This window comes from Tamandua tetradactyla, chromosome 13 (assembly GCF_023851605.1).
Source record: "Tamandua tetradactyla isolate mTamTet1 chromosome 13, mTamTet1.pri, whole genome shotgun sequence".
In the NCBI taxonomy this organism is placed as follows: domain Eukaryota; kingdom Metazoa; phylum Chordata; class Mammalia; order Pilosa; family Myrmecophagidae; genus Tamandua; species Tamandua tetradactyla.
The window spans coordinates 59,709,543-60,862,975 of NC_135339.1; the positions used below are offsets into that span (position 1 = coordinate 59,709,543).

Consider the following 1,153,433-nt stretch of genomic DNA (forward strand, 5'->3'; position numbering starts at 1 on the left):
GCCTGGGCAGACAACAGGGTATTGCAGTCCGAAGATCTGGTCCCAGATTTCCGGTGATGACCTCCCACTCCTAACTCACTTTCATCAAGAACACTTCATTTGGATACCTTGGAGCAGACTACAGGCAATATAAGGGGATACCTTGGATGGTCACTGCCAGTACTGTGAAGGTGGACACAAGTTGAAGGACTGACCATCCCCCAACCTATGCAAAATCCCCAATGTCTTCTCAAATGAGCTCCACATTGGCATAGAATGAAGCCCACCCTTGGGCAAGTATTAATGTTTTCAGTAACTTGACCCTTTTGTCCAGCCTTAATTCCTACCGTGGTTTTCCACAAATCTTCTTTCTGTCCAGTGGTGTGCTCCTGACCTCTCCGTCCGTGCCCAACTCTCTGCCTTTGTCACATAGTACCTTGGAATAACTAAAACACCCTTCTCTTCCTTTTTACCACCACGTTCAACCCGTCCTTGAGTTCATTATAGCTCAAATCCATTTGCTGTACGAAACACTTCTTGACCCTATCGGTTCAAAGGCAGCTTGTTTCTCCATCACAGTCCCCCAGTGTGCTCTCTACAGAGTCATACCACTGGTTAATAAATCCATATATGCATATTCTCTGCCTCCTTCCAACCCCCAACTAGACTGTAAGTGCTTTGAGACAAGGGATCACTATTTCACATTCATGTATAGCACTGCACATCGTAGGTTGACAATCAGTGGGACTTGGTGATGTTAAAACCAGTTGTCTACTAGCTGGGTTCACAGCACAACATCTCACATGACTGTGGCATCAGAAAGACCTCAGTTCAAATCTTGACTGATCAACTACTAGTTCTGTAAATCTTGGCAAGCTACTTAAGCTCATTGTGCTTATTTCTTCATTTGTAAAAACAGAGCTTTATCATAACTGGCTCATGGGTTTGTTGTAGATTTGAGTGAACTAAGGTATGTGAAATGCTTGGTTGGTGCAGTGCCTGGCAAGAATCAGAACTCAGGGTGGGCCATGGTGGCTCAGCAGGCAAGAATGCTTGCCTGCCATGCCAGAGGACCCGGGTTCGATTCCTGGTGCCTGCCCATATTAAAAAAAAAAAAGAATCAGAGCTCAGTAAACAGCAGTTTTACTATCATCTCATTCTCTTTGGGGCTGGTGCTACAGCAAGACTCAACAAATAGCAAATTAATAGGGACACTGACTTAGGGGTGGCCCGTTTAAATATTTAGGTTAGTTTTAGAAATCCAACAAGGATAGAAATCAGAGGTTAACCCAATCCCATTTCTTCCAACTTTCAATAGCTTGCAGATAGGCTAATTTTTAGCTGGTTCTCCAGATATTACAGAGCTTTTCCCAGTGGCAGGTGAAGAGTGAGTCTGAGCCTACCTGACCTTGAACGTAACAAACAGCCCCTGAGGAAGGTAGCTCCAATTACAGTCATGGAGTTGGAGGTGCATTTTCAAGGCGGATTGATTTATTGGACCAGAAATACAGCTCAACAACCCGCACATAGAACTCTGCCTTTGGCATACTGCCCTGCCTGCTTCCTTCTCTCTTGCCCTGGAATATCGATCTGTGTGTGTGTGTGTGTGTGTGTGTGTGTGTGTGTGAGTTGGTGCACAGTTTGTTGTAAGGGTGTGTATGCACTGTTGTCCCGGCCCGATGCTCCCAGCTTGTGGGCCCTCCCACTGAGGGGCATCCAATGCCTTACACAGAAGGGAATTGTATTCTCTTTCTTCTTGTGGTAAGTTTAATTTCATTCCCCTGTTTCAGGTGGACCCAGAATGTTCCAGAGTGCCTCTCATCCCATCTGATCCCTCATGCTTCTGAGAGTAGGAATATGAGTTTCTGGAAGGAAGAATATATCTTTGTAGTGTGCCTATGTGCTAATTTTATATTTAACTTTTTAGTGAATTATAGTACACACACAGAAAGCTGCAAATCTGAAGTGTAGAGTGTAGAGCTAGATTAATTTTTCAGAAACTGAACAGACCCATGTAACCGTCACACAGATCAAATGGCAAGATAGGGCCTGCTCATCTCTACTTCCTCCCTATGCCAAAGGGGAACTTCTGACATCGTGGGTTGCCTTTGCCTGTTTTTGTACTTTTATAAATGGAATCCAATAGCATGCATTATTTTGTCTGGTTTCTTTTACTCTACATAGTATTGTTGCATGGAGTTCATATCATTGCTGAATAGTATTCCACTGTGTGAATATACTACAATTTATCCTACTTTTTATGGGCATTTGGGTAGTTTCCAGTTGAAAATAGCATTGCTATATGCAGTCTAATATGTATCGTTTGGTGAATACACAGAAGTGTTTCTGTTGGATATGTACCTGGAATGGAATTGCCGGGGCATGAGGTAGGAATACGTTGGTGAGCTATACAATCCTCAGCACTCCTCTGTATAAGGAAGACACCAGCATCCTCTACCTCATAAGTCTCTTTACATGAGGCCTATACTTGCTCTCCTGTACCCTCCGGCCATCTGTTCTGTTTGATCTTTCAGGACCATGAAGGAATATCCAATAACCAAGTCACCCAGTTTTCCACTTGGACAGCTTGGAGTTATCTCCTCCAGAAAAACATGTTCTGAATCTTAACCCATTCCTGTGGGTGTGAACCCATTGCAAATAGGGCCTTTTGAGGAGGTTACCTCAGTTAAAGTATGGTCCAAGTGAATCAGGATGGGTCTTAATCCTATTCCTGGAGCCTTATAGAGAAGCCACAGAGACACTATGGGGAATAGCTAGAAGTTCAAGGTCAACAGAACCTGGAAGAGAAAGGAAAAGATACCATGTGCATTGCCACGTGACAGAAAAGCCATGGAACTTCAAATATTGCTGGCCAGCTAGAAGATAGCAACCCAGGGACGAAGCAAGTTTTCTAGTCTTTGAAACCATGAGCCAGTAACTTCCTCTTTTAAGCCAACCCATTGTATGATGTTTTAGTTTCCTACCCTGCTCAAAGCATATGCCCTGAAATGGGTCAACTTAAACAATGGGAATTTATTTACTCATGATTTTGAGCCCAGGAAAGTGCCCAGCTCCAGGCATCATCAAGGTGATACTTTCTTCCTGGGCCTGCTGCTGGTGACCCCTGGCTCCTCTGTCACATGGCAGGAATATGGTGGTGCTTTCTGGTCTCTCCCTTCTCTTTCAGGTTTTGTTGATTACAGCTTCTTGCTTCCATGGCTTTCTTTTTGTCTTGCTTCCACTTATAAAGGCCTCTAGTCACAGGATTAAGATCCATTCTGATTGAGGTGGGCCATGACTTCACTGAAGTAACCTCAACATAAGGTCCTCCTTACAATGGGTCAACATTCACAGGAATGGATTGATTTACAAACATGTTTTCCCGGGGTACATAACAGCTTCAACCCACTGCATACAGTGTTTGTTTTAGCAGTTAGGAACCTAAAACACCAACAAAAGTAGTGAAAAAGAAAGAAGGAGAAGGGGAGAGGGGTGGAGAGAGAGGGAGAGAGGAAGAGGGAGAGGGACTCATTGTTTTGGAAGATTTCTTCATGCAAAGCAAATGTCCTTTGCTTGGTATCATTTGATGCATCTCTTAAGTCTCTTATTAGTCAATGACACATCTAACCAGTGCCAAGTTGCTGATCAGTGCATGACAATCTGGATTACAGAGTTGACATAATTTCAGATAAAAACAGAGAAAGTCCAGGTTTGAGTTTGCCTCTGTAGCCTCCTTACAAGAACTCAGGGTTTCTCTCAGGCTGTTGAATCATTAAAACCTGCCCCCCTTCCCCTTTGTGATGTTGGATTGAGGAGCTGACTCCTCCAGCAAGGATATCTAAGGGCCAGACCATGTCTGAAATCCTCTGATTTATGATCAATAAATATACATTAATGCACAAGTAATTAAAAAATCATTTGGATCAGGCTTAGATCCTCATTTTAAACAAAGTTTCAAAGCTCTGTCCATTTACTTTGGGTTTGCCCTCAAGCTAAGATTAGTTACATGAAGGTAGAACATTTTTCAAATTGCTATCAAGTGGCCAGGAAGGCTTCCGGCTACTGCCAACATTTGGGTTTACTTTATCCTTTTCCATTCGCCTCTGTTTCTGTTCTTCTCCGTGTCAGTCTCTCCCTGTCTCTGTCTCCTCCTCATAGAGAGTCTCCACTCAGCTTGGGGAGGGAGAGAGGGAGAGAGAGACAGCAATCTCTCTATATTTATAGCTATATCAATCTACCTACCCATATATAAATGAAATTGAGATCACACTGTATCTTACTCTCTTATTAGTATTTTCATATGTGATTAAACAAAGCACTTTCAAAACATGACTTTTAAAAATTGCTACTTAATATTCCATCACATGCAGTTACCATAACTAATTTAATTATTTCTCTGTTTTAGACATTTTAGCTGTTTCCTATATTTTGCCATTGCAAATAACACTGCATGGATATTCTTGTATCTAAATCCTTGGAGACATCTCTGATATTTTCCTTCGGCTAAGGGACAAATGTTGAATAACTATACCAAAGCACATGAACGCTGGGTTTGAGTCTCATTATCAAACACAGATTTATCCCACTGCCAACAATCTATGAGAATGTCTTTTAAACCCACAGTGGGTATTTATTGCAAGTAATTTTTCCCCAATTTTATAGGTCAAACGTGATCGCTTGGTTTTCATGGTATTCAATTGATTCCTAGAGAGGTTAAATATTTGTTCACGTTTGTGTTTCATGTGCATTTCTCCTTACTTTGCATTTCGTTGTTCCTTATTTTTATGTCACATTTTCCCTCTTCCCCACAGAATGCAACCACACGCTGGGACGCTTTCTTCCCCTGCTTTACCATAGGAGTGATATCAATGTTCCGCAGAAGAGCTCAGCGGTTGTCAAATGCTTTGCAAACAGAACATGTGTGAGAAAAAATGCACAATCACAAAGGCCCACAGGTGGCTTGGCCAGCCGCATCTGTCACCCCTCTAACTACGAGGCCGGAATTCCTCCCGGAGCCATAAACCTCCCATCTCCCCGAGGCCCCAGGCCCTGGCGCCCAGGAGCAGGTGGGGCTGGCGTGCTCCGTAACGACCAGACCAGATTTTCCTGCGCTCAGATCTTTCCATGATTGCGCCTCAGAGGAAGTGTTCCCTGCTGCGTGGGGGAAACAGACAACTGGAAATCAGATAAGGATATGGTCTTATTTATCCTTGTAGGAGTCTTACATACTCGAGTCGCAAGGGACCCATTTGCCTCATCCACGGCTAATTTGCCGAGTCGTCACTTTGGGGATTTCGAGGCGCCGTCTCGTATCTTGGTCGGGACCAAACATTATCTTCCAGAGACGTCAGACATATGACAGGAAATCACCAAACAGTGGGAAACTCCTCGTCTCGATGTTAAAATGACTGTTTCTCCCTCCATCAGGCCTTGTCCGAATTCCTTCTTCTTTGAGGGAATGCTTGCCTGCCCAGCACCTGCACCCCTGTGACACCGGACATGACAGGAGGCATTAAAGTGGGCGTAAAGATGATAAAGGAGGCACTTTCAGGCCTCTGCCTGCCGCTAATTAGCAATCAAGGCCAAAGCAGAACACGATGTCCCATAATAAATTATGGTACATCCTTACAAGAGAGTATTATGCAGCTATAAAAAATAATGTTTTCAAAGAATTTTTATGACACTGGAAAATGCTTATGACATGATGTAAAAAGAAAGCTGTAAAACCCACACGTCGTATATAGAATGTGATCCAGATTATGTAAAAGCATAGGTGGAAACACTGGGGAATGCTAACAGCGGTGGTCTCTGCATGCAAGATTATGTTTGAGTTTTATTTTCTTTCTAATTATATTTTTAAAAGTTTTCCACACTAAGTATTTGTGACTTGTTTACCAAAAAAAAGACAAACAAAAAACAATCAGCATTTTTAAAAACCAAGTGTGACATGATCTGCTCCAGGCCTCTGAGGGTTCTGTAAGTTACTGCTGGTTATTCAGCGGGCCCAGGAATAGGTGTGCTGTCGAGACCGGGAGACCTAAGGTGACCTGGGAAAGGCAGTTGCCCTCCCAGAGGATCTAGCCACATCTTACTAACAAAATTAGCCAGTGCCCCACCCATGCTTTTTTTTTTTTTTTTTTAACAAAACAAAACAAAAGATTATTTTCCCTTGGGCCCTGGGAAGTCTTTTGAGAAAAGTAAATCCCAGAAAACCAGCAACCTGGACAAAATTCAAATTTTCAACAAGCTTAAACAGTCAGCTGCACCCATGCTGAACAGGGAGCCCTGGTTTGGCAGCCCTTTGTGTGAAAAAAGCTTTGTTGACCCAAAGATTGCTCTGCTTTATCCTACTTAAACTACTTCTAGCAAGCTGGTTTCAATTCTGGGTGCCATGTTGAAAAAATGAAAATGTATCAGCTGGTAGTGGGGACCCCAGTCAATGAAAGGGATGCTTGGGGGACTCTCTCATTGGCCAAATGGACTGTTGCAAGCTTGTGTTTTGCGAATACTGAGTATCCCCGACAAGTTTATCCAGCTAATAGAGTCCCATAGGTACAAAGAAAAGAAATACAAGTAACCATCTGTATAAAACACTGCTTTTAATAAAACAAAACTAATTCACTCACAGAGGCATGAGGTGCGTGGTTAATTTACATGAAATGTACTTGTACACTTTTTCTAAAATGGTGGCTTGAGCCCTGCCGACGTGCTGCCTCAGTAGCACCTGTTGCAGCACAGCTTCCCGGGAAGCTCACCCACTGGGGGACTTGAGAGCTCACTGGTGAATCCAAACAACTTCTTGGGTCAGAGTTGGCTCAGGGTCTCATGCTCTTGAGGTCCCTAAAGACCATGTGTGCTGCATTGCGTCCAGCGGCTCCCATGACACCACCTCCTGGAAGGGGATCTCCCGTGAGCCAAAGCTCTGCCTGCAAACCCACCAGGGAGGGGCCGGGGAGGGGCTGGGGAGGGCTTGCAAAGGGGCCATGGGCAACCCAGGACAGGGCTGTCCAACGAGGTGCTTGCACCTCGGTCATTGGAACCTCCAGGAATGACTGCGAAGACACAGATTTTGGGCTCCCTTCCAGGCTTCCTGCATCAACTCTCCGGGGAGGGGGCAAGGTACCCAGTCCAAACAAGGATTCCCCTCTCAGTCTGAGAACCAAAGTGCTAGACGGTGAGACTCTTAGCATGAAAAATTAAAATGTGAGAATAAAGTTTTGAGGGGGAAGGTGTGTACATACATACCCTTTCTGGGATGCTGGAGCCCCCATAGTTCAGAGAAAATGTCAAGATGAAATGCTTGCCTCGGTCAGGTCAGTTAGGATTGGAATAGGTGAAGGGAAGGACTTTTAAACTGAGAAACTCAACTTATTGGTCTATAATATGGATGGGGGGTTTAGGGACGTGGGTCTCTCACAACCCAAAATTGGAAGTTGGAGAGATGCCTCTATTGGGACACACACTCAAACCTCATGAGGAAGAAATGAGCTAAACTGAGGTCAGCCTGGCAGAGGCCACCCCTGTTTGGTTACCTGTGGATTGTAGAACTCTGAACGCACGGTGATGGCCGGTTCTGGTGGGAGTTCCATGCTCCCCTCCGTCCCAGCCTGTCTCCCTCCCTTTTTGCTCATTCTGTGCCCCTGTCTGCAGGGACCCCCCGCCATCCCTCAGAGCCCACACAGGACTACAGGTTACTCACCAGGATGGGCCCCACTGCCACAGAGATACAGGCCCTGGAGGGGGCAGCGGTAGCTGGAGTGCAGGGGCACGGGGCGGGCAAAGTAGAGCTGGTCCAGGGCCATGGAGCAGTGGAATATATTCTGGGGGAGATGGGGCCACAATCATTAATGTAGGAGTGCTATGGCCTTGACCTCCCTGTGCTTGCTAATGGGGCTCTGCCAGCTAAATTCATCCCCTCCCCTCTTCTCCCAGGAAGGGTCTTCCAGCATGTCTTCCCAGGTTCTCAAGATGCAGAAAGGGAGGGAAAAGAAAGAATAGGCTTGTATCCTAGGGCTAGGGATGGTTTTCCAGAGGCATATTTCAGAAGAAAGGGTGAGGGGGATGTTCAGAATGTAGGGAACTGAATGGGAAAGAAAAGGGGGATTTGCCAAGGTTTTGCTATGGATTATGGATCCCCCTCACCATTTTGATAAATAGAAGAATTTGACTTGTTTTGGTTGCTGGTCCCTGTTTTGGCTAAAACACGTTTCTTTGGCCAAGTCACCCATTTGAGACTAGACTTCAGGTGTCCAAGCCCCAGTGGGATCATAGTATATGGCAGACAAGGGGACATTGGGACCCTGAGGTCAGGTCTGCTTCGCCGGGCTGTGTCAGGCCAGCCCCAGACCACGTTGGGAGGTGGCAGGTGACACGGGAAGTTCAGCCCTGGGTGGGAGTTCTCCTTGTGGGTGCCCTCTCGGCGTGCCCCACACTGAGCTCGTCCCCTTCCCCAAGCTGCTCCTCTCCCCGCCTTCCCTGCCTCAGTGGGCAGTGCCACCTTCCTGTCCCAGGCACCTGGGCTGGAGCCCCCAGCACTGCCATCCCTCCACTTCAACCTGCCCCTGATTCCCAGGTCTTCTCATCCTCGCTGCTCTGTGCCTCTCACCTCCAGCCATTCTGGGCCCTTTCCACTGCCCTGACCGGCCTTTACACCATATCTGGACCACCAGTGTGGCCCAATAGAAACATAATGTGAGTCACGTGTGTAATTTTAGATTTTCTATTAACCTCATTGAAAAAGCAAAACAGAAATTGATGGAATTAATTTGGATGATACCTTATTTTAATTAACCCAATATATCTCAAATATTTTCATTTCAATATGTAACCACTATAAACGTTACTACTGAGACATTGCATCTTCCTTTTTTGGTACTAAGTCTTAAAATCCGGTGTGCACTTATCACTTGTGGCACCTCTCAATGGAAGGGACCCATTTTCCATGCTCAGTGGCCTCTGGTGGTGAATGGCTTCTGTACCTGACCCCCTAAACGCTCCCTCTGCCTCCAGTTTAGAAAAGTTTGAGGACGTGCTTCCCTGAGGAGGGGGGGCTCCCTGTAAAGAAAGTCATATGGATGTCCAGCAAACAGGCCATCATCCTGCTCTCTACCTTCCCAGGGCAGGCTGGACACGGGAGGGACAGAATACAGAGGGCCCATCCAGGATGCGGGCAGGCATGGAGAAGAGGGCAAAGAGGAACCCCCAGGCTTATATTTACCCCTCCAGGAAGCCCGAAGATTCTCTCCAAATCAGGTGGTGTGAGGATGTCTCTGGCCACCACAGAGCCCTTGAAGCCGGGGGCGTAGTCCTCGATGCAGTCAAACACTGTAGGAGACAACACCAGGGAAAGGGCAGGGGACTGGTGGAGGAGCAGAGGTGGACGAAACAGTCCACGGGGGCCATGGGGATGGCTGCACAACCATCGAACTGTGTGCTTAAAAGGAGCTCATTTTATCACACGTAAATCATACCTCAATGAACATTTAAAAAGATGGTCCATGGGAAAATGAGTGATTTGTTCCAAAGGTCTATGGGTCTTAAGTCAGCCCAGCCCCTGACCCCTCCACATTCCCTTCCCCCAACCTGAACACAAAGTTATTTGTCTCTTTTGAATAGAAAAAGCTCTTTTCACCTTATTGCATTGCTTGAGCTGTTTTCTCTACTTGGAATGTCCCTTCTTGGCAGGCCAGTTCCTATTTATTCTTTAAAACCCCGCTTAAATGTTCCTTTTTCTGGAAAGGCTTCCTTGTCTCTTTGGCTTACATCTTCCTCCTTTGGGTCATACAGTACGTTGTACTGAAATTATTGGTTTATTTATTAGTCTCACCTACTAGACCGCGAACAATGTGAGAGCAGGAACCAGGGCTCTCTAACTTTCTTAGCCTACTGCGGGGGCTCAGCAGATACTCTGCCAGCAGTGCTGACCTGAGGCTCCCTGAGGTGCCTCCCCCGTGGGAGAGGCTGCAGGCGGCAACCCTGAGCGAAGCAGCCAGGCAGAAGGGTCCTAGCCGCTGCATGGTTTCCTGCCGCTCTGGAGACCGAGACAAAACCCCTCTTTACCTTTGTCTGCGTAAGCGTTTCTCTCCTGCTCATCCCAGACCTTGCCTCCTGCCAGTGCGTAGGGAGTGTACTGAGTGAAGAGGGAGACAACGTGGCAGCCGGGGGGAGCCAGGGTGGGGTCCAGGGAGGAGGGGATGCACAGCTCAATCATAGGCCTGCGAGGGGGGAAAGAGGGGCCGGTTTACAGAGCAGCCGCTGCGAGGGGACGGGCTGGGGAGGGGCTCTCATGACTGGGGACATTCAGGAGAGATAATGTGTGATTTCACTTGCACGGAACAGCCAGGATGTGCCAAAGAAAGAAAGATTGAGTGCATTGGCAAATGTGGCAAAACGTTAAAATCTGTGGATTGGGTGTCTGGGAGGTGAGGGGTATGTGGGAGCTCCCTGTATGGGTTTTTGTATTATTTTTGCAACTCTCCTCTAAGTTTGCAATTATTTAAAAGTCAAAAGTTTAATTAAACAAAAAAAATGACGCCCCTCAGAGGATGCAGGGCGGGGCAGGGTCTCTCCGTCAGGCCACAGGGGCGTTGGCGGGCGGGACCAGCAGCCAGCAGCCCCTTCCCGGACGCATGGCTCCCCGTCCCGCCACCCGCGGGTCTCTAACTGCGGCTCCCAAACTCAAACGTCTCCAGGGTCCAAGCGGATGCGGAGGATGTGTGAGGGGTGCTCAGCAGGCCCGACTTCAGCCCTGCCTCTGCCTCTTCCTGAGCAGGCCACGCGACACCAGGCAGCCAGGGCCACATCGACCCGGACAGAACCACGGACTCTTCCCTGCCCCCACCCCTCTGCCCCACCCCCACTTCTTCTCCCATCTCCTTCAGGCCCACGGGAAAGCCCCTCCCCACTGCTTCCTTCACAACATTCCCTCTGAACCTGGAGGACCATGAGGCACCTTGACCCTAACCTGTCCAAACCTAAATACCTGATATGCCCTACCGCACACTCTCCCCAGATACGATCGTCTCTGTTTCGACCAATGGAAACCTCACCATCCAGTTGGTCCTCCTCTGTGCCCACACCGCACTTCCTGTCCAACCACAAATCTTGGTGGCTCTACCTTCAACATATACCCAGCTTCCCGCTACCTCCCGTCTCTTCTGCTGCTCCCACCATGATCCAAGCCTGGTCCTCTCCCTTGGATTCTGCAACATTAAACAAATGCAATTATCTCCACATGGTAGCTCTTTCTAAAATAGAAGTCAGGCAGTGTCACTGCACTGTGCAAACCCTCCTGGAGTAAAAACCAAGAACAGCTGACAAGGTCTGGCAAGATCTAACAGCTGCAGTTCTCAGACCTTCCCGCCCTACTACCAGCTCACTCCCAGGTTCTCTCTCTCCAGCCACTCTGGTCTCATCTCTATGCCTCCAACACAGCAAGCACTTCCTGCCCCAGGGCCTTTGCACCTAACCTTCCATCTGCCTGGATGCTCTTCCCCTGATATCCTGTACTCTCGCTTCCTTCTGGTCTTTGCTCAAGTGCTGCATTGCCAGGGGCCTTTCCTTCCCTCCTTCTATAGAATAGCATACCCTCCGCTCTCCTGAGTTATTTTTCTCCATTGTACTTATCACCACCTGGCATGCTTGCTGATTATCTTGTCTCCCAGCAGTAGAAGGTCAGCAAACCAAGGGCAGAGGCCTTGTTGACTTTGTTTTCTGCCCTACACCCAGGTCCTCAGACTGTGTCTGGGACAGAGAAGGGGCCGACAGACATTTATGAGTGAATAAATGAACTTTGTCCTCTGCGCTTCTCTCAGAGCACACATCTTCTCCACCTTAAGTTGCAAATATTTGTGTGCCTGTTTTATCAGAATCTTCATGTCTGTTTCATGTCCCTGCCCCCTGCCCCCCTGCCCCTGCCCCAAACCTAGCACAGAGTCTGGCATAAAGTGCATTTTCCACGAGTATTTGTTTAGGAATGAGCATTCTGGAAAGACGCATGATCCTGCAGCATCCCTGCCTGCTCCCAGGATGGAGGGACTGCAGTAGTGGGTGGGGGAAAAAGCTTTGAGAAGTTTTGCATAGAGTTGGCTTGTGGGAAAGAGAGAATGTGGAACAGGGGAACCAGGTGAGTGCTTGCCTCCAGTGGGCTGCTGAAGCAGAGAAGCTCCTTTTCTCCCCCAGAAATCATTTTCTCCCACAACCCCAAACGCTAGTGTTGTTCCCTACACAGCCTTGTGCCTCTTTCTGTAACCCGAAACATTTCCCCGAGCATGTCCCACTTTTTACCCCTTATTTTCTCTGGTCTGAAGATTTCTTTCCTAGGATGCATGTCATATCCTGAGAGCTTAAACATGGGTTTAGGCAGATCCTAAGGCATTGTGAGTGGTTAACGTCAGGCAGAAAAGGCCAGTGTCCACCGTGTCTGGACAATTCCCCCTCTCTCTGGGCCTGGGTGTAAGAACATCGCAGGGGGCCAGAGTAGGCGACGTGGGGCAAATCCCTGTCCACCCACCTGTGGGAAGGGAGGCCGTCCATGGCATCTTCATAGGCCCGATGCAGGCGGAGGGTGTCCTCACAGTTCAGGTGGATGGAGCACTGGTGGTGGGGGAGGGGCCGGCCGCCGGGAGCATTGGGGGCAGCCAGGAAGCTGGGCAGCCTGTCTACAGCCACTGAGGGGCCAAAGAGGAGGGTCAGGGCCCAAGGGCCTATGTCGCAGTCACTCACGGTCTTCCCTCTACACCCACCACCCCACTCACCTGAGTGGTGGCCTGGGAGGAAAAAGTGGGAAAACGCGTCTTACCTCCACAGTGGGGGTCAGGCCAGAGGCCAGGGAATGGAGACAATGGCTAGATCTTCCCTGACTCAGACATTTCTCTCTCACATAATGTCAAGAGAGGCCGCTCAGCACTCCAGGTGGTGCTGCTTACCATTGATCTTGGTAACAGGTGACTGGGTGTCCAGCTGAGAGATCTTTTTGATGAACTCCTCGGGAAGCCACTCCTGGAAGGGGAAGTCTCTGTGACAGGATGGGGATGGCTGAAGCACCAAGTGGTTTCCTTTGCTCCTGCCAGCCTTTCAATTTCTACCTGCATAAATCCTCTTCATTGTTCGCAGCTCACCCAAACCGCCTTCTCCGGGAAGCCTTCCTTGACCTCCCCCTTAGCACTAACCAACGTCTTCCTCTGGGCTTTGCTAGCAGATCTGACTGCAAACAGCCCGCAACGCCTACTGCTTTGGGTATGGCCAGCGGTTTGCAGGTCTCTTTTCCCCTTTGCGTCTGAAAGCTCTCGGAAGTCTTGATTATCTCAGAATTGCCTCAGCAAGATGGTTTGCACTGGGGCTTATCAGATTTCATTACTGGAATCTTTCAGAAATTTGGTACCTTGTCCCCAAGAATAGCCTTAAGAATGGCCATGCACTCCATGCACACATCCATGCTGTCATATCACTTAGGGACAAGGAAAGTATAATCACTTGCAAAAATTGCCTCAAATCCTCACCCCTCCTGCATCCAGGCCCCTCTGCTGTGTATCTTTGTCACGGCCTTCCACTCTGACTCGGGCCTGGTTGTCAGACTTACTCTGACGAATGTTAGTAAGTACGACTCAGGCAGAGGCCTGTAAAGCACTTGCATGATTGAATTTGCTCGCTTTTGTCCCCTGCCAGCTCCTAAGAACCTGCCGGGGCTGTCCTGCTGGGGGACAGAAGACACATGGGGCAGAGTTGTGTCACCCCACTCCTCCTAGCCGAAACCACCCTGGCTGAGCCACAGCCCACCCAGCCCCGGGCACAGCAGCCCCAGGGCCGAGACCAGCAGATTCGAAGAGTAGACCCGCAGCTGACCACAAGGGGCGCGGACAGCTCCACATCAGCTGAGCTCAGCCAAGATCAACTGAATTCTCCGTGTCTGTGTGCTAAATTGATATTGACTGTTACACGCCTGGACGTTTGGTGATTGTTTGTCAGGCAGCACACACATGGCAACAGATCATTGGGATGTGCGGCAGAATTGTTGGTGAGAGGGGAGAAATCAGGGTAGTAGGAAAGTTGCAGAAATAACACTGGCTAGGGCGGGCCACGGTGGCTCAGCAGGCAAGAATGCTCACCTGCCATGCCAGAGGACCCGGGTTCGATTCCCGGTGCCTGCCCATGTAAAAAAAAGAAATAACACTGGCTGGAAAGTGAGGCCTGGGTTCTGGCTCTGGCTCTGTGCATCGGCAGCTGTGTGGAGGGGACATCCTGCTTCTCTGGCCCTTCCCCCTCACCTGGGAAGCTCCTGCCCTGCGTGCCACCTGCCCAGGTAAGAGTGAGGACCAGCTACCCCAGATGAGGAGAGGCTTAGTTCTTGCTCACTGCCCAGAGGCTTCCCAGTCCATTCCTGCCCCGATGGGGTGCCGGCTGCACCCCTCTCCACCCCCTGCCTCAATGCATCCCACTGCCCCAGCCTCACCTGTGGCGTCAGCTTCAGGAAGGTGATCTGAGGCGACGCGTTGGACAGCACCGCTTTGCTCCTCACCTCTGTGCCGTCCTGCAGCACGACCCCCTGAACGCGGCCTCCACTGCCCACCTGCACCTTAGCCACGGTCTAGAACCCACCGGAAAGAGGCCCCAGAAACCCCCCCAGGAAAGGCAACCATTGTTAGGCCTTGGAGGATTTCCAAGGTCAGTGCTGCTGTCAGGTATTCACAGCTTCCTCATCCCCAGTACACCTCAGCTGAGCTCTGCAGTTCCTTGGGGAGGCCTTCACCCCCCACCCCCAAACACAAATTCTCAGCCTCAATGTGGACTGGCAACTGGAAGGGGGTGGTGGCAGAACTGGGACACTGAGGATGGCTGCACGGCCACCACCAGGCTGCCTCAGCTTAGGCAAGTCCCTTTACTCTGAGCTCCACCCTTTTCAGCAGTAAAACGAGGGGCTTCCAACACAGATTTTGTTCTACCCTGGGATCCTTGCCAATAATTGGGGCAGGGGGAAGAGGGGCTGTTCACCTTTTCAGTGAAGATATTTGCTCCGTGTGCTGTGGCTGAGCTTGCGATGGCATCAGAGAGGGCACCCATGCCACCTTGAACGTAGCCCCAGGCCCCCTGCATCCCCTCCAGGTCCCCCATCACGTGATGCAGCAGCACATACCTGAGGAGAGACCATCACCCCAGAGCTCAGAGACGTGCAGATTCTCCTCCTGCTCTTGGACCTTCAGCTTCTCCCAGCCCCACTCAGCCCCTTCCCGCTGGCCTTCAGATGAGCTCAAGCCTCTTGCATGAGCCTCTTGGCTTCTTACTCTACATCCCTTCCCCATGCAAACACGTCTATGTGCGCAGCTTTATTACCAACAATATGCTGTTGTCACCCAAACCTGCAACGCCAGTTCTCCTCTGAGCTCCAGCACGTATGCCCGGCTAACCACAGATACCTCTGTTTGGATGGTCATCATCTTTTCCCCATTCTTCAACCTGCTTTTCCTTCTATCCTTCTCATCTCAGCAAACGGCATCTTTGGTTTCCAATAGCAACTTGTCATCAATGGAGGCGCCTACTAATCCCTCACCACCTGCATCCAATTGAGTGCTGTCAACTCTGCTGCCTAAAGAGCTTTTGATACCTGCACTCCCTGTTGCCTCTCCCTGGGTCAGGCTCTCTCTCTTCTTCCTTAGCCTGCTGTAGTCATGGCCTCCTAACCAGACCCGCTTCTCCCACTCTTTCTCCTTAGCAGGCCTCTCATCACACCCAGCCTTAATCCTGTCACTTCTCTCCTTTTAAAGCTATCACTGCCCTTAGCGTCAGGCCAGTCTCTTAAACTGGCCTCCCAGCCTCTCCCCTGCTCGCTAGCCTCATCTGTCATCGTGTGCCCCCTTGCACTGCACACTCTTGCCAAACCCCATCTCTTTCAGTTCCTGCAATAGACCACACAAGTCTTTCACCTCTGAGCACGTGCACATGCTGTTCCATCTGCCTGGAATCCCTATTCGCCTCACCATTTGTTCAGCTAATTCCTCTGTGTCCTTTGGGTCTCGGACTGAACACCTCCTCGTGGCCCTGAGGCCAGTTCCCTGCCCTACCTCCTCGCTCCCCATCGTAACACGCACGGCTGTCACCACTCGCACCATGTCAGTCTCTCCCATTAACATCTCAGCTCTGGTCACCACGTGTCCCCAGCATCTAGCACAGGCTCCATCAATATTTGTTGAAAGAATTAATGAAGAAACAAATGACTTCAAGGTACATTTCACAAACTGGGCAGTCAGCAAGCCTCCCAGAGATCCAAAGAGAAAATGACAGGCGGCCTCAGTGCGAAGATCCAGATTGGCGGGTTGATCACAGAGCTGGGCCAAGGTGTGGCAACTGCTGCCAGTTCCCCTCCTCGAGGGCCCTTGGGAATTGGGGGCTGGCCTACTGTGTGTTGAAAAGACACTTCCAAGGGGTGCTCTCATTCCTTGAGCAAAAAGCCACATTGATAGCTTCTAGCTGCATTGTCTGGTTTACTGGAAATGGCCCAACACTTGGCAATGTCCTCCATCCCCATGTGTGCATGCACACACACACACACACTCACACACACACACACACACACATACTCACGCCTTTCTATTCCTGCTCCTACAAGAGCTCAATAAGTCAGACCACAACCACAGACTCCCTGTGTCTGACTGCCACCTCTCGGACGGGACGGTCAGCACACACCCCACCCAGAGAGGGAGAGGCAGCTGCCCGCCCACACAAGGGTGTCTGTGTGTGTGTGTCCTGGATCCCAGGGAAGGGAACTGTCAGAGACGGAGGGATGATGGCTTGCAGGAGGGGAAGAGACAGAAGGAGGAGAAAGAGAGAGAGAGAAAAGAGGAAGAGAAAGAGAGTGGGAAGAAGATAGGAATGTTGAGATTATATAGTGAGAGGAGGAGGAGAGGCTTTTCGCAGCGAAGCACCAGAAAGTCATGGCTAAGAAGAAAGATGCTGGGGAATCAGCCAACCTGGAAATCAGCTCTGCTATTTACTAGCTGTGTGACTTTGGGTAAGATGCTTCCCTCCTCTGAACTATAGTTCTTTGGATGTCGCTTTGAGGGCTAAGTTAGTGGCGGAGGAAGCGCTTGGCTCAGCGGCTGGCTGTGTGAGCTCTGTCAATGGCAGCTGTCCTTGTGGCTGTGCTCACTGTCAAACTCTGCCCCACACCCCTCCCCTCGTCCGCCTCGCTCACCCGCTCCCCGGAGTGCAGGGACTCGTCATGGCTCCGATCACAGCGTCTGTTGCAAGAGTGGCTTTCAGAGGCTCAGACTCAAACCACTGATCCAGCACCTGAGATGGCAAGACAGCAGGGCGGAGGGCTGAGGACCTCACGGGCAGGCAAGGGCCCCCCCTCTGCGAGGTCACACCTGAGGCCGGGCGCCGCTCACCTTGGTGATGGGGGCTGTGAGGACCTGGTAATACTGGGGAAGCTGGGCTCCCAGGACTTGGCCTAGAAGAGAAGATCCACAGAACATCCCCTGAGACAAGAAGGAACCATGCAAGTCTGGTCCCCTGGGCATAAGAGAGTGGGGGAAGGCTGGGAGAATTTCGGACGGGAGGCAGCGTGGCATGCGAAGGCAGGATTCTAGAGTCACACGGATGCAGTTTGAGTTCTGGCAGCATCTCTTACTACCTGCACAGCCTTGGCCACATTTTTAATATCTCAGAACCCGTTTCTTTACCTGCAAAATGGGAGTCATATTGCCTAACCTATAGGTCTCTTGTGAGGGTTGAATGAGGTACGCAAAGCATTTACACGTTAATAGGTACTTAAAATATTCTACCTCTTGATATTGTTTTTGGATAATTTTTAACTTACTTTGGACATTATTCCCTTACTTTGAACTTTGAGAGAGGCCATTCCCCTGGGAGGCAGTAGGTTGGCTTTTCTGTTCTCTGAGACTGACTGAGACCATTTCAGAGTGGGAGGGCGGTGAGCCCCGGAGGCGGGGAGCACGGCCTCGCACCACCGCAGCGCCGGCACCTGGCTCAGGGCTTGGCACATGGTAGTTGCTCAATAAAGCAGGCAGCGGCACCTCGCCACCCAGGTGGTGGCCAGTGGGGACACTCAGTGTCACCCCCTTGGATCACCCTTTTCCATAAACCACTTGCGCCTTTGTCTTGGTCTCTCACCCCAGGACACCCCAGGCTAGGACCTTCTCAAGAGAGCACCCGAGGCCGAGCTCTTGAGCGGGCCGCAGTGGGCAGGGGGTTGTGGAGGTCCGGCCTTGTGGACAGTCACTGAAGAAATGGGCTCCTGGACCTACCTGCCTGCAGCAGGGGCTTGAGGCTAGAGAGCGATCTGAGCCGCTGCAGCAGGGAGCCACGCCGGAAGGCTGCCAAGTCCACTGGGGCTGCGTCCAGCAGGGGCTCGATGGCTGCTGCCAAGCGATTCATGAATGCCTCGTATCTCGGGAAGGCCTGGAACAGAAGCCCCAGTCAAGGCCCCATCACCAAGGACACTGCCCCCAGGCTCTGTCCTCCATTTTTCCGCCCCCACGTGACCTGCCATCAATCCTACGGCTGAGACGTGGTAATTTCTCAGCCTTTAATCCCCAAGTACGACTCAGCTCGGGTTCGCCAAATAACTCATGATTCTAGGACTCTTGCCAGTGTCAGCACTAGGAAGGGGGAAATCACAGAGATCATGGGTGAATGAAAGAGACTCCGGGGTGGTAACAGGGACAGGGGTTAATGCTGCTGACACCAGGCCTCAGCCATAGAAAATTAGCAAATATCCCAGGGTGTGGTCTCTGTGTTAAATCTTAGTGCATTTAAAGCTTCTTCTCTATCCTTCTGTGTTTCGTTGTTACCGGCAAAATGAGGTCTCGTCCCGTGTGCTCCAGCATGCCGACAGCTCCTTTCATACCCGAATCTTCATGTCTGTGCATCTCACATGTCCTCTTGTCATTAGCAGTAACAGAAGCCTGCACCCCATCACCCCACAAGCTCCCACAAAAGAACACATTTTCAAGACCCATCTTTGCTGAGCAAAGATGCTTGGTGACTGAGGCCCCCTTCCTTCCCTGGGTGGGCTGCAGGAGCAGGGGTGGGCGCCCGTCACACGACAGTCCTGATTCCCAGCCCAGAGCTTTCGGTTTGGGATCACCTCTTGTCACACACCTATGGAGTGTTAGTAAGTGTCACCCGAAGACAAGTTCTACCTTGAAGCACATTTGAGGAGTTTTGGTTAAAATGAAATTAAACAGCGATTGTGAAAGCAGGCCTTCTCAGAGCCTTCATATGACAATATGCAAAGACAAAATCAGAAATCGGGTTCCTCACAATGGGGACGCAGCCTTTGCCTCCTTCTCGTGTGGTCACTAGTGTGCAAGGCCACAGCACGTGCACGCTCGGATCCATTTTAGAGCACCCGAGACAGGTTGCATTTGGAGGAGAGGGTTTGGTCCATGGTCTCCAAACCGCCGTACAGCAGAATCACAAGACAGGCATTTAAGAAATGCAGACTTCCCCAGGGGACGCTTATCCTCAACTGGGTTTGAGACTGCTGGCTGAAGAGGTAAGCTGTGTGTCTGTGGCCATCTGAGTTACGCACAACATCGAGTCAAAATGCCAAAAGCAACGTGTGTGTACTGTGTAACCCAGGTGCTTACAACAATGCACCCCACCCAGGCCATGATTGAATGCTTTGTATCCAGGTTTGGTACAAGAAATGGTCATTCAAAGACTCTTTCTATATCTGCAAAACCCATCACACAGTTTCAGTATGTTATTCAGTGACTCAGGTATATGAAGCCACCCAATATATTCCTTAGAATGCAATCCCAAGAAAATAATGTGCATTTCCCAGCAGATGCATGTGCTTCCCCTCAGTGGGTCCATACACCATCATGGCCCTGATGGAAAACTGAATATTTTCTGCAACTCTTTCATCCTAAGTTTCAGACCCAATTCATTCTATTCTCTTTGATTGACTCTGACCTCCCTCTCTTCCTCCTTTTTGGCTTACGTGTGCTTTGGCATTGGTAACCACTTGAAATTTTTTCTGAGAGCAAGGCGGTTCATATGAAGCAGACACAACATAAGCACGTATCCAAGGATTCCCTCCTGGAATTCAGCGTGCGGAGAGGCTGTCTAACAATGGCCTCATATTGAACACACACAGGTCTGATAGCCTGCAGTGTCTGCGGATCTTTATCACTCTCCACCAAGCCCTGTCTCTGCAGTGGCTGGGATGGAAGGTCAGCACAGATGGCAGCCCTCCAAGGGAGGATGGTGCTGCCTGTCCAGGGCCCCGTGGCCTCCAAAGTGTGCTAAGGCCACTCCAACCAGGACATTTCCATTCGAGAGCCACTTCCATGCTCAAGATGGGGAAGGAGAACAGTCACTGGTCACTTTCCCTACCTGGGCATCCTTCCGTGAGAACTGGGAGATCTGCTTCTGGTTTTCTGCCATGTCTGTGCCCAGCAGAAGGGACCTGGGCCCCTTGCCCCCTGTGCCCTCCTCCAGCATGGGGGTGAAGGAGTAGGGGTTTCGAAGATGCAGTCTCAGCCCATGTTTCTGTAGAACACAAAACAGTACAGGCAACATTGTAAGGGATCTGTGGTCTCTGCGTTGGACCCTTGTCTGACTCTGTGTGTGTGTGCAAGAAAACACAATGCAATACAATAGTTACCATGTGCCAGCATTGTACTGAGGGTTTACAGTTATTCCCTCACAACTCTATAAGTATCATTGTTCTTATTGTACAAATGCAAAACTGAGGCTGAGAGAAGTTAAATAACTTGTCCAAGGTCATGTGAGGAGGCAGACCTGGGTTTCAAAACCACATCCCCGTGACTCCAAAGCCCTGGCTCTTAAGCACGAGTATATAACTGCCCCTACTTCAGAAATAAATAACTAAAGTTTAGAAAGACACGCTACAGCAATGGTTATGTAAAAATCCATATTACAAGCTAGATAAATTATTCACATTGCAAAAAATAATTATTTACTTTGCAGACACATTTACTCCAGGGTCACTTTAAATGGAAGTTCCCTTGATGCATTTAAAATATGATTTGATTTGCAAATATTTTATTAACACACAGAACTTTCCAAGAGCACATCTACTTTTTCAAATGAGGCACAAATAAAACAGAAGGGGCCTGCTACCTCCACAGATAAGACTTCCTGCTCCCACCATCTAAAGCATTCTTTGCTCAGATACTCACTTCGTGACGTCTCTGCTCCAATGTCACCTCATCAGTGGGGCCTCTCCTGGTTACCCCAATACTCCCTGAACCCCTCAGCCTACTTTACTTTTCTCCAAAGCACTTGTCACAGCCTGGCTTGTTACATATTTACTTTTTAATTTTCTTTCTCCTCCAAGTAGAATGTAAGCTCTCTCAGGCCAGGGGCTTTGTCTATTTTGCTCACTGCTGTATCTCCAGCATTTCCTTACAGGGAAATCAGTAAGTATTTTTTTGATTGATTAAATAAGTTATGTGGCGGAGATGGTAAGGTCCCAGAGGGCAGAAATGAGACCTATGGGGAAAAGTTTTAGGAAAGTAACAGAAAACTAAAAAAGAGCTTCCCAACAATTACAGTGGTGGAGTTCCCCCAAATCTGAGCCATGCCAGATGGGCAGGACGGCCAAGCCCTGAGCATGCTATAGAGGTGATTCCCAACTCTGACAGGGACGTGGGCTGGGAGACCTCCAAGTTTCCTTCAAACCCTAAGACGGGAAATTCTTTGATTCTAAGTTGGAGGAACTTCCCAGCTTGGTTCTTGGCAATATAGTGAAACTTCTAACATCTAGGAGGCATCTTTGCTCCTCTTTCCCTTGCCACTGGCATCCATCCATTGCCAAGCCTTGCCAGCCCTGTCTTCGGAAGTTGTCCCCTTCTCTCCATCTCTGCTGCATCTCAAGACCCCATCATTTCTCCTGTGAACCACGGCAACTGCTGCCTCTCTGATCTCAGAGCGACCACTCCTGCTTCCATCACAATTCATCTGCCATCCAGCAGGTGGAATAGCTTTGTATAAAGCCATAAATCAGATCATACTACTTTCCGATTCAATGTCTCTATTGGCTTCCCATGAACTCAGGATAAAAGGCTGTTCCTTCCTCATGTCCTGAAAGGCCCTGTGTGAACTGGCCTCTGCCCATCTCTCCCACACTATTTGCCCATCCCTGGTCTGCACCAGCCACACTGACCTTCATTCTGCCTATGCTGCCTTGGGACCCTTGCACCCCCACTGCTTTCTGATGGTAACCTCTCCGCTCAGATCTTCACATGGCTGGTGATTTCTCTGCATTCAAATGTCACCCCCTTAAGGAGGTTTTCCTGGTCACCACTTTAGGCTGGAACATCCTACTGCCTCTATCATATTGCCTTATTTCATTTTCTTCTGAGCACTTATCTCTATTTGGAATTATCTTAGTAAGAGCAGAGGTCTGTGCCCCCGCTCTCCCCATTCATTGCTGGATCCCCAAGGGTCTCTCCTGGCACCGGTAGTTCTCAGAAACATTTAATGAATGAATGACTCAATAAACCCTCAAAATAAGAAACCCAAGGGTAGTTTCAAGTATAACTAATTGAACTTGAATACTCTTTTATTTGATTCCAGACTTCCTCTTATAAATTGGGCTTTTGTCGTACTTGACATTTTAATTATGTAGAATTAGAATAAGAAGGAGAATGTTAAATAACTACTGGACTAATAAGAAGGAGAATGTTAAATAACTATTGGACTATCTCCATTGGATTTGCTCAGATCATGCAGTTTTCCTCTTTAATTAAAAAAAGAGAAGAAAAAGTACTTCTAATCCTGCCATTGGTCTAACCATGCATAGCCATTCTGGGTTGGGAAGGGACAAATGTGTCTGAGGACCAGAGATGAGAGATTCAAAGGATGAGGTTCTCAATATTGTGCTCAGGGAACTGCTGGTTTCAGAATTGCCTGAGAATGCTGCAAAAAGTGATGGTTCCTGGGCCCCACTACAGTCCTGCAGAGGCAGAGCCTCTGACAAGAGCTCTTAGGAAATGCCCATTTTCCCACAAATTTCCCATGTCATTCTCACAGAAATCTTAGAGAGATTTCCAGGGGTCAAGCATCATCAAAATGAATATGACTGAGACCCAGAAGATTAGTGAGGGACGGGAGGCAGGACAAGGGTGGAACTGGGGATGAGGTCAGCCCAGCCCAGAGGGCAGGGAGGAAGGTGGCTGCTGACCAACAGGGGACAAGAGGCCCCACTCATGCGAGGTCTCCTCTCCCAGCCCGGATTCCACAGCCTAATGTGGGATTGCAAAAGCAAACTGATGATCTGGATGCCTAGAATGGAAGGTGACTTAATCCAGGGCTTCCCTTGACTGCAGTGGACAGAGAGAGCCAGAAGGGGTAGCAGACCCCCGTGAGGCCCTGTTGGGGGGTGGGGGGGGCAGGCAATGGGGAGCTAAGGGTTCAGGTGTCCTTTGGCTCGAGGATGGGAGAACAGGCACTGGAAGCAAAGTCAAGCCCCCACTTTCACGGAGGGCTCAGTCTAACTGGGCGCGGCCCTCTAAATCGTGGAGTCTGTGAGCTGTAGCCAGCCGCGAGTCCTGGGTAGGCTGCCTCACCTTTCTGGAGCCTCAGTTTTCTCAAGTGCAAATGGGAGTAACAGTAATAATTGTCAATTGCTGAGCACTAACTATGAGCCAGGAATTCTGCTCATGATCATCAACCTTCCTTAACCTTCACAAGGCCTTATGAGGTAGCTTCTATTACTATCCCCAATTTTCAGATAAGGAAGATGAGGCACCAAGAGGCTAAGACACTAGCTCAGAGTTACAGAACTGGTAACTAGTAGACTCTGAGTCCAGAGTCTATTATCTCAGGCATCAAGCTCTGCAGGGAGGAGATGGGGAGAAAGCTCACGACTGATCCTGTGTCCACTGCAGGCTGCAGTGAGCTGGAGAGGCTGCAGGGCTGAGTTGCATCGCTGTCCAGAAGCCTGAGCTCGAGAACATCATAGATCAAGAATGAGGGGTAGGGGTCAGTTAGCCTGAGTTTCCAATTCTCTGTCACTTTCTAGCCATGTGAATTAACCTCCCTGAGCCTTGGTGCCCTCATCGTGACATGGGGACATAAGCTGTTCTTGTCCCACAGGGATGGGTGACGGTCAAGTGGGATAGAGCATTGAGCTCTTAGCCCAAGACATGGCACTAGTGAAATAAACACCCCTTATTATTGCTTTGGAAACAGCATAATCCTGGAAAGAGCTTAGTTGCCCTCCTGTGGAAGCTCTCCAGGTTGTCAAAATAAGGGCCCTTTCTTCCCGATGGGGTTATTTCTGTGCATCATGCAGTGGGCTGTCTTTCCCTTGACTTAAGTGCCAAACTCCTATAAATGCAGTCAAAGGTCAGAGTTTAAATCATAATCTCAATTCACTTGGGAACTTCTAGTTAAAGCAACCCTATGACAAATGCCATATGTCATTTTTAAATTACCCTTTTTTACCAAATAAAGAGAACAATTATGTAATTCTGTGATTCTTACTTTCCACAAGTTGGGTTTGTTAAAAGGAAGGTGTACTCACACCCGACACGTGCCACTCTGCATAACTGGTATATTTGCAAACTGCCCCCACCGGTAGTCCAGCATGGACCAAGACAAGAGGCCACCCAGACCCTGGCTGGGTTTCACTCAGTCCTGGTGGCAGAGAACACATGTTCTCTCTCTCTCTCTCTCTCTGTATCTTTTTCTCTCTTAGTGGCTCAAAGTATAATCTCTTCAGTAGGGTTCTGCGGTTGCCTAGTTCAGAGCCCTCCTTTACATGAGCCAATCAGAGAACCAAAGAACTGTGCGCAGTAGCTGAATGTCTTATCAATTTTAACTTTGAATTTAGAGAAAACTGGTGCTAAAGTGCATAGCACCTGCTTGTACAGATGGCAAGAGGACCTTTTTCTCTGAGAGGTGGGTGACAGTGGCACCAAGCAGGTAGAAGTTAGATCAGCTTTAGGAACGTGGTGACAGTTAATGAAAGAGGCAGTGAGGGATGAAAGGAATCTGAACGGTGCGGGGCAGAGCTGGGCAGGGTCTGGACAAAGGTTAGGCTGCTTGGAGAGAAGTAAACAAAGGGCGGACTGAGAGTTCTCGGGTTCCTCTCCAAACAGCCCAGGAGCCAGAAGGGGCAGGCACAATCCTAGGGTCCAACTTCCTGCTCAAACTGCCAAGAATGGTAAAAGAATCTAAAGTTCAGCAGAGGCAGACATAAGGCTTAGGTCCAAGGCAGCTTTGCAAACTCAAATGCCCACGGGTTCAGGCAGGTATCCTACCAGGGCAAGATAAGACACCAGGGAGAGGGGAGACAGGACCGGCCTGGGGAGAGGCTTCTTAGCACCAGCTAGGTGCTGCCATGTAGGAACATGGGGCTGGTGCAAAACCCTAGTATTCAAAAGAGGTCAGCTTTTATGTGCACTTTCTCAGTTTTTAGAACAGTGAGTGCTTAAGTCAAAATTTGAGTTGTATGTCAAATTCCATTTGTGGCAACACATCAGGTGGAGCAGATAAACCTTCAGGATGGAAGAGAGAAAGACTTCAGGACAGGGACTCAATTTGGGCATACAATTGGGAGTTTGCTCCAAGTGGGAAAGTCGGAACTTCTCCCCATCCCCCAGGGCCCTACCTTCAGCTCCAGGTCTGTGTATATCTGCGGCCTCAGCAGGCTGAGGAGGTAGGATGCCCGGGAGAACTTAAACCCTGAAACCAAAGCGGATGAAATCCGTCACCAGGGGTCACCCGTGGTCCCACCCTCCACCCCAAAGCCCCTCGGGGCTCACCTGGGACGATCTCCTCGGTGACAGCTGCACCCCCAACCACGTGGCGCCTCTCAAAGACCACTGTGCTCACCCCGAGTCTCTGCAGGTACGCCGCCTGGAGGGGTGCACAGCCCTCGCTTCACCCCTCCGGGACACCCGGGATCCCGCGTGGCTGGCCCGAAGGCTCAGGGCTCTCACTACAGGGCCAGCAGGCTGCTCCTGCCTCCGGGAAGGCCATTTCCCTTGCTTCCACCCTACTCCCCTGGCATTCCCACCTTTCCCAGACTCTTCTAAGATCTGCCCCTCCACTCCCTGCTGAAGGTGACTTTCCCTCCCTAAGCAGCCTGGCGCCTCTGAACTCGTGTACATCGTGCAGGCCTGGCCTAGGAAGGCGTCTCCTCACGGGGAGCAAGCCCCACTCCTCACACCGCACCAGCAAGCGGCCACCACACCAGGTTGGACCTGCGAATGCTGAGCCAGGCCGCCGCAGTTAATTCCTCTCCATCCCTGCTGGCGCAGCCTCAATGCCTAGTCCCTTCAGCCTCGGTTTCCTCCTGTACAAAATGAGGCTAATGTACCCACTTCGTCTGCTCCCAGGGCTGCTGGGCGGGTTAACCAAGCTGGAATCCAAAAGGGCCTGCAAACGGCCCCGGGCACATGGGAAGTGCCCAAAGGCTACGATTTGGGGGGACAAATGCTGCAGGAGTTTTTATGAATTTTCTTAGCACTTAGTGGAAAATCAATAAATATTGAATTGAACTAGTTGTGACTCTCAGACCCGGAGTGCTGATCTTCCCATCACCATCACATCACCAGTGTGATAACAGGAACGCTGTGATCAGAGGCCAGGATATTTTAAAAGTCGGCTTGGCAGCTGCTGTGTGCCAGAGGCTGTGTGGGCATCACCTACCCACCCAGCCCAGAGGTAGGCACTGTCATTCTCCCCATTTCACAGATGAGGAGACCGAGGCTCAGCAAGGTTACCTGTTTGCTTTGGGCTCCCAGAGCTGCAGAGAAGAGGCGCTGCAGGCTGACCCCAGGCTCTATGCACCCAACTATAGCACAATGCAAAGGAGAAAAGGGCAGCCCTGACGCTGGGAGGCAGGCCTGGCACTCAGGGCTCTACACTGTTACCCTCCGACTAGACACACGGGCCTCACAGAGCACCCACCTCAGACAGGGGGCCTCTGAGGCTGTGAGAAAGCGAGACAGGAGCCCACGTCATAATTTCACTCAAGCACCAACAAAAGCAGAGTCAGCCTGAAGCTCACAAAGGGCCGGGCAACCCCGATTTCAGCTGAAAGGAGTGACTGCTGCCCCACCAATTGCAGGGATCCTCGCGCTAATGCTCCCCATGCCACAGATAAGATGTACTCACACGCCCAGCCGCAGCCTTGCCCTGCTTTCAGACGGCATCAGTCCACTTCCACAGAGCCTCCCCTCAACCCCCCGCCAAAGCCCCAATCCCCCAGCAGGCTCTTTCCAGCACCCTCTCACTGTGACAGTCCCCCACGCTCCAGGACGTGTTCTCCCTCAGCAAGGAGCAGGAGACCCAACTCGTTTAAGCACAGGTGTGTCCCTGCAGGTGTCTGGGTCAAGGGCACGGACACAGCCTTCCTGAGGCTGGAAACTTCCAATCATAAGAGCCACCATTAGCGCGAGGTTTTATGTGCCAAGTCCTTGAAGCCAATTATCTACAACCTTCAAAACAGCTCTGGGAGGGCGGGTGTGATAATTCTCATTTTACTGAGGCTCAGAGATACTAAGTGACTTGTTTTAACCTTTACAGATAGAAAGTGGCAGAGCTGGGAGATGAACCCGTGTTTACGTTAATATAAACCAAGGTTTTAAATTCCTGCTTGGTTGAGTCAAATAACTTTCCCTATAAAATCTTCAAGTAAAATTGATAGGTCAGGTAAAGCACTAAGTTTAATGTAAGTCCCTTGGCAAGCCCCTATTGCTTTCTCAGGCCCTCCTATATGGATATGCTCAAGCTGCCCCTGCATGGGGAAGATGCCCCGAATTTGTTCGTGGCACTGAATACCCTCTAGCACATGCGATGGCTTCCCAGGACTGCATGGACTCAGGTCTGTGAAGCACAGATGTGGGGTAGCTGTGGGCAGGCTCAGCTTGGGAACTCAAAGCCAGCCTTGTTTGGGGGGGTGGGGCAGGGCCCTTGCCTCCTCTGCTGGCCTGGGGCTCTTCATTGTCCCCAGGGGACACTCTAGTCCACGAGGCTGCCCTGTACTCCAGAGGTCTCTATACACCAGGACCACGAGCCTGTCACCTGGTCCCTAGACTCCACCATGTCTCCCAGGCTTGCAACTTCCACATTTTCCCACCTGTCATCATTTTACTTCTCAAAGCTCCCAGGAGCTCCCAGAGGCCAGGGTGGGTCATCATGCTCAAGAAGGAAGAAGGTGAGGATAGGCCCCGAAGCCAGAAATCCTCCTAATCTGGCTGCAGATGTGCATTTCCCTAGTCCCCTCTGCAGGGGGCAGCGTGCGGAATGCTGCCTTCTTCCCTGGAGTTGTGGTTCTCCCGCCTGCTTCCTCACACCCCTCCCTCAGGAAGCTGAGAGCCACTTGCCCAGGGGCAGGGAAGGAGTGCAGAGGTACTCACAGCTACCAGCCCGTTGTGTCCTGTGGGGAGACAGGAAAAGGGGAGAAAGGCAGCACTGGTCAGTGGGCAGCCACATCCCTTAAGGAGCACAGCTACCCATCCTGTCCCTAAGCCCTTGGGGACCCTGGAGAAGCAGGGGAGCCTTGGGTGACATCCCTTCCAGGCCCACACAAGCAGCATTAAGATGCTGGAACAGAAGGCAGCTCCACACCACCAAACACCTAGTTTGTGAGGAACCAGAAAACCCTGATTCTTGCCCTGGCTTGAAAAGTCCCCTCATCCTGGCCTGGTCAGTGGCTCCATGTGGGGCAAGGAGAAAGCCATGGTCACCAGGCAAAGCTGAGCCCACAATGCCCTGCACTGCCAGCTTCCACTGCTTGGGAATGAACAAGCGGGTGTCTGGGGGAAGGGGCATCACAGCTACTGGGCAGTGCAGGGAAGGTGGAGGGTGGCGGGTGTCCCTCTGTGTGGGCAGCCAGGGGTGCTTGACAATTAAGCATCCAGAGGACCACAGGGCATGCAGGCCTGCTCCAGACATGGTCTTGCCCAAGTGTGGTTCGCCCTGGCACAGCAGGGCACAAGGAAGCTTAATTCACAGGATTTTCCTTTGGCCAGTCCCCCACTTACAAAAATGAAGATGGACAGGTCAAGATGCAGTCATTAAACACACACAGCTTCAACGTGAGCTTGAGTTGCTAGGTGTGCTTCTGGGGTGCTCGCGGTTGGGTGAATTTCTCGCTCTTGCATCTCAGCGTTTTCTCTAAGAACCTTCCGAGGGCTACCCTGGGGCTGGAGGGTCCCAGGCTTGAGGCTGAGTTCACTGGTTGGTGAGTGGCTCTCCAGCCCGGATCTGCTTCCGAATCACCTGACAAAGAATTCCTGGAGCCCTGCCCTGGAGGTTCTGATGCAGGAGGCTGGAGGCCGGGACCTGAAATCTGATTTCACACAAGCCCCCAGGTCATTCTGATGCAGATGGGCTCCAAGGCACACGCTGAGGAGGCAGGCCCTGGGGTGGAGCCCACCTCCTTTTCTTACTCTTAGGAGAAAGTGCAGCTGCAGGGCAGAATTCCAGCTGGGCAGAAAACAGGCCCCTTTTCAGGGGGCAGGGGGCAGGTCATGCGTGACCCTTGGCACGTCACTCTGAGTCTTAAAGATGTCAGCTGATACCCATGTTCTCTGAGCATCAAGCTGAACCCAGTACTGACGCAGATAAAAAACTCAGCTGTTGACTTGACAAACATCCAGACAGAGGAGAGCAGCAGTGACCCACCTGATGGATAGCTTCATGGCTGAACTGATTTTGTCTTAAATTTTCTTTCTAGAGACTCCTAGAAGGCTAGAGATCATCTAGCCAACTTATCCATTAAAGGACTCTCTAAACCTGAGTTTTTGAAACCTCTTTAACCATGATTCACAGGAAGAAATGCATTTTATGTTGTGACTTGGCACATACCCCACCTATAAATGTATTTCACAGAAACAAATGTTTCATGGACCAACATTAACCCTTACCATGTGATAAGCACACTGATACTTTCTATTTGATTAGATCTCATTTTAAAAAGCTGTTGGTTGATATGCTATTTTTATGGTACTTTCGGAAATTTTTATGTGTTTTTTTTTTAAGGGGCAGTTGAGTGGATTGCAACCTGCAGTTTAAAGAGCACTGCTCTTAAAAGCACACAACAAATTTAAGACAGACAGTCGTGGGCTCAAAACTGATTTCTGTTATTTTCTCCAGTACGGTCCTTGGTGAGTCATCTTAACCCCCAGAAGCCTTAAACTTCCTCATATGTAAAAAGGAGAGGAAGCTGCGGACCTCATGGGGTGGCAAGGAGGAGAGCTAATAGCATATGTAAAGCTACTGACCCTTAGCAAGCCTGCAATAAATGGTAGCTATTTGTCTTTTAATTGGTGCTGATTATAAATCTTGGAAAACTAATTAAGTCTTCCAGGCAACTGGGTCCAGCTTAATCATCAAGCATAAATCCACAGATGTACAAACAGACCTCAAAGGACTGAGGTTGCGGACCCAACAGCCAAGGACCCTTCTCCCCAAATCATTCCTTCACCTCATCTCTGGCTGATCTCTCCCGAGCCTTCTCTCATCTCCCCTCTCCCCTTGAAGGGGTCTTAAGCTGCAGAATTGGCTAATCCCCGGGTCTGACTCCAGGGCCCATAGGCAGTTCTTCGAGGAGGCCCCTGGAGACGAGCTCTCCAAGGCGTGGGCAGCTGTCGCCTGCACCAGGGGCACCCACAGCCCTGGTCGGACCTGTTCGTTCTCGGCAGTGACCGCTGACGCACAGAACCTTAATTGCCAAGGACAGGGCTCAGGAATGGACATTTTAATAAGCTCCTCACCCCATTCTTAGGCACATTCAGTCAAATGGCTCTATCAGGGTCCTCTTCAAGCTGGGTCCCAGGTACAGGTGTGACTTCAGGAGCTAGACTAAGCCCCATCTCAGAAGATGCTGCTCTGTTCCTCACTCAGGTCCAAAGTGCCCTTAAAACAGGCTTTACATTATCTTCTATTTGCCAAGCTGCTCGAAGCGGGTAGCATGAAAAGCGTTAGCTTTTACAGTGGGAATCTACTAGCTTACAAGATCACAGTGCCGAGGCTGTGACTTGTTCAATTCAAGAGACCATCAAGATGATACGTTCTTCCTGAAGGCTGGCAGCTGGCAATTCTGGGCTCCTGTTATGTGGCAAAGTGGGACATGGTGGGACTCTCCCTTCTCTTCCAGGTTTCATCACTTCCAGCTCTGGCTTGCATGGCTTTCTCTTTCTGTCTGCATTCCATCCTCTTATAAAAGACTCCAGGCAGTGAGAGGATTAAGACTACTCTGAAGGAGGTGGGTCACATTTTAAGATCCTACTCACCACAAGATCCTCCTTTCAATGGGCCCACACCCACAAGAATAGATTAACTTTAAGAACATACTTTTCTGGGGTACACAGTTTCAAACCATTACCTGCTACGTACAGCAATTAAAGAAACGTCATGTCAAGGAAAAGCGCACAGGCTGAGACTCACTGACACTGGTGGGTGATTTGACAAAGTTGCTGATGCTGGTAGGTCAACCCTCTCCGGCTAGGAGATGGCAAGGCAATCTCCACCAGGGCCAGAGAAAGGCTCCCACTTTCTGAGGCTCCATTCAGTGGGGTGCTGAAGTTGGCTCCCAGTAGCTCATGAGCACCGATGGTTAAACTCCCAGGAATTTTGTGAGCTGGTTCTTCAACACAGCCATCATTAAAAACTGAGTTATATAAACTCACCATTAAATAGGTTATATGTAAAACAAAGGTAAGAAATACTAAAAATTCATTGCTTCATCATTGTTTTACTACAGTTATGCTCTTTAGGATATTTACATCTCTGTATCTATATATAATGATGTGCTAGTATCTTTCTCTCTCCCAACTCCACATTCAGTGACCTCGCTGGTAACTTGAAAAAATGCCATGGCGGGAGAGTTTATGAGCACTGAAATCAAACACTAGAAATCAGGGCTTGGTTTCTGTTCTGCTGACTGTTATATTTAAGAAAGTGAAGGAAAAATGTAAATAACACCGATTAGACTTAAGGGTGTGCTGTCTATAGTTATCATGTTGTTGAGAGTACACAAAAAAATGAGGAAATAATCTTCCAAATTAGAATATTGTTTGAAAAATATTACCCAATTAAACAATATGGTTCATGTCATTGAAGGAGTGAAGTTTAGACACAAAGCTTCATTGTTTCACTTTCTCCCAGCTCTTGAAGGTAAATAAAAGTATCAAACAACATTCCTTTTAGACTACCTTCCTTCCTCAACTGCAGCCACAGGTTGTCTACTCAAAATCAAAATCAAGAAAGCATTTGATGAGAATCAGTTGGCTATGGGAAATTTAAATAGAGTATTATATATTTCAGTTGTAAATTCTGTGCTACACATCTTTTCTTTTTGTTTTGCAATGTTTTTCCTTGCTATGCATCTTTTATGTCAGTATGTGCAATTCATGTATGTGTGTGTAAATACATGTACACATTTTTTCTCTAGAGAGATGACTGTTGAACATTTACTACTGATCTGAGTATATTACAAAAATGAAGAAATGTTAAAACAGAGATGCAACATTAAAGCTGTATGAGTGTCTTTTCTCAGGCCTGTCGTCCCTCTGTGTGGCCCCACAAGTTGAAGCATGGGCCCTTTGTGTGAATGGGCGCCCCGAATGAAGGCTGCCTGGTCCCCGCCCTGCAGGCTCACCTGACCAGCCAGAACGTGGCGCTTGGCAGTCGGGGGTCAGCAGCGTGCAGCACGGTCATGGTGGAACCCTCAATGCCCCCGTGGTGAAAGGAAAATGGGTGCCGCCCTCTGCAGACATGCAGTGGGGTCCCGGTACTCATTTTTATTTTCTCCTAATTCCTGTATGAATGGTAGGGGATGATTCCAGTTTCCTTTGAGGATGGGTGACTTCAGTGGTGAGGTGGTGGCAACCAGACCTCAGGGCACTTGGGGTGGCTGGATTTCTGCCTATCGTTCCAGGATGCTTTCTTTCCAACCCTTATGTACCACGTGCTTTTCATGAATGTGGTGGGAACTAGCTAACTTCATAAGAGTACATAGAAACCTCCGAGCTCGGCTAGTCCTCCCTTCCCATACTAGATGCAACGACCCAAGACCGGAGAGGGTAAGGGTTGTCCAAAATCACACAGCAAGACGATGGCAGAGGCAGCACAAAACGTTGGGTAACTGACTCCAAGAATGGGGCTTCCTACAACAGCACCTGTTTTCTCACCCAAACACACAGGCAGGTTTTGCCTGGAGGTAGAAGCGGTGGTGGAGCTTTGAGAAGGGGCCCTCCCAGGCCTTCCCCCACCCTCAGTCCTGGCTCAGCCCCTTTTACCTGCTCCTATCACCACTGCGTCATACTCAGGCTTCAGGCGTCCCTGAGCTTCAGAATGAACTCCTCTCCAAGCTAAGCAGGGAGAGGTAAGCAGGGCCCTGCTGACACCTCTGCCTCCAGCAGCCATTTCTGCCCCAGTCTGAGCAGCACACGGCCAGGAATGTGCAAGAGGAGGGGCAGGGAGAAGGCAGGAAGAGAGGAGGAGCCCAGCTGCCCCATTTGGCTGTGGGCCCTGCCTAGACAACCGGAAACCGTGAGGTCCCTGCTCCCCGTGGGCTCTGCACCCAGCCGAGGCACTCAGAGGCAGCTCTTCAACTGGCAGAGGTCAGTGCTGCCTCCAGGACTCAGGAAAACACTCACTGAGTTCAACAGATGAGGGCGCCTGAGGCCTGGAGAGGAGAGTGGAGCCAGAACAGGGTCCAGGAGGTTTCCCTCCCAAGACCTTCTGTCCCCTGTGTTTTCCTTCTCATTGAGAAACGGAAACATCTGGGCTATGTTGGGATGGGGGTTCTAAGAATTAGAAGGAATGGAACCTTGCCTAGGCTCACCTCCCGTCCTTCCAGCCCTGTAGGGTGGCGAGTCTGACCCGGGCCTAAGTGGACTGTCCTTGGCACGGGGAGCCCGCTGGCCCCAGGCCTTGGTTGCACTGGGGCTTCAGTGAAACCACAAGAGCCACGTGTGTCTTTGGGCCCACAGAGAAGCTGCCTGTTCTCTCCTAAATGCTTAAAACAGCATCCACTTAACTGGCTGCTGCAGAATCTTGCAAGGACTTGGGAGCAAGTTCACTAGCTGCAATTCTCCGGGCTCACCTTTTTCTTCTGAGGGCCTGGGCATTTCTGTCTTTTGGCCCCTTTCCCATTTTCCAAGAATTCTCGAGGATTAAAGACCACATCTGTAAATATCCTCAGCTAATACACTTTCTTACTTTTGGCCTGTCTTGAGTTAGGAGCCCCTTTGTTCTCTGCCCTAATGTTAGGAGACCATTCTCTTCATAGGAAAAGAAGCACCCTGGGAGTTAAGGATTTCTGTTTGCTCTGTCACCTCTGCCAGTGTTATGGAGTCCTGCTTCCAGAAACGAATCTCAAAATCAGAATATGTGGAAAAGATGGTATTAAGAGGGCTTCCCGCGGCTCTCTTTACCCTCAGCTCAGACACCCCTCTGTGACCTATGAATGAGGTTTACACTATGCGCGAATCTGCTAAAATTGGACTCAGGACATTTACCCTGTGTTACTAATGCTGACACATCAGTGGGGTGCCACATCCTGCAGCTGTTAAGAATGAAGGGAAAACATTAGGTGAGGAAAGTAGATGTTTAAAACAGAGGTGGGCTTACGATGATTACTTTTTTCCTTTGTGCCCTTCTGTAGTTTTTACAGTCAATATTGGTCTCTTGAAATACCATCCATAAAGTCATGTTACTAAGGAGAAGAATGGGCCCGGTCCTCCCTTAGCCTGCTCCTCGGTGCTACCCTCTAAGGGTTTTAACCAAGGGTGTGGTGCTACCTCCTTGGCAGTTCTGTGCCTCCCGAGGCTGTTCCCTTGAAGGACTAGTAAACAGTCTTTACACGAATTCCAGCTCAAGAGTTAAGACACAGGAAGGCCTGGCACCCCAAGAAAACACATGCTGGCTGTCATATATGCATCCATGTGCTCCTCTGCTGTGGCGGAGGTTATGTTCACCACACACTCTCCAGCTCAGCACTGACCAGCCTCTAGGCCTGAGAGGAGCAGCTGGCTCCCACGAAACCCTCCCGTTTCCCAGTGCTCCCTTCCTGATGGCCTCTTGTCCCTGTGTCCAGTTCTAGGGTAGGAACTTTGGGTTAGAAGAGAGCGGCAAGCCCCCTGGGCCAGTGGTTCGCAAGGTTGTGAAGTTTTAAAAACCCGAGAGCCTGGGCTCCAGGGCAGAGCTAGGGGAGCCGCATGTCTGGGGTGAGCCCAGGGCATCGAGCATGAGGCACAGCCCTAAGGCAGAACCAAGAGTTTAGCAAGGGCTTACCCACCAGCTAAGGGGTTCATAAGCGTGGGCTTGTGGGGACTGGAATGCCAAAAACCAACATTTACTAAGCACCAGACAGGCGCCCCATAACCCGCATAACCACTCTGTGAGGTCGGCGTTATCACTTTAAGTGTGGGAAACAGAAGAGCCATAGAGAGGAAGTGACAGAACTGGAATTCAAACCCAGTCAGCGAAACCCCTTTTAATTGAGAGGGAAATCACTTCCTGAGGGAGCTCTTTTTCTACTCAGCAGAAAGAAGGGAGAGTGTGTTCAGGCTGGGGATAATGAGAGAGTTTTTTTTTTTTTTGGTATGCTGTATGGTGGGAGCATATCTCATTATTTTTTCCATGCGAGTACTGGTAATTGCAGCACCATTTGTTGAATTTTTGTGTTTTTTGGGGGAGTGCATGGACTGGGAATTGAACCCGGGTCTCCTGCATGGCAGGCACGAATTCTACCACTGAACTACCCTTGTACCCCCAAACCGAGAGAGTTTTATGGAGATAAATAGGAACTTCTGGCCTCCCTCTTCCTCCAGAGGGAAGGACTTGGAGGTGTGCTCGTCACCCTCCATGAGGGTGGTCTAGGTCAGTTTCTTGTCCCTGCCTTAGGGTGGCAGCTGTAGGAAGCAGGAAGCTCCTGCCATGAGGAATGTTTGCAAGCATGGGGTTCTGGGGGACCCTGACTCCTGGGGACATGGGTGCACAATGCACCAGGCCAGCCCGCCCTGTCCTAGAGCAAGGGGACGTGGGAGGCCTCCCACAGGCGCTGGGCCAGCTCCCCCGCCTGCTGCACCACCAGGGCTGCGGGGATGACCGACAGGTGGAGGGTCAGCAGCTCGTAGCACTTGACGGCTTCGGCCGGGTGGCTCTTGCTGTAGTAGCGCAGGCGCTTCCTGGGAGAAGACAGGGAGGACAGAGTTCAGGAGCAAGGCCGCTGCGCCCTCCCCACGCTGGGGCCCTCACCCGACACCACGTGGCATTGCAATGCCTGTGCCCATGCTCATCTCCTTGGGCCCGACGAGCCGCCTCCCACCCCTGTGAGCCCTCTCAGCCCCAAGCCACTGTCTGTCCTCTGGGTTTTTATTCCTCAGGCTGGGTCTGCTGAAGGCAGCAGTGTCCTAGCTGGGGGAGGCCACTGAGCTGGTAGGGAAAATGCCGCCAAGACCGTGTGAACAGAGAGACTGGCAGAAGCTCAGAGTGTGCTTCCAACGTGCTTCCTCTCTCACAGGGGCGGCCAGGCTGCGAGGAGCTTCTCACGTGTGCTTCTAGCTTCCTGGGCTGGGGCGCTCCTGATGGGGGGAGCTGCTCTCTGAAAGGGGGAGCTGGCACTTGCCACCCAACCTTAGCCGTACCACCTCCCCCAGCTGCTTTGGGGACCAGCATCACCTGTAATAGTCTCCTCCCAGCATGCTGATGGGGGCTGAGTCATCGGAAAGGATGGGCACCTCGACTATCTGAAGTTTGTAGCCCTAAGGAAGGAGAAAAGGGGTTGGAGAGCGGGAGGGCAGTGGGGTTAGTAGGTGAAAACTGGGGTGGAGTGAGATGTACCAGCTCAACCCTGTTAGGTGTGCTTGGGAAAACGGGGGGACTTTGATTTCTCATCCGTAAAGTGGGGTAACAAGCATCTTGTGAATATAGGAGGTAAGTATGTAAAGTTTTGAGCACAGCGTCTGGCAAGTGTCCTGCGGGGCATCATCAGAGGCCCACGCCTCTGCTCTGAAAGAAGGAGGTGGGAACAGGCGCTGAGATCTGCTGAGCACCTCCTGTGGGTCCCACGCGGCCACCTAACCTTCACCTCGGCTCTCCCGTGCCCCACTGTGGCTGAGATGGGCTCGGCAGTATAAAGTGACCTGAGGCTGTGGGAGGTGTGAACAGCAGCAAACGTGGGCACCCCCCATGGCACCAGTTCATTCATTGCCTCATGGGGCCGACCAAGCACACACAGTCCTGCCTCTTCCTAGAAGTGAAGGAAAAGGACAAAGGAACTTGCCAGCATTTCGGTCATCAACACTGGGCACAGCGCCCGCCCCTGACTCCCAAAGACTGACGGGAAGGAAGAAAAGCTCATTTGGAGGCCTGGAGCCTCTGCTGCTCATCTGCTTCCTGGTGCCTGGGGCGCTGCCTAAACCTTAACTGGATGGACAGATGGATGGACGGGCCAGCAGACGGATTGCACTACCTCTCCACAGTATTGTGAGGATAAAAGATATGGAAAAATACTCTTGTATAACTTTAATGTACTACACACATGGGGCAGAGATGAGAAAACTGACGCGTCAAGCCAGAAAAGAGACAGGGACACTCACTAACATTACAGGAGCTGTTGTGAGGATCAAACGAGGGAACAGCAGAGACACGCCAACAACGGCACAGCAGCAGGGGAGGCTGGGCGGGTGCCCTTAGGGTACAGCGAAGGAGGGCAGGGGGCTTGCTGCCACAAGCAGAGGGCGAGGCATCAGCAGGGGAGAGGACAGGAGTAGGGGACTGGGGAGTGTGAGGGATAGAAGCAGTGAACGGTCCTTAGCAAGCTGGAATGACAACCAAGGTGAAAACAAGCGAAACAGAAAGGCAGGAGAGGGAGAGCGGCGAGAGGACACAGAAGGTTTCGAGGGACAAGGACAGGGCCAGGAGACCAGAGGCCTGGGCCATACTGCAGCTTCACCCTGGCAGGCCGGCTCGCTGCCCTGACACTCGGAATAGCCACCTACAGTGGGCTGAACCTCAGACATGGAGCCCGTGACAGTGAAGCTCAAATGGAGACACATGCGGCTTGAGCGGCTTCTCTCACGGGCCGGGGGTGGGGTGGGGCTGATCTGTCCCCGTTTACCCGACGTTGTCTTGAACAACGTTTGTTTTTCTCAGATAGTCAGGGGGAGGGAACCCCAGGAAAAGCTAAATGACCCAGGTAAGAATGGGTCCTGTGAGTTCTGGGTCCCACCCAGCAGTGCTTACCTGGCTGCCAGGGATAAGAACAGATGAAGAGATGGACAGACTGAGCACAATTCAGAAGAAAGGAATCCAAGAGTTACACGAAAGGAGAGCATCTCAGGACTGTCCCGGCCCAGGGACCTGGCCGCACCCACCATCTCGTTCTCGAACCACAGGAAGTAGGAGCAGTGGAAGTCCCCCTCCCGGAACAGCAGCGTGGTGTAGCCCTTCTGGAGGTATCTGCGTGCCAGCCGGATCAGAGACCAGACCTGGGGGAGGAGAGGCACTCACCGCCAGCCCCACGCCGGGGGCGCCTTGCCCCACTGCAGGGCCGCGCCCGCCCCTGACTCCCGAAGACTGACGGGAAGGAAGAAAAGCTCATTTGGAGGCCTGAAGCCTCTGCTGCTCATCTGTTTCCCGGTGCCTGGGGTGCTGCCTAAACCTTAACTGGATGGACAGACAGATGGACAGGCCAGCAGACGGATGGGACTACCTCTCCACAGTATTGTGAGGATAAAAGATATGGAAAAATACTTTTGTATAACTTTAATGTACTACACACATGAGCCAGAGATGAGAAAACTGATGCGTCAAGCCAGAAAAGAGACAGGGACACTCACTAACATTATAGGAGCTGCAGGTGTGACCACCTGGAAACCTCTCCTGCTGTCTAGGGCCATCTTTTCCCCTTCGGGGCTGGTCCCTTCCCAGGGAGGTGATGGTGACGTGACACACAGATCACGCTGATCCGGTGTGTCCTCCGCTTCAAGGGTGGTGCCAGGGCACACAGCGACCAGGGGAGGTGGCGCTTTGGATGGCCTCTGTGACCTCCTCCCACCTAACGCAGGGACCTCCTGACGCTGCCTGCCACTCTCCCCCATCTCCCAGGGTGGGGAGAGGCCTGCTGGGGCTCTCACTGAAAAGCTGAGTGGAAAGATAAATGATTCACTCTAAACCTGATCACAATGTAGCATTTAATTAAATCTGAACTCAAAGATATGTGGCTTTACTATCCTTTTCAAGAAAGTAATTTGACAACCTGCATCAATAACCTTAAAAATCTTCCCTGTCTGACTTAGGAATTCCATTTCTGGGACCCCACATTGAGGAAACGAGCAGAGATGAGGACAAAGCTGGACGCACAAAGACGTGTGCTGCAGAATTATTCCTCACGGTGAAAGCCTGGAACTATCTAAATGCCCAACATCGGGGAAACGGTTAAGTAAATTGTTACATTCACATGATGGACTATTATAAGCTGTTAAAAATTTATGTTTATATAGAATTAATGACCTGAGGAAATGCATCTGATATGATGTGAAATGAAAATGCGGTAAACACAAGTGCACAGAGAGAATGATCTCAGCACAGAGAACAGCGTGCAGGCAAACAGTGGAAAAGAGCTGTGCCAAGCTGATGGCACTGACGCCCACGGGCAGGGAGGCGGATGGAGACGACGATGGCATCAGTAACTGCTCGATGAAGCACGGCTATATCACAGGCGACATGCTCTGCTAAGCATCATCTCACGTAATCTTCACAGTAATTCTATGATGTAAATAGTGCCATTACTCCCTTTTAGAGATGAGGAAGCTGAAACTTAGAGCAAGTAATACTCAAGACTCCATGGCTAAAGAGGGCTGGCTTCAAACACAGGCCTGCCAACACATGTCTTATTTTAACCATTATGCCACATGGTACACTTTATTTGAAAAAAAATTACATATAGTTTTTTTAGAAAGTGGCAAAGGCAGCACCCCCCTCACCAATTCAAAATACTAAGTGACTATAAAAGAACCTCAAGAGAAGGCCTCCTTACCAAAAACCACTTAGTTTTAAACTCCGCTACCCAAATCAACATAACGTTATATTTCTTCTTTCTGTTTCAGTTAATTCAACAACTATTTATGGAGCATTCATTTCCGCCAGGTACTGTGTAAGGTGGGTGCTGGCCGTTTCCTCCCGGGTATCGCTGCTCAGACCACTCTGCTAGTCCCAGACGTGTTATCAAAACTACCCAGGAAGGTTTGCACCAACATCCATGGGGCCCGCTCGGCCTGTGCCACCTGAAAAGGTGCTGCTCCTAAGGACACGCGAGGCATGTGAAGACAGAAGAGTGCAGGACGCGGTAATGTGGGCACGCGACCTGAGCGGCAGGAGAGTCCAGAGGACAGCTGGCCCAGCTCTTCCTGGGCAGGATTTGGGCCTGAGCACGTCCTATCTGGCAGGTAGGGAAGAGTGCCCGGTGGGTAGAGTTTACCTTAGTTTTGATGAAGGCAGCCAGGGGCCCCTTGCCCAACTCTGATGAAGCCGTTTTACTGATGGTCAGGGAAGGAGCCACCATCTGTCCGGCTGTGCGGTCCACGTAGATGAAATGCACCAGGCCTGGGAAACTGTCTAGGTAGGTGAAGGTCTGAGTTAAGGAGTGTATAATGCCAGGAGGCAGGGCAGGCACTGTTGTCAGCTTGGGCTGTCAGCTCTGCTGAGCGGAGAAGTCTCGGGGGGGTCCGAGACTGCCCCCACCTCCTCCTCATGGGTTCCCATTTCACCCAGCCTCCCAGGATCCCCACGCCTCTCTCTGCCCCCCAGCTTCCCGGCCTTGAGCAATTCTCAGACTCAAGCACAATAGATCCTTGACATTTGCACATTTAACATGGGCAGTTCTCGACCATACAGGTATAGGCCATGTTCCTATTTTATCATTTTCATTAGGGATGAATTTAAACTGTTCACACGGTGAGGCTGGAGAGGACAGTGGCTGAGCTAAGGAGGGAGCGCAGCCGACCGCCCAGCCTCCACACCTCCCCACGACACAGTTCATCTCTCCCCCCAGCTAGAGGGGTGGAAGGGCTCCATGTGAGAGGGAACACACACGCATGGAAGGGCAGTGCTGATGGCTAAGAGGTCCTCTGACAACCCTTCACCTGTTCCCTGAAGGCCGGAATCTCAGCAGACTTGAGGGCTGACCCTTTAGCCACTTTTTTTTTGGGAGCATAGTCTGGGAATTGAACCTGGGTCTTCCGTAGAAAGGCGAGATTCTACCTCTGAACCACCCGTGAGCACCTTTAGTGATTTTAACAGAGTAAAAGCTGTTTTATTTAAAGGTCACTGGAAAATCAGTATTCAATAAAACTAGTGTTCCAGAACAGAAGGGTCACATAAGTCAGAAACGTCTTTTTTAAACAGGAAGTTCCCACAGGACTTCTCGGAGCCTTGTGGTTCTCCTGAGCACTGCGTGCTCTAAGGAGGGCACACGGCCCTTCAAACCACCCGCCCACCGCACGCCCACCCCTCAGCCGTGCCGAAGACCCGCTACTGCTCTGCCAGTTGGGGCGCACTGACAGGAAGGTCTCCAGGGCTTTTAGGAATTAGCTTTGGGACAGATAGCAGGAATTTCTCACATATCAGCCTTGGAGCGTCCCTAAACACAAGGCGTGTAGGACACCATCTCCTGCCACTTCTCCTCAGAGAAAAGACACTGGGGTGTGGGTTGCATGCTCCCCCAACCCAGTGCAAGGGGCTTTCCTGGGCTGGCCCGGGGGTCAGGATATGACACCAGGGTGAAGTTCCTCCTGCTCTTCACCAGCAGGAAATCCTTCCAGTCTCTCAGCTTTTCTCTGCAGGGGATGGGGGGCACAGGCTGCTGAGACACACACGGCCGGCCCCGCGCCCCCGCGCCCAGCTCTCCGGGTGGCCGCGTCAACTCACTGCAGGCGCTCCTGGGCCTGGGCCAGCAGGTGCTGCGGCAGGCAGGGGCCCCCCCTGCCCGGGGCCGTGGTCAGGAAGCTCCGACAGTAGATGGTGCAAAGCTGCCGCTTCACCTTCCCACACGCCTGGAGGAGCCTGGGCACCGAGGGGAGAGCGTCAGGCAGGGAGGGACCCAGGAGAGCCCCAAGGCCCCTAGGTGGGGGGGGTCCTCCCTGTGGCCACGCCCACTACTGACCCAGCTGGCCAAGTGCAGCACCCGCCCTCCCTGAGCCAGCATCCTGATTTTTTCCAATGCGGTGCCCCATGTATGCGGAATCCCGTCCAGCTGCCTCACTGTATGGAAAAGTGAGGGGAAGTGACCTGCTCAAGGTCACACCAAGTCCGTGCTGAAGCTGGGCTGGAACCCAGCTATTTCAACTGCACAGTGCTGGGTCCTTGCACCCCTGCTTTTCAAGTTCTAATCTCTCTGCTCCCCAATAGGCTGGACTCCACTTTCCCAGGGTCCCTCCTCACTGATGATCTCTTTCCAGAGCATTCTCTCCCTCTTGGTATGGGGGAAATGTGGCCTCTCTGGGAAACAGCCCCTCTGCCCAACCAACTCGCCCCTTTTCCCCAGAGCCCATCACTTACTCCCGGAACGATCCTGGCTCACTTTTGGAGAAGATCTTCGCCTTAAACTCCAGCCAGGTGCTCTGTGAGGAGGACAGGTGACAGGTCAGCTGTGCAGAGGCCCAGGGGAGACCCCTTCCTACATGGGGGTGCTGAGAGGGCCTTAGGCCTTTAGGGGTCTCCAGGTTTAGGCTCAGCACAATCTGCCTTCAAACAGCCTGGCTGGCTTCCCCGCGGCCCCAGCACTCCTCTAACTGCTGCCCACTGCATTCCACTCCCTCGGCAGGTGTTTACTTAAAGAGTCATTTGTGTGAGCCGAGCGCTGGGCTAGGCACTGGGGCTCACGCCTAGGGGCAGACGGCTATGGACAGTACCCTGGCAGAGTGACAGGTGAGGGCGTCAAGGGAGGGTGAGCCCAGGGCAGGGGTGCAGTTGGCCTCTGAGGCACCGCCCGCTACCGAGCTGCCTTCTGACTCCTCAAAGAAAGAGATGGGGTCTGAGGCCGTGTCGCTTGCTCTGCCTCCTCCAAGCATTCTGGGCGTTTCAGATCCAGCCACAATGAAGTCTTAGTTCCTTGAACAGACCCAAGTATGGCCAGATGCAGCCCCCACCCCCACAACCAGGCGACTGACCTCCTGTTTTCCAAATGTGGTTCTAGGGCCCCGTCTAGACAGTGAGCCAGCCCGCTGGGATGTGCCGTTGCCCGCAGCTCATGGCTGCTCCGAGGCTCGGGTCTCATCGCCCCACCTGGCCCCTGGCAACCAGGCCTGAGGGGTGGCCTAGCCTTGCAATTCCGTACATTCTCCACTGCATCCAGGGCTGCTGGCCGTGCTGTCAGGGGAGGGCTCCCAGGGAGGGTCCGTGGCCCAAGGCCCAAAGACTGGATTCAGATTCTGGCTCTAATTCTCACCAGCCCGGTCACTCGGCCAAGTCATGGTCTACCTAAGCCCCAGTTTCCTTGTCCACAAAATGGTATTAGAATCTGTGTTCTGTCAAAGACATGTAAAAATGTTCTGCCAACTTTAAATGCAGAACTAAGGGTTTACTATCATCATTTCTTAAAGGGGAAGACGAAGGCCAGGCATCCTCTCCTCCGCCTGCCTCCTCTCCTCCAAGGCTGGGCACATCTGGAGTCGGGGTCTCACCTGAATCTCCTCTCCCCGTCGATTCTTGACAAACTTGTCCATCCTCTGGCGCAGGTCTCCCACGAGGGGGTGCGACCGCAGGGCACTCCCGGCTTCTGGTCTTTCCTTCAGCTTCTTCTCCAATAGGGAGAACCCGTCCAGCAGCTGGTACAGGACCAGGGCCAGGGGGGCGCTGGGGCTCTAAGGAGGAAAGCACGGGGCGTGCAGTGGGGGACGGCCCAGGCGCTACAGGTGGGTGGGCAGGGGAAGGGGGAGGGATGGGGGTGGGGGTGCGGGGGAGGGGCTCTCCCACCTTGGTCAGGAGCACCATGTTGACGCCAGGCCACAGGGGCAGGCAGTACAGGGTGTGGGGCACCACGGGACAGTAGCTTTCCTTCACATGGGCCTCCAGGAAGATTCTTCTGGGGCTGGAGGCCGCCAGGGACGGAGGAAGCCGCGTTTGGAGGGTGTCTTCGGCTATCTGCAGGGGGAGGAGGAGCTGTCCAGCTGCCCAGAGACTCCACCCACGGCCGCCTACGCACCGGTCTCTTTGTGAACCCTGAAGTAATACTAATTTCCTAGTATTCTCTGTTCGTAAATCCCTGAGCTCAGTTGCCACAACCCTAGCAAGCTGCAGTTCTGCTGTCCGTCTGTTTGTCTGGGACTTGCCAGCCCAGAGTCAGGACCGGATGCCAAGCTGGGGCGGTGGGAAAGGGTGGGTGATAAAGAAGGCGCCAAAAAGGCAGGAAAACCCTGACAGCAGTGGAAAGGGAAAGAAGGTACTTTCTGGCCACACCTTCAACTAGGTGGAGGTATTTAAGGTTAAATAACAGCCTGCAAGTCTCCCCCTTAGAGAGGGCTCCGCGCAGGAAAGTCTTCACAGGAAAAATCAGAAAATTAAGGAAATCGTTAAAGTTGGCACAAAAAACTCCATAAAAGGATTTCACTTCAGTGTTATATACAACCGCAAAAACCAGGAAACAGTGCACCAGTCATCTCTGAGGATTTGCTCAATAAATAATAAATAAGCATTTGACAGACTCCTGTACAGTCAGTAAAAATCACTATTGAAGAATGCTTAATAAATGGGAAAAAAATGTTTAAAGAAGAAAAGTATGATGAGGTACATTATGATCAAAATTTGATGAAATATATATGAATATATTATATATATTTACATAGAGAGATACATATGTGTATAAGTCATAAGAAAAAAGACCAAAGAGAAATACTTGAAAATGTTCATCTGGGGATGGAGTTAAGAGAGATTTTATTCGTTTCCATACTTTTTGTATTTTTCCAATTTTTCTACAATGAGTATCTTTACATACTCACATAAAAAAACACTAAAAATTAAATTGGACTTTCACTGTCAAGAATAGTGAGGAGGGTGGGGACTGATCAGGAGTGGAGGCCAGTGCCTGGGGAGGAAAAGGGGTAAGGTTCCCCCCACCCCAGCTCTGACCCTGGGAGACATGGGTGGGGGTGGGTCACCCTGAAGGCGAAGCCCTTGGGGTCCCCGGTGCTCACAGCAGCATTTCGGATCAGCTAGTGCTCAGGCGGACCCCTCTTTCCCCAGAAGAAACTCACCTGTATCTGGGAAGCATCCGTGGGTGGGGTGCCCCTGTCCAGCCAGTAGGTGTTGCCTGCAGGCCACTGGAAACTGATAACTTAAATAATGTGACAATGTAAATAATGGCTTAAGTGGGCTGTCAGAGGGAGGAGAGTGGAGCACAGAAGGCTGGGCTAGGCCCACACCCTCAGCACCAGGCAGGGGCAAAGGAACAGCACTGCCCCTTCCCAGCCTAGCCCAAGCCGGCAGGTGCAGAGCTAACTGTGCAGTACCTGCCAGGACCAAAGCAGCCCGTGTCTGGGGAAGAGAGGCTTTCCCTAGAGCCAGCCGCTGGGAATCAAACTCCTGAGGCTATAACCTCCAAAAAGGAAGGGGTGGGGAGGGGCCGACATTTTTCTCAGCACTCCCCTCTTTTCTCATGGTCCTATTCCTTCAGGCTTCTCCCTCCCTTTCACAGTGCCTCCTCGGTAGGAGACAGCAGACAGTCTATATTTCCCCATTCATTTATTCATTCACTCATTCACTCAGCAGACTTTTACTGAGCACCTGCCCTGTGCGAGCCATCCAACTACATTTCCTTCCTAGTGAGCTCATAAAGCCTACTGGGCCCACTACATATTTGAAATACTATATATTTGTAATAACACTGCTCTCTCTCATATTTCTTTGCAATACCCATCATTTATAACCATGTTTCTCTGGGGAAATGTGTTCTTAAGAGTCAGACACCTGATTTACAAATGGACGAATGTAATTCAAGCCATTTGTAAGCTGTGAGTTTTGTGCACTGTGGAATGAATGGCATTATTTACAGCTCTGAGGGAGAAAACTAACCACTGAGAGGGGCCTGGAGGAAGATGTGACGATGAGGGAAGACAGCGGTCAGAAGAGGAGAAAGGAACTTTGGAGAGTACCCAAAAGCAGTGCTTCTCAGCATGTTTCTGGCTTATGGAGTACTTAGAGAGGCTGAGGAAAGCTAGGGACCGTGGCCCCAGAAAAATGTCCAAGCATATACGAGTTGGCACCCTCTCTTGGGGTCCCAGACACTGTCTGAAGCCCATCCGAGGACCTCATGTTAAGAACATCTAACCCAGTGGTTTTCACGTGGGCTGCACATGATCATCATCAGGGCACCTAAGAAAAATCCTGGTGCCCAGAACATACCCCAGACCAGGTAAGTGGTCTAGGGCACAGGCTTAGCTTCCAATTTTTAAAGGTCCCAGGTGATTCCAATCCCAGCTCTCCTGGTGACCCGAGTAGGGCAGTGTTCCTGCAGGCTGCCCAGCAGGCTCACAGGGGGACATTTTTAAAGCAATCATGTCCGGGCCTCAGATGCAATGACAGGGACTTAATTTTAATGTGCAATCAGGGCTGAGAACCACCGGCTTAAGGAAGCCATAGAGTAAATTAAAAACTTAGTTCCCAGGAAGCTTCTCCTCTTGAGCCCCTGGTCTTCATTCTTTTATCAGACCATGTGAACCACACCTGCCAGCCTTTCTCTCAAGACGCTAGAGCTGGAAGAAATGGCACTCACTCACTGGGATGACAGCCTGGGGTTTGCTCTGTCTACTTCTCTAAGCAAGGCTGTCTATTTTTTTTGTTGCTGTTAATAACATTATATATATTTTGAGTTTCTTTTCATTGTTTACCTACAGTGGAAAAATAGGTAAGAATCAACTATAGAGACTGGATATTGTATAAACAATGAACTTAAAATCAAATAATGATAACTTTACTTAAGTAATTATTGATTACTTATTACTTGATTAATTACCAAAAAAAAAAAAAAAAGAGTGATGAGGCAGAGAATATGATTGGACTGATGAATATTCAAATGAAATCAACTTGTCACAAAAGGCCTTAGGAACCCTCTGGATGGTCTTAGTCCTTGACCTCAATCTGGGGCTAGCAGGGAAGACGGAGGGGGCGGCACACAGCATCCTGTGCTCTGGGGAAAAAAACGTCCTAGAATCTAAGTGTCAATGGGACCTTCCACAGCTTGGGGGTCCATGGAACCCCAAGACAGCACTCGGGGCCACAGACTGGCATCCGCCCCCACACTGCCTCCTCACCTGAGCTCTGCTCACCAGGGGAAGGCGCTGGTGTGAAGTACTCTTCAGGGAAGGATAAGCTGTCAGTTTCCTGGGAGGGAAAGAGTGGCTCAGGCAGAGGGTTCCACCCTGGACCCAGACGTCCGGGGAAAGGTGGGTGAGGCCCGGGCACCCGAGTCGCGGGTAGACCCTCCCCTCTCCTCCCTCCTGGTGCCCGGCATGAACCGTCTCTGCAGAGCTGCCCCTGGGCTGGCCTGCCAAGGAAGGGCTCCAGGCCTGCTGCACAGGAATGTTCTGGCTGCTCCGGAGCCTCTGTGGGGCAGGCTGGGATGAGGCAACACAGAAGCTGGTCACAGCACATTGGATCTGGCTCCTCCCAGCCCGTGCTCCACCTCCCAGCCCTTCACAGAAAGCTGTCAGCAAGCAGAGGGCCAGGTGGGGTCCCTCACACCCACTACCTGCACCCCACTCTGCCCTGTGTGCATGGTCCTCAGCTTTCCAGAGATGTGTTGAATCCACATGGCTTATTCTTTTTCCAGAACCTTCAACACACCACAATCCAAGTTACCACCACTACTCTTATGATGACGACGACAATGGCTCAGCTGTGGCTAACACCTGCCGAGTGTTCATGGTGGCTCATGTACTGTTGGGTACCAGGGGATTAGTCTCCTCTTTCCCACACAACCCTGGAAGGGAACTGAGGCTTGGAGGGGAAAATCTCGTCCAGATCACACAGCTAACTAAGTGCTGAAGCTGAGTTTCAAACAAGGGCTGACTCCAAAAATCTGACTTTAACTCACTGCCATACAAAGTCCAGAATTCCCTTAATATCTAAAAGCAGCAGGAAAGAAGCTGTGGCCAACCACAGGCCTCCCCCAGCAGCCCAACCACAGGCCTCCCCAGGCAGTCTGCCCCACCCTCCAGGCTGGCTTTTGAGCCTCCCGGTCACGGCCCCCCTCTGCTCAGAGAGCCGGCTGAGACCTGAGCTTCATCATCCTCCACTGCACTCTGGCTGGGGTAGAGGTCCTGGACCAGGAGAACGAGGGCAAGGAGTTCTGCTGGGAGCAGGGAGCTCGCGCCGTGGCTGCAGGGACAGGACAGGCAGCATGTGAGCAAAGAACTGAGGCTCTCTGCTGTCCTGGGGGTGGCAGGGAACTACGGGGCAGGTGCTAAGGAAGTCTAAAGCATCCTCCCTGCAACCAAGGAGTTTACAAATATGCCAACTAACAATTCTTTATGGAAAAGGCAAATTAATTTTTAAAGTAAAATTAAATTGTATGTAAAAAAAGAGTTATCCGTGGGAAACAACCAGGGACTAGTAACAGCATAAACAGCATATAAATAAGTTTTCCTAAATTTAGATTCTCAGACAGTGAGTGTTCTGGGAAGAGATACTTCAGTGAAGGGAGTGAGCCAAGGGGAATTGAAGAACTGAGCAATCTAGGAAGGCTTTATAGAAGAGGCGAGTCTTGAAGGTTTTCTTGGCTGGGGAGGCAGAGGCTTCTAGGCACAGGGAAAGGGCGAGGGGGAGAGGCAACAGGCTCTCAGGCTCACCTGGGGAAGAAGGCCAGCAGCTCACCTGGAGTAGAAGGCCAGCAGCTTGGAGTGCACGAGCAGGAAGGTGTGCAGGGCCTCCTCGCCGCCTCGTCCGGGGCTGGAGTTGACAGCCTGGATGACCTGCCGCTCCAAGGCCTCTATGCACAGCTCACAGAGCTGGGGGTGAATCAGCCGCTCCACGGCCTGGCCACGGGCAGGCAAAGAGAAGAAGCCACATTAGCGACCACTCTCCCCGACTCTAGGCCCTGGGCCAGTGAGTGTGTTCACTCAATTCACACTGAGCTCACACCATGTGGAGACACAGGGGACCAGGGAGACTAAGTCTGGGAAGGTCCCCAGCTTCCTGGGGCTTAGCGTTTGTTTGCTAGACTCTGGTATATGAGACAGGCAACAAACAAGGAAATAGACAAAATAAGCCAATTGTAATAAGTTTGCACTTACATAGTACCGAACTAGAGAAAAATAGTAGAAACCTAATTTTGGTAGGGTGGTCAAAGGGGACATGATCTTTAAGCTGACATTTGAAGAATGAGAAAACCTGCCACAGAAAGAGGAAGGGGAGAGTGAGAGCTTGGGGCAACTCTGTCCAAATGAAATATAAGAAAAGCACTTGCATAATTTAAAATTTTCTAGCAACCACAGTGAAAAGGTAAAAAGCAAGAGGTAATGTTAATTTTGATAATATATTTTATTTTACCCCATATAGCCAATATTTTTGCTTTTCAACATATAATATAAAAACATTTTTGAGCTATTATAATGATATACCCTACATTCATTTTTTGGTAAAGTCATCAAAATCTGGTTGGTATTTTATATGTACAGAACTACGGTCTAGCTATATTTCAAGTGCTCATCTTTCAAGTACTACATGTAACACGTGACTATGATATCAGACAGAGCTAACTGGAGCATTACTGAAACTGAAAGAAATCCCATGTGGTGAAGTGCACAGTGACTGAGGATGAGAGAGGCATGAGATGAAGCTGGAGCAAGAGAAGCAGAAACAGATTATATAGGACTTGGGGGGCCTAGAAAGGAGCTTGGATTTTATCTTAACTGCATGAGGTCACTTCCTACAAGAACCCTTTCTTGATGCCGGAAAGAGCTGACCATTCCATCCTTTGTGCCACCATGGATTTTGAAGAGAAATCTAATGTGGCACTCAGGATACTTCATTGTAGTTTTCAGTACGTTTGTATGACTGATTTCCCCACTAGCTGATAAGCAACCCAAGGGCAGGGATTGGGTCTTTATTCATCTTTGTATTCCCAGGACCTGGCACATAGAAGGTACTATATGTTTACTGGAAGTGTGAATGAATTGGGGTGTGAGAATGAATTCCCACAATCTATTTTCTAGTTCACAAATTCTCTCTTTAGCTGTCTTATCTGCTATTTAACCTTTCCCTTGAATTTTTTATTTTAACAATTTTTTTTTCATTTCTAAAACTTTTATATGCATTCTTTTTCAAATTTGCCTGGTCATTTTTTGAGTCCCTTATTACTTGTTCATTTTTGTAATTCTACCTTTCATGTCTAAATATTTCATATAGCTATTTCATATTCTGTATTTAATAATTCCAATATATCAAGCTCCTTGGGATCTAAACCTATTGGTAATCCACTCTGCTGACTCTAATTCATGTTGGCTTGTTTACTTTTGCATATGGCCTTCTTTAATTGTGAGCTCATATTGTTTGTTCTTAATTTGCCTGCTAGAGCAATGGTTCTCAAAGCATAGCCCAGACCAGCATAATCAGCATCACCTAGGAATCTGTTAGAAACACACATTCTGGAGCCCCGATTCCAGACCTACTGAAGATAAACTCTGAGGGTGAGGCCCAGCAACCTGTATTTAACAAGCCCTCCAGATCATTCTGAAGCACACCAGAGTGTGAGAAGCACTGTTCTAGGGAGAATCTGTGTTTGCCAATACATGGAGTCAGAGAGAGCTAATGACAGCTTCTTTAACTCCTAGGGTCTGGGTTTAATGTGGAGGTCTCAGGTTCAGCTCCCCCTCTTTGCAGCTGGACTAAGGCTAGTTTTCTGATCATAGTGCTGGTTTCAGCATTTGTACTCAGGGCAAACTTTCATTTACTGCTGTTTATTCTTCACCTTTTCCACTCTGAGTTTCAGCTCAATATAATTTTTTCTTCGGGGGAGGGACAGGAGGCAGGGTTGAGGGAGTTATCGTTATAATTTATTGTGGGCCCAAAAAATGCATTAAAAATCCCATTTTATCCAGGATTTAGCTGTTTCATTGTACAAGGGCCCATCAGATTACCCAACCCATCATGTGGCCACAAAGAGCAACTCTATAAATGCATGAATTTCAGAATATGCCTGTGCTGTCACTCCACAGGGCCAAAATATGGTCTTGGAGCTGGATTCCCCTCTTAACTTGACTCTGCCATAGCCCAAGGGCTCCCACACCCACAGTCACCTCCACAGCGAAACACTGCTCCTGCTTCTGCAGGTGGGTGTAAGTCCTCAGCAGGCTCTGGAAGTGCTCCCACACTTGGCTGCGCTGCTCCAGATCTGGGGGCCGCAGCCTAGGGGGAGAACCGGAGACAGCAGGAGAGACCATGAGAGCTAGGAATCATCAACCCCAAGCAAAGTGACCGTAGTCCCTGACAACTGACAAGAGCTGAGACAGCACGTGTGAGATGACCAAACCACTGGGAGAGCCCACACACCAAAGAGGAGGCTGTGCCTCTGCCTGTGCCTGACCCTGGAGCAGGGTGGGATGAGTATAGAATTCAAAGTGAGGAGTCTGAGCTGAAAACCACCTCGTTTCTCAGCCTCTCTCACACACAGACACAGACTGCAAAGCCAACTAGAGAGATCCAGGGAAGTTCATGAGTTTTCTGTGCTTCTCATTCTCCTGCAGGCGACTGAAAACAGAACATCCTGGTTCATTTATCAGGGCTCTATACAGGGGTGCAGACATTCTGAATGCTGACAAGACCTGCACTGGCAAATGCTGTTTGTGTAATAGGTGCCCAAAACTTGCAGCATTTGCCACTGAAACTAGGATCTATCTGGGCTAAATGACTCATAAAATGGTGGTGGCTAATCTTATAAATGCCCTAAATATGGGGATTTGCTACATCTCTACAACCTCAAAGACTCAGACTTTCAAATTCTGCAACTTCCTAATCCATTTTTGAGACTCACGGGTGATCCTACCATGAATTGTTTACTTCTGGGTTGAGTTTCCAACCAAGTTCCTTTGTTGGGGGTCTTACCCATTTGAGTGTATGCTCTGAACCACCATTTCTGGCTGCATTCTTTACTGTGGGATCAGAGATCCATAGTTAGATCAGCTGGGTAGGTATCTAACCTCTCAGAAAATGTTCACAAGATTGTATGTGTGCGCAGGGCATGCATCTTCCAGTCTAATAAGCTTTGTGATGACAGAAAACCGACAATGGGTGAGATGAAAGAGCACTGGACTAGGAATCTTGATCTCTGATTTCTTGGCTGAGTGCTGCCACCAACCAGCAGGATGGCCCTGGGCAAGTTATTTAATTGCTCTGCCTTAAGCTGCCCCATCTCTTTAATGACAGGGTTGGATCAGATGAATTCTGCTTCTCTGACTCAGAGACCCAAGCAGGGACACAGTGTTGGAAAGACAGCTGCACAGAGGAGACTGGCTGCGAGGACTCACTCCTTTCGGATGAGCTGGCTGTCCACAGTGACCAGCCCAAAGTGTACCTCGAACAGGTACTTGAGTGCACACAGCTTCCGCCGCAGATCCCCCTCGTTCTCCGTGCGGTCTCCATTGATGGCAATGAACAGGCATTCTCCAAACTGCAGGCACAGCAGGAAAGGTCCGCCAATCCCCAGGGAAAGCCTTTCACCTGCCCCGCCCCCCGGGGACTAGTGAGGGGAGGCTGGGGTCGCAGGGGATGTTATAAGATGCACTTTCTGCTTTCCAGAGGAGTCTACAGTTGAAGATAAGGGAAAGGCATTTGGACTTCCTTCAGAGCAGAAAAAGAGGAATACAGAGCCCTGGGCTACCCACTCACCAGATGAAGGACATAGAGGCAGTTGCCATTTTCTGTTGAAAAGCAGGTGTACGTGTCTGAGAGCTTCTCCAGCATCGTCATGGAGGAGATGATGACTGGGGCGAGGAGGGTGCTGAGTCTGTCCTCCAGGGCAGGGGGCTGCGAGAGGGGCATTAGATGACCCCGCTTAGAGTGTGCAGACACTGAGGATGAAGGAATGGACAAGAGCCAGGCCTTGCCAGCAAGATCCATCGTCAAAGCAGCTGGGTAGGCACTGCTGTCCTGACAGGAGAGGGGAAAGAGCCTACTCCCAACACTCTGGAGTGCTAGCGAGGAAAGCTAGGAGGGGTCAGCCAGCCACGTGGGCTGCTGCAGGCTCGAACATTATAAGGGAACATTAAGAAACTGGGCCACATTTCCACAGTGGAATGTTTGGGACATGTAACTGATAACTGGCCAACTCTAAGGAAGTGTGTGGTATGTTCCACGTACCTAAAAATGCCCACGTCCTATGTGGCAATAAGTCTACTTTGGGGAATTTATTCTAAGGGGAATGATCACAAATGGGAACAAAGATTCACGCCTAAATGTGTTCACCACAGCATAAGTTATAATAGCAAACAACTGAAAAAAATGTAAATGTCCGATATCAGGGAAACAGTTAAATTAATAACAATACATCTAAATGATGGGAAATTATGTAGCCTCTTAGTCTGAATATGCAGATTTTTTTCCTTGATGCCTTAATTTAATTGGTTTATGAAACTTATTGCGCAAACACAGGCTTTACAATGATTATATGGATACTTTAGTTAAATATGCCTATGGTTAAGTTAACTAAGATATCTATTGTTGGTGGTTCTAAGTTTATTGTTTGTTTTCCTAAATAAAAAAATGTAAAAATTAAAAAAAACAAAGACCCAATACTTTATTACCAAATTTTATGCCTTTCCCAAATACAATAAAATGAAATGTTTAATGTTAAAAAAAAAGTGTATAGCCTCTTAAAATATTAGAGTGTTTTCAGTGACATGAAAACTTTCTGATACAACAGTATGTTAAAAAAATGGTTGTGAATGTTCTGTATTTAAAAATGCATTAAAAAAACAAAATACAGAAAATATTAAGAAGGTCAGCACTGTGAGTTATTGTTTTTGGATGGAGGAATTATGAGGGATGACCCCACGACTTTTAATACTTTTCCGTACTTTCCCTATTTTCCATAATGAGCATGAATTTCCTTTGGTAAGATCTTTCCCCATCCATTCTCTCTTTCCTCCCCCAAAAGGAGTAAAACAACAGAAAATAAACAAAAAAGAACCAGTCAGGTTTTGTTGAAAATCTGTGCATAAAAAATGAAATCGATCCAGTGGAACTGTTACAACTCAAATTCTCAGTGCTGGAATGGAAAGAAAAGAGAGAAATAGCTGACGTCCCCCATGCTGACTGTGCGAGCCATGAATGAACTATGGGGAAAGCTGAGTCCTAACTTGGGGCTAGCACAATCTAGAAGGAGCTGAGTAAGACTTTGCTTTGAAAAGAAAAATAGGCAGCTGGCCAGGGGTAATTTGTAGCATTTAAAATCTGAGTGGGACACAGCACTATGGAGCATATTTTCCTGCCAACATTCTTGACATTCAGGATCCAATCCGCCTGTGTCCAGCTGCTAAAGAATTTCCCAGTCGTGGCTCTAACAGCAACTCCTCATCATTTAGGCCCCCGCTCAGATGGTCTTCTTTCCTGACCATCCTCAGGTCACCATGCCCCAGGCACTCCCCATTCCATACCTGTTTAATTTGGGGGACCATTTACCTCCACCTGAACTCATGGTATGTATCTGCCATCTGGCTCACTGCAGGTCCTTCCTCTTTTGACTCTAAGTTTCATCATGTTGACTGCTTTACACCCAGAGGGTGGCACATACTAAGTTCTCAGTTAATATTTACTGAGTGACTATCCTTCAACTTAGACAAGAACAAATGTTTGCAGGATTATTTGTTGAATTATTCACATATCATAACTTTCTTGAAATATCATAAATTATATTTTAAAAAGTCACTTCTAAATCTAGATTGTGCCTATAGCAACTCATTTTAAAAGTTGTAGCTTTTCCCCCCCAGATGTAGCAAGAATTTTTTCAGGTGGGGGGGCAAAAATCTTTGGTGTAGGTCTAGTATAAAAGGGCTTTCTCATGTATTACTTTTAAAAAGTAATACAATGTTTCTGAAAGGCTTTTGACTTGATATTTTATTTTTAGGAACTTATTCTAAGGAAATTATCAGGTTTAGGGATAAAATCCAAGCACAAATGTTCCCTACAGCAATAATTATAGCAAACTGGAAGCAATACACATGTCCAGTATTAGGAAAATGGTTAAATAAATGATGGTGCATTCATTTGTAAACTAGAATATCATGCTTTCATTAATTAGGCTTTGAGAATATTTAACATTATGAAAAAATGCTTTTGATATAATGGTAAGTGAAAAAAACAGGAAATAAAACTGTAAAAGTCTTATGATCCCAATCATGTATAAAAGGGGAAGAAAGCATGGCTTGTGAAATTATGGGTCACTTAAAAACTACTTCTCCTTATAAGGGAAATGCAGGTCAAGATTACAATGAGATACCACCTATAAGAATGGCTGCTATTAAACAATCAGAAAACTATAAATGTTGGAGAGGATGTGGAGAAACTGGGACACTTATGCACTGCTGGTGGGAATGTACAATGGTGCAGCCAAACTAAATATCGAGCTGCCCTAGGACCCAGCAATAGCACTACTTGGTATATACCCAGAAGAGCTGAAAGCAACAACACAAACAGACATTTGCACACCGATGTATAGCAGCATTATCCACAATCGTCAAAAGATGGAAATAAACCAAATGCCCATCAACAGATGAGTGGATCAACAAATGTGGTATATACATACGATGGAATATTATGCAGCAGTAAGACAAAATGATGTCCTGAAGTACATGACAAGATGGATGAGCCTTGAGGACATAATGCTGAGTAAATTACCCAGACACAAAAGGACAGATACTGTATGATTCCACTTCTATGACCAGGACAAAGGTAAAATCAGAGGCTTATAATACAGAATATAGGGGACTTAGAGACACACAGAAGCTAGAGATGGGTGAACTGTTAGCTAATGAGGTTGAACTCCAATGTAAGGGAATAGATAGGAGTGAAGGTGATTCTCTAGTGGGTCTATAAGTAATATTATCATATTGAAGATGAACAAGATTGAAAGGGGTTTTATAAATCTACGTGTCCCACTGACTCACACTAGAAATATGAATAAGTTCTTTAAGAATTACTTCAAAGAACTGATTCTTGTATAAAGAGCGTTTAAGTCCAGGGTACAGGGGGAAAACTGCTATTGCATGCTATGAGCTATGTTCAAAAGGAAACCATCAGCACTACCACAGCAACAGCAGAGGTAAACAATGTGGTAAGGGACAAGAGTTAAGAGGAGGTTTAGATCTCCTATTTGGTGAGGGTGTATTCATTTATTTTCTGTCTCTTGGGAACAATGAAATTATCTAAAACTGAGAATGTTGACGGACTGTGGACTCTGGGCCCTCTACATGATGCCCGATGCATGCAGGTGGCTGAAGGATGCACTGACGAAGAAATAGACTGGCGAGTGATGGTGTATACTTATGAACTAAGGCCGTGCTGCTACAAAGAACAATGTTGTGAGGCATGCAACGATATGAATGAACATGTGGGACATTTGGTGAGACAAAATAAGCCAGAAACAAAAAAACAACAATGGCATGGTCACCTTTAGAAAATGCCTATAAGAAAACAGGGGCCTAGACTGTAAACTTTTAGAGCAGACACATTAAGTCTGGAGTGGTGATTATTATTTCTGGATTTTGAGAGGCTGTTTTATATATATAACCTGATATTTAGAGATAAGAACGGAGCCGAACAGGTTGGAGTTAAAGTAATTCAGAACATAGGGGTAAGGAAGACTGTCTATATTTTAGAACCACACACACTCTACGAGACCAATGGAAGAAGGTTCATTTCATATGGAACTGAAATTTTCTGTAGTGCATAACCTAATTCAACCTATCTGTATAGCTCATTTGAACAACTGAAACACAGGAAGTATAGAATAAGAAAGAGGTCCTTTAATCCATAGGTCGTTTAATCCTGTATAGATTATTGCAATGCCTAGAAACATCCTAGAGTATATTAATCAGATAATCAAAAAGTCCCCTGAGGGAGGGGAGAAAGACTATGGAACTATTAAACCTTACTATCAGGGAATCCCCTAATACAGTGTCAAACTTTAGGGACACCCAAATCAACAGGCGAAGCCCTTGATCATGAGGCTTACTCTTGTGAAGCTTATGTAGCTTGTGAATTCTTATGCCTAAGAGTTACTTCTGGAGGACCTCTGTTGTTGCTCAGATGTGGCCTCAGTCTCTCTAAGCCCAACTCTGCAAGTGAAATCATTGCCCTCCCCACTACGTGGGATATGACATCCAGGAGTGAAAGTCTCCCTGGTGACATGGGAGGGGACCCCCAGGGATGAAGCGAGACCTGGCACCATGGGATCAACAATTATATCCTGACAAAAGGGGGGAAAGAAGTGTAATAAAGTATCAATGGCAGAGAGAGTTCAAACAGAGTTGAGAGGCTACTCTGGAGGTTGCTCTTGTGCAAGCTTCAGGTAGACCTTGCTACCTATCATAACGTTCCAACCCCCAACCAGGATCATTCCAGCCAATCCTAAAGAACATCTAGGGCAATTTATAAGATTCCATAAGGGTTCCAGGCACTTGAGAAACTTGCCAGAAACCTACAACCTCCAGATAGGACCCTGGATAAGTCCTGAAACCTAGCCTAGCCTCTCCAGAACATCAGACAGCTTCATCTCCCTACCCCATATTAGTGACAGACCCTTCCAATATAAAAAAATTAGAATTGCCATAGCCCAAATACCCCTAAAGAGAGGGAGGGAAAGATCAAAGGTGATGGTGGAGTTATACAGGGAAGGTAGGAGTTAACAAATGAATATGAATGCTGAATCATTAAATTGATATCTCTTTTAGTCTCCAGTATTTTAGAGCAGCTGGAAGTAAAAACCTAAAATTGTGAAATTGCAACCCATGTCAAAGTCTGAAATATGTTCTACAACTAATTATGGTGCTGCGCTTGGAAATTTATAGATTTGTATGTATGCTATTGTTCACAAAAATAGAAGGAAAAAAAGTCAATTGCGATGATAAAAAATTATTTAAGCCCTCTAGCCTTCTATATTCTGGAGCAGCTAGAAGGAAAAATCTGAGAGGATCGTATGGTAGCTCATGACAAACTCTGTTTCATCTGTCCTGTAACCACTTTTTGAAGAGTGCTTTGAAAACTATTGCTTTTTTATTTCTTTGCTTTATATATATGTTATACTACGCAATAAAAAAAGTTAAAAAAAAACTGTTTCTCTTTTCTTCCAAATTTTGACTCATTTATGTGATCAGGTAAAAAAAACTTTGAAGACTTTTCTCCTCTTGACTAGCAATTTCAGAACTGAAAATTGGGAGTTGGTTCTTTTACAAGGTTTTCAGTAAAGAGGAAGAAAAAGACAGCCAAATAGTTTGCTTCTTAAATAGCAGTCTTAGAAGTAAAATACTTTCAAACTCTCAATTTTAAAATTGTATGTATTTATTGCTAAAAAATAAAAGAACCTAATAAATATACCTGTTTTCAACTTAAATGAAGCCAGTTGGATGTCAATGATTTCTGATACCTTGTTTTCCCCTAAGGACTGTGATAAAAATATCAGTGATGCTGACGATGAGTTAGTGTACTACGGCGGAGGTGGTTCAGCTGATGCTCAGGCCCAGTAGGGCAGGAAGGACACTCAGACACAGCCGGTCAATGCTGTTGAAGGAATGCATGCATTCTCTCTACTGTATCAGCAATACACTTTTTTAAAAATTCAAAAATTAATCCAGAAAAAAATTTCAAAATCATTCCTTTAATCTATGGAATGGGAATTATATAAATGAAAATGGCAACTATTTCTGAGTTATAAATATCTGGATGTTAAAAAAAAAGATTTGATCTATACCGTGCTCCAAACACAAAAAATTAATGACCAAAATGGATTGTTAACCTAATATAAAAACTGAAACTATAAAACTTTTAGAAGAGAACATGGGGAAAATACCGTGACAATGGGCTGGACACAGATTTCTCAGATACGACACTAAAAACATGATCCATAGAAGTATGAATGGACAAATTAGACTTCATAAAAATTTAAAACTTCTTCGCTTTGAAAGACACTGTTAAGAGGATTCAAAGACAAGGCGCAAACTAAAAGAAAACATCTGCAAAGGATTTATTTGACAAAGGACTTGTATCCAAAAGAATAAACTCTCATAAAAGCAGTAATGAGAATAATAGGAAGAGACAATCTACCCAATAAAGAATGGGCAAACGACTTGAACTGACAATTCAATGAAGTTAGATAGATGATGGCTAATAAGCACCTGAAAAGATGCTCAAAATCATTAGTCACTAAGAAAATGAAAATTAAAATGCAATGAGATTCTACTAGCCACCTATTGGCATAAATGGCAAAAATTAAAAAGACTGACCATTCCAAGCATTACCAAGGATGCAGAAGAAATGGAACGCTCATATGCTGCTGGTGGCAGTATGGCAGCTCTGAGAATGCCAAGCAAACATTTACATGACATAGTCATTCTACCCTTGGTATTTACCCAAGAATGCAAGCATATGCTCATACAGAGACCTGTACATGAACGCTCATAGTGGCTTTGCTTGTGATAGTCAAAAACTGGAAACAGAACAGATGTCCATCCACAGGTAAATAGATAGACTACCACTTAGCAATGAAAAGGAACAAACTAGTGACACATGCTACAATGTGGAGCAGTCTCAAGATGATTACGTTGTGTGAGAGAAGCCAGACATAAAATGAATATATACTGCATGATTTTATTTCAATAAAAGTAAAAAAATGCAAACTAACCCAGTGACAATAGGCAGATCAGCTGATGCCTAGGCTTGGGGTCATGTGGCCAGTCGTGAGGGGCCGTGGACCATGTTAAATGCCCAGGCCGGGCCAGAAGGACTTGAGGACAGGCCCCCCTGCCTCCTTGCCTTCTGGAAGTTTTGTGCTATTCCCTCCCGTCCATCCTTCCTGGTTCTGACTCTACAGCTGTACTCACCTCTTCCCCCTCATTTTCTGACTGCCCAAACTTCAGCTGGAGACTCTCCTTAAACTCCTCATCTGTCCAGTAGAAGAGGACCTCTGCACCTTCTGTGGCCACCAAGACACACTTCATCTGTCAGGAGAATTGAGACCAAGGTCACCTCCCAGCTCTCTACCCAAGCGCTCAGCCTGAGTAATGGAGAGGTTCATTATCCCAGAAAACATTCACTGAACCCTGACTGCACACCAAGCACTGGGCTTAGGCCCTCCCGATGCTATTTTGTTACCCCTGCACAACCTGATGAGGTAGGACCCTCCAGGCATCCTTGTTTTACCTGGGTACAGCCTCTCTGATGCCAACGGTCGGCTCTCTCCTCTGTATTATCCTGCCCCTCTTATTATAGCCTCAGACCCACCATGGGACCTACTCAAACCAAGCACAAGGAAAAGGACCCAGTTCTTGGTCTGGGCACCGAGGCAACTGCACAAGGGAGCCGTCCTTGTGTAGACTGTGCATGCCCTCCCACCTCTGGGAGAGTAGAGATGTGTTTTCCTCAAATAAACACATCCTTATAGGAGGAGCCTCATAGATCAGGAGGAGTAAATTTCAGCAATACAGAACATTTTTCAAAAGTTTCTCCTGCTCTTGGTAGAAACTGAAGCTGCCAAGGAAAGATCCCACCACGATTCTTTGCATACCTGTTTAGCTGCTGCTTCTTCAGCCACACCTACCTGTGTCTCTAGTCCTTCCAAATCCCCTTCCCCACCACCCCAGGACACATTCTCTGTGCCACACATTTTAATGCTTGATTATACAAAAGGTGATTCCTTATCATCCATCAATTTATATTTTCTTAATTCAGAGCTTCTCACACTGCACCTTTGGTCCCATGGGGTGCAGCTGGATATGAAACCTCTGGATGCTTGGGGAAGCCCAGAGAGGGCAGAGCTCCCAGGCCAGCTCCTTGCAGCTGAGAGCAGCCTTGGGCAGGGCTTCAAATCCTCTCGTGTGTCTCAGGATGCCACACAGACACAATGCTGTTGTGCGTGTGCTGAGATGTGACAGTGGTGGGAAGCTCTGCTCCAACTCTTCCATGGGTACATGTCCAGCGACCCCAACAGGATCAAGGGCATATCGAGGTCATGAACTGAGTCATACTCCTTAGGACCCCGACGTGTCTGGCCTGGGGTAGTTACTGAATTCCTCCCAAATCTCCAGCTGGTTGATCACATGAAACTCAAAGCACTTGACCTGTAGGTGTTTCCAAGTTAATATGAGGAGACTGAGCAGAGTGACATGAACAATAAAGGATGCTGCCAATTCTCAGTGATGTGCTAAACACTACAGCAGAACAGACTGTGAGAGCATCAGGCGTGTGAAGACGAGGTCGATGGAGGAGGGCAGGCGGACCTGGGAGAGGCAGCTCTGGCCCAAGGTGGCATGACACAGTTAGGGGTTGACTGGGCATCTTCACTGGAGAGGGGGTTATGGGTCAGAGAACTGTGGTTGTGGCTCACAGCCTATAGGATGGAGAGCAGAAACGTGGCAGGATGGGGGGAGATGGGCAAGGTTAGGGTTAAGGGAGGCCGGTCATCCTGGTGTGGGATGATGAGCGCCCACTCCTCAGTGGAGGCCAGGAAAGTAGAGAGGAAGGGGCTGATTGAAGAAGTATTGCTTAGCGGCTCAGCAAGCCTGATAACTGCCTGGATTCAGGGCATGAAAGAGATGAGGCAAAGGTGACATCAGGATATAGACCTGGGCAGGGGATTGGGGAAGAAAGGGCTCTCTGGAACCTGGGAATGCTCAGTCCATTGCCTGCTTCGTTCTGCCTGCTTCCCACAGCCCCAGAGTGGGTGCTGCCTACCTCCCACAGCCCCTGAGTGGGTGCTGCCTACCTCCCACAGCCCCTGAGTGGGTGCTGCCTACTTCCCACAGTCCCTGAGTGGGTGCTGCCTACCTCCCACAGCCCCTGAGTGGGTGCTGCCTACTTCCCACAGCCCCTGAGTGGGTGCTGTCTACCTCCCACAGCCCCTGAGTGGGTGCTGCCTACCTCCCACAGTCCCTGAGTGGGTGCTGCCTACGTCCCACAGCCCCTGAGTGGGTGCTGTCTACCTCCTACAGCCCCTGAGTGGGTGCTGCCTGCCTCCCTGTCTGCCCCAGGTTGAGCAGGATTATCTACCTTGTTTCTGGACAGTCAGTGTGTCAGTAAGGGCTGCTGTCAACAGACTCGGTGATCAGTTCAAAGAAAGCAGCATAGCATCCTCGATCCTGCAAAGATTTAAAAGGGAGAGGCCATGAGGACAAGCTGAGGGTCTCATTCTAGTTCATACACATTTCCGGTAGCAGACAAACTGGTGAAGGATTGAGTGATTGAAGGTCTCTCAGTCCCTTAGGCAGTCTACTCAGATCCTACTCCCCTGGGTCAGGGAGTGTCAGAGAGCACTATTCCCCTGACCCCAAGTAGATGGCTTTCCCTCTGGTTCTTACACAGAACATGAACATGGCCAGCCCAGCTCCTTGCACAGAGCAGGTATCCACAAACATTAATTTCCTACTTCCAAGCTGTGCACTCTCATTTCACCATGGGCCACTCAGAGCCAAGGTGTGATCTGGCTCGATGAACGTGCCCCAAGCAGCCCCAGGGAGCATGCTGTGACAAATGGAGACAGCACAGCACATCCTAAGTTGATGGGGAAGAAGCAGTCCCAATGAGAAGAGAAGATATCTTGAGATGATGCAAATTCTAATAGAAAGGCACTAGAGACCTGGTTCAAATTTCTGCTTTGTCAAGTCATTTAAACCTCTCTGAGCCTCAGACTCCTACTGTGAAATGAGGAAACAAAACCTGCTCAGCCTCCCTACAGGGTCTTAGTGAGAGCCAGACGAGTAACAGGGGAGTGCCACCCTTAGCCAACTTTGCTTTCTTAAAGAGATGTTAGGGTTCACTGGTTCCAGGATTGTTCATATTTTGAAGATAAAAGGCAGGAACAATAAAAAGCTTTAGCTCAATCAGAAAGTAAAAACAAAACAAAACTATAAGCAAATAAGAGGCAAGCGATCAAGAGCTGCTGTGTCTCTGAGGGCTGCACCATCTTTTGCAACAGGATTTTGAGACTAGCTACACCACCGGCATGACTGGCCATATTTCCAGAAAAATAGGGAGTAGACTGCTGTGAAGTTAAGGCTCTATTTCTCAAAAGGCTTTTGGAGAAGGAACCTCCTCTACGTCATTTTGCAATTTCCCTGGTCTCCCTTCTATCTTGCTCTAAAGACTGAAATCGGTCTCATGGGCACCGACAAAACTGGGGAAAATGTCCAGCGCTTATCGTCAGCGTCTGGAACTCTCTTTCCTCGTCCTGCAAACTGTCCCTCCAGGGCCACTGCTCCTGCTTCACTGAGGCTTCGTGTTGGGGCCCACTCCCTACCTGCCTCGTCTTGTTCCTACCGGGCTCAGAGTTCCTAACACAATGACAGCCTTCCCGTTTGCCCGCACCCTACAATCTATGCAGCAGTCTCACACCGACGACCCCCTAGAACCTCACGGCAACCTCCCCGCTTAGCAGATGGAGAAACTTTTGACGGCGAGGTGAAGCGATTGGCTTACTGCCCCACGGCCAGGAAGCAGCGGGCCAGCTTGAGCCCCCATCCGGATGGCAGGGTCTGTCGGCTGGGCTGGCCCCTGCTCCGGGGAATCCCCTACGGACCCTCCCCCTTCCTGGCGAGCCGCGCAGGGGATTCCCGAGGTGGTCCCACCGCTCAAGAGCCGCGCCCGGACGTTCCCGGGGGACCACGTACCGGACCGCCGCCCACACGCAGCCCAGCCTGCCGCGATCTCGCCGCCGCGCTTCCGCCAAGGACCACGTGACCGCGCCACGTGACCGGGTTGCTCCGGATGGGACCTGCAGCCGCCGTCGGGTCCCACAGGTTCGAGCCCCGCCCCTGCCTGGAATTGCCGTTTCCCCCCCCCCCCCCCGCCCCCCGTGGTTGGCTTCTTCTGCTGCTCCGCGCCCTGTCCACCTGGCCCAGCGACCTCTGACTCCAGCGCCTCTGGGGCCACATTCATCCAGTTATCTTGGAGGGCAACCGAGGTCCGAAGAATTGGGAGACTCACCCTCAGTCATCAGAGACACCTGCTTCGTGTCCAGCATTGTGCTCAGCTCTTTCACTCCCCTCACGGGATTCCCCACCAGGGCCCTGGGAATGTCGTTTTACATTTTTAGCCCCATTTTACGGAAGAGGAAACTGAGGGCCCAAGAAAAGACATAACTTGCTGAGGCGCTCAGATTAGAACCCAGGTCTCCTGGCTGCCAGGCCAAGCCCTTTCCAACCCACTGACCCTAGAATTACTTTCAGAACTGCTTATGGTTCTGGGGCGAGAACTGTCCTCCTGTGACTCTGGGTCTCTCTGGCCTCCTGGGGACGAGGCACAGCTTGAAGATGGAAGTCTTGGACCCAGATGTCCCCAGAGTGCCAACGCTGGCATTTCTTCATAGGGGACCCCAATCCATTTTTGGGGGTGGGAGTGGCACATTACGGGCTTCATCTCCTACCTGTGTTTGCAAGATTGACTTAAATTGTATGGGTATTTGAGGTGGCTGAAGGCGAAGGAAGATTGTAGAGGGAACTAAATCTCCACCCAAGCAACCCCTCAGTGTCTTGGTGCCACGTGGGATCCTTGAGCACAGCCCAGCAGGGAATGGGGTGCAGAGACTGGCTGGGGACACAGCAGATTGAGCACCCCCTGGGGAAAGGCAGGGGCCGGGAATCAATGCCTCCTCCACCTTCAGATTCCATCCTCTCAAAGCGAGCATCATGCCCCAGGTATTCCCTGTCTATTCGCCCCAGCCCACCTGATGGCTGAAACCTTTGGACTCCATACCTGCGGCACACAGACCACACAGCCCATCTCTCTTCCCAGCCCACAGTTGAGATCGTTCTGTCTGTGCACACTTTATCCTGCTATTTTCACTTACGATGTTTCTCTCTTGTGTAACTTCTTCATAAACATGAATTTAAGTGGTTGAATAAATTCCACCAAATGGATATACTCCTGTTTACATATTTATTCCCCTACTAGTATTTTCTGTTTTCCAACAAGAATGTATGAGGGCTCCAATTCCTTCACGTTTTCACTAACATTTGTTCTTATCTGTCTTTTTTCTTATTACCATCTTGATATATGTGAAGTGCTATCTTGTGGTTTTGATTTGCATTTCCCTAATGACTAATGATATTGAGCATTTTGTCATGTGTCTTTTGTTTATCTTTGGAGAAACGTCTATTCAAATCCTTTGCCAGTTTTTACTTAGGTTATTTGTCTTTATTATTGAGTTCTTTATGTTTTCCAGACGCAAGTCCCTTGTCAGATACATGATTTGCAAACATTTTCTTCCATTCTGTGGGTTCTCTTTTCACTTCTTGATGGTATCATTTGCAGCACAATTTTGGTGCAGTCAAATTTATCTATTTTTTGGTTGCATACAGGTTTTAATATGAATGCATGTTTGTATTTCAGTTGAGTAAATTCCTGGTAGTGTGATTTCTGGGTTGTATGATAATTGAAGGTTTAAATATATGTTAAACTGTTGAAGTGCTTTTCAAAGTGGCTGTTCCATTACACAATTCCCTGAGCAATACTGAGAGTTCTAGTTGCTCTATACGGTCATTAGTACTTGGCATTGTCTAATTTTTTTTTAACTGTAGCCATTCTAGTAGGTATGTAGTGGTATCTCATTGCGATTTTAATTTGCATCTTCCGAATGACATTTCCTAATGAATATTCTTTCGTGTGCATATATGCCTTTGATATATCCCCTTGGTAAAGTGTTCAGATCTTCAAAATTGTTTTGGCTATTTTCATTCCCTAGCTTTCCCCTTTAAATTTTAGAATCAGCTTGTTGATTTCTAAAAAATGCTTCTATTCTTCTGGGGCTTCAATTAGGATTGAACTGAATCTATAGATTACTTTAAGGAGAATTAATATCTTGACAACATAGAGTTTTCCAATCCATGAACAGGGTAAATGCCTTCATTTATTTAGGTGTTCTTTGATTTTTTTTTAAATCAGTATTTATCAGTTTTCAGCATACAGAAAATCTTCTGTTGGAGTTTTACCTGTATATTTCATGTTCTGAGGTATTGTTGTAAATGATGCTAATTTTAATTTCAATTTTCAGTTATTCATAGTTAAATATAGAAATAGAATTTATATTTAAATATTGATCTTATATCTCAATGCTTAAATTCACTTAATAGTTCTAGTAGCTTTTTTGTATATCATCAAAATTTTCTACATTGCCAATCTTGATATCTGTGAATGCTGAGAATTTTAATTTTGCCTTTATAGTCTGTATGCCTATCATTTCTTTTTCTTGCTTTATTGTACTGACTAGGATCTCCAAATATGTTTTTGTATCAGAGTGGTGAGGGCAGATAACTGCCTTCTTCCCAGTTTTCGGGGAAAAGCCTTCCATCTTGCACCATTAAATATCATATTAACTATAGGCTTTTTGTATTTGTCTTTTGCCAGTTAAGGAAGTTCCCTTCTGTTCTGAGTTTGCTGAGAGTTTGTATCTTTGAATGGATGTTGAATTTTGCCACATGTTTCTTGTGCATTCATTGAGATGATCATATGTTTGCTCTTTATCTGTTGATATGGTGAATTTCATTGAATGATTTTCTGTCACATTAGAAACATTTAATTTTTAACGTTATCTTGCATTCCTGGGATAAACTCCATTGGGCCTGATGTATTATTCTTTTTATGCAATGACTGGACTTAGATTTGCTAATATTTTGTTGAGGAATTTTGTGTCTATGTTCATGAGGGATAATTCATTTATAGTTTTCTTGTATCTGATTTTGGATCAAGGTAATAATGACCTCAAAGAATGGCTTCAGATATGTGGAGAAATGTTACCTCCTTTTCAGTTTTCTGGAAGAGCGTATGAAGAACTGGGAGTATTGCTTGGATCCAGTAGTGAAGACATCTTGTTTCCTGGAAGGCTTTTTAAACTAAAACTTTAATTTCTTTAGTAATACAGAACTATATAGATTATATATCTCTTCTGAGCCTCTTGGCATGGCTCTTAAGTGGGGGCATTCAGGCAGTTAACCACTGCCTTATGCAGCCAGTTACACAACTTGTACCTTTGCAAACCACCATGGGCCAAGCAGTGGAAGCATCACTGTTCACACACTTATTCTGGATGTCCTGTTGTGTAGGCATCAGATGTGTCGTCGTGTGTTGAGCAGATGTACTATGACCCAGGCACACCCAGTTTTTGTCTCTTTTAAATTTGCTTCTTCACACCCTTGCAACTTAGATAATTACAATTCCCAATGCTAGCCTGGACATATGGCACTTAAGTGAGCTATAGTTCCTTGGCTGTATCTATTTTCTCAAATTATATTCCTCTTAGGAAATAATAAAAATGTGATGTTTATTTCTGCCACAGGCCTTTGCACATGCCCTTCCCTCTGTCTGGAATGCTGTCTTCACCAGCTTCTGCCACTTTCGTCCAAATTAGTTGGTTCTCTTTTCTTGGTCTTAAGTTCAGTCAGTTTTCTCAGTGAAACTCTCTAATGTATTTGTCCCTGGCAGCACTCATCATGATCATCATTGTACTTTTTATAAACAGTTTTATTGATTATAATTGACATGCAGTAAACTGCATATATTTAAAGTATACAATTTGCTAAGTTTTGACATATGTATGCCCGAGTGAAACTATCGCCGCAATGAAGATAATGAACATATTCATCATTACCAAAAGTTTCCGTGTTCCCCTTTATTTTCCCCTTTCTCCTACCCTCCCTCTTACCCCATCCCCATCACCAGTAAAGCACAGGTATGCTTCCTGTCATTGTTGATTAGTCTGCATTTTCTATAATTTTATATAAATGAAATCATGCTGCATATGTTATTTTTATCTGGCTTCTTACTGTCAGTAAAATTATTTTGAGTACCATCCATGTTGCTGCACGTATCAGTGGTCAATTCAACTTTATTACTGATATACCTATTCCATTCACAATTTGTTTACCCATTCGCATGTTGATAGACATCTGGATTAGTTCTAATTTTGGCTATTGCAAATGAAGTTGATATGAACATGCATGTACAAGTCTTTGTACAGGCTGCTTAAGTATCTTTTGGGTAAATTACTGGATGTGGATTGCTTGATCATCTGGTAGATGTTCAACTTGTAAAGAAATTGCCAAACTGGTTGTTCGATTTTATATTCTCACTAGCAGAGTATGAAACTTCTAGTTCCTCCACATCCTTGCCAGCATTTGGTGTGGTTATGCTTTTTAGTTCTAACAATTTTAATGTGTGCAGTAATGTTTTAATTTTCATTTTCTTAATGACTAATGATATTGAGTGTCTTTTCATGTACTTCCTTTTTTTTTATTTTGCCTTCTCTATGTTTTCTTTGGTGAAGTGTCTGTTCAAATCTTTTGCACATTTTTAATTTGGGTTGTTTATTTTCTTATTTTTCACTTTTCAGAGCTCTTTATATATTCTGGATACAAGTCCTTTGTGAGAAATATGCTTTGCAAATATTTTCTCGAACTCTGTAGCTTATCTTTGCATTCTCTTAACAGTGTCTTTTGAAAACCAGAAGTTTTAAATTTTGATGAAGTCCAATTTAACCAATTTATTAATTTATTCCTTTTCGGATCATGCGTTTGCTCTCATATCTGAGAAATCTTTGCATAGCTCAAAATCACAAATATTTTTCTCCTATGATTTCCTCTAGAAATTTTATAGATCTTATAATTATTTATATGGTCAATTTTGAGTTAATTTATTTTATATATAGTATGAGGTATGGCTCAAAATTCATTTTTATGTATGTGGGTATTCCATTGTTCCTGTACCATTTGTTGAAAAGGCTATCCTTTCTTCACTGAATTGCCTTTATACTTTTATTGAAAATCTTTTCATGTGTGAGTGAGTCTATTTCAGACTGTCTGTTTTATTCCATCACTCTATTTGCCTGTCTTTGCACCAAAATCACCTTTTTTGATTCTTGTAGCCATATAAGTCTTAAAATCAGATGGTGTTAGCCTTCCAATGCTCTTCCTCACTTTCAAAGTTGTTTTGGCTGTTTTCAGTCCTTTGCATTTACATATGAATTTTAGAATCAGTTTTTGAATCAGTTTATCAATTTCTACCAAAAAGCTTTCTGGAATTTTGAATGCAGTTGCACAATTAATTAATTAATTTGGAGAGAATCAACATATTATTAATATTGAATCTTCTAGCCAATGAATAAAGTATATTTTCCATTCATTTAGGTCTTTAATATCTTTTTGCTGTGTTTTGCAGATTTCAGATTATAGGTATTGCACATATTTCATCAGATTTATCCCGAAGTGTTTGTGCTGGTTTGAAAGGATGTATGGACCCTAGAAAAGCCATGTTTTAATCAAAATCCCATTTTGTAATGGAAGAATAATCCCTATTCAATACTGTATGTTTGAATCTGTAATTAGATAATCTCCCTGGAGTTGTGATTTAATCAAGGGTGGTTGTTAAACTGGATTAGGTGACGACATGTCTCCACCCATTTGGGTGGGTCTTGATAAGTTTCTGGAGTCCTATAAAAGAGGAAACATTTTGGAGAATGAAGAACATTCAAAGAGAGCAGAGAATGCTGCAGCACCATGAAGCAGAGTCCATCAGCCAGCGCTTTGAAGATGAAGGAAAATGCCTCCCAGGGAGCTTCATGAAATAGGAAACCAGGAGAGAAAGCTAGCAGATGACACTGTGCTCGCCATGAGCCCTTCCAGATGAGAGAGAAACTGTGACTGTGTTCACCATATGCCTTCTCGGATGAGAGAAACCCTGAACTTCATCGGCCTTCTTGAACCAAGGTATCTTTCCCTGGATACCTTTGACTGGATATTTCTATAGACTTGTTTTAATTGGGACATTTTCTCGGCCTCAGAACTGTAAACTAGCAACTTATTAAATTCCCCTTTTTAAAAGCCATTCTGTTTCTGGTGTATTGCATTCCAGCAGCTAGCAAACTAGAACAGTGTTTCATATTTTTGGTGCTATTATGCATATTATTTTTAAATTTCAATTCCAATTATTTGTTGCTGATGTATAGAAAGATAATTTATTTTTGAATCCTATCTTGCTAAATTTATTCATCAGTTCTAATAGATGTTTTGGTAGGTTCCATGGGAATATTTGTACATAGGCTATCATATTGTCTGCAAGTAAAGACAGTTATACTTCTTCCTTTTGTTCTAGATGTCTTTTATTTCTATTTCTTGCCTTATTGTTCTGACTGTAGCCTTCAATACACTCTTGAAAGAAGTAGAGAGAGTAGACATCCTTGCCTTGTTCCTGATCTTAGAGGGAAAGCATTTAGTCTTTCGCCATCAAAGTATAATGTAGGTGATGGTTTATCATAGATGCAATTTATCTTTTGAGAAAGTTCCCTTCCAATCCTAGTTTGTTGAAAGTTTTTATCATGATTGGATGTTGGATTTTGTCCCAGGCTTTTTCTGCATCTATTGAAATGATAATATGGTTTTCTTTTTTAGTTTATTAGTATGGTGACTTTCTTGGGATAAACCCAACCTGGTCACTGTGTATTATCCTTTTTATAAATTGCTGAATTTGATTTACTAAGTTTTGTTTAGAATTTTCGTATCTATGTTCATGAGAAATACTGGTTTGTAGTTTTATTTTCTTATTAAGTATTTGGTTTTGGTACCAAGGTAATGCTAGCCTCACAGAATGAGGAGAGAAGTATTCCTTCCTTTTAAATTTTCTGGAAGAATTTCTTCCTGAAATATTTGGCAGAATTAACTAGTGAAGCCATGTAGTCCTGGAAGTTTCTTTGTGGAAAGGTTTTTAACTATAATTTCAATTTCTTTAATAGAGATATCTATCTAGTTATCTCTTTCTTCTTGAGGTAGTTTTTGTAGTTTGTGTCATTCAAGGAATTTGTCCATTTCATCTAAGTTGTAGAATTTATTGACATAAAATTGGCCATAATATTTCCTTATTATCTTTATTATCTCTAGAATCTGTAGTAATATAACTTCTCTCAATCTTCATATAGGTTATTGGTATCTTCTCTCTTTTTTCCTTGATCAGTTTGACTAGGGGGTTTTCAATTTTATTGCTTTTCTCAGAGAAACACTTTTGATTTCATTGAATTACTCTATGGTTTTTCTGACTTCAATTTCTGCTCTCTTATTTAATGTATTTCCTTTCTTCTGTTTACCTTGGGATTAATTTGCTCTTCTTTTTATAATTTCTTAAGGCAGCTGCTGAGGACATTGATTTGAGACCATTCTTCTTTACTAATTTAGGAGCTTAATGCTATAAATTTTCCTGCAGGAGAAAATATTGACACCCTAAAACTTTCAGAGCACTGTTTCTTTTTTTTTTCCTCCAGTTTTTGAAGCTTATTTTATCACCTACAGTATGGTTTGTCTTTGTGAATGTTCCATGTGCACTTGAGAAGAAAGAAAGCATATTCTGCTATTGTTGAATTGAATAGTCTATAAATGTAAATTAAATTTGATGATAGCACTATTTAAATCTTCTATATCTTTAATGATTTTCTTTCTATCTGTTCTATCTTGAAAGACTGGTATTGAAATCTCTGACTATAACTGTTAATTTGTCTATTTCTCCTTGCAGTTCTTTTAGCTGTTGCATCATATATTTTGAAACTCTGCAATGAGGTGCATAAATGTTTAGGATTATCATGGTCTCTTGAGGAATTAACCCCTCTATCACTATGAAATGGCCTTATATCCTTGATACAATTCTTTGCTCTGAAATCTACTTTGTCTGATACTAATATAGTCACTCCCGCTTTCCTTTGATTAATGTTAACGTGTTATTTAATTATCCATCCTTTTACTTTTAATCTGTTTATGAGATTATATTTAAAGTGCATTTCTTATGGGCAACAATAATTGGGTCTACTTTTTTATTCAGTCTGAAAATCTCTGCCTTTTAATTGAGTATTTAGGCAATTTGTATGTAATGCAGTATTAATATGAACAAGCTTAAATATTTCAGCTTGCTATTTGTTTTTATTATTTGTCATATCTTTTTCCTTTTTTCCCTGACTTTTCGGGGGAATTTTTGGATTTATTGGGTATTTTTTTATGATTCCACTTTATCTTTTTTATTGGCTTCAGAGCTGGGACTTGGTGCAGTGAGTGAGATACTAAACTTAGATTCAAAATTTACACACCTTTGTAAACAATATAAACAATATTTTAGTAAATAATTTTTAAAAACTCAAAATTAATGGAAAAATCTATGATGAGCAAAACACCAAATTTCTACAGAAAATTAAGATTTCAGATTTTTTCTTTTGTCTGAGGCTCTGATATAGCTCAACATAGGACTTTATCTGCTTTATGAGTCTAATTAATTTTATATTTTATACTGGACATTGAGGATGACACATGGAAAAGAGTGTGGGTTCTGTTATATTCTACTGAAGAATGTTGGCTTTTGTTCTAGAGGGCAGTTAAGTTACTGGCAGTTCACGTTGATCTTGTGGAGGTATGACTTTAGAATGGTTGTAATTTCAGTGTTTCCTTAGTCCTAAAAGAGTGTGGCCCTTTGTGCTGAGATGTGGTCCTTATTTATAAGGTATGGCCCTGCTGGGGTTTCAGTGGAAAGGTTGAGGTATTTACCAAACCCCTCTAACTTGTTAGGACTTGAATTAAAACTGTCTCTCATGACCCAACTGTATGCTCTTTACAAGAGAGTCACCTTAAATTCAAAGACACAAGTAGGGTGAAAGTGAAAGGCTGAGAAAAATATACCATGCAAAAATAACCAAAAGAGTGCTGAGATAGCTATATTATAGCAGGTAAAATAGATTTTAAGTCAAATACAGTTAAGAGGGACAACTGTTACTGATAAAGGGGTCAACTCAAGAAGACACAAAAATTATAAATATATATGCACCTAACAGCAGATCTACAAAATATCCAAAGCAAATATTGACAGTTTTGAAGGGAGAAATGGAAGGTTCTACATTAATAGTACGAGACTTTAATATACAGCTTTCAATAATGGATAGAACATTTAGACAGAAGATCAATAAGGAAATAGAAGACATGAATGATACTACAAACCAACAGACCTAACGGATATATATAGAACACTTCACCCAATAGAAGCAGAATGTACATTCTTCTCTAGTGTACATGGATCATTTTCGAGAATGGACCATATGTTAGTTCACAAAATGAGTCTCAATAACTTAAAAAGATTGAAATCATACAGTGTCTCTTCTCTGATCATAGTGGAATGAAGCTAGAAATCAATAACAGAGGGAAGAATGGAAAATACCCAATTATGTGAAAATTATACAACACACTCCTAAACAACCAATGGACCAAAGAAGAAATCACAAGGGAAATTAGGAAGTGTTTTGAGGCAAATGAAAATAAAAGCACAACGTACTAAAACTTATGAGATGCGGCAAAGGCATTGCTGAGAGGGAAACTTATACCTCTAAAATGCTTTCATTAAAAAAGAAGAAAGAGAGAAAAAGCAATGTCAAATCAAAGACCTAACTTTGGAATATCTAGAAAAATAAAAGCAAAATAAATCCAAAGCCAGCAGAAGGAAGGAAATGAGAACGATTTAAAGTGGAGATAAATGTAAAAGAAAATTAAAAAACAATAGAGAGAATCAACAAAGCAAAAAGTTTGTTTTTTGAAAAAATCAACAAAATTAAACCTTTATCTAGACTAATAAAGAAAAAAGAGAGAAGATACAAATAACTAAAATTAGAAATGAAAGGGGGTGTTTTACCACTGACCTCTAGAGATAAAAATGCTTATGATAGGATAATTATAAATAACAATACATCAACAGATTAGATAACCTTGATGAAATGGAAAAATTCCCAGAAACACACAAACTACCTGCTTTGTGATTTCTGGGTGTGGGGGTTCATTTGATCTATAGCTATGATCTCTATGATTCTCCAAGAACTTTAACCTTCCTAATCTGCTCTTTGAGATTTCACATTCTGTTCCTGAATGTGCCCATTAGAGGGCACCACATCCAGTACTACTAACTGGATAGCTGTAGAACAAGAGAGTCTTCTGATTAAAACCAGCCAATACTAGGAGAAGCAGGGCTTAAGGAATGGGGTACGTGGACAAGAACACTCCTTTAGGTCACTATGTAGTATGTTTAAAAAAAAAAGTCCTTTGAATATAGGTATCACCACACACTGGTCTTTGTATCACTCACTTGATAAAAATCAACCTGAAGGACGTAAAATCATCGAATCATTCTCTAGTCTCCTTGATGTCCACCAAAGTTGTTTACCTCTTTTCTATGAAATACAGTTGTTGTTGGGAGGAGGCTAGCCAGTTAGAGACTTCATTACCTAGACTCCAAGCAACTTGACTGGACCTTGTTTCTAACATCTGGCCAATGAAATTGGATGGAAAGGATTTATGCCAGTTCCAGGTTGGGCCCGTGAACTACTCCTGTGTGATCCAGCATGGTCTCTCTCCCTGTCTGTCAGCCGCAGGTTGATGTTCACAGCAACCTTGGAGAGCCAGTGCCAAAGATGTCAGAGAGCCTCCATCATCCTGGATCCCTAAATGACTACATGGAGCAATCACCCTCACCGCCAATGAACTTTACATGAGCTATGAGCAAGAAATACTTAGTGTTATGTCATGGAGATTCTGGGGTTTATCTGTTATGGTTATCTTAATTAGCACATCAGTGACATCTAACTAGAATTATTTATAATTTATTATAATTATATAAATTATAATTTAATTTCCAATTATAATAGTTAAAGCAGAGCTTATCGAGAGGGCAGCACATCATAAAATTCAAGATCCACAGATGCATTAGTTCATCAATCAATCGGTCTTAAGGTCCAAATGTAAGGCAGAGAGCAGTTGTCTCCATCTCCTGACAGAACACACTCAGAAGAAGAAAATCAGAGTATTCACATTTTATTACTTACAAAGCATTGCCTCAAAATTTAAACTATTTCATGGATCTAAATTCTCTGCAATCACCAGGCTCACATATACCTTAATATAAGCTGTTTTCCAGAAGAAAATATTAACATCTGTTAAAATCCCCTGCGCAGAGAAGACGCTTTTTCTGGGGGGTGTTAATGCACTCATTTTGTCAGCTTCCAGATGAATAAAACTAAGGTTTCTTTTTGTTTCTTCCAAAAATATAATTTATTACATAACATTTACAACATGGAAAATAATCCTAGAATATGTTCATTAATAATAATTAGGAGAGTAATGTTCGTGTGGTGGGCTGTAAAGAAGAGCCCCTTTTCTCTGCCGGCTGCATAGGACAACGGGACTTAACCATGAAACCGTCACAGGGAACTTGGTCAGCTCCTGTCACGTGCTCCCAGTGCTCACCGGGGCTGTTCTTATGTCTGGAGGAAGCAAGTGCCAAAACAGTTCATTTGCTGTATTTTGACTTTTTTTGTTTTAGAATGGTATTTTCACATACTTTCCCTAGGGCAATGGTTAATGGATTTATTATTTAGTCTGGGAAGGTGAAGAAAGACTTTCAGATCTCTGGGTGGTGGTGGCAGGATAGTGCTCTTGGAGGAAGTATGTGCTTGTGTGTACGCTGACTGGCTCTGGCACTGACGTCATAGGACGTAGAAATACCAAGAATTATGACCTATGGTGGGTGGTGGTGGTAGGTGTGGACTTTGAATTTCTCTACAGAAAAACAGAGAGATAGAAACAGATTGAGAGGGCCGCTGAAGGGCCAAGGTGAGCATAAACTCAGAGTTCTACCAAGTCTTGTCACAGCCTTACTTAATCCTCATCAAAGATGTTAGTTTGCTTCCTCAAATCAGAAAGGCTGCAGAGATCTACTGTCCTGGGAGAAGGCATTGATAGAGTTGTCTGTTGGACACACATAGGAAAGGTAGCTATGCACAGACCAGAGATGGGGAGAACTTGACTGTGGTCAGTCAGATGAGAGGCAGCAAGACATAATGAGAACAGGCCTTAGAATCCAACCACAGACCTGAGTCAAACCCTAGTTCTGCCACTACACTACATGTCCTTTTGATAGTTGATAAACCATGTTTATCAAGGTATGACATCTCTTTGATCCACCCTAATCAGACAGTTGGGGTTCAATACTCACCACACAGAACTCCTTCGATCATAAAATTGAATAAAGTATCTGGTATAGAAGAAAGCATTTAATAAAGGGCAGCCAAGGACGCTCTTGTGTCACTGTTAGAGGTACTTGGAAGCAGTGATTCTAAATGGTCCAGCTGTTTGGGCCCTAAAAGAACAACAACAAAAAATTCTTCATTTTAGCACTGTCGCTCTTTGGAGTATCCATTGCTATCTTATTTTCAACTCTGGTATATTCTAAGAAACGATTACAAACAATTCTAAAATAAAAGCTGAACTCCATCTTAGCACAGCAGATGTTCCTGGCTCTGGGTTGGGGAGAGAGTGGCTGGCAGAGGTAAGGCTGAGGAATTAGAGAGTAAGCTAGTTGGAAAGAGCAATGGGCAGTGTCCAGACTGGAGCAGTTGTGTCGAGGTTGAAGAGAAGAGGAAGTGGAGGAAGCCATATGGCATAAATGTTTATGCCCCACCAAGAGGGCAGAGTGAGATGTTCCAGGGCTCTGATCCCCCACAGAAGCTTTGAACAACCAGTAAGAACTGGCAGAAACATTTTCTCAAACTCTGGAAAACAGAGAGTTGCAGTAAGAGGGTAAGCACTGAATCAAGAAAAAGGTAACTTAAAGGCAGTAAGAAAACCTTGTGGCACACTTACGGCCCTTCCCTCACCCCCTCACTGGCTAGTGAGGAGCTGACCTGTGCTCTCAGTGTGGTTCCTGTTCCAGTGTGAGCAGAGCAATCTTGGCTGCTAGGGTGCACACATGTCTATGCCAGTCTGTCTGGGGGCAGTCTGAAGGACTGAAACAGGACACACATTGCAAGCTCACTGTTCCAGAGCTTGCAATATCCTCACAGAGGTCTCTTACAGAACACTGTAGGAGAACAGCCAAATCGCAGCTGCATGGGGCAAAGGGCTACCTGTTGTGGGACCATGAGGAAACACTGTTTTCCAGGGAAATGAGGACCTTCATATCTGTGTAAATGGAGAGAATTCCTAGGGTCATGCATGCACGCCGAGGACAAAAAGCATGCATAGAAAAGACAGGGGAGTCCCTGTACTTTTGCCTTTGACTATTCTCTAAACTCAGTATATGGCTAAGCTCTGAAGGATGCCACTCACATAGGCCAATCTACAAAGACTGGGAAAGTTGTTTTCTTTTTCTCTTTTCTTTTTTTTTTTTTTGTGTTAGCCGCTGGCATTCAAGGTAATCTCTTTCATGACATTAGCTAGATACAAGCTTAAGGAATGATATCTCAAAGTCAAAATTCCAGAGATAACACATTAAAATATGAAAATGTCCCAGTTGCAACAAAAGACTACAAAGCATACAAAGAAATAGGAAACTATGGACTGTGCAAAAGAGAAGATTAAAGTATTAGAGGCCCCAAACAAGGAGGACCAGATTTGGGACATACCAGACAAAGTCTTAAAAAGCTAAAATGTACTCAAAGAGCTAAAGAAAAACACAGACCAAAGAACGAAAGGACATCAGGAATAAAAAATAGATGAACACAAAGAGAATATCAATAATGAGAAATCATGAAGAGGAACCGAACAAAACTGAAGACTACAGTAACAGAAATTAAAAAACAATTCCCTGGAGAGATTGGAGCTTGCAGAAGAAAGAATCAGTGAACTTGAAGTTAATACAATTTAAATCATTCAATCTGAGGAGCAGAAAGAAGAAAAAATGAAGAAAAATCAATCAAGTCTGAAGAAACTGTGGGACACCATCAATATATACACATCTGGGAGTCCCAAAAGGAGAAGAAAGAGAGAAAGGGCCAGAAAGAATATTTGAAGACATAATGGCTGAAAACTTCCCCAATTTAACGAAAGACATGAATATACACATCCAAGAAACAATACAGGGAGTTCTGCTGGTTGAAAGGAAAGAACACTAGACAATTAATTGAAAATGTAAAGATCTCTAGTAAAGGTAATGATGTGGGTAAATATAAAAACCAAATATTGCACATTTGATTTCTAACTCTACTTTTTAATTCCTACAGGGTCTAAAATACAACTGCATAAGAGATAATAATGAATCAATGGTTTTAGATTCATAATATATAGATATGTAATTTGTGACAAAAATTACATTAATGGGGGGCAGGTAGAAGGATATAGGAACATAGTTTGTGTGTGCCGTCGAAGTTAAGTTGGTATCGAACTAAATGAGACTGTTATAGATTTAGGATGTTAAGCAAAATGGGTGTAGGGTTTCTATTTGGGGTGATAGGAGAGTTTTGGTAATGGGTGGTGGTGAGGATACCAGAATATAGTGAGTGTGATTAATCCCATTGAATTGTATGCTTGGGAGTGGTTGAGATGGGAAAGTTTAGGCCATATATATGTTTCCACAGTTTTAAAAAAGCAACCAAAGAGACACTGACCAAAAAAAAACACAACGACAATTAAATGCAACACCTGATCCTCCTGGATTGGATTTAAAAGTGGAGGAGAAAAGGCTCAGAAAGATATTATTGGGACATATGAAAAAATTGGATATAGACTGTAAACTTTGTATCAATGTTAATTTTTTTTGAATTTCATAACTGTACTTAAGGTGGTTACATAAATGAATTATACTTAAGGAAAAGTACAGGGAAGTATTATATGACCAAGGAGCATGATGTATATAAATTACTGTCAAATGTTTAGCAAATAGATGAACAGATAAATAGATACAGATGGGTTATATATAGGTAGATAGAATGATATAGCAAAAGTGGTAAAATGTTAAAATTGGTGAATCTGGGTGTCTGGCTGGGGATATGTTGGAGTTCTCTGTATGGGTTTTGTATTATTTTTTGCATCTGTTTGCAAAAAATAAAAAACTTTCTTTGCAAAAAATAAAAAACTTATTTTTGCATAAGTTTGAAATTATGTCAAAATAAAAAATTTGAGAAAAAAATGTGTATGTCCCTCCTTCCCTTGCCTTCTCAAAGTCATATCTCTACCAGTTTTGGTTTCTTTATTGATATTTTAAAGTTTTAATGTCTTTCCCAGTCCCAGTGTCATTACTGTCAGAGGGATCCACCTGGTTCATCTTTGATTCTGCAGATTAGACGTCCCTTTGTCTCAGAAATACAGCCATCCTGAATGGACTTTCAAGGTAATCCTGTAGCTGTGTCCATCCCAAACACAGGAGTGTCAAGGTCAAGCTGAGCACACCTGTAGATGCTGGGTTTGCCCCAGAGCATGCTGGGAGTGCAGCAGTTCACAGTCCTGCCTGAGTCCTCTTGCTGCCCCATCCCCGGGAGCCTGCAGCAACTCCCCAGTGTGGGGAGCCTCTCAGAACTGAAGCCAAGAATCAGAATTCCCCAACAACCTCCTTCTTACCAGTGGGCACATGGCTTTGGGCCCACCTGACTGGGGCTGCCCAGCTGTAGAGGGGGCTGGGGCTGCAGAGGCACACGGACTTGTGAAAATTGCGGAACTAGGAGTCATAAACCTTAGTCTTAATGTACCCAGTTCTGATGTTTTCAAGCTTTCATCTGTGGAGATAATGCTAATAGCCTATAGTTGCAGCTTTTTCAGGGCACTAGAAGAATTTGGACCATCTCTCCAAATAACAATGAGAATTTATTTTGAGCCTTCTTGATAAGAAAGGAGAAAGAAAATCATTTTTAGAGGCAAGAGGAGCAGGAAACAATTTCAACAAAAGGCCGCTTATCATTATACATTATCATTCTTTCAAATAAGCATTTCAGCTGCCCCTTCTTTGGTTTAAAATAATGTGGCTCTTAAGTCTTAGGTTATCTGGGTCATGTCTTGTTTTAGGAAGGAAAAATTTGGTCTGAGAAAGCTGGTGGATGAGATTTTCAGTCCCTCATCTCAGCCTGCAAGCTGCTCCTTTTATGTTGTTAACCATGATGTTGAGTTTTGCCGCAGGCTGTCTGTTGGGGTGAGTGATAGGGGACCCCCTTATAAAGAGTGGTCCCCATGGTTTAGTAAAATTACTCTCCCTCACGTAAAAAAGTCATGACGGATGCCCTGTTCTAAAATCTCCATGGAATGGAATGTGATCAAGTGAGTTTCCCAGTATCCTTTGAACAATGCAAATACTTCTACTATGAGACAGCTTCAAAGTTAGAATTCCAGAACTCCAAACATAAATTTCATGATTCCCTCCTCCTTTTATATTAACTGAAAAAGAAACAAAACTTGAACCTCTTGGGAGCAGCCTTTAATACATAGGGAAAGACAAAAGAAGCAGGACTTGCTTGTATTCTGCAAGTTTAGAGACAGTGAAAAAATCAACACTTATTTACAGAAATTGTGTTTGACTGGAGCTCAGCTGGAAGTCTGGGCTCTACTGGATTAGTGGGATCCACGAAGAGGCAAAGGGGGTGAGGCTCTGATGTGGGCAGCACTGAGTTTGGCAGTTAAGAGGGCAGGCTCTGGACTGTTCAGAGCTCAGCAGTATGTTCTCCTGAGGGATCCTGGGTGAAGTAGGGACCCTTTCCACAACTCACAGGGGAACTGGAGCTGATAATAAAAACTCCGCCATGGGGTTACTATGTACCTAAAGCAAACCATCCCAGAACGGGACCCTTGGGGAGATCTGGCTAGTCTTGTGATGATCAACAGCCCTGCAGCTGTACCAGTGGTATACAGAAGAGATTCGTGTAGCTGCACAAATTTTTAAAAGTTTGGGGAAACAATCTCTTTGTTCCTCGATTCTTTTCCTCTCTCTTCGCCATTTTGGTCTGTCCTTTTGCTGCTGCTTTTCCCTCCATTCTACCCCCTGCCTTGGCTCTTCTCTGCCCTCTCCCAGGGCAGAAGTTTCAGAGGAACGGGCTTGATTCCAGAGCAGGGGGCCTCTTTGCGTCAACTTGGCTCGTCGCCATCAGGGGCTGCTCTTCTCTCTCTCTCCAGCTGTCCCTACGTGGAGTGCACCCACTGATCATGTGTCTAGCCCCTCTCTAGTTCGCTCTGGTGTACCTCTTGTCTGCTGTTCTTCATGTACCCAATAGTAAGCATAGTAATAACCGGTCTACCATCTCCCTCACATACAAACTGGCCTGACAGTTCTCCAAGCTCAGAACATTCATCTCCTTCCATATCCTTTCTGGTCTAATCATCCTGTCTCTGACCTCACATTCACTTTGCAGACTTGGTCCTAACCCTCAATTCCTTGGGCATCTTAGTCTACCTGGCCTCAGCAAATTCCCCTCTCCCATTTCTTTCTTTTCCTAACAGCAGAAATTATATCACTGTGTTCACTGGAAACCTACAGCAGTGTCAATATCTCTCCCCTCTAAAAAAATGTCATTCGTGTCATTTATCCCGAGGAAAAGAAATCACATCCACAGAAAAGAAAGTCATTTCAATTGTACCTTGTTTGCAAAGACCCACATACCCCTTGAATCATGCAGAAGTTCCCCATCGTGAAATTGACATCACTCTAGTCCCATCTGTCTTACTGCTCCTCCTACCCCCCTTCCATCCCCCTCCACCCGCCACATTCCCAGGGCTCCAGGAAGATATATGGGCCTAAATCAGAGCAGGCTGGTTGCCCAACTCAGAAGCTTCGCCCTTTGGCTCCACAGTTTGCCATCAGACCTCAGACTCCAGATTCCCCTTTCCTTCCCCCAATAGCTAACTGAAATCTTTGTTCTTTGCTCACATTGGGCTGGTCTGACACAGATGGACCTGGTCATCTTTAATGGCCAGACTTGATTTCTGCCTAGAGAGGCACATGATGGCTTGGGAAGAGGCAGAAAAATTAGATTCTTGTATCTTATAGTGATGACCTTTGATTGAGTCACATCCCTACTTTTTAAAAATGGTTTTGGTCAAGCAAACCATAAAAGGTTTGCTCTAAAAAGCCCTTAATATTCTCTCAATTTGAAGGCGTTTCTAATTTGCTTTGTTCACTTGATGTGTGTGTGTATCTGTGTGTGCCTGTGTTTGGTGGTTCAGGGTTTTTTCTCTTTGTACTTACACCCTCCTCCTCATGGCAACATGAAGGATGGTGATTGCTTTTTGTGGTGCCTAATACATTGCTCTCCACTCAGTGAATATTGTTACCTGACTCCCATCCCAACCCTGGGGGAATCTGGATTCACAGAGGAATAGAGCCTTCTTACAATCTGGAGTATGCTTGTAATTTTACTTTTGAAGCACCTGCTTCCCAGAGGAATAGCCAATGATTGATGTCAGTGTCAGAAGCCCAGATGCACACACTCATACATCAGCTGTGCAAGTACATAAACAGCTCATCCAGCAGGCCAGAGCTGACTCACCCATTTGCTCCCCTATGAAAAGAGAGGGGTGATAGGAAACCTAGGGCAACAGCAGAAAACAGACAAAGGAGAAGGATTTAGAAGAGGATTGGGTTTCTGCAAGTGCACCCAGTTTTTTCCTCCCTCACCTTCTGCTGAGGGCAGCAATAACAGGCTAAGGTCTGAGGTCTGTAATTGTATTGCTGTGTGACCAGGATTATGGGGAGTCGTTTGGAAAGTTTGTCCTGGGAGTGTGCTGCCATCTTGTTCTCATGCTGCATGTACATGGGTATATATAGCTCTACACACATATCTTCATCCTTCTATGGTACAGACGATGGCTACATATCCTTTGAAGTGTATGTGACCTACATAGGCTAAGCTCACACTATGACATTTGGTCTCTTTGGAGAGCAAGTCCATGTTGATTCCAGCAGTATGGAGTGGCAGTGACTGGTTGTTGCTAAGAAAATGTCTGAAAAGTGAGGATACTATTAAGGCAGAAGGACGGAAAGCAGTCCAGCAGTTTGCGAGTCGAGCTTGCGAGTGTGAGGGTGGTTTATCGGTAGCGGCAGGCCAAAGCATTGACGTTCTTGACCACATAAAAGCCCATGGTGACTGGGGGGATGACCAATGTCCGGCCGGCCCGCAGGGGGCGGGGCTTCAATTCTGGAAGGGCCCCATCATCCACCATCACTAAGGGTTGGCCATTCAGCTGTACTGACCTGTAGTAAAAAAAACAGTTTGGGATTCATTATTGCGTTTTAACAGAGGCATCAACAAAACCTGGGTTATCCCAGATGTCTAGTACATGCACAACATTTATTGACATTTACTATGCCCAGGTTCTGATCTATGTGCTTTATATTTTTGCTTGTCTATTACCAAATCTTTTATCATTAGATATCATTAGCACATTACACTGTTTTCATTTATTTACAGAAATTATACAAGGCAATGGTTTATCAACTATCAAAATTTAGCAATGTTGTTGAGCTCAAATGTTATTTTGGCTGCAAAAAAATATCTTTGGTTATGAAAAATAGTCAGAAAACTTACTGGATTTAATGTGTTTTTACAAATCTCCTGAGAAGTGTTAAGCTAAATTACATTTTATTCCTAAGTAACATTTAAAGTAGAAAAAAACACTAATATCTAAATAGTTTGTAATACTTTTTCGGTGATTTGTGTGTGTTTATTAACTGATCTCTTTTATAGGAAAACTGACTGGATGTTTATCACTTGTATATTAAGCATTGCAAAATAAAGGCAAGAGCTAATCGCCTTTTAGCAAAAATACTCTGTATATAATAAATATAAAACATATTATTTAGTGGTTGATAATTATCTCTACAAAATATAAAACAAAACATGTTTACAGGATTGTTTTTCAGATTGCAGCTGCCTGCTGGCATCCAAACTAAGGATTTCCCATAAACAAAAGCTGCTGTGCGATTCACTTAGTGATTAGTTTAGGTCAATCCATTTTTTTCTTTTATTCTTTTACCCCTTCTCCCTCCCACACCCCACAGTGGCACCATGCTATTAAAATCATTAAGTACCTGGGATTTACGCTTCATATCAAGACATACATCATCTGAATACCTTCAAATGATGTACAGTTCTTCATGTAAAAAAAGATGCTTTGTGGTCACACTTACTTCCGGAAGTAATAATATTCAAATAACCTGACATATCATGCTTTAGTAATTACAGAACCATGATTTTGACACATGGCAATTTATAAGTTAGGCAAATGTGAAATGCTAAAAGATGCGAACAGCTATTATTTTGTTTAATTTGGAGTGCTGCAAAATATAGGTAATGACTTTATTTTTTCAGTTAATACAACCAGTCCATGCTATAGCATACTGAATCATAAAAGACTTTTCAAAGTATACATCCAAGGAAGGCATGAACTTTACTAAGTACAAAACTTTGGCAAATCAATACAGCACCCTTTCAATACAATAATTTCAGATTTTTATATATATACGTGTAACATATGGAGTCATATATTACTTCAGTGATAATTTTCACTCCAAATGGTACTATTTAAGTACTAAATCTAAACACTATGGTTTTCAATGGTAGTTTATAGCAAGAGCAAGTTATTTTATACAAACAAATTAATCTTCTTTTAAAAGTATACAATTTCTCCTTTTAAATTGAGTTCCTTCCTGTAAGCAGTGGAAGTTTAATGCAGTAGGGCAATCGTGTGTATATAAAAGGTAGTGCTGCTTTGTTCTGGGGTTGGTCTAAAGCCATGTAGGTCAATGTGTGAAAAGCTTTTAAGTTCTACCTAAAGAAGATTCAACATGGCAATACCAATTTCAAAGTACTTTTTAAAAAATTGTAAAATTTTATTAGAACCCTTAAAATTAGACAGTCCTTTCAAATAACCTTAATTTTGGATGGTCTCTTTTATTTATTTAGAAGCCCTGCATCTTTTTGTTTTGATCAAAAGACACATACCCTTTCTTCAGCCCATAAAAAATGTATTAGGTACATAAAAAAGGTACCTAAAAATAGTGATATATATATTTATTTTTTTTGCATAGGCAGGCACTGGAAATTATATATTTTTAAATGACAAATAAATAAATTCCTAGTTTGGAAAGACCTGAGGGATTTGATATTGTATAAAATTGTCATTATCATTTTTCTGTAAATGCTGCCAGCACCACTGATGTCCTTATGCTTCCTTTTGTCAAAGCTGTCAAGTCTTCAGTCTTGGCATTTGATTTATGTATTACCCATTCCATGGCTTCTCACCCTTTATTAGCATATGAAGAAACTTTACTTGTTATCAGTCCTTCCAGCTAACTGATAGAGGCTGATTCTTCCCACAGGATTTTGGATTTTTGAGTCAAAAAAGTTTTTTTTTCTGGGTTTTGAAGATGTGGTTTACAAACCACATAACCATGTAAGTCTTTCATCTACTGAAATCATATTTGTAAATGAAATATTAGTGGATATAAGTTCCACGGTTCTCTCTACAGGACCAACTTCCAAACGTTCCTGCACGTATCTTTTGGTTCGTGCTTTACCAAAATAAGAGATTTCACAATGGAACTCAGGCCCCACTCTGTGCTGAGTTTATGACTACAACTTTCCAGAGGGATTATATGTCTGCTCAATATTTCTCCCAGGGTTCCTAGGGTTTGATGTTTCTGCTTCACAGCTGTTGTAACAGATTCCCATGGGTGATCAAAGACATGCTCTGACGTCCATATCTTCATGGTGCAGTTGACAGGTGCAATGTCTGGGTAGTGCTAGGGGACAGTGAAGCAAGAGGCAACATTTGTCCTTGCCCCAACCCCGCAGCCACCGGTGCTTTACATTCATAATCATCCTAATGACCGTTTGAGGAAATTAACAATTATTGTCCCCATTTCACATAAAGTGACTGACTTGTCTGAGGTCATATAGCTCAGCGGTCTGGGAGCCAGGATTTGAACACATGTTCCAGAGACAAATCATTTAGATGAATGAAAAGTCTCTATGATGCAGAAGCTGTAAACAGTCTCATGCCTTTTCAATTTTTTTTTTTAAATCATACTAGCAGCCCAGCTTGACTTTTTTACCTAAAGAGTTTTTATCTGTGGGATGGTACATAGACTTAAGATGATGCTGGAAATCTTCTATTTAACTAGTATCTTTAATTTAATAATTTATTTGACAGATTGGGGAATTGATATTATTTTGCTTGTCTAGGGTTGTTCTGAAGGGGAATAGAGACATATCTAATGATTCTCTCTAATCTAAGAGTGAATCTTTACATTTAATACTTAATAGATGTTTCCATCTCAGCAATATACGAAGTAGGTGATAAAAGAAGGTATTTGTGATCACAGTTCACCTATTTTTATTGCTTTTATCCTTCCTGTGTAGCAGCCATTTTCTGCTCTAAGTAGGAAGAAACATAAACAGAGAAAGACAGAGAAAAAGGAAAGACAGAGAAAAAGGAAACTGTTTAACAAACTCATCTTAGGCCAGATTTGAGAGAAAACGCCACCAATACTTGGCCTGGGGTATAGATCCAGGCAACTTCCCCAATCTTCTTGACTTGGGGTGTGACAGTCAAGTACCCAGGTTGAAGCTCAGTTTTATGGGTCAGGAGAAAGTCCAGAACCAGGCCACCAGCTGGAAATATGGTTGTGTGTCACCCTCAGAAATTCAACATTGAAAAGTGATGGCTGTTTCTGGGATTTGCCCACCCTTCAATGTGATGACATTGCATGCCATCATCTGAGTTGTAAAGATAAAATGTACATTGATATGGAGAGGTCTTTTATTAGTGTTCCTTTTGTGCTATGAATCATAGGTTCAGAGTGAGATAATCAGACCCATGCCCAATAGAGCAGTGAATTCCCAGAGATAAGCATGTTATAAATCACTCCCAATGGAGAGGGAGGCAGTGAAGCAGCTCCAGGCCTGAACTGCCCTGGGTAGCTTTGGGCCCAGTTCAGACCACAAAGATCAAGAGGAAGGAGTCCCCTTCTCTTGTTGGCATTGCTGCTTTTACCAGAAACTGGTTTAGTCAGAAATGATGAGGGCATCCTATTCGAAGAGTCAGGCCTGCCTCTGGAAGTGTCCAGGTGGGAGAATGGAGATCGAAGATCATTGCTCACCTCAACAAATGTGCAGGGAGCTTTTCTTCTGTATGCGAGTGATTTTTCCTGGTGAAGACAGCCTATTCATTGGATGGCAGACCAGGTGAGAGGTAAGAGTTCAGTTGCAAAAGACACCCATACAGGTCTTCATAGTTGTATTTTTATTATTTCATCTTAGGTGAAGTGAATATCCAACAATCAGATATGGACAAATACAAGTTCAATAACACTGATTAATCCAAGGCACAATCAAATTTATATCAATACTTTGCTTTAAAACCTTCAATGATCCTTTTCATCTTTGGAATTAGGTACAAACCTACTCCCTGAGAAATTAGGGAATGTGATTTTAGATAGATGTTTCCAGAGTACTGACATCTTTGAGTCTTGGGAAGTGAGAAATAAAGGGTGTTAAACAAGCTTTTGGAATCAATACTGGTAACAAATAATCATTCTGGAACAGGCTCCACTCTGATTCTCATTGGATGATTAACAAGCTAACTCAGCTGTGGGTGGAATCCAGGGAGCATGGTCAAGAGTCTGGACTGAAATCTCTAATTTCAGGAGCTAGGTCACTAACTTGACAAGTCCTGTCACCTCACTGTCCTGCAGTCTTTGCATCTGTAAAAATGCCATATAAGCTGCAGAGAGAGAATGAAATGAAATAAAAATACAAGAGCTCTGAAAGCATAAAGAGCCATATGAGTTAGAGATGGTGCTTATGCTGTAATTCTTTTCATTGCTGTTATAGGTAAACTTTCTTTGGTCGTTAACATATTTGGCTGCTCTGTGGCATTGACATTACTCATGGTTCCCTTCTTAAAACTCTCTCTTTGCTTGGCATTCATAGGCTTTCCTTCTTTATTTCTAGATGCTGTTTCCTTTTTTTTTTTTTTTTAACTTTTTATTTATAATATAACATATATACAAAGCAAAGAAAGAAAAAAGCGATAGTTTTCAAAACACTCTTCAACAAGTAGTTACAGGACAGATCCCAGAGTTTCTCATGGGCTACCATGCCATCATCTAAGATTTTTCCTTGTTTCCTCCAGAACATTGGAGGCTAGAAGAAATAAATTTTTTTTTTATCATCACAATAGACTTTTTTCTTTTTTTTTTTTGTGAAAAATAGCAAGTATACAAAAAAGATGCTGCTTTCTATTTGAAGGGGTATTATTCCCCTCTACCTGCCTCTCAGATGCTTGGATTCCCCCTGCTTTATCCTCGGACCTCTCCTCTTCTCACACTATGTACACCCCCCTGGTTGCTATTACCCACACTCATGACTTTGACAATTCACATGCTGATGCTCCCAGACCTATATCTATGTCTGTGACAGTTTGAAACTGTTCTGTACCCCAGAAAAGCCAAGTTTTTAAATCCTCATTCAACATTACTAGGCGGGATCTTTTTAATTGTTTTCACGGAGATGTGACCCACACAATTGTTGGTGGTAACTTTTGATTAGATGGTTTCCTTGGAGATGTGACTCCACCCATTCAAAGTGGGCTTGCTTACTGGAGCCCTTTAAGAGGGAACCATTTCGGAAAAAGCTTTAGAGCCAACAGAGCCCACACAGTCAGAGACCTTTGGTGATGCAGAAGGAAAATGCTCCCGGGGAAGTCTTATAAAATGAAGAGAGAAAGCTAGCAGAAATTGCCATGTGCCTTCCCAGCTGAGAGAGAAACCCCGAATGTCATCAACCTTCTTGAGCCAAGGTATCATTTCCTGGAAGGCTTAGTTTGGACATTTTCACAACCTTATAACTGTAAACCTGCAACTTAATAAATTCCCCCTTTTAAAAGCCATTCCATTTCTGGTATATCGCATTCTGGCAGCTTAACAAACTAATACAATGGCCTAGATCCTTCTTCTGAACTTATGTATCTCTACTTGATGTCCCATCAGAACTTCCAAGTCACAATATTCAAATTCAAAATCTTCTTTTCAAATCCTGTCTTAGCTCTGCCTTTATTATCTTTATGATGGGACCACAATACTTCCAATTATCCAAGCCAGAAACTTGGGAGTCATCCAAGACTTCTCCCGAAATTCCCATATCTACTGTCACAAAGTCAAATAAGTTCTACCTTTCAATATATTTCATATCTGCTCCTTTCTCTCCATTCACTGCTACTCCTATAGCTCAGGGCTTTATCGTGTCTCATTAGGTCTACTGAAAAGCCTTCTAACCTGTTTTCTCGCATGTGGCCTTGCCTTCCGCTCCTTTGCTTTCCACACTGCTGGTAGAGCAATCCACTGATATCACTGCACTGCTTCAAACTCTCCAACTCCCCATCCTTTATACCTTCATGTGCAGGACGAAGCCTAGCTCCAGAAACCTCTCCAGACTCAGATTTTGCCAGTCCCCCTTACACCAACTCTACATGGAAAACAGACCTCTGGGTGTGCGTGTGGGGTCAGGATTTCATTAATATATGCATGAACAAAGATTGTTTTGGAATGAAAAAAACATAAATCTTGCCCAGAGATGAGGTAAATATGTCTCAAATGAAAATGTAAGCAGCTGCTATTGAGATTAAAATACACAAATTAATTTAAAGTGAACTAAATATTTTTTCAAATGTAAACACAAGGAGACATTGTTGGGATAAATAAGTCACAAGTTCACTTTAAACTGCTATAAAATTCCTAATAGCTTTTTTTGAGGGGGAGGGGACACCATGTTCTTTTTTCAACCAATTTTAAAAGAACAATTACTATAATGTGGGGGAACCATGACATTGTTGACATTAAAAGGAAGCCCTTGTACTTGAAGAATCCAGGCACCCTTCCCCCAGCATGACCAAATTAAATGGCACAATTCTGCTTCAGGGGTCTTTACATATGGTGCTTCCTCTACTTAAGACACAGCCAGGTCTCCTTTACTGCTTGACAAACTGCAGTGGCTCTTTCCTGAGTCAGCTCACATGTTGCCTCCTCTACGAAACCTTCTCGGACCCTGGGCTGGGTTAGGAGGCCCACCTCTGGGCTCCCTGAGCACCCAAAATTTACTTATACGATGGCCCTCATCACCCTGAATTGTAATGATTTACCTGCCTCTCTTCCTCATTGGGCTGTAAGCTTGGTGAGAAAAGGGGTATCTTTACCCCCTGAATCCTCAGTGCTTAACAAGGTGCTTTACACATAGTAGAGGCTAAAATAATATTTTCTGAATAAGTGAATGGGGTTTGGAATCTCTTTTGCATTATTTCTTGCCCTCCTGTGTTGAGTTTCTACAGCTCTAAAGAGGCTCCCTGGAGGCTCACCGAGTCATTACAGATTTCATTAATGTACCAATTTCTCTTGCTCTCAGTGGCTCATGGAGATGTTAGATAAGACCCAACCTATGGCTGATTCTCACAGGCTCTCACTAGATACCGGATCTCAACCTGACATGAGGCCATTGATCATTGCTAGTGTTTTTCATCCTTAAAGCTGTATGACCACCTCTTGGCTAAGTCAAGGTGGGTTAAATTTGTGAGTAAGATTTTTGGAAATCCTTGAGTCCTAATAGAACTTTTTTTTTTTTTTTTTGAGTCCTCATAGGTTCTTATCTGCAAAGTCCCTTTGTTAGTAAAGACAGACCATGTTCTTTACCACCTCTATCCTAATTTTTCTCCTTATATTTTTCCTTTAGTATTTATTTGATTACCCAGTGAAGTCATGTCATGCTAAATAGTACAATAATCTGTCATTTGTTTAGCATCAAACAGTTTGTAAGTTTGCAAACATAATCATATTAATGGTAGAAATCACCAATTACAGAGCACTTTCTAGGCCAAAGGCACTATGCTATGATTTACTTTTATGATGTCATTTAATCTTTACAAATTGAGGCAGGCACTAGCTTCCTTATATTACAGATGAGGAAACTGAAAGTTAGAGGGTCTAAAACTCACCTGCGTCACACTCCCAGTATGCTAGTTTGAAATTGTTAGATATCCCAGGAAAGCCATGTTTTCTTTCCTGGTCTGGTCTTGTGGGGGCAGACCTAATGCTTAAGGTTTAAATTTTGATTGGATTGTTTCCATGGAGATGTGATGCTCCCATTTGTGGGTGTGACCTTTTGATTAGATGGAGCTGTGACTACACGCATTCAGGGTGGGTCTTGATTAGTTTACTAGAGTCCTTTAAAAGAGGAAGTATTTTGGAGAACCCTCAGACCAGATGTTTGGAGAACAGTTGCTTCAGAACTGACAGAGACATGGATGTTTGGAGATGTTTGGAGTGCCGACAGAGAAAGCAGATGCCTAGACATGGGCAGAGCCCAGCAGATGTTGTCATGTGCCTTTCCATAAGCCAGAACCTGGAGAGATCCAAGAGAAGCCAAGAGAAAAACCCCAACCGCAGAGAAGCCATGTGAGGAACCCCCACAAGAAACAGACTGAAAGCAATGGAGCCCAGGAACAAGGGACCAGTAGATGTCAGCCACATGCCTTCTCAACTGACAGAGATTTTCTGGATGGCATCAGCCTTTCTTGGGTGAAGGTAACCTCTTTTTGGTGTCTTAATTTGGACATTTTTCTGGTCTTAGAACTATAAACTTGCAACATAATAAATTCCTTTTATAAAAGCCTTTCCATTTCTGGTATATTGCATTCTGGCAGCTTTAGCAAACTAAAACACTTGGTAGAGCTGAGATTTGCACTAATGCCCCCAATCATAGTCCTTTCTGCCTCTCTTGCCTCATGTGGTTGCCAAAGAGTCTTGTGAGATACACAGGGCAAATACTATTATTATTGTAACTTTACTATTGAGACAGGGTCAGAGAAGTCAACTGGCTTGGGCAATGTCACAGAGCTAATAAGTGGCTAAGCCTAGCCTCAAATTCAGACCTTCTGACACCTCTTTCTGCTAATTCCAGATGGTACTTACCAAGATTGTGTTTCTTTCTTTGAAAACGTTTCTTATCGTATTTCCATCACATCTGGGGCCTCCTTATTGGCCCAGTACTTTTCAAACCAAATGCAAAATGATCCAGCCTATGTTGAACTATTTTATCTTAATTCCCTAGCTTTCCTGCATTGCCGAGAGTATTTAAATTATCCAAATATTAGGACAACTGCATTTTATCACCATCTGTTTTTACAAAGACTGAGTTACTTACCAATTCCTAAACTAGTTTTCTTTATTTTGCATGTTATTTGAAAAGGGATTCAGTTTCTCAATTTCAAGTCAAGACCTCTGCTTCCCAGGTCTCTGTGGGAGCCCCTTGGCCTGGTCACTCTCTCTTCCCCCCACCCCCACCTGTCTATAATCTCTGGTCTTCATGTCTTATCATGATTCTTGATACTAAAGGATATTTAATCAAGATTTCAACTGTTCTGAGGTCCTGGGGAAGCAAGTCTAAGTAAGCATGCCCTTTCCCAATCTTGGAGCTAAGTTGTGGGGATGCTGGTTTGGTGCAGGGTGAACTTTTCTGGGTTACCCACTCACTACAGGGGAAGCCTGTACATTATTGGGAGCAGCCTTAGGAACTGGTGTGTGCTGCAGGTCACATATTTTGAGGCCTTGAGCAAAAGGTGAAGGGATTTAGAGATTAACTAGGTTAGTCTCAACCACTTTTAGAAGTTACTTGCCTTCTCTGAGCCTTGGTTTCCCTATCTGTAAGATGAGGGGTGACAGACCAGATGAACCTAAGATCTCTTCTGGCTTGACATTTTTTTCAGGTGGGTTACCCATAGCCTCACAGCTGGCTCAAGGCAGAGTGACATCAAATCCAGAACCTCCCTAGCAAATAGGAATCTGACCATGACGCTCATCTGTCTAAACGTTCAGTGGCTCCTGTTGATCTTAGTACATAGTTCTAAGTCCTTCAAAATCCCCTCAAGAAGCAGGCCCCTATAGCCTCACTCTAGCTCCCACCCATTCCAGTGTCCCCAGTGTGCACCCCCTCCTTTCAGTATATGTTGCAGTTCCTTCAACTCATCATGGTTTCTCCAATCTCAGGGCTTTTGTACAAGTTGTTCCCTCTGCCTGGACCCCTCTCTACACTCCTTCTCCCCTTCTAGCTTCCTTCTCCTGGCTAACACATACTTGTCCTTCAGGTCAGGAGTAGGTGCCTCTGCAGTGTGCTCCCACAGTACTCAGACTTCCTGGTTCACCCACTCACTACAAGGAATTGAGACCACTGCATGCAGGCCCCCGTCTTCCCTAGATAGGAAGGCCATGTCTCATCCCTCTCACGTTCTTCTGTCCACAACTCACATGGTAGACCCTCAACAAAAGAAGACTTGGATATAAATATGTGGGCAGATGAACCTTGACCTTGAAGGAAAAGACCCTGGCTTGTAAAGCCAGAGACTTGTGCTGTTGTCCCGGTCATTAAAACTGCAGATCTGGAAATGTTACCAGCCAGTTCTGATATCAGTTTCTGGACTGTTAAATGAGGCAGGGAAGAGAAAGAGGGAGAGGAGGAGAGGAAGGAGAGGGAGATACAGGGAGGAGGCGGGAAGCAGAGGGGCAGAAGGAATAGTAATATGGATGTGTGGCTCCTTTTGCTGCTCCATAACCTGCACAAGCCTCCTGCTTCCGACTCTACTTCTAGTGTGCTTTCCCATCTGCCACTAGAGGTCACTTTTGTTCCACAAAAAGGTGCCGGGAAAGGCCTACACCCCAATGGCTCCCAGGAAGCCGGAATGCTTCTGCTCCCACAGCCCGAATTCCCAGTCGGGAGAAGGCCAGGAGATGTGCCCTTCACTTGGCTTCCCAGAGAAACAAACCACAGTATCAATCAAATCCCAACAAAAACTTCGTTGCGGCCGACTTGGCAGGGGTCCAACCTGGAATGTAGCCTAATATTAAGAAAACGTGCGAAGCCGAGCTGCAATTCCTGCCGGGGGTGCGGGCTTCCCGGCCAGTATGCAGAGAGAGGAGGGGGCCAGGCGCAGGTGCGCAGTTGGCTGAGCCGGTGAGACGCGGCGCTGGTTTTCTCCCCGGTCGGGGGTCCCTGGCCGCCTCCGCCCCGGCCCACCCCGCTGGCTGCGCACCTGTTTGAGTTTTACGGGCCCCAGAGGCCAGAGCTGCCCCCTTGAGGCCCCCTCATTGAGTTAGGAAGCTGGTATGTGCAGCTGCCCAGCCTTTCTCCAGGTCAGGGGCAGGTTACAGCTGGGTGGGAGTGCAGAGGTTTTGAGTACAGGGGGTCTTTTCTCCCATCCCCAGTTCTAGGGTACGTGTGCATCTAGAGCAGCTTGGAGGGGAAGTTCAAACATTTGCATGTTCTTTGAGTAAGGGCCACAAAGCCAAGGGTGACTGGCCAGGAATGGCTGCTGCAGTCTAGTGTCTCTGGGTCCCATGTGCCTGGCTGGGACAAAGGCTCTAGGATGCTCAGGACCCTGTCTTGGGCCATCCAACTCCTCAGGAGTCATGGAAAAATCACTTCCTCTCACGTGTGTGCTGAGGCTTCTCCTATGTGCTTTTGCTCTCTCTGGAATCTGGGACAATCTATCCAACAGCCCATTCTTCCCTTAGGTCTCCTTAGATGTAGTCTCCTCCACTAGGCCTTATCTGAAAGCCCCGACTGGGTATCTGCACCTTCCTTTGGCCCTCTCTTCCTTCTTTATTTGTGTGGTTGAGTCATTTTGCTGCCAGATTGACTACAACTTGGCTCTAGGACTTTTTGCCTATGACAGTTGTCAATTAATGATTGTTGAGTTCCCCTCAATCAACCTCTCTAGGAATTCCCATGTGGCTCTCTGAATACTTGGATCCCCTCCTCTATTGTTGGTAAAGAGAAGAGACAAGAAGGGAAGAGAGAAAGTGTGGAAGGAATCTTCCCGTTCCCCTTATCCCTCTTCTTTGAAGGTCGTGGTAACTGAGGCACTTTGAGGCTGATAAGGTCATTTTCTCTTCACCCTACCCTCTACAGGGCTTGCTAAAACAATGAGGAATTTTGATCTGGCTTCTGCATCATTGACCAGGGAAAATGCAAGGATTTTTTTATGCACACAGAGCTGGGGGATTTTATAGGCAAGGTGTTAGGGATAAAGGCTTTTCCTGTAGTTAGGCTTGGGGGGCATGATTTTATCTGTATTCTATCCAAATCTTTGTAGCAATGGTCTGTACCATAATAAGATGCTACCAAAAGCATAATTGCTTAGAATAATTTAGCACACTTGGCAGAAAAGATGAGCGTTCAGCTAAGGAAATGGGATTTATACTGATATTATTCCTCTCAACAGGTGAGAGAATGATCTGGGGGCAGCTTGAGAAGAAAATATTACCCTGTGACCATCTCAAAGCAAAGCTCCATGTCATAGGCATACAACACTCAAACCACAGGACATGATAGGAACCAGTGATAAAAACCATGGAGACTTCAGTATGTGGTTAAATTTAACTATGTCCTATCCCATTGTAAAGCATTGGTGCTACGATCACCAACATTCACAAGTGGCATTTTATGAGGCATCACCTATAGCCCTATTGTTCTTTGTGTTGTATAAATTCAATTATACAGACTTAGTCCTTTCCCCCTAAGACACAGATCACTGAAACATGCAAATGTGTGGTCAGCCACATCATAATAAATACATTACAATAAGGAGAGGGGAAAGAAGAAAAATCAAATTCTTTCCCTGGATTTCAAGGTCTTTTGCATTCCTGACCTAATATATCTTTGTGGCCTCTCCCCTCACACCACAAAGCATCCTACACTCCAGTCCCATGAGATGATTTGCCACTTCAAACAAAATGTGCCTGGAACTTTCATACTTCCAAACCTTTTGTAAACTCATCTGGTTGTCTGGAATCGCCTTCTCTGCAGCATTCCCTAGAAGTATGGCTTCAAGCTCCTGCTCACTACAGCCCTTCAGCCCTGAGCCCTTCCCAGTTTCCTAGGTCAGAATTCACCTCTTCTTTCCTACTCCCTTCCCCTATGTTCAAGCCTCTTGTGGCCTGTCTTCTATTAGGGTTAATGTGTCCTCTGTGGGGAGGGAGCAATTTCCCCAGCCCTGGTTGTGTAGAGCTGGAAGAGGCAGGGTGAGGGTGAGGAGCCTCCGTTTGCAGCAGACTGCAGATGGGATGAAAAGAGGCAGGGAGGAAGAAAGGCAGATGCGTGTGCATGTGTGGGTGTGAATTTGTGTGCTCATGTGCGTGGACAGGTTTTCCATATATAAGAGTATAAGATAGAGTCCATAAGTCACACCCTACATTAGTTCCATTACTATATAGTCATGGTCCCTGTAAATTCATTCAAATGTATTAAGTCAAAGGAGTAAATATATCAGTTCTATTGGATTTTGACAAAGTATACCCTAGTCTAATATCAGGGTGGGTAGTTTACCCCAAAAGGAAAAAAAAACAAAAGGTATCTTCAGTGGCAAAGCCTCTGTTCTAGGACCCACAGATGTCAAAGTACAAAGGGTGTGTTGACCCTGAATCACTATTGCAGAGATAAACAGGGAAGAAGTAGTCTGCAAGGCATGTTGGTGTTGGGCAGTTGGTCCACAGTAAAGAGCTCCTGGCCCCTTTTCCAGAATAAGCTACATCCTGCTCCAGGCTTCCTAACATTTGCTTGACAAAGAAATACTTTTTCAGGGCCCAGACTCTGCTATAAGGATGAGCTGGGTTAGGACTTGTCAGTTCCCTGGGGCTTACATTTGTCAATTGCCCAAACCTCAGCCTCTGGAGAATGTGGAGAAAGGGGAGGACAAGAGCCATTTCTTCTCAGTCCCCCACAACTGCCTACATACTCTGCTTCCTTGCCTGTCAGTTTAGGATCAACTGTTCAGAAAAATGTTAGTTTTACCCTAAAGTGCTCATTTTACTAGTGTTTAGTCTGGGTCATTTGGGATAGCATGGAAATTTCTGCCGCAATGAGAGTCCCCAAGCAGGGTGGGGGGGGTGGGGGGGGTGGGAAGGGGAGACCACAGGCTTGATGGCCAGCCATGCAGAGAGAGTCCAGCTGCTCCAAATGAGCTGGCAGAAAATGTATTCTGGAGCTGAGACCAAATGAAAAACTCACGGAAAATAACAGCAAAGACCCTGGATTCCTGGATATCTTTGTTTAAGATGTCATGTCAGTGTAAAATATAAAAGCACTTTATAATCCTCTAATCGTCACAGAGATCTGCACAGTACTAATCTGGGAGTTAAAACAAAACAAACAATAAAACTTTGGGAGCCAGTACTCATCCTTCCATTCAGGCACTGAGAACTCCCAGGGGCTCATGGCATGGCATGTTCACACCTTTGGCAAAATGGCTTGGTGCCTGAATGAAGAAAATAATCTGGGAGAAATCAAAGATGCAAATCAGCTGGGATCTTGTTGCAGGGTTTTATAGAGGGACAGTGGTTCTCAACCTCAGTCACATATTTGAATCATCTGGGGAGCTTTAAAAAATATTGGTGCCTGGGTCCCAGCCCAGAGATTTTGATTTAATTGTTCTGAGGTGCAGCTTGGGCATTGGGATTTTTAAAGCTCCCCAGGTGATTCCAAAATGCAGCCAAAGTTGGGAACCATGGATAAAAAGAAGGGGTGGGAATATGTTTGCAGCTGGGGGCACACAGGAATCAAATAACTTTCTAACCATTATATTCTGAACTTAATTAGAATAAAAAAAGGTTTTCCTTCTCTTTCTGAGCACCCTGATAGGAAGCACATTTTTTAACCTAAAAGGAAGATGTGAACTTTTCAAGGCAAGTTTTAGTTGTTGTTGTTGAATAGACTGAAGCGAGCATTTTGCTCTTTCAGCAGAACTGCTTAATGTAATGTTTTTTTTCCCCTCTAGATTGTATATTGGCGAGATGTGTATGTGCCGCAGTGTGTACCAGGGAGGAATGTGTGTGGCACTTTATAGGGTGAATTGAAAACTGAGTCAGAGAAGGATTCGCAACAATAACAAACCCGCTGTGTTTAACTCTGAAAAGAAAACCTTTTTTCTTTTCTTGAAGGGTAAGTTCTATAAGGCACTTAGATTTCTTCCAGTTCCTGGGTTGTGTCACATATAGCTCTTCACAGACAAAAAGTGGTTCAAGTTTTCTCAAGGAAAACTAAGGGGATTTAGAATATATCATTCAGTACCCTACCCTCACCCTTTTTTCCAAATATGCATATAATTATTTACTTGGATAAAACCAAATACATTGGTTATAGCTGTAATCTCTTTATGAGCCACAGAACACCTCAAATTATCACAAGTGGAGTGCAAGGGTAGTTCAGTGGTAGAATTCTCGCCTGCCATGTGGGAGACCTGGATTCGATCCCTGGCCCATGCACTTCCCAAACTAACAAACAAGCAAAACAAACAAACAAATAAAGCAAAATAAAAATTCCAGAAATGGTGCTGCAGTAAGGGGATACTCACATGGAAAAAGAATGAAACGTGACCCCTGCCATACAGCATACAAAAAAAAATTATCACAAGGATTAACAGAATCTAAACTCCTCTAAGTTTTGAAGAGTAACCTTGCATTAACTGAAGATTTGTAAGGCTCGTTTTTCTATATATTTATTTCTCTTTCTACTTCCTATGTATTTATATTCTATTTTCACAGTGTCTATTTCATATCCTCCTAACTGGAACACTAGTGCAAACGTTGTCGTTTAAGGTCAGTACCACTTTCCTAATCCCTCTGAACCAGCTTGTAAATCTCTCTGGTCCCGGGCATTTTTCTTGCCACTTGGAGCTCCAAGCCTCTGCAGCTTGTGTTTCCTCTGCGGGGCTGGCTCTGAGTGGCCTTTCGAAGGGGGCTGAGCATGGTGTGACTGCATCTGCACCAGCAGGGCCTTTTCCTCCAGGTAAGATAAGTCTCCGTTCTAAGACTTGCTTTTTAAAAAAGAATCCTGTTTTTTTTTTTCCCCCTGATATTTTAAATCAATCCAGCACCTGAAGCCCTGAACAGGTTAAATAGGTGCCCTCATTCACTCTGGGCTTGAATATCACAACTGCTGACGCTCCTTCCATACATCAAAACAAATTCCACGTGGATTAAACAGATGAATATTAAAAATGAAGCAAAAAAAGAAGCTAGAAGAAAATAAAGATGCATATTTATCTGATTTGAGGAAGATAAATACATATGCATGTGTGAATGGAAGAAAAGACAAAGCAAAAGATAAATAGATTTAACTATATATTAAAAGGGGACATTTCTGTATGTCAGGATAATACCTGAAAAGTAAAATATTTGAAACATCGCAAATAAAATACTGGAGAAAATATTTTCAATTCATAAGATTGATAGCACTGGGGAAATCTCCTTATATTAGAAAAAACTTACAAATCATTAAGAAAACAGACTAAAACCTAATAGAGGACACAGGAAATTCATAAAAGCAGCCCAAATGGCTAACAGATATGGAAAATCTTTAACCTCACTAATACTAAAATAATATAAATTAAAATAAGGATAATATTTTTCATTATGAGATTATAATTCTAAAATGTTACTGTTGTGTTAGTGAGGTAAATTGTAATAACGAAAGGGGTTTGCGTTTTCTACTTTTTAGACCTCTTCAACTTAGCTTGTCTGAGGTAAGAAAATTGAACAGTCATAAGTGATAAAGTTCTCTAACTCAGTGGATTCCAAGGTAAACAGGATGGTGAGCAATCTGGAAACCAGGCCATTTGAAGAATGGGTGAAGGATCTGAGAGTGTTTAGCTTAGACACCAGAGCTCTAAGGGGAGATATACAGAAAAAATGTCATAAAGAAGAAGGTATAAATTCTGCTTAATTTTTCTAAGGTATGGGTGGAAACGGCAAACAAACAAGCAAAACAAAAAGAAACAGCCTTCGGCCTCATTTAAGGAGGATTTTTTCCTATAATCAGAGCTGTCCTGTCCTGGAGTAGGCCAATTCACAAAATAAGCTGTCTCAACAAATTGAAAGGCTTTTTGACTGGGATCTAATGGAGGAAACTTCTTAAACTGTAAGAACCATTGCAAATTTTTTCATCTACAAAGTCACCTTGTAGGTACTGCAGAACTTTGAAGGCATGGTTTAATTTCACAAGCACTAACTGAAATGACCCCAGAAAAATAGAGATATTGGAAACAGCAGAGATACATCTGGACAAACAGCTAAAAAAAAATCCAGGCACTAACTAGTACTAGCAGTATAGATCTTAAACAATAAGATATCTTGAGTCTGCTGGGATAAATGGAGGACTGGCCCTTTGGTCTCAGAAAAAAGGTCTTCAGATTTTGTTTTTGAGTGTATGAGTAAGAAATCTTGGCATAAAATTCCTGGGTTAAGATTTTCCCCAAAGCTCCTTTTACAATGTCTTTCCGTAACCGGAAACGAAATGTGGTAGTTCCAGTTATTATTAGTGAGGGGTTGTGGTGGGTCAGGTGGTAGCCCGTTCAGCCCTCAGGACTTTTCACATTAGCCAAGCTCTGAATCCAGAGATGAAGTATGATAACGCAGTCTGTTCCAATAAAGTCATGAAGATATTTTTAAAGTCTTAGCACCTGGAAGTTAACTTGAGTATTTTCAGAACCATTCTCTTTGGCTAATATCAAATAACACCTCTCCAAAGGCCTGCAGTTAGATGCCAGTGCTTTGTTTGATACAGGATTTAATGAGAGTGAAATCAAAGCAAAAGTGATATCCCATAGAGACAGAAAAAACGAACAGTATGTGGAAAAGAAAAAGATGTTCATTACTTCACAGATTAGGCAAAAAGATTCTTGGTTCATAGGAGCCTTGAGATTCTTGCAGCTAAAGTCATGGAGAGGCCCCTGCAGATATTGGATTTAAACATTTAATATGGAAACCATTAGCCCCAAAGCAGAAATACTCTGCATCCCTATTATGGCATTATCCACAGGCTGCTTCCTTTTGGTTGTTTGTTTCTAACAATAGACATGAGCTCTTGAGGGCAGACTTCTCAGAAACATCCTCCCACTCTCAAACACCCCACATCAAATAGCTCCTGAAGGCCAGATGATGGGACGGCCTGGCATGAGGAAGTAAAGATCATGGGACATTCTGATCTAAGCATTCACGATCAGACTTTCCTTCCTGATTTTCTACTATGGAATTCCTGCGTTCTTAAAAATTATAAGACCACAATTTACCTACAATTTACTCAGCTTAACTACTTCAGGAGAGAATTCTGAAGAGGAATAAGTTATGCCTGTTATAAAGTAGGAGTTCAGAAAAAGTTGATAAATGGTTGAATGAATAATTTGCCAGTTTCCTTGGGAAGTCTCCCCTGTCACCATCTTTCTCGGAGAAATGTCCTCCTGAGGGCAGGCTGCATCAGCTGAAGGGATGCTGGCAGTGCCTGTGGATATGGGTCCAGAATATAATCTATTGACATTGATTTTTATAGACCACAAATTAAACCAATGTACAGTCCTGGTATTTAGTAATCCCCATGTTAGAGAAGAGCATGGAAGAAGGAGAAGGGGATTCCCCAGTTTTGCTGAGAACAAAATTTACTTTTCATAAATTCTGTGACTGGGAGACAGAGAGTCTTAGAAGAGCTCAGAGAAGGACTTTTAATAAAGGTCTGAAATTAGGACTTGTGAAGAAAAGTTAATGAAATTGGGCTGAGTTAGCTTGATGGAGAGAATACTTCTGGGTAAACCGATATTCTTCAAATGTATTCTTTATATAAAGAGCATGAGATGAAATGAACACAGACAGCATCATGGCAGAGTTCTGTTATCCATACTGTATATCTGTCAATACCTATTTATAATTTTTTTGTAATACTGGGGTGTAGGGGTAGCACAGTGTTAAAGAAAATACGCTGGATTAGGAGGAAGGACAACTGGAGGCTAGGTACTTTCTAGCTTCTATTACTTTATCACTTACTAGTTATGTGACTCTTGAATAAATCATTAATGCCTTGAGACTCAGTTTTTTATACCCAAAAATGGTAGGGAGAGAAGAACTTATTCTATTTGATTCATAGTGTTGTTCAGAAGGTCAAATGAGATAATGGCTATTGAAGATCTTTGCTATCTATAATGTCCCACCCACAGGTGCAGTGGGCCCCAGTGTTCTTATAAAATTCAGTGTTCAGACAATATTGCAATTGTGGCCACTCTTTCCCCAGAGGTCCAATGTAGGGTCTCCCCTGAGCCGGATGTCATTTCTACTCCAGGATTCTTAGCATTTGTCGGTTCCCTCAGGTCAATGTGTCAGAACAGAACAGCCCATGTGTTGAAATGGTTTCCCGTTTTCTAATTTTTGGATTGTTTTCCCTCCAAATGGATTCAAATAAGACACATAGGGGAGAACACTGGGATTTGACCAAGCACCTATTCTGGTTTGATGTTTCTCTGAAAAAACAAAAGCTCTTGTGAAATGATATACGTTGACTTGTTTGGTCCAACTTCATGTTGCTGTCCGTTTTTTGGAAAGGCATTGTAGATATTTATGTCTCAGACAGAATTGATTATCTGAGGGGCCATGTTTATTGATTTGTGATCACATGAGACATTAGGGTAGATTCTTTTCTTTCATGGGAGAGCTGCCCCTTAGGTGCTCTTCTCCTTGATGTACCAGAATGGAAGTGTTGTGTTGGGAGTGATTGGGGTCATCTTCCTCCCAGAAAGAGGAAAAACCAGAGAACATAATAGGGGAGGGACTAACAGAATGAGGTTTTCTGAAAACAAAACAAACAAAAAACCTAGTCAGGTTACCACCTCTCCCTCTTCTGGCACAGTCTTTTACGTTCTTTTAGAGGCTTGAAGAAGCTTCTTTACTGGTGAACACAGAGACCACTGGCTCCAGGAGGGAAGTGGAGTCAGGGAAAAGGGGTTTAGAAGAGAATAATAGAGATGTAGAATTCGATGGGAAATGGTGGTGATCTTTTACCTTAACTTCCCCCTGGGGGTAAGGAATCCTAGAGCACTTCTGAAATGGCCATTCACACTCACAACTTTTTGAGAAAGCCTGACTTCAGTCAGACCAGACAAGCCTTTGGAAATGAGAACAAGTTGAGGTGAAATCTCTCTCTTTTAAATTCTGTTCTATTTTGGAGTATTCTAGGTCAGATCTCTTTTCTTTTGCTTAGCAGTCCTTTGAATATTTGAAGAAGGTCCTCATGACTGACCTTACTTTTTTTCCCTGGATGAAATCTCCTCATTTCCTTCAATCATTTCTTAATATATATTCCAGACCCAGAATGTTCTTCTCTTGGATATATTGCAGTTTTCTAAAAGTTTGCCTTTTCTTATCCTAACCACCTTTCATCTGCTTCCTAGAAGGAGAATAATCTCTTATATAAGGAGTTGAGACTTGACTAGTGGATCTTCTGGGTGGTTCATTCACTGTAATGGAAAACAGGAACCTTCTTTGTGAACTTGGATGCCTAGATCATGCCTGATTAGTGGCCTCCCAGTAGGTTTCTAGTGCGATACCTGACCTACCTTAGCCCTGAGTTCACATGGTGTCTGAGTATGGAGATACCCTTTCAGAGATTTCACATCTTCTGAGCCCTGATGGCAATTCTAAGAGCATGAGAATTACCACACTTCTAACCAATCAAAAGGTTTGCTGGGATCACCCTACTTTTGAGGCCACAGGTTAAAATACCTTACTTGCTCTATATCTTTTCATGGTTCCTGCAGATAGTAGCGATTACAGTTTCCCCTGCCCCCAGAGCTTCCTGTGCCTAATCTGAGCTTCAGGCTGAAGCAAAGAATTAGCAGACTGAGAATAGAGTCTGGCCCCAGAGGCTTATAAAAGAGAGAAAGAGACACCAAAGTCTGAAATCACTTCCTAACATTTCCTTTCATTCTTTTCTGTATAGTCTGCTGCACCCAAACAACACCCTTCCTGTGAGACCCCATCCAGAACCTCTTGCTTTTGTTTAGTAATTACTGAACAGAGCACTGGATGCTGCACCACACATGTACCTGACAGGGTCCCTCCCTGGAAGTTTATAGTCCAAGATGGCACAGCACAGGGCCAGAGTCATTGAAATACAGAAGAGGAGAGGTGTAAAGTTAGCAGTAGTTTACAGGAGAGGAACAGATTCAGAGAAGTGAGTGAAGAGACCAAAGATACATAGTGAATTAGTGGCAGGATTAGGGCTAAAATCAGTTCTCTTGACTTCTAGTACAAAACTCTCTGTAATAAAACATATGTAAAATCACATGTGTGTATCTGTATTTATAGTTATATATGTAGGTGTATGCCTGAGTATAAGGAATTTAAATTTATAGAAGGCTTTCTTTCACTTGATTCTTATAAAATCCCATTTGACAGATAAGGAAATCAAGGTTTATTATCTCACACAAATAAGTCAGGTCTTCTGACTCCAGCTCCACTGTGCTTCCAATTGCATGATATTATCCCTGACTTGATCTCAGTAGGTGTTACCAAATCCCTCTTTAGGCCCCCGGCAGAATGAAATTTTCTCTGTCCCTGTCCCTTTCCTACATTCTCAACAAAGCTTTAATACATCTCCTCACCAATATGGTGACAAGGTAAGGTATAAGACAGCATATGGAAACCTATAGCATATCAATAACTTGTGAGAGTGACTTCAGTCACTCATAAGGACATGGCCAAGTATGGCTGGGTTCAAATAATAGAGGAGCAATCCTGGAGGCAGGGACACAGAGATGAGATAAATAGGCTTGAAGGCCTTTGGTTGCTGGGTAAATGAGTTCATAAAAATGATGCACTCTTTAACTACCATCTCCTCATGTTTCAGGGTTTTGCTTTTATGTTGTTCTTATCATGTCTTTTAATCATAATTTTCACAAATGTCTTGTCAACATACTATCTCAAAAATCTGAGAAGACTCCACTTTTGAAGAGCATGCTTAGGAGAGCAGTTGTTTCCCTCCTCTTCCTTAATAGGGTTCTGAGTTGAGGAAAAGGAAGGCAATGAACAACTAGGAACATCTACTATGTGGCAGGAAATGTACATGGGTCAATTCCTTCCCTCTTCTCCAGAGGAGAGCTTTTACAGATGAGCAAACTGAGCCTCATAGAAATTATGTAACTTGCCCAAGGACACACAGCCAGGAAGTGGCAGAGCAGGGATTGACACCTAGGCCTGTTAGACCAAAGTATTCGGCCAGTTCCTTCCACAGGGGGACATCATCTTCTTGACACTGGGCAGGTCAAGTGATTCAGCCATAAGCTCTTCTGTTCCAGAGGACCCTAACCTGTCACAATACATTCTGAAGAGTTAGCCCCAATACCAGATATAGATTAGCAGATCATTTCTGAATGGTAGCAGGAGCAGGAAACTGAAACCCACTCATGATCATCAGAAAATAAATCTAGATCGAAAATTTTAGAGCTGGAAGGGACCTGATCAATCAGATAGCAACATTTGAATTCTGCAGATGAGGAAACTGAGGCCAAGGGAAGTTAAGCATGTGCCCAAGTCAAACAATCAGTAAGTGGTGAAGCTGGGACCAGAACCAGGTCTACTGCTTAGGAGCACACCAGGAATTCAGCACACCAGTCATGAACTACCGGGAAGTGGAGCAAGCCCTTATACAGGTAGGACTGGGAAGAAAGAAAAGCAGAAGCAATGCACATGTAGGCAGAAAAAAGAGCCAGTATTTAAACCAAGACTGAAAATACAGATCTAGGGTGGGCTAAAGAAACTCCACAAGTGACTTCCCAGATTGTATTTTATTTCAATTGCACATACAGTTGGAAGCCAAATGCAAGCCACCAAAGTTGCAGTGAAACAGCAAACAATTATAGCACAGATTTTTGTTGGCAGCTGTGAGAGTGCAAGCCACCTGCTCCAAGTTTACAGCTTTGTTAAATTTGGTAAACATGAAAAATGAAATGGGAACGCCCCAGTCTGTATGGCAACCCATACCCTTCCTGAGAGGCTTTGTTTGGGGAATGGGGCTGGCATTGCCCTTAACCAGAGCATTCTCCTTGTGGCCTAGAGCTGCTTTCTGTTGGTAGAAAGCATGTCAATAGTCTCCAGCAGAGACTGAGGGAGGTGGAAAGTATCACAGAATCATATATTTATGGAGTTTGAAGGGACCAAGAGTCCTCAGGATATACCTTCTGTTTTAATGTTCAGATGAGGAAACAGACCCAGAGAGGTAATGTGTTCAAAGTTACATAGTTAGGGGAAGAATTGACCTGATCTCTGAATTTTCGAGTCTTAGTCCAGTGCTCCTTCCTCTAAACCCCACTAGGATTGTAGATGAACACAAACAGAGAGTCATAGCATTACTGAGTGTCATTACTGGAGGGAACTTGGTTCTCAACTTGAGTGTTTTGGGTTGTCAAGTTGTTGAGGGGCTGCTATTGGCATTTAGTAGACAGGGGCCAAAGATGCTAAATAGCTTGAAATGTGCCAAATAATCCTACATAATAAAGAACTGTCTTGCCCAAATACCAAGTGTGTCTCTGTTAAGAAAAACATTTTGTCCACCATTTTACTTTACATTGAGGAATCATTTATATCTGAGGATTTGACAAAGGTCCCAAAGGGTGTCAGTCTTCTGACTGCAGACCATTGATTATTCTAATTCATCCCACTGAGCTCTTGAGTGAATTAGTATTGACTCCAGCTCCCTCTGTCTCAACTCTGGCTGCACTTACTCCTGCAGCTATTTACAGGTCAACACTTACTTGGACTTCAGACCCTCCTGTCCATAGGGCTGCAGCAGATACTGGTGCACCAGCTTGTCCCTGAGAGTTCCAGCCAGTTTGATTTTCTTTCTTGATCGGTGCAGGTTGATGATAAAAAGGGTAATGGATCCACGAACATAGTTGTGGCTGAAATCCAGAGAGAGCGAAATGGAAAAGATGGAAGCAAATTGGTCAGTTAGATGCTCCTTAATAATTTACAGACAGATTGCATGAAGCAGGACTATGCCAGAAAAGGGCACTTATTTTATGGTTCTTGGCCACCACAGACCTTCAAAGACAAGAAAGTCTTGCTATTGTGGTTCCCTGCAAAGAAGATACCCACTTCCTATAAAGTATCTTTTGTTTTTGTTTAAATTTATTGTAATGATTTTAGAAAACATAATGATATATTTTTCTGAATATGGAAGTAAATCATTCTGATCACAAAGAAAAGGAAAAATATGGAGAAAAACAAAGAAAAGGAAAATTCTCCGTAACTCTAGAAACCTGAGATAGACACTATTAACACTTTAGTTAACACCCTTCTTTTTCAGTAGTTTTTAGTTTATTAAGTTGGCAAATATTTATTAGGAACTTTGACATATACATATATATTACTTATCTTTACATAGTTGGGAACACCTTGTTGGCACAGCTTGTTTTTACTTAATGACAACTTAAACATGTTCTCATGTGACTAAGTATTCTTCTAACTACTTGTAGAAGAATGCTAAATTCTCCACTCAGAAATGTACCATAATTTATTTAACTAATCCCCTAATTTTGGAGACTTATGCTGTTTTCAGTTATATATTATGTGGTTGAGAACTTCAATGTACATAAACTTTTGGCACATCAGGATTAATTCTGCTGAATGAAGTCCTAGAAGTTGGAATCATTAGGTCAAAGAGAATGCATATTGTATTATTTCTAGCCAAATTTTGTGGTTTATTCCTAGCGGTGCCCCTACTTGTGGGAAGATTTTGTATCCCTGCTCTGTTGCACATGATTGTTTTGGCTAATGAAAGTGGGTGGACATGTTAACCCCCCTGGGCTGAAACTTTAAGAGTTAGCCCATGTTTTGCCCTCTCTTTTTCCCTCTGCCTGGAGACGGATAGAGGCTGCTCTGGATCCTGGAATGAAGACAGTGCAAACAGAGCTATAGTCAAGACATGATGCATAAGTAGTGTGAATGAGAAATAAATTTTCTTATTTGAAAGCCATGGAGACTTTGGGACCCTTCCTTGTCACCACCTCACCTATCCTGACTGATATTAAATAATTAATTTTATTTTAAAAATTGAGGTAGAATATACATAATATGAAAATTATTTTAACATGATATACACTTTTTGATGAATACTAATATTAACTCTCCCAAAAAACTTGTACAGTTTTCTCCCAGAAGCTATGTATATGCCCATTTCCTTATATCCTTAAGAACACTGGGTATTAAGCTTTCAATGTCGACTTGACAGATGGAAATGGGATTTCAATGTATTAATTTGTATTTTTAAAATTCGTATTGAGGTTCAGCATTTTTTCATTTGCCTGTTTGTCATTTTCATTTTCTCTTTTGTGAACTGCCTGTTCATGTCCTTTGCCCATTTTTCTTTTGATTTGTAAAACTATTGAAGGTAGCAATCCTTTGCAAATATATTGCAAATTTTTGGCCAGTTTTCTTTGACCATTTCAATTTGTTCACACTGTTCACTCATGTATAAAAGTTAAAAATTTTGATATCATGAAATTTATTGAGCTTTTTTATTTCTGCTTTTTATGTTTTACCTACTCATGATTATAAAATCATTCACTATTTTGGAATGTTTTTAAACTAGCACAAAATGTTCAGAACACTGGAAGAACTATATGCCTATATGTAAGAGCCTTTCAGCATGTATCAACAAAACTATAATGATTTCCTTCTCTCTCTAAGAAAAAATAAGACTTTGTTTCTAAGGGGTCCCTTAGGGCCCCATCTGGATGGGTTAATGAGAGGAAACAGACCCCGCCTTCAAAGGAGGAGTTCAGAGAAATTCTAAGTCAACTTTGCCGAGGGGGAAACATCATTTTTCAGCAGAAATAGCACCCTTTAGCTTCTGGGTCACTCATCTCTGCTTTCAAAGGTGCTAATTAACACCTGAGTGACCAAAGGCAAGTCAGTCTAATAACTTGGTGTTTTTTTTTTTGTTTTTTTTTTTAGTACAGTTTCCAGGGCTCATTCCTGGAGACACAATAGATTTAATAATTTTGAGATGGGGCCCTGGCAATATGTATTTAAAAAACACCTTTTCAGGATATTTGATAGATGTGTTTGGTTTTTGGGAACCACTTGCCTGGAGCAATCCATTATGGTTATGAGATGAACTCCCAAAATATATCCTGCTGGCTGTGCATCAAATGATTTTTCTTGCATTTGAAGGAGGGCACATTATTGAGTCTTTTTGGATGCCTGCATTTAGTGATTAAATGACTCTCGTATCTGGTTCTACTTCTTCCAGTCCCTATTCTTAACCCCCTACAGCATGTGAGCTAGCTTTTCCAGCCAAATGACTTAGGTCAGAAGAGAATACCAATTTATTTGAGCAGACTTATGTCATAAGAGCGCTGAAGAAATGCCTGTAGCCTGTCTCAACTATAGAACATGGACTATATTCCATTGGTGGGCTTTAAGCTCTGCTAACTATGTACAAACTTGAGGTAGACTCCATTAACAACAGGTATTTCAAGCTTCAGAATATGAATAAGAGTAGCTACGGATGGACAACCATTTTGCCAGACTGCAGTAAACCCTTTTGCTAACTACCATCAAAGAGTTGTCTTAAAGTTCAGCAGTGGAGGAGGAGAAAGCCATGTGCTTGCATTTATGAGTTTCTCCTCCGCAGAGCTGGGGCAGAATGAGCCCTCGGAGACTGAGGAGGAGAAGGGTGGGATGTGGGGAACTAGCGAGTGGGAGGGAGACCTGAAGTCACAGCATTGCTGCAGGGAAAGCTGTCTTTTCAAGCTGCTTGGCAATGGTCTGATTCTCCTTTACACAGGAGACAAATCAGTACCGAAAGCCAACCAGGGGTTCAACAGTCAGAAGCTCTCACAGAACTCAGGGAGCCTCTTCAGGTAGTAATTGACTTGAAGACTGCATCAGCCACCTTTCTCCTTGCCTTAACTTAGTGGCTAAGTCAAGCAGAGGCTCCTTGGCTGAGAAGACACGTTCCTGGCTGGGGAATGCCATAGTAACTTGAAAGTACTTTGTTGAGAATCCATATTCCTGAGGAATATATATGCTCTACCCACAGAAAAATAATCTTGGAGGAGTATCTGTTCTCTAAGAAGATGGGATCTGAAGACTTGACCTGCAAGCAATTGCTGACTTTCTGAAGTTGTCAAGTTCAGGTGGCCTTTGGTTATCTTGGTGATCGTACCTTATGGGGAGAAAATGTCTAGGTAGAACACCTGTCTGTTATCTCCTTCACTCATAGTGAGACTTTTTCACATGCAGAGAATACCTGTATCTGAAGTGCATCTTTTCTGGCTCTTCTTTTCATATGACAAATCTGTGTTGCCACGGGAGGAGAAGGAAGTGAGTCAGGGAAGGGAGGCTGGAATTGGAACTTCCTAGATGTAAGAGGTGGAGGATGTCATATGGGAGGGTACGGCTTGAATTCCAGATAGAAAATACTCCCGGTCTGGAAATGTCTCCAGTGAAGCTGGGAGACTGGGAAGGTAAGGGAGGGTGATTCTTTGGAATCTATGGATATTCCTAGTGAAAATCAATGTGCTTGAAAACTGGGTTGGTCCATTGTCTCCAAATCTAATTCAAAGATTTTGGGTTCGGTAAAAGTAGGACATGTTTTGCCAAACATTTTTTTCCCCTTAATTTCAAAGCCCCTGTGTATTTTAAGGGAAATTTAATCCACATGTTTGCGATTCATTTACACTTAACTCATCAAAATATTGTTTTGTAAGAGCCATGTGATGTCCAAGAAGCATCAGGAACCTTCTTTTTTTGTTTTTAATGAGTCCTTAAAAAAACTGTTTCTGAAAAACAGAAAGTCATATTTTGCCAATAGTAAATGAACTTGAACCCCAAAGGCTAAATTCTGCTTCAATATCCACCAGGTTCCAATTGGTTCCGAATTTAGCTAAGGAGTTCAGCTCCACAGCAGAAACATACATTGTCTCAGTAGTTTATAAAAGGAAGGTTTCCCAGTCAAAACTTGTTTGTTCTCTAAACAAGAAGCTCTAGGGTGAGAGCTGCTTTTCTGCCAGTCTCCTAATTTGTTAACTCTAAAACAGAAAGCAGAAAGGCACCTGTTGGCATTAGTGTGAGTATCTAGCTTTTTCTCCTAAATCAATTATGAGGCCGCTGTCTCCTAGATCACAGAGGACCCACAATGCAAAAAGGCTGCCATGAAACAGGGCAAGACTGTCAGGGAGATGTAGAAGGATTTCCCGTAGTGAACAAGAAATTGAGCTGAGTGACCTCTAAGGGCTCTTTCTAAAGGTAGAATTTTTTGCATCATTAATATTGCTATTTGCATATGTAGAACTTTCAATTCATCATAATAATATAAATACAAATATTTGTCACAGTGCTTGGCAAATAGCAAATGTTCAATAGACACTGGAGTGCAGTTGTTGTTTTAGTAGATATTTTCTTTGTTGTCCTACTAGCAAGTTCATACTTTCTCACCTAATCCTTATTTTAACCACAGACGTATATTTTCAGAGTATTGTTCAAGATTGAATAGTATGAAGTTAAAATATCTGTTATGGGTATTGGCCACAAATAAACTAAGTGCATGAGTAGTGCTTCTTTATGATGGTTGTAGAGTTTGTGGGGGCACACACAGGGCACGTGACTTCCTTGTGCCTACCTCTCTGGGGGCACCTAATACTTGCTGAACTGGAGAAGAACCAGTCAGTTCAGTGCATGTGCTATGGGCTTTCTTTTGGGATCTAATAAGAACAAAAAGACCCTCTTCCCTAATTATTGTCATTACCGTAGTGTGTGGAATAGGTTAATGAAGTCTTTTTTTCTTTTCTTTCTTCTTTCACTAGGAAGAGGGAGAAGCAGTACTGAGAAGAACAGCAGCACTATTTCCTCACAGAGGTTCTAGAGTGACTCCCCATAGAAAGTAGAGAAGAGCTGGTGATGTAGAGAAAGAAGTCGTACCCTGATGGCTTCAGTAACTTGTCTGAGGTCTCAAGCTAGTGAATGGAAGAACTCAACCACTTCATCATACCACTTCCTCCTGGCTGATGTGGTGATATCAAAAGGGAAGAGAGCTATCATTGTCAGTCAACAATAACATCTTGACGTCTTATTTCTACATTCATTCATTCACTAAATATTTATGGAGGCCTTCTTCATTCCAGGCACTATATCAGACACCGAGAATACAAAAATGAATGAGATACTGGCCCTAAGTTCATGGTAGACTCAGAATATTAGCGACAACTTCCCACAAGAACATCAAAGACGATTAGGGGGAAATTTGGAATGAGGCTTTGCGCCGAGCTGTCAGTGAAGGCACCAAAGTCCTGCTTAGCCCATGGCTACAGGCAATATTTTGCTGGGTCCTCATACCCGTAGTATATAGGCCACAGACTTATGTGCTTTCCAACAGGGACAGAAGGTGCCAAGAGTTGGTTTTTTCTCTGGAGGCTGGGGTCCACCTTTTGGGTGGTTACCTCAGGCCAGGGAAGAGACAAGGAGTACAATGTTTCCTTGTATGGTGATCAGATAACTCCAGGCTAAGGCCATAAAGCAGTCACTCTCTGTCAGGTATTCCAGTGAGCTTCCTGTTGAGCAAAAAGGATGTTGAAAGCCTCCTGGCCTTTGCCCAAACCAGCCTCCCTTCATCCACAATAGGCACTTGTGTCTGCAGACAAGACAACTGGGCCCCCGGTCCCCCTCTACTCAGAGTGTTTCTTTGAAAAATCTTATCATGATAAATTAATTGGCTTGGCTCCTCTCTCATCAAGGAAGGCAAAGGAGCGTCTGCTGTAACCTGACCACTCAGAGCTCTTTGTACTCCCCACTACCCTTGATCAGCCTCTGATGGGTCTTGAGCTGAATGAAGGCCTGGCTAGAGGCACTTACTTACCTCACCCCCCACCCCACCCCACCCTACCCCACCCCATGTTTTCTCTGCATTTAAGAGAAAGAGTTCTCTTTTCCAGGACTGCTTAGCTGCCCCTTAAACAGGAGAGGCATTGGTCCACGGTGAGGTTTGAAATGGTGTAGCTCTCCATCCGCAGCCTTAGAAATGTAGACTTATTTCCTCAAGTTCTGCTCGTGAATCATGTGAATAGGTTTTGTACCTCTCACTTTGTAAAGCCTCTCGTTTTATTGGTAGAGAGAAAATGCTAACTAAAAATTTGTTGGATGAATAAATAAATGAACAAAAAAGTCATGTATTTTAGAAACTGTTTATGAATACATCCTGTACATATGAGAAGGGGGTTTCACTCGGAGCAAAGGCTAATTTATCAGAGATCATCTGAAACCCTGCGGAGGGCAGGTACAGTGATCCTGGAAGCAGTTTTCAACTAAGGAAGATTAGTGACCAGAGCTAAGTCCTGAAGGGATTCCTGAAGGGATCCCTAAAGGGTTAGAAGCCTGAAGCCCCTCGACAGTGGTCTTTCTGTGACATCTGTCTGAAGACTTACTTGTGGTGGTTTGTGCAGTGAGCATAAATCCTTAGTTTGTCCCGGATCACTCGGCCTGGCCGCGGCTTCCGCTGGAGCCCAGCCACATGCACGGCCAAGACTTTGGGGCCGATGAGACGCTTGTAAAGGAGAGAGAGCCAGTAGTCCTGAGGAGAAGAGAGGGACGGTCAGAGAGAGCACATGGCCAGGTGCTCTGAGCAACACAGCCAGCCAGACAGACATAAGCCAGAGGACACTTCTCACTAGGAATGGTGGGCAGCCAGCCACGAGCCCATAACCCTTTAAGCAGCATCACCCCAATGAAGGGCTCACTCTGGTTTGACAATGAAGCCCGCACTGTCCGAAGTGGCCATTTCATTGACCAGATGGGGAGGGTAAGTGGAGGGGATCCTCAACTTTTCAATTTTATTTTCCTATAACTTGACTTTCACACTGGTTTATGACTTCTGTCTAATTATAGAATGGAAGATTTCAAACCCTTAGAATTGTCCTCAACATGAGAATCCAAAGTATTATCTTCCAAATATTATCACGAAAGACCACCAGCATGGTGGAAGGAGATGAAGCTTCTCTAGGCAGAATCCCAGAGTCCTCAATTTCAGAGCCAGAAACATAATAGAAAAATGTTTGCAAAGTATTGTGCTACTTCTTGACTAGCTGTAATAATTCTAAAATAAAAAGAAAAATTCTAAAATAAAAAAGGTGTTGTTTTTAATCATTCCAGGGTTCATTTGTAATTGATCAATAACTATGCCATCTGAAATCCACACATTTATCTAAGCTTACAAAAGCCCATCTACCACCTCTTGGATTTGTATTTGCTATTATCATGTTTTGCATTTGCATCTAATACAAATATAAACTTTGCATTTGTATTAATAAGCTCTTATAACCTATCATGAGGTAAAGACTTCGGTTTTTATAACTCATTGTGTGAAATGGGTCTTACTAATCTTAATATATCGAGGGGTTTCCCTTGCCCCTCCCCCTCCCCCAACCATCCATCCTGGAATTTAGTGAATATACTATTCAGTGCATATTGCACAAAGTCTTAAGGACATCAACTCTATTTTCTCAAGTTTCATCTTTTCAGTCTCAAAGATCTTTGTTTTTTTAAAATGCAGTCATTTATAACATTAACTGCTTAAACATGTCTAACTAACCCCCTACATCAGAAGAGTCTCAAAGATCCTTTGCCCCGATTTCTGGTTCCAAACTTTGCCCAACCATTTACCTTAACTGACTTTAAATATGGTCTTATAATATTTAAAAAGGTAAATGTTTAATCACGTTCAAACATTTAAATGAAAACTAACTTGCTGATTTAATTTGCTTTATTTTAATTACAATTTCTGTGTTTTTATTGATTATTATTTTGTGAAGTGACTATCACATCACATGTTTTTCCTTTGGAATGTAGATGGGACAAATATTCTGTCTATTTGTAGCTTGTCTTTTATCACTTTTTATGATTTCTTTGACATGGAGACTTTTAAAAATTTTTATAGGAAAATATAGCAATCTTTTCTTTTATCCTGAGAATGTCCTTCCTTACACAAGGTCAGATGAATTTTCACTTATATTTCTTCTAGCTGTTTTACATTATTTTAAAAGTTTTTAATTTAAAAATTTAATTCTTTGGAAAAGTTTTTGGTTTATGGTACTAACAATTAAAAATAATAATTTAGTAGTTGTTGTAGTATCACATAGTGAATAACCACTTACCACTAAGCCCATCTTTACCAGGTAGTACGTTATATAAAATTATATGTAATAAATTATATATATTTGCTATTTTATGTATGATGTATGTCATTGGTAAGAAATATATATAATTCTGTTCCTGGACTTTCTAATCTCTTCCACTGAGCTCTCCATTTTTGCAGCAATTCCACCTTGGTTTAATTATTACAATTTACATTTTAAACTCCAGAAGTTCAATTCCATTTTATTATATATTTTTTCTTTCTTTGTTCAAACTTTCCTTAATTAGTCATGTCCATTTATTTTTTCAAATAAAATTTGAAATAATTTTCTCATAGTGTTTATCGTTGTAGAGAAGTTTAAGCTAGTATGATTTGTATTGTATATGTAGTCCATTCGTTTATCTTTTAGTTTTTGTTTTCTTCCAGGATGCTTACAAGAATGATTCTTATCTTTGATATTTTAATTTTTACCAGGAGTATAAAATGTAGTTGTAATTTTGCTCCTAACCAATATAATATTTGTTAGCTTTATAAAAGTGGCATCATGCTGTATGCAATTTTCTGTGATATTACTTTTTCAACATTAAGTTTTATCTGCATTGTTATATATACATATAGTTCATTAATTTTCAATGTTGTATATTACTTCATTGTGTGAGTATACCACACAATGGTATTTATCCATTCTTCTGCTGAGGGAGATTTGGGTTGTACCCAGTTTTTCCTGGCTTTATCTATGTGGCGTTGACTAATTTTATTCCTGTTTTCTAACACACAGGTGAAAAACTCAGATGAGTGCAACTTCAACTATGACTGGGGACCAGTATCATGTGGGAGCGTCTAAGAACCATAAATTCATTGACTTTGCATCAGACCTACTGAATCAGAATGTCCAGGGCAGAGCTCAGAAATTGAGTGGCTCTCCAGGTGATCCTGATGCACACTAAATTTTGAGAAGCTCTGTTCTAGAATATTCCTAAAGTGGAATTGCTGTGTCATATGCAGGTATGCAGGTATTCAACTTTACAGGATGGTGCCAAACAGTTTCTCAAAGTGATTCCAATTATTCCAACTTATACTCCTTCCAGTGGTGTCTAAGTTCCCCTGATTTACATCCTTGCCAACACCTGTTATTTTTAGGCTTAATTTTTGCCAACCCAGTGGGCATAAAATGTCTAGGTCTTCTGTGTGTTAAGAAGCCCTTCTCTATGTCTAAGTCATAAGGATATTCTATACTTTCTTTTAAAACTTTTAAAGTTTTTTCTTCTGTAGTTAAGAGTTTAATCTCTCTAGAGTTGATTTAGGGGTACAGTGTGAAGTAGATATCTAATTTCATTTTTTCTTGTATGGATAGTAAGTTCTACCAGCATAACTGATTCAAGTATTTACTTTCTTCAGTGATTTGTGATGCCATCTGAATCATATATCAAACATCTATATACTCATGGGTCTGTTCCAGGCTCTCTCTATTCTGCCCCTTTGGTCAATTTTCCTGTCCCTGCACCAATGCCATTGTTTTAATATCATTGTTATATATGATACATTTTGAAATCTGGTACAGCAAGTCCCTTCTTATTCTTTTTCAAGAATGACTTTGCTATCCTTGTACTTTGCTATTCTTGGGTCTTTGCTCAATTCCAGACATTTCATAACCAGTATCGAAACAAAATCTATTGGGATTTTAGAATAACATTGAATTTATAACTCAAATGAAGAAAATTTACATCTTCCCATATTAGGTCTGATCCATAAATATGAAGGAGACTGAAAATATACCCTCTACGGGGAAGATATCATTCTCTCTCTCTCTCTCTGTCTCTCTCTCTGGCTTTGAAGGTGAAAGTTAAGTCATGTCATTTTTTTCTATTAAGAAATTATCAACAATGAAATCTTAAAAGAAGAAAACAGGAAGGTTTTCAGTTCAGAAACTGATATCAGAAAACATTTTATTCCTGGGATTTTTTTTTGTTATTAACCATTCAGTAGTAAGCATGGCAATAAGGAGAATCCAGTGTTAAATCCCAAACTTGCTCTGTTGGCGAATTAACTAATTTCCCATTCCTAGTGAAAAGCACTTTCACAGCACATCTACATTCCTCTTCTTCCTGCCTGCCCTTTTGATGTTCTATGAAAACCATTTTTTCATGGATTTCTTCACTTCCATTTCCAAAAACAAAAAAGCCTTCATTTCTCCCCCAATTCAAAGACAGTGTGCCCAAGTAAAGTGTGTAGTCTATGTAATAGCTGTGCTTCTCATAGACAATAAGCAAATGTTTGCTCTTCTTTAAAAAAAATCTGTTCACAACTAGCTCACATCTATTATTTAAGAACACTATACAGTAATAAAATTGTGTGTGTGTGTACATATGCAATAAGTTGGCAAACATAAAAATTTTTAGGATACTGGTTACCTTGAGTGGGGCAAGAGGAGTCAGGAGAATGGAATAGTAACTCAAAGGTTGATAAATGTTATTGATAATGTTTTAGTTTGGTGTTGCCTGGTGAATTTGTAAGTGCTGATTGTATTATTTTTCCTTAAGAGTAATGTGGATTTAGGTATTCTTTTGTATGTATCAAATGATATATTAAAAGAAAATTTAGAAAATCGTTGTATACAGTTGTTTATCACATCTTCCTTTATGAGGATGACATCCTTAATCTACCAGGCATTTTTTTAGATTGGCATCTTTTTAAATTGTTTTGCCCAAAGGGAAATGGTTTTATGCTGAGTTACTTTTATTTTTTATTTTTTTATTTTTTACATGGGCAGGCACTAGGAATTGAACCTGGGTCTCTGGCATGGCAGGCAAGAAATCTGCCACTGAGCCACAACCAGAGTTGCTTTCATTTTATCATCAGTTTTCTCAGGGGAATAGAGAATTTTGGCTGGTAAGTCAATTGACATATGAACTTATGGTAGGTCCAAATCCAAGGTGAATGTGACAATTTCACTTTAACTCTATGTACTGTTTTCAGATTCTATTTTCACTCTCATTCTTCTCTCACTTTTCTATCTATTCTCTTTTCTTTAAAACTCCATCCTCCCTTTCTCCCTGTCTTTGCTTGTCTCTCTCCCTCATGTAAACCAGTCTCTGAAGAATAAAACTATATTGTCTTTCTTTCTCTTTTTCTGCTTCTTTCCTCTTTCTATTACTTTACAATAAATATGTGCCCATTATATAATCATAAACAAAATTAAATGAAACAATTAGCAAATGAATATTTCTTAAGGAAATGATATGAAAAGGCAGAAAATATTGCCTTTACACATAGAACAGATAAGAAAAAAGAAAGAATACACATACATATTTAACAAAAAAAACTACATAAAAGATAGAATATAATAAGGAGTTTTCAGAAAATATGAGTCATCAAGAAGGAAGGAAAATATAATGGTTTTTTATGTCAATAATAAAAAAATCCAAAGCAAAGAATGCATTGTAATTTTCAAAGGACAAAGAGAGATACATTCTTTAAGTGTAACGGACATGAGAACAGGTTGAAGAAAAATAGTGTCCATTTATTAGTTTGAAAGGGAAAACTAATAACAGATGACACTAAAAAAGACAGAGGTTTTAAATCTTTCCTTTTTCTTTGCTATTTGTTAAAAAGTCAATTGCTCTCTGAAAGCTAGACAAAGCAGTATATGGAGTGAGTTGAATCAAAATAAATAGGAAAAGAGAAAGGAACTGCCAGAAGGTTGTAGAATTTACTGGATAAATTGCTGGACTGTGTGTTCCTCAAGGTCTAAGAAAGGCTTATCCATTCCTATAGTCCAGTGACCAGTAGAGAACCTGGTCTAAGAGGTGCCCGAGTTCAGTTTTATAAAGCCTACCAAGCTTAAAGGTCTGCACTAAGCATTGGGATATAGTGGTGAATAAGACAGATACAATTCTTGACAACATGAGACTTTTAATCTAGCAAGAAAGAGAAATCTTAAGCAAATGAGTTAGGCAATTACTTAATTTCAATGGTGTTCATTGTAATGGAGGAGTAGGTAGGAGTGTATCAGATGGTATAATAGGAGTCGCAGTCCATGCTAGGTTAGGGGTTGAGTGAAGCAGTCAGGGAAGAGGATTCTCAGGCAGTGACATTTAAGATTAAAGGAAAAGGAGAGGAGGGGACAGAAAGTGTACTGGGCAGGAGGAAGAGCATATTTAAAGGCTCTGAGATGGCAGAGGTTGGTATGTTTGAGAATTTGAAAGGAGAACAATACAGCCTGAGTTCAGAAAGTGAAGGCAACAATGGGACAAGAGGAAGACGGCAGGGCCAGTTCAGATAGACTATGATAAGGATTTTAGGATTTATCTTAAAAGAAATGGGAAGCCATTGCAGAGTTTAAGTGAGGAATTGACATTATCATTTTACATTTAATAGGCTGACTTTCAAGATTATACAGAAAATGGACTGGAACAAATCACTTAGAAGGCTAGTGTAGGAGAAAGATGATGATAGTTTCGTTAAGGTGGGGAAGTTAAAATAGAAGAGGAATTTGAGAGATATTTAGGAGATAAAATTGAGAAGATTTGTTCTCTTGTTATAGAGAACAAGCATGAAAAAGGATTCATAACTTTTCAAGCATTCAAATACTTAATTTTGGAGGATGGGATGGCTACTGGCAGCACAAGCAATAACAGAAATATTTTCCTTCTATCCCCAACTCCATGTCCTAACCCAAACCCAACCCACAAAAGCTTAGTGAAACTGAGTTCTGTCAGGGACAAACAAGTCAAGAACATATCTAACAACAACAACAGAAAAAAAACCCAGGATCAAACAGGGTAATATCAATAACTAACAAACTAGCATAGGTTTAATCTTTCCTGATGCATCCCTGAAATTTAGTTCTGACATTTCTTTTCTAATCATTTTCAGTGCATGTAAATCCAATGTGTGTTTTAGACCTGTCTTGTCTCCATTGGTTTACTTGACTTGTTACTTCTCATATCTACTATTTCCTTTAATCTAGAGCTGGACAAGGGGATCCTTGCTGTAGAGAGCCATCTTCCTCCGTGGGATCAGGAAGTCCACAGAGCCAAGGGCACATGTCCACCTTGCTTCCAGGACCTGCTCAACTTGGAGTCTGTCCTCTTGAGAATGGACCACACATAGCTCTGGAATGTGTATCACTAGGTGGGAAATATGGCAAGAGCCTGTTGTTTATGGAGGTGTGATGAGGGTTTGGGCTTGTGAACTGGGTTGTTTCTACTACGTGCCACAAGACCTTTCATGCTACACAACTGAGTAGGGGCAAGACGGGAGTGCTGGGCTATGACCATAAGACCTGCTTATATTAGGAACTCATCTGTTCTGACCAACCCAGTAAGAGCTATGAATACATTAGTTGAATCTTTTATTCTACAGGCATTTTCTAATTAGGTATTAGTGATATATGAGGTATTCTGTTAGGCCTGGGGGATTCAAAGATGAAAATGACATCTTTCTGTCCTCAAGGGACTTAAGGGGAAAGATGTATGTAAACAACTCTAAAACAAGGTGGCAGAAGTCAACAGCACATGAGCAGGAACCACTTGTAATGCTTTGAGAGTTCAGAAAAGGAAACAATCACTTTTGATCAGAGATTCTGGGGAGGATTCACAGGGAAACAAAAGTGGGCAATTAATTTATTGAGAGTATAAAGATATGTATACAGTCAAACCCTGAAAAGTTATTTATTGTCTTTGAATCTTAGTTTCCTGATAGGGGGTTAATGAGATAATACATCTAAAGGTCTATAATAATGTCTGTTACATGAATGTCCTTAATAAATGTTGCTTATTCTTCTCTTTTTCCCTTGAGATTTTTTTAACCTCATAAAAATAGTTATACTCCAGTATGTGTACAGTATGTTCTGAGTTGCCCCCCAAACATAACTGGTATGTGTGTCTGCGGTGTGTGTATATGCAGGGATGGGGTTTGGGGGAAGGGGAAGAGGTTAAGGATGGTTGGAAAGAAGCTCCTTGAAATCAGGGTTTATCTTTGCATCCCCAGTGCCTATGAACATTGATATTAGTACTCCATAAATGTTAGATTAGTGATCCTCTTGAAGCTGATAGGAGGGCTTCCAGGAATAAATGGGACTGAATGAATAACTTTGCAAGGTCTGAAGCTCATAAGCACTGATAGGCCTTGCTGCAGGTGCCTAAACTTGTTTAATTTCAATAGTTTCTGCTTCTGGGAAGCATGCATGTGCTGAAGTATAACAGCAGAATGAAGAATATTTTTTCCTTAATGGAGCCTCTTCTGTGACTTCCAAAGTCAGAAAAAAGTTGTTATATCTGTGGGCACAAATGCTCCATCAGTAGCTACTCTTCAACTAGAAATTTGACCTTGGAGAGCCAAGGGGAAATGAAATGGAATGTTGGGTTCTTGAACCAGATGTGGCAGTATGCCAGAGCTAACAGGTAAGGGAACAAACCCTGCTGCTCAGACTTCCTTCACAGAGAGGGAGCTTCAAGGCAGATTCAGAAAGTTTCCACGAGACTAAAGCAGCTCTGGGAAATTCGAAGAGCTACAGTTTTTGCTGCTGCCCTCTGAAAAGGGAATGAAATTCCTTCCAACTCATTTTATTTTACCACCCTGCTTAAAACTGTCAAGAGGTTTCCCATTGCTTGCAAGCTAGAGACGGCACACCAGTGTTTTTAATACAAATTGGCTCCTTACTCTCTCACCTTCCTCTACCTGGCCATAAAAATGTTCATGCACATTGATCTTCCCTCCTGCTATAGACAGAGCCTTTCTGTTTCTCCGATTACCCTCCACGCCCATGCTTCCTATCTCCAACCCATGCGCACACACACTCATACACACACATACACACAAACAGACACACATGCTTTGCTAACTCTTAACTTAGATGTAAACTCAAGAATCACTTTCCCAGGGAAGTCTTCCTTGACCATCCCCTACTCTCGGCCCTGGCTAAGTCACATTTCCGTGTTAATGTCCTCACAGAAGTTTCTTTCCCTTAGGATACTTGATTCAGTTTGTATTTACACATTTGTTGTAGGATTATCTGATTCATGTGTCCCTCCCCTTTTAGACTATGAATTTCATGATGATGTGACTATGTTTTTTCACAGCACCTAGACTAACATAGCACCTAGGATATAAAAGTACTCAATAAATGTAGAACCAGGAGGGCCTAGAGGCATCCATTTCCTCTTGGTCTGGCTCCCTGCCCCTTCCCTCTGTTACCCAGTCTTATCTACAACTGGACTTCAGGTAATGCATTTTGAAAACAAATTACAGAACTTTTATGTACTCAGTCTCACAAATCCCAGGCCTAAGTAAATGTGGGAGGCAGCATTGGCCCAGCTGGGGATTTCATGGCATAGCCAGTGGTCTCAGTGAGAAGCTTCTAACCCAGTACAATGGGAGTGATGCCCAAACTGGCAAATTGAGTGGAATGGAGACCTGTGCAGCTTCCAAAGTAGAATTACAGCTCAGAAGGTCATCATACAAAAGGGGTAGAAACTAGGGTATGAAGTCAGAATTCCAGGCACATTCCAAGTAAAAATAATCACAAACTTGCAAAGAGAGTTATAAAGACATGCTGTTATTTGCTCACTGGGACAAGACAGATGAGATCTTCTGGGTTCAAAAAGCCAGAGACAAAAATGATAGGCTTGTTGTAAAAAAAAATACTAAACTATACTCTTGCAATGAGAGTTATTTTTGGGAAAATGCATTTGAATTATTCCTGTTTCAACAACTTAAATGAAATCCTGACGCTCTAGGATGCCAATGAAACATCTTTTAGTATCAAGAGTGAATTGCCAGAAATAACCTTTCCTGAGAATAACTTGGCAGTATGTATCTAAAACCTTAAATTGCTGTATAGCCTTTGTCCCAACAATTCCACTTATCATTTATTCCAAAGAAATAATCATATATATGTGCAAAGATTTATCTTTAAGATGGATGCAGTAGCCAATATGGGTTTTGTGGCCCAATATCAATTCCTTCTCCTTATTATATTATTATAGCATCTAGATGTTCTTTGAGGAAATGATTTGGCCACGATTGTATGCTGTTTTACAAAGGATTTCTGACCTCCCTTGGGGTGAGCAAGTGATCATATTAGGTCAATTAGACTTTCTCTCCAGTGAATCTGAAAACTGAGTGGCATGGCCCAACAGACTAAGAATGGCTGGAGCAGATTTATTCTATGGACTGGCCCTTGAGGAGACTGACCATTTGAAAACTTACTACCATGTAGATTCCCTGTTTTGCCCTTGGATCTTATTCTTACCAAGCTGGGTGCCTTAGTTTTTCAACTACCTATTTATTCTGTCCTTAAGTTTGCTAGATTCTCTCTCTTTCTTTTTTTTTTCTTATGACCAAGAATTTTAATTGGTTCAATGGCCATCATAGCATCATTTCTTTACTTTCCAAAAATACTTTTATTGCGAAATCTTCATGGACATACATTTCATACATGGTGTACAATCAGTGGCTCACAATGTCATCACATAGTTGTGTATTCATCACAATGATCATTTTTTAGAATGCTTGCATCACTCCAGAAAAAGTAAAAAGAAAAAACTCATATATACCATATACCTTACCACTCCCTCTCATAGGCCACTAGTGTTTCCATCTACCCAATTAATTTTACTCTTTGTTCCCCCTATTTATTTATTTATTTATTTATCCATATTTTTTACTCATTTGTCCATACCCTGGATAAAAGGAGCATCAGTCACCAGGTTTTCACAATCACACAGACATATTGTAAACGCTATATCTTTATACAATCATCTTCAAGAATCAAGACTGCTAGAACATAGCTCAATAGTTTCAGATACTTCCCTCCAGCCACTCCAATACACCAAAAACTAAAAAGGGTTATCTATATAATGCATAAGAATAAACGCTAGGATAATCTCTTAACTCTGTTCGAAATCTGTCAGCCACCCAAACTTTATTTTGTCTCATTTCTCTCTTCCTCCTTTCAGTCAAGAGGGCTTTCTCAGTCCCTTGATCCTGGCTCCTGGCTCATTCTGGATTTCTGTCCCGCACTGCCAGGAAAATTTACACCCCTGGGAGTCATGTCCCATGTAGGAGGGAGGGCAGTGAGTTTACCTGCTGAGTTGGCTTAGAGAGAGAAGCCACATTGAGCAATAAAAGAGGTTCTCTGGATGACTTTTAGGTCTAATTTTAAGTAGGCTTAGCCTATCCTTTGCAGGAATAAGTTTCATAGGGGTTAACCCCAAGATCAAGGGCTTAGACTATTGAATTGGTTGTACCCACTGCTTGTGAGAATATTAGAAATTCTCCAAATGGGGAAGTTGAATATTTCCTCCTTTTTCCCCAGTCCCCTGACAGGGCTCTGCAATACTTCTTTATTCACTGCCCAAATTATTCTGGGCTATATCTGGGTATCACATTAACTTGAACAAACCAACAAAATCTCACATTCTATTCAAGATCCCACATTGCATTATTTTTAATGGGGTAAAAACCCTGAAAGCAATTAAATGTTCAATAAAAAAAGAAATTATTGGATAAACAAATCATGGTAGATCCAACAATGGCGACTTTGCAGTATTAAAAATTATTTAGAAGAATATTTAATGCTATCAAAAGATGTTCATTATTGTGTATAGAAAAAGAACAGGTTCAAAAATAAGATGATCCTATTTATGATGGGAAATAAAGTGTCTTTCTGTGGAATTAAAGTTGAAGGAAATACACCTAAATGAAAGCAGTAGTTATCTCTTAGTAGTATCATTATAGATGATTTTTCCTTATTTTCTTTCTGCTTAAGAAATATTTTTAAAACTTTCAAGAATAAATATTTAAAATAAAAAAGTTGCTTTTTTTAAACAAAGAATCATGTACTCATAATTTTGTTGCTAACTTCCTTAGATATAAACAGAAGGTCTATTTCTCTACTTCCGAAAGTATGTGTTTGTGTATGTGTATGATTTTAATCGATCTGTTTCTTATTGCCTTTTCTACATCTTTACTGGGATACACCACAGGTACTTCAAAATCATTTGTTTTGCCCACTGTCCCACCAGCTCCCACATTGTCTCTTCTCCTGTATTTGATATCTCAATAAATGGTATCTCTACTCACCCAATTGCTCAAGTCAAACAACCAGCATTATCCCTTGACTCACTCACTATTATCCTTCACTCTACATGAGCAATCAAAACTCATGTCCTATCCATTTTATCTAAGTATCTCTCCAGTCCTCCTACTTATTTCCATTTCCATTGCAAATACAGTGTCATTCAAACCACCATCTTTCTCCCAAGTGCTTTCCTTGCCCTCTCACAACTAGAGAGAACTTGCTAAAATGTGAATGTGATACTATTCCTTCCTGACTTAAAAATGCTTCAGTAGGTCCCATCTTTCTCAGGGCTGTGTCTTCTTGCATGACTGACAAGGCCCTTTACCATCTGACCAATGAAGACTTTTCCAGTCTCTGCCCTTCTCTTTGTGCACTCCAGCTAAACTGAATTACTTTTCTTCTTTGGGTTCCTTGAAAGCCCATTCTCCCACACCTCTGGACCTGTAGAAGTGCTGTTCCCTTTGTCTGATGTACTTTTACCCCCACCTCCACCTTGTCAACTATATTTCATTTTTTATCTAAGTCAAGCTTCCTCTAGGAAGTCTCCTGGAATGCTCAAGGCCAGGTTAGGGTTTCTCTCGTAAGTGAGCCAGAGGAAAAGCAGTTTTCATATTGTTATGTTAATTGACTATTTACATTATTTGTAGGTATTCCTGACCAGATTCCTCAGTGAGATCAGGGCCCATGTTTGCTAATAAGAATGTCAACTAAGATTTCTTGAGGGCTTAATATGTGCTCAGCACTATGCTAAGCCCTACACATGTATTATCTAATTTATTTTTTGAAATATTCCTATAAGGAAGCACTATAATTTTTCCTTTTTTACAGATGTGGTCACTGGGCTTAGCTATGTAAAGCAATTTACCCAACTGATAGTGTTGTAGCCCCAGAAACTAACACAGTGCCCCAATACATAATAAGTATTTAGCAAATATTTGCTGAGTGAAGTCATGTACTGAAATTATGTGGATAACTCTCACTATTTACATCTCTGAGTCTATAAATAAAAAGTGTTTGTAGGATGAAAAGTACCAGCCTGATCAAATGGGTAAGATGCAATATACAGCCAAAGGGTAAAAGCATCTTATCTCACTTTTGAATTAATTAAAAGAAGCTTCCTTAAAAATTCAGGACCACTGTTGTCTGAAGATAAATATCAGCCCTATCCTCTCTCCTCCTCTGAATGCTTGCTTGAGAATTTGTAAAATAGGAGGGCATACTTCACCAGCTGAACTAGATACAATGAACGCCAAGAGGTAAAAAACATCCTCCTCACCTGAGTTGCCCCCTGAGATGCCCCTTTGCCCTTCTTTGCTGCACTTTGAAGAGCTGAGAAGAGTCAAAACCAGATGTGCTCCCTGTACGTACCTACACGCTATGAGAACAGGCCAGAAGTTGAAAGCATAAACCTGGGCACCAATGTCATAATACACTGGGCACTGTAGTGAAGAGAAAAGAATGAAGCTGCCGAAATCACAAATATAAATTGGGATTTGGCAATACGAAAAGTAAGTGGTAAGGAATCTTCTGCCTCTCACCAGGATTGCCAAGATTTTAGATTTATGGGGTTTCCCTGATTCTCTGAGAGATTACTAGTCCCAGGCACAGTTAATTTTAGCCATAATGTATGGGAACATACTAAGAATAATCCCTTCTCCAGAATCCCAGGAACGTAGTAAAAAGTATACCATTTTTCTGATCTTAAAACCTAGAGCAGGGCTTCTCAATCTCAGCACTATTGATATTTTGGGCTGGATAATACACTATTATGAGGAGCTTTCCTGAATATTATAGGGTGTTTAGCAACATCCCTGATCTCTAACCACTCCATGCCAGTAGTATCTTCCTCCCCAAGTTGTGACAACCCAAAATGTTTCCAGACATCATCCCTGGGGCCCAAATCCTCTCTTTCCCCATTTGCACAACCACTGAGCTGGAGTGTGGCAAATGAAAACACTGGTATGACCCCCCCCCCCCCCCACATACACACATACAACATCACACAGAATCTCATTAACATACATGCAGGAACACACGTTTCTTGTTGAGTAGAGGAAGGGAAAAGAAACCTATTATACTAACATTTTATGTTTGATGGTGATATGTATATATAAAATCAATAATATAATATTTTGTTAATATTCACTTAAAAATTTTTCCTCCCATTGGCCCTAGTCAACTAAAGTTTCCAGGCATGAAATACTTGTATTACAATCTACTTAACCTCTTTGCCTTTTGCAATGGAGTTGGTTCCCTGGATCATTCTGGATTTTTGGATACTTGTGTGCTTCCAGCAGAAGCAGAAAAGCATAGGCTTTAGAGTCAGAAAGCTTGGATTGGAATCACAGTTAAAATTCTTATTTAGCTGTGCTCATTTTAAGTCTCTCAACTGGCAGTTCTTCAACCTATAAAAACTTGTAGATGGACAATGGACATCTGTAATTCTTGACTGCAGTGAACATTGAATGAGATAAAAACTGTTGTGCAGAACCAGTTCCTGCTATAAATATTTTCTTCCTTTGGTGCCTGAAGTAAGAGTGAGCGAATGTTTCTCTCACAGTGTCTAGCACCCCTGGAATATTTTTTCCAGCTCCTCTCAAAACACAGTGAGGGAAGGTGAGTAAGTAAAGCTGAGGTAAGCAGAAAAGACTCTAGATGGTGACTTACAGATTTCATCCGGGCTTGGTCAGAAGCAAAAACTTAGGTTATAGTAACCAAAGACTGGGCTTGCATGGATGGGGCTTGTTCGGAGAGAATGTCCTCACACAAGACACATTTGCTGTGTGATTCTGTAGGCTATGCTGTGGGTGGCAGTAATTGAAGCTGAGCTTGGAGTCTAGTTCAACTTCAGGACTTCATTGGTAAGACCGCCACCTTGACAAGGTAGTTTCTCTCTAAGCAGATTCTCATCTATAAAGATAGTACTTGTGTCTACTGCATGAGGTGGTTGAGAAGAGAACCGAGATACACATATAAAAGGGCCCACCCAAGGCCTGGTGAGTAGTAGACACAGAAATATTAGTTGATGCTACTACTAATAATTATATCCTATAAATGCATACCTGAGCGAATATGTATTACATCTGAGTATACTCACAAAAGAATCAATGATGGGGAAAACAAGGTCCAAGACAGATAAGACAGAATCAAAATAGCTAATCAATCAAAAGAGAAAAGGCAAAGATAAAGTATGGATGAGCAGAAAATGCAGAGAAAAGAGAAAGTAGGCAAAAAGACAAAGGTCACTCAATTATTGTTCCCTCCTTTCACTGCATAAGCTTTTCTGTACCAGAAATTCAGAAGTACAAGTCAGGGAGGTTAAAGTGAATGTAAGGAGCTTGGAGAAGAGGCTTTACAGTGATGCACTGCCTTCTAGGCAGATTACATAAGCTGGGCTGAGAAATTTCTACAAGACAGTTGGTAAGACCTTGGCTCACTCCTTTGTTCCAGCGTGGCATAAGGCTAGCTCGTTTCTGCCTGCAAAGAGGAGAAGCAAGTCTGCGAAGTCAGCAGCAGACTTAACCACAGCTTTAACAGGCCAACGGCAGAGTCAACCAAAAGGACCCCACCAGAGGAGACATTCATTCTCTTGACAGCCACTCTGATGAGCTCAGGGGATTCAGAACACAAAAGCGAAGGTGGTCTCCACCCACACAGCCCAGGAAAGCCTGCAAAACATCGCAATGTTCACAAGCTATTTTGCAGCCGCTTCAATTAAAGAATTAAACTGTATTTGAGTAGCAGTAATATCCGTGAGAGCCAAATTGGATTGCTCCTTGGAAAACAAGCTACCACATCTTTATTGTGCACACACTCATTAGCAAATACGTAAAAATAAAACAAAACAAAACAAAAAACAGTTGGAGAAAGATGTTTTCCTGTTTTGGAGACTTTTTAAAAACGGCATTTAATTCAATCTGGTATGCATGGCTGAACCTGAAATGACTACAATGTGTGACTGGTGGGAAAGCATGACCAAAGTAGTTTTGTCTATCAAGCCATCTCTACAAGAAAAAGGGCTATCTCCCTTTTCTTTCTCTGAACATTTAGAAGGGTCTTCTAGGTTTGGGGCACTTCTAAGTTCAGGATGCTTCCAGAGGAAAAAACTGCTGCTTCCAGACACTTAGGTCAGTCTTTCCATCTCTCCCCTCACTGCTGAACAGAACTTAAATTGATAGATAGTCTTATCGTCTGTAAGGTTATACAGACCCTAGGACCATCCACAGAGGGATTTAAAAACCTGGATTTCAAGTAATTGCCACAAAATAACCTTATATTTTACATTTTAAATGTAGAAATATGCCTGTTGTGTTTTCATGGAGTCTGGTAAGTTTCTCTTAATGGGGTCCATTAAGGTTCTCCAGACCCCTGCTTTATGAAGCACATACTTGTACAGATCCAGCCCTCACAGTAAAGTGGGCTTCAAAGTGTAAGGTCAGATCCATCCTTCAAGAAGAGACCATATATCATAAAGGTATAATGGTATCTTCATTGGTAACAGGTTTTACATAATTTTAAAAAGTAGCTAGCTTTTGCAATCTCCAAAGTATATTACTGCACCCAAAAGCTGGGGCATAGAGTGTAGAGATATGAATAAAGAAAATAAAGAATAAAGCTGGTGAGGGACAGAGAAACTTGGTTCCCTCCACACCCTGGAATGGTAGCTGAGATGTGCTTTGGTGTGTGTGAAGAGGAAGAAGTGTTTGAGATATCTGAGGCAGTTCCAGGGTGAGAAAAAATAGATTGTGTAGAATAAAACCCCCTGCTATCAGGGAATCTAAAGTAGGTGACACAGGCAGTGCAGAGAAAATGTTGAAGGCCCATATTTCATTCTGGGCCTTGTTGATAGTTAGCATTATGGTGGCTATTTTGTTGGCATGAAGTGAAGAAGTGAACTGGTGATTACGTGACAAACCCATATTGCAAAACTAGCTGATTCTCAACAGAAAATATACTAGAGCCAAAATTAACTACAGTGGTCTCCATACAGCAGGAATTTTCCTGGGTTGTGGCTCAATTTTTCCTACATGGATGCTGCCTTAAGAACAGGGATGCACCTCTCTTGGTTGGACACAGCACAGAGCCATTGAGCAAGGTTTTCATTTGTAGTCATCGCCATGTCCTTAATCTTCAGGTGTGATTGAGCATTTGTGACATGAACACTTTGGAGCAGGTACTCAGCCAATAAATATTCTTATTTTGAGAAGCCACAGTACCAACTCAGTAATCACCATTGATATTTTCATACACAACTCTTCAAATATTGGAAATTGATCATTACAAAATTAAAAAGTTTCATTTAAAGTGCATTATGGATTTTGTATAAAGCAATATTAGTTGATGGAGAGGTTGGAAAGAACGCAATCTTGGCACCACAACCCAGTATGAAATAGAATATGGACTCTCTGAAATGTGCAAAATTTTCAGAGTTCAAAGAAAAGTTCAATTTCAGAAAACTGCCAGCTGGAAAACAGCTTATTGAACCCTGAATGAAGACATTACTATAAATCTCATAATATAATTTGATGATTCTGACATTTGCAAAAGAGTAATGACATACGTCTTCAATTGTGCAAAGTCAAACTCTTCACACAAAAGAAGCTAGATGGAAAATTTTATTCTAATTTTCCTCTAATCACCATTCCACAGTTTTAAGTGCCAGTAATTGTTTCAAAGTATAAGTAGAAGATTAAAAATGTGCTTAAAAAATTTCCCCTTATGATTAGGAATTAAAGTCTGTGTAGTATAGGTTCATTACCTTCTTGCTTACATCCACATTAGAAATACGCTAGAAAGGAAAAATTGGAAGAGTCTTCTCTATCTCCTTGGACAAAGATAAAACAAAATTCTCAGATGTTTTTGGAAGAATAAGATCAGAAAGCTTAATAGGTTAGGGGCTTTTCATAATATGAAAAGTATTTCTTTTGGCAGAGTCAAGGGCTTCTGCTCTACTTGTGCTTTCTTCCACATATCCTTTCTCAAGTCCAGTGCTGGCTTCATAGGTACACAACTGGGCCCCGTTCTCAGAAGCGCCCTGTGCTCAAAGAGCCCTTCACTTGACTTAATCCTCTGCTATAGTCATCTGGAAATTCTTAGTAATATTATCTTCAAACTTGTGTTTTGTAAGTGAAGTCCAATGGGATAATGGAACATGCAGACGTGCGTAATATGCGTGTACAGTTTCTTGCTACCCAATTAACAAATAATGTTTGCAATGTCCAGGAGCACAGAATACTGGTAGACCCATGACACATGGGAGTTCAATGAAACTCAAAGTGAGTACAAATAAGTGTGTCACATTTATGACTAAGGGAAGGGATGACCGACAACCCAAAGAAGTCATACTTTCCATTCACACCAGAACTTGTTTCCAATACAGGAAGAAGTAAATGGAATTCTAAGAAACATGAATGTCAAAAGAACCTATTATACCCTGTCATACTCTTCCCTGTATTAACCAACCACTTTTGTTGAAAATGATAACATAAAAGGAAAGGACAACCTATAGGACCTTTTTTCTCTCAGTCCTTCCTTAGTTAGTAAGCCACAGTTAGTGAGTGTGGATAGAATGTGAGCATATCAAGAAACAAACAAAAGAAACAAAAACAAAAAGAAAACCTGAGTTCAATTCCTGATCCATGCACTGCCCAAAAAACAAAAAACTATATACTCACGTACAAGCTATGGAATATAGTGTAATTATAATAGTGTAATTCTGGAAATTCTGCATACAAGTTAAATGTTTGCATATTTGTATTGAAATCTTGCATTGTATAATATAAAGATGAATGGTAAAATTCATGTCAATTATTTAAAATTTTAATATTCTTAATTTAGAACCACATTAAACAGCAAATAAAAAACACCATAAGTCGAGAGAGAAACTGGAAGAAAGGAATAGCTTTATGTTTAAGTACATTTAATGGCACTTTTTCTACATTTTTGAAGAAGAAGTCCCATATTCCTATTTTACATTAGAACTTGCAAATTGTGTACCTGGCCCAATTCAGTCATCATTTTTCTTTCTTTTTTAACTTTCTTATTTTTTTATTGTGAAAAATAGTATATATAAAAAGCGATAAATCTCAAAGCACATCACTACAATTAGTTATAAACAGATTTCAGAGTTTGATGTGTAGCCTCACAATTTTTGATCATATGTATACACCACAGGTTGCCATTCTAATTCTCAGTCAGTGTATCCTTCTAGCTGCTCCAAGACCCTGGAGACTAATAGAAATATCAATATAATGATTCAGCAGTCATACTCATTTGTTAAATCTTATCTTCTTTTATTAACTCCACTTTCTTTTTTGATCTTTCTCCCAATCTTTAGGGGTATTTGGGCTATGCCCATTCTATTTTTTTTCATGTTGGAAAGGGCTGTTGATAGTACATGATGGGGGATGGAACTAGTTGATGTTCTGGAGAGGCTGGTCCCTCTGGGTTTCAGGACTTATCTGGCCTAAAAACCCATCTGGAGGTTGTAGGTTTCTGGAAAGTAATCATAGTGCATGGAACCTTTGTAGAATCTCAGATATTTCTCTGGGTGTTCTTTAAAGTTGGCATGAATGGTTTTGATTGGGGTTTGGCAAACCATGATAAATAGCAATCAATATCTAGCCGAAGCGTGCATAAGGTAGCCTCCAGAGTAGCCTCTTGATTTTATTTGAACTCTCTCAGCCATTAATTTGTTACAATTCTTTTTCCTTTTTTGATCAGGAAGGCATTGTCAATCCCGCAGCCCCACCCTTGGAAGTCATATCTCATGTTGCTAGAGAGACTTTTACCCCTGGATGTCATATCTCATGGAGTGGGGAGGGTAATGATTTTCTTTGCAGAGTTGTTCTTAGAGAGAGAGAGAGGCCACATCTGAGCAACAAAAGAGGTTTTCTGGAAGTAACTCTTAGGCATAACTGTAGGTAGGCTTAGCTTCTCTGCTACATAAATAAGCTTCACAAGATCAAGCCTCAAGATTAAGAGCTTGGCCTACTGACCTGGAGTCCCTAATATTTGAGAAAGTATCAGGGGGTTCCCCACTGGTAAAGTTTAATAGTTCTATATTTTTTCTACCATCCCTCAAGGGACTTTGCCCCATATTTTTAAATTATCTGCTCAACATAATCTGGGATGTTTCCAGGCCTTCTATTAAGCCATACAGAATTATAAACCCTCATTCCCATTGCTGGTTTGATATGTTTGGGTTGTTTAAATGATCTATTCAGACAGGTTGAGTTAGATTATGTGCTGCAGAACATTTAGGCATGGACAAAACAAACCTCTCATTCTTTGGTCTCATATAGTAGGTGAAGTTCTAAAATGCAGACAATGTCCTCCTTAACACCGTATTCTGATTTACTTTACTCCTGACTCCATCAGCTTCGTTCTTATCTCTAACTGAAGCCTGATCTCTTTTTCAATTTCTTTAACAGTTGTTGTATGTGGCAATGCTAACTTTCAGACCTGAATCTTAGGTGTCATACAGGTACCCCAAGTTTTAGAGAAACACCAGGTTATATATTGCAAAACCTCTCAAAATCTAGAAATAATAATTACTCCTCCAGACTAAATGTGACTGCTATAGGAGCTTGCAGTCTAGGCCCCAATTTTCTTACAAGTATTTCTAAATGAGACCATACAATATCTGTTCTTTTGTTTCTGGCTACTTTGCATTACATAATGTCCCACAGGTTCATTCACGACATTGCATGCCTCACATCTTCGTTCCTTTCTATAGCCACACAATATATGATCATATGTATGCACCACAGATCGCCATTCAACTTCCCAGTCAGTATTTCCTTCACCCACCTCCATCCATTGGGCAGCCTCGCTTTTCTTAGCAACTTTGTATCATCACAATATCCCCTTCTTATATATATTTCACAGGCATATACCTTAAAATGGAGTGGGGGTCAGAAAAACAGAAGAGAGACTTACGGACTACTTGGTAGAAAGAAAGTCCCAAAGGAGAACCAAGGCGGCTTTTTGACTATGAAAAGAAAAGCCACAGGAGGACAGAGGAAAAGATGGCCACAGCTAATTAATGGGAATGGGGGAATCTTTCTCTGATAAAAAAGGGGTCTGTTGCATGAGATCCACAAGTTTCAGAGAAAGCAAAGCAGGCTTGTGATTACCATAGTGACCAATATTTACCTCTATGACCTACCATTTCAGAAGGGCAGGAAGTGAAATGTAGGGGTGGGAGTGGGTTGGAGGAGATGTGAGCTCAGGATGGTAAGACTGGTAAAAAGACTTCAATAGTCTACCTCCGTAAAATAATTCAGGAATTTGACAGCATTACAGGAATGATGTTTAGCAGCTTTTGACAACAACTATGGAATGATGTTTCAAATTAAATGTTTTTGTGTAACTCTCTGGTAAGAGTAACAATTCTATATGATAGATGCTCCCCAGAGTGCAAGGCAAAATTACATGAATAGTTTCTAAAAGTGCACTGACTTAAATAAATTTTCCCAACATCAAACACTCCCTGGCAACCTCTCAGTGCAGGGATGATGATTGCCATCATTCCTGAGGCACAAAGTCCTCAGAAATTAGAGTTTCTCCTAATTTTACCCTCCTAGTATGGTTAAATGTGGAGAATAGTTATATGTGCTACTTAAGGACCTGAATGTGGGAGAGAGGTAGAGAAAACTGGGTGCAGCAAGGGAAGTCTCAGTTCTATGAGGGACAATAACGATAAGTAAGGTCTAGCTAGGATCTTTGTCTTTTACTGTGAGTTGGCATTTACATGGGTGATAAGGGAAAATCACTGACAATTTCTATAAGGAAAGCTGCAACTTTAGCGTGGCTACAAGACAGAAATGTGACTAGGCCACTTACACAAATGCCATTTCTTCTGCAGCATAACAATCACATCATTGGATGTATCAAATCAACTTTGACGTGAGTTTTAGTTTTGTTAATAACACCAACTCCTATATCAAATTAAACCCCTATAGTATGCAGTGTAACATTAATCTTGGGGAACCATTCTCATTTCAAAATCACATTTTTTGGGTTCAAATTCAGTGCCCATGCAGCACGCCCATCTGCTCATTACTTCAAAAATAAATCCAGAGAACACGGTTTCCTAAGGCAGGCTAAAATACAGATTATGGCATCATTAAGTTTATGGATGACGCTAGTGGGAAGAAGGGCAGGTTAAGAATTCCGCATAGGAATAATGCAGGGTAGAGGCCTGGACAGAAAATCTGAATCATAAAAGTAGATGATGGTGAATGACTGTCTTTGTGTGGGCATGACTAGATTAAGAACAGGGCTTATTGGGTCAAGGTGGATGAAGCTAATATACATTTTTGGGGCCTAGCACTTTAGAAAGGGGCTCAGGGTTCAACTGTCTTAATATCAATTTGAATCCCTTCTAAAGATTTTTAGCCAATCCTCTCTGGATTGGAGGGTCTGAAGCATTTTTTTCAGGGGATCTCAGACCTACTCTTGGGGCCTAAGGAATTCTTATGCAGTGCAGGGTTGATGTGATTAGGACAATACCATCCTAGGGTTTGCATAAAAGAGAATATAAAATTTGATCCCTTGGTTTCTTTCTTGCCCTTAGCCCTTCCCATGCAATTTCTCCACATATCCTTTCATTCCTACCTCCTACATATGTCTTTCATCTGTCTCCTTCCACTTTCTCCACTGCCTTGACCCTACTTGAAGCTATCAGTTTCTCACCTGGTCTAGCTCAGCCTCCTACCTAGGCTCTCTGCCTTCACTTTTGCTCCTTTAGAATCCATTCTCCATGGAGTAGCTAAAGTGAGTCTCCCTGAAACATAAAACAGTTTATTTTCCTTCTTTGTTAAGTGTTAGAGGGTTGCCCATTGTTCTTAGACTAAAATCATCTTCTTCCCATCATCTCCAGGCCCTGCATGATCTGGCTTCTTCTTTCTCCAATCCCATTTCATATCACTCTTCTACCTCACTACATCTAGCTTTCCTCTCTGGTCTGTGGATCCCCCAAACCCTCTCCTTTCTAAGGCCCCTTTACAGGAAATCTCTTGCCTTAGCTTTTCTCAAGGCTACCTCATTCCTATCCTTTGGGAATTCTTAAGTGCCCCATCTTAGAGACCTGCCTTTCCCAACTTATCTTTTTTTTTCATTGAGAAATCTTCACACACATGCATTTATACATGGTGTACAATCAATGGCACACAATATCATCACATAGTTGTGTATATATTACTACGATTATTTTTTAGAACATTTGTATCACTCCAGAAAAAGAAATAAAAAGAAAAAAGAAAAAACTCATACATACCAAACACTTTAACTCTCCCTTTCATTGACTACTAGTGTTTCCATCTACCCAATTTATTTTACCCTTTGTCCCCCATTATTTATTTGTTTATTTATATTCATATATTTTTTTTACTTATCTGTCCATATCCTGGATAGAAGGAACATCAGACACAAGCTCTTCACAATCACACAGTTACATAGTAAACATTATATCTTTATACAATCATCTTCAGGAATCTAGGCTACCGGAACATAGCTCAATAGTTTCAGGTACTTCCCTCTAACCACTCCAATACACCATAAACTGAAAAGGGATGTCTATATAATGGATAAAAATAACCTCTAGGATAACCTCTCGACTGTTTGAAATCTTTCAGCCACTGAAAACTTTATTTTGTCACATTTCTCTCCTCCCCTTTGGTTAAGAAGGCCTTTTCAATCTCTTGATGCTGGGTTTTGGCTTATCCCGGGCTTGTCCTGTCCCGCATTGCCAAGGAGATTTACATCCCTGGGAGTCATGTCCCATGTAGAAGGAAGGGCAGTGAGTTCAACTGCTGAGCTGGCTTAGAGAGAGAAGCCGTATCTGAGAAACAAAAGAGGTTCTCTGGGGGTGACTCTTAGGCCTAATTTTAAGTAGGCTTAGCCTATCCTTTGCAGAAATAAGTTTCTTAGGGACGAACCCCAAGAATGAGAGCTCAGCCTATTGATTTGATTGTCTCCACTGCTTGTGAGAATTTCAGAAATTCTCCAAATAGGGAAGTTGAATATTTCCTCCTTTCTCCTCATTCTCCCAAGGGAATTTTGCAAATACTTTTTTATTCACTGCTCAAATCACTCTGGGATAGGCTAACTAACCTGGACAAATCAACAAAATCTCATGTCCTAGTCAAGATTCCTTGTACTTATGGTGTTCAACTAATCTGACTATACAAGTTAAATTAGGAGATACACCACCCAAAATATAAATTTTGCACCAAATAAACATCTCTCCATTTAGACTCACACAGAAGTTGAAGTTTTAAAATATAGATGATATCATCCTTTACCCAGTCTTCTGATATACCTTAGTCCTATCCAGATCACCTTCTTTCATATCTCTACTTGATGTCTGATCACTTTTTCAACTTTTAAAACAGTTCCTGCATGGGGTATTTCTGGCTTTCATAGTTTCAGAGCTCTAATTCTGAGTCTCAGCTGTCACATAAATACCCAAAGTTTCTGGGAAAGACCATGTTATATACAAACAGTCCAGTATCTCAGAATTTAAACTTAGCAGTTACATCTCCTGAATATAAGTACCATCTTATCTTAAATAGCGCTTTTCCAGAGCTTCCTAAACATTTAGGATGTTTACCATAATCTGTAGTAACTATCCTATTCAGTTGTTTATTATTTATCTCTTCACCAAACAGACTGTGACTTCTGAAGGCAAGAGATCACATCTGTTTCCTTCATGGCTATATTTCCAGAGTCTAGCCCAGTGTTGGCACGTCTGGCACTTAATAAATATGTGTTGAATAACTGAACCAGTGTTCTGTCACAAAGGCACTGCAGTGCCCAGAATATTTTAAAAACCAGACCTCTAAATCTTATGGTTCTTCCTAGTCAAGATACCTGCATTCACAGAGATGACGAACATACCTGGACAGTAAAACTAACTATAATTTCAAGATTCCATATTACTTATCTGAGGCCATTTAGAAGTGGGGCAGGTAGATCATATGCAAGGTCAGGGGATATCAGAACCTCTGAACCTTCTATCACAGCAGTGGCAGCTTTGAAAAGAACTTTTTTTTTTTCTTTGTACTTTCTACCTACATCTTCTCTGCCTTGGAAAATGTTTCTAAATTTAGTATCAGCTAGCTTCTCATTAAGGTGGCTTTCACATATGTCTTTTAGATCATGAATGATGATGAGAGAAACTACAATTAAATGGTTCCTCATCCCTGACAGCCTCACAGCAGGCATCCCCCAATCCAGCCCAGAGTCACTCATCACTCTCCCATGCTTGCCTTCCTCCAGCCAGTTTTCACTTCATTTGACTGGCTTAGATTCAAGCACACTTCAGTTTCAAAAACCGGGCCTTATGAGATATAATTCTAGACACTTACATTCTCTGAGTCATGTCATTTTTCAAAAAAGCATCTGATGTAAGTTTTAGAGGGCATTTCCGGAGGCAGAGCTGGAATTTAAAAAAAGAGTAGGAGAGCCAGAGGATGGATGGTACTTTGATCAACTCTCATTCCCCAGGCCACATGGTGATTCCATCAGTGAGGCTAAATGTGTGCAGATCAAACCATGAAAGCCAGTGGAGAACAGACACCCAATTAGTTATAATAACCTTTGACTGGTAAGTGAAAGGAGAAAACTACAGAAACATGGACACCCAGAAAGAATTTCAGGACCAAATCACTCGGAGTTTCCTATCTGATGTGTCAACTGGGAAATGCAGACATGTGGTGGGCATTCATCAGAATATGGGGAGCTGAGGGATTGGGAAGCAACAGCCTGGAATGGGCTTTCAAGTTACTATGAAAGAAAAAAGCAGGCCATATATTTTTAAGAGAAAAAGCCTCATAAATCTGACAGTTCCACTCCACTTATTGCAAATCCCAGTCATCTCTAGCCAAACCACTCTGTTTTCCTGACACAGACTTGCACAGTGGGAAGACATTCTGAAAAATCAATGGTATTAACCGCAAACCACTTATGGTACACCCTGGGCTCAATCATAACGTCTTTAGATCCATTCAGAGCAAGGTGGGGCACCCTCCATTTACAAACACACATACACACACACACCAACCCTTTTACTCAACCAACACACATGCAGTACCAGCCTTACACAGGCATGAGAATTATGCAAGTACATTTTTTTGTTTCAATCCTTAAATCGTGTTAAACTTTCTGTCTGTTTTGAAACTTATGTTACTGGTCTCAATAATACTATTACCCAGTTATATTTTTATATTTGTTATGTTGAATAGACTAACTGAGATGAAAGCAATGGCTTTTTCCCAGTTCAATCTGCAAATATTGACCGATAACAATATCTATCACCACATTTAAAATACACATATACTTTGACTCAGTAATTTCATTTATAGCTATTTTTACTATAGACTTACAAAAACACACAAAGATATCCTTAGTAAACTATCTTCTTCACTCTTCTTGTACCCAAGCAGCTGAATATAGCTGGAGAAAATCACACAAACAGGTAGATAGGTTTCATTTGAAAACTATCTCAAATCTCACATGGGCTCCAGATACTACTGATAACCCTACATTGTTTCTTTAGTTTCTCCATCAAGCTTGCTTTTCTAAACTCTAAGATAACTATTTTATGCATTTCCTTTCTCAAATTTTCTTCTCCATTCATTTCCCTTCTTCTCAACTGATACCTTTACATTATGCTTCAAGTAGTACAAGAAACCATATTTTGGAAGCTTTTTTTTATCTTCCTACCACCCAATCTATGGATGATTGCCTCTGTATTCTTTGGTTCCTGTACACACAGGAAATGCTGTTCCCTCTAAGGAAGGCTGGTCTCTGTATCTCTCATCTCTCATCCTTGTTCTCTTTTGCATTGCCAATCCTTCTTGCTTTCCCCTGGCTTTATATATGCTGACAAATTTGTATCTTCTGCTTAAGTATCTCCTTTGAGCTCCAGACCTGCGCTTAAACTGCGAACTTATTATATACGTCACTTGGCTGTATCAAAAGGCTGTCAAACTTGACATGATCAAAGTAGACCCTTGATTTCTCCTTTCCCCACAAACTTACTCTTCTCCTACTCATTTCCGCATTAGTAAATGTCTCCTTTACTCATCAACTGTCCAGGAATCTCTTCTTTAATACTCACATTCACTCCTGTTATTCATGGGAGTTCGTCCTTCTAAATATATCCTGAATCTGTCCATCTCTAGCTACCAGCTTAGCTCAAACCATCATCATCTAGTGCCTGGACTACTGTTTCCTTACTAGTTTCCTATCCATTCTTGCCCCATTCCAATCTATTCTCAACATACTAGCTGAGTATTCTTTTAGTATGTATATATTAAAAGGTTGTATTATATATGTATAATATATAATTTGATCACACTACTACCCTGAATAAATTTATCCAGTGGTTTCCCATAGCACTTCAGAAAAAACCCAAACTCCTTATCATGGCTTACAAGAACTTGTATAATTGGTATCTGCTTATCTCTCCAATGTCCTTTCAAGCCTTCATCCATCACTTTTCAGCCATATTGGCCTCCTTTCAGTTCCTTGAAGATGCAAAGTTCCATCCCATCTTAGGGCTCTTCAAATGTTATTCCATATGTCTGGAACATTCTACCATCCTTTGGGTCTCGGTTTAAAAGCAACTTCTCAAAGAGTTCTTCCCTGGCTATGCTGACCAGGGAGTGCTCCCTGTTATTTTATCATGGCACATTTCACTTTCTTCATACCACGTTCACAATTTGTAATTATATATTTACTTCCTTGCTTATTTTTATATCTTTCTGCTATATTGTAAACTCCATAAGGCATGAATCATTATTCAGCTATGTATACTCAGCCCTTCACACAGTACATCACACATAGACAATTAATAAATATTGATGAACATTTGAAAGAATGAATACCAGAAAATTTGTTATAGTGTTGTTACAATAGCCAAAATGCAAGCAGCTTAAATGTTTATTAATAAGTTGAAAATTAAATAAATTACTGCATATTCTTTAATACTTAATCTATTTGCATAGACAAAGAAAGCTGAGATATATTAAGTGAAAAAGCAAACTTCAAAACATTGTATTTAAAAAGGTTTATGCCACACATAAATATATTCTTGCATATGCATAGAAAGTTTCTGATATGAACATGAGAAACTGTTCATAGCTGATACTTCTGTTTAGAGGGAATCTTTTATGCCCTCACGTACTGCTTGGCTTTCTTACCATAATTATGTATTGCTTTTACAATAAAAATCCTGTTAATTAAAATATTAATTAATAAACATTTATATATGCATTGCATTCCTTCTATCTTCAAGGCACTGTTCTGTTTGCTCCTACGGCTACTATGCCCACAAGCTATTGATTTCACTTCCTGATTGGCTCCCGGCCATCTCTACTTTATGTCCCTGCTCTGCCTCAACTAGCTCTTGGGTTCCAGCTCCCCACCTGCAGTGTATATGTAGCATACCATACATAACCTCTAGCAGGGGGTTGGGATGCATCTCTTCCTTCATTACCCTGCAATTACCTCCCTGGGTAGGTATGACCTCCTGGAGAGGGCTGGAAGAGTGAATGGTGGGAGCATTCAGCGAGGCAGGTGAGGGACAAAGGGCCTGAGCCCTGTGGAGAAGGGCTTTGATAAGTTAGCATTCATTTCTTCTTTACCTTGTTTCTCTCCTGCTTTCTTCCTCCCTCCTTTCTCTCAAAATTAACTGAATATATGCTTTTATTGCCAGGCAACGTGCCATGGGTCTTGAGGACAATAAATGTGGAAAACTTGGTCCCCAACCTCATACAGTGTAAACTGGAGGCGACAAATATATAAGTGGTTACCATAGAAGAGTAGAAGGAAAAGTGCTAAAATGAAAATACACAGAAGGACAAGGAGCACAGAGACAAGAACAACTAATTCAGACTATAGAAATTAGGGAAAATTTCGTCAAGAGGGTGCCATTTCAGAGGCCACAGGAGGAGAATGGGGTCGTTTGGGGAATAGGATCACTAGAGACTCCCCTCATCAAAGTACCCTGTTGTACTATGGAGCTGAGGAAAGAGTATATTTCCAAGTTTTTACTTAGTGCCATCAAGAGGCATCAAATCTTTCCTGTTGTAGCTCTTCCATCCAGGGGCATCTGCCAATTCTTAAGGTGGTAGCTGCTGCAGTGATATTTTACACTGTGCCTGGTGTCCAAACAACCTTAATGCACATGAGGGACTTGCTGATCGAAATTTGTAAGTTAAAACCCCAAAGAGTGTCATTCTATGGAAAGATGTCCGATTTCTCAAATATAGGACAAGTTCAGTCCTCCACATCTCATCTTTCCACAAGTATCCAGACTTCAGCCTTCTTAACCTATACCCTGTGACATGGGCAATGGAACAGTTATTTTTCTGGAAAACTAAGGTTAAAGTGCAACACACAAAGCCGTTTGGTAACTTGGAGTTTCTACTCTACCATCTGATCTTCAATTTACCAACTTACTTTATCTCTCTGTGCCTCAATTTTTCCCATCCATAATTGGGGATAGTAATAATAATAATATGTAGGCTTATAAGGTTGTGAGAATTAAAATAACTAATACACGTAAGCATTCAATAACTAATAGTTATTATTATTTATATTGACACTCAAGCCAAGAAAATGTATTTTTAGGGGAATTAGCCCAAGAAAGCCCTCATATTTCTATTTTCTTTTTAAGGTGTTTAACTGAGCAGTCTCTGAAATAGTTTAATGAAGACCTTTCCTAAGACCAGGGCAATGTTTGCCCTTTCAACATGTCTGACTCTCAATCTATTTCTATGGCTGAGCAGCTTTTCAGCTTTTTGAGAGCTTAGGGAAGAAAACTTTCCTTTTTCCTATATGTTGGGAATCTCCAGTACTCCTGAAGGTAAGATGATAAATATTCATATGGTTCAAACAATCTCCTGCCTAAAAAACTGCCCCCAAATATTTATGAGGTATCAAGCTTCAAAAATGGACAGAAGATATATCAGCTTCCTAAGAGTTAATTTACAACACAAATGGTGACCTCGGATATCTTGGACCCTCTCATCCATGGAAGGGAATGTGGACTGGTGGGCTGGGGCTAGGTCTGAATTTTGCCTCTGCTTTGTGATCCTGGGTATGAACCTTAATCACTCTTTGCTTCAGTTTACTTATCTGAAACATGGAGATGATGAAAAGTCCCTACCTCAACAGGTTTTTATTTTTTTTTTCCCCTCCTTCCTGCTAAAGGAAGAGATGTACTCTCAATCCAGGTTCTTCTTGAGACTTTGCACCTTCCTTTCGGTTAATTCCTTCCCTGTCTTTATCTTTTTTTAAAAATGCGATTTTATCAATATATATAGTATATATTCACATACCATATAATCATCCAAAATGTACAACAAATGGTTTACAGTATCATTAAATAACTATGAATTCATCATCACAATCAATTTTTTTTAACATTTTCATTACTTCAAAAAAAAAGTAAACAAGAACATGCAAAAATTCCCATATTCCTCCATCCCCCCTATTATTTATTTATTTTTGTCTTTATTTCCTTACTCATCTGTCCACACACTGGATAAAGGGGGTGTCAGTCACAAGGTTTTCACAATTATAGCTTAAAAGCTATATAGTTATACAATCATCTTCAAGAATTAAGCCTATCGGATTGCAATTCAACATTATCAGGTATTTCCTGCTGGATACTCCAAAACACCAAAACCTGAAAAGGGATATCTATATACTGCATAAGAATAACATCCACAATGACCTCTTAACTCTATTTGAAATCTCTCAGCCACTGAAACTTTACTTTGTTTCATTTCTCTTTCCCCTTTTGGTCAAGAAGGCTTTCTCAATCCCATGATGCCAGGCAAGGTTCATCCCCAGGAGTCATGTCCCCCATTGCCAGGGAGGCGGGGGAAGTGAGTTCACCTGTGGTGCAGGTTTAGAGAGAAAGGCCACATCAGAGCAACAAAAGAGGGTCTCTGGGAGTGGCTCTTAGGCAAAATCATAAGTAGGTTTAATTTCTCCTTTGCAGGAATAAGTTTCATGAGGGCAAGCCCCAAGATTGAGGCCCATCAACTTGGCAGTCATGACTGCTTGTGAGAATATCAAGTCTTCCCCAGGTGAGGAAGTTTAATATTTCTATCTTTCTCCCCTACCCTCAAGGGGGCTTTGTAAATACTTTTTAAAATTTTCTTCTCAGATTACTCTGGGATATATTGGGAGCATCACACTAACCTGTACAAACCAACATCTCCCTCCCTATTCAAGGTTCTGTGTAACTATGGTGCTTGAATAAACTGACCATACAAGAGTTATATTAGATATTGTGCTACCAAAAATTAAAAACTTTGCACCAAATAAGCAGCTCTTCTTTTGGTTTCACACAGAAGTTGAAGTTTTAAAATACAGTCAATATCATCCTTTAACCTTTAGTCTGTTTTATCTTAGTCTTAAACAGATCAGCTTCATTTCTATCTCTAATTCAGTTTTCTCATCACTTTTTCAGTGGTTTTAGCAGTTGCTATAGGGGTAATGTTGACTTCATAGCTATAGAACTCTAGCTCTGAGTCTGGGGTGTCATGCAAATCCCAAATTTCCAGGAAATGACCAGATTATACACAAATTGCTCAGCATCTCAGAATTTAGAAATAACAGTTAGTTTCTGCAATAGGTGTGACTGCTGTAAGAGATTACAATCTAGAAACCTTTACAATAGGCCTTCACCCGATAACCTATGCTCTTGAATTCAATTCTCAGAGTTTGCACATTATAGTCCATCCATATTTGTAAGGCATTATAATATTTGTCTTTTTGTTTCTGTCTTGTTTCACTTAACATACTGTCTTCCAAGATTCATTCACCTAGCTGCATGCCATAAAACTTTTCTTTCTTGCAGCCAGTCCATATTTCATTGTATTAATACACCACAGTTTTCCCTTCCATTCCTCAGTGGTTGTTCCGTTAGTTCACCTCCATCCATTGCAAATCATGAACACTGCCACCATAAACACAGTGTGCAAATGTCCATTCATGTCCTGTTCTCGGTTCCTCCAAGCATATACCTAACAAAGGGGTTGCAGGATCATATGGCAACATCACATGTGTGGAGCCACCACACTGCCCTCCAGAAGGGCTGCACCACTCTACATCCCTAACAACAGTGAATCAATACATCTCTCTCTCCACATTTTCTCCAGGACTCATATCTCTCTTAATTATAAAACAATTTTATTCACACACTGTGCAATCCAATCTAAGTAAAAATCAATGGTTCCCAGTATAATCACATGACCATGTCTTCCCCACCACAATCTATATGAGGACATTTCCATTTCTTCCACAAAGAACTCCACACCTGTTCCCCATATCCTCCACTTACTGGCATTTAGCTTTGGCATAATGCCTTTGTTACATTCAATAGAAGCATATTACAGTATTACTGTTAACTATAGACTCTGTTTGCATTGATTGTGTTTTTTTCCTTACATCATTCCATTTTCAACACCTTACAATGCTGACATTCATTTGTTCTCCCTCATGCAAAAACATTCTCATATTTGTACATTTTATTACCATGATTGTCCACTCTAAGTTATATGCTCCCAGTCTTTATCCTGTCTTTCCTTCTGGTGTCATACATGCCCGCAGCCCTCCTCTCTGAACCACACTGAGCTTCCTTCAGTGTACTTATAATACTGTGTTAACATCAGATAGTATTGTGTTATCCATTTCTGGATCTTTACAATCAATCTGGTTGAACATTCTGTGCTTCTTCAGCCTCAAATGCCCAATCTCTATCCTTTTGCTATCTCTTGATAACCTCTGTTTTCAAATTTAACTCTCAAAGTTCGCTCATTTATGTTAGCTCATATTAGTGAGACCATACAATATTTCTCCTTCTATTTCTAGCTAATTTCAATCAACATAATGTCCTGAAGGTTCATCCCTGTTGTTGCATGTGTCATGATTTTATTCTGTCTTACAGCTCTGTAATATTCTATCATATGTATTCAACAGGTTGTTATGAGGACTAAATGATATATTTTGGGTAGAGCATTTAGTATAGTGCCTGGAACATTTTAAGCACTCAATAACATTAGCTCTTGTAGAGTAATAGGAAGACCAGACTGTGAATTGAAGTGACACATTTTTGGTCCAAGTTTGCCACCATAATGTTTATGATAATAGACAACCTCTTGGGGTCTTAGTTTCTTTTCTTTAAAATCAAGGGGTAGGATATGATGATCTCAAAAGGTTCTAGACTATCATCTTATCTTCTAGAGGTGAAACAATAGCTTTCTCTCTCTGGAATTCAGAGAACAGACTGTATATTTCAGAAAAGCTTCCCTTTGCTTTGTCTCTTTTGACCTTTATTGCTTCTAGCCTTACTGCTTCTCAGGAATGAGGGCTGACCTGGAGATAGGTTCTTCCTGTTTCATAGTCTTAGTCCATTTCCATTTCAGCAGATGATTTGGACCTATTGTGCTTTCTTGATACCTTAATATCCACCAAGGACCTAGTACCAGGTATGCCCTTTTTTGGAGCCTCAATATCCTCATTTATAGTGACTGGATGACCTCCAAGTGTCTTCTAATTCTAATGTTCTATGAGTCTATAGAACTCAACTGGTACTCTTTTTTTCAGTGGATGTTTGGCTTTGACTGCTACAAAGCTGGATGCATTCAGGGGCAGTGTGGGCAACAGAGATTCCAGCCAGTGGGCTAGGGCTGCATATGAAGCAGCTGTGTTGTCAAAAAGCATCACCACAATTTGAAGTTCAAGTAGTGTAAAGTACAATTTTATAGAAGGTAAGCTTTTGGAGGCATTTATGGGATTCACAATGGGACACTCTGAAGATATAATAATGCCTTAATACAAAATTTCCTGGCTTTCTTTTGAGTCACTGGAACACAGTGTTTATGTTTCGTAATGTTAATCACATGCAAGTCTTCTAAATCTGGGATCTAATAGATGCAAAAGTTGGTCCAAATGTCAATTTTGAACATATGTTTTTTATATTGACTAGACCTGTAAAGTTCCAACCCCCAGTTAACTCTTTGAAGAAATTAGGATCTGAGTTTTCAGAGGTGTTTCTGATTGGTATTCGAGATGGGGAGAAACCCTTAGGTCACCCCAGTCACAGTGGCAACAGAAGAATTGGAAGACTGCTTCTTCCTTAAGCAAGGCATGAAGACCTGGGAGAGCTCAGTGATTATTGCTCACTCTGAGGAATGGAGGGAGTTAGGAAGCTGTCCGGCAGGCTTTGGTAGATATGGAAACTTCAAAATTGGACCAAACAATGAAAGCCAATGTGAGAGCTCTTTCTCAGGGACTTTAAGTGCATATGGAGAACACACTGATTTTGTTGGTCATTAATAACATTCTGAATTTCAAAATGACCATTTTCATTTTTTTCTAATGATGTGAAACAGTTTCACTTGGCCCTCAGAGAGCAATTAACCAGACTTTTTGTTGGTGTCCAACAACTATGTTTATTGTTTTGTCTGAAGAAAAGGAGGCTGGGAGATGACTTAGCTTTTGAGGACAAGAAGAAATGTATAGTTTGAAAAGTCAGAGAAATAAGGGTTAGACATAGAGTTTAAATTTAAATGCTAGGACATCACATTTAGAAGAACCAGTTTTAAAAAATACACTGAGGGATGGATGGCATTTGCTCTGAAGATCTGACAACTATAATCTGCTTTGGATGATTTATATGTAGTCCTACCTAGAGATTGAGGATAATTTGATCTCTTTAAGTTTTTTCCAGCTTGATATTTGAAGCATCAAATAACATTGTCATGATTCACAACAGTTTGGACATTTAAATTGGAATTATCTTTTGAGCCAGTAAAAGTCATGGAAGAAATCCATTCCCATCCACTTTGTAGTCAGAACTTGGGATTTTTTTCACCCCAAGTGAAATCTCCCAGTTTAATTTATCCAACTTGATTCATTCGTCTTGGCTCCAAGTAAGTTTTGGCCATTTCTAAAAATCCAATGTACCACCAAAATGATATATGTCATTGATAAGATACCAAAAAATTCATCATAAACTCAGGAAGCAATTCCTAAAGGGAAGTTTCACAGACACTTTGAGCAAAGGGAACATCACTAAAAGAATGGCAGTCTGACTTTCTGAGGTGACTCTTTTTTCAAGGGAATTTCCTTCACTTGGGTATATAGTTCTGGAATGCTTGATAAAAAGTCAGAATGTTACCTCTTAAACTTACTTCATATGTGAAGTTCTTCCTACTCTCCCCACCCCCAACAGTCTGGTCGTAGACGTTATGAGTACATGCGTTTTTCGAAAGGGTTCAATTTGGTGGAGCACACACAGAAAACAACTTTATCCTTATTTTAACCACTGCCTTTCAAACTTCCCTTCCTATCTTTGAATGCCGTCTCAAAGTACATTCTTAGCTTTGGATAGTAATGAGTAATTTCATTTTCAGATATTAAAAATCTAGTCCAATCTCATATCAAAACTTTAATCTTTATTTACTTCAATTCATATCAGAAACCCATAGTGAGGAAAAAGCGTACGTAATTTTGTTTGTTTGTGTTTCATCTTCTTCCTGCCAGCTGCTGTAGGGGCAGAGGGAAAGAAGAAAGATAAAATGGGGGCAAAAGTGTCTTATTGACTGGTAGTTATTGTAATATGGCTTTGGTGTCCCCTCTCAGGGAGCTGCCCAAATCATAGCTCCTTTTCTTGTGACATTTTTTTGTAGGTTCTTCCAATACTTTCTCCTGTTGGGAACCTACACATTATACTGCTTTCTATGCAATGTACTCTTTTTTTTTTTTTAATTTTTAATTTAATTTAATTTTTTTTTTTTTACTCTTTTTACTCTTTTGTTGACCGTTTCAAACTCCTTTAAGCTTTTATGCTGATGTTATATCTTTCATAGCCGCTTTCTGCTGGGGTGTGATCCTTTTAAGACACTTAAATCTTAGTTACCTTTTGTAGTATCCACTCTAGCCCAAGGCAAACAGGCACCCTTGCTCTGTCTTCAGTAAAGATATAACTTGTTAACATAGTAGCTCTTCCACCTCATTCATCGTTAGGGACAGCTCCAGCCAGGCACTGGAGTCTGTGCCTGCCAACTTCAAAGGAACACAAGTCAGGTTCATCCAACAACTCTCCTCATATTATTCTGCTGCACTTCTGGGACCAGCATGCCTCCTATCCCAATGCCAGGTTGATAAAACACTCTTTAGACGCAGTCTTATTTACCAATCTCCTTTCTCATTAACCTTCCAGCCCCTTCCTAATCGTAGGCAGGAGATATGCAATGGGGTCCCATCTGCTATGGGTCCTGAACTGGTTTGGGGATATTCCTTAGCAAATCCTGAACTGGTGATCTAGCTCTACTCACTCTTTAAGATGCAGGAGAACTGTGCTGGTTTGAAAGGATTATATGCCCTAGAAAAGCCATGTTTTAATCCTAATCCATCTCGTGGAGGCAGTTGTTTCTTTTAATCTCAATTCAGCACTATAGGTTGGAAACTTGATTAGATTATCTCCACAGAAATGTGACCCACAACCTTTGATTAAATGGAGATGTGACTCCACCCATTCCAGGTGGATCTTGATTACTTTACTGGAATCCCCTTTAAAAGAGGAAACATTTTGACAAGAGTCATGAGAACTGCAGAGCCCACACAATCAGAGATGAAGAAGGAATACACCCCCGGGGGAGTTTCATGAAACAAGAAGACTGGAGAGAAAGCTAGCAGATGTCACCAGGTCAACAGTGTGCCTTTCCAGTTGAGAGGGAAACCCTGAACTTCATTGGCCTGTCTTGAACAAAATGTATCTTAATTTGTACATTTTTATAGGCTTGCTTTAACTGGGACATTTTTCATGGCTTTAGAACTGCAAACTTGCAACTTATAAATTTCCCCTTTTAAAAGGCCATTCGATTTCTGGTGTATTGCATTCTGGCAGCTAGCAAACTAGAGCAAGAATTTTATACCTACTGACCTCAGGGTTGGGGGCCTCAGTTGAAACTGACAACAGAAAAGTTCCATTTGTTTACAAAAGCAAAGCCTCAATGAGAATAAGAGTCCAGGCAGAGCTAAAAGGAAGTTTTCAGTTTTTCACTTGAAAAATAATTATAGACATAACTATTTCTTTATATGCTTTATCAGTTTCCTTTGGGCTAGTGGAGAACCCAAACAGGATGGCTAAAGAAGCAGGTCAGGTGGAAACCACTGTACTGAAAAGAAAGAAAGCTTCTAATGTAAACAGAGAATATTGATGGTTCATCCTCCTAAACTATTAAAGCAGAGTTAAGTGGAGATGAATTAAGTTACCAGACAGAGGGGAGAAAGGAGAATTGTCACGTTTGGTGGTAACACATCAGGAAGTGAAGACAATAGCTTAAGAAACTAGAGTCAGGTTTGCTAAGCCAAGGTCAAGAAAACAGATATCTGAGTAAGGTAGAGTAAAAGAAGCATTATTACTTTGGATCAACAGTTTAGTGCTAGAGAATTAGCTCATTATCAGGGAGGAGAACATCTAAGGCTTTAAGTGCCAGAAAATATATTCACTGTCTCACATATGCACACACACATCTTACAAATACTTCTCGAATGCCTGCTCTGTACCAAGAACTGTGGTGAGTATTGGGATTGCAACAATGAACACAAAGATGAGCCAGGAAATAAACCACATTCAAGGAACTAAAAAAAAAAATCAGTTTGGAAGAGAACAGAGTGCAAGAAGAAGGGTAGTAAGAGATGGGGTTGGAGATGTGGGCTTAAATGTAGACCATTTAAGCAATTTGAATTTTATTCCAGAAGCAATGAATTAAATAGTTTTAAGCAGGAGATAACAAGTTTTATGTTTTAGAGAATCAGTTTGGATACAGTATAGAAAACAGATTGAAGAAAGGCACAGCTGAGGGTAGAGACAAGTTATGGAGACTTGGTGAGTGAGAATAAGGGTATATCAAGATTTTTAGCTCAGGCAATTGGGTGGATGGTAGTGCCATTCATTTTAATATGGACATAGGGTGGAATTCAAATGTATGGCAAGGGTGTGGAAGGCCAGGGAAATGGAGATGCTTAATTTACTTCTGGACATTCCTGAGAAACATCCATTCAGAGATGTCCAGTAGGAAGCTGAGGTCAAGAGAAAGAAAGGGCTAGATATGACCTACAAGTAGGTCATAATAGGAGGTATGCAAGTGGGTAAGCTTCTACAGGAATATATACAGAGTAAGAAAAGAAGTAGGCCTAAGGAAAAACCCTAAAGAATATTGGCATTTGTATGATGGGTAGAGGAAGACAAGCTGGCAAGGGAGAGTGAAGCATAGCCAGAGAGATAGGTGGAAAGCCAGGAAAGAATAGCATCTCAATAAAGCATCTATAAACTTCCTCCTCCAGTAGGCTTTATTCGCCTTCCTGTGGGTCCTGAAACTAGGTTTACTTACTATTACAGTAATTTGAGCATGGATATATTACTTTTTTATATTAGTTTTTTTGGTGCAGCTGGGAATGAACAAAGCATATTGTTTGTTTTCTAGCTCTATATAACATTCCCCACCATTGTATCATTAGGCAGGCCTAGACCTGTGGTTCTCCACCTTTTCTGTACACTGTACTCACCTGAGGAGCTTCAAAAGTACTGGTAAATATGTCTCAACACCCAAAATTATGATTTCATTGCTCTAGAGTGCTGCCTGGGAATTGGAATTTTTGTAAACTCTCCAGGCAATTCTAAATGTGTAGTCAAGATTGGAAATAATTTACTTAGATACTACTTAATTAAGGTAGCTTTTGATTTTGCTTCAGTGTTTCCTAACAAAGGACATACATTACTCTCTAGAGAACAGCTTTGTTTAGTTTAATGTAGGAAGTGAAAAGTTTGAATAGGCCTTTGAGGAATGGCAAGTAAATAGAGGTGTGAGCATGCCCACTTGTGAGGATAGTTCTTTGCTCTTTCCTACCACTTCCTTCTCTTTCTCCCACATATTTGCCTCTTTTACCTTCATCATATTTTGCCCTAAGTTCTTTGCCTCTTTTTTTCTCTCTTGCTGTCTGTGATGGTTAGACTCATGTGTCAACTTGTCCAGATGATGGTATCCAGTTGTGTGGTCAAGCAAGCACTGGCTTAACCATTCCTGTGAGGATATATCATGGATTGAATTCAGCAGTTAGTTGACTTTATCTATGGCTGATATGACCAACTAAGGGCAGTGTTTTAATCTAATCAGTTGAAGGCTTTTAAGGGAGAGGTGATGATTTTCACGTCAGAAGAGAGAACTTTTTGTCTCTACTTCAGCCAGTCAGCCTCTCCTGGGGAATTAAAGACTTTCATCAGCGTTGCCAGCTCGCGGCCTACCCTACAGAATTTGGACGTGTGCATTACCACAGTTGTTTGAGACATTTTTTATAAAATCTCATTATTACAGATATCTCCTGTTGGTTTTGTTTCTTTAGAGAACCCTGATTAATACTCTTTCAAAATCTTGCTTGTTTTTTCCCACCCTTAGGCACATCTTTCTTAGCTCTGTCTTCTGCCATTCTCCCTGCACCCTTGAGGAGTCTTCCTACCTCTTTAACAGAAGCCATTATGGGAGGAAAAAGTCCTGGAGTAGAGAGATGGGAAAGCCAGGTTTCAGACTTTCCCTGACAGTGTATGATCTGGAATAAGCTATTTGCATATTCTGAGTCTCTGTTTTCTCATTTGAAAACATGGTTGATGTGGATCAGTGGTTCTCAATCCTGACAGCACAGAACAGCATCACTTGGAAGGCTTTCTAAAAATGCCAGGGTCCCATTCCAGACCAGTTAAATTAGAATCTCTGGTGACCAGGCCATTACCAGGTCCTCTTTCTGTCACTAGGGAGGTATAAGGAGACTGTTCTCAGAACCTTCAAAATTCCATTCCATCTTTTTTTGTCTAAATGAAGTCTGGCTCTGCTTTGAGGTCCTTTACCATTTCATAGTTCCAAGATTCTGGGCATACAAGGCTGGGTAAAAACAAATGGGAATGAGCAAATAGCACTAGGGAGACACTTAAGAAAGAATCTAAAAGGATTAGCTGTAAATTACATTTAATTTAACCCTGTTAATAATGACTTGTATGTGACGAATACCATGCAGAAAAGTACACAGATGTGTAAAATGTTAATATGTGCAAAAAGAGAAAAATGCTGAATAAAAACCAAAAATTTCAGTTTTATAGAACTTTTGACACATAAGCCCTGAAGAATTGTTAGGGCTTGCCTAATTTAGCAGTTTTCAAAAGGCAGTCACCTCTGTGGGGTCCTCAAGACCCTTTTAGGGGATCTGTGAAGTTAAAGCTATTTTCACAATAATACTAAGATGTTATTTGCCTTTTTCACTGTATTAGCATTTGGATCAATGGTACCAAAGCAATGGAAGGTGTTCTAGTTTGCTAGCTGCCAGAATGCAACACACCAGAGACAGACTGGCTTTTAATAAAAGGGGATTTGTTTCATTAGTTCTTCAGAGGAAAGGCAACTAACTTTCAACTGAGGTTCTTTCTTATGTGGGAAGGCACAGGGTGATCTCTGCTGGCCTTCTTTCCAGGCCTCTGGGTTCCGACAACTTTCCCCAGGGTGATTTCTTTCTGCATCTCCAAAGGCCTGGGTTGAACTGCAAGTGCTGAGATGAGGTATGCTGAGCTGCTTGGGCTGTGTTACGTTGAGTCTCTCATTTAAGCATCAGCCAATTAAATCAAACATCATTCATTGCAGCAGGCACGCCTCCTAGCCGACTGTGGATATAATCAACAACAGATGAGGTTCACACACCATTGGCTCATATCCACAGCAATAGAACTAAATACCTTCACCTAGCCAAGTTGACACCTGAATCTAACTACCACAGAAGGTAAAACTGCTGGAACCTCAGTATGAATCAAAGCCAGGGCACCAAATTGCCCCAGTAGTACTTTCTTTTTTACCACCAAACATTTGCAGTAAAAAAACCAACAGGACCGGTTTCACTTAAGAATGTCCTCAATGAAGCAGTATTTTTTTCTTTTAGTTTGTTAAATCTTGACTCTTGAGACCACATCTTTTTAATATTCTGCATGATGAAATAGGAAGTACGCATAAAGCACTTCTATTGCATTCCAAGTACAATGATTCTCTCGAGAAAAAGTACTTCTGGGATTGTTTGTGATGTTAGCTAAACTAGCTGTTTTTTAAAAAGGAATATCATTGTTGCTTGACTGAGTGGTTAACAGGCAAACCATTCATACTTGGGTCTTTTGGCAGATATTTTTTTCAAAATGAACAAAGCGAGTCTGTCACTTCAAGGACAACAATTGACAATATTGCCAATAATAAAAAACTGAGCTTTAAGTGAGAATCAGAATTTTGGAAAACTTAGATCTATCCCTGTGAGCCTGATAGCTTCCCAATACTTAAAACACTTTTCAAATTATATTGGCAGTGTTATTAATGAAGTGATTTCTTGATATTATATAATGAAATGCGTCAGTATTTAGAAGACCTGTAGAGCTTGTAAACCACTATTTTTTCAAATGACCAATGAATGATTGTTACAAAATCTCTCATGGGTAAAAGATCCATTCAAATTACAAGATAGAATCAATGAATTTTAATGTAACAGAGTATGATGAATTCATTGATTGGGTTTTGGATTCTGCATTGCAATTAAACTTTGAAATATCACTCTAATTGAGTTTTGGTGTACTAGCAAACAAAAATATCAAATTATTTGAAAAGGCTACTAAGTACTTACCTCTTAACCAACACATGTCTGTGTGAGGGCAGCTTTACTTGACATGGTTTGACCCAAGTAACATATTGCAACAAATTGAATGCAGAAGGAGTTATGAGAATTCCGCTGTCTTCTAATAAGACAGATACTGAAAAGATCTGCAAAATGTAAACAAAGCTACTTTTCTTACTAATATATATTTTTAAAAATATAGCTATTATTCTATTATTCATAAGATGTGTTATTTATGTTAACATAATTTATTTTTGAATGAATTAATAAATATGTTTAAATTTTCTGTTTTAATTTTTATATGGTAAATATTGATAGATATCTTACATTAAAAAGTTCTTCAGTTTCCTGAATAATTTTTAAGAGTGTAATGGAGACCTGAGACCAAGAAGCTTATTTGATAAACTACTGGAGGACAGAGAATGTGTCTGTTTTACCTTATTTATCCCATCCTGCCCTATGGGCCTAGCTCAGTATTATTGTCTGAGTTTTATGATAGAGTGAAACAAAATATTGATGAGCCAGTCAGGTAATTCATTCATTCTCTGATTCAATAATGGTGAACAAAGCAGATAAAAACCTCTAACCTGTGGAGCTTTCATTTTAGTAGTTCTGTGTTCTAGTACTAATCCTATCCCTAACTTGGCATGCAATTTTGGTAAATCATTTAATCTTCCTAGGGCTTAGTTTTCTCATTTGTAAAATGGGGGATTTGAAAAGGATGATCTCTAAGGGCCTTCTGAATCCTATGATTCTATAACTTTTCCTGGATTCCTGGAGTGACCCTGATGATTGGCCTGAAATACACCCTCCATTAGGCCTCATTTCAAATGTTATTTCTCCAGGAAGGTTTTCCCTGACCCTCAAGCTAGCACTTCTTATTATCTTTTTTTTTTTTAAGATACTCAAACTGGTAATTGTTTGTTCATTATCTTTTTTCCTTACTGGACTGTAAGCTCTCCAAAGACTGGAACTATGTCTTCTGCATTTACTGTATTGTGGAACAGAGCAGGTGCCTGAGAGACATTCCCAGAGAGGTCTTCCCTGGCAACCTTATTTAAAAATTTGCTCTCCCTAATGGTTCCTAACTACCTCATTTCCTTTTTATTTTTTAAATTTCTATCCTTAGAAGTTACAGCTTCATAGCATATAATGTATTTTATCTGGTTATCACTTTTATTATCTATGGTAGGGTACCCTTAAATAGTGAAAAGTCCATGAAGGCAGGAATAATCCTTTGATCACTGTGCATCCCCATTGCCTGAAAGAATGCCTGGAACATAGGAGGAGCACCATAATCCTTTCGTTGAATCAATGAATAAAATTTCTGCTTGTGTTAGAGCACATTTATCGAGACATTTTTTAGCAGTGGAATTGGATTTGGATATAATTATATGTAAGTTTTGCTTAGTTTCTCTTGTGCCTAAAATATACATTTGTTTGAGTATTGAACAACCATGCCCATAGCAAGGTTTGTGATCTGTAAACACAGCAAATATAAACTGGCTCATGTGGTGAAAGGGCTCCTGATCCTGATCCTCATTGGATGTAGTAGGCCGAATGAATTATGGTGGACTTGACCATTTTCAAAAACCATATACAAGTCTGTCTTAAACACATTTTTTGGTAAACAAAGAGCATATGAACAAAGCAAAAGATCATTAAAAAAATAGACTACATGAATTAGAGAAGAGATCTTGGAGCAGTAAACCAAGGATATAAAACATAAACTCCTTCAAAAGCATATAAATAAGTTAAACAGATAATGGTTGCTCTCTGAAATACAATTTGCACGATGGAGGGAAAGTTAAACAGCAAGAAAATTAAGTAAACAAAAGCAACTAAACCATAGCATATTAAGACTTATAATCTAGTTAGGAAATAGCAAGTCTGAAATGCACAATCATTTCAAATGCAACCACCATGATATAATTGGATTCCAGATGTAAAAAGGAAGTATCAGGATAATTAAATTTAAGGTTGTGTAGACTTAAAGACTATAATATGAATTGTATTAAATTATAAAGGAGAGGAAAGAACAACGTGAAGGAAAAGAATAGCTGTTATTTTAGAAATAATCTTTATTTAGGACTCAGATGACTCATTGGGCAGAGAATTAATCATTGGTTCCCTTCATTTAATTAAAAAGTAGGGTTTTAATGTAATAATTTAATATGGGGTAAATGTTTAGAAACATTGTATTTAGAAAAATAGTTTTATACTTTTCAGTTATAATGAAAAAGGCTTTAACATTAGGTTATCCTTATTACTGCTACATCAGGATTTAATTATTAAAATTAAATTTTTCAAAGCTGAACTTTACTCTTTTGAAATGTGCTGCATAAGTCAAATTCTGAACCATTCAGAAGCATTATCTTTATTGAAACATTGCAATTGCCTCCACAAATTACTTAAATAAAAACTTAAGTGAAGACACTGAAACTGACCTATTCATGTCAAAGCATTGATTTAGATTCAGAATTATTTTAACTAGATATATTTCCAAGAAGTTGAGCAAAATTCTTTCTTCCTATAAGGATTCAATTTAAAGACAGGCATTTAGAGATTCTAGGCACTGTCCTGGGCATTGGAAATAAAAATATGTACAAAATATAATCCCTGTCTTCTGAAACTGATGGTCTCATAGGGGGACAAAGAATGCCACAGATAACTATAATGACAGCTATACATGCCACATGTGGACAAAGCATATAACTGCAAAGAAGGATATATAACTTATTTCTAATAGCTCTTATAAAGCTTTGGCCATAATCTTGATTCTCTAATGACTTAGTGAATGGGTTTAGACAGAAAAAACATACATTGCTGACAATGGGTTAGCAAATTCTCTCTCTCTTTTCACCTTCTATATAATTTCAGAATCCAGATATGGATACTATTTTCAAAGAGTATCTCATTTAAATTTCAAAGAGTATTTTCATTTAAAATGGATACTATTTTAAACACTTGCATTGGCATACCATGGTTGGAAATCTGAGTACACAGTGGAACTAAGACTCAGTTAAGGCACATTCTCCTTGCACTTGATTCTACAACTGAATAGTTCAACATCTAGATACATTATGAAAGATTCAAGAAAATAAGCACATCAATTTTAATGTGATACTTATATTTCTCTAACTGTGCAAGAAATAAGAAGAGGTGTCTTTTGAGTCATCTTTTGCTAGATCCTGATTGGATTTCTCATAGTAGATTTCCAAATTATCTCTGTTCTCATAAAGCCCCCAATCTCATCCTTTTATACCCACTCTCAGCAAATAACTTAAAATCCTATTTTACTACAAAGTTTTAAGCCACTGATAACATGTATCCTAACCTTCCATCTTAACAACCTCAAAATCTTTGTTATTGTGCTGTGCATTGGTTAAAAAGAGGAGATTCTGGAATCAGGTCACCCGGAATTAAATCTTGCTTAAACCATTTACTGACTTTGAGACCTTGGGCTAGTGGTTTAAAACTCTGTGCCACCATTTTCTTTTGCACCTGTAAAATGAGGAAAATAATAGTACATATCTCACAGCGTTGTTGGGAGGATTAAATTAAATGCATATGAAGTACTTAGACTATTCCTGATACTTAGCAAAAGTTCAAAATAATAATAACTATTGCTATTTTCCATTGCTGAGAATGAAGACATGTGCCCTATTTGTTAGGAGTGCCTTCCCTTTGGCCTTCTTCAGAAATTTACTCCTCTAATTATCTCCATCTTATATCTTGACTTATTTCTATTAAATCTATTCCCTTGTTACATCAAAACTACATTCTAAAAATGTGTTTCTTCATTCCTATTATGATACTGTGGCTCTCTCACCGGCACTGATAATCTTCTTTAAAAAATATCTGTAATTTTTGTGCCTCCTTTTTAAGATGATTTTTTTAAATTGTGAAATATAACATATATACAAAGAAAAGAAAGAAAAAAAAAACAATAATTTTTGAAGTACCCTTCAACAAGTAGTTTCAGAACAGATTTCAGAGTTTGTTATGGGTTATGATTCCACTATTTCAGATTTTTTCTTCTAACTGCTCCAAAACACTGGAGACTAGAAGGAATATCAATATAGCGATTCAGCAGTCACACTCATTTATTAAATCCTATTTTCTCTGTTATACTTCTTCCTTCTCCTTTTATTCTTCTCCCAACCTACAGCGATCTTTAGGCAATGCCTATTCTGACTTTTTTCTGCGGAGGAGGGGTGTCCACACTAAAGGATCTAGGGATGTAATTAATAGATAATTTTGGAGAGTTTGGTCCCTCCGAGTTTCAGTATTTATCTGATCTAGGAATCCTCTGGAAAATATAGGTTCCATGAAAGCAAACTTAGTGCATGGAACTTTTGTACAGTCTCAGTTTGAACTCTTGGTGTTCTTAAGAGTTAACAGGAATGCTGTTGGTTGGAGTTTAGCAAGCTGTGGCAATTAGCACCATCTAACTGAAGTTTGCATAAGAGTAGCCCCTGGAATAGCCTCTTGACTCTATGGGATCTCTCCTAGCGCTGATGCCTTATTTTATTTCACTTTTTCCCCTTTTTGGTCAGGAAGGTTTTGTGGATCCCATGGTTCCAGGGCCAGACTCATCCCTGGGAGTCATGCCCCACATTGTCAGAGAGATTTTCACCCTTGAAGGTCCTGTTTCACATAGTGGAGAAGGGAATGATTTTCCTCGCAGAGTTGGGCTTAGAGAGAGAGAGGTTACATCTGAGCAATGAAAGAGGTTTCCCGGAAGCAACTATTAGGACTTGTTATAGGTAGTCTTAGTTTCTCCACTACAGAAATAAGTTTCATAAGTTCAAGCCTCAAAATCAAGGGCTTGGCTTGTTTTCTTGGGAGTGCCTAATAGTTGAGAGAGTACCCAGGGTTTCCCAGATGGGAAAGTTTAATAGTTCCACTTTTTTTTCCTTCAGGCCTTCAAGGAACTCTACCAATATATACACTTTTTGTATGCTTTGTGGTGGGGGCCACATTTCATTCTTTTCCATGTGAATATCCCATTATCGCAGCACCATGTGTTGATTTTTTTTAGAGCGCATGGGTTGAGAATCGAACCTAGGCCTCCCACAGGGCAGGCAAGAATTCTACCACTACCCATGCACCCCTCTACCAATACTTTTAAATTTTCAGCCCACCATAGTCTGATGTATCCTGGTATTACATTAAGCTATACAGAATTATAAGGCCTTATTCCCGGTTTGGACTTCAGGAGTTTGGGTTGTGTAAATGAGCTATCCAGACAGGTTGATTTCGATTGTGTGTTACAGGAAATTTAGGTTCTAGACATAATAAACCTCTCAACTTTTGGTGTCATACAATAGGCGGAGGTCTAGAGTACATACACTATTATCTTTTGCCCTGTATTCTGGTTTACTTTAGCCCCAGCCAGATTGGCTTCATTTTCATCTCAATTGAGGCCTGACCTCTTTTTTGGTTACTTTAACTGTTATTGTATATAGCTATGCTAAGTTACGGGGCTACAACACTTCATTTCTGTCTTAGGTCTCATAGAATTACTCAAATACCGGCTGACACACACATAGTTCAGTGTCTCAGAATCTAGAAATACATTTACAACTTCAGACTAAATGTGGCTGCTATAGGGGCTTACAATCTAGGCTTCAATTTTCTTATAAATATTTTCTGAAAGAGACTTTAGCACACGTTCTTTTGTTTCTGGCTTATTTTGTATTCTTTTTTGTTGTTGTTGTTTGTATTTTATTTATTGTTTCTAGATTATTTTGCACAACACATTGTCCCCAAGGTTTATTCAGTTCATTGTGTGTCTCTCGACGTCCTTCCTTTTTGTAGTCTCACCATATTCCATCATGTAAATATATCACAGTTCACCATTCTGCTTCTCAGTCACCATACCCTTTGGCTCCCTCCATCTATTGGGTATCATGGATAATGTCCAAAATAAAGAAACCATGTCTTACAGTATCCTCACTTGGTTGTACAATCAGCAGCACTCTCAATTTTAGACAATTTTCATGTGACAAAGAACCTTCAAACCCAGTATCAGCAAATATGAAATCAAAACTATTCCTTATCACTTGACGCTTTGCCCCTTGTAGCAGCTGTGGTACTGTTGTGGTACTTCTGTTAAGTTTTGGCCATAGCATGCACTTTGTTTTTTTTTGTATGCTATATGATGGGAGTCACATTTCATCCTTTTTCCATGTGAGTATTCCATTATTGTAGCATTGAATTATTTTTGTTTAGTTTTTTGCTTTTGTTTGTTTGCTTGTTTGTTTGTTTGGGAAGTGCATGGGCCAGGAGTTGAACTCAGGTCTCCTGCATGGTAGGCGAGAATTCTACCACTGAAATTACCCTTGCATCCATCCCCACAGCATGGATTTTTTGGTTTTCCCCCTATGCCCCTCTACTTTTGGTTCTTTGTCTCAACAAACCCTTGAAATAGTTCATGCAAGAACTTATTTATAATTGTAAATTTAGTTAGTGGGATATATGGCACTATACATCTCCTTTCAACTACACACACCTTCAATATGGCAATGTTATTATAACTCCAATAATTAATTACCATCATTTCTATCCATTCACTTGCATTTAAGTTCAGCCTCATTGGGTAGCCTTTCCCCCGTCTCTAGTTTCTGTGTACCTCTAGATTAGCTATATTCTACAGTGTAATCTCTGAAATTACTCTGGTTTCTCTTCAAATAATATAAATCTTTCACATTTTCCTGCCTCCTTTTATAATCACCTACCCACTAGTTTCTATTGAATCCATCTGGTGCAAGTGTTCTTTCTCAACCCCAATGTCAAACATTTTCTTAGCCATTCCTCTTCTCCTCCTCTGCACATGATATCGGCAATTCAACATTTGACCTCCAAATCAATATCCCTGCCCTTATAACTCTTGAAATTTACACAGTAATGTTTTTTGACTGAGTAGAGGCCATTTGTACCTGCATTTCTTACAACACTTAAAAACTCAATTTGTCTAAGATTAAACATCTTTCTTCCAAAGAAAATTTTCTTATATGACTTCTTTATCCCTATTGATGATTTCTTCACTCTTCAAAAACTTCATTTCTCTTCCTCTCCCACTAGGTTGACAAGTACTATAGATTAAGGGACTGTAGATTTTTAAGGTCTCTCATGTCCATATTTTCTAGTTCCCATCTTTCTACTGGATGATTTTAGTTGTTTCACTTTGCTAATGCCACTGGAATGCAACATGCCAGAAATGTATTGGCTTTTATAAAGGCGATTTATTAAGTTACAAGTTACAATTCTAAGGCCATGAATATGTCCAAATTAAGGCACCAGCAAGAGGATACCATCACTCAAGAAAGGCCAATGGAGTTTGGGTTCTCTGTCACATGGGAAGGCACATGACAACATCTGCTGTCCTCTCCAGACTTCTGGTTTCAAATGGCTGTCTCAGTATTTCCAAGCATCTGCATCTCTTGGTTTCATCTTTCTGCTCCCTGTGTTGGCTCTCCAAATATCTGAACTCTCTCAGCTTTCTGTATCAGGTCTCTTAAAGGACTCCAATAAGCTGACTAAGTCCAACCTTGAATAGACAGGGTCACATTTCCATCAAATCAAAAGGTCCTACCCACAATTGGGTGGGTCACATTTCCATGGAAACAACCCAGTCCAAAGGTCCCACCCAACAATAGATCTGCTTCCACAAGATTGGAAGAACATGACTTTTCTGGGTTACAAAACAGTTTCAAATCAGCACACTAGTGTTTACCATCAAGCTCCTTTCACTCTAATTCATCCACAAACACATTGCTAGCTAAATTTACCAAGATCTAGTAACAATCATGTCTTTCCCCAATTAAAAAAGGAAACAGGTGGTGCAAAAGTAGTTCATTGTAGAATTCTTGCCTACTATGCAGGAGGCTCAGGTTTGATTCCCAGACTATGCACTTCTAAAAAAACAAACAAATAAGCAAAACAAAAAATCAAAAAACAAAAATTCAACAAATGGTGCTGCAATAACTGGATACTCACATGGAAAAATAATAAAGTAGTATTATTGACCCCACCATACAGCATACAAAAAAAAAAAAAAGGAAACAACAAGAAGTCCAATTGAAAAAGATAATATAAAGTGTTCCAGGTGCAGATCCCCAACAAATCTTTGAACAATGAGTAAAGCTTGGCAGAGCCATCTTCCTTAAACTGGAAAACATTTAAAGGGATGCAGCAACTGAGTGAGTGCAAAAATCACAAAATCACAGTGTGGCTTCCTCCATATTGAGAGTAAGTTACTACATGTAGCCACATACATGACTGGGAAAGAAGTTAAAGATCAACAGACCTCCTCAAGGAGTAAAGAAGTAAGGATGGTATCATAAAGCACTTGTCTTATAAAGCATTAAAACTCCTCTCCCCTGATCACTGTTGATAATAAATCTCCAAACCCTTGTGTCACAAGACCCTGCTGAAACTCTGTTCTCATACCCTATAGAATGTCTTGTCTTAAACTCTTATAAGCTGCCCTTTGTGGGGTGCTGACTTCCATTTCCCAAATGGCCACCATTGGGAAGAATCTTCTCCTGTTTGTAAGTCCTAATAAAAAATTCATGTCTAACTCTGTGCCTGATGTGTTCTTTGGTCTTGAGGCTGTGCCAACCCATGCTCTTCAATAGCTGGGTTGGAACAATTGGCGAGCCAGCCAGGAGACCAAAGAGTCGCTGGCTGTAGCAGGCATGGGTCTTGGGAAGGGAGAATCCGTGGGGGAAATCCCCAACTGGCCTATATTGTCCATGTGGGGAGGGGTGGGTGCTCTACTAGATGAAAGGGGACTGCAATGAGCGTATGGGGATGCCCAGAAAACTCTGGCAGGTTTTCTAAGTGTTTTGCAACAGATAGCAGGACAACTAAATTTTAGCAAAAAGAAAAAAGAACACCAAACAGCAGTGACTATAACCTGGCCCTTTTAGGAGCTTTATGTATTGCCACTGAAGCAGAACAAGTGATGAAAGCAACAGTTTGCCAATTAGAAAAGGAATATAAACTAGAGAGAGATATGCCTCTGGTTCAGGAAGAAATGAAGGACTCTCTGATTGCCTGCACCAAGTGGGTGATCAGTTAGAGAGTCTGGCATGCAGATGCCCTTGTCAGAGGACATAAGTTGCCTTGGGCTTGAGTCCATAGACTACTAACTAATTCAGGGTGGGACCTAAAAGCTTGGGATCACATAGATGCCTCAACTGATGTTGAAAAGGAGGAAAAAGAAAAGGTTTGGGAAGCAAAGGATAAAGTAATGTCACCTTTTATGTAGTGGTTTCAAAGGCTGCCTCATTACTACAAGGAATTAGCATTTAATTGTCATTATCATTCTGTTTTAAATGAGCTAACACTTTCTTTAGTATTCCCTTAAATAAGGCCAGTCAACCTGTTTTCACCTTCACCTGGGAAGGAGAACAGAGGACTTTCACTGTATTCCCACAAGGTTATTTACATAGCCATCTGCTACAGTCTTGTGGCAAAGGATTTGGTTAAGTGGAAAAGTCCCACAAGTGTAACTCTATTTCACTATATTGATGATGTCATGATAGCCAGTAATTCTCTTTCAGAATTAAAAGAGGTCTCAAGCTCATTGTTATCTCACCTTCAGAGTTCAGGATGGGCAGTCAATCACAACAAGCTGCAAGGCCCTGGCTGCATTGTTAAATTATTGGGTGTTGTATAGTTGGGTAAGACAAAAACTGTATGTTCTGCTGTAATTGATTAGGTGCAATATTTACCCATGCCACAAATGCCAAAACAACTAATGACTTCCTTGGGGTTGTTGGGGTACTGGAGACCTTTAATTCCTCACTAGCCCAGATGTTAAAACATTTGTATGTTTTGATTAGGAAAGGCCATCCCTAGGAATGGGATATCTCCCAACAGGCTGCGTTTGAAAAGGCAAAAGTCAATAACACAGGCACAAGCACTGGGGAGCACAGAACCAGAACTGCCCTGTGAATTAGATGTAACCAGCACTGATATGCACTGATATTGGCTTTGGGTGGGGCCTGTGGCAGAGGCAACATTTTAAATGAATATCTCTTGGCTTTGGTCACAATTACGGAAAGGGGCAGAACTAAGATAGAGCCCTCTGGAAAAGCAATTGTGTACTGCATATAATACCTTATTGCAAGTGAAGGGACTGAAAAGATGCAAAGATGCAAAGATGCCCCGTTGCCTTGAAAATGGCCATCCCTATTCAGGGGTGGATAACCAACATGGTTTCTAAGCCACACTCTGGCAGTGCCCAACTGAGCACTGACCAAATGGAAAGCCTACTTGCTACAGCATAGCATTTTCAATACTGTTTCTCGGAGTGCAAGAATGCATGAGATTATCACATCAGCATCCTATATAGAAGATTCAATAGCTAAAGTCACTGTACCTGAATAGCTGTTGAAATGCCCACTGTAGAAGAGTGGGGTACCATTCCTGAGTCTGCTTGGTACAAATGGATCCACTGATGAGCAGCCTCCCACATAGACAGCTGTGGCAGTACAACACTATATGGTGAGAGAATGAAACTATGCAGAACATTCAATGCGTTGAGTGAAAAGCAGTATGGATGGTAACAGTGCATGAGCTAGGAAACATACAAACTCTCTGTACTGACAGCTGGGCTGTTTACAAAGGTTTTATGACCTGGATGGCAATCTGGAAGCAGGAGCAATGGACAGTGATAGGTTGCCCCCTCTGGGGCAAGAATGGTGGAAAGATATTTGGGACTTCTGCCAATGATGAAAGGTAACTGTCTATTATGTCCCTGCCCACACTCCCAACATGTTATTTGGGTATGTAGAAGCAGCTGCACTCACATGGGTTTGTGCTGCTAACTGAAACCAGGGAAGCAGTGGAATGGTTTTATCAGAAAAGCAGACACCAAGGATATCAAACCCTGTGGCATCTGGCCCAGAAGTTCCAGCTGCTAAATCACATACCAGCAGCTAGTGGACATCACTAGAGAGTGTCCTTCATACTCCCTGTGTCAACTACGTAGACCACCACACCAGATGGTGCACTGACTGGTCACAAATCCCAGTGACCTGGTGGTAAGTGGGTTACATTGGTCCCCTTCCACTCTAGAGGGGCAAAGTATGCTTTTACTGCCATGGACACAGCCACAAGACTGTTGTTAGCTTTCCTGGTGGGGAAGGCCAACCAAAGGGCCACTGTCCAATGTTTGGAGAAAGTGAGTGCTCTGTATGGCGTGCCTACACAAATAGGGGAACTCTTTTCATTGGGCACATAGCCCAATCCTAGGCCATGGATCAGAAAATCATGTGGAAGTTCCATCTGCCCTATAATCCCACATGTACAGGCCTTATTGAAAGAATGAATGGTTTGTTAAAGGAACATCTAAGAGATGATAAGAGGACCTTGCAACAATGGACTAAGAGCCACTATAGGGCCTTAACTTGTTTGATGGGCTGCTGCACCTGCTCCTGTTGAAAGGCTAACAACAGGACCAGATGCTGAAGATACAAATTAAAAGCGCAGCCACCTTACAGCCTAAAAGAGGGAACAATAATAATTTGTTGTTGCCTGTTCCTCAGACCACTAAAAATGGGGAAAAGGATATCCTTGGTACTGGCCTATGCAGCCACACTGGTTGGGAATCTTAAGCCCAAGGGGAATAGAAGTCAACCAAACTATTGTAATTTGACCATAATTTATACAAATAATGCCTGTTAAAAATTTTTATCCTATTCCCACAGGAACCTTATGCATGACTATGTGGACCCTTCTTTTGCCCAAATTAACAATTGATGTTAAAATAGAGGACTCTCAAGATTTACAAGGGTAGAACATCTGGTATTTAAAACTTTCCCATAATGTTTCTCTGCCTGTTACCTTATTATCAACCAGTGGAACTCTAGTGTGTATATTATTAGATTAGCCCTGACCTGTGTTGAGGTATGTTGCATATGATAGCTTAGGGTGGGTAATGACAGAAACTGTAACATAGACCATGTTGCCCCAGTCTGTATGGAATGACTTCATGGGATGCATGATGTGGGGTAGCTAACACCCAAATTGTGTAATTTTACTGTTAAGCTACAAAATAATAGTCTGTCACTGGCAAAGTATCTCCAATCAACATAGGGCATATTCTTCCCCTAAGGGATGCCTATGGACTGTGGACAATATGGTTGGTCCTACATACCCTATAACTGGACAAGATGTATGTGAGGATAGCCTTACGTTTCTGTTACCTTATATGACTCTTTACTCCATATGCCTAGTAATTTGGAAAATTGTTAATACTAAATATAGAGTAAAATGCACTTTCTGGTGGTATTATCTTTTAGCCATTTTGCACCAAGTAGAGGCTGCAATAGTTACTGAAGAACATGTGAGAGCTTTAACCAAATACACTGCCCAAGCACTTAATACTTCCCAAATTAGCTAGATCCTTGCCATAAGAAACAACATAGCTTTAAAAAGTAGTTTAACAAAATAGTGGCCTTATATATTTTAACTTAACACAAGGCAGCACCTGTGCCTTAATAATGTGTAGTACCAAGTATATATTCCTGTTCATTCACACAATGTTTCACAAGTTTTCAATATAATGCAAGAGTACATACATTATATTAATCAATTGTCAGTAGACCCCTTGTCTAAATGGTTTCTTGCCCCTTTCTTGGCCATAGAAGTATCTCTTTGTAGGGTTGTTATCACTGTATGTGGGATCCCTAGTGTTCTGCTGTCTCTTATAATTTTGTTGTGGTATATGAATGCAATGTCTATCCTATGGTCAATGTAGTATGCTGTGTGGGGATGGATTGTGGAGATCCATGACCTGGACTCCCCCTCCATATTGAAAGTAAGTTATTGCACTTAGCTGCCTACATGACTGGGACAGAAGTTAAAGGTCAACAGACCTCCTAAAGGAGGAAAGAATGTACAGACGGCATCATAAATCACTTGTCTTGTAAAACATTAAAACTCCCCCCCGATCGCTGTTGATAATAAATCTCCAAACCCTTGTGTCACAAGATCCTTCTGAAATTATATTCTCATATCCTATGTGTGCTGGTTTGAAACTGTTGTGTACCCCAGAAAAGCCATGTTCCTTAACCCTAATTCAGTATTGCTGGGTGGGATCTTTGGTAAGTTGTTTCCATGGAGATGTGACCCACTCAGTTGTGCATGGGACCTTCTGATTAGGTGTTTTCCATGGAGAAGTGTCTCCATATTTTCAAGGTGGGATTGCTTACTGGAGTCCTTTAAGAGGGAACCATCTTGGGAAAAGCTTCAGAGCCAACAGGAGACCTAGCTGTTTGGAGATAAAGAAAGAAAATGCTCCTGGGGAAACTGTTTGAAATGAGAAGTCAAAGACCCAGGAAACTGTTTGAAATGAGAAGTCAAAGACCCCAGCAGATGCCAGTCACATGCTTTCCTGTTTGACAGAGGTATTTCAAACCCACTGACCTTTTGAGCCAAGGTATCTTTCCCTGGATGCCTTAGTTTGGGCATTTTTGTAGCCTTAGAACTGAGAACTTGCAACTTATAAAATTTCCTTTTTAAAAGCCTTTCCATTTCTGGTATATTGCATTCTGTAGCACTGATAACCTAAAACACTATGGAAACACCTTGTCCTAAACCCTTACAAGGTGCCGCTTGTGCCCATTCCCTCTTTTGCAGGGAGCTAACTTCCACTTCCCGTATAGCTGCCATTGAGAAGACTCTTCTCCTGTCCATAAGTCCTAATAAAAAATGCATGTCTAACTCCATGCCTGATTTGTTCTTTGGTCTTGTTCGTTTCAGAAGAACTGTGCCCTTCAGAAGCTGGGTTGGAACACACAACTTTAAGAACAATAGGAGGCTTAAAATGTACAGGCTTCCTGTTTGGAACAACAGAAATGTTTTGATAATGGATGGTGGTGATGATAGCACAACATTGTGAATATAATTAAGAACACTGAAATACAGATCTGGAAATGGATAAAAGGGTGACATTTTAGGATTTATTTATGATAATAGAATAAAAATCTAAAAAAAAAGAAATCCGTGGCACTGCACTACACAAACAGTAAAACCATGGACTATAGTTAAAAGTACAATTATAAAAATGTGCTTTCATCAATTGCAACAAATGTACCACACCAATGTAATGTGTGTTCCTTGATCTTCTTTCAGAAGAACTGTGCCCTTCAGAAGCTGGGTTGGAACACACAACTTTAAGAACAATAGGAGGCTTAAAATGTTAATAATAGGGTGGCATAGAGGAATCCGGTATTTTATGCATGATTGTTATGTAAACCCGCAACTTCTCTAATAAATTTTTTTTAATTAGGAGAAGCCCTTGAGGTCCTTGCTGTACCCTCTCCCCATTCCTGGAGCAGTGTAGAGCTAGCCTGTGCTCCCAGCCTGTGAACAAGTCACTGGCCCTGTTCTAGATATAGCAGAGTAACCCTATGTGCATACTGGGGTAGCTTATGTTGGGGTTAATCCATCAGGTGGCATCCTAAGAGACTTAAGCAGGAAACTTGTCTCTGGCTTGCTCTCCCAGAACTTGCAAGGCAGGCAGAAGGAGCTTATGGACAGATAAAGCATAGTAAGAAATAATTAAGTCAAAGTGGCCAGGGGCATTAGTTTTAAGATTTAAAATAGAGCTCCCAGGAAGGGGTGAAAATCTATTTCAAAGGGAGTAGAGAGGACATTCAAATTCCTGTAAATGGGGGCATTCTTAAGGTTAAGAATGAGCTTAAGCTCAAGACAAATCATAGACTCAGAAAAGAGAGGAACCTATACTTCATTTTTGCTTTGGGTTCATCTTTTTGATAGGAGGACTAAATCTGGAAGGAGTATACTAGCCAATACAGAGTAAACTTGCACAGACTGTGAAGGGTATCTTTTCTATTTGTTTGTTTGTGTTAGCCCATGGCACTCAAGGAACCCCCTGTCATATCACCATCTGGATATAGACGTAAAGAACAGATAGCAAACGACTAAATCCTAGATATAACACAGGGAACAACCAAAGGTTATAAGACAAACAAAGAAAGAGGAAATGATGATGTATCCAGGAAAAAGATGAAAATTAAGAAACATCAACAAAGATGACCAGACTTTGGATATACAAGAAAAGATTAAAAAAAAGATCTTCAATTTGCTCAAGGACATACTATGAAAATGATGGATGAACAATACGAGAATCTTGATACAGAGATATAAATTTTAAAAAGGAACCAAAAAGAAATCCTGGAGTTGAAGAACACAATAATTGAAATGAATAATGCCCTAAAGCCTAGAGGGTTTCAACAGTAGATTGGAATTGGCAGGAAAAAGAACCAATGAACTTGAAGATAAGACAACTGAAAAGATTCAGGCTTAGGAGCAGAAAAGAAAAATAATTACAAGTGTGAACACAGCCTAAGAGACCTGTAGACACTCTTAATCATACCAATATATGCCTTATTGGAGTCCCAGAAGGAGTATGAACAACAACAAAAAAACTGATAAATGGGACTTCATCAAAAATTTAAACTTTCTGGCATCAAATAGACATTTCTCCAAAGAAGATAAACAGAGGGCCAATAAGGACATGGAAAGATAGCTATCAAGGAAATGCAATTCGAACCCACAATAAGATACCATTTCATATGGTACAATGGCTATTATGTTAAAAATGGAAAATAACAAGTGTTGGAAAGGATGTGGAAAAAATAGGAATACATTCATTGTTGGTGGAAATGTAAAACGGTGAGGGTGCTATGAAAAACTGTTTGGCAGTTTCTCAGAAAGTTAAGTATAGAAATTAGCATATGACCTGACAATCTCACATCTAGGTACATATCCAAAAGTACTGAAAGCAGGGATTTGAACAGACATTTTCACTCTGTTGTTCAAAGCAGCATTATTCATAGTTACCAAAAGATGGAAGAAACTCAAGTGTCCATCAACAGGTAAATGGATAAACAAAATGTTGTTATATACATACAATGGAATATAATTAAAAAAAATAAATCCATCTTTATTGTATCAAGTAGGAAGAACCACTTTTAAAACATTTTATTTTAAAATAATTTTAGGCTTACAGAAAAGTTGTATAAATAGGACAGAGTCCACATATATACTTCAAACTGCTTCCTCTAATGTTGACAAATTATAAAACTATTGTATGATTATCAAAACTAGGAAATTAATAGTGGTAGACTACTACTAACTAAACTACAAACCTTATTTGAATTTCACCAAGTTTTCTCCTAGTGTCCTTTTTCCTGTTCCAGTATCCACTTCAGCATCTCACATTATATTGACTTGTTTAGATTCCTTAGTCTCTTCCAGTCTGTGACAGTTCCCCTTTCTTACCTTGCCTTTCAGGACTGTCACTTTCTTTTTTTTAAATCTTTATTTATTTATTTTAGTCCATATGTTTAACTCATCTGTCCATACCATAGATAAAAGGAGCATCAGACACAAGGTTTACACAATCACACAGTCACATTATGAAAGCTATATTATTATACAATCATCTTCAAGAAACATGGCTCCTGGAACACAGCTCTACAGTTTCAGGCACTTCCCTGCAGCCTAATACACCTTAAACTAAAAAGGTGATATCTAAATAATGTGTAAGAATAACCTCCAGGATAACCTCTCGACTCTGTTTGAAATCTCTCAGCCACTGACACTTTATTTTGTCTCATTTTTCTCTTCCCCAGTTCGGTTGAGAAGGTTTTCTCAATCCCTTGATGCTGAGTCCCAGCTCATCCTAGGATTTCTGTCTCGCATTGCCAGAGAGGTTTACACCCCTGGGAGTCATGTCTCACATAGTGAGGGGGAGGGGCAGTGAGTTTGCTTGCCGTGTTGGCTGAGAGAGAGATAGACCACATGTGAGCAACAAAAGAGGTTCTCTAGTGGTGACGCTATCCTTTGTGGGATAAGTTTAATATGAACAAAACCCAAGATTGAGGGCTCGGTCTATTGATTTGGTAGTCCCCACTACTTGCGAGAATATCAGGAATTTTCCAAATGGGGAAGTGAATTTTCCCCCTTTCTTGCGATTCCCCCAAGGGGAATTTGCAAATACTTTTTTATTCACTGTTCAAATCACTCTGGGATTTATTGGGGCATTAAACTGGGCAAACCTACAAAATCTTATGCCCCATTCAAGATTCCATGAATATTATTAATTCAGCCCTAAAAAGGAATGGAGTTTTGATACATGCAGCAACACGGATGAACCTTGAAGACATCATGTTGTGTGAAATAAGCCAAGTGCAAAGAGATAATTACTGAATGACCTCACTGATATGAAATAATCAGAAAAAGAAAATCCATACAGTCAGAAACTAGAATACAGGTTACCAAAAGCTGGGGCAACATATAGGGAATAGGGCGTTAATGTTTAATTGGTACAGAGTTTCTATTTGGGGTGATGATAAAGTCTTGGTAATAGATGATTGTAATGGTAGCACAACTTCATGAATGTAATTAACACCATTGAATTATATATTTGAAAGCAGTTAAAAGGGGAAATTTTAGGTTGTATATATATATATATTGCAAAGTTAAATTTTTTTAAAAAATTCATTGACTGTGCACAGCTAACAGTAAACCCCAATGTAAACTATGGACTATAGTTAATAATATAATTAAAATTGTATTATTTTGTCAATACAATTTTCATCAATAAAACTACCACACTAATGCAGATTGTTAATAAAACTGTATGTAGTGGCATATAGTAACTCTGTATTTTCTGCATGATTTTTCTATAAGCATATAGCTTCACTAGTAAAAAATAAATGAAAACAACAAGACTTCAATGATTCTCCATTGTCTGTTAGATTAAGAACAATTCTTTTAACTGGCAGTATAAGGACCTCCTAAACACAGATTCAAAATAATTTCCCAGGTCCCCCTACTTAAACTCTATATCTCGTCCTAGATTTCCCCACAATCAAGCTTTACTCTTGCTGTTCTCTCATTCGTTCAACAAGCATTTGTTCAGTACCTACTGTAATGTCAAGCTCAAACAATTATACCACACACTGAAGATTAAAAAACAATGGCTCTTGTGCCTAAAGAGCTCATTGTCTAAAGGTGGTGTCAAGTATATAAAGTGATACATAATTAAGTGTGAAAGAAGCACTATTACTGTAGGGAATAAGGAAGGGAGCAGTCAATTCTTCTGGTGGAGGGGGGCGGGGAAGTGGTAAGAAAGGCTTCATATCTGAGGTAACACAAGTTATATTTGATAGATGAGTGGTAGAAAACAAGAGAAAAGGCAGCACAAATAAAGGGATACATCTCTAATCCAATATATCTAAAATGAATCTCAAGATCTTCCATATCCACCCCACGCCAAGTCTTGTCATTTTCCAGGGTGTGCTCTAGCTCAATAAATATCATTGTCCAGCCAGTAGTAAAAGTCAGAAATCCAGAAGATATCCTTAACAGCTGCCTCTCTTTCACCTTCAATATATCACGAGTTTCATCAAATTACATCCCAAATATCTCTCTGATATATTCATTCCTCTCCATTTCCAACGGTTTCTCTAGTCTAAGCTGCCATATCCCTTGTGAAAGCTTCTCAGCTCATCTCCATAATATCATTGCCCCTTTCTATTCTTCTATGCTCATTTCAAAACCGAAACCTTCTCCACTTAAAACAGCTCAATGTCTTCCCATTATTCTTTGAGTTACAAACCGAAATCATTATTGTCTACAAAGTGTCATATGGTCTCCTCCCACCTTCTCTGTAACCTCTTACACCATTTCCTCTCTTCCTATGTTCTATTCATACTAGCCTTCTTTTGTTCCTTTAAAATGCTAGTAATCTTTAACATTAACAAATTCTCTCTGGTAAGTTTCTTTCTCTTTTTTGCATGGGCAGGTACCAGGGATCGAACCCGTCTGGTAAGTTTTAATAATCAGGTAAGTTTGTGAAACACCAAACTAGGGCAAAGAAGGTGGGGATAGAAAAGAGGGATAAACTGGAAGGATGTAGTGGTGAGTTGGGTGTGGTGAATGAAGGTGGAGGATCTGGCTCCAGTGACTACAAGGATGTGATGATATGTGCCAGAGAAAAGAAAAGGGAGGAGGAGGAACAGGTCTTTTGGGAACAATAATTTCAGTTTGGTGTATATTGATTTTAAGATGCTGTAGGACATTCAAGTAAAAATGTGTAGCTAGTAAGTGGTTGTGCCTTTGCTAGCTGTATGACCTTGGGCAAGTTACTTAATCTCTCTGTACAGGATTGACAATGTTGAGGATTGTATCATGATTCCACAAAAGACACATTCAAATCCTCCCTCTCAGTCCTGTGGGTGTGAATCCATTCGTAAATAGGATCTTTGAATATATTAAAGTATGGCCACACTGAATGAGGGTAGTCTTGAATCCATTACTATTGGAGTCCTTGCAAGGATATGACTGTATAGAAACCAGAGGAGGAGATAGAAAGAGTTTCACCATGTGAAGGAGGCAGAGATTGAGCCACTGCCAGAAGACTAAAGATTTTGGAGAAAACATGTCTTGCCAATAACTTGCAGTCTCCCAAACCGTGAGACAACAAATTCCTGTTGTTTAAGCCAACCACTTCTCTGGTATTTGCCACAGCAATCCCAGCAAACTAAGACTATGATACTACTACTACTACTAACAATACCTACCTCATAGTGTTTTTATGACAATTAATATAAAGTATTTAGGACTGTGTCTGGCACATGGTTCGTAAGTATTAAATCAATAAATGAATTTGGATATAAGGGTCTGCATATAAGGAGAGAAATTCTGACAGGAGATGAAGATTTGTGAGTCACGAACCTAGAGGGAGTGACTGGGGTCATGGAAGTGAATGACTCAATGAAAGTCACATAGTATATATAAAACTGAAGGACCCCTTGGTGTCAAAAAAAGCATGGAGGACTTTTTTTTCCTTATTTCAGTCTGTCAAAATTCTTCAATGAGCACATTTCATCAATTATAAGATGCCTCTACCCCCAAGTTTTAAAAATCTCTGGAAAAGGGATGCATCTTAAAATCAATGACATGCCATAGTTTAATAATTTCTTAAAGTGCATATAATGATGGTGTGTCTTTCAATTGATAGCATTTTAGATTTGATGAGGTATGTGAAGTGTGATCTCTCTTCTTTGAACCTTCAAGCCATCATATACGAAGCCTTCTCTATAACATTTACTTAGTCTGCCCTGCATTATTGATGTCTATCAACTACTAGATTACAAGGCCCCCAAAGGTCAAGAAAGCCTCTATTTTCCTTTTTATTTATCTGAGGACACACTAAACAGTTCTGCCTGCAGACAGATCTTGATAAAAAAGGCTTGAAATAAATTGAATTCTAAAGCATGCTATAAATATTTAGAATTTTCTGATATTTTGCAATTAGCTCTATTTCTATTCCTGTCCCTTAGGATATACAGGACGAGTTAATTTAAACATGCATAAATACATTTATTTCCAGATTACTAATATTCCACCTGATTAAAGCGTCTGCCACATGAATTACTTGGTTAGTTGATTATAATGAGTATTTCAATAAAACAAATTCCTGTCATTCCTGAAAATATTTAAAATATGGGACCACAAATCACTTCACAAAGTTATATTAATAATTTTATCAACAGAAAACAAGAGTAACAGACATATTAATCATTAACTATGCAATTGCATTAGATTTGATTCTTTCTGAATAATCTCAGTTTGCATCGTCTGTTCTCTCAAATGATTAATGGAGATTTATTCCTTTTCCTGGTCGATGTGTGGGACTTTGGGGGCCTATACCTCTCTGTGTTCAATCTCCTCAGGATCCCCGAGAGTCAACCTCATGTCCAGACATGCACTGCAGTTGAAGTGAGAGGCTTGCCTCTTCTCTGAGCATAGAAAACACTCCAATCTTAGCAATGGCCAGGCAAGCTCTCTTGGTTGCCCGGCTGAATTTTCTGCCACATTCTCTCTACCATCTGTCCCCTGGCCATTCCATTGCTCAAGACCTGATCTCACTTCCCATTTCCTGGATTTTTGGATCACATGAAGAGAGGCTCCCTTCTATTCCAAGGACACAGGTTGCTGAAGCCTCTCTAGTATCAAAATAAGAAAGCTTTTAGTGATGATTGTTATGCTTTTTCTCTCTTTTCTCTCTATGGCTTTTCCTGTGCTGGTTGGGTAGTTCATCAGGACTTCTTTTTTTCAAATGGTCAGCCAAGTATGTCTCTTTATATTGCTCCTCCAACCTTCTTTCTTTCTTTTCTTTTCTTTTGTTTGTTTCTTTCTTTTTCTTTCCTTCTCTCGCTGTCTCTTCTCTCTCTCTCTCTCATCATGTGAGTATCCTGCTATTGCAGCACCATTTGCTGAATTTTTTTGTTTATTTATTTGTTTGTTTTTCTTGTTTATTGGTTTTTTTGGGGAAGTATATGGGCCTGGAATCAAGCCTGGGTCTCCCTGTTTCTTTTTATAGTACAATCTGGCATCATGATCTTGTACATTAAGTACTCTGTGCTCCTCAAAATTCACCGAAGATGCAAGCATGCTTTGAGTACACTTAGTGTCAGATAAACGGGGATATAGGCATGTGATGATCTTTAAGGAAAACTATGACTCCACAGTTGTGGGACCCAGGGCCTGAGTCATTCGCTGAGTCTTTGTGCAACTCTAAAGTACGTGACCGCTTGCATGACCTGGCTCAGTTAGTGTTTAAGCTAACATCTTTACAAGGGAAGAATGCACAGATGATCAATGTACACAAGAAACCAGACCCTTCTCTGCATAAAGATGTTAATTCATATCCTACACCCCCTTCCTGGAATCATATTTACTGTTAACCTATAATCTGTCTTGTTTTGGGCCCTATAACTGGCCCTGTTGATTCCCACCTAGTTGCGGAACACTGTCACACTGAGCTCTGCATCAGCCACTATCAAAGCAGCTTGATTCCCTGACTCACTGCCTTCTTTCACTCCTATAAGTAAATTCTTATAATAAATAATCATGTCTCAGTTCATACCTAGTGCTTTCTTTGGTCTCTTAGTAGAAAGGCTGCTGTGGGCTGGGACAACAGTCCCATTTATTTTTTTTCCCATAATCAAGAGAATACTCACCCTTCTTTGCATTGCATCCAATAACCCTGAAGAGTCAGACTCATACTGTCCGGCAAGCCTTACCTCACTCAATGTCCTAAAGACTGCCTCCTCTCCCTAGGTTTCCAGCCAGATTAGACTATTCCGTCCGGCAAGCCTTACCTCACTCAATGTCCTAAAGACTGCCTCCTCTCCCTAGGTTTCCAGCCAGATTAGACTATTCATCATTATCCAAATGACCATATATATATATATACAGGCAACTCTCAATCTTTGTTCCTGCCATTTATCTGAGCTTACAATTGTTTCCTTTCCCTTTGCCTGTTGAAATCATATTCATCCATCCAAGCTGGCTCAAATCATGACTCCCTCATGAGCTCTTTTAATCTCTAACTGAACACAATTGTCCCCTCTTCTGCTCTTCTACAATATTATTTTTGTGTTGTTGTATTTGTGCTTACTTTATTGTGTCTTGAATAATTTGTATTTTTTTCTATATCGAAGTCCCTATGAAATTCTAAATTTTTTGTGGCCAAAGACTCCATCTTCCTATGTCAGTATTCTGTATGTCATTTCTTAGAATGCTTTGTATTATTTGTTAAATGAATGATTACATGAAGGTAGAGTCTCTTTAGAATGATCAAAATATCATACAGGTAAGTAGTAGCCCAGTAGGGTAATCTGAATATCTAGAAACCCTTTCAGTTTTGTGTTCTCTCAAAATAACGGGGGTGGGGGTGGGTGGGTGGGTGGTGGTGGTATCAATCTATTGCAGAAGAAAGCACACTGGTCTGGGAATAAAGAGACTTGGGTATTGGCCTTGGTTCTTCCTTGAGTGGGTCATGTCTCCTCTCAGGTTTAATTTCCTCATAACTGCAATTAGAGGGTTGCTCTAGATCATTATTTCCCAAATCATCTTAATTTTTTCGACATGTGCATAATACCTATACTTATTTCCTTAATAGTTTTCTATTTCCAAATATTACTATTAAGTTTAACCCCTTCTAAATAAGAATATTTGTGAAATTGTGGTTTTGTTTTGCTAGTTATAATTTTTTTTCTAATCCAAAGTAAAATAAATATAACTATTAAAATTTAAAAAAAAAATCTGTGCATCATTAAAATAACTTCCTATGCCACCCACCGGTAGCAGAGGGATCTGCTTTGGAAAGTACTGGCCTAAACTCTCCCTGAGGTCCCTTGCAGCTTTAACAGCTTTGTATCTAAAGCCTTCGCTAGGAAAGTCATGTTAGTAATGCCCCTGTTGAGCCATTTATCAAAAAGCATTAAATGACTCTTTAAGGTGGAATGATTCCACATTAGCCCCAGGGAATGGAATGCAACTTAATAAGCCTTCCTGCACCTCTAATGACTGGGATTCCACCCTCCTTATTCCTCCCGTCTGAGCATGATGCTGTTTGCACATTCTGCCTTTTCTGCAGCCTCTGTTTTCCTGCAGGGCTCTGTATGTATTTGCTTGCCCAGATCTCTCCTCTGAGGGCTTTTTATGTTTGCACACTTGGTTTGTCCTGTGGACTTGTCTAACTAAATTCCCTTTTGAGGGCTGTATATTTTGGCACAGTCTGGCTCTCTATGGAATTCTTTTGTCCATTAACACTTCTGGCTTACCTTGCCTTGCAGTTATACCAAAGTCTTTGCTGTCCTTGCTCAAGCAAATAAGTCCATGCTATTCTATTTGTAACTATTCTCCTGTGTATTTCCATTTATTTTTTATACTTTCTACAGTGAACATGTATTAAGTTTGTAATAAAAACAACCATAAATTTCAGTTTTAAATTGTGAAGAGGACATCTGGTTGCAGATGATGGAATAAAGTCATTTGTACTTCACTCCCTTCCCTCAAAACCTTTGATGACAGCAAAAAGAATGAAATGTAGCATTAAGAAAAAGTTCCATTATCAATGAAACAAGGAAACAGCCACGATATCAAGAGTACCACAATTATTAAGCATACCTAACAAGTGATAGCTTTGTTCGCTTGAGGTAGATTTCCCCAAAAGTGTCACAGCCTTAAAGGTACTCAATGATGTTTTTTTTTAGCACGAAGAAATCTAAGGGCATAGGTGGCCATTAGAAAAGTAGGGAATTTCCCTATAGAGATTTAGCTTCTCACCATAGAAGAGAAGGAGTTGAAGAAGAAACCATACTGACATACCACTCTGATGGTCACCACTCACACTTCTGGTCAAAAGAGACTAGTGGTGGCAAAGGGAGGGATGAGTTTACCAGATAGCAACACGAGGAATCTATACATAAGGGAATTTTCTGTGAACCACATTGACCTCTGGGATGCAGAGAACAGAGGAGGGAACATACTCCCAGGGCAAAGGAAATACAAGAAATCCTAACAGAAATAGTAGGCAGCCATAGATTACTCTATACACTATTTTTCTTAAATAGATGGACCCAGGCAGAGATGAGTAACAGTCAGAATAGAAGAAACAAAACTGTCATTAGTTTATAACAATATTATTATACATGAAGAAAATGCAAAAGTATCTACAAACTATTATAACTATTATAATTTTTTAAAGTGAATTTATCAAGGTCACAGGACTTAAGGTTAATGTATAAAAATCAATTTGATTACTATATATTGCCAACAACCACATAGACAATAAAAATGTTAAAAAGATACATTTGTAATAATTTTAACATATATCAAATATCTAGGAATATATCAAATGAAAAAGGTGGGTAAGACTTCTAACCTGAAAACTACAAAATATTATTGTGAGAAATCAAGAGATCTAAATAAAGGAAGGGATTCACCATATTTGTGAAATGGAAGACTCACTATTGTAAAGGTTTTAATTAATACTTCCCAAATTAAAGCAGATTCAATGCAACCTTTATCAAGGCTTTAGCAGGTATTTTTGTAGAAATTAACATGCTGATTCTAAACTACATATGGACATGCAAAGGGCCAAACACTGTCTAGATAATCTTGAAAAAGGAAGACAAAGCTGGAAGAGGCTTACACCTTATTTTAAAGCTATAATAATTAAGACACTGAAGTACTGATGCAAGAATAGATAAAATGACAAATGAAACATAATACAGAGTCCAAAAACAGACCCACACATATATGATAACCTGATTTATGAGAAAAGAAACATATTGCAATGGGGAAAAGATGATCTTTTTCAATAAATGGTGTTGAGTCAGTTGTATATCCATATGGAAAAAAATGTTTATTGACTTCTGCCTTATACCATACAATAAAACGATTCCAGATGGATATCAGAGCTAAATATGAAAGTTAAAACAATAAGGCGTCTAGAGGAAAGAGACAACATCTTAGCAACAATGGAGTATGTAAATGTTTCTAAAGCAAGACACAGAGTGCTAATTATAAAAGAGAAAATTTATAAATTGGACCATGTTAAAATTAAGAACTTCTGTTTATCAAAAGGCATCATTAAATGTTGTAATGAAAAGACAAGTGACTGTGTGGGAGAAGACATTCATAGTGCATGGATCTGTCAAAGGACTCATACCTAGAATATATAAAGAAGAAGACAATTCAATAGAAAAATGAGCAAAAAACCCCTCGATGGACACCTCATGTCCATTTATGTTTAATGGACACCAAATGGCCATTAAATGTAGGAAAAGGTGCTCAACTTTATTAATCGTCAGGGAAATATAAATCAAAACCAAAATGCAAAACCGCTATACATACATAGGAATGCCTAGAAGGAAAAGAAAATCAAGTGTTGACAAGATTATAGAGAAATCAGAATTTTCATATGCTGCTATTGAGCATGTAAATTTGAATAAACACCTTGGTATTATCTATTAAAGGTGAATATATGCATATTGTATGATCCTGTTACTTCACGCCTAATAAAAATGTGTACACATGTTAATCAAAAGACATATGCTAGGTATTCCTAACAGCACTGTATATAATAGTTAAAACAATAAAAATCTAAATGGCAGTGGTAGGACGGAAATACATTGTGGTATATTCACACGGTGGGATTCTATACCACAACGGGAGTGAGAGATCCACAATTACATTAACAATATAGATGATTTCCACAAACATAATGTCAAGTAAAAGAACCAGACACACAAAAACAAATATTATATGATTCCATTTATAGAGAGTATGGATTTGGAAAAATTATTCTAGAAGTTAGGATAGTGGTTGCTCTGAGGGAGAGAGTAATCCTGGGAGGGAGCACAGTGGGGGCTTCCGGGTTGCTAATAATATTCTGAAACTTAGAGTACTGGTCACAGGTATGTGTTCAGTTTGTGAAAATTCACTTAAGATATGTGTACATTTCTGCATGTGCGTTAAGTATCTATAAAAATTAACCCCTAATTAGTTTCTAGCATTTTAAAATTGGGAGATTTCACCTAAAAAATCCATATTTTCTGGTTTTTCTTGAAAAAAATGTGTAGACCTGTCCACTACAGCTGACCTCCAAGAATCCTTTGGAGCTGAGCAAGGGCTGAATGTAGCCTTCAGATAGGGAACACATTACACCCTGCCTACTTCACTCATTAATGCATCCTGTGTGGTCCCTTTAGGCCAGTTGTATCCCTGGGAATAAAGGTGGCTCTGTTTCTTTATTCCTTAGTTCAAGTCTGAGTCCCTAGAATAGAACTCATTCTTTGTCCTATATATTCTCTTTTTCTTTTTTCACATTTTTACATTCTTGCTCCCCGCCTCAATCTCCACTTCCATTTTGAGCCTCTAACACCCTCTCCATTCACCTCTCCCCAAAGCCTTCTCTCCCTGCCTGTCCTGGCACCCATCTGATCTTATCTGTCCTCACATCCCCTAAGCCCTCTCTTCCTCTCCTTGTCCACTGAAACTAGCATCCATCTATCATCCATCCATCCACTGAATCAAAAAACACTTCATATCTACTATGTGCCAGACTCTATATGAAGGGCAGGGGACACAAGGGAGTATTAATGTACAGCCTCTGCCTCTGAGAGGTTTGCCCTCCAATGGGAAGTGAAGATAATGTGTGAGTTACTATGTAGAGAAAGCATTATAAGAGTCCTGGCAAGGTTGAGATTAATTCTGTCTGGGGAGGAAGGTGTGGAGCACTCTGGAGAGTCCTTGTGGAAGAGATGGTTTGTGAACTGGGACTTGAAGAACTGGCAGTTTTTGGACATGCAGAGATTAAATGAAGTTATTCCAGATAAAGACCAAAAGGTAGAAAATTATGGCCTCATTTGGCTGAATGTACCAACAGGGAATAGTGGGAAGTAAAGTTGTAAAATGAAGCTGGGGCCATATCATATAGGGTCATGGATACCTCACCAAGGACTTCATTTTATAGATAGTACAGACTAATGAAAGGATTTTTTCAAAAGGAGAGCAGAGCTATGATTATAGAGTCCATATCATCCATGCACAACTTTCCAATTCACTTTGACTCCCCCGGCCTCTCCCTGAAACTCTACCTATTATTGTCCAAATCTTGAAAATATCTTCCCCCAATCACCCCAGTAGTTCCTAGGTACATGGAATGATGGTCACCATTTACTTCTCTTCCCTACCTCTTTGCTGGTGAGCCTCAGAGCTTCTTAAATTGTGCCTGGAGAAGCTGCTTTCTCCAAATCAGATTTCACTGGAATAAACAGGCAGTGGAAGAGGCAGAGTCACACCTGTCTCTGACCTGTCTCTGACCTGGGTGCCACCCCAGGGATGACCTAGGACCTTGTTCTTCCCTCAGGATTTTTTTGATGCACCTTGAGCAGCCTGGGTCCAAAGCTCAATGCTATTCCCTTATGGTCCCTCCTCCCCCTTTGCTTCTCAGGCTTTTATTCTCTACTTAGATACTTTACAGGTGTCGTGAGGCCCACCTCAGAAAGACTTTGCATCACTTGCATCACTCCTACTACAACCTCTTCACAGTGGAACGGCCATTTATAATGTACAAAGCACTTTTCATCATTTGATCTTCACAGATATCATTTAAGAATGTATGGAAATGCAATGCTTAGGTCTTGTGAATTGTCCTTTCTTTACACAAAAGATACTAAAAAGTATTTGTAGAATAACCAAATGAATGACTCAATGTCTCTTGAGGATTAGTTTCTTACCTTTCATTCTATTTTTCTATCTTTCTTATTTGATTTTACAAGAGGCTTGATAAGGAACTCCTAAATGCACAATTCTCTAACTATCATCCAAGTTCTTTCTGGGACCCTGGCTTAAAAAAAATAAGGATACATGTTCCTCAAAAGCTTACACATAGTTATCATTTGACCCAGCAATTCTACCCCTAGGCATATACCCAAGAGAACTGAAAACCTATATCCATATAAAAATTGCACCTGACTATTCATAGGAATATTATTCATAATAGCCAAAAAAAGTTGAAACAACTCAAATTCTCATCAATAGATGAACAGATAAATAAAACGTGGTATAACCATGCAATAGAATTATTCAGTAATAAAAAGGAATGAAGTACTGACATAGGCTACAACATGAATGAATGTTAAAAACAAAGTACTGGGACCTTCTGGGGAAGATGGTAGAGTAGGGAGTTGCAGGATATACTCCTCCAGAAGCAGCTAGTAGACAAGCAGAAACTGTCTGAAACAATGGTTCTGAGGCTCCATAGGCCAGACAAGCATTGTACAGAATCCAGGAGAGAGTGGGATGGGGAGATTGAGAAGCTATGGCAAAAAAACTGTGATTGAATCACACCAGGGCAGTAGCAGAGGCCCACTCTTAACCCTCGAGACAAGCAGCATTGGTATGGAATGTGGCTAGCTGTTGCGGATGAAGAGGGAAGTAGAGGCCTTCTTCCCTGGGGACAGGGTGGGGTGGGACATAGCTGAGTGCCAAGTATGGCTTCTGACTGGAATGTGAACACTGGGTCCCAGCTCTGAATCCTGGTTCTAGTCTTCCCCAGACAGGGTTCCTGCAAACATTGTTTCAGCACTACCCCTGCCAAAGGGGAGCCTGTGGAGATTGAAAAGCACATTCCCTTCCTTAGGGCTGCAGGGAATAGGTTACAAAGACTGCCATCTGCTGGGAAGGCCAGGAAAGTGAAGCTTTGGGGAGCCAATGAAAACCTTTTATTTATCTTTCCAGACCCTCTCCCCAGGGCCCTTTGGAATTTATCTACACCCCTTTCATGAGTCACTGGCTCTGTTTTGATCAAACACAAGCAATTCTAAAGAGCTAGAATAAGTTGAATCAAGTTTCAAAGAACAACCTTAACAAAAAACCAATCAACAATGAAACACTAGGCAGGAGAGTAACTGACCATCAAAATAAACTCATTAAGATAATCGGATGCCTAGATATCAGCTAAAAATTACAAACCAAACTGAGATACAGGGAGATATGGTCCAGTCAAAGGAACAAATTAAAAGGTTGGAGGAGACAAAGACTTGGAACAACTAATGAAAAATTTTAAACAAATCTTTAAAATCAATTCAAGGAGATGAAGGAAACTATAGGTATAGTGATAAAGGTTATTAAGGAGACATTGGGTAAGCATAAAGAATTTGAAATAATGCAAAGAAAAATAACAGAACTTATGGGAATGAAAGGAACAACAGAAAAAATAAAAAATCTACTAGGGGCATACAGCAGATTTGAACAAGCAGAAGAAAGCGTCAGTGGACTAAAAGACAAAGCATCCAAAATCATACAGACAGAAGAAAAGATAGAGAAAAGTATGGAAAATATTGAGCAGGGTTTCAGAGAATTGAAAGATGGCAGGAAGTGCACAAATATATATTTCCTGCATGTCCCAGAAGGAGTAGAAAAGGGAAAAGAGGCAAAAAAAAAATTTGAGGAAATAATGGCCAATAATTATCCAACTCTTATGAAAGACTTACATGTACATATCTAAGAAGTACAACATACTCCAAACAGAATGACTCCTAATAAATCTATTCCAAGACACACACTAATCAGAATATCACATGCCAAAGATAAAGAGAGAAAAAGCAGCAAGAGAAAAGCACTTCATTATACAAGGGATACTCAAAGATTAACTGCCAATTTCTCATCAGAAGCCATGGGAGCAAAAAGGCAGAGGCATGATACCTTTCAGATACTAAAAGAGAAAAACTAGAGCCAAAAAATATTTATCTGACAAAACTGTCCTTCAACAATGTGGGAGAATTTAAAATATTCACAGAGAAACAGAAACTGAGAGAGTCTGTCAACAAGAGACCAGCCACACAAGAAATACTAAAGGGAGTCCTGCAGGTTGAGGGAAAAAGACAGGAGAGGGAGGCTTGGAGGAGAGTGTAGAAATGAAGATCATCAGTATGGATAACTAAAAGGGTAAAAAGAGAGACAAAAATAAGATATGACATATAAAAGCCAAAGGATGAAAGGGTTTAAATAAGTACTGCCTTTACAGTATTAACATTGAATGTTAACACATTAAACTTCTCATCAAAACAGGGATTGGCAAACTGGATAAAAAATATGAGTCATCTTTATGTTTTCTATAAGAAACTTACTTTAGACCCAAATATACAAATAGGTTGAAAGTTAAATGTTGGAAAAAGATATCACACACAGACAGTAACTAAAAAAGAATTCGGTAGCAATACTAATAGTGGACAAAATAGACTTTGATGCAAAGGGGTTTTAATAGACAAATAAGGACACTATATTTATTAAAAAAAATAGGTAATCCACAAAGAAGAAATAACAGCCATACATATTTATGCACCTAACCAGGGTGCCCCAAAATACATGAGCAAACACTGGGGAAAAATATGAAGGGAGAAATAGATGTTTCTACAATAATAGTCGATTTCAATGCACCACTCTCATCAATAGATAGAACATTGAGACAGAGGATCAAAAAGGAAATAGAGAACTCGAATAGTATGATAAATGAACTAGACCTAAAAGACATATATAGAACATTGTACCCCAGCACTTCAGGATATACACTCTTCTCAAGTGCACATGGCTCACTCTCCAGGGCAGACCACAGATTGGGTCACAAGACAGATATCAATAAATCTTAAAAGATTGAAATTATATAAAGCATCTTCTCTGACCATAATGGAATGAAGCTGTAAGAGCACAACTGGTGGAGAGCTAGAAAATTCACAAATATATGGAGGTTAAATAACACACTCTTAAATAATCAGTAGGCCAAAGAAGAAATACAAGAGATATCAGTAAATATCTTGTGACAAGTGAAAACAAGAACATAACCTATCAGAAATTATGGGATGCAGCAAAGGCAGTGCTGAGATGGAAATATATAGTCCAAAGTGTGTACATTAAAAAATAAAAAATAGCTAAAACCTAAGACCTAACTGCACACCTGGAGGAACTAGAAAAAGAATAGAAAGCTAATCACAAAAGAAGCAGAAGGAAAGAAATAACAAAAATTAGCAAAGAAATAAATGAAATTGAGGAAAAACAACAGAGAATAAACAAAACCAAAAACTGGTTCTTTGAAAGATTGATAATATCAATAAACCTTCAGCTACACTGACAAAAAAAAAAAAAAAAGAAAGAAAGAAAAGGGAGAGAGAGAGAAGACCAGGTGCGAATAAAGAAAACCTGAAATGAGGAGAACCTCACTATTGATCACTCATAGATAAGAGGATACTAGGAGCAACTGTGTGCCAAGAGACCAGAGAACTTAGACGAAATGGACAAAGTCCTAGAAACACATGAATGATCTACACTGATTCCAGAAGTGATAGATGACCTCAACAGACAATTATAAGTAAAGAGATTGAATCAGTTATCAAAAAAGCCCCCAAAAAGAAAACCCAGAACCAGACGGCTTCACATCTAAAGTCTACTAATCATTCCAAGAAGAATTAATACAAATCAAGCTTGAACTTTTCCAGAAAATTGAAGAGGAAGGTACACTACTGTATTAGTCAGGGTTCTCTAGAGAAACAGAACCAACAGGACGTATCTGTAAATATGAGATTTATAAAGGTGTCATGCAAATTTGGGAATGGAAGACTCCAAAAGTGTAGGACAGGCTGTAAAGCTAACAGCTCCAATGAAGGGTCTGGACAAACTCCATAGGAGAGGCTTGCTGTCTTAAGAAGCAAAGTCCTCAACTGAATGGATTATAATAAGCTGAAGATGCAATCAACTGACTGATGTTTTAATGTACCAGCCTTCTGGCTTATCAACCAGCCATGAAATATCCTTGCAGTAATGGTCAGGCCAGTGCTTGCTGGACTAGACAACTGGGCATCATCACTTGGCCAAGGTGACACCAAAACCTAATCATCACAACACCAGAACCTAACTATCACAACTATCTAACTCATTGTATGAAGCCAACATTACCCTAATACCAAAGTCAGATAAAGATGTTACAAGAAAAGAAAATTACAGACCAATTTCTCTAACAAATATAGATGCAAAAATTGTCAACAAAATACTTGCAAATCCAGTCCAGCAACACATCAAAAGAACTATACTCCATGATCTAGTGGGTTTTACCCCAAGGTATGCAAGGGTGGTTCAAACAAGAAAAATCAATTAACGTAATACACCACCTTAACAAATCAAAGGTGATTTGTTATCATGATCATCATGATTGACACAGAAACGACATTTGACAAAATCCAGCATCTTCACTTTTTTTTTAACATATCTTATTATGAAATATGACATGTATACAAAAAAAAGCAATAAATTTCAAAGTACACTGCAACAAGCAGTTATAGAAGAGATTTCAGAATTTGGTATGGGTTACTGTTTCACACTTTTAGGTTTTACCTTCTAGCTGCTCTAAGACACTAGAGACTAAAAGAAATATCACTATAATGATTTAGCAGTCATACTTATTTGTTAAATCCCATCTTCTTCGTTATAGCTCGTCTTCTGCTTTGATCCTTCTACCAATCTTCAGGGGTATTTGAGAGATGCCCATTCTAACTTTTACATGTTGGAAAGGGCTGTCAATAATTTGGGATATGGGAATGGAACTAATTAATGTTCTGGAGAGGTTGAACCCTCTGGGTTTCAGGACTTATCTGGTATAGGGACCCATCTGGAGGTTGTAGGTATCTGGAAAGTAATCTGAGCATGTGAAACTTTTGTGGAATCTCAGATAGAGCTCTAGGTGTTCCTCGGGGTTGATAGGAATGGTTTTGGTTGGGGGTTGGCAAACCATGGTAATTAGCAATATCTAGCTAAAGTATGCATAAGAGCAGCCTCCAGAATAGACTTTTGACTCTATCTGAACTCTCTTAGCCACTGATGTTACATTTCTTTTCCTCCTTTTGGTCAGGAAGGTGTTGTCAGTCCTATGGGGCCACAGCCAGGCTCATCCCTGGGAGTCATATCCCAAGTTGCCAGGGAAACTTTCATCTCTGGATGTTATGTCCCATATAGTGGGGAGTATAATGATTTACTTGGAGAGTTGGGCTCAGAGAGAGGTCACATCCGAGCAACAAAAGAGGTTTTCTGGAAGTAGTTCTTAGGTATAACTATAGATATACTCAGGTTTCCAGCATCTTTTCTTGATAAAAACACTTCCAAAGATAGGAATAGAATGAAGCTTCCTCAACATGATTAAGGACATATATAAAAACCCCACAGTTAACATCATACTCAATGGTGAGATACATGAGTGCTTCCCTCTAAGATCGAGAACAAGACAAGGATGCCCACTGTCACCACTGGCATTCAACACTGTGGTAGAAGTTCTAGCAAGAGCAATTAGGCAAGAAAAAGAAATAAAAGGCATTCAAATTGAGAAAGAAGAAGTAAAACTTTCATTATTTGCAGATTATATGATCCTATATAGAATCCTGAAAAATCTACAACTAAGCTACTAGAGCTGATAAATTAGTTCAGAAAAGTGGCAGGATACAAGCTCAATATGCAAAAATCACTAGTGTTTTTATACATTAGTAATGAGCAATCTGAGGAGAAAATAAAAAAAGTCGATTTACAATAACAACTAAAAAAAATGGAATATCTAGGAATAAATTTATCCAAGGATGTAAGGGTGAGATAGAAAACTACATATATAGAAAACTACAAAACAGTGCAAAAAGAAATCAAAGAAGACCTAAATAAATGGAAGGTCATTCTGTGTTCATGTATTGGAAAACTAAATACTGTTAAGACGTCAGTTTTACCCAATTTACATACAGATTCAACTCAATTCCAATAAAAATTCCAACAGCCTACTTGAAGAAATGGAAAAGCCAATTATCAAATTTATTTGGAGGGGTAAGGGGTCCTGAGTAGCCAAAACATCTTGAAAAAGAATTATGAGGTTAGAGGACTCACATTTCCTCATGTGAAAAGAATATTACAAAGTTACAGGGGTCAAAAGAGCATGATACTGCCATACAGAGAGATATACTGTCCATGTTGGACGGTGGAATCAAATTGAGAGTTCACAAATAGATACTCACATCTATGGCCAATTAATATCTGGCAAAGCTGCCAAGTCCACTAACTTGGGACAGAACAGTCTCTTCTACAAATGGTGCTGGGAAAACTGGATATCCATATCCAAAAGAATGAAAGAGGAACCCTGCTTCATGCCGTATATAAAAATTCACTCAAAATGGATCAAAGACCTAAATATTAGAACCAGGATCATAAAATTCCTAGAAGAAAATGTAGGGAAACATCTCCAAGATCTTGTGGTAGGCAATGGTTTCTTAGACTTTACACTGAAAGCACAAGCAATGAAAGAAAAAGCAGATAAATGGAACGTCTCCAAAATTAAAGACTCCTGTGCTTCAAAGGATTTTGTCAAGAAGATAAAAAGGCAGCTTACACAATGGGGAAAAAATATTTTGAAGCCACATACCCCACAAGAGTTTAATATTCCAAATATATAAAGAAATCCTACAACTCAACAATAAAAAGACAAACAACCCAATTAAAATATGGGAAAAGACTTGGATAGATATTTTTCCAAAGAGGAAGTACAAATGGCCAAAAAGCACATGAAAAGATGCTTAGCTTCTCTTACCTATTAGGGAAATGCAAATCAAAACCACATTTAGATACTATTTCACACCTATTAGAATGGCCACTATTAATCAAACAGAAAGGTTCAAGTGTTGGAGAGGAGGTGGACAAAAAGGAACACTCATTCACTGCTGGTGGAAATGTAAAATGGTGCAGCCACTGTGGAAGATAGTTTAACAGCTCATTAGGACGTCAAGTATAGAATTGCTATATGATCTGGCAATCTATGACTAAATATATACCCAGAAGAATTTAAAGCAGGAATGTGAACAGACATTTGCATATCAGTATTCATAGTCACATTATTCACAATTGCCAAAAGATGGAAGCAACCCAAATGCCCATCAACCATGAATGTATAAGCAAAATATGATATATACATACAATGGAATATTATATAGCAGTAAGAAGGAATGAAGTCTTGATGCATGTGACAATATGAATGAACCTGGAGGATGTTATGTTGAGTGAAATAGGCCAGACCCAAAAAGACAAATATTGTATGATCTCACTAATATGAACTAAGTATAATAAGCAAACTCATAAAGTTAGAATCTAGAATATAGGTTACCAGGAGATAGAATGAGGGTAGAGAATGATGAGCTGAGGCTTAATTTGTGTAGAATTTCTATTTAAGTTGATAATAAATGTTTGGAAATGGATAGATGTGATAGTAGCATACTACTATAAGTATAATTAACAGTGCTGAATTGTATAGGGGAATGTGGATTAAAGTGGCAGTTTTAGGTTGTATATGTTACCGGAGGGAAAGTTAGAGGACAAAACATGGGCCTCTATAACACAGTGAACCCTTTGGTGGATGATATCTGTGGTGAATAGTACAAATATAAGAATGCTATTTCAAGAACTATGACAAGTGTATGTCACTAGTATAAGATGTTAATATTAGGGTGTTATATGGGAAAAATACACCTAAAGCAAACTATGGACTATAAATAATAGTAATTTTTAGTACTTTTTAAAATATAGATAAATCTGTAGAGTCAGAATTAGATTAGTGGTTATGTAGGGCTGGGGAAGGATAGAGGGATTGAGAAGTGACTGCTAAGGGGTATGGAGTTTCTCTTTTTTGGAGTGATGAAATTGTTTTAAAATTGAATGTGTTGATAAATGCACAGCTTTATAATTATACTAAAGCCATTGACTGTACACTTTGAGTGGACTGTATGGTATGTGAATATATCACAATATAACTGCTTTAAAAAACAAAAACAAAGACCACATTTTTTATGATTCCCTTTATTTGAAATGTGCAGAATAGGCAAAAACAAAAAGTAGATTAGTGGTTTCCTAGGGCTGGGAGATTTGGGAGGAAATGGGGAATGACTGCAATGATTAGGGGGTTCCTTTTTCAGGTGAAAACTTCTTGGAATTAGATTGCTGTAATGGTTGCATAACCTTTTAATATACTAAGAACCATTGACTCGTGGGTGAGTATACTAAGAACAATTGAATTGTGAAATGGGTGAATTGTATGGTTTGTAAATTATATCTCAATAAATCTGTTATAAAGTGTATGTGATCATTAAGCAAAACTTAGAAAAGAAATATAAAGAAATGAAACAAAATACCATTATTCTATTACTCAGAGATAACCACTGTTGCCATTTTTGCTAAACTTCCTTTTAATGCTTTTTCCACTCACAAACACACACGTACACACACATACATATGCACATATAACTGTGATTCTTTTCTATATTCAAGTCTGTAGCCTGTTTGCTTGGCTAAATATTACCTACTTCATAGGCACTTACTATGGACACTCAGAGGAGAGGCCCCTGATTCACTATGAGGCCTGGGAAAATGCCTTAACCTCTTTGAGTCAGGCTTTCCTTAACTTTAAAATAGAAATGATAATGCCTCCCTTCCATGGATGTCATTAGGATCAAATGAAAAGTTCAGTAAAATGTTAATTTTGTTCTTTCTTTCCTCAGTTAGGACCAGCTTGTTTTCTCCAGTTTCAAGGCAAATGGCTTTTGCTAGTAGCCAGCTAAGGACTAAACATCAGCTGACAGTGTTGTTCCCACTTCATTTAAAGTAAGGTGCTCTCTCTTTCCAGGGTGCAGCAGTGGGTGGTGTGCACACGTTCTGGAGCCAAACTCCTAGGAACAAACCTCAACTCTGTCATTAACTTGAGCAAGAGTTCCTTAAGCCCTCTGTGACTCAGTTTTCACATCTGTAAATTTGTGTAATAATGGCACTAAATTGATGGGTTTTGAAAGATATGTATTAATATATGCACCATACCTGGCACATTTTAAACTATTATCGCAGTTTCCTTACCCAAGTAGTATTCACTTTAAAATAAAATTCTACAGTTTTATTTTAAACTTTTAATTGTCCAAGAATTTGTTAGGATTCAAACCTATATTATCTTTTTCCTACAATTTCAGGAAGAAGTTTACTGGCTCCAAACTCATAATAGTTGCTCGCCCACATCCAGTAGTGCACAACACAAAGCAATTTTTGCTTGGCAAATGGAGCAGTAAAGAATGTAGTTTCCATTAAATTTGCTACCTATGTACCTCCTGGAGGCAGGGTAAGGAAGTTTAGTTAAACCAAATCAAACAAAGAATTGTAGCTTATAAATGAGGCTTATAAATGAGTGCTTATTTGTGTTGTTCTAAATCATCCCAGCAAGATGGGCATATTTTAAATATTTCCAAGGAGGAAGATTTCACCAGTTCCTTCAGTAACCTGTTTTAATGTTTCCAACCCTCATTGAAAGTTCTGAAAATCTAATGTCTGGGGTAACTGTACAATTTATCATCTAAACCTGAACATCTTCAAGTTGTAATAATTGCCACAGTAATAAACTAGGACAGTTCTGGACAAACTGGGACACACAGTCACCTTGCTAATGGCAATCTTTCCCATTTTAAATGTTGACTACATCATTTTACGAGGTACTCAGCAGACAAGAACAGCTGATCCCCACGGTCTGCACACAACCTTATAGTCTCAAACTTTTACTTTTTTTTTTTTTCATTTTGTGGAATGGAAGAAAGAGAAGCAGAAGTCTAAGTAGGTGAAATTTTAATTTTTTCCTTTCCTTCTTCCTACTTGATGATGGTGCTGGTGATGGTGATGCATAACACAATATATACTGGGCACTCTGGTAAATATTTTCCAGGTATTATTTTATTTTAATCTTCACAGCCAGATTTGTCCCTAAGCTGGAATCCAGAATCTGCCTGATTAACCACAGCACTGACTCCAGACCTCCTGCAAGACCCTGGCAGAAAAGTTCCTTTTGCTGTAGTGTCCTGTTCTGAATGGCTATACCCATAATAATGAATTTTAATAACATTTTAAAATTTATGAAATGTACATTATTTTCCTGAACTCACAGCCCTGTTAAGTGGCCAATGAAGGTTATCATTTTTCCTATTTAATTAATGAGAAAAAATTGAGATTCAGAAAGAAAAGGTAAGCTAAATAGAAAGAACGTGGTATAGTTGGGACTATGGCCCAGGATTCTGACTGCTAGTCCATTGCTCGTTAACAAATTGTTAATGATTTAACCTGTGATCATTTTCATTGGTATTTTCATTTTAATCTAGACCTCCTGGAAAAGCAAAGCCTAATACAAAGAGATGATCTTTGAATGGGGGTTGGGGAGAATAGATTTCAGCCACCGCGGCATGATCATGGGAGGCGTTTTGGAACACAGAGCCTCTCTACCTGCTATCAAACCCCACCTCTTGCGTAACAGCCTTGTCTGTTCTTTTTACAGCCATGCTAAAGACCTGATGCACATGAGCAATCACATTAAAAACGTCAGATTTATTTTTCACAATAGGTGGATTTTCAGCTAGTTTTCCCCAAGCTTTTGTGCAGAGGCAGCACAACATGAGGTGACCAATGATCTGTCCTCAAGACCAGGGATGCTGAGAAGGAGGTTACTAGAGCTAGGGAGTCATGGGAAAACTTGCCCTGGAGATAATGTTTGTTCTCTTGTCTACTAGCTGGTTCATCCTCTGCTTTCTGAAGTGAGTCACAGAAGGGTCTGAGCTAGAGGGTATCCCATCAAAGGGGACTTAGTTCCTGTGGCTCTAGAGGGAAGAAGACAAAAGGGAAGAAGAATGGATGAGAATTACAGAAGGTCAAATAAACTCAATAAAAAAGACATTTCCCCTCATTACAATCATTTTACACTGAACTTAGCTGCCCAAGGAAGTAGAGAGTTCTACACGACTAAATGTACTAAGACAAGGGTAGATGGCTTACTTCTCAGGGATTTCTAAGGCAGTGGTTCTGCAATGTATAAACACATCTTTTGGCGAGCTCGTGAAATGAAGATTCCTAGGTCATATCTTTAGAAATTGTGATTCCCAGAAATCTGCATTTTAACATGCTTCTCCACTGATTCTGATGCAAATAGCCCAAGCAACACTGCTGTAAAGGGCGTCTTGTTTGGAGTGTGAGACAGGATAAGGTGTAAGGCAGGGGTGAAGGGATGGAGAGAAGGGCTGACACGCATCCCTTCTGAGCTGAACCATATGGTTGGGTGAACTTTACTCTTTTGGTCTCTCTAATATTAATCTTCTTTTGGATGTTTATTCCTTGGTTTCCTGACAGAGAATGCTTGAGTGACATATGAGGTGAGAGATCTGGGGTGTAATAATACCATGTCATGGAAACACTCATAAAGCCATGACCCTATGGCATATGAATTCTATGTGGGGTTTGCACAGGTATTAAATGTTCTGTGGTTGGCTTTTGGAAGCCTGCTCTATCCTGACACCAGTATTTCTAAGCTAGCCTGGAGGGAAGCAGGCCTGCAGCTTCCTGGTGTTTGGAGCAGATGGGGAAAGAGTCTGAAATATTCCTTGTCATCACCTCCAGCTGACAGACCACAGGCAAAGGAGGCAGCAGGGGGAAGTCAGGCCAGTTGATCTGGGAGAAAAGAGAAATCAGTGGTGATGTCTTGTAAATGTTTCCTTCTTCGTGTTCCTCTCCAAATGGATGGTTTGTGTGTGTATATATGTGTGTGTGTATGTGTGTAGGTGTGTGTATGCCAAATTGTGTAGCACTTGTCTTGGGCTGAAGACAGCAATAAATCAGGGGCTACGAAACCACCACTAGCCACCTCCTGCAGGCCCTGTCAAAGAAACAGGCTTAAGCAAGCACAGCTGAACCGGCAGGAGCCCTAGTATTGCAGCCTCATCCCATGGGATGGAAATCATACATCTGGGATCAAGCATGCCAGATGTGCAAGGGGCTCAGAAAAGACATTACTGAGAAGATCACATCACTCTTCAATACATTAGTGAAGGGTTCAAAGGTTTTTATAACCTTAGTCACCACAGAGCTTTTATCAGATCTGGGTAACAGATTTTTCCTAAGTCCTGGTACTCTCCCCTGGCATGCCCAAAGGGATGCAGAAGGACCGAACTCTCCAGAGGAACTCATGTTGGCTCCACCAAGGCAGTGCAATAAAGATCCAGAAGCTAAATAAGTCCTAGTTGGAATCCTGGGTTTGAAATAAATTCTGGTGTTTATCAGATGTGTATCTTGAGCAAGGTACTTTAATGTCTACAAACTTCAGTTTGCTAATTTATGGAGAAAAAAAAGGATGTTAGCCAGCTCTACTTGTTAAGGTGTTATAGAGATTAAATGAAAAACAGAGAGAAAGCCCCCAGCTCAGGGCCTGAATGGCACACAGTGAGCAAAAAGGAGAAGACCAGTATTGCTCCAGGGAGAGGAGTAGAAAATCATAAACACCTTCTTTCTCTGCCAAGCCCCAGAAGGGCAGTGTGGATAGAACAGTTTTCTTTGAGGTTCAATGCCACGAAATTGTACTGTAAGATTCTGACGTTTCTAGGGCTGCTGGGGGAAGGGCTGCCATATTTTCTCCTCTACAGCCCTTGTTTGAACAGGTCTTGTCTACCTCTCTTCGCCTCTGGTCCTGATAATGCCCTTTCTCTGTTTGAGGTGTTCTTACATACCCTTTCTTTCTGGGCTCAGGACTGGTTCTCTTACTACACCACTACCCCAGCAGCTGAGCCACAGCAGGATGCTTTTCCTTAAAGCAGCAGTGATTGGGACTTGAAGATTAGTGAAATTCATCCAAGGTTTCTACCCAGCTAAGGAAGACAGATAATTACTAACAACCAGACCCCCAATACTCATTGTGTTTGTGAGTTTTAAATAAAAATAGGTCAGATTTTCCCCGTCCATGTGCCTCCCCCATCCCCTCCCCAAATAGGCTAATGGGTATGGAATATATTTTCTGGGGTGATGAGAAGGTCCTAAAATTAGATAGTGATGATGGTTGTAAAATTCTGTGAATGTACTAAAAACCAATGAATTGTATTTGTTAAAAGGATGAGTTTTATGTAATATGAATCTCGTAATAAAGCTGTTATTAAACAATTAGGTCAGATTATCTAGTTGGCTTTCTATTCTTCTGTCCTCCAGTTTTAATTAAAATATATATCATAATTTAATTATAAATTTAAATTTCTAATTCAAAATATAAATTTAATTAAAATATAAAGAGCCATAACACACCATATAACATTTTGAACCAAGATTAAATACCACCCTAATCCCTCCGAATCCATATTCATGCTTATTGTCCCTCTCTCTCTTGATCAGGTACTATTGTGCCTGTGAAAATTCAATTCAATTTTCTAGGCTTATCACATAAAGCCTTTTCTGCTCCCCACAAACAAGACTCTTCTCTCCAATCACTTATTATACCTGTACTAAATTATATCTCTCTGTCCTGAATGGGACTAGGCTCTAGGATGCAGAGATGAGGGGGTAAAGGAGGATATTAACAATGCCACTTTTAAGGAACTCTTCCATCCCAAAATCTCGTCTCACTCACTTCCTCCAAGATAGTTCTCCATTTTCCATCTCAGACCAAGGCAGATACCCTTCCTGCCTCTTGGATCCTCCTACTCCAGTGACTCTCAAATAGCTGCCACAGAAGAAATGTTCTCCTATACACCATTACGTTACTTTGCTCTCCAAGTTACGAACCCAACATGACTCCAATTGCTTATTGAGCCCAGTTAAAAGTGTTAAATGGACCAGCTGTTTCCCCCCATGCCCACTGTACATCAGCCACGAATTTGTTTATTGGTCTTTATATGGGTTGTTTCTGGCAGGTAGAATTCTCTCCTAAGGCTGTTCCTTCCTTGTCCCTCACCTCTTGCCAAAGCCAGATCTGAACACTCTTTCTCCTTAAAGGAAGTCTTCCCCTCAGGAGCCTTATTCCAAGCTTACCTGATTCTTTATTCAGCTTACAGTCTACTATTTGGCCTTTAATGGTAATATCTGTAGGGCATGGCTTCTATGGTGTTTTGCTCTTGTTGTACATTCTAATGCTCTGCACAAAGTGGATACCCAAAGGAGTGTTGGCTGACCTAACTTTTCTTCTTTAAGAACCTCCTGTCTGCTACAGAGCTCTCCCTCTAGATTAAGAGGGAATATTTTTTTCATATTTAATTGGCAATTAGTTAATCCTGAGTTGTTCATGTGCTCAGCATTTTGAGGAGTATTTCTCCACCCACCCCTTCTGCCGCCGCCCTCTTTTTTTCGCCTGGTCATTAGAATACAGAAACCATCCCTTAGTAGAGAACTGGCAGTTGAATATGTTGTTTTGTCTGATCAGCCTCCATTCACTTATCTTTTTTTTCACATTTGTGACTGGAGCTACCCATAGGGTTACCACAGAAGCAGCCATTTTGTACAGTGCGACCCTGGCCCTGACCACAAGTGAGGGGTCCAGATGTGGACAACTAACCAGGATAGGTCAACTGTCATCCCTCTGTAAAACTGTCCCTGTATCTTCTGACAAGTTTGAGGCTTGACGTATCTGTTCATTTTTTAAAATACTTTCTTCCCAGGTTCTGTTTTCAACCACAGAGTATTAAATATCGCATGTTTAAAGTTCTTAGTAATGTACAGTGTAATATCTCAAGTTTATAAATCTAATAAAATATGCTTGTGGCCTTACTAAAGGCAGTGGGGCTGTGTAACTTCTTTTTAAAATACAATTCAGGCAAATAAAGGCATTAAGTTATACTAATGCAATGGAAGATATATTATCTAAACTTCGGAAAGTCAGGAAATTCCACAGCTGAATTCCAGGGAGATGCTTCTAGAAAAGAGAGTAGATAAAGCCTAGTATGTGTCAATGCTTGGTTTATTTGCTGCCTGGTATAATAATCCTGGGATTACACATAGGGATCATGTTGCACAGAGTCCAGCCCTGTGCAATCTTTGTGTGACAAAGATTGGTACTTAGTGAATGGTTGTTGAATGGGTTTCAAAGGAATAAAACAGTTTTACATAATTAAAAAGTATTTATTCTAAGATCATGGCCAGTAAAACTATATCAGCTCTGTTACAAAAGAAGAAACTGAGTAATAGAAAAAGGAATAACTGACTTATGTCTCCCAACAAGTACATGGTAGAACTAGGGCTGAATTCAAGATTAATTTATTCCGAACATTGGACTTCAGTTTTGAAGTCATATGTTCATGTATAGACTTAATTTCATGTGATTAAGAAACTGTGAACAGAAGTGAGGGCATTTAAAAATGCCTTCAAAACAAAGTCCCATAAAAATCTCAAAATAATTGCAAGGCAAGGAAAGGTTTGTAGACCCACCTGACTCATTTCAGGCATTGGCAGTTCTCACTAGGTCTCTTCCCTACCTACTCTGGTGCACTGTCTCCTAATTCAGAGGAAGATGATCCATTTATCTCTTTTCCTTTCTTATCTGGCCTTACTTCTAATTTCAAAACAAAGCTGCTTTCCATATATAGCATCTCCCTTGCATTGAAGTAGATGCTATAATTGATGATTTATTTTTTCTCTGGATATAGCATCTGCATGTTTCAGAGGTTAATTTTTTTTTCTTCTATGAACATGTAACCATATTTCAATGTGCACTTTCTGTTTTGGCCACTTGTTCTAATTTTCTCTCTTCTGATCTGATCCACACATGCTCATGTGCATTAGGGAAGAATGGGGTTGGGTTTCTCCCTTCTGAAGGTACTCTGTGAACTCCGTACCGGTCATTTATATCCTGCCAACTGCACCCTCCCCATCTCTCCACTTTTCTGCTTTCTCGAGAATGAACTCACCTTCCATGACTAATGTGATCCTTAAGCAGCCTTCATGCTGATTCCACAGATTTTAATTTCCTAACATTTCCCTTTAGACTCTTTCTAACATCCTCTTTTTTAAAAGAAAATTCCCCTTCTTGGAGCTAGTCGGAGGCTCCACATGGCCTCCTATGTGAATGTCCCCCCACAGGAAGATTGGCAACCTCAGGTAGTATCTTGCCCTGCTCAGGCAAACCTGCACAGATGAAGCAAATGGAGGGCTGAAGAATCCACTTCTTCGGACAAGAGCCAGGGACCAGCTGTGTCTGGTGTACCATGCCATGAGTGGTGAGCCAGATAGGGAATACAGAGCATGACCCCTGACTTCAAAGAGCTCTGATATTCAAGGCACAGATACACAAAAGCCAGCCTGGGATAGCAGAAATGGCATTAGCTTTGGGGCAACAGATCTGCATGATCTTAGGCAAGTTACTTAACCTTATTTTTCCTCAACTTTAAAAGGAGATGATGTTAGGGAAATCAAGACACCTGTTAAGACCACACCTAGCCCCAACTCCTTCTCTGGGGAAGTCACTGTGGCCATTCTCTAGCCTTTCATTTACCTCCACCTACCCCACCTCCTTTTCTATTGTGTGCCATTCTACAACCTGGAAGGGATATTAAGTCTAATGAAAAGGACTGGCTGGACCCTAAACCCAGAAATGGGGAACAAGCTGTGGCAGATGCTAATCAGAACAGAACTTCTCGGTGGCAGGGCCACTCTGTGAGGTGGATAAAAAACACACTCAAATACTATAGATTGGTCCTTCTTCTCTGGGGTGAAATGGGGCATGTGGATCTGGTGACTCTGAACTGAAGCACTTTTCTGCCTCCCCAGGAGACCAGCTGTGATAAGATTTCTTTCCCTGATGTTTTGGACTTTTTTGTGCTATGTAAGTGACAAGGAGATTTGCCCTTTTTGGACCCTTCATTCTATGCAATAAAGGAATCATTTGCTGAAAGTTTCTATTGTACCCTGAAATCGTGATCCCACAATGCACTGTTGTAGTGACTTGCTACATAGATGATAACTATCTCATAGGGGTTCTTGTGAGGTTTTACTAATGGAAGTGGTATTCAATAAATGGCATTCAATAAAAGGCATTCAATAAATGGCAACCAATTATTTATTTTTTTAAATATAATAGCAACATTTATTATATAGGATATTTATTATTAGTCAGACATAAAGAATCTGAAACTTGTCTGCATTGTAGAAAAGCTTTGGAAATGCCTTGAGTATATATGAAGAAGAAATTGCTCCAGCCTTATTGGTGAGCCTGACTCTTGAGACTAGCATATAGAACATCTTTCTACTCCTCAGAAAAAAGCCCAGATTTTGCATACAGCAACTGACGAAGGACTCTTTGGAGAACACACTCTGGGAAGTGCTGCTTATTGCTTAGGCTCACAATGATGGAGAGAGGACATTGGGTGTGCTGCCCTCCATCCTAGAATCACTAAAGGACCAGAGTGAGAGCAAGTTTCTTGCTTGACTCCTGCTCTTAGGATGGATGAAAGAAATCAACAGAAACAGTACTGCTTAGCCCTTATCTACTTTTTTTTTTTTACAAAGGTCATGGGTAACATAAGTCATGACTCAAACCTAAAAGACTATCTTCTAAGGAGATGAGGCTTGTCAGAGAAGATGCTACCTGTACAGTTGAGGAGTTGAGGTTAAACACCACCAGCACTATGAGGCAGGCCCTGAAATGACCTCTAATTTCATTAGTCCTCACGAAGCATACCTAATGAGATTATTATATTTCTTTTTTTAAAAAACAGTTTCATTGAGATATAATGCACATACCATACAATTCATCCATTTAAGTGTACAATTCAATGGTTAAGAAGTATGCTCAGAGTTGTGCATCTGTTATTACAATAAATTTTAGAACATTTTTATTACTCCAAAAAGAGACCCTGTTCCCCCGAACTGTAGGTAACCACTAATCTATTTTCTGTCTCTATAGATCTGCATATTCTGGACATTTCATATCAATGTAATCATGCAATATGTGAGCCTTTGTGACTAGCTTCTTTCACTTTGCACTACTATATTTCTTAAAGACATGTTTCTTCAAAATCAAAAGAGAAATGGCTAAATAAAGGGGTGAAAGATGATAATGTTGTGATTTTGTGGTACTGAAAGTAAATTAGTACTTTACTTACTACTACATATATTAATAAAGCTCTCCAATATATGTACATATATATGAAATCTGGAAAAAAACATATAAAGCTGACAAAAATGAAGGAAGTGGGAGAGAAGAGGAGAGAGGCTTAATATAAGTAACAGAATACCAAAAAAATTTCCTTATGTGGAATATTAAATTTTTTTCAAGAATAATATATTCATGGATTAGCTTTATAAAATTAATTATAATAGTCTCTCATCAGTTATAACAAAGTTACCACCCTAATGCAAAATGTTAAAAATAGGAGCAGGCAGATAGGAACTCTGTATTTTCTGCATGAGCTTTCTTTATACTTACAGTTTCTCAATAATAATTTTAAAAAAACTCTAAAAATAGTGGAAAAAACATTTTAAAACAAAAAAATTTGTAGCCATGTTTGCTGTATACTCCTCCAAAAACGGTGTGCTAAATAATTAAAATGGAATCAAAGGTCAAAATGCATTAAAAGGAAAAAAATCTTTTCTCTAAGTGGTAGTAAACATTTGGTACTTATTAGAACGTTATAAATGTTTTTAAAAAAAATTAAAAAGAGAAGATTAGAAATCAGAGAGAGAAATAGGAGCCCCAGAAACTCCAGGAAGTCCCAGAAGAAAGATGGGCAGCAAGTCTTGGGTGCCCTGACACCTTCTGGTGAACTTGGAACCATTCTGATACTACAGACCCATCCAAGCATCCAATGTGCAATGTGCAGAAAAACTCTGATAATATTCAGGCCCTGAGCAAAGCAAAAGAAGGATGATTCCTTTTGTGCACTGGCGTCAGGAACACGGTCTGATTTCGACCACAGGAAACGTCCAAATTGTCCTTAGTTTCCTACTAATTTAAAGGGCAAGGTAGGGAGACTGGGGACTGTGCACATGAGAGACCAGCAAGGTCCAGGAAATGTAAGGAAGCATGAACTATATTACTCAGATGATTACACTGAGACTGGGATCCAATTTCTCAATTTCTAGAAACTTGGGAACTGAACTACCTTAACTTCGGTATCACCACGGAGATTAGTGGAATAGTCTTAAAGAGGGAAAAGGAGATGAGATCTTTATTGTTTTGTCTTTTACTGTTTGCTGGGAATGAAGGGAAGAGGGGAGCTGGGCAGGTAGATTCTGTAGCCAGTCTTTGTAGGTCTGCATCTCTAAAAATATACATACATTGAGCAGCTAAAACCTTGAAAAGAAAAAAAAAACATCAGGTAGGATCCTGGGTTTAAGCACCTAATTATGTATCATGAAGAGAATTTGTACATTTTCAATGTATTCTGATGTTGCTTAAGATCTATGTATAACTGAATTTGCTTATGTAACAAGAAAGAATGTCTATCTACTGCTGTGAACATGAGGACACTCAGTCTCCACAGGATACCACCTGGCTGTGGTGATAAATGGTAGACCTTAGGTGGAAGGACACTGAATTGGAATGTCACCAAAGCCAGGTAAGATAGAATTAATCTATTCTAATCAATGCCTAAAAAGGTAAACTCTCATCATTTCAATTAATCCTCTCAACAACAATGCTAATATTATCCCCATTTTGTGGATAAAGAAATGGAATCTCAGAGAGATTAACATTATTTGCCTAGGGTCACAAAACTAGTAAGAGGCTAGAACTAGATCCCAAGTCCCCTGATCTCATCTAATACTACTATCTTGTCATGATACCGATTCTCGACTTTTTCTTCCCTAGGACTACACAAATCTTTAATTTCCCAGAGCTTCCAATTTGAAGACAGACCACTTAATCTCCTCCTGTCATGTTTAATTGTACATTTGAGCTAAACTAGTGGAATGAAGCCCCTACTTTACTCTCTACTCGAAGAAAAATATGTAAAAGCAAAAAATGAGTTCAGAAATAGTTTGAATATTATATATTAAGCTACAAAGTGACTGACTTCTGATATTACAGGTAAAACCTAGAGTAGGTTAAAATAATCAAATGTGTCACAGAAAAGCACAAATCACCAGGGAAACAATAAAAAAGCTGGTGTGTAAGAAGGTAGATTAAATTTACCAAAGGGAATAGCGTAGGCAGCGGGGGGGAACGGGGGAAGCAGGATCCTTTCAAAGTCACTTACCCACGGAAAGAAGTCAACTGAGGACCACAGAGAAATAGAAAGCAATTCAATTTGGTTTAATATATATTTTTTCTTGAGAAACAGAAAATGCTTAACTCATCTGCTTTTTAAATTATGAACAGGAAACATAAAACTATAGTCAGTAAACACACTAAAAACTGTAATAAAAATCTACTTCAGGTCTATGTTACAGCCAGTGAAAGAAGAAAAGGAAAAGCACAGAGGGAGGGAGTGTAGGAGACAGGAAGGGCCTAGGAAGCTCAGCAGGGGCCCAGTCACCTCTCTGCATCTGTCACTGTCAAATCCCACTTCCCTGCCCTCCCCAGGACTATCCTATTTCTTTGCTTCCTTGTTGCCTAAACTTCTCAAGCACCCCCTTTGCTTCTACGTCCCCCCACCCCCATAATCTCCCTAACTCTCCCATTTATCACTCTTGGAGAGTGACCCCTTCTCTAATTGTGGTTCTTATTCTCCGTACCTCTCTGAATTTTCAACTGCTCATCAGCTTTTCCTTCTTTATTTTTTTTAAATAACAGAGTGATAAATTCATATGGTTAAAAACAAACAAAAAAATAGCACTGAAAGCCTTATAATGAGTGCTGCCTTTCCCATCCCCACCCTAACTTCCTCTATTCTCAAGAAGAGTAGTTTCTGTGTTTGGTTCTCCTGATGGTTTTCTCCATGTTTCTAGATAACATAAATATATTATTATTTTCTGATCATCACCTTTAGAAATTATCCCTGAATTTCTACTATGGAAGATGAGAACTGAGCTCTTTAAAAGCTCCACCCATTATATTCTCAATTCCTCTACCTTTTACCTCTGCATTTTCGAACAAGATATTTAAACCTAGAATTGTTTTGTTAGCAATCATAGGTAGTTATCTATTGACCCTCGCTGAGAGTGCTGAGAACAGAAAGCATCTACAGACATACACAGAGCTTACTGTCTACATGAACTCATCTTCATTATTTTACTGTCTTCTCAACATGACTTCATTATTCCAGAAAGTTCTTGCTCAGGAAGACACAACTTGTGAATAACTTCTTTGTTTCTAGAACTTCCTGAAAATCCACTTAAATGAACATCAGAATGCTCAAGTTTTCAATAGACAGCATCAGAAGACTGCTTATTCTCCTCAGCTCTTGAAACCCTAACCTCAAAACCCTTGCCTTGTATACACCAATCCTCATCTATCATTTTGTGGTACTTAGTCAATCCTAATTAAGCCTCCACATTAAAAGACCACAAACAAACCCATTCAATATCCCAACTTTCCCCTCACCCTTTGAGATGCTAAGACTTTATCTATTTCATAACTTTTCCCTCATATTTTATATATCTTAGTTTTTCTTTCTATTCTACATTTGAGAGTTTCTCTCTACTTTATTTTACAATCCTTTTATTATTACTTTTTGTTTGGAAATCATATTTTTAATTTCTAAGAGCTCCTTATCTTAAAATTTTCATTTTCTTTTTAATATATAATAAAGCCTGATGCTCTGGTTTTTTGATATAATATACTAGAAGCCTCTTAGCTGACTTCCATCAATCAATTTATTGGATTAACAGATACTTTCCTTTTCCCTCTGAGAAACACAATGACTAATGCTTAGGTTTTAATGAATGCTTATGGCTCTTAGGTAGCTCTCTGGTTTGCCTACCCTCCTACTCCCACAGTTGAGTACCTATCAAGAAGAGTTGTATTTTTTTCTCAAATTTGCTAATACCAGTGGTGCTTGATTTTTGTACATATAGAATTTATTATGAAAACTAATTAAATTTGAAGAGAATTGTTATTTCCATGGCAACCAAGTTGAATAGTTTGGAAAGATTTGATACAGGAGAGGTTCCGCCCCCCCAAAATTACTGTCAATTAAAATATGGGCAGGAATTGGGGGAAATATCATAACTGTACAAGGATTCTGGACTTAGGTTTTTCTCAAGTATCTTTGAGATCTGGCTTTATTTTAAGAAATGAAATTGGAAAATGTAAATGCAGTATTGGTATGGTTATGCAAGAAAAATATTACGGAACTCCCAAACAGCAGATCCATACCCTATACACACAAAATATTCTGGTTCAAATAAAAATTTTGAGGAATGTATGCTTCAAGTTTAATGATTATCTACCTTAAAAGACCTACTATTAACTGAGCAGTAGCTGTTCCTGTTTGAGACAGTTAAGAGGGATTCTATTTTCTCATTCTGAACTCTGAAGATATTAGCGATGTTTTAAAATAATTTGTTTCATCCAGACCAAGGTCATTTTGTTGTTGTTGTTGTTTTTTAAATTTTTTTATTAATTAAAAAAAATTAACAAACAAAACATTAAGATATCATTCCATTCTACATATACGATCAGTAATTCTTAATATCATCACATAGTTGCATATTCATCATTTCTAGAACATTTGCATCGATTTAGAAAAAAATAAAAAAGACAACAGAAAAAGAAATAAAACGATAACAGAAAAAAAAAGATTATACATGCCATACCCCTTACCCCTCGCTTTCATTTACCACTAGCACTTCAAACTAAATTTATTTTTAACATTTGTTCCCCCTATTATTTATTTATTTATTTATTTATTTTTATTAATTAAAAAAAATTAACACAACATTTAGAAATCATTCCATTCTACATATGCAATCAGTAATTCTTAATATCATCACATAGATGTATGATCATCATTTCTTAGTACATTTGCATCGATTTAGGGAAAGAACTAGCAAAACAACAGAAAAAGATATAGAATGATAATATAGAGAAAAAATAAAAATAATAATAAAAATATATATAAAAAAGGAAAAAAAAAACAAAAAACCCAAAAAACACAAACAAACAAACAAAGCTATAGCTCAGATGCAGCTTCATTCAGTGTTTTAACAAAATTACATTACAATTAGGTAGTATTGTGCTGTCCATTTTTGAGTTTTTGTATCTAGTCCTGTTGCACAGTCGGTATCCCTTCAGCTCCAATTACCCATTATCTTACCCTGTTTCTAACTCCTGCTGGTCTCTGTTACCAATGACATATTCCAGGTTTATTCTCGAATGTCGGTTCACATCAGTGGGACCATACAGTATTTGTCCTTTAGTTTTTGGCTAGACTCACTCAGCATAATGTTCTCTAGGTCCATCCATGTTATTACATGCTTCATAAGTTTATTCTGTCTTAAAGCTGCATAATATTCCATTGTATGTATATACCACAGTTTGTTTAGCCACTCGTCTGTTGATGGACATTTTGGCTGTTTCTATCTCTTTGCAATTGTAAATAATGCTGCTATAAACATTGGTGTGCAAATGTCCGTTTGTGTCTTTGCCCTTAAGTCCTTTGAGTAGATACCTAGCAATGATATTGCTGGGTCATGTGGCAATTCTATATTCAGTTTTTTGAGGAACCACCAAACTGCCTTCCACAGTGGTTGCACCATTTGACATTCCCACCAACAGTGGATAAGTGTGCCTCTTTCTCCGCATCCTCTCCAGCACTTGTCATTTTCTGTTTTGTTGATAATGGCCATTCTGGTGGGTGTGAGATGATATCTCATTGTGGTTTTGATTTGCATTTCTCTAATGGCCAGGGACATTGAGCATCTCTTCATGTGCCTTTTGGCCATTTGTATTTCCTCTTCTGAGAGGTGTCTGTTCAAGTCTTTTTCCCACTTTGTAATCGGGTTGGCTGTCTTTTTGTTGTTGTTGAGTTGAACAATCTCTTTATAAATTCTGAATACTAGACCTTTATCTGATATGTCATTTCCAAATATTGTCTCCCATTGTGTAGGCTGTCTTTCTACTTTCTTGATGAAGTTCTTTGATGCACAAAAGTGTTTAATTTTGAGGAGCTCCCATTTATTTATTTCCTTCTTCAGTGTTCTTGCTTTAGGTTTAAGGTCCATAAAACCGCCTCCAATTGTAAGTTTCATAAGATATCTCCCTACATTTTCCTCTAACTGTTTTATGGTCTTAGACCTAATGTTTAGATCTTTGATCCATTTTGAGTTAACTTTTGTATAGGGTGTGAGATACGGGTCCTCTTTCATTCTTTTGCATATGGATATCCAGTTCTCTAGGCACCATTTATTGAAGAGACTGTTCTGTCCCAGGTGAGTTGGCTTGACTGCCTTATCAAAGATCAAATGTCCATAGATGAGAGGGTCTATATCTGAGCACTCTATTCGATTCCATTGGTCGATATATCTATCTTTATGCCAATACCATGCTGTTTTGACCACTGTGCCTTCATAATATGCCTTAAAGTCCGGCAGCATGAGACCTCCAGCTTCGTTTTTTTTCCTCAGGATACTTTTAGCAATTCGGGGCACCCTGCCTTTCCAGATAAATTTGCTTATTGGTTTTTCTATTTCTGAAAAATAAGTTGTTGGGATTTTGATTGGTATTGCATTGAATCTGTAAATCAATTTAGGTAGGATTGACATCTTAACTATATTTAGTCTTCCAATCCATGAACACGGTATGCCCTTCCATCTATTTAGGTCTTCTGTGATTTCTTTTAACAGTTTTTTGTAGTTTTCTTTGTATAGGTTTTTTATCTCTTTAGTTAAATTTATTCTTAGGTATTTTATTCTTTTAGTTGCAATTGTAAATGGAATTCATTTCTTCATTTCCCCCTCAGCTTATTCATTGCTGGTGTATAGAAATGCTACAGATTTTTGAATGTTGATCTTGTAACCTGCTACTTTGCTGTACTCATTTATTAGCTCTAGTAGTTTTGTTGTGGATTTTTCTGGGTTTTCGACATATAGTATCATATCGTCTGCAAACAGTGATAGTTTTACTTCTTCCTTTCCAATTTTGATGCCTTGTATTTCTTTTTCTTGTCTAATTGCTCTGGCTAGAACTTCCAACACAATGTTGAATAATAGTGGTGATAGTGGACATCCTTGTCTTGTTCCTGATCTTAGGGGGAAAGTTTTCAATTTTTCCCCATTGAGGATGATATTAGCTGTGGGTTTTTCATATATTCCCTCTATCATTTTAAGGAAGTTCCCCTGTATTCCTATCTTTTGAAGTGTTTTCAACAGGAAAGGATGTTGAATCTTGTTGTTGTTGTTTTTTGTTTGTTTTGTTTTTCTCCCTCTTTGGCATTTCCCTTTTATATTGAGTCCTTCCTTAAATGTTTGGTGATGCCAAATCTCAGAATGGGGCAAAAATATAACTGGAAATTATTGCATGAAAGAGCAAGAAACAAAATAATACACAGAACACGATTCTCTTCATATAAAGTTCCAAACTGGGTAAAACTGAACTACACTGTTTATGAAAACATACATAGATGGCAAATGATTTTTAAAAATCTAGTAAATGATTATATAAAACCATGATTGTGGTTATTTCAAGATATGAGAGGGTGGAGCAGTGATTGGGCAGGGCAACATGGTGGGGAGTTTGGGGGGAGCTATCCATGTTCTATTCCTCAATGTGGGGAGTGCTGACATGTGAGATCACTTCATTCACTAAACTGTACGTGTATTTTATGCACTTTTTTGAATGTATGTCATCATTCACATCAGGAGTTGCAAAAAGGAATTATATACATTTTGGATTAGCAATTTTTGCATTCTTTTTTCCCAGCTATATAAATACAGCATAATGAGAGGCAAACATACTATGTATGACTTTCCATTTTGTGGAAGGAGATTCCCAGAGATTTTGAGACTTTTGATTTTTAAGTCTATAGCTCCAAATATATCTACTACATAGTTTTAAAAAATAATGCGATACTTTATATTATTTTGGTTCTGTAACATCTCTATTGATATAAATAAGGAACTTCCATCAACAGATGAATGGAAAAATAAAATATGGTATATACATACACCAGACTATTACTCAATTTTAAAAAGGAATTACACTCTGATATTTTCCATAACATGGATGAGCCTTGAAAGCATGCTGAGAGAAATAAGCCAGACACAAAAGGTCAAATATGATTCTACTCATATGACATATCCAGAATAAGCAAATTCACTGAGACAGATCGGAGGTTATTAGTGGCTGTGGCAGGGATGAATGGGGAAATTATTGCTTAATGAGCACAGTTCCTGTGGGTGTGATGAAAAAGTTTTGGTAATGGTTGGTGGTAATAGGAGCACAACGTTTTCAATGTAATTGATACCACTGAATTCCACACTTAAAAACAATTAACATTGAAAATTTTGTGTAATTTGTATGTTACCACAATAAAATTTTCAAAAAAGTCAATTGAATAAACCACATGAAACCAACATAATGTAAGTATTAGTGAAACTAGAACAGAACCCTTAAGATTCTTTTAGAGCTAAGAAGGTTTTATTAGAATTGGAATCAGAAAACTCAGTTTAGCTACCAGTTCCAGAGCTTTCTTTGCCATGTGGCTTTAGACAAGTCCAAACCTTTCTAAAACTCAGTTTCTTCATTTGTAAAATGAGGATAAATATAAAATGTTTATATATCTCAGACAGTTTTTAAGAGAGTGAGATAAAGAGTACAAAATATTTTTAAATTTTGAAATGATTAGAGATTCACAGGCAGTTACAAAGATAGTATAGAGAGGTCCTGAGTACCCTTAACTCAGTTTTCCCCCAGTGGTGACATTTAAGTTAGTATAATACAATATCAAAACCAGGAATTTGACACTGGCAGAATGTGTGTGGATAGCTCTATGTCATCTTATCAATATGTGTAGACTTATTTAATTACAGCCACAGTCAAGATACAGAACTATTCTACCATGAATATCTTCCTCATGCTATCCCTTTACAGTTATATCCATGCCCAACCCCACACTATCCCTTGTCCCTGGCAATTGCTAATTTATTTTCCATCTCTATAATTTTATCCTTTCAAGAATGTTATATAAATGGAATCTCATATTATTTGGCCTTTTGAATTTGGCTTTTTAATACTCAAGATTGGCTTTTTTTTTTTTCTTTTCACTCAGCATACTGCCCTTGAGAGCCATCCAAATTCCTGCAGGTGCCAACAGTTCATTCTTTTTTACTTCTGAGTATTAGTTCATGGTATTCATTACCACAGTTTGTTTAACCATTCACCTGTTGAGAGTGTTATGGATTATGTCTAATAAAATTGCTATGAACAATAGTGTACACGTTTTTATGTGAACCTAAGTTTTCTTTTACTGGGGATAAATGCCTTGGAGTATGATTGCTTGGCCATAAAGTAAAGGTGTGTTTAGTTTTTAAAGAAACTGCCAAACTATTTTCCATAGTGGCTGTACCATCTCACTTTCCCATCAGCAATATATGATAGATTAAGTTTCTTGGCATCCTCACAGCACTATAAAGCATTTGAACTGAAAAGGTTACACACGTCTGAGGTTGGTTGCTATCATTCCCTGAAACACAAAACTTCCAATTTTTCTCTCTTCTGAGTTCCTGAAACTTCTTTCCTTTGGGCCATTCTCTTAGGCTCATCAACAAGGAAAATAAAATGCAGGAGAATGTGTGATTATGTTGGAACCAGGTGAATAATGGGACCACACGTCCTGCTGAGTAGAGACAGGAAGTGGGAGGTGGGAGGAGCATGCAATTCATATCTGGGACTAATAGTCTGACAGATGGGTCACCTTAAATCATTCATATTGTATTCCATTTGCAGTCTTCAGATTCCCAGCCATGATGAAAGCATTATAAACTCAGTAGGGGGCAGAAAAACTAGACTAGATTTTCTTTCCCTTAGATGTGAACAAGGAAGGCATGAGGAAAAGATCATTAGGTGGCATTTCTCATTTTAGTATGTTCTTCTTGAATTCATCCAAAACAAACTTATAAGTATAATATTTGTTATGGTAGATGCATATTCTAGACTATTTTAGCATACAGGGCTTGTGGATTGTGGTGGTTTGGAGCTATGTGCTGCAGAAAAAGCACATTTTAAAACTTAATCTATTCCTGTGGGTGTGAACCCATCGTAAGTAGGACATTTTGAAGAGGCTACTTCAGTTAGGGTGCGGCCCAACTGACTCATGGTGAACCTTAATCCTATTACTGAAAGCCTTATAGGTTAGGGCACAGGGAAAGAGAAAGCCAAAGGAAACAGCCAGAAGCTGAAAGTTAACAGAACCTGGAAGAGAAAGGAGAAGTCAGGAGATTCCACCTTGTGCACTGTCATGAGACAGAAATAGAATGTCAAGGACCAAGGATCCCATGCAGTGAGTGTCAGGAAACTATAACCTTTGGGTAAAAGCATTGCCTTGATGATGCCTGGATTTGGATTTCAAGCCTCAAAATCATGAATCAATACATTCCCATTGTTAAGCTAACCCACTGCATGGTATTTGTTTTGGCAGCAAGGAAACAAAACCCAGTTTTTGGTACCAGGAATGAGAAACTGCTATTGCAAATACCAAAAATATGGAAATAGCTTTGTAATTGGTAATGGGTAGAGACTGGAAGAAATGTGAGGGGTCTGATAGAAAAAGCCTAGCTTGCTTTGAAGAGATGTTGGTAGATATACGGATACTAAAATTTCCAATGAGGCTTAGAAGGAAATGATGAATGTGTTATGGGAAACTGGAAGAAAAGCAATCTTGGTTTTAAAGTGACAGAAAACTTGGTGAAATTAAGTTCTGATATTGGATGGAAGGCAGAACTTGAAAGCGATGAACCTGGATATTTCACTGAGGAGATTTCTAAGCTAAGTGTGCAAGGTATAGCCTGATTTTTCCTTGCAGCTTATAGTCAAATGAGAGAGGGAAAAATAAACTGAAAATCAATTGAACTGTTAAATACAAGGAGACCAACCATTAATAATTTGGAAATGTCTAAGCTTATCCAGATAACATGCTCTAAGACTAGGACCAGAAGGCGCTTTATCAGGGACCTCCCTGAGCTTTTGGAAAGTGAGTCCCCAGAAGGCTCCAGCTCAGGCTGGAAGGTTCAGCCTGGTTTGTCCTTGCATTTTATAGAAACATGTGAGAAGAAAAGGAAAAGCTGAGAACTGAGTTTTTAAGCACAAAGAAACAATAAATTAATGGTTTGGAAAATTCTAAGCCAAACCAGATAGTGTACTCTGGGACTAGGGCCAGATGTGGCTCTATCAGGGATCTCTCTGAGTTTCTGGAAAGTGAATCCCTGGAGATCAGGAAAGGGTTTAACTGAAGATGGATCCAGTCAGCCATTTCAATGGAAGTCATGATTGGAAATGTAGTTTTGCAGGAAGTATCTGAGGAAAGTTCTATTTTCTGGTGGTTTGGAGCCCTATGAACTTGCACACAAAGCTAACAAGGGTTTTAGTGAAATGTGTGTGAGTCAAACCACTGCCAGCCAGGACTGAAAGGGACAGATCAGGTATGAATTGAAGGAAGAATGACATCAAGGGTAGAACCATGGAACCTGAAGTCTGAACTGAAGAGATGTCCTCAGGCCAAGAGAGTAGGCCAACCACTTTTGTAGGAAGGGTAGGTTCACCCTGCATTTGGATAGCACAGGCTTTGTGCCCTATTCTTCAGGGAGACTGTTGTCAGACACCCTAGGGCTCAGAGAGGGTAGGGCCTGTGTCCCAGCATTCACGGAGAGACTGGTTTCCAGTTGTATGCAGGACAGTTAAGTTATTTTAAGCACAAATATGACTGTTATTGTTTTTATTTAGAGATTAAGTATAAATTAAAGAGATATGGAGGTGCCAAGTTGACAAGGGATAGATTGTGATGGTTAAGTTCATATGTCAACTTGGCTAGGTTATTGTGTCCAGTTGTTTGGTCAAACAAGCTCTGGCCTGGTTGTTACTGTGAGGATATTTCATGAATTTAAATTATCAGTAAGTTGATGGAACCTATGGATGATTACATCTACAATCAACAAAGGAGATTGCCATCAACAATGGGAGAAGTCTCATGTAATCAGTGGAAGGCCTTAAAGGGAAAAATGATGATTTCAGCAGTTAGAAGGAAGATTTTTCCATATCTATTTTATCCAGCCAGCTTCTCCTGGGGAATTCATTGTAAATATTCATTGGAGTTCTCAGCTTGCAGTCTGCCATACAGAATTCAAATTGTATCCTCACAGCATGGAGGCTGGGATACAAGAGTAAGTGTTCCAAGAGAACAAGGTAGAAATGCTTAGCATCTTTATGATCTGGTCTTGGAAGTCACACAGTGTATCTTTCACTGTACTCTATTATTCCAGGCAGTCACAACGGTATGTATACCCAGATTCAAGGGGAAAGTAACACAGAACCCTCCACTCGATGGTGGGAGTGTCAAAGTCACACTGTAAGAACATGTGGGATGGAGGAGATTGTTGTGGCAAGCATACATCTGGATTTTGGGTTGAGTCAATTTTTATTGATCTAAGTCCATGTGAGAGCAGCTCTATTTCTTGGAAGGAGCAGGTCTCTTCCTCCACTGTCTGATTTAGTTGTAGCTGGGAATATCAGGCACTGGGGAAGGTAGCCCTTGGATGGATCTGATAGTGTCAATGAACCTACCAGAGCCTACTGGCTTCACTAACTCTACTCTCAAGAGAATCAGCCAGGATAAGCAGGTTTGCATACTAAATTGTAGACTATTAGAATTAATAAAACTCCTTGAACCTGCAAGGGAGGGGGTAGAATTAGAAAGTACTGCTTGCCCAAAACTCACTCTTGTATACAGAGCTGAATAGAAAGGAAAGGAGGTTTTAGGGTAAGAAATAAAATTTGTGAAGATCTTATTTTAGTGAACTTGACAATCTGTTCTACAAAATCAATTAATTTCTTTTAATCTGACAGCAATCTAGGAATTTCCCGTTAAGTGTTGCACATATAAGATGCTCAATTAAATATTGAGAATGATGACAATTTTTCAATTTTATCAATTTAAAATTGAGAAAGAGCAAAAGAAAAATGTAAGACAAATCTTGGAATCTGACTATAGAATGTCTTCCCTCTTGCACACATGTACATCATCACCTGTAAAACTCCTTTTCAGCCTTTAAAACTTAGTTTGGATGTCACCTCCTGTATAGAATTTCTCTCTGCCCATACAGGGACAGCTACTTCCCTCCTTGATACTCCCACAGCTCTCTGTACATTTCTACATTACAGTGCTAACCACAGTGAATTATTATGAGTTGTTCATGTGTTCTCATTTGCCACCAGACTGAGAGACTTTTTAAGGGCAGAAATGATAACTTATTTATTTTCATAATCCATTACTAATCACAATTCCTGGGATATGAGATGAACTGAATGAAGAGTGAAAAAATGAAAGGAAATGAGAAAGAAAGGAGGATGGACAGAATATTTTCATTCTCCAAATAAACTTCAGATCTCTAATTTATGAGTAAATTATATGAGAAGTCTTTTTTTTTTTTTTTTTTTCTTTTTCACATGGGCAGGCACTGAGAATTGAACCCGGGTCCTCTGGCATGGCAGGCAAGCGTTCTTGCCTGCTGAGCCACCATGGCCCAACCATGAGAGGTCTTTAGAATTCTTAAATGATTTTGGTTTCAGGGTCAATTGGTCTTATTTTCTTTATATACATTTCTCTTATATGTCATACCATCTTTTTGTTGAAAAAGAAGTAAATACAGACAATATGTCTCCATGAGTTTCAAGTTGCATTGTTATACTAGTTTTTTTTGCATTGTCAGGCACCAGAAGTCAAACTCGGGTCTCTGGCATGGCAGGCAAGAACTCTGCCTGCTAAGGCACCGTGGCACAACCTGATAAATCAATTTTAATGTATGACAACATAACATGAATTTTAGAGTTTCCATGAACTAGAAATTTGACAAAAATTAAAATTTTTAATTCTAGGGATAGAATCATATAATGAACTAATAACAAATTTAGATTTAAATGACATTCTTTACTGTTAGGTTAACATACTTTAATCATGATAATTATAGTTACTAAATATATAAGCAATCATTTACTATGAATACGGTCAAATAAAATCTATGTTGACATATACAACCTAATATCATTAGTGTCACAAGAGTAGAGTGATAGAAGCGGTTTGTCTGGGGTACAAGCATTGAGGGGGTGCACTGTCTGTAGAGACCTCAAAAACAACAATAAAACCTACTAAAAGCAGTCTGCTTTTTATTATTAACATGTGCCAAACAATCTAAACATTGTTAGTGATAAAATACTCCTTTCTGCAAAAGTCTTTTGCTCTAACAACTTCTAAACAGGTTACTGTTGAGTTTAAATAATATATGTAAGCTGCAAATGAGCATGTTCTAATAACCTATTCTTTAATAAGCAAGATATTCTACTTTACGGGGAAGTTGATTTCAAGAATTTACAGTTATTCAGGGGATGCCTTACACACATAGATTTGGCTGCACAGGTTTCTTTAGAGAGTAAGCTTATAACAGTTTGGAATTGTACGAGCTCTTTTCTAACCAGAACTTCATATCTTCATCCCCTGCAGTACTACCTATTCCTCCATTTAAACAGGATGTTAAAATAAACAGAGATTGCACTATGATCTTAAAGATGGAGAAACAAACTTGAGTTATTTCAATTTTGTCATTGTATGTGGCCATGTGGAGATTCTGCGTTTAAAATTTTAAATGGTGAAAAAGTAAAAGCTGTTGGGTATTCTATTTTTATTTGACAAATGCAAGTTTTAGTTCCTACTAAGATATTTTACTGAATTTAAACAATATCTTTAAATAGAAAGAATACTTTTAAAAATAGAAATGTATTCACTCTTTTAAACTATTAATTGTTTTAATACTACAAAAGGAATCAAGAAAGTAATATTATTACTATTGCTGCAAGTAAATTTGGCATACAAATAAAGGGGATGTTAAAAAACGATCCCTTTATGGATGCCAAATGCACGTATTACTTCACTAGGCTTACTACTGTGAACCAGGTGAGGTCTGTGCTGCCAGCCCGTCAGCTCCACCTGTGTTGCTTCTTTTAAGCCCTGCTCCCTCCCATTTCCTACTCTGGCCCTCACCAATTTCTGAAGTTTTGCTCTCAGTAGTCAGTTAATGTATTCTTTTATAGCACGACCCTCACTAAAGATTATTTACATTTTATAGGATACTTTTTAAAAAACAACTTTATTGAGATAAAATTCACCTGAAGTGTATGGGTTTTATTACATTCATGGAGTTGTGCAACTATTAACACAATCAATTTTTGAATATTTTCATTACCTTAGAAAGGTACTGCCCAACAATTAGCAGTTTATACCCTCACTTCCAGGTAACCACTAATCTGCATTCTGTCTCTGTTGATTTGCCTATTCTGACATCTCATATGAAGGGAATCAACAATATGTGATCTTTGTGGCTGTCTTCTTTCACTTAGCATGTTTTCAAGGGTCATCCATGTCACAGTTTGTATCAATGCTTCTTTTATTTTTATTGTTGAATAATATTCCATTGCATGGATATACCACATTTGATTTATCCATTCACCAGTTGATGGACAATTGGGTTATTTCTACTTTTTAGCTATAATGAATAATTCTGTTATGAACATTTGTGCATAAGTTTTTTGTGTGTACATATATTTTCAATTGTCTTAGGTATATACTTAGGAGTGGAAATGTTATGTCATATGGTAACTCTTTGGTTAACTTTTCAAGAAGCCACTAAACTGTCTTCTAAAGTGACTGTACCATTTTAAATTTAACCACCAATGTATGTGGGCCCTAATTTCTCCATATCTTAACAGAAGCCTAATAGAACAAGAAAGTGAAGGGGTGAAAAGAACAAACCTTTGCTGAGCACTCTAACTCAGGACCTTCTATACTTTTCATTGTCCTACTCTGAGAACCAAAAAGTCTGCACAGGAATGATTCTTCAGTGGTAGAAGAGCAGAAATAAGGCAGTAAGAACCAAAATTACCTTTCAGATTTCAAAAATCTCATAAATTACTTTGTCTTCCCCAGTCTGAGATGCCACTCAGACTCTGTTGAGGTAGTGTTTTCCTTACTAGTAGGAAAAAATTAAGCTTTGCCTTTTTACAGGCTGTTTTGGAGACATTCTGGGAAAGAAGCATTTAGCAGGGGATATTTGTGAATAAAAGGAAGCCCCAAGTACATAAAAAGACATTTTTCTGGCCTCCCTACCTGAAAGAAGAAAGAAGGCTTTTGTATTGCTAAGAGTATAAAAAAAGTCACAAAATATTGTGATAGTAAATGAGAAAATCAAACACAAGAAATATAATTTAAATTTTCTATAAGAACCCAAGTTCTTTCAGAGGTTTGAAACAATTTAAGTATTTGATCCCTAAAAAAATACTCTGCAGTTTGCTCTGTTGCTACCAGGTGGCGGTAGTGTGCCAAAGCCATGGCTTAAATCACATGATCTTGGCTTAGTTACTACATGAAAAGTTATCCTCATGTGAAAGGAATCAAACTATACCATAAGTACTTCTTTGTTTTAAAAACTGTTCCAAGTTGCATCTTTTAAATAGAGTGGTCACCTGATATTTATTTAATGCTGAATATTTTCTATTACAGAGATATATTTTTGGTAAATGAGAAACTATTAGTAATTAAATGAGGAGGGCAGAAGCTGCCATTACCTTGGGATAAAGACATGCCTCTGTCTTAAGCTTTATTTCTCCTTTTTCCATCCTTATCTTTAAGGCTGGTTCAGCAACAGAGCAGTTTAGGATATTGTTACTCATGTTTTTTGCTATACTTATCTAATCACCTAATTAAATCATAAGATAGTCTCAATTCCCTTTTCTACCTCTTTTCTCTCAAAGATCCTCGTTTTTCTCTTTACAAATTGCAGGTGAGAAACGGAAGCAAAGTGGCGGCAGAGGGCAGCTTGTTCCAGAGAGCAGAACCGTCTCAGTGTTTTCTTTCATCAGAAGGTTTAACTGCCACTGACTTCTTTTTTTTTGAAATTATGTAACTTATCTATTGGAAATGGGCGTAATGTAACGTGCTTAGCATATGCCTACTCACATATTTCTCTTACTATTTTACTTGAAATAACTGGAAATAGAGGTTAGACAGAACTAATTTCTTTAAGAAGATTGGGGGCACCTTACAATGGGGGTGTATTTTTCAAACTAAAGACAGCCTCATTCTTCTCTCACAATCCCCTCTGGGAAATCCTTGATAGGGGTTATTTGCTTAAAAGGCTTTTCTCTTTTCTGTTCTGACATAGAATGATGTTTTCCTAGTATTTAATGAAGGTTTATGGCACCCTCATACTATAAAGGGAAGGAGAGTTCATAGTGGACAATAAAAAAGGTCAGGATGCTATTTAATATTAGTCACATCTCTATTATGAAATTATAAGGCAAAGGATTCATGTGTAATAAATAATAACATTGCCAGTTTCATGCCCCGATATCCACCATGAATATCTTAGCTCCCCAAACTGCTCACTGTTTCCAAATATATCATATATATCAAATATATCATCTGCTTGTATGGGTCATTTCCTTTCACCACCAAAGTTATTCCCCGACATCATTGTTTATCTGGTGAAATCCTATTTAGGAGATATGGTGCTTTAGTGTCCCAAATGCCACTCATGTGGGTCATGTCTGTTCATCATCATCAGCTCCACTAGTATTTTCCTAATATTTATTTAAATATTTACTTTCTAACTTAACTTAGCATATAAATGGGAAACTTTATATCAAACAGTGTAAAATTTTAAAATATCATTTTGTGTTATTTTATAGTTACTTTCTAATTGAAAAGTAACCATAAAAGTAAAACTATGAAAAAATGCTTTATTAAATTTTAGTTAGATAGCCTTCAAATGCCCTGAGCCTGAGGTTCTTTGTAAAATAGGACATTCACAAGATAAAAGAAGTGTAAAACACACTTCATCAAACTAAAACTTCCCCTTAGGCTTTATCAGAATGATGAAATAGGAATAATTCTCTCACTGTGAGGTTCAATATTACGCAATTCTATGCTGTGTTTCTTCTAATCTCCTTCCCAACACACCTAGATTCCTTTTCTCTAGCATCAGTTGTGCATGTTCTACATGGAAAACTGTGGTGCAAGAAAATGAGGGTGTGTCTTAGAGCCAAATTGTTCTGGGCTCAAATATGAGCTCTACCATTTTTGAATTAGGCTTTGGACAGGTTGCTTAACCTCTGAGTTTCCCTAAGAAGTAAGCCCTATGTCAGTGGGATATTTTGAGGATTTGAAGTAATGTACATATAAAGTAGCAAGTACATATGGTTCTAAATGAATGGCGATTTATATTATTACTATTATTTTAACTTATCATCATCCTTCAAGGTGTAGATCGAATAACACCTCCTCTGCAAAAATGCCACTTTCTTTCCTGAAATTTCATAATGCTCTGAATATACTTTCATTTTCATAGAATAATTTGTTTATGATTGTCTAACCCTTTGGTTGTTGAGTCCTTCAAAGGCAGGGCATCTTCTCATTGACTGAAAGTCAACTGCATTTCAAGCTTTGGAGTTATATTATTTGAAAATTTTGTTTGCAAATTTAGTTATCAAGAGACTCAAGGAAGGGTATAACCACATGATCAGAACAGTTGCTTAGGTAACAGCATTGTACCTGCTGAACTGATAGCCAGTATATTTTTCACTTTGGAGACAAGTAAGGATTGAGAATTTTCCTGCTATGGCCCTCCTGTGGCTGTTCCTCTCTACCCCTCTTATTAAAATTCAAATTGCCCAAACAATAGCTACTAACTCACCAGTACGATTTCTTCCTCTTCTGAAAACTGTCTTAAACAAAGTATTCCAGAAACTAGCTGAACTTCAGATAATGTTTCCTGCTAAGACCCTATAAAAAATTCTGTCTTTCTTCACCAAGTTAGAACACTTCTTTGGAGCCTCCTCTTGCCTGGCATTTTTTATTAAAGGCTTATGCTAATGTGGTTTGGTAAATTTCCTTTACTAGAGAAGGTAGTAAAGCCTGAGATTGATACTTTGAGATCTTATTGTCGTTAAAATTTATTACAAAATATTTCACTAAAATAAAATAATACATAAAACCACCAACTTAGTTCTCATTCTCTGTAACCAATTTAGCTTTCATTCTCTGTAAACTTTTCAGTTCTGCATATGTTGAATCAAAGATATTCGAGCTTCTTGAGGAGGACAGATACCACTCAGGATAAATTAGCTGAAAAAAAAACTGATGAAGCAGTGTAGGAAAACAGATATTGTTGAGTATGTTTGTCCCTCTAAATTCGTAATGCTTTTTTTAAAACATATCAAAGCTTAAAGGTCTGAACATAAAATTTCCCTACAAGTCTTATTTATAAAAGGACTCGGCATGTGACAATTGGAGAGGTTTGGAGAAGATGAGACCAAGGGTTAAGAAGTTGCCTGGATCACAGAAAAGAGACCCAGTACTCATCTTAGTTTTCAGGCCTGGGAGAGAAAGAAAAGCATACTTCTAACTTCTCATATGGATCTCTAGGAGGAGATCAACTTGTGGCACTGAACGGTTGCTTGGTGTGATTGAGCAGAGATATGGCCCAGGTCAGTGTTTCCAGTCTATCATGGTTTTTGTCTGGAGAGCCACAAGTTCCTATGTGCTCCTATGAGGCCACAGAGAAGTGCTGAGAGATAGTGCTGCAGTTCTGGAAGAATTCGGGTGGCAGGATAAGCAAGTCCCAGAGTATGAGGAACTTAACCCAGAGCAATAGTAAGGGCAATGCTCCGAAGATGGTTGTCACCATGAAGTCATAAAGACCTAGTAGTATCCACTACACCTCAGTAAGTATCAGGGTTGTGTGCCAAGTAACGGGGAGGGGTTGATGAGAGAATGAAGGACCGTGAGTAAACAGGTGGCATCTAGGAGGAAGAAAAGAGGCAGAAGGATTGAAACTCTGAAAATCCGCAAAATAACCAGGAATGAAAGATTGAGTTCCCTTTACACTAGTGTATTGGTTAATTTAATGTGTCAACTTGGCTAGGTTATGGTGTCCAGTTATTTAATCAAGCAAACACTGGCCTGATTGTTACTTTGAGAGTATTCTGTAGGTTGATTTATATCACCTGTCAGTTGTTTGCATACACAGTCAACAAAGGAGATTACCCTCAGCAATGTGATTATCCTCTTCATCCAATCATTTGGAGAACTTAAAGCCAGAAATGTGAATTTCAGAAGTCAGAAATTAGAATTTCTATTTCTACTTCAACTAATCTACTTCTCCTGGGCATTCAATGTCACCTTCATAAGAGTTTCCAACTTGAGACCTGCCTTACACAACACAGATTTGCCAATCCCTATGGCTATGTGAGCCAAATCCTATAACACATCACTTAATATTTACATATTAAGATAATGCACATGCATTATCTATCTATCTATCATCATCTATCAAACTTGTTGGTTCTCTTCTCTGAAGAACGCCAGTACAACTGGAAAATTGATTTTTAATTTTGTTTTGTTTTGTTACTCCCAAGCAGGATTAGGGGTTCAAAGGGATTGGTTAGTTGCTAAGACCCTACTTTTATCCTTAGCCTTTATTGAAACGGTCCTTTTAATACCCCGTGTAACCTCATCTTTGGCAAATTCCTCTTGGAATTACTCCAGAATCTAGTCAGCCTGTCAGGAAAAGGCCTTCCAGCAGCCGTGACTCAACTGCCCAGATGTTCACAATTTTCCCTGACTTGGTTCCATTAAACTGGTAGACTTAAAGAGATGAAGTTAATTCAACTATTTTGGTCAGTTGTTGGGTCCAAGACCATGGGTACCCACTTGTCTACAAAGCAAGAGTATAAGTATATGACAATAAGAAAGAGACATCTGTATGTTCCAATACCAGCCTGAAAACCTATTCTCCTTTCTTCTAATACAAACAACTCTCTATTTGCTTCATTCCTATTAAGAAGAAAGAATCAACCATCCTGCCAATGGGAGTTGATAGTTATGCTACTGTGTCACATCATTTAAATACTGTAGAATTCAAACATCCTTATCCTTTTACTCTGGAATTTGCCTTTTCATCCAGGTTTCAGTTATCATAATGATGGCTGAGAATAGAGTTACATGTCTACATCAGAGTTACAATGTGCCTGCTGATAGGCATGTCAGATCAGCTTTTCTCTAAGACAGAAATTTGTATTCATTTTAATATAGCTTTTCTGAACCCAGGGTCAGATAGTCAAGCCCCTCCACTTACTAGCTCCTTGGGCAGCTCATTTGGGCAGTTTCCATATCTGTATAATGGGGGTTATGAGCATTAAATGAGTTAAAATATGTAATTCCTTAAACAGTACTTGGCATAACATAATCAACAACGGGGGATTTGAATTACGTAAGGAGACTTTTGAAGCATTATAGCAATCTACAGAGCTATGCCTGTAAGCTATAGGATTATTGAGATATAGGTGGAGTACTGAATTAGGAGACAGAAGAACCAGACTTGAGTCCCTGACTCTGCCACACTGGCTAGCAAATTATTTATCCTTATTATGCTTCAGTTTCTTCATCAGAAAAAAATGAGATAACTCTTCCTGGTAGTTATTGCTTTCTTTTTTTTTTTTTGCATGGGCAGGCACTGGGAATTGAACCTGGGTCTCCGGCATGGCAGGCGAGAACGCTGCCTGCTGAGCCACCTTGGCCCGCCCTCCTGGTAGTTATTGGGAAGATTATGGGACAATATACATGAAGCACCATGTAAATGGAAGAAAACTGTACAAAAGTAAAAGATTATCAATGATTATTATTATTTTTCTCACACTTCACCGGGCATTTTTATAAGATCAGTATTTTTATAAAATCAGTATTCCTGTCTTCTAGAAAGCAGTAGATTATTTATATTCTTTACTTCTGTTTTCTAGAGTCTAGGAAAACCTCTCTTCACTTTCTTGGCATTAGAGCCATTTGTCTTTGCTTCAATTCACTTGTATAACACTGCTTACAATGGCCCAATTTCCAAAGTCAGAGCATGCCTGTACTTTAGTTTGGCCTATTCAGATGAATACCAACTCTTCAGTAAGGTGTTTCTAAAAGATGATATGAAGGATAAAAACACTTGCACAAAGGTTTCCTGTGGATGACATTCTTGGTGGCTTCAAACAAAGATTGTATCTTTTCCTAGATAAAGTCTCCTGTTTGAACTTAAGTTTGAATATTCTCTTGCTTTTGTGCTCAGACTTCATTTTGCCTCTAAACTCCTTCCTTACAGATTACTGTCTTGATGTAGGTAGTTTATTTCCTTGAGTTATCTGGAAAAATTAATTCAGTTTTAACCATACCTTTTTACATCTTGATATAACCAAAAGCAAATACCTTGTTTACATTCTGTGGAAAAAGAGTACCATTTCATATACCATAGCCCAGAGCCTTTTCTCTTGCATCTGGGGAATAAGAATGACCAGCCTTCTCTCACATGGGCCATGCCAATTAGAAATAATCCTGTCTTATGTTCTTCATAACTTTATTGGGTTCTCCCTCAAACAAAAATATCTCTGTTTCTGATTATTTTGCCCCAGATGTACCTGGAACATATTTCCAAGCTGAATCTCATTTTCTTATTTCCTGTCCATATTTCCAACTTCCCCAGACCCCCTGGATAATTTATCTGTTGCACTAATATTTGCAGTTAAAGCAGCATAGACCTGCTCCTACTCAGTCTTAGGGCACAGGAAATATCTCTAATCAATTTTCAATCATTTGTGGCCCAGAGAGAGCCCAAACATGCCTTTTCTGGGGGAAATTTAATCCACATGTTTATGATTAATTTATATGTAAGTCATTAAAATGGTGTTTCTAAGACATTTCATTTGGCAAGCTACCTCTCTCTCACCCATCAAATCCCCTCTCAAGTCTTATTTGAATTGATATGGAATCACTACACTGAGTTGTTTTTCAGAGCTGGCAAAACACTTGTAGAAACAGCCCTGAATATCTGAGATGCCATTCAGCCTATATTGGAGTTTATATACAACTGGCTGAATGGTGGGTGTGATAAAGTATAGAACATATTACAGAATTTATGTTCAATGCCCCTTTAGGCAGCACTCTAGCCATTCTTTGGAATGGTGTATGATACCTAATGGCTTATTCACCCAAAATTTAAGTTTATTTCAATTTAATTTGTCAATTTGATAATCTTTCATTATGTACCTGTTACGTGCTAAGTATGATGAGTCATCATAGTCTGTCTCCTCAATCTGTTCTTCTAAGAGGAGAAACCGACATGTACACTTATAACTGACAGATAGCATTGTATAGTGAAAACCAAATGTGACATAAAGTGCTTTGAGAGAGCCAGAGCCAGGTGACACTGGGTTTTAAAGCAAATAATGAGTAGGTGGTGCTATTGATAGGCTAGCTGGAAATAGAACTAGAAAGGCAAGGCAAAGTCAGATTACAAAAAGTCTTAGTCTAGACTTGGGGGCATTGTGTAGGCAATGGGGATACAACTAAGGTTTTTTAAAGATAGTGACTGGCATGACCATGGACCTACCTCTGATACTGTGGGAGACAGATCAGAAGTGGGAGAAAGTAGAGGCAAGGGCACCATAAGGAGGCTACCATAGTAATCTAGACAATGCCTAAAGAGGCTCTGAATGATGACAGTGATGAGAGACATGATAGTGGATGGCTTGGTTTTGAGACACATTGCCGAAATGGACTCTACAGGGCTTGGAGATGAGCAACATATGAAGATTTAGTAAGCTGTGTAGTGATCTCTAAGTAAATTACTTAAGCTCTCTTGGTCTCTGTTGCCTTAAGAGTAGATTATACATAATATCTCCAGCTGGTATAAGGATTAAAAACATATAAAATCATGTAGCCCCTGACATATAATAGGCACTTAGAAAATGAAGATGATAATGAAGTGTAAGAACTAGGATTTTTAGTCCAACTCAGCACCCATGTTACTTGGTCTCTGAACCTCTGATGTATTCTGCTCACCAGTCTTGCACATATATACCCTCCATAAATATCTAGTTATGTTTCATTTTAAAGGCGGTGAGTCATTGTGTGGTGGTTAAAGTGATCATTAGCAAAAAGGCCATGTTTCCTAAAGGGAATCTGAACCATTAAATTTAATAATCAGAAACACTTTAGGACCAACTATGGGTATTTACTATGCTTGCATCCTGATTTGAGACAGTCCAATTCAGCTGACAATTTTTGAGCATTTATTAGGTATTGACTCTGTACTGATTGTTGGTGGAGATACAGGGATCAGTGTGCCAAGTCCCTACCCCTTAATAGTCTAGGAAAAAAATATGACAAATTTGTAAACAACTGTAAGTATTTACAAATAACACCATATATAGTAAATGCAAAAATAGATATATAAACTTTAAGGGGCAGGAGAGAAAACATTCACTTTAAGGGGAATTCAAGAAAAGCTCCAAGAAAGGATTGATATTTGATTTGGGCCTTGAAAGATGGCTAAGCTTTTGATAGATGGTGATTTGGGGAAGACAATTCTGGGTCATTGAAGAAACCCACTCATGCACTATTGCACTCAGTCTCTCCCTCATTTATTAAGCCTTTATTGAGTTCCTATTATGTTTGGGGAAGGTAGAGTTTATTAAAACAAAGTCTCTGCACCCAAGTTTTGGGACAGTCAATTTCAAGTCAAACATTTATTACCCTCATGGGGAGTGGGAGAAAGGATGCAGAGCACCTGGTGCCCCACAATGAGTGAGTTGGTGAGAGAACCTGGAATCAGATCCAGACCCCCTGGTCTTCTAGTCTCTGAGACTTCCATCTTAGGGCACTCCTTCCTTCCTTCTACTCAGACTAAAGTGCCCTGGGAGAATATATCTTTTTCAGGAACATGTATTCTTTGGGTAATATTACAAACATTCACAGCCTTTCCAAATTCTCTCTTCTAGCTCTTCCCCTCCAACCAGTAGTAATAACTCCTACCTCAGAAATCTGAAAAGCCTATCTTCTGCTATATATTTGAATTACTCTCTCCATCCCTTCCATTTTTTAACGCGAACAGACCTTAACATACATCACCTATTACCTGTCTTTCCAAGGCTTTACGTTTTGCCCCTCTAAGCAAATCGCAGACATAAAGAGAAGGAATACGGCTTTATTCTTTGCTTCAGTGTATGTCATACTCAAGCACGAGGACATTAAAAGAATTATCATGGAAGTTTTAAACATACACAAAAACAGAGAGAAGTATAATAAACTCGCAACCGCTCATCACGAGCTAGCGAGTGTCCTTATTTTGCCATTCCTGTTTCAAAGTATGACAGCATGTGACTGAGGCCACAAATGGACATGGTCAGATCAGTGGAAACACTGTAGGCATTAGGCTCAGTTGGAGATCCCAGATCAGGAGCAGGCAGCAGGACTAACCACCAAGATTTGCACAAAGGGCAACAGACAGGAAACAAAGGAGTTTGCTAAGTGTTGGTGGCAAGGTTAGGGTAGGTGAGCTGAAATAATTGTAGTGAGCAGTGTGCTGGCTGCCTCAGTTCCTGGCTATGTGGGTGGACTCTGCCTGGGTTAGTCTTATAGGCACTGCATGACCTCTGATGTGTAACCAAGCCTCCTCCCCACCCCACCCCACCCACACAGCCCTGCAGCCTTTGCACATGCTATGCCCTCTGAGAGAATGTGCTTCCACCAGTTACTCCAATGGCTGTCTCTTCAGAAAAGACTTCCTCGACCATACTTTTAAAAGAGGTCTCCCTTTCTCATTATTCTCTAATTCAGCAACCTGTTTGATTCCTACACAATACTCTGAATTTTGTAACTAATTAATTACTTCTCAGTTTACCTCTTTATTTTTAGTCTCCCTACTAGAATGTAACCTCCAGTTAGGTTAGGGATCATGTCTTTCTTCTTCACTTCTACTTCCTCAGAACTAGTACAGTGTGTGACATATAACAAATTCTCAATAAAATATTTTGTCAGATGAATGGATGATAGACAGTACTAAATATTTTGTTGATTAATTTCTTAATAGTTGAAGAAAGGGTTGAGTAGACAAGAGCAATGGAAAAGGAAAAGGTCATTTCCAATATACTTAAGGTAAAAGGAACCCTTAACCCAGTGGTTCTCTAGCCTGACTGCACATTAGAATCACTTGGGGAGCTTTAAAAACTACCAACACCTGGGCTCCTCTACAGACCAACTGAATCAGAATCTCTTGGGGGTGGTACTTGAGCACAGATGTTTTTTTAAAAGCTCCCTAGTTGACTGTAATGTGTAGCCAGGGTTGAAAGCCACTGCTCTAATGAAGACAAGCTATAATGATTTTGACACCAAGATAAGCACAATGAATCCTGGAGTAGAAGACAGGTCTGTGCAACTAAATTAAGAGTGAGTAAAAATGGTGTGTTTTATGCAATCTCTTCAATGCTTAAAAGCTATCAGAAATGAAATCAGCAGAGTTTGACAATAACTAAAAAAGTTAGTGAGTGCCTTGGTTGGCCAAGGCTCTTATGATAAGCACTGCACAATGGGTTGGCTTAAACAATAGGAATCTATTTCTCATTGTTTTGGAGGTCAATCCAAAATCAAGGTCTCAACAGGCCTTGCTTTCTCCAGAGTCTGTAGCATTCTGGCTGGCTCGCCTCAATACTTGCGATTCCTTGGCTGCAACTCTGCTTCAGTCACATGGTGATCTGTCTCATTCTCTGCCTTCTTCTCGCTTCTGGCTTCTACTGGTTGACTGCCCACATTTCTTTTGCTTATAAAGACTCCAGTCATGCGGACTAAGGCCCACCCTGAATCACCCTGAGTCTTCTAAGATCCTATTCACAAGTGAATCCACCCTTCACTAATAATACATCTTCAAAGGTCCTATTTCTAAATGAGTTCATATCCACAGACTGAAACATGTCTTTGTGGCAGACATGATCACTCTCCAACAGTGAGGTGCCTCATGTTTATAGATTGTAAAATTTATAAATAGAGTAGTGCATTTAAGCAAGAATTTATAAAAGATTTGTTTGTTCTATTTCTTTGAAAAAGATGTTTGCTTCTATTTTTTGTTTATTTATGTTTTGAATCTGCAGTTTTTGTTGTGATGTATTCACATACCATATGTTCTATCCAAAGTATACAATCAATGTTTCACAGTATCCTCACTTAGTTGTACAATGATCCTCACTCTCAATTTTAGACAATTTTCATTGTTTCAAGGAGGAAAATAATAGATATACACAGCCACACAAAAAGAAAACCCCAAACACCTCATAATCCCTTATCTGCACCCCTCCTCCCATTATTTACCCCTAGGTTGGTGTGGTACTAGTAAGGCATTTTTTGCTTCTATATAAGCAAATAACAAAACACAACTGAGTTAGAAATGACAGAGGCTTGTCTATTGGTTCTTAAAGCTTATAACCAGACATCACTGTGCCTGCAGTGTTTGCAAAAATAGTATCTAAGATAAAATGACTTTAAATTTGCCATATTGTGGCCTTCACAAGAGATCCTTCCAACACCATGAAGGGCTTTCCTTTTTATTCTCTCCTTCCTTCTTTCCTTTCTTTTCCCTTCCTCCCTCCTCTTCTCCTTCCCTCTTGTCAGATTAGTTTTAAATAACTTCTTAATGTTTTAGGAAATTGGTGAGGTCCTGTGTGGAGTTATTTTCATTTACAGAGCTAACCTTTCTCCTCCATCATCTGCAGATTGCTTCAAAGACTGTAAACTAAGCTCTTAGGCTCAAGTGCAGTGAGCTATAATTGCTTCTTCTCCCTAATTTATTTAGGTCACCACACAATTTACGGTAGCTGAAATCTCTCAGTATTGCAATTTGAGAACAATATAAATGGTTGATGGTAGAGTATGATTTTCAATTGTTGCTTCTCAGTAATTTGCATAATGTGCCATCATTAGCACTTTGATGTGACATATCATGGTTTCCAGGGTTTATTGGGCCATTTATAAACACCAAATGAAGGTGTTAGAGCTCCTATTGCAGTGTGGTTACTGTCTTAATTCCTTTCACTGGGAAAGGTTGGCAACATCCTCTCTGGAGGTGAATAAAATGTAATTTTCAGTCTGTCTTTAACCATTTGTAGTTAGTTCCTCTCAAGCGGAGGAATCACAACTTTCTTTTTTTCTTTCTTCCTTTTAGTAATTTAATTTTTACAAAGAATATACTTTTCATACTTTATCATTATTTGAATTGACTTCCAGTTATCTGTATCACTATTTCCCTGTATATTATCTCACTACAGTTATATTCAGGTTATTAATGATAATAATCACTAAGCCTTACAAAATTTTACATTTTACAAAATGACTATAAACGATGATAGCAGGTGCCATTTATTGAATACTATGTGATAAAAGATACAAATTAGAATCTCATTTAACCCTTTCCAACAACCCTCTGAGAAAGATATATTCCTGTTTCTATTTTATAAGAGAGGAAATTGGAAGTTAATAATCTACCCAAGGTCATACAGTTAGTAAATGGTGGAGCTAGGCTTGAAAGTCAGGTTAGTCTGATTCCAAGGCCACTACTTTTAAGTATTACATTAAAAAACGCCTTGCCTCCTCCTCACTGACTTCACCAGTTAGCCCCATTTTATAAAGGAGGAAATTAAGTCCATGTGACTAGAAAATCTGTGCTGCTGTATTCTGAGCCTATATTTTCTGATCCAGGTCCAGAGCTCTTTTTGCTTCCCAAGGTATCTTCCAATGGGTCGTGCTGTTACAACTGCTAGTTGTTTGTTGTCGTATACTGCTGGCATCCCAGGCACAACACTCAGGTTGAAAAATAAGTAAAGGATGAAGTTTGGTATTAATGGATCAGTGGGGCTTCCACGTAAGAGCAATAGGGGGCAAAAGAGCTGCCTGTCTGGTCAGGTGGTGCAGGAAAAGGCTCGGATCTGAAAAACTGAAGTCTGGAGGCACAGAGGAGGAAGGAACAAAGTCATGCCCACTGGGCAGGTAGCCCAGGCTCTTTGGCCACTGCCATGGAGCCAGTCTGGGTCCCAGTGATTGATCCTGCAGCTGAGGTTGCCCTTCTCTCAGCAGCCACAGGTTCCCACAAGGGGAGGTTGCACATGGAGAAGTCTTTGTCAGGGCCGCCAACGAGAGGATTGGGTTTCACATCACAGTTACCCCGAAACAGGTACACTGTGCTGCTTTCATCTTCCTGATGGCTCCCACGGGAAAGAAAAGAAAGAAACAAAGGAGGCTACACCAAGAAACAGGTCAAAGGCTGGTTTGGCTGGGGGTTGTGCTTCCCCCATCCCACTACCTCCAGGTCTGTAGCTTTGGAATTCTTTCATTTTCACACACCGTGTGTGGCCACTGGTCAGCAATGGGAATAGCTTTTCTAAGTAAGTTTTCATAACCCATCCACCAAGACTCACTGTAAAATTAAGGTCTCTTGTATCTTTGCAGATGCAATACTCCCTATTTGAAAGATCTTCCCCAGATCCCAAACTCTTCTTCCTGTGTCTAACTTGTTATGCCCCTTTACCAGCTCAGGCATCATCTCCTCTAGAAAACCTTCCTTGACACACCATTCCTACCCTTCACTCGATCTGGTTTCCATGTTCTTTGTCTATCCTGCTTCTTTGTCTATCTTGCCCTTACCTCTCCTGTCTCCTATATATTCTGTAGCTCTTTGAGGGCACAGCAGTGTCCCCAGCATCTAGCACATTATCTGGCACGTAGCATGAGTACAATAAAGGTTTATGAATTAAAAAATCATGAATGATAAATGAATAAGACTGAGACAATGTTTGCTTAACTATTTTATACATCAAATCCTTTCAAAACCCTCTTTATTTTTCTTTTTAAGATTATTCTTTTTTTTTTCAGGTTATAAAATAATGCTGATTGCAGTGACTTTAGCTTTCAAAAGAAAAACCCCACAATTAAGAAAATGAAAACCACCTGTAATCCTACCACCCAAAGAAACCCACAATTACGCTTCCAGAAATTTTCTATGTGTTTGTGTATATACGCATGAATTTTTTCCTCACAAAATCTGATTTCTATTGTCATACGTAATTTTCTCATGGATCATAACAATAACCTTTGGATGTAACTTTATTAATTTAAGTAATAGGGAAACTGGAACCCAAGGATGCACATCTAATGATGGCAGGGCTAGGACTAGACTGCAGGAATCTTGTTATAGTCTCAGTCTCCCGCTGCTCCCTGTACTGTCTCTAAATGAGGTGTTGTTCTCGAAAGAAGAAATTGTGCATCAATCCAGCATCAATGAAACATGGGCTTGTAATTTGGGTGCCCACCCAGCCCTGGAAAGGGACAGGTTTAAGCTTATCCTGTGTGTACACTGTGACTCTCTGGCCCATAAGCGCAGTCTCAAACATTTTCAACTGGAAAACCCCTAGGATCTTGTCTCTGTGATACTCCAATTAACTGAACTAAGGAAGTCATAAGATTCAGTTACTTTCCAATATTCAAATTACCTCTGAACACTGGTGGGTTGGCTCAGAGCACACTGACCTGGGAACCAAAGCCATAGGTTCAGTCCCACCATACACTAGTCAGTTGAACTCCCATCCATGACCACTGACTGCATTCCAGAACAATGTACATAGGTGGTGCTCAATAAGTATGCACTGGGATGAATTGAATGGTTATTTTTCAGTAGGCAAAAAAAAAAAAAAAAAAAAAGAATACTGAGAACAAAAATCCCCACCACTACCCCCAGTGAAGAAAGGGTGATCCTATGTGATATAGTTTTTTTAATCTTATTCTAAATAGAAGACTAAATTGGAAATCCACCCCCCCCAACACAATGCACATTATGCTGTCAGATCCTCAGATAAAGGGGCCATATCCTATTTATCTGCACATCCAAGGCTATCCAGCACTGAGCTAGGTCTGTTTGAGGTGTTGATGGTTTTTGAATTGAATTGTATTAGTGTGAAGACTGCTAGCCTGGTGTGGGAGTGAAGGTGTTGACTAGGAATTCATCATTCCTTTCCTTGAAAACTCTGTAAATCAAGTTCTTTAAAAAAAGCAGGAAGCTAAATTCCAACACCCTCTCTTAGGAGAAATGCCCATGGCTAGTGGGGTCTGGACTATGTCCACTGAATCTGCAGATCTCTTCACAAACATCATTTATTCCCAAGGGATTCCAAGTCTGACCGGCTGATCGTGGAGACTCACACATCTCCTCTTTCCCAATGGCAGTCAGGCAGAAGGGGTGGGGAGTTGAGTGATGAAGCATGGCTGAACTAAATGTTCTCCTCTTCCCAGGAGAAGGAAAATCTCATGGCAGGAGGAGGGTTTGGCCCTTCTCTAGAGGAACACCCATGAAGAACATGAACTGTAATTGAAAATGATCTTTTCTGAAGACAAGGCTCTCTTTTAAAGGGCCACCTTCATATTCTCCCTTACTTTAGCTTGGAATGACCCTGCCACAGCTGGGCTAGATTTCCACAGGCTGGGCTCAAGATGACTGAGGGTAATGCAAGGTGAGGAGCCATTAGGACTCACCTTTTCTGAATTTACCTAAAAGCTCTAAAAACAAAGCAAAACAAAACAGTATCCACTAATAAGATCTTTTTCCAAAACACACTGAACTAGGGAAGAAGGAACTGGGATAGAAAATACTGATTTTTCTGGGAGGTAACAAAAACGTAACTCACTAATCCTCTAAGCTCTCAACAAACTCTCTTGAAGATTTAATCACAGTATAAAATCCACAAGTTTTTATTGGCAGCATTAGCTTATCAAATGCACAACTCCCTGAAGTGGCAACTGATACGATTCCCAGGTCTGTCTCCATTACACATACCAGGGGCCTGCTGGCAATGTCTGTGATAGGTACCCTGGTCTAGCCTTGTAAATTTTTTCCAGGGGAGACTTAGGACACACCCAGCTGCCAAGTTCTCTACTTATAAGGTGCAGAATTTATTGGCGCAAAGAAATATAAAAAGAAAGCCTGCTACCTTTTAACGTGCTTTTACATACGGTTTCTTTATTAGAGCTTGGTGTTTCCAGAATACAGCTACCCAACTCATTTGAAACTTTGTGTTAAATTAATAGGACTCATTTCAGTTTCCTATGAACTTCTATGAGCCCTGCTGCCATCACATAACAACTGAGGTCTCTTGCACCGTTCTTTTAAAGAAAGTCATCAGCTTTGTATTGTATTAGTGTGATCAGCAGCAACTCTCATTGAGGAAGAACAAAGTCATGAGGGCTTGTTATCTTTAACCTAAACATGGCCATTCAAAGGTACAAGGAGAGTTGACATGAATCCAGGTTTGTCCAGCTCTGGAAACCAAGCCCATTTAGTCACTGAAAGACCATCTTTTTAAACCTACGTTTTCCTCACTCAGGCTCCCCACGATGCCTGTTACCGTCTCCAGACCCAATTCTGAGGCAAATGTTGGCCTCAGACTATAGCACAGAAATGAAAGAGGGTATCCCAAGAGATAGTATACCACAGTGGAAAGAAAATAGGAGTTAGGACTGGAAAACTCTGAGAATACCAGCTCTTAGTATTTGTCTAACCTTCTATAAGTTGCTTAAATTCATAGAATCTTAGTTTCTCTTCAACAAAAGGAGTATAAATAACTAAACTTCTCTTACTAGGTTTTCTTCAGAGTTATTATGACAATTGCAACTAGTCTTGTTTACAAATATATTTATTTTCTATTTCTTAGCATGCTTCACTAGATTATAAGCTCCAAGAGTTCAGGAACCTTGTCTTTTGGGTTCGCCACAGTTTCCCAAAGCCTGGAATACTGATCAGCACATAGTAAACAATCAAGAGATATTTCTGAATGAGTAAAGGAAGGAATAGAGGAAGGAAGGAAATAAAGGAAAAAAGAAGGAATGAGGAAAAGGACAGAGTATTTGGAGTATTATTGATGTAACCTGTGTGAACATGATCTGTAAATTAAGCTTTATATGCACTGTTAAAAATCATAACTCATATGGCTTAAAAATAAATAATAGGGGGAACAAATGTTAAAATAAATTTAGTTTGAAATGCTAGTGATCAGTGAAAGCGAGAGGTAAGGGGTATGGTAGGTATAATCTTTTTTTTTCTGTTTTCGTTTTATTTCTTTTTCTATTGTCTTTTTATTTCTTTTTCTGAATGGATGTAAATGTTCTAAGAAATGATGAATATGCAACTAAGTGATGATATTGTGAACTACTGATTATCTATGTTAATGTTGTATTTCATTCGTTAAGTTGTTTTAATTAATAAATTTAAAAAACAAAAAATCATAACTCATGTTAGTAAATTAAAATGTCATTATACACATTGTTTAAAAACTCATAACAAAGATTAATCATGCCAGAGTGATCTTTCAAAATTATAAATTAATCATGTTGCTTCTCTGCTTAAGATCCTCCAATGACTTTTCATACTACTTAGAATAAAAATCAAATTCCAGTGTGTTCACAAAGCCGTGAATGATCTGACCCCTCCCTCCTTTATTTCTAACTAGTCTTCCCCTTCCCTACCATGCTCCAGCCACTCTGCTGTTCTTATGTTTCCTCAGGCATGCCAGGTTTGTTCCTGTTTTGGAGCCTTTGTGCTAGTCCCTTGCCCTGCCTGGAAGCTCTTCTGTGAAATTTGTTTGACTGGCTCCTTATTGTCATTGGGCTCTTGGCTTAAACGTCACCTTTCAGTGAAGCCTTTCCTGCACACCCACTCTAAAGCAGTCCTCAGTGATTCCTGGTTACAGCATTCTACTATTACTCATCTGTCATCCATTACTAGCCACTTCTCCAGTGGCTGATGTTCAATAGATATTTTATGTGACATATTTGTTTAACGCTTACATTTCATAGATACTTTTCTAATTATTATTTTGCTTTTATCTCCATTAGTTTATGAGCTCCAAAAAAATCTCCTGTGGTTCCAAACTGACAATCCACCCTGCCACTGCAACCCATACATTAAGAAAGGTTTTCTTGCCCTGTGAATAAAAGCAATAGTACAGCCAGTGTTAATATTTGTGATTTAATTGAAGTCATTTACAACCAATGTCACAATAATTACTTAATGCTCTAATCTAGAGGGATCTTCTAAGGCATGGAAATGGAGCTGCCAAGGGTGCCAGCTCTCTGTCCTGGGCTTGGAGACCTCCTGGCTCTGGGAAGGGTGTGGGAAAGGGAGACAGAACAAATAGCAGGAATGCTAGTTCTAGGACAGGCGCTGGTTGCTTGTTTACAGTGATTCTATAGGAAGAGCACTGGAGAAGGGCACAGGACCAGGTTCTGGGGCTGGCTCTACATCCCTCCGCATTCCTCTGTTAAATGAAATGGACGAGGTCATCTTCAAAGGGAATCCCAGCTTTGCCATTCTAGGAGTTGATGAGAGGAGTCCTACCTTTCATTTCTTTAGCTATGCTTTTCCAGGCTAAGCAGGGGTTCTCTCATTGGCCAAAAAAGTCACTGGACAAATCCCAATCTCTGCTTTTGCCATTCTATTTTAGCCTTCCCTTTCCTTTCCTTTCCTAGGGAAGACAGTGCCAGGGGAAAATGCCCTCATTGTCAGATAGGGAACAACATCTAAATTGTTAGTGTTCTTCAGCTACCCCACAGAGATGGGCTCTTACACTATTTAAGCTAACACTTCCCCATCTGCTTTCAACATGTTGCATTTGACATTAACTAATGTTTCCTATTAGCATTAAAAGAAAACAATCTGGAAAATTCACTCTCAAGCAGATTTCAAACAGGCCACAAGTAGAAGTGGAATCTAAACTGCACAAGGTTTCTAAAATAAAAAAATAAAAAAATAAAAAAAAAATATATATCAATGTATATATATATATCAATGTATATATATGTGCATATGTGTATAGATAGAGGTATAATATAGGTGTATACAGGGGTGTGTGTGTGGTGAAGCAAAAGTCTGTGAAATGGGTAAGGGAATAGAGGACAAGAAGGTTTCTACGGATTGATGGGATTAACTGGTAACAAAAAGATGAGAAAATCCTCCCAGTGTGAAACAAAGCATAACCAAAAGAACTGAATGACATTGAAAAGGAGTTGGAAATCTTTATTCCACACTTACTGGTAATGGGTTAAAATTCTGGTCCACGAGGTGATTGTATCCATGATCAAAAAATGAGTGCCGTATCACAACATCAATGCCCTGATTGGCCAGCATTCCTAAAGTGTTCAACCATCTAAAAAGTAGAGAAAAAAGTTACATCAGTACAATTTTTTTTAGTGGCAGATAACAAGCTCCATAGAGATTGGCTAAGTCATACAGACACCATCTCACACCACCAAATTTATCTTGTACGTTAGACTAAAGGAGATTATTTTAAGCATTGAATAAACAGCTAAAAGAGATTTTGGAGATTATCAAATTCAACCTCTTCATTTTATTGAAAAAGAAATGGAGATCCAGGGGAGTAAAGTGTATTTGCCACAGTTACACACACTACTCAGTCCATCACTCAAGCTCCCCTGCTGGGACCCAACACTGTGCATGTACCTTTCATGTGACTCTAACCCACATATTCCTCGGACTCTCACAAGAGTGTTCCACTCATTTGCATCCCTCATATATCACTGTCCGCAGTTGACACAAATATTATTTTCCTTGATGCTATAATTAACTATACGGGGATTCAAGTACTCGACCATCTATACATATGTCTCAAAGGAGGACTTGCATTACCCACACACTTATATTCCATTATGCCAAAAACCTACTTCCCAGGGCATACTTCAAGGATACTCCTTTCTTGGTTCTTCCAAGACCTACTGTTCCATTATTTATACATTCAACCCATTCATTCATCCATCCATTCACTTGTGCACTTATTCACTTCTCTCTCTCTTTCTCTTTATATTCTTACTTCTGAAACTTAGGAAAACTTCCAATTGTAATAATATACGTATAAGAAATCTGAATTGGAGTTACAATCTTCTCAGGATGAAAGAAAAGGCATTTCACAATCTGTCTGGCACATACATGCCTGACTTTATGTGTCTTCTCCTCTTCTCTCTTTTCTACTGTAAAATCTGTTCCTCATGCTCTAAGCAACATGAAATTACTTGTGGCTACCTTAATACACCAAGCTTTCTCATACTTACCTGAGTCTTTGTATATGTTTTTCCTTCTACTTAGAATTCTCTTCTTCTCCTCTTCTAACCGAACTCTTTCCATCTCGCAAATTTTTTCTACTTTATTATAATCGCCAAATAAAGTGTCACCTCCTCTTAAACTGTGCTGTTCCATTCAACAGGTGTCTTCCTTCTCTGTACTTTCCTAGAACTTTCATTCATCCCTCTCTTAAGCCTGTTGAATGAAAATTACTAAGAATTCACTTAGTTCTCTGCCTCTCTCAGTTGGTTTGGAACTCATAAGCACAAACATGATGTCTTAGCTTTACAACCAAAACACCCATTACAGTTCCTGGCATACTGTAGATGCTCAATACTATTTGTTAAATTTAAATTGACGTGGATAAAATGAGATTCTAATAACTTTGAGAATCACCAAATATTCAGCACATTAGGAACATATTATGCATCGTTATGATTTCCCAACTCTGAAGCCATATGGAGCTCCAAAGCAGTGATGTGTAGATGAATTAAGGTTTTTTTCTTACTGGAATAAAGAAAAATACTAATTTTTGTCTTATGAATAAATTTATTTCTATTTCCAAATCTTTTTTTCACATTTTAGACTCATAAAAACTAAGCAACAAATATTTCCTGATACTTGACTTCCAAGAAAAAAAAAAGGCAAAATGCAAAAACAAGTTTCAAAGTAAAAGGAAAATCTGACAATCATACAATTCAACATTTTTATTTAGTTCAAATCAGGACATTGTGACCTAAGGAAGTGAAATTGCTTTTGGGGTATCCCATTGGCTAAACCACTCGTCTTTATTGTTTTTAATAATAGTATGATTATTATAATATAATATTAATAATTTATTAAATGTTTATTAATGTAATTTAGCAACTGCATGAAATCTGTATATCAGGATTAGCTTTTCCTTTAGCTACTGAGGCACAGTTTAAAATAACTAGTCAAAGGATGACCTGTACATGATTTCCGTACTTTTTCTATAATAAAACAGCACAAATACAATAGGATCTATATCTAACAAATATTTATTTATAAAAAGAAGCATGTATTATTCACCTTTCTATTCCTATGCTTATTTACTGAACAAAGAAATAAAATGATAAATAAATCTCATATACTGCCTCTTTGTTCCTTTGAGTCTCTATATCCAGCAGTGTTTGGATGTCAAAGCAGGACTGTATCTTGGTGTTTTCATATGGGAAATGATCCCATTTGTTCATCCATTCACTAATCAGTCAATGACACTTATTTATTTATTTAGTTTGTATGCTGTATGGTGGGGGTCACATTTCAATGACATTTATTAATCAACTGTCAAATGCCAGGCATTGTCCTTAGTATTGAGGATAGATAAAAAAAAAAGTTTGTGTCACCATGTAAGGCATTTTTAAAGCACTAGGCGTGCAATACCTGTATAACACATTTATTGTAACAACAAAAATCCCACTTGTGAACACTACAGAGCCTGTAAAGAATATATATTCAAGAAGTAAACGTTACTTAGTAAATCTGATTTTTACTAGTGTATGGAGGGTTTTTGAAGAAAACACTAAAGTGAGTGGAAAGAATATGTATTTTCTTCTCCAAACTCATCCTTGTCTGAATAGCCAGGATCTGCAGCATTCAAAAAATACCTAAGGCCAGAACATCTATTTCCCCATGGCTCTTCAGAATGGAATGGTTAGGACTGAAGTTATCTTCATCTCCCTCCTATAACAGCAAGCACCCTGGGAGGGGGAAGTAAATGATGCACAAGGCCATCTTCCATGCTCTGGTAGAGAAAGGCGATAAGATGATTGGTATATTGTACCAAGGATGCTACCTCAGTCATGATTTTTCATTCTACAAAAGTTTATTGAATATCTACAATGTGCCAGTTACTACTAGGTGCTGAAGACACAGAAGCATGCCAAGGATGTGTCTGTAATGCACCAAAGAATCTCAAAGCCCTGGTTGGGAAAAATTATCTTGGATAGTTGATAGCAGAGAACTCCAATTCATGCACAAATATGCATGGTTCCTAGAAAGCTCAATATTGATATAATCTATATTGTAAAAAGGCTAAAGAATTTCTTGCTAGCCTCCTGGAACTTAAAAGAACGTCTTACTTTTTTTTTTCCAGGAAGCACAATTTACACTTTTGGAGAACTGTACTTAAAGTGTGCATTGCTGGGTACTGCCAGTGGAGTTGCGAGCAAATGGGTGATGAAAAGGTGGGAGAGAAGATGGAAGCAGAGCAGGCTAGTTTTCACACGATATGTGTCAAACAAGTATATGGGTATCTGAGCTACAACCCAAATCTAAACAACTTTGTTTTTCTGTGTTCTAAAAAGTGACTTTAGAGATCTATGGATATTTGGCTGATGTTCACGAGAAAGCAGGTCTCTGCTCCAGAGATCATCCCTTCCATGATGTTCTGTGGTATTTCTTAATTCATATCATTCCCTAAAGAGAAGAATTCTCATGGAAAAATTCAGTACAACTGAGCTGCTTGCTAGGGCTTTCTTCAAAGCTTCTCTGTGGTAGGTGAGTAGAAGTTATTCTGCTGATTTCAATAGGGCCCCTGCAGTACTGACAGCCAACTTGGGCACTCACCCATGCAAAAGGGCTACATCTAAACCAGTGGGAAGTGAATTTTTCAAAGCAGATTCCCTATAACATTGTATCAAATGCTGATTCACCCTACTTCATTCATTTGAACTATGCTTGCTGAACTTCTACTCTGTGCCACACACAGTTTTAGGTGTGGAGGATACATAGATGGAAGACACAAGGTATCACCATGTATTACATTGACTCATTGTTTTCATCTGCATTTGCAAGGATTCCATCTGTAAAGGCAATCTACTTCACTGGACTGATTTGTCTTTCACACATGTATCAAACAACCTGCCTTAATGGAAGAAACCGCATCTGTATAATTAGGAACAGCTGTTAGTAGTGAAACACATAACTCAGGGCAAAGCTGCAGTTCTCAGGAAGTTCTCAGGAAGACCTTTTTCAGCCAAAAAACCCAATGGTACAGGGCTCTATGCATGAGGAACAAGTCATTTGGTTAATTCATGGTCCTGAGGAATTTGTGTCTGCCTTGTGACACTGCCAGGGATGGGCCAATCTAAGGCCCTCCTGCTTCTGACTTAAATCATTCTCCAGATGACTGCAGTAGCTTCCAAATTCATTTTCCCATATTTTGCATCTCCAAACTCGTGTGTACAATTGCCAGAACTAAAATTTTAAAAACAGATCAGATTGTATCACTGCCCTCCTCCAAAATCTTCAATGGTTTGTCACTGAGTATAAAACAAAACCTCTTTCTTGGTTTTCAAGAATATAGTGCATTGAATTGTGTCTCCTAAAAATTTGTACCTATCCAGAACCTTAGAATGTGACTTTATGTGGAAATGGCATCTTTGCAGATGTAACTAAGCTAATATGAGGTTATGCTCAATTAGGGTGAATCCTAAATTCAATGACTGGTGTCCTTATAAGAAGAGGGGAAGACACAGGGATGAAGACCATGAGTACATACAGGTGGAGATGGGAGTGATGTAGCAACAAGTCAAGGATGGCCAAGGATTGCAGGGACCCACCAGAAACTAGGCAAGGGAGGATTCTTCCCTAGAGTTTTCCGAGGGAGTGTGGCCCTGCCTGATACCTTGATTTCAGACTTCTGGCCTCCAGAACTCTGAGAGAATAAGTTTCTGTTTTAAGTCACCAATTTTTTTATAATTTATTATGGCAGCTTTAGGAAACTAATACAAAGACCTTCTTTGATTTGGTGGTAAACCACCAACCCAGTTCTAACCTGTACTATGTCCCTGCAGACATTGAGATTTTAGTCACATAAATCATTTCCTCTTCTCCTCTGTCCCTTTGAACCTAACATTCCTTCAGCCTAGAATACTCTCCTCTGCCATCATGATCATTCTCCACCTATAGAAATTACATAAAACTTCTATTTCCCACTCAAATGCCACTTCCTTCATGAAGCCCTTCCTGATCCTCTCAATCAGAGAAATTCCATACTCCTTTGCATATCTATCACCTTCCTTTTGTCAAAAACTGGTGTGAGGCAGAAAAAGACGGAATCTGAGGTAGTAATAAAGGGGCTGGACTCCTGAGCAGACTGCCTAGGTAAGAGTCCAAGCTCAGCCACTGACTAGATGAGTGACCTTGGGTAAGTTACTTCAACTCTGTACCTCAGATTCCTTACCTATAAAATGAGGATAATGATAACATCTACCTCATAAGATTGTTTAAAAGATAAAATTATTAAAAATTTACATAAGGGAAATATAATAAGGATATAAGGGTAATCTGGTGGTAAAATTCTCACCTGCTATGTGGGAGACCCGAGTTTGATTCCCAGTTGGTCCATGCACTTCCCAAAAACAAACAAATAAACAAAAACAAACAAACAAAATTCAACAAATGGTGCTGCAATAATGGGATTCGCACATGGAAAAATAATGAAATGTGACCCCACTATACAACATAAAAAAAAAAAAAAACAGACAAAGCCCACTCCCCTGTCCAAAATCTATACACACACACACACACACACACACACACATACACTTCACTTTGGCCAGTCCTTGGCACATGGTAAGCACGCTAGAGTTAAAATTATTATTATAGCCTGCACCTCCTACAGCTCTACCATGTAGTTGTCTCCTATCCCAATTTCTCCAATCACACATTTTTGGAGGGCAAAATCCATGTTTTGTTCTTCCCCATCTCCCAGGCCTATGGTGAGAATTAGATGAGAAAGTGTGTTACGTGCCCTGTGTTTGGCATTGTAGACATTACTGTTCTTGTCATTACTATGATGCTACTCTCTTTGCTCTGACGCCTGTGCTGACATTTCAGTGTGTAGAGAAGGCACTGCTTGTTGAATGGCTGAACACCTCCACAAACAAATGGATGAAGAACCTTCAAAGAGAAAGCACACCACATCCCCTAATGGGAGGAATAATGAGCAGTCAGGAGTATCCCCATCATTTCTTCCTCAAAGCCCCTTGCAGTGAAATTTCAGTGTTACTCACAAGAATCCGGCAGCATAGGAATCTGACAGGTTGTTGGTGCCTCCAGCTGAAGTGGTCACTACACCTTCAAGCCAAATCTTCTTTCCTGGGGTGTATGTATTAACCACCTGTTCACAAAACAAAAGCATACGGGGATAATAAGGTTTTTAAAAGAAGCTCTTCCTAAATGAGAAAGAACGCGTTTCCTTGAGGAAATGTCTTTGCTTCCCTGCTCCCAGGTGGTCATGATTTATGCTTTTTTTCATGGTGATGCACCTGGTAAAATGAACTGGCACACATACACAAAGAAACATTAATATTGACAGTGTCCATTCAAAGGAATGATCGTTTATTTTCATAAGTAAACCCATGTGACAAAGTGACAGGAACAACAATTGCTTATTCCAGGATATATGCTGACTGCAACACTGGAAAATATAAACTGTATCATGTTTCATACTAAGAAGTATTGAGAACATTTTTTTAATACTCTAATGGCACATCCATGGACTGTGCATTTCCTTGTTTCAGAGATCACAGAGCATGATAGAAGGTAGAGAACAATGTCTGGGAGAGGTATCTTATAAGGACCAGGGCATGGATATTGCAACCATTTTTTTGTTTTGTTTTGTTTTGTTTTTCCTTTTAGCTGCTCCAAGAAAGCACTGGAGACTAAAAGAAACATCAGTATAATGATTCAGGAATCATATACTTGTTAAATCCCATGTTCTCTCTTATAACTTTTCCTTTGATCTTTCTCCCCAGCCTTTAGGGGTATTCTAACTTTTTCATGTGGGAAAGGGCTGTCGATAATATGGGATGGGGGATGGAACTAGTTGATGTTCTGAGGAGGCTGGTCCCTCTGGGTTTCAGGACTTACCTGGCCTAGGAACTCATCTGGAGGTTTAAGGTCTCTGGATAATCACAGTGCATGGAACCTTTGTAGAATCTCAGATAAATCCCTAGGTGTTATTTAGTTGGCAAGAATGGTTTTGGTTGGAGGTTGTCAAACCCTGATAATTAGCAATATCTAGCTGAACGAGCTTAAGAGTAACCTCCAGAGTAGCCTCTTCAGTCTATTTGAATTCTCTCAGAACCTGATATCTTATTTGTTACAATTCTTTTTCCCTCTTTGGTCAGGAAGGCATTGTTGATCCCGCAGTGCAGATGCACCCAGTTAGTTTTTAAAATAACTAACTACTAAGTATAAAAGGAAACCATCAACACAAGTGTGAAAGATCCTACACAGAAAGCAACTATAGCTGCAGGCCTTCTAATAAGAGGCAAAGCTTCTCAACAAAAGATGGCCCTTTGAAGTTTTGAATCAGGTTCTGATTCACAAGTTGGAAAATTGTCCAAACTGTATAAACCAGAGTGCGGATATTCCAGAAAGCAATCTGACAGTACCGAAGGAAAATGTATGCTTGGTACCCCTCAAAAGCAGAATCTGAGACAAAGACTTGTTTACATTTAGGAAGTAATACCAAGGAGCAAGAACGAGTAACTGGGGGACTGAAATAGGGAAGAAGGTAAAATCAATACAGAGATGCTTTCAAGTTGGCAACTGGTATTCAATCCCAAAGGGATCTTAGTAAGAGCCATTTGAAGGGTCTCAGAATTGAACCCCCAACCCCCACCCAGGGAATAAAAGGGGAAGTATTATTCTTTGGCTCCTATCACTTAAAGGCCAAGTGTAGCCGGTCAGTGTTAATACCCCATACTTGATTGTGCAGGTGTGAGTGCCAGTGGGTTCCCTGAACGCTCTACACTTCTGCTTCAGAGAAGTCCCAGAGCAGGAAATGAGAGGTGGGGTACCAGCATATCATATCACATTGGTACCAAGGGGTTCATAGCCTGCATATGCGCATGGCCCTGGTCTCTCCAGTGATGACTAGAGTAGGGGATGAGACTGAGAGTGTGCCAGTGATGTACAAAAGAGGCTGCATCAAGACATACTGTATTTAGGTCCTATGACCCACCAATTCCTCTCCCAGATATTTATACCAAAGCAATTTTTCATCAGGTCTCTCAGAAGACAAATATGAGGATGTTCATTGTTACTGTTGTGGTGGTTCCTGTTGCTAGAGGAATGGAAAGGTAAAATGTGGTGGATACAAGCCATAAGATGTTCTGCATCATCTAGAACAATAAATTCAGTGTAAATACAGCAACATGGATAGGCTTTAAAGATTTAGTGGTGTGTTAAAAGACTTAGAATAAGACATATGGTACAACATTATTTATGTAATTATTCATTCTCACCCAACAACACGAGATTGTATATAAAGATACATGCTGTTAAGGATATGTATCAAACACACAGGGAGGCTTCTAGAGGAGGCAGGTGAATGGGAGTGGAAATGAGAGATGTAGGGCCTTGCATGAACTTATAATGGTGTGCCATGAACTGAGGAGTATGATTTTAATTCAATTTTGTGTACCTGAAATCCCCTCTTCCCAAAAAAGTGGGATGTAGCCTATATGCCAGAGCTTTCCTTTTCCAAGTCCATGGGCAGACATCAGCAAATGATCACATTCCTCTTTCCATCTGTACCTAGATACAGTGCCCTGCCTTTTCTCCTCCCATCTACTAGAAAATTTGATGTTAGTTGAAACCTATTTTAAAATCAAGGTTGACAAAGTGGTTGACCTCTTCAGAAAATAAAAAGACCTGTAAATAAATGGTACATATTTGGGATGGATTGTAGATGAGAATAGAAGAAAGATGCTGAGAATCAGTAATGAGGTCAAGCTGGATATAGTTAAGGATTAAAAAAGATTCACAGTTGGACTCAGAAAGACGAGAGTCCTTTGAGGACACCACAGCTTGATCTTTTCAACACTGCTCAGAGTGCCCAACACAAGGGAAGCTGGATATGATATAAATATGAAAGCAAGAAAAACATTTTAAATAATCAAAATCAAAGCATAAGGTAAAATTAAATGAATATAGGTATGATCCCCTTAAAATGCAGTGCTAGAAAAATGTGTGTACTCATGATAAACTTTGTGCTTCCTTCTATGACTAACTAGAACTAAGTATGGTATGTATTTCTGGTGGGGTTTTTTCCCTTTGGCTTCAAGGATACTGAGAATTTAATTTGTGCTCAAAGACAGATATAGAGTGAGGCAATTAGAAGAAGTGGTTTGTCTAAACAAAACAAAATAAAGCAAAAAGGTGAATACTACAACAAGGATGAGCCTTGAAAACATCATGCTAAGTGAAAGAAGCCAGTCACAAAGGACCATATAGTATATGATTCTATTGATATGAAATTTCCAGAATAGGTAAATCCATAGAAAGTAAATTAGTGGTTGTCTAGGGGTGGGGGATGACGATATTTGGGAGTGACTGCTTAATGGGTACAGGGTTTCCTGTTGGGATGATGAATACATTCATCATAAAGTGGAATAATACCTGAAAGGGTTGTAATAAGGGTACTGTCTGCTTCGTCTAAGGATAAGTAACATTAGGTCAATCACAGGAAGATCCTGAGAACTAGTGGGAAGTGCAGTGATTTAGCAGATGAACATTTATGTGGTCCCTCTAAACTGATGGATGACTTCAGAAGAAATAATGTACATAATATTCTAACGATTTGGTGGTAGGATTCTGACCTGTTGTTTATGACCCAAAAAAAGAAATCCAGGAGTCTCAATGAACAACTTCATAGAAACCATGAAAAATCATCTCTTTGCAGGAAAGGGAGACTGTCTTATTTTTGTATTTACTTCCTAGCAGAGTGTCTGGTACATAGGAAGGGCTTAACTGGAGATAGGTTTCTCTAGTCAGACAAAGAAATCAATGCAATTCCAAACCAGCCCTTGCACAAGTCCAGAGGTTAACTGCAACTCTTTAAGGGAGTTAGATAACCTAAGAAAGGGCAACTGAACTGATCAAAGAATTGGAAGCAATTCTCTATGATTGCGAAAGTAACCTCTGAGATCAAGAAAAATAAAGGCATACAATGAGAGACCATAACAATATGGACGATCCAGATAAAGCCTAGGGTCTGCCCTTGGCCTTATTTATTTATTTTATATTTTTTATTGTGAAATATAACATATATACCAAAAAAAACCCCACCAAATTTCAAAATACATTTTAACAAGAAATTATAGAACAAATTTCAGAGTTTGCTATGAGTTACAGTTCCACAATTTCAGAATCTTCCTTCTAGCTGATCCAAGACACTGGAGACTGAAAGAAATATCACTATAATCATTCAGCAGTCATATGCATTTGTTAAATCCTGTCTTCTCTGTTACAATTCCTCCTTCTCCCAATCTGTAGGGGTATTTGGGCTACGCCCATTCTAACTTTTTCATGTTGGAAAGGGGTATCAATAATACGGGATAAGGGGATGGAACTACTTGGTGTTCTTGGAGAGGCTGGTGCCTCTGGATTTCAGGTTTATCTGGTATAGGAACCCATCTGGAGGTTCTAGATTTCTGGAAAGTAATCTTAGTGTGTGAAACTTTTGTAGAGTCTCTGATAAAGCCCTAGGTGTTTTTTAGGGTTGACAGGAATGGTTTTGGCTGGGGTTTGGCAAGCCCTGCTAATTAGCAAAATCTAGCTGAACTAGCTTAAGAGTAGCCTCCAGAGTAGCCTCTCGACTCTATTTGAACTCTCTTAGCCACTAATACCTTATTTTGTTACATTTTTTCCCTGTTTTGGTCAGGAAGGCATTGTCGATCCCACTGTGTCAGGGACAGGCTCATGTCCCACGTTGCCAGGGAGGCTTTCGCTCCGGATGTCATGTCCCATGTAGGAGGGAGGGTAATGATTTTCCTTGCAGAACAGGACTTAGAGAGAGAGAGGCCATATCTGACCAACAAAAGAGGTTTTCTGGAAGTAACTCTTAGGCATAACTATAGGTAGACTTAACTTCTCAGCTACAGAAATAGGCTTCACAAGAACAAGCCTCAAGATCAAGAGCTTGGCCTATTGACTTGGGAGTCCCTAATACTTGAGACACTATCAGGATTTCCCCAGTGATAAAGCTATAGTTCCCTATTTTTTCTCTGGTCCCTCAAGGGACTTTGCCAATACTTTTTAATTATCTGCTCAACATACTCTGAGATGTTTCCACTTATTACATTAAGCTATAAAACAATACAAGTCCTCATTCTTATTCTGGGCCCTATGTGTTTGGATTGTTTAAATGATCTACCTAGACAGGTTGAGTTAGATTATGTGCTAAGAAAATTTAGGTTTTGGCCAACCTACACCTCTCTTCCTTAAATCTCATACAGTAGGTGAAGTTTTCCCTATGACTTTTGAAAGGTAGAAATTTCAGAAAAAGAAAGGGAAGTGTTGCTTTGCTTAGCAGGTAATTTATATGTGGGATTCAATAACCCCAGGAGAGGAAAAGACAAATCAGTATCTAATGTGATTTGGATACCAGAAAAATTTTATTAAGTATCAAGCTCATTATAATGTTTTGACACTGAAGATAAGGAAACATCATGTGTTTCCACATGTGTCCCTTAAGGACACTGTTATAAGTATTTAGTTGGATGGGTGGTATGCTTAACTTGGAACAGCAATTTGTATGTTCTTAGACACATAATGGGATGGCTATATGTCAAAGGAGGCTCAAAGTGTAGCTTCTTTAAATGAGGGCTTGATTCTAGAATGTGGTTGGATTTATAAAAGTGTATGTATGCCAAACTCTGCAAGGGCATAGACATTGTAAATAAAAGCACATCTGTATTCTTTTCTGACTTGCAGGGAGATTTGTAAAGCAATAATCAAAAGTGTTTTAATTGGTGAGGGAGTACTGAGTATTGATTAGAGGGTATGCACTCTGTGCCTGAATTCTAGTTCTATCATTTACTTACTGCATGACCTTGAGTATGCTATACTCTCTCTGTCTCACTTTCCTCAGGTGTAAAGTGAGTACAGTAACATCTACCTCAGAGAATTTTATGATATTTAAATGATTTAATATTTGTAAAGTACTCATAATAGTGCCTGGTTTATAGTAAGCACTTACAAGTGTAAATAAAATGCTCTCTTCTTGTCTTGCACATCAGATTGTGTTTGGATCAATTTAACATTAGAGTTTGCTTTTTCCTTGGACACTCTGCTTATAACCATAGGGAATATTCCAGGAGTGTGCTAAGTAGCCAGGAAAAGCCAGTTTAGAATCGGAAATGTACATGGATAATTCACACAAACACGACGAGCATTCAGAGTAGCTCATTTATCCACTCTCAGCACCTGGGAAATTCTTGTCCTTTTCTAGAGCAGCCACATGAACAAGAAGCACACAGTAAGGTAGAATTCTGACAGAAAACCTAAACCAGTTACATGAAATGTTTTGTAGGGGAGACATTCCTACAGGTATTTATGTGAACAGTTCTACCAGTAGTCCAGTACCAATCAGCAAATGTTTTCTTGGCATCTACTGTTTGGGATGTGGTGGAAGCCTGATGACTTGTGTCTACCATCAACAGAGAAGACCTCCATGGTGATGGATAGTGAGGATAGGTGCTGGTTGGGACTGGAAGAGGAAATCAGTATGGGCAGAAGAGAAGAAAAAAAATCAGGAAAAGCAGAGGGAACTAGCTGCAAAATTCCCTTAGAAAGTGAAACTCTAAGAAACTGAGGTTATAGTTCAAGACTGTGGTTTTCTGTGTAAATATGATTCTCCCTGTGCTGGAAGAGAGAAAATTGGAGGACTTTGGGAAGAAAAAGGGTACAGTTTTTGGAGAGAAATGATGTGCCAATGAAGGTTATTTCAAGGGATACATTGTCTGGAGAGGGGGAGGAAGTACAAATGCTGAAATTGCTTAAGCAAAGATAGAGGGAACCAAAGTGGTTGGCTGCCTTCCAATTCTTTTGTTTCCAAATAGACTTCAGTCCATAGCCCCGAGTGTACAAGGGAGCATTGAAGCACCCATAGAACAGTTCAGCAAGTGGCCAGTGGCTGCTGAGAATCCCTGGGGCTATAGTTGGCAGGGCTCATGAGAAAGAAAACCATTCTAGCTCCTTTTCTTCACATTTCAAGGGTTGATAGGACTGTCTCATGTTAGAGAAAAGAGAGAGAGGAGAGGTTAAGGAAAACAGTTGATTTGGGTTTTGTTTTTGCTTTTAAGTTTTATTCTCCCTACCACTTTGAATTTAAAAAAAAGTAAAAAAAATTAGGAAAATAACCATTAATGTGGCACATTTTCAAACTTGGGCTTCCTTTTCCTGTACTTACTTGATATCCTGCCTCCTAAACTGTGATCTAAGTCTTTTAAAAAGACTCCTGAGAGCTTGGCCTCAGTCACTGGCTTGTACAAGAGATGGTAGCCTTGTAGCAGCCGACATGTTGTTTATGGTTATCCAAACCCAACACCTCTCTTAATGAGAAAGGAAGCAATAAAACAGGAATAGTGGACAAGCCAGCTGGGCTAATCAGTCTGGGCAGGAGGCCCACCCTCCAAAAGAAGCTGGAGTCCATTAATTCTAACATCTCATCTACTTGGAAATCAACCTTTCTCAGGATTTCCGGGAGAGCAGTAGCTTTTTATGTAACCAGAACTGGTCCCCTACCTACACTGGTGAGAAAAAGTTGAACAGTTTCAGGAAGCATCTTCAACCTTACCTATGGCAGGAATTTCTTTTTTAGTTACTCTGCCTCTGGGCAGTTTTTGTTCATTATTATATTTATAAGAGATCAGGGTGAGAGCTCAATAATATTTTTATGTTCTTTCCATCTTTCTTGTGTGGTTTTTGACTCTAAGCTTAACTACTGTCTTAAAAGAGGAGGAGATCTCACTGATTCTGTCCTCTTCTTTCCTTCCTGCCCCTGCCTGAGATCTGGAGGTTCATTTCCCCCCTGGCCTTCTCACCCCGAATCTCTTCCTCTCACAGTCCTTCCTGCACACTGCTGCCATTCAGTAACTTGACAAATCCCTCCCTAGATTAAGAACCTGCAATGGTTCCCTACGGCCAGCAGCAGCACTCAGTGGAGCCTACTCACAGAGATATCAGTGTGGTCAATTGGAAGATGTACTAGAAGTAACTTGTCTCGGATAATTCCGAAAGCAGTGACTTGGTGAATGACTTCCTCAAAAATAAAAAAGGTGGATTAAAATTTGTCACAATATCATTTTTTTCATTCATCAGATTATGAAATGTCTCTGTGACTGGGCAAAACTAGCCAAGGAGAAAGTAAATGCACACAACCCAGGCTATTTTATCCATTGTTCATGGGAATGCTTTAGACATGGTGCATCCATAGGATAAGATGCCAGATGCTCTATTTAAGTTGGTATCTAAGATCCTTCATAACCATCCCTTTTAGCTACTTCTCCTCCCATTCTTTCCCATAAGACCTCTGGTTCACCACACAGAAAGGATTCATCATTTTCCAACTACATGATATTCTTTTGCTTTTTAACTCATCACCTTTTTCCCTTCTTACCCACACCTACATTTTCTGATACACTTTTTCCAGGCTTATTTCAAATGTCACCTTCTCTTTGAAACTTTCCTCAAACTTTTAGAAAGTTAATTTTTCTCTTTTCTGGGATCTGAAACTTTTTAACCTATCTTTGACTTTAACTTTATTATAGTGAGTCATAATTTTCTGTTTGTCTTTCTTCTATACTAGACTATAAGCATCTTGAGAAAGCCATATTTTGTCTCCCTTTTTGTATGCACTCTAGCACAGAACACAATGCTTGGCAGTTATTTTGCTTTTTAAATACTTGTTAAATAAATGAAAAAGAAATATTTTACCAATGAAAAGGCTGAATAAGAGAAGATAACTAATAACCTTGAGATCACAAGGGCAAACACCAAGTTCTCACAGTTGTGGTTCAGGACGCTATCTACTTTTTAAATGAATTTTCCTGTTTGAGGACAGCCAGAAGCTTCCGGATGACTAAATTGCCTCCATATTTAGCATGTCCTTCTTAGATTAGACAAGCTGGGCTATTCTGAGTTCAGCAATTCTATACCTCATCACATTCTTCTTCAATTTATTTCTTCTGTCTAATGCACTTCCTGTCAGTTTCATTAATTTTTTTAAATAATTTCTTTTTATCATCCTCCTCTCCCATTCTGGAATATCATATTTGCCCATTTTCTATTGGTATCAGATCAATTTTTAATTTGTGGCTTCTATTTCTATGACATTTTTAGGATTTAAAATTGCATTCTCTGCTCTTATTCTCTCAAGCCACAGAAAAGCAATTGAATGTAATTGCAACAAAACATGAAAATTAAAATAAGAACACATCCAGAAAAGATAAAGTCACTGGGGAGGTAAGGAGGTCATGAGTAAAGGCAAGAAAATAAGGAAGAAAGTTTTAGAGTCACAAAACACTGACTATGTTCAAGGATTCATACTAAAAGAAAGAGAGCGATTAGAAAGCAACTACTTGCACATAAACTATTCTTCTTCCCTTCCCCTGTTCTTTTTTGTGTAGCCAATCTCTCAGGTTTCCTGAACAGTTTACAAGCCATAGTTCCCAGCAGCTTCAGAGGTAATTTCTTCTTGCTCAGGACAAATACTATACTGCTCCTGCTTCCAAGTATAAACACTGGAAGGTCATATTAAGTTATCTTCTCCTCCTGAAAAAACTTTTGGTTCTGGACAACAATGTGCTTCCAAAACCATTCCTCTAAGTGGTCATCTCCATGGGTAGGCACATATCTTCACACTGTCATTGCCTTGCACATAACAGGACCTCAGTATACACTAACCAAAAGCCTGAAAACACGTGAATAGAGTCCAGTGAATGAAATACAAATCAGACCCTGGACTTGATCTCTCTCACTGCCACTTGCCTAATATAGTGGCACCCAACTTTCATTCAGCCCTCACTCTAGGGCACCTATTCTAGATTATATCAACTGATTATGGGGTCAAATTGATGTGCTTTCTCAAGGAACTCAGTATCCTTCTTTGAAAGCCTTCTTAATTCTGTATACTTAGGAATATAAATACATGGTTACAAAATAAATGGTTAATAAGTATGGGAGAGGCAGACAGTGTAGAGATAAGAGTATGGGCTACTACGGAGCTGAGTGGGTTTGAGTTTGAATTCTGATTTTATTATTTAGTCAATGTTTTGGCCTTGAATAAATTACCTGGTTTCTTCAATGGGTTAATAATATATGATGCACTCAATAAGTGGTATTTGTAACTCAAAAGGGATACAACTACTATATTTCTACAATAAAGATGCATTTTCACACTTAATGCTTTTTAAATAAGATTTTTTTCAAAATTGATATCAAAACAAATTTGCCAGGTGTTTAGCTTCCCTACTAGCTGCTGTTAAGTAGATGATCCATTTCAAAATTATTAGTGTTTAAGAAAATACGGTTTATAGAACATAAATGACTGCAACTTTGAAGCTCTTTTATGATAAACCTACTTTTTAAGCTAGAGTCCCCCTATAATATTAATAGTATCTTGTATATGAAGAAAAAAGCTAAAGTTTCCCTTTGTTGTATATTATCATTTGTAGATACACAGCCAAATGGGGTCACAAAGCTAATTTACTAGGAAGCTAAAGAAGCTTAAGCTTCCAGCTCCCCACTTAACAGGCCTCTACAAAAGTTGTGGGAAGGGCCCTAGTAATGTGTTCAAATGGCCATATATTTTTTCTAAAATTTGCAAATTTGTATTGTTTTCTTTTTCTGAAATAATTTGTTTTCTTTTGCTTAAAGGTGGCTTCAAATTGTGTAAACTTTAGATCCCATAAAGCTTAGACTCATCCACAGATGTCATCCTAGGTGTTAATGTGATGCAGTTTGTATTTAGGGTTGTCCCCCTCCCGTGAGTACTTCCTTGGCCTGTGTTTCTTTTCTTCCTCCATCTAAACTTGCTCCTGGGAAAGGCTCTTACATCTGACATAAACTCTATAGTGTGAATTTAAGTCAGTGTAGTTTCTATCTTCCCAGGTTGCTTACATTTTGTATCAGAATGAAATATTATGTTTGTCTCAAATGTATATTTGGTATTATCAAACTGAAATGTTATTTGGGGCCACAAAAAGATCTTTCCTTCACACCTACCAACACATTCAGAAGACATTCTCTTACTATGCCTACATGTAAACCTAACCCATTACACTGACTAAATGAATTTTTATTTATTCACCATTATGCTACAGAGTTTAGTAGCAGATACCATCTTCTACAATGTGAACAGCAGAGACAGCATGACCAAATGTGAATGAGACAACGACATTACTTCTTTTATGCTTTGTCTACTATTTTACCTTGCTCATTTACTTTCTCTCCCATCTTGCCTTCCTCTTTCTGACATTTAGTGAGCACCTGCCAAGTGATAGGTATTATGACAGGCACCAGTACATTGAAATAAATATTCAACATTGTTGAATAATATGTGAATGAATGAATCAGTCAAACTGATTTTTGTGGTGATCCTACTGTTCTCACCCTAGCAATGTGTTTTCAGTTTTCTTCACTAGAGAAATTAATATTTCATTGTGGTCCTCAAGACTCACTGTTATTTTTTTTTTTATACCACCCCTCTTTGATATATTAAGAGGCTCAAATAAGTGGGGAAACCAGAAAGTTGGTTGAAAACAAAAGCTTCTCTTTTAATCTATTAAGTACTTGAAAGAGATTATGTATCCCTCTGCCTTAACTGCTTCGATTGTCCTGTAAACTATGATATATTGGAAGAAATGGTATAATGTTACTGCATTTATCGAAACTTCAAAATAGTTGTCTTTATTAACTATCACAGGCAATCACAATATTAAAAACTTGATCATGGTCATATTATGAACCCTATTAACAATTCCCTTCAACCAGACACATCTACAGCCAATAGGCTCTGATCATACTCAGAGGAAAACTGTATTAAAGGTATTTATCCTTTAGGTCTCATCCTAAAGGTTACTTACTCTGGAAATAATTCTCTGATTTCCCTTCCATTATAAACTAAAGTAGATATGTCTCACCATAGACTCCCATAGCACCTTATATGTCTCCTATTTATAGGAGTCATTATACCTTATTATCATTGCTTGTTCCATTAACTATTTTTCCCAATAGACAATAAGTTTTTGAAACACCTACCACATCAGTCTTGCTTACCAACATTTTATTCTCAGGAACTTAGCAAATAGTGAAATGTTATAAACAATTGATAAAGGAAAGAAGAAGGAATGAAGCAAGGAAGAAGGAGGAAGAAAGAAAGGAAGGAAGGAATGTAGGATGGAAGGATGGAAGGAAGGAAAGAAGTTGTCAAATACAGGGAGGACAATTGTTCAGTTATTTCATATTCAAAATGCAATCATATGAATAGTACTTTTAGAAATATTTCCCTTATGACTGGGATTTCACCAACTCTTTCCTGTGCTTATTGAATTGCTGAAAATAATATCAAAATGTGTTATTTCCTCCTCTAATTCCTCTAGGAAATGAAGACACAAATCATAGAATTCAAGTGACTTCAGCCAAAATGGTTCTTCTTGGTTCTTATGTCACTGTTTTGGAATCAGCCCAGCTATCCACACTATACCATCTGCACTGTATCCTAAACATCTCTCACTTTCCCACCTGACTCTTCTCTGCCTGCTTTATTCTGAACACTTTCCTTTGACTCATTTCCCAATGTAGCCGATTATCCTCATTGTAATTGAAGAGAGAGAATGTGTGGATCATCCAAAGGCGTGGGCTGTCCAAACATTGCCTCTATTTAGCTTTCAAATGCATCATGTATATTTTCATATAACCAGATAATTCACCATTGTTCAGAAAATTGAGGATTCTTCTTTCACGTGGCAGTCCAAATTCGGAAACCACAGCTGTTTTTAGTGATTTAGTCATTGCCTTTCAGGTGCCAAAAATATCACCTATTGTGTTCCCCAGTGTTCAAAGACAGAAGAGAGAGTAAAAGCACAGAGAAAAAGTTGAGGATAAAGGTAGCAGGAAACTTTTCTGGACATATAAGTTACTTATTAAAAATAACTATAACAACAATAATATTAACAATAAGAGGTAACGTTCAATAGCACTGAATAAAACAGGACCTCCTGTGACCTTCTTAAAGTCCCTAAGGGTGAGAGGGGATAGTATTCTTGCAACTCCATTTTAAAGATGAATAAATAAAATCAAAGAAAGTAAGTTACTGGCCCAAGGTCACACAGCTAGGCCTGAGCTTCAACCCAGGCTATGAGACCTCAAAACCTATGTCCTGTCACCTGTGCCATAGCTTCACCACTGATACATTCAACTACTCCTATATGACACAATTTTGGTGGGAAATATGGACTTTTTCCATCACTGTGGGCCAAAAGGGGATCATTAGGGCTTCTTTAACTTCTCAGAACAGAGAAGACACATAGATTCAACTTTTAGCTTTTGGATGATGGCATATAGCAATTAAAATCTTACTTGGCCTATTCTCTGAATGAGTTTTGGAGGCTCAAAAGAAAGATAGTTGGCCAGTTTGTCATACTTTGCACCTAGGACTCTAATTCCCCAGACACCCCACTCCTTAACCACTCCCAATCTCCCAAGATTTCAGATAAGACAAAACAATTTTCCAACTGACAAAGCTTTGAGACCTAGCTTAGCACATCCTGGGCTGTGGTGAGGGACCTCATCCTAGTGATTCTGACAACTGGGTCCAGGCTGCTGGAGCCAATGGAAAGTCTATTGGTGTATCACATTTCAGGAGGTCAATGATCCAGCAATACCTCTGTCAGATACCCTTTTAAGGCAATATCTGGCAAAAGGTTTATAAAGGAGAGCTGGGAATAGAAAACTAGTCAGGGAAATGACTCAGGGCTATAAATGAAATAGATAGGATAGAAATGTGAGTGATAGTATTTTCCAAAAATGGTTGCAAAATTATTTTTAATCCTGTATGCATTTTCAGAATTTTGCCATTCCTTCATCAAGTGGAGGATTTTGTGTTTCCTTCCCTTGAATTCTGATTAGTCTTTGTGACTGTCTCGAATTTGCTCTGTAACTTCTGAGCAAGGTTAGAAAAAGTGATATAGCTCCCATCTGGCTCTTTCTCATAGACACCTACTTTTAGAATCCTAGGAAGAAGCCCAGGAACATGGAAAGTTCTATGTGAGCATTCTGGCAAGCAGCCCCAACTAAGGAACTAGCTGACAGCTGGCATCAACTGCCAGAGAAGGGCATGAACAGGCCGTCATATGATTCCAGCTGCCAGCCTTTGAGTTACCCTTAGCCTTTGAGTTTTCCAGCTGAGGCCTCAGACATTGTGGAGCAGAGATAAATCATCATTCTGGCTGTGCCCTCTGTGAATTCCTAACCCATAGACTCTGCAGGCATAATAAACGCTTATTAAATGACGGTACAGTTTAGGGTAATTTGTTATACAACAAGAGATGACCAAAGCAAGGCCCTAGGCCTGAGAGGGTCCTGGACATGTTCTACTTGCAATAGCTAAAGGTGACCCATGCCTGCTAGATCTAGCCCTCCTCTGCCAGGGGCCTTCAGCATATATGGCCATTTCTCTTAGTGTTTCACCATCCCTATGATGGTACTTGTTCCCCTACCCCTGCCCCACCCCACTGAGTCCATGAGACATGTTTTAAAGGTCTGAATCCCAATTGTGAACAGGGGTTGAATACTTTTTCTTAAGTGTCTTGGGCTCTGGTAAATCAGGAGGTAAGTTTAGCTATTCATTTCAGTCTTTTAACATTCTGTGATGGTCAACGATGATTTGTCTGCCTAGATATGCTGTGGTGGGGGTTGATGGGTGGTTGGGAGAAAGAGAAGAACCTAACTCCTTTGTCTTAGTTCTGACCTACAGTTACCTGTTACACCTAAATAATTACATGAGCACAGTTAGAAACTTTAATCTCAATGTTATGATACCCCTGAATCACTTTACCTTCAACAATAACCCTTTGCTCAGATCATTAGATTCAACACCAGAAAACCAAAATATATGGTAAAACTGGTCTACCTTGTACACTGATATAATACAGGCACTTAGAACAGTGCCTGGAATATAGTAAGCACTCAACAAATGTCTGTTAAGTGAAAGTGAATGAATGAAATCATATGCCTCCTTCTGGAGAGCAATTCCTAATGTCAGATTAGTGTGGTGTGCTTTAAAAACTATAGTGTTCAGGGGGTGCAAGGGTAGTTCAGTAGTAGAATTCTCGCCTGCCATGTGGGAAACCTGGGTTTGATTCCTGGTCCATGCATTTCCCCAAAAACAAACAAACAAACAGAAATTCCACAAATGGCACTGCAATGGCTGGATATTCACATGGAAAAGTAATGAAATGTGACCCTACCGTACAGCATACAACCCCCCCCCCCCAAAAAAAACTATAGTATTCAATAAGGTGCCATACTATTGTATTATGTAATATGTTTTTCAAACTACTCAATGTAAGTATTAAACCTTAAAACTGTTAGTTCTTTGTGTCCCTAATAGCTGGCACTTTACTTGAAATTTATTTACCAAGTGCTCTGTAAACATTTCTTACTAAATGAATATCAAATAGAAACTGGTCAAGATATTTTGAATAATGTAGTTCTCCTAGGCCTTGCCTAGTAAAACATAGTGACAGGGAAGGGTTCAGGCCAAACACTGGACAAGGTATCTGATCCCTGGAAAGATTAGACAGGGATGCAGGAATCCAGAAGTCCTGAGGCTTCGCAACCTCTAAAACTCCCTGAAAACAAGGACACTTAAGAGACTGTTTGTAATTTGAGTATCGTATTGGTATGAATTCTAAAAGGGGTACAAACTTCCACTTCAGCTCTCAAAGGTGCTTTTATATGATTGCTCCAAATAGGATTTTCATGGCTAATTTTATACATGAGCCATCCATTTGTCTATTTATTTAGCCAATTCATATTTATCGAGGGCCTCCCTTTTGCAATTTTTCTGCAAATATTTGTTTAATCTGCTCAAGAGATAGCTGAGTATTCAAAAGATCCCCATTCCCTTGAAAAGAATCTGGGCAACAAAGACGGGATATCACCATTGTGTAGCGGCTCACAGAAATTGCAGATACAAGATCCCCAAAACTCAGAATTCCCTAATCCACAGTATTTTGGAATGTGATTTTAGGACTGTCTGCATTAGGTAGAATCACCTGACAGATAATTATTCAAAATAGGAATTTCTGGGATCTATTCCACATATACAAATCAGAATATCAGAAGATTGGATATTTTTAACAAGTACAATGAATGATTTTGATCATATTTAAGTCTGAGAACCACTGAACAAGGGTTTCTTGCTGTTAGTAAGAATATGCAATTGCATAATATATGATAATCCCCCCCACATCTCTACAAATAGTAAGGTGTTAGTTGATTCTAGGATACCTCGGGATAATCTAAATATAGCTCAAATTTGCCAAAGCCCTAGAGTATAAGTTTATGGAATGAATGAATGATATTCTTTCAGGTAATCATTCATTCTCTCCTTAAACTAACCCAAAATAAGCCCCACAAAAAGGAAATAGCAAAGTAAATCTATCCATACCCAAAGAAACTCACAAGTTAGAAGCAAACTATTTTAAAAAATATTAAATAGAGAAGCTTTTAAACACTGATGTGATACACACAAAACCCTTCTCTATTTGAAAAACAATACATAATAATACATTAACAGGGCATAGTGTGATGAATCTCTCAATCTCTCAACCATGCCTTTTGGACTACACTATTTTTCTACCTTGGTTATCCCAGTGCTGAAGTCCAGTTAGGATCCTGGGATCTTTTCTTTGCGTTACCCCCCAAACTCACTCATCTTCCCAGGGTACTTTTACTCACTTTCTGAATTTTCCTAATCTGGTCAGAGAGTGTGTCTAACAGGCGAGTTTTCAGGAAGTCCATCACCTTGACCACCCGGCCATCAATGTAGCAACTGGAATAAAAATAAAATTAGAATCAGATAAAATCTGGAGTAAAGTACTGCAAATATACTTCTCTAGCCAGATGTCTGACAGTTCAGTCAACAGCCCATGGTTTTACTTGGGCTTTCAGAGTCTGAAAAGTTTTGACACTGGGTACTTTTCAAACAAATAAAATACTTTTTATCTTTCCCATATCCACCTCCATTTGTGGACTAATGCTCTGATTTTTTTTTTCAGCCTTTGTTCTGCGAAACCCTATTGCTTGCTCTATGGAAATTGACAGGAACTCCATAATAGAAATTAGGTAATGGGGAAAAGCTTCCTTTTTTTCTCTCTAGGGAAAGTAATTTAATACCCACCTCATGCCCATCCCTTAAGGTAATAAAGATATGTGAGACATTTGAAAGAAAACCATTGGTTTCCACAACTTTTGAATAAGAAAACAAACCACAATGCAAAATCTGATCTGGGGCAGTGAATGGGTCTCATATGTTTCCAGTTTCCAGCTCACTTCCCTGGGCAAAATACCCTATAGTCAAACTTCTCCCACCACCTCCATAAAGAAAAAAAGAAAATGAATAATGAATAATACACAAAACAAACAAATTTAAGTCTAAGAACCCTCTCCTAAGATAGCAGAAGTTTGACTCTCACAGTGTGATTATGTCTGGCTTTTGCTAGGTAATATAAATGAAACATCAAATTGTGCTGACCCATTGTTGTGAACATTTGACCAAAACAGGCCCCTCTAGCTTCATGGGGACCCCTTTTGTGCATCCTTATTCTGAATACTAAACTAGTACCAGCCTTGTGTTAGATGACTTTCCTCAAACTCCCCTACTCCCCATCTTTGCAAAGTTCCGAATGAAATAAAATTCTAAATGTTTATGATTTCTGGGTGCCTTTTCCAATCCACTTTGGTCTCCTTGGTTGATGGTGAACAATAGATTATTTCATTTTTAATAAGACACCAACCCATCAGTCCATAATATAGAACTACGTGAAAATTTTTTTTAATGTTAAATCCCCATGCCAATGTGTGAAGCACTGGAACAGTTAGTAATTTTGTTAATGTAAAGCAGGTGCTCTGGTTAAAGGGCGGATGGGAGATGAGTTCCACCCACTCAGTTTTCCTGTTGGCCTCCTTCACCACCTCAAGACATTTCCACAGAATCCAATTTTTAAATGTTGGAAATGTGTTGGAAAGAGCATGGGTTTTGAAGATAATGATATTTGAATTTAAATGTGAGATCTGGTATTTACCACCTTGAGCAAGTTGCTTGGCTCTATGAGCCTCAGATTTTCTTAGTCTTCAAAGACGGATAACATATCTACTTCTCAGGATTAATTGAGAATACAAACCTGAAGTTCCTGGCACACAGTAGGCACTCAACAACCTTTTCTTCTTTTCTAATTTCTCTAATTTTCAGTTCACAAAGATGGTGTTATAAACAATAAGGGGCTGATAAATTATCTGTGAGAATGAAATCTTAAAAGTTGAATTTCTGTGTCAAAGGATACGTGATTTTGGAAATTTTAATGTTTATATTAGGAAATAAAACAAAACAATTTCAACTAATCCTTAGCACAGATGCTGGACTCAGATCTGATAAACATTTATTATGTGTAACACAGTGTTGGTCATGTCCATATGCATGATCTTATAACCTCTTACTATTAGTACGTCACTATGAACACCTCTGATTTTTTTTTAAATTGTGGTTAGATGACATGTTACATGATAGCTGGGCATATTGGAATAGAGAAGTGTTAAAATTAAACATAATTTATACAACATTAATCTGATGTATATTTAAGGCCACGAATATTTGTTACTGTATTACATGATAACTAGGCATATGATAAGCAATGTGCTGTAATTAGTGTCCTTTTATGCTTTAATTAAATGTTATTCTTTCCTGTTTTCTTTTTGTTAGTTCCCCAGTTACTATATTAAACATTGGCATTTATAACTTTTGCTGGCAATGCATATAGCTTAATACTTATTTAGAATTGAGAATTTCCCAATATGCAGAATTTCCTGTGATATCCCTCCCTATCCTACCCAATCCATGGCCCAGGGCTTAGGCTCCCTTCACTGCTCTCCTTCACTTTGTCTCTTTTCTCACTTGGTTAAAAATCACACAAAATTTGGAGTTAGAAAATCTAGGTTCAATACCAATTTTGGCACTTACTTCCTATGTGATATTGGGCGTCCCCTTCTTTGAAATGGGTTAAAAAAATCAAACTCAAACTTATAGTATTTTCACAGGGTTTAGGTACTAATCAAATAAAGAAAAATATCTAGCATGGAACCTGGCACATGAAAGATATTCAATAACCAAACCTACTCTGTCCAGGTTACTTAAGTGCCTAAGGTAGCAGAAACATACTGAACAGCTATGGGATGGTGGTAGGCAGGGAAATCTCTGTCTGGAGGAGAACATAGTTATCCATCATAGTCTTTGTAGCATTGTAGTTTTCAGGGAACTATGGAACAAACTCGGGGTTCCCAGCAGGTGAGACGCAGAAGGAGGGATGGAGAGGACTGTGATTATATCACAAAAATTCAGAGCAAATATTGTTATCTGTTCTGAAACATGTAAGCTTGCTATGGTATCCCTGAGAAGTGATTTTATGACTTTGCTTGAATGTTTACAGGAACAGAGAACCCTCTATCACATGTTACTAGTACTGTTCCATTATACTATGGCTCTAACTGAGGCTAGGCTCTTCAGACATGGGTCTGAAATCTACTCGCCATTAATGTCCACTCAATGGCTATCATTCTGTCTTCCTGGACCCAGAAATAGTCCAATTCCTCCTTCATGCGATATGTGTGTGTGTGTGTGTGTGTGTGTGTGTGCGCGTGCGTGCATGTGTGTGTGGAGAGGGGGAGAACTCTAGTAAGGACTTTGACTCAAGCTTTTTAATAGACTATTCTTGCCCCACTTTTAATCTAACAAGCTGGATTCAATTGTCCTCAGTTGGTATTGGGTTCTGAATTGAATTGGAGTAGGGAGAGCTACAAGCAGGGAAACCAGTATGACAAGGTTATCTTATCTCAACAGTGCAGGCAAGAAGTGATAGAGGTTTCAGTAAGGGAGGTCACAAAAGAAGTGACAACGAGAGCCTGACAGGAAGAACTAGTGAAGTTTTGTACAGAGTAAGAGAGAGGAAGTGAATCAACTGTGAGCACAGCTTATGAGAGAATGTCTTGGAAAACACTGCCAATATATATTGGGCTAGTTAAATGGTTTAAACTGTTGAGTACCCAGAAAAGCCACAGTGTTTTAATCCAATCTTGTGGGTGCAGACTTATTACCCATGATATCTTTTGATTAGGTTGTTTCCATGGAGATGTGACCCACCAATTGTGGGTGGTACCTTTTGATTAGAGATGTGACCCCACCTATTCAAGGTGGTTCTTATTCCATTTACTGGAGTCCTTTAAGAGAGGGACATTTTTGGGGAGGACACAGACATTTGAAGATGTAGAAGGAGAGTGCCCTGGGAGATGGCAGAAGCTGAGAGAGCTGTTTGAAACCAGAAGCTGGGAGAGAAAGACAGTAAACATTGTCAGGTAACTTTCCATGTAACAGAGAAATCCTGGACATGATCGGCCTTTCTTGAGTAGAGGTATATTCTTGTTGATGCCTTAATCTGGATATTTTCATGGCCTGAGAACTGTAAATTTGTAACTTAATAAATCCTCTTTGTAAAAGTCGATCCATTTCTGGTATACTGTGTTATAACAGCTTTTGCAAATTGAAACACTGGGATACAAATTTGTCAAGGGAGATGAAGGATTCCATTTGAAATATCAAAGGTACAGGGATTATCAAGGAGGAAATACACACCAAGTAGTTGGAGATACAATAAGGAAGCACAGGAGAAAAATGAGACAGGAAATGTTGATCAGGGGGTTGTCTTTAGCTTTTAAGTAAGGAATGAAGACATGGCTGTAGATGAGTACTCGAAGAGATCTTTACAGAGATTTCACAGACCTCTAAAATTCTTTCCAAATATGGGATATATATACATATTTACACACACACAGAGTCTTTTTAGTACTCTCAGTCTAAGTCCAATTCACATTTTGTGTCAAAGGAATCCCCACATTGTACTGAGAAGTTTCAGTAATTTTCAACTGCAATCTTGAACCCACATTTATATTGTACTATGGAAATATGAACATTGGTTCCCCTAGAATAAAGTATTGCTTCAAAGACAGGAGATAATTTAACCATAGAGTATAATTCTAATAAATAAGCCTTTGTTCTTGGGTACTCTTGGACAAAACAGTAACTTGCTACATTTACCCTTTGTATACATAGTATTCAGCTTAGACAATCTGTGGTAATTTGAAAAATTGCTGCTTGTTACAGAGGTTCGGCCCTCTTATAATAGTTACCTGTGGTGAACAGCCTAGACTATTATTTAGATTTAAACATGAAGGAGGTGAGGTAGCCTGTGGTGACCATTTGGTAAGTATAAATTTCTAAAAATGATGATGATTTCTAACAAAAATTGATTAAAAGGAAGTAGGACTGGATTCCAACTGTCTAGTGACCTGGGGCCACTTTCTCAGCTTTTCTTTTTTTCTTTCTTATTAAGAAGATAAAGATGACTCTTAGATATCCACCAGTTTCCACAAAAGTAAGTTTATTTAGTAATAGTAACAAAGGAGTCAGAAGACCTATTAAATTAGACAGAAATAGAAGGATTGAGGAAAGGAAAGAAAGAAGAAAAGGAGAAAGGAAATTCATCAATCAATTGGAGGTCCTCTGGCATCTTCCACATAAATCCTGGCAGAATGGTTCTAGAATCACTTAGATGGAGATTTTTAGGTTAATCATAGTTCTCCTCCAAGCAATCTTGAAATTTCAGCATCTTTTAGGATTATACCAGAAGCAGGTGAATTGTTCAACTAGAAGCCGAGACCACGTCTATGCAGAAATAACCTTTCTGGGAACTATTACAAATGCAAGGGAGTTTACAGCTCTGTGCAGGGACAAATTGCATGTCTGGCTCAATATCAGTAACCATCATTCCCTCTGCTGCTGGCCTCTAGACTAGAAAAGACGGCAGAGTACACAAAGTAAATTGAACTACTTACCCATTCATTTAACAACTCTCTTGCCCTCCTTAGCTTTGAATTTTATTTTCAGTACAATACCCTTCATTTTATTTTATTTAAAATTCTGCCACTAATTTTTATTATTCAAGAAATAAATGTTCATTGTAGAGATATTAAAAATATATATAAACTAAGTTAAAATATGAAAATAAAAAGTCACGTATAAGCCCAATCCCTAGAAAGACCTACTGTTAACATTTTGCTGCACATCCTTTCCTCTACTATGTATTTTTTCACAGTAAACACACGTAAAAATTTCCTCAAATTATTTTAAAAACTTAATCCAGATCCTATACCACTAACAAAGAAATGTAATACTGACCCAACTAAGACTCCAAGCCAGGATACTGACAGAAACATCAGAGACTTCCTACCAAAGCATCTTCCTTTTATGTTAATTCTATTCTGGTCATTTAGGGCTTCTCTGTCAGGGGCAGATCTCACCTTCCTTCGGTCTCCACCAGCCAGGTTTTAATCCCTCTCTTCCCCTCTCCCCCCAGGCTCCTGGATCCAGTCCTCAGGATTGTACTACAATTAGCCACTTACACCCATTAGCCTCTTAAAACATTTAATGAGGAGAGTTTGTTGGCTCCAGGGGCAGCTGGTTTTGTTTACCTGGTCCTTTATTTTAAAAGGAAAAACCTTTGCCCCTTATTATCTGACCCCTTCTTTTATTTCAGGTAATTGCATTAGTGCTGGCTTCCCAAAGCTCAGGAATTTCCGGACCTATTATGCCGCCTGCTGCTTTCGTGGAGGAGAGGCAGTCTGCTCAGAATTCTAACACCCAGCCTGCTGACTAGGCAGGGAATTCCATAAAACTGTGGCCTTCCCCACTGAAGGGGGGAAAGCTTAGACAATCATTAGAAGAACAATGTTGACCTATAAAAACTATTCTGACTTCTAAGCCAAACACTGGAGAAGACTGATGAGTCCCTTAAAGATTTATAAATTGCATTTGCCCCTCCTCCAAAGGCCCTCACCCTGGACTCCTGTTGAAAACCATATTTCTTCACACTTGTCATCCAGTTCTCTTTCTGAATGTTAGATTATTCTTGATCTTCTTTGCAATGGGTCAGCCTTCTGAGCCTGGACAGGTAAAGCTTGGTTAAAATGGACACAACTAAAAGAAAGACTCTACAGAAAAGAAATGTTTCTTTGGCTTCCTTAAACCAGTTCCTATAAATCAATACAGGAACCACTCAGCTGATTAAGGGGTTGTGATCCAGGAATTTGAGAGTTTGTACCCTGGAAAAATGCTCTCATAGAAGGATGATATAAATAAGTTAGGATAGTGGGCAATCCCATAGGCATATAGTTGGTACTCAAAAAATATATTTAATGAAAAGATGAATATCTATATAATTTATCCTACACAAGCCAAAAGGGGGCCCTGAAGCTCAAGTGCTGCACTAAGGGCTTTCTTTTTTTTTAATCTTCTCTCTCTTCACTTCCTATATACACTAGATCCTAAGCTTCAAGCCCAGATCATTCTCCCCATGAATCCAGAGGAGTATGTGGAGAGAGCATGGTGCCGTGCCAGAGACTCAGATAGTTAGCTCTCTATCCCAGCAGTGCTGAGATCTCCCCTGGAAGGGGGGAAAAGGCAAGGGGTGGGAAAGCCACTGGAAGCTCCAACCATAGGAGTGGGCTCTGAGGAGTGAACCTCTGAGATTTTTAGAGTAGAAGCACGTGATAGCGCCAAAATTGTACAAAGGAGTGGCTCCATATGCTTTGTGTCTGAAATTGAAACAATTCGGGGGGCCTTCTTTAAGAAAAAGAAATAAAAATTGCAAGTAAAATTAGGTACAAAAGTAAATATCCATTTAAAATGAAAAAATAAATGACAAACTCTTAGAGGCTTAGAGAAACAAGTCCTTTCTTCAGAGATCTCCTTAGACAATTTCCCAGAAATGCTTTTTAGAAGCTTCCTGATAGCACTGTGGGGACCCAAGACCCAGGATTTCCCTCAATATTAAGAGCATTCCCTTCCATATGGAGAGCAGGACATTGCATATCTACATGATCAGGTATGTCCTGATCATACCTACATGATCAGGACATTAAAAGTCATCAGATCTCCTGGGGCGGTGGGGGTGGGGGTGGGGAAGAATGTGCAAATGGTATCATAAACAAGGCATTGAAACTCCTCTCCTTTGATCATTGTTGATAATAAGCCTCCAAACCCATGTCAGAAGACCCTGTTGAAACTCAGTTCTCATACCCTTATCCTAAACCCTTATAAGCCCTTACACTCCACCTCCCCGCCCCCCCCCCCCCCCCCCCCCCCCCCCCCCCGCTCCCTTTGCCGAGTACTAACCTTCATTTTCCATGGCTGGTCACCACCATGGAAGATCTTCTCCTGTCCATAAGTCCTAATAAACTCATGCCTAATTCCATGCCAGGCATTTCTTTGGTTTTAGGACTGAGCTAGGTTGTAACACAAACTGGTCCCCATTTCCACCTGGAATGAACTACAACTCAGCAACTCCTAGCACTTATAGGAGCCAATGCAAGTGAGGGTATTAAAGCTTAATTCATTAGCATCATTATAAATCTAATTGTGGAGTAACAGCAATAGAAATAGCAAGGTCTAAATTGTAGAAATCTAACCATCTATGAGCAGGTTTTTTCTTCTGTTGTTAATTCAGTGTTTGTGACTTGGGGGCTGCTTCCCTGGCCCCTTTTCATATTACTGACATTGTGGTAGAACAGCACAAATAACTATAATTAAGTTAGTGCATCTGTAACTAGGAAAACATGAAAAGGAGAAAGAAAAAAGGAGGGACCTTATACATATTAATATTCGCATGGTATTTTAATAAAGTATCTCATTTAATCCTCATGAATACTCCCTGCTTTGCAATCTAGAAACTATGGCTCACAGAGATTTAGTAATGAAGAAACCAGAGATCATGTAGGGACAAAGTGACGGACACCAAAAGCTCTTCAGTCTATCCTCTGCATGCTGACTACCTTAGATATGGGATACTATGCTCATTTCACCTGTCCTATAATCCAGTTCAGTTGCTTTTTAGCTGCCTTTAGTCTTGCTTACTTCAACCATTCTGACAACTTAAACAGTACTCCCAAATTTCTCCAGAAAAGAATACAATTTCCAAAATAACAACAAACCCAAAATTCTAATGGCAGCAAAAACTTAAGGAGATAGTTAAGTAAAGGCAGAGAGATCTTATTCTTTTTCTAGCAAAAGTGTTTTTCAAAGGATTTTAACATTATTATATGAACGAAAGGGTTCCATGGTCAAATATGTTGAAGAAATGCTGAGTTAAAACCAAATTAAGTAGTATTTCCTGTTCCAGACAGGATGGAATATAGCTGATACTAGAATTACCCTCATCATAGACAACTGTAAATGCTAGACAAAATAAATAAAACAACCATTTGCAGGAATTAGCACCTAACTAAGGCTGCGATCCTTGGGAAAGGGGAGGCACATGAGGGGAGCCTCACATTCATCTGGGCTTCACCCCCTTTATAATAAAGGGGAGAGACAGTTTACTAACCAAGAAAAATTTGTGCTTCCCTTCCATAGTGTAGAGCTTTTGCCAAGAAGTAGCTTTACAGCCAGAGTCTATATTTCTCTGTCCCATGCCCCACCTGAGGGGGCTAATAAGACTAGTTCAAGCCACAGTAATGAGAGCAGAAGTAACTTCAGGGGCAAAGTACATGGAGATGGGTAGCCCGTCTGAGCAGAAATTTTAAAAATATGTCTTCTGTAGTGTTTCTTCTCCATTGCTAAATGATTGTAAAGGACTCTGAGATGAAGCCACAAGAAGCCTTGGTCTTTGAAATGACTATGTATAAGGCCACCTACCAAAAAGATCAGCACTGGATTGTGAGATTGGTGAGAAATGAACTTCTGTTAGACCATAGAGACTTTGGTATTTATTTGTCAAAGCAAAGAGTATCACATTAATTAGTACACAGTATTCATTAAAACAAAACTCCATTGTACCAATCAATCTGTTTGATCAATAGTTTATAATAAACAGATTTTCCTTAGGTTAAGAGAAAATGGTTGCTGTTATGAAAATAAAAAAGATTAACCTGGAGAACTCACTGATACTCATTGACACAGTATTACAATTTTTGCTTCAACCATCAAACATAATTTAGAAAACTCAAGATGAGGAAGTCTATTATATTTATCCATCTTTAACCTTTCTCTTTTTTGTTTTCCTTACCTGATGTTTCAAGTTTCCTGTTTTAACATTTCCTTTCTTAGAAAACCTGCTTTACCTTAGTCATTCTTTAATGCTATGTCTTAGTTTTCCTTCAACTGAGAATGTCTTGATTTCTCCTTCATTCCTGAAGAATATTTTCACTGGATATAGGATTCTGGATAGACAGTTCTTTTCTTTCAGACTTGAAAAATTCTGTGTCACTTCCTTCTATTCGTCTTGATTTCTGATTAAAAAAATCCACTGTTATTCAAATTGTTTTCCCTCATAGGTAATTTCTTTCTTGCTGCTTTCAAGAATTGTCTTTGTTTTTAGTTTTCAGAAGTTTGACTATAATGTGTTTTGGTATGGATTTCTTTGCGTTTATTGTTTATCATTCATTCAGCTTCTTGAATTTGTTGGTTTATGTCTTTAGCCACATTTGGGAAGTTTTTAGCCAAAAAGTCTTTTCCTTTGGAGAATGCTCTGGTGATATTTCATAATTGATTACTCTTACCCTCTCCATGTCAGAGCCATTAAGGGATCTTCCTTGGATATTCCCTGTGAAATCCTGGTAGGATTACTGGAGGTAAAACTCACAAAAGTGTGGGGACCCCATGAACGTGGCTCCCAGGAGTTTCTTATTCTCAAGATGGTTCAGGATCAGACCTTAACAGTTAATCAATATTTTCATTTAAGTGTTCCTACCAGTTTATGGCTTCAGTGACTTCTGCTCCAGGCAAGCAGATTTTGGCTATAGCTCTCAAGATTTGTCTGTTTCTCCAGATTCAGGGTTTGGTTTGCCCTGAAACTTCAATGCTATGATAGAACCAAGATGAGTTGCTGATTTTCAGTTTGTTCAGTGGTTTCTTGTTGCATAGATAAAATGAAGACTTCCATGTTCTTTATAGCTCAGGGCTGAAATCAGAAGTCCACTAGTAGCATTCCTTTCATGCATGCCAACCTTGAACTCTTGGTAACACCTGCATTAAGTGTGATATGGAGAAATAGCTTGCATCATCCCTTTGTATTGGCAACTAGTGCATTAATATGATCAGTTAGGGATGTCTGCCATGGTAATAGAAATAAGGAATGAAGACACATGTACCATATGTTTTCATTTTTTACCAAGATGATTTCCCAGATCCAAGGCTTAAAGGTCTCCTCTTTCACACAGGATGGAATGATATCACTTGGTCTCCCCTTCACACGTAAAACTTTTAGGGTTCCAGATTTCAGTTGGTATTAGTGAAATCACATTCGCCTAGAATGTTGTCCAACAGACGCACACAGGATAATGTCCAACATGTGAAGAAAGCAAAGCAAAATGACTTGCCCAAAGGTCTCACATAAGTTTCCTATTTGAGTTTGATTTTCCACACCCTCATTTATAGATGAGATTGAGAAATTACTGCTGTTTTACATTTCCTCAGTCCATATGCCATGCCTCTGCCTTAATGTGGGTTTGGCTTCATGCCTTAGAAAGAATAGGATAGACAAAATATAGTGTCTAGATAGACACACACATACATACATATATACTTAAATATACATACACATGCATATATAATAAATGGTATCATGTCATCATATAATTGACTTTTAATTAAAAAAAATTTATTTTAAGCTTAGGAAATGATTCTTCTTCTGAAAAAGAAGTTTAGTTTTTGACTAACAGATAATAGATTTTGTTTTCCACTTGGTTTTGGCCTCTAGGCATGGAATCAAATCTGTCACCCATCTCTAATAAGAGAATAGAACCAGCTGATACACATTTAAGAATACCAATCTTTCCCATTGCTTCATTATTATTCTAACTCTATTTTCCATTTAGTCTTACTTCCAAAATTATTTATTTTTATGATTTGCTACTGCATAGTAAAGTGACCAGAAAGAAGGTTGAAAGAAGCTCTACAGAGGAAAAAAAGGCATTCAATTAATGAACTATATATTTAGCCCTCTATGTACACAAAGCAAAGCAAAGCAAAGCAAAACAAAGACCTGTTGTCTTGGTTCCTGTTCTTAATAGATAACTGGGAAAGCTTTATGAAGTCATATTCTCTTATCAAGTTTAAAAACACTCTGTTCTTTGTCAGATCAAATGTTATACTTGGTACAATATAGTTTGAGGGATCATGAAACCATTAGTCTTTATCTTATTGTAAATAGATTTCTCATTCTGAGAATTTTTAGCCATTTTTATGTTTTACTGGGGTTGGAATTGGCCCTCCAGTTCAGTGGCAGGCAAGAGTTGGAAAGGTTGAAAAATTAATACAATCAGAGCTTTTCAGAATGTATTTCCCTGAAGATTACAGAGTACTTCACAGATAAGAAGCCTAAAGTATTATTCTGAATGAGAACAGGACAGATTTGCTTTATCAGTTAAATGCACAATGAATAAGAAACTCTAAGTCTTTACTTCAGACCATTCAGTCAATGTGTGGAGGTAAGGGAAGGGAAGGGGATTGGAAACAGCGTTATGGCTAAAGGGAGAGTCATAGGCCTGCAGGGTATGATGAAGACCTATGTTAGTAAAGCTTTTCTATAAAGGGCCTAATAGTAAATATTTTAGGCCTTGTGGGCCATGTGGTCTCTGTTGCAACTATTAAACTCTACCATTGAAGTGCAAAGGCAACCATAGACAATTTGTAAATGAAGAATATGATTGTGTTCCAATATAACTTAATGGACACTGAAATTTGAATTTCATATACTTTTTACAGTTCACAAAGTATTATTCTTCTTTTGGTATTATTCCCCAAATATTTAAAAATGTAAAAAGCATATTGTAAGGCTGATGGGTTGTATAAAGAATCCATGATGTGTCTTGGAGCAGCTAGAAGGAAAACCCTGAAATTGTGGAACTGTAACCCACACCAAACTTTGAAATCTGTTCTATAACTACTTGTTAAAATGTACTCTGAAATCTATAGCTTTTTTGTATATGTGCTGTATTTCACAATTAAAAAAAAAACATTATGGGCTGGATTCGTTCTCCAGGCCATATGTCACTGATCCATGCCCTCAGCAATCAAAGTTATCATCAGTTAGATAAGCGTCATTTATCTTTTTGGATAGAGCATTATCTTCCATGCTGCCCATAGTTGATGTGCAACCACCACGGGAGTGTTAACACATGTATCTCTGATACCTATCTGCTGTAATTTTCAACACTTGAGTATGCATATGAATCACCATTATAGAAAGTATGTTAAGATGTAGATTCCTTATCTCCACACCCTGCATGGAGACTTTCAATCTGCATTTTTAAGCAGTATCCCAGGTGATGTGATTGATGGTAGGATCAAAACTTTGAGAATCACTGGATTACTGTAAATTGTCAGATCCTGTGCTTATATAAAAATATGGGTCCCTAGATACAAGGAGCAAATGTTTAAAATGAGTTATCTAGAAAGGAAGGTGCTAAAAGTACATTTGACCTTCCAACATTGGATTCTAAGAGTTGTGTAAGCCTCTAGTTCCCTCTATTTAACTCTTCTTACTTTAACTAGCTTCTTTTCCTATGAATTCTTCTAAGCTACTATTCCCCCAATGCTTTATATAATTTAAAGACATGAATCCAGAAACAACCCAGGGTCATATCACCCATTCTTATCTAAACCAATTTCATAAAAATGGAATTTGGACTTCTAAGTAAAAACAGATTAACTAGCTGATGCTAGGAATCCCCTTCTAATTTAAACATGCAGAAATGGTGGATAATACAATATGAATAAAAAAAATTAGTTAAACTTGAAATGAAGGTAAATGCAAAACAGAAGAAATAAATAGGGAATTCAAAATCAGAATAGTATGTGAGCAAAATAATGAGAAACTAGATAAAGTGTAGGCCTTGAGGAACTGGACAGGAACTTAGCAGTCTTAGTGGGCTTCTCTATACGTGAAACAGAACTTAGAAGACTGGACCCTGGAAGGTACCAAGAAAACCTATTGACAGCCCTGGGTTATTACTAGAGAGATACATGCAAGAAATCAGAAATCAAGGTCTATGGGATTGTAGTTTGAGTTCATGCTGCTCATATGGTACAGAGATATCAACTAAACAACATAAAACTCTACTTCAGCTGACAAAACCTGTAGTGTTCTTGGCAGAGATAAACTGGAAACCTATTGGAAGGGAAGAGTCAATAACCCAGGGCATATGGAACTTCACAGAAAAATACAGGATAAGTTTATGGTCAGAAAAACAAGCAAACAAAAAAATGGGGTATAACTAGATGTAACAAATGGGAGAATTGCATCTCAATAATTAAATATAAAATAACAATCTAAAAGAGAAGAATGTTTAAATAAATGTGTGTAAGCTATCCAATAAGATAAAGAAAAGAATAGAAAACATAAGATTAAAAACAGAATAGTGTGAGAATAAAAAGCATTTGGATTTTTAAAAGACCAAAACAGAAATTCTAAAATACAGCCTTGAAGAGGAAAGAAAAGGAGAGAAAATAAAACTCAATGGAGGGGCAGAACAATGATTAGACTATAATTGAAGAAAGTTAGTAACTTAGAAAATACATCTGAAGAAACCAGCCAGAATTTAAAAATATATATCTTGGTTTGCTTAGACAACCCTAGCTTTGTACCTGTTGTGTGTAACATTACTATTGACCTCTTCTGCCTTTCATTCTACTTAAAGTGTGTTGGTTGGATAAAAATGTCACCACACCCACAATGCACAGCAGTGAGATACAGCCATGAAAAATACAGACATTAAGAAACATGGAGGATAGAATGAAGTTATATTACAAATCAATGAAGATTCCAGAAGGGAAAAATGAAGAAAATGGGGGGAAAGGCAGTATTTAAAGTAATAATTGATAAGAATTTTCCAGAATTGAAGCAAGAGTAGGTCCTCAGGTTGAAGGAATACTCAAAATGGATGAGGAAAAGTAATGACAATCTCATACACAGAAATATAATAGTGAAACTATAAAATATCAAAACAAAGAGAAAAATCTTAAATGTTCTAGACCATATTCTATGCATTATACAGATGCCCTTTTAAAAGAATATAAATGGAGACTACCACTTCCAGGAAGATGGAGTGGATGCCCTTTTGCCTATAGCTTCTGCTAAGTACAACAAAAAATTCTAGACATCATATATAAAACAAATATAAGAAGACTCAAGCATAAGGCACAATAGTTAGCAACTTTGGGACTTGTGGAAAGACATGGTCATGAGTTCCTAGGATTGCTTTTTGTTTCATATGACTCAGGCAAAGTACTGGAGAGGTCAGCAATTTGGAAATGTCAATAGGAAAAACAAAAAAAGCCCCAAGAAAAAACTGCTTTCTCTAGCCAAAGGAGAAAGCAGAAGCCAGTAATACAGAAAACTTTTAGACAATAACTTCACTCTAGCCACATACCACAGAAAAAACTGCAGCCTCACCACTATTTTTGACAGCAAAGGCTGAATGAAGAGGTTAGATATCTACTCTTAACAGGTTTTAAAGAGGTGTCCCTCTCCTACTGCTGGGGTAGTATCAGAAAAGGCCAAGTAGGATATAGGAACTTCTAGCTATATCAGATGTTAGCAAGGACAACAACCCCATGGTATCAGAAAAGATCATGGGGGAATTTGGAGTTCTATCCCCATTGAAGCATAAAAAAGGCACCTCTTAACCTTCCCAGCTGGTGTTTTATCAGTAGAGATCCAGTAGGGAGCAGGAACTCCTAAAGCAAGGAGCTCAACTATTTCCTGGTTATCAGTGGAGACCAAGTGGAAAACCTGAACATCAAGGATGCATCCTCCATTCCCTACCAAAGCAGTGTCAGAGGAAGCCAGCTAAACCATAAGATTTAAATAAGATCTAAAGCCTTATAACATAATACCCCAGATGTCCAATTTTCATAAAAAATCAGCAGAAAATAAAATCAACAGATGCCACTGACATGACAGATGTTAGAATTATTTGACAATGAAGTTAAAGCAGTTATAAAAATGTTCTGATGAGCACTTATGAACAAATTTTTTAATGAAAAAAATAGAAAGTCAAAGAAATAATAAAGATACAAAGAACCACCCAGAATTTTAGAACTAAAATATACTATAATTGAAATTAAAAACTCACAAAAATGGGTGGCCCAACAGAAGGATGGAGAGGACAGAAGAAAGAATAGGTAAATACAGAGTAGAAGAATATAAATTAGTCTGAACAAGAACTAGAAAATTGACTGCAAAACAATGAGCAGAGTCTGAAGTCTATATGAGGCAATAACAAAAGATCTAACATTCATGTTCAGAATAGTTCTAGAAGGAGAGGAGAAAACATTTGAAGAAATAATGGCTGACAATTTTTCAAACTTTGCAAAAGACATAAACCTACAAATTCAAGAAGCTGAGTGAACCCCAAATAGAATAAAGCTGAACAAATGCATACCAACACATATCATAGTCAAACTTCTGAAAATTAAAGGCAAAGAAAAAATTATAAAAGTAGTCAGACAGAAAGAACACATTACTTTTAAAGGGGAAACAACTCAAATGGCAGATTTCTCATCAGAAACTATGGGGGACAGGAGAAAGTGGCACAACATTTTTCAGGTGCTCAAGGGAAATAACTATTAACCCAGAATTCTATATCTAGTAAAAATATCTTTCTGGAATGCAGAGGGAACCAAAGCATTCTCAGATGAATGAAAACTGAATTTGATGACAGTAGACATACCCTATAAGAATGGCTAAAAGAAGTACCCTAAAAAGAAAGTAAATGATAAAAGAAAGAATCTTGGAATGTCAAGAAGGAAGCACCAACATAGTAAGAAAATATATATATATGGGTAAATATAATAGACTTCCCTTTTCCTCTTGAGATATCTAAATAATGCCTGACAAAGCAAAAATAACACCAGCCAATATGATTCTTAATGTACATAGATGATATATTTAAGACAGTTATAATATAAATGGGAGATGGTAAAGGCAAATAAAGGAACTGAGGTTTCTTGGCTTCACTCAAACTGGTAAAATGTCAACATTAGTAGGCAGTAATAAGTCATGCATATATTATGTAATTTCTAGAGCAACCAATAAAAGAAACTATACAAAGAGACACACACTTAGAAACAACTATAGATAAATCAAAATGGAATTAAAAAATGTTCATGTGGTGACCGGAAGGCAGGAAAAAGAAAACAGAGAAATGGAAAACAAAGAACAGAAAAAACAAAATAAAATATACATGGCTTAAATAGAGTAATTAAAAGACAAAGATTGGAAGAGTGGATTAAAAAGTAGCCCAACAATAAGCTGTATATAAGAAATTCATTTCAAATATACAGATTTAGGTAAGCTGAAAGTAAAAGGATAGGAAAGGTATACTATGCAAATGTTAATAAAAAGAAAGCAGGAGTGGCTATATAATATCAGATAAACTAGACTTTGGAGCAAAGAAAATTGTCAGGGATAGAGAGGGACAAAAATTGTCAGTACACTGAGAATCTTTATTGTACAGGCACCAACAACAAAAAAAAAAGAACAAAAAACATAGATTCAAACTATATGAAGCCAAAACTGATAGAACTGAAAGAAGTTGACGAATCTGCAACTACAGTTAGAGCAATTCTCTCTCAGCAATTGATAGAACAACAAGATAGAAAATTAGCAAGGATGTAAAACAACTCATCACCACCAAAAACCAAATGGACTTAACTGACATTTGTAGAATATTCCACCTAATAAGAGCAGAAAAACATTACTTTTAAGTGTCCATGGAACATCTCTCAAGACAGACCATATTCTGGGACATAAAACCAACTTCAACAAACTTAAAAGAACTGAGTTCATACAGAATGTGCTCTCTGATACAATGGAATAAAACTAGAAATTGAAAACAGGAAATAATAGGAAAATCTCCAAACACTTGGAAAATAAGCATTCTGAATAATGCATGGGTCAAAGAGGAAGTCTCAAAGGAAATAAAAAAATACTTCAGCTGAATAAGAATGAAAGCATAACAAACTAAAATTTGTGGGGTGCAGCTAAGGCAGTACCGACTGGGAAATTTAATTAAAAAATGTAAAATTCTCAAATCAATCATCTAAGCTCTCAACTCAAGAAATTAAAAAAAGAAGCGCAAAGTAAACCCAAAGCAAATAGAAGGAAGGAAATAATAAAAAGAGCAACATAAAAAAATTGAAAAAAGAAAAACGAGAAAATAAATGAAACAAAAAGCTGGTTATTAGAAAAGATTGATAATACTAATCACTACTAACAGAAATGAAACAGGGGGTGTCAACTACAAATCCTGTAGGTATCAGAAGGACAACTTTATTACATAAATTTGATGTAGATGTAATGGGCCAATTCCTTGAAAAGCATATATTACCACAAATAATTCATCCAATATTAAGCAGATAAGTTGAACAGCCCTACAACAATGAAGGAAATTTGATTTGTAATTTTAAAACTCCCTCAAAAGAAATCTCCAGGCCCAGATGGTTTTCCCCAGAGAATTCTACCAAACCTTTTTAAAAAAATTAACGCCATTCTACACAATCTCTTCCAGAAAATAAAAGACAAAGGAACACTTTCCAACTCATTCTATGGAGTCGTAATATCTCAAAACCTAACTAGACAAAGATAGTACAAAGATGAATGAGAAGATGGAGGGGGAGGGGATAGAGGGAGGGAATGAGGAGGAGGAAGTGGAGGAGGAGGAGGAGGAAAAAAGACGATTATAGACAATATGACATAAGTATAGGTGCAAAAATTCTTAACAACATATTAGCAAATAGAATTCAGCAATATATAAGAATTACACATCATGACCAAATAGAATCTATCCAAGAATGCAAGGCTGGTTCAATATTTGAGAAATCAATTAAGGTATCCTACTATTAACAGGCTAAAGAAGAAAAGATTCCATGATCTTATCAATAGATAACAGAAAAGCATTTGGCAAAAACTAGCACCCATTTCTGGTGAAAATATTCAGAGAAATAGGAAAAGAGGGGACTTCCTCAACTTGATAATGAACATCAATGAAAAAGTCTATAGCTAACATCATACTAAATGTTACAGACTGAATGCTTTCCTCCCAGGATTAGGAAAAAGACATGGATGTCTGCTTTCAAAACTGAGCTAACTGTACTAGAAATTCTAGCCAGAACATTAAGGCAAGAAAAGGAAAAAAAAAGATATACCAATCAGAAAGGAAGAAATAAAACTGTCCTTATTTGCAGATGACATAATTGTCTCAGTAGAAAATCCTATGGAATTTACAAATAATCTATCAGACCTAATGAATTCTGCAATGTCACCAAATACAAGAACATATGAAAGCCAACTGCATTTTATGTACTAGCAATGAATCCATGTAAACCAAAATTAAAATTATAATACCTTTTACAATTGTTGGAGCAAAATGAAATACTTAGATGTAAATCTAACACAACATGTACAGGACTTGTATGCTGAGAACTACAAATAAATGGTGAAACAGGAAATTCAAGGAATAGAAAATTCAATATAGTAAAGATGCCAATTTTCACCAAATTGATATACAGATAGTTATGGATTGAATTGTGCCCTCCAAAAGGATACATTCAACTTCTAACCCCTGGCCCTATGACTGTGACCCTATTTGGAAATAGGATCTTTGAAGATGTCATTAGTCAAGAACAGGCCAAACTGGATTAGGGTGGGCCCTAATCCAATAAGAGTGGTATCCTTATAAGAAGAGAAAATTTGATACAGAGAAACAGAGACAGACAAGAGGAGGCTATGGATTGCCAGCAAACCACCTGAAGCTAGATTCTTCCCTACAAATGTAAGAGGAAGCACAGTTCCATTAACACCTTGATTTCAGATTTCTAGCCTCCAGAACCATGAGGTAATACATTTCTGACCTTTTAAGACATCTAGTTTGTGGAATTTTGTTATGGAAGCACTGGGAAACTAAATGTCAGATATAATATTATCCCTGTCAAAATACCAGCAAGATTTTCTGAAGATAGAGACAAGATTATTCTAAAAGTAATATGGAAAAGAAAAGGAACTAGTATAGTTAAATCAATTTTGAAGAAGAATAAAGTAGGAGAAATCATTCTACTAGATTTCAAGACTTATTATATAGCTGAAGTAATCAAAACTGCATGGTATTGGTGGAAGGATAGGTTCACAGATCAAGGGAACAGTGTAGAAAACTCAGCCTCACACAAGTATTTTTTGACAGATGTGCAAAAGCAATTTAATGGAGGCAGAACAGTCCTTTCAACAAATGGTGCTGATACAATTGGATATCCATATGCCCCTCCCCCCCAAAATGAACCGTAGCCTAATCTCACACCTTATTCAAAACTGATTTGCTCAAATGGATTATATATTTAAATGTAAAACATCAAACTCTAAAACTTTTAGAAGATAACACAGGAGAAAAGAATAGACAAGGAAAATCACCCCTCTAATTTAAAATGGTGGTAGAACTCTGATTCTAAAAGCAGTAAAGAATAGTACAAGAAAACAAAATTATAGAATCATATCTCACTTATGAATATGGAAACAAACATCCAAAAATAAAATATCATCAAATAGAATCCAGTAATGTACTAAAAAATACTATGGATCTATCTCATACATACAAAGATAGTTCAATATCAGAAACTATTTCCATGTAAAATGCTACCTTAACAAATTAAAGAAGAAAAACCACATGATCATCTCAATAGACACAAAAAAGAGGTTGGATAAAATTTGACAATTTCATTATTAAAAAAATAAAAATAAATAAAGCAACTCTTTAACAATTTAGGAACACAAGAAGAACTTCTTAATTTCTTAAAGGCTATCTATCATAGATACAGAGCACTAAATGGTGAAAATTAAGTCATTGCCATTAAAACCAGAAACAGACTAGGATGCCCTCCATCATCCTTACCACTCAAGATTGTACCGAAGGTCCTAGATAGTTAAAAATAATAATAATAATAATAATAATAATAATAGAATAGAAGAGACCTAACTATTGGAAAGAAACAAATTCACCATTATTTGCAAACAAAATGATTATCTATGGAAAAGTTGAAAGAAGCTACACACAAAAGTTGAGAACTAGTGGGACAACTAATCACGGTGGTTGCATAAAAGATGAACATATGACATCTATAGTATTCCAAAATAACTAAAAATAACTAATTAGAAAATGTATAAAAACAATGACATTCACAATAGTGCCAAACTTATAACATCTTTGGGAATGAATCAAATATATGCATGAATTACATGAAGAAAATTACTAAATCATATTCCTAATTTGTATCCATAAATAAATATATATTCCAGATGGAAAAAACCTAAATGTAAAAAAAAAACAACTTTAAAATTCTAAAGAAAAAAGCACAGGAGAATATTTTTATGATCTTATAACAGGAAATTATTTTTAACTGTACTATACAGTGGAGAAAAAAATGAAAGAAACATATAACCACATGAATAGATCTTAAAAACAAAGAAAGCAATTTATAAAATATGTAGTGCATCACTCTATATTTATGTAGTTTTATAATTTACACTTATGTGATTTTTTAAAAGTCTACAATAGGTAGTTTATGGATTCTCATGAATGAAGTAAAAATATAAAAATGTGGACTGGAAAGATAGAATATGAAGTCATGTAAATGATTAGCTCTGGGAAAGTCATAGGACTAGGTAGGAGACAGGTGCACTTCAATTTTATATTTATAATTTCTTGTTTTGTATAAAAAATAAGCACAACTGAAAAACATATTAATATTTGTTCATTACAAGTGGCAGATATATGGGTGTTAATATGAATCTTCCCTCTGCCATTCCTGACTTCTTATAAGACAAAACAGTAGGAGGGTCCTATGGATGGTTCGCCAGAAATTATCCACTCAGCTAGGAAGAATCAATAGTCTCCTTTGAACAAACTTCCACAAACAAAATTTAAAAGATAAAGAAAATAAACTAAACCCAGGCCAATATGAAATTGAAATTATACACAGCAAATGGTGCATTTCCAGAGTGGGAAGGAGACTGACAATAGAATCCAAGAGTGTTAGTATTTTCCTACCTAGGAGACAAGGTGCTGCCAACTTCACTGAGTATTTGTGAGACATCACAGGGCTAAGAATGAAGGTCAAAGTCTTTATTCAATTAAAATTTGGTTGCAGCATCATTAAAGCTAAACTGTTTCATCTGCTACCAATTTTATTCTTGGCTACTAAGCTGGGTGTCGTTTGTCTGAAGGAAGAGAGCAAGTGCTGCTGGCAGAGTAGATCAAACTGGAGTACACATGAGGGGAAAGGAACAGCCATGTGTTAATGAGCAAGAAGGAGCTGTTCCTGGAGTGGTTCTCAGCATGATCGTCTCACTGCAAATTTCTTTTCAAAATTTGATGACAGTTTGAGTGCAGAGTTACACAAAAGGCTAAAACTTTTTTTTTCTCTTTTTCCAGTTTTTCTGAGTAGTTTTCTTACTTTAGATCTGGAAGGGTCTATAAGGCCTTAAGGGTCTTCTCTTTTTCAAACATGGAAACTGAGACCCAGAGAGGTACAATCATTGGTCCAAGGTCATACAAACTCTACCAGAACTCCTTCCAATGACTCAAAATAATTCCAAGTTCTACTTCTAAAATTAGCCCACTTCTATTAAAACAGCAGATTTTAAAAGGCATCATTGCCACATCACAACCTCTCTTGGAAGCACGAAGACATTGGCAAAGTGTTGGCAAGTGGGCCCATTTGGCCAGGGAAGCAACTCTTGGATCAGTTGAGTCTGCTTTTCAGCCGCATTTCATCTTCTCCATAAGGAATTCTAGAGTCCCTTAAACTCTCAGGATGAGGCTCAGGAACTTGAAAAAGATATGGGTCACCTTCTTCTTCTTTTATGAAGGATGGAGGCACAGCCAGAGACCCTACAACTATGAGAAAAGGGAATCTACTCCAACCTTCTCTTATTTTACAGAGAGGTTCAGATTTTGGATGTCTTGCACCTAACAGGTATTTGAACATTATAGCTCAAATAAATATTATTTGATTTGCTTTAAACTGCCAGAGATATGTCCAGGAAGATAACACAAATCTGTAAAATACATTTAAAAAATAGATTTAAAGAACATAAAGAAAACCCAGAAACTTTGAGTATTTATGTGACACCAGAGACTCAGAGTGAGAATTCTGAAGCTGTGAAAGTCAGCAGTACCCTACACAGGAACTGTTCAAGAAGTTGTAAAAGGGAACAGACTTTGACTAGAGATACGAAGGAAGCTGATTTGGATAGGACTAAGGGAAATCAGAATACAGGGTAAAGGATGATAATTGTCCATATTTTAAAACTTCAACTTCTGTGTGAGACCAAAGGGAAAGATGCTTATTTGGTGAAAAAATTCAAAGTTTGGGTAGCACATTACCTAATTTAACTTGTATTGTCAGTTTAGTTGAATAACATTAGTACATGGAATCTTGAATACAGCATGAGATTTTGTTGGTTTGTTCCGGTTAATATGATGCCCTGATATATACCAGAGTAATTTGGGCAGAGAATAAAGAAGTATTTGCAAAGTACCCCTGGGGGACTGGGGAGAAAGGAGGAAGTTCAACTTCTCAGTTTGGAGAATTTATTATACTTTTGCAAGCAGTGGGAAAACCAAATCAATAGGCTGAGCCCTCGATCTTGAGGTTCACCCCTATGAAACTTATTCCTGCAAAAGATAGGCTAAGCCTACTTGAAATTATGCCAAAGAGTCACCCCCAGAGAACCTCTTTTGTTGCTCAGATGTGACCTCTCTCTCTAAGCCAACTCGGAAAGTGAACTCACTGCCCTCCCTTCTACCTGGGACATGACTCCCAGGGGTGTAAATCTCTCTGATAACATGGGACAGAACTCCTGGGATAGGCCAGGACCCAGCATAATGGGATTGAAAAAGCCTTCGTGACCAAAAGGGGAAAGGGAGAAATGAGACAAAATAAGGTTTCAGTGGCTAAGAGATTTCAGACAGAGTGAAGAGGTTATCCTGGAGGTTATTCTTGTACATTATATAGGTATCCCTTTTTAGTTGGTAGAGTGGCTAGAGAGAAGTACTTGAAACTGTTGAGCTGTGTTCCAGTAAGGCGTGACTTCTTTTTTTTTTTTTTTTTTTTTTTTTTTACAATTCCACAATTTTAAGTCTTCATTTCTAGCTGCTCTGAGGTACTGGAGACTAAAAGAAATATCAGCGTAATGATTCAACACTCATACTCGTTTATTAAATCTGACCTCCTCTGTGTGACTCCATCAGCTTTGATCTTTCTCTAACTTTTTAGGGGTATTTGGGCTACACCCACTCTAACTTTTTCATGTTGGAATGAGCTGTCAATAATATGGGATAGGGGGATAGAACTAGTTGATGTTCTGGAAAGGCTGGCCCTTCTGCATATCAGGACTTATCTGGTCCAGGGACCCGTCTGGAGGTTGCAGGTTTTGGAATGTTACCTTAGTGCATGGAACCTTTGTAGAATTTTATATAATGTCCTAGGTATTCTTTAGGATTGGCAGGAATGGTTTTGATTGGGGCTTGGCAAGTTATGATAGGTAGCAGTGCCTAACTGAAGCATGCGTAAGAGTGACCTCCAGTGTAGCCTCTCTATTTGAATTCTCTCAGCCACTGATACTTTGTTACATTTTGTTGATCCCATGGTGCCAGGACCAGGCTCATGCCTGAGAATCGTTTCCCATGCCGCCAAGAGTAGCCTTGATTCTTAAACATGATTGTATACAGATAGAACTTTTACAATGTGACTGTGTGATTGTGAAAACCTTGTGTCTGATGCCCCTTTTATCCAGGGTATGGACAGATGAGTAAAAATTATGGATGATAAATAAATAAATAATAAAGGGGATAGGGAGTCAAATAAGTTGGGTGGATAGAAATACTAGTGGTCTGAGAGGGAGGGGTAAGGGGTAAGGGATGCATGAGTTTTTTTTTTTTTAATTTCTTTTCCTGGAGTGATGCACATGTTCTAATAAATGATAATGGTGATGAATACACAACTATGTGATGATATTGTAAGCCACTGATGGTATATCATGTATGGACTGTATGTGTGTGAAGATTGTTAATAAAGATATTTTAAAAATTAAAAAGACTAAGATAGGACATGACAAGTTGTCAAATTGTGCAAAGTTGACTACAGGTGTTCAGAGACAGATGAAAGTCATTTAACACTAATAGAGGAAGTGACACTTAATCTGGAACAGGAAGTTGATTAGACTCACTGGCAGAGATATGAGGGTTAAAACATTCTGGGAGTCAAGAACACACAGGCACATTCTGGGCCAAAAAAGGAAAATAGTTTGATTAGGCCTTCTGTCTTCACCAAAGCATCTTCCTTTAGATCCCTCATTCATTAACTCATTATCAAGCATCTATGATGTACCAGATACCATTCTAGGTTTCAGGGTTACAGCAGTAAATGTTACCAGAAAATGTGTCTCTTCTTATGGAACTTACATTCCAGAAGGGGAAGAAAAAAATAAAAATAAACTAATAAATGTATCAGATTGGGAGGAAAAGCTATGAAGAAAAGAACTAAGTAGGATAAAGCAGTTACAAAGAGGATTGGGCTTGGGGGAAGGGTTACTCTTTTATAAAAAATGGTCAGAGAATGACACTTTGATATGGTGACAATGGAGCAGATTACTGAAAGAAATGAGAGAGTCATGCAGATTTCTGGAAGAAGAGTATTCAAAGCAAAGGGAAAAATAAAGACAAAGATCTAAGATGAGAAGATGATAGTCATGTTCAAGGAAAAGCAAGTAGACCAGAGTCAGCCAAGGATGGAGTTGGGTAGGGTAGGAGGATGTCAGCAGGAGATGAGCTTAAGGAGTCAGTTAATACGGGATCTTATAGACCATCTTAAGAGCTCTGAGTTTTATTCTAAGTCAAATGAAGACACTGAAGGATTCTGAGAAGAGGAATGATAGGATCATTCTATTAGCCTGTTGAAAATAGGCTATGGGTGGAAACAAGGAGATCAGTTAGGAAGTATTGTAATAGTCTGGGAAAGACTGAATTTTGAATTTGGTGGCAGTAATGGAAAAGGGTAGAAGGGTTTGGAATCTAAATATATTTTGAAGGTAGAACAAATAGAATCTTCCAATGCCTTGCCTGTTGGTAGTATAGGAGAAAGACTTCTGGTCTCTCCTGCCACTACTTGGTCCTATGACTTTGAACAAGCCTCTTAACTTCTTTGGGACTTAGTTACCATTTAAGGGGTGTTATCTTCTTGCTTGAAGTTAGGGGGTCAAGTCAAATGGTCTCTTGGGATGTCTTCCAAATGTAAAATCTATAAATTTGATTTTGTCTGTCCTTCAAAGTTAGCACTTCATTACCTACTCTTTTGTATTGCTTACTATAGTTGCATGTTAAAAACATATTTTCCACTACCTTGTAAGCCCCTTGGAACCTAGGCTCTTATCTAATACTCTTGCACATCACCCAATGTTTATCAACTAATTGAGAATAAGCAATCTTCAAATAATAACCTACATTGAATTATAGTATTGCATTTAGCTTGTGAATGGACTTTGCAATTCTTTGTCCCCTACTACTTTGAATTTTATTGTGAATCTTTCAATTTACTGTTCAATAAAGCCCAAGCTTCAAAGAACAAGAAAGGGAAAGAAAAGGGGGAGGAAATTAAAATTCAAGAATTTCTTAGCTTAGGTAGGCAGGTTAGTTAGAAAAGACTTCGTAAAGAAGTTTTTGAAAGTTTAGCGTTAAGCTCAACTTTAAAGGAGGTATAAGATTTCGTAAAATGGGGAAGTGAGAGAAAGGAATTTCAGAGAGAAGAAGCAACATGCCTTTTCACGTTATGGAAAAGGAATCATTACCTCAGCTGGAGCACAGCATGCCCAAGGATGAGGGAGGAAAAGAATGATATGAGAAAAAGCTGAAAATAGAAGAAGCATCTAGACTTTGATGGGCCATATATGTTGTTCTAAAGAATTGGCCCTACCTAGGAGAAAATGGAAGGTACCTCTAGAATGTAATCACCAAAACACATGCCAGCATTTCTCTACTGTATTCCTAGTGCCTAATGCAGTCCTAGCACATAGTAGGTGTTTAATACATAAATACTGAATGAATCACTGTTTTTAAACAGGAGAATGGTATAATCAGATATGTGTTTTAGAAAAATAACTCAGACAATGGAAAAAGGACTGGGAAATGAGAGGCAGGAAGACCAGTTAGTTGATTATTGACAGTCTAGGTGAGACTAAACAGGCCAGGTATATGATGATCTTTTATTATAATCAACAGAAACTGTTGAACAGAATTTGAATAATTCAGTGCTAGTAAAAAATGTTTATTTTCCTTAAAATATTAGCATGCAGAGGTGTTCTATAAATATTTGTAAAATTAAAGTAGAAAGGGCATTAATTCTACATCATCTACTCTGCTTTGTTTGCTAAGAGACCAATTAATATGCAATAGTAATGATCCAAAATTGTTATAACTAATTAGCTTACTTTAAAGAATGATATTCTGCATGATGGATGCAAAAACAGTTATCATCTTCCTGCATTAGAGGCTGATTTATATAATTTTATTTGCTAGATGATATCAAGTTATAAAATTGCAGATAGGAAGAAGGTAGAGAGGGTATTTGTTGAAAAGGTGAAGGATGTGGAAGAAATTCTTCACAATAAAACAGTATTTTTAATAGGCCTAAAGAGCAAGTGAGAAAGGGGAGTTCATGTCTAGAAGGCATAAAATACAAGAAAAAAAGGAATGCGAATGTGGGTGAAGATAGGAGATAGGACAAAGAAAATACAGAGGTCAGGTTTGAGAGAGAGAAAGGACTTAAATGGAACTAAATATTGGTGCTGGCATTGTAAAAGGGTCTTTGTGTAGCTGGGTCACAGATGCCAGTGGTGCTGGGGAAAAATGAGACATATCTAGTTTTAAACACTGGACAAATTAGTGAACTCCTCTGAACCTTGTTTATCATGCCTGTAAAAAAGATTTAACAATTCCAACATTCAATGATTGTTGTCCAGATTAAATGAGTTGATGTATATAAAGTAAAAGGCACATAGTGAGTGTATGATACATGTAACTATTAATTTCATCAGAGAGAAGGCAAAGAATTAGTTCTATAGGAAAAAGGAATTGGGAAAGATTAACCTGAGGTAATAGGAGGGAGAATTTTAGCATTCCACATTTTGGAAGCAGGAGCAAAATCACACTTCTTATTCCTTGGTGCCCTTTACAGCAGTGGGTCAGATAGATATTTTATGATTTTCCCAACAAAGTCAAGCATTTTCATGAAAATTTGAAAATAGATTTTAAAAAGCTAAAAACGATTATAAAGAATCTGGACTAGCTACATAATTTGTGGGGCCCAGTGCCAAATGAAAATACTGGGCCCCTTGTTAAAAATTTATTAAGAATTCCAAAGACAGTGACAACAGAACGTTAAACCAATCTCTGAACCCTTTTGCGAGCGGAGCTTTATATGACTGCACTAGTCTCATGCTGGGAAAGCTGACCTTGCAAGGAATAAACCACGTCAGCATTCAGGTGGTAAAGTTCAGGTTGTAGGCTCTAAAAGTGCAAGTTGGCAATGCCTGTTCTAGGAACATGCCAATTAACTGTGAAGGGTCTGAAGTTTTGAACTACTTGGCAAAAATGGGCTAGTTACAGTGCCAGGTGGTCTGAATGCTGGTTGATGGCCAATTGACAATAGCTAGAAATGGCACTAACTGCTTTTAAGGCCATTTTAAGGCCTACATGAAACATAATCTTTTTCTGCATCCTGATTTTTCACATTTAGTTAATGAAAACTTTTCTCCATTGATTAAAATTTTTTAAAGTAAATACTCCATTGATTTAACTTTTTAAGAACCCTTCTGTGGTATATAAAACTTTTAATCTGGACCAGTTGAGGGGAGTACATCTCCAATTGAAGAGTATGGTAATTTACCCCCAATCCAACTTCTCTTTATGTGTATAGTAAAGACAGGCTAAGCCTTGGGAAAAATGGTCACATTTGAGGGGCTAAGATGGTTTTTAACTTTTAGCAGTTTTCATTTCCTTTTACCTGTCCTTTTAGTGAAGGTTAAAAAAAAGAAAAGCCCACTTAGAAAAAACATCACGTATTTTTCAATTGTTTGCTAAACTATTTTTGTCTATCAGAGATTAAATAGATAGCAAGCAACCTTGGATGTTGTTCTTTTCCTCTTGTCCTCATTTTCCTATTATCTTTTTCTCTATTCCTCTGTTCCCTTCTCTTTTAGTTCCTCTCTTTAATTACTCATATCCACTGTAAATTTAATACCTGTTTATAAAGTATCTCTGCCACCACAAAACTGATTATATGTTGAACAAAATCTTGTTTTCCATCTACTTACAGATGCTTACTCAACCTCCTTGGAAAGGAAGAATGAAAACATAGCACCAAACATCATTATTACAGTGATATTTGAAGTTACTTTTTTTGGCCCTATTAGGAACAGAATTGTATCTACAACTAATAGGGACCCTAGAAATGACTCAGCATAAGCATCTACTTTGCAGATTAGAAACACCTTTAGAGAGATAGCCTTGCCTAAAGTAGCTTGGGGGCAGCCGGAGAGCAGGATTAGCAGGTCAAACCAGTAAAACAGAGCATGGGATAGAACAGAAAGAGCACAGAGCCTACCACATAGCAGGTACTCAATAAATATGTGTCTAATAGAGGAAAGAAATGGAGGAAAACATGAAATTCTAGAAGCTTAGGTTTTAGTAAAGGCTTTGCTACTAACTAAATATCTGAGTAATTAATGATTACAGTAAATACAACAAATTGATTAAATTACTTAACATTTATCAACTTCTATTTCATCACCTACTAACTAGGATGATAATATCTTTTTACCCAAAAGTATAGTTTCAGGAACAATACCTATGAATGTGCTTACTATATGTTATAACTCTCATTATTTACATAATTTTAATATAAACTTAGCAGTAGTGCTGTAAAGTTTAAAAGTATTGTATTTAAGTTAGTTTTTTCCACAAGTACCTCAAGCCTTCTTGTTATCTATTGGAGGGGGAGGGGCTTGTTGATACTTTTTGTATTTTATGCTCAGGGGCAAGTTATGATACAGAATAGGCCTGGAATTGTCTCCCTGCAGCACTGCAAAAAGGAATTTTTGAGAAATAAGGAATATATTTTATAGCATGATCAGGGAAGGTGTCTGACGAACTATCTTATAATTATCATTGTTCTACTTTTCTCCCAAATTGAAACAGTTCTACATTTAATGACTGCCTTCCATTTACAATGGTCTGTGTTAGCCTAGCTGAAACATATGAAATTGCCTTTTTTTATTGCTCAGAAGCAGTTGACTACGGTAACTTCATATGGTTCAACCTAATACATATGTTATCTGCTTTCTTTTACAATTATTCTAGGAGGTAGTTAATATTACCCATACTTTGCAGATGAAGAAATTGAGATTCAGAGAAATTAAACGGACTTGCCTAAAATTTCACAGATTATCAGTAGCGGATTATAGATTGAAATCTCAAATTTCAAGTAGTGGATTTCAAGTAGAATGGTATTTCTTGCATAACACAAAACAATTCATATAATTAAGAGACATTAATTCAGCAATTGAATGAAAGGTGGGCAGGAATTAGGAAGACAGTGGACTGAGTGGCCCCAAGAGGCTCCAAAGAAGTTGAGGAGGAAAGTGAAACAAAATGACAATTACCTACAAAAGTATATCAGTTCCCTTTTTCCTGGAGACACCAAAACCGTGGCTTCAGTAATGTGTGTGCATTGGGCAGAGGTAAGGGAGGCAAGCAACAATTACCATGTAATTTCCAGGTACCGAGAAGGCAGCAAGTTGCTTGCAGTCTGAGTAAATGGAAGTAGAGATTGCACCAAGTAGAAAGGAGAGATGGTGATGAGCCTGGGGTAGAGTCAAGGGGATTTTCCAGTCTACCAGCTAAACTCGCATGCAGTGCAGTTCTTGTAATGGTGACGTTGAACACAGCAAGTGAGCATACAGCGACTGTCAATTTTAGAAAAGACTCCACAAAATGAGGTTGTGCCAGACTATTCAGTGCTTTTTTTTTGCAATGTGTCCACTTAATGTCTAATATATTTGTTGTGCATTTATTTTCTGTTAATTAAAATTCTTCATATAATTGTAGTAAAAATGCTTGTACCCAGATGTTCCGTGAAGTACCAGGAAAGAATATAACATCCAGCAATAAATATTCCATGAATCCATGTAGGGAAATTCTTAAAAAAACATATGAATCATGGTATTATACTAACATTACATTGCCTTTTTTTCCTCTTGTATCCAAACTCTGGCAAATATCAGTCCCAGGCAAAATAATGATCTAAGAAAAATTGGTCTTCAGACAGCCACATTTGTCTTTTCTGTCTGTCATCTCCAATACTGTCTGCAGTGAATTTTTGAGCACTAATTATACATAAAACATCAGCAGAGGAACCAATGGAGGGGTTACTAAGAATTTAGACTCTTTATTCTGGACCCCACAACCAATTTTTGTCTTTCTTGTTATGTAAGAATAAATTCTTTTACATTAAGATTGTAGGGTCTTTATATATTCTCCTTCAAAAGCATTTAACAAGAGCACTTGGGGCCATGGAGGGTAGAAGTGTGACATAAGGACAGGAAAAAGTATGCTCAAACCTAGTTCTTAACCTAGGGTACTTGAATTCTTTATGAGGTCCATGGATGGGCCCTAGGGTATCAAACAAAACAAAACAAATAAAACAACAACACACTAGTATCTCATGTAAAATTGTTTGTGTGTACATGTATTTGTGCATGTAAATATATGCATTTTTTCTGAGACGATCAATAATTTTTATTAGAAATTTAAAAGGGTTGATTACCTGAAAAAAAAAAGTGTCTAAAACCCAAAGAAGTAACAGTGGAATTTTGGCTCCTTTTCTATGTGGGTTAAGGATCTGGGAAATCTCTCATCACCTGAAGGCCTTTCCTAGGAGTTTGAGTCTCACCAGCCCATGGTCTGCCTACTCATTAGGCTGGGCTACTTGGTTGTCTCAGGCATTGAAAGATTGCTGCTCCTTGTGATGCTACTGATGCTGTCCTGCCTGGAACACGGGTTTTATAATCTTTTTATGGCAATACTGGGCTCTTAATTAAATAAAAATGTCCCCCATGCAACAGAGAAATCACGATCCCTGCTATTATTCTGCAAAGATATAGAAAGGAAGGGCATTTTTCCAAATCCAACTGGCCAACTCCCTCCTTGCCCTCCCTAAACTGTTCTGCAGCATGTTAGTCTTACTCAAAATTTACAAAATTACCCACACAGAACAGGAAATGCAAATGTTAGAGTTCTCATATTCTGCAGCCACATTTTTCATGTGATTCACATTAAAGCATCTTATGTAAAAGTTGAACAAGCTTTGGAAAAACTATACTAATTGCACACAATATAAATGAATTTAAAAATTACAGAAAATTTGAATTCCTTGACTTCTATAGGCCAAGTTTAAAACTTTAACAGAAGTGTTTGTTGTTGGTTCTTTTAGGATACTCTTAACTTCGTTTCCTTTTATTTATATAAAATGAAGAGGGGAGGGAGATAAAAAGGGGAAAAATGACAGGAAACAGCTATCCACCTCCACACCAAAATACCAACAGAAAACCACAGTTATGCTACCATTTAACAACAATATATCTTGTTTAGGAAACTTCCTGATCCCAGAAACAGCCATGTAACTCTAGACAATAAAGAAATTACATCTTCCACATGCTCAAAAACTATCCTCCATAGTTCTAATATCATGGATTTTTCACTTTTTGCTTTCTCAGCTCTCTCAGATTTTGCCCTTTAAAAGTGATGAGTTTCAGGGAAACTAATGAAGGTAGTGCTGTGGGTACAGAATTAGAATTATGTACTTTTGAATAGATGTTTATCAGCATCTCCACTTTCAGTTGCCATAAATTTGGGAGATGGGAAAACAGTGTTGAAGAATCAAAGGTTTTGCTGACCATTTCTCGTCAAAGAGAAGAGGAAGAGACCATTTTTCCCAAGGAAAACAAATGTTAGGGTAAATGATTCACCCAGGGTGCCCAGACCTTTCTCTTATGACAGATGCTGGGCTCACTCTTAGTTGGTCATCAAAAGCTAGCCATTTCTAAGCTTCTTAAGAAGAAAAATCTAAGATGCTCTGGAAATCACACAAATGCATTCATTTTTATTTTGCAAATCTTCAAACAGTGAGTGCCCTCTTACTTGTTTTTTCCAAGAACAAAAGTAAATACTACTACTACCACTAACTTTTTTATACTGAGATCAAGTTTGAAAAATATTGCTTGGAAAGATTACCTGAAATGAAAAAGTGGAATATATTTCCAGAAACTGAAAATTGGAGATGATCTTGAACTTCTGGATGGTTTTCCCAGATACTGTCAGGTATGGTGTACCCCTGGAGATCAGGGTTCTGATGGTGGTAAAAATAATGATGGTTCCATGTGACCCTGGGATCCAGCCACCTGTAAGGTTGCCATGTTCTGTAATCCTAGAATCCAAACTCTCAAATGAATATAATCAACACTCCATGTAATCTGAGGAACACAATCAAATAGACATGCTCACTGCATAGAGTAAGCCTGAAAGTCAAACATCCACACTGAGGTAATACATCTCTCAAAGAGATCAAATGACACCTGAGACAAATGTATCAAGTTGCTGTGGCAACTGATCCAAAGTGTGGTCCAGCTGTTCCCAGTCTGTTTTCTCAACATCAGAGGCTATTTACTCAAGACAAACTATAAAAATACCTCCTTGCTCATAAAAAAAAGACATTCTCTGCCTCTTGTGCCAGATTGTTCATCTCCCAGGCCGTGGTCTGCCTTTCCCCATTAGGTCTTGTCTTCTGTTCATCAAAGTAAGATTTGGGGAGATTTCTGCTAATAATTACACTTGGATTCCCTATTTAAGCAGAAATTAAGGACACCTCCCAAGAGAAGAGTAGGGGAGCATGTGACTCATTGACATACAGCCAGACACAAATTCAGTTATCATTTTCCAGCCCCTCTTCTTTGGATCAGGTGTTTACCTTCAGTCTTTCTGTACAAATGCTTTCAAAGTGCATTCAAGTGAAAGCTGACCAATTTCTCCTTTTTTCCCTATAAAATAGTTTGAAATATACCCATTGAAAAGAATTAGTGAATGAAATAGTATAGTGGAAAGAACATGGACTCTGTACTTTGCATCTCAGTTCAAATCCGTGACTGCATTTATTAGCTGTGAGTACTTACACCAGTTATGTGAGCCTTACTTTTCTCATTCGAAGAAAATGGTGTTAATGATATTTGTGTTGTTAAAGAAACACTTCTTTAGACTTTTAATGTGAATATGAAACTGCTGGGGATTTTACAAAAATGCAGATTTCAATTCAGTATGTCTGGGATGGGGTTCAAGAGTCTGCATTTCTAACTATTCCCAGGTAATGTTGATGCTGCAGGTCCAGATCACATTTTGATTTGCAAGGTTGTAAGTCTTTGTAAGTATTTAAAGAGATAAATTTTATGTAAAGTGGCTAGGACAATATTTGGCTCATGGAAGGCTTTCAGTTAATGCTATCGTCTTTCCCTTTTATTTTCATCACCCCACCTCCATACAACATATTACATAACACTCTAACTGTACAGACAGAGCTTCTACTCCTCTGAGAATCTGAAGTTTGAGACAGCCAAAACAGAATTTTAATCATATAAAATCTCCCATTCTTCTCTTCTAAAATGAAAAGAGAAATGGAAAGAAAAGATGGGTAAATTGATTGAAAATATTGGAAAAGGCCTTAGAAGGTGGTTGGCTTTTGACAGTAACAACTTTTCAGATAATAACATTTTGAGAACTTGATAAAAGCTACTGAAGACATGAGAATAATGGTCACATCTTTCAATTGAAGACATGAGAATAGTGGTCACATCTTCCATTCAGCTTAAAAAATGTAATATAACAGGGTTCACACCTTTTTTTCATGACTCTTGCCAAAGAATGCAATTATTCAGAAATAAAAACAAGAATGTGTATGGAGATTCAAAAAGGCCCCATTCCATCAATATGCTATATAGGTCAAGTTTTAAGAGTCTGAACATAATGAACATTTAACAAAATTTGACTTCCACAATCATGATAATTATTAATCATAATCAAAACTTATTAAGCACTCACTATTCCAAGTACTGTGATAAATGCTTTATTTGCAACATCTCATTTAGTCTCATAACAATCCTAAGTGGTACAAACTATTCTGATGTTGCAGATCCATTCCTATGAACTTTGATCAGGTTGCTCACTGCCTGGAATACTCTTTCCCAGGGTGTCTACTTAAGTAACTCCCTCACCTCTTTTATTTCTGTGCTGGTTTGAAACTGTTGTGTAACCCAGAAAAGCCACGTTCTTTAATCTTCATTCAGTATTGTTGGGTGGGATCTTTTTGATTAAGTTGTTTCCATGGAGATGTGACCTGACCCAACCAATTGTGGGTGGGACCTTTAGATTAGGTGGTTTCCATGAAGATATGTTTCCACCCATTCAAGGTGGGTCACTTACTGGAGCCCTTTAATAGGGAACCATTCTGAAAAAAGCACAGGACTGCTCACATTGCTAGAGAACTTTGGAGATCCAAAAGGCAAATGTCCCCGGGGAAGTCCTTTGAAACAAGAAGCTGGGAGAGAAAGCTAGCAGACATTGCCATGTGCCTTCCCAGCTGAGAGAGAAACCCCAGACAGCATCAGCCCTTTCTTGAGTCAGGGTATCTTTCTCTGAATACCTTTAGTTTGAACACTGTTATGGCCTTAGTACTGTAAACTTGCAACTTAATAAATTCCCTTTTTAAAAGCCATTCCATGTCTGGTACATTGTATTCTCAAAGTTTTAGCAAACCAAAACAACATCTTTGCCTAAATTTTATCTTCTCAAAGATCACTCTACTTACTACTGTAGGCTGTCCCTCTCCTCCCAGCTTTTCCTTTATTCCAATTTTGGCCTTCTAACATAATTTATAATATTTATCATTTACTTATATTCATTGCTTAGTATCTTTTTTACCTCTCACTAGAATATAAGTTCCACAAGGGCAGAGATTTCTGTCTGTTTCATCCACCTGGAATGGAGTCTTACAGAGTGGGCAGTCAATAAATATTTGTTGAAAGAATGAATAATTACTTCACAGATGCAAAAACTGAGACTTGGTGTGGTGAAATGACTTGTCCAAGATAAATAATGGTTGGAGCTGGTATTCAAAACCAGACAGTCTGACTCCAGACTAGTGCAATATTTGTTTAGTAGAAGAATGATGAAAGTGAGGAATAAAGAGAATAGAGAAAGTGGTACCCTAAACTTTTAACTTCCCATGAAGTCTCAGGTTAGATAGATAAAACCAACTTGCACCTTTAATCTGGGCCGAAGGAAGTTAACACTGACAAAGGAATTTGTACCTGGCACAAATATAGAAAGGGTAACCTTGGGATTTAAAGGCCAATAAGTCTCTTAAAAGTAGCCCATTTAACATCCATATATGTAACAGATGCTCCTGATATAATGTATATAATGTTTTTGGGAAGCCTTGATAAATGGCAAGTGTTGTTAGCTATGTACTAGGTATTGGGCAAGTGTTTCTTAAATTTTCCTTTCCTAGGCAATGGAGTCACTTGTGGACAGAGCTGGAGGTAGCCTAAGCACAGGCTCTCCTTTCAGAGTTTTAAACATTTATGTTACAGTAACTCCAATCTTATTCCCCATCTTTAAGTAAAATTTAGGATGATACAACTTTGAACTCTTCCTTGCCCAATATGTAAGTCTCCTAAAATTCTGCCCTTGTTTTGGATAACAAAGACCTAGGCACTCCTGGAAAGGATCATTACAATTTCCCAAGGCCACTATGTTGCTCAATGAGATAGAAGAAATCAATTCCCTCATGAGGCAGGATCTTTTTCTTTTGTACACCTGAAGACCAGCAATGAACTAACAGGGTAAAAGTGTGGAGGAAGAAAAAGAGGTAAAAGGCCTGAGACATTTGGGGGAGAGTGTAGAGGAGGAAGAAGGGGGTTCACGTGGATTCTGTCTGCTGAGTAGGCACTATGAGGGGACAGCCTGAAAGTCTGTTCCATGAGGCTCCACACATATCTAGAGCTTAGGTACAAGGGAGTTAGATTGAAGGTGTAAAGCTTCTGACTGTGTGGGGTTTGGATTTTATTTCAGGCAATGTGGAGATAATTCTAGATTGAGCCTTCTTTGAGGTTTTGTGTAGGTGTGTACACTATGAAATGGAGGGGGGTTGTCCACCCTAACATACATATATCATAGCAGATACCTGAGGCAGTTTCCCTGTGGGTGACTGAGATAAAAGGAGGCACTAATGGAGGTTTTCTAGAGTTAGATTGAGAGAGTCACAAGCACTACTTGGGCCATTGATAAGGAGCCCTTTTCTTGGTTACAGGTATTATTCTGCAAAAGAAGGACCTGAGGTTCAAAGACGTACTGTGCAACTTGCCCAAAATCACACAGGTTGTAGGTGTCAAGGGCTTGAACTCAGGTCTGCTGGGCAGTGAAACCCATACTCTGGACCACTCCTATGAAGACCATAGCACAGAGTTTGACCCCAGAAAATACTCAATTAAAATAAAATATAAATTCATATTTACGTGTGTACTCTTCTCTTCCTTAAAACAAAGAATTTTTTGATTCTTTGACCCACTTCTAGAAAGTTTATCTTTCTGTCTTGTTTTTTATCTCAATTTTTATAGTCAGGCACCATGTGCCATGAATGGTTCCCCTCCCTCCCTATCCTTTCCTTTTTACATTCTTTTCAGCAGGCATTTGCTCAGCCATAGCTCTCTCTGGGGCCCACTGGAATTTTCTTCTTATTTTAGTCCTTACCTCTATGACCAGGAGCACCTCTCCCTTTCTACCTTTTCTTTTTGTAACACCCTTCCTCCAACATATCAGAAATGAAGCTACTGAAGAAAGTTTTATGCCAAAAAAAAACAGTGATGGATATATTCTTAGAAATGAGATCCAGGCAGTCATCTTGCTCGGCAGTGGTTCTCAGCTTTGGATCACCTGGAGGGCTCCGTAAACGCTTAGCGTTAGTAGTTCTCAATCTTCACTAAACATCAGAATTACATAATGAACTCCTTGAAAATACTGATATCTGGGCCACATAATAAGAGATTTTTTTACTCTATTGGTCTCTGGGGGGTGATGGTGGAGGTAGTCCTAGATACTAGGAATAATTACATTGTCTAGCTTGATAAATACTAAAAATGAATTTCATATTTTTTTCAGAACTTAAAATGTTCATTTAAATCAATTCTAGAGGGAAAAAAACACAGTGAGCAGGATTTTGGGTTAAATATGGTGGCTTAAATATAGGTATTTACTAAAGTTTCCTCCAAAAACCTCACTAAAATGGCAGTAAAGGGATAAAAAATAGCACTAATCCACAAGGTCTTAGAGAATAGGGCAAGAGAAAACAGTAAAAATAATCTTTGTTATTAGGAAGAGTGGTAACTGACTTGGTTGACCAGTGAACGCTGAGTTATATACCTGTGGTGAGGGAAGCCTAAAAAGCAGGCTAATTTTTGCAGCAGAAATCCAGAAAACCTCAGAAACTAGAAGCAGCAGGTGCTTTTGAGAATGAAGATGTAAGTAGACTGAAACTGGGGAACTAAGAAGCAATTAGACTCTCAGGTACCTACCATCCCTCTAAAGCAGCAGATTTCAGAATGTGGTTCGGAGACCCCTGGAGTCCCCAAGACACCTTCAGGGGTCTATTCAATCAAAAATATTTTTATAATAATGTTAAGACATCATTTTCCCTTTTTATACCTTTATCTCCAGATTCTGTATGACAGGTGATAATGTCATTGCTCTGACAAGTATTGGGATGTAAGTTCTTGTATTATTGTGTTTTCTAGGCTTTTCTAAGGTATAAGTGTGTATGCTTTCAAAAATTAATTCAGCTTGTTCTCAGTATGTCTACTGTATTCTTATGAACTATTCCTATTATACTTATATAAGAAAGGATGTGGTTATAGTTATTTGATGCCTATTTTTTTCCATCTGTGTTTTGTTCCTCTGTTCCTACTTTCCTGCTTATTTGAGGTTAATCCAATATTTCTTAGTATTCCATTTTACTTCCTCTGTAGCTATTTAGTTATACCTTTTCATATTATTTTTTAAATGATTGCTCTAAGATTACAATTTGCACCCCAACTTATCACAGTCTTCTTAGAGCTAATATTGCATTTGTATGTGCACACAAAATGCACATACCTTGCAACATCAGAATTCCATTTACTACTTTCTCCTTTCCTCATCCCTTGTGGTATTATTGTCAAATATTTTACATGTATACATGTTACATACCTCATAATGCAAAGTCACACTTTTTGCATTAGCGTCCATTTCTTAAAGAAATTAAGAGGATAAAAAGTCCTGTTTATTCGTTTACAAATGTACTGATGTTATTCATTCTGTTTTTGAGATCCAAGTTTCCTTCCAGTGTGACTTCATTTAGATATGAAGAACTTCAACTTCCTTTAGTATTTCTTATAACCTGTTCTAGTTTGCTAGCTGCCAGAATGCAACACACCAGAGACGGATTGGCTTTTAATAAGAGGGGATTTATTTTGTTGGTTCTTCAGAGGAAAGGCAGCTAACTTTCCACTGAGGTTCTTTCTTACATGGAAGGCACAGGGTGGTCTCTGTTGTTCTTCTCTCCAGGCCCCTGGGTTCCAACAACTTTCCCCGGGGTGATTTCTTTCTCCGTCTGCAAGGGCCTGGGCTGAGCTGCAAGTGCTGAGATGAGGAATGCCGAGCTGCTTAGGCTGTGCTACATTGCGTTCTCTCATTTAGGCACCAGGCAATTAAATCAAACATCACTCATTGCAGCAGACACGCCTCCTAGCTGACTGCAGATGTAATTGGCAACAGAGGAGGTTCACATACCGTTGGCTCATGTCCGCAGCAACAAGACTAGGTATGCTCACCTGGCCAAGTTGACAACTGAATCTAACTAACACATAACCCAAATCTACTGGTTTTAATTTATCAAAAACATCTTTATTTCACTTTAATTTTTTGAAGAATGTTTTTGCTGGATAGAGAATACTGGTTTGACTTTTTCTCTTTCAACATTTTCAGAGGTTGTTCTGTTTTTCTGTCCTTCATTGTTTCTGATGTCAGCTTAGCCATCATTTATGTCTTCATTCCCCTGTATATAAAGCGTCATTTTTTTCTGTGAATGTTTTGAAGATTTTCTCCTTATCTTTTTTATTAATTAAAAAAAATTAACTAACACAACATTTAGAAATCATTCCATTCTACATATGTAATCAATAATTCTTAATATCATCACATAGATGTATGATCATCATTTCCTAGTGCATTTGCATCGATTTAGAAAAAGAAATAGCAAGACAACAGAAAAAGAAATAAAATGATAATATAGAGAAAAAATAAAAATACAAAATACAAAAAATATATATTAAAAAACAAAAACAAAAACAAAACAAAACAAAAACTATAGCTCAGATGCAGCTTCATTCAGTGTTTTAACATAATTACATTACAATTAGGTAGTATTGTGCTGTCCATTTTTTAGTTTTTGTATGCAGTTCTGTTGCACAGTCTGTATCCCTTCAGCTCCAATTACCCATTATCTTACCCTATTTCTAACTCCTGATGGTCTCTGTTACCAATGACATATTCCAAGTTTATTCTCTAATGTCTCCTTATCTTTTGTTCTCAGCAGTTTAACTATGATGTGTCTGGGTGTGTTTTAATTTGCTAAAGTTGCCAAAATACAATATATCAGAAATGGGTTGGCTTTTACAATGAGGATTCATTAACTTACAAGTCTACAGTTGTAAGGCTTTGAAAATGTCCAAATAAAGGCATCATCAGGATGATGCTTTTTCCCTGAAGATCAGCTACGTGCAATCCTCAAGGCATATGGCAATGTCTGCTAGTCTCTCCCTTCTCTCTTGGATTTCATTGCTTCCAGGTTTTGGCTTCATTATCTTCCTCTCTGTTTCTATGGTTTCTCTCTGTTTCTGTGTGCTCTTCTCTCAGCTTCTCTGGCTTTTCTCTCTTAGCTTCTTGGAATTTCATCTCTTATAAAAGACACCAAGAATTATGACCCATCTGGGGCATGCCTCAACTGATATAACCTAGTAAAAGACCCTACTCACAATAGGTCTACACCACAGGAATGGATTAATTTTAAAAATAGGATCTTCTTGGGGTACACACAGCTTCAAACCATCACAAGGTATGATTTTTTCCTCTTATGTTCATTCTTCTTAGGGTTTGTCTAGCTCCTTGGAGCTATTTTTCACCAAATTTTTTAAAAGTTCAGCTTTGGTAAGTTCAAACAATGTTTCTGCCCCATTCCCTCTCTCCTTTTCTTCTGGACTGTGATTACATATAGACCATTTGATTTTGACCCAAGTTGCTAAAGCTTTGTTCATTTTCTTCCAATCTTTTTTCTCTCTGTTCTTTAAAATGTTTCATTTCTATTGATCTGCATGGAAATTCACTAGCCTAAAATTTCTTCTGTAACTTCCAGTTTCTTGATAAGACAAACTGGTGATCTTTTCATTTCAGATATTATTATTATTCCCAGTTCAATAATTGCAATGGTTCTTTTTTTTATAGTTTCCATTTTACTGCTATTTCCCCATCCATTTACTAACACTATCTTTCTGTTAACTATGTGAATATATTTAAAATCTTTAAAAATCTTTTCAACTAATTTTAATATCTGGATTATCTCAAGGTTGCTACTGATTGCTAATTTTCTTGGCTATGGTCACATTTTTCCATTTTTCCCCATATCTAGTAATATTTAAAATTATATACTGGAAATTGTGGTTGATAAACTGTAGAGACAAGGCGTTCTGTTATCTTCTGAAGAGTGGTGGTTTGAAGTCTAGCAGGAACTTGAGTGAATGACTGATTACCTTGCATTTGTGTAGGCTTTAATTTATACTTTGCTAGGGTTAGTCAGTTTTGCTTATGTGTTAATGTTTTGGTTTTCTAAAGCTACCAGAATGCAATATACCAGAAATGGATCAGTTTTTATAGAGGGGATTTATTATTAAGCTATGAGTTTACAGTTCTAAGGCCTTAAAAATGCTCAAACCAAGGAATCTAGAGAAAGATACCCCAACTCAAGAGAAAGGCTAATATCTGTCACATGGGAAGGCACATGGCATCTGCTGTTCCTTGTTCCTGGTTCTGTTGCTTGCAGCTTCTGATTCCAGTGGCTACCTCTCTAAGCGTCTGTAGGTCCTCACTTAGCTCCTCTGGGACAAAACTCTGGGTTTCATCTCTTAGCTTAGCATCTCTGGAGGCTGGAGATGTCTTCTCCCCCAGCTTCTGAGTTAAACAGCTCTCTCAGCTCCTTCTGGTTTTCCAGATATCTGGTCTTTGCTTTCTTTGTTGGCTCTTTTTAGGAATCCAGTTGTTCTAGTTTGCTAGCTGCTGGAATGCAACACACCAGAGACAGATTAGCTTTTAATAATGGGGATTTATCTTGTTAGATCTTCAGAGGAAAGGCAGCTAACTTTCAACTGAGGTTCTTGCTTATGTGGGAAGGCACAGGTGATCTCTGCTGGCCTTCTCTCCAGGCCTCTGGGTTCCAACAACCTTCCCCAGGGTGATTTCTTTCTGCATCTCCAAAGGCCTGGGCTGAGCTGCGAATGCTGAGATGAGCTGTTTGGACTGTGCACCAGCCAATTAAATCAAAAATTATTCATTATAGCAGGCACGCCTCTTAGCCGACTGCAGATGTAATGAGCAACAGGTGAGGTTCATGTACTATTGGCTCATGTCCACAGCAACAGAACTAGGCATGTTCACCTGGCCAAGTTGACACCTGAACCTAACTGCCACACCAGTAAACTAATTAAGACCCATCTTGAATGGGCGGGGTCACATCACCATGTAATCAAAAGGTCACACCCACAATTGGGTGTGTCACTTTCCAAGGAAACAATCTAATCAAGAGGTCCCACCCTATAATAGGCCTGCCCCCACAAGATTGGATTTAGGATTAAAAGAATATGGCTTTTCTGGGGTACATAACATTTTAAACCAGCACAATTAGTCCTGAAGAAAATCCTTAGGCCTGGTACACAGTCTTTACTCCTAAGGTATAACCTTTTTAGGTTACACTAGAAAGCACAAAGTGTGTATTAAGCCTCTCTAAATTTGTGAGATTCAAATTCCAATCTTTGTCACTTATGTGATGGTAAGCAGCTGAAATCTCCTCAACTTTTTCAGGCTTCCAGGTATTGGAAGTTCCTTGGAGTCTTCCTTGAATACACACATTTCAGGGCTCAGCTAAAGATTTGAAGAAAGTTTATATGCATATTGGCCACTTCCCCCTTGTAGCTCCTTCTGAGATTTCCAGCCTGAATTTTCAGCCTCTGACTCCTTTGATCCTTTGAGCCAATATGACTGTATTTTTGTTTGAGTTCTAGCAACATCATGTTGCAGGAGTTGCTAAGTAACCGCGAGTGGGAAAATCATATAAAGGTAGCTCTTACCCAGTACCATTTGTTTATTTCAAGGATTGAATACTTTCAGTTTCTGTCTCCTTTTGCTCACTCTCCAGAGATTTTACTCTTTTCTTTTTAATATTTTGTTCAGAGTTTATCATCTTTATTTATGGGAATACTAGTTAGATACAAGCTACTCCACCATTACTGTAATTGTAAATTCATCTTATCAATTCCTGCTGAGTTTTCCACATGGTTAGTTAGCAAGACCAGTCATTTTGTTATGTATTTTGGTTCTCCAAATATACCAAATCCAAAAGCATGAGCCTTCAAGTTAAATTAGTTTGACTATATAAAATGTTTTATTCATTATTTCAGACTCAGAGTTCATTGTGCAAGCTCCAAGTTCTACACCCAATATTGAATTGATTCTTTTGGCCATCTTATGTCTGTATATAGACAAGTTCTAAGTTATTTCTTTTTTTTTTTTTCCCTGACAGTGACTTTGGATTTCCTAAGAAACCTTCACCTTAGAATTTCTCAAGGTTGGAGAAACATGGCATTTGGCTTTAATTTTTACTGAGTCCTCCTGGCCAGGATTTCTTGGGATTGTTCCATGACTGTTTCATGTCTTAACTGAGAAATATAGCGGAAAGGGATAAATGGTAGATTCCAGGTGCTACTTGTTGTCCCCAAATGAATGTTGATCTTGGAGCCAAAAGAAATACATGGCCCTCCCTGTTCAGGGGGATATTTTTTGGAGTAGTTGCAAATATGTGACATTTATCTTGAGAGATGGCCAATATTTTTAAAGTAGCCAATAAACAAAATATATTTATTTAAAAAGTCTATTTACTCACTACAGAAAAATACTAGGATCACTTCATTCCATTTGTGCTAAGTCTTCACTAGAAGGGAAAACTTTCTCTGATTCCTCTGTCAGTCATCATTATTGAGCAAACCATACATTTTCACCTGATCATTTTCTTATCAGCCAATACTATTTTCTTACACCAATACTATTGTCCTTCCCTATAAATACTATAAATTCCCCAAGCTTCAGTTTTTATGCTACATTATCCAATAACTTTTTGTGAGAACACTGAGCTGTATTTGAGTTTCTCCACTAGAATGTAAGATTCTCAGTAAAGACACAGTGTCCCATTATCAATGCAGTAGTAGTTTAAAAAGAATACCTGAGGAGTGAGCTTCCAAACCAATATCTGTCACTTCTGTATAATTTTTGGATTCTCTACAGCTCCCTGTAAGCTTTAGAAAAATGGAGATAATAATAATCCTGCAGTGCCTTGAAGTTATGTACCCCAGAAAAACACACGTCTAAGTATTAATCCACTTCTATGGGTGCGAACCCATTGTAAATAGGACCTATCGATGAGGTTACTTCAGTTAAGGTTTGGTGCACCTCAATCAGAATAAGTCTTGATCCTATTACCAGAGGGCTTATAGAGAAAGCCATAGAGAGAGAAAACACAGGGAGCAGCCAGAAGCTGGAAGTCAACCGAAACTGGAAGAGAAAGAAGATGTATCACATGCATTACCATCTGACAGAAAAGCCAAGGACCAAGGATCACTGGCAGCCAGCCCCAGAATGCCACAGTTTTCTGGAAGAAAGTATCACTATGCTCACACCTCAATTTTGGACTTCTCCTTGCCTTAAAAATGTGAGCCATTAAATTCTTGTTGTTTAAATCAACCCATTGTATAGTATTTGTTATAGCAGCTGGGAAACTAAAAACAAGTCCTTTCCTCATTTGGTTGTGGTGAGGATCAGTTATGGTAAGGCATATAAAGTTTTAGAAGAGTTCCTGGCCACTGTCATTATTACTGTCACTATTGTTATGCTATTGTTATTATTTCCTCTGAGGTAAATGCCTGATAGGCAATGGTCTAAGTAGTTGTTGAATTGAGGAAGTGCAATTCTGATAGAAAAAAAAAAATGACAAAAGCAAATCATGGGAAAAATAATAATTGCAAATTACAATAAGTGTCATGAACAAAACAAAGAGCTAAGAAGAAAAAATGAAATGGGGAACTACTTTATAGAAGATGGACAGGGAAGACCTCTCTGAGGAGATTATCTTTAAGCTGTGATTTAAAAGATGAGGAGTAGCCATACAAGAGTGGAGAGAATAACATTCCAGGCAGAAGGAACAGTATGTACAAAGATCTTGAGGCAGACAGGTACTTGAACTTTCAAAGAAGTGAACAACACTGGTGTAGTGGGATAGAATTTTTAAGGGCCAAGTGATACCAGGTGAGATCAGAAGATAGCAGAGGCCAAACACAAAGAGTCTTATAGTCCAGATTGGAGAGTTTGGCTTTTAGTCTAAATGCACAGGGAAGAGACTGGGGTTTGAAGCAAGAGAATGACATGATTTTCAGATCTTTTCAATCCATGACTCACCAAAAAAAAAGAAAAACAAACAAAAGAAAAACTGAAAGAAACAATTCCTGAAAACATTTGGAACTTCTTGTTTAGAGAAACCAAGAGTAAAAATGTGGAATAAAACACATTCCATTATGATTCAAGTTATTGATTGCCAACAACAAAAAAATTCCTTTGGGGATACCTAATAAAGATTTCATGTACTTTTCTTTCTTTCACATCTGTCATGAATCCCCAAGGAATACTAAGACCCACTTAAAAAAGGGATAGACAAGAGGAACGGTTAGAGTAAATGGGAAAGGTGGCTAGGGTGTAAGGGCTGAGGAACACATGCCTGAACAGTGAGGACCACATTAGATGAGAGATGATTTGGAAGATGTTGTGGGATAAGTTTCTGACAGAACAGAATGGCAGGATCTAGTATAAAATTGGTGATACCTGGTGCTGTTCAGTTTTGCACACAACAAAGCTTTGTTAGTCCCACCCTCCTGGGTGCCTGGAACAAATGCCATAAGGAGACTTTAAGAAAATTGTAATTTATATATCAGATAATTATCTTTACAAATCAAACTACCCTTGGGGTAATAGGTCTTTGCTATCATGAACTTATTCTGGGATGCCAGGTTTGTCCACTTTCTTCAAGCTGCTTTATTCCCTTGATACTCTATTTTTTTTTTAACCTATTTCATATTAACACTCACTTGGCACTAATTAAGACCACTGCCATTAATATAATGAAGAGTTTCTATTTTCACATGATATATTGAGTAATTAAAATTGTTTCCTTTCTAAAACAGGGAAAATATTCTCAAAGGAAAAGTTTATGGGGAAATGGTATCATCCTCAGAACCACAGTGCCTGTTCATTGATGACACACTGATTTAGAAATATACATAACAGCTGAGTTCTCAAAAATGTGTCAGTGTTATGTGGTATAATGAATCTACTATACTGTGAGGCATAATGTGTCATAATAACAACTTTGGAATTAGTTTTAATTTTTTTCTTGGAGAATGAAAGAAAACATTAAATGTCAGTGATGTACATGGTGACTACTAATTACCTTTCACATCATAGCAACTTTTATAAGTAAGACAAAAAATGTTGAATACCTACTGTTGCCAGGTAACTGCATCCACTGTGCTTCCTGCCACCTTCATGAAACTGTAAGGAACAGAAAGAAAATAAGATATTGCAGCGTAACATAAACCATATCCTGAAGGTTGAAATAAGATAAACAGAGATATAGATTGAACCAATACCTGAACAGCAATGCTTTTTGCCAGGGTCCACAACCACAATCATGGCCTGCCCATAGCTACTGGAGGTCAAACTGTAAAGACGGCGAAGGCAATCATACTTTTAGCTCCCCATACTTCCTTACCACCAGGACATCAATACCCCAATGTGGCATTCTACCTATGTCTGTCTTCCCAAGCTCATGTCTGATGATCCCCCAACATCACTTTCCTATAATCAAAACTTATCTGTTTCATTCCTATATCTCTAAGGACTCTGTTCTCTGCTAAGAAACAAACTATAATATCTCCCAAGGATGTGAGCACAACAGATGCCTTTGAAAAACCCGAGGCCTTCGAGAGAGCATGGGAAAATCCAGTTTATTTATACAAGTATAAAGCACTATCAGACTTCCCTAATGATGGCCTGCCACATCCATCTGAGTGCCACAAAAAAAAATACAACCATTTTTGAAGGTGCTAAATGGAGAACTGTCATCTGTAAAGCATGTTCAGTTCAAAAAGGAGACATGATCTGGATTTGTGCAGTTATATACACAGCAAAGCTTTGTTAGTCCCACCTTCCTAGGTACCTGGAGGTTCCAGGAGAACCAAAGGGCCAGGAAAAAGCATCCGTGATCTCATAAATGCCACAGGGTATTATAAATTGTATGCCTATGAGAAACTCAGATTTCCATGTACCTCTTCCTCCCCATTCCACATGTTCTGCGGCCCTGTGCTGTCCTGGCTATTATTACTATTTGAAAGCATTAAATTACCATCAGACACAGGAAATAAAAGGGAACATTACAGTTTTTCAAGATATTCCTTTCAGCCTGAGGCCCTGAATGGGAACTTTTCTTCAGATGGAAACAATCTTCAATTAGTACTTCATAACCCAAGGAGCTGCTACCAGGGGGGAAGACGGTGCTTTGTCTGGAAGGCCTTAACCCTTCCCTTTCCCTGCGTAATGTTGCCAGTCAGGCACATGAGCAAAGGAGCTGCTATGCATTGCCCAAAGAAAGTCTCTTCTTTGCCATGATGGTAGAAAAGGACTCAGTTGCTTTGCAGGAGCCAGCAAGAGAAAGCGTAAGGACTAGGTACCAGGACTGATAATTGGTATCAAAGTGGAGTTTATAAAAAGTTAAAAAAAAAAACCACCTTTTTAAAAAAATCCTGACTTGGCTTTGTTTGCTTATTTTTTTATTTTAATTTTTTCAAACCAACTCTTCCACTTAACCAGCACATGTCCTTGGATATATTACCTCACTTCACCTCCCTGAACCTTTTTTCTCATCTGTAAAATGGGATGACAAAGCTTGTGAGTCTATAGTGCCCTGAAGTTAATCACTGGGCGGCCAGCGGTTTGGGCCACTAGAACACCCAATGCCAAGAGACAGTGGATTAGTAGATAGGCTAGAAAAGGCTCAGGTGAGATTATCTCCAAGCCATACGCATCAGCTGAGCTTACATTTTTATTCTTACTGTCTAATTATGCTTATTTTTCCTTTGAGGTATAATTTACATAAAGTGGCACATTTTAGTGTACAGCTCGGTAGATTTTTATATTATGTATACTTCCATGTACCCAAACAAGTAAAAATTGAGAACATTTCCAGTGCTCCAGCAAGTTCCCTCTATGCCCTTTCCCAGCCACTTTCTCCCTCCCTACTCTATGATCACCATCCCGATTTCTTTCACATGGATTAGTTTTGCTTATTCTTGAAGGTCCTGTAAATGGAAGCCCATTGTATAAACTGTTTTGTGCCTGACTTCTTGCATTCAACATCCTTTTATTAGGTTAATCCACGTTGGTGTTTTTTGTTGGTGTGTATGTAGCATTCCACAGTACGACTACATCATTTTCTGTTTATTTATTTGACAGATGTTAGGTGCTCGGTTATTTCCAGTTTGTGGTTATATTAAGACTAAAGCTGGTAAGCTTTCTTATATCTGTCTTTTGGTGACTAGGTGCTCATTTCTCTTGGATATATACCTAGGAGTGGAATTGCTGGCTCATTGGATAGACTTTCTTTTTAACTTTTAAAATTGTATAATATAACATATATACATATAAGGCAAAGAAAGGAAACAGCAATAGTTTTCAAAGCACTCTTTAATAAGTAGTTACAGGACAGATCCCAGAGCTTGTCATGGGCTACCATACCATCATCTCAGATTTTTCCTTCTAGCTGCTTCAGAACATTGGAGGCTAGAAGGAATAAATATTTTTTTAATCATCACAATAGACTTTTTTTCTTTTTTGTGAAAAATAACATATATACAAAAAAGCAGTAGTTTTCAAAGCACAGTGCAACAACTAGTTGAAGAACAGATTTCAGAGTTTGATATGGGTTGCAATTCCACAATTTTAGGTTTTTACCTCTAGCTGCTGTAAGGTAATGGAGACTAAAGAAATATCAATATAATGATTCAGCAATCATACTCGTTTGTTAAACCCTACCTTCTCTTCTAACTCCACCATCAACTTTAATCTTTCTCCCACTATTTAGGGGTATTTGGGGTATGGGTAAATGTATTTTTTAAAAATATTTTTATTGTAAAAACTTAACACACAAGCATATATTCATGACATAAAAACATTGCATACATGGTGTACAATCAATGGCTCACAATATCATCACATAGTTGTATATTCATTGCCATGATCACTTTTTGAATATTTGCAACACTCCAGCAAAAGAAATAAAAAGAAAAAACTCATACCCCTCACCCCTTCCTCTCATTGACCACTATTTACCCAATTTTTTTACTCTCTGTCCCCATGTCTGCTTATTTTAATGATTTCATATCACTGAGGTCATACAATATTTGTATCTGGCTTATTTTACTCAATGTGATGTCTTTAAATTTCATCCATGTTGTAGCATGTATCAACATTTCATTCCTTTTCTACAATTGAGTAATATTCAATGATAGTTATATATCACATCTTGTTTATACATTCATCTGTTGATGGACACTTGGGTTGCTTCCATCTTTTGACGATTGTCAATAATGCCACTGTGCACATTGATGTGAAAATATCTCTTTGAGTCCCTGCTTTCGATTCTTTTGGCAATATACCAAGCAGAGAGATTGCTGGGTCATATGCTAATTCTATATTTAACTGTCTGAAGAACCACCAAACTGTCTTCCATAAAAGCTGAAATGAACTAGTGTTCCTATTTCTTCACATCCTCTCCAACAATCATTAGTTTCCATATTTTCAATAGCAGCCATTATAGTGGATATGAAATGGTCTCTCATTGTGGTTTTCATCTGAAATTCCATAATGGCTTATGATGTCATGCATTTTTTCATGTGCTTATGGGCCATTTGTATATCTTCTTTAGCGAGATGTTTATTCATCTTTTGCCCATTTTTAAATTGGATTATTTATCTTTTTGTTATTGAGTTATAGGATTTCTTTATATATTCTGTATATAAAACCCTTATTGATATATAGTTTCTGAATATATTCTCCCATTCTGAAGGTAGCCTTTTACTTTCATGGATGCAGTCATTTTATGCACAAAAGTTTTTAATTTTGATAAAATTACATTTAGCTATTGTTTCTTTTGTTGCTCCTGTTTTATTGCAAAATCCAAGAAACCATCGCCTAACACAAAGTTCAGAAGATACTTCCCTATGTTTTCCTCTAGGAATTTTATAGTTTGGGGGTTCTCATATTTAGGTCTTTGATCCATTTTGAGTTATGATTGTATATGGTGTGAGGTAGGGGCCCAGATTCATTCTTTTGCACATGGATATCTGGTTTTCCCAGCACCATTTCTTTAAGTGACTGTACTTGCTCCCATTGAGTGGACTTGTCAAAAGTCATTTGGGGGCGGTGCAAGAGTGGCTCAGTGGCAGAATTCTCACCTGCCATGCTGGAGACCCAGGTTCAATTTCCCGTGCCTGCCCATGCAAAATAAATAAATAAATAAATCATTTGGACACAGATGTGAGGGATTATTTCTGAACTTTTAATTTGATTCCATAGGTCCATTCTTGCAGTAGGACCATATTGTTTTGATCACTTGTAGCATTGTAATAAGTTTAAACTTGGGAAGTATGACTCCTTCAACTTCACTTGCTTTTCAAGATGGTTTCGGCTATTCAGGGCCCCAAACTCTTCCACATAAATTTCCATTTCTGCAAAGATGGCTGTTGAAATTTTGATTGGGATTGCTTTGAATCTGGATAGCATCAACAGCTTAACAATGTTCAGTCTTTTGATCCATGAACAAGGAATATCCTTCCATTTATTTAGGTCTTTTTAAAAAAAAATTATTTTAATATCTTGTAGCTTTCCATGCACAAGTCCTTTACATCCTTGGTTAGATTATTCCTAGATATTTGGTTCTTTTAGTTGCTATTGAAAATGGATTTTTTCCCTTGATTTCTTCTTCAGGTTTTTCATAATTACTGTACAGAAACACTTAGATATATTTTCTTAATATTCAAGAACTTGTGAGTTTACAGAAAACCATGTATAAAATACAAGGTTCCCATAGACCACCCTATTATTAACACCTTGCTTTGCTGTAATACATTTGTTACAACTGATGAAAGCATGCTATTAACTATAGTCCATGGTATTTGTTACAACTGATGAAAGCATACTATTAATTATAGTCCATGGTTTAACTTGAGGTTTACTGTTTGTGTTGTATGGTTTCTAGGAATTTGTCCATTTCATCTAGGTTATCTAATTTGTTGGTGTACTTGGTGTACTGTTGTTCATAGAATTCTCTTACAATCCCTTTTTTTCCCCTGAGGTCAGTAGTAATGTCCCCGCTTTCATTTTAGTTACTTTTGTTCTCTCTCTTTTGTACCTTGTCAGTTTAGCTAAAAGTTTGTTGATTTTATTGATCTCAAAGAAACAATCATTTTTGCAATTATTTTCTCTACTTTTTAACATTCTATTTCATTTATCTCTGCTCTAATCTTTATTTCCTTCTTTCTTCTTGCTTTGTGTTTTGTTTGTTCTTCTTTTCTAGATCCTCAGTTGTGAGCTTAGGTCTCTGAATTAAAATTTTTTTTCTTCTGAAATGTAAATATTTAGTTATATATTTCCTTTCAGTACTGTCTTTGTTGCATCCCATGAGTTTTGGTATGTTGCACTTTGATTTAATTCACTTTAAGATATTTCCCAATTCCCCTTGTGATTTCTTCTTTGACTCATTGGTTATGTAAGAGTGCGTTCTTCAATTTCCACATATTTGTGAATCTTCCAGTTACCCCTCTGTTAACGATTTTTAGCTTCATTCCATGTGGTCAGAGAGGATGCATTGTATGATTGCAAATTTATTGAGACTTGTTTTGGATGTAATACATGGTCTATACTGAAGAATGACCCATGAGCACTAGAGAAGAATGTATGTTCTGCCACTGTTGGGTGATGTGTTCAGTATATGGCTGTTAGGTCTGGTTGGCTTATATTATTGTTCAGGTCTTCCATTTCCTTATTGATCTTCTTTTTAGATATTCTATCTATCACTGAACGTGGTATACTTAAGTCTCCTATTATTAATGTAGAACTGTACAGTTTGTCCTTCAATCTGTCATTTTGTCTGATATAAGTATAGCTACTCCAGCTTTCTTTTGGTTACTATTTGGTGGAGTACTTTGTCAATCCTTTCATTTTCAACCTACTTGTGTCTTTGAGTTTAAGGTGAGTCTCTTGTAAAGAGCACATATATTTTGTCATGCTTTTTTATTCATTCTGCCAATTCTGTCTTTCAAATGGAGAGTTTAATCTATTTATATTTAAAGTAACTAGTGATAATGTAGGATTTTTCTTTTGTTGTTTTGCTATTTGGTGTTTGTGAGTCTTATGCCTTTATTGACCCTTAATTCTTACATTTATGCCTACCTTCATATTTATTTGTGTGTGTATGTGTGGTGTACCATTTTTTAGTCCCTTTCCATTTCCTTTTGTACATATTTTACATATATTTTCTTTGTGGTTACCTTGGAGCTTAAATTTAATGTCCAACATTTATAACAATCATGTTTGATTTGATATCAACTTAATTTTAATAGCACACACATACAGTGTTCCTATACCCATCCATTTCTCCCACATTTTTGTTATACTTGCTATAAATTATATCTTTATACATTGTATGTACAGTACCACAGATTTCATCATTACTTTTTATACATTTGCATTTTTGAACCCATAAATAGTAAAAAGTGCATTCATATACTGAAAAATACAATACCACAGTGCAGGCATTTATAATTACTCATATAGTTACCTTTACCAGAGGTCTTTATTTCTTTATGTTGCTTCAATCCAGTCTAATGTCCTTTCCTTTCAGTCTGAAGAATTCCCTTTAGCATTGTTGGTAGTGCAGATCTAATGGTGATGAACTTCCTCTACTTTTGTTTATCAGGAAATGTCTTCATCTTTCCCTCATTTCTGAAAGATAGTCTCAATGGATAAAAAATTATTGATTGGCCATTATTATCTTTCAGCAATTTAAATATTCATCCTACTGCTCTTGTCTTGGTTTTTGATGAGAAATTGACACAATCTTATTGGGAATCCCTTGTACATAACATGGTGCTTTTCTCTTGCAGCTTTCAGAACTCTCTCCATGTCATTGGCATTTGACAGTTTGACTACTGTGTGTCTGGCCATGGTTCTCTTCTAGTTTATCCTGTTTGGGCTGCATTGGGCTGCTTGAATATGTATATTCATATGTATCTTTAAATATGGCACATTTCTGCCATTATTATTTATTTGAATAGTCCTTCTGCCCCTTTCTCTCTTCTCCTTCTGGGACTCCTATAGTGTATATACTGGTACTCTTGATGGTGTTCCACAAGTCTCTTAGACTCTTCACTTTTTTCGTTCATTTTTCCTTTTTGCTCCTCTACCTGAATTATTCCATCACCTTTTGAGTTTATTTATTCTTTTTTTTATGCCAGGTCTAATGCACTGTTAAAATCGTTTAAGGAATTTTTCACTTCAGTTCTCATAGTCTTCTAGTTCAATATTTTGGTTCCTTTTTAAAATGTCTATCACTTTATTGAGATTTTTATATTGTTTATGTATCATTTTCCTGATATCTTTTAGTCCTTTCTCTGTTTTACTTTGCCTCCTTGAGCGTACTGAAGATCTTTTTTTTTTCTTTTTCCAGTGTCTTTGTCTGGTATGTCCAAGGTCTGTTTTTTTTTTTGCTCATGGTTTCTGTATTTTTATTTCCTTTGGATGGGTCATCATTTCCTGTTTCTCTATTTGTCTTGTAGTCTTTCCTTGCATACTGTACCTTTCAATATTTTAATATAACTATTGGATTTAGTCCCTGAGCTGTCTGTTACTTAAATTTGTATTTCAACTAGTGATATGACAGAGATCTCCTTGAGTGCCAGTAGCTAACAAAAACATATAAAAAAAATGCAAAAAACCCCCCAAAAAACCCAAACCCACCTTTCACTATCTTTGCAAATTGGCTCTGCATTTGGTGGTGTTTTTCAGATTTAACTATCGAGAAGATCAACCCAAGGCAAAAGTTAAGTGCAGGGTTCTCCATCTTTTCTGAACCTGCCTCTTGTCCTGGGCTTGTACTGGTTTGTGCCCTTAGGAGTTCCCTCAGTTATAGGAATTCAAATGCCAACTCTGTTACCTATGAAATAGACTCCCTTTATTCTTCCTGATACCATAACTTGAAGATCCTCATATACATAGGTTAGTTTGTTCTACTACAGGTTGATACTTAAGACCTTAAAAAGCCTTCCATTGTCAAAAGAGACATCATAAAAAAACTGGGGAAAAAATCAGCTTAGGAACATGTAAAGTATTATTTCAATGTTTTTTCTTCACACTCTCTCCCCAAAGTCCCTTCAAAGAAAATTTGTAATTAAGTGTGAAATATACTGGAACCATATATAGAATATTATATAATTTACAAAAAAATATTCCTGCATGATCCTGGGTAGCAAAACCAATTATTCATCCTAAACTAAATTATGAGTTTAATGAAATTCTAATAAAAAGTCCCAGCAGATAGTTTTGAACCTTTACAAAATCATTCTAACATTCATCTTGAAGAAGGCATGACAATTCCAAAAAATTGGAATAATGAAAGGCATTAGATCTACTATATTTTAAGGTACATCATGAAAGTTATAATGATTAAAGCATTCCTAGTTCAGGCATTAGTAATGGACTCTATGGAGTCAAATGGATTTTTAAAATTTCCTGAATAAGAATTTATTAGATGAAAATGAATTTAATATATGAGAAACTGAACCATTTTTTAATGGTGTTATGTGATTTGTTGAAAAAACAAAAAAGAAAAGTCAAATCCTCTTCTAATTCCTTATGTTCACAAGATATAAAAAGTAAAATATATTTTACTCTCATTATATTAAAAACATTTCAATCAAATTTAATATATTTTAACAAATGACATTATTATCTTCTTTATGTGAGATAGTATGGTGATGCAGTAGAAAAGTTTTAGTTAACTCTGATGAAACACCACTACCAGATTTATATTCATGTGAAAATTGCTGTGAACTACATTCTTCCTTTCTCACTCTCAGCTAAATGAAGAGACCAACTTGAGGCATATGGAAGCATTTCTACACTTATTCTTTGGAGGAAAAATCTAATTTGCAAATAATGTCAAACAAATATTCATTTTCAAATACCATTAGGATGACTAAATACAATCTTGCTTTTTGAGAAGTATTAAAATCTCATCGAAAATGGGGCAGACATTCTATTTTCATAAGTCTTTGAAACATATATATATATATATATATATATATATATATATATATTTTAGAGAAGAAGAACCACAAAATTAACACATAAAGGAAACTGATTAGACAAAATTCCAGGGAATAGAGATTATAGTTGATGAGTTTAGGGTATATTCCCCAACCCCTAGCTCCTTCCCTGAAAATTAGGGATTTCTGTATCTGTATCATTTCTACATACTGGTTTTTATATCTATACTGACACTATGGAAGACAAGTCCAAGAAATATCATAATTTTCTTTGTTCAAGTCTAACAGTGATGGATTCTTCTGCTCTAAAGTTCTGCCTATTTCTCACAAACTGACCCAAACCACATAAATGAGTAACTTCAACACAGCTGCAAAATGCTCAGCAACAGTAATATTAGAGGTGGAATAACATGCACACAGAATAGTGCTGTCATGAATGAAATACCACAGGGAAACTGAAATTCCATTTAGGGTCTGGTTTTCCAAGGATTTTCAACCCTCCACTTCCATTCTAATTCCTAGACTTAGGTTTATGAATATGCAAGTTAAAGAGGACACAGAATATGAATAATGACAAAAGGAGGAGATCTTGGTTTTCCAAGGTTGGATTTCTCCATACCTGAATTATGATGACAGAAATCTTGGATTATGATCTCAGGAAGAGGATGTGTTTACTCTCAGGCTGACACTCTGTCAGGCAAAATAGAGTAAGAGAGGGAAGGGGACAGGGACTTGGATCAAAGGAAATTGGCCAGTGCCAGATGGACATTTCAGTATTTGTGGGTCTTTCCCATTGGAGTCAATCTGTTGCTATAGAAAAGAACAAAATATTCCCTTTCACTGTGAGAGTTCCTTTCTTTCCCCAAGGGACTCCAGATCTGGGAGAATTTCTCTCCTTTGTTATCCACCTGCATATATGACGTATCTGAAATATGGTTGAGCCTTTTCTCCTAGGGCATATCACAGCTCTCTTTTATAATAAGGCACATCTTTATTCATGGTCTTTGGGGTTTGATTTCTACTTCTGGACCATAGAGTGTAACACTGAAAACTGGATTCTGAATGTTGCTCCCAGGAAAAAGGATAAATCCTTCACAGGGAGCCGGATGTCTAATAAATACATTACTCAATAAGAGTACGGCATCCTGCTCTTTCTTCCCTTGTCCACAAAGAGAATCTTTGGTTATGTAACTAAGATGAATAGGATGTGACAGTCATTCTACACAAAAGCCTATGGAAAAAATGTGGGAAAATTCTTCATTTTGAATTATGGCAAACTAGGCTGAACTCTAAATAAACAGCAAATGCAGGGGCATCTTTCATTTGGTCCAAAGCACTTGTTTTTCCATGATGTGCTGGTTTGAATTTGTTATGTACCCAGGAAAAGCCATGTTCTTTTAATCCTAAATCCAGTCTTGTGGGGGAAGCCATGTTCTTTTCATCTTGAGCAAATATTGTAGGGTGGGACCTCTTGGCTACATTGTTTCCATGGAGATATGACACACCCAATTTGTGGATGTGACCTTTTGATTAGATGGAGATTTAGATTCTGCCCATTCAAGATGGGTCTTAATTAGTTTTCTGGAGAGGGAAAGAGTTAAGAACTGGCATAGATGCAGCCATTTAGAGATACCTGGAGACAGACAGAAGCTCAGAGAGGAGGCCACTGGAACCATGAGCTGAAAGCAACAAAACCTGGGAGCAAAGGACCAGCAGATGTCACCATGTGCCTTCCAATGAGATGTTAAGCAAGTCACAATCCAGAGTTTTGCCCCAGAGAAACTAAGTACCTCAGACATCAGCCACATGTTTCCCTGGCCAATAAAGAAATCCCAGATGCCATTCAGCCTTTCTTCAGGAACGGGGTATCTTTCTCTGGATGCCTTAGTTTGGATATTTTTAAGACCTTAGAACTGTAAACTTGTAACTTAATAAATCCCCCTTATAAAAGCCACTCTATTTCTGGTATATTGCATTCTGCAGTTTTTAGCAAAAGACTGACACATCTTTTCTCTCTCTATCTCACTTTCTCTCTCTTTCCCTTCCTTCCTTCCTTTCTTCTTCCCTCACTCTTCTCCTTTCTTCTTCCCCATCCTGTCCCCACCCTATCACATCAACAGTAGAGTAATAAATAGCATGGCTATACTTGTTAACTTTAATGGCCTGTACAGCTCTCTATTTAGGCTTCTCTTTTAGATTACATTTCCCTTAGCTTTATAGATTTATACAGCCTTTAATATACAGGGTCTTGAGATGGGTGAGATTCTTCAACCAATTTTTTCTTATCAATAAACATTACATCTAGGAGATTTAATTTAAGGAGAATTTTGAAAGAAGGAAAAATATAAGTCAACTATGATTTACTGAATGATAGGCACTTGGTAAACAGGTTACATATTTGACAATTTTCTAAGGCTGGTATTATCATTTTCATTTTATAGATAAAGAAACTGTGCTCGTGATCACATAGGAAATAAACTGCAGAAATGGGATTCAAATCTAGCTCTTATCTAAAGCCCTTGCTTTTTTTTTTTTCTTGCATGGGCAGGCTCGAGGAATCAAACCCAGGTCCCGGCTCAGCAGGCGAGAATTCTTGCCACTGAGCCACTGTCACACCGCCTTAAAGCCCTTGCTTTTAACCATTCAGAAATGCCAAACTTATGATAGCCGTGGTACTTCTCTCTTTACCTAAGCTATGACAGACAGTAACAATAGATCTCACTACTCTCTCATTAAGTTCAGAATCAGACCAGGAATCTTTCTCAACATAGGGTGCCCAGCACTATTACCTGGAATGATCCCCATGATGAAGCCTATTTACTGTTCAATGAGTGATTAGGAAGAGGAAAGCTATAGGACAATGCCTAGAACAAAACAGAGGCAGACATGAGAGAATAATGCAAAGGAGCAAATAGGCTTGCTTAATTAGAATGGAGGAAAATGGCAGAGGAATGGGGGATGATGGTTAAGTACATTTATGATATATGTACATATATCATAAATCCCGTGGTTGGTTGTGATGGCAAAGACTTTCATTTGCTTCCTCAGGCCATTCTGTTTTTATCCCCCTTGCCCAAATTAGAATGCTCTCCATAGCTCTTTGGGCCATTAAGGAGCAGAAGGCTCTGGGTAGATTTCTATTCTAAGCAAGGTTGAGATCAGAATACTCTGTAAAATGTTGAACTAACTTCCATACTTCATTCATTCAACAAATTTGAGCACCAACTATGTCCTAAGCCTTTTGCCAGCACTGCATTGGTAAATACAACAGACGTACTTCCTGCCCTCAGAGTGTTTATAATCTATAACCAATAAGTAAACAAACAATAAACATATAATTATAAACATGATGAATGCCATAAAGAAAAATAACAGGGTGCACTGATAGAGAATTACTTAGCTAGGTTACTCAAAGTATGGCTCTGATGGATGAGAAGAACCAGCTGTGTGGCATGTAAAGGAAAGAACACTCTAGGCAGAGAAATGAGCATACGTGAAGCACTTCACATAAAGAGGAGCTTTACACATACCGAGCCAGTGAGACTAGAGTGCAATAAGAAAAAAGGAGAGAAGTATAAGATAAGAATGAAGAGGTGGGTAGTGGCCAGATTGTTCACTGTGGAGCCTTTTGGCACCTGGTAAGAGTTTAAACTTTATTGGCAGAGCAATGAAAAGTTATTGAAGCATCTCTAGCAGGTGACTGAAATGATGTGAATTATGTTTGTAAAAATTTTTTTTCTGGCAACTGAGTGGTGAATAAATTGGAGGTGGACAAAAGTGGAAGCAAGTAGACCAGTAATGGGGTATTTGAAGTGGTCCAGATTCTGAGTCTCCAAATCTTTCTTTTGTTAGTTTCTGCTTCATTGTCATCTCACACCTAAACCAGAGTTCATGTTTCAAGTCAATGTGCTCCAAACATGTCAGTGGAACAGCAGCCCCTCAAGGTGGTTTCTAAAAATAAGTCGCTGTGGTCAGGGAAATTCAAGAAATTCTATATACTAAGTCCTCTTCTTGTAGATTCGAAATGTAAACTAATAAAGTTCTGGAAAGTGTTTCAGTGAATTTGTGCATCCCACTATTTCCCAAACTTACTTGACCATGGAACCTTTCATATTTTTTCCCCACAAAATTAATATCCTGCATAACTGATATTCTCGAGAGCAAATTAAAGTAAAACACTGCCATAAGTCATTCTAACAAAGAGATATGCAACCTTTATATGCTTAGTTTACTGAGCAACAGCTACTAATCCTTATCTCTACCTCTCCATATATTATTCCACAGGCTTAGACAATATTTTCTGACTCCTCATATATTATATGAGGAGATCAACCTTTGTGTGTTTTATTTCTGCCTCCTGTTTTCTGTCAGCTGTCCCTTTATTTTTTGCCTTTGCTTGTTCTGTAGATTTTATTGAGATATCTTCACATACCATATATTCCAGCCAAAGTATACAATGTCTCAGTTTCATCACTTAGTTGCCCAATCATTATCACACTCAGTTTTATATACTTTTTATTGCTGTAAAGAGATAGGTAACAGATAAACACACCAAAAGAAAACCCAAAACAGCCTTTTATGCTGTTATCTTTTATGCTTCCATATTATTGAGCCTAGTATTGGTAATGGTACACCTGTTACTGTTGCCGAAACAATCTTAAGAAATTACTGGTAACTATAGCCTGCAGCATGCAATAGGTGATTTTCCCCCATATATTACTCTGCTATTAACTCTTTTTATAAGTATTATACCTTTCAGTAGTTCATGCAAGAATTTATATATACTTGCAGTGTTAATTGGTGACATATATAACTTTAAAAAAACCCTTTCAACCAAATTCAAATATAATACAGCAACAGTACTTATAATCCCAGTAATGAGCTACCATACCCCTATCCATCACCAAACATTTAAGTTCAACCTTGTTAACTCTGTTAACAACCTTGTTAAGTCTGTACATGTTAGGTAATGGTTCCTCCTTCTCTAGCTTCTGTCTATCTTTAGGTACCCTATATTCCATGTTTTAAGACTCTGAGTTTACATATTCTCGTTAGCTCATATTAGTGAAATCAAACAATACCTGTCTTTTCGTGTCTGACTTATTACACTCAGCATTATGTCCTAAAGGTTAATTCATGTTGTTGCATGCTCCAGGACCTCCTTCCTTCTTGCTGCTGCATAATAATCCATCATATGTATGTACCACATTTTGTTTATCCACTTACCTGTTGATGGACACTTGGATTGTTGCCATCTTTTGGCAGCTGTGAATAATGCCACTATAAACATTGGTGTGAAAATGTCTGTTCAGGTCACTACTTTTGGATCTCCTCAATATATACCAGTAGCAGAATTGCCAGGTTGTAGGGCAACTCCATATTTAGTTTTTGGAGGAACCGCCAAACTGTCTTCCACAGTGGCTATACCATTTTACAATGACAACAGCAGTAAGTGTTCCTATTTCACCACACCCTCTTCAATATTTGTAGCTACCTGTTTGTTTAATGGCAGCCATTCTCATAGGTGAGAGATATCTCATTGTAGTTTTGATTTGCATTTCCCTAATAGCTAATGAATATGAACATCATTTCATGCGCTTTTTTTTGCCATTTGTATTTCCTCTTCAGAAAATAATCTGTACATATCTTTGCCCATTTCATAATTGGGTTGTTTGTCCTTTTATTATTGAGTTGTAGAATTTCTTTATGTATACTGTATATCAAACCCTTATCAGTTACATCATTTCCAAATATTTTCTCCCACTGAGTTGGCTGCCTCTTCATCTTTTTGGCAAAGTCCTTTGAGGCACAGAAGCACTTGATATTGTGGAGTTTCTACTTACATTTTTTCTTTCATTGCTTGTGCTTTGGATGTAAGTTCTAAGAAGTTACTTTCTATTACTAGGTCTGAAAGATGTTTTCCTATATTTTCTTATGGTACTGGCTCCTATTTTTAGGTCTTTGATCCACTTTGAGTTAATTTTTGTATAGGACATGAGATAAGAGTCTTCTTTCATCCTTTGAATATGGATAACCAGTTCTCCTAGCTCCATTTATAAAGAGACCATTCTGTACCAGTTCAGTGGATTTGGGGCTTGTCAAAATCAATTTATCATAGATCTGGGGGTCTATTTTCAAACTCTCAATTCTAATCCATTGATTAATGTATCTCTTTGTGCCAATACCATGCTGTTTTGACCACTGTGGCTTTATAATAAGCTTTAAAGTCAGGAAGTGTAAGTCTTCTCACTTCAGTCTTCTTTTTGGGATGTTTTTGGCAATTTGAAGCCTCTTTTCCTTCCAAATAAATTTGGTAACTAGCTTTTCCAAGTCTACAAAGTAAGTTGTTGGAATTTTGATTGGTATTGCATTGAATCTGTGGATCAGTATGGGAAGAATTGATATCTTAACAGCATTTAGCATTCCTAACCATGAACAAGGAATATTTTTCCATCTATTTAGGTCCTCTTTTATTTCTTCTAGCAAAATTTTGCAGTTTTCTGTGTAGAGGTCCTTTACATTCTTCGTTAAGTTTATTCCTAGATACTTGATTATTTTAGCTACTACTGGCAGTGGAATTTTTTTCTTAATTGCCTCCTCAATTAGGTCATTACTAGCGTATAGAAACATTACTGCTTTTAGTTCATTAATCTTATATCCCACCACTTGCTGAATTTATTTATTAGCTCAAGTAGCTTTGTCATAGATTTCTCAGGATTTTCCAACTATAGGATCATGTTATCTGCAAATAACAAGATTTCCTATTCCCTTCTGATTTGGATGCCTTTCATTTATTTTTCTTGCCTAATTGCTCAAGCTAGAACTTCTGGCACAATGTTGAATAACAGTGGTGTCAGTGGGCATCATTGTCTCATTTCAGATCTTAGGAGGAAGGCTTTCAGTCTCTCACCATTTGGTATGATGCTGGCTGTGCATTTTTCATGTATGCCCTTTATCATATTGAGAAAGTTTCCTTTGATTCCTTGATTTTGAAGTGTTTCTGATCAGAAAAGGATGCTGAATTTTATCAAATGCTTTTTCAGCATCAATTGAGGTGATCTGTGATTTTTCCTTTTTGATTTGTTAATGTGCTATATTATATTGATTGATTTTCTTATGTTGAACCACCTTTGCATGTCTGGAATGAACCCCATTTGGTCACAGTGTATAATTATTTTAATGTGCCTTTGGATTTGATTTACAAGTTTTTTGTTGAGAATTTTTGCATCTATATTCACTAGAGAAATAGGTCTATAGTTTCCTTTTTTGTAGTATCTTTATCAGGTTTGGTATTAGAGTGATAGCTTCATAAAATGAGTTTGGTAGTGTTCCCTTTTCATCATTTTTTGGGAAAAGTTTGAGCAGGATGGGTGTTAGTTCCTTTTTGGAATGTTTGATTAAATTCCACTGTGACAGTATCTGGGCTTTTCTTTGTAGGGAGGTTTTTGATGACTGATTGAATCTCTTTCTTTGGAATTGGTTTGTTGAGGTCTTCTATTCCTTTTCAAGTCAGTATTGGTTGTGCATTTTTAGGAAACTATCCATTTCCTCTAAATTGTCTAGTTTCCGGGAGTACAATTGTTCACAGTATCCTCTTTTGATTTTTAAAATTTCTTTGCGGTCCCTGGTAATGACCCCCCTCTCATTGTCACTTTACTTTTACATTGTTAAGATTGGTAAAATTTTCATTCTTTTCTGTAACCATATTTTTCTCCCTTTGTTCTGTATATAAATTGATTTTATCACCTGAAAATTAATTTTTAAATGTACATTATTTTGACCATAATGGACATTTTACCAATTTGGGCCAAGCAATTAACCAAACTGCATTTCCTTCTTTAAAAGTACAATGCCATAAATGCTATACTATGCAGTGGAGGATCTAGCATCTAACTTAAATGACTTTTCTTTACTAACACATTATCAATTGATTAAGATCATACCACCGATTTCCTTCTGGAGATCTTGCATTCTTTACCATGTCATGAATAGTATCCTTTCCTTATAAATTCTCTCTAATTTTTAGAAACCAATTCATTTTTCTGGAAGTCTAATGACTCATTACTTCAAATTCAACCAACTGATTTTTAGTTCTGTTATTCAGAAGTTATCTGAGATTTCTTTTCCTTTCACTCCAGGGTTAATGTCACCTTTTTTGTGCCCCATGTCTTCTTCCTTTTCATTTTTTTGCCCTCATTTTCCTGGAGTACATCCAAAAATAACTTCCTGAGAAATTGTGGTGGTAAGTGAAAACTGAGATGTAGAACACCTGAAAAGGTCTGTGTATTAGTTATCTATTGCTGTATAAGAAATCACCACAAGCTTTTTAGCTTAAAACAACACACATTTAAAATCTCACAGTTTCTTTATGTTATATATTTTGGTACCACTTGACTGATTTCTCTACTTCAGGTGATAATTCTGATGTTGGGTAGGGTTGTAATCCCAGTAGAGGATAACTAGGGATAGATCTGCTTCCTATCTCCCTCAGACTGTTGGAAGAATTCATTTCCTTGCAACTATAGGATTGAGGGTTTCATATCCTATCATCAGAGGCCAACAGCTCCTTACCGCAGTGGCCTTCTCCAACATGGTCACTTACTTCATGGTAGCTAAGTTCTTCAAAAACAGCAGTGGAGAGTCAGAAAGTTGGTCTGTTAGCAAGACAGATGGAGTCCACTAGTATAATCATGGGAGTGACATCCCATTACTTTTTCCACATTTTATGGAATATGGCAAGTCACAAGTCCTGCCCATACTCAAAGGGAGAGGAGCATACACAGTGTGACCATGAAAAGGTGGGAATAATTGGAGGTTACTTTAGGCTCTACCACAGTCTGTGTTTCATCCTCATACTTAATCAATAGCTTGACTTTGCTTGAAAGCCCAGGATGAAAAATCAGTTTCTTCAGAATTTTGAAGAAATCGAACCATTTTCTCAAACACTAATATTTCTGATTATGTGATTTTTTTGGTGTTCTGATACTTCATGTTTCTATGCCTATGTATTAGTCTCTTTAAACACATTTGCTCAGCACACAGTGAGCAGTTTATTTTAGAGATTTGTCTCCTTCTATAGCTCCCTATAGAAAATATGGAAAATATCTTCCTGTTAATTTGATAAAATCCTTTTTCTCCATTTCCTTTATTCTTTATCTCCGTATTTATATGGATTCCCAAAATCACTAATACTCTGTCTTGAATTTTCTGTGTCTGTCTAAAACTCTATGTAAGGGAAATTTTACTGGCTTTTATCTTCCAATTCTTTTATTGGACTCTTTTCTTTTAAGAGCTTTTATGAGATATAACTTACATGCCAAAAAAGTCACCCATTTAAGTGTATGATGCAAAAGTTTTTATTATATTTATGGAGTTGTGTAAATACCAACATGATCTAATTCAAAAACATTTCCTCACCTTAGAAAAGAAACCCCATACTTACTAGCGAGCAATCCCCTCTCCCCACCCCCACCCCCTTTTAGCACTAGGCTACCACTAACTTTCTGTCTCTATTGATTGGATTATTCTGGACATTTGAAATAAATTACATCTTTCAATAAGTGATCATTAGTGACTGGCTTCTTTCACTCAGCAAATAATTTCAAGGTTCATCCACACTGTAATTTGTATCGGTACTTCATGTATTCTTATTGCTGACTAATATTCCATTGTATGGATCTATCACATTTTATTTATTAGTTGATGGAAGTTTGGGTCGCATTCACTTTTGGGGTATTACAAATCATGGGGCTATGAACATTCATGTATGAGTTTTTGCATGGATGGATATTCATTTCTCTTGGATATATACATAGGAGTATAATTGCTGAGTCATGTGGTAACTCTATGTTTAGAGGAGCTCCAACACTGTTTTCCCAAGTGCTTGTACCATTTTGAATTATCAGCAGTGGTGAGGGTTTCAGTTTCCCCACAGCCTCACAACACTTGTTGTTGTCCATCGTTTTTTATTATTGCTAGTCTAGTGGGTATGAAGTGGTATCTAACTGTGGTTTTGATTTGCATTTCCCTAATGACTAATGATGTTGAGCATCTTATGTGCTATTGATCATCTGTATTTATTAATTGGAGAAATGTCTATTAAAATCCTTTGTCCCTTTTTAAATCTAGTTACTGGTCATTTATTGTTGTGTTGTAAGAGTTCTTTATACATAACATGAATCCAAGGCCCTCACCAGATGCATGATTTACAAATATTTCTTCCATTTTGTGGGTTGTCCTTTCACTTTTTTGATAGCCACATTTGATGCACAAAAGTTTGTAATTTTGATGAAGTCCAATATATCAATTTTTTTTTATCATTTATGCTTTTAGGATCATGTGTAATAAAAAAAAATTGTCTAACCTAAATTTTAATTTCAGCAGCTACATGTTTAGTTTCCAAAAATATCTTTTTGCTCTGAGAGTACCCTTTTCCATAGCAACCTATTCTTACTTTATAAGTACAATATCTTAATACAGCTTTAGAAGAATTCTAATTATAGGTTTTTAGCTATAATGTCTTGATACTGAATTGCATTTTTTCTTGGGTCAGTTGTTTAATTTATTAATCTTGGCTTTTCTCTTTCATGATACTAGTTTCCTTCTTTTGTCTTTGGCTTATCCATTTTTAAAAACAGATTTTTCTAGGTAGCAGGTACATATTTTTCTCTGCTGTTATTCAGGTTTTTCCTTCGACTAGGATCTCTACTTTATGGGCATGGCTTGTCGACTAAGAGACTTCTCTTTGAGACTTCTCTGGCTTGGACACAGACAAACTTTAGGCTAGGGGATACCACAGTATTTTACTCAGTGCTATATCTGCAGGAGCAATACCACCCAAGTAATACTAGCTCATTCCCACGCTGGTTCTTCAGTTTCTTTGGTGAAAGATCCTGTATATGTTTGGTTTTGCTTATGGATAATAGACTGAGTGTCTGTGCTCTGTTTGGGCAGAGTAGAGGACTTGAAATGATGGAGATTAGAGTTGACCTGTGGGTGCAGACTCTCCACTAACAGACTTTTATTTAAACCCCTTAGCTAGATCCCCTCTTTCATCCCACTCCCTCCCGATTCTGAGCTGATCTGCTTGGCAGACTGGCTATCTCTTCGTTAGAGCCTGAGTTTTCTGGGCCTACCATTTCTTCACTCTGCTTAATCTGTCAAGAGGCTTCTATCAATTTACTATCTTGTAGAAATATATAAAAATCTCTCATGTTAAATCTTTCATTTAAACCCTCCACTTCGGTGTTTGCTGTCACAGATTTTTTCTTTACTATTTTTTTTGTACAGAAGAACAATATTATTTTAATTATTTAACACCTGTGTGGTATTCAATCTTTGAAATGCTCTACATTAAAAACTGTTTTCCTTTCAATGGATTAGGACTTGAATCTGAGCTGGCAGAATTCTCAAATTACACAGCTAATGAGAAGTGGAATCCTAAAACCTGTTTCCAAATTCCCCCTTGTACCTGACAATGCAAGGGAAAGTGCTTATTCATTTTAATGTTGTCCAAGTGTGAGGGCCATGTTCTCGATTTATTGACTTTAGTAGCAATACAATAGATAGAAAAGTCCCATATTACAAGAATAAAAAGATTGACTGGACAATTTATACAATAAGTGTTGAAGAAAACTAGACCAGGACAGAGGTCAAACAGTCGATGCCATCAGTTGACAAATGCTGCCAAAGGGTCAAGATATATCAAGCATCATTTATCATGTAATGTCTTGACATTTTTCTTTGGAACATAAAAGCAGATTGACAATGTAAGCCCTATTAAGTATATCTATTGGTTTATACTTTCTTCTGAAATTAAAAATTTGAATGGAACATTTAAATATTAATAGATCATGCAACACTAGTTTTCTGTTAAAGTTTAGGTAATCAGGTTGGCACCAGATTTAGGGAAATGTTAGAAGTTATTGCATTGGGCAATGTCTAATCAATCAATCATGACTGTAAGAAAATAGTGGGTGGTTATTTCCAAGTATGAACTATTGATATAATCCACAGGCCACTTGTAGAAAGTTTCTAATTTTAAAAAACACACCTGAATTTTAGGAGACCCAACTTCAGTCCTGGTTTTACCACTGAAGAACAAGATCTTGCATAGGTCATTTTGTATGAAGATGATTAGAAAAATTTACAACATTGTCTTAGATCCCATCTAACACTCTTTAAGGATCATTTCCTACCAACTAGAAGGTGGGGAAACACAATTTGAGAGATCAAATGTTATGGCCCCTCGTAGGTATTAAGACTGACCTCACCAGTAGTCAGTCAAGGCAATGCCTCCATTCCTAAGGACTTAGGTTTGAAGTTTTCACCTTAAAGATTACACCTTAAAAAACTAAAACTTTCTTTTCTCTTATCCCAGGACACTCTACAGCAACATGAACAGCTGTACTACAGGATAAAACACACAACTTGTCTTCTATGTGGTACTGACTGGTTAATATCAAGTTATGTACAGAGTTGACTTTAAAATTGAAATAAAAGTACTTCAATTCATGAAAGAAAAAATAAAGCTTAGAAATAACATACTTAGTCTACACAGGTTTAAACCATAATCATCTAATAAATTCTGATTGGCTCCCATTAAGTAGTAGATTGAATACTTCGCATTGCATTTTGGTGTAGAAACTAACCAAGTTAAGCTATATTAGGCTTGTAGTGTGACGGTACAATGTTTATTGCATGTAAAGTGCCAGTTTTATATGCAAACTAATAAGTAAACTTTAAAATCTTCTTTGAAGCAGTGAGGATGAATCTTCCAACTGCCTTGTGGGAGCAAGTGAATGTTCAATCCTGCTGGATCCAGCTAGTTTGAGGGTCTCCCCTCTCAAAAGTCAAGATTTCTGTGGGTACAGTTATATATAGCAGTCACCTACCACCAACCTGTTTGCAAAAATAAAACACCGAACAGATCACTCATAAAAATCCCACTAGCTTTCTGTCTTAAGATATCCTCTTTCTAGACAACTCCACCAGTATTATTAACAGGACTAATTTTCAGGTAGCTACACACTTCAAAGATGCCATCAATTATTCCTATTGGGGTATTCTCTGGTGTAACTGGTTGATACGTTTCAAGTAGCTTACTTTTCTCTGGCTCGGTGGGCTCCTGGAAGATCTTCCGGGAAGTTTACTGGCCAGGATGCAGGTGCTGCTGAGAGTCAAGGACCTTTTCTCCTTGTCAGCTAGGCTGAGCCTCTTCAGGAGCTAGAGTTGGAGCTGCTGCTGGTCCCCCAGGATGGCAAGTGGGTCCTGCACAGAGCATGACAGTGATGGCAACAGCAGTGGAGAGCGGATGGCACTGGCCTCTCAACTGCTTTTTGATTGCAGTTAGGATGGGAATTCCAGAAGGAAATGGAGGTTGTGCTCAGACCACTATAATGAACTTGAAGCATGTCCAATATATTTTACACCATCTTATGTTGTTCCAGAGATATTTCATGAGTACAGATCTGTGTTCATTTTAGTGTAGCTTCCTTTGGAAAAAGGTTTTTTTCTGTAGGTAATGGCATTTGAAAGATATATGCTAACTATCCCAAAGATGGAAGCCATCCCTAATTAATTCCTCCATACTCTCACACATCCCTTGAGATTCCATCAACATATCATATTTCTACTTCAGAATCTCTCCATTTCCTCTGCCATTACCATAGCCCAATCTGCTATCATCCCTCACAGACAGTGAAATAGCCTTCCTGTTGAACTTTTTTATCTCATATTTCTGCACCTTGACATCTATTCCACACAAAGTGCCTAGGGCACATGCAACTCCTGATTAAAAATTATTTAATGACTTTCTGTGGCTCATAGAATAAAATAAATAACTTCTTTACCATGATATATGTGATACAGTAATGATCTGGTCCTTGCCTGACTATGCATTGTCATCTCTTAGTATTCTTCTTTTGCTCACAATACTGCCCATCTTTCTATTCCATTAATGCCTCATCATGTCATGGCTCAGGGCATTGACAATCGCTGTTCCCTCTACCTTGAACTCTCTTTGCTCCATTCTGAATGATTGGCTTCTTCATTCTGCTGGTCTTGGCTTAAATAAATTGTACCTTAGCTAGGTCTTCTTCGATTACTCTGCCTAAATAGATCCCCTAACCACGGACACCCTGATTATTTCCTTCATGAAATTATGTACAATTTGTAATATTTTATTTATTTTCTTATATATCATGACTTCTCTTGCTTAGTTCCATGAGGGTATGAATTATTTTGGCTTTATTTCACCAATGTACACTTCGCGCATAAGCAAAAGATCAGATGCAAAAAAAAGTGTTCAAAAAATAATTACTGAGAGGGAATTTAGCACTCATATGACTTAAAGGCCTTAAAACAGAGCCTTCGTAAACATTCTTTCAATGAATATTTGTTTTTCCTGAAGCTATGCTTCAGCTCTGCTTTTACCATGGTAAGATAAGCCTTCATCAAAAGATAGATTGGTTCTTACTCTATAGCATATGGAACAATAAATTCCAAATAAATTAAAAGAGTCAAACATAGAAAATTAAAACAATAAAAAATGCTAGCTGAAATGAAATAGTAACTGTATCCCAACTGTGTAAGGGAAGAAACAGAAAAGAGTATCAATTTGAAAGTAGGCAAGAATGGTTATAAGAAAAAGCAAACTTTCGACAATAACGTCATTTTTTCAAGGTAAAAAGAAAAGCAATGTATTGGAATAAAATCATCATTATATAGATGATGCATAAAAGTTTTCAGAAGAAAAACATAGAGAATGGATATAACTCAAAAAAAAAGCAATTCTTCATGCCTTTGGATAAAAATTATGGATAGGGGAGACCCGAATTCGATTCCTGGACCATGCACTGAAATAAAAAATTAATGGATAGGAATGGCAGGTTCCCAAATGAGGAGATGAAAATATAAAACAAGCATTTTATTAAGTACTTCACATTTTTCAGGCCATACAGTTATCCATGAAGATAAAAACATTATGAAGAATCTATCTTTATCCTAGTAGAGTTCATATTCTAGCTGAGAAAGTCTTGTAACTACCTAAGAAAAAAGAAAAAAAAATCTTAAAAATTGGTTTTGCTGTATACAAATAAAACTAATCATTATAATTTATATAAATCACTATTTATATAATGATTTACAATGCGTCTCAATCACAAGTATGCATACTGTTTTCATGTCGGATGAGTGCATTGCCAGCTGTTGAATAAGTCTGACACTATTCATTCAAGAGACCTACAACATTACAGGTCTCAGAAGACTTATAGTAGCTTTTGAGGGTGCAGAATGAATAAAGCTTATATTTTAGTTCACAGTCTATCAGAAGAGGCATATATATACACAAAGACATTATTGTCACTTTGTTAAGTGCTATAGCAGAAAAAAAATGTGCCATATGAGATAGAGAAGGCCAGAAGAAATCCTGCCTGAAAATGTCAGTGAAGATATAGTAAAGGAGGGAAAGCAAGAGGAGGGAGTGATATTCCAAACAAAATGGCAGAAAATAAAGTTTTAAATAAAAATAGCATAGCACCTTCTGAAATTTACAAGGGCATTGATATAGCTGGAGGGAAGGTGAATAAGGGGCTACTAATAAACTGTAAAGTTAGGCAAGCACTAGACTCTAAAGGCCATACCCTAAAGGTATGTGAAAGGGTTTGAATTTCAAGTTAGAGTGACTTCACAAGATGTTGCATTAAAAAAACACACACAACTACTCAGAAATCTACATGAAGAAACTACTATTAGAGTCTGATATTAGATGTATAGAATTATTCTAGAAGGAAAACTGATAAGGCTTAAAATAAATATGAAAGGAAGTTAGGATATGAGTGATACTAAGAAGTCAGCAACAACAGTACTGAGCTAATTGAGTTATGTGAACAAAGGAGAGCTAAAATGGCCTCCTGGTCTGGGCCTCAGGTAAAATGGTTATTGTGCCCTTAGTTAAGCCTGGGACAACAAGGAAACAGATAACATAAGGATTTGGAAAATGTTCAGCTCTTCTCATAATTAGCAGAATTCAAATTTAAACAACTATGAGGTATAATCTTTCATTAATCAAAACAGTAAATTAATAAAATTGGCAATATTCATTGCTATAAGGTATTGAAGAAAAAAGATACAGCAATACATTGTTGTCCTACAACCTGGTAAAATCTTTCTGAAAATACATTTGGCATCAAATAAACAAGCCATAAAAACTATCATATTCTTTGACCCAGCAGCCCCACATTTTGGAATATAGCCCAAGGTTGTAATTCAAAAGAAATCTAAAAAATCTGTTTGTCTAACAATGTATATAGCTGCACAATATATTACAGGCCAAAACTGTCAACATTCCAAATGCCCAACAGTGAGGGAATGCTTAGGCAAACTTTGGTTAATGCAATGGAATATTTTATTGCTATTAAGAATGACAAATATGAGAACTATGTAGAATAAGGAAAGAGCTGTATGAAGCAATGAGTAAAGAATATATAGAATTCAAAATGATGCATTTACAATGATTACAACTATGTAAAATTATATCTGCATATAACCAGGAGGATCGGAAATTTAGAGGTGGTGATTTAGAGTGCTGACATTTTTGTTATTGTTAGTTCACTTCACTGGGGGATGTTTATGTGTTTCTAGTTATATTTCATTGTGTATTTGGTACATATATATTAAGAAAGAGACATCTTTTTTTTTTTTCTGGCATGTTAAAGAAAAATTGCTAATCAGTATTTTTCCTTCCCCTAAATGATTCTCTAGAATCTTGTTTTAAGCGTTTGAATACATGAGGGAGTAACCCACAACCTGTCACCACAACATCCCAGTCACACGCTCATTTCTTTTGTGTGTTACTTACTATTGTGTCAAAGTTACTTGAATTATTCTTGGCAAACCAGTATCTATGTCCACATATTTACACCATGTACAACAAACTTGGATGTCACTGTTACACTTTATACACTGGCTAGGGGCTTCTACATGTGGCTTTTAAAATTTCTTATATTTGGTATGTTTGGTTCTTACCTTCTATTACTCTGGAGGAATTGCCCCTCCTTGCGATGAAGGCCAACTCCTTTGGATTCTATCATGTCTAACGTCAAAGGATTTGTCTCTCTCATTCTGTACCCCTTCTCTTGTGATCATTTATTCTCTCCTAAATAAGTCTCATCAACATACAAACATGTTCTGTCACCCACATTAAGGGAGAGAAATACTATCATCTTCCTTGAGTCCACATTTCCCTTCATTTTTCTGTTCTCCTTCACAGTAAAAATTATCTTAGAGTTGTTGTTCATATTATTGTTTTCTATTTCTCTCCCCCTCTTCACTCTTCAAATTGTTCCTGCCACTCCAATGAACGGTTTTTCTCCAGGTCACCAACAACCTCTGTATTGCCAAATCCAATGGCACTTTTCTGTCCTCTTGTTATTTGACTTCCTGACCTTCCAGAACCTCTCTCTCATTATTTAAAACTCTCTTTTTTTCTTGATTCATGTGACAACTTTCCTCCTACCTCTGAGTCCACTCCTTTCTCACAGCTCTAAATGTGGGCATTCCTCACAACTCTCTCTTAGGCCTCTGTTTCTTCTCTTTCTAAATTCTCTTTAACTGATCTTTCCATTCCCCACGCCCTTAAATCACATTTACATGATAATGATTCCCAAAATTAATATATTTAGCACAGACTTTTATCCCTTAACTTATATGCAATGGTGTATATGACATTTCCATTAGATTCAAGTCTAGTAAACACGGTATGACAACCAAAGCCATGATTTTCTTTTCAGAGCCAGGTAGTTATTCTCCCACCTTTCTATATCAGTAAATCAAAACACCATCTACCCAGTTACTTACACTTCCCTGTGTCACATCACCATACCCTCATCTGATATATCCTCAAGTCCTATAGGTTCTACCTCCAATAGTACATTTCACTGCCTTCACTGTAGTCAGGCCACCAGCATTTTTTCTTTTTTTAAAAAAAATATTTTGAGATATCTTAATGCACATATAGTCCATCCAAAGTATAAAATCAGTGGTTCACTATATAATCACATAGTTGTGTATTTATCACTATGATCATTTTTGGAACATTTGCATCACTCCAGAAAATAGAAATAAATAGAAAAAAAGGAAAAACTCATACATCTCCTACCCTTTACCCCTCCCACTCATTGACCACTAGTATTTTAATCTATCCAATTAATTTTACCCCCTATCTCTCCCCATTATTTATTTATTTTTGTCCTTATATTTTTACTCATCTATCCATATCCCAGATAAAGGGTGCATCAGCAACAAGTTTTACAATCACATGGTCTCATTGTAAAATCTATATAGTTATACAATTGTCTTCAAGAACCAAGGTACTGGAATACAGTTCAACAACTTCCCTCTAGCCACTGTAATATACCATAAACTAAAAAGGGATTATCAACTCTGAAATCTCTCAGCCACTGAAATCTGTCTCATTTCTGTCTTCCCCCTTTTGGTCAAGAAGTCTATCTCAATCCCATGATGCTGGACCCTGACTTATCCCAGGAGTCCTGTTCCACATTGCCAGAGAGATTTACACCCCTGGGAGTCAGGTCCCATGTGAATTCACCTGCCGAGTTGGCTTAGGGAGAGAGGCCACATCTGAGCAACAAAAGAGGTTCTCTGGGGATGACTCTTAGGCATAATTATAAGTAGGCTTAGCTTACTTATTTTTCAGGAATAAATTTTCTAGGGGTGAGCCTCAAGAGCAAGGGCTCAGCCTATTGATTTGGTTATCCTCACTGCTTGTAAGAATATTAGGAATTCCCAGATGGAGAAGTTTAATATTTCCTCCTTTCTCCCCAGTCCCCCATGGGAACTTTACAAATACTCCATCATTCTTTCTTTACACTACTACAGCAGTCTTCTCACTGATTTCTCTCCTTCCTCACCAATACATTTTCTAAACAGAACATACTTTATATATGGTATATCAAATTATTTATCTCCCAATCTTAAAACCATTCAATATCTTACCCTTCTTCACTTAGAGGAAATTCTAATCCCATCAGCAGGCTTATAAATCCTCATATAATGAGATTCTTACTTAACCTCTCTGACTAAATCTTTCTCTAGCCAATCTAGTCCTTGTATTCAGCTCAGGGTCTTGCTTCTCTTTCTGCCAACCATACAATATTGTTCACTTCTCTCTTTGCCTAGTGCTTTAGATTATATTTTAAATATCTCTTCCTTTTGAGTGTAACAGCAGAGGGAACCCTTCCCTGACCTCCCTAGTGCAGTCAACCCCCTCCATCAGCCCTTACAATAGTTCATAACACCATATACCTCTCTTTGGTATTATCTTAGTTTTAAGAATAGTTGGAAAAGCCAAGAATGACTATGTAGACTTAAATGATAGTTATTATCTTTGCTTGATTATGTTTCTATAAACTGTGTGTAATTTCTGCACATATGATCCCTACTGCCTAATTATAACAGGTAAAATGACAACAACCTGTCTATAATCATCCCTACCCCCCCAACACACACATACAGACTATAGTAATATCTAAGTTTCAGTAAGTCTGAATAAACAAATGGAAGCCCAGAGCTATATTTGTGGGTAGGAGCCAAGATAGTGGAATTATTCTGCAAGAAAAAATGGAAGAATTCCATTTTTGTTCCTGAGAGAAAGGAGAGAAAAGAGAATAGAGGAGTAAAGGATAGGAATTGAAGTAAGGGTTCAGGGATTTTCTTTTTGTAAAAAAGCAAAGAATCTCTAAAATTAGATTTCAGGTTAATATTTTTTTAGAGTGAAAATCCTTCCACCTTACCAAACCTTTGGTAATGTCTGCTACATTTATTAGCTTATGTCTGGCTAAGCCACCAGAAAATGGAGGAGAGAAAACACTACAAGAGTCATTAAAACACAAGGGCCATCTAGGAAACTAAGGTTTCTCTCTTCCCATGTATCAGTTTATATTTGTATGGCATTTATCTAATCTCACTTGGTCTGTTAATTTCACTAGAAAATGTCTTACTCATCTTTGGATGCGTAGGGATAACTTGCACCCATCCCAGAGTATGACAAGATATCACATAAAATGTGTACTTTGTGGCAAAACTTGCATTCCAGATGAACTTCTAAATCTCTCAGCCTCATTGTTCTCATCCTTCGTGCTGTAGTTATATCTCCACTTTGGCCCTTTAAAACACATTTTCATCCTCCCTCATGCCACCTTGAGATCCTCTGGCCTCAATGCATTTTTGGCAATGCATTCATGGTCAGACATTTCCTCTAACTCTGCTTAACAGGACTCTACCTGCATGGATGTCTTACCTATCCAATTTGAGCCTGGCACACTAGCAGGACTGAGGCAGGTAACATTTAATTAGTGCCAGATCCATAACTAAAGGCTGAAAATGTTTTTGTCAGAGTCAGTCAAAATTAAGTAAATCAAATTGTAGCAATTCTCTAAAATACCTACAGTTAAATCTATTGGTTAAGTTGTGCTTCAATCTAAAATTATTTATGGTGTTCCCCAAGTTGGTTTCTTTTCTTTTCTTTTTTTTTTTTTACATGAGCAGGCACCAGGAATCAAACCCGGGTCCTCTGGCATCGCAGGCAAGCATTCCTGCCTGCTGAGCCACCATGGCCCACCAAGTTCCCCAACTTTTTAATCAGGTCTCACTGGCTAAGATTCTGTCTAGCTTTATTTTCTATAAAAGGTCATAGTAATAGTATGGGTAATTATTTGCTTTTTAAAATATAAAATTATGCTATGAAATGCTATAACATTAAATGTGGTTTTCCAAAACAAAACAGCTCTTTCACAGCATCTTGAAGAATGTAATATTCCTTCCTCTACCCTATCATCCTCTGCTGACTGTGGAAGACTGGAGAAATAAGAAGTTCACTGTTTGACGGAAAAATCCCTTATTTAAGGTGGGGGAACTATTATAGAAAAAATCCCTCCTTTCTTCTTAAGACCAAGAAAATAGCCCAGAGAAATACAAATGCATTAATCCATTACATGTAATAAGCAGTATCATGAGAACAACTAAATAATCTGACCTACCCATCTAGGAGGGTGATGACGTTCTTCCTGGGCCGCCCAATATTAGGGCCATACAAGCTGGCTCTGGAGTAAATCCGGATGGGCTGCAACAGACTCTTCAGCTGGATGTAATCTTTTCCCAACTGGCTGCCATTTACTGCCCGGCCATGCATAGTCCGATAGTTATTTGGTTCTAGATTAAAAGCAGAAATGGAAGTCAGAGTTGAGAAGGGTGAGGCTCTGCCAACCCTCTCCTATTCACAGATCATTCTGCCTTTCTTTTTTTTTTTTTTTTTTTTTTATTAACGGAAAGAAAAAAAAGAAATTAACACAACATTTAGAAATCATACCATTCTACATATGCACTCAGTAATTCTTAACATCATCACATAGATGCATGATCATTGTTTCTTAGTACATTTGCATCAGTTTAGAGGAACTAGCAACACAACAGAAAAAGATATAAAATGTTAATATAAAGAAAAGAAATAAAAGTAGTAGTAATAGTAAAAAACAACAACAACAAACAAACCAACAAGCAAACAAAAACAAAAAAAACCCCTATAGCTCAGATGCAGCTTCATTCAGTATTTTAACATGATTACTTTACAATTAGGTATTATTGTGCTGTCCATTTTTGAGTTTTTGTATCTAGTCCTGTTGCACAATCTGTATCCCTTCAGCTTCAATTACCCATTGTCTTACCCTGTTTCTAACTCCTGCTGAACTCTGTTACCAATGACATATTTCAAGTTTATTCTCGAATGTCCGTTCACAACAGTGGGACCATACAGTATTTGTCCTTTAGTTTTTGGCTGGATTCACTCAGCATAATATTCTCTAGGTCCATCCATGTTATTACATGGTTCACAAGTTTATCTTGTCTTAAAGCTGCATAATATTCCATCGTATGTATATACCACAGTTTGTTTAGCCACTCTTCTGTTGATGGAGATTTTGGCTGTTTCCATCTCTTTGCAATTGTAAATAACGCTGCTATAAACATTGGTGTGCAAATGTCCGTTTGTGTCTTTGCCCTTAAGTCCTTTGAGTAGATACCTAGCAATGGTATTGCTGGGTCGTATGGCAATTCTATATTCAGCTTTTTGAGGAACCGCCAAACTGCCTTCCACAGTGGTTGCACCCTTTGACATTCCCACCAACAGTGAATAAGTGTGCCTCTTTCTCCGCATCCTCTCCAGCACTTGTCATTTTCTGTTTTGTTGATAATGGCCATTCTGGTGGGTGTGAGATGATATCTCATTGTGGTTTTGATTTGCATTTCTCTAATGGCCAGGGACATTGAGCATCTCTTCATGTGCCTCTTGGCCATCCGTATTTCTTCTTCTGGTAGGTGTCTGTTTAAGTCTTTTTCCCATTTTGTAATTGGGTTGGCTGTCTTTTTGTTGTTGAGTTGAATAATCTCTTTATAAATTCTGGATACTAGACCCTTATCTGATATGTCATTTCCAAATATTGTCTCCCATTGTGTAGGCTGTCTTTCTACTTTCTTGATGAAGTTCTCTGATGCACAAAAGTGTTTAATTTTGAGGAGCTCCCATTTATTTATTTCCTTCTTCAGTGTTCTTGCTTTAGGTTTAAGGTCCATAAAACCACCTCCAGTTGTAAGATCCATAAGATATCTCCCAACATTTTCCTCTAACTGTTTTATGGTCTTAGACCTAATGTTTAGATCTTTGATCCATTTTGAGTTAACTTTTGTATAGGGTGTGAGAGATGGGTCTTCTTTCATTCTTTTGCATATGGATATCCAGTTCTCTAGGCACCATTTATTGAAGAGACTGTTCTGTCCCAGGTGAGTTGGCTTGACTGCCTTATCAAAGATCAAATGTCCATAGATGAGAGGGTCTATATCTGAGCACTCTATTCGATTCCATTGGTCGATATATCTATCTTTATGCCAATACCATGCTGTTTTGACCACTGTGGCTTCATAATATGCCTTAAAGTCAGGCAGCGCGAGACCTCCAGCTTCGTTTTTTTTCCTCAAGATGTTTTTAGCAATTCGGGGTACCCTGCCCTTCCAGATAAATTTGCTTATTGGTTTTTCTATTTCTGAAAAATATGTTGTTGGGATTTTGATTGGTATTGCATTGAATCTGTAAATCAATTTAGGTAGGATTGACATCTTAACTATATTTAGTCTTCCAATCCATGAACACGGTACGCCCTTCCATCTATTTAGGTCTTCTGTGATTTCTTTTAACAGCTTTTTGTAGTTTTCTTTATATAGGTTTTTTGTCTCTTTGGTTAAATTTATTCCTAGGTATTTTATTCTTTTAGTTGCGATTGTAAATGGGATTCGTTTCTTGATTTCTACCTCAGCTTGTTCATTACTAGTGTATAGAAAAGCTACAGATTTTTGAATGTTGATCTTGTAACCTGCTACTTTGCTGTACTCATTTATTAGCTCTAGTAATTTTGTTGTGGATTTTTCTGGGTTTTCTACATATAGTATCATATCGTCTGCAAACAGTGATAGTTTTACTTCTTCCTTTCCAATTTTGATGCCTTGTATTTCTTTTTCTTGCCTAATTGCTCTGGCTAGAACTTCCAACACAATGTTGAATAATAGTGGTGATAGTGGACATCCTTGTCTTGTTCCTGATCTTAGGGGGAAAGTTTTCAATTTTTCCCCATTGAGGATGATATTAGCTGTGGGTTTTTCATATATTCCCTCTATCATTTTAAGGAAGTTCCCTTGTATTCCTATCTTTTGAAGTGTTTTCAGCAGGAAAGGATGTTGAATCTTGTCAAATGCCTTCTCTGCATCAATTGAGATGATCATGTGATTTTTCTGCTTTGATTTGTTGATATGGTGTATTACATTAATTGATTTTCTTATGTTGAACCATCCTTGCATACCTGGGATGAATCCTACTTGGTCATGATGTATAATTCTTTTAATGTGTTGTTGGATACGATTTGCTAGAATTTTATTGAGGATTTTTGCATCTGTATTCATTAGAGAGATTGGTCTGTAGTTTTCTTTTTTTGTAATATCTTTGCCTGGTTTTGGTATGAGGGTGATGTTGGCTTCATAGAATGAATTAGGTAGTTTTCCCTCCACTTCGATTATGTTGAAGAGTTTGAGGAGAGTAGGTACTAATTCTTTCTGGAATGTTTGATAGAATTCACATGTGAAGCCGTCTGGTCCTGGACTTTTCTTTTTAGGGAGGTTTTGAATAACTAATTCAATCTCTTTACTTGTGATTGGTTTGTTGAGGTCGTCTATTTCTTCTTGAGTCAAAGTTGGTTGTTCCTGTCTTTCCAGGAACCTGTCCATTTCTTCTAAATTGTTGTATTTATTAGCGTAAAGTTGTTCATAGTATCCTGTTATTACCTCCTTTATTTCTGTGAGGTCAGTAGTTATGTCTCCTCTTTCATTTCTAATCTTATTTATTTGCATCCTCTCTCTTCTTCTTTTTGTCAATCTTGCTAAGGGCCCATCAATCTTGTTGATTTTCTCATAGAACCAACTTCTGGTCTTATTGATTTTCTCTATTGTTTTCATGTTTTCAATTTCATTTATTTCTGCTCTAATCTTTGTTATTTCTTTCCTTTTGCTTGCTTTGGGATTAGTTTGCTGTTCTTTCTCCAGTTCTTCCAAGTGGACAGTTAATTCCTGCATTTTTGCCTTTTCTTCTTTTCTGATAAAGGCATTTAGGGCAATAAATTTCCCTCTTAGCACTGCCTTTGCTGCGTCCCATAAGTTCTGCCTTTCTTTTAACAATGTGAATAAAATAACTGAAAAAGGGGAAAGCTACCTTCATTTGAGAAACCACCCCAGCAAAAATATGAAGTTAGCAGGGCAATCTTGTCATTCCATTCATTTTCAAATTAATCTTCACAGAATATCACCTAATCAAGAACAGAGATTATACTGATTTGGAGTGACACTTCACAGTGAATGGTAAGAAGGGAAAGCTTTATAAAGATGGCCATAGTACCAAAAAAAGTTAAAAGGCAACCAAACAAAAAAATCCTTAATGTCTAATAATAGCAAAATAGCTGAAGGAAATAATTTTAAGCAAAAACAGGAGATGCTTCCATCCCTCATCCTTAGCTTTCACTATTTTGGTAGTTCTAAAAAAGCAGGGATAGTCCTCAAAACCATCAGCTCCACTGCTGGAGTGGGGTTTCATGATTTGGAATGAAGTACATGCCCCAGGGAAGGACACTATCTCAGTTTGTGTGAAGTTGTAAAACTGGCAGAGACAAGTAATAAATCAGCAGACTATTAAAAATTTAACAGGGAGACTGAAACAATCAGACAGTCACAGTAGATACTGATAAGCCCCTACATATTCCTGGTAGTCTGAAAAACTGCGCATATTCCAAAGAGCCTAGAGAGGACCCTAGCTATCCATGCACTTCTGGCTCATTGTGGAACCTAGGGCACTCATAGAGGGTACGTGAGAAGGCAAGTCAGAAAGTAAAACCCAGTCAGATTTGTAAAGTGCCTAAATTTTGAATGTGTTTTCCAACCCATACACAGACCCACTGGGTCAAAGTATTTAAGCACAATTTCTGACCCACTAATTGTGGTAGAAAGTGTTGTGCTGACTTAGGGGCGACCCCTAGGAAGCTGATCTTGCAAAAATAAATGAATAAACATAAGAGATATCACCAGCTACACAATATGGAGGCTGGGGTGAGGGGAGACTCTACAGAATTAGTCCAGCCAAGTAACTAAACAAATAAAAAAGAAGCAACAAAAACATCTTCTGGCATAAGAAAATCAGAACACAGAGTTCTCCAAGATATTATCTAAAATGTACAATTTTTAATGAAAAATTGTGAAACATGCAAAGAAACAGGAAAATGTGATCCACATACAGGGAGAAAACCAGTCAACAGAAATTGTCTCTTAGAGGACCTAGATTTTTGACTTATCAGAGAAGGCCTTCAAAACAGCTACTGTAAACATGCTCAAAGAACTAAAAGGAAAAATAAGGAACTAAGGTAAAGTATGTTGCTATTGACTCATCAAATAAAAATATCAATAAAGAGAAATTATAAAAAAGAATCAAATGGAAATTCTGGAATTGAAATGACACATCACATACAGATGATCCACAATAAGATGACAGCTGATTATCATCAGAAACAATGGAAGCAAGAAGCCAGTGAGATGACAGTGATATTAAAAGTACTGAAAGAAAAAAGAACATGTCAACTAAGAATTCTATATGCAGTTACTAAAGTTCAAAATTGAATGAAAAAACACATACTCTGAGAAAAATAAAGAGGAAACAATTCATTGTGAGTAAAATTGTCTTATAGGAAATACTAAAAAAAGTCCTTCAGATGTTAATTCAAAACCAAAAATGAAATAACACCAATAAAGGTAGCTAACAGACAAATATAAGAGTCATTATAAATGTATTCGTTAATCTTTCCTCTCTTAACTAGTTTAAAAGTCAGTTGCATAAAACAAGAATCATAAAACAATGTTAAAACAATACAGAATCAATAAAACCCAAAAGTTGCTCCTTTGAGAAGATCAACAAAATTGACAAACCCTTAGCTAGTCTGACAAAGTCAAAATGAGACATGCAAATAAAAAAACAGAAATGAGAGGGGGATCAATACTTAGGATCCCAATGAAATAAAAAAAAAACATAGGCAGATATTATAAACAATGGTATTCCAATAAACTAGACAACTTAGAGGAAATGGACAGTTTCCTAGAAAAACATTAACATTCTACACTGACTACAGAAGAAACAGAAGACCTCAAAAAACCAATACCAAAGAAAAAGATTCAATCAATCCCCAAAAACCGCTTTACAAAGAAAGGCCAGATGGCTTCATATGGGAATTTAACCAAACATTCCAAAAAGAGCTAACACCCATCCTTCTCAAACTCTTCCAAAAAACTGAAGAAAGGGGAACAATATCAAACTAATTTTATGAAGCTATTACTCTAATACCAAACCTGATAAAGATACTACAAAGAAGGAAAACTGCAGGCCTATCTCTCTAATAGAATATAGATGCAAAAATTCTCAACAAAAACCTTGCAAATCAAATTCAAAGGTACATTAAAAGAATTATACACCATGATCTGGTTTGTTCCAAGAATGCAAAGGTGGTTCAACATAAGAAAATCAATCAATGTAATACAACATATTAACAAATTGAAAGGGAAAAATCATAGATCATCTCAATTATTGCTGAAAAAGCATTTGACAAAATTCAGCATCCTTTTCTGAGTAAAAACACTGCAAAAGGTAGGAATCAAAGGAAATATCTTCAATATAATAAAGGGCATATATGAAAAATCCACAGCCAGCATCATACCCAATGGCGAGAGACTGAAAGTCTTCCTCCTAAGATCTGAAATGAGACAACGATGCTCACTGACACCACTGCTATTCAACATTGTGCTAGAAGTTCTAGCTCGAGCAATTAGGCAAGAAAAATAAATGAAAGGCATCCAAATCAGAAGGGAATAGGAAATCTTGTTATTTGCAGACAACATGATCCTATAGTTGGAAAATCCTGAGAAATCTATGACAAAGCTACTTGAGCTAATAAATAAATTCAGCAAGTGGTGGGATATAAGATTAATGCACTAAAAGCAGTAATGTTTCTATACGCTAGTAATGACTCAATTGAGGAGGCAATTAAGAAAAAAGATCCACTCACAATAGTAGCTAAAATAATCAAGTATCTAGGAATAAACTTAACGAAGAATGTAAAGGACCTCTACACAGAAAACAAAAAAAATTTGCTAGAAGAAATAAGAGGACCTAAATAGGTGGAAAAATATTCCTTGTTCATGGTTAGGAATGCTAAATGCTGTTAAGATATCAATTCTTCCCATATTGATCCACAGATTCAATGCAATACCAATCAAAATTCCAACAACTTACTTTGTAGACTTGGAAAAGCTAGTTACCAAATTTATCTGGAAGGGAAAGAGGCTTCAAATTGCCAAAAACATCCCAAAAAGAAGATTGAAGTGAGAAGACTTACACTTCCTGACTTTAATGCTTATTATAAAGCCACAGTGGTCAAAACAGCATGGTATTGGCACAAAGAGATACATTGATCAATGGATTAGAATTGAGAGTTTGGAAATAGACCCCCAGATCTATGATAAATTGATTTTGACAAGCCCCACATCCACTGAACTGGGACAGAACGGTCTCTTCAATAAATGGATCTGGGAGAATTGGATATCCATATTTAAAGGAATGAAAAAGGACCCATACATCACTCCCTATACAAAAATTAACTCAAAGTAGATCAAAGACCTAAAAATAAGAGCCACTACCACTAAACTCCTAGAAGAAAATACAGGAAAACATCTTTCAGACCTAGTAATAGGAGGTAGTTTCTTAGATCTTACACCCAAACCACAAGCAATGAAAGAAAAATAGGTTAAGTGTAAACTCCACAAAATCAAGTGCTGCTGTGCCTCAAAGGACTTTGTCAAAAAGATGAAGAGGTAGTCAACTCAATGGGAGAAAATATTTGGAAACAATGTTAACTAATAAGGGTTTGATATGCAGTATATATATAAAGAAATCTTATAACTGAACAATAAAAGGACAAACCATCCAATTATAAAATATGCAAAAGGTACAAATAGACTATTTTCTGAAGAGGAAATGCAAACAGAAAAAAACACATGAAAAGTTTTTATTATTCATTAGCTATTATGGAAATTCAAATAAATACCATAGTGAGATATCATCTCAAACTTATGAGAATGGCTGTCATTAAACAAACAGGAAACTAAAAACGTGGAGAGGATGTGGAGAAATTAGAACACTTATCCACTGCTGGTGGGGATGTACAATTGTACAGCCACTATGGAAGACAGTTTGGTAGTTCCTGAGAAAACTAAATATCGGGTTACTCTATGACCTGGCAATTTCACTACTCCATATGTACCCAGAAAATCTGAAAGTAGTGACATTAGCAAACCTTGCACACTGATGTTCATAGAGGCATTATTCAAATTGCCAAAAGAGAGAAACAATGCAAGTGTTTATCAACACAAAAGTGGATAAACAAAATGTGGCATATAATACAATGGTATATCATGCAGCAGTAAGAAGGAATGAGGTCTTTTAGCATATGTCAACATGGGTGAAACTTGAGGACATAATGCTGAGTGAAATAAGCTGGACTCAAAAGAACAGATACAGTATGAGTTCACTAATGTCAACTCCCTAGAAAATATAAAATAAAAATATAGAATATAGGGGACCTAGAGATAGATAAAACTAAAGAAGGAGCAGTTACCTAATATGTACATACTTATTAACGAGGTTGAGCTTAAACGTATGCGAATGGATTGAGGTATTGTAGCTCATTAGTGGGATTACAAGTAATAGTGCCATATGAAAGATGAATATGATTGAAAGAAGGTTGTTTAAAGTCATGAATCTCACCAGTTAGTACTACAAACATAAAACATCTCTTGCATGAACTACTTCAAAGATGTAACACTTGCACAAAAAGTTAATAATAGAGTGGTACATGGAAAAAACTACCTATTATATGCTATGGACTATATTTAACAGGAATCCCAAATACTCGGGGTAGATCACTGGGAGAGTGGGGTTATAAGAATTATGTGTTGTTTTGCGTTTTCTCTTTGAAATGGGTTTGTCCATCTGTTACCTTTCTCTTTGGAGCAATGAAAATTGTCTAAAATTGAGTGTGATGATGATTGTACAATTAAGTGAGGATACCATGAGTTACTGATTGTTTATTTTGGATAGAATATATGTTATATGAATATATCTTAACAAAATCTACAGATTCAAAACAAATAAATAAATAAATAAACATGAAAATTTAAGTCCTAGAGAAAATGTGGGGAGAGAGATATACCTATTCAATGTTGGTACAGTAGCAGAATGGTGCAGTCTCTCTAAAGCGTAATGTAGCAGATGCACAGGAGGCTAAATGTAGGATGACCATATGAATATGCCATCCCATTACTAGGAAGAACTGACAGCAGGGACTCAAATAAACATTTGTCCACTGATGTTTATGGAAACATTATTCATGATACCCAATGGATGGAGCTAATCGAAGGGTACACTGACTGAGAAGCAGAAGGCTGAATTGTATATATACATACAATGGAATATTGTGTGACTACAGAAAGGAATAAAGACATGAGGCATTCAGCGTGGTGAATGAACCTTGAGGACATTATATTGAGTAAAATAAGGCAAAAAAAAAAAAAAGAAAGGACAAATATTGTATGGTTTCTTTTACAAAATATTTATAAGAAAAGTAGGGCCTAGATTGTAAGCTCTTACAGTAGTCACATTTAGTCCTGAACTTGAAGTGTTATTTTTAAATTCGGAGATGCTGTGGTCTATGTGTACAACCTGGTATTTCCCTGGAACTTTGGGTACATGTATGACACCTAAGACTCAGGGTTAGAGTTTTGCAGATCTGAAAGTCCGCATTACTCCATACACATAAGACAAAAATGAAATCAGACTTCAATTACAGATAAGAACAAAGTTGATCTGGTTGGGACTAAGATAAACTAGAATACAGGGTAAAGGATGATATTGCCTGTATTTTACAATTTCACCATCCTGTGAGATGAAAGGAAGAGATGTTTATTATGTCCAAAACTCAAATTTTCTGTAGCACACAATCTAGTGTAACTTGTCTGGCTAGTACATTTAAACAACCTAAACACATGGAGCCTAGAATATGGAATGAGATCTTGTAATTCTGTATGGCTTAATATAATAACCTGAAATATCCCAGAGTATGTTGGGCAGATAATTAAAACATACTGTATTGGCAAAGTCCCTTGAGGAATTGCAGAAACAAATATGGAACTATTAAACTTCCCAACCTGGGAAATTCCTGATACTCTTTCAGGTTTTAGTGACTCCCGAGTTACAAGGCCAAACCCTTGATCTTGAGGCTTGTTCTTATGATACTTAATTCTGCAATGGCAAAGTTAAGCCTACCTATAATTATGCTTAGTAGTCACTTCCAGAGAACCTCTTTTGTTGCTCAGATGTGGCCTCTCTCTCTCTCTCTCTAAACCCAACTCTGCAAGTAAACTCATTACCCTCCCTCCATGTGGAATTTTACATCCTGGGGTGTAGGTCTCTCTGATAATATGGGACATGACTCTCAGGGATGAGCCTGGCCCTGGCATCATGAAATTGACATTACCTTCCTGACCAAAAGGGGGAAAAATGTAACAAAATAAGGTATCAGTGACTGAGAGATTTCAAATAGAGTCAAGAGGATTTTCTGGAGGTTAATTTTAAGCAAGCTTCAGCTAGATATGACAAATTGCCATGGTAGGCCAAGCCCCAACCAAAAATATTCCTGAAAACCCTAAAGAATACCCAGGGTTCTTTCTGAGAATCTATAAAAGTTTCACTCACTAAGTTTATTTTTCAGAAATGTAAAGCCTCCAAATTGTACTTACGTCAGATGGGTCCTGAGGCCCAGAGGTATCGATCTCTCCAAGAACATCAACTAGTTGCACCCCACCACCCCATATTGTTGACACCCCTTTACAACATGAAGAAAGTAGAATAGTCATTGCCCAAACCCTGAAGATTAGAAGGATCAAATGAGAGGGTGGAGTTGTAACAAAGATAGGATTTAATAAATAATTATTAAATTTGACTACTGAAACATTATATTAGTCTCTAGTGTATTAGAATAGTGAAAGGAAAATATCTGAAACTGTAGAACTGTAAACCATACCTTACTTTGAAATTTGCTCGTTAAACTGTACTTTGAAATTTATCACTTTTCTGCACATATATTATGTTTCACAATAAAAATGTCAAAAACTATGTTGCTGAACTTATAATATAGAAAAATGTAACATTTGTGGTAATAGTAGTACCACAAAGGAGGGTAAATTGAGCTATACTGGAGTAAAATGTCTATACTTAACTGAATTAAGTTACTTCACTCTGAAGTATAGTATGAGTTAAAATGCATATTGTAATCCCTAAGGAAACCACTAAAAATAACTAAAACAAGACAACACAAATGAACAAACAGCAAAGGAATTAAAATGATATATTAGAAAATATCTTTTTCATAATAAAAAGGCAGTAAAGAAACTAAGGAACTAAAGACGCATGAATAAAATAGAAAGCACATAGCAAAGTGGCAGATGTAAATTCAAGCATAGCAAAAATTACATTATATGTAAAGGGATTATATACTCCAAAGAGACAAATTTTAGATTGAAAGATGCAAATATGTTGAAAGTAAAAGAAAGAAAACAATATACCATGCAAACAGTAGCCATAAGACCTTGAGGACATTATGCTGAGTGAGATTAGCCAGAAACAAAAGGACAAATATTGTATGGTCTCACTGATATGAACTAACATTAATGAATGAACTTGGAGAATTCTAGTTAAGAATAGAGGTCATCAGGAGATAGAAATAGGGTTGACATTGGGTATTGGGAGCTGAAGGGATACAGATTGTGCAACAGGACTGATTGTAAAAATTCAGAAATGGATAGCACAATACTACCTGACTGTAGCACAATAATGTAAGTATACTGAATGAAGCTGAATGTGAGAAGGATATAGGGATGAGGCTGGGGGCATATATGCAACCAGAAGGAAAGATAGACGATAAAGACTGAGATGGTATAATCCAGGAGTGCATTATACACTACAGTGTACAATGATAGAGACTAAATGTACAAATTAAAAAATGTTTTTGCATGAGGAAAAACAAAGGAATGTCAGTATTGCAGGGTGTTGAAAATAGATGGTCATTTATATTTTAAAACTTCAATATCTGTGTGAGACTAAAGCAAAAAATGTTTATTTGGTACAAAATTTATATTTTGACTAGTGCATTTCCTAATATAACTTATACAGAATCTTGAATAGGGCATGAGATTTTGTAGGTTTGTCCAGTATGATGCCCCAGTAAATCACAGAGCGATTTGAACAGTGAATAAAGAAGCATTTGCAAGCTCCCCTTGGGGAAACGGCAAGAACATTCCTCAACTCAATAGACTGAGCCTTCAATCTTGGGGCTTATTCATATGAAACTTATCCCCGCAAAGGATAGGCTAAGTCTCCTTAAAATTAGGCCTTAAGAGTCATTCTCAGAGAACCTCTTTTGTTGCTCAGATGTGGCCTATCTCTCTCTAAGCCAACACAGCAAGCAAACTCACTGCCCTCCCCCTCTCTAGGTGGTATATGACTCCCAGAGGTGTAAACCTCCCTGGCAAGGTGGGACAGAAATCCTAGGATGAGCTGGGACTCAGCATCAAGGGATTGAGAAAATCTTCTCAATCGAAAGGGGGAAGAGAAAAATGAGACAAAATAAAGTGTCAGTGGCTGAGAAATTTCAAACAGAGTTGAGAGGTTATCCTGGAGGTTATTCTCACACCTTATATAGAGATCCCCTTTTTAGTTTAAGGTGTATTAGAGAGGCTAGAGGTAAGTGCCTGAAATGATAGAGCTGTGTCCCAGTAGCCATGTTTCTTGAGGATGATTGCGTAATGATATAGCTTTTGCGATGTGACCGTGTGATTGTGAAAACCCTGTGTCTGATGCTCCTTTTATCTATGGTATGGACAGAGAAGTAAATCATATGGATTAAAAATAAATAATTAATAGGGGGAACAAATGTTAAAATATATTGAGAAAATTGAAATACTAGTAATCAATGAAAGGGAGTGGTAAGGGGTATAGAAAAAAAGTGGGAACTAAGGTTAAAATATCTTGGGTGGATGGAAATACTAGCGGTCAATGAGAGGGAAGGGTAAGGGGTATGGTATGTATGAGCTTTTTCTTTTTTCTTTTTATTTCTTTTTCTGGAGTGGTGCAAATGTTCTAAGAAATGGCCAAGGTGATGAATATACAACTATGTGGTGATATTGTGAGTCATTGATTATATACCCAGAATAGAATGTTCATATGTTAAGAATGTTCATGTTTGTATGTTATGTTTCATCAATAAAAATTTAAAAAAAATAAAAAAAACAGTAGCCATAAGAGTGTTGAGTAGCTCTTCTAATATCATACAAAAATAAAATTTAAAACGAAACGAAATTGTTACTGGAGATGAAGTGTAGCATTTTATAATGATATATGGGTCAATTAAGGAAAATACAATAAAAAGGATCAAAAAAGGAAGATATAACAATTATAAATACATAGGTACGTACCAGCAGAACACCAAAATACACGAAACAAAACTGACAAAATTGAAACAGGAAATGAAACATTCAACAATGGAAAGAAACTTCAAAACCAACATTCACAATGGAAAGAAGAACTGGACAGAAAATCAGCCAGGAGAATAGAAATTTTGATCAACCTACTTGACCTATTTGACATCTAAAGAAAACTCCACTGAACAAGAATATACTTTCTTTCCTAGGGCACAGGGTGCATCCTTGAGAACAGATCATACTCTAGGCATAAAAAAGCTCTCATAAATTTTTAAAAATTGTAATCAAACAACATATGTGTCTTGACTGCAAAAGAATTAAATGACAATTCGGAAATTTGGGAAATTGACAAATACTTAGAAATTAAACAAATACCCATGGGCCAAAAAAGAAGGTACAGGAAATGACAAAATATTTTAAATTGAATGAAAACAAAAAATATAAAAATGTATGGGATGCAGCCTAAAGCAATGGTTAGGGGGAAATGTACAGCTTTAAACTAACAATATTAGAAAACCAGAAAGATGTCAAATTAACCACCTAAGTGCCCACCTTATGAAAAGAGAAATAAAAAAGAAAATTAAACATAAAGCAAGCAGAAAGAAGGAAATAATAAAGATTAGAGTGGAAATCAATTAAATGAATAAAAAAAACAAGAGAAAATCAATACAAACAAAAATTGATACACCTTTACCTAGACTGATGAAGAAGAAAGGGTGAAATCACAGATTATCAAAATCAGGAATGAAAGAGGGAATACCACTATTGACCTCACAGTAAGTCGAATGAAAATTTTATACCAATAACATGGACAACTTAGATGATATGGACAATTTCCTAGAAAGATATAAATTACCAAAGCTATATCCAAAAGAAATAGAAAATCTGAATAGGTGTATAGCAAGAAAATATATTGAATTAGTAATTAAAATCTGCCCATGCAGAAAGATCAGACACAGATCAATTCATTGGTGAATTCTACTAATTATCTAAAGAAGAAATAATTCCAATCCTTCACAAACTTTTCCAGAAAATGGAGGAAGAAGTAATACCTTCCAACTCATTCTATGAGACCAACATTCCCCTTAAACCAAAGCTAGACAAAGACATCACAAGAAAAGAAAACTACAGACTAATATCCTTCATAAATAAAGATGCAAAAGTGTCTAACAAAATATTTACAAACCAAATTCAGCAACATATTAGAAGGATTACATATCATGACCAAGTGGGATTTATGCCAATAATACAAGGTAGATTTAACACTGAAAATCAACTAATAAGCTCTTCCAGGGAAGAAGGCACAGTAGGAGGCTCCAGGACCCAGTCCTTCCTTGAAAACAGTGGTTAAACAGGCAGGAATTGTCTGAAACAATCCCCAGAGGCCTGAAGGACACTGTATACAGCATTCAAGGAAGAGCAAGAGGAAGAGACTGATAAATTATGGTGGCAAACCATAAAATTGTTCATTCTGCATGGTGCTTACTGGAGCCCATCCTTCACCTTCACTGCAGGTCACGGCAAGGTCCAGCCCCTGGCTGGCCTGCTGGTGACAAAAAGGGACATAAAAATCTTATTCCCCAAGAATGGGTGTGGGCACAGCCGATCACAGATCATGGTTTCTGATTAGTGAATTTCAATCACTGGATGCTGGTTTTGATAGCAGTTATTGTTTCAACCCACACTGGGCAAAGGTGGTGGCAGCCACTGTTTCAACCCCATCCTAGTAAAAGCGGCAGAAGTCATTGTTTACCGCCCCCCCCCCCACCCCCGTATGTGGACAATGTAGATTTAAGGATACAGCACTTCTTCAGAGCTGCAGGAGACAGTTAGGTGAAAGACTGCATTTGATGGGCAGGCCAAGAAAGCTCAGCTTTGGGAAGCTATTGGGAAAGATGTTGGTGCCTTTCTTGATTCCCTCCTCAGGGCACTTTGGAGCCAGTCTGGGCACTTTGGAGCCTCCTTTATGGATCTCTGACCCTGCCTTCTCTGGGAAAGACTGACTTGGGAAATTTCTCCCTGGGGTGAACTCCCAGGCAAAAGTGGTGTGAAATAACAAAAGGAAAATAAGAAACTATACTATAAAGGCAGACAGTCTGGGACAAAGGCATGTCAGCTTCAAATACCTGTCAGCAGAGGGAGGTCTGTCTCCTGGGAAGCAGAGGGGACAGCCACATTCTTATAAACAGGGTAGCTTCAAAAAACAAATACAAGTGTATGCCCAGAACAAGACAGAGGCCCAGAAAGACACTGTCTCCATTTGCCTTGGGCAGACCTCCCTGAAGCTCAAAAAAATATCTGCCTTATCACCAGGTAGTTAAAAAACCAAGAAACAAGACATCTCAGGTAGTAAATCCCAGAGTTAACATTTAAAACATTAAAATGCACAGTGTGCAAGAAAAGAATACAAGAGAAGCAAACAAGCAGGATATGATGGCAATGATGGCTCATCCAAAGATAGAGGACAAACAGAAAACACCAATGAGGAAGACAAGAATACAGACATAACTTTAAAAAAGCGATCCTAAAAATGCTCAAGGAGATGAAGGAAAGTACAGAGAAAGAATTAAAGGACATTTGGAAAACAATGAAATGAATGAACAATATGAGAAACTTAGTAAAGAGATGTAAGTTTTAAAAATGAACAAAATAACCAACTTCTGTGTGAGACCAAAGGGGGAAATGTTTATTTGGTGCAAAATTTATATTTTGGGTGGCATATTACCTAATTTAACTTGTATGGTCAACTTACTTGAACACCGTAAATACATGAAATGTTGAACACGGCATGAGATCCTGTTGGTTTGTACAGGTTAATGTGATGCCCAATATATCCCAGAGTAATTTGGGCAGAGAATAAAAAAAAGTATTTGCAAAGTCCCCCTGGGGGACTGGGGAGAAGGGAGGAAATATTAAACTTCCTCATCTGGGAATTCCTGATATTCTCACAAGCAATGGGGACAACTAAATCAACAGGCTGAGCCCTCGATCTTGGGGCTTACCCCTATGAAATTTATTTCTGCAAAGGAGAAGCTAGGCCTATTTATAATAATGCCTAAGAGTCACCCTCACCGAACCTCTTTTGTAGCTCAGATGTGACTGCTCTCTCTAAACCAACTTGGGCAGGTAAACTCACTCCCCACTATATGGAACATGACTCCCAGGGGTGTAAATCTCCCCAAAATGTGGAAAAGGACTCCTGGGACGAGCCAAGACCTGGCATCATGGAATTGAGAAAGCCTTCTTGATTAAAAAGGGGAAGAGAGAAATGAGACAAAATACAGTTTCAGTGGCTGAGAGATTTCAAACATAGTTGAGAGTTTATCCTGGAGGTTATTCTTATGCATTACATAGATATTCCTTTTTAGTTTATGGAATATTGGAGTGGCTAGAGGGAAATACCTAAAACTGTTGAGCTGTGTTCCAGTAGCCTTGATTCTTGAAGACAATTGTGTAGCAATATACCTTTTACAACGTGACCATGAGATTGTGAAAACCTTGCATGTGGCTGACATACCCTTTATCCAGGGTATGGGCAGATAAGTAAAAAGTAAGGATAATAAATAAATAATAGGGGCGATAAATGGTAAAAAAAAATTGGGTAGATTGAAATACTGTTGGTCTAAGAGAGGGAGGAGTAAGGGGTATGGGATGTGTGAGTTTTCTCTTTTTATTTCTTTTTCTGGGGAGATACAAATGTTCTAAAAGTGATCATAGTGATGAATACACAACTATGTGATGACATTGTGAGTCATTAATTGTGTATCATGTGTAGATTGTATATGTATAAAGATTTCTCAATAAAAACATTAAAACAAACAAACAAACAAACAAATATGAACCAAAGAGAACTTCTGGAGTTGAAGATCATAATAACTGAAATGAAAAATGCCCAGGAGGGTTTCAGGAACAGATTGGAACTGGTAGAAGAAAGAATCAGTGAACTTAAAGACAAGATGCATGAAACGAGTCAGGCTGTGGAGCAGAAAGGAAAAAAATATATTAAAAGCAAAACTAGACCAAGACAGCTATAAGACACAATCAAGGGCATGAATACTTTATGGGAGTCCCAGAAGCAGGAAAAAGAGAGAAAGGACAGTAGAAATAGTTAAATAAATAATGACATAAAAATTCCCAAACTTAGCAAAAGATCTGAATATGCATATCCAAGGAGGTGAGAGAACAAGTAAACAAGATAAGCATGAAGAAAAATACATTGTGCCATATATTGATTGCACCATCAAATGCAAAAGACAAGGAGAGAATACTGAAAGCTGCAAGGGAAAAGTAACATGTTATTTACAAGGGAATCCCAATTAGATCGAGTGTTAATTTTTCATCAGAAACCATGTAGGCAAGAAGGCAGTGGGTTGAAATACTTTAAATGCTGAAGGAAAATAATTGCCAGCCAAGAATTTTATATCTGGTGAAACTTTCTTTCAAAAATAAGGGAGAGATTAAGACTTCTCAGATAAACAAAAGCTGAGGAAGTTCAACACCACTAGACTTGCCCTACAAGCAGTACTAAGGAATGTCTTTAAGTGTGAAAGGAAAGGACACTAGACAGTGGTTCAAAGTAGCATAAAGAAATAGAAACCCGAGATAAAGGTAACTTTGTGTAATAGTTCTTATTTCCTACGTGTGCTAAAATGCAAATGCACAATAAGTAATAAAGAATCTAGGTATATGGTATATTCATACAATAGAATATTATTCAGTCATAAAAAGGAATGAAGTCCTGATACATGTGACAGTGTGGGTGAACCTTGGAGACATCACGTTTATTGAAATAAGCTGGACACAAAAGGGCAATTATTGTATGATATCATTGATATGAAACAATTAGAATAAGCAAACCCACAGAATCAGAATCTAGAATATAGGTTACCAAGGCAGGGGGGGAGTAGGAAATGGGAAGTTAGGGTTTAAAATGTATAGAGTTCCTGTTTGGAATGATGGAAATGTTTTGGTACTAGATGGTGGTGATGTAGCACAACATTGTGAATGTGATTAACAGCACTAAAATATACATCTGAATATAACTAAAAGGGGAAGTGTTAGGTTGTAATATGGCAATAGAATAAAATTTTTCAAAATATCCATGTAACTATGTACACAAACAGTGAGTCCTAAGTTTAACTATGGACTTTGATTAGTAGTGCAGTTGTCAAAATGTGCTATCATCAATCGTAACAAATGATCTACACCAGTGCAGGGTTTTGGTGGTGGTGTGGTATGTGGGAATCCTGTATTTTATGCATGATTATTCTATAAACCCACAACTTCTCTAATAAAAAATCAACTCATGTATAACATCAAATTAATAGAATAAAAGACCAAATCCACATCACCATCTCAGTAGATGTAGTAAAAGCATTTGGCAAAATCCAATACCAATTCCTGATAAATACTCTGAACAAATTATGAATAGAAGGGAACATCCTCAATCTGATCAAAGGCATTTAAGAAGAATCTACAGCTCAAGTCATACTTACTCATGAAAGACTGAATATTTTTCCCCTAAGAATGGGAACATGACAAAGATGTCTACTCTCATCACTTATATTCACAATTGTACTGGATGTTTAAACCAATGTGGTCAGACAGGGGAAAGAAATAAAAGGCAGCAAAATGGGAAAGGGAGATGTAAAACTGTCTTTATATCAGATAACATGAGCTATACATAGGAAATTCTAAAAAATGCACATACATACAATCACAAACCTAGAAGATCTAAAAAACAAGTTCAGCAAGATTAGAGGGCACAAGAACAATACACAAAATCAACTGTATTTCTAAATAGTAGCAATACACAGTCCAAAAGTGAAATTAGGAAAATAATTCCATTCAAAAGTACATAAAACTAGTTAAAAATAAATTTAACAAGAGATGTGTAAGACTTACATACCGAAAACTACAAAACATTGCTGAGAAAAATTAAACATCTAAATAAATAGGGGGATAATCTGTACTTGCAGATGGAAAGACTTGATATCATTAAGATGTAAATTCTCCCCAAACTGACTCACAGATTCAATGCTAAATTTATTAAAATCCTAGCAGGATTTATTGCAGAAATTAACTAGATGGTCCCAAAATTTATATCAAAATGCAAAGCACTCAGGATAGCCAAAACAATTTCAGCAAACAAGATCAAAGATGGAGGGCTTAAACTGCCCGACTATAAAGTTACTGTAATCAAGACAGTGTAGTACTAGCATAAGGATAGACATATAGATAAATGGACAGAATTGAAAGTCCACAAATAAACTCATTTATGGCAACTGATTCTCAACCAAGATGCAAAGACAATTCTATAGTGACAGAAAGCAGATTACTGTTTCCTGGGACTGAGAATGGGAACAGGCATTAACAAGAATGTGGGGATGGTTCTACAAGGCTACACATTTACTAAAAATCATTGAATTATAATATGAAAAAATTATAGGAAGACAGAGAGAGAAATAAAAAGGAGGGGGAGAAAAGAAAAAAGGAAGGGAGAACAGAAAAGAAAGAAACAAATAGTAGCTCATAGCAGCATTATTTACAATTGCCAAAAGATGGAAGAAGACTGGATAAACAAATATGATATATACATACAATAGAATATTTTTTAATCATAAAAAGGAATGAAGTGCTGATATATACAACAATATGGATGAACCTTTAAGACATCATGTTGTATGAAATAAGCCAGACACAAAAGGACAAATACTATATGACCTCGCTGGTATGAAATAATCAGAAAAAGCAAATTCACGTTCAGAAACTAGAATACAGATTACCAGGGGCCAGGGTTGGGTATTGGGAATGGGGAGTTAATGTTTAACTGTTACAGAGTTTCTGTTTGGGGTGATGGTAAAGTCTTGTTAATGGAGGATGGAGATGGTAGCACAGTTTGTGAATGTAATTATACCACTGAATGATATATTTGAATACAGTTAAAAGGGGAAATTTTAGCTTGTATATATATATATATATATATATATATATATATATATATATAGTAATATATATATATTATATTACTAGGTCAATTTTTTTTTTAATCCATACACTACACAACAGTGAATACTATCATAAACTATGGACTACAGTTAATAGTCTACTTACAATCATATTGTTTCATCAGTTGCAACATGTGAATCACGCTAATACAAGGTATTAATAATAGGGAGGCATATGGGAACTCTGTATTTTATGCATGATTTTACAACTTCTCTAATACAAAAAAAATGAATTGGTAGACAAATTTATGCTTATGTAGACATAAATAGTACAAAAGAACAGTACGCTCTTATAACTATCCTGCTTTGTACATTAATTTATCATCAGAAAAGCAAAAGTCAAGTTAAACATTTCAATTTGAAAGGTTAAAGGGCAAAAATGGCATGACAACAGATAGTATAAATTGTTTTCAGGTCCTTTTCTTTTTAATCTCTCTCTCCTACTACTATGTATGCAGAGAGATTTGTTATTTATTGTTATATATCTCAAATTTAGTATAGTATCTCTGCATATACTAGACAGTCAATAAATACTTGTTTAATGAAATATAAATGAAGAGAAGAAGGCCAAGAGGACTTAATACCATAAAAAAACATAAGATAGTAGAAAAAGCACCTTGGTTTTTGTTATAAAACCCTAGTTTCTGTCACAGAATCAGCTCTTAATACTGCCTTTACAAATGACTTATACCTCTCTGAATATGTTTTCTCATGGGTATAATAAGGATTCATAATATTTACTTTATTAAGCACTTTACATAGCATTTTTGGGGACCAAAAAAGATAGTGTCTTAACAAATGCTCTATGTAAGTAAAATATTTTGCAAATATAGGGCAACATATTGTTGATAATTACAAATATACACCTCCTGAGGAAGGAACTCTGCCATTTGCCACCAATCAGTAGGCAGGGTATATGTATTGCTATGGTCTTTAAAACAAAAAAAGATAAACCCAATATCCTTCTATACTGGTAATAGTTTTATGAAGATGTAATTCATATACTGTACAATTCACCATTTAAAGTGGACAGTTCAATGGTCTTTAGTATATCCACAGTCGAGCAACTATCACCAAAATCAATTTTAAAGCATTTTCATCACCCCAAAAAGAAACTCTATTTTCTTTAGAAGTCACCCCTCATTCTTCCCAGGCCCCCAGTCCTAGGAACCACTAATCTAATTTCTGTCTTTAAAAATTTCCCTATTCTGGATATTTCACATATATGGAATAATACAATGAAGTCTTTTGTGACTGGCTTCTTTCATTTAGCATAATGTTTTCAAGATTCATCAACATTGTAGCATGTTTCAGTACTTTATTCCTTTATATTGACAAATTATATGCCATTTTATGCATTTATCACATTTTATTTTTCCAGTCATCATTTGATGGCCATTTATACTGTTTCCACTTTTTGGCTATTACAAATAATGTTGCTATAGACATTTGTGTACCAGTTTTTAGATGGACATATGTTTTCATTTCTCTTGGGAATATACTTAGAAGTGGAATTGCTGGCACAAATAATAAAATAATAAGTCTATGTTTAACTCTTTCAGGAAATGCCAAACTGTTTTCCAAAGTGTCTGTACCATTTTATATTTCCACTAGTAGTTTGTAACGGTTCCCATTTCTTCACATCCCTGCCAATACTTGTCATAGCCTGTATCTTTTATTATAGCTATCCCAGTGAGTATGATATGATTTTCATCTGCATTTCTCTCATGGTTAATGATGCTAAGCATCTCTTCATGTGCTGATGGATCATTCATATATCTTCTCTGGAGAAATGTCTATTTAGATCCTTTGTCCAAACATATTATTTTCATTGCTTCCTGGCTTGTCCTTACTAGGGAGTGAAACAACACAGAAATGATATTCATAGTTCTAAGAAGTAGGTTTCCACTGTGGCTCCCATTCTTTTAAAAGAGAAATGGAATCAGCCTCACATCCCGTGAACAGTTACTACTGGGGTATGTCCACAACCCTAAACCAAAAATGTCCAAATCAGGTTTTCTGATTTTTCTGTCCTTTGTCAATCTCACGTCAGTTGAGCTGCAATGGTAGCTCAAATCAGGAAGAACACCAAAACAAATGATAATTTTGGTCATACCAATGATTCATCCAGCATCTACACAAACAGCTGCTATCTTCAGCTATCTAACAACTGTGGCACAATGTGGCATTTTAGTGAGAGAATTTGGTTTTCCACCATGATAATGGATTCAAAGAATTGCTGTAACTCAAACACTGCCAACCTCCCTTAGTAACCAAAGAATAATTAATTTAAGTGCTTATAAATGTAAGCTATGAATACACCAACGACTTTCTTGCATTGATTTACATTTTTACTCTCCATTATTTGTGGTTTAACAGCTTCCCTTATTCATTCTTTCCTTTCAAACTATAAGGGCTCCCTCTAGTTCTAGATAGGAACATTTAGTTCAATAATTTTGACTAAACACTTATTTTACCTTTCAATAATATGCTCCTAGAGACTAGGAATTCTTTTTTTCTGTATATTCACTCTCACACTATGCACTAGCAAGTCACGCAGTCTGTGCAGAGAAGGATTTTAAGGGCATCATCCTCCAACTCCCTTCCCAGAGCTGTGCACAGTATTTTGCATAGCAAATTCTCAGTGCATACAAATTGCAAAAATGACAAAAGAGCATGAGAGAATGTATATGAATAGGAGTGTGTGGACAAAGGACTGAGAGAATGAAAGCAAAGAAGGTGAGGAGACTGGAAAAGGGAAAGGAAAAAAGTAAGCAGGTAAAGAAACTATATAGATTTTGCATTTTCCCTTCTCCTGCTTTCTTCCCTTCCTCTTCTATGTATCTAAACACTGTCATCTGAAAATGCAGTTCTCTTAATATTTTGGGCTATGACCTAGCCTCATAAACAGTTGGCAGTGTGTTTGAAGAAGGTAATTCAACACTATGTTTGCTTTTTTCACAAGGCTATGACTATTATATATACACACGTACAAATGACTATACATAAATAAGTTTATGCACATTTATGCACACAAACTCAGAATAAGAGCTTAATAAATATTGTGTGAATGAATGAATGAATGAATGAATAAAGTCAGGCTACATCTTACCAAAATCATTATCTCTAAAGGACTAAAATTTCTAAGGTCTGAAATTTGATTTTATCAACTCACTCAGTATACATAAGGCTGAACCATATAGTTAAAACATAAGAGAATAATGGATACGCATATAAGTGAGGTGTAGGTCTGAACATATGACACCCATCTAGTAATTAATGATAGTAGCTTTTAACTGATCACAGAAGTGGGAAGATACTGCATTATCTTTGGAAAATTTTTGTTAGGTATAAGTTCTTAAAAAAAAAAAAACACCATTTCCTGGAGCACAGCTGGACTAAAAATCTCATTCAACACTTTCAGGATTTCATTTTCAGCTTTATAAATTTCCCCAGTTCTTCCTTACTTTAGATTCATCAGTTAATAGAAATGCAAATAATTACAGTTATCACCTGACATTTATCAGAAACAAAGTTTATATTTTATGGACATTTAAGGAGACATTTTATATACACAGAATATAATTTTTAAAAACATTATTAAGAAAGCAGTTCTTTCATAGGATTTGTCATCCTGAACTTTCGTAACTTTCACCTCTTGATACTGGGTATATCTTTTGCTTTTGTGACTTGTTACAGTATTCACTGATTTCAAAGGTAGAAAAAAAGTAGTTGAGTTACTCAGAGTTTAGCTTCTCTTGAAGAAACAACCAAATAAATGTCTGCTTTGGTCTTCCAACCCAGATTTGCTCTAGAGCTAATTTTGTTAACAAGATGTAGGTATGCAGAAAGATGAATGATATAAGAACTGATCAGCTCTATTATCCCTCTCTAAATCTGGATATAATGAATAAGCTAGTACCTCTGTCCAAAAGGATAAGGTTACAAAGAAAAAAATGAATAGAAGATTGGAACAAATCTAGGCAGGAGTATGACCATACCAAAACTTTTGCGGGGGAAGAGGCTGAATTTACAAAACAGAATTAGATGTGTGTAGAATACGTTGACTACCTTAAGAGATATGACTCAAGCACAAGAAAAATCTCCATAGTTATAAAATGAGTTAGAAGAAAGAGAACTATAAATCTCCTTCAACCCTAAATGGTAAGGATTATAAAACAAGCCCCAAAATATCTCTGAATTAGGCAGATAATCTACTAAAGCCATACCAAAAAATAGCATGTACTTTTTGTAAAGGAGAAAGGAGAAAAAAATCACTGGCCAATTCTAGTCTTCCTGACTAGAGACTTAAATTTTAAAGATGACTTACATCTGCCTTGATAGAAATTTCACCAAAACATTACCAGATATTATTTATTTTTCACTTTATTGAATTTTAAATTAATAAATTTGGCTATTTTTCTATCTGTGACAATATTTTTCCTCCTTTTTATAAAGGATTCTCTATGCTAAGCCCTGAAGAGGCATTGAAAAAGATGATGATGGGAATCAAGGGTTGTGTGACTAAGATAACTAAGTAACATTCCTTTAATGTAATTAACTCAATCTCCACACTAGTTACCATAACATGGGAAAAAGGGATGGATGGGAAATGGAAGGCTCCAGTTGTCTGAATAGATGAGTACATACAAAAAGATGTATATGCCCCCTCTCCACCCTCCACTCAACTCCATCACCAAATGGCTCTAATTATACCAACTGGAGATTTACTTAGTTTAACAAGCTTACCCACTCAGAGATTCCAAAACTCCTGGGGGAATTATTCTCATTAATCATTTGTGCCTAAGTTTTCATTGCTTTGGGCTAATCTATACCTACCTGAGATTTTTTATAAACCAATTTTATCTAGCCAACACAATATTTTAAAAAGTGAAAAACACACAAAAAACCACATACACAAAAACAAACAAAAGAAAAGCCACATCCAAAACCAAAGCCTATAGAGAGGGCATGTACTCTCCAGTTTCACCAGAGGCCCTACCACTCCTTAGTCTTTTACACTCACCCAATTTAAACATTATACCTAAAATTGGTCCCTCATCACATATACAAGGTCCTGTTAAGGAAATGGTTTGCTTTGTTTGGGGAATAGAGCTAAGTTGGTAGAGTCTGATGTTGGAGTAGGGAAAGGTTAGGTGGAGTAATCACAAGTAGACAACAGAGAGTGCCAAGAAATATCAAGAAACAGGAAATAGAAGATGGGAGGTGGAGGAACCAGTAAAGAACTTTGCATAATATGAATTTTGTCTAGTTCAAAGCTGATCACATCGCTCCAACTTTTGTTATGGGATGGATGATACTCTAACTGGTTTGGAAGATGAAAACTCCAGGCTATCCCAGTTCTGCCTCCTACAGTCAAAGCATGTTCAATTCAGTTCAGTGAGTCTCCATTTGGTTCCTAACTCTCCCCAGATTTTACCCACTTCAGGAGAGAAAGAGAAAAAGGAGGAGAAAGAAGAAAGAAATTGAGAGCTTCATTCCAGTTGTTGATGACTGATAGGAAAATAGGACCTTATTATTATAAGACCCTTATGACTTGTCATCTTACTATGAGGATGTCAAATTCCAGAATGCAATAAACACACACATACACACCTGCACACACACACACCCCTGTACACACACAGCATGCCAAACTAACATGGATTAGCCACTGACATATAAGGCCATGGACAAAAATGTTGGTACCAATTTATAACTATAATTTTAAGAGACGTCTGGGTTTTTAGACTCATTTGTTTTATTGTAAAGTTTACCAGAAAGTCTTTTAATGAGATAAACAGAATATTTTCAGACTTAGACTATATATATATAAATTCATTGGGGGAAAATAGCATGATTTAGATGGTATTTCTCCAAAGTCTGCTCCAGGGAATACAGTTCTATGGGATGATAACAGGAACTACTCACACATGCACACAAACACACAGTTCTATGATTAAATAGAATCAGCTACATAATTTGCAGGACCAAGTGAAAAATGAAATTGGTGGCATCCTTTGCTAAAAAATTAAGAATTTCAAGAAGGCAGCAGCAGAGCATTAAACCAAGCATGGGATTCTTCTAAGCCTGAGACTCCATGTGACCCCATAGGTTGTACACTCATTAGTCCATAAATGATTAAATGCTCTAGGAAATGTTGGGCTAAAAAAAAAATTAACAGATTTTTTTTGCCACAAGACTTCTTAGAGCCTTTTATATACTAATGTGCATTGTGAATATTTAAGAGGTATCATATACAAAGACATGTGAAAGCTCTTTTTAAATTATTATCATTATCTAAAAAAAAATTTTTTTTTGCATGGGCAGGCACCGGGAATTGAACCCAGGTCTCTGGCATGGCAAGCGAGAATTCTGCCTGCTGAGCCACTGTGGCCCACTCTAAATTATTATTTCATAAGGACTATTTTGTAGGACCAATGTTCTACAGAACACACATTGTAAAATGCAGATCTCGGTTGTGCAGACAGGCTATGCCTGGTTTATCAACTAAGGAGTCATAAATTACATGGCCATTTCCTCCATATTTGAACAAGACAACTAGAAATAATTATATAGATGCATATGGTATGAATTCACTGAATCTACCATCCTTCACTCTTAGGTCTGTTACTATTTGGAAAGTCAACTCAGTGGCCAAATATCCTACATGCTAGAGATAGTCTGACTGAGACTACATCCCAAACAAATGTATTTCTTCCTCTTTATCTTGTCCATTTAAGCAAAGAATATTCTTACTTACCATTACCCAGTTCCCAAGAAATGTTGTACTTTTTGCTGGCACTGTACTTCAACAGACTCAAGGCACTAGAACTGTTCCAGGAGTTATTGGGATTACGACGAAGTGCATTTAGAGCAAATATCAGGTGGAGTCCAGAGCAATCAGCAAAGTTATAAAGTTTGTCTAGAGACCTGGCTGGGAAGAAGCAGAGAAAGGCTTGTAACTCTCAGATTAAGAACCCAACAAAAGGAAAATACTAGCTACTATCAAAAGCCTTTCTATGAGCATCCCGCAAATAAGGAATTACACAGTCAGGCTGCTAAAAGGGACTATTACGTTTCAGTTCAGGGTACGTTTCAAAGTGATTTTAGGAAGCAGCACACATGTTTTCTAGCCAAGTCTAGTCTATAATATGATTTATTTGTTTTTAGAAATGGAATTGCTGACATTTAAAAATGGGAAGATATCACAAAGTAGCTGGATTTCTAGCTTTTCTAGAAAAATCAGATATGGTACTACTGTGTTTATATTCCTGAATGACAATATGATAAGAGTTGTGTCGGGGACAAGGCCAGGAAAGAAGGCTGGTTGGTGAGACTTGGAAAATAGCTCAGCCTAGCATAGCAGCCCATCCAAAAAAGTTCATTCAAGTCCCAATTTCTAATATTTCTGAATCTGAAAATATTACAGCCATTAGTAGAAATGTGTTTCAATGGCAGGTTGATCCCAGCAACATATGTCCCATACCAATCCCATTCCTTCGTTTCTACTGCCACCATTCTAGCTCTGGCGCTCACTTCCATTTGCATGAATTATTGTAACAATGTCTTCTAGTGCCTACTGCTAGATTACCCCCATTCTGTCAGATTCACGTTTCCCCAAACCACTATCATCCGTCTAATTTACCCTTCAAAACCTTGGTGGATTTTCATGACCTTTTTCTTCCTTAGCGCTGTGCTCAAGGCCCCTATAACTTAGACATAATTTTTCTCAACCTTAGACTTCTCTATTGCTCTCAATGAGTTATTTGTTGCTGCCAAGCTGTTCTAGTTCTTATAGATCCCCCATCCTATCTACCTTTGCTGTACTTATTCTCTTCACCTGGAATGATCTAGTTCTTCCTTTAAACAATCCATATTTTATTGGCCTTTTTTCTCCTTATCACAGTTGTATTTTGTGCTCCCCAGTTTATTTTGAAAACAACCTTTTCTGATATATATCCGAATGAACGTGAATTTACATTTTATCTCAAAGTACATAGAAATTAGCTATATTCTCTTATAAATGAAACACTGATAAAAGAACACTCAGCATATTATTTAAGGAAATCACCATAATAAAATTATCTTTTTCTAGCATTTAAACTATTTTTCCCATCTAAGCCAATACATACTTTTTGGCATTTGGTATATGTACATGTAAAAGAGACACATTTGTCATAGTGACCATAAGATGAAACAGCATATGGTGTCCTTTCTGAATATAATTAAATTTTCATAGGCAAAGTGGTCCAAATGGGAGCAAAAGCTGACTTCCTCATGAAATAAACTAGATAAACAAAAATTAAGAATAATGCTAAAGATTTATTCCAGATATCATTCTTTTTCTATCCTTTTAATGTACAAGTGTACACTCTGGGTGTATGTGAATCAAAATACTTCCCATCAAGATTGTGAACTCATATGACTAAGTGTATATACGTAATTCAATAAGAGGCCCTGGGGTAAAACAAAAAGTAGTATAGGTGAATAAAGAACACAACGCTTATACACAGTCTCAAAGTAGGAGTGATTTCCATAATAGGGATCTTCAAAATGTTATTTTTGTGGATCACAACTCCCAGGTAGTTCAATTTTTGCTTTGCAGTTCTCAACTTCACTACCTTTTTTATTCAAGTTATACATGTAATTTGATGGACAAATATACATACAACTTGATGGACATATATAGAACTCATGCAGTATCTACAAAGAAGTAGAGTATTTAGAAGTCTCAGTAGGCTCAGATATCAACTTGGGCCTGAAAGTGATTTTTTAATTATTTATTATGATCATAATTAAGCAGATCAGAATGCTAGCCATCACTAGGTTAGTATCTTAAGATTAGGCATTGGAAAGAAATGATTGTTACAAAACCTACACAAAACATTGTATTTCATAGTGCTATTTGTTTGTTTTACCATTTTTGTAATTTGGCCAAGAGGCCCAATTTGTTTAAGAACATTTAATGTAGACCATAGACTATCTAAATCAAAGATTTTTATTGATTATTCTGCCAAACACAACACTAATTTCCATCTACAATTATTTTTTAAGAAACAATAAGTCAATTGAAAAAAATTGTGGCCTTGAGCTATGAAACATTACACTTTCAACACACTGATTGATTGAAAAACATAGAACATCACTGTAAAGATGTTAATCATCGTGGGCCTTTAGCAATGAATGGATGCAGCTTTACTGTGACTTCTATAAAAACTCTTTGCAGCACCTAATGCAATGCGGAAACAGTCTCAAAGTTGGAGTGAGTCCCATAATAGGGATCTTCAAAAATAAGTTGTTTTTATGCATAATAGCTTCCAGGTAGTTCAATTTTCACTTTGCAGTTTTTAACTTCACTACCTTTTCTATTCAAATCTCTCCGATTGCTTTTATCCATACACAGTATATAATCAAATGTGGCAAAGGCTTCTTTGGTAACCTGCCAGGCAATGTGATTCTTAGGAATATCATACATCTTCATGCAATTTTGCCCTTGAAAATTAGGAGGGTTTCTTACATCATAAGCAGATGTTATGCACCATCTGTCCTCCAATTATCTGAAACATCTTGATCAATTACAAATTTTCTGAAAACTGCTTCTGGAATAGGTGGTCAACAAATGTTACCTAGACACACAAACAGGACCAATTTGGGTGGCTATGCTGCCATCTTCTCAGGTGCAAAGAGAGGCAGAGGTGAGCTACTTGTCCTTTTAGGCAATGTTTCCCAAGGTATAGATGACAAAATTTAGGTGGTATACAGATAAAAAGAATTTTTTATGTTAATAATTATGTACAGGAGTTCACATTATTCTAGTATTCATTGCCCAATTCCCTAGAAGAGGGTTTGTTAAATGGGGTTCTGCAGATTACCAGGGTTTCACAAGATGTCACTGGCATTTTTGCAAGAGATTGACATACTCTAATCAAGTAGCCCCATTAGCTATTTTGTAATAAGTCTTCTGGTCCTGAAAAGTAAGGGCCATGATCATTTGGCAAAGTCCACTATCAATATTTTTTTTTTAGGTCCCACATTTATTATATTTTTTAGACCTTTTTTATTGTGAAATATAACATATATACAAAAAAGCAATACATTTCAAAGTACATTTTAACAAGTAGTTACAGATCGGATTTCAAAGTTTGGTATGGATCACAGTTCCACAATTCAGGATTTTCCTTCTAGCTGATTCAAGACATTGGAAACTAAAAGAAATATCAATATAATGATTCAGCAGTCATAAATATTTGTTAAATCCGATCTTCTCCGTTATAACTTCTCTTTCTACTTTGGTTCTTCTCCCAATCTTTTGGGGTATCTGGGCTATGCTCATTCTAACTTTTTCATGTTGGAAAGGGGTGTCAACAATATCAGAAAGAGGGATGGAATTAATTAATGTTCTTGGACAGGTTGATCATTCTGGGTTTTAGGACTTATCAGGCCTAGGAACTGTCTGGAGTTATAGGATTCTGGAAAGTAAATTTAATGCCTGAAGCTTCTGTAGAATCTCAGATAGAGAGCTAGGTGTTCTTTAGGGTTAACAGGAATGATGTTGATTGGGGTTTGGTACACAATGGCAATTAGCAGTATCTAGCTGAAGCTTGCACAAGAGTAGCCTCCAGAATAGCCTCTCAACTCTATTTGAACTCTCTTAGCCATTAATACCTTATTTTGTTACATTTCTCTTCTCCCTTTTGGTTAGGAAAGCATTGTCAAACCCATTGCACCAGGGAGTCATGCCCCAAGTTGCCAGGAAGACTTTTGCTGCTGGATGTCAAGTCCCATGTAGGGGGGAAGATAATGATTTTCCTTGCAGAGTTGAGCTTAGAGGGAGAGAGAGAGAACGACCACATCTGAGCAACAAAAGAGATTTTCTGGAAGTAATTCTTTAGCATAATTATTAGGCTTACCTTCTCTGCTACAGAAATAAGTTTTGTAAGAGCAAGCCTCAAGATCAAGGGCTTGGCCTATTAACTAGACACACAAACAGCACCAATTTGGGTGGCTATGCTGCCATCTTCTCAGGTGCAAAGAGAGGCAGAGGTGAACTACTTGTCCTTTTAGACAATGTTTCCCAAGGTATAGATGGGAAAATTTAGGTGGTATACAGATAAAAAGAATTTTTTATGTTAATAATTATGTACAGAGGTTCACATTATTCTAGTATTCATTACCCAATTCCCTAGAAGAGAATTCTAACGTTTGAGAGAGTTTCAGGGGTTTCCGAGGTGGGAAAGTTTAATAGTTCCATATTTTTTTCTCCAGTCTCTCAAGGGACCTTGCCAATACGTTTAAATTATCTGCCCAAAATACCCTGGGATGTTTCCAGGTATTACATTAGGCTATATGGATTTACAAGCCCTTGTTACCATTCTGGGCTCCATGTATTTGGGTTGTTTAAATGTGCTATCCAGGCAGGTTGATTTATATTGTGGTTACAGAAAATTTAGGTTTTGGACAAAATAAACATCTCTGCCTTTGGTGTAAAACAGTAGGTGAAGCTCTATAATATAGACAACATCATTTATCCTTTGCCCTGTATTCTGATTTACCTCAGTCCCGACCAGATCAGCTTTGTTCTTATCTCTAATTGAAGCCTGATCTCTTTTTTTGGTTTCTCTAACAGTTGCTGTATGTAGGAACTCTAACTTTCAGAGCTGCAGAACTCCAACTCTAAGTCTAAGGCTCACACAGGCACCCAAAGTTACAGGAAAATACCAGATTATACACATTTAGCACAGCATCTCAGAATCTAGAGATACACTTACAATTCTGGACAAAATTTAATTGTTATAAGACACTACAATCTAGGCCCCAATTTTCCTATAAGTATTTTCTAAAAGAGACCATACAATATTTGGTCTTTTGTTTCTGGCTTATTTTGCACAAGATATCCGGCCCAAGTTTCATTCATCTCATTGCATGCCTCATGACGTTGTTTCTTTCTGTAGCTACACAATATTCCATCATATGTATACACCACAGTTCGCCTTTCTGCTTCTCAGTCAATGTACACTTTGACCACCTCCATCCATTGGGCGTCATGGATAATGTCCCCCCAAAAAACAATTTATGCTTACAGTATCCTCACTTAGTTGTATAGTCACAAATACTCTCACTTTTAGACAATTTTCATTAGTCCAAAGAGGTAAATAAGAGATGAGCACAGCCTCACCAAATAGCAAATCTAAACCTCCCTTTAACTCTTGTCCCTCCTCCCAAATTATTTACCACTGTGATAGCTGTGGTACTGTTGATGTCTTCCTGTTAACTAAATGCCATAGCATGCAATAGCAGATTTCCCCCTATGCCCTTCTATTATTTATACAAGATTCGTATCTTAGAAGTAGTTCATGCAAGAACTTATTTACTCTTGTCTACATGGCCCTAGACAATCTCTTTCAATTATGTTCACCTTCAATATGGCAATATTATTCATAAACCCACTAATGAACTATCATCATTTCTATCCATTCCCATACATTTAAGTTCAACCTTATTAGGTAATTGTTCACCCATCTCCAGCTTCTGTGTATCTCTAGTTTCCCTATATTCTACTTTATAAGCCTCTGAGTTTACCTTTACCAGGGTCTTACTACTGAACTCATATAGTATCTATCCTTTTGTGGCTGGCTTATTTCACTCAGCATTATGTCCTCAAGGTTCATACATGTTGTCATATGCTTCAGGACCTCATTTCATCTTACTGCTGCATAATATTTCATTTTATGTTTATACCCCATTTTGTCTATCCATTCATCTGTTGATGATCTCACTTGGGTTGTTTCCATCTTTTGGCAATTGTGAGTAATGCTGCTGTGAACATCAGTATGCAAGTATCTGCTTGTGTCACTGCTTTCAGCTCTTCTGGGTATATACCAAGTAGAGGTATTTCTGGGTCGTAGGGCAATTCGATATTTAGTTTTCTGATGAACCTCCAGTCTTCCATAGTGGCTGTACCATTAGACAGTTCCACCAGCAGTAAATAAGTGTTTCAATTTCTCCACATCCTCTCCAACATTTGTAGTTTCCTGTTTGTTTTACGGTGGCCATTTTTATGGGTGCAAGGTGATATCTCATTGTAATCTTGATTTGCATTTCCCTTATAGCTAATGAAAATGAGTATCTCTTCATGTGCTTTTTAGCTATTTGTGTTTATTCTTCAGAAAAATGTCTATTCATATCTTTTGCCTATTTTATAATTTTTTATTGCTGAGTCATATGATTTCTCTATGTATATAGGGGGCATTAGGGGGGTGGGCATGGGGGCATGGGGTACAGGACAGGATGGGACATTGGGGACATGAGGCTCAGGAGCATGGGGTATGGCATGGCTTGCTTCCTTTTTACCACTTCTCAGACCATGCACTCCTGAGGGTTCCTGGCCTCCGTATGGAAAGGGGAGCAGGAGGCTCTGTGAGCTAGCTGGATGGTCTCCTGTGCAGAGAAAGCAAATCTCCTGGCTTCCAGGTTTCATAAGGGAGCTCCCAGCCAGGGAACTGAGGGGGCTGATCTCTCAAGCTACTGAGCAGGCAGGCACTTTCCTGGGTGGGTGTTGCCTTTTGTCCCCTGTGGAGTCAGATTGAGCACTCTCACTCCATTCTCTCTGTCCCAATTCCTCCTCATTTTCATCCAGGACCTCCCTATATAGTGTAGAAGACCCTTTCTAGTCACTTGCACCCAGAAATTGTTGTCCTGGGTTTTTTTTATTACTTCTCTAAATGTTCTATGGAGTAGCAGTGAACTCAGCCTATCCTATTTCATCATCTTTCTGAAAGTCATGTTAAATGATTCTTACAACCTAAATTCTTTTGCTATGTAAAAGTGATCTAATAAATTGAAAAGGGCCAAACTAAAGAAAATTTGTCTAACATGATTATTACTGGTTCAAGATATATACTCTAGAGATTATTAGAAAAGTATATATATATGTGTGTACATATATATATATATGTATATAGGGCATTTAGTAGGTGCTCAACAAATGTAACCTTCCTTGGAACATCTGCTGTCAAGTTCCATCCAAGAACACAGATGCTTAATTAGATGAATTTCTATTCTCTCCACAAGAGGGTGCCAACGTCTCTATGTCCTCTAGTCAGATTGCATTGACATTTCACATTAATGTTTTCCTAAGGAGCATTATCTAGTAGACAGTTGAAGATGAGGAACTGGAGGTTGAGAGATGTAAGGACGTATAGGCTTGGGAGTCATCCATACAGTCCTGATACTTGGTTCTGTGAAAGTTCTTGAAACTTCTGAAGGACAAATTTAGAAAGATGGCCAAAAACAGAACCTTAAAAAATGTCCACACATAAGGGTCAAGAGGAAGGAGGGGGAGGAGGAGGAGGCAGAAGAGAAGAGAGAAGAAGGAAGAAACCCAGAAATATATTCTTAAGAAACCCAAAAGAAGGGAGTCTCGAGGAGGTGCTGTCAATGAGAATAAATGATGGTGAAAAATTGAGAAGAAAAAGGACTGAGAAAAAAGCCATTATGTTGATTAAATAGTGAAGTTAGAAACTAGATTTAGGGTGAAGGTAAGAAATTAAAGAATTAGTGAAAAGGAAAAAAGGAACAGACTCTTTTACATTTGATTTACTTGTTGAAGTCATATGGCAATAAAAGGAAGGAAAGAAACAAAAATAACAACTAGAAAAGCCCCAGAGACAGGTTTAAAAAAATTCAAGATCCAACATGCCATTTTATCAAAAAGCCCAGGTCTTCAATGAGGCTAATTTCAGCTTAATATGAGGAAGAAAGTACAAAGATCAATTAGTTTACACTAAGACATGAGTAGCTTATCATTTCCTTAGTCTTCTCAGGACTTGGCACCTTAAAAACAAAATAGATAACAGTTCAACAAACAGAAATAGGACCCTCAGTCTAAAAAATCGTGGTGGGGAGGCTGGATTTCTATTAGGATTCAGTCATTTATTCAACAAATATTTATTGAGTAACTAGTATGTGCCAGGCACTATTATACACTCTAGGTTTACAGTAATGAACAAAACAGAGAACAGTCCTGACTATTCTGACCTCATGGTGCCTACATTTAGTATGGTTGCAGTGTGGGGGAGGTAAAGCAGGGTAGGGGACAGGCAATAAGAAGTGATATGTTATTTCAACTAAGCTTCACTGATTAAGTAACATTTAAGAAGAACTGAAGGATGTGAGAGAGTAAGTCAAGTGAATGACTGTGGATAGAATATCAGGCAGAGGCAAAAAGGCAAAGGCCCAAGAAAGGAATGAACCTGTTTATTTTGAAGAACAGCAAAAAATGCTAATGTGCCCATGGCAGAATGAACAAGAAAGAGAGCAATAAGAAACAGGTCAGGACCAGATTGTGTAGGGCCTTATTGGCCATTGTAAGGACTTTGGCTTTTACCAGAATGACACAGGAAACCACTGGATGGTTTTGAACATGACCAGATTCATATTTTATAAGCATCACTATAGCTGTTGACCTGAAAAGTGACTAGGAAGGGTAGGTCAGGGAGGGCAAGGGTGAAAGCAAGAAAACCAGCTAGGAGTTAATAGCAATAATTCAGGCAAGTGACCATCATGGCTTGGAGCAGAGTGGTAGCAGGGGAGTGGTGGAAACGTCTGAGTTTGGGGATGTTATAAAGGTAGAGCTGATAAGATTTGCATAAGAATTGGATGTAGAATATGAGAAAAACAAAGGAATTTAGAAATACTCTAAAGTTTTTGTCTAAAGCAACAGAAGGATGAACTTTTAATACGTAAGAAGGAAGAGAGGAAGACTTCAGAAGAAAGGAGAAAGAGATGGTAAAGATTAGAATTTTGGTTTGGGATGCGAGTTTGAGATGTCTTTTGGATATACTTGTAGAGAATTTGAATGGACAGAATATATAAATCTGGAGTTAAGGGAAGACTTCAGTATTGACTGAAGATAAAAATCTGACTAAGCAAAACATTTTGAAAGGTGGGGTGAGGAGGAGAGCTTTTTGATTTAAAGAAGAGAGAGAAGATCTGTCACAGGGATCTTCTCATTTATAGACACCAATGTCCTAAAACAGCTCCTTATGCTATTTTCTGCTGAACATGGCAAGGTTACTTCTTTGATTCTCTCTCAAGGATCAGCTTCTAAGATTCTCATCCTCTCATCCTATTTTTGCTCATTTACTTTCTTCAGAGTAATGACCATTTCAATTTCCACCCCTCCCCCCACCTCCATTCTTTGGCAGGGACAATAGACATTTTCTTTAATCTCATGTAAAGTGCCATACAAATGGAGTTTCAAGGCATGTCCTCATTTCTCACTTTCCATTCTGATGGCCTTCCCTAAACTCCTCTACTATAGAAATTTTGGAGTCACAATGGCCTCTGGGAATTAAATTGTAACTTGCTGGGTGATTCCAGCAAGTTCTAATTTTGCTTCCCCAGATTTCCATCAAGATGAAGCATTAAAGCTTATTTGTAACTCAGTACCTAAGAAGACATCCCTAGTATTAACCCTATTCCAAATAGGCCACTTTCCATTTCATTCTTTTGTGTGTGGTGGGGGGAAGGGTGTTCAGCTGGTGTCAGATGACTGACAACATAGCATTAATTGAGTTCAGCTCAAGTATATCCAGTCTTACACCATGTGACTTGATAATCTGCTCATATTCTCATATGCTCAAAATTAGAATATTGTACTTAGAAGGGGTTTTCCCTTTTGTAGTCATCAGTACTGTCCTCCAAAAGCTAAGGGCACAAGCCATGCGTCCAAGCCCTTAGCCATACAGAAAAATCATTCTCCCTTCATGGAAGGGGCAAAAGCATGAAATAGTCACAAAGGCATATTAGAGTTCTTTTTGCCAGTGAAGAAAATAACAGGATTTAACTGAGTCCATGTCTTCTGTGATATTTGTATAAATCTAGCCAAATAATTACTCAAAACCTAGAAGGATGAAATTTGAACCACATTATAACTCTCCATCCTTTTCTCACAGGCCATATTATTCCATATGGCCTTTTTGTTGTTCTCAGCTTGTTAGATCTGCCTGGAACATCCTTCCTCCTCTTTACTTCCTTGTAAACTCATCCTTCATCACAGTGTAGGCCAATGGGCTCTCATGTGGGGTCTTCTCTGACTCTTAAAGGCAGAGACATTATGGACTCCCACTGCTAGTCTCTTCCACCTCCTTATCTGTTCCTGTTATGGCAATAGCTAAATCATGTTATCTTTGTTCAGTTCTAAAGGCAAACTGGACTATTTGCCAAAGATAAGACACCATGTCTGCCTTTTTAGCATCCAGTTCAGTGCCTGAAACACAATTACCCTTAGTAATTCTGACTCATACAGGTCAGTACATTTAGAATCTGTCTGCACTCTAAGTATACAACCACAATTCTCATTAGTCAGTAATAGCAAATCTCCTCTAAGTTATGCTGATTGCTTCATGCTCTTAAACGTGTTCACAAAATATGCTCATTGCTTTAAGTGTTCAGTTTGAAATAACAATGGTGAGAGAGGCTTACCAATGGACGTGTAAAAACAGAGGAATTTCTGGTAGAAGCCAGAACAAAAATGTGTCAGTGAAAGCAGTGTGATGTGAATTCTGAACCAACTCTTCCTCTTGTAATTCAGAGTGAGAAACCACCAGTTAATGGGAAACCATTAGATTAGTGAGCACCACCAATAAGAAGTGAGGCATTTTAATTGTAGCTATTAAGAGAGAACAGTTTGAAAATTGCCTAGGAGGAAAACATAGTCATTTCAGAAAGACTAAAGCTATCTCTAGGCTGAGAGCTAATTTTAATAGGAAAAGAAATACCTCCAGTTTAGTCAGGGCAATGAAACCTTAACTAAGTTATAAAGAAATCAGCATAAATGTCTATAATTTGACTGAAGCTATTGAAAGAGAATGAGATTTGGGGAATGTCTGTGAATAAAAATTACAACACAATCAGCATTAATCAACTTAACGAGGGTAAATGGAAATCTGAGTGTCAAAAAGTGTATTAGTCAGGGTTCTCTAGAGAAACAGAACCAACAGTACATATCTGTAAACATGAGATTTATAAAAGTGTCTCATGCAACCATGGGGACATAAGAGTCCAAAATCTGTAGGGCAGGCCACGAGCTGGCACTCCAGTGAAGGTCCTCAATTAACTCCCAGGAGAGGATGGCTGGCTGTAGCAGAAAGAGAGATTCTCTCTTCTGAGTTCTCCTTAGAAGCCTCCAGGTGATTAGATTAAGTATCACTCATTGCAGAAGACCCTCCCCTTAGCTGACTGCAGATGTAACCAGCCATGGATGCAACCATGTGCTCATGATTTAAGTCAATGAAATGTCCTCACAGCAACCAAGAGACCAGTGCTTGCTTGACCAGACAACTGCACCATCATCTGGCCAAGTTGACATATGAATCTGACCATCACAGTCCACCACTTGTCAACTTAGCAGCTATACACATCACCTTAAACTATACTTAATCTCTAAATAGAAAACAATAACTGACACTTTTTTTTTGCCTAACAATATTCAGCTGTCCTGTATATAACTGTAAACACACTAAATCTTTCCAGAAAAGGGTGCAAGTAATTGGGTAATATTCACTCAAACTTAATATCCTGCAACTTATATACTACACCATGAACAATACAACTTATGTCATATGGTAAAGGGGATAAAATAGAGAGGAAAACAAAGATATTTGCTTTATGTACAAATACATAGATACTCATTACAAAGCAAGGAAGAAATAGTCATACCACTACAGTCCTCATTTCTATCACTGGTCACATGGTTGTAGTTCATATTTATCACTACCTGTTTCCACTACCCATTCCATGTTCCCTTTACCCTCAGCAAGCACCTCAGAGGCCATTCTTTGCCTGGTGGGTGACTCAAACCTTCATTCCTAAAGTTTGAGTCATTGGTAGTCCAGCCTGGATTGGGATGGTGTAGTTTTACTTTAATCACAGGGCATGGTAGTAGTAAGAGATGCCCTAGGGCATCTTTACTTCTTTACTTCCATTGTGTAGTTGGAGTTCTACTTCCCCTTGATAGTCAGGGTCAATCACCCCAGCCAGCCCTTCTTTGCCTGTTGATCCAGGGGCATGAGTAACCCAAAATGACCAGATGGCAATCTTCGCTTCCATTCAATGGAATCATTGCTGTGTCTCCTGATGGAAGCACACCTCCTTTTGGAACTAAAACCTTTAGACCAGCAGAGCTCAAGATGGCAGGGACAGGAGGCAAAACTTTTCCTAGTGCATCACTAGGGGTACTAGTGAGAGATGCCACTCCCATTTCCATCCCTTGATTCCTGGACCCATGAGTACTGGCTATGGGAGAAACAGCAGCACTCCATCATCATAAAATGGAAATGGTACATATGAGATAGGGCCAGAGCAGGTCCTGAAGGCACAAATAAGTTACATGAGGAAGTGATCCAAATGTCCATGGCTCCCACTGCTACCATAGTACTTTCTCTTTCCCAGCCCATAACTATGGCCTCTTGGGGAGTTCTTTATAGTCAGTTGACTGAGGAAGAGAAAACTCAGGGCTGGTTTATGGATGGTTCTGCACAGTATGCAAGTACCAACGAAAAGTGGACAGCTACAGCACTACAGCCTCTTTCCAGGTATCTTTCCCTGGATGCCTTAGTTTGGACATTTTTTATAGGCTTAGAACTGTAAACTTGCAATTTATTAAATTTCCCTTTTTAAAAGCTGCTCCATTTCTGGTATACTGTATTTCAGCAGCTTAAACAACTAAAACAGTAAGTATAGCAGGACCTCTGGATCCCAGTAAAAGCCCAGAGAAATGGTGGCAGAAAAAAAGGAGAAGAGACATTGATAGTAGTCCAGAGGCTAGGATTGCAATAATGAAATGTACCCATAAAAATTGATTTTAAAAAATGAAAATAATATTTCTAAAGGATAATTTGGTAAATATATCAAAATTTTAAATGTACATTCCTCTAGAGCAAATGAAAATGTTGAATTTTACCTGAACCTGGGTCCTGGAAAATAGCATATGTTAAGAAATCCCCCACCCATTGTGTAATTGACCGAGAGGTCTTAGCTTCTTAGCTTGACTAAGACTTTGACAAGCTTCTCCTTGTGTCTAGGCTCCAGACCTCTCTCAGCTTGGCCCTTCCAGAATCCAGGTAGACCATATTCCACCTGGTCTTGACAGAAAACTCAGGAGATAATATCATGTAATGGACACAACCCATTGCTTGGCCTCTCTATGTGGAGGAAATAAGGGAAATAGAAAATTACCCCTAGGCAACACCTCAGTAGTAATTGTCACAGTCAAGAACCACTAATGGATGCTAAAAATTATGTGAGAATATGATAACAAACAAGATATTTTCATAGTCTCAAGGTTTCTTCCCACAAAATACTCATTAATTACAAAGGAAATAATTAGTAACTTTACAGAGGAGAAACCTGGCTCATGCCATATACCCCTTGTGAGAAAGTTAACCTTAGTAGTTATAAGACATATTGACACTGTGTGCCCATGATATGAAACCTTGAGAAGGGCACAGCATCACTTTTGTGGCATTCTTACCAAAAATGCAAAACCTAATTTACTCACAAGAAAATATCAGACAAACCCAGCTTAAGGGACATGTTACAAAATAACTGGCCTGGACCCTTTAAAAGTGTCAAGGTCATGAAAGAAAATGAAAGACTGAGGAACTGTTACGGATTGTTATAAGGAATCCTTGATTGGATCCTGGAGCAGAAAAAGACAATAATGAGAAAATTGGCCAAACATGAATAAGGTATATAGGTTAGTTAATAGTATTGTATCAATATTAGTTTCCTCTAAAACTTTTCTGTCAGCCTAAGATAATTCAGTATAAAATGTTAAAAATAGAACAAGGTAAATCTGTATACATTTATATGAAAAGAATGTCGAGATATATTAAATTTAACAGAATGATACAGCAAATGTGGTAAAATGTTAAAAATGATTGATCTGGGTATCTGGGAGGGGGTGTGGTGGCATGTTGGTGATCTCTGCATAGGGTTTGTATTATTTTTGTAACTGTCCTCTAAGTTTGAAAGTTAAAAATAAAAAAGTTAAAAAAGGAAAACAAGTTAAAGAGAATAAGAAAGAATATATTTTTTTGTTTGCTGTATGGCAGGGTCACATTTCATTAGTTTTCCATGTGAGTATTCCATTATTGCAGCACCATTTGTTGACTTTTTGTTGTTGTTGTTGTTGTAGTTTGCTTATTTTGCTTGTTTGTTTGTTTGGGAAGCACATGGACCGGTAATCAAACCTGGGACTCCCACATAGCAGGTGAGAATTCTACCACTGAACTACCCTTGTACCCCCAAGAAAAATATTTTTACAAAATATAGGGGCCCTGCTCCTCAAGAGCTTCTGGCCTAGCTTGGAAATCATGAAACAATACAAGGAAATAGATGTAACATAACTCTCAGTAAATTGTCTCTATTTCGCCCTTTTCATAAATCAGAAAAGATCTTAAAGATGAATAAGAATCCAATTAAAATAACTAAACATTTTAAAGAACAAGATATATCAAGATTAAAAGAATGAAAAAGAAAAAAAAAGCAATGACCAGAATGGAATGTATAATATGATCCCTTCTGAATATCTATTTTTATGCATATGTACACAAGTACATCTCTCTGTCTTTATATGTATATATTTTTATATACATACATACATTGGGTATATACACAATTTGTTTTGTTGTAAGGAAACACAAAACCATTAATACTGGTGGTTGGGAGAGAGGAATGGAAATGAGAGAGGGGAGTGAACAAAAACTTTAGTTTTCATTTTTCATTGAGTCTGAATTTCCACTCACACAGGATTATCTTGGCAGGAAATTGTGGCCCATTTTTTTTTTTAGCCTTTTTGTACCTCTCTATATTAAAATGAAGGAATAGAAAAAATTAAAAATGATTACTATATAATAATTACCATACAACTTAAGTGTTTGCTCTCATGATAAGAGTCATATCATTTGTAGAAACTTTAAGATACGGTCACTGTCTCAATCTCCAAGCGAATCCTTTTTTTTTTTTTTTTTTTTTTAACATGGGCAGGCACTGGGAATCGAACCCGGGTCCTCGGGCATGGCAGACAAGCATTCTTACCTGCTGAGCCACCGTGGCCCGCCCCCAAGTGAATCCTTTTTATGGTCATACGCAGTCCTCTGTGCTTTTATGCATCCTGCTTCATCAGCCTGAAATGTTTTTTCCCTTTGCTTTCCAGTAAGCTATAACCAACTTCTCTTCCATAAAGCCTTCCTCTAGTCTAGAACAGGGATTGGCAAACTTTTTTGTAAAGTACAAGATAGTAAATATTTTAGGTTTTGGGGGCCACCTATCATCTCTGTCACATACATAGTCTTCCCTTTTTTGTATCTTATTTTTAAAAAACCCTTCAAAATGTAAAAAACATTCTTAGCTCTCACTGGGTTACCAACCTCATTGCCATTGACAGATTATTGCAAAATTCCAGACATACTACATCTCTAGGCTGAATAAATAATGTGTCCCACACATTTACACTAATATTTTTTGAATAGCTATAGATGCTTCTGGGATTAACACAAAACAAATTATTTTTTAAAGTATTATTTAATTCATAATAGCATTCTGATTTTATTAATTTTCTCAATTAGCTAATACCAAAATTGTACTGGGATTATGTAAAGTGTTTGTTAAATGCTTTAATGTAAAAAAAGGAGTCCTCATACAAGGACTCAGAAATTCTGTAACGGAGAAGTTAGGCTAAGGGATGATTTTGATTCCTGAATCATTACACAAATCCTCCTTAATACTTTCTGGTATGCTAAAGTAGACAGAGGGAAATACCTGAAATCTCTGAACTGCAATCCAGCTGCCTTGATCTCTGATAATGATTGTATAACCTTTATATTATGTCCTTGTGATTGTAAAAGCTTGTGACTGACCCTCATTTGTACCCATTTATCCAGCTTTTCGACTTTAGATTTCTGTAATCACTAAAGACAGTCCCTAATGTTTATTAATGAAGGGTCTTTGGCCATCTCAGATCTAATCCACCCCATCTTAAAAGTTACCTTTCTTTTTTATGGATGCTATATGTGGGGTCACATTTCATTCTTTTTCCATGTGAGTAGCCTGTTATTACAGCATCATTTGTTGAATTTTGTTTGTTTGTTTTTTTTTGTGGGTTTCTTTGCTTTGTTTGCTTGGGAACTGCATGGGCTGGGAATCAAACCCAGGCCTCCCTCATGGCAGACACGAATTCTACCATCAAACTACCCTCACACCCTCGCCAACTTCAAAGTTATCTTGATAACCAAAACTGGATTTAACCAAAATGGACTCTCCTGACATGCATAATAGTTTAGACTTTAACCTATAAGTCACCTATATCTCATTATAATACTAAAATCATGCCCATCATCATATTAAGCCTCCATTTTCTTACATACATTCTGTGATTATGCATGTAATTAATCTGCGCATGTTCAGTAATTAGATTACCTCTAATTACACCATCTGGGGCCAAATGCACATTATCCTAAAACCTGCCCATCTTGCTATAAAACTATCAGAATTACTGCAGTTTGGGGAGACAGAATTTGGGGTCAGTAGGTCATCTGATCTTCTGTTTTGCGCCTAGCAAAAAAGTTTTTCTCTCTTTGAAACTCCAGTGTTTCAAAATTTAGTCACTTGAGCGCAATGGGCAAAATGTGTACCACCTTTGTCCAGTAACAAAATGCCTTTTTAAGGGTGCATTTCTGTCAAAACAGGAGAGAGAGCAGAACTGTGTGATCCAGAGGAAGTAGATCAAACCCAGAAGAGGAATAGTGGAAAGTTCTAGAATGAAAACTATGACCAGTGGGAAGCCAGTTTAGATGAGAGCAGAAGGGTTTATTTTCTAACCTCTGAAAAATACGCGCTATGACAAAAGGAATAGGAAATTCTGTGAATGCGATGAAGACACAAAAGTATCAATTTAAAACTTGGAAACAAAAATACTTAAAAAGAAAGTTAAGTCTAAATATGAAGTAAATCAACATGTGACATGGGCTAAATCAACTAAAGGAGTATTCAAGGAAAAAGAAACAGTTGACCTTGATGATAAGAAAATTCATCTTTCAGCAGACCAGGGGTTGTGACATTAGAATTATATAATTACATTATATGAAGTAGAAAACGTTGACCTAACATAGATTTTGCCCCAGCAGTAAACAGCATTTATATATAATTATGTCAATCCTATTTATTGCTTTTCAATATTTAGATAATTTCTGTAGCAAAATATAGAGGACTTGGTAGGGGTAGTAGAACAAAATGTAAATAACACTAATGATAAGGTAAAAATAAATGTGTAACTGAAAATGGCAGAATCTTGAAAGGGGAAAAAAGAAGTAAATAAAAGGATAGCAATATTAATATCATTTCAGGGACTAGAGCATAAAGAAATTCTGTCAAATTTAACAGAACAAGAAATGGAAGTTAAAATATTTTATTTAAAACTAAAATGACAATAAATGTTCTAAAATACTTATATATTTAATATGTTTATATAATTGATAAATATGAATATAATCGATACCCTTCATCAAATATATTTATATCATAAAGCTATCAAACACTGGGAAGCAAAGAGGAGAGGGGAGAGTAGTTAAATGAGGTAAATCCTCATCTTTCACAGCAAAGAGTCAATAGAGTAAAAGTTATTAAATCAATAAATGAAGATATGAACATATTATCTGGCCTAAAGGAGATAAATATAGAAAGATTAAAGAATGGTACAAAATAAAAACTAATAAAATAGTCAAATCTCTAACAAGACTTAGAGACAGACAGAAAGAAAGAAAAAAGAAAGGAAGAGAAAAAATGAAGAAAGTATAGAAAAAAATTTAGCAAAAAAAGGAGGTATAACTGCTTTTAAAGTAAGTATTTTTTTACAATATTAATACATGTAAACAGTATTATGGCACTGAAGTCGAAAACTTAGTTGAGATGAACAATTTTCTAGAAAAGTATACATAATTTTAACTGGCTCAGAAAGAAAGAGAAATTCTGAAAGAAGCTGTAACTGTTAAACAAATTAAACTGGTAGTTAAAAGTCTACCCCTTCCTCTCATACCTCTTCCTACATGAGAGTTCAGACCTACAGAGCTTTAATTGAAGGCATTTTTTTTTATCTTTCAAAGTACAGATATGCCTATCTTATATATATTTTTAAAAGGAGAAAAACCACCAACTTGTTTTATGAAGTTGTATAATCTTGATACAAAACTGAAGAAAGATAATAAAAAAATTAGAAGAAAATCACACTTGTTAATATAAAGTATGAATAAGCAAATGTACAGATAAATATATATATAAGTACTGTCTAACAGAAATATAATATGAGCCATATAGTAATCAAAACTCCTTTTCTAACCATATAAAAAAGAAAATAAGAAAAATTAATTTTAATAATTTGTATGCTATATATCCAAAATATTATTTCAACCTGTAATAAACATAAAAATGAATGAGATGTTTCACATTCTCTTTTTTATATTGCCTTAGAAATCTAGTGTGTATTTTATACATGTAACACAACTCAATTTATTTGACCCACATTTCAAGTGCTCATTAGCCACATGATGGCTAATGGTAACTGTAGTATACAGTATATATATGTCACACACACATAAACATATATATGGGCATATAAACAATTAAAATTCAGCTGTATATATGTAGATAAGTGCATGCACATTTATGAATAAGTCAAAATCTACTCTGTATATGCATAGATTCACATATATGATATACATAACTCTTTTTGGATATACACACACAAACATATGCATACATATATACATACATAAAATTAAAATTCACCCAGGAATCAAGAGTGATTCAAAATCAGAAGATCTATTAATCTAATCTACAATGTTAATGGATTAAAAGAGAAAACGATGTGTTCAATAAATATACATTTATGTTTTCTTCTAAGAATTATATGATTTTAACTCTTACATTTAGGTTGATGATCCATTTTGACTCAATTTTTGTATGCAATGTGAGGTAGGGATTCAACATCATTCTTTTATATGTATATATGCAGTTGCCCCAACACTGTTGAAAATTCTACTCATTCCCCATTGCCCTTGTTGAAAATCAATTGACCATAAATGTAAGGTTTATTTCTGGACTCTCAGTTCTATTTCATTTGTCTACATTTTTATCCTCACACCAATATCACATGGTCTGGTCTTGCTTGCTGTAGCTTTGTAGTAAATTTTGAAATAAGGAAGTGTGAGTCCTTGAACTTTGCTCTTCTTTTTCAAACTGTTTTCGCTACTCTGTGTCCTAGGCATTTTTATACGAACTTTAGGATAGTTTGTCCATTTCTGCATAAAAAACAGCTGGAATCTTGATAGGGATTTGGTTCAATTTGCATATCAATTTGGAGAATATTGCCATCTTAACACATTAAGCCTTGCAGCCAATGAACATGGGTTATCTTTTTATTTATTTAGATTTCTATAATTCCTTTCAATGACATTTTGCAGTTTTCAATGTACAAATCTTTTACTTCTTTTGTTAAATTAATTTGTACATTTCAATTTTTTGATGCTAATGTAAAAGGAATTGCATTCTTAATTTCATTTTTATGTTATTCATTTGTAATGATTAAGCAACTTTTGGCAAAGTTACAAAAAAATCGCTGGAGGGAGGATTGTCTTTTCTTCAAATGGCACTGTAATTCTTGAGCCTTCATATGTAAGAGACAGAAAGAGAGAGCTTTCACCTATATCTCAATACCTCATAATCTCAAAAATTCAACTCAAAATGTATCATAGTTCTAAATGTATAAGCTAAAACTATAAAACGTTTACAAAAATATATAGAAGAAAGTATTTTAAATTTGGGTTAGGCAAAGAGATATTAGATACAAAACTAAAAGCATGATCCATGAAAGAAAAAATTGGTAAACTAGATTTCATTAAAATGAAAATTTTTAGCTCAGTGAAAGATGCTGTTAAAATAATGAAAAGGTAAGACACAGATTGGAAAGTAATATATGTAAATTACATATCTGAGAAAGGACTGCTACCCAGATTATAATATAAAAAAATTTTCAAGACTCAATTTTAAGAAAACAATCCAGTAAAAAAATTCAACTGAATATCTGCTCAGACACCACATCAAAGAAGATACACAAATGGCAAATAAGCACATGAAAAGATGCTGAATACAATTTTCCAGTAAGGAAATGCAAACTGAAATCACTATGAAAAAAAAAATCACTATGAGATACCACCACATACCTACTGGAATGGTTAAACAAAACCTAAAAATACTAAGTGCTGACAAGAATGTTGGGCGGTTTCTTGTAAAGTTAAATATACTCTTATCATATGATCCAACAATCCCACTCTTCAGCATTTGCCCAAGAGAAATGAAAATTAATGCACACACAAGTATGGGTACATGAATGTTATTCATAATAGTCATAATTATTCACAATAGTTAAAAACAGGAAACAACTCAACATCCTTCAGCAGTTAAAAGATAACTAAACTGTATTAACATCCACACAATAGAATATTACTTGACAATAATAAAAGGATCAATGATTGAGACACACAATAGCATGGATGAATCTCAAATTTACTATACTAAGGGAATGAATCTAATTCAAAAGGCTGCATACTTTATGATTCTATTTATATGGCATTCTGGGAAAGCCAAAGCTATAGACACAGAGGCTAAAAATGTCAAGAGGGGGTGGGGCAATGGTAGCTCAGTGATAGAATTCTTGCCCACCATGTGGGAGACCTGGGTTCCACACAAAAAACTAAACAAACAAACAAACAAACAAAAACCCTCCTTTGGGAGGGTTCAAGGGTAGTTCAGTGGTAGAATTCTCACCTGCCATGTGAGTTTGATTCCTGGCCCATTCACTTCCCAAACAAACAAACAAACAAGCAAACAAATGAAAAAACAAACAAACAAACAAACAAATTCAACAAATGGTGCTGTAATAAGGGGATACTTGCGTGGAAAAAGAATGAAATGTGACCCATGCCATATGGTATACAAAATATAAATAATAAATAAAGAGTGGCCAGAGGGTGTAATGATAAAGTGACCAGAGGGTGTGATAACAAAATGTTAGCACAAAGGAAGTGTTCTGTATCTTGATTCTGGTTGCGCCAACAAACTCTATGCCTTTGTCAAAACCCACAAAAGTACACACCAAACAGAGTAACTTTTACTGTAAATTTTCAAAAAATAAATTTATAATAAATAATAAATATAATAATTTTTAAAAGTGAGGATAAAATAAAGAAAAACACTGAGAGAATTTGCCATTAGCAGACCTGCACTAATAGAAATTCTAAAGGGACTTCTTCAAGCTGAAAGAAAATGATCCCAGGTAGAAGCACAGATAGAGGAAGGAATGACCAGTAAATGAAAGGGATGAAAAGATACACATGTGGGTACATAAGAATATTGATCGCTTAAAATATTCATGATGATTGTGATGATTTCTTGTGGGGTTTATAACAGATGTACAAGTGCAATATATGACATCAATACCAACAAGGCTAAGTGGTTTAAATGGAGTTCAAATGTTTTGAAGTCTCCTGTATTGTTTGGGAAGTATTAGAAGTACTGATTTAACTGTAAAGTATTCTACAGTGACCACTAAATAATTTCAATAATGTCACTGAAATATTAATAGAGAAGTAAAAAGGTATAACAGAAAATACTTGATTAATCCAAAAGAAGAGAGGAATAAAGGAAAAAAAAGAACAGATAGAAAAAACAGAAAACAAGCAGTAAAATTATAATTTAATCCCCATCTATTTTCATAATTACACTAAATGTAAAAACAATGAACAGTCCAAAGAAAAACCCCTAATTGTTATACTGCATTAAAAAATCTATATGCTCTAAAAATACACCTTAAAGATAGGAAAAAGGCCTTGGGGAATAATTTGGAAAAATTTGAATATGGATTGGATATTATTTATTTTTAGTGATTCAGTATTGATTACTTTAGCAATTTAGGTTTAGCAATAATATTGAACTCATGTGGGAAAACGTCCTTTGTTTTTTGAGACGCATATTGAAAAACTTCCATGATGTCTATATTTTACTTTAAGTACTTCATCAAAAAATAGAGCAACAGGTTAATACTTATTAAATCTAGGAGATGGACATTTGGATATTCATTATATTATCCAATATATTTTTCTGAGCATTTGGAATTTTTTCACAATAAAAGTCAGTAAAAGGTGACATAGAAGAAAAAAATTATACATAAATAAAGACTGAAATACAAAAGGTACAAGTTTAAACTATTCAGAAGAAAATATAGTGGAATCCTTTTGAACTGTGAAGGAATCTTTAAGCAAGCAAACAACAAAGCTCAAACTATAAAGAAATAATTGCTAATCTGATTTATTTGAAGTTAAAATCCTTTGTACAACAAAAATACCATTATCGAAGAGAAACAAGAAAGCATAAAGTGACAGAAGGTATTAACAAAGATTAGTAACTAGAATATATGAATAACTAAAAATCATTTTTATTGCTTATTCACAGGGGTGAAACATATGACAGATTAGCTGTTGAAAGATTTCAACCTCACTAAAAAAAACCATAGAAATGTAAATTAAATGATTTACTATTTTACATTTGCCAGACTGGCAAAAATGAAAATGTATGACACAACCAATTGTTAACAAGGATGAGGAGCAAGAGGAACTCTGTAGTAGAAGTGTAAATTGGCACAACCACTTTGGAAAGCAATCTGGCAAACTATAGTAAAGTTACATATGGGAATTATAAGATAACTCAGAAATTCCACTTTGAGATTTAAACTCCAGAGAAGCTTTTTCACATGCATTCAAGGAGAAAGAACAAGAAGTTCGATTGCAATGTTGTTTGCAATAAAATAAACTACAAATGACCTATATGCTATTAAGGAGAATTGATAAGTAATTTTAAAAGAATGAATCCAAACTACATGTATCAGCAGAGATAAATCTCAAGAACTAACACAGAGTGGGGAAAAAAGTGAATTGTAGAATGATACATTCAGTATGATAATATTTATATCAAGTGTTAAAGCATACAAAATACTCCTACTCAATTATTATGGAAATATGTATTTATATTAATATACCATGTATAGTGTAATATATAATATGCCTATAAACTATACTATATATTATACTATTAGATATATGTATATGCAGATATATATATTTAGTAAAAGTAAAGAAAATGAAGGGAAATGGCAAACAAATAAATTCAGGATAATGGTTACCTCTGTGTTAAGGTGGAAGATAATAGCATTGGAAAGGAATACCTAGGTGGGCTTTAACTATATTTGCAAATATTGTTGTTTTTTAAAGATTTGAAGCAAATGCATCCATATGTAAAGATTTATCAATCTCAATAAAGTTAGTCATTGGTAGGGAGATGGGTATTTATTACATTATTTTCTATATTTTTTGTAGTTTTATTTGTTCCTAATAACAATTTAAAGAGATTCAACAGACTATATGAATTTAAAAGATTGCCTTTGGAAAAAAGGGCTTGGGGTAGGGGTGGGAGAATGGATTTTTCATCATAAGCTCCTTGGTACTATTTGATTTGTTAACTTATTTATTTATAATGATACTAAAATGTTATTTTTTTGTTTCTTTGCTTTAATGAAAGTCCTCTTATACTAAAAAAGATTGAGGACCACTTTATAGACTGTAAATTCTTTGATGCATAGTACCCAGCAAACACCACATGATAGCGGATGCTATTATATATGTAATGTTCTTCTTATTTTTTTTATTTCCTAAAAACTATCATCTACCCTGATCTCTCTGTTTCCTAATCCTTGGTCACAAATTTACTCTGGAATTTTGTACAAACCATTTAACTCTTATGGTAATTCAGTTTCCTACTTCCTACTTGAAACTTGTTTTAAGTTTCAAATGAGAAAATGGAGATCAATTTTCTTGAAAAGTATAAAGCATACACAAATTGAAGAAATACAGGAGGCCGATGGAAGATGGGCAAGAATTCTCAAGAGATCCTATCACCTAATCATCCACAATCCATCCTTTTCCAAAATGTGTCAATGACCATAAAAAATCTACTTCTGTGTATGTGACTTGAAGCCTCTGAATATGGTTTGTTGTTCTGGCAGGGTAGAAGTAGGGGTGATAGTGATATTCTGGTTAGGCATATTATGGAAAACTGGCTTCTTTATAGTAGTTTAAAGATATTTTCTGGGGAAGAAATTTCCTAAGATGCCACCTGACCAGTTTTTTGACAAAGGTCTCACTGAGCCAGTGATAAATCTAACTGTATGGCAGTAAGTATATGCATCTTACTTGACTTAAAACCATTTTGGCCCTAGGACAGACTAAGCTCTCCCATAAGTGAAGAGGGTAGGTGCTAAATAATCAAAGGAAGGAAATGATTATACAGCAATATGTATGGGGCATCTCTCCAAAGACTGTGATTCTGAAAGGGAGCTATAAAGAGATGGCCCAGGGAAGGAGGGAGAGGGTTAAGAAAAGGGATCACCAAATACTTGTTAGCACTGAATTAGTCACTTGTGTACTGAGTGTAATCAAGGATGAGACATGGTCCTTGGTTTCAAGGAATTTATAGGCTGAGACATAGTGACTTGGACACAATCAGCAGATTATCAACAAGGGATAGAATAATGAGCAGAAACATATGCACTAGGCATTTTGGTCACATACAAAAGCCACAATTTTTATTATATTCTTTTTCTTCTGGATATGAAGATAGAATGCTGTTGCTAATTTTGAAGAGTCTCTGTCCACAAAGGACATAAATAGAGAAGTCCCTTTGCTTGAAACCAATGGAATAGTGAGAGCACATACACTTATTCATTTATATCCCAATGTGCCCAGAAGTAGTCAAAATGGACTGTCAGAGTTCCAGAAACTCTCATATCTGTGGCCAATCGATTTTTGACAGGGTTGCCAATTTCACTCCATGGGGAAAGAATACTCTTCTCAACACATGATGCTGGGAAAACTGGATATCCATGTGGAAAAAAATGAAGGCAGACCCCTACCCCATGCCATCTACAAAAATTAATTCAAAGTGGATCAAAGCCTAAATATAAAACCCAACTCTAAAACTCCTAGAAGAAAATATCGAGAAGCATCTTCAGTGCCTTGTGTTAGGCAGTGGTTTCTTAGACTTTACACAAAAGTACGAGCAACAAAAGGAAAAATAGATGAATTTGACTTTATCAAAAGAAAAACTTTTGTGCATCAAAGGACTTCTTCATCATGAAAATAAGACAATACAGATTAGAAGGAAAGAGTCCCCAATTTATAGCTTTGCCATGTTTTAAAGACCCACTTGTCAATCAGCTTTTGGAAACTCAGTATATCTTTTCACATAGAAATAATAGCCACAAATGGGGGTCAATACTTCAGATCAGCCAAGAAAGATTGTACAAATTCATCCTGCTTTTAAAATTATAACAATATGGTAGATCCCCAGGTAACTGTTTGTGTGTGTATACATGTGTATGTGTGTGTATGTGTGTATTCTGAGTTTGAACTGTCCATTTTTGTTACCCTTTCTCTGGATACAAATCCCTCAAACACCTTTACACGTTTGTACTGAACATGGAGTTTTACCCATTCTAAGCAATGACTGTATGTGTGTGTGTGAAAGACAGAGCACCAAATGAACTGCTCAGATCTCCAACTACAGTGAGCATAACTGGCTAAGGACTCCAGCTGTTGCCTCTATGGATCTACCACTGTGTTTATATTGAGGCCACACTTCCCATCTACTGCTCCCTGTTAATGACTGAACTTGGTGGTCAAGAGTAACAAACAGGAATCGTTTAGCAAGTGGTTAGGACTCCTCCTACGCAACTTTAGTCTGAAAATTCCCCATCAGCTCTAACTAAACCCTTTTTGGAATTGTGCTGTGGTCTCAGACTCCTTCTGACCTATGCACCTTCCTTTCCTCTCTCCACAGATCTTATACTAGTCTGGAAGCTGCCCCACTACCACTTCCGTGGGTATGAAGTGGTATCTCACTGTGGTTTTTATTTGCATTTCCCTAATGGTTAATGATGTTGAGCATCTTTTCACAAGCTTTTTGCCTATTAGTATATTTTCTTTGCAGAAATGTCTATTCAAGTCTCTTGCCCACTTGTAAATTGGGTTTTTTTGTTGTTGTTGCTGAGTTGCAGGAGTTCTTTACATATTCTGGATAGTAAACCCTTATCAGACATGTGGACCCCAAATATTTCCTTCTAATCTGTATTGTCTTATTTTCATGATGAAGAAGTCCTTTGATGCACAAAAGTTTTTCTTTTGATAAAGTCAAATTCATCTATTTTTCCTTTTGTTGCTCGTACTTTTGTGTAAAGTCTAAGAAACCACTGCCTAACACAAGGCACTGAAGATGCTTCTCGATATTTTCTTCTAGGAGTTTTAGAGTTGGGTTTTATATTTAGGCTTTGATCCACTTTGAATTAATTTTTGTAGATGGCATGGGGTAGGGGTCTGCCTTCATTTTTTTCCACATGGATATCCAGTTTTCCCAGCATCATGTGTTGAGAAGAGTATTCTTTCCCCATGGAGTGAAATTGGCAACCCTGTCAAAAATCGATTGGCCACAGATATGAGAGTTTCTTCTAAACTCTCAGTATGATCTCACTGATCTATATGCCTAACCTTGTGCCACTACCATGTTGTTTTGATTACTGTAGCTTTGTATTAAGTTTCAAAATCAGGATGTGTGAGTTATCCAACTTCATTCTTCTCTTTCAAAATGGTTTTGGCTAATTGTGGCCCCTAATTCTTCCATATAAATTTTATGATAGGCTTTTCCATTTCTGCAAAGACGTCTACTGGAATTTTGATTGAGATTCCCTTGAATTTGTATTTGCTGTGGGTAGAACTGACATGTTAACAATATTTAGTCTTCCAATACATTAACATAGAATATCCTTCAATTTATTTAGGTCTTCTTTCATTTATATTAGCAACGTTTTGTAGTTTCGCATGTAGAAGATCTTTACATTCTTGGTTGAAATTATTCCTAGAAATTTGATTCTTTTAATTGGCATTTAAAATGGAATTTTTTTCTTTATTTCCTCTTAAGATAGGTCATTACTAGTGTATAGAAACACCACTGATTTTTTATGTGTTGAAAGTGTACCTTTCCACTTCGCTGAATTTATTAGCTCCAGTAGATTTATTGTTTATTTTTTTTGGATTTTCTATATATAGAATAATGCCATCTGCAAATAGAAATTTTTACTTTTTCTTTTCCAATTTAGATGTCTTTTATTTCTTTTTTCCTGCCTAATTCTTTGGCTTTATTTTGGATATCCAGAATAATATTGAATAACTGTGGTGACAAGGGGAATCCTTGTCTTCTTCCTGATCATAGAGAGGAAGATTTCAGTATTTCACTTTGAGTATGATGTCAGATGTGGGTTTTTCATATATATGTCCTTTATCATGCTGAAGATGTTACCTTCTATTACTAGTTATTTAAATATTTTTATTAAGAAGGGGTACTAGATTTTGTCAAATGTCTTTTCTATGTCAATTGAAATGATAATGTTTTTTTCCCTTTGTTATTAATGTGGTGTATGACATTAATTGATTTTCTTATGGTGAACCAAATTGCATACCTGAGATAAATCCCACTTGATCATGGTCTATAATTTTTTTTAATGTTCTTTTGGATACAGTGTGCTAGTATTTTATTGAAGCTTTTGCATCAGCATACATAAGAGATACTGGCCTGTAATTTTCTTTTTTTGTGATATTTTTATCTCTTTGGAATTAGGGTGATGTTGGCCTCATAGAATTAGTTAGGGTGTATTTCCTCTTCTTTAATGTTTTGGAAGACTTTAAGTAGATTTGTGTTAATTCTTCTTGAAAGGTTTAATAAAATTCACCAGTGAAGATATCATGTCCTGGAATTTTCTTTGTTAGCAAGTTTTTGATGATCAATTCAATCTTTACTTCCTACTGGTCAGTTGAGATCTTCTGTTTCTTTTTGTCAAAAAGTGAAGTTATTTTGTGTATTTCTACAAATTTGTCTATGTCCTCTAGGTTATCTAGTTTTTTGGCATACAGTTAGTTGTCCATAATATCCTCTTATAATCATTTTTTTTTTGTTGGCTCAGTAGCACCATCTCCCTTTCATTTTTGATTGTATTTATTTGCATCTCATCTGTTTTTGTCAGTCTAGTGAAAGGTTTGTTGATTTTACTGATATTTTTAAAGAAAATGTTAATTTTGTTGAATTTCTCTCTATTGTTTTTAATTTTCTATTTCATTTATCTCTGCTCTGATCTTTGTTATTTCCTTCCTTCCATTCACTTTGGGTTCAGTTTGCTCTTTTTTTTCTTGATCCTTCAGTTGTGAGATAGGTCTCTGATTTGCGATCTTTCTCTTTTTTTAGTGTAAATATTTGGAGCTGTAAGTTTCTCTCTTTGCATGCTTTGGCTTCCTTCCATAAGTTTTGGTATGTTGTGTTTTCATTTTCCTTTGCCTCAAGATATTTCCAAACTTTCCTTGTCATTTATTCTTTGACCCATTTGTTGTTTAAGAGTGTATTGTTTAATTTCTACATATTTGTGAATTTTCCAATTCTCCCTCTGTTATTGATTTCTAGCTTCATTCTATTGTGGTCATAGAAATTAAATCACATGATTTCAATATTTTTAATTTGTTGAAACTTGTTTTGTGACCTAACATATGCTCTATCCTGGAAAATGATCCATGTTCACTAATGAAAAAACTGCTGTTGGGTGAAGTGCTCTACTTAAGTCTGTCAGGCCTAGCTGCTTAATAGTATCATTTGAGTCTTCTATGTCCTTATCAATCTTCTGTTCAGATGTTCTATCCATTATTGAAAGTGGTATATTGAAGTTTCCTACTATTTATGTAGAATTATCTAGTTTTCCTTTCAAATCTGCCAATATTTGTTTCATATATTGTGGAGTTCTGCCATTAGGTGTATTATATATTTATAATATATGTCTTCAGGGACTGGCCCCTTTATTAATTTATAGTGATATTCTTTGTCCCTTGTAGTGGTTTTTTACTTAAAGTCTATTTTATTATAGCTACTCCAGCTTTCTTTTGGTTACTATTTGAATGGTGTACTTGTTTTACATCCTTTCACTTTCAACCTACTTGTATCTTTGAATTTTAGTAAGTCTCTCATAAAAAGCATACAGAATCTTTTTTTAACCATTCTGCCAACCTCTGCTTTTGACTGTAGAGTTTAACTATTTACATTTAAAGTAAGTACTGATAATGTAAGACTTTCTTTTGCCATTTAGTTACTAGTCTTTGTAGGTCTTATAATTTTATTGACTTGAATTCTTACATTAATGCCTACTTCCATCTTTACTTGATTTTTTTGTAGTGTGCCATTTTGGAGTCTCTTCTTATTTCCTTCTGTATACACCTATTTTCTTTGTGGTTACCATTGGGCTTAAATTTAACATCCTATATTTATAACAAGCATGTTTGATTTGATACCAACTTAACTTCAATAACATATATACACACTGTTCCTATACCCTTCCATTTCCTCCTTCTTTTTGTTTTACTTATTAGAAATTATATTCTTATACATTATATGTCCAACATCATAGATTTATCATTACTTTTTATACAATTGCATTTTTGAAACTACAAGTAGTAAAAAGAGGATTTATATACCAAAAATGCAATAGAGCAGTACAGATATTTATAATTACCCATATGGTTATTTTTAGTAGTGGTCTTTATTTATGCTACTTTGATATAGTCTAGTGTACTTTCTTTTCAGTCTGAAGGATTCCCTTACAATTCTTGTTAAGTAGGTCTAGTGGTGGCAAACTCTCTCAGCTTTTGTTTATCTGGAAATATCTCAATTTCACCCACAGTTTTGAAAGACTGTCTCACCCAATTTAAAATTCTTAGTTGGCAACTGTTTTCTTCCAGTCCTTTAAATATTTTGTCTTGCTACCTTCTTGCCTTCATGGTTTCTGATGAGCAATTGGCACTTAATCTTATTGGAGCTTGCTTGCAGGTAATACCTTGCTTTTCTGTTGCAGTTTCGGTATTCTCTCCTTGTCCTTGGCATTTCAGGGTTGGACTACTATATGTCCAGGTGAGTTGGGGGAGGGGCCAGCAAGGGCACCATGAGCGTCTACCATTTTTAAAGCTGTGTTTTCTTGATGTGACACTCACCCAGTTACTGCAACCCTCTAACTATTTTCTGGAGTTTTGAGGAAGATGGTTATTTTAGTTTTTGCTAGTTGTCCAAAGATTCTTTGGAGAATGGCACACTGTAACATCTTATGCCATCATCTTCTTCTACTGTAGAGGATATGTTTTAAAATAGGCATTCTAGGCTTTTAGTATTCTGCATCACAGAGACTATGGTTTCATTTATTTTTCAAGTAGTACAGCATCAATAGAGAATCAGAGGCTCAATTCTTCACATTAGCTCTTTCTTTGGGCCAGTTCAGAGGAGTGGTTAGGAGTCAATCTTGCATAGTATTCAAAGACAGCTACTCCAGTTATCCTGATCTAGATACTTTTAGGATATTTTATAAGAACCTCCCTTGTAGTTTTCAATCTCCTGCTCTAAACCCCAATCTACATACTGTAATTTAAAATCATATTTTCAATTATCCTCATGAGACTTTTTTTTTCTTTGTATGCTGTATTGTGGGGATCACATTTCATTCTTTCTCCATGTGAGTATCCCCTTATTGCAGCACCATTTGTTGAATTTTTGTTTTTGGTTTTTCGTTCATTTGCTTGTTTGTTTTGGGGGAAGTACATGGGCCAGAAATCGAACCAGGTCTCCGGCATGGCAGGCAGGAATTCTACCACTGAACTACCCTCACACTCCCCTCATCCTGATAGGAATTTAAAATGTCCTTTGAAAAGGGATATTTTGGCAATAATACCAAAAGTTTTTAAAAATGTATGTACCATTTGACTTAAAAACCGTGCTTTAAAATTTTTTTTCTGTGGGAATATACAGAACTGATGCAAGGTGTAGGCATAACAATGTTCATCACAGCTTTGTTTAATGAAGAGAAAGAATGAGAGAGAGGCACAGAGAGCCAGAGGACGGAGGAAGTGTGAAAGAGAGAGAAAGGGAGTAAATTGATGAATTCACAGGGTGGAGTTCAATAAATGCACCAAAGAAAAATATTTCTGACATGGAAAAAACATTTTGCTAGGTGAAAAATTGCAAGCTGCAATATAACACATACGACATTTCTGCTGTTAAAAAAAAATCACCAAACAAATATTTCTGTGCTTTCAAAGTTTTCTTTGGTGGCTGCAATTTTGGACTTTTTATCTTATTCTAGCCTTAATGGAAATGATTTAATTAAAACTAACATAAAGAAATTTGGCTCATCTTTTGGGTAAACACACACACACATATATATATATGAATATTTTATATCTCTAAGTATATACAGACATATATGTGTGTATGTACACACATACAGTGAAGGCAGAGAAAACCTAAGGATCAGAATAGAGAAATACAAAATACTTGAGCATTGCTGCCCTGATGAACTTTCCTCCTTGGAAGAGTTAATTTAATGCCTAAGAACAAAACTCTTACCTGTCCCACATATCAATAATGTTAGTGATTCAAGGAAGCAAAAGCTAGAGATCCACAGTTATTAAAAACAAAAAACAAAACAAGATAAATACAACAAAAACAGAAAACAAAAATAGCATTATACTTTAATGTTTGCACCAGCTCTCTCTCTCTTGCTTGTTGGCTCTTGACTATATTGTTAGTGCATTTTATGCTGTGGGAGGAATTTCCTAAGTGAGCTGCACAATCAAAGCAGAACTCTGGTGGAGGCTCTCAAGAGTTTCCCACTCATCTCAACCCCCATTCACCCACTAATTGCATCCTCCTTTTCTTTAGCCCTCATGGCTCAGATGGGTGAGTCTAGGGGCTGGACAAGGAAAAGCAGTGGGGCAGATGTTGCAGTTTTAAGTTAAATCAGGTGTTACCTTCCCTGAAGCGAGATCTGGAAAGTGTCAGTCCTTAAGTAAGAGGTATTTGCAGCTGAACAGTCAGCCTTCCCCACTTGGCTCAGCCTTCTATTTCCCTGAAAGAAGTATGTAGGCTTTCTCTTTTCTTCTTATATTGCCCCAGTCTCCTTCATGTCCTCTTTAGACGTCACTGAATAAGAATTTCCATTTTGTAGATCTTCATTTGACATAATTCTAAAAATGTTGGGAATGGGAAATTTTTTGGTAATTGAATCCACAAGTGTTACATACAACACTCTCTAGTGTTGTTGGTGACCTAGGTTTCCACCTGAGGAGGGAGTACAAAAGATTTCTTGGAGTGGAGAAGAATGACTGGGTGCTGACTCTTTTTTCCCCACATGTTGCAAGCTACAGGCAGAAAGGCAGCACACAAATTTGATAAAGGATACACTGAATGGAGCTGAGAGAAGATTCTTCAGGTTTCCTTTCTTTTTTCTTTTCCTGCTAGGTCAGTCTGGAACTATTCCATTGCCAAACTACAATCCAGATTGTAGAAACACACATGTGCACATGCACAGCTGATGTATGATCATCTTTATCATGTTTCATTGATTTGCATAATGTGCTTTAGCACATACTGGGATTGAAGAAAGGAACAATGGGGGGTGGGGCATCTGGCATCCCATTTTAACTAGGGTATGGCTTCTTTATGGGAAACTGTCTCACCCATCTAAGGATACTTGGATGAGACATGAATCATTATGAGTATGGTATCAGGGCCAGTAATTTTTTTTTTTTTTTGTCTATGAGAGGCAAATGCAATCTGTGATGAGGCTCACAACAATTCTGAGTTTAGTGGGGACTAAAGAGCAAATTAGGGGAACAATCTCAGAACTTAATATTCTGAAAAACTAAGCAACTATAAGGAAAGAACACTTGGATTAGGAGCACTGGTTAAATGTTAACTAAGAATGCTTTACCACCCTATCTTTCGTCATCTAATACTCTAAGCAATCTCATCCATCCCATGGCTTTACTTGGTAACTACATGCTGATATTTTTGTCCTGAATTTAAATCTCCAGCCCAGGGTTCTTCTCCTGAGCTCCAGACTAGTCACATTCATCGTCTCTGTCTGAATAGCCCACAGGCATTTCCACTGTATATGTGAAAAATTCACCAATAAGCCACCCCAAGAAATGTTTTTCTTTGCGTATATCCCCTGTATTGATAAATCTTTCTCAGATTTCCTCGCCTCAGTCCTCATCACTACAATACTAGTTCAGTGCAGTATCAAATTTATCTGAACAATAGCCATAGCCTCTCAGGTTAGCACCCTTCATTGTCTCCTCCATACTGTAGCCTGGGGAGCTTTCTAAAAAGCAAATCTACACATCACCTATGTAGTATCCTTGCCAAACATATTTAAATGGAATCTAACCAGAAGGAAACAATTAGGCAGATCCAGATTTAGGTATATTCTACAAGAAAACTGGCCTGGAATCTTAAAAAATGTCAATGTCACAAAAGACAAAATATAATTAGGGAAGTGCTCTAGATAAAATAAGTTTAAAGAGACAGGAAAACTAAATGTAAGCATGAACCTTGTTTGGATCCAGGATTGGGGAATATAGAGTAAGACCAAAATTAAGATACAATATTATGCGGTGCCTTGACATCTGGGGTAAACCAGGAAGGCCTTGAATTGGCTAACCACAAGTTTCTCTCCCCACTCTGCTCCCACAGATATGGTCCCCTAGCTACAAAATCTTCCTTATCATGGGGACCAGGCACAGTTCCTGCTTATCCTTGAGTAGTGAGCTTCAGTTCCCTGTCAACATGTAGAATTAAGCAAATAAGCTAATGACATCCTTCTGTGAGTACCAGGGTCACTCCATCCCCTTGATAATACAAAGCCTGCCTCCCACTGCCCCTGGTTTTCATTCTGTTTCTGTGTATAGCCCCACGTGACCCTGTATGCAGTGTCCTCCTTCTCTCAGTTGTGAGTATATGTAACTAACAAATTGCTGTCAATCTCATGCTTTGGGTATTGTATGTTTGACCATGCCCATGACCCTAGGTAGAGAATACCTTCCTCAATAGGCTGCAAAGGAGGTGATAAAAACGGGGAGTTGGGAATAAGTTACTTTGGATATTATCGGGACAATTGGGAAAACCAGGATACAAACTGTGTAATAGATAATTTTTAACTTGTGAATGTTAAATTTCTTAGTTGTGGAAATGGCATTGTGATTAAGCAAGAGAATGCCCTTGTTCCTAGGAGATCATGCTAAGGTGAAATTAGGGGTGAAATATCATGATATCTGCATTTACTCTCAAATGATTCAGCAAAAGAATTATGTAGATAGGAGAAAGAGGGGGGCAGGGAAACAGTTATGGCAAAATGTAAACAATTCATGAATCTAGATTTGCAATTTTCCTTTAGTTTTAAAATTTTCCAAATAAAAAATACTGGAGAAAAAAAGACGGAGAAAAATCAGTCACTAGTACTAAATTGTTCTTCCAGTATTTATTTCTATGATATAAAAATAACTTGAGCTTCTTGGAGATTAAAAAAAAAAAAGTAATCGTAGGGAGGTCATTAAATTGAATTACCAGAGCCATTTCCTTTCATCCCCAGACACTTTGTGCAGGCTTATTCCCAAGTGAGAACCAAATCACAAGTTAACACAGGACTTAAAAACTATATATGGAAGTGGTTAGATAGTTTAATAGACGAATTGAAGTCAACCTTTTTTTTTTTAACACACAAGACTATAAAAACAATAACAAACTCTCTTTGGATCTCATAATAATGGAATGAGATAGTTAGTTTTATGTTGAAGATGAGAAAAACCTAGCAAAAACCAAACTGAATTATGCTCTAGAGTTTTATGGCTGTCAAACCAATGACATGCATTATTATGTGATACCAGAGATTTTCAGAATAAATATGTGTACCTTTTAAAAACAGATGGCTTAATCTATTTTTTGTCTTTTTGTAGCATTATTACTTTGTTATTTGTCCTCTATATTATAATCTTCTTCGGCCTCACATAAGTAAAACAGCTAAAAGAAGAAAAGAAAACCTATGCCAAGTTTTAATAAAATCTTTGCTGCAATTACGATAGAAACCTGAATGTTCTTTATAAAGGAGTCCCTGTCTCCCTGTCCTTCCTCTTCTCTTGTACATTCCCTTTTACTCCCTATGCTATAATCCCATTCAACTACTTGCACTTCCTTGAATGCACATGTTCTCTTATGTCACTAGAATTTTTTTTGGGGGGGTGGTGGTTTAAATCAAGGGAAATATATGCAGCCCTTTATGCCACATGTATATCCAATGCAAGCATATTAGACCCAAGAACGCCCAACAATTAATTTACACCTAGAGGAAATCAGGAGACCAGAATTTTGTTTGCTTCCACGTTGGCTATGTGCATATGCCCCTTTTCCTCACTGAGCCCTAGTTTGCTTGTCAACAGAAGGAGTTGGTTAAATCAGATAGTTAAATCAGGACTCTCTCTGTTCTCAATGTCCATGAATTTATGAATTGTTCTAAAGAAATAACAAGGGAACTTAAACATAGATGAGGTTCCCCCCATCCTCCAAGAAAAATCACATCAAATAAATGTGAAAGTCAAATAAAAGATAAATTTTCAAATCACAGTCAAGTTTAATGGACTTCACTGATGATATAACAGAAATCCAAAACATGTCATCTTTGAGAGTTATAATCAAACTACAAATTAAAATCTAAATAACAGTGGTGGAACAAATGCTAAGTGAGAGATGAATTTTAAGCTGCAGTGTGAAACTCAGCTCCTATTTCAGTTACCAGGCAGAATGACCATGTGAGCCATATAAATTCACTGGTATGATTGTAGCCCATGAGAGGGAAAAAAAATGTTTCTTAGTGTTTCATTTTCCCTTATCTCTTAGACACAGAGATAAATAATTTAAGGCTCTGGAGAAGATTAATGTCTGGAATCACTAACACAGGAATATCTTAAAATCATTCAATCTCTCCTTCTCTCTTTTTTCCAAGACTCAGGGTTCTTTCTATGCATTGAAACAAGGGTGGAATCATTTGTCCTAAAGTTAGATAATGAAGCTCTCCAGTATTATTAAACTTATTCAGTACAGCTAGTGGAAGCACAAATGAGGAGGTACTACTTTTCACCATTCCACCCTTTTATTCAGGAGAATTCAGGAAAGTAGTGATACAGAGAAAGCCGATATGATTATACACACGATGGGCTTTGCTGTAGTTCTTGGGAACTAGAAAATCAATATGAATTATTGCTCAAAATATATTCAGAAGCAAATACTAGCAAGGATCTTTTGAAAGACTCTAGATCGGGTACAAGGATGGATAGTTCAGTGGTGGAACGCTCACTTACTATGTGGGTAGACCTGGGTTCCATTCCAGGCTCATGCACCCAAAAAGTAAAAAAAGAAAAAAAAAAAGACTCTAGCATTCATTAATTATATATTCAACATTAAACATTTCTTGAATAGCTATTCACAGGTGTGCACTGAGTGAGGTAAAGGGAATAAAAAATGAAGACAGTCCCTATTCTTGAAAAGTTCACAAACTAGAAACCAGCCTTAATACTGCCCAGTGTCTCTAAGGATATCTTCAAGTCCAAACCATCACCATTAACTTAGAAAGTTTTTACAAAGAAACTGTCTTCAAAGGGTCAAATTTGTTACCTAATTTGGAAGACTCACTAGAGAGCCCATATTAGTTGCATGTATGGGGATTTCTCATAATGTATATATTTTTCTTCTTTAAGTGGAAATTATTTGAGCAGATTTTCAAAAATTACATGGAATTAAAATAGTTTTATCTATAAGAACAAAAGTGGGGGAGGGAGAGAGAGAGAAGAGAGAAAGAGCATATGCAGAAAGGCAGATTAGAAAGAAGGTTTTGAGAGCTATTTGCAAAGTGCTCAGAAAGCAGGTGATGTCTTTCTGATAAATTATAAGCAGATAATTTAAAGATTGAGGAAAGCACGCAAAATGATGAGAAAAATGAGGCCATGTTCAAGTATAAATATAAAAACAGAAAATGTATAGTTCTTAGGGAAAATTTATCATTTAGTGCTGGCAATGATTAATAAATAGCTAATTTTTTAAGGAAGGTATTTCATTTGAATGTAAGTATTTATATATCTTTAAATTTTGCTACATATTATAACTTTTAATAACATGTAAATAATAGTAGTTAGTGGAAAAATCACAGAGGCATGGTTGCAGTGGGGTTTGTTAGATCAATAAAGAATGTTTTTAAGGAAAAGCATAAATCATAGAGGATGGATTAGGGCCTGGAAATTGGGGAAAGTCTAGAGATAGAAAGATAATATAGGAAATTATTACAACACTACATACAATAGATTTTTTATTGGTTAGAGAAGAAGAAAGAAAAACAAGATAACTGCAATTTTTCAAGAGGAAAGGGGACTATGAGTGACAATATAATTGAAACAAATAGATTTTAAAATAGAGCAAAATTTCTGAGAAAATTCCTTCAGGTCTTTACTCAAATGTTACTTTTCAATGAAGTTTTCTGTGGCAGAAAAAAAAAGCCACAATCAACCCACTATTCCTCTTCCTGGGCACACAGGCAGATATTTCCCAGCATCCTGTTGTTAGGGTGGGAGAATGTAACTCAGTTTTGGCAAACGGGAAAGTAAGCAGGAGTGATATGTCACTTCCAGGCTAAGGCACTTATTGGCTGCTGACCCTGATCCACTTCTCTCTGCCTCTAGAAACTATATGCTGATGTGGTAGCATCACAGTATGGAGAAGGCCTGGATCCTTGAATCACTTGATGGAACGATGAATCAGCGATATCAGACTTCTTATGAACAAAACCAAACTTTTGTTGGGCTAAACCACTTATATCTAAATTTGTTGCCATAGCATAGCATAGCCTATTTTGAGTAATACACATTCTCTGGCCACCATATCTAAAATTTCCAGAACCATCCCTTTCAAACACACATACATATCACACTTACACATATATACTATTTATCCTTCTTTAATTTTTTCTTTTTACTACTTGTCACTCTCTATAACTTGTAATGCATTTTGCTTAGTTATTATCTGTCTTCTCCAGTAGAATTAAGTTCCACAAGGGCAGGGATTTGTGTGTGTTTGGTCCATTGTTATAACCCCAGCAATACAGTGCTTGGACAATGGTAGGGACTCAACAGATATTTGTTGGATGAGTGAATTAAATGATAATGAGTTTGGTTCTGTCTGGGAAAAGCCAGCCCTTCAAGTGGACAAGTGCTATGGACAGTTATGGATGCAGGCATGAGAGATCTACAGAAACAGGTTTGGAAGGGGTCATAACTGAAGTCATGAGAATGAGTTCCTTGAAAGATAAGTGTTGCAGGCTGGGTTTTCTGAGAGGAGAGGCAGAGACAGAGTCTGGATGCTTATTAAGGATCAACATGTTTGAAAGGAAGAAAAGGATGCAGAATTGGGCAGATGAAGAAGTCAAACTGCATCACAGGCCAGAATTGCCTTGGCCAACCTGGTGGGGAGCTCTGAAGCAAATACTGCTTGTCAGAGTTGTCCTATGTCAAAACTGAAATGGTTGGGTCTTTATACTACTGCCTCTTTCAGTCACTGAATGTGGGCTGCCTTGAGAAGGGCTAACCCTGGGTAAGGTGGCTTTTTGCAATTGAGGCAAGCCCTGAAGAAGCTGAAAGCTGTAGGCTATCTGCCTACCTCATTTCCCACAGTTGGGTGGCAAGTACTTTTTGAAAGGAACTCTAGACAGTACATCTCCATATGCACCACAAATGGGAAAGAAGAGAAGGCTAAATGACTAAATTTGCCAAATTTAACAAGTACAAATACAGGACACTCATTTAAATCTGAATTTCAGATAAACAAAGAAAATTTTATAGGGATGGGTAATATTTGGGGCATACTTATGCTAAAAACTCATTTGTTCTTTATTTGATATTCAAATTTAACTGAGTGGTCTATATTTTATTTGGCAACTATACTAAGGGCTGACTCCTGGGGTAGAGTTATGGTTGTAAGGAGAGAAGTAAATGGGATTTTCAAGAAGAGATAAGAAGTTATAGCGATGTTCTAAGAATCAATATGAAGTAATAGCAATGAGATCCAAAGAAGGATGTAGCTTTCAAAATAATTAAGGTATACCTTGTAAAATGAAGAAGATAGATAAAGGAAGATAAAGACTAAGAATTATTGCAGTGACTTAGAGTTCAGAATAAAAAAAGCTTCAAAAAGGAGTAGCTTTCAGTGTCAAATGGCAAAGTCAGTCAGAACACAAGTATTTGTGGGTAGGGAGTGAGATGTGTGCATCTTGTGGTAGGGCATGCCTTGCCACAAGATGGCACTCATAGTTCCTCTTTTTCTGAGTTTCTATCAAACATTCTGCAAACTTTTTATTGTTATAGAACAAAGAGATATCTTATGTTTCACAACAAGTTACATATGGCATTGTGTTTCTATCAATTATCCATGATTTATTATTGTTTTTCCCTTTAGAAAATGAAGACATAATGAATGCTGGGTTTGATTGAAGGGAGCAAGGGTGGGTATTAGAATCTAGAAGAGGGAACATATACAGTGTTATTGCAGATACTCAATGTATAGCTTTGACAAAAGGCTGTTGGATTTGACCACCACCAATGGTGTTGCTGAGCTTTAAGATAACTAAGAATATTGTTAGAAATGGAAGCCAGATTGTCTGATGTTGAGGACTGGTAATGAGTTGAGATAGAAGCAGTAAGCTTAGACTGTGTTTAAAAACATCGGTTATGAAAGATAGACAGGAAGACAGGAATACAGGTGACTTTTTCTTACAGGAGATCCTTTCCCAAATAAGGGTTTGCTTTCTTTATTCCTAAGTTTCCAATATCTGACCAAAATACTTGTCTAAATGGGGTCTGCAATAAAACAGGTGCAACTGTATTGCAGAGATACTCCATATAATGAAATAACCTGTATAGCACCTCAATATTATAGCACTTACTTCCTTTCATACCCATTCTCTCATATTATGCTGCTCATTGAATAAATCTTCAATTCAAAGCCCAGAGAAATCACAAAATTTGCCTAACATTGCACAGTTTGAAACACTCATGAGCCAATGTTTCCTCCTGCTTAATTTCAAATTCCCACTGAATTAGTCTTCCTGTCACTTGATTTCTAATTCAAGGTTTCCACGTATTATCTATTTTCTCCTGGAATGCATAAAATGACAATAGTTCTTTGACATTACTCTGTTTTAAATATCGTCCTTGCTATTTTAGATTTGTAGCAAAGTTACCTGTTCCCAGAACAGGATGGAAAAACTTATGAACCTGGAAAGTAGCATGCACTTTATCATTTCTGCTTGTTGCAAACTTAGTATAATCTTGAGCTGGAATGAACTTATAAAATACTCTACCATTGCAGAGGTAAAATCCTATGTTTACTGTTATAAATGGATAGGTTTCCCTGTTAGACTACAATCCCACAGTACAATCTAAAACTGAGTTCTTTTCAGCCAATAACCCAATCTTTAACCATTCTATTTTCTCCTGTTTTAGTCACCAAGGTGAAAATAGTCTGTATTTATGTAAAATGAAGTTTAGTTCCTATAGATATAAAGAATGAAATGATGTTAACTTTGTTCCTTCTGTTCATCTCCCACACTCAAAACATAGGAAAAAGAATAGAATGGCTTCTATAGCTAGTTCACTAATAATTCCATACAAGTCAAAGAAAAGAAAACTTCAAACTTGCTTTGTGGCTAGGCCTCCATGGGGAACTGCCTTCTTACAGAGTTGGAAAGAATAAAGAATATTTTTGAACTTAGAAGTGCCTGAAAACATCATGTCTGTGAAGTGCGGTTGGCATTTTTATTCATTTAAAAGAGTCTAATGAAGCCCAGCTCCTTACAAATCCCTATGAAACATGAAGAATGGGAAAAGGTTCCTGCCACACAGGGGTCAGAGTAGTGGTTATTTCACCAACCGATTGTACAAAGGAGACCTGTCATATTTAGATGGCTCCAAAGTCTTGCACTGGCAAGAACATCATGAAGACTGGCCCTTACCCAAAGGATTTACTCAGAGAGACATTTAATATGGAGTAAATACAACCTCAAAGAGAACAGCTTTGAAGAAGGGCTTTGAAAATTTCGGAAGAAGATGAAATGAGGAATGTTGTTACTTAGTGCCTTTATTAAACAAATGCTTGCCTTAGCTCTTCTTCGGCACATCTCAAAATGTGGCAAAGTAATGACATGCCAACTTCACAGACAAAAAAAAAATTACTTGGAATGTGAAACTTTTCATTAGATTGGGCCCTCAGACCAATGCATTGTTCTCAAAGTTTGTGAATTTTCACCAGCCTGGAGATTCTTTCTTTCTCAGTGATCTATCTAATTCACCATTAACAGTCCAAAAGAGTTTAAATTTCAGATGTTCTCCCCTGTCACACCAGTAAAGTTTGGAAACTGTATTGTCCCTAATTCTTATACCATATTCCACTGGTTAGGGCCTTGATCTAGGTAGAAAGTAAAAAGACACTGCTAACATTACAGCAGTTAGCATTTAGGTATTAACTCTTCTGGAGTTATGGGTCCTTTTTATTATAAAATCAATTGCCTAATGAAGTTAAATAAATTTTCCAGATATCAAGGACATCATTCCCTTCAACTGATTTATTTTCAGCAGCTATTCAACTCTAGTCTGAAAATTCAAATAAATATATACTGAGCATTTTCTAGGCAATGGGTTTATAGCAGTCATCAAGAAAAACAAGGGCCCTCCCTGCTTTCATGGACTTATATGCTATATGGGTAGGAAAGGAAGAGTAGGGATAAGTGAGGTAAGAAGCAATAAATACACAACATAATTTCAGATGTGATTAGTACTCTGAAGACAAGAAAGTAAAGCAATGTAATTGAGACTGGGTGGAGGCCTACTTTAATTTGAGCTAGGACCCAATAATGAGAAGAAGCCAACTATGCACAGGTCTGTGAAAATAGCATTTTAGATGAAGAAAACAGCAAGTGCAAAGATTTTGAGGCAAAACAAGCTTGAAATGTTTGAGGAGCAGAAAGAGGGCCAAAGTTGTTGACTCCTAGTAAAAGAAAGTAGTAGCTCATAGAACATGAGTTGTGGGAAATCCAAGAGTAGGCTAGGGTAAATAGATCATGAAGAAATCCTACATGGGGAATCTTGAAAACTGTAAAGATGTTTTAATTCTTGAATATCTTAGTGTGCCTTTCCTAAAATGAAGACAAAGTAGAATTATCAAAATAAGGAAGTTTTTCCTAACAAATATAGTACAATAATTGAAATCTGAAAATATTAACACAATATTATTAAATAATTTACTGATCTTACTCAATTTGGGGTTGTCTGATGTTTCCTTGAGATTAGATTCAGGATATGCCGATTATGAAAAAAATAATCTTTTTAATGTAGCATATAAGAAGAACACAATGTCAGCTTGTAGAATTACTAATAGGCAACGGGAGGGATGGGATGAAAAAAATGTGTGTTTTGCTAGGGAAAAAATCAATGTACAATTATGCCTTAGAAGGCAGCAAAAATATAATATTAATTCTAAAAATATAATGTAGATAAATTCTAACAAATTAAATGCAAATATAAGATGTCTTTTCTTACTTGTTAAAAACCCTAAATAATAATGTAGGGGAAAATCTAACAAATGTTAAAATATTAAGGATGAATGAAATGGAAAACAGTATGTGAGTTATTAAAAACAAGGAAGAAGATATTTTACAAACTTCTAATAAATAAAAATAACTGTGATTTTGAATATAAATCTATAGTTTAATAAATAGATAGATAAATAAATGTTGCCTTTATATAGGCAATATGAAAAGGGATTGTTGAGCATTTATGAAATTGAAATTTGTTTAGACACCCAGTGACTATCATAAGGATCTCCAAAAAATTATTTTCCTTCAACTATAGTGTACCTTATTTTTCCAAGAATACTAGTCAAAAGCAAACAAACAAGAAAAGTGTGGTGGGAAATCTTGCCATGTGAAATAATGGAGAAGGAAAAGAAAATACAAAGTCTGTGGAGAACGTACAAGAAACGAGAGATGGCAGGGACAGAGCAAGATGTTCCATAAAATTAATTTTTCCACTGGATCATAAGGGCCATGAGGATATGGACTATGCTTGCTCTCTGGTTATAGTTTCCTTTGTCAATGTCTCTCTTAAAATATGGTGCCCAGAAATAAAATAAAAACTCACAACAGAAATACTGCTTCCTTTTTGGTTGCTGTAGACCTATTAGTGTCTAAATTATTATCAAGTCTAATGTGAAGATTTTTGAGATAAAGAACAAAACTCTCATCTGGTCCAGTTCCTTTAGTTTTCAAGTGAGAAAACTGAAGTGTGCAAAAGTTAACTGGCTTGCCTAAACTTACCAGACCAGTGACACTACTAGTTTATAAACATTAAGTTTTGGAGCTCCAGAATGCTGGTAGAGATGTAATAAAGACATCACTATCAAAAGAACATCACACAGATTGTGCAGGGGACAGAGCACTGGACTTGGAGTCAGAAAACTCATATTTGAATACCAGCTCAGCTTCTTTTTTCCATGAGACCATGGACAAGTCACTGCAGCTCTCTAAAAGGAGGATGATAAGACCTACGTTGCAAAATTGTTATACAGATTCAGTGTGAAAGTGCTTTAAAAAATTATTAAAATATTAAAACTATTAGAAAGTATGATGATGATGATGATTCCCTAGTCAAAACTGGTTAAATGGATGTAATATCTTTCATGTAACTAGAGTGTTAAGTGGATGCTGTATGACAGAAAATGTATTCTATATCCCTAATTCTCAGGCATCAGGAAAAATGTTGCACACTCTTAAATTTGCCTTTAAAGAATTTTAACATTTTTTAAAACTTTGATTATGGAAAATTTTCAAACACATAAAAAGTGAATAGAATATAATGAACCCTCATGTACCCATCCGCCAGCTTCAATATTTATCAAAATTCTGCCATTCTTATATCACCTAAACCTCCACCCATTCCCCATCTTTTCACGTGATGATTATGAGTATCTTAATTTTTAATCAGACAACTAGTACTTCAATCTTCATTCAAAACTTACTGTAGAAAATTATTTGGCACATGACTTCTTTGCTCTATGCCTCAGTTTCCACTTCAAAGTTGTTGTCAAGTTTAAAGGATGACTTTTTATACTGCATAGCAGTCCTCTGATAAATATTAGCTCACTTGTCCCCATCGTTCATATGGTAGACTGTTCCCAGAGAAGCTGTGTTAATAACACTAAAAATTCCATTTCAAAGATGTGATGATTCTCAGGTTTTACTTGGAGTTTCTTCCTCACATTTCATTATTTCCTTGTACCTTATCAAGGTGGGATATAAAAACTTAAGTTTCTAATACAAAAAATGGCTGTTGTAGAAAAGCAAAAGAGTTCTTTATATCTTGGTGACAGTATTTAATTATAAAAGTAATTAAATAATCTCTAGTGGCCTACATCAAGAACATCTTAATATCATTGAAGCCACTTACTGAAGTGTATTGGTGGGCACACTGAGAATGCATCTGACTCCCTTTTAATGACTGAGTCACTATGAAGGAGGCAGCACTGACTCCTATTCTCTGGGTCACTGCTCTGATTAGTCTCTCTTGTCTCTAACAGGTTCTTCCCAGCCTCACTTTATCTTTTGCACATTAAATGTGGAGGTATTCTAAGACTTATTGCTCAGGCTTGTGTTCTTTTATAGACTCCCATGAACAACTCATTCATATGGCTTCAGTCTACCTCTCTATGTGAGTTGCTCTAAAATCAATATCCCCAATAAACAACCCTCTAACTCCCAAAGTTTTCTGACCCTCAAAATGGGGCATTTTCATCATTTCTCAAAAAGCTCTTGTCCTCCCAGAAATTATCCATCTCTGTTCATGGCACCATCACCCTCTTGGTGATCCTGTCTTAAATCAGAGCATCCTCTTTCCATTTTCTCAAATCCTTAATCTCCTATACCCACTTCAGCAGGAGTGATTCTTTCTTAGAAATACTTTTTATTTGTTCCACTTTATTCCCAACTCTATTAGTTGGGAGTATTACAACCTCACAACCTAATTAATGTAATAACTCATGTGTCTATCAAATACACTTTCTAACATACAATGCTTAGTGAAGAAATCAGAACTCTGAACTCTTTTAGGAATTGAGATTCATGCTTCAGCAGGCCTTCAACCAATATTTAGCAATGTTTAAAAAGACAACTTCTGGGCGGGCAACAGTGATTCACTGGCAGAATTCTTGCCTGCCATGCCAGAGACCCAAGGTTTATTTCCCAGAGCCTGCCCATGCCAAAAAACAAAAAAACAAACAAAAAAAGTAACTCCTTTTTCAAAGTCAGAAAATCAAATTTCTCTTTACTTGCAAAGTGTGATATTTGTAAACTAGGTCTGAACAATTCAAACATCTGATCATCTTCAGAGAAATCATACCAACGAAATCTGAGTGCAATTTGGGCCCTCTCAAATATGGCTCACATTTCCCTAATTTTACAGTCTCCCTATAAAAACGTGTATTCCTATTATTACATTTGAGAGCCCTTCAAGGGTGCCATAAAGTTCCAGTCTTGATAGTCTCCAATTAGTGTTCTAACTACATAGCTCTGAAGTTCTAGTTTACTAGCTTAACATGCAAGTTAGAGTTTATCTTAACTGAGAACACTCATATCTAATGACTGATTTCCATGAAAAGCAATCCCCCAGCTACATGAAAGAGCTAACTTTCAGATTTTAGTTTTCTGCTAATTTTTCTTTTGCAATATACTATAGTCTGGATATTTATCTTCCCAGATGACCTTCTTCAGAGATTACCCCATTGACATTCAGTTTTTCCAGTGTTCTAGGGCTCAAAGTTCTTGTTTCTTTTTATTAACTTTTTTGTTTTTATTATTCTTTTTTTCATGGGCAGGCACTGGAAATCGAACCTGGGGCTCCGGCATGGCAGGTGAGAACTCTACCTGCTGAGTCACCGTGGCTATTAACGTTTTTTTTTCTATTAACTTTTTATTTTAAAATAATTTCAAATTTACAGGACAATGGCAAAATAATAAAAACTCCATACAGAGAACCTCAGCATACATTCACTCTCCTCTCCAGATAACCTGATCTACCAATTTTAACGCTTTGCAACCTTTGCCATATTTCTATCTATTCCTATCTGTCTATGGGTCTCTCTCTCTCTCTCTCTTTTTTGTATGCTGTATGGCAGGGTCACATTTCATTATTTTTCCATGTGAGTATCCTGTTTTGCAGCACCATTTGCTGACTTTTTGTTTGTTTTTTGTTTGTTTGTTTTTGCTTGTTTGTTGGAAAGTGCATGGACCAGGAATCGAACCTGGGTCTCCTGCATGCCAGTCTCTATTTTCTGAACATTTGAGAGCAGGCTGCATATATCATACTCCTGAACATGCAATACTTCCATGTACATGTCCTACGAAGAAAGATATTCACTTATGTGTCCTTAAGGGCAATTATTAAGGTCAAGATATTTAACATTGAAATAAAGTATACATTCTATAATCCAATTTTTACTTATGCAAAATTGACATCCTTTTTTCTTCTATTCTTAGATCCCATCCAGTATCATGTATTATAGTTGTCATTATATCATTAACTTAACTTTTCTAAATTGTGAAAACATGTATGCAACATATATCTTCCATCTCAGACTCCTCCCTAGCACACATTCAATGGGATTAATCAAAATGTTGCAGTACCCTCACCATCAATGATTACTAGAACTTATCCTTCACCTCAAACAGAAGTCTGCACTTATTTTGCATTAACCCCCACCCCTGGTAACCTGTACTCTACTTCCTATCTCTATGAATTTGCATGTTCTCAAATATTTTCCTTGTGGTTACCATGGTACTCAAATTTAACATCCTAAATTTATAACAATCTTTTTTTCCTTTGATACTAACTTAAATCCAATAGCATACATAAACTATATTCTTATAACCCTCTATCTCCCCACTTTTACATACTTCTTGTCACAAATTATGTATTTATACATTATAAGTCCCAAACCATTGATTTATCAATAGTCTATGCATTCGCATTTTAGATCCTGTAGGAGGTAAAACTTCCATGCTTTCCAATGAGAAACTGGCACTTAATCATACTGTAGTTCCCTTGTACATGACACACTGCTTCTCTCTTCTGGTTTTCAGAAATCTCTCTTTATCTATGACATTTGACAGCTTGATCATAATATGGTGTGGTGCGGGTCTATATTTGGGTTTAACCTATTTGGAATTCACTGAGCATCTGGGATGTGTATATTCAAGTCTTTTGTTAAATCTTTTGTTAAATTTGTAAAGCTTTCCTCATTATTTCTTTGAATATTCTCTCTGTTCCTTTGTCTTTTTCTTCTCCTTCTGGGATTCCCACAATAAGTATATTGCTGCATTTGATGGTATACTGTGGATTCTTCAGGCTCTGTTCATTCTTTCTTCTTTCTGCTTCTCAGATCAGATTATTTCAATTGTCTTATCTTCAAGTTCACTGATTCTTTCTTCTGCCAGCTCCAATCTTCTGTTGAAACCCTTTTCATCTATCATTTTTCTGTTTCTATTTGTTCTTTGTCCATGCTTTCCTTTAGCTCTTTAAGCATATTTTGGCACATTTAAAAAAAGTTTTTGTGGGAATGTCCCAGGTCTGATCCCTCTTTTTTTTTTTTTTGTTGATTCTTTTTTTTAATTTTTTTTTATTAATTAAAAAAAGAATTAACAAAACAATTAGAAATCGTTCCAATCTACATGTACAATCAGTAATTCTTAATAACATCACATAGTTGCATATTCATCATTTCTTAGTACATTTGCATCGATTTAGAAAAAGAAATAAAAAGACAACAGAATAAGAATTAAAACAATAATAGAAAGAAAAAAAAAAACAAAAAAACAAAAAAAACCTATACCTCACATGCAGCTTCATTCAGTGTTTTAACATAATTGCATTACAATTGGGTAGTATTGTGCTGTCCATTTCTGGGTTTTTATATCCAGTCCCGTTGTACAGTCTGTATCCCTTCAGCTCCAATTATCCCTTCTCTTTTTTTTTTTTTTTAAATTAACGGAAAAAAGAAATTAACCCAACATTTAGAGATCATACCATTCTACATATGCAATCATTAATTCTTAACATCATCACATAGATGCATGATCATCATTTCTTAGTACATTTGCATCGGTTTAGAAGAACTAGCAACATAACCGAAAAAGATATAGAATGTTAATATAGAGAAAAAAATAAAAGTAATAATAGTAAAATCAAAACAAAACAAAACAAAACAAAACAAAAACCTATAGCTCAGATGCAGCTTCATTCAGTGTTTTAACAAGATTACTTTACAATTAGGTATTATAGTGCTGTCCATTTTTGAGTTTTTGTATCTAGTCCTGTTACACCATCTGTATCCCTTCAACTCCAATTGGCCATTATCTTACCCTGTTTCTACCTCCTGCTGGACTCTATTATCAAGGACATATTCCAAATTTATTCTCGAATGTCTGTTCACATCAGTGGGACCATAAAGTATTTGTCCTTTAGTTTTTGGCTAGACTCACTCAGCATAATGTTCTCTAGGTCCATCCATGTTATTACATGCTTCATAAGTTTATCCTGTCTTAAAGCTGCATAGTATTCCATCGTATGTATATACCACAGTTTGTTTAGCCACTCTTCTGTTGATGGAGATTTTGGCTGTTTCCATCTCTTTGCAATTGTAAATAACGCTGCTATAAACATTGGTGTGCAAATGTCCGTTTGTGTCTTTGCCCTTAAGTCCTTTGTGTATATTCCCAGCAATGGTATTGCTGGGTCGTATGGCAATTCTATATTCAGCTTTTTGAGGAACCGCCAAACTGCCTTCCACTGTGGTTGCACCATTTGACATTCCCACGAACAGTGGATAAGTGTGCCTCTTTCTCCGCATCCTCTCCAGCACTTGTCATTTTCTGTTTTGTTGATAATGGCCATTCTGGTGGGTGTGAGATGATATCTCATTGTGGTTTTGATTTGCATTTCTCTAATGGCCAGGGACATTGAGCATCTCTTCATGTGCCTTTTGGCCATTTGTATTTCCTCCTCTGAGAGGTGCCTGTTCAAGTCTTTTTCCCATTTTGTAATTGGGTTGGCTGTCTTTTTGTTGTTGAGATGAACAATCTCTTTATAAATTCTGGATACTAGACCTTTATCTGATATATCATTTCCAAATATTGTCTCCCATTGTGTAGGCTGTCTTTCTACTTTCTTGATGAAGTTCTTTGATGCACAAAAGTGTTTAATTTTGAGGAGCTCCCATTTATTTATTTCCTTCTTCAGTGCTCTTGCTTTAGGTTTAAGGTCCATAAAACCGCCTCCAGTTGTAAGATCCATAAGATATCTCCCAACATTTTCCTCTAACTGTTTTATGGTCTTAGACCTAATGTTTAGATCTTTGATCCATTTTGAGTTAACTTTTGTATAGGGTGTGAGAGATGGGTCTTCTTTCAATCTTTTGCATATGGATATCCAGTTCTCTAGGCACCATTTATTGAAGAGACTGCTCTGTCCCAGGTGAGTTGGCTTGACTGCCTTATCAAAGATCAAATGTCCATAGATGAGAGGGTCTATATCTGAGCACTCTATTTGATTCCATTGGTCGATATATCTATCTTTATGCCAATACCATGCTGTTTTGACCACTGTGGCTTCATAATATGCCTTAAAGTCAGGCAGCGCGAGACCTCCAGCTTCGTTTTTTTTTCCTCAAGATGTTTTTAGCAATTTGGGGCACCCTGCCCTTCCAGATAAATTTGCTTATTGGTTTTTCTATTTCTGAAAAATAAGTTGTTGGGATTTTGATTGGTATTGCATTGAATCTGTAAATCAATTTAGGTAGGATTGACATCTTAACTATATTTAGTCTTCCAATCCATGAACACGGTATGCCCTTCCATCTATTTAGGTCTTCTGTGATTTCTTTTAGCAGTTTTTTGTAGTTTTCTTTATATAGGTTTTTTGTCTCTTTAGTTAAATTTATTCCTAGGTATTTTATTCTTTTAGTTGCAATTGTAAATGGGATTCGTTTCTTGATTTCCCCCTCAGCTTGTTCATTACTAGTGTATAGAAATGCTACAGATTTTTGAATGTTGATCTTGTAACCTGCTACTTTGCTGTACTCATTTATTAGCTCTAGTAGTTTTGTTGTGGATTTTTCTGGGTTTTCGACGTATAGTATCATATCGTCTGCAAACAGTGATAGTTTTACTTCTTCCTTTCCAATTTTGATGCCTTGTATTTCTTTTTCTTGTCTAATTGCTCTGGCTAGAACCTCCAACACAATGTTGAATAATAGTGGTGATAGTGGACATCCTTGTCTTGTTCCTGATCTTAGGGGGAAAGTTTTCAATTTTTCCCCATTGAGGATGATATTAGCTGTGGGTTTTTCATATATTCCCTCTATCATTTTAAGGAAGTTCCCTTGTATTCCTATCTTTTGAAGTGTTTTCAACAGGAAAGGATGTTGAATCTTGTCAAATGCCTTCTCTGCATCAATTGAGATGATCATGTGATTTTTCTGCTTTGATTTGTTGATATGGTGTATTACATTAATTGATTTTCTTGTGTTAAACCATCCTTGCATACCTGGGATGAATCCTACTTGGTCATGATGTATAATTCTTTTAATGTGTTGCTGGATTCGATTTGCTAGAATTTTATTGAGGATTTTTGCATCTATATTCATTAGCGAGATTGGTCTGTAGTTTTCTTTTTTGTAATATCTTTGCCTGGTTTTGGTATGAGGGTGATGTTGGCTTCATAGAATGATTAGGCAGTTTTCCCTCCACTTCGATTTTTTTGAAGAGTTTGAGGAGAATTTGTACTAATTCTTTCTGGAACGTTTGGTAGAATTCACATGTGAAGCCATCTGGTCCTGGACTTTTCTTTTTAGGAAGCTTTTGAATGACTAATTCAATTTCTTTACTTGTGATTGGTTTGTTGAGGTCATCTATGTCTTCTTGAGTCAAAGTTGGTTGTTCATGTCTTTCCAGGAACCCGTCCCTTTCATCTAAATTGTTGTATTTATTAGCGTAAAGTTGTTCATAGTATCCTGTTATTACCTCCTTTATTTCTGTGAGGTCAGTAGTTATGTCTCCTCTTCCATTTCTGATCTTATTTATTTGCATCCTCTCTCTTCTTCTTTTTGTCAATCTTGATAAGGGCCCATCAATCTTATTGATTTTCTCATAGAACCAACTTCTGGTCTTATTGATTTTCTCTACTGTTTTCATATTTTCAATTTCATTTATTTCTGCCCTGATCTTTGTTATTTCTTTCCTTTTGCTTGCTTTGGGATTAGTTTGCTGTTCTTTCTCCAGTTCTTCCAATTGAACAGTTAATTCCTGCATTTTTGCCTTTTCTTCTTTTCTGATATAGGCATTTAGGGCAATAAATTTCCCTCTTAGCACTGCCTTTGCTGCATCCCATAAGTTTTGATATATTGTGTTTTCGTTTTCATTTGCCTCGAGGTATTTACTAATTTCTCTTGCAATTTCTTCTTTGACCCACTCGTTGTTTAAAAGTGTGTTGTTGAGCCTCCAGGTATTTGTGAATTTTCTGGCATTCCACCTATTATTGATTTCCAACTTCATTCCTTTATGATCCGAGAAAGTGTTGTGTATGATTTCAATCCTTTTAAATTTGTTAAGACTTGCTTTGTGACCCAGCATATGGTCTATCTTTGAGAATGATCCATGAGCACTTGAGAAAAAGGTGTATCCTGCTGTTGTGGGATGTAATGTCCTATAAATGTCTGTTAAGTCTAGCTCCTTTATAGTAATATTCAGATTCTCTATTTCTTTTTTGATCCTCTGTCTAGATGTTCTGTCCATTGATGAGAGTGGGGAATTGAAGTCTCTAACTATTATGGTATTTGTGTCTATTTCCCTTTTCAGTGTTTGCAGTGTATTCCTCACGTATTTTGGGGCATTCTGGTTCAGTGCGTAAATATTTATGATTTTTATGTCTTCTTGTTTAATTGTTCCTTTTATTAGTATATAGTGTCCTTCTTTGTCTCTTTTAACTGTTTTACATTTGAAGTCTAACTTGTTGGATATTAGTGTAGCCACTCCTGCTCTTTTCTGGTTGTTATTTGCATGAAATATCTTTTCCCAACCTTTCACTTTCAACCTATGTTTATCTTTGGGTCTAAGATGTGTTTCCTGTAGACAGCATATAGAAGGATCCTGTTTTTTAATCCATTCTGCCAGTCTATGTCTTTTGATTGGGGAATTCAGTCCATTAACATTTAGTGTTATTACTGTTTGGATAATATTTTCCTCTGCCATTTTGCCTTTTGTATTATATATATCATATCTGACTTTCCTTCTTTCTACACTCTTCTCCATACCTCTCTCTTCTGTCTTTTCGGTTCTGACTCTAGTGCTCCCTTTAGTATTTCTTGCAGAGCTGGTCTCTTGGTCACAAATTCTCTCAGTGACTTTTTGTCTATAAATGTTTTAATTTCTCCCTCATTTTTGAAGGACAATTTTGCTGGATATAGGAGTCTTGGTTGGCAGTTTTTCTCTTTTAGTAATTTAAATATATCATCCCACTGTCTTCTAGCCTCCTAGGTTTCTGCTGAGAAATCTACACATAGTCTTATTGGGTTTCCCTTGTATGTGATGGATTGTTTTTCTCTTTCTGCTTTCAAGATCCTCTCTTTCTCTTTGACCTCTGACATTCTAACTAGTAAGTGTCTTGGAGAACGCCTATTTGGGTCTAATCTCTTTGGGGTGCGCTGCACTTCTTGGATCTGTAATTTTAGGTCTTTCATAAGAGTTGGGAAATTTTCAGTGAAAATTTCTTCCATTAGTTTTTCTCCTCCTTTTCCCTTCTCTTCTCCTTCTGGGACACCCGCAACACGTATATTTGTGCGCTTCATATTGTCCTTGAGTTCCCTGATACCCTGTTCAAATTTTTCCATTCTTTTCCCGATAGTTTCTGTTTGTTTTTGGAATTCAGATGTTCCATCCTCCAAATCACTAATTCTATCTTCTCTCTCTTTGAATCTATCATTGTAGGTATCCATTGTTTTTTCTATCTTTTCTACTTTGTCCTTCACTTCCATAAGTTCTGTGATTTGTTTTTTCAGTTTTTCTATTTCTTCTTTATGTTCAGCTCATGTCTTCTTCATATCCTCCCTCAATTTATCGATTTCGTTTTTGAAGAGGTTTTCCATTTCTGTTCGTATATTCAGCATTAGTTGTCTCAGTTCCTGTATCTCATTTGAACTATTGGTTTGTTCCTTTGACTGGGCCATATTTTCAATTATTTGAGCGTGATCCGTTATCTTCTGTTGGCGTCTGCGCATTTAGACAGATTTCCCTGGGTATTGGATCCAAAAGTTTGGAAGATTTTTCTGTGAAATCTCTGGGTTCTGTTTTTCTTATCCTGCCCAGTAGGTGGCGCTCGTGGCACACGTTTGTCTGCGGGTCCCACCAGTAAAAGGTGCTGTGGGACCTTAAACTTTGGAAAACTCTCGCCATCCGGGAGGTTCGCTAGCCGAAGCGGCTTGAGCCGACCCGGGGTCCGAACGCAGGGAGGGTTGCTGGCCGCCGCAGCCCGGGAAACAGCCCGTCCGAATTTCCTAGTCGGCCCGGGGCGACAAGCATGGCGGGAGGGCGCCAGCGGCAGCAGCCCGCCTGGGAGAGTGCCCGTTCCCAGGGAGTCACGGGTTTGGAAGAGGCCTCCCCCACCCATCACCGTTCTCCGCGGCCTGGGGATTTCCGATCCAATTCTCTCAGTTGGTCCGGGGGGCCGTGCGTGGTGTAGGCGCCAGCCGCCTTGGTTTCAGGGGACCGCCTCTCCAATTCTCCCAGCCGGCCCGGGAAGGGGGAAGGGAGTGACTCCGGCCGCTTGCCGCCCCGCCCGGTGAGGCCCGCGCGCCTCGGTGATCTCACCCGAGCTGCTTCTCTCAGCCAGCCAGCCGTTCCAGGATGGGATACACTGTCTTTTTTATCTCTGTTGTGGCTTTGGGCACTTTCTGTATCATTTCTACTCCCCTAGTAGCTGTCCTGGAGAAGAAACTAAGATCCGCGCGTCTTACTAAGCCGCCATCTTCCAGGAAGTCGGTCTGATCCCTCTTATTGAAAGTTTCTAATGTTTTAATCTTCTCCTTTGCCTGGGCCATCACTTCCTGTTTCTTTATATGTTTTGTAATCTTTTGTTGCAACCTGAACATTTTGATACTTTTATGGTTATCACTGGAATTTATGTTCAGAGGCACCTGTTCCTTTAGCTTGCATCAAGCTAGTGTTATCACATACTTTTCTTGAATACCAGGAGCTAGTAATAACAAAAAGAAAAGGGGGGAAAAAGAAGGAAAGAAAGAAACCACCTTTCGCAGATTTACCTATGCAAATCTCCTACAGAGTTTATCCATACAGAGTTTAGAAAACAGTTTCAGGATAAAGTGTAGGGGCCTCCTAGATTCTTTCTGAGCATGTGTCTTATCTTGGGTATGTGTGCTTGGCTTAGGAATTTCCCCACTTACACAGTTATGAATATTCCCTCTTCTCCTGGAAATAGTTTCCTCAAGGTCTCAAGCACTGCATTGTATATACTACAGTCAGCAATCCCCTGCCCCAGGCAGCCATTTGATTGCTCTCCCACAGCATTCTGTAGGAGAGTTCAGTGGGCTGCTTCCTACCCACAGGGGAAGTTCTGGTATGGCGAGTCCCTCAGGTTACTATCAGATAGATTGAACCAGATATGCTCCCAGTATGTGTATAAAGGTTATACTGCTCCCTCTGGAACCAGTACCAGGGAGCCACACTAGGAACATAACCAGCTCTATGACAAGCCAATGAAGGAATGAGGGAGGAACAAGTCAGGGCACCACAATATCCTATGGCTTAAGAGTTTTTTTCTTGATTTGGTGCTCACACTGTTACTGCATCTTTCTCACTCCGCCATCTTGATTGGGATGGGATCTCAAAGTTTTGATGAAAAGCATGCAAAGATATATACACAAAGATGTTGACTATAGTTTCACTCGTTTAGCAAAAAGTTAGATATAACTCTATTGCTTATTTATAAGTGGGTAGGAGCATGGTATGTATAGACATAAATAGGGCTATGATTTCCGTTTAATAAAAGAGTGCAAGTTGATAATTAAGTATAATATTGCTCCATTTTGGGATATTAAAACCTCTCTCTGTGTGCATATGTTTATGACTATATATATAAATTTATTTATCCACAGAAAAAAGTCTGGACAGAGACACACCAAACTAACAGCTAACCCTGAGAATCAGGTGGGGATAAGAGTAGATATTCACATCTTACTCTATAAACTTCAATAAGGTTCAAATTTTTACAAGTGTCTATAGTTTAAAAAATAAAGAAAACATTAAAAACTAACTTTTTAGTGTCATAGGGAACTAGAGACTTGCATTCTTGGGAACATTACATACTAAGGAATACTCAAGGTGTACATCTGTACTTAAAAGCAAGCTACCTAGAAAAGGTAAAATCCACTTATCTGACTTACTCTCAGAAGGCACAGACTTTAAGTAAATAATTTTCCTACCAACCTTCTCTGGGACTACCTTTAGTTACCTCCTGGCAAGGTTTTACTTACTTCTTTGATCTCTCCTTGTTATAGGGAGAACAGATGGAGGAAAACCGTAAAAATATTTCTTTGACATTTAATCTGGTTCAAATTCATAATTCTCCTCAAAATCATGATGAGTCAATCTGTGTTTCCATGGCAACTAATAGCTACTAACTTTCTGTTTGGCCCAAAGACATTCTTACTACACCCCTATTTCTACTAGAGGATCTGCAACTCCTCTTTCTTTTATACCTATTAATTCTTATTAACCTTCAGGTCCCAGTTTCCCTCTTTTCACTACCTTCCCACGCACATCTGGGTTAAGTGCCTTCCTCTATTGTAGCATTTGCCATACTCTACTGAAATTGGTTACTTATCTTCCTCCCATGCAAAATCATAAGAGGCTTATAACCAAGGCTGGATCTAGGTTTTGTGGAGCCTGAAACTTACACAATTTAGGGAACCTTCTTTAAGAAAAGAATATAAAATTACAAATACAAATCAGGTACAAATATGAATATTTCAAATGAGGAAAGAAATTACAACAGATTATTGCAGAATTAGAGATTAAGAACCCTCTCTTCTGATACTTCTTTAGGCAATTTCCCAGAAATGCTTATATTAAAAATGCATCCTGATTGCACACTGGCATTTCTTTCCTACTACTAGCACTTACAAGGGTCTGTGTAACTGATGGGTCCTAAAGTCTAAACTTCATTAGCTTCACTGTGAATCTATGTCTGTCTTCTTCCCTGCTGTATCCTAAGCACTTGGCATAAGGCCTTATAGCCATTAAAATATAATTCTGATGCACAAAAGCAGGGATGAATGTGTTAATCCTCCTTTAACAAATTACTGCTGCAAACCCTTCGATGGTTTCCCATTGCCCTTATAAATGATGACTACATAACCCAGCCTTGCCTACCTCTCCAACACATCTTGAAATCCTCTCTTCTTCACTTTTTATACTGCAGGTACACTGACCTTCCCCCACTGTCTCAGGACCTTTTTATAGAACATTCCCTCGACTTGGACCCCCTCCCCAATTCCCTACTCCATCCCTTAGAGCTCAGTTCAAATGCTATTTAAGGTAGACCTCTAGACTACAGCAAATCTCCTGTTACCTATGTTGATGGTATTCCTAGCTCCTTAGAAACACTTTCACAATTGTAATTACAGAGTTGTGTAAAAAGTAGTTTAATCTCTATTTTGCTATTGAATGAAAACTTCATAAAGGTAGATATTGTAGTGTATTTGTTTATTCATTCTCTCCCTAGTTTATCCCAAGGCTGTATATAGAGTAGGTGCTCAGTAAATATTTGTATAATATATGAAGAAATGAATGAACGAGGATTAATGGCCTCATATTCTCAATGTGTACTGAGAATATAACTCTCAGTATACATTGAAGTAAATATAGTGTCTAAGATCAAAGACATCCATTGATCAAAGAAAGCAATGAAAGATTTCATAATAATAGCCCATATTTATTGTTTGCTGTATGTCAAATTTTGTATTATACACATCATATGCAATATCTCATTTGCTTCTTAGGGCAATCCTATAAGCAAGTAGATGGTAGAAACAGCTTATTGATTTTTACCAGAAAACATCTGCTGAATTTTGATTGGGATTGCATTCAATCTATAGCTCAGATGGGGATATTGACATTTTAACAATTTTGAGTATTACAAATCATGAACACAGTAAATCTCTTCAATTATTCAGTTATTATTGGATTTATTTCATCATTGTTTTACAGTTTTCAGCAAAAAGATCTTCAACATATTTTGTTAGATTTATACCTAATGATTTCATGGTTTCAGATGCTATTGTAAATGAAAATGTTTTTTAATTTTATTTTCCAGGTGTTCATTATGAGAATATAGAAATATTTTTTAATTACTTTGACTTTGTATTCTGCAACCTTCCAAAACTCACTTATTTCTGGTAGTGTTTTTTGTAGATTCTATGGAATTTTCCACGTACACAAACATATTGTTTGTAAATAAAGTTTTACTTTTCGATTTCTAATCTCGATGCCTTTTGTTTCTTTTTCTTGCTGCATTGCCCTGCTGAATAGGCTTGGCAAAAGTGAAAATGCTTGCTTTGCTCTTTATTTCGGGGGAAAACATACAATTTTAGCAAGATGATGTTTTTTGTAGACAGCCTTTATCAAGTTGAGCAAATTTACTTATATTCCTAATTTGTGAGAATTTTCGCCATTAATGGATGTTGAACCTTGTCAAATGCTTGTTCTGCATCTATCGAGATGATTTGTGGTTTTTCTTCTTTAGTCTGTAGGACATAGGCTGAAGTTCAGATGTAGAAACAAACTTGCATTCCATGAGAAATGCCACCTGATCGTGATATATTATCCTTTTTACATATCATTGGATTCAATTTGCTAATATTTTGTTGAAGATTTCTAATTCTATGTTCATGAGGGATATTGGTCTGCAGTTTTCTTTTCTTGTAATTTTTGTGTTTAATTTTGGTATTAGAGTAACTAGCCTCATAAAATAAGTCAGGAAGAAGTTCCTCCTCCTTTATTTTCTAGAAAAGTTTGTGTAGAATTGGTATAATTTCTTCTTTACATGTTTGGTAGAATTTGCCAGTTAAGTAATAAAGGCTTGGCATTTTCTTTGTTGAAAACTTTTTAGCAATTAATCCAGATTCTTCCTTTAATAGATATAGGACTATTCAGGCTATCTGTTTTTTTTCTTGAGAGAGCTTTGAAAGTTTGTGTCTATCAAGAAATTTGTACCTTTCATCTAAATTTCAAATGCTGGGTCATAAATTATTTGTAATAGTCCCTTATTATCTTTTGGTGCCTGTAGATTCTGTACTGATGTACTGATGATATCCCCTCTTTCATTCCTGAGATATCTATCTATCCACCTATCACCTTACATTTATATATACATACATTTATGTATATACAAAAATGTAATACATATACATATATTTGATTTTCTCTTTTTTTTCCATCAGTCTGACTAGATGTTTGTTAGGTATACTGACCTTTACAAAGAACCTTGTTTCATTGATTTTCTCTATTGTTATTCTGCTTTCAATTTCACTGATATCTGTTATCTTTATTATTTCCTTCCTTCTACTTGCTTCAGATTTAATTTTTTCTTCTTTTTTTGAGTTTCTCAATGTTGAGGCTTATCATAGATGCTTATATATAAGCATTTAATACTATAAACCTCTTTCTAAGTGCTTTAGCTGTCCCCCAAATTTTAATATGCTGTGTTTTCATTTTAATATAAAATTATTGATAATCTCCTTCATGACTTCCTCTTTGACCTATCAATTATTTAGCTGTGTATGGTTTAATTTACAAATATTTGGGAAATTTTCCAGATGTCTTTTTATTATTGTTTCTAGCTTAATTCCATTTTACTCAGAAAACATATTTAGTTTGATCTCAAACCTTTCAAATTTAAGAGATTTTGATCAGGATTTATGGCACAAAATATGATCTATCTTGGTGAATGTTCTATGTGCACTTGAAAAAGAGTATGTATTTTTCTGTTGTTGGATGGGGTGTTCTATAAATGTTAATTAAGTAAAGTTGGATGATAGTTGTATTAGCTAGGGTCCTCTATAGAAACAGAATCAGCAGGAGATATCCACAGATATAAAATTTATAAAAGTGTCTCACATAACTGTGGGAATGTAGAGTCCAAGGTCTGTAGGGCAAGTCACAAGCTGGTAACTGATGAAGGCCCTCGACAAACTCTCAGGAGAGGCTGGCTAGGCAACTATGGGAATGGAAGGGTCCAAAGTCTGTAGGGCAGGCTGTGAAGCTGGCAACTCCAATGAAGGGTCTGGACAAATTCTATAGAAGAGGCTCACTGGCTGAAGCAGGAAGAGTGACTGTCTCTTCTGAATCCTCTTTAAAAGCTGTCTGGTGATTAGATTAAGCATCATTCATTGCAGAAGACACATTTCTCAGCTGATTACAAATGCAATCAGCTGTGGATACAGCCAACATAATCATGATTTAAGTCCAGGAAATAAAATGTCCTCATAGCAACAGACAGGTCCGCACTTACCCGACCAGACAACTGGGCACCACCACCTGGCCAAGCTGACATATGAACCTGACCATGATAATAGTATTGTCAGGTGTTCTATATCCTTACTGATTTTCTGTTTACTTATCCTGTCAATTACTGTGAAAGAAATATTAAGATCAGCAAGTATAAATGTAAATTTTTCTATTTTACCTTTCAGTTCAGTTCTATTGGTTTCATGTATTTTGAAATTCTATTATTATGTACAAATACCTTTATGATAGCTGACTTTCTGGTGAATCAACTCCTTTATCATTATGTAATGCTGCTCTTTATACCCAGAAATATTCCTTATTCTGAAGTTTACCTTGTTTGATATTAATAAAGCCATTCTGGCTTTCATTTGAATAGTGCGGTTCTTCATCATAAACCTATCCAGCACTAACTGGGGAAAATGCTACATTAATATCAGGCAGCTTTCTACTACAAAACAATCTTGTTAGTATAACTCTTGATCCCTCATCAGTTCACAAGGAATATTGTTCAGAGACGATTAGGAATGGATCAAGTTATCCCTACAGAGATTATCTGGTGGTGATTGTCCTGACTCTTGTGGTTTGGAAAAGGGAAAGACAGGAATAAATAGTTTCACTAAGAATTCTAAAACTTTACAGTTCACAGCAATCGCCTGTGGACACTTGTTTAAAATGCAGATTTCTGAGTTCTACCCTCAGAGATTCCTGGGCTAATACCCAGGAATCTGCCATTTTAACAAGCCACCTCAGATGATCTATTGCAGAGGGTCCATGAACTACACTTGAAACATGTTAGTCAATTCTGTATTCTCTATATCAGCACAGTCCAGAAAAACAAATGTCACATATCTAATTTAAAATTTTCTGGTAGCCCCATTATAAAAGATAAAAATTAATTTTAATAATACATTCAAAATATTATCATCTCAAGCATTCAGTGTCTACATGTTGCTAGTGGCTACTGTATCAAACAGCACAGTGTTTTGGTTTTTTTTTTTGAGGGGGAGGTACATGGTCCGGAATCAAATCTGGATCTCCTGCATGGCAGACAAGAATTCCACCACTGAACTACCCTTGCACTGCCCCAAACAGCACATTTTTAAAGCAATATTTCTCAATTTCTTTGATGATGACAATCACCTTGAATGTTCCATTTCACTCAATCTCTCTCTTTCTCTTCTAATATTATTAAATATACAGATTAAAAAGCTACTCCCCTGGAAATTCTCAATCATCAGGGTGCCCCCCAAGAATCTGTGTTACCCCAGGTGATTCTTATTTTTAGAGAAGTTTGGTAATCATATCAGCAGAGCACAGACCAGACTAAAAGTAATGGGAACTCTTGGGCAAATATTCTCTAGAGGCTGGATTGGACCAAACCCCTGATAAAAGAGATCCCAGAACATGAAAGAAGTGTTTAGTCTTGATTTTTCCAGTCTCCCAATTCTGTTTACTTCCTTTACCTCAAGGATATTTCTATTATCTCAATGACCTTGCTTTCTTTCTCTCAGGAAAATTGCTGTCAGATCTATCATTCCTACCAACAGGTAAACAACTACTAATAATAATAAACGTTACTCACCCCAAGCCTCGGGTCACCAAAACTGAAACCTGAATCAAAGGCTCATGACTAGAACTTCAAATAGTTTCCTCCTACAAATCATTGAAAAGGTCCAGAAATTCCAGATTTTTTGTGTCTACTTCAAATTCCCTAGGTATAAGCAGGATGTCTTTTTATAGACAGTGTCTAAGGCATTAAGTTGAACATAGTAATTTTAACAAGGAATTTCAATTCATAGATTAAAATATCATGAAGCTGAGGAATAGGAATTGTTGATCTTAGAATTCCTAAAATCACTGCCTTCTCTATCTAAGTATAAAAGAAAAGCGTCAAGGAAAAAAAGGCCAATTAAAGGAATACTATGCAAGAGTAGACTATGATGTTTAAGAACAAAGGTTGTGGAGTCAATCAGTCTGGGACTGAGTCCCAACTTCACTGTTGACCAGGTACAGCCTAAGCTAATTTACTAACTCAACCGGAAAATGTTTTACAGGATTATCGAGAAATAAATGTGTGTTACATTTACATATATATGCACACACATACACACACACACACACACACACACACGAAGATCTTAGCACAGTTTCTCCTAATAAGGGCTCAAAGCATGGTTTTATAGTTTTAACAATGGTTGTTTCTTCCTTACAGTCACAGACTCTCACACAATCACCAGTCTGGGAGAAGCCAGTTGATTTTTCAGTGTAATTAAGTGAGATGAGCCCTTTTAAATTGCCGTGTTCATGCTCAGTCAGTTTACTTGGTGTTTTAGTTTCCTGGCTGTTAAAGCAAATACCATGCAATGGGTTGGTGTAAACAACAGGAATTTACTGGCTCACAGTTTTGAGGCTAAGAGAAGTCCAGAAACAAAGCATCATTAAGGTGATGCTTTCTCCCGAAAGACTGTGGTGTTTCAGGGCTAGCTGCCACTGATCCTTCAGTCCTTGGCTTTTCTGTCACATGGCAATGCACATGGCAATGTCTTCTTTCTCTTTCAGGTTTCTTCTGGATTCTCACTGCCCCCTGTGACTTTCTCTTTCTCTCTCTCTGTGGCCTTCCCTCTAAGGCCTTCAGTAACAGCATGAAAACTATACTGATTTAGCTAGATTACACCTTAACTGAAATAACTTGATCAAAAGGCCCTATTAACATGAGTTTATATACTCACAGGAATGGAAAAGTTTAAGTACATGTTTTTCTGGGGAATATAGCTCCAAACCACCACGCTTGGAAGTCAACTACTAACCAAAAATAAATTAGGAACATCGGGACATAATACTACAATAATACATTTTGCATCGAGTTGATGGTCTATGGGTTGACAGAGTGAAGGATATAACCCTAAAATAACTAAATCAATTTTACTAGACATTCTTATCAAAATGGAAAATACTTTACTTTATCCTGTGGGTTCCAAGTTATTGTCTTACCATAAAACCTTATGTGTTGCTGCCAGCATTTATAAGGCAGTATGACAGACTATGGTCATTTGTTTTTTCAATTAATTAATTAAAAAAGGTGTGTTCAATATATTTTTAAATTACATTCATTCTTTTAATATGTTATGCTTTAATTGAACAGCCAGTATTCTGAAAAAGTTAAGATAGACAATTTGTCCATATTTGAAATAAAACATTTTAAACCCAGAGGCAGGGTATGGTCTTTACATTATTACATAGAGGAGAGAGAGACTAACATTTAAGAAGAATGTACCATATATGTTAACTCATTTCAACACTTTGAGGTAATTGCTACTATTCTCATTTCAAAAAAGAGGGAAAACTGGAGCTTCAGCAGGCTAAATAGGTTGCCTAGGTAACTCCACTAGTAAGAAGTAGAGTCACAGTTTGAATTTGTTTAACCCAAAAGGCCTTGCCCAGTTCACTTCCTTCTCACAGCTGTTAATGAAATAATTTTATATTAATTTTCAGATATCCATTCTATCAAATTTATTATGATTTTATATTTTGATACTGTTGAAAATTGTGTTTTTAAAAATGTTATTTTTTAGTTTCTGTAGCTAGAATGTAGACATACAATCAATTTTTGTTTATTGACCATATATCCTATGATCTTGCTAAATTCACTTATTAGTATGTTTGTAGATTATACAGATCCAATCTATATAAATATAATTGTTTATTTCTGTTACATGTCAAGTAAAAATGACTGCATGGATTTTCACCAGGTTTGGAGAATATGACTTGTGATTAGGCTAACAGTCTAGCCAAGAATCACTTTCAGGACACATGAAAGATACAGACAATCATCATCCTAAGGAGATGAAAGTAACGCACAATGATAAGGAAAGGCCATACTTACTGAAATACCAGAGAAAGTTAAAACACCCACTTGAGGAACACATTAAAGGTAGACATACCAATGTCTGCAACTTATGGCCCGCTTCTCATTTAGGCAACTCCATGTATTACTATGCTCTAGAGTGAGAATTGACAGAGATTTATTTATTTAACTATGGCAAAGAATTCTCCATAGCAATAGAGAATTCAGTCAGTAAAATAAGCATTATTCTATTGCTTCTTAATGTTATCTCTGCTCTTCCTCTTCATTTCCCAACATAATTTGCTATTATGGTATACATTTGTAGCTGATATATTAAAAAAATAACTTAGGCTTCCATTCTTGACTTTGAAGAGTCATATTCTATCAGACCAACCTTCCTACTGAGAATAACTATAAAAACTGGAATTAAAAAATCAGTTTGAAAGCATTAGAGAGGTAACCAAGATAGTAAGGACCTAAGAGTAAGATCTAAGAAAGAAGAGTACCTTATTGAGGCTAGCTGAATATTCATTCCTCTGAAAGCATTTGCTGATTTACATGCAGTACAGAGCAAAGATGAATGACCAAGTTCAGCAGAAAGCACTAGCTAAGAGGCTAGGAAAATGAGTGCAGAGTGCTGGGAGGAGGAAAGAGCCAGGTAAATTTCCTGTGCATTCTACTGGGACCGTGAATGGATATATGTGAGGAACAATAATGAACCAGAATGAATGACATTACTCTCTAAAGAATTGTTTCAAAGTCAAGCATGGTTTTCAATAGTTACAGAGGTGCTCAGTGGTTCCCTTTACTTTTTTCTAACTTTTGGCCCTACTTACCAATAGCAGCCCCAGGTCTACAACCAGACACTTGGCTGTGGAGCCACAGGAATAGAGATCTCTCCATAAATTTTCATTTGTGCTCCCATGTCAGTGGTTGGACCAGCTTAGCTTCTCAGTGGCTGATTAGTGACTCATTTTCTGTTTTTCCAACTCCCTCTTCCAGACCTTCATTTCACCAGTTTCTCCCACAATTGGGTGAGATTTAGATCCTATAATAAATCTCTATTCCATTACACTTATAGTGATTCTGTTCCTCTGACTCATATATGCAACTTCAAATTACCCCTAAACTTTAAAATATATATCTAGAATATAACAACAACAAAAAATTACTGGGTGCTCTAGTTTAGGTTCCTGACAAAAACTTAGCCAAGGGTTTATATAAAGGTGGATAAAATTTTCCTGCCTCTGAGCCTCCGGAGAAGAGTAAAATAGGGAAGAAAAGAAAGCCACTCCAAGGATACATAAGTTGTTTGCCACCATTGGCAACTAGAATTTAATGTCTCCTTTGAAGAACTGTATGGAATGTCCTTCAGATTATATCTAGAAAAGGGTAATATTTATATACTGGCTCCTTTCCCCCATTGGTCAAGTGTTTCTCCAGGAACTGTTAACTCCTTCACACTTCCAATTGTGGCACATGCAACTAAACGGCTGTATCAGCTCCCACAGGGATAGCAGTGACAGAGAAGTTTGAGGCAGAAAATAAGGGATAGTCAGTGCAGTGAGGCACAGAACACTTGGGCTATACCTATATGTTTTTATTTACTACAACAAAGGTCAGAGGAAAAAAGGTAAGCCATGAAGATGGAAAGATAGGGCAGAAAAGATGTGCAATATGATAAGCATAGCAGAACACAGGGGCAAATGACCAAAAACCAAGAGAACAAATAGACAGCAGATATCTCCAGATATTGGAAATATCACACATGGACTTAAACAGTAATTTTTATGTTCACAAAGAAACTCAGAAAATCCCAAGTAGAATAAGTTTTAAAAGATGCTAAAAATCAAAGATGATAAAAATTTCTTTAAAACAATCAAAGAAGGAGAGAAAGGAAAATAAGGCTGACAGTCTTATGGAAGCCAGAAGACATTTTAATATATTTAAATTGCTGAAAGAAAATAACTGTCAACCACCAAATTCTATATCTAGCAAAAATATCCTTCAACAGAAACGAGAAAATAGAGACATTTAAAGAAAACCAAAACCGGATCATTTGTACCTTCTTCATGTAGAAGGAAAATTATGCTAGTTTGAAGCACAAAAACGCAAGGAGGAATGAGATACTGAGGAAAAAGTTAACATGTGAGTAGATCTAGATGAATATCAACAGAAAATACTTAAAATAATTTGTTATGAGGTTTAAAATATGCAAGGAATTAAAATAAATGACAACAGCAGCACAAAAGATGGGAAGTAGATAAAACATTAAGCATCCATTTCAAGAAGTTAGAAAAAGAATAGCAAACAAGACCCATGGAAGTACAAGGAAGGAAATAATAAAAATAAAAGCTGAAATTAATGAATAAAAACCAGACATAAAATAGAAAAAATCAACAGGGCCAAAAGTTAGTTTTTTGAAAAGATTAATAGTATTGATGAACTCCTAACAAGTATGGACAATAACGAAAAAGAGAATGTGCACATAAGTATCAGGCATTAAAACTGGTTAATCAGGGCAGGCCATGGTGGCTCAGCAGATAAGAGTGCTTGCCTGCCATGCCCAAGGACCTGGGTTTGGTTCCCGGTGCCTGCCCATGTAAAAAAACTGTTTAATCAGTCTAGGTCAATAATATAATAAAAAGATAAAATAAATAATCAATTTTCACCAGTGGTATTTGATGGTACATGAACTGGACAAGTTCCTAGAAAATCAATTCACTGAAACGGACACAAAAAGAAACAGAAATATAAGTATTCTAATAACGATTTAAAATTTTGTACTACCGATCGTGAAAACCTCGTGTCTGATGTTCCTTTTATCCACGGATGAGTAAAAAAATATAAGCAAAAAATAGGAGGAATAAGAGGTAAAATAAATTGTGTAAACTGAAATACTAGTGGTCAATGAGAGGGAGGGGTTGGGGTATGGGATGTACAAGTTTCTTCTGGAGTGATGCAAATGTTCTAAAAATGATCATGGTGATAAATACACAACTATGTGATGATATTGCAAGCCATTGATTGTACACCATGTATGGACTGCATGTGTGTGAAGATTTGTCAATAAAAATATTTAAAAAAAATTTTTGACCTACCATTTAAACCATTTTCACAAAGAATCTCTGCACTTAGATGGCTTCATTGGTAAATTCTTCCATTAATTTAAGGAATTAACTCTCACACAAACTCTTTCAGAGAATAAAAAAGGGAGCATTTCCCAATCCATTTCCTTAGGTCAGCATAATCTTGACAGCAAAATGTGACAGACATTAGAAGAAGAAAGAAAAAATACCAGTCAGCATTCCCACAAACATAGAAGTAAACAAAATATTAGTAAACAAAATCTAGCACTCTATAACAACGAAAATATTTTAAAACCAAACTGAGTTTATTCTAGGTTTGCAGGGTTAGTTTAATATTGAGAAATCAACCAGTGTAATCCTGAACAAAAGGGGGAAAAGAATTGTAAAAAATAAGGTTTCAGTGGCTGAGAGAGTTCAAATAGAATCAAGAGGTTTCTCTGGAGGTTACTCTTATGCAAGCTTTAGTTAGATATTACTTCCTATCATAACTTGCCAAACCCCAACCAAAATCATTCCTGCCAGTCCTGAAGAACAACTAGGGCATTATATAAGATTCTACAAAGGTTCCATGCACTAGGGTAGCTTTCCCAAAAATCTTTAATCTCCAGATGGGTCCCTGGACCAGATAAGTCCTAAAATGTAGAGAGGCCAGCCTCTCCAAAACATCAACTAGTTCCATCCCCTATCCTGTATTATCAATAGTCCCTAACAACATGAAAAAGTTAGAATGGGCATAGCCCAAATACCCCTAAAGAATGGGAAAAAGATCAAAGGTGATGGTGAAATTATACAGAGAAGGTAGGGTTTAATGTATGAGTATGATTGCTGAATCATTATATTGGTATTTCTTTTCGTTTCCAGTATCTTAGAGCAGCTAGAAGTAAAATCCTAAAATTGTGGAATTGTACCCCATAGAAAAGTCTGAAATCTGCTCTACAATTAATTGTTGAGATGTGCTTTGAAATTTATTTTTTTTTGTATATGTTATTATTCACAAAAAAGAAAAAAAGTTGATTGTGATGAGAAACGAACAGTTATATGATGATATTGTGAACCACTGATTGTACACTTTGCATGATTACATAGTATGTGAATATATAAAATATATCAATAAAAAATTTAAAAATCAACCAGTGTAAGTCACCACATTAACAGAATGTAGGGTCTTTTGGACAGAACTGCCATCTTGTAATAATTCGCCAAAATGAGGAATACAAAGGGAAAGAGGAGAGGCACCCACTATGTGTATGTGTTTTCTAGGCCTTTCAGAAAACTTCGAGTTGTTCCTCTGGCCACATACATGTGAATCTACAAGAAAGGCGATATTGTAGTCATCAAGGGAATGGGTACTGTTCAAAAAGGAATGTCCCACAAATGCTACCATGGTAAAATTGTAAGGGTCTGTAATGTTACTCAGCATGCTGTTGGAATTGTTGTAAACAAACAAGTGAAGAACAAGATTCTTGCCAAGAGAACTGATGTGCGTACTGAGCATATTAAGCACTCTAAGAGCCAAGATAGCTTCCTAAAGCATGTAAAGGAAAATAGAAAAAAACAGGAAACCAAAGAGAAAGGTACCAGGGTTCAACTTAAGCGCTAGCCTGCTCCACCCAGAGAAGCACATTTTGTGAGAACCAACGGAAAGGAGCCTGAGCTTCTGGAGCCTATTGCCTATGAATTCATGGCATAAGAGGTGTAAAAAATAAAACACTTGTGGATTGTAAAAAAATATGTATATATAGAATATAGGAGAAAAATCACCTGATCATCCCAAAACTCAACACCCATTTACAACAAAAATTCCGATTAAACTTGGATTGAAGGAAGCATCTCTAATACAATAAAGGGTATATCAGAAATCTATAGAAAAATTATAATAATGATAGAAAACAGAAAGATTTCTTCCCAAGACTTGGTAATGAAATACTGATGGAGACTAGAACTACTTTTTTTCCGCACTGTACTAGAGGTCCTCATTATATAGTAAGCCAAGAATTAAAATTAAAAGTATACTAGGGTGGTGCAATGGTGGTTCAGTGGCAGAGTTCTCACCTGCCATACCAGAGATTCGGGTTTGATTCCCAGAGCATGCCCATGCCAAGAAAAATAAATAGATAAATAAATAAAAATATACTGATTGGAGAAATGCATGGTGACATTATTGTTGCATGGCAAATTTCATATGTATATAAACAGTTGTTAGAACTTAACATTTTTTAATGTTTGCTTTGTTTTATTGCAGTAAACTTATTTATGGAGTGCAAAAAAAGATGCTGATTGGAAAGGGATTAATAAAATTGTAATTATTTATAGGTGACATAACTGTGTATATAAAAAAGTCCAAAAGAATTTGCAGATAAATTTTTTAATGAATAATGAATTAAACAGGATCATTGATTATAAGTTTAATATAAAAAGCTACTGTATTACTATATTTTAATAGCCAGAAAATGAAATTATAAAAACATGACACTATTTCCAGTAACATAATGTACATAAAAACAAATAGCTATAAATAAATTTAAAGATATGTACACAGAAAACTACAAAATATTGCTGAAAAGAAAGAGCCAACTTCCAAAGGCCACTACATCCTTTATCATGTTCATGGACTGAAAACACTGATTTCCATTCTCCCCAAATTGATTTATAAATTGAATACATTCCCAAACAAATCAGGAGCAGGAGTTTCGTAGAAATTAATTATCTGATTCTAAAATTTAAATGGAATTGTAAAGGCATGAGTCACTAAGACAACCATAATGAAGAACAAATTTGGAGAATTTATTCTACCAAATATCAGGACTTAGAAACTACAAGTGAGAGAATTTATCCTACCAGTTATCAGGAACCATAACTAGGAGAGTATGCTATTGGCATAAGGATAAACAAAAAGGCCAGTGGAACATAACAGAGAGTCTAGAAGCATACCTACACATCTACTGGATACTTGCTTTATGATAAAGGTTACAGAAGAGTAGGGAAAGAATGCTTTTTCAATAAATGGTGCTTGGTCAACTGGATACGCATAAAAAAAATCTTGACACCCCATTTACACCCCATACATAAAATGTTAATTCCATGTGTATTGCAGGTCTAAGTGGAAAAGGTAAAACAGTAAAGCTTCTTGAAGATAACACAAGAAAATGTATTCATTACTTGGGGTAGGCAATAATTTCCCAACCAGGATACAAAAAAAAGTACTATCAGAAAGGAAAAAGAAATCCTTTTCATTAAAATACACCACTGAGCCAGTGAAAAAGAAATCCATAGAGTAAGTGAAGATATTTATAATATATGCAGCCAACAGAGGGTTTATACCCAGAATAGATAGACAGCACTCATATTCAATATGAAAAAGAAAGGCAATAGAAAATGAGCAGACTTGAATAGGCACTTCATCCAATGGCTAATACATATTAGAAAAAGTGCTCAATCTCATTAATCAATAGAGAAATGCATGAAATACCACTACACACCCATCAGAATGGAATATGAAAATGATTGTCAGTACCAAGTGTTGGTGAAGATGTAGAACTCCTGGAATTGCTGGTGAGAGTGTAAATTAGACAGCCACTCTGGAAGATGACTAAGTAATATCTAAAACCCAAATTCTATCTAAATACCTAGCAGTTTCATTCCTAGGCATTTACCCAAATGTGAACAGAAGCATTATTTTTAATAGTCAAAATCTGGAAATAATCCAAATGTTCTCCAATAATAGGAAGGATAAGTAAATTTGGTATGTTCACACATTAAAATGCTATATAGCAATCAGAATGAACAAACTATGGCTACGTGGAATGAAGTGCATGAATCTTAAAAAGATAATGTTGTGGGAAAGAGGACAAATACAAAAGAGTACATACTTTATGTTTCCATATATACAAAGCTCAAAAGTAGGCAAAATTAATTTAGGTTACTTAAAGTCAGAACAGTGGTTATCTTCAGAAAGGAGATTTAGAATAGTGAGTGAGAAGCATGCAGGGAACTTCTTAGTGCTGGTAATGATCTATTTCTTGATATAGGTGGTTATCACATAGATGTGTTCACTGTAAAATGTGTCTAGCTATTCACTAATGCTGTGTGAAGTTTTCTGTATGGATCTTTTCATTCATGAAAATTTTACTAAAAATAACTCAGAAATATTTTTCCTCATTTTTACTTCCTTCACCATTGTAGAAAGATAGTTCAGTCAAGAAAGTGCTGTTTCATTTTCCTTATCTATAAAAAGAAGGAGTCAATCTTTACATGATTTCAGAAGTCCATCTAATTTCTGATCTTTTCTTTTTTTTGGTGGGGAAATTTCTAATCTTTTATGATTCTATCAATGGGGAAAACTTTCAGTCATAGTCTTCTTCTCATACTAAAATTACTTGATTCCCTTAAATTGTCTAAATGGGTTATCTGAGGACAGAATTAAATATGGGAGTAGACTACAATATATATAAAAAAAAAACAGTTTATAAGTCTGCTTGGTTTAAAAAAAAACCCTCAGGCAGAGTTAGTTTTTGCTATTTCTGCTCTTTAAACCCTTCTAATATCTCCTTTTGTATATCATTTAGTAGTCCTCATTGAAATTATTTTCTTTTTTTTTTTTTTTTTTTTTTTTTTAAAGAGAGAGGGAGGAAGGGAAGGAAAGACAGAGAGAAGGAAGGAAGGATGGAAGGAAGGAAGAGAGACATCTTTAAACATTTTCTTGTTTTATTATATTTTGTTTGTTTGTTTGTTTTTTACATGGGCTGGGGCCGGGAATCGAACCGGGGTCCTCCGGCATGGCAGGCAAGCACTCTTGCCCGCTGAGCCACCGCGGCCCGCCCCTGAAATTATTTTCTTATTTCTCTGTTTTTCTCAGTAGTCTGTAAGTTTCTTAAGGGTAGGAACTCATTCTATCCCTCCCTCCCTTTCATTCACTCAACAAACATGTATCAAGTTCCTGAGATGTGGTAGGCAGTGTGCTAAGCTCTGGGGATATTATATTTAGAAAAATGGATACAAGCATTTGTGATCTTGCAGTCAGCAATATAAAAGGGATAGCACATACTATTCAAATAATCATACAAAAACAAAAAAAAAACACCTGCTGTGAGAATTACGACAAAGGAGAGATACATAGTTAATCACAGTTTATCAATCCAAACATGTTTGATCTGGTCTTTGGATGTGTGTGAGGTAGGGGGAGACAAAGAAGGCTTTCCTAACAAAATAATGCTTCAGCTGAGTGTTACTGAAAGAAAAATAGGCAATACTATGATAAAAGAAAGGAGAAAAGAGCATTCAACCAGAGAGAATATCATAAGCAAAGGGTAGAACGAAAACGTGAGTAATTATCTGGAAGAGCTGGAGAACTAAGTAAGATGCCAGTCATATAGGTACTTAAGTGTTATCTTTTCCTCAAGCAAAGCTGGCTTCTTCCTGTCGTTCAGATTTTCGCTAAATGTCACCTACTCAAGAGAGACCTTCCCTAACTTCCCAATGTAAAGTGTAGTCAATGAAGTTAAAGTCAGTTCCCTCCTCCTTCTTTGCCAACAAAACCCTGATTTCATTTACACTATTCTGAGCAGAATGGTGCTTTGGGAGAGACAGGTTCCCTCCCCAGGGAAAAAATCTTAATTGGTCTAAATCATTAAAGTAGTCCTATTGCCATTGCTAGAATGGCTTAAGCATGGGCATGTGAAAAATTCTCACCAATGATACATAAGGGAAAGGTTTCTGGGAGGATTCCCCAAATTATGCAAACGAAAAAGAAGATGTATAACACCTCCCCCCTCTTCTTTGTACCTTTTCATCATTGGACATAGTCATGAATGCATGCAGTACCAGAACAGCTGCAGCTGTTCTATGACTATAAGAGGGAAAAATGGAATGCATCTGGGTTCTTGATGATGTCTCTGAGACACTAAATTAACCAACAGAAACTTCCCTACTTCCAGATTCTTAGTTATTTAAATTACTTTTAATTTATTTCAGCTGTTATATGCTGCTGAAAGCATTCATTTTCATTTTATCATATCATCATATTTTAATTCTCTGCATAGCATCTATCATCATTTGCTTTTCCTGTATTTTTTCCCCCAACTAAAATGTATGCTCCAAAGAATGCAAAGACCTTGTCTATCTTGTTCACCAGTGTATTCCAAGTGTTAGAATAGTGCCAAACACAAAGTAGATACTAAATACTTGTTGAATATGAGAAAATTCTGAACATGTTAACTGTGTTTATTATGTAGAGGACAAGAGAAAAAATTCTGACTCTATGTTTTAATGTATTTCACATTCATTTTACTACACTGCAAAAAATTTTAATTTAAATACAAACACCGAAAAGAGAGTGGCAACAGGATTCAATATTGGGTCTGTGGAAGTACCTTTGTGGCAGATTTAAAATGTGGCCCCAAATTATTTGACATTCCTTCCTTAAGAGGTGGAGTCTTTGTCTCCTCTCCTTGAGTCTAGGCTCTGATTGCTTGACTAGTAGAATATTTCAGGAGTGATAATGTGCTGGAAGCTTCCACTTCCTATTTCTTGAGATGCTTACTCTTGGTACCCAGCCATAATGCCACAATGAAGACAAGCTCATGGAAGGACCCACATAGAAAGGAACTGCACCCCCATATCTCAGTTTCAGCAGGCACTGGGTTAGCACCTATTTATCATCTGCCTAAATTGCGCATCTGTGAGCTAAATAATTGTTTTAAACCACTAGATTTGGGAGTGGCTTATTATGCAACAACAGATAACTAACACCCTACAACAGAATAGGGCAGAAAGATACTTAAGAAGGACAGTTTAAATTTGGCTACAAAGAAGAAACAATAATGGTAGTTGTAAGTATGGTAGTTAAAGGACTGAGAAAATAAAAAGATGCATGAGTTACATATTTTGTCATGTGGTGAAAGTTAATAGTTAAAAGTTGTTTAAAGATTGTTGGGGCAGTGGTGCCACCAAGGACTCTATCTGCCCATGCATCACTGCTTCCTGTTTGCATAAGGCTTTGTAGTTTTCAAAATATGTTCATATATTTGTTTATCGGATGCCCACCATCATGAAAGATAAGCAGAGTGAAAATTTCAAGGAAATTGAAACTTGGAAAGAAGAAAGAATTTTTCCAAAGTTAGGACTGCTAAATGGTAAAGGTTGGGCTAGAACTCATAATTTTCTAATTCCTGGGAGAGATTATTTGCGTTATATTAACCTGTCTTCTGTATTAATTTTGATACATTCTCATAAATAAAACCTCACCCAGCTTTTACTATAGGGGACTGGCTTGCATTTTCAAGTGATTTTTAAATACCACTGTGACTTATGGAATTTTTGCCTCTCATTTTGCTCCAATATCATTTGGAATATTTAAAGTTACTTGTTTCTGGTTATACTCATTCATTCATTCATTCATCTATTCAGCCAGTCAGGCAGTTAGTCAATAAATATTATTGTCCACTATATGCTAAGCCCTGAGGAAACTATAGAGAATGAGACAGATGAATCTTTGCCTTAAAGGAGATTATATTCTAGTGGGGACATAGAAGAACAATAATGATAAGTATAATGGAGGGGGAGAAAGGGGAGGAAGACAAAAAGAAGAAAGTAGGATTGGAATAGGGCCTAATGGGAAGTTAGATTAGTATCATGCCTTCCTCAACCTAATGAGCATAGGATATCTAGGTTTCAAAAAAAGAAAAGCCTTCATTCTGAAAACTGTAGGTTCAATGACAGAATCTTGTGTCAGGGGTTACACTCTCCTGGGAAGGATAAGAATTTACAAAAACTACATTTGACACTTCCTGTATCTAATTTACAGGAAAAGCACTCTTGGAGACATAAGCAAGACTTCTTAATAGAACTTCTAACATTATGAGAATCTAAGCTTCACTTTAATGAAAAGGTTTAAAAAATAAACAGCCCTTCTGAATGTAGGAAAAGATTTTATGGTCGAAAATACTCTAACTTAACATCTCTTGGTCAAAAGCAAAAGGACACGTTCAAGCCCAGGAGAGTGTGATTGACCTTCAATATCAATGAGAAAGCAAGGCCATGCATTTTCAAAAGTAGACATGAAATTTAATTTGAATCACAATAACCCATGTCGATTTTTTCCCAAGTTATTTTTATATGAAAGCATGCCTGAAAAATTTCAACCCAGATTTAGGTTTAAGTTTCCCAGACTTAGTAATTGCTGCAGTAATGAGTTCTTATGTCTTAATTTGGTTGCTCCAGATGTTAACATCTAGATTGTTTGTTTTTCATTCTCCATCCCCCTCTGTATTTCCTTATAAAACAGTACATTTGTAAGTGTTCTAATTTTTTTATATTGGACAAGGGAAAGAGGGTAGGAGGAAGTAGAGTTGGCAAGAGGTTTCAGATCTCATCTACTATGCCATTCTGATCAGTTTATGTGCTAGAGAGAAGCTGGGGAAGGATCAGTTTTCACTTTCACAAAAGCCATACTGGCCTTTTTAAATTTGCAGGAGGGTATGGCCCTGAGGAGCAAGCATTCAGGGCTGTAAGATGTGCTTCCTCCAAGGCTATATACAGTATTGGTGGTCCTCGTAGTGGGGGTGGGATGGGGTAGGGGGATCTTGTGGTAGAGTTTGTTGTGCTGTACTTATCATTACATAATGGTATTCAACTTATTATTGAACCAGGGGATAAATCCCATTCTATAAACTAGCACAACTGAAAAACAGTTTGGAAAAACTTGGCTTATACAACCAAGCTAATAAAGTAATCCACTGTTAGAATATATTAATAAGAACCTGCATTTTAGACCCAGCTGGTGAGCAGCTGGATGGCAGCTGCAATATCTGGGATGGTTCCCCAACAGATAAGGGAGAACTTGTTCAAAGGCAGTGGTTCTCAAGTTTTAGTGTGCATGGGGATCAGCTAGAGTGCTTACTAAAAATGCAGATTCCATGGCCATTCTCCCTAAGAATTTTGAGCCAGAAGATCTGGGATATGGCCCAGAAATCTGCCTTTATAATGAGTAGCCTCAGGTGATTCTGATGCAGGTGGTGAGAAACCACATTTTAAGAAGTACGGCTCCTCAGAGCTACTAATATCATCATTCAAGAGCTTTAGCAGCTGAAAAAAGATAAATAGGTTTTCAACCAAACTTTACACTTGGTTTTTGACAGCCGAGTCCAATCCACAGCTGGTAAAGAGGTTGGATAATAACCATAGATAGTTTTGATCCCTTGAGATGTAATACTTAAAGTGCTTTGGGGACCCTGTTTCTCCCCCATCAATGAGGGTGTTGGAAGGCAGCCATTGACTGGGCTAGAAATCCAGCTGGCACAAAACTTGGAAGACAATCCTCAGTCAGATCTGGGTTCAATATCTAACTGCTAAAGAGCTTGGCTGTCTGCCTGGTGGTGTGTAGTCAATCTCCAACTGATATAATGCTTTGATAACATATGAGCAGCATGGGTTAAACCCAGAAACTGTAAAGAACTTAGATAAAAGTCCTATGACCTGAAGTTTGGTCCCCAAATGGCATGGAGCTTGGACGATATTTGGAAATGAGTTTAATCCTCAAATGGCAAGAGTTTTGGATGTCAGGAATGAGGTCTGGGTTCAATCTCTTGTCATTAAAAAGCTTGGAAGACCAGCTTAGGGTCTGGTTTCAATCGTCAGATGGTAAAGAGTTCAAATGACAACACTGGTTTCTAGGTTCAAGTGAAAGCTGACAAACAGCTTGAAATAAACTGCAAGATCTGGGTTCAATCTTGAAATGTTAAGGGTTTAGATAATTGTCATAAGGAATGAGTTCAGCTTGGAGGATTCTAAAAGTCTAGGTGAGGTAGCTAAGAATCTGCACCAGATGATTAGAGACAACTTGTGGTCATGATCCACGTGGGAAAGGATTTAGATAGTGGCTACTCTTTGCAGATTAGAAAACAGAGAGGGAGTCCAGGTACTGTTGATCTAGGGATACATATTTAGCTAATGTAGAAAGAGGCTTGAATTTTAGCCATGGGATAAATAAATGTGTATACAAGTACTAAGTCAGGGGCTAATTTTGCAAGAGAATATTTTGTGACTTCTCCATATCCATAACTGGAGAAGGATACAGGCACCAGGCCTGGGAATGTGATTCCTGAAATAATGGAGTTCTTTTGCCAGGACTTTTGCTGACAGAATAACTGTTTTATATGGCTATGAGAGCAGATGTCTGAAAAGCACTGAAATCTATGATGTGTGTTCTTAAGTGGAATGACAGCTGGCACAACTGCATAGTTTTGTTCCTACTTTTACAGTTTCACTAATGCTCTTCTTTCTGATTAGTCTGACTTATCGACAAACAATAGTTTCTGGAACCTTTTAAAAGCATTCTCAAATAGTCAAGAAGCAGACAGTTTTTCCCAACACCTAACAATCCATGAGCCTCTTAGAGAGACAAAAGTTGAACTGGATTCCTCAGGGAAAAAGCAGAAATCAAATCATGATTACCAACCAGCTTCCTTCCTGAAGATCTTCATTCTTGGACCTGACAATCCAAAATGAGTTTAAAAAAAAAAAAAGAGTGTCTCATTAGGACTGGTACAGCACACATATGCCAAAGGCTTCTGTTTCTTGAATCTGGTCAGGTTCTGAGGAATACCTATTAAAGGCATACGTCTTTCTAACTTAGCTAACTATGTATCCCTAGATCAATGATACCTAGGCACCATCTCTATTTCCTAATCTGCTTCAGGCTTCTGTGATGTATTAGGGAATTGTTTTAAGTCATTACTTTTGAAATGATACTATTATTTGTTAATAGATAACATTTATTGAGCACATTTATCACGAACTGTAGTAAACATTGTACATATACCATCTAATTTAATCATTAAAATAACTGTATAAGTCTTGTTTTTATCCTCATTTTATTGATGAGGAAACTAAGACACAGATGTAATACACAAACTGCCTAATGTTTCAGAGACATTGCTATGTTCAACACACCACCATTTCCCAGGCACAAAGGAAGACTACATTGCCCAGCATCCCTTGCACTTAAGTTGCAATCATGAGATTAAATTCAGCCAATGGGGAATGTGGGTAGAAGTAAAGCTTTAAAACATCTTTTAAGATCTTCAAGTTTTCCATTCCCTGCCACAGTGAGTTTAGAGGCAAGCATTTCAGATAATACAACAACGAGATGGAGGAGGGCTGTCTAACATGCCTCAGACTTCAAACAAAAAATAAATCTTAATTGTACTAAGGTATTTCATCAAATCTAAGATGCTATTGATTGTAATATACACTATTATTTTATATATCACTAGAAAATAAAATAATGTTGCTAAATAAACAACACCAACTAATTATAAGATACACCCTTATTACAAAGAGGTTGAACTGTAAAAAACTGACAGGGCCTTAGGTTCTCATTATCAGGACTCAGAAGACACTTTCAAGAGATATCAACTAATTAAAGATGGGGCAATTTGAGCTTGAAAATGCATAATAATTGAAACAAATTGGAAACATAAAATATATTTAAATCCATTAATTCATAATGATATTTTAAAATCTAAATTAGTTACCTTTGGAGGATGATAGGAAACTAATTCATTATCTTGAAAAAAAGGTAAATAAAAAGAATCAACCACTTATCCCACCTTTCCTAACCAGTAGATGAGATAAAGGACACCTTTATAAAAGTATTCCAACTAATAAATTAGAAAGAAATGATAAAACGTTATCATTTTGCAAACTCCATTGAATTGATACATCTTGGCTCTGATCATTGATAGCTGCTATCACCATAAAAAAAGAGGGATAACCAGACATCATGTCCTTCCTGATGAAAAAACTCAAAACCACCTATAGGTCTGCCCAGAGTTTCTCAAAGTATAGTCTAAGGTCCCCAAGACCCTTTCAGGGCATCTGTGAGGTCCTTACGTTTCAACGTACACATATCTGTATGAGGCCAGGTTTTCTACACATACTTCAAATAAAACAGTATATTCCAACAGATTGAATGCAAAAGCAGATATGATAATCCAGCTGCCTTTCATTAAAGCAGATACTAAAAGGATTTGCAAAAAATGTAAAGCAATGTCCTTCTCACTAAATATTTTTTGTTTTTTAAATATAGTTATTTATGATTTTAAAATGCTATTTATGTCAATATAATAGTTTTTTAAAATGAATTATTACATAAATAGTTTTAAAAATTTATGTCTTATTTCTAATACGGAAAATACTGACAAATATGATCCACATAAACAAAAGCTTTTTTAAAATCTTCAAAAATTAAGAATTATAAAGACATCCTGAAGCTAAAATGTTTGAGAACTGCTGGTCTGTTAAAGAGATCAGACCAGAGTTTGATCAAGTCTCTGAATCCAGCTGTCAATTTTCATGAAATATAAATGACAGAGGAGCATGTTGAACTGCAACATAAGTAAGTAATCAGCAATACTCAGACTGTGGGAAACTTGACAGGTCAAATGCCCTGGATTCTTCCACAGACAAACCATAAGAAACAGGAAGGATGAAGGGAGAACTTAAGTTTAGTGACTTTAGAAACATGAAATTTTAAATGAGATGGACAAGACCAAACTATAACATCTTGGAATGTATACCTGATAAAAATACAAAGGAATATAAGGAAGTGATGACTATAACCATTACTTTTGGAGGAAGAAAAGAGGTTAATTAGGGTATGACACACCTAAGGGATTCTCGGTGGCTAGAAAAGTTCTATTTCTTGACCTGAGTGTGGTAATAAAAGTGTTCACCTTTTAGTAACTCATCAAGCCATAAAACGTCAATAAATTATGGTAAGCTACTGTGCACTAGATCCTTTCCAAGTATAGGAATGATTCCAAGGCCTGCATGCTTAACCATTATGCTATATTGAGAGACATAACTTAATTTTGTAGAGACACCTTTTCAACCACATATTTTAAATGATGGGATACCAGTTATATGTCTCTCAAGTTTTTGTATCTGCAACTGTCTAATCATAGGTTCTCATGTCTTTTCTCTGGAATATAAAACCACTTTTGACAATGAAATAGTGTTTCATTTATTTAACCTATAATCTGAGGTATAAAGTGACCTCTTTCCTCCTTCAGACCCTTGAAGTGCTCTCCTGCAAAAAACTAGCCTAGAACCCATTATCTTTTGTTGTAATCCATTTATATATCTGCCTCCTTGTAGTATATTGACACAAAGCGGGTTCTCAAGAAATCAATTATAGAATGAATCTGACAAATTCTAAATAGCTTCTGATAAGAATTCACAGATTTCTGAGTCATATACACAGAAACCCCTGCCCTTCACTCTGTACTTCAAATCTTCACTTAGAGTCTATCTATTTGACTTCACACACTGTTTTTATAAACTTCCTTGTCTGGTTTATAACCTTATAGCATGCTAGAATTAACAAACTGGAAACAGGAGAATAATGGCTACAGGCCATTAAATCAGCAAATGTGTGTTATGTAACTATTAAGTGTAAAATACTAGAAATATGAGAAGATAAAAATAACTCCAGTAAGAGAATAAAAAGAGAAACAATGCAAAATAATAATTATAATAGCAATATACCTAAGATCAAGAGAGAGAGAGGGGTGTATTAGCTAGGGTTCTCTAGAGAAACAGAATCAGCAGGAGACATTCGTAGATAAAAAATTCATAAAAGTGTCTCACCTAACTGTGGGAATGTAGAGTCCAGGGTCTGTAGGGCAGGCTGCAAGCTGGCAACTTCAATGAGCTTCAACAAACTCTTAGGAGAGGATGACTGAGCAACTGTGGGAATGAAAGGGTCCAAGGTCTGAAGGGCAGGCTGTGAAGCTGGCAATTCTGACGAAAGTCCTCAACGAACTCTCAGGAAACGCTCACTGGCTGAAGTAGGAAGAGTAACTGTCTCTTCTGAATCCTCCTAAAAACCTTCCAGTGATTAGATTAAGCATCACTCATTGCAGAAGACACTCTGCTATAACTGACTACAAATGCAGTCAGTTGTGGATACAGTCAATATGATCATGATTTAAGTCCATGAAATGTCCTCATAGCAACAGATAGGCCAGCCCACCAGACAACTGGGCACCACCACCTGGCCAAATTGATACTTGAACCTGATCACGACAGGGGGTTAAGCGGGAGGGAGAGAGGAAGGGATGAAGGGAAAGGAAGGAAAGGAAGGGAGGTAGGTTTATGCTATTGTGGGGGCTCATAAGCAAGTCTGAAATCCACAGGGCAGGTGGTCAGTAAAGGTAGGTTGAACCTTCTCTGCTTTCCATAGGCCTTTCAACTGATTGATTCAGGTCCACCCAGGTTATCTATGCTAATCTCTCATTTTATTTTATTTTATTTTGCATGAGCAGGCACTGGGAATCGAACCTGGGTCTCTGGCATGGCAGGTGAGAATTCTGCCTGCTGAGCCACTGTGGCCCATCCTAATCTCTCTTATTTAAAGTCAACAAACTAGGGACGTTAATCATATTTACAAATACCTTCACAGCAATATCTAGTTTGGTGTTTGATTGAGTAATTGGGGGATTTTAACCTACCCAAATTGACACAGCAAAAATACTATCACAGTATAAAACAGTATTATAATTAATATTGTATAGAGATTGACCAGGCACTATCAAAAATATTTTCAGTCAGGTCAGTGGTCATTCATGAATTTTTGTGTTAGAGAGGTTTAGAAGAAGTAAGCTGGTTAGAATGGTGTGCATGTCTGTGTGGGGTAGGGGAAAGGCAGACTTAAACAGCATTTGCAGTGCACTTTATATAAGATAGAAATGACAATTGTGCTTTTCAAAGAATGGGCAAATGCCATAAATGATGAGGGGTGCTAATACTGTCATCCAATGCCACCTCTTGGTGTCACTACTGTTTTCTATGCATAGGAATAACAAAGATCAATTTCAGGACAAATACTAAAATCAGGACAGTTGTTACCTCAGCAGAGATAAAAAATTGGATCCAGGAAGGGTACAAAGAAAGTTTTAAGTCCATCGATGAGGTTTTGTTTTTTTAAAAAAAAGATTTGATGAAAATTAGGTAAAACATTAACTTATGATAAATCTGCATACTAAATGCATGGATATTCATTATATTATTCTGTATATACAGAATAATAGTATGGTTGGAATATTTCAAAATTTTTAAAAAGACATAAGGAAGCATATGAATATTTCAGACAAATTCCTATCAAAAGTTGAAATGTCCCTAAAATTGCATTTTGGAAATATTTTCCCTCTCTCTAGTCTCCCATAGTAGTTTGCACCTCTTAGCAGGGCTCGCATATTACTATAATTGACTCTGGAGTCAGACAGAATCATGTTTCAATCTCAGCTCCATCATTTACTAGTTGTGTGACCATAGACAAATTACCTCATCTCTTTGAATCTCAGTTTTATAACCTGTAAATGGAGATAATAGTGTATAACTAACCCTTTTGTTGTAAAGATTGATTACATTAAAATATTAAATACTGTATGTACACTAAAGAGTACAAGACCCGGCACATAAAAGCTGAATATATTGTATTATTTCTACCCAGTAATATGATCATCTTTTTGCATCCTCCCTTTTAAGAGAAGGGATCGGTATGATTCATTTTTATACCCCCCACAGCACCTAGCAGAAAGCTAGATGTTCAGATGAATATGAAGGAATATGAGAAGGTATATATCTCCCCTTCTTAACCATGCCACTGAGCTCCTATAAGACAGAGTTCTGAAAATGCACATATGGGTACATATGTGGATCTCACATAAAGTCTTCAGCCAGGAACAGCAGTATGGAAATTTATAATCTATACTGTATTTAAAATTCATAAACCACCTAGAAAAGTTAACAGAAAATTAGAATAGATCAGTTCTAGACATAGACCAGGGAAAGATATGTGATTCTTATTTTACTACAGTATGTCTTTACAAGGTAGGCAATGAATTACACAAGGAACATTCATTTCATTCATCTAGATATAATTAAGGAAACTTAATAAATTAAAGGCCAAAACCTACAGTCATGCAACATTAAGGCTGAAAACTTAAATGCAGAAGTTAGGAGAGATCATTTCCCTATATTAATGACATCTAGTGATCTGACTCACACAGGCAGTACTGCTGTTGCATTTGATATCAGAAACTCCTTTCAGATTCAAATTCTTCCCAAAACCCCACTAGTATTCTATTTTTGAAAGATAAGACAGAGATTAGACAAACAAAAGGATCAGAAAAAGGTGAATAGCAATTTTGTAATTATGGTTTTAAATTAATTTCCTTATTCAGTCATTAAAGATAACATAATACCCACAAAATTCAAAGTACCATGCTAAGTTCCAGGAGGGAGGTACAAAAATGAAATGATCAAGACTCATTCCTCCAGATTCTTACCATTCACTAAGAAAGGTAGGATCTACACATAAATAGTTATAATAAAAGATATACAGGTTAAGTAACCCAGGTAAAGTATAGAGAAAGTGCTACTGGATGTCAAAAGGAGGACTTAATTTCAGTTGGAGGAAGAGGTGATGGTAAATGGAAATTTAAGATAGTCTTTGAGAAGAAGAAACGGGAGGAACTAATTACATATAAAGATATTTTACAAAGCATCTTCCAAATGTTCAGCTTATTTAAACCTTGCCACACTCTTCCAGTTGTGTTATCTTTTTTGCAGATCAGGACACTGAAGCTCAGAGAGATTTTAATTACTGTTCCAAGATCTCACAGCTGGCGAACTTAAACTCAAATTGATTTTCCATCTTTTGTTCATTCCGGTAAATAAACTACTCTTCAGTAGTTTTTTACAATCTAGCTGGGCCAGCTTATAAGGTGAATGAAGGAAAAAGAGGAGAAAATATAATTGGAAATAGGCAGAAAGTCTAGATTTGAAAGCTATTAATTAAGTTTGGCCTTTATCAATAGAAATTAAAAAGTTTTGAGCTGAGGAGTTTCATGAAGTATGAAGTATGGAGGAAGAATAAATCTGACAGCACAGTGGAAAATGGATGGGAGAGGTGATAGGCTAGAAGCAGAGACAGCAGTTGGGAGCTACTTCAATATTCTAGAAGGGAGATAATAAGAATTCAGATTAGGGTAATTATAGACAGAATAAAGAAGAGGGAAACAGAGATAAACACTGTGCAGCCTGAATACAGACTGAGTTTGGGAGGAGACAAGAAGAGGATAATGCAGAGATGCTACCAAACGTCAAGCCCTAGTGGCTCAGAAGAAGTGCCTAGTGGCTCATCAACTGAAATATGAAATATGAAAGTTGGGGCGGACCACGGTGGCTCACTGGCAGAGTTCTCACCTGCCATGCTGGAGACCCGGGTTTGTTTTCCGGTGCCTGCCCATGTGAAAAAAAAGAAAAAGATGATAAGTCAAGTTTTTGTCATACTGAGCTATGTGAAAATGTTTAAAGGAATTGGCATGTTTAATGTGGAATTAAGAAGACTAAAAGAAGTCACAATTGCCGTGTTTATTTAAAGGACTATCACCTATAAGAGGGAATGTTTTTAAAATATGGTGTACATGGCACTAGATTAGACATATTTTTTGGTCCATGACACTCTGATTATTGGTTCATATATGACCATCTTATTTAAGATTTATGAATCCAACCACAAACCTAAGAACTGTAATGCTAACAATAACATACATTTACTTATGCTTCTTTCTTATCTTTTCCCTCTACCTCTTGATAGTAATTAGTCTGAGGTAACTACTATCTCAATCTTTTGTTTATGATTACCTTTTTTAAAAAATACAGGTTGATCATATATTCCTAAAATGTTTATGGCTCACTTTTAGTTGTTTTTAGCTTTATAAAAATATATCACACCTTTTTAATATTCATACTGTGAGTAATCTTCTGGAATTTTTTTCACTCAATGGTATTGCTAAGATTCACACTTACTTCTATGCAGCTATAGTGCATCTTCGGAATCCTATTCAGGCTTGTCTCCAGAATTACAGCCATGAGTGAAATAGGGGTAGTAGTCACTCCCCATGAGTATATTCTCCAGAAGGATGACTTCCTAATAATTTTAAGGTAACATGCTAACATAAGAGTTGTTAAGGATATTTCTTCCTGTACGGTAATATAAATTCCATGAAGACAGGGATTGGTCTTCATAGTCTGGCACATAATAGATTCTCAATTATTTGTAGGTGTTGAAACAGTCAAAACTAATATGGAGAAATCTTAGTGGTCTAAAGACAGAAAATAGTCAGAAGATACTGCCTTTTTATGTGGAAGCTTACCTAGGAGCAACAAGTGCAGTCTCCATGCTCCCTCATGCCTATGATCTCTGCCTCCCAGGTCTACTCTTAGAAGGGACAGTGCCAATTGGATGAACTGGTTCTGGTACAGTTTGCCAGACAATCTGCCTCATTATTTTGTAGTCATGTCAATCACGTGGAGTTGGATTCCTTTAACATCCCTTTGAACTTACAGTTCTATGTTGGGATACAAAGGAAATCCATTACATTCTCAATTACTAAAAAACTGGAGTGAAACAATACTACAGCTAATTCAAAAGTTTTCTGCATTTGGCATTTGGATTGGGGCACTTGTTTTTGAATAGAGAGATGTTTGGGAAGTATACAAATTTTCAATAATTAAATGAAACCATAACATAAAAGACTAATGGAAAAAAAAAAGGTTCTTCAAATTCCCTAAACTTCTCTGGCTAAAAGCTATTCTCATCCCCATATTCGCTGTTGAAAATAGCTATAAAATCACCTCTCATGTAGAACTAGCATCCTAATCTACACACAAACAAATCTATAAATAACAACTCCTTCTTTCCTCTAAATTTCTATATTTGTGCATTATTCTTTCCCCAGTTGGCAAAAAGGTATTTGTTCGAAAGCCTCCAAGTGAAAAGCTTGCTGGTTGATAAGCAAAGTCAAAATCCTGAGTTTTCTGACTTAAATTTAGATATATATGTTATTTCCAACTTTAGAAAATGTATTAACTCAATTCTGAGTTCTAGCTAAAGACAGATTCTCTTTTATTCCTTAAACAGTGGTCTCATTGGAAGACAGGAATTCCTTCATGCTTCTGAAGGGTTGTTAGCTGCAAGGGGCTCATTCAAATAAGGCGTTAATTGACCCGGTTTTACTTCTGAAGTATGTGTGCTTATGCAAGTTACTTACCCTCTCTGGGCCAAATTTTTTTTTGGCCCAGAGAGTAATGTTTCTTCCAGCTTGGTAGTCTCTGGGTTGATAAAGATGAGAGGATGAAAGAGGAGCATCTTCAGAAGACATATGCTCCCGTTGGGATTCAAGGAAGGAAAGTTAAAGCTCAAAGAAGAACCGCTGGATGTGTGTGGAGCAGTCAGTTTCTAGGCTGCAAGTACTTTCATTTAGTGCTACTTACATCTGGGGGTGATGGGCTGTGGGTAAGTTTAGGATATTAAAGTATTCATATTCTTGGGTGGTTTTGATAATTATTTAAATAATATTAGTGTGTCGAACAATATTTTTTTAGAACTAGACAGGTTAAAAATTCTTACCTTTGTCAATATTTGACCAGTATTCAGGAAAGTTTAAGAAACAAAGATGGAGAAATATTAATGAAATGAAAAAGACAGGCTTAGAGTTCTAAATTAGAGTTATGGATTAGCAGTAATCACAGACTCAATCCATTTGAATCTAAACCCATATTAGGATATCAATCATGTTATCTTGGGAAAGTTGCTTAGCATCTCTGTACTTTAGCATTTATTTTTAATGACGGCTTCTACATTTTAAAGATAACCTATGTACCAGGCACCATGTGGGGTATGCTACAAACATATTTTTAATATAATTTACTCTCTACAACAAATCCTGAGAAGTATGAATTAATGTTCCCATTTTACAAATGAGGGATCTGGAGCTCAGAGTGGTAATATTACTTGCCATATTAGCCACACACTCAATAAGTGAGAACATCAAGATTCTAACCCTAGTCTTCTGACTGAAAAGCCTAACTTATTCTACTGAACCCCTCCCATTAGCAAATTATATCAAATTGGGAATATTTCTATTTATGTGCAAGGTACCGTAGGTGTCAAATGCTATAAAAGATTTCAATTTCCCGGCTGAAGGCATGTCAAATGTGACATAAATGATGTGAAGGTAAGTTCTAAAGGGGAAGATGGTAAGGGATGGCTAGGATCAAGGGAAGATAGCTAGGATCTGGGCAATTAGCCTCTGATTCTGAATTAGCCACACATAAGGAAGATCTGGAGAAAAAGAAATAAAAAAGCAATTTTCCAAACTAAGGAGAATGGGGTCAGGACAGGAAAGCTCATTTCTTTACTCCTCTTTCTCCATTCAAATCAGTGCTGCAATGCTGAAGGAAAGGCGAGTAGCTAAAAGTGGTGCTCAACATCAGTTTTCTCAACTTTTACTGTTTGTAAGAGGTTATCGGTGGTGGTGGAAAAAAGAATTACTTTTTCTCTCTCTCCTGTATAAACCTCTCTTCTGAGCATCAGATCTATATAGCAGATCACAAAGTTTTTGTTAAAACTATGGCATGTGAGTATAAAGAAATAGGGCAAATTTTCATGAGAAGATCATAATCTCTAAAGGTCATTCTCAAGGAGACATTCTGAAAGTGTTACAAGCAATGGCAGGATTTTATATTTTCCATGGTAACTACTTTGAGGAACAATTCTCAACTGGATGCATAAATCTTGTTCTTGGGCAAGTTGTCTTGTTTTGTTTGTAAGTGAACCTCATTACTTTCCAGTCACACCTGGTGCGTGCCTCTGATGTGGCTGGGAGCAGGCTGGACAAGGGACTTCCTGTCTAGTCTCCAGTGTGTCTTGGCCAGTGCACAGGTGTGTCATGGACTAAAATAAGGTTGAGAACTGGGTCATTTGCAGGCTGCAGGCAGCTGGAGTTTTTAGAGCACAAGCTCCTACTCATTGTCTTGGGACAGCTCAGTAAAGGAATCAGAGCTTTTAATTACCAGTAGTTGTGCTTCCCAACCAACAGAAATTATTTTCCATTCTGAGCATTTCCCCCTTGAACAGATGCAGAATAAGGGGGCTTGAGCCTGGCATGTGGTGTGGGATTTCTGTTTCTTAACAAGTGAGAAAATATTACAGAATCTCCTTACAGCTAGAGTTTAATCACCATTAGAAGGATTTTTGTCAAGGATGATTCTACAATGGAATATGATATTATTATAAATTTATGATGAAAATTTTGGTTTTGTCTTTATACAGCTTATAAAGAAAATAAGCTTGGTAAAAAGCTTATACAGCTCTTGAGAATTTTAAACAGAAGCAAGTCAAAGTTCAAATTTTTGATAGCTATGCAGTGCCCTGTCTGCCTACCTACTAGTAGAGCTGTTTATCTGAAAGTACTTTGAAATGCACAATGTTCAGTTTAGATGCAATATATAATTATGTGATTATGAAGAAAATTAAACCTAATGACCTGTATTGATCATGACCATAGATGAATTATTTTAAGTTCTCTTTTAATAGTTATAGTTTGAGAAATATTGAATTAGGTCTTTTCACTTCTTTCAGTAGAACATTTCTCTAGCATTAACCAGAATTTAAAAGCAGAATGCTGTTTATTTTCAGATTTCATGTTTTTCATCTTTGAAACCAAAAACAATGCATTATTTTAAGGGCTATTCTTGGAAAAACTTTGAAATGGAGTTATATTGTCTAGAAGTAATGACTTAAAATTTACAAATCATTACAAGCAGTAATAATTTGTAAAAAAAAAATGTTTAAGGGTCAGAGACTGGAAATAAAGAATAGAAGAATATACTGTCCAATTAGCTTGCTCCTAAAGGCCAGAAACTATGTGATATCACCTTTAAACACTGATTCTAACAGATTCTGGCCTATCTTACATGCCAAATAAATGTAAAAGAAGTCTTAGATACCTGAAAAGTTTTGTTTCTTAATCTTATTCAACCCATGTCCCATCAAGGATTTGTTGAGTTTTAGCTTCTGTCATTTTATTTATGAGAACAATATATATATATTTTTTCAAATACAATATTATAATATTGAATATACTTTTCAGATTATTCACATGACACTCCAAAGCATTCTAAAATACCCCAGAAGCTCCCTAATGGCTCCCCATAATCATCAAGAATCATCCTTTTTCACAGAGTAGGCAAAGATATAGGGCCCAGGGAGGTTAAGTGATTTAATCAAGAAAAGTTAGAAGACTAGTTAGTGTCAAATCTTAGACTAGGATCCAAGGCTCCTGGGTTTGAAGCTCTTTTTGTTATGCTATGCTACTTCCTATTATTGGTTTTGCTTTTCTTTCTTAAGGAATTCATGATTAGATGAGAAGGTACCTCAAAATACAACACAAGGCTTTGTGTGAGTGTGCTGAGCATGGAGACATGCTTTGCTACATATCTCCAGTGCATGTTTTTCCTTGTTTTCTAGAAAACCCAGCTGGTGCTCTCTCTGAAATAACCAGTGCACAACCAATTCATACATTTCCGTCATTATTAAAATTTTCAAAAAAATCTGAAAACTAAAAAATTTACTGAAACTCATGCCAACAGGCAAGGAAATAGATTAAAACAATCAAATAAATGCTTCTTTTAAATGAACTTCACTAGGGCATTGCATAACTGCTGAAATGGCAAACATCTTTTTTTTACACTGAGGAGTTCAGGGGGTGAATTCCACAATATCATCCCGTGAAAGTGCATATCTGCAGATGCAAAATGACTTCAAAGAAGTTTCAAGCAAGTATAAAATTCAAATGAAAAGTACCATTGGATGACTAGATGAAATTAGCCCAAGCTTCTTGCACAGTCTTGCACAGTCATCTCTTCAGCTCACCATTTACCTTCAGATTCAATAACAACATTTGATGAGAATCAAAAATTCAGAATTACGAACACCCTTTCCCATTGGTATGGAATCTATATCCCTTTGCTCTTCAGTCAGAGATGGGTCACATCAATGCATTTGGTATTATTTTAATTTTAATCACGATAGCAGCTACCATTTGTTAAGCACTTTTTTATGTGTCAGACATTTGCTGAGTGCTTTCTATTTCCTTATTTTATAGATAGGGAAATTAAGACCAAGAGGTTACACAGCTAGTAAGTGATAGAGTTGAGACTGAACCCAGATTTGCATAAAAAAACTGATGCCTGTGGTTTTAACCACTACTCTAGGCATGGCTATTGAGTTTTACTTGATATGGAAATTTACCTGGATTTTCCTGGATTCTTAGGGAAAGCATGAGCTCAGTGATCACTTACTGATATCTACTCTGGGCAAAGGATGAAAAGTATAAATGGTGACCTACACACCAATTATTTTCCAAGTCTGCCCTAGGTAACGCTTGCTCTGTGAAGTATAATTTTCTATATGTGAGAGTAGGTTACCTATATGTGATCTACTTTATAGTCAAACTTAAGCTTTATCTATGTGATCATATTTTGGCCAATCTAATATTAGCAAATGTGATCTGTCAAAATAACAGAATTTCCTTAATTGGCACTTTATTTACCCAGGCTTTATGGTCACTGGACTATTTGCCCTGAGTTTTCTATAAGAAATTGATGGCTCAACTGGGTTAAGAGAAGGACAGGAAATAGCAGACGAATTAAAAAGTGTTAACATTTATGCACACTTAGCTAGTGCCTATCATTCATAAAATGATTCAGGTGAAAAAATAGTCATAAAAATATTCAGACTAAGATGAAACCAACTTGTCCACAGCCAAGGGAATTAACATAGGGTTTAAAACTAAAAACAACATAAATTCATCAGTAGCTGAGTAAAAAGATTAAAAACTAAGAAAGGCCAAAGATCAGCAAGAATAGAAAAAGTGGTACTCAGATCAAAGCAGGAAACTCATAAAATCCATTTTTTACTCTTAAAAAGAATTATTAACTTCTTGCTTATATTCTGGCTATTTTTATCATTGCACCAAAACAGATGGGTCAGGAATATAACATACATTTCAAAGACCATGGTAATAGGTGAGAACGTCTAGGTCCTGATACAATGGCTGGAAAGTCAGGCTGTTTGCACTGTTTCATCTATAACACAGTCCTCACCTGCTAAAATTCAACAGCAATTAGAAAATAAGAATTGCACTGAAGACGAACTTCCCCCTTTCACTTTCCTTTTAAATTCTTTGTTCCCTTCTGTCTTCCCCCTTGCTGTCTTTCTGTCCTTTCTTCACTTTCTCTTTACTTTCCTCTCATAAGACATTATTGCAGGCCTACTGCATTCCAAGTATGTCGGGTTTACACAAGTCAATCAGACTCATTCTCTGCCACACCAAGGCACATAACATAGTGAGGAAGATAGAGCAATCAACAAATAAGAAACTACCTCACAGCTTCATAGCACTTTACAAAGCACTTTCTCACACAGGGCAAGAAACTACTATCACACTTTAACAAATGAAGAAATTGAAACCCAAAGAAGTTCAGTGAATTTTCCAAGACCAACCATCTAGTAAAAGGATATGGACAATGGAGAAGTGACAGAGAAGGAAAGAATGAGTGAAAGTTAACCCCTTCTTTCCTTCCAGTTATTAAGCTTTAGCGTAAGCTGCATAATTAAAATGCATATACATATGCTTTCACATACACACACGTATGTAAAGGATAACACTAGGTATATATGAAAATGCTAAACACCTTGCAAAAGGCTAAGCAATTATAAACTGGCACCATTGTTATACAGAATTAGAGTAAATAAGTAAAAGAGGAGGCTAAAATTTGGAATATCTGGCAATATTCCTCTGCTTGCAAAATAAATACACTTCAAGGCTAAATAGGAGCCATTCGAGAAACAGAGCTGGGCCAAGGAGATTTTTTTTTAAGTCTATCAAGGCAAGGAAATAGTGAATTCATTACCAGAAATTAAAGAATAGATTCACCAAAGACTTTGAAAGTGAAATTTAAGATTTTACTATAGCCAGAGCATCTTCTAAACAGAGAAAAGATGAAAACTGGAGAAGTGGGAAGACTCATTCTTCTTTCTTAATATATAAGTAAATACAAATAAGTCATAACTAGCAATGAAACTACTTTAAGCTTTTAAGGCAGACCTACCTAAGCTCATCAATTTTTTTAAAAGAATAAAAATAGGAAAACTGAATTCAAAAGTATTTGTTACAAGTATTTGTTCTTGCTTTAAGAGAAAGCAAAATTCAGATATGGCATCCCTTTGTTAAGAAAGGATAGTTTCAAGTTTCAGGCAGTTTAATGATGGCTCAGTAGCAGAATTCTCACCTGCCATGCCGGAGACCCACGTTCGATTTCCGGTGTCTGTCTATGCGGGGGTGGGGTGGGGTGGCTGGACGGATAGGAAAAGCCTCTGTACACTATACAAATCATCTCATATGGAGTAGACCACACATTCCATTTGTCTATTTGACATTGTCTATATATGTCGCAGGCCCTTACATAAGTAAAAAGCAAGTGAGAAATATAGAATTAATAGGAATAGTTCTATTTTAGAAAAAGTAACTGTACTTGGAACCACTGATAGACACTGGTGCTTACTGGGATCAAGGTACTGTGCTCAATGTGTTAGATTGATTAGTTTTAATCCTCCCAATAGCTGGGTAAGGTGATCATTATTGTCATTTTATAGATGAGAGATCTCAGTGAGGTTGAGTAACTTGCCTAGAAGCACCCAGACAAAACATGTTTCTTCTCCCTTAACTGGTCTTCTAAGACAGCTGGGAGGGAAAAAATGGGGTACTTAGGAGGGAAAGCTAGAGGGAGACTAGAAATGACTAGAAAATTTTAAGTCTTATTGTGAATCCACATCAAACTGAGTTTGCAGACAGCAAGATTTGTGTCCAGCTATAGCAGCCCCCACCTTAATTTACATTCAAAGAACCAGTCTCTAGATAAAGGTTTTGCAAGCCTCATCACCCTGCTTTTTTATTTTCTGACAACCTACAAACTGAAAGAAGTGGGAAAATGAAGATGAGTTTTTCTACTCATCTGCCACTAGAGAGACCTACTAATCTCCTTAACAAGAGCTGAGAAACCTCTAATACATTTATAACATTCATAGGATCACTTATTTATTTGTTTACACAGTTTTAAGGCCCTCAGCTGGGCTATATGTTATCTGGCTGAGTTCCAAACCAAATAATTTTAAATGTAAATTAAATACAATGGCAAAAGCCACATATTTGAATAGTTAGAAATGTAAGTCACAGAGACATTTTCATAAATATCCTTGTCATTAATCTTTGAAAAATTCTTATGCAATAGGCATTTTATGCAAGGCTAGGCCATTTTATTCTCACAGCTAAATGAGGAGGAACAGCAAAACTTTGCCTACAAGTTCTGAGTGTTTGTGGAGGGCTTTTAAAGAAAACACAAAAGGGAGAAGTTTATCCTCTTATGTTTCTCATAAAGCAAAATAAGACATTGAAATAATTTCCTTAATTCCTCTCCAAAGACTCAAGGTGCTTCAGCAAACAAAGCTATCCAGGATTTGAGTTCTATTCCCAGTCAAGGTTACTGCGTTTAATTGACAGTGGACAAAAAGAAAAACAGAGCTTCCTTGCTTTATCTCTTTCTTAGTCTCTTTTTGCTCTCCTTTTTTCTCTCTCTCATCTCCTTATCATCTCTCCTTTCTTTTTATCTCTTCTCCTTTCCACATATATCATTAAGAAAAATGTTTGGTATAATGAGATAACTGGTTTAGAATAAAATGGCCAAGGAAAAGTAAAAATTCTATCTTCCCCATAAATCCCACATGTTCAAAGTAATTGCTCCCTGAGCCACCAACTATTCCATAAATTTGGAATATATATATATTCTACACATAGAATATATGCATGAATAAATATATATGTATACATATATATTTGAATAAAAGAATCCTATGAAAACTAGGGCAGTTAGGAAGAGGCAATTTATGACATAAAGCTAGAAGAAATGGTCTAACCATACGATAGTAACTGTATGACTCTGGGCAAGTCACGTATCTGCTCTGGACCCCAGTTACTTTTTTGTAAAATGGAAATAAACATCCTATCTCACACATGAGCATGCGTTACTGTTTTGTAAATTGTTAACTACTAGACAAAAAGGAATATTATTATCTTATTTACTTCCCTCTGATCTTTTCCCTAATTCTAAATAGGCTAATCAGAAATATAAAGACAATAAGCAAGACTTGTGTATCTCAACAATTAAAAGCACATATTAATAAAAGTGATCTGGAATAATATAACAAGAAAGAATTCACCCTTTTCCTTTGTTTTTGGAATTGGAGATCTTAAAAGCAAAAATAAGAATTTGAAAGTGAAGATTTCTTAGATGTCCTCAGTACTTTCTCTCAATTTCCTCTAGGCTGATTTCATTATCTTGCATGTTTCATGCACACTTTGCAATATAATGACTATTTTATGAGTTGATGGTTCTTTTATGAGAAATGGATTACTGTGTAATCAAGCAGAGAGAGAACTATCTCATGGTTCACTTACAAGAAATTTAATTATGAACTGCTAAATGTGCTGCTCACACAGAAAAGATTGATATCTATTTTTTTTTAACCATACTACCAGCCATGACATGTCAGCATTTCTTTGCTTGTCAAGGCCAACGCATGACTTTTCAACCTTCCAAAAGGAAATGAAATGATACTCTAATGAACCGATAATATAGTAATCCATAATTGAGGGTAAATTTCTCTAATTTCAATACAACAAACACGTATGAACCTACTGCTACATATAAGGCACTATGCTAGGCACTGGGGGAGGTAGGAGAGGGCAAATATGAAATAATGGAAATGACTTCCACCCTCAAGGAGCTATAAGTCCAGTAAGGACATATAACATGCAAGAAACCTGAAAATCAGGATTCCTGGATACTAAGAGGAAGAGACACTCACTCCCAGCCAAGTGACAAGAAAAATTGAGCTTTCTATATTTATAGATTTAGTTTTGTAGGAAGTAATTCTAAACCACTGAGCCTCCCTATACAACATATTAACATAATAATAAAGCTAACTATGGGAAGAAATGAATCTACTCAGCATCTTAAAATTTCAGGTGTCAACTTACTAGACTTTAGGTATGCCCTTACGATGTGGAAAGCTGGAAAGGGTGTCACTCCTACCCTAACAAAAAGAAAAATCCAGATAATCCACAAAATTATTTCTTGAACCCATCAAAGAGGATTCAAAGTTCTCAGGGAAACCAACTAGATGAATTCCTTAGAAAGATACGCACTTCCAAGGAGAGATGGGATGCTTGTGCTTGCTAACCAAGAGACAGAGCTTGAGAGTAGGATATGATAGGTACCATACAAACTGTTCTGAGTTCTAAGAAGAACTCAGCTAAAACTTTTAATGAATTGCTAAGTGGTGGGAGTGGGCTAGCATGAGAGTGTAGAAACCTTGGGAGTTTCAGACACAAAGGAGTTTGGTACTCAATTGCAGACTTTTCTTCTTGGACCTCACTGGGTATGCTGTTGAATGATATGTGCAAAAGGCGGGGGATGGGGGGTGGGTGGGGGTGGTAATAGCCTTTCTGGGAAAGGCTCAAAGCCCTGCCTAAATTCTCCCATTATCTTCTCTAAGGTAGAAAAGCTGTTAGCTGCTAGGGAACCAGGGACAAATCCTGCTACTCTCAGGGTATAATTGAAAACCTATTGCAACTGAAAGAAGGGGAACAAGCTAAAATAAACACTACCCCTATGAGTTGGGCAGGATATGACCTTATACTCAGACCATCAGAGATCTCTTGCCACCATGGATGAGGCTGGAACACTGATGAGTTAACTCCACCTCCAAGAATCAGAGACATAATACCGACCTCAGACTAAGCCTGAACCAGACAACAGAAAATGAACCCCCTGTGCCCTGCCTTCAACTAAGCTAGCAAGCAATGAGTAGCAAATTATAGCAATCTACCACTAAGGGGACTCAAAAACATGGAGAAATACCCTCTCTGAAGTACAGACACACAAGAAAGCCTTCAGTTGAAGATGGAATAAGAACATCAAGGAAAACTCTCTGGAAACCCAGCCCCACCTAAACACAAGGTAATCCTAGAGGAGTTTGAACCTGGGCACTAAAGGTAACCATAGCAACAACAAAATCCAAACCCAGCTCAACTCTGACTAGACTAATTCAAACACTCTCCACCTACACTGAAGGCCAAGCTGAAAAAGAGGCGCACCTATTTTCAGGCATAAATACTATTTCCTCAGCCTGTATTGTCCTACATTTAGCTTTCAACTAAAAACTATATGACAAAGAAGCAAGAAAATCAAACCAACGTTAAGAGACAAAGCAATCAACAAAATAGGTCTCAGAGATGATCTAGGTGTTGCAACCATAGACAGGGAATTTAATTTTAAACAATTACAGTCTACATGTTAAAAATTCTAGTGGAAAAGGAGACAATAATCATGAACAGATTGATAATTTCACCAGAAAGATGGCAGGTTCCCAGCACTGCTATAACAAAGTACCACAAACTGGGTGGCTTAAAATAACAGAAACTTACTGTCTTATAGTTCTGAAGACTAGAAGTCTAAAATAAAGGTGTTGACAATGTTTCCTCTTAAAGGGGAGAATCCATTCCATGCCTTTCTCCTGGCTTCTGGAAGGTGGCCAGCAAACCATGGTGTTTCTTGGCTTTTGGTAGCATAATTTGATTTCTGCCTCTGTCACCTGGGGCTTGCTTGCTCTGTGCAAATGTCCTTTCCTTATAAGGACAAAAGTCATAATGGATTAGGACCCATCATAATCCATATTGGCTTCATTTTAACTAATAACATCTTTGAAGATCCTGTTTCCAAATAGGACTTTCCTAACACAGGACTTGAGGTTAGGACTTGAACACTTCTTTTTGGGGGACACAATTCAATTCATAACAGATGAAAACTATAAGAAAAAATCCAAATGGAAATGTTAGAGTTGAGAAACAGGGTAACAGGGATGAAGAACAACTTTATTTGGGTTTATTAGTTTATCAACACAACAAAGGGAAGACTCAGTGAATTTGAAGTTATGTCAATAGATATTAACCAAACTAAAACACAAAGAGGAAAAGAGTGGCAAAAGCAAAACAAAACATAGCATCTAAGAGCTGTGCAACAGATATCAAATAGTTCAACATATGTATAGTTGGAGCCTTAGAGGGAAAAGAGAGAAAGTATAAAATAGAAGAAATTTTTGAAGAGATAGTGACTGAGAATTTTCCAAAAATTATGAAAGACATCAAATCACAGACCCAGATGGCGCAGAGAATATCAAGCAGGATTTAAAAAAAAATCTAGACGCATTACATTCAAACTCCCTTCATATTCAAATTTCTAAAAAACAAAGAAAAAAATCTTAAAAGCAGCTCTCCTTTCATTACCAAAAGGAAAAAAGATAAGAATGATAGTAATCCTCATAAACTATGCAAGCAGAGGACAAAGCACTAAAAGGAAAGAGTAACATATTAGCCCAGAATTTCATATGAAACAAAAATATCTTTCAAAATATGAAGAAATTAAGATTTTTTTCAGTTGTTTCTCAATAATCCCACATGTAGCTATCCATTTTGTTTTCCAGTAAAAATCAGAAACAATGAAATAGGAACTGCTTTAGCATTATTCCCGCAGGAGAATACTTGCTACTCAAGGAAGCTATAGATCAGCTAAAGTCTGGCCACAACTCAGTGACCAGTCCAGCTTTTCAATGATATAATGTCTCTTCTTCATCTGTCACTTCCTCACATTCAGCTCCTCCTCAGCCGACTCTTCTCTCCAAGCTCATGTTCATCAAGTCCTCATCACTGGCTATTATAATTAATAGAGTCACATAACAGTGTTATCTCTCCAAAAATAGCAGACCAACTCTGTGCAATCAGCTCCCTTTTTGGACTATAAGCTATACTCTTGGATCTTTTATCTATTTATTCAGGGATCATCTACTTTACTCACAGTCCCCTATATCTATGTTACTTGCACAGGTAGAGAGGACCTCATATCTATATTTCATAGCCTGAAATGCATGCAACAGAAGAAATAGAACACCTTTATATATCTGTATAAGCTAGCAAATAGCTCGCTACAATGTGAAAGCAATTCAATTCCTCCAATTGCTAGTTGGAGTAGGAACAATTTGATATTTTTCAAACAACAAATAAATCTATTAATTTGCTGAGAATATTAGACATGATTTAAATCATTCCCCAAAGTAGATTGATTAAAGTACAATATTTACAACATTAAAAAGAGGTTTTTAACTACAGAATTGTAAATAAACATATGCACGCAAACACAACAAATCAAGTATCAAAGACAAAAAAATCTGTGGCATGGATCTCAGTAGAGCTGTCTTATGATAAAAAGATAATTATATTAATGATCAGAAACAAACATGAGAAGTAAATGTATATGACTTTTAATAAAGAAGTATTAATAATGGAGTTACACAGGAATCTGATCTAAGACAGTCTAAGTTAGCATATTTATGCATTCTCTAAAAACAGGGAATGTGGAAAAGAAACTTCACATTTGCAGAGAATAGAACTTTTTCTAGATTATGAAATGCAAAACTGATGGGGATAAAACAAAAGTTTAAGAATAAGAAAAACAATTTAAGAATATGGGGACTGAACTTTTATTTAAACAAGAGGTTGCTTTAAAAAGGAAAACATTGGTTAGAAGCAAATAATAGTAGCTATCAAATAATAATAATAGTGTTAGCAATAACTATCAGATATTATACATCATCTCATTAAACTCTCAAGAATCCTTCAAAGTAGGCATTTTTCTTTCTATTTTATAGATGAGCTAATAGATGCTCAGAAAGTTTCCGTGGCTTGCCCAAAATGACAATGCATGTTAAATGCCTATCTGAATGGCTCTGCTTAATCACTAATTCACATCTCTATGTCTGAATGCTGAAATTTGGTTTTTCAGATATCAAGACAAGGATTGACCCAGAAACTGTAAATTCTGCCACTCTTGACCTTGATTGCCTGGAATAGCATGTGTGCTAGCAGTTGGCCTATTAAAGAAAAGCAAAAACTCTGAGATATGATTATTGAGCTTTGGTTCCCTGGCCTTAAAGATCTGTAATATGTTTAGGACAACTAATAGAAAATCAAATTTGACAATGGGAAATTCATTCCTGCACTTGGTAGACTGGCTTTCATGGTCTTAATGCCACAGCTTTCTTTAATAAATCAGCAGAAAGTTAAAGTGGGTTTGGAGAAGGAACAATACCAGAGACTGAAAGACAGTAATGGAAAGATGGTAATGGAAAAGCCTCTTTGGAATTGTATGGAAGGATCACAAACTCAACCTTACTAGTAAATTTGAGTTGGTATTACAAATTAATTTTAAAGGAATGAGTTCTAGAGAAATCTGCAGGGATTTTGAGCTCATGGTACTGGACTTGTGAATAAAATAGACCAGCAGAGGGGGCTGTTAGAAGACTATAAAGGCTATGTAGCCTCTTTCTTAACAGGTTGTATTTCAAAAGTTTGTTTCAAATGTTTCCAAGTTAGGTGCTTAGAATACAGAATTCTAATTTTCACCTGGGGAAAAATGTTAAAATCTGGGATAAGTATTTTGGCCCTATGGCCCACAGGCCAAGTTTTGTCCATTACCTCTTGGTTGAAAACAAAAAATCAAAAGAAGACCAATATTTCACATCTGTGACAATTATATGGAATTAAAATTTAATTGTCTGTAGATGAAGTATCAGAACAAACTTTCAAAGTCATACTTTCCTACAATTAATGTTGTTTAGTCAACTTGGCATACCCTTCCCCCCAATAAGAACAGAAATGACTAACACTTAATGAGTAATTTCTATATGTTTTAAGTATTTTAAGTACATTGCTTTAATTAATCTTCACAACTCAATAAAATTGTTACTATTAATTTAAATTTAACATGTAATAGTTTCCTCACTTGCAGATGGGGAAACTTAAACCCGAAAATGTTAACATGTTTCAAGTCACACTTCTCCTAAGTACTAGAGCCAGGATTTGAACCCGGGCAATCTAACACAATTTGGATTTTCTGCCATCATCTACTAACCATGAGGTTACACCTGCTTTTTCAACTTTTGAAAGCTCTTTCAACTTTGAAGACTTAATTCAAATGCCACCTTCTTCTTGAAGCCTTTCTCCCAGATTCTGTATATCCACAAATTCAAAATAATTGCATTAATTGCTATATCAGCTCTCTGTACATTGATAAAATCACTGAGCTCATTCTACTCTGTATTCTAATTTACATGCTTCAGTCCCCTTATCCCCTCTCCCCTGATGTGAATTTTAAGCTCACTGAGGTCAGGGAACATACCATTTACTACATCCCCCTATGAATGATACTCACTATCATACATAGTTGTTGCTTCATAAATATTTTCTGATTTAATGGATGAATGCAGAGACAGTCAGCTCATGGAATTAAACAAAATATACTAATGGAAAAAAATTCTCAGCAGGTAAAAGTATTAAAGCACTCTCATTATGAAAGTTAGGGAGCTTAGTTTCTTTTGCTGTTGAAAGTGACTCACACTGAAGACATTCTTCTTGGCCCACATTACCATCCCAAAGTGGGCCGTAAGTACAGCCAAATAGGGAGCTTGAAGAAGAGCTTTATTCATATAAAATCTAACCAGTGAAACACATATCCCCAAATTCCTCTTTCTCTTGGGTTAAAATAGTACTCTTCCAAACTTTTTTATCCACTGAATATTTTCTTTAATGAAATTCTACATAGAAGTCCAAAATATAAAATAAATTCAACTAAATCTACTGTGATTGTACAAGTGGAGAGTGGGGATGGTAATGGGAATCCAGAGTCTTTCCATCTCCAAGGGACCCCTGGGACGCACCATAGAAAACCTAGTTCTGCAGAGCACCAGTTGGTTTTTAAAACCATGTTGAAATGAATGTTAACACATTAGCACATTTTCATCTATTTTACTTTATTTAGTTACTAGATCATCAGTTATCCCCGGAGCAATATAGGACCTAGAAGCAATCAGCGTTCAAATCTGTCTGTTGATAAAATGTGAAGATTAATTTTCATAGATATGAGGTCAAGAAAGGATCTAGAGGGCCCCAGAAGAGGACAGCATGACAGAGCAGCCATATCTGAGGGTCAATGAACAATCAAAAGTTAAGGATGCTGGGTCTACAATTCAAGAGGAAATTGTAGAATAAAGGACTCAGAGCACCACATCTCAACACTGTGGCAGACTGACCCCGGTACTACCAATAGTTATGAGTTCCAAAATGTTTCATGATTTTAATATCTAAAGCAAAAATATTTAATATTTTTGAAATGTAAGTTTTATAGTGCCTGCAGAAAGAGTTGTCTGGAAAAAAAGTGTGTGCTCCTAACTAAATATTGGTTAATAGACATATCGAGAAATTATTTTATTTGGGCTTTGATCCAGATGGCAGAGTTAGAAGCTTTGATACTCTGACCTCCCACAAAAGCTTTGAACAACCAGCAAGAAATGGCAATAGCATCTTTCCCAAAGCTCCAGAAATTACTTAAAGGATTGCAATAATAGGGCAAGGGCTAAAAGAACAAATAGTCTACTTACAAGTGGTAGGACCTCAAGGACCCCTAGCTATCCTCTTCCCCAAACATCACTGACTCAGCTCAAAGTTGGGCTGTGTCCCTACTAGGAGCATATATATCTGTCCCATCTGTCTGGAAGTGGCCTGAGGGACAGAACAGGCCCTACATAAAGATGTAAGTTCATGGAACTCTCCTACAGAGGACTGTGGAAGAGCAGTCAAGCTGTGCTGCCTTGCGCAAGGGATGTAGGATATATAGTGCTGTACCCAGGATCACGAAGATACTCTTTTCTAACAAAGAGGGGATATTCATATCTGTGTAAATAGGGGAATACCTGGGGCCACATGTGTAAGACAAGAGGCATACACAGAAAGGATCAGGAGGTCCCTATACTTTGGCCTGGACTCATTCTCTAAACTGATTACATGGGTAAAATGAGAAGGAGAGCACTTGTACAAGTCAATCTGAAATGACGGAGAAAGGTATTTTCTTCTTCTCCTTCTCCTCCTATTTTTGTTAGCTTGGCAATCAAGGAAATTTCTGTCATAACACTTGCTGGATACAAATTTGAGGAACAAATTCTTCAGATTCAAAATGCCAATGATAACACCTTAAATTATCAAAACATCTAGGTTTCAACAAAAGGTTACAAAACATACATAGAAACAGGAAATGATGGCCAATCAGAGGAAAAAATTAAAGCATTAGAAACTATCAATATGGAGGACCAGAACTGGGATATACTAGAGAAATATATTTTTTAAATGGTCCTAAAAATGCTCAAAGAGCTAAAAGGAAAAAATGGACAAAAAAGCAAAGGAAATCAGGAAAACAATAGAAGAACAAACAGAGAATATCAATAGAGAGATGGAAATTATAAGAAGGGACCAAACAGCTGAAGATCTGTTTTTATTATCGGGTTTTTATTTAGATTGGGTTTTTATTATCCGCCAGATGGGAAAAGCAGGTTGTAGCTGACAGAAAGGAGAATCAGATAACTTGAAGATAAGATAATTAAAATCATTCAGTTTCAGGAGCAAAAGGAAGAAAGAATGAAGAAACACGAATAGTCTGAGGACCCTGAGGGACACCATCAAGCATACCAAGCATTGTGGGAGTCCTGGAAGAAGAAAGAAAGTGAAAGAGAGATATTCGAAGAAATAATGGCTGAAAACTTCCAAAATTTAATGAAAGACATTAAAAATACATCCAAGACACCCAACAAACTCCAAACAGGATAAACTTAAATAGACCAACACTGCAACATATTATAATCAAACTGTTGAATGACAAAGATAAAGAAAGAATTCTGAAAGTGTCGAGAGAGGCAATGTGTCACACACAAGAGAGTCTCAATAAGATTAAGTGCCAATCTCTTATTATTGGAAACCATAGAAGAAAGAAGACAGTGGGATGACATATTTAAAGTGCTGACAGCAAAGTATTATCAACCAAGAAATATATCTGGCAAAATGTCTTTTGAAAATGAGGGAGCGCTTAAGTCATTCCCAGATAAACAAAAGCTGAGGAAATTTGTCATCACTAGACCAAGCCCTATAGGAGATGCTAAAAAGAGTTCTGCAGATTGAAAGGGAAGGCTAATAGGTGATGCACGGAAGCCATATGAAAAAAATAAAGATTTCCAATGAGAGAAATGACATGGAAAAATATAAATGCCAGTACTATTGTAATTTCAATTTGTAACTTCGTTTTTTACTTCCTACAGGATCTAAAAGGCAAATGCACAAAATGCCATGATAAATCAATGGTTTTTTACTCATAATGTATAAATATGTAATTTGTGACAAGAGACACATAAATAGGAGCAAGGACAAAGATATATAGGAACACAGTTGTGTACACTAGTGATGTTAAGTTAATATCAAAGCAATAGACTGTTAATAGATTTGGAATGTTAGATTTAAGCCCTATGGTAACTAATAAGAAAATATCCAAGAATATAAAGGCTCATAGAGACAGAAATTAGAATATAGATGGCTGGGAGTGGGAGACAGGAGGAATGGGGATTAATGTGTTTCTTTTTGTGGAGATGGGAAAGTTTTAGTAATTCAAGTATTTAGGGTACTGCAATATTGTGAATGTGATTAATCCCATTGAATGGTATGGGCTTGGGAGTGGTTGAGATGGAAAGATCGTGCTGTATGTATGCTCCCACAATTTATTTTAAAAAGAAAGAAAGAGTAACTAAAGAAGTATTGACAATTAAATGCAATATGTGATCCTGGAGGAGACCTAGCAAGGGAGGAGAAATGGCTCAAAAGGTAATTATTGGGACATATGAAAAAATGGAATTTAGACTGTAAGCTTTATACCAATGTTAAATGTCTTGAACTTGATAACAGTACTTAAGATGGTTACATAAGTGAATATTCTTGTTCTTAGGAAATGTATATGGCAGCACTAAGTGTTCAAGGAGCATGACGAATATAGCCTATACTCAAGTGTTCAGAAAATGTATTGACAAATAGAATGATATGACAAATGTGGCAAAATGTTAAAATTGCTAGATCTGGATAGGATATAGGAGGGTGGAGTACGCAGGAATTCTTTGGGGGTTGTGTTCTTTTTGTAACCACCCTGTAAGTTGGAAAGTATTTTAAAATAAGAAGTTATATTTAAAAAGAGTATCATAATATATTCCCCAGCCCAAATAGCAAAAAGTGAGCCCATAATATTGGGTAAATCTGGTTATCTGGGTGGGGGATACTGTGTATTGTTTCTCTATTATTTTTGCAGCTTTATTATAAGTTTGAAATTATTTATAAATAAAGAGTTAAAAAATAAATGATTCCATTTAAATACATAACATGGATACTGACTGGTTTGGAGCCAAGACTTAGATATATCCATCATGTAGAGTTAGTTGTCCTCTGGATTGCACACAGCCCAGGATCCCCCAGACTACTAGAGATCAAGGCTACTAGCTGGCTTCCAGAAAGAGAAAATAGAGAGGGAGGGATTTATCTAGAATCTTCAAAGTGGTAAAACCTGAACATCTTATATATACTGTTCTAGTTTGCTAGCTGCCGTAATGTAACACGCCAGAGACAGATTGGCTTTTAATAAAAGGGGATTTATTTCATTAGTTCTTCAAAGGAAAGGCAGCTAATTTCATCTGAGGTTCTTTCTTACATGGGAAGGCACAGGGTGATCTCTGCTGGCCTTCTCTCCAGGCCTCTGGGTTCCAACAGCTTTCCCCAGGGTGATTCTTTTCTGCATCTCCAAAGTCTTGGGCTGAGCTGTGAGTGCTGAGAGGAGGTATGCTGAGCTCCTTGGGCTGTGCTACGTTGAGCTCTCTCATTTAAGCACCAGCCAATTAAGTCAAACATCATTCATTGCAGCAGGCACGCCTCCTAGCCAACTGCAGATGTAATCAGCAACAGATGAGGTTCACGTACCATTGGCTCATGGCCACAGCAGCAGAAGCAGGTGCCTTCACCTGGCCAAGCTGACAACTGAATCTAACTACCACATATACCATTGTCAATTCTTGTAAATTTAGAAAAATCTCTAGTTTTAGAACCAGTAAATCTGCCTTGAAGTTCTGACACTTCCTCATACTACATCCATGAGCTATTATTTAACCTCTCTTATTTGTACAGTGGAACTAATAATACTTGTAGTATCTCATGGTTTCTAATCTCAAATTAAAATATGGATGATAAATTGCAAAATATTCTATCCTTTAATGCTATTATCATATAATCAGTTTAGAATCCAGAGCTAATTTCTCCTCTGCCAATGGAAGAGTGATAATGGAAGGATATACTAGGGTTCACAAAATAGAGCAGAATCCCTAGAGAAATTTTTGAAATAAAACACTGAAATCATATATGATATCCCCCAAAGACAAGGGTAGGCAAAAGACAACTATCAAGGAGGACTGATCAGGATTCTTAGGACCAAAGGTGTAAACAATATCATTTTTAAGTGGAAAGGAAAATATTTGATTCCCCCAGGAATGAAACATGCATCAGCAATTGAAAAGAGAAGCAAAATAAAATCTTCGTTGACTACTGGTTCCCAGAAGAAGTTACAGGCAATGGGATCCAAGCCTTGAAAAAAATATGGGAAAGGAAATCACAAAATACTTAATAGGATCTAGGAAATTCTAATGCTCCAAATCATTGGCCTTACTTTTGGGAGATCTTGTCAGTAATTCTAAACAAGAGAACGAAGAACAACCCCAGCAAAAATTATAAAAATGGTTCCCAATTTAGGAACACTTGTCCTGTGAACTACTCATACAGACACACAGCCACTGCATTGTTGGCTCCTTCTACCCACTCCATCCAATGCTGCTGAAGGGTAGTCACAGGAAGAAACCTACAGGTAGCCTCCATTTCTTCCAACTCTCCTGCTTCGAGTTTAGAGGCGCTTATCTTGGAGGTGCTCAAGCCGACAACTGGTAAGACAGCTCAGCCACTCTATGGGTTAAATTGTCCTTCACTGGCTGGTCTAGAAACCCTAATTCTCATTCATAAACATAATTAGCACCTTTATACCAAGTATAAGGCGTCTCTTCTAGCAGAGAAACATCTTCTAACCTCTCAAATGATGATAGCTGGATTTAGTAGACTTTATTAATTCAGAAAATACAGAATGAAGAAAGCAACTATGAATTCAAAAACTTTTTAATAAATTGCATTTTTATTAATTATAATATATGTGTATGTTTATATATATATTTGAAAAGCTGTGCATATTATGCAAAATATAAAATTTATTCAGCCTGCAAGTAATGATTTGTGTATTAATGGATTCAAGGACTTCTAATCCTGAAGTTTCCAGCAATCCACATGCTGAGAACCATTGATTTACAACAGTAATCCTACACAGAAAATGTTTTTTGTGCTCCAATTCATCAACCAGACTAATAAACTAATGATGATAATGGTTAAGGCAGTGTTTCCCAATTTTTTTAAAAACCATCAGCACCCCACAAAATCGTTTTACTTTTCTTCCTCAATCATCATCTCTTCTGTATGAAATTGTAATACCACACATTTACTATATATCTGTGTTAATACTGTAGCCCCTTTGGAGGGGCATGCACCATTGTAATACCTAATTTTTTTTCCACCACCTAAGAACAAATTTTCACTCCCTAGGGGACATAATGCCCCCATTGAGGAATTTTTAATTCGTTACCTTATTTAACCTTTATACCAAGATAGGTTTTGATTGATATTCCCATTTTGTAGATGAGGAAATGGATACTGAGAGACGCTAAATAAACTTACCCAATTGGTCAGACTCACTAATCCCAAATGGGGAATGTATGGAAACAATACACATGCAAGTATCTCAGGCTAGCTAATAGAATACCCACAAACACAAGTCTTCCCTGAAGAATAACAATGTTAAATTCATGCATTTTTCATCAGGATAAGCCGCTATGTTTGTGGCCAGGTTTTTTTGTCTGACATGCCTTAACTGATTAGAAAGTCTTTGCTAGGTTGCCATAAGAATACTTTTGAGTACTAGTGATCAAATGTGCATAATTAACTTAATATTTTTAAATGTTTTGAAATGTTCGTTTCCTAATAGTTCAAGAAATTTAAAGAAACACAGTTCTCAGACCATTTCCTTTGTCGGTATGTTAGAGGTACTGAGAGCAGGTTTCACCCTTGGGTAATTGTACTAGATAACAATGATATCTAATTATGTCAAATTAATTATTTTAATTTTTTTATCTGAACAAACTATTGCCAAAACAGTATGTGATTGTTGTCACAGGAAACAGAATCACATAATGTTGACGTTAAAATGTTCATAGGAGATAATCCCTACTGAAGCCAATTAATCATAATTAATTAGGAGAAGTTATAAGATTTGAATTATGGGTGAGAATTTTTTATTCTCTATAAAAATAATTAATTTAGTCTAAATGGCCATAAAAGGAAAATAAAATTACAGATTTTAAAAATAAAGGCTTTGTTGACTGATTCCTAAGACATATCCAAACTGGTAAGTCATTAAATCTTGTTAAACAAAAATAAGGAGACTTCTGATTACAGCCAAGATGGAGTAACAAAGACCAAATTCAACATATGAAATAAGATATTTCAAGACACTGAACATAGGGCAATGAAGGACAGTAAAAGCAGAGATAGGAAACAAATGAGGAAAACACTACTAATTTCCCAGCTTCCTGCCCTAAGAGAGCTGGCACAGGGAGAGAGAACTGAGAAGTAGTCCAATAGACTCCTTGATTTAAGGAGATGGAGGTGAAAGTCTAGAGAACCTAGAGAGATCAAGACACTTAATTCAGAGTACCCTACAGGAGAAAGTTATGCAGAGACAGAGCCCTGAAGATCTTCAGAAGGTCTCCTTCAAGTTTCAGCAAAGTATAGATCAATGTGTGGGTTTGAGGAAACTATCTGAAGCCAAGGAGAAAAAATATCCAAAGGGTTATAGGGAACAGTACCTGGTGATCATACAAGACTGGGAATAGTGCTTATTCCCACCAGACAGTCAGAAAAAAATTAACAATTCACAGGAATGGGCAAATTATTTACTTCAGTAATGGATAATAATTAGCCCTAAACTGAACACTGCACCAAGAACAGTTTAACTTAATTATAAAAGCAACATGTGAAACCATCAAACTGCTTCCAAGTAACTTAACCTTATCCTTAAATAAAACTAAAAACGATATATTCGATTCCCTACAAGGTAAAATTCACAATATCTGGCATTCATTCAAAGATTACCAGATATGTAAATAGGCAGGAAGACATGACCCACAATAAGGAAAATAATCAATTGAAACCAACCCAAACAGAGATGTTAACATGAGCAAAGGACATTAAAAATCTATTATAATTGCATTTCATATGTTCAAAAAGTTCAGTAGAGAAACAGAAGATATTTTAAAAGACACCAATTTGAATTCCTAGAGATAAAACTACAGTTTGTAAAATGAAAAATATCGGGTGGGGTTAATAGTTGATTATACAATGCAGAGAAAATATTAGTGAGCTTGAAAGAGTAGTAATGTAAACTATGCAAAATGAAACACAAAGAGAAAGTGAAAAGAGCATTTGTGAGCTATGGGACAAGTTCAAGGGTCCTAATATATAGATAATTGGAGTCCCAGAAGGACTGAAAAGAAGGAGGAAATAGAAAAAATAGTTGAATAAATTATAGCTGAAAACTTTCAGAATTTAATGAAAACATAAAAACCATATATACAAGAAGTTCAAAGAATTCCAAGCATAAGAAATACAAATAAAACTGCAGTAAAGTACATCATAATCTAATTGCTCAAAACTAATGATTAAAAAAAAAAAGTCTTACAAGAAGCCAGAGGAAAAATTCATGTTACATACAAAGGAACAAAGATAAAGGCTTCATGTTCTCATTGGAAACAGTGAAAGTGAGAAGACAGTGGGGCAACATTTTTAAAGTACTTTAAAGGGGGTAAAAACCTGTCAACTTAAAATTCTATGTCCAGCAAAAATATATTTCAAAATTTTACAGTGGAAAAAAGACATTTTCAGATATATAAAAGCTGAAATAATTCATCACCACCAGACCTGCATTGTAAGCAATATTAAACCATGCTCTTAAAGAAGAAGGAAAATGAGAGCAGACAGACACCTGGATCTCCACAGAGGAATGAAGAACACTAGAAATGGTAACTACATGGGTAAACACGTAAAATGCTTTTCTAATGATTCAAATCTATTTAAAAGATAATTAACTGTTGAAACAAAAGTAATAACAATGTATTGTGAAGTTCATAACATATATAAATAAGAAGTATTTTTAAAACTAAAATCTAAGTTTCTTTACTAAATATAAAGCTATTTAGGTTATATCTAGGTTATCTATTTCTAGTATCTACAGAATCTGTAATGATGCCATCTCTGATTCCAATTGTTAGCAATTATTAGTACTTTGTATCTTCTCTATTTTTTCCTGATTAGTCACAAATGTGGTTTATCAATTTTATCTCCTCAATGAGACAATTTTTAGTTTCACTGATTTTCTCTATTATTTTTCTGTTTTTCTAGTTCATTGATTTCTGCTTTGATACTTATTATTTCCTTTCCTCTGCTTATTTTCTTTAATTTGCTCTTCTTTTTCTAGTTTCTTAAGGTGGAAGCGGAGGTCACTGATTTCAAATTTTTTCTCTTTTCTCAAAAGGTGGTTAGTGCTATAAATTTCCCACTAAGTACTGCGTTAGTGGCATCCCACAAAGTCTCATAGGCTGTGTTTTCATTTTCATTCAGTTTAAAATACTTTCTAATTTCTCTTTTGATTTCTTCTTTGATCCATATATTACTTAGAAATGTTTTATTTAGTTTCCTAGTGTTTAGGATTTTTCTAAGGGTCTTTCTGTTATTAACATCTAACTTAATTCCATTGTCATCAGAGAATCTACTTTGTATGACTTAAATTTTTTTTAATATATTGTAATTGTTTTATGTCCCAGAATGTAGTCTATCTTGATGAATGTTCTGTGTGCCCTTGAGAAGAATGAGTATTCTGCTTTTGTTGGGTATAGTGTTTTATAAATGTGAGTCGGGTCAAATTAGTTGATAGCGTTGTTCGAGTCTACTATATCGTTACCGATTTTCTGCCTACTTGTTCTGGAAATTATTGAGAGAGTGCTGTTGGAATCTCTAACTGTAATTGTGGATTTGTCTATATATCCTTGCTGTTCTATCAGTTTTTGCTCCATATATTTTGAAGCTCTGTTACTGGTGCATATTTGCTTAAGATCATGATTTCCTCTTGATTTATTGACCTTTATCATTTAAAATGACACTCTTTATACAGGTAACATTCTTTGCTTTTAAGTCTACCTTGGGTGATTATTAGTGTAGCTATTTTGAGTAGTGCGAGCATGGTGTACATTTTTTATCCTTTCATTTTTAGCCTATTTTGTTTCTTTATGTTTAAAGTACAGTTCTGAAGGGAGCAGATAAGTGGTCTTTTTTTTTTTTCATCCATTCTGATAATCTCTGCCTTTTAACTGGGGAGTGTGGTAGATCGAATTGTGTACCTTAATTTGGATATGCTCTTGTTCTTTCTCCACATTCTGGTACATTGGATCCATTGTAAATAGGATCTCTTGATGTTATTTCAGATAAGGTGTAGCTCAACTGAATCAGGTTGGGTTTTAATCCGTTGGGTTTTAATCCAGACTACTGGAGTCTTTTATGAGCAGAATAAAATTCAGACATATAGTAAGAAAACCACAGGAAGAAGTCACAAGTGAGAACCTGCAAGAGAAAGGAAGACATACCTATATGTCTTCCAATATAGCAGCCAATCCCAGAATGCCATAGTCTTCTGGGAGAAAGTATTGCCTTGCTGATGCCTCAGTTTTGGACTTCTCCTAGACTCAAAACCATGTGCCAATAAATTCTTGTTGGGCCCCCTGTGTTTCAGTGATTCAAATAAGCTATACAGATAGGCTGAGTTAGATTATGCAGTCCAGACCAAACAAACCTTTCTTCCTTTTTGGTCTCAAAGAGTATATGTGGTCCTGAAATATAGACACTGTCTTCCTTATCCCTATGTTCTGAATTACTTTAACCCCAACCTGATCAGCTTCATTCTAATCTCTAACTATCAGGATATATATATCAAACAACCTCTTGAAACTCAGAAATAATAACCACCACTCTGGACATAAAGTGTCTGCTCTAAAAGCTTACAATCTAGGCCCCTGTTTTCTTATAAGCATTTTCTAAAGGTGACCAGACCAATGTTGTTCTTTTGTTTCTGGCTTATTTTGGTTTACCAAATGTCCCACATGTTCATTCACAGCGCTGCATGCCTTACAACTTTGTTCCTTTTTGTAACAGCACAACCTTCATTCATAAGTATACACCATCGTTGGCCAATCTACTTCTCAGTCAGTGCATCTTTCATTCATCAGGCATCATGTATAGTGCCCAAAGTCCACAGTCCATTAACATTCTCAATTTTAGATAATTTCACTGTTCCCATGAGAAAGAAAACCAATAAACCCTTGCCAAATAGGAAATCTAAACTTCCTCCTAACTCTTGTCCCTCACCCATTCTGTTGCTGTGGTAGTGCTGATGTTTTCCTTTTGAACACAACACGTAGCACGCAGTAGCAGTTTTCCCCCTGTATCTTGGACTTAGACACACTTTGTACATGAATCATATCTTTGAAGTAATCCTTGCAAGAACTAATTCATATTTCTAGTGTTAATCAGTGGGACACATAGATCTATACAACCCCTTTCAGTATTGTTCATCTTTAATATGGTAATATTACTTATAGACCCACTAGAGAACCACCTTCACTCCTATCTATTCCCTTACATTGGAGTTCAATCTCATTAACTATCCAGGAGACATAGCTATGTGCCTTGCCATGTAACAGAGGAGCCAAGGATGCTTGGCAGCAGAATGCCAATCTCAGGAAGAAAGCTCATCTTGACTCATTTGGACTTTCTTTTAGCCTCAAAATTGTAAGCAAATAAATTCCCATTGTTTAATTTGAACCATTTCATGGTATTTTCTTGAGCAGCCCAGGAAACTAATACACCTAACTTTCATCCTATTTAATAGTGAAAGAATGAACATTTTCCCTTTAAGAACAGGAACAAGACTAGGATGTCTAGATTGGAAATCATTAAGTAAAACCGTCTTTATTTGCAGATGATATCATTACCTATGTAAAATATCTGCTGGAATCAACATTTAAAAAAAACAACTAAAACTAATAATTGAGTTTACCAGGTTTTCAGGATACAAAAAAAAAAAAAGCTCTTGTATTTCTATATAGCAGCAATGAACATCTGGGACTTAAAATTTTAGAAAACAACATTTACAATATCATATCCCAACAAGTTTTTTGTAGGAATAGACAAGCGTGTTTAAAAATTAGTAGGAAAATGCAAAGGATCTAAAATAGCCAAAAAAGAGCAAAGTTGGAGGGCTAATAATACCTGATTTCAAGAATTATTTTAAAGCTAAGTATTAAGACAATGTGACATTGGCATAAAGACAGGTAAACATATCAATGGAACAGAACAGAGTCCAGAAATAAACCCACACATATATGGACAACTGATTTTTGATGAAGGCACAGATGTCAGGAAATGGAGAAAGTATAGCCTTTTTAACAAATGGAGGAATTAGAAAGAGACATGAGGAAACTTTTTGGGGTAATGGGTGTATCACTATCTTAATTGTGGTTATGGCATTACCAGTACATGCATATGTAAAAGCTATCAAAGTAAATATTTTAAATATGTGCAGTTTATTGTATGCCAGTTATACCTCAATAAAGCTGTGCAGTTTATTGTATGTATGTGCAGTTTATTGTATGCCAATATATGTCAATAAAGCTGTTTTTTAAAAGAAAAATTGTTAATAAATAGAACTGTCTGAGTAAGAATCTAAAAACAATTTTAGAAGCAGATAAAGCATTTGATAATGGAGGAAAGTAAGGTAATTTAGTTCCTCTTCTCTCAGGAAGTTTTGCTCACTTTGAAAATATTAATAGATATTTATTAAGTAACAAAATTTTGTTTTGTATGTGTTTTTCTAGTGAAAACAATCAAAGGAAATTTGAAAAACAAAACAGAAAACAGTTTACTGATGTGTAAATGGGAAATTGTCTTAACTCTTTAGAACAAAAGGCCTGAAGTCCAATAAAGTCAGTAATATATAGAATAATTTCTCTTCTACAGCTTTATAGATATTTAAGGTCACTGATTCTTCAGGATGAGATTTGTTCATTCTCAAAAAATTAGATTTCATATAGCGAATTATCATTGACAGAAAAGTATATGTTTTTCTTATTCTAATTGGCTCCTATTTTTTTAAATGGACCCAAAAAGGATAGTTTCTAGGAGGCATTTCAGAAGGCTAAAGAATCTAGCAGACCTTTCCCTGTTTAAACTGGAATTCTATACAAATTAAGTTTTGTATATTAAAGTTTAACCAACTGGAATTTTAGCCTGAAAAGCACAAAAGGAATAAATGTGGAATACTTTATTCATTATATTTGTTATGTGTGCCACATTATAATATTTTGTTAAAAAGTGGAAGGTAAATTTTTATAAAAATAATTACATAAAGGAGTACATTCTTTCTAAGTGGCCAAAACAACACTGCCCACTTTCTTAGTAAACAGCCACAGGTCACTGCCAAAGACTCATGGTTTCCAACAGGAAACGAGTACTATAAGTTGAATGCCAACAAACAGAACTATGGGTATCAGTAGGTGTTTACTGGGAATAATTTATGCCATAATTAACCATAACAGCTTATATGTCTGAGGACTTACTATAGACTTGACTCCATGATCAACATTTTATCATTCAATGTATCATTTATATATTGGCATACATTATACCATTTTATCATTCGATCTCTTACTAAGACAATTGAATGAGCACTATTATTATCCCCCATTTTACAGATGAGCTATCTGAAGTTAAGAGAAGTTGAGGGATTTGGCTAAAGTCAAACTAGTAAGTGACAGAGCTATGATATAAACCCAGACAGCTATAGTTAATATTAAAAAAAAATAGTAATTATACTTTTAGTTCTGTTGATTTGAGAAAATGCATAATACTAAAAAGCCTCTCAGAATTCGGTATGCTCACTTGTATATATATTTTAAAAATCATTAGTACATCCATGTGAGAAGAATATTGCTAGCTAGTGCATAGACAATACTTAATGTTTATATGGATTTCAGGAGATCTTGCAATAGGAGACTGAAGTCTCAAATGAATCTATAAACATGCTTATAAAATCATTTATTTTCCTATGTTAATATTGATAAGTGAGCACAAATGTTTTCCACTGTACCATCCAAAAAATTACTAGTGTAAAAGTCAGGAATTTTTGTGAAGATTCTCTAAAGGAGTGTAACAAAATGGATTTGGGCTAAGTCTATCAGACACCCATCATAAAGTGTGGCATTCAGACTCAAACCTTCCTTCATCATTGTTTCCTTGCCCATCATTCTACAGATTAGGCCTAATTCCAGTTGTCTAATCTCCTACTTTTTCTTATTAGCTATATTAGTTTCTTAGTGTTGCTAGACTACAAAATACTCCAAATTTAGAGACTTAAAACAATATAAACTTATTCTCTTACAGTTCTGGAGGCCAGAAGTTAATAAGTTTCAGTGGACTAGACTCTAGGTATCAGTTGGGTTGCTGCCTTCTTGAGGCTCTAAGAAAAACCAGCCTCTTTGCCTTTTTTAAGCTTCTGGAGGCCACCTGCATTCTTTGGTTCAGGACCCTTTTTTTTGAATGACTCTGACCTCTTGCTTATGTCATCACATATCCTGCTACCTCTGTGCCAAATCTTCTTCTTCATTCTTACAAGAACACAATGTATTTAGGGTCGACTTGGATAATCAAGCATAGTCTCTCCATTTAAATATCCTTAATCGCATTTGCAAAGTCCCTTTTACCGTATAAAGTAACATTTACAGATTCTGGGGATTAGTATGTGGATCTCTTTGGGGGCCATTATTCAGTCTCCCACATCAGTGGATTAGTTCACATGGATATGACCTACATTACTTTCATCTCTTAGTTTCTCAAATTGTATTCCTTGGTATACTCATTTTTCGGGACATTAACGTATCACGTGAAAATAAAAAGTTCTGTGGTCAGAAAATGTTGAGAAAAATAAAGTTAAGAAAAAGTTAAAATTTCTCCAACCCTTTAACATGGGAAGAATAATTTGAGAATTTTCAAGAGAAAAATATAATTTGCAACATGTCTCAAATTTACTTGGCTATAAGACTGTGTAAAGTTTCACAAGGTTACTGTTTCACTGTGCACATTTTTGCAGACTCTGACTTAGTTCATATATAAGATATGTAATTTTGCCTTGTTTTTAATTTATAAATGTGGCATACTTGATGCCGACAGTATGCGAGTACCCAGATCCAATGAGATACTTTTGAATTTCCGTAAGTGGGTATTATATATCACAAGATCCCAACACCTTACAAGAAAATAGGATTACAAGGGAGACCCTACAAAGGCAAAGGTTTCCAAACTGTTAGGGTAGGTCTTTTAAGTGGGCTTGTTCCTCCCATTTTCCCTAATAGTGTTCTTACCACTTAGGGGACGTGTTTTGATACGATGGTGAAATGGTGCTGAACTTGCAGAAGATTATCAAATGTTGCAAAGGTATTTTTTTTACTTTATATATTTTTTAATTTTTATAAGCCTTTATCCAAACACCTCCTTCTACCACTAATCAGCACATAACTTTGGACAAGTAACCTCTCTAGTCCCAATTTTACAAGTAACCTCTCTGGTCCCAATTTTATGGATCTATAAAATAAAATGGTAAATTGGCAAGGTCACTTCCAGCTATAATTCTCTGTTTCTGCTATCCCAAACAAGGAACTTGCCATGATCAACATAATTGCCTGTGGTAAACCTAAAGCCACTGGATCACTAGAAGTTGTATCATTTCTCTGGAAAGCGGGAAAATCTCTGTGACATTTCTCTTAGAAAGTATAGTTTTGTGTATGTATTGTCTCCAAAATTTTCACTTCTGCAAAATAGGCTCAGTCCAAGGTGACGGCTTAAAACTCTCATAGATGAGAGAGATTACTGAGCACATTTCATCTTGAAAGTTGTCACTAAAGTATAAGCAACAGTGCTTTTGCTTCAGAAACAGGACATTATAATATCATATACAAATAAAGGAAGTACATTCCCTTCCATAGAACATAGCAGGAAAATGCACGTGAAGGAACATTAAAGTTAAAAAAAAAAAAAAAAAGATGAGTTTGTGACACCAGTCTAGTATTAACAAATAGTGTGTCCATTAAACCAGATAAACCTGTTTCCTCATCTGAAATTGGGATTAATAAAGCCTGAAATTTCCATTTCACAGGGTGTGGAGAAACTTAAAAGAGATAATGCATGAGCAGTGGACTTTGCAGTGAAAAACTCTATGCAAGCATATGGACTCATAACCAATTACACATGAATTTCTTCATTCCCTATGAATGTCTATTGTGCCCTAGAAAACAAAATTGAGAGGATAAGTGAATAAAATAAACAACTAGTAAGAGAAAACAGGCATTTAATGAATGCACTTGAAAGAGGAAATGATTAAAACTAGGAAGAGGTGTTGATGAGCACAGTTATAATATATTTGGACATAAAGTAGAGTCTGTGAGAAACACTGTCTATGGCAGGATTAATTTCTTATTGTTATAAAATTTAGTCCTGTAAACATATTCTGGAACAGAGAAATATGGAAGGATGGGAAAGAAAAATATGATTAAAAAAGGTGAAAGAGTTATCAATAGATTGTACATGTAAAAGAGTTATCAATAGATTGTAGATAAGATAAAATACACTTGGTAGATAAGCTCAAATACACTTATTTTAAGAAATTGTAGAGAACTCATAGAAGATCTTAGATGTTCCAGTGTTCTTAGTAGACAACATGAAAAATGAAAAGCTATAATAAGTGAATTAAATATGTATTAAGAGAAAGTAGGACCATGTCACTTCAATCTCCTACATTGTCCCCCAAGATCAACAAATAAATGGGATATGATTGACTTCCTAAGGTTAAAGAAGGGAGATGACAGAACAAAGTCACATATAAAAATATCAAAGAGCTACCAAAATAAGCTACTGTCTACTTAAAAATTTCTGTGTCCCAGGTACTATGTTAGGACTTTTAAAAATATTTACCTCGTATAAATTCTACTTCTGAGTTTAAGCTCCATGAGGGCAAGGATTTTATCTATTTTTTTCTTAAGAGGTGCTAAGAGCATCTTTTTTGAAAGAATGAGAGATAAGTGTGGAACATATCAAGTAATTTCCCCTCTTTGATCTCAGCCTCCTCATCTATAAAAAGACAAGCTGGATAAGCTGATCACTGAGATTTCTTTCAGCTCCCATATTCTATGATGAGCTCTACATACATTAGGGTCCACTATAACAAATTCCGTGAACTAATTAAAAGTCTTCTTTAGAATTTTCCCTCCCATCAAATCAAGAATAAATTTTTTAATGCGACATTCAACACCCTCTAAAAATAGGCTTCATTAACTATACAATGTTATAAACATCATGTTCTTTGGAAAGAGGTATCCCAAATTCTTGTCAAACATCTGGTCACTGAAGAACTGTACTTACCCTCTGCTATCTTTTTACTCATGGCATTACCTCCAACCCAATCACCCTATCCATCCAAATCTTATGCCTCATTTTTCAAAGCTCATCTCAAATATCACCTCCTTCAAATGTCACATTCCTTAGTGTTATCACCTCAAATATTATCTCATTTATGTAATCTTTTTTGTTGTGTTTGAAATTACATGGTATCTCTCTTTCAAATTTTGTATGGCACTTTGTACAAGATGGATAGTATGACATAACAAATAAGAGATGTGGCTCTGAAGTTGAACTGGCTGAACCCAAATTCTGGCCCTAACTAACTGTGTTACCCTGGAAAAATAAACCCCCATTCTCTCAGCAGTAGACTGCTGTTGTGTGTTACTCAGCATTTGCTGCCCAGGTGAGCGGGGGTTGGGAGTAGGTTTCTCCATTGTCCTGGTCCAACTTCAGTATTTGGCAGGTGTTAGGTCATGAAGACAGTGTTCTCTCAGCGATCCTGCCCTTCTCTGAGGGGTAGAAAACCTCTAATGGTCTGGATCCAACATAATTTATTTTCCTATCCCCAAGAGGCAGAAAACATTTTCCTTTTCTCTTTTCAGAGGCATTATGGGCTTGCTGTCCTTCTCCCAGTGACTTAAGAATTTTGTTTCTTAGGAATTAAGGGTCCTGCTGGGGATTTGTGCCTTTACTGAAGTTACAGTCACTCTCCTCATTTAGGGAGACTTGCTTTAATCTCCACTTCATCCCATTCCCAGTCTTTATTGTGAGCACCCTAGTAAAGGTCCATGGTTAAAAACCAGTAAGTGTGAACTTTCACTGTGTCTGAAGCTCCCAGAGTTTCTATACTATCATACTAGTCCACATTCAGCATTTAGCAGTTTGCTCAAAAAATTTATCTGGGTTGACTGGCAGGGCAAGGTGGGGGTGTAGGTAGGCATGGAATTTAACTAGTCCTCTAGAGTAGCTAGTGTACAGCCAAAAACTGTCTGGAACAACTGTTGTGGGGACATCCGTAACCAGACACACATCATACACCAGTCTGGGATGGGATCATAGCACAGAACTGTAAGTAAAGGCCCCAAAATATAAAGGCTGGAGCACCTCTCCCATTAGCATGGCAGGCTATGTTGGAGACAATTCTTATGGGAAAAAGAAGCACACTCTACTAGGAACAAGGGAAGGTACCTCAACCAAGCTCCAACTGCAGTTTTAATTAACAAATCTGGACTGCTGAATACAAGCTTTGAACACAGATAAACCCACAGCAAGCAGGACAGGAATCTTGAGGTTTCTTCCAGAAGAGAGGAGGCAGAGCTGATGAAAGGGGAAAAAACAAACAAACAAACAAAAAAACAGAGGCTTTTGGAGTTGGCCAAGCTTGGAAAAAGACTGTGCCCCAAGAAAATGGACACATGAAGCCAAACACCAACTCTGGCTCTTGACTGACAAACATGAGGGGCTGGGGACTGGCTCTGAAAAGAAATTTCTTATTTATTTATTTTTTTGGTTCATGGCCCAGGAATTGAACCTGGATCTCCAAAATGAAAGGTGGGTATTCTAACCACTAAACTACCCATGCATCCTATATATTTTTAAATTTTATTTTATGTTTTTATTTTTTTTTAACTATTCTAAGTGGCTCATTAGAAAAAGTCTCAGGCATTTTCAAATGCTAGCACTGACCCAGGAAAAGGCAGAGTTAAGATATGTCTTTGAGACAAAGTCACTAGTCAAGTGAAGGAGAGAACTCCCTAAGTCAGCATTACTCCATAAAGCAACTGTTAAAAAAAAAATGGAAAAAGATACCACAATTCAAGTAGAGATATAAATGAAGCTGATCCAGTTAGGATTATGGTAAATCAGACAAAAGGGTAAAGGATGATATTGACTGTGTTTTAAAACTTCAACTTCTGTTTGAGATCAAAGGAAGAGATGATTATTTGGTGCAAAATTTACATTTTCTGTAGCACAGTATCTAATTTAACCTGTATGGTCAGTTTATTTGAACATCATAATCACACGAAACCTTACATGAGACATGACTCCCAGGGACGAGCCTGGCCCTGGCATTGTGGAATTGAGAAAGCCTTCTTGACTTAAAGGGGGAAGAGAAATGAAACTAAATAAAATTTGAGTGGCTGAGAGATTTCAAATAGAGTTTAGAGGTCATTCTTGAGGTTAGCCATGCATTCTATAGATATCCCTTTTTAGTGTATTAGAATAGCTAGAAGGAAAAACATGAAACTGTTGAAATGTAATCCAGTAGCCTTGATGCTTTAAGATTACTATATAATTATATAGCTTTTACCAGGTGTCTGTATGTATTCTTCACAATGATCATTTTTAGAACATTTGCATCACTCCAGAAATGAAATACAAAAAAAAAGAGCTCATACATCCCATACCCATAACCTCTCCCTCTAACTGACCCATAGTATTTCAATCTACCCATGTTTTACCCTTTTATCTCTCCCTATTATCTATTTACTTTTTACCCTTATGTTTGTTTGTTTTTTACTCATCTGTCCATACCCTGGATAAAAGAAGCATCAGAAACAAGGTTTCCACAGTTACACAATCACATTATAAAATCCATATAGTTATACAGTCTTCTTCAAGAATCTAGGCTACTGGAACATAGTTAAACAGTTTCAGGTACTCCCACACACCATAAACTACAAAGAGATATTGAAATAATGCATAAGAATAACCTCCAGGATAACCTCTTGACTCTGTTTGAAATTTCTCTCAATTCCATGATGCCAGGTTCAGGCTCATCCCAGGGAGTCCTGGCCCATATTGCCAGGGAGATTTACACCCCTAGGAATCATGTCTCACATGGGGGGGGCGGGGGAGGGCAGTGAGTTCATCTGCCAAGTTGGCTTAGAGAGAGAGAGAGAGCACATTGGAGCTCTCTTTCACAGGAATAAGCTTTATAGGGGTGAGCCCCAAGATTGAGGCTCAGCCTATTGAATTGGTTGCTCCCACTGCTTGTGAGAATATCAAGAATTTTCCAGATAGGAAAGTTGAATATTTCCTCCCTTCTCCCCAGCTCCAAAGGGGACTTTGTAAATACTTTTATGTTCCTTCTCCAAATTACTCTGGGATATATCAGAGCATCACACTAACCTGTACAAACCAACAAGATCTCATGCCCTATTCAAGATTCCATGTAATCAAGGTCATCAAGTGAACTGACCATACAAATGTGGTACCCAAAATATAAATTTTGCACCAAATAAACATCTCTTCCTTTGAACTTGCACAGAGATTGAAGCTTGAAAATATGTGGCCCCATCTTCATGTGCTTTACCATAGATAAGCAAGTACTCCTCTTGGAGGCATGTACCTTTCCTTAGATTTCAAGCTAGATGATTTCCTTACAATTTCAGTTCACTGATGGGTCCAAGAAAAGTTATGATTCCTTAGATTATCTGTCTTTTCCTTAGTTTTAGATTGGGAATGACATTTTCTACACCATGGCAGAAGATGCCAACACCAAAGATAGGGTCCCTCACTATTTCTAAAGGAAGGAATCAATATGTGCATTTGTCACTTATACAGGAAAGATGATCAACTCTATTTGCTTGCCGGTTTTGAGAATGTGATTTTAGTCTATTCTATTAGCAGGTAAAAATGTGCTCCCTTCCATGAGACTAGAGTCCATGAGACTGAGCCCATTATGTGAACCAAAGGGTGGAAAAGTGAAGTTACTGCAGAAATCTCTCAGATCCCTTTCCTGTCTCATAAGATCTTTCAGCAAGGAATCCCAGCCTGACTACTGGACATTGATTAATTAGCAGTAAGCAGATTCAGTTTACCATTTTATTTTATGCTAATTTTGAGTACTGAAATCTGAAAAAGTTTGACATAAAAATAAAGTTTCACTTTGTTTGCAAAATTTGAAAAAATTTTCAGGAATTACACAATTTCAAAGCTAGCAGGCCAAGTGAATTGTAAACAATTTACAATTTGTCTCATACTGGTGCCATTTTATCTGCTAAACAGTGAGACTAGCTATTGATATTCATAAACAGTGAGTTCTCACTATACACTGTTCATGTGCATTAGAACTCAGGCAAGCTGTTTTGATCAGTATTGGGCAGTTAAGCTAGCCATCCTTACAAAAGTTTTAAATGTATAATAATGCTGTCACATCACTTATTCAGTGGTAGAACCCATGCTGAAAACTATACCCAGGAAAATTAAATCTGAATATATGCTGCAAAAAATGCCAGACAATTACCACAGTATGTCATACTGCTAATTTATGGAATGCACTCTCTCCTGAGCCACTTGAATTATGTTTAGAAAGTAGCATTAACCACCCACCACCCCCTACACACACACACACACACATACACACACACACACATATACACACACACACAAATATTCCACAATGGTTAAAATACTTTACACTTATTTCTAAGGGAAGTTTTATCATTAATTATATTTTTAAATACAGAAAAGCTTCAGAAAACTATCCCTCTTATAATTTGTTTTAACAAATACATTTTTTGTGTGTGATAAACCATGTCACATAAGTATTGCAACACATCTGCTCAAATAAATTGATATTTCTACTCCAACCAACACAATCGGCAGAAACACAAGTTCAAATGCCATTGCACACATCAGTTCCATGTCCTCTCTCCTGAAAATATAAAGTGTAGGGTAGTGCCTTTGTTGTCACCAAACATTTCTTTGTCTTGTGAAATCCTCTGACTTTCAACTGACAGCTTCTGTTGCATGCATATGTAAGTCACTGCTAAAGTGGAAAGGTCGTGTGGAATCAACCCAGGAGGGCATTAGCATGTGATCCTATCAGCAAATTAGCTTGTCATACTATAGATCACTCTGCTGGACAAGAAATCCATGAAAATTTGGAATTTTCTATCAAACACTTATTTTAGTATATTTTATAAAACTTGAAGCAGTTAATAGACTTTCTAAATGCTAGGTGCATTTATGTTCTTTAAATCATTGACTTTTGAAATTAGAGGTTTGTCACAAAATTCGATGAAAGAGGAAGAGAATAAGAGGAGGAAAGATGGATTCTTTTGTATTACCTAGAAAAACAAATGATTAGGCTTTGTTTTGTACACCTGATGTTCTTCTGGATGACTCAGTATAGGTAGGTTTTTTTCAGTATAGGTAGGTTTTTTTCCTTAAAGAATAGTGTAAATGTCAGAAGCATTAAGTTACTTTGATTTTAAAAAGAAACAAAAAATAAGTCCTTAACTCCTTTATATTTAATATGTAAAATCACAGACTGTCAGAGCCAATTTAAAAGTTCATGAATAGAGGATTAAAACTGACTATATAACCTAGCAAAACCTAAAGTGGACAATGAGGGTGGTTAAATGTACAAATACAAGCAAGTTTTTACACGAGAGAGAACGAATGGATATCCCCATTGCAAAGTGTTAAAAAATGGGATGGTATATGAAAAAAAATATGATTAATGCAAACAAAGATCTACAGTTAACAGTAACACAATATTCTTTTATTAATTGTAACAAAGGCACTCCACTAAAGCTAAAGGTCAATAAGTGGGGGATATAAGGGTGGAGTACGGGACTTTGTTGTTTTTGTTTCTCCTTTTCTTCCACCCCTCTTCTTTTTTCTTTGCAGAAGAAATGAAAATATATAGAATGTGGTGGTGAATGCATAACTATGTGATTATACCAGGAGCCATTGATTGTACCCTTAGGATGGATTGTACGGTGTATGAATAAAACTGTTTAAAAATAAACAGAAAGATGTAAGTGCTGGAGAAGATGTGGAGAAAGAGACATACCTTATTCACTGTTGGGAGGGACAGAACAGTGCATCTCCTCTAAAGGGCAGTGTGGTGGTTCCACAGGAAGTTAAGTATAGGGTTGCCATATGATTTTGCAATCCTGTTATTAGGTATATATTTGGAAGAACTGAAAGCTGGGACATAAATAGACATTTGAACACTGGTGTTTATGGTGGCATATTTACAATTTGCAATGGATAAGGTGGCCTAAGGGCATACCTGATGAACAGAAAAGCAAACTGTGGTGTATATATACAACGGAATATTGAGCAACTGCAGAAAGGAATGAAGTCATGAGGCATGCAACTAGGTGAGTGAACTTAGTTAATAATTAATCATTAATTATTGAGGTAAATAAATCAGAAATGAATTGACAAAATAGTATACCTCACTAATACAAACTACAATGAGTAAACTCTTGAGAATTGAATTTGAGAGCATAGGTTATCAGGGGATAGAAGGTGGGCAGAGGTTGAGCAATCAATGACTGAGGAATACAGAATGTTCAATAAGGCTCATTGTAAGGTTTCCTAGTTTGTAAGCTCTTATAGTCATCACATTTATTCCTGAGTTTTAACTGTCATTTCTGAATTCTGAGATGTTGTACTCTTTGTGTATAAAGTTCCCTGGAAATGCACCTGAGTCTCAGAGTTAGAGATCTACAGCTCTGAAAGTCAGCATCACTCCATACTGCAACAGTTAAAGAAGCTGAAAAAGAGATCAGACTTCAGTTAGAAAAATGAATGAAGCTGACCTGGTTATGACTAAGGTAAATCAGAATACAGGGTAAAGGATGATATTGTCTGTATTTTAAAACTTCAACTTCTGTGTGAGACCAAAGGAGGAGATGTTTATTTGATACAAGATTTATATTCCCTATAGCATACTATCTAATTTAGCCTGTATGGCTAAATTAGTTTATTTAAACAACCTAAATACATGGAATCTTGAATAGAGAAATGAGATCTCATTATTCTATATAGGTTAATGTAATACCCTGATACATTCCAGAATATTTTGGGCAGAAAATTAAAAAAAAATAGTTGCAAAGGCCCCTTGAGGGACTGGGGGAAAATGTGTAACTACTAAACTTCCCTTCCTGGGGAATTCCTGATATTCTTGCAAGCATTAGGGACTCCCAATTTAATAAGCCATGCCCTCATTCTTGGGGCTTGTCCTTATGAAACTTATTTTTGCAATAACAAAGTTAAGCCTACTTATAATTATGCCTAAGAGTCACCCACAGAGAACCTCTTTTTTTTCTCACATGTGACTTTTCACTCTAAGCTAACTCTGCAAATAAACTCACTAACCTACACCCTATGTGGGACATGAATCCCAGGTATGAGCCTGGCCCTAGCATTAGCATTGTGGGGTTGAGAAAGTGTTCTTGATGAAAAGGGGTAAAAGAAATGAAACAAAATAAAATTTCAGTGGCTAAGAGATAGCAAATAAAGTTTGGAGGTCATTCTGGAGGTTACTTTTATGCAAGCTCCAGCCAGAACTTGCAAATTGCCACAGTATGCCAAGCCCCAACCAATAGTATTTCTGAAAACCCTAAAGAATACCCTAGGCTCTACCTAAGACTTTATCAATGTTTTAGTTATTAAGTTTATTTTTTCAAGAATCTTAAGGCCTCTGGATTGTTCCTATGCCAGATAAGTCCTGAAGCCCCAAGATACCAGTTTCTCCAAGAGCATCAATCAGTTTCATTCCTCTATTCCATAAAGTCAATACCCCTTTCCAGCAAGAAGAAGTTAAAATGGTCATTGCCTAGATATTCCTGAAGATTGAGAGAATGAGCAAATGAGAGGATGGAGGTATAACTGAGAAATTAGGATTTAACAAATGATTATGACTACTGACTCATTATATAGATTTTTTTTAATTTCTAATTTATTAGAATAGCCAGAAAGGAAATACCTGAACTTGCTGAACTGTAATCCACTAGCCTTGATCTTTGATAATAATTGCATAATTATATAGCTTTTATCATGTGACCGGGTGATTATAAAAACCCTGTGACTGACACTCCTTTTATCCATGTATGGGTAGACATGCATGAAAAAATATAAAGACATGCATGAAAAAAATAGCCCATAGAGTGTATCTAGCCTAATGCTAACCCTTTTACATATGAGGAAACTGAGCTTCAGAATGGAACTAGGAGGTATGTTATTGATTTATAGTCCAGATAATTGTCCTAATTCCTCATTGCCATAAATAACCCATCTCTGAGTTAATTATTCTGTACATCCAGAATGGGACATAGCTGAAGCAAAGCACAACACAGGATTCTCACCTATTAGTTAGCTGTAAAACATTTCTAGCCATTTTGAACATTGAAGAAAGCTTTATTACTACTGATAAAAATTTTATTAACTAAGAATGATATCTACTTTTAGAATATCTTATATTTTCATAGAATCACATAATTTCTGACCTGAAAGGATCCTTGAAAAGTTTCAACTCCTTTCAAGCTAATACGATTGTCCATATGATAATGAAATCTCCTCTATAACATCCATGTCTAGAAGTCATCTAGTTATCTCCTTACATACATTTCATCTTTGAGAAGCTTTGACTATTAAGAGTTAAGAGGGCAAAACCAGTTGAACAAGCACCAAAAAGCCTGACTCTTGCCTGTCACATCTGCTAGCTTACCATTGGCCCAAGCAAGTTATGTGGCCAAGTCCAAAGCTAAGTGGAGGGGAAGTATACTCTGCCCACCAAGAGTTCAAAGAAAATCACACGCCAGGCTCAACATCGATGGGATGGGAAAATACACTCCTCCAGTGAAGACAGGGGGAGGGAGAAGTGAGTATTTGCTAAACAATAATCTAAACTACCACAGTTATGCAGAAAAAAAAATAGAAGCACTTAGAATACTTAGTACATAGAAAGTGGTAAGCAAATGCTAGCTGTTATTATTACGTATCATCACAATGACTCCTGTTCTTTCTTCATTTGGTTGCTCTCTTATAAATGATGTTCGTCACTATCCCTCTCAAAAAAATAAGACGTCTGATCAAAAGAGTAACACTTCACTGTACAGTCTGACTCGATGATATTATCATAGTCCTCATTGTATTTACTATGCTTGTTTTAAAACAGCCTAAGCAGTCATGTTTTTAGCAGTACCAACAGTGTCACTTAAAATTCTAATTCTCTTTCAAACAGACAGATGCTCAAACATCTCTTCCCATCCACTGATAGAACATCTATCTATATATGTATATTTAAATTTGTCTTGCTATATTTAATTTAGTTGCAGCCTATCAGGTATTCTGGGATTCTGATTTTATCACTTAGCATAGTCCTCTTACCTCCATGTCACACATGCACTCTCTATCTTCATCTAAGTCATTCACAGAACTATTATACTGCCAACATAGGGAAGAATGACTCGACTAGATGGTACCTATTTAGGGAAGCTGTGAAATCCCTACCCATAAAGCAGAGCTGTCAGCTTCTGGCAACAAGAGACCTCCTGAAAATACTGGCAATTCTATGACTTCATCATTCTTCCCGTGTTCTTCCTGAGCAGCTGCTTGCAGCCTGTGTGCTGAGGCCATGAGAGTGTGGGGAGGGGAATGTGGAAGCCCAAATCCACAAGCAAACATATCTATGCTTCTGGGCAGGAATTGGTAGGCCTTATAGCCTGTCCTCAAATAAGAGACAACTCTGTGGAATAGAGGCAGCAGCAACAGTGGCAGGGTACAAATCCTTTGCTGGCACAGAAAACTTTCCAGTGACAATAAAGATGATTGACCACTTAGGACTGGGAAAGCAATCTTGGGAATATTATACTCATCAAACTCCAAGAGGAGAGAATATTTCTCACAATTCACAACTTACGTGCTTGAATTCATATTGATTTTGCTTTGCTATTTTTTAAAAAGTAATTATTGAACAGGGAAAAAACCTCAATGGTACAAGTGGATATGAAGTGAAAAATAAGTGTTCCTCCTACCTCTCACCAACCACTAGAGGTAACGATTGTTACCAGGACTTAGCATAGCTCTGCAGGCTTATTTCTATGTAAATGCAAGCACATTCATTTACATATACATATTAATAATCAAAATGAAGCAGAGCATATGGAGTCATTTTAATTTGAATATTCATTTTATATTGGGTAAGAGGGGAACATCTGGCTTGCACAGATGAAGCTCCTGAGGTTCACAGACGCTAACTGACTTGTCGGGATCACACACCTGTAAGAGGCAAAGCCAGTATATGATCTGATATCTCTTCCTCCAAGGCCTGGAGTAACACCGATCCCTAGCAGTAATAAGTTTCCATGAAGGAAAAATACCCATCATATTATTTAAGAAAGGATTTCCAAATCTGAAAAAATGTAGCTAAATTATTTAAGGGAGCAAAAAAGAGTTGCAGAATACTTAGCAGTTGTGGCCGTGACCCAAATCCATGTACTACAACCTTAGCTGCACTATGGCAGCTTAAAGAAGGAATGACTGAAGATTTTTTTTTTTGCACTTTGTGAGTTGGGGATCTGGTATTTCTCAAAACCCTAAAAATATTCTAACTGAAAACTGTCCTAAGAAAAAGGAAATGTTTCAATTTGAAATCCTTAATTAAAACCACATTCATAATTCTAAGTATTTAAAGAGAAAGTTAAAGAAGAAATTTACTTTTGCACATCACAGAGATTATAATAAACACAGAACCTTGCCAAAAGACATGCCCCCAGCTGCACTGAGGAAACATCAGAGTAGACCAGCATTGCAGCTTCAACAAGAGAAAGACTGAAGGCAAAGTCTTGTACAGAAAGGCAAACAATCATAATATAAAACTCATGTTCCCCTTGGAGTAGAATTCTGCAGAAACACATCTTACACTTGCATGTGCATGTGTGTGCATACACAAACACACACATGCACACAAGGAACTTCAGTTTTTCCCCATTATTAACTCAAAAATTAGCTATAAGTCTATTTTCTTGAGATCCACCAAAGCCACAGATGTTTGTTCCATAAAATCACTGCCAATTTGGGGACAAGCTCAATCAACTTGTGCCTAAAATGATCCACATGAGTCTTTAACTGCAGCACTCATTACTTTAGGGATTTCCCAAGAGCTCTACATTCCTGGCTGCCTGTTCCATAAGGGAATGCATAATTTATTTTGCCAGGATACACACCATGGAAGAAAAAAATCCTTCAAAATTCCTCTAATTCCTAAGAAATCTTTTGCATCGAATGTGGAATGATATACCTGTTAGACAGAAAAGTGGTCTTCATAGTCACCAGGTGCAACAGGAATAATGTTTCCAGGTCTCTCTATCAAAAATGTTTATGGTGTGTACACTATGTATTGAGGTTTATACCATGAACTAAGGAAGAAGTATAAGTACTCTGAAGGAAATCAGAGTTTAAGACTATCTCTTGCAGAACACAGATATGTGCAGACCACTTTAAAACAACTACTGAGGTCTCACTAATATGAACTAACTACAATGAGCAAATTCTGAGAGTTAAAAGTCGAAAGCGCAGATTATCAGCAGGACATAGAAAGAGGGCAGAGATTGGGCAATCGATGCTTAAGGAGTACAGAATGTTCAGAAAGATTGATTGTAAAAGTTCGAAAATGGACAGCATAATACTGTGTGATGGTAGCACAATACTGTAAGTGTAATGAATTAACAAAGCTAAGTAGGAGTATGGTTGAAAGAGGAAGGCTAGAATTGTATTTATCACCAGAAGGAAAGCTAGAGGATAAGAACTGGGACTGTATAATTTAGCAAAACCTAGAGTGGACAATGATGGTGGTTAATCATATAAATATAAGAAAGTTCTTACACGAACTAGAACAAACGTATGTCACTATTACATGGTATTAATAATAGGGTGATATATGGGAAAAAATACAAATAATGTAAACTAAGGTCTATAGCTAACAGTAACAAAGTAATGTTCTTGCATTAAGTGTAACAAAGTCACTATATCAAAGCTAAATGTCAATAATTGGGGGATATAAGAGGTATGGGACTTTTTTCCTTCTGAAGAAATAAGAATGTTCTCATATTAACTGTAGTAGTAAATGCATAACGATGTGATTATACAAAGAGTCATTGATTGTACACTTAGGATGGATTGTACAGTGCATGAATAAAACAGTTAAAAAAATAAGTGGGGTGAAGGGATATGAGGTGTTTGGGGTTTTCTTTTGTCTTTTTATTTCTTTTTTTAAAGTAATGAAAATGTTCTAAAATTTATCATGATGATGAATACACAACTATGTGATGATACTGTGAGACACTGATTGTATATTTTGGATGGATTGTACAGTGTGTGAATATATCTCAATAAAATTGCATAAGAAACAAAAATAAATTTAAAAATAACTACTGAGCATACTGAGAAGAAATAAAGAAAAAAATAAATATTTAGACATACCATGGGGAGTCAGGGTTAATTTTATCCATAGTTATTACTTCTATTACTATCTATTTGCCAAAGCCTCCCTATTTCTATATCTGCTGGCACTATCCCCTGAGCTTAGACCTGTATATTCAACACCTTGACAACTCCACTTGGAGATTTAATAGGCATCTCAAATGCAAAATGTCAAAAATTTTATGTCTCTTTCATCTTACAAGCATCATCAGAGCAGAGACTATGTTTGCATTCATCACTTTTAGCACATAGCACAATACCTAATACATAATGGGAATTAAATAAGTGTTTATTGAGTGAATGTACAAAGGAAGGATTTCTAAATATGGAGAAACTTGCAAAAGTAAAGAATGGAATCTATTGGGATAAATAAATGGAAGGAAATTTTCAGAAAAATGACTGGCAAGTCTAAAAACATGTCAAGGAGAAAAAGCCAAGTTGTGAAGTAAATGAATATGAATATTACATAATAATGACAAAGAGTTTGAGAAACACAAGAGATTGTTATAATTTTGTGTTTGCAATCAAGATTTTAGGCAGAGTCAGTGTGTTAGAGCTAAACGCTCATGTCTAGGAATATTCATTAATATTATTTTTGAAATGGGGAGGAAACTGAAATTGATAGAGAGTCTTGAAATGATATACTCTTAAAAAGAATGTTATTCAAGTTGCTTTTGAGCCCTCAAATCTTTTCTCCATTTTCAAATTTGTATTCTTGGTCATTTGCTATTGTTTATAAATTTTGGAATCAGCTTGCCAATTTCTAAAAAAAAAAAAAAAGCCTGCTGGGATTGTGACTGGGATTTTGCTGATACATGTAAGTTTGGGGAGAATTGACATCTTAAAAATATTAAGTCTTTTGCTTACTTTACATTTGTTTAGATCTTCCTTAATTTCTCTCAGTAATGCACGTAGTTTTCAAAGTACAAAATATTCATTAAATTTACCCTTAAGTATTTCTAGGCTATTGCAAATGACATTTTTAATCTAAGTTTCCAATTTTTGTAAATTATTGGCAATACAATTGATTTTTGTACATTTTGTAGCTATAGTAACATTGATTGTATCCTACAACCTTGTAAAACTCATTTATTCTAGTAGCCTTTTGTAGATTCTTTAGGATTTTCTACATAGGCAATCAAGTCATCTACAAAGAAAGACACTTTAATTTCTTTATTTATTTTTCTTACCTTACTGTACTGGCTAGTACTGCTAATAAAATGCTGAAGAGAAGTGGTGGTAGTAGACATTTCTTGTCCTGTTCTCAATCTTAGCAGGAAGTCATTCAATCTGTTGCCATTAAGTATGGAGGTAGATGTAAGTTTTTTGCAGATGCTTTTTCTCCGCTATTATAGAAGTTGTGGGTTTACAGAAAAATCACATAAAAATATATAGGATTCCAAAATACCATCTGTCATGGTCAGGTTCATGTGTCAACTTGGCTGAGTGGTGGTACCTGTTTGTCTGGTTGGGCAAGTGCTGGCCTATCTGATGCGATGAGGACATTTCATAGAATTAAATCATGACCATGTCAGCTACATCCAAAGCTGATTCCATTTGTAATCAGCCAAAGGGGAGTGTCTTCTGCAATGAATAATGCTTAATCTGATCACTGTAAGCCTTTTAAGGAGGATTCAGAAAAGACAGGCTCTTCCTGTTTCGGCTGGTGAGACTCTACTGTGGAGTTCGTCCAGACCCTCCATTGGAATCGTTGGCTTCACAGCCTGCTCTATGGATTTTGGACTCTGCATTACCATGGTCACGTGAGACACTTTTATAAATTTTATATTTGCGAGTGTTCCCTGTTGATTCAGTTTCTCTAGAGAACCTATTCTCTAGAGAATACACCATTCCACCAACAACAACTTGCATTGATATGGAACATTTGTTAGAACTGAAGATAGCACATTTCTATAATTGTACTTTTAATTCAAGTCCATGGTTTACAAAACATTTACTGCTTGTTTCACAGATGCCCTTTTACCAGGATAAGGAGATTGCCTTCTCTCTTCCTAGCTTCCTTTGCATGAATGAGTATTAGATTTTGGGAAATGCTTTATCTCCATGTAATAAGATGTTTTTTTTTTCACTTTTAATTGGGTAATATACTAGGAATTTTTGAATGTTAAATAAACCTTGCATTCCTGGGGTAAATCCCATGTGGGTATGATGCATTATTCTTTGTGTATATCCCTGGATTCAATTTGCCAAAATCTTGCTAAAGATTTTTATGACTATGTTTATGAAGTATATAGGTTTATATAACATCTCCATCTAGCTTTGATATCAAGGTAATGCTGGTCTCAAAAAATGCTTTAACAAGTGTTCCCTCTTATTTTATCTTCTCATGGAGTTTGTATAAAATTGGTTTTATGCTGCTTTAAACAAAGATCACCTTTCCTCCAGTTTCCGATACATATTCATCATTTCCTTCTAAGGCTTCATAAAAAGTACTTTTGGCATCCATATTTCCCCCAATATTCTCTTCAAAATAATCTAGTTTTTTGTTTGTTTGTTTGTTTGTTTTGGCTTGGTTTTTTGACATGGGCAGAAACCTGGAACCAAACCTAGGTCTCCAGCATGGCAGGCTAGAATTCTGCTGCTGAGCCACCATTGCACCAAAATAATCTAGTTTTTTAAAATCAAACACTTCACAATTCTTACAGCCTCTACCCATCACTCAATTCCAAAGCCATTTCTACAAATTTTGGTATTTGCAATTGCAGCACCACATTCTCGGTACCGAAAGCTGTTTTAGTTTCCTCATCACTGAAGCAAATAACATGCAATGGGTTGGCTTAAACAATAGGAATTTATTGGCTATGTTTTAAGGCTAGGAGAAGCCCAAAATCAAGTTGTTATCAAAACAGATGACCATGGTATTCTGGCTTCTCTGTCACTGATCTTTGGTCATTGGCTTTTTGTCACTGGTCATCAACATGGCAGCCTCTCCTAGCTTCTCCTTTCTCTCTGGGTTCCATTGAATTCCTCAAGCAGCTCCCTGCATCTTTTTCTCTCTGGTGGCCTTCCCAATGAGGTCTTCAGTAACAGGATTAAGACCCATCCTGATTTAGCTAGGTCATAACTTAACTGAAGTAACCTCATCAAAAGGCACTGTATACAAAAATTCACACCAACAGGAATAGATTAAGTTTAAGAGAATTTTTTCCTGACTACCCAAGTCACAACAAGCTAGAACTTGGTTTTGTTCCTTTCTATATCCCCAGAAAGATCTGAAACATGCAGGCATTGAATAAATTAAAAGTTGAATGAAACTTGCCCCATAAAATACCCTGGTTGTTTGCATATCTGCTACCTAACTTATAATAGGACATGAACCTTGGCAAATCACAGTCTTGCAAATAATTGGTGCATTGGTTTTAGGAGTAAAAATATTGCATGTTTAATTTTTAGCTATTTCAATTTTATCGATTAATCAAGATAATATAGTAAGGAAGCAGTGGACCCAGGACTTGAAGTTTGAACATGTGTGTTTAATCACTACCTAAATTGCCTCTTAATATTTCCTACTTCTTAATTGCCTCTTAATACTTCCTACTTCCAAATGGGATTAAATGTGGCTTACTACAAAATGTGTTATTAAAATAGAAATTTAAAATGAAAGTCATAGTGATAGGAAGCCTGAATTTTCTTTAAAATCTAGCTAACATATACTACTGTAAAAGAACATTATTTTGAGTTCAAAGCTTCCCATCACTCAAAAGTAAAAGGGAAACTCACTGAGCTGGTCAAAGAAATTTTATTTTATAATAAAAGGAAGATTGCCAATTTATCTTCTAAAAGGAATTTATAGAAATATTTTAAACTTTTTAATTGTAAAATATGTACACAAAGCAAAGAGAGAAAAAGTGATTATTTTCAAGGCACACTTTAATAAGCAGTTACAGAACAGATCCCAGAGTTTGTCATGGGCTACCATTATACTACCTCAGATTTTTCTGCTAACTGCTCCAAAACATTGGAGGCTAGAAGGAATATTAATATAGTGATTCAGCAGTCATACTCATTTGTTAAATCCTATTTTCTCTGTTTTACATCCTCCTTCTCCTTTGATCCTTCTCCCAATCTGTAGAGATCTTTGGGCAATGTCCTTTCTGACTTGTTCATGTTGAGAAGGGGTGTTAATATTAAAGGAAAAGGGGATGAAATTAATTGATAATCTTGGAGAGACTGGTTCCTCTGGGTTTCAGGATTTATCTGACCTAGGAACCCTCTGGAAATTATAGGTTCCAGGAGAGCAAACTTAATGATGAAACCTTTATAAAGTCTCAGTTAGAGCACTAGGTATTCTTAAGAGACAACAGGGGTGATGTTGGTTGAGTTTAGCAGACCACGGCAATTAGCAATATCTAACTGAAGCTTGCATACGAGTAGTCTTCAGAATAGCCTCTTGACCCTTTTGATCTGTCTTAGCCATGGATACCTTATTTTATTACATGTCTTTTCTCCCTTTTTGTCCAGCAGATGTTGTCAATCCCACAGTGCCAGGGCAAGACCCATCCCCAAGAGCCAAGCCCCACATTGTCAGGGAGATTTTCACCCCTGAATGTCAAGTCCCATGTAGAGGGGAGGGTAATGGTTCCCCTTGCTGAGTAGGGCTTACAAAGAGAGAGGCCATATCTGAGCAACAAAGCGACTTCCTGAAGCAACTCTGAAACCTTATGGATAGTCTTAGCTTCTCCCTTACAGAAATAAGTTTCATATGGGCAAGGCTCAAAAATCTAGGGCTTGGCCTATTTTTTGAGGAGTCCCCAACGGTTAAGAGGGTACTGGGGTTTCCCAGATGGGAAAGTTTAATAGTTCCACATATATATGTGTGTGTGTGTGTATGTCTTTGTGTGTGTGTGTGTTTTCCCCTTCAGACCCTCAGGGTCTCTACCAATAGTTTTATTTATCAGTCTACCACAGTCTGAGATATATCTTGGTATTATATTAAGCTATACAGAAACATAAAGACTCATTCCCATTCTGGACTCCAGGTGTTTGACTATTTAAATGAACTAATCCAGAGAGGTTGATTACAGAAAATTTAGGTTCTAGACATAATAAACCTCTCTGCCTTTGGTCTCATACAGTACATGAAGGTCTAGAGTTCATACACTATCAACTTTTATGCTGTATTCTAATTTACCTTAGACCTAGCCAGATTGGCCTTGTTTTTAACTCTTTTGAGGCCTGATCTCTTTTTCAGTTACTTTAACTATTTTAATATAAAGCTATGCTAATTTTCAGCTATGCTCCATTTCTGAGTCTTGGGTATCACAGAGTTGCTCAAAGTTCCAAGGAAGTACCAGCTAACAAAAATATAGCTCAGTGTCTCAGAATCTAGAAATACATTTACAACTTCAAATTAAATATGGCTACTATAAGGGCTTACAATCTAGACACTCATTTTTTTATAAGTATTTTCTGAGAAAGACCTTAGAATATTTGTTCTTTAGTTTCTGGCTTATTTTGCACAACTTTTTGCCCCCAAGGTTTATTCAGTTCATTATGTGCCTCTCAACATCCTTTTTGTAACCACACCATTTTCTATCACATATATGTATCTCAATTCGCTACTCTGCTTCTCCGTTATTGTACATTTCTCCTCCCTCCATCTATTGGGCATCAGGGATAATGTCCAAAATAAACAAACCATGTCTTACAGTATCCTCGCTTGGTTGTACAGTCAGCAGCACTCTCAATTTTAGACAATTTTCATTGGTTTATAATGACAATGTTTGGCAAACACAGTGTCAACAGCTATCAAATCAAAACTAGCACTTATCACTTGTCCCTCCCCCCCTCAATTAGTTGCCTCTTGCAGTGCTGTGGGAATTTTGAGTTTTTCCTGTTAACTACTGGCCATAGCATACGTTTTTAGTTTTCCCCTATATCTCTCTACTATTGACACTTTGGCCACTATCAAACCATTGAAATAGTTCATGCAAGAACTTATTTATAATTGTAGAATTAATCAGTGGGATACATGGTACTGTAGATCCCCTTTCAATCATATTCACCTTCAATGTGGCAATGTTACTTATAAATCTGATAATTTGTTACTATAGAAAGGATTTTTTATATAATTTAATATAAAAATTTTAAATATATAAAAAATATAATTTTATGTATTTTGATATAATTAAATTATATCAAAACTTTTATATTAAGGTTATTATATAAAGGATTTTCACACACACAAAAATAAACAATAGTTTCAAGGATCATTTTTCAAAATATTTGACAGCACTCCTACAATATGGCCATGTCTAATACTCTAAATAAAATCCAGAGGTCCAACAAGAAAAAACTGAGCAAAGGCAAACACATGGGTTAACTATGTCAATGAGATTCAGGTAGACATCTGTTGGTTTTATCTGGTCTAAGACTAGAACTTGGAATTCATAGCAAAGAAGAGAGAGAGCTTGTTTTTTAGCCCATCTTCTTCAACAATTAATGGCCTCAAGCTAAGATTATAGCAAGAATTGTGGAAGTCACATTTCATGACAGAGATGCTGTTTGCAAGAAAATCCCTATGCTTTGAATATTAATATACAGTTGGAAAACTTGCCATTTCATTATGAAAAAAATTAGAAAAAATCCAATACAAGTCTACATAGAGGTGTTCTGCAACATGGACGAAAACAGGCTCAACGTTCTCCTCAAAGAGTAGACTAGAAAAGATGAGGTTAGCTAAGAAAATGTTATTAGTCTGTGTGCATTCATTCAGTCTTTCAACAAATATTTACAGGTGCTTGCTATATGCCAAGCTCACTGGTTACAAATGAACCTCGGAATATTTCCATACAGCATTTTATTTAGTAGGAGCACCTCTTGGTGGCCCTACAAGACTAGTGAACTTACACCTAATTCACTAGCATAGCACTTCCAAAGTTTAGTCATCTACTTTCACAATTTTAGCTACAGTCTTCCACCTCCTTAGTATCATTTCTTAATATTCTGCTCCACGTTAACCATTCTTCTATTTTTCAAAATTTATTTTAACATAGCTTTAATTCCCTACTATTAGACAAACAATTATCACTTGCTAAAAATAAGTGCAGTAGGTAACATTTATTGAGTACTTGGTTCTATTTTGAGGGCTTTAAATGTATCAGCTCTTTTGCTCTTCACATGAACCCCACAAGATAAATACCACTACAGAGATGAGAGCAAAGAGCCATGGAGAAGTTAAATAACCTACCCAATACCCCACAACCACAGTTGTAGGAGCCACAAGACCTCACAGTAGGTAGTAGACCTGGTCATTTTAATCCTGATAGAGTTGCTCCAGAGTCTGTCTACTTAACCACCATAGCACACTGCTTCTGTTTAACACAGATAAAAATGAAAACAAAACAATGCTACTTAAATCTTTTTATATATTGTTGCCTGCTTTTTGAAGAATTTGAGAGATATTCGAAACTAGTACCAAACTAAGAAAGTCTACTTGATATAAACAGAATTAAAGGAGAATTGAAAGTAGAAAAACTTTCTTACTATATAATTCAAATGTTTTTAATACCGCATAATGTCTACGAATCATGTATAATCCATTCATAAAGTACCTAAAGTTGTATGTCTTATACTTTGGGAAACAAAACTTCAGCATTAAGTGAGGTTAAATAGGGATCCCCATGACCATTAAAGCACTTAGATAACTAAATATAATCAAATTTAACCTTCTCTGGTTAACTTTCTACAAGCAATAGCATATGTTCTTTACTATTCCTTCACTGGAAGTCACATTCTGAAATGTACTGAGTAAAACGATATGCATTAAACAAATCTTCGGGTCTTTAATTACTCATAAGTTCATTCAGAAACATTTATTTAGAAGTTCCTAATTGAGAAACTGTTTTAGGCACTGGGGAGAGTGTGATGAACAAAATATCTTCATATTCTAAAATAGTAAGAAATAATATCTAGTACTTGCAGTTTTCCTGGTATTTCTCAAATATCATTTTCTTTGATATTTCAGTCAGCAATGTCAGGGGACAGTGGTGAACTGAAATTATCACTGCTCCAAATGGAGTATGTATAACACTGGTGGCTCATGAGATGATTCTGGGTAATAGATGGGCAAACTTTTTAAAATGTTACTGTGAATTTAAAAATATAATCTGATATTTTAAAGATGTTTTTACTTTAGGTAGAGTAAATATGAGTATTTAAGTAAAAAGTATAAGTTACTTGAAAGAAAAAAATTAAGGCAAGAATCGAACAGATGGCAGGTGGGCATGACAAAAATCATGAAGATAGTATGCAAAAAACTGAATTTTGGGAAACTGCTTTGGATTAATACTGGGGATTATATAACTCATGCTGTCGGCCAGGAAAGAAAGATTACTATCTATAGGGCTCTCGACAGAGTGGAGTAGATGGTCCAGTGTTTGAGTCCTTTTACAGGAGTCTAATTGCATTCTATTACTTAGTAGGGGGAAAAAGCCTTCAGAAAACAGTTCCTTGTCATCTAAGCTACATACTTCTTTGCAAATTGATTTTTTAATACTAGTCCATAGGAAGAGACCTAATGAGATGTCTAAATACTTGGTAGAATGATAAACAGAAGAGGAAAAAGCATTCATTCAAGGTTTTGAATTTTTCTTTTCCAAATACAACAAGAGCATAAACAAAGGGAGAGAAGCAGATTGATAGATTTTTTTGAGTGTATTTGGGCCATAAATAGGATCTGAGTCAGTTTCTGCCTAGAGGTCATTTACTCATTTGTATTTTCAGTGAGTTCCTGTCTAGTTTTCAGGTTTCAACTTCCATACCTGAGGTTGTTTTCTCAATAGAAACAGTTTCCAATTTTATTAACAAGACACAGGAGATTCCTGCTCACAGTGTTGTCAACTTTACAGAGATAAACAACATATTATCTACCTGCCTACAGTACCCAGTTTTCTGAAATCTTTTGCTCAGTGTTTTTTTTTTTTTTTTTTTTTGCTTGGAATGAACTACCCTACTAAATCTGCATGTCTAAATCCTTCCTTCAAGGCCATGCTTAAATGCCAAAGCATCATGTTTCCAGCATGAATTTAATAAATACATTTTTAATCAAGGAATAAATTATCTTAAGTAAGAATACAATTATATAAGTTACCTTAACTTTAAAATATTAAATTACAAATAACATTAAAGGCTATTAAATTATTTCCCACATACCTAAGAATCTAAGTTATGCAAGCTAAGAAGTACACAAGGCTTGTTTGTTTTTAAAAACCCAGTAATATCAACACTTCTGTGCATATAGGGAAGAAAAGCATCTGGTTCTCTCTAGTCCCACCGTAAAGGTTAAAGACCACATTTGAATGTAGCTCCTAACTTTGCTTTCTGCATTCACTATGCTGGGATGCAGCCAAAGAATCTTTAACCACTCGCTAGTGGGCGTATATAGAGAAGAATTACATTTCCATAGGCCCCAAAGTATAAACCAAGTAGATATTCAAAACATCGATAGTTACTATTTATGCGAGATGCTTTACATATGCTTTCTTATGACAAAACCCTACAAAGTAGGCAGAATTATTCCCATAATATGGATATAGAAACTGAGATGTAGAGAAGTAAAATCACTTTCCTAATGTCACTTAACTGTAACTGCAAGAGCCAGGATTTAAACTAGATTATATCAGACTCAGAAGTTTACTTTTTCCCCTACTTTACCAGCTTCTGAAGGGTTTCCCAAGGGCATTGTAACTTCATCCTTGACGGCCACTTAAATGGTGTTCTGAGAGTCAGCTCACAACTTCATGACTACATACCCTCCTAACTATAGTGGTATCTCAGCTGCCTTGGTTGTCAATTAAATTATATATGCAACTTTGGGCTCTGATCACTGAAAATCAATTTAGCAAAAAAGGAAAACATTGGGTTCCTGAGTTCTACTTCAGTTTCATTCAAGTTCACATTTAAGTATTTATTAGATGGTCTATTTCTTTCTGAAAGCTTTTTATAAAAAATAAAAAAGCTATACATTCTAGACCTGCCTCCCCTAATAAAATAGTGATTGCAAGAACAATTTTTTCCAAATCTCAAGAGTTAAAACTTATATTATAGCATTGAAAAACAATGATATATAATGAAATCAAATACTCATTCCTCACTTTCTTGAAGCTCCAACTCAAGTTGTCTCAAGTTGTAGCGTTTATGTGGTACTGATTTCCTATTGAAATCATTGAATGAGTTTGACACTCCATTCAATTCACTTAAAAAGGAAACTGAGGCCCAGAAGAGAAATGATTTGCCCAAGATCACACAATTACTTAGTGTCAGAGTCAGGACTAGGATCCTTATTTCTTGGAATATTTATTTCAAATTTTCCCCATTGTTTCTCCTTGGGCACTGCCTTCTGAGCCTGGGGCACATTATTTTAAACAAATACTTTCACAAGTGGTTAAAAAAAAGCAATTTGAAGCCAAGTTGGTGAGGAAAGTGTGTGACTAAATTAATAAGAATAAGAAAGAATTCTTAATTACACTATAATGAAATTGATTTTCTTCTAATGAGGCCATAACATAACTATCTGGAAGATACTCCCTAAAACAAAAGAATAAAAAATATTATGGTGATAACAACATTGTTGTGGTAGTGTCTGACTTCTGATAAGAACTACTTTAAAGGGACTAAAATTCATGTAGATATTAGAGTTCTGATATGTTTTAAAAGATGTCAATTTTTTTTATCTTTTTAGTCTAATTTCTAATAAAAATTCAACAATAGAAATAATAATAAACAACAATAAGAACAGCCATACATTGAACTTTATACATGTTGTCTTATTTAACCTTCCCATCAGAAATTCCTCCAAAATGGCTAGCACCTTGGGCAATATTCTATTATCAGCAGATTCATTTCGGGGTATCTTTCCTTTTCCAATGAAAATATTCCAAATATCTTAATCTTAATCCACTCTTATAAGGGATATTAGATTAAACAACCATTAACTCATAGCAATTGGTAGGATAGCTTCTCCTGGGGAGAGCACAGACCTTAACTGAAAGAAATTTTTGATATGCTAGAGTTTTGAGTACGATCCCTCAAGTAATAAAAGAAGATCATTAAACTGCTTCCTAAGCAGTGCATATCCTATTACTGAGGGCTTTTTTATTGTTGAGCCCTGTGATAGATTTAGATATGTAATTTTGCATCTGGAAGCTGGAACAAACTTGAATCTCTTTGTATAATAAAGTGATGATAAACTGTGAGTTTTTTATGGAAATTTTGGGGAAGAAAGAAGCCAAGAAAGCTGAGCAATGCATGAAGAAAAAATAAAGGAAGAAAGTTCCTGATGGCAGCGAGGTTAAGGAGAGATTTTTAAAGAACAGGAATATCTATTAGAGATTCTGAAGCTGTTGGCTGTAGAATGAGTGATATAAATTCTCTCCTCTGCTTCTTCAGGAAATCTTCAACAAAGTCTACATTGTTTGCTGGTGCTTTAGAACAAATTAATTTTGAGGAGGTGGTGAGAACATGCAAATAGGTGCCAAATTCTGCAATCAATTTAATATTAGACAACTCCATAAAATATTCAAAGGGAAGTAGATGATGCACAGCTGATTTGGGATACCCTAAAGTAGATATAGATGTTTGCCATGCTGCCTTGAAGTACATAAAGGAACGCAGAGCAAGGTAAATCCAGGGCTTAGAATTTGTAGGAGAAAGGAAGCTAAAATATGTAGAAGAGGGGCTAAAAAATTTGCTTTGGTATAGACAGAGCAAAGGACTAGGAGAAGAATAGAGAATGCCTACTCAGGCTTATAAAATATGCTACAGTAAGGCTGCTTGTAGTTTTTCGTTTCTGTTTTTCCATTCAAAGTCTCCAAGTTATTTAACCTCTGGAACCAGGAAAAAACCCTGGAAACAAAGCATAAAACCTGAAAGGCATTGAAAATTTAGATAAAAGACTAGCTAGAAAAAAATAAATACCTTCTTAGTACCAATGTTATGTACAAAAAAGCATAAATTCATTTATGAGCATCTTATTAAAATCTTAGGCTAAAAGAATCTGAAAATTTCTTTGCGATATTAACACTGATATGCAAAATAAAGAATTTTATAGAGATGCTAGTCTCCCTAAGACTATTTTACCTTATGTTCTTCTTATACTTCTCAATAACAAATCTCCTGTCATATAGTTTTTCTAAGCAGATGGAAAAGAGAATATTGTAAATATTCCTATATTGTACATATATTATACATATGTATTACATATGCACAAATAAATCCAAAACACATAAGCCACATTTGCTTGGACTGAATAAAAAGCAAGCCAATCTAATCTAATAGTATATATTTAATAAAGATAATTTTACTGCTTTCACATATGCCCAACTACACGTCATAACACTTTAACAATGCAAAATTTCCAGTAAAAAATTGAGTTAAAAGTCTACTAGGGGAAAAGAAGTCTACTAGGTGACAGAAGCAATAAATGTTAATGACTCAGATACAAAGCCTAGTGAGAGAAGAAGGCCAAACAGAAAATTCATTCTGAGTTAGGAAGGTTCAAAGACTAGAGGCAAAAGTAAAAGGAAGGCTTCATTAGGAGGGATGTTGAGATTTTTCCATTTAACAAAGAATTATTGAGCACCTCTCATGTTCCAGGCATAATGCTAGATACTGGAATGGAATGGAGCAGAGATTAGGAAAGAAATAAGGGCTGAGAAAGGATACAGAGCCAGCCAGGTATGACTCTAGGATTGTTCCCTTGATTCAGTTGGCAATGGGAGCCAGAACATGTTTTAAGCAGAGGAGTGATAAGGTGAATAATGAATCTGGCAGATATTATGGTATAATTAACTGCTTAAAAATTTTTTCCAAATTTTAATGGATTTCATTTTCAATTAGTCATATTCATATGCAGATAAACAATGTGGCCAAATTTTTCTCAATCTTTTGATTTCAAAGCAGAGAATTATGGTTTTGGGGCCTTTGCAAATTTATAGATAGAACAAAGGAATGCCTCTGGGCTGTCTGTCTAAAATGTCACAAATTTCACATGATTATAGACAATGAGTTGCCCTATATCACAAAATCTACGTAATAAGCTCAACACAAACATGCAGTATAAGTCCATTTTTGTAGGCCGAGGCTAGGAACTATAATGTCAGCTTTGATACTGCCTAAATTCCAGAGATGGATCTCAGTTTATTTCAATTTCCTCAGTCATTAACCGCTTCTATTTCTACAGTGGGAAAAAAAAATTGATATTACCTACTAGCTCTGTTGTAGTGAGAAAGGACTGAATAACATTGGTAAAGAGCTCTAAGACATGGAAAGTGCTAAATTTAATTATTTATTATTAGCATCTCCTCCCCATGCAGATGTTTCTGATTTAAAAAAAATGTAAACCATGTGGAAAACACAGGATCACTGAGTCTAGTAAATGGGATGGCAAGAAAGGTAGACAAAGAGGCAATATGAAAGCCATGGGGTCAGGAGAAAAGAACATCCAAGGTATGGGAGAGTTCAAAAGAAAAGTAAGATTAATCAAAGAAATATTCACAGGGATGTGCCTTGAAGAAAAACAATTCAGTACCAAAGAAACTAATATAAAATTCAAAAAGAGAGGGGGCAAAAAGGATGCAATCTTGAAGACATAAAGGGAGAACCTACAAAGGGAAAAGTGAGAGAGGCTATGTAGGGGCAGATGAAAAACCAAGTATTTGCCAAACTCAGTTCAAATGGGTCCTCTGGAAAACAGGAAATGTAAGCCTGGTGAAAACAATATAACACAGGAAAGCATAATCAAATCAATTTAAAATGAAAGTGCAAACACACACACAAAAATCAGTTGCAGAAACGAATAAATAGATACAGACCTTTAAACACACACACACGTGCATGTGAGCACCTTCATCATCACAATAAGGTTTAAAGAAAGTCTAGCAGTGGACTGCACGGTACTCAGTCCTGAAGGAAAAGTAGTAAACAGATTCTTCCTTCCTTCCATTATCTTTACATTTATTTTCCATAGAAATATGTTGGTGGAATCTGGTGTCTTACATAGGCGTTTGTGAGGAAATTGCTCTAGACTAACTCTGAGTCATTATTCTAAAATCACCTTTTCTGAAGACAGAAAAGGATAAATATTTTTGCTTATAAAAAATTATAACTGACTATCCCAATTTTTGTACTAGAAAATAAAGGAAAATATCAGTGAGCTTCAATGAGAGAATAAACTACAGTAGATTTAAGGTAGATTCTACCATTTCATCTCCTATTTATCTGATGTGACCTTAGGCAAGCCAATTAACTTTTCTGAGCTTCAGTTTTCTCACCTCTAAAATAAGGATAATAATATCCTCTGTTTGGGGTTGTAAAAGTGAAGGTGTATGTAAAGCATAAATGACATATATTAAGAGCTTAATTTCCCTCCCCTTTTCTCTTCCTGAAACTGGCTGGCATAAACACACAATTTATTTCTCTATCTAAAAGCTGTTTTTCTATAGTCCACAAGGTCTTTGTAAATCTCTTAACTATCAACAAGACGTTTCTCCAAAAAAAAACAAAACAAGGAATTGTGGGAAGCCAATTAAATTTGAGATTCCTTTCAAACTAGAACTGCTTAAAAGATACATGGAAACTAGTAATCTGGTGGCACATTCTCAGAATTAGTACCAGTGACACTAGTGATACCAGTGTTCAATCGAGCACTATTTTTTTCCAAAGGGAAAACAAATATGGGTGTTTGTTTTATTTGTTTTTCCTCTTGCCCTTAGTAAAAATGAACTGGGAATGAGGTTGATTCAGTCATATAGATTGGGTTTGTTCTGGTTTTAAACTTTCACTATTGGACTCTGCAAAATTTATTGTTGGTATCTGTGGGCAAGGATAAGTAAAGAACAAGAGATATAGCAGGAACACATAGAACAAAGGCTTGCACGCAGGCTGGCAACAAATAGTGCAAAAGGCACTGGCCAGAGAGTTAGGTGATTCTGGGTTGATCTTGAACAGATTACTTCACTCATTTATAAAAGCTATATTATGAATATTCCAGGAGTTCCCTTCCATCTCCAAAATACTATCAATCATGGGGAACTTCTTGCTTCTACTAAATTAACAAAACTGAGTGAAGGGTGGGGTTTGCAATTTGGTAAAATACACCCAGAACATGAGGATCACATAGTGGCTCCAAGTTGCAGTCTATGTTTCACACTGGAAGGGTTTGAATGCCCATTTAGTTGTTTAATGTACATAACGCATCTGTAAAATTAAGATAATAATGTAGCTATCTGAAAGCGCTTTTGTGAAGAGCATTGAATTTAGGTAAAATCCACTCACAACCTGGCATATGGCAAATGCTGAAACTTAAGCTATTATTATTATTTTTTATTATGTTTGACCCAGTAACTCCACTCCTGGGAATTTATCCTTAAGAAATAATTGTAAAGAAGTAGCAAAGATATTTAATGTGATAATATGTAGAATCAAAAACTTAAGTAGGAAAAAATCTACAAAAAACCTAATTGTTCAACAATTAAAAAGTGGTAACAATAAATCCGATGGAACATTAAGATGCCATTAAAACAATATTATAAGAAATGAATGATATTATGGACAAATATATATATTATAATGCTAAGTGAAAAAAACATAACCCAAATTGTGTGTACATTATGAGTTCAATGATATAAAAATGTGTATATATGTATATAAGGGTCAGAAAAAAACAGAAAAAATAAAATGAGTTGATATGTTTGAATAAAATAAATTATTGTGGGTTTTTCCTTAGTATTTTTTTCAATATTAGTGCAGCATTATCCTATCATGCATTTTTAAAAATTAACCTAGTAGACAAAAATAAACAAACACACGAACAAACAAAACAAAACTACAAACCTTCCAGGTAAAAGATAATAGTAGTTAAGTGACAATTCTGGGCTCATTCAGGGTTGTAAAAAAGACACAAAGCCCAGGGCATCTTACTTACTAGGTAGATCATTGTACACACTCATGCTTGCTCAGTGTGACGAGAGAATATGCCTTTGACATGGCTATTCTAATAAGCAGGACTAGATTTAAAATTCTGCTAGCCACTCCAAATATCAATTGACCTCAGAAAAAAACAAAAAAAAATAACTTTCGGGTTGTAATTTGACTCCATAAATGCACATATTTACAAGAAATGCATAAATTATTTTCTTAATTTTACTGGCACTCTACTTTCTGATAGGAATTTTAAAATTTATGAATATCAGTATCACCTCGTCCTTTTTAAATAAAATTGGCCTGCCTCATAATTTTCAGGCAAATCATTCTATGTTCTGGGTTCTATTGTGCATTCAGAGTATTTCTATTTCTTAGAAATTTCCTCCAAAATATCAAGAATCATATCCAAATAAATAGGAGTAATGAATGAAAACCATTTGAATAGAGGACCATCAAAACTTCAAAGTAATCCCATAAGCATGGAAAAGTTAACAATAAACTAAGTAAATAATTCAAACCATATAGAATCAGTACAGCTGAAAGCACTGTGAAATATTTAGTTCTAAGCAATTTCTGGAATGTAATGAAGTAACAGTTGTTGCATTCCTAAGTCAAAAATATGGGAGAATTATTTGTACTTCTAGATTTGGTCACAGAACTTTCAATCACAAAACTGGAGATAGGGAACATAAAATTAGATGAGAATAAAACTGAAAAATTTCCTTATCAATTGTCCAAGGTCAAGACCTAGTATGACAATCAAAGCCTCATCACAATCCCAAAGATCCTTCATGGCTAAATATGGAATAAAAATTCTTTAATATATCCTGACCAGGCCCATCTTCTACTTAATTTGGCAAATATTTATCGAGTGCTTATTATGTATAAGACATGGAGTAGATATAGGAAATCAATCCAGAAATGAACAAATATGGCATTTTCTTTCCATTATTCTGAATCTTTGAACTCTCAAATACTTCTGGAGCAGAACCCTCTGTTATCCTTTACAGATTTATTTAGGGACAGACAACAGACAATTGGGCCAGTGCCCTTCCTGCTGATTGAGTTTCAGTCTCAACTTCTAAAAACCACAAATTAATTCATCAACCAGTTAACAATCTGGCAACTAAAATAAATTGCCTCATGACAAGTCTCTCATTTCCCCTGAAAGATTTTAATTATTACTGTAACCAAGAACTGTAACTAACTTATGTGACAGAAGTGAGCAATACATTAGTGAAAAAGTCATTAAAACTTTTATTTTTGCGTTAAACTTTTGTAGAGCGGTCCCTTCTACTGGGGAAGGGAAGAGGATGGAGTTAACTTAAGTAATTACCAAAGGCCATGCATTTGTCTAAGTGCTTTATGTACACTATCTCATTTCACTTTTGCATATAATACTGCAAAATAAGTATTATTACCACCATTTTTTAAATGAGGCTTAGAAAGTTCAAGTAACTTGTACAAAGTAAAAGCTAGTAAAGATATCCCTTTTTCCAGAAGATGAAAGGGTATGTATAGCATGTAAACATACACACTTAAGAGCCAAATTACAAGAAAGTCATGCGCTATGAGACCAAATATTAAAAGAAGAGTCCTGATCTCTATTTTCAGCCATTGATATTAGCTAAACTGATACCCTGAATACTACTTGACCTGCATAAAAAAACTAAAATTCTGAATAAAACCTAAAAATATCTTATGAAATGTATTACTGATCTAGCAAGAAAGTAAAGGAAATTAAAGAGGGCAGAAATGAAAAGATACCAATTTTCCACAATCTCTATCAAGAAAAAGAGTGAACACTTGCTAATTCAGTTTATGAGGCCAGCATTACCCTAATATCAATACCAGATAAACACAGCACCAGAAAGGAAACTACAGACCAATTTCTCATAAATACAGATGTAAAGTTCCCAAACAAAATATTAGCAAATTGAATGCAACAGTGTATTAAAAATTATACACCATGACCAAGTAGGATTTATTACACATTTGCCAATCAATCACTATAATCTACTACATCAGCAGAAAAGAAAAAAAATCATATGATTATAACAATTGACACAGTAAAAGCATTTGGAAAAAATTCAATAATGATTCATAATAAAAACTCTCAGCAAGGGAGAAATAAAGGGGAATTTCCTCAACTTGATAAATATAATTTACCAAAAAGCCTACAGCTAATGTCATACTTAATGGTGAGAAAATGGATGCATTCTCCCTAAGATCAGGAACAAGGCAAGGATTTCCTCTCTCACCACTCCTATTCAACAACATACTGGAAGTCCCAAGTTACTGTAATAAGACATGAAAAGGAAATAAAAGTTATACAGTTGGGACAGAAGAAATAAAATTGCTGTTGTTTACAGGTAGCACAACTGTCTATGTAAAAAATCCCAAAAGATCAACAAGAAGTGAGGAAAGAAAAGATACAGGATACAAGGTTAAATTTAAAAAGTCAATTGTTTTTCTGTATACCATCAATGAACAATTGGAATTTGAAATTTAAAAAAAAACCTATTTATAGTAGCACCAAAAATATAAAATACTTAGCTATGAATCTAACAAAATATATACAGGGTCTATATGCAGAAAATTATGAAACTCTGAAAAAGCTAACCAAAGAAGATGTAAATAGAAATATATTTTGTGTTCATGGATTAGAAGACTCAACATTGTTAAGATGTGAATTTTTCCCAATTTGATCTATAGATTCAAATACATTACAATCAAAATTCCAGCAAGTCATTTTGTCGATAGCAACAAAATGATTCTAAAGTATATATGGAAAAGCCAGAAAATAAATAAAATAGTAATAGATTATAACTCATATAAAATAAATGTCTAAATAAATAATTGACCCAATAAATGGGGAAAAGGAGACAAATGTCCAGTGGAGAGAATTCTAAATAATTTCTGTAGGTACTCCACCTTCAAGGAGGCAAAGCATAACACTCCACTCCTTAAGTATAGGCTGCAATAAATTACTCTTTCCAAAGAGTACAGTATGGAAGGGGACAGGAGAACTTCACAATGAAGAAACCTGGCAAATATTACCCCAGCCAGGTGATCAAAATCAGTATCAACAGTGATACATCATGTTGATAGCATATATCCTTGATATAATGTGATGAAAATGGCACTTTACCTCTGTGATCTTCCTCCTCAAAACACATAATCCCAGTCTAGTCTGAGAAAAATATCAGACAAATCCAACTCGAGGGACATTTTACAAAATAGTTGACCTTTGTCAAAGTCATCAAAAACAAGGTATGCTGGTTTGAATCTGTTGTATATACCAGAAAAGTCATGTTCTTTAATCCTCATGCAGTATTGCTGGGTGGTATCTTTTTTTACTGTTTCCACACAGATGTGACCCCCCAGTTGCAGGCGGTAACTTTGATTGGATGGTTTCTATGGAGATGTGTCTCCACCCATTCAAGGTGTGGTTGCTAGTGGAGCCTTTTAAGAAAGAACCATTTTGAAAAAAGCTTTAGAGCCACAAGAGCAACCAGAGCCCATGTAGCCAGATACCTTTGGAGATGAAGAAAGAAACCATTCCAGGGGGAGCTTTATGAAATAAGAAGCTGGGAGAGAAACCTAGCAGACTTCACCATGTGTCCTTCCAGCTGAGAGAGAAACCCTGAACTTCATCTACCTTTGGCTTAATCTGGACATTTCCTTAGCTTTGCCTTAATTTGGACATTTTCACAGCCTTAGAACTATAAACTTGCAATTTATATAAATTTCCCTTTTTAAAAGCCATTCTGTTTCTGGTATATTGCATTTCAGCAGCTTGCAAACTAGAATACAAGGTAAATCTGAAAAACCATCAGTCAAGAGGAACTAAAAGAGACGTGACAACTAAGCATAATGTGGTATCTTGGATAGAATTCTAGAATAGAAAAAGGATACTAGATACAAAAAAAAATAACAAGAAGAAAATCTAAATAAAATGGATTTAGCATATAATGTATCAATATTGGTTCATTAATTATAACAATTAATGGTTCATACTAATTCAAATGCTTAAAGTGTTGAATTCAATAACTCTAAAGACATCCTTCTGATTCTCCACTTTTCTGTGGGGAATCATACAAAGTTTACAAAGGTAGTAGTTCCATTGATGGGTCAATTCTATGGTGTTCTGTGAATCATAGTGGCTCAGCTTAGACTCTCCCAGTCTTTCCTACAGTTCAACAAGTATCTAATTCTTGTGTTAAATCCATTTCTAATTCAAATACTTAGTGTGTTTCTGTTTCCTATACTGATCCTTTAACTGATATGGTATCTGACACCCTGACCTAAAAGAGTTCACAAAATAATGGATGAACATGGAAACAAATAATGCCAATATTATGCATGATTAATGTAGAAGTAGAAACAATGTGCAAAGATAGCACAAGAAAGAATTATTATCAGGAGTGAAGGATAGGAAGAAGGCATAAAACATAATTCCATGCAATGAGTTCATTATATGAAAAGGCATAGAGGTATAAAACCAACGATGTTCCAGAATCAAAAAATAACTCTGTGATCCTGTTATATAAATTGGTGGAGGTGGGGAGCGGTGGGAACCAGGGCCATATCATGAAGGCTTTTTCTTCAATGCTAAGGAGTTCGGACTTTATTCTAGGAGCGAGAAAAGGCCTCTGAAAGATTTTTAAGCAGGGGAGGGAGGTGATCACCTTAATTTTAAGAAGTTTCACTCTTATTGTAGAGAGGGTTTTCTGAAAAGGGGAAAGCTATTGAAAAAGTGACTCAAAAGAAATCTAAGGCAACTGTCTAGGTGGGAAATGATGAAGAACTGAACTAAGTGATGTACTCAATCACAAGGAAGTTTATCAGATTTAAGAGAATTTTAGAAAGAAAACTGATACAAAAGGTTGTATAGGTTGTATGTGCATGGGCATTAGCAGCTTATATATACGTGGTTAATTCTGTTCTTCAGTTATTTCATGCATTAAACATTTTGCAAAGTTAAAAACACATAACGAAAAAAACTACCCTAGCCCCTAGATCAAGGATTAATTTCACAGCAATCATTGGTTCAATTGGAATTGGAACTGGCAAAAGAGGGCCTGAAGATGCCTTCAGTTCCAGGCTTGGGAGACTGGGTAGAGTGTGGTACCATTAGCTAGGAAAGAAAATATGAAATAAGAAGTTAGTTTTAGAGGATAGGAAAAAATAGTTCCATTCTAGACAAATGGAGTTTTATGGCCTCTGTGTAACATCCTAGGGGAGATGTCCACTAGATATCTGTAGGTAAGGGGAAGATTAGAACCATAGGTGTAAATACAGGAATGTTCATCTTTTCGATTAAAAAAAGTATGTAGAGAAGACTGCCTCGGGAAAGAATGTAGAGTGAGAAGAGAAAAGAATCTTGGCAACATTTAAGGGAGATTTTAAGAAATAAAGATTAAAGATCTGTGAAGAAAACACGGAGGTATTAGGTTCCAACGGCAATTAAATAAAAGTTATGTATGCATGTGAAAAAAATACAAGAAACTAATGTGCAAAACTGAATATAGCAAACAGGTTGAGATCGTAGGGTACATTTTGAGTTTTCTCTGAAATAGGCTGCTGCATTTACAATTCAAAGTAAAAATGCAAAACTATAAAGAATGAGTATGGATTATATTACCACTTTAAATAAAAACAAGCATTTTAAAATACACCAGGTATAAAAGGAAAACATATAAAGCATATATGTCTTAGATATAAAGTAGCAAAGACAATAATTCTAACAGGGACTTGAAAACAGGAAAAAGGAATGAAAGATACAAGAAATGGAAATGAATCTATATAAAGTATGATACCTATTAACTAAAATCCAGCATAGTTCTTTAATATTAGGCTGCAAACTGAATCTGGTAGAATTAACATAAGATTGAGATTAGGATGTCAAACAACATCAGTCTCTATGGTGTGCCATGTTCCATAAATTTAAATAATGTTTTGGTCTTTTTGATAGAAGATATATTTAAATAATGTTTTGTCATTCTTTCAAATAATTATTTATTTGGGCACCTATATTATATGGCAACTACTGTGCAAGTACTGGGGATACAACTGTCTTCCAAAAGATTGCAGTGGAACAGGCAAGGCAGACATCAATGGAAACAGGGCTCTGAAGGAAAAGTCAAGAACATGATGTGAAGGAAATGTAGGCGTTAAATAGAGGAAGGCTGAGGAGAGCATTGTGGCCAGAGGGAATAGCACAAAGGCTCTGGGATGAGAGTAATCAGATTGTGTAATGAAAAACTCATCACTTACAGTGTGGTGATAAAATAATAGTTTGATTATAGAGTTGCATGTGAACAGGAACCAAATAATACTGGAACCCACAGAATGGATTTGGGGTATGATTTTTGGCTATGAAAGAAAATTTCCTCTGGCTGTGCTGCACTGCTATCTATGGAATCCAGGATCTTTGTCATCACTCCATTTCTTCATGATCTTTACACTCACCCAAGGTCTAACTACCTTGTCCCAACCCAGTAACTTCTTACTGCTGAAGAAGTCCTATCATCAAAAGAAGAGCAGATAAGTTTTTCTAGGCATTCATATGAAAAATGTCTTTGTATAGGTGTAGTAGTTAAGTTCTGGCATCCACTTGGCCAGGCGATGGTACACTGTTGTCCTGTTGCTGTGGACTTAAATTCATCAATAGCTGATTACATTTGTGGTTGGCTAAGGGGAGTGTCTTCCACAGTGAGTGACATTTAATTTAATTAGCTAGAGGCTTAAAGAGAGAGGTCAGAAGAGAGTACAGGAGCTCAAACCCTGACGTGTGGAGATACAGAAAGGAATCATTTGGGGAAAGCCATTTAAACCCAAATGCTGGGAAGGAAGGCCAAGATGCTGTTGTATGCCTTCTCATGTGACAGAGGAAGTCAGAGGAGAGCCAGCTGCCTTTCCTACCATATTATTAAGTTTGTAACTAAGTAAATCCCCTTTATAAAAGCTAGTCCATTTCCAGTGTATTGCATTCTGGCAGCATTATCAAACTAAAACAATAGGTTATAAGTGCATGGGCATTAGCTGTTTAAATATATTCTGTTAAAGTTATATTCTACCCTTCAGTTATATCACACAGAAAACATTATTCAAATTTTAAATACATCATAAAAAACTACATTAGTTGCAAGATCAAGGATCTGTTTCAAACAATCATTACTTACAAACTTAAAATACTTTAACACCATGTAGAAAGTTTTCTTTTAAAAATGGCTTCTTCAACTCTTTTTTTTTTTTTAAGCAAAATGTAAATATAGCAATTCTCTTTTGTGCCATCTTGCTATGTGGTCACCAAAACTCATTTCATTATCATAGTCCTGTAAACACTATGATTACTTATTTCAGCTTCCCAAGTTGGGTTGATGCTATATGAGTAAGTTCTGACCAATGTCACACAGGCAGAAATGATGTCAAACCATTCCTATACCAGATCCTCCTGCACTTGTTCCCAGACACAGCAACCTTGGAGGCATCATGTTCTGAATTACATAACTTTACGATAGTGTATTCTCCATCCACTTAATCCCTGAGACTAAAACAGGACTACCTGGTGTCATTGAGTCTTTTCTCTCAGTAGCACTGTAACGTACTGTAATTACCAAGTTAATCTTTTCTCATGTTAGGTAAGAGCCAAGAAGAAATTGTAGGCATCTGCAGAGGAATGCAAAAAAATAATTATTTCTCTTTTATATCTAGAAAAGAACATAGGCAGTTTCATCTTGGAATCAAAGGAGTGGAAGTGTTCTGAGGTCCATTCAGCTCAGTACTGTCTTTGGTAGAGCAACAAGGAAAAATGCCTTTTCTGCTAAATATTTCAAAGAAAAGGGATATGCCTCCAATTATTACAACAGAATATTAGAGCAGACAAATGAACTTGAAGATAAAACCATTGAAATCATTCGGTCTGAGGAGCAGAAAGTAAAAAGAATGAAGAAAAGTAAACAGCCTGAAGGACCTGTGGGACACTATCAAGCATGATAATATATGCCTTGTACGAGTCCCAGAAGGAGAGGAAAAAGAGAAAGGGGCAGAGAGAATATTCAAAGAAATAATGGCTGAAAACTTCTCAAATTTAATGAAAGACATCAATATACACATCCAAGACACTCAATGAACTCCAAACAGGATAAACCCAAATATATACACACTGTGGCAGAATATAATCAAATTATCAAATGCCAAAGATAAAGTGAGAATTCTGAAAACCGCAATGTGTCACATCCAAGGGAGCCTCAATAAGATTAAGTGCAAATCTCTCACGAGAAACCATGGAGGAAAAAAGACAGTGGGATGGCATGTTTAAAGTGCTGAAAGCAAAAAATTGCCAACCCAAAAATTCTATATCCAGAAAAACTCTCTCAAAAATGAGGGGGAGATTGACATTCTCAGATAAACAAAAGTTGAGGAACTTTGTCACCACTAGACTAACCAAGTTCTGCCAGTTGACAGAAAAGGACAATAGACAATAGATTGAAAAGAACATGAACAAATTAATATCTCCAGTGAGGGTAAGGACATGGGTAAATATAAGTGCCAGCATCATTATATTTTTCTTTAACTTGACTTTTTACTCCTACAGCATCTAACAGGCAAATGCATAAAATGTAATGATAAATCAATGGTTTTTGTCTCATAATGTATGATAATGTAATTTGTGACAAGGACCACATAAAGGTGGGGGGAATGGAGGGGTACAGGAGCTTAGTTTGCGTATACTATTGAAGTTAGTTTGGTATCAAAGCAAATGAGATTGCTATAGATTTAGAATGTTTAATTTAAGCCCCACAGTAACTATAAAGAAAATACCAGAAAATATGCAAACCCATAGGGACAAAAAGCAGAATCAAGGTTGTCGGTGGGGGGACAGGGCAAAAGAAATCAGAGTTAATTCATAATGGATATAACGTTTCTGTTTGGGGATATGGGAAAGTTTTAGTAATGAAAGATGGTGAGGGTACTGCAATATTGTTAATATGATTAATCCCATTAAATGGTACACTTGGGATTGGTTATGATGGGAAAGTTTATGTTATATATAAATTCCCACTATTAAAAAAAAGAGCAACTAAAGAAACAATGACAATTAAATGCAATACATGATCTTGGCTGGGATCTATAAAGAGAGGAGAATAGAATCAAAAGGTCATTATTGGGACATAAGAAAAAATTGGAATTTAGACTGTAAGTTTTATATCAATGCTAAATGTCTTGAACTTGATAACTGTACTTAAGGTGGTTACATAAGTAAATATCCTTGTTCTTAAGAAGTATGCATGGAAGTATTAAGTATTCAAAGCATTACGTATGTAACTTACATTCAAGCATTCAGAAAATGGCTTGATGATAGATACAGAGGAAGGAAGGAAGGAAGGAAGGAAGGAAGGAAGGAAGGAAGGAAGGAAGGAAGGAAGGAAGGAAGGAAGGAAGGAAGGAAGGAAGGAGGGAGGGAGGGAGGGAGGGAGGAGGGAAGGAAGGAAGGAAGGAAGGAAGGAAGGAAGGAAGGAAGGAAGGAAGGAAGGAAGGAAGGAAGGAAGGAAGGAACGAACGGAGAAAGAAAGGAAGGAAAGAAAGAAGGAAGATAAGGCAAATGTGGCAAAATGTTAAAATTGTAGATCTGGGTATCTTGAGAGTGGTAGGGGTTTGTGGGAGTGGTAGGGGTATGTTGGAGTGCTCTAAATGGGGTTTGTTATATTTTTATAACTGTTCTATAAATTTTAACATATTTTAAAAAATTTTTTAAGTAATCCCCATAATCACCCTGGATTTCTACCCTGAAACAATCTTTGAATGTGCACAACCTGAGCCCATATTGGAGTACCTTAAAAATGAATCAGCTAGAAATTGTGTGTCAGGATTACTAAAAGCAGGAAGCAGCACAGAGAAATAGCCCAGAAATCTGTATTTGGGCCTCCTTGAGTCTTTCCTTACTACTAAGCAATATATGTATACAATAAACTCCCAAAGGCCAGGCAAAAAAGGACCAGGGCATTGTAAACTGAGCAATTCACAAAGCTAACAAGAGGTGGGAACACATTTGAGCTCTGACTATCCAGAGTGGAAAGTCCTGTCCTTGCTGATTCTCTGAAGCATTCAATGGAAATCCTAGATATGGCATAACTTAGTTGTAAGGCTGAACTATCCCTGGAGTGAAAGAGGCCTCAAAGAATTAAACTTATCTGCTGGCCAAAACCCAGTCCAACGAACCTTAAAGAAATATAACAAAATCCAGACATTCAACAATATAACCACCACAATGTCAGGAATCCAATAAAAAATTATTAGACTTACAAAAAAGGAAGTAAATGTGACCTATAAAAGGAGAAAAAACAGTCCATAGAAATAGACATTGCATATAAAGTTGTTAAAACAGCTCTTATGACTATGATCAAGTATCTAAAGGGAAACATGAACATCATTAAGAGATTAATGGGATATATAAAAAAAGAAACAAAAAACATATAGGGGCAAAAAACATTTTCTGAAAAGAACATTTCACTGGATGAGATTAACAGCTGATTAGTACTAGAAGTGTATAGCAATGCTAAGTTGTCATGAAGCTCAATGAAGACTTAAATGCAGTGGGCTTAATAATAGATTTGTGATCCTGAATAAGTCATTTAATAACCTCAAGTCCTAGCTTTTAATATAAAATAGAGAAAAATGCCACCTACCTCACAGGGTTTTTTGTGACAGTTGCATGCAAACATGACTATGAAAGTATTTTGTAAACAATATTATAGTAAATGTGATTTTCAATGTTTTAGAAATAAGTAATGTTTCACTTTTCTTTGAAAAGTCAGTCATGTGGTCTGAGATCTGAGAAGAAACAGCACAATATTTGTCCAATAACTGAGGGGCCAACTGAAGAGAGGGAGAATAACAAAAACAAACGGTTAGACCATGGTTGGAAAAGATGGGCTGACTGGGTAATAAACTTGAAAAGACATCAGGACTGGCAGATGAAGGTGGAGAAAATTTTTAGGAAGAGCTAGGAACTTGCCATACACTCTTATTAATCACATGCATTTTCCTCAAAAAAGATTAAATAAAGTTAACTCAGTGAGGACAATGTCCTTTCCCAGAATAAATTAAACACAAAGATCTGTGGTTCAAATCTCCTGCAAATGAAGACCTAAATAACTACCTGCATAGGATAGTATGTTTTCTGGTTGATATAGTATTTCTCTGTACAATGGTGTCTTCTAGTAAAAACTGAGACTTCACTGCACATTTTCTACTCCTCCCCTGCCCTTTAAAAAAATCATCAAGGAAATTGTAAGCTAAAAACCAAGTTAATCATTAAATTCATATAAAGTCAAGAAATAATATTAAAAAATCAATGGTGGGCAGGCCGCGGTGGCTCAGCGGGCAAAGTGCTTGCCTGCTATGCCGGAGGACCTCGGTTCGATTCCCGGCCCCAGCCCATGTAACAAAAAACGGAAAAACAAAATACAATAAAACAAGAAAATGTTTAAAGATGTTTCCCTTTCTTCCTTCCTTCCTTCCTTCTATCCTTCCTTCCTTCTCTCTGTCTTTCCTTTAAAAAAAAAAAAAAAAAAAAAAAAAAAAAAAAAAAAAAAAAAAAAATCAATGGTAACAATAACCAGAAAAGCACTGGGGTAGCTGTACTAATATTAGATATATTAGACTTCAAATATAAAACATTTAAAAGAGACAGAGGGTCACTATATAATAAAAGGGACAACATTTGAAGAAGACTTAACATTCATAAATATTTATGCAGCAAGCCAGAGTACCCCATAATACATGAGGCAAACACTGTCAACACTGAAGGAAGAAGTAGACACCTCTATAATAACTGTTGGAGACTTCACTACACAATTCTCATCAATGGAGAGAACACCTAGACAGATGATCAATAAGGAAACAGATTTTGCATAGAATGATAAATGAACTAGACTTAACAGATATTTACAGAACGTTACACCCCACAATAATAGGATACACATTTTTCTCAACTGCTCATGGATCATTCTCCAGCATAGACCACATGCTGAGTCACAAGGCAAGTCTCAATAAATTTAAAAAGATTGAAATTATACAAAATACTTTCCCAGATGATAATGGAATGAAGTTAGAAATCAATAACAGGCAGAAAGCTGGAAAATTCTCAAATACATGGAGGCTAACCAACAAACTCTTAAACAACCAGTGAGTCAAGGAAAAAATTACAAGTGGAATCAGGAAATATCTCGAAAAAAATGAAAGTGATAACACAGCACTTCAAAATTTATATGATGCAGCAAAGGCAGTGCTGAGAGTCAAATTTATTACCCTAAACACCTATATTTAAAAAGAAGAAACAACACACAGCAAAATTTGAGTAATTAACTGCTCACCTAGAGGAACTAGAGAAAGAACAACAAACCAACCACCAAAGCAAACAGAAAGAAAGAAATAACAAAGACTAGAACAGAAATAAATGAAATTGAGAACATGAAAACAATAGAATCAACAAAACAAGAGGTTGGTTCTTTAAGAAAGTCAATAAAATGGATGAACCCTTAGCTAGGCTGACAAAAAACAAAAGAGATGATGCAAATAAATAAAATCAGAAGTGGGAGGAGACACAAAATTACTGACTCACAGAAACAAAGGAGATAATGAGAGTATATACTAGGAGCAACTATATACTAACACACTAGTCAACACAGAGGAAATGGACAGCAGCCTAGAAAAGCATGAACAACCAGCACTGTCTCAAGAAGAAATAGAAAATGTCAACAACCAAATCACAAGTAAAAAGATTGAATCAGTCATCAAAAACCTACCAATGAAGAAAAGCCCAGAACCAGATGGCTTCACAGGCAAATTTGATCAAGAATTCCAAGAAGAATTTATACCATTCCTGCTCAAACACTTCAAAAGAACTGAAGAAGGAGGAAAACTACCTAACACATCCTATGAAGCAAAAATACCCTAATATCAAAGCCAGACAAAGATGCTACAAGAAAAGAAAATGACAGACTAATCTCTTTAGTGAACATAGATGCAAAAATTCTCAGCAAAATATTTACAAATTGAATCCAGCAGCACATTAAAAGAATTATACACCTTGACCAAGTGGATTTTATTCCAGTTATGCAAACCTGGTTCAATACAAGAAAATCTATTAAAGTAATACACCACATTAATAAGTAAAAGGGGAAAACCACGTGATCATCTTGATTGATGCAGAAAAGGCATTTGACAAAATTCAACACCTTTCTTACTGAAAATACATCAAAGGCTAGGAATAGAAGGAAACTTCCTCAATATGATAAAGGAAATGCATGAAAAACCCAACTAACATCATCCTTAATGGTGAAAGACTGAAAGCTTTTCCTCTAAGATCAGGAACAAGACAAGGATGTCGACTGTCACCAATGTTATTCAACATTGTGCTGGAAATTCTAGCTAGGAATTAGACAAGAAAAATAAATAAAAAGCATCCAAATTGGAAAGGAAGAAGTAAGACTCACTGCTTGCAGATGATATGATCCTATATGAAGAAAAGCTACAGTAAAGCTACTATAGCTGATAAGTAAGTACAGCAAAGTAGCAGGATACAAGATCAATACACAAAAATCAGTGGTGTTGATATACAACAGTAGTAAGCAATCTGAGAAGGAAGGAAATCAAGAAAATATTTCATTTATAATAGCAACAAAAAATCAAATATTTAGTAATAAATTTAACCAGGACATAAAAGAGCTATACATAGAAAACTACAAATAATTGCTAAAAGAAATCAAGATTTAAATAAATGGAGAAACATACAATGTTCATGGACTGGAAGACTAAATATAGTTAAGATGTCAATTCTACCCAAAATTGATTTATACATTCAATGCGATACCAGTTAAAATCCCAACAACTTACTTTTCAGAAATAGAGAAACCAATAATCAAATGTATTTGGAAGGCAAGTTGCCATGAATAGCTAAAAATATCTTGAGAAAGAAAAGTGAAGTGGAAGGCTTACATATCTGATTTTAAAGCATACTACAAAGCTACAGTGGTCAAGACAGCATAGTACTGGCATAAAGATAGATATGCTGACCAATGGAATCAAATAGAATGTTCATAATAGACCTTCTCATCTGTGGGTAAGGTGGTCAAGTCAACTTAACTGGGACAGAGTAGCCTCTTCAACAAATGGTGCTAGGAGAACCAAATATCCATATCCAAAAGAATGAAAGAGGACCCCTACCTCATGCTTTATATAAAAATTAACTCAAAATGGACCAAAGACCTAAATATTAAGACGACCATAAACTTTTAGAAGAAAATGTAGGGAAATATCTTAAAGATCTTGTGACAACAGAGGGTTTCCTAGACATTATACCCAAAGTGTGAGCAATGAAAGAAGAAACAAATGGAATCTCCTCAAACTGAACACTCTTGTGCATCATAGGACTTTGTCAGGAAAGTAAAGAGGCAGCCTACATAACGGGAGACAATATTGGAAAACCACATATCAAATAAGGGTTTAATATCCAGAATATATACAAAATTCCTACAACTCAACAACAAAAAGACACAAACAACCCAATTTAAAAAAATGGGCAAAAGACATGGACAGACACTTACAAAGAAGAAATACAAATATCTCAAAACACATGAAAAGATTTTAAACTTCACTAGCTATTAGGGAAATGCAAATCAAAACCACAATGAAATATCATCTCACACCTACTAGAATGGCCGTTATAAAAACACATACACACACACACACACAAACCAGAAAACTACAAGTGCTGGAGAGGATGTGGAGAAAGGGGCACACTTATTTTATTCGCTGTTGGTGGGAATGTAGAATAGTGCAACCATTCTGGAAAGCAGTTTGATGCTTCCTCAGGAAGCTAGCTCTAGAATTGCCATATGATTCAGCAATTCCATTACTAGGCATATGCTCAGAGGAACTTAGAACAGGAACGTGAATAGACATTTGTACAATGATGTTTATAGGGGCATTATTCATGATTGTCAAGAGATAGAAACATCCCAAATGTCCATCAATGGACGAGTGGATAAACAAACTGTGGTATATACGTACAATGGACTATTATGCAGCTGTAAAACAGAATAAAGTCATGTCTCCTGCAACAATGTGGATGAACTTTGAGGACACTATGTTGGACAAAATTAGCCAGAAACAAAAGGACAAATACCATTTTCAGTGCGATGTCACCATTTCACTGAAAATGGTATGGTATATGAAAAAAATGCAGTCAATGCAAACCAGGGTCTATAGTTAACAGTAGCATTGTAATAATCTTCCATTAAATGTAATAAAGTTAATATACCACAGCTAAATGTCAGTAAAAGGGGTATATAATGGAGGGGTATGGGATTCTGGTTGTTGTTTCTCCTTTTTATTTTTTATGCTTTATTTTTTTCTATTATTATGCTTTTAAATTTTTATTTTTTCCTCTTCTTCATACTTTGCAAAAGAAATGGAAATGTCCTCATATAGATTGTAGTGGTGAATTCATAGCTATGTGATTATACCTGGAGCCATTGATTGTTTGCTTAGGATGGACTTTATGGTGTGTGAATAAACTGTTTAAAAAAAAAAAAAAACAAAGATCCAAGTGCTGGAGAAGATGCGGAGGTAGCAATATAGCTATTCTTTGTTGGTAGGGAAGTAGAACAGTGTAGTCCCTCTGGAGGGTAGTGTGGTGGCTCCACATGAGGCTAAGTTAGGGTTACCATTTGATTCTGCAACTCTGTTATTTGGTATATACTTGGAAGAACTAAAAGCAAGGATATGAACAGACATTTGCACACTGGTGTTTATGGTGGCGATACTGATTATTTGGATGGAGGTGGCCTAAGGTTATATTGAAAAATGAATGGGAGGGCTAAGTGTGGTGTACACATACAATGGAATGCTGAGTGGGTACAGAAAGTAATGAAGTTGTGAGGAATACAACTAGGTGAATTGAACCTTGAGAACACTATATTGAGCAAAATAAGCCAGAAAGAAAAGGATAAATATTGGAAGCCCTTACTAATGTAAACTAACTATAAAGAGTAAACTCTGAGAGCTAAAGTTGAGAACAAAGGTTATCAGGAAATAGAAAGAGAGTAGAGATTGGACAATTGACAATTAGGGAGAATAGAATGTTCAAAAAGGTGTATTGGAAAGATTTCTAGACTGAAAGCCCTTACAGCCCTCACATCTATTCCTGAGTGTAACTGTTATTTCTAAATTCTGAGATGCTGAACTCTTTGTATATAACCTGGTAGTTCCCTAGAACTTAGGGTATATGTGTGACACCCTAGACTCAGAGTTAGAGTTCTGCATTTCTGAAAGGCAGTATTACCCCATACAACAACTGTTAAAGAAACTGAAAAAGATATTAAATTTCAATTAGAAATATGAATGAAGTTGATCTGGCTAGGACTAAGGTAAATCAGAATGCATGGTAAGGGATGATATTGACTATATTTTACAAGTTCAACTTCTATATGACACCAAAGGAGAAGATCCTTATTTGGTACAGAATTTATATTTTCTATAATACACTATCTAACTTAACCTGTAGATCAGTTTATTTGAACACCATAATTACATGGAAGCTTGAATTGGAAATGAGATTTTGTTATTTTATACAGGTTAATGTAATGTTTCAATACATCCCTGAGTAATCTGGCAGAAAACAAAGAAATATTTACAAAGTCCCCTTGAGGAACTGAGTGATAATGTGGGGACATTAAACTTCCCTACCTGGAGAATTCCTAATATTCTTGAAAGCACTAAGTTCTCTCAATTTAGTAAGCCAAGCCCTTGGTATTGGAACTTGCCCTTATTGCCTGTCATGCCAGAGACCTGGGTTCAATTCCCAATGCCTGGCCATGCAAAAAAAAAAAAATTATAATCTCAAATAATACTCCAAGTAATATAGCAGAATGAACAGTACTATTGTACTACTTGACATTTAATATTTCAATATTCTGACTCTCATGTTCATATATTTCATTCTGGGACTTATTCCTGCAAAAGAGAAGCTAAGCCTACTTATAATTATGCCTAAGAGTCACCCCCAGAGAACCCTTTTTGTTGCTTTATGTGGCCTCTAACTCTAAGCCAACTCTTCAGGTAAATTCACTAACCTTTTCCCTTCATGGGACATGACTCCCAGGGGTGTAAATCTCTCTGAAAATGTGGGACCTGATCCTGGGGATGAGCATGGCTCTGGCATCATGGGACTGAGAAAGCCTTCTTGACCAAAAGGGGGGAAAAATGAAAGATAATAAAGTTTCAGTGCTTAGGAGATTTCAAATAGAGTCTAGAGGTCATCCTGGAGGTTGTTTCATGTATTATATAGATATTCCTTTTTGCTTTCTGGTGTATTGGAGTAGCTAGAAGGAAATACCTGAAACTGTTGAACTGTAATCCAGTAGCCTTGATTCTTGATGATGACTGTGTAAATGTATGGCTTTTACAGTGTGACCATGTAATTGTGAAAACCTCGTCACTGACACTCCCTTTATCCAGTGTATGGGCAGATAAGTAAGAAAATAAATTCAGAATAATAAATAAATAATAAGGGGATAAAGAGTTTGTGATATTTTGGGTGTTTTTATTTTTATTATTTTATGGAGTAATGAAAAAGTTCTCATATTGATTGTGGTGATGATGCACAACTATTTGATGATACTGTGAACCACTGATTATATACTTTGGATATTTATATGGTATGTGAATACATCTCAATAAAATTGCATTAAAATTTTAAAAAAAGGTAACTTATGTACTTAATAACTTAGTACTGACTACCTCCCCAGGAATCTATATTAAAGACAGACAATTTAAATTATAATCTTGGGTGGGCCATGGTGGCTCAGCAGGCAGAGTTCTTGCCTGCCATGCTGGAGACCTGGGTTCAATTCCCAATGCCTGGCCATGCAAAAAAAAAAAATTATAATCTCAAATAATACTCCAAGTAATATAGCAGAATGAATAGTACTATTGTACTACTTTACATTTAATATTTCAATATTCTGACTCTCATGTTCATATATTTCATTCTTAATGACATGCAAATATAGAGTATTTTGAAAATGTCTTAAACATTTGACACATTGTGGTCATTCTCCTATGTGGGCATAATAAGAGACGGGAAGACAGTAGATGCCACAAATAATATCAGTCACATATATGGGCTACATACGCACATTTTTATCCCTATATAATATTTATAATGGTTAAAAACAAACTCCTTTGATTGGGGCCAGCAACTGATAGATGGGAGGGCAAGAAAAGCCAAACAAAAACAAAACAAACAAAAAATCAATCTAAGCTTAAGAAAAATGATACATTTATTTAAATAATTCAGAGAAATAATTAGATCCCAATGACATCTATTTATCCAGCCTATACATATGGAGGTAGGGACAGTCACCCATGGCATTTTGGTGGCCTTCCCTCATGGATGAGCATTAGAGGCAGCCAGTTAACATCTTCTCAATGAGTGTCTTGAGAAATAGCACCAACATGGCAATATTTAATGAAGGCAGGAAAGGAATAGGTTCAGAGTCAAAGTTAATATTTCAATATTAAAATTCATTTGTGTGTTCAAAAGTACTCTATCATCTTGGAGGCTAACCAGAAGGACACAAGCTGAAGAAAGAATTGGAATCAGTATAAAGGAATAATATTCAATAAAATAATAGATAATGATATTCACTACAAACAATGGAAGATAATGCCATTCAGAGTTATTGAAAAATGCACAAAACAAACCATAATGGATACTATGCTGCATCCATCAGATCTGCCTGTAGGACTGAAGGGCTTATTCTTCCAGCTCCCAGGAGGGCTTTCAGCTGACAATTCTCAGTCCTCTCCAGGAATTCTCCTTGCCTGAGTCACCAATTTCAAGTTCATGCAGTCTGCCTCCAATGATTGGTCCATATAAAGGTCTGAAGACCTGGCCTTCACACTGACTCTGCAAGTCCATCCCAGCTGCAAAGTTACTCATGGAGTTTACCACAATGCTATTCTGAATGCACCACAGGCCAATGTCTCCATCTCCCTCTTCCCAATTCTGCTTCATTTCCTGCCCCTACAAACCTTTATCCTGAGAGTACTCCTAATAAACTTCCTCTGTTTTTATCTCCATCTCAGAATCTATTTTCTGAATAACACAGCCATCAAGCCAAGGAGACACTTAACTACAGCCATGCAATTTCTCTGTGAAGAAATTATGATGTGGGGTATACCACAGGGCTCTGGGTAAAACCAGGACACTAAGCATTTGATAGGTTAAGGTGTTCAACGCAGTCCTGGACAACCAAATAAGTTGTGGGAAACCTGGAGAGGAGTCAGAGGTGCCAAAGGAACACTAGAGGGAAAATGGATGGAGTCAGGATTGTTTATTTCAGAGATATGTGCTAGGAAGAAAATCAATATTATAAGAATAGAGAGTAAAATTTTAGTATAAAGAATATAGGCTAGACATAAGGAAATTTTGCTAATGATGGAACGTTAGAACAACTTGGTAATGAAGTTCATTTATTCATTTAAATTATTTTATAACAATAATTTGAATTTATGTCAGGAGCTGTGCTACATATTTTATACAGTTTGCTTAATCCTCACAGCAATGTAAGAGGAAGTACCATTATTATGCTCATTTTCCAAAAAGGAAATTAAGGCTTACAAAGATAAAATAACGTGGAAATTTTTACAGCTAGGAAGTGAGGTCAGGACTCAAACCCAGGTCTTTCTGACACCAAAATTCATGCTCTAAATTAATGCCTCCTGTGTATATGCATTGTGTACTGTGTTCAAATTCGAGGAGGTGAAAGGATCTGCTTGAGTTTCCTTAATCAAAAGGGAAGAGTGACTGATGTGGACTTTGACAAGTCATAAAATCTTTGGGTTTTTTGTTGCTATCTGTGGCAGATAAAGATAATGACTTTTTTTTTTTTTTTTGGCCTAAAAGCACTGAGGAAACTAAATGATTGCCTAATACTGAGGTCCCTCTTATCAACAAAATCTAGGATTCTATACCTTATAATGGATAAAAATTTTTCAGAATGTTATGTGCCTGTATGAAACTAAAAAGTATGATTTATTATGGGAATAAAAACTCTAAATGAGTGAATGACTTGAGAAAAACTGGGGGCAGAAATAATGTCCTTATATCCAATCCCTTTAAAAGTGAAGTTTTATACTTCTAAAGAATAAAGAAGAAAAGAATTATAACACCATGATCAAGTGGGATTTATCTCAGTATGCAAGGTCGCTCAACATTAAAAATCAATTAACGTAATATATCGCATTAAAAGAATGATCATCTTAATTGACACAGAAAAAGCATTTGACAAAATCCAATACTCTTTCTTGATAAACACACTTAGACAACTAGGAATAGAAAGAACTTCCTCAACACGCATGAGTGTTTCTATTTCTACACATCCTCTTCAACTTGTTACCCTCCTTTTTTTTTAATAGTTACCATTCTAGTGGATATGAGATGGTATATAATTGCGGTTTTTTTATTTGCATTTCCCTGATGCCTATTTATATATCTTCCTTGGAGAAATGTCTATGTAAGTCATTTTTTTGCACTCTCTACTTGGGTGGTTTGTCTTTTTGTTGTTGAGTTGTTGGAGTTATTTATGTATTCTGGATATTATTCCATTATCAGATATGTGTTTTTCAAATATTTACTCCTATTCTGTAGGTTGTCTTTTTACTTCCCTGATAAAGTCTTTTGATGCACAAAACTTTTTTATTTAGTCCTATTTATCTATTGTTTCTTTGGTTACTCATGCTTTAGGTGTAAAGTCTAAGAAACCACTACCTAACACAACACATCCTAAAGATATTTCTCTATGTTTTCTTCTAGTAGTTTTATGGTTTCAGCTATTATCTTTAGGTCTTTGGTCCATTTTGAGTTAATTTTTGTATATGGTGTGGTGTAAGCAACCAACTTCATTTTTTTTGCATATGGCTATTCAGATTTCCCAGCACCATCTGTTGAAGAGATTATACTTTCCCCACTGAGTGATCAGTTGGCCAAAAATATAAGGGTCGATTGCTAAACTCTCATTCAATTACATTGGTTCGTAAGTCTGTTCTTCTGCCAGTATGAAGTTTTTTTTTTCTTTAATTACTTTTGCTTTGTAATAAGTTCTAAAAACAGGAAGTGTGAGTCCTCCAATTTTTTTCTTTACCAAGATGGTTTTGTCTTTACCAAGATGGTTTTGGGCTTCTTAGGCTTCCATGTGAATTTGATGACTGACTTTTCCATTTATGCAAAGAAATCTTTTGGAATTTTTATTGAAAATGTGTTAAATCTGTATATCACTTTAGATAGAACCAACATCTTAATAAGACAATTTCCAAATCCTTAAACACAGAGTGTCCTCCTTCCCCTTATTTAGGTCTTCTTTAATTTCTTTCAATATTATTGTGTAGTTTTCCATGTACAAATCCTTTATATCACTCATATTTATTTCCAGATATTTATTAATTCTAGTTGCTATTTATGGTGGTTATTTCTGATGTCAACTTGGCCTTATGCCCTGTTGTCTGGTCAGGCAAGCACTAGCCTGGCCTTTGCCACAAGGGTATTTCATGGCTAGTTGATTAAATCATCAGTCAGTTGATTGCATCTGTGACTGATTACATCTGCGAACAACTAAGGCATGTCTCCCACAATGAGATAATTCAATCAATTGAAGGTTTTTAACGGAGAAGAGAAACTGTTTCACTGCTTCTTCAGCCAGGGAGCCTTTCCTGTGAAGTTTGTCCAGACTCTTCATGGAAGACACAGAGTCACAGCCTGCCCTAAAGATTTTGGACTCTTCCATCCCCACAGTTGTGTGAGATACCTTTATTAAATCCCATATTTACAGATCTCTCCTGTGGTTCTGGTTCTCTAGATGCTTTTTCTGCATCACTTGAGATGATCATGGTTTTTCTCCTTCATTTTATTAATGTGCTATATTATATTACTTGATTTTCTTATGTAGAAGCACCCTTGCTTGATTGGGACAAATCTCTCTTTGCCATGGTGTATAATTATTTTAATGTGCTGTTGGATTCAGTTTTCCTATATTTTGTTGAGAAGTTTCACATCTATATTCATGAGAGATATTGGCTTGTAATTTTACTTCCTTTTGATATCTTTATCTGGGTTTGATTTTAGGGTGATACAGCCTCATAGAGTGAGTTGGGAAGTGTTCCTCCATCTTCAATTGCTGGAAGAGTTTGAGCAAGATGGATGGTAATTCTTCTTTGAAGTTTTGGTAGAATTCACAAGTGAAATTGCGTAGTCCTGGGCTTTTCTTCAGGAGGTTTTGATTACTGCTTTAATCTCTTCATTTTTATTGGTCTGTTGAGATCTACTACTTCTTATTAGTGTACAAAGTTCATGTGCTTCTAGGAATTTATCAATTGCATCTAGTTTATCTAATTCAGGGGCATACAATTGTTATAGTACTATTTTATAATCTGTTTTATTTCAGAAAGGCTTCCCTTTCATCTCTGATTTTAGCTATTTGTATCTTTTTCATTTTTTTCTTGGTTGTTCTAGCTAAAGGGTTGTCAATTTTATTAACATTTCCAAAAAATTAATAAAATCTTGTGAACATGGATCCTATTGTTTTTTTAATTCTCTATTTCACTTATCTCTTCTAACCTTGATTTTCTTCCTTCTGCTCACTTATGGTTAGTTTGTTCTTTTTCTAGTTCTTTTGTACTTCCTCCAGGTATGAGGTAAGGTCTCTAATTTGATATTTTCCTCCTTTTATTCATATAAGCATTATACATTTCCCTCTGAGCACTGCCTTCCCTGTGTCCCATAAATTTTATATTGTACCTCATTTTCATTCATCTCAAGATATTTCCTGATTTTTTCTTTGGCCTATTGATTATTTAAATCAATGTATTTGTGGATTTTCCACCTCTCCTTCTGTTAGTGATTTCTAGCTTCAATCCACTGTAGTCACAGAAGATATGTTTTATAATATCAACCTTTTATAATTTTTTTGAGACTTGTGTTTGACCTAACTTGAGGTCTGTCCTGGAGAATGATCCATGTGCGCTTGAGAAGACTGTGTATTTTGCTGGTTTTGGGTGCAGTATTCTGTATATGTCTATGTAGATATGCATGTTAGGTCTAAACTTATAATACTGTTCATATTCTTTGTTTCCTTATTAATCTTCTTCTAGAAGTCAACACCACTGATGAAAATGGTGACTAAAATCTCCAACTATTACTGTAGAGGTGTGTTTCCCCCTTCAGTTTTATCAATGTTTGTATTTTGAAGCACTGTGGAGAGGTGCCTAAATGTTTATGATCTTTATTTCTTCTTGGTGTATTAACTCTTTTATCAACATATAGTGTCCTTCTTCATCTCTTGTAAAGTTTTTTACTGAAAGCCTATTTTGTGCAATACATAGTACAACTACCCCAGCTCTCTTTTGGTTATTATTTGCATAAGAATATTCTTTTCCATCCTTTCACTTTCAACCAGTATGTATTTTGTATTAAGGTGGGTCTCTTGTAAACAGTATATAGCTGGATTGTTGCTTTTTTATCCATTCTGCCAATCAGTGTCTTTTGTTTGGAGAGATTAATCCATTTGTATCTAATAAATAGCAAAAAATTTTAATAGACATTTCTCCAAAGAAGATAAACAAATAGCCAATAAATACACTAAAAGATGCTCAACATCATTAGCCATGGGGGAAATACAAATCAAAACCACAATTAGATAGGATCTCACACCCTATAGAATAGTTATTATTTTAAAAAATTAAAATAACATGTTGGAAAGGATGTGGAGAAACAGGGACACATACATTTGTTGGTGGGAATGCAAAATGGTGCAGCACTGTGGAAAACAGTTTGGCAATTTCTCATAATGTTAAGTATAGTAATACCATATGATCTGCTAATTCTACTTGGAGGTATAAAGAGGGACTTGAAGTGATTATTTGCACACCAATATCCATAGCAGCATTATTCAGAATTGCCAAAAGATGGAAGCAGGTATCCATCAACAGATGAATGGATTAGCAAAACATAGCCTATACATGCAATGGAATATTATTTGGGTCATAACAAGGAATGAAGTTTTGTGGCATGCTACAATATGGATGAACTTGAAGACATATTGACTGAAATAAGCCAGATACAAAAGGGCAAATACTGCAAGCCTCACTGACATGAAATACACAGAATATGAAAATTCATAAGGTTAGAAACTAGAATATAGGGTACCTGAGGCCAGATGTCAGGGGGAATGTTTATTGGTACAGAGTTTCTGTTTGAAATGAAGGAAAAGCTTTGGCAATGGATAATGGTAATGGAGGCATAACTTCGAATATAAGTAACACCACTGAAATTGTATATTTGAAAAGGGATAATATGGGAAATTTAGGTCATATATGTTACTACACACACATACACACAAAACATAGAATTACAGAACACAAAGAGTGAACCCTAATGTAAACAGTGGACTAAAACGAATAACATAATTTAATTATATATTTTCATCAATTGTAAAATGATACCACACTAATATGTTATTAAAATGTTATTAATAGAGAAAACTGTGTATGGGGGGGAAAGGGTTATATGGGTACTTGTTCTTTCTCCATGATACTCTGTAGGCCTACAACTGCTCTAATTTTAAAATATGTAGAAAATGCTGGAAAAAAAAAGTCATTCAAATATGGAGAGCATATTTACCAGAAATACAATCTATCTCAGCATAATTACTCAATACTCTACACTTTATAGTATTTTCCCAGTTTAAAAAAAAGACTACATTGCTACTATGAAAAGAATAAAGTATTCATAAAAACAAATCTATGCTTTGATAGAGAGAGAAAGGAACCAGCAAAATCAGTGACAAAATGGAGCTACTAGGAGGGGCATTTAGGGACTGTCTCCTTAGATTCTCCAAGGATAGAGGAGAGAAGCTGACAGTTGTGAGAGAGAGGAGTAGTAGTCATGGTCCCCAAAATTTCTGGGGCATTGAGATGGTGCAGCTTTGCTGCATAAAGCTTTCCATGGTCAGACATCCTTACTGTTCTCGGTACGGCGTCAGGACCAAGGAGCATTCTGAATCTCAGAAAAGAAAGGTTTCAGTTGAAGGGGATAAAAAGGGCAATGCTAAAATTTCGAAAACTCAGCAAAAGGACACATCGGATATTGCAGGGGGTGACTGCAATGTTCTATTTCTTGAGACTTACATGGTGTTTCTTGTATAACTGTTTGTTAAATTGACATATATGTGTGACCTTTTCAGTTTGTATGCTATATTTAAAAACATAATGTAAAAAAAGAATCCACAGAATCTTCCTAGATGAGACAGAAGGAGGCTTTCAGGGCAGGAAGGGAGAATATTCAATGCAGATCTAAGGACAGGCCTTGAAGAACAGTAGTCGTTCAATGTCAGTGTATTGCTTTATACCTTCCAAAGTTTTTCTACATCACATAACACCTTTAAAGTTCAGAATGACCCAGAACAGAGATCTTAAAGTCAAGTCAGCTGACGGATCTAGTGATCTTTCCACTATGCCAACTTCAAGGCAAAATATATTTGTGAATTGAATTTGTTTTAAGTATTAATAAATGAGTTTTCGTAGTATTTCTCTGACATCTTGAGTTTTTGCTTACTCAGCTTCACCTGGTCACTCTCCATCTGAGAAAGTTCTATCTCCATCAGAAATTGTTCTTTGAGTTTTTCTGATGCAGAATATGAAGAATCAAAAGAGAAATACAAAATTAAGCAAAAATAAAAGCAAGGAGAGTTAGAGGAAAGGAGACTACAGGAGGGGAAAATTTCAGAAGGCAATGAGATAAACCAAGGTACTTTTGGACATAAATGAAGTGGTTTGGAGGCAAAAGACGATTTTAACAAATGTTGCTCTTTAAGTCTTTGGATTGCACATTAATTGACACCCATTGCCAGACCATGTGCTAGGAGCTGCAGGAGATATTACAAATAATAAGACTTGGCTCCTGCTTTTAAGAGGCTCACAGATTTGTGAGGGGGGACAGATATAAACAATCAAAGCTCCTTGCATGTGCTATGGTAGTGCAGAGGACAGAGTGACCAATTCTGTCTGGGGAAGTTGGGAAAGGCCTCACAAAGGACCTAAGACTGGATCTGGGTCTAGAAACTGGAAGAGGAATTCACAGACCATGAAGAGGCAAGTGGAGTATATTCTAGGCAACCATAATAGCACCAAGACATCAAGGTGAAGGAAAACATTCAGAAAATGCCAGCGAGTTTGATAGAGCTGAATCCTAAGGAGCTCGGCAGATAGAGCAGTAGGGAATGGGAAGGAAGGGTAATCAATGTTGAGGTAGGGGACACATTGGAGTCAGTTTGAATAAGACAAGAGGTTAGATTTTATTCTTTAGGCAATGAGGGTTACATTGATGCTTGTATTTTTAAAATCAACCTAGTATTACAAAAAAAGAATTGGAGGAGGATGAAAATTCAGTGGTATTGAGGGCAGGAAAATCAATTAGGAGACTATTGCAATAGAACAGGCAAAGGATAGAGAATTTTAGGAGCCAGGTAGATACAGATCTAAATTTTAGCTCCATAATTTCTAGGCTGTTTGACTTTGAGAAATTATATAATCTCCCCACACCTCTGTTGCTTCTTCTTTAAAAATAAAGAAGATAATGCCTATTGTCACAGAATTGTTGTTGTATGAAATATGAAAGTGCATCTATTTAGTATCTGGCTATATATTAGATAATAAATGTTAGTAACAAGTACATTGTAGGGCAGTGACAATGAGGATAAAGAGGAAAAGACAAATTCAAGAGACATATATGGACAATATTAATTAAAAGGATTTGGGGACGGGGCCGAATGTGAACTTTAAGGAAGATGAAAGAAGGAAAAAGTCCTACATTTAGCAATTACTTTGTTCTCTGCAATAAACACCTTTACTACCAATCCATTAAATTGCTGAATTCTGTATCTGCTAGGCATCATGTCTAGTGGATCAGAATCCTCTAACAATGTCCTTTGGTATGAGTTTAGATGCCTCTTCCTTCTTATATCTCCCCTGACTTCATTAGCTACATTTAAGATTCTCCGTTCTAAGATTCCAAAGAAATAAACTCAAGAATCATTTTGAGTAATTTGGATATAAGGTCGAGTTGTAATCTAATTAGCAACAACACTAGTTGTAAAATGCTGAAAGAATTCCATATCTTTCTGGTGAAACTGTGAGCAGCTTATAGAGAAGTTCTAGAACTGAAATGATTAAAGACACTGTCTCTGAAACTCGCATGTGCACATATGAAGTCAGTCACCACTTTAAATTATTTATCTGCTTTAATTGCATTGGGACAACTGTTGAGATGAATTCTAGGACAGAAATGATTTGCAAACTATCATCATGTAGTAAAGTAAATTGCGTGTAAATCCCTGTAACCTTTTATATTTTCGTTTAGTACACAGTGTAGGCGAAGCAGGGCCCAACAATAACTGAAAGAAGAATTGGCCTCAGAGAAAACTGACAAATTCCCAGCTTTTGGGCTCCTTCTGAAAGTCCAGAAAACACCACCCTCATGATACTTGATGTCTGAGAAAATATTGTTATTAAAGCTTTCCAAATGAGTACCCCAAAGGCCACTGACAGAACCCAGGAATGTGGACCACTGACTGCCAGCTATGGTTTGGAGATGACTGAATTAGAGCAAATAAAATGAAATTAAAGCTATCAAGAGCACTGTACTCACTAGGGGCATCTGAGATGGATCTTTGAAATTTTTTAAACAGCTTTCTTAAAAGGGAAGTATTTAAGGACATGAAAGGAAGGATGCTTCCTTGATAAAAGCAAAGTATACTGACTGGTAGAGACTCAAACCCACAATTAATTGAGGGACATAAAGCAAACAGCAATTTTTCCCTCTTTCTCAGAAGATTACTGAGGAAAATGAAATTTTAGCAGGTGAAAATGGAGGATTTAAGACTTCTGAGACCTAGTGCTATTTCTTTAACAAACACGAGGCAAAACAAAACAACGCACTATGAATTTCTCAAACCCTCACAATTTTGTATCAGTTGCATTTATATTCCTGGAAGGAACCATAAAATAAAAGTTGAGATTGCTTCAATATGTTGCCTAAAGGCCATGTAGCAAACACTTCTTAATCCACGGCAGCCTCACTTAGTAACTCACTGTATATCAGATATATGTCTGGTCTAGTATCTTCTTACATACAGAATGAATTTTTAATAAGAAAAGTTAGCCAGGTCCTATGAAAAAATCACCCCAAGGAAGATGAGACATCTGAACCATGGCAGCACTAAGATACCTGCCCTCTATACTCAAGAGTGAAAGAATAGCTTAGAAAATGTACATCCATCTGCTGCCAGACTGAAACTAATTTTATCACATTCCAGATACCCTGCTAACCAAACTCAGCCAGAGAATCACGATGGTAGGGAGGTGTGTGGTGGGCTTCATCCCAAGGCCAGGTCCCTACATCAAAGTTCAATTTAAGAAAAATCCATTTGAAAACTTTCCAAGAATCAAGAAATATGCAAAAGTATCTACACAGTGTAATCTTAACAATGCTGAAAGTAATAAAAACTGAAAAACAAAATTATTGGAAGGAAATATGCCAAACATTAACTATTTTTATCTTTTTATTATTTTCTCCTATGTTGTTCTATAAACTTCAATAAACTTTTATAGATTTTTATATTTTTCTATATATCTGCCTGAATTTTCCATATTTTTTACAATTAGCAAATGCTAGTTTTACATTAAGAAAATAAATGTAAAAAAATTACAAAACAAACTTTAAAAATGAGAGGAAGGGAAACTTTTCTAAGAGGATGATTCTAGAATCATCTTTAGAATATCATCTGCTCCTGAAGTCAGCATCCACAGAAGTCTGTGATTGTGCTTTAAAAGCATAATCAACAGCCTAACACTTTGCATGCTCAGTCTCTTGTCTTTCTGTTTGCTTTTCCTCTGTGCTCACAATAATCTTGTTCCGTGAAAAGTATGAGAATGAGAAGAAAAAGAGAGAGAACAATTTGCCCTTGGGGAGAGGAAGAGTATTTGGAAAGTGTGACTGTAAGAAAGAGTGACTGTGAAACTTCCAGAGAAATACCCATGGGTAGAAATGCACATGAAACTCCAAATGAGAAACCGAGGCCAGTCTTAGTGACAGAAAGGAGGGTATAGCAATAGTGCAATGGATGGGAGAAAGCAGAGTACAAAAGAAAAAGGACAGTAAAAAACATACAAATTTCATGTGTTTTTTTTTTTTCCACATAGGATTCACAACATTCCTCAGAAAATTCAATTTAGTTGCCCTGTTCTAGCTTGCTAACCAGAACCAATTTAATTTAAATCTACACGCAGAGCCAAGGGGGACGAAATATTTTGCAATTACTTTTAGCTCCCTGTTGGAAGGCAGACTAGGATTTAACCAGTTCTGCTCCGGCTGTGACAACCATACAGGTTCGTCTGTGGCCTAAATGGTGTCCTTCGTCTGAGGATTAAAGAAAAGAAGACTCTGTACAAAAATTACTTGCTATGTTAAACAACTTAATAGGTGTGAATTTTTGAGAATGTGACAAATTGTTTTTGATTTATCTGCACAGGGTATGAAATACCAGTGCAAGACAATAATTTGTTACACAGACAATGTCTACCCCTTGCAATATATCTGCCCACTGTCACACTCTATTTGACATTCAGTTAGGTGATTTTTAAAGAACTAGTTTATTACTACATTTAATGAAGAGCAGAAAACTGATACATGACTCTCCTGTTGCTGCTCAGCTACTAGGAACACATTTCTCAGATATCAGCCTACATAAGTGTTTCTTGGTTTCATGCTTTGTTGTGACAGATTGATAAACAAACTGATAAAATCAAGTACTTTCAAAAAGGAGAAGTTATCATATTCATGTAAGTCCCTGGCTTGTCATGAAACTTCAAACAGTTTCTGGTCTGCTTACCATCTGTACAGATTTATTCCAAATAACATAAGAAAGTTTGTTTCTTTATTTCTTTCAACATAAATAGAACCATTAAGTTTTGGGGGGTATTTATATCCTGGGAGATAGTCAGATCATCTATTTTGATTAGACTTAACACATAGTCCTGCCCCCCTGCCTCTAAACAGAGGTCAACCCTAAAGACAGGCTCAATCCTAGTTCCCCTCCTCCAAGTTTCTCAGCAGTCAGCTCTTTCCACATTAGTGTTGCTAGAAATATCGGTAGAGCATCTATACTCAAAACCATTCCTAGTCTTGCCTCCTACTGGGAGGAAATGAGGCTGCTATAGGTCTGACTGAAGTTCCCCTAGGGCTATAATGTGGTCTGTCTTTATTAAAAGCAAAATAAAGGCCTCACATGAGGACTTGGCAAGTATTCCAGATTATGCCAGGTTTTTCAATTTTTGCTTTTTTGGTGTGGGGAGTAGGGTAAGAGGAAGCCATTCATAAATGTTACACAATAGATCTACCCAAGACCATTTTATCATTGTCGGTTTCAATGCAGATACTCTCCCCAACCGAAATTACCAACAGCACGTTGAAAACTGGAGGAATTTGAGAAAAAACCATTATTGCCTTTAACAGAAGCAAGTCAAGCAAAATAAAAAATGAGAAAGTTCTAGCCATAAACATTATGGTGTTCATAATGGTGTTCAATAAATATGATGGCAATCCCATAATTTCATTTTATATACGATTATCTGTTAGGTACGGGGTCGTTAAAGGATTCCACACGAGACAGCGAGTTAAAGCTTAAGGAGTTTATTGCTAGAGAGAAACAGATTGACATCAAAGGGAGAGCAGGCAGGTGAGAGCCAGCGAAACCTGCTAGCGAAAGAGATAGGAAAAATGACTCCAACTTTCTTTCTGACAGCTTGTGATTTTAAAGGAAAAACTGAGCCAAGAAGGGTGAGGGTGATGTGTAGCCACAGGCATCACTGGAAGATATCAGGCTGGTGCAAATCAGGACTTCATACTCATGATTATCTGGTCTGGCCTCTAGCAGGTGGGACATTGGCAAGTTTGTGCTCACTGTCTTGCTGTCACATCAGGTCTTGTTAGAAGAGCTGCTGAGGGAGAGAAACTGAAAGGACTCCCATGCTACAGAATCCATTTTGTTGTCAAGTTTTATTTTCTGATAACTGACATCTAATTTAGAAGTTGCTATCATCAAATTCCTAGATTAAATTGAGAAAATCAGCAATATAAATTACGTAAGTAACTTGCAGGCATGTGGGTGGAAATGATTCTGAAACAGACTTGAAATCAAGTTAAATCTTGGGGATATTCCAAAACACTAACTCCTGCTTTCAAATGCTAGCTATACCACTTAATTCTCTAAGCTTTTAGTTCATCTTTAAAATGAAACTGTATTTGCCACCTCACATAGTTCTTTTGAAGATTAAATCACCGAGTTTGGTGCCTGGATGGACACTCGATACCTGAGACCTATTATTAATTATTCCCTTTCTCCTTCTTCTTGTTACTGTTTTTCTCATGGACTGTGTTTTTTTTTTTACTTACCACTATAAGCTGAATGAATGGATGGATGGAAATGAATGAATGAACATCTAACACTTCTCAAGGAGGGACTGTGGTAGGCATCTGGCAAGGAAGTTTTGTTCCCTTTTTGTTAGTTTTTCTAATGGCAATGCCTACAGGGAAATTTAATGAAGAACAGTCACATATCACTACTGACATTTTTCTGCAGATACAAAACAATATAATTGTTCAGTATAGGCTGTATAGAAATAAAAATGCTGCCTATTACATCATCTCAGGTATATATACCTATGTGATATACATGTTGTTAACCCAATACAATAGTAAGAGTAATTTTCTGTGCTCTCAAGTAATGAAAGGTAAGATTAAGGTGTAAATAACAAAATCATTTACTAAATATTCAAATTGAGGTTTCTGATGGCTCCTCTAGTACATTTTCGTTTACATCTCATTACACAAATAGTTTTTCAACAAGACTGTGGCAGAGACATTGTGGGGGACTACAAAGAATACAACCCAGTTTTGTTTCAGTTGAACCATCATTTGTAGAGCACATTCTCATGGGCCAAGAACTGTGCCAGGTACAAAAACTGTAAAGGAAAATAACGCACAGCCTGTGCCCTTGAGAAAAAGGTACAACTATTACAAAGCAAAACACGGAACTTGCAATTACAGATTGGTAGGAGAGTCGATAGGAATACAAAAGAAGAAATGATCAACTGTTTTCTGACCTGAAATCAGGAAAAGCTTTAAAGAGGATGTGATACCTGAGCAGGAATTAGAAGCAAAAACAATTGTGTCAAGTAGACAAAAAGGAGTACATTCTACACAAAGGAAAGAATATATACAAAAGCAGAGAATGTATGGAACTGTAATTGATTCCATAGTGCTGGAATAAGAAAGGACAAGGAGAGTATAGAAAGAGAGAAGGTTAGCAAGGTAGCAGGAATCAGTTCTTGAATTGTCTCACACACCATGCTATGGAACTGGAATGTGTTTTCTCTAAATAATAGTGAAGGTTGCTAAAAATGGTCAAATTCATGTTTTGTAGCTGTACGGAAGGTGAACTAAACAGCCAGCAAGACCAGAGGCAGGGAGAGCTTCAAGAAACAAAATTAACACACATTTTATATTATTTAAATTTTATGGAAAAATGGAAGTGAAAAGTATGCACAAGAGTGTTCTTTCTTCTAATATCAGGATAGAAATTTGAAGCATTTACAAAAATTATCACATATCAAAAGGACAAACCTTTAGTAGCTTCCAAAAACAAATAAAAAATTAAAAGGCCAGATAGTTGGATATGGTTTTCAGAAAGGAAGGGAAAGGATTTTTATAGATGACGTACTTTGATGCCAAAGAATTTCCTTTTAGAAAACACTGCTGAAATGGCAAGTCTGCTTCTTGGTTCACTTGACACTAGCAGTAAATTTTAGGTAAGCACTCCAGCTTGGCAAGACAATATGTAACTGTAGCACACATACAGGGATGATACTCAGATCTCCCTTCCAGAGAACCTACTACTAGAAGCATAGGTGTCTGACAGTCTCCCACTGCTGGATTTTTAGATCCACCGCAGCCTTCATTCTGAGACCATGCTCCCTACCACCACCCCTCTGTCCTTCAAACTGCTCCAGTCAATGACCATGCACAGAGAGTGCAGTAGAATTAGGCTGTTCCAGTCAATCCAGGATTTCTCTAATGGGCAACTTTTGCTTGAGGACTCCCCATCAGTTAGGACAAGACTTTCTCAGAAATGAACTGTGGTTTGAGCTCCCTCCTGCCCAATTTTCTTTCCTTCTACTGTTCCTTTCACAGGTGTCAGACCTGCATCACTGCCTATTCCTGCTCTTTCCCTTTACCTTTCACAGGTATTTCTCCAAACAAAACTCTTAAGTATCTAATCCCATCTTGATGTCTGCTTCTTCAAGGACCTGAACTAAAATAGTTTAAGTATATTAAACTTTTTTAAGTGTATTAAGAATAAGAATCAAAAGGGAACGTGAGGCCATCCATGGAAAACCGCATACTCAAACCACCCTTGAGAGAAATCTAGCTGGTCCTGAGGGTTTTCCAGAGATTGTACAACTCAGCTCAGTGTTTAACAGCCCTCACAGTCAGGACATTTTATTCCTAATGACTTACCCACCTCCCTTGGGTCATATGTTCCATTCTAACTTCCAGAACATCTTTTACTAACATTTCATATAATTGAATTAAATTAGATTAAACTTCCCATAAAAAGTGGATTGAACTAAAAATAGTGAAAACTCTATCCATAAGAATTTGTTTTGAACTCAGTGAATTCTTAATTTAAATAATCATAATCTTCTCTTTTGAGTCCCAGGGGCACATGCAATTCAGGCAGGCAACATAGTCTCCTCTGGAGTTACAATGTTCATCCACCTTCTCTGGAGAATTAGCCTTTCCTGCTGCAAGCAGCTTCATCCAGCTGCCAGGAGAATATTTGGATGACAGTGTCTCAAAGTCAACACAGAAGAATTCTAGTCAAAGGAGGCAGTCTGGCAATAGTCAAGTATGCATGCTCTATATTCCTACACCATCAGGTCCAAATCCTGGCTCCACTAGGTGAACAAGCTGGGTAAATTTAGGTAAATTCTTCTTCCTCTCTGACCCTCGGTTCCCATTATTTGTAAACTGAGCATAACAATAGTATTTATCTTGTGTGCATGTTGTGAAGATTAAATGAGCCAAGGCAGTTAAACATTTAGCACAGTTCCTGGCACATGCTGACTACTCAGTAAATGGAAGTTACTATTATTTATGTCATTGTTACTAGTGTGAGCATCTGCTCTCAGAGTTGACAGAGTTCCTAACCACACAAGAGAAGCCCATGGCCATATATAAAATGATCTGGCCTCTTTTTTCTACTAGAAAGCTGAGAAGCTCTGTAAGTGGCCACACATTAAGGTTCAGCCTTCACTCGTAGCAGCAGAGGAAAAGCTGGTCTCTCTGAATAAGGGCAGACAGCTGGAGAAAGCCAAAAGAGGGATTACCAAAAAATTACGATGGTCGGGGGAAAGCTGAAATAACTATTTTAACAGACAATTTGTGCTCCAATTACCATCTAAACGTTCATGGTAAATAAGGATCTATAATAATACATCTGCAAACCCCCAACTTTAGTGACTGGGACTTTGCATGGTTTATTAGCACATGCTCCTTTGCCCAACTGTGATGTCACTTATCAGCACTGATCTTGACTTTTCCAAGTTTATTCCCCAACAGTTGAAGCCAGTATCTTGTGAGGAAATTTTCTGAAATAAGTGCAGTCACAGACCTGTGTTGATGGGTGCAGGAGGACTTTATTAAGGGAATATCTTCCATGGTGTTCAGTCACCTATGCTTACATTCCTCTTTTAATGTAAGGGTTGGTAACTATAAATTAGTAGGTGACAGCTCATGGGAAAGACTTTTGTACTAAATCCAAGTGATCAGCTACAAAGAAGGGACCAAAATCTAGGACATACATTCCAAATCTGCACTGTCCAAGAGAAATATAATGCAAGTCACAAAAGTAAGCTACATTGGTCATTTCACAATTTCTAGTCACCACAAAAAGAAAAAAGAGACAGGTGAAATTAATTTTAATAATATAAATCATTTAACCCAGTATATCTAAACCATCATTTCAACACATAATTAATATAAAAATTACTAAGATTCTATTTCCTATTTTTTATACTAGGTCTTCAAAATCCCATGTGTATTGTATATTTCCAGCATACTCCAATTCAGAATAACCATATTTCCAGTGTTCAGCAGGCATATTTGGCTAGTGGCCACCAACCTGGACAGTATATTTCAAAAAGGTTGGACTGGGATATGATAGGGTTATACAAAGGACCAGGTCACTGTCATGGACATTTTTCATGATTTTGGCCACCAAGCATCTTTTGAACACTCTTCCAATGTTAGGGAAATTTTCCTTCAGCTACCTCACCGGCAGGTGACCTAGGCTGGCCAATCAGAAAATAAATATATATATTTATATATTTCATATTTCAGTACATATATATATACATATATATATATAATATACATATATATATTATATAAGTACTGAAATATGAAGAGAAAAACACGAATAAGGTGCTGTGTATGTGGAATAGCTTTTCTGTCAAGGATGATGGTAAAGGTACCCAGCTTTCACGGGTAGCATTTAGAGGGATCTAATGTCAGGTGTCCAGCATCCATGGATCCATAGTATGATTCGCTTTAACTATGACCAGCAGCAGAGGCAGCCGGACCCTGTTGGAGCCATTTTAAGTTTGGGTAATACTTCCAGGTAGTCTCCAAAACTGGCTCTTTGGCAGTCCTATATATATATATATATTTTTTTTTTAACATTTTTCATGGGAAAAAATAATATATATACAAAAAACAATAAATTTCCAAGTAAATTTTAATACGTAGTTATACAACAGATTTTAAAGTTTGGTATGGGTTACAGTTCCACAATTTTTCATTTTGTCTTCTAGCTGCTCCAAGACCCTGGAGACCAAAAGAAATATATTGATTCAGCAGTCATATTCATTTGTTAAATCCTATTTTCTCTAGTATACTCTTCCTTCTTTTTTTTTTTCTTTTTCATGAAAAATAACATACATACAAAAAAGCAATAAATTTCAAAGTACATTGCAACAATCTATTGTAGAATAGATTTCAGAGTTTGGTATGGGTTACAATTCCATAATTTTAGGTTTTTATTTCTAGCTGCTCTAATGAACTGGAAACTAAAAGAAATATCAATATACTGATTCACCACTCAAACTCATCACCTTTGATCTTTCTCTCACTCTTTAGAGAAATCTGAGCTATGGCCATTCTAACTTTTTCATGTTGGAAAGGGTTGTCAATAATATGCGATAGAGGAATGAAACTAGTTGATACTCTGGAAAGGCTGGTCCCTCTACATTTCAGGACTTATTTGGTCCAGGAGCCCATCTGGAGGTTGTAGGTTTCTAGAAAGTTACCCTAGTGCATGGAACCTTTGTAGAATCTTATATAATGCCCCAGGCATTCTTTAGGATTGGCAGGAATGGTTTTGGTTAGGGTTTGGCAAATTATGATAGTAGCTTATGAAACTTTCCTAAGAGTGACCTCCAGAGTAGCCTCTCCACTCTATTTGAACTCTCTCAGCCACTGATACCTTATTTATTACACTTCTTTTCCCCCTTTAGGTCAGGATGGCATTATTGATCCCACAGTGCCAGGGCTAGAGTCATCCCTGGGATCATCTCTTATGCCACAAGGGAGATTTTCATCCCTAGATATCATATCCCACAGTGGGGAGGGCAATGATTTTACTTGAGCTGCAAGTTGGACTTAGAGAGAGGTCACATCTGAGCAACAAAAGAGGTCTTACTGAGCTGACTCTTATGCATACCTATAGGTAGGCTAAGCTTCTCCACTACACATATAAGCTTCACAAGAGTAAGCCTCAAGATCAAGGGCTTGGCCTACTGATTTGAGTATCCCTAATGTCTGACACAGTATCCAGGGTTTCCCTGTTGGTTAAGTTTAATAGTTTCATACTGTTTCTCCTATCCCTCAAGAGACTTTGACAATACTTTCTGATTATCTGCTTAATATACTCTGGGATGTATCCAGGCATTACATTAATCTATACAGGATTAAAGGCTCTGATTCTTATTCTGGACTCCCTGTGTTTGTATTATTTAAATGATCTATCCAGACAGTTTGAGTTAGGTTATGTGCTACTGAAAATTTAGGTTCTGGACAAACATCTTTCTTCCTTTGGTCTCAAAGAGTAGGTGAAGTTCTAAAATACAGGCAGGCAATGTCTTCCTTACTCATGTATTCTGAATTACTTTAACCTGACTTGACTGATTTGTTCTTATCTCTAAATACCAGATTACACCTATATAAAACAGCCCCTCAAAATCCAGAAATAACTATTACCACTCCAGAACAAATGCGACTGCTATAAGAGCTTACAGCTTTAGCCCCAGTTTTCTTATAAGTATTTTTTCAATGAGACTATACAATATTTGCTCTTTTGTTTCTGGCATATTTTGCCTTACCAAATGCCCCATACATTCATTAACATTACTGAATAACTCACAGCTTTGTTTCTTTTTGTAGCAGCACAATGTTTGATCATATGTAAACACTGTTGTTTGCCTATCTACTTCTCAGTCGGTGTATATTTCAGCCACCTCCATCTGCTGGGCCTCATGTATAATATCCAAAGTCAATAGTCCATTTCCCAAGAGAAACAGAGCCAATAAACACACCATTACCAAACAGAAAATCCAAACCTCCCCCTAACTCTCGTCATTCCCCACATTATATGCCCCTGGTATTGCTGCAGTACTGTTGATGTTTTCCTGTTAAACATAGTCCTATATATTTTTGAGCTTCCTAATATCTTTAATAAATTCCTTTTATGCTTAAACAAGTGAGGGTAGGTTCTGTAACTTCAATTAGAAGTTGAAGGATCCATAAAAACACATCTGTAAAAGCCCAACTTTAGTGACTGGGGCTGACTGAGAAATTTAAATAATGTTCTATTCAGGTTTTGATACTATAGATTAAGAGCTCAAATTCCAGTGTTGTCAATTATTGGCCCTGTTACTCTGAAAAAGCCACCCAGTGTCCATCCTCATCTGCAGGATAATAGTACCATCTTCCTTATAGGGAGGCCGAGGAGCAAAAGAAAGAATATACGCCAATTTCTTGGCACAGTGCTTGGTACATAGTAAGTGCTCATAAAAATATTCAACTATTATTATTAACAGGAATGACAGGACAAGATGCTCTATCTCCTACTTTGCAACCCATTCTCACTCCTCAGTGGAGGGTAGGAAGTCTGAGAGCCTAACACATTGAAGTTAGGCTACAAAGGACCATTAGAATAAGCCAAAGAGGTACATTTGCTGTGGAGTCAGTGCACTCTGAAGCAGAGTGAATGGTCACAAAGGGAAAAGGGTCTCACAGCCTTGAGCAAAAACATGGCAGCAGCATGAAGTTGAGACCCTACAAGAAAGGGAGAAGGATAGAAAAGTGGGGAAGGAGGAAGAAGAAATAAGAGAGACGCCTGAGCACCTAAATGAATCAGATTGAAATGAAAGGAAACCTGAAGAGAGCAAAAATGGTTTGCCTCTTTCTCAGGATTCTGAATGCACCCATGATTGACAAAGAGTAAGAATATTTCTTTCTGGTGATGAAATATTCCTGCACAACCTGCCAGGTAGTGCAGAAGCATAACAAAGCTATCATAATCCTACCTGTTATATTATAAATGAAATTCTGGAAAGAAGAGTGGGCAAGACAGATCTATATTATGATAAACCCAGCTGAGTTTAAGAACAGATTTAAGGAATTTATTCAATGTTCATGTGCCCAGCTAGACACGAAAATACAAGTGCAAATAAGATATGGACCCAGTCTTCAGGACACTCGGGTCTTAGGAGGCAGAAAACATATAAATGATTAATAACTATAAGCCCTGCAATCAAGTTACTTATTACACTGGCTCTTCCTTATAACTGAATGGTTCTTCTCCAAGACAGCCATATGGCTAACTCCCCAACCCATTCAAGTCTTTGTGCCAATGTCTCAATTAGGCATGCTAAAACCACTTTAATACCATATCCCCTCCCTGCAACTCCAGAATTTCCAATCCCCCTTATCCTGCTCTATTTTTTTCCTGTTTATCCACAGAAATTAATAATTAATTTTAACTAAACTTTTTATTTTGAGATAATTGTAGATCACACGCAATAAAGAGGAATTATATAAACCCTTTACTTAGTCCCCCAAGAGTAACATCTTACAAAACTACAGTACTATACTGAAACCAGGTTACTGATATTGATAGAGTCAAGGTACAGAACATTTCCATCAATACAAGGATTCTCGTTGCCCTTATATAGCTAGCCTACTTCCCTCCCACCCTTATCCCCTCTTTAATTCCTAGTAACCACTAAACTGTTGTCCATTTCTACAATGTCATTTCAAGAATGTTATATAAACAATATTATACAAATACGATCACATAGTATGCAACCTTTTAGGGCTGGTTTTTTTCATTCAATATAACTCTCAAGAGTTTCATCCCAGTTGTTGTATCAATAGTTCATTAATATATACAACTGAGTAATATTCCAATAAAATGGATGTAGCACAGACTGTTTAACCTTTCATCCACTGAAGGACACATGGGTTGTTTCCAACTTTGGCTATCACAATAAAGATTCTATAAATATTCATATACAAGTGGGAGGGACCAAGACGGCAGCTTAGTAAGGTGCGCGCATTTTAGTTCGTCCCCCAGAGCAACTACTAAATAACCAGAAACAGTACAGAACAGCTCCCGGAGCCATGACAGAGACCAGACACACAGCATACCCCAGTCTGGACCAGTTGGACCGGCTGCGAGACGCCGCAACAGTGAGTTTCCCAAGCCGCGCGCACTTTCCTAAGCTGCGGAGGCCAGTGGCTGGAGCCCCTCCCTCACAGGTGGCTTCCCAGACCGGCTGCGGGTCTCAGAGCGGCGGGCTCCCCAAGCCGCGGCAGCCAGCGACTGGTGCTCCTCCCCCATGGGCGGCTTCCCAGAGGGAAAGGAAAGAGTCTCCAACAGTGGCAGGGACTGGGTCCAACCAAACACCAATAGTGGCATTAACAAACAAATTCTGACTGCTAGAAGTGGGTGCCCAGCTCAGGCGAAACTGATCAAGGCGGAAGTCGCCTATTGGGATGACTGAAAGGGAGGAAAGGGTATGAAGCAGAGCCTTCTGTGGCTGTTTCTGCGGAGGCTTGGTTGCATCTGGATTTGGCACCAGGAATGCATAGGCTGCAACTTCCCCAGGCGTGGAAACAGCCTGCTTTCAGGGCTGTCTACCACCTGAAACTTACTCATGGGAGGGGTGAAACGCAACTAAGGCAGAATCCCTCTCTCAAGGAAATCAGATCCCAGGGCTTCGCAATTTGAAGCCATTAAAACCAGCCTACAACCTTTCCTCTGTCTCCACCACGCCCCCAGCAGGGTGAGCCTTCCAAAGCTAAAGGAGCCACAACATCTTTTGCTGGTGGGACCCGCAGACAGACAAGTGCCACATACTGGGCAGGATAAGAAAGCAATCTCCAGAACAAACTAATTAAGGTAATTAAATGTCCAGACGCCAGCAAAAAATAATAAATCACACCAGGAAAATTGAAGATATGGCCCGGCCAAAGGAACAAACCAATAGTTCAAATGAGATACAGGAGCTGAGACAACTAATTCTGAATATACGAACAGAAATGGAAAACCTCTTCAAAAACCAAATCCATAAATTGAGGGAGGACATGAAGAAGGCAAGGAATGAACAAAAAGAAGAAATGGAAAGTCTTAAAAAACAAATCACAGAACTTATGGGAATGAACGGTACAGTAGAAGAGATGAAAAAAACAATGGAAACCTACAATGGTAGATTTCAAGAGACAGAGGTTAGAATTAGTGAACTGGAGGATGGAACATCTGAAATCCAAAAAGAAACAGAAACTATAGGGAAAAAGAATGGAAAAATTTGAGCAGGGGCTTAGGGAATTGAATGATAATATGAAGTGCACAAATATACGTGTTGTCGGTGTCCCAGAAGGAGAAGAGAAGGGAAAAGGAGGAGAAAAACTAATGGAATAAATTATCACTGAAAATTTCCCAACTCTTATGAAAGACCTAAAATTACAGATCCAAGAAGTACAGCGCACCCCAAAGACAATAGATCCAAATAGGCATTCTCCAAGACATTTACTAGTTAGAATGTCAGAGGTCAAAGAGAAAGAGAGGATCTTGAAAGCAGCAAGAGAAAAACAATCCATCACATACAAGGGAAACCCAATAAGACTATGTGTAGATTTCTCAGCAGAAACCATGGAGGCAAGAAGACATTGGGATGATATATTTAAATTACTAAAAGAGAAAAACTGCCAACCAAGAATTCCATATCCAGCAAAACTGTCCTTCAAAAATGAGGGAGAAATTAAAACATTTTCAGACAAAAAGTCACTGAGAGAATTTGTGACCAAGAGACCAGCTCTGCAAGAAATACTAAAGGGAGCACTAGAGACAGATACGAAAAGACAGAAGAGAGAGGTGTGGAGAAGAGTGTAGAAAGAAGGAAAATCAGATATGATATATATAATACAAAAGGCAAAATGGTAGAGGAAAGTATTACCCAAACAGTAATAACACTAAATGTTAATGGACTGAGTTCCCCAATCAAAAGACATAGACTGGCAGAATGGATTAAAAAACAGGATCCTTCTATATGCTGTCTACAGGAAACACATCTTAGACCCAAAGATAAACATAGGTTGAAAGTGAAAGGTTGGGAAAAGATATTTCATGCAAATAACAACCAGAAAAGAGCAGGAGTGGTGTGCTGGTTTGAAAGGAAGTATGCCCCCTAAGAAAAGCCATGTTTTAATATAAGTCTCATTTCTTAAAGGTAGAATAATCCCTATTCAATACTGTATATTTGAACCTGTAATGAGATCATCTCCCTGGTTGATGTGATTTAGTTAAGAATGGTTGTTAAACTGGATTAGGGGATGACATGTCTCCACCCATTTGAGTGGGTCTTGATTGGTTTATTGGAGTCCTATAAAAGAGGAAATATTTTGGAGAATGAGAGATTCAGAGAGACTCAGAGAGAGAGTGGAGAATGTTACAGCACCACGAAGTGGAGAGTCCATTGGAGATGAAGAAGGAAAACGCCTCCCGGGGAGCTTCATGAAACCAGAAGTCAGGAGAGTAAGCTAGCAGATGATGCCGTGTCTGCCATGTGCCCTTCCAGCTGAGAGAGAAGCCCTGACTGCATTTGCCATGTGCCTTTCCAGATGAGAGAGAAACCCTGAACTTCATCGGCCTTCTTGAACCAAGGTATCTTTCCCCGGATGCCTTTGATTGGACATTTCTATAGACTTGTTTTAATTGGGACATTTTCTCGGCCTTAGATCTGTAAACTTGCAACTCATTAAATTCCCCTTTTAAAAGCCGTTCCGTTTCTGGTATATTGCATTCCAGCAGCTAGCAAACTAGAACAAGTGGCTATACTAATACCCAACAAATTAGACTTCAAATGTAAAACAGTTAAAAGAGACAAAGAAGGATATTATCTACTAATAAAAGGAAGAATTCAACAAGAAGACATAACAATCATAAATATTTATGCACCAAACCAGAATGCCCCAAAATACGTGAGGAATACACTGCAAATACTGAAAAGGGAAATAGACACATATACCATAATAGTTGGAGACTTCAATTCCCCACTCCCATCAATGGACAGAACATCTAGACAGAGGATCAATAAAGAAACAGAGAATTTGAATATTACAATAAATGAGCTAGACTTAACAGACATTTATAGGACATTACACCCCACAACAGCAGGATACACCTTTTTCTCAAGTGCTCATGGATCATTCTCAAAGATAGACCATATGCTGGGTCACAAAGCAAGTCTCAACAAATTTAAAAAGATTGAAATCATACACAACACTTTCTCAGATCATAAAGAAATGAAGTTGGAAATCAATAATAGGCAGAGTGCCAGAAAATTCACAAATACATGGAAGCTCAACAACACACTCTTAAACAACCAGTGGGTCAAGGAAGAAATTACAAGAGAAATTAGTAAATATCTCGAGGCGAATGAAAATGAAAACACAACATATCAAAACGTATGGGATGCAGCAAAGGCAGTTTATTGCCCTAAATGCCTATATCAGAAAAGAAGAAAGGGTAAAAATTCGGGAATTAACTGTCCACTTGGAAGAACTGGATAAAGAACAGCAAACTAACCCCAAAGCAAACAAAAGGAAAGAAATAACAAAGATTAGAGCAGAAATAAATGAAATTGAAAATATGAAAACAATAGAGAAAATCAATAAGACCAGAAGTTGGTTCTATGAGAAAATCAATAAGATTGATGGGCCCTTAGCAAGATTGACAAAAAGAAGAAGAGAGAGGACGCAAATAAATAAGATCAGAAATGGAGGAGGATACATAACCACTGACCCCACAGAAATAAAGGAGGTAATAACAGGATACTATGAACAACTTTATGTTAATAAATACAACAATGTAGATGAAATGGACAAGTTCCTAGAAAGGCATGAACAACCAACTTTGACTCAAGAAGAAATAGATGACCTCAACAAACCAATCACAAGTAAAGAAATTGAATCAGTCATTCAAAAGCTTCCCAAAAAGAAAAGTCCAGGACCAGACGGCTGCACATGTGAATTCTACCAAACATTCCAGAAAAATTAGTATCAACCGTGCTCAAACTCTTCAAAAAAATTGAAGTGGAGGGAAAGCTACTTAATTCATTCTATGAAGCCAACATCACCCTCATACCAAAACCAGGCAAAGATATTACAAAAAAAGAAAACTACAGACCAATCTCTCTAATGAATATAGATGCAAAAATCCTCAACAAAATTCTCGCAAATCAAATCCAGCAACACATTAAAAGAATTATACATCATGACCAAGTAGGATTCATCCCAGGTATGCAAGGATGGTTCAACATAAGAAAATCAATTAATGTAATACACCATATCAACAAATCAAAGCAGAAAAATCACATGATCATCTCAATTGATGCAGAGAAGGTATTTGACAAGATTCAACATCCTTTCCTGTTGAAAACACTTCAAAGGATAGGAATACAAGGGAACTTCCTTAAAATGATAGAGGGAATATATGAAAAACCCACAGCTAATATCATCCTCAATGGGGAAAAATTGAAAACTTTCCCCCAAGGTCAGGAACAAGACAAGGATGTCCACTGTCACCACTGTTATACAACATCATGTTGGAAGTTCTAGCCAGAGAAATTAGACAAGAAAAAGAAATACAAGGCATCAGAATTGGAAAGGAAGAAGTAAAACTATCACTGTTTGCAGACGATATGATACTATATGTCGAAAACCCGGAAAAATCCACAACAAAACTACTACAGCTAATGAATGAGTACAACAAAGTAGCAGGTTACAAGATCAACATTCAAAAATCTGTAGCATTTCTATACACTAGTAATGAACAAGCTGAGGGGGAAATCAAGAAACGAATTCCATTTATAATTGCAACTAAAAGAATAAAATACTTAGGAATAAATTTAACTAAAGAGACAAAAGACCTATACAAAGAAAACTACAAAAAACTGTTAAAAGAAATCACAGAAGACCTAAATAGATGGAAGGGCATACCATGTTCATGGATTGGAAGACTAAATATAGTTAAGATGTCAATTCTACCTAAATCGATTTACAGATTCAACGCAATACCAATCAAAATCCCAACAACTTATTTTTCAGAAATAGAAAAACCAATAATCAAATTTATCTGGAAGGGAAGGGTGCCCCGAATTGCTAAAAGTATCTTGAGGAAAAAAAACGAAGCTGGAGGTCTCAGGCTGCCTGACTTTAAGGCATATTATGAAGCCACAGTGGTTAAAACAGCATGGTACTGGTATAAAGATAGATATCGACCAATGGAATCGAATAGAGTGCTCAGATATAGACCTTCTCATCTATGGACATTTGATCTCTGATAAGGCAATCAAGCCAACTCACCTGGGACAGAACAGTCTCTTCAATAAATGGTGCCTAGAGAACTGGATATCCATATGCAAAAGAATGAAAGAGGACCCATATCTCACACCCTATACAAAAGTTAACTCAAAATGGATCAAAGATCTTAACAGTAGGTCTAAGACCATAAAACAGTTAGAGGAAAATGTAGGGAGATATCTTATGAATCTTACAATTGGAGGCGGTTTTATGGACCTTAAACCTAAAGCAAGAGCACTGAAGAAAGACATAAATAAATGGGAGCTCCTCAAAATTAAACACTTTTGTGCATCAAAGAACTTCATCAAGAAAGTAGAAAGACAGCCTACACAATGGGAGACAATATTTGGAAACGACATATCAGATAAAGGTCTAGTATCCAGAATTTATAAAGAGATTGTTCAACTCAGCAACAAAAAGACAGCCAACCCAATTACAAAATGGGAAAAAGACTTGAACAGACACCTCTCAGAAGAGGAAATACAAATGGCCAAAAGGCACATGAAGAGATGCTCAATGTCCCTGGCCATTAGAGAAATGCAAATCAAAATCACAATGAGATATCATCTCACACCCACCAGAATGGCCATTATCAACAAAACAGAAAATGACAAGTGCTGGAGAGGATGTGGAGAAAGAGGCACACTTATCCACTGTTGGTGGAAATGTCAAATGGTGCAACCATTGTGGAAGGCAGTTTGGCGGTTCCTCAAAAAGCTGAATATAGAATTGCCATATGACCCAGCAATACCATTGCTAGGTATCTACTCAGAGGACTTAAGGGCAAAGACACAAGTGGACATTTGCACACCAATGTTTACAGCAGCATTATTTACAATTGCAAAGAGATGGAAACAGCCAAAGTGTCCATCAACAGACGAGTGGCTAAACAAACTGTAGTATATACATACGATGGAATATTATGCAGCTCTAAGACAGAATAAACTTATGAAGCATGTAATAGCATGGATGGACCTAGAGAACATTATGCTGAGACTAGCCAAAAACTAAAGGACAAATACTGATGGTCTCACTGATATGAACCGACATTAGTGAATAAACTTGGAATATGTCATTGGTAACAGAGACCATCAGGAGATAGAAATAGGGTAAGATAAGGGGTAATTGGATCTGAAGGGATACAGACTGTGCAAGAGGACTGGATACAAAAACTCAGAAATGAACAGCACAATGCTACCTAATTGTAATGTAATTATGTTAAAACATTGAATGAAGCTGCATGTGAGGTATAGGTTTTTTTGTTTGTTTGTTTGTTTGTTTTTTCCTCTCTATTATTGTTTTATTTCTTATTCTGTTGTCTTTTTATTTCTTTTTCTAAATCAATGCAAATGTACCTAGAAATGATGAATATGCAACTATGTGATGATATTAAGAATTACTGATTGTATATGTAGAATGGAATGATTTCTAAATGTTTTGTTAGTTAATTTTTTTAATTAATTAAAAAAAATTCATATACAGATTTTTTTAGTGAAGCTAAGTCTTCATTTCTCTAGGATAATGTACAAGAGTATTTTAGATCATGTGATAGTTGCATGTTCAGATTTTAAGAAATAGCCAAACTGTTTTCCGGAGTGGCTGTACCATTTTACATTCCCACCAGCAATGTGTGAGTGATATGATTTCTTCAAATCCTAGCCATAATTTGCTGTTATCACTACTTTTTATTTTAGCCATTCTGATAGGTATTAATGATGTCCTATGTTTTTAATTTACATTTCCCTATTGACCAATGAAATTCAGTATCTTTTCATGTGCTTATTTCATATCTGTGTTCTCATCTGTGAAGTGTCTGTTCATGTCTGTTGCTCATTTGGATTTTTTTAAAACTATTAAGCTCTGAGATTTCTTACATGCTGTAGATACTAGGTCTTTTATCAGACATGTGGTTTGGGAATATTTTCTCCTAGTCTGTGGCTTGTCTTTTCACCCTCTTAAAAGGGTCTTTTGTAGAGCAAAGTTTTAATTTTTGATGGTCCTATTTATCAATTTTATTTTTGTGGATTATGCGTTTTGTGTCAAGTCTAAAAGTTCTTGCCTAACCCTAGATCCCAAAGATTTTCTCCTGTTTTTTTTTTTTGTTTGTTTGTTTTATTCACACACCATACAATCCATCCAAAGTGTACAATCAATAGTGTACAATCAATAGTTCCTGGTATAATCACAGAATTATGCATTCATCACCACAATCAATTTGCGAACATTCTCATTGCTCCAGAAAAACATACCCCTTATAATCCTTTATTATTGACACTTAGTATTGGTATAGTACCTTTGTTACTATAATTGATTCAAGAATATTACAATGTTGCTATTAACTATGTTAACTATAGTCCATAGTTTGCATTAGCTGTATTTTCCCCCATATACCACCTTATTAACACCTTCTAATAATGACACACATTTTTCTAGTTCATGTAAGAACATTCTTATATTTGTACAATTAACCATAGTCATCATCCTCAACAGGATTCACTGCTGTACAATCCCATGTTTTATCCTCTAGCTTTCATTTTAGTGACATCCATGACCCTAAACTTCCCCTTTCGATCATAATCACATTCGTATTTCAGTGCTGTTAGTTACCCTTACAGTAATGTATCATCACCTCTATACACTTCCAAACATTTACAATCAACCTTAGCTCCCCATTTCTCCTTCCTCTTTCTATGTCCTGGTAACCTACACTCTAGATTTCAACTACAAGAGCTTGTTCATAATAATTAGTTCATATTAGTGACACCATCCAATATTTGTCCTCTCCTATGTTTTTTGCTTTTATATTTTATATTCATAACACAAAACCTCATTTTGAGTTAATTTTTGATAAGGTGTGAAATATAGATTAAGGTCCACTACTGAGCCTTTGAAGTCCAATTGCTCCAGCACCATTTGGTGAAAGTCTGTCTTTCATCCATTGAATTGCTTTTGCACCTTTGCCAAAAATCAGGTAGGCATATTTGTGTGGGTCTATCTCTGAGTTCTCTATTCTGTTCCAGTGATTTATATGTCTATCTCTCCACCAATGCCATACATTCTTGAATTCTGTAGCTACATAATAAGTCTTAGAATTGAGTAGACTAATTCTTCCCACTTGGTTTCTCTTTTTGAAAATTGATTTAGCTACTCTAGTTCCTTTACCTTTCCAAATAACTTTTTTAAAAAATTGGCTGAATATACAAATTATCTTGCTGGAATTTTGATAAGGATTTTGTTAAACCTTTTTCAATTTGGGGGGAAAAGACATCTTTACTATGTGGAGGCTTCCAATCAATGAACACAGTATATCTTTCCATTTATTTAGATCTTCTTTGATTCCTTTCATGTGAAGTGGTAATTTTCAACATACAAGTCCTGTAAATGTTTTGTTAGATTTATATCTAAGTAATTAAATTCATGTATTAAGTCCATTTATAACTAATGTAACTATTCAGTTATTAGGGCTTAAGTTTTCTGTTTTATTTTTTGTTTTCTATTAGTTCTCTGCTTTTCATTTCCCCATTTACTTTTTCTTATCTTCTCCTGAGTTACTTGAACATTTGTTAGAATTTCCATTTTTGATTTATAGTATTTTTGGAGGTATCTCTGGTATTGTCATTTTACCAGTTCAAGTGAAACGTAGAAGCGTTACCTCCCTTTACATCCTTTACCCTCCCCCATTTATAATATAATTGTTTTAAACATTTTCTCTGCACACATTTAGAACCACGTCCAACAGTGATTCAGATGCTTTAATCATAAAATAAAATTTAGACACTCAAGAAGAGAAGGAAAGCATATTGCATTTACCCATATGTGCTGGTTTGAAATGATGTATGTACCCTAGAAAATCCATGTTTTAATCCTAATTCCATTTTGTAAAGGCAGTCCTTTCTTCTATTCCCTATTCAGCATTGTATGTTTGAAACTGTACTTAGATCATCTCCTTGGAGATGTGATTTAATCAAGAGTGGTCGTAAAGCTGGATTAGATGGAGGCATGTCTCCACCCATTTGGATGGGTCTTGATAAGTTTCTAGAGTCCTATAAAAGAGGAAACATTTTGGAGAATAAAGGAGATTCAGAGAGAGCAGAGCAGAATGACATAGCCACGAGAAGCAGAGTCCACCAGACAGTGACCTTTGGAGATGAAGAAGGAACATGCCTTCCGGGGAGCTTCATGAAACAGGAAGCCAGGAGAAGAAGCTAGCAGATGACAGCATGTTCGCCATGTGCCCTTTCAGATGACAGAGAAACTCTGACTGTGCTTGCCATGTGCCCTTCCACTTGAGAGAGAAACCCTAAACTTCATCGGCCTTAAACCAAGGTATCTTTCCCTGGATGCCTTAGATTAGACATTTCTTGTTTTAATTGGGACATTTTCTCAGCCTTAGAACTATTAACTAGCAACTTATTAAATCCCCCTTTTTTAAAAGCCATTCTGTTTCTGGTAAATTGCATTCCGGCAGCTAGCAAACTAGAACAGAGTTTGTTCATGGCGTTCTTCTGTCTTTAATGTCCCCAAATCCTTCGTTTGTTGTTTCCTTTCTGCTTAGGAACTTTCATTAGCCATTTTTTAGGCTAGGTGTGTTGGTGACAAATTCTCTCAGCCTTTCTCCATATGAGAATGTCTTAATTTCTCATTTAGTCTTAAAAGATATTCATGCTGGGCATAGGCTTATGGTTTGACAGTCCTTTTATTTCAGCACTTGAAAAATATTGTGCCACTTCCCACTGTTCTCTATTCTGGTGAGGAATTTCATAGCAGTTGATTTGTTTTTCCTTACACAGAAGTTAACACTTTTCTATGCAAGTTGCTTTCAAGAATTTTTTCTATTTGCTTTCAGTTTTCAGTACACTTATAGCATGTCTTGATATAAATTTCTTTTGGTTTATCCTGTTTGGAGTTCATACAGCTTCTTGAGAAGGTTTATATCCCTTGAGAAATTTTAGAAGTTTTCAGCCATTATTTCTTAAAGTATGTTTTCAGTCCCACACTTTTTCTTCTCCTTCCAGGACTCTCAGATTATTTGTTGGAATGCTAGATCACTTGTTACAGGCCTACAGGTCTCTGAGGCTCTGGGGTTTTTTTGTTTATTTTGATTTTCTATTTTCTGTCTTTTGTTCAGGCTGAGTAATTTCTGTTGTTCTACTTTCCAATTTGTTGATTCTTTCCTCCGTCCCTCCATTCTGTTCTTGAGCCCATCCACTCAGACTTTATATTTTGTCTATTGTTTTTTGCAATTCTGCAATTTCTATCTGTTTCTTCTTTAATATTCTATTTCTTGCTGAGACATTCTATTTTCTCCTTTCTTTCAAACATGTTCAAAATTGCTTGTAGAAGAATTTTTATCATGGCTGCTTTAAAATTATTATCAGATCATTATAACATCTGTTTCACTTTGGAGTTGGTATCTATCGATTATCTTTTATCATTCATTTTGAGATCTCACTGGTTCATGGTATGATGAGTGATTTTTAATTGAAACCTGGACATTCTCATATTATGTTATAAAGCTCTGGATCTTAAGTCAGCAAAAGGCTTCTCTAGCAGGGAATGTGGGGACAGTGTTTTATTATTGCCAGGTGTAAGTAAAAATCCAAGTTCACTACTCAACTTCCATGGATACCAGAGGGAAGGTCTTCATTACTGCTAGGTGGGAGTGGAAGTCTTAGATTCTTTTGTAGTGCCCAGTAATACTGTAGTGGGGATGGAAGGAGAGCTTATTACTAGCCAGCAGCGATGAAAATTCAAGATCTCTATTTGGACTTCTCTGAAACCACCCAAGCAGGACTGGTGGGATATCTTGTTACAGTGTCATGAGGGTGGAAGTCTAGATCCTCACTTGGCTTTTGTTAGTGTGGATGAGGGTGGGGTTATACATTTTTTATGTGTTTGGTGTTTGGCTGGAATAGAACAGTTATTGTCTAAAAGTTTCCACTCTTGCTAGATTATGCCTTTACTGGTCCTTTGGCTAGAGAGAGATGACTATTGTTGGGTTTACTGGGCTTTTTTCTTGTTTCTGGCACTCCCAGGTTCTCTTTAAGCAAGTCTGAAATATATAAGTCAATTATATATCAACATCATGTTATTCAACACCTATATAACAACAGTTATACAATTTTATAGTTGTATAGTTGAACTATACAACTTCAACAATTATATAACAACACCATTATGTTGTTTCTTTGGTTCCAATCTGTCTTCTTCTCTCCATCTTTCTGGGTCTTCTTGTATTTGTTTTATAAATAATATCAGTTAGTTAGTGAGAAAAATAGGGAAAAGCACATCTACTTCATCTTCTTGGATGTGGAAGTTGGCTTCATTATTTTTATTTAATGATAATGTTTCTTATTCAATGATAATGTTTATTGTTTGTTGTCTGTCTTTTACTGTTAGAAAGCAATCTTCATAAGGGCAGATTTTTTGCTTGGCCCATAGTAGGTTGTTGAACGAATTTATGAAGTCACAAAATGCATGCTATAAGAAAAGAAATAAAAGAACTCTGATTTTTTATATCGGGACTGAGCCAGTGAGAGGAAGTCTGAAGGTAAACAGCAGAAGTAAAGGACAAGTCTAAATAAGAACTAAAGGTAACAAGCAAAATTAAAGTAAAATATGAACAAAGCAGTGAAATATAGAGGAAGAGTGCATAAAGCTGAACTGAGGGAAGGAAATGGTGTAATACAGCTAGGATTATACACTAATAAAGACAGATCCTCATTTAGTCTTCCTCATAATCAGCAAGCACTATATTAAGTATGAACAAAAGCATTCATGTTTTTTATTAGCTTTTTAGATGATGAAAAGTTTAGACTCCTGAAATTATCACCACCTATTTTTCTAACTATCTCCTCATTGCCTTTCCTCCTAATTACCCTCTTACCAGTGTTGGCAACAATGGTTATGACAACAAACCATCAACACGTCTTTAAAGTACTATTAAACATGATATATACTTTTTCCATCAAGCCTGCGAAGTTATATTTTTTAAAAGGCAGTGATTAGGACACATTAAATAAAAGTTATTATGCATCTTCTCCTTTACTCACTCTATTCTTTCTATGACACTAAAACCCCAGCCCCAAACTCTAAATTAAAAACAAACAAACAAAAGCCAACCAGACACACAAATTTACATTTTCATTTATCTAGTTACCACCAAATTCCACACTTTCTACCACAATCCCACCCCTTCTCCAAGTCCCTTCTGGTCTCTGACGCTCCCTAACAGTCATCAACATTCTGCCACATTCCTATTATTGCCCATGGCACACTGAATGTGTCCTTGCAAATACACATGGCAGACACAGAGTTCCAGAAACACACACCAGTGTTACCATGTCAGGCAAAGAACCAGAGAAGCTGGAAGCTTCAATGACACAGGACACTGAAAATTCTATAATATTCTACACTTTATGACTTGTAGCAAAGCAAGGAACTCTTAGACCTGAGTTCTTTTACTGGCTCTACCCCTAATAAAATAAAATGCTTCTAAACTTCCCATTCCTCTTCTGTAAGGAGAAAGGAATAGGGAGGTATACTATATGATATCTAGGCAGGTTTGAAGCTGTTATGTACCCCACAAAAGTCCCTGTTTTCTTAATCCAGTTCTGTGGGGGCAGACCTGTTGTTGGATGGGACCTTTTGATTAGAGAATTTCCATGAAGATGTGACCCAGCCCATTCAAAGTAGCTCTTAATCCCCTTGCTGGAGTACTTTATGAGAGAATAAAAGACAGATGGAATGCAGAGAGCTTAGAGAAGCTAAGAGATAAAATGCGGAGAAAAGCCTCTGGAGGAAAGAGCAACACATTGAAACTAATCCAGAGAGAAGGATCAACAGACGCCACCATGTGCCCTCCCACAAGGAACCCCTGAGGCCAGTAGCCTTTCCTCCAAGAAGTTATTTTCCTCTTGATGCCTTAATTTGGACATTGTTATGGCCTTAGAATTATAAATTTGTAATCTAATAAATCTCCACTGAAAAAAACAACCCATTCTGGTATATTGCATTTCGGCAGCTTTAGCAAACCAAAACAATATCCAAAGTTCTCTCTGGCCCTATTGATCCAAGAAATTTGGACATTGTCATGGCCTTAGAATTATAAATTTGTAACCTAATAAATGTCCATTGAAAAAGCCAACACATATGAACAGTTTCCTCATTCCTATCAAGGGGAGAAGCTCAGCTTTGCTTAGAAGTATGCATGCTGAAAGGTTGCTAAAGATTTAGCATTTAACATTTCTGTAAGCAGCAGAAATTTTTCCAACAACCAAAAATTATGAGACAATAGAAGAAAGGTCTGCTCTGGAATGACCCAGAATTGTTAAATGTTCCTAATGAAAAAAAAAAGATTACATATTCCTATTTGCTTGCATTTGCACAAAAGCATGCTAACAACAGAGGTTGGCAAACAAAGGCTAGTGGGCCAAATCAGCCTGCTTAATATGATCCACAAGCTAAGAATGGTTTTTACATTTTTAAATAGCTAAAATTCAAAAGGAGACTATTATCTCATGACACAATAAATTATATTAAATATTAAATTATATTAAAATGTTAGTGACCATAAATAAAGTTTTGTTGATATAAAGCCATGCTCATTTGTTTAATATTGTCTGGTTGTTTTTGTGCTACAAGGCCGGGCTGAATAATTGTAACAGAGACTCTATGGTCCACAAAGCCTAAAATTGTTACTGTGTAACCCTTTATACAAAGAAGTTTTCCAACCCTTGCTCTAAATCAATACATAAGAAACATTTTAAAACTGTTACCTGTGAGAAGAAAGGATGAGGGCAAGAATAGGAGACTTCTACTGAATTTTCTCTAGATTATTTTGAGTTCTGGACCACATAAATGTATTACCTATTAATATAGTTTTAAAATAATAATTTTTAATTGTCTCTGTATCCCTCTATCCAGGAGCATTCCTATATTTTTACGTATTCAGCCTCCAAAATGGCCGCCAATGATTCCTACCTCCTAATATTCACACTCCTGTATAATTCCCTCCCTCATGGTACCAGGAAAGTCGGTGTGACAAATAACATACATATGGTAGGTCACAGTGGCTTCCATCTTCTCTTTTTTTTCTCTCTCTCTCAGTTCATTTGTGGGAAGCCAGCTGCCATGTAACAAAGACACTTAGATAACCTATGGAAAGATTCATGTGGTGAGGAACCAACAGCCAGTGAAGAACTAAGGCCTTTCAACAACCATGTGGGTGAATCTGTAAATGGACTTTCACTCAGGTGAGCCTTCAGATGCGACAACAGCTCCAGTCAATTTCTGACTACAACCTCATGAGAGACCTTAAGCCAGAACCACTCAGCTAAGAGGCTCCTGGATTCTTTCCCCACAAGAACTGTGAGATGATAAACACCTATAGTGTCACGCCACTAAATTTTGGGGTAATTTGTTACACAGCAATAGATAACTAGTACAACAGTCATCTTCAGCTTAAAAAAAAAAACAGAATTAGGATAGAGATGAGGACCAAAAACCCATGGGAGCAGTCAGAGGTGTAATAAAAACACTGAGAGGCCTAACAGGTACAAGTACAAGAAGAGAAAAATTTGGAAGGTAGCAGTAGGGAATGAGCTCAGAAGTAACTGACATCAGTCAAGTTATTTCAAGTTTTCATGTGGTAAAATGTATTAGGGGACTTTGATATGAAGCAACTGAGGTAGACAATAGGAGGCAGGAAGGAGGTAGGGAAAGAGCTTTGCTGGACAGGGATCCAAGAAACAAGCATTCCCTGAGCGATTGTGTTTCTAATTAACGATGGGTCCCTGTGCAAGCCTCTTAGCCTCTCTGGGCTTCAGTTTCCTTATTTAAAAAGAAAGAAAGTTGGGTGAGATGTCTGTAAGAATAGCTTTGTAATATTCTCTTTGTATGATGCTAGAGGAAATAGCACTGTCTTGGGTGAATATACTATTTCAGTGGCTATGTTAGGGTCCTTCAGAGAAACAGAACCAACAGGAAGTATATGTGTATGTGTGTGTGTGGGCAAGTAAATATTAAGAAATTTACTGCAGGAGTTGGCTCACATGACCAGAGATTGGCAAGTCCGTAGGGCAGGACACAAGTTGGGAACTTGTTGATGACACTGAACACCCCAAGAGAAGCTGGCTAAAAAAGAAACAGAAATTCTTCTGTCTGCCAAAACCATCAGCTGTACCTTTAAAGCCTTCAACTCATTGGATGGGACTTCTCTCATTGCTGAAGGTAATCTCCTTTTTTGATAGTAGGTGTAAGCAGTCATAGATGCAATCAACAAACTAAAGGTTTAAGTCCATCTCAAATACCCCCACAGTAATAATCAGGCCAGTGCTTGCTTGACCTAACAACTGGACATCATAACATAGCCAAGTTGACAAATGAAATTAACCATCACAATGACCTTGAAGAACAGAGATGGTGGTAGGGTATTTAGGGTGGAAGACAACCCCATTTAGATATGCATTTATTTATTCAGTAATTGTTCATTGAGTATTCTGTTTCATACATAATAAGCTAGGCTTTGGGGTGAGTAGGAGTTACCAAAATCACTGAGACACAGCACCATTCCTCAGAAGATACATAAGACACTAATTCTGCTGTCTGACACTATCACAATGCATGCCTGCTGGGTTTGATGTAAAGTCTCTTCTTTCCTTCATCCATCTCTGAAATCCTTAATTAGCTCCAAGTTTCTTCACTGGCACATGTATCTTTTTATCTTCTTCACATTGCTCATTGCTGACTTTGGAAGGAAAGGGTTCCTGGAAAGCCAGAGACCTTCTTGAGCACTATTAATTCTAACAACCAGGGAGGTCATTATTCTCTCTTTTCATGGGCATTCTGAATCTATTAATCAATTCAATTAATTAATCAAAAAATAATATTTAGTAAAAAAAAATAATGTTTGGCTGTCATTGGTTGCCCAAGCAGCTGCAAATTCATTTTGGTGCAAATACATCATTTTAGTTACAAGATATACGTCATGGAAGTCTTTATAAATTGCTTTGCTAAAATCAATATACCTTTCATGTATGGAATTTTCCGATACATCAAGTCACTCAAACCCCACCCAACCAGGAAGCAAGTTTACTTTGGTAGGGTTTTTTCTTCATGAACACAAGTGATCTCTTGGTGATCTCCACTTTTTTCTTCCATATGTTCACAAAGCACACGCTTTTCTATTTGTGTCTTCAGATATTAGATCATGGAAATCATTCTATTGTTTCCATAATTTACCCCTTTCTGAAGTTACCTAAGTCAATAAATTTCTACTTTTATTGTTTACGTAGGTTAGTCTGAGTTGGGTTTCTGTTACTTGCAAGAAAAAGGTCACAACCAATAGAATAGTTTTTAACCCAATTCCTCACATTGGAAAATTATGTCCAGAAAAATTGAGTAAGATTACATAGTCAGTGAGGTTAGGCTGAGGAATGTGAAGCACATGTTTATTTTATAAGGATAAGTTGTGTCCCATAGAAAAAAAAAGGCAGATGACAGAAAGAGATATAAAAGAAGGAAAATATAGAATGGGAAGGCAAAAGGACAGCAAATGGAAAAAATGTTATAAAAATACCATTAAAAATTATGGCAACAGCATGTATGTCCAGCTGAAACTGAGAAAAGATTGAGTATTTCTACATTAAGTGAGGAAATAAAATATTTAAGAGTTTCAGTAATATAGTTCCCTGAGCTATGTTCCTCTTATAGCTGTCTTACCTGGATAATTAGTTGGTTGTTGACAATATGGGAATTGTTCAAAACAGCAATAGGATATGATAAAAAGAGAATATGATAAAAAATAAAAAAGGGTTTAAGGTCAAGAAATCAGACCTGAGTTCTGCCATATGTTAGCTATGTTACCTTGAGCAAATTACTTGACCTCTTTCAGTCACTCCATCTGTAGAAGAGTGATAATGGTTCTGACCTAGCAAAGTAGCTATGAATTGAGATAATTGGTGGCTTGGGGAGTTGGACCATCTCTGTATTTCCTTTGGCCTCTCTGGACAAGCTACCAAAAATAAACATAAAATTGAATTAAATGCAAAATTCAGCTTGCTATGTAATCACAGTGCCATCACTAGATCTACTAGTGCCTCACTTCCAATCAGACTGCCACCCCAAATCCCCTCCTCCTAAATATAAAGTTTCGAACTGACACCAGAACTTATGTATGCAAGTATTTAAAATGTTAATTATTTAGAACATATTAGATGAGATTTAACCTTTTAATTTTAAAATTTTGTGAAAATAAATGACCACCAATCAATGACTCAGTCCCTACTCTAAACCCTCTCGGTGGTATAGTATTCTAGGATTTTGATCAGTAAAGGAACTCTACTTGGAATGCTCCCCACCCTCAGTTATTCCTCAGGAAGACTTCCATGACTAGGCCAAACTCTCTTTTTAAATCCTATTATAATGCCATGTATCTACTTCAAAGAATAATTGCAGCTGCAATTTTACTTGTGCTGGAATGATTCACTGATAAATTTATTCATTCAACTAATATTTACTGAGTCCTTACTATATGATTCGCACTGTTCTAGTCACAGGGAATAGGATGTGAATAAATAAGGTCATTGCTCTCATAGAGTTCACAGTCTAGAGAACATATTTGATGAATATTTTCTTTCTCCTCTAGAATTTATGCTCCATGAGACAAGGATCATTGTTCTTAGGTACATCTTCAATGCCAAATCAGAGGCTGAATTTTTTTTTTTTTTTTTTTGTACATTTCAACATCTCTTGAATTGGAGTGTACCTTAAAATCGACAGTTTATTTGTTTGGCAGCATTTTTTTTCATGATTATATGAGGAAAAAAATTACCTAAGACAGCAGCTTAAAACAACAATTATCATCTCAGTTTCTGTGGGTCAGAAACATGGGTGCAGCTCAAATGAGTCTTCTGCTTCAGGGTCTGTCAAGTACAGTTGTCTCAAGCTGGAATGGGAAAGAATTCACTTCCAAGCTCACTCACATGGTTGTTATTCACATTCATTTCATTGAGGGCTGCTGGACTGAGGCTTCAGTCCCACATGAACAGCTAGCTAAAGGCCTCCCTCGGTTCCTTGCCACATCAGCCTCTCCACATAGAATGCTATAACATGGCAGCTTGCTTCATTAGAATGAGTAAAGGAGAAGGCAAAGATAGTACCATCAGAAAGAGAGAGTCCTGGCAAGATTGAGGTCATGGTCTTTTGTAACCTAATCATGAAATGATATTCCATCACTTTTGCCATATTCTGTTCTTTAGAAGAAGGTCACCATCCTGCTCACACTCAAGGATTACAGAAGAACATACATAGAAGAACATGCATACCAGGACACAGGGGTAATTGGGAGCCATGTCAGAAGCTTCCTGTCACACTAGATGCATGTTTTAGTCAACAAAGTCTCAGATTGATTGAAATACAGTAGGAAGTACTCAGTAAATATTGTTTGGATGATTAAAATGAATGCAAAGAAAAATGATGGTGTGCTGTTGTGAGATTCAATTATGATTTTCCTGTTAAGTTATTAATATTTCCCAATGTTTCTGGCCATCTCTGTGACTGTACTAGCTTCTCTAATACTGACTTTCTAAAAGCACACAATCACAGAAACAATATAACTAACCAGGAGTTTCGTTATGATGTTATGTGATGGTAGAACATAACAGCATCTTTTATTCTTTCAGTGAAATATTGACATGTATTCACCCAGTAAACAAATTAACTTTCCCATCTCAAATGACTCATTCAAGAGAATAAGCAATTCAATGATAAGCCATGAGTTGGCCACATGTTCCCTCTTCCTGAAACTACAAGTTATCATTGTAATTTTTAGGCCACTGAGAAGTGGTAGGATTTTCTTCCTCTTTCACTTGTTCTAAACTTTGACATAACTGGTTACACATGCACTGATCTCTATCTGGCTTTCTGTTGCCATATTATGTCAGAGACTATAGTGGAGGGAAAATTCAAGACGGGCCTGTAAGTACAAGTGACAATAAAGGGTGGTTAGGCCCTCTCACACTTAGAGAAGAAAGAGGGTTATAAAATAAAAGAGAAGATGAAAAAAACATTTTATAAGCATGAGGAGACAAATCTTGGCCCCTTTCCTTTATTTAAACCAGGAAGCACACTGCAATAACCCTGGATGACAACCTCGCAACTACAAAAGATTGCAGACCTGGTTCTAAGAAAGAATAGAAGCAAAACATGTATCCTTTTTGGTACCATTAAGATCCCTGATCATTCTTACATGGTTGTTTTCTTTTGTTTTTACAATAAAATAGACAATTTTGTGAAGAAGCAACAAATTCAGCATGTGTGATACGTGGAACCTCTAGACTAGATGTTCTTCCAAGGAAGTCTCCCTCCTGTGAAAGCAAGGAAAGGGTCTGCTTTGGAGAAGCACCAGGGAAGTGACAAAAAAATAATATATGAGGTATAATACTTGGCCACATTTTATGAAGGGCTGGGAGAAAAGATACAAAAAAAAAAAAAGCCTAGTATAACTGATGTCAAATAGTTTAAGAAGACAGATAAACTGAGTGTGTGTAGGAAAACAATGACAGTGACTCTACTGGAAAACAGAAATTTTGAAGATTTTTTTTTAAACATGGTGTCTTTTAGAGTCTCTTAATCTCATAGATCCTGCATATTGTTTTGCATACTTTGTAAGCTACCCAAGACAGGAACAGAGGATATTTCTCTGTGTATTTCCAAGTACAGTGTCCTATACAGGAGATGCTTAAGCAATAATAAATTTAACATTTACTGACTACTTCAATAGCCAGACTGTCAACAGGATGCATCTGAATCCCTATAATCCTTTGCATAGGTATGATCATAAACTCCAAATTACAGACAAGAAAATGAAGGCTTGGAGAAATTATGTAACTTGCCCAAGCTAAAATCTGTGGAGCCAAAATTCAAGCCCAAGTAGCTGATTCCTTCACCACTCTTAACCTTACCCCATATGAATACTGCCTTGAATTGCTGTTCTCAGTTATATAGGAGGACTAATGAGTGACCTCTTCCTGATTCAGTTTTAAAGAATTTTGTTTTCACATGACATGATCAGAAAAGCACAATCTGCTGTCAGAGGCAGGCTCCTTCTCACAAGTGAGGTGCTTAAGCAATTCACCTTTATTCCCCTCCATATTCCATTATCCAATTGCATATGAAAAGAGGGTGGCCAAAAAATAAAAAAGCAGGGGTAATTGGGTGTATGTCTGTGTTTGTGTGTATCGTGCATACCAGGGAAAAATGGAGTGGGGCAAAGTAGGCCAGGATGGGGGCTGGGGAAGAAATGGAAGAAGGGCTATAACAAAAACCACTTTAAAATGGCAAATCCTTCCTACCCCAGATTAAATTTACCAGTCATTTACAACTCAGTGTGAATTACTTTGCTCAGTTTGCTTTCTGTTTTAGGAACTGAAAGAATTCCTGCTGCTCTGGCCAAAGAAAATGATCTTGCCACTGAGGACAAAAGGCTCCAGTGATGAAGTAATGGTAATAAGCTCTGACAAAAAAATAATTACTCAATGACTTATGACACCAAACCCATATTCTCTCTTCCTTTCACACCTGCCAGAGCCCCAAACTATTCCAAGGGACTGTTACACAGTTGGGAAAAAAATCCTGAAAGTTTCTGGTGAATAAGGAGGCTATATCTTACACAATAGAGTGGGACTTTCTTCCTGGTAATAGGGCTCACTTCACAGTTTTGAGATACCCAATAGAAGGTTTCATATGTAAAATCCATGAGGGGTTTCTATTTCACTTGGTATTTTCCTTGGTTCCAAGGAGTGCCTTGGGATAGGAGATTTCCCATAAGATTGTAACTTTGCTGACTTGGCCTTATCCCACATTGGAGATGTCTAATCTAGCTCTGCAACCATGACTATGACCCTTTGGCTTTGTCAGTGCTGGTTTACCTCACCATGCTATTGTCTAACATGCTATACCAAACTGTTCATGCACTTCCTGGGCCTTGGCCCTTCTGCAGCAACCCAAACTTACACACTATGGTAGCCTGTCTTATCTACCCAGCCCTGTATGAAGCTTATGGGCCTGCTTAGTTCAGAGCAAAAGAACATAATTACACATTGAGGGTTCAAAGGGATAGACAATTTTGAAGCTTAAGCAATTGGGAGAGAAGGAGCAATTGGGAGAGAAGGATAAGATATCTGGATGATACATGGCAAACAAACATCATAGAGGCAGTAAAACATGGTTTAATATATAACAGGGCAACTGGTTAAGAACACAGGCTTTGGAACCCAAAGCCCTGGGTCTTCATCTCAGCTCTTCCAATTGGTGGCTATGTAGACTTGAACACTTTACTTAGATCCTCAAGTCTCAGTTGCTTCCTCTAAACTGGGAATAAAGCTTCCAAATCTCACATGATTTTGCAGGATTAAAAATGTAATATAGGTGGTGGTGTGATGGTGGCTCAGCAGGCAGAATTCTCACCTGCCATGCCGGAGACCCAGGTTCGATTCTCAGTGCCTGTCCATGTTAAAAAAAAAAAAAAAAGTAATAAAGGGACTTCTGGGAAGATGGTGGGGTGGAGTAGATTGAATTCACCTCTGCTCCATAGGACAAGAAAGGGAAAGGGAGAGAATGACCATGACTGCAGTAATCAAAGAGAGTTTCTAGGGTGCTTGGGACAGAGGTGGATGTTTGGGATGGGGAGAGTGTAGTGGATTGGATTGGCCATGGTTCCCACCATGCACTGAGGGTGGTGTGCAGGGAGGTGCAGATCAGAGAGAACTGACTGTCCCTCTGCTCCAGCCTGCCCCACCTGCTGGATGGAGAGGCCTCCCTGAGCAGCTCTGCAGCTGGAAGTATCCACGGGGAGCCTGGAGGCAAGACCAGCTGACTGCCACAAAGAGCTGCAGCCCTGTGCTCAAAGATGCAAAAATTCTCAACAAGATACTAGCAAACTGAATCCAATGATACATTAAAAGAATTTAAAGAATTATACATCACAACCAAGTGGGATTTATACCAGGAATGCAAGGGTGGTTCAACACAAGAAAATCAATCAATATAATACAGCACATTAACAAATCAAAAGGGAAAAAAATCACATGATCATATTGATGGATGCTGAAAAATCATTTGACAAAATTCAGCATCCTTTCCTGATTAAAAACACTTCAAAAGATAGGAATTGAAGGAAACTATCTCAGTATCATAAAGGGAATATAAGAAAAACCCATAGCCAGCATGATACTCAGGAACAAGAGACTGAAAGCATTTCCCCTAAGAATGGAAACAAGATAAGGATGCCCAAGGTCACCACTATTATTCAAGATTGTACTAGAAGTACTAGCTGGAACAATTAGACATAAGAAATAAAAGGCATCCAAATTGGAAAGAAAAAAGTAAACTTTCATTATTTGCAGATGACATATTCCTAAATATAGAAAACACTGAGAAATCTACAACAAAGCCACTTGACCTAATAAAACTCAGCAAAGTGGTTGGATACAAGATTAATGTACAAAAATCAATAAGCTTTTTATACACAAGCAATGACCTATCTGAGGAGACAATTAAGGAAAAATTCCATTCAAAACAGTGACCAAAAGAACCAGGTATCTAGGAATAAGACTAACCAGGGATGCCAAAGACTTGTACATGGAAAATTACAAAACATTGCTAAAAGAAATGAAAAACGAACTAAATAGATGGAAACACATTCCATGTTCATGGATAAGAAGCTTGAATGTTGTTAAGATGTTAATTCTACCAAATTGATCTACAGAGTCAGTGCACTATGATTAAAATCCCAACAACATACTTTGAAGACTTGTAAAAACTAGTCATCAAATTTATTCGGAAGAGAAAGAGACACCAATACCTAAATATATCCTAAAAAAGAAGAGCAAAGTGGAAGGACTATCACTTCCTGAATTTAAAGCTTTTTATAAAGCCACAGTGGTCAAAACAGCATGGTACTGGCACAAAGATAGTAGTATTGACCAATGGAATTGAATCAAGAGTGTGGAGATAGACCTACCAAATCTATGGACAATTGATCTTTGATAAGGACCTCAAAGCCACTAAACTGGGACAGAATAGTCTTTTCAATAATTGGGCAGGGGAAAATTTGCTATCAATAGTAAAAAGAATGAAAGAGGACCCCTATCTTATGCCCTAATCAAAATTAATTCAAAATGAATTAAAAACCTAAATGTAAGAGCCAGTACCATAAAACTTCTATAAGAAAATGCAGGGAAATATCTTCATGATCTAGTAATAGCTTCTTAAATGTTATGCCTAAAGCACAAGGAGTGAATGAAAAAATAGACAAATGGAACTCCTTAAGATCAAGAGCTTCTGTGCCTCAAAGGACTTTGTCAAAAAGGTGAAGAGGAAGCCAACTCAATAGGAGAAAATATTTGGAAGCCACATATTGGATAAAGACTTGATATCCTGTGTACATAAAGAAACTATACAGCTCAACAGCAAAAGAACAAACAACGCAATTACAAAATGGGCAGAGGATATGAATAGACACTTTTGTGAAGAGCAAATATTGACGGCTAAAAAGCACATGAAGAGATGCTCATTTTCATTAACCATAAGGGAAATGCAAATCAAGACAACAAGGAGAAATCACTCACACCTATAAGAATGGCTGCTATTAAACAAATAGAAAACTACAATGTTGGAGAAGATGTGGAGAAAATGGAACACTTATTCACTGTTGATGGGAATGTATAATGGTGCAGCCGCTGTGGAAGACAGTTTGGCAATTCCTCAGAAAATTAAATATTGAGTTGCCCTGTGACTTAGCAATACCAATGCTTGGTACATACCCAGAAGAGCTGAAAGCACTGACTCGAGAAGACATCTGCACACCAATGTTCATAGAAGCACTATTCACAATTGCCAAAAGATAGAAACAATCCAAATGTTCATCAACAGACAAGTGGATAAACAAGATGTGGTGTATGCATACAATGGAATACCATGCAGCATTAAGACTAACTGAGGTCCCGAAGCTCATGGATGAACCTTGAGTACATAATGCTGAGTGAAATAGTCAGACACAAAAGGATAGATACTGCCTGATTCCTCTATTATGACTCTGGTAAAGGTAATCTCAGAGGTTACACTGTAGAATATAGCAGACTTGGAGGTGTAGGAAAGCTAGAGATGGGAAAAAAGCTACCCTAAAAGGATGAACCTACATGCAAGGGAATAGACAGAAGTGATGGTAACTAAGTAGTAGGGTTATAACATTTCCATATTGAAGGTGAATATGAGTGCAAGGGGATGTATAGTACCAACTATACCACTGATTAAATCTACAATTATCAGTTCTCATATGATCTATTGCAATGGTTCAATAGTGGACAAAGACTCAATAGTAGAGGGGGTATGGGGGAAAAACTAAAAATACATACTACAACCAACAGTTAACAGGAAGACATCAACAGTATAACACAGCACTACCAGGGGCAACTAATTGGGGTGAGGGGAGGGATATGTGGTAAGGAGTAGTTTAATTTGATAGTTGATGACACTGTGTTTGTCAGTTCTTTGTTGTTATGGTCCATTGAAAATTATAAAATTGAGAGTGCTGCTGATTGTACAACCAAGTGAGGATACTGTAAGACAGGTTTATTTAATTTGGACATTAACCATGATGCTCAATAGACAGAGGGAGCCAAAGGGTACAGTGACTGAGAGCAGAATGTTGAACTGCTTTTCAGTGATGCATTTCAGAATGTTGTGATGCATTTATATGATGGAATATGGTACAGCTACAAAAAGGAATGATGTTGAAAGGCATGCAACAAACTGAATAAACCTTGGAGACAACGTGCTGTGCAAAATAAGCCTGAATCAAAAGAACAGATATGCTAAGGTCTCTCTGAGAAAACACTCATAAGAAAATTGGAGGCTAGATCGTAAGTCCTTATAGGAGCCACACTTAGCCTGAAATTATAAATGTACTTCTGGATGTTGAGACGCTGAGCTATATGTATATCAGCTGGTGTTTCCCTGGGACTCTGAGTACCTCTGTGACACCTTGGACCCAGAGATGGAGTGCTGCAGCCCTGAAGATTAGCATAACTATACATAGTAACAATTAAAGTAACCAAAGGAAAGATGAGGCCTCAAGATATGTTTTAACCTTAGAGTTAAAAACAAAGCCAATCTGGCTGGGTCTAAGGTAAATCAGAATACAGGGTAAAAGATGATAATGATAATGCACTCTAGAACTTGACCTAATGTACGGAACTAAAGGCAGAAAGGTTTATTATGTCTAGAACCTAGATTTTCTGTAACACATAACCTAAATCAACCTGTCTGGATAGCTCCTTTGAACAACCCAGACTCATGGGGTCCAGAACAGGAAGACAGCCTTGTGTGTTCTGTGTAGATCAGTATAACGCCAGGATATATCTCAGACTGTGGTGGGCTGATAACTGGGAGGTGTTGGTGGAGTCCCTTGAGGGTCTGAAGGAAAAAATATATTATATATGGAACTATTAAACTTTCCCATCTGGGAAGCCCTGGGTACCCTTTCAACCACTGGGGACTCCCAGGAAGATGGAACAGGCCCTTGATTTTGAAGCATGTCCTTATGAAGCTTGTTTCTGTGGGGGAGAAGCTAAGACTGTCCATGGTGAGGCCTAGGAGTTGCTTCCAAGAAAACTCTTTGTTGCTCAAATGTGTTTTCTGTCTCTCTAGGCCCCACTTTGCAAGGAGAGTCATTGTCCTCCCCGCTGCATGGAACATGTCATTCTGGGATGAGGGTCTCCCTGCTGGTGTGGGGCATGGCTCCCAGGGATGGGTCTAGTCCTGGCACAATGACTTCTGGATCAAGGAGAAAGGAGAAAGAGGTGTAATAAAATAAGGCAATAAGTTGCCAAGAGATCAAATGGAGAGGCTATTCTGGAGGTTGCTTTTTCACAAGCTTTAGTTAGATAGTGCTAATTGCCATTGTTTGCTAAACCCCAACTAACATCACTCCTATTAATTCTAAGAACAGCTAGGGCTTGAACTGAGACTATATAAATATAGTTTCGTGCACTGTTTGCTTTCCTGGAACCTAGAATTCCCATAGAGTTCCTAAATCAGATAAATCCTGAAACTCAGAGGGACCAGCCTCTCCAAGATTATCAATGAATTACACTCCCCTATTCTTTAGTGTCAACATCCCTTATCAACATGGAAAAGTTAGAATGGGCCTTGCCTAAAGATCCCTAGATATTGGGAGAAGAAGAAAAGAAGAAAGAGGTATAACAGAGAGCATAGGATTTGGCAGATGAGTATGACTGCTGAATCACTATATTAATATTCCTTCTAGCTTCTAGTGTTGGGAACAGAGGGAAGGAAAAATCTGAGATGGTGGAATAGTTGCCTGTGACAAACTCTGAAATCTGTTCTGTAACAATTTACTGAAGTGTGCTTTGAAAATTATTGTCTTTTTTCTTTGCTTTGTATATGTTATATTTCACAATTAAAAATCCAAAAAAAGTAACATAAGCAAAGTACTGAGTATAGTGCAGGATCTATAAGCACTGAAACAGTAGTTACTATAAGAGGGTCCTTAGAGTAGAAGGAAAAGAGCACTAATAGTTTGGAGAGGCAGGAAGGTGAGCAGGCCTTAAAAACTTCATTCCTTTTTCCATTCTATTGTGAGCTGTAATGGCACTAAATGTGTCATTAAAATCTTGATTAAAACACTCATGACTACAAGATACCAAGGGTTTTCTTGAAAATGACAATATTAACACCATTAAGGAGAATATAATGAGTCTTAAACTTTTATAAGTTACCAAGTAGTTGGAAACACTTTCTGAACTTAAGTTTATTTTCCTATGCTTTTGCTTTTCTATAATAGAAAGGAAATCTTCAATTAATTTTTTTCTTTTAATTTTTTTCATTAGAGCAGTTGTAGGTTTACAGAAAAATCATGCAGCAAGAGATTCCATAAACCCCTCTTTTACTTGCAGTTTTCCCTATTACTAACATTTTCCATTAGCGTGATATTTTTGTTACAATTGATAAAACAATATTATTATGCTTGTACTATTCACTTTAGCCTACTGTCTACATTTGAGTTTTCTCTTTGTGTTGTACAGTTTAATGGGTTTTTTGTGGTAAATTACATAAAATCTAAAATTTCCCCTTTTATCCTTTTTCAAATATACCATTCAGTGGGGTTATTTACATTCAAAAGTTATGCTCCCATCATAATCAATTACTAAAACTTTTCCATCGCCCCAAAAGAAATTCCATACCAATTAAATACTAACTCCTCATTCCCATCCCCTACCCAACCTGGTAACCTGCATTCTAATTTCTGACTTTATGGCTTTGCATGTTCTGTTTATTTCATACGAAGCTTTGCACTATATGTCCTTTTGTGTCTGGCATATTTCACTCAACATGATGTCTTCAAGCTTCCTTCATGTGTAGGATGCATCAGAGCTTGATTCCTTTTTACATCTGAAAATATTCCATTGTATGTATATACCATAGTTTGTCCATTCAGCTATTGATGAACTCTTGGGATGCTTCTGTCTTTTGGCAATTGTGAATAATATTGCTAGAAACATCAACATACAAATATTTGTTGAAGTCCCTGCTTTGAATTCTTTTGGACATATCTGTGAAGTGGGATTGTTGGATCAAATGGATTCCTTTCTGAGGAATTCCTAAACTGTTTTCCACAGTGGCTGCACCATTTTACAGACCATGGACAAATGTACATGTTCCTATTTCTCTACATCCTCTCTAAAATGTTACTTTGTTTTTTTCTTTTTTCTTTAATAGTAACCATTCTAGTATGTGAAATGGTATCTAATTGTGGTTTTGATTTGCATTTCCTGATGGCTAATGACAGTGAACACCTTTTCATGTATTTATCGGCCATTTGTATATCTCCTTTGGAGACATATCTACTCAAGCTTTTCCCCCAATTTTTATGGGTTTGTCTTTCTGTTGTTCAGTTGTAGGAGTTCTTTATATATTCTGAATAATAAAATCTTAGCAGATATGTGGTTTTCAAATATTTTCTCCCAGTCTATAGGTTGCCTTTTTGCTTTCCTGATAAAATTGATGCACTAAAGTTTTTAATTTTGATGAAGTCCCATTCATTTAATTTATCTTTGATTGCTCATGCTTTTGATATAAAGTCTAAGAAACCACTACCTAACACAATGTCCTAAAAATGTTTTCCTATGTTTTCATCTGATAGTTTAATACTTTTATTTTCAATATTTAGGTTTTTGATCTAACTTAATTTTGTTTATGGTGTGAGGTAACATTGCACTTTCATTCCTTGCATGACTATCCAATTCTCCCAGAAACATTTTTTAAACAGACTGTCTTTCCCCCACAAAGTAAATGTGGCACTCTTATCAAAGATCAATGGGCTAAAGGTATGAGGATTGATTTCTAAACTCTCAAGTCAATTCCATTGTTCTATATATCAGTCCTTGTGCCAGTATGTTCTTTTATTATTTTTACTACAGTTTATGATGCATTTTAAAAAACATGAAGCATGAATTCTTCACCTTTGTTCTTTCTCAAGATGGTTTTGACTTTTCAGGGCTACTTACCTTGCTTATGAGTTTGATGATTGACTTTTCCTTTTCCATGACGAACAATATTGGAAATCTGATGGGCATTGGATTGAATATGCATATCACTTTGGGTAGGACTAACATTTTAACAATATTTAGTCTTCCAATCCATGACCATGGAATGTCCTTCCATTTACTTAGGTCTTCTTTAATTTCTTTTAGCAATCTTGTATAGTTTCCCATGTACAAATCCTTTGCATTTGATTCTTTTAGTCACTACTGTAAATGGAATTTTTTCTTGATTTCTTCTTCAGATTGTTCATTACTGGTATATAGAAACACCACTGATTTTTGCATGTTGAGCTTGCACCCCACCATTTTGCTGAATTTGTTTAATAGCTCTGGTAACATTGCTGTGGATTTTTAGGATTCTATATGTATACAAACATCTTTCCTATTTGGATGGCTTTTTTAAAAACATTTTTTTATTGTGAAATATACATACAAAGCAAAGAAAGAAAAAGTAATTATTTTCAAAGAACAATTCAACAAGTAGTTACAGAACAGATTTCAGGTTGTTATGGGTTACCATTCCATTATTTCAGATTTTTTCTTCTAGCTGCTCCAAAATACTGGAGGCTAGAAGAAATATTAATACAGTGATTCAGCAGTCATATTCATTTGTTAAATCCTATATTCTCTGTTATAACCCTTCCTTCTCCTTTGATACTTCTCCCAATCTATAAGGATCTTTAGGCAATGCTCATTCTGACTTTTTCATGTTGAGAAGGGCTGTTGACACTTAAGGATAGAAGAATGTAATTAACTGATAATCTTGGAGAAGCTGCTTTTCTGGGTTTCAGGATTTATCTGATTTAGGAATCCTCTGGGAATTATAGGTTCCAGGAAAACAGACTTAGTGTGCAAAACTTTTATAGAGTCTCAGTTCAAGCCCTAGGTATTCTTAGAATTAACAGGATCGATGTTGGTTGGGATTTAGCAAACCATGGCAATTAGCACTATCTAGCTAAAGCTTGCATAAGAGTAGCCTCCAGAATAGCCTCTTGACACCATCTGATCTCTCATGGCCACTGATGCCTTATTTTATAATACTTCTTATATCCCTTTTGGTCCAGAAGGCATTGTTGATTCCACTGTGTCAGGGCCAGACTCATTGGGTGTCTTTTATTTCTTTTTCTTACCTAACTGCACTGACTAGAACCTCCAGTACAACATAGAATAACAGGAAAAATGCTGGGCATACATGTCTTGTTTCTGACCATAGGAGGAAAGCCATTAGGCTTTCATCATTGATTATGATGTTAACCTTAATGTTATTATATATTCTTTATCATGTTGAGGAAATTTCTTTCTATTCTTAGTTTTCTGAATGTTTTTATCAAGAAGGGTGCTGAATTTTGTCAAATGCCTTTCTATATCAATTCAACTAATGTGGTATATTATATTAATCTATTTTCTAATTACAAAATGCCCTTGCATGGCTGGAACAAATCTCACTTGATCATGATATATAATTTTTTAATGGGCCATTTGTTATGTTTTGTTGTGGATTTGGGTATCCATATTTGGGGGATAATGGTCTGAATTTTCTTTTCTTGTGATATCTTTATCTGATTTTGTTATTAGAGTGATACCAACCTCATAGAGTGAATTGTGAAGTGTTCCCCCCTCTTCAGTTTTTTGGAAGAATTTGAGCAGGATCAGTACTATTTCCTCTTTGAATATTTGATAGAATTCGTAAGTGAAACCATCTGGTCCTTGGCTTTTCTCTTTGGGAAGTTTTTGATTATCGATTCAATCTCTTTATGTCTTGGTTTGTTGAGATCTTTTTTCTTTAGTCAGTGTACACAGTTTGTGCACTTCTAGCAATTTATCCATTTAATCTAGATTATCTATTGTTGGCATATAATTGTTCACAGTATACTTTTATAATCCTTTTTTCCTCTTGTGGGGCCAGTAATAATACATTTTCATTCCTGATTTTAGTATTTGCTTCTTCTCTCTTTTTTTCCCCTTTGCTAGTACACCTTAAAGTTGTCAATTTCATTCAATTTTTCAAAAAAACAACTTTTGGTATCATCGATTTCTTGCTACGGTTTTTTTATTCTCCATTTCATTTATCTCTTCTAATCTTTATTTCCTTCCTTCTACTTTTTTTGGGTTTAGTTTGTTCATTTTTTTGTTCCTTTAGAAGTGAGGTTAGTTTCTAATTTGATATTTTTCTCCTTTTATTCATGTAAGCAGAGTTATGTATTTCCCTCTGAGCACTGCTTTCCCATAAATTTTGTTACATTGTATTTCATTTTCATTCATCTCAAGATATTTCCTGATATCATCCATGATTTCTTCTTTGACCCATTGATTATTTAGGGTATGTTAACTTCCATGTATCTGTGGATTTTCCATTTCTCCCTCTGTTAGTGATTTCTAGCTTCATTCCACTGTGGTCATAGAAGATGCACAGTATAATTTCAATACTTCCAAATTCCTTGAGACTTGTTTTGTGACCTAACTTGAGGTTTATCCTGGAGAATGATCCATGTGCACTTGAGAAGACTGTGTATTCTTCTGGTTTTGGGTGCAGTATTCTGTATATGTCTATGTAGATATACGAGTTAGGTCTAGTTCACTTATAGCATTGTTCATATTCTCTGTTTCTTTACTAACATTCTTCTGGTAGCTCTCTTCATCGATCAAAGTGGTGTTCTGAAATCTCCAAATATTATTGTAGAGGTGTCTGTTTCTCCCTTCAGTCTTCTCAATGTTTGTATTTTGAAGCAGTGCAGTTATGTGCATGAATGTTTATGATTTTTATTTCTTCTTGGTGAGTTAACACTTTTATTAATCTATACTGTCCATGTTTATCTCTTGTAAGGTTTTTGACATAAAGTTTATTTTATGCAATACTAGTTAGCTACTCCAACTTTCTTTCAGTTGCTATTTACATAGGAATATTCTTTCCCATTCTTTCACTTTTGCTTATTTGTGTCTTTGTGTTAAGTGGGTCTCTTGTAAACAACATATACTGCCTTTTATTCTATTTGGCTCTTTAACAATTTGGATTTTCTCAACTTTCTGCACCAGCCTCTTGCCCTGGGCATGCAAAGTAACTTTTAAAATTTCCCTATTATATGCAACTGTTTCTCTCCAGGAGAGGATTCTCTTTCCTCTGTTTCTTCCAGAGATTATGATATATTCAACTCTTCTCCCACTTGTGGCCAGCTTTTCACTTCAGCTTTCAGCTGTGAGTCTACCTGTCTTGCAATGGTTCAGCTTCTCCTTTTCCTGTGGCTTTTCTATCTCTAATAACAATAATTTTCTACCTCTCATTAGGGGACCCCAACCCATGGAGCCAGATGGGGTCAGTATTCAAAAATACCCAATATTTTCATTTAGGTCTACCAGCAATTAGGGACCAGGCCAGAAGTGTACAGAGCTTGCTGAAAAGACTGACACAATTCACTGTGATTTCCTGGGCACTGTTTTGTATGCACTTGCTTGTGGACCACTAGGGCCCAGTCTAGGGACTATGTGGCTTTGGCTTCCTGTGCCTAAATGTGGATGGGATTTAAGTTGCTGCTGTGGGTGGCTCTGTGGTCAGAGTCCAAGGTAGGAAGTGAGTATGAAAGGGCAGAGCAGTGCCACTGTGTATTTCTTAAACCATGCAGGACTGATTCTGGAGGAGGGGCCTGGACTGTCTTTCTTTCTTTATTTCTTTTCGGTGAGGTATTTTCTTCTTTGATTCAACATTTGTGGAATCTCCACTCTCCATCATCCTCAAAAGAGTTCCAAGGAAGTTGAAATGGCCCCTTTATTTAGCTGTCTCTAAGGGGAAATGGTCCTGGGAATGTCTTTCACTGCCATCTGGAAGATATCACTCCTCTTCAAAATTGATTGTATTTGAGATTTGGGGGGGCTTTTATAACTTTGATGGAGAAAGACCATTGATTCATATGAAGGAATACATCGAAAGGACTTTGCCCCTCAGTTTGAAAAGTGAGATAAGGCGTAGCATTGATGGTGCCCATCCATAAGAGACAGGACATTGTTTTTCTATTCAATCACCATTGGATGAACACCTCCTAAGTGCCAGTCCTTTTGAATGCTAAGGACAATGAGATAAAGGATACTAGGTCCTTTGTGGGGAGAACTGTATTCTTTGTCTTTTTATATGGGGTTATGGTTATATTCTCTTGCAATCTCTCTATATTTCCTTCTACTTTCAGAATCCTCTTTCTCTCAAAACTCTGAAATGTCTCATCTTTTCATGATCTAATCTTGCTCCTTTGGGTTCAGAAGTCCCAGTCTTGCCTCTGCAAACACAGGACATCACAATTTTTTACCTCTTCCTACAGATTCACTGTGCACATTAGTACCATGTGGTCTTGAGTAGGTCCTCATTCTCCTCCCTTAAAAATTTATAAATATTTAAGAGTTCTTTTATGTTCCACAACTTGCAAAATATTCTAAATCAACATTTTCTCTTATCACCAGTGATTATCCCTCAATTTTAGGTGTATCTAATGTGTTTTTCATGTATATAGTCAATAGAAGAGCCTTGTTCCATTTAGCACATAGGTGAAAAAAAGTGAAATTTTTAAATCTCATTGTATTTTAGAGAACCAGCTACTACATTTGGTGTTCCAGGGAATAGAACAGAGAGGAAGTGAAGAATGATGCACTCCCTTCCTTTTAAGGGTTCTTCACATTACAATTTGGCTTACATTTCATTGTCCAGAATTTAGTCACAGGACAACACTCTGCTGAAAGAGAGAATGGAGAATATATTGCCACACTCAGCTGTGTGGCAATGTACCTAACAAAGGAAGAAAGAGAGACAGGCCATTGGGAAACAACTAGTATTCTTAACAAAGATGGTCTAAAAGACCTTTTTGATGAGCTAACATATGACCTGCAGCATCAACGATGAGAAGGCACTCATGACAGGACCTGGGGGTAGAGCATTCCAATTAAAGGGAACACCAAGTGCAAAATCCCAGTGGGAATGATTTCATCCCATTGTATATCTTTGGAATCAAAAGATGGTTAGGGTGATGGTACATAATGAATGAAGGAAAAAGTGCTACAGCATTGAAGTCAGGAAATCGGTATGTTGGACCTTAGACTAGGGTATGATAATGGATATAGGTTGGAGTATTTCCAGCCCCTCTGAAAGGGTTATCCCCATTGTGATCAGGATAGCCAAGGCCATCTTAGTCTGCGACCATCAAACATCTGACTTATCTAAGTCCTCTTGTTGTGAATGTGTACTCAGACAGCAGTCTTCTGATTCTACATGTTCAGTCAATAGAGTGACGTCTTACTATGATTTGGCTTTTTCCCAGGTAGCTTGAGCCTCACCCCCACCACCCATTCCTTAGCAGCTTTCTCCAATTGTTGCATTAGGATGTTTGGACATTAAAAAGATCATATAGGCATGACATGAACAGAGACGCAATTCAAGGTAGTTAAATCTTAAATTCCTTCAAAATAAACAAGTTGGTTAAGTAATATAAGATTTCATTCTTGGCTTCCAAGAAAAATATTCAGAAAAAACACTCTTAACCTTTGCAATAAAATAAACAGCTCAACAGTTTCCCTTCTACTTCTCCCAGATTTTGTACAGGGTTTTGTGGGAAGTGTTCACATCTGCAGAGAGAAGAAAGGGAGCAGCTGGAGGGGCTGTCTCTTCTTCCAGCATTTGCTCTCTGTAAGCTTTGACAATATGAGTCACTGATCTTCTAGAAAGTTTAGCTGTTTAAAGGTGAATCTGGATTCCCAAGAGGATAACATTAGAGCTGCTAACAAAATAATGCCCTATAAGGCTAGTGCCTCAGAGGTCTTGCTTGCATTGTCTCTATATGTCTCACTCACACACACACACAAACACACACATATTAGTATTAATTTCCTAGGGCTACCTGTACAAAGTACCACAAACTGGATGGTTTAAAACAACAGAAATTTATGGTATCTCAATTATGGGGCTTTAAGGCCAAAATTAAGGTGTTATCAGGGCCATGCTCTCTCCAGGGAAAGAATACTTCCTTTCCTCTTCCTTGCCTCTGGTAGCCCCAGGCATTCCTTGGTTTGTGGCAGCAGAGCTCCAATCTCTGCCTTTTCTTAGATCGTTGCCTTCTCCCTGTATGTCATCTTCACATGGCATTCTCTTATCTGTCTCTGATTCTTTTCTTCTCTTATAAGAACACCAATCATAATTTAATTAGGACCCACCCTTATAAATATGACCTCTTCTTTACCTGATTACATCTGCAAAAACTCTATTTCAAAATAAGGTTACATTGATAAGTACCAGGGGCCAAGACTTAAACATATATTTGGGGGGAACAGAATTGAACCCTCATATAGTCACAGACACATATCCTCAAGCACATACAAACATGCACACTAGATAAACTTGGACAAATAATTTGCACATGACACATTTCAATACATTGTAGAACCTAACTGGGAATCATAAAAACCAAGTTTAAGTCAAGGTTCTGTTCTTCTAAGAATGCATAGTTTCAAACACATAATGAAACTTAAAATAAAAGTAAAAAATATGCAAGGATAAAGAGGTCACACAGAGAACTGTGGAAAAAAGAGAAGCAAATGCAAAAGTAAAAGTCAAACTTTGATTAAATGAACGGTCATTCGGATCATTGTTATTCATGCTATCTGCTATGGAGCTTTACTACAAACTAGGCAATGTATTAAGCACTTTACTTATCTCATTTATAATAACAACCTTAAGAGACAAGCATTGTTTTTATACCTGACTCTAGTTAAAGAATCTGAGGCACGGAGAGATGAAATTTCTTGAAAAGGTCTGAGAATTAGTAAGGATTGAGCTGGATTCAAACCAGATCTGTCTGACTCTGAACCCTATGTTTCTAACAGCTGCTTGTGCTATGTAATGCTCAAATGCCACAGGAATTAGGAAGGAGAGAGGAAAATGCAAACTTAGCCAACATTATATTAAAAGTTTGCTGTATTTCTATTCTGACAATATTCTTGTCAGACATTGCTTTGAGCATCATGTCAAATTTAGAGACAAAATTTTGAATACAGACTTTCAGAGTTAGAAATTTCTCGTACTTCTCCCACCACTTTAGCTATATGACCTAGGCCAGATCTATATGAGCTTCGATTTCTCCATCTGAAAGTGAGAAAATACCTACTTTACAGAGTTTATGTCAATGTGTCAATACTGGAGGTAATATGTGTGAAGTGAAAAACAGTGCCCGCCATATAGTAAGTACAGAAGACACTAAAAATATGGCTGCCAATATGTTTATTACTATTATTCCAAGAGCAGTATTTCTGAGGTATTAATCATGTTTTGTGGACATTTGCATAAGATGTGAATTAATAATTTCTAGGTGGTTTCATGATTACTCTGCATTCTGCTAGAAATTACAATTCTTTAAGAGATCAAGGATGGGCTCTTCTGAGGCAAATGAAACAGATTTTATAAACTGAATAATTTCACATTCCCCACAGAACTGAGAAGGATTCTTTCCAGTCTCTTGTCAAAATTATCTCTTAAAAAAATGGCCAGTGGAAAAGGAGTCCCAGTGGCTGCTGGTATGTTGCCAAATCCAAACACCCGTATCTCTTCAAAGGTCTAGCCCATAAAGAAATATTACTTTCTGTCTTGACTGACAACATTTATCTGGGATTTCAAAGCATCAAAGCACTGTTTGGACCCAAAATGCTTTGGGAAATGATACTAATGTGTTCAATGATCTACATTTGAGAGGTTGTATTTCTGAAGCTGATAAACCCCAGAAAACCTCACCAAAGAAGCCCATTTTCAGTATATAAACTTTATGTTCATTTGAAAGGGCACCCATTATTCAGAGGCATTTACAATCTAAAGTAGATACAGAGATGTTTGGGGGTAGAGGGCCTTAATCTAGATGGAGAGAACCAGGAAGAAGGCATTAGAAATATAGGAAAGCTGGGCATTAAATTTATTCTTACTTCCAGACCCAAAATTAGTTCTGGGGCAGAAAAGCAAGACTATAAAATTGGAGAAAGTCTTATCCAGTATTTTCCTCCTTCTGTTTCTACTGCCATCACAGAAACCAATATACTTCCGGAAATTTTTCCAAAGAAATTTCCTTCCTTCAGATTCTGTCAACCAAAAACTATGATATCTGCCCCTTTTCTACTGAGATCATATCCATCAAACCTAAATCTGAACTGCTGATTTACCAAAATACTTCTGAAGATTTGAGACTGATAACATAGGTGATAAGGAAAGGCATTAAATAATGATGAATCACATAGTAAGTGTCTTAGTTTCCTAGGGCTGCCGCAACATAATCTACATGGCTTAAATCAACAGAAATTGAAATCAAGGTATTGGCAGGGCCATGCTCTAATGATATACCTAAGGAGCTTCCAGTATTTGCTGGCAATCCTTGGTTTTTCTTGCCTTGTAGATGTGTCATTCCAATCTCTGCCTCCTTCTCCACACCTTCTTTCTTAACTCTTTTTTATCTGATAGTAAAAGTAGAATATTCACATGGCATCTTCCTTTCTTTGCCTGTCTGTTAGATTTCCAAATTTCCTCTTCTTATAATTACACCAGTCATACTGACTTAGGGTCCACCCTGATCCTGTTTGGCTTTAACTTAACTAATCACATCTACAAAGATTCTATTTCTAAATAAAGTTACTTTCACAGGACTAGGGGTTAGAACTTGAATATGTCATTTTGAGAGACATAATTCAATCTATAACAGTGAAAAAGTCATTCTATTTTCAATTCTTTTCTGAATTTCTGATTAGTTAAGGAACAAGTCTCTGTGTCATATTAATATGTCATTAACACCCCTCCAACACTTTGAAAGCTCTCTTTTTCATAAAGACTCAGTCTCAGAGCCAAGGAACAGGCAACACTACCTAGATAAAATTTAATAGCACTATTATGTTTATACTATCTTTATTTTTAGTAACTCTCTATTTATGACAAGTGATACATGATTTCCATTTACAGTAGTATGATAAAGTTTACTTTTTAAGTTTATGTATTTGAATTGTTAAAGTTTAAAAGATGGGTTTACTGTAAAATTGATATGCAGATAAAGAAAATGTTATGAAAGTGGATTGGGAATGATTAAATTTGGGAGACACTAGTTATAATATAATTTGATAAAAGAAAATTTTAAAATGTATCTCACTTCTGTCTCAAGGCAGGACAAATCTCGTCCTCATTTTCACTTCCATAATCTTGTTGCACCTCTAATATAGCATGAATTTGTCTTTAAATTATAGTTATCTATATTTTTGAGGTTTCTCTACCATACAAGATTTTCATTAGTCACTATTTAAAAAGTGGTCAGTAGGGTGGGCAATGGTGGCTCAGCAGCAGAATTTTCTCCTGCCATGCCAGAGACCCAAGTTCATTTCCTGGAGCCTGCCCATGCCAAAAAAAAAAGTGGTCAATAAACAATTAAGATATTCTTATTGAGCGTCTATAAGGTTCAGTTTCTTTGGGGTATGCAGAAAGAACAAGACATTTTTATAACTCTTTTTTATCTGGTTGTAAAAGAAGAATATTTTAATTGCAGAAAACTTGGATAATAGGAAAAAGCAAAAGAAAAAAACACAAAAATAAATAAACCATAATTCCATCTTCTGCAGATTACTACTATTAATATTTTAGAGTATTTTCTTCCTGTCTCTTTTCTTTGCTTGTTTGTTTGTTTTCAAAATTGAAAATGTATTTGTGTATTAAATAGTGTTCCTCGCTTTCATCTTCTCACTCAACCTATTACCCTCTCTTGTACTGCCTTCTTTTATACTTTATTTCTCTGTAACACTTCTATGTTACCAGCCTTGTGAATGACTAGACAAGTGAAAATATCGAGCAATACAGAGGCATAGGTATGGATGACCCTTTATAGCCCTTTGCCTCGTGGAGTCATTTCATAACTGAAAAAGAAAAAAATATGTTTTCAAAAAGATGTGTCACAATGTTTTTTGAGGTGGAGAATGTGAACATTTCTGATTAAGAACCATAGATCCATAAACTGAGTGGGCTGGAAAAGGATTGAAAGATGCTTGAGAGATTAGAAACCAAAGGTCTAGATTATGATTTAGCAAAGAATCCATTAGGAGAAGCAGGGACTATTATCTAGACTGTTATCCAGATGGAGATAAAATATATCACATTATAATGTAAGTCAGTAAAAACATGGCTGAGTAGTCACATACCTTATAAAGAGCATGTCTATCACTACATGAGGAACACCTGCATAGCTCAATACCACACAAGACCCACACAATAGTCTTTCCCCACCACAGTGCCTAACTAGGGACTTGTGACCACTGCCTCCCTGAATTTATTTTGCTCTTCTCTCGATTGCCCTTATTTCCTAACTTTGTGTGTCTTGTTTTATTTTCCAGTTATATTCTACCTTCATTCTCACATGTGTAAAATAAGCAATCCCTATATAAGTCTTCCACACAGAAGTCTGAGCTCTCTGGAGGAAAATAGCTGTTAAACATAAATAAAATCATTTATTTATTGAAATGGAATTAGGTTGGACTATATAATATTCCTTGACATTGCTTTCATTGTAGCCCATTTCCTAGCTAATAGTGTGATTATTGTTTTAAAATCACTTAAAAATTATATTACGTGCAAATATTAAGCATTTGACTTTGCAACACTGCTAATTACACTGGATTTCTTAAGGCACCTTTCTTTCTTTATATAATATTCATCTATCTGATAATTCCACCCTCTAATCAATCTACTGTCTGTATTTCAATACTTCTTCCCCTTCCTTCCCTCTAAATTTAAGTTGTTCCCCAAGGATCCATTTTCAGTCCTCTGCTTGTATCTCTATCAAATTCTCTTCTCATTAGAGATTGCACATGCATTCATGAACTTTGATAACCCTTCCAATATTCAACTTTTTAAAAAACCTCTCAAGCCCTGACTTCTCGTCTAAGTTTCAGTCATATCTTCTTAATACACCTGCAGAATATCTCCAATTATATATGTTGCCATCAGATGACTAAATTCAGTTTCATTACATTTAAAAAAAAATTAATGCCAACTCCTAAAAACAAACAAACAAAAATTAATGCCAACTCCTAGTTTCCCTTTCTCTCTTAATGGAAGTAATCCATTTTTCTACACAGAAACAAATCTTGAAATGACTTTTAATTTTCTCCTGCCTATTATATTCAATCCTTACCAAGTACTGCTGATTCTTCCTTGATCCTCTTTCTAATAGGCATAACTTCCTTCCCATGTTTCAATTCCAGATAGGGCTACTTATTACCTCATGCCTAGACTATTGCAATATCTTCTTTAGTCTCTCTGTTCACAGACACCCTCACTTCTAACTATCCTGCACACACTAATCAGAATAATCTTTCTAAAACATTACTTTCATCATGTAATTTCCCTGATCGAAAGACTTTTAACAGATACTGCTTCCCCAAAAAAGAAAGTTCAAATTTAACAATTAAGATCCCACATCATCTATTTCCAAACAAGAATCTTATTTTGGGACCATTTATAAGAAATAGCATGGGAAAATAGAAAGAATACTAGACTCAGAGCAGGGAGATAAGGAATTCAAGTACCAGTTTCTGCCACTTACTAATCGTGTGATCTTGGGCAAGTCACTTAACCTCTATGGACTTCAAATTCTTTATCTAGAAAATAAAGACAAATAATAATGTTCTCACATAGTTTGGATAAAAATTAAGTAAAAAAAATATTAACATGGCTAACACATGGTAGGCATCTAATCAAGGTCCTTTGAGAATTTGAATATAAGATCTCTTTCAGTTCTAAAGTTCAATGATTTTCAACCCTACTTTTTGCTTCCACTCCAGTCCAACTCTCATATTCACTTCTGCCAAATAGGATTTCTTCCATTTGCTTGTGTCTCTTCCCTCCACACATACAAATAACACCTTCCTCCAAGTTTTCTTCAAGGTCTACTTACTCTGTAAAGTCTATAACAAAAACTTCAGCTAAAAGTAGACACTTCCATTTCTAAACACTCACCTTTTAGCTTATCAGCTCTCTTGTAACATAACTTTGCATGCATTCTGAACTCATCACCCCAGCAAAATACATGCTTCTTGAGGACTAATAATTTATATTGTTCCTCTTATGTATCCCTCATTCATCCCTTCATTCATTCAATTATACAGGGTAAGTCCTCTTTAATAAGAACTGAATTAAGATGAGTTTTAAAGGATGAGTAGATGTTGGCCAGGCAAAGTAAAGGAGGATGAGTTTCCAGGCAGAAAGAACAGCTTATGTGAAAATTCTAATACCAGAAATAGTTTGGTAGATTAAAGGAACTGAAAAAAGAGATGAAGTACAGAAACAGAGGAACCAGACAAAAGTAGAGCATATTTCTTCCTCTGAGCATTTTCCACCAATGTGCCACATTTTTTTTAAGGTACAATAATATATTGAGCAACAGCTGTTAATACTTTGATGAAAAGACTTCAGAGGTAGCAGGATAACAAAAAGAGAATTTAGTTAAAGGGCAGTGCTTTTTAGATTGTAGCTCTTCTATCAACCAATGGCCAGGCCCTCCTCTCCCTTCCTGGCCCTGGGCCTCAACTCAGCTGACTAGACTCTAGGCTGGACCCTCATCTGATGGCAGGGCCCTTCTAGGCTATGCTAAAAAGTTTGGGCTTTATGCAAGGGGTTTATGGTCAGGTTTGCATTCTATGAAGATAATCCTGTACCCTGTGAACCATTGTTTCATGAGAGGGCAGTTAGATGTGGTGAATTCCAAACTGTTTTCTTCTGAGCTTTTAGCTGGCAGTTTCCACGGAGGCTTAGGCTCAAAAGCTGATAGGAATACTGCGTAAGAAGCTGAGAAGCAACAGAATATGTGAGAAACAGCTTAACACATACTAATACTTCATTAGTGCCACCCCAGTCACTCCCCAAATGTGGTTTCTATTTGAGTTATGACACTGTACAATGTCTTCCTTTCTTCCTTTCACAGGTTTGCCCATATTGAACCCTTCACAAATTAGAATGTGAAATGTTTCCAAACTATCTGAGGTTGCAACTTCCCTGTGATTTGTCTCACACAAATACAAACATTTTCTGGGAAAGTTCATGAAATATTTGTATGTTTTATTTAGTTTTTCAAGTGAAAAAAAAACAATAGATGTTTGCCTGTTTAAAGAGAATAACGTAAAACAGCTGACCTTTAAAATGTCAAACTTCACATGTGGTCAAGTCTCAGATGGACTCAAAGCTAAGTTTGGAAAAAAAATAATTTAAATGAGGATGGGGTCAAGATGGCAGCTCAGTGAGGCATGGAATTTAGTTTGTCTTTCAGAGCCTCTAGTAAATAGCCAGGAACAGTAGAGAACAACTGCTGGGGTCACATCAGTGACTGGACACACTGCGCACCCCAGCCTAGACAAGCTGGACAGGCTGCAAGCCCACCCAGAACCGCAAGTTCCCAAGCTGTGGCAGCCAGCGCCCCCTCCCCCACAGACTGGTTCCCAGAGGGAAAAGGAAAGAGACTGTACCAGCAGCAGGGGCTGAATGCAACCAAGTTCCAATTGTGGAATTAATTAACAAATTCTGACTACTAAAAATAGGCCCCCAGCTCAGCTGAACCCTGAATAAAAGCTGAAGTTGCTGGGTTTTGCCCTGGCACAGAGGGGGCAGGGCTGACTGAAAAAGAAAAAAGAAAAAAAAAATAGAGGTTTTTTGGATCAGATAGCACATAATACTTGAAAGGGTCTGGGTCCTGAAGGAAAGGAGGGGGCACACAGGACCTGCAGATACACAAAGCAACATACCAACTTAAGCTCTTGATTGGCAAACCCAAGGAACTGGGAGCCGGGAGGGGATCCTGCTCTGAAAAGGATTTTTCTTTTTCTTTTTTGTGGCTCTGTTTCTTCAGCTTGATTATTCTTCAGATACAGTTGCAGGGCTTCTCAGGCTCTAACTGCCCCAGGCATAGGCAGAATTAAGCTTGTTTGAGTGTTTGTCTAGAGCCTGTGCCTTCCCCAGGAGAGGGGTAGGGCCCAGCTCAGGTGGTATCCCTCCCTCAAGGAATTCAGGCCCCAGGGTCTGGGAAAGTGAAGTGATTAAAGCCAGCTTACAACCTCTCCTCTGTCTCAACCATGCCCCCAGCTGGGAGAGTCAGCTGAAGTTAAAAGTACCACATCACCTTATGTTGGTGGGACCCACAGGCAGAAAAGTGCCACATACTGGGCAGGATAGGAAAAACACAGAGTCCAGAGGCTTCATAGGAAAGCCTTTCAACCTGCTGGGGCTCATCCTCAGGGAAAAATGACGACGGTGACTCCTCCTCAGAGGAGGCCAGTTTGGTCTGGGAAGTCTGGCTGGGGTCTATAATACCTAAGTAGACCCTCCTAAGTGGGGGAAAAGGGCACCATACAGGCAGGGCAAGAAACAAGAAAACAAAAACTGAAAAAGTCTGGTCTGTTAAACAAAACCTAAGCTAGAGGTCTAGAGTAAGCTGAACTGAATATCAAAGAACAGATAGCCAACAAAGTCATCCAGCAAGAAAATCCTAGGTAAAAAAAAGTGAAAACAATCTCCAGAATAAACTAATTGAGGAAATTAAAAGCCTAGATGCCAGCAAAAAAAATGATGAATCATACTAGGAAAATTGAAGATATGGCCCAAAGGAAAAAACCAACAATTCAAATGAGATACAAGAGTTGAAATAATTAATTCAGAAGGCTCAAACAGGCATAGAAAACCTCATCAAAAATAAAATCAATGAATTGAGGGAGGATATAAAGAAGGCAAGGGATGAGCAAAAAGAAATCAAAAGTCTGAAAAAAATAAATCGCAGAACTTATAAGAATGAAAGGCATAGTAGAAGAGATGAAAAAAATGGAAACCTACAATGTTAGATTTCAAGATGCAGAAGATAGGATTAGTAACTAGAGGACAGGACATCTGAAATCTGACTAGCAAAGCAAAATATAGGGAAAAGAATGGAAAAATATGAGCAAGGACTCAGGGAATTGAATCACAACATGAAGCACACAAATACATATGTTGTGGGTGTCCCAGAAGGAGAAGAGAAGAGAAAAGTAGGAAAAAAAACTAATGGAAGAAATTATCACTGAAAATTTCCAAACTCTTATGAAAGACTTAAAATTACAGAGCCAAGAAGTGCAGTGTACCCCAAACAGAATAGATCCAAATAGATATAATTGGATCAAGACACTTACTAATCAGAACATCTGATGTCAAACAGAAAGAGAGAATCTTGAAAGAGCAAGAGAAAAGCAATCCATCACATACAAAGGAAGCCCAATAAGACTATGTGTAGATTTCTCAGCAGAAACAGTGGAGGCAAGAAGACAGGGGGATGATATATTTAAGTTACTAAAAGAGAAAAACAGCCAACCAGAATTCTATATCCAGCAAAATTGTCCTTCAAAAATGAGGGGGAAATTTAAAATTTTTCAGACAAAAAAATCACTGAGAGAATTTGTGACCAAGAGACTGGCTCTGCAAGAAATACTAAAAGGAGTGCTAGAAACAGACAGCAAAAGACAGGAGAGGGAGGTGTGGAGAAGAGTGTAGAAATGAAGACTATAAGTAAAGGTAAAAAGAAGAAAAATTAGATATGACATATAAAATCCAAAAGGCAAAATAGTGGAAGAAAGTACTGTCCTTACAGTAATAACACTAAATGTTAATGGATTAAACTCCCAATCAAAAGACATAAAGTGGCAGAATGGATTAAGGGACAGGACTGATCTATATGCTGTCTACAGGAAATGCATCTTAGACCCAAGGATAAATGTAGGTTGAAAGTGAAAGATTGGGAAAAGATATTTCATGCAAAACAACAGTCAGAAAAGAGCAGGAGTAGCTATACTAATATCCAACAAATTAGACTTCAAATGTAAAAGAGTTAAAAGAGACAAAGAAAAACAAACAAATAAAAAGAGACAAAGAAGGGCACTAAGTATTTATAAAAGGAACAATTCAACAAGAAGACATAACAATCATAAATATTTATACACCAAGCCAGAATGCTCCAAAATACATGAGGCAAACACTGAAAAGAGAAATAGACACATCTACCATAATAATTGGAGACTTCAATTCCCCACTCTCATCAATGGACAGAACATTAAGGATCAATAAAGAAACAGAGTATTTGAATAATACAATAAATGAGCTAGATGTAACAGACATTTATAGAACATTACACACCACAACAGCAGGATACATCTTTTTCTCAAGTGCTCATGGATCATTCTCAAGGATAGACCATATGCTGGGTCAGAAAGCAAGTCTCAATAAATTTAAAAGATTGAAATCATACAAAAAACACTTTCTCAGATCATAAAAGAATGAAGTTGGAAATCAATAATAGGCAGAGGGCCAGAAAATTCACAAATATATGGAAGCTCAACAACACACTCTTAAACAACCAGTGGGTTAAGGAAGAAGTTATAAGAGAAATCAGTAAATACTCAAGGCAAATGAAAATGAAAACACAACATATCCAAATCTATGGGATGCAGCAAAGACAGTGCTAAGAGGTAAATTTATTGCCCTAAATGCCTATATCAAAAAGGAAGAAAGAGCAAAACTCGAGGAATTAACTGTCCACTTCAAAGAACTGGAGTAAGAACAGTAAACTAATCCCAAAGTAAGCAAAAGGAAAGAAATCACAAAGATTAGAGCAGAAATAAATGAAATCGAGAACATGAAAGCAACCAAGAAAATCAACAAAACCAGTAGTTGCTTCTATGAGAAAATCAATAAGAGTAATGGACCCTTAGCAAGGTTGACAAAAAGAAGAAGAGAGAGAATGCAAATAAATAAAATCAGAAATGGAATAGGAGACATAACCACTGACACTGCAGAAATAAAGGAGGTAATGAGACGATACTATGAACAACTTTATGTTAATAAACTAGACAATGTAGATGAAATGGAAAACTTCCTGGAAAGGCATGAACAACCAACATTGACTCAAGAAGAAATAGATGACCTCAACAAACCAATCACAAGTAAAGAAATTGAATCAGTCATTAAGAAGATCCCAAAAAAGAAAAGTCCAGGACCAGATGGCTTCACATGTGAATTCTATCAAACATTCAAGAAAGAATTAGCACCAATCCTGCTCAAACTCTTCAAAAAAATTGAAGAGGAGGGAAGGCTACCTAACTCATTCTATGAAGACAACATCACCCTCATACCAAAGCCAGACAAAGATACTACAAGATAAGAAAACTGCAGACCAATCTCTCTAATGAATATAGATGCAAAAATCCTCAACCAAATTCTTGCAAATCAAATCCAGCAGAACATTAAAAGAATTATACACTATGACCAAGTAGGATTCATCCCAGGTATGCAAGGATGGTTCAACATAAGAAAATCAATTAATGTAATACACCATATCAACAAATCAAAGCAGAAAAATCACATGATCATCTCAATTGATGCAGAGAAGGCATTTGACAAAATTCAACATCCTTTCCTGTTGAAAATACCTCAAAGGATAGGAATACAAGGGAACGTCCTTAAAATGATAAAGGGAATATATGAAAAACCAACAGCTAATATCATCCTCAATGGGGAAAAACTGAAAACTTTCCCCCTAAGATCAGGAACAAGACAAGGATGTCCACTATCACCACTGTTACTCAACATTGTGTTGGAAGTTCTAGCCAGAGCAATTAGACAAGAAAAACAAATACAAGGCATCCAAATTGGGAAGGAAGAAGTAAAACTCACTGTCTGCAGATGATATTATACTATATGTTGAAAACCCTGAAAAATCCACAGCAAAACTACTAGAGCTAATAAAAGATCAACACTCAAAAACCTGTAGTGTTCCTATACACTAGTAATGAATAATCTAAAAGGGAAATCAAGAAAAAAATCCATTTACAATTGCAGCCAAAAGAATAAAATATTTAGGAATAAATTTAACTAAAGATACAAAAGACCTATACAAAAAGAAAACTACAAAAAATTGTTACAAGAAATTTAAAAAAAGACCTAAATAAATGGAAGAGCATTCATTGGAATGAAACAAAATAAAGTGTCAATGGCTGAGAGATTCCAAACAGAGTCAAGAGGTTATCCTGGAGGTTATTCTTATTCATTATATAGATATCACCTTCTTAGTTAAGTTGTAGTGGAGAGGCTGGAGGGAACTGCCTGAAAATGTAGAGCTGTATTCCAGTAGCCATGTTTCTTGAAGACGATTGTATAATGATACAGCTCTCGCGATGTGACTGTGTGATTGAAAACCTTGTGTCTGATGTTCCTTTTATGTATCTTATCAACAGATGAGTAAAACATATGGATTAAAAATAAATAAATAATAGGGGTAACAGATGTTAAAATAAATTCAGTAGGTTGAAATGCTGGTGATCGGTGAGTGGGAGAGGGAGGGGGTATGGTATGTATGAATTTTTTTCTTTTTATTTCTTTTTCTGAATTGATGCAAATATGCTGAGAGTTGATCATGGTGATGAATATGCAACTATGTGATTTAATATGAGTTATTGTTTATACCAAGAATGGAATGATGATGTGGTAAGAATGTTCATGTTTATATGTTGTTATGTTTAAAAAAGAAATGATGTAAATAATGAAATAGTAAAAAACAAAGCAAAATATTTGCATGATGAGCCAGCTGAGTAACCACTAATGACCCCAAACTGCCACTTCTTATGCACAGATGGCTTGTAAGATTTTTAACTTGGGAGAGTTTAGAAACAACCCAATTGTGGTGGGTGTTTTCCCAAATTGACCAGGGGCTAGGATCAGTGGGAGAAATTTGTTCTAAAACTTCTTGATAGGGGGTGCAACGGTGGTCCAGTGGTAGAATTCTCACCTGCCCTGGGGGAGACCCAGGTTTGTGCACTTCCCAAACAAAGAAACAAATGAAAAACCAACCAAACAAAAATGCAGCAAATGGTGCTGCAATAAGGGGATACTCACATGGAAAAAGAAAAAATGTGACCCCTGCCATACAGCATACAAAAAAAAAAAACTACTTGATAAATGTACTTTGAAGTTTATCACTTTTTTGTATATATTTCACAACAAAAAAAAATGTTTTTAAAAAAATCTAGTATTCCTGCTTTTTATGACACCCTCAGAATATGTTTAGTTTGTCTTTTGGATAACCTGCACTGTCAGGATTCCCATAGCTATATAGAGAGTATATTTATATCCCATGATTCAGAGCAGTTTAAAACATGAAGATTATAACTTTAGGTTCAGAACACAGGGTTACTAAAAAATAATTAGTTGTATTCATCCATCCATCCCTTTTTCTCAAGTAATAACAAACATTTACTTAGCATTTACTACTATGTTGCAGGCACCAGAGTTACAGAGATAAAAACCCACAACAATAAAATCCATTGCGTCAAACAATTTAGAATTTGTAGAGGGATTATGGGTGATATATTTTTAATTTTGTCATTGTTATAACATTGTTTTTTATTGTTACTGTTCTTTGTTGTGTTTGGGATCTCGTGTACAGATGGTAGAACTAATTATACTAAGTTCATGACACATTATCCTCATTGATCCTTGAAAAGGTCATGTCTTGTATTTATTTATTTATTTTATTTTATTTTATTTGCATAGGCAGGCACCAGGAATCGAACCCAGGTCTCTGGCATGGCAGGCAAGAACTCTGCCACTGCACCACCATCGCCCGCTCCTTGTATTTATTTTTATTTCTCTTTATACTGACACCACATTCACATCCCCCATCCTTCTAACAATAATTTATTTTATTTTCTTTGTTTATTTTCTTTGTACGTATTTTCTTTGTACGTATGTACAAGAAAATGTTTATTTTCTTTGTACGTATTTTTAGAAATGTGTAATTATTAATTTATATAAATGCTACTGTCTTATATCACTGGCTTTTTTCACTGTTTTTATGATCCTTCTACATTGCTACATACAGCATCAAATTGGTTGTTTTCAGTAATTGCATAATGTTCCTTGTCATCAATCACCACATTTTGTTTACCTACCCTCTCAGTAATATACATCCAGATTACTCCAATACCCCACAACCACAAATAAAGTTATAACAAATATCCTTGTACATGTTCTCTTAGAGAATTTGAGAATATCCGTGAGTAGACACAAGCATTTCAATGGGGTATAAAAACAGAAATGGAATTGCAAGGTCTCCAGAATGGCTGTACCTACAACCGCACCAGCAGTATACAAGGGCTCCTATATACTCACCTACTGATAACACTTGGCATTGTCAAACTTTTTAATTTTGGCCATCTTCATAGGTAGAAAGTAACACATCATTTTTAGGATTTGCATTTTTTAAATTACTAATGATTTTGAGTGTGTCTGCTATTTTAGGGTTTCCTACTCAGTAAATTTTCTATTCCTATTTTTTGTGGATTTTTCTCTTGGGGTAACTATCTTTTTGATTCCAGGAGTTCCACATATAGTCAAGATATTAACCCCTTGTTGATTATAGATATTGCAAATATATTCTCTCCTTCTACCACCTGTCTTTTAATTTTGTCCCTGGAGGCTTCATTAAACAAAAGTCTTTAATTTTAATCCAGTCCATGAGTGTTTCTCTTATGGGTTGTACTTTTGAAACTGGGTTAAGAAATCAGTTCTTATGTACTTAAATCACTCAGTTATTCACTTATATTTTCTTCTACTAACTTTATAAATTTATTTTTCATGTGTAGGTTCATTCATTTGTGAAATCACCTTTATCATATGTTTGTAACACATGCATGCGGCTCTTTCTTTGAGATATCTATTCTGCTGCATTGGGCTATTTATCAGAACTTGCATCTAGTTATACAATAAACAAAACAACTTAGCTACTTTCTTTGTTTATTCTTTTCTTTCTGATTTAGCTCCACCACCCTCCCTCCATTAAAAATTAGCTCAAAATTATACATGGAGAGAAGGAAGGTAAGGGAGTAGATGAATGGTTAGGACTCAGGGAAGGCAGCCATCCTAGTTCTATTATCTTCATATGAAGTTCTATGCCTATGCAGCAATGAAGATAGCATTTTAGTTTCTAGAAATGTAGTCTCATGTTGGCACAGTTATCTCGTAAATGTATTAATGGGATCTGTATTTTGGAAGGCAGTTTCACGCTGGCATGTTCCTTGTTTAGAAATAAAAAACACTTTTTTATACAGGTGATTAATTTTTTAAATGCTCAATTTTAGCTGTTGATTCCTGAGAAAGAGGAATATGTAATAGTAACACCATCATTTTGAACTATCCGTAAATCCTTCTACATTGCACTAAACAACCAAAATAAATTCTCTATCTGAAAATTTTTTTTCTTCTTACAAGAACTGCAGGGGAATCCACTGTACAATATAATTTTGCAATAATTTATATTCGCCTGGTGGGAATGTTAATAAGCTACATTAATGAACCATAAATTTAAGGCCTAATATGACTTCCATCAGTCAGAGGCTTTGGTAAGTCTTGCCCAAAAAAGCCCTCACAATATTAGGAACACAAAATAAATTTGCAATGTTCTATGTTTAGATTATATATATAACCATGGTTATAATTATAATGTCAAAATTACCTGAATAAATAAGAAATCTTCTTCCTAAATCAACTGCAAGTCACAACCTTGCCCCAACGAAGAAAACATCTTTCAAAAGAAAGCTGTTACCCAGTGTGGTAGTTAGATTCAGTTGTCAACTTGGCCAGGTGAAGGCACCTGCTTCTGTTGCTGTGGCCATGAGCCAATGGTACGTGAACCTCATCTGTTGCTGACTACATCTGCAGTTGGCTAGGAGGCGTGCCTGCTGCAATGAATGATGTTTGACTTAATTGGCTGGTGCTTAAATGAGAGAGCTCAAGGTAGCACAGCCCAAGCAGCTTGGCATACCTCATCTCAGCACTCGCAGCTCAGCCCAGGCCTTTGGAGATGCAGAAAGGGATCACCCCGGGGAAAATTGTGGGAACCCAGAGGCCTGGAGAGAAGGCCAGCAGAGATTATCCTCAACCTTCCCACATAAGAAAGAACCTCAGATGAAAGTTAGCTGCCTTTCCTCTGAAGAACTAAATCCCCTTTTATTAAAAGCCAATTCATCCCTGGTGTGTTGCATTCCAGCAACTAGCAAACTAGAACACCCAGCAAAAGCACTATGTTGGTTTGAAGCTGTTATGTACTCCAGAAAAGGCCTTGCTCTTTTAATACATTCCTGTGGATTGTTTCAATTGAGATGTGACCCAGCCCATTCAAGGTGGGTCTTAATCCTTTACTGGAGATATTTATGATGATAAAAAAAAAAAGCAGAGAGACTTCAGAGAAAGCTGAGAGAGTAAAATCCCAGAGACACCAAGAGAGGATCCAGAGACGCTCAGGGAGGAAGCCACTGGAACTAGAAGCTGAAAGCAATGGAACCCTGAGTGAAGGACCAGCAGACACCAGCCATGCGCCTTGCTATCTGACAGAGGAACCCCAGATGCCAGCAACTTGTCTTCAGAGTCCAGGTATCATCCTGTTGATGCCTTATCTGAAACATTTTGATGGCCTTAGAACTTGTGCTGGTTTGAAAGGATTATGTACCTCAGGAAAGTCATGTTTTAATCCTGGTCTATCTTGTGGGAGTGGCCATTTCTTTTAATCCCTATTCAGCACTGTAGGTTGGATGCTTGATTAGATTATCTCCATGGAGAGATGACACACCCAATTGTGGGTATTAAACTTTGATTAGAGGGAGATGTGATTCTACCTATTCCAGGTGGGTCTTGATTAGTTTACTGGAATCCTTTAAAAGAAGAAATTTTTTGGAGACCCAGCAAAGCCATGAGAACCACGAGAGCCCACACAGCCAGTGACCTTTGGTGATAGTGTACCTGCAGGAGCTTCATGAAACAAGAAGCCTGGAAAAAAAGCTAGTAGATGTCATTGTGTTTGCTCTGTGCCCTTCCAGTTGAGAAAGAAACCCAGAACATCATCAGCCTTCTTGAACCAAGCTATCATTCCCTGGATGGCTTAGATTGGACATTTCTATATCCTTGCTTTAATTGGGACATTTTCACGGCTTTACTGTAAACTTGCAACTTAATAAATTCCCCTTTTTAAAAGACATTCTATTTCTGGTATATCACATTCTGGCAGCTAGCAAACTAGAACAGAACTGTACATTTTAAGTTAATAAATCCCTGTTGTAAGAGCCAATCCATTTCTGGTATATTGTGTTCCAGCAACTTTAGCAAACCAACCCAAGCATCAAACTGATTCACTAATTTCAGACTATTCTTACAATGTATCACCATTGTACAGCATTGTACAATGAATTTCCTTCTCACAAATCACTTTGTCTTTGAAGGCAAATTCTCATGAATAGTGGAGACCCTGCCTCCAAAGAAAAATACACTGACCTGCAAAATTTTTGTAAACAGTTCTTCTGAACTAGATGGTCTTGGTCATGACAACAGGTAAATTGAAAATTTTGCTTTACTAAATATAAACAAGTTCTGAGAACAAGAATATAGAATTTTTACCAATGGAATAACATAAGGGCCCATGTTTTTCATCAGAATTTTATTTGGGTGATTTTTAAAATCTCCTTTCTACATCTCTGTACTTTCTAAATTGCCTATAATGAGCAAAAAATATGGACAAAAATGAAATAACTTCTTACCAAAAAAAGCTATATTCATACTCCATTCTCCTACTACCAATGCCATCACACACACACCCTGTGATAAGGGATAGTTTCAAAATACAGGGGACTTTGAGTGAGCAGAAAAGAATAATTTGTAAAAATGCTATATTTTTTTCTTAGAACTTGTTTACATTTAGTAAAGCAAAATTTGCAGTTTACCTTTTGTCAATAATTTATACTGCCAAATAAAACCTGTTTAGGGTGAAACTTTAAAAGACTGTCACAGTTAAAATGAGAAATTTTAGGTTTATGTATATCTTACCAGAATAAAAATTAAAAAACTTAAAACTGTACAACACAAAGCATGAACACTATTGTAAACTATAGACTATAATTAATAGTATAATTATAATAACATTGTTTCATTGCTTGTAACAAATTTACAACACAAGCAAAATGTTAGTAATAAGAATACTGTGAGTGTAGGGAGAGATATTTAGGAACTCTGTATTTTCTGCACTATATTTTTGTAAACCTATGGTTTCCAAGATAAAAAGAAAGAAAAAAGAAGTGCAGTGACTCAATAGAGAAAAGGAATACTTGGTGATCACAGAAAAAAAAATTGTCATTAATTCTGAGTTACCAAGTAGGCCTAGTAATTCAACTTTAGGTAATAATGGATTCAATATAAAGTGGCTAAAAAATTGTAATCCTTGTTTCCTGTTGCTCTTAAATATCTCTCATCTACAACCACTCACTGAAGATTGATTGCAGATGTACTAATATTATTTTGGAAGCACGGAACTGAGGTTAAAACAAAGATAATATCAAACTTTTATTAGCGGGAAAACTTAATGCTATTAGTTTTGTTATTCTGGTGTCCAGTGTGGCAGTTACTTATTCTGATGTTCAAGGTAGCAGATGAAATGCTAGATGTATCTACTTTGAATGAATAACAACTATATGAAGGCTAAACTATGAAAACAAAGTAAAAATGTTCTAACTTGGTTTTAATTTTATCTTCTTCAACATTATTTCCTAAGAGGACTCCTGTTTCATTTTTGTTTGGGTGACTGCATTTCATGAAATTTTATTAGATTTCACAGAGAATCTGCAACAGTTGCCAAGATCATAACGATGATATACTTGGCTGAATCAGTGTGCACCCTGCTGCATGCTGACAAAGTAGTGAAACTACTGTTAGATTACACTACTGTTCAAAGAAAAGAAACAGCCACCTCTTTTCACAATACTTTTGCTCTTTTTTGTTGATTATTTCTCTGTATTTCTACCAGAGAAGAGCATTAGATTTCTATAGTTTTATAGAAAAATATAAGCATATGTAATTTATTCAGTAAGTCCTTTCTCATGACAGAGGTATGGGAGAGTTGTTTCAAGAGCTGCAAGAACAACAGTGAGTAGGTGTAAGAGTTGATTATTTACCAGAGAATAATTCAGACAACAATAGAGCGGAACTAGGTTAGGCTTCCAGGACTCAGTTAACCTGCACAAACTGAAGAACCCGGGGGATTTCTTCAGAAATCAATAGAATTTCGATTCAGAAAATTTGAGATGTGGACAGAATTTTGAGTTAACTCACTTTAGAGAAAAAGCCTAACAAATGCTGACTTTAGAAATAGAGTAGATTTAAAAAGAAAAAATTGTTTTGTCCCATAACAAGGTAGAATAATCATGCCCAGTCTTAGTTCATTTTCCTTTAAAACTCTTCTCTTATCCAGTCTTTCTACTCTGTTTCCCTACCACACTCCAGTTCAGGCTTGATTTACCTCAACCTCTTGTGATGGATGTCTTGATTCTGGTCTCTCATTCTATAGCCAGAATTCAGCTATGTTAGTCCTGTCTTCTCCACAAAATTTTAGAGTCCTTGAGAAAAGAGATAACATGTTATATTTTTCTTGTATCCCTCATAAAGACAAGTACAAAAATAGTAATAAAGTTTATTAACTGCTTACTATGTTCCATGCACTGTTCTAAATGTTTTACATATATTAACTTACTTAATCCTTATAATAAACCAGTGAGGTATGTACTATTAAAAGTGAGGTAGGTACTATTAAAAGTCAGGTAATCTGGGGCCATGCAAAGGTAGTTCAGTGGTAGAATTCTCGCCTGCCTTGTGGGATACCTGGGTTCAATTCCCGGACCATGCACTTCTCCCTCCGCCCCCAAAGAAAGTCAAGCAATCTGGTTCCAAATCTTTATTCTGCTTTCTGGGGTGGGGAAAGGAAGAGTGGTCTACACAATAAAAACTGAACATGGGTAGCTGAAAAGATATTCAGAATCCGTATATTCTAAAAGACAACTGTTAAGTACAATTGAGCTGTGTTTTGCACATACTGATTTCTCCCTGCTATAGGTGTCAATATAATAATTCTTCATACATGAACTAAGGAAATGTTGTAAATTCATGAAAATGGGTTTGGCATTGTTGCCATTTATAGTAGGCTAAAAGTGGCCCCTCAAAAGATACTCATATCACCCATATTTTTAAACTTCAACTTCTGTGTAAGATCAAAGGGAGAGACATTTATTTGGTGCAAAACTTATATTTTGGGTAGCACATTATCTAATTTAACTTGTATCATCAGTTTACTTGAACACCATAATTATATGGAATCTTGAATAGGGCATAAGATCTTGTTCTTCTGAACAGGTTAATGGCATGCCCTGATATATCCCAGAATAATTCAGACAGAGGGAAAAAAAAGTATTTGCAAAGTCCCCATGGGGGACTGGGAGGAAAGAAGGAAATATTCAACTTCCTTATCTGGGGAATTCCTGATATTCCTGCAAGTAGTTGAGACAACCAATTCCATAGGCTGAGACATCATTCTTAGGGCTCGCCTCATTGAAGCTTATTCCTGCAAAGGATAGGCTAAACTTACTGATAATTATGCCTAAGAGTCATGCCAAGGGAGCCTCTTTTGTTGCTCAGATGTGGTCTCTCTCTCTAAGCCAATGTGGGAAGTGAACTCATTGCCCTCCCCCCCTACATGGGACATGACTCCCAGGGGTGTAAATCTCCCTGGCAACATGGGACCTGACTCCAAGGGATGAGCCAGGACCCAGCATCACAGGAATGAGAACACCTTCTTGACCAAAAAGGGGAATAGAGAAATGACACAAAATAAAGCCTCTGTGGCAGACATATTTCAGTCATGAGGTTATCCTGGAGGTTATTTTTATGCATAATACAGATATCTCTTTTTAGTTCATGGTGTATTTGAGTGGCTAGAGGGAAGTACCTGAAATTGTTGAACTGTGTTTCAGTAGCCTTGATTCTTTTTTTAAATATTTTTATTGACACATCTTCACATACATACAGTCCATGCATGGTGTACAATCAACGGCTTGCAATATCATCACATAGTTGTATATTCATCACCACGATCATTTTTAAGAACATTTGCATCACTCCATAAAAAGAAATAAAAAGAAAAAAGAAAAAATTCATATATCCCATAACCCTCACCCCTCCCTCTCATTGACCACTTGTATTCCCGTCTACCTAATTTAGTTTATCCCTTATCCCCTCTATTATTTACTTATTTTCTATCTATATTTTTTTACCCATATGTCCATACCATGGATAAAAGGAGCATCAGATACAAGGTTTTCACAATCTCACAATCACATTGTACAAGCTATAGCTTTATACAGCCATCTTCAAGAATCAAGGCTACTGGAACACAGTTCTACAGTTTCAGGTACTTTCCTCAGCCACTACAATATACCATAAACTAAAAAGGGATATCTATATAATGCATAAGAATGACCTCCAGGATAACCTCTCAACTCTTTGAAATCTCTCAGTCACTGAAACTTTATTTTGTCTCATTTCTCTCTTCCCCCTTTTGATCCAGAAAACTTTCCAAATCCCATGATGCCAGGTTCTGGCTCATTCTAGGAGTTCTGTCCCACACTGCAAGGGAGATTTACTCCCCAGGGAGCCATGTAGTGGGGATGGCAGTGAGTTCACCCACCGAGTTGGCTTAGAGAGAAAGGCCACATCTGAGCAACAAAAGAGGTTCTCTGGGGTGACTCTTAGGCCTAACTTTAAGTAGGCTTAACTTATCCTTTGCAGGAATAAGCTTCACATGGGAGGACCCCAAGATCAAGGGCTCAGCCTATTGATTTGATTGCCCCCACTGCTTGCAAGAATATCAGAAATTCTCCAAATGGGGAAGTTGAATATTTCCTCCTTTCTCCTAGTCCCCCAAGGAGACTTTGCAAATACTTCTTTATTCACTGCCCAAATTATGGTGGAATATATCAGGGCATCATCCTAACCTGGACAAACCAACAAAATCTCACACCTTCTATTCAAGATTCCATGCACTTATGCTGTGCAACTAAACTGACCACACAAGTTATATTAGGTAATGCTCTACCCAAAATATAAATTTTGTACCAAATAAACACCTCTCCCTTTGGTCTACACAGAAGTTGAAGTTTAAAAATGGACAATACCATCCAATACCCTGTATTCTGATCTACCTTAGTCCTATCCAAATTAGCTTCCTTCATATCTCTAGTCAAAATCTGATCCCTTTTTCAACTTTTTAAGCAGTTCCTGTATGTGGTACTGTTGACTTTCAAAGCTTCGGAGCTCTAACTCTGAGTCTCAGTTGCTACATAAATACCTGAAGTTTCTTTAAATGGCCATGCTATATACAAACAGCTCATTATCTCAGAATTTAGAAATAACGGTTACAACTCTGAATATACATGACTGCTGTAAGAGCTTACAATCTAGGACCATTTACAATAGGTCCCAACCTGATAATGTATGCTCTCGACTTCACTGAGTTTTTATATTATAGTTCATCCATATGAGTGAAGCATGATAATATTTGTCTTTTTGTTCCTGATATTTCATTCAACATTCAGTCCTTAAAGTTCACACACCTAGTTGCATGCCTCACAACTTCAATCCCTCTTGTGGCCACTCACTGGTCCATTCTATGTATATACCATAGATCCCCCTTCCATTTCTCAAACATTGTACCCTTGGGCCACTTCCATCTATTGTGGATTATGAACACTGCTTCCATAAACACCAGTGTGCAAATGTCCATTCGTGTCCACACACTCAGTTCCTCCAGGTATATACTGAGCAGTGGGGTTTCAAGTATCATATGGCAACCCCACCTCTAGTCTCCTGTGGAACCACCAACTGCCCTCCAAGGGGCTTCACCTCTCAGTTTCTCTGCCAAGAGTGAATAGGTTCATCTCTTTCCCCACCTTTTCTCTAGCACTTCTTTCTCTGTTCATTTTTAAACAGTTTTATTCACATAATATACAATCCAACCTAACTATATAGACACGCCTTCACCACCATAATCTGTATGAAGACATTTCCTTTTCTTCCACAAAGAATCCATACCCCTCCCCCTGTCCCCTGCCTGTTGATATTTACTTTTGGCATAATGCCTTAGTTACATTCAGTGGAAGCATATTACAATGTTACTGTTGACTATAGACCCTAGTTTGCATTGATTTTACTTTTTCCTGTATATCATCCATTTTCAACACCTTACAATATTGACATTCATTTGTTCTCCCTTGTTGTAGTTTGTTAGCTACCAGAATGCAATATACCAGAAACGAATGGCTTTTTAATTTAATAAGTTGCTAGTTTACAGTTCTAAGGCTGAGAAAATGTCCCAATTAAAGCAGGTATATAGAAATGTTTAATCAAAGGCATCCAGGGAAAGATACTTTGGTTCAAGAAGGCTGATGAAGTTCAAGGTTTCTCTCTTGGCTGGAAGGGCATGTGGTGAACATGGTGTCATCTGCTAGCTTTCTCTCCAGGCTTCCTGTTTCATGAAGCTCCCTGGGAGGTGTTTTCTGTCTTCATCTCCAAAGCACTAGCTGATGAACTCTCTGCTTCATGGTGCTGCAGCATTCCCTGCTCTCTCTGAATCTCTCACTTTCTCCAAAATGTTTATAGGATTCCAGTAAACTAATAAAGACCCACCCAAATGGGTGGAGACAGGCCTCCACCTAATCCAGTTTAACAACCACTCTTGATTAAATCACAACTCCAGGGAGATGATCTAATTACAGTTTCAAACACACAATTCTGAATATGGACTAGAAGAAACAGCTGACTTTACATAATGGGATTAGGATTAAACATGGCTTTTCTAGGGTACATACATCATTTCAAACCAGCACATCCCTCATGCAAAAATGTTTTTTATTTGTACATTTAATTACCATCATTGTACACTCAAGGCATTCCTAAGTCATACCATCTCAGTCTTTACCCTGTATCTTTCCTCCTAGTTTCATGCCCCCAGCCCTTCTCCCTCAACCATACTCACATTCAGCTTCATTCATTGTACTTATTGTGCCAGTTTGAAAGGATGTATGAACCCTAGAAAAGCCATGTTTTAATCCTAATCTCATTTTGTAAAGGCAGCTATTTTTTCTAATCCCTATTCAGTGTTGTATGTTTGAAACTGTAATTATATCATCTCCCTGGAGATGTGATTTAATCAAGAGTGGTTGTTAACTGGATTAAGTGGAAGTGTGTCTCCACCCATTTGGGTGAGTCTTGATTAGTTTACTGGAATCCTATAAAAGAGGAAACATTTTGGAGAAAGAGAGATTTCTGAGAGCGCAGAACAATGTAGCCACAAGAAACAGAGTCCATCATCCAGCGACCTTTGGAGATGAAGAAGGAAAATGCCTCCCAGGGAGCTTCATGAAACAGGAAGCCAGGAGAGAAAGCTAGCAGATGATGCTGTGTTTGCCATGTGTCCTTCCAGCCAAGAGAGAAACCGTGACTGTGCTTGCCATGTGCCTTCTCATTTGAGAGAGAAACCCTGAACTTCATCAGCCTTCTTGAAACAAGGTATCTTTCCCTGGATGCCTTTGGACATTTCTATAGACTTGTTTTAATTGGAACATCTTTTGGCCTTAGAACTCTAAACTAGCAATTTATTAAATTCTTTTTAAAAGCCATTTCATTTCTGGTATATTGCATTCCAGCAGTGTGCTGGTTTGAAAGGAAGTATGCCCCCTAAGAAAAGCCATGTTTTAATATAAATCCAATTTCATAAAGGTAGAATAATCTCTATTCAATACTATATATATGAAACTGCATTGAGGTCATCTCCCTGGATGATGTGATTTAGTCAAGAGTGGTTGTTAAATGGGATTAGGTGATGACATGTCTCCACCCATTCGGGTGGGTCTTGATTGGTTTATTGGAGTCCTATAAAAGGGGAATAAGAGATTCAGAGAGCAACACTACGAAGCAGAGAGTCCACCAGCCAGTGACTTTGGAGCTGAAGAAGGAAAATGCCTCCCAAGGAGCTTCATGAAACCAGAAGCTAGGAGAGAAAGTTAGCAGATGATGCCGTACTCGCCATGTGCCCTTCCAGCCAAGAGAGAAGCCCTGACTGTGTTTGCCATGTGCCTTCTCACTTGAGAGAGAAACCCTGAACTTCATTGGCCTTCTTGAACTAAGGTATCTTTCCCTGGATGCCTTTGATTGGACGTTTCTATAGACTTGTTTTAATTGGGACATTTTCTCGGCCTTAGAACTGTAAACTAGCAACTCATTAAATTCCCCTTGTTAAAAGCCATTCCATTTCTGGTATATTGCATTCCAGCAGCTAGCAAACTAGAACAAGCAGCTAGCAAACTAGAACACTGATATATGCTATCCATTTCTGAATTTTTACAATCAGTCCTGTGGCTCAATCTGTATTCCTTTAGCACCCAATGTCCAATATCTACCCTATTTCTACCTCCTGATAAATTGTGTTCTAAGTTCATCTCAAAGTTAACTCATTAATGTTAATTCACATTAGTGAGACCATACAGTATTTATCCTTTTGCTTCTGGTTAATTTCACTCAGCACAATATCCTCAAGGTTCATCCCTGTTGGTACATGCTTCATGACTTTATTCTGTATTACAGCTGCATAATATTCCATTGTATATATGTACCACAGCTTGTTTAGCCACTCAGCTGTTGATGGACATTTAGGCTGATTCCATCTCTTGGCAATTGTAAATAATGCTGCTACAAACATAGGTGTGAAAATGTCCATTTATGTCCTTGCCTTCAGTTCCTCTGAATATATACCTAGTAATGGAATTGCTGGATCATTTGGCAGTTCTATACTTAGCTTCCTGAGGAACTGCCAAACTACTTTGAAGAGCAGTTGTACCATTTTACATTCCCACCAACAGTGGATAAGTTTCTCCACATCCTCTCCAGCACTTGTCATTTTCTGATTTTATGATAATGGCCATTCTAGTAGGTGTGAGATGATATTTCATTGTCGTTTCGATTTACATTTCCCTAAAAGCCTGGGAAGTTGAGCACCTTTTCATGTGCCTTTTAGCCATTTGTATTTTCTCTTCTGAGAAATGTCAGTTCATGTTTTTTGCCCTTTTTTAAATTGGGTTGTTTGTCTTTTTGTTGTTGAGTTGTAGAATCACTTTATATATTCTGGATGGTAAACCTTTATCTGATGTGGGGTTTCCAAATATTGTCTTCCATTGTGTAAGCTGCCTTTTTACTTTGCTGAAAGTTCTTTGATGCACAAAAGTGTTTGATTTTGAGGAGTTCCCATCGATCTATTTCTTTTTTCAAAGCTTGTGCTTTGAGTGTAAGGTCTAGGAAACTGTCTCCTATTACAAGATTTATAAGATATTTCCCTACATTTTCTTCTAAAAGTTTTATGGTCTTAGCTCTAGTGTTTATGCCTTTGATCCATTCTGAGTTATTTTCTTTACAGGGTGTGAGATATGGAACCTCTTTCATTCTTTTGTATTGGAATAACCAGTTCTCAAAACAACATTTATTGAAGAGACTGCTGTGATCCAGGTGGGTCAGCTTTACTACCTTATCAAGGATCAATTGTCCAAAGATAAGAGGATCTATTTCTGAATACTCAATTCAATTCCATTGGTCAGTATATCTATCTTTACACCAATACCACGCTGTTTTGACCACTGTAGCTTTGTAATATGCTTTAAAGTCACGTAGTGTGTCCTGATGCCTGCCCGTGCCAAAAGAAAGAAAGAATGTCATGTAGTGTGAGGCCTCCCACTTCATTTTTCTTTCTCAAAATATTTTAGCTCTTCAGGGCAAATAAATTTAGTTTTCTATTTTTGTAAAGCAAGAGTTTGGGATTTTAATTGGTATTGCATTGAATCTATGAATCAATTTGGGTAGAACTGACATCTTAACTATTTAGTCTTCCAACCCATGAACACAGTAGGCCTTTCCATATGTTTAGGTCTTTGATGATTCCTTTTAGCAAACTCTTGTAATTTTCTGTGTATAAAACAGAAAATTTTTTGTATCCTTAGTTAAATTTATTCCTAACTATTTTATTCTTTTGGTTGCTATTATAAATGGAATTTTTTTCTTGACTTCCTTTTCAGATTGCTCATCACTAGTGTATAGAAACAATACTGATTTGGGGTGTTGATCTTGTATCCTGCCATTTTGCTGTACTCATTTATTAGCTCTAGCAGTTTTGCTGTAGATTTTTCAGGATTTTCAACATAATATCATATCATCTGCAAACAGTGAGAGTTTTACTTCTTCCTTTCCGATTTGGATGCCATTTATTTCTTTTTCTTATCTAATTTCTCTAGCTAGAACTTTCAGCACAAAATTAAGTAACAATGGTGACAGTGGGCATCCTCATCCTGTTCCTGATCGTAGAGGGAAAGCTTTCAGTCTTTACCCATTGAAGATGATGTTAGCTGTAGGGTTTTCATATATTCCCTTTATCATGTTGAGAAAATTCCAGTCCAGTCTGTTACCATCCTATGAAGTATTTTCATCAAGAAAGGATGTTGAATTTTGTCAAATTCCTTTTCTGCATCAATCAAGATGATCCTATGGTTTTTCCACTTTGATGTTGATATGATGCATTACATTTATTGATGTTCTTATGTTGAAACAGCTTGCATATCTGTAATAAATCCCACTTGGTCATGGTGTATAATTCTTTTAAAGTGCTGCTAGATTTGATTTGCAAGTATTTTGTTGAGGATTTTTGCATCTATATTTATTAAAGAGATTGGTCTGTAATTTTATTTTCTTATAGTACTTTCTCTGGCTTTGGTGTTAAGGTGATGTTGGCATCATTGATGAGTTAGGTAGCTTTTTCTCCTCTTCAGTTTTTTTGAAGAGTTTGAGCAGGATTGATACTAATTATTTCTTGAATGCTTGTTAGAATTCACATGCCAAGCCATCTGGTCCTGGACTTTTCTTTTTGGGAAACTTTTTTGATGAGTGATTCAATCTCTTTACTTGTGACTGACTTGTTGAGGTCATCTATTTCTTCTCAAGTCAATGTTGATTGTTCATGACTTTCTAGGAAGTTGTCCATTTCATCTACATAGTCTGTTTATTAGCATGTAGTTGCTCATAGCATCCTCTCATTTCCTCTTTTATTTCTTCAGGGTCAATGATTATGTCTTCTCTTCCATTTATGATTTTATTTATTTGCATTTTCTCTCTCTCTCTCTCTCTCTTTTTTTCTTTTGTCAGCTTAGCTAAAGGTCTATCAATTTTACTGATTTTCTCAAAGAACCAACCTCTGGTTTTATTGATTTTCTCAATTGTCTTCATGCTCTCAATTTCATTTATTTCTGCTCTAATCTTTATTATTTCTTCCCTTTCATTTGCTCTGGGGTTAGTTCACTGTTCTTTGTCCAGTTTTTCCAAGTGAACAGTTAATTCCTCGATTTTTGCTCTTTTTTTTAATATAGGCATTTAAGGCAATAAATTTCCCTCTTAGCACTGTTTTTGCTGCATCTCATAAATTTTGATATGTTGTGTTTTCATTTTCATTTGCCTCAAGATATTTGCTGTTTTCTCTTGTACTTTCTTCCTTGACCCACTGGTTGTTTAAGACTGCATTGTTTAGCCAACATATATTTGTGAATTTTCTGGCCCTTTGCCTATTATTAATTTATAACTTTATTCTTTTATGATCTGAGAAAATGTTTTGCATGATTTCAATCTTTTTAAATTTATTGAGGCTTTTTTTGTGACCAGTATATGGTCTATCCTTGAAAGTGATCCATGAGCACTAGAGAAAAATGTGTTTCCTGCTGTTGTGGAGTATAATGTTCTGTAAATGTCTGTTAAGTCTAATTCATTTATTGTATTATTCAAATTCTCTGCTTCTTTATTGATCCTCTGTCTAGATGTTCTATCTATTGGTGAGAGCAATTGGGAATTGTAGTCTCCAACTATTATAGTAGAGGTGTCTAGTTCTCCTTTCAGTGTCGTCAGTGTTCACCTCATGTATTTGGGAGCACTCTGGCTCAGTACAAAAATATTTTGTTAATATTTTCATTTGTTGTTATATTTTCTTGTTGAGTTGTCACTTTTATTAATCCATAGTGTCCTCCTTTGTCTCTTTTAATTGTTTTACATTTGAAGTCTTATTTGTCGGACATTAGTATAGCTACTTCTGCTCTTTTCTGACTGCTGTTTGTGTGAAATATCTTTTCCCAACCTTTCACTTTCAACCTATTTTTGTCCTTGGGTCTAAAATGAGTCTCCTATAGACAGCAATTAGATAGTTCTTGTTTTTTAATCCATTCTGCCAGTCTGTGTCTTTTGATTGAGGAGTTTAATCCATTGATTAAACTTTGCAGTACTTCTACCATTTTGTCTTTTGGATTTCATATGCCATATCTAATTTTTTTTCTCTTTTTACCTTTATTGATAATCTTCATTTCTACACTCTTCTCCACACCTCTCTCTGCTGCTTTTTCTTATCTCCTATAATGCTTGCTTTAGTATTTCTTGCTAAGATGGTTCTTAGTCACAAATTCTCTTAATGATTGTTTGTCTGAAAGTATTTTAATCTCCCCCTCATTTCTGAAGGACAATTTTGCTGGGTATAAAATTTTTGGTTGACAGTTTTTCTATTCTAGAATATTAAATATATCAAACCAATACCTTCTCACCTCCACAGTTTCTGCTGAGAAATCGACACATAGTCTTATTGGGTTTCCCCTGTATGTGATGGATTGTTTTTCTCCTGTTCCTTTCAAAATTCTCTCTTTGTCTTTGACATTTGACAATCTGATTAGAAAGTGCTTAGAATATGTCTATTTCGATTTATTCCATTTGGGGTATGCTGCACTTCTTAGATCTGTAATTTTATGTATTTCATAAGAGATGAGAAATTTTCAGTGATTATTTCTTCCATTAGTCTTTCTCTCTTTCCCATCTCTTGTCCTTCTGGGACACCCACAACATGTATATTTATGCACTTCATGTTGTCATTCAATTCCTTGAGACCCTGCTCATATTTTTCCATTCTTTTTCCTATATTTTCCTTTGTGTGTCAGATTTCAGATGTCCAGTCCTCTAGTTCACTAATCCTTTCTTCTGCCTCTTCACATCTACTGTTGTAGGTTTCCATTGTTTTTTTTCCATCTCTTCTACTGTGCTTTTCATTCCCATAAGTTCTACGATTTGGTTTTTCAAACTTTCAAGTTCTTCTTTTTGTTTGCCCAATGTCTTCTTTATATCCTCCTCAACTCATTGATTTGATTTTTGACAAGATTTTCCATGTCTGTTTGAACATCCTGAATTAGTTGTTCAAACTCCTGTATCTGATTAGAAGTGTTGGTTTGTTCCTTTGAGTGGACCATATCTTCAATTTTCCTAGTATGGCTCATTATTTTTGGTGGCATCTAGGCATTTGATTCCCTTAATTAGTTTATTCTGGATTTTATTTTCACTCTTTTACCTAGGAGTTTCTTGTTGGATGGCTTTGTTCTCAATCTGTTCTTTGACACTCAGTTCAACTTATTCTAGGCCTCAACAATAGATTCTGTTTAACTGATCAAAATTTTTCAGTCCTTGTTTTTCTGTTTCTTGCCCTGCCTATATGGAGCCTTTTTTTTTTTTAAGGAGGGTATCCCCAGCTATTATAGACCCCATTCAGATTTTCCCAGGTCAGACAGGCCCATATTTCTAGAGGAAAGAGTAGGCAGCATCAGTTTGCCCTGACGGTGAGACAGAGTAGGTTATCAGACTTTTCTATAAAGCCTCTAGATTCTTCTTTTCCTATCCTGCCCAGCATGTGGCACTTGTCTGCCCACAGCTTCCCATCAGCGTAAAGTGATGCAGTGCCTTTAATTTCAGCAAACTTTCCCGTCAGGAACATGGTTGAGACAGAGGTGAGGTAGTATAATGGCTTTAATTGCTTCAGTTTTCCAGTCCCTGGGGACTGAATTCCTTGAAGGAGGGATTCCACTTGCGCTGGGTTCCATCCCCTTTTTCTTGGGGAAGATTTACCCCTCAGGGTAGTCACCTGACTAGTTACTTTGTCCCTCAGACAAGCTTAATTCTGCCCTTTCTTGGGGCAGTGCTGGACCTTGAGAGTTTGAGAGTACTTCCAGTTCTATCTCATGAGCTGTTAAGGAGAAAAAAAAGCAAAAGCAAAAAAAAAAAAAAAAAAAAAAAGCCTTTTCAGAGCAGGATGCCTGCTCCTAGGGTTTGTCAATCAAGAGTTTAAGTTGGTACATAGCTCTATGTATCTCCAGATTCTATATGCCACCTTTACTTGGGGTCCAGCCCTTTTACAGTATTTTGGGCTGCCCAAGTCTCTTGTTTTGTTTTGTTTTGTTTTCATCAGCCCTGCCCCCTCTCTGCTGGGGCAAAAATTCCTAGTTCTTTTAGTGCTTATTCCAGGTTCATCTATGCTGAGAGCCTATTTTCAGCCCCCCCAAATTTGTTAAATTAATTCCACAATTGGAATTTAGTTGAGCTAAGCCCTTGCTGCTCACAAAGTCTGTTTCCTTTCCTTTTGGAGAGCCAGCCTTTGGTACCCACGGGGAGGGACACTGGCCTCTGCAACTTGGGGACTTACAGTTCTGTGTATAGGTTCTCAGCCATTCCACCTGGTTCAGACTGGCGTACGCTGTGTGTCAAGTCACTGATGTTCCTTCAGCAGTTGTTCTGTATCATTTCTGGCTGTATACTACTGCTCTGTGGGACAAACTAAATTCCACACCTCACTATACCGCCATCTTGCCCTGCCTCCTTCAGCACTGATTCTTGAAGAAGACTGTATAGCTATAAAGCTTTTACAATGTGACTGGGTAACTGTGAAAACCTGTGTCTGATGCTCCTTTTATCCAGGGTATGAGTAAAAAAAACAACAACAAAAACAACAATAAGGAGAAATAAATAATGAGAAATAAAGGGTAAAAATTGGGTAGATTGAAATACTGTGGGTCAATGAGAGGGAAGGGTAAGGGGTGTGGAATAAATGAGTTCTTTTTCCTTCCTTTTATTTCTTTTTCTAGAATGATGTAAATGTTCTAAAAATTATCATGGTGAAGAATAAAACTATGTGATGATATTGTGAGCCACTGATTGTATAATATGGTTGGATTGTATGTGTATGGTTATTTCTCAATAAAAATATTTTTAAAAATAAGTAGACTTTCTGCATTAACAAAATTTGAAAAGCATATTATATTGTGCAAAGAAACATAAAATTATATAAAATGCTGTGATATGTCAAACATCAATAGTAAGATGACAACAAAACCAATTAAATTTACATAAATTATCCTGAAAAGAAGATATTTACATCAAATTCCTGAAACCTGTGTGTGTGACTTTATTTGGAGAAGGGGCTTTTCATATATAATTAAGTTAAGAACCTTGAGCTATCATCTTGGATTATCCATGGGCCCTAAAACTACTCACAAATGTGCTTAGAGGAGACAAACAAAGAAGACCAGACAGAAATGCATAGGCAAAGTGATACAAGGGCAGAAATTGATGTATGCAGCCTTAAGCCAAAGAGCCTCTGAAGCCAACAGAAGCTAGAAAAGGCAATGAACGAATCTCCCCTAGAGCCTTGGGAGGAAGCCTGGTCCTGCTGACACCTTGATTTTGGACTTCCAGCTTCCAGAACTGTCAGAAAATAAATTTCTGTTGGCTTATACCACCAAATTTGTGGTTATGTGTCATAATAGCCATAGAAACTAATATACTAAGCATCTACTTTCTGTAATAGAGTGTAAGCTCCTTAAAGACAGGAAATGTGTTTTGTGTACTTTTGTAATCTTCCCTCTATCAGTCTAATAGTGCCTAAGAAGTGTGCCACAATAGCAATGATGTTGGAAAATAAGAGTGGAAATGAAGAACAGGAGAGTTGATTAACAAAACCTTGTGGCTGTAGGCCTTTAATATATTCATTCAGTAGTCATACACTGGGGACCTACCGTGTATGTTGAATAATTTATTACATTGTCTTGTAATTAATACTCTAATAGTGGAAGAACAAGAATCATTGAAAATTCATAGGAGGAACAGCTAACCCAGACTTGAGGTTGGTCAAATCTAGGAAGCAAGTCACTTAAATTTTCTGGGACTTCTTTATAAAACAAAAATTAAAAATATGGATGATAGAAATACTACCTGCCACTGGAAATTGCTGTATTTCCATTTAAACGTGTTCTTTGTAATAATAGACATATTTTATAAAATGCTTATTTGTATCTGGCATTGTACTATGAATTCTATACAAACTATCTCATTTAATTATCATAACACCTATCAACTATTAATATTATATAGTTCATATATTTTCATATGTTTAATATATGCTTTCATATATTTCATATATTTAAATGATAAATAGTATACATATAATGCTATATGTATACTATTATTTCACCAGTTTTACAAGGGAGAAGCAGACTCAGGGACAATAAATATCATGCCCAAATCCACACAGCTAGTGAAATACAGAACCAGGATTTGAATCAGATTTAATTCCACAGCCTGAACTTTTTAGCAACACAAATACAATACACAAAAGTTAAAAGTCAAAAATGCTTCAATAATTATTTATTAAATAAACATGTACCCTTAAGCAGGCATAAGAGATAAATTTTTAAAGGCTATACTGTCAAAGTGACCACATTCTATCAGCAGGTTCTCAAAAAAGAAATTTAAAAAAAAGAAGCATAAGGTAGAACCAACAGAAGTAGCAAAAATAACCTGGCAATGTGGGCTGTTTTACCACGGCTACATTTTAACTAGTCAGGGGTTTGTTCAGTGATTGAAAATAATCACCTTACTTCAACTTCTGATCATCTGGTAGTAACTGATAAAAATCATAAAATAATATAATTTTAAAAATATACATTGATAAAGCATGTGGCAACTTTAAGATCATTACCTTGTTTTCCTAGTTAATTCAAAGCACCATTAAAAAAAGTATTAAAAAATCCTGAAAATTTCAATACATTAAAAAACTGTGGTTTACAATAAATCCAATTATTTACTACAGTAGCTGATTTAAAAAGAAACAATGAATAGAAAAAGAAAATCCTTTCTCATTGGTACACTGCTTTAAACATTCCCCCTAGTTTCCAAAAGGATATTTAAGCAACTAAAAGAAAAATGTCTATAATATTACACAGCCCAACTTTTAACATTAAATAAGACAACATCATGTCTAGTAGCTATATATTCTGGCCACAACTAAAATATATCTCCTCTATATATTTTATATATTCAATTTCTGCTGTGGTTTGGCTGCTAATCTGAAGTAAGATGGGATATTATAATTAGAACCTTTCCAAATTCTGACAATTTCAGTAGCTATCCCTCATGGAAACTTTAGCCAAAAAATGGGAATATGTTTATGTTAGGTGGCAATATTCCAACATATTGAGTATACGACATTTTGAGAGAAAAACTCAACCATACAGCTACCAGACAACTAAAAAAACATATATCAAATGGAATCAACTCCACATTTATATAACCTGTTTTTGAATAAATTACTGTCAATCAAATTGTTAAACTGCATAAGCTACTCCTTGTTTTCTTTCTTAGACAACTTAGCTCTTTCATGCTCTATATCTGCCCTCTCATCCCCAAATCAGTATCCTTGAGTATTTCTTAATCCCTATCCCAAAACTCCTTTCCAGTTTTCCCCTTCGTGATGTCAGAATCAGTGTGATGTAAATGAAAGCATGGGCTTTGGAAACAAAACCATTTTGATTGAATTTAAACATGGCTCATCACGTGCTAGTGTGAGACCATGGGTAACTCCCTTATCAGCTCTCTCCGTTCTCTCATTTGGAAAGTAAAGCTCATACCCTCACAGGCTTACTATAAGAGTCATAGAAATAACAATCATGAAAGATCAGCACAGTACTTGATTTACTGACCGGTTTGAAAAACGTTAATTCCTCCTGCTCCTAATTGCTCTGGCTCCACCATGAGATCCAAACAATTCTTAGGGAAAAAAAGAGTAGACTACTGGTTCAAAACTCTAATTCCAATAATAACATCTCTTCTACTTTATAGTCCCATAGCATTGCCTGTTTGGTGCTATTGCTACCTCTATGCCCCACCCCCCAATATATTTAAAACTATGTTTGGCCTCCTGAATGCCTCATTTCTACAGCTACTTTTATTTTTTCCCTTTCTAATCTTCCAAAACAGTCCATCCTATTCTTATATTCATACATTCTTCCTATTCCCCTAATAATTTCCTTAATCTTAATACTTGAGTTTGAGTTAAAGTAACCCCCTTCTTCCTGGCTTCCTTCCTTAAAAATGTCTATTTGGCAATACATGGTGGTTATGAGCTCCATACTAATCTTAAATCACTACTTCCAAATTATCTGTAAAAATACCTCTTTTATCTTTTTTTTCAAAAGTTAGGATTGTTTCATCTTGTTCAATATATGTTTATAAAATATTCTTTAGAAGAAAAAAGGCTTGGACCCTATCAGAATTTCAGGTAAAGGGATAAAAAGTCAACTGTCAGCAAAAAAAGTCTAAGCCCATTGATCTGAGTTTTGGAACTGTTCCGTTGGGTGACCTTAAGGTAAGCCACTCAAACTCCTTGGGTCTCATTTCCACTCAACAAATAGTTTCATACAACTTATATTTACTGATTACCACTAAATGCCAGAAAAAGTGCTAAACAATAGTCTTTGTCATGAAAGTGCTTATGGCATCATGGTAGCAGCTGGAATAACGTGAAGTCAAATGTGTCTTCCAGCTCAAAAAAATTAATTAAAATCTGTTCATCTATCTTCCAAAATAAGATAAGTTTCTGGAGCTCTAGCAACAAGATGCTAAGAAAATTATTAGCCTCCACTGGTCGTGCTTAATAAATTCTGTCTGATTTAGGAGTAAGAACAACACACTCCATTCTTCTAAAACCTAGAACATTTCATATTACATACATGCACACACAAAGTACTTTAATATATCCTTCAGAACTTTTCACAATATTACCCAACATAACTCTGTAAATTTTTGTTTACCTTTTCCTAACTCAAGCCTTTGCCCAAGCCATGCTAATCTATCCATTTTTCTATTTTTCTCTCATGCCATTTCCCTAACATGAAATGAAGACTTCCTTAACTTTCATCTATCAAAGTCTACCCATTTTCAAATATCTAGTTCATTTACTCATTCAGAATTTATTGAGCATCAACAACATGTAGACTCTGAGGACATAAAGAGGACAAAATAAAGCCACTTCTATTCAAATGGAAAGTGACAAGCAATAAATGGATATATAAGTAAATAAGTATAAAATGGGAAGAGAAATAAAATAAAGCAAGGGGAGGATGCTGAAGTCTGAGAAGGAATTGGTATTTTATAGAGGTGGTCAGGAAAAGAAGTTGTAGGTTTCAAGGAAATAAGGAAAAGTGAGAAGAACAGGAGGGTGAATGGACAAGAAAAACATGATGAGATTGCTGGATATCACCAAGTCTTATTTCAGGTTAATAATCATGAAATTAAAGTCAGACCAGTTAGCAAGCTGCCATTTTTCCTCCAACCACAAAAAAACTGCTTGGGAGTAGTTCTGAAGCAGTCTGCACCCAAAACAACTCCCCTCTCTCCAAAATCGCTGATCATTCCAAGTTTCAACTCTCTCTTTCATTTTATCAGTTCCATAAGTATTTCTCTGAAGTCAAATAGTACTGACTTTTTTCCACTCATGTATAAATGAATCAATTGCATCTTTTACTTCAGCCTGTCTTCCCAATCAGATTTTTAGTTCTTGAAAGTAAAAGACAATAAATTACTGCATCTTCCTAAATATAGAATAAATTTATACGTAAGCTAAGGTTTCTTTTCAAAAATAAATGTTAAAAAAGAATATATATGTGTGTGTGTGTATATATATATATGTATGTATATTACTGTATAAAATACGTCACTGCTCCCTGGGGTTCTGAGGAACTAAAATAGCCTCTTCCCTCTTCAACTGTCTGCCTTCATTAGGCCTGATTCCATAATTTAAATAGCTGATTTTCATAGTAACTGATTTTTTATAGAACTTCTCAGTAATTCTTTGAAAGGGGCAAAAGAAGACATTTAAAAATAGAAAATGTTAATATATTCCAGAACACAGGCATGAAATTCTGTTACTGTCAATCATTTACTGGAGAGATTCGTAGGTAAGAAAGCTGAGGCAATGAGGGTTTTATGTCCACACCACAGCCCAGCCTCTGTGTTGAATCACTGGACACATTAAGATTTTCTCTGAGCACATACTATGTGCAAGATACTGTGCTAGATCTATGAAGGAGACAATGAAGAATAAGAAAAGTCTTGCACTAAAGGAACTTACAAGAAACTATATAAAAGAAAAAGTTGAATAATGAAAGCACAAAGTGTTTAAGGAAAGGAGCAACATCCTTCTTTCTACAGATATTCTCAGTGGTAGTCAGGAATGGAGTTAAATTAAGATATGATACAGGAGTTGAAAAGTCTTCATATTGTACTAGTGAAGAATATGGGGTTTGAAGTTAGACAGCACTGGGCTTCAATCCTGTTTATACTTCCTGGAAGCTGTATGACCTTGGAAAAATTACTGTAACTTTTCTGAGTCTTAGTAAGAGTAATAGTAATAGCAATTATAATTATAATTTGTAATAGTAATTACAGTTTTGGTAGGAATTACTACAGTCAGCCAATCTCCAGTTTTCTACTTTGAGGTACATAGGAGAATTGTACTTTCTTGTCCCCTCTTTGACCATTCTGACATCTATGAAGATTTGTTACACTGATTTAGACCTGTGATCACTCTATCTAGTCATTCACCAAATAGTGAAAATTTAGGCTGTGAGAAAAATGTCTACACACTGAGACTGTCCTTAAAATAGAGGAAGTTACAGTCATATAGTTGTGGTAGTATAACTGGCTTTGGTAAATGTAATATGAACTGAAGTGATATGTGTCACTTCCAGGTAAAATCATAAAATTGATGACACCAAACCCTCCATTCCATTGTTCTCTATTGCCATGATTACAGAATCTTGTTTTGATATTAAGCTTCCATAAGAGTGAAGAAATCAAGAATGAGAGCTAACACATGGAGAACAGCTGCCATGGAAGTTGCCCAGATCTGTAATGGATTTTGTGTGATGAGAAATAAACTCATGCATGTGTTAAACCATTAAGACTTTGAGGTTAGTTGTTACCAGGGGATAATCTGTCCTATTCTTACTGATAGCTTCATTTCAGGGTTATTATGAGGATTAAATATGTAAATAGATATAAAGGGCTCAACACAGTTATAGGCATATAATAAGTATTCAATAAATGATAGTTAGTTATAATTCATCACAGTAATGTCCCTTAGACTATTTTTTTGTACGGGGTATGGCGGGGGTCACATTTAATTCTTTTTCCATGTGAGTATCCTGTTATTGCAGCACCATTTGTTGAATTTTTGTTTGTTTGCTTATTTTTTTTGCTTTTGGGAAGAGCATGGGCTGGGAATCTATCCCAGGTCCTCCACACCCTTAAATTTTAATAATTTTCAAGGTAGAAAGAAAAAAGATGTGAAGGGAAATAAGCTGAAAAGGGGACAGTAGAGCTGTAAATGAAAGATGACTCTTTTTTGGTTGAAACTGGGAAGCAAAGGATAACCCTTATTCCTACTCTCCTCCAGTTCTCTCTGTCTATCCAGCTGTTGCACAGCTGAAATGAGAACAAATACACACTGATGATGGTTATTAAGTACCAGGAGGCAGGCTGCCCTATAAGCAAGAGAAGGAAGCACAGATTAACAGTCAAGTAGAAATAATTCATCTTTGGCTTCCCTTCAATAGGTAATCTTGTTTGCACTAATTAATAAATATTAATTGTCCACATCAGGAATTACCACTGTATTTCTCCTGGCATTCTAGCCCAGTTCCTATGCTGACTGGACATGCTTAAGTAAGACAGCACAATAGTAATTCCGTCTTTGACCTCCATGAAAATTTGCCACATTTAGTTAGACCCATGGTCCCTCCATTTAATTATCCATCAAAGAATGAAAATTTAAGCTGTAAGAAGAATGCTTATACCTATGATCCATGCCGAAATAGAGGAAATTATAAAGATCACAAAGCATAAAATAACTAACTGCCTGGAAATGTTGGGGAAGGCTACACAAAAAGATGCCTTTTTAACTAGGTCTTAAAGGAGGAAGAAGGCTAAGGCTTGTGAGACAGAGCGAGCTATAGATGCAAAAACATAAAAGTACGAAGTCATATTCTATGAAAGACAAGTTGTTCAGACATAGAAAGCATCCTAAAATCTCACCATGGGACTTGTTACAATTGAATATAGCTGTCTTCTTGGACATCACCTTCAGAGTTTAGTAATGTCCCTTCCCCTACTTACCACCTACACAATACATGGAGCTGCCATTCATTAAACCTTTCAACCTTTCTTCTGAATATATTTCTATTTTTGCCTTTTTCTACTTCTTCAGCTAATAAGTTCCATCAGTTGTTTAAAATAGTTCTTCATTTACTTTACTTGAAATTCCATCTAAGAAGCTACAGTTCTGGTCCTAGGATGCAGAGATCCAATAAGTAATATAAAATTTCATTTTGTTCATTCTCTGGATAGTTTTTTAGATTGGTTATATTCCACCTCAGCTTCAAATAGTCATCTCTCACCTGTATAATTTGTTCCTGAACAACATTTCTTCCACCTCCACTCCACGTACTCATTTTACATTATTTCAGGTGACCTTTCTGATTCCATCATTTTGAAGTCTGGTAACCAAAGTTACACATGGTATCCTAGGTAGAATAGGATTCCTGTATTATCCAATAGTTAAATAGTGTTTTCCAGAGAGTTATCAGTGTGCGCCTTTTGCCACAGTCTTCAATGGCTCTTGGTATCTATATTCACAGCTTACACTGAAGTTCAGAGATTACCTTTCTGTCAGAAAGGTGCAGAAATTAGGTATTCAGGCTCTGGAGTCAGACAACCTGGATTCAAACCCTGACTTCACAATTTTCTAGCTGTAAGTTTAACAAATTTAAGCCATGGTTTTCTTGTATTTAAATGTGGATAATAATAGTCTATCAATTAGGATTGTTGTGAGAATGAAATGAAATACCTATAAAGCACTAAGCAAAGGGCTTGGTACATAGTAAATACTCAACAAATGGTAGCAATTATTATTATTATTGTGTGGCACATTTCTGATCACTTATCCCCTTCAGCTTTATATTTCAATGTTCAGAAAAATTTAGTTCAACCTACCTATTTGAAGAAGTCACTGTAAGTTAACTCCAGATTAATTTTTTAAATGTTAAATCTGAGTCCTCTTTCTGATCCATTTCCTAATATTCATACTTTCCCCTTAAGGTAAGTATCTATTTCTATACATCAAAGACATCATTAAGAAAATAAATAGACAAGGCATAGACTGAATCAAAAATATTCACAACATATATCTGACAAAGGGTCCACAACCAAAATATATAAAGAATTCTTAAAAATTGATAATAAAAAGGCAAATAACCTACCACTATCTCAAAAAAATTGGCAAAAGACTTGAATATTTAAAAAAAAATCTATAAATAACCAATGGGCACATGAAAAAATAGCCATGATTACAATGAGACTAAATGCAATGTGGTACCCTGGATTAGACCCTAGAACAAAAGAAAAAGAGAGAGACTAGTAGAAAAAGTTAGGATATCCAAATAAAATCTATAAATAATTATAACAATGTTAATTTCTCAGTTTGACCAATGTGCCAGGGTTGTGTAAAATGTTAACATTAGGGGAAATTGGGAGAAAGGTATATAGAAATTTTCTGTACTATCTCTGCAACTCTTCTATAAATCCAAAATTATTCAAAACTAAAAAGTTTCCTCTTAAAAACGATTATATATCACTCCACACTCACTAGAATCAGTAAAATGAAAAAGAATCAATGTTAGAGGATGTGGAGCAATCAGAATTCTCATATATTGTTGATGGCGGTATAAAATGATAGAATCACTTTGGAAAATAGTAGGTAGTCTCTTAAAACACTAAACAAGCGTCTATCTATTCTATGACTCAGCAGTTTCACTCCTGGATATATACATATGAAAAACAATGAAAACCTATGTCAACCAAAAGGTTACACAAGAAGCTTTATTCATTACAGCCAAAGACTGGAAACAATCCCAATGCCCATCAACAGGAAATGGATAAACATTCATGGAATAGTACTCAGCAACAAAAAAGGGACAACAATATGGATGATCTCAAACAACAATATAGATGATCTCAAAAACATTATGTTGAGTGAAAGAAATCAGACACAAAACAGCACTGCTGCATGATTTCATTGATAAAAAGTTCTAAAATAGTAAAAATTAATCTATGGTGATATACTTCAACCCGTGGTTGCCTGGAGGTTGGATAGGGTAAGTACTGGCTAGGAAGGAGAATAGTAACATTTTTTAGAGGATGGAAATGTACTGGGTGTTGCTAGGGATTACACAAGGGTGTGCATTTGTGAAAACCAATCAAACTGTTCACCTAAGACCTTTGCACTGCACTATATGTAAATAATACCTCAATAAAGTAATTTTTAAAAATTTAAGTATGTATTTATCCTTCCTTTTGTTCCCTATTTCTAAATAAATTCCTCACTTCAGCTAAAAGAGACCCTTGCCACTCCAAACTCAACTCAATTACATTTTAAAGGCCTTTGATTAGAGACCTTGTTACAGATTTTTGAGAGTCTAATTGGATTATATCCACTTGTTCCACTCAAAATAGCTGGCAACTTATCCTCACAAATAAAAGACTGAAGAGATGACAGTATTTCCATCCTTTGTATTTTATGCTTTGGCACATTTTCACACACAATTTAAGAATATACAAATAGCCCATTTATCTGAAGGAATCCTAAGTGTTTTACAAACCTTCATAACAGATTTTTGAACTATCTAATATTTTATAAGAGGAAAATTTCATGCACACTAAAATACAACCACATCTGGCTTGCAATATGGCAGCTGTTTAACAGCCATGACACCTCACAAAAGTTTAGGACAGGAAGTGAGGAATTCTACAGCCAACCCAGGCTAAGATGAGAAAGGCTGCAGAAACAGAAGGCTGCAATGGCTTGGGCTGGAGCACAGCCAGCACGATGTGGTTAACACCTCTGTTGTAATGAAAAGCACAAGTGTCATTAGTGGTCAGAGCCTCATCTCACAGAAGACATGTCCCACAGCACAGTGACCTTTTCCTTCCATGAGGGGCACTGGTTTATTTCTAATACAGAAACAAAACAGAACATTTCCCCTATCAGTGCCCAAACCATTCCTTTCGAAGGTCTCTATTCCAGGTACTATATCACACACATGAACTTAACGGTGCTGAAATCTGACAAGGTCTTTATCCTGATGTAAAGAAGGTGAAGCCAACACTTGGTTGGATATATTTCATCACGGGGAAACAGAACAGAGGAAGCTGTGATTTGGGTTTAAAGGCTACAGACAAATACATTGTCATCCAAAGACTCTCCTTTTAAGTTCTTTTTGCAAACTGTTTTTTCTTTTTTCTTTTTTTTGCCAAATTAAAGGAGATAATTTTGAGTGTTTTTTTTTTCATTTTTCCTTTGATAACCTTGAATAACTTTCTGAAATCTCAGCTAGTTTTTGTTGAGCCTAGAAGATAATTCTAGATGTAGAAGAAATGAAAGAAGACCATTGCATTTCTTCACTTTCTTTTGCCCAATATATCTGCCTATGAAAGCTTTCTGTAAGACCGGTGTGTACATGCCTGTGAATAACCATCACACCCTGGCCTCAACTCCCTGGAAACATAGATCCTTCTTCGTTTAGCTCCAAACTGGTCTGGATACTAGGCCTCAAATAACTTTTTCCATATACAGCAATTGAACCAAATCACTCAGACTTCCAGGAATTCCCCATCACTCACAGAATTACATAAGAATTTGTGCCTTGAATTTCAATGCTTCCCTCTTGGTAGTCATGCACTCAGTATTTGAAAGTCCAGATGAAGATAATCTCTGCTCAGAGTTCTATACTACCATAAGAAGTCTACCTATGCAAAAGGTACAGACCATCCTTTCACCTTGCAAAAAAGGCTGTAGTGAAACCTCCTTCATACCAAAATACACTAAAGAGACTTCAGCTTTGCAAACTCATTCATCATTTATCAAAGTTCTTATTCCCTTTAAATTCTGCCCATTAAATTCTGGTTATAGACAGAACTCCAATTGAGGTGGTTTTTAATTCACCTACTATTGTCTGGATCCAAATATATTATATGGTATGTGTGTAAGGGTAGAGGACAGGGTTGGAGATAACTGAGGTTAGAGGTAAAGAAGAGAGATGGTTACAGCAACACTGAGCCATCAGGTGAGGTAATACATCAGTCAATATTCATTGACCATTTGTTATCCCCAAGGTACACTCTGCTGGGTAGTATGGAGAGAGAGTAAGTGTGTGTGTGTGTGTGTGTGTGTGTGTGTGTGTATACACACATAGATATATACATACACACACATACACAGAGAGGTGTAAGAGAAGGGAGGTCACATAGAGATAACTCACTACAGTAGTTAATAAATACATGAGCTGTGCAAACAATGCTATTGCAATATGCTTCACAATTACTAGGAACCAGATACTGTGCCTACAGAATTTGTATATTCTATTTATTTAATCCTCCCAAAATCCTTATGAAGATAATGGTACACACTAATTTTTATAGACAAGAAAACTAAGGTTCGGACAGCTGAACTAATTTGTCCAAGTCAGTCAAGCAGAAAAACCCAAACAAAAGGTGAGTTCAGTGGACTAAGAAGAAGCTTGCTTTGGAAGAAAGTGAGGATTATATAGTAAAGAAGAGAAAGATAGCATTCAAAAAACAAGCTTGACCTAAATCATGGATAGGTTCTACCATTAAGCTTAGGAGTTTTACTTTATCCTTTTGGTAGTGGAGGCCATTATAGCTCTTTGGATATTATCATGGAAGTCACTTTTGAAGGATATCTTCTGGCATGGATTAGTAAAAAAAAGAATAAAGCAAAGAAACCAGGTAGCTGTTAAAGCAGTACAGAATGGAATGGCAAATTAGGGTATAATGGAAAAGAAGAAAAAATGAAAACAATCCATGCCACATAGTGTACACTACTCAATAAGTATTTACAGAAAGTCAGAGCAGGAAAGACATTGAAAGGAGAGGGTCATTAGCACTCGATAACTTATTGGTGATGGAGAACAAGAGAAAAGGTGTATCATGTCATTCTTAGGTCAGCCCAGACAACCCTGAGAATGGTGAGACCATTAATAGAAATAAAAAATTCAGGAGGAAGGAACTCAATTTAAGACATTGAGTTTGAAAGGATTAAGTACCCTAAAAAGCCAGCTTGAAAGGATTATGTGCCCTAGAAAAGCCATGTTTTAATCCTGATCCATCTTTTGAAGGCAGCATTTCTTGTAATCTCTATTCAGTACTGTATGTTGGGAACTTGATTAGATTATCTACATAGAGATGTGACTCACCCAATTGTGGGTATTAACTCTGATTAGAGGGAAGTGTGACTCCACTCATTCCAAGTGGGTCTTGCTTAGTTTACTGGAATTCTTTAAATGAGGAGACATTTTCAGAAAAAAAGCTTAACAATCTAGAAAGCCACAGATCCACGAGAGCCCAGGCAGCCAGAGACCTTTGGAGATAGAGAAGGAAAAGGCCCCTGGGGGAGCTTCATGAAACAAGAAGCCTGGAGAGAAAGCTAGCAGACGTCACCATATTCACCTTGTGCCTTTCCAGTTGAGAGAGAAACCTTGAACATCAACAGCCTTCTTGAACCAAGGTATCTTCCCCTGAGGACTTAGATTAGACATTCCTATAGACTTGCTTTAATTTGGACATTTTTATGGGCTTAGAACTGTAAATTAGCAACTTAATACATTGCTCTTTTTAAAAGCCATTCCATTTCTGGTATATTGCATTCCAGCAGCTAGCAAACTAGAACAGACATAAAAATGACAATTTAAGATCAAGGTACAATGAATATGAGAAGACTATAAAACACCAAACAAAAAATGTTCAATGTACAAAAATACCCCAAGAGATGAGTAGGACATGAGATTTTCTTGGTTTGTCCAGACTGATGCCCCAATAAATCCCAGAGTGATTTGAACAGTGAATAAAAAAGTATTTTCAAAGTCCCCTTCAGGGAATGGTGAGAAAAGGGGGAAAATTCAGCTTCCCCAAGTTGAATTTTTGATATTCTTACAAGCAGTGTGAACAACCAAAACTATAGGCTGAGCTCCCAATCTTGGGGTTTGTTCATAGGAAACTTAATCCCCCAAAGGATAGGTCAACCTACTTAAAATTAGGTCTAAGAGTCACCCCCAAGAGAACCTCTTGTGTTGCTCAGATATGGTCGCTCTCTCCAGCCAACACAACAAGCAAACTCACCACCCTACCCCGTCTACGTGGGACATGACTCCCAGGGGTGTGGACTTTCCTGGCAATGTGGGACAGAAATCCTGGAATGAGCTGAGACTCAGCATCAAGGGATTGAGAAAAACCTTCTTAACCAAAAAGGGGAAGAAAGAAATGAGACAAAATAAAGTGTCAATGGCTGAGAGTTTCCAAACAGAATCGAGAGGTTATCCTGGAGGTTATTCTTACGCATTAAACAGATATCACCTTGTTAGTCAAGATGTAATGGAGAGGCTGGAGGGAACTCCCTGAAAATGTGGAGCTGTGTTCCAGTAGCCATGTTTCTTGAAAATGATTGTATAATGATATAGCTTTCACAATGTGACTGTGTGATTGTGAAAACCTTGTGTCTAATTCTTCTTTTCTCTACCTTATTAACAGACGACTAAAACATATGGAATAAAGAAGAGTAATAGGGGGAATAAATGTTAAAATAAATTTAGATTGAAATGCTAGTGACTGGTGAGGGGGAGGGGTGAGGGTATGGTATGTATGAATTTTTTTCTGTTTTCTATTTATTTCTTTTTCTGAATAGATGCAAATGTTCCAATAAATGATTATGATGATGAATATGCAACTATGTGATGATATTGTGAATTACTGATCATATATGTAGAACAGAATGATCAAAGAATGTTTGCATTTGTTTGGTGTTTCTTTTATTTTTGGTATTAAAAAAGAAAGTACCCAAGAGAGAGCAGGTTAGAGACTTAGATTTGAGCATCACCTGCATAGCTGCATAGATGTGAAGCCAAGGTAGGGAACAAAATCACCAACTGTATAGAATGATAAGAGCTAAGGACTAAGAATGATGAAAAAAAAACATACTCAGATGCAAAATAGTATCAAATGTTACATGCAAATCAAGGAAGACTAGGGCTGGGAAAAGACCATTTGATTTGGCAATTAGGAGGTCATGGTGACTTTCAAGAGTTCAGGTTCAGGTAATTAATGAGAAAAAAGGGCAGATTTCAGAGAATTAATGGGAGTATGAATTTAAAAGTTTAAGCTATGAAACATACTACTTATTTGAAAAGACTGGCAGTAAATGAAGAAAGAACATTATATGCTAAGTGTAATGTATCTGAGAGAACATGAACATTTTCAGTTCATTATTTTAATTTTTTATATATAAAATCCTGTTTAAAAACATCACTATGCTATAATCTGAATTAAACTATGCTATCAGTCAAATCCTGCCCCCTGTATGCATAGTGTTGTATAAGATACCAGTCTCAATGCACCAGAGAAGGCATGTAATATGAGTATTATCCTTGTTTACTGCACTCCACATCTCTGTTATTATAGGGTTGTACTGTAATTTGAGGTTATAACACTAATGTTCCTTCACTGGGACTTAAATACATTTATTATTTGATATAAATCACCCCATTTCTCTACGCACCCTCTATTGACAACATCACTAATTTGGTGAGATGATGATATTGGAGTGTGAAAACCTATTGAAATCAGATTTATGTCTAAGTCCAGATGTTTAGACATATAAACTACTGTGAAGGCTGATGATTTATTTTCTCTCTCTACAGGTCTGAGTACATGGCTTAGAGAACACTTAAGAGAGGTGGGCTAATGCACTCAGATTTCACTGGAACCTTTGGTTCTAATTTGAGTAAATTAACCAATGAAATGTGTTTTGTGGACGCTTCCAAAATTCTAATCGACATTCACCACATCACATCAAATGGTCCACCAATCTGCTATCAAACTTAGTGCCAGCTATAAGAAATTTCTCAAGTACATGGTAGCAGTAGTAACTATTTAAACATCTAAGGCCATGGTTATATGAATTATTTTAGTCCAAGTTAATGAAAGGAAAAGACATGATAGGCCCAATTTTCAAATTTTTCCTTTTAATGAAACAATTGTTGACAAAAAACAAAGTTTTCAACAAGTACCCAGGCAAGGAAGAAATCATAGCCAAAGGAATATAGCTGCCCAAACTAATGGGTGTTTTTAGAAAAAGTTTGTTGATAGTGCTATTGGTGATTATACTTCAGGTCATAATCATGTTCTGAATGAAAAATATGACATCAGTTTAAAACTGAAAAACCTGGAAATTATACTCCATCAAGTTACAGCTGCAGTATATTACTAGTAAATGTAGAGCATGGTTGAGGTCAAGAGTCAGTAAATTTTTTTTGTAAAGGGCCCGAAATGTAAATATTTTAGGCTTTGCAGGCCATATGGTCTCTGTCACAGTTACTCAACTCTGCTGCTGCAACACAAAAGCAGCCATAGACAATAGGTAAAATAAAGGGTGTGGTTATGTTCCAATAAAACTTTATTTACAAAAACAGGTGATAAAAGGAAGTACAAAAAAGAAAGCACAATAATGAGGAATGCGAAAGGAACAGAGGAACCTATTGATAGAGTCTCCAATATCTGAAGCTGGGATATTTTGAACAACAAAATAAATAAAATAGTATCAGATTATAACAAAGTATAAAATAAATATTCATGAATCCATATTGATAAAAATAAATTAGTAAATAAATAAATAAGTGGGAGAGAATAGATAACTTTCCCTGAAGAATTCCAAATAATTTATGTAGATACTCCACCCTCAATGAGGTGGAGCTTGACCCTCTACTTCTCAAGCATGTGCTGCATATAATTGATATCCTTCCAAAGCATAAAGTATGAAAAGATGCTGGGATGGGGGTGGGAGGTGGTAAACTTTACAGTAGAAATACCTGACAAACACTACCTCAGTCAAGTGATCAAGATCAACATCAACAGTTACAGTAATAAGTCTTGTTGATGGTAGACCCCTGTCTAATTATGAGAAAAAAACAAGACAAGTTCTAACAAAGGTCATTTTACAAAATACCTAACAAGTACTCCTCAAAACTATCAAGGTCATCAAAAACAAGGAAAGTCTGAGAAACTGTCACAGTCACAAGGAACCTAAGGAGACACGTCAACTAAATGTAATGTGGTGCCCGAGATACCACACAGAAAAACACAAGAGGTAAAACTAAGAAAATCTGAATAAAGTATGGACTTTAGTTAATTTAAAAATAAATAAATAAATAATAGGCAGCAGGCCAGATTTGGCCCAGAGGCAAGAGATTTCTGCACCCTAGTCTGGATTTATTGCCGTATTTGCTGTAGGTCAATGGTCTCCCACAGGTACAAAACAAAACACAGAAATAAATGACAAAATGGGAGCAAGACCTTTAGAAACCATCTAGTCTACCCCCTTCATTTTATAACTAAGAAAAATGAGTAACAGAGAGATAAAGTTTCTTACCCAGGGCTAAACAGCCTATAAGTGGGAGACCTAAAGCTGCTCTTCAGAGTGTAATATCCTGGCTCTTTATGCTACACTGTACTGCTTTTCCCTCCTCATTCCCCATATACATAATTCTAACTCATTCCAGAAACGAAGTAGTGTTTTGGCAACTTGACTGCCTTATGCCCTCCAAAAACAAAAAATCTTCTTTTAGCTTCCTATTTTCTTCCCAGATAACACTTTTATCCTTAAATTCTTACAACTGAAAGCTAGAACCTATAAAGCACTGAAAGACTGACTCCTCACTGCTTTCCATCTCCTGCTCTTGTTTATATGTGTTTGTCTGCAAAAGTTTTAATGGAATAAGGGAAAATGAGTGCTTTAATTTCCCAATAAAATCTGTGCCACAGTATGAGTCATTGTTTTCTTTTTTTACACTAGCCAGGGTAAAAAGCCTTCTGGTTTTAATAACTAATACTGCTGAGTTCAATAAAAAGCACTTAATTTAATTTAATCCAAACCTTGATCAATGCCAGCTTCCCCTGGAATTTTATCTTTGTTTTAATTTGAGGCTCCATGTTCAAAAAAATGAGAGGCCAAGAGGAAAGGAACAGAAGTCAATTAGCTTGTAGGCTTTTTTCTAAGCAAAGGACATGAAATTACTAGATTGACAGGTAAATTCCCAAACTCTAATTTTTCTGCAACACTGGACAAACTTTTCCTAAAAGGACAAAAATTTCCTTAAAAATTAATGTTTTCTTTAGTCTTGAATAAAGAAACTGAACAATTCACAGCTCTATTTGGAAAATGTTTTTTAAATAAAATATTGTAAAGCCAATTAGTGTCAGATCTCTAGGCTAGAAATATATTGCCTTTAATGTGTTAATAATCGAGAGATATGCTTCTGTAAAATTAGATACAGAAAATCTCTGAGTCAGTCTGTTTGAACTCTTAAGCAATCAGAATCAATTCTTGGGGACTGGAATGGATATGGGAACTAGAATGAATATGGAAGGAGGCAGTCCAGCTGACAGTTTTGATTAGTTTTTCTTAAATGGCTTCTTCATTATTACAATAGAGTTCTGTCATACATCAGAAAACATATACCCTTTTGGAAGAACTGCAATTTATAATTAACTGATACCACTGGCATAACTTATACCTAAAAGTTCCTACTGCCCAGTCAAATGTGAAGTAAAAAATTTTTAGGCTTGAGAGAATTATGAAAATCACCATTTTGGTTCAATTATGTATTTTCTCATTGCAAATGTTTTTAGAGGTGTACTGAGGGTGCTTCTTAAATGAGGGCTGAAACAAGGCCAGTTTTCCATCTTCTCCCAGAGCAGGGTTATTGATAGCCACACATCCTTGCCATCATCCTGAAGTACAGATTCAACAGTGGGCCACAGGGATGAGGCAACAATCTCTAGTAGAATTCCAAACTTCAGTTGTAGCACCTGGGTTCTCCAAAGGGGTTCATGTCCAAACTTGATCCAGCTACAATTCACAGACTACAGGCTGTAAACCATGGGAGGAAGCTTAGAGAGCATCTTAGGCCAGCAATTCTCATTCTTTTTTTATTTCATGTACCAGTAACATTGCAAAAAAATAAATATTGGGGGCACCAAAACAGGGTTGTTCATTTTTCCAGGTCATTTGATTTGCAAAGTAAAAGTATTTAAAATAGCAACTACCATCAATTATCAATACCATTTCATAATGTTACAGACATTTTAACAAAAATGTAGAAAGGGCCTAAAATTGAAACTGAAAAATTATATAAATTTAGCTTCATAGAAACTCAGCACATTGTTCCTGTTTTCTCATTTCATCAAAAGTAGCTAAAAACTTCATCACAGACTGGCATTCATTGTTTGGGAAACAATCAGCTAATCCAACCCTTCAATTTACTGATGAGAACACTGACTTCCTGAGAGATAAAGAAGCTTCCTCAAAGAAACCAGACTGACTGATGGCAGAGCTTAGACCAGAACCCATATTTCTAAATTCAAGTATGTTGCTTTCCCATTGACAGCAGATCATTTCATTTGCTCAACAAGCATTCCTTGATTCCCTGACTATATGTATATACAAAGTTTAAGAAACAGACTTCTCCTTAGAACTTCTATGTTCAGAATGTAGTAGGGAGGTTAGTGGAGGTTTGGCGATAAGACTAATAAGAACTCTAATTCAGGGAATAATGTAATGTATGAGAGAAGCAAATTGCTTGACAGTTTCAGAAAAAGGAGTAGACACCTATAGCTATAGAGGAGGCCACATGTAAACTGAGTCTTAAGGGGAAAAGGCAGTAAGGGCATTCATAAAATGAATGGTATGAGCTAAAATTAATAGGAAAGGAAATTAAGCGTTTCTTAACTGGGTGAATTTGGACAAAGGATAAGAGCATATAATGAGGAAAGAGTCATAAAGGTTGTTTGGGGACCTCAGCAGATACAGAATATCAGTCTAAGAAGTTTAACCTGTGCATCTCAAACTTCAATATGCATAAAAAACCTCTGAAGAAAGCTTACTACAAAGTAATAATAATGAAAATAATGTGGTACTAGGATAACAATATATGTAGAATAGTATTTAGAATCCAGAAATAAAACCATACTTCAATGGCTAACAGATTTCAACAATAGTGTCAAGTCCATTCCATGGGGAAAGAATAATTTAGTCAACACATGGTTCTGGGATAACTGGATTTCCACATGCAAGAGAATGAAGCAGGACCCACACTCCCTCACATCATAATCAAGAAGTAACTCAAAATGGATCAACAACCTAAATATAAGAGCAAGCACTAAAAAATCTTAGAAGAAAACATAGAGGTATGTTTTGTGACTTCGGATTTGGAAATGGATAATTAGACTGAGCAAGAAAAGGAAAAATACGCAAATCAGACTTTATCAAAATTAAAAACCTTTGTGCATCTAAAGCCATTATCAAGAAAGTGAAAAGACTACCTGCACAATGAAAGAAAATAGAGACAACTTATATATCTGATAAGGGTTTAATGTCCAGAATATATAAAGAACCTCTATAACTCAACAACCAAAAGGCAATTCAAATGGGCAAGTGATTTGAACATTTTTCCAAAGAAGATAGACAAATGGCCAATAAGTACAAAAAAAAAAAAGATATACAACATGATCAGTCATTAAGGAAATGCAAATCAAAACCACAAAGAAATACTACTTCACACTCACTAGGATGGCTACAATTAAAAAAAAAAAAAAACAAAATATCAAGTGTTGGCAAGGATGTAGAGAAATAAGAATGCCCATAGATTTTTGGTTGAAATTTAAAATGGTTCAGCTGCTTTGGAAAACACTTTGACAGTTCCTCAAACAGTTAAACATAAATTACCATATAAACCAACATCTCCTTTCTTAGGTATATACCCCAAAGAACTGAAAACCTGAGCGCTGAACTGCACACATAAAATGGTTAAAAGGACAAATTTTGTGTCATACTTACCACAATAAATTTTAAAAACTAAAACATAACATTTTTTAAATGTTTGCTGAAGAGTTATTAGAACACAGATTCCTGGGGCTAATTCCCAGAGATTCTAAACCAAAAGATCAGGAATGGAGCCTTAGAATTCATTTCTGATAAACTTCTGAGTGATACTGATGTTGCCCATCAACGGAACACACTTTCAGTAGCATTGTAACATTTAGTAACATTTAGACACAATGGCAGATAGTTATGGCCACAGAAGCCTTTTGAGTGTAGGAGTAATACACTATATCATTGTTCATTTATTCACTTATTTTTGGATTGAAAAAAGAATTACCAAAGACCAAGTAAATTATTCATAGCAAACCCATAGAGCCCTCTCTGTGGTAACCACAGCTGTTCTCTCATAAAGAAATAATCCAGAATCCATGGAGATTCTTTGGGGAGTGAGATTCTTTACTCTGCTTTAAGAAGACATCAAATAAAACTTGTCTATAATTCAAAGTAACAAAAAAGAAAGCAATCTTTATTTTGGAAAGAGAAAAGACTAGGAAGGAAATTAAATGCATTTATTAGCCACCTCTCTGAAAAATTTTAAGCACAAAATATTACAAAAAGTAAATAAAACACTTTGGAAGAAAAATGACTATGGAGTCACCTTGTTTGAGAATCTTCATCCTCCCTTATAAGAAGGAACAATGTTAATAACATACCCTCCCAAGCTTGGGACAAACTAAGGTTCATGAATTGCAGTCCTTCAAAAAAAAAAAAAAAAAGGAGGATTAGACTTGATTCCTATGATACCAGAGATGAGAACTACCACCAATGGGTAAAAATGTAAAGGAGGCAGAATAGGTCTAAATATAAGAATTTGTTTTTACAGCATGACTTTCTGGTCTATTCAAAGATGACCGGACAAACTCCTGATATAGCGGGTTGCTATACCGTGCAGTCCTGTTAACTATTAAGCAGATTTACTACAAAGGGAAATCAAGCAAGGATTAGAAAATATATTGGCCTAGATAATCTCTCAAATGCCACCCTACTCTAAGATACCAATTCAGCCTTACCAACCAGTTAGTCAAATCCTTCAGTACAGACACAAAATCCTCATGGGGATGAATATTAATTCTATAATGTCATCATCAGGTTCATATCTCAACTTGGCCAAGTGGTGGTACCTGTTTGTCTGGTTGGGCAAGTGCTGGCCTGTCTGTTGCGACGAGGACATTTCATAGAATTAAATCATGATCATGTCAGATGCATCCACAGCTGATTCCATTTGTAATCAGTCAAAGGGGAATATCTTCTGCAATGAGTAATGCTTAATCTGATCACTAAAAATCTTTTAATAAGGAGGATTCAGAAGAGACAGGCTCTTCCTGCTTTGGCTGGAGAGCCTTTCCTGTGGACTTCATCCAGACCCTCCATCAGAATCATCGGCTTCACAGCCTGCCCTATGGATTTTGGACTCTGTGTTTCTGCAGTCACGTGAGACACTTTTATAAATTTTATATTTGTGTTCCCTGTTGATTCTGTTTCTCTAGAGAATCCTAACTAATACATACAATTTCAGAATACTGACACCTCAGGAATCATCAATCATCCTAAACTGGAATTGGGAACAGAAATACTCATTCTCTGTTAGTGGGAATGTAAAATGGTGCAGCTGCTGTGAAAACCATTTGTCAGTTCCTCAAAAAGTTAAAGCTAAACATAAAATTACTCTAGGACCCAGCAATTCCACTTTGAAGTATATATCTAAAATAATTGAGTACATAGACTTGAACAGATATTTGTGCACCAACGTTCACAGGAGCATTAGTCACAATGGCCAAAAAGTAGAAGGAACCCAAGGATCCATCAAAAGAAGAATAAGCAAAATGTGGCATATACACAAAATGGAGTATTATTTATTGGGAAAAAGGAATGGGGTGCTAATATATGCTAAAACATGGATGAAGATATCATGGTGAGTGAAATAATCCAGACACAGAAGGACAGATATTGTATGATTCCACATATATAAAATTATTAGAATATGCAAATTCACAGAGACAGACTGTAGAGCACAGGTTACCCGGGATGGGATGTGGAGGAATGAGGAGTTACCGCATAAAGGTGTGGGGCTTCTGCTTGGGGTAAAGGGAAAATTTTGATAATAGATGATGGTGATAATTCAACAAAAATGTGATTATAATTAATGTCACCGAATGGTATGCTTGGGAGTGGTTGAGATTAGAAGATTTTATGGTGTTTGTGTGTGTGTGTGTGTGTGTGTGTGTGTGTGTTGCCACAATTTAAAAAGAGAGAATAAATAGGAAATAGAATTAAATGCAATATATGATCCTGGACTGGATCTAATAATAAAATGCCCAAAAAGACATTCTTGGGATCATTGAGAAAATTTGAATATAAACTGTATACTTTATATAAATGTTAAATTTTTTAACATAGCTGTACTTACAGTATCTACACAAGTGTCCCTCTTAGGATATCACATGGAAGTGTTAAGTATAAGAGAAGCATGACTCATGCAACCTACTTTCAAATGTTTAGAGATAGATCAATAGGTAGACAGACAGGCAGATGATCAATGTTACAGAGAAAGCAAGAGTATAATAATACAACAAATGTGGCAAAACGCTAATAGTTGGCAAACCTGGGTCTCTGGATGGGGGATACGTTTGTGTTCTATGTGTTTTTTTGTATTATTTTTTGCAATTTTCTTGTAAGTTTGAAATTATTTCAAAACAAGAAGTTAAAAAAAAAACAGTAAATACCCACTGGGAAGAGAAATAACTTAAGACTCTAGCAGTTTAATTATTTCCCTTCTTTGGACTTCAGTTTCCCTGCTTGTAAAAATAAGTGGTCTTAATCAGATAATCTCTGTGGTTCCCTCTACCTATGAAAATATAGGACTTATCTGGCATCCAGGTCAGGGAATGGGAGCAGTCTATGGCTGCTGAGAAACAGAGGTTGGAGTCATAAGCAGTCCAAAGCTCCAAGCCCTCCAAACCCTAAAGTTATAGGGAAAAGAGTTATGCATGCCTCCAAACCTCATAAGCAATTCACTCCCTGAGAGCTGTTGGACAACCTTTGGCTGATAAAGATTAAACAAATAAATATTAAAAATGGTTCTATCCAGCATCCTGAGAGGCCAATTTGCTGCTAATGGTGGTGTTTAAGCCCTTAAAGAGTATTAACTTACAGAGTAGTAAAGTCTCCAAACACAGCCCAGAACTTTAAAAGATGTACAGGTGCCAAAATTAAGGGCCAAATTACCAATCTGTTTTAAGTGATGATCTGGGAATGCTCAATATGACAGGAAAATGTATGACAAATAATATCTTCAACATAAAGAAAAAGTTGCTTGAATTTATTAGAGGAAATGTACTGCCTCTTGGGACTTCTTTTTGCCCACTCCCCAAAGAAGTGATTTTTCAAAATAGACTTGAAGACACAGTTAATGCAAAATGACCTTTTAAGCGTAAAATAAGCTCATTTGTAATTAAAACAGTTTCTATGTCAGCATTTGTCAAAACCCTTGGGAATTTAGAGATTTCAAAGAAATGCACATTCCATTAGTATCAAAAATAGGTACTTCCATGATATGCTAAATGCCTGTATTTCTCAACATGTGCAAAAGCTTTCGACCAAAGTAAAGCCGGCTGTCTTTCTTTCTACTCACCAAGAAGTTTAAAGAATTGCATAGGCAGACCTGCTGGATGACAGCAGAATGACTTCCTGTCAAGTAACCTCCATCCTCCAAGGTGACAGGAAATGGGTTTAAACAGTGGTAATATCACTAATCAATTTGAGGGAGCACATGTTCTCAGACTGCATTTGTGAAATTTGGTTGCAATGTGCTAGCTGCTTGCTGGGCCATGTGATTCAGCATAATGACAGATGAAAGGAAAGGTCAGATTTACTAAGTGTTGAAGAGGCGTCATCAAGAGTTGCATATTACTTCAAGATGTCCTCTGCATCAGAGGTATCTCACATAAAGAAGTGGATTTCTCCTATAGAATTCTTCAATTCTCCAATAACTCCATGAAGCCCCCAAATTTATATCAACACATGGAAAACAAAACATTCTTATTTCTGATTGAGATGAATAAATTCAAGGTAATGGCCAACCCCTTTTATGATCTTACATTGGTCTTTTAAGATAAATGTATATGTGCATATACTTTCAAGCTTTGCCAAATCTACTCTAAATAGAAAAAGCCAGATTTTTCTCCAAAGTTCTTTCTAGTGCCCCCAATATCTTGATGCTGCTTCAGGGACTGAGGTGGTTCCCCCCCCCCCTCAAAAACAAGGGCACCTGTACTAGTTCTCAAAAGAAGCACTATTCAGCTTTACACTAAGGACAAAAGGAATTATAATTTTCCCTTCATTTATAGAACAGGAAGGGACTTTTAGTGATCCTCTCCCAAAGCCCATTCATATGATAGATTCATTCCTATAGTCACAATTGTACTTTGAGCAGTTACTCTCTTTCAGGTATTGGGCTAGCAGTTATAAAAATGAGTAGAGTCAGATATGGTCCTGCTCTCTTGGAGGCATTCAAGTAAATAATCAAATGCTATATAATTAGTCAAATTAATCATAATTTATAAATTAACTTTGTAATTATTAACTAATTATACAAATGAATGGACAGTTGTTAACTGGGGATAAGTAAAGAAACACAGAAAGGTAAGATGACTCTCTATAGTCCCATAGTAAGTCTTACAGAATACAGGTCTCCTGACTCCTATCCCAGTTCTCTTTTCCTTTATACCCCAGTGCATTTCAGTGTGCTTTCCCTGGCAGTCTCACAGAAGCTTCTCCAAAGCAGGTCTTTAAGTTTTTAGTCCCTACTACAACTATAAAAAGCCTTGCTTTTTATTGTGCTTTGCTGAGGCATACCTGGGGGAAAATCAGAGTGTATGTGTGGGTGTTGGGAGGGGAGATACCTAGAAAATGATCATCATGATGGGATCTTCTAAACTTTTGTGAAGAGCATCCAGGATATGTTAGTGAAAGAAAAAGAGAGCAGTGCCTACTTGGCCATTCAAGATCCGTGCCCCAAGAAAAAGAAATCTAAGGGCAGGTGAAGAGAGGCACTCTAGGTGATTTTCTAGAACAATCAGCTTTTATCTTAAATACCAGCTAAAAATGGTGAGCCATTCCAATTTGCCAACTCACATCTGTGCCCTCAGTTTTCCCTGGCAAAACAGAATGGCCAACTATGACAAAGGAGGCTGCTTCTTGGCCATTAGAGTGAGGCAAGGGACCTCTGAAGCAATTCCTCAAAAGTTAGGGTAGCAGAACCAGGAAGTCCATTTCCTTCTCACTAAATCTTAGAGGATATGAAAGTAAAGAACTTTCAGCTATCTGATCCCCCCCATTAAGAGCTTTACATTTTCTGTTCCCCCATAAATATAACTCTTCCTATAAGCTTAGATTTCTATTTCCACAGGAGAGAAGCAAGCTGTCATCAACTCTATATCTACAAACTATGTGCTTAATCAATATTTGCTGAATACATAAATGTTGACAGTGGAATCAATCTGCATTTGTGAACATTAGTAATAAGAATTTATTGAACACTCAGAATGTGATATATGGGTCAAGGTTGTGCATGCAATACATCATTTAATCCCAATAACCTTGTGAAACAGCTATTATTATTCCCATTTCATAGATAAGAAAAAAGAAAACTTAGAGAGTTTAAATAATTTATACAAGGTTACTCAGCTTATGAAACAGAACAGCTAGAATTTAAAGTTAGGTCTATTTTACTTCAAAGGCCCTGATCCTGATTATCATATTAATTACTTCTTTGAGGATCAAGACAGAGCAAGATGTAGAGGATCTCACTACAGGGTCCTACCCCAAATTAATCAGGGCATTTTTCAATGATAAACAAGAAACAGGAATGTAACAGTAAATAAATTAAAGATCTCAATAAAAAGCCAAAAGTTCTTGAAGTACGGCGATTTTAGGGTTGGTTAATCAGTGGCTCAGTCATATCTCTGTTAATACAAGTCTTTTCTAATTTCTGCTCTGCTGTCTTCAGAGTGACGGCTTCGTCCTCAAACTTGTCCCTTAATTATAGTAAGATGGCTACAGCAGCTGCAGGAGCTGTAGGTATCATTTCCTCACACAATTCTCTAGAGGCAGAAAAAAAGGGCTGTTTTTTCATGTGTCCTTTTTTTCCTTCAATTTTATTGAGATATATTCACAAACCTCCCCAAGTTATTAACTGGGGATGAGTAAAGAAACATAGAAAGGTAAGGTGACTCTCTATGGTCCCATAGGAAGTTTGCTACAGAATACAGGTCTCCTGGCTCCCACTCCAGTTCTCTTTTTCTCTGTACCCCAGTGCATTTCAGTGTGTTTCTGTGGCAGTCTCACAGAAGCTTCCCCAAAGCAGATCTTTGAGTTTTTGGATGGTTTAACCACAAAAACACTTACTGGCTCAAAGTATCATCATATACTGTGTTGTGCACACATTCCCATGATCGATTTTAGAACATGTTCACCACTCCAGAACAGAAATGAGTAAAAAATAAAACCCAAATCCCCCCATATCCCTTTATCCCCCCTATTTTTGACCCATAGTATTGCTGTAGTAATTTGCTACTATTGATGAAAAACTATTAAAATACTACTATTAACTATATTCCATAATCTGTAATAGCTATATTCTTTCCCACATTTGCCTCTAAAATTTTTTTACATTTGTAGTGGTTCATGCAAGAATTTATTTATATACATGACCTTCATCAAGCACTTTCAATCAAATTCACCTACAATATGTTACTATTTCTCATAATCCCAAGAATGAGCTACCATCATCTCTATCCATTCCCAAACACTTAAGTACAATCTCTTCAAAAAGTCTGTACATATTACATAACTATTCCTCCTTCTCTAGGTTCCCTATATTCTACATTTTTCCCATGCATGTCTTTATTTTATTACTCACATTACCATAAACTGGCTAAAGAGGATATCAGTTACAAGGCTTTAACAATCACACTGTTGCATGGTAAAAGCTAAATAGTTATGCAACCATTATCAAAGATCAAGGCCACTGGATTTGCAGTTCAACAATTTCATGTATTTCTTTCTGGCTGTTCAAACACACTAGAAAGTAAAAAGAAATATCTAGTTAATGATTGACTAGTGATGGTCATTTGTTAAATCCTAACTTCTCTATTATAACTTCTCCCACTCATTTGATCAATTTTTCAATCTTCAGGGATATTTGGGCAATGACCATCCTATCTTGTTTATGCTGAAAAGAGCTATTGACATTATGGAGTAGAGGAATGCAACTGGTTAATATACTTGGAGAGACTGGTGCCTCTGGGTTTCAGAGTTTATCTGGCATAGGAACAATCGGGAGGTTCTAAGTTTCTGAAAAAAAATAGCCTTAATAAGTAAAACTTTTATAGAGTCTTAGATAGAGCCTAGGGTATTCTTTAGGGTTTTCAGGAATATTATTGATTGTGGCTTGGCATATCATGGCAATTTGCAATATCTGGCTGAATCTTGCATAAGAATGATCCCCAGAATGACCTCTTGCATATGTTCTTCTATTACAAGTGCAGAAAACTTTCCCAGAAGTCCTAAAGTAAACTTCCACTATTATTTCATTGGCCATTCTCAAACCAAACACTGGTAAGGGGATTAGAATTACTACAATTGACAATCAAGATCTACCTACCTAAGATTAGGAAACAATCAGCCTCTCCTGAAGTATACAGCTACCTGTTGTACTGAACAAAATTAAGACTCTTTTAGAAATGAAGAAGAGCAAGAATGGCTGTTAGGTAGGAAACTAATAGTAACTGTCACATACCCACACCAAATCATAAGTGAAACTAGAAGCTGTATCAGTTGAAGCATTTTCTAATGACTGCCAAATACTAGTTGAAAAATGCTTTCAAACCTAGTTAACTTCAAAGGTAAAGTCATAATCAAATTCTGATCACCTAGTCTTTGGGAATAAGAGGACATTGTAGAAGCAACCATAATAATCTCTTTTCTATGCATCTGATGTCAAAGAAAGAAAATCATAGCCTCTCTCTGAATCTAGAGTTTAGATTCCAGACAAAGAGAAGGAAATATGTAGAATACATTCTTCCAATACCCTCCCCTTGACCACAAAACAAAGGACTGCTTGGTGCATCAACGGCTCAAGATGGGTCCGGAGTAAATACCTATGTTTCAGAATTCCTTCTGTATTAATTCAGATGGAAACCACTGCTGTCAATCGTAGAGGCTGGTTACCATGATTGTCATTTCATGACTCTGAACCTTGGTTTTTCTCGTTAAAAAGTAGTGATTATGATCTCTGCTTTATTAATAGAGTTCTGAAATGATATATGTGAAAATGCTTTGCAAATTTCAATATCCTTTGAAAAAAGAAAAGGCTATTAAAAGTTTCTAACTTAACCAAGGGCATGACTTACATGGTGAGAATCGATTTCCTAAGCCCTAAACTATTTGGCTTTCTGAATAGCTTTGGCAAGATGGTGGCACAGGGAGGTGTGAAATTTAGTTAGTTCTCTAGGGCAGCTAGTAAATAGCCAGGAACCATCTGAAACAACGGTTGGGGTGGGGGTTCTGTGACTGGACACACATTGTACACCAGTCCGAAATGGGTGGAAGGGCTGAGATCACAGTGTAGACATGTAAGTAAAATTTCCTGAACTGTACAGGCTGCCAACCCTGCCCCACTGGAACAACAGGCTGTTTTGGAAATGCTTCCCTGTGGGAAAAAGAAGCAGCCTGTCTTAGGAGCAAGGCAAGGAGAGATCAAGCAAGCTCCAGTTGTGGATTTAATTAACAAATCTGGACTGCTGAATACAATCTCTGAGCACAGATAAACATGGAGCAAGTACAAAAGGAACCCTGAGGTCTCTCCTAGCACAGAAGAGGCTAGGAGGGCTGATGAAAAAGAAAAAAAAAAGAGGTTTTTGGAGTCATCTGAGCTAAGAATACTAGAAAAGGGCTGTGCCCCTAAAAAGGGGGCACCCAATGCTGGGTCCCAACTCGGGCTCTTGACTGGCAAACCCCAGGAGCTGGCACCAGCTCTTAAAAGGATTTTTAAAAACTTTTTAAAACAGTTCATTTAAAAAGTCTCAGACATTTTCAATTGTTAGCACTGACCCAGGCAAGGACAAAGTTAAGCTATGTCTTAGAGACAAAGTAACTAGCCAGGTGAAGGAGATAACTCCTTAAAAGGTACATCTTCCCCCCAAGAAAAGGTGTGGGAGCAGGACCCAGCACAAGTGGCAGTTCTCATTTAGATAATTTAGACCCCAGGAGCTGAAAAACAGAAACAGCTTAAGCTCACCTTCTACCTCAGTCTCTGTCTCAACCATGCCCCTGGCAGGGACAGGGGCTATTGAGAATTAGCACCACACAACTTTATGCCAGAGGGGAGCTGGAGGCTAACAAGCTGGGCAGGATAGGAAAAACACAGATTCAAGAGTCCTCACAGGAAAGACAGGCAGCGTCCTTGGGGAATCCTGATACTGATTATACCCCCACATTCTGAGTCTTGGACCTGTCTTCTCTGGAAAAATCTGATTGAAGTAAAGGAAAAGAAGGCAAAGGACATGAAGGATATAAAGTAGTCACTATGTAACCACACAGAAGAACTCAAAAGCTTGAAGAGTCTTTGCCAGTGTTCTCAAGGCTTGCGGTTGGTAGAGCAGATAATTTTTTCAGAAATTTTTACACACTCACCTCCAACTCCATTGATAAAATGTAATTCCACACCTTTAACTCTGGCTGGGTTGGCCATGTGACTTGCTGGGGCCAACAGAATGAGGCTGAAATGATGGTGAGCCCTTTCTGAATCTAGGCCTTAAGAGGCTTTGCATGTTCCACCTGCTTTCTTATACTCAACCACCACTATAAAAACAAAGACAATTTAGTTCAATGATCCAGGGACAGAAATGCCTGAACCAAGTCCAGCCTAAATTAGCTAACTCCCAGGCAGGTGACCATCAGATTTGTGAGCAATAATGTATATTATTTAAACCAGTGAATTTAAGCTCATTTGTTACATAGCAATAGTAAACGAAGACAGTGCTCAAAGTCTAGCCATATACAGCAGGGAAAGCATGTGAATAAACAACATTCAGACAGTCCCCAGAAACAAAGTCTCCAAATGCTTTGTCCTAATCACTTTCTATTATCAGCAATACCCAAGTAATACAGGTATATTTCCTCTTTAGACCATGAAGCTGGGAGCATATATTCTTTCCTCATAAATTCTCTTAGTATCCCTCATCAAAAATTAGTCATCTGCATTGCATACTCAATTGCTCATTTAAGCAAACATAGGCTTTTTCATATTGTGAACATATCAACATTAACAAAGTTACTTAATGCATTGCCTTACATGTAAAAGATGCACAGTAAATGCAGAATTAAACCCAGATTCTACTTAATTACAGTGTCTGATGATCTAGATATAAATGATTTTCAATGAGGGGATCTTACTACCTAAATCAGCTTGACAAAGATGAATACACTGATGAGATTTTTATAAGCTGCCACTTCCTTTCCTAATTCCACCCTTGCTTCTACCTCCAAACTTAAACCCAAAGAATATGCTACTTCATTTCTTTCATTATTACTTGAGAATAAAGATCTTTTCTCTTCATTCTTCCAAGACTTTTCATATTGTTCAGAACAGGCTGCACTTCAGGCAGTCCAAATGTCCATTCACATGAAATTTTCCTGGGCAAGTCTCTCTATCATGTCCTTTCTGTCTATCTAGATAGAGGTATTCTCTCCCTTCAATTCCAAGTGTTTTCTAACAGATTTTCTGTTTCCAATGTACATAAAGTTTTTCTTCAAACACAACAGTTTATTAATACTAATTTTATTGATTGCTTACTCCACACCAGGACTCATATCATGAAGATGTTGGTAGTATTAAGTAATCTTAATCTGGCAGAAAATTCACTAGGTTAGCACCTACTCAAGTAAGTAGTTTTCTCCTTCATGAAATAAGGATAAACTACCTACATCACTGAGATGTTATAATACTCAGTGAAACTGTGTATGGTAAAATGCTTCTCAAAGTGTACACCATTCACACAACTGTTCTTTTTATTAATATTCCATAACTGATCTAAATCTGAGGAGGAGGGGCCAAGATGGTGGCTTAGCAATGTGCGCATCTTAGTTCGTCCTCCAGAACAACTACCAAATAACCATAAACAGTACAGAACAGCTCCCGGAGCCATGGTAGTGACTGGACACACAGCGTACCCCAGTCTGGACCAGCTGGACCTGCTGCAAGTCTCCCCAGAACCGTGAGTTTCCCAAGCCGCAGCGCCCGGTGCCCCTCCCCCACACGTGGCTTCCCAGAGGGAAAGGAAAGACACTCTAACAGTAGCAGGGACTGAGTCCAACCAAACACCAATTGTGGCATTAATTAACAAATTCTGACTACTAAAAATAAGCTCCCAATCAGGTGAATGTGGTCAAGGCGGAGATCGCTTATTGGGCTAACTGAAAAAGACGAAAGGGGACAAAACGGAGGTTTTTGTGGCTGTCCCTACAGAGGCTTGGCTGCCTCTGGATTCAGCAATGGGAATACTCAGGCCCCAGGCATAGGCAGAAATGGACTGCTTTCAGGGCTGTCTTCTGCCTGTGCTTTGCCCAGGGGAGGGGTGAAGCCCAACTCAGGTGGAATCCCTCTCTTAAGGAATTCAGAACCCAGGGCTTGGCAATTTGAAGCCATTAAAACCAGCCTACAACCTCTCCTCTGACTCCACCATGCCCCCAGCATGGAGAGCCTTCCAAACTTAAAGGAGCCACAACATCTTTTGCTGGTGGGACCCGCAGGCAAACAAGCACCACATACTGGGCAGGATAAGAAAAACAGAGCCCAGAGACTTCACAGGAAAGCCTTTTAACCAGCTGGGTCTCACCCTCAGGGAAAACTGACGCAGGTGACTCCTTCCCCTGATAGGAGTCCAGTTTAGTCGGGGAAAAACTGGATGGAGTCTATAATACCTATGTAGACCCTCCTAAGGGTGGGGAGGGAAAAGGCACCTTACAAGCAGGGCAAGAAACAAGAAAACAAGAACTGAAAAATTATCCTCTCTTAAACAAAACCTAAGCTAGAGGTCCAGAAAAAGCTGAACTGAAGGTCAAAGAACAGATAGACAACAAACTCATCTAGCAAGAAAACCCTAGGTAAGATAAGTGAAAGCAATCACAAGAATAAACTAATTAAAAAGGTAATTAAATGTCTAGACGCCAGCAAAAAATAACAAATCACACCAGGAAAATTGAAGATATGGCCCAGTCAAAGGAACAAACCAATAGTTCAAATGAGATACAGGAGCTGAAACAATTAATTCAGAATATATGAGCAGACATGGAAAACCTCATCAAAAATCATATCAATGAATTGAGGGAGGATATGAAGAAGGCAAGGAATGAACAAAAAGAAGAAATGGAAAGTCTTAAAAAACAAATCACAGAACTTACGGGAATGAAAGGTACAGTAGAAGAGATGAAAAAAACAATGGAAACCTACAGTGGTAGATTTCAAGAGACAGAGGTTAGGATTAGTGAACTGGAAGATGGAACATTTGAAATCCAAAAAGAAACAGATACTATAGGGAAAAGAATGGAAAAATATGAGCAGGGACTCAGGGAATTGAATGATAATATGAAGCACACAAATATACGTGTTGTGGGTGTCCCAGAAGGAGAAGAGAAGGGAAAAGGAGGAGAAAAACTAATGGAAGAAATTATCACTGAAAATTTCCCAACTCTTACGAAAGACCTAAATTTACAGACCCAAGAAGCGCAGCGCACTCCAAAGAGAACAGATCCAAATAGACATTCTCCAAGACACTTACTAGTCAGAATGTCAGAGGTCAAAGAGAAAGAGAGGATCTTGAAAGCAGCAAGAGAAAAGCAATCCATCACATACAAGGGAAACCCAATAAGACTATGTGTAGATTTCTCAGCAGAAACCATGGAGGCGAGAAGACAGTCGGATGATATATTTAAATTACTAACAGAGAAAAGCTGCCAACCAAGAATTCTATACCCAGCAAAACTGTCCTTCAAATTGAGGGAGAAATTAAAACATTTGCAAACAAAAAATCACTGGGAGAATTTGTGACCAAGAGACCAGCTCTGCAAGAAATATTAAAGGGAGCAATAGAGACAGATACAAAAGGACAGAAGAGAGAGGTGTGGAGAAGAGTGGAGAAAGAAGGAAAATTAGATATGACATATAAAATACAAAAGGAAAAATGGTAGAAGAAAGTACTACCCATACAGTAATAACATTAAACATTAATGGATTGAACTCCACAATCAAAAGACATAGACTGGCAGAATGGATTAAAAAACAGGATCCTTCTATATGCTATCTACAGGAAACACATCTTAGACCCAAAGATAAACATAGGTTGAAAGTGAAAGGTTGGGAAAAGACATTTCATGCAAATAACATCCGGAAAAGAGCAGGAGTAGCTATACTAATATCCAAGAAATTAGATTTCAAATGTAAAACAGTTAAAAGAGACAAAGAAGGATACTATCTACTAATAAAAGGAACAATTCAACATGAAGACATAACAATCATAAATATTTATGCACCGAACCAGAATGCCCCAAAATACGTGAGGCAAACATGGCAAATACTGAAAAGGGAAATAGACACATCTACCATAATAGTTGGAGACTTCAATTCCCCACTCTCATCAATGGACAGCACATTTAGACAGAGGATCAATAAAGAAACAGAGAAGTTGAATATTATAATAAATCAGCTAGACTTAACAGACATTACACCCCCAACATCAGGATACATCTTTTTCTCAAGTGCTCATGGATCATTCTCAAAGATAGACCATATGCTGGGTCACAAAACAAGTCTTAACAAATTTTAAAAAGAGTGAAATCATACACAAAACTTTCTCAGATCATAAAGGAATGAAGTCGGAAATCAATAATAGGCAGAGCGCCAGAAAATTCACAAATACATGGAGACTCAACAACACAATCTTAAACAACCAGTGGGTCAAGGAAGAAATTGCAAGAGAAATCAGTAAATATCTCGAGGCAAATGAAAATGAAAACACAACATATCAAAACTTATGGGATGCAGCAAAGGCAGTGCTAAGAGGGAAATTTATTGCCCTAAATGCCTATATCAAAAAAGAAGAAACGGCAAAAATTCAGGAATTAATTGTCCATTTGGAAGAACTGGAGAAAGAACAGCAAACTGACCCCAAAAGCAAGCAAAAAGAAAGAAACCACAAAGATTAGAGCAGAAATAAATGAAATTGAGAACATGAAAACAATTGAGAAAATCAATAAAACCAGAAGTTGATTGCATGAGAAAATCAATAAGATTGATGGGCCCTTAGCAAGATTGAAAAAAAGAAGAAGAGAGAGGGCGCAAATAAATAAGATAAGAAATGGAAGAGGAGACATAACCACTGACCCCACAGAAATAAAGGAGGTAATAACAGGATACTATGAACAACTTTATGCTAATAAATACAACAATGTAGATGAAATGGACAAGTTCCTAGAAAGGCATGAACAACCAACTTTGACTCAAGAAGAAATAGATGACCTCAACAAACCAATCACAAGTAAAGAAATTGAATCAGTCATTCAAAAGCTTCCCAAAAAGAAAAGTCCAGGACCAGACAGCTTCACATGTGAATTCTACCAAACATTCCAGAAAGAATTAGTACCAACCCTGCTCAAACTCTTCAAAAAAATTGAAGTGGAGGGAAAGTTACCTATCATTCTATGAAGCCAACATCAACCTCATACCAAAACCAGGCAAAGATATTACAAAAACAGAAAACTACAGACCAATCTCTCTAATGAATATAGATGCAAAAATCCTCAACAAAATTATAGCAAATTGAATCCAGCAACACATTAAAAGAATTATACATCATGACCAAGTAGGATTCATCCCAGGTATGCAAGGATGGTTCAACATAAGAAAATCAATTAATATAATACACCATATCAACAAATCAGAGCAGAAAAATCACATGAAAATCTCAATTGATGCAGAGAAGGCATTTGACAAAATTCAACATCTTTTCCTGTTGAAAATACTTCAAAGGATAGGAATACAAGGGAACTTCCTTAAAATGATAAAGGGAATATATGAAAAACCCACAGCTAATATCATCCTCAATGGGGAAAAACTAAAACTTTCCCCCTAAGATCAGGAACAAGACAAGGATGTCCACTGTCACCACTGTTATTCAACATTGTGTTGGAAGTTCTAGCCAGAGCAATTAGACAAGAAAAAGAAATAAAAGGCATCAAAATTGGAAAGGAAGAAGTAAAACTATCACTGTTTGCAGATGATATGATACTATATGTCAAAAACCCTGAAAAATCCACAGCAAAACTACTAGAGCGAATAAAGGAATACAGCAAAGTGGCAGGTTACAAGATCAACATTCAAAAATCTGTAGTGTTTCTATACACTAATAATGAAGAATCTGAGGGGGAAATCAAGAAATGAATTCCATTTACAATTGCAACTAAAAAATAAAATACTTAGGGATAAATTTAACTAAAGAGACAAAAGACCTATACAAAGAAAACTACAAGAAACTGTTAAAAGAAATCACAGAAGACCTAAATAGATGGAAGGGCATACCGTGTTCATGGATTGGAAGACTAAATATAGCTAAGATGTCAATTCTACCTAAATTGATTTACAGATTCAACACAATACCAATCAAAATCCCAACAACTTACTTTTCAGAAATAGAAAAACCAATAAGCAAATTTATCTGGAAGGGCAGGGTGCCCCAAATTGCTAAAAGTATCTTGAGGAAAAAAAACAAAGCTGGAGGTCTCACACTGCCTGACTTTAAGGCATATTATGAAGCCACAGTGGTCAAAACAGCATGGTACTGGCATAAAGATAGATATATTGACCAATGGAATTGAATAGAGTGCTCAGATATAGACCCTCTCATCTATGGACATTTGATCTTTGATAAGGCAGTCAAGCCAACTCACCTGGGACAGAACAGTCTCTTCAACAAATGGTGCCTAGAGAATGGGATATCCATATGCAAAAGAATGAAAGAGGGCCTGTATCACACACCCTATACAAAAGTTAACTCAAAATGGATTAAAGATCTAAACATTAGGTCTAAGACCATAAAACAGAGGAAAATGTAGGGAGATATCTTATGAATCTTACAACTGGAGGCGGTTTTATGGACCTTAAACCTAAAGCAAGAGCACTGAAGAAAGAAATTAATAAATGGGAGCTCCTCAAAATTAAACACTTTTGTGCATCAAAGAACTTCATCAAGAAAGTAGAAAGACAGCCTACACAATGGGAGACAATATTTGGAAATGACATATCAGATAAAGGTCTAGTATCCAGAATTTATAAAGAGATTGTTCAACTCAACAACAAAAAGACAGCCAACCCAATTACAAAATGGGAAAAAGACTTGAACAGACACCTCTCAGAAAAGGAAATACAAATGGCCAAAAGGCACATGAAGAGATGCTCAATGTCCCTGGCCATTAGAGAAATGCAAATCAAAACCACAATGAGATATCATCTCACACCCACCAGAATGGCCATTATCAACAAAACAAAAAATGACAAGTGCTGGAGAGGATGCAGAGAAAGAGGCACACTTATCCACTGTTGGTGGGAATGTCAAAGGGTGCAACCACAGTGGAAGGCAGTTTGGCGGTTCCTCAAAAAGCTGAATATAGAATTGCCATACGACCCAGCAGTACCATTGCTGGGAATATACACAAAGGACTTAAGGGCAAAGACACAAACGGACATTTGCACACCAATGTTTATAGCAGCGTTATTTACAATTGCAAAGAGATGGAAACGGCCAAAATCTCCATCAACAGAAGAGTGGCTAAACAAACTGTGGTATATACATACGATGGAATACTATGCAGCTTTAAGACAGGATAAACTTATGAAGCATGTAATAACATGGATAGACCTATAGAACATTATGCTGAGTGAGACTAGCCAAAAACTAAAGGACAAATACTGTATGGTTCCACTGATGTGAACCGACATTAGAGAATAAACTTGGAATATGTCATTGGTAACAGAGACCATCAGGAGTTAGAAACAGGGTAAGATAATGAGTAATTGGAGCTGAAGGGATACAGACTGTGCAACAGGACTAGATACAAAAACTCAAAAATGGACAGCACAATACTACCTAATTGCAATGTAATTATGTTAAAACACTGAATGAAGCTGCATCTGAGCTATAGTTTTTTTGTTTGTTTGTTTGTTCTGTTTTTTTATATATATTTTTTGTATTTTTTATTTTTATGTTTTTCTCTATATTATCATTTTATTTCTTTTTCTGTTATCTTGCTATTTCTTTTTCTAAATCAATGCAAATGTACTAAGAAATGATGATCATACATCTATGCGATGATATTAAGAATTACTGATTGCATATGTAGAACGGAATGATTTCTAAATGTTGTGTTAATTAATTTTTTTTAATTAATAAAAAAAAAAGTTAAACAATCACCTACCACATGACTTAAACATTCCATTCCTAGGTAATATTATATATACATATATATGTATATATATTATATTATATATATATATAACATTTATAGCTTTATGTCTGGCTTATTTCACTCAACCTGATATCTTAAAGGGTCATCCATATTATCACATGTGTCAGAACTTTGTTCCATTTTACAGCTGAATAAAATTTCATTATATGTATATACTGCATTTTGTTTATCCATTCATCTGTTGATGGACATTTGGGTTGCTTCCCTCTTTTGTCAAGTATGAATAATGCTATTGTGAACATCGTGTGCAAATATATATTTGAGTCTATACAACTATTCGATTTTTATATGTTGATCTTGTACTCCACCATACTGCTGAATTCGTTTATTAGCTCTAGTAGTTTTATTGTGGATTTTTCAGGTTTTTCTTTATAAAGGATCATGATATCTGCAAACATGAAAAGTTTTACTTTGTCCTTTCCAATGTGAGTGCCTTTTATTTCTTTTTCTTGCCTAATTGCTCTGACTAGAACTTCCAGTATAATGCTGAATAACAGGGGTGACAATGAACATTTTTGTCTTGTTTCTAATCTTAAAGGAAAAGTTTTCAGTCTTACCATCTGTAACTTTTTCATTTTTGCCCTTTATCATGTTGAGGAAGTTTCCTTCTATTCTTATTTTTCTAAGTGTTTTTATCAAGAAGGGGTGCTGAATTTTGTCAAATGCCTTTTCTGCATCAATTGAGATGATTGTGTGGTTTTATTCCTTCATTCTATTAAAATAAACTATTTTTAGTAGCAAAAACGCTGGAAATAATCCAAATGTTACCCAACAGGAAAAAGGAAAAGAAAATACAGGGAGATGCATACAGTGGAGTGCAACTCAGGAACAAAAGGAATGACATCTTAGTAAATGCAACAACATTTATCTCAAAATAACTATGCTGAGTGACAGAAGTCAGACAAAAAAAAAAGTGTATTTTGCTTCCTTCCAATAGACCACACTTATAAATAACTACTAGTTTCGTGACTTCAAAGATTCAAGATCCTAAAGCAAACAAATTAAAAAGGAAACTTGTCTTTCACACACCCTTTCCCTTCATATGAGGTTCTCTTTCTTCAGCTGGAATGGGAGCGTCACATATTCCAGCACTTCTCTTTGTCCCTTGACTTTCCTTGATGTATGACCAGAAAGGGGTCAACCAAAAGCAAAAGAAGAGATTAAAGTGGTCAAGAACATAAAATTAAAAAAAAAAAAAGTCTTGGTAGGCAAGAAGAATTGGAATGTGGAGAAATATGGAATTTATGAACCAAGATGCGTGTGAAAACTTTGTAGTTTTTTTGCTGTATAACCAGTCTACAATAAACTAGTACATATACAATTTGATAAATTTCCATACTTTCACATTTATTTTTAAATTGTGGTAAAATGTACATAAATTAAAATTGACCATTTTAACCGTCTGCAATTATACAATTCAATAAATACATTCACAATGTTTGGCAGCATCACCATTATCTAGTTGCAGAAATTTTTCATTATTCCAAATGGAAATCCCATAATCAGTAAACAGTTTACCCATTCTCCTCTCTCCACAATACCTGGCAATGAATAATTTACTTTCTGCATCTATGGATTTGCTATTCTGGACATTTCATATAAATGGAATTAACCAGTTGTGACCTTTTGAGTCTAGCTTCTTTCACATAGCAAAATGCTTAAGTTGTATCTATGTTATAGCATATATCAGAGTTTCCTCCCTTTTTATGGCTGAATCATATTCCATTGTGTGTTTATCCATTCATCCATTGATGGACATTTGAGTTGTCTCTACCTTTTGGCTATTGAGAACAGTGCTGCTATGAACATTTGTGTACAAGTGTTTGTTTGAACACTTGTTTTCAATTCTTATGGTAATATACCAAGGAATAGAATTGCTGAGTTCTATGGTAATTCTATGTTCAACTTATTGAGGAACTACCAAGTTGTATTCCACAGCATATGTACATTTTCATTTCACCAACAACGCATGAGGGTTCCAGTTTCTTCACATCCTTGCCGACATTTGTTGTTTTCTATTTTGTCTTTGTAAAATATTTATGGCTATGCTATTCAAGTCCTTTGCTCATTTGTTATTGGGTTGATTGTTTTTTGTTGTTGTTGAGTTGTAAGAGTTCATTATATTTTCTTGATACTAGACCCTTATCAGACATATGGTTTGGAAATATTTCCTCCCATTTTGTAGGTTGTCTTTTCACTCTCAAGTATACTGATATACAAAATTTTTCATTTTTGTTAAGTCCAATTTATCCATTTTTTTTTTGTCGCTTATGCTTTTAGTGTAAAATATAAGAATCCATTGCAAAATCTGAGGTCATGGTTTTTTTCTAGAAGTTGCATAGTGTTAGTTCTTACATTTAGGTCTTTAGCCATTTTGAGTTAATTTTTGCATATGGTCTGAGAGATAAGGGTCTAATATCATTCTTTTGGATATGGATACCCAGTTGATCCAGCACCATTTCTTGTAAAAACTATTCATTCCCACATTGAATGGTCTTAGCACCCTTTAAAAGATCAGTAGACCATTAATAGTGTTTATTTCTGGACCCTCAATTCTATTCCATTTTATACCCATAACACAATGCCTTGATTACTGTTGCTTTGTAGTAAACTTTGAAAGTGGAGTGTGTGAGTCCTCCACATATTTTTTTTTTTTATTATGATTGTTTTAGCTATTCTGGGCCCCTTGCAAGTTGGTAAGAATTTCCAAATGAGTTTCTCAGTTGCTACAAGGAAGAAAGCTGGGATTCCGATAGGGATTGCATTGAACGTGTAGACCAATATTGTTAATGTAAAAATGGCATTTTAACAATATTGTCTTCCAAAGCGTGAACATGGTATGTTTTTCCATTTATTTAAATTTTTCTCAATTTCTTTCAACAATGCTGTGCTGGTTTGAAATGATGTATGTACCCTAAAAAGCCATGTTTTAATCCTAATTCCATTTTGTAAAGGCAGCCGTTTCTTCTAATCTCTATTCAGCTTTGTATGTTTGAAATTATAATTAGATCACCCCCCTGGAGATGTGATTTAATCAAGAGTGGTTGTTAAACTGGATTAGACAGGGTGGAGCCCTGTCTCCACCCATTTGGGTGGGTCTTGATTAGTTTACTGGAATCCTATTAAAGAAGAAACATTTTGGAGAAAGAGATTCAGAGAGCAGAGAATGCTGCAGCACCACGAAGCAGAGAGTCCACTAGCCAGCACTTTGGAGATGAAGAAGAAAAATGCCTCCCAGGGAGCTTCATGAAACAGGAAGCCAGTAGAGAAAGCTAGCAGATGATGCCGTGCTCACCATGTGCCCTTCCAGCCAAGAGAGAAACCTATGTTCACCAGGTACCTTCTCACTTGAGAGAGAGAAACCCTGAGCTTCACTGGCCTTCTTGAACCAAGGAATCTTTCCCTAGATGCCTTTGATTGGACGTTTCTATAGACTTGTTTTAATTGGGACATTTTCTCGGCCTTAGAACTGTAAACTAGCAACTTATTAAATTCCCCTTTTTAAAAGCCATTCCGTTTCTGGAATATTGCATTCTGGCAGTTAGCAAACTAGAACAAATGATTTATAGTTTTCAGAGGATAAATTTTGCATGTAAATTTATTTCTAGTATTTTATTGTTTTGGATGCTATCATTAATAGAATTGTTTTCTTAATTTCACTTTCTGTTCACTGCAAGTCTATAGAAATACAATTTACTTTTTTATTTTGATCTTGTGTTCTGCAACCTTGCTGACCTATTTATTAGCTCTTATATCTAGAGGATTCTTTGGGATTTCATATATACAAGAATCATATCATATGTAAATAAGTTTTACTTCTTCCTTCCCAATTGGATGCTTTTTATTTCTCTAAGGAAAATAAGTAAATAATTTCACCAGCTAGAACCTCTAGTACAATATTGAGTAGAAGCTATAGGAGTGGCCACCCTTGTTTTGCTCCTGATTTTATGTGGAGAGCATCTAGTCTTTCACTATTAAGAATGATATTAGCTGTGAGTTTTTTGTATATGCCTTTTATCCAGTGAGGAAGTTCATCTCTATCTCTAGTTTGCTGAGTATTTCTTATTATGAAGGTGTGTTGGATTTTGTCCAGTGTTTTTCCTGCATCTATCATCTATGAGATTTCATGTGGTTTTGATTTTGACTCTACTAAATTGCATATTACATTATCTGAATTTGTAAAGTGCTCCATTTAAATCTATCTGTTTTTGTTTTGGAGCTTGTTTATATAGTTTTGTAGTTGTTGCAGGAATTACGATATATATATATATATCTATATATATAGATATATATATATATATATACACTTAGCTTTTAACAGTCATCTTAGAATCAAGATTTAATAACTTCAAGTGGAATGCAGAAACCTTACAACCATATAGATCCCTCTACTTTCCCCTCTTTATGATGCATTTGTCTGATATATTGGATCTATATCCACTGAAAATCCCATCAGACTATTAATTTTGCTTTCAACTGCCATGTATATCTTTAAAAAATCAAGAGAAGAGCAGCTTATTATATTTATCCAGGTATTTGCCATTTCTCTTATTCTTCTTTTGTTCCTGATGTTCCAAGTTTCCTTCTGGTATTATTGCCTTCTGTCTAAAGAAGTTCCTTTACCAATTCTATTAGATGATGTATCTGGTAATTAATCATGTTTATTACTCTGAGAATGACATTATTTCACCACCATTCCTGAAGGATATTTTCACCTGATACAGAAATTGCAGTTGATATTTCTTTCTTTTCAGTACTTAAAAATTTGCTCTACTTCCTTCTGATCACCATGGCTTCTGATGAGAAATATGCAATTATTCAAATTGTTGTTCCCTACAAAATGTCATTTGACATTTCTCTTTGACTTCTTCCAAGATTTTTTTTCTTTGCTTTTAGTATTCAACAGCTTGATTTTAATGTATTTAGTGTGCATTTCTTTGTTTTTACTGTTTGGGTTTTTTTTTTTTTTTTGAGATTCTTGAATCTGTAGGCTGTAAGTTTTCAGACATTATTTCTTTAAATATTTTTTCTGCACTACATTTTTTCTCCTCTTCTTTGGGTCTCCAAGGTCATACCTTTTGGTATTGACCTCCAGATCCCTAAGGATCTGTCAGGTTTTTCTTCAATCTTTTAGTCCCTTTTGTTCAGAAATTTATCTTGATCAATTTTCAAATTTACCAACACTTTTGTCTGTCATCTTCACTCTGCTATTAAAATTCTCCAGGATTTTTTTTTTAATTTGTTACTGTATTTTTCAGCTCTAAAATTTCCATTTGCTTCTTTTTTACATTTTCTATCTCTTTCCTGAGATTTTTTATATTTCCATATGTTTTAAGAGTGTTCACCTGTACTTGGTGAATTATTATAAAGTTATCTGAATCTTTGTCAGATAGTTCCAACATCTGCATCATTTACATCTATTGATTATTTTTTCATATGAAAGTTGATATTTTCTTGGTTCTTTGTAGGCCAAGTAACTTAGGATAGTAGTCTCAACATTTTTAATATTATGTTATAAGACTCTGGGTCTTGTTTCAATACTACGGAGAATGTTAATATTTTGTTTTATAGTCAATCTTCCCAAATGAGTTCAGGCCAAAGTTCTAACCAGACTCCCTTGAATTGTGGTTTCAGTGACGGTTTAGTTTCAAACCCTTTGCAGTTATTTGGGTCTGTTCTATGTTTGTACCACCCATTAGCCAATATGAGACAGTAGCACAGTGGTCTATATCCTAGTTCACTTCTCAAAAATTTTAATACAGTATATAGGATCAGATTCATGCATGCCCAGCTCAGGAATGAGCCAACTTTATGAGGTCTCTTTCCCATGCTCCTCCCTCTTGGAATCAATTTCATTCTTTCAAAGCTTGCTTTTTACCTTTATTAAGCAGGGCTAGGGCAACCTTTAGCCTAATGCTAATTTTGCCCACTAAAAAGGGGATATTCTTCTGAGTAATTTACCCAATGTCCCAATAATTATGAGGTTTTCATTCTGGCTGGTGAAAACCCAAACTATTCCAAGACTTGTATAAACCCTGCAGATTGTTCTCTGTGCTTCTTTTGGGTGGATGTTCCCTGGCATCAAGAAGTTTCATTACCCACAAGTGTTGATGAGTACTCAGCTGAGGGCCCAATGGGAGCCCTCTGAAGATCTCTGAATCTCTCTCTCTCTGTGCAGCTGTGAACTCTATCACTTTGGCCTCCCTGCACTCCCAACTCTGTCTCCTCATCTCTGGGAAACCATGAGGCTCAGCCATGAATCCCACTCCCTGCACTGAGAACTAGAAACTCCAAACAGTAAACTAGTACAACTATAGAGTTTATCTTGTTTGTTTTCCCTCCGTCAGAGGTCACTGTCTTGCAGCACTTGATATGTGGTATTGTGACAATCATTATTTTATATATTTCATCTAGCATTGCAGATATTTCAAGTGTGAGAGAAAATCCAGTTCCTATTGCTCCATCTTGGTCAGAAGCAGAAGTCTCCAATCTCTTCTAATGAGCAAGCTTCAAATTCTAACCATAAAGAACAACGATAGGAGATGAAGATAAAAAATGACAAGGACTGAAGTCAGAATGTTAACCCTCCAGACAATATGATTTCTAAAGTGTATTATAATGGCAAAACTAAGGTGAAATCACAAAGAAAGGCCGAAGTAAATCCAATAGGGTAGCTGAGGTAAGCAAAGATTTTGGAAGGATAGGAAGAAAAGAGGGCATGGACTTTCAATGAAAAGGTGAAAGATTAATGATCTAGAAATGGTTCCCATTAGAAATATTACTCTATAAGGATAGGGACTTTGTCTTGACACTGATGTATGGGCTAGACACTGTTCTGGGTGTTCAATAAATATTTGTGCTGGATGAATATTTGTTGAATGAACCCTCAATCTATCTCGCTGAATAAATGGAAATGGGGGTGACAGTCAAATGTAGAAAACCTATTTGTTTGCACTTGAAAGCTAGTTTTTTGTTAATTTGAGCAACTGAATGCAGAAATAAGAATGTGTTCCGTAAGAAGGAATTTTCCCATAATAGAACAAGAAACACTGGAAGAATCTTCATCCTTTACCCTTCTTAGCTTCCCCAAGCTATATGAGAGAATAATAATTTCTGGGGTTTTCTTCAATTATATGATAAGCTCCAGAATTAGCATAGTGAATTTCCCTCTTTTTTATTCTAAGGTGATATTACCAAGGAGACTAGTGCACAATTTTCTTTTAAAGAGTCCAGTTCTTTGAATCATCAAAATGAAATACATAAAGCTAGAATGCTGGAAATAAAACAACACAAATGCAAAATAGAGCACACACAATGAACATTAAAACCAAGGCACCAAAAATTGGTTTTCAATCGTGAAGAATTTTTTGTAGGTGGGGCCCATGTCAATCATCCTTTTTCTACTCCAAAAGTAATCTTATATAACCCTTTGCAATATTTCCTGAGATTCTAAAGTTTATACTAGGTCCTAAAGACATTTTAAAATTTTTCGTAAAATATCTATCTCAGATTTACTGGTTAATACTCAAATTTCTATAATACAAGGCACACTAAATTAACTTCTCTATGAGACAGACATATTCCTTACTATTTAGAGACAATGAAAAGATGTTTCATGTAAAGAGATAGAATTTGAGTTGGAATTTGAAAAATGAGTAGACCCTTTATTAAGCAAAGATAAAAGCAGAATGAGAGAAAATTCTTAGAGGAAGGCATGAAAAGGAAAAAGTACAACTAATCACAAGTACCAGATAACAACACGTTTTGAAAATATTTTTCAAGAGTAATACTGGCAAACAAAGAAGGAAAGCCAGTGAAAGTCCTCAAATACAAAGATAAACAGTTTGTATCTCAATCAGTAGTTCTATCTCTAAGGTAAATATGACATACTGGCAATGATAAAGAAATTCATTCAACACTTATGGCCAGAAGTGCAAATATGGCAAGTTATTAGTCAGTGATTTTTGTTCCTAGGATTTCCACTACCTTATTAAGTATGAAAGTAATCACAACATTCACAAAACATGCAGAGATCAACCTGAGCTTTTAATCTTAGTTTGAATGTTTGCATCAGTTACACCACATATATCTGGCTCAAGAAAAGCACAGTAAACTTAATCTCCACTTGCCACATCATAAATAATACATTTATATTAAAGGTGTTTTTTCCAGATACTGCTGAATGTTTGGAGCACATCAGTAAGAAAGTGGGAGTAGTGGTTGTATCTAGACTCAGGAGATACATATTTGTACTATAGTGACGCTTAGAAAATGTCTTCAACCTGTTCTATAACCTCTTGAGATCATAAGGTTCATCTTCTGGTCATCCATTGCTTCAGTTAAAAAGTGGAGAGTAAAGCACATCAGCACATAAGAAACTATGGTTCCATGAAAGCAAAGAAACACACCAGTATTCAGCCGTTAAAGATCCATAATGTTCAAATTGAGTCCATGGAATTCTAGGATTCCACTGAACTCCCTCAAGATCCCTACATGCACACTCTCATCCCTTTCAACCTTATGCTTTCTATTTTAACATTTATGATATCTCTGCTAAAAATATTTTTTTTTTTTTTATTTTATTTTAAAGGAAAGACAGAGAGAAGGAAGGAAGGATAGAAGGAAGGAAGGAAGGAAGAAAGGGAAACATTTTTTAAACATTTTCTTGTTTTTATTGTATTCTGTTTCTCCGTTTTTGTTACATGGGCTGGGGCCGGGAATCGAACCGAGGTCCTCCGGCATAGCAGGCAAGCACTTTGCCCGCTAAGCCACCGCGGCCCGCCCCTAAAAATATTTTTTAAACCTTATAGTGAATGAACAGTTATTGATGTGAAAGAACTATCTTCACACTTGTATTGGTATTCTATTGCTGCTATTCAACAAACTATCAAACAATGTAAACTTATTATCTTACATTATTGGAAATGAGAGGTTCAAAAAGTCAAGGTGTCAGCAGGATCAGCAGGACTGCAATTCTCTTCTAAAGGCTCTAGAGACAATCTATATCCATGTCCTTTCTAGCTTCCAAAGACTGTCCACATTCCTTGACTCAGAGCCCCTTTGCTCCATCTTCAACGACACAACAGCAAGTCAAGTACTTCTCACATCACATCACATCTCTTCTGCCTTGATCTTCCATTTTTTAAGGGCTTTGGGACTACATTGGGTGTACTGGGATAACCCAAGAAAATTACCCTATCTGAAGGTCAACTGACTAGCAACCTCAATTTCATCTGCAACATGAATTATCTTTTGCTGTGTAAAGTAAGATATGCACAAGTTTCCAGGGATTATGATGTGGACCTTTGGAAGAAGGGCATTGTATTAGTTTGCTAAGCTGCTGGAATGCAATATACCAGAAGTGGAACAGCTTTTAAAAAGGGAATTTAATAAGTTACAAGTTACAGTTTTAATGCCAAGAAAATGTCCAAACTAAGGCACCAACAAGAGGTTACCTTCACTCAAGAAAGGCTGATGCCACCCAGAACACTTCTGTCAGCTTGTTCCTGGATTCCATTGCTTTCAGCCTGTTTCCTGTGGGCATTCCTCACTTGGCAACTGTGGGCCTTCACTTAGCTCCTCTGGGACACAACTCTGAGTTCTGGCTAGCTTAGCATCTCATGGGAGCCACATGGTGATGTCTGCTGGGCCCCACATCTCCAAATTTCTGGGTCTCATGATATCTCTGTAGCAACTGTTCTCCAACAGTCTGCTTTGGCTTTCACCATCAGCACTTCAAGCATCTGAGCTTTCTCCAAGTATTTCCTTTTTCATAGGACTCCAGTAAATTAATCAACACCCACCCTGAATGGGTGGAGTCACATCTCCATCTAACTGAAAGGCCACACCCACATTTGGGCATGCCACATCTTTGTGGATATAATGTCATCAAAAGGGCACACACACATACAACTGGGAGTACTACATCTCCATGAAGATAATCTAATCAACAGGGTTTCCAAAATCCTTGAATCAGGATTAAAGAACATGGTTTTCTGGGGTACAACAACACTTTTGAATCAGCACAGTCACTATTCTAACTACCACAATTCTTAAGTTTCAAAAAAAAAAAACCATGTTACAAAGTAGTCGAGATAGAGTATTACTTGATTTGATTAAATATATATATATTTCATATACATGCATAGGAAAAGCTCTCTAAAAATATGATTATCAAGTGGTGAAATGATTTTTTCAATTTCCCCCGTTATTTACTTACATTTTGGGTTTATCTTTATTTTCTAATTTTTCTTCATTAATTTGTTGCTCCTTTAAAATGAATAAAACCATTATTTCTAATTTAAAATCCAAAGCGTCAACAAACATTTCACCAAAATGATAAGCAGATGGTAAATAAGCATATGACAAGTTGCTTACCATCACTAGTTATTAGGGATATGCAAATTAAAACAATGAGATGTCACTACACACCTATTAGAATAGACTTTAAAAACTGACAATACCAAATGCTGGTGAGGATGCAGAGTAAGTAGAATCCTCATATACTGCTGGTGAGAATGCAAATGTTACAGTCAGTTTGAAAAGCAATTTCTTATAAAGTTAAATACACACTTATCATGTGACCCAGAAATTCCACTCCTAAAAAGTGAATTTTTAAAAATTATGTCCATGCAAAAAAACCTATATGCACACATTTATAGCAGCTTTATTCATAATTGCCAAAGCTAGAAACAATCCTGAAATCCTTCAATACATGAATGGATAAATGAACTGTGTGACATTCATATTCAGTAATTAAAAGAAATAAATTATTGATTCATGCAACAACATTAATGAATCATAAATATATTTTGTTAAGTGATGTATGATTCCATTGGAAAAGGCCAAACTATAGGATAAAAAACAGATCAGTGGTTTAGGGCTGGGGTTGGAATTAACAAATGAAAGTATGGAGGAATTCTGGAGGTGATAGAACCATTCTGTACATTACTATGGTGGTGAACACATAACTATGCATTTGTCAAACCCATAGAACTATACACCACCAAGAGTAAATTTTACTGTTTCCACATTGTAAAAAATTACCGTGGACATCAGCAAACATCTATTAATATGCACAACTTGGATGAATCTCAAGGTCTTTATGCTAACCAAAAAAAATCTCAGAAGGTCACATACTATATGATTCCATTTATATAACATCCGCAAAATGGTAAAATTATAGAAATGGAGAACAGATTAGCAGTTGACAGGAGTTAGGATTCCTTGGGAAGGTGTGACTATGGAGGGGCAACATGAAGGAGATTTTTGAATGCAGTGGCAGCACACAGATCCACATGTGATAAAATGGCATAGAACATACAACTATGCACACACTTCATACCTATGTCAATTTCCTGGTTTTGATATTGTATTATTCTTATGCAAGATGAAACTAATGGGGAAACTGGATAAAGGGTACAATCTGTAGTATCTCTGCAACTACCTGTGTATCTCTAATCATTTCACCAAAAAAATTCTTAAAAAATCAAATCATATTATAAATTCAATACCCTCTATCAGCTGCTTACTTCATTCATTCAATCACTTTTCTGGGTTATAAAAAGAATAAGAGGATGTCAGGGTTGAAAGGAAATCAACTAATCCAGGAGTTGCAAAGTAGAAGCCCATTTGCTGGATTTGGCCAACAGACTTGCTTTACTTGGTCTCAACAGCATTATTATTTTCTTTTTAATTTCAAAGTCTTTTGGGAGCATATGACTCTACTTCATCTGTCTCCACCCCTTCATAATCTTATACTCTGTGCTCTACTTATTTAAATTTCTTGTCTAATCCTTAAAAACACTTGAGTTTACTACCCTGACTAGTCTTTCAAAATAGGGTAAGCAGAGCTCTGAAAGGGTAAAATGAAATGTTCAGAGCCATTAGCTTCTGATTTCCAGCCAGCATTCTGCCTATTCTTTGAATATAATTCACCTCCTATTGAGCATTCTCTAACTCTAGCTGAGTAAATGCCTAGATCTATGTTTCATTCTCTTCTCACCTGTTTTGAATAAGATACCAGCCATGCCAACTGTATTAGTTAGGGTTCTCTAGAAAAACAGAATCAACAGGGAACACTCGCAAATATAAAATTTATTAAAATGTCTCACATGACCATAGGAACACAGAGTCCAAAATCCGCAGGGCAGGCTGTGAAGCCAATGATTCCGATGGAGGGTCTGGACAAACTCCACAGGAGAGGCTCGCCAACCGAAGCAGGAAGAAAGCCTGTTTCTTCTGAATCCTCCTTAAAAGGCTTCCAGTGATTAGATTAAGCATCACTCATTGCAGAAGACACTCCCCTTTGACTGATAAAAATGGAATCAGCTGTGGATACAGCTGATGTGATCATGATCTAATTCTATGAAATGTCCTCATCGCAACAGACAGGCCAGCACTTGCCCAACCAGACAAACAGGTACCACAACTTGGCCAAGTTGACACATGAACCTGACCATGACACCAACCCTCTATCAAAATAGGAATACATACCTTTCCCAATTCACAGAACTAGTGAAATAACCAAGTAAAATAGTGCATGTGAAATCATTGTGTAATGTCCTATACAAATGAAGGGCATTATATATATGTTTTTTGCCCTCTGAAGCAGCAGGTACTCTGGGCTACAATATTGGTTGGCCTTTCCAGGGTGAGTGTAGTGTCAGCAAGAATATTATATTACAATATGTTCTAGAAGGCCCAATCCAAGAATGGTAGCCCAGAGAGAGGCAGCAAATTCAGTGGAAATGAGGTCTGGGAGTCTTCCAATCAAGCGATGACATGGAGAAGTAAAGCAAAGAGAACAAAGAAAGAAAGGAAAGGAACAAAGTTGACTCCACCATCCACTTGTCTCACTAACTGGACTGCTGCCAAACAAAAATAACTAAAGAGTGAGGGTTGCAATTTTTATACTTTAATTATATCTTAAACATATTTACATATCTTCAACTATGCTTCAAAAATGATTTTCAGGTATAAATTTCCACCTCCATCCCTTCAAACCCACAAAGTAGGCCTAACTGCTGTTGACTGTATAATATGTATTCCTTCATAATTCTTCCAATGCTTACACAAGTAGAGTCTAGATCTATATATGTATATATACATAGGTATAAACAGATCTTTCTATATACACTTTTCTTTTTGTAAAAATTTGTCATACTATATAGATAGTTCTTCAAATTACATTTTTCATCTTAAAATATATCATGGGCATCTTTTTGCATCACCACTACAATACCACTGCATTCTTTTTTTAACAGCTGTATGTGTTTTGGCTGAATGAATACACTAAATTTATCTAATTGGTTTTCTATTAATGTTATTTCTAGTAATTTGTCATTTTAAACTATGCCACAAGTAAAATATATATTAATATACCAATGTTTTTATTTCCATAAAGTAGAGTCCTAGATTTAGGTTTACTGAGGATCTGCCTTTTAATTTTTATAGCATTTTATATTTCCATCAAGAGTGTTCATTTTATTGCATTTACCAACTTTTTTTCTTCTATATTTTGTTTCCATTTTCTCTAATCTGTTGATCATCTTTTAACTTTATTTGGTAGTTTACAAAACAGAAGTATAGTTTTTATGTAGTCAAACATGCCACTCATTGCCTTTATTACTTCTTCATTATTTACTATTTTTACTTCTAGTTATGCCCCCCAAATTTTAAATTTTTCTTCCATATTTCTATAAGATTTCTATACTTAGATTTTTAATTAATCTGGAATTATTTTTGTATGTGATATGAAGTAGAAAATAAAATAAAAATTTATTTTCTTAAAGGCACATTTCAACTTTCCACTTCATTTATTGAATCTATCTTTACTCATTGATCTGAAATGTGACAATCTTTTTAATAAATTAAATTCCCATATATTTAACTTATTTCTTTTTCTAGCCTTATTCTTCTATGCCATTGATTGTTTCATCTATTCCAGTGTTGTTAAAACAGTATTATAACATGTTCTTTCCAAAAAATTTCTTGGCTGTTTCATATATCTGATCTTACAAATAAACTTTAAAATCAAGTTGTCAAATTCCATCCCCAAAAAAATTTCTTTAGGTTTCAGATTAGATTGTATTACTAATGGTGGAATAATCAAATGTTATGTGTCACCTAGTACGATGAAGACAAAGTACATTGCACTTGGGGAAAAAATGGCTTTTAATTTGCCTCTCCAGAAATATGGTACATCTATTTATTCAGATGTAGTTTTATGTCTTTCAGTTAAAGCTGTACTGTTTTCTTTATTTATGTTTGTACCTTTCTGGTTAAATCTATTTTTATTTTAGGCCAAATTAATTTTCAAATGCCTATACCTAGGGATATCCACCTTGAAATTGAAACAATAAAGAAAAATCTTTAAAAGTCACTCAATAGAAAAGAAATTATATAAATGAGAAAAGGTAATATTTCTTTTCTGTAATAACATGCAAGACAACCATGAACTACAGAATTTTGAGGGAAAATTACTGTAACCACAAATTTTTATGCCAAGCCAAGTTGTCATTCACATGTGAAGAAAACAGAAATATATTCTCAGGTTTTTATAGATTCATACAGTAATTCACTCAATTAAAAATGCTTATAAACAACATACAGATATATACATACAGATTAAAAGCAAAAAATAAATTCAGTAATGTGCTGGTTTGAAAGGATATATGCCCCCTAAGAAAAGCCATGTTTTGATATAAATCCCATTTCTTAAAGGTAGAATAATCCTTATTCAATACTGTATATTTGAGACTGTAATGAGATCATCTCCCTGGTTGATGTGATTTAGTCAAGAATGGTTGTTAAACTGGATTAGGGGATGACATGTCTCCACCCATTTGAGTGGGTCTTGATTAGTTTCTGAAATCCTATAAAAGAGGAAACATTTTGGAGAATGAGAGATTTGGAGAGAGAAACATTACAAAGCAGAGAGTCCACCAGCCAGCGACCTCTGGAGATAAAGAAGGAAGCCGCCTCCCGGGGAGCTTCACGAAACAGGAAGCCAGGAGAAGACGCTAGCAGATGACGCTGTGTTCACCATGTGCCCTTCCAGCTGAGAGAGAAACCCTGACTGTGTTCGCCATGTGCCTTCTCACTTGAGAGAGAAACCCTGAACTTCATCGGCCTTCTTGAACCAAGGTATCTTTCCCTGGATGCCTTTGATCAGACATTACTATAGACTTGTTTTAATTGGGACATTTTCTCAGCCTTAGAACAGTAAATCAGCAACTCATTAAATTCTCCCTTCTAAAAGCCATTCCATTTCTGGTATATTGCATTCCAGCAGCTAGCAAACTAGAACAAGTAATATGGATCAAGAGTCTTGATCAACTGGGACAGTGAAATTTCCAGCCAAAGTCAAGCGAAGAGACAAGCAAACCTTCTCTCTAAATAAACAGAAAAAATTTTCTAAAAGAACCATTTCAGGATTCTGGAAATTAAACAAAAGTGGAAAAAAAAAACAAATTAGAAGTGACAGTGATGAAAAACTCATAGTTTTGGGTAAGAACAATTAATGTCAGTGGCCTTGCTTAGGGCTGTTTCCATCCCTATCTACCACCTCATTATGAGGTCAGTATTTTTTTCAGAACAGAGATGGCAGTGAAAGCTAGAAGTTTTACTTACAGAGTAGTGGGGCATGATTTGGGACAGAGGACAAGGATGTTCTTATTAAAAGTAATTAACTTAGTAGTAAACAAATGTAAAAATCTCACTGCTCTGCTAGCTCACGTTGCAGTTCCAGTTCGTGCAGGTGACGGAGTAGCCAAAAACTAAATAAAGAGATGCTTGAAATGAAAGAGCCAGAGAAGAGTTAGATAAGCTTGCCACACATCCCTGTCTGGTATGCTACATGGGAGACAGAAAAGAAACTGGAAGAAAATGAAGAAAGATGTGAAATGGCTGAACATCTATTTCAAAAAAAAAAATAGAAGCCTTATGTGCTTGAGGGACTTGAACACTACTTCTCAAATAACTAGTGACCACTAAACTCTAACCTACAGAGATACAGAGCAACCCCTAAAAAGCCAAAATAAAGAATTACAAAACTAAGCAGAAATATCCACAGATAAACACCTCAGGGCAGACAGATTACTCTGTGTAAATTCAGGCAAGTAACTATAAGAATCTAGAGTTGTAATAATACATCATCTAAAATATACAGCTTTCAACCACCACCACCACAACAAAAAGCCTTAAGGGATGTAAAGAAATACTCAGGGGGACACAAAGGCAGACAAACTAACTCTGCATAAACCTAGATGTTAAATTTAGCAAAGCTTCAGAGACCTGTGAGACAACATCAATCTTATCAACACACTTATAAAGGGAAACCCAAAAAGAGAGCAGAGACAAAGGGGACAGAAAACAATATTTGAAGAATATTTTCACTTTGAGAAATCTACTCTATATAAACAAAAACTGAAAATGTCCCCTAAACGATGAAATACATTAATCCAAATATCAAAAAAGCTCAAGAACCACAAGAAGAATAAACACAAAGAGATCTAAACCTTGACATATCATAGTCAAACTGAGAGAAATTTTTGAAAATGGCAAGAAAAAAGTGAGTCATTACATACAGAGGAAGAATAATACCATTATTATTAGAGGCTAACTTCTAGTCAGAAACAATGAAGGATATTAAACAGTGAAATGCTATGTAGAAAGTTCTAGGAAAAAGAAACTTGCTAACTAAAGATCCCAGATCCAGCAAAACTGTACTATAATTGTGAAGGGGAAATAAAGATATAACCAGATAAATAACTGTAAAAGAAAAATTGATTAAAATAATTCCATCAAATAAAACCATTTTCTCTTTAAAAGACACCAGCAAGAAAATAAAAATAAAAGCTATAGATGAGAAGAAAATATCTGCAAATCACTTATCTAATAAAGGACCTGTATTTAGAACCTATTTAAAAATTCTTTGAACTCAAAAATAAGAAGATGAACTACCCGATTTAAAAATGGCTGCTAATAGACATTTCATAAAGAAGATTCACAATGGCTAAAAAGCATAGGAAAAGAGGCACATCATTAATCATTGAGGAAATATAAATTACTACACAGAGACACCACTCCACATCCAATTACAGAAAAGATTGAAAATACCAAGTATTGGTGATGATGTAGAGAAAGTGGGAGCCGTGTTCATTGTTGGTGGGAATGTGAAGTGGTGCAGGAATGAAATATTGATACATGCAACAAGATGGATGACTCTCAAAATGCATTATGCTAAGTAAAAGAAGTCAGACACATGTGACCACTTTATTATGCCACTTATATAACATTCTGGAAAAAGCAAAACAAGTAGGGAAGAGACTGCACGGGAACATGAGAGAGGATTCTAAGGTGACAATAATCTTCTACATATTGATGATGGAGGTGGTGGTTACATGACTATATGTATGTGTGTGTTGCATACATTTGTCAAAATCATTTTTGCCGAATGTATATTTTGCTAATAAACCTCACTTTATAATAAAAACAGATACACTTTTTGATACAACATGCCACTTTGAGAAATCTACTCTATATAAATAAATGCATCCAGGGTACATGGGTAGTTCAGTGGTTAGAATTCCCACCTTCCATGCAGGAGACCCAGGTTCAATTCCTGGACCATGCAACCCCCCTCCAAAAAAAAATTCATCCATAAACAAGGACATAGATACAAGGGTCTTTATTCCAGCATGACTTTTAGTGGTAAATTTAAAATAAAATACAAAATATAATCATTGATAATTTTACTGAAAAAATATTTTTACAATATTTTCAATAGCAAAACCCTCCAAAACTCATCTAGCTACCAACTGGCTATTATTTAAAAATCTATATGACTAGACATCCAGGGATGAAAGTCTCCCTAGTGGTGTGGGAGATGACTCCTAGGGATGAGCCTGGCCCTGGCACCATGGGTTCAACAATGCCATCCTGACAAAAAGACAGAAAAGAAGTGTAACAAGTAAAGGTATCAGTGGCTGAGAGAGTTCAAATAGAGTCAAGAGGCTACACTGGAAGTCACTCTTATATTTGCTTCAGTTAGACATTGCTACCTGCCATAACTTCCTGTGCTGGTTTGAATTTGGGGCCCCCTGAAAAGCCATGTCCTTTAATCCTCATTCAGTATTGTTAGGTGAGAGTTTTTTAATTATTCGTGGATTTGTGACTCACTCAATTGCTGGTGGTAACTTGATTAGATCCATGGAGGTGCGTCTCCACCCTTTCAAGGTGGGGTTGCTTACTGGAGCCCTTTAAGAGGGAACCATTTTGGAAAGTGCTACAGAGCTGGCACAGCCAGAGACCTTTGGAGATGCAGAAGGAAAATGCCCCAGGGGAGCTTCATGAACAGGAATCCTGGAGAGAAAGCAAGCAGATGTCTCCATGTTCACCATGTGCCTTTTCAGTTGAGAGAGAAACTCTGAACATCATTGACCTTTCTTGAGTGAAGGTAACCTCTTGCTCGTGCCTTATTTTGGACATTTCTATAGACTTGCTTTAATTTGGACATTTTCACAGCCTAGAACTGTAAACTAGTAACTTAGTAAATTCCCTCTTTTAAAAGCCATTCCATTTCTGGTATATTGCATCCCGGCAGCTAGCAAACTAGAACACTTGCCAAACCCCACCAAAGCCATTTCTGCCAATCCTAAAGAATACCTACAGGTATTATATAAGATTCTACAAAGGTTCCATGTACTAGGGTAACTCTCCAAAACCTATAATCTCCAGATGGGTTCCTGGACAAGATAAGTCCTGAAATGCTGAAGGGCCAACCTCTCTAGAACATCACTAGTTACATCCCCCTATCCTATATTATCAACAGCCCCTTTCAACATGAAAAAGTTAGAATGGCCATAGCCCACATATCCCTAAAGAGTGGGAAAAAGTTCAAAGATGATGGTGGAGTTATACAGACAAGGTCAGATTTAACAAATGAGTATGAATGCTGAATCATTATACTGATATTTCTTTTAGCTTTCAGTACCTTAAAGCAGCTAGAAATAAAAACCTAAAATTGTGGAGTTATAACCCGTACCAAACTTGAAATCTGTTCTATAGCTAATTGTTGTGATGTACTTTGAAATTTATTGCTTTTTATGTATATATGTTATTTAAAGGGAAGGAGGAATATAACAGAAGATAGGATTCAACAAATGCATATGACTGCAAAATCATTATATTGATATTTCTGTCGGTCTCCAGTCTTGGAGTACCTAGAAGGAAAAACAAAAAACGTGGAACTGTAACCCATACCAAATTTTAAAATCTGTTCTATAACTACTTGTTAAAATATACTTGGAAATTTGTTGCTTTTTTGCATGTATGTTATATTTCACAATTTAAAAAAAAACTCTATATGACTATCCTCACACAAAATTTCATCTCTTCAAAGCCCAAACTTGTTATATAGCTAACATTTTGAGTTAGGCCTCAAAGTGTGTACTTAACCTTTATTGTTCATCTAATCCTCACAACAACATTTTATGGTAGTTACAATTATTATCCCCATTTTACAGATAAGGAAACTAAATTCTAGAGCTCATGTTCTTAAGCATCATACTATTCTCTTATAAATGGATTCCATGCCATAATTGCAGGCATCACTGTTATTTTTTACCCCCACTACCCTTTAAAAATGTATCTAGTGAGTATGTGTTTCCTATGCCCCTGGATGAAAATTTAAGCAGCTACATGGCTTTTATTTTCACCCTCAGGTAATAAAATTTTTTGCAACCACTTTAAGTTTAAAACACAGTTTCAAAATTCACAAAGCATCTAATCCCAGGTTGTAATCACCTTTACATTTCATTCAAAATTATATCTACTCCTTGCTCAAAGGTTTGCACAGGGGGTTCAAGGGTAGTTCGGTAGAATTCTCACCTGCCCTGTAGGAGACCCAGGTTCAATTTTTGACCCATGCACTTCCCAAAAGCAAACAAAAGAAAGAAAAAACAAACAAACAAAAATTCAACAAATGGTGCTGTAATAACAGAATATTCACAAGGAAAAAGAATGAAATGTGCCATATAGCAAACAAAAATGAAAAAGTTTGCACAGGGCCAAGGGAAAAGTAAAGGAAGGAAGAAACTTATTTAATTAGTACTGCTAAAAATTTACATCATGCTCTCTAAGCCTGGTAGAAGCTTAAAATTGCTCTTTCTCTTGTGGGAGTTTTCACAGATTCTTCAAAGTGCCACACACATCCCTAAATGTTAGCAGTCTGTCACCTAAGGTTCCTCTGACATGGAAGAATGCACTCTATTCTGACAGTCCATTTATTCCTTCCTCAGGCTCTAAGGATGCAGCAGGATTCTTTCTGCCCTGCTAGAAATTTCTAATATACTGGATCTAAGATGTCCCCTATTCTGGCTCTTCTTCATATGATCCGCATATCTGTCCCACTAAAAATACTCACAAGATTCTTTTCCCCAAAACAATCTGGGGATGCAGCTCAATGCCTAGGTAGTAGCAATTCTCCTTTGCCCCACCACCAAAGCAGTTCAACAATCTCTTGTTCTCTAGATCACCTGGAGAGAAATCAGTTCACTGTATCTTTCCCTACCCAGTGGTAGGAAGTCCATATCAAGCACTCCAGATAGCCATTTGCTTGATCTGAAGTGAAGAGGAAAGCACTCTCACACCACCCTTGGGAGAGAGGTGTGGAGCAAAAGATTCACAGATCCACTTTCTACAAATAAGGCCTCCTTTTAAAAACAGCTTCCTCAAATCTCTAACAATCCACACTTGCAAAGCCTCCATATACGTAAGAAGTTTTTTAGGTTATATGACTAGTTTCCAGGTCTGTCCATCATCTTAGACAGATACATTGCTTTAATATGTCATATCTACTGCATATTGATTGGTACCTTAGCAGAAACTTCCAATTTAGCATACTATTATAATTTCTTATATTGGAATATAAATGGCATAATCTCCATAATCCCAAGAGTCCCTGGATAGGGCCTCTACTCAACCATTAGAATATGAAGCAGTTAGAAGGAGGAGGCTGAGAACCAGAGTTTCAAGGCACTGGGCTGTTTTGCTCTTTAAGTATCTCCACCTATCCCACAAGAATTTAGTTTACTAGATGCAACTTGATAGTTAACCAAGTCAAGAATGAGGCAGAATTCTAAGGATAGCACTTGGAGGAAATGCTGCCCCAGACCTTTATTATTGACATTCTCTCTTCTCCTACCACTTCAGATGAGATCCTTTCTGAATGCCTAACTCTTTTAGAACTCTTTGCCCTGGCCAAACCTCTGATTTCCCAGAAAATATTCACTGTGTTTAACCCCTGGTATCACAAAACAAAACTTTTGAAACTATAACACTTCAATCACTGAGCATTGGACCAAGATTAAATAGTAATATATTTTCCTCAAATCCTTGAAACAACTGGTTTGAAAATGCTTGGTATTAGTTCGTAAGGATTGGAAATTCATCACAGTGATTCTCCTGAAAATGTCTACTCCTTATTTATTTTTCAAATGGTAATTTTTCCATTTCCTATTTGATGACATTCACATTTCTTTGAGGAATTAAGCAAACACATGCAGCAGCATCCTAAATAATGGGAAGGGCTGCTTCCAAACAGTTACAGCCAATTGTCATAATGAAGGTTCCCCATTTAAAAACAAATAATACTTTTATCTTCTCCACAAATTTTAAAACCTTAAAAACTTCCAGATAAGGTTTATTTTGTCCAGAATGTAAACTTTCTGTAGCATATAATCTAACTCAACCTGTCTGGATAGATCATTTAAAGAATCTAAACACAGGGAACCCAGAGTAAGAATGAGAGCCTTTAATCCTGTATAGATATATCCTAGAGTATATTATGCAGATAATCAAAAATTTTGGCAAAGTCCCTTAAGGGATGGGAGGAAAAATATGGAACTATTAAACTTTAATACCAGGGAAACCCCTGATACTGTGTCAAACATTAGGAACACCCAAATCAATAGGCCAAGCCCTTGATCTTGAGACTTGCTCTTGTGAAGCTTATGTAGCAGAGAAACTTAACCTACCTACAGGTATGCCTAAGAGTTACTTCCAGAGGATGTTTTTTGTTGCTCAGATGTGACCTCACTCTCTCTAAGCCCAACTCTGCAAGTAAAATCATTATCCTTCCCTCTACATGAGATGTGATATCTAGGAGTGCAAGTCTCCCTGGTGGCATGGGAGATGACTCCCAGGGATGCATCTGGTCCTAGAACCATGGGATCAACAATGCCATCCTGACCAAAAGAGGGAAAAGAATTGTAACGAATAAGATATCAATGGCTGAGAGAGCTCAAATAGAATTGAGAGGCTACTCTGGAAGTCACTTTTATACAAGCTTCAGTTAGACATTGTTACCTGTCATAACTTGCCAAACCGCAACCAGAACCATTCCAGCCAATCTTAAAGAACACCTAGGGCATTTTATAGTTGGAACAGTGGTTCCATGCACTAGGATAACTCTCCAGAAACCTACAACCTCCACATGGTTCCCTGGAAAAGATTAGTCCTGAAACCTAGAGGGGCCAATTTCTCCAGAACATCAGCTAGTTCCATTTCCCTATCTCATATTATTGGCAGCCCCTCCCAACATGAAAAAGTTAGAATGGGCATAACCAAATACCCGTAAAGAGTGGGAAAAAGATCAAAGTTGATGGTGGAGTTACACAAAGAACATAGGGTTTAACAAACGAGTACAATTACTGAATTATTATATTGATATTTCTTTTAGTCTCCAGTATCTTAGAGCAGCTAGAAGTAAAAACCTAAAATTTGGAATTGTAACTCATACCGAACTCTGAAATCTGTTCTACAACTAATTGTTGCAATGTGCTTTGAAATTTAGTGCTTTTTTGTATATATGTTATTTTTCACAAAAAAGAAAAAATATATATTTCTTCTAGCCACCAGTGTTTTGGAGCAGCTAAAAGGAAAAATCTGAAATAGTGAAATGGTAGCCCATAAATTCTGAAATATGTTCTATAACTACTTGTTGAAGTGTACTGTGAAAATCATTGCTTTTTCTTTCTTTTCTCTGTATATATGTTATATTTAACAATTTAAAATGTTTAAAAAACTAAAAATAAATAAAATAAAATAAGATCACTAAAAAAATAAACTTCCAGATAGTGGAAAGTCCCAGAGCTCTTTGGAAAGGGTTTTCTCATTCTTTGTATCTACCAAGACAGCTGGTCCCTTGCAGCTATGAGGAGTTGTGCATTTCCATTTGAAAGAATTCAAATAAACTATATTATTTTCAGAGTAAGGGAGATGTCCTGGGTTTCTCAAATGTCTTTTCAGGTTGAATATTTGGAAAAGATTCAAGACATCAATCAATGTGAGGATATGGACAACTATTTAACTTTTTATCAAAAAGCATATAAAATAAGCTCTTCCTCAACTTAATTACTTCAGTTTTATCTAATAACTCAGTTCTGACAAATGCCTCTGGGGTCACTCAAGGGCACATTTTTAAAACTCGAATTAATAGCATTTTTTCAAGAATTCTGCTTTGAAGATTTATAAAGAACACTATTAAAGTCTGATTTGAGAAATGGATGTCAAATGGACCCCAAACATAAAATGTGAAGTTGAATTTATAGTTAAAGAGGAAAACAAAGTGAAGAGAACTTTTTATTCCACAGGGAGGTTGGGAAACCATTTCTAAGACAGAGGGCTCTAGAGGTGATGAGGCTACATCTTCTTTAGGGAGAAGAAGATTAATGCATTTTGAGCTATTCTTCTTAGAATCACTGAAATTTTGAAGGATTTTGAAAAGACTAAGTCATTTTTTGTTCTTCTGGTGTCAGTTACAAGTTTTGCTTTCAGCATCTTCTAACTGGGCAGCTTTCACATTGTTGCTCATTCTTTAGATATCAAGATCTCTTTGAATTAGACTACAAAGTCAGATAATGCATAAACAAAGTGGATATAGACTAAGAGTAACTTGTCAGGAAAGGGGACTGTCACAGCCTGAAACTATAAAAAGCAAAATAGCAGGTATTCTGAATCATTGTTACTTTATTTTAAAGTGTTCCGTATTACTATCTTGCTTCCCAGTTTAATGATGTCTCCCCTGTGACTGAAAACTCTCTGAGGGTAGGTCTATATTTTCCTCATCTTTTGCAAACGTTGTTCTGCCTAGAAGAGTGCTGGACACACAAAGACGCATTTAATGCCATAGGTCATTTAACATAAGAAAATCAATACAACAAGCCACTCTACAGAATGAAGAAAAAATGTGATTACCTCAATAGACACAGTAAAAGCATTTCACAAAATTCAACACCCTTTCATGATAAAAACACTAAGTAAATTGGGAACACAAAATTTCTTTAACATGATAAAGGGTATTTTAAAAAATCCATAGCTAACATCATACTCAATGGTGAAAGTCTGAAAGCTTTCCCCCTAATATCAGGAATAAGACAAGGATACTTGCTTTAACCACTGCTACTCAACATTGTACTTGAATACCTAGCCAGAGAAATTAGGCAAGTAAAAGAAATAAAAGGCATCCAAATTGGAAAGGAATAAGTAAAACTATCTCTATGTGCAGATGGCATGATTCTATACATGGAAACTCCAAAAAAAAATCTACACAAACACACAGTCAAAAAAATCTACTAAAACTAATGAATGAATTCTGAAAAATGGCAGGGCACAAGATCAATGCAGAACAATCAATTCTATTTCTATATATCTGCAATGAACAATCCTTAAAGGAAATAAAGAAGACAATGCCATTTGCAATCGCATCCAAAAGAACAAAATATTCAGGAATAAATTTAATCAAGGAGGGGAAAGACTTGTACATTGAAAACTACCAAACATTGCTGAAAGAAAATTAAAGATCTAACTAAATGGAAAGATTCTATGTTCAAGGGCTGGAAGATTTAAAATTTTTAAGATGGCAATACTCCCCAAAGAAATCCTTATAAAAAATAAAGTAACCATTTTGCACAAATGGAAAAGCCTATCCTCAAATTTATACAGAACTGCAAGGGGTCCCAAATAGTCAAAACAATATTGAAAGAGAAAAACAAAGTTTGAGGACTCACATTTTCTGATTATAAAATTTATTACAAAGCTTCAGTAATCAAAACAGCGTGATATATCTAAGGATAGATATATTGACCAATAGGATAGAATTGAGAGTTCAGAAATTAGTCCAAACATTGATGGCCAACTGATTTTAAGCAAGCTTACCAAGATAAGTCAATGGAGAAAGAATTGTCTCTTCAACAAATTGTGCTTGAATCACTGGATAACCACATGTGAAGGAAGGAAGCTGGATCTTAATCTCATTCCATATACAAAAATCAATACAAAATGAATTAGAGTCCTAAATAAAAGAGTTAAAATTATAAAACTATCAGAAAAAATATATGGGTAACTCTTCCTAAACCTCATAAATGACAATGGGATTCTTCTACTTGATTGGATTCATCAAAATTAAAATATATCATGCAACAAAGGCCATTATCAAGAAAGTAAAAAGCAACCTACAGAATGGGACAAAATATTTGCAAATCATATATATGAAAAGGATTTAGTGTCCAAACTATGAAGAACTCTTACAGTTCAATAACAAAAACAAACAAGCAAATTTAAAATGGGCAAAGGACTTGGCTAGATATTTCTTCAAAGAAGATACATAAATGGTCAACAAACGTAAAAATATGTTCAAAATTATTGATCATTAAGAAAATGGAAATAAAATCACAGTAAGATGTTGCTTCATACCCTTCCAGAATGGCTATAATAATATTTAAAAAATTGAAAATAACAAGTGCTGACAAAGATGGAGAAATTGGAACCCTCATAAATTTCTAGTAGGAATATAAAATGGTCTAGCTACTATGGAATAAAGTCTGGCAGTTCCCTTAAAAGTTAAACATAAAATAATTACCATATGACCCAGTAGTTCTACTCCTAGGTATACATACAAGAAAAATGAAAATCTATGTCCTCACAGAAACTGGTACACCAGAAGGTTAAAACAGCCCAAATGTCCATCAACAAATGAATGAATAAGCAAATTGTGGTATATGCATACATTGAAATATTATTCAGCCATAAAAAGAAACAAATACTCATACATTTATGACATGGATGAACCTCAAAAACATGCTAAGCAAAAGAAGCCATACATAGAAGATCACATATTGCATGATTTCTTTACATGAAGCATCCAAAACAGGAAAAGCGAAAAAGAGAGCAGATTAGTGAGTGCTAGAGAATGAGGGTAAGGGAGAAATGAGGAATGGCTACTTAATAGGTTTGGAGTATTCTTCTGGGGTGTTGAAAAGTTTTGAAACTAGAGAGAGCTTGTGTTTATACAATATTGTGAACATACTAAATGCCACTGAATTGTTTACTTTAAAATGGCTAATTGATGTTATATAAATTTCACCTCAATTTTTTTAAAAGGCTGAGAGGACTCATTTTCAACTGACATATTCCATGCTAAAGGAAGTTCTTATAGCTGAAGGGAAATAATACAATATAGAGAAATAAAGGGGACTAGAAATTGCAAATATGTAGATAATTTTAACAGATAATGTTTTCATTTTTTATTAATTTCTTTAAAAACAACCATTTAATTAAAAAATATAACATTACTGGGCTGAGAGGGAAATCAATTGTCCTAAATGCCTATATTAAAAAACAACAAAGTGGGCGGGCCGCGGTGGCTCAGCGGGCAAAGTGCTTGCCTGCTATGCCGGAGGACCTCGGTTCGATTCCCGGCCCCAGCCCATGTAACAAAAACGGAGAAACAGAATACAATAAAACAAGAAAATGTTCAAAAATGTTTCCCTTTCTTCCTTCCTTCCTTCCTTCTATCCTTCCTTCCTTCTCTCTGTCTTTCCTTTAAAAAAAAAAAAAAAAAAAAACACAACAAAGAGCAAAAATTGAGGACTTAACAGCTCTTAACCTGGAAGAACTTGAAAAAGAACAGCAAACTTACCCCAAAGCAAATATGAGAAGAGAAATAACAAAGATTAATGAAGAGATACATGAATGAGAGAACAGAACAGCAACAGAAAGAATCAATAAAATCAAAAGTTGGTTCTTTGAGAAATCAATAAAATTGACGGGCCACTAGCAAGACTGACAAAGAAAAAAGAGAAAAGATGCAAATAAACAAAATAAGAAAAGAGAAGGGTGCATAACCACGGATCCTGAAGAAATAAAAGAAACCATAAGAGGACACCATGAACAACTATATGCCAACAAACTAGACAACTTAGATGAAATGGAAAAATTCATGGAGACACACAAACAAATACACTGACTCAGAAAGAAACAGAGTTCTCAACAAACCAATCACAAATAAAGACATCCAATCAGTCACCAAAAATCTTCCTACAACGAAAAGTCCATGGCCAGATGGCTTCACAGGGGAATTTTATCAAACATTCCAGAAAGAACTAACACCTGCTCAAACTTTTGCAAAAGTTTGAGGAAAAAGGAATACTACTTAATTCATTTTATGAGGCCAATATCACTTTAATACCAAAACCAGGTAAAGATGCTACAAGAAAGGAAACTACAGGCCTATCTCCATAATGAACACAGATGCAAAAATTCTCAACAAAATATTAGCAAATCAAATCCAACAATACATTAAAAGAATTATACACCATGACCAAATGAGTCCTCTCAGCCTTTTAAAAAAATTGAGGTGAAATTTACATAACATCAGTTAGCCATTTTAAACCAGGAATGCAAGGATGGTTCAACAAAAGAAAATCAATTAATGTAACATAGCACATTAACAAATCAACAGGAAAAAAATCACATGATGTTCTCGATTGATGCTGAAAAACAAACAACAAAATTCAAAATCCTTTTTTGATAAAAACACTCCAAAAGATAGAAATCAAAGGTAACTACCTCAATATGATAAAGGGAATATATGAAAAACCAATAGCCAGCATCATAATCAACAGAGAGAGACTGAAAGCTTTCCCCCTAAGATCAAGAACAAAACAAGGAGGCCCACTGTCACCACTATTATTCAACATTGTGCTAGACGTTTTAGCTAGAGCAATCAGGCAGGACAAAGAAATAAAAGGCATCAAAATTGGAAAGAAAGAAGTAAAACTTTCATTATTTGCACATGACATGATACTATGCTTGGAAGATCCTGAGACATATACAGCAAAGTTACTTGAGCTAATAAACAAATAAGCAAGGTGGTGGGATGTAAAATTCATGTGCAAAAATCAGTAACATTTCTATACATAGTGCCCTGCTACCTGCTGTACAACCATCATGCAAACACAAGGCCTTAGACTACTGAAAGAAATCAATTCCCAAAGTAAATCAATCAAGATATTTACATGCAATGAAGACAGCAGATCACTAAGCATATCACAATGCAGTCAGATATAGCCCTGCCTAATGACCAAATTAAAACACCAGAGGAGACACAGATGTTGGAACAACTTAAACAAAGATGTTCATACAACGCTACTTAATAAAACAAGTGATACAGCAAATGACATAAAAGAGATCAAGAAGACAATAGAAGAGCACAAAGGAGAATTTGAAAGAATAAATAGAAAAATTGTAGAATTCACAGATATTAAAGACTCTGTTGACCAAATAAAAGACATACTAGAGGGACACAACATCAGATTTGAAGAGAAAGAAGAAAGATTAAGTGATGTAGAGGACAGGACAATTGACTTTGAAGACTCAAAACAGCAAATGGCAAAAAAGATGGAAACAATGCAATGGTAACTCAGGGAAATGAGAGACAAAATAAAGAGTGCAAATGTAAGAATCATTGGTGTTCCAGAAGGAGACAAGAGGAATAAAGGGCTAGGAAGACTAGTTGAGGATATAATGGGGGAAAACTTCCCAACCTTCATAAAGGACATAAATATACAAGTCAAAGAAGCCCAAAGAACTCCAAACACAGTAAATCCAAATAGGCCTTCCCCAAGGCACATACTAATCAGACTAGTCAAATGTGGAAGAGAAGCAGAAAATCCTGAAGGCAGCAAGAGGAAAATAATCTACTACATACAAGGGAAATCAAATAAGACTGAGTTCAGACTACTCAACTAGCACCCTGGAGGCAAGAAGGCAGTGGTATGATATATTCAAAATCTTGAAAGAGAAAGACTTCCAGCCAAGAATTCTGTACCCAGCCAAACTGTCCTTAAAAATTGAGGGAGAGATTAAAGTTTTCACTGACAAAGAAGTCCTGAAACATTTTGTCAACAAGAGACCGGCAGTACAAGAAATACTAAAAGGAGTTCTGCCAGCAGGAAAAAAAAAAAACAGGAGAGGGAGGTCTGGAGGAGGGCATAGAATTGAAGAGTACAACTAAGGGTAATTTAAAGGATAAGAAGAGAAAGAGGGTAAAGAATATATAGATCTGACAAATAAAATAAAAAAGATAAGATGGTGGAATCAAGAAATGCCTTTTCAGTAATAACTTTGAGTGTTAACAGACTAAACTTACCAATTAAAAGACATAGATAGGCAGAATGGATTAAGAAACATAATACAGCTATATGCTCTTACAAGAGACTTATCTTAGACACAAGGATATAAATAGATTGAAGGTGAAAGGATGGGAAAAGATTTTCCACACAAGTTGTAACCAAAGAAAGCAAGAGTAGCTATACTAATATTGGACAAAATAGACTTTCAATGTAAAGACATCCTAAGAGACAAAGAAGTGCACTATATACTAATTAAAGGGTCAATTTGCCAAGAAGATATAACAATCATAACTGTTTATGCTCCCAATCAAGGAGCTCCAATGTACATGAGACTGACATTGGCCAAATTGAAGGGAGTGATAGATGTTTCAACAATAATAGTGAGAGACTTCAATACACCACTCTTCTCTATAGATAGAACAACCAGACAGAAGATCAACAAGGAAATAGAGAAGTTAAATAACTTGATAAATTAGACATAACAGACATATATAGGTCATTGCACCCCAGAGCACAAGGTTATATCTTCTTCTTTAGTGCTCATGGAACATTCTCCAGGATAGATCATATGCTGGAACACAAAAAAGGTCTTTATAAATTTAAAAATATTGAAATTAATCAAAGGAGTTTCTCTCATCCCAATAGGATGAAGCTGGATATCAATAACCACCAAAGAACAAGAAAATTCACAAATATATGGAGATTAAATAACACATTTTTAAACAACCAGTTGGTGAAAGAAGAAATTGCTAGAGAAATCAGTAGTTATCTGGAGATGAATGAATATGAGAATACAACTTATCAGAACTTATGGGATGTGGCAAAGGCTGTGTTGAGAGGGAAATATATTATCCTAAATGCCTATATTAAAAAACAACAAAGAGCAAAAATTGAAGACTTGACTGGAAAACATGAGGAACTTGAGAAAGAACAGCAAACTAACCACAAAGCAAATAGGAGAAGAGAAATAACAAAGACTAAAGTAGAGATACATGAATGGGAGAACAAAAGAACAATAGAAAGAATCAATAAAACCTAAAGCTGGTACTTTGAGAAAATCAATAAAATTGATGAGCCACTAGCAAGACTAACAAAGAAAAAAAAAAGAGAGAGGATGAAAAATAAGAAGAAATACAAGAAATCATAAGAGGATACTATGAACAACTATACACCAACAAACTAGACAACTTAGATGAAGTGAACAAATTCCTGGAAACACACAAACAAGTTACACTAACTCAGGAAGAAATAGAAGATGTCAACAAACCAATCACAAGTAAAGAGATTTAATTAGTCATCAAAAAAATCTTCCTACAAAGAAAAGCCCAGGGCCAGATGGCTTCACAAGGGAATTTTATCAAACATTCCAGAAAGAACTAACATCAATCCTGCTCAAATTTTTCCAAAAAATTGATGAAAAAGGAACTCTACCTAACTCATTTTATGAAGCTAATATTATTTTAATACCAAACATAGATGCAGAAATTCTCAATAAAATATTAGCAAATAGAATCCAACAGCACCTTAAAAAAATTATACACCATGACCAAGTGGGGCTTATATGAGGAATGCAAGGATGGTTCAATGCAAGAAAATCAATTAATGTAATAGAGCACATTAACAAATCGAAAGGGAAAAATCATATGATCATCTCAACTGACTCTGAAAAGCCATCCAACAAAATTCAGCATCCTTTTCTGATAAAAACACTTCAAAAGATAGGAATCAAAGGTAACTACCTCATTATGGTAAAGGGAATATATGAAAAACAATAGCCAGCATCATACTCAATGCAGAGACTGAAAGCTTTCCGTCTAAGATCAGGTATAAGACAAGGATGCTCACTGTCATCACTATTATTCAACATTATGCTAGAGTTTTAGCTAGAGCAATCAGGTAGGACAAAGAAATAAAAGGCATCCAACTTGGAAAGGAAAAAGTAAAACTTTCATTATTTGCAGATAATATGATACTATACTTGGAAGATTCTGAGACATCTACAGCAAAGTTACTTGACCTAATAAAAAAATTCAACAAGGTGGTAGGATATAAAATTAATGTGCAAAAATCAGTAACATTTCTATACACAAGCAATGACTCAGCTGAGAAGTTAGTGAAGGAAAAATATCCATTCAAAATAGCAACTAAAAGAAACAAATACTTATGAATGAACTTAACTAGGGATGTAAAGGACTTTAAACAAAAATCTACATAGCATTGCTAAAAGAAATCAAGGGAGATCCAAATAGGGGGAAAGACATTCCCTGCTCATGGATAGGAAAGCTAAATAGAGTTAAGATATCAATGCTCCTCAAATTGATTTTCAGATTCAACATAGTACCAATCGAAATTCCAACACCCTACTTTGAAGATTGGGAAAAGCTAACTACCAAATTCATCTGGAAGGGAAAGAGTCTCCAAATAGCTAAAAGCATCCTTAAAAAGAACAAAGAGGGAGGATTAACATTCCCTGACTTGAAAACCTATTATAAAGCTACAAAAGTCAAAACAGCATGGTACTGGCACAAAGACAGAAGCACTGATCAATGGAATCAACTCAAAAGTGCAGGAATAGACCACCAAATCTATGGTCAACTGATTTTTGACAAGGCCCCCAAATCCTCTGAACTGGGACAAAATAATCTTTTCAATAATTGGGCATGGAAAAACTGGATATCAATAGCCAAGAGAATGAAAGAGGATCCCAATCTTACACCCTACACAAAAATTAACTCAAAGTGCATCAAACATCTAAATATAAGAACTAGCACCATAAAGTTACTAGAAGAAAATGTAGGGAAACATCTTCAGGACCTAGTAATAGGAGGTAGCATCCTAAAGTTTACACCCAAAGCACAAGCAACAGAAGAAAAAATAAATAAATTGGAACTCCTCAAAATCAAATGCTTCTGCACCTCAAAAGACTTTGTCAAAAGGTGAAGAGGCAGCCAGCTCAATGGGGGAAAATATTTGGAAATCACATATTAGAAAAAGGTTTGATTTCCGGTATATACAAAGAAGTCATACAACTCAACAACAAAAGAACAAACAACCCAATTATAAAATGAGCTAAAGATATGAACAGGCATTTTTCTGTAGAGCAAATACAGATGGCTCAAAAGCACATGAAGAGATGCTCATTTTCACTGGCTATAAGGGAAATGCAGATAAAGACTACAATGTGATACCACCTCACACCTATAAGAATGGCTGCTATTAAAAAAAAAGAAACAGGAAACTATAAATGTTGGAGTTGATGAGGAGAAACTGGGACACTTATGCAGTGCTGGTAGGAATGTACAATGGTGCAGTCACTATGGAAGACAGTTTGGCAGTTCCTTAGGAAACTAAAAATCGAGCTGCCCTATAACCCAGCAATAGCACTACTTGGTATATACCCAGAAGAGCTGAAAGAAATGACACAAACAGATATTTACACACTGATATTCACAGCAGCATTGTTCACAATCGCCAAAACATGGAACTAAACCAAATGCCCACCAAAACACAATTCAATCAACAAAATGTGGTGTACACATACTATGGAATATTATGCAGCAATAAGACAAAATGACATCCTGAAACACATGACAAGATGGATGAGCCTTGAAGACATAATTCAGAGTGAAATTAGCCAGACACAAAAAGATACTGTATGATTTCACTTTTATGACCAGCATAAAGGTATAATCAGAGGCTTATAATACAGAATATAGGGACTCAGAGATACATAGAAGCTACAGATGCATAAATCGTTAGCTAATGAGGTTGAACTCCAATATAAGGGAATAAATAGGAGCAAAGGTGATTCCCTAATAGGTCTGGAAGCAATATTACCATATTGAAGGTGAACAAGATTGAAAGGGGTTGTACAGACCTATGTGTTCCACTGACTCACACTAGAAATATGAAGGAATTCTCGTAAGAATTACTTCAAAGATATGATTCTTGTATAAAGAGTGTTTCAGTCCAGGATGCAGGGGAAAATTCTATTGCATTCTATGTGCTATGTTCAAAAGGAAATCATCAGCACTTACCACAGCAACAGCAGAAGTAAATAATTGGGGGAGGGACAAGAGTTAAGAGAAGGTTTAGATTTCCTATTTGGCGAGGGTTTGTTTATTAGTCTTCTTTCTCTTGGGAACAATGAAATTTTCTAAAATTGAGAATGCTGATGGACTGTGGACTTTGGGCCCTCTACCTGATGCCAGATGAATGCAGGTGGCTGAAGGATGCACTGATGAAGAAATAGATTGGCAAACAATGGTGTACACTTATGAATGAAGTTTGTGCTGCTACAAAAAGGAACAATGTCATGAGGCATGCAAAGATATGAATGAACACGTGGGACATTTGGTGAGAAACAAAAAAACAACAATGGTATGGTCACCTTTAGAAAATGCTTATAAGAAAACAGGAGCCTAGAATTTAAGCTTTTAGAGCAGACACATTAAATCTGGAGTGGTGATTATTATTTCTGGATTTTGAGAGGCTGTTTTATATATATAACCTGATATTTAGAGATAAGAATGAAGCTGAACAGGTTGGGGTTAAAGTAATTCAGAACATAGGGGTAAGGATGACAGTGTCCATATTTTAGAACCACACATACTCTTTGAGACCAATGGAATAAAGGTTTATTTGATTTGGAACTGAAATTTTCTGTAGTGCATAATCTAATTCAACCTATCTGTACATCTCATTTGAACAAGTGAAACACAAGAAGCACAGAATAAGAAAGAGGTCCTTTAATCCTGTATAGATTATTGTAATGCCTGGATACATCCTACAGTACATTAAGCAGATAATCAAAAAGTATTGGCAGGTTGGGCCATGGTGACACAGCAGGCAGAGATCTTGCCTGCCATGCTGGAGACCCAGGTTCGATTCCCAGTGCCTGCTCAGGCAAAAAAAAATGTACTGGCAAAGTCCCCTGAGTGAGGGGAGAAAAACTACGGAACCATTAAACCTTACCATCAGAGAATCCCCTGATACTGTGTCAAATTTTAGGGATACCCAAATCAATAGAACATGCCCTCAATCATGAGGCTTACTCTTGTGAAGCTTATGTGGGTAGTGGAGAATCTTATACTACCTATAGGTATGCCTCAGAGTTACTTCTGGATGACTTCTGTTGTTACTCAGATATGGCCTGAGTCTCTCTAAGCCCAACTCTGCAAGTGAAATCATTGCCCTCCCCTACATGGGACATGACATCCAGGGGTGAAAGTCTCCCTGGAGATGTGGGAGAGGACTCCCACGTATGAATTCAGGCCTGGCCCGTGGGATCAACAATTACATTCTGACCAAAATGGGGAGAAGAAGTATAATTAATAAAATATCAGTGGCAGAGGGAGTTCAAGCAGCATCGAGAGGCTACTCTGGAGGTTGCTTTTATGCAAGCTTCAGGTAGACCTTGCTACCTATCATAACCTGCCAACCCCCAACCAGGACCATTCCAGCCAATCCTAAAGAACACCTAGGGCAATATATAAGATTCCACAAGGGTTCCAGGCACTAGAGTAACTTTCCAGAAACCTACACCCTACAGATGGGTCCCTGGTCCATATAAGTCCTGAAACCTAGCCCACACTCTCCAGAACATCAGATAGTTCCATCTCCCTACCCCATATTAGTTACAGACCCATCCAATATCAAAAATTTAGATTGCTATAGCCCAAACAACCCCAAAGAGAGGTATGGAGAGATCAAAGGTGATGATGGATTTATATATAAAAGATAAGACTTAACAAATAAATTTATATCTTTTTTAATCTCCAGTATTTTAAAGCAGCTAGAAGTAAAAACCTAAAATTATGAAATTGCAACCCATGTTAAAGTCTGAAATATGTTCTACCACTAATTGTGGTGCTGTGCTTTGAAATGCATAGTTTTTTTGTATATATGTTATTGTTCACAAAAAAAAGAAGGAAAAAAAGTCAATTGTGATGATAAAGTATTTAAGCCCTCTAGCTTCCTATATTCTGGAGCAGCTAGAAAAAAAAACATGAGAGGATCATATGGTAGCCCATGACAAACTCTGTGATCTGTCCTGTAACCACTTGTTGAACAGTGCTTTGAAAACTATTGCTTTTTTATTTCTTTGCTTTGTATATATGTTATACTATACAATAAAAAGTTAAAAAAAAAAACAGAGAAAAAATGGCTAAATGTCTGAATAGGCATTTTTCTGAAGAGCAAATACAGACGGCTCAAAAGCACATGAAGAAATGCTCATTTTCATTGGCTATAAGAGAAATTCAAATCAAGACTACAATGTGATACCACCTCACATCTATAAGAATGGCTGCTATTAAACAAACAATAAACTATAAATGTTGGAGAGGATATGGAGAAATTGCGAAACTTATGCATTGTTGGTGGGAATATATTATGGTGCAGCCACTTTGGCAGACTATTGGCAGTTCCTTAGGAAACTAAATATATAGTTGCCTTATGACCCCGCAATAGCACTACTTGGTATATGCCCAGAAGAAGTGAAAGCAATGACACAAACAGATATTTGCACAGAGATGTTCATAGCAGCATTATTCACAATCACCAAAAGATGGAAACAAACCAAATGCCCATCAACAGACAAGTGGATCAATAAAATGTGGTATATACATGTGATGGAATATTATGCAGCAGTAAGACAAAATAACATTCTGTAGCGTATGACAAAATGAATAAGCCTTGAGGACATACTTCTGAGTGAAATAATCCAGACATAAAAAGATAGATACTGTATGACTCCACTTTTATGGCCAGCATGAAGGTATAATCAGAGGCTTATAATACTGAATATAGGGGACTTAGAGATACATAGAAGCTTTCTACTCAAATAGGGCCAGGAACTCTGCTTTTATTGTAGCATCGCTTGTCCTCCAATAGTGCTCTTCTACAGTAAATCCTGGTAGGAATGGCTATCTGGTAAATCTTGTGCTGTCTCACTCTGCACATATATAGCCTAGCCCTCAGTTAGGTATTCACAAAAGCCCTCTCACATGGATTCCTAAAGTCCCCTTCTTTGTACAGACAGCTTTTCTCTGATGGCTTGCTTCACAGATTCCTGCTACTTCAACTAACCTGAACCTTAACATTATATTAAGCTATAAACACCAGAACACCTATAAAAGAGTACCTATGAAATTCAGAAACAGGCAATACTAATCTATTTTGACAGAAATCAAAGAGAGGCTTCTGAGGTAGAGAATGATTGAAAAGTGATATGATGGGACTTTCTGGTTGATGAAGATATTCCATATCTTGATTGTGGTGGTGGTTACATGGCTACATACATGTATCAAAAGTAATCAAATTGTACAATTATGGCTATGCATTTTACCAAATATAAATGTTACCTCGTTTTTTTTAAATGTGCAATATAAGAAGGGAAGTTTCAGTTTCTGCCAATTTATGGAATTTTCCACCTAAATGTCAAAGAGTATCAGTTGCCATGTAAGTAAAATAAAACCCAAGTGGTTCATGTAACTTACCTGAATCCACTACAGACTAGAGCATGGCTAAAACGAAAGGTCCAAAATTCACCCATTTAATAGTCTGCAGATCTGGAAAGACATCTTCATGATAGAAAGACACAACAAAGGCAGAAGTCGACAGCATGGGTTTTTTTCTGCCATCTGTTCCTTTCCTTCACCTCCCCATAATGCTCAACTTCCAAGGAAAACCAATCTGAACCCTCTGGAGACCAGAAGATACCTATGACATTTCAGGTCTTGCCACCATGAACTGAGAATAACCCCAGATCACGCTTCTTAGCAAGACAACAGCCAGGACTAATCCTAAAACAATCACATCCTCAGTAATTCCAGCAAGGCCATTCAAGTCAGTGAGAGTGGTTTCCCAACATTAACCAGGATTCTAATCGAGGTGGCATGGAGATGAACTTATTTTTGTTCAGTCAGCTGCAAAAATATCATGCATGAATTCTTTCTTGCTCACCCTGATGCTAGCCTTTCCCCTCTTCCTGTTTCTTTTCTTTTTCATGCATGCATAACAGTCACGTCGTCATACAAGACAAGTGAACACTGAATCTTCTGGGTAAAAAAAACAGATGTTTTCCAATTTTCCTTCACAGAAACCATATTTTATATTGGGTTATTGTATGGATTTATAGCCAATGAAAAGATGTTACTACATGAGCTCATGGAGGGGGATGATAAAAACTGGAAAGAAAGAGTCAGACAAGGCAAAGAGAAACTATCCAGAAGGCTGCAATTGGAGAAGCATGACAAATGGGCAGTACAGTGTTAGAAGGTTCCGGCAGAAAGGCAGATTGCCTGACTGAGAGAGAGTCTCCACAGCTGGAGCATCGCACACACCATCTGGAATTTTTTAAATCTGCTTTCCCCAGGTGATCTGATTCTCAGAGTGTCAGTGGAGATGAGAAAAGGAGGGATTGTATAGTTCAGAACAGCTTCAAATGCTCCCCAAATTAGTTAATGGAATTTTGTTTGAATTGGTTTCAGCTTCTCCTCCAAATCAAGCCTCTATTTTTGTGCTGAAACACCACAAATTGACGATTTGGAGTTTAACCCCTAAAGGTTTTCTATGCAATGGAACAAAACAGAATTCCCAGCACATTGGTCAAAAATGGTGCTCAAACTGTCAGATCTCATCCAAATTTTCTAATACAAGCCAACAAAGCGTTCTTTTTCAATCTCATTTCTCTTAGTGTTAGCACAACTTTTAGCTGTTGCCAAATGGAGTGCCTACATAGTGAGATCCCCAATTTTCTTTTCCAGGTGATACAAACTCCAAATTAAAAGGAAAAAAATCAAAATATAATTTTAAAAAATATAAAGACAACCCCACACCCTCAAAATAATAAAAGACTTTGATTTTCTTTCTTTCCTGAACATGTACATGATTTCTCTCTTTCATGACATGTATATGTATATGAATATGGGGGAGGGGTGCAGTGGGCATGTGTGAAAGAGAAAAAGGATAGAGCTTACTGGGAAATAAATAAAAGCAAGAGAAGAAATAAAAGGGATCAGGAAAGAAATTCTGCCTCTATTCTCATTTTCTCTGCTGTTGTAGTGTAAAAGCATGCATAAATAATATGTATATGAATGAGCATGGCTGTGTTTCAATTTATGGAAACTGAAAGTTGAATGTCATCATGTCACAAAACCTTCTTCTTTTTGATTTTTTTCTTCCACCATTAAAAAATGTAAAAAACACTTAGTTCACACACCTTACAAAAACAGGCAGCAGGCCTTCATTTGCCAACCTCCATTTTATATCAACAGCAACCACTACTCAAGGTTCAGTTCCAAAAATGCAATGGTTGTAGCAAGTGTCACATGAGACTCAGAACAGACTTTTTAAAAATCAAAGTGTCCCATTCAACTATGAGGAAGAATGGCAAACCTTCATTCTCAGGATCAGCAGGTGCCTGGAGATCTAAACAATTATGTATCTGAAATAAATTCCATCTCCACTTTTAAACTTTCAAGAATTTTCTACTTTGACTATTCTTATTTTACTTCTTTCATTCTCACTGACATCAAGAAATGGTAGACTCTTTTATATCACAAACATTTTCTACTAATCTTTTTCTTTGGTAATGATAAAGGCCAGTATGGGTACTAGTACTTTCTTTTCTCCTTTTTCTTTATTTAAATGAAAACATTAACATGGCTGCTAAAATAAATTAACATTTCTATCTTGGTAGGCTCTTTTGCTGGGAACAACAAATTCATATGCTACTTTGAGAGAGGATAAAATAGCTGGATACAAATAAAATAGTTGAGAGCAATTTATAATATATTAAGTTTGACACAGCACTTCTCACAGACTTATCATTGAAGCGAGCATTCTTAGTTGAAAAATACAGGCCAGAAGCTGCTACTACGAATATGTAGTAGAGATGGCCCAACCCTCAAAACAACTTACAGTCTAGTTGTGGGGACATAATGGACACATTAAAAAATAACATAAAACTACAAACATGTCAGGATTTAATATATATGAAAATCTATGGCAATATGGAATAATAAAAACAAAAGCTCAGAGAAACTATATGAGAAAAATCCTGACTCTTGGAAAATTTATTGAAAACTACTTCCTGCATAACAAGAATAGAACTAGAAAAATGCCAGAAAGGCAATAATCAAATGTGAAACTAAATATATATAAATAATAACCAAAAAACAAAACCATGGATAAAAAAGAAAGATTGTTCTCTCCCCACCCCACCCCCAAAAAAGGGAACACTTACCAAGATAGTAAAATATGCTAAATAAATCACAAAAAACATAATGAAAGTACAATATGGGCATAAAAGAATTATCCCTGAGGTACACATTGCAGGGGTATTCTAGTTTGCTAGCTGCTGGAATGCAATATACCAGAAGTGGAGTGACTTTTAAAAGTGGGAAATTATTAAGTTGCAAGTTTACAGTTCTAAGGCCCTGAGAATGTCCAAATTAAAGCAAGTCTATAAAAATGTCCAAATTAAGGAACCAGCAAAAGGTTACCTTCACTCAAGAAAGGCCAATGAAGTTCAGGGTTTCTCTCTCAACTGGAAAGGCTAATGGTGAACATGGCGATGCCTGCTAGCTTTCTCTCCAGGCTATTTGTTTCATGAAGCTCCCCTGGGGACATTCTCCTTCTTCATCTCCGAAGGCCACTTGGTGGTGGACTCTGGCTCTCGTCATTCTGAAGCTTTCTCCAAATGCTTCCTCTTTTAAATGATTCCAGTAAACAAATCAAGACCCACCTGGAATGGGTGGAGTCACAACTCCATCTAATCAAATGTTAATACCCACAATTGGGTGAGTCACATCTCCAAGGAGATAACCTAATAAAGCATCCAACCTACACTACTGAGTAGGGATTAAAAGAAATGATTGCTCCCACGAGACTGGATCAGAATTAAATCATGGCTTTTCTAGGGTGCACAATCCATTCATACCAGCACAAGGGGATATTTTATGTTTAAAGTCAATTGTAAAATGAAAACTTTGAGTTTGCAGTGTTTAAAAGTCTAAAGAAAATTTAAAAATTAGCAACAATAAGGAATTCAAGATACCTAAGTATCTGGTGAGTGGTACAAATGCCAAATAATCCAGGAACTCAGAAAAAGTTGAAGAGTGGGGTAGTAGTTTACAAAACAGCATGGCTCTAGTAGAGAGACCTGCAGAGAAGGGGTCCAGATGGAGAGAGGAAGGGTGGCACCCCAGAGACAGAAAAATGATGGGAGGGAACTTGGGCAAGAAAGAAATCTGCCTGCCTATGGCAAAGGGAGTCCATCAAATTGGAAAATAATCCAAAAAGCATAAAGGCAGATTGGACAGACAGGTAGAAACATACTCCAAGACAATCCAGCATCTCTTTTGAGTAGTCTATCTGTGGCAATAATCAAGAAACAATAGAATCAAAAAGTTCCTTTGAGATAATCTAATCCTATTCATTAATTTTACACATGAGGTATCTTTGGTCCAGAGAGGTGAACTGACTTACACATGGTTATATAACAAGTCGGTGGCAAGTCTAGGACTCCAACCCTAGCGCCATATCAACTAGATGGTCCAGGGCACCACAGTGCCTCCCCAGCAAGTCTTCAAGTGAAGTGATATCCCTGTTAGTCTCTCAGAAATACCCTATATAGCCTTTCTTTATCCGAATTTATAAGTGCAATATATAGGAGACTAAATATAGCTAGGTTTTGTTCTTTATTTTTTATCAGTATAGCAGAATGGTTAATATCATAGGCTCTGTTATAAGATTGATACACATTTAAATTCAAGCACTGCCATTACCAATTATTATGGACTTGAAAGTTACTTTACCTCTCTAAACCTCAGGTTTAACATCTGCAAAATAGAAATAATAATAGTACTTTCCACAAAGGATTGTGGTGAAGATTAAACAGCACTTTTCATGTAAAGCACTTAGTACATTTCCTGGCATATAATAAACACTCAATATATGTCAGCTATAATAAATGTCAGCTATTGTTAAAGAAAACATTCACCGTCTCCCATATTTTTGCCCAAGAAAGGCAGTATAGTAGAGTGGTTAAGGGCATAGATTCTGAGCCCCCTGCTCTGCCACTTACTTGCTGTGTGAGCTTGGGCAAATTATTTAACCTCTTTTGTGTCTCACATTCCCTATCTATAAATAGGTTTGTTGTGAGGATTAATGGCATATTGCAAGTAAGATGCTTTAAGATAGAAGTATTTATTAATAAAATTAAATAATCTTATAAGATAGGAACTTCCATTTATTGAGAAGTATTAAAGAGAAAATTTTGGCTTTCCTCTGTTCAGGAAGGAGGATATATATACACACATATATTCATATATATAGTAATTTAATATGCTTGCAGAAAGTTTATGGGACAGAAGGAAGGATAAATAGGGAAAGAAACTGCCCAAGACTTCTTTCGATTTGCCACCAAAACCCCTATCAAGAAGTTTACTGTACTAATTAGCCAGAATTGGTTTTTACTGCTTAGAAGTGAGAATCATAGCCAATATAACATTTTAGGATAACATTTTCTTTTACAATAATAGGATTATACCATGCACAATGTTCTGCACCTTCCTTCTTTTACTTGACAATACCTTCCATATAAGTTTGACTTTGCTTTTTGATTTTCTAGATTTCTGAAATCTAGAAAGTAGGTGCATGCCTGTTTCTTCTGGTCTCCCTGCTCTTCCCTAGGCAACATAATTATTAAGGAGAATTTACATGACTTCAATCCATACTGAGAGAGTGAACTGCCCATAACTAGTTCTTTCCAGTCAGAAAGAAGAATGAGATGTACTACTTTCCCAATCTCTCCCAACTTCCTCATAGATATTTGTTATCTAGGAGCTGAATCTTTTCATTAAACATTTTGAGGGTATTTTTAAATAAAGTTTTCTTTCTGTTGTACTTCTCCCAACTCTCCATTCTGTTATCCACTCATGCAAAGGCCTAAGAGCACCGTATAGCACCATGGAATTCAACTGCAGCCAAAACCCTAGTACTGGCCCAGTGGCCGTAATCTGAAGTAATCTGTCCACAGCAACAGCCAATGGTCAGAGCCAGAAGTTATGAAGTAAGCAAAGCCAATGTCCAAAATATGAGCCAAGAGCTATAAAACAAATTTGGCAAACAAAGGAGAGGAAGGATAACGGGTGTCAGATCCAAGCCAAGGAAGTTACAGACACCTCATATCACCAGAACTACCTAGAGGCCATTGTGAAACTGTTACTATGCTGTAGGCACAGCCTTCTTGAAAACAGCTGCCCAGTGGCTGAGCCCTGAGAAGCAGTCAGTCTGGAAGGCAATAAGGTGGTACTGAAGCCTTTGTTTATGACTCCTTAGCCTGTTTATCTATTCTCTCTAGTGTCCTTTGTCAACATGTAAATTTCTAGCAGAGTAGGCCTAGATGTCAGTTATTTCCTCCTCGGACAAGTCACTTGGGCTCTGTGAACCTCAGATAGTTCATCCACACAATGCTGGTATTAATTATCTTCACAGATTTGTTTGAAGGATTGTACAAGCATGCATGTAAAAATATTGAAGAGTTGACAAAATCAAAATCAATTTTTTGGAATACTAACACACATAAATTTAAAAGATAAATGTTACATTGAGAGAAAATATTTGTAACAAATACTTAACAAAAATGTTAATGCTCCTAATAACCCAAGAACTTCTATAAATCAATTTGAAAAATACAAACAATATACATGTAGGGAAAAAATAGCAAGAACATACACAGGCAAGTCACATAAGTAATACAAGATTCTCAACCTCACTAGAGATCAGGAAATTACAAACTAAACAGGGAGATACCACTCTTCAACTTGGCAAGAATTAAAAAGATTAATTATATCCATGTTGTCAAGGTTGTCAGAAAAAGGATACACATAGTTGGAGGTAGTAGAAATTGGTACTTTTTAGGTAGGCAATTTACCTGTGACATTTAAAATATGAATAACCTTTTATCCATCAATTCTGCTTCTACTAAACTCTCAATCAGACATACTAACACAAGTTCATAAAAATACACGTACAAGATGTGGATTAAAATAATAAATAAATGAGTGTCTATATATAGGTATTTATTTTCATATATTTGCTACATATGTTATATATATACACAAAAATATATTTACATGTGACAAGCAGAAGTTCTAGAAGTTTTCATGACTGTTAATGGTACCTATTCCTGGGAAGTGGGGTTGGAGAGCATGGAAAGCACTTTATACATTTTTATGTTTGTATATATGTATGCATATACATATAAGTATGTATATATATGTTTGTATATATATATATATATATATATATACACACAGCATATCCTGTAATTTTCTCCATCTAATATGAAATTCTTTCATAATTTTGAAAGAAAAAAATATTTTGCAGATAGTAAAGTAAGGTACAGGTGTTATTATGCTAAATTTATACCTTAGGAACCAAAAGGAATTTAAGATTATATACAAATATGAAGTGAATTACCTGAATTTCTTACTTAAAATTATTTCAGAGTCAAGAAAACTAAAATAAAAATGTTGCAACAAGATTTCATACACATAAATCTGTGTAATTCTAGGTTTGAAGCATAGAATTATAGCGCTCTCTTTAGAAAGAATATGAACAGAGAAAGTTTTCTTGTAATTTTCTTCCTTTTCTACAATTCTCATTCTTAGAGCACATTATAGTATAGATATTACTACTGATCCTAAAACATGAAGAAATACCTGACCTACTTTTCTCCTAAAGCAATTATACTAAATTGAAATTTCCTTCTTTTTATATTACCCACTTTCAGTTTGTCAGCTCATTTAAAATTTGAGCTTATTTCTCTCAAGTACATGATCACCAACACGATTTTGTAAGATCAAAAAATAAAGCATACATACTTTCCACCTAATAATTTAAGGTAATATAAAAATGTTACAAACTTATCAAAAGGCAAGAGTTAGTGAAAATCATGTTATGTTTGGGGCCAAATGGAGCAGCACTATCCAAAACTATAAAGTCTATACTGTTGGCTTTCAGTGTGTCCATTTTCCCTTTAGTGCTGCTTCAAAAGGTACACCTAGCTCCCTCTCAACAAAGCCTGCTTTCAGGAAAGGATCTGGAAAAAAGTTACATTGATGATTAGAAACATACCAAGGAATACAGCTATAACTGCTAAATTTTAGAAATCAGTTATTTTTTTTACTCAGCAAATATTAAGTGAGTATCCAATGCATGCCAGGTACTAAATACCATGGGAGTGAGCCCTCCTTATAGGACATAGAGAAGAGATAAACAAACAAGTTACACTAAGTATAGTAATTGCTAGCTCAGATTAGGCCAGCGTGTTAAGAGAGGGGATGTCTAACCAAGTGCAAGGGGTCAGAAAAGACATTCTAGAGGAAGAAATAACTGAAGATGTGAAAAGTGAGTTGGCATTACCAGACAAGGGTGGGTGGAAAGAAGGAAGTAAGAATACCTTCCTGGCATCTCAGAAATCACATCACTCCCTACATCAAGATATTTATCTGACTCTGGTGAGTAGTAAAATTGGGAAGAAAATTCAGGCCTTTTCTTTCCTCATTTGGAACACTATCTCCCTTACTTACTTCCCGCTCTTCAGCTTCAAATAATCACGGAAAACAACTGAATCAGTAAAATAAGAAGTCACAGAAAATCACAAATACAGAGAAGAAAGTGAATAGGTATAGCGAAACAGCTAGGGAAATGGTTTTATAAGACTTGCTCCAGATGACAAATGTTTGGGACAAAATAGAATTCCTAGCAACAGTCTATATACCCCTAAAGATTGTAACTTTGGCAGGGCAGTAAATATTCAACCCCAATGTCCAAACAGAACAAATATCTGGACAGTCTCTGCCAAACCAAGATTACAAACTACCACTAAATCTTCTGAAGTAGAAATAATCAGCAATAAATTTATCCAAATTCAGTTTAGCAATACTCAGAGGGAAATTTATAGCTTTAAATGCTTCCACTGATTGAAAAAAAAAAAGGCACAAGAGTTAGGCCTCTCAATTCTCAAATTACTTTATAGATTTTGGAAATCCTTAATGGTTTAGGTGATATACTTTTTGCGAAGTTACTAGTGCTAAGGAAAACAAGTGTATTTCCAGTTTAAAAAAAAACACATACTTAAGAGTATGTTGCCAAAAAAAGAACTTTCTCTCCTTCCACCATATGTGCTTATATTTATTATCTATGTAGTGCCAATGCTCTATTTTCTTCACAGTTGTGAGTGATGCTGGCAAGGTATTTAACGATAGCAGCATTAAAATTATAATGATAACCATATCTAATATTTACTGAATACTCAATGTTTTCATGTAGCATCTCATTTAACTCTCACATTGTCTGTGTTTTTTCTCATCTAAAGGGGATTTTGGAGACACAGCAATTATTATAATTGCAGTACCTTCTTATCCGGTAACCTGAAAAAAAATGGAATATTTTGTCCATAATATATTATAGAGAAAGCGGGATAATGGTTGAGAAATAAGAATCTGCACATCTAGGTATTAAGGAGATTTGAGAAAAGTGGAGAGTAAGGTTTTTCTACGCTGTTGTCCAGAGCAATTGAGCAAGATGTCTAAAGACTTTTTCAAAATGCATTAAAACTATAACAATACCAAAAGCATGACCTATAAAAAATTGATAAATTGGACTTCCTCAAAATTAAGAACTTTTGCTCTCTGAAAGACACTGTTTAGAGAATGAAAAACACAAGCCACAGAATGGGAGAGAATATTTGTAAATTATCTAGCTGACAAAGGACTTGTATCTAGAAAATAGGAAGAACTCTCAAAACTCAACAAATAAACAGACAACCCATGTGAACATACACTTCTCCAAAGAAGATATACTGATGGCAAACAAGCCCAGGATATGGTGCTCAACACCATTACTCATTAGTGAAATGCAAATTAAAACCACAATGAGATACCACTCATTTAACCTACTTATTAGAATGGCTAAAATTACAAAGACTGATTATACCATGTGGTGGCAAGGATGTGGAGTAACTGGAACTCTCATATAATGCCAGTGGAATGTAAAATGGTTCCAATTGTTCTGAAAAGCAATTTGGCATCTTAAAAAATTAAACATACACCTGCCAGAGTACCTTCCACTCTATTTACCCAGAGGGAAAAAGCATATGTCCATACAAAGACTTATACACCAATGTTCATGGCAGATTCGTTTTCAATAACCGAAAACAGGAAACCAAGATGTCCATCATTAGATAAATGGATAACCAAATTATAGAAAATTGACACAATAGGCCACTAATTAGCAATAAAAAGGAATCAACTATTGATATGTGTAACAACATGGATGGATATCAAAATAATTATGCTGAGTGCAGCGGAAAGATAAAAAAGTACATATTGTATGATTCCATTTATATGAAATTTTAGAAAGTGAAAACTAACGTATAGTGACAGTACGTCAGTGGTTGCCTGGTAACGGGGGAGCTGAGCTGGTGCTGAAGGGAGGTATTAAAAAGGAGCATGAGGAAATTTTGCGGGACCACAGATAGGCTCATTATTTTGATTGTGGTGGAGATTCCATGAATGTTATATGTGAAAACTTATCAAATTTTATGCTTTAAATATGTGTACTTAATTGTATAACAATTATATATCAACAGAGCAGTTAAAGTTTTTGATGTATGTTATAGAGACTAGAATAGATATCTGAATTACTTTCAATTACATTGTTCTGCTAAAGTGCTCTTTCTTTGAATACGATATTACCCAGAGACTAGTCATGTAGAATCCAAGTAATATTTGGGTTTCAACTGTCATCCTCATTTATAGATAAACTAAAGCCCAGAGTAGAAAAACAATTTGACCAAGCTCACAGAAAGCAATAGAGCCAAGATTAGAATCCAGATCTGCTTGGCTCCAAAGTCCATGTTCTTTACACCATTTATACTCCGTGGAAAAAGAAGAATGCACAACAGTATGGACATGAGCTTGTAAGTACCTAAGAAGGTTAAAAAAAAAAAAAAAGAAGAAGAAAATACTCATCTTAGGCTATTGAGAAAAAGGATAATTTCTTATTCTGAAAAGATTTTGTTTGGATTTTAAGTTGTTAGCCTAACACTGCCTGTGGAACATACCACTTTAATGTACCAGGTTTAAACTACTTTGGCAAAACAACCAAAAATACCAACATAAAATGCTTTGGTTGCATCTTAACTATCTACTAAACAATATAAACCAGGCCTATGTCATGTGGGAAATGATGGCTTTGAAGACAAATAGCATGACACATTTCCTTCTTAAGGCCATAGGTCCTGTCAGGGAGATTATTCTTGGCATTGACTCTGGAGAACCTGGAACCACATATTCTTAGGTATGTGAAAAAGTAATGTTTAGGGTTGATTACACTGTTTGACTTGGCATTACACTGACAGTGCTCAATCATTTTGTAAATCTGAGTGATGACAAGTATACGTTTCTGATTTAGTTCCACTTGGTGAATCAAAGTGCTGCTATATGAGTACTTTTTGAGATTTAAGGAGTGGTATCCTTTGAAAAAAGGAGACTGAGTCAGAAGCCATCACTCTAATGGCAGATGGGTTAAAGATGCTATATACAAACCAGCTCTATCGGTGTACACTGAAGTTCTTGTTCTCATCAAATGCATTTTCTTGGATATACAATGATATTTTTCACATTTATAGGCCAAAATGTGCAGCCACATCTTAGTTCAGTTTATTTGGAATAAGCTTCTATCTCTTTTACATACTGCTGGTACTGAAATATTTGAAGACATATTGCTTAAATTCTAGAATAGTCAAGAATAGATTGTAGAGAAAAGGGCAAATAGATGGGAAATAAACAGGAAGACACAGAAATGTGTTTAAGCATGATCTCTCTTGAAATAGAAGGGCTGCAGGCAGGGGCATGAAGTGATTAGAGAAAACCTATATGTCTGCAGTTTTAAAATATTGCCATGAATTCAGGCAGCTAAATGGGGAGATGACTGCCAATCTGACTCTTTCTGTCTTCCCCTCTCTTAGTTTCTCATCTATTTTTGTTTTTCTCTTCAATTCTTCAATTTTTTTCTCCTATTCAGCAGCAAAAAAAAAAAAAAAAGTGTTGTGCAATGGTAGTAAAAACAGAAGAAGGGGAGACAGAGAGGGAACTAAATGTGAAGTATTTTAGTTTTCTGGGCTGCTCAAGCAAATACCACAAAATGGGTTGGGTTAAACAATAGCAATTTATTTGCTCATGGTTTTTGAGATGAAGAGAGAGCACTAATCCTTCTTTCCTAGTCCTTCAGATGCCCAGAGGCAATAACAGGGTCTGTAATTTTAAAGTCTGTAAACTTGCCCCAGAGCCTCATTCGGTGTCTTTGCAAAGTCTAAATGTTTAGGTAGTCTGTCAGCCACATAAACAGCAACAGAAAAAGCTAGGGAGTAAGAAATTCTTAACTAGAATGTTGGCTCCAGGAGGGCAGGGATTTTGTCACCTTTGTTTAATGCTACATATTTCTAGTGTCTGGCACATAGTAGATACACAATATTTGCTGAATAAATGAAAAACTGAATTCACAGAGTACGCAAATGCCATTAGTTATGCCATTACTTCCACCCCATTTCCCAAGGATCCTTGCAATTTAAATTTTCCCAAGTCCTAAATTAAGTCCAAGACCCTCAACAGGCAGAATAGAAAAAGATCCGAATGTCAAAAACTAAATGTCATCTGGTAGTAAAATAAATGTGATTGGTATATGAAAATATTTTTATGTAAAAGAAGAGAACAGCAGACAGACATAAATTCCTCTTCCAGCACCTTATGCCTTTAGATATCCTTACTTTGATGCTCTACAACTAAAATAAGATTTGAGGAATTGAGAAGCTGTTTGGAATAATAAAGTTTTAGGAAATAGAAACTACATAGAAAATCTAAAGAAACCATATATTTCATCTAAAGAAGCTGAGCCTTCAAGAATTTAAAGGAATATTTTAAGAATAATGGTGAATGGCTATCTATCCTGTTTTTTTCTACTAAGAAGGGACAAAAAAGAACATCCATCCATTACAGCAGGAGGTGTTGATTAAAAATCAGAATTCACATCTTAAGGGATGTGAAACACTAACTAAAGCTGCTCATACAGATATGGACTACAATATAGGTTGCCAGGGAAGACTACGGTTAGAGTACGGTGACATGGTGCTTAATTTGTGCGGAATTTCTATCTAATTTGATTTACAGGTTCAGAAGTGGATGGTAGTAGGGATGGTAGCACATTATTGTGAGTATAACTAACAGTGCTGAATTATACAGATGAATTTGGTTAAAAGGGGAAACTATGTATTACTAGAATAAAAATTAAAAGATAATGCACAGGACTGTGTAACACAGTGAAAACTACTGTAGACAATGGACTATGTTTATAGTACAAGTATATAAGAATGTTATTTTATGAATCATCATAAGAACTGTATAACATGGTTATACAAGTTCCCCATTGTGCTGGTTTGAAAGCATGTATGGACCCTAGAAAAGCCATGTTTTAATCAAAATCCCATTTTGTAAAGGCAGAATAATCCCTATTCAATACTGTATGTTTGAATCCGTAACTAGATCATCTCCCTGGAGATGTAACCCAATAAAGAGTGGTTGCTAAACTGGATTAGGGAAGATGTGTCTCCACCCATTTGGGTGGGTCTTGATTGGTTTACTGGAGTCCTATAAAAGAGGAAATATTTCGGAGAATGAGAGATCTCTGAGAGAGCAGAGAATGGCATAGCCATGAGAAGCAGAGTCCACCAGTCAGCGAACTTTGGAGATAAAGAAGGAAAATGCCTCCTGGGGAGCTTCATGAAACAGGAAGCCAGGAGAGAAAGCTAGCAGATGACGCCATGTTCACCATTTGCCCTTCCACCTGAGAGAGAAACCGTGAACGTCATCGGCCTTCTTGAACCAATGTATCTTTCCCTGGAGCCCTTGATTAGACATTTCTACAGACTTGTTTTAATTGGGACATTTTCTTGGCCTTAGAACTGTAACTAGCAACTCATTAAATTCCCCTTTTAAAAAGCCATTCCATTCCTGGTATATGGCATTCTGGCAGCTAGCAAACTAGAACACCCATCTACCAAATACTATATAATACAAACTGTTAATAATGGTGATATATGGAAAAATATATACCTAACGTAAATTATAGATACTATTTTAATTTTTCATCATTGCACCAAAAGTAACTACTGTTAGAAAAAATCAGTATAATCACAAAAAATGCTATCATCAATTGTAAGAAATGTCTCACACTGATGCAGTGTTAATGGAAATCCTGTATTTTATGCATGATTGGTCTGTAAATACACAACTTCTCTAACGAAAAAATTCAAAGAGGAGAGAGAGAGAGAGATGGATTCTCATACTCTACAGATTTTGATGAAAAGAGCACCCATCTTTCTAACAAATGACGTAATTGGATCTCTGTCCAAAGGAAAGCATGGACTAGATAACCTCAAGGGCATTATTCTACAAGCTTTTTAACCAAAAGTGCCTGTGAAAAATAGGGCATTTTTAAGTACCTAAAATAAATCATGCAATAGGTCTAAGAAGTCTTTTTAAAACTCTCCCTTTCTTTTATATAAGACCTTACGTTTATTCAGCATTTCACAACTTACAGTGGGTTTTCACATATTTTACCTTTTTTATTTTTATTGTTATGTAGTACCTCATTTCCTGCCTAAACTTGAAAGATAAAAAGGCGAATAGGTCAGAAGTTTTGGTTTTAAATAAACCTAAACTCAATAACTCACTAACGCCTTGTACATGATGGACAACATAGAGTTACAAAGAATATGAGAAGCAAAAAGGAAGAAGATAGCAAAGATAACATAGCATAGACCCAGGGAAAGAGGACATTAACCAACAGTAAAGTTCTTCTCCTCAACCCGGACAATAATATTCCTGGGTGCATTGTGGGCAGTGGAAAGTACTTTATGATTTCTCAAATATTTCTTTTCACTTGTTTTTCTTGGGAAGAGATGCTTGTTGAGAGGGAGTCTGAATTTCTTTTCCTCCAACATATATGCTTTTTAGGACAATAATGGAAGAGAAAATGTCTTGAAGAAAAGACAAAACTCAAAGAAGGCAATATAAACTTTACAAGAGGCTAAAAATGCCTATGAGGCAGAAGGCATCGTTATCTGCAAAGTCTGAACTAAAGACCCACAAAGCTGTGTGGGAATATGCAAAAGCCTTTTCGCTGAAGTTAAATAACTGCTCAAGGTTGTCTACCAAGAGTCGTTTCAGCCACGTTTGCTCCATTTTTAATCTGAAATGAAGGTACAGCTATTAGAAAAACGTCTGCCTTTCCACAGCCAGGTCAGAAGTCCAAAGTTTGTTGGCCCTGTGCTTTTTGCACAGAGGACCATAAAACTCAATTCCTCCCCATCCTGAAATAAATACTAGGCAGAGTAATGTTCCTAGAATGTCAACAGAATACCACAGAGAAGCATTTGCTTTTCTTGGTAACTAGTGCATTTAGGGGCAAAGAAGTTCATATTTTCAATTCCAGAGAACTAAGGACAATGATAATGACTTCAAGCTCTTTGTTTCTTCAGAAGGAAAGTGCCAGGGGAAATTAAGATGTAAAGTGTCATTCTTCTATGCAAATGTATGCTGCGTGTTTTCACTAACAAACCAAAGGGTACAAAAAGCTTCCTAGTAAGTCAAAGGTCCTCACCAAATGTTCTCAGGACATGGGTTTTGCCTTATACACAGGGGGTTATTTTTAAGTTAGACACTTCTGCAAACAGTGCCAACTGAGCGCCCTGGGGAACCGTTTTTGCTGGGCAGGTTGTCTCCACTGGTTACAAATGGATGTGAATGAGGCCAATGATTTGAATTTTATCTCAAGGGAGAGACAAAAAATTTTTAAAAAACAACCACAAAAAAAAAAAAACTAGTAAGACCAGAGATAGCACTTCTGTAAATGTTTACCTTTGATTGTCAAGGAAACAAAATGATTGTATGCAAAGAAGTTAAAAACAGTAGAACCTACAAAAAACAAGCCAACGAACCAACCTACCATAATCAACAATAGCCTGGCACATAGAAGTGACATTAAAATGTAACATACTCAGCAGTGAGAAAGATCCACTCTACCTATTTTGTAAATCTCCCTCTCCAGTCTACATCCTTCACACCTCCAGCTCGGGGACAAAGTACAACTTCCATTAGCTACAACCAACTTCCCCCTACTTCTGGCACCTTTCATTCCTATCTCCTCCACCACCCTTCATTTGGCCTGTAGGAGTGAGGCAGGGGGAGGGAGGAAGACAGCTGGCTGCAAGAATCTGTGAGCGCATACAGATGAAGATTAAGCCTCAGGAAGGAAGGACCAGCACTGTACAGTAGCACAATGCAAAATCCCAGAGGGGTCTCGTTAGTGCAGTCATGGCTGCTCAGCGTTCAGTCATGGAGAAGGAAGCAAACCTGAAACTTATTTAAAGCAATTCCTCATTTTCAAAATAAGGAAAATCTATTTTTCCAAGGTATTTCCCAGCACCACACAGTTTGTCAGGCTGGGACTATTTGCATGCCTATGCTGGTGGCTTACATCATCTCCAAGTAAGAGCAAATTCCAATGAGAAGATAGAGGGCTGAAAGATCATTTTCTGTTTCATATGTATCTTTTTTACACCTAAAGATTTTTTACATCTTTTAAATCTTTTTTTATACCTAAAGATTTTCACATCACCCCTTTTTACCTTTACTCCTATGAATAAACAGTATAATATCTACCAAACTAGTTTATAAATCCAATTTATTCAATATTAAAACTTCCCTGAATGAGTAGCGAATCACATTAGCAAATATTAAATTATTGGGAAAAAAATGAAAAATTAAAAACTGGGTTTGAGGCTGGGCCATGGTGGCTCAACAGGCAGAGTTCTTGCCTGCCATGCCGGAAACCTGGGTTCATTTCCCAGTGCCTGCCCATGCAAAAAAATTAAAAACTGGGTTTGAGTACATAGAGATAATATCTGAGACTATTTTCATTTAGAGAAAAGACTGGAATTTTATCCTGGTATGGACAGCCTGGACCAAAAACAATAGGAAATGTAAAATACTTTCAGAGAAAAATCCAAATTCCTCATTTTGGCATTTAAGAGCCAAAGGTTGGTCCCAATGATTTTATCTCCACTTTTATTTTTCAATGCCCCTATATCTATATTCTTTCTGCACAAGACTCCACACTGCTCCCTAACAGCCATATCAAGCACTTATCTAATTCTTTGATCAGGCTTATTATTCCATTTTTTCTCATTAACTACTCATATCTCTGTCACCAATCAAAACCACATTTATCTTTCAAGGCGAATCATCTCCGCTAAATGCTATTACTTAAAGCCTTTCTTCAGCATATCAGGCAAAATTGAGTTCTTCCTTCCCCACTTTGTTCTCTCCCAAAATTTTGTTTGTGTTTCTGTTACAGCACCTCCCATGCTCTATCTTCTGTGCACAGTAGGTATGTCTGCCTTCCCTAACATGTTGGGCAGATGGGGCTAGATTTTCAGTATAGTGCCAGCACTGGGACTGGCCTAAAGGAGTCATATAATAAAGGCTTCTTCAATTCAACTAGAGGATTAGGGAAAAGGGAGCATTATTAATCAGTATTAAACAGACTATATGTGGTAATAAACAGGAATGCTTTCATAGGAAGAGTTTAAATTATGACCTCCCTATATGTTTGCTTGTATTGGATTTCTTATAGAAAACAAATTGCCCTAATTTCATCTCTCATTCAAAGAGAAAATGTGCTTTCCACATTTCCCTTTACTACTGTGCAGATTTCTCTCCTGAGAATTGACAACAGCTCAACCCCCATCCGGCACAAAAATCAGAAGACCATGTGGAAATTTTTTTTTCCCATTGGTTCAGTGCAAAAGATTCCTAGCAATTCTCAAATTCCAAACATATACATCTTGGAAAATGCTCCACCAATAGATGAAATATACCACTAGTTTGGAGAATGTTTTTCTCTGTATTTTTCTAAGTCTAAAATTATGGAAAGAGAATGATTTGGATTGCTAGTGATTATAATTTTCATTTCGGTCTATCTGAAAGCAAACAACAGGTTAAGGATAAAAATGTCACTGAAGCCATTTCATTCATGTTTAAAAAACCATGTGTACACTTGAAAACACATTTGCAGATCATAAATGTTCGTAAACTTAAACAGTAATGGGAAGGGCCCATATTTTGTATCTCTTAGCTATCTTAATCCATCAGTGCTGACATTACCACAGAAAAACTTCCCTTTCATGGTAAGGAGCTTGTCCCTATCAGCAGATCTACTATACTTTCTAGTGTCCAACACAGGCAATTATTTAATTTAATTCCTAAGGGTCAGAGCCTGCCCTTGGATATGTGTGAGCAATAAGTATTGACGTCAATGGAAATTCTGGGTGTGCATCTGAGGGCAGACTATAGTCCTCTGCATATTCCTAACATGACTGCTGAAATTCTCCTTGTTGAAACTGGTTGGATTTGGGTCCCCTTTCTCTTAAATGTGCAAACAATACAGAAGTGAGGAATGATCGTTGTGTTCAGATGAAGAGGTTAGAGGCTGGGTAAGATTCTGTGTGGCCTCCTGTATGGCCCTCTGACCTAAACAAAAACTAGATTTTGAATCCTCTAAATTTCAGGGGTCTGCTCATGTTCTGATGACCACCCAAAGCAACATTTTTTTTTTTTTTTTTTTTTTTTAAAGGAAAGACAGAGAGAAGGAAGGAAGAAAGGGAAACATCTTTTAAACATTTTCTTGTTTTATTGTATTTTGTTTCTCCGTTTTTGTTACATGGGCTGGGGCCGGGAATCGAACCGAGGTCCTCCGGCATAGCAGGCAAGCACTTTGCCCGCTGAGCCACCGCGGCCCGCCCCAAAGCAACATTTTTTATTTCTGGATCCATTCTCCTAGTTGAAAAGAAAACAAAACTGATTCAATTAATGATAATTTAAAAACAGTTAAAAGTATTAGAATGAAAGGTGTGACACTCAATACCAAAACAACTTGTTTCTTTGTTCTTTAGACACTAAACTCTTGTTTTACTTTTTCTGTTTTTTACTGAATTTATTACTGAAATTCTAATAATTCTGAGACACATATATAGTTGCATACAAATGGAGACAAACTCATGGCAATCTGGAACTACCTTGCCCAAGCTAGAAACTGGAGACTAACCTTAGACTCCTTACTCTTCCTCACTTGCCTTATTTCCAGCCTTCTTTTACCCAGTATGCAGCACATGCGCACGCGCACACACACAGAGTTACAAAGATGGCTCAGTTCTATGGCCTTAACATCTCAAGTCTCTCTTTTTCTCTTCACCTCTTTTGCTCTGTTCATTTTTTCCTGGTCTATTGCAATAGTCTCACTGACCTGGTCTCCTATCCCCTATCTTGAATCCTATTCCTTATCCACAGAGGTGATGATCCATTGGCTTCCAATTGTCTTTAGGCAATACCTACAGACCATTATCTGAACAGTCCTAACATGGCAAATTCAGTAAATTTACCTAAATGCCTCTACCCACCCATCCATCAAGTTCAATAAGAATCAGAAAAGCTGGATCAAGTCCTGCTTTTTCTTTTTTTACGCAATTTTTAAAGTCCCAGACTGAACTCGAGTTATAATTAACATCATATTTGGTAGAGCAGGTGCAATGTATAATTAAAAAGTAAAACATACATAATATATTTCGGTTTTAACACATCTTTATTCAAAAGGAATGTTTTTGTGATTAGTTAGACTTGAATTAACTCATTCTGAGGTCCAGGAGTTTCCATTAAGAACTGATCATCAAAACCTGATTGAATTGATTGTATCAAAATCAATCTGAATAATTTGTTCTAAAAATTCTTAATTTAGAGAACACAGTCCCAAATCCCATTTCCAACTATTCATCTCAGAAATGCAGTTCAATAAACATATTTACTAAATGTTTACTCTGCAGGCACTGGATTTTCAAAAAGGAATAAGACATTATCCCTGTCCTTGAAAATTATTTTATCACTTTCATGGTCTTATATGGCAATTCTTAGCTACATTTCTAAAATCAAAGTCAGAATGCTATGATGCTTTCTGGTGATTTCAGGATCGTTACTCTAACTTTAAAAATTACCACGACCAGGGCGGTGCAATGGTGGAGGTGGTGCAATGGTGGAGGTGGTGCAATGGTGGCTCTGTGGCAGATTCTCACCTGTCATGCCGGAGACCCAGATTCAATTCCTGGAGCCTGCCCATGCGAAAAAAAAAAAATTCCCAAGACCATAAAGTACATGTCCCTTCCCATCTGTCACTTCCTCACCCTACCCGCCTTCTCCCTACTACACTCCCCTTGTTCATATCTCTCCAGTCACACTTGAGTTCCTGGATGTCTCTGAAAAACAGCAGACATTCTCATGGCTCAGGGTCTTTGCCCATGATACCCCATCAGCCTATATCACTCTTTCTTTATTATCTGTATGACTTGCTCCCCAATTACTTCAGGTCTTTCTCAAACATCACCTTCTCACTGAATCCTTCCCTCCGTACCCTATTTAAAATTGAACACCGACCCCAGCACTCCCTATCTACCTTTCCTGCATTTACTTTTCTCCATAGCATTCATTACCATCTACTACACTAATTTTAATCATTTCATTTATTTTCTCTTCCCTTCTAGAATGTCTGTTTCTTTATTCCATAACAATTAAAACAGTACCTGGCACAGGCACATAAACATGTGCTCAATAAATATTTTCTGTATGAATGAGAGAACTTGCCCAAGAAGAAACTGGAGCAATTGGAAAATTCTACCTCAATAAGACTTCCCCAAAGAATTTAATCATTATCAGAATATTCTCCTTTCACAAGGATAAATTTAAGTGTCCATCAATGCTAAACAAAATATAAATATACATGCTAAAATTAGAAATACATGAACTGATAAATAGATGAATAGGGTAAGAAAAAATTCTTCAAAGAACTTATCTTAGCATGGTAAGCAAATATGCAAAAATATTGATATTCTCTAAAAAAACATTCTTTTGTCTGTAAAATATTATTATATCAGTTTCCACTATTACTATGATAGCTTTACATAGGTTACAGTTCAATTTTTTAGAAATGCAATCCAAGATCTGTATCAAAAACATAAAGAGGTGCTTATTGTTAAAAATGCCACCCCCTGCCTCCAGTAAAAGGGCTCTGGACCTGTTGCTTAGGAACTTGCATTTTTCTAACAAGTTCCTCAGGTGATTCTTTTCTTATTTAATTCCAACAACTTGCTTTTGTCTCTCAGTCCTTGAAATCCACTATAGCCATCTCTGTCGAAGCTTTTCTCAAACACTTGGATTTTACCTTAACCACAGATGGAAAAATTTTATCTTCTTTGGATGCTAGTAAGCCTTCAGAGATGTTATTTACAGACCAACACATCTCTCAGCAACAAAAATACTCCTTTTAAACTACTAGTCCTTTGCAGCTTCTTGTAATGGTACACTGCTAAAATACAAAAATGAAGTAGAAGTTCTAAAATATTCTTTTGTGTACTCAGAGACACAGTTACAATTAAATTTACTAAACTCCTACAACGTAGCACAGGGAAGCACATCCATTACCTTATTTAACTTGAACTTTATGAAATAAGGGTAAATAATATTATCCAGAGACATTCAGTTAGTACCTAGCAGTGCAAAAACTGAATCTCAGTACATGATTATTTTCAGAAGAGTACTTTAAAGTCACGGCTATGCCTTGCTTGAATGGGGTCCATTTCTCTGTTTCCTTAAAAAGTGAAGTTGTTCTGATTTAAAAAAAAAAAAAAAAAAAAGGCATAATGTCTCCTACATATGTTCCATTTGGTGTGTTGTGCTCCGTTCACTATTGTGATGCTTCTTGATAACTTCTCCAGCATATTCTTAAGCCTCAGATGCTTTGAGTTTACACTTCTCTGGGGGCCGAATATCACCCTGTATTTCAAATGTTCTTGATGTTGTAGTCCTGCCGTATCATAATTTCTTATGGTCCTTTTACCATATTCTCTTTCATTAAAGAGAAATTTGTTCATTTGTTCATTAACTTAGAGCAAAATTCACAACAGGCTTTTAATTCCTATGGCTCTTTCTTTAAAAGATTCTTTAACTCAAAAGACTCTCTCATCTTTATAACATTCATGAGCTCAAATGCTTAGAAATTTGTGGTTCCCAAACAAATCCTTTTAGCTAGTGTTTTTGAAAGTACATTCTTTAGGTCATCACAGTTTCAAGACATGTTGAGAGTCTGGAGAAGAAAAAGGAAGGGTTACTGATCCAATAAGATTAGGAAACCACATTCTATGTCCCTGTCATTGAGATTCACATGCTCCAACACATTAAAGACTCTGATAAATCCTGTAGTAAAAAAAAATTGAATTAAATTCAGTATTTCTGAAAGCTCCTTAACCATGCAAACTTATACATTTTTTTCACTCAACATCTAATAAAATCTCATAGAATTTATTATTTGGTAAACATTAGAAGAAGTAAATGCATAGTGTCTACTAAAATGCCATACATATAATAAGTGCTCAGCAAGTGGTAGCTACCACTGTTATTATCATTAATCATCAGGTTATTAAGTATCAGGATTCAGGTAAGCCATTACTCTAAGGATGTTAAGCTGTGATCCTAATGTGCTCAGTTCAAAGCACCTCCACTGCCATTGGAAATAAAGTCAGTTTACTGTTTAGACTAGAAAATTCATATGGAAAAATATTTAGAAAACCCTCAGTAACCTAAACATCAATAGTTTGGAAATGTTACTACATCAGAATATCTGAAAGCATAATCAACTTTAGTTTAGAGATAGCATGGGCTTAGAGAAAAGAGTCTGACTGAGTTTTGAAGTCAAACATTCAAAACCAGCCTAGTCCCTGAGTCTTTCTGAACCACAGGTTCTTAATACATAAATTTTTATAGATTGTTGTAAGAATGATGTTTTTGTTTGCTAATGCTGCCAGAATGCAATATACCAGAAACAGGTTGGTTTTTATAAAGGGAATTTATTAAATTACAAGTTTACAATTCTAAGGCCATAAAAATGTCCAGAGAAGGGCATCCAGAGAAAAATACCTTGACTCAAGAAAGGCCTGTGGCACCTGAACACATCAGCTGAGAAAGTATATGGCTGGCATCTGCTGGTCCTTTGGCTTCGGGTTTCAAACAGCTTCCCCCTAGGCATTTTCTTTCTGCATCTCCAAACATCTCTGTCTGTGTCAGTTCTGAGCTTTTTCCAAAATGGTTCCCTCTTAAAGGATTCCAGTAAGCAGATTAAGACCCACCTTGAATGGGCAGATACATATCTCCATGGAAATCACCTAATCTAAAGGTCCGACCCACAAATGGGTGGATCATATCTCCTAGGAAACAACTTAATCAAAATGATCCTGTCTAAACAATAAGTCTGTCCCCACAAGACTGGAGTGGGAAATGAACATGGCTTTTCTAGGGTACAAAACAGACTCAAACCAGCCCAAATGACAATATATCTAGTATTACTAAGGCTTCAGAAGATAAATTAACAGCTTTCGTAGTTCCAATAAGACTTGTTGACTTCTGAGAACTGAAAATTATATAAGATAGATTTGGCCATGCAAATTGACCCACTTCATTCTCAAAAATAGGACATTTCTTAGAAAGCGCAGCCCTTCATGAAACCATTTAAGAATTCCTCTCAAAGAAGCAATGCCTTAAAATAAAAGCATTAATGAAATGAAACTATGCAAAGAATAACTTTCCTCTACAACTTATTCTGTACTTGGCCCTCCTCAGTACCAATGTTCTGTGATGACATGCAGATGCTGCACAACAGATTGCAGGAAAGGTGGCAGGAATTATGTCTGTAGGTCACATTATATACTGACTTTAGCAGTGGGTGACAACACAGTGTTTTGTCTTCCACAAGGAAGCATAAAACAAAAGAAAAATTTAATCCATCAATGGAGCAACAAGGTTAAGCTTGCTTCATCTGCCTGGTGTCCTGCAGAACTTTCACAAGAGATTATTATCTGGGAAGTGCCATTTAAAACTAGCAGCAGCACCAGTATCTACAGCCCCCTCCCCCACCCCCTTTTTTTGTAGAGAAGTTTATAAATGCTTTACTGTTCAAGAAATCAGTTTCTAAACCTGACTTGTGGCAGTGTCAAATGTATTTACAAAACCAGGTTAGTCATATTTAGGACAACTAAAGAAAAGCTGGAAAAAAAAAGAAAAGCAAACGAACACTGAAGCAACCTCAAGCATCTCTTTATTTTGATGATATATTTTTATAAGGAAAATATTCGATAGATGATCAGGAATGTATATAACTAAAGGAAAGAAAGAAAAAGAAATAACAGTATGCATTTAAAAAGACAGAATTATGAAATTATCAATGCTTAGAATGGGGCTAAGGGAAGTGCTGAATTGTAGCAAAGCTTAGGAGATAATGTCGACTGTCACCCACTGTATATGTTTGCAAGTGGATAGAATAGTTCTAAAATCAACAGGATCATTACAAGTGATCTCTAGGAATGTCAAAACCTTGACTTGCAGGCTTTGCATTTTGTATATGGGGAAGAAATATCACAATCCTACTTAATTAGACAATAGCACCAAAGCCCTTACATTTCATGCATTTTGTTTTAAAAACAAGACCTTGTTTTTCTGCTTTGTCTGCAGTTCTATTTGAGAACTGATAAATCAGTTTTTACTTGTTTTATTAATAAAACGTAATTTGGATATCTTGAGTTGATGGTTTTGTGATGTAGCTGGGTAAACTTTGTAACAGATAAGTTATTTATAAAAATTGAAAAACTTATATTCTAAAAAAAAAGAAAAAGAATTCCTTTCTCAGATCTATTAACTAGCCATGTACTCATTCAATATTTGGCATGAGAATATTTTTCTGAATATAACTAAGAACATCTATTATAAAATGTCTATTAAATTTTGAATATTTTATTGTCATATAGTTTAAAAAGCAAAATATCATAAAAAGTCCACATAGAGAAAATCTCCCCATAACCTACCTTCTACCATATTTCCCCTTCCTCATCTGTATCTATCCCTAGAAATAACATTTTTATTTACCTCTCATGTTTCCCGCTTTAGTTTTTTATGCAAATACATACTAATATCAATGTGTATGGACATATTTCTTCACTTTTTCAGAACTGATTTTCATTCTCTCTTCACTGAGATCATTATTTAAGGCTTCAATGAACACTTCTTACTTCCCATGAACACTGCTTTAGCTGTATCCTATAGTTTTCTGATAGCTATCTTATTTTCATTATCATTTTTGTGCCGGTTTGAAGCTATCATGTACACAAAAAGCCATGTCCTTTAATCCTCATTCAATATTGCTGGATGGGATCTTTTTTATTATTTCCATGGAAATGTGACCCACTCAATGTGCGTGGTAACTTGTGATTAGTTGGTTTCCATGGCGATGTATCTCTGTGTATTCAAGGTAGGATAGCTGACTGGAGGCCTTTAATAGGGAACCACTTTTTGAAAATGCTTTAGAGCCAGGAGAGCCCACACAGACAGAGACTTTTGGAGATTAAAGAAAATGTCCCTGGGGAAGCCACTGAAGAAGCCAGGGGAGAAAGCTAGCAAACATCGCCATGTACCTTTCCAGCTGACAGAGGTGTTCTGGATCCATCACCCTTTCTTGAATCAAGGTATTTTTTCCTGGATGCCTTAGTTTGAGCATTTTTATGGCTTTAGAACTGTAAATTTTCAACTTAATAAATTCCCCTTTTTAAAAGACATTCTGTTTCTGGTATATTGCATTCCAGCAGCTTTTAAAAACTCAAACAATTGTTTTCTAGAAATTTTATAATTTTAGGCCGATGTATTTTTGTGTTTGGCCAAAGAATTGTTTGAGAGGTTTTAAAATTATTATTGTTTGGTTGGTTGGAGTTTTTAAAATTTCAAAGTTAGGGCAGGGATTTTCCTATTTTTTAGTTGTGTTATTCATATTAAGTTTGGATGCAGGGAAAGATGGTGAATTAGGGAGGTATGAAATTTAGTTAGTCCTCTAGGGCAGTGAGTAAATAGACAGGAACTGTCTAGAACAATGGCTTGGGGGACATCTGTGGCAAGAGACATTGTACACCACTCTGGAACAGCTGGAAAGCCAAGATCACAGCAGAGAACACGTAAAGCTGACAAACTTCAGAGGCTGGTGCCCCTCCCCGCTGGCACAGCATACTGTTGGAGACACTTTCCTGGGAAAAGGAAGCAGTTTAAATTAACAAATTTGGACTGCTGAATACAAGCTCTGAGCACAGATAAACCCAGAGAAAGCAAGAAAGTATTCCTGAGGTTGATCCTAGCAGAGAGGAAAAGGGACTGATGAAGGAAAAAGAAGGTTTTTGGAGTGGTTGAGCTCAGAATCCTGGAAAAGGGTTGTAGCCTCAAGAAAAGGGACACATAGAGCTGGTTACCAACCCTGGATTTTGACTGGCAAATCTATGGGTCTGGGGACTGGCTTTGAAAAGGGTTTTTATTTTTATTTTTTTCCTTTTTTCAAAAAAAGTATTTTAAGCATCTGATTAGAGAAAGCCCCAGGTAATTTTGATTATCAGCACTTACCTAGGCAAGTGCATAATTCGGATAGGTCTGAGAGGCAAAGCAACAAACCAAATGCAGTAGATAATTTCCTAAAGGGAGTATCTTCTCCCAAGTAAGGGGGCAGAGCCCAGCTCAAATGGTGGCCCTTCTTCAGAGAATTCAGACTCCAGGGACTGGGAGCTTAAGCTTGTGCATGCCTTCCCCCTTAGCTTCCATCTCAACCATGCCCCTGGCAGGGACAGGGACTGCTGTGAATTAAAGCCACCACACTACTTTAGACCAGTGGGGAGTTGTGGGGTGACAAGTGCCACCTGCTGGACAGGATAGGAAAAGCACAGCCTAGAGTCTCCAAAGGGAAATCAGACAACCTGCTGGGTCTCATCCTCTGGGAATATTGATGCTGATTACACCCTCTTCCTGAAACCTGGGCCTGCCTTGTCTAGGAAAATCTGATTGGGATTGATCATATCTGCAGAGACCCTCCTCAAAAAAAAAAAAAAAAGGTTCATAGAAACAGGGCAAGAACCAGAAAAACAACAGCTGGAAAATTCTGATCAGTTAAACAGAAGCTATGCTAGAGTCTAGAATAAGTTGAATGGAATGCCAAAGAACAGACAGAGAACAAAAGCAATCATCAAGAAAATCCCAGGTAAAAGAGTGAAAACAACCTCCAGAATAAACTAATCAAGGAAATTAGATGCCTAGACACTAGTAAAAAAATCACAAATCATACTAGGAAACACAAAGACATGGCCCAGGCAAAGGAAAAACCTAACACTTTAAACAAGATATAGGAGTTGAAAGAAAGAAAGAAAGATGTTCAAACAAGGATGCAAAATTAATTTAAAATCACATCAATGATGTGAGGAAAGATATGGCAAAAGAGATGAATTATATAAAGAAGACATTGGGGGACAATAGAGAAGAACTCAAAAGCTTGAAGAAACAAATAGAAGAATTTATGGGAATGAAAAACACAATGGGGACTTAAAACAGAAGATTTGAAGAGGCAGAAGATAGGACTAATGAACTAGAAAACTGGACATCTGGAATCATACACACAAAGGAACAGATAGGGAAAAGAATGGAAAAACATGAGCAGGGTCTCAGGGAACTGAATGACAACATGAAGCACATGAATATACATGTTATGGGTGTCTCAGAAGGAGAAAATAAGGGAAACAGGGCAGAAAGAATAATGGAGGAAATAATCAATGAAAATTTCCCATCTATTATGTGAGAAATAAAATTACAGATTTATGAAATACAGCATACTCCAAACAGAATAGATCAGGATAGACTTTCATCACAACACTTACTAATCAGAGTGTCAAATGTCAAAAACAAAGAGAGAATTCTGAAAGCAAGAAGAGAAAAGAGATCCATCACATACAATGGAAGCTCGATAAGATCATGCGAAGATTTCTCAGCAGAAACCATGGAGGCAAGAAGGCAGTGGTATGATATATTTAAGACACTGAAAGAGAAAAACTGCCAACCAGAAATCCTGTATCCAGAAAAACTATTCTTCAAAAAAGAGAGAGAGTTTCAAATATTTTCAGATAGACACTGAGACAGTTTGTGAATAAGAGACTCAGTCTAAGAAATACTAAAGGGAACAATACAGGCAGATAGGAAAAGACAACAGACAGATGTCTGGAGAAGAGTGTAGAAATGAAGGCTATCAGTAAGGGTAAAAAGAGAGAAAAAAAATAAGGTATGCTATGTTAGAATAAAGTCATAATACCTGCAACAATGTGGATGAACCTTGAGGACATAATGTTGAGTGAAATTAGCCAGAAACAGAAGGAGAAATACTTTATGGTCTCACTCTAATATGAACTAACTTGAATGAGCAAACTTTGAGAGGTAAAGTTGAGAACACAGGTTATCAGGAGATAGAAAGAATGTAGAGATTGGGCATTTGATGCTAAAGGAGTAGAGAATGTTCAACAGGATTAATTGTAAAGATCCAGAAAGGAATAGAACAATAGTATCTGATAGTAGCACAGTGTTGTAAGTACACTGAACAAAGCTGAGTGTGAGTATGGTTGAAAGAGGAAGGCTAGGGGCATGTATGACACCAGAAGGAAAGACAGAAGATAAAGCCTTGGCTATATAACTTAGTGAAACTTGGAGTAGACAATGATGGTGATTAAATGTACAAATATAAGAATGTTTTAGATGACAGCAAAGGAATGAATGTCAACAATGCAAGGTGTTGAAAATGGGATGACACATAGAAAAAATACAATCAATGCAAACTAGGCTCTATAGTTATGAGTAACATTGTAATATGATTCTATTAAATGTAACAAAGACAATATACCAAAGCTAAATGTCAATTAGTGGAAGATATAAGGGAGGAATATAAGATCCTTGGTGTTGTTGCTATTTCTCCTTTTTATTTTAATTCTTTTTTTTTAATTTTTTAATCTTTATTTTTTTCCTCTCCCTTTTGTGCAGAAGAAATGGAAATATCCTCATACAGATTATATTGGTGAGTGCAAAACTATGTGATTAAATCAGAAACCATTGACTGTTTACTTAGGATGGACTGAATGGTGTGTGAATAAAACTACTTAAAAATAAACAGAAAAGATACAAGTGCTGGAGAAAATGTGTAGAGAAAGAGAACCTATTCACTTTTGGTCAGGAAGTAGAATGGTGCAGCCCCTCTGGAGGGCAGTGTGATGGTTCCACAGAAGGCTAAGAATAGGGTTGCCATATGATCCTGCAACCCTGTTATTATATTGAAGAACTGAAAGCAGGAATGCAAATGGACATTTGCACACTGGTGTTTATGGTGGCAATATTCATGATTTGCAATAATGGAGGTGGCCTAAGGGTATATCAATGGATGAACAGAAGGGCAAACTGTGATATATACATACAATGGAATATTGAGAGTTGCAAGAAGGAATGACATTGTGAGGCATGCAACTAGATGAATGAATCTTGAGAATATATTGAGTGAAGTAAGCCAGAAGTGAAAAAGACAGGTATTATAATGAGTCAATAATATGGACTAACTATAATGTGCAAACTGAGAATTGAATTCAAGAGTACAGGTTATCAGGGGAAGGCTTATTGTAAAGGTTCCTATCTTGTAAGCTTAAAAGCAGTCACATCTATTCCTGAGTTGTAACTGCTATTTCTAAATTCTGAGATGCTGAGCTTTTTATGTATAACTTGGCCCTTCCCTGGAACTTCAGGTTATGTGTGTGACAGCTAAGACTCAGAGTTAGAGTTCTGCAGCTATGAAAGTCAGCATTATTCCATACAAAAACAGATCAGGTTTCAATGAGAGATATGAATGAAACTGATCTGGTTAGGACTAAGGTAAATCAGAATACAGAGTAAAGGATGATATTGACTATACGTTAAACTTCAACTTCTGTGTGAGACCAAAGGAACAGATTTTACTTCGTACAAAATTTATGTTTTCTGTAGCACACTATCCAATTTAACTTGTATGGTCAGTTTATTTGAACACTATAATTGCAAGGAAACTTGAATAGGGAACGAGATCTTGTTGGTTTGTACAAGTTAGTCTGATATTCCTTACATCCCAGGGTAATCTGGGCAGAAGATAAAGAAGTATTTGCAAAGTCACCTTGAGGTCCTGGGGAAAAAATATGAGAGTATTAAACTTCCTCATCTGGGGAGGACCTGATATTCTCATGAGCATTGGTGACTACCAATTTTAATAGGCCAACCCCTCGATTTGCCATTATGAAATGTATTACTGCAAAGGAGAAGCATAACTACTTATAATTATTCCTAAGAATCACCCCCAGAGAACCTCATTTGTTGCTCAGATATGGCCTCTCTCTTGAAGCCAACTCTGAAGATGAACTCACTTCCCTTTGCCCCAACACCACATGGGACACGACTCCCAGAGGTGTAAATGTCCCTGGCAACATAGGACCTGAGTCCTGAGGATAAGCCTGGCCCTGGCACTGTGGAACTGAGAAAGATTTTTGACCAAAAAGTGGGAAAGAAATGAAACAAAATAAAGTTTCAGTAGCTGAGCAATTTCAAATAGAGTTGAGAGGTTATTTGGAAGGCTAGTCTTATGCATTATATTCTTTTCAGGTTTTGGTGTATTGGAGCAGCTATAGGGAAATGCCTGAAATTGTTAATCATAATCCAGTAGCCTTGATTCTTGAAGATGAAAGCATAATATAGCTATTAGGGTGTGACTGTGTGATTATGAAAACCTGTGAACTGACACTCCCTTTATCCCATATATGGTCAAATAAGTAAGAAAATGAAGACAAAAAATAAATAAATATTGGGGAGATATGGGTATGGGACATTGTGGGTGTTCTATCTTACTTTCATTTTTCTTTTTATTCTTTTTTTTGTTTTTGGTGCAATGACAACTTTAAAAAATCAATTGTGATGATGAATGCACAACTATATGATGATACTGTGAACCACTGATTGTTTACTTTACATGATTATATGGTTTTGAATATATCTCAGTAAAGTTCTATTAAAAAAAGAAGGAATCCTGAAGCACGTAAAAACGTCAATGAACCTTGAGGACACTACGCTGAGTGAAATAAGTCAGACACAAAAGGACAAATATAGTATGATCTCACAATAGGAACTAACTATAATACATAAACTCATAGAGGTAAAATCTAGAATATAGGTTACCAGGAGATAAAATGAGGCTAGAGAATGGGGAGTGGTTGCTTAATAGTTGCAGAAAGGTTAACTAAGTTGAACATAAATGTTTGGAAATGGATGGAGGTGATGGTAGCGCATTATGGTGAACGTAATTAACAGCACTGAATTATTCATATGAATATGGTTGAAAGAAGTTTAGGTCATGTATGTCACTAGAAGGAAAACTAGAGGATAAAACGTGGCACTGCATAACACAGTGAGCCCTGTGGTGGATGATGACTGTAATTAACAGCACAAATATTAAAAAATTATTTCATGAACTAAAACAAATGTACGTCCCTATTACAAGGAGTTAATAACAGAGTAATATATGGGAAAAATGTACTTATTGCAAACTATGGACTACAGTGAACAGTAATATTTTAATTTTTTTATCAACATTAAAAAATATAACACAGCAATGCTGGGATCAATAATGGGGGGGTTAGGGGTGTGGGATGTTTTTGTTTTCTTCTTTCTAAAGAAAATGTTCTAAAATTTATTGTGGTGATGAATACACAACTATCAGTGATACTGTAAGCCACTGATTGTATACTTTGGGTGAACTGTATGGTGTGAATATATCTCAATAAAACTGCATTTAAAAATTAATTTTTATTGCACTGTATATTATTCATTCCTTAGGGACCAAATTGAGACTTCCTTTGTGAACTTTTTGTAGTCACGTTCAGGAATGTAGGAATGTTCCATGGGTACTTGAAAAGCCGAAGTGTGTGTATGTATTTATATACATAAGCATTTCTATATCCATACATATTTTTGCTGTCTCTTGCTCTATGTTGAACTGAGAGGTAAAGTCTTGACTATTAATGTTTCCGACTATTTTTCCGTTTACCTCTTACATCTCTTTTTCTTAAACCGCCTCAATTTCTGCTTTAGCAAAGTTGTTTTTGGATTATTTAGTACAGATATTCATAATTGTCAAGGTATAGCGTACCTGTTAGTCTTGTCTCATTTAATTGGTTTTTATCCTAAAACTCACTTTTATTGATATTTCTAATGTGAGTACTATACACTTTTTAAAGCCTTCATAAAGTTCATATATTCCTTTTGGAAACAAAATTGAGATTATTCAGGAGATAGTTTTATAAAGGGTGTTTTTTCTCTTAACTTTATGCCATAAACATGCTTCATTTTCATAAAAAATAAGGCCATAAATTTAATAGCTGCTGAAATTAAATAGCATTCTATTGAATAACTATAAAATAGTACATGATTTTAAAATTTTGTTGTTCTTTTATCCAGCATCATACTGGATTTTGTCAACAATAAAAGTACTAATATAACTAACGTGTATTGAGTACTTATCATGTGTCAGGTATTTTTCTAAGTGCTTTATTTATCTAACCCTCACAACAATCCTATGAAGTAAGTATATTTTGTTTTCCATCTTAGTGATGAGAAAACTGAGGCACAATGCTGTTAAATACTTGCCCAAAGTAAAAAACTAAAAATATCCTTAACATAAGATCCCTCTTCTACCTCATTAATTCATCTTTCTATACTTTATATACTTCTCAGGGTTTGTAATCTCTTCTGGGTTGACTGATTAAACTTTTTCTTGAGACATTTTCCAGGAATCATTTTACCTTTCAATTGTGCAAAGTATTTTATATACATAATTTCATTTAATCTTGAAAGTAATACTATAAGCTAATATAAAAAATCTTTAATTTATAAATAAGAAAATGGGTTCACAGGAATTAAGTGACAAGTTCAAGATCAAAGTACCAGTAAATGGAAGAATCAGGACTAAATCCCAGGCCTTTGGCTTTAAAAAATATATACAGGAAAAGTCAATAACTGTCTCATGAAGTTGTCAAGACTCTGAAGTAGCTATTATAGCTATAAATTATTGTTTGAAGTTCTATTCCTCCTGTTGATCCTATCTTTTTAAGACGTCTATCTTTTCCATTTCCATATCTGATCCTTTCTCAGCCCTTTGTCACGAAATTTTGACACAAAATACTGGTGAGTGAACACACACATCTAATATTTTAAGAGTGCCTATGTTTTGCATATGTCATATTTTAGATCCAATTCTTTATCCTTCTTATCACAGAGATTGTATCTCTTACTTTTATTTCCTTAATATATTTTAATAAATGAGTGCTTCTTCATTCCATCTTATTTCCTGAATCCTTAAAAAAATTATATATGTTGTACTTGTATTTAGGTGTATAGAAAACTTTAGTCCTTAAACAGTTCTTAAAATAGACCACAAATCCATTTTACCACATATAGGAAATCAACTGAAATCTCTAAAAGAAAAAATCTTAGAATCAGCTCCACTTATTAAAATCATTCTACTGATGTAGACTTTAACAGAATCTTAGGGAAATTCACATATCAATTTAATAATATTTATCAATATTTTACCTATACCTTTTTAAAACCTACACCAAGGTTTGATTATATAATAGTTATAGTGGCTACCATGTACTTGGGGATTTACTATAAGCTGGATACTGTATAAGCCCCAAACATATATATTATTACTTAATCCTTACACAACAGCCCTATGAGGGAAATACTATTATTATCCCTATTTAATAACTGTGGAATCTTAGACTTAAAGTTACTTTCCCAAAGTACCCTGTTGGTGTGCAAGTAAGCATTCTAATCCTGGTGACCTTTCTGACTCCTAACGTTTTTTTTTTTTGATCATTCTGTTCTACAAATATAATCATAATTCACAATTTCATCACATAGTTGCATATTAGTCATCATGATCATTTCTTGGAACATTTGCTTCTATTCAGAAAAAGAAAGAAAACAAAAACAGAAAAAAAAATCATACATACCATACCCCTTACCCCTCCCTTTCATTGATCACTAGCATTTCAAACTAAATTTATTTTAACATTTGTTCCCCCTATTATTTATTTTTATTCCATATGTTCTACTCGTCTGACTCCTAACTTTTAAGAAATTTCTCCTCTTCAATAGTTTTTCTAGAAAACACTCCATGTATTTTACTCTGAAATTAATCTGATAACAGTCTGGGCATCTTTTAAAACTCAATGTTTAAACTTTCCTTTAAACAGATGTTCTAAAAGGCTACCATACCTTTCAATACCAATCAGTTTCTATTCTGACATTGTATTTTTTTTTTAATTCTGTAGTTAGTTTTCCAACCCTTTGTCATTTCTCAGCAATTTATCTCTGTATTTCCCATATAATACAGGGAACAATTAGTGTCTTCATAGACACTTTTCCCTAAAGAGCCACATCCTCCTCAAGCAACATTAAGCATAAATTATGACAACTTGATTCCATATTTGTCTATTGATTTTGTAATTCTAAATGATATTTTATATTGGCATTTCATTCTTAGATCAATATTTAATACTTTATGTTTAGCTATCCTGGGAATCAAGAATACATAATAAAATCCTCGTTGTCCATGGCACTTAGCACTGTGCCTTATACACATTTGATCTTCAGTTAATAAATGATTGACTGATAAAAGACTACTCAAATACCAACAGCATATTATTAGAATTTTCATGGAAGTTTATGACCTGCTGGATGAACATTCAATGTGTGCCTCCCAGGTTGATGCTCACTTAGGATATTTGGCTTTCTTAGAATGAGGAAGTGGAACAAAGTTAAGAGTATCTCCTGGATTCATCTTTCTAAAACAGCATCCCACTACTTTCTGTAAAGATTAATCCTCCACTGAGAGGTAAGATAGGAGCAAATGTAGGGAGACCTTTTTAGCAGCTTAAATGTTTTACTTTTTCAAACAGGGCATAAAAATATGGATCTAGCGCCTATAAAATAAAGAAGTCTATATTCATCTCTAGAAGAAGGAGTTATAAATAGTAGACTCAAACAATGACACTGCATGCCTCTTCTTTAAGAGATAATTCAGAGCTAACAGAGAGTTAAACGGAGACACTGTCATTTTGAGCTACAAGACAGGAGACAGCTGAGAATAAAGAAAATCAGAGACACAAAACTAGACAGGAAGACGATCAACTTGAGTTGGGAGGATCTGAGTCTGTTGAAGGCTTAGTGTGAATAAAAATACTAACAGGGATTTCCTAACTTCAAACTATCAGTCAGCCATAAACTACAAAGAGAGGCCATACTGAAAACGACCTATGGCAACCCACAGGTGAGAGAAAGAGAAGACAGTATTAAGAGGGGATAAAAAATCACATTTTATTTTAGTAACAAAGTTTCTCCCTCATATTTAGAAATCTGTTTCTTCTAATTTATTTCTATATAATATTTCAGGACTAATTTATATTGTCACCTAGATAAACAATGATAATTTTATTAAAAACACATGCATATGACAGAGGGATATTCTGTTTTTCTCCAACATCCATGCCTAAACTCTAATCCTTACCCTAAATAGAGACCATATTAGCAACTCCTACACAGTTATCAGAAATAAAGATAAAAGATCTAAAAAAGAATTTAAAAGTCCCTCTTAGCCTTACCTGTAACCTTAATCTTTTTTACCCTCTTATAGACTGAAGTGATTTCTTAAGTTGGATGCTCTTAGAAGTGACATGTTTATTACAGGGACTTCAAAGTCTCAGTAGGCCATAAAGGGTTAAGTGCTATGTCACATTTTCGATGAAATAAAACTGTATCCACTCATGTATTTTACAATCCATATTCTACCTTCAAGACTTCATTAAAATGTCTACTTAATAAAGCTTACTCTTATCCCTCCCATTATTAGGCAGACAGAGTTACTCCAGGTCCTGCAACACTTCACCACTGTTGCAGAGAATAGAGCTCCAATTACTATGTTGACCCACTGATCTATCAGTCACATCAATAGGCAGTAGGCTCATCACTGGCTGAAACACTGATATATTCTCCTCCTTACTGCAAGTACCTAGCTCTGCATCTGACAGAGCAGCACCTCAATAAATTTTTTGAGCACATACATGAATTCCCTCTTTAACTGTATAAATCTTTTTTATTTGGACAAAAAGTTATTTCACTTCCAAGAAAGATTTTGCAGTGTAGTAGGAAGAGCGTCAAACTCAAGAATCCAAAGCCTAGATTTTAGTCCCAGTTCTGCAACAAGGTACCTGCATATCCTTAAATAAGTAGCTTCAGTTTATTTACCTATTATGTGGCAGGGTTAGACTTGAGTCATAATAAGGCTTCCAGCTATAAATTTATATTTAATTTGGAAAATTTTTTATCTGGTTAGCTTTTTATGAGTTTCTTGGAATTCTTGCCTAGAGTACTAACTGCTGAAATGATGACTTCAGCCAGGCAAACAAGAGTCATTCCCAGTTGAAACTGGGGCAACTCCAAGAATGGTAATGCTAAACAGGAAGCTCTTGTACTATATGGGGCTGTTTTTTTACTTCCTCTTCTACCCAAGAGAGAAAATGGAACAAAAGTGGCAGCATTCAATACCCACCCCAGCACTCCAGAGTGTGTTCTGGCTGTATAAATAATGTGGGCCCTGTTCCTCGATTCCATTCTACTCATCTACAAAGAGGCTAAAGATGACAAGAAGGAAAACTGTCCATTCACTGGGTTAAATATTGCCAGTACACAAAAGGGAAAAAAAAACAAACAATACATATGAAGCTATTACAGGTGCAACAATTAAGTAGGAACAAATAAAAGTAGTAAACATAATTACTTTGAATACGAGATTGTGTAAAGTCCGGTGAAAATCAGGTTCTTTGAACCTACTCATATGAAGGATCAAAAAATACAAGTCTGGAGTCAATAATGCAGGAAAGGAAAAAGGGATATAAATAAAAACATTTAAGGAAGGCACAACAATTTGTTCTCCAAAAATTATATCCTATCGAGTAAGTTTGCATTATAAGCAAGCATCTTTTCAACATGATAAGCAGAATTACATGGCTCAGAGACAAAAGGATGTTAGTTTAGGAGTTTCTCGGTCTAAGAAAATATGATCTTGAAGATATTTTAAAAGAAAAGGTCATGCTCATTAGCTTAGTTCACTGTACTGTTCCCTGCTTAACAGACTCTTTTTTTGACTAGGCTCCTCTGCAAGACAGCTTGCATTCTTAGCTCCTCAAAGACCCTAAAGAAAATCAGGTTTTCTCTAAAGAGAACGGAGGAGCAACCACAGCACAAATGCGGAAACTGCTCCACAGCTGCATGCCACACTTGACAGGTATACTATGTCTTCCTTGCCCGAGGAGCCTGTGATGGTTTGAAGCTGTTATGTACCCCAGAAAAACATTTTCTTAAACCTAATTCTTGTAGGTATGAATCCACTATAAGTAGGACCTTTTGATGAGGTTATTCAGTCAAGGTATCGCCCACCTCATTCAGGATGAGTCTTCATCCTATTACTGGAGTCCTAAGTGGAGTGAAATTCAGAGAGAGAGAAAGCCACAGGAAGCAAGAAGCTGAACCTCACCGGCACCCAGAAGAGAAAGGAGAGAGCAGAAGATGCTGTTATGTGCCTTGCCATGTGACAAGCTAAGGCTAAGTAAGGGTCTCCAGCAGCCAGCCCCAGAATGCCATAATCTTCAGGAAGAAAGCAACACTTCAATTTGGTCTTTTTCCCAGCCTCAAATCATGAACAAATAAATTCCCACTGTTTAACCCGATCCATTTCAGAGTAGTTGCTTGAGCAGCCCAGAAAACTAAAATAGAGCCCTAATTAGAATAATTAGCATTCTCCTACCTTACAACATGTAGTCTGACTTCAAACATTAGAAGGGGGACTATTTATGGTGGAGTAAAAGATTCATTTATTCAAGGATGTACAAAATCCCATTTTCACAAAATGAGTTGAAAAAACGGTAATCTCGTGAAAATATGTTCAAAGCAAATGGAAATTGGTAAATGAAATTAAGACTTCTGAATAAAATAAGTATTATACTTAAATCCTGATGATAGACAAAAGTGCTATTTTTATTCCATCTCCCCTTTATTAATGGATTAGGAAACACAAAAATTCTATTAAAATTACCCAAAAGGCTTATAAATCACTCATATCTTCATTGTTAGTCATTTTCTCTTTCATAAAACAGAAATTTCTGATAAATCAATAGAGAAATTTCATTTTAAAACTAAACCATTGCATATGTGGAGAAAAATGCAACAAAATTATTTTAAAGTCAAACATAAAATATCATTGTATTTTATTCCAAATTAAGAATGTAGAGAATTCCTGGGAAAAGTTAGTCACCAAAATAAAAGCTAAGTAAAATAGAACTTAAACTTCAAAATTGTATGCTAAATAAAAACTCTATAAAAACCTAAAACTTTCTACTATATTTTAGGAAAAGAGTATATTTTGGGACTTGACGATGGAGAACCATTTAAAGGTACTTTTGGAAGAGTTATAATCTATACACTTAAGATACACAAGTTATGATAACCATAAGGAAATTAGAGCAATGCTTAATATCAAGCTGTAATTCAACATTCAAGTATACGGAAAAATTTAATTATATGTGCACAACAAACTAAAAAAAGTACAAGATGGTCATTTAATTGGAACTAAACTACTTTGCCTTTTGCTAAAGAGGAATATTACAAAGTAGGATAAGCTAAAAGAGAAAATCACCCATGGTCAAAACTAAGTAAGGTCAAATAGAAGAAAGTACACAAGACAGTCTGAAAAAAAAAAAAAGAACCACTTAAAATATGCCACTGCCCTTAATCTACAATGATGAAAAAAATAATGTCAGAAAGATATTAATAATAGCCTTAAAAGAAAGAGGCTTTCCTGACTTTTTCAAATTTAATCATTAGCTTCTTTTTCAGGTTACATAAATGATTTTTGCCTTCCTTTGTGCTCCTGATCCTGAACCAGGGCGGCTTGTGCTATTTTTCCCCATTATAATCTTCCACTTAATAATTCTATTCTGAAAAATGTAATATGTACTGTGTGCCAGGCACTATACTTAGTGTTACACATTATTACATTATCTCTACACTCAGCCCCCGAGGTTCATTCTATTATGAGGAAGAAGGGGAAAAAAATAGAAAAGCTGCATGGATTGGGTGTCAGGGAGAGTTTTGGAGGGAGGTTAGCATTTGGAGTGAGAGTTTTGAGTTGCAGCTGCTGGCCATATGAAGAATATCAAGAGGAGCATCAAGATTTTTAAGATGTTTGCCTCACATATAGGGTACAGTCTCCCTTTGGCATTGTCTCAAGAGAATGAATAAAGATTTAAAGTACTGCAGTAATTTCTAACTTTGTACAATTTCTTTGAATGCAACTCCATATGGGGCCCTGGGATTTGGCATAGTCATGGGAATTTGTATTAGGAGTATGTAGTCTGGACTTAGTGGTCTATACTTATGTATGGTTTACAATCACTTCCGTATGTAGTTAAATTATTGCTACCTCACTGGTATAGGAACAGCTTCCAGGAATACTACTACCACCCACTGTGCCAATTTATATAGTCTTGAGGCGCCAAGGTGAAGGACAAGAGCTCATTCTGCAGAATGAAACTGTCCCACAGCAATCAGTATGTAGGTAAGTACATAATTCCAGTATAGACCCAGAAACTAGTCAGTGGAAAAATTTTCCAAAGCTTATATCTTATATATAAAGCGAACTTCAGGACAGTCTTCCCAATTGATAGTTCTAAACATTTACATGACATTATCAATAAAAAAATGTGAAATTAAAAGGAAAATTCTTTAAACTATCAATAATTATGAAACATTTTTGGTCAGCCATGCTAAAGGAAAGACTAAATTATCTTTTCATTTCCTTATAGCAAGTGATATTACAAAACTACTAACATTGTAAAGATAATCTAAGAGTATGTAGTAAAAAAATGTGGGTAAAAGTATTATAGAAGGATGTGAGAAGTAGATTAATAAAAACATTATGTTATCTTTCTAGATTTTGTGATGTTTGTGGTATTTGTCAGTTTCTTAAAATATATCTGCAATTTGTGATATCTTCTCTAAATTTAAAAAAATATTCACTTTTTAGTATGCAATTCTGAGTTCATAAATCAGTATTCTTTTCATAAGAAATGTCTCTAAAATTCTATAAGCTGCAGACCTCACAGAACCAGGATCTACCCTGTGTGACAGTCAAAGCCAGGAGAGTGGATAAAAATCTGGAGAAAGAAAGGAGAAGGCTGAGGCCTTGATTTATACATGCTTTCATGGACAAAAGTGCAAGAGGAGGAAAAAGAGTAAGAGCGACTAAGTTCCTTCCAACTTGCTCAGCTATTCTAAATCACATCTGAAAGTACATACACATACTACCTCTGATCCTAGAATACAAGAAAGGTATGTTATTTACCTGTAAACTACTTTTAAGAGGCTACCAACAACTTTGAACAAAGTTGTGCTCTTATGCCTATGCCTTTTAGTTTGCCAAACAATCCTTAATTTCCCAAATACCTGGTAACCAGAATTTTAATGCAAGAGGAAACTTAGAGATAATTAGCTGTGCTTCTTTTATGAACACTTGTGATTCCCCCAATCCAACTCAGACTCCTTTATCTCCACAGAACCCTAATCACAGCAAGCAATAATTGCTTGCATGTCTATCTCCTTATTAGACTGTAACTTCAATGAGGGCAGAGAACAAATCTTATCACTACATATATATGCACACACAAATACATATACAGTGGATAGTGCAGTGCTGGCACATTAGATAGCTGCTCAAATACGGGTTGCATGAAAACTGACTAAAGAGAGATACTATGATACCAAATTTATAAATGACGAAGTTGAGGTTTGCCTGAGGATACCAGCTCTGAATACTGAAAATTTCTCCTTAATACAGTAACTATTAATCACTAAAATAATAGTACACTTTATAACATGTCACAGAAAAAAATCAAATGACTATCCAAATGATGAAATTACATTTTTCCCTGCTTCATAGTAAATTTATTTACATTCTACTCTCATTCTAATTCCACTTTCACTAAGATTATTTGTGGAACTTTATCGGCAAATCTGTAAATTTCTTCACACTAAGAAAAGGAACAAGTAAGATGTAAGAGTTTAAAGCTTTACATTTAAAGGAAGCAGACAAAAGCTTGAAGAAACTGTACGATGGTTGCATTTAGACTCTTCAGAACCCTAACAGAGATTAGTGCTGCTCTGGGGAAGAAGTAAGGGAACTGTGTTTATGTCTCTGTGCCCCATTATCCTGATAATAAACTCTGACCAAATGCCTTGTCATGTGGCAGAGGAGCCAAGGATCGTAGGCAGCCAGTTTTTGGGAAGGAAGTAGGACCCTGACGATGCCTTCATGTAAACATTTTCTCAGCCTCAAAACTGTAAGCTAATAAATTCCCATTATTCAAGCCAAGCCATTCCATCATATCTGCTTTGAGCAGTGTACAAAACTAAAACACTCATTTTTGAGGGTTAATTTAAAAATGATAATACAATCCCTAAATCCATTTAACTGGGCACATGTGAACTGCAATATGTTGGAATACATTAAAAATAAACAAAAAATGATGGGAAATTGTCAACTCCTCCCAATTCTGAAAATTACAACTCTATTCTCAGAACAAATTGGAAACACACAGAACTAAAAATCTTCTGACTAATTGTCTGTATAAATATTAGCAAAACTTTCCCAACCAATAGATTGCCTTAAAAATCTGCTGGAGTGCCTAGAAACCCCCCAAACCTGCCCAGCATTGGACAGCATTGATCTAAATACTCTAAAATCCATAGCTGCAGAAGTCTATGTGCATATATGTCATCATCCAAAAAAATTGCCTTTATTCAATTCACTTCTTTTTACTTTTTATTTTGAAATAATTTCAAATTTGTAGGAGAATCACAAAAATAACACAAATCCCATATAAGAGACCTCCAGCATACCCAGATCCACCAATTTTAACATTTTGTCACATTTTCCACATCATTCTATCTGTCCACCTATGTATCTGTCTGTCTGACTGTAAATCTATTTATCAATCTGTTTTTGGAACACTTAGGTGTAGGTTGTATATATCAAGCTCCTTCAACACACACTTAATATTTCATGTATATTTCCTAAGAATGGGGATATTCATGCATGTAGCCCCTTAAAGTACAGATATAAAGTTCAAAATATTTACCATTGATATAAAATTTGCCGTCTATATTTCAATTTTTTCATATGTGCTATTAATATCCCTTTGAGCCTTTTCTCCTCTATTGCTAGATCCTATCCAGGATCATGTATTGCATTTAATTCTCATTGTATCTTTAGTTGTTCTTTCTTTTTTTAATTGTGGGAACATATATACCACATGAACTTTCCCATCTCAACCACTCCAAGCATCCCATTCAGTGGGATTAATCACATTCACAAAAACACAGTACCCTTAACACTATCCTTTACTAGAACTTTCCCTTCACCCCAAACAGAAACTCCACCTTCATTTTACATTAACACCGTGTTGCTCCTTCCCCCAACTCTTGGCAGCCTGTATTCTACTTTCTGTCTCTGTGAGTTTGCATATTCTCTGATTTTGTGTGTGTGTGTGTGGTTACCATGGCGCTTAAATTTAACAGTCTAAGTCTGCAACATTCTTGCTTGCTTAAATACCAATTTAACAATTTCAACAGCCTGCATATATTATGTTCCTATAACCCTCTGACGTCCCTCCTTTATGTAGTTCTTGTGACAAATTACATGTTTATGAGTCCAAAGTCACTGATCTATTGTTACATTTCATGCATTTTTCTTTTAGATCCTGTAAGAAGCAAAAAAATCAATAGTACAAAAAATGAAATAGTACTGGCATTTATATTTACCCATGTCATTACTTACACTCACCAGAGATCTTTATTTCTTCATACAGCTTCAATCTATTGTCTACTGTCCTTTCCTTTCGACCCAAAGAACTTCCTTAGCATCTCTTATAGGGCTGTTCTAGTGATGATGAACTCCCTCAGCTTTCGTTTATGTCCAAAGTTCTAATCTCTCTCTCTCTCTTTTTCATGTGCAGGCACCAGGAATCAAACCCGGGTCTCCAGCATGGCAGACAAGAGCTCTGCCTGCTAAGCCACTGTGGCACACCCATAATCTCTCATTTTTTGAAAGACAGTTTTGCTGGATGTAAAATTATTGGTTGGCAATTGTTTTGCTTTCAGCACTTGAAATATGTCATTCCATTGCCTTCTTAGTTCCATGATTCCTGATAAGAAATTGACAATTTTATTGAGGTTCCCTTCTATGTGATATGTTGCTTCTCTCTTGCGGCTTTCAGAATTCTCTCTATATCTTTGTCATTTGGAAGTTTGATTATAATATGCCATAGTGTGGATCTATTTGGTTTTATCCTTTCTGGAGTTCATTAAGGATCTTGGATGTGTATAGTCATGTCATTCATTAAATTTAGTAAGTTTCTGGCTATTATTTCTTTGGCCTTCAGCTCTTTTTGTTTCCTTTTCATAATTTCCACCTATTGATATTCTCTTTGTGATCATCTATATGTCACAAGAACTACATAAAAGCAGGGGGTCAGAGGCATATAGGAACATAGTCTATGAATGCTATTGAAATTGATAAGTTTGTATCAAAGCAAACAAGATTGTTATGGATTTAGAATGTTAAATTTAAACCCCATGGTAACACAAAGATTTCCTTTAGTTCATTGGCCTGTTTTCCTTAGTTCTTTGAGCATATTTAGGACCATTTTTTAAAAGTCTTTGCCTGTTACATCCCAGATCTAGTCCTCTTCATTTACAGTTTCTCATATTTTAATCTTCTCCTTTGCCTAGGCCATCAATCCAGTTTCTTTGTATGTTTTGTAAACTTTTGTTGAAATTTGCACATTTTGATATTTATCACTGGAATTTAGGCTTTAAGACTTGTGTTCATTAAGCTTATATCTAGTTAGCGATATGACAGACCTTTCCTTGATTGCCTGTAAAAGGAAAAAAAGAAAACACCTTTCCCAGTCTTAGCAGATTTCCTGAGCAAGGGCTCTATTTCAGGACTTATCCATACAATGAGTTTAGTGAATAACTGCAGTTTAAAGAACAGAGACCTCCCTGATCCTTTCTTCACATGCATCTTGTGTTGTGAATACATGTATGCCCTAGGAAATCTCCCATTTACATGGTTCTAAATATCCCTCTTTTCAAGGAAACAGCTTCTTCATGGTCCCAGGAAGTGCACTATATAGCCAGCAATCCCTACCCCAGGCAGAATGACTTGACTTGTCTCCCATAGTGTTCTGTGGGAGAGCTTGGTGAGCTTCCATATGCAGGGCAAATTCTGGGATAGTGAGTCCCCAGGTCACTGCCAGATATATTGAGTCAGACATACATGCCCCCAGTATGTTCACAAGGTCTACTTTGGTCCCTCCAGACTGAGATCAGGGATCTACAAAGGGAGCACAGGCTGCTTCCATGCTGAGCCATTGAGGAGTGGGTGAGGGGCCAGCCACAGTACCACAAGATCCTACCAGTTCTCAATGTGTTTTTCTTGATTCAGCACTTACCCAGTTACTGCAGTCTTTTAACTATTTTCTGGAGCTCTGGGAAAGATATTTCTGCCATATCTTGCTGTTTGTTTCAATTGTGTTTTGATGTGATGTCAATAGCCTAAACAAAGGAACCTATAGAAACTGTTTCTCATACTCTCAAAATGGAAGAATGAAAGTTAAAATAAATTCTATGGGCTCCTTCCTTATTATATTTTAAGGATAAGGGTGAAAAACAAGAAATAAGCATTATCTCTTCAAGTTTCCCAACATAAAGACAAGGAAGTTCATTCAGCAATTCATAAAGACAAAGTTTTCATCAACTCAAAAGAGAAATTAATCAATGTTTCCAAATCCAATTTTGAGAAAAGGAGAACATAAGAACTTTTAAAAATACACCTCCACTTCTGGGAAGATGGCCAAATAGACTAGTTCGTGTTCAGCCCTGCTCCATGGAGAAATTAGATAAGGGATGGGAGGGTGACTGAGATGGTGATTCAAGAGTGCAATTGACCTAGGAGAGCCTTCTGAACCACGTAGGGCAGCCCTTATTGCAGAGGCCAAGGAACTGAGAAGCAGAAAGCTGGAAACTTGCACAGAGGCACAGAGACCACAGGAGTACAGGGACAGGAGCCAGGGACTAGGAAGTTAGCCAGGCCACCTTCCTTGAATGCACTACCCTCACCTGTGCAGCCCTGTGACTGGTGACTCACCCTACATCGCATACACCTGAGCCCCGTCACTTGCTCCCATTCCCTGTGCTCCAAGAGCCCTTGTCCCACCACCCCCAGTGCACATACCCACCCCACAATCCCAAGTGCAGCCCAACCCACCTTTCCTGCACTCCTCCTGAGCACTACTCCCTCTCCCTGTTCCCTGCAAGCTGAGCACATAAAGGCTGCAGGTACTAACCTCCATACCCAGGCACCTCTGCCCCCCACCCATAATTTCGTAGAGACACACCCCACCCTCCCTGAGGTTTGTGCATCTGTTTATGGCACTCCTAGTCCCACACATGCATATGGGTCCCCAGTGATGTTCTTCAGCTCTGGTAACTTCAGTTTAAAACACTCCTAGACCTGACATGTACACAGACCCACAATCACGTCATTCAGATCTGGGAACGTCAGTTTACAGCAATCCAAAGCCAGGCATGTGCACGGCCCTCAGCCACACTTCCCAGCTCAGAGAAAGTGCTAACCTGCGCAGACTGGGTCACATCTGCCCCCCCCAAAAGGAAGACATAACACCGACCAGCTGCCACAGCTCTACGTATGCATACAAAGGGGCCCATGCCCTAAACCACTGCATACCGAGGTTATACTCCCCAGACTGGTGCAACCACACAGCTATATCCTCCCTGGCTGTCAGGTACCCACATTCACAAGCAGCAGTTTAACATCCCCAACCTGCATCTATACCTGCCCTGAAACAAATCATGACACTGTTGTGTCCTGCTTCATACCCTGCCCCCTGCTGCACATCCATCCTGCAAACACAAGGCCTTAGACTACTGAAAGAAATCAACTCCCAAAGTAAATCAATCAAGATATTTATATGCCACAAAAACAAAAGAAAATTACTAAGCATATCATAATGTGAACAGATAAAGCCCTACCTAATGACCAAATTAAAACACCAGAGGAGACACAGACATTGCACAACTAATCAAAGATGATCATACAAATCTACATAATAAAATAAGTGGGATGGCAAAGGACATAAAGGAGATCAAGAAGACAGTAGAAGAGCAAAAAAAGGAATTTGAAAGAATAAACAGAAAATCGCAGATATCACAGAGATTAAAGACTCTGTTGACCAAATAAAAAACATACTACAGGTACACAACACCAGATTTGAAGAGACAGAAGAAAGAATAAGTGATATAGAGGACAGGATAACTGACTTTGAAGACTCAAAACAGCAAATGGCAAAAAAAAAAAATTGAAAAATTTGAATTGGATCTCAGGGAAATGATAGACAAAACAAAGTACCCAAATATAAGAATCATTGGTGTCCCAGAAGGACAATAGGGGAGTAAAGGGCTAGGAAGACTAGTTGAGGATATAATGGGGGAAAAGTTCCCAACCCTCATAAAGGCATAAATATACACGTCAAAGAAGCCCAATAAACTCCAAACACAAAAAATCCTAAAAGGCCTTCCTCAAGACACATACTAATCAGTCTGTCAAAAGTTGAAGAGAATAAGAAAATCCTGAAAGCAGCAAGAGAAAAAGAATCTACTACATACAAAGGAAACCACATAAGACTGAGTTCAAACCACTCAACTAGGACTCTGGAGGCAAGAAGGCAGTGATATGATATATTTAAGATACTGAAAGAGGAAGACTTCCAGTCAGGAATTCTGTACCCAGCCAAACTGTCCTTCAAAACTAAGGGAGCCCAGCATCAAGGGATTGAGAAAACCTTCTGGACCAAAAGGGGGAAGAGTGAAATGAGACAAAGTGTCAATGGCTGAGAGATTCCAAACGGAGTCGAGAGGTTATCCTGGAGGTTATTCTTATGCATTAAGTAGATATCACCTTGTTATCCAAGATGTAATGGAGAGGCTGGAGGGAATGGCCTCCAGCTGTGAAAATGTACAGCTGTGTTCCAGTAGCCATGTTTCTTGATGATGACTGTATAATGATACAGCTTTCACAGTGTGACTGTGTGATTGTGAAGGCCTTGTGTCTGATGCTCCTTTTACCTACCTTGTCAACAGATGAGAGGAACATATGGAATAAAAATAAATAATAGGAGGAACAAATGTTAAAATAGATTTAGTTTGAAATGCTAGTGATCAATGAAAGGGATCAGTAAGGGCAATGGCCGGTAAAATTTTTTTTTTCTGTTTGTTATATTTTTCTGTTGTCTTTTTATCACTTTTTCTGAATTTATGCTAATGTTCTGGGAAATTATCATGATGATGAATATGCAACTATGTGATGATATTGTGAATTGCTGAGTGCATGTGTTGGGAATGTTTGGTTCTTTTAATTTTTTTTAATTAATAAAAAATTAAAAAAAAAAAAAAAACTAAGGGAGGATTAGAGTTTTCACAGACAAAGAAGTCCTGAAAGAATTTGTCAACAAGAGACCAGACCTACAAGAAATACTAAAGGGAGTTCTGCCAGCTGAATAAAAAAGACAGGAGAGAGAGGTCTGGAGAGGGCACAGAATTTAAGAGGACCAGAAAGGACAATTTAAAGGATAAAAAGAGAAAGAGGGAAAAGAATATATAGATCTGACAAAATTAAAAAGATAAGATGGTGAATTCAAGACATGCTTTTACAGTAATAACTTTGAATGTTTATGGGCTAAATTTACCAATTAGAAGATACGGATTGGCAGAATGGATTAGGAAGCATAATCCAGCTATATGCTGCATCTTAAACAAAAGGATGCAAATAGAATAAAAGCAAAAGGATGGAAAAAGATTTTCCACACAAGACATAACCAAAAGAAAGCAAGAGTAACTATACCAATATAGAACAAAATAGACTTTAAATGTAAAGACATCCTAAGAGACGAAGAAGGGCACTATAAACTAATTAAATGGCCAATTCACCAAGAAGATATAACAATCATAAATGTTTATGCTCCCAATCAAGGAGCTCCAAACTACATGAGACAGATAATGGCAAAACTGAAGGGAGTGCTAGAAGTTTCAAAAATAATAGTAGGAGATGTCAATACACTCTCTCCTCTATAAGAGACCAACCAGACAGAAGATCAACAAGGAGATAGAGACGTTAAAATAACTTGATAAATGAATTAGACCTAACAGACATATATAGATCATTGTACCTCAAAACATAAGGATGGATGGTCCGGAGAAGATGGCAGCTTAGTAAGATGCTCAGGTCTTAGTTCCTCCTCCAGAACAGCAACCAAAGAAACAGAAACAATACGAAACAGCTCCCAGAGCCACGACAGAGACCAAAAAGACAGCGTACCCCATTCTGGAATGGCTGAACGGGCAGGGAGAATCCGCTGCGGTGAGATACCCGAGGGGTGCGCGCTTTCCCAGGCCGGGGCGGCTGGCAACCGGGGTCCCTTCCACACACGTGGCTTCTCGGTCCGACTGGGAATGTTGGATAACGGGGCCCTCCCGCCACACTTGGCGTCTCGGGCCAGTTGGGCAATTTGGACCGGCATTCCCCCAAGCTGCGGTGGCCGGTGACCCCTCCTCCACGCGCGGTTTCCCGGGCCGACTGCGAGATTCAGATTGGCAAGTTAAAGGAGCCACAGCATCTTTTACTGGTGGGACCCGCAGACGAGCACCACGAGTGCCATCTACTGGGCAGGAAAAGAAAACAGCCCAGAGATTTCACAGAAAAACCTTTCAACCAGCCAGGTCCCACACCCAGGGAAATCTGATCAAATGCCCAGACACCAGCAGAAAATAATGGATCACACTCAGAAAATTGAAGATATGGCCCAGTCAAAGGAACAAACCAATAGTTCAAATGAGATACAGGAGCTGAGACAACTAATGCTGAATATACAAACAGAAATGGAAAAACTCTTCAAAAACCAAATCAATAAATTGAGGGAGGACATGAAGAAGACATGGGCTGAACAAAAAGAAGAAATAGAAAATCTGAAAAAACAAATCACAGAACTTATGGGAGTGAAGGACAAACTAGAAAAGATGGAAAAAACAATGGATACCTACAATGGTAGATTTAAAGAGACAGAAGCTACAATTAGTGAACTGGAGGATGGAACATCTGAATTCCAAAAAGAAACAGAAACTATAGGGAAAAGAATGGAAAAACTTGATCAGGGGATCAGGGAACTGAATGACAATATGAAGCGCACAAATATACGTGTTGTGGGTATCCAAGAAGGAGAAGAGAAGGGAAAAGGAGGAGAAAAACTAATGGAAGAAATTATCACTGAAAATTTCCCAACTCTTATGAAAGACCTAAAATTACAGATCCAAGAAGTGCAGTGCACCCCAAAGAGAATAGACCCAAATAGGCATTCTCCAAGACACTTACTAGTTAGAATGTCAGAGGTCAAAGAGAAAGAGAGGATCTTGAAAGCAGCAAGAGAAAAACAATCTGTCACATACAAGGGAAACCCAATAAGACTATGTGTAGATTTCTCAACAGAAACCATGGAAGCTAGAAGACAGTGGGATGATATATTTAAATTACTAAAAGAGAAAAACTGCCAACCAAGACTTCTATATCCAGCAAAATTGTCCTTCAAAAGTGAACGAGAAATTAAAACATTTATAGACAAAAAGTCACTGAGAGAATTTGTGACCAAGAGACCAGCTCTGCAAGAAATACTAAAGGGAGCACTAGAGTCAGATACGAAAAGACAGAAGAGAGAGGTATGGAGTAAAGCATAGAAAGAAGGAAAATCAGATATGATATATATAATACAAAAGCCAAAATGGTAGAGGAAAATATTATCCAAACAGTAATAACACTAAAAGTTAATGGACTGAATTCCCCAATCAAAAGATATAGACTGGCAGAATGGATTATGACCCAGCAATACCACTGCTAGGTATCTACTCAAAGGACTTAAGGGCAAAGACACAGATGGACATTTGCACACCAGTGTTTATAGCAGCATTACCTACAATTGCAAAGAGATGGAAACAGCCAAAATGTCCATCAACAGACGAGTGGCTAAACAAACTGTGGTGTATACCTACAATGGAATATTATGCAGCTTTAAGACAGACTAAACTTATGAAGCATGTAATAACATGAATGGACCTAGAGAACATTATTCTGAGTGAGTCTAGCCAAAAACTAAAGGACAAATACTGTATGGTCCCACGGATGTGAACCGACATTCGAGAATCAACTTGGAATATATCATTGGTAACAGAGACCAGCAGGAGTTAGAAACAGGGTAAGATAATGGGTAATTGGAGCTGAAGGGATACAGACCGTGCAACAGGACTAGATACAAAAACTCAAAAATGGACAGCACAATAATACCTAATTGTAATGTAACTATGTTAAAACACTGAATGAAGCTGCAACTGAACTATAGTTTTTTTTGTTTGTTTGTATCTTTTGTTTTTGTTTTTTTTCTTTTTCCTTTTATATATATATATATTTATTATTATTATTATTTTAATTTTCTTCTCTATATTAACATTCTTTATCTTTTTCTGTTGTTTTGCTAGTTCTTTTCCTAAATCGATGCAAATGTACTAAGAAATGATGATCATACATCTATGTGATGATACTAAGAATTACTGAGTGCATATGTAGAATGGAATGATTTCTAAATGTTGTGTTAATTTCTTTTCTTTTTTTTAATTAATAAAAAAAAATTTAAAAAAAAAAGCCCACAAGGATGTACATTCTTCTCTAGTGTTTATGGAACATTCTCCAGGATAGATCATATGTTGGGACATAAAAAGATCTTTGTAAATTTAAAAACATTGAAATTATTCAAAGCCCTTTCTCTGATCACAATGGGATGAAGCTGGATCTCAATAACCACCAAAGAACAAGAACATTCACAAATATATGGAGATTAAATAACACATGCTTAATCATCCAGTGGATCAAAGAAGAAATTGCTAGAGAAATTAGTAGCTATCTGGATACAAATGAAAATGAGAATACAACTTATCAGAACTTATGGGATGTGGCAAAAGCTGTGCTGAGAGGGAAATTTGTTGCCCTAATACCTATATTAAAAACAACAAAGAAAAAAAATCGAGGATTTAACAGCACACCTGAAGAAACTTGAGAAAGAAAAGCAACTAACCCCAAAGCAAATAAGAGAACAGAAATAACAAAGATTAAAGCAGAGATAAATGAATGGGAAAACAAAAGAACAATACAAATAATTGACAAAATCAAAAGTTCATTCCTTGAGAAAATCAATAAAATTGATGGGCCAATAGTAAGACTAACAAAGAAAATAAGAGAGATGATGTGAAAAAAAATCAGAAATGAGACTGGGTATATTACCACAGACCATGAAGAAAGTAGAGAAATCATAAGAGGATACTATGAAAAACTTTATGCCAACAAATGAGACAACTTAGATGATGTGGAAAAATTCCTGAAGACAGACAAACAAGCTACACTGACTCAGGAAGAAATAGAAGCTATCAACAAACCAATTGCAAGTAAAGAGATTTAAGCAATCATCAAAAATCTTCCTAAAAAGTAAAGCCCAGGACCAGATGACTTCACAGGGGAATTTTATCAAACATTCCAGAAAGAACTAACACCAATCCTGCTCAAACTTTTCCCAAAAATTGAGGAAAAAGGAATGTAAGGATGGTTCAATGCAAAAATCAATTAATATAGTACAGCACATTAACAAATCAAAAGGCAAAATCACATGATCATCTCGACTGATGCCGAAAAAGCATTCAACAAAATTCAGCATCCTTTTCTGATAAAAACACTCCAAAAGACAGGAATTAAAGGCAACTACCTCAGTATGAAAGAGGGAATATATGAAAAACCATTGAGCCGCATCATACTCAATGGAGAGACTGAAAGCTGCCTGCTAAGATCAGGTACAAGACAAGGATGCCCACTGTCACCACTATTATTCAAAATTGTGCTAGAAGTTCTAGCTAGAGCAATCAGGCAGGACAAAGAAATAAAAGGCATCCAAATTGCAAGGGAAGAAGTAAAACTCTCGTTATTTGCAGACAATATGATACTATACTTGGAAGATTCTGAGACATCTATAGCAAAGATACTTGAGCTAGTAAACAAATTCAGCAAGGTGGCAGTATATGAAATTAATGTGCAAAAATCAGTAACATTTCTATACACAAGCAATGACCTAGCTGAGAAGTCAGTAAAGGAAAAAAATCCATTCAAAATAACACCTAAAAGAATTAAATATTTGCCAGATGTAATTTCGGCCCGTTCCTCTAGCTCTCAGCCTAGCAACATATTCGAGCTATTCCATTGGACCTTTCTGCTCTCAGCTCACCCAATCCCTCGCTGCCACCCCTTAGCCTCCTCACCAATCACGCAGCGCGCCTCCCCTGGCCCCTCCCTATTCCCGCCTCGCCACTATATAAAGCTCTGTACTTCTGCTAATAAACGTTCTGGTGCGCAGGCCTTGCCAGCTCCTCCAGTTCCCGCGAGTCGTTCTTCATCTCGCACGCCCTCCAGACCTTCGAGCCCCCGGGACCGGTCGGCTACCGAGTTCCCCCGTCTCGCTGCGAGGAAGACCCCAGGCAGGAGCTAGGGAAAGCTCCTGCAGATATTTAGGAATGAACTCAATTAGGGATGTAAAGGACTTGAACACAGAAAACTACATAACATTGCTAAAAGAAATCAAAGTTCTTTTAGTTCAAGACTACAGTGAGATACCACCTCACCCCTACAAGAATGGCTGCTATTAAACAAACAGGAAATATAAATGTTGGAGAGGATGTGAAGGAACTGGGACACTCACGCACTGCTGGTGGGAATGTATAATGGTGCAGCCACTATGGAAGACAGTTTAGTGGTTCCTTAGGAAACTAAATATGGAGCTGCCCTATGACCCAGTAATAACACTACTTGGTATATACCCAGAAGAGCTGAAAGCAATGACACAAACAGATATTTACAAGCTGATATTCATAGCAGCATTATTCACAACTGCCGAAAGATGGAAACAAACCAAATGCCCATCAGCAAATGAGTGGATCAACAAAACATGGTATATACATACAATGAAATATAATACAGCAGTGAAACAAAATAATGTCCTGAAGCACATGACAAGATGGATGAGCCTTGAGGACATAACACTGAGTGAAATTAGCCAGACACAAAAGGATAGATACTGCATGATTCCACTTTTATGACCAGGATAAAGGTATAATCTGAGGTTTATAACACAGAATATAGGGGACGTAGAGATACATAGAGGCTAGAGATGGGTGAACCAATTATCTAATGAGGCTGAACTCCAATGTAAGGGAATAGATAGGAGCAAAGGTGATTTTCTAGTAGGGCTAGAAGCAATATTGCCATATTGAAGATGAACAAGGTTGAAAGGCATTGTATAGACTTATTTGTCCCACTGATTCACATTAGAAATATGAATGAGTTCTCACAAAAACTACTTCAAAGATATGAGCATAAAGAGTGTTTAAGTCCAGCATATAGGGAAAAAATTGCTATTGTATGGCATGAACTATGTTCAAAAGTAGACCATCAGCACTATCACAGCAACAGCAGAGTTAAATATTGGGGTAGGGACAATAATTAAGAGGAGGTTTAGAATTCCTATTTGGCAAGGGTGTGTTTATTGGTTTTCTGTCTCTTGAAGCAATGAAACTATCTAAAATTGAGAATGCTGATGGACTCTGGACCTTGGGCCTTCTACATGATGCCCGATGAATGCAGTGGCTGAAGGATGCATTGATGTAGAAGTAGATTGGTGAATGATGGTGTATACTTATGAGTGAAGGTTGTGCCACTACAGAAAGGAACAATGTCGTGAGGTATGAAACGATGTGAATGAACATGTGGGACATTTGGTGAGACAAAATAAGGCAGAAACAAAAAAAAACAACAATGCTATGGTCACCTTTAGAAAATGCTTATAAGAAAACAAGGGCCTAGATTTTAAACTTTTAGAGCAGACACATTAAGGCTGGAGTGGTGACTATTATTTCTGGATTTTGAGAGGCTGTCATATATATATATATGTATATAAAACATGATATTTAGAGATAAGAATGAAGCTGAATAGGTTGGGGTTAAAGTAATTCAGAACATAGGGGTAAGGAAGACAGTGTCTATATTTTAGAAACACACATATTCTTTGAGACCAATGGAAGAAAGGTTTATTTGGTCTGGAATGGAAATTTTCTGTAGTGCACAGTCTAATTCAAACTATGTGTATAGCTCATTTGAACAACTGAAACACAGGAAGCCCAGAATTAAAAAGAGGTCCTTTAATCCTATATAGATTATTGTAATGCCTGGAAACATCCTAGAGTATATTAAGTAGATAATCAAAAGTATTGGCAAAGTCCCCTGAGGGAGGGAAGAGAAACTATGGAACTATTACCTTACCATCAGGGAATCCCCTGATACTGTGTCAAATGTTAGGGGTATCCAAATCAATAGGTCATGCTCTTGATCATGAGGCTTTCTCTTGTGAAGCTTATGTAGGTAGTGGAAAAGCTTAAACTACCTACAGGCATGCCTAAGAGTTACTTCTGGAGGACTTCTTTTGTTGCTCAGATGTGGCCTCAGTCTTTCTAAGCCCAACTCTGCAAATGAAATCATTGCTGTATTAGTTAGGGTTCTCCAGGTAAACAGAATCAACAGGGAACACTCACAAATATAAAATTTATAATAGTGTCTCATGTGACCGCGGGAACACAGAGTCCAAAATTCGCAAGGCAGGCTGTGAAGCCAATGATTCCGATGGAGAGTCTGGATGAACTCCACAGGAGAGGCTCACCAGCTGAGACAGGAAGAGCCTGTCTCTTCTGAATCCTCCTTAAAAGGCTTCCAGTGATCAGATTAAGCATTACTCATTGGAGAAGACACTTCCCTTTGGCTGATTACAAATGTAATCAGCTGTGGATGTAGCTGACATGAACATGATTTAATTCTATGAAATGTCCTCATCACAACAGATAGGCCAGCACTTGCCCAACCAAACAGGTACCATAACTAACCTAACCATGAACCTAACCATGACAATTGCCCACCACGCTACGTGGGACATGACACCCAGGGGTGAAAATCTCCCTGGTGACGTGGGAGATGACTCCCAGGGATGAATCCAGACCTGGCACCATGGGATCAACAATTCCATCCTGACCAAAAGGGGGAAATGAAGTGTAATTAAAAATATATCAGTAGCAGAGAAAGTTCAAATAGAGTTGAGAGGCTATTCTGTAGGTTGCTCTTATGCAAGCTTCTGTTAGACATTGCTACCTATCATAACCTGCCAACCTCCAACCAGGACAATTCCAGCCAATCCTAAAGAACACCTAAGGAAATATATAAAATTCCACAAGGGTTCCAGGCACTAGAGTAATTTTCCAGAAACCTACAACCTCCAGATGGGTCCCTGGCCCAGATAAGTCCTGAAACTTAGCCCAACCTCTTCAGAACATCAGATAGTTCAATCTCCATACCCCATATTAGTACAGACCCTTCCAGTATCAAAAATTTAGAATTGCCACAGCCCAAATAACCTTAAAGAGAGGTATGAAAGATCAAAGGTGATGGTGGAATTACACATAAAAGATAGGAGTTATACAAATGAATATGAATGCTGAATCATTAAATTAATATCTCTTTTATTCTCCAGTATTTTAGAGCAGATAGAAACAACAACTTAAAATTGCAAAATTGTAACCCATGTCAAAGTCTGAAATATGTTCTACCGCTAATTGTGGTGCTGTACTTTGAAATTTATAGCTTTTTTGTATATATGTTATTGTTCACAAAAAAAAAGAAGGAAAAAAGTCAATTGTGATGATAAAAAAATTTTTAAGCCCTCTAGTCCTCTATATTCTGTAGCAGTTAGAAGGAAAAATATGAGATCATATGGTAGCCTATGTACAAACTCTGATCTGCCCTGTAACCACTGTTGAAGAGTGCTTTGAAAACTATTGCATTTTTTATTTCTTTGCTTTGTATATATGTCATACTACACAGTAAAAAAGAAAGTTAAAAAAAACAGAAAAAGTTTCTGCTCTTCAAAAGAAATACACTGTTAAGAAAATCAAAAGACAAGTTACAGACTGGGGAAAAAATATTTACAATACACCTGTCTAATAAAGAACTTATATTCCTGAATATATAGAGAACTCCTGAAACTCTTAAAAAGAAAGCAAAACTTATTAATTTAAAAATGGACAAAACTTGAACAAATGCTTTACCAAAGAAGATATATGAAGAGCAAATAAGTTCATGAAGTTGCTCAATATCATTAGTGTTAAGGGAAATATAAATTAAAACCACAATGAGCTATCACTACAAGGCCTGTAGAATAACCTAACTTTGAAAGGAACAATGCCAAGTGCTTGGGAGTATGTGGAGACACTAGAACTCTCACACACTGCTTTTGGGAACACAAGATAGTACAGCTGCTTTTGAAAAACTATGTAATTTCTTACAAAGCTAAACACATACTTACCATAAAATCAAGCAATCCCATTCCTAAGTATTTGCCCAAGAGACATGAAAACTTATGTCAAGGTAAAGATATGAAAGCAAATGTTTATAGAGGTTTTATTCATAAATGCTAAAAACTATAAAGAAATCAAATGCCTTTTAGATGAACAAATACAAATTGTGAAACATCCATATACAATAAAAAGGAACTGCTAACATATGGATTATAATATGATGGCCGAATCTCAAAAAACATTATGCTAAGTGAAATAAGCCAGACATCCTATGAATATTTTATTATCCATTGATATGACATTCCGAAAAGAAAAAAATCTTAAAGACAGATATTAGATCAGAGGAATCTAAAGACGGGGTGGGGAAAAGAGACTGAATGCAAAGAGGCACAAGGAAACTTTTTAGGGTGACAGAAATCTTCTAATTTTGATGATGGGAGTGGTTACATAACTATATACTACATATACATTTGCCAAAATTATTTTTGCTGCATATAAATTATACCTTAAAAACCTGACTTTATAAAACTTAAACATACATATACCTTTTAACCCAGGCATTCCACTTTGAGAAATTTTCTCTACATAAATAAGTGCATCAGTAAATGAGGATATATACACAATCATCCTTATTCCAGCATAGTGTACACTGGCAACTGAAAATATACATATATGTACATATATATTCATATATATAAGAAATAATATAAATTTACATTAATAGGGGAATATAACAAAGTATGTTATATTCAAAACTATCAATACTATAGAATATTATGTAAATAAATAAAAAATGAATTCAATCTATGTGATTAATCTAGAGAGATGTCTATAATGTACCATTAAGGGATAGAGGGGGAAAAAAAATCATAAGATAACCTGTAGAAAGAATCCCCTTTTTCTACTAAGAACAAATAACTGCTTAATCTGTATAGGTACATACAAGGCATTTTAAAAAGTTGTGGACATATAAGCATCAAACACTAGCTACCATTTAGGGGTAGAAACAATGGGGACCAGGAAAAGAACATTATTATCTTTTTCCTTATTTATCTCTATATTTTTTAACTAGTAAAACTAAAAATTCATTACTTTTATAATTCTTAAACATATAATTAAGTTTAAAAAGTTAAGATCCAGAAATATGCAGCTTTTCTGTTAATAATTAAAATATTAAAAATTATCCATATATAGAGTAATTCTCATTTTTAGACTGTATATACATACAATTTAAATACACATACTTAAACATATAATTCATATATAATTTAACATGCAATATAAATTATATTATAGATAGACACATGGATTAGATAAAGACAGTGATAGATTAGGTAGATAGATAGACAGATAGATAGATAGATACAGATAATATACCAAAATTTTCTAGATGACTTTTTGTTCCTTTTCCATGTTTTTCAAATTTATAAAATGAACCTATATAACTGTTATTATTTAAAAACAATCATCACGAAATACCAATACTATTAAAAATACATTTAGCATCACCATAAGAAAGATTATGTGGATTTCAGAAACATTTTCAAATAATTTTATCAAGGTAGGGGAGATTCACTATAGAATTTTAATTGGAAAAGAAGGATATAGAACTATATATATCAAAATTTCATTTATGTTTCAAATATATAAAAAACATATATTGGTTATCTCTAGGTTAAGAGAATTTCACAGTTTTCTCTAATGAGCATGTATTACTTCCACGATTGAGAAGAAAACTTAATTTTTTAAAGGAAGCCACTTCCACAGATAAATTCAGTGACATCTGTACTTTGGGTCATTTTTTTCCTGTCATACAGAAAAAGGAGGTAGGAAAATCATCTGTCTTGTGAAATCATATATACCCTCATAAATCTCATGGTTTAATTTCATATTTAGCAGAAAAGGGTTTGGACAACTGAACGCCTTCCAGTTTTCCTTCCTCTTATAGCTCCTACTTATGACAGAAGAAGGTGAGGAAATAAATTGTCAAGCAAGGGAAGAAGCCAGGATACGTGTCAATGGTGCTCAGATCATAACCAATTGGTCTAGACTAAGTCAGCCAGGATTCACAAGTATGCAGACCCACTGGGGCCTGGCATCACGGCAGGAAGGAAATTGGCCTGGGAACTGCATAAAGGAAGTCTGATGATAGGGCACTCCCAAAAGTGATTTAAGTCATGGCAAATGAGAGTGTCACACAGTAAACACTTGGTAAATGCTATTAAGATGTTGAATCAAGGTATGCTGATTAGCAATTCCCCCAACAAGGCAGAAAATGAAAAGCCACAAAACCTCTTCATTACACAAATAAGCTCCTTTACCTGATTCCAAATGAAGAAATCTTTACCCTCCCTAACCTAAGAATCACTGTTCTATATAAAGATCCTGAAAATGTATGTGCATTTAACCAGCTTCAAGATCAGCCGTTTTATTTTTATTCATGAATTCTGAAATTCAGAACAAACATTCAAAAATTAATAGAGTTTGAAAATATGTACACATTGCTTCAAAAGCACCCTCAAAATTCCATCAAAGCATACTTTAATAATATTAGAGTACTTATAAAGAATGGATTGATACAGAGATTTCATTTAGCAGCACTTCTTTTGTCTTTGGAAGGGCTACTCTATAAACTGTTTCTATACTGAAAAGTTTCCCCAGAAAGGTTGGAACCCCTAGTTTAGAAGATATATACATACACAAGACACAATTCCTAGCCTTCTAGAAAAGTATTCTATGATGATATAACCCACATCATCCTATAATATGTTAAACATGCAAATAAATAGCACATGACGCCACATACTTATCACTTTTCAAAGTCATTTTTAAACATTATTTTATTCTAATAAATTTGGAAGTAAATGCAGGAGGAAAAATCTGATATTAAAAACTCGACTGTAAGAGAAGGTATATGGGAATTATGTATAGTCTACATGATTTTTCTGTAAACCTACAACTTCTCTAATAAAACTTTAAAATAAACTCTGCTATCCGGAGGTTTTGGTTCTAAAGTACATCCAGTCATACCCTCCTGGTTCACAATGATAGAAAAATGTACTTCTCTCCCCCTACAAAGCAGAAAGTCTCTGAAGCAGATGTTTCCTTGTCCCATGGGAACATTTTACTGTAAAACAGCTTTAAACATGGTTTTGAATGAGCAAAAAGAGAACTTGGCAAATGGGAGGCTTATCCAAGCATCTGGGGTAAAGTGGAAGAAAACGTGGAGTGTTTAATGAAACAGTTTATGCAAATAAGCTTGTAGCAAATTCACTTAATTAGAAGGAAAGGGGAATGAGTAAAAAGGGAGACAGGTGGATCTCACAGGATCTCAAAAGCCATGGTGAACGGACTTACTCTATTGAGAAGCTATAGGAAATATTTTGAGAATAGAAGTGATTTATCCAAACCACTAATAAGGAGAGTTGATTTTGAAAGAGTTTTAATCAACAGGTATTGGCAAAACTCACTTTAAATTTCCACCAAATTGCAAAATTAATGGCACTGACAGTTGTTAAATTATAGTGAAAACCAAAGAAAAGATCACTTTAGGTTGGATGATCAAGAAAAGTTTCTGTAGAATGAAGAATTAAGGACTAAAATAGTGTTTTGCATTTGGTTGGCTACTGTAGCTTATACTCATCTAGAAATAGATCCCCAAGTATTATAGTTTGGGGGAACTAAAAGAAATAGTTCTCACCCCAATGATACGTGCCTTTTTGCCCAATTTAAATTGGGAGAATGGGCCATAACAGAAAAGTACAAGGTTCTTTGCTCAATCCATTTGCCAAAGTAACACAGTAAAGTTGATCCGCAAGAATCTCAGTCTAATTTGGAGCTTTAAATAACTTTTAATAACTGAATAAAGCTTTTAATAACTGAATTTTGTGACCACCACAAAAGTGGTGGTCAATAATATGACAAGAGTCCTCTTGAATAATGCCATCCATCCACAGGGACAATAGTTCAAGCTGCCTGATTACAGAGAGTTGACTAGATGACTTCACAGCACAAATACATTTTTTTTTTAAAGTTAACCTCATTTCAGGATCATTCACTATGCTCTAAATAATTCCAGAATGCTGCAGAATTCCTTGCCCTCCACAAGTTTTTGTTCTACACAAATCTTAGAAAATAGATGGACTTTTAAGGCTGATTTTTAATTTTTACTTTTTCATTTGATTATAGTACAGGGATCCTCAAAAGTATAATTTATACCTAAAAAAAAAAAGGCAACAAATAACTGAAACCAAACCTGTATAAGTTGTTTAAGTCCCCCTTAATAAGTAGGCTTGAAGTGAATTCATGCATTATATACAGAGAAGAATATTTTCAAAAAATTTATAGAACATTAGTACAGTAGAATCATAGGAGCACAAAGAAGTATAAGACATGATCCTGCTCTTTCTTAAAGGACCTTATCCAACTCCCTTCTCACTTCACTCTTTGAGAACAACATATTATCTGGCATGCACAGTAATTAACAAGAAGCTTTAAGACAAACATACATGAACATTTCTGTGAGTCAGTGTGAAGAGTACAATATAAGACTCATCAGTATTTTCAATAGTTCAATCACAGATACTGTACAGGAATTACTCTATCACCTTCCCTTAACCTTACAGTTTACTGTGAAATCCTCTAGGCTAGGTGAGGCTAACATTATTTTCAGTACCATATAAATCATTCACATGAAAATACTAAGACAAGTTTTAAACTGGGCAAAAATACATGAAAACAACCCATTTTTGTAAAAATATGATGCAACAAGGAATGCTTCAATGAGATATATGCACTAAATAATTGGATTAGTTTCTATTAATTAGGCCAGCTCTTGTTCTCTTTTATTAAGTGGTTAAAAGACCCTTAAACTAGAATATCATTTGCCCTTCATCGGAGAGATGGCTGTTCTACACAGATCATCAGCCAGAATACAAAGTGAAAAGGCACGCCTCTCACCTCAACAGTCACATCAGCTAACGGCAAAACACCTCAGAATAAGGACTTGTTTGTGAGGTAAACAATATCATTTTTAACATATTGTTAACCATCTGACATTTCAATCACTTTCTTAAATTTTTTACTATACTGTGATCTTAGTTCTTGCATTTTTAAAATAAAGAACAAACCACTAACTGACCAGGAAATAGTTATGAAACACTGCTGCACATTTACATGAAATTCTATAAATAACTGGGAGAAGGGGTGGAGTTGTGAAAAATTGATCTCTTGCTGAGATTTTGGAGGCCGAATTTACTTATCCTATTTCCACATAAATACTTTCATTGCTGATATTTCAAACACTATGCCAGAGTTATACAAAAGAAACGGAACATCACCAAACAGAAATCCTAGAGTAGTGTTCCAAATTATTGGTAAAGAAAGTCACTTCATTTAAGAGGTCTCTGGCCCTTCAACCTTACCCTCCTTACCAATATACATTCATCACTGAAAAGGGAAATATTTACAAAAGTTAGTTTAGCTATGTTTAAATATTATGTTTAGCTGTCTGGAGACCATGTTCTCAAGATTTATATAAGAAATCAAGGATTAAACTTCATAACAATTAGAAAACCACATTGTGTAAAATTAAAGACTTAAAGGACATTAAAATAGTTTTAGTATTGATACTAAACTGAAATGATTCCACCTCTTCCCAACACCTGGAGCAAAAACCTTTTGAACTTTCATGTAAACAAACTAGGGCACACCAAATACTTGGTCTGCAGCAAGGTACCACCTCTGTACAGGCATTTGGGTGAAAAATGTGGAAAATGTCTGAGGACTCTTTGAAGCAGCTTGAGAGAAGTGAGAGCAGGAAAGAGGCTCTTCTCTAGGGTAAGTTTGTTTAGCGGAAAGTAAGCAAGTTGTCAGGGTAAAAGTTGACAATGTTGATTCCAACAGTTTGAATTGAGAATAAACATCCAAAGGGATTATGTTACTGAGAATTAAAAAAGATTCCACTGAACTCAATGGAACACTTGTGTTTTCAAAGATAATATGTCTTGAAGCTATGCTCTGAATCCACAGTTTAGGTTATAATTACACTATGTGTAATTATAATGTGGCCTTTCTATGCCACATTAGAGAACACAGGGTCTGATCCCTCAAATATGTGCCTAGAAAATATTATCAGGAAGAAATATATTTTATTTCCAATAACTGAATTGGAAAATACTGAATATATGTGCATGTGTACATGTGAGGCAAACTGAAGAAACTTGGAGAAAAATGTATATTCTATCTAAACATCTAAACTTAAACTCATGTCCACTAATCAATTTTGGGAAATAAATGTATTGACCTTAACTCACTTCAAAGTTTTCCCTCCTTAATGACTTGTGAAAGAGCAAAAAATGGGGCCTATACTTAAGAAATCCATAATCCTCTTCTCTTCTCATCAAAGCCATTTATAGCTGGCTTTCATCTTATGCTGTTGTTTTTTTCACCAGGTACAAGATTAAGATGGAACCATAGTCTTGTGCTTTTTAGAAATCAAAACTTTGGTTGCCACTCAGCAATCCCTGGTGAAATGCCAGGAACCCTGTAAAAAAAAAAGGTTAAAAATTTCCTAACTTGGAGTTTAGAAGAAAATAAGTGCAAGTTGTTCATAGCTTCTCAGACATTCCTTCTTTTTATTTTTAAAAATGTTCATGAAGAAGGGAAAGCACACATAATTTGTTAAAGTTTATTTGGATCAATATAGTACAGTCTGCCTTACATGCCCTTAAGAACACACAGTTAACTCGAATTGCTCTTATTAGTTCATCTAAAACCCTAATGATTCTCACATTAGAGTCTGCTATTACAATCTTTTTCAAAGCCTGAGAAAGGCATGCAACTCACATGCTCTTTACCAGAAAAGTTTGCAGGCAGCTCTGCTAAAAGTTGTTTCTCCTCAGCGCTCTGACAAATATTCACTTTCTTCCTAGAACCAAGGATGTAAGGGAGTATGGCTCAGTCTCACAGCCTTTTGCTCTTAAAAAGAAAATCAAATTCCCCAGATATTTTCAACCCCCATGAGGAACAGAACATTCTCAGCTCTGCCTGTGGAATATTATCTCTTTTACATTTCATCTTTATATTCACTGGGTTCATAGAAAGTGCATACACAGAAAGAGGGAAATAGCTGCTTCTTAAAAGACACCAAATTTAGTAATCTGACAAATCTACTGGCACACATCTCAAAATTAATATTTTTATAAAGCTTCCTTAGGATTTCATTGGTTCTATCTTTTGAGAACATACATACTAAATCACCTGTAACTACAAGGCAAAACACATCTGCAAACTACAAGAAACATTTGTTACATAAAGACAAAAGTCATCACAATTAAATAACAGGATATACTGGGTGAAGACAGATAGGTGTGGTCTCATCTGGATCCCACTCTACTGTCTTGCAAGCATCAAGAAGCTAACTGATAAAAGTCATAACTCTATGGAGCTCTAAGATTTCGGCTGACTCCAGTAACCTTACCTGTTAATATGAGGTTACTGTAAGTATTGGAGAATTGCTCTTTTAGAAGAACCAGATGCATCTGAGCTGCCTTTTCCCTTTGGAGCTCCAGCATAACATCAGGATGTTGGGCAATCTTGCAGCCTTTCTGTTTATCCAAAGCAACATCACTTCGAACAATGTCTACAAAAGGAAAGAAAAAAAGGCAGGTAGTAAAACTAAAAAACAAAAACATACAAACATTAAAGTCTTGTTGAAGCCAAAATAGTGTCAGAAGTTATAAATGAAACTACCAGCATTTTCTTTAGACTGAAGAGATTTAGAAGTAATAAACCTGAAGGGTTTCCAACTCCATGATGTATCCTGCAAGCTGTTCTGATCATTTCCCAATTCTGTGGAGATTTCTGTTTCTTAGGTCCTTCTGACTTCATTAAAGATTCCCACTCCTCCAATCTACTTCTCAGCTCACCTCCAGGACTTATTTATCTCTTTGGATCTTTCTTTAACACCTTTTACCATTCTCCATTGGGAAAATAATACAAGTTTATCTGACTCTAAAGGTACTTTTCTCTAACTTATGACATAGGATCAGGTGATAGTTCCAGCATGTGTCCAGGACACTTGGCCTATTTACAAATTCACCTCCCAGCCAGCCCACTCAGCTCAATTTAAAGTTGCCTTTAGCTATGGGATTCTCCTGCTATTTTTTACACACCTCTGAGAAAATAGCTTCATTCCAATTCAGTAATAACTCTTTCAACACAAAAAAGTATTTTGTGGCTCACTAACGAGAGCAAGAGGAGGTATATCACTTTGTATATATACCTCTTTCCCCATTATTTTCCCTTTAGTAATAGACTTTTATACTTCAGTATGATTTTCACTAAAAGCTGAAGTACTCTCCAAAAAACTTCCTTTCTCAAAAAGAACCATTCATCTAGAATACTTCCCAACTAGCAAGGAGCTTTCATGCCCAAAGTTATCTATTTTCACAAGTTAAAACCCAATGCAAAAAAAAAACAAAACAATGCAGCTGATTCTCATGGGGACAAACAATACCATAAGTAGCAATCTGAATGGCAATTCTAGAAACCTTCCATTTCTGGGCACAAACCGAAGAATTTTAGGAGAAAGAACTTAAAAAAACAGTTCTGGCATTCTGACACCAATGGTTTTGGAAGAGGAAAAAAACAAACGACCATGTTGATGGCACCAAAATGATATGTTAGCTCATTAAGCAACTCAAACACACCTAAGAGAAAATAGGGCTTGTGGCATGAAGGGTGGAATAATGTGCTAAACAAGATATCTTAAGGCCCATCAACAGAACCTTAAAAATGAAGCCCAGGTTGAAATACAATCCACTGATTAGGAGGTTTGGGATGATAATGTAGAGTGTGGCACAGAAAAATTGGCCAGATGTGGGAATGGTTCTCACTAATTCTTAGATGAAAACAAAGAGCTATTTGGAAATCATGCGGTATTTATGCATGGTAGAAATTCTAGATTGTGGGCAATAAACTTAAGTCATTTAACATAAGTAACTAATCTTTTAGGTTTTCTGAAGCTTGAACACAAAATTAGAATAAACCAACTCAAAGATATTCTTGTGTTCAGAACCATTTCCGAAAAGGCAAGAAGACTAACTAATAAAGTTTACACTTACTTAAATTACAAGCTGTCAAACTTTTTACTCACATTATCTCACTGAATCCTAACAACAATCCTTTCAAAGTAGGTGGCTGACCCAACTCTACCCACAACCCATCTCCTTTGTGTTCCTTTACTGTAGAGACTAAAATGCCAAAATATACAATCTCCAAACTTTTCTTGAAGAAGGAGTCACCAAATAACAGGGTAGTGGCCAATGAGCTGCAGACAAACATCCCTAAGGGACACTTCCCTTGCCAAATTAAAAGATAAAACCTCATTAAGAAAAAACTAGTTCTACCCTTTAGCCTTTTGGTCACTCCTATTCTTCAGGTCTAAAGCATAGACATGAGAGCTATAGTAGTCATTTTGTGACCATGAGGACAAAGGATTACACACAAAGGATGGTGGAACAGAAAGATGGACGAAGTCTAAGTCCCTAATGTCTGTTGCACTAGACGTCCCATTTCTTGATTTCTTGTTATGTGAGACAAATGCACTCTTTATATAAGCCAATGATAGTTAGGCTGCCTGTTTTTACTATGCTAAATGATAAAGAATAAATATTATTGTCCTTATTTTATATATGAGGAAGGTGAGGTCCATAAAGCTTAAGTGATTTGCTCAAGTTCACATAACATGACCAGTCCCCAAATCCAGGAATTTTCACAGTCAAGTACGGTGCTCTTTCCACAAATTCCAGAAGTTACTCCAATATAGAAACTCATGTGCTTAATAGTAGAGGGAAAGTAAACAATAAAAGTGGGAAACTAAAAAGAAAAAAACAAATTACACTATTATAGTAGAATGTCATAGATTGTCTAACTAGACATATGAAAAATGCCTTCCCAGAAAACACTATACAATTTGTATTAAAATATACTATAAAGAATGAAGTGGTGTTTCAATTATCCCAATATCTTCTGAAAGAAATCTAATTCATAAAGTAGAATACCTCCTAAACTCTCCATTTCCTATTCAATAAATTCATTGCTCAAAGGCCATAGGAAGCAACAGTGATTAATCAACATTATTCTAAGAAGAAGCTTTAAATAAAATGTCCACATATTCTTAATATCAATAAAAATATGAAAAGAAAACCATGGACATGGCTAAACACACGACCTAGACTTCAGAAAAGTACATTTCAAAAATGTTTGGGGACTAGATATTTATGTACAGATTTTCTTTTCAATTGTATCAATGATTAAGATTAAAAGAAAGCAAGATACTTATCAAAGATGTAATGCTCATAGGAAGAGTTAATACCATAAATGATAGAGTCAAACTTCAAAATTATCTTGGCAACTCAGAAACTTGGGCTGAATTCCCAAAGATGGAAGGATGTAGACATGAACACAAATTCCTGCTTGTATACTGAAAATTAATTATGTAAGACAGAAGCTCAAATACTTAAAATCTCATTATAATTTTTAGGTTTTAGTTAAATACAAGATTAATATAACTCAATTTATGATATTGCTGCCAAAAAAATTAATGCAATCTAAGACTAAATTAATAGAAGCAGAACATCCAGAATACAGGATAGAACATAGCTGTATGCATTCCATGCCACTCAAAGGTGGCATAGTAAGAGTTTGGAATCAAGCAGACTTTGATTCAAATTCTGATACAGTTGTTAGCTGTAGAAGTGACAGATAAAACATATCTCTGAGTCTCAAATTCTTCACCCACTGCTATTGTAAAAATATGTGAATCATTTGCCACTATACTTGCCACATTGTAAGAAGTCAATAAATAATAGCTATTATTACTATTGCCATTAGTATCCTATTTGTGGTATTGTATATATTTTCAGATATAACAGTCTGAGAAGGAAACTGGTGATGTAGCATGCATCGAAGTAGCAAGATGGGAAGTAATTCTCATTTTTTTAAATTAGAGTTGAAAACAACAGTATTTTGAGCCTGGCAGATCAAAAACTAGAGAAGACTTGCTTTCATAGAGAAGAGATAGTTGACTTATTCTATGCAAATCCAGAAAGCCAAATATTAAAGGAATAACCAAAAGACAAATATACTTTTCAGCTGCATATGAGAAAATGTTCTAATAACGTAAACTGTCAAATATGGAAAAGGGCTACTTGAGGATGGAGTGAGTTTCCCATTCTTAGAGATATTCAAGTAGAGACTGACACAGGCACAACAGAATAATTCTAGCATAAGGATTAAAACCTGCCAGGCACAGGGTTATGTACTTTCACCTACATTATATAAAGCAATATAACAGGATGGTTAAAGGCACAGGTTATGAATTCAAATATATTCAAGTTCGGATCCCAGCTCTACTACTTACTATCTGAGAGTTCTTAGACAAATCACTAAATCTCTCAATGTCTTTGTGTATTTTTAAAAATAATAATACTAATATACTTTTAATGAGCTTATCACTGGCATCAGGATTTATTAGACACTCAGACAAGTATTAGCTCTTTTAGCAGTTGCTAAATAATAATATCAGATAATAATATCAGAAAGCTAATACTGGAGCATATTATTATTCCCTTAGATCATTTTCAACTTAAAGATTCTATGGATTTAGAAAAACTTGTGCTTTTCTTGTCTTTTTTGTTAGAGATAATGGAAAAAATAAAGATTCAAAGCCAGAAGACGTAGGCATGAATTTCAACTAATTTACCAAATCACCATGAAACCAAAAACTAATAACTTAACACTTTTGTGCTTCAGTTTCTTTTCTGACCTAGAAAATTGGAAAGTTAATGAACTGGATGATCTCTTGACTCTCTGCTTTCCCACTGGTAGCGGGAAAGTATCTCTTGCTGATACTCTTTATTTTTAAAGCGTGACCCAAGTACTTACAAATTTTGCTCCAAAAACATAGCTGTTCCTACATACTCTCCCCATCTCCCAAACGGATATACTGGAGTTGAAAGTATTATAATGAAAATGATAAAAATACACTAGATGGGCTTAACAGCAGATTTGAAGTGTCAGGAGAAAGATCAGAGTACTTAAAGATAGATGAATAGAAATGACATAATCTGAAAAACACAGAGAGAAAAGATGAAAGAAAAATAAGCAGAGCCTCTGAGCACTGTGGAAAAAATGAAGCAATCTAACATATGCATAATAGCAGTCCCAGATGGAGAAGAGAGAATAAGAGGAGGAAAATTATTTAAGAAATAATGACTGAAATATCCCAAATTTAATGAAAATCACTAATCCACAGAATCTCAAAAAAACCAAGTGGAATCAATAAAAAGAAATTCAAATATAGACACATTATAGGAAAATGGCTGAAAGTCCAAAACAAAAAAGAAATTTTAAAAGCAGGGTAGGAAAAAAATATATCTTATAAAGGGTACCAGCACTATAATCAATGGTTGGCTTCTAATCATAAACAATGTAAGTCAGAAAGAAGTGGAATAACATATATAAAGTGGTAAAAAAGAAAATTTCTGAAACCAAGAATTCTATACCCAAATTCTATATCCAGAATTCTATATCCAGCAAAACTATCCTTCCAAAATGAAAACAAAACAAAGATATTGCCATATTTTAAAAAAAAAAAGATAATAGAATTTGTTGCTAACAGATCTGCAATACAAGAAATATTAAAGGCAGCCCTATGATACCAGATAATAACTCAAATACAGAAAGAAATAAAATGGTAAATATGTGGCTAAAAAAAAATACCATACCTCTTTTATACTCTAAGTTTCTTTAAAACACAAAAGACTATATAAAGAAAAAGCATGTATATTTATAACAGATATAGATACAATACATAGAATAAAATTGCACAATAAAGTGGGTAGATAAAGGCGTTATGTTGGAGCAAAGTTGTTATAATTAAGTTGGTATTAACCCAAATTAGATTGTGATATGTTAGGATGCATAGTGTAATCCCAGGAGCAACTACTAAGAAAAAAAAATCTCAAAATAATATACCGGAAAAATCAAATGAGTACACTAAGAAAAATTGTTTAATACAAAGAAGACAACAAAACAACAAAAGGAATATAAGAAATACCTGAAATAAATAGCAAAATAGCAGACATAAATTCAACCATCTCAATAATCGCAGTAAATGTGAATACACTAAAAACTCCTATTAAAAAACACATAATACTGAGTTTTAAAAAGCAAGATGCACATATATGCTGTTGACTAGATTCTTTAAATTCAAAGACACAAAGAGATTTAAAGTAAGAGGATAAAAAAAGATATACTATGCAAACAGTAATCATAAGAACTGACACAATTATTTTAAAATGAGACAAAATTGTCTTAAAGACAAGAAATATTAATAGAGGCAAACATGAATATTTCATACAAATGATCAATACATCAGGAAAATAGAGCATACATAAACGTATGTGCACCTACATGAGAGTTTCAAAATACATGAGGCAAAATCTGACAGAACTGATAGGAGAATTCAACTTAAACTTGGAGATTTCAATACCCCACTCTCATTAATTAATATTACTAGACAGGAAATCAGAAAGGGAATTGAAGTTTGTGAAAAATACTATCTACCAACTTGATCTAACAAGTGTTTATAGAACATACCAAACAACAGCAGTGCATACATGCTTTTAAAGTGTCAGTGGTACATTATCCAGGTCAGACCATATGGTTGGCCATAAAATAAGTCTCATACTTTCAAAAGGATTCAAGTCATACAAAGTAGTTCTCTGGTGACATGACAATTAAATTAGAAATCAATAAGAGAAAGATACCTAGAAAACCCATACAATTAGGAAACAAAAAACAAAACATCTCTAATTAATCTATAAGTCAAAAAAGAAATCACAAGGGAAATAAGAAAAATTCTTAACTAAATGAGAATGAAAGCACAACATCTAAAAAATTATGGGCATACCCTTTCCAACATGAAAAAGTTAGAATAGCCATAGCCTAAATACCCCTAAAGAATGGGATAGAAAGATCAAACCTGATGGTGGAGTTATACCATCATCATATACCAGAGAAGACAGGGTTTAACAAACGAAGATGATCGCTGAATCACTAAACTGATATTTCTTTTAGTCTCCAGTATATTAGAGTAGCTAGAACTAAAAACCTAAAACTGTGGAATGGTAACCCATACCAAACTCTGAAATCTCTTCTACAACTAATTATTGTGCTGTGCTTTGAAATTTATTGCTTTCTTTTATATGTTATTTTTCCGAAAAAAGAAATTTAAAATGTTGATTGTGATGATAAAAAAAAAGTATTCCTTCTAGCCTCCTATATTCGGGAGCAAGAAAAATCTGAGATGATGATTTGGCAGTGCATGACAAACTCTGGGATCTGTCCTGTAACTGCTTGTTGAAGAGTGCTTTGAAAACAATTGCTTTGTATATATGTTATATTGTACAATAAAAATAGTTTTAAAAAAAGAAAAAAAATAGAAGTGTTCCTATGTCCACAGTTTATCAGTTTTACAAATCTCAGAATGTAACATTTGGTGAGTAGAGAAAAGAAGCCAAATCAGTGAAAGCAGGATCCCCCTTGTATATGACATATCTAGATTTACCACATCTGGGAGTATTCAGTTAGGGTTTTCAAAGAGCCCAGCAGATTTTTACCTACTTTCATAACCACACCATCTTCTCAGGCTCTGTATGTTTATTTTGGGTAATAAAGCAAAACACTGAAGCTTTCCTCAGTTTGATAGAGTCTATAAAAAGTCTTGATATGGCAAGAATAATTTGGACTGAATCAACATATTTAGAGAAAGTTGGAATATTTGCACCTGGAAACGAGTAAGAGGGAAAATGAAGGCCAGATATCCAATAATGTCATAACATAATTTTAATAGACATTTAGCACCCAAAAGAGTTCATTCCAGGCAAAACACATTAAGAAATATACTATCTGAGACTCCTTGATATATTGCAGAACATTATTTAAAACAATTTATATAAATAAACTCTTCTAAATTTTTTTGTTTCAGTAATAATTTATACTCAAAGTACTTATGGAAAATTCTAAATAATTAATAATTATGTATATCTATTGACAATTACCATACTGGGAATTAAAACAGTATAGTTGTAAATATTTATTTACTAAAAGTAATAAATTCTTTATATTTTAATAAAAAAAAAATTTATGGGAAGAGCTAAGAGAGACATTTATAGTCCCACATAGCAATATTAGAAAAGACATATTAAATCAATAACTTAACTTTTCACCCCAAAACTACAAAGCCAAGAAAAAACTAAACACAAAGGAAGCAGAATAAAGGAAATAATAAAAATGAAAATGGATATCAATGAAAGAGAAACAATATAGAAAACCAACAAAATAAAGAATCACTTCTCTAAAAAGATGAACAAAATTGGACTCCTGGGAAGATGGAAGAATAAGATAGGTCGAGTTCACCCCTGCTCTAAAGAACAGCTAGAGAAGGGATGAAAAAAAGACCAGGAAAGTGATTCCAAGGTTTAAGTGACCTGGGAGGGTCTTCCTCACCACACAGGGAGGCCTGGGTTGAAAAAGCAGAAGAATTGAGATGCAGAGAACTGGTGACCGGCTAGGCAGTGCAAATAGCATAGTGTGACTATTTCAAGACAGAGGCCTGAAGCCATCAGGAGTGCACGGACAGGAGATGGGGAGAAGGAAGCACCAGCGTAGAGTCCCCGATGCATGCACATACCTGCAACTGCAACCTGTCACCAGATGGTTCTGTCCCTCCCCATGCCCAGCATCTTGCTCCATACCTCTCTGGCAAATACAAACCTTTAGACAACTGAAGGAAATCAACTTCCAGAGTAACCCTATCAAGATATTTACATGTCATGAAGACAACAGGATTAACTAACCATATGAAGAAGCAGACAGATACAGTCCAGTTTAATGACCAAATTAAAACACCAGAGGAGACACAGACTTTGGAACAACTATTCAACGGTGTTCATATAACTTTACCAAATAAAATCAGTGGGATGGCTAATGACATTAAAGAGATCAAGAAGACACTAGAACAGCATAAAGAGGACTCTAAAAGAATAAATAGAAAAATAGCAGATATCACAGTATTGAAGATGCTGTAGACCAAATCAGAAATATACTAGAGACACACAACAGCAGATTTAAAGAGGAAGAAGAAAGGATACGTGAACTAGAGGACAAGACAACTGATTTTAAACACACAAAAGAACAAATGACAAAAAAGATGAAAAACTTTCATTGGACCTCGGGGAAATGATGGGCAAAACAAAGGGCACAAATATAAAAATCGTCTGTGTTCCAGAAGAAAAGAGTAAAGGGCTAGGAAGATAAGTGGAGGATATAATTAGGGCTAGAAAGATCAGTGGAGGATATAATTAGGGAAAACTTCCCAACCTTTATAAAAGACCTATATCTACTACATACACAGGAAACCACATTAGACTGAGTTTGGACTACTCAACTAACACTATGGAGGCGAGAAGACTGTGGTATGGTGTATTTAAGATCCTGAAAGACAAAGATTTCCAGCCAACAACACTGTACCCAGCCAAACTGTCCTTCAAAACTGAGGAAGAGATTAAAATTTTCACTGACAAAGGCTGAGAGAATATGTCAACAAGAAATCAGCTCTACAACAAATACTAACAAAAGTTCTGCCAGCTGAAAAAAAAAGTCGGGAGAGGGAGGTCTCGAGGAGGACACAGAATTGAAGAGTACCAATAAGAGTAACCTATAGGGTAAAAAAGAGAAAGATGGAAAAGAACATATAGATCTGAGAGTAAAATCCCAAGGATAAGATGGTGGACTCAAAAAATGCCTCTAATAACTTTGAATGTTAATAGACAAAACCTACCAATTAAAAGATACAGACTGGCAGAATGAATTACGAAATATAATCTATCTATGTGCTGCTTACAGCAATCATCTTAGATAAAAAGATAAAAATAGATCGAAAGTAAAAGGATGGAAAAACATGTTCCATGCAAGCTGAAACCCAAAGAAAACAAAAGTAGCTATACTAATATTAGACAAAATAGACTTTAAATGTAAGGACATCCCAAGAGACAAAGAAGGACACTATGTTAGCAAAAGGGATAATTAACCAAGAAGAAATAAGAATCATAAATGTCTATACTCCCAATCAAGGAGCTCCAAAGTACATAAGACAGACTTGGCAAAACTGAAGGGAGTGATAGATGTTTCAATAATAATAGTAGACTTCAATACACCACTCTCCTCTATAGACAGAACAAACAGACAGAGGATCAACAAGGAAATAGAGAAGTTAAATAACTTGATATATGAATTAGATCTAACACACATATATAGGTCATTATACCCCAAAATACCAGGATATACATTCTTCTCTAGTGCTCATGGAACATTCCCCCAGGATAGACAACATGCTGGGGCACAAAATGGTTCTATATAATTTTTTAAACATTAAAATTATTCAAAGCACTTTCTTTGATCACAGTGGAGTAAAGTGGAAATCAATAACCACCAAAGAACAAGAACTTTCACAAATATATGGAGATTAAATAACACACTCTTAAACAATGAGTGGGTCTAAGAAGAAATTGCTAGAGAAATCAGTAGCTATCTGGAGATGAATGAAAATGAGAATACAACATATCAGAACTCATGGGATGTGGCAAAGGCTGGGCTGAGAGGGAAATTTATTGTCCTAAATACCTATATTAAAAAACAAGAAAGAGCAGAAATTGAGGCTTAATAGAAAACCTGGAGGAACTTGAGAAAGAACAGCAAATGAACCCCAAAGCAAACAGAAGAAGAGAAATAACAAAGATTAAACCAGAGATAAATAAATGGAAGAACAAAAGAACAACAGAATCAATAAAAACCAAAAGATGTTTCTTCGAGAAAATCAGTAAAATCGATGGGCCACTAGAAAGTCTGACAAAGAAAAAAAGAAAGATGATGCAAATAAACAAAATCAGAAATGAGAGAGGGGTCATTACCACAGACCCTGAAGAAATAATAAAAAAAAAAATCATAAGAGGATACTATGAACAACCATATGCTAACAAACTAGACAGCTTAGATGAAATGGACAGATTCTTGGAAACACACAAATAAGCTACAATGACTCAAGAAGAAATAGATCTCAACAAATCAATCATAAGAGATTCAATCAGTCATCAAAAAATCGTCCTACAAAGAAAAGCCCAGGGCCAGATGGCTTCACAGGGGAATTTTATCAAATATTCTGAAAAGAACACCAATCCTGCTCAAACTTTTCCAAAAATTTGAGGAAATAGGGATACAACCTAACTCATTTTAGGAGGCTAACATCATTTTAATACCAAAACCGGGTAAAGATGCTACAAGAAAGGAAAACTACAGGCCAACCTCCCTAATGAACATAGATGTAAAAATTCTCAACAAAATACTAGCAAATCAAATCCAACAGCACATTAAAAGAATTATACACTATGAGGAAGTGGGGTTTATACCAGGAATGCAAGGACAGTTCAACACAAAGGAATCAGTTAATGTAATACAGCACATTAACAAATCAAAAGGGAAAAAATCATATCATCTCAATTGATGCTGCAAAAGCATTTGACAAAAATTCAACATTCTTTTCTGATTAAAAAAATACACTTCAAAAGGAAGAATCAAAGATAACTTACTCAACATGTTAAAGGCATATATGAAAAATCCATAGCCAGACATGACCAGTACTCAATGATCAGAGGCTGAAAGCTTCCCCCCTAAGATTGGGAATGAGACAAGGATGCCCTTTGTCACTATTATTCAACAATGTACTAGAAGTTCTAGCAAGAGCAATCAGGCAGGACAAAGAAATAAAAGACATTCAAATTGGAAAGGAGGAAGTAAAACTTTCATTATTTGCAGATGACATACTACACTTGGAAAGCACTAAGAAATTTACAACAAAGTTACTTGACCTAAAAAACAAATTCAGAAAGGTGGCAGATTATAAAATTATTGTGCAAAAATCAGTAACGTTACTATACACAAGCAACGACCTAACTGGGGAGTCGATTAAAGGAAAAAATCCATTTAAAATAGCAACTAAAAGAATCAAATACTTAGGGATGAACTTCACTAGAGACGTAAAGGACTTGTACACAAAAAACTACATGGCATTGTTAAAAGAAATCAAAGAAGACCTAAATAGGTGGAAAGACATTTCATGCTCATGAATAGGAAAGCTAAATATAGTTAAGATGTCAATTCTTCCCAAATTGATCTATAGATCCTATCACAGTGTCAATCAAAATTCCATCCACCTACTATGAAGGCTTGTAAAAGTTAGTTACCAAATTCATCTCGAAGGGAAAGAGACCCCAAATGGCTAAAAGCATCTTTAAAAAGAATGAAGTGGGAGGATTAACACTCCCCAATTTTAAAACTTATTATAAAGCCACACTGATCAAAGCAGCATGGTACTGGCACAAAGATAAAAGTATTTACCAGTGGAATTGAATCGAGAGCACAGAAATAGACCACCAAATCTATGGTAAATTGATCTTTGACAAGGCCTACAAATCCACTGAATTGGGACAAAATAGTCTTTTCTATAACTGGGCATGGGAGAATTGGATATCAATAGCCAGAAGAATGAAAGAGGACCTTTACCTTATACCCTATACAAAAATTAACTTAAATTGGATCAAATATCTAAACATAAGAACCAGAACCATAAAGCTTCTAGAAGAAAACGTAAGGAAACATCTTCAAGACCTAGTAATAGGACAGCTTCCTAAACTTTACACCCAAAGCACAAACAACAAAAGAAAAAATGGATAAATGGGAACTCCTCAAAACCAATGCTTTTGTGCTTCAAAAGATTTTGTCAAAAAGGTGAAGAAGCAGCCAACTCAAGGGGATAAAATATTTGGAAATCACACATCAGTTTGATGTCCTGTATACATAAAGAAATCAAATAACAACAGTAAAAGAACAAGCAACCCAATTATAAAATGGACTAAAGATATGAACAGACATTTTTCTGAAGAGCAAATATAGATGGCTAAAAAGCACATGAAGAGATGTTCATTTTCATTAGCTATAAGGGAAATGCAGATCAAGACTACAATGAGATATCACTTCACACCTATAAGAATAGCTGCTATTAAACAAACAGGAAACTACAAATGTTGGAGAGACCGTGGAGAAAATTGGGACACTTTTGCACTGCTGGTGGGAAAGTATAATAGTACAGCCACTATAGAAGACAGTTTGGCATTTCTGCAGGAAACTAAATATCAAGTTGTCCTATGACCCAGCAATACCACTACTGCTGAAAGCAATGACACAAACAGAGATTTGTACACTGATGTTATAGCAGCACTATTTACATTCACTAAGAGATGGAAACGATCCAAGTGCCCACCAAAAGACAAGTATATTAACAAAATGTGGCATATAAATATGATGGAATATTATGCAACAGTAAGATGAAATGAGGTCCTTGAGGATGAGCCTTGAGGAAATAATGCTGAGTGAAATAAAGCCAGATACAAAAGGACAGATACTGCATGACTCCACTTCTAGGACCGTGGTAAAAGTAAAATCAGAGGCTTATAGTACAGAATATAGGGGATCTAAGGATACACAGAAGCTTGAGATGGGGGAACAGTTTGTTAATGAGGTTGAACTTAATGGTAAGGGAATAAAGAGAAATGAAGGTTATTCATTAGTGGGTCAATAAGTAATATTACCATATTGAAGGTGAACATGATTGAAAGGGGTTGTATAGGCTCCTGTGTCCCACCAATTAACACTACAAATATAAATAAGTTCTTGCATGAACTACTGCAAAGGTATGAATCTTGTACAAAGAGTGTATAATTTCAGGGTATGGGGGGAATGATATTGCATGCTCTGGGCTATGTTTAACAGGAAAAAATCAACGGTAGCACAGTAATACTAGGGGTAAATAATGGGGGGAGGGACAGGGTTGGGGGAGGTTTGGATTTTCTATTTGGTGAGAGTGTGTTTATTGGCTATCTTTCTCTTGGGAACAATGAAATTATCTAAAATTGAGAGTGTTGATGGACTGTTGACTTTGACATTATACATAAGGCCCAGTAGATAGAGATGGCTGAAAGGTGCACTGACTGAGAAGTAGATTGGCGGATGAAGGTGTAAATCTATAATCAAACACGGTGCTGCTGCAAAAAGGAACGAAGTTGCAAAGCATACAATGATATGAACGATTCAGCGGGACATTTGATAAGGCAAAATAAGCCAGAAACAAAAGAGCAATTATGGTATGATCTCATTTAGAAAATACGTATAAGAAAATTGGGACCTAGATTATAAACTCTTATAATAGTCACATGTAGTCCAGACTGGTAATTTTGAGGGGCTGTTTTATATATGTATAACCTGGTATTTAGAGATAAGAATGAAGCCAATCAAGTAAGGATTAAGGTAATTGAGAATGTAGGGGTAAGGAAGACATTGCCTGTATTTTAAAACTTCACCTACTCTTTGAGACCAAAGGAAGAAAGTTTTATTATGTCCAGAGTCTAGGTTTTCTGTAGCATATAGCCTAACTCAACCTGTCTGGATAATTGTTTATCTACTTAAACAATCCAAACACAGGGAGCCCAGAATAAGAATGAGTGCCTTTAATTCTATTCAGCTTAATGTAATGCCTGGATACACCCCAGAGTACGTTAAGCAGATAATCAAACAGTATAGTCAAAGTATTGAAGGATGAGAAAAACATTTTGGAATTTTTAAACTTTACCACCAGGGAAACCCTGGATACCGTGCCAAACATTAGGGACACCCAAATCAATAGACCAAGCCCTTGATCTTGAGGCTTGCTCCTGTGAAGCTTATGCAGTAGTGGAGAAGCCTAGCCTAAGAGTACCTCCAGAGGACCTTTTTTGTTGCTCAGATGTGGTCTTTCTCTCTCTAAGCCCAACTATGTAAGTGAAACCATTGCCCTCCCCGCTATGGGGAGCATGACATTCAGGGATGAAAGTCTTCCTGATGGTGCGGGAGATAACCCCCAAGGATGAGCCTGGCTCCAGCACTATGGAATCAACAGTGCCATCCTGACCAAAAGGGGGGAAAGAATTGTAACAAATAAGGTTATCAGTGGCTGAGAGGCTTCAAATAGAGTCGAGAGGCTATATTGGAGGTCACTCTTACACATGCTTCAGTTAGACATCGCTACCTGTCATAACTTGCCAAACACCAATTGAAACCATTTCAGCCAATCCTAAAGATCACCTAGGGCAATATATAAGATTACATCAAAGTTCCATGCACTAGGTTAACTTTCCAGAAACCTACAATCTCCAAATGGGTTCCTGGACAAGATAAAGTCCTGAAATGCAGAGAGGCCAGCCCTTCCATAATCTCAACTAATTCCATTCCCCATCCCATATTATCAACAGCCTCTTCCAACATGAAAAAGTTAGCATGGCCATAGCCCAAATACCCCTAAAGAATGGGAGAAAGATCAAAGGTGATGTTGGAGTTTTACAGAGAAGGTAGAGTTTAACAAATGAGTATGAGTGTTGAATCATTATACTGATATTTCTTTTAGCCTCCAGTACCTTACAGCAGCTAGTAATAAAAACTAAAGTTGTGGAATTATAACCCATTCCAAACTCTGAAATCTGTTCTACAACTAATTGTGGCAATGTACTTTGAAATTTATTGCTTTTATGTATATATGCTATGTAAACAGAAGGAGTATAACAGAGAAGATAGGATTTAACAAATGAGTATGACTGTTGATCATTGTATTGATACTTCTGTTGGTCTCCAGTGTCTTGGAGCAGCTAGAAGAAAAAGCAAAACATTGTGGAACAGTAACCCATACCAAACTTTAAAATCTATTCTATAACTACTTGTTAAAACATACTTGGAAATTTATTGCTTTACTGTATATATGTTATATTTCACAATTTTTTTTAAAGTCAAAAAAATACATATATATGAACTAGCAGACTTCCAGGAAGATGGCTGAATAGAGAAGCTCAAGATTAGCCCTACTCCATGGAAAAGTTAAAGGGACAGGATGGCGAATGAGGTGGAGATTCAGGATTGTGGCTGACCTGGGAGAGCCTTCTGCACCACATAGGGCAACCCTACTTGTAGAGGCAAAAGAACTGAGAGGCAGAAAGCTGGAGCCTGAGGTGGTGGTGTGGAACCTGCAGGAATGCACGTACGGGAGCCAGAGACTAGGAAGTAAGCCAGGCCATGTTCCTTGGGCACACTACCTTCACCAGCACAGCCCACTGAGCAATGACTCATCCCACACCCCATGCACCCAAACTCCATAGCACGCTCCCATTCCCCACATCCCAGGTACCACTAACCTACAAGCCTCCAGTGCACATATCTGCCCAACACCTCCACCCAAAGTACAGCCCAACCCCCCTCTCTCGCACCCCTCCCGAGCACTACCTCCACCTCCCTGTTCCTGCAAGCTGTTGCAAGCACATAAAGACTGAAGGCACTAACCTCCATACCCAGGCTATCCCTGCCCCCCATCCATATGTTACACAGCCTCACTCCACCCACCCTGAGCTCTGTGCATCAGTTTATGGCACTCCTCAGCCCACACATGTGCACAGGACTCAATTATGTCATTCAGCTCTGGGACCCTCAGATTACAGAAGTCTTAGAACTGTGCATTTGCACAGTCCTCGGCCACACTTCCCAGCTCTGAAAAAGTGTTGGCTTGCGCAGCCAGGTCACATCTGCCCCCAACAAAGGAAAGCATAACGTTGACCTGCTGCCACAGCTCTACACATGGGCACAAAAGGCCCCAAGCTTTAGACCAGCGCACACCAGGGCTATGCCCCCCAGACCGGTGCACCCATAAAGCTTCATCCTCCCTGGCCACTGGGCACCCACATTCACAAGTATCAGCATAACATCCTCAACCTGCACATATACCTTCCCTGAAACAAATCACCACACTGAGTGCCCCACCCTGTACTCTGCTCCCTGCTGTACAACCACCCCACAAACACAAGGCCTTAGACTACTGAAAGAAATCAATTCCCAAAGTAAATCAATCAAAATATTTACATGCCACAAAGACAGCAGAAAATCATTAAGCATATCACAATGTAGACAGACACAGCCCTGCCTAATAATCAAATTAAAACACCAGAGGAGACACAGACATTGGAATAACTAATCAAAGATGTTCATACAACTCTACTTAATAAAATAAGTAGGATAGTAAATGACATAAAGGAGATCAAGAAGACATTAGAAGAGCACAAAGAGGAACTTGAAAGAATAAATGGAAAAACAGCAGAAATCATAGAGGTTAAAGACTCTGTTGACCAAATAAAAAACATACTAGAGGCACACAACACCAGATTTGAAGAGACAGAGGAAAGAAGAAGTGATACATAGAACAGGATAACTGACTTTGAAGACTCAAAAAAGCAAATGGCAAAAAAAGATGGAAAAATGTGCGTTGGATCTTAGAGATCCTTTTGTCTTTTGCTTAGACAAAACAAAGCACCCAAATATAAGGATCATTGGTGTCCCAGAAGAAGAGAGGAGTAAAGAGCTAGGAAGATTAGTTGAGGATATAATAGGGGAAAACTTCTCAATGCTCATAAAGGCATAAATATACAAGTCAAAGAAGCCCAACAAACGCCAAACAGAATAAACCCAAATAGGCCTTTCCCAAGGTACATATTAATCAGTCTGTCAAATGTTGAAGAGAAGAAGAAAATCCTGAAAGTGGCCCAAAACAAAAAAGTCTACTATATACAAGGGAAACCAAATAAGACTGAGTTCAAACTACTCAAATAGCACCCTAGAGGCAAGAAGGCAGTGGTATGATATATTTAAGATCCTGAAAAAAAAAGACTTCCAGCCAAGAATACTGTACTCAGCCAAATCATCCCTCAAAACTGATGGAGAGATTAAAGTTTTCACAGACAAAGAAGTCCTGAAAGAATCTGTCAAAAGAGACCAGTCCTACAAGAAATACTAAAAGGAATTTTACTGACTGAAACAAAAAGACAGGAATGGGAGATCTGGAGGAGGGCACAGAATTGAAGAGTACCACATAAGGATAATTTAAAGAATACAAATAGAAAGAGGTAAAAGAATATATAGACATGACAAATAAAATAAAAAAGATAAGATGGTGGATTCAAGAAATGTCTTTTCAGTAATAACTCTGAATGATAACAGACTAAATTTACCAATTAAAAGATATGGATTGGCAGAATGGATTAAGAAACATAACCTAGCTATATGCTGCTTAAAAGAGACTCATCTTAGACATAAGGAAACAAACAGATTGAAAGTGAAAGGATGGAAAAAGATTTTCCATGCAAGTTGTAACCAAAAGAAAGCAGGAGCAACTATACTAATATCAGACAAAATAGACTTTAAATGTAAAGACATCATAAGAGACAAAGAAGGACACTATATACTAATTGGAGGGTCATTTCATGAGGATATAACAATCATAAATGTTTATGCTCCTAATCAAGGAGCTCCAATACATGAGACAGATCATTGGCAAAACTGCAGGGCATGATAGATGTTTTGACAATAATAGTAGGGGACTTCAATACACCACTCTCCTCTATAGATAGGACAACCAGAAAGAAGATCAACAAGGAAATAGGGAAGTTAAAATAACTTGATAAATGAATTAGACCTAACAGACATATACAGGTCATTGCACCCCAAAGCATATGGATATACTCATGGTATATCTAGTGTTCATGAAACATTCTCCAGGAGAGATCAGATGCTGGGACACAAAACAGGTCTTTATAAATTTAAAAACACTGAAATTATTCAAAGCACTTTCTCTGATAACAATGGGATGAAACTGGATCTCAATAACCACCAAAGAACAAACACATGGAGATTAAATAACACACTCTTAAATAACCAGTGAGTCAAAAAAAGAAATTACTAGAGAAATCAGTAGCTATCTGGAGATGAATGAAAATGAGAATACAACTTATCAGAACTTATGGGATATGGCAAAGGCTGTGCCGAGAGGGAAAGTCATTGCCCTAAATGCCTATATTAAAACACAAGAAAGAGTAAAAATCAAGGAATTAACAGTAAACCTGGTGGAACTTGAGAAAGAACAGTAAACTAACCCCAAAGCAAATTGAGGAAGAGAAACAACAAGGATTAAAGCAGAGATAAATGAATGGGAGAACAAAAGAGCAATGGAAAGAATCAATAAAACCAAAAGTTGGTTCTTTGAGAAAATCAATAAAATTGATGGGCCACTAGTAAGACTGACAAAGAAAAAAAGAGAAAGGATGCAAATAAACAAAATAAGAAATGAGAAGGAGTGCATTACCACAGATCCTGAAGAAATAAAAGAAATCATAAGAGAATACTATGAACAACTATATGCCAACAAACCAAACAACTTAGATGAAATGGACAAATTTCTGGAAACAAGCAATTAAGTTACACTAGCTCAGGATGAAATAGAAGACCTCAACAAACCAATCACAAGTAAAGAGATTCAAACAGTCATTAAAAATCTTCCTACACAGAAAAGCCCAGGGCAAGATGGCTTTACAGGGGAATTTTATCAAGCATTCCAGAAAGAACTAGCACCAATCCTGCTCAAACTTTTCCAAAAAATTGAGGAAAAAGGAACTGTACCTAACTCATTTTATGAAGCTAATATCATTTTAATACCAAAACCAGGTAAAGATGCTAAAAGAAAGCAAAGCTACAGGCCAATCTCGCTAATGAACACAGATGCAAAAATTCCCAATAAAATATTAGCAAATCAAATCCAACAGCACATTAAAAGAATTATACACCATGACCGAGTGGGGCTTATATGAGGAATGCAAGGATTGTTCAACAAGAAAATTCATTAATGTAATACAGCATGTTAACAAAATGAAAGGGAAAAATCACATGATCATCTCGTTGATGCTGAAAAGCCATTCAACAAAATTCAGCATCCTTTTCTTATAAAAACACTCCAAAAGATAGGAATTAAAAGCAACTACCTCAACAGATTAAGGGAATATACAAAAAATGATAGTCAGCATTACACTCAATGGAGAGAGACTGAAAGCTTTCCCCCTAAGATCAGGTACAAGACAAGGTGGCCCACTACCACCACTAATATTCAACATTGTGCTAGAAGTTTTAGCTAGAGCAATCAGGTAGGACAAAGAAATAAAAGGCATCCAACCTGGAAAGGAAAAAGTAAAACTTTCATTATTTGCAGATGATACAATACTATACTTGGAGGATCCTGAGAAATTTACAGCAAAGTTACTTGACCTAATGAACAAATTCAGCAAGGTGGCAGTATATAAAATTAATGTGCAAAAATAAGTAACATTTCTATACACAAGCAATGACCTAGCTGAGAAGTCAGTTAAGGAAAAAAATTCCATTCAAAAAAGCAACTAAAAGAATCAATTACTTAGGGGTGAACTTAACTAGGGACATAAAGAACTTTACACAGAAAACTATATAACATTGTTAAAAGAAATCAAAGGAGATCCAAATAAGTGGAAAGACATACCCTGCTCATGAACAGGAAAGCTAAATATAGTTAAGATGTCAATTCTCAAACTGATCTACAGATTCAACATAGCATCAATCAAAATTCCAACAACATACTTTAAAGATTTGGAAAAGTTAACTACCAAATTCATCTGGAAGGGAAAGAGATCCCAAATAGTAAAAACCATGCTAAAAAAGAAGAAGGAAGTGGGAGGATTAACACTCCCTGACTTTAAAACCTTTTATAAAGCCATAGTAGTCAAAACAGCATCGTACTGGCACAAAGACAGAAGCATTGACCAATGGAATCAAATCGAAAGTTCGGAAATAGACCACCAATCTATGGTCAACTGATTTTTTACAAGGCCCCCAAATCCTCTGAACTGGGACAAAATAGGCTTTTCAATAATTGGGCATGGAAGAACTGGATATCAATAACCAAGAAAATGAAAGTGGACCCCGATCTTACACCCTACACAAAAATTACCTCAAAGTGCATCAAACATCTAAATATAAGAACTAGCACCATAAAGCTTCTAGAAGAAAATGTAGGGAAACATCTTCAGGAGCTAGTAATAGGAAGTAGCTTCCTAAACTTTATACCCAAAGCACTAGTAATAAAAGAAAAAATAGATAAATGGGAACTCCTCAAAATCAAATGCTTCTGCACCTCAAAAGACTTTGTCAAAAAGGTGAAGAGCCACCAGATCAATGGGAGAAAATATTTGGAAATCGCATATCAGACAAACGTTTGATTTCCTGTATATACATAGAAATCATACAACTCAAAACAAAAGAACAAACAATCCAATTATAAAATGGGCTAAAGATGAATAGGCATTTTTCTGAAGAGCAGATACAGATGGCTCAAAAGTACATGAAGATATATTCATTTTCACTGGCTATAAGGGAAATGCAAATAAAGACTACAATGAGATACCACCTCACATCTATAAGAATGGCTATTATTAAACAAACAGGAAATATAAATGTTGGAGAGGATGTGGAGAAACTGGGACACTTATGCACTGCTGGTGGGAATGTATAACGGTGCAGCCACTATGGAAGACTGTACTGCAATTTCTTAGGAAACTAAATATCAAGTTGCCCTATGACCCAGCAATAGCACTAATTGGTATATACCCAGAAGAGCAAAAAACAATGACACAAACAAACATTTGCATGCCGATGTTCATAGCAGCATTATTCAAAAATGCCAAAAGATGTAAACAAACTAAATGTCCATCAACAGATGACTGGATCAACAAAATTTGGCATACACATATGATGGAATATTATGCAGCAGTAAGACAAAATGACATCCTGAAGCACATGACAAGATGGATGAGCCTTGAGGACATGATGCTGAGTGAAATTAGCCAGACACAGAAGGATAGATACTGTATGATTCCACTTTTATGACCAGCATAAAGGTATAATCACAGGCTTATAATATGGAATATAGGGGACTTAGAGATACATAGAAGTTAGAGATGGGTGAACCGTTAGCTAATGAGGTTGAACTCCAATGTAAGGGAATAGATAGGAGTGAAGGTGGTTCTCTAGTGGGTCTGTAAGTAATATTACCATATTGAAGATGAACAAGATTTAAACGGGTTGCATAGACCTACATGTCCCACTGATTTACACTAGAAATATGAATTAGACTTGCAAGAATTACTTCTAAGATATGATTCGTGTACAAAGAGTGTTTAAGTCCAGGGTACAGGGGGAAAACTGCTATTGTATGCTATGAGCTATGTTCAAAAAGAAACCATCAGCACTACCACAGCACAGCAGAGGTAAATAATGGGGGGGGGAGGGTGACAAAAGTTAATTTCTTATTTGGTGAGGGTGTGTTTATTGGTTTTCTTTCTCTTGAGAACAATGAAATTATCTAAAATTGATAATGTTGATTAACTGTGGACTTTGGGCCCTTTACATGATGACTGATGAATGCAGGTGGCTATAGGATGCACTGACAAAGTAGATTGGTAAGCGATGGTGTATACTTATGAAGGAAGGTTGTGCTGTTAAAAAAAAAGGAACAAAGTTGTGAGGCATGCAACAATGTGAATGAACATGTGGGACATTTGGTGAGACAAAATAAGCCAGAAACAAAAGAACAAGAATACTATGGTCACCTTTACTAATGCTTATAAGCAAACAAGGGCCTAGATTTTAAGCTTTTAGAGCAGACACATTAAGTCCAGAGTTGTGATTAACATTTCTGGATTTTGAGAAGCTGTTTTATATGTACAACCTGATATTTAGAGATAAGAATGAAGCTGAACAGGTTGGGGTTAAAGTAATTCAGAACACAGGGGTAAGGAAGACAGTGTCTATATTTTAGAACCAAACATACTCTTTGAGACCAATGGAAGAAAGGTTTATTTGGTCTGGAATTGAAATTTTCTGGAGTTCATAATCTAATTCAACCTATCTGTATAGCTCATTTGAACAACTGAAACACAGGGAGCACAGAATAAGAAAGAGATCCTTTAATCCTGTATAGATTATTATAATGCCTGGATACATCCTAGAGTATAATAAGTAGATAATCAAAAAATATTGGCAAAGTCCCCTGCAGGATGGGAGAAAAATATGGAACTATTAACTCTTACCATCTGGGAATCCCCTGATTCTGTGTCAAACTTTAGGGACACCCAAATCAATAGGCCATGCCCTCAATCAGGGGCTTACTACTGTGAAGCTTATGTAGGTAGCATAGAAGCTTAGACTACCTATAGGTATGCCTAAAAATTACTTCTAGAGGACCTCTTTTGTTGCTCAGAGGTGGCCTCAATCTCTCTAAGCCCAATTCTGCAAGTGCCCTCCCCCCATGTGGGACATGACCTCCAGGGGTAAAAGTTTCCCTGGTGACATGGGAGATGACTCCCAGGGGTGAATCCAGACCTAGCACTGTGGGATCAATAATTCCATCCTGACCAAAAGGGGGAAAGAAGTGTAATAAAGTTTCAGTGGCAGAGAGAGTTCAAACAGAGTCGAGAGGCGACTCTGGAGATTACTCTTAAGCAAGATTCTGTTAAACCTTTCTACCTATCATAACCTACCAACCTCCAACCAGGACATTTCCAGCCAATCCTAAAGAACATCTAGGGAAATATATAAGATTCTACAAGGGTACCATGCACTAGAGTAACTTTCCAGAAACCTACAACCTCCAGATGGGTCCCTGGACCAGATAAGTACTGAAACCTAGCCCAGCTTCTCCAGAACATCAAATAGTTCCATCTCCCTACTCCATATTAGTGACAGACCCTTCAAATATGAAAAATTTAGAATCGCCATAGCCCAAACACCCCTAAAGAGAGGGACAGAAAGATCAAAGGTGATGTTGGAAAATAGGAGTTAACAAATGAATATGAATGCTGAATCATTAAATTGATATCTCTTTTAGTCTTCAGTATTTCAAAGCATCTAGAAGTAAAAACCTAAAATTGTGGGATTGTAACCCATGTCAAAGTTTGAAATATGTTCTACAACTAATGTGCTGTGCTTTGAAATTTTTAGCTTTTTTTTATATATGTTCTTTTTCACAAAAGAAAAGAGGGGAAAAAGTCAATTGTGATGATAAGAAAATATTTAAGCCCCCAGCCTCCTATATTGTGGAGCAGCTAGAAAGAAAAGTGAGAGAGGATCGTCTGGTAGCCCATGACAAACTCTGGGGTCTGCCTTGTAACTACTTGTTGAAGGGTACTTTGAAAACTAATGCTTTTTATTTCTTTGCTTTGTATATATGCTATGCTATACAATAAAAAAAAGTTTTAAAAAACGGAAACAAAAAAACATCAATTCACAATATCTGTGTGGTTCAATTTCTGGGTGGTCTATATTGTTCCACTGCTCTATATGTTTAGCCATTTGACAATATCACTTGATGATTACTGTAGCTTTATACTAAATCTTGAAATCAGGTAATGTGATTCCTCCAACTTTGTTGTTTTTTTCATAATTCTTTTACTTATTCAAACTGCTTTGCTTCTCCATATTTATGTATATACACACATACATATATTTACAAAACTTCTTGTGACTTTTTCATGCAACGCAATTTTATTGAGATATATTAACACGCCATGTAATCATCCAAGGTATACAATCAATGGCTTACGTTATCATCAAATAGTAGTGCATTCATCACCACAATAAATTTTAGAACATTTTCATTACTCCAAGAAATTAAAATTAAAACAAAAAAAAACCAAAAACATCCCATATCCCCCAATTATTCATTTATTTTTGTATTTATTTTCTTACTCATATATCCATACACTGGATAACGGAGTGTCAGTCACCAGGTTTTCACAATCACATGGTGACACCATAAAAGCCACATAGTTATACACTATGCATCAAGAATCAAGGCAAATGGATTACATTTCAAAAGTTTCAAGTATTTCCTTCTAGCTATTCTAATACACTAAAAACTAAAAAGGAATATCTGTGTAATGCTTAAGAATAACCTCCAGAATGACCTCTTGACTCTAACTGAAATCTCTTAGCCACCGAAATTGTATTTTGTTTCATTCCTTTTCCACTTTTCATCAAGAAGGCTTTCTCAATCTCATACTGCTAGGGCCAGGTTCATGGCTGGGAGTCATGTCCCAAGTTGCCAGGGAGATTTACTCCCCTGGAGATCATGTCCTGGAGGTGGTGAGTTTATTTGCATATTGGCTTAGAGAGAGGCCACATCTGAGCAACAAACAGGCACTCTGGGGGTGACTCTTAGGCATAATTACAAGTAGCTATTCTTCTCCTTTGCAGTAATACCTTCATAAGAGCAAGCCCAAGATTGAGTGGCTTATTAAATTGGGTCTCCCTAATGCTTATGAAAATATTATGAATTCCCCAGTTTAATAATCCCATATTTTTCCCAGTTCCTCAAGGAACTGCCAGATTACTCTGTGATGTATCCAGGGCATTACATTAGTCTATACAAAATAACAAGTTCCCATTCCCTATTCTGTTTTCATGTAATTATGGTTTGAATAAACTGACCATAAAGGTTAAATTAGATGGTGTGCTATAGAAAATACAATTTTTAAACAATTAAACACCTCTTTCTTTGGTCACACACAGAAGTTGAAGTTTTAAAATAGTCACTATAATGCTTCACTGTGTATTCTGATTTATCTTAGTCCTAACCAAATTAGCTTCATTAATATCCCTAATTGAAATCTGATCTCTTTTTCAACTTCTTTAACAATTGCTGTATGGGGTAATGCTGACGTTTATAGCTGCAGAATTCTAACTCTGAGTCTCAGGTGTCACAAAGATCCCCAAAGTTCCAGGGAATAACCAGGTTATATACAAAGAGCTCAACATCTTTGAATTTAAAAATAGCAGTTAAAACTCAGGAATATACGTGACTGCTGTAAGAGTTTACAATCTAGGAACCTTTACAATAAGTCTTATTGAACATTCTGAAGTCCTTAATCATCAAATGCCCAATCTCTGCCTACATTCTATCACCTGATAACCTATGCTCTTGAATTCAATTCCCAAATTTTGCACATTATATTTAATTCATATCAGTAAGGCCTTAAAATGTTTTCGTTTCTGGCTTATTTTACTCAGCATAATGTCTTCAAGGTTCATTTACTTAGTTGCAAGCCTCACAATTTCGTTCCTTCTTGAAGCCGTTCAATAGTCCATTATATGTATATACCACAGTTCATCCTTCCATTCATCAACTGATGCACCCTCAGGCCACCTCCATCCATTGCAAATCATGAGTACTGCCACCGTAAACACCAGTGTACAAATGTCCATTTGTGTCCCAGCTTTCAGTCCCTCCAAGCATATACCAAATAACAGGGTTGCAGGATCACTGACCACCCTATACTTAGCCTCCTGTGGAACCACCACACTGCCCTCCAGAGTGGGTGCACCATTCTACTTTTCTACCAGCAATGAATAGGTACATCCTCTCTCCACATTTTCTCCAGCACGTGTATCTTTCTGTTTATTTCTTACAGTTTTATTCAAACACCATTCAATCCATCTTAAGTAAACAATCAATGATTCCTGGTATAATCACATAGTTATGCATTCACCACCATGATCTATATGAGAACATTTCCATTTCTTCACAAAGAAAAAGAAGAAAAATGAAGGATAAAAAAATAAGAAGGAGAAACAACAACTACAACACAAGACCTCATAACCCTCCCTTATATCCCCTTCTTTTTGACATTTAGCTTTGGAATATATATTTGACATTTAGCCTTTGTTACAACTAATGGAAGCATATTACAATGTAACTGTTAACTATAGACACTAATTTGCACTGACAATACTTTTTCCATTTCCATCCCATTTTCAATATCTTGCAATGTTGACATTCCTTTGTTTTCCTTCCTGTAAAAACTTTCTTATATTTGTAGATTTAATCACCACCACTATCTATTATAGATTTTGCTAAGTTATACAGTCCCAGTTTTGATCTTCTATCTCTCCTTCTGGTGTCATACTTGTCCCTAGACTCTTCTTTCAGTTATACTCACACTCAGCTTTGTTCAGTGTACTTAAAATATTGTGCTACCATCAGATAGTATCGTGCTCTCCATTTCTGGATCTTTACAATCAATCCTGTTGAACATTCCATACTCCTTCAGCATCAAATACCAAGTCTCTACTCCATCTCCTGATAACTATCATATTAATGACAGTTCACATTAGTAAGACCGTACAGTATTTCTCCTTCTGTTTCTGGCTAATTCACTCAACAATGTTCTCAAGGTTCATCCACATTGTTGCAGATGTCATAACTTTATTCTGATACATCTTATTTTCTTTCTTTTTACCCTTACTGATAGCCTTCATCTCTACACTCTTCTCCAGACCTCTCTCTCTCTTGTCTTTTCCTATCTACCTGTAGTGCACCCTTTAGTATTTCTTGTAGAGCAGGTCTCTTGCTCACAAACTGTCAGTCAGTGTCTGTTTGTCTGAAAATATTTTAAACTCTCCCTATTTTTTTTTTTTTTGGTGGCAATGGGGGATGGTGCATGGTCTGGTAATTGAACCCAGATCTCGAGCATCAAAGGCAATCATTCTACCACCGAACCACCCATCTCCCTTGCTTTTGAAGGATAGTTTTGCCAGAAATAGAATTCCTGGTTGGTAGTTTTTTCTTTCAGTGTCTTAAATATAATATACACTGCCTTCTCACTTCCATGGTTTCTACTGAGAAGTCTGAACATTGTCTTACTGCGCTTCCCTTTTATGTGATGGATTATTTTTCTCTTGCTGCACTCATAATTCTCTCTTTGTGTCTGATAGTTGACAAACTGATTAAGTGTCTTGGAGCAAGAGTAGGTCTATTTGTTTGGGGCATGCTGCACTTCTTGGATCTGTAATTTTTTGTCTTTCATAAGAGATGGGAAATTTTCATTGATTGTTTCCTCATTCATTCTTTCTCCCCTTTTCCCTTATCTAGGACACCCATAATACATACATTCACACATTTCATGTTGTCATTCAATTCCTGGAGACCCTGCTCATATTTTTCCATTATTTCCACATTTGTTCTTTTTTGTGTATGACTTAAGATGTACTGCCCTCTAATTCATTTATCCTTTCTTCTCCCTCTACAAATCTGCTGATGTAGGTCCCCATTGTGTTTTTCATTTTTTCTACCATGACTTTCATTCTCATAAGTTCTGTCATTTGTATTGTCAAGCTTTTGAGTTCTTCTATATCATTGCCCAATATCTTCTTTATATCCATCTCTTCTACCATACCTTCCTTCAACTCATTGATTTAAGTTTTATTTGATTTAGAAGATTTGTCTAAACATCTTTAATTAGGTATTTCAACTCCTGTATCTCACTTGAAGTGTTAGTTTGTTCCTTTGACTGGGCCATATCTTCATTCATCCTAGTATGAGTCATGATTTTTTGCTGGTGTGTAGGCATCTGATTTCCTTGATTAGTTTATTCTGGAATTAGTTTTCTCTCTTTTACCTAGGGTTTTCTTCTTGTTTGGCTTTGTCTCTATCTGTTCTTTGACATTTAGTTCAATTTATTCTAGACCTCAAGCATAGCTTCTGTGTAACTGCTTGAAATTTTTCAGTTCTTGTTTATCTAGTTCTTGCCTTGCCAGATAGGATCAATCCCAATCAAATTTTCCCAGACAAGACAGGCCCAGGACTCAGGATGAGGATGTAATCAGTATCAAGTTTCCCTGATAAAGAGACGCCACAGGCTGCCAGTCTTTCCTGTGAGGCCTCTTGACTCTGTGTGTTCCTATCCTTGCCAACAGGTGGCACTTGTAAGCCCACAGGTCCCCACTGGTGTAAGGTGGTGCAGTGCCTTTAATTCTCAGCAGTCCCTGTCCCTGCCAGGAATGACTGAGACAGAGGCTGAGGCAGAAGGCAAGCCTAAACTGTTTCTGTTTTCTAGCCCCTGCAGTCTGAATTCTCTAAATAAAAGCTGCCACTTGTGGTGGGCCCTGCCCCATAATCTTTTCTTGGGGAAGATGTGCCCTGTAGGTAATTATCTCCTTCACCAGACTAGTTACTCTGTCTCTCAGACATATCTTAACTCCATGTTAGGCTGGGGCAGTGCTGAAACCTGAGAATGCCTACAGCTTTATTTAATGGGCAGGGAAAATGTTAAAAAAAAAATCTTTTCAGAGCCAGACCCTAACCTCCTGGGTTTGCCAATCAAGAGTAAGAGTTGGTACCCAGCTCTATGTGCCGCTTTTCTTGAGGCACAACCCTGTTCCAGTATTCTGAGCTCAGCTAACTCCAAAAGCCACTGTTTTTTGTTTTTTGTATGTTTGCTTGTTGTGTGTGTATGTGTATGTGTGTATTTGTCAGCCCTGCCTCCTCTCTGCCAGGGAGAAACCTCCAGATTCCTTTCTTACTTGTTCCAGGTTTATCTGTGCTTGGAGCTTGTATTCAGCAGTCTGAATTTGTTAATTAATTCTGTAATTGAAGTTTGGTTGAGCTAATTTCTCTTGCTCATAGCAAAGACTGCTTCTTTTTCCTATGGGGAAGTAACTTCAAAACAGCCAAACTTGCTGGTGTGGGAGGGGCACCAGCCTCCATAGCTTAGGAGATTTACAATTCTGCACTGTGATTTTGGGCCTTTCATCTATTTCAGACTGGGGTTTGTTGTGCATCTGGTCACAGGAGTCTACCAAGGAGTTGTTCTAGATAGTTCCTGGCTATTTACTAGCTGTCCCAGAGGACAAACTGATTTATAAACCTCTCTACGCCACCATCCACTACTTGCAAATTTTATTTAGATTGAGTTGAATCTAGAGATCACATTAGGGAGAACTGATGTTTAAACATTTTAATCTTCTAATCTATAAACATTTCTCTCTCTCTCTCTCTCTCTCTCTCTCTCTCTCTCTCTCCCCCCCCGCTCTCTCCCTCTCTCCCTCCCTCCCTCCCTCCCTCCCTGCATGTGTTTGATTTCTTTCACCACTGTTTCAATAGTTATTTCTCAACATAAGTATTCTATACACATTTTGTTAGATTTTTACCAAGTATTTCATTTTTTGGTGCTGCTATGAATGGTGTTTTTATTTCAAACTCCAGTATTCTGGGCAGGCCACAGTGGCTCAGCAGGCAGAATTCTTGACTGCCATGCTGGAGACCTGGGTTCAATTCCTGGTGCCTGCCCATGAAAATATAAAATAAAATAAAATAAAATTTTAAAATTCCAATATTCCTTGTAAGTACACATATAGAAAAATGACTCACTTTTGTATATTGACACTTCATCCTACAGCCTTGATGAACCCATATAGTTCTAAAAGTATATTATTTTATAGATTCTTTGGGATTTTCTATAGATTATCATGCCATCTACAAATAGAGATAATATCTACCTTTCCAACTCATATGACTTTTGTTTATTTTTTCTTATTGCTCTTTTTTTGTTATTTTATTTCATTGCTAGGACTTCAAGTACAATGTTGAATAGTAAGGGAAAGAGTGGACATCCTTGCCTTCTTCCCAATCTTAAGTGGATAGTTTCTACTCTTTCATCAAGAATGATGTTTCTGTAAGACTTTTTAATCAAATTAAAGAAGTTTCTTTTTTTTCTTAGTTTTCTGAGAATTTTTATCATGAATGGATGTTTAATTTTATCTATGCTCTCTTGCAGCTATTAAGATGATCAATCTGTAAAGTTACACACACACACACACATACATATACAGAGTTTGTAAGAGTTTGAACTTCAATGCATTTATAAACTAATTTGGAGACAATTTAAATATATGAATTCTTCCCAACCATGACTTGATACAGCTCCATGTAGGACTTCTTCTATGTTTTTCAATAAAGTTTTACAATTTTCTCATTTAAAATTTGGTACATAATATTTTAGATTTATTCATAATTACTTTGGCTTTTGTTGTTTTTATAAATAATATCATTTTTATAAAATGCTCTAAGTTTTTGTTCCTAGTTCATAAAATGCAGCTAGTTTGGAATATAAAGTTTGAATCCAGCAATCATGGAAAACTCTCCTATTATTTCTGATCATTGTGTCTAAATGTTCTTGAATTCACTATGTAAGTGATCATATCATCAGCAAATGATGAAAGGTTTGTTTCTTCCTTTCAAATTCTTATGTATTTTATTTCTTTTGCTTTCCCTGTTTGTTGGGAGACAAAAGACTCCTGCATTTCAACATGCCTTACAATCAGAGACACTGACTGCCTTTACTCAAGATTATCTTTTCAAAGATGTTTATATAGTGAACAGCATTGAAAGACAGAGATAGTATCTCTCTCCAGAGCAAAGGGCGGGCATACTTATTGTCCAACATAATAAGCATATTTACCTTTAGAATAAAGGGCAGGTATGTTTATTAACAATTAAAAAAAAATTCAAGTTCCCTCAGATCAGGGTTCCTCTCTTGTAATACAACCCATTGCATGTGAAGGTATTACCTAAATCCTTTTCCTGTCACCCTATGGAAATTAAAATTCAAGAAATCAGAGCCAAAAGAATTACTGACACTCTGACTACTGCTATTGCTGTGGGTAATGAAGTCCTTTGTCTTTGGCAGAGGAGTCTCATATCTTCTGCCTTCTTCCATTAAACTTTGGCAGGCTCTAAATTGTTAGCTTAAAAGTTGGGTAAAATCTCAGACCCTTCATAGTTCTTGATATTATTGTGCTGACTAGAACTTGAGTATAAAGGTGACGTGTAGGCAACTGTGGCTTCTTTCTGATTTTAAAGGAAATTCTTCATTTTGTTTCAATAAAATAATTTATTTAGGTTCTTGGTAAATGACCTTTTCAGGCTAAGGCAAGTGGTTAAAACAATTTCCTAATCCATACAACATGGAAAACTGTTGCTTTAGTGGCCTAAAAGAGATGATGCAGCTTTCAAAAGTGGCTCTCCTTGGAACCAAAAAGATGGAAAGACTCCTTAAGAGGGATATAGTGGAATTTCTGGAAAGGCAATTTTTCATTATGTCCTGCTCTCCAGGCTATTTGACATTCTTCACTCCTACCCACCAAATACTATATCATCCCTAGCCTCAGTGAGTGAAAAACAGTCAATTTTTCCTAAATGTCCTCTAGAGCAGAAATTGGCAGACTTTTTCTATGAAAAGCCAGACAGTAAATATTTTAGATTTTGCAGGCTATACTGTTTCTGCTGCTGCCACTGAACTCTAGGACATAATCAGCCACAGACAACACATAAATGAATGGACATGGCTGTGTTCCAATAAAACTTTAAAAAAGCAGGCAAGGGTGGGATTTGATCTGCAGGTTATACTTTTCTGAGGGATGTGTAGATAGACAAACCCCCCTAAAATTTCACAGATAAGAAACTGAGGACAGGGATGAAGTGCTTTGCCTAAGGTTACCCAGGCATTTTGTACAAATGTTTTGTTTTGTACATTTTGTACAAAAACTAGAACTCAGGTTTCTTAATTGCTGGTGCTCTTTCCACTACAACACAGCAGAATAAATGACATGCTGGCAGAATCTGTCTCAGCAAGTATTTTTATCTACTTCTACTAAATGTAAGCAAATACATATATGGATACCTGGCAGATGTCGAGTCTCTGCTACAGCTCCCTTCTCTGTGACCTATAGTATTTCTCCAGTTTGCATCATTTCCAGATGAAGACACCAGTGTTCCACCTCAAGAATGTTCATGAAAACATGCCATACACTTGGACTACAGACTGAACCCAAGACCAGAGCTTTCCCACAACTGATCATAAGTCATTTATCTGCTAGTTATTTCTAAAGCTTTCCTCACACAATTGACCCTAATTTTTTATCTATCTACCAGAACTTATATCCAATCAACTCGAAGTCTATTTTCAAGTGAGAGTTCTTGCAGAATACGATACAATACCAATCTATATAAAGTATCAGAATGTCACACCTACTTCATTTCTTTCATCTGCAATTGCTAAGACTCCATCCACAAAGACATTTTGTCTGGGCTGATTGTTTCTTCAACAAAGTACTAAATAAACTGCCTCAATGGAAGGAAGGCATAATCATGAATAGCTGTCAGCAATGATACATACAACTCCAAGCAAAGCATTAGTTCTTAGAAGAGGACTGATTCAGACAAGAGCAGACATTATCAGTCAAGGCCAAAAACAAAGATGTGCTGGTTCACTTAATGTCTTTGGGGTCATTTTAACCCAGACTTGGAATTCACTCATTGAGTATAAGACTGGACTATGTGCACTAAAGTTCCTCCAACTCTAAAACTTAGTGAGTCTGAATTCAGATGAAAGACTGTTACAGCATGGAGAAGTCAGAAAAACCTTCACAGAATATGAACTCAGCCATGAAGGGCAGACAGAATTTACAAGAGGGAAGAGAAGACAGCAGTGCATAAAGAGATCATTATAGCTCTGCACCATAGGGCTTCTCTCATCTTTCTCACAGCAAAAGTCACTCAGAAGCTACAGCGGTTCCCAATATCAAGAAGCCCCTAAAGAGATGAGCTTCTAAGAAATGGCTTAGAACTGACCACATCAAAGCAGTAGTCATAAATGCTGATAAGAGCCACTGGCTTGACATATATGGTTGCAGGGAAAAAATAATCCTAGATGGTAATTTCTATTAGAGTCTTGTTTATGCAAATCATTTGGAAGGTAAATGAATGAAAAGCAAGGAAAGGGACCAACAATCACGCTTCATAAATGCTTTTTGAGGAAGAAAGGAAGAAATAGTGAGACACTGAATTAAATGGGTTCCATAGTCCTTGCCTTTATTCTGTGCCTGGAAACACTAACTTAACCTTTTTGGGAGTTGACTTCTTCCCCTGATATGGGTACACTGGCCAAGAGTAGAATGTTTATATACCTGGCTTAGCATCATTTAGGTGTATTATAAGTTCTCCAAAAGGCAATAAATATGTAACCCAAAGCTGCTAAGTGGTGCCAAATGTCAAAGTCAACAAGAAAACAAAATAGAATTCCAAAAAAATTAAAACAAAGGTCTGGACATCAGAACTTTTGATAAGAATTTGACAAACATCATCGGTTCCTAGCCTAACTTGGAGGTAAACCAAATTTCTTCATGCAGATGGCTTTGGAGCCTCCTAGTGGCAGCCTCAAGGGACCTACAGTGTTAAGAGTCCTGGAAAGGACCAGGCTTTCAAGAGAGGGCATTAGTCATGTATGTTGGTGATCAATTCAAATAATTTACCTCCGGGCAGGCATCCTTGCCTGCCATGCCAGAGGACCCAGGTTCGATTCCCGGTGCCTGCCCATGTAAAAAATAAAAAAATAATAAAATAAAATAAAAAAATATTTCACTTCCCACGATATGCTCAACACACTATATGGGGCATTAGGAATGCAATTTTGAAGAAATGTTGGTTCCTGTCCTCATGGAGCTCACAATCACAATATGGAAACAAACAAGAACAGAGATAATTCTGACACAATGTAGTAAGTACTTGTAATTCGTATAACACAGAAAGAGAATGAGGTCAGGAAATGGGGAATAAAAGGAGCAATTAACATCTAAGCAAGGCCTTAAAGGATAAGTCTATCTGATGAAGAACCCAAATATATTATATACTTTCATGCTTTAGCTAATTCTGCTCCCCAGTTTTGAATACTCCTTTTTTGACTTGCTATCATATGTAGAATACTAAAACTAGAGTATAGTACGGTAGGAAGATAGCTGGAGAAACAGACTAGCAACAAATTTATAAATAACTTTGTGATTTGAGTTTTATCCTTCAGGCTCTGAAGAGATGTCAGAGGCTCTGGATCAGAGAAGTGACCTACTAAAGGCTATTCAATAGAAGACTAATCTGATAGCAGTTGTTCTAGTTTGCTAGCTGCCGGAATGCAACACACCAGAGATGGATTGGCTTTTAATAAAAGGGGATTTATTTTTGTTGGTTCTTCAGAGGAAAGGCAGCTAACTTTCCACTGAGGTTCTTTCTTATGTGGAAGGCACAAGATGGTCTCTGCTGGTCTTCTCTCCAGGCCCCTGGGTTCCAACAACTTTCCCCGGGGTGACTTCTTTCTGCATCTCCAAAGGCCTGGGCTGAGCCCGGAGTGCTGAGATGAGGAATGCCGAGCTGCTTAGGCTGTGCTACATTGCGCTCTCTCATTTAAGCACCAGCCAATTAAGTCAAACGTCACTCATTGCAGCAACACGCCTCCTAGCTGACTGCAGATGTAACTGGCAACAGATGAGGTTCACGTACCATTGGCTTATGTCTGCAGCAACAAGACTAGGTATGCTCACCTGGCCAAGCTGACAACTGAATCTAACTAACACAGCAGTATAAAGAATATATGGGGGGAGATGAGAGCCAAAAAGAAATACACACTCAAAAAAATTGAAAGAATATATTGGGTGAAGCTGGGGACAAAGAGACCCATAAAGCTGTCCAGGAAAAAGGAAAAGAGGGCCAGCAGCACAACAGTGGCAGGAGTAAGGATTCCTGAGGTTAAGAACAGCTATATCTGGTGACAAAATGAATATGGAAGACAACTCAGGAAACAGTCAAAAGTGATTCAAAGTGTTTACTTAAGAGACAAAGCAGACAGTGATGCCATAATGTGAGGCAGAGAACAGAGAAGTTGAGGGGATGAGAGATAAGGAGGAACTTAAGTAAATTTTATTTGGGTTACAAATTAGAAATCTGGGATTTTGTTTAATAGACTTAGAAAGGGTCTAAAGAACTCATAACTCTAATTCATATTGTAACTATCTTAAAATAACTATGAGTTATAACCATTACTAAAATATTAATTGTTGTCATCCTTTATGATATGGCAAAAGAAACAATTTGGGGCTCACAAATACCCTGAAATTGATCCAGTCTCAGAACACTACAATCTCATTAGATGAAATGCTCCTAATAAAGATGAACATTTTATTCTCTTTACTTTGGTCTTTTTCGGCTTTCCAAAATTACCCATCCTTTAGGGACCACCTTCAGTTCCATTTTTGTCCCAAAGCTTTGTTATTCTTCAGATCTTGTTCACTTTAACATACCTGAACTTTCATAACACTTAGCATAGACAATATTTTTTTACATCATTACTTACAATATGCTGGAATTTAGTTATGTTTCTCCAACTATTTTTAAGCTGCTTAAAGAGTAAGTCACAGCCTACTTCTACAGCTCCTGACAGAGCGAGACATATAGGAGATGTGCAGTGAATTCTGGTCATACTATGGGACAAGACTCCCTGCTTTGATGATGAGCCCTATCAGGTGCCCTACCCTGCAAACTTAACAAATGTACTTAGGATCAACTACTTCCAATCCTAGATTGGTAATATTTCTAAATCAAGTCACAGAAGTCCCACCCATGTAGTCAGTAACTGGATACCTATTAATGCTTATAAAAGCACTAGCTTTAAGGATAACTTTGAAAGATGCCTCTTTAGTTCTTCCCTTTAGTGATCTTCCCCAACTCACTCAGGGCCTTTAATTCCAGACATCTACACTTTGACTGATTTGCATAGGGTTTTGTTAGCCAGAGGCCAATGAATCGCTTATTCTAGCTCTCATTTGTAAAATAAGGGGGTTAGATTTTAACCTACCATTCACCTATACCTCATTATAATCCTAAAAATCATTCCCATGATCACATTAAGGCCACCATTTTCTTACATACATTCTGTGACTAAACATGTAATCGATCTGTGCATGTGCAATAACTATATCACCTCTAATTACATCACCTGGGGGCACTTTATCGCTAATAAAACTATCAGAATTACTGTATTGCAGGAAGACAGATTTTGGGCCAATAGGCCATCTGCTCTCCTGCTATGTGCCTAAAAGTAATAAACTTTTATCTCTTTGAAACTCCAGTGTCTCAGGAATTGGTCATTTGAGCACATCAGACAAAAGAATCCACTGCCTTTGTCCAGTAAAAACAGTCCCCTCACATCTTTGTATAATTAATTGCCCATACATGTATGTGAGAAAACTACAGAAGCAAGGAAAAGAATTACCAAAACAGAACAAGAGGAATAATCATGACAGTTCATAAAGGGCCAGGAATAGTTTGTATTCTGGCCAATCAGACTAAGAAGACCTCATAAAAATTCAGCATCAGCTACAAGGGTATTGCCTCAGAAAGGTACTGTCTCAGTAGAGAAGCTAAATTAGCCACAGACTAAAGACTATTTTTGATCATCTTAAAAGACTAAAAGAAAGCTTTGAAAAAAATTAAACTTTCATTCCAAAAAAAAGACCAAAAATATGTAAAGGAATACCAAAAAATTGAGCATATTATAAAATTCAAACTGTTTAGCAACCTATTAGAAATTACCAAGCATAGGAAGGAGCAGGAAAACATGACAGATGAACCAGCGAAAAATAAGAAATATCAACAGATGCAGAAATGGCAGAGATGGTACAAGTCATAAACTAGTATATTTTTAAAAGCAATTTAATATTGCAGTTAAATAAGACAGTGGCATAATGAAGGTTGCCATCCTCCACAGAGTCTTTGAACAACTAGAAAAAAAATGATAAAGCCACCTTCCCCAAAAATCCAGAAAAAAACATTAAAGCATTTTAGTGACTGGGTCAGTGCCTAATAAATAAAATGCAACTTTCAAAACATTAGGAACTGGTGCCCTTCCTAGCCCCTCCTCCACCACTCCCAACCATGGAGTGGAGTCATCCTATGCTCCCATATGGGTCCCTGGCCCTGTTCCAGAGGGAGAAAAGTAAATAAACCCTATCCACATACTGGAGTGCCTGTACATCCATGCCAATCTATTGGCTGACAGTCTGAAAGACCGAATCAGGAAATCATCTCTGGATCAAACTCTGAGGACTTGCTCTGGAGGCAAAATCAGCTTATAGATAGTCAAAGCAGCATAAGAAACAACTGAGTCCAAGTATACTAGGGCAAAGGATTCTTTAAGTCATACAATAAAACACCCAAGAGGCAGAAAAAGTTTATTTCACAGGGAATAGAAGACGCATTTGAATTCCTATAAGCAGAGTATTTTAATTTGTTAATGCTGCCAGAAATGCAATACACCAGAAATGGGTTGACTTTTATAAAGGGAATTTACTAAGTTACAAGTTTACAGTTCTAAGGCCATAAGAATGTTCAAACTAGGGCATCCAGATAAAACACCTTGACTCAAGAAAGGGTCAATGACTATTCAGGGTTTCTCTGTCAGCTGGGAAGACACATGGTGACTTCTGCTAGCTTTCTCTCCAGGCTTCTCATTTCAAACAGCTTCCCTGGGGCAATTTTCTTTCTGCATCTCTAAATACCTCTATCTGAGTCAGCTCTGAAGCTTTTTCCAAAATGGTTCCCTCTTAAAGGATTCCAGTAAGCAACCCACCTTGAATGGGTGGAGATACATCTCCATGGAAACCAGCTAATCAAAAGATCTCACTCTCAATTGGGTGGGTCACATTTCCATGGCAACAACTTAATCAAAAAGATCTCATGCAACAATATTGAATCAGAATTAAAGAACATGGCTTTTTTGGGTAACACAACAGATTCAAATTAGCACACAAAGGAATTCCTAAGGTCACTGAGTCAGCAAAAGTCCAGGATGAGAGATAGGGTCAAAAAAGACTGAGAAGATCCTGCAGTTAACATGTGCCTTGGGCTGATCTTCTTGATAGGAGGGCAAAAATCTGAAACAGAGCACCTCAATGCAGAACCAATTTGCAAAGATAGTAAAAGGTGTTTTTTGCATTGGTTCATGTCATGGTCAGGTTCATGTGTCAACTTGGCCAAGTGGTGGTACCTGTTTTTCTGGTTGGGCAAGTGCTGGCCTGCCTGTTGCAACAAAGACATTTCATAGAATTAAATCATGATCATGTCAGCTGCATCCACAGCTGATTCCATTTGTAATCAGCCAAGGGGAGTGTCTTCTGCAATGAGTGATGTTTAATTTAATCACTGGAAGTCTTTTAAGGAGGATTCAGAAGAGACAGGCTCTCTTCCTGCTTCGGCTGGTGAGCCTCTCCTATGGAGCTCATCCAGATCCTCCATCAGAATCATCGGCTTCACAGCCTGCCCTGCAGATTTTGGATTCCGCATTCCCACAGTTATGTGAGACACTTTTATAAATTTTTATATTTGTGAGTAATCCCTGTTGATTCTGTTTCTCTTGAGAACCCTAACTAATACAGTTGATTTATTTGTGTTAGCTCCTGACACTCAAAAAACTCTGTCATGACACTAGTTAGATATAAACTTAAGGCACAGACAACTCAGGGACTAAATTGAAGAGTCAACATTTAAAAATATTAAAGTACACAAAGGGCAACCAAAGGTAAAAGGCAAACAAGGAAACAGGAAATGGTGGCCCATCCAAGAGAACAAGATAAAAATCCAGAAAGCATCAATGAGGAATAACAGACTTTGGACACATCAAAAAAAGACTGCAAAAAAATGCTCTTCAATATGCTCAAGGAGATAAAGGAAACAAAGAGAAAGAACTAAAGAATATTAGGAAAATTATGCATGATAAACATGAGAATATCAATAGAAAGAAAGTTTAAATTTTCCTCAATAAAAAGGAAACAAACAGAAATATTGGAATTGAAGACCAAAATATTTGAAATGAAAAATTCCCCAGAGAGTTTCAACAGCAGACTGAAGCTAGCATAAGAAAGAATAAGTGAACTCAAAGACAAGAAACTTTAAATGATTCAGACTGAAGATTAGAAAAAAAACAGTGAACAGAGCCTGTGACACCCATGGAACACAATCAAGTTTACCAGTATAAACACTATGGAAGTCCCATAAGGAGAAGAAAGAAAGAAACAGGCAGAAGGAATATGCAAAGGAATAATGGTGGAAAACTTCCCAAATTTAACAAAAGACATAAATAGGCCCATTCAAGAAGCATAAAAAACACCAAACAGGGCCACAGTGACTCAGCAGGCAGAGTTCTCACCTACCATGCTGGAGACCTGGGTTCGTTTCCCAGTGCCTACCCATGCAAAAAAAAAAAAAAAAAAAAAGAGTTTTAAATAAAAATAAAAAAAAAAAACAAAAAACCACCAAACAGAATAAACTCAAAGAGAACCACATCCAAATACATAGCAGTTAAATTGTCAAATGTGAAGGACATGGTGAATGTTCTAAAAGCTGAAAGAGAAAAGCAACATGTTATGTACAAAAGTGTCCCAATAAAATTAAGTGCCAATTGCTCACCAGAAACCACAGGAGGCAAGAAGGCTATGGGACAAATATTTAAAGTGCTGGAAGAAAATGATTTCTAACCAAGAATTTTACATTCAACAAGACTGTATTTCAAATATGAAGGAGAGGGCAGACAACAGTGGCTCAGTGACAAAGTTCTCACCTGCCATGCTGGAGACCTGGGTTTGTTTCCTGGAGCCTGCTCATGAAAAAAAAATAATAATAACAAATATATATATATATATATATATATGAGGGAGAGACTGATACATTCATAGGTAAACAAAAGCTGACCTGCAGACAAGCAATACTCCAGAGAGCTCTTCACACTGAAAGGAAAGTGCACTAGACAGTGAACCAAACATCATAAAGAATTAAAGCCTCCAATAAAAATAACCATATGGGTCATTATAAATGCCATTAGTTCTGGATTGTATTTTGGGGTATGTAACTAACTTTTTACTTCATACACATTCTAAAATGCAAATTAATTAAAAGTAATGATAAATATATGGTTTGGGGCAAAAAATATTAAAGATATAGTTTGTAAGAAGTATAACAAAAGAAGGGTATAGAAACAGAGTATGTGTATGCTATTGTAGTAAACTGATATTAAGTCCAATGTAATTGATATAGATTTAGTAGGTTCAATTTTGGCAGCCTGTTAACCATAAAGCAAATATGAAAGATATATATGGAAAAAAATTACTCAAAATTATACAATACCAAAAGAAAAAATATATATAAAAGTGGCATTAACAGAAGAAATGAAAGACAAAAAAAAATGTTATAAGAACTTACGAATACCAAATAGCAAAATGGCAAAAGAAAGTCCTTCATTATCAGTACTTACTCTAAATGTAAATGTATTAAGCCCTCTAGTCAAAGGGCAGAGATCAGCTGTGTGGTAGTTAGGTTCAGGCATCAACTTGTCCAGTGAGGTTGCCTAGTTCTGTTTCTGTGGACATGAGCCAATGGCATGTGAAGCTCATCTGTCACTGATTACATCTGCAGCCAGCTAGGGGGAAGTGCCTGCTGCAATGAATGATATTTGATTTAATTGGCTGGATGCTTAAATGAGAAAGGTTAAAGCAGCACAGCCCAAGCAGCTCAGCATACCTCATCTCAGCACTCACAGCTCAGCCCAGGCCTTTGGTGATGCAGAAAGAAATCACCCTGGGGAAATATGTTGGAAATCAGAAGCCTGGAGAGAAGGCTACCAGAGATTGTCTTGTGCCTTCCCATATAAGAGAGAACTTCAGATGAAAGTCAGCTGCCTTTCCTCTGAAGAACTATAGGTTTTTAACTAAACAAATTTTCTTTTATTAAAAGCCAATCCATCTCTGGTGTGTTGCATTCTGGCAACTTTGGCAGACTAAAATAGGCTGAATGGATAAAAAAACAAGTATGACCTAACTACTGGTTGCTTACAAGAGATTCAAAGACACAAGTAGGTTGAAAGTAAAAATATAAAGAAAATATTCCATGCAAATATTAACCAAAAGAGAGCTGGAGTAGCAATAGTAATGTCAGATAAAATAGACTTTGAGTCAACAACAGTTTCAAGGGGACAAAGAAGGTCATTATATACTAATAAAGGGGTCAATTCAACAAGAAGACATAACAATTATAAATACATATGTATCCAACAGCATAGCCCCAAAATATCTGAGGCAAATATTGATAGGTTTAAAACAAAAAATAAACAGTTCTACATTAAGAGTAGGAGACTTCAATATACCACTTTCAATAATGGATAAGAAAATGTAGACAAAAGATTAATAATAAAACAGAGGACTTGAATGATACAATAAATCAACCAGACCTAACATATATAGAACAGGTTACCAACAACCGCAGAATACACATTCTTTCCAGTGCACGTTGATTATTTCCAGTGCACTGTCCTTAAGGACAGACCATATATTAAGCCACAAAACATGTCTTAATGAACTAAAAATTTTGAGATCATACATTGTATATCCTCTAACTACAATGGAATGAAGCCAGAAATCAATAACACAGGGAGAACTAGAAAATCCACAAATATATGGAAAGTAAACAATGGATTCAAACAGCCAGTGGATCAAAGAAGAAATCATAACAGAAATCAAGAAATATCTGAGGAAAATCAAAATGAAAATACAACATACCAAAACTTATGGGACACAGCAAAAGCAGTAATGAGAGGACAATTTATAGCTCTAAACACTTACATTAAAAATGAAGAAAATACTCAAATCAAATACCAAACTTCACAATTAGTAGAACTAGAAAAAGAAGAGCAAATAAACTGAAAGTGAGTAGAAGGAAGGAGATAATAAAGATTAAAACAGAGATAAACAAAATAGGAAAAAAAATGAAAGAATCAATTAAATCAAAAGTTAGTTCTTGGAATGGAGCAACAAAATTGAGAAATCTTTAGTTATACTGACCAAAAAAAGAGAGAGGATGAAAACAATAAAAATAAGAAAAGAAAGGGGAGGCATTACTATCAATACCACATAAATAAACAAGATTATAAAAGGATATTATGAACAATTCTATACAAAAAATAACAGATAACCTAGATAAAATGGGGAAATTCCTAGAGACATACAAACTGCCTCTATCGACTGAAGAAAAAAAATGGATTTCAACAAACCAATAAAAAGTAAGGACACTGAATCAATAATTAAACCTTCCAAACAAAGAAATGTCCAGAACCACATGGCTTCAATGAGGAATTTTACCAAACATTCCAAAAAGAATTAAAACCAATCCTGCTGAAACTATCCCAAAAGTGAAGACCAGGAAAAACTTCCTAACTCATTCTATGAGACCAACATCGCCCTAATATGAAAGCAAAAAAGAAAATACTACAAGAAAAGAAAATTACAGACCAATATCCAGTATGAATACAGATGCAAAAATATTACAAACCAAAAACAGCAGCATATTAAAGGAACTATACACCATAATTAAGAGGGATTTATCAAAGGAATGCAAGGGTGGTTCAATGTAAGACAATCAATTAATGCAATGTACCGCATTAATAGAATGAAGTGAAAAAAAGACATGATCATTTGAATTGACATAGAAGAAGCAATTAACAAAATCCAGCACCCTTCTTGATAAAAACACTAAAGAAACTAGGAATAGGAGGAAGCTTCTTCAACCTGATAAAGGGCTCATTTGAAAAGCCACAGCTAACATCATACCAACAACTGAAAGACTGAAACCTTTCCCTCTATGATCAAGAACAAGATAATGAGGCTTACTATCACTACTGTAATCCAGAATTATACTGGAAGTTCTAACCAGAGAAATTAGTCAAGAAAAAGAAAAAAAAAAGGCAACCAAACTGGAAAGAAAGTAAAACCTTTCCTATTTGCAGATGACATGACCCTCCATATAGAAATCCTGAAAATTCCACAACAAAGTTACTAGAGCTAATAAACAAATTCAGCAATGGGGCAGAGTACAAGATCAATAGGTATAAATCATTAATGTTTCTATCACTAGTACTGAACATTCCAAAGAGAAAATGAATAAAACAATTCTATTTACAACAAAAAGTTAAAAAATCAAGTATATAAGAAAAATTTAACCAAGAATGTAAAGGACTTTGAATGCAGAAAACTACAAATCATTGCTAAAAGAAATCAACAGAGACCAAAATAAATGGAAGGATATACCAAATTTATGGATTGGAAGACTAAATATTGTTAAGACATCAAATGTACCCAAAGCAATTTATGGGCTCAATGCAATTCCAATAGAAGCTTTGCAGAAATGGAAAGCCAATCATCATATTTAAATGATAAGGTAAGGAGCCACAAATATCTAAAACCATCTGGAAAAGAAATAGCAAGGATATGTACTTCCTGATTTTAAAGCTTATCTCAAAGCTACAGCAATCAATACAGTATGATACTGGCACAAGAACAGAAATATAGGTCAATGTAATTAAATTCTGAGTCCAGAAATAAGCCCTCAACATCTATGGCCAATTCACTTTTGACAAGGGTGTCAAGACTACTCATTTGGGAAAGAATGATGCTGGAAAAACTGGATATCCATATGCAAAAGAATGAAAGTGGACTCCTACTTCACAACAAAAATCAACTCAGAGTAGATCAATGACCTAAATTAAAGAACCAAAATTTAAAAACTCCTTAAAGAAAACACAGGGAAGCATTTCAAGACTTCATGTTAGGCAATGTTTTCTTAAACTTCATACCAAAAATGCAAGCAACCAATGAAAAAGTAGATAAATGGGATTTCATCAAAATTAAAAACTTGTGTGCATCAAAGGACCTCACCATGAAAATACAAAGACAACTTACTGAACGGGTGAAGCTATTTGAAAATCACATATCTGAGAAATGTTTAATATCAAGAACATATATATAAAGAAATTCTACCACCTCGACAACAAAAAGACAAGCAACTCAATTTAAAAATGGGCAAAAATGCTTAAATAGACATTTCTCCAAAGAGGATAAACAAATGGCCAAAAAGCATATGAAGATGCTCAACATCATTCATTAGCCATTAGGAAAAGGAAAATCAAAACCACAATAAGATGCCATTCTACTCTCACTAAAATGGAAAATAAAACAATAAGTGGAAAATAACAAGTGTTGGAGAGGATGTGGAGAAATAGGAACACTTTATCCATTGTTGGTGTAAAATGGTGCAGGCTCTGAGGAGAACAGTTTGTGGTTCCTCATACAGTTACGTTTAAAATTACCATATGACCTAGCAATTCCACTCCTATGTATATACCCAAAAGAATTGAAAGCAAGGACTTGAACAAATATTTACACACCACTGTTCATAGTGGCATTATTCACAATTGCAAAAAGATGGAAACAACCCAAGTGTCCCTCAACAGATGAATGGATAAACAAAATGTAGTATTTACATACAATGGAAAATCAGTCAGCCATAAAAAAGAATGAAGTTCTTACACACACAACATGGATGAACCTAGAAGACATCATATTGAATGAAATAAGCCAGAAACAAAGGACAAATACTGTATGATCTCACTGCTATGAAATAACTAGAATAAACAAGACTAGAATACAGGTTACCAGGGGGTAGGGTGGGGCTAGGGAATGGGGTGTTAATGGTTAACTGGTTAAGAGTTTCTGTTTGTGATGATGGGAAAGCTTTGGTAATGGATGGTGGTAGGGTAGCACAACATTGTAAATGTAATTAACACCACTGAATTATACAATTGGATGTGATTTAAAAGAAAAATTTTAGGATGTGTATATGCCACAAGAATAAAAATTTTTAGGAAAAACATGGGACTATATATAACACAAACAGGGAACCCTGACATAAAAAAGACACAGTTAATAATATAATTATAATAACATTAGTTCATCAATTGTAACACAGGTGTCACATTAATGCAAAATATTAAAAATAGGGAAAACTATGTGTGTAATAGGAGCAGAGGAATGTATATGGTACTGTATTTTCTGTATGATTTTTTTGTAAACATACAACTCCTCTAATTAAAATAAATTTTAAAAAGCTATTTAAAATATATTCCATATATTCAAGAAGAGAGAAAAGCATAAGGGTGATGAAGAGAATATAAAAGATACATACATAAAATTGAATTTCTAGAAATAATAATATAATATCTGGAATGCAAAATATATTAGATAGGATTAATAATTACTCAGAAACTGCAGGAAAACAGATTAATGTAAACATAGCAATAGAAACTATCCAAAATGACATATAGAGAGTAAAAATACTGAAAAAAATTAAGAGACATCAGTTAGCTGTAGGACAATTTTAAGCAACCTAGCATATCAGTAATTGGTGACCTCAAAAAAGGTGGAAGGGGGTGTTGTGATGGTGGCTCAGTAGCAGAGTTCTCACCTGCCACGCTGGAGACCTGGGTTTGGTTCCTGGTGCCTGCCCATGCAGAAAAAAAAAAAAAAAAAAAAAAAAAAATGGGGAAGGTGAGTGGAAAAATGATTTAAAAAAAAAAGATAAAATTTATTAATTGGATGAAAAATCTAACTCCAGAGAACCATAAGCAGAAGAACAGGAAGAAAACAACAAGAATGACAGATTTTTTTTTGTCAGAAACAATGAAAGCAAGAGAAGATAGTGGAACAATATCTTTAAAGTACTGAAAGAAAAAACCTATCAGCCTTGAATTCTATATTCAAAGAAAACATCTTTCACAAATGAGGGAGAAATAAAAACTTTTTCTGGCATATAAACATTGAGAGAAGACATCATTAGCAAAGCTCTTCAAGAAATGTTAAAAGAAGGAAAATTATATCAGATAGGAATTTGGATTGACACAGAAAAATGAGGAGCAGCAGTAGTAAATATGTGGGTAAATATAAGACATTTATTTTTAAAACTTTTAAAAAGATGATTAACTGTTTCTTTAAACTAAGAAAGATTCTGGGTTTATAAAATATATAGAAGTAAAATGTATGACAACAGCACAAAGAGGTAAATGGAAGTAAAGTTTTACAAGGTTATTATAAAGTATATGATATGGAGGGTGCACAGGTGGTACAAAAGGAATGCTCACTTTCCATGAGGAAGACCTGGGTTCGATTCCCAGACCATGAACCCCCCCAAAATTTTTTAATTACAATTATAATATACACGACATGGTACACTATTGTTTAAAGGTAAACTGAAATAAGTTACTACAAAATTTTAAAAGTATAGCTAACAAGCCAATAAATAAAATAAAACAGAATTCTACCTCCCCCACAAAAAAATTTAATTATGCAAAAGAAGCCAGCAAAAAAAGAGAAAAAAGGAACAAAAATCACATGGGACAAAATGAAAACACATAGCAAGATGATAGATACATACAAAACAATCAATCATCACATTAAACGCAAATGCTCTAAATCTGTACTGTCTAATACAGTAGCCAGTAGCCATATGCCATTAACGAGCACTTGAAATGCGGCCAGTCCAAACTCAGATGTCTGACAAGTGAAAATATCCATAGGATTTAAAGACTCAGTACAGAAAATAAAAAATGTAAAATATATCATTAATGTTTTTAATATTGAGTATGTTACACTGATAATATTTTAAAAATTTGGAAAAAACCAAATATATCATGAAAATTTATTTCACTGATTACTTTTTTTTTTTTAATATGGAGCTCTTCACAAATTTGTATGTCATCCTTGTGCAGGGGCCATGAAAATCTTCTCTCTATTGTTTCCAATTTTAGTACATGTGTCGCCGAAGCAAGAACACACTGGTATCTCATAACTTTTTATATGTAAATACTAGAAACATTTTAATTGCATATGTGGTTCACATTATACTTCTATGGGAAAGCACTGGCCCAAACATTTCAATTATAAGGCAGAAATTGTCAGATTGAGTTAAAAAATAAGACCCAATTATATACTGTCTACAAGAAACCTACTTTAGGTACAAAGAGACAAAAACCATGCAAACACTAATGAAAAGAAAGTTGAAGTAACTATATTAACATAATACAAAGTAGATTTCAGAGCAAAGAATTACCCAAGATAAAGTTCATTTATGATGAGAAAGATCAATTCATCAAAAGAACAAAATAATCTTAAAGGTTTATATACCTATTTAAAGAGCTTTAAAATATGTGAAGCAAAAATGATAAATGAAGAGAAAATCTGACTAATCCAAAATTATAGTTGGAGATTTAAATATCTATTTCTCAGTAATTAATAAACAAGTAAAAAGAAATTCAATAAAAAAATACTGAAAGACATGAACAATAGCACAAAACAGTTTGATCTGTTATTTATAGAACACTCCAACTGACAATAGCATGTATATTGTCTTCAAGGAAGCTTTACCAAGATAGATCATATTCTGGGCCATAAAACAAGCCTGGAAGAAATTTTAAAGGAATGAAATATGTTGTCTGTTTACGACAGAATTAAATTAGAAATAACCAAAAGATATCTAGGAAATAGATAAGAGCAGAAATCAGAAAATTTTAAAAACAGGAAAAAAAGAGAAAATTAATAAAACCAAAAGCTTATTCTTTGAAATGATGAATAAAATTAATTAATCTCTAGCCAAGAAAAAAAAAGAGAAGACAAAAATTACCATTATCATTACTGATCTCATAGACATTAATTAAATAGAAAGTTACTTGAAAGAGAAAATTATCCATACTCAACACAAGAAGAAACAAATAACCTGAACAGCCCTGTATCAATTTTTTTTTAATGATTTTGCAGTTAAAAACTTTCTAAATGGGTGGTGCACTGGTGGCTCAGTGGCGGAATTCTCACCTGCTATGCCAGAGACCCAGGTTCAATTCCCGGAGGCTGTCGGTGCAAAAAATTAAAATTAAAAAAATTTTAAACAAAACTTATGTTAGGTCAGGGGTATAAGGGAGGGCTCTATGGCTGGACTCATGAAGTTACTTCAGAACGGGAGGTGAACCGTTACAGTCAAGGTCTTTACCACCCACTGCTCAACCCACTAGCATAATAACCCTTTGTTTAATGTGCCGCCCCTTCCATGCCATCACCTAACCCCTGCCCTTAAAAACTGCACTCGCCAAAGCCCATGCGCAGACTCACCTCACTCCACCTTGGGTTCGGTGAGCTCTGCCCGGGAGTGCAGGCAATAAAGCACACTCACTTAAAATCATTTCATCTACTTCCCTTTCTCTCAAATACCTCATATCTTAAAACCTTTCAACTTCTAAACAAGAAAACTTCAGGCCCAGATGGTTTCACTGGCCAATTCTACTAAGAATTAGTAATTTCAATTTTAAGAAAGAAAAAAGACTGATTTTAAGTTTTTTGGGCAATAGAAAAGAGGAAATACTCCAACTCATTTTATGAAGCCAGTATTACCTAATGTCAGAACTAGACAAAGGCATTACAAGAAAAGAAAACTACACACCAGTATTTAATGAAGATCATGAACAAAAATCCCAGGACACTTTTATATAGAAATTGACAAGCTGATCCTTCAATTGACATGGAATTACTAAGGAGCTGGAATAGCCAAAACAATTTGAAAGAGAAATACAGAGGAGGAGAATTTATATTACCTGACTTCAAGAGTTACTGTAGAGCTATAGTAATCAAGACAGTGAGATATTGATGTGAAGATAAACAAATAGGTCAAAAGAAGGGGAAAAATAATCCATAAACAGACACAAACGTATATGGCCAATCAGTTTTAGACAGAGATTCTAAGGTTATTAAATGTGGAAACAATAGTCTTTCCCACAAATAGTGCTCGAAAAATTAGATCTCCATACGAAAAAATCCTGGACTCTTAACTCACACTGTATAGAAAGTTTGTGTAAGAGCTAAAACCATATATCTGTAGAAGAAAACATATGGAAAAATCTTAGTGACCTTGGATTCAGCAAAGATTTTTTAATAGGACATAAAAAGACAAAAGTATTACAAAATATTGATAAATTGGATTTCATCAAAATTTAAAACTTTTGTAATGGTAGCACATGTTGTAAATGTAACTAATGTCTTTGAATTGTATGGTAAAAATGGCAATTTTATGTTACATATATTAATTTTTTTTAAGTTTAATCTTTACTCTTCAAAAAACACTTTAAAGAAAATGAAAAGGCACACTAGAAACAGGTATAAAATATTTGCAAACCAAATATCCAACAAAGGACTTGATCAGAATACATAAAAATTATAACAAGTCAATAATAAGGCAAACAAACAAATTTAAAGATAAAGAAAAGATCTAAACAAATTTTACCAAACAAAATATACAGATAGCAAATAAGCACATGAAACGATGCTCAATATCATTAGTCATAGGGAAATGAAAAGAAAACACTGAGATATCACTGCACACCCCCTAGAATAGCTAAAATTAAAAAGACTGAGCACAGCAAGCTTTGTCGAAGATGTGAAGCAACTAAAACTTTCATACATTGCTAGCAGGAACACAAAACGGCTGGAAAAAAGTGCATCAATTTCTTAAAAAGTTAAAAATACACTCTCTACACAATCCAACAATTTCACTTCTAGGTATTTACTCCAAAGAAATGAAAAATATGTCCTTGCCAAGACTCATATACAAATGTTCATATCAGCCTTATTTGTAGTAGCCCAAAACTGGAAAGAACCCAAATTTCCATCAGGTGATAAATGGATAAACAAATTGTGGTATGTCCATTCAATACAATAGTATTCAGCAACAAAAAGGAATGAACTACTGATGCATGTAATAACATTGATGAATCTCAAAAGCATTATACTAAGTAAAAGATGTCCAGCACAAAAGGCCATGCATTGTATGATTTTATTTAAATAAAATTCTAGAAAATGTAAAACTATAGTGAAAGAAAGCAAATCAGTAGTTCCTAGGGATGGGGCTTGAGGGGTGGGGGTGAGAAGGGAATTGACTATAAAGGGATTAGAAGGAACTTTTTGAGGAATACAGATGTTTTATATCAATTTCGGTAGTGGCTAACAACTGAATACATTTATCAAAGCTCATCAAGTTGTACACTTAAAAACTGGTAAGTTTTATCTAAATCTTGTTGGTAATACAAAGAGGATATGGAGGAGGAGGTAGAGAAGGGAATGTTTTTAAAAATTAATTGAAAAGGCTTTCACATTCTACCCACTTGCAAGGTGATTCCTCACCTAAATCTGAGACCTACTAAACACACTTGAAACTCCAGAAAATAACACAACACACTGGAATATGGCATGATTATTATATCCTACAGCCTTAGAAGTTCAGACAAGAGGAGGCTCAATAAAATCACTGTGATGAGAGAAGGTTTGGGAGTAACAGTAGAACTCAAGGGCGTAGAAGGCAGGGTAAATCTGAGATAGAAAAAGAACTTTTGCACAAGAGGAACAGTTTGTTTAAATAATTTTAGTACACTGAAATGGAAATTCATTTACAGAGATGAGAAGCTATCCTTGGAAAAAGCTCCCAAGTTCCTCATGGATCCATATGGACCAGTCTGTGCATTCATGCCTCTGAGTCCAGAGGAGTACTGGCAATTCCACTATTTGCAAGAGTATTGTTTCCCCACATGACTCTTATCCCTTTTAACACAAGAAACATCTAATTAACTTTTCTGCCACACACAGCTGGCACCACAGCAAACCATGCTAGGGGAAGGCTGACCCAGAATTACTGATGAATGTTCAAAGTAAACAAGCTTTCGGCCAATCTGGAATGGTATATTCTAAAAGGACATAGAGCTCTTAAAATTAATTAACTCATCCGGACAAACTGTCCATCCAATGGAAGTTTTTCAGTAATGAATATCAGACTACAGATCTCCCTGCAGCTGAGCTTGTTTATCATTCACAGAGGCTGCTTCTGCACATCTCATGGATAGCTTCATGATTTTTATTTTCACAGGCTTCTGGCTTCTTATATTTATATAAACACACCGAGAAAGCAAAACACACAGGAGAGCAAGTTTAAATGGAAGATCCTATATTCTCCCCAAAAGGCAGAAACACCTACCTTTCTCTCCTTTCCCACACGTCAGAGTAGATAATTTGAAGAGAAAAAGACCCTGTGTTTGGGAGGAGAGGAAAGGACCTCATTAAAAAGCATATACTTGCTTAAGTGGTTTTGTCATTGTGTGGAAATTCTAATAAAGTGCTCTCTGCTGCAAAATTTGATGACTGCCCAGTGGGAGCTGTATATGAAATGACATCAGACCCACATGAAGACTGAAACTTAACCCTAAATTAGAAAGTGCCTAAGTTAGTGTCCTGAAAGAACTTGTTTTACTTCATGGTACAGATAATTCCATGTCAAACAAGGTTCTTCTGTTGTTTTCTTTGCCTGTTTATTTATTTTTGTTTGTGTAGAACATAATCTTCTGAATGGATTCTGACCATAGATCTAAGGGAAAAGTACATTTCATGTAGGTCCATCTGGGTATAAAGAGAAACCCCTGAAAGATCTGAGAATTTCAGATCTTCCTCTTCTTGCCTGGTGGGAGTTCTTGTTGTTCCCTTGGTCAAGGGGACGCAAAAGCACACTCTGGCCAGATTTGGGACCAGAGCTAGCATCTCTAACCCTCTGAGAAGAAGCTTAAGTAGGTATGCCTGCCACCCTACATGACATTCCCCCACACTTGCCTTCCAGTGGAGTTTTTCTAACTTCAATCACTATAGGCTATTTTATGGGACAAAAACATAGTGACTCATGTAAAAGAACAAAAATAGCTACCATTTGTTGAGTACCTACCATGCATGAGGCACTGTGCTAAAACTCCACGAATACAATAGAATGTCATCATACTACAACACAATGTAGCAGTATAGAGTAATAAGAGCACAGACTCTAGACAGAGACTGTCTGAGTTGGATATTTTTACTTCACCACTCACAAGCTGTGTGACCCTGGAAAAGTTATATAATCTCTGTTTCTTGGTTTCCACATGTATAAAATAGAAATAATGACAGAATCTATTTCACATACTTTCTGTGAAGATTAAATGAAGTGCTCAATAACTGTTAGTCATTTATTATTATTATTTCTGCTTTATAAATGTAAAAACTAAAACTTAGTAAGATTAAGTGATTTGTCCAAGATTGCATAGCTAATAAATGGTGAAGGCTAGAGGTCACATATAGGTCTGTCTGACCCTAAGGCAAATGTCTTTAACTGCTATACCACATCGTTTTCAAGAAAATTCTCAAACCCAAGGTTCCTCAAAGCATGTTCTGTGGAACACCAGTCCCATGAAATATATATTTTATATTTCACCTGGAGATTTACACTTCATATTAGTATATTAAAAGCTCATTCAAGAAACCCATTTAACTTGGTTTAATCCAATGTTTCACAAACGTATTTCACAATTAAACTATAGTTCATGGATATTCAGGATCATGGGAACATCCTTTGCTAAAAAATCCAAGTAGTTAACTCATCATGATGGAAACTGGAAGGTGTTAACAAGAATTATGTTGAAATATCCTAACTCCTACAATTAGTATTACACAAGTCATTACTTATAACCCTAGACTAAGTGTTATAAGAAAGAAAAAAGTTATAAAACGTCTTTATCAGGAAAAACAGCCCATGAATTCAAATTTTAAGAAAAAAGAAATTACTTGGCCAAGGCAACAGAACCAGGAACACAAGGGAGTCTTCTAAATTTTAGTATAATACTTAGTCTTTTGCACCATTGGTCTCAAAAGTGAGTTAGATGTTCACAAGAGGTTGTAGGGAGAAAATAATGTAACATCTGTTCATATATTCTAATCTCTGTAATAATTTTTGTGCATGTTATATTAATATAACATCTACATTAATATGATAGTGCAAGTGTATAATTTAAATAAACAAAATTTGTAGGTATGCTCAAAAAGATTTTACTGATGGAAGAACACTATCAAAAAAGTTGGGTGTCTCACTATTCCAATCTCTGAGCACAGAGACCACCATATTGCTGTGACAGAGAACAGCAGAGGACAGAGTAGAACAGAAAGTTTATGATGTTCCATCCCAGTGTCTTTCAAACATAAGATATAGACCCCCATTTTAAAGACAAAAGGAGAAAAAGCAATTCTAACCGATCACTCCTAAAATTGAAATTATTATTTATTTTATTATTATTTTTGGCATGGCAGGCTCCGAGAATCAACCCAGGTCTCCAGCACAGCAGGTGAAAATTTTGGCACTGAGCCACCATTGCACTGCCCTGAAATTAATTCTTTCTGTCATGTTACTCAAATTTTTAAAACATAAAAACTAGTCTTTACCCATAGTTCTTAAACTGTTAAAAAAAAAATTTACAAACTAAATAGAAACAAATGCAAAAAATTCAATTTAAATTACAATCAATTTAATGTGATGGATTGGTCTAATTTTATTGAAATACTAAATCATCACTCGCAACCTAACTACAGCTAAGACTTAAGGCACAAGCTGTGCCTCACTTTTTCTTTCATATAGAAAATGAAGAAACAAAAATGTTCAACTCATCAGCTTAATACCCTAGAAATGAACAGAACAGTATCTGGCAAACAGCAAACACTCAATAAATGTCAACTGTGATCATATCAGTGTTGTCAAAATTATCATCATCATCTTAAATCTGGCATGGGCCTTATATGGATCACTCAATTCTCTCACCACTTTGCTCTACAGGAACTACTTCTAGACTTTTGTTCCTATAGCCTTCTTTGACACATTTTTGCCATCAATTGGCCTAATCATATCATTTATGTTTTAAGATTGCTTTTCCCATAATCTGAGATAAAGTAGTACGACTGAGCACCAAGACAAGTTTTTAAACAATCATCCAAAGTATATAAGCAATAGTTCACAGCGTCATCATGTAGTTGTAAATTCATCATCACAATGTATTTTTGAACATTTTCATTACTCCAAAAATAATAAGAAAACAATGAAAAGAAAAGTAAAAAAGAAAGCCAAAAACTTCCCATATCCCCTATACTCCCTACAATTTTTTTTTGTCTTTATTTTCTTACTCATCTGTCCATACACAGGATAAAGTCATTCACAAGGTCATTCACAAGGTTTTCACAATCACAGAGTCACACCATAAAAGATATATAGTTATACAATCATCTTCAAGAAGCAAGGCTCCAGGGAATGACCAGGTTATACAGAAAGAGCTCAGCATCTTTGAATTTAAAAATAGCAGTTACAACTCAGGAATAGATGTGTCTGCCGTTAGAGCTTACAATATAGGAACTTTTATAGTAAACCTTCCCCTGATAACCTATGCTCCTAAATTCAATTCTAAGACTTTGCACATTATAGTTATTCCATATTAGTGAGGCATTATTATATCTGGCTTATTCACTCAACATAGTGTCCTCAAGGTTCATTCACCTAGTTGTATGCCTCACAACTTCATTCCTTCTTGCAGCCACTCAATAATCCATTTTATGTAGACACTACAGTTCACCCTTCCTTTTATCTGTTGATGTGCCCTTAGGCCACCTCCATCTATTGCAAATCATGAATACTGCCACTATAAACACCAATGTGCAAATGTTCATTCATGTTCCTGCTTTTAGTTCTTCCAAGTGTATACTTGATAACAGCATTGCAGAATATGGCAACCTTATACTTAGCCCCCACTGTAGGACCACCACAATGCTCTCCAGATGGGTTGTACCATTCTACTTCCCTACCAACAGTGAATAGATACGTCTCTCTTTCCACATTTTCTCCAACACTTTTACCTTTCTATTTATTTTTAAGCAGTTTTATTCACACATCATGCAATCCATCCTATGTAAACAATCAATAGTTTCCAGTATAATCACATATGTATGCATTCACTATCACAATCTATAAGAAGACATTTCCATTTCTCCAGTAAAGAAAGAAAAGGAGGGGAAAAAATATAAAAAAATAAAAAGTACAAACAACAACACCAAGAATCCCATACCCCTCCCTTATATTCCCTGCTTATTGACATCTAGCTTTGGTATATTGCTTTTGTTATATTAATGGAAGCCTATTACAATGTTTCTGATCATTATAAACACTAGTTTGCATTGACTGTATTTCTTCCATATACCATCTGTTCCAAATTGAAACTATTCTGTATCCCAGAAAAGTCATGTTCTTTCATTCTGATTCAATATTGATGGTGGGTTCTGCTGATTAGATGGTTTCCATGTAGATGTGTCTCACCCATTCAAGGTGAATCGCTTCTGGAGTCCTTTAACAGGGAATCATTTTGGAAAAAGCTTCAGAGCTGACACAGAGATATTTGGAGATGCAGAAAGAAAATGCCCCTGGGGAAGTTGTTTGAACTAGAAGCCAAAGGACCAGCAGACACCAGCACTAACAAAGTCAAGTATCAACAAACTAAAACAGATTCTGGTAGCAGAGAAGTAGGGTGCTGCAGTTTGCAAATATAAAATGTGTTGGAATGGCTTTTTAAATGGCTAATGGGAATATTCAGGAAGAACTGTGAAGAAATTGATAGAGAAAGCCTATAATGCTTTGAAGAGACTGTTTGCTAGAGATGTAGACTCTAAAGATAGTTCTGATAAGGACTTAAACAGAAATAATGCATGTGTTATTGCAAACTGGAAAGAAGGTGATCCATGTTTTAAACTGGCAGAGAATTTGGCAAAATTGACTACTAGTGTTGGACGGAAGGCAGAATTTAAAAGTGGTGAACTGAAATATTCAGCTGTAGATTTCCAAAATAATGTGGGAAATGCAACTTGGTTCTCCTTGCAGTTTATATTAAAACACCACAGGAAAGAGATAAGCTGAGAACTGAACTCTTGGGTACAAAGAAACCAGAAACTGATGGTCTGGGAAATTCCAGGCTTCCAGAAAGGAAGACCCCAGAGAACAGTGCCCCATATGAGGATTTATCCAAACATAGAACCAGTCAGCCATTATAGGACAAGCCAGGTTTGGAGATGGAGTTTTCCAGAAAGGATTTGTGGGAGGTCCTATTGTCTGATAGGTATGATCCTTATATACTGCATAGAAAGCCAACAAGAGTTTTGTAGGATCTGTATAAACAGATACCAGTCTGGATTAAAAGGGACAAACTGAAGGAAAAATAACTTCAAAGATAGAACCACAGAAGCTAAGGTTTGAGGCCAAGAAACCTTGGGCCAGGAGAGTGGACCCACCCACGCATTTGGAGATGGTGTGTTTGCCCTGACAGCAGAGGGCAGGCCTTCTGCCTCGATTTTCAGGAAAAGTTTTGGTTCCCCAGGCCTCAGTGAGGGTGGAGAACATTTCTTAGGGATTAGGGAGGGCCTTGCTTCCACCCCATTTTCCTTCTTCTTTCTCTTTTGTCACAGCAAAAAATATACATTTATAAGGACAGTCAGGAGAAATAGGTTATTTACAACATTACACAATTTGTTTGCTGGTGCCTCCAAAAAATAAGTTTCATAAGTCAACAAAAAATTAGAAGAAAACTTCTCCACCTACGGAACACAATTCCAGCAGATTTTTCTAAGGGTGGTTGAGGCTGACCCCACACATTTTAACAAAGATGATGTCTTGTTGATGTTACTTTCATGCACGTACTCTGAGAAACAGCTTAATCCCCTCCATTGGTAAATTATGGTTTCTTGGGTCTGCAAAAACTCAGGCTGCACTTGTGCCACTATCTGGAATTCTTTAGTGTGGGTCTTAGAGCACTATATCTCACATCAGCTGATGGGTACCGTCTGGACATGTGATTCACTCTGAGCCACCACCACTCCTAGCTCATGTTTAGCAGTGGACAGTGGACAGCAGGTAGTTGAACTGTGTGTCACCTAGGGATATCACTTTGGCCAAGACAATGCCACCTGGGCAGAAACTCTTGTAAATTTCAACCTTGTCTTTTTCAGTAGCTCATACATCTTCCTTGTGGATAGTTCCTCAAAAGGAATTCTTAAGTGGTGTGGACCTCACTTATAGGGTATGTACTTTGGCAAAGCATGAATTGATGCTAAAGATGTTACAGGTTACACTAGCCCACATCTGGCAGTAATTGAGACTCTGTCTCTCTCATTACAGACACCACAAGAAGTGCACCATTTTCCCTACTCTTATCAGATATTCGGCAAGTGATGAGAAGATAAAACCGTTCAGGATGTAGGTACCACTGCCCAGGCTGCCCTCCTCCAAACTGCAAAAGACATTCGCTGGGGATGCCATGCCTAATGGGTAGTGCCATGATTAATTCCCTCTAAAAACCCATCCCATTGTTCTGAAGGGGTTGAGTGTGTATCCCAGAGATGACAGCCTAGGTGCTGCCACATGCTTGGAGAGAGTGGAGCCAAGGGAAAGGTGATCTCCCAAAGTTCTCCAAGGCTCAACCCTAACCCCACCATTTGGAAAGAACAGGGCCACTGCAGAGAGCCTTGGAAAGGGTGGGACTCCTACTTTCTAAAGCCCTGAGGATTAATGACTCTGAGACTTGGAAATCTAATGGAATTTGCCCTGCAGGTTTTCAAAAGTATTTGGGTTTGGTGACCCCTGTTTTCCTTCCAATCTCCCCCATGACAATGGGATCATCTATCTTATGACTGTTCTTCCTTTGTATACTGGCAGCAGATAACTTGTTCTGAGTTTTACAGGTCCAGAGTCAGAGGAGAATTTTGCCTTGGGACAGACCCTGGTTATAACTGACTTGGATAATATTTTGTCCTGGTTTTGACTTTGTATAGTATTTGTATTGTTACTGAAATGGTTTAAGGCTTTGTGATATTGTAACAGAAAGAATGTATTTTGTATATGGAAAGAACATGTCTTTAAGGGGTCCAGAGGTTGGAATGTGTCAGTTTGAAACTGCTGCATACCCCAAAAAGAGCCATTTTCTTTATTCCTAATTCAATATTATTGAGTAGGATCTTTTTGATTAAGCTATTTCCATAGTGATGTGACCCACCCAGTTGTGGGTGGGACTTTTTGATTTGGTCGCTTCCATGGAAATGTATCTCACTCATTCAAGTTGGGTCACTTACTGGAGTCCTTTAAGAGGAAATCATCTTGGAAAAAGCTTCAGAGCTGACACAGAGATATTTGGACATGCAGAAAGAAAATATCCCTGGGGAAGCTGTTTGAAACCAGGAGCCAAAGGATAACCAGAAGCAAGTCATGTGCCTTCCAAGATCAGCCTTTCTAGAGTCAAGGTATCATTCTCTGAATGCTTTAGTTTGGATATTTTAATGGACTTAGAACTGTAAACTTGTAGCTTAATAAATTCCCTCTTTAAAAGATAACTCATTTCTGATATATCGCATTTCATCAGAATCAAAAAACTAAAACACCATCCCATTTTCAACACCTTGTACTTTGACATTCATTCATTCTTCCTCATGTAAAACCATTCTCATATTTATACATTTAATCACCATCATTGTCTACTCTAGGTTGGCTAAGTTATACAGTCCCAACCATACTCACACTCAGCTTTGTTCAATATATTTATAATATTGTGCTACCCTTAGATTATATTGTATTATCCATTTCTGGATCATTACAATCAATTCTTTTGAAGATTCCATACTGTTTTGGCATCCAATGCCCAATCTCTACACTCTTTCTATCTCTGATAACCTGTGTTCTCAGCTTTAACTATCAAAGTTCACTCATTAATGTTAGTTCATATTAGTGAAACCATATCGTACTTGCCCTTTGTTTCTGGCTAATTTCACTCAATATAATGTCCTCAAGGTTCATCCATGTTGTTGCATGTGTCATGACTTTATTCTGATATAACATATCCTATCTTTTCTCTCTGCTTATCCTTACTGATAGCCTTCATTTCTACACTCTTCTCCAGACCCTCTCTCCTGTCTTCTCCGATCTGCCTGTAGTGCTCCCTTTAGTATTTCTTGTAGAGCAGGTATCTTGTTCACAAATTCTCTCAGTGACTGTCTGAAAATAATTTAAACTCCCTAATTTTTGCAGGACAGTTTTGCCAGATATAGAATTCTTGATTGGCAGTTTTTCTCTTTATATTTAAGATACGTCTTAAATATATCATACTATTGCTTTTCATCTCCATGGTTTCTGCTGAGAAATCCACACGTGGTTTTATCAAACATTCCTTGTATGTGATGAATTGCTCTTCTCTTGCTTCTTTCAGAATTCTCTCTTTTTTGACATTTGAAAATTTGATTAGTAAGTGTTGTGGCATTGGTCTATTTGGAACTATTTCTGTTTGGGGTACACTAGTGCCTCTTGCATCTGTAATTTTATGTCTTTCATGAGAGTTGAGAATTTTTCAGTGTTAATTTCCTCCATTATTCTTTCTGCTTCTCTTCTCCTTCTGGGACACCCATAATACATATATTCATGTGCTTCATGCTATCATCCAATTCCCTGATATCCTGCTCATATTTTCCCATTCTTTTCCCTATCTTTTCTTCTGTGTGTATGATTTCAGATGTTCTGTCCTCCAGTTCACTAATCTTTTCTTTTGCCTCTTCAAATCCTCTGTTGTTGGTCTCCATTGTGTTCTTCATCTCTTCTATTGTGCCTTTCATTCCCATAAATTCTGACATTTTTCAAGCTTTCAAGTTCTTCATGTTCACCCAATATTTTCTTTTTATCATTCATATCTTTTGCAATATCTTCCCTCATCTCATTGATCTGATTTTTTAATTGACTTAGCATGTTTGTCTGAACATTAATTGATTGCTTCAACTCTGGTAACTCCTATAAAGTGCTAGTGTGTTCCTTTGACTGGGCCTACCTTCATTTTTCTAGTATGACTTGTAATATTTTGTTGGTATCTAGGATTTGATTTCCCTGATTAGTTTATTCTGGAGGTCATTGTCACTCTTTACCTAGGGTTTTCTGGTTGGTTGGCTTTGCTCTCTATCTGTCCTTTGGCATTCAGTTCAATTTATTCTAGACATCTAACATAGTTTCTAGTTAACTAGTCAGAACTTTTCAGCTCTCAACAACAAAAAGACAAACAACTCAATAAAAAATGGGCAAAAAACGTGGATAGAAACTTTCCAGAAAAGGAAATACAAATGTCTTAAAAACATATGAAAAGACACTCAACTTCATTAGTTATTAGGGAAATGCAAATAAAAACCACAGACAGGACTTATGGGAAGATGGATTAGGATAGGTCGAATTCACTCCTGCCCTAAGGAACAGCTAACAAAGTTAGACAGAAAAATGATCAGGACAAGGGTTCCAGGACACAAATGACCTGAGAAGATCTTCTACACTACATAGGGAGATCCTGGATGAAAAAGCTAAGGAATTGAGATGCAGAGAAACAGCAATTATATAGCTAGTGCAAAGAACTTAAACCACCCCTTTCCAAATGGAGGCCAGGAGCACTCAGGAGGGCACAGACAGGGAAGTGGGGATGAAGACATAAGCCAAGCAAGGCTCCTTAATTGTGACACACCCACATGTCCATGCACACTTCCCACATTGTGTCCTGTGCCTCACTGCCCTGTAAACCACACACCATGGTGTCACCCACCACCTGTGCCCTAAGTACCACCACACCGCCCCCACAACCCACAACCCAACCACTTGCACCACACACACCTAAGCCCCACCACCCGCTGCCACAAACATTCCCACATACCCACCCACAACCCACAACTCCATGACCTGCTCCCTGAACACATGCAAAAATGCTCATCCATGCTCTAACCCCACCGCACCCATACCCATACCCTGGCCACACACATCCATGCCCCACACAGCTGCATACCCATGCCTCACTCCTCCCATGCCCCACACAACTCCACAGCCCCCACGATCTGCCTCCTATCATGCCCCATCTCTGGGATCCCTGTGCTGTGCCCTGCCCCTGCACACTGAATCCTGCCCAAGCTGCAACCACACTCCCCTACACTACACTCCCGCAACCCCATGCCCCACACCACATGCTCCCAGGCAGTGGCAGAGCACCCCAGCCCCATGCATAACCCTGGGCCACACCCCACCACGCCCAACTGTAGCCCGCCCCATGCCCTGCACCCAACCCCACAACCATACAATAATACAAAACCTTAGACAACTGAGGAAAACCAACTTCCAAAGTAACCCTATGAAGATAATTAAATGAATTGAAGTGAACAGAAAATCACAAAGCACATGAAGATGCAGACAGATCTAACCCAACCGAATGAACAAATTAAAACCCTGGAGTAAACACAGACTTTAAAACAACTAATCAAAGATGTTCATACAACTCTCCTAAATAAATTCAATGGGTTAGCTAATGACATAAAAAGATCAAGAAGATATCAGAAGAGTACAAAGAAGAATTTGAAAGAATAAATAGAAAAATAGCAACTATCACAGGGCTGAAAGATACTGTCAACTAATAAAAAATATACTAGAGATGCACAGCAGCAGATTTGAAGAGGCAGAAGAAAGAATGAGCAAACTACAGGACAGGACAATTTATTTCAAGTGCACAAAAGAACAAATGGCAAAAAAAGATGGAATAATTTTAATTGGCTCTCAGGGAAATGATGGATATTATGAAGCAAAGAAATAAAAGGATCATTGGTGTCCCAGAAGGAACATTAGTTAGGAAGATTAGTTGAGATAATGGGGAAAATTTTCCAATCCTTATACAAGATATAAATATGCAAATCAAAGAAGTGAAATGAACCCCAAAAAGAATAAATCCAAATAGGCCTATTCCAAGGTATATACTGATCAGTCTGTCAAATGTTGAAGAGAACCAGAAAATCCTGAAATCAGCAAGAGTAAAGTGATCTACTACATACAAGGGAAATTATATAAGACTAAGTTTGGACTACTCAATAAGCACAATGGAAGCTAGTAGTCAGTAGTATGGATATATTTATGATCCTGAAAGACAAAGACTCCCAGCCACTAATCCTGTAACCAGTTAAACTGTCCTTCAAATATGAGGGAGAGATTAAAATTTTCACAGACAAAGGCTGAGCAAATTTGTCAACAAGAGATCAGCCCTACAAGAAATACTAAAGTGAGTTCTGTTGGCTGAAAAAAAAAGATGCCAGAGGGAAGTCTGGAGAAGGGCACAGAATTGAAGAGTACCAGTAAGGTTAACTCAAAGAATAAAAAGAGAAAGAGGGAAAAGAATATATAGATCTGACAAATAAAATCCAAAGAATAAGATGGTAGATTCAAGAAATGCCTTTACAGTAATAATTTTGAATGTTAATGGAATAATTTCACCAATTAAAAGATACAGATTGGCAGAATGGATTTAAAAATATGATCCACCTATATGTTGCTTGCAAGAGACTTATTTGAGACCCAAGGATACAAATAGATTGAAAGTGAAAGGATGGAAAAAGATGTTTCATGCAAGCTGTATATTAAAAAAAAAAAAAAAAACAGGAGTAGCTAGACTAATATCAAACAAAATAGATGTTAAATGTAAAGAAGTCATAAGAGACAAAGAAGGACACTATATATTAACAAAAGGGACAATTCATCAAGAAGAAATAACTATCAAAAATGTTCATGCTCTCAATCAAGGAGCTCCAGCGTACATGAGGCAAACATTGGCAAAACTGAAGGGAGCAACAGATGTTTCAACAATAACAGCGGGAGACTTCAATACATCTCTCTCCTCTATAGACAGAACAACCAGACAGAGGATCAACAAGGAAATAGAGAACTTAAACAATCTGATAAATGAATTAGACCCAACAGACATATACAGATCCTTACACCCCAAAACACCAGGATATGCATTCTTCTCTAGTGCTCATGGAATATTTTCCAGAATAGACCATATGCTGGGTTACAAAACAGGTCTTTATAAAATTTAAAAGTTTGAAATTATTCAAAGCACTTTCTGTGATCACAATGGAATGAAGCTGGAAAACAATAACCATCAAAGAACCAGAACTTTCACAAGTATATAGAGATTAAATAACATGCCCTTAAACAACCAGAAGGTCAAGGAAGAAGTTGCTAGAGAAACTGATAACTATCTGGAAACAAATGAAAAATGAGAATATAATATATCAGATTCCAACAACCTAGTTTGAAGACTTGGAAAAGTTAGTTATTCATTTCAAAGGGAATGAGACGTCAAAGAGCTAAAAATATTCTAAAAAAGAAAAGCAAAGTAGGACATTAACATTTCCTTATTTTAAAGCTTATTATTAACAACAATGGTCAAAACAGCATGGTACCAGCAAAAAGTGTACTTAAAATTAGGCCTAATTAAAAAAAAGAAGAAAAGAGAAAAAAAAATAAGAAGAGTTGTTGACCAACAGTATTGAATTGAAAGTGTGGAAATAGACCACCAAATCCACAGGCAACTGATCTTCAACAAGGTCCCCACATCCACTGAACTGGGGCAGAATAGTCTTTTCAGTAAATGGGCATGGGAGAACTGGATATCAATAGCCAAAAGAATGAAAGAGGACCCTTACATTATACCCTATAAAAAAATTAACTCAAAGTGCATCAAACACCAAATATAAGAACCAGTACCATAAAGCTCCTAGAAGAAAAATAGGGAAACATCTTCAAGACCTAGTAATAGTAGGTAGCATCCTAAACATTATACCCAAAGCACAAGCAACAAAAGAAAAAATAGATAAACAGGAACTCCTCAAAATCAAATGCTTTTGTGCCTCAAAAGACTTTGCCAAAAAGGTGAAGAGGCAGCCAACTCAAGTGGAGAAAATATTTGGAAGTAACACATCAGATAAAGGTTTGATATCCTGTATACATAAAGAAGTCATACAACTTAACAACAAAAGAACAAACAATCCAATTATAAAATATGAATTGGCTAAAGATATGAATAGATATTTTTCCAAAGAGCAAATACAGATGGCTACAAAGGACATGAAGAGATGCTCATTTTCATTAGCTAAAAGGGAAATATAGATCAAGACCACAATGAGATACCACCACACACCTACAAGAATGGCTGCTATTAAACAAACAGGAAACTACAAATTTTGGACAGAATGTGGGGAAACTGGGACACTTATGCACTGCTGGTGAGAATATATAATGGTACAACCGCTACAGAAGTCAGTTTGGTGGTTCCTCAGAAAACTAAATGTCAAGTTGCCCTACAATCTGGCAATATTACTTACTCATTATATACCCAAAAGAGCTGAAAGCAGTGAAACATGCATTTGCACACCAGTGTTCATAGCAGCATTGTTCATAATCGCCAAAAGATGGAACAATCCAAGTGCCCATCAACAGATGAGTGGATTAACAAAATGTGTTCTATACATATGATGGAATATTATGCAGCAATAAGACAAAATGAGGTCCTGAAGCATATGACAAAATGGATGAGCCTTGAGAACACAATGCTGAGTGAAATAAGCCAAACACAAAAGGACAGACACCATATGATTCCACTTTTATAACCATGGTAAAAGTAAACTCAGAGACTTATATTACAGAATATAGGGAACCTAGAGATATACAGGAGCTAGAGATGGGTGAACGGTTAGATAATGAGATTGAACTCAAATGTAAGGAAGTAGATAGAAGTGAAGGTGGTTCGCTAGTGGGTCTATAAGTAATATTACCATATTGAAAGTGAACATGATTGAAAGGGGTTGGTTAGACCCATGTGCCCCACCAATTAACACTACAAAATAAATATGTTCTTGCATAAATTATTTTGAAGGTATGAATTGTATACAAAGAGTGTATAAGTTTGGGTTATAGTGGGAAAACTGCTATTACATGGTATGAAATATGTTTAACAGGAAAACTTCAACAGTACCACTGCAATTCCAGGGGTAAATAATGGAGGTAGGGATAAAAGTTAAGGGGAAGTTGAGATTTTCTATTTGGTGAGGGTGTGTTTCTTGGTTATCTTTCCCTTAGGAACAATGAATTTATCTAAAATTGAGAGTATTGATGGACTGTTGACTTTGGACATTATACCTGATGCCCAATGAATGAAGTCGGCTAAGGAAGCACTGCCCGAGAAGGAGATTGGTGAACAACGGTATATACGTATGATCGAATATTGTGCTGCTACAAAAAGGAACGAAGTTCTGAGGCATACAACACTGTGAATGAATCTGGGACGTTTAGTGAGGCAAAATAAGCCAGAAACAAACAAGTAATTATTGTATGATCTCATTTAGAAAATACTTATAAGAAAACAAGGGCCTAGATTATAAGCATTTATAGCAGTCACATTTAATCTGGAGTGGTAATCGTTGTTTCTGGATTTTAAAAGGCTGTTTTATAAACGTATAACCTGGTATTTAGAGATAAGAATGAAACCAGTCAAGTCACAATTAAGATAATTCAAAATACAGGGGTAAAGAAGTCACTGTCCATATTTTAGAACCTCATCTGCTCTTTGAGACCAAAGGAAAAAGGTTTGTTTTGTCAAGAACCTAAATTTTCTGTAGCACATAATCTAACACAACCCGTCTGGATATATCATTTAAACAATCTAAAACACAGGGAGCCCAGAATAAGAATGAGTACCTTTAATCCTATATCACTTAATGTAATGCCTGGATACATTCCAGAGTATAGTAAGCAGATAATCAAAAAGTATTGGCAAAGACCCTTGAGGGATGGGAGAAAAATTATGAAACTATTAAACTTTACCACCAGGGAAACTCCTGAAACTGTGTCAAACATTAGGGACACCTAAATCAACAGGCTAAACCCTTGATTTTGAGGCTTGCTCTCGTGAAGATTATGTATGTAGTGGAGCAACTTAGCCTACCTAAGGGTATGCCTAAAAGTTACTTCCGGATGACCTCTTTTGTTGCTCAGATGTGGCCTCTTTCGCTTTAAGCCCAACTCAGCAATTAAAATCATTGTCCTCCCCCAAAATGGGACATGCGTGGGAGATGACTCCCAGGGATGAGTCTGGCCCTAGCACCGTAGGATAAACAATGCTATCCTGAACAAAAGGGGAAAATAAATGTAACAAGTAAGATATCAATGGCTGGGAGAGTTCAAATAGAGTTAAGAGGTTACTCTGGAGGTCACTCTTATGCTAGCATCAGTTAGACATTGCTACCTACCATAACTTGCCAAACTCCAACCAAAGCCATTCCTGTCAATCCTAAAGAATACCTAGGGTGATATATAATATTCTGCAAAGGTTCCATACACTAGTGTAACTTTTCAGAAACCTACAATCTCCAGATGAGTCCCTGGACCAGATGAATCCTCAAAGGCAGAGGGTCCAGACTCTCCAGAACATCAACTAATCCCATTCCTCTATCCCATGTTATTGACAACCCCTTCCAACATGAGAAAGTTAGAATTACCATAGCCCAAATACCCCTAAAGAGTGGGAGAAAGATCAAAGGTGATGGTGGAGTTATACAGAGAAAGTAGGGTTTAACAAGCAAATATGACTGCTGATTCATTACATCGGTATTTCTTTTAGTCTCCAATATCTTAGAGTAGTTAGAAGGAAAAACCTAAAATTGTAAAACTGTAGCTCATACCAAACTCTGAAATCCGTTCTACACCTAATCATTGCGATGTGCTTTGAAATTTATTGCTTTTTTGTATATATGTTATTTTTCACAAAAAAAAAAGGGAAAAAAATATTTCTTCTAGCCTCCAGTGTTTTGAAGCAGCTAGAAGGAAAAATCTGAAATAGTGGAATGGTAACCCATAACAAACTCTGAAATCTGTTCTGTAACTATTTGTTGAAGTGTACTTTGAAAATCATTGCTTTTTCTTTCTTCTCTTTGTATAGATGGTATATTTAAGAATTAAAAAACATTAAAAATAAATCAATGGGCATGAGAGAACTTGATATAAACAACCCTATACAAAAAAATTACTCAAAGTGGATCAAAGAACTAAACATAAGAGCCAATACCATAAAACTCCTAGAAGAAAATATAAGGAAACATTTCAAGACTTAGTAATAAGAGGGAGCTTCCTAAACTTTGCACCCAAAGCACAAGCAATGAAAAAAAAAAAACAGATAAATGAGAACGCCTCAAATTCAAATGCTTTTATGCCTCAAAAGATTTTGCTTAAAAGGTAAAGAGGCAGTCAACTTAATGGGAGAAAATATTTGGAAATCATGTATCAGATAAATGTTTGATATCTTGTATACAAAAAAAAACCATATAATTCAACAACAAAAGAACAAACAACCCAATTATAAAATGGGCTAAAGATATAAATAGACATTTTTCTGAAGAGGAAATGCAGATGGCCAAAAAGCACATGAAGATATGCTCATTTTCATTAGCCATAAGAGAAATGCAAATCAAGACTACAATGAGATAGCACCTCACATTTATAAGAATGTCTGCTATTAAATAAACAGGAAACCACAAATGTTGGAGAGGATGTGGAGAAATTAGGATACTTATGCATTGCTGCTAGGAATGTATAATGGTACAGCCACTATGGAAGACTGTCTGGCATTTCCTCATAAAACTAAATTTCGAGTTGCCCTATGACCTGGTAAACCACTACTTGGGATATACCCAGAAGAGCTGAAAGCAGTGACATAAACAGACATTTACGTACCTATGTTCATAGCAGCATTATTCATAATTGCCAAATGGTGGAAACAACTCAAATGCCTGTCAACAGACAAGTGGATAAACAAAATGTGGTATATACATACGATTGAATATTATGCAGCAGTGAGACTAAATGACGCCCTGAAGCATATGATAACATGGATGAACCTTGAGGACATAATGATGAATGAAATAAGCCAGACACAAATAGATACTATATCATACTACATGATTTCGCTTTTATGACCTGGTAAAGGTAAACTCAGAGGTTTATAATATAGAATGTAGAGGACCTACAGATACATGGAAGGGGAGGTTTGGATTTTCTGCTTGGAAAGGGTGTGTTTATTGGTTAATTTTTTCTTGGGAACAATGAAAATTGTCGAAAATTGAGAGTGTTGATGAATGTACAACTAAGAGAGGATAATGTGAGGCATGGATTATTGTCTTCGGACATTACACATGATGACCAATGTATGGAGGTTGCTGAAGGATATACTAACTGAGATGTAGAATGGCAACATGGTGTATACAAATGATCAAATAGTGTGCAGTTATAGAAAGGATGAAGTCGTGAGGCATGAAATGAGATGAATGAACTTGGGGGGCATTATGTCATGCAAAATAAGCCAGGAACAAAGAGAAAATATTGTATGGTCTGTCTTAGAAAATACTCATAAGAAAATTGGGGCCTAAATTGTAAACTCTTATAGCAGTCACATTTAGTTTGGAGCTGTAATTGTTATTTTAGATTTTGAGAGGCTATGCTATATATGTATAACTTGGTATCTCCCTGCAATTTGGGGTAACTGTATGACACCTAAGTCTCAGAGTAGGAGTTCCACAGGTTTGAAAGTCAGCACTGTCACATGTAACAACTGTCAAAGAAATGGAAAAGAGATCAGACTTCAGTTAGAGATAAAAACGAAGCCTATTGGATGGGGACTAAGGTAAATCAGAATCCAGGTGTAAGGATGACTTTGTCTGTATTTTAGGACTTCTCCTACTGTATGAAGCCAAAGGAAGAGAGATTTATTTTATCCAATACCTAAATTTTCTGTGGTATATAATCTAACTAACCTGTCTGGATAGATCATTTCAGCAACCCAAACACAGGTAGCCCAGAATGGGAATGAGGGCCTGTAATTCTGTAATGTAATGCTCGGATACATCCCAGAGCATGTCAAGCAGATAATTAAAAAGTACTGGCAGAGTCCCTTGAGGGATGGGAGAGAAAATATGGAACTGTTAAGCTTTACCATTAGGGAACCCGTGATAATGTTCAAATATTAGGGATTCCCAAGTCAATAGGCCAAGCCCTTGATCTTGAGGCTTCCTCTTATAAGTTTTTTTTTGTTTTGTTTTGTTTTTTTACATGGGCAAGCACTGGGAATTCAACCTGGGTCTCTGGCATGGAAGGCAAGAACTCTGCCCCTGAGCCACCATTGCCTGCCCTATAAAGCTTATTTATGTAGCAGAGAAGCTAAGCCTACCTCTAGTTATGCCTAAGAGTTACTTCCAGAGGACCTCTTTTGTTGCTCAGATATGGCCTCTCTCTCTCTAAGTCCAACTCTGCAAGTAAAATTATTACTCTCCCCCAATGTAGGACATGACATCCAGGGATGAAAGTCTCCCTGGCATAGGGGGATATGACTCCCAGGGATGAATGACCCTGACCCTGGCACCATAGGATCAACAATGCCTTCCTGGCCAAAAAGGGGGAAAGAATTATAACAAAATAAGAAAATAAGGTTTCAGTGGCTGAGAAAGTTCAAATAGAGGTGAGAAGCTATTCTGGAGGCTACTCTTATACAAGCTTTAGCTAAATATTGCTATTTACTATGGTTTGCTAAACCCCAACTGAAACCATTCCTGCCAACCCTAAAGAACACCTAGGGCTCTATCTGAGATTATATAAAGATTCCATGCACTATAATTACTTTCCAAAAGCCTACAACCTCCAGATGGGTTCCTAGGCCAGTTAAGTACTGAAACCAGAGGGTCCGGCCTCTCCAAGAACATCAACTAGTTCCATCCCCATATCCCATATTATCAATAGGTCTTTCCAATGTGAAAAAGGTATAGTCACATAGCCCAAATACTCTTAAAGACTGGGAGAAAGATCAAAGGAGAAGGAGGAGTTATGACAGAGAAGATAGGATTTAACAAATGGGTATGACTGCTGAATCATTATATTGATATTTCTTTTAGTCTCCAGTGTCCTGGAGCAGTTAGCAGGAAAAACCTAAAATTGTGAAACTGCAACCCATACCATCAAACTCTGGAATCTATTCTATAACTAATTGTTGCAGTGTGCTTTGAAATTTATTGCTTCTTTGTATATGTGTTATTTTTCACAATTAAAAAAACACAATGAAATATCATTTCACACCTACTAAAATGACCTTCATACAAAAAAAGAAACCAGAAAGTTACAATGCTGGAGAGGATGTGGAGAAACAGGCACACTCATTCAACTTTGGTAGGAATGGAGAACAGTACAACTGCTCTGGAAGACAGTTTGGTGGTTCCTCAGGAAGCTAAGTATGGACTTGCCGTATGATCCAACCATCCCATTACTAGATATATATTCAGAGGAACTGAAGACAGGGACTAAAACAGACATTTGTACACTGATGTTAACAGCAGCATTATTAATGCTTGTTAAGATATGAAAATAGCCCAAATGTCCATCAACAGACAAGTGGATAAATGAACTGTGGTATACACATATGATGGAATATTATGCAGCTACAAGACAGAATAAAGCCATGATGCCTGTAATGTGGATGAACATTGAGGACATTATGTTGAGCAACATTATCCAGAAACAAAAGGAAAGTACTACATGGTCTCACTAATATGAACTAACTATAATGAAAAAACTCTGAGGGTTAAAATTAAGAACACAGGTTATCAGAAGATAGAAAGAGGGTAGAGATTGGGCATTTGATACTAAAGAAGTAGAGAATGTTCAACAGCATTGATTATAAAGACCCAGAAAAGGGTAGCATAATACTATCTGATGGTAGCACAATACTGTAAGTATAATGAACAAAGCAAAGTGTGAATATGGTTGAAAGAGGAAGTCTAGGGGCATGTATGACACCAGAAGAAAAAATAGAGGATAAAAACTGGGACTGCGTAACTTACCAAAACCTAGAGTTGACGATGATCAAGATTAAATGTACAGACATACGAAAGTTTTTATATGAGGGAGAGCAAGTGAACGTCACCATTGCAAGGTGTTGAAAATGGGATGGTATATGGAAAAAATGCAATCAATGCAAACTAGAGTCTATAGTTAACAGTAACATTGTAATATGCTTCCACTATGTAACAAAGGCAATATTTCCAAGCTAAATGTCAATAAGAGGGGGATAAAGGGAGGGGTATGGGATTCTTGGTGTTGTTATTGTAGTGCCTCCTTTTTATTGTTTCATTGTTTTTTTTACTTATTTTTCCCCTTCTTTCTTTGCAGAAGAAATGGAAATGTTTTCATAAAGACTGTGGTGGTGAGGGCATAAGTATGTGAGTATATGGGGAACCATTGATTGTTTACTTAGTATGGATTGTATGGTGTATGCATAAAACTGTTTAAAGAATGAAAAAGAATGATATAAGTGCTGGAGAAGATGTGGAAAGAGAGATATACCTATTCACTGTTGATTGTGAAATAGATCATGGCAGCCCATCTGAAGGGCAGTGTGGTGGCTTCATAGGAGGCTAGGTATAGGGTTGCCACATATAATCCTGTGCCCCTTTATTTGGTATATACATGGAAGAACTGAAGTCAGGGACATGAATAGACATTTAAACACTGGCATTTATAGTGGAAGTATTCATGCTTCGCATAGATGGAGGTGGCCCAAGGGTATATCAACTGATGTATGAAAGGGCAAACTGTGGTGTATACATGCAAGGGAATACTGAGCAGCTGCAAGAAAGAATGAAGTTGCGAGGCATGCAACTAGGTGAATGAATCTTGAGGACATTATGTGGAGTGAAATAGGCCAGAAATGAAAAGACAAATATTGTAAGCCCGCACTAATATAAACTAACTATAATAAACAAACACTGAGAACTGAATTTGATAGCATAGGTTAGCAGAGGATAGAACATGGGCAGAGATTGGGCAATCAACAATTAAGGAGTGCAGAGATGTTCAGTAAGCTTTATTGTAAAAGTTTGTAAATTTTAAGTTCTTATAACAGTCACATGTATTCCTGAGTTTTAACTGTTATTTCTAAATTATGAGATACAAAGCTTTTTGTGTATAACCTGGTAGTTCTCTGGAACTTTGGGTATCTGTGTGACACCTGAGACTCAAAGTTAGAGTTCTGCATCTCTGAAAGCCTGCATTACTCCATATAGAAGCTGTTAAAGAAATTGAACAACAGATCAAACTTCAATTAGGGATATGAATGAAACGGACTTGGTTAGGACAAAAGTAAATCAGAATACAAGGTAATAGATGATAAGGACTACAGTTTACTTCAACTTCTGTATGAGACCAAAGGAAGAGACATTTATTTGGTACAAAATTTACATTTTCTGTAGCATACTATCTAATTTAACCTGTGTGATCAGTTTATTTAAATAACATAATTACATGGAACCCAGAATAAGGAATGAGATCTTATTATCCTGTGCAGGTTAGTGTGATATCCTGACACACCCAGAGTATTTGGGATAGAAAATAGAGAAGTATTTGCAAAGTCCCATTGAGGGGAAGAAATGTGGAAATATTAAATTTCCCCACCCAGGGAATTCATGATATTCTCATAAGCATTAGGGACTCCCAATTTAATAAGTCAACTTGATCTTGGGGTCTTCCCTTATGAAACTTATTCCTGCAAACGAGAAGCTAAGACTACTTATAATTATGCCTGAGTGTCTCCCAAGAACCACTTTGTTGCTCAAATGGGGCCTCTCTCTCTAAGCCAATATGCAAATAAACTCACTACCTTCCTCCCTTTGTGGGACATGACTCCCAGGGGTGTAAGTCTCCCTGGCAACATGGGCCTGGCCCTGAAATCATGCAATTGAAAATGCCTTCTTGGCTAAAAGGGGGAAATAAATGGAGCAAAATAAAGTTTCTGTGGCTAAGAGATTTCAAATAGAGTTGAGAGGTCATTTTGGAGGTTATTCTTATACATTATACACATATTCCTTTTTGGTTTCTGGTGTATTGCAATAACTAGAAGGATATACCTGAATCCAATAGACTAGATTCTTGATGATGACTGCAGAACTATATAGCTTTTACCTTGTGATTGTGAAAACCCTGTGACTGACGTTCCCTTTATACAGTGTATGGGTAGATGAGTAAGAAAATAAAGACAAAAATAAATAAATGATAGGGGGGCAAGGGGTATGGGATGTTTTGGGTGTTCTTTTTTATTTTTACTTTCTTTTTTTCTTGACTTAACAAAAATGTTCTAAAATTGATTGTGGTGATGGATGCATAACTATATGATGATATTGTCAGCCACTGATTGTATACTTTGGATGGATCATTTGGTGTGTGAATATATCTCAATAAAATTGATTTTTAAAAATTCCATGGCAGAAGTGGTCATCCAAATGATTTCAAATATACCCAGATCCACATATATATTAGATTTCATTAAAATGAAATATAAATTGTTGAAATTCTAGAAAAGAATTCCTGAATACCTAAGAAGACACTCATAGACACACATAATCCTCTGGAGTCCTCAGATTCCAGATATAGTCATATTGTCCCATAGATGTATAAGGGGAGTTGAAAATTTGTATTCCAGCTAAAGATAACTTAGTTCTTCTAGTTTCCTTACTAACGCCAGACTTTGTTCATGTCTCCAGGTTAACACTGACATTCTAGTTCAGATGTATTATTTGCAAGAGGAGCTCCTTAAAAGCAAACTTGGTTTTATTCATCTCTGAATTGCTAACATAAGCAAATTGCCTTTCCTCCAACTTCTGAGAGATCACCCTACCAATATTAACAAGTTATAGTAGGAAGAGTACTAAAAATGGAGCTAAATGTTCCAAGTTCACGTCTAGCTCTGATATATTTATAACTGTGATCTTGGGCAAACTACACAATTTCTAAGCTTGTTTCTTTGTCATTGAATTAAGATTAGAGTAGCCACCCAAAAGGGTTGTTTGAATATTAACTGACAATTATGCAAAGTGTAAATAGTAATATACCATGTAAATGTAATCGAGAATTATTAATGTGAAACATAAGTCTGACAAAGGTGAAGAATATATAGAGGACATATCCTTTTAATAGACTCAAAACTACATGGGCAGTTGGTGACTCATCACTATTAGTCTCTAATTAACCAAGATGTGTTCAGTATATAGCAAATGCTAGATTACGCATCTAGAAACGTGATGTCAAACATTTTGTAAATTATCCCTTGCCCCTCAAACTAGATTTCTCCTTAGGAGTAGTATATAACAATATTATGTAGTGCTTTTTAGTTTTAAAAGTGATGCTGAGGGGGTGGGCCACGTGGCTCAGCAGGCAGAATTCTTGCCTGCCATGCCAGAGACCCGGGTTCGATTCTTGGTGCCTGCCCATGCCAATAAAAAAAAGGGATGCTGTGGGGGCGAGTCACAGTGGCTCAGCAGGCAGAGTTCTTGCCCGCCACTCCAGAGACCCAGGTTTGATTCCCGGTGCCTGCCCATGTAAAAAAAAAAAAAAAAAAGTGATGCTATCAACATGTCTGCTTGAGATATACTTGGAAGTGTTTTACCAGATATAATGGAACTCTGGAATCAAATTAATCTGGGTTTCTGATCTAGCTCTGCCACTTACTAGCTGTATAACCTTGAACGAGTTATTTAACCTCTATAAACCTAAACTTCCTCTTCTGTGCAATAAAATTAAAATGGTAGCTATCCCATAGGATGATTGTGAGAACTAAATAAAACAATAGGTATAATGTAGGGATAATGCCTGGCTCATAGTAATGTTTATTAGAAGTCACTAATAATTAAAATAGTCAAATGATGATAATAGTGACAATTAACTGGGATTTCCACTTACTTATTTAGTCCCTATTTATGAGCAGGAACACATAACTACAGGACAACATGGCTGGCTTAAAAGTGCAGGATTAGCTACAGTAACGATTTTTCCCCTATATGTTAAGTAGCTTTATGCAGATCTGTCACACAGACATGTCCTACACATCTCTGTATAAGGGGAAGTCAGAAATACAAAAGTGTTTTCTGCCCTTGTACTGACATGTGGAAAATATTTTTTAACCCCATTCTCAACTACCCGATTTTCTGGCTGTATTTTGCCTTTTGGGAGAAGGCTCAAGGGAAAAGGGGGGTGGGGAAGAAAAAGGATAGTTTCCAGTTAAAACTGATATAAACTGACAGAGCCAAAATCCTGCTCTGTACTTACTGAGTTAAAAAAAAAATTTAAGTTTGATTCATGCCCATGCTATTAATACCTCAGATTAATTAAGGATTATTTGATCCTGGTAAATTCTCAAAGAAAAAAGTTACTAATGTCCCTCTTTCATGTTACAACTGTAGCACAAATTAAGCACAAAGGATACTACCCATATCAAATCAATTACCCATGTTCTGTCAACTTTCCCTTCAGAATGACTCCCAAACTATCCCCTTTTTTGCCTACTGCTGCTTCACTAATGTAATCCATCATCTCATTTCTAGGTATTTTTCCTAGCCTCTTCTCTATCCCTCTCCAGTTAAGTACCTACCACTGTTCTATTCTGTCCTGTGAAGCAAGATAAGATAAATCTTTCCAAATATGTCATATATTTTCTTAGTCACGATCCTTCCTTAACTCCTTATTGCCTAAAGGATAAAATTCAAACCCCTTAACTCTCAAGGTCCTATGCAATCTCATCCCATACTCCAATCCAACTTCATCTATCAAGGAAAGCCTTATACAACTTGTTCTTGAAAAAGACTTCATAGATTAGAATTGGGAGGGATATGATCATTACTTTTAGCCCATCAATTTCTAAACATTAAGCATTTTGTAAAACAAATAAAAAGAATAAAAGAAAAGCAAGCTTTCCTTTTCAAATATTCCTGACTATGACTCAAAACCTCAGAAAAGGGATCAAAGGTCAATATGCATAAATCAGAAATCCACCCTCATTTCCAAGAAAATTTTACTTTTCGGCCTAGGATCCCAGCTATTTCCAGAGTGCCTTCAACTTCTAATACACGAAGACTGTCAAAAGATGAGCATGACTCTGGCCTTGAAGGTGGTAGTTCATTGGCCCACAAGTACCATCAGGGTCTCCCATGCTCACTTCCATACACTAACCACAATTCTCCTATTTGAGAAAAGAAAGTAACACTACTGGGAGAGCAAGCCAGGTGGCAGAATATCAGAGTGAATTAGCTGCCAGGCTGGGAACAGAATCCAGGAATTCTACTCCTACCTCAGATTCAATTATTAAAAGTTGTCCACCTAGCTTTTGTCTGATTTTAGTTTTTTCCCCCACATTTTTCCCTTTTAATAAATAAGTTCTAAGACAGAAAGACTCTCAAGATCGGAGGGCTCCTTCCCATGCAAGCTGTGGCTCCCCAAGACCTCTACTTACTGCATGAGAATATTCTATTACATTAGAGTAATAGATGCTCTGCGGGCTCAGGGGCTTGCAGGCTGATGGTGATTGCAGACAGACATTCAGAAACAACCACTGGAAGGACAACTACCCTCAAGGTGAGTGAATTAAAGACCTTGGTTTTCAATTTTGACAGATTCCAGACCACCAGAACCTACTCACTCATTATTCTTTTAATAAATATTTACAGAGCACCTACTATGTGCTATGCACAGGGCATATAACGATTTTTAAAACACTACCACACACTCAAGAGCAGAAATAATATGAAAAAGAAGTCTACTACAGCAATTGTGGAGTAAGTCCTTAGGCATCAATATTTTCTGTCTTTTAAATGTTGTAAGGGTGTGGTAAGATAAGAATTCAGTACCATTATTGTTGACCACCCTTCTATACTCATCACCAAACTAGATATGATGAGACTCCAAAATGGACTGAGAACAATCACGTATTGTTAGAAAAAATAAACAAAATTTTAGAATCATCAGCTCTAACTCTGCCAATTCCTAGTTGTAAAACTGGGACGAGTTACTTAATCCTCCCCCACACACCCCCACCCTGAACTCGTTTCCTCATCTTTAAAATGGTGTTATTTGCAATGCCAATCTAGTAGAGTTGTTTCAAGGATTAAATGAGATAAAAATGTGAAATGCCTTGCAGAGGGGTAGGTGCTCAATAAATGTTTATTCCCTTCCTTCCAAAGAATTGAGGACCACTGACACCAAGTAGGAGGTTACCACTGTAGTAGAAGGCTTAGAACAGCAACGGTAAGACCAAAGGAAAATGAGAAATAACAAAGGCAGTTAAACAGCAGGAAAGAGAGCTGGCAATGCATCAAAAAGGCTTCATTATATTCACGAACTAAAAGAAATGTTGTTGTAAGGGAAAGGTTGCATCTCAAAAGGAAGGTGGATTTTATTCTATCTTATGAAAAATGAGACTTCTAGGGAAAGTCCAAAAAGCAGAGAAGAAAAGACATACTTACAGTAAAATACTTTTGGTCATTACATTTCAATAACAGAAAGAAAAAAAAATTGTCTAAACAGGTCACCAGCAATGAATTCTTTCATAAACAATTTCTGATAAAGAATCATATAATTATTAACTAAACCACCTCTAGTCAAGGACTCCATCTCTCTGCTACCCAAGTGTTTGATGTTCATGGAGCTTGATGTCCATGACCAAAGTAGAGATTCTGGCAAAGAAAAAAGTCTATTTCCTTCCAGGCACCTCACCACAACCAACATAAACACAAAAACACACATAAAACAACAACTTCAGTTTCAGAGAAATAAGTCACACAATGTCACTATCAATAGCCAGAGCCAATACAAGAGGCCTAGGAGGTTTATGTTCTCCCTTGAGCATATGCTCTTAGAAAAAGTCATCTGAAAGAGGCATTAGGAAACAAGTACTGGAGACAGATAGTAAATCCTATCTCTGCTATCTTGAGCAAGAAATTGAACCTCTCGAGCCTCAATTTCCTGTTTTATAAAATGGGACTAATAATAAAATCTACCCTACAGGGACACCATGAGGTTTAAATAAGACATAAAAACCAAAAATGTTTCTGTTTCAAAGGACACAATCAAGAAAGTGAAAAGACAATCCCCAAAATGGGAGAAAATTTTTGCAAATCAAATATCTTATAAGTACTTGAATCTAGAATATTTAAACAACTATTACAACTCAATAATAAAAAGAAAAATTACTCAGGCCACTTTTCAAGCAGTGAAACTATATGTCACTGCAATGATAGATGCATGACATAAGGCATTTATCAAAACCCATTGAACTGTCGAACTGTATACACAAGGAGTGAACCCTCAAGTAAACTAGGACTTTAGTTACTAAAGATGTACCAGTATTGGTTCATCTATTGTAACAAAAGTATCATACTAAGGTAACATGTTAATAACAGTGCAAACTATTGGGGATGGGGGACAAGTATATAATTATATGAGAACTCTCTGTACTTTCTGTACAATTTTCCTATAAACCTAAAACTGCTCTAATATCAAGTTATTATTTAAAGAAAAAAAAAACTTGTAAAGACCTAAATATACATCTCTCCAAAGAAGATGTACAAGTGGTCAATTAGTACATGAAAAGATGTTCAATATCATTAGCTATCATGAAAACTGTGCTGGTTCGAATCTGTGATATACCCCAAAAAAGCCATTTTCTTTTAATCCATTCTTGTGAGGGCAGACCTATTGTTAGATGGGACCTTTTGATTAGGTTGTTGACACAGAGATGTGACCCAGTCCATTCAAGATGGGTTTTAATCCCCTTGTTAGACTCTTTTATAAGAGGATAAAGGACAGAGACATTTTGGAGAGAGCGTCAGGAAAGCTAAGACAAAAACACCCAGAGACATTTGGGGGAGAAGGACCAGTAGGCATCACCATGTGCCTTCCCATGTGACAGAGGAATCCCAGATGCCAGTAGCCTTGCCTGAGAGAAGGTATCTTCCTTTTGACGCCTTAATTTGGACATCTACATGGCCTTAGAACTGTAAATTTATAACCTAAAAAAATCTTCTTTGATAAAGCCAACCCATTTCTGGCAGCTTTAGCAAACCAAAACAGAAATGTAAACCAAAACCACAATGAGATACCATTTCACATCCACTAGGGTGGTTACAATAAAAAAATTTTAAAAAAAGACAAACAATAACAAGTGTTGACAAGGATGTGTAGAAATTGGAATCCTCATACATGGCTGGTGGGAATGTAAAATGGTGCAGCAACTGTGAGAAATAGTTTGAGTATCCCTAAAAAGTTAAACATGAAGTTATCATTTGATCCAGCAAGTTTACTACCAGACACCCAAGAGAAATGAAAACATATGCCCACATAAAAACTTATATACAAATGTTCATAGCAGCATTACTCACAATAATCAAAAAGTAAAAATCCAACTGTCCATAAAACAGATGGGCAGATAAAAAAAATGGGCATATCTATTCAATGGAATATTATTCAGTCATGAAAAGGAACAAAATAGCAATACATGCTACAACATGGATAAATCTTGAAAACATTACACTAGGTAAAAGAAGTCAATCACAAAGTACTACACAGTCTATGGTTTCATTCATATGAATTATCCAGAATAGACAAACCCATAGCGACAGAAATTATTAATGGTTGCTTAGGGTTGGGAAACCTGGGAAGTTGGGGCACTAACAAAGGGATGGGGAGGTTTCTTTAGGGGATTATGAAAATGTTCTAAAATGTATTGTAGTGATGGTGCCCAACTCTGTAAACTAAAAGCCAATGAATTATATACTTTAAGTGGTGTGGGAATTGTATGGAATGTCAATTATAACTTAGAGCTGTTGAAAAAAATATTAAATGAGATAATGCTTGTAAAATGCTTACCACAGAGCCTAGCACGTTGGAAATGCTCAGTGTAGACTTGATACCACTGTTTCCAGAAGAAAATACATTTATTCTAAAAAATTTTTCACGCATGTAATCAATAAGAATCACTTGGACCCTTTATCGCAAAGTTAAAAAATATAAATATTCTGAAATACAATGCAAACTTTAAGGAATCTCAGCAAGAGGTAATAACCGAAACTCTTACAAACATTTTTAACAATCAGAAATGATAACAACAATAAATTTGCCTAGTGACACCTGGTAACTCTTTCTCATATTTTCAGGTAAAGTTTACTGCTTTTTTCTGCATAATTTGTCACTTTACATTTCTACCATATCATTATCTATTCTATCTGTCATTTTTCCCACTAAAGTGTGAGACTATCATGGCAAGAATTGTGTGTCATTCATCTTGGTATCCTACAGGCAGAGCATATTCCAATGCTGGTACATAGTAGGTGCTTAATGTTTATTGGATGAATATTTAATTTGAAAATTCAGTGCATTTCTCATAGTTCTCATCTATCTGAACTCCTGTTCCAGTCCTCTTTTAAGAAAATGGAGGAAAGAATTTTGAAAGCTGGTCAGTTTAAGCAATTATAACCCATACCTCTACATGACATATGAGAACGCCTCCACAGGTGAAGTTATAATAGTTGCACCACACGCTTAAAATTCTAAGGGTTCTCAGGAATAGGGAAGCCTTGACAGGTTACTTAGCCCTAGGAAAGTGTTGAATGGCCCTATGAAAACACTGGGAAATTTACATAATCAGCCTGATTCCCTCCCATCATCACTAAAGTAAAATGGATAAGAAGCCATCTCCAGATTCCCATCTTGCTGCTACCTCTTGTTGAACATTATCCCCTTCCAGCCACCATGAGTACTAATATTAGTATCCAGTAGTAAAGCTTTGCTTTTCAAAGTATGGTCCCCATACCAGAAGTTTGGGGGCATCACCTAGGTGCTCATTAGAAATGTAGAATCTCATTTTTAACTAGATGTCCAGGTGATTAATAAGCACAATAAAGTTTAGGCATCACTGCAGTAGACCTGGTTCTATGGTTAAGCTCTAGAATAAAACTGCCTAGATTTGAATTCCACTACTGACCAACTAGGGCAAATTCCACTTTACCCAGAAGTTCTCACCCTGGTATGTACTTTAAAATCACCTGGGGATATTTCTTTACATCACAAGGTCATTTCATTGGCCTAGGAACTAATAGGATTTAAAGTTCCCCTAGGTAATTCTACTGTGCAGCCTGATTTGAGAACCACCAACTATTCTCTTCAAGCTTCCATCAAATGGGACAATTAAAAGTACCTACCTCATGGGGTTGAGACCTGAATCTGATCACCTTGGTAAAACTCCTGGCAGTACATGGGATGTGTAAGCGCTCAATAAATGACAGCAATTATCATATCTGGAACCTGGAAATAAACACTCCTACATCAGAAATTTAAAAGAACAGGCTCAAATGTACTGGTCTGGCTCTGTCTTACAGGTAGGTATCTGCCACACTCATATGGCCACAAAAGAAAGAACACAATCAAAGGGCATATCCCCAAGGATGAGTATTTCCTATAAGCAAACTGTTAACTGCACCTTTAAGGAAACTACAGCATGACAGGTAAAAGGCAAACTACTTCTGCAATGTGTCAGAAAGGCCAGCACCTTCATTTGGAATTTATCAATGGAGGGTGGGGAAGCACTATTTCAGCAGTTCTGTAACACAGGAAATCCCCCTTACCACACCTTCCTGATTTACACCGATTCTTGATACACACCACATGTCTCTTTAACTCTCTTTCCCCCTCCCCCAAAGTTTTCAATCGTTCTGTTCCACATTTAGGTGACGAAAACTTAAAAACTGATGTAATAATTTCTTTGATAAATTTCATTTTGAAAGCTTGCTAGATTTCAACTTTATTGCCATGAGGAAAACAGAAGAAACAAAAGACTTCAGTCATCCACTAGCACAAAAACCCCTAGTGAAGACATTTAATAAGTATAACTTTTCTGGTATAAGTTGTTGAAAATCCTGACCTTTGGACTGAGATGTCATTCATTTGCTTCTACAATGTTCTGTGAAACAATAGCATTTATTTTTCTAATAGTTCTGGGTTACACGTTTAGTTTCACTATGGATTTTAACTTGACTAAGATTGACCTGCAGTTCCTTTTAAATTTGCATCTCCCTAGATTTAACCTGAGTCTACTCTACCACGGGAATTTATAATGACCAGGCAAATGAGTCCATGATCTCGTTTACCGTCAATTACCAAAAGGAAATAAACACCCAGATGAGAATAGCATACCTATCAAACCATTGCAAAATATACAAAGATTTATCTTAATGATGATTACATGCATTTTTTTAAAGTTTGCATGATTTAGTGACTGTGTCATCAAAAAGCTTAAGTTCTATTTTCAGCTTTAATGCTTGCTTACTTACTATGTACAGCCTCATGGGTACATGAAAGAAACAGACTTCTCTGTCTCGCATCCCACAAAATGCTCTCAGGGGCCCCATTCTCTGGGCTAGTTCTAACCTCAACCCTGGGTTTGAGGTCCAGAATAAAGGGAGTCTGGGATTCAGGTCTTAGATCTCCAAGAACGGTATTCTGCAGTATATTTATGAGTTTGTCAATAAAGAACAGTTTAAAAAGTGCAGGAATCAAAGACTAAACAGGGATCCCAGCACACCTACAAACACACAAGGCTTTTGACAAACACTGTAGACCTATTCTAGTCTCCCAGATAACCAAATTCAATCTGGCCCAGCCCCTTGAGAGCACCAGTAGAGCGAAGGAGTATCCTTAGCTTTAATACTTCCTTTAAGAGTGGCAGGCCTTGTAGAGCTGTGTTTCAGCAGCCACATTTCTTGAAGATGATCGTATAATGATACAGCTTTTGCAACGTGACTGCGTGATTGTGAAAATCTTGTGTCTGATGCTCCTTTTATCTATGGTATGGACAGATAAGCAAAACATATGGATTAAAAATAAATAAATAATAGGAGGAACAAACGTTAAAATAAATTGAGTAGATTGAAATACCAGTGATCAATGAAAGGGAGTGGTAAGGGGTATAGGAAAAAAAATAGGGGGAACAAAGGTTAAAATATATTGGGTAGATGGGAATATTAATAGTCAATGAGAGGGAGGTGTAAGGGGTATGGTTTGTATGAGTTTTTTCTTTTTCTTTTTTTATTTCTTTTTCTACAGTGATGCAAATGTTCTAAGAAATGATCAAAGTGATGAATAAACGACTATGTGATGATATCGTGAGTCATTAATTATATACCCAGAATGGAATGTTCATATGTTAAGAATGTTTATGTTTATATGTTGTTATGTTTCAGCAATAAATATATACAAAAATAAAACAAAATAAAAAGAGCAGCAGGCTTGATCATGTTGGGACTAAGGTAAATCAGAATACAGAAGTAAGAAAGATACTGTATTTTAGAACTTTACCTACTCTATGAGACTAAAGGAAGGGAGATTTATTCTAGCCAAAACCTAAATTTTCTGTAGCACATAATCTAACTCAACCTGACTGGATAAATCATTTAAACAACCCAAACACAGGAATATCAGAATGGGAATGAGGACCTGTAATTCTGTATAGCTTAATGTAATGTCTGGATAAATTCCAGAGTATGGTGGGCACTTAATTAAAAAGTACTGGCAAAGTCCCTTGAGGGATGGGAGAAAACACATGGGACTATTAAGCTTTACCAGTGGAGAAACCCATGATACTGTCTCAAATATTAGGGACTCCCATGTCAATAGGCCAAGCCCTTGATCTTGAGGCTTGCTCTTGTGAAGCTTATTTATGTAGCAGAGAAGCTAAGCCTACCTCTAGTTATGCCTAAGAGTTACTGCCAGAAAAGCTCTTTTGTTGCTCAGGTATGGCCTCTTTCTCTCTCTAAGCCCAACTCAGCAGTTAAAATCATTCTCACCCCCCTACATGAAATATGATATCCAGGGGAGAAAGTCTCCCTCACAACGTGGAATATGGCCCCCAGGGATGACCCTGACCCTGGCACTGTGGGATGGACAATGCCTTCCTGACCAAAAGCAGGAAAAGAATCGTAACAAAATAAGGTATCAGTGGCTGAGAGATTTTCAAATAGAGTCAAGAGGTTACTTGGAGGCTCCTTTTACGCAAGCTTCAGTATCATAGTTTGCCAAACCCCAATCAAAGCCATTCCTGTCAAACCTGAAGAACACCTAGGGCTCTAACTGAGATTCTAAAGTAATCATGCACTATGATTACTTTCCTGAAACCTACAACCTCCAGATGAGTTCTTAGGCCAGATAAGTTCTTAAACCCAGAGGGGCCAGCCTCTCTAGAACATTAACTAGTTCCATCCCCCATCCCATACTACTGACAGCCCTTTTCTACATGAAGAAGTTGGAATGGGCATGGCCCAAATATCCCTAAAGATTGGGAGAAAGATCAAATTAGAAGGTGGATTTGTAACAGGAAAGATGGAATGTAACAAATGAGTATGATTGCTGAATCATTATATGCATATTTCTTTTAATCTTCAGCTAGAAGTAAACACATAAAATTGTGGAGTTGTAACCCATACCAAACTCTGAAATCTGTTCTACAACTAACTGTTGCAGTGTGCTTTGAAATTTATTGCTTTTTTTGTATATATGTTATTGTCCACAATTTTAAAAACGAAAAAAAAAAGAGCAGCAGTCTTGAAGGCAGAGATACTGAGTTCTAATCCCAGCTCTGCACTTAAAAGCCACATCACTTTGAGCAACTGCTTTGAATTTGCTTTTTTCATATGTAAATCGGCAAAGCCAATTTAAAATAAGACTTACTGTACAAAAGTCCTTAGGATCAGAGGAGTTTTCTAATCTTTAAAGAACATTAAAAATGTAAAGTGTGATTATTTGTGTCTGCAAACAATTGATTAGAGAATGATTCAAAACTGGCAGTGGCAGAATTCTCGCCTGTCATGCCAGAGACCCGGGTTTGATTCCCAGAACCTGCCTATGCCAAAAAAATAAATAAATAAATAATTTAAAAAGGCTAAAAGACTACCTCTGCTCTCCTAGTCTGTTTCTAACTAAACATCTGCCAAGTCTTTATAAATCTCTCCTTTTCAGCTGAATTCACAGAGCAGCTTTAATGAAATGAACAACTTTCAAAGAGAATCAAGAAATCCTCAGCCAGGATTTCTTTCAAGGCATGTGCTGATATACTATTTGAACAAAAAGTCAAAATATTTTTAGTGTCACTTTCCATCTGTATGCAAAACTTTACAAAGCACTCGTTTTACTAAAGGAAATCATACTTTGATGCATAGGGTTGGTTTTTGTTCTGGCCGTTTTCTTGACATTTCCTCAAAGAATGTATTATAGCTAAAAGGATTAAGATGGATAAGGGTGTTTAAAAAGACGTTAGGGGAAAATAAATAATTTAGATCAAGTTCCAATATGGAGAGAGAAATATGATACTACAGCACTGCTTTGTTAGGAACTATAGACAAATAGCAAACAGAGAACTTTAAAAAGACCAATGAAAGAGAGAATATAGAGTTCATCCACATATGGCTATTAGAAAACCATAATTACTGACTAAATGGTTATCTAGATAAGCAACTTTTACAACAAGCTGATCCCATTTATATATTTAAAAATTTATGTATGTCTAGATGCATTACAAAAAAAAGGTCTGAAAAAGTACATGCTACTGTTAAAAGTGGTTATATCTATGGAGTGGGCATGGGGAGAGGACATGAAAAAGACTTCCACTTTTTATGTTATATACAAATTGTTGAATTTTTATTAATGAGCATGTATTACATTAGTAATTAATAATCTGAATAAAAAGCACAAATCTTTAAAAACAAAAAAAATCACAGTCTATGAACTTAAGAAAAAAGGAAGAACAACAAAAAAGAAGAGAGGTTATTTCCTTTAGCAGTTAAGCCATCAAAGAAATGGCAAATAACCAGCCAACAAGTATTTACTGAAGAGCTACTATGCAAAAGGCACTATAAGAGACGCTATATAATCACTCCTCTTTCAGTGGCCTATAATCTAGAGGTAGAGTTACACAAAAAGATACCTGAGAATATGAGGCAGACTGTGAAAATAGCCACAGGAGTGATTTTTAGACAGTAAAAGTGCTTTAGAAATTAAGGCTCAGTAAGTATTTCATGAATTAATTAATTAATCAAATCACTTTGTCCTGAGATAGTGAAAAGTTCACAGAGGACGAACTTGAGCAGAGCTTTGAAAGGTAAGCCAAATTCAGAAATAGATATGACATGGGCAGACGGATGATAGGGTAGGGGATTCAGAAGTTTAGAAATTAGAGAATGGCAAGGAGAACAGGAGTTCTGCTCTATAACAGGAAGCCAAATGTCTACTTAAACTCAGTTTCCTTTGGGGAGGAGAGAGGGAAACTGGACAAGGAGGGTGGGCTGACTGTAGAGGCCTTGAAAAACTGAAGTGAGGAAGGTTTGAGTTAGCAGACAAGGGATGTTCCTGAAGGTTTCGACCTGGGCAGTGACAGGAGGAAAGTAGAACTTCAAAAAGATTAAGCAGATAGTAGAATAGAACAGAAACCCAGTTGAGAAGACTACAGAATAGGTATGAGGTGATGAGCACCCTGCCCAGACAGAAGTAGCCACAAGGGGAACAATAAAAATTATCATTTAGCCTTATCCTCAAACAAATTTCAAATCAGACTCAAGCAAATATAAACCCCTAGAAGGAAGGCCTTTTAAAGCTGTCCTGTGAGGAATGAGGAACATCACGCTGTTACATTCTAATGATGTGGGGATAAAGGGGTGAAAATCACCAATCCTGTTAGAGTTAAAGGGACTTGGATTCAACCACAGCTCTGCCACTTACTACTACAGGTTCTTAAATAACCCCTAAGATTTAGGGTAGAATATATAACCTTTTTAGTTCTTGGTTTCTTCATTGTAAGAGGCTTTTTATAAAAGCATTCTCTACCTGGATTTAATGAAATCTCAGTTCAAGGAGGAAAATAAGGGATGAAGAAGGGTTTCTTTAAACCTCACCCTTCATCAATCCCCCTTCCCAAGGCTTCACCAGGCTTAGAACTCGAAGGAAGAATAAGGCAGTATATGATACCACTTCATGAACAAAAAAAAATAAATTCTAGAATTGCCTAAAAATTTGATGATAATATCCCAACAACTTTTTCAAATATTCATATTTCTCTGCTTTTTTTACCTGCCATTCCCTTATATGGATCACCCTATTGATCCATTTCTAGTATTCTATTCAATGCAACTGCTTCTGAAACATACATCCTTTCTAGAAGAACTTATTAATAAGCCCTATCCCACACTGAATCAGTTTTTCTTCTACTCCTTCAATATGTCCTAAAATGTTAAAATCTTCTCTTTCAATTGTTCATGTGTCTCACTGTAATTATTCTTTTGTTGTTTTACCTAACAACTACTTGTGTCCTGAGCCACAAGACCTTTGAATATCTTCAGGGAAGGCCAATGGCCAAAATGCTCAGTGTAGAGCTTTCAGGGGCCAAATAAGCAGATGAATAAATGAAACAATGGATGAATGAAAAACTGGATCCCTCTCTAATCTAAGCATGGTAAAGAGAATATAGGACTGAGTTCTAAAGTTGGCTCTACCAACCACTCAATTGTATGACCTTGGGCAAGTCTTTTCTGAGTCTCAGCTTCATCATCCACTAAAAAAAAAAAAAAAAGGAAAAAACCTTGTAATAGGGTTGATTTAATAATTAAATGAGATAACTTATGTAAAACACACTAAGAGTTCAACAAACAGTAGCAGCTATTATTAGCATCATCATTATTTACCCTTAAAGCCAGGTCAAGATCCCTCCTTCAATGTGCCTCTCCTGACTACTCTAGTTGTCACTTAAACCTTCTCTGAACTCCTAGAGCCCTTACAGCTTGTTCTATATCCCTTAACCTTTGAATATCATTCTTGTTGCTATTATTTCCCATGTATTAACCTTGTGTCTCTTAGGAGACTTTTGAACTCACAGAATCCTAGAATTAGATGCTTCATGTAGACTATGTTGTCAATTTTTTTCATCTTAAAGACAAGGAAGGGTTACAGCCCAATGGCACACAGGTGGTGGAAGAACTCAGATTAGCATGGAAGACTACTTGGGAAGCTCATAGCAGAGACTCCATATAAGTCTGGAGGTTTAAGATATTGGGTATCTGATCCACAGCGCATTAGATGGGTAGCTTTGGCAAGTTACCTAATGGTTCTATGCCTCAATTTCCCCCATTTTTTAAATGGGACAGTTACTGAAAGATTAAATGTATTAGTGCATGTAAACTGTTTAGGCCACTACATGGTAAAATAATAAGCATTCAATAATATTAGGTTATATTATTTTTATTTTTATTACTATTATTAGACTGCAAAGAAACATCCATTCTTCCATATTATTTCAGTGACAATGCCTCAGATCTGGGCAATTTACTTTTCCCCAGCTTTCCAACCTCACCCCCTGCCTTCCATCCTCCAAAGTACTTTTGTCTTTTCAGAGTGAGTGAAAACATGGTACTAGTTAAACCCCCAACGTCTCTCAACACAAACATATAGATACACACACACATCCCATTTTCCTAAACATCTAGCTTACACTTTTACTCTTCATTCCCTACCACACAAAAAGAAAACACACATTAAAATTTGTAAATAACATAAATTCTTTGACTTAATGCATATGTCTGTTCCACACAGTGTGATGATGGTTATGTCTATATGTTTTTTCGAATGTGTCTGTCAATGCCACTGTGTTTTGATTATAAATTCCTAGAGACAAAAATGGTGTCTGCTTAAGTCAATCAAACAAAATATGAGGCATTTAGACTAAGTTATACTGGATATTCAGAGAGCTTCAGAAAAGTTCAGAGAAAGAGGGTGAGATTAATGAAGACTGGATTAGTGGAAGAATTTAATGAAAGAGGGAACTTGAGCAGAGCTTTGAAGGACACAGAAGATTTTGAATTTGGGGAAGGGAGATAAATGTTCAAGGTGGAGGGCATAGTATAAGCCAAGTACAGAGGCAGAGGTAGTGAGCAAAGGTTAACCTGACTAAAGGAGAGAGATGATACTAGAGACCACTGGGAAATTATACTGAATATATAATACCATAACACTCTGAGAGTTCAGTTCATGTTTTATTCTTCTTGTACTAAGAAGCACCAAAGTTAAGATTCTTAACACCTAATCCACTTTGATGAGGGATTCTAAATTCAGGAACTGAGACCATGTGGCTAACAGGCTAAACAAACCTGGAAATTTTGAAAGAAACATCTTTTCTTCCATGAGGTCCTCATCTCACCAGGAGAGCTTGGGAGAGTAGAACAGGAACTTAAATGAACTCGGCAGGAGAAATAATGATATTTGGTATTGGCTACAGTGGCCTATTTGTGCTATACAGGAAATCTAATGGTTTACCTTTGACCCCAATGACCAGGTGATAAATTACACAAATGTGATTGCCATTGAAAGGTTTATTAACCAGCTTTCTTATTCACTGAAATGAATTAAGTCATCTCCATAAGCAATAAGCCAATGTTTCTTGATCTCTACCACTTCTAGTACTACAGAGATTCTATATCTAAAATATAGGTTACCATGGTCTGGGTTGGGGGTACAGATGGAGAGTTACTACCCAATTAGTACAGAATTTCTATTTAGATTGATTGTAAAGTTTTGAATATGGATAGTAGTGATGGTAGCACATTATTGCGAGTGTAATTAATAGCACTGTATTATTTAAATGTGAATGTGGTTAAAAGAGGAAATTTTAGATCATATATATATATAAATATCAATAGAACAAAAATTAAGGGATAAAAGATGGGACTGTTTAACACAGTGAACCCTATAGTAAACAATGGATTATAGTTAATAGTACATGTATAAAAATGTTCTTTCATGAATTATAACAAATGTACCACACTAATATAAGGCATTAATAATAGGGTGGTATATGGGGGAAAATGCACCTAATATAAACTATGGACTAAAGTTAATAGTACAATTTTAATAGTTTGCCATCTTGTAACAAAGGAACCACACTAATGCAAAATGTCAACAGTAGGGGGTATCTGTGAAAGCTGTGATTTTTACTTGATTTTTTCTGTAAAGGTACACTTCTTCAATTAAAATTTTTTTAATAATTTTATATGGTTTTAGAAATATGAACTAAAATAATTACTAACATGTACTTTTGGGGACTGTGGTCACCTTACTGCTCAAGCATATACTTAGGCTTTGCCTCATGCTCTTTCCCTTGCACTAAATAAATGTTTTCTCTTCTTGTCTCTACATTCCCAAAGTCAACTTATTTTTAAAGGCCCAATTTAACTCCCACCTATGTTTGACCAGCATTCATCTCTGTTTCTTGTTATACCTTGGAAGCTAACATGTTCTGCTCAGCTCTTTATTCTCTACTGTGTGTGTCACTCTTCAACTTTATCAGTATAAGTATTATTACACTGTGTCAAATTGAAACTGCTGTGTACCCCGGAAAAGTCATGTTTTCTAATCCTCATTCAATGTTGCTAGATGGGATTTTTTTATTGTTTCTATGGAGATGTGACCCACCCAATTGTGGGTGATAACTTTTGATTAGGCAGTTCCCCTGGAGATGTGTCTCCACCCATTCAAGGTAGGGTTGCTTACTGGAGCCCTTTAAGAGGGAACCATTTTGGAAAAAGCTTAAGTGCTGGTACCCAGAGACCTTTAGAGATGAAGAAAAAAAACACTCCCAAGGGAGCCTCATGAAAAAAGAAGCCAGGAGAGAAAACTAACAGATGCTGCTATATGCCTTCCCAGCTGTCAGAAGTGTTCCAGATGGCATCAGCCTTTCTTGAGCAAAGGTACCTTTTGTTGGTGCCTTAATTTGGACATTTTCATGGCCTTGGAACTGTAAACTTTCAACTTTTAAAAGTCATTCCATTTCTGGTTGCATTCTAGCAGCTTAACAAACTAAAACACCTACCAACCAGGCTCTAGTTTCATTGACAGTAGGGACAATGTCTTTTGAAGAACACTGCTCAGGTATTTTGTAGAATGTCTTTCAATTAGGGTTTATGTCATGTTTTCTGATGATGAAACTGGAATCATGGATTTGGGAGAAGAACACCACTGAGAAGTACCCTTCTCATTGCATCAGATCAGAAAATACATGATATCAGTATGGCTTATTATTTCTCTTAACCTTGATCTTATTATGACCGTGATTTCTGCCAGGTTTCTCCACTGTAAAGTCATTATTTTCCCCTTTCCAGATTCTCTTTTCTTGAGAAAGCAAGTCATTAAATCCAGCTCATATTCAAACAGAGGGGTTTAAGCTCCACCCTCTAGAGGAAGTATCAAAGAATTTGTGAACATATTAAAACCAGCACAGTAATTAGTAAATATTATAGGGAGGCACTATGAGGTCATCCAAATATTTCATTTCACCTTAAAGTTTTGCTTACCAATTTTAGCATTGATCAGTGAATCTTGCCCACAGCAATTATTACTGTGGTAGTCTAACATGATTTGGGACACTGTCTTTTACTGATTTTATATTCTACCATCCTTTGTTCTGAATGGAAGGACAAAGTTTAGTCTGAAACTAAACACAGAGTAGGAAATCAGTAAGTACTTATTAAATGACATTGAATTTTAAGAAACATTTATGTGAAATAAAATGAGATAGTGAAAGATGGATAAGTTCAAGACAAATATGTATGTTGGTAGTTGTGCTATTATGTGTCTTGACTGATGGAATGGGAATAAAAAGAAAAAATTAACTATGTTACCTCTCCTAAAACTGGGAAAACTTCCTGGAGGAAAGAGAATGATAATAATAGTAATTATATAGTAACTTAGAATTTATAAAGTGTACTCTGAAGAGCTCTCTGAAGAGAAAATTTTTAGGAAATAGGAATAAAATGCATTTGAAAATCTTATGACAAGGCACTATTAAATCAGGAATTAGAAAATCAGGCATAAAAACTACAAAAAGCTCACAAGGAAAAGCGAGAAAAAGGCAAAGAAAGATAAAATAAAATTGGGGGGGAAAAACAAAAACCAGTGTATGTTAGTGCATGGCCTTAATACGAGAGGTAAAGTTAGTTTACATGTAACATAAAACCAAGAAAATTTAGACTACAAAAGATAAAGAGTCTATGGTTAAAATAATAAAAAATGTCATTTAAATAAGTATTAAGAATGGACCACATGGGAATATTCAGTGAAGGTGGAAAATGGATAGAATCTTCATGTACATAGTCATTCATTTCTTCATCATTTGTCTCCATTTCTTCAGTGCCTTTAAAGTGCCCTTAACATATTATATATCTAAAGATATTTGCTGAAAGTTTCCTGTGCACGGCACATAGTATATATGGTGGGATATACAATATAGAATTAGATGTAGTCTTTTCTTATAGAGAACTTGCATTCTAGTTAGAAAGGTAAAGCAAATAAAAACACATGTGAAAAGTTCAATAACGAGACAAGGCAGAGGTAGCCAAAAGAAGAGCATAGTGAATAAAAGTTACAACAGTTCAGAGAAAGAAGAGATAGATCACTGTGGCATGACCTGTTCAAGAAAAGTTTCATAAATGAAGAAGCATTTGTAAGGTGCCTTCAAGAATTGGGTGGGGTGGAGGTAGACAAAAGATTTGAACAGAACCAAGAAAAGGGCATTCAAGGCTGAGATATACTGGCTAAATAAAGGTAAGGGGTTGAGATAGTGAAGGTGCTTTAATGAGACAATGAAGAATCAATTTATGTCTACAAAAAAAAAGCAAATTGTTGCTTTTTTGCATATATTTCACAATTTAAAAATATTTTTAAAAGCTAAATAGAAACATAGGGTAAAAAAGTAAGCTGAGCTTGAAAGTCAAAGGCTCTGAATGCCAAGTTGAGGAGTTTGAACATTTTCTTAAGTAATCCAAAAATAATGTTTTTCAGCAAAAGAATACTAAGATAAATAGGATATTTTAGAAATATTGCATTGGCTTTTGATGTTCACAATAAATGGTGTACATCTTGACTACAGATATGGTTATGGTAGTAAAGAGATATGCGTACAAATAGAGCACACTGAATACGTAACAAAGAGAGGCAGACAGGAGCAAAATAAACTTAAGAACAAAAGATTAACCCAAGATTTCTTTGTTGGGAGCAAGTAAAGCATCACACAGAACAGAGAGGAAGTCAGACAAAGGGTAAGATTCTTAGGGTATGAAGAACAATCTTATTTTTATTTCCTCCGTCATCCCTATGTTTGTACAGAATTCAGGTTGTCTAAGCACAGAATGGAATAGATCATTGTATTAAGGAGTAACCAGAGAAAGCTCTCAAAGTAATAACTAAACAGTGGCTTTGCAAAGTTAGAAGAGACTCAGTTACATTGATATGCTCAAAAAGTATTTGGAAACTAGAAGTCACATGACTTGTTAATTGTATTATTACTGCTATAATTCAAGGGGAAACAGCAACAACAAAATCACATGAGGGTAGTAATATGAATGACTTAGCCAGAAAAAATACATATTTTGCCCAAGCTGACCATCAGTTCATTTAAAAATGTTAGCATATAACAAAATAAAAGATTAGTCTCTTCTCTCATAACAAAAAAAAAAAAATCTTACCTACTTCACCTCTATTCCTTAAAGATAATTTCCCCTACATTCTCTTAATCCTCTCAAACAATTTCTTAAATCTGTCTCCTTCCTTCTGTATAAACTTTGGTCTCACCTAATCTTATACATTCTTTAATTGCACTTCAACATTTTAGACACATGTTATACATTTTATGAAGTTGCCTTTAATAAAAATAAGAATCCTTAGCCTCATAGAGTGTTTTTGCAGTGACAAAATATTTTACACACATTACTTCTTAAAAACCCTTACAGAAGCAATGTGAAGTAGATACTATCAATATCCATATGTTACAGAGAAACAGCAAGTGCAGACCCACATATTCATAAGTGATAGTACCAGGCCTACAGTGCAGGCTAAGTTCAAATGGCATGCTGTTTTCTTTATATCATTCAGTTTCCTACTGAGCCACTAGGTATATCTTATTCAAAATATATGCTGTTATTCTGTTTTACAAATAAATATATCTTTCTTTTTAAAGGAACTTTTACTAAAAGTGCCTATTACAGGGCTATTTACTGAGAAGACCTAATTATTTTGTGATGTCCATGATAGTAACAATTATCACTGAATGAAAAGCAGCAATCAAAGTACAATATTTGCAAAATTGCTGAGGCCATACCAAAAACATTTTTACCTTGAATTCTGCAATGCAACGTGCAGCAACAAAGACATTGGGTGATTTAAGGATATGTAAGCATCAAAGGGCAGAAATAGGGCATTCCTACTCTCTCTAACTCTCCTAAGGCCTCAAATACTGATATAGTTCAGAGCATCTTATTACCAGGGGGACATAAATCAAAAGGAGTTCAGCTAGGAGCAATAAAAGAGATTAGTCTGGAAGGACTGACTTAAAAGAAAGTTTTAAAAGAATTAAATCCAGGTAGTCTAGATAAAAAACAGCTATGAGGAAACTTTTTTTTTTTAAGCTGACACACCAAAGACAGAACTTATTTTGAAGGTAGATGTCTTAAGAACAGAAAGAGGAACTGTTATAAATATTTGGCCAATATTTATAATGGGAAAATTCAACAGAAAATTGCTAGCAAAAATCTATGGGACACAAGAACTTTCCCCAAGAGAGGTAAAAACTACATTCCCAGAGCTTGGACAAAACAAGAAAAAGACTCCATATGGAATGATCTTGCCCTGGCCTCTGAAGTGATAGGAGGACTGAAGATGACCTCTTAGATGTTTTCTACTTCTGATTTTTTTTAATTCCATGAAGTTTTACGGGGCACGAGCTGCTGCCAATTTCCTTTCTCCCCATGATGTCCACTTTCTCCTTTTGTTCAAAGGGAAACAAATTGTATCCCTCATTTTAAGAGGTTCTCATTGTTCTCAATGAATAGGTAATACAATCCCAGATACAAGTTTGGAAGAAAAAGGCCAATTCCTAAAGTTACAATGGTCCTTTTTCCCCCAATGAACTCTGGAACTCTTACAACTTTTTTCTGCAAACTAAAGAAGAAGTAGTCCAAATGGATTCGAAGAAGAGCTGTTTCATCAGGAAAACCATTAATAATCTCCCTTCTTCAGGGGGATCACAAAGCTGACAGTGACCCTGGGAGCTATAAGGCTCTGGGTCAAATTACCATCAGAGCTGCTGTTTAGGATTATCTTTTACCTTTCTGTTTTTTATGCTGAGTGACAGCAAAACCTACTTGCAATCCATATTTTTATGGCAATGACTTTTGAAAAGATGTAACCTTAAACACCTAGACACTGATTTCATGGCTTTCGCAAATCCTATAAAAGAATAAATCCTTTTCATGCTTCAAACTCAAGAAACCTCAGCTATCCTCCTTTTCCTCATTCTGGCACTTTAAAACAATGTTTTCCAGCTTCCCTTGAAATAGATCCTAAAACCTCTCCTAAAGTCCTATTCAGTGAGTGCCCCAGAAAATACAAGGGCATTTCCTCGTTCTGTTGACTTACAAGGACAAGATGTAACGAAATCAAGGATGCTTTGAAGGCGTGGACCTAGGCCCTTTAAAAATAAAACTGTAGCTCCCTTATGAGAAGAGTCAGCAGGTAGAGATAACCCGCCAATAATGGACATGAATGCCTCTTCCATCCAATCTAAACATCTTCATTGGCTAAAGACCCACCAATTCCCACAATGTCTATTTGAAAAAAAAAAAAAAAAAAGTGTGTCCCTTTACCCAATATAAAGTTCATAGGTACTAACATCAAATCCTCTAAACAAAGTTTTTTAAATATCGTTTTCATTTTTACCCCTGGTTAAAAAAAAAAAAAAAAATGAGACTGTTCAAACCTAAAAATATTGGCCACTCACATTGGAAGAGTACTTGCAGTTTTCAAAGTCCTTCCAACACTTAACTCATCTGATTCTGGCAGGAAAAAAGGCTGCCCTTTATGGTGCCATTTTTCAAAGACAAAAATATATATATATATGATTCTGAGATTTGGCAGTGTGAAAGAGAATTCACTCTGCAAATTTAAAAATCTTCCTCAACCAGTGACCAATCTAAAGGTATTATCCCAGAAAACCTTTGAGTGAGTTTCAAAAACGGCTGGATCCCTCTGAATCCTCATCCCAGGAAAGCAAAAAACAAAAAATATTAAAAGATAAAACACTCTTTCCTAGAATTTTAGGAATGAAACTTGATGCTGATCATTTAGTAACTTATGAGCCTGGCTGAATTTTCTCCAGAAACCCACTGAGCCTTCTCCCCACAGAGCCAGACTGCCATAAGTCTAGTCCGTGCGGGCTACCAGTTCACGGCTTCGGAAACTCAGCTGCCCAGCGAAAGGCAGACTGCTGGGAAAATGACAACCTGGCAGTGCTCTTTGCGTAATCACGTCAGGAGTCCCAAACTCCGGGATCCCTTCACTAGCAGCTACCAGTTTTTCTGGGGAGCTTCAACCAGGCTGTCCTCCAACTCTACCCCCTCCCAACACATTTATCGCTTCCGCGCCCCAAACTTTCGCCCACCCATCCACCCCGGAAGAATGGGATTCAAATTTCTCACCATCCTCGTAGTTTTTGAGATAATAATCCGGGCCGGGGCCACCGCGGCTTTTCGCTGGGTTCCTCAGGTTCTGGAACTGCAGAAAGTCAGTCCTTTTGCCCCCGAAGCGCAGAAAAGCGGGCGAAAGTCCCCGGGCCAGAGTCACCAGACGCTTGGAGCTGCAGAGGTTGAGAAAGAGAGAGGAAAGGGTCCGGGGGAAAGGCGAGAGCACGCGGAGAAGGGAACAAGGCCTTCTTCCCACTCCCCGCAGACGACCTGGCTAGGGCTGAGGGTTCTGTGCCTTCCCCAGCCCGCGGTCTGCGCGAGACCCCGGCAACTCTGCAGCGACTCGCGTGCGTTTTCGTCCTCCACAGCCGGCTCCCCCAGCTACGACTACAGTGTCCTGCGGACCGCAGCGGCCCCCTTCCCTCGGGCAACCCGAGGCTGCTCACCAAAGGTACTGATTTTCAAAGGTTAGTTTTGTGTTTAACAGTGGGCGGAGGCGGGATAAGGGGGCACTTATGCTATGAACACGAAGCTCAGCTTCTGCCACAGCCCAGAAAGCGCTCCTGCCAGAGACGCGCAGCGAGCGCACCCACTGCAGGGCTTCGACTTCTGCCAAACTTCTACGCAAAGAGCCAGAATCTGCCTCCTCTGCCAGTAGGGCACCGCAACCTCTGTACTGAAGGCTAAACCTGCCTTTTTTCTCACAGGCCCCGCGCCTAAAGTCAAGTTGATTCGACTTTGTTTTTAAAGCCAAAATTGATTTTCCTTTTCCACTACCTTGAAACAATCTCATCCATTTCCCAAATTCCCGACGGGAGAGTTTGCCGGGGTAAATCTTTGCTTTTCCGAGTAACAGAATTCCTCCCCCTCCCCCCCCACCCCACCACCACCACCCACCACCATGATAAATGCGGTATCTCTTTGGTCCCTGGAAAAATTCAGCCTGATCTCAAGAAAGTAACATTCTCCCCTCACCCCCCAAGTTAGGCTCCATCTTTTCTCCTCCTCACTTGGGGACCTTTACAAGCACCGGGGAAAAGTTAAGTTTGCAGAAAGGTGTAACCTGCGCGTCGAGGAAATTCCAAAGCGCCGGAACAATGGCATTTACATATATTTAAAGCCTAGGATTTCCATAAAGTAGGTTAAGGGGGAAAAAAAGTTAAACGCTGCTATAGCACTTCGGGAAGGGGTGGAAAAGGAGCAATGCAAATGATATTAATGCTAAGGGATCAGCTGTTGAGTTTCAATCTGTAAGTTATTTTTAACGCTTTTACTCCTTCAGGTTCTGAAAATCCAGATCCAAATAGAGAAGCTGAAGAGTTTCAAAGGAGGTGGAAACCAGAGGGAAAAAAACAAGACTCTTCTATCGGAGAGTTTCTGAGAAGAAACGCGGCCACCCGGAGAAGTCCGGTAGCGGGATAGGTCTTTAGAAGGAAGATTCCAGGACGGTGTTCCAGCGCGGGCACTGTCAGGTCGCCGCTTGGGCAGCTGCAGGCAGAAAAGCTGGGCTCTGCGGAAGTGGCATCCGCGCAAGTCCAGCCCTGGCAAACAGCTTTTCCAACAACCGTCCATTTGGTTGCCATTACAAATACGCCCCGCGAAGTCTTCTTCCCCTAAAAGCCACGTTCGAAAATAATTTCTGGGCAACCATTTAGCCCCATCAGAACGGTTAAAGTGACAGAGAGAGAAAGTTAACTCGGAGGAGTCTGCACAGCTTGAGAAGAGCAATCAAGTGGACCTGCAACTGGGAAAGTCCCTCTCACACCCCACATCCGGACGCGCTCAGAGACAAGCTTTGCTGCACCAAGGAGTTTTAAAGGAGGAAACTGGACCGCGCGGAGCTGTTCCCACCCTCCCGGCGGAGGCACCCGCAGGAACCGAAATGGCCTGGGCGGCCACGGCGACTAAACCCTTAGGCTATGCTCTGTACACGTGGAAGGAGCGCTCCACGTGGCGCCTCCCGCTATCTGCCGCGTCCCCAGACCTACCCGAGGCCAGAGATAGACCCAGATAGCTGAGAGGCGGGTGCATCCCGAGAACCAAAACCCCAGTTTCGCAATGAGTCAAAAATACTCACGAAAGACACTCGGCGGGCTCGGCCTTGGGCAGAGGAGTGGGGTTAAGCGCGCGCAGGGCTCTTCGGGGGAGGCCACGACTGAGGCTCCAATTTGGAGGGAATTTTTAAAAACAACACTTGGATTCGACATTGCAGATTATTTATTTATTTATTTACACCGCAACTCTGCCCCTTTTGGGCAAAGATCGCGGTTACCTAACTGCTAGACAGAAACAACGCGGGGGTAGGGTAAACCCAGTTAGATTCAAAACCCTAGAGCAAAGGAGAATCCACGAGCACAAAACTCCCGGTTTGTTAATCCGCGGGTTCTGGGTTCAGACCTCCGAAACACGCCCCCCACCCCCACCCCGCCCCGAGTATTTCTAGGACCCTTTCCATTCCCCCTGTATATGCTATGACCGGTGGGAGAATTTTTTTTTCTTTAAAGAAAAACTAAAGTATGCAGTTACCGCAGGAGATTAGAGGAGGAGGGACTGGGGGTCATTCCGTCTATAAAAAATCACCCTACAAAATCCTGAAACCTGGAGACGACAGCGGAAGATATAAAATAAAAATTTTTAAATTCAGTCCATCTTGTCTACCGCTCAAGCCTCTACTTAAATTCGTTTCCTGTCCGGGAGTGGGAGAACTGACGAAACGATCTCTGCGTGGAAAATTCCACTTTTGAGCGAACCCCAATTGAACACTCATAGATACACACGCAGACTCGCTTACACACACACATACCCACTCCTCTCGGGTCTTTGTTGTTCCAGACCCTTTCTTCGCTTTTTTAACTATCCTGAACCTCTTGTTTCTTTCTCAGGAGGAGACGGGGAGGCTAATTGTGGATATATGTAAGCACGGCATTTTTTCAGTCATAACTGATAAGTTTCTGAAATGCCTTCTGCATTGCAAACATGTGCATCTTAATAGAAAACATTGCTTTTCTCAATCACCAGTTACAGCCTCACAGCAAATATTCCACGAGAAGGAAAAACTCCTTTCTTCCCTCTAAGAGATCCGCTTGGCTTAATTGTTTCTTCTTCCTCCTCCTCCTCCTTCCCTCCTCCTCCTTCTTCTTCTTCTTCTTCTTCTTCTTCTTCTTCTTCTTCTTCTTCTTCTTGTTCTTCTTCTTCTCCTCCTCCTCCTCCTCCTCCTCCTCCTCCTTCTCCTCCTTCTTCTTCTTCATCTTCATCATCTTCTTATCCTTTAGGAATAAGGGGTTGGGGGAGGATAGAAAGAGGTGGGGGTTGTTACTAAAAAAAAAAGAAAAATCCATCGAAGCCCCTGCCTTACCTTAAGAAATCGAGCCAGCCATCATGAATGATGGACGGATCCAGCTGCAGAGAGAGGAAGTTCTCATTGACTGTCCTGACTGGGTTCTTGGTGCTCACATCAAGCAGAATCAGGGTCTTTTCCTTCAAACCTGGAGCCCTGTCTACGGGCATGGGTCTCCTATCTCCTGCTTGGGAGGAAAGGGAAAGATGGAGCAACAGAGCCAAGAAGAGAGCCACCGGGGCTAGGCACGCGGGGGGGCGGGAGTTGCTGGAGGGCATGGCTGCAGGGAAGGCACAGAGTACCCTCATTAAATCCCTCTGACTTAAACCTCTACAGGGTCTCACTGGTGACTAATTGTCCTTATCTAAAGTGTGTGTCTGTCTGCCCCCCCTTTTTTCCTTTCCTTTTTTCCCCCTTCTCGCTTTTTTTTTTTTTTTTTCCAGTGTTTTGGTGCTGGTGGAGCGAACTCACGCCCCTAGCCAGCCTTCTCAGCGACTCGTGCCAAGAGTACTCGTTCACCAGCACCGCCCCTTTAAGAGATTTCGACTGCAGACATTTTTTAACGTTTTAAAGGTAAGGGGTGGGGAGGCGGGAAGTGGGAGGAAGGGATGGCGTTGTACCCTCCTGATTTAACCCTGTAAGGTCAGGAAGCGGAGAGAGGGATCGAAACAGTACTACCGTTAAGTTTCGGGTACCGGGCGAGGCGACTTGTTTTTACTTCCCTCCCTGCCATGCTCTGAGGAGGGCGTTTCAGGTTCCAACCCCGACGCAAGAGCCCCATCTCCAACCCGGGGCGCGCTAGGTAAACCCTCCGCGCTCTCTGCGCGACTGTTTGTCCTGACAGCTTCTGGCATTTTGTTTGTTCCGGGCCTTTTTCTTTGGGTTGAAGTTGTAGTAACAAGTGTGGTTAAGTTGCGACGGGTCCTGCAGCGGCGACTATGATTCTTGCCAAAGCTTAGAGAGCCAAGGGAGACTCCGTGGACACGAGCCCGGACCTTCGCGACGCGCTAGGCAGCCGCACAGAAGCATCCTCGGAGCTTGATAGGGCAGAGGGTGGCGAGAAGAAAAACAAGTGTGACCGGGTTAGAGGGCTTCTCCGTCCGCAGAGCAGAAGGACCCAGTCCGCGCTGTAGCTCTGCTCTGTCTGCAGCCGGGGCGATAAGGTCTTGAGGGTTTCAATATGCGCTGGCTTTAGCCAAGTCAAAGCGACCCGGGCTGTGCTTGACAAGTCAGGGCGGCGCTACGCCCATTAACCCACTGCTTGGCCACTCGACGCTACTGCACGCACAGATGCCTCTCCAACCACTCTTCAAGGTCAGTCTCCTTCTGCGTAGTTCTGTGATGCCAGAGAGGAAGCGTGATACCGTCTGGGGTTTTCAAACTCAGTTCCGAATCAAAGCTAAAGTTAGCCCGCACCGTAGCTCCTGGATACAGAAGAGCCCCTGAACTGCGCAGCGCACCTCCCAGGCTCATCGATCCCCACACGCAGCAGCTTGTAGTCTAAGCACTGGGACCCGCCCTAAAAAGGCCCGGCATGGTATGCTGCAGTCACACCGTTGGGCCCCTCTTTCGCCTTCTTCCTAGAACAAAATGGGCCTTATACTTGGCAGATGGAGAACACTACTTTATAACACTGTAGGTACATATGAACTTATCGTGGCTTCCTAGGTTTCAAGCAAGCAAAACTCTAAAATGCTGAGCAAAGGTTTTCCCCAGAGGTGGACACGAAAGGAACAGTCTCAGAGCCCAGCAAACACTATAATGGCAACCTGTCTTCCCCCTCCTTCCCCAAATGGGATTAATGAATCTAAAAAGGGCTGGACTGAATGACCTCCAGCTGAGGTTCCTCAAAGAGCCTCTTTCTACCAACCTAAGCAACTAGGAAAAACAGTGGTTGAGTTGCGCTGGAGTGGGAAGTGCCATGAAGATCTTCTAGAAGTAGGACTGCATAAAATGAAACCAGAGGAGACAGAAAAGCTAAGTCATATCATTCGAAGATCATTAAAAACAAAACACAAGATATTATATACTGAAATATTAGATGTAGGCTTCAGCTCCAAGGCCCTCTTCCTTCAGTTCATGAAAATTTCTAACACTCCTTGAGCCTTTAAAATGTGTGTGGGGCGGGGTGGGGGGGTGTTGGGGGAGAGCACAAGATGTAAGTCCCAACAGAAATTATTATAATTATATGTGTATTGGTACCTCCTAGAGACGGTGACAGCCTGGTGAACAAAGATATTTATCTTTGTATCCCCAGACACAGGCACGTGGTAGGAACTCAATAAATGTCTATGAAATAAATTTATGGTAAATCAGATCATGCACAACACACTGAAATCATATTTTGCTTTCAAGAAGAATGTGGGCGGAAAAACCAACAAATATTTCTATCCAGGTAACTTTTATTTTGTTTAGAGGCTTTGTTCAGTAATTTGTCTTCCCAGTTAATCACATTCTCCTAGTCATCTCCTTCAGGAAATACTTACATTGCAAATTCAGAAGCCACTACTTCATTTGCTATATTCAAAATCAAAACAGTTTTCTAACTGTTTGGAAACATTCCTTGACTTACAAGCAAATGCATTTTTAGAAGCCACATTAATTGGAACCAATGGAAGACCACTTTTAATTTGAAAAAATCAAATGAAGCTATCACTTACCCTCTAGATATCTATAAAATTGAAGTACCTTTCAAAAATACCTACTCTTATGACAACTTGAGTGTTTGAGAATTACTTAATTATGAATTTCATACACAATTTTTGTTTACCGACCTATTTTGTAATAGTTTGGTGGCCTAGTTACTTTTACCAGGGTTTAATGCTTTCATCAGTACCTGCATGTGGTATAAAACTCAAAACCAACAAAACAAAGCACTTGTTTTCTTAATGTCAAATGAAAAATCATCTCTCTAGTCTAATTATTGAAATTCTGTAATCGTGTTTAGGAATAGATCTCAAGAGCTATTCTTTCCAACCTTCTCCCTCTCCCCCATCTAGATAGACTTTTGGCTCCCTAAATTAAATCTAATCCTAAATTATATGCGGCAAGAGGCTCATTATTAATCTGTATATTAGTTTGATGTTTCTATCCAATTTAAATGTGCTGGGTAGCAACAGTATGCATCTCTGTTCTATCTTAGATTGTCATTTCCTAGGGGATAAGAATTGGGCATCTGTATAAAATATGAACTATTAGAAACTGGATGCATTGAAGTCTCCTTGGAAATATTCTCCTTGGCATCTGTTGAATGGTCCTTACAGGTAAATTACTTTTATATCTAGGAGCCCAGATTCCCAGGACCATGAGGAAACAAAGATTGGCTTGTTCAGTGATTTCTAGACTTTGGGATTATACCACAACTATCAATTCGTGGGAAGGAGCTGACATGTATATGCCAACTTTTCTTTGTGTCCAGTAAGTACCTTAAAAATCTATCAACTACTTATCACTATTAATTCTCAAAATAAAAGAACATTTTAAAATCCAAAAAAAAGTTGAAATATGTCAAAATAAAGAGTAAGTATTTCAACCAAATACATTTGGCTTTATGAAAAATCACTATAGTATCATTTTTATCATTTCATCTTAGATCAGTGAAAACATGTCAGTAACTGACACTGATCCTAGCACTATGGCTGGGACTACTGTGTTTATAGCCACATTCTATTGTGTGGCACACAGTGTTCCTGCAAAATATGTGTTCATTTTAATATTGGTGGTTTCAACTACAGTGATTTCCTTTGACTCTTCTTATACCTTTTTCTCACTTTCAGTCTATCACAAACTCATATATATAGTCATCACAAACCCACCTTTCTTCCTTTCTATTAAACATTTAAAGCCACAGTTATCTCCAAGCCCATTTTCCCCTTCTGATAGAACTATATCTAGCTGACTAAAAACAAAAGAAAAATTCTTTCTACCATAAGTGGTTCTGGGAAGTATGAAGATGAGAGCAGCCAGTCCGTTGTTTCATCACTACTTGTGTACTTGCTCCTGATGACTTCTGTTTATTGAGATGTTATGCTCTAGGCACAGTGCTCAGGGTTATGTAGATGTTATCTTATTAATCTTCTCAAATAACTCTGAAATATATGTAAGAAAATTTAGACGCAGATGATAGCAACTCTCTCATGGTATACAGCTAATAAGTGGCAGAATAGGATTGAAACTCAGTACAGCCTGACTCCAAAACCTGTGTTTGTATTCTTAACCAGCACACTCTACTGCAAGAGCCTGAAATATTTCAAACCCCTCTTAACTTTTCCATGTATAGTGGAAAGAACCATGGACTATAAGGTAGAAGTCCTGGGTCTGAGTCTTGAGTTTGCCATGCTAGTTTGCAACCTTGGGTAAAAAATTTTTCACTGCTCTAAGCCTCAGCTGCCTATTCTGTAAAATTAATATAATTTCCAAGAGTAGTATAAGAATGAAATAAGGTTATATACAGAGAAAGTGCTTTATAATTCTAAACTGTTGTACAATTGTGCTATTTATTGTTCATTCCCTCTTTCCCACAATTGTGACAAATCCCCTAGTTGATGACTGGGTTGAGAATTAAGTTTATATATTAATGACTTAGTGGTATACTTGAGCATATCTAATGTAATGTTAATAAATGATAGTAATCAAATGATTCCATACTACATATGTTAACCATGCGAGTTTTTCTGCCTGTTATTAGCATCTAAAAAAGAAAGAAAAGTTCTGTAAGTTTTACATGTTTACTTCAATTTTCCACTAGGAGAGTGGAGATAGGAGCAAGCAAAGGATAGTGCTGAGACACGCTGGTTACAAAGTATATTATTAGATCATCAGAGTCTATCTCTGAACTGCCTAGAGAAGCTAAGGAGGAGCATATGGAGAGATAAGAGGGAAAGGAATTTATAACTCTATGATTTCCCACCTCATCATTTAAGGAAACTATGACTGGATAGTCTTTGCCCCACTGCTACCAATAAGCAGTGAACTTATGAGGGAAAGATCATAACCATAATAAATTCAGTTGACTTTAATGAATTTAGCATGTTTAGGGGTAGGGGTGACAGTTATTTGATGGATTCCTATAGGTGGAAAACCAAGTAATAAAAAATGGATTAAAAGTATTCATGTTTTGTTCACACCCATTGAAGAGTCCATTTTAACTATCCCAGTCCATTTTGCACATTCAATTAAGTCCTGAAAAACATCATATTGTACTAGAAAAACCATGGGATTTGCACTCCAATAGATCTCTTTTTTTTTTTTTTTGCATGGGCAGGCACCAGGAATCAAACCCAGGTCTCTGGTATGGCAGGGGAGAACTCTGCCTGGTGAGCCACCATGGCCCGCCCTCCAATAGACTTTTTTTTTACACGGGGAGGCACCAGGAAATGAACCTAGGACCTCTGGCATCACAGGCAAGCATTTTTGCCTGCTGAGCCACCATGGCCCTCTCCAATAGACTTTTATTAAAATTCAGTTTACAATCTACTATCTGCTAATGTGACCTTTGTTAGACAAGTTATTTACCCTTGCTGAGTTCAAATTTCTGCATCTATAATGTAGGCTTAAGTATCTGTTCCTCAACATGTTGTGAGAATTAAACAAGATAATGTGTCTTCAGTATATAGCACATAATTGCTACTGAATAAAAGTCAGTTTCCTTCTTATCTAGTTCGGTTTCATTGTGGAAATACATGTATAAGTTTGCACAGATAGGACAGGAAGTAATTATTCACTAGAAATCTGAGGTTTCTAAATACTATGCTAATAACTTACATGTATATATTCCATTTTAGGCTGACAGGATGGATAGGACAGGCTTTATCCTCATAATTCAGGTAATAAAACTGTGAGTCAAAAATGTCAAAATGCTGTCTCTTAAATAACCTGCAACTAAAGCCAGCTGTACTGACTGATAACTAGACTATGTTTGTTACTGAAAATCCAAACACAGGTTTTATATTAACATCAAGATTCTTAATTCTTTGGAGTAATTTTGTCCTCCGATTAGTGGATCCAAATCCTTCCTGGCCCAATGTCAGTTATACTTAATCTTACCAGCTTTTAACTCTCATCAAAATTTTTCTACTTCTTCTAGTCCTTTTGGTCACCAAGAAGCATTGATGTGCTAATGACACTTAGGAAATGTGTTTAATTTCTGACAGACAATTAAATTTTAAAATCATCTTGATTTTCTAAAGCCTAGCTAGCACAATAAAATCATATTTCCTGTGTTTAAATACCTAAAAATAATGGTTATTTTTCCCTTTCAGGTAGAAATGAAAATAATTTGAGGGTTAAAGTCAATCCATTCTTAGCCCTGGTTGTACATTAAAATCTCATGAGCAGTTTTTTAAATACTGATGCCTGGACCTCCCACCCAGATATTCTGAAAATTGATTTGGAGTGGTGCCTGGGCATATCCTGGATCCCTCACTATCCAACTCCATTTGGTTTCTAGGTTCAAAGGGCTAATTTAGAAGACAAGGGATACCACATTATTTGAATCTATTTGATTCCTAGATTTCAGGTACTAGGGATATCTCAAAAAAAAAAATTACTGGAATCTATTCAGTTCCCAAATTTAGACAGTGAAAGTTCGCATAATGAAGGAACTTCCTCAAAGGGGAAAAATTATGTAAGTAAGTACCATACATCCTTTAATGGATACTCAACTGATCATTCTTTCATTCATTAAATGTGTTCACTTTATGCCATCTGATTGACAAAATTTGAAATATTGGATAACATTAATCATGGATTAAGGAGACAGGACTCTTTCTGCATACTGGTGAGAGTATTAACTGATAGAGACATTCTGGATGGTGATCTGGCAATATTTAGTGAAATTATATATGGGCCTCCGTAAAACCCAGCAATCCCATCACTAGGCCTAAATCCCCAAGTAACTCACAATAGACTCATAAAGGGACTTAAATGAGGATGGTCGGTAAAACATTTATTTTAATGGTGAGGAACGGGAGGCACCTAGGTATCTGTCATAAGGGAAATAAGTAGGTAAAATGAGGAGGGCAACAGTCAGAATTAGTGAACTAGACATACATAACAGCAAGGACAGGTTTTAAATATAATGATATGTCACAAAAACAATGAGACCTATAGCACAATAACATTAGTGCAAATTAAGTACACACATGAAACTATATTTTACAAAAATACAAAAATATCAAAGGACATATATCAAACACCTGGGAATTGATGTCTATAAGGTCACTGATGAAAGGAAAAAATAAAAGTTGAACCAATCTTCATAAACATTCTCCTAAATTAAAAGTAATATTTATTCCTTCTTTCTTGGGAAAGAGAGGTAGAAACCTTTACTGATACTGACTATGGACTAGGCATTGTGTCCCCCCACCCACCCTTGCTATCCAAATAAGAACATCCTTGTCCTTGAAAACCTCACAGTCTAGACAGGAAATACAAATGCAGAAATTCATTTGATACGTGTGGAAGAAAGTGCTGTAAGGGATTATGAGTTTATACTAATTTGTTAAATAGGGGTCTATTACTTGATGTAATTTTCCAACACAATAACAACTGAAATATATCATATTTTGATTACACTTTTTTCCCTTTTTATGTGTTTTTGCCTAGTTTTTAAGGGACTAGCCAAGGGTTGCATGCTGTAGAAATGCTGGAGTGCCATCTGCTGGTGGAAAAATTTAAAATCCTTACCTATTACACAATCAGTTTTTAAAAACAGAAAAACATCACATACATCATAGAATATTTGGGCTTGAAAGGATCTTAGACATCATCTAGGTCACAAGCTTGGTGTTATAGAAGAAGAAATATCTTCTTACAAGATTTTATCTCATCTAAGAAAAGTATACATACACACACACAAACACACACACGTACCTCCTTTCAACTCCACTCTAAGCATCACAGAAATCTATACAGTAAAGAGTTACAAACTAACCTATCTAAATTTTTCAATATACAGAACCATATACATTCTTTTAAAAGGATGCCATAAGACATTTTTGAAGCTTCATATAAAACCCATTTCGGAGGAAAGCAATCTTAGGAAGGCAGCTTACTGCAGTGGAAAGAGAATGAGCTTTGAGATCAGACCTTAGTTCATCCATTCATCACCAATTTACTATTTCTTATGTAGCCTTAAAGGACATTAACTTCTCTGAACCTCAATTTCTTTATCTGTAAATTAGGAACAATAATCTAATTTATAGGGTTTTTGTAATAATTTATTGGGATATATGTAATAACAAAATTCCTAGCAATATCAAAAAAATCAATGGGTAAACTAAATCACTAATACTAACTTAAATAAACTTCCTATTCCATTCTCAGTGAAACTAAAAATTGGAAATTAGAGGTCTTCCTGTTAATTATGTTTGATATTTATATTTAATATAATTTGCCAGCTCTAAGATATTTCAAACAACTAGCTCCTATAAGAAAATATAAATAAAAGGAAAATGTTTTCTGAAAGTTCACTATATGTCTGATGCAGAATCTCAGGCCCCACCTCAGACCTACCAATTATATCCTATGGTTTAACAAGTATCCCAGATGATTCATTTTCACATTTAAAGACTGAGATGTATTACTTTAGAACACAGCAAATAAAACCTAAGCACCATTATTTTAGAAGGGTTTTTTAGAACTTGCTCTGTTCCTCTTGACTAAGTTTATATAAGTTTTAGTAATTAACTATTGGCACTCTTAGTTCCTTAAAATTATACTAAACTCTTGAGATACTGTGCTATATATATATATATATATATATATATATATATATATATATATATATATATACATATATAACCTGGTATCTCCCTTCAACTTTGGGTACCTGTGTGACACCTAAGACTCAGAGTAGGATTTCTGCAAGTCTGAAGGTCAGCATTGCCACATACAACAACTGTTAAAGAAATGGAAAAAGAGATCAGGCTACAGTTAGAAATAAAAACAAAGCCGATCAGGTCAGGATTAAGGTAAATCAGAATACAGGGGTAAGGAGAACATTGTCTGTATTTTAGAATTTCACCTACTGTATGAGACCAAAGGAAGAGAGATTTATTCTATCTAAAACCTAAATTTGCTGTAGCACATAATCTAACTCAACCTGTCTGGATAGTTCATTTAAATAACCCAAACACATGGAGCCCAGAATGGGAATGAGGGCATGTAATTCTGTATAGCTTAAGGTAATACCCAGATACATCCCAGAGTATGGTGGGCACTTAATTAAAGAGTATTGGCAAGATCCCTTGAGGGATGGGAGAAAAATATGGAACTATTAAGTTTTACCACTGGAGAAACCCATGATACTGTCTCAAACATTAGGGACTCCCAAGTCAATAAACCAAGCCCTTGATCTTGAGGCTTGCTCTTGTGAAGCTTATTTATGTAGTGAAGAAGCTAAGCCTATCTCTAGTTATGCCTAAGAGGTACTTCTAGAGGAACTCTTTTGTTGCTCAGATGTGGACTCTCTCTAAGCCTAACTCTGCAAGTAAAATCATTACCCTCCCCTCTACATGGACTATGACATCAAGAGATAAAAGTCTTCCTGAAAATGTGGGACATGACTCCCAGGAATAAGCCTAGGAATCAAAAATGACTTCCTGACCAAAAGAGGGTCCTAAAATAAATGTAACAAATAAGGTATCAGTGGCTAAGAGAGTTCAAATAGAGTCTAGAGGCTCTTCTGGAGGCTACTCTTACACTAGCTTCATCTAGATTTACTAATTACCGTGGTTTGCCAAATCCCAACCAAAACCATTCCTGTTAACCCTAAAGAACATCTAGGGCTCTATTTGAGATTCTACAAAAGTTTCATGTACTAAGATTACTTTCCAGAGAACTACAACCTCCGGTTAAGTCCTGAAAACCAGAGGGGCCAACCGCTCCAAGAACTTCAACTAGTTCAATTCCCCTATCCTATATTATTGACAACCCTTTCCAACATGAAAAAGTTAGAATGGGCAGAGCTCAAATACACTTAAATATTGGGAGAAGGATCAAAGGAGAAGGAGGAGTTATAACAAAGAAGATATGATTTAACAAATGAGTTTGACTGCTAAATCACTATATTGATATTTCTTTTAGTCTCCAGTATCTCAGAGCAGCTAGAAGGAAAAACCTGAAATTGTGGAACAGTAAGCCATACCAAACTCTGAAATCTGTTGTATAACTACTTGTTACAATGTACTTTGAAATTTATTGCTTTTATATACATATATATATATATATATATATATACATTTTTTATGTAACTTATATATGTATATAGGTTTTTTAATGTTTTTTTAAAAATTATACTAAATTCATCTTTGCATTATGCATAGCGCTTATCACATAGTACATGGAGGTAGGAAAGGAAGGGAAGAAAATGCAATACTACTACATCACTATCAAAATGATGTACTCCAGAGCCAAAGAAGATATAAAATTGACTGGCTAAATACCACAAGGATAAATAACCCCAGGATTTCTGCTACTGATGGCAATGAAAGCAATCATAAAATATGGAATAAATCAGTCAGAAATATCATGAAAATTAATGCCCACAGGTGTGCCTCTGCATCTTTGTGAGAGTTAATGGTAAGGCAAAGCAGCAATCTCAAATCTAACAGCAGCCAGCAGCTCCTAAAAAAAATAATACCTAGTTGCTGGGAAGTCTGAAAATTCAGGAAGTGAAAAAGTATGAACATCTTGGAGACAAAATTGGGCCCCTCTGAGCCTTACCCAAATTATCTAAAATGTGTAATGTGCTACTTATATTCTGTGAAGATAAAAACAACCAGCAAATATTTAATACTTAACATGAGCATAGCATGATGTAATCAAAACCAAGTTATATCATGAAAGAAAAAGCACAGACACAAGACTATGCAGGCATGAAACAAGCAAAAACTCAGAGGAAGACACAAAATGAAAATAAAGCCAATATCATGATAAGCCCTAACTCATCAACTCAGTTATGAAATCTGTCTACCCATCTATACATACAAAGAATAATATTCACAGTAGCCAAGTTTCTTGAGCATTTTTAAGTAACAAGCATTGTAAAAAGCATTTTAATGCATTACCTCATTTAATCTTTACAATAAGTCTAATAATCAGGTTCTAATAGCCTCATTTTTTTAACTTTTTATTTTGAAATAATTTCAAACTTACAAAAAAGTAAGTATAGCAAAATAATACAAAACCTATACAAAGAACTCCAATATACCCCCTACCCAGATACCCAGATTCACCAGCTTTGAGCATTTTGACACATTTGTTATATCATTCTGTCTATCTATCTACCTACCTAGCTATGTATTTTCTAAACATTTGAGAGTAAGGTGCATATATCATGCTCCTTTACCATTTAGTATATCTATTTCCTAAGACAAGGATATTCACTTATGTAATCACACTAAGTACAGTGATCAAATTAAGAAATTTCACACTGATATAAATAACAGCCTCATTTTAAAGAAGAAAAAACTAAGGTTTGGAGAGATTGTCTGAAGTCATATAGCTAGTAAGCAGTAGCTTGCAGATTCAAATCTAGGTCTGTTATTCCAGAGGGTAAGCGTTTAATCACTTGGATATTCTGAACTGGTCTATATAACATATGAGTGGATTCATATTAATAAACATGTAAATAAGTGTAGCATGTCTTTTAACATTTCCAATAGCTTTCTTTCATCAATTTATATGGCATTCCCTTCTGTAAAACAGAGCATATATTTTGCACAAATTTTATTTTCATTTTGAGCAATGTTGGTAATTTTCTTTTCTCCATAGATTTTGAATTTTATATACAACATTTACTAATATATAAAGACCAAGTCTGTAGCCAAGATTATGTTCACTTTCATTGAGCTTACTATGACAGAGAGTAAGTCCCCTAGAAACCCACCCAGAAATTCCCTAACACATGTGTGTGTGCATTCCTGAGTTCATTTTTATTCTCTTTTTCTCTCAAACATGTACTCACTAGAAAAAGCAGCAGGCATACTTGAGAATAGCAACAGAAACTGGGAAGGTTTTGGATACTTCGCTTTATGGGTGGGCTCAGAGACCCGATAAAAAGTCTGAAGAGGCTGAAGCAGTCTGGACTCTATGAACTCAAAAAACCAACCAGTTTAAAGCTCTCTTCTACAAACATAACCCCAAATGAGGAGAAACTAGGGGGACTAGGATCCATTTTGAACAGTACATAGACAATTGAGGCAAAGGGAACAGAAAGCTCAGATAAAGCTGTAAAAACGAAAGCCAGGAGATCTCAGAAAGCAATAAACCATATTTTTAATGCTACAGAGAGAAAGAGAGAGGGGGCGGGGATCTCTAGAGTAATGGGACTAGAGAAGCTCTTCTAACCTTTACCTCCTTTATAAAAGTTCAAGAAAATTAATTTTGCATAAAAATAGGCAGCAAAAAAAGAATCATAATCAACCATATGCAAAAATATTGCAAGGAAAAGAGAATAAGAAGCTAAATAATCTCTCTAGAAATAATAAAAGACAGGCCCATAAAAACTATAACCTAGTATTCAATACACAGTAAAGGAAATTAAGAAAATGATAGAAGATATGAAAGAAAAACATAAATTAAAATTAGAAAACTTTTAAGTGAGGTGATAAAACTCAGGAAAGAATTACAAATAAAAGAAAAATATCATTTCTGAAAAAAAGATTGAAATAACCAATGGAGTGAATAAACATAAAGGATACTGCCTTAAAAGAAACAGATCAAAAAGAGAAAAAGATTTTAAAACAAGAAAGAAAAGAATAAAAAGATTTAAAAAAAAAAGAATTTGAAAGAAAATGACAAATGCAGAACATAGGTAAAGAAGATCTAATACATGTATAATAGGAATTCCCTATTATAACCAAGGACATGGCACAGACTATAAAAAACTATACTTAACAAGTGTGAACTTAACTGAAAAACTTAAATGAAAAATACTTAAAACCAAATGAAAGAATGAAATGAAATGAAAGAACACTGCATCACAGAATAATTAATATCTAGATATATTCTAGTAAAATAGTGGATAAAGAGAGAAAGAAAATATCCTTTGGGCATAGGCAAAAAGGCCAAGTTACTTAAAGGAAAACCTGATTATCATCAGTTCTCAACAGCAACATTTTAATGCCAGAAGACAATAAACAATATATTTAAAATACTGAAGGATAGAAAACATGAGCAAGGATTTATATCCAGCCAAAATGACCTTCAAGTGTAAAGGCCACAAAAAAACTGTTATGGACACATAAGAACTCAATGAACATTGCCCCCATGAGCCCTTCCAGAGAAATCTATAGGGAATAAACTTCAGGCAACCCAAATGACTGGAGAGACATGTAAGAATTGGTGGTGAGCATTATCTATATACTTACTAAGACAAGGTAATAGTTATAAGGAGAAAATAAAGTATGTAATGGCTATATGTTCTAACAATGTAGATCCAGTACAACTATCAAAAAATGGGAGAAGATGAAAAAAGGAGAATAAACTTGCTGATTGACTCATGGTCATTAACTTGGAGTAAAGATGCTGGGGGTGGGTGGAAATCTGGTGGGCAGGGAGTAAAAATGGAAGAAGAGATTATCTGGTTAATTTCAATATTGTTCACATTAAGCAATACCTAAAGAACAAATGGACCAAGATATCACATAGAGATATTAAACTTAAAATATAGTTTTGTTTTACTGATTTGACTTGAGAACCATGTAAATAATTTACTTAATACAACAAAATTATTTTTTCTAAAAGAGCAGTTCCTAAAAGTTGAAAATAATATTAAATGAAGCACCCTAAAAGTAGATTCAGGTGGGAATATAATTGCACACTGAGGAACTATTTTAAATGACTTTAAAGCACTGTAATTTACATGTCTCTAATTACATAAATAACAATCATATTGTTAGCAATAGTATTGTATTGTTATTCTTATACCAGTATGCATATAATTTGGCATACAGCAAATAAATATTTATGTAATATTCTCTTCTATTGTATCCAGTGTTCAGGAGAATCAGGGCCCTGCTTTGAAGAAATTCTGATTCTCAGAATTAAAAAAAGAAAATTGGATAATATATAATATTGAAAAACAAATAAACAAAATGACAAGGTTAAGTAAATATCCTATAGTCCTAAATTAGAATTGGCAATATTAGTAGGGATTCAGGGTGTATTTTAACTTTTAAAAGAAATCGTATTTCCTAGTTCCAACCACTGAAATAGCCTAGAAATAATGAAAAACTCAGTAGCAATCAGCATCCTTAATGCCCAGATTACCCTACCAAAAGGATCAATGGATCCTTGGTAAAATAACATTGTAAAAAGAAAGACACCAGACATGATGTGCCTCCTGGTAGAAGACCCTGACATTATCTATAGAAAAAATTGTTTAAAAACAAAGAAAAAAGACCTTAATCTGATTATACCTAAAATTCAACTGCCAATTTACAGGAAATTATAGGGAAATATGTTAAACACCAAGGAGATGCAAACAGTAAAATAACAATAAAAAACAGAATAGCATAATATTAGAAAGAGAATACATCACAGAAATCATCCAAGTCTCCCTCCCTTTGCAGTTGTCATAACTGAGGCCCAGAAAGGGAAATAAATTTGTCCAGTTACATGACTACTGAGTGTTAGAGACAGAAGAAAATCTCATATATCTCAATTCTCAGTGCCTTTCTAGTCTTTCATTCTTGTGTTAGAAGGAAGTGATGAAGGAGTTTAAAATAAAAAAGCTAGCAAGCGTTTTGACCTGAAAAGGCTTAGAAGTTCAGAACCAAAGTATATCGCAGCAAAAACTCAGAAGAACATCTAGTAATCTATCAAATTGAGGACATTAGGCTCCAGACTTCTAGATTTTTCTATCAATGAATTTTCAAAACAAAATTTGGGTTCAGAAACAGAATTGCTGTTTGAGTTTTTTTTTGGGGGGGGGTGTTGTTTCTTGTCATGATAAGAGAAATTAAGGGAGAAAAAGCTACCATGTACAATCACCATCATTTCATAAAATAAAGAACATTTTTTTAAACCATAAAAGCAGAAAGGATATAATCTCAGAATAACTTTAGCTTCAATTCAGTTCTACCAATAAAAATGTCCTCAAGCTCTGACCAATGCTGGGGAGCCCTAGAAGAAAGAGCAGCTTCTTAAAGAGTGAGATTAAATAATAACTGTTACATGGTGATATCAGAGGTACCAGTTGGGTTTGAATTATCTGATCACAAGGATCTAATTTAACAACCACTCTGACCTTCACTGCTAGGCTCCCATGCCCTGATAGTATGTTTCCCAGCTTCCCCTTGATTCCTTATATTCTTCCCATAATGAAAGTTCCCTCAAAACAAAAACTATGTCAACAAAGATGGAACAAAACTCAGGTCATGGTGGTCATGTTAAAAAAAAAAAGTCCTCATGAGGTAGAGATGCATACTAAAGTATTACAAGTGAAATTACATGATAGGATGTGCTTTAAAATATTCTAGGAAACAGAGAAGTGGAAGGGAAGATAGTTTGAGGAGAACTGTCAAAATGCTGTAACTTTAGAATCTGGGGATAAACATGAGGGTTCATGATGCAATTTTATTTTTAGGTTCTTTTAAAAAGTCTCCGTAATAAAAGGGTTTTTTAAATGTAAATACATACATGACCTGAGAATTTCCTTCTCCCTCTGCCTTTAGCCCAAATGCAATGCTTATAAAGTAGGTTAAAGGTGAATGCTTAATAAATAATAGACAAGGAAAATGGGATCTAAGAAAATAGGAGTCTGATTCTGGAAAATCAGGTCCAAGACATTAAGCCTCCCAACAGGAATAGGGCTAGTTTCCAAGAAAAACAAAGGAGACAAGTCTTTCTCCTGGAGTTACTTGCCACAGATCTTTAGGCAGGGCACATATAAAATGGATGGATGGATGGATGAGCAGACGGATGAACAGATGGATGAACGGATAGATGAATGGATGGATGGATGGATGGACTGACAGCTCAACAATCCAGCACTGAGATAACCCTCTAAAAGTAAGTATTACAAGAGGGAGGGAATGGCATTTAACTACAATGAAGACAAAAAAGAAGCCATGATGCTATGGCCAGTGAGGATATGTGCAATACCTCTACTGTCAGATGATTTCTAAGATCCAATGGGGGAGTAAACCCTTCTGTAAGAAAAAGGCAAACAGCTAATTAGCCAATCTAGGGTCATATAACTTCTCTAGTAACATTTATATGAATAAAGAATATCTAGATACCTATTAACGGTATGAGGGGAAAAAGTCTGGGGGGGGTGGGGACAGAGACAGAAACTAAGGACTCAGTTTGGGGCTCCTGAGATGTAATTATCAATCAATAGAAACTAAAACAAAAAGGGAGATTCCAGCTCCAGTTTCAAAATTGTCTTGGCAAGAGATAACCCTGGGGGCAGTTGAATGCTTTCAGAGCTTCCAATTCTGCCTGAGACCTCTTCTTAGAAAGCTAAAGGTAGGTAATGAAAATTCTCTAATAAGGATTTCATTACAGCCCTCTCAAAAACAAGTTTTGCTCAATTCCCACAGAACAATCTGGAACAAGTCTTTATAGAGTATAAAGTCAAACCACACAACACTGAGCTGGGAAAACCTACTTCACCAACCGCAGATTTAGCTATTTAACTCACATTAGTACAACTTTTTAAAACTAGAACAAAATTCTACAAGGGTGCTTTTTTCCAGTCCACTTCTCCTGAAAATGTAATCATTTAATAGCAGTAATGTAAGGAACTTAAGAAATCATTTAATTCAGTCTTTCACTTTACAGATGTGGAAACTTACCCTCTTGGTGGGCTAGAGAGGAAAAGTCCTATAACAAGTTAGTGACTGGGTTAAATCTAGAATCCAATTCTTCTAAAACTCGGTATTAGTTTCTTAAAAAAATTTAATCCTGACTGATTTTATTGTATCCTTCTGCTCCAAGGTCCATCCCAGAGATATATTAAAGCCCTCTCTTTTTGAAACCCCCCTCTCCAGCTGCAGCATCCTTCCAGGGTCTTCTCCAACTTTCTTCAACAAGATGCTTGTGGTGTTGCCCATAAGTACCAGACCAGCCTAGGATCCCTCAGGCCAGAACAACTAGGACATGGAGCTAGAAGAGAATCCTTTTACTGGGAGTAAAGGAAAGAGATTGTTATAGGAGGGCATGTGTGTGTGTGTGTGTGTGTGTGTGTGTGTGTGTGTGTGTGTGTGTGTTCGTGTAATGATGAAAAGCACGTGGTATCACTTATAAGAAATAACTAGAATATACACAGAGAGAGAAAGTAGAGTACAAGTTACCAGGGGCAGTGGGAGGGGGGAATGGGAAGTTAATCCATAATGGGAAAAGGGCTTCTGTTTGGGGTGATGAAAAAGATTGGTGATGAAGGTAGCACAACATTGTGAACATAATTAACATACTGAATTACATATTTGAATGTGGTTAAAAGAGGACATTTAAGATTTTATACATTGCTAGAATAAAAAGGTAAAAAAAAAAACAGGAATATACAATTCAAACAGTGAACTCTATTGTAAACGATAAGCTAGAGATAATAGTAGAATTATAAAAATGCTCTTTCATGAATTGTAGCAAAATACCACATTAATGAAAGATTCAGTAATAGGGTGGTATTTTCTGCATGCTTTTTTATAAACCTACATCTTCTCTAGTAAAAAAAAAAAAACTGCTGACTGCAACCATTAATATTGATTATTGTAAGATCATGCTGGCAATAGAAATATTAAGTTATGGTGTTATATTACCCCAAGTCATAATCTTTACATTACCATGTCAATTCTGAAAGAATGAGACAGAGAGAAGAAAATGGATAATGACTGCCATCTTGTGGGTTTTTATCTAATTACAGGAAAAATATTTAAAGCAAATATACTGGAAAACTACTGAGTTAATGTATCCCCCATTCAAACCAAGACACCCTGAGGGGATAGAAGTGGAGCAGAAGTAACATAAAAACAATCAGCTTTATCTTTTTTTGTGACTTAAAGCCCAAACAAGTGCAGTCACAGGCACACACGTGCAAGACAGCATAGCAACTTGAGTATTAAAAAGGAGAATGCATTTTGACAGAGGGGAAAACAATTTTGCTAGGATCCTGGAAGAAACTATATCCTATCTGTATAACAGTAACATATTTCTATACTTCTCTCCAAAGAATCTGCTGATCTGCATTTTTAAATCATGGCTGCACTGACCCAAAGCTGTAAATATTAAGCTTATTTTTCCTTATTCCAGTAGAAACGAAATCTACTTCTATGGGATTCTTTACTTAAATTTTCCCTTTATTTGTTGTTAGCCCCAAAACTAAAATCGAGGAAGCAAACAGCGAACACTTAATATTCAGAAGAAATAATATGCAGAATAGGAGACATTCAGTGTGAAATGAGCTAATTACAAAGAACTATAACTTTAAAATCAAAGAAACTGAAAATAAAATGTTGAAATTTCATTTGCTTCTATCCAATTAGAAAATAGTAAAATAAAATATTAATGCCCAGTGATATAACTAATTTTGCCAAGGATATAATGCTTTGGGTACTCGCATATACTTCTAGTAGAGGAACAAAGTGATACACTCTTTCCAGGGAAAATTTGGCAATATTTATCAAAGGTCCTAAAATATTCATTTCTATTACTAACAGAAAAATTCCAATTTTAGGATGTTATCCTAAGGAAATAAGGTGATGCACAAGAATGCACATATAAATATGAGCACAGAGCATTATTTATAAAATGAAAAGAACCTAATTGTCTAACAGTAAAAGGATGGTTAAATAATTTATGGTATGCCTGGGAGACTTCTCAACTGGACAAAGGACTAGAAAAGAAAAGTTTCAGATATCAAAAGGACCATCACATAGAAGTATGGTCTCCCAACTTTTCTGATATCTTAACAGGCCAAACAGACTTATTTTTATGAATTATACAGATTTACTACTTCTTCACCAGGTGAGAGCTCTAACTACGAGCCTTTCCACCCATGAGGATACTTTAGACACCACCCCCACCCTCCATGTTAGAAGGCGTTTAGTAACAGACATACTCAGTATTTGTGCATCCTGATGGATTTTAGAACAATTAGTCAATCCTTGATGGTATAAATGTCTTATGTACAACATAATGAAATATAAATTCTCAAATTCCTAAGAAGAGTAATCCACCTCTTCCACCAGCTCCCCCATTGCCTCTCTGGCCTGTGGAGGGGAAGAGGCCCGCCTTCTTCTGTCCATCATTCGTCATTGCCATTAATTAAAGAAAACTCCTTCGTTCTGCTGTAACTCATGCCAACTCTGACCTCTTTCCCTCTTCCTCAGTTTCTCAGTGCCTTTGAATGTAGCTGACTTAGGCCATAAAAAAATTTTAATAAGAAGTGATATTTGTTATGCTTTATACTTGTCTTTGTTTCCATAATGTTGTATAATAAACACATATCACTTATACATCAGAAAAATATTTACAAAATAAAATTTAAACTATAAATTCAAAGGAGAAAAATTAGGAACTTCCAAAATGCAAATTTTACTCTGAGTATTATCATAATTACTTTTTATAAGTTCAGTTAAAAAGAGTTCTGACAGAGATAATGTTTCTAATGCAAATAATAACGATGTAAAATAGATAGATAACTTAGTATTATTATGTTTTTGTATTTATTATATAACTTGTTCCAATATATCAAAATTTGGGGGGGGGAAGATCAGAGGGCATTATATTAAAAAGGAAAGAGATCTTACCAAAGACTACTCCATGAGATTACTTCAAATGCTTAAGGATGCAGGCTCTGGAGTCTGACATATCTGACTTCAAGTCCTAGATCTGCCATGTACCACCTGCTGAGAATGGGAAAATTACTTAAACACTCTGATCTCGAGTTTCCTTGCCTGTGAAATCACAATGATAATGCTGCTGATGATGATGATGATACCTATATCCACAGGATTATTTTAAGAATTAATGAAATAATGCATGCAAAATGCTCCACCACCACCACCACCACCAATAAAAGGGAACTGCCTCTGTATCCTAGTGTATATAATAGGATTTAACTTGCAAAACTTTAGTCTACTGCCTATCATAAATACATCTATTGCAAGCAAGACATACTGTAAATATACTTTATAATGGTTTTATTTTTTTTAACATGGGCAGGCACCGGGAATCGAACCCGGGTCCTCTGGCATGGCAGGCAAGCATTCCTGCTTGCTGAGCCACCATGGCCCGCCCATAAATATACTTTATAGAATTCATTTTCAACAGAGAATTTCTTGTGGCCATGAGGCCACCAGTTATTCTCAAATATGCATATGAATCACCTGGAAATCTTGTTTAAATATGGACTCAATCAATAGTTCTGTGATAGTGGCTGAGATACTAAAGCACTTACAAACTTCCAGGTGATGCTGATGCAGCTGGCCCACCCACCACACTTTGAGTAAGAAACTAGATTATATAGAACTTTAAGTTAGTCACTCAGCTATTCTAAAAATGGCAAGTAAACCAGCAATACTGGTCTAGGGTAGGAAATGTACAATGGTTCCTGAAGTTTGTTTTAACTAGTAACTGCATTCATCTGCTTGTTATATAAATCTGACAAATGGGTGGTATTTTTCTCTCTTCTCTCTCTCATTAACAGAAGTCTGCAGGTAGGTAGTTCATGGCTGTTATGGTAGCATCACATTCTCACCAGGGTCTCAGACGCCTATTTTTCTACTTCATTAATCTTAGAATTAGCATGCAGCCTCCACATTGAAGATCCCCACCCCCCACCCCAACCCTTGGTCACAGGATAGCTGCTGGAACTCCAGTCATCACATCTGATTTCCAGACAGGAATGAAGATGAGATAAAACGCAAAAACAACTCCCAGCTGAGTCATTACTGGAAGTCCCATCCACCAATTTCCATTTATATCTCAAGGTTATCTTAGCTGAAAAGGAAGGTGATAAATGCAGTCTTTTGCTGTCTCAAATAAAAATTGGTGCTTTGCTTATAAGAAAAAGAAAGGGGAGCATGAATATTTGGTGGGCAACAGGCATTTACAAACACAGAAATCAACAAATTTGGGTTTAAATCTCAGCTCCACTATGTTAACTATGTAAGCTCAGGCAAATTGCTTGATCCTTCTGACCTTCTATTTTTTCATCAGTAAAAATCGGTACAAAAATAACCACTTCAGGGTGGGCCATAGTGGCTCAGTGGCAGAGTTCTTGCCTGCCATGCCGGAGACCCAGGTTCGATTTCGGGTGCCTGCCCATGCTAAAAAAATAAATTAAATAACCACTTCACAAAGTTGTGAAGGGGATTAAATGAGTTAAAGTGTGTAAAAGTAGCTATCAACACAGGAGGTGTTCAATAAATGAAAGGCTCAAATCTTTCCTTTACTGAAAATATTTAGAGGTTATTCTGCAATGAGGGAAAGTAATGGTGAAATATTTGAGACAATATTCCTGGCACATTTTTCCACTTGATTCTAGATTTCAAAACAGAAAGGTAACTGATTAAATCATCAAAATCACAACTTACATAATAAACTAATACTTCTAGTCATTAAACTCATTTAAATTCCCTGCATCTTCATTTATCATCAGAAAAAAAAACTCATTTCAACAGAATTGCAATTGTAGTTCTTTTTCATAGATGACTGTACCAATTAGAAAGGAGGAAGTAAACAGTTTCTTTTCATGAAAAGGTTGCATTGTTCTTTACTGATACCATAGAAGGTGATGGCACATAAATGAGCTATCTCAGAGAAATGCTACAAACAAATTACACACAGAAAAGCAGGATGATGCTGGATTTTTGGACCAAGAACAGTCGTTCTGATGAAAAACATGCCAGCACTGGAAAAACAGGTGAAAGAGTTAAGAGTCTTTAATAAAAATCAAGGCTTTTATTCTTTACCTAAGGGAGTACATTTAGGTAAGAGAGATTCCTAAATTGTAAATAAAAAACACAGGCCGCAATTTCTTATGCTAAAACTAAAAGACTAGCTTTCCTTTTTCAAATACTGTGGTGTATCAGTATACCCAAGAAACCAATTTTTGAGTGGTTGTTTCTGGCAAGTTCTAAATGCAATACATGGAGGAACTTCATAAGTAAATTTGAATGCCCAAGGTATATAAGACAGAAGCATTTAATAATCTCCAGCTTTGTCCCATATGGGGCTACCCAGGGCTCTTTTCATTATGGGAAATCAAGCTATGACAAACAAATCCCATGGGAAACACAAAATGTATTCCTCCCCCCTCGGAGACTGGCAAGTCACCAGGGGAGGCAGACTAAATAAATTCTATATTTGCATATTGCTGTCATGGACTACACTGAATAAATAAAACAGACGTGACTTTCTTGAAAAATCCCATACTCTGTATATGAAAATTCACACTGGCACATATTTTAAAGTTGATGTCAGAGGAGACCCTGAGGCCCTCTCAGCATATCCTTTAGAGACTGCTCCTAGCAACCCATAAGTGAGGCAAAATGGTGTTTTGCACAGAGCCTGTGACTACAAGTCCAGGAGCTTCTTGACTGGCTCTGCCATTAACTTTTTTGTGTGACATTGGGCAAGTCTCTGTGGCTCTCTGGGCCTCAATTTCATCTGTAAAAATCAAGGACTAGACTAGAAATTCTTCAAAATCCCTTCCAACTTCCGGATTATGAGTTTGTGAAAATCCAAGATTCATCACCAGAGAGATTACAGGCTTCATTAGGCAAGAACTCAGAGAAGGCAGAGAGGCCTTTTAAAGAAACAGTGATTAAACCAGACTGTCTAAGGAAGGATTCTATTTGGGTAATAATGGGAGAAAAGGTCAAAAAGGGAAATCTGGCCAGACCGTAAAAAGGGCTTTAAATATCACTGCATATTTTGAAGCATACCTGTATTTATTTAGTATCTGGAGTATATTATAGTATAAAATATAGTATAGTATTGTAGTTTATTATAAAATCCCTGGTTATAGTAAAAAGAAATCATATATATTCTCCAGATCTCAATAACTAATAATTACTCAACTCTCTTTCACACCTTTCATCACTTCGGTTAAACAATGACAAATTTCCCTTTCTATTTCCCAGGCTCTTGAGGACAGTGAAACAGTCATGATTGACAATGCCTTCCTGACCAAAAGGGGGAAAAGAATTGTAACAAAATAAGGCATCAGCATCTGAGAGAGTTCAGAGTTGAGAGGCTATTCTGGAGGCCACTCATATGCACACTTCAGCTAGGTATTGCTCTTTACCATGGTTGCCAAACCCCAACCAAAACCATTCCTGTCAACCCTAAATAATATTTAGGACTGAGATTCTGTAAAGTTTCATGCACCAAGATTACTTTCCAGAAACCTGCAACCTCCATCCAGATGGTTCCCAGGTCAGATAAGTCCTAAAACCCAAAGGGGCCAGCCTCTCCCAGAACTAGCTCAATCCCCCTATCCCATATTATCAACAGCCCTTGCTAACATGAAAAAGTTAGAATTGGCATAGCCCAAATACCCCTAAAGGTTTGGGAAATATCAAAGGAAAAGGAGTTGTTATAACAGAAAAGATAGGATTTAACAAATGAGTATGACCACTGAATCATTATATTGATATTTCTTTTAGTCTCCAGTGTCTTGGAGCACGTAGAAGGAAAAACCTAATATTGTGGAACTGTAACCCATACCAAACTCTAAAATCTGTTCTATAACTACTTGTTACAGTGTACTCTGAGATTTATTGCATTTTTTTGTATATTTGTTATTTTTATAACAATAAAAAAGTTTTTAAAAATGAACACAAACAAATTTATCTTTTTCAAGAATGTTCTACTTCACCTGAAGAATATTTAACATTTTATAACTTATATAATGTATATGTATTCAAAAATGCATTAATAAGTATTAAAATCATGATTCTTTCATTCCCTCCACAATGCTATGCACAGAACTGGATACTGTGGAGGGAATAAAAGAAATGATGTCTCTGCCCTCAAAGATTTGTTTGGGAAGTATGGCTACTAATCACTCATTAACCAGATTAACGGCAACCAAAAACAATAAAAGTACAAAACAATAGACAAGAAGACTATATAGGAATTCCATGGAAAAGAAATCATGTGTACTGGAGTAGTCTAAGACAGTTTTATGGAGGAGTTGGCACTTAAGCCGGACCTTGAAGGTTTATACTAGTGGAGGCAGATGGAATGAAGCCAATCTGAATAAGAGTATAATAAGCAGAGGAGTATACTATGTGTAAGGAAAAGTGAATAAACCAAACTGACACAAGAGGAAGACTTGAAATGTTGAAATATGATTTAAAAAGGTAAGATGAAACAAAACTCTGAAAGCTTCCAAAGTTCAATCTCAAAATAATTACTAAAGTTCACACAGAATATCTTTTTTATATATAATTAGATAAATGAAATAGCATAGACTTTTCCTCTAATTACAACTTGCTATGAGGTTATAATCATTAAATCAATGTTATTTTCACATAGCAATAACAGATTCTACTCCTAGGTATATGCCCAAGAGAGTTTAAAACATATGTGTATAAAAGTTGTATATAGACTTCCGGAGAAGAGGGTGGCTTAGTAAGACGCGCGGGTCTTAGTTCCTCCTCCAGAACAGCTACTAGGGAAGTAGAAACGGTACAGAACAGCTCCCGGAGCCACGACAGAGACCAAGAAGACAGTGTACCCCATTCTGGAACGGCTGACTGGCTGGGAGAACCTGCTGCGGTGAGATCACTGAGGGGCGCGCACTTCCCCGGGCCGGGGCGGCAGGCGGCCAGAATCCCTCCCTCCCTCCTTCCCGGGCCGGCTGGGAGAATTGGACAGGTGATTCCCTCAAGCCGCGGCGGCTGGCGCCACCCCCCCCCGACACAGCCCCCCGGATCAGCTGGGAGAATTGGATTGGAGATCCCCCAAGCCATGGAGACCAGCGACTGGGGTCCTTTCCAAACACGTGGCTTCCCGGTCCGGCTGAGAACGGTGGATAGGCAGTCCCCCAAGCCGCGGCGGCTGGAGCCCCACCACCATGCTTGGCGCCCCGGGCCGGCTGGGAAATTTGGACAGGCGCTCCCCCAAGCCGCGGAGGCCGGCGACCCTCCCCACGCGCAGATTCCCGGGCCCGCTGAGAGATTCGGATGTGCACTCCCCCAAGCTGCTTCGGTTGGCAACCCTCCCCTACAGCAATTAAAGGAGCCACAGCATCTTTTACTGGTGGGACCCGCAGACAGACAAGCACCACGAGCACCACCTACTGGGCAGGATAAGAAAAACAGAGCCCAGAGATTTCACAGAAAAATCTATCAACCTGCTGGGTCCCACACCCAGGGAAATCTGATTAAATGCCCAGATGCCAGCAGAAGATAACGGATCACGCTCGGAAAATTGAAGATATGGCCCAGTCAAAGGAACAAACCAATAGTTCAAATGACATACAGGAGCTGAGACAACTAATGCTGAATATACGAACAGAAATGGAAAACCTCTTCAAAAACCAAATCAATAAATTGAGGGAGGACATGAAGAAGACATGGGCTGAACAAAAAGAAGAAATAGAAAAACTGAAAAAACAAATCACAGAACTTATGGGAGTGAAAGACAAAGTAGAAAAGATGGAAAAAACAATGGATACCTACAATGGTAGATTTAAAGAGACAGAAGACAGAATTAGTGAATTGGAGGATGGAACATCTGAATTCCAAAAAGAAACAGAAACTATAGGGAAAAGAATGGAAAAATTTGAACAGGGGATCAGGGAACTCAAGGACAATATGAAGCGCACAAATATACGTGTTGTGGGTGTCCCAGAAAGAGAAGAGAAGGGAAAAGGAGGAGAAAAATTAATGGAAGAAATTATCACTGAAAATTTCCCAACTCTTATGAAAGACCTAAAATTACAGATCCAAGAAGTGCAGCGCACCCCAAAGAGAATAGACCCAAATAGGCATTCTCCAAGACACTTACTAGTTAGAATGTCAGAGGTCAAAGAGAAAGAGAGGATCTTGAAAGCAGCAAGAGAAAAACAATCCATCATATACAAGGGAAACCCAATAAGACTATGTGTAGATTTCTCAGCAGAAACCATGGAAGCTAGAAGACAATGCGATGATATATTTAAATTACTAAAAGAGAAAAACTGCCAACCAAGACTCCTATATCCAGCAAAAAATATCCTTCAAAAATGAGGGAGAAATTAAAACATTCTCAGACAAAAAGTCACTGAGAGAATTTGAGACCAAGAGACCAGCTCTGCAAGAAATACTAAAGGGAGCACTAGAGTCAGATACAAAAAGACAGAAGAGAGAGGTATGGAGAAGAGTGTAGAAAGAAGGAAAATCAGATATGATATATATAATACAAAAGGCAAAATGATAGAGGAAAATATTATCCAAACAGTAATAACACTAAATGTTAATGGACTGAATTCCCCAATCAAAAGGCATAGACTGGCAGAATGGATTAAAAAACAGGATCCTTCTATATGCTGTCTACAGGAAACACATCTTAGACCCAAAGATAAACATAGGTTGAAAGTGAAAGGTTGGGAAAAGATATTTCATGCAAATAACAACCAGAAAAGAGCAGGAGTAGCTATACTAATATCCAACAAATTAGACTTCAAATGTAAAACAGTTAAAAGAGACAAAGAAGGACACTATATACTAATAAAAGGAACAATTAAACAAGAAGACATAACAATCATAAATATTTATGCACCGAACCAGAATGCCCCAAAATATGTGAGGAATACACTGCAAACACTGAAAAGGACACATATACCATAATAGTTGGAGACTTCAATTCACCACTCTCATCAATGGACAGAACATCTAGACAGAGGATCAATAAAGAAATAGAGAATTTGAATATTACTATAAATGAGCTAGACTTAACAGACATTTATAGGACATTACATCCCACAACCGCAGGATGCACCTTTTTCTCAAGTGCTCATGAATCATTCTCAAAGATAGACCATATGCTGGGTCACAAAGCAAGTCTTAACAAATTTAAAAAGATTGAAATCATACACAACACTTTCTCGGATCATAAAGGAATGAAGTTGGAAATCAATAATAGGCGGAGTGCCAGAAAATTCACAAATACATGGAGGCTCAACAACACACTCTTTTTTTTTTTTTTTTTTTTTTAAAGGAAAGACAGAGAGAAGGAAGGAAGGATAGAAGGAAGGAAGAGAGGAAGAAAGGGAAACATCTTTTAAACATTTTCTTGTTTTATTGTATTTTGTTTCTCCGTTTTCGTTACATGGGCTGGGGCCGGGAATCGAACCGAGGTCCTCCGGCATAGCAGGCAAGCACTTTGCCCGCTGAGCCACCGCGGCCCGCCCCTCAACAACACACTCTTAAACAACGAGTGGGTCAAGTAAGAAATTGCAAGAGAAATTAGTAAATATCTCGAGGCAAATGAAAATGAAAGCACAACATATCAAAACCTATGGGATGCAGCAAAGGCAGTGCTAAGAGGGAAATTTATTGCCCTAAATGCCTATATCAGAAAAGAAGAAAAGGCAAAACTGCAGGAATTAACTGTCCACTTGGAAGAACTGGAGAAAGAACAGCAAACTAACCCCGAAGCAAGCAAAAGGAAAGAAATAACAAAGATTAGAGCAGAAATAAATGAAATTGAAAACATGAAAACAATAGAGAAAATCAATAAGACCAGAAGTTGGTTCTATGAGAAAATCAATAAGATTGATGGGCCCTTAGCAAGATTGACAAACAGAAGAAGAGAGAGGATGCAAATAAATAAGATAAGAAATGGAAGAGGAGACATAACTACTGACCTCACAGAAATAAAGGAGGTAATAACAGGATACTATGAACAACGTTATACTAATAAATACAGCAATTTAGATGAAATGGACGGGTTCCTGGAAAGACATGGACAACCAACTTTGACTCAAGAAAAAATAGATGACCTCAACAAACCAATCACAAGTAAAGAAATTGAATCAGTCATTCAAAAGCTCCCTAAAAAGAAAAGTCCAGGACCAGACGGCTTCACATGTGAATTCTACCAAACATTCCAGAAAGAATTGGTACCAACTCTCCTCAAACTCTTCAAAAAAATTGAAGTGGAGGGAAAGCTACTTAATTCATTCTATGAAGCCAACATCACCCTCATACCAAAACCAGGTAAAGATATTACAAAAAAAGAAAACTACAGACCAATCTCTCTAATGAATATAGATGCAAAATTCCTCAACAAAATTCTAGCAAATCGAATCCAGCAACACATTAAAAGAATTATACATCATGACCAAGTAGGATTCATTCCAGGTATGCAAGGATGGTTCAACATAAGAAAATCAATTAATGTAATACACCATATCAACAAATCAAAGCAGAAAAATCACATGATCATCTCAATTGATGCAGAGAAGGCATTTGACAAGATTCAACATCCTTTCCTGTTGAAAACACTTCAAAAGATAGGAATACAAGGGAACTTCCTCAAAATGATAGAGGGAATATATGAAAAACCCACAGCTAATATCATCCTCAATGGGGAAAAATTGAAAACTTTCCCCCTAAGATCAGGAACAAGACAAGGATGTCCATTATCACCACTATTATTCAACATTGTGTTGGTTCTAGCCAGAGTAATTAGACAAGAAAAAGAAATACAAGGCATCAAAATTGGAAAGGAAGAAGTAAAACTATCACTGTTTGCAGACGATATGATATTATACGTCGAAAACCCGGAAAAATCCACAACAAAACTACTAGAGCTAATAAATGAGTACAGCAAAGTAGCAGGTTACAAGATCAACATTCAAAAATCTGTAGCATTTCTATACACTAGCAATGAACAAGCTGAGGGGGAAATCAAGAAACGAATCCCATTTACAATTGCAACTAAAAGAATAAAATACCTAGGAATAAATTTAACTAAAGAGACAAAAAACCTATACAAAGAAAACTACAAAAAAACTGTTAAAAGAAATCACAGAAGACCTAAATAGATGGAAGGGCATACCGTGTTCATGGATTGGAAGACTAAATATAGTTAAGATGTCAATCCTACCTAAACTGATTTACAGATTCAATGCAATACCAATCAAAATCCCAACAACTTATTTTTCAGAAATAGAAAAACCAATAAGCAAATTTATCTGGAAGGGCAGGTTGCCCCGAATTGCTAAAAGTATCTTGAGGAAAAAAAATGAAGCTGGAGGTCTTACGCTGCCGGACTTTAAGGCATATTATGAAGCCACAGTGGTCAAAACAGCATGGTATTGGCATAAAGATAGATATATCGACCAATGGAATCGAATAGAGTGCTCAGATATAGACCCTCTCATCTATGGACATTTGATCTTTGATAAGGCAGTCAAGCCAACTCACCTGGGACAGAACAGTCTCTTCAATAAATGGTGCCAAGAGAACTGGATATCCATATGCAAAAGAATGAAAGAGGACCCGTATCTCACACCCTATACAAAAGTTAACTCAAAATGGATCAAAGATCTAAACATTAGGTCTAAGACCATAAAACAGTTAGAGGAAAATGTAGGGAGATATCTTATGAAACTTACAATTGGAGGCGGTTTTATGGACCTTTAACCTAAAGCAAAAGCACTGAAGAAAGAAAGAAATAAATGGGAGCTCCTCAAAATTAAACACTTTTGTGCATCAAAGAACTTCATCAAGAAAGTAGAAAGACAGCCTACACAATGGGAGACAATAATTGGAAATGACATATCAGATAAAGGTCTAGTATCCAGAATTTATAAAGAGATTGTTCAACTCAACAACAAAAAGACAGCCAACCCAATTACAAAATGGGAAAAAGACTTGAACAGACACCTCTCAGAGGAGGAAATACAAATGGCCAAAAGACACATGAAGAGATGCTCAATGTCCCTGGCCATTAGAGAAATGCAAATCAAAACCACAATGAGATATCATCTCACACCCACCAGAATGGCCATTATCAACAAAACAGAAAATGACAAATGCTGGAGAGGATGCGGAGAAAGAGGCACACTTATCCACTGTTGGTGGGAATGTCAAATGGTGCAACCACTATGGAAGGCAGTTTGGCGGTTCCTCAAAAAACTGAATATAGAATTGCCATACGATCCAGCAATACCATTGCTAGGTATCTACTCAAAGGACTTAAGGGCAAAGACACAAATGGACATTTGCACACCAATGTTTATAGCAGCATTATTTGCAATTGCAAAGAGATGGAAACAGCCAAAATGTCCATCAGCAGACGAGTGGCTAAACAAACTGTGGTATATACATACGATGGAATATTATGCAGCTTTAAGACAGGATAAACTTATGAAGCATGTAATAACATGGATGGACCTAGAGAACATTATGCTGAGTGAGTCTAGCCAAAAACTAAAGGACAAATACTGTATGGTCCCACTGATATGAACCGACATTCAAGAATAAACTTGGAATATGTCATTGGTAACAGAGACCAGCAGGAGTTAGAAACAGGGTAAGATAATGGGTAATTGGAGCTGAAGGGATACAGACTGTGCAACAGGACTAGATACAAAAACTCAAAAATGGACAGCAGTATAATACCTAATTGTAATGTAATTATGTTAAAACACTGAATGAAGCTGCATCTGAGCTATAGTTTTTTTTGTTTGTTTGTTTGTTTGTGTCTTTTGTTTTTTTTCTTTTTCCTTTTCTTTTTTTATTATTATTATTTTTATTTTTTTCTCTATATTAACATTCTATATCTTTTTCTGTTGTTTTGCTAGTTCTTTTCCTAAATCGATGCAAATGTACTAAGAAATAATGATCATGCATCTATGTGATGATGTTAAGAATTACTGATTGCATATGTAGAATGGAATGATTTCTAAATGTTGTGTTAATTTCTTTTTTTTCTTTAATTAATAAAAAAAGTTGTATACAAGAACTTAGACATGAGTGCTTATAGCAGCATTATTCATAATCCAACAAAATATTATTCAGCCATAAAAAAAGAAATGAAGTACTGATACATGCTACATTATAGATGAACCTTGAAAACATTATCATAAGTGAAATAAAGACCATATATTGTGTGGTTCTATTTATATAAAGTGTCCAAAATATGCAAACTGGTAGAGACAGAAGTAGATTAGTGGTTGCCAGGTGATGAAAAGGAGAGGGTAATTCAGAATGACTGCTAATAGGTATAGGGATTATTTTGGGGGTGATTGAAATGTTCTGGAATTAGATATGATTGTACAACATAGTGAATATTCTTAAAACTGCTGAATTGTACATTTTAAATGATCAATTTTATGTTATGTGAATTTTATCTCAATAAACAAATACAAAAAATTAAAAATAGAAAAATGATAACCCAGAAAGATATCTGAATTTATGTAGGAATTTAATATATGAAACAAGATCCATCATGAAATAAAAACTTAATGAACTGAGAGAAAAGAAATGGATGAATTCACATTAGTATTGGGGATTTCAATGCTCCTCTCTCAACAATTGACAGAATACAAAGAAAAAAAATCTGTAAAAATAGATTTGAACAACACTACCAATCAACTGGACCTAATTGACATTTATGGAACACTCCACCTAACAACAGCAGAATACACATTCTTTTCAAGTACAGTCAATTCTTCTATTCACTGAATTGAATATGTCATATAAAGTCACCATGAACACTGAATTAACAAATATTGCTCCTAAGGGAAATACAGGGTTAGGTTCCTGTAAGCCACTGGTCACAATATTTTTATCAATAAATCATTATATAACCTTATTTAATATGTTTTTCTGTTCAAAGGCACCTTATTTAATATATATTGTTTATTCATTAACACTGAACTCATGGCCAATGGCACTATACCTCATGTCTGAACAAAGCTTCTCTAACACATGTACTTTCCCCATATGGCACAAAATAGCCTTATTGCACATCTAATACTAGACAGCACCTCATCACTATGCTTGGGGGCCATTTAAACATTGAAATCTCCAGCAAAAAGCAGGAAAATGTGAAAAATGTGGCATTTACTTTGAGAAGGATACTTGTTTACAGTGTGAGAACTACATCAAGAATATCTCCGTGTTTGACCATAGTTAGAAACAATCATGTGCATGGGACAATTCAAATTTTTGCCACTCTACACATGTCCTCAAATGACTGTGAAAGCACCACCAAGTATTGATTTTGGGGTTACAAATCAGTTTCAGTCAGTATCCAAGTTCACAAATACATAAACTACAAATAATGAGGATCAATTGTAACACAGGATAACTGTTCTTTGCACATGAAGAACAGTCACAATATAGACAATATATTAGGTCCAAGACTAAGGCTCAATAAATTTTAAAATGTTTAAATCATATAGACCATGTTCTCTGATCACAACGAAATTAAATTAGAAATCAATAACAAAAATATATCTAGGAAATTCCCACGTATTTGGAAAATAAACAACACATTGCTGAATGACTTATAGGTCAAAGAAGAAATCAAATCACAAAGGAAACTAGAAAATATTCTGACATGAGTGAAAATGAAAACAAGACATTAATTTGGGAGGAAGGCAGCTAAAGCAGTGCCGAGCGGGAAATTTATAGTTTTAAATGATTACATTAGAAAAGAGATGCATCAATTTGAACACTCAATAAGCAGATACCAAGAGGGAATTACACACACAAGAGTCATATTGGGGGAAATCCCTGTGAAAGATAAATGAAGAGGGAGCAGAAATAGGCAGAGAGCGCCCTCAGACAATCATGCAATTCTGACACCTGCAACAGAGGTAAAGGGAGAAAAAAAATGTGATGGGAAGAGCCAGACAACAATGTACTTCAGATAACTTTTCAGCCTAGCCACAGGGGCATCCCTGAGGCAAAACTGCCTGCTAGAAGAATCCTATGTTAGACAGGAATGGTCTGGGTCTAGTATACCCAGTGTACTTGATCATAAACTGGGAGTAGTGTAAAGTAACTGCAGCCTCACATGAAGGCCAAGGTAGATTCAAAGGTACGGGAACTGCATGCTATCCTGTGGCTATGCTCCCCACAGCAAACTGAAGGATACTAGAGCAGGACACCTCCATGGTTACCATAAAAAGGAAGGTCTAAAATCAATGACTTAATAATTATCTGAATAAGATAGAAAAAAATAAATTTCAACCTAAGTAAGTAGAAGTAATAAAATAATAAAGAGCAGAAATCAATGAAGTAAAAGTGAAAAAAAATTGATGGAAACCTAAAGCTGGTTTTCTGAAAAAATAATGCGTAAAATTGATAGGCCTCCAGCTAGACCAGCTGTGCTGATTCGAAGCCTTTATGTACCCCCAAAAAAGGCCATGTTCTTTTTTTTTAATGCATGAGAGAAAAGTTCTTTATTTCAGACCATGTTCTTTTAATCCTTTTAATCCATTCCTGTGGGTGTAGACCTATTATAGATGGAAACTTTGGATTAGGTTGTTTCGATTGAGATGTGACCCACCCAATTCAAGGTGGGTCTTGATCCTTGACTGGAGTCCTTTATGAGAATAAAAGAGAGTAGTCTGGAGAGAGCTCAGAGAGAAAAACCTGGAGAGAGAACTTACAAAGAGAGAAACACCTCAGGAGTAGCTGAGAGAGCCAATGAAATCAGAACCGAGGAGAAAAGGACCAGCAGATGTTGCCATATGTCTTCCCATGTGACAGAGGTGTCCCAGATGCCAGCAGCTTGTCTTCATACTCCAGGTATCATCTCGTAGATGCTTTAATTGGGATATTTCCATGTCCTTAGAAGTGTAAATTTTAAATTTAATAAATCTCCATTGTAAAAGTCAACCCATTTCTGGTATTTCATATTCCAGCAGCACTAGCAAACTGAAACACCAATCAAGATAAAAAGAGAGAAAAGAAAAATTACCAATATCAGAAATGAAAGACATATGCAAAAACATTTTTGACAGTACTCAATACCTATTTATGATTACAAACTCTCAGCAAAACTGGACTTCTGATCAATGTAGATGGCAGTAAAAGGCACTCCAGTGTCCTGTTCCCCCATAGAATATTTGAACAACTTAACAACAAAGAAATATTTCATGGAACAATCAGTGTGACAGCTAAGATGATATAGACAAATCCTTGAAAAACACAAATTACCAATATTGATTCAAGAAGTAATATCAATCTGAAGAACCCTGTTTCTATTTCTTTAATTGCATTAATAATTTAAAACTTTCCCAAAAAGAAAAATCTAGGCCCAAGAAGTTTCAATGATGACTTCTATCAAACACTGAAAGAATAAATAACAATCCTACACAAACTCTTTCTGAAGAGAGAGGAGAGGAAATTCTTCCAAACTCATTTTATGATTCCAGCATTATCCTTATGCCAAATCCAAACAAAGGCATTATAAAACTGCAAACCATGAACATAGGTGCAAAAATCCTTAACAAAATATTAGCAAATCAAGTTCATCAATAAATAAAAAGGATAATCTATCATAACCAAGTGTGGTTTATTTCAGAAATGCAAGATTGGTTTCATATCTGAAAATCAATGCAATTCACCATATTAAAAGAAGGAAAACTAAACAATCATCTCAACATATGCAAAAACATTTTTGACAGTACTCAATACCTATTTATGATTACAAACTCTCAGCAAAACAGGACTTCAGATCAACCTAGATGGCAGTAAAAGGCACTCCAGGGTCCTGTTCTGCCATAGAATATTTGAACAACTAACAAAACTGGCAGAGACATCTTTCTCAAAACTTCATTTAAAAAGTTAAAGGGTTAAAGTAACTGCACAAGTACTGAATCAAGAAAGCACAACTTTAAAAAAAAGGTGAAACTTAGCAGCAGCTTTACTGGCCTCTTCTCCCATCCCCTCCTTGGTGGTGTAGAGCTGGCTTGCATGCCAGTGTGGGTCCCTGGTCCTATTCTGGAGGGTGCTGAGTAACTCCTAGTTCATACTGGAGTTCCTGTATGTTGGGTGCCAATCTACCAATGGCAGCTTAAAAATCTGAGTCAGGACACTTGTTTCTGGCTCACCTTCCAGATCTTGCCCTGCAGACAGAGTAGGCTGCAGACAACTAAAACAGCATAAGAAAGCATAAGCCAAAAGCTTGGAAAAAGGATTGCCAGCTTTAAGACATAAAATACAGCACCTAGATTAAGGGAGCATGAGATTAGATTCCTCCAGAAACTGTAGCTAAAGTTTAAGTCACATCATATATTTCAAATTTCATGGATGGAACTGACATAATAATTTGTGTTAGAAGGATCTAAGAATGGTGTCATCAGTAAGTTAAGAAACATGGAGAAAGTGAGGGTTAAGGAAAGACTCCAGACAAGTCGTTTCTCAGTGCTTTGGTTTACCCATCCTTAAAATCAAAGGTGTGGATGAGATTACATAGTACTCTTCAAACTGTTGCAGGAAGCTCTGAGCTGGAGAACCTAGAGCAGGATGTCAGGTTGCTATGGGCTCTAGGTTGCCCATCTCTTCTTCAATCAGGGTAGTTTTGCTTTTATCTTCTACATGTGATTTTATGTTGCAATATTTAATATACAAAATTCAAAGGAATTCCCCCACTAAAATACATGTTTGAAAAGAGCTAAGTTTCTAGAAGACCTAAACTTTTAGAATTTCATGATCCTGAAATGCAGGGGAGGTTTTAAATGAATAAAGGGAAGTGAAACAAAAAAATATAATGTAAGACAAATAATGAATGAAAATTTATTTCCTTTCCACCAAAATGAGAGAGTAAACCCAGGGGGGAAGAGAACATGGGTCGGGGAATCAAGGAATTCAACACAGGAGAAAGGCAGTGGGAACTCAAGATAATGGGGAAGGGAGACCTTAGGAGGCAGTTGTGCAGCGTCCTGGAGAACAACTAGTCTAAGTCAAAAAGGAAAGATAAAGGACTATGGGAAGGATAAAAAGATTCAAATAAAAATAAGAAACTAGTAGATTACCTTATATGTTTGAAAGAATTGCGGGAGCACAGGTGTGAGCCTGGGATGAAATGGAAAGTTCATAAAAAATTAGGCAGGTAATTCTTAACACCAAGGAAAACAAAATTTGTGTAGGAAAGAAAATGTAAGGACAGCTTAGCTGTGAATATTTTCAAAGTATTACTAAAGTAAACATTAAATACTGCCTAATAACGTGGGACAGAAATCCCAGAATGAGCTGAGATTCAGCATCAAGGGATTGAGAAAAACCTAGAATGAGCTGAGACCCAGCATCAAGGAATTGAGCAAACCTTCTGGACCAAAAGGGGGAAGAGTGAAATGAGACAAAGTGTCAATGGCTGAGAGATTCCAAACGGAGTCAAGAGGTTATCCTGGAGGTTATTCTTAAGCATTAAGTAGATATCACCTTGTTATCCAAGATGTAATGGAGAGGCTGGAGGGAACTGCCTGAAAATGTACAGCTGTGTTCCAGTAGCCATGTTTCTTGATGATGATTGTATAATAACACAGCTTTCACAATGTGACTGTGTGATTGTGAAAACCTTGTGTCTGATGCTCCTTTTATCTACCTTGTCAACAGACGAGTAGAACATATGGAATAAAAATAAATAATAGGGGGAACAAATGTTAAAATAAATTCAGTTTGAAATGCTAGTGATCAATGAAAGGCAGGGGTAAGGGGTATGGTATGTAAAATTTTTTTTTCTGTTTTCATTTTATTTTTCTGTTGTCTTTTTATTTCTTTTTCTGAATTGATGCAAATGTTCTAAGAAATGATCATGATGATGAATATGCAACTATGTGATGATATTATTAATTACTGATTATATATATAGAACAGAATGAGCATTATTAAGAATGTTTGTGTTTCTTTCTTGTAATTTTTTTTAATTAATAAAAAAAATTTTTTTAAATAAAAAATAAAATAAATACTGCCTAAAAGAAAATTATATTGTAACTGTATTGGAAGACAAGGGGAAGAGATAGAGGAAAGGGAAGTATTAAAAAACTAAATCCTTGTCTTCCATAGAAGGAAGTCAATATCTAACATGCATAAATCAAGAAAAGAATTAAAACCGGTTGCCTTTGAAGAAGGAGAATTTGGGTGGGCTAGGATGGAGCCAAGAGAAGTTTTTTTCTTTAATAGCTTCTGTAGAATTGTTTCTTAATTATTATGAATATATTTATGAAAAAATTAATTTGTTTCTAAATTTTATGTCCTTATAAAATGATATCATATGTAATAAAACCATTCTATTGTCACTTTTTTTTTAAAGTAGGGGGCAGAGAAAGAGAGTTAACCATGACCATATTAAAGTCATGGTTGCTTTCTGTGCTGGTCTGAATCTGTGGTGGACCCCAGAAAAGCCATGCCCTTTGATCCTCATTCAATATTGCTGGGTGGGAGCATTTTGATTGTTTCCATGAAGATGTGACCCACGCAATTGTGGGTGGTAACTTCTGATTAGATGATTTCCATGGAGGTGTGTTTCCACCCACTGAAGGTAGAGTTGCTTGCTGGAATCCTTTAAAAGAGGAAACATTTTGGACAAAGTCCCTTTTGATAGAGCCACGTGAAAGCCAGCAGACACCGCTATGTTCACCATGTGCCCTTCCAGCTGAGAGAGAAATGTGGAACGGGGTCAGCCTTCTTGAACGAAGGTATCTTTCCCTGGATGCCTTAGATTGGACATTTCTATAGACTTGTAATTGGGACATTTTCTTGGCCTTAGAGTTGTAAACTAGCAACTTATTTAATTCCCCTTTTTAAAGGCCATTCCATTTCTGGTATATTGCATTCCAGCAACTAGCAAACTAGAACACTTTCATCTCAGTTCAATGCAATTACAATGGTGAAGTGACCTAAATCCTAGAGTACAGAAGCATCTAAGCTTCTAAAGTGAAGAGCCCTGAGTATCTCATTCAGCTCTGTGTCACTAGGGCCCAGAACAATGCCCTGCACCTTCTAAGAGATCTAAAAGAATTACTGAATAAGCTTGGGAAAGGCCCCCTAATGGTGCCATTAGGTATATTTTCCCACATTCCTTCCCAAAGAACAGAGAGGGCCACTGAAGCTCAAATGCCAATTCAGCAACTCAGTTTTGCTAGATCCTTCTTTTCTCTGGAGAGATGATCTCATGTGATAACCTAAGAAACAGCTGTCAGTGAAGCAACCATGCTGAATATCCCCGGTAATTCCTGTGTTTCATCCTGCTCTATTTCTGGGTATAACACAGAATTGTAAGGAAAAGAACAGCTGTTTTCTAGTTATGAATCTCCCATGAACTAGTTGGGTTGGGGGGAAAGCAATGTCTCTGAGTCTCAGATTGCATAACTGCCAAAGAAGATGATCTCTTCCAAATAATCTCAAAGGCCCCAATGTTAACATTCTATGACCCTGGATGATCCATACTATACTGCTGGAATGCGAAGCACATGCCCTGTTGCCCTAGAACTTTCTCAAGCTGTTGGATCTACACACCTGAAGATTGCTGAGAATAGATGAAGGTTTATTCAGCATTTCCAATCAAGAAAATGAAGTCTTGAGTTACTTACTGATTATCAGCCATCACCCCAAAATAATCTTTAGCCTGATTTAAAAGCAAAGGCTAAAAACAATGGTTGAAGTGACTGAAAATCTCACCTCAGAGATTCAATGAAGAACAGGGCAATTTTCACTTGTTCAGAACTGTGGAGGAAAGCAAAGACTGGAGAAGGATTCCACAAATGCTGAATCAAAGAAAGAGAAAAATATCAGGTACAAACTCCTATCCCAGACTAGTCAGTCCCCTCCCCTCCCCTTTACTTGGTCCTGCCCCCCCCACCCCCCACAGCTCCAGAAGTGCCCTGAGGAAGCAGCCAGGATCCCTCCCAACTTCATCACGGACACAGACTATAAAATCTCTCACATCAGTGAGATAGATCCCACTATATCCAGACATAGAGACCGAAGGCCAGAGGGACCCATAGTAGGACTCGAATGGCTGGGGAGACCAGAATACAAAAGGGAAGCAAGGAAGAGTTTCCAAACAGAGAATCAGGGGGGAACCACAAAATATTTCCCGAAAGCAGCAAATAACTAAGCAGAAACTGTCTAAATTGACTGTTTGGGGAACCAGGGGAAAGGGGAGGACATTTCAAGGCCCAGGTCAGTTAAGAGATGAAGAGTCTGAGAAAATGTGGACAGACACTAATTCTAGCTGTGAGTCCTGGTGACCATCCCTTGATGGAAACATCAGTGGTTGGCCCTGTCCTTGACTGGCGGATGGCTGCAGGCTGCAGGCAGGAGACCTCCACCACAAGTACAGAGGGGACACAGCCCACACTGAACATGAACATGGCCAGTGAAGCGAGTACACTGGAAACCTGCAGTTTCAGCCCCGCCTGGTCAGAGTAAGATATCCAGTTGATAATGTTTTTCTCTACACTGCCAGGCCTGTTAGTGATAATAAATCTCTCAGCCATCTACCCCTTATCCCCCCAGCCCCCACCAGTAAACAAAACCAATAAAAACAAAACCAAACCAATATACTATGTGATGAGAAGAAATGTAAAAATGTTGGCTTAGTCTTCTAGTTGGGATGAGTGATTTTCTGAGGTCACATGGTGATAATTGATAATTTTATTCTAGGATCTTTATTTTTGGTCTAATATAGGAAAACTAAAGAAAGCTTTTCTATAAAAATTAGAAAACTGTACTTGAAACTAAAACCTTAGAAGAGGGAGGATCTTAAAGATAAGTTATTATTAACAAGTGAGAAAATGACTAATTCAGGAAAGAACACTAGCATTTAATTTATTGAGTGCCCAAGATGCCAATTTCCATATATAGATTTTTATTTATTTATTTATACACATATACATTATGCACAATACACATATGTGTGTGTTTAACAGTTATTTTTTAATTTTTGAGATAATTTTAGGCTTATAGAAGAGTTATAAAAATTATAATTCCAGTTTACCCTTCACCCAACTTCTCCTTATATAATCATAGAACATGTATCAAAATTATGACATCAACCTTTATATACTATAAACCAAAATACAGAATTTTAAAATATTTTATTAGTCTTTTTTACTCATGTCCTTTACTCTTCCAGGATCCAATCCATGACTTCGTATTTAGTTGTCATATCTGTGCAGTGTCCTCTAGTCTGTGATAGTACATCTTATCGCAGGAACATGATATCGTAATATATTTCTGGTGTCGTTAAACTTGATCACTAACCTAAAGTACTGTCTACTAGGATTTTGTACTGTAAAGTTATTATGTTTCCCTTTGTAATTGCTAAAGATTTGAGGGGAAATCCTTTGAGACAAATCCTTTTTTTGTCCTGTTTCTGCTTAAACTTTAGCCCACTCACCTTATATTTACTGGGAAATTTTGCTCGTGGCAATTACTACTGTTGTGTAACTAATGGTGATTTTTTTAATTTTTTCATTTTGCTTCTGGCAGTTACTACTGTTGTGAAACTAATGGCGATTTTTTCACTTCTTTCATTCCTTCTATATTTGTTAGTTGGAATTCTTCTGTAAGGAAGAGTTGTCTCTTCTGCATCTATATTTTCAATTATATTATTTAGGATAAGTACAAACTTAGAACTTAAAGGTGTCAACCATGCTAAATTGATTCCAACTACCAATATGAAAGCAAGAGAAGCTGAGTTAGTAACCTGTCTCAGAAAATACAATGAATTTAAAGAGGGAATAGTATTTATGATTTGTAGAATTGGTTAAGTTTTTAACTTAATATTTATTCCAGACTGAATTCAAAATTTACTTGAAATTTAATATGTGGCTTTTCAAAAAACTATATTACTTTGGAGATCATTTTTGTCAAAATCTTGAATAAAGTCACCTAGACTGGCATGTTAAAAAAAAAGACTTAGAGATTAGGAAACACGAATTTTCCATCAAAATACGGTAATCATGAAACTGTAAAGGCAAAGGCTCTCTAAGTCAAAAAAGAACTAAGGGGTCTTCAGGCCACTTATTAAGTTCAGGGAATTACTCTTAATTTCTAGCCTTAATCTCACAATTTATGAATAGCCTTAAAGAACATGCATTCACACAGGATTATAACATCTATATTTTATTCTCTTGAGATTGTTGGAAAATAGCTTCAAACTGAGTATGAGAGGCAATTTATCCTCCCACAGTTTCTCAAAATCTCATATTTCCTGTTTCATTATTAAATACTATAATGTATTCATTTGATTAAAGAAAGTAAGCTTTCAACTTTTTTTTAACTCTAATAATGATTCCCCCAAAACCCCTAAGAACTCAACTCCTTTCTCCAGCTTTCCATTTTCATCTTCTTCTGTCCATACTCTGAAGTACCAGATTTATACACTCCTGGTCTTCTTCTAAAATAGACATGCAAAATTCCTTATTCTGATTTCTGAAGTGTACAACTCAGGTAATTACGGCAATAACCATACATTAGTCATACATTCCTGGTCTTCTTCTAAAATAAACCAATTCAAAACTGATTTCTAAAGGGTAAAACTCAGGTAAATATGGCCAATATTAGTGATTGGGCTACTGAGGGCTTACACTCAGCCATTGGAAGAGAGCGGAGTTACATTTGAGATGAGAAGCAAGGTGTAGTGGAAGGGAAGGTGTTTGGTTGCAATTAATCTTTCTTTGACAACATCTTTTTGAGTTCTACAAATACAGAAAGGAAAAAGGTTTTATTAGAATTTAAAGTTCATTGTTATCAAGATAGGTGCTTGTTCTATTTGGGTCACAAGGATACATTCTTGATGGTAAAGAAAGATCATGCAGGTTTACTTAGCTTAGAATAGGGATCCTAACCTCATCTCTCTGCTTTAGAATAATTAGAAAAGGTTTTTAAAATGTGAGCCCCCAGGGTGCACGGGTGGTTCAGTGGTACAATGCTCGCCTTCCATGCAGGAGACTCAGGTTCAATTCCCGGACCATGCACCACCACCCTAAAAAAAGTGAGCCCCCAGAACTTATCCAGATCTTGGATAAGGAGAAACTTATTTTATAAACCTGTGGTGAGGTCAAGATTGAAAACACTTGGCTTAGATTATAAGCCTGGGAAAAACAAAAATGGTTAAGAAATATTTAACTTTACATATAATGCATATAACAATGGGAAATGAGTAAATTTATTCTGAAAGAAATATGTAACAGAAATGATTCTTCTGGAAATACTTGTATGAGGATATAGTATGAAACAATTTTCAAAGTAAGGAAAGAAAAATAGGAAAAAATTATTTAAAATTAGCAGAGAAGAACAGTTATTTGGAGAAGGAGAAAGAAAACGGATATTCTATATGTATATTACACATTCTATAATACATTCTATAGATACAGAGAACTATTACTAGAATTATATATACTTTCTCAAACTCAGCACTACTGACATTTTAATCATATAATTCTTTATTTTGCAGGACTGTTCTATGTATTATGGGAAGTTTAGTACTAGATGTCAGTAACAAACAAAAATATCTTCATACATTTCAAAATACACCTGTGGAAATAAAACCTATGGGAGGGGTGGATAAGAATGGGAAGTTAAGGTTTAAAATGTACATGGTTTCTATTTGGAACAATGGAAATGATTTGGTAATGGATGATGGTGATTAATACAATCAACAGTCCAGAAATCTAAATTTGATTAGATCAGGAAATGTTAGAATGTATATGAGGTAACAGAAAAAATATTGAAAAATCCACCAACTACACTACACAAACAGTGAACCCTAAGTTAAGCCAAGGACTTTAATTAGTAGTAGAATTACAAAAATGTGCTATCATAAATTGTAACAATTGTTCCATATCAGTGCAAGGTGTTTGTGATAGAATGGTATGTGGGAATCCTACAGTTTATGCATGATTGTTCTGTAATCCCACAAATTCATATTTTAAAAAATAGCAGGGGCAGGTGGTGGGAGTGAGCCTCTTTGGACTTTCTGACATGCAGAAAAGGAAAGAAAAGAAAAATTCACAGCTGAAAAGAGCTTCAATAACTCCCTTCTGATACTTAAGGTAAATCCACTAGAGAGAAGGTATAAACTCCTCAGCTATTCTGAATATAAAGAGGCCCCTTAATATGACTGAATGTTTTAAATCTAGAATTAACATTACATTTGTGGAGCTTTGTAACTAATGCTGTGATCATGCATTTCACTTGCTTGGAAAAATAAAATATGTAAAAGAACAAAAAAAAGTCATAGAGGGGACATCCAGGAAGATGACAGAATAGGATAGGCTGAGTTCATCCCTGCTCCATGGAACAATGACAGAAGTGACAGAAAAGTGGTTGGGACTGCAGTTTCAAGGTGTGAGTGACCAGAGAGGGCCTTCTATACTATACAGGGAGATTCTGGATGAAAAAGTAGAGAAACTGGGATGGAGAGAATGGGATGAGTGTGCTCAACTGTGATCCCATCAGGGATAAGCAATGGTGTGCAAGAAAGCACAGGACGGGGCCAAGATGGCGGCTTAGTAAGGTACGTGCATCTTAGTTTCTCCTCCAAAGCAACTACTAGGTGAACTGAAACAGTGCAGAACAGCTCCCGGGGCTACGGCAGGGAATGGACACACAGCGTACCCCAGTCTGGACTGGCTAGTCTGACTGCGAGACTCGGCTGCGGTGAGATCCCCGAGCGGCGAGCGATTTCCCGAGCAGCGGCAACTGTGGCGGCCGGAGCTCCTCCCTCCCTCCTTCCCGGGCCAGCTGAGAGTCTCGGAGAGGCAAGTTTCCCAAGCCGAGGTGGCCGGCGCCCCTCTTTTGCGGGCGGCTTCCTGGTTCGGCTACGAGTCTTGGATCAGAGGGCTACCCAAGCCGCGGTGGCCCTCCCCCGCGGGCAGCTTCCTGGTCCGGTGGCGAATTCCCCGGGCCCGCTGCGGCCAGTGACCAGCCATAGGGTCCCCTCAAGCTGCGGCAGCTGATGCCCCCACCACGCGCGGCCCCCCAAACCAACAGAGAGAATTGGATCGGAAATCCCCAGGCCGCGGAGATCGGTGACTGGGGGGATCCCTTCCAAACACGTGAGACAAACGTGTGCCACGAGCGCCACCTACTGGGCAGGATAAGAAAAACAGAACCCAGAGATTTCACAGAAAAATCTTACAACCTTGTTGGGTCCGACACCCAGGGAAATCCGACTAAATGCCCAGACGCCAGCAGCAGAAGATAACGGTCCATGCTCAGAAGATTGAGAATATGGCCCAGTCAAAGGAACAAACCAATAGTTCAAATGAGATACAAGAGCTGAGACAACTAATGCTGAATATACGAACAGAAATGGAAAACCTCTTCAAAAATGAAATCGATAAATTGAGGGAGGACATGAAGAAGACATGGGCTGAACAAAAAGAAGAAATAGAAAAACTGAAAAAACAAATCACAGAACTTATAGAAGTGAAGGATAAAGTAGAAAAGATGGGGAAAAATGGATACCTACAATGATAGATTTAAAGAGACAGAAGATAGAATTAGTGATTTGGAGGATGGAACATCTGAATTCCAAAAAGAAACAGAAACTATCAGGAAAATAGTGGAAAAATTTGAACAGAGTATCAGGGAACTCAAGGACAATATGAACCGCACAAATATACGTGTTGTGAGTGTCCCAGAAGGAGAAGAGAAGGGAAAAGGAAGAGAAAAACTAATGGAAGAAATTATCACTGAAAATTTACCAACTCTTATGAAAGACCTAAAATTACAGATCCAAGAAGTGCAGTGCACCCCAAAGATATTAGACCCAAATAGGCATTCTCCAAGACACTTACTAGTTAGAATGTCAGAGGTCAAAGAGAAAGAGAGGATCTTGACAGCAGCAAGAGAAAAACAATCCATCACATACAAGGGAAACCCAATAAGACTATGTGTAGATTTCTCAGCAGAAACCATGGAAGCTAGAAGACAATGCGATGATATATTTAAATTACTAAAAGAGAAAAACTGCCAACCAAGACTCCTATATCCAGCAAAAATATCCTTCAAAAATGAGGGAGAAATTAAAACATTCTCAGACAAAAAGTCACTGAGAGAATTTGTGGCCAAGAGACCAGCTCTGCAAGAAATACTAAACGGAGCACTAGAGTCAGATACAAAAAGACAGAAGAGAGAGGTGTGGAGAAGAGTGTAGAAAGAAGGAAAATCAGATATGATATATATAATACAAAAGGCAAAATGATAGAGGAAAATATTATCCAATCAGTAATAACACTAAATGTTAATGGACTGAATTCCCCAATCAAAAGACATAGATTGGCAGAATGGATTAAAAAACAGGATCCTTCTATATGCTGTCTACAGGAAACACATCTTAGACCCAAAGATAAACATAGGTTGAAAGTGAAAGGTTGGGAAAAGATATTTCATGCAAATAACAACCAGAAAAGAGCAGGAGTAGCTATACTAATATCCAACAAATTAGACTTCAAATGTAAAACAGTTAAAAGAGACAAAGAAGGACACTATATACTAATAAAAGGAACAATTAAACAAGAAGACATAACAATCATAAATATTTATGCACCGAACCAGAATGCCCCAAAATATGTGAGGAATACACTGCAAACACTGAAAAGGGAAATAGACACATATACCATAATAGTTGGAGACTTCAATTCACCACTCTCATCAATGGAAAGAACATCTAGACAGAGGATCAATAAAGAAAGAGAGAATCTGAATATTACTATAAATGAGCTAGACTTAACAGACATTTATAGGACATTACATACCACAACAGCAGGATACACCTTTTTCTCAAGTGCTCATGGATCATTCTCAAAGATAGACCATATGCTGGGTCACAAAGCAAGTCTTAACAAATATAAAAAGATTGAAATCATACACAACACTTTCTCGGATCATAAAGGAATGAAGTTGGAAATCAATAATAGGCGGAGTGCCAGAAAACACACAAATACGTGGAGGCTCAACAACACACTCCTAAACAACGAGTGGGTCAAAGAAGAAATTGCTAGAGAAATTAGCAAATACCTTGAGGCGAATGAAAATGAAAACACAACATATCAAAATTTATGGGACGCAGCAAAGGCAGTGCTAAGAGGGAAATTTATTGCCCTAAATGCCTATATCAGAAAAGAAGAAAAGGCAAAAATGCAGGAATTAACTGTCCACTTGGAAGAACTGGAGAAAGAACAGCAAACTAATCCCAAAGCAAGCAAAAGGAAAGAAATAACAAAGATTAGAGCAGAAATAAATGAAATTGAAAACATGAAAACAATACAGAAAATCAATAAGGCCAGAAGTTGGTTCTATGAGAAAATCAATAAGATTGATGGGCCCTTAGCAAGATTGACAAAAAGAAGAAGAGAGAGGATGCAAATAAATAAGATCAGAAATGGAAGAGGAGACATAACTACTGACCTCACAGAAATAAAGGAGGTAATAACAGGATACTATGAACAACTTTACGCTAATAAATACAACAATTTAGAGGAAATGGACGGGTTCCTGGAAAGACATGAACAACCAATTTTGACTCAAGAAGACATAGATGACCTCAACAAACCAATCACAAGTAAAGATTTGAATTAGTCATTCAAAAGCTTCCTAAAAAGAAAAGTCCAGGACCAGACGGCTTCACATCTGAATTCTATCAAACATTCCAGAAAGAATTAGTACCAACTCTCCTCAAACTCTTCAAAAAAATCGAAGCGGAGGGAAAGCTACATAATTCATTCTATGAAGCCAACATCACCCTCATGCCAAAACCAGGCAAAGATATTACAAAAAAAGAAAGGTACAGGCCAATCTCTCTAATGAATATAGATGCAAAAATCCTCAATAAAATTCTAGCAAATCGTATCCAACAACACATTAAAAGAATTATACATCATGACCAAGTAGGATTCATCCCAGGTATGCAAGGATGGTTCAACATAAGAAAATCAATTAATGTAATACACCATATCAACAAATCAGAGCAGAAAGATCACATGATCATCTCAATTGATGCAGAGAAGGCATTTGACAAGATTCAACATCCTTTCCTGTTGAAAACACTTCAAAGGATAGGAATACAAGGGAACTTCCTTAAAATGATAGAGGGAATATATGAAAAACCCACAGCTAATATCATCCTCAATGGGGAAAAATTGAAAACTTTCCCCCTAAGATCAGGAACAAGACAAGGATGTCCACTATCACCACTATTATTCAACATTGTGTTGGAGGTTCTAGCCAGAGCAATTAGACAAGGAAAAGAAATACAAGGCATCAAAATTGGAAAGGAAGAAGTAAAACTATCACTATTTGCAGACGATATGATACTATACATCGAAAACCCAGAAAAATCCACAACAAAACTACTAGAGCTAATAAATGAGTACAGCAAAGTAGCAGGTTACAAGATCAACATTCAAAAATCTGTAGCATTTCTATACATTAGCAATGAACAAGCGGAGGGGGAAATCAAGAAACGAATCCCATTTACAATTGCAACTAAAAGAATAAAATACCTAGGAATAAATTTAACTAAAGAGACAAAAAACCTATACAAAGAAAACTACAAAAAACTGCTAAAAGAAATCACAGAAGACCTAAATAGATGGAAGGTCATACCGTGTTCATGGATTGGAAGACTAAATATAGTTAAGATGTCAATCCTACCTAAATTGATTTACAGATTCAATGCAATACCAATCAAAATCCCAACAACTTATTTTTCAGAAATAGAAAAACCAATAAGCAAATTTATCTGGAAGGGCAGGGTGCCCCGAATTGCTAAAAACATCTTGAGGAAAAAAAACGAAGCTGGAGGTCTCGCGCTGCCTGACTTTAAGGCATATTATGAAGCCACAGTGGTCAAAACAGCATGGTATTGGCATAAAGATAGATATATTGACCAATGGAATCGAATAGAGTGCTCAGATATAGACCCTCTCATCTATGGACATTTGATCTTTGATAAGGCAGTCAAGCCAACTCACCTGGGACAGAACAGTCTCTTCAATAAATGGTGCCTAGAGAACTGGATATCCATATGCAAAAGAATGAAAGAAGACCCATATCTCACACCCTACACAAAAGTTAACTCAAAATGGATCAAAGATCTAAACATTAGGTCTAAGACCATAAAACAGTTAGAGGAAAATGTAGGGAGATATCTTATGAATCTTACAATTGGAGGCAGTTTTACGGACCTTAAACCTAAAGCAAGAGCACTGAAGAAGGAAATAAATAAATGGGAACTCCTCAAAATTAAACACTTTTGTGCATCAAAGAACTTCATCAAGAAAGTAGAAAGACAGCCTACACAATGGGAGACAATATTTGGAAATGACATATCAGATAAAGGTCTAGTATCCAGAATTTATAAAGAGATTGTTCAACTCAACAACAAAAAGACAGCCAACCCAATTACAAAATGGGAAAAAGACTTGAACAGACACCTACCAGAAGAGGAAATGCAAATGGCCAAAAGGCACATGAAGAGATGCTCAATGTCCCTGGCCATTAGAGAAATGCAAATCAAAATCACAATGAGATATCATCTCACACCCACCAGAATGGCCATTATCAACAAAACAGAAAATGACAAGTGCTGGAGAGGATGCGGTGAAAGAGGCACACTTATCCACTGTTGGTGGGAATGTCAAATGGTGCAACCACTATGGAAGGCAGTTTGGCGGTTCCTCAAAAAACTGAATATAGAATTGCCATATGACCCAGCAATACCATTGCTGGGAATCTACTCAAAGGACTTAAGGGCAAAGACACAAACGGACATTTGCACACCAATGTTTATAGCAGCGTTATTTACAATTGCAAAGAGATGGAAACAGCCGAAATCTCCATCAACAGAAGAGTGGCTAAACAAACTGTGGTATATACATACGATGGAATATTATGCAGCTTTAAGACAGGATAAAATTATGAAGCATGTAATAACATGGATGGACCTAGAGAACATTATGCTGAGTGAGTCTAGCCAAAAACTAAAAGACAAATACGGTATGGTCCCAATGATGTGAATCGACATTCGAGAATAAACTTGGAACATGTCATTGGTAACAGAGTTCAGCAGGAGTTAGAAACAGGTTAAGATAATGGGTAATTGGAGCTGATGGGATACAGACTGTGCAACAGGACTAGATACAAAAACTCAAAAATGGACAGCACAATAATACCTAATTGTAAAGTAATCATGTTAAAACACTGAATGAAGCTGCATCCGAGTATAAAAAAAAAAAAAAAAGAAAGCACAGGACCTGAAGGAGTGGAGCACCTCTACCCCACCCCACCCCCAAGTAGGTTGGGAGATCTTCCCTCACAGCTCTGCAGCTGGGAGCTCCCATGGGGAATCTGGAAACAAGCAGACTTGCTTTCCCTGTGCACAAAGTCTATTCAGAAAGTGTACTATGCTTACTCTAGACCCCTGAGAACAGGCCACAGTGGGTGCCAGGTTTTGTGGCAATCTGAGAGGCCTTCCCCCTGGGAGAAGCAGCAGATGCAGAGTGGAGCTGGTCTGGCAATTAGCAGTGAAAGAGATTCACTGGGTCCTGATACCACTTATCTTTCCCCACAGAAGCTGGGAGACCATAGGCATACACAGAAAGAGACACAGGGAAGAGGAAGCATGCCAAGTCTCAAGCCACATGTCACGTGCTGAGCCATGAGCTGCCAAGCATTTGAGGTTGACTGTGGGCAGGGGCGGCTGAAATATTCAGTTCCACTGGCCAAAATCACTCTAAGCACTACCCTAAGGGCCACAAGGCCCACTGGGCCCACAAGGTACAAACTGACCCTCTTCCAACCCCAGGGTTGGCAGCTTTCAGCATGCACTGAGACCAGCAACCCTGGCTGGAATTGCAGTGGGTCTCTATCCAGCTCAGTTGGCTGCCACAATTGGGGAAAGTTGCGCTTGAGGGAAAGAGGTGGCCCAAGAGTGCTATCTGCTATGAAGAAGCAGAAAGTGTAATCTGGCAAACCACCTGTCTGCCTAGCTTTTAACAGATCCTCAAGTAGAGCTACATCCCCCTGCATAAGGTCTGGGCCTTGGTTTGGCAGGGAATTACTGACAAACCAAGTACAAAAGGAAACCTTCAAAATAAATTCAAGCAAATACACAATCTTAGACAAGTGAAGGAAATAAACTTTCAAAATAACCTTATCAAGATAATTAAATGCCTTGATGGAAACAGAAAATCACAAAGCATGTGAAGATATAAGCAGAGACAATCCAGCCAAGTGACCAAATTAAAACACTGGAGAAGACACAGAATTTGGAGCAACTAATCAAAGATGTTCATACAACTCTCCTAAATAAATTCAGTGGGATGGCTGATGACAAAAGGATATCGGGAAGGCATTAAAAAAGCATAAGGAAGAATATGAAGAACAAATTGAAAATAGCAGATTTCACAGAGATGAAAGATATGTAGACAAAATTAAAAATATACCAGAGACACATAACAGCAGATTTGAAGAGGCAGAATAAATAATAAGTGAACTAGAGGACAGGACCATTGAATTTGAGTGCAGAAAAAGAACAATGGCTAGAAAGATGGGAAAACTGGATTTGGATCTCAAGGAAATCATGGACAACTCAAAACACACAGATATAAGATTCACTGGCATCCCACAAAGTGAAGAGAAGAAGATTAGTTGAAGAGATAATGGAAGCAAACTTCCAAACCCTTATAAAAGACATAAATAGGCAAATCAAAGAAGCCCAATGAACCCCAAATAGAATAAATTCAAATAGGCCTACTCCAAGATACATACTAATCACACTATCAAATATTGGAGAGAAGCAAAAAGTCCTGAAAGCAGCCAGAGAAAATCAATTCATGACATACAAGGGAAACCACATGTAATTGTTTGCTAAATGCTGCCAGAATGAAGAAATGGAATGGCTTTTATAAAGGGAATTTACTATGTTACAAGTTTACCACCAACAAGAGGTTACCTTCACTCAAGAAATGCTGATACTATCTAGAACATGTCTGTAAGTTGGGAAGGTACATGGCTGGTGTCCCTTGATCCTTGTTCCCAGTTTCATTGCTTCCAGCTTCTGCTAACAGTGGTTTCCTGTCTAAGCATCTGTGAGCATTTACTTAGCTGGTCCATGACAAATCTCTGGGTTTCATCTCTTAGCTTAGCATCTGCTGGGGCTGGGGATTTCTTCTCTTCAGATTCTAGCTATTTCTGTGAGTCCTTGGTTAACACCTAGGCTACAATGGTCTCCAACTATCTACAACAGCTCTGTTCTGGGCTCTCTTCAAAAATGTTTCCTCTTTGAAAGGACTCCAGTAAACTAATCAAGATCCACCTAGAATGGGTGGAGTCACATCTCCATTTAATCAAAGATCAACACATAACTGGGCATGTCACATCTCCAGGGAAATAACCTAAACAAAAGTTTCCTCCCTACAATATTGGATCAGGATTAAAAGAAAGAGCTGCTCCCACAAGATTGGATCAGGATTAAAACATGGCTTTTCTAGGGTACATAATATCTTCAAACTGGCACACCACATAAGACTAAATTTGGACCACACAATACGCACCATGAAGGTGAGAACACAGTGGTATGATGTATTTAAGATCCTGAAACAAAAATACTTCCAGTCAAGAATTATTTATCCAGCTAAATTGTCCAAAAATGAGGGAGAGGTTAAAGTTTTCACAGATAAACAAAGGCTGAGAGAATGTGTCAACAAGAGACTTGTCCTACAAGAAATACTAAAGGGAGTCCTGTCTACTAAAAAAAAAAAAAGGACAGGAGATGGAGGTCTGGAGGAGAACACAGAATTGAAGTATATCAGTAAATTTAGCTTAAAGGATGAGAATACATAGATCTGACAAATAAAAACTAAAGGAAGAGATGTTAGTTTCAAGACTTGCCTTTACAGTAATTAACTTTGAATGCTGTTCTAGTTGGTATACAGTAATTAACTTTGAATGCTGTTCTAGTTGGTAGCTGCCAGATACAACATACCTGTAATGACTTTAAAAATGGGGGAATGTAATAATTTGGAAGTTCACAGTCTAAAAGGCCATGAAAATGTCCAAATTAAAGCAAGTCTATAGAAATGTCCAATCTAAGGCATCAGGGAAAGACACCTTGGTTCAAGAACACTGATGAAGTTCAGGGTTTCTCTCTCAACTGGAAAGGCTCATGGTGAACATGGCGACATCTTCTAGCCTTCTATTCAGGCTTCTTGTTTCATGAAACTCCCCCAGGGGCATTTTACTTCTTCATCTCCAAAAGTCTCTGGCTGCATTCTTGTGGTTCTTGTGGCTCTGTTGCTCTCTCCAAAATGCTTCCTCTTTTAAAAGATTCCAGTAAACTAATCAAGACCCACTTGGAATGGGTAGAGTCACATCTCCCTCTAATCAAAGGTCAGTATCCACAGTTGGGTGTGCCACATCTCTGGAGATCATATAGTCAAGCTTCCAAACTTGGAAGCTTGATTAATTAAGTAATGAATAGGGATTAAAAGAAATGGTTGCCTCCACAAGATGGATCAGGATTAAAACATGGCTTTTCTAGGGTACATAATCCTTTCAAACCAGCACAAATATTAACAGACTAAACTCACCAATTAAAAGATACAGAATGGTAGAATGGATTTTTAAATATGATCTTTCTATTTGCTGCTTACAAGAGACTCATCTCAAACCCAAGGAAACAAATAGATTGAAAATGAAAAGATGGAAAAAAGAAGTTCCATACAAGATGCAACCAAAAGAAAGCAGAAGTAGCTATACTGATATCAGACAAAATAGACTTTAAATGTGAAGATGTTGTATTAGTTAGGGTTCTCTAGAGAAACAGAATCAACAGGGAACACTTGCAAATATAAAATTTATGAAAGTGTCTCACGTGACCGTAGGAATGCAGAGTCCGAAATCCACAGGGCAGGCTGCGAAGCCAATGACTCCAATGGATGGCCTGGATGAACTCCACAGGAGAGGCTCACCAGCCAAAGCAGGAATGGAACCTGTCTCATCTGAGTCCTCCTTAAAAGGCTTCCCATGATTGGATTTAGCATCACTAATTGCAGAAGACACTCCCCTTTGACTGATTACAAATGGAATCAGCTGTGGATGTAGCTGACGTGATCATGACCTAATCCTATGAAATGTCCTCATTGCAACAGACAGGCTAGCGCTTGCCCAATCAGATGAACAGGTACCACAACTTGGCCAAGTTGACATCTGTCCCTAACCATGACAGATGTCATAAGAGGCAAGGAAGGACACTACATATTAAAAAGGGACAGAGTGGGCAACAGTGGCTCAGTGGCAGAGTTCGTGCCTGCCATGTCGGAGACCCAGATTCAATTCTCAGTGCCTGCCCATGAAACAAAAAAAGTGAATGGAGGTTGCCAAGGTAATGGCATGTTCCAGGTGACTCAGGGTCTTTCCGCCTTCTCTGGGTGGGCCACAGTGGCTCAGCAGGCAGAGTTCTTGCCTGTTACGATGGAGACCCAGGTTCGATTCCCAGTGCCTGCCCATGTAAAAGAAAAAAAAGAAGGGACAATTTATCAAGAAGAAATAAAAATCACAAATTTTAAGGCCTTCAATCAAGGAGCTCTAAATCAGGCAAACATTGGCAAAACTGAAGGGAGCAATAGACATTTCAACATTAAAAGTGGGAGACACCAATACACCACTCTCCTCTATAGATAGAACAACCAGAGAGGATCAACAGGAAATAGAGAACTTAAACAATGTGATACATGAATTATACCTAAAAGACTAAACAGAACGTTATACCCCCAAAACACCAGGATATACATTTTTCTCTAGTGTTCATGGAAAATTCTCCAGAACAGATTACATGCGGGGGAACAAAACATGTCTTGATAAAGTTAAAAAGACTGAAATTATTCAAAGCACTTTCTCTGACCACACGGAATGAAGCTAGAAACCAACAACTACTAAACAACCAGAACTTTCACAAATATATGGAGATTAAATAACACACTCTTAAACAATCAGTGGGTCAAACAATAAATTGATAAATATCTGGCAACAAATGAAAATGAGAATACAACATTGGGGGACCTGGAAACATTACTGTGCTGGTTTGAAATGATGTATGCACCCTAGAAAAGCCATGTTTTAAACCTAATCCCATTTTGTAAAGGCAGCTGTTTCTTCTAATCCCTATTCAGTATTATATATGTTTGAAACTGTAATTAGATTACCTCCCTGGAGATGTGATTTGATCAAGAGCGGCTGTTAAACTGGATTAGGTAGAGGCGTGTCTCCACCCATTTGGGTGGGTCTGGATTAGTTTCTGAAGTCCTATAAAAGAGGAAACATTTTGGAGAATGAGAGATTCAGAGAAAGCAGAGCAAAAAGACATAGCCATGAGAACCAGAGTCTGCCAGCCAGTGGTCTTTGGAGATGAGGAAGGAAAATGCCTCCCAGAGAGCTTCATGAAACAGGAAGCCAGGAGAGGAAGCCAGCAGATGACACCATGTTCACCATGTGCCCTTCCAGATGAGAAAGAAACTTTGACTTTGTGTTCACCATGTGCCCTCCCACTTGAGAGAGAAACCCTGAACTTCATTGGCCTTCTTGAACCAAGGTATCTTTCCCTGGATGCCTTTGACTGGACATTTTCTATAGACTTGTTTTAGTTGGGACATCTTCTAGGCCTTAGAACTATAAACTAGCAACTTATTAACTTCCCCTTTTTAAAAGGCATTCCATTTCTGGCATACTGCATTCCAGCAGCTAGCAAACTAGAAAAATTACTCATTGTTAACAGCCTGCTAAGATGGCCTTCATAAATTCCAGGGGAATATGATACAGCATAGCTTGTGTAACGGTGATGTAATATACATGTTTCTAATCATGTACCCGAAGAGTGAAGTCACTTTGATGTAATATGAATGTATCTAATCATGTATCCCACCAATGAAGTCACTTTGATGTAATATGCATGTAGTTAATCATGTATCCCACAAGTGAAGTCACTTGTTGGAAAAATGCCACTTTTGTGTAATTAGTATATAAGGGACTACTACTTTGTAAGCATCAGAGCAAAGCAGAGGGGAATGATTAAAGATGACCACTCTACCAGCAGCTCTTCAAGCTTTCTTTCAATTTGCTACCAGACCAGAGCAACTGCTCCTTAAGCTAGAACCTGACAAACATATCAAAACTCATGGGATGCAGCAACTGAGAGGGAAATTTATTGCCCTAAATGCCTATATTAAAAGAGAAGAACAAGCAAAAATCGTGGACTTAACTGCTCACCTGGAGGAACTAGAGAAAGAACATCAAATTAAACCCAAAGCAAATAGAAGAAAGTAACAAAGATTAAAGCAGAAATAAATTAATAAGAGAACAACAACAATAACAACAAAATAATAGGAAAAAAATCAATAAAACCAAAAGTTGGTTCTTTGAGAAAATGGCATGCAATGAGGTGAATGAATGTTGGGAACATCATGTGGCACAAAATAAGCAGAAACAGAAGAACAAATATTGTATGATCTCTTTTAGAAAATATTTATAAGAAAATTAGGGCCTAGATTATAAACTCTTATAGCAATCACATTTAACCCGAGCTATAAGTGTTATTTCTGGATTCTAAGATGCTTTGCTATACCTGTATAACCTAGTATTTCCCTGCAACTTTGGCTACCTGTGTGACATCTAAAACTAAGAGTTGGAGTTCTGCAGCTCTGAAGGTCAGTAGTGCTACATACAATAACTGTTAAAGAAACAGAAAAGGGGATTAGGCTTCAGATAGAGTTAAGAACAAAGCTGACCTGGTTGGGACTAAGGTAAATCAGAATACAGGGTAAAGGATGATATTATCTGTATTTTAAAACTTCACCTACTGTATGAAACCAAAAGAAGAGAGGTTTATTTTGTTCAAAACCTAAATTTGCTGCAGCATACAATCTAATTCAACTTGCCTGGACAGCTCATTTAAACAACCCAAATACATCGAGCCCAGAATGAGAACCAGGGCAAGTAATTCTGTATAGCTTAATATAATACCCCAATATATCCCAGAGTATGTTGGACAGTGTGATGGTTAGGTTTTAGGTGTCAACCTGGTGAAGTGATTATGCCCAGTTGTCTGGTCAGGCAAGCACTGGCCTGACAACCGCTGTAAGGATATTTCGTGGCTGGGTGATAAACCTAAAGGCTAGTGTATTAAATCATGTCAGTTGATTGCATCTGTGGCTGATTACATCTGTGATCAACTAAGGTATGTCTCCCAAAGTGAGATAATCCAATCAGTTGAAGGCTTTTAAGGAAAAAGAGAAATTCTTTCCCTGATTTTTCAGCCAGTGAGCCTCTCCTGTGGAGTTCATCCAGACACTTCATCGGAGCTGCTAGCTTTACAGCCTGCCCTACATATTTTGGACTCTTCCATTCCCACGGTTGCATGAGACACCTTTATAAATCTCATATTTACAGATCTCTCTTGTTGGTTCAGTTTCTCTAGAGAACCCTGACTAACACAGACAGATAATTAAAAAGTATTGGCAAAGTCTCTTGAGGGACTGGAGAAAAAATATGGAACTATTAAACTTTCCCATCGGGGAACCCCAATTGTCTCTCAAACATTTTGGATTGCCAAGCCCTTGATCTTGAGGATGGCTCTTCCGAAACTTATTTCTATAGTGGAGAACCTAAGCGACCTATAGTTATGCCTGAGAGTTACTTCTGGAAAACCTCTTTTGTTGCTCAGATGCAGCCTCTGTCTAAGCCAACTTGGCAGGTGAACTCACTGCTACCCGCCCTATGTGAGACATGACTCCCAAGGTATAAATCTCCCTGGTAACATGGGACACGATACCCAGGGATGAGCTGGGACCCAGCATCATGGGAATGAGAAAGGCTTCTTAACCAAAAGGGGTAAGAGAGAAATAAAATCTCAGTGGCTGAGAGATTTCAAACAGAGTTAAGAGGTTATCCTGGAGGTTATTCTTACACATTATATAGATATCTCTTTTTAGTTTATGATATATTGAAGTGGCTAGAGGCAAGTACCTGAAACTACTGAACTGTGTTCCAGTAGCCTTGATTCTTGAAGACTGTATAAATATATGTAGCTTTTACAATGTGACTACGTGATTGTGAAAACCTTGTGTCCGATGCTCCTTTTATCCAGGGTATGTACAGATGAGTAAAAAAAAGGATAAAAATAAATAAATAATACGGTGAGATAAAGGGTAAAAATTGAGTAGATTGAAATACTATGGGCCAATAAAAGGGAGGGGTAAGGGATAATGGAATGTATGAGTTCTTTTTCCTTCTTTTCTTTTTTTGGAGCTATGTAAATGTTCTAAAAATTATCATGGTGAAGACTACACAACTATGTGATGATATTATGAGCCATTTATTGTATAATATAGTTGGATTGTATGTGTGTGAGTATTTCTCAATAAAATATTTTTTAAAAATCGAATGGAGTTTTCTCCGCTGGTCTTTGGAGCCTTTTGCATCTAATGACCCCTATTTTCCTTCCAGTTTCACCCAATGGAAATGGGAATGTTTATCCTATGACTGTCCCTCCTTTGTATATTGGCAGCAGTTAACTTGTTCTAAGTTTTATAGGTCCACAGCCAGAGGAGAATTTTGCCACAGGACAAACTATGCGTAATTGACTTTGATGAGATTTTGTACTGTTTCTGATTTTGCATCATATTTATATTGTTTCTAAAAAGGGTTTACGGCTTTTGTGATATGGAATGAGTGTATTTTCTATTTGAAAAGGACATGTCTTTTTGGGGTTCAGAGGGTGCAATGTGTTGGTTTGAAACTGTTATGGATCCCAGAAAAGCCATGTTCTTTTAATCCTAATCTAATCTTTGGGGGGGGGGGGGGCAGATCTATTGTTTGGATGGGACCTTTTGATTAGGTTGAACTATGACCCTGTCCATTCTAGGTGGGTCTTAATCTTTTTACTGGGATCCTGTATGAAAGGCAAACCCAACACAGAGAGCAGATGTCTAGAGAGGCTTACAAACATATACAGAAGCTCAAATAGGTGTTTAAGTTTCTTCCAAAATGCAATATACCAGAAATGGATTGGCTTTTATAAAGGGAATTTATTGAATTACAAGTTTACAATTCTAAGGCCATAAAAATGTCCAAACTAAGTCATCAAAAGAAAGCTACCTTGACTCAAGAAAGGCCAATGGGTCCAGAACACCTCTGTTAACTGGAAAGCCACATAGCGATGTCTGCTAGCTTTCTCTCCGAATTTTTCATTTCAAATGGTTTCCCCAGGGGTGTTTTCTTTCTGCATCTCCAAAGGTCTCTCTGTGTGTTGTGTCTGAAGCTTGTTCCAAAATGGTTCCCTCTTAAAAGGACTCCACTAAGTGACCCACCTTGAATGGGTAAAGACATCTCCATGGAAACCACCTAATCAAAAGGTCCTGTCTACAATTGGTGGGTCACATCTCCATGGAAACAATTTAATCAAAAAAATTAGACCCAGCAATAATGATCAGGATTAAAGAACATGGCTTTTCTGGGGTACACAACAGTATCAAACTGGTACAGGAGGCCACTGGAACCAGGAGATGAAAGCAACGAAATTCGGGAGTGAAGGGCAGGCAGATATCACCATATGCCTTTGCATGTGAACAGAGAAACCCTAGACAGGATCAGCCTTTTTTGAGTGAAGGCACACTCCTGTTGATGCCTTCATTTGGACATTTTTATGGCCTCAGAACTGTAAACTTGTAAGTTAATAAATCCCCTTTGTAGATGCCAGTCCATTTCTGTTATATTGCATTCTGGCAGCTACAGCAAACTAAAGCAAATGCTAAGCGATAGAAGCCAAACACAAAGGGTCACACACTATATGATTTCATTTACATTAAATGTCCAGAATTGGCCAAATCCAGAGTCAGAAAAAAATTACAAAAAAGTGTACCTAAGTAGTCAACATATGAAAAGTTCTACTCAACTTCATTAGTCATCAGGAAAATGTGATTTACAAACATAATGAGATACTACTATGCATCAGGTAGAAAAGCAAAAATGTAAAAGACAGAAAATATCAAATGTTGGTGAGGATATACATCAGAAGTCATCAAACTAAAGTGCACCACTACTCTTCTAAATAAAGGGTTATTGGAATACAGCCATACTCATTCATTTTTGCATAGTCTATGGCTTCTTTTGTGCTACATGGCAGAGCTGAGTATCTGCCCCAAGATTATATGGCCTATAAATTAAAAATATTTACTCTGGCTGTTTAATAACTGACCCCCAACCCCTAATATAAAGTGACCAGAACTCTCAACATTGCTACTAGAAGTCTAAATTGTTACAAACACTCTGAATAATTATTTGGCAATATTTATTAAAGCTACACATTTGCATACTCCATATACTCTATTTATTAGTCTTCTGTGGCTGCTGTACAATTACTACAAACCTTAGTGGCTTAAAGCAACAGAAATTTATTCTCTTACAGTTCTGGGCCAGAAGTCCAAAAACAAAATGTTGGCAAGATTGCACTCCCAAGAGAGGCTCTAGGAGGGAAACTGTTCCTTGCTACTTCCAAGTTCTCATGGCTTGTCAGCATTTCTTGGCTTGTGGCTGCATTTTTCCAATTTCTGCCTCCATTTTCACAATGCCTTTTCTGCATGTATTAATCACCTACTACCTCTCCTTTATAAGGAATTTTGTGATGATATTTAGTGCCCACCTGGACAATCCAGGATAATCTCCACATCTCAAGAGCCTTATCTTATTTACATCTACAAAGACCCTTTTCCCAAATAAGGTAATATTCACAGGTTTCTGGGATTAGGACTTTGTATTAGTTTCCTGGGGGTGCCAAAACAAACTACCATAAACTTGGTGGCTTAAAATAAAAGAAGTTTATTCTCTCATAGATCTGGAGGCTAGAAATCTAAAATCAAGGTGTCGCAAAGGCCATACTCCCTCATAAGTCTCTAGAAGAGAATACATCCTTGTCTCGTTTGGCTTCTGGTGGTCGCTGGCAATCTTTGGCATTCCTTGGTTTGTGGCAGAATAACTCCAATCTCTACCTCTGTCCTCACAAGGCCATCTTCTCTCCATGTATGTTTGTGTCCAAATTTCTCTCTTCTTGTACAGAGACCAGTCACTGGAGTAGGACCCAGCCTATTGCAATCTGACCTCATTTTAACTTGATTACATCTGCAAAGAACCTATTTCCCAATAAAGTCACATTCACAGCTTCCAGGTAGACATGAATTTTAGGGGGGCACTATTCAAACTAATAAAGGCAGCAGAATGGAAGCCATTATCAGCCTAACACACCCTAAAACCCAATAATTCTACTCCCAGGTAAATATAGTCACAAAAAAACATACAAAAACCATGGAGCTATAAACTTATAATATACATGCTTTTTCTGCATGTGTATTATACAGTTCAATGAAAAGTTCTTCAGAAACCTATGTTCAATTAGTGAATAAACTTGGAGAATTTCATTGGTAACAGATGCCATCAGGAGATAGAAATAGGGTAAAATATTGGGTAATTGGAGTTGAAGGGATACAGACTGTGCAACAGTACTGAATGTAAAAACTCAGAAATGGACAGCGAAACACTACCTAACTGTAATACAATTATGTTAAAACTCTGAATGAAGCTGAATGTGAGAATGATAGAGGGAGGAGGGCTGGAAGCATAAATAAGTTGAGACTCAATATCAAGGAATTGAGAAAAAACATAGAATGAGCTGAGACTCAGCATCAAGGGATTGAGAAAACCTTCTCGACCAAAGGGAGAAGAGTGAAATGAGACAAAGTGGCAATGGCTGAGATTCCAAACAGAGTTGAAGGTTATCCTGGAGGTTATTCTTATGCATTAAGTAGTATCATCTTGTTAGTCAAGATGTAATGGAGAGGCTGGAGGGAACTGCCTGAATATGTAGAGCTATGTTCCAGTAGCCATGTTTCTTGAAGATGATTGTATAATGATATAGCTTTCACAATGTGACTGTGTGATTGTGAAAACCTTGTGTCTGATGCTCCTTTTATCTACCTTGTCAACAGACAAGTAGAACATATGGAATAAAAATCAATAATAGGGGGAACAAATGTTAAAATAAATTTAGTTTGAAATGCTAGTGATCAATGAAAGGGAGGGGTAAGGGGTATGGTATGTATAAATTTTTTTTCTGTTTTCGCTTTATTTTGTTTTCTGAATAGATGCAAATGTTCCAAGAAAAGATCATGATAATGAATATGCAACTATGTGATGATATCGTGAATTACTTATTATACATGTAGAATGGAATGATCAAAATAGGAATGTTTGCATTTGGTGTTTTTTGGTATTAAAAAAATAAAATGGGGCGGGCCGCGGTGGCTCAGCGGGCAAAGTGCTTGCCTGCTATGCCGGAGGACCTCGGTTCGATTCCCGGCCCCAGCCCATGTAACAAAAAACGGAGAAACAAAATACAATAAAACAAGAAAATGTTTAAAAGATGTTTCCCTTTCTTCCTCCTTTCCTTCCTTCTATCCTTCCTTCCTTCTCTCTGTCTTTCCTTTAAAAAAAAAAAAAAAAAAAAAAAAAATGAATTAAAAAAACAAAACAAAAAAAATCTATGTTCATCTTTGCACACTGTCAACACCTAAAATTGTTCATCATAAGTGTACTTAAAAAGCATGTGTGGAACATCTGCAGCCGCCGCTGCAGTTTGTACTTCTAAAATGGCGCCACTAGACTTGGACAAGTATGTGGAAATAGCGCGGCTATGCAAGTACCTGCCAGAGAACGACCTAAAGCGGTTATGTGACTATCTTTGTGACCTCCTCTTAGAAGAGTCAAATGTTCAGCCAGTATCAACGCCAGTAACAGTGTGTGGAGACATACATGGACAGTTTTATGATCTTTGTGAACTATTCAGAACTGGAGGTCAGGTTCCTGACACAAACTACATATTTATGGGTGATTTTGTAGACAGAGGTTACTATAGTTTGGAGACTTTCATTTACCTTCTTGCACTAAAGGCTAAGTGGCCTGATCGTATTACACTATTGCGAGGAAATCATGAGAGTAGACAGATAACACAGGTATATGGATTTTATGATGAGTGCCAAACCAAATATGGAAATGCTAATGCCTGAAGATATTGTACCAAAGTTTTTGACATGCTCACAGTAGCAGCTTTAATAGATGAACAGATTTTGTGTGTTCATGGTGGCTTATCTCCTGATATCAAAACACTGGATCAAATTCGAACTATTGAACGGAATCAGGAAATTCCTCATAAAGGAGCATTTTGTGGCCTGGTTTGGTCAGATTCTGAAGATGTGGCTACTTGGGCAATCAGTCCTCAAGGAGCAGGTTGGCTTTTTGGAGCAAAGGTCACAAATGAGTTTGTTCATATCAACAACTTGAAACTCATCTGCAGAGCACACCAACTAGTGCATGAAGGCTATAAATTTATGTTTGATGAGAAGCTGGTAACAGTATGGTCTGCTCCTAACTACTGCTATCGTTGTGGAAATATTGCCTCGATTATGGTCTTCAAAGATGTAAATATAAGGGAACCAAAGTTATTTCGGGCAGTTCCAGATTCAGAACGTGTTATTCCTCCCAGAACGACGACGCCGTATTTTCTTTGAGGCCTTCGCCCATCCTGCTGACCCATTTTCCTGTCCTCTTCTTACCCCAACTTTCTTGTACTACCCTCAACAATATACTTTTTATTGAGCACTTTGCTGCTGAAATGCTGCCTCTTGCCTTTTTTATTTTAAATTATCTAAATTTATTGTTTGTTATGGTGTCTATAGCAATGTTTTTCTATCCGTTTTCTCCCCCATCCCTTCCCTAACTTGGACTCATTTGAGAAGACTTGAGAAATGTCTTAATATTCACACTGCTGCATGTAGCTCTTACTTATTTACTGGTCTGGGGGAAACAGGATGTGTTTGGTTTTTTTAAAAGCCAATTAGAACAGACTACACCAAAATACTCCTCTTTTTGTATCATTCAGCCTTTTGTTTTAGTTTGTTGAGTTTTAAGAAATTTCAGCAGCAAAGTTGTTATTCAGTGGGCACAATGGACTGCAACTGTCTCGATTATGTATACCTGTCCCAGCTGTAAACTTCATTGTCCTTTGTTGGATATTTTAAATGGATATAAAATAAATTGGTCTAAAGGGAAAAAAAAAAAAAGCATGTGTGGTGGTTCAAAGCTATATATGCCTCCACAAAAACATATTCTTAAACATAAATCATTTTCGTGGGGGGGTGAGCCCATAATAAATAAAACTTTTTGATGAGGTTTCTTCGGTTAAGGTATGGCCCATCTCAATTAGGAAAAAGTGGAATGCAACTCAGACAGACAAAGCCATGGGAAGCAAGAAACTGAAGTTTAAGGAAGGCTAAAAGAGAACTAAGAGGATAAAAGAGTTTGCCACGTGCACTTACAAGTGGTAGAGGAGCCAAGGACCAAGGGTCACCAGCAGCCAGCCCCAAACACCAGTCTTCAGGAAGGAAGTATAATTTGATAATGCCTTGATTTGGACTTTCTCTTAGCCTCAAAACTGTGAGCTAATAAATTCCAATTGTTTAAACCAACCCACTGCAAGGTATTTGCTTCAGCAGCCAAAGAAACTAAAATAAGATGTAATTTTCAGCATAATATTTTAAAACTTTGTGCTGGTTTGAAAGGATGTATGTACCTAGAAAAGCCATGTTTTAATCGTAATCACACTTTGTAAAGGCAGTCATCTCTTCTACTCCCTATTTAGTACTGTTTGTTGGAAGCTTTAATTAGATTATCTTCATGGAAATGTGACTCACTCAAGAGTGAATGTTAAATTGGATTAGGTGCAGACAGGTTTCCACCCATTCCAGGTGGGGTTTGATTACTTTACTAGAAACCTATAAAAGTGGAAACATCTTGGAGAAAGTTGGAGATTCGGAGAGAGCAGGGCAGAACAACATAGCCACAAGAAGCAGAGCGCCCACCAGCCAGCGACCTTTGGAGTTGAAGAGGGAAAATGCCTCCCGGGGAGCTTCATGAAACAGGAAGCCAGGAGAGAAAGCTAGGATATGACACTGTGTTCCCTAAGTGCCTTTCCAGATGGGAGAGAAACCCTGTGTTTGCCATGTGCCTTCTTACTTAAGAGAGAAACCCTGAACTTCATCCGCCTTCTTGAACCAAGGTTTCTCTCCCTGGATGCCTTAGATTGGACATTTCTATAGACTTCCTTTAATTGGGACATTTTCTCAGCCTTAGAACTATAAACTAGCAACTTATTAAATTCCCCTTTTTAGAAGCCATTTTGTTTCTGGTATATTGCATTCTGTCAGCTAGCAAACTGGAACACTGTTATATATATAACACTTTCAAATCTATCAGATGGAATCTAAATATTTTAATGATTTGATATCCATGCACATTTGTTTTAAAAATAGAAAAATAAGTTCTTTAGAAATTCACATTGGCTTTATTTCTACTTCAATTTTCTTCTTCATTCCATTTCCTACACTGAATTTACTTTGAATGTATTAAACATTTTTGTTTGAAGGTCTATCATAATTCTCTTAAACAAAAATATAATAAATTTAATATTTTTAACTTTCCGTGACCATAAGGCTCAGTGATTTAAAATTTTCTTCTGCCATTGATTGTACTCCATACACAGAATGTTTGTATGTTACAAATGTTCATATTTGTATGTTGTTTTGGTTTGATAATACAAAATAAATTTTTTAAAATTTTTTCTTCTAAATTAAAGTATCATTACAAATATTATTAATACAAAATTAATCAAAACAGCATAAAAATAAAATTTATATAAAGATAAAAAGAAAATTTTTACTAGCAATAATCTCTTAATGAGACAGATGTGGCTTTTATTTTACAAATCTATGCTCTAATGATAGGATGAGTCAATGTACAAAATCAGTCTTTTTCCTTTTATTTTTAAATATAAGCTCTGAGAAAGCTTGTTTAAATGAACAGGAAAAGTAACCATTTTGTTATGATAAAGTCTATAATTTTTTTATCTCTTCCAAAGTTATATGCCAAAAATCCCACAGTGATTGTCATGGTCAGGTTCACGTGTCAACATGGCCAAGTTGTGGTACCTGTTGTTTGTTTGGGCAAGTGGTGGCCTGTCTGTTGCAATGAGGACATTTCATAGAATAAGATCATGGTCTGCTGCATCCACAGTTGATTCCATTTGTAATCAGCCAAAGGGGAATGTCTTCTGCAATGAGTGATGCTTAATTTAATCGCTGGAAGCCTTTTAAGGAGGATTCAGAAGAGACAGGCTCTCTTCCTACTTCAGCTGGTGAACCTCTCCTGTGGAGTTCATCCAGGCCCTCCATCGGAATCGTCCGCTTCACAACCTGCCCAACAGATTTTGGGTTCTGTATTCCCACGGTCACATGAGACACATATATTTGCGAGTATTCCCTGTTGATTCTGTTTCTCTAGAGAACACTAACTAATACAGTGATCTATTACTAAAATCATTTTTAATTAACCATCATAAACAACTGCATTAGATCTGCTTCCATTTTGTTGAAAGAACTGGAAACCACCTAAATTGGAAAAGGATTTGTGGTCCCATGATTGGGGTCATTCCCTTGCTCAAAACCAGCACCAATAGTCTGAATTGTCTATTCATGTACCATAGTAAGATTAGGAATGAATAAAAAATATGCAGAGGAAACCAATTATATTGAGCTACAGAAATAAAAATGTTTTAAATTAGTGATATATTAAATATGTTCCTATCTTAATACATGAAGTGAAAAATCTAGTGGCTGATCAAAAAGGTCTTAATTTCACACCAGGGAGTGAAAATGAAAATATTTCTAAATGTCTGTATCAATCATAATGTAATAAGACAATACTTATGATTTTTCTGGCTACAAAAATACTGTTAATACTACTGAGATTTCTATCAGTGACATAATCACAAGTGCTGCTTATAATACTGTGGTCAGTGTCTACTTTCATCATTGATGAAAATGCCAAAATGTATTTAGACGTTGGAGAAGATAAAGGTATGACTTTCTTGGCATCCAAACTAAGATCCCCACAATTCTTGGGTCAAGAACTCCTGGTTTAATGGAAGAAAGGAGCGAGTGACGCAAGAGGAGGGGAGCTGAGAAAAGGAGGGGAAGAAGGGAGGAGTGGAACGAGGGCAAGCAAGAAATAAATATGCCTAAATACCTGAAATCAGGCCAAGCCAATACACCTGAAGATTCATTGCCAGTGCTGTGGTTATTTCTACGGCGACTTCATATGAATACGTTTAATATCTAGGTTCTTCAATTGCGTCCTCCCCCACTAATCTCTTCCATAAAGGGTCACTGGTTCGCAGGAATTCAAAGTCCGAATACAACCAATATTTTCTGTGGTCTTAACTGAATGGCGAACGTCAGTCTGATCCCGTCACAGCCATTCTTCAGCAGGAAGTCCACATTTTCTCGGAATAAACCCTCCCAACCAGGCCCTGTAGGAGTCCTCAGAGGACGGGGCTCCCCTATTTGTGAGGCGCCACCTGCGGCTGCCCACCGACCTCTCAGCCCGCTGTCCTCAGCCCCGCTCAGGGCCTCGCTGCCCCGCGCTGCCGGCACGTCTGTGTACCGACGCGGGGCTCTTCCCCTCGGCACACCCAGGACCGAGGCCCATCTCCCTTGGACGCGGAGCTCCCCGGCCCTTCCCGAGCTGGGTTTTCTTTTGTCAAACGGCCTCTGCTCCTCAGAGTGCGCAGGCTCCACTTGGCCTGGGATCGCTGCGTCCCCGGCTTCCCGGCGGGCCTCAGGCCGGCTCGCTCTTCTTAACTCGCAGGAGATTCCCTTCTTCACTTGACGAGTTTTTCCCTCAGGAGCTTCGGCTCTTCCTCCTATCAGGCAACCACTTTTTCCATCGGTTCAACTCCGATGTTCGGGGCCCTACACGGAAAGTCAAGGGCAGGGGCGAAAACCCGTGTGTGAGGGCTCCACGACCTTTGAGAAGTTCTGAACTTTCAGCGACCTCTAGAAGCTTGCGAACTGTGACGTCGCGGAGGGGGCGAGAGGCCCCGGCGGTGATGAGGCCCTGGAACCCGTCGCCGCGCCTGGCCCAGAGCGCTGCCTTCCCACAGGGCTCGCGCACGCCCCCTGGGGGCCGTGTGACCGTACCCTCCGAGCTCACACTCTCAGTCCCCACCCTGCCCAACTACGGATACAACAGTATAGAAGGACCAGTTGAGGCGGGGATAAGAATATCACTGTCTCTGAAATCACAGAATCCAAATTCTTGTCAAGGAGGTAGATAAGAAAACTGACAGAATATGATGGTTAAGTTATAAACTGTGAGAAAGAACAATGATCTATAAGAACATATGGCAATGGTTTCTGACCCAGACTTGGAGCAACTGAGCTAAAACATGAAGGATAAATACAGATGGGTTTGCCAAGCCAAGAGAACGGTCAGAAAATATTTCAGGCAGACACAACAGTAGGTAGCAAAGCATGAAGACGAGAAATCATGACTCATGGGAGAAACAGAAGGAAATTCAATATGTCCGGAACGCTGGGACAATGCAATGACGCAAAGAATTCTGGCTATGAAGGTAGGGTGTCTAGGCTCAAATCCGAGCTCTGCCACTTACCACCTTGAAGAACAGAATGATGAAGGAAATGGCTGAAGAAAGCATTTCCTGAAGGACTTTGATAGCCATACTAACGGGTTTGTACTTCATCTTAAGAGGAATAAAGAGCCATTAGAAGGTTTTAAGCAGGATATCAATGAAATCAGATTTATATTTTGGAAATATCACTCACTTCATTATGAAGAAGGGAGAAGACATAAAACAAGACTGAAATTAGGGAAAATAGGGCTGAAGAGGCCAAAGTGAAAATGAGTGAACCAATAAAATCTCGTAGTGATATGTTTTCACTCCTGCTATTAAAATAGTAAAGGCAATTAATGTTAGCATACACCTAAATGAATAGCAGTGGTGTTTCCAAATAATTTCAATTTATCGTCCCTTGCAGGCTATTCGTCCCTCCCCCATTCCCTGCCCCCCACCTACTGACAAGAAGACTGTAAATTTGTTTTGCTTGGTTGCAGATAATCTGCAAACTAAGATGTCTTCCCTGTTGGCTCCTCCGTCCAAATGTGCCTTTCTGATTTTAAAATACAGGGAGGGGGCAGGCCACGTTGGCTCAGCAGGCAAGAATGCTTGCCTACCATGCCAGAGGACCCAGGTTCGATTTCCGGTGCCTACCCATGTAAAAAAAAAAAAAAAAAAATACAGGAGGGGTGGCACTAAGTCCCACATCCTTGATACCACATGTTCACAAAGACAGTCACTTATGCTCAAAATAGAAAGGCTTTGAACATACTTTATTTAGTCTGTTTAGTCTAACTGAACAGGTATTTCTCAATTTGACCTCTAAAACATGGGGTTATAGGCCTTGTTTGGGCCCATGCTGAGTTCATACCAGGGCACATGTCCTCAACTTCTCTTATGCCACCCAATTCCCTGCCTCCTAACAGATCAGAATATAAGTCCTTGCTTTACTTGCTCTTAGCTTCCTTTACCTCTCCCAAGATTGTACTGCAAAAAGCTCAAATCCTGTTCTGCCATATGTTTTACCTCCTGTTTTTGTTCCTGTCATCCCCCCAAAATTGGCTCTTTTTCTTACTATCCCCAAAAGTAATGACTCAAAATCACATTCTCAAATATGAAGGCAAATCTTCATTTACTAGAATTTCTCATGGGAGAAAAATAACAGTACACTACCCAAGAAATTAATTCATTGTCTTGTTCTCCAGACAAGATGAGCACTAGGCAACCAAAAGCCCTAGATGCTAACTTTGGCTCTTCCATTAACTTCTCAGACCCCGGGTAAGTCTCATTGTGGAGAGTCAAATCCTGGCTATAACACTTACTTGCCGTGTAATCCTGAGTTTATACTTAATCTCTTTATGCTTCCATTTCCCCAGCTGTAAGGTGGGGGTAATAATAGTCCTATTATATAGGGTTGCTATGAAGATTAAATGAGTTGATACATGTAAAACATTGCACAGGGTCAGGACATAATAAGAACTCAGTATGTGTTTGCTGTTACTAGGTGCAGGGCACTGGAAAAATTGGAAAGAGTGAGATAGAAAATGTCCTTGCCCTCCTGGACTTTACATTCTTCAAGGGTAAAAAGATAAACAAGTAAATAAATAAAGATAACTACAGACTGTGATAATGTTATAGAGACATTAATGAGGTGGGAATAGACATTAGATAAGATGATCATGAGAGGAAGAAAGATGAGCAGGAATCAATAGTGCAAAGATCTGGAGTAATAAACAGCAAATGCAAAGACCCTGAGGCTTGAAAAAGCTTGGAGAATTCTGGGAACAGCAAAGAGACCAATGTCTCTTGAAGCTTGGAAAACTCATGGGAGAGTGTTAGAAGTTGAAGCTAAGATTTAGGCAAAGACCAGATTCAGCAGAACCATGAGGGTGGGCCCTGTTAAAAGGCTGGATTTATTCTAAGTACAGTGGGGAGTCACTGGAAGGTTGTAAGCATGGGAATGATATCAGCTTTATAGATTTTGTTTTGTTTTGTTTTACTTTTTAAAAATAGACTTTATTTTTTAGAGCAATTTTAGGCTTACAGAAAAACTGGGCAGAAAGTACAGAGACCCCCCTCTCCCCTGCCACCCTATTATTAACATCTTGCATTTGTATGGTACATTTGTCACAATTGTATTGATGTTTCAATATATATTAGTAACTAAAATCCATAATTTATAATAAGGTTCCCTCTTTGTCCAGCTTAATGTTTTAAGACAAACCTTTCTATGTCTCTGAGGAATGTATTAGTCGAAGATCAGCCTGCCCAGATAATGAAATTTTAACACTGCTCAGAAACTTAAAGATCATCAAAATTCATATCCAAAGCTCCTGCCAGCTCCAAGTATCAGTGGTTCTATGCAGAAATTGAAATGAAGAGACTTTCACAAATGAGTATGTACCTCCTTTGATTTCTCAACCACACAATCTTTTTTTTTTAATAGTCACATAGCCATATTGTACTACTTTATTGACAGCCTCTTTCAACATGAAAAAGGTAGAATGGGCATAGCCCAAATACCACTAAAGGGTGGGATAGAAAGATCAAAGGTGATGGTGGAGCTACACAGAGAAGGTAGGGTTTAACAAATGAACATAATTACTGAATCATCAAATCGATACCTTCCCCCAGTCTCCAGCATCTCAGAGCAGCCAGAAGCAAAAAATCCAAAACTATGGAATTACAACTCGTACCAAAGAAATTTACTGCTTTTCTGCACACATGCTATTCTTTGCAAAAAAGAGGGGAAAAAAGTTGATTGTGATGATACAAAAAATATTCATTCCCTCCAGCCTCCTATATTCTGGAGCAGCCAGAAAGAAAAATCTGAGATGACAACACGGTAGCCCATGACAAACTCTGGGGTCCATCCCACAACCACTTGCTGAAAGAAAAGTTGAAAACCATTGCTTTCTTCTTTCCCTGCTTTGATATATGTTATATTATACAATTCAAAAAGTCAAAAAAACATGCATCACACAATCCAACCTTAAGTAAAAAATCAGTGGTTCCTGGTATAGTCACATAGCCATGCTGTATCAGTTTGCTAAAGCTCAGAATTCAATATACCAGCGATGGAACAGCTTTTAAAAAGGGAATTTATTAAGTTACAAGTTCCTAGTTCCATGGCCATAAAAATGTCCAAACCAAGGCATCCAAGGAAAGATACCTTGAATCAAGAAATGCTGATATCTACCACATAGCTGGTATCTGCTGGTCCTTGTTACAGGTTCTGCTGCTTCCAGCTTCTGATACCAGTGGCTTCCTCTCTAAGCATCTATGGGCCTTTCCTTAGTTCCTCTGGGATACAATTCTGGGTTCTGGCTTGCTTAGCACCTCACGGAAAGGCATGTGACAATGTCTGCTGCCTTTTAAAAAGCCACACAATTTTAATACAGAGCTTTATTATTATTCTTTCCCTCTGTGTCATTGGGCTGAAAGGTTGAATCATGTCAGATAAGTACTCTTAATTGTTCTTATTTCTTGCCTCCAAATTCTCAAATGCTTATTAACAATTTTCCACTAATGAAGTGTCCAAAATTAAAAACAGCATTTCAAGTGCTATATCACTAGGACCAAACAGAAAGAGCCATTATCTATCTGCTTTGTGACAAGAGGCCAATATCATATTTTTCTTGCAATATTACATAGCAAATGTGTATCTAATTTGATGTTTAGTATCACCCTTGGCCTCTTACACCATTACATTTTCCATGTGTTGCCCTCACCATGTAAATTTTTGTTTCCAATTACTTTTCCCCAGATATGTTCATTTGAAAATTTTCAAAGTTGAACAGTATTCTCTTTGTCATATTTCTAATGTTTTATATAATTTCTTTGGCTTTCCTGGCATTTTGCAGCATGCCCTCTTTTAGGGTCATCTGCAAATTTCATTAGCATGTGTGTGGACAGGATGTAGCTGGAAGGGAGTTACTGAAGGACCCACCTACTGTTCCTTTATTAATTAGGTACTGGTTCTAGAGCTAGAGAAGGAACCCCTTCATCAAAAGTAGAATTTGCCTCTGCTCTTTTAAACACACACACACATTTAAAATTGCTCTCAATTTTCTGAATATCTCTCACTAAAAATAAAATCCCATCTCATTAATAGCCATGAATAAAACCTCTATACCAGAGATTCCTAATTTGAGAACCACAGAACATGATGTCCTTGAGATCCATGAATGTCCTGCAACTGTGTTCCCAATATATTCACATTGTTATAACCTTGAGTAGATGTGCAGTTTTCTAAAGAAAAGGCCCGTAGCTTTCATTAGAATTTTGTGGGAGGTCATGAACCCAAAACAGGTTAGAACCACTGTTTTTTATCATTGTTCCTCAAAGAGTGAGCCAAGAATCAGTTGTATTGGAATTACAAAAGATGCTTGTTAAAATGCAGATTCTTCATGGTGATGAATACACAACTATGTGATGATATTGTGAGCCACTGACAGTACACCATGTATGGACTGTATGTGTGTGAAGATTTATCAATAAAAATATTTTTTTAAAAAAGGCAGATTCTTGAGTCCTATTCCTTACCTATGGAATCAAAATGGAAGTAGGATTTTTTAATTAAATGTTAATTATTTTTAATAGGAAAAGTAAATGTACAAAAATTTAAAAGGTCAAAAAGGTAAACTCTACTATCTTGTCCATCAATTCTAGAATTTTAATTCAGAAAGGCAACCACTATTCCAAGTTTCCAGCATGTTATTCAAAAATCCAGAGAACTTCCTGGAAGATGGCAGCTTAGTAAGACACGCAGATCTTAGTTTCTTATCCAGGACAGCTACTAGGGGAGTAGAAACGATACAGAAAGCGCCCAAAGCCACAACAGAGATAAAAAAGACAGCGTACCCCATCCTGGAACGGCTGGCTGGCTGAGAGAAGCAGCTCGGGTGAGATTGCCGAGGCGCGCGGGCCTCACCGGGCGGGGCGGCAAGCGACCGGAGTAACTCCCTTCCCCCTTCCCGGGCCGGCTGGGAGAATTGGAGAGGCGGTCCCCTGAAACCAAGGCGGCTGGCGCCCACACCACGCGCAGCCCCCGAACCAACTGAGAGAATTGGATCGGAAATCCCCAGGCCGCGGAGAACGGTGACGGGTGGGGGAGGCCCCTTCCAAACCCGTGACTCCCGGGGAACGTGCACTCTCCCGGGCGGGCCGCTGCCGCTGGCGCCCTCCCGCCACGCTTGTCGCCCAGGGCCGACTAGGAAATTCGGACAGGCTCTTTCCCAGGCTGCGGCGACCAGCAACCCTCCCTGCGTTCGGACCCCGGGCCGGCTCAAGCCGCTTCGGCTAGCGAACCCCCCGGACGGCGAGAGTTTTCCAAAGTTTAAGGTCCCACAGCACCTTTTACTGGTGGGACCCGCAGACAAACGTGTGCCACGAGCGCCACCTACTGGGCAGGATAAGAAAGACAGAACCCAGAGATTTCACAGAAAAATCTTCCAAACTTTTGGATCCAATACCCAGGGAAATCGGTCTAAATGCGCAGACGCCAACAGAAGATAACGGATCACGCTCAAATAATTGAAAATATGGCCCAGTCAAAGGAACAAACCAATAATTCAAATGAGATACAGGAGCTGAGACAACTAATGCTAAATATACGAACAGAAATGGAAAACCTCTTCAAAAACGAAATCGATAAATTGAGGGAGGACATGAAGAAGACATGGGCTGAACATAAAGAAGAAATAGAAAAACTGAAAAAACAAATCACAGAACTTATGGAAGTGAAGAACAAAGTAGGAAAGATGGAAAAAACAATGGATACCTACAATGATAGATTCAAAGAGACAGAAGATAGAATTAGTGATTTGGAAGATGGAACATCTGAATTCCAAAAACAAACAGAAATTATCGGGAAAAGAATGGAAAAATTTGAACAGGGTATCAGGGAACTCAAGGACAATATGAACCACACAAATATACGTGTTGTAGGTGTCCCAGAAGGAGAAGAGAAGGGAAAAGGAGGAGAAAAACTAATGGAAGAAATTTTCACTGAAAATTTCCCAACTCTTATGAAAGACCTAAAATTACAGATCCAAGAAGTGCAGTGCACCCCAAAGAGATTAGACCCAAATAGGCGTTCTCCAAGACACTTACTAGTTAGAATGTCAGAGGTCAAAGAGAAAGAGAGGATCTTGAAAGCAGCAAGAGAAAAACAATCCATCACATACAAGGGAAACCCAATAAGACTATGTGTAGATTTCTCAGCAGAAACCATGGAGGCTAGAAGACAGTGGGATGATATATTGAAATTACTAAAAGAGAAAAACTGCCAACCAAGACTCCTATATCCAGCAAAATTGTCCTTCAAAAATGAGGGAGAAATTAAAACATTCTCAGACAAAAAGTCACCGAGAGAATTTGTGACAAAGAGACCAGCTCTGCAAGAAATACTAAAGGGAGCACTAGAGTCAGAACCGAAAAGACAGAAGAGAGAGCTATGGAGAAGAGTGTAGAAAGAAGGAAAGTCAGATATGATATATATAATACAAACGCAAAATGGCAGAGGAAAATATTATCCAAACAGTAATAACACTAAATGTTAATGGACTGAATTCCCCAATCAAAAGACATAGATTGGCAGAATGGATTAAAAAACAGGATCCTTCTATATGCTGTCTACAGGAAACACATCTTAGACCCAAAGATAAACATAGGTTGAAAGTGAAAGGTTGGGAAAAGATATTTCATGCAAATAACAACCAGAAAATAGCAGGAGTGGCTATACTAATATCCAACAAGTTAGACTTCAAATGTAAAACAGTTAAAAGAGACAAAGAAGGACACTATATACTAATAAAAGGAACAATTAAGCAAGAAGACATAACAATCATAAATATTTATGCACCGAACCGGAATGCCCCAAAATACGTGAGGAATACACTGCAAACACTGAAAAGGGAAATAGACACAAATACCATAATAGTTGGAGACTTCAATTCTCCACTCTCATCAATGGACAGAACATCTAGACAGAGGATCAATAAAGAAATAGAGAATCTGAATATTACTATAAAGGAGCTAGACTTAACAGACATTTATAGGACATTACATCCCACAACAGCAGGATACACCTTTTTCTCAAGTGCTCATGGATCATTCTCAAAGATAGACCATATGCTGGGTCACAAAGCAAGTCTTAACAAATTTAAAAAGATTGAAATCATACACAACACTTTCTCGGATCATAAAGGAATGAAGTTGGAAATCAATAATAGGCAGAATGCCAGAAAATTCACAAATACGTGGAGGCTCAACAACACACTCTTAAACAACGAGTGGGTCAAAGAAGAAATTGCAAGAGAAATTAGTAAATACCTCGAGGCAAATGAAAATGAAAACACAACATATCAAAACTTATGGGATGCAGCAAAGGCAGTGCTAAGAGGGAAATTTATTGCCCTAAATGCCTATATCAGAAAAGAAGAAAAGGCAAAAATGCAGGAATTAACTGTTCAATTGGAAGAACTGGAGAAAGAACAGCAAACTAATCCCAAAGCAAGCAAAAGGAAAGAAATAACAAAGATCAGAGCAGAAATAAATGAAATTGAAAATATGAAAACAGTAGAGAAAATCAATAAGACCAGAAGTTGGTTCTATGAGAAAATCAATAAGATTGATGGGCCCCTATCAAGATTGACAAAAAGAAGAAGAGAGAGGATGCAAATAAATAAGATCAGAAATGGAAGAGGAGACATAACTACTGACATCACAGAAATAAAGGAGGTAATAACAGGATACTATGAACAACTTTACACTAATAAATACAACAATTTAGATGAAGTGGACGGGTTCCTGGAAAGACATGAACAACCAACTTTGACTCAAGAAGACATAAATGACCTCAACAAACCAATCACAAGTAAAGAAATTGAATTAGTCATTCAAAAGCTTCCTAAAAAGAAAAGTCCAGGACCAGATGGCTTCACATGTGAATTCTACCAAACGTTCCAGAAAGAATTAGTACCAATTCTCCTCAAACTCTTCAAAAAAATCGAAGTGGAGGGAAAACTGCCTAATTCATTCTATGAAGCCAACATCACCTTCATACCAAAACCAGGCAAAGATATTACAAAAAAAGAAAACTACAGACCAATCTCTCTAATGAATACAGATGCAAAAATCCTCAATAAAATTCTAGCAAATCGTATCCAACAACACATTAAAAGAATTATACATCATGACCAAGTAGGATTCATCCCAGGTATGCAAGGATGGTTCAACATAAGAAAATCAATTAATGTAATACACCATATCAACAAATCAAAGCAGAAAAATCACATGATCATCTCAATTGATGCAGAGAAGGCATTCAACAAGATTCAACATCCTTTCCTGTTGAAAACACTTCAAAAGATAGGAATACAAGGGAACTTCCTTAAAATGATAGAGGGAATATATGAAAAACCCACAGCTAATATCATCCTCAATGGGGAAAAATCGAAAACTTTCCCCCTAAGATCAGGAACAAGACAAGGATGTCCACTATCACCACTATTATTCAACATTGTGTTGGAGGTTCTAGCCAGAGCAATTAGACAAGAAAAAGAAATACAAGGCATCAAAATTGGAAAGGAAGAAGTAAAACTATCACTATTTGCAGACGATATGATACTATACGTCGAAAATCCGGAAAAATCCACAACAAAACTACTAGAGCTAATAAATGAGTACAGCAAAGTAGCAGGTTACAAGATCAACATTCAAAAATCTGTAGCACTTCTATACACTAGTAATGAACAAGCGGAGGGGGAAATCAAGAAACGAATCCCATTTACAATTGCAACTAAAAGAATAAAATACCTAGGAATAAATTTAACTAAAGAGACAAAAAACCTATATAAAGAAAACTACAAAAAACTGCTAAAAGAAATCACAGAAGACCTAAATAGATGGAAGGGCATACCGTGTTCATGGATTGGAAGGCTAAATATAGTTAAGATGTCAATCCTACCTAAATTGATTTACAGATTCAATGCAATACCAATCAAAATCCCAACAACTTATTTTTCAGAAATAGAAAAACCAATAAGCAAATTTATCTGGAAGGGCAGGGTGCCCCGAATTGCTAAAAACATCTTGAGGAAAAAAAAACGAAGCTGGAGGTCTCGCGCTGCCTGACTTTAAGGCATATTATGAAGCCACAGTGGTCAAAACAGCATGGTATTGGCATAAAGATAGATATATCGACCAATGGAATCGAATAGAGTGCTCAGATATAGACCCTCTCATCTATGGACATTTGATCTTTGATAAGGCAGTCAAGCCAACTCACCTGGGACAGAACAGTCTCTTCAATAAATGGTGCCTAGAGAACTGGATATCCATATGCAAAAGAATGAAAGAAGACCCATCTCTCACACCCTATACAAAAGTTAACTCAAAATGGATCAAAGATCTAAACATTAGGTCTAAGACCATAAAACAGATAGAGGAAAATGTTGGGAGATATCTTATGGATCTTACAACTGGAGGCGGTTTTATGGACCTCAAACCTAAAGCAAGAGCACTGAAGAAGGAAATAAATAAATGGGAACTCCTCAAAATTAAACACTTTTGTGCATCAAAGAACTTCATCAAGAAAGTAGAAAGACAGCCTTCACAATGGGAGACAATATTTGGAAATGATATATCAGATAAAGGTCTAGTATCCAGAATTTATAAAGAGATTGTTCATCTCAACAACAAAAAGACAGCCAACCCAATTACAAAATGGGAAAAAGACTTGAACAGACACCTATCAAAAGAGGAAATAGAAATGGCCAAAAGGCACATGAAGAGATGCTCAATGTCCCTGGCCATTACAGAAATGCAAATCAAAACCACAATGAGATATCATCTCACACCCACCAGAATGGCCATTATCAACAAAACAGAAAATGACAAGTGCTGGAGAGGATGTGGAGAAAGAGGCACACTTATCCACTGTTGGTGGGAATGTCAAATGGTGCAACCACTGTGGAAGGCAGTTTGGCGATTCCTCAAAAAGCTGAATATAGAATTGCCATACGACCCAGCAATACCATTGCTGGGAATATACTCAAAGGACTTAAGGGCAAGGACACAAACGGACATTTGCACACCAATGTTTATAGCAGCGTTATTTACAATTGCAAAGAGATGGAAACAGCCGAAATCTCCATCAACAGAAGAGTGGCTAAACAAACTGTGGTATATACATACGATGGAATACTATGCAGCTTTAAGACAGGATAAACTTATGAAGCATGTAATAACATGGATGGACCTAGAGAACATTATGCTGAGTGAGTCTAGCCAAAAACTAAAGGACAAATACTGTATGGTCCCACTGATGTGAACAGACATCCGAGAATAAATTTGGAATATGTCCTTGATAACAGAGTCCAGCAGGAGGTAGAAACAGGGTAAGATAATGGCCAATTGGAGTTGAAGGGATACAGACGGTGTAACAGGACTAGATACAAAAACTCAAAAATGGACAGCACAATAATACCTAATCGTAAAGTAATCATGTTAAAACACTGAATGAAGCTGCATCTGAGCTATAGGTTTTTGTTTTGTTTTGTTTTGTTTTGATTTTACTATTATTACTTTTATTTTTTTCTCTATATAAACATTCTATATCTTTTTCGGTTATGTTGCTAGTTCTTCTAAACCAATGCATATGTACTAAAAAATGATGATCATGCATCTATGTGATGATGTTAAGAATTAATGATTGCATATGTAGAATGGTATGATCTCTAAATGTTGGGTTAATTTCTTTTTTTCCGTTAATTAAAAAAAAAAGAGAGAAGGGATAATTGGAGCTGAAGGGATACAGACTGTACAACGGGAATGGATATAAAAACTCAGAAATGGACAGCACAATACCACCCAATTGTAATGCAATTATGTTAAAACACTGAATGAAGCTGCATGTGAGGTATAGGTTTTTTGTTTTTGTTTTTTTTGTTTTTTTCTTTCTATTATTGTTTTAATTCTTATTCTGTTGTCTTTTTATTTCTTTTTCTAAATCGATGCAAATGTACTAAGAAATGATGAATATGCAACTATGTGATGTTATTAAGAATTACTGATTGTACATGTAGATTGGAATGATTTCTAATTGTTTTGTTAATTCTTTTTTTAATTAATAAAAAAATAATAATACATGTAAAAAAAAATCCACTTAAAACAAAACAACAACAAAAGTTCCCTGGGTGATTGTCATACACAACAAAATTTGAGAATCACTGCTCTAGAAAGAAAGGGAATCAATATTTACCTTCATTCAAGACTAGCTCAACCAGGCTGACTTCTCTCCTCTGCCCATCTGTGGGGATCCAGGGCCCGGGATTTCCCTCCATATTGAGAGCAGGTCATTGCATGTAGCCGCCTACATGACCAGGACAGATATTAAAGTAATTACGTCTCCTCAGGGAGGAAAGAACATGATGACATTGAAACAAGGCATTGAAACTCACCTAATCACTGCTGGTAACAAACCTCCAAACCACTGTGTCATCAGACCCAGCTGAAACTCTGTTATTACATCCTATGAAACTTCTTTGTCCTAAACCCTTATAAGCCCTTGCACTCCCCTAGCCCCTTCATTTTCCGTGGCCAGTCACCACTGTGGCAGATCTCCTGTCCGTAAGTCCTAATAAAATCATATCTAACTCTATGCCTGAAAGTGTCCTATACCATTGTCCCAAATTGCTGAATTTGACAGCAGTATTATCTCTCACAATAATGTGTAATTTCTGTTCAAGATGTTAGACTTGCTGAACTCCGGGGGGTTGATCTTGTGATGCTTTCCATTTCTGTTGTGTTGTGGGACACAACTTTTGGGGCTCTTATCCTCCTCTGCCTCCCATGAGGCAAGCCAGCCAGGAGACCAGGGAACCACCAGCTGTAATGGACATGAGCTCTGGGAAGGGAGAATCTGAGGGGGAAGTCCCAAATGGGCCTCTATCATCCATACAGGGAGGGGTAACTGCCCTCCTGGACAAATGGACATGGCAAGAGTATGAGAACACTCTGAAAATTCTGGCAGGAGATGGCAAGACAGCTAAATGTGGGTTAAAAAAAAAGGGACCACCAAATAGCAGCAACCATAGCATGGCTCCTGTCAGGAGCCACCGCAAAACACAACAAAAGTCACTGTGCACAGTTTAGAGGAGGAAGTAAAATTAGAAAGAAATATGCACTTTGCCCAGGGGGAAATGAAAGACTCTCCAACTCAGCCCTTGCATCAAGTGGACAGTCAGTTAGAGACTGGCATGCAGATATGCCAGAGTCAGAGGCCATAAATTGCTTCAGGCTCAAATATGGAGTATTTTAGCTACTCTGGGACAGGACCCCAAAGCATCGGATTCCACAGACTCCTCCTTGAAAGAAGAGGAGGAATGGGAAATGGAAGAGGATGAAGAGCCCCAAAAGGTGCACCCCATAATACAACAGAAATGAAAGGTGTCACAAGATCAACCCCCTAGGGTTCAGCAAGTCCAACCTCCTAAACAGAAATTGCACATTACTATGAGAGATTATACCGCTGTCAAATTGAGCAATTTGGGGCGGTAGTATAGACAGAAACAGCAACAACAGGGAGTCCCTACCAATTGTTTTCCAAGGTTTTGGAATACAGAAGCAGAGAGGGTAGTGCTTTCTGGAGTGGAGATGAGTAAATCGGTATATATCACAACCCAGCCCTCACCGTGACAATGCTGTTAGCATTGTAGATTAGTGATTGCCAGGGCTTAAGGAAGGGAATGAGAATTGACAAAAATGAATATGGTGCTTCTTCTGGGGTTGGGATGAAAATGTTCTGGAATTAGTGGTGATGATTGTACAACTTCATGAACATACTAAAAATCACTGAATCATACACTTTAAAAGGGTGAGTTTTATGGTATATGAATCATACCTCAATAAAAGAAAAAGCAAACACACACAAACCACTACTATATATTTTGAAAGGATGCGTACATATTTAAGGGCATATATCAAAAATATTAGAGTGGGTGCCTGAAAGGAGAAAGTAATGGGACTGGGGATTAGGATGAGGGGTGTGTGGGGAATTCACACAGCCCATGATGATACTATACCATCAACATCAACTGAGGCAGATGATTAAATCAGGCATCTGTGCCTTTGGTAAAACAAACAACAATAACAACTGAGGGTGGGGCAGGGAAGGAAAAAAGAAAAGAAAAACATGTTTATAAATGGTTTTAACAATAGGGAAAATACTTACAATGCTCAATGAAAGAAACAGAATAGATACTACCATTATAGGAACATTTTAAGTGCGACTATATAAAATTATGCATGTATATAGACAAAAAGCACAACAGGTAGCTATAGCCTGGTAGTGCAGTGCAAAAAGATAGTGTACACTCCACTGTTGAATAATCTTGGCCACCAAATTGTTTAATTTTTCTGTAGCTTAGTTTCCTCATGAAAGTGGGGATGATAAAGATAATGAAAATACCTATTTCCAAAGGTGCTTATGAGAATTAGATGCGTTAATTTAGGATTGACACATAGCAAGCCTTATGTAAACATTACCTAGTATTATCACTTTCCTAACTTTTAAATCGTGGGCTACGGTGTCAGACGGTATATCCAATTGGGCTTCACTACTCATTAACCACGTGGCCTTCACAAAGTTACCCCATGAGAGCCTCAGTTTTCTCATCTATTGTGAGGGTTAATAGGGAGAAGAGATAAATGTCAGTGGACTGTATTATTCAGAATATTATTTACACAGTACCATAGTTTAAAAACCAGTACAGAAAAGGAATAGACTACCCGCATTTCAAACACTTATTATGAAAAAAAATGTAAAATATCACATAGTATTTTTATATTGATTTCATAGTGTAAACAATGTATTGGGATAAATATTAGGCTATGTAAAATATATCATTTTATATTGGGTTATACTGGGTTAAATAAAATCTATTGGGTTAAATAAAATATATTATTACAATTTAAAGGGATTAGAAGACATGAAACAAAATTTTTTCATGGTCTTCCTAAAGTATAAATTCTTCATTAGTTTAATTTTAGGGTGATAGTCTTTCCAGACCCTCCACTCTAGAAGGAGCTACAAGTTTTACACTCTCATGGCACTTTGAACCTCTTATTCATAGGCGTAATTAATTAATTAATTAGGTAAGATACAATTTTTTGTTTAATGTCCGTGGTCCTCAGTAGAATCTAAGCTCCATAATGTTAAGGAGCTGTTGTCTGTGCCTAATATCTAGCACAGGACCTAGCACTTCACTGTGATTGACAAATATTTATTGAATGAATGAACATGTAGTGAAATAAACAAAAACATTTTAACATGTACATCCTGAAATTGTACAGTCATGAGATTGGAGCCAATCCGTCTGAGAACTGAGGGACCTTACCTATTTTATAAACTAAGAAGACAGTGAACTTTCAGATTCTGGGGAGCTATTTTTGGCAGCTTTTCTTTACTGGAATCACACTGCCTGAACCTGTCCCCAGGAATCCTTTCAATTACTGCAGAGCTCTGGAAACCGAGTATTTTTCCAGAACCCCCCGGCCAGTAAAAGGGAAAGTAGTCTTCTAGATTTCCTTCACGCAGGATGTATTAGCCCTTACTGACTCACGAAAAGTATAGGATCCTTAAAACTGTCCTTCATTTCACAGATGAGGAAATGGGCCCAGGGAAATGAATTGCTTTTCCTAAGCCTAACACAGTTTAATCATAGAGCTGATACAACTGGGAATAGGATCATTCTTACAGTTCTCTCTCACTACATATATATCTATAATTCAAATTATGGAGTAGTATTATTTCTTTAAAATTATGTTTATGAAAGAATTTTCCTTATCTCTGAGAAAAGGTTCTTGATATGATGTTAAGTAACAAAAACAGACTAGAATTGTATGCATAATGTATACTCGATTATATAATATATAGATATATGGAGAGCATATATGTATGTATATGTGTATATATTTCTCAATTATCTATGTAGAAAAGTAAAAAGGGTGTACCGAAATTTTAAGTGTTTATCTCTTATTGGTGGGGTTCTAAGTAAGTTTAATTTTATTTACTTTCTGATTAAAAACATTTTTTCCATGAACATGTAATGCATTATAATCTGATCTGACATTTTTGAATGGCTTTATTTTGGTATTGATCAACTCTGAGGTGAGGGGAGTATCAAATCAGAGCCCAAAAAAGTTCTACCTGTCATTTAACCCAATCTGTAAAATGGGTGTATCTATTTCACAGGGATATATTGTATGTATGAAATAATGAATATGACATTCCTCTGTAATTCTTAAGCTTGATAAAACTGGTAGGTGGTAGTATAATGATGTTAAAGTCCAGAGACCTAAAAGAGATGAGAGAGGCCACAGGATAACAGACAACTTTGTGCCAAGGACTTTGGATTGGGAGAGGAGAGAAATCTTTCAGAAGTGAGAGCTTTTTTGCCAAGGCTTAAGAGAAACAATCACACGCCTGACCCCACTTCTTTTTTCTACAGTTCCCATAAATGCTTCAATATTCCCTCTTCAGCTTAACCTTCCCTTCTATCTCTTAAGTAGCCCCTGCAAACGATAGCTTAGAGTGGACAAGATCTATGTCCTGTCTACTTCACAAGCTGTTGTGTGGATGAAATAACACGAAATAGTATGTATGCCATATTTGTTTTGCTTTCCCCACAGCATGTGAAACGCAACCTAAGTAGGAGTGTGACCAACAGTCTTCCGAGGCCTACCTAGTCCCTAACAAGGAAGGGGCTATTTTCACTCTGGGTTAGAAGATTTAGGCATGAAAAAGAATAACTTTTAGCTGAAACCATTTGTACTGGGCCTGATCCATTAACAAGCCTTTCTCAACTACCATCTTTTTTTGCATATATTTGTATAGGGTCTTAAAAATTCCATGGAAAATAAGATTTCACACGCATAAATGATTTTTTAAATTAGGCAGAGGTGCCAAAGGTGGTATGTGAAATTACTATTACTTATATATTTTTTATAATTACCTAAGAGGAATGGAAACTATATTTACACAAAAACCTGCATGTGAATGTTTATAGCCACTTTATTCATAACTGACAAAAACAGAAAAACTCAAATAGGTGAATGGATAAACAAACTGTGTACATCCATATAATGGAATACCCTCAACCATAAAAAGGAGTGAACTACTAATACACAGCAACATGGATGGATCTCAAATGCATTATGCTAAGTTAAGGAAGTCAGATCCCAAAAGCTACATACTGCATTATTCCATTTATATGACATTCTGGAAAAAGCAAAACTAAAGGGGAGAAACAGATTAGTAATTACCAGAGGATGGGAGTGGGGGGTAGGCATAATTACAATGGGGCAGTAAGAAGGAATTCTGGCAGGTGATGGAACTATTCTTGATTATGATGGTAGCAAATATGCAGTTGGAAAAACTCACAGAACAGTACAACAAAACTGAATTTTACTGTGTAAATTTTAAAATAAAGTGATAAGGACCATGGTAAATCATATAGTGCAAAGAATTCAGTAAACCTGTAACGATGGTATAATTCTGTATTTTGATAAAGTGGAGGTTACACAAATATACACGTGATGAAATAACATAGAACTATACACACATATTACTCCATTGTCACTTTCCTGGGTTTGCTATTGTACTATAGTTAAGTAAGACGTAACCATTGTCGGGGGGAAGGGCACTGGATAAAGGTTGTAAGTGACCTTTCTGAACTATCTTTGCTTCTCCTGGGACTCAATTTATTTTTTAAGTCTCTCTGAAATCAAACTGTCAAACTCTAGTTTGTCTAGAGACATCCATTATTGCAAGTTTTTTGTATATCCTATTCATATTAAATCTAATACGTGTGAAATGTGTATATATATATATTTGCATATATAAATTAAGACAAATACTTTTAATACAAAAAGTAGCATATTACACTGTTCTGCATCTTGCTATTTTTCAACTATTGTTTTGGAGATTTTTCCAAGTCACACACACATAGATCCACCCCATTATTTTTCCTACTACATAGTATTACATCGCACAGAAGTATCATAATTTATTTCAACAGCTCTTATTGACGGACATTCGGATCCTCATAAGGAATTGAACTTAATTTAGAAACTTTTACAATATGAAAGGTCAGCTGTAGTCGAGACCAAACACTAAAAGTTTTCACAGATTCAAAGCTTGTTCCCACAATCTTTTTCACCAGAAGGGGGGAACGCAAGTGGTAAGAAAACATATTCCTAACCGAGGCGAAACGCTGGGAAATTTACCCGGTCAAAGGGTAAGCGGTAGGGCTGAGAGGGTATCACTGCCGGGTAGGAGTTCGCTGAGGGACGCCTCACTGCTAGAGGCTGAGGCTGTGCTTCAAGCCAAACCCTCGCCAGGCTGCAGCGCAGATACAGCAAAGTGTGTCGCGGCTATGCTCGGTTCCTTGATGCGTGGCCATCTCCAACCTTCTTCGGGGACTACCTGTCCAGGCGGGGTCTGAGTCCCCACCGCCTCTGGCTCACGCGCGCAGCGAACGTACACGTGGTGGCCTGCCTGGGGCCGGGTTCCCATCTCCGGCTCCTCCTTCCTCCAGCTCTCTCGGCTTTCTGCAGTATCACGTGCAGCCGCGCCGGGTGCAGGATGGCGGCGGCAGCAGCCGCGGTGGGTGTCAGGATCCGGGACTGCTGCAGCCGGGGCGCCGTGCTTCTGCTCTTCTTCTCTCTGTCCCCTCGACCCCCTGCCGCCGCCGCCTGGCTGCTGGGACTGCGGCCCGAGGATACCGCCGGAGGCCGCGTGTCCCTGGAGGGGGGCACCCTGCGCGCGGCCGAAGGCACCAGCTTCCTCCTGCGTGTCTATTTCCAGCCCGGGCCCGCGGCGCCAGCTGTGCCCGCGGCGCGGGTGCCCGCACCCACCCTTTACCCGGGGGAGAATGGCACAGAAGACTGGGCCCCGCGGCTTGTGTTTATCGAGGAGCCCCCGGGCGGGAGCGGCGTGGCGCCCAACGCTGTCCCCACGCGCCCACCCGGGCCGCAGCGTTGCCGCGAGCAGAGCGGCTGGGCGTCGGATGTGGAGGTCCTGGGCCCCCTGCGCCCCGGGGGCGTGGCGGGGTCGGCCCTGGTCCAGGTGCGGGTGCGCGAGCTGCGCAAGGGTGAGGCGGAGCAAGGCGCGGACGGTGGCGGGAAGCTCTTCTCGTTGTGCGCCTGGGACGGGCGCGCTTGGCACCACCACGGCGCCGCGGGTGGCTTCCTGCTGCGCGTCCGGCCGCGACTCTATGGCCCGGGAGACGTCCTGCTGCCTCCTGCGTGGCTGCGGGCGTTCGGGGCTCTCCTGCTGCTCGCCCTGTCCGCCCTTTTCAGCGGCCTGCGCCTCAGTCTCCTCTCGCTGGACCCGGTGGAATTACGGGTGCTGAGGAACAGCGGCTCGGCCGCGGAGCAGGAGCAGGCGCGCCGCGTGCAGGCCGTGCGCGGCAGGGGGACCCATCTGCTCTGCACTCTACTCTTGGGCCAAGCCGGAGCCAACGCGGCCCTGGCTGGCTGGCTGTATGCCTCGCTGCCGCCGGGCGTCGGGGACAGCGGGGAAGAGTACAGCGAGGCGGGGATTCACTTCCCGTGGCTGCCGGCGCTCGTGTGCACCGGCGCGGTGTTCCTGGGCTCGGAAATCTGCCCCTACTCGGTGTGTTCGCGACACGGGCTGGCCATAGCTTCGCACAGCGTGTGCCTGACCCGGCTCCTGATGGCGGCTGCCTTTCCTGTGTGCTACCCGCTGAGCCGCCTGCTGGACTGGGCGCTGCGCCAGGAGATTAGCACCTTCTACACGCGGGAGAAGCTGCTGGAGACGCTGAGAGCCGCAGACCCTTACAATGACCTGGTGAAGGAGGAACTTAACATCATTCAGGGCGCCCTGGAGTTGCGTACGAAGGTGGTGGAGGAGGTGTTGACCCCCCTGGGGGACTGCTTCATGCTACGCTCCGACGCTGTTCTGGATTTCGCCACCGTCTCGGAGATCCTGCGCAGCGGCTACACACGCATCCCGGTTTACGAGGGCGACCAGCGGCACAACATTGTGGACATACTGTTTGTCAAGGATTTGGCCTTCGTGGACCCCGACGACTGCACGCCACTCCTCACCGTCACCCGTTTCTACAACCGGCCCCTGCACTGCGTCTTCAATGATACCCGGCTGGACACCGTGCTGGAGGAGTTTAAGAAGGGTGAGCAGTGCTCTGTCTTCTCTCCCGACTCCTACCCCTTGCCGGAGTATTACCCTTTCATAACTATTTGAGGCTTCAGGTACCCAGAGCAACTTCTCTCCTGTGGTACCAAAAACTCAAGGTAGGCCCCATCATGGCTCTCCAGGCTAGTCCTATCTCTGGTCCCACATTCCCTGAAACTGACTGAGGACCTCTTCCTCTCTACTTGGCTTGCAGATGCATCATATTACTCATTCGTTCCATTCCACCAGAATTTTTGCAGGACCTACCAACTGCCAGGTATTGTGCAAGTTACACTACTCCAGGGATAGCTTTTGGAGATCATTGCACGGCGCCCGCTGGTTACAGGAGGCCCCTCTATAGGTTCACATAACAAACAGCTTTGCTTTTAATTTCCAGGGCAAACTAACTCTATTGCTGGACAGCTCCAACTGCTGACAAAATCTTCCTTAACCTGGAGCAGAGGTAGATACATGTCTCCAGAGCCTTGATTCTGGGTCCTAGTTCTGCCCTTTGAATCACATAGAGTAAATTCCAGACAGCTCAGACATTTTTCTCCAAAATGTAACTTCCCATCCGCTATTCATTTGACACACATCAAACAACCAGTTTGGGGATTAAAAGTTAGCTAAGGCAGTGGGGTCCTTGTCTTCTGGGAAGTGTAGTCCCATGAGAGTAAGGTAGACTGGACCTGTGGAGATATTCTGGGAAGAGGGGACCACTAGAAGAAGTGCATCGCCTAAGGAGTGGAATTTCTGCCTGTTCCTTTCCCATCCCCTTAACTTCAGACTTAATGCCATGCTTATAACATGCTTACCACATGTCTGGGGTTTGTCTTTCAAAACTGTCTTCTGGCACTGAGTGTAATTCACTTAAAAAAAAAAAAAAAAGACTAGCCTGGTTACTTTAGAGTCAATTCTTTTGACATTACACAGTTTAACTGGCCCCCCAAATCTGAACCACATTTGGCCCAGGAGAGCTCTCGGTTGTTTTTGAAAATCAAACTCCCTTCAAGAGTCACCACTGAGAGCATTCAGAGGACTTTCCCACAGACCTTGAAAACAATTCCAGAAATTGGAAACAGTGACATGCTTAGAATAAGTGTAGAAACTTCCAGAATGATAACTATTTTGAGGGAGGTACTCTTCTGTACGTATGAGTTGGCATGTTTATTAAAAAAAAAAAAAAAAAATTCCATCTCCTGATTTTAGAATCAGGCCTCAAATGTGGCCTTCTTGTAGCTAGCAAAACTCTCATTTCAATGTGTGGTTTTGATAGCTCTCTTTGTCAAAAATTCAATTCCATTACTTTGTCATCACAAATACTCTTTAGAACTTTGCATACAGAGAAAAAGAAATCTGAGGTTTTCCTTCTGCCACAGTATTCTCACACAAATGAACATGTGTGAAATATCAAAGGGTAGCCCGGGAAAGAGGAAAAAGGTCTAAAAGCTACTTTAAGTCTCATTTGGGTGAGAAAAGGCCTGGACTTTGCATTGATGACAAGAGGAGGGAAACATTTGTATGCAACTGTTTTATCTGTTTCACCCTCCTCTGTTTGTGTTCCCACCGCACTCTAAGATTCATCCATCCACTCTTGGCGTTATTCTTACATTTTGTGTATCATCCACAGAGGAGCCTTGGATCTGGGCATAAAAGCCACGAAATAATAATATCTTGCATGTGATAGTTAAGATAGAGTGCAGTTAAGATGTCTCATTTTCATGTCCTGCTGGAAAACATTTTTAATGAAACTCTTGTGAACTCATTCAGTCATTCGGTGGTCACTAAGCTTCAATATAGTGTTATGCAATGGGAAGACGAGAAGACAAGACTGCCTCAGAAAGTGAGCAGTCTAGAAGGATGTAGTGTTAGAATAAGGACAGAACTTAGAAGCTGAAATTGTGTCTTAATCACCTTTGTATCCCCAGCACCTTGCACATAGTAGACTGTTCACAAAAATCAATATTGATCTGAAATAAGTCCCTGTTGCAAAATTTCTAAATCTTAACAGAAGAAAGCTTGTTAGTGAAATAGATCACTAAAGAAAAGCAGGCTAAGTTAAATCCCATTACAGTTAATACCATGCCAATGAAAATTTGTAATAACAAAGATATTTCCATGTCTTTTCAGAGCCTTGGTACTTATTCAAAATGTGGTCCACAAACCAGCAATATTGGCATCACCTGGGAGCTTATTAGAAATGTAGAATTTCAGGCCTTACTCTAAGTCCACTGAATGAAAATCTGCATTCTTACAAGACCCCAGGTGATTTGTATGCGCATTAAAGTTTGAGAAGCATTGTCTTCACAGAACCTTATTGCAGGTCTACTTAGGATAGAATAAATATGAGGAATAACTGTCCAGGTTGGTGTTCTCAGGCGCCAAGCCATGTAATATGATGGTCATCTTCCGTAAGACGTATTTGCACCATAGGCTAGGAGAGGAAAGCTGAGTTAACTACTTTTTTTATCTTTAAAAATAACTATTTAAGTAAGTCATAATAGCCCTTCCATTTCCCACATTTCCCTGCACCTCAGGCAACTTAACCTCCTAAACAAATCCCCTTGGAGGTAGGAGAGGAAAACTATAATATTTATAGGAACAACAGCTACCATTATTGAGTGACAACTGTTCCAGGCACCACTCCAAGCCCTTTATGTACTCAGAATAACCCTCCTGGGTAAGTATTATTAACTCCATTTTACAGATGTAGAAACTAAAGCTCAAACTGATTACGTGACTTGCTCAACTTTCCATAGCTAATAATTGCTTAAATTGTGATTTGAACTAGGTCTGCAGAACCCCAAAGCTTGTTCTTTTTCTGCTACACAGGTCTTATTTCATGCTCCATCTCCAGACCCCTGTCACCCACAGGGTTCAAAGCTGGCCTTTCACCTCTGACTGACTGCCCATAGCCAATTCATCTCCAGTTTCTGCAGCTTAAAAAATGTAGCTTTTATAATTACAATATTGCCAACATGCAGCATACTCTTGACAAAACATTGCATTCTCTTATCTGATCCTTAAAACAACCCTGCAGCGTTACAAGTGAGGATCCTGAGATCCAAAAGAGTTACTTGGTCTGCCCGAGATCATCACACAGCTAGTACATTCCAAAGCCAAGATGCAAACCCAGTTCATGGTTTGAATCAGGTTGAAACAAGGTCACTCTTGTCCATATGGAATTTTTTCTCTGTACTTTTTATAAATAGCTTGTCTTTAGAAGTAGGAAAAAGGAAAATGGTCTTTCCAGCTAGCATGCGAACTTTACAGAAGACCAGCCAGCATGCTAACTTTACAAAAGAAAACCCTATTTTCTCCCACTGGACTGTGAGTTCCTTCAGGGCACAGAATGAATCTGTTTACCTTTGTGTTCCCAGGGCAGCACTGTGACCACTGTGGCTAGGTGAAGAATGAACATTTATTGAATTAACAAATTGTGTTATCGGTATTTGTTTATAAGTACACCCCACCCATATAATGAGCATCTGGAGGACAAAGACGGTGTCTTATCTATCTTTATAGCTCCAGTACTTAACAATAGATATGACATATAGTTTACGTTTAAAATAAATGTTTGTTAAATGACTGAATGAAGGACTGAAGGAGTTAACCTTTAATATAATGTAAGGGTTCTGCAATGCTCTTATAAATAGAATCATTTATTAACTCTAACCCAGTGACTTTAGACCATACCCAAGAACAAAGTCAAACTTTAAGTGTTAGAAGAAAATTGTTGTGTATATTGTTTCTCTTTTTCCTTGGGTGTATCTATTTATTTCAAAATTATTTAGCCCTTTCCACGTTCAAAGCTCTGTGCCTAAAGATTGGGCATCTGAGATACAACCTCTACTCCCAAATAGCCTAATTCTGGTGTCCCCTTTTGTAAATATAGGAGGCAGACTGGAGTCCCCTTTCCCCATCCACTTTCCAATGGCATTGCAATGTACAAGTCGTGTTTTGGTACGTAAATATATGGGTAAAAGGGACCTGTACATAAGCCATTGAAACAAAACTGCTGTAATAGAATATAAAAATGCAATGGGAACATCAAGTAACTGTATTAGGTGGCAAATTTTGCTTTTTATAAATTTTTTACAGAAGTTTATGTTTCTATACTGCATATTCATTCTAGAAAATTGTAAAATGCAGAACCATAGGAAAAGAAACTCAAAATTACCTGAAGATAATCATCCCATTACCCTGAGATAATAACTCTTAATATTTTATCATATTAAAAAATATTACAAAAAAATTGCATGTATAACAATTTTACCAATTTTTGAAAAAGTGAATAAAGGAAAAAACCCTACCATCAATCCCTACCATCTTCCACAAATTGAATAGCTCATTCTAATTCCAAGAGTGATTTTCTTATATGATGATATTATTTTTACTATAGTCTCCTCAGGGTTGAGTTCTGTAATTTGGGAATACTAATTTAATGGATATAAAATGGAGCCTTAGAAATTTCTTGTATTTAATTTCTCAGAATTTCTGCTCTATTTATTCGATTGTTTTTAGGAGAAAACCAACCCTCTAGAAACAACATGGGAAGGAATAAAGTTTTACTCTGAAATCAAAGACCTCTGAGCAAAACAGCTGGAGTATTTAAACTCAGTCACCTTAGCCCTGCTGGATGAGCAGCATCTTCCTAAACAAAAGACAGCACAGGCTGCATACTCCCAGGTTACTCTACCTGGAGCATCATGGCTGTAAAATGGCCCATTGCAGTTTTCATTGCCAGTCTTGGCTCATTCGCTCATTCATTCAGGAAATATTTATTGAACTCCGTCTTTGGGCCAGTTACGGTGTCGGGTCCTAGAAATACAACAGTGAACAAGTCCGACATTTACCAGCCATTTGGAGCTTTGGTCCTACTGCACATGGCATATGCCTAAAGTATGTCCAACCAGCTAGTAAGTGGTCCTGGTACAGACACCATCTTTTCACTGAGGAATCATCTGGTTGAAAACATCAGCATTTTACTATATCATTCCAAGTTCTGTGAGCTGTTTTAGCAGGTAGAATAACAATTCCAGTGCTTGATTCTCTAAAAACCTGCCAAAACATGAGTGCTACATTCTTTATCTTTTGTGAAAGAAAATAAAAAGTTATATTCACTCAGTTGGCATAATTAAATATAATGTGGTTAAAAATGTGTTAAACTTTGCTAAATAATAATTAGGTTATTTTTCTCTTTCCTCTATTTTGTTTTAAACTTTTTTGTGAGATAAAATATATATACAAAGAAAAGAAAGAAAAAGCAATAATTTTCAAAATACACTTTAACAAGTAGTTACAAAACAGATTTCAAAGTTTGTTATGGATTACCTTTCCACTATTTCAGATTTTTCTTTCTAGCTGTTCCAAAACACTGGAGGCTAGAAGAAATATCAACATAATGACTCAACAACCATACTCATTTGTTAAAAACGATTTTCTCTGTTATAATTCCTCCTTCTCCTTTGATCCTTCTCCCAATCTGTAAGGATCTTTAGGCAATGCCTGTTCTGACTTTTTTGTGTTGAAAAGGGGTATCTAAAGGATAGAGGGATGTAATTAGTTGATAATCTTGGAGAGGCTGGTCCCTCTGGGTTTCAGGATTTATCTGGCCTAGGAACCCTCTGGAGAATATAGGTCCCAGGAAAGCAAACAGTACATGAAACTTTAGTCTCAGTTCGAGCCCTAGGTGTTCTTAAGAATTAACAGGAGTTATTGGTTGGGGCTTAGCAAACCATGGCAATTAGCACTTCTAACTGATAAATAATAATTAGTAACTTTTAAGAGAGATGTTTGCTTTCTAAACGGTAAGTTAGAGCTAACAGTAAATAAATCATAGTCCATCATGTGCAGAAACAAAGAACAAAAGGAAACAAAGAAAAGTGAGAACAATGATTATACGAGATTAAAATGTGGATTTCTTTTTCTTTTTTTTTAAATTTTCATTATGATTGTTGTTATACAATAACTACATTTTTCAGCCTGCTCCCCACCCCCCAAAAAATGCTAAGTAGCAATAGAATCTGAGCTGTAAAAGGACACTGAAAAACCTGAAGGTAATCTAATTCTTTTTTTTTTTTTTTTCTGGTAGATATAGTTATCCTTTCCAGAGCATAACAGCTTCATTGTCAGACTATCTTTTTATCTACTTGAAATCCTACAGGCTGTAATTAAATTCTATTTCCTCTCTCTTTGAGCATCCTTTGCTGGTTCTCTTTTATTTGTAGAATATTATAGCTCACCTCAATTCCATTTTTTTGTTTGTTTGTTACTAAAAGCAGTTTTATTTAAATAAGAATTTAAATACATTATATAACATAAAAACTGAAGAGGGGAAACAAAACATAGTTTTACTCAACATGGAATTGGGCAGCTGTTAATAAAATGCAAGCTTTCCAGCTAGCTACATGAACAATACATCAATTTGAAATTTGTTCCCTTGTCAAAACTTTAACTCTGATAGAAGTTTGGCCTCACATTCTGGTGGCTGTTCATTTGGACAACTCTTAGCTAGCATGTTATGTCTTATCAAAAAGAACAAAGAGATGCTTGCCCATGCAAAAAAAAAAAAAAAAGAAGAGGACCTTGGTGGCAAGCCAGATGTCCTGTCACCTCACTAGATGGAAGGCAGCCTCTCTAAACTCTGCCCGCCTGGTCAGCTTGGAGACACCAGATCTTTCTTTCACTCCAAAGGTTCCCTTCTCATGATGCCGCTGTTATGTCTGTCTTACCCCTCCTTTTTCAGCTCCACCAAGAGCTGATCTGGGGGTTACATAATCTAAGGGTAGGGAATTCTGCAGAGGGAGGGCCAAGGAGCTTCTGGCCAAAAATAGCTGTCTGTGATCTAGCGGTTCTAGGCTTGGCTGAAACATCACCTTATTGCTTTGTTTTAGGCTGGACACTGCCAGGTGTCTACTGCTTGACCTCCGTTTAAATGAGGGGCTTGAAGGCTAGACAGCATGGCTCTTCAGTTGATTGCATGAAAGAGTGTACTAGTCCAAGTTAAAAGCAGACCCCAAATGGTTACATTATACAAACTGTGAGGTTTTTAAATTTGTGACAAGGGACAGAAGGGAAATTTTCTGCTCATTGCAAGGAAAGCCTCACTTAAGCTTCACTGAGCCACAAGCACTTAAAACCCATGAACTTCAGCTGGTTGTCCCTAGCCAGTCCAGCCTCTATAAGGAACTGGCATATGTTCTTGCATTGGTCACCCTGTAGCTGAATCACTTCTCCATATTCTGGATGCTCAATTACAGTACCATTGCAGGCAAATTTCTTCTAAAACGCCTTCTCTAGTTTCTTTTTATTGTAATCATCAGCCATCAGTGCTAAGGGTCTTAGTGCTGTTTCTCTGTCGAATTCTTATATGAATATAATCCTCAGTCCCAGCAAGAAGCAGGTCATAACTCTACTTGCATCAGCAAAGGAGTCGGAAGAGTGGAGGTTCTGGATAGCGGACACACTATACGATTCCTTTTCCTCCCTCTTCCTCAGTGGAAATGGCCTGCAGAAGACGGCGGTGGGAGAAGGCAGACAGAAGGGGACAGAGCATCATGGAGCGGTGGGGGCTCACAGGGGAGGCTGCTGAGCCCTTGGCAGCAGCTCAGTGACAGGGGCCCAATTCCATTTTATAATAACCAGATACATTTTGTTGTGTTTCTAGCCCCTTTAAATCATTTGAGTGTCTCAGAGGAGAGGTCTATGGTCTTCCCGGTACTCTCATGAGCAGATTTACCTCTAGGTCCATGTTTTGGGACTCCAGACCTTCTATAACTCTGTTTTATTTCCTGCTGTCTGTTCCAAATTAAGGTTCATTCCTTTCTTTGACACATTCAATGAACATCATTCTCTGTCAGGCCTGAGCTAGTCACTGGAGGTAAAGTGTGAACAAGCACCATGCTTGCCTTCCCAGTGCTTGCCGTCTAGTAGGAGATAGTAACTAACCAACAAGTATTTACAAATGGTGATGGGTGATTTGAAGAAAAAGCAAGACAGCCATGAGAGCGTGTAACCTGGGCCCTGAACTGGGCTTGTGGGCAGGATAGACCCGCCTCTCCCCAAGCTTCGAGCTAAGCCCTGAATGTTGGTAAGAAGGGACTTCCTTACCAGAGGAAGATAAGGAAGAGCTTTCTAGGAGCAGGAAGCAGACGTGCAAGGTCTCTGAGGAAGGAGGGCCAGTGTGGGGACCATGGTCCCTCAGGTGCTATAGCACCCATTCGGGAAAGCCCTGTCCCAGCCAAACCCACCCTACCTCAATCCCCAGTGACTGCCTGGACAATTTGGTTCTGTAACATTCACTGACTGCTGCAGCATCAGGGTACATTCTGAAGTGTTTCTTTGTTAACTTGTTTTTTATTTTTCTCTGTCCTCTGGCAGTCAGCTCTTCTCTTTGGGTCCATCTCTAGTAAATCTTTGCCCCCACCGCACTCTTCGCAAAACCACATTTTCCACATCTATCTCACTTGCAGCTTCTACTTATCTGAGAAAGGAAGTAAATACCCATGTTGAGAATGGTGTGTCTGGTATTAATCATTTATTTCACCAAATAAATGATTAATTAGGCTTTGACAGAGAGCCTAGTACATGAGGTGGGTGGAGGATTGGGGCGGTTACTTCTGGGACCAGATTCAAAGCTGTGCAATGTCAGCCCTCCAGATAATGGGTCATTACTCTGCTATTTTTGCAGTGTTGCTTAGCAAGCCAAACTGCTAACCACCGTATAGTCTAGTGACTAACAACTATTTTCTCCTTCGCTGGTGATGTTGGTTACCATGGCAGCCTGGCTTTTTTCTAATTGCCTTCTAGTGGCCGAAGAAATTTCTTTGTGATAAATGTGTCGATTGTTATATTTCTGATGAAATGGAACAGAACAGTTACTACAAAGTGCAGTTTTATTTTTTTTGAGACAGGGACACTAGAGAAAGGGCCAGTCTAGTTTTTCTTAAGGTGGCTGCTTCAGGATTTGTAGGATGACAGTTTTGAATTTCTCTTCCTGATGATTCATTAAAGAATGATTTGATGTTGATTGTATAGAAAAAAATCATTCGGCATATGTCAAAGTAGCTTTCTCTCATCCCATTCCACTGGTGTTTTCAATATTAAGATACAAGCATTAGGAATTTACAGCCCTTTGCAAACACAAAAAGCTGTAACTATTGACATTGGTAAAATTCTGATGTATCATATAACTTCACAAAGAAGCATCCTCTAAAGCTAGAGTGTCTTCATAGCTCAGAACAATTTAGACTTATAAAAGCATAGAATCTTCAAGCCAGAAAAAGAACATTGGAAATCACCTGGTCTCATCCTTTAATTTTTTTTTCATCCTTTAATTTTAAAGTTGAAAAAACTAGGCCCAGGAGGGATAAATAATAAAAAAAGGCAGTGAGCATTCCTTACAAAGCAATTGCATGTACAAAGATCTTCACAAAACAATGACTTATGTTGTGCTCACAATTTATACTAGGCCAGTGTTATTTATCCCCATTCTGCATATGAGGCATCTGGGATCTGGAGCCATGAAGCATCCTGTTGAATGTTAGTGACAGAGGTGGAACCAGAACTCATGTCTGTGATTTGCCACCTCAGGCCACAGAGCCTTGGGCATAGGCAAGGAGCCCAGGAGGCCTGGGCCCAGTACAGTTTATCAGCTGCTGTGTGATCAGGGCAGGTCACTATATCACTCTCAGGCTTGGCTTCCTTCTTCTTAAAATGAGGATAATGAGACTACATTGTAAGTTTACTGCAAAGACTAAAGATAATGTATATGAAGCTCTTAAGATACTCTACCATTTGCCTCTTACTTCTCTGATCTAGTTAAATGAATTGTATGTAGCTAGTCATTTTGTATAACAAGTCTTTTCTCTGATCCAGCCCATGTGAAAGTCACTGTATATAATAAGAAAACAAAATTTATAGCTGTTTACTTAGGATAGGGCTGAGGAGACGGGAGTTGAGCTATGGCAGGTTCCTTATATTTATTTTGTTCTGTCATTGGTAGCTTGGTTTCCTCACTCTGCCCTTCCTCAGATACCCCAAGCAAATAGAAAAACATGACCATGTAAACAAGTATCACAGCCCTATAAACAAAAGCTCTCAAAGCTACACACACTCCACTAAAACAAAATGTCAGGCTGAACAGTGGAAGAGTTGGGCCAGAAGCAGAACGATGAGGGGAAAGTGGGATTGTGAGTCCTCTTTTCCCCTTCCCAGCTCAAAGCCCTTCTCCCTGCTGACTCACTAGTGAGGTGCTGGGCCTCAGCTCTGCAAACTTTCTTGCAAGCTCTGGGCATTTACAAAGTAAGTTCCTTTGCTTTTACCACATTGGAGACATCAGACCAGAGATTTGGCCTGAAATGTGGCGTCTGTGAGGTGTGTTAGAAAGATCGCACCTAGGTTTGATGCCTGGCTCGACCACATACTAACTGTTGTCCTTCAGCAAGTCGCTTTATTTTTCTGGGTCTCAGTTTCCTCATCTACATATTAGGAATAATGAATGCCCATTTTTCAGAGTTATTATGAAGACCAGAGGTACCTTATGCACCCAATGAACAGTAGGTACTGTATTCACCACTATGGCAAGAAATGGAAAATGGGCTGAGTGTTGACCCATGCTATATACTCAGAGTCAGCTTGGTTGAGATCATAGACCTTGAAGTAGTTGTAGGCTGTCTTCACCCCGAGTAGAGAAACTTCAAAAGGGTGGGTTTAAGGTAAACCAGACATATCTGGCATACTTTAAATGCAGCCCTGAGAACCATTCTCTGTCTTCTCCCAGGAACTAGCCTAGTTTGACCATAATCCCTGAACTGGCTGAGAACTAAGGCAAGGCCCTATGTTAGGAAGATCTCTTAGGATCCGTGAGGAAGATCTGGCAATTATCTGAGTGAAAATGACTGACTGGTGGCTTGACAATGGTAACAAATGGACGTGGGGAAATGTAGTCAAATTCTTTAAATTTATTTTGAAAGCAGAACTTACAGGAGGCACCAGATGCGGGGGGTAGGGAGAGAGGTTTTGGCCTGAACAACGAGAAGAACAGAACTGTAATTTGCCAAATCGAGGAAGGCTATGGGAGCAGTAGGTTTGGAAGAGGGAGAAGGATCTCAGTTTTGCACAGGTTTAAGTTTGAAATGCCTTTCAGACTTCCAAGTGGAGATGTCAAGGGGCAGTTGGGAATGTAAGTCTGGAATTTGGATTGATGATATTATAGGAAGAATGAATGAGTTAAACAAAGGAATGAGAATAGATAGAAAAGTGAAGAGATTCATTTACTGAGCCCTGGGACATGCTAATATTTACGGGTACATGCCAACATTCAGAGGTCATGGGAATTCAACACTCAGGCATCAAACATTTGAGGGTCTATGATGGGTCAGGCACTGTTGCAGGGGCTGAGGGTACATCAGTAAATATGATGTAGGAAGAACCAGTAAGGGAAACCAAGAAGAAGCATCGAGAAAGTTAACAAAGTCTCAGAGATATTTACCCCTTCTAATCACAAGAGTATAATCCATAATTTCCGTACCCTAATCCCATCCTGGACAACTGCACTAATATCCTAACCAATCCTCCTTTTTATCTTTCCCACTTTAAGACATCCTATCCATTAAAACCAGGTTAATTCTACCTGAACACTGAATTTACCAGATATTTACCATCCCAACAACATGTACTAATTTCCAGGGAGGATTATCTCTTAACTCTTCATCCCATCATTAAAGGCTGGGATATATACCTTGCCCTCTTTTCCTGTGCTCTATCAAATATATTGTATTTATTCCCTATTCAGAAAATAACTGGCCCAAGGATACTCTGCTAATTAATGATGGGGCCAAAATTTGAAGGGAATTGAATAGGATTCCTTCCTATTCCTTCATTAGGATCTGTGGACATTATCAAAACCCATCTAAATAAGACTTGATACTTTTAACCTCAGGTTTCCTGGAGACAGAACTGGTTTTGCAGGCTGCCCATGGGCCAGCTGACTTTCTCCATGTTCGGAGTAAGCATATCCAGTATCTCTTGCTTAAAAATCACCATGCTGGCCAAAAGTGAGTTCGTTAAGTCTTGGGAGGTGTCATCCTCAGGCCAAAAGTGATTTATCTAAGTCTTGAAGAAGCATCCTCAGCTCATGAATCAACCTCAGATAAAGGAAGTTGAATGGAAAGACGCACAGGGCCTTGCCTTAGTTCTCGGCCAGTCCAGGGATTATGGTCAAACTAGGCTAGTTCCTGGGAGAAGACAGAGAATGGTTCTCAGGGCTGCATTTAAAGTATGCCAGATATGTCTGGTTTACCTTAAACCCACCCTTTTGAAGTTTCTCTACTCGGGGTGAAGACAGCCTACAACTACTTCAAGGTCTATGATCTCAACCAAGCTGACTCTGAGTATATAGCATGGGTCAACACTCAGCCCATTTTCCATTTCTTGCCATAGTGGTGAATACAGTACCTACTGTTCATTGGGTGCATAAGGTACCTCTGGTCTTCATAATAACTCTGAAAAATGGGCATTCATTATTCCTAATATGTAGATGAGGAAACTGAGACCCAGAAAAATAAAGCGACTTGCTGAAGGACAACAGTTAGTATGTGGTCGAGCCAGGCATCAAACCTAGGTGCGATCTTTCTAACACACCTCACAGACGCCACATTTCAGGCCAAATCTCTGGTCTGATGTCTCCAATGTGGTAAAAGCAAAGGAACTTACTTTGTAAATGCCCAGAGCTTGCAAGAAAGTTTGCAGAGCTGAGGCCCAGCACCTCACTAGTGAGTCAGCAGGGAGAAGGGCTTTGAGCTGGGAAGGGAAAAGAGGACTCACTACTTCCACTTCTGCCCACTTTTGGTCTAATCTTAACACAGCAGCTGGCTAGAGAGAGCCTTTTAATACCTAAGTTCGTCCTTGGCTTCCCTATCTAAAATTGTAACACCAGCTCACTTATTCACACTCTCATATCCCCCTTCCCTTTTTTGCTTTTCTATGCAAATATAATACTATGCTATATATTTTACATATTTTTCTGATTATCTCTCATCCCCACTTACTAGGATTTAAACTACAGGATGAAAATTATTTTTTCCATTGTGTTCATTGCTTCATCTTTAGTGCCTAGAACAGTGCCTGGCATGTAATAGACATTCCAAAAATATTTGTTGAAAGAATGAAGGAAGGAAAGAGGAATTGGAAGATTGTGGGGATATTATCTTAATAGGAGCAAATGAAGAGAAAGTACAAAATGACTCCTGGGTTTTGACTTTGAATAACTGGAAGACTGATGGTGCCATTTAGTGTGGCAAAGAGGGAGGAAGAGCTGGCATACTGGTCTTGAAGATTGTGAGTTCCTATTTGGATAAGTGATTCTGACAAGACAAGATGACACAGGGAAAATGTCTAAAACAAGATGAGGGCTGTTCTAGTTTGCTAACTGCTGGAATGCAATATACCAGAAATGGGATGGCTTTTAAAAAGGGGGATTTAATAAGTTGCTACTTTACAGTTCTAAGGCCATGAAAATGTTGCAATTAAGGCAAGTCTATAGAAATGTCCAATCTAAGGCATCTAAAGAAAGATACCTTGATTCAAGAAGGTCAATGAGATTTGGGAGGGAGGAGCCAAGATGGCAGCTTAGTGAGGTATGGGATATAGTTCATCCTCCAGAGCAGCTAATAAATAGCCAGGAACCATACAGAACAACTGCTGGGGCCACATCAATGACCGGGCGCACAGCGTACACCAGTCTGGACAAGCTGGACTAGCTGCTATCCCACCCAGAACCTTCAGTTCCTCAAGCTGCAGCAGCCAGCATCCTTCCTCCACAGGCTGCTTCCCAGAGGGGAAAGGAAAGAGACTTTACTAGCAGCAAGGGGCACAGCAACCAAGCTCAAATTTATGGAATTAATTAACAAATTCTTACTACTAAAAATAGGCCTCCAGCTCAGCTGAACCTCGAGTAAAAGCTGAGGTTGCTGGGTTTTGTCCCCACACAGAGGGGCAAGATTGATGGAAAAAGAAAAAGAAAAAGAAAAAAAAAACAACAGGTTTTTTTTTTTGAATCGGACAGCACAAAATATTTGAAAGGGTCTAGGCCCTGAAGGAAAGGAGGGAGCGCATAGGATCTGGAGATACACAGAGCAACATACCAACTTAAACTCCTAATTGGCAAACCCAAAGAATGGGGTCCTGCTCTGAAAAGGAGGATTTTTTTTTCCTTTTCTTTTTTGTGGCTCTGTTTCTACAGATTGACTGCTCTTTGGATACAGCTGAAAGGTTTCTCAGGCTCCACCTGCCCCAGGCAGGGGTGGAATTAAGCTTGTCTGAGAGCTTGTCTGGAGGCTATCAAAGAACAGATAGACAACAAAGTCATCCCCCAAGAAAATCCTTCCCCAGGAGAGGGGTGGGGCCCAGCTCAGGTGGAATCCCTCCCTCAAGGAATTCAGACCCCAGGGTCTGGAAAACTGAAGCCATTAAAGCCAGCCTACAACCTCTCCTCTGACTCAACCTCATCCCCAGCAGTGAGAGTCTGCTGAAGCTAAAGGTACCACATCACCTTATGCTGGTGGGACCCACAGGCAGACAAGTGCCACATACTGGGCAGGATAGGAAAAACACAGAGTCTAGCGGTCATAGAAAAGTCTTTCAACCTGCTGGGTCTCACCCTCAGGGGAAACTGATGCCAGTGACTCTTTCCTCCTAAGAAGAGGCAAGTTTGGTCTGGAAAAATCTGACTGGGGTCTCTAATACCTAAGTAGACCCCCCTAAGGGGGAAAAAAGGCACCATACAGGCAAGACAAGAAACAAGAAAACAAGAACTGAAAAATTCTGATCTATTAAACAAAACCTGAGCTAGAGGTCTAGAATAAGCTGAACTGAATGTCAACGAACAGACAGACAACAAAATCATCCAGCAAGAAAATCCTAGGTTAAAAAAAAAGTGAAAACAATCTCCAGAATAAACTAATTAAGAAAATTAATACCTAGACACCAGCAAAAAATAATAAATCATACTAGGAAAATTGAAGATATGGCCCAGCTAAAGGATCAAACCAACAATTCAAATGAGATACAGGAGTTGAAACAATTAATTCAGAATGTTTGAACATACATGGAAAACCTCATCAAAAATCAAATCAGTGAATTGAGGGAGGATATAAAGAAGGCAAGGAATGACCAAAAAGAAGAAATCGGAAGTCTGAATAAACAAATCACAGAACTTATGGGAATGAAAGGCACAGTAGAAGAGATGAAAAAAAAAAAAACAATGGAAACCTACAATGTTAGATTTCAAGAGGCAGAAGACACGATTAGTGAGCTGGAGGATGGGACATCTGAAATCCAATGAGCAAAAGAAAATATAGGGAAAAGAATGGAAAAATATGAGCAGGGACTCAGGGAATTGAATGACAACATTAAGCACATGAATATACATGTTGTGGATGTCCCAGAAAGAGAAGAAAAGGGAAAAGGAGGAGAAAAACTAATGGAGGAAATTATCACAGAAAATTCCTAACTTCTGTGAAAGACTTAAAATTACAGATCCAAGAAGTATAGCATACTCCAAACAGAATAGATCCAAATAGATGTACTCCAAGACACTTACTAATCAGAATGTCAGATGTCAAAGAAAGAGAGAATTTTGAAAGCAACAAGAGAAAAACAATACATCACATACAAAGGTGGCCCAATATGACTATGCATAGATTTTTCAGCAGAAACCATGGAGGTGAGAAGATAGTGGTATGATATATTTAAGATACTAAAAGAGAAAAACTGCCAACCAAGAATTCTATATCCAGCAAAATTGTCCTTTAAAAATGAGGGGGAAATTAAACATTTTCAGTCAAAAAATCACTGAGAGAATTTGTGACCAAGAGACCAGCTTTGCAAGAAATGCTAAAGGGTGCACTAGAGACAGATAGGAAATGACAGGAGAGAGAGGTGTGAAGAAGAGTGTAGAAATGAAGACTATCAGTAAAGGTAAAAAGAAGAAAAATTAGATATGACATATAAAATCCAAAAGGGAAAATGGTGGAAGAAAGTGCTGACTGCACTTACAATAATAACACTAAATGTTAATGGGTTAAACTCCCCAATCAAAAGACATAGACTGGCAGAATGGATTAAAAAACAGGACCCGTCTATATGCTGTCTACAGGAGACACATTTTAGACCCAAGGATAAACATAGTTTGAAAGTAAAACATTGGGGAAGAGATATTTTGTGCAAACAACACTCAGAAAAGAGGAGGAGTAGCTACACTAATATCCAACAAATTAGACTTCAAATGTAAAGCAATTAAAAGAGACAAACAAGGACACTATGTATTAATAAAAGGAACCGTTTAACAAGAATACATAACAATTATAAATATTTATGCACCAAGCCAGAGTCCTCCAAAATATATGAGGCAAACACTGAAAAGAGAAATAGAGACATCTACCAGAATAGTTGGAGATTTCAGTTCCCCACTCTCATCAACAGACAGAACATCTTCATAGAGGGTCAGTAAAGAAACAGAGAATTTGAATAATACAATAAACGAACTAGACTTTACAGACATTTATAGAACATTACACCCCACGACAGCAGGATACACCTTTTTCCTCAAGTGCTCATGGATCATTCTCAAGGACAGACCATATGCTGGGTCACAAAGCAAGCCTCAATAAATTTTAAAAGATTGAAATCATACAAAACACATCCTTATTCATCATAAAGGAATGAAATTGGAAATCAATAATAGGCAAAGGGCCAGAAAATTCACAAATATGTGGAGGCTCAACAACACACTCTTAAACAACCAGTGGGTCAAGGAAGAAGTTACAAGCAAAATCAGTAAATATTTCGAGGCAAATGAAAATGAAAATACAACGTATCAAAATTTATGGGATGTGGCAAAGGCAGTGCTAAGAGGAAAATTTATTGCCTATATCAAAAAAGAAGAGCAAAAATCGAGGAATTCACTTGGAAGAACTAGAGAAAGAACAGCAAACTAACCCCCAAAGCAAACAAAAGGAAAGAAATAACAATGATTAGAGCAGAAATAAATGAAATTGAGATCATGAAAACAATCGAGAAAATCAACAAAACCAGAAGTTGGTTCTATGAGAAAATCAATAAGATTGATGGGCCCTTAGTGAGGTTGACAAAAAGAAGAAGAGAGAGGATGCAAATAAATAAAATCAGAAATGGAAGGGGAGATATAACCACTGACCCTGCAGAAATAAAGGAGATAATGAGATGATACTATGAACAACTTTATACTAATAAACTAGACAATGTAGATGAAATGGACAGCTTACTAGAAAGGCATGAACAACCAACATTGGCCCAAGAAAAAATAGATAGCCTCAATAAACCAATCACAAGTAAAGAAAGTGAATTAGTCATTAGGAAGCTCCCAAAAAAGAAAAGTCCAGGACCAGATGGCTTCACATGTGAATTTTGCCAAGCATTCAAGTAAGAATTAGTACCAATCCTGCTCAAACTCTTCAAAAAATCGAAGAGGAGGGAAGACTACCCAACTCATTCTGTGAAGGCAACATCCCCTTCATACCAAAGCCAGACAAAGATACTACAAGGAAAGTAAATTACAGACCAATCTCTCTAATGAATATAGATACAAAAATCCTCAACAAAATCCTTGCAAATCGAATCCAGCAGCACATTAAAAGAAGTATACACCATGGCCAAGTAGAATTCATTCCAGGTATGCAAGGATGGCTCAATATAAGAAAAGCAATAATGTAATACACCATATCAAGAAATCAAAGCAGAAAAACACATAATCATCTTGATTGATGCAGAAAAGGCATTTGACAAAACTCAACAGGAAAGACCAACCTTTCCTGTTGAAAACACTTCAAAGGATAGGAATAGAAGGGAACTTCCTCAACATGATAAAGGGAATATATGAAAAACCCACAGCTAGCATCATCCTCAATGGGGAAAAACTGAAAACTTTCCCCCTAAGATCAGGAACAAGACAAGGATGTCCACTATCACCACTGTTATTCAACATTGTGTTGGAAGTTCTAGCCAGAGCAATTAGACAAGAAAAAGAAATACAAGGCATCAGAATTAGAAAGGAAGAAGTAAAATTCTCACTGTTTGCAGATGATATGATACTATATGTCAAAAGCCCCAAAAAATCCACAGCAAAACTACTAGAGCTAATAAATGAGTACAGCAAAGTGACAGGTTACAAGATCAACACTCAGAAATCTGTAGTGTTTCTATACACTACTAATGAACAATCTGAGGGGGAAATCAAGAAAAAAATTCCATTTACAATTGCAACCAAAAGAATAAAATATTTAGGAATAAATTTAACTAAGGATAAAAAGACCTATACAAAGAAAACTACAAGAAATTGCTAAAAGAAATCACAGAAGACCTAATTAAATGGAAGGGCACACCATGTTCATGGACTGGAAGACTAAATACAGTTAAGATGTCAATTCTACCTAAATTGATTTATAGATTGAATGCAATATCAATTAAAATCCCCAAAACTTACTTTTCAGAAATAGAAAACCCAATAACCAAATTTATCTGGAAGGTCAGTGTGCCCCAAGTAGCTAAAAATATCCTGAGAAAGAAAAAGTGAGGTCAGAGGTCTCAAACTACCTGACTTTAAGGTGTATTTACGAAGCTACAGTGGTCAAAACAGCATGGTACTGACGTAAAGATAGATATATTGACAATGGAATCAAATAAAGTGTTCAGGTATAGACCCTGCCATCTATGGACAATTGATCTTTGTTAAGGCAGTCAAACCAACTCCCCTGGGACAGAACAGTCACTTCAATAAATGGTATCTAAAGAACTGGATATCCACATGTAAAAGAATGAAAGAGGATCCATATTTCATATCCTATACAAAAATTAACTCAAAATGGATCAAAGACTAAGCATTAGATCTAAGATGATAAAATTTTTAGAAGAAAATGCAGGCAAATATCTTATAAATCTTGTAATAAGAGGTGGTTTCCTAGATCTTACACCCAAAGCACAAGCATTGAAGAAAGAAAGGAAGGAAGAAGAGAGAGAGGGAGGGAGGGAGGGAGGAAGGAAGGAAGGAAGGAAGGAAGGAAGGAAGGAAGGAAGGAAGGAAGAAAGAAAGAAATGGAAACTCTTCAAAATTATACACTTTTGTGCATCAGAGAACTTTGTCAAGAAAGCAAAAAGACAGCCTACACAATGGGAGACAATATTTGGAAATGATGTATTAGATAAAGGTCTAGTATCTAGATATAAAAAGAGATTGTTTAACTCAACAACAAAAAGACAAACAACCCAATTACAAAATGGACAAAAGACATAGACACTTCTCAGTGAGAAGAGGAAATACAAATGGGCAAAAGGCACATGAAAAGATGCTCAACTTCCCTGGCTCTTAGGGAAATGCAAATCAAAACCACAATGAGATATCATCTCATGCCCACCAGAATGACCGTTATCAATAAAACAGAAAATGACACATGCTGGAGAGGCATGCTTATCCACTGTTGGTGGGAATGTCAAATGGTACAACTGCTGTGGAAGGCAGTTTGGTGGTTCCTCAGGAATTTAAGTATAGAATTGCCATATGATCCGGCAATACCATTGCTAGGTATCTACTTAGAGGACACGAGGGCAAGGACACAAACGGACATTTGCACACCAATGTTTATTTACAATTGCCAACAGATGGAAACAGCCCAACTGTCCATCAACAGACAAGTGGCTAAACAAGCTGTCGTATACAAATACGATGGAATATTATGCAGCTGTAAGACAAAATAAAGTTATGAAGTATGTAATAACATGGATGGACCTTGAGGACATTATGCTGTTTGAGATTATCCAGAAACAAGAGGACAAATACTGTATGGTCTCACTGATATGAACTAACATTAATGAATGAACTTGGAGAATTTCATTTAAGAACAGAGACCATCAAGAGATAGAAATAGGGTAGATATTGGATAATTGGAGCTGAAGGGATACAGATTGTGCAACAGGACTGATTGTAAAAATTCAAAAATGGATAGCACAATACCACCTAACTGTAGTACAATAATGTTAGTACACTGAATGAAGCTGAATGTGAGAATGATAGAGGGAGGAGGGCTGGGAGCACAAATGAAATCAGAAGGAAAGATAGACGATAAAGTCTGAGATGGTATAATCTAGGAATGCCTAGAGTGTACAATGATAGTGACCAAATGTGCAAACTAAAAAATGTTTTTTGCATGAGGAAGAACAAAGGAATGTCAGTATTGCAGGGTATGGAAAACAGATAGTAATACATACTTTAAAACTTTACTTATGCATGAGACTAAACCAAAAAAATGTTTATTTGATACAAATAAGTTCCATAAGTGCATGGAACCTTGAGTAGGACAGGAGATTTTGTAGGTTTGTCCAGAGTGATGCCCCGATAAATTCCAGAGTGATTTGAACAGTGAATGAAAAAGTATTTACAAAGTCCCCTTGGAGGAATGGTGAGAAAGGGGGGAAATTCAACTTCCCCATTTTGGAGAAGGCCTGACATTCTCACAAGCAGTGAGTTCAATAAAATCAATAGGCCAAACCCTCAATCTTGGGATTTGTTCATATGAAAATTATCCCTGCAAAGGATAGGCTAAGCCTACCTAAAATCAGGCCTAAGAGTCACCCCCAGAGAACCTCTTTTGTTGCTCAGATGTGGCCTGTCTCTCAGCCAACAAGGCAAGCAAACTCACTGCCTTCCCCCTCTCTACGTGGGACATGACTCCCAGGAGTATAAACCTACCTGGTAACGTGGGACAGAAATCCTAGCCTGAGCTGGGACTCAGCATCAAGGGACTGAGAAAACCTCGACTCAAACAGGGAAGAGAGAAATGAGACAAAATAAAGTGTCAGTGGCTGAAAGATTTCAAAAGGAGTTGAGAGGTTATCCTGGAGGTTATTCTTACACATTATACAGATCACCCCTTTTTAGTTTAAGGTGTATTAGAAAGGCTAGAGGGAAGTGCCTGAAACTGTAAAGCTGTGTTCAAGTAGCCATGTTTCTTTAAGATGATTGTGTAATGGTAAAGCTTTCGCAAAGTGACTGTGTGACTGTGAAAACCTTGATCTGTGCTCCTTTCATCTATGGTATGGACAGATGAGTAAAAAATATGGATTAAAAATAAGTATATAATAGAGGGAACAAATGTTAAAATAAATTAGGTAGAGGGAAATACTAGTGGTCAATGAGAGGGATAAGAGGTATGATATGTATGAGTTTTTTCTTTTTTCTTTTTATTTCTCTTTCTGGAGTGATGTAAATATTCTGAGAAATGATCATGGTGATGAATATACAGCTATGTGATGATATTGTGAGCCATTGATTGCACACCAAGTATGGAATGTTCGTATGTTAAGAATGTTTGTGTTGGGCCACGGTGGCTCAGCAGGCAAGAATGCTTGCCTGTGATGCCAGAGGACCTGGGTTCGATTCCCAGTGCCTGCCCATGTTAAAAAAAAACCATGAAAAAGAATGCTTGTGTTGTAAGTTGATTGGTTTTATTAATAGATGTTTAAAAAAAAAAAAAGGCTGATGAAGTTCAGGATTTCTCTCTCTAGTGGAAAGGCACATGGTGAACATGGCATCTGCTAACTTCCCCTCCAGGCCTTTGCTTCATGAAGCTCCCCAGGAGGCATTTTCCTTCTTCACCTCTAAAGGTCGCTAGCTGGTGGACTCTGTTGTTCTCTCATCCTTCTGTCGCGGTTCTATAGCTCTCTCCTCATTCTCAAAAGGGAACTATCTCCGAAATGTCTCCTCTATTGTAGGATTCCAGTAAACTAATCAAGACCCACATAGAATGGGTGGAGACACATCTCCATCTAATCAAGTTTAATACCCACAATTGATTGAGTCGTATCTCCATGGAGATGAGCTAATCAAGTTTCCAACCTTTAGTATTTAATAGGGATTAGAAGAAACCGTTGCTCTCCTGAGATTGATTAGGATTAACACATGGCTTTTCTACAGTACATAAATCCTTTCCAACTGACACAGGGGCTCAGAACAGACAGTGATGTTAAAAGAATAGATCTACCTATCAGTAAGAAAGGGGTGATGGTGATGTTTAAAGTGGTGGACTCTGTTGAGATCTTGATTTGAGAGGAGAGACAGAGAAGAGCAGAGGCTCGAGGGCTGGAGCAGAGGTTCTTAACTGCAACTTCACATTAAAATCACCTTAATAAGCTTTAAACAGCTCAATGCCCAGACTATACACCAGAACAAACTTCTGTTAGTGAGACAGAGGCATCAAGAATAGTTGAGGTTCCTTAGGTGTTTCCAGTATGCAGCCAATGCTCTAGAGCATTTACTGTATGCTTATTTTTAGGTGAGAATAAAATAGATGAATCCACAACAGAAGCAGAAAACTATATACGTGGAAGAAAACCAAGGTAGTCTTAACCGGTTTTTTCATATGCTTTAATATGCTTAAAAGTCACCAGGAGATCTTGGTGAAATGCAAATGCAAATTTTGATTCAGGGAGCTGGGGTGGGGCAATCCTAAATTCTTCATCTTTCACAAGCTCCCAGGTGATGACAATGTTTCTCTCCCAAGGAACACACTTTGAGTAGTAAGTGTCTAGAGCAGGCCTTCTCAACTTTAGTGTGCATAGGAATCACCTACTTGAGACCTTATAGCATGGCTTTCTGAGCCCCACCCCAGAGATCCTGATTCCTTAAGTGAGGGCTGGGGCCTAAGAATTTACATTTTGTACAAGTTCCCAAGTGAGGTTCATGCTGCTGCTCCAAGGAACACCCTTTGGATGGTCCTGAGCGTCACCAAGGCTAAGATGAGAAAGAGGAGATACTCAGTACTCTCTACCCAGTGAAGAAAAGATGCTGCGGGAACACCCAGGAGAAGATGAATGTAGCAAAAGCCACTGTACCTTACACGGTGAAGGTCATAAATGAGATAGAAACCATAAAATGATTTCTGTTTTCTTTAGTTCTCAATTTCCAAGAAAGATGCTTTCGTCCTTGCATCTGCGTTTTATCTTGGGAATGCTTGCCCTACCAAAGTGTTGGAGCTATTTTTGAAAGGGAGAGAGAACAAATCAATTTTTTGCTTTTATTTCAAAGCATAGAAGATATGCTTAAAAGGATCCTGGAGAGCTCTTTTCTGTGAACAGGACTAAACCACCTAAAGACCCTTGGAAAGTATTTCAACTTCTTCAAATACCTATTAAAGTTTTGATGCTGCTGCTACTACCTTTCTATCTCTTTAGGCAGAATTTCCAATCTCAACACTATTGACATTTGAGGCTGCATAATTCCTTGTCGTGGTGTACTGTTTTGTGCATTGTGGGATTTTAGCAGCATTCCTGACCAGCAGCACACCCCTCCTCCACCATTGTGACAACCAAAAATGTCTCCAAAACTTTGTCACCAGTGGGCCAAAATCACTCACAGTTGAGAATGACTTTTTAAAAGGCAATGTCTGAAAACCTAGTCACCTTTCTAATAAATCTGATTTGCGGCTTGGGTATGTTGATAGCAGGTAGTGATGTGATAGAACTTTATGCAAAGTATTACTGGTAACCTGGAGCAAAGGCAAACATTAGTTTGGCTTTCAGCAGTGGGAAGTTTTATGGACCTTGGACATATCAAGAGCATAAAAGTGTGGTATCTCAAGCCTGTCTCAGAGATGATTGCCGTAAGAACCACAAGAAGCCTTTTCCCAAACTCAGCATTAAAAGTCAATACTGCTTTCTGCATCATGTCAGCAAAACACCGTAACCACCTACATCTATCTGTGAAAGCATTGATCAGCTTGTCACTACAATTATCCTTTGTTACAGGAGGTTCTTTTCTATCTTTTCGTGAGTTCGAAGCATTTTGTGACCCTCAAACCATGTACACTGAAGAGTCCAGGAGTTATTAGATATCTCATCCCTCTTATCAGACAGTTCACCCCAGAATGGCATGGAGCCTACCTATAAAACAGTAGTTCTCAAACTTAAGCCAGCAGCAGAACTACCTAAAGAGTTTGTTAAAACAAATTGCTGGTGCCCATATCCAGGGATTCTGATTTGCTCAGACTGGTGTGGGGCATGAAACTGCATTTCTAACTAGTGCCCAGGGGATGTTGATGCTTCTGGTCCAGGGACCACACTTGCAGAACCATTGCCCATAAACCAAGATAATAATTCTCAGTGCTGACAGAACATTAGAATTACCTGGGGATATTTTTAACTGTTAATGCCAAGGTCCCACGCCAAATCAATGAAATGAGAATCTCTAGGTATGGGATCCAGCCCTTGGGAGTTATTTAAAGCTTCTCAGGTGATTCAAATGCACCAGGATTGTGACCCACTGGATTAGGTGAAAGGCATTACAAAATATTGGAGCGGATCTTCTCACCAAGCAGCTCTAGTTAGTAAAGGAAAGATGAGGAGTGCAATACGACTTGATCCTAGAGAGGTATGATGCTTCATTGAGGAACCCAGATTATTCCATCAGTTCCAATCATTAATTCACCTAAACTGTGGTCCAAATGAGCCTTCAGCCACAGGTGCGTATTCTCTTACTCCCTGTCTCATCAGGCTCTGGACAGCCTTGGGGCTAGAGGTGGTAAATCGAGGCTGGGAGGAAGTAGTTAAGGCTTAAGGGAAGCAAACCTAGGTTTGAGGAGCCCACAGCTGCTGGAAGGCAGGAAAAGAAAGTGTCAGCAAGCCAAATCATCAAGATATGGGCTGGGGAGGGGGCTTCTGCTGAGGCTGGACACCAGCCACACATCAGGGATTCAAGCCAGAGAATCTGTACTTCCTAGTTCAGAAGTAGGACACCAGCGAACACAGAATAAAATATGCTCTTTACAACTCAAGATAGATGTAGCCTTTATTTTTAGAAAGCACATCAGCCTAAAACCCACCTTTCAACTCAGCTCAGACATTTTCCATCTGTTGGTATTCAGTGCCTCAGTAGTATGCTCAAGGGACATGTAAAAATATCTCAGAAAGTAGTAGCTTTCACAAGTTTTCTATGTAAAGGATTACCTTTTGCATCTGTTATATATTAATGAGATACAAGATCCTTGGAATTAGCAAGCTTAATGTTTGTCACTTTAACTATTTTTAGCAACGGGGAGAATGATTTTGCCAGGGCCCAAATTGATTTGGACGTGCCCCAGGGCAGAGAGTATGCCAAGCAGATCACTTAACTTAATCTACCCATCAGTGTCCGCTCTTCTCCACCTGTCATCTTATTTGCAGTGATAAGCCTCAGAAAATACAGTCATCTTACCCCTACCCCCACCCCTCAAGGAATATGGCCACCAAATGAGAGAGAATTGTTTAATGGAAGATGAAAAGGAGGTTAAATTGTTTAAGAATATGCCTAAGACACATGTTTCTCAATAGATTCTGGAGAAAGCTGAGGCCTTGTACAAACATTTCTGATTCACACAATGGGGAATTTGTGAAGTTCTCAAGAACATCTTCTCACAAACTCTAAGTCTCTGCTGTTATCTGGCTAAAAGCTCTTCATGAATTGTGACGTTCTGCATAAATGTTAATAACCATCATTATTACTTCAAATCATTTCTGAAAAGCTGTCCTGCTTTCCTAGAGCATTGAAGGGAAACGGAAATTAATGGATTAACAGCTGTGAGAAGGCATTTGAAAATTTATGCTGGTCTGTAGAGACAGGACAGCTCAACAGAAAAGACCACAGTTCCCATTCATAGGTGCAAGAAGAGGTCCTCAGACTCTCACAGGAGGGCAGAAGAGGAGAAGAACCCAAATGTCAGCCACTCTCTCGGGTTACACCATTGCAAAGTGCACAGAACACTTACCCATGGAAGGAGAAATAATGTATCTTAGAAACCGTCATTTGCTCAGAAGAAAAGATGGAAGCACTTGGGAAATCTGAGCCCTCGTTCCTCCAATTTGCCTCAGTTTATAAAGTTTAAATTCTTAAGTCGTCCCTGAGAGTTGATGAGGTCTCTAATAAGGATGGGAACCAGCTATGCTCCAGGCCCACAGCAGGTAGTTCTCAGATTCTCCCCCTCCCGTCCCTGTTCACTGTTTCCAGCTGCCACAGAAAATCAAATGATGTTGCCCTCTCCCCCATTTCTCATCTCCTGTGCCCTTGCCTATGTCCATGTTTTGGTTTCTGCCACAGCCTTCAGCACAGTATGACATCATATGCTCTAAGCTAACATTTCACCAGGATTTCTACTCCAACCACTGCTGCCCTTTCATTTCAACCTATTTCCTCTTCATGAAGCAGTGCCTACTGCTTTCACCCGTGTGTGGGTTAGTTTTCACCCCACCAATTTCCCGTTCATTCAAGCAGTTTTTTTGAAATTGGCTTTTTTCTGACAGCTTTATTGAGATACATAATATTCACCCTTTTAAAGTGTACATTTAATTGTTTTGGGTATTTACTATATTCACAAAGTTTTGCCATAATCACCACTATCTAACTCTAGAACGTTTTCATCACACACACACTCCCAAATGAAACCCACACTCATTAGTGGTCATTCCGCATTCTTCCCCTCCACCAGCTCCTAGCAACCCCTAATCTACATTCTGTCTCTATAGATTTGCCTATTCTGGGCATTTCATATGAATGGAATCATGCAATATGTGGCCTTTTGTATTTGACTTCTTTTACTTAGCATAATGTTTTCAAAGTTCATGCATGTTGTGGCACATATCAGTATTTCATTCCTTTTTATGGCTGCATGCTTTTCCATTTTATGTATGTACCCCATTTGTCAACTGTTCATCAGGTGATGGATATTTGGGCTGTTTCTCTTTTTCCCTGCTGAATAATGTTACCGTGAACATTTCTATTAAGTGTTTCTGTGCACATATGTTTTCAATTCTTTGGGTATATATCTAGGGGTAGAATTTCTGGATCATATGGTAACTCTGTGTTTAACTCTTTAAGGAACCACCAAACTGTTTCCCGTAGTGGCTGCACCATTTTATGTTCCTACCAGCAATGTATGAGGGTCCCAGTTTCTCCACCTCTTTGCCAATACTGGCTATAATCTGTCTTTTATTATAGCCTTCTAGTGGGTGTATAATGCTATCTCTTTGTGATTTTTATTTGCATTTCCCTAATAGCTATTAATGTACATCTTTTCATGTGCTTATTGGCTATTTGTATATTGTTTAGGTTTGCTAAGGTTGCCGGAATACAATATTCCAGAAATGGACTGATTTTTAACAATAGGAACTTACTAGCTTACAAGTTAACAGCTGTAAGGCCATGAAAATGTCCAAATTAAGGCATCAACTGGAGATACCTTCTCCCTGAAGAAAGGCTGCAGGCGATCTGGGGCTCCTCTGTCACATTGCCAGTTTCTGCTGGTCCTTCTCTCCCAGGTTTCGTTGCTTCCAGCTTCTGGCTGCGTGCTTCTCTCTTTTAGCTTCTGTCTCTCTTAGCTTCTCTAGTGCTTCCTTGTCTCTCAGCTTTCTCTGTGTGCTTCTCTGGATTTTCTGTGCGTCCTTTATCCTCTGATAAAGGATTCCAGTAAGAGGATTAACACCTACCTTGAATTAGGAGGATGGCCTCTCAATTGAAATAACCTAACTAAAAGGTCCCACCCAGAATAGGTGTACACCCACAGAATGGATTACAAAGAATATGATCTTTGCTGGGGTACACAGTAGCTTCAAACCAGCATGTGTCTATTTTAGAGAAATGTCTTTTGCCGATTTTTTCATTGGATGTTTGTCTTTTTGTTGATGAGTTATAGGATTTCTTTATATATTTTGGATACCAGTCACTGATATATATTCAGATATATCATTTGCGTTTAATACCATCAATTGTATCAACTGTGGATTTTTATCCAGTCTTGGTTTAATTTGAATCATCAGGCATCTCTTGGCTGTCTGTTATACAAAGGGAAACTTGTATGATTTCCCTTTGCATAAAAGGGGAAGAGCTTATGATCTGGGGAAGAAACATTGTATAGTTGAAAACACACACGTTACTAGTTACAAGAAGTAGCAAATTGTGATAAATGCTCTTAGTGGAATTGTCAAAGGCTTACGGGCACAGGGCCAGGAGAAGTTGGTTCAGATTCTGAATAAGGCAGATCCAGGAAGGATTTCTTGAGCTGGCGCCCTAGCTGGAAGTTGAAGGGCTCACAGAGATGGATTGAAAGAAGCACATGGTGTGGAGCAAAGGCAAGGTAGAAATGGAGGAATTTGAAGAAATGAAGGTGACCTGGTGTACCTGTAGTACAGGATGATGAGGGGATATAACAGGACATACAGTTAGAAAGACAGGAAGAGCCACATTGTGCAGTCTTGATAATACCAAACTAACGAGTCTGGACTTAATTCTGTGAGCACTAGGGAGCCACGGAGGGTTTTTGAGCAGAACAGTGGCATGATCAGATCAGTGTGGGGGTAGGTTGAAGGACAGACTGAAGATGGAGAAGAAATTAGAGATTAATTAGGAAGCCACTTTTGGTGATATAAATGCCACCTTTCTAATTTCTTTTCAGTTAAAAATCTCAAGGATTAGCTATCTTGTAACTTAAGGTAGTTGATGCAGACGCTCATGTGTTTAATATTTAATGGTTAATTATGCCTCCAGCAAACTGACTACTCCTCTCAACTGATATTTTTAGCGATGGCCAAGCAAGAGCTTATAAAGGGTATCACTGTCAAAGCACAAACTTCCTTCTTTTTCTTTTAACAAATAACATTTGTTATTTTCATATTTTCTCCTGAATGTCTCTTAACCAAAGAAAGGAACCACCCAGATTTGCAGTTTGCAAATAGAACCGGGAAATATATGTATGTAACGAAAGGAAACAAACCAAAGTGAAGCAGGACAGATAAGATTTCATTCCTATATTAGCCTGAACTCAGTTACCTAGATTACCTAGATTTGCAGTTCAGCTAGGGCACTCACAGGCTGTGTAACTTTAGGCAAGTTACTTAACCATCTGTGCCTCAGTTCTTTCACTATTCGTATGAATAATAATAGTAATACATGTAAGTACCTGGCACATAGTCATAGCTCACTAAATGTTAACTGTTATTATTGTGTTTGGGGGTAATAGAAATAAAATAACTGCCTATGACACATTTAGAGCTTCACAATCACCTTATGGGTACTGGTTATTCCAATTACTATTGTTGCTAACAAATTACCCCAAAACTTAGAGAGTAAAGCAACAACCATTTTATCATGTTCACAGATACTGTGAATCAGGAATTTGGACAAGGCAGAGTGAGGATGCCTTATTCCTGCTTCACAGTGTCTGAAGCCTCCGTCAGAAATGACTTGAATGCCTAGAGAGGACTCGAAAGGCTGGGGCTGGATCCACTGAGATTGGCAGATTCACTTCCAAGATAGCATCTTCGCTAATCTGTCCGGCACTTTGATTGGATGGCCGGAAAGCTGGGTTCATCTGAGACTGTCACCTAAGCACCGACTTCTTACAGTGTTTCTGCAGCAGAAGCTGCAGACCTTTTGTGATCTGGCCGCAGAGCTCACATGGCAGATATTGCTCCATTCTCTATTGATTGAAGCATCACAGCCCCACCCAGATTCGAGGGAAAGGGATACAGACCACAGCTTTCCATGGAAGGAGTCTCAGAGAATCTTGTGGCTGTGTTCTAAGATCACAACGCTGGCATAATTGCCTAACTGTAGATGAGAAAACTGAGACTCAATAGAGGTTAAATGATTTCTCCAGGATCAGTTACACAGATAATAACTGTGATGGGGTTGGGGTGGGTGAGGGGACAGAGAAAGGAGAATGGCTTCTAACTTAAATCTTCTGGCTCCAGATCATTGCCTTTTCAATTAGATTATCCAGCTTCTTTCAACTAAGATATACTTGCTAGTAGGTCAGTGTTCAAGGAAAAAAAAATAACTGACTTTTGACCTATTGGATAACTTTCTTAAAAAGAGAGCTTTAAAAGTATGTTTTGCATTTAAAAGGGCTTGCACACAAACTTTATATTTTGAAGAGGTCCTGAGATGAGTTCTGTTTAAAAAAAAGAAAAAGCTTGGGCGATGGCTGGTCAGACAGTGACTTGGTATAATTCTCTCAAAGGGAAAGATCTGTGAAAATGTCCCAGATGCTTGAGTGATTTCATTTGTTCCCTAGGAAAATCTCATCTGGCCATTGTACAGCGAGTGAATAACGAGGGGGAAGGGGACCCCTTCTATGAGGTGATGGGCATCGTCACGCTGGAGGACATCATAGAGGAAATCATCAAGTCAGAGATCCTGGATGAAACTGATCTGTACAGTAAGTGCACGGCTTTTGCTGGTATCTGCAAGTCATCTTGCTTTCCCCCTGAGACGCTCAGAGACAGCTGAGTATGATATACAGTGTGAAAGGATGTCAGGGCAAGCCCCGTGCACTCGCTGTCATCCACCCCTCATGCCAGATGCTGGCAAGCCAAGGTACCCTGGTTTATATCACCCCTTAAGTCACCGAGAACATGCTAGCTAAATGTTTATCCTAAGGGCACCTTCAGGAACTGAGCCAGGACAACAAAAAAGCGACCTCCTGACCTTCAGATGGAGAAAGGACTAAAGGAAATAAATTGCACCTGGCATGGCTACCCCAAGCCTCTCTGCCTTTGTGTCTCTTCCCTCCTGCTGTTCCTGTTCTGTCTCTTTGGGCCCCTAGACATAAACCCCAGCACCACCTGGGGTCCCACTCAAGTCTCCTCACCCCAAATATCTGTAGGCAACGCACATTGCCATGAAGATCACCCACCACACATCCTAAGCCGCATACTTCAATGTCCCTGCTTAGATGCTGCTCCTCTCCCTTTTACCTTTGCAGCTCCAGCACCCTGGGTTTCATGTCTCTGTCTCCCACTCCCCCCAAGGACCTGCCTGGCTCCTGTCCCTGCTGTGTACCTGCCCCCTACTTGCTATTCTCCTTGTCCTACCCACCTGCCCTCAGGAACAACACGAGCTCCTCTGTGTACGTCATGACTGCTTTGGGTTACTGAGGCTCATCAGAGCTTTGCTTGCAGACATTACAAAGGCATTCTTTGTCTCCAGGTGGGAGTGCTCTTTAAATCTGTGGAAGACGCTAGGCCAGGAAGTGTTTCTTCCTCAGAATGTCTTCTAATGGAACACCTGTCTCTTTCCTGCCCTCAGATAACTCATTTCAGACTGCTGTCCTAAGTTTGTTAGAAGTAGCCTCTCAGAAACCGCCTCCTGGTAGAAAAAGCTTTGATACTGTAAGGCAGTGAACTGTGCCACAAAAGTGACTTCCTGTTACTGGACAAAGGTAGTAGATTATTTTGCTCCTTGCCCTCAAATGACCAATTCCTGAGCAACTAGTATTTCATAGAGATGAAAAGTTTATTGCTAGGCATGAAGCAGGGGATCAGATGCCTATAGGTCCAAAAATCTGTCTCCCCAAACTGCAGTAATTCTAATAGTTTTCTAGCATTAAAAGATGGGCAGGTTTTAGGATAATTTGCACAGTGGCTCCAGATGATGTGATTAAAGGTGATTTGATTATTGAGCATGCACAGATTGACTAAATGCCTAGTCGCAGAATGTATATAAGAAAATGGCGGCCTTAATATGATGATGGACATGATTTTTAGTATTATAATGAGGTATAGATGACTTTAGAGGTTAGAGACTAAGCTACTGCGCATGTCAGGCAGACCCATTTTGGTTAGATCCAGCTTGGTTATCAAGATGACTTTGGATTTGGGGTGGGTTAGTTCTGGACTGACCCAAGATTCTTCATTAATAAACATTAGGGCTGTCTTTAGTCATTGCAAGACTCGAAAAACTGGATAAATGGGTACAAGTGAAGGTTGGTCATGAGGTTTTTGCAATCACAGGGTACAACATAAAGGCTATACAATCATTATCAGAGATTAAGGCAGCTAGATTACAGTTCAAAGATTTCAGATTATTTCCATCTGTCTACTGTAATATATAAGAAAGTAAAAAGGAATATCTATATAATGATTCAGTAATCATAATTATCCCTTAAATCCTAACTTCTCAGTTATATCCCCTTTGGACTAAGAGATCAAAGCTAAAAGTTGGGCCAGGCCTTGACAAAAAATAACTGAGTGTCACAGAATCCCTTCCAGGCACCTGCTCTTGCTGCATTGCCCCCCCCACCAGGACTGTCCTCTTGGAAGGGGAATTGAGCTCAGAAATTTCCTCTCCCTCCCCTTCCATTCTCCCTTCTCCATTCTGCCTACCACTCTCGATTTAGAATTCTGCCCTCAGCCAAGTATCTCAGCAGATATGTTGAAGAAATTCACACTAAGGTGTTAATGGCTGATATTCATCTAAATGAGTAATGTGCTCCCGGCATTTGTTTCAACAACCTCTGTGCTCCGAATACCCACTCCTAGAGCCAAAAGGAGTGAAGAGGAGGGATCAGAGGAAGACTCCAGAAAGATGAAATGTCGTTTAGCATTCTGATGGAGAAGGGAGAGGGAATATTTAGGCAAATAAGTCATCCAAATCAGAAGGTTACTCACTATGAAAGCAAAATGACTGGATCCTATACTTAAATTTGCTACCATCTTGCTCTGCGATCTTCTTCTTAAAGGAGAAGGTGAGGGCATTTCTGATCTTATAAGTTTCTGGCATGATTCTTCCAGAGCTGTGAGAAGGCTGGGGAGCCAGGAATGCTGTGGTTCCTCCCACATGAATCTGACCCACAGGATGCCTGGTCTGGATTTGGCCACTGTTTCTGTGTGGCCAGTGGCACCAGAAGGGCTGTGAGGCCTGTGACCCGAGCAAAAGGAGTGTTAAAGCAGGGACCAGATCAGAGGGCCCCAGCAGCAAGGGCAGACCCACAGAAAAGCAGAGCAGGTGGAATGCCATTTTTTCCCCTCTCTAGGAGGAAACCCAAAGTGTCTGGCAGAAGTGAGCTCTGAAAGAAGAGGGGTAAAGGAGCCAGATTCTGGGACACTGTTTCCCTGTCCCTAGAGTTCCCTGTCTTTAATTTCCATTGTATCTGCTCAGCCTGCACTAGAAGTCCCCTGAAACCCTATTTTTTTTCAAGGCCAAGTTTGGAGAAAAACTAAATCCCTTTCCCTGTTCCCCCTTCGTACAGGTGAGATAGGTTGAAAGTTTCAAAATTAAGGGAAAGCAAAAGAGAAATGACGGAAGAAAACACCCCCACAAAAAAATTTAAGGCGAGCTTAAAAAAGAATTGTGTGAAAAAATGAAATTGGGAAAAGCACATTTTCTCACCCCATACCTAGTTATCATGAGCCCCATACCTAGGCTTTCTGGGATTTCATGCCCAGTCTGTGGCCCCCAGGAACCCCTGCTTTATAGCTCATAGGCTGTTCCTATTGCTTCTCCTCTCTTCCCCCCTTTGTTCCTCCCAATTTTCTCCCAGTGGAGTGGCTGGAGAGTTGTAGGTGGAAAGAGGAGGTGACCAGCCACTTCCCTTGCCTCAAGCTAACCCTCAGAGCAGACTTTAAATCAGCAGGAAGAGACCAGGAGTCCCGAGCTCTGGTAGAAAGAGAGAGGCAGAAGGCCCTGGGCCCTGACAACCTCTTTGATGCCGAGAACACAAGTGTTTGCATGACTTTTGTAAGCACTTTCACAGATAGTTTCTGCTTGGCGTCCCCTAATAACTGTACAAGTGGGGTAGAAGAGCTATTATTAAGTATTATTAGCCTAGATTAAAACAAAACAGAGAAAAAACTTAACTTAAAGGGGTTGCAGAGTTGTAAGTATGCGAGCCAGCCCCAGAACCCTGGACTTGGTGCCTCGGGCCAGCTTTTCCGTTTTTCCGTTCCACACCTCCTAAGTGTAAGTGACATGGAGACCATTATAGCCATCTCCCACCTTCTATTCCTTATCAACATCATTCTACTCCCCTGAATAGAGATGTTGTGATGTCACCTATAGTTGACACTTTGCAGAAATCCATGTGGTCCCAAAGGATCTCTCTGTCCTGGGGGATTCGGGGAAACCTCCGGAGACCAACAGTGATTCTGAGATAGCTGCAATCTGTCCCTTGTGATCCTGCAGCCGACAATCGGAAAAAGCAGAGGGTCCCGCACCGGGAGAGGAAGCGGCATGACTTCTCTTTGTTTAAGCTTTCCGACTCGGAAATGAGGGTGAAGATCTCTCCACAACTTCTACTGGCCACACACCGCTTTATGGCCACAGGTATGAGTCTGCCCCCACCGCGAGTCTGCCAGCAGGGCAGGTTTGGGTTTGATTTCCAGTTTCTCAACACTGGATGTTCATGAGAATCACTAAAAAGGCTTTTTAAGAGGGCCCATGCCCAGGCACCACCCCAGATCAATTAAATAAGAATCACTAGGGATAATGATTTTTAACACCTCCCGACCTGATTCCACTTTGCAGCAGGGATGAGAACCACTGTCCTAGGAGAGGTTGTTGCCTCGGATAAGGCAACAGATGTCATATGCTATCCTGCTGAGTCCCAGACCAGATCTTCTAGGAGAGGAAGGAAAACATGTCAGCTCTGCTTTTCCCTCTCTGCTTGAGGAAAGAGCAAGAGTAACTATTGCTGCACTTTCCCTTTTCCCACTTGGCCCCTGGGGAGGGTTGCCTGGACTAACCTCCTATCCTGCTGGAGGTGGGATGCCCTGGAGTAGCTGAGGAGCAGGGAAAGGTGCTGTTCTACCCAGGAGAAAGACCCTGGGGCCCTGTACCCAACAGGACCAAATATGCCTACAAACTACGGGTTTTTAAAATATGCAGGTGTATTGTGAATCTTGGAATCTTTAGGAAGAAGAAAGGATGAAAGGATCCAAAGATAAATTTCTCCTTCTTGTAAAGAAAGTAACATTTCTCTTTGAACCCTCTCACTTTCTCATCCATGTCTAATTAATGTGCTAACCTAGAACAATCAGCACATTTACCGAGCATATAATAAGTGCTAGCACTGTTCCAGGTGCTGAAAAGTGGAAAAATTTATATTGGAGCTTCTTTGCAATAGAATGCTCACATGCTGTCTCCAATTCTGAACAAAGGTTTTTTTAACTACTGGCTCATTTCCACTAGCACAGCAGTTGTATCTGTTAAAATCTATGATATAATAATAGAATACAGTACAATATAATGTGCTGCAATACATATAATTTTATGTTATCTCTTCATATGTAATAATATCTATCAGTAGGTAAATATGTTGTACTGATGCTTCACATTATTGACAACTTGCCAGTTAAATAATTAACTGTCTCTATTAACTTGAGATTTCATTTCATTCAACAGACATATGTCATACGGATAAGTCAGATTAAATTCTTTGTAAATTTCACTTGATTACAGCATTAAAGTCTTTGTTGTTCACAGGGTTTTGTCATCCATGCCCCACTTTAAATGAAATAAAAGAGAAAAATTCATGATGAAACTGACATTTCCTTCATGAGGGCCTGATTCTCCGAAGGTGCCGGTGCAGGAACATACCCCCAGGGTCACGGGGAAAGGCCCTCCGAAGCACCCTGGGGATAGGCTCCCCCACCCTGAGCGATCTCAGAAGCCCTGGCTGCATTTGTTCTGACTCCTCCCAGCCGCCTCTGCTGGCATCGAGGGTGGAGGCTCAGGGCAGGTGCTGAGTTCTCTCTGCCTTCCCTCTCCCCTAGAAGTGGAACCCTTTAAGTCTCTCTACCTTTCGGAGAAGATCCTGCTCCGGCTGCTGAAACATCCCAACGTGATCCAGGAGTTGAAGTTTGATGAGCGAAACAAGAAGGCGCCGGAACACTACCTCTACCAGCGCAACCGCCCCGTGGACTACTTCATGCTGCTTCTGCAGGTGAGCAGGAAAGCCAGGAGAACTCTCAGAGCAAGGTGAGGGCACCTCCTGGTGGGGCAGGAATAGTCGTGCCTCCCACGATGCCGGGGTCCAGGGCTTGGCTGGCTGCCTCGGGAATGAGGTCAGTTGGAGTGGGCATTTTTGCATGACCCACATGGAAGGCTGGGTTCCTGGGAGTGCTGGGAACCACCACTCAGAGTGGCTTGGCATGGGATGGGGTGGGAATTCTCCAGCAGAGGAGTTCTGCTGCTAAACTTCTGAAACTGTCACTCTAAAGAATCTCTAATTCCTCCTTGTCTCTGCTCGAGCATTGCCAGAATTGGAACTGCCCACTGTTCCCTGTGTTTTAGACAGCTCCTGTTTAAACCCATCCCTCAGTCAAGCAGAAATCGCACCATCTCTGCCTTCTACCCACCGGTCCTTGCTCTGTTCTCTGGAGGCACACGCCATTCTCTTGGCCACATTTTAGCCCTTGCAGTCCTAAGTCTTCTCCCCCTTAAGAGGACCAGAAAGGTAATAAAATGAATGAAAGAGGTGTAGCGTTTTCCCAGTACTCACATAAGTTTGATCACCCTCCATCACTGGTGCCTGGATAGGTCTGTCTTAAGTGAACATCAGGCATGGTTCCAGCTGGTAACACTGCCAGTGCCTGTCCTCGCTCCACCGTCAGCTCCGGCACTGATTCCCTGTCTCTTCCTAACACCATCTTATGAACCCTAAACACACCGAGTGTTTTAAAATCTCAACTAAACTCAGAATAATTTAGGAATTGCCTAAGAGCTAGCCTAAGAGCCTAAGATGAGAAACAGCTCGTCTCCAACCTGTCTGCCCTCTGACCCTGTAGTTTGCCTTATATACATCCTTCCAAATAGCCTCAATAAAATGACCTCTACTCTCCAAAACTGGAGTCACGTCCTTCACTGTTACAATGCACCAGGTCCTGCTACGTTGTTTACATTATATATCACACACATACGATCTGCTATCTTTATGCTTCATGTAAACTTAACAGTTTTCAGATAAAACTTGGAGGGCAAATGTAGTGGCAAGAGTATAGGTCCAGAAGCTGGAGAAATCAGGCTTTGAAATTCCAATGTTACCACTTCCTAACTAACTTTGATCACATTATTTTCATCTCTCAGAACCTCACAGTTGACGTGTCTGTAAACTGGGGATAAAGGTGGTATAGACCTCAGGGAGGGTGGTTCTGACTGAATGAGAATCCATGCAGCGCCTTAGCACAGGACCGGGCCCAGAGACACATCCCATTCACATTAACTGGCATTGTTATTGGTGACAAATTAAACAAGCTTCACACAGAATTAACTTTTATCTCAACCAGACTCCGACATCAGGTAAAGCAGACCATCAGGTAGAGTCCATTAGAGCCTAATCTCAGTCTAAACCAGTCTATACCGGGTTTAGCTGGTGCCTGGACCTGCACGGGGGTCAGGGCACTCCAGCATACAAGGAACTCTTGAGTATTCATGACTGGACGATGCTTTATGAACTAAGCAATTAATTTCCAGAGGTGCTACTTCTGCAAGTCAATCTGGACGGAATTAATGTTCCCTTGTGATAAGAATGTAAGTCCACCTGCTATCCAGGCAGAAGTGCTGGGGGCTCTAGTCAGTCACAGAACTGGAAGTGCTCGTACATGCCTTTAGTACACTTCCTTCTTTCTCCAGGGTAAAGTAGAGGTGGAGGTTGGTAAGGAGGGCCTTCGCTTCGAGAACGGAGCCTTCACCTACTACGGGGTCCCAGCCATCATGACTACTGCTTGCTCAGGTATTCTAACTCCAAAGCCATCGCTTATCGGGGAAGCAATGGGATTTTGTAGAAAATCTGGGTTCAAGTCTCAGCTCCTCTTTTATGTTGTTTTGGACCCTGGACAAGCCATTGAACATTGAACTTCTTGGGCTTTAGTTTCCTCTGCTGCAAAATGGCACAGAATCACATTTTATTCACAGAGTGTGTTTGTGGAAGTACGTGGTTGACTGTTAATATTATTAAGTGATAGGAATGCATAGTGGTACTTTTCAGTGTGAAGGGACAAGTTTATTTTACTTTTTATATTTGCCCCCCACCCTTCCATTTGGCTGCCTGGTTTTTACAGGGTTACTTGGTGTTGGGGGTGGGGTGAACAAGGGGGGTTCCCATAAGAAGGTGTGTTTTCTGAGTTCCCTCTGAAGCACACTGCATCCTTCTGTCCTTAGATAACGACGTGCGGAAAGTTGGAAGTCTGGCTGGATCCTCTGTCTTTCGTATGTATCTCTCACACCCCTTCCTCATCCTCCCCATCATAGTCCTGCCTCAACCCACTTGGACCCAGCACCTTGAGCCAGGGCTGGGGGATAACAAACGCTAGCGCCTCTTTGTAATGCTCTGCCAGGAACACTCCTTCCTGCCAGGTACTCAAGGCCACGGGGCCTTAGTTCTGTGTGTCTGGAATGTCTTCTGCTGCTTCTCTGCTCACACGCAAGTGATCAACAGTGGGGAGATAGGGGCACCAGTTACTGCCACCTGCCAGGCAGGTGATTTGTGTCTATGTGCTATGATCACGGTTCAGCCTTTCCTTCCCTGCTATGATAAGTCACCACTGGTCTTTACTTGAAAATCACCATATGCTGTTATTGTGACTGTGAGGTTTGTCCTTACCTTAGTAAGAAATGACTACAGGATCTTGGGGTGTTAATCCCAAGCTGGTGCGATATGTTGCTTATTGGCTTCTCCTTCCTTGTTCATCACCTCTCAGACCATGGAGAGGTGTCTGCCACCTGGCTGTGCATGCTGATGGTGGGGGCTGCACAGGGCTGATGGCTGGTTTGCTTTGCCCTTTTTGTGCTGTATCTTCTCACTGCTTCCTGTGCTGAGTTCTTGTACTTGTGTTTAGGGGCATGACGTTTAATGTGATAAGAGTGATTCAGAAATAATTATTTCTCTAGATTTCTTTCTCATTCTTGGTCTGGATTTTGCACTCTTTCAGCTTTAGTGTTTATGCTGGCCATTTTAATACCAAATGGGGTGTTTCATTATTAAAAAAAAAAGTAGCTTATATTGGCCTTTATCAGAGGGTCCCAGAGCTTATTATCACAGTCCCTGGAACATGAGCACAGAGAAACTAATGGTACAATTCATTCAGCAAGTTGGTGACTTACCTAGATGTACTGCACACTGCCCAAAGAAATACAGACTCTAGATCCGTCATATTCAGGAATGTAATTTATCTGTAGGAATATTGGAACAATTGGCGGTGTAATTACACATTCCAACCCAGAAGAGGGCCAGAATGAAGTCCAAGCACGAGCCCACACTGAAGGCGAGGCAGAACTGGAGTTGGAGATCTGTAAAATAAAACACCCCAATGCATTACTACATGTATATAGGCCAACAAATCTCAGTCAGAGTTGAAGAGAGGTTTAGATGAAAGAGTTGTCAGTGTTCAGTATAAGAACTCTGCATGGGTGAGGGTTGGGTGGCCAGACTGGATAAACCTTGGTTCCCTAAAGGAGATTTTCACCACCCATCACATTCAGTATTTCTGAAGGATTTTCAGGGATATTTTTCAGAACTCAGGGACACCTAAAAGTAGGGTAACTACTGAAATACTAATATGTTGCCTAGAAATGTTAGCTTTCTTCTGGCTCTTCCAGAAGACAAAAAGAGCTAGGGAACTCTCAGAAACAAGAGCTAGCTGACCCCAATTTAGATTAAATTATTTCATTAAAAAAAGAAATAACTGTCTCTAGTTCTTTTTGTCAGAATCTTTCCATTCTATCATTGAGGAATAAATTTGCAAAACCCATCTCTCCTTCAAAACTGATGAACTAGAAGGAAGTGTTAAACTCTCTTTCCCACCCCATGCTTCTGAGCATCTTTATAAATCTTCAGGAAGAATAAGAAATCTAATTAGCCAGTAGAGGTGAAGAGAGAACTTCACTCTCACCCCAAGCCCTTCCTGCCTAATGGAGTGAAGTATGAAACAACTGCAGAGGCTGGCCACGCTCCACGGTTGTACAAGACTGACCTTCAGCCCCGGGTCTAGACATCCAAAGCCTTTCACCAAGAACCTGGGGCTGTAGGTCAAGGGAGAGCTTAAGATTGAGCCACCAAGCACTGAATGTGTGTGGGTTTTGGCCTAGTGAGCCACTCCTGTCCTTGAAGCCAGGCTGCAGCTTTCTCAGCCTTTGAGGGTAAAAACTGAAATGACAAGTTTGCCTGAACACTTGCCCTCTGACTTATGCCTCAAAGTTGGACTTGAGGCTACAAATAAGTCACTCTGGTTTTTCTGTGAAGGGAAAAGGGAATAGTCAGTTCTACATCCTTTAACTTGATTCTGGTTGCCAGGGAACTCAGGAGGACCGTGGTGAACCTAGCATTCTGGAAGAACAGATGTACACAGGGTGTGGGGTATGCAGACAGGGAGAGAACGAGTCTCCTATCCATTTAGCTGTGTATACATTTAATTCTGCAGCCTAGAAAGAACTGTGATGCGTCTTGAAACTATGAGGTTTCTTACTCCAGTGTGTTTTGCAATGTTAAGCGTTCATTCAAATATTTGTTAATATCTCATGTCAAAGTAAATTGTTTTCAGGAAGGTGTGAACCTCTCCCCTCCATCCTCTGCATGTGTGGATAACTTCAAGATAAAAGCATTTGGCATAGCAAAGAAAACTGCAAAAGGTGCCAACTACAGAAGCTGCTGTCACCAGCAGGCTTAGCTTCATTTAGCTCCTGGAAAGGAACTCTGGGGGTGATCAGATCAGAGAAAGGAGGACAAATTCCTGTCCAGAAAACCACTTGATCAGGGTCAAGATGGGGGAAAGGACTGGAGTGATTGTACATATTTCATTCTACCCAGGTCCCACCTGGGTAGCTAGGCAGAGAGGTGCTTTGGAGCGCTTGAATGTGCTAAGAAGTGACTCTGATTTAATTCTTCAAGTTGACTCACCTTAAAATTGCTAGAAGTGCTTTTTCTTCCCTTGTCCGAAGCCTCTAACACTGTGACCCTGAGGTAGCTCCTGGGAGTCTGAGGTGGGATCAGCTGCCCAAAGACGTCCCTCGCTGGAACATGCACTCAGCATTTGTATTGGGACTCAGAGTCTTCCCACGTGCGAGCAAGACATGCATGGCAGCTGGGAGAGCCTGGTGGGAATGCAGTATTGAGCTACTGGCATGTTTGCTGGCTCAGATCAGGCCCCTCAGAGAGAATGCTGCCCACCCACTCCCCACTGGGCTGTGCCTGTTCTTATTCTTGGCATCTTGGATACTCTCTAAGATTATTGTGCATCTTTTCAGAAGACCTTCAGTAAAGTTCATTTTATTTTCCTGTCTCTATGGATAGTGATTTTGCAAGACGATGTGATTTCTGTTTATAGAGGCCAGGTTCCTTGAAACAGAAAAATGTGCTGCTGTGAAGATCAAGGAAGAGACTGTCTTACCTACTTTCCTCTTTGTCTTTCTCCTTTTCTTTTTTATCTTCCCCTTCGCACCTCACAAACGCTTGGCCTCTGACTCTTTAGTGCCTGTCTCTGTGTCTCGTACCTTCGCCTTCAGCAGAGGGGACTCTCTGGCAGGCTCCCCAGGTAATCATGCATGGGTATCTTGGGTCTCTGTAAAGGCAGTGGGGTTTGCAAGAGCCCCTTGGTTTCTGTCACTTGCCTGCAGGAGGACCAGTCTTTCCCAATAGCTCTCCCATGACCAAGGCACAGCACTTTGTACAAACAACATTGATTAGTACCCACAGCCCGGGCATTGCTGGCGTGTGAAATTGCTTCCAGGGATGTATCTGTGTGTACATGGAGAAATGATGGGGGGAAGGGATGTTATGAGTTCCTTCTCAACATATATCTGGCTGCACGGAGGAAGGATGCTGAGTGCAGCAGGAGACACATAGGAGGAAGCAGTGAACACCAGGCTTTGTTCCTACCTATATCTCTTCCACTTTTCCTCCTATCTGGTCTCTGCCTTCAGCTAACCACTAACCCATCCTCATCTTCCTAGTCATATTCTGTATGACTGTCTTATTCTCTGTGAGCTCTGCTCATACAAGGGATGTCAAAATTTCAGACCAACTTTTCATTGGGCTTAATTTCTCTTGTTAAGTAAAGTTACTGGGTTTCTTTTTAATTGGGTAAAGCAGCTCCTGATAGAGCTACGCAGAAACTCAATGATCGGGTAGTATGTAATAAATCTGAAAATCAATCAATTATTTATATAGTTTTCATCTATAGAGGTTGATCCCTTAGGCTCATGAGGCAAGTAATGCACAAACCAGGGATTTATTTTTAAAATTGCCCTGCAGTCAGGGCACAGACCAATGTCCTATATTCTCTGTATCTTTATCCCTTACCCCAAAGCTAAGGTAATGATTCTGGGGCTCTGCCATATCTGTAGTCATCAAGAATCCAGTTGAGGTTTCCCCTTCTGTACAGTAGACTCTCAACATTCAATAGGGCTGTATCCCGAGACTTCAAACCCCAACGTTTGCAAACTCAGAAGTATTTATATGCTGGCTCCTATTTTTCCCCAGATCACAAGACAAGTTAACTACCTTCTCACCGGTCACCAGAATTTGATCTCTTAGTGATGGTGATTTTTACAAGAAATAAACATTTTACAAGAAACAAAATAATTTTCTCACCCTGTGAGCACTCATGCTTTCATTGTGGCCACAGAGCAGTGCAGGAAATGAGAGGTGCCAATCTGGTGCCCTTGCCAGCTAGATGGTCTGTTCACAGTGCCAGCGGGGTCAGGAATGGTCACATCAGAGACCTTCAGGAGCCTTCACGTGTGGGTGAGTCTTGGCGAATGCCAAGAGTGTACGAAAAAGGTTGGGCAGGCAGGGAAGGTGCACAATTTTAAAAAGATTTTCAACCAAAAGCTGGCGTCTATTTTCCTTTTTAATTAACCTTCAGTTCTCCAGACAACCTAGTTAATTGTAACATCCAATTAAAGGAAGGCTAATTCTGGTTCATCAGTATATATTATGAAAAACTTCATGGTAGCTGCTATGCATTCACCCCAGGAGGTGCTGAGAGTTCTGATCCAATGCTGCCTGGCCCAGATGCCCCTGTGTGCTCTCTTTTCTTTTTTAAAAATTTTATCCTAGAAAAAAATATATTAAACTTAACGTTTGTCATTTTAACCATTTTTAGGGGCATGGTTCAGTAGCATTAAATTACATTCACAGTGTTATGCAGCCATCACCGCTATCTGTTTCCAAAATGTTTCTATCACCCCAAACAGAAACTCTGTCTCATTAGGCACATAACTCCTATTCCCTCCTCCCTCTCCCTGCAGCCCCTGATAATCTCTAATCAACTTTCTATCTCTAGGAATTTGCCTATCCTGTGTATTTCATATTAGTGAAATCATATAATATTTTTCCTTTTGTGCCTGGATCATTTCACTTAGCATAGTGTCCCTGGATGCTCTTTGAACCTTCCCCACATTTTCTTCATTCTTCCACCAGGGGTATTCAACCCAACAGGAAATAGGTAAGCGACAATGAGGTGAGTGCAAGCCTGGCTTGGTTTAGCTCTGTGGGGTGGAGGTATGGCAGGCCCAGCAGGAGAGAATGAGAGATGGGGAGAGCCTTGATCCTCTGCCCTTTCCTCCTTCCCTGTTTCCCCCTGGTCTCTGTGGCCAGCCACCAAGCCTTCCCAGCCAACAGGCAATCCGTGGGGCCAATACCACGGTGCTACCACTGGCACGCTTGCTTCTGTCCCCTGTCACCAGAAGAAGCAGGCACAGAGTCATGGGGTTTTGTAGAAAGAAATCCTAGGCACCTTCCAGCCCCGTACTTCATTTATGATCCAGATACATTAATTTATGTATATATTTATGCCTTTAAGTTTAAAAAGAACTCTGTCATTGTTTTACTTGACCCCCACAACCATCTTGTGAGATAGGCAGGGATTATTGTTGGAAAACGATGATAAGGAAACGGGCTCTGAAGAAATTAAGCCATGGGGTCAGGGTCATAGTGTAGTAAGTAGGTAGAGGGATGAGGCCTGGAATCTGAATCTCATAAGTCCCCCTCAGAGCCCTCCTAGAGGGCTATGATTTATTTGCATTTTGAATGCAACCATTCTAATGAATATGATGCTCACGCTGGATTGAGGCCAGCAGTTCCTGCCCCACATATTGTCGTCATTGTCTATTAGGAACTTTCCTTCTATTTGAGCCTAAGTTTGAAATAAGGACAGCAGAGGAGTTTAGGGATTACCTCCAGAGGGCAGTGTAATAAACCAGCATTGCTGGTGCTTCCATTTAAATCAAACTCTTACTAAAAGTACATAGCCCCATTGCAGTTATCACAGCCCCTCTCCCCAGATTTATTCCTTCTTTCCTCTCCTGGCAGTGGAGATAATTTTGAGTGTCCCATCAACAATCTTTATGAATCCACAAAAACACCGAGATAAGAGAAGCTACAGAACCAAATGTTCTTTATATCAATGCTGGATTGTCCATCTGTAATGATGGACAATGATGATAGCGTTTTCTCCCAGAATATACAGGGACTCCCTAAAATAATCTTTCTACGTTGCGAAATGTGGTGAGTGGAAATATTCCGACGAGTTAGCTCTTGTGTAGTAAACATTTGGGACCCATTAAATCTCCATGTAACATGAGCAGGTTCATCTGGGATCCTAACTTGGGCCCACTTGCAGGCTTCACATTGTAGCTTGAACAAAGCTTTGACAGAGTTTTCGGCATTTGATTGTCTGATGTTGACTATGACTCCAGAATGATGAATTTTAATAATTCAAATTTGTTCAAGCCTCTGTAACTAAATTCTCCATCCAGTTTGAAGAACACAGATGGTCCACGGCAAGTGACTATGACCAAAGTGGCATGTTCTCCCCTCAGCCCTCATGATGCCTCTAAAGATGTATGCAGTCATTGAACCCCACTTTACCCTCAATACCCCATACCAAAAAAGGGAGTGGAGTGATCTATTTTTGTATCTTGGGTCGTGTTCCCAAGATAGAGTTGTGAAGGATACCCAAATACAGGTTTGACGTATGAAACAGGAGTTCCCATGGCTGTGTGTAGGTTTTCAGGGTCTCTGCCTCTTGGTACTGAGTGAGAGAAGATTCTATCCATCCCAAAATGAAGTGTAAATTCCTCTTCTATGCCCTTCCCTGCCCCACCCCCACCCCCAGTTTGACCCTGTGTCTTCTCCATTTCAACCTTAGTAACTCCAAGTTGCCATTGAGGACCAGGATCCCTTGCAGGTTGACCATGCAGGGGCTGCAGGGGTGATGCCCCCCACCCTTCTCCATTACCCTTGGGGATTCCAAGCAAAACAATCCTGCTGCCCTCACTCAGTTTTACCAGAGTATGAGGGCATGATGGGAGAGCAGGAGAGGCTGAGGGGTACGGTGGCCGCTTGGCCTAGCCCTGTTAGCAGATACTGTGGTCATTCTAACACCTCACTGTTTTATCTGTGTCCTATTCAGATGTTCTTGTACTATCCATATGATTTTCCTCCTTACACCTCTCCCCAACTGTGCCTCTGTATTCTTAGGAAATGCCAAGGGGAGTTAAACAACTTGAACTAGTTTGCCATGCTGCTGTGACACGCGTATGTTACTGATTTCTCCTCTTTTTTTATTCAAAGCATTTCTGTTTTCCTTGCTCAGAAACCTCTGAGTGTATGTGCACAATTACCAAAATGCCGAGTCATCAGCATCCTACCTATTGAGGAATGTCAGGCTCTGGGAAATGAAAACATTGGTTTTGCATAACCTTCAGATGTGCTGAGACTTTCTTTGTCACAAAATGAGAGGTTTCTTTTCTTTTAAAAATTGCTTTTCTAGACCTGACCTTTGTGAGACAGTTGTATATTTTTTGGTGTTGGGAATCCTTTGGGATATTTTAAATAAACCTTCAATAGCATTGTTTTTACTTCAAAAAAAAAAAAATAAAAAAGAAGATGTATTTCTCCTCTCAGCATAACAGTGATATAGCTGTGCTTGACCTACGAGCCAAGCGGCAGTGAGTGGCCACAGCATACCGTACCTGCCCTATGTCCCACTGAGAAGATGAAAGCTTTTGGGGGGATGGAAATGCAGTTGTTGCCTCTGTTCCCAGAAGGGAGTGAAAGTGAGTTAGGCAGAAGCTTCTGTGAATAGATGGAGTTTTGTAGATAACATTGGGCTCTGTTTCCTTGTCATCCTCTCTGAATGTACCTTGAATTGTGACATAAGGGGACGAGGATGTGGAACAGCAGGTCTCGGGTGTGAAGCACAAACCTGACCAAGCCCAGTGGGGAATTATCATGGAGCTACAGTGATTGCTCGGGGAAACTGAAGCCACTTCCCCCCACACTATCATCTTGATTATGCTCCCCCAAATGAGTTGGGGTCCAAACCTAGCAGGATTCCATTCACATGCCAAAGAAGCAGCTCTCCTGCAGGACTAACTGCCCCCACCTCTTTTTCCACAACAGCTAGCCCAGTGGGCCACCACCTAGCTAGCCACCACTCTAGAGCAGCCACAGATGGTTCTAGTCAAGCCAGAACTCATCAGTTTGTTTTCAAGGGCATAAGGACTAGAAATGAAAAGCCCATTACCGCTGCCATTTGCAATCACCCTGGTGTTTGGCTCGCTTTCCCCTGCCACCATCACTGCCCCTCTTAGTCCTTAGTCACTCTGGAGGAGGGTCTGGTCTTCCATCACCCAGCAGTTAAGTAGGCCCCTGGCACCTGACTCCAAGGGTCCCTCCTTCAAGTGCTCTTATTAAGTAAACAAGCAAGCAGACAGTCCTGATGCTTCCTTCCTGTGGCCTCTTTCTCAAGTTGCTGGCCCAAGGCTGAGGCTTCTTGGTATCTTGGATTCTGATTGCACACAATTGAAGTCTACCCAGCTGCTTTTTGGAGTATCCTGCCACTCACTCATAGCTTCTTGCAGAAGTCAGCTTCCCCAAAGGACCCTTAAATGCTAATTCATTTGTTCTTTACATTTTTACTGAGCACTTGCTCTCCCAGGCCCTGTGCTAGGTACTGAGGGATGGGAATGGCGTGCAGGTATCTGCTGAAGAGGGAAAAGTGTTCATGATGGAGGATCCCGAGGAGATCAGTGGGCTAGAGCAAAGGGGGTGAGGGGAATGAGGGGTCCAAGGTGAGACCAGGCAGGAAGGCAACGGGACAGGCTATGTAGGGCTTTAGAAGCCACAACACTGAGTTTGGATTTTATTAAAATACAATAGGAAGCTGATTTGTGTTTTTTAAATATGATTCTGGCACCTGAAGTGAGGAAAAAATTATAAAGGGCAAACATGGGAGTGGAGAGAGCAGACATGCTGTAGTCCAGGCAAAGGTGATGGCAGCTCAGACTTGAGTAGAGACAGAGGTAGAAGCAGATGGATTTTTATGTGGCAGTGATAACAGTTTATGATCTGGGGCTAAGGGAACCAACAGCAGGAACCAAGGACAACTCCCAGGTTTGTGGCTTAAATAACAAGGTGTATGCAAACAGCATTACTGAGAAAGAGAAGATTGGAAGTGGAATTCTTAATTCTTTAATCATATCAAGGTAGTGATTATTATGGCTCTAGAGAGAAAATGGTCTAAGCTATTGTTATTCTGATCTTTCTGCGGCATGGTTTGCCAGACAACAATAAAGCTTGGCAGCTAAACAGATTGTCAGTTCTCAGAGTCTCCTTGCTCAAAATAGAAGCTAATCAAATACTTTGACAGATGGCAGCATTACCTCAAGAGACAGATTTAAATTCTGAAGGTTCCACCTTGAAGGAACAAAGCCTGGAATCGATGAAGAATCAGTTCTTTATTTGAGTCACTCGCACTAAATCTGTGTTATGATGGACCCACGACATCCTGTTGCCCTTTTAGGAAGAAATGCAAGGTGGGATCAGTCGGGAAGCAGAGAGATGGGTGAGGCTTTGCAGTCTCACCTTGGATTAGCCCGTGGTTGAGATATGTTAGGGTCTCCTTCAAAACTCTCTCTTCCATTGGTCCTGGAAAGGTAGTTCACACAGTCCACTTGCAATCAAGTGACATGGTCTTAACTGAACTTTATGTAAAGGACTTTTTATGTAAAGTAAGGCCTTACAAATGTGAATAAAAACCTGACTCTGAACATTTAGGAAGCCTGGAGCCAAAGGTTTCTCTACTTCCCATCCCTGCTTAGGCCTAAGCTAGAGGGAGCCCTACCTGGGTACACACTTCAATGCTCCCCGCTTTAGCCCTTTCCATGGGTCATGAGGAATCTGAGGGGCCAAGGGGATGTGCTCACCCAGAGGCTGTGTCCTTCTTTCTAGACCATATATCAGATACCTGGAATCCCAGGATTCCCACCCAAACCTGCTGGTGGGGCAAAGGAAGACCCTGGGGCAGGCACTGGCTCTCCCCATGCTGCCACATTTTCTGGCACAAAACCCTAAGGAGTCTGAGTTGGGCCTGGCCTTCCAGGTTGTTATGACTATATATTTGTCACGGATGATGATAGAACATATTTTAACAGTTTATTAATGTGGCTTATATCTTGAAAACATTCATCTGTGTGGTTTGTGGGCCTCCGTTTGCACTCTCGCCCCAGCCTCTGCAAATGTTGGGGCAGCATGGGCTAACCCCATGGAAATGCATGGCCATGGTCAGGACAGGTTGTCTGTGCTGTGACTGGTGGTTTTGAGGGCACACCCGAGTGCTCAGCCTTTCTAAAATAAAGTTCATGAACAGAATTTTTATAGAACCACTTACCATGGTAGAGGGTCCTGTGGGCTGGGGTCACAAAGCACACCTGCAAGCCGTCTTCATCTTGTTTGGGTGTCCTCCTGCACCTACGCTGAAGACAAGAAGGTGGAAGACAACCGCTCTGGGGGAAACACGCCCTGCTTCTCAGTGGGGGAGAGCGTGGGGAACCTGAAAAAGGGCAGTCAGCGGTCCCCCGCGGAAGTACTCGCTCCTTGTAGGAATAAGGTTCAACAAAACCCACTCGACTCCTTCCTGGGCTGGAAAGATGCAGGGTCTGTTTCCACTGCCCAGCGTTGCCACGGCCTTAATGTCCAGCGGGACCTCCATGAACGACGTCTCTTTCTTTCTTTCTCTCCCTCTTTCCATTCCCACCCCCTGCCCACTCCTCCTTGTCTTCCCCCCTCTCCTCGTCTTCTGCTCCTCCCTCCCCATCTGCAGTCAACAGGTCTCCTTCTCGCTGCAGCGGGTTGAATCGCTCAGAGTCTCCCAACCGCGAGCGCAGTGACTTCGGGGGTAGCAACACCCAGCTGTGCAGCAGCAGCAACAACCTCTACATGCCCGACTACTCAGTCCACATCCTCAGTGACGTGCAGTTTGTGAAGGTAAACTGAACCCCTCTCTCCCGGTGGGAACAGTTGGCTAGCGGAGCAGGGAGAGGAGACCCCACCCCTAGGTATGATGTGCTCCTTATTCTCCATGTTCCAAGATAAGGCTGGGTGATATCTCCCTGTTTCCACTAAGTACTGTTCATCACTTGTCACGCTTTTAAGAGATCTGCCTGACCCTCATTTTTTGGGCAGGGAAACTGAGGCACAAAGCAATGGGAAACTAGCTTGCCAGAGACAAATTAGCTGGCAGAACTGTGTCCTTGAATCCCTCACCATTAGCACCAGGTTGATTCTATTCAGACTTTTCAAGATAAATTTTCAGATGATTAATAAACCAGGTGGATAGAAGAAACCATGCTATGATTTTATTTATCATAGTTTATTTTTACACCTTAATACTGAAAGTCTAAAACGCAGTTTGGCCTGTATGTTAACTATGTAATAACCATCAATACCCCATAATGTCACTGAGCTATTTGAAGAGAACTTCGATATCTATTACCAAAATTAATTTCACGTGTTTCTTTTCACATATTTTAAATGCATGTAACTTTAAATTGCCTATGTGGCTCCGTCAGTGTCGTAGGGGGCCCAATGATGTTCACTGCCTTATGATCAGAGAGGAGGGGAGATGTTTCCTTGTACTCTTCGTTGGCATTGGCATGGCACGGAGACCTTTTACTTTTTCCTTCCTCTTGCTTTGATAGGTTTTGCTTTGCTTTGTTTCCTAGCATTCCGCAAACCATTCCAAACTCTGGCCTGAGGTCTGAGCTAGGCCCCTTTATTCCAGGCTTAACTGCTGTCCCAGCTGCATGCTGGGTCATAAGATGTATGTTGAAATCAGAAAAGTGGGAGAAGGTCTTTCTTCTGTCCAGAAAGCACACCCTGGTATTGCTGACTAGCTTTGTGGGTTTCAGAATTCTGAGGACACCCTGGGCTAAAACTGACAGCAGCTGATAAAAGTAACTGTGAGAAAAAAGTTCTTATAAGTTACCAGATGGAGAGGCAGAGCCTAGGGAGATGGGATAGGATGATTACAGTTTGTGGTTTCACTCTGTGTAAGGCACATGTACCTTTTTATGAGTGAAGAAGGCAACGCTTGAGCAGTGAAAGGCGCTTACCCGAGGTCACAGGACGAGTAAGTGGCCAAGCCAAGATCCAAAGCTGGGTCTCACTGTTTCCAGTTTCCACACCCTAGAATCAGAGAGTTGTAGGAAATTTGGAGCCTAAGGAGCCAGAGAGAAGAGACTTTAGAAACCGACCAAGCACTATTCACCGTGTGTGTGACTCTGGTTATTTAACAAGTATAATGTGACAATGAGGTTAAACTTCAGAAAGCCACTGCCATGACTCTCCCCCTTTTTATTTCCAACTTCTGAGCCCCTTCATTGCTACTGCAGACCTCCCTTGGAAGTGGAGGTAGGAAACACAGGAGATGAGACACTCTAATATGCAAATCTTTTCTTAGTTTGGAATGCAGGTCACATGGTTTGTGGGAAAAGAAATCAGGTGTTGTCATATAAGTCATTAAACAAATATTTATGGAACGTCTTTCTGCACGTGGCAGTGTCTTCTTTCCTGCCTCTCTGGAGCTTCCATGCTAATAGGAGGAGAAGAAGAATAAACAAGTAATCACATAAGTAACATAGGTCATTTCAGCTATTGAGACTATGAAGGAAATCAGCAGGGTAGTGGCATAAACAGTGATTGGACAGGGAACAAGGAGGCTGCTTTAGCAAGGGTAATCGGGCTAAAAGGGCATTTTTGCTGATACCTGAAAGGGGAGGTGGGGAAGTATGCAATATAGAAACCAGCTTGGCAGGAAGGGGCTTGGTGGCAGTGCAAGGATCTGAGTGCCAGCACATGATGTGCTAGGTGGAAGTTGGTTCCAGATGAGAATGGACTTCCATCGTGGCTATTTCACCTGGGACCCTTAGGCCTAAGTAAGGCATTTGGATGCTATCTTGAGTATATTAGGATTTTTGTTACATTTGTTTGTCAGATTTTTCCATTTATATCACAAGTTCAGGAAACTAATATGGAGGATTTGACTTGCTGATCTGGAGAGAAAAGTGAATGAAATTTTCAAGAGTTACTTTAAATGAGCAACTTGTGAACCCAGAACTTGCTGAAACATTGCTTGGTTCACACAGTTTGGAGAGTACTTCAGGGAAATGGATTTGACAACTTTTCAGACAGGAATTGTTAAAATGGATAGCTAGCATTACTTTCTAACAGCTTTCTCCCATCTCCACCCCTACAACAAAAGGAAAGGGAACATCTACAAATAACAGGGAAGTCTCTTTCCTGACCTGTTGAGAACCCCAAACCCGAGTTCTCAGATGCAGGTGTCTATCTCCTTTGTCAGACCTAAGGGTCTTGAATACATCTACTGAGAATACATCCCTTTTCTCCACCTCAAAAATGTGAAATAGGGAAGACTGAACTTCAAAAGTAGCATATGACGGGAAGACAGATTCAGTGAAAGCATTTTTATAAACTTCTTTAAAGCTATGACTTCAGTCTCTTCAAAACTTTGGGAAATTTGTGAGTTCAAGCTCTTGTTTTAACAAAAGTATTTTTTATAATATTAGTTAAGATTATGCATTAGACTAAAGTTGAAAATTGCTCCCTCCTGATTTAATACAATTTGTTGCGACCATCTGCTTTTTTATGCACCGTACACCAATTCCCTTTCCCCACCCCCTCTTTGTTAACATGAGAGTTTTTGAGAAAGCTAAAGAGAGGTGCAAGACGAATACGAAGTCCCCGGGGCCTGCTGCCAGAAGATTTTGCAAAGACTTTTCATGTCCAACAGACTGAAGCTAGAGAATTGTTTAAGTCCAGGGCTAATTTAACAGCAAAATAAGTCACAAAATGAGATAGAAACACACATATAATGATTATCTGGTGATTAAATGGAGCTATGATTAGTAATAGTTAAAAATAAGTTATGAAGATAACCAAAGAATTTGTTATATATATATTTTTTGAAAACATGTTCTGTGCCATTCTTAGAGTCTGGATTATATAACCTTGACCAAATCCTCCATCCCCATCTGGTGGCAGAATCCCTGAATTGCATGATTGTGTTTTGAAGGATGAATAAACCACCTGAAAGTTGAAAGTGTAAATTCATAAAATGACATCACCTTGGTCTAGAGACTAACTTCTGGACACCTCGGTTGCTAAGTCAAACGTGCAAAAGAATACCCTTACTTTTTTTTGGTTTCAAGATAAACAGACCTCCTTTCCCTTTGTAGTTTAAAGGATGCTTGAGTTTTAAACTGGCCAAAATATAAAAGACTATTTTAACTCAGTTTTTTGTGAATAAATAGCTATATCTTATGGAAAGGGGATAGAAACATGTTTTTGGGACAAAGATTTGGTCCCCTCGATTAACCAATCATTATGAACTTATTGAGCATTAACAGTATATCTGGGTACTAGGAGATATACTAAAGAAATAGAAACCATATCCTCTGCTTTAAGTAGATTAAAACCCAGTTAGGGAAAGTTAACATAAGTTAAATAACAGTCACTAATACAGGATAGTATCTAATTGATTACGAAATTGTGTGGCACTTATTTAAAGCACTCTATTAGCTCTATTACTGTGCCTTTAAGAACTGGGGACCAATAAGGCAAGTTAAAGGAATGCCATGCTGGAGAACCCATAAACACCTAAAATGGTGCATTTAAGGAACCATGACTAGAGAACCTGGGCTGGAACAGTGGCTCTGTGCTGGCAAATAGTGTGAACTCTGTTGGCCAGCAAAAGCTAAATTATGAAAACTGGGCAGAGCAGTTTAGATTAATCTGCTAACCCTGCACTGCCCAGTAGAATAGCCGCTACCCACCTGGGCCTGTGGAGCATAAGTGGGTAGTGCAAATGGACAGGCTGTGAATGTAAAACACACTCCAGATTTCAAAGACTTAGTAAAAAAGAATGTAAAATCCCTTATTAATAATTTTATATTGGTTCCATGTTGAAATGAAATTCTTCTGGATATGTTGGGTGAAATGATAGCTATTACCAAAATTAATTTCACATGTTTCTTTTCACATATTTTTTAAATGTATGTAACTTTAAATCGCCTGTGTGGCTCACCTTATATTGCTATTGAATAGTACTGTTCGAGGTAGAGAGAAATCGTCATAAGTTGCTGAACAAGGGGAGGGAAGTGATTCTTGAGCAGGGCAGAGGCTCATTTCCTGAATACATTTTCGAGAGTAGTGCCCTGTCAACAATTTCTTTTAAGGCAACATGGTGCTGCAGCAGTAGCTTATGATTTTTTTTTTTTTAATTAAGAGGAAGCAGTATGAAAGCAAGGCTGTGAGATTCATAAAGAAGGTCATCAATGGGTGGTGCCTTTCCGTTTATACAACCAGACACCAATAGTGCACAGCCTCCCCACCTCTGTCCCTGTCCCTGCACCTAGGCCAGTGTTCTGGTTTGCTAGCTGCCAGAATGCAAAATACCAGAAACAGAATGGCATTTAAAAAGGGAAATTTAATAAATTGCTAGTTTACAGTTCTAAGGCCGAGAAAATATCCAATTAAAACAAGTCTATAGAGATGTCCAGTGAAAGGCATCCAGGGAAAGATACCTTGGTTCAGGAAGGCCGATGAAGTTCAGGGTTTCTCTCTCAGCTGAGAAGGCACATGGCGAACACAGTCAGGGTTTGTCTCTCAGCTGGAAGGGCACATGGCGAACACGGCATCATCTGTTAGCTTTCTCTCCTGGCTTCCTGTTTCATGAAGCATCCCGGGAGGCGTTTTCCTTCTTCATATTCAATGGTTGCTGGCTGGTGGACTCTGCTTCTTGTGGCTAAGTCGTTCTGCTCTGCTCTCTCTGAATCTCCTTCATTCTCCAAAATGTTTCCTCTTTTATAGGACTCCAATAAACCAATCAAGACCCACCCAAATGGGTGGAGACATGTCGTCACCTAATCCAGTTTAATAGCCACTCTTGACTAAATGACATCATCCAGGGAGATGATCTGATTATAGTTTCAAACATACAGTATTGAGTAGGGACTACTTCACCTTTATGAAATGGGATTTTGATTAAAAACATGGCTTTTCTAGGGGGCATACTTCATTTCAAACCAACACAGCCAGCCACCCCCAGCCACGCACACACACACACACACACGTACACATATGCACACTACACATGCTGTCTTACTTCTTCCCACTAAGGTTAGATCCTGGATGCATCTATCTGAATCTTCTCTTTAGTGCCACAGACAAGTGATTGTTTAACTTCTGTGTAAATGCCTCCAGTGAAAGGGAACTCAGTACCTTTGAAGGGACCTATTTCCTTTACTTGGTATTGTTTACAGACTAAACGTGTGATTCCCAGCTCATCCTTTCCTCCGTAACAATGGTGAAAGAGAGGGTTAAAGTTCCTAGATCCTTGATTCCAGATAACTGAAGGGGCATAGCACCGTGTTACCACTCACAACCCAGAGAGAACCGTTTCAGAAATTAATTAGTTAAGATACAGAATTTTTCAATAGCAGTCACCTCCCCACCCCACCCCACCCCACCCCCAAGAGATACTAGCTTGGAGGTGTACAACCTACCAATTGACAGGAACCCTAGGCTGGTCCTTCCATGACAAAGTCAGACCCACCTCTGTCTTCCTCCTCTTTCTATCACTGTCTGTTTTCTTCTCCATTGTCCCTACATTGCCCCTCCTTTCCCCTGCTTCCCCTCTTTCCTTTATTTTCTTGGCTAAGGAATTACTTTCCCAAAGCCCAGTTTGACCATCACAGCACCTCCAGCCACATTTGTTCTGGGGGCAGAGGGGACACTGCACCTGCCCCCAACCCCACCTCACGGTGTGCCAAGAACAGTTCAGTCATAATCAGATGGCAAGTTTGACCCTTTTCTTTGAAAATTATGTCCCCTATTAAATTAAATTGTGAGATATGGGAGTGGACATGTTTTTCAATAATATTCCTAGCAGTTGTATAGCAAATTTACTCACCTTATCTCATTATTTTCTGAGTCTTTTTACAGGCTCAGGGAAGTTAATGACTTAACCAAAGTTACCCAGTTTGAAAATGGCAAAACTGGGACTTTGACATTTGTCTCAAATTAGCCAATGTGTTTTCCACCATGTTTTCTAAGGGGTTTGGTCTTATTTGACTAGACCCTCAGCCAAACCTAAACAGATGAGTTAAAAGAACCCGGACAGAAAAATATCAAATGCTGTATTGAGCTCCTCGAGTATCATTTAGGAAATTTTCCTGTCCTTTAAGCCGAAAGAACCCAAATGACCTAAGGAATGTTTCAATTTCAGAAAACCTGTGGGTACGTTAGAAAACTGGGTTTTGATGATGACTTTGGTTCAGACCATGTACCAGCTTCTTTTCAGTCTTGTAGCTGCCGAGACTACCCAACTCTCCAAGCATATTTTAGGTCACTGAGACTGCTGATGTCTCAGCCCCACCCTGAGATTGGGGTATAATTGCTTACGGGTGGGACCAGGGCACGGGGATTGTTTAAAGTTCCCCAAGTGATGGTAATGTGCTGCCACGGTTGAGAACCATTGTCCCTGGAAGAATGAGTAATTAGCATGTCACTTTGACCCTTTATCTGAGCATTAAATGCCCCTGGTCCATCAGCATAGGTGATGTCACAGTCTACTGGTGGTTGAAATCCCTAACACATGTTTGAGATTCTGTGTGATTGACCAAAATAAGGTTCCAGAGTTGACATCTCCTGGGGAGATTTTGGAACCTGATTTTTCTTCTCATTCAGATGAAAAGTCAACTCACTTCCTGACCGAGGTGGCTACAGAAATTGGGTTTTCTCAGCAAAAACACTGAACCTATTGAAGGCCTTGGACTAATGCTAAGCTGAGCCCTTACAGTTCTGTGCCACAGAGCGTAGACGAGATATAATTTTGATCTGAAAAATATCAAAGCAAGTTGTTACCACTGGTCTGCTGTACCCCTTAAAGTCCTTGAAAGGGATTAAAAAAAACAAATGCAAGAACCTGAGTTAAACCTAGGTCTGATTTTAATTAGGTTGAAGTCAGCGATTCTCAAAGTGTGGTCCCTGGACCAGCAACATTAGTATCATGTGGGAGCTTGTTAGAAATACAAACTGCCAGGCCCCGTCCCAGACCTAGTGAACCAGAAACTCGGGGAGTATGATGCAGCAGTATGTCTTTTTAAAAGCCTTACCCCCCCATGGAAGCAGCCAAAATGTCCATCAACAGACGAGTGGCTAAACAAACTGTGGTATATACATACGATGGAATATTAAGCTTTAAGGCAGGATAAACTTATGAAGCATGTAATAACATGGATGGACCTAGAGAACATTATGCTGAGTGAGTCTAGCCAAAAACTAAAAGACAAATACTGTATGGTCCCAATGATGTGAATCGACACTCGAGAATAAACTTGGAATATGTCATTGGTAACAGAGTTCAGCAGGAGTTAGAAACAGGGTAAGATAATGGGTAATTGGAGCTGATGAGATACAGACTGTGCAATAGGACTAGATACAAAAACTCAAAAATGGACAGCACAATAATACCTAATTGTAAAGTAATCATGTTAAAACACTGAATGAAGCTGCATCCGAGCTATAGGTTTTTGTTTTGTGTTGTTTTGTTTTGTTTTGTTCTTACTATTATTACTTTTATTTTTTTTCTCTATATTAACATTCTATATCTTTTTCGGTTATATTGCTAGTTCTTCTAAACCGATGCAAATGTACTAAGAAACGATGATCATGCATCTATGTGATGATGTTAAGAATTACTGATTGCATATGTAGAATGGTATGATTTCTAAAAAAAAAATGGACAGCACAATACTACCTAATTGTAATGTAATTATGTTAAAACACTGAATGAAGCTGCATCTGAGCTATAGTTTTTTTCTTATATATTTTTGTATTTTTTATTTTTAGTTTTATTTTTTCTCTATATTATCATTTTATTTCTTTTTCTGTTGTCTTGCTATTTCTTTTTCTAAATCGATGCATATGTACTAAGAAATGATGATCATACATCTATGTGATGATATTAAGAATTACTGATTGCATATGTAGAATGGAATGATTTCTAAATGTTGTGTTAGTTAATTTTTTTAATTAATAAAAAAAATAAATAAATGCCATTTTACCAGATGGCTTACATTAAAAAAAAAAAAAAGCCTCCCCCCAAAGGATTCTGATGCACTCCAAGGTTTGAGAACCACTGATATAAGCCACCAAGAGAACTATACTTGCCCACTTAAATTGGGGCAGCAGCATGATAATTAGAAGCCTGGTATCTCTGCATGTGTGTAACCCATAAGTGTTGTAAAAAGATATACATTCATTTTTAAATTTGCTTTTTGTTACCGAAGCTGTAGTTTGCAGAAAATTCATGTAGAAAATAGACTCCCCAAACACCCCCCATCCCCACATAACACAGTTTTTCCTATTTTTAACATTTGGCATTAGTGTGGTAGCTTTGTTACAGTTGACCAAACATTATGGTTATAATTAAGCTAATAACTTTAGTCCATAGTTGACATTAGGATTCACTGTTTGTGTTGTACAGTCCTGTGGTTTTTGTGAAATTATTGTTCTGGCAACCTATATAAAACCACAAATTGTCCCCACATTCAAATATATAATTGAGTGGTGTTAATGACATTCACAATGTTGTGTTACCAACACCACCACCCATTACCAAAGCTTCCATCACCCCAAACAGAAATTCTGTACCAGTTAGGCACTAACTCCCCATTCCCCACCACCCACCCCAGCCCCTGGGAATCTGTATTCTAGTTTCTGACTCTATGACTTTACTTATTCTAATTTTTCCATATTAGTGGATGATCCAGTATGTATCCTTTTGTGTCTGATTTATCTCACTCAACATGATGTCTTCAAGGTTCATCCATGTAGTAGCATGTGTCAGAACTACATTCCGTTTTACAGATAAATAATATTCCATGGTGTGTATATACCACATTTTGTTTATCCATTCATCTATTGGGATAGGCACTGGGAGTGCTTCCACTTTTTGGCAATTGTGAAAAATACCTCTGTGAAATCAGCGTACAATTATCTGTTCAAGTCCCTGCTTTCAATTCTTTGGGTAGGTACCTTGAAGTGGGATTGCTGGGTCATATGGTAATTCTGCACTTAACTCTCTGAGAAACCACCACTGTCTTCCACAGCAGCTGTGCCATTTTACATTCCCACCAGCAATGAACAAGTGTTCTTGTTTCTGTACATCCTCTTCAGCACTTATAGTTTTCTGCTTTTTTTTTAATAGCAGCTATTCTAGTGGGTGTGAAGTGGTATTTCATAGTTGTTTTGATTTGCTTTTCCCTAATGGCCGATGATATTGAGTATCTTTTCATGGGCTTTTTGGCCATTTGTGTATCTTCTCTGGAGAAATGTCTATTCGAGTCCTTGCCCCTTTTTTAAACTGGGTTGTTTCTTTGTTGTTTAGTTGTAGGAATTCTTTATATATTTTGGGTTTTAAGCCCTTATCACATATGTGATTTCCAAATATTTTCTCCCATTCTGTAGGTTATCTTTTTAGTTTCTTGATAATTCCTTTAGTGCACAAAAGTTTTTAATTTTGATGACTTCAGACTTATCTTTTTTTCTTATGTTGCTAATAGTTTCCTGTTATAAAGAGGAAACTGCCTGAGTGGTTGTTGTGGTTAAATATTTAGATTGTGACGCAATAATTGCGGTGAGTGTGAAATAATTCTTAAGTCGGGAGGTTATGTCAAGAAGCTTTGGTGATTTTAAGACATTTTGGTCTGATTGGGGGACTGAAGACTCTATAAAATATAGGGAAAACATCATAGAATAATAAAGCTGGAAAAAAAAAAAAAAACCCTATACTCCTCCATTCAAGAAAAAAGACCAGAATGGGCACTTACACAGAAGGGAAAGGAGGCCAGCATGGTGGATGGGGAGGCAGATGTGGGATGAGCCAGAGGTGATGGAGAGTCAACTTAGAGGTTGTAACATGCAGTCTTACCCAACACCAAGGCCTTGGGTGTCACCATCACCTGCAAGTCCCAGGGAGACCAGGTGTGGAATACACCCAAGCCAGAGGGAAAAGGAGGGTCTGGAAAGCAGGTGCTGAGGATTCAACAGTTAAGAAGTAGCTACTGTTTGAAGCTGTAACTAGATACCAAGCCAATTTCAAGCCCACTCTCTGTTTCAAAGTGTAAATCTTAACCATCAATTCTCTTATTTCCAGCCAGATATCTCCACTGTTCCCATATGTAATACCAATCCTGTCTCTGAAGGAAAGAGAAGGGAGAATGAGCAGAATTTGTAGTCTTGCCAGTTCTCTAGCCTAATGCACATGAAGAGGGGATGAAAATACCTTAGGGATTTCTAGGACTTGGGAGGCACATGTGCCATTTTCATTTTTACCCCAATGCCATTCATTCATCAACAGTATCACTTCCTAAAGTGGGTGATTTAAAAGCTAGCCTGTTTTCACTGCCGACAGAGATTCACAGCACCAGTCTGTGGCATACACCCTGTCCCAGCCTACAGGGGCCTTTCCAGCAAGAGAGCAGAGAGAGCACTAGGCACGGACAGGGACATGATTATTTATTATAGGAATTTACTTACAGGAGTGAGAGAAGGCAGTCAATCAAGGAATCAAACTGCTCTGACAGCAGCTGATGCAGAGCTCAGTGGCAATTAGGGGGGAATCAACAGGGCCAGTTATAGGGACCCAAGACAAAGACAGATTATAGGTTAACAGTAAACATGATTCCCAGAAGAGGGATTAGGGTATAGATTAACATCTTTACACATAGAAGGGTCTGGTTTCTTGAGTACCTTAATCATCCGTGCATTTTTCCTTTGTCAAGAGGTTAGCTTAAACACTGACCCAGGTCATGCAAGTGCTTTAGAGTTTCACAAAGACTCAGAGAATAGCTCAGCCCCTGGGTTCCCACACACCCAGAGAACAGGGTGACAGATAAATCTTCCCATTTTCCAGAAGAAACAGTTGATCTGTATTTTTCCTGCTTGTAAATGTGGAAGTTTCTTTCTGGTCTGGCTGAGGCCCACCTCTTCTCTGGATCTGCGGTGCCAGATGCCATCCCTTGGGGTGGGGGAGGTTTGGTACATCAGGAAAGTCACTGGGGGGCCTCCCATGATCCAAGGAGACAGTTGGGACATAGCTCCACGATGGACCTTTCCAGCACAGGAACATGATCCCACTTCCAGTGATGGGCAAGTCCAAATCAGAAATGCTTATGCTCTCTCCAGCCTCAGCCTCCAACTTCCCGATAGTAAGATCTAGGACTAGAGATCTTCTCTTGCCAGGGTCCTGCCTTATTCTTGGCAAGTCATCACTGGCTGACCCTTTAGGAAGACAGTGCTTGGCAAAAATGCAAACATGGATTTTCAGCTTCTCTGTGGGCAACCACCCTGTTAACAAGAGATGCCCTCTGTCCTCTCCAAAGTCTCAGAAGAAGGAGGTTTGATGGCTCTTCCAGGGCACAGCAAGTGTCCAGAGCCAGTAAAAATGAACACCAGGAACTAGCATTGTCCCTCATTTCCCTCAACTTTTGGGCTGATGCAGCTTGGCTACAGCCTCAGTTCATGGGTCTTGGGTCACAGAAGACCCGAGGTTCCAAAGCACCTCAGTGGGGCTGTTTCTGGGCTCGGGGAAAACTGACCACATCCAGGGAGGGGTGTGCCCAGCACTTCCTGAGCTCCCACTCCCTCTCTGCCTGCTTCCTTCCAGATCACCCGACAGCAGTACCAGAATGCGCTCACAGCCTGCCACATGGACAGCTCACCCCAGTCCCCTGACATGGAGGCCTTCACTGACGGAGACTCCACCAAGACCCCGATGACCCGGGCCACACCCCAGACCCCCAAGGATGACCCTTGCATCACCCTCCTGAACGACAGGAACAGCCTTCCCTGTAAGTCAGCCAGGTGGGTGGCTGGGCTTCTGCGGGGTGGGGGAACGCCCTGCCTTCCTCTCTCAGCCATCTTGTTCCTCACTTAGCCCCAGGTCGTCTCCAAAGCAGAGAGGTGATGGCCTCACTGTCCTCCCCGGGCAGCCGGTCAGATGTGCTGAGAAGCCCGGGTGAAGTGGTGTACCTGAGGATGGAGGAGATAGCCTTCACCCCAGAGGAACTGGCCGACTTTGAGGAGCACAGTGCAAAGCAGCTCTCGCTGTCTCCTGCAGCTCTTCCCTCCAGAGCAGGTCAGTTCAGGCCAGCAGGGCCCAGAGGGGCGAAGGAGATCATCCCCCTTGGGCCGAGGGTGGCCAAAGTAGAGCCAGGTGATGGGACCTCTGGGACCCCAGCTTCCGTGTAAAACTTCCCACCTCCTATGCAGCTGTGGAAGGGAGACTGACATTTGCAGAACACCTATCTGAGTTCATTCACCCAGGAAGGCAGGCAGGGTAGGGCCATGGGAGGAGTTAGGTTTCTGCCTGGATTCAGATCCTGCTCTTTCATTTAGGAGCTCTGTAAGTTACTTAACCTAAGACTCAACTTCCTCATCTTCATAGATAAGTTTCCTTATGTGAATAATAGTCACGGCACCTATCTCATCAGGTAGTTCTAGGTATAAATGAACTAGCATTATATAGAGACACATCACAGTGCTTGACAGTAGTCATCGTTAGACCTATTTGATAGATAGGGAAACTGAAGCGGTCATCACAGCTTACCATGGGGCTCTGTCCTGGGTTCTCTGCTCATATCACCTCTGTCTGAGACTCTGAATACTTCTATCTTGACAGCGTTGTTGCTCCAAGCTCCCAGTGTCCCACCAGTCCCCAAATCCTTCTGGGCTTGCCTCACTAAGATATGCTTTTTCAAACTTTCAGCAGCCCCTATTCTCAGCCCCAGGCCAGCAGTTACCCTGTCTGACCTTCCAGACTTACCCCAGTCTATAGGATGGGACCCTTCAAGTCCAGAGCAACTGCTTGCGTATTTTTTAGATCAGTGAGACGGTGTGTTTAAACTTGTGGCTGACCCAGAAAATCTGGACACTTAATCCTTATTGAGCCCTGCAACTTTAGTTCATTTTGTGACACTAAAATGGCTGGTGCTGATTAATTAAAGCCAGGCCTTCCTCGGCACCCCTTCCCCCTACAGCCGCACTGCCTCAGCTCTTGTCTGCAACTTCCATCTGCTGAAGAACACCAGCCAGAATCACCCGCTTTGATTCCTGTATGTGTGGGTCGAAAAGACTTAAGTTATCTCTTCCTTCCTTTCCCCCAGCATCAGATAGTCAATGTTGTAACATCAGCCTGGACACAGAGACCAGTGACTTGGAGGAAACTGTGGGCAAGAAGTTGCTGAGAACCTTGAGTGAGTAGTCCTTCATCCAGATGAAATCCGCCCACCAGCTCATTCGTAGGAAAAGCACATTAGGCTCTTCCCCTGGAGAAGAAACCCTTGGCTCCTAAGAAGGCCCAATCATGGGAAAGCGTGCTGCACCTCAGTGGGCTTGAGGATCTGAACCATTCAGTTGGTGGTTATCTAGGGGTTGATAAACCAAAACCCAAGGGCCAAATTCCATCCTGTTTTTATAAATATGTAGTTTTTGGATTACAGGCATGCCCGATTGCTTGCATATTATCTGTGGTGACTTTCACGCTGCAAAGGCAGAATTCAGTAGTTGCAACAGAGACTTTAAAGCCCACAAAGTCTGTGGAATTTCCTATCCCTTTAAAGTTCGCTGATTCCTGGTTAGGAGACTCAAAAGAAAGGAAAATAGTCACTGCCAAAGAGAACAAGGTGTAATATACCCCCTTCCTAAAGACAACAGAGCTGGGTGTGGATTGCTTTTCTATCCTTGAGGACAGTTATCTAATTGCCCCCACCTTCCACAATGAAGAAGAAGGCTGCCATTCAAGCTAGAGAATGTAGGTCCCAGGGAATGGCTCCCAGCTATACCTACCACCTCAGGCCCATGGACATCAGAAGCTATGAGACCAATCCTCTCAAAGAGCATCTGGTAATCCTTAGGGCTGGGGCCTTCAGGGGATAGGGAAGGCAGGATCCTGAGGCATTATAAGGACTTCACACAATCCTTTCTGGGAAATCCTAATTCCACTCACATTGGTATGGGTTTGTGGCTTTTTAGAGATGTCTTCTTAGGCGGAATGTGTGTCCTAATAATTAAAAATGTACACATGCCTGTATCAGCACCAGGATATGATGAAGATTTATTCCAGCCAAACTGTCAAGGGTTCTGCCTCCATTTCTGCTCCTATTTTAGAAAGAGACTGGACCACTGAGAGAGTATGAATCAAATCCCAGTCCTACAAATTGAAACTTACAAACTGTTTTTCAGGTGGTCGAAAAAGGAAGAAGTCAGATGGGGAGAGAAACTCTGAGAATTCCAACTTAACGCCTCTGATCACATGATGGGACAAAGACAGCATTCACTAGGCGTGTGAGATTCCAGAGCTTTGGAGGAGAACCCACCCTCCCATCCTCTGCTTCACCCAAGGCCTCCCGCAGGTGACAGGGCATTCCACTCTCCTTCCCACCCATAGCTGTCAGTTTGGCAGATTTTCCTTCTTTGCTTCCAATTTGACTCAGAGCCTTGCTGTGGCCATAACAAAAGGAGATACCTCACATGGAACACGCTAGAAATGGTATTGTCTATAGCACAGTCTGGGATTGGAGAAGAAATGACCCTAAGCTGAAAATGCCACTCTGGGACCCCTGATGCCCCTCTTTGTTCTTTGAGACCCCATGATGCCATAGGATACCTGTGTCCTGGAACTCATCATTCCTTCCTCCAGAATAAAATGATAACTTTCGACCATTTACCATGCTTGGGTCAACTCAAAAGGTGCCACTGGCAGACAGGCGGGCACACAGGAGGCTGGAGAAGCAGGTGTGAGGACTGGTTCAGGGAATGAATCACGAAGGCCTCCAAGACTTCAGAGCAGTGGGACTCAGCCATGTTAGATTATGATAGATGCTACAGCACAGAAAACCATCAGGGACTGGTTTCCTGTTAAATAAGGATTCCAGCAGCCTGGGGAAGTACATCTCAGCTGGAATGGAAAGAATGTGAGATGGAGCCTTATGTCACTGTTTTTCCCAGGGACACATCTGTTTTGGCTCCCAGTCAACATCCTTGGAATCAATAAATTTGCTCTGGAAAAGGAGGAGCATGGAGTAGAGAGACCCAATTGGGAGCCAGAGATGAAAATTCACGTTAAGTACAAATCAAAGAAAAAGAACCAAAACTTAGCAGGAAAAATTATAAGCTGTTAAAGCAAGTTTAGCCATAACAAACCAAAGAGCGCCCAGGTCTGCCAAGAAAGATGCAAGCTGTCATGGGATTGCACACAAGGATGTTGAAGAGTCACTTTTCTTTTTCATCCAATCCCCTAACCCCTTACTTTACTCTAGCAGGTCAACTAAAGTGTACTTTATTCCAAGACTTTATTTGGATTTCTGGTTTTTCACCTGAATGTTACAGAAGACACAATTTCAAGAATAAGCACTAGATGGCAGACTGACCACACCTAACTTCTTCCAAGAATAAAGTTAGTTCTCTTCAGGAACCACAGCCAGCCTTAGGGAGTATTGGAAGTGGTGTGTCTTTGGGACACTAGTCTCCCTTTCTGACCTGTCTCCCATCCCTTCGTGCCTCTGTCAGGTATCCAGGTATCCAGTGATCCGACGCTGCCTGCTGAATCTCCAAACCACTCCCAAACTTTTCCTGATGGTGTACCATGCAGGCTGCCCTCCCCTTCCCCCAAAACCATTAATCCCACTCCACTCCCTCATCCATTCAGCCAGTAATGGGGGATGGGGGGATGGATCATTCCTCTGGGTTATTTGTATCTCAAAAGAAAACGCTTACTAACTCAAAGGAACTTTTAACTCAGGGGTTCTTAACTTGGGGTCCTTCACCCCAAGGGGTCATAGTTGGACCTCACAGGGTCCACGAAGCCCCTGAAATTGTATCCCAAATTTAGCATGTGTTCTTATGCGTGTTTTCCAGGGCTAAAGCTTTTATAAGATTCTTCAAGGTCTGAGGGTGAAAAACTACTATTTTAACTAGTAGAAATCTCAGCCCAGAGTTTTTACAGTGCAGAGGAAAGTGAATCGTAAGTAGTAGGGGGACTGATTTTTTAGTTAAAAGTCGTGTCAGCCAACAAATCAACGAGGAATGCTGGCACCCACCAAAAAGTGGAAGTCCTGAGAAAGCCTTGGAACAACCTACGAGCCACAGAACTTCGTCCCTCCTTCCCCACCAACCCAGAGCAGATGTTCCAGGCAGGAGGGCCACAGCATGTGGAAGTAAAAGACTTTCCAGCTGGGGATGTTGCTTCCCGAAATGTATTATTCACTAGAGCACACCCTATGCCCGGGCTGGCCAGAGGCCCAGCAATGCATGATTTCTCGTAGATAACTCCACAGTCACCCCCTCCTGACTCCTGCTGTTGCCTGGTAGGAATAAGTGAAGTGTCAGCTCTCAGTGCTGTGTGGCTCAGGCCCAAAACAGCCAACAGTGAATTTCGAACAAGACCTGCCTCATACAGTCTTCTTGCCCAAGTGGCCACTGGCCCATGGGGGCCTGCCTGTAGCCTTCTTCCTTTCATGACCCCTTAGGCCTCTGGGCTCAGGCCACTGTTGCATTACATCCATCCCTTGGCAAAATCCCTAAGGAGGGCCTGTCACCACTCCCCTTTCTATCCCCACCCCCAAAGTTTTTCTTCAGGGTAAAAAAAGGGTTTTAAAAAAGAGGGAGAATTTTGAAATAAAGCATTTGTGAAAGCTCAATAAATTGTAAATAGTTTTTTAATAAAATGAAAATGCCTTTCCCGGAATGTGGCTATTTTTCCCTGCCCCAGAATCTCAGAGTTCTGAGGCAGTTGCACTTGAGAGGCAGGTTGGTGGGAACACACGTGTAATTGTGTCACCTGAGGCCCACCTGCCTGGAGGCACGCCTCTCAAGGCCAGGTGTGAGCTGTGAAACTGCAGGAAGACTGTAAGAAAGGCCAGCACTTATTGCACTCACCTGATGTACCGGACACTGCGATGGGTGCCTTCCAAGTTCAAGGCTATGGGCCGGGCGGAACCCCTGAGACAGTGAGCTGCCCGCGTTCACTCACTTTTGTAGACCCTCTGAAAGGAGTCAAAGGGGCACGACTCCAGAGAGTCCAACCCAAGGCTGGGGAAGAGGAACAGGAAAAGTCAGGCTTACTGTTTTAAGGCAGTGCAGGAGGGAACAGCCAGGCAGGTGGGAAGGCTTGGGTATTTGGTATCTTTATAGAAGGTTGGAATCTGACACCTACTACTTATGCTAAGTTCTCATACCCACAAACAGGATTAGAGGCCAAAAGCAGGATGTTTACGATCCTTCACAGGATCCTTCTTAGGGGCTATTAACATCCCTAATAGTAGTAATAAATGATAGTAACAACTATTTTGTTGAGAGCTTTATGTGCCAAGTACTGTGCTAAATGTTAGCTCATTTATTTATTTTTATAGATTACAAAGCAGGCTCTGAAAAGTTAGGTGATTTGCTCAAGGTTATATAGTCAGAAAGTGGCAGAGCCTTGAGGTCTGAGTGTCCTCCTGAAGAGGCAAATTTTTTGTGTGTGTGAAACAGTGCTACCTCTGGAATTCAGTGTACATCCACACATTAGAAGCCCTGAGAAGTCCTGCAGTCAAGAAACCTTGATACCACAATTTATATTTTGACTAGTGCATTTCCTAATATAACTTATGTAGATAGCTTGATTGAACACCGTAAGTACTTGGAACCTTGGGTAGGACATAAGATTTTGTTGGTTTGTCCAGAGTGATGCCCGGATAAATCCCAGAGTGATTTGATCAGTGAGTGGAAAAGTATTTGCAAAGTCCCCTTCAGGGAATGGTGAGAACAGGAAGAAATTCAACTTCCCCAAGTTGAATTCTTGATATTCTCACAAGCAGTGTGGACAACCAAAGCTATAGGCTGAACCCCCAGTCTTGGGGTTTGTTCATATGAAACTTAACCCCACAAAGGATAGGTCAAGCCTACTTAAAATTAGGCCTGAGTCACCCCCAAGAGAGCCTCTTTTGTTGCTCAGATGTGGCCTCTCTCTCCAGCCAACACAACAAGCAAACTCATCACCCTCCCCCTGTCTACATGGGACATGACTCCCAGGGGTGCAGACCTTCCTGGCAATTTAGGACAGAAATCCTAGAACGAGTTGAGACTCAGCATCAAGGGATTGACAAAAACTCTAGAATGAGTTGAGACTCAGCATCAAGGGATTAAGAAAACCTTCTCGACCAAAAGGGGGAAGAGTGAAATGAGACAAAGTGTCAATGGCTGAGAGATTCCAAACAGAGTCGAGAGGTTATCCTGGAGGTTATTCTTATGCATTAAATAGATATCACCTTGTTATTCAAGATGTGATGGAGAGACTGGAGGGAACTGCCTGAAAATGTGGAGCTGTGTTCCAGTAGCCATGTTTCTTGAAGATGATTGTATAATGATATAGCTTTCATAATGTGACTGTGTGATTGTGAAAACCTTGTGTCTGATGCTCCTTTTATCTACCTTGTCAACAAAGGAGTAGAACATATGGAATAAAAATAAATAATAGGGAGAACAAATGTTAAAATAAATTTAGTTTGAAATGCTAGTGGTAAATGAAAGCAAGGGGTAAGGGGTATGGTATGTATAAATTATTTTGTTTTCATTTTATTTATTTTTCTGAATAGGTGCAAATGTTCCAAGAAATGATTATGATGATGAATATGCAACTATATGATGATATTGTGAATTACTGATTATATATGCAGAACAGAATGATCAAAATAGGAATGTTGGCATTTGCTTTGTGTTTTTTGGTATTTAAAAAAATAAAATTAGAAAATATTAAAAAAAAAAAAAAGAAACCTTGATACCAGACAAGTATCAGTGAGCAATGTACTCAAATGAGCAATTCCTGAGACACCTGGGTTTCAGAGTTTATAGCTAGGTGGGAAGCAGGAGATCTGATGACCTGTTGACCTAAATATCTGCCTCCCCGAACTGCAGTAATTCTAGTAGTTTTATAGTATCAAAAGATGGGCAGGTTTTAGGATACTGAGCAGTGGCCCCAGATCTCATTATCGAACTAGAGGTGATCTAATTATCGAGCATGTGCAGACGGCTGAGATGCTCAGTCATAGAACGTAAGAAAATGGCAGCCTTAATATGATGATGGGTGTGACTTTTAGTATTATAATAAGGTATAGATGACTTAGAGGTTAAAGTCTAAGCTACTGTGCATGGCAGGCAGGCCCATTTAGGTTAGAGCCAGCTTCAGTTTTCAAGATAACATTGGAATTCGGGTGGGCTAGTTCTTGGGTTGACCCAAGGCTCCTGATTAATAAACATTAGGGCTGTCTTTAGTGATCATAAGACTCTGAAGTAGGAAAACCAGATAAAATGGGTACAAGTTGTCACAAGGTTTTTACAATCACAAGGGCACAAGATAACAATCATTATCTGAGATCAAGGCAGCTGAATTACAATTCAAAGATTTCAGGTATTTTCTTCTGTCTACTTGAATATGCCAGAGAGTAAAGAAAAGATTATCTATATGATTCAGTAATCATAATTATCCCTGAAATCCTAACTTCTCGGTTACCATCTATTCTAACTCATTAAACCCAGCTATTACCAAATTACAGAGCCCTTTTTTCACATTAACACACACAGGAAACTATAACATTTTGAGAAATATTGACCAAGATATACGTAAGAATAGAATTAAGAAGGCCAAGTTCCCATTGAGAATGGGGCTTTTTTTTTTTCTTATTGGCAGGTGTTTTTTTAAAATTTTTTATTGACGAATCTTCACACAAACATTCCATACATGGTGTACAATCAATGGCTCATAATAGCATCAAAGTTGTATATTCATCACCATGATCATTTTTTAGAACATCACTCCAGAAAAAGAAACAGAAAAAACTTACACATACCATACCCCTTACCCCTCCTTCTCATTGACCACTAGGATTTCTAGCTGCCCAATTTATTTTACCCCTTATCCCCCCTATTATTTATTTTTATCCCTAGTTTTTTACTCATCTGTCCATACCCTGGATAAAAGCAGCACCAGATACAAGGTTTTCACAATCACACAGTCACATTGGAAAAATTCTATCTTTAAACAATTGTCTTCAAGAATCAAGTCTACTGGAGTACAGATCAACAGTTTCAGGTACTTCCCTCCAGCCACTCCAGTACGCTATAAACTTAAAAGGGGTCTCTATATAATGCATAAGAATAATCTCTAGGATAACCTTTCGGCTCAGCTTGAAGTCTCTCAGCCACTGAAACTTTATCTCATTTTTCTCTTCCCCCTTTTGGTCAAGACTTTCTCAATTCTTTTATACCGGGTCCTGGCTCATCCCAGGAGTTCTGTCCCACGTTGCCAGGGAGATTTACACCCCTGGGAGTCATGTCCCACATGTGGGGGGCAGGGCAGTGAGTTCACCTGCTGAGTTGGCTTAGAGAGACAGACCATATCTAAGCAATAAAAGAGGTTCCCTGGGAGTGACTTTTAGGCCTAATTTTAAGTAGGCTTAGGAAGGGGGCTTCTTTTCAAATGCTAAAAACATTTTGGCACTTTGGTATAAACGTGTTTCTAAACCTTTTTTTCATTAACATTCTCTAAGGAGAAAAATTAAATTTAAATTCTTCCTAACAAACTCCCAAGACCAAGCTCTGGATCTTGAGACTTGCTCTTGTGAAGCTCATTTATGTAATGGAGAAACTTAGACTACTTGTAGTTAAATTCCTAAGAGTTACTTCCAGAAGACCCATTCTGTTGCTCAGAAGTGGCCTCTCACTCTCTAAGCCAACTTTGCAAGTGAAATCATTGTCCTCTCCCCCGCTATGTGGGGCAGATACCCTAGGGTGAAAGTGTCCCTGGAAACGTGAGATATGATTACCAGGGATGAGCCTGACCCTGGCACCATGGGCACGACAACACCTTCCTGTCCCAAAGAGGGAAAAGAATTGTAGCAAATAAGGCATCAGTGGCTGAGAGAGTTCAAATAGTCAAGAGGCTACTCTAGAGGCTACTCTTTCGCAAGTTCAGCTAGACATTGTTACTTATCATGGTTTGCCAACCCCCAACCAAAACTTTTCCTGCCATCCCTAAAGAACATCTTGGGCTTTATCTGAGATTCTACAGAGGTTCCACACACTATTACTTTCCAGAAACCTACAACCTCCAGTTGGGGTCCTAGGCTAGATAAGTCCTGAAACCGAGAGGCCAGCCTCACCCAAACATCAACTAATTCCATCCACCTATCCCATATTATCAACAGTCCTTTCCCACATGAAAAAGTTAGACTGAGCATAGCCCAAATACCTGTAAAGATCGGGAGAAAGATTAGAGGAGAAGGTTGAGTTATGAGAGGAAATAGGATTTAACAAATGAATGATTGCTGAAATCATTATATTGATATTTCTTTTAGTCTTCAGTGCCTTAGAGCCGCTAGAAGTAACAACCTAAAATTGTGGAATTGTAACTCATACCAAACTGGAATCTGTTCTACAGCTAACTGTTGTGGTGCTTTGAAATTTTTTTGTTTTTTTGTTTTTTTTGTACATGTTATTTTTCAGAAAAAAAGAATTTCTTCCTAACAAGAGAAGTTAAATGCTATAGGAATAAAATTCTGTCAGGTAGGGTTGAGTTTTAGAAGGCCATAAACTATTTTAAAATCTAAGGCTTTCTTCCCCCAAGAACCAGTTTTCGTCCCTAGAGTTAACATCACCCCTATTGAGAATGCATGGCTTAAAGCTATGTTTGGGGAGAATGGTAGAAAATTGACAGAAGGTAGAATTACTTGTCCCAGTTTGCTTTTGTCTTTCCTTATGGAAGGACAAACATATTTAAATTGGAAGCAAAACAAATATTAGGAAGGAAATTAGAATGGAAGGTGAAGAAAAAATTAGTACAAGGTCATGTAGTCACTTCGAATCTGTTCATAGCAAGCAGGCCCCATCACGTATCAGGTATAGGGCACACTGAATGAGGCTCTCAGAAGGAATGCCAGGGATCCAGCCAGGAAGGGAAGGACCTGGAAACTATATTCTGTGTGGAAACACTGAAGCATGAAGGTAGGGTTCAAATGGAAAAGCAAAAACTCCATGGACTCTCTGGGAAATGTGATATATATTTAAGTGGCTATAATTGCTTCAATAGACTGGGAGGGAAGATCTGATGGTCTGGAATCACGGAGTGATATAATCCTCCTTATAAGTCCATGAAGTCCAGTTTCTTAAGTAACGTAAGAAGACAACTGGCCACTAAACCATAAGCCCACAAAACTGAAGTAGTCATAGTCCAATGAGTTTGCTAAAGTGAGGTACAAGAATATGTTTTAATTTTTGCTTTAACCACTAGTAAATCTCCCCTAAAGCACTCATGTTAAACCACAGGTTACAGACTAACAATGGATCACAAAATCGATTCCATGGATCTTGATCAGCATTTTCATTTTATTTTTTCATGAATTAGAACACAATAGAATGGACTAGAAAATATCAGAATACACCACACATAGTAAGGTAGGTAAATTGTTTTTGAAAATTTTGCTTCCATTAAATGTGTGTATGCATGTGTATTGACGTGATCTAAATATATTTATTACCGTGATCATCCTGAAAAACTAAAGCGTAGCATTGGGGACACAACCATGCAGAAAGAGCAGGAAGACTGACACTCTGGATTGAGGTGACAAGTTTTAATGACACAGCCAACAACCACAATCACACTTGGTTCCTTCAGACAACCCGATATGTGAGACTAGACTTTATACAGAATCAAACAACATGCGGAAGCACATGAGCCTCACGGGTGACGCTCCTGCTTCTACTGAGAGGGGCAAGATCTCCACAGCTCATAATCAAACTACTGTTTTATTTTTCTTAAATAAAAATCTTAATTTGCTCTGGGCTCCACAAAAGCTCTAATCACCGGGCCCCATTTCTTTTCAAGAGATGTTTTCTCTTCTGGTGAGGCTAGCTAAAAACAGGCAGCCTCACCAGCTCAGCCAATCCAGTCCTTCAGTAGTCTCTAATACACGATATACATATATATATACACAGCTAGATTTGTGCAGGCAGGGAACACTTGTGATGTAGAACCGCTTTGGTGGTGCTGGTTTGGAGGATGCTTCTTCACTGGATTTTGGTGACTGCTTCATGGATGGAATTGGCCACATAATCTAGATTTTTGGTAGTTAAGCCACACATGTTGATTCGACCACTTGGCAGCAGATAGATGTGTTTTTCATTGACCATATACTCAACCTGCTTAGCTGTTGAAAATCAAAAGAAGATATAGTCAGAGAAGTAGGAATCCTTTAAGCAGTAGAAGTTCAGTGACTATATGTCAATTACAATTCTTCTTTCTCCCTAACGGGAAGCAAAACAAAGGAACCATTTTATCCAAATGACAAACAACAAAATAAGCTAACTAGATTCTAGAAAGTATCTCTTATTAATTAACTATCTAATCCTCCAGAAAGCTCAATATGGCTCCAGAAGTCACGCCTCCTTCTGATAGGAATTTTACTCTGGGACTACCATCTTCCAACCAAATTTTATGTATTACATTCACTAGGATGCCCCTATCAAGTAAAGGTACCCATCAGTCTTAAGAAAATATTCCATTGTTATGAAAAATTGGTTATGAATGCTTCATTTCCTCTCTATTGTTTGCTTTTATCCCACCCTTCAGAAATCCACCAAGATGCTTGACAGGGTCAATAGTTGTACATGGTGGTTGGGGAAAAAAAAAACAAACAGCATCTTCCCTACCACTCTTCCCCTTTATGCTACAGAAATGAATCCATGCCACCCTTCCTTCTAACACACACCTTCCATTTTCCCACTGCTACTAATTCAGTTAATTCTACCTCTAGTAATATTTTTCACCAACACACACAATTCTCAAGTTTACTTTCTCCCACTTACTTCTAACTCTGACTCAGTTATCTCTACCACTTGTTATTTTTGGTAATTAATAATAAACAACTTAGTTGGAAAAGTCTAGGAATAATGCTAGTGATGTTTCTAGAGACAAAGGAAAAAGGAAAGCCCTAAGTTCCAAGGCGAAATCTCTAAAAGCTCCAGAAGTCCTTTAAACATGACCAAAGGTGGCCTTCAACTTGTACAAATTTAAGTGATTAAATTTCACTATCTTTCTTGTTTTGTTACTAGAATTACAACCTTGTTTTCCACTAGTTTTTTCTGACAATATACAGAATTTAGTTACAGGCACCATTTGTAGCCATGGGTTTAGGTAAGGGTATGTTTCTATTTTCAAATGATTGAGGTATAGAAGAGCTGGGGAGGTGTAATCCATTGTAAAACAGGAGCAACGTCTCTCCCACTAGGACTGGAATAGAGAATGGCTAGCTCTGTCTATCCTAGGTTTTGCAGAGGGCAACACAAAACCTCTTACACACTTGAGGATCCTACTGAACGCTGAGGAGCAACCTGCCTTTGATATTTCATTTTTACAGGACACTATTCAGTGCCCCATGATAAGTACCATGAGAATGAACCAATAGATTGGAAAACTAAAAAGACTCTGACCTGGCACCAGCAGCCTTCATTCATTTCTCAGCTCACTTGCTCAGACAGATGCAGGAAGTCTTTCCCACGTGTTTGCAGAAATGCATCATATATGAAATAGGAACAGAAGCCTGTATTTCCTTTATGCTACAATCCCTATAGCCTTGCTCTAGGTTGCAAATCCACAATAGGATTTTAGCTTATTTTCACCTAAGTAATTAGCATCCTTAAGAAACAACCAATTTGACAGAATGGAATAATAAAATCATAATAATCAGAGGGACAAACACTACATGCCAGGCACTGTCATTGTCCTAAGCACTTTGTTAATTCAACTGTTGACAGTAACTTTATCATCTCCATTTTATGAGAAAGGGCAAAAAGAAGTTAAATAAATTTTCCAAGGTCACACAGCTAGTAAGTGGCGGCTCTGGGATTTTAATGCAATGTGGCTCCCAAGTCTGGGCTTTAAACCAGGATACTAAGCTGCCTTTCTGTGGAAGCAGAAAACCTGGACTCTACCAGCTTCCTGTGTGCACCCCCTTCAAAGAAACAAAGCAAGCAAGTTTCAGAAGAAGCTGTGACTGGCCTTCATTGTGTAAATTAAAGTCATTCAAGGAAATAAAGCTTAATCTCATATACCAGCAGCACCTCACAATTCAGTAAAAGCCAATGCTGAGTGGGCTAGATCTAGTAATAGGGGAAAAAAGGCCCAAAAGGATATTTGGGGGATATATGAAAAAATTAGAATATAGACTGTAAGCTTTATATAAATGTTAAAGCTCTTGAACTTGATAACTGAACATATCTGCGGTTACATAAATGAAATATCCTTGTTCTTCCGAAATTTACATGAAAATATGTGTTCAAGGAGCATGAAGATTATATTCATTCTCAAAATGTTTACAAAATTAATTGATGGATTGACAAGTGGACAGATAACATGATACAGCAAATGTGGTAAATGTTAAAACTGATAGATCTGGGTGTTGAGGAAGGGGTGATAATACTGAAGTTCTATGTATCAGTTTTTTATTATTTTTACTCATGATAAAAAGTTTAAGGGTAAAAAAAAAAAGCCCATGCCCAGGAAGCAGTAGTTTCAGTAACAGAACCACCTACCCTGTTTGATATAAATGAAACTTCTCTACTTTCGGGGGGCCAAGGAAATTATCACAGTTAAAGAAGCCAGTAAAATGTATGGGTACTTTCACTACAAAAAATCCGAGATACACATACATAATTTTTTAAATATAATTTTCAGGGCTTCACAGATCCCCTAAGGTACATCCATGGATTTCTGGTTAAAAGCCCCTGTTGGGATGGACAGATGGAAGAATGAAATAAAGGAGGTATTATAAAAATGACAATTGTAGAAATTAGGTGGTAGGTATATAGGTATTCGCTATACAACTCCAACAACCTTTCTGTATGTTTAAAATTTTTCATAAAATGTTGGAATTAAAAAAAAATTTTTTAAAAAGAGTAAAAGGCACTAAGTGCTAAAAATATTAACTTTTGCAATATTCTCGTCATTTTTCCATTCATAATAAAACTAAATTTCTACTTTGGACAGTGGGGGTATATGGATCTTTATAGGAAGACATCCCCAACTTGCGAGTTTTTAGAATATTACTACAAAAGACCATTTTTATTATACACAGTATTATAATTTTGTAAGGATGATTTTATTTTTTAAGTGAACCAACTCCCTCTTCCATAAGTGTAGGACATCTACAGCTAACTGAGATGCTCCTTTACATTCTTGGGTTGCCTTATTTTACTGCAAAGTATTTCAAGGGCCCTACAGTAAAATTTCTACCACCTTTCTTGTTTATATTTAACTCCTAAACTTTTCTGAGCCCAATTCAAAGCAGTACTCTTGACAGCTCTGGCTTTAGTACCTCCTGGTGCCCCTGATTTCTCACCATTACTCAAGCTAGGCACACAACCCTTCCTAGAGCCACTAGGACCACAGGCTCCATATGCAGGTAAGTGGCCACATCTGTACCATGCATCCAGAGGCATAGCCAGTAGATGTTCTGGAGTTACTTACTAACTGAATGCATCTCTGACATCAGAAGGGACAGCCAATTGCTGATATGCCCTACTAGACCTACAAGACCATGCATAGCTACCTATTAGATTTTTAATCAGCTTTTAATTCCAATTACCAACCTAAGTTCCTATTTATTATGAAATGGAGAGAACTTAGAAACCTTTCTTTTCTTTCCCTGCCTCTGTACTGCACTGTACTTCATCATGACTGGTCCATGGGGGGCTGGAGTGGGGGGAGGCCTGCCTGGGTTGCTTTAAAAAAAAAAAAAGTTTTTTATTGTGAAATATACAATGAAAAGAAAGAAAAAGCAATAACTTTCAAAGTACACATCAAGTAGTTACAGAATAGATTTCAGAGTTTGTTACGGGATACCATCCCACTATTTCAGATTTTTCTTTCTGGCTCTGAAACACTGGAAGCTATAAGAAATATTAATATAGTGATTCAGTAGTCATACTCATTTGTTAAATCTTATTTTCTCTGTTATAACTCCTCCTTTTCCTCTGATCCTTCTCCGAATCTATAGAGATCTTTAGGCAACGCCTGTTCAGACCTCTTCATGTTGAGAAGGGGTGCTAACACTAAAGGATAGGGGGATGTCATCAGTTAATAATCTTGGATTGGCTGATCCCTTTGGATTTCAGGATTTATCTGACCTGGGAACCCCCTGGAAATTATAGGCTCCAGGGAAGCAAACTTAGTGCTATATGACCTCAAATGCTCTCCTGTTAACTCTAGGGCTCAGACTGAGACCCTATAAAGTTTCATGCACTATCTAACTGAAGCTTGCATAAGAGTAACCTCAGAATAGCCTCTTGACTTCTATTTGATCTCTCTTAGCCACTGATGCCTTATTATACTTTTCCCCCTTTTGGTCAGGAACGCATTGTTGATCCCATGGTACCAGAGCCAGACTCATCCCTGGGAGCAACACCCCACGCTGTCAGGGAGACTTTCACCCTTGAATGTCAGAGGACAATGACTTTCCTTGCAGAGTTTGGCTTAGAGAGAAAGAGGCCACATCTGAGCAACAAAAGAGGTTTCCTGGAAGCAATTCTTAGGCCTCGTTATAGGTAGTCTTAGCTTCTCCACTACGGAAACAAGTTTCATAAGGGCAAGCCTCAAAATCAAGGGTTTAACTCCTGGTGCCTACCCATGCAAAAAAAAAAAAAAAAAAGATCAAGGGCTTAAGATAATCAAAAAGTAATGGCAAAGTCCCTTGAGGGATGGGAGAAAAATATGGAACTATTAAATTTTACCACTGGGGAAATCCCTGATACTATATCAGACATTAGGGACACCCAAATCAATAGGCAAAGCAAGGAAAATCATTGTCCTCTGACATTCAGGGGTGAAAGTCTCCCTGACAACGTGGGGCATGACTCCCAGGGATGAGTCTGGCTCTGGCACCGTGGGATCAACAATGCCTTCCTGACCAAAAGGGGGGAAAGAAGTGTAATAAAATAACAAAATCTTCAGGCTTGCTCTTGTGAAGTTTTTGTATGTAGCAGAGAAGCTTAGCCTACCTAGAGCCATGCCTGAGTTACTTCTGGAGGACATCTTTTGTTGCTCACATGTGGCCTCTCTCTAACTCCAACTCTGCAAGTGAAATCATTGCCTCCCTCTACATGGGACATGGCATCCAGAGGTGAAAATTTCCCTTGTGGCATTAGAGATGACTCCCAGGGATGAGTCTGGCCCTGGCACCATGGGATCAACAATGTCATACTGACCCTAAGGGGGAAAAGAAGGGTAACAAATAAGGTATCAGTGGCTGAGAGGGTTCAAATAGAGTCAAGAGGCTACTCTGGAAGTTACCCGTATGCAAGCTTCAGTTAGACATTGCTACCTTTTACCATAACCTGCCAAACCCAACCAAAACCATTCCAGCCAATCCTAAACACCACCTAGGGCATGAGATTCTACAAAGGTTTCATGTACTAGGGTAATATTCCAGAAACCTATAACCTCCAGATGGGTTCCTAGACCAGATAAGTCCTGAAATGCAGAAGGGCCAGCCTGTCCTGAAATGCAGAGAGGCCAGCCTCTCCTGAATACCAACTAGTTCCATCCCCTATACCATATTATTAATAGCTCCTTCCAACATGAAAAGTTAGAATGGGTATAGCCCAAATATCCCTAAAGAGTGGGAGAAAGATCAAAGGTGATGCTGGAATTATACAGAGAAAGTAGGGTTTCACAAACGAGTATGATTGCTGAATCATTCTATTGACATTTCTTTTATTCTCCAGTATCTTAAAGCAGCTAGAAGTAAAAACCTAAAATTATGGAATTGTAACGCACACCAAACTGAAATATGTTCTACAACTAACTGCTGCAATGTGCTTTGAAATTTAGTGCTTTTTTGTATCTATGTTATTTTTCACAAAAAAGAAAAAATTTCTTCCAGCGTCCAGTGTTTTAGAGTAGCAAGGAGGACAAATCTGAAATAGTGGAATGGTAACCCATAAAACCCCCTGAAATCTGTTTTGCATCTACTTGTTGAAGTGTACTTTGAAAATCATTTGCTTTTTCTTTCTTTTCTTTGTAGATATGTTATATTTAACAATTAAAAACATTAAAAAATGAAAAAACTTAATAATCAATTGTGATGATAAATGCACAGCTATATGTTGATACTGTGAACCACTGATTGTACAGATTGGATGATTATATGGTATGTGACTATACATCACAATAAAATTGCATTAAACATTAAAAAAAAAAAAAATCGAGGGCTTAGCCTATTTTCTTGGGCATCCCCAATGGTTGAGAGGGTACCCAGGGTTTCCCAGAAGGGAAAGTTTATGTAACCTCTTTTTGAGGGCCATTCCTTAAGACTAGGAAAGACCTGTTAAGAAATTCGATCTGTATATGATCACGTATAAAATCTATACTTAAGACTAGGTAAAGCCAAAAGGTACCTGAGCATTTATGAGAGTCTTATCATAAATCAAGGCTCTAAGTTTCAAATTCCGTAGCTTCTCAGCACTGACTCTGAGCCACTTCCTAGCCCATGTAAATGAAAATATCTTGGTTATGGATCAGCAGAACAGGCTATTCTGAGTCCCAACAGGTTCAGAAGATGAGTGGGATACAATGAGAAAACCTAGTTTGTTCTGGTCCAAGGCAACGGATGATTACTTAAGTGACAGTTAATGCAGGTGAGCTCAAAAACTTGGCCCAAGAGGAATACTGAATGTCTACCTGAGCTGAGGTACTCGATCTGGTGGGGGCCACTTACGGTTTAATCCGGTGAAACTGAACATTCCAATTTGCTCAGTGATATGATTCCAGGTTCCAGGGGTCTTGAGGGCTTCCAAACGTGCTCTGAGTTCAGACCTCATGGTCAGAATGCGGTCAGCCATTGTCTTCACATTATCTGTCCTGAAGAGTAGACAGAGATATAAATACCAATGTAGACAGGCAGGATTGTTCACTAAAACGTGTAGATTCAAACACTGTAATTTAATTTATAAGCTGAAAATGGGCTCAGGATCTGCCAATTATGATTTGTGGGTACACAGATGGATGGGCAAGCAGACCAGAGAGCCACATTGATCAGAAAGAAGGAGAAAACTGTGTTGACTAATGGAATCTAGTGCTGGTCATATCACTAATGCTTTAACACAGGTGTCATTGAGGTGCTGGTACAGACAGGATGATATATTTTGTCCAACCTAATTAAATAAAAGTGGCAGTTTTAACTATTAGATAAAAACTGCTCCATTTCAAAATAAATAAATGTAAATTAAGATGAGAAAGAGAAGCCCAAAAGTTGTCATACTAACTGAAGTTGGATATTCTTATTCCATCAAGAATTCCTTGATGTGTTTCTCAACTTTAACGAGAGGAAACTGGGTGGCAGAAGAGTGGGGGAAACTACCATTCGCTGAGTGCCTTTAACTGTGTTCCAAGTATATTAAGCACATCTAAGGCAGATACCACCCCCATTTTACAGAAATATCTAGATTCAGACATAAAAATAATTTTAAATAGTAAGCTAAAATAAAAGGAAAGTACCCAGTATAATTTAATGGGACAACTGCATTCCCACCCTTTGCTCATCAGGCTTTGAATCCCTTACCATTCCTTAAAGAGCTCTGGGTTAGAAAGGGTACATGCCACGATCCGAGCTCCCTGAGCAGGAGGATTGGACCAAGTAATTCGCACAATCTTCTCCAACTGGGAAAGGACGCGCAGGATGCCATCAGGTTCCTTCCCAACCACAGTCAGATTCCCTACTCGCTCATCTAGAGAAAGGGATGACAATCAGTCTTGGCTGTGATGATGGAGGGGAACAGTGCGGGGGCAGGTGGGGCTGTAACTCGGGAGAACACTCACTGTAGAGCCCGAAGTTCTTGGAGAAGGATTGTGCACAGAATAGCTCAAAGCCTTCAGACACAAAATAGCGAATGGCCCAGGCGTCTTTCTCTAGGCTTCCAGATGCGAAGCCCTGATAGGCTGAGTCAAAGAAGGGGAACAGAAACCGGCGCTGCGAGGAAGGAAAGTGAGTCAGGGCAGGAAATCCTTCTGGAACCCACCTCAGACACCGGCCTTCGTTCCCCAACGGGTACCTGGAAAGAATTTCTAATTCTGTCCTTTCTCCTATTTTTCTTTTTTTCTGAACCCAACCACCACTTCACATATGTTCCTCTGCTCAGCTATACAACAACCAACAAATTTAACAACTTCGGTTAACTCTACTTTTTTAAAGTATACTGTCCTAGAGAGTAATGATGCAGCTTTGCCAACTGAGTTTAGTTTTGAGGCTCGGAGGTAATGTTCTACGTTGGTGTACTCTTCCCTTGAATTCCTGATGTGACAAGCTCCGTCAAGGTAGGAGATAGGCTCAGTACCTCTAGGGCCTTCTCACAACCTTAGGGCTGTTCTACTGGGTACTCAAGATAGTAGCCTCTATTCTTGTCACTCTGCTCTCAATGAGCTCTCCACACTGAACTGCTTCTCCAACTGGGCTCTCCTTGTATAATAACACTTCCCTTGCTCCTACCTTCACAGGTCATCTCCCACAACCATCAGACTCATCTCCTATTGGCTCTGGAATCCATTTGTGTCTCTCTTTCCCACTGCCACCTACTTCAGGCCACCATCAACTTCTGACTAAACTTTGGCAATAGCTACCTAATTGATCTCCCACTTATCTCCCTTGTCCCCTCTGATTCCACCTCCACCCCACAGTCAGCGTGACTTGGAGACCCTGCAAACCTGATCACATCGTTTCTTGACTTCAAATATTTCAGCCGCTGTCAGTGCCCTCAGAATAAAAGTCCAACCCCTCAGCACGGGGCCTGGTCCCTATTACCCCTCCAGCTGTATCATTCACCCACCAACCAACTCTCTTTGAACTCTATGCCCAACAAAAATTACTTTCACTTCCTTAAATGGGCCATGATCTCTTTGCCTTGGGGTTTTGACCATGCTGTTCCCTCTGCAGGAAACACCTCTTCCCTGTAATCACAGCATTACAACTGCCACAGTACTGTCTGTCTGCCCCATACAGGCTATACACTCCTTGAGGATTGGAACCACATCTATGTCATTCACTGGTATATCCCCACAGTATCTGACTCATAATAGTTCCTCAATATTCTTTGAACACATTAATGAATATACACACTTCAAGCTAGAAATTCTAATCTAGAAAGTTATCCCAAGGGAAGGATAAAATAAGTTTTATTACATAATCTTTCATGAAGACAAAAACCTGGAATAAACTTAAACGTCTATTCATTGACTTAACTGATGCCTATTGTGATATCCATTCATAGAATACAGCTATGAAAAACGATGCTGCAGTCAATGATATATAAAGTAGTAAAAAACAAAGCACATCACAGGGTATGGACAAAATGATCCCATCTTTGTAAAAAGTATATATGTGTATAACTATACACACATACACACACACACAGCCTGACATTCTATTTACCAAAACATTAATAGTGGGTAAACGGATTTACAGTTGATGTTCATTTTCTTCTTTGGGCTGTTCTCCATTTTTTTAATTCTTCAATAAACAGATACAGCTTTTAAATATATCATTTAATAATACATACTATTTTTTAAAAGGTGCTCTGAAGGGTGCTTACCTTCATGACAGAGGCAATCTGCTTCCACTGCTCTGGAGTGGGGTCGGTCCCAGTGGGATTGTGTGCACAGGCATGGAGGATAAAGATAGAGAACTCGGGAGCGTTCTGAGGAGAAGGAAGCTGCGTCAGCTCTGAGGTTCGCAAGCACATCAATAGACAGAGTAAGCAGCAAACCAGTCAGCAGTGAAGGGCACAGGGGCCGCTGTATGCCCTTATTTTGTGCCATTTCAGAAACCATCATCTGACTTGGGAAATGTGTCTCAGTCTCTCATTTATCCACTTCTGACAGCACCTGGCCCTTTACTCTTCCCCTAAATCACTCACCTCCAGATCATTCAGGAGACCCTGGAGGTCAAGTCCTCTCTTTGCTGCATCCCAGTAACGATAGGTCCGAATGTCTTTAAAGCCAGCAGCAGAAACTACACCATTATGATTCTCTGCAAACAAACAGGTAGAACATTGAATGCTTTTACAGACACAAGAAGGCATCACTGGAAAGGATACAACACAGCTTCCAGACACCAAACAGGCTCCATTTCTACCGAGCAACATCAAGACTCAGGGTTAAGATTTAGATGACTGTAACTAAGAACAAGTTCAACCAGTTATATTGATGCCAAACGTAAACCCTGCCACAGTGGTACTTCCTGCATCTACAGTTTATGCCTCCTCTGGGGAGTTTCAACACATACTGAAAATAAATCAACCAAGAAGCTTGAGAAAGAATATTCCAACATGAATTTGAGCATCAAGTTTCTCATGCACTGCCATAACCTATTGCTCAAACCATTTCCAAATATCAGTGGGCACAGGGCTGAGTTTCATTTTCTTTGTAACCAATGAGAGTTATGAAGATGATTCTCCCTGGATTCTCTTTTTCTCCCCTCGCCATAGCTAAAAAGACTCACCCCAGGTTGGGGACGATACGTAGACGGGTGTGTCCTTGTTGTTTGTTCCATTGTACCATCGAGCTAAGAACTCGGCTCCAATTCGAAGGGCACCTGTTCCGCCCAAAGCCTGCACAGCCCCTACCTGAAAGAGAACAGGCAGGGTCACTGGGTGATAATGGTGAAGTCAGGTAAGATTAGGGAGAAAAAGGTAGTAATGCTGTGTATTTACTTTGTGTCTGCTCTGCACAAGCCCTTTAAATGCACTATCTCATCACAGCCTCACAACAACTCCATGAAGAAAACACTATTATTTGCCCATGTTTAGAAATGAGCAAACGAAGGCTAAGAAATATGGAGCACCTTGCCCAGAGTTACCAGCTACTGAGTGGTACGGCCTGGTCTCCAACTCAGGAAGTCTGCTCCATCTTCATACAACCCAGGAAAGCAAGTTCTCTGTCCCCAAGTTACACCTGAGGAAACTGATTCAGAGAAGTGGTTTACCAAAGGATACAGAGTTGGTGAGTGGCAAATCTGATTCTTCTTACTCTAGATCTAATCACTATGCCCTATTTATATTGTTCTGCCTGTCTATACCTTTGGTTTTTGCCTTTTCAACGTTCTAGTTGAAAAGATTTCAGTATAACCCTTTTGGTTGAAAAATGGTAGAAATTATGTGTTCCCTAACATGTCTAGAGGATTGAGGAGAAAGAAGAAAAAAGATCACATTATAAAGCCTATCTAAATAAAATAAAGAGGGACACACACCAATCTAAGAATAGCGTCAGTCTCTGGGGAGGGCTCTAGGATAGAGAGCAATTGTCAAAAGGGACTGTGGTATAATCTGTAAATTGGTTTAAAAATATGGAAAATGTATTCATATATTATTTGTAAAATTTTTAAACCTATCTATAGGTCTTGGATTTGCTGTAAAATAATGTAGCTATGGCTGGCAGGGGATGAGGAGAAGTGGGGGGGAAGGGAGGCAGAGCAGTGTATAAGATTAACCACATGCATAGCTGTTAAAGATCAATGATAGATACAGTCAGTTAGTTCATTTTGCTCTTTTCTCTCCTTTTCATATATATTTGAAATTTTCCATATTCAAATGAAAATATTCTTCCTAGTCAAAGAAAAGCTTCCTAAATTGTGTTTTAAAACTAGCATAACTTTGATGTTAAAATATGGAGAGAGAAAAAAACAGAAAAAAGGGAGAGAACCCATCTTTCATGAATATCAAGAGTAACTTCTCAAATAAACAATGAATCTAATAGAACATTAAAACATATACTTTTAACAAGAGAGATTCATCCCATCAATGCATGATTGCTAAGAAATATATTATAAAATTTGTCATACTGTTAGTTGAAAGAAAACCCAAATGATCATTTTTAAAAGCTTAGCCACTCCTGGGCAGTACAACGGTGACTCAGTGCCAGAATTCTCACCTGCCATGCCCATGCTAAAATTCTCAACCCGATTCCCAGTGCCTGCCCATGTTAAAAAAAAAAAAAGCTTAGCTATTCCTGACACAAATGCTCAGCAAAACAGGAAACCATGGATACTTTCTAAAAATAACTGAAAAATTTCATTCAACCTGTAAGTCAGCTTCATGATGAATAATGAGTCATTAGCAGGAATCCCATGTGAGCCAGGAACAAGACAATGACACCAATTATCACCACTATTATTCATCACTGCTCTATTTGTATCCAAAGATCTGTGTATTAGTGAGCAAATTCTGAAATGTGAAACATAAGTGAAATTGACATTCAAGGATATGAGGAACTGACCACAGCTGCATGTCAGAGAGAGAAGGGAGGGGACTGGATTGAAAATGTCAGTGTCTGTGAGATCTCTGTCCCTTACAGTGATCCCTACTCAGCACTGAGCCCTTTCCATGACTTTGAAGGGTTTGCTTAGTATTATGACCTACCTAAATTACTCATGCAAATTGCCACCAAATGCACATTTATTTTTCTTTATGGGTTTGTTATCTAGCTAAGTTGAATGTCAATGTCATATATTATTTCAGGTACTTCAGATACCTAAGCAATTCTAGAATCCTGATACTTGCTATGCCAATGAGCGAGGACTCCCCCAAATATGGTTTTAAGTTATCTTGGAAACGTGATGGGTACAAATGGGTATCAGTGAAAACATTCACAAGTGTAGAAACAGTTCAAGTATCCATCAACAGATGAATGGATAAACAAAATGTGGTAAATCCATGCAATGTAATACATTCCACAATAAAAAAGACTGAAGTTCTGATACAACTTAAAGCACAGATGAACCTGAAACATTATGCTAACTGAAATAAGCAAAACACAAAATATTGTATGATTCTACTTATATGAAATACCTAGAAGAGGCAAATTCATAGGGATAGAAAGTAAATTTGAGGTTACCAGGAGCTGGAGGGAGGGGAACATGGGAGCTACTGTGTAATGGATACCGAATTTGTTTGGTGTGATGAAAATTTTGAGAATATACAGTGGTGATGGTTGTACAACACAGAATGTAATTTATGTCACTAAACTGTACAATATAAAGATGGTTAAAATGGCAAATTTTATATTATGTAAACATAATTTAAAACAAAAAAAATCGCAGAGAAGATGGCGGCTTAGTAAGACACGCGGGTCTTAGTTCCTCCTCCAGAAAAGCAACTAAAGAAACAGAAACAATACGAAACAGCTCCCGGAGCCACGACAGAGACCAAAAAGACAGCGTACCCCATTCTGGAACGGCTGAACGGGCAGGGAGAATCCGCTGCGGTGAGATACCCGAGGGGCGCGCGTTTTCCCGGCCGGGGCGGCTGGCGACTGGGGTCCCCTCCACGCACGTGGCTCCCCGGTCTGACTGGGAACGTTGGATAGCGGGGCCCTCCCGCCACGCTTGGCACCTCAGGCCAGCTGGGCAATTTGGACCAGCACTCCCCCAAGCTGCAGCGGCCGGCGACCCCCCCCCTCCACCCACGGTTTCCCGGGCCGACTGCGAGATTCGGATTGGCAAGTTAAAGGAGTCACAGCATCTTTTACTAGTGGGCCCCGCAGACAGACGAGCGCCACGAGCGCCACCTACTGGGCAGGAAAAGAAAAACAGAGCCCAGAGATTTCACAGAAAAACCTTTCAACCAGCCGGGTCCCACACCCAGGGAAATCTGATTAAATGCCCAGACACCAGCAGAAAATAATGGATGACGCTTGGAAAATTGAAGATATGGCCCAGTCAAAGGAACAAACCAATAGTTCAAATGAGATACAGGAGCTGAGACAACTAATGCTGAATATACGAACAGAAATGGAAAAACTCTTCAAAAACCAAATCAATAAATTGAGGGAGGACATGAAGAAGACATGGGCTGAACAAAAAGAAGAAATAGAAAATCTGAAAAAACAAATCACAGAACTTATGGGAGTGAAGGACAAAGAAGAAAAAATGGAAAAAACAATGGATACCTACAATGGTAGATCTAAAGAGACAGAAGCTACAATTAGTGAACTGGAGGATGGAACATCTGAATTCCAAAAAGAAACAGAAACTATACGGAAAAGAATGGAAAAACTTGAGCAGGGGATCAGGGAACTGAATGACAATATGAAGCGCACAAATATACGTGTTGTGGGTGTCCCAGAAGGAGAAGAGAAGGGAAAAGGAGGAGAAAAACTAATGGAAGAAATTATCACTGAAAATTTCCCAACTCTTATGAAAGACCTAAATTTACAGATCCAAGAAGTGCAGCGCACCCCAAAGAGAATAGACCCAAATAGGCGTTCTCCAAGACATTTGTTAGAATGTCAGAGGTCAAAGAGAAAGAGAGGATCTTGAAAGCAGCAAGAGAAAAACAATCTGTCACATACAAGGGAAACCCAATAAGACTATGTGTAGATTTCTCAGCAGAAACCATGGAAGCTAGAAGACAGTGGGATGATATATTTAAATTACTAAAAGAGAAAAACTGCCAACCAAGACTTCTATATCCAGCAAAATTGTCCTTCAAAAATGAAGGAGAAATTAAAACATTTATAGACAAAAAGTCACTGAGAGAATTTGTGACCAAGAGACCAGCTCTGCAAGAAATACTAAAGGGAGCACTAGAGTCAGATACGAAAAGACAGAAGAGAGAGGTATGGAGTAAAGTGTAGAAAGAAGGAAAATCAGATATGATATATATAATACAAAAGCCAAAATGGTAGAGGAAAATATTATCCAGACAGTAATAACACTAAAAGTTAATGGACTGAATTTCCCAATCAAAAGACATAGACTGGCAGAATGGATTACGACCCAGCAATACCACTGCTAGGTATCTACTCAAAGGACTTAAGGGCAAAGACACAGACGGACATTTGCACACCAGTGTTTATAGCAGCATTATCTACAATTGCAAAGAGATGAAAACAGCCAAAATATCCATCAACAGACGAGTGGCTAAACAAACTGTGGCGTATACCTACGATGGAATATTATGCAGCTTTAAGACAGACTAAACTTATGAAGCATGTAATAACATGGATGGACCTAGAGAACATTATGCTGAGTGAGTCTAGCCAAAAACTAAAGGACAAATACTGTATGGTCTCACTGATGTGAACCGACATTCGAGAATCAGCTTGGAATATATCATTGGTAACAGAGACCAGCAGGAGTTAGAAACAGGGTAAGATAATGAGTAATTGGAGCTGAAGGGATACAAACTGTGCAACAGGACTAGATACAAAAACTCAAAAATGGACAGCACAATAATACCTAAGTGTAATGTAACTATGTTGGAACACTGAATGAAGCTGCACCTGAAATATGGTTTTTTGTTTGTTTGTTTGTTTGTATCTTTTGTTTTTGTTTTTTCTTTTTCCTTTATATATATATATATTTTTATTAGTATTATTATTTTAATTCTCTTCTCTATATTAACATTCTATATCTTTTTCTGCTGTTTTGCTAGTTCTTTTCCTAAATCGATGCAAATGTACTAAGAAATGATGATCATACATCTATGTGATGATACTAAGAATTACTGAATGCATGTGTAGAATGGAATGATTTCTAAATGTTGTGTTAATTTCTTTTCTTTTTTTTGATTAATAAAAAAAAATTTAAAAAGCAAAAAAACAAAAAAAATCTTCCAAGGCACAATTTTTCCTGCGCTTGATTTTTAATTCTATCCTGAGTAAATTCATTAATTTCATTAGGAAGTTAGAAAGTCAAGCTGACTAGACTGAAAATGTGTTTGGAAAAAGATAAACCCACCTCACTAACTGTGCTGGTTTAAAAGGATGTATGGACCCTAGACAAGTCATGGTTTAATCAAAATCTCATTTCATAGAGGCAGAATAATCCCTATTCAATACTGTATGTGTGAATCTGTAATTAGATCATCTCCCTGGAGATGCAACCCAATCAAGAGTGGTTGTTAAACTGGATTAGGGGAGATGTGTCTCCACCTATCTGAGTGGGTCTTGATTGGTTTACTGGAGTCCTATAAAAGAGGAAACATTTTGGAGAATGGGAGATTCAGAGAGAGCAGAGAATGCTGCAGCAACACGAAGCAGCGAGTCTGTCAACCAGCGTTTTGGAGATGAAGAAGGAAGACATTTCCCAGGGAGCTTCATGAAACAGGAAGCCAGGAGAGAAAGCTAGCAGATGAGGCAGTGCTTGCCATGTGCCCTTCCAGCTGAGGGAGGAAAAACCGTGACTGTGTTCACCATTTGCCTTCTCGGATGAGAGAGAAACCCTGAAATTCATCGGCCTTCTTGAACCAAGGTATCTTTCCCTAGACTGATTGGGCATTTCTATAGACTTGCTTTAATTGGGACATTATCTCGGCCTTAGAACTGTAAACTAGCAACTTATTAAATCCCCCCTTTTTAAAAGACATTCCGTTTCTGGTATATTGCATTCCGGCAGCTAGCAAACTAGAATACTAACATAAAATAATCCTCAACATGCATGACACACGATGCTTAAAATTTCAAATTCTTAAATTATCATTCCATTAAAAGATATTGAACATAAGATGGCATCTGTGTAAAAAATTGTTCTAAACCAATCAGCAACAAACAGAAACAAGTTTTTGGTGACACAATAATCAACTCAGCTATTCTGTGAACCAATTTTTGGCAAATTCATCTAAAGCCTAAGAAAGTCCTGCATTTGGTATGCAGGCAAATCATAATACCAAAGAAAGTAAGTACAGACTTCTCAAGGAGGCAGGCAGCTGGACCTGGGGGGTATCCAAAACAAGGGAAATTCAGGAAGCATTGGTGTGAAGCGAGACAAAGCAGGCCTCTGTACCTATCATATATGTCAGTATATAAATTGTACTCCTGATTTAGCCACACTATCTGAAGAAATTCCTGCTGAACCCTAGAAGACTTGTCTAAGACACCAACAATTTGCTGATGTTATGGTGTCTCCCTCGGCAGAAGTAGGAGAACTGAGTAAGAGCAGCTTGTGGGGAAGGCCACCATGTCCCATTCAGCTGGGTGCCCCAAGTAGCTCACATGGTACTTGGCACATAGCACTAAATAAATGTGTTAAACTAAATGAAGAAAGAGGATCATGTTCAAAAGATCAGAACCCCAACAAAAGCCCCAAATCTCCTAGAGGCAATGATCAAAGAGCCTGGAATGGTATCATTGGCACAGAGGTACGGCCCCGAGCCCTCCTACCCCCAGTGGCTCAGTAATTTCAGAAGCTCAAACACTGCCATCCAGGGGATGAGAAATGGAACTCTGGTCTGGATTCTAAGGTCCAGAAATAGAGGCAGTGAGGAATCTATGAAATAAATAGGTGTCCTCAAAATGGCTGAGGTAATGTTAAATCTTGAGAAGAAAAATTTGAGTGAAGACACAACTAGTTTGTTTTCTGGTTCATTTGTTCCTTCTTTCATGCCACATCTCCATCAAGCTTAGGCTCAAATGTCACTTTCATTTTCTACCTTGACCATCCTGGTCAAAACTGTAGCCACCCTCACTTTCAACCCCATTCCTGACCTGCCTTGCCTGACTTTATATTTATAGCACTTGCTATCTTTTAATATACTCCATCATTTTATTATTTTTTATGTTTATAGTCTACTTCTCCCCACAAAGCTGGAAGCAAGGGCAGGGGTTTTCATGCGTTTTGGTCACCTCTCTGTCCCAGCATTAAGACCATGTCTAGAACTAGTGGTGGGCACTCGTTTGCTGATTGAATGAACATGTGAATTCAAACATTTGAGAATCTTTGAGATGCCAGGCTAAGAGCAAAATGATTAAGATTTACAAGGTAATTAAGTGAACCAGCATTCCTGCCCTGGGGAAAGATTTGTGGTTTTGTGGGAGAAAAAGTTACAAAATTATACATTAAAGTGAGCACAATAAGTACAGTGCTCTGAACAAAGTTCTGTAATAACATAGAGGATTCAAACATCCAGCTTGCCCGAGATAGGTACGGATTCAGCACATAAGTGAGCCTTGATCAGGGTCCTGAAGGACTTGGAGGTGGAGCCTGATGAGTCAGAAAGTGAGAACAGCATTCCAAGCAGAGGGAATACAGCATGGGCCCAGTGGGTCTAGAAATCAGCAAGGCTTTTATAACGGCAGAGCCACAGGGGGCCCAAAGAGGAGTAAGTACTTGGCAGAACAGGATGATGCCTGGCTATAAAAGGTGCTGTATGCCAAGCTCAACATCTGGGTTCACCCTGTAGGTAATGCAGGAACACTGGGGGGGGGCGGGGGGCGGGGGCAGGCAATATTATTAGCTTTATTTGCTAAGGAAATCATTCTAACTGCAATGTGCAGAATGCACTTGATGGGGAAGAGACTAGAAAGAAAGAAGGTCAATTAGGAGGCTACTGAAAAAATCCAAATGAGATAATAGAGAGTTGAACTAAGATAGTGGCCTGGGGATAGTAAGAACTACCAGGAAAAGAGAAAAGATAGCTCAGTAGAAACTGGTACTTGAGTGATGCTGATACCAAGAGGATACCCTAAACCGGGGTGGGGGTGGGGGGCCTACGAATAGTTAGCCTACTGTGAAGACTGTCGTTTAGGTTTGTCCGAGGGTTGAAAACACAGAAACACAGGGTGAAGGATGAACTAGACTAGGGGAAAGAGCTGTGTTCCCAGACCAGGCCCTACAAGCAACAGCTCCAATTCATAGTGTAAGTGATCAAAACGGGCATTAATGGGTAGAGGAACAAACATCTACTTAACATAGTTCAAAACTCTATAAGAAATAGGCATTCTTAGAGGAGGATGGTCCCCAGCACAGAATCTGTTTTCATTTTGTCAGCGCCAGGATTTCAACTGATTTATCTTATAGCATCTCAGAAGATGGCCACCCCCTCACCCTTCACCCCACCCCAGCCACCCCGCTGCCAAAGTTCTCCACTTTCAAACTTCACTGGGGTTCTCCCCTCCCTCTGTAGAAACACAGATTTGAAGAGCAACTTCTCAATACCACCCTAATCTGTTTTGTAACATGTCTATCTGTATTCCTTCAGCTCCTTGAAGCAAATAAAGTCGTGGTCTCTCACACCAATCCAAACAAAACTGACTGTTTACTTGCTTAAGTGCTGACCTGAGTTCCAAGAACCTTCATCCTGAGCCTCTGGGTTTCCTGGGAGGTATATGAATGTGCACACGTGCAACCTCGATTCTACTCTGCCATTCTCCTTATCAAGGCAACTGGGGAACATGACATATAGAAGGAAGAAACTGCTAGAAACAGCATGTGGAGAATAAATCAGATGCCTCCAACATGTGGTCCCTTCAATTCATGAACTGGCTGCACTACTACACAGGCCCAGGGAAGCAATAAAGGCAGCTGCTTTAAACTGCACAATCCCTAATCAGACTATTACAAAAACCTCAGCTCGTCCCCGTCCCACCCACCTAAACAGGTTTATCTTCTTCAAACATTCTTGTTGCCTAACTCCTGCTCAGACTCTCAGTTGGCTTATGTCGAGATGCCAGCCTGCCTGATCTGGCCACCACGTTCCCCAGTTCTAATCAGGAAAATTTCCTCACAACCTAAACTTGCTTCCCTCCTACTTCTAACCCTGAACTCCTACCACCCAAGACAAATACCCCTCCTTTTGCCCTCCCACATCTCGTGGTTCTCAATCCTGGTTGTACTTTAGACTCACCGGGGGAGCTTTTAAAGTGCTACCTATGGTGGGATAAGGGCTCTAAGATTCTGATTTAATTGGTCTGGCCTGGGGTCCAGGCAGCAGGCTCAGTTTAAAAAAAACTCTCCAGATGATTTTTCTGTACAGAGTTGAGGACAAGTACCCTGGCCTCATTCACACATTTCTCACGGTTCAGCTCAAGTCCTGTGCCTGGGCCCTCACTGGTCTCCCTCTCATCAAAATTCCTGTAACACTGAGATTCTGCACCACATGCTGTCATGCCACACATAGCCTGCTTCCAAACGTTTCTAGTTATAAATAAAATACATACCAAGAAGAACTTAAATGAGAAGTGGTAACATCAAGGCTTTAAGAATTAAAGACAGAACTGGCAGGGACTTCAGAAAGCCATTAGGTTAGCGGCTCTTGAACTTCTGGGAGTTCCCTTTGAAAACCTGATAAAAGCTATGAACCTTCTCCCCAGAAATAAGCACATACACACAAAATCCTGCTTGTAATTTCAGGGGCTTCTGAGACCCCTTAAATGATTTCCTCTGCAAGTGCTCCTTATGGACCATGAACCCAAAACTAGTCCTTTTCTAACATGTAGATGTAGGGATTAGGAGATAAATGAATTCTCTACAGCCCAGAGTCGTGGCAGAGTGGGTTCCACAACCCAGATCTCTTGATCATTTCATTAAACTCTTTGCTTGGCATTTCTACTGACCACTAAAATCTGATCACCTATTGCACAAAACTGGAAGATGGAGAAGCCATGCTTTGTATATGGTCACATTATTTGCTTGACCAAGTCCCTGAAGTCACAGTACTTAAACCTTTATTCATTGACAATTCTATAGACATAATACCTAATACTTCAAAACAAATTGAACTTCTTTTTACCTTCACAGTTTCGAAAGAGAAAATATATCCTCATCCAAAACTTACCCGTTTCTCCTTGAGAGCGGGACTGTCATCCCCAAGGGCCAGGCGAGAAGCACAGGTGCGGTATTCAGGGAGGCCCAGAATCGGCAGGTACTCGTGGTTGAGGCTACTGTCATTAGCAAGCTTCTGCTCCACCTTCCTCACGACCGGCAAAACCCAGGGCTGGCAATCATCTGTACGATAAGCTGGAATGTGAGAAAAAAGGTCAGATCAAGGAGGAGTCTTTAGGCTTCATACAAATAAGAGTTTGGGACTGTGAAAAGGGAGAACCCCATCACCTTTTGTTCTAGTTTGCAAGCTGCCAGAATGTGATATACCAGAAATGAAATGGCTTTTTAAAAAGGGGAATTTATTAAGTTGCAAGTTTACAGTTCTAAGGCTGTAAAAATGTCCAAATTAAGGCACCAACAAGAGGTTACCTTCACTCAAGAAAGGCCAATGAAGTTCAGGGGTTCTCTCAGCTGGCAGGGCACATGGCAAAGTCTGCTAGCTCTCTCTCCTGGCTTCACGATTCATGACACTCCCCCCGGGGCGTTTTCCTTCTTCATCTCCAAAGGTCTCTGGCTGTGTGGACTCTAAAGCTTTTTTCAAAATGGTTCCCTCTTAAAGGGCTCCAGTAAGCAACGCTCCCTTGAATGGGTGGAGACACATCTCCATGGAAACAAAAAATAAGATTCTACCCTGCAATACTGAATAAGGACTAAAGAACTTGGCTTTTCTGGGGTACACAACAGATTCAAACTGACACACCTTCCAATCAAAACAGAGCAATGAAGGTCACTGCTTTAGTTTGCTAATGCTGCCAGAATGCAATACACCAGAGATGGACTGGCTTTTATAAAGGGGATTTATTTAGTTACAAATTAAGTTCTTTGGAGGAAAGGCAGCTGGTTTTCCTCTGGCTTTCTCTGTAACAGGGGAAAGCACATGGCAACATCTGCTGGCCTGCCCTCCCTATTCTGGGTTCAAACGACTTTCCCCATGGTGATTTCTTTCTGTGTCTCCAAATGTCAGGGTGTGAGTGCTAAGCGGAGGTGTACTGGGCTGCCGAGCTGTACTGAGCTGCTACTCTCTCTTCTGACTTCTCCTTTTAAACCTCACTCATTGCAGAAGGCAATCCCCTTAGCTAACTGCAGATGTAATTAGCCATAGGTAAAATTCACATGCTGATAATTAAGCCACAGAACAATGTGACACCATCACCTGGCCAAGCTGACACTTGAACCTAACTATCACAGACATTAAAACAACATTTACTCACTTACTGCGTACCTACTTTGGGCCAAACATCTGCTAGGTACTTATGCAAATAGTACTCCACCCCACCAGGAAGTAAGATCAACACAAGATCAATCCTATCACCACTCACTGTCCCAAAAGATTTCCAGAAAAGGGCTGGGTACTACCTCAGATGAACCCTGTACCTCCAAAAATAAACATGAAGGGACAGGACTAGCAGTGAGTGAATGCCCTCTGATGGAAGATCCCAACATCTGGTGACACAATCACCCAAGGACCTGCGTGAACACATCATGGTCTTCTCTGTATTTCAGCGTAAGCCAGTGTTTGCCATTTTAACTGTCATACTTCATCTGCATCACATTTTTATTGGTCAAAATTCATCTATTTCATAATATTTAATTTTGCTTACTGCAAATACTATGCATTTCTTCTACACTACTGGTGTTTTTAGTTTATTTTGAATTAGCCTATCATCAACTGCTTTTTCCTCAACTCTACTGCTAGGTTGGGATACAGATTTAGAGGGCAGCTGCTTTGGCCTCTTACTCCTAAGCCAATAATCACCCTAGGAAGGATTCCTGACAAGGGATCATTTGCCTCTACTTGAATATTTAGGTCTCCAACAATCCCATACTTAGGTAAAAGAAAGTGATTCTGAAATTGAAACAAAACTTTATAGTAGTTCTAATTAAGTTTTAGCTTGTCGATTTCTATCCAATATCAATCCTTCAATTTTTTTAAAAATCACTTTTTAGAGTGGTTATTGTCTATTGAACAATACACGGTGATTGCAGAAAATTTAGAAAAGTGCAGAAAGTAATAAAGAGTATAATTAACATGTAATCCCAGTATAATGAGTTTGAACATTTTGGTGTACAACCTCCCAAGCTTTCTTTTATATGGGCATATTATTTTATAAAATATGAGCTCATACTTTGCACAGAATTTTCAACATAGCTTTTTCCACTTTAATATATCATGAATTACTTTCACCACCATTAACTATTTTTCTAAGAGGTAATAGCATATTCACATCTTCATCTCATCCATATTCCCCATCTATCTAGATCCCAAAACCTTTCCTTCCATAAATAACTGTTCTAAGTTTATCATCATCCTTCCAGAATTTCCCTACACATACACAAGCAAATGCAGCTCCTCATTTCCCCATTTACACACAAACACAAAAACATATAGCACACTATACACAGTTTTGCTTTTCCCACTTCATTTGGAGATCTTTTTATATCTGCACATAGTGTCCTTATTCTTTTTTATAGCTGCATAACTGATGAATGTACCATAACTTATTTTGCCAGTCTCTTGTTGAGGAACATTTGAGTTGTTTCTGGTCTTTGGCTATTACAAAACAATACTTCAGTGAACAACTTCGTACATACGTCATCACACATGAATGCAAATACATCTGTAAGACGCAGGATTAAAAACAAAATGAATAGGTTAAGCGCTATGTGCATTTCTAGTTTTCACAGATATTTCCAAATTGTTCTCCGTGGAGACTACACAAATTTGCATTCCCACCAACAATGTCTCAGTGTGCTTGTGTTCCCCCCAACCTTACTCACTGAATGAATTTTTGCCAATATGAGGGTTAAAATGGTATCTCACGGTAGTTCTAACTTGCATTTCTCTAATTATGAAAGCAAATGAATATTCTTCATAGATATATGGCAGTTATAACACCATTTTAGTGACTAGATAATATTCCTTTCCATGTATGAGTTATTATTTATGTCGCTTTAATTATTTGCTATTACAAACAACATTGTGATGAACATTAAAATATCCTTGCAGATATTCCTGACTGCATTCTTGGGAAAAACTTCTAGATTTTTTGAGATAATCTAGATAATTTCTAGATTATCCTGGAGGTTATTCTTACACATTATATAGATACCCCATTCCTAGTTTCTGGTATTAGAGTGGCTAGAGGAAGTACCTGAAACTGTAGAACTGTGTTTCAGTAGCCATATTTCTTGAAGATAATTGTACACTGATACAGCTTTTACAATGTGACTGTGTGATTGTTAAAACCTTGTGTCGGCAATACTACCTAACTGTAATACAATATTGTTAAAACACTGAATGAAGCTGAATGTGAGAATGATAGAGGGAGGAGGCCTGGGGGTACAAGTGAAATCAGAAGGGAAGATAGACAATAAAGACTGAAATGGTATAATCTAGGAATGCCTAGAGTGTATAATGGTAGTGACTAAATGTACAAATTTTAAAATGTTTTGCATGAGGAAGAACTAAGGAATGTCAATACTGCAATGTTGAAAACAGATGGTAATACTTACTTGAAAATTTTAACTTATGTGTGAGACTAAAGCAAAAAATGTTTATTTGGTACAAAATATATATTTTGGCTAGTGCATTTCCTAATATAACTTATGTGGACAGCTTAATTGCACACCATAAGTACTTGGAACCTTGAGTAGGGCAAGAGATTTTGTAGGTTTGTCCAGAGTGATGTCCCAATAAATCCCAGAGTGATTTGAACAGTGACTAAAAAAATATTTGCAAAGTCCCCTTGGGGGAATGGTGAGAAAGGGGGAAAATTCAACTTCTCCAAGTGGAGAATTCTTGGTATTCTCACAAGCAGTGGGGACAACCAAAGCAATAGGCTGAGCCCTCAATCTTGAAGTTTGTTCATATGAAACTTATCCCCACAAAGGATAGACTAAGTCTACTTAAAATTAGGCCTAAGAGTCACCCCCCAGAGAACCTCTTTTATTGCTCAGATGTGGCCTCTCTCTCTCAGCCAATACAACAAGCAAACTCACTGCCCTCCCCCTCTCTACATGGGACATGACTCCCAGGGGTGTGGAACTTCCTGGCAACGTAGGACGGAAATCCTAGAATGAGCTGGGACTCAGCACCAAAGAATTTAGAAAACCTTCTCGACCAAAAGGGGAAAGAGTGAAATGAGACTAAATACAGTGTCAATGGCTGAGAGATTCCAAACAGAGTTGAGAGGTTATACTGGAGGTTATTCTTACGCATTAAACAGGTATCACCTTTTTAGTTAAGGTGTAATGGAGAGGTTGAAGGGAACTGCCTGAAAATGTAGAGCTGTGTTCCAGTAGCCATGTTTTTTGAAGATGATTGTATAACGATAGAGCTTTAGCAATGTGAATGTGTGACTGCGAAAACCTTGTGTCTGATGCTCCTTTTATCTACTGTATGGACAGATGAGTAAACCATACAGATTAAAAATAAATAAATAAATAATAGGGGGAACAAATGTTAAAATAAATTTAGTAGATTGAAATGCTGGTGATCGGTGAAGAGTGGAGGGGTAATGATATGTACAAATTTTTTTCTTTGTTCTTTTTACTTCCTTTTCTGGATTGATGAAAATGTTCTGAAAGGTGATCATGGGGATGAATGTACAACTATGTGATGATATTGTAGTTATTGATTATATACCAAGAATGGATTGATCACATGATAAGAATGTTCGTATGTTGCTATGTTTAAAAAAATTTTTTTTTAAATTGTGTCTGATGCTCCTTTTATCTAGGGCATGGACAGATGAGTAAAAAGTATGGATAAAAATAAAACAAATAAGAGGGGGAACAAAGGTTGAAATAAATTAAGCAGATTGAAATACTAGTGGTCAATAAGAAGGAGGGGTAAGGAGTATGGCATGTATGAGTTTCTTCTTTTTTATTTCTTTTGCTGGAGAGATGCAAATCTTCAAAAAAATGATGACTACACAACTATGTGATGATACTGTGAGCCACTGATTTTATACCATGTATAGAACAATTGTATGTTTGTTTGTTAAGGTTTACAATAAAAATATATATTTTTAAATTACTAGGACAAAGAATATAAAAGAAATAAGACTTCATAAGATCATTCTGAGTTTTGCACCTGTCCTCAATTCTATCAGCCAACTCTATCCCTCAGAAATGTATTATCTGCAAATATAATGAACATATCAAGCTAATAATAAAAATGTGGACAGAGCTCCACATAAATGAGGGATATAAGGTACAGTCTACCCTGCAGGAAACACAGAGCTCCTAATTCTTCTTTGAGAGGTCAGGCAAGATTTTACAGAGAATGAAGTGTGAAAGATAAATAAGTCTAAAATGTAGAGAGAGGTATTCCACACAGAGGAAACCCTTGTGCAAGATCCCAGAGGCTTGGAGAACATGAAGTTTTTGAGGATCCACCCACAGCACAACTCAGGTGTAGGATCCAGGGGAAAGAGCAGGGAATGGCTCGGAAAGCCTTGGCAGCCTTCTCAGGAACTTCAGTCTCAAGGGAGAATCACTGAAAGTATTCAAACAAGAAGGTGATGCAGACAGGTATACAATTTAACAGAACCATTTGACAGACAGCATGGAAAATAAACTGGAGAGCAGGACAATAGCAGTTAGGTCAGGGGGCTAATTATAAACAATCCAGAAGTGAAATGATGAGGGCTTGAATTAAGGCAGCAGTAGCAGGGATAAAGAAAGGGGGATAGATTAAAAATGGGTTTATGAGGTAGAAAAGTCAGAACTTAATGACCAAGTAAATCAACAAAGGATTGTTCTAGTTTGCTAGCTGCCAGAATGCAACACACCAGAGACGGACTGGCTTTTAATAAAAGGGGATTTATTTCGTTAGTTCTTCAGAGGAAAGGCAGCTAGCTTTCAGCTGAGGTTCTTTCTTACATGGGAAGGCACAGGGTGATCTCTGCTGGTCTTCTCTCCAGGTCTCTGGGTTCCAACAACTTTCCCCAGGGTGATTCCTTTCTGCATCTCCAAAGGCCTGGGCTGAGCTGTGAGTGCTGAGATGAGGTATGCCGAGCTGCTTGGACTGTGCTACGTTGAGTCTCTCATTTAAGTACCAGCCAATTAAGTCAAACATCATTCACTGCAGCAGGCACCTTCACCTGGCCAAGTTGATAACTGAATCTAACTACCACAAGGATCAAGGAAATGTTCACCAATGACTCCAAGACCTCTCTCTAGTCTGAATAATAGGAAGAAGGTGGTGGTGGTGTCAACCAAGATATAACTCATAAGGGGAAGAAAAATAAAAGAACAAGGAGAAAGTGGAAATGACGAGTTGTGCTTTAAGCATGTTGAATTCAAGGTGGGTGTAGGATGTGTCCAGCAAACTGTAGCAAGAATGGGCCTGGCACTCTGGCAGGAGGTCCCAGGCAGAGAGAGAGATTTCTTAATACAGATATTGATGGTAGCATAGCAGTAACACAGATTTACTGAATGCTTAGTACATACTGTCAAGACACTCTGCTAAATCCTTTACACTTTTTCACTATCATTTAATTCTCCTAACAATCCCATGAAATAATCCCTATTTTATGGATATGGAAACTGAGGCCAAAAAATTTAAATAAATGGTCCAAGATCATAAGAATGATAACAGTTAGGCTGCCAAAACTACCAAAGTACATGGATCCATGTACCTTTTTTTATTTTGTTAAGCAAGAGATATCTAGGGAAAGCCCGAAGCAAGCAAGTCCCAGGGCACTGTCTCAGGAGCCCTTTTATCAGCGTGCTCACCAGCTCAATTCATCAGTCCTTCTTCCTGGCTACAAGCCCTTTTAAGGGAGTCACAGAGGTTACAGGTGGGCCCAGCAGTCTCGCTTTGTAGAGGAAAAGGAGGGAAGAACACAGAGAATTAAATGATCAAGCCTATCACCCTCCTCCTAAGATTTCTACTCCCCTTATCCACTCCCACCCAAGAGCCCAAGCAGGAATTCCTTTAAGACCCTCTCCCCCTCAGATACTGGGGAGGGCCAGAAGTTACTCAGAAACACCTGATACAGCATATTTCCCCAATAATTTTATTTGAAGATGTTGAGAAACAAATTTAAAAACAACAAATATTAAAGCAAACTGTTCACCTGGAATAAAAGAAAGCTAAGTTTACATGATAAAATGGACTACAATCTTTGAAGAAATTTCTTGCTGCAGGCTGCATCAGGCCGGTCCCATGTCTCCACATTCCACTTCAGTCTGAAACTCTGAGAAGCACTAAAATATTCAACTCAGAAGGCCTAGCACTTAACGGTGTGAAATATGATATCCTGCTCTGTTTAATTATAAGGAAATTGAAATAGCCACAGCAAGAAGAAACTCTCTGGCAAAACCACCTGCAAGTAGGAAGTGGCTAACAACGCTATAATTACAGTTTACGCTAAACATGTCCAACGTCACTAGAACATGCACTGGGTAACCTTCATTAAGTTTTATCCTACCTTGAAAAAAAGAAAAGAGTATATTTCCCAAACTTAGTATTAATTACATTTCCATCATAAAGGGTGCATAGGGATATGTATACATTTCCCCCAAAAGTTGGAAATAGATCTGTATTCTACTCTGCTTTAAATCAGACCCTTATCCCAGCACCTGCTACCCCAGAGAAAGGGCCAGATCACAGTAATAGTTAAAAATAGCATTTATATAACACTTTTCATCTACATAGCACATTTTATACACAATTACTTATGTAATCTATAGTCAACTGGTAAGGCCAGTAACATTTTTAGACCACATTCATTACAGTGATGGAACATGCTGATAAGGGGTAGAGACAACCACATGCTTCTTCTAACACATGATATAACGTCATTGTCTAGGAGAATCCTGGAGTAAATTTTTAGAACGGACTCTTAGGCTAGAATTCAGAGCAGTCATTCAGCTCTGGCTCCTCACTTATAAGACTGAGTCCAGGAGATGTAAAATGACCCTCACTGGGTCACATCACTAGACAGCAGGGCTAAACCTGAACCCACATCTCCTGACTCTTTGCCCTACAGTGCATTGACTGCCTGGACCACCTGAAGACATGCAACCAAAGAGACCTGGCCTGTAGTCCCAGCTCTTACTGCCACCTATTAGTCATATGACCTGGGGCTTATTGCTTCATTTCACTGGGCTTCAGCTTTCTTACCTCTAAAAACAGTTAATAAGAATAACCCTCCAGATTTGTCAGCAAGCTTACGTGAGGTTACCTGTATAAATCATCAGTTCATAGCAGCACTTGGGATTCCTGGGTTCCCGGAAAACATCACAAGGCACCCTCACACTTGAGGTACCCATCTGAGCTGAATTCTGTCTCTAAGTCAGTCACCTCTGGCTTCCACTGTCAGGGTGCTTTCCCTTTGCATGAGGAATACATTTCTGAACCAGTCTGAGAAATTATTTCACTTTATAGTGAAAATTTTTAATACAATCTTTTGTGAGACACACTCAAAGAAATGCCAAAACAATAATAGCAACAGCTAACCCTTATATAACTCCTATTTATGTGACAGTCACTGTGCTAAGCACTTTAAAATGCATTTAATCTTCACAAAAATTCTACAAGGCAGTTCACAGGCAATGAAGCAAGTAAAACCTGAAGTTTTAAAAAGTTAAGTTTAGATCAACATCAATCTTAGTGTGTCAGTGTATATCTGACCCTAAAGAAATACTTGGAAGTTTGGGATTGTATTTAAGTTAAGAGCCTGAATGGTGCCAATTTCAAGTCGATTTGAGTGAGGCATTCTCTTCTCCTCTCTGATTGCTAAAAACATCAATTTTCCACCATGGGAGAAACTATGTAGTACCAAATTATCTTTTTTTAAAATGCTTTATTATAGAAAATTTCAAACGTGCAAAAGTTGGCAGAATAATATAATGGATGTCCATGTATTTATCACCCAGCTTCAAAAAATCATCACTTTTTGATGACTGTTACCTAAACCACCAGTCCTTTTCCCGGTGCTCCCTGATGGAGATTTTTTAACCCTTTCTGTTTACAAATACAGTCTCTATAGGAAACCTGATCCTAAACCTCCTTCGCATCACCCTCCACTATAAAATAGTTCAATTTTCATTTTCTGAAATCTCTAGGCCTTTTACTCTAAGTCTGTTCCCACATCTAAATTATTATGTCATTCATTTTCTTCTCACTGGCTGGTCTTTGTATGTGGCAAAGCCCAAATAAAGATAGTGTCTGTGGGGCTTCAAACATCCAAATGATGAAGAGAGAAATAACAAATTCACCAGAGAAAGTAAGACATAAAAGGAATCTCAAAAAACCTAAAATTGTGGAACTGTAACCCATACCCAAACTCTGAAACCTGTCCTATTAACTAATCGTTTCTCTGTGCTTGAAATTTATTGCTTTTTTGTATATATGTTATTCTTCACAATGAAAAAAAAAAAAAAAAGGACTCTCAAAGGCAATTCAGTCCGGACCTTTCTCTTGACAGCCTGGGAGACTGAGGCTGTCAACAGTCCAAGGTTCAAAAAATACAAGAAGGAAATGAAGACAAGGATGTGGAATGAGAGCTGCTGTCCATCCGCTTTCCACTCCTTGTGTTACCACTTTTTACCACCTTTTTACCATCTCTACTGAATCCTACCATATCTGTGAGAGTCAGAACCTTCTTCCCAGTTCCCCCAGACAGGCCTCAGTCTTCTCCACCGGGCCCGCAAAACTTACTAAGAGAGCTGATTGATACTAAATGTTTACCGATCCAGACCAGGGCTCCTTAAAGCTGAGAGTTCTCATTTATCCATTCCCCGGCAACCTGAACCCTAAGTTATCAGGCTTCCTATTTTGATCCCTTCCTTTACAATCTCTAGCCGCCCCCATTTTTAGGAGGCAAAAAGATGAAGTATAGGGAACACAAGATCAGAAAACCTGAGTTTGTGTCCTAGCTGCTACACCTGATCTGTGTGACCTAAGGCACATCTTCCTTTTCCGAGGCCTCCACATTCCCATCTGTAAAATGGGAAGGTCGGACCAAGGTCTCGGGGATCCTCTGATTCCTACCTTTCCGCTCGGGTTGAGTTCGCTCCACTCCCCACGTTTTTCACCCCGCTGAGCACTGCATCCTTACCTCCCACTCCCAGATTGACCTTGCGCGGGTCCGGATCCTCCCGAAAGTCGGCGGTGAGCTTAAACACAAGAACAGGCTGGGCCTGCGGAACCTCGGCAAAGACTGACGGAGGCGCCATAGCGAGTGCGCCGGAATCTGCAAAAAGCCCTTCCCTGCCTTAGGGCTGTTCTACCGAGTCCGATCGCGGCGCCTGGAGGAGACGCTCACCTTCACCTAACAGGCGGGGGCGGGCCCGCGCCCTCCAATGGTGGAGCCGCGTCCGGAGCTTGGCAACGCGTTTAACCAATCGCGAGCTCCTGACGCACCAAGAATAGGCGGGAGGGGGTGCTATTAGCCAACCCAAGAAGAGAATCTTATGAGAGGCCGGGCATGAGTCAACCAATGTCATTTATACCGGCTAATTAAGGGCGGAGGCAAGGGGTGATTGGCAGATGCCTACTCCTATCGCCACGACCGTTATTCCTGGTGTCTGCCGGTGCTACCGAGACTGGTTGGTGGGGCAGAGTTGCTGGTGTCCTCCCGAGGTTGCCACTTCGACCTTCGAGGGCCCCGAGATGAGGGGGAAGTGGCTGGCGGGAGTTCCGGAGCTTTGGCCTTCCCGTACCTGCGAAGCAGGTGTTCTCTCTGCCAGGCCGGGTAGTGCGCCCGTTCCTGACCCGGCCCGGGCTGGCATTCAAAACCCCTGCGTTCGCGCCCGGGCCGGGAGCCCTCGGCCTGGACGTGCAGTTCCGGAGCCCGCGCCTGCGATCTTGGCTGTTTGGACCGGGTGTTTTCTCGGAGGAAGATGGGGGTGGGTGGCCCGCCCTGGACTCCCGGCACGGGAGACCTGTAAAAGTGAGGGAGTGGCCATGAATTCAGTTCTGCCGCTCTTCCAATTTGAGATTTTTGCCCTCTATGCCTTAAATAGAGTAAGGGCCGCGTCCTCAACGACATTCAGGACCTGGGCGCGGCCGCCCTTTCCAGCTTTCTTCCCACCCACATTCCCGACCAGATCTTGCCGTCGTCAGCTGGCTAGTACCCAGACTGCCTCTGCTTTTAGTCATGCCGCTCCTTCCTCCCCAGGTCCCCTGTCCACCTGTTGACCTTCAAGACCTGGGTAACTGCCATCTCCTTTATCAAGCCTTTCCTTAACCCTTCGTCTCCCTTTCCTGTGGTTCTGTACCTTGTTGGCAATAGTACCATTTTTAGAGAATGATACTGTGTTTAAGGACCTAGCTGTGGAGACAGACTGCCTACTTGTATTTAAATTCTGGCTCTTCCATTAGTAAATGGAACGTGTGTTTCTTGGGCACACGTTGGACAAGTTTAGGCAAGTTAATTAACCTGCTTTGTTCCTGATTTGTAAAGTGGAAATAATAGTATTTACCCCCGGGTTGTTGTGGGGATTGTATGAGTTAACATATAAAGGGTTTAGTCACAGACAGAAAGCTCTCTCTAAATGCTAGCTTGTTATCATTGCACATCTGCTATGTCCCTTGTAGATGGTAAGCTTCTTTTGGCTAGGGATCCTATCCTTTTTAAGTCTCCTTCAGTTTCTTGTACATATTTAGTACTCTATAAATGGTGGAAGAAGGAGTTAATTCACTTGGAGTTTTGGAAGAAAACAGTACCTTAGCCTCTGTTCTTTGGATAATGTGGCAAATCTCAATAAGCTGAAATTTCAGTCAAAGTCATCAACACAAGCCAAGGAACTTTTTGCAGCACTTTGTCAACCTTTGTTTCATCTGTTTTTCAGAAATTTCGCCTGTGGTTTTAAAGGTAATTTTGCCTACAGCATTTCATTAGCAACACTTTCCTCTAAAGATTGAAAGTTCAGTACCAAAGGGTAAGTGACAGTGACCTTTAAGTGTTCCCGAAAGCAGAGGCAAAGGGCAACTGCTTAGATAGGTGTTCTATAGCCCAGCCTTCCCAGAGTTTGGTTTAAAAGTATGATTTTCACAGTGTTGGCCAGCCAGAATCATGGTCACTCTTTACGTCACTCCCTGGGGGAAAAACAGCCCTAGATTACCTAAACACTATCAGCTTGGTTAAGACTGAATAAATATTTATTGACAACCTAAGCAGCTCCACAACCAAGCCAATGCTAATGGGACAAAAAAAAAAAACCCATCATAATTCAGTGTTTTCTTCATGCCCCCATAATACCTGAATTTTCTTAAAGGGCAAACAGTTACTGGGTAGAGGGTAGAGGAGGGAAGCCTACATACCATGTAAGATGGAAGTTTCAACTTTTTTTTTCAGGAGTATGAGATTATTGAGATTAAGTTTAGTCCTAAATGACTTGAGCCTTGGAAGCTGCCCGTTAAGAAAGATGCCTATCTTGAAATAAACAAAATGCTTCCCAGGCCATCGCTAATTTTAACACTTTGATTTAGAATTGACTCAACACTGCCTCCCTTCTGAATGGCTAATTCAAGCAAAAGACACTTGAGAGGCACATGCTGCCTAGACTAGCAGGCAGCCAGGTAAGATGAGCGTCCAGGCAAAGGGCAGTAAGGGTCAGAAGAAAGAGGGGCTGGTATTCTTCCTGCTCCCTGGCTTCGTTATGACTAAGCATTCTCCCATCTTCATCTCCTTCTGCCTTTTCTTCTTTTCTTTTAGAGAATTGGGAAAAAAGGAACTGGGAACCCACACAGCAACAGCTTCATCTGGAATGAATTCCTTTAGAATATACTCCCTTGGAAATCTGAAGTCCTTGGGGCTGGGCAGTGCTGCACCACAGCATAGGAGGCAGGGCAGGCAAGGGCAGCAGTGGGCACTGCGTGGACCACTAAGCAAATGTGTATCTGCTTATTTTATTCAGCCCTGCCCCTGAATACCCAGAAGGTCAAAATTTAGCAACAAGTCAGGGGAGGGAGGAGTTTATCACACTTTGCACTCAAGCACAGAGTGCTTTGGAGTGGTTATATTTGAACATATGCTGTCGCTAAGGCTAGGATACTGTTTAGAAGCTGAGTTGTGTGCTGAACAAATGTTTCATTAAAATCCAAAGTTGTAAGAGGACATCTGTTCAGTAGTCACAGTGTGGCCAATAAGGGACAATAAGATAAGCATAGAGCCCCTGAGGTGGTGCAGTTCTCTCTCTCACTGGAAGTGAATTTGCTCTGACTAGGAAAAATGATCACTTCTATGTTCTCTCTTCTCTCGAATTAACTGCTTGTGTCAATGGTGTGCCTTGATGGGGCTCTCTCTCCCAGACTTCTCTTCCTCTGTCGTCATAGAGATCACATTTTAGTCCCTTAGTACCTGAGGTTAAAGGTTAGGCTAATTCCCTTTGAAGTCCATCTGCTCTGGTCTCTTGAGGGCATTTTCACATATGCTGACTAATGAATGCTGTGAAAGGAATTCCCTAGCACTTTCTCTGAGCAGCCAACTTAAATTTCTGTTAATCAGTTGTGCCTTGATATAGCTGAGTTGTATCAGAATTGTGATTTCATGTCTCCCCACACACCCTGTTACCCTTTGATGATAAATCTTTATCTAGTACTCTGAATTTTTAAAAACTGGAAAAGAAAGCAGGGAACACAGTTTTTCAAAGATCTAGAGCCCTCTTTGTAGAGAGCTGCAAATTCTTGAAGCAATTTAAAAGGAACAAGACATCTTTAATAATTAAAATGTAAATGTGTTAATAATACCACTTTGGAGTTCTGTATTTTTCTGAAGAGTATGATGTGTTTTATAGACATTCCCACTATTATCTCAATGTTCTCTGGTGGCTGTGGTTGCCAAAGAAACGCTAAGAAGAAAATGGATTGCCTTAGCAAAAAGCAAAAAAAGACCCTTCAAATGCCAGAAGAACAGGATGGCTGCAAACTTAAACATAAGAAGAAAATGTCCTCTCCTTGCCCTCTTTCTTCGTGGATGGTTCACAAATAATAGTTTCTAAAGCAATGTCTTAAGCTTTTTTTTTTACCTCCAAGTTATGATTTTTTAATTGAGTAAATCCTAAAATCCTATGCTTTGGTACAAGATGAAGGCAGAAAAGGAGATAATTAAGGAAACATTTAACATGTTTGCTAATGATACGCTTTCTTTTAAACAACTCTTAAAGGGATAGTTTAAAACAATCCAACCGATGGTCTGAAATCCCAGCGTATCTGGTAGAGATAGAGCAGTGTACTTCTAACATTTCAACACCCAGCAGTAGAGGGCAGCACCGCCCTTCTTTTGAAAAACGTCTCGCCCTCTTGAGAAGGAAAAAGAATAAAGCAAAGCCACTCTGTGTGCATTGGGGTGGGGGGTGAGGGTGCCGTAAATTCCTGTTTACTATTACCTAATGCTTTAAAAAAATTAGAAGTTTATTTTTATTATTATTGTTTAGGCGATTATATAGAACATCAGACCTCATATCGCCTTGATGTAGTAGACCAGGTGGTTGGTGAACAACAGAGGTTTTAAGTCCTCTCTGCTCAGGATATGGATTCTGTCTGGCAAAGATAAACAGTAGCTTGACCCTGGGTAACCAGATAGCGTTATTGTATGAGCAGACCTAATGCTCCTGCACTTTCTGGCTAGAAGTCAATCTACCGAACTAGCAGGATGTGGTTTTTTAAAAAATGTGTGTTAAGTCATACAGTCTTAGCCTTGATAACTTGCTTTTTCTGTGTTAGTTTACCTGGGTCAGATCAGAATTGTATCAAATTTGCCACATGTATTATGACCTTAAAGAATGATAGCAGACATGGTGGGTAAGAAATGTCTACTACCAGCTGGCTAAACAGGAGTCTGTAAATAGCAGGGAAAGTGAAGTCTTGTATATTAGGCTTATACCATTGCAATAGGGTTTGAGAGTCTGTGCCTCAGTTTTCCTAACCAGTAAGGAGAAAGAAAACATCATGTTGTACTAAAAGTTACTTGATGCTCTTTGATAGTTAACCAAGAACAGAGAATAATCTTGATTTCAGCAAATTCATAATCATGGTATCCCTGGTACAGTTGGATTCTCCTCTAACCCTTAAAATATTTTTGGCAGCACAGCTTCACTGCTGATTTAAATAAATCTCACTGAGAATAGGAGCTGAAAGACTGTGTCTAGCTCCGAGCTCTGCCGCAAGAATTTGGGAAAATTACAACCTCTGAGCCTTTGCTTCCTCATCTGTTAAATGGAGACAATGCCTCCTAGACTTATGGAAGAGTCAGTTTAGAAAATAAGTTAAAGTGCTTTGAAAGCCGTTTAAGCACCTAACAAAAATAAATTTTTTTTTAATATTTTTGAGTGTAACCTAAAGAGAGCCATTCATTTTCAAAACCCTTATAAGACTTTATCTCTTTCCTCCTCCGTTGGAATCATTATAGTGCCTGACATTGTTAGTTCATTTTCATATGTGTTAATTTTTCTCCCCATCTTGGTTGTTTAGTTCCCTGAGAACTGAAATCATCAATTGAAATTCCTTTTATCCTTCACAGCAACTAAGTATTTGGCATCTAATAAGCACTCAAATACTTGTTAATTGATTAAAAACATAAATTACAGTGTAGAATTGATGTTTAACAACTACCTCCTACGTTACCAAATCCTAATTTCCAAAGCACTCATTTATTGTTTGCACAAAAATGGGAAAAAAAAAAAAAACATGGTCTTCCACTGCATGGCCAGGGATGTGTGAAGTAATGTAATAAAAAGACTTCCACTCTGTTTTAAATTCCTCTCCCCTTTTGGAGGTTCTGCCCTATTCTCTCTCTAACCTGTAAATTAGCCATTTTTCTGTAAACCTGGGAATATATACCAGAAAATGAAGGCAGCTCTACAAAGCGTTTTCACTAGTCATTTATGTCCAACATATAATTAAACATTTGTGAGATAGAAGCGATCATGTTTAGGATATAAATTCAGTTACCAATTATTCAGTTTTCAGAATATCTGAAATTCTGAAATTTCAGATTTTTGTTAATTACTGGAAATAACATTATTTTCATCATTACGTTTATCACAGCAGCACTTTTATTTAGCGAGCATGTGTGAGGACTGGAGTATAGAGAGAAACTGTCCCGGAAAAGGACCCTGTGCTTCTAAAATTCTCTCAGAATGGCATAACTAAATTTAACTCTCAGTATGTACTTTTAGAAATAAAGCATTTTTTTCAAGCACAGATCTTCATCAAATGTCATGACTATCAATTATCATGTCAGATTCATTTGGCACTAAATAGTAGTTTTCTCCTTTGTATCAAGCGCAAAAATAAATTCTAGATGGATTTAAATGTTAAATATTTTAAAAATAAACAAAATAGGGGAAATAATGATTTTTGAAACAGTATTCAGTTAGAATAGACTTTCCTAATCATAACACAACCTCAGAAGCCATAAAGAAAATGATTGACTTTGTATGGTGAAAGACAACATAAAGAAAATATGATAACTTGGAAAAATATTTGCAACGTGCCTATCAGACATAGCTATTATATACTCAGAGCCTCATTGTCTCAATAGAAAAATGAGTTAAGAATATAAAGATGTCAAACAGGAAAGAATCAATAAAATGGCCAATAAACATACAAAAAAATCATCCTCGATATTAAATTGAAAGCACACCAGTTCATCCATTTATACCGATATCATTTTGGCAATATCAGTCACATGCTGTTTGACCAAGCAACTGCTCCTCTAGGAATCTATCCTACAGAAATGTATACAAGTTTGCAAAGATAGCTAGGTATAGAAATATACAGATATGCATTCCAGCATTGCCTTAATAGAAAAACAGTATACAATTACATACTTTCCAACAAAGTTATTATTTTTATAACCTGAAAAATCAGGTTTTTATTGAAAAGTAACAGGTTTGAAAGAGACTGCATAAGAATACAAAATTAGCATAGTTTCTAACAATGATAATTAAGCAGAATAGACAGAGGAAAAATAAAATAGTTCCCCAAAGCATTACACAATGTAGTATTTTAAAACATTAGAAGTTATGGAAAGCTATTTTTAAAAAAAAGAACAATGTGATAGGCCATAGTCTAAAGCTGATCTGGAAATCAAGGGAGCTATTGAAAATCTCTTGTTAAAAAAATAGTGATTTTTTAAAAAATATGAATTTCAAAACATTGTATCCCCAGCACCTAAAACAGCACCTGGCATCTACTTGACAATAAATATTGGCTGAAGGAATGACCAAATGAGGATGGTACCTCAATCAGGACAGTTGTAAGAATTGTGCAAAACTGCCAAACAGTTCTTTTTTAAAAAAAAAAAACAAAATTTATATTGAGATATCTTCACACACCAATAGTTCCATCCGAAGTACACACTCTGTGCCTCACAATATCATCACATAGTAGTGTATTCATCACCATGATCATTTTTAGAATATTTGCACCACTCCATAAAAAGAAATAAAGAGAAAAAAGAAAAAATCATACATCCCATACCTCTAACCTCTCCCTCTCATCGACCACTACTATTGGAAGATACCCAATTTTTTTAACCCCTTATCCCTGCCTATTATTTATTTTTTTGTCCTTATTTTTTACTAATCTGTCCTCAGCCTGGATAAAGGACACATCAGACCCAAGGCTTTTACAATCACATGTTCACATTGTAAAAGTTATATAGTTATACTGATCTCTTCAAGAATCAAGGCTATTGGAATCCAGTTCAACAGTTTCAGGTACTTCCCTCTAGCCACTTCAATACATCATAAACTAAAAAGAGATATCTATATAATGCTAAGAATAACCTCCAGGATAATCTCTCAACTCTGTTTGAAATCCCAGCCACTGAAACTTTGATTTGTCTCATTTCTCTCTTCCCCCTTTTGGTCAAGAAAGCTTTCTCAATCCCATGATGCCAGATCCTGGCTCATCTCTGGGAGTCATGTCCCATGTAGTGGGAAGGGCAGTAAGTTCACTGTTGGCTTAGAGAGAGAGACCACATCTAAGCAACAAAAAAAGGTTCTTTGGGGGTGACTCTTAGGCGTAGTTGTAAGTAGGCTTAGCTTCTCCTCTGCAGGAATAAGTTTCAGACAGGCAAGCCCCAAGACTGAAGGTTTGGCCTATTAGGTTCGTTATCCCCAATGCTTGTGAGAATATCAGGAATTCCCCGGGTGGGGAAGTTTGATATTTTCACCTTTCTCCCCAGTCCCTCCATTGGGCTTTGCAAATACGTTTTACACTCTGCCCAAATTTCTCTGGGATGTATCAGGGCATCATGCTGACCTGTATAAACCAACAAGATTTCACTCCCTATTCAAGATTCCATGTAATTAAGGTGTTTGAAAAAACTGACCATACAAGTTAAATTAGATATTGTGCTACCAAAAATATAAATTTTGTACCAAATAAACATGTCTTCCTTTGGTCTCATACAGAAGTTGAAGTTTTAAAATATCATCCTTTACCCTGATTCTGATTTACCTTACTCCTATCCAGATCAGCTTCATTCATCTCTCTAGTTGAAGTCTGATCACTTTTTCAACTTAACAGTTGCTTTCTGGGGTAATACTGACTTTCATAGCTTCAGGGCTCTAACTCCAAGTCTCAGGTGTCATACAAATACCTGAAGTTCCAGAGAATAACCAGGTTATACACAAATAGTTGAGCATCTCAGAATTTAGAAATAACAGTTATAACTCCAGAATAGATGTAAAGCCCTGGAGCTTTACAGTAGGCCTTCACCTGATAACCTGTGTTCTCTATTTAAATTCTCTGAGTTTGTGTATTATTAGTTAGTTCATTTGAGTGAGGCAGGATAATACTTGTCTTTTTGTTTCTGACATTTCATTCAACATACTGTCCTCAAGGTTCATTCACCTAGTTGCATGCCTCACAACTTCATTCCTTCTTGCAGCCGCTCAGTAGTCCATTGTATGTATGCACCACAGTTCCCCTTCCATTCCTCAAGTGATGTACCACTTAGGCCACTTCCAACCATTGCAAAGAAACACCAGCAAACAATTAGTTCTTGGTGCATAGCAAGCGTTCAGTAGATAATAGTTTCCTGGGGACCTGTTGGTACTTAATACCTACCTAGCACATTATAGGAGTTTATTTATATAGTGCTTACTATATGCCAGGAACTATTTTAAGTGCTTTAGAAACACTAACTTATTCAAATTGCATACCAACTAAAGTAGGTGGTCTTATTATACCATTCAACAGATGAGAAAACTGAGGCTAAAAGCAATTGAGCCATTTGCCCAAGGTGGCACAGCTAGACAATGATAAGGATATTAATCCAGGGTCCCTGCTCTTAACCATTGCGCTATGATGCTTCCTTCACATGATAAAAATTTGTTGTGTGAAAGAATAAATGGTGTGTTACCATTCTTTCTAATTATACTGTGTACTAATTCCAGGAGGCTCAGAACATTTTATATTCAATATCTGAAAGTCATTTCCACAACTTCCCTTTAAGGTAGTGCATAATTAGTTTTTTTAAATGTATACTAGTTCATTAACTGTGTTTAAAAAGAATGTAGAAGGTCCTGTTCCCGTGATGAATAGGTCGCTGTATTTCCTTTCTGACACCATATTAATTTCCATGATAACAGTTCCAAGTTCTGAGCAGAGAAACATCCTGCTCTAGAAATGGAAGAGGCATACGGGCTTACAGAAGAATTGCATAACAATGTCAAAATTATTTAAAGAGTTAAAGTATTGTGTGTGTGTTTTAACCTCCCACATGACTAAAGCAGTGGCTCTCCAACTTTTACACTTAGGAATATTTCTTCTGTGCCTAAGCTTTGTAGAATTCTTGAGAGTTTTTTTAATTAAAATTTTTTTTTTATTTTAACCTTTGTTTAACTTCATCTCATGACTTACTACCAGAGTTTCTTTTTCTTCATAATTTTTTCATTCATTTCTTCATTCCATAAATGTTTATTGACCATCTACGCTGGGCCAGGCATTGCATTATGTGTTAAGGATACAGTGATGAACATGGAGACAAGATCCTTGTCTTCAGGGATTCTATAATCTAATGGGAAAGATAGTTCTTAAGAGCATTGCACAAATACAATTACTGCAATTACAGCCATGGTAAGTGCTATGTATCCTCTTGGAAAAGGTACATGAAAGCTTATAATAGGAGGAATTAATCTAGTTGAGGCCAGTTGTTTCCCCTGCAGAAATTACCTTCAGTATTGGTATCATTCTACTTTTAATTCCTATTCCCAGCAATACCTTAGACCCTATAGCCTGGACACATTAATCTTAAATTTCTTAAGTCCATTTCAGCAGCCAATGTTTTCCAGAGAAAATATCTCATTGAAAAGGATGCCCTTAATTTATTATTTTGCTATTTTCTTATTGCTTCTAGCTCCTTTATTCCAAAAAGATAAAAACACTAAAGCATGATTTGAAAATTCATTAGTGGGATGTTGTACGAGTGATTCAGTGGCAGAATGCTCGCCTTCCATGCGGGAGATCCAGGTTCAATTCCCAGACCATGCACCCCCAAAATAAATAAATAAATAATTCATTAGTGGGATATATATAAGTATTTTTATTTTTGTAATTCAGTTGAGAAATATAAAGCAAAGAAGAGATTTACTCCAAGAGTAATGTAGATCTTTATTACATTAAATGTAATCTACACACCATGGGCTCCCTTAAGATTCTCCAGAAGGGATAGTTAGAGATCAGAGACAAGAAACAGAATTAGGAAAGCCGCAGATTATAGATGGCATGATAGCCAACAGCCCTGCAATGCTTTTAGTCCCACATTCAGAATGTGCCCCCTATTTGGGCATAGGATCCCAGGAAAAAGGGTACTTCGGTTTAACTGATATAGAGGAAAGGGTCTTTGCCTTCCATCCTTCCCACCCTGTATTCCTTCTACTTTCACTCCTTTCTCTGTTATAACATTTGTTTATCATTTTGATAAAACCCAGTCTTCTTATTGAATTTGATTCTCCCTTGCATTTAGCTCTCTGCTATTTATATAGGTGCTTACTACTCAGTGTAGCCCATCAACCAGCAACATTGGCACCCCCACACTGCTTATTAGAATTGCAAGATCTCAGGTCTCACCTCAGAATTACTAAATCGGGATCTGCATTTTAGGTCCCCAGTTTTTTTCCTAAGTACATTAAAATAGAGGAACAGCATTTTTCCCCATCTGCTCCCTGGACTGTAAAATAGAATAGGCCATTCCTTACCCACCTTGATCACAGCTTTCAGCTGACAGTGCTCTGAGATAAAAAGGGAATGTTTTTAAAAGATAAAAATGCTCTGCGACTATTAAATATCAAAATCATTTTCATCTGGACAACTTGATTTACTTAAACTGTTTTCAGAGTAAATGAATAAAGATGAATCAGACTTTAACTGACTTTAACATATGAGTCAGTGATTCTCAATCTTTGCTGCACACTAGAATTTTCAGAATTTTTCTGAGAATCCAGAGGCTGAGCCCTATTCTCAAAGATTCTGATTCAATCAGTCTGGGGTGCAGTCTGAGAAAACAATGTTTTTAGGTATTCCAATATACTACTGGGGTTGAGATAAAGCAAGAAATGAACTTAATGTTTTTAAGTATTTCCAATATACTGCCGGGGTTGAGATGCATCGAGAGATTAACAGTTAGCCATATTGTGAAATAAACAAAGGTGGAAATGTTAATGAGACAAAAAAATGACTTGCACCTTCCCATTAATCCCGTAATTCCATCTCCAAAATAGGTGTTTAAAGATTCTCTGCAAAGAAGTTCACTGCAGCATTGTAATAGCAAACACATTGTTTATATGAAATCCAATAGCAAACATATTGGAAACAACTTCGATATCCACCAATTAGTGAGTGATTAGTGCATATCCATATAATGTAATACTGTGCTAATGTTAAAATGAATAGGTGGATCTATAGTACTGCCATGGAAGAATCTCCAAGATAAATATTCTTCCATTAGAAAAGTAAATTACATAACAATATGTGATATATGATTTCATGTATGTGAAAAGAGAAGTGTACATATATATATGCATGTGTATGTTTCTAAGATCACCGAAGGGTACTCACCAAATTGTTGACAGTGGTTACCTCTGGGAAGGGAAATGTGAGGGGAAGTGCCATTTTGCTGTGTAAACTCTGAATATTTTACAACAAAAATGTGCTCATGTACTACTTGTGGAAATTTTCAGAATGCCTTATGTCAAAATAATAGCCTGTTAAATTCTTATTTCAATATTATACTTTTGAATGCATAATTTTATAACAGATAGTATAGTAGCTGACAAAAATAAGCCTAATCTGTAACCTCTAGCCAAAACAAAAACTGCTAAGGACCTCTAACAACGTGACATCAGGGCCTTTATTATTAAACTTGTCACTTCTAGACTCCTGGATTACTGGAATCGTGTTGCTCTGACTTCTCTGGAAATCCTCCCTATTCAGTATTGTACTTGGCATCGACTCTAACAACATCTCTGGCTCCTCTGACAACTCTCCCTATTCAAGCAGACACTACTTTTAGAAGAAGTTCTACATTAGAACTTTGTAAATTCTCCCTTGTCCGGGCTCTAAAAGTCCCTGGGGACAAAAGACCACCTACAGCCTTGCTGAGAGCTGGTTCTCTCCATTTCAGCAGTTGAGAACACCACACTGATTAGGTGTAGTTTGAGGGATCTGCCTCCTTGTAGGGCAAAATTCTCAAAGTCGGCTGTGATAGCTCTTCCTCTTGGAAATGGTGATTAAGCACGGGAAATGTATAATGAGAGAAATTACTTGTGCATCTCTGCCTCTCAGCCCCAGGCCACTTCTCGCTCTGTGAGAAACTCAAGGATTTTACCCTAATAGCATTGGAACAAAGTCAGGGCTGAGAGAGGCCGACAACACAGGGAGATGTCAAGCCCACGGTGGGGCCCTGCTGACAGCTCTTTAGAAACTGTCCCTCTCCAGTCCCCTTTTCATTTCTTCAAGTTACAAAGCCTGACAGAGTCTGATGGGAAAACCAAGGTGGTAATGTCCCCTGCGGTGGCCAAGTCCCTGCTTATCTATCCTTGTTTGACAGATAAGGAGAGTAAATGTCACCTGCAAAATGCTTCACTCACCTGAATCAAGTGTGCGGGACAACAGTGTCACCCTTAAAGGACCAACCAGGGAGATTCCAGACCAAAGCCCATCTACCCTAACTGCGATTTCTCTCAAAGGGGAAGCACTTTTAACAGGAAAATTCCTAAAGACCTGATGCCCATTCTAACTATCCTCTGAGATGGGCATAACATCCAATAGAGCAAAGAAAGTTACAAAAATCTTTTCTGGATTATACCTCCTATCTGGTCTTTGAGGGCTGGGTGACCACTGAAGCTCTGAGAAGTCAGAATGAGGTTTCCTGCAGAGAGGCTGGGCCTCCAACTCTGCTATATTACCAGGAAGAGAAGTGCAACAAATAAACACCTTTCTACTCCAGTAGCAAAGGCTGGAACACAGATATCTCAAGGTCTCCTCAACTCGACCTTCTCTCAACAGCTCTCAGACTTTGACATACCCCAGAAAAATCTGACGCTTGTTTAAAATGCAGATCTTGATTCAGTAGGTTTGGAGTAAGCCAAAGAATACATTTAAACAAATTCTGCAGATGATACTGACCCATTAGATCCTGGAGCCCTGTTTTGAGAAGCGCTGCTGCTACCAGGTGTAAGGGCTCTTAAAGGGCTTCCAGTAGCACCTCCTGGAGAGTGCTTCCCTCTCTCCTGGCCAGCAAGCTCAGAGCTGCTTCTCAGCAGCTGTCCAGGCTAGAGGTGAAGTCAGTTAATTTCCAGGATTCACTTGGAGGTGACAGTTTCCAGAGGCCACTCCCAGCAGTGGGTGGCATCTCCCAGGGGCCACAAAGGGCTAGCCTCTCAAAGCCCCTAACAAGGCAACTCCCAATTAAGTCCCTGCTTGAGCCCATTGCTGCGATAAAAAGAACATAGTTTTATCACAGTAGTTGTTCATTTTAACAAAATGCTTGTTATTAGATCACAGGTTGTCAAACCTCGTATGTTTCAGAATCACCAGGGGAGTTTGCTTAAAATCCATAGACCAGGTCTCATCCCCAAGAACCACCACTGCAATAGAGATTAGTGATCAATACTTTAATAAGTTCCCAGATGATGCTGATGCACACCAGAGTATGAGAACTACCATCTAGGAAAAAAGCTACCATCTAGGAAAAAATAATCATAGAAAAAAATATTGTGGTTTTAAGCACAACAATTGTATTGCAAAAACTGTAATTTAATATAATACCAACCTTGAACATAATTGGTTCTTCTCCCTTGCTTTCTTAATGTCCCTAATAATTTTCCTTGCTTTCTTAATGTCCCCAATAATTTTCTACCCAAGTATTCAAATACTTAAATAGAGGAAGATTTACTAGACCACTTGACTTATCAAGTAGAAATATGCAATGGCTTAAGAAAATCTATACATAAAAATCTAAACTTTTAAAACTAATTGAGATTAGTTTTATCACTATAAAAATATGATAATGATAATTTATAGTAATGTAACTAATATTTCTTAGGTTCTTTTTGTCTGCCAGGTCCTATTCTAAGCAGTATAGATGGATTAAAAGATGAGGAAACTAAGGCACAGTTGATTTACTTGCCCAAGGTTGCACAGCTGGTAAACAGTAGAGTCAAAACTTGAACCCAAAGCAATTCTTAGCCCTTACATTGCCTTGCTCGTATTAATAATAATAGTAATTTATTCAAAAAGTACCTACTATGAAACCATTAAGTCCCATGTATTGGGAATTAGGTCTAGGTGTATATTGATAAACAAGACAAATATGGTCCCTTCCTTCATGGGGCTGAGAATCTAGTAAGCAATCTAAATGTGGAAACAGCTTTTAATGCAGTATGAGGAGTGTAGTAACAGAAAGTTGCTGGGTTAGGTGTTAGGACACCTAGTCTAGACCTGGAGTATCAAGGAGGTTTCCAAGAAAAGGTGAGGTATAAGTTGAGATCTAAAAGGATGAGGATGAGTATAAATTAGCCAAGAGGAAAGAGGGAGAAGGGGAGTTCTAGGCCAGTGATACAAGTAGGTAGGTGAAAAGGCCCAGAGTTATAAGAGCACATAACCTGGTTAGTCAAAGAACTGAAAAATGGTTCAATATGGTTGAAACAGAGTAGAAAGAGGGGAGAGTGAGCAATGAGATTGGAAAGATAAACCAGAACTAGAATTTTGAAGACTTTTAGCATATGGGTGATGGAGAGCAATTAAAAGGTATCAGGCAGAGCAGGTAGCTGAGGAGAGAGATTTGTTCTGATACTATAAACTTAGATGTAATGGGCAGAAAATGAATGTCATGCAGATAACTGAAGCCCTGGGAGCATCACAGTACCCCCAGAAAGAGAGAAGAGGGCCTTGGACAGCAGTCTAAGGATGGAAAGAGAAGGAGGCACTCCCCAAGGACACTCAGAAGAGGTAGGAGGAAAACAATGAGATAACTTTGCCCAAGTTCACAAATCTAAGAAGTGGCGAAGCTAGAATTCAAATGTCTCTGTCATTCCAAAGCCATGCTCATGACTACATACCTCTTAGCCATTGCTTCCCTAAACATATAGTTGATGGAAAAATTTTATTAATGCATATTTTTCCAGGAATTCATTTATACAACACAAATTTTTGTCAAGAAATTTGTTCAATGCATCTTTGAGTTGCATTAAGGAAGCAAATTCATGAAACATGTTTGTGGCTGCCTCCTAATCTTTCTCCTTATATGCGCTGCCTGTCTTTGATTTGGGTACACTTTAATTCTACCTAAAAATGAACCCTAAGGGACAGCCAAGGACAGTACACCTGATTAGGAATTCTTTTTAAAAGTCCTCCAGTATGGTACAGGAGCACCTATGCAAATCCAGGAATATCTAAATATCTGAATATCTAAAGTTCTCCAACAAACCAAACATTAGTAGTAATCTTGTTCCCTACAACATGCGCGTTTTCTCCAAAAGACAGATTAATGAAAGCTCCAGCTGTTTTGTTAACTCCTCATTGCTTTATTAAAGTAATAAACACTAATTGTAAAAAAATCAACATAATTAAATGCAAAATATTTAACATTTCAGGAAAGTATAAAGTAAAAATAAGTTAAGTTCTCGTACCTAACTGTCTCCACCATCCTGCTGCCTATAACCCCATTCCAAGACATATCTGTTGTTAGCAATTTGATTTAGGCCCCGAAAAGCATTATCTACACACGTACAAATACATATAGTTTTTAAATGAAAGGGATTATATTATCTATATTGTTTGGAGACTTGCTTCTTTTACCTAAGCTATGCAGTGGCATGTTTTTATGTCAGTGTACATAGATCTACTCACCTTACTCTTATTTAATACCACATGCCAGTCCATCGTATGAAAGTGCCGTTATTTATTTAACCAATTCTCTGGTGACGGCTGTTTGGATCTTTCATTGTTGTTGTTTTTCTTGGCTTACTTTTATTCTGCAGGGTATAAAGGGCCCAAAAGAATGTTGTTTGGACTAAATGTTGGACTGAGCATTTTCCTGAAATGGCCATTATTTGTTCCCACCTTTCCTCCCTTTTTGAGATTGTTGGATGTTCTCCCCTTGCAGCTCCCTCTAATCTTACTACTACTCAATTTAAGGTATGTTTGTTGTTTTAAAGATCTTCTGACATAGTTGAGGCCTCTTTGGAGGATGTACGTTCAGCAAGTAAGCAAACTGCTGTTCTCACTTCACAGTGTTGTCTTACAGGATTTCAGAGGCCCTGGAAGAAGTTCTTATTATCTGGGAATCGACTTAAAAACCTCAAGTCATCTTTAAGCTATGCTTTCATTTCCCTTTAAAGAGCATCTTAAAATAAAGATTGAATGAATTTATTTAAAATGAAGGCATATCCCATGACCTCAAAGAGCTTACAGTCTCCTACAATCTGCTGGGGAGGCAAAAATTAGCATTAGGGAAACCCTGAGAGAGCAGCTGAGTGCCAGGTGGTATGGGCTCCTGGACAACAGGAGTTCAGGGAAGAGAGCGCAGAGAAGACTTCTCTGCCTCTAAAAGGAAAATGAAACTTGAGTTAGGTTAAGAAGCATGTTGGTAAGACGTATAGGCAGAAGGTGGAAGGCTTTTCAATTACCCAGTGACCTTTCATACATGCTTATCAGAAATTCTTTTAGTTTCTTGTTTAGGGTCTGCCTACTCCTATGAGAATGTAGGCTTGATGAGAGCAAGGACCCTATCTTGTTCACTACTGAATTCTCAGCATCCAGAAGGGTACCTGGCACATAGAGGACATTTGACGGACATGAATGAATGAATGAATGAATGACCATGCCATATGTGAGGAACAGCGAGAAGTCCGGCATATTTGGAAAGGACTGTCCTTCTTTGAGAGGCAAGGGATCTTCAACAAACTAGCAGTGGGGCAGGAAAGTGGGCCTGTATGAGATTCAAATCAGAGGGGCAGGTAAAACCAGCTGAACAGGATAGGAGAACCACCACAAATCCTGTATAGATTTCAATAGGGGACTGGAACCTGAAATTAAATTAAAACACACAGCCAAATGAATTGTTCTGCATGGTCTACAAGACTCTGTACTCACTCAACAGTTTGCATATGTGTGTATATATATATATATAAAATGGTTTGTTCTGGGTGCACGGTAAGTTCAGTGGTAGAATGTTCACCCTCCATGCGGGAGACCTGGGTTTGATTCCCAGACCATGCACCCCCCCAAAAAACACTGTTCAGTCCTAACCCTTCCCATAGGAAGGACACAGTAAAAGAGTCAGACTCCCTAATCTGATCATATTACTTTTATCAATACCTACTATGATTGTATTCACTATTTAAGCAGATAGATTTGTTACTGTCTCATATTGAACCTGTCTGTAGTCAACAAGCAAATGGTATTTTTACACAACACTGAATTGTAGGAGCACTATACTTGAGCAATTGATTATTGGACCTAAATGCAGTGCTTCACCTTACTCCTGGAGCATCCTATCTTATTGATTTTAGACTATCTTTCAGTTTATGGAATTCGTTTTAAGCCTTCATCCTGTCATCAATCACAGTAGTTAGTCCTCTTAGTTGTGTCATCCATGTATATGATTTCCACATCCCCAGAGATTTGGATGTGCAGAGATACTTTAGAGGACTCTAGGATGCAAGGAGTATTTACCAGCTGATACAACACCTGCCAGGTATAAAAAGGAAATGATGTTTGCCCCATGGATATACGAGGCAAAACTTGAGGATAGAATGGGGAAAGGAGTAACTGTTGGAATTTTCCAGGTTCAGACAGGCCAAAGTCAGAATCTCTGATTTAAACAAAACTGAAAGGTTTCTCCTAGGAAGCAGCATTTTAGAAATAAGGGGGCTGGGGTTGGGGGGACTTGATGAGTTTTGAGGCAGGCAGGGAAGGGAAAGATTCATCTTAGAAACCCAGCTGCGGGTGGGAAGAAGATGACCAGCCAATTGGACTGTAATCCTCTCCTCTCTGTCAGCAAATACTAAATTCACTTAGAATCATAGGCTATTTTCAACTTCCCCTCAAGTTCTCAGGAATAAATCCCACTTTGAGGTTTTAAGATGTTTCTCTTCCTTTAGCCACTCCCCAAGTTTTTCTCTCCAATTCAGCATCTTTGCGTCTCCATTGTACCTCTCACCATGTTGCTGTTGTAAAATCAATTGCAATTCACTTACATCTCCAGTCATGGGTACATTTTCCATCTGCTCCAGACATGCACACCCCCTGCTCCCCACGCCTCCCAGCCCCACCAACGGCACCATTCCCCACTCCTCCCGCCTCCCCCACCCCATCCTTTCTTCCCATTAACTTTATCTTCCTAAGAGGCTCAGGAGCACAGATGTTTTCACCCTGTCGCTCCAGCACAAGGGTATTTTCCCAGTGTTTCTCTGCGTGTATGCTCCAGGCACTGTCTCTCTGGGGAGGGAGAGAGTAAATGTTTTCATTCCAAACCCTCAGGGTCAGGTCTTGTTTGTCTAAACTGTGTTTGTTGCCGTAATTATCAGATTAGTTGATCTCTGGCAGCAAGTTGGGGGGCTGAGGAAGGAGGGGAGGAGTATTAACCCTTTGCAATCACCCCTCACCTCTGCAGCAACTAGGATGGCTGCTGTGCTTTGTCAGGGGAATAGCTCCAAGAGGAGCTGTCATTTCTCTGCTAACCTGGAAGATTTGGCTACAATTCTTTTCCCCAATCCTAACAGGTTTTAGAAATAGTCTACTCTGAGTAAATGCAAACTTTTAATGCACTCCACTGCCAGTATCCAAAAGGCATTCAATAGAGATGGAGGGTTGAAAGGGCATATCTCCAGAGAGCTTCTGGGAAAAGAAAGAAATGGAGCTTAAGGAGAATCTGGATGAGTAACTGGACAAGAGGTATCAGTGTCTCTGAATAAGGAAACTGGTAATATGCACTGGATATCTTCAGTTTGTCCACTCCCCATCCCCACCTGCACCCACACCCCACCACTTTGGCATAAACCCACTGAGTCTACCAAATCCCATTCAAGTTTGTTTTGGGATTTTCTGTTGTTCCTGGGAATATTAAGATCGTTTTTCACCACTGCTGTTTTAACAAAACCAACGGTCTCCCCTTGTGACGACATTCGTAAGTCTTTGTCATCGTCTGAAATAACTACCCTTTCTTCCCACCCATGCACCTTTGAGTTTGTCTAGTCTCCAAAGATACAATATGGATTATGAGGCACGTAACTAGGTGAATGAACCTTAAGGACAGTATGTTGAATAAAATGTCAGAAACAAAAAGGCAAATGTTATCATGCCTCACTAGTATGAATTAACAATTAACTATAATATAGAAACTCAGAGAATTGAACTTGAGAGCATGGGTTATCAGGTTGGGGCCAACAGAAAAGGGTCCTAGATTGTAAGCTCGTACAGCAGTCACATGTATTTAGGCTTTGTAACTGGTATTTCTAACCTCTGAGATACTGAGCTATTTGTATATAACCTGGTCGTTCCCTGAAACTTCAAGTATTTTATCTGACACCTGAGACTCAGAGTCAGAGCACTAAAGCTATGAAAGTCAGCATTAACCCCTTCAATAACTATTTAAATAGCTGAAAAAGTGATCAGGCTTCATCTAGAGATATGAATGAAGCTGGTCTGGATAGGACTAAGGTAAATCAGAATACTGGGTAAAGGATGATATGGCCCATATTTTCAAATTTCAACCTCTATGTGAAATCAAAGGAAGAAATGTTTATTTGGTGCAAAATTTTTGTTTTGGGTAGCACACTATCTAATTTAACTTGTATGGTTAGTTTACTTTAATGCCATAGTTACATAGAATCTTCAACAGGGCATGAGATCTTATTGGTTTGTACAGGTTGGTGTGACACCCCCATATGTTCCAGAGTAATCTGAACAAAGAATAGAAAACTATTTGCAAAGTCCCCTTGGGGGACTGGGGAGAAAGGAGGAAATATTAAACCTCCCCATTCAGGGAAGTCCTGATCTTCTCACAAGAAGTGGAGACAACCAATTCAATAGTCTGAGCCCTCAATCTTGGGGCTCGCCCCTATGAAGTTTATTTCTTCAAAGGAGAGGCTAAGCCTGTTGATAATTATGCCTAAGAGTCACCCCCAGAGAGCCTCTTTTGTTGCTCAGATGTGGCCTATCTCTCTCCAAGCCAACTTGGCATGTGAACTCACTGTCCTTCTCCTACATGAGAATAACGGTTTTCTTCACCTGGGACATGACTCCCAGGTGTATAAATCTCCCTGGCAATGTGGGGCCTGAGTCCCGGGGATGAGACAGGACCCAGCATCATCGGAATAAGAAAGCCTTCTTAACCAAAAGGGGGAAGAGAGAAATGAAACAAAATAAAGTCTCAGTGGCTGAGAGATTTCAAACAGAGTCAGGAGGTTATCCTGGAGATTATTCTTATGCATTATATAGACATCCCTTTTTAGTTTATGGTGCATCGGAGTGGCTGGAGGGAAGTACCTGAAACTGTTGAGCTGTGTTCCAATAGCCCTGATTCTTGAAGAAGACTGTATAAACATATAGCTTCTTCAATGGGACTGTGTGATTGTGAAAACCGTCTGATGCTCCTTTTATCCAGAATATGGACAGATGAGTAAAAAAAAAAACAAAAAACGATAAATAAATAATATGGGAAGATAAAGGGTAAAAATTGGGTAGGTTGAAATACTGTGGGTCAATGAGAGGGAGAGATAAGGGGTATAGGATATATGATTTCTTTTTTTTTCTTTTTTATTTCTTTTTCTGGAGTGATGCAAATGTCCTAAAAAATTATTATCATGATGAATACACAACTATGTGATGATATGGTGACCTATTGATTGTATAACACGGTTGGACTGTATGTGTATGGATATTTCTCAATATAAACATTTTTTAAAAGGTACAGTATGGAGATTGGTGTCCCCTTTCAATTCCAAGAGTAGCAACTGTATAATTCCCTGGAAGTTTAATGATCTCTTTTACAAATGAGCAAGTCTTGTGTCCTCAGATGGATACTAAGCTCTTTGAGGGACATTGGTTACTTAGCAGAAGACCCTAAACACATGCCTAGGAAGGTGCTTAATAAAGATTTGCTGTTGGTAACATCTTTTCTAAACTACTTTTTCTATTTCCCAGCTCCATTCCTTTTTAATTTTGTGTTTGGTTTTTAGTTAATTGGATTGTTTACAGATCCTTAATTTCCAGAATGGTTCTCCAATTCAAACTCATCAACTCAATTCCTCATCTTCCCTTCAAATACACACACACAAATGCATGCATGCCTGCACACACATGCACAGAAAAGAAGAAAACTAACTTTTACTGAGTGTCTACAAATCTGTCACTGTACAAACTTATTCCACTTGCACTATCTTATTTGAAACGCACAATGCTTGTGGGATAAATCCTATCCCATGCAAGGTAGCATAGGTGAGAAAATTAAGTCATGTACACAAGCTCCTATAACTGGTATGTGACAGAATAAAGATTGAGCCCTGGGTGCTCATGGCTCTAAAATACATACAAATCCTACCTTTCTACTTATGACAGTTCAAGAAAATCCACTTTTTCCCATAAAGCTAACTAAATATCAATCAATCAATCTCCAGCACTTCTTCCCCCAAAATACAGCTGTAACAATTTCTGTATTCCCAGGAAAAAGAATCTCAAACCCAATAAAAAATTCCAAACAATATTTTAGACAATAAAATAATTTTGATATTGCCCTAGTGTTTGCTATAAATTGAATTAGACCCATTTGTCTGTACCCATGCTTTTATAATGGTGTCACTGCTTAAAGGCATATATGATTTTTTAAATATTCTATTGTATTCTACACATTGATTCATCAAATCCAGATTGAAAAGCAGCTATTGACTTAGAATATTCCTGTGTTCTCAGAAGACAAAGTCTTTCTTCTCTACAGTATTGATGTGGCTAGACTCAATTTCACAGGTGGATAGGGCACAGACAAGGGTTCTTGGGAAGAAATATTTAGAACCAGAATTGGGCAGGGAGTTTTCATACAGTGCTCCTGAGCTATTCCAGAAGCGAAGTTCAGGTGGATTTCCATGGAAGCAAACAATAGGGAGCCAACTCCCTTCTACTCTGCCCGTAAAAATGTTACACATGTCTCTGTTCTATCCACTGCTTATTACAAGTCACACAAGAGAAAGACAAGGCAGATCTTGAATAGGTCCACTGCCCTGTGTTTGTCAGCCTTAAGAATGCCAGCGGCAGAGAAGTTCAAGTGACTATATTGTTTCCAATCTAGAAATCCCACCTTCACTTGAAGAGAAATTCATTTGGCTACATTAGGCAGAATTCTTTTAAGTTTGGGAAATAGGAGAGAAAACAAGTGATTTGGGCACCTTGTGGCAAAGGATTACCCATGTGTATAGCAAAATGAGGTATATTCTTAACAAAAAAGAATCTCAGATTCCTAAAATATCTCACTTTATCCCAGCTATGAATGGCGAGCTTGTTCTTGTTAAGAAGGTTGAAGTGGTCAGGATGTTAGGGAAATGCCTGGCACATAGTCAGTGCTATGAGGGGGTTAGCTATTATTTTCATTGACATTATAATGATGATGATGGGTCCATGTGCTGCAACCCCATTTTTATCTCCACATCTAGTACTGTGATTACTTTAAAACCCTTTCACTTGCATAAGCCTTGATAGGAGGGAAATGACCAATGGCTATCAAAAATTAAGAATAACTGTCATTCACAGAAGGATTGCTTGCTAAGCAAACAGCTACCATGGTCAAACATAGAAATGTTTTCTTTTAGTATTAAGCTTTATTATTTGGCCATGGAATGGACTGGGCTGTCTTGGAAAATAGTGAGTTTACCTTCTCTGGATTCAGGGATTCAGATGTCAGGTGGCTAGATGAACTCCATAACTTTGAAGAACCTTCCCCAAAGTCTCTGTGATTCCAAAGCAAAGCCCACTCAGAATTACCATGTCGTTATGCCTATTGGCAAATTCAGCAGCAGAGGCTAGGCTTTGGCCAGAACACCTAGACCTGGAAGAGCATGATATCAGTAACCTAGATATCAGACTGGAGCATTTGCACCTTAATTGATGAAGCTGTGCCTTCTAAGCCTTTAGTTAAAAGATGATTCATGGAAAATATTATTGAGCAGTGCCCTCGTTCATTCTCTTTTCAATTATGAGACCTAAGAGTTGAAAGCACTAAAGGAATAAGAGAGCTACACAATAAGGTTCGAACTAGGACCCTGAGCTCTGGTTTCCAAACCAGTGCTCAATTTCTAGACTCCCCATCCCTAGGAAAGACTACTCTAAATGCAAGAGAGATGTAGAGAGATTTAACATTTTAAAAGGAAAGGAATGCAAAGAAAAAAGATGGTACCATGCATCTACTACTAAGAATGCTAAATGCACGGGAATAATTAGGTTAGAAAAAGAAGTCTATCATAATGGAACCAAATTTATCTGTTGAGAATGTCCATAAGAAATGATAACTGCCTCTTTTCCAAAAAGATTACCAGCCAAAGACCTCAGCCTATGGAGGAGAGATTCTCAGGGTTCACAGGCCATCCAATGATAAAGAACAGTCGGTACCATTGTAGTCACAGGCAAACTTCTGTTGGACACCTTCCAGCCTTTTCTTGGAGGTTTCACCCTCCTTCCTTCGCTTCTTTCCATTCTCGTGTTGACATCCTTGTTCTCACTCTTAATATTAACGTGGAATCTAGATGACCTTCCAGGTCTCTTCCAGCCCTCTGAGTCAATAATTCACTACTGCTTTCATATATCTTTCTTCTTTCTTTCTGTATTGTCCCCTTCATTAGGATCTGAGGTTCAGGGAATAGTATAAGGATATGCAATGGGAGCGGGGACAATCATATGACAGCTTAACAGTATTACAATGGCTCAACTATTTATTTGCTAGTGGAAAAAAAACTAGAGAAGTTGGTTCCATGTCCACAGGGAGGTTGCTTGGTATAGGTATTAGTCAACACTAGAAGCAAAGGCCACATTTCAAAATAGCTAAGTACTATTTTATTAGCAAGAATAATAACAATGAACTAAATAATTTGATGAGTACTTAAAGAGGAAACCACAAAACTTGCCCTTACAGAGCTCACAAACCACAAGTGGCAGCTCTGGGTCTCTACATGTTCGATAATAATAATTACTGCCTGGTATCAAGTCCCTTTTAGGTGCTGAATACAATGCTAAGCATGTGACATTCATGAAGTTATTTAAACCTCATAATATCCCAATGAAGCTGGTACTGTTGTCATCCTGACTTTTGAGATGAGGAAGTGGATGTCTAGAGATTAAATAATTTACCAAAGTCACTCAACCCTTAGAGGTGACGGACTGAGAGTCAAAACTGCTGCTTGAAAGTTGCTTACCATATTGCCTCCATAAATCCTCTTTCTGCATCACCCAACATCCATGTAGTGACTCAAGACTGACCATAAGAGGAGTGAGAAGCCCAGATTCATCTCACTCCTATGTCAGTACTAATCTTGAAGGTTCGTGCTTGGGAGCCCTTTCTCACTGTGTCACTATGATCCAACCTGCTTCAACCTGTCTATTCTCTTACCTGTCTGAACCTGCAGATGCCCTGGGATCCTCCCTCTCTTCATCTTTTTCACAATCTATTCCACAGTTCTAACTGTAGTATGCTTTCCCAGCAATGGGGTATCATCCCCGACTAAAAGCGTATGTCCCTGACCCTTGTGCTGCTTGTCCTCTTAAACCAAACAAATGACCTAAGTAGCATAAATCTCCATCCAGACAAGAAGTTTGCTCTCTGGAACCTGTCCTCCAATCCTGGGCACCATATCTTCCTTTCAGTTTATACTTTTTTGCTCATAGGAACAGTCCAATAAAACTCTACATTAATTTGGAATTTAAAATCCCTAGTTTTTAACCCTAATGCAAACTATGAGTTATAGTCAATAGGATAATTATAATAATATTGTTTCATCAATTGTAGCAAATTTACCCCACAAATGCAAAATGTTAATAATAGGGGAAGCTGTGTGTGAAGCGGGGTATATAGGAATTCTACTTTCTGCATGATTTTTCTGTAAACCTACAACTGCTCTAAAAAGAAAATCACTAGCTTTGGACTCAACTGATAGTTAGCTTAAAGAATTTTAAAAATCAAAGCATAAACCAAGTATTCATGTAATCAAGATTTGGGAATAGAAGTGTTTTCATACAAGAAATAGGGTTATTACAAATCCCATTATAAAGTTTTACTTTCTCTGACAACACTTTTTTAGCTCATTCTGGAGATACAATTATTTGAAAATAATAAAATAATCTTTAAAATTACAATTCAGATTTTCTAATTTTTTTAGCCCAACTTTCCCATTCCTCTAGTTTCCCAACCCTGCTTTCCCCCTCCTTCTAGATATCCAGCATTGGATACATGGGTCCAGGTACCCAGTGAATACTCAGGAAATATTAACCGACTATCTGAATAAATTCATCCGTTAACTTCTGGTATAAGTGTAACTGAGAAATTAGGATTTAGGGGATGATTATGATTACTGAATAATTACATAGATATTCCTTTTTTTACTTTCTGGTATATTAGAGTAGATCGAGGGAAGTACCTTAAATCTCTGAACTATAATCCAGCGGCCTTCACCTCTGCTAACGATTGTATAGGCTTTATCTTGTGCCCCTATGATCATAAAAACCTTGTGACTGGTCCTCACTTGTACCCATTTTATCTGGCTTTTGACTTTAGAATCTTAAGACAGACCCTAATGTTTATTAATGAGGGGCTTTGGGTCAGCCAAAAACTAACCCAACCCCAATTCCAAGGCTATCTTGAGAAACAGAGCTGGTGCTAACCAAAATGGGCCTGACTGATAGGCACAAGTGACCTATATCATAGGTCGTTATAATATTAAAAATGCTAAATAATACTAAAAATCACACCCATCATCATATTAAGGCACCATTTTTCTTACATGCTTTCTGTGACTAAGAATGTAATCAATCTGTGTGAGCTCAATAGTTAGCTTACGTCACCTAAGGCCATGGTGCTCATTATCCTAAAACCTGCCCATCTTTTTATACTATAAAACTATTCGAATTACTGCAGTTCCAGGAGACTGATTTTTTTGGCCAGTGGGCCATCTGATCTCCTGCTTCACGCCTAGCAATAAACTCTCCTTTTGAAACCCTGGTGTCTCAGGAATTGGCCATTTGAGCACGTCGGGCAAAGAACCCACTGCTTTTGATTGGTATCATAAGTCTCAAATTCAGACCATTTCCTCTCTTTTTACTAAGTTGGGCATTCATACGTTCAATTCAAACTGTGTACTTATGGAGGTTGCTATGGCCTCCATAAACACAGCTTGGGAAGGGCACACCGAGCGATCAGAGGAGGACAATAGCAATGAGGACATGGCCAGAATGTGGTCCTTGACTTCAGCAGACCCAGGTTCCAAAGCTGCCTCCTTGTACAATTGGGGTGTGGACACCAAGGTCACAGGGTCATTAAAAACAGCGAACCTTTTAAGCTATTGCTGCATGCTGTGCGTCCTTACCTGTTCATTGCTGTCCATTGTCCTGTGTAGTAGGGAAAGGGGGCTTGGAGGGGCTGAATGATTTGCCCAGCCTTGAGGTATCAGCTAGTGGGGAGCAGAGCAGGAATTTGAACATGCTCCCTTACAAAATCTTATTTGTGAGTAGCCATGAGGATTAAACTCCCGTCAAGTTCCTTTCCCATTTAAGTGCTCAATATGTTGGTTTCCCTCTACCGCTGGCAGGAGAGAAGGGCCCATAGTTCAGGAGTGAAAATTGGTTCTGTCACTTTAACTCTGAAGAAATGTTAAAGCTGCCTTCTCAAGGCAATGGCCCATGCAGACACTCAGAGCTATTGTTGGCCCAGGAAGGATGAAGGAATCAGGATTCTGCTTCCCCATGAAGGGATTCGGGGGTGTAGACAGGAAATGGAAGTGCAGCCAGATCAACCCTTGGCCACTCTGTAAGGACTGCAGGTAAATTATGAAGAGGATTTGCTTGCTCTCTGCACATCTGTTTCGGTGCTTTGTCTTCTGATTGCAGTTTGATGTGGTTTCATTTAACTTCCATAGGAAATGTTCCTTTTGAAAATGCTATCCTTGTTTCTGCTGAACAAATCGGAAAGGGTTTTGTCCCCACCCAGGCTTTTTAAGGACAGATTGAAGTATCCTTTGATTCAGATGGTGATAAAGGCAGCAAAAGAACTGAGGGACCTTGGAGGAACTGGGCAAATGGGGGGAGAACATGGAAGATGAGTCAGAGAAGCTTTGATGACTCATTCCTTATGTGATGGGTTCCATCACCATCTCTTCCCAGAAGCCTCTTTAAATCTTTCCCAAAGCAGTCAGTGCCCCAGAAGGTCAGACATGGGGATATCCCAGTGCCTTGGAATAGAGGGGAAAGACTGAGTGAAGGCGAAGTAGTATAGAAAGAAAGACATTAGAAAGCCTCAGAGGCAAAGATACTCGGCTCTAGAAATTACCACCTGTGAGATCTGAACATGTTACTTACCCTCTCTGAGTGTCCTCATGTATAATGGTGATGATATATAGATCTCACAGGGAAGCTGTAAAAACCCAGTGAAATCATGTGCAAAAAAGGGCATGGTGCAGAGTAGGTGGCTGTTGAGTGCCTAGGGAAAGATGCAAGACTCACGCTACAACCCCAACAGGTGGCAAAATTTGACTCTACTGCATCCTATCCAAAACGTGCCTACACTTTTCTGAGTCTCCCAAGAAAATATGTTATGATGTTAACTCCAACAACCACTAAAGTTAGTCCATTTTGGGAAAGGACAAAGAAACCACAAACAAATTCCATTAACAGGGAGGGTAAAAATGGAAAGAAACATTTTAGAAAATAAATACACATGGCAAATCTATAAAATATTCTCAAGTGCTCAATGTAAGGACTAAATTTAATCTTAGGGGAAAAAATGTCCGGATGCCTGGGATGGGAAAGAAATTATCTTGTTTGCTGACTAAGTAAGATGTTTATAATAAGACTAGGAAAGAACATTTGAAAAGAAATGATGGTCAAAGCAAGGTAGAAAAAGAAATCCCACACATGGATTTTAAACTAGATATATTCCAAAAAGTCATTCACAAAGTAATTTATAGCTCTATGGACATAGATCACAATAAATGTTTTAAGTGAAAATTCAGATCCTAAGATGTTGTCTGGACCCAATGCCAATTCCCAAATGGAAGAAGAATGAAGATAGCTTGTTCCAGGCCTAGAGGAGGGAGTGGCTGCAGATGAAATGTAGTCCCACTGCAAGCTTTTGAGCCCATGGACCTCTGCCTTTTTCTTGGATCCTTTGTGTTGTTGCAGCATAAGAGTTCAAAGGGTTGTTGATCTTAGGAGTCACAGCATTTCGCATTGTGTTTTCTGTAGGTTCCATCCCACTGTTTCCCTTTCCCAAAGTGTTCCCTATAGCTCATCATACCAAGGCAGGTGGCCAATTGGACAACTCATATTTATTGAGAACTTAGCTTGTGCCAGCCTCAGTCAGTACTTTAAAGTGGACAGTCTTAAAGAGAGAATTGTAGTGGGTAAGATAGTCACCTCCCCATCATCTCTAGTCCTTTCTTTCTCTGGTTATGAAGAGGCCATGGAATTTGAATCAGCTGACCCTTCCTTTGGCTTTCAGAATGAACTTTGATTGGTTTAAGCAAATTAATAAAGCCCATTACCCTGGCTGTCGTGATTGGTTTGGGAAAGGGTCCATGACACAATTATTATTAATGAGATAGGTTCCCAGGGGGTGAACTAAGAAGAACAGCCATGGCCATCTTACACTGGGAGAATAAGCAGGCTTCATATAAGGGTAACACTGGAAATCAGCGTCCTTGGTGATATGGTCCAGACTCTGAGGCAGCTGTTTCTGAGGCCCACCCTAATTTGAAACCAGTTACCTGGACCAACAAATGCCCTTTGTTGTTTCTGCCCCTTTGAGTTGGGTCTTCTGTTTCTTACAACTAAATCATCCTTGTTGATACAGGTTTCTTAGGATACACATTCCCAGCAGAGCGGTTCAAATGCAGGTCCACCCTTATACAATGTGCATGACTCAGCCTAAAGCATGACTTATTCTCTTCTCCACTTTTTCTGTCTCCCCCATCCCCACCCAGAAAGGCCACTACTCCCATAACTGCAGTCCTGACAGCAACCACATGCTACTGAAATGATCTCACTAACTGCCTTTGGGTCTCTCTAAGGTTGCAACATCACCTAAATAAGTGAGGAAGAAGGAAAGAAAAGATGAGAGGCTGCATGTAAAGAGAAGTACTTCTCATCCATTTCCACCAGAACTGCAAAGAAAACAAATGAATCCGAAGGTCCAGAGGCATGGCCAGAAAAGGGTCCACATAAATGTCAATATCTCTGAAATCTTGTACTGTATCATAAAAGTCATGCAAATTCTGGCTTTTACGTTGTAATGTGGCTTAGTAGTTTTTTTTGCATGGGCAGGCACCAGGAATTGAACACGGATCTCCAGCATGGCAGGCTAGAACTCTGTCTGCTGAGCCACAAAGGCCCTGTATGTTTTTATACAATAATGTTTCCTCCAAAATCTTTGAGAAGAGCCATGTTTATCCCAAATCTTTAAAATGATCTCCTGCCTCTACCCTACCTGACCTGGATGTCAGAAAGAGCTCTGGACTTGGAATTTTTATATCTGGAGTCTCTTTCTGAATCCATCCCTGTTATAGTTTGCTAGCTGCTGGAATGCAACACACCAGGGATCGATGGGCTTTTAATAAAAGGGGATTTATTTCATTAGTTCTTCAGAGTAAAGGCAGCTAGCTTTCAACTGAGGTCCTTTCTTACGTGGGAAGGCACAAGGTGATCTCTGCTGGCCTTCTTTCCAGGCCTCTGGGTTCCAACAACTTTCCCCGGGGTGATTTCCTTCTGCATCTCCAAAGGCCTGGGCTGAGCTTTGAGTGCTGAGATGAGGTATGCTGAGCTGCTTGGGCTGTGCTACATTAAGCTCTCTCATTTAAGCACCAGCCTATTAAATCAAACATCATTCATTACAGTAGGCACACCTCTCAGCTGACTGCGGATGTAATGAGCAACAGATGAGGTTCCTGTACATTGGCTCATGTCCACAGCAACAGAAATAGGTACGTTCACCTGGCCAAGTTGACAACTGAATCTAATTACCACAATCCCTTCCTAGTCATATAACCTTGGAAAATCATTTACCTTCTTTAAGATTCTCTTTCCTCATGACTGAAAGAGGGATGACCCTTGTTTGCCTTTCTTGCAGGGTTGTCAAGGTTCAAGGAGTTAATGTAAAAACAAAGCCTTGGGAGAATAGGAAGCCCTAAACCTGTGCCTTGTATGGTACAATCAATATTCTCCAAAGACTACTTTGGAAGTCTCCCCATCCCAGACTAATCTATTCTTTGACTAGCCTTTCCTGTTCACTCCGATAGCGTTTTGCCAAATCCTTTCACCTGTGCTAGGAAGAGGCGTACATGAAGCAAAGAATAAGGAGGGACTCTCTATCTCCTAGTTCCTCACATTTCTAAATCTTCATCTTTATTATGCCATCTCAACCTTCCCCACTCAGGGGAATTCTGAGCCTGTATCCTTCACACTTGCTTTCTGAACAAACCCCCTAAGGAAAGGCAAGTTGGCTTCATTTGCACTACCAGCTCTGATGTGTTGGTAGTGGTGGCTCAGAACATTGTATCAAGAGGTTTAAAAAAGAAAAAATGTAGTGGGAAAGATTAAGGAGATCAATTAGTAATGTCTGCCAGAGGCACAAGAAGTAAGAACAGCAGCACCTGAGCCATCACTGGTTTTCTCGGGTTTGGAGGCTCAAGATGAGTTGACTCTAAAAAACAAAGCAAATATTAGAAGCTGAAAGGTTTCCAGAAAAATCATAAATGAGAGGTTTTCCATTCTGGAGCCCAGGGCTCCTGGGACATTTACAAAACCAGTAATAATGACTTTTGTGTTATATTATTTCATTGTTTTATTGAAATATAACATAAAATTCACAACTTTAAAGTGGATAATTCAGTGGATCTTAATATATTCACTATGCTGTGTAACTATCATAACTATTATGTCTTATTTTTAGTAATCCAAAGACTTAACTCATCTGTGATAGAGTTAACTAAGCTAACTAAATATCAAATTTCTCTCTCTTTGGCTAGAATAGCATCAACTCTATTCACTAACCCACAAACCCTGGATATATCGTGGTGTTCACTATGATTGACATTTGTTGAAATCACAGAAATTTCTGGAATGTTACTGGTCAACCTGACAGTCCAGTCTGCCAGTTGAACCCATGAGCAACTGGGGACAGGAACACAAAGTGAGGAACCAAGATAAGTGACTGATGGCAGGGAGCAACACTAAAAAAATAATAACAGAGACTCTCAGTGACGAAGAGGCTGGGAATCACCGTTCTAATGAAATTTGGAGTCAGTCTTCGTGTAACTGCTTCATATTCTTGATTTCTAAGACCTCTAAGAGTTTCATATTTGGATGAACTCTCCATGAGTTTATTTCTAAATGCCTATTTCTATTTCAGCATGTGTTGCTTGAGATTTTTATAAAATAACAAATTGTGTCCATTCAATAATTAAATAGCTTAATTTTGAAATAAAGGTATGCTTTCTTGCAGAGTTCTGAAAGGTTTATGACTGTTTACATGCACTGCATTTAAGCTTTTAGGAATTTATTTTACCACTTTGGTGCTTTCTGTTTGCTTGAAAGAGGCCACTCCTGGGTGAAAGGTCCAGGTGACGTTTAAAAGCTGTCAATTTACCTTCATCTGTTCTTTTGGCAACTGGACTTCCTGGCTGAGTCTAGAGCATTTATTTAGTTTAGTTATGTCTAATTGTGCTTCAGCATAAAGCTATGCAACAACAGTAAAGGATGTAGTGATTAAATACTTTTGAAATTGTCCTACTCTATGTTTTATTTTTTCTGAATTTCTTGGGCCTATCATTTATCTCTATGTTCCTAGCTTCCCTTGCAAATAAATTGTTGCATTTTAAATAATAGCTATTGAGGAAGGGGCTGTAACATTAAAGCTGCAGAGAAAAATATCTTATAGACTGATGTGCCAGGATGAGGTAGGGTGGTCTGCCCTGGTTTGGGGAGATGAGTTTAGAGGAGATTTACAGGCCTCTGAGTTTCCCCTTAAAGCCTAGGGAGACGGTTCTAGTAGTAAAGAGCCTTTCTGATGATACTTTTCCTGCCCTACTTTCTTTTCCTCATTCTCTTAAATTTACCCCACCTTTACATCTCTTTCTCATTTCCTTTCACATTTGTGTTCTCTCCTGTCCCTTTCCTCTAATTTTCCTTCTATCCTCCTGCTTTTCTTCTCTCCATTTTTGATCCCTTATCCCTTCTTTTCCATCCCCTCCTTCATCCTCTGCCTTTTCTCTGAAAACAATTATCCCCTTATGGCATTAGACAGTGCTTCTCAAAGCGTTTGCCAAGTGTCCTACCAGGCTGTAAATCCATGAGATGCTTCATGGGAGATAAAAAAGACAGAGACAAGGGATCTACAGTTAAATAAGCTCAAGAAACCTTGTCTACTCACGTGCTGCTCTTGGAGATTCACCATGCACATTAGCCTTTGCAGGTTCTGAGAAATCCTGCTGTGAAGAATCTGGTTTCTCACAGTGTTCCCAAACTTCTTTAACCTCAGTGTCTTTTCTTGCCGAAGGAGTGCATCTCACTCAGAACACATTTTAGGAAACTCCAAATGTGATAGAACCTCTTGCCTGCTGTCAAAATGCCTCACTTGCCAGAGTCATTCTGGAGGTTATTGTAGCTAGTGTGTCTCTTTTTCCATCTGTCCCCTTCACCGCTGAACATGGCAGCCACTGATGGCTCAGATTGAAAAAAGTTCCACATTATTCATATTTTGTGCTAGATGTTTAGTATCAGCAACCAAAGGTTGATTGCTATTTTTTTTTTTACCTTAACAAATTGTCAAAGATTGTTTCTGAAGAATAAGATGAAACATGGCAGAGCTACAGGCAGGGGAACATTTCGATCCCCTGCTGGTGGTAATGTAAATTGGCATAGCCAATTCCAGGAGGCAATTTGGCAGTATGTAGCAAAAGCCTTATTTTGAGGAAATAATTATGTAAGTAAAAAGTTAGCTACAAGGGTTTTTTACTGGACTGTGGTTTATAATAACAAACTCTTGGAAACAACCTTAATATCCAATAATGGGAAACTGGTTGGGATCCCGAGGAATAGTCATGTGATAGGGCAGTATGTAGCCCTTAAAAGTAGAGTTGTAGGAGATTATTGATTGAAAATAAGTATCCAAAATTAATTATGTGTAAAAAAGGTACATATATACTGTCTGTGCCATTTCTGTAAAATCAACATATACTGAATGTGATATACACATATAAATGTGCAAAAGTTGGAAAGAATATTTGCTAAAATTTGATAGTAGTTATCTTTGGATAATGGGATTTCAGCTTCTTGCTTATCTGTGCATTCTGATTTTTTAATATAAAGAGCATGTGTTTTTGTGTATTAAAATAAAATAATAAGTTAGAAATATTAACATAAATGGTTGGTGATTCTCTACAAGCTTTGTTACCATTTGACATCCCAGATTACTCCAAATAGGGTGCTGTCGACACCAACTGGGACTTTTCTGCCTCCTGGGGGATAAGTGCTCCATGAGGAAGGTCAAAGAGAATGTCAACTTTCTTTCAGCTATCTGAGGAAATCTGGATGCAAGAGTTGGTTTCTAGGTCATGATGCTGCAATTTACTGGGAAAAAAAAAATCAACACCCCCCCATCTATTTATTTAATATTAAAAATAATATTTCACTGAGTTTGGCTGGCGTCAGCTGGAGCAGTTACTCATACAGGAATTCAAACAAAAGCAGCAATGGCCCTGGGCCAGGGGGCTGGGTGCTGGGTGGTCCATGTCCGTCCTCAGCTCAGAGGAGCTCCTAGGCTGCTTTCAGACCTGCTTTGGGTTGGGAAAATGATGTATTCATTTATTTATTAGAAATGTTATAACAGGAAATGCTAATAGTTTGCATTTAGGGAGAATTGCACTGGAGACAGCTGGAGGAACCCGGCAGACGTTGCTGGGGAAGAATTTGCTGCTTCCAGCCTGGGAACAGGACGGGGGTCTGTTCGCAGAGTGCACCCAGGACACCCAGTTAGCTCCAAAGACCCTGGTCACTTTATTTCAGGCCAGAAAAGGAAAGGGCAGGTCCATTTTTTTCAGCAGCTCTGCTTCTAGTCTCTGTTGCCAGTTGTTTCTTAGGAACCTGAAGGTATGATTTTGATGTGGCTGTGAACACACATGTGGCCTTTTGGGAAGGAACAGTCCCTGTGTGCACAAACCTCCAGATGGGCAAGTGTGAGCCAAGATGTAAGCAAGTACCTGTGTAACTCGAACCCATTTTTGTGTGACTGTGGGCTGGTGGAGTCATGTGTGAGTTCAGGGGTTATGTGTGCATATCCTTCACGTGTATGAGGGTGAATGAAAGACAAGTGTTTGCAGGTGATTTCAGGCATGTCCTGAAGCTCTAGGGTGCATTCCGATGTTGGATTACATTCATGGGTTATTTTGTGAGGCCCAGAAAGAAAATGAAATGCAGATGTATTTGAAAATGAAAAGCACAGATGTATGTGCATAAGAGGAGCATAAGCAGGTTTGTGTATTTTCTTAAATCCTCTCCCATCCATTTGTGTGGAACTGGGCTCACTGAGGAAGGGCAGGATTACAGCTCCCTAGGGAATGGGAGCCAAGTCTAACCCAGTCTGGCATGACAAAAGGACTGTTCCTGTGTTTCCAGATAACAATGGAGGTGAAGCTGGGCCTTGGAAACCAGTCAAGATTTCCAGAGATAAAACTTCAGGCAGCAAGAACACTATCAATGAAAAGAAACTGACCTTTGGCCTTTTGGAGTCATAGAATTCCCACAAATTCTGCATGCTCATCAACTCTGGCAGGCCTTGCCAGCACAGCCCCAGACTTCAATGCCACTCCATAAATGGCATCGCAGGTGCTGGGAGCAACATAGGGAGGCAGCTGTGCTGAAAGTCAGGGAATCTCCACATCCAGCACCTAAACGACAGAATGCCCCCCCCACCCCATTTTCTTCCAGAGGTTAACCTTCCTTCCAGGTTCAGAAAGTTATGTCCATTTTCCTCTGACAGTGTGACCTGCAGCTGCTGAAGCCCCTTAAACAGTTTCCTCTGACAGCGTGATCTGCCTATTACCTACCGGAAATATGGTGTTCTAAAATCTGAACTGAGAGCCTTCGCAAAGAGTCTTGGAATGAGAAGCAGGAAGTCCCAAGACAGAGGTAGTAGAGGGCTTGGGTGGGGTAGGGAGTAGAATGAGAGAAGAGGAGGGATGGGTTTTGTCTATGACCATAAATGAGAGGGAAGCAGGAGGTAGGCAATTCATTAGATGACTTGCTTAAGGTCACAAAATTAATTAATCTCTTTGAGCCTCAGGTTACCCAGAAAACTGAGAGCAATGGAGTTTCTAGTTTTTAAATCCAATGAACTAGGACTTGGTTCCTTAACAACTGCTTTCCCACACAATCCTAGAAACCACCAAGCCACTAGCATCACAAAGGCCATGAGAACAATTCTCAAACCTGGTTGCACATTAAATCACCAGGAGAGCTTTAAACAGTAATAACATATGAATCCTACCTCTGGAGATTCTGATGGAATTGGTCTGGGTGAGGCTGGGTACCAGGATTTCTCTCTCCCTTCCAGAATCCTTTTGTCGGTCCTACCCTGAAATACAGATATTTTCTAAGACTGTCCTTAACCCTCTTCTTTCTCTTCTCTTTCACTCCTACATCTTCATCTATCACTTCTTTGAGGGTAATGCCCAAATCCTTCTAAATCCCTGACTTATTAATGTTGCTGGTCTTGTTGTGTGTTCTTTATTTACCTGGAATAATGTTCCAACTTCAATACATTTTCACACCCAAACTTAACATTTCACCCCCAGAATTCTTCCACTTCTTGACTTCTCTATTTCTGTGATGGTAACCCCCATTATCCCACTACCGAAGCTCAAAACCTTAGTGTTATCTTTGTGTGATGACTCAAAACTGTACTATGCTAGGGTTCCCAACTCCCTACTACCCATCCCTCCCATAAAAAAATACTGTCTTTGATAGCTTGGCTAAGCCTTCCCCTCATAGAAGGGTTCTTTCTGGTGTTCCTAGGCTTTGTGATTCAAAATCTGGAGAAAGGTAAACAGAGACAAGACTGAAGAGGCAGAAGGAAAGGAGGAGAGGACCGAAAAACAAGGGCCTCGTGGGCTGGGGCTTTGAGAGAGCTTCAGGATAGGAGAAATAGAAGGTGAGTGGTTAAGAGAGTGGGAAGTTTCAGAGAAGATGAGATGTGAGAGAATTGCCGAGGAGAGGAAACAGAAGTTAACAATTGTTCCCAGAGGTTTGAATTGCATGCTTATTAATAATACATTAATAAGTAAAATTTTGAATTAGTTGTAAAACACTTTCATTTGCTAGATTGTGTTTTTTTAGTTCATTACTGCCTCAAGACTGGGTCATATAGACGCCCAATCTGTATTTGGGTTATTAATGACACCACCTTCTCCATCATTTGCCACATCTAAACAATTGCCAAATCCTGTAAATTTTTTTTCTTCCAGCCTTATCACTCCCTACTGCCTAGAAAGCATGAGACACTCCAGCTATACCACCTGCTTTTCTCTAAGCATATCTCAAACACTCTTTCTTTGAACTTTTGCTCATTCTATTTCCTATACCCAGAATTCATTTCCACTGCCTGAAATTCTTTCTATGCTCCAAAACCAGCTCAGAGTTTACCTTCTCGAGGAGACCTTGCCTGTTGGCCCTCTCTACAGTCTATGTGCCTTCCTGCCCTTGCAAATTCAAGATTCCATAACAATAATAATACTGACAATGATAATATCCATAACCAACATTTATATTGGGCTCCCTATGTCCTGACAGTCAGTGTTATGCATATAATTATTTCATTTCATTCTTGCAGCAACCCTATGAGCTAGTACTATGGAGTCTGAGAAAGTGAGGTTAAATGACTTCCCGAAGGTTATATCCTTATAATTGTCATAGGTAGGATTTGAATCCAGGCTCTAGAGTCTGCATTTTTTTTTTCTTGTGGGGCACTTACACTCTAATACCACAGGTCATGCCTGAAATATCCTTAACATTCCTCTGTCTACAGGCAGTTTTCATTTGTTCCTGCTGCACTTTTCGTACCTCCCCCTCATTCAACACTATCAAATAAATTCTGGGCTTCACCATCATAAAATTTACATAATCACTTAACAGTTTCCACGGTTGTCCAAATAGAAGACATCAGCATGGGCATGATCAGGGTTTTGACTTACAGAGACCCACTTTAAGTTGAAGACTTCAGACACACTTCATCTAAGAGCAGAGAGCATGTGTTTATAGGTCTCACCGTTGAGTTTCATGCTCTGCCTCGTAATGCCTTTGACATGTCAGCTGTAAAGCAAACCACAGGATGGTCATCCTTGAGTGAGATCAAGATTTAACGCTGCTGCTCTAGTTCAAGTGGCTCTACCTAAGACTGCAGTTGTGTTTTGCCAGTCATTGTGAAGTACACACACAGTGATTTAAGGCCGTTTGGTTTATATTCAGATGCAGCTCTGTCCTAACAGCTTGGAGTGAGCAATGGGATTGCTATTTAAGCAAAGGGCAATTTACTTAGTCAGAAATAGTTTTCAGGTGAATAAGTCTATCGTTTTGTTTTTGAGAAATTCATAGATCAAATATTTTAATGTCATAAAATACATAAATAGCTTTCAGGGTAAAAGCATGCTTTAAAATTGAAATACAGATTTCTACCTCTGGCCAAGAAGAAGTAACAGGGACTTGATTTTCGCTCCCTCCCGAATCCACCAAAAAATGGACGAAGTTTACAAAACAATAATTTGAAAGACACTGGCTATCAGGCAAAGAAGGATAATGATCCCAGAAAGACGGAAAACAAATGAAGTCAGTCCAACAATTGCTCCAGCTTATTGCTTGAGAGAACTTCTAGGCCATAGTTGAGAGGGGGGGTGCCCAGGCATGGTTTAGCAAACTTAGTGGGATGAGAATACAGAGCTGAGAGTCTGGGGAGCCCAAAGCTGCTAAAGTTCTTCGGACAAAGGACAAAAGAAAAGAGAACTGCAAAGAGAGAAAGATCTGGAGAACTGCAGAAGGTTCTGGAGATCTGGATAGAACTGCAGCATTCACCTGGAGGCTGATGCAAGGAAATTACCTGAGGCCAGGGAAAAAAACACCCAAAAGGATTAGAAGTTACAGTGCCCGGGGCTCACATGGGATGAGAACAATGTCTGCTCTTACCAGCCAGACTTGAAAATCTCAAAATTCACAAGCAGTAGAGAACTCAAAAGGGTATTGCTGGGCCACAGTGGCTCAGTGGCAGAGTTCTCACCTGCCATGCCAGAGACCCGGGTTCAATTCCTGATGCCTGTCTACGTAAAAAAAAAAAAAGACCTAAAATTATCAAACTGTTTTCAGGTAACTTAACTAAATCCTAGAACAAAGTCAAGGATATTTATATGAATACAAAAATACCCAGCACCCACAAAATAAAATTGAAATACCTAGAATCCAATTTAAAAATATAGGAATGCAGAAAAACAGGAAAGTATAATTCATAGTGAGGAGATAATCAATTTAACCAACACAAAACATACACAGATGTTGAAAGCAGAGAAGATATTAAAATAGTTATTATAACTCTATTCTATATATTCTAAAAGTTAAGTAGAGATGAAAGATGTAATTTAAGAGGCCCAAATCACATTTGTAGATATTACAACAACGGGTGAGATGAAAAACTCAGTTGATGGGATTAATGGTTGACTGATGGCAGAAGAAAATATTAGTAATCTTGAAGCTATAGTAATAGATCCAAGTAAAACATCAGAAAAAATAGTAATTAAAACAAAAACAGAGCTAGGCTGGGGGGTGGCCCCGAGGGCGTGCGCGAACATGGCGTTCCTGCTGGCTGAGCTTCGGGTCGCGTCGTGCTGGGCGGCTTCTTCGCACTCACGGGGGCGGCCAACCTCTCGGAGCAGAACTCAGCCCCGGTGTCAGAGCAGGGGCTGTCTTCACTTTGCTTTTCTCTGAAAGAGTCACTGAGCACCTGCATCCCAGCCATTGTCAACCTGGGCCTTTTGATTCTGCTGGATGTCTGCCACTTCTTAGCCCAAACTAAGAAAGCAGCCAGGCCCACTAGGAAGAAGACTTCAAGTACTTTAAAGTAATCCTGGGAATAGAGGGTCTCTGCCTCTTTGTGCCATGTAGCTGTCACAGCCGGAACATGGTAGAACACAGACTCAACTACCTCCTTACCCAAACATCCAGGGTCATCTGTTTCAACAGACACCTTGCCTACCTGGCCTTGCCGTCTCTCTTTCTCTCCAACTATTATGGCTCTATATTAAGAAATATGTATTATATATACTGGCATTCCTCATGTCATGTGGGAACAGAAAATAAGGAAAAATGAAATTTAAATTACCTAAAACTCTAATGCTCCCAAATAACCACTTTTAATTGCTTGGTGTAACTGTATCTTACCACTTTTTTCAGTGCCTTTATACAGATAAATTTTCAATGAAAATGAAAAAAAAAAAAAAAACCAGAGCATCCATTAGCTCTGGGACAATATCAGACAGCCAAGTGTATGTATAATATGGAGTACTGTTCTAGTTTGCAAGCTTTCGGGATGCAATATACCAGAAACAGAATGGCTTTTAAAAAGGGGAATATAATAAGTTGCAAGTTTACAGTTCTAAAGGTGTGTAAATGTCCAAATTAAGGCAAGGCTGTGAAAATGTCCAACCTAAGGCATCCAGGAAAAGATACCTTATTTCAAAAAGGCCAATGATGTTCAGGGTTCTCTCACAACTGGAAAGGCATATGGTGAACTTGGCGATATCTGCTAGATTTCTCTCCAGGCTTCTGTTTCATGAAGCTCCCCCAAGGGCATTTTCCTTCTTCAACTCCAAAGGCCTCTGGCTGCATGGGCTCTCAGCTCTTTCCAAAATGGTTCCCTCTTAAAGGGCTCCAGTAGGCAACCCCACCTGGAAGGGCTGGAGATACATCTCCATGGAAACCATCTAATCAAAAGTTATCACCCATAATTGGTAGTCACATCTCCATGGATAATCAAAAAGCCCCCAACCAGCAATATTGAATGAGGATTAAAGGACATAGCTTTTCTGGGGTACACAACAGATTCAAACAAGCACAAGTACCATAAGGAAAGGGGAGAGGGAGGGCCAAAAATTATATATTAAAGAAATAATGGCCAAAATCTTTCTAAACATTATGAAAATCCACAGTTCCAAGGAGCTCAATGAACCTCAAGTACAAGACACATGAAAAACATCAAGGTACATTATAAACAAATTGTTCAAAAACAGTGATCAAGAGAAATTATTAAAAGCGGTCAGAAAAAAAGATGCATTATATACAGAGGAACAAGATAAAGTTGACAGCAGATTTCTTGTTGGTAAATGTAAATGAGAAGACAGTGGATCAACATTTTTTAAACATTTAAAGAAAAATTATCAACTAAGAATTCAATACTCTGGGAAAATATCTTTCTAAAACAAAAACTGAAAGAACTCATCAGAAGAAGACCCATACTGCAAGAATTATTAAAGGATGCCCTTCAGGCAGAGGAAACATGGTAATAAATGGAAATGTGGATATCCGCAAAGGAATAAAGAAAACTGGAAATGGTAGTGACATAGGCAAATATATTATTTATTATTATTTAAATCTCCAGGAAAGATATTTGACTTTTTAAATAAAAATATTTACAATGTAATAAGGAGTTATAACATATGTGAAATAAAATTAATGACAACAAAGCACAAAGATCACTAGGGGAGATATGGAAGTACACTATTGCATGGTTCTTATACCATACATGAAGTAGTATAATAATACTCGAAGGCAGACTGTCCTATACTAGAAATATATAATATAAACACTAAAGCAACCAGTAAAGTAAAAAAAAAAAAAAGAGTTATAGGTAATAAGCTAATAAAGGAGAGAAATTGGAATCATAAAAATTTAGTTAATCAAAAAATGGCAGAAAAAAGAGGAAAGGGGTATAAAGAACAGACATGACAAATAGAAAACAAATAGCAGGATGATAGAGTTAAACTTAACTGTATAAATAACAACATAAATATAAATAGTATAAATACCTCAACTAAAAATCAGAGATTGTCAGATAAGATTTTTCAAAAATCAAGACCAAACAATACATTCTGATATTATCTATCAGAAATGTACTTCCAAGATAAAGATACAAAAGGCTAAAAGTAAAAGGATAGAAAAAGATAAACCATGCCAAAAAGTATCAAAATAAACATTTAGCAAAAGGAACCTGTTAGTTTAAGACAGGATAGCTTTCAGAGCAAAGAATATTAACAGTGATAATGATGACATTACCAAAAGGATATAATAATCCTAAACATTTATGTACCTAAAAACTGAACTTCAAAATACATGAAGCAAAAACTGATAGAACTGCAAAGAGAAATGGACAAGTTCATGATTACTGATAGACATTTCAGTGCTGCTTTCTCAACATTAATAGAATAAATGCAGAGATAATCAGTAAGGATGCAGAAGATTTAAACAACACTATCAACTAAACTGACTTAATTGACATTTATAGATCACTCCACCCATAACAGCAGAATACACATTATTATCAGGTACACATGGAAGATTTACCAAGATACTCTATATTCTTAGATACAAATCAGTCTAAATAGATGTAAAACAATTCAAATCATGTAACATATATTATCTGAACACAATGTAATTACAGTAAAAATTTTACAAAGATCTCTGGAAAATCCACAAATATTTAGAAATTTATAACAACTTCTATGTAACTCATGGATCCAAGAAGAAATCAAAATGAGTACTAAAGACTATTTTTAACTGAAAGAAAGTAAAAATAGAACATATCAAAATGTGTGAGATACTACCTGTTAGGAAAGAAGAAAGATCTCGTGTCAATGAGCTGAATCACTGATGGACCTCAGCTTCCACCACTGGAAATAGCAGAGCAAATTAAATCTAAATTAAGTAGAATAAATGAAACAATAAAAATCAGAGAAAATAGAAATGAAATAGAACACAGAAAAGTAGAGAAAATCAATGAATCAAAGACTGGTTCTTTAAGAGGATCAATAAAATTAATAAAATTCTAGCCAGGTAGATCAAGAAAAAAAGTGAAGATAAAAAATTACCAATAGAAGGTATAAGGGAGGTGACAGCATTACAAATTCTACACATAGTAAAAGGATAATAAAGGAATAGAATGGAAAACTTTATTCTAATACATCGTACACTTATTTGAAATGGACATAATCTTTGAAAGACACAAACTACCAAAGTACATTCAAGAAGAAACAGATGACCTGAATAACCTGTATCTACTGAAGAAATGGATACATAGTCAAAAACCTTCTCACAAAGAAAATTCTAAGCCCTGCTGAATTCTACCAAACATGTAAGGAAGAAATAATGCAATTCTTCACAATCTTCCAGAAAATTGAGAAAGAAAAAAAAGGAATAGGTCCCAATTCATACTATGAAGTCAGCATCATACTAATACCAAAACCAAATAATGACATTACAAGAAAATTACAGACTAATTTGCCCTATGAAATAGGTGCAAAAGTTCTAAATGAAACTATAGAATTGAATCCAGAGCGGGCAATGGTGGCTCAATGGCAGGGTTCTCAATGGCCATGCTGGAGACCCGGGTTCGATTCCCAGTGCCTGCCCATGTTAAAAAAAAAAAAAAAGAGGTTTAAAATTGAACCCAATAATATAAAAAATGGTACTATATCATGACCAAGTGTGATTTATACCAAGTATTCAAGATTGGTTTAACATTTAAAAATCAGTCAATGTATTCTGTTATCATTTATTCCTTTTTCTGTTGTCTTTTTATTTCTTTTTCTAAATCAATGCAAATGTTCTAAGAAATGATGAATATGCAACTATGTGATGATATTAAGAATGACTGATTATATATGTAGAATGGAATGATATGTTAATATTTTGTTTGTTGTTAATTGTTTTAATTAATAAATTTAAAAAATAAAAAGGATTTCTTAGGATATTGAGAAAAAAATCAGTCAATGTAATTCACCATATTAACAAACTAAAACAGAAAAACCATTTAATCATCTCAATAGATGCAAAGAAATCACTTGACAAAATCTAATGTCTATTCCTGATTTTACAATTTTCAACAAACTAGTAGACAGAAACATTCTCAACCTGATTTTAAAAAAAAAGTACCTCCGAAAAATCTACAGATATTTAATGACAAAGGACTAAGTGCTTTCCCCCTAAGATCTGGAACATGACAAGAGTATACATTCTCGCCACTCCCATTCACCCAGATTGGAAAGGAAGAAATAAAACTGTTTTTATTCACAGTTGACATGAGTGTCAATGTAGAAAATCCTACAGAATCTTACAAGAACCCTACTTGAACAAATAAGTGAGATGAGCAAGATTCAATACAGGATCAATATACAAAAATCAATATTTTATTTATTCTGAAAAATCGGAAATTGACATTAAATAAACAATACAATTTACAATAACATCAAAATACATGAAATGCTTAAGGAGAAATTTGACCAAAGGTGTGTGTGCTGGTTTGCAAATGTTATGTGCCCCAGAAAAGCTATGTTCTCTTAATCCTCATTCAATAGTGTTTAAGGAGGAACCCTTTGATTAGATTGTTTCCATGGAAATTAATAATGAATAATCCATTCAATTGTGGGTGTGACCTTTTGATTAGATGGAGCTGTGACTCAGTCTATTTGAGGTGTCTTGATTAGTTTATTGGAGTCCTTTAAAAGGTGAAATATTTCAGAGACAGTTCAGAGCCAACAGAGCCAACATGAGACCCAGACCTTTAGAGATACAGAAAGAAAACCCTCCCAGGAAAGCTGTTTGAAACCAGAAGCCAAAGGACCAGCAGATGCCAGCCATGTGCTTTCCCAGCTCACAGAAGTGTTCTGGACCCATCAGCCTTTCTTGAGTCAAGGTTTCTTTCCCTGGATGCCTTAGTTTGGACATTTTTAAGGTCTTAGAACTGTTAACTTGCAATCTAATAAATTCCATTTATAAAAGCTGAACCGTTTCTGGTACATTGCGTTCCAGCAACATTTGACAAACCAAAACAGCATGAGAGAACTGTACACTGCAAACTATAAAACAATGTTGAAGGAAATTAAAGAAGACCTAAATAAATAGAGAGATGTACCATGTGTTTATGACTTGGAAGGGTCAACGTTGTTAAGATGTTACATCTCTCCAGATTAGTCTATAGATTCAAAGCAATCCCAGCAGGCTCTTTTGTAGAATTTGAAAAGTTGTTTCTAAAATTCATATGGAAATGGAAAGAACCTGGCACAGTCAAAACAACTTTAGTCAAAACAACTTTGAAAAAGAAGAGCAAAGTAGGATGACTAATGTTACCTGATTATAAAACTACAATAACTAAGACAGTTTATTAGAGGAAAGGCTGACAATTAGATCAATGTAACAGAATAGAGACTACAGAAACAGACTCACATGTATCTGAACAACTGATTTTTTAAAAATATTTTATTGAGAAATATCCACACACATACAATCCAACCATATTATACAATTAATGGCTCGCAATATCATCACATAGCTGTGTATTCATCACTATGATAATTTTAGCACATTTGCATCACTCCAGAAAAAGAAATAAAAAGAAAAAAAAGAACTCATACATCCCACACCCTTTACTCCTCCCTCTCATTGACCCATTGAAATCGGGTATTTCATTCTACCCAATTTTTACCCTTTATCTCCCCATATTATTTATTTTTATCCTTATTTTTTAATTCATCTGTCCATACCCTATATAAAAGGAGCATCAGAATCAAGGTTTTCACAATCACACAATAACATTGTAAAAGCTGTACAATCTTCTTCAAGAATTGAGGCTACTGGCACACAGTTCAACAGTTTCAGGGTCTTCCATCTAACCACTCCAATGTACCATAAACTAAAGAGAGATATCTATATAATGCATAAGAATAACCTCCAGGATAACCTCTCGACTCTGAAATCTCTCAGCCATGGAGACTTCATTTTGTCTCATTTCTCACTTCCCCCTTTGGTTAAGAAGTCTTTCTCATTCTGATGATGTCGGGTCCTGGCTCATCCCCAGAAGTCAAAACCCACATTGCCAGGGAGATCTATACTCCTGGGAGTCATGTCCCACTTAGAGGGGAGAGCAGTGAGTTCACCTACCAGGTTGGCTTAGAGAGAGAGGCCACATCCAAGAAATAAAAGAGACTTTCCAGGGGTGACCCTTAGGCATAATTATCAGCAGGCTTAGCCTCTCCTTTGCAGAAATAAGCTTTACAGAGGCAAGCCCAAAGATTGAGGGCTCAGCCTGTTGAATTGGTTGTTCCTCCTGCTTGCAAGAATATCAGGAACTCCCCAGATGGGGAAGTTCAATATTTCCTCCTTTCTCCCCAGTCCCCCAAGGGGATTTTTTTTGTTCTCTGCCCAAATTACTCTGGGATATATCAGGGTATCACACTAACCTGTACAAACCAACATGATCTTATGCCCTATTCAAGATCCCGTGTAATTATGGTGTTTAAGTTAACTGACCATACACGTTAAATTAGACAATGTGCTACCTAAAATATAAATTTTGCACCAAATAAACATCTCTCCCTTTTGTCTCGCGCAGAGGTGGGACAACTGATTTTTGACAAAGGCGAAAAGCAATGCAGTAGAGGATGGATAGTTTTTTCAACAAATGTTGCTGAAAAAAACTGAATATACATTTGCCAAAAAATGGATGATAGATTTAAATATAAGGCCTAAAACTATAAATTTGTATAAGAAAATTTGGAAGAAAATCTAGAAGAAAAATCCTTGTGACCTTGGGTTAGACAAAAATTTCTTTGGTACAATCCCAAAGGGATTCCTTTGGAAGAGAACTGAAGTTCTCCCCTCTTAATGGAGATTGAATAATGTCAAAAATGGCATGTTCAGATCCCAAACCCTGGTCCTACTTACAATTGGGGCTACACCCATGGGTCTCTTGAAGCTGTTGGTTCAGTTAAGGTGTGGCTTAACTGAATCATCTTGGGTTTTAATCCAGATTATTGGAGTCCTTTACAGCTAGAATGAAATTTAGACAGAGAGAGAGAGAAGCCACAAGGAGCAGCCAGAACCTGAAAGTCAATGGAACCAGGAAGAGAAAGGTGAAGACGCTACCATGTGCATTGCCAAGTGAAGGAAAGCCAAGGAACCCCAACAATTGCTGACCAACTAGAAGATATCAACCCCTGGAAGAAGTAAGCATTCCAGCCTCTGAAACCATGAGCCAAAAAATTTCTGTTGTTAAGCCATTCCATTGTATAGTATTTGTTTTAGCAGCTAGGAAACTAAACACAGCTCCAGGTGATAGGTAGTTACTCTGTTCTGGAATGTTCTTTTGGCTGCCGTAGATTTTGACATTCCTTTAGAGGCTAGGCCAGTTGTTCTCAACATTAGAGTCATTTATAGAACTTTTAAAAACACCTATGGATATTAAGAATTACTGATTGCATATGTAGAATGGAATGATTTCTAAATGTTGTGTTAGTTAATTTTTTTTAATTAATAAAAAAAAAACAAAAAAACAAACAAAAAAAACACACACCTATGCCTGGGCTCCACTCTCAGAGACTCTGTTTTGATTGGTCTGGTGTGGGACTGGGGATTAGTACTTTCAAGCTGCTCCAGGGATCCTATTATAAGCCAAGACTTAGAATCACTGGCTAACCCTACTATGTACCCCCAAACCTGCCCCTTTATAACTGTGCCAGTTTGAATTTATGATGTACCCCAGAAAAACCATGTCCTTTAATACTCATTCAATATTGCTGGCTGGGAGCTTTTTGATTGCTCCCGTGGAGATGTGACCCACCCAGTTGTAGGTAGTAACTTTGGTTAGATGGCTTCCATGGAGTTGTGATTCCACCCATTCCAGGTGGGTCTTGATTAGTTTACTGGAATCCTTTAAAAGAGGAAGCATTTTGGAGAGAGTCCCTTTTAGAGCCATGAGAACCATGAGAGCCCACACAGCCAGAGACCTTTGGAGATGAAGAAGGAAAACACCCCCAGGGGAGTTTCATGAAATAAGAAGCCAGGAGAGAAAGCTAACAGATGCCACCATGTTCATTATGTGCCTTTCCAGTTGACAGAGAAATCCTGAATATCATTGGCCTTCACGAACCAAGTTATCTTTCCCTGGATGCCCTAGATTGGACATTTCTATAGCCGTACTTTAACTGGAACATTTTCATGGCCTTAGAACTGTGGACTTGCAACTTAATAAATTCCTCCTTTTAGAAGCCGTTCTGTTTCTGGTGTATCACATTCCGGCAGCTAGTGAACTAGAACTATAACATTCACTCAACAAATGTTGATAAGCTATATTCTATTTCCAAGACTCTGAGCTAATGTGCTGGGGATACCAAGACAAATAAGTTGTGGCCCCTGCCCTTAGGAAGCACATGATCTAGGAGGAGAGAAAAAAAACTTCAATGTATCTGATAACTGCTACCACAGGTGTATTTCATTCAGTAAATAAATATTTGAGAATTTATAGAATTTAGGCACTGAGAATGTAACAATGAGCAAGGCAGACACAATTGCTACCTTCATGGAGCTTATGGACAATGGTAACATGGAGTCACAACAGGACACAGTAGTGGAGGCACCTAATCCAAATTGAGAAAGGCCTCGTGGGTCCTGATGCTTCATTTGAACCTTATAGCCTCATATCACCCTTAGTAAGAAGATAGCAGAGCACTCCAGGCAGAAGAAATAGCATGGGCAAAGGCATGGAGGTATGGAAGAACATGGTATGTTCAGAGACCTGGCAGGAACATAGCTAAAGGGGCTTCCTATAAGCCCAACCTGTGGCATTTATCTAACAGCTCCACAGTCCCCCACGCTTAAGGCAGCGTTTCTGTTTCCACTTAATAACACTCTGCAGGGCTCTGTTCTATTCCAGCCCATTCTATCACCCCAGAACTCCAAAATTCTGAAACTACTTGTGAGGATGTCTCAGGCCAAAGCACCTGCCTCCTCTCTTCTTCAGACTCTAAGACCACTGCTCAGACATACAAGGGTCACTTTCCATTACCATCATCAGAAAATGCCTCCAATTGGAGCCCTTTCACTCTGTTCTTTTATCTCCAGACATGCCCATTCAAGGTTTTCCTTCCCACTGAATTTCCTCCCCACCGACCTTAGGATTGGAGCTATAATCATCTTTAATTGAAGAAAGAGGACCATAGAAGTGAGTTAAATACACAAACCAGCTGAGTTATTCAGTTTGAGCCTTTCTCTTAATTCAAGCTGCCCACAGTTCATCCTTAGTTCTCTCCTCACTTTATCAGTTTCCATTGAAGCTCCTTGTGCTCCACCTAAAAAGTCTCCAGCTCCACCAAGTATGAGTTGAATTTCCCCAAGCTATCCATGATTCCCATCCCTCAGTGAATATTTCGTTCCACCCAGACAATGAGTGCTTAAAGAATTGTTCTTTGGATAATTTGATATCTGGGCATGGAAGAAGATCATTTTTAATTTTTTTTTTTTGCTTAGAAAAAAGGTCAAGATCCAACATGCCTAGACCCATACCTTGCTCTCTATCTTGAGAGAACCCAAAAGGATATTACCTGCAGCAGGCTCACATGGAGGCTGCTACTGAAAAGCAAGTTGCTAATTCCTTCATGGAATAGCCATGTAAACCTGTTTTAACCATGACAACTATCATGGCAATTGCCTCTTTTAGCTGTTTCCTCTCACTACCCAGAGCTTCTCCATTTTCAATCATTCTTAAGACTCAGGCTTGAAAATAAAACCCCAGCAGAAAGGTAGGGAGGAATTTTTATCAACATTCCTGAGAGCAGGAACTATACTTAAGTCATCTTAGTATCTGACATAGTACTTGTGGTAGTTAGATTCAGTTGTCAACTTGGCCAGGTGAAGGCACCTAGTTCTATTGCTGTGGACATGAGCCAATGGTACATGAACTTCATCTGTTGCTGATTATATCTGCAGTCGGCTAGGAGGCATGCCTGCTGCAATGAATGATGTTAAACTTAATTGGCTGGTGCTTAAATGAGAGAGCGCAATGCAGCACAGCCCAAGCAGCTCGGCATACCTCATCTCAGCACTCCGGGCTCAGCCCAGGCCTTTGGAGCTGCAGAAAGAAATCGCCCCCGGGGGAAAGTTATTGGAACCCAGAGGCCTGGAGAGAAGGCCAGCAGAGATCGCCCTGTGCCTTCTCATGTAAGAAAGAACCTCAGATGAAAGTTAGCTGCCTTTCCTCTGAAGAACTAATGAAATAAATCCCCTTTTATTAAAAGCCAATCCATCTCTGGTGTGTTGCATTCTGGCAGCTAGCAAACTAGAACAGTACTTAACACAGTGCCTTAGCTATCCTGGAAGATTCTTTGTAATAGACACACATATAACCAAAAAATATTTGATGGATTCCACCCTAGTTGGAGAATGGAAGCTAAAGTGTGGCAGAACAAATTCCAAGGTTCACTACTTTCCTATCTCCAACACTTACTATAATGTGGGTTGAGAAGGTTATTTGATTGCTCTCTCAGGCAACATTTATTGAACATATACTGCCTACTGGTGCTCTTTCACTCTGATTGGATGAAGAGTCGCATAGGGCCAATCAGATTTAAGGTCCAAATAATGAGCATAATAATGTTTCTAATGGACAGGACCTAGGAGGGAGGAAGGAAGAACTGCCTCAGTGACTCTAGGGGAAATTTAGATGCTGTGAGATTAAACCTGTTCTAAGTATACTTGTTTGAAATAATTGTATTGTAATATTATTTGTTGAATGCAGTAATTGGGTATTTGTGATTAAATTGCTGTCATTTCTGACAACATCCAAAAAATAAAATCTTCCTAAAAAATGTCTCTAATGATCTCATCCTTAGCATGCTTCTCTGCTTGCTTGGAGACTAACAGATTGCAGGGCAGTTGTGATGGATTAAAAATTGCTACAAATTTTTTCTTTTTATCCTGTTGCAACGTGAAGTCTAATTTCTCTTTCCTTGATTCTGGTTGTCCTTAGTGATTTGCTTGACCAATACGGTGTAATAGAAGTGATGTTCTGAGACTTTTAGGACTAGATCATAAGAAGCATTGCAGCCTCTACCCAGGCATCTTGGAACAATCACCCTAGAGGAAAACAGCTCTGTGTTTAACTTTTGGAGGAATCCCCAGGCTGTTTTCCACGGTAGCTGTGCTATTTTACGTTTCTACCACAAAACAATTTTAAATCAAGTCGAAACTATTTCCCAAAAGCAAAGTAACCAGTTGTACCAAATGCAAAACCCCATTTGTACATTCAGGTCTATATATATCCTGAATCTTAATCTTCAAAACCACTTATATTCCTATAACATACAAGTATAAGACACTATTTAGCTTATTTATTTATTCATGCCACGAGTGCTTTAATGTAGCCCCCCAAATTTTGTTTGGTTGTCGTTTAGAAATCTTGCCTCATTCGAGCTGTGTAGCCATAGATAGTAACTGAAATGAATCAGAAGGCATCAAGGATGGGCTGACTCACATTGCCCAGAAAAGCTAGCTCACAAAGGTTTACATGTAGCCCAAGTGGAGAAGGAGAATTCTGATTACATAGATTGAGTATCCAAGGAATAAAGATGGGCCTGGGAAGAAAGTCAAAGTGCTGGGGGGTACTGCCAGCAACCAGCCTTCTCTCTTTCTGTTCCATGATGACCAGATCATTTTATAAGGTCATTTTTTGCACCATTTGAATATTATAGAGTGCTTAACATTTGCTCTCCTTGTGAGACTATTCCCAGTTCTATTTCCCATCAATCTTTTCCCTGAAGAGCTGTCATGTGATTCTAGTATGTAGCTGGACATGTTCATTTATTATCTCTCTCCAGACCAGATTTGTCCTTGAAGGGTACAAAGTCTATGATCACTTGGTACCCAGCAGTATTTGAGAGCTAATGTCTACTTAATGTCTCATTGTAAGGTCATAAATTGGTCCAATATTGTCCTTCATGAAAGTATCATGTGATGTTAATTTATTTAGCAATTTTGCAACTGAATTGGATCTAGGTTCAGTTGGCCTATTTCAAGAGAGGATACACGTAGCTCTTTCCAACCCATTTCTTGGTTGACTTCTTTATCTAGAGTACCAGGAGTGGTGTGGTTCATTTTCTATTTTGTAGAAGCTTGTGGAAAGATGAAACCAACTTTCTGCACCTCTTCCTGTAGTTGGGGAGGACCACATTCTACTTGAAGCCTCCCTTTTCCCCTTTTGCTTAGTGGCAAGTGTTGCTTCTTTTGAAACCTTCGTAGCATTTTCTCAGCATATTTGATTTCAATCCATTTCTACCTCATATTAGAAGTATTTGGATACATGTACTATTTGCTCATCTAGGGCATAAGTTAATCCAGACATCTTTGATCTATGTAACACTTTCATCCCCTTCGAGGTGATGTTTTGCATATTGTTGATGTTCAGTAAACATTTGTTAATTGATGAATCAATCATTATTTTTCTTACTTCATTCTTCCCTGTCCAAGAAAAAAAAGACTAGATCCTATGAAGCATTGCAGCCTCTACCCAAGCATCTTGGAATAATCACTCTAGAGGAAAATAGCTACCATATAAGAAATGACACCATCCTTTTGTTAGGAGGCCCAAGTTACCCATTTGGAAAGGTCACTTGGAGAAAGAGATGCCCAACCAGCCCAGCTTCACCTGAATAAAGAAACCTTCAGCTGACTCTAGCTCCAGCCACTGTTGATAGTAAGTGAATGAAGGGCCCCAAATGAGAACCATCCAGTTGAACTCATGAACCTCCAAAATAATTGTTTGTTCTCAGATAATATATTAAAGGCAAATGAACAACTATGGTTATATAAGATAGCATCACTGCGGGAAGATGAGTGAAAGGCACCCAGGGACTCTCTGTGCTATTTTGCAATTTCTTGTGAGTATTAATTATATATTTAAATGTTATTAAAAAATAAACACTAGTCCATGTGATCTGGAGAGATCCATTTTGGCAAAACTAAAGACAGCTGGAGAGCCTCCCTGAGCTGTGTCCCAGATGCTAACAATACCAGCACTGGCTACAGCCAACAGGTGTGTGTAACTATGGGCCCTAAGCACTTTTGCTGCTTTGAACGCTCAGGTGAAAGCTCTGGCCCCCGCCTCCTCCCAATGCCAGTGACTCAGCCTCAATGTGATGCTTCACTCATCACTTTCTGGTCTCCTACCAGGGAAACACCCAGTTCTTCCTTTTGTCTAGTGAGGAAAAAAAGACTGCTTTAGCTCTTCGTTTTTCAAAGACTGACTTAACGATGTGAACAGGCATGAAATGTCACTCAGTCAAAGGAGAGATTTTCTCTGCTTAGTGTTTTTTTAAATATCCTTTTTCTTTGGTTCTAAAAAAAAAATCTTCATAAGCAAGTGAAATCATGTCCTCATTCTGCCTTGCTTTAGGGATATCCCCCCTCTTGTGGATTTCAGGGAAATGATGTGTCTCACAGACAGCATCCCTGGAGAATAGACCCCAGCCACAGCTTCCACCATAGGTGATGTCTAAAGAGAAGAAGAACTTTTACCTCTGGTGCTTTGCAGACTCTTTCACTCATGTGTGCTCATGGTTCCTGACAAATAGAAGCAACCTTTTTGAGTTGAGAGCAGGTGAACTTTAGGAAGAAAGATGAAGATCTGACAAGGTCAGTAGAGTAATCACCAAATAGCTATTTACCATTTACTTTTTCCTGACACTGAACTAGGTTCTGTTGGGGTAGAGAAGTTTAAGATAGAGACAAAGGACTACAGCTTTGGATTTCAAGAACCTGGAACTGATGTCCCAGCGTTGCCATTTACTTGTGCAATTTACTTGTGATATGGCCTTGAGCTGGTTTTTCATTCCAAGGAGACAAGAAAATTCTCCCTACCAACTTCAGGGACTTGTGAAAATCAAAAGTGAGGGCAGTGCTTTGTCAACAACTAGACCAATGAAGGCTATTATTATCACATACCATTGTGTACAAGGAGGTCAGAGAAGGAAGAAGGAACTGGGCAGGAGCTGTCAGGGAGGACTTGATGGAGGACGTTGATCTAAAGTAGACCTTGGAGGAAGGAAAGGATTGGGAAAGGCAGAAAAGGCTCTCCTCCCAAGGGGAATTGAGGGAGGGATTTGTATCCTGTGGGGGAGGGATGAAAGTAAGGAAATTTGACCTAACACATGTGAGAGGAGTTTTGATTGAGGAACCATATGGAAAAAAAGTTTAAGGAGATAAGGGAGCCTCTGATTATGAAAAATCCAGAAAAACAAATAAATATGTAGGAAGCATAAAGATACTTGGTTAAAGTTGCTCACCAACTTCTTACCTGCCTTGTACCATGGAATATATCCAACGCCCCCATTCTTCTGAAATATTTTCTGCTCTGGTCTACAGTGCAAAACCACCATTGTGAACTACAGATTCCTTCACCAAGATTCACTCTGGCTAGAATTCCACAATCCCTGCCTGCCATATATCCTGACCATGGGCACATCATTTGTGGATGGAGGTTTTCCAAGGTAGTAAGTAAATCCTACCTTAAAGGGTAAAGATCATGAAAGGGTCTCTCTCTTTTTTTTTTTTCTTTTCTGTACAAATGTTTCTAATGTTTCTATGATATCTCACCAATTTTTCTTTTCCTTTTTTTTTTTGGTGAGGGTACCTTTCATTTAACCAAAGCTTTCTCCAATGAAAAGTAAATAGCCAGGGGAGTGTGGGTGAATATTATTGAAATACAAGAGTAAATTCAGCTATTTTGTGGCTAAAGGACCATTTAAAAAGAATGTCATGGAACCTCAAAAGCTGTTGTCTCTGCTGCTCGGTTGCAAAACAGCTACAAAGCCAAAATAAATTAAGATACATACAAAAGGGGAAAAACCTAACTGATGCCCCTAGATTTGAAATTTGAGATTATATCTTGTTCTTTTTGTATTCCTGTCACCTCGCACAATAAATGTTTGTTGAATAAAGAATGAATGGAGTAAAATTTAATGGTAGTAGCAGATAATGTGTCATGAAAACAAGAAAAGGGCATACGTTTCCATATCCAACACAAAAACAAAATGAAAATAATCAATTAAGAAATTCTGAGTACCTAAAGTTAGTGTCATCGTGTCACCATCAGAAACAAACATATTAACTTCCCACAAGCAAAAATAACTGTGCTAGCTTCTTAGTCTAGAGATAAAAGTATAGCCATAATTACTTTCTTGAGGGAGCTTGAAAAGTAATAGCAAAAACAACGCAGCATCATATTCAACATAAATATTTGAAAACAATTGTCCACAGATGGAGTGAGAAAGTTAGTGCATCAGAAATTGTGTCAGCAAGTTGATAGGAGGTGGGGTTTCTCAGGAAATGTAAAATTCCTTCTCATCAAATACTGTTTATTGAGACTGATGGTCCCTGATCACGTGGAGGATATGAAAGTTAAGGCTGAGAACAGGTTGATGTTGGCAATAATATTGAAGACGAAATGAAAATGAAGACCAGCGATGAGGGTGGAGGCTAAGAGAAGGAAGTAAAGGCTGGAGTTCAGGTTAAGGAATGACCAGGGCTTGGCCATCTCTGCTGGAATATACACATTAAAGAAATGGGAATGGATTTCCTCCGAGTACTCTGAGCAAGTTACTCATCCTTTTAGACCCCTAACTGCCTGTAAAATGAGATAATAAACAACCATACCCCAAAGTCCCACACATTTTCTTTGATGTAGCATCTGATAATATTCACGAAGCACCTCTACGATGCCTGGTGCATAGTAGGGTACTCAAAAAATTGTGGCTGCCTTCCTTCTCCTATATTCATATGGTGAATTCTTTATGAGCATTCTAAAAGTTTTCTATTCTGTACTTGCTTATTTAATTGTCCTTGTTTCAGCTCTGCTGCTGATTCACCGTGTGACCTGGACAAACCTCGAATCCCTTCTGAGCCTGGGTTTTTCTTCATCAATGAAGTGAGAATAATAATACCTGTCCGATACACTTCCTAGGCTGGTTATGAGGATAATGCATGTGTAAGTACCATGAAATGCATCAAGTGCCCAGAAAAGCTAAGGTATTACTAGGATTAAGCCTTATATGCATCACTCTCAAAAATGGCATGTCCATCACCCAGAGGCTGGGTGAGGCAGGGAAATGACGGGGTAACTTCGGTGAACTACTTATTGCACTGACCTTCTCTGATGGCTTCATCAGCGGTGCAGTGCTGCTGTGAGGTGGCAATTTGTGTAGCAAGGCTGTTTAACTGAGACTTTAAACATTAAATTACAATTACTACTTGGGATTAGAAAAGCGGAGAAAATCAAATTGTCCGCAAGAATTTTGTAATGTAACCACAGAGAACATTGTATACACTCACACCATTGTAAAGATTAACACGACCTCTCACTTTCGGTCTTTGAAGTTGATAGAAGAGATGAGGCCACCAGCTGGAAACACACGTTCACACAGGCACGCTGAGGTCTATATTCAGAGACAGAGGGAGGGCCCAGCTTATTTTCAGGTTTATAAACTGAGCCAATACTCCAAGAAAAGGCCCTATCAAATAACCTGGAGGAAAACCAGACAGTGATGGCCATTAGAATTCAGTTCCTGTCCTCTACACCTGTTGGGATTGAACCATGTTCCCTACAAAAGCATGTTCAGGTCCCACCCCTGGATTTTGTGGGTGTGAACCCATTTCTAAATAGGACCTCTGAAGATGCTATTAGTGAAATGTGCCCAAACTGAGTGAGGTTGGCCTTGTTCTAATACAGCTGAAGTCCTTATAAGCAAAAGAGATTAGACACGGCAGGAAAACCACAGGGAGCAGCCAGAAGCTGGAAGTCAAAAGAACCCAGAAAAAAAAAAGAGATGCTGCCGTGTATTTTGCCAAGTTATAGAAAAGCCCCCATAGAATGCCAGCCAGCCAGAAAAAAAGTGACAGGGTGAAAGCAAGCAGTCTAGCCTCTGAAACCAAGGGCCTGTAAATTCCTGTTGTTAAGTCAACCCATTATATGGAATTTGTTTTAGCAGCGGGGGAACCTAAAAAAACCCCTCTCCCTTAAACTGAGAACAAACTGTTGAGTTGTTTCTTACAGTTGAGTTGATTCTTACATAAGATAGTTCCGTTTAAAGCCTGTACAGAAGGGGAAAAATCATGGTATAAGAAAAACTATGCTTGTTGGGTAGATAAGGGGTGTGAGATGTATGAGTTTTTTCTTTTTATTTCTTTTTCTGGAGTGATGCAAATGTTCTAAAAATGATCATGGTGATGAATACACAATTATGTAATGATATTGTGAGCCATTGATTGTACACCATGTATAGGCTGCAGTGTGTGAAGATTTCTCAATAAAAATATTTTTACAAAAACTATACTTAAATCCTTGATAGTACCTAATACCTAATTCCTAACCAAATTTCCCAATAATCCTAAAATATCTTTATTGATTTGGTGTGTTCATATCAGGAGTCAAACAATATTCACATGTTACATTTATTTATGTCTCTTTTGTTCTGTAAAAGACCCTGTTGTACATCCTTTTTTAAACATATGTACATATGATATTGCACACATCAATGATTCCTCTGTCATGAAGAATGTTCCTCATTTTGGATTTGGCTGACTCAGTTCTCATAATGTCGTGTAATGTAGTCTGGTACCATCTATTTCCTATAAACTGGTAGGTGTATCTAGAGGCTTGATTATATTAAAGTACAAATCTTTTTTATTAGTATCATATAATGAGTCACACGATCTGTTTTTCACATTTTTATGATGCTGAAATTTATCAGTGGTTTCAGAAAGTATTATCCCTATTTCTCCATTATAAATTTCTAATAAGTATTCCATCTAATAAAATTAAAATTTATTGATGATCATTACCTAGATTCTTATTACATTAGGGTTACAAAACCATATTTTTCTTAACCTATAACTTCTTTTGTATTTTTAACTGGAATGCTTCAATAAATAAGAACTATTCCTCACCAAATATTATCCAGTGAAACATTAAAAAAAAAATCCTGAGATTAGCCATGTCTTTAAAGACATCTCAATACATCAACCTAGCCAGTTTTTCCTCCAAAGCAAGAGATGTGCTGTATAAATTGAGTACCAGATGGAATCCTTGGCTTGTATTTAGAGACCATATTGAAGCTCCCTCCCAGAAAATAACAAAAAGGATCTGTAAACATCCTTTTAATGTTTAATGCAGCAAAATGCTTATATCATGACAGGCACATGCTAAATGACACCAATCAGTGAAGAGCACATTCATCTCCTTAGTCTTACCTTCTCTCAGGGCCAAATCACCCACACGTGTTAGTCATTGCATTTTAAGTCCTGACTTTATAGGCTGGTAAGTCCTATCTGCCTCTTTGCAGAGAGTCAAGCCTGTTACAAAAAGACCCTTTTTCAAAAAACAACTTTGTTGCTGTATAATCCAGAAACAATAAAACACACCCAATTTTAAGTAAACAGTTTGATGCATTTGACAAATATATGCAACTGTGTAACCATCACTACATTAAAGAGATAGAAGACTTGTCACCCTAAAGTGTTTTATTGTTCCCCTTTGCAGTAAACTCCCACGCCTGGCACTAGGTAACTTTTGATAGATTATATTTCCCTTTCCTAGAATTTCAAACAGATGGGTATTTGACAGTGCATTTTCTTGGAGTATCGACCCAGTTTATGATTGAAAAATTGTATTTCCCTTTCCTTAAATTTCATATAAATGGAATCATACAGTATATGCTCCTTATGAAAATGATTCATTTAAACTAGGGTTTATCCCATTTATAGAAATATAATAATTATAGAAGCCTTTGAATGTAACTTAAAAGAATGAAGAGACATAATGTGGCAATAAAGGAGGAAAATTGCTCTATAAATATGGGACAAATAGCTCAATCCTTAAAGATAGGAGAATTGATTGGTAATCAAGCTCAGGACACCCAATAAAGCCAACTTCAATAGAATGGACAGTTTGGGATGAGTCATCGTGGAAGATGAAGCAGATAAAAAATCATGAAGAATGATGTGGAGGTAAGTGTCAAGCCTTCCTTATCTTTGGTCCTGATTTTGTGGCAGACACTGTATGACCTTAAGCAATCCATAGTGCCCTCTCTTCTACTGGTTTCCTTGTCTATATAATAAGAGCATTGAGTCACATACATGATTTCTGATTAGGAGCAGTAAGACTTTAAGCTTCATGAAGGCAGGGATTTTGTCTTTTACTGCTGTGATACCAGCACCTAGCAAAATACTAGCACTCACTATTCGTTGATTGGATAAATGAGTCTAAGCTCCCTCCTTCCTCTGATAACTGATCACTCTTTGATTCTAGTGTCTGAAAGGCAGAATCATCCCATGTAATAATGGTTCCTCAGACCCTGCCAGCCCCCCAATAGTTTTCACCCAAACTATACTACACAATGCATGTACATGTGGAGTCTAAAGGCTAATATGTCACTTATTAAAAGCCATTGAGAAAAATACTTTCCTTTTACACAAAGGGAGAAATGTTTCCAGCTTCCCAAGAGAGCAAACAGTGGACAAATGAAAAATGATCTGACCCTATAATTTGTGGCAGTAAAATCCATGACACGTGGGTCTTCTAAAGGGTGTATTTAGTGGACAAATGAGGCTGAAAGGTCAGGTGTGTGACCTTCCAGAGTTACTAAGTCAGTTGTAAGCATAGTTTTCCTCTGCTAAACAGCTTTCATTCTGATAGTTTGGCAGCCTCTATCACATGGCAAAAGGCCTTACGCCAAAAGATCACAAAATCAAAAGCCTTTGGGAGCTGGATAAGTAATGAATGCAGAAGTTTGGGAATATGCCAGTGTAGAATGTGGGGAGTGTGGTGAAATAGTGAGTGCATACCTAAGCTTAAAAAAAAAAAACTAATTCAAAATTTAAAATGCTTTGCTGGCAAAAGTAATGCTTACAGAATTAGGTTCCGGGGTTGCCAGTTTGCAATCCAAACGTTATGCAAATGAGGTTGTACTCTTGATGGTGAGAACTTCTTCACTGACATCTCCTTTAAAAGTCCTGAGGACACAGAGCTTAATGAATACTTCTTCAATTCACGGATTGCAGTAATGGGCTGGGATTTTATTAGGCTGAAAATCTGCTTGAGGTAGACCCTTATAATATCTCTTCTCTCCACCTTGCTCTATTGCCTGATTGTTCATTCATTTTCACACTGACTTTAGCCACATTTCAGCAAACTTTGGTGGATGCAAAACACTACAGTTCTCATGTATAGAGAGAGCCCTTTGTAATGACCTCGTTCTTGCCATATTCTCTCTTTTCCTCTCCCTGTCCCTCTCTCCCCACCAACCCCCCTCACTCTACACTTCTTTCCAGTGTAGAAGCTGGATTATTTCATTCCCCATCTCTCACCCCCTTTTCACTCCTCGTACCAGGCATATTTTCTGGCATTTATTAGAAGCTCAAAAACTGCTTAGTGAATAAATTAATGAATGAATGAGCAAAACTCTAAATTATTTTTCGTCCTGTTATCCCAGTTTTCTTTCTTAACCTTCCAGGTTCCTGTTTCTCATTTCTATTATAAAGAACTAACCAGTAGACCTATTCATACAAAGGTACTAATGACTTAATATTTACTCCTCCAAGGAGTTTTGGTTTCAACAAGGGTATGAGGGCAATGCTGAGTGCAGAGAAACACATTCAAGCAATGAAAAAACCTGATATTTGGCCAGTTGACATTCTAGGTGACTCTTAGATCACGATACCACTTTCTACCTGTCAGTAGTGTAAGGACAATCAAGAGCCAGGGAAATCTATGAAGTAGGAAGGACAAAGCTTGCCTGGAAGCGCAGTTTAGTAACCATATACTTGTGCTTACAATTTTGCTTCTCAGTAGAAGACCCTGATGAAGTTACTTAACCTATTTCTCAATTTCCCTAACTCTAAAATGGAGGCAATAGTGCCTACCCTATAGGTGCTGTGAGATCTAAAAGGGTTAAATCTAAAGGATAAGAAGATAGCTTGACACATATTAAGCATAATTCAATGGGTTTGGATATTTTTATCTGCAAATTGGGGACAATAACTGTACTTCCTAAGGTTGGAGAGTTAAAAGAGTCCCTGCATTAAAGCACTTGGCACAGTACTCAGTATACACTAAGTGCTCAATAAATCCCTGTGGTTTTGGAAGGTGTGGCAGACTGAATAGAGGCCTCCAGAGATATCTAAATCCTAATCCCTGGTATCTGTGAATGCTTTTTTATATGACAAAAGGAATTTTGCAGGATTTTGGGATGGGACGTTTATCCTGGATTAGCCAAGCGGGCCTTAAATGAAACCACAAGTGTCCTAATAAGAGGCAGGCAGAGGAAGATGAGACCACAGGCAGAGGAGGGAGGTGCGTGGTGGAGCAGAGGGAAGCAGAGTCAGAGAGAGAAGCTAGCTTTGAAGATGAAAGAAGGGGCCGTAAGCCAAGGAATGTCAGCAGCCACCAGAAACTGTAAGGGGCAAGGAACAGATTCCCTCCTGAAGTTTTCAGAAGGCTCAGTGTGTACTTCTCGGCTCCAGAACTGTAGGCAAATACATTTCTGTTATTTTAAGGCACTGAGTTGTGATGATTTGTTACAGCAGCCATAGGAAATGAATACATGGAGCTTATTTTCTCCTGGGTCTCCTCTAGGGTGCAGCAGGATCTCCCTCTTCAGAGAAATGAGAGGAGCAAGAATCATTAGAAACAAACAGAGATATTAACACTCTCTAGGGAAAATATTTCCTTGCCTGTCTTGACCATTGGGAGGAAGCAGTTAAACTTTCTTTTGCCCTGGGTTTAGAGGGAGCCGAAGGAGCTTATGCCCCACCCCCCCAATCTACTTGCAGCAATGCAAGAGTCAACAGCCAAAATTGTCATTTCGGCAGTTAAAAAAAAAAATACAATAGAGTTTGTCGTTTCTTTTCCAAATGCATCAGCAGGGCCATGGAGAAGGTCTGGAAAGCAGCAGCTAAGATTAGCTTCCATGCTCCCCACTGAGACCTTGAGTGGCTGTCAACTCTGCAGAGAACAGCAGCAAACCCTCACGCAAATGGCCTATAAAAAAGGCCTTGTCAGAGGCACCTTGACCTGCCAGGGCTCCTCTGGTACTCAGATTCCCAGCGGCCCTCCCAGGGTTATGCTCTCTTGCATGATGTATTTCCCCTGCCTTTTTTAGAGCTGCATTATGCTTGCTCCAGGAAACAGCCTCTTCCTTCTCATAAACACAGCCTTGTGTTCCTGACCAAGTGCCTTGCCACTCCATGGCTCCTTGTCCATCCATCACACCTTGCTGTCATCCTGGCTGTGATTGTGGAGAACTGGTCCAGCTCCAGAGGTGAACCCAGGGTGGGGAAAAGGAAGGGGCAAGCCCTGGGAGCAGCTAAGGGTCACACACACCCGTTGGCCTGCTGATGAATTCTCTGGAAGCCGGCTAGCCTGCACCATGAGCAGTCCTTTCCGATGACACAGCGAGTGTGGTGGAAAACTCTTGATAAGATCACTACCAGAGCTTGGCTTGACATTGCTGAAATCGGTGTGTTTGTGTGAGAGAAGAGGAGATGGAAATGGTCCTGGCTTCTTGGAAGTAAAGTGATTCAGCTAAAGGATGAGATTCAAAGGTTGAATATGATCTGCCCCCAAATGCATGCTCCATTGGCACTGGCCCTGCACCTGAAATTCCCACTCATGGCTTTAAAGAAGCTAACATTTACTGTGGGCTTAATATGTCTCAGGCACTATTCCCAGTGCCTTATTCAATCTTCTCCATACTCTATCAAGTAGGGACCATTGACGTCCGCCCCATTTTACAGATGAGGAAATTGAGATACAGAAGTGTTGAGTAAGTTGTCAAAGGTCGCAGAGTAGTTAGTGGTGGAACTGAGATTAGAACCCAGGGACCCTGGCCCAGTGCTTTTCACCATTAGGCTAACCTGCTTCTCAGAGGCAGCTATAACACTGAAGTCAAGACTACTGGGGATTGTATTATCTACTGAGGGCAAGTATTATCCAGAAGGGTAAGTGTATCAAAAAAAGCATTCCCTCAGCTGTTCCCAAGCCTTGCCCTTCCTTCTCCCACCCTGGGTTCACATCTGGAACCAGAACAGTTCTCCACAATTGGACCCAGGGGCATTGAGGCTGCTTTCTGCGGTGCTGAAAGTATTCTAGACCAGGATCTGGATGGTGACACATTTATGTAAGAATTCATCAAGATGTTTACTTAAGATATGTGCACTTTCCTATATGTATGCTATACATTAATTAAACACACATACACACTGTTCTAGTTTGCTAGCTGCCGGAATGCAACACACCAGAGACGGATTGGCTTTTAATAAAAGGGGATTTATTTTGTTGGTTCTTCAGAGGAAAGGCAGCTAACTTTCCACTGAGGTTCTTTCTTATGTGGAAGGCACAGGATGGTCTCTGCTGGTCTTCTCTCCAGGCCCCTGGGTTCCAACAACTTTCCCCGGGGTGATTTCTTTCTCCATCTCCAAGGGCCCGGGCTGAGCTGCAAGTGCTGAGATGAGGAATGCCAAGCTGCTAGGCTGTGCTATGTTGCGATCTCTCATTTAAGCACCAGCCAATTAAGTCAAACGTCACTCATTGCAGCAGACACGCCTCCTAGTCGACTGCAGATGTAATTGGCAACAGATGAGGTTCCGTACCGTTGGTTTATGTCCGCAGCAACAAGATTAGGTATGCTCACCTGGCCAAGTTGACAACTGAATCTAACACACACACACACACATAAACACACACAATATTACCAGAAGATTCTCTATGAATATTTTTAAGCATACAGCTATGTGAAGCATAAAGTGGTGTAGGCTACAAAGCCTTCTGTGACATCCTCTGGTCAATATTTTTATTTAGGAAAAGGGTAGTTTAAACGAACAACAAGAGCACATTTGAATGCAATATGTAGTTGCAAGAGAATGGAAACCAGGGCCTGGAGCAAAAGGGAGAGAGGCAGGAGTGTCCCATTGCTTTGCCCTGGACATGGGGCAGTGACCTCTGCACAGGAGCATAAGGTGCTGGAGTGATATACATTTATTTTATCCATATTCCACTTCAGGCATGACTCTTTCACCCTGATTTTTCTCCAAACAACTCAGTTCAATAACACTCTCAGCTCTCATCACATCCAATGACTTTTTTTCAATTCTTATTCTCCTTGACCATCCTGAAACCTTTGGCCTGTTGACCAGCCCTGATTTCTTTGACACTCTGTTCATCTGGCTTTGGTGACACTACACCATCCTCCTCTCATTCTTTCACTCTGTGATGCTTCTTCTCCATCTCCTTTGCATCACTCTCCTCTCCTGATGACCCTAAATATGATTCTACTTCAGTACCTCATCCTTCTCATGCTCCATTCTCTCCATCTCAGTTCATCCCCTACCATGGCCTCTACTAACCATTATTTTTACTTCAATGGTTCCTAACTCTACATCTTTATAGATTCCTTTTCTGAGCTGCAACCTGAATCTCCAAATGACACAACATTTTTTAACTAGATATTTTCCAAAGGCAACATGTCAAAGTGGGTGAATACTGTCATCTTTTCCCCAAAAAGCTCCATGCCCAAATTCTCCTTTTGTTCATGCTCAAGCCTTAGTATCTTCCCTGGTATGTCTTCCTCTTTCCCAACACCAGCAAATCTCCAAATCCTATTAAGTACATATATATATATATATACTTAGTATATATATGTATATTACACACACACACATACATATCACACATATATATAAAATCACCAGGCTATATACATGCAGGTTCAATTTCCGGTGCCTGCCCATGCAAAAAAAAATTAGGGGAATTGGGACAGTAATCAGAAAGTATGCAGGCTACCAGCTACTCTTTGCTTCTGGTATACCATATGAAGTCAACGGCATCATCTATGAAATATTTTCACCAAAAATGTTGAACCTGAATTCACTCATGTCTTTAGATATAATATCCAGTGCCAGGAAATGTAGGAGGATGTTTTAAGGACAAAAGAAACAATTCCAGGTGGAAACGGTGAGAAGACTCTAAGAGACAAAGATAAATACAAACCTGGTAAGTGACTTGTTTCAGTCCTGATTTGGTTTGAACAAACCAATTGTAAAAAGACATTTGGTAGACGATTGGGGAACTCTGAGTATGAACTGAATATTAAATAATATTAGGGAAATATTTTTCATTTTTTAAAATTATTGATAATATTGTGGTCATGTAAAAAAGGGGGGTTTTGCTCTTCAAAAATGCAAACCAAACTATTTAGGGTAAAATGCCATGATAGTGGCTGGGAAGTATGCTAAAATATCCAGCAAAGAAAAAAAACAGATAAAGCAAAAATGGGAAAATCTTTGTTATTTTTAATATTAGGTGCTGGACCTATGGATGTTCATTAAGATATTATATATATGTTTCAAATTTTTACCATAAGATTTTTAAGTATATGACAGAGAAGTAGTCAATGATATAAAAATTTTCATTATATGTTATTAACTTTAAAAAGCAAATTGTGAAACAATATCTATAGTATGTTATCATATTTGTACAACAAAAGGAAGAAAAAGAATATAAAGAATATCACTGGCATTTAATGCCCTCAAAATGTTAACTTGGTCATTTCTGGGTGTGATTATAGAGATGTTTAAAAATCTTCTTCCACTGCTTTTCTGTATTTTGTATATTTTCTCAAATAATCATTCATCCTTTGTGTAATTAGATTTTGGAAAATGTTTTTAAATAAGCATAAAATAAATTTTAAAAAGAAGAGGGAAAAGACTAGGAAATAAAACCCTCAAAAGAAGTACAGGAACAGACAGCTTAGGGACTAAATCCCAGTATTAACTCATTAAAATATTTTAATGTACAGTGTGCCACAAGGCAAACAAAAACACAGGAAATGATGGTTCAACCAAAGGAACAGAAAAATATCAGAAACCATCAACAAAAAGTACCAGACATTGGCCATACCAAAGACTTAAAAAAGATAATCTTCATTCTGCTCAAAGAGATAAAGGAAAATACAAAGAAAACACTAAAGAATATCAGGAAAATGAGGAATGAGCAATAGAGATTCTCAATAAAGAAGTTTTTAAATGTAACCAAACAGAAGTACTGGACTTAAAGACCACAATAACTGAAATAAACACAAATTCCCTGGAGGGTTTCAATAGCATTTTACAGTTGGCAGAAGAAAGAATCAGTGAACTTGAAGATAAAACAATTGAAATTATTCAGACTGAAGAGCAGAAAGGAAAAAAGAATGAACAAAAAGGTGAGCAGAGCCTAAGAGACCTTTGGGATGCCATCAAGCATGTTAACATATGCAGTAGGAGACAAAAGATAGAAATGGGAAGAAGGAATATGCAAAGCAGTAAGGGCAGAGAACTTCCCAAATTTAACAAAATACTGAATATATCCATTCAAGAATCTCCATTGCCACAAACAGGATAAATGTGAAGTTCTCTAATCATGCCCAGGCACATTGCAGTAAAACCGTTGAATACCAAGGAGAAGGAGAGAAAGGAGCAAGGGAAAAGCAACGTGTTATGTACAAGGCAACTTCAGTAAGATTAAGCACCAATTTCTCACCAGAAACCATGGAGGCAAGAAGGCAGTGGGATGGAATATTTAAGGTGTTGCAAGAAAATAATTGCCAAGTAAGAATTATATATCCACTGAGAGTGTCTTTCAGAAAATGAGCAGGAGATTAAGATATGCACAGATACACAAAAGCTGAGGGAGTTTGGTATCACTAGATCTACCCTATAAGCAATACTAAAGGGGGTTCTTCAGACCAAAAGGAAACTTCACTAGATAGCAGATTGAAGCAGTATAAATAAATAAAGACCTGCAGTAGAGGTAACCGTACAGGTAATTATACATACTAGGACTATGGCATTGTAATTTTGGGTAGCTCCACTTTTTAATTTTTACAGGTTTTTAAAAATGCAAATGCATAAGAAGTACTGCTGAATCTATAGCTTTTGATACACAATGTATAAAGATATAATTTGTAACAAGTACAATGAAAAGGTGGGAGGGTTGAGGAGTATAGAAACAGTGTTTGGATATGGTATTGAAGTCAAGTTTGTATCAAATCAAACATGATTGATATAGATGTGGGATGTTAAATTTAAGTCCCATGGTAACCACAAAGAAAATGTATCAAAAATATGTACAGAAGGAAATGAAAAGGGACTCAAAATGACACACTACAAGAAATCAAATGAATATGAAAGCAGACATTAATGGAAGAATTGAGAGGGGAAATGGGGATAATACAAAGACAAAATAGCAAAATGGCAGAAGAAAATCCTGCATTATCAGTAGTTACTTTAAATGCAAATGGGTTAAACTCTCCAGTCAAAAGAGATGGATAGAATGGATTTAAAAAAAAACATAACCCAACTACATGTTGTTTGCAAGAGACCCAACTTAAATTCAGAGACCAGGAAGTTAAAGCAAAAGCATAGAAAAAATATTCCATGCAGTTAGTAATCAAAATAGAGCTTGGGTAACTACATAAATATCACATAAAATACACTTTAAGTAAAAATCTCCTATGAGGGACAAAGAAGGTCACTATATACTTATGAAGGGGTCAGTTCAACAAGAAGACCTAACAATTATAAGTATGCATGTACCTAACAGCAGCACTTCAAAATACAGAAGCAAATATTGACAGTTTTGAAGGGAGAAATAGATGGTTCTATTTTTTTCTTTTTTTTTATATTTTTATTAATAAAACCAACCAACACACAACACGAACATTCTTAACATATGAACATTCCATACTTGATGTGCAATCAATGGCTCACAATATCATGACATAGTTGTATATTCATCACCATGATCATTTCTCAGAACATTTACATCACTCCAGAAAAAGAAATAAAAAGAAAAAAACAAACTCATACATACCATACCCCCACCCCTCCCTCTCTTTGACCACTAGTATCTCCCTCTACCCAATTTATTTGAACATTTCTTCCCCGTTATTTATTTATTTTTAATTGATATTTTTCACTCATCTGTCCATATCATAGATAAAAGGAGCATCAGAACAAGATTTTCACAATCATACAGTTACTTGGAAAGCTACATCATTATACAATCATCTTAAAGAAACATGGCTACTGGAACACAGCTCTACAGTTTCAGGCACATCCTTCTAGCCTAATACACCTTAAACTAAAAAGGGGTTATCTGTATAATGCGTAAGAATAACCTCCAGGATAACCTATTGACTGTATTTGAAATGTCTCAGCCACTGATTCTTTATTTTGTCTCACTTCTCTCTTCCCCCTTTCAGTTGAGAAGGTTTTCTCAATCCCTTGATGCTGAGTACCAGCTCACTCTTGGATTTCTGACCTATGCTGCTAGGGAGGTTTACACCCCTGGGAGTCATGTCCCATAGAGAGAGAGGGAGGGCAGTGAGTTTGCTTGCTGCACTGGCTGAGAGGCCATATGCGAGCAACCAAAGAGGTTCTATGGGGGTGACTCTTAGACCTAATTTTAAGTAGGCTTAGCCTATCCTTTGCGGGGATATGTTTCATATGAAAAAAAAACCAAGATTGAGGGTTCGGCCTATTGATTTCATTGTCCTCACTACTTGTGAGAATATCAGGCCTTCTCTATATGGGGAAGTTGAATTTTCCCTCTTTCTCACCATTCCCCCAAGGGGACTTTGCAAATACTTTTTTATTCACTGTTCAAATCACTCTGGAATTTATCAGAGCGTCACTCTGGACAAACCTACAAATTCTCATGCCCTACTCAATGGATTTTAAATAGTTCCATGTACTATTGGTGTTCAATTAAACTATATCATAAAAGTTATATTAGGAGATGCACTAGTCAAAATACAAATTTTGTACCAAATGAACATTTTTTTGCTTAAGTCTTACATGTAAGTTTAAGTCTTAAAATATGAATTACCATCTATTTTCAACACTCCGCAATATTGACATTCCTTTGTACTTCCTCATGCAAAAACATTTTTTAATTTGTACATTTAATCACCATCCTTGTAAACTCTAGGCATTCCTAGATTATACCATCTCAATCTTTATCATCTATCTTTCCTTCTGATTTCATTTCTGCCCCCAGCCCTCCTTCCTCTATCATTCTCAAATTCAGCCTCATTCAGTGTACTAACATTATTGTATTACAGTTAGGTAGTATTGTGCTATCCACTTCTGAATTTTTACATCAGTCCTGTTGCACAGTCTGCATCCCTTCAGCTCCAATTACCCAATATCTACCCTATTTCTATCTCCTGATGGTCTCTGTTCTTAACTGAAATTCTCCAAGTTCATTCATTAATGTCAGTTCATATCAGTGAGACCATACAGTATTGGTCCTTTAGTTTCTGGCTAATCTCACTCAGCATAATGTCCTTAAGGTCCATTCATATTGTAACATACTTCATAACTTTATTTTGTCTTACAGCTGCATAATATTCCATCGTATGTGTATACCACAGCTTGTTTAGCCACTTGTCTGTTCATGGACATTTGGGCTGTTTTCAATTCTTGGCAATTGTAAATAATGCTGCTATAAACATTGGTGTGCAAATGTCCATTTGTGTCCTTGCCCTCATGTCCTCTGAGTAGATACCTAGCAATGGTATTGCTGGATCATATGGCAATTCTATACTTAGCTTCCTGAGGAACCACCAAACTGCCTTCTACAGCATTTGTACCATTTTACATTCCCACCAACAGTGGATCACTGTGCTTCTTTCCTCACATCCTCTCCAGGACTTGTCGTTTTCTGTTTTATTGTCTCCCATTGTGTAGGCTGTCTTTTTGCTTTCTTGACAAAGTTACTTGAGGCGCAAAAGTGTATCATTTTGAGGAGCTCCCATGTATTTCTTTCTTTCTTCAGTGCTCGTGCTTTGGGTGTAAGATCTAGGAAACCGCCTCCTATTATAAGATTTATAAGATATTTCCCTGCATTTTCTTCTGAAAGTTTTATGATCTTAGATCTAATGCTTAGGTCTTTGATCCATTTTGAGTTAATTTTTGTATAGGGTGTGAGATATGGATACTTTTTCATTCTTTTGCATGTGGATATCCAGTTCTCTAGGCACCATTTATTGAAGAGACTGTTTTATCCCAGGTGAGTTGGCTTGACTGCCTTATCTAAGATCAATTGTCCATAGATGAGAGGGTCTATATCTGAACACTCTATTTAATTGTATTGGTCAGTATCTCTATCTTTATGCCAGTACCATGCTGTTTTGACCACTGTAGCTTCATAATATGCCCTAAAGTCAAGTAGTGTGAGACCTCTGACTTCATTTTTCTTTCTCAGGATATGTTTAGCTATTTGGGGCACCCTGACCCTCCAGATGAATTTGGTTATTGGTTTTTCTATTTCTGAAAAAGTAAGTTTTGGGGATTTTAATTGATATTGCATTGAATCTATAAATCTTAACTATATTTAGTCTTCCAATACATGAACACAATATGTCCTTCCATTTCTTTAGGTCTTCTGTGATTTCTTTTAGCAATTTCTTGTAGTTTTCTTTGTATAGGTCTTTTGTATCCTTAGTTAAATTTATTCCTAAATATTTTATTCTTTTGGTTGCAATTGTAAATGGCATTTTTTTCTTGATTTCCACCTCAGATTGTTCATTATTAGAGTATAGAAACACTACAGATTTATGAGTGTTGATCTTGTAACCTGCCACTTTGCTGTACTCATGTTATTAGCTGTAGTAGTTTTGCTGTGGATTTTGGGGGGGTTCATATGGTATCAGTTCATCTGCAAACAGTGAGAGTTTTACCTCTTCCTTTCCAATTTTGATGCCTTGTATTTCTTCTTCTTGTCTAATTGCTTTGGCTAGAACTTCCAACACAATGCTGAATAACAATGGTGATAGTGGACATCCTTGTCTTTTTCCTGATCTTAGGGAGAAAGTTTTCAGTTTTTCCCCATTGAGGATGATTTTAGCTGTGGATTTTTCATATATTCCTTTATCATGTTGAGGAAGTTCCCTTCTATTCCTACCCTATGAAGTGTTTTCATCAAGAAAGGATGTTGAATTTTGTCAAATGCCTTTCCTGCATTAATCGAGATTATGTGGTTTTTCTGCTTTAATTTGTTGATATGGTATACTACATTAATTGCTTTTCTTATATTGAGCCATTCTTGCATACCTGGGATGAATCCTGCTTGGTCATGGTGTATAATTCTTTTAATGTGCTGCTGGATTCGATTTGCAAGGATTTTATTGAGGATTTTCGCATCTATATTCATTAGGGAGATTGGTCTGTAATGTACTTTTCTTGTAGTAACTTTGTCTGGCTTTGCTATAAGGGTCACGTTGGCTTCATAGAATGAGTTGGGTAGCCTTCCCTCCTCCAGTTTTTTTTAAGAGTTTGAGCAGAATTAATCCTAATTCCTACTTGAATGGTTGGTAGAATTCACATGTGAAACCATTTGGTCCTGGACTTTTCTTTTTGGGGAGCTTCTTAATGACTAATTCACTTTCTTTACTTGTGATCGGTTTATTGAGGTCGTCTATTTCTTCTTCAGTCAATGTTGGTTGTTCATGCCTTTCTAGGAAGCTGTCCATTTCATCTACATTGTCTAGTTTATTAGCATAAAGTTGTACATAGTATCATCTCATTATCTCCTTTATTTCTGTGGGGTCAGTGGTTATGTCTCCTCTTCCATTTCTGATTTTATTTATTTGCATCCTCTCACTTCTTTTCTTCAACTTTGTTAAGGGTCCATCAATCTTATTGATTTTCTCATAGAACCAACTTCTGGTTTTGGTGATTTTTTTGATTGTTTTCTTGTTCTCAATGTCACTTATTTCTGCTCTAATCTTTGTTATTTCTTTCCTTTTGCTTGCTTTAGGGTTAGTTTGCTGTTCTTTCTCTAGTTCTTCCCAGTGAACAGTTACTTCCTCGATTTTTGCTCTTTCTTCTTTTTTGATGTAGACATTTGGGGCAATAAATTTCCCTCTTAGCACTGCCTTTGCTGCATCCCATAAGTTTTGATATGTTGTGTTTTTCTTTTCATTTGCCTCAAGATATTTACTTATCTCACTTGTAACTTCTTCCTTGACCCACTTGTTGTTTAAGAGTGTGTTGTTAAGCCTACATATATTTGTGAATTTTCTGGCCCTCTGCCTTTTATTGATTTCCAACTTCATTCCTTTATGATCTGAGAAAGTGTTTTGTATGATTTCAATCTTTTTAGATTTATTGAGACTTGTTTCGTGACACAGCATTTGGTCTATCCTTGAGAATGATCCATGAGCACTTGAGAAAAAAGTTGCATCCTGCTGTTGTGGGGTGTAATGTTCTATAAATGTCTGTGAAGTCTAGTTCGTTTATTGCATTATTCAAATTCTCTGTTTCTTTATTGGCCCTCTGTGTAGATGTTCTGTCCATTGATGAGAGCAGAGAATTGAAGTCTCTAGCTATTATGGTAGATGTGTCTACTTCTCTTTTCAGTGTTTGCCTCATGTATTTTGAAGCACTTTAGCTTGATGTATAAATATTTATGATTGTTACATCTTCTTGTTGAATCATTCCTTTTATTAATACATAGTGTCTTCTATGTCTCTTTTAATTGTTTTACATTTGAAGTCTAATTTGTTGGATATTAGTATAGCTACTCCTGTTCTTTTCTGATTGTTGTTTGAATAAAATATCATTTCCCAACCTCTCATTTTCAACCTATGTTTATCCTTGGGTCTAAAATGTGTCTCCTGTAGACAGCATACAGATGGGTCCTGTTTTTTAATCCATTCTGCCAATCTATGTCTTTTGATTGGGGAGTTTAACACATCAACATTTAGTGTTATTACTGTAAGGGAAGTACTTTCTTCCAGAATTTTGCCTTTTGGATTTTATATGTCAAATCATAATTTTTCTTCTTTTTAACCTGTACTACTAGTATTCATTTCTACACTCTTCTCCACACCTCTCTCTCCTATCTTTTCCTAGCTGTCTCTAGTCCTCCCTTTAACATTTCTTGCAGAGCCAGGCCCTTTTCACAAATTCTCTCAGTGATTTTTTGTCTGAAAATGTTTTAATTTCCCCCTCATTTTTGAAGGACAATTTTTCTGGATATAGAATTCTCGGTTGACAGCCTTTCTCTTCTAGTATCTTAAATATATCATACCACTGTCTTCTCACCTCCATGGTTTCTGCTGATAAATCTATGCATAGTCTTATTGGGCTCCCTTGTATGTGATGGATTGCTTTTCTCTTGCTGCTTTCAAAATTCTCTCTTTCTCTTATATATCTGACATTCTGATTAGTAAGTATTTTGGAGTGTGTCCATTTGGATCTATCCTGTCTGGGGTATGCTGCGCTTCTTGGATCTGTAATTTTAAGTCTTTCATAAGAGTTGGGAAATTTTCAGTGATAATTTCCTCCATTAGTTTTTCTCCTCCTTTTCCCTTCTCTTCTCCTTCTGGGACACCCCCAACACATATATTCATGCACTTCATGTTGTCATTCAATTCCCTGAGTCCCTGCTCATATTTTTACCATTCTTTTCCCTATATTTTCTTTTGCTTGTTGAATTTCAGATGTTCCATCCTCCAGTTCACTAATCCTATCTTCTATATCTTGAAATCTAACATTGTAGGTTTCCATTGTTTTTGTTTTTGCTTTTGTCTCTTCCACCATGCCTTTCATTCCCTAAGTTCTGTGATTTGTTTTTTCAGACTTTCAGTTTCTTCTTTTTGTTTGTCCCTTGCCTTTTTTATGTCCTCCCTCAATTCATTGATTTGATTTTTGATGAGGTTTTCCATGTTTGTTCGAACATTCTGAATTAATTATTTCAGCTCCTGTATCTCATTTGAATTGTTGGTTTGTTCCTTTGACTGGGCCATATCTTCAATTTCCCTAGTATGATTTATTATTTTTTGCTGGCGTCTAGGCATTTAATTTCCTTAATTAGTTTATTCTGGAGGTTGTTTTCACTTTTTTTTACCCAGGATTTTCTTGCTGGATGATTTTGTTGTCTATCTGTTCTTTGACATTCAGTTCACCTTATTCTAGCTCTCTAGCCTAGGTTTTGTTTAACAGAACAGAATTTTTCCGTTCTTCTTTTCTTGTTCCTTTTTTTCACTCTTAGGAGGGTCTACTTAGGTATTATAGCCCCAAGGCAGATTTTCCAAGACCAAACTGGCCTCCTCTCAGAAGGAAAGAGTCACCTGCATCAGTTTTACCTGAGGGTGAGACCCAGCAGTTTGAAAGCCTTTCCTATGAAGCCTCTGGACTCTGTGTGTTTTTCCTATCCTGCCCAGTATGTGGCACTTGTCTGCCTGTGGGTCCCCCAAGCATAAGGTGGTGTGGTACTTTTAACTTCATCAGACTCTCCCTGCTGGGGGTGTAGTTAAGACAGAGGAGAGGTTGTAGGCTGGCTTTAAAAAAAAGCCTTCAGTTTTCCAGACCCTGGGGTCTGAATTCCTTGAGGGAGGGATTCCACCTGAGCTGGGCCCCACCCCTCTCCTGGGGAAGGTGCAACCTCCAGACAAGCTCTCAGCAAGCTTAATTCCACACTTGCCTGGGGCAGTTGGAGCCTGAGAAGCCTTTCAGGTATATCCAAAGAGCAGTCAAGCCATAGAAACACAGCCAAAAAAAGAAGAAAAAAAAAATCTTGTTCAGAGCAGGTCCCCCATTCCTCCGGTTTGCCAATCAAGAACTCAAGTTGGTACATTGCTCTATGTATCTCCAGGTCCTATGTGCCCCCTCCTTTCCTTCAGGGCCCAGACCCTTTCAAGTATTTTGTGCTGTCCAATCCAAGAAAACCTCTGTTGTTTTTTTTTCTTTTTCTGTCAGCCCTGCTCCCTCTGTGCCAGGGCAAAACCCAGCAACCTCAGCTTTTACTCGACGTTCAGCTGAGCTGGGGGCCTATTTTTAGTAGTCAGAATTTGTTAATTAATTCCACAAATTGGAGCTTGGTAGAACTCAGTCCCTGCTGCTAGTAAAGTTCTTTCTTTCCCCCTCCGGGAAGAAGCCTGTGGGGGAGGGGCACTGGCCTTGGCAGCTTGGGGGACTCATGATTCTGGGGGGTGATCACAGCTGGTCCAGCTTGTCCAGACTGGTGTACCCTGTGTGTCTGGTCACTGATGTGGCACCAGCAGTTGTTCTGTATGGCTCTTGCCATTTACTAGCTGCTCTGGAGGATGAACTAAATCCCACACCTCACTATCGCCATCTTGACTCCTCTAAATGGTTCTATATTAACAATAGGAGATTTCAACACACCACTTTCAATAATGAATAGAACATTTAGACAGAAGATCAATAAGGAAGTAGATCAATAAGAAGATCATTCAGGAAGATCAATACCTGAATGATACTGTAGAACAAACTTAACAGACATATATAGAACACTTCACCTAATAATAGGAAAATAAGCATTCTTCTCTAGTGCACCAAAATAGATCATATGCTAGGTCACAAAACAACTCTAAATAAATTTTCAAAATATTGAATCAAGGTGCAAGAGTAGTTCAGTGGTAGAATTCTCACCTGCCATGCAGGAGACCTGGGTTCGATTCCCAGCCCATGCATTTCCCAAGCAAGCAAAAAAACAAACAAAGAAACAACCAACCAAAAATTCAACAAATAGTGCTGCAATAAGGGGATACTCATATAAAAAGAATGAAATGTGTCCCCTGCCATACAGCATAAATATATATATATATATATATATATATATCATATGATATTTTATATCATACAATGTATCTTCTCCAACCAGAATGGAAGGAAGCTAGAAACCAATAACTGAGGGAGAAATGGAAAAGTAACAAATATGTGAAAATTAAACAGCACACTATTAAACAACCAATGAATCAAAGAAGAAATCTCAAGGGAAATGAGAAAATATCTCGAGGCAAATGAAAACAAAACATAACATACCAAAACTTATGGGATGCAGCAAAGGCAGTGCTAAAAGGGAAATTTTTAGCTCTAAATGCTTATATTAAACGAGAAGAAAGATGTCAAATCAGGAACCTAACTTCACACCTGGAAGAACTAGAAGACAGAAGAGTAAACTAAACCCAAAGCAAGCAGACAGAAGGAAATAACAAAGATTAGAAGGGAGATAGATTAAATCATGAAAAAACAAATGTTAGCCCTTGAAAGATCAATAAAATCAATAAAGAGAAAGTAGGAATGAAATAATCTAAGAGTTCAGCAATGAAATACTATGCAAAGGTATATTAATCAACAGTAACAAAAGATTGCTATTTGGTGTGGCAAAAGGTACAAAAAACTGCACAGAATGCTATCATTTGTTTAAAAAAAGCAAAAAAAAAAGAATATATACTTATGTACTTCTGTGTGTATGAAGTGTCTTGAAGTGTACATTTTAGATTGGGTCACAGGGGAGAAGAAGAGAACTGCAAATTTATCACCTAGTTACAATTAAGTGCAAATTATAAAACAAAGAAGGAGGATGTAGGGTCAAGTCACATTTCCAGGTGAGAGAAAGTACAAAAGGAAAAGCAACTAGAATAAGACCTAAGTTCATTTGACTAGACTCTGATTTTTACTTTTTCTGATTCTAAAAATTGAGGCTACTGGGAATAATGACTTTAACTGACTTACCACCCCGCACAGGTTTTAACAATGGGTTTGAAAACTGGGGTTCTAGCCTTGAATTGCCCCTGGTAACACAATGAAAGGTAAAGTGTTCCCTCTTCATTCTTCCTTATAATTGTTCCCTGACTGACTCCTCCGGGACCAAGTCTTTTCTAAGTGTTCAGAACTTAACCAAACAGGGAAAACGTGATGAGGACAGACACAAAAAAGAGAAATATTGTATGATTTCACTTGCATGAAATAACCAGAATAATCAAATCCATGGAGACAGAAATTAGATTAGAGATCTCAGGGATAGGGAGAGATAATGGGGAGTTGATGCTAAATGAGAACAGGGTTTCTGTCCAGACTGAAGGAAGGGTTTTGGTAATGGATGGTGGTGATGGTGGCATGGCATTGTGAATGTGGTTGATGCCACTGAATTGTATGCATGAAAGGGTTAAAGTGGGAAATTTTATGTTGTATATATGTTATCACAATAATAAAAATAAAGTAGTTCAAAAAAAAAAACTGGTAGGGTAGCTTATACAGTTTGCTTTTTGTATCTGTGTGTCCAATCCACTGGGTAGATCACCTTTGGAAGTTTCCCTTCCCTCAAAAGCCAGAATTCTGGACTTCCTCCCTTCCCTTGGGAGATGTGTTATCAAGGATCATGTATTAGCTGTGTTCTAGGCAAACACAGAACTCAGAGAATGCCTCCCAAAGCAAATACAGGGTGACTGGTTTGGGGGCCTGTCATGATTTGGTTCATGTGTCAACTTGGCCAGGTGGTGGTGCCCAGTTGTCTGGTTGGGCGAGCACTGGCCTGCCTGTTGCTATGAGGACATTGCATGGAATTAAATCATGACCACGTTGGTGGCATCCATAGCTGATTGCATTTGCTTCATTTGTCTATATAATATTCCATTGTATGGAGATAGCACATTTTGTTCATCTATTCATCTGTCAATGTGTGCTTGGTTTGTTTCCACCTTTTGACTACTGTGGATAATGCTGCTATGAACATCAGTATGCAAAAATCTCTTTGAGCTCCTGTTTCCAATTCTTCTAAATATATACCTAGAAGTGGAATTGTTGCTTCATATGATAATTATATGTTTAACTTTCTAAGGAACCATCATACTGTTTTCCACAGTGACTGTACCATTTAACATTTCTACCAGCAATGCATAAGAATTCCTCCATCTCTGAATCCTTACCAACACTTATTTTCTGGGTTTTTAACAATAGCCATCTTAGTGGATGTGAAGTGATATCTCATTATGGTTTTTATTTGCATTTCCCTAATAACTAAATATGGTGAGCATCATTTCATGTGCCTAGTGATCATTTCTGTGCCCTTTTTTGTTTGTTTGTTTGTTTGTTTGTTGTTTTTTGCATGGGCAGGCACCAGGAATTGAAGCCAGGTCTCTGGCATGGCAGGTGAGAACTCTGCCCCCCATCACCCACCCTTGTCCATTTTTAAATTGAGTTATTTGTCTTTTGTTGTTGACTTGTAGGATTTCTTTTTATATTCTGGATATTAAACCTTTATCAGATATGTGATTTCCAAATATTTTCACTCATTTTATCTTGACAATGTCCTTCGATACACAAAAGTTTTTAATTTTGATGAAGTCTAATTTATCTGTTTCTTCTTTTGCTGCTCATGATTTTGGTGTAAAGCCTAAGAATGCATTGCATAATATGAGGTCTTAAAGATTTTCCATGTTTTTTTCTAAGAGTTTTATGGAATTATCTTTTATATTTGGACCGTTGATCCATTTTGAGTTAAGTTTTGTATATGGTATGAGGTAGAGGTCCACTTTCATTCTTTTGCATGTGTATATGCAGTTTTCCCAGCACCACGTGTTGAAGAGACTATTTTTTCCCTATTGAGTGCACTTGGCACCTTTGTAGAAAATCAACTGGTCGGAGATATGTGGATTTAATTCTGAACTATCAGTGCTATTCCACTGGTCTGTTTTTTCTTATGTCAGGATCATACTGTTTTTATTTAATGCAATTTTATTGAGATATATTATATATTCATCAATCATATAATCATCCAAAGTGTACAATCGGTGGTTCACAGCATCATCATATAGTTGTGCATTCATCACAATCAATTTTTAAACATTTCCCTTATTGAAAAAAAAAGAATAAAACTAAAAATAAAAATAAAAAAGAACACCCAAAGCATCCCATACCCCCAATCTCTCCTAGTATTTATTTATTTATTTTGTCTTTTTATTTTTTCACCCATCTGTCCACATACAGGATAAGGGGAGTGTCAGTCACAAGGTTTTCACAATCTCATTGCCGCATCTTAAAAGCTCTATAGTAAGTCATTCCTCTTCAAGAATCAAGGCTATTGGATTACAAGTCAACAGTTTGAGGTATTTCCCTCTAGCTTCTCCAATACACCAAAAACTGAAAAGGGATGTCTATATACTGTGTAAAAATAACTTCCAGAATGAGTTCTCAACTCTATTTTAAATCTGTCAGCCACTGAAACTTTATTTTGTTTCATTTATCTTCCCCCTTTTGGTCAAGAAATCTTTCTCAATTCCACGATCCCAGGGCCAGGCTCATTCCTGGGAGTCATGACCCATGTAGGGGGAGGGCAATGAAGTTCACCTGCAGGCTTATAGAAAGAAGCCACATCTGAGCAATAAGAGGTTCTCTGGGAGAGACTCTAGGGCATAATCATAAGTAGGCTTAGTTTTTTCTTTACAGGAATAAGTCTTATAAAGGCAAGCCCCAAAGATCAAGGGCCTGACCCATCAAATTGGCAGTCCCCAGTGCTGACAAGAATATCAGGTCTTCTCCAGATGAGGAATTTTAGTATTTCCACCCTTTTCCCAGTCCCTCCAGGGGACTTTGCAACTACTTTTTAATCTTCTGCCAAGATTATTGGGGAATCACACTAACTTGTACAAACTAACAAGATCTCACTCCCTGTTCAAAGTTCCATATAGTTATGGTGTTCAAATTAGCTGGCCATGCAAGTTAAATTAGATAGTGTGCTACTGAATATATAAATTTTGCACCAAATAAACATCTCTTCCTGTGGTCTCACACAGAAGTTGAAGTTTTAAAATACAGTCAATGTCAACCTTTACCCTTTAGTCTGATTTAGCATAATCCTACCCAGATAAGTTTCGCTCACATCTCTAAATGAAGTCTGATCTCTTTTTCAGTGCTTTTAACAGTTGCTGTATGGGGTAATACTGGCTTTCATAGTTGCAGAACTCTAGCTCTTAGTCTCAGGTGTCACACAGATACCCGAAGTTCCAGGGAATGACCAGGTTAAGTTCCAGGGAATGACCAGGTTATACACAAAGAGCTCAGCATCTCAGGATTTAGAAATAACAGTTACAGCTCTGGAACAGATGTGACTGCTATAATAGCTTGCAACCTAGTAACCTTTACAATAGGCCTTCACCTGATAACTTATAGTCTCAAATTCTCAGAATTATCACATTATAGTTAGTTCAAATTATTCAGGCATTATTGTAATTCATAACATATTATTGAGACGTTATAATATTTGTCTTTTCATTGCTGGCTTATTTCACTCAACATACTGTTCTCAAGTTTTATTCACTTAGTTGCATATCTCGCAACTTCATTCCTTTTGGCAGCCACTCAATAGTTCATTGTATATATACAACACAGTGCCCCTGTCAATTCTTCAATCAATGTACCCTTAGGCCACCTCCATCCATTGCATATCAAGAACATTGCCACCATCAACACCACTGTGCAAATGTCCATTCATATTCCCACTCTCAGTTCCTCCAAATTTATACTTACCTTGGGGTTGCAGGATCATATAGCAATCCCACCCCTAGCCTCCTGTGGAGCCACCACAGTGCCCTCCAGAGGGCCTGTGCCTCTCAGATTCCCTACTAACTGTGAATAGAACATCTCTTTCTCTCCACATAATAGCTACATCTCTCTCTCCACATAGGACCACACTGTTCTGAAATGGTAGTCTGGTAGTAAGTTTTGAAACTGAGAGATGTGAGTCCCTCCAACTTTGTTGTTTTTTTCAAGATGGTTTATGGTATTTGGGGCCCTTTGCCATTCCATACGAATTTGATTTTTGGTGTCTTCATTTCTGGAAAAAAAAAAAAAAACTGCTGGAGGGCAGGCCACGGTGGCTCAGCAGGCAGAGTTCTCTCCTGCATGACGGAGATCCAGGTTCGATTCCCAGTGCCTCCCCACACAGGAAAAAAAAAAAGAAAAAAAGACTACTGGAATTTTTGTCAGTATTGCATTGATTTGGGTAGTATTGACATCTTAACAATGTTAAGTCTTCCAATTAATGAACACTGGATGTCTTTCCATTTATGTCTATGTTCTTTAATTTATTTCTGTATTATTTTGTAGTTTTCAGTGTACAAGTCTTTTACATCCTTCATTAAATTTATTCCTAGATACTTTATGTGCATACATTTTTGACATATGTCTTTCATGAAAGATCATTTAACATAAACATCTTGCATTAATAAATTCTTCATTTATTTATCATTTTAGGGACAATGTAATATTTCACTAAAATGTACTCACCAATTATACTCGAACTAAATTTTTCTATGACTTGGGATTATACATAATGGTCATTTATATAATAACGTTTTATTGATTTATTTTATTTTTAAACGTTTATTATTCTCATGCTCTATGCTGAAGGCTGTTGAAAAATTCAAGGATGAATCAGACCTGGTTCCTGCTCCCAAGAAATACAGTGCATCATGTATTACAAACATGCATATATTTTTTAAATAAGCAACTAGAGAACAAGCTAGAAAATATGAAATTTCTTGAAAGACGTGGAGTTTAAGGGCTATTGGAACTCAGGAAAAGAGCTATTTATTATCCTTTGGTTTTCTCCTTGTTATTTGGCAGACATGGGGGAACCAATGGGTTATACAACTGACAAATCTGAATGGGTTGCCTTGAAAAAAACTAATGTGCGGCCTTATGTACCCATGGAGGACCCATTCCCAAACCAGCCTTTCTAGACAGTAGAAAATGGAAGGAGACCTGGATAAGAGAAAATATAGGAGATTTGCAGTCTCAGAACTTCTTTGGTTCTAGCCATAAGATCTTGGGTAAAGTACTTGTTTTAGCTTGCAAGCTGCCAGAATGCAATATACCCAAAGCGGAATGGCTTTTTAAAGGGGAATTTATCAAGTTGCAAGTTTACAGCTCTAAGGCCATAAAAATGTCCAAATTAAGGCATCCAGAGAAAGACACCTTAACTCCAAAGAAAGGGCCGATGAAACTTGGGGTTCCTCTCTCAGGTGGGAGGGTACATGGCAACATCTGCTAGCTTTCTCTTCTGATTTCATAAGGTTTCCCCAGGGGCATTTTCCTTCTGCATCTCCAAAGGTCTCTGGCTAAGTGGATCTGTCAGCACTTTCCAAAATGGTTCCCTCTTAAAGGACCCCACTAAGCAACCCCACCTTGAATGGGTGGAAATATATCTCCATGGCAACCATCTATTACCTACAAAAGAGTGAGTCACCTCTCCATGGAAACAATCAAAAGATCCCTCCCGGCAATATTGAATGAGGATTAAAGAACTTGGCTTTTCTGGGGTACAAGACAGTTTCAAATCAGTACAGTACTTCTCCTGTCTGGCTTTTTGTACGTTCTTCAGTAAAATGAGAGAAGGTTGGACTAGGAGGTATGTAAGATTCTTTCAGAATTAAAATTGTGAAATTCTAGATCCAAATACACAGATGCCAGCTTCTTGGCTATTTCATTTTAAATGGCCCAGCATTTGAAATATCTACAGGCACAGCAAACCTGTTGGTTAAACATATCTAACTCTCTCCGTCTCTGGCCAATAATACCAACTGTTTTGGCTTCTCAGCTGCTAAAACAAATAATACTCAATAGGTTGGCTTAATAACAGGAATTTTTGGCTCATGATTTCAAAGGCTAGAATGCTTCTTCCTCCTGAGGTTGGTATCATCTGGCTGGTCAGCAATCTTTGGGGTTTCTTGGATTTTCCTTTACATGGCTGTGTATATGATGGCATCTTCTCCTTATCCTTCCAGGTTCCATTGACTTCCAGTTTCTGCCTGCTGCCTGTGGCTTCTTTTTTCTGTATCCAATTTTGCCTGATTCTACAGTCTTCAGTTATATTGGATGAAGGCCCACCCTCACTCAGTTTGGACAGACCTTAACTAATAACATCTTCAAAGGTCCCATTTACAAATGGTTCACGCACACTAGACCAGGGGTTGGTACCTGAACATGCCTCTTTGGGAGCCAACTTTCTGTGTAATCCTCTGAATGAAGCTGGCTTGCATATTAACTTCAACCTCTCTTGTTTCAAGAGCGTAATTCTTGGAATCATATGAACTGAATCTTTGTGTTGGTGGAAGGTATCTGAAAATGCTTGTGGGGTGATTCTAAACATCCTCTTTCCGCCACTAATACTGTCAGCCTCCTTCAAGGTGTAGCTCAAATTCTAAGTCCTTAATGAATCCTTCCCTGACTACCCTCCAAAAAAAACTCCATCTCTAACCTTTCGTGGTACTTTATACTACCCTCCTACTATTACCTATTCTCTCACCTTTTATAGCTATTTATGCTCATTTCTTTTCTCCCTTGTAAACTATAAGTTCTTCAGAAAGGAGACTAGTCTCTAGAGGGCCTATAAAATACTAGCTACCCCAAAGTAATAAATAAGTAGATTTGGAAGGCTACATTTAAAAAAATTCTTTGCTTTAATATCTCCATCAAAAGTGCTGTTTGTTTATGTAATTAAGTTTTTTATGAACTTTCACCCAAATTGAAGGTCCTCAGGTGGAAACACACCTATTTGTTCATAATTGCCATGGTCGGAAAATGAGACCATGACTCTGTCTGCAGTAGACAAGATGCCTGATGACCCTGATCATAGATTTCATATTTGCCCTTCAGGTCTGGATTAAGGAATGTTCAAGATCTAAAAGTAACAGCATATGTTTATTGAGGGTCTATTATGTGCCAGGCATGAGCCTAAGCAGTTTACATGCATCCATGATTTAATTCTCACAGTAACACTATGGGATACCAGCTACTTAGTTTTCTCATTTTACAGTTGAAGGAACTGAGTCACTTGTCCACAGTCAGCTAGGTTGGAATTAGGACCCCATCCCAAATCTGCCCGATTCCTAAACTCATCTTCCTTAGTCCGTGAGAAATGAAACTACAAAACCTAAATCTTAATTTCCAACTCTTAGCTCCATATTGCAAAACTAATTCTCCATCAAATAGCTGACACTTGTGAATATACACTTTTATTGACAAGTACAAAAGACTATTAGATAACATTTAGAAGAAGAATAAGAAAGAAATTCATAATTTCACCATCTAAAAAATGATATCAGTCTTCTTCCACATGTATACTTTAAAAAGAAAAATATATATTCTCAGACAGCTGTACATCTGCTTTCAACAGAAAGGTCTGTTTAATGGTAAGGTAAAAACAAGGGAGGTATCGAAGACAAACTTCAGCTATTCCACAGCTTTGCCTGGGGCTCATCTGGCATCAGATGGAAACCTGAAAATATGACAAAGATAAAGTATGTAATTAACAGGAGTTGACTTCCTGCAGACTCAAAGACAGCTCGTAGCAGGGACTCCTAGATGAAAAGAGAGGGCAGAAGTTAACAGCACTGGTCTGTGCCTTGAGTCTACAGCTGCTAAACATGTAGCAAAGAGTAAAAAGTACTTGACTAGAAAATGTAGACTTTTAGCTGCATTCTTAACTGTTCAGTTATTGGAAATCCATTCTTTCCAAGAAAGATACTAGGCAAATGTTTCTCTCTCAATCAATCAATCAATCTCTCTCTCTCTCCTTCCCCTCCTCCCCCCTCCCCCTCCCTTTCTCCCTGTCTCCCTTGCTCTTTCTCTCTCTTTTTCAGGCAGAACAAAATAATAGTTCCCAAAGATGTCTGTGCCTTCATTGCTGGAACTGTGAATATGTTACCTTACATGGCAAAAGGGACTTTGCACATGATGAAGGGTAAAGACTTTGAAATGGGGGGATTATGCTGGATTATCCAAGTGGGTCCAACCTAATCACATGACTGCTTAAAAGGGGAGAACTGGGCAGTGCGATGGTGGCTCAGTGGTAGAATTTTTACCTGCCATGCCAGAGTCCCGGGTTTGATTCCCAGCACCTGCCCATGCAAAAAAAAAAAGTGGAGAACCTTCCCTGGCTGTAGTCGTTGAGAGATGTGACTACTGAGGAACAGTCAGAGAGAGAACCAGAGAGATGGAAGCACGAAAAGGATATGATCTGCCTTTGAAGATGGAGACAGGGAGCCACTAGCCAAGAAATGCAGGCAGCCTCTAGAAGCCGGAAAAAGCAAGGAAGCAAACTCCCCCCTGGAACCTCCAGAAAGTAACAGAGCCCTGCTGACATCTTGATTTCAGTTCATTGAGACCCACATCAGACTTCAGACCTACAGAAGTGTAAGATAATAAATTTTATTGTTTTAAGCCACTACATTTGGTGGTAATTCATTATGGCAGCAATAGAAAACTAATTCACACACATTCTCTTTCTGTCTCTGTCAAATGTGTCTTTACTGACTTATACATATGACTACTTTATGCTTGATTCTCCAGTCTTTTATTTATCTTTGAGTTTCTCAAACTGAGACCTCCTTCCCAGACTAGTCACTGCAACAAGTTCCTTTGGCTGCAACTTCAGATCCTCAACCCATTCATCTCAAAAGGAAAACAATATAAAGAAACAGAAACCCATGGAGTCCCTCTCTGCACTGCCAAAAGAGACAGAGGAGAGAAATCTTGTTTGTCTTGCTTACTGCTGAATCCCCAACACCTGGAACAGTACCAGGCACATAATAATACCTCAATAAACATTTGTTGATTGATTGCTTGACTGATGAATGCTGATCTAGAAACTTTTATCTTCTTCCTAGGCCATATGCTGGGAGCTCTTTGCTAGTAGTGACTCTTTGAGTATCCCATAACCCATCTTCCTCCAAAGATAGGGGTGAATAGAGTGAGCCCACTGGGGTGAAGCTGAAATTGAAATGGATCCAGGAGCAGCTCTGCTTGGCCAATGAGGACTTTGCCTAAGCATACCTTACTCTGTGCATGGTGAAGCATATATGACACTTGCTTAGTCATTCATTCAACTAAAGATTAAAAGCATACTATGTGCAGTACTCTTGGCTGCATTCCAAGAACACAAAGATAAAGAGAACATAGTCCCTTGCCATCTCAATGCTGACAGCCTATGAATGACTCCAGACTGCTTTATGATGTGGCAGACACTCTTCTACATACAATAATCTCATTTAAATCTTAGAACAATGATCCAGAGCAACAGGTGTTATTAGTCCCATTTTATGAATAAGAAAACTCAGAAAGTTGAAAACTTATACAAACAGCAAATAAATGGTTCATGCCACACTTAGAATACAGGTCTATGTAGCTCCAAAAACCAATCAGAACTACACACATAGTATAGTGACTTAGAGTTTACAAAGTGCTTTTATCACACATTATCTTACCTTTTCCTCCCAAAAGCTTATGAAATAGGCATTACTATGTCCATTTTACCAAAGAGAAAACTGAAATCCATTCCATTTGCCCAAGTCACAAGATCTTGATTCTAGGCCCTATTTCCTTAGAACTTTCCATGTTTTTATTAAGTTCTGAATTCTTTACAGTCGCTGTATTTGTGAGAGCATGACCCAATACCCTTACAAAGACACATATGAGAATACAAAGTAAGGTTAATAATGCTCCTACAGCGAAGCTCATGCCCAGATGAAAATGTATTAGTTAGAACTGTATTTACTCTGTGTGTCAATTATAATCTCTTCTTGACCTGGGGCCAACAGTTTCATACCTCTCCTTAAATATCATGTTCAGTATATCTTACACCTTTCTCTTTTTAAATGATACTTTAATTTTTTTACACAAGTAGTATATGTTCATTGTGGGAAAACTAAAAAAAAAAAAAGCCTAGAAAATGCACATATTCAGAAAGATAAAAATAATTTTTGAAGTCTACCCAGAGATAAATGCTATAAACTTCTTGGTGTGCATATGACCTATCATAACTTTTTCTATGCTTGTATATATTTGGTTTGAAGTGATGACTATGTTTTGAGATGTGAAAAGCCTCTGAAGTGATGTACCTATAAAGTATACCTCTAAAGGTCAAATGGCCACCAAACTTCCTGGGACTAAAAGCTCAGAGGGAGACCGGCACCAGAAGAAGAGTTAGTACTCATGATTCCCAGCTCAGGAACCCTCCCACTGGTCCTACTTCCTCTCAGTAACCCTAATGCATATTCTCCCTGACATGTTGTCCTTTACTCAATAATTCAAGCATTAAGGAATCCTAACAGAATAAAGTTGGATATTAAAGAATTGTCCCCTTCTGTCTTCTTTGTTGAAAACTGGAGTAATTCTACTACAACAGGTATTTATATACTCATAAGATTTAGAAGTTTCAGGGAAAAAATAGTTTTAAAGACTAATCTTTGCACTACCTGGAATTAAAAGGGACAGCATTATTTACTTTGCCTCATTTTTCTTGAGAAAGCAAGGATGGAACTTCAAGTGGGGAAGTAGACATTTTTGTGCATATATATATTTTTTGTGTATATATATTTTTGTGCTTTTTCAGGAAGGGTGGGTTCAGTAACAGACTCTAAGAAACTTTCTGAATAATTTGGTATAGTTTTCTTAGGCTATGTAGTGGGGGGCTGTGTATTGAGCTGTGGATATAGCTCTTTGTTTTTGTGTATGCTCACCTCCTAGATGTTGCTAGACATTTTGAAGGTGTATTCAATGGTAGCTGAAACAAGTAGTAGCCTTAAATATAGTTGCAATTTTATGACTTTTCAATTAAATTAGCATGGTGCCTTGTACATTTCCTTCATTTGTAAGGAATACTTCCAAATACTTCATTCAATACTTTAAAATTATAATAGTGTGCAACAAAGCTGTGCCTGACTAGTTACCTTTTACAATAGAAAAGACAGGTCCATAATTAGTCAAAATGCTAAAATTTCTTCTTCCCTTCCAATAAGACCACTTTGGCCTTAGGCAAGTACTTAAGTACTTAAGTGGACTTTGGATCTGGCCTTAGCCAAAAAAGTTTTTATTATTATTAGGGTTAGTTAAGATGGGTAGTGATGAGAGAGGGAATAAAAAATTCTTTAAGGGTAGTGATCACTTCTTTCCTCATTTCTGTGTGTTCCACAGCATCTAGGACAAGGAATGAATAGATTGATGGATGAAAACTCCAAAATTGAAATAGTGGGAAGACTTTGTAAAGAAGTTTGGAACTCAGGAGCACCTGAAAGGAAAAAGGGAGCCGGTGAGCAAAGCCAATGGAGAAGTTTCGTGTAGGCTTGCCACTGATGATGTGGTTACGCCCTGAACTCAGCCATCAGCAAGTGTGAGAATTAAACTTGCATTTCAGCGTTGTGGACTTTAGACCCACCTCTGCCAAAAACAATGCAGCCTTCAGCATATGGCCTTCTTCTTCTAAAATAGAGGACCAAGATGGGGATGGAGACCAGGTGATTTCTGAAGTTTTTTCAGAGCCACTACCAGCGCTTTGGGGCCCTTCACAAAGATGTTCCCTGATGTTCTCCCACGTCGCAGCCAGCTGTGCCCAAGTTCATGTACACCCCCTGAAAGCAATCTCCACTAAAGAGCTCCTGCCCAAAATCCCAGCTTTCCCCACCTCCCAGTTCTCCAAGGAGCTCTTTCTTTCACCTGCCCACCAGCCAATCAAAGTTCTGATGCTAATCAGTTAATCTAGAGGCAGCAATTCTTAGACCTTTGTGTGAAAACAATTCTCTGAGGATTGAGTTCGAAATGCAGTTTCCTGGGTCCATCCACAGTCTGCTCAATAGGTATTAGAAAGGAGTCTATGATCTTCTAACAAAAAAACCTTAGAAGATTCTGATGCTGGTGATTCAACAGAATCCAAGGATCAAATTCGGTGGGTCCATGAACTTGAAGGAGAAAATACATGTTTTATTTTAATTTATTCAAACTGAAACAGCACTTCCTTCACTTTTGGGTAGCAAAGTCAATAGTATTAGCAGTACCTGTGACTTTGTCACCAACAGAAATCACAGATATTGTTATAGCACATTACTACTGTTGCTGAAGATATCTTGAAATCTCATTTACACTCATCACTACTTTGAAATTATGGTTGTTAGATCTGCCACAAGATCTTGTTATTTAATAGATTAATAAAGAAGCACATATATTACTGTATCACTATTTTATAAAATAGTTTGATCAGTTTCCTTTGTAACCCTATATATGTTTATTATTATTATTTTATTATTTTTTATTTTGGGGTGCATGGTCGGGGAATCGAACCTGGGTCTCCTGCATGTAAGGTGAGCATTCTACCACTGATCCACCCGTCCTATATATTTTATTTTATGCATTTAAAATGAACAGTGAAAGGAGGGTTAGAGGCTTCCGCATAAGGGGTCCCAGGCACAAAAACAGTTGAAAGACTCTCCTCCAGACAGAACTAGCTATCAAAGAACCAAAAGCAGTTTCTGTCACTTTTCAGCTCCCTGTTTTTTTCTCTTTCCCCTCCAAAAAAAGCCACTCTTCTGAAAGGTGATGGATTGCCAAAGCTTTCCCAGCGGTAAAGGAGGCATAGCCTCTTGGCATGCACTGTGTCCTGAAAATGACCTTGGCAAAGTGTGAGGAGAAGCTGGGTTCTTCTGTACCTTCTTCCTTTGGCCTGGAAGGCTTGTCCCTTTGTTTTCCCAAGCTGAACCTCCCTTCCTAGGTCAAAATCCACTGTTTGTTGAAAATATTGATTGACGGTTTAAGAAAACCACATTCTATATGAGCAAAAAATTCCTAGGGTGAATCACTAAATACCCATCAGAAATAGAAATTCAGAAAGAGATGGAGAGCTAGGGACTGCCCACCGTTCTGTAGGCTGGCATCATCATCCTTACTTGATTTCTCATTTATAAACTGGGCCAGGAATAAACAGGGTGGGCATATCCTTTTGGGAAGAGAAGCAAAAGAAACAAGGCCATCGCAGCTGGCCACCTGCCTGAGGTCACATGGTATTTGGGTAGTGCCCACCAATCGCAAGTCCCGTTCACTTTTTAGACTCCTATGTAGCAACTGAAGGGACTACCCAGCTTACTAATGAGGAAGGAGCCTGGAACACGGGCATCCTGGCCCCTGGGAAATGGCTACGGCGACCGAAGTGGAGGCACTCTTTGCATTGGTTTCCTCTTTGCTAAGAACTCCTGGGGAGCTGCGGAGTTTATCTGTCTCCACATCCGGTAAAGGGATCAGTATTCCTGGACTTGTGACTTAAAGAAAATTAGTGACTAGGCCAGACGCGTCCTGACGACTCGCTACCGCAGTCCTAACAGTCAGGGCGGAATTTCCAGACTGGGGAAATGCCCCACCTTCTGGCTTTGGCCAAGATTGGGATTCCTTAGAAAGTTAGGGGGCCAATCGGGGGCCATAAATCTTGGAGAACCTTCGCCGTTTTACAAGGGAGTTCGCGGGGGCTCCTCTTCTCTCGCAGTCTATTTACAACGCCGAAACCTCCGTGTTAATGGACCTGGGATAATGGTGTTTACTTTACCGCGATAAAGCGCTCAGCTTCTTGGGGGAGCGGCTGCGAAATGTCCTGAGGGTGGGAACAGCGCCTGCCGTAAAGCGGGCGCTGCAAGGGTGGGGGCAACAGGTTCTCTTCCAGGCCGCCCTCCCCCTTTAGGGCGGAGGTTTGAGCAGCCCAGGCCTCGCGGGCGAGGACGGTTCCCACATAAATCATCAGCACCAGAGTCTCGGGAAAAGGCGCATTTTTCATTGCCGGCTGCAGGGCAACTCCCGACAGCCAACGAGAAACAGAAGTTGTCTTTAGATAAACCGTCCGCCGGAGCGCGCGTCCTGGCAGCGCGGCCTGCGGGGCACAGGGCAGCGGGGCTTGGCGCTGCGCCCCCGCCAGTCGAACACATCCAAATAACACCCTGAGCCTCCGAAGGGCTGGCCCACGTCCTCCCACCGAAGGGGAGAAAGGGAGCCAAGATGGAAGGAAAGGGAGAACTTCAGGGTCTTGGGAGATTGGAGAAGTGGTACTGGAGAAGATTCTGGAGTCCAAGGCTGGATCCCAACCCCACATTTACGCACTGTAATCTCCAACAAGTGACTTTACCCTCTGAGCTTCAGGAATCTTCAGTTGTAAAAACGAATGTGTGTGCACATACTACCCTCCTAATCTGTGTTCAAAATTGACAGATTTGTGCAGTCTGTAATGCTAGTTACCAACCAGCGGTCCGTGGTTGGGCCGAGAGTATTCCCTGAAGCTCCTGGAATTACTGGCTGACGGGTTGCCCACGCCCATGCTCATTCTCTCCAGGGAGCTTACATCGAATTCCCAAACGAGTCTTCCAACCTCAAAAAGTTGAGGAGAGGTTACACAGGTGGTTCAGTGGTAGCATGCTCGCCTTCCATGCCGGAGACCCTGTTCGATTTGGACCATGCACCACAGGCACCACAACCTCTCAAAAACAAACAAAAAAAAAGTTGAGGAGCAGCGAGCTAGTTCTGTAGGCTCGTGGAAAGTCTACGAGTTCTGGCCCTTCCACTTACTAGCTGTGAGATCTTGCCCGAGTTACTCGAGCCTCCTGTTTCCTCTTCTGAAAAGTGAGGATCATAATAGTATCTAGGATTGCTGTGGGGAGTAAAACCGCTCAGCATGGTGTCTGGCACACAGAAAATGCCCACAAAATGTTGGCTGTGTTTATGCCTCAGCCTTCGCGGTATGGTTAGGTTTACCGACGCTTCGCTCCAAAACCAGGGCTCCCAAACCTAGAAGTTGCAAGCTGAGCGCTGCCAAGATCCCCTCAGCCCTCCTACGGCCCTCAGCACCGGCGGGCGAACAATTTGCACGTTGCCAGATGGAGGCCTTTACACTGTGCCACGGCGCGCGTTGGCCGTCCCAGTGCGTCCCACGGGCTGGATGCCGCGGCACCCCCCAGGGGAACCTGGAGCTCGCCGGGCGGCCGCCCTTTGAAGGCGCCTCTAACCTAGCCGGCCGTCAGGCGCCCGGGGCTCAACCATAATCGGGATTTGGAGGCCGAGGCTCTAAACTGGCCGCTACCAACAAGGGAAATCAAAGCGGCCGCCATCCTGGTAGCTGCGGGTTTGTTTACGTGTTGACATGTGCGCACCCAAGCGGAATGACCTCGAGTTTGGAATCGGCCTTGCGAGCAGAGGGCTAGGGGCCCCCCGGAACAGCCACGGCCAGCCCCATCCCCACCAGAGACCTAGGCTTCCTATCGCGGGCAGACACGTTTCCTTCCCTCTTTGGATCAGAGGTCGGGCCCCAGAGGGGCCTGTTCCCTCTTCCCTGCAAGCCCACCCCTTGTGGCGTCCCGGAGCCCCAGTTCCAGCCGCGCTACCTTCCCCCTCCCAGCAAGCCATCCATTAGTGTAATCCCCTGTCCAAACACTGCGGCCGGGACGGCCAGACGTTGATGTAAACAGACCGGGGAGGGGAAGGGGGGGAACAATTCTAACGATATAAATAAAATAACCATTAGTAGCACAAATTGTTCGATGAGCCAAAGGCCGAGCACCCGACACTCCGGTCTCGTTCGGGTTTGTGTACACAGCGTAGACGCCACGCATCCATCAGGTAAACCCAAGGTCCTCGTCGCGGCCGAAATCTAAATCCAGCGAAGGTGAGGGCGTCGCAGGCGCGTCAGGAAGACCCGGCTCCTGGCACGCAAAGACCGCAACACGCGCACGGCTCGAGACCCACGCGCACGTCGCGGCCACCGCCTGACCGCCCCAGCCCGCCCCAAACCAGCGAAATTCGCGGCTAGCCCCGCTCGGCTCGAAAAACCCCTGGCACCTGTGCATGCAGTCACAGCCTTCCCGCGACACCGCCCCACCCGCAGGCCCGATGCTCACGGGGATCCAGAGCTCACACCCAGACACACTAAGAGTCGGTCTCCACTTGTCCCGGGGCTAGTAATAATAAACTAACATTTACTGAGGGTTTATTGTGCCAGGCGCTGCGCTAAAGTGTTTCCCAGAGGTATTCTCTTTTAATCCTCAGAGAACGTTGTGGAAGGTACTTTCAGTAGTCCCAATTTTACAAATCAGAAAAGCAGGGCTTGGAGAAGTGTAAGGAATTCTCCGGGACAGAAAGAATGGAGACAGGATTTGAACCCACACCTCTGCTCCAGGAAGCGCACCGCACAAACCGCGGTAGAAGAGCTTGTGCAGATTTCTACGTGCCGGTTTCCGACGACTGGAGCCAGGCTCCAGGGCGTCCCCGGCCTCCCTGGGCTGTAGTGGTTTTGTTTGCAGTGGGAAGTTCTTATTTCCCCAGAGGGTGTGGGCAGAGTGTTCTGAGAGGTCGAACACGGAAGGAGAGGAGCCAGGCAGCCCGGAGCCCTGAAGCCTGCTCCCAGGGACGAGAGAGTCGTGGGCCTGCCTGGCTTCCAGAGGTCTAAGAGAGCCCTGCTTTGAGTTTGGGGCCGCAGAGGCTCTTCCTAGAACAAGGATTCAAGGGTCCGGGAGGAGACAAGCAAGGCTTCCGGATCAGAGGCTCTGCTGGGGGTGGGGTGGGGAAGCAATAGACTTGGGAAGGGCTGTTTAGGGGGCAACTGCTATGGAGTCCTGGTCCCTGGACTCTGGCTGAGACAGGATGTTCTTGCCAGCCCAAGGGACTGGGACTCTTGCTGTATGACCTTGGACAAGTCATTTCATTTCTGCAGGCCTTGATTTCATTTCTGTAGGCCTCGATTTCCATGGCTCTAAAATGGGAAGAAGTTACCTGTCTCTTGTCTTGTGGGATTATAACATTAGGAAGAGATCACGCATATGGAAGGCTTTGTTCACTGGTGGGAAGTTTCACGATTCATATCAACTCCATGGTGGGCGCTTCAAAAGTCAGGGTCAAGGAGTGGCTCAGACTGAAGAGAAAGGGAAGAAGACACTGGGAGGAGGGGGGATTGGCATGCAGCTTAGAGGGGACGCTCTTAGGGGAGAAGAAAGGAAGGGAGGGAGCTCAGGGTGACTCCACCCACCTCCCCTCTGTGTTTTTCTTCAATGCAGCTTCCAGTCAATCCTGTCACCAGGGCACATTCCTCTGGGGCTGTTAACCACAGCCTGGGTGCTGCAGAAAAATTGGGGGTTGGGGGCTGTCAAGTACCTAGCAGGAATTCGCAGAAGCAGAAAGAACAGTGCCTGAGCAGGCAATCCTGTGTGGTGGTGCCTCCTGGTAACTGGCTGGGGCTGCCCAAGGGAGGGGAAGGAGTGGGAGAGGAAGCTGGAGAGGAAGCTGAGTGTGCAAAGCAAGGATCTTTAACAGCCTTGGGTAAGCTGAGTGTGCAAAGCAAGGATCTTTAACACCTCTCTGAACCTCAGTTTCTTCCTCTGTTAAAATGGTTAAAATGGAGCCAAATTCAAGAGCTGTTGCAAGAAACCCAAATGATGAAAATGGCAGACATTGACCACGTGTTCACAACATGCCAAACTGGCTTCATATCCATGGATCCGTTAATTCTTCCAACTCTAGGAAGGAAGAGGTCGCTTGTTCATGGGTCTCCCAGCTTATGGGGGAATTGAGGGAGGGACAATTTTAACCACTTTACCTCAAGGTGCTTGTAGGCAAGCCATAAATGGTGGCTGAAATTATCTTTATGGTCACTAAATAGTATAGTATTATTGCTGTAGTCAGTGCTATTATTTCCACTATCACCTCCATTCACTCCCATGACTGAGAGGAGTTATCACTAAGCCCTCTTTATAAAAAAAAAAGAAACAGGCTCAGAGAGACAGGGTGAGCTGCCAGAAGTCACGCAGCAGGGCACGGGCCAAGCGGAGAAAAGAGAAAACCCATGAATCCGAAGGCCAAACATTCTTGCCCAAACCCATGTGGAAGGACGCAAGAAGGAATCGAGTACGGAATAGGTGTGGACGCCGGGGGAGGGAAAGGGTCCTACTCAGTCTGGAGCCCCTGATTTATTTGCATTCCAGCGCGGACACCAATTGGTCAGATCTTTATCTAAACACGATAACAATGACATGCGACTTCGGGGATTTGTTTACAGCAGTTAAAAATGATGCATTTGTGGGAGCAAGAAGTTGGGTCAGGGTGCGGGACTTTTTGCGGCGATTACCAAGGATGAGAAACTGGTAGAGAGGACACAAGAGGGGGTTGTTAGTGGCTCTGGAATGATTACCTAAAATTCCAAGGATGAAGGTGGGCTATGGTTGCTCAGCAGGCAGACTTCTCGCCTGCCATGCCGGAAACCCAGGTTCGATTCCCGGTGCCTGCCCATGCAAAAAATAGAATAAAACTCCAAGGATAAAGCCTCCTTATTTGGGGACAAGAAAGTATGAGATTTGATTGATTATTTTTTTTCCAACTGGGGTAAAGGTGTGCCCGGGAATCCCACTCCTTGATCTCTGTGCTCACAGAAGAGGTTCAGCGTCTCCCTCCTCACACCTAACAACCACCCCTCACACCCACCCCCAGCCACCATCGCAGAGAACATTTACTGAAGGCTTCTCTGTGCCCAGAGCTCTGTAGGCTCTTTTTTTACATCATTTCTTTAATCCTTAAGGCCTATAAATTCCCCACTATTATTATCTCATTTTATAGGAGGAAAAAACTGCCACTTAATGGGGGTTGAAGAACTGGCTCAAGGTCATAAGACTAAAAGGTGGCAAGACCAGGTTCCCAATCGAGGTCTGGAGGACTCCAGGGTCAGTGCTCAGGCCTAACCTAAAACCCAGGCAGAGGTGTGTTGATGACTTAGAGAAATGCACATCTTCCCTGGACCTCACCCAAGACCGGCATCCTCACTCTGCATTCTCCCTGCAGGTAGACTGTCACATGTGCCAATCCTTACACTCATGCTTACAAGGTTTGTGTACATCCATTCATGTACACACACTAGTCCAGGGAAGTGTCCACATAGGACCCATTCAGTTTGGGGGGGCACAATAAGTACATGGGGGTGCACAATAAGTACACAGGCGTGCACATAGGCCATCCTCTCTACTATACTGAGGGAGATAGAGTTTTTAAAAGTCGGAATTGCAAAACAATTTCAATGCAGTTTTATTACTTTTACTTTCAAGAACACACGCAGCCATCACATCCCTGTTAATAAATCCATTCCCTCTTTTTTGCAACTTGGACAGGTGCTTTGTGTAAGATTAATCGTAAAGATCCTATAAATTGCCTTATGGAAATAAGTGCTTCTGATAGCCATGGAGGCTAATGTTCTTCTTGGATCATATAAACATTTTGCCCCCAAATTTCATTTCATTCCAGTAATTCACATTATTGTGGTGGGGAATAGGGAGGTGGGGTGAGATTCAGAATGAGTATCAACCCAGCCCTTCTATTCTGACCACACATTATGAAAGAGCAGAACTCTGATGGAGTCTGAAACCATTAGGAGTCCTGAGCACCTTCTCCCCGAGGCCCACCCACATAGGCACACTTTAATACGTTCACATGGGAAAGCACCATCCTCTTCCATCAAGGGGAAAAACACAGCCATAGAAACACGTGCGTCCAGTTCACATCCATATGGTGGGAATTCGTGTTTCACACCCGTATTTTCATGGTGATGCAACTGCCCCTGCTTCAGGAAATATGTTTGCAGATGAGAAGTAAGAGGGTAGCCCATGACACAGGGGAGTCTCCTCCCAGGAAGCCAGTGACTTGCTGGCACCACTGATACCCAGCAGCAAGCGAGAGGGTAAGAGACTGTGGTAAGGTCCTGATCAGCTACAGAGTGCTCGGGCCTTGCCCTGCTGGCTAGCGTGAGAAGCCAGGAATACTCTCTCCTCTCCCCTGCACTTTAAGGCAATTTCTGAAGTACTTGCCAGCTAAGGTGATCTCAAGGCCAAACTGTCCCCCAATCTAAAAGGTGCTGGTGGGAAAGAAATTAAAGGGAAGGTCATGGTCAGTCTGCTCTGGCTTATGCATGGTGGTGGTCCGGGTGTGGAATTGGCTCTGCTCTCAGACCCCACCCTACACCCATCCATTCTCAAGGGATGTCTGATGCCCAGGCCTCCTGTTCACCCCCTCATTCCACTCCTCTTCAGATCACCACAATAGAAGGAAACAGAGGCTCCTCAGGATCTGCCTGGAGCGGGGATTTCCATGGGGAAGGCAGCCAAGACTGCTGCCTGGAGCTCCAAGGTGGCCAGGCCATGGTAGAGGCTGCTGGAGATGGAAAGTATGAGAGACTTTGGGAGCTGGAGCAGGGTCCAGAGGATAGTCCCTTTCACATGCAGAGGTGCTTGAGCATTTTCATTAGCAGCCCCTGAGAAGCTCGGGGTGGAGTGGGGACAGGGGGTCAAGGCTCTAGAGTGGGACTTACTCAATGAGTCTGATCCCAGCTATCCAACCCTCCAGTGTTGCACCGGGAAGTCCTTCCACCTTAAATATCTACAGGGTCCAGGGAGAATACACCACGAGAGCATCAGAGTGGAGGGATGAAGAGAAAGGAAAAACATAAAAGGGGAGGGGGATGAAATAAGACTGGGGGAGGGGAGGGTTGTGAGAAAAGGAGGAAGATGGAATCTGGTGTGTAGGAGTGAAGACACGATGAGTGAAGAAGCTGAGGGAGACCAGGAGGAGATGAGAAAGAAAGAAAGTGGGGGAAGGGTGGTGAAGAAAAGGGGAGAAAGGAGAAGAAAATGGGTGGGGAGTGGAGGTAAGAGAGGGGCCCTTTGAAAAAGGACGGGGCTGAAAGAGGAAAGAGGAGGGGTGCTAGGAGGAAGTTCTGAGTCCTAGAATCCTACTGGGTCTCCTGAAGCGGTGAGCGAGAGGAGGCAGGAAAGACCTTTCCCCGGAACGGCGGGACTGCAGGGTGGGTAAGAAGAGTACGGGAACCCATGGGCAGGTTCAAAGCCCCCGTGGGCCGACAGGTCTTCCCGGCTCTTCTCGTTAGGGCCCCCGACTCTTGGCCCGCAGCTGGAGAAAGACATGGTAGGAAGAAAACCCGGCACTCCAGGCCCCAAAAGCTCCGGCTTGGAGACGCGCTGCTGGTGGGGGGCAGGGCAAGATGAGGCCTGCAGTCCTTACAACTCCCGCCGTCTCTAGGCCGCCGAACCCCCGACCTCCAGCCTCGACACCTGGATGTCTTTGCAGAGCGAGGCTGCGAGGTCCCGCGGCGCTGCGTTGGACGTCACGCCTTCCGTTCCCCGTGGCTCTGCGCGCCCGTGCGCCGCGTCCACCTGGGACCTGGGTCCTCTCCGCGTCCGGTCCCTGGCCGGTTCTAATCGAGGCAAGCCGCACACGGCCCCATCGCTCCACTACCCGCTAGGATCAGGCGAGCCAGGGACTGTCGCCCGGGCAGTGGTAACCTCCCTTGAGGTTCCGGGAGTCAGGCCCTGAGACCTGGCAGCCCGCTGGCTGAGCAGAGGTCGCGCCGCACCTCGGGAATAGCTGTCCTTGATGCAGCGTAGAACTAAGGCGTAAAGCAACCGACGGCGATAAATGTTTCTTTCCAAGTAAGAAAGATCGTTAGAAGGTATTCGTCCCCACGTGATCCCGCAGGAAGATGTGGGGAAGGATTTCTACCTCCGAGGAGGCCAAAATCCCACAGAGCCGACTTGCGGTTGAGACCAGGAGGGGCTGAGAAGATCTGCCATGAAGAGATAGGAAGAATCTCTGCTTCTTGGAATTTGATCACCGCATTTCTAACCCCCCCTTCCTCCCCCGCCCCGCCACGGTGCTCAGCAACCCGCGCAGAGCAGGCGGGCGCTTGATAAACACTATTGTTAGTGAATTAATTCGCCAAAGATAGCAGCCGCTTTTCTGAAGTCAGATTATATTTTATAAAGTCTAGAGACATTGAAATTTCGCACCGGAAGTTAAACACACTGAAAAAAAGATTAAGAATGTATTCAAAATTCCAATTTAATGCCCAAGTTAACAGTGCTCATTGCACGACCAAATAGTGCACACAAATAGTGCAAATAAGTATCTATATACAGGCGCCCTGTATTTAGGCATTTTTGTTGGAGAAAAAATAATTAATTGATTTTTATTCGACAAAGATACAGTTAATCTTTCTGACCTGTGCGTTTGTTGGTGGAATAGAACCGTTTTGGCGAGGAGAGCTGTGTTTACATTTTTAATCTTTAAAAAATTTTGGAGCGGGGCACATACACATAGATAGACGTGGAAGGTCCTCTCCCGGAGAAATCGAAACTCACATTCTCAGCAACGAGTTGTAATTTACAAAGAACTATAGCATTACTGAATATAGACTGATTTTCTCCCGGGAAAGAGAAGTGGTGAGTTATTTAGGAAATTTAATTCCAGACAAAATGTAGAAATATTTGATATTTATATAAATACATGCAACAAGTTAAAATACTCAAAATGCCATTTTAGACTCTGCCTTAGAAAATTACCACAATGATCAAGAAACTAGAAAGGTTTAATGCTTTGGGGGATTGACCTGCCGGGTTGATATATTTTTTTAAGTAGAAAATGTAGTCATCTTCTCACAATTAAAACACTATTGCCTACAAAAATAAAAACTTTTGGATAGCTTTCCAATAGTCCTAAAAACCAAAAACAAATGCATACAAAGACTACCAAGAACAAAAATTTTAAAAATCTATTTAGAGCTGTGGTTAAAAAAAATCTTTTCTTTCTTAATTTCTTTCTTTCTTTCTGTAAGATGTCATTGGAAATAAATTTTATAAGAGGGCTGTAAAAAAGATTAAAAATTTTACCTGAAATGTTATATAGTTTTGGCCAGCTGAGTTCATGGCAGGATGTTCTTTCATCCTTTAACAGAAAATCACCTTTCTGATTATGGTGCTACATTTAGATTAGAAAGTCAGAAACTTTCAACATTTTTATGGCCTTGGTTACAAAATAAGTGGCTATTTAAAAAGTTGGGAGGTAAAGACATAAGCAGTGGCATATATAACTCAAATATGGAGTATTTGCCTACATTTACTTGTATATTAATTAATGGTTCAAAGAATAATAATTTATTTGAATGCTTTACAGTTTTTGAGGAATCATCAAATTTGATAATGCATGTATTGTAATGGTTAGCGCATGGCGTTTCCTCAAAGAAAGGTATAATAATTTTATTTATCGTTTATGTATCTGTATAGGATATTTCCCCCTCACGGAATTTGCCATGATTTTACCTGTTTATTTACATAATGTAACCTATGGGGAGGAGGGTGCATAAGTGTGTAATGTGACAAGAACCGTGCTGAGGCAGATACACTCGGTTAAAATAAAATCAAACTCTGCCATGGATGCAATTATATTTACTCCATCTGACAGTAATTAGCTAAACGGTCTGAAACGAAAAGCTATTACTAGCCGAGCACAGCTAGATTTCAAAGATTCCCATTTCAAACAAGAAAAAGCAAATGCCCCGGGACGCGAGCGTAACTGGATACTCTTCAGAACCAGGTTCCACATTCTGCTAAGTGTTTCCCGCGAATCAACTGCCGCGGTGGCGCAACTCGGACTCCTTATTTTCCTCCCCGACAGCGGTGCGCGGCTGGCGGCGCACAAGCCCTCGGGTTTCGGGGCTGCAGGCTGCGGACGCTGGCAAGGGAGGCCGCCTGGACTGAACTACACTGGCGAAGATCCCTGCTGGGAAGCCCCGCTGCGGGTGAAACCACATCGACCAAAGGGAATCAGAACGACCCAGAAATGGCACCCAGAGACGACTCGAACGATCACTTTCTCTGGGCGATAAGATAAATCCTAGGAACGCGCTAGTGGTTGGAAGGCCCAGGGGCGCTGGATCAGCCTTGCCCAGGTCGGGGGTATGGGAATATTAAAGGGAGGACAAGGCGCAGAATCTCTCCTGGGGCCCCCGCACTCCAGGTTCTCGCAGTGGAACTTCCAGCCCACCCGGTCTGAACTGCGGGTGAATAAGGGGGCTTGCCCGCGGTACACTAAGGCGAAACCTGGCCTGGGTGCGCTTTAGAGAATAACTAAGGCCAGGCCCAAGGGTACCTGGCAGGGTAGTGGTGGTGGAGGGATTTGGAGGAGAGGGGGACCCGTGAGCCTGCAGTAGGGCGGCGACAGGATTCTATGTGCGCAAGTAGAGGGCTACCTTGTGGGGTTCCGCCAACTGCACCGGGTGTGGGCGTGCCCCGGTGGCCCCTGCGACCTAGGGGCGCTCTGTCCCCCCCGCCGTTCTAAGATGGTTTAAGGGAGACCCAGAAGTAAAGCGTCGCTTAGAAAGAGAACGTAGCAAGGAGAAATGAGATTGCGGTGGAAAGCTAGAGAAAGACAGTTTCGATAGCTTGTGACTTCCTTTTTCCGAATCTTGGAAATTAATACAAAGGAAATTACCCAGAGACGAAAGAAAATTGGGGACCAGAGGGAACAGAATCATTTCCACACGACTGTCTTGCCCTAAAAGGGGGAGCAGGGCTGGAGCGGAGCCTCCGTGACGCCCCCACACTCAGGGTCTCTCCACTCCACAGCGTGGCTCACTCACCCCCGCCTCTCTCCGGATCTTGAGCCCGAGCTCTCGGGATCCTCTGCAAAACCAGGCGCATTCTTCCCTTTGCAGACCCACGACCTGGTTTGGAAGCGCTGGCCTCCGCCTGGGGTGTCATTAATCTCAAGATTTAAAGGAGAGAGGCCCCGAGTGCCCCTGTGGCTGCAGGGTGGTGGTCCCAGCGCCAGGCTCTGCCCCTGCAGGGTCTCTCCCCACCGCCCACGGGCCGACGCCACTCTAAGTACTACCAAGCGCACGTGGCCCGCGCCTCATCCCAGCTCCCCCTGGCAGCCCCAGGGGCCGACTCCCCGCACCATTTCCGCTCCCTTCCTAGACAGCCCCGCCTCTCCCCGCCTCCACCCCGACTGGCTGTTTTTCCTTTCCTCGGCCTTCTGCACCCCACTCCTCCCGCCGTTGCGGGCCCCCGCATGGAAGCCTCCCACCCCTGCCCCTATTCCCTCCTGGTATCTGCCACCACCCGGGATCGTCGTCCATCCTCGCTGCTTCTTCCACCAGCACTTCCGCGTTGTAAAGCCGGTCTTCCCGAGCTCTTCGGTTCTGGGCGCCAAAAAAAGCTGGGACCGGCTGGGGCCGGATGAGGGGCGCCACTTTCAAAGACGGTGCACAGATCTGCGCTGTGCACGGGTCTTTCTGCCGACCTCACAACAGGGCTCGCTGTCCCTCAGTGGGCTAGGCACGGTGGCGGGTGGACGCTCATTGCACTGGGAGGTGGTCTCTGCCAGTCGGGAATTTCCACAATCTCTGGAGAACCCCGTAGAATTGCCCAGAAAACAACCAGGGCCGCACGAGGGCGCCAAAAGGTGTGTGGGTTGGAGATGTCAGAAAGGGATCTCGGAAAATCAAGGCCTAGACCCCAGGCGCCGGATTTGAATGGGCAGAAAAGACTGCCGCCGTGGCTGGGCCCCCTGCTCTGAGCATTCCCGCTCAGATTCCTGCTCTCAAGACCGGTTTGAAGCCACCCAGTGTGTGCAGCACACCGGCCATATCACACCAATGCAGTCAACAAACCCTACTTGATCCTTTAGGCAGAACAGCGGTGGGTAACACGTTGAGCACTTAAGACGTACTGGGCCTCGCATTAAAGCTCCAGATAACGTTCGCTTCATTTAACCCCGGCAATAACCCTGAAGACCGTGTTACGTCTCATTTTTATAGACGAGGAATCTGAGGCTTAGAAACGCCCAACAGCATACACAGACTAGGCCAGGATTCCCACCAAGGCCTATGGGACAAATAACTCCAGCTTCCCATCGCTCACGCGCCTGCTCAGCATGGCGGCTGCAGGGGCCACAGGGGAAAATTCAGCCGGGAATTTGCCCTCAAGGGGCTCACAGTCCGCGTGAGAATTAGATGGGAAGTGATAAGGGACACGAATGTCCTTTGCTAACATGCGTGACAAGTTCGGAGATGGGAGAGATGACTTCCGGCGGAGTGATCAGAGAGCGCTTCCTTAGAGGAGGTAGTATTTGGAAAGAACCTCGGAGAACAACTTTCTACTCGTGTAGACACGGGCGGGAAACACGTTCCGAGTGGAGGGAACAGCTTGAGTTAGAGACAATATTAGGCGGGAACGGACACTTCGCCGATCCATCGATACAAACACTCCAGCTCCTTGTGGATCCAACACCCAGTATTTTTACAAGTCAGGAGTTTTCCTGCCCTCGCAGCAACTGGAAAAACCACCCTCCTAGAGCATCTTTCCTGGGCATTGGATCGAAGGTAGTGAGACTCCCAGAACTGGCCCAGGCTGGGAAGGTGCTGCCCAGCGGAGGAGGAGTCGGTGATGCGGTTACCGGGTGCGTGCAGCGTCGTTTGCAGCGCCTTGTACTTCGCGACTCTGTCCTAGTCCTGGTCTATCACTCGTAGCGCCGCAACATCCCACCGGGTGCAAACAGGGGCGTGGCTCACACGAGCTGGAGCCAATGGAGAAGGAGGCCGGGGCCAGGGACCCGCCCCCCGAAGTGACGCACAGCCCCCGGACAGAGGCTTCACGGCCCCAGCCCCAGTCCTTGCAGAGGCCGTAACAAAACCCAGACCCCCAGGTCCGGGCCAATGGAGGCGATTTAGACTGGAGCGGGACTGCGTCTGTCAAAAATCCTACTCTTCAGCAGCGGCGAAATCCAGGAGGAGAGCTGGAGCCGCCGCGCTGCATCCCCACCCCCGCCGGGATTTATTGAGTATTTGGGCTGGACAATTAAGTGGCCCTGATGATGTTACCAAGCCCGGTCACCTCCACCCCTTTCTCAGTCAAAGACATTTTGAATCTGGAGCAGCAGCAGCAGCACTTCCACGGCGCGCACTTGCAGGCAGACTTAGAGCACCACTTCCACTCGGCGCCCTGCATGCTGGCCGTTGCCGAGGGGGCACAATTTTCTGACGGAGGAGAGGACGACGAGGAAGAAGTGGGAGAGAAACTGTCTTATTTGAACTCTCTAGCTGCAGCCGACGTCCAGGGGGAGTCGGGGCTCTGTCCCCGGAGCTATGTCCACGCAGTCCTGCGAGACTCGTGCAGCGGGCCCAAGGAACTTGAAGAGGAGTCCGAGGTCGTGAGGGACCAGAGCCAAAGTGAGTAGTGGGGGGAAGGAAACGCATCCGCACATCGGGAGCAATGGCAGAGTACCCGCAAACTGCCCATAAACCTTGTCAGCACTGCTGCCTGCCCGTATGGCCTTTGGCTGGAGCCCTGCCTCCACCCTGGTCAACTACAGCTCCGAAAAAAGCACAGGTACCAGCAAGGAAGCCGGAGTAGAGGGCGAAAGACGAGGTGATCCCAACAAGTACTCCCCCAGAGGAGGGAGGCAAGGCAGCCCCAAGGGAAGGGGAGGTTATTGCTGCCTTAATGCTGGTAAGCCACAGGGACTCAAGCCGCTGGGTTCTGACAACTCACATTATTTTGTTTTCCCCAAGAATTAGAGGGGGAAGGAAACGGAACCCTTAACACTTTCCCTCGACCATGAGTTCTCTAGGGTGCAGGGCAGAAGCCCCCTCTTCTCTGAGACGTCTCTCCAATCAGTTTGTTTCCCCAGCGTCAGAAGTGAGTAGGGACTTTGGTCGAGACCACCTGGGTGGTTTCCTCACTTTCTTGGCTTGAAGCTGAGCGCCCTCGCACCCACTGCACGCGGCAGAGAGGGAGGAGGTGGTTTGAGAGGGCGTGGGAACATAGACCATTTTGCGCGACCGTAGCATTCAGACCCCTGAAGCGCCAGCCTTTTTTGAAAATTCGTAACGTTTTGCTTTTGTGTCCGAGACTGCGGCAGAATAGAAAAGGCGCCTAACTTAGGCGGTGACCCCCGACGCTCACAACAGACAGGAGGCGAATTGGGGAGGTGGATCGGATAACTAAGTAAAGCCCCCAGGCAATGTGTTTCCGAGGGGACAGAATCAAAGAATTGCTCGCTCCAAGAGTCGATTTGATGTCGTGGAAGCCAAGGCCTACCCTCTGACAGCTCCCGACCCTAAAATCGACAAGCAAATGTCTAAAACAGTCATTTAAACGCCTTTTCTTTCCAAGGTAACTGAGACATCGTCACGCACCCATTTAACTGTGGGTATGAAGTCTCATATGCTCAGACGTTTCCCAGCAACAAAACTTTCGCGCAACCCATACACATTGGTCCCAAATACCAATACGCCTCACACCTTGAATCATCCATGGCGGAGTGGAAAGCAAATGAGTTTACAAATACTGTAGTTATATAGTCATAAACTTAAATCCCGAAAACAGTCATTAACATATTGAACCGTACATTTAAAATAGGGTGATTTCTTCGCAGAAGCTCGAATTCTAAATAAACGCCTACTAACCATCCTTCCCCCGCCGAACGCATCTCTGGCCGCCGAGGGTGTTCTGAGAGTGTCCCGGCTGTAGAGAAGGGGGTCCACGGTGTCAGGAGCCACATACTTTCAAAAAGGTCCAGGCATTTACTACTACACGCTCTGCGCAGCAACCAAAAAGGGCCACGGCGCTTGGGGGTCAGAGCCTCAGTAAGGCCGGGAATGACTAAGGAACATGTTGTTTTGCTTCTTCTGCAGAAAGCTGTCTCCTGAAGAAACCTCTGGAGGCAGCTGGGGACTGCAAATCCACTGAAGAGAGCGAGAGGCCCAAGCCGCGCAGCCGCCGGAAGCCCCGGGTCCTCTTCTCGCAAGCGCAGGTCTTCGAGCTAGAGCGCAGGTTCAAGCAGCAGCGGTACCTGTCGGCGCCCGAGCGCGAGCACCTCGCCAGCAGCCTGAAGCTCACGTCGACACAAGTGAAGATCTGGTTCCAGAATCGCCGGTACAAGTGCAAGAGACAACGGCAGGACAAATCCCTGGAGCTGAGCGCGCACGCGCCCCCGCCGCCCCCGCCGCGCCGCGTGGCGGTGCCAGTGCTGGTGCGGGATGGCAAACCGTGCGTCACGCCGAGCGCTCAGGCCTACGGTGCGCCATACAGCGTGGGCGCCGGCACCTACTCGTACAACAGCTTCCCCGCCTATGGCTACGGGAACTCCGCTGCGGCCGCGGCTGCCGCCGCTGCAGCCGCCGCCGCTGCTGCGGCAGCCTACAGCGGCAGCTACGGCTGTACATACCCGGCAGGCGGCGGCGGCAGCGGCGGTGGGGCCTCTGCGGCGGCCGCGGCCATGCAGCCCCCCTGCAGTGCGACCGCAGGCGGCCCTTTTGTGAACGTGAGCAACCTGGGCGGCTTTGGTGGTGGTGGCGCGCAGCCGCTGCACCAGGGCGCTGCGGCCGGGGCCGCGTGTGCGCAGGGCACCTTGCAGGGGATCCGGGCCTGGTAGTTACGCGGCGGGTCACGCGGAGGGCGGCCCCCACCGCAGCCCGGCACCGTGGGACTGAAGTGCAGTAAAGACCGGACCTGAGGGCCAGGTCCCCTCGTTAAAAAAAAAAAAGTCTCGCACCCCGGGGTTCCAGAGCGCAGCTCATCCCTGCCCTGGGTGAGGGGGTTCCAGGGCTGGAAGGATGCCTCGATCCCGCAGCCAGAACTGTCTGTTAGGCAGAAACACTGGCTGGGTGCGGGAGAGGACGGTGGCCTCGACCCTAACCCCATGGCGGGTGCGGCGGCTGGGTCTCTAGCTGCCTTTGGTTCTCTCGGAGCGAAAAGGGCTTCTCTCCCGCGGCTTTCCCGTGGCCTCCGCGAAACGTTGGCGGGGAAACGAAGGACAACAAAGCCTGAAGGAGAGAAAAGTGAGGGTCGTAGCCCCAGGCCCCGACGACTCTCTACCCCGTTTGTGGGCTCGGAGCGCCACGCCACAGTCGATTTTTGGTTCCCAAACGCTTCCTCTCTGCAGCAGACACCTCGGCCCTAATTCCTGGACATTCGCGGGGCGTAGAATTTGGGGGTCGGGTCTCGCAGATTTCCAGTCCCCTACAAGGAAAACCAGCGGAGTGAGGTCAGAAGTTGGGAGAGCTGAACAAATCCCGGACCTGGTGGCCAGCCGGAGGCGTTATCGGGTTTCCTTTCTGTTTCATATTTGTATTCAGCACATTATATATATGTAACTATATCCACACGCCGTGTACACACCCGCTGCCATACACTACAGGAGTCAATAAATAAGGTGCAATATTTCCAAACTCGGCTACAGATTATTTTTTAATTTTTTTAAAGAAGGGATCATTTAAACAAGACTGGAAGGAAACGGTGTACAGAGAAAGCTGTCCTTTCTGGGCAGTCGCAGGCCTGGTATCCCCCTGGCCTGGCCCCAGGCTGCAAGGCTGGTCTCTCACCATGGACTTGTTCGTTAATTTCTTCACTTTTTTCTGGACAGGACAGGTCGAAGACTCAGGGCTTTTTGAGTTCTACGGCTTTGTAATCACCCTCGATTTTACCCCCCAGATGCTTGGGCCAGATGCCTGGGCCTGCCTTAGATCAAGGCTCAGACTCTGCCCTACCTCGAGGGTCTCCAGGGAAAAGGAAACATCACTCCCAGGCCAAGCGGCGGGCGGCGCAGGCCGCTTCTTCCTCAGCGGCCACCGGAGCTCCCGGCGCGCCCGGGGACACTGCGTGCGCCCCGCCGCGGCCGCGCTCTCCCCCTGGGCCGCCCTCCCTTCTCCCCCGGCGGCCGCGGCTTTATACGGCTCCTTGTCACTTGCGGAGAATGCCTGCGCGAGGCCTGTGCTGCCACACGGCCGATTGTGAGCGTGCCAAGGCGGGTGAATGGGGAGGCCTCAGAGCGCTGCGCCATTGTGGGGCCGGGCCTCGCTGAAAGGCGGCTCCGGGCCGGGAAGGTGCGGAAAGAATGGCTTTTTATTGGAGTCCCGAACAAAAGGTGTGGTAGGAAGGCTAGGTCCCCTGCGCGAACAAAAACCCCAGCGCGTCGGGATTGACGTCCCCCCCGAGCTCCCCATTGCTTCTCAGAGCGGGGGCTTTGTGTAGCAGTCTGCTCAACAGAGGGACGGAGAAATGCGCGGGGGTTTTGTTCCCCACTTTTTGTGCGCTGGAGGAGGGGGCGGAGGGGGTCGGGGTGGGGGAGACGGGGGCTGAGCGGGCAGCAGGGAGGGGCGCACTGATTAGGCCGGGCGGGCCAGGCGCGGAGACGTTCAGCGGGAGTCGGCAGCCTGAATGCAGGGTCATTATTGCTACAAGTTTAGCAATTTCACCCTTACAGAAGGGGGCGGGGGCTGCCGGGCTGCGGCGAGGCCTCCGGGCTGGGGACCTGTGAAGACGAGGAGGAGGAGGAAGAAAGAAGAGGAGGGGAGGCAGAGAGGGAGGAAAGCGAGGGAGCCCTCCGAAGCCCGCTGACCGCCCAGGATGCGGCTTGGATGCTTCCAAAAGGGCCTAGCGGGAGCTGGAGAGGCGGCGCCTAGGAGGCAAAGACTCTCCGTCCTTTTGCCTCTCCGGCGGTAGAAAGACCCCGGAGCCGAGCGTGGATTAGTGCATCAGGCTGCGGATCGCTCAGCTCCTTGTCTCCGGTTCTCTTGTCTGCCGCCACCCTTTTGCTGGGACACTGCCTCTCACCACAGTCGCCACCACCGTGGCGCCCCAACTCCCCCTTCCTAGCGGTCCCCCTCCTCTAAAGGCACCATCTTCCAGTGGGTTGCTTAGGCTAAGGACTGGGGAGGGAACTGGTTCCCCGCTTGCTTGTAGCGATAAATAACTACTTTCATTCATTCAACAATGTTTACTGACCCACCTACTGTGTATTCACGTGCACTGTTCTGGATGCTGGGGATGGTAAAAAAACAGCATTGTTAACTCATGGGGATGATGAAAAATACAGCATCATAGGGTCATGGAGCTCCCCCCCTCCCAGGAGTGTGAGTATGTGTGTGGGGTGGGGTGGGGGAGAAGGACAAACAACAGATATAAAAGAAATTAGACAAATTATCCAAAGGAAATTGAACCAAGTGCCGAAAGTGGGGTACCTTTTGGAACAGGTGGTCAGAAATGGCCACGATAAGGAGATTACCTTTAAGCAGATGCCCGAGTGACAAAAAGGAAGTCAGTCCAAACAGCACTTTGTTGTGTCAAGCCCCCATGCCTTTGCACATGCCATCCCTCAGTCTGGAATGTCCTTCCACCCTTATCTTTCTGGCGAACTCTTTCTCCTCTTTCAAGGCCAATCTTCTGAACCAACCAAGTGGAGGTGATTGCTCTCTCTTTGTGCCATCAGAATCTTAGGTACTTTCCAATATCACTACATGGTATCCTGCAAAGATTTCTTTGTCTCTTTCCCTCCATGTGATGCGTGAAGGGCCAGGTTGGCATCTTTTCCCTCTGTGTCACAGCCCCAGTAGGAGCTCATGAGACAAGGAGCTCATAGGGACCTGGCCAGAACACCTGGAATTGCTGGCGGGAGACTTGCAAACCTGCCCAGATCCCAGCTAAGGACCCTCCTTCGTTACCCCGATGCCTCCACGGAGACGATGCCCCTGACTCTACAGCTCAAACCCTAGGAAAGAAGGCGGAGAACTAGATGACCACCTTGATGCCAGGACACAAAGATGGGGAGTGGGGATGGAAAACTGGGGTGGGATGGGGGTGGAAAGCTGGAGTGTATGAGATAAATCTGAGACCTGCATCTGGGACCCATTTCAATCTACAATACATTCACTAGTTGCGGAAAATGGTAGTTGAGCAAGACCAGGTCCGATGCTCTGCAAGTGCCCATTTGGTATTTCAGCGGAGAGCTCTAGGAGCCCCCAGCATCCCGGAGCAGCGGCCCGCGCTTCTCCTGGGGGGTTTCTAATTAAGCAACTTCTTTTTCTACAATTCAGTTCATATCCTGCTGGACCGCAGCCTCCGGATGCCCCCAGTGCCCCACCCCCATCTTCTTTGGCCAGTTTCCTCTCCGCCAGCCCTGCCTTAGTCTTTCTTCACTTTATATTCCCTCCTGTTGTGAAAAACAGATATGCAACCTTCATACAGGAAAGGTTCTATGAATTGGCTTCTGCATGTTTTTTGTGTGTCTTAAGATACTTAAAGCCAGTCAGGGTTAGGCACATCCCTACCTGAAAGCCTGCAGGCTCCTAGTATAAATAGCTCCCATCACTCCTGAAGGATTTCCATAGGGCTCCTTCCTGGAGGTGTTAGGAGGCTAACACTTTGGACCAGCAGGGAACCTCTTTCTTGACTTTGCATCCTGGGAGAAAATACACTCCTCCTCAACCCCACCCCACCCCGCACTCTCCACCCAGGCCCAAACTGCTGCTTCACTAGTTCCTTCTACGAACCAAGAGGACTCATAAGATCCAGGTGGAACAACTAATGACTGGCCCATGAGATTTTGAGCTGGTCAATTAAGTGATTCCTCTGGGCCCTGATTTCTGAGCTTTAAGACAGAGGAAAATAAAGTAGATGATTTCCGAAGTCATGTCAGCCTCATACCCTCCTTGCTTCCCTGAACCCGAATGAATAAGCCTCTCCCAACCCAGTGAATGTTGCTACACTGGGCTCAAGAGGTGGGCGGGCAACACTAGTGGGGAGGTGGGATAGATTCTAGAGAGCCAAGTTGTTTTTTCCTGCAGAGACTGACCTTGAGTGTTAAGAGACTGGACTCTGGATTCAGTCTGCCTCCATTCTAACCTCGGCACCACACCACCAGGGGCGGAGACCCTGAATAGGCTAGGACGCCCTGAACCTCGTTTCCCTCCTCTCTAAAATGGGTATGCTTTATAGGGCCTCTGTCCATTTTTTTTTTTTTTACATACAGGAAAATGCACTAATATTAAGTGTACAGCTCAGTGCATTTCCACATACATAAACACACATGTACTAACCACTGTGTGTTTGAGAATCAGTTGAGATGATCCACGTAAAAGCAGCATAAGGTCCAGCGCGCATACTCTGCTGAGCTGTATGACAAAGCCTATGCTGGAAGCTGCTTATACTGAGAAGCCCATCCCCGTGGGCAGCGGGGCAGACCGAAGGATTTAGAACCCCAACACCGCGGGGAACGCGGTCGCCACAGACAAGGGCAGAGTGGCCACACGTGAGCTCCAGGCAGGAGACAAGCCTGTGGGGCCTGCGGGTTTGGGAGGTTGAATGATAGGAGTTCGACTGAAGGGAAAGGTAAAAGGACATTTCAGGTGGAGCCGCGAGCCCTTCTAGCACAATGGTTGCAGGGAGGAAAGGATTAGAAGGGCTAGTCCCCGCAGAGCTTCTCAGTTGCGAGGTCCCGTGCTTAGTGGTTCAGCCAGAGCCACCCGGAGCCGGATTTCTGTGGCAGAGGTGGGGCTGGGTGGGCGGGCGCCTCCCTACCGAACTGCACCGGCAGGAGGCTGATGGGCTCAAGTCCTCTTCTACCGTTCTTGGTTCAGCGCCCCAGAGGGAACTTCCCGCGCGCCTTCCTCCAACTCGAAGGGTCTGAGTCCTGAAAGGACAGCGAATTGTCCTGTGAGTGGCCAGAGCTCAGTGCTGTCCACTGGCCTGGCCCCGCGCGAAGCGACAGGATCCTCAGG

General features: G+C 38.3%; 6 protein-coding genes, 2 long non-coding RNA genes, 1 other non-coding gene and 4 pseudogenes across 17 annotated transcripts; 5 read left to right on the plus strand and 8 right to left on the minus strand.

Annotated features, from left to right (window-relative positions):
* Positions 1–6,564: 6,564 nt before the first annotated feature.
* On the minus strand, positions 6,565–35,287 carry PYROXD2 (pyridine nucleotide-disulphide oxidoreductase domain 2). Its single transcript, XM_077125702.1, has 16 exons — positions 33,228–35,287; positions 28,341–28,360; positions 25,740–25,833; positions 25,586–25,659; positions 20,338–20,493; positions 18,240–18,393; positions 17,361–17,422; positions 17,165–17,262; positions 14,968–15,109; positions 14,429–14,563; positions 12,906–12,978; positions 12,491–12,647; positions 10,039–10,193; positions 9,197–9,303; positions 7,679–7,799; positions 6,565–6,871 (listed from the first exon to the last, which is right to left on the minus strand). The coding sequence occupies exons 1-16, from the start codon at positions 33,352–33,354 to the stop codon at positions 6,795–6,797; spliced, it is 1,752 nt and encodes a 583-aa protein (XP_076981817.1). The 5' UTR covers positions 33,355–35,287; the 3' UTR covers positions 6,565–6,794.
* A 125-nt stretch (positions 35,288–35,412) lies between these two features.
* Positions 35,413–63,884, minus strand: HPS1 (HPS1 biogenesis of lysosomal organelles complex 3 subunit 1). 7 transcript variants are annotated; one of them, XM_077125696.1, is made up of 20 exons: positions 63,801–63,884; positions 62,185–62,273; positions 60,021–60,137; positions 52,816–52,953; positions 52,455–52,597; positions 51,228–51,336; positions 48,805–48,965; positions 48,207–48,309; positions 47,448–47,546; positions 47,244–47,313; positions 45,189–45,268; positions 43,912–44,079; positions 43,620–43,799; positions 42,496–42,557; positions 41,866–42,000; positions 41,709–41,774; positions 40,418–40,562; positions 38,313–38,426; positions 36,616–36,698; positions 35,413–36,122 (listed from the first exon to the last, which is right to left on the minus strand). In XM_077125696.1, exons 3-20 carry the CDS (start codon positions 60,135–60,137, stop codon positions 35,960–35,962), a joined length of 2,136 nt encoding a protein of 711 aa, XP_076981811.1. In that variant the 5' UTR covers positions 62,185–62,273; positions 63,801–63,884; the 3' UTR covers positions 35,413–35,959. The 7 variants fall into 7 exon arrangements, 6 of the variants coding, with proteins under 6 accessions (XP_076981811.1, XP_076981812.1, XP_076981813.1 ...); XM_077125697.1 differs by lacking the exon at positions 63,801–63,884 and adding an exon at positions 63,610–63,765; XR_013161672.1 differs by having other exon boundaries at positions 36,008–36,122; positions 38,182–38,426.
* Positions 63,885–81,501: 17,617 nt separating this feature from the next.
* HPSE2 (heparanase 2 (inactive)) lies at positions 81,502–853,464 on the minus strand. Its single transcript, XM_077125704.1, has 12 exons — positions 853,058–853,464; positions 849,718–849,875; positions 753,365–753,526; positions 362,234–362,407; positions 335,284–335,455; positions 305,352–305,399; positions 258,879–258,972; positions 242,135–242,241; positions 236,052–236,166; positions 113,220–113,365; positions 106,548–106,694; positions 81,502–83,130 (listed from the first exon to the last, which is right to left on the minus strand). The coding sequence occupies exons 1-12, from the start codon at positions 853,345–853,347 to the stop codon at positions 82,965–82,967; spliced, it is 1,779 nt and encodes a 592-aa protein (XP_076981819.1). The 5' UTR covers positions 853,348–853,464; the 3' UTR covers positions 81,502–82,964.
* LOC143653178 (PRELI domain containing protein 3B-like) lies at positions 85,063–85,647 on the minus strand (annotated as a pseudogene).
* LOC143653179 (large ribosomal subunit protein eL21 pseudogene) lies at positions 430,398–430,905 on the plus strand (annotated as a pseudogene).
* Positions 800,241–800,350, minus strand: LOC143654653 (U6 spliceosomal RNA). Its single transcript, XR_013161858.1, has one exon. It is a non-coding gene; the product is annotated as a U6 spliceosomal RNA (small nuclear RNA).
* On the minus strand, positions 809,974–812,536 carry LOC143653180 (exosome complex component CSL4 pseudogene; annotated as a pseudogene).
* Positions 853,465–914,633: 61,169 nt separating the features above from the next.
* LOC143653181 (serine/threonine-protein phosphatase 6 catalytic subunit pseudogene) lies at positions 914,634–916,029 on the plus strand (annotated as a pseudogene).
* A 22,157-nt stretch (positions 916,030–938,186) lies between these two features.
* Positions 938,187–1,005,655, plus strand: CNNM1 (cyclin and CBS domain divalent metal cation transport mediator 1). Its single transcript, XM_077125703.1, has 12 exons — positions 938,187–939,756; positions 969,887–970,030; positions 973,774–973,914; positions 975,363–975,532; positions 977,221–977,320; positions 977,749–977,796; positions 981,054–981,116; positions 988,692–988,855; positions 1,000,620–1,000,803; positions 1,000,890–1,001,090; positions 1,002,118–1,002,207; positions 1,003,196–1,005,655. Exons 1-12 carry the CDS (start codon positions 938,187–938,189, stop codon positions 1,003,267–1,003,269), a joined length of 2,949 nt encoding a protein of 982 aa, XP_076981818.1. The 3' UTR covers positions 1,003,270–1,005,655.
* Positions 1,005,656–1,011,350: 5,695 nt separating this feature from the next.
* GOT1 (glutamic-oxaloacetic transaminase 1) lies at positions 1,011,351–1,042,939 on the minus strand. The gene is made up of 9 exons (XM_077125705.1): positions 1,042,698–1,042,939; positions 1,032,578–1,032,759; positions 1,022,530–1,022,653; positions 1,021,946–1,022,058; positions 1,021,622–1,021,726; positions 1,019,856–1,020,006; positions 1,019,599–1,019,764; positions 1,018,756–1,018,898; positions 1,011,351–1,012,191 (listed from the first exon to the last, which is right to left on the minus strand). Exons 1-9 carry the CDS (start codon positions 1,042,813–1,042,815, stop codon positions 1,012,052–1,012,054), a joined length of 1,242 nt encoding a protein of 413 aa, XP_076981820.1. The 5' UTR covers positions 1,042,816–1,042,939; the 3' UTR covers positions 1,011,351–1,012,051.
* A 204-nt stretch (positions 1,042,940–1,043,143) lies between these two features.
* LOC143654124 (uncharacterized) lies at positions 1,043,144–1,046,580 on the plus strand. 3 transcript variants are annotated; one of them, XR_013161675.1, is made up of 4 exons: positions 1,043,144–1,043,793; positions 1,044,433–1,044,522; positions 1,045,073–1,045,162; positions 1,046,380–1,046,580. It is a non-coding gene; the product is annotated as an uncharacterized LOC143654124 (long non-coding RNA). The 3 variants fall into 3 exon arrangements; XR_013161674.1 differs by lacking the exon at positions 1,046,380–1,046,580 and adding an exon at positions 1,045,299–1,046,326; XR_013161673.1 differs by lacking the exon at positions 1,046,380–1,046,580 and having other exon boundaries at positions 1,045,073–1,046,326.
* Positions 1,046,581–1,126,424: 79,844 nt separating this feature from the next.
* On the minus strand, positions 1,126,425–1,143,809 carry LOC143654126 (uncharacterized). The gene is made up of 2 exons (XR_013161676.1): positions 1,143,516–1,143,809; positions 1,126,425–1,126,535 (listed from the first exon to the last, which is right to left on the minus strand). It is a non-coding gene; the product is annotated as an uncharacterized LOC143654126 (long non-coding RNA).
* A 1,750-nt stretch (positions 1,143,810–1,145,559) lies between these two features.
* Positions 1,145,560–1,149,100, plus strand: NKX2-3 (NK2 homeobox 3). The gene is made up of 2 exons (XM_077124402.1): positions 1,145,560–1,146,104; positions 1,147,572–1,149,100. The coding sequence occupies exons 1-2, from the start codon at positions 1,145,747–1,145,749 to the stop codon at positions 1,148,309–1,148,311; spliced, it is 1,098 nt and encodes a 365-aa protein (XP_076980517.1). The 5' UTR covers positions 1,145,560–1,145,746; the 3' UTR covers positions 1,148,312–1,149,100.
* Positions 1,149,101–1,153,433: the final 4,333 nt, after the last annotated feature.

Excerpts from the sequence above, each read along its gene's own strand:
- NKX2-3 (XM_077124402.1), top strand. The coding sequence starts at position 1,145,747 with ATGATGTTACCAAGCCCGGTCACCTCCACCCCTTTCTCAGTCAAAGAC. Across the intron at positions 1,146,105-1,147,571 it reads CGTGAGGGACCAGAGCCAAA|AAAGCTGTCTCCTGAAGAAA; the intron begins GTGAGTAGTGGG and ends CTTCTTCTGCAG.
- HPSE2 (XM_077125704.1), bottom strand. The coding sequence starts at position 853,347 with ATGAGGGTACTCTGTGCCTTCCCTGCAGCCATGCCCTCCAGCAACTCC. Across the intron at positions 335,456-362,233 it reads TTCTTGGGAACTGGGTAATG|AACCAAATAACTATCGGACT; the intron begins GTAAGTAAGAAT and ends CTTTTAATCTAG. Across the intron at positions 305,400-335,283 it reads GTCATCACCCTCCTAGATGG|TTTCATGAAGGTGGCAGGAA; the intron begins GTAGGTCAGATT and ends TGTTCCTTACAG.
- HPS1 (XM_077125696.1), bottom strand. The coding sequence starts at position 60,137 with ATGAAGTGTGTCTTGGTGGCCACAGAAGGTGCAGAGGTCCTCTTCTAC. Across the intron at positions 48,966-51,227 it reads AGCAGTGTTTCGCTGTGGAG|GCCGTGGAGCGGCTGATTCA; the intron begins GTGACTGTGGGT and ends GCCCGTGGCCAG. Across the intron at positions 47,314-47,447 it reads GGGGCAGCTCTGCAGAGACG|GAAACTGACAGCTTATCCTT; the intron begins GTTCATGCCGGG and ends TTTCCCTCCCAG.
- GOT1 (XM_077125705.1), bottom strand. The coding sequence starts at position 1,042,815 with ATGGCGCCTCCGTCAGTCTTTGCCGAGGTTCCGCAGGCCCAGCCTGTT. Across the intron at positions 1,022,059-1,022,529 it reads CGTATCGTCCCCAACCTGGG|AGAATCATAATGGTGTAGTT; the intron begins GTGAGTCTTTTT and ends GTTTGTTTGCAG. Across the intron at positions 1,021,727-1,021,945 it reads GTCTCCTGAATGATCTGGAG|AACGCTCCCGAGTTCTCTAT; the intron begins GTGAGTGATTTA and ends CCTTCTCCTCAG.
- CNNM1 (XM_077125703.1), top strand. The coding sequence starts at position 938,187 with ATGGCGGCGGCAGCAGCCGCGGTGGGTGTCAGGATCCGGGACTGCTGC. Across the intron at positions 939,757-969,886 it reads GCTGGAGGAGTTTAAGAAGG|GAAAATCTCATCTGGCCATT; the intron begins GTGAGCAGTGCT and ends TTTGTTCCCTAG. Across the intron at positions 977,797-981,053 it reads GGCTGGATCCTCTGTCTTTC|TGCCTGTCTCTGTGTCTCGT; the intron begins GTATGTATCTCT and ends CTGACTCTTTAG.
- PYROXD2 (XM_077125702.1), bottom strand. The coding sequence starts at position 33,354 with ATGGCTGCTGGAGGCAGAGGTGTCAGCAGGGCCCTGCTTACCTCTCCC. Across the intron at positions 20,494-25,585 it reads ACACAGACCTGGAGCTGAAG|AAACATGGGCTGAGACTGCA; the intron begins GTAGGGCCCTGG and ends TGTGTTCTACAG. Across the intron at positions 12,979-14,428 it reads TCCTGAAGCTGACGCCACAG|GAGTGGCTTCCCGAGGAGTT; the intron begins GTGAGGCTGGGG and ends TTCCCCTTCCAG.